At 38.0% G+C, this 1,153,433-nt stretch overlaps 4 protein-coding genes, 1 long non-coding RNA gene and 1 pseudogene across 11 annotated transcripts; 3 read left to right on the top strand and 3 right to left on the bottom strand.

The window, feature by feature from the left end:
* Positions 1–22,782: 22,782 nt before the first annotated feature.
* On the bottom strand, positions 22,783–27,431 carry GAPT (GRB2 binding adaptor protein, transmembrane). 2 transcript variants are annotated; one of them, XM_074328920.2, is made up of 2 exons: positions 27,315–27,431; positions 22,783–24,573 (listed from the first exon to the last, which is right to left on the bottom strand). In XM_074328920.2, the coding sequence occupies exon 2, from the start codon at positions 24,560–24,562 to the stop codon at positions 23,699–23,701; it is 864 nt and encodes a 287-aa protein (XP_074185021.2). In that variant the 5' UTR covers positions 24,563–24,573; positions 27,315–27,431; the 3' UTR covers positions 22,783–23,698. The 2 variants fall into 2 exon arrangements, with proteins under 2 accessions (XP_074185021.2, XP_019598541.3); XM_019742982.3 differs by having other exon boundaries at positions 22,783–24,471; positions 27,315–27,430.
* Positions 27,432–51,577: 24,146 nt separating this feature from the next.
* PLK2 (polo like kinase 2) lies at positions 51,578–57,541 on the top strand. The gene is made up of 14 exons (XM_019743347.3): positions 51,578–51,969; positions 52,563–52,670; positions 52,815–52,931; positions 53,129–53,258; positions 53,493–53,580; positions 54,041–54,136; positions 54,245–54,443; positions 54,532–54,679; positions 55,025–55,122; positions 55,443–55,572; positions 55,853–56,093; positions 56,213–56,342; positions 56,598–56,708; positions 56,845–57,541. Exons 1-14 carry the CDS (start codon positions 51,700–51,702, stop codon positions 57,034–57,036), a joined length of 2,058 nt encoding a protein of 685 aa, XP_019598906.3. The 5' UTR covers positions 51,578–51,699; the 3' UTR covers positions 57,037–57,541.
* Positions 57,542–318,069: 260,528 nt separating this feature from the next.
* LOC141570426 (uncharacterized) lies at positions 318,070–880,149 on the bottom strand. Of its 2 annotated transcripts, none has more exons than XR_012494434.2 (6): positions 880,006–880,149; positions 753,067–753,179; positions 598,548–598,639; positions 481,803–482,033; positions 466,980–467,105; positions 318,070–318,572 (listed from the first exon to the last, which is right to left on the bottom strand). It is a non-coding gene; the product is annotated as an uncharacterized LOC141570426 (long non-coding RNA). The 2 variants fall into 2 exon arrangements; XR_016020539.1 differs by lacking the exon at positions 880,006–880,149 and adding an exon at positions 775,100–775,380.
* ACTBL2 (actin beta like 2) lies at positions 794,435–796,345 on the top strand. Its single transcript, XM_019743324.3, has one exon. It carries the CDS (start codon positions 794,503–794,505, stop codon positions 795,631–795,633), a length of 1,131 nt encoding a protein of 376 aa, XP_019598883.1. The 5' UTR covers positions 794,435–794,502; the 3' UTR covers positions 795,634–796,345.
* Positions 880,150–965,528: 85,379 nt separating the features above from the next.
* GPBP1 (GC-rich promoter binding protein 1) lies at positions 965,529–1,035,691 on the bottom strand. Of its 5 annotated transcripts, XM_019743308.3 has the most exons (13): positions 1,034,894–1,035,260; positions 1,032,715–1,033,668; positions 1,000,352–1,000,471; positions 990,904–991,027; positions 990,546–990,769; positions 987,862–987,928; positions 986,764–986,823; positions 979,698–979,882; positions 978,977–979,117; positions 977,492–977,659; positions 976,845–977,032; positions 972,403–972,505; positions 965,529–966,498 (listed from the first exon to the last, which is right to left on the bottom strand). In XM_019743308.3, exons 3-13 carry the CDS (start codon positions 1,000,412–1,000,414, stop codon positions 966,340–966,342), a joined length of 1,482 nt encoding a protein of 493 aa, XP_019598867.2. In that variant the 5' UTR covers positions 1,000,415–1,000,471; positions 1,032,715–1,033,668; positions 1,034,894–1,035,260; the 3' UTR covers positions 965,529–966,339. The 5 variants fall into 5 exon arrangements, with proteins under 5 accessions (XP_019598867.2, XP_019598878.2, XP_074185026.2 ...); XM_019743319.3 differs by lacking the exon at positions 986,764–986,823 and having other exon boundaries at positions 1,034,894–1,035,691; XM_074328925.2 differs by lacking the exon at positions 986,764–986,823 and having other exon boundaries at positions 1,032,701–1,033,668; positions 1,034,894–1,035,051.
* A 92,685-nt stretch (positions 1,035,692–1,128,376) lies between these two features.
* LOC109453240 (large ribosomal subunit protein uL30 pseudogene) lies at positions 1,128,377–1,129,104 on the top strand (annotated as a pseudogene).
* Positions 1,129,105–1,153,433: the final 24,329 nt, after the last annotated feature.

Here is a 1,153,433-nt window from a genome sequence, read left to right as displayed (position 1 = left end):
TTGTAATATGTAAACTCTCCATATTTTTATGAACAGAGACACTACCTGTGAGCTTCATCCTGTCATCTCACCCATCACTACTGCATAGGTTATGTCCCCTGATCTCACACCTTTTGCTCATGTAAAGAGGTCACACTGGCAAGTATGGACTTGGGCTAGAAGGAAAACTTCACTGTACTATACCTCTTGTACCTTTTGAATTTTGAACCATGTGAATATATAACCATTGCATTTTAAAAACGTATCTATTAAAATTCCCATTTTTGATTAATTGATGTCTTAATGATTCTTGCAGTGTTAAGAAAGTGTTAGCTATGTATTACAAAAAGAAGAAGCATGCCTCATAACTGGCCTGGAAGAAAGTGAGGAAATCCTCTAAGTGGATATCTGAGGGAAGAACATTCCAGGAAGAGGAAACAAATAGGTAAAAAGTCTGAAGGACTGTATTGTTGTGTGTGTGAAGTCACCTTAGAGGTAAGATTATGGTGAATTTTGACTACTCCTTAAATATGTCTATTAAGAGCCATTGCCATACAAAGTGCTCCCAATATATCTAGTAGTTATGCTTTTATTACTTTCTAAATTAATTGAAGAATAAGAACTTTGCTTTATACTTTTAAGTCCTGGCATCTCCTGATTTCTCAGCCTAAATTTTCAATCAAGTGATAGTGATTACTGTTTAAAACATACCCTAAAGAAAATTGTATGGTCATGGACCACTAGCCTTCAGCACCTTTAAAAATTAAATGTTACACAGAAGAAATGGAAATGTAAAAGCAAAAGCATAAGACATTTTTGACTGCTTTTACTTTAACTCCTTTTCCATTTTTATATTAATCTTTAAAAGATCAACAAATGCAATTATTTTTCATTAAAAATAGAACTCTTTCATAACTAAATTGAAAACCCAAACTTATTTCTTTGGCTGTGTATGTATCTATTTTTGTTCTCTAATTGAGTTTTCCATTCGTTATTGTTCTCTAATCTTGAGCCATTTAATCTTCGTTTGAAACATTATTATATACAACGTTATATATGCATGTTATTATTATATACAATGTTATATATGCGTGTTATTATTATATACAAATATGTATAATAGAGCATATTTGAACAGCTGTTTATTAGAGTTAGCTTTGTCACATTTATGAGAAACTGTTAGGTTAGAAAACAATACAACTTATTTTCTATTTAAATCTTTAATAGTGGTATTTAAGCTGATATGGTGACCTAAAAAATTCAGAAGACAGCATAAATGTATAAAATAAATGGATATGTTTTCTTTCTTCATTTTGGTAAAGAATAGATTGGGAATGGAGGAAGCTATTATTTTTCTGAGATAATTAGTATTAACCTTCTCTGCTCATTTTTAAAGGTTTATTCCTGAACCTGTATCTCTCCTATTTGGTCAAATTTTCCCTTATTTATTTCCAGTACATACTTACAAAGAGTTCCTATTTCCCAAGAGGACATATGACTACTGATATAGGTAATGATGAAGAAAACGGATACAAGCATGTGTGCATCCTCCATATTTCTCTTTGCTGATGGATATGTGGGGGTGGGGAGGAGGAAGAGAGATAAGAGTAAGAGATTCTTAAGTCAGGACACCCAGTTACTAGATAGTATCTATTATCTCTCGACTTCACAATCAATTTTCTGTATTCTCCTCTATACCACTGGGGAGAATGGGAACCTGCACATTGTATTTCTCAAACTCCCAAGCTCCCTTGATAGTGACTTTTTGTTAGACTGGAAGGTGGGATGAAGGGAGAAGCTCTTAGTTCTGCCTACTGGTGCTACTTCCTGCAGTGATGGCAGGGATGACAGTAGCTGCCTGGGTCCCTGTTCACACAGCTTGATTCCTCAAGCAGAAAATCTCAGAGCCATGGTAGTTGTGGGCTGTTCCATTTTGCTTTAGCTCTCCCTCCTGTAGGAGAGGGAATGGATTCCTGCAGTTACTGATCTTCTGAGTTAGAGAACCTATTCCTTTTTGTTCCCGCAGTCCTGAAATACCTTTGCAACCAATTCTGGTATTTCATTACCTCTATTTGAAATACCTATATATATGCATCTATATATTTTCTACAAAGTACTAAGAAAAAGTGTGCATTTGTTTATTTCATTAGCTTCCCACGTCTCCTTGAGTATCTCTCCCACTTCTAGTGTTTTCCAAACAGCAAAACTCCCTCTGTTCTCTGGTTGCCTAGAATTTATCATGATGCTTCTTGCTTTCTCATCATGCTGTACTGGGTCCCTGTAGTGACCGCGCCCACATTATCTCTCATATCAAGACATAGTTTTCTTGTGGCTAATGTTTCCAGGGACTTCCAAGGTAAGGAAATCTCATACTGTTCTCCAGTCTTACTTCACCATTGCTTGCTTTCTGAAGACACCCTTTATCCTCCCAGGCAGAATTAGACTGCAATTCTACTAAATAAAGAATTCATTGCCTTATATTAAAACTGTTGGTTTATTCACGTGACTTTCTCAATAGTCGAGGAGTTCTTTGAGACCATCTCTGTTTCACTACAGTCTAGAATAGTCCCTAGGATACAGACACTTTTATTTTTTGATAAAGCAATTGTTGTACCAACAATGATACTGGAGTCCAAAGGTTTGCAGGCCTAATCATGCAAATTAACAAGTGATTGGCAATAGTGGTCCATGACTTGAAGAGAGGGGAAGTGGTTATAAGGTTAAGCAGACTGTAAACTCCTTAAGGGCACACAATCGCCTCTCACATATCTTTATCTTCAGTTAACCTTGTGCTGAGGTAATGCACGGGCTAATACCTAGAGGGCTGTAAGAGGTGCTGTGAATTAAGAAGATATGGTGATGAAAGTCAAGAATTAAAAAGGACAATTGAGAACCAGGAGGAAGGAAATAGAAGCAATAAGAGGACAATTTGGCTTATTCCCTCAATAGCATCTTTTTACCCAAAGCCATCTGAACTTGCGTGGAATCATCCCCCTGAACCCAGCTCTGACTCCCAGAATTTCTACCCTAATCTTAGAAAAAAAAAAAAAAGGCAGCTAATTAGTTGCTCAGATATGTGGTGGTTCTTGTCCAAATTCCTATCATTTACCTGAAACATTAACTCTTGAAAGTATTAAGTAGTGGATAATGATTTAAGAGCAGATCTATAAGGATTTTGTACATTTTTGTACGTTTGTCTATCTAAACAAAGTAATTGTAGAGACTCTGAGGAGTAGGGGAAAACTCAGTAGTGGCATGAGTTTTAAACTCTGTGACAGGCAGGAGGGAGGTGTAAATGGGACTTTTGACATCCTTAAATTACCTTGACCCAAGCAACAATCTGCTAGGCCACCCTTATTCATAGGCAAGTGCACCCACCCACGAGCAGGTCAATGTGTGGCAAATAACAGGGTGTACTGACAATCTTGGTAATTGAAAAGAGGGTACCTCACATCATCATATCATAGCCCCAGTGAGGGTGGATATGATTTTTATGGACATTTTCTCTTTAGGTATTACTTCCGTATCTATCATGGGAGTTTAGAGGCACTCTGTAATGCTCCAAGGACGGCAGCTGGCAAAATGTAGCAGCCAAGGAGAGGCAGCAAGGGACACAAAAAGCTGACAGCTTTGAGCAGAAATGTAGACTGAAGTGTGCATATTTTAATATCCTTTGTTCTAGGACTCCTAGAAAAGTACGTGTGCCAACTTCAGAAGATGACATCTCACTCTAACAATGGAATCATACCAAACATTTGCATCATTGACTTAACAGTGGAATCAACAGAAACCTTTAAAACAACAGAGTATGGTTTTGAGTACGTACACAGTTTTTCATTGACACATATTGAAATGAGGGATTTAGCTAGATCTTTCTAGTACATCTGAGTCCAACTGGAACTCTCAGAGTTGAGAAGGAGAGCAGCACATACCTCAACTATCTCTAGCCCAACCTCCCTTAACCTTGTCTAGGGTCAGCATTTTTGCCTGATTTTCCTGGAGAGGAATTTGGACAAAAGCTGCTTCACCTTTCACATGACGGGGTGGCTATTTTGAATTTTTAAAAAACAGTGGAATGGCGTTGACAGTTCTGTTTTTTGTTTGTTTTGTTTTGTTTTGGAAAAAAATATAAATTCAGTTGTGAACATGATAATCAGAAGTTTTGGTTGGTAGTTTATGTGTAAGATTGTTGGAAATTTCAAAAGGAATTATTCTATAATAAATGAAGTTTATTTTATTGAGAAAAATACCTCAAAGCACAAAGTCTTTGAAGAAGAAAATCATAAGAAATAGTCCTTAAAGGTGAAAACTCCAACAATACATAGGCAACGTAACTGATACAAGTAATACAGCATATTAATGTCTTATATGCATGTGCATTAAATAACCTTAATGTTTGAAGTATTTTCACATATTATCTCATTCAATTTTCACAATAATCTTGCAGTGTTCTTATTACCACCATTTCACAGCTGTGGATTTTCTGGTTCAGAGAGGATAATAACTTTTGAAAAGCCACATAGCTAATATTCATTATAACTATGATACAAATATAGATCTCTTGTATATTTTAACACTTATTTATTCCACTCTATTACACTGCCTAGAAATATTAAAGTTTGTATTAGACATGTGTAGAAAGAAATCACTATGAAATTTTCTCAACCAATATTTTCGTGTTTCTTTCTATTTATTTTTAATAGTTTACAAACCCTTCAAAGCAATTTGAGATTTTGCTCTTTCTTTTAAACATTCTAACACAAATAATAACGTTCTATCATAATCGGCCTGTTTTGCAGAAAGGCAGTCATTAATTTTTGTTTTTATTCTAGGTAAATTCTGCTTATATAATTAGTAAATTAGTAATCCAATGTAAGTAGTATGCCCTGTTTGAATAAGTCAAATTGAAGATCTTCTATTATAAGCTTTAATATCACCATGGTTCTTTCCTTCATAGCAGTTATTTATATTTCTAATTATGCATTTATCTGTGTGATTTTGAGGGGAGTATTTTATCTAGGCTGTAGTCACTGTATGTTTTTATTCATTGTTGAGTCCTCAGTCCTTATAACACTGCCTAATAGTTAATAGGCTCTCCGTAAATATTTGTTGGATAAACAGATGGCCAGATATATGTATGTGTGCATGCATGTATGCATTATGTATGGATGTATAAATGGATGGGTGGGTGGATGGATGGATGGATGGATGGATGGATGGATGGATGGAAGGATGAAAAGACTGATAGAGGAAGGAAATCAGGAAATGGATAGATCATTTTGAACTGCTAGTATTGAATAAGGCTTTATAAATGACCGGGGATTTAATCTGGGCTTTGAAAGGAGGGCAAGAGTAAGCTCTCAATCCACATGTTGAAATATCTTTATTGCACCTTTAATTTTTTCCATTTAGTGCAATCAAGGCAATGCATCCTAAATTAAGCCTCACAGCTTTTTTTTCAACACGTGTGGTGAAGCAGTTATTGCTATATTAAGCAATGCAGCTAATAAAAAGAGGAAATAAGAAGTCGTTGTTAAATGAATAGAGTCCCACTTCCTCTCCAGATTCATTTAATACTATATATCCTGGTACTATGAAATGTTTCATTAGAAAGGGCCTTTTACTAAAAGGTAAACCTAAGCCATATTTATCCTTTCTACAGACCTATATGATGCATTAGAAACAGTGGAAACGACCAGCTAGATTTTGATTTAGCGCTAACGGACAAATATTGATTATTGTTTGTTCTGCAGAATGTCTGAAAAGGCAATAAGACTCAATTGTTTCTCTTGCTCAACATACTCTTAACACCCACCACCTTTTAGCAGACCTAATTCATAACTGTATGCTCCCTGCCTAGCCCTTAGAGATAGCTGAGTTTTCAACTTTTTACAGAACTTACTCTCTTTTGATTACCACAAAGGGGATTATAAAACTCTATCAAGGCTTTCTTTTTTGTGCATCTCTTCATTCCTCCTTTTTCTAAATTTTCTCTCTCCCGTGCCGTTTTCCAGTCATCTTCCACATTTTTGCTCTGAGCTTTAATTAGTTGATCTAGCAAATTAAAAAGTAATTATTGCTTTGCTTTTGCTTTTTTGTCTTTTAGTTTTAAAAGGAAACTCTCCCTTCCATGTAATGTCAGATTTTTCCTTGATCAGGAACTTCACAATATTCTCCTCCATCTTCTCCAGGAGCAAAGAGACTGAAAACAGGCTCTAGGCCCTTTCCATGGCAGCCCAGAGGGGATAGTTACTTTGTCATTAGCTGTTCCTTCAAAGGTGCTCTCCAGTGTTCATTGCCACCCAGTTGTCACAGACACTTCCTTACTTCCTAACCCTTCTTCTCACTGGGAAATGCTCCTCTTCTGTGGCTCATGTTTTTCTCTTATCAGATAATTGACTTAAAAGTGTATACAGTCTAGACAAATTCTGTCAAGTGAGACAAGATGACAAAAGAGTACATTTTCAGAAATAATGACTAAAAGAGGACACGTGCACCACTCCATCCCTGATTGATTGTCCTCATTACTTTGCTCTGGCCACACAAGAGCCACATGCAGTAAGAAATCCACACACTCTGCTCTCTTACGTCTATCTTTGCTTAACATTTGGAAAAATCAACATCATTTCTAGATGCAGAGAATATCCAGATAGAATCAAGAAAAGCAAAGGTCTTAAGAAATGAGGCTCAAAGGGATGCCATGAGGAAGACAGATTAAGAAATAAACAGAAACGTCAAGAAGAAAGGAAGCAAGATATGTTGAAAAGATCTAAGTTCTGGTCCCGGTTTAGTCATTAGTTCACTGTGTGACCTTGGGACTGTCACATAAACTTTCTGGAGCGCGCTGTTCTCATTTTCAAAATAAGGAAGTCAGTCGAGATGATTTCCAAGTTATTTTCTAGATTTGAAATTCCATGATGCTAAGACAGAAGACATTATCAATTATGACTGATACTATAATAAAATAACCTAAGCAAGCCTCTGTCATCAGAATGACTGGGTTCAAATACTGCCTCAATTTTTTTAAATTGACTCTAAGATCTTTGGTCAAATTTTAACTTCCCTAATTCTCAATCTTCTCATCTGTAAAATGGGGATTACAACAGTATCTATGTGACAGGGTTGTTGGTGAATTAAGGAAAATAATTTACATAAAGCCTAATTATGATGGTGCTCAGTAGGGATACTGATGCTAGGAATTTAATATGGACTACAGTCTTCTCAGAAACAACTAGGTAGAAAACAAAATGTACCTAATTTATGTATTTTCTTGATGAGTTTCAGCTTTCCTGATTCAATATTTTTAATATCATATGCTAATAGGTAAAACCTAGTTAATTATGTTCCTGCTCCTAAATTCCGAGTATCACAATTAATATGTCAGTCTAGCATCCAGTGGAGCTGGGCAATTGGGTCTAAGGTAGCAGCTAAACTCTGGATTTCATTAAGCTTCAAATCTTATGCCTTTGACAGCTTCTGGGCTTCTGAGGAGTTCACCTGAGACCCAGCTAGACATTGTGTCTGTCATTACCAAAAATTTAGAATACACCTGGCAGTGGATGATCCAGCTTCCATGATTTGCAGTCTTTACTATTCACTAAAACCAATCTGTCCTTAAAAAGAGAAAGAGCACTCCAGGACTATAGTGCTTTGGTTTCCATGACAACAGCATAGGTCAATAGCTGCAGTCACACCTTCATCAGCCTTGATTGCATCTGGCAATTTACCGTCTCTGTGCTTCCTTTTGTTTAAGCCTCTCTCATTTGCTTAATTCCCACCTCTGTTGGGAGAATCGCAAAATGCAAAACTACAGGAGCTGAATTTAAATTAAAAGCAATAGAAGCCACAATAAAACGCTGTAGAACTGCTTATGTTATAACTCATAGACACATGCTTCTTGAAATCAAGTTCTATATCCTGAATCTCAGAATCTTTCTTCCCATATTCTGTTGCAGCTTGGAAATTCTTTACTTGCAATATCCTTTTTTTTTTTTTTTTTTTTTTTTTTTGAAAAATCAATGTTATTCTGCCTTCTAAAACCATATTATGATATCATAGATATCAGCTTTGTTAGGACAAAGCCCAAACTCCTCAATCTGTCCTACAAAGCCTTGTATCATCTGCCCTTTGCTCACAGGTACTACCTTCCCTTGCTCTTCTCCATTCACACTCTACACTTATGTGGTATTTATCTTCCAGGTCTTGAACACACCCTATACTCTGGGCCTCACACATGCTAGCCCCTCTTTTTGGAACATAATTTCCTCAATCTCTTTGTCTGGCTATTTCCTATTGTCCTTCAGGTATTAGTTGGGGTGTCACTTTCTGCAGGAAAGCTTTCTTAACTCCAAGTCTGGTTAGTCTTCCATCATATCATGTGCTTCTCTAACATTATCTCGATACATTTTAGTAACCTTATAAGTATCAGAACTCCTTTATGCTGTGTAAGTCCACTGAGCAGAGACACAAGGCAGTTTCTACACCCTCTACCCACCAACCCCAGTCCTCTCCCAATGTTTGACACATCACAGGCGCTTGATAAATATTTGTTATATGACTGAAATCACCTTACCCTCTTAGATCATGAAAGTTAATTGTTATAATTTTCATAACCTTAATAGTCTATAATCCCTTTTCTATCTCACTGTAAGCATCTACCAAAAGGTAATTTTATTCGAGATGTATTTGTAATCTTCTTATCTTTCACAAGGATATCAGTGGCTATCCATTCACTCAAAATGGATAAATTCTAGAATCCCTGGTCTGGATGTTTTTCATGATATAATCAAATAACTTGATTTTTAGTTCTAGCTCCATGTAGTTATCCTAAGAATATTTCAAAATAAATAGCACAGAGATATGTTGAAGTAAATTAAGTAAGTAGCACTGCTGAGCCATAAACCTATAGTTATCGGACAAGTCCACTAGCCTGATGCCCAACAGGGCCTGGACCACTCCTTGCTGTATAAACACAGAGTTATGTTTCAGAGCTCATTATTCAGAAGTCAAGGAAGAGCAGGAAAGACACTGCTTTCCAAATGTGACACCACTTGGCTTCAGTAACTGGGGATCACAGAGACAAGTCTTGTTTGTTGGAGCCAGGCAATGATGTTGAAGAAGAAACTACTCACTACATGATATACTGATACCATATTATTCTGAGGTTGATGTTTTTGACTATGGGATATTCTGAGCTGTCAGCTTTTGAAAGTATTAGCAAGCAACCTGTGCTATGGACACCTTCCCTTCATCTCTGAGGCTTCTCCTATCTCATCACTAATTGCATCTCTATTTCTGAGGGATACCCAAACTTGGATCCATATTCATTACTTTGACCCATGCTGAATTTCAGATATCTGAAGGACAATGAATAGAAATAAGTAATAGATGATGAGCTATGAGGGTGAAATGCTTTAAAAAGACATTTGGGCAGGAAAGATCATGTATACATTTCTAGATCACTTAGCAAAAGAGTGGTAGGGAAAGGATCTGAGAGCCAAGAAAAGAATCACGTAGAACCACTACATTGAATGGCTATATAAGACAAAAGGAACAGCAAAGGAGCCTAAGAAGGAAGCAAGAACACAATGCTGCAAAGTGACCACAAAAAGTAAACCCTAAAATGTGGATATTAGACTTATCTCTCTCTGAATTTTAAAAACCAACTAGTTACTGTGGCTTAGAATAGCAGCTAAAAATATGGAAACAGGCATCATCTTCCCCTTCTCAATTTCTTTCCTTTCCCTCTCCTACATGGAGCCCAATGTCCAATCTCACAATTGGCCGAAGTGCCTCATCTTCTCTGCTTTCATTCTACCTGACACATCATAATTAAAAAGGGAAAGGTTAAAGAAAAAGAATCTTAACTGCAGCAAGAGAAAGGCAGTTAGTTACTTACAAGGTAGCTCCTATAAGACTGTCAGCTGATTTCTCAACAGAGATTTTGCAGGCCAGAAGGGATTGGCAGGCAATATTCAAAGTGATGAAATAATACTACTCTATCCACAGGGCTATCATTTAAAATTGAAGGAGAGATAAAGAGCTTCCAAGACAAGAAAACCTAAAAGAGTTCACCACCACCAAACCAGTATTACAAGAAATGATAAAGGGACTTCTTTAAGAAAAAGAAGGGGGGAAACCATAACTATGAATAGTAAAATGCAAATAACTAGTACCTATCAATAATCACTTTAAATGTAAATGGCTTAAATCCTCCAATCAAAAAGCATATGTTAGCTATATGGATAAGAAAACAAGATCCATAAATATGCTGTCTACAAGAGACCCACTTCAAATTGAAAGACATATACAGACTGAAAGTAAAGGGTTGGAGAAAGTTATTTCATGCAAATGGGAAAAAAAATGCTGGAGTAGCAATACTTATGTCAGACAAAATAGACCTTTAAACAAAGGCTATAATAAGAAACAAAGGGCACTTTATAATGATAAGGGATCAATCCAAGAAGAGGATATAACCATTGCAAACATTTATGCACCCAACATAGGGGAACCAAATATATGAAATGAATATTGATGGACATAAAGGAAGATATCAACAGTAATACAGACATAATAGGAGACTTTCACACACTATTGACATCAATGGATAGATCTTCCAGACAGAAAATCAACAAAACAACAGTGGACTTAAATGACACATTCAACCAGATGCATTTAATTGATATTTTCAGAGCATTTCACCCCAAAACAGCAGAATATATATTCAAGGGCACATTTTTCAAGATAGACCACAGGTTAGGTCACAAAACAAGTCTCCGTAAATTTAAGAAGACTGACATCATATCAAGTGTCTTCTCTGACCACAGTGGTATGAAACTAGAAATCAATTACAAGAAAAGGTACTAAAAAACACATAAACAAATGGAGGCTAAATAGCATGCTACTAAATAATGAATGAGCTAACAACAAGGAAGAAATCAAAAGATACCTTGAGGCAAATAAAAATGAAAACACAACAACCCAAAATCTACGGGACACAGTGAAAGCAGCCCTAAGAGGGAAATTCATATCAATACAGGCCAACCTCAAGAAACAAGAAAAATTTCAAATAAACAATCTAACCCTACACTTAAAGAAACTAGAAAAATAACAACAACCAAACCCAAAGTTAATAGCAAACATGAAATAATAAAAATCAGAGCAGAAATAGAGTCTAAACAAAAAAACAAAACAAAAAAACCAAAAAACAACAACAATGAAACCAAGAGCTGGTTCTTTGAAAAGAAAATAATAATAATAATAGTAATAATAATAATAATAATACCCTAACTAGATTCATAAAGAAAAAAAGAGGACCCAAATAAAATCAGAAATGAAAGAGGAGAAGTGACAATTGACACCACAAAAATACAAAGGATTATAAGAAAATACTATGAGCAATTATATGTCAACAAATTGGACAATCTGGAAGAAATGGGTAAATTCCTAGAAACATACAATCTTCCAAGGCTAAATCAAGAAGAAACATAAAATATAAACCAACAAATTACTATTAACAAAATCACATCAGTAATCAAAAAACTCCCAAACAAACAAAAGTTCTGGACCAGATTGCTTCACAGGTAAATTTTACCAAATATTCAAATAAGAATTAACACCTATCCTTCTCAAATTATTTCAAAATATTCAAGAATAGGGAAGGCTCCCAAACTCATTTTACCAGGTCACCATTAACCTGATTCCAAAATCAGCAAAGACGTTACAAAAAGAGAAAATTATAAGCCGATATCCCCAACGAACATAGATGCAAAACTCTTCAAGAAAATATTAGCAAATTGAATTCAGCAATACATTAAAGCAATCATACACCACGATCAAGTGAAATTTATTCCCATGATGAAAGTTTGTTTCAATATCCATAAATCAATTAATGTGATACATTACATAAACAAACTTAAGGATAAAAGTCATATGATAATATTAGTAGGTACAGAAAAGTATTTGACAAAATCCAGCATCCATTTATGACAAAAATTCTCAGAAAGTGGGAATAGAGGGAACATACCTCAACATAATAAAGGCCATATATGACAAATCTTCAGCTAATATACTCAATGGGAAGAAAGCTAAAGATGTTCTCCTTAAGATCAGGAAAAGGATGCCCACTTTTATTCACCACTTTTATTCAACATAGTACTAGAAGTCCCAGCCACAGCAATCAGACAAGAAAAAGAAATAAAAGTCATCCAAATGGGAAAGGAAGAAGTAAAACTGTCATTATTTGCAGATGACATGATATTATATAGAGAGGACCTCAGAGATTACACACACACACACAAAACTATTAGAACCGACAAATTCAGTAAAGTAGCAGGATACAGAATGAATATTCAGAAATTGGTTGCATTTTTATATACTGATAGTGAATTTTCAGAAAGAGAAATTAAGAAAACAATCCCATTCCAATTGCATCCCCCAAAAAAGTGGCTAGGAAAAAATTTAACCAAGGAAGTAAAAGACCTGTATTTGGAAAATTATAAGACATTGGGGGGAAAAAATAAAAAGATACAAATAAATAGAAGTATATATCATGCTCATGGATGGGAGGAATTAACTTCATTAAAATGTCCATACTACCCAAAGCAATCTATAGATTCAATGCAATCTCTATCAAAATACCAATGGCATTATTTCACAGAACTAGAATAAATAATCCTTAAATTTATATGGAACCACAAAAGACTTCGAATAGCCACAGCAATCTTGAGAAAGAAGAACAAACTTGGAAGTATCATGCTACCTGATGTCAAACTATACTACAAGCCTATAGTAATCACAAGAGCATGGTACTGGTTAAAGACAGATACATGGATCGATGGAGCAGAATAGAGAGCTCAAAAATAAACTCACACCTATATGGTCAATTAATATCTGACAAAGGAGGCAAGAATATACAATGGGGTAAAGACAGCCTATTCAATACATGATGTTGGGAAAATTGGACAGCTACATGCAAAAAAAAAAAAAAATGAAAATAGACCATCTTATTTACACTATATACAGGAATAAAGTTAAAATGGATTAAAGACAAATGTAAGACTCAAAACTATAAAACTCCTAGAAGAAAACACAGGCAGCAATCTCTCTGATATTGCTCTTAGTAATATTTTTTCTGATGTATCTCCTCAGGCAAGAGAAACAAAAGTAAAAATAAATAAATGGGACTACATCAAACTGAAAAATTTCTGTATATCAAAGGAAACCATCAAAAAATGAAAAGACAACTTACTGAATGGGAGAAGATATTTGCAAATGATGTCTAAGGGGTCAGTATCCAAAATTTATAAAGAACTCATACAACTTAACACCAAAAAACCCCCAAATAATTCAATTAAAAAATGAATAGAGGACCTGAATAGACATTTCTCCAAAGATGACATACAGATGGCGAATAGACATATGAAAAGATGCTCACCATCACTGATAATCAAAGAAATGCATATTAAAACCACAATGGGATTTATAGATGATGTAATACAGAATTGTACACCTGAAATCTATGTAATTTTACTAACAATTGTCACCCCAATAAATTTAATAAAATAAAATTAAAAAAAAAAAAAAAGAAAAACACAGTGAGATCACCTCACACCTGTCAGAATGGCTATCATCAATAAATCAACAAAAAAAACAAGTGTTGGCAAGGATGTGGCAAAATGGGATCCTTCATGCACTGTTGGTGGGACTACAAGTTGGTGCAGCCACAATGGCAAACAGTATGGAAGTTCCTCAAAAAATTAAAAATAGAACTACTTTATGAGCCAGCAATTCCACTTTTGGGTATTTATTTGAAGAAACACAAAACACTAATTTGAAAAGATATATGTACCCCTGTGTTCATTGCAACATTGTTTACAATAGCCAAATATGGAAGTAACCTAAGTGCCCATCAGTTGACATTGGATAAAGATGTGGTACACATATACAATGGAATATTACTCGGCCATGAAAAAGAATGAAACCTTACCATTTGTGGCAACATGGATGAACCTAGAGGGCATTATGCTAAGTGAAATAAATCAGACAGAGAAAGACAAATACCGTATGATTTCACTCATATGTGCAATCTGAAGAACAAAATAAACAACCAACCAAAACAGAAACAGATCCATAGATACAGAAAACAAACTGATGGTTGCCAGATGGGAGGGGGGTTGAGGAGGTGGGTGAAAAGAGTGAAGGGATTAAGTCATACAAATTGGTCATTACAAAATAGTCACGGGGATAAATAGCATAGGGAATGTAGTCAATAATATTGTAATAACTACGAGTATGTAATAGTGCCAGGTGAATACTAGACTTATGGGGGGGGTCACTTTTTAAATTATACAAATGCTTAGCTTCTATTCTGTACACTTGAAACTAATATAAAATAAATTGAATGCCAACTGTAATTGCAAAATAACAGACCTAAAAAACCTAATTGTCCCTTTTAAATAAAAATTGCCTTAATATATCCTTGCATATTAGTGATATTCAAAATAATATGTGTAACTCTGGCCATTGTTATTTTCCAAAATGTTTCAGCAATTTCACCAAGTGTGTTAGTCTTAAATTAAAAAAAATACCTTATTAATTTGATCAGCAAGCATAATTGAGCATGTCCTCTAAGCAAAGTACCGGCAATGAAGCCAGTAAGACAGGGAGTACGACAGAAAGTGTTTCTGCCCTCACGGAGCCTGCCTTCTAGGTAGGGAGAATAGATTGTAAGTAATACACACACAAACACTAATCAATCTGAAGAGGACCAAAGCAAGGTAAAAAGGGTCAGAGAGTAATTGTAGGGGGCTGTTTCAGATTGTGTTGTCAGCTCTGAGTAGGTGCCTTTCGATCAGAGAGCTGAATGAAACGAGTTCACAGTGTGACTCTCTGGGACAAAGTATTCAAGGCTGAGAGAAGGCAACTTTTGAAAATGGACAGATTTTAGGACTTGCAAGGTTAGTGAGTACATAAATACATGACCATGACAAGAGTATGTGCACTTAGCAATGTATTTTCTCATAGCCAATTATTATCTATATTCAACCAGGGTATACAGCCAGACAGTTCTCTCTTCTTTTTTAACCGCTTACCTTACTTGCAGTTATGGGGGGCGAGGAGGAGGTGAGCAGAAGGAAATAGAGGATATTGTTGTTTAATTTCTCTTTTTACTATACATACTCCCCATTCTTGGTCCATCTCCTATTTCCTATTCTCTCTTCTCTCCCTCCTTCTCTCAGTTCCACTCCCTCCCTCACCCTCCTCCTCCTCTTCCTCTTCCTCCTGTTTCCCCTTGCACCCCTCTTTCAAATTTCTATCTCCTATCTACATCCTTTGTCACAATATTTCCCTGCCTTCTTAAAATCTCAAAAGTAAAAATTGTCTTTGAGAGATAAATAATAAAGTCTGTCTACATTTACTGAGAGCAGCAGTTTGCATTTGTGTTATATTTTTAGCAAAAGTAACCACATGTACCACAATTAAAAGAGGAAGGATATCGGGGGCAGGGAAAACAGATAGCATCAAATACAATGAGTGTGGCTTTGCTATGCACTCACAGAAATGCAGAAATATTTCATCCTGTGACTTATAACTCAACTTGGTAGGACTCCATGGCCAGCATCCAGCAAGGAGAACCTGGCGTCTTGACCTTGTTTTCAACTGGCAGCTTGAAACATTTCACTTCAACCTGTCTTATACTTCGATATAAAGGTAATAATAACATACCCCAATAATGAAGTAGCGTGCTCCAATCTATTATTAATCTGCACAGCAAATGGGATTTTGCTTAGCCCTTTGAAAACCCTGCTTTACAACCTCCCAGTTACTGCTCAGACCGGACACTCACCCATGTCTCTTGTCACCTCAATGGTGACACTGACTCTTCCCGTAGATAACACCAATTCCATTGTTAATGGATTAACTTCTCTCTACTCCTTCCAGCATGATTTCCAGTGTCTTACCAAGATATGGACACTGATGGTATTTCTGTCAGGTTATTTTCAGCTCCTATAACTGGTTGCTAGGAAGGCATGGATATTGACTCTTCTAGCAAAGAAAAATTCTTTTTTTTTTTTTTTTTTTTTTTTTTATTAAATTTATTGAGGTGACAGTTGTTAGTAAAATTACATAGATTTCAGGTGTACAATTCTGTATTACATCATCTATAAATCCCGTTGTGTGTTCATCACCCAGAGTCAGTTCTCCTTCCATCACCATATATTCGATCCCCCTTACCCTCATCTCCCACCCCCCACCCCCCACCCCCCTTACCCTCTGGCAACCACCAAACCATTGTCTGTGTCTATGAGTTTCTGTTTCTCATTCGTTTGTCTTGTTCTTTTGTTGTTTTGGTTTATATACCACATATCAGTGAAATCACATGGTTCTCTGCTTTTTCTGTCTGACTTATTTCGCTCAGCATTACACTCTCAAGATCCATCCATGTTGTCACAAATGTTCCTATATCATCTTTTCTTACTGCCGAATAGTATTCCACTGTGTATATATACCACAACTTCTTCATCCATTCATCTATCGAAGGACATTTTGGTTGTTTCCATGTCTTGGCCACTGTAAACAAAGCTGCAATGAACATTGGAGCACACGTGTCTTTATCTCTAAATGTTTTCAGATTTTTTGGGTAGATACCCAGGAGAGGGATTGCTGGGTCATATGGCAATTCTATTCGTAATTTTTTGAGGAACCTCCACACCGCCTTCCATAACGGCTGCACCAGTCTGCATTCCCACCAACAGTGTATGAGGGTTCCTTTTTCTCCACAGCCTCTCCAACATTTGTTACTATTTGTCTGAAAAATTCTTATTTGAGACTTTTAAATGACGATCTGCTCCAGGACCAATCTAGAAGTTGAGAACAAGGTAAATCCTTTTCTTCTCTAAAAGGAACATAGGAGCTATTTCTAACCTTTATGAATTTTTATCCATTAGTAAGTGATCAATTTTGTTCACTGCCCTACCCACTTCCATCTTGCATCTTTTCAGTCATTTCTCAACTCAGTATCTCTTTTTAAAATGTAAACATTGTCATATCACTTCTCTGCTTAGAATTTGCTTCCCTAATAGAGTGTAAGTCATATACCAAGACCTTCAAGAAGTTGCATTGCCTACTATTCCCTTCTTCACCAGCCCAGCAGGTATCAATGGAGCCGTCCCTCACTAAGCTCCAGCCCCCATGGCTTTTTTTAAGTTCCCAGAGCACCATCAATTCTTCCACACCTCAGATTCTTTTCTAGTGCTGGCCTCATACCTGCCCATCACATTTACATGGATAACTCGTTTTCATCCTCAAGTATCAACTTAAGTGGGTCCTTGCAGAGGTCTCCTCTGTCCATCTTATTAAAATCCAAACCCTCTTTCCCACCCAACTTCATTGCTCTCAAAAAGAGAAAGCTATTATTTTTTGTCCAAAGCACTTACTGTACATTTTTTATCTGTATCATTTTGAATTCACTTGGCAAAATAAAAATCATACCAGTTTGTTTTAACGAGGAGAATTGAATACAGGAAATAGCTTTAAAAAAAAAATAGTACTGGTAGACTGAAAAGACAGGGGTGAAAAGGAGATTTTGGTACCACAGACAAGTCACTACAGGAAACGTCACCATGACTATGGCTGGGACTTATCAGAACCTAGAAGGAGGTGTGTGGGGAGCCATGGTTTCTTGCAACCCTGAACCTTGCAGACTGGCTCGGTTTCTGCCCCCATAACATTGTCTCTGCCTTATCTGAAAAGCGCCTAACGGCTGCTGAGGAATGTGGTGAAAACGGCCAGTTCCCAGACACAGAAAACTAAGGGCTTTCTAGACAATTAGTAGATTCTGTCTCCTTGAAATATTTACTTTTGTGAGTTTCAGTGACCTTGTATCTTCTATGTCAAAGTAAGGTTGAAGCTGGAAAGATTTACTTTCACTGAGATAATGCATATCTTCTTCGTTTAACTGCACGTACTCAAACTGTATATATTGGTTAGAGATAATAAACTCAGGGCTTCAGCATGACTGAAGACCGGCCGCATTAGCACTTGTGTGTGTCTTTTATTTCATTCCCACTCCCCCATTCAGGTACTGATCGACTCGTGGCGGCTGGCCCGTCACACTTGGCGCCCGAACAGGGACCTGAATACGGGGGTAACAGTGAGGAACACCGCGTGGCAAGGGCCCAGCTCGTAGAGAGCTTATCAGTGGATGCGCGGTGAGTAAGGCACAATACCCCTCGGTCGAATGAATGTGTGAGTGAGTGATAGTTCCACGACTTCTTGTCACGGAGCTTGATTGGGCCCTAATCTGCGATTCCGGTTCTGTCATACGGCATAACGGCGACTGGACTTCTGTCCACCTTTCCGGGGGGTTATACCGGAGCGCCTTAGCCAAGACAGATTTGGCTCCGCGAGGGGCACGGCCAGACGGGCATCAGAGTGTTTTCTTTGTTTGAAAGAAGGGCCGAGTTAGGGTGAAGGATGGGTCACGCTAGCAGCAAGGACCTGTATGTTAGAGGACTTAAGAAATTGCTTGCCGCCCGTGGCAGTCGGGTGAGCAGAGAACAGTTAGATAAATTTTTAAAATTTGTAAAAGAAGTTTGTCCATGGTTTCCAGAAGAAGGCACTGTCAGTCTGGAAACTTGGGAGAAAATGGGAGAGCAGTTACAAGATTATTATGCTGCCCACGGACCTCAGCAGATCCCTGTAGAAACATTCGGGTTGTGGACCTTGATTAGAGATTGTTTAGATCTCAGGCGTAAGAGCTGTAAGCTAGAGAAAGTAAAACAAGCTGGCAATGAAGAAATTCTTTCATCTGCCGCTTCTCTGGCAGAGAGAGAAAAGGGGGAGGAAGCCAAACCCACAAAAAAATTTTTTAAAGATACAGAGCCTATTTATTATGAACCTCCGGTCGAGGACTGGGAAGATTTAGACTCTCAGGATCAAAAAGACTTAGAGGATAAAACAGCCAAATATAATAGGAACAAATACCCTCCTTTGGTGGCTATGGCTCAAGAAGACAGACAACCTGCAGGCACTACACTTTCTTTTGCAAATCAGCTAAAAAAGATTCAGGGACAGCTGATTGAGCTTAAAGTTGCTGTAGATGGAAAAAATTGTCCTCGGAGTCCCCAGATTCCTTTTAGAAATCAATGGAATCCTCGGGGTAAAGATCCCCCTTGGAAGCAGAGGTGCAAAGATTACAAGCTGCACTCACTTCCCTCTCTGTTCAAATGCAATTAGTCCAGGCTCAACAGACTGGGCCTTTATTAAAATCTCAATCAAAATAAAAGCCTAGGTTACAATTAAGCTCTCCTCCAAGTGTCATTGCAGGGCTAGATCCACAGCCTGAGGCCCCTGTTGTAGCCCCTGTGACAATGAGACAATTACCAGGCGTAAAAGATCAAAGGTCCCCCCTACAAAAGATTTTACAAGCTGCTAGTACAGGAGCAACTTGAAAAAGGACACATTGCTTCCTCCAATTCTCCCTGGAATTCTCCCATATTTGTTATTAAAAAAAAATCTGGTAAGTGGAGATTATTACAAGATTTACAAAAAGTTAATAAAACCATGAAATTAATGGGAGCCTTACAGACAGGCTTGCCCTGTCCTACAGCCATACCAAAAAACACATATAAAATTGTTTTGGACTTAAAATATTGTTTTTATACTATACCTTTAAATCCTGATGACTGCCCTAGATTTGCTTTCAGTGTTCTTTCTGTTAATTTACAAAAACCTTTTAAGAGATATCATTGGCTAGTGCTACCTCAAAAAATGGCTAATAGCCCTACATGATGTCAAAAATTTGTATCAGCTGCTATAGAACCTACCTAAAGGACATTTTCAGATATTTACATCATCCACTACATGGATGACATACTTCATGCCCACTCTTGTGAACCAAAATTGCTTGCTGCTTTTGCTCATTTACAAAAAAAACTCCACAATTATGGGCTAGTTATAGCCCCCCCAAAAAAATTCTGCAAGTGCTTCCTTACTCTTATCTGGGATATTGTTTAATGCCTCAGGCCATTGTGCCTCAAAAAATACAAATCCGGCAAGATTGTTTAAAAACATTAAATGATTTCCAAAAGCTACTGAGAGACATTAACTGGATTAGACCTCAGTTGCGGTTGACAACCGGTGAATTACAACCTTTGTTTAAAATATTACATGGGGAAGCTGATCCTACTTCTCCCCGCGAGATAACATGGGGAAGAGGCTTTGCTTGTATTTCTCCAGGTCTGAAAGAAAAACCTTTGTGAATTCCTGGTCGGTGTTCAACCATACCATGAATGACAGCCCACAGAAGAGAAGACATCTATAGATACCCATCCACGCCCCTAGGGTGTGAAAATCTCTCACTTTCCACAGCTGCAGAAGGACTTTCCACTTCAGACCCTGTTAAATGGATAAAGACTTTGGGTAGAGGGTTTGCTGGAGATATTGCTATTCTGTTTATTGTTCTGTTTATTTTACATAGTCCTCAGATGTGGACAAATAGCCCTCCGACAGGCTGTAAATGAAATAACTGCACATTCTGTGTTTCTCATGCTTCAAAAACAAAAAAGGGGGAGATGCAGTCACACAACAGCCTAGCCGACTGTCCCCCCCATGTCTTTCCTTAAGGAAAGAAGAGTCTGTAAGACTGTGCCTTTTTAGGAACTTTGCTTATCTCTATATTTTACACCTTATGTCTCTCTGTCTGGTCCCCAAAAGATGGTTTGCAGCCAAAGACGGGTAAGATATCTCACGGGAGATACAACCTAAGCCAGGCAAAACCGAGTGGGGACCCCTAATGAGCTGCCTTAAGAGATCCAAAAAGGAGCCTTGCCTCCCCTTCCCCCTGCCTGGGAAAAGCCACTGCTGTCTCTGGCTTTCCTCAAAGGAGATCGGTAGCCAATGACGGGTAATGATCAGTAAGCGTTTTTACAACCTAAGACAGGAGTCGATCGCTTTGATGATTGATATCCAATGACGGGTAAGTAAAAATGTCTGTACTGACTACCTAAGCCAGACACGATCTCAAAAATAAAAAATAAAAAAGGGGGATATGTAGGGAGCTGGAGCATTAAGGGTTAAGAAAATGTAACTACAAGCAGAGTTTGGGAGGATGGCTGAGGGAAACTCCGATAAGCATAAAAAACAAACAGACACCTGCTGCCCTGGAAATGGGACAATATCAAAAGGTCTAAAGACAGTCAGGGTCAAACTTTGAGAAAACGTAACTAATCTGTACTTGCTGCCTCAGCTGCTTTATGTAACCTTCTTGTTTTTGTGTGTATAAAAGAAAGCTGGCTTCATGATAAAATTCAAAGTATGAGAGAAGCTGAACCCTTAAAATTTGATGCAGCTCAGGCTGCCTCTGAGTTTGTTGATGTTCTTAGGAATGTTTTGCCCTCTATGCTTTATATTACCCATTCTGTTATAATATTTCTTACATTGCATCTGTGTCTGCTTGGTTCTGTGCCTACTCCCTATCCTCATCAGATGTTTCATCAGCAGGATGTTAGACTTACGAGCTGACATCCATCAGCTTGAGCTCAAGGCGAAGCCTTAAGTCTTTCTCCCCCATGCATTTAGAGGGGCGGGTTAGCCAAAGACGGGTGAGTACTTGGGAGCCGCTTCAACACCTAAGACAGGGCTTGTATTAATAAAATATGAGTACCAATGACGGGTAAGTTGAGGCAGGCGTCCTGGGATGCCTAAGTCAGGCACCATCACCTCGCCATCCTGGCTGGATGGACTTTGCTTTTATAAAATAAAAAAGGGGGAGATGTGGGGAGCCATGGTTTCTTGCAACCCTGAACCTTGCAGACTGGCTCGGTTTCTGCCCCCATAACATTGTCTCTGCCTTATCTGAAAAGCGCCTAACGGCTGCTGAGGAATGTGGTGAAAACGGCCAGTTCCCAGACACAGAAAACTAAGGGCTTTCTAGACAATTAGTAGATTCTGTCTCCTTGAAATATTTACTTTTGTGAGTTTCAGTGACCTTGTATCTTCTATGTCAAAGTAAGGTTGAAGCTGGAAAGATTTACTTTCACTGAGATAATGCATATCTTCTTCGTTTAACTGCACGTACTCAAACTGTATATATTGGTTAGAGATAATAAACTCAGGGCTTCAGCATGACTGAAGACCGGCCGCATTAGCGTTTGTGTGTGTCTTTTATTTCATTCCCACTCCCCCATTCAGGTACTGATCGACTCGTGGCGGCTGGCCCGTCACAGAGGTGCCCTACAGGGCTGGAACCCAGAGCTGTGAAGGTGTCATTTGTCTCCTGTCAGTCCCTCGGGAGCTTGGAGGAGGACCCTGGAGAACTGGTTCTCAGATACGAAGGAGAGGGTGCTGCCTGGCTGGTTCTGGCACCTCTGACAGGTTCGATGAAGCTGGTTCTAGAAGTGATGGAAGAAACTGGAAACTGCAAACAATGGGTGGTGTTGTAGTAAATTACATGGCAACAGTACCTGGTTGGGACAACAGCAAAAAAAGAAGCAAGTCTCTTTTGCTTCCTGCTGCCCACCAGTTCTCCTCAGTGTCCCTTATTAACAGAACTGAATATGGACCTGCCTGGCAAAGGAAAAAAGTGTCATTTGCAGAGTCCCAGCCTAAGAAATTCAAGGATGGGTTTAGAAATGAGATGTTGTAGGTTAATAACTAGCATAGTATTTATTTGTTTGTCTTTGTTTTCCTACTGGACAGTTCGTGTTCAGGACCCACATCTTTCTTTTTATTATTTTACAATCTCCATTTGTACAGCAAAGTAAAAAATATATAGAAGGGACTCAATAAATATTCCTTGAATGGATAAATGTATTAGATTTTATTCAAAACTACTTAGAAAAATGTACAATTCAATTCTTGTCAATTGAACAATAGTGAGTGCCTCATATGATGGTCAAGGCATTGGAGCTAAAATGTGAATATGAGGCAGTTCCTTACTATTAGTAGGGAGTTTAAGACATTCTCATATTACATATTTAAATAACAAAATGTCACAGCAAACATTCACATGCTTAAATGATCAAAGAATTGAACAGGCAGTAAAATCTACAGGCGCTGGGGGTGGGGGAAGGTAAATGTAGGTTTGGAATGATTCAGGAGGCTTACAGAAGTTATGATCAGAGGCAGGAATGAAAGGGGGGCAGACAGGAGAAGCTGGGGAGGAGGGGGGAGTTTGGCGTGTTCTGAGATGATGCTGATGAAAGCAGAGAAGGGAGGGATTAGTAGAAGCCACTGGAAAAGTAAATTGTAACCAATTGTGTAAAATCAAGGATGTTGGACTTAGAAGGAGGAGCATTATGTTTTTTGCAAAGAGAAGGTTTTAGGCAAAGGAGTGATATCGCCATTGGAAAGATTTTCTGAAAATAATCATGGGGCACTGTTGAGGGTGTGGAAACTAGAGTCAGAAAGACTGACAGTAGGAAAGCGTGACAATCATCCTGAGCCAGAAAAAGATGGTGGGAATAGAAATACAAAGGTAACAGGCACCATTGGAAGGAAGAATCAATATAACACAATGCATAGTTAATCCAGGGCAAGGATGCTGGAGAGGACATTTAGAATTAATCCACAGGGATTCACATACGGAGGATGCAGAAGGGTGGTGATAGACGACACACCACTGAATTTCAGCAGAACTTGATTAGTAATGACATCAGTAAAATAAAAGCCACAGTGAATATTTATCCTCCAATAACTCAGCCTAGTATTTTAAAAGTTAATACGCATCGGGAAGAATATATATATCTTCATCTTGAGGGACTTCAGAAGAACAAGGCTTCTGGAAGTTGTAATATTCAGATGTTGTCTTATTTCCATAGATATGAAACTTGAAACAGGGCTGCTGGGTGTTCTCGTACAGTTCCTTATCAGTTTCTTCTTCAGCTTTGGGAGGACCTGCTTCCACATTTTCATAGATGTCCTGTATGTCAGTCCCCCCTGCAGCACATCTATGGTCTTGGGTTTGAACTAAGATTTTATGCCTCGAGCTGATAACATGGGGATTCAAGGAGAGTGTTTTAGTATAGTCTTTTCTCTTGCTGCTTCTCCTTTGCAAAAACTTCGGTAAGGTAAATTGTGTTGTGCCACGGTGTTTCCAGTGCCAAACACACCCAATTCCACAGATCACCAGCAGTAAAAGAAGGAAAATTCCTATAGAAATGGCCATTGAAGTGTTTCCACAGCTTTTCAACATTTTTGCACAAACAGTGTTGTTTAGTAGTAGCGTGTTGCCCTTAATGAATTCACAGGTACAGGCCGATGTAACCCTTTGTAGGGTACAGTTCAAAGGTAATTTTAGAAACTCTTTTAGACATTTCTCTTTCAGATCTGAAAGAATATTATCTGACAAAGTACTAATGCAATTAAAGGAGAGGTTGAGGAACCCTGATTTTGGAGGATGATTCTCGTATCTGATGCGTTTTTCATCACAACCATTATTGTACACTTGTACTGAGTCAGGAGGGATTTTAATCAACTCCAACTTCTTTTCTGTCGGTGAATCAGAAAATGAAGCAGAAATGAGTGGGAGATAATAGCAGAGTTGAAAACTCAAGAAAAAGAAGGTTGAATGACCTGCCATCCAGAAACCTGCTATAAATTAAAGACATATTAATTACATATTTATTACATCAGCATAATTAAATATCTACCATTTTCTACCAATGCATTAAGCACCATTTAGTGAGTTCCTGGTTTAATACACAATACAGTACTAGATGTTGTGAGTAGAGAAAAATATTTAGAACAACCTGTCCCTGCCCAAGCCTGAGTGATTTTATCACTTAGATTTCCACACGGTTTTTGACAACAGGCTAATAGTTTTCAAGTGAAAGGCAGTGCTTTGAACACCATAAGAGGAAAGGGACAAGTGCAATCATTTCCATTACCTATCACCTCCTCTGTGAAGCCTGTGGAGTGGTAATAGACAATGTCTTTTCCTTAATCACTCCTTCCTCTGTATTACCACATTAATGAATCCATTCTCTATTATAGCATGATAATCTAAATTACAGGAAACTCTGTATCTTCCTACTTGGTTAAATGGTGGGCAGAGATCAGATCTTTTCATCTTTATATTCCTAGAGTGCAAAACACTTAGCACACAAAAGTAACTCAGTCAAATTTATTGAAGAATGATTAAATAAACAAATGACTCCAAATCTTAGCACCTAATTGCTTAAATCGATAGTTTAAAACTCAAGATATGTCTTCTAAAGGGTACAGTTTATACTTAAAAGAAGAAAAGAACTCTGTGACATAAAACAAAATATCTTTGAAAGCCTCCCTATCACCAGTCTGCTCACAATTTTCAGCAAACAACTTTCATTCAATTAAGATAATTTTAGAGTATTTTCTGTCAGTTTTAAAATGGTTCGTCTAGACTGATTGTTCTATTAGTCTATCAACAAAGTTTTATGATTGCATGTTTTCAGCCTAGACACAGAAATAGTTACATCTCATAGTCGTTTTTTGTTCAAGGTTTATTGAGATATAGTTGACATATAACATTGTATAAGTTTAAAATGTACAACATGACTTGATATATGTATATATTTTGAAATGATTAATACATTAAGTTTATTTAATATCCATTATTTTACATAGTTACAATTTTTTTCTTGTGATGAGAACTTTTAAGGTCTACTCTTTTAGCAACTTTCATATATATGATATTGTTAATTATAGTCAGCCAATATTGTTAGTAGTACTTATGAAATGATTATCATCATTTATTGAATGTCATCATCAAAGATATTTAGTTAAGAGCTTATTTTGGGTCACCTTCTAAACACCTTTACATGGATTATCTCATTTAATCCTACAGCTGCCATATGGACTAGATACTATTGTAATCCCCATTTTATGGCTGCAAAAAACAAGGTTAAAGAGGTTAGGTAGTTTCCTTAACAACTAAGAAGATGCTGAATTAAGATTCAAGTAAAATTTGCCCCAAAATATTATTCTTACCCAAACTTCTGTAAATGGCTATCAAGCACATCCGTCACTTAATTTGTATAGCTTGATTAGCTCTGAGGTTCTTAAGGGCTGGGAATCATATTTAATTTATCTTTATATTACCAGCACCAGTACTAGACACAGAATAGCTAGTTTATTAAATATCCATTAATGAATGAGCAACCTGCATTAGGATAACAATAATAACAATAATGTTAAAGAAAACTCACCAAGGTTTGCCCTGCTTTCAGTAAGTGTTCATATATGACAGCAAACCTTTTCAAATTTGTACAGTTAGAATACATTAACATGCAAAATTTCATGTTGGCATTTCATGTAAAATACCAAATTGAATATAAGATGTAGTTAATTTATAAAATGTATTTGACAAGACTATAGGAATGTATATCTCACATCTCAACATCTTTTAATATCTTCAGAACTTTCGTAGGGTTCCTCCTCTCCAAGGCCAGGCACAATGATTGTGTTCAAGGGCAAAGGTTTGGCAAATGACTTTAACCATTACGAATGCATTTCCTTTTTGAAACAGATGAGAATTGATCATATTTAAAGTATTTTGTGGTATAAATACTTATTTAAGTAATTATTTGCCAGCATATTTGAACTAAATTTCAAATATCGATGGAAATTAATCAGCTTTTTAAAAAGCCTGCAACCTAAGTGCGGAGGGCTAACTTGTCCCCTGAAGATAAAGTGACAAATTACTCTCCTAGTTTTCAAGAGGATAATTTATTTTTACCATTTATGTTGTTCTATGTAGAGTATGCATTCTAGTAGATTCCAAATATTAAAATTGTTTGTCAAAGAAGTGTTCACTGAGATAAAGACAAGAAGACTTTTTACACAGAAAAACAAATGCATCCTTTTCCTTTCTTCAAAATAACTTACTAGGTAAAACCCTGAGAGACAAGAAAGACCTACTAGAATGAAAAACATGTTAAACAAAAGCCCTTCAAATATATATATAGTTTAATATCTAAATAAGTTTCACTTCACCCAATCTGGAAGAAAACTATTTGTTTTTGTTTTGGAAAACAGTTCCAACAGGTTACATAACAATTATTCCCTTGTCTTGAAACTACGAATTGTTGATAAACTGAATTTTCAAAGTCAGATACTGTCCTTCTGCTTGGAAACAAGGAGATAACAAAGCATAATCTTATTCTTGTGAGCATATATACTTGTAAAGAATCATTAACATTACCCTCAGTTTGTAAATTGTTATTTCTGCCATCAACACCTAAGGCCACCAAATAACTGTGCTTGATAAGATTAAAAAAGTCATTGATTATTAAAAAATGAACTTGTTTCTTAGTTTTCATTAGCTACACACCTTAAATCAGGTTCTTACTTACCTTGAGAGTGGTATGTTAAGCTCTCTTCTGTCCATTTTGTCGTTTTAAACTTACTGTGGTTTAGACCTTCTTCCTCTTTTTCACTTTGGTCAGTTAGTTCCTTCTTTACCTCCTCTTTTCAGATTATTTCATACTTGCGAAGCTTCCTGGATATAGAGGAAGTTCTTATCAGATGACCAGAATTAAGATAAATGACATGCTTTTTGGAATAAGGAAGTCCAGCCCTTCATCTTTATCAGGAATAATTCTCCAACTTTATCAGAAAACGTGCATAAAGTCTAGATGGTTTTTTATTTGAGCAATATTTGCAGCCCTCCATTTAGAATCAATAAAAGACATTTTACTTGCACTTTAGTTTTTAGAAAAGAAAGACGTTTAAATGTAGTAACACGTGGGTCTTGTTTATTTATTTATTTGTGTGCTTGGATGATTGATTGCTAGAATAGTTCTCCTTTCAAATACTGTGTCCCAATGCCTCAGGTAACATCTATACTTGTCAATCCGGAGTCCCAATTTTGGTTCAGAAAGTGTAAGTATTCATTTAAAATGATGATAAGAATTTCCAAGAGTGATTCTGAGTTGCAGTCCTCCTGGGACTTTCTAGTAGGTCTCTCACCAACTAAATGTGGGAAATACAACTTACCTGGAGATTCATAGATATTCAGCGTATTAAAGGCTATGAGCAGTTACAGCAAGCAAATACAACAAAATCAAATATGAAAGAAAAAACTGTAGTCTTGATTTAATAATAGTCGCCAGCATATTCTAAGCACGTAATACACTTTCTAAAACCTTTGTATACTATTTAGTAAATCCTGACAACTCGATGAGAGGGGATTGTCCGGTCTTACAGAGAAGGGAATGGAAACAGTGGTGAACTCATCACCCACCCAGTGTGGCCTGGCAATCTGCCTCCAGCACCTGTGGGCTAAACCACTATACTAACTGTCTAGCTAGGGTGAATAACACATTTCTAACACAAAACCTTTATTTAATAGTATCTCTCAGAGACCAACTCTTTGGAATACAAAAAAGAAAAGCTAAATTGGATAGATGAGATGATATAGTAATGAAAAATTGGCTTTTCATATGTACTGGAACTTTTTCAATCACAGAGGATTAACTTTGTAGAAGATGGTTTAAAAGAAGAAGGTTTAGTTACTGAGCTACCAACTGGATATACTAGAACAATATTATCAGTGTAGATTGGGCACAGACATTGTGTCAGGCACTGTGCTAAGCAACGGGATGCAATTCTAAACAAACTCCCTTGCAGCACAGAAAGCCTAGTGGAAGAGGCTGCAGAATCCACAGATCATTTCTGATCAAGGTGGTAAATGCTAAGAAATACCAGGTTATGCACAGGGGATGGTGGGAGTAGGCAAAAGAGGCATCCAGCTCAGGGTGGTCAGGGAAGGGAAGACATGAGCAAAGCCTCACAGAGTAAGAAGAGGTTGATCAAGGCAGAATAGGAGTGTGCCAGGCAGAGCCCAGAGTGAAGGAGGTTATGAAATTGTGAAGCTACGAACGTGAATGCTCTCTCTAATCTCACCAGCATATTTAACTGCAATGTTAGCCACCCCTCCCAATAATATCTTACACACACACACACACACACACACACACACACAATCTGCATGTGATATAATAAATACAGTATTTGTGTAAAATTATGCAATCTACTCTAGAAGTCAGGACAACAGGATGCTCACCCAGATTTTACCTTTTAAATTTAGGAATGTTATTTAATCCTTTATCACTAGAGATTTTCTACAGATAAATAAAATGGAGGAATATTGCCTGACCCTTTTCTCTAGATAGGAATTTTTTTTTTAAGTAATAGATATAAACATTCATTGAGTTTAAGGAAGAAATGCTACATATATTCAAAATAGAGTTATTATATAATTATCTTATATGGATCAGATATTATGCCTTGAGCTCTGTATTCTCCTATTTCCCTATCTTTGGCCTAGCAAGGCACATTTTTATTGTCTGCTTTTTTACCATATCAATTAGGCCTAGATTTCCTTTTCCTGCTTTTCTTCCTACAGTTGTGTGGTTTGGGTAGCAGAGGGCCTAGGAGGCAGTATATTGGACTGGACAATTTATATCCAAGCAAACCCTCCTTTCCTGTTAATTGCTGATTAACAACCACTTCATTTCATTGTGACTTAGAATTCCAGCAATTTATTTTGTGTCAGTTAATTATCTATTTTTTTAACTATGTTTTTTTTTTTTTTTTTTTTTGTCTTTCAGATACTTGAACTAATATCCGTGAGGGTAGACATGGACAAATATTTGTGTATGTGGATTTTATTTGAAAGCTTACTTGACTAAAAGCATCTTCATGGTTATGCTGGAAGGAGCCCCCAAACTTCATGCTAGTTGTTCAGAGCACTATGGGAACTTACATTTTAGCACGAAGCATTGTTACCTTGGAAAGGGAATGTGTACATCAGCTAGAAAATTCATTAATACTGACTGGTTTATGGGATTAATCAAAAGTCAACTACAGCTTTAATGGAATGAGTGACTGCCTTCCAACTAGTAGGGTTTGACTATGTGAGTCAAGGAAAATTTTAAAATGAAGAAACTGAGTAGCTGAAGGTGAAGGGAGAACTCATGAGTAAGAAAAGGTCAAATAAAACCACTGTCACTTTAGTTATGTGTAGGGTCAGTCCTATTAATAGCTGGCAAATTTAAATCCTTTCATTTTGAGGGGGTAGAAGATGGTTTTTTCTAAAAGAGATCTCAGCTATTATTTAGTCAAGGAATTCATTTCTAAACCTGCAAAACTATCCAAATCACTTACAAAGCTTTTTTAAAATATAAATTCCCAAACCCCGGGGATTCTGCTTCATTAAGTCTGGAATGGGGCTCAGAGATCTTTATGTTAAAAGTTCAGAACATCACAAAGGAATTTCTGAGTTAGAGGAATGGGAGATTGTGTAGACTGTAGGAGGAGGGGTTTTTACTTTTCATTTTACATTCTTTTATACTATTTGATCTTTTTCCACTAATATGCACCACTTTTATAACGAAAACAAATATGAAAATTCTTCAGATGATTTTGATTTGTGGCCAAGTTTGAAAAAAAGTGAACCTTCTAAGGGCCAGAAATGTTATGTGAAGTATGATAGCCATCCTGGGAAGTACAAATTAACCTGGATAGCAAAACTCAGTCCTGTGGTTCTGACCCTCTAATTCTCCACTATAGTACACTATCTCCATGAGGAATAGATGGAAAGAAAGTTCCTAGACGCCCCCTTCAAGAATCTCTCTCTCCCCCACCCCTCACATTAAGTCAGAATATAGATAACAGGAAGTTATGGAGAAAGAAATGGGAGAGCAAAACCCACCGGGGAAGCCATAGGGAGTGAACCACGAACGATGTTACCCTATTGGTGGACCATTTTAAGAACTGTGAAATCTGCCACCTGGAACACTTCTCAGGCCTAAAGAGAAGTTAATTTTTATGGTTCATTTGACAACTTAGAAAGTTATATTATGGTCTGGGACTAAAATAGAAGACTCTAAAACAAAGTAAAAAGACCCAGGAATTCTACTCATAGGTATATACTCAACAGAAATGAAGGTCATTTCTGTTTATAACTGCTTTACACATAATATCCCAAATGGAATACTACACAGAAATGAAAAACAAAACAAAAAAACAGCAAGATACTGACATGTGCAAACAACATGGATGAATCTCACAAACATAATGTAGAACAAAAAAAGCTATACACAAAAAGTACACATCGTATGATTCCATTCTCAAAATATGTAAAGCTTGTAAAGCTTGTCATGAACATAGGATGGTAGAGGTCAGAAGAATTGTGATTACTATAGACTGGGGGGTGAATAAGAGAGCCTTCTCAGATGCTAGAAATGTTCTGTATCTTGATCTTTGTGGTGGTTACAAGATGTATCTATATGTAACTATTCTTTAAGTTGTCTGTTTCAGATTTGTGCACTATATGTAAATTACATCTTAATTTTAAAAAATTGGGAATGAATACTAAGACAATTACTTTTATAGTCATGAAAAGCTGAGATGATTAGATATATGGTTTTTATTTATTCAGATTACCATCTTCTTTGGTAAACTGATCTGCTAGCTTGAATGGAGGAATACTTTGCTAAATTGTAGATAGACTTGAAGTTGGATGAATTCAAACTTTATTTGGAGTTTCCTCAGCCTGGAGGTTGGTAAGGCTGGTGGTAAGAAAGAGAGATGTTATTAATAAATTTTAACTTTCAGCCCAGTCAAAGCAGAGAATTTCTACTTTCTGAGATAATGGTCTTTCATTGGCACACATGGACTCACATAAGGGATGTATTGCTGAAAAATCATGTTCAAGCTAAAAACACATAGATATAAAGCAATGTTACCTAAAAGATATAATCTTGGCATCATGGGCAAGTAACACAACGCTCAGTCTTGCTTTTTTTCATCCATAAGAAAAGAATGGATTGGGTGATACCTGAGGTTCTTTCAAATTCTACTAAATACAAATGAACAATATACAAATGGTCATTACATTCAGAAGACGATATCTGAAAGTGGTTTTCATGTTCAATATATACTTCCTTTTGGTCCAACTCCCTTTTTTCATCATATGTCTTTCCTAATTGCTGTGCAGAGCAGATAACATAACTTGAAGCTTGCTTCCACTTCAGTTAAACAACACTCTTTTTCCTTTCCTCATGCTTTTCCCCTTTTAATCCTTCAGGGAAAAAAAATGCACATTAGGAAAATTGAGTAATTATCCACTAAGAAAAAGTGACAATATTTCACTTCTTTCTGAATAAGATTGAAAGCTGCATATTTAGCATTCTAATAGCAGAACGTTTTCATCTTAGAGTATGTACAAAATTTCACAAATCAGATAACTGATAAACTATTTCAGCAGGCTTGTTTTTTGTTGCTCATTTAAGGAGGAGAGTACTGTAAACCGGGATTAATAATGGACACCAAATCCGTCATTGTTTGATTTTGCCAACTTCCTCTGTAAATGCTGAGAGGCATAGTATAACATCATAAATTTTAAGTAACTGGAGATATTTAGAAACCTCACACTGCAGGTAGGCTGGATATGGGAACTCCTAGATAGCAGATACATTGCCCATGGACAGCAAGATCACTATTACCATTTCAAATCCTACAGGGGGTGGGAACTTAGGCGGGGCACTAGCTCATCAGAGGAAAGTATTACTCTAAGCCCTTTCTTTTAAGACCCTGAATAATCTGTTATACACTGTTTCTGAGTGAGAAATTAGGGGAGTCAGAGAATAGTAACTGTTTTAGATTCATTTTTTTCCCCCTCCAAACTGGGATGGTATCCTGTGTAACCCTACTCCTCAATGAGGAGTAGCAGAGGGTGAAGGAAACAAAACAAACACTACCAGAGTAGGTGGGCAGGGGCCTGTGTAAAAGGGTCCTGATAATCAGGGGCCCCTCTTCTCTCCCTGTGGGAGACATACTTCAGAAGCCAGTTGATCTTCAGATGAACATTTGTGAACAGTCACCCAGAAGTCGAGAGTATTAGTATGGAGGGAAACGGATCATGGTTTCAGGCAAGCCAGTGTGATGCTCCAACTACACCCATTTTCCTGACACCCATTTTCTGTGCTTCCTTATAAGATTACCACCTTCTTTTTAGATACATTTATAATAGATGAGGTGAAAGTCACATTGTTCTTTCTTTTCTTAAGACACATCTCTTTCATCATGATGTATTCCTTTTATAAGTTAACTTATTAGAATTTTAAGGTTATCTGCTTCTGGTCTTCAGAGCCTATCACTATTTCTGACATAAATAGCTTGGGCCAGTCATTCCATCACAGAGAGCCTCACTTTCCCATTTGTAGAATGGATTTTAATGGGTCAATGGTTCTTAAGTCTAGTTGTTCACTAGAATATCCTGAGGATTTTTAAAAAATATTGATGCTTGGGTTCCAGGCCACTTTAAAGCTTTGAGGCTATCACTCAAACTTTAGTCATTTTTAAAAGTTCCCAGCAAGCCAGTATTGAGCACTTAGGCGTTTTTTGAACTAATATCTTATGACTGTGCGGTACGATCTTGAGTAAACCATTTAATTCATTACTTAAGTTTTCTTCACTATAAAATGGGAACTTGATAGTGTTGCAAACAAATCTGCAAAGTGCTCAAAGTATATCAGAGAAACGCTTATTATTAAAAACTCTACGAATCTGCAAGCTCACTAAAATGACACTAAAATTCCCATCGATTGCACAGTTGTGCAAGCCTCTGACCATTCCCTAACCCCTTTACATGGATTTTCTTTTTAATTCCCACAAGCATAGGAATAGGTGTCTTTAGATATGAGGAAATTGAGGCATAGAAAGATTGAATTAATTACATACCCAATTTCGTACAGCTTGTGCCAGAGCTTGAGTTCAAACTCAGACAATGTAACTTGAATTTAGAACTGATGTTCTTAACTTGCACACTACTATAAACTCCCCCTCTCACTCTCGAATTGTGTAACTAAATTCCTGTGAAGTCCCAGGTTAAAATCTGCTTTATTCCAAATGATATACAGTCAAATCCCTCTCTATTTCAGAATATTTGACCTGAGCCAGAAATGGTGGCCCTGACCGTGGGGGGTTGGTAGGTCTACCTGGCTGGAGCAGTGCTCCTGCTTGGGTTTTAATAAAATATGAAGGTTTTCAGTAACTAATGGCGGGGGTGAAAAATGAGAGAGTGAGGTGTAAGATCATGAAGCCCATGATTTAAGAACCTTCTGTACAATGTACAGAAGGAAAGCATCATGCTCTAAATGGGGCCGAGTATGATGACCCTTGTTACTATTATGGAGAATAATGAAAATGATCTAGTGTTTACTTCTGACTGGGCTTAGTTCTGTCTGTTCTAAACGTAGTCTTCCCACTTCTCTGTCTGTACAAGGACATGTCTTTATTTCAGACCACATCATCTTTTGCCTGAACAATTTACTGACCTTCATCCTAGCCTGGGCATCCTGCCATACTGTATCCTTAAAGCTGACAGAGTGATAGTTCTCAAATATAAATCAGACCACATCAGCCTCCTGCTTAAGATCCTTGAGTGGCTTCCTATAGAGTTAGAGTTAAACTCCAGCCACTACTAGGGGCGCTAAGCTTTCCATGCTCTGGCCCCTGCCTTTTGCTATTATCTCTTCCAGCCTCCTCCCGTAATCACTAGGCCCAGACACATTTGCTTTCTCTCTAATCCTCCGTGCATCCAGTTTGTTCCTGCCTTTAGGCAGGGAGCGTTAGCTGCTCCCTTTAATATAATGCTTTTCTTCTAGATCTTCCCATGCCTCCATCACTCTGTCATTCATCCTTCCTCTTAAATGTCCCCTCCTCGGGGGGCTTTCTTTGGCCATCCCAGTCTGAAGAACATCCTTACACAGACTCTCACTCAATCTCACCCCTACACATGCTCTCATTCACTCTTACACCATTGTTTTATTTTCATTATAGCATGTAGTGCTATCTAATACTTTCATATATATTTGTTTATTTTTTTATTGTAGGATGCCCAGGGCAGGATGAAGGTCAGTGAGTTGTTCACACAAGAGATAATGTGGTCTGGAATAAAGACACGTCCTTGTATACACAGAGAAGTGGAAGGCTACACACTACAGGGTGAGGGGATAAAAATGTCATGAGAACAGGGAGCATGTGTTATTCACTGCCTATGTCCAGCAGTGTCTGTTATATCATGTAGAACACGTTCAACAAATAGTTGTTGAGTGAATAAATGAAAGAAATAGGGATTATTCTGGGCTGTAACAACAGATTTGTTTGGTGTTATAAATACATATCAAAGAGCATATAAAACATTTATACACACATATCTGTATAACATATTCACATACACATGTATATAATTTAGAGAATAAATAATTTAGAGATAAACTAATCACCAATGTATTACTACTTTGGAAGCCCCAGTTTGCCCCACTCCATGACATTATCCTCCCTCATCTTCAGAGTAACAACAATCCAGCTTTTTCTATTAATCATCTCTTGCTTTTATTTATAGTTTTACCACCTACGTATGTATCCTGAAATAGTTTTGCAAAACTGGAGAGCAAGCACCGGCTCAGCTAACGTAGACATGGCAAGATCCCCACTATTAGATGAGGCTCTTGGGAGAACAGAGCTGCATTGAGTGATGGGACTGTTCAGCTTTCCTGAAAGCATACAAAGTCAGTTCTGGTGGGCTGGGGTTCAGTGGGACAGGTCTAGAAAGTGCCATGAGAACAGACAGCTCATCATCAGGCAGCCGGTAGGGCGTTAGTGTGGACAAGGCATGGACGTACAGTGGGGACAAAGTCAGAGCCAGAGCTCCTTTATATTTTCTGCTTCTAAGTATGACCTTTAGAGGTAGGTCAAAGAAGAGCATTTCTGTAGGGTAAAAGGGACCTGAATGTATCCTGGCAGCATACTGTCAAGATAAGCCAAGTGCAGGAAAGTTTCAGGGCCGGGCTCACTGGGACTTTCTATGCTTAGGCTTAAAAAGGGTGCAAAATCTTGGCGGTTTCTTACAAAGCTAAATATACCTTTCCATGTGACTCTTTGGTATTTACCCAAAGGACTTAAAAACATATGTCTACGTGAAAACCTGCACAAGAATGTTTATAGCAGCTTTACTCAGAATTACCACAACTTACAACAAACCAAGATGACCTTCAGTAGATGAATGGATATATGCATATAAACTGCGAAATCCAGGCAATGGAATATTAGTCAGTGCTAAAAAGAAATGAGCTATCAAGACATGAAAAGACACGGAGGAATCCTAAATACATATTACTTAGTGAAATGAGCCAATCTGAAAATGTTACATATTGTATGATTCCAACTACATGACATTCTGGGAAAGGTAACACTATGGAGACAGTAAAAATATCAATGGTTGCCAGGAATTGGGAGAGGAGGGAGATATGATCAGGCAGAGCACAGGGGATTTTTAGCGCAGTGAAAACACTCTGTATGATACCATAATGATGGATAAATGACATTGTACATTTGTCCATACTCATAGAATATACAAAACCAAGAGTGAACCATGATGTAACCTATGGACTTTGAGTGATAATATGTCAATCTAGGTTTATCAATTGTAACAAATGTACCACTCTGGTGGGGATGTTGAAAATGGGGGAGGCCCTGCAATGTGTGGGTGTATGGGGTACATGGGAAATCTCTGTACCTTCCTCTCAATTTTGCTGTAAATCTAAAACTGCTCTAAAAAAATAGTCTTAAAAAAAGGTATAAAATCAGCTTAAATAGACTCTGTTATTTGCAACTAAAACCTTGGTTGATACACCATGCTTTTATATATATATATATATATATATATATATATATATATATATATATATATATATGTGTGTGTGTGAAGAGAGAGAGAGAGAGAGAGAGAGAGAGAGAGAGAGAGAGAGAGAAAGAGAGAAAGAGAGAGAGACCATCTTAAGACAGGCTTTATTGGCTATGTATTGGAAGTCTTCTGTTGTACAGGACACAGCCACAACTCAAAATGACTTGCACAAAATAGATTTATTGACCTATATAACTGAAGAGTCCATGAGTCCAATTTCATTGGTCATCTTTTATTTCTCAAACTGCCTAGTGGGTACATATATGCTCATGATAATAATTTTCACAGCTTCTTGAATATCTGAAATACTTCAAAATAAATTAAAACAATTTTTTTTTTTAAAAAGTGAAGTGGCTGGAAGCAGCAGCTCAAGAAACGTCATCAGAACTGGCCTCTCATCTTCGTTGGCTCCCTTTCCTCTACAAACCTTCTCCAGGGAGAATCCCCAGCAGCTCCTGGCTTGCTATATCATAGCAAGATTGCCTATCTCCTCAATAGTTCCAGAAGTCCCAGCATTGACCACTGGCCTGAGTCAGGCTTCAAGCCAACCCTTGGAAGAACTGTTTGGCTAGAGGAATGTGGTGCTCTGATGAGTCAGGTGAGGCTCTCACGCCCCCCTGGAGCTAATGAATCAGGCTAACTACTTCTCTTCCCTGCGGATGCATGGTTAACCAAAGGATACTGCAGAGCTTTGGCTAGCAGGGGAATGGATGCTTGGCAGGAGATACACAAGTGACCCCTTCTGTTATTGAAGGTTATTTACAGGAAAAAAGACAGGAATATGACAAATATTTCCCTCAGGACAGAGAAAGCTGTTTCTCAAGTGGTCTCTCAAATTCTGTTGAGATCCCAAGGCCTCTCCAAACCAGACTTATTGTAAATAAGACATTGAGAAGTACCAACATTATCCTACTGAGAGTAAGACGTAGTGGGATTATATTTTTGTCAATAAAACTAATATTAATACTGTCCCCTGTGACAAACATTCTCTCCAGCCAGGTTCCTCTGAGCCCTTTCTCAAGTAGGCCTCAAAATTGGCCTACGAAGACTTGAAAAAATACCAACAGTTTTCAATAGCTCAAGACTGCACCCCTAGGATGACCCTCATAGCCCCCACCCCTTAAACTACATGCCTGAGAAAATTCAGTGCTGCCAAGAATTTACTGTTTGGTCCAGCCAACACCTAAAGTTAGGCACCATTTCCCAGTCTCTGTGAGAGGTAAAAGCCAGTTAGCATACCCCGATGGATTTCATATGGACACCTTCCTGTTTTTTGTAAATATTTATTTTTCTAACTCTACTGAGCTTCTGCTCACCCCTCCTCCACCCCATCCTCATTTTCCCTTTAAAACACCACGTCACCTCTGTATAAATCAAAGTTAGTTCAGATCATACTGTATCATTGCAATAATATATTAATAATTATACGGGCATACCTCATTTTATTGCCTTTGCTTTACTGTGCATCACAGATGTTCCATTTTTTTTACAAATTGAAGGCAAGACTCTCCACCACCAAAAAGATTATGACATGCTTTGAGCTCCTTGCTTTACTGCCGTGGTCTAAAATTGAAACTGCAATATCTCCGAGGTACGCCTGGAATCTGTCCTTATCATTTCACCTAGCTCCTGGCTTTGTTTTCCTTTGACCCAGTACTACCAGTAGGAAAAATATATATATTAGAGGTTAGAGGACCTTATATACTCCAGGAGCAAATGCTCTAGACCTAAAAACCTAGAGAAGAGTGCCCTCTACTGGTTAAAATATTGGTATTTGCAATGTGCTTTTTTTCTTTCTCACACCCTTCCTCCGCCCCTTTCTTTTCTTTTCTTTTCTTTTTTTAGAAATAACTGTTCTACAGTAGCTAACATTTATTGAGCATTTACTAAGGGTCAGTTATTGTTTTAAACGCTTCATGTGTATTGTCCATTTAATCCTACAACAGTCCTATAAAGTTCGTATTATCAGTCTCACACCCATTTTTTGTATACAAGTCAGGTTAGCACTATCTTTGCTATAAACAAGACTTCTCTGCAAATGATAATTCATTAGAAACCATCATACTCAGAGCCAGCAAAACATGAGCAGGTAGTATGGCTGACCATTCTCGCCGATCTGGTCAGCTGTCAGCAGACCAGTGCCTGATAGCCCTTGTCTAATGTTTAAGAAGACATCTTTATAATCCTCCTCGGACTAACAAAACAAACTCAGGAACCACTGAGCTACTCCTCATAAATGCAGTAAGTCAGCCTTCAAATTATAGTATTATAGTACCAAGAGAGTTTGCTGATGATATTGTTTTTTATTTTATTTTAAGCTTTATTGAAATATAATTGACAAATTATATTTAAAGCATATAATATGATGATTCTACATACATATACGTTGTGAAAGGATTCCCACAATTGAGTTAATTAACATATTCATCACTAATTTACTTCTTTTTTTTTTTGGTGAGAAAACCTAAGATTTACTCTCTTAGCAGATTTCAAGTCTATAATACCGTGTTGTCAACTATAGTCACAATACCATACGTTAGATTCTCAGACCTTATTCATCTTATAACTGAAAGTCAGTACCCTTTTTCCAACCTCTTCCCATTTCCCCCAACCCTCAGCCCTTGGCAACCACCATTTTACTCTGTTTCTATGAGTTTGACTTTTTGTTAGATTCCACATATAAGTATACCATGCAGTATTTGTCTTTCTCTGCCTGGTTTATTTCAATTAGCATGTCCTCCAGATTCATACGTGTTGTTGCAAATGACAGGATTTTCTTCTTTTTCAGGTGGAATAATATTCCAGTGCATACATACACCACATTTTCTTCATTCATCTGTTGATGGCCATTTAGGTTGTTTCTATAACTTGGCTATCATGCTGCAGTGAACATGGCCGTACAGGTATGTCTTTGAGATTACGATCTCACTTTCTTTGGGTATATACCCGGAAGTGGGATTGCTGGATGATATGGTTGTTCTCTAATTTTTTGAAATACCTCCATACTGTTTTCCATAGTGATTGTACCAGTTTACATTCCACTAAGATTTATTTTTTCTCCAGACCTTCACCAGCACTTGGTATCTTCTGTCTTTCTGATAATAGACATCATAATAGGTGTGAATGATATATTTCATTGTGTTTTTGGTGTGCATTTCTCCAATGATTGGTGATGCTGAACATGTACCTGTTGGTTATCTGGATGTCTTCTTTAGAAAAATGTCTATTCAAGTTCTTTGCCCATTTTTTTATTGGGTTGTTATTATTATTATTATTTTGCTATCGAGTTATATGAGTTCCTTATATATTTTGGCAATTAACCCTTTATCAGAAAATTGGTTGGCAAAAATTTTCTCCCATTCTATGGGATGCCTTACCATTTTGGTTATGGCTTCCTTTGCTGTTCAGAAGCTTTTTAGTTGATGTAAGCTGATAACATTGTTTATCTGCACCTTCCTTAATCTTTTTTTAACCACTTCTTTAATTTTTTTTTCTTTATTCCTTGTTCATTGTAGGAAATTTGAAAAATAGAAAAACCTTAAAGGGACCAGTATTGATAAAATTACACTTTAAATACTCATAAGACAGGCTGAGCAACAACCCTAACACAGTCTCTCTCCTACTCCTCTATCATGGCTTTCCTGGCATATCTTCCAAGTAGTTTTTTACTCCTCTACTCTCAGTACAGGACTTCACTTTCTACTTTACTGAGACCATCATCTGGAGGTGGAGGCTCTGGCTACTTCCATCCTCTCCAGCTCTCCTCACAGCCTTCTTCTCATTCCCGACACTTTCAGAGGAAGAGCTGTCTTCCTCATCCTGAAAGTGCCCCTCTACTCACTGTATTCCTTCAAACAGTCTTCACTTCCAACATTTTAAATTGCTTTTTCGGTAATAAGAGCAATTCCAATGATCTGGTTAGATAGTATTATAAATAGTACTTTTTTTCCCCATCATTACTGCCCAACATTTTGAATGACCTAAACAGACTATTAACTCTATCCCACCTGCAGAAACTACTTTCACAAAGATTATTATCTAATTATTGTTCTCCTTGACCTTTCTGGAATGTTTGGCACTTTTCATTATCCCTCTTTTTTCGCCATCATACCTACTTCCTGGAGTCTCTTCTGCCTTCCATTGTGTGTCTCTCCGTATGCCCCTGATTTTTTCTAATCATTTTCTGTCTCTCAGGTCCTCTAACTCATAGGACTTCAGATAGTTTGGCCCATGTACTCCCTAATAAAAGAATTATGAAAACTATGTACTACCTCACATATTTTTAAGTTGATATGTAAATTTTTTCATAAGATTAAGATTTGTAAAGAATATAATATCTGAAACAGTGAATATTGTATGTGTACTTTAAATACATGTTTGTCAAAACTATGGAGCTATGGAAAACTTCCACGATACAATTTAATTGGCAAGCACAGTCTTCACTGTCAAACCAATCAATCAGAAAACTGACTTTGTCTTCTAACTCAAAGAAATATGTTAATGCCTGTTTCTGTGACAACCATCTTGCTTCTAAATTCTAAGTCTGGATTACAAGGGAAAAGTATTAAATTGCTATAGTCATTGTTATAGGAAGCTCCTCATAGTTAATATTTACTGAACATAATATATTCCAAGCACTTTCAAAGCATTTTACATAGACTATTTCATTTAATTCCCACAATACTATTTGGTAGGCATTATTAACTCCAGTTTCTAGATGGGGAAAGACTGAAAATAACTTGCTAAAGATCTCATAGCTAATAAGTAGAGTATAAATAATTTTTAACAAGACCTCTAGTTAATGAAAACCGTCCTGTTCTGAAAGGTAAGAATAATGTTAAGGTCAGTCTTTGGTGGACAAAACAAGCACAGTTACAACCCCATGCTAATTGGCTGTTCAAGAGTGGCTTATGTTTGAAGCATTTTAGCAAATTTGAGTTGTAACTCTTCCAGGGTATTATGGAAGAGGCTTTACTGGGAGGGCCAAAAAAGCACTAGAGATTAGGATGTTTGAAAGAAAGAACAAATATATATATATATGTAAATATATATAGAGATCTATGGATATATAGATATAGATATAGATATAGATATATAGATATAGATATATAGATATATCTATCTTTATATCTAGGTATAGATATAGATAGATATATCTATATATCTATATATCTTAGATATACATATATCTATATCTATATCTATATCTATATCCATATCTATATCTCTGCCTTCCTTTGTGATGACACTGAAACTCTTCCTCAGGGGAAGTCCTTGGGGTTATAGCAGCCACCAAAGTGGGTAGTGACTGGGGTGGAAGCAGTTAACATCCAACCATTTAAAGAAATGGAGTGCACTTTGTCATTGTGTGATAAATACCTTTTTTTCTTTATCAAGTTTGAGTTTGATAAATACTCTACATTTATAAGTTTAATAACTTTAACTCTTTCTCCTGTATTAAGAGCAGTGTTTTGGAATAGCTCTAATAATCTTCACTTGCCTCTTTTGTGTTATATTGAAAGTTTTAGTGGGAAGCTAAAACTATATCTAGTCAGATTTTTTCCCCGGTTTACATCCCCATAAAATAATTGTCAAGGTTAATGAACAATAAGTGACCAGTTTTTTAAAATAGTTTTTACAAATAGTAAAATGGCATCTTATAAAATGTCAGTATTAAACTAAAACGACAAAAAAGGACTCTTTACTTTCAAGAAAATGTTTTTAAGGGGCTATAGGTTGATGTTAGTCCACACGCAAAATTCCAATTGAATGGTATTTCATTATGAAGTTTGTGACGAACACTCTGAGGATTCTAAACTCAAATGAACTGGATAGTATAAGGGGAAAACAATATATCCTTATTATTGTTTTTCAAGCACACGTTTGAAGAAATCTTAAATGAACAGGAAATTCAGAAGTACGTATGTGGAGGATAAGCAAACTGCAAGAATTCAAAAGAAGAAAAGAGAAAGACTTTTAAAAAGAAAAAAATTTAAGCTATCAATGAGACAGTTTTTCATGTTAATACTTACAAAAGGTTTGTACTTCCAAGAACAAGGCAAAGCTAAAACAACTTTAGCTTGTTTTTCATTTGTGTTATATTCACTTAGTAATTTGTTTTTTATTTATAAAAGTTTAAGTAAATTGGCTTTGGAAAATAATTGTGCCCTTTAAGATAGATTCAAAAGTGAGATTACTTCTTATGCTAATGCCACACACAACACAATGACATAGTGGATATGACTTAAAGGAACAGCTACATTTTAAACCACCTTGAAAACTTTCCAGCATTGATTGGCATTATCATTTTGTACCAGCAGAGGGAGATCTAAGTCCATTGCAATACATTAGTAATTGCAGTTTGTGCAACAGTGAATGTGGGTAGGGGGTGCTCTAAAAGAGAAGCAGTTTGCTACCCCAAAATATGCCTTTCGGGATATTGATTTTAAGCTGGTTATTAAGGAACAAAAGACTCAGGGAAAAAACTTTAAACTCTCCTTAAATGCCTAAATGGAATTTAGACAGAGGCCCTGCTCCAGAAAGGGAGATATCATAGTTCATTACAGTTTAATACAAACTAAGGAATGATAGACACAGAGGAACCTAGCAAGGCCCAACTGTTCAAAGTCTTCTCTGTATCCCATTGTTAGAGATGGCCTAGCAAACATTTATTTACCAAACATTTGCTTTTCCATCGCTAAATGAATTGCCTTTGTGCCCTTTGAAATCCCAAACCACAATCCCCCTTCCTCCTTAGCTCCAGAATGGCATATAAACCTCAACTGCCCAATATTTCTTTGGTTTCTCTATTCTTATGGCACCCTGAATGTGTATTTGTAAAATAAACTCTGTACATTTTCTCCTGTTAATCTGTCTGCTTAATTGGATTACTAGCTCAGCTGGAAGAATTTTAGAAGGTGGGAGGAAAAGTTATTTTTTTAGCCGCCATACTCTCAAACATTGTTGTTATTACCATGTCCAGAAAATAGATAGATAAATAGGTAGGTAGGTAGGTAGGTAGACAGACAGATAGATGAATGAAAGAAGTTTTGGTCAAATATTTTGATAAATGTATAATATAAACCTTCATCAAAGATTACTGGTAGGATTTGCCACTGAGTTTACAAAATGCCAGTCTGTCAAAATGAACACAACATAAAAGATATGTATTTAATATTTAAATTTGAATAACAAAATTAACCTTTTATTTTAAATTCATTAAGTTACTTTTCAAAGATTAGATATTAAATTTAAATATCCAAGTTAATATATTGTAATGAATATAAAACGAGGTTTTATATAAAATGAAGGTTGTATATAAAATGAGGTTTTATATAAAATGAAGGCTCTTTTCACCCTTCAGATTGAAGCCTTAGGATACTTCAACTCAGATGTAACCTGCTCAGCCTCTGTACTATTCTTCTCATGGTTTCACTTCCCTCACTTTATTATGCTCATCAGAAATGTTTTTTTTTTAACCTGGATTTAAGGTACTTATAATTGGACTAGCCAGATTCCTTGGCTCATGACATAATTATCATTGATCTCTGCATTCATGCATGCTCCTTTTGAGCGTTCCCATAATCCAACCCAAGAACTAAATCCCTGGCAATAACTTACACAAACCCATATGTTCTTTCCCTCTTCTATATCCCTTGCCTCACTCAGACAAGGTAACTATTATCCTAAATTTCGTATTTAACATTTCCTCGTTTTTTAAAATAGTATTTTTAAATCAATGTGTATGCATGTATGAACATAATATTTAGGTGTAGTTCTTGAATTTTATAAAGAGTAATCTTTAATATGCCATTTTTAAACTCAACATTAAGATTTAGTCATACTGTAATGAGTTATCTATAATTCATTGATTTTCACATAATATCCCATTACATACATTTACCATGATTTAGTTATCCATTCTTTTATCTCATAGGCATTTGGTTTGTGTCTGGGTTCTTTTTTTCCCCGCTATTACTAAAGTGTTGCCATGACTACGATTGTATATGTCTCCTGGTACATATATGCAAGCATTTCTCTTGTTGGGTTATAGGGTATAAGAATGATCAATTCACTCTCCCAACATAATTATATAAGTAAATTGTTGATCTACATCTTCTCCAAAACTTGATATTTTTAGGCTTCCTAATTTTCACCTGTTAAATGATTTTATATTATCTTAATGCGCATTTGCCTGATTATTAATGACTTTAAGAATTTAGTCTTGTTTATTGGCTATACTCGTAAGTAGTTCCTTTTCCTCAAAATGCTGCTTGTGTCTTTCACTCATTTTTCTGTTGGGTGGTTGTTTTTCTTATCATTTTGTAGGAGCCCTTTATATACTCTTGTACTAATTCTTTGTTGGTTATATATATGCAAATATCTCCACCAACTTATAGCTTATCTGTTTTTACTTTAAGGTGTCTTTTAACGAATCAAACTGTTTAACTTTAATTTAGCCAAATTTATTAGTCTTTTGCTATACAGTCAATGCTTTCTGCATGTTAAGAAAGCGTTGCTTTTATTAAAGAGATCATCCTTTCCCCATAGCATATTCTTGGATATACATGTAAAGGATAGCCTCTTCAACAAACGGTGTTGGGACCACTGGACAGACACAGACAAGAGATGAAACCACTGGATCACTATCTTTCTGCCATACACAAAAATCATACACAAAAATCAACTCAAAATAGATTAAAGACTTGAATAAAAGACCTGAAATTATAAAACTAGTGGAAGAAAACACAGGGGATAAGCTTTTTGATGTCAGTCTTCACAATGATTTTTTTTTGTATTTGGCAACATAAGAAAAAATAAGCAAGTGGGACTATATCAAACTAAAAAGCTCCTGCACGGCAAAGGAAATAATCAAAAGAATGAAGAGGCAACCTACAAAATGGAAGAAAATATTTCCAAGTCATGTATATGACAAAGGGTTAATATCCAAACTATAAGAAGAACTCATACAATTCAATAGCAAAAAGACAAACAATTTGATTTAAAAAAAAATGGGCAAAGGACTTGAACAGACATTTTCCAAAGAAGACATGCAGATGGCCAGCAGCAGGTAGATGAAAAGGTGCTCAACATCACTTGTCATCAGGGAAAGGGCAATCAAAACCACAATATATCACTTTATAACCATTACAAATGGCTATCATCAAAAAGACAAGAAATAACAAGTGTTGGTGAGAATGTGGTGAAAAGGGAACACATGCACTGGTAGGAATATAAATTGGTGTAGCCACTATGAAAAACAGTATGGAGATTCCTCAATCAATCAAAAATAGAACTAACATATGATCCAGCAATTCCACTTCTGGGTATATATCCAAAAGAAACAAAATTATAATCTCAAAGAGATATCTGTACTCCCACGTTCAATGCAGCATTATTCATAATAGCCAAGGTATAGAAACAACTTAAGTGTCCTTCAAAAATTTATATATATATATAATGGAATATTATTCAGCCTTAAAAAAGAAGGAAATCCTGCCATTTACAACAACATGGATGGACTTTAAGGGCATTATGCTAAGTGAAATAAGTCAGACAAATACATATGTTCTTACTTATATTTGGAATCTAAAAACAATGGAACTCATAGATATAGAGAACAAATTGGTAATTTCCAGAGGAGGGGGGTGGGGGTGGGCCAAAGGGGTGAAGGATATCAAACTTCCTGTTACAAGATTAATAAGTCCTGGAATGCAATGCACAGCTTGGTGATATAATTAACAATACTGTATCGCATATTTGAAAGTTGCTAAAAAGGTAGATTTTAAATGTTCTCATTATAAGAAAAAAAATTGTAACTATGTGTGGTAATGTAAACTTACTGTGTTAACCATTTCACAACATATATCAAATCATTATGTTGTATACTTAAAACTAATACATTATATGTCAATTATATCTCAATAAAAAAACAAAAACAAACCTTTCCTGTCCCTATACTTAAAAAGTTGGTTTCCTACATTTTATACTAATACTTTGCTTTGTTCTTGATCTTTAAGTCCTTACTCTACCTGAAGTAGGTTTTATGTACATGGTGTGTGTATTAGGGGCTGAATAGTGTCCCCTCAAAATTCATATATTGGAGACCTAACTCCTAATATCCCACAATGGGACTGTATTTGGACATTGGGCCTTTAAATAGGTAATTAAGGTTAAATGAGGCCGTATGGGAGGGCCTTAATCTAATCTAACTACTATCCTCATAACAGGAAATTTGGACTTACAAGGGGATGCCAGCAATATTCGAGCACAGAGGAAAATCATGTGATGACATGGTGACATTATCCATCTGCAAGCCAAGGAGAGAGATCTCAGGAGAAACTAACCCTGCCTACACTTTGGTCTTGGCCTTCCAGCCTACAAGACGTGTGAGAAAATAAGTTTCTGTTGTTTAAGCCACCCAGTCTGTGGTACTTTGCAGCCCCAGAGAAGTAATACAGCGTGAGATATGGGTTTCATTTTTTTTAATATGGAAAAATCATTTGTTTCTAGTTCCATTTATTGTATAGTCCCTGCTTTCTTCACTGATCCGTCATGTCTCCTGACATATATCAACCTTTCATATATATGTAGATATATTTCTAAGCTCTGTATTCTATTCCATTGGTCAGTATATCTCTGCAAGAGGATCAAACTTTCTTTATTGCTGTAGCTTCATTATAAGTCGTGATAGCTATAAATAAAGGTCTTCCTCCTTTAATTCTTCTTTAAAGCAACTTTGCCATTTTCGATCACTTACACAGTCATATAAAGTTTACAAATCAGCTTGTCAAATTTCACTAAAAATCCTATCGGGATTATAGTTGTTTTTGCATTAAATCTATGGAACTATAGAGAAAAATTTTGTGGTTAAAGATTTCTCTCCATTGGAAAGTACATTTATTTCCTTTTTTGTTCTATGGACTAGTTTTGGTTTTGTCCACATGATGGCACCACAGGTCAAAATATAAAATTTTCACAGTTGGGCAGAAGACTCCATAACACATATAGAGTATTAATATTTTATTAAATGCCCAAATGTTTTAGAGGATAGAACTGAATTTCATATGGAATGTTCAATAGCCTAGCAAATGCTTAAGCACATTTGGTAAAAATATATACAATAGTATACAATAATCAAATAATTGAAATAATAAAGAAAAATATCTTGTCAATCTATTCTTCACAGTCCTTTTATCTTAGAAGGCCATAAACAAACAGATTAAAAATTCATTATCAACCAATAAGATAAAGACACGGTGTAAAATTTGCTCTGGAAATTAAGGTAGTATATTCTGAACCAGCAAGCCTATTATTACAATCTACTGAATAGGATTGCATAAATCTGGGGAGCAAAGGTCACCCCCAGGTTTATGCATGAATGGGAGGATTATGTAATTCTTCATTTTTACCCCCAGCCCTTATTCCAGCCTTGACAACCTTGGGGCAAAGCCTACTTTCACTTTTGAGAAACATGCCTGGGCTTGCCTTGAACTGTTTGAAGAATCAAAAAGAGAAGACACAGAGGGGACTTCCATTCTGCTCTGTAGTGCCAATGAAGCCTCCTTTCTGTTACATTATATTGGAAGTATTTGAGACAGAATATCTTTGAAAATGTTTGTTTGACATCATGAATACCTAAATTTGATAGTGGACTGGATTAAACCCTTTTTCTAAGTAACTCCCAGGGGTTTATTAATATGGTATTCTAAATAGCACTGGAATTTACTATCAAGAAACTACTTACCGCACCTTGTTAATTTAGATAACGAGTTTTGTCTTCTGTTAATTAACATAATTTGGATTATCTACTAAAAAATATATATAGAGAGAATAGTTACTTAAATTCTCTAAAGTCCCAGTGTGGGGACAGAGCCAGGAGTGCAGTTCCCAGGCTGTCAGCCTCACGTGGAAAGGTGCTGGCTTAGGTAGTAAATGGCCATCAACTGTGATTGGATGGCCATTATTAGCTGTGGTTAGTTGGCCATCAGCTGTAACCAGTGAGCCATTGGCCACTAATATAACTGCCGTGCTAGCAGAAAATGGGGGCTAGCAAGAAGACAGTGGCTGAGCTAGCAAGCACGGATTTCAGTTAGCATGGCAGGTTGCAGCTAGCAAGTGGGGTTGGTTGGTTGGCAGAAGCAGAAGATGGCAGGTCGCGGATAGTGTGGCTCCTGCTTCCTGTGTCTCCGTCCCAGCCGACAGGGAGACTATACTGGTATGACTCCCCTACCTATGGCTCCGTGGGTGTTCCTTTTTGGCCTCACCATGTCCTACGTTCTTATGTGGGGGGCGGGAACTGAGACCCTGCATGACACCCCGAATGACACATGGTACAACAAGCAGGGTACGGTGCTGGCCAAAGCTCTTTGAAGGGCAGTGGAACAGTTTCTGTATATGAACACTCAGTCTCAGGAAGACCAGGAAAAGCAGCTGCCGGGGAGCTGGACCCCTGTGGAGGGGTGGGAAGATGTGGATGGTTCCCCAACCAGCATGGGCCGGAGAAAGCGAAGGTTGTTGTGGCCATGTGGGCTGAGAAGTTCTTGCTGAGGCAGCCCGGATGCGGGACTTGTAGTCCCAGGAGGAAATGCTTGCTGAGTCCTTGGTGGGAGATGAGGGTGAGGTCAAGGTCATCCCTCACCCCCAGGACAGCCCTAGTGAGTAACTATGGACTATGGGGAATTGCCTTCCATCCCTAATTTAATGGACAGCTTGACTGTTTGCTTGGGAACGTACCACCATGTAGTGGAACTGGTGGATGTTTGCTTTTGTATCTTGACGGGCCGCCATTGAGAATATGTAAGCACCTTGACTGTGAGTCGCTGTTGTTCCAGCAGGGTACCCTGAGAGCCCTGGCTGAGCCCAGGAGGTCTGGCTATGCCCAGAGAGAGTGGCAGTGCCCTGAGAAACCCTGGCTGTGCCAGGTGGAGACTGGTGGTACCCTAAGAAATCCAGGAAGTCTGGCTGTGCCCAGAAGAACTGGTGAAGCCCCAAGAAACCCTGGCTGTGCCCAGAGAGCCTGGCTATGTCCAGCATATTGCATTCACCTTCAGGCTCCTCGCACAGGGCCCCTTGTGGAAGACATTTGTCACGTAGACTGTGAGGCGAGACCCTGTAGGGGTAGAGTGTGGTGGGGACAGGGCCAGGAGTGCAGTTTCCAGGCTCTTGGCCTCATGTGGAAAGGTGCTGGCTCAGGTAGTAAATGGCCATCAACTGTGATTGAATGGCCATCAGCTGTAACCAGTGAGCCATTGGCCACTAATATAACTGCTGTGCTAGCAAAAAATGGGGGCTAGCAAGAAGATGGTGGCTGAGCTAGCAAGTGCACATTGCAGTTAGCACGGCAGGTTGCAGCTAACAAGTGAGATCGGTTGGTTGGCAAAAGTGGATGGCAGGTTGCAGATAGCGTGGCTCCTGCTTCCTCTGTCTCCAACCCAGCCTCCCGTGAGAATATAGTGGTATGACTCCCCTATCTATGGCTCCATGGGTGTTCCTTTTTGGCCTCACCATGTCCTGCGTTCTTATGTGGGGGGCGGGAGCTCAGACCCTGCATGACACCCAGTTTCCTCACCTGTAAAACAGGATTGACAATATCCCCCCCTCAGAATTGCTGTAGGATTAAATAAGTTATTACTATTTCAAAATACTACACATGGTGCCTTGCACATCAGTGCTCGATAAATGTTACATGGTTATTAGAGCAAGAACACATGGTGTTCCTAGATTAGCAAACCTGAATAGCAAGATGGGGAAATAGGAAACTGAGCCTTGTTTTAGGTCACTTGCCTATCCTCCCCTCATCCTACCCCCCCCCCCCCCCCAGAAGGCCTTGGACTGACTCTCTCATCACCAGTGCAGCTAGGTAGCTTAAAGAGCCATTGGATCACGCAGCATTTTGCATATTCTCCTAGGGATAAGAATTGATCGATGACTTTCATTGCAAAACTATAATTAGCACCAAAAGCACTTTCAACACTACTTACTGTCAAAGGTGGCCCACATTGTCTAACTGCCCTCAGACAGCTAACTGCGCTTCTGGAACATTCCACGAGATGGCACCCTTGCTTTCCAGTGTGGCAACTTGAAGGCAAAGCGTACCGCGAGGCACTGGCCTCTGTCTGAAGGGTTAAGGGCCTGACTGCTGACAAAGGCCGGCGCTAAGGTGACAGGGAGAGGCCACACTGGCCTAAGTGGGGCTCAGCCAGGGTCAGCCCATCGGCCCCAGCCCGAGTCCGCCTAATTCAGAAGCAGGGGTGAGCTCGAACACCCTGCTCTGAGAACCCTTGCCTTTCACTGGCTTTGCCTCCCCGTAGTGCCCCCATCTAGACGGTAACTAGTGGGGTAAAAGCGGCAGCACCCCCGATTTCCAGTCGGCCAGGGCGAGGTCTCACGCGTCCGTGCAGTGGACTCCGGCACGGCACGCTCACATCTTGACACTAGAGGCGTCAGATGTGGGGTCAGGAAGGGCCGCGTGGGGGAAGGGACTTGCGCGTACAGAAGCACCCCGCCGGGCTGCCACCAAAGCACAGCCTGGCCACCCGGAGCGTGGGCGCGGGGTGAGGGCGAGGCCGAGGAGAGATGGGAAGGGGGGCAGGCCTCAGCCCTCGGGTTTCTATTTCAAACCCCAAAGTTCGGAGCATTCTAAAAATGGGGTGGCTGGCCGGCGACTGCCGGACGCTCGTCCTGGGCTCCCCGTCCCAGCGAGCGCCCGACGCGGCCGGTGCACCGCCTGCGCCGCCCTCCGCCACCAGCTCAGGCCGCTGGCTCGCGCCGGCCGGTGGGCGGGGCGTCGTCCGTGACGTCGCATCCCGTGTCGATTCTCCGCCCCTTTCTCCGCCCATATAAAGCCTTCGCCCGGCGTTCGCACTCGCACAAGTGGACGAGGGATCGGGCGTGCGTGTGTGGAGGCGGCCGGGGATCGAGGGCGAGGGCCAGCTGGGACGCGAGTCCGCGCGTCGGAAGCGGCAGCAGGCGGCCGGGCGACGATGGAGCTCTTGCGGACTATCACCTACCAGCCGGCCGCCAGCACCAAGATGTGCGAGCAGGCGCTGGGCAAGGCTTGCGGCGCGGACTCGAAGAAGAAGCGGCCGCAGCAGACCCCCGAGGAGCCGCAGCCCCCGCAGCCCCAGGCGCAGGTGCCGCCGGCGGCCCCGCACCACCATCACCACCACTCGCACTCGGGGGCCGAGATCTCGAGGATTATCGTGGACCCCACGACGGGGAAGCGCTACTGCCGGGGCAAAGTGCTGGGAAAGGTGAAGAGCGACGGGCGCCCGGCTGCCAGGCGGGAGGGAGGTCTGCCCGGGCATCCCCCAGCCGGGTGGACCCTGAGTCTACGCGCGCCCGCCGCTCCTCGGCTTCTGGGGAGACTGATCCCGGCGCGACCTGGGCTGCTCACCTGCCCTCCTCGGGCTTTTGTGCACTGACAGCGCCGGATTGGCTTTACATCCTTAATCCTCGGCGGCTCTGTTTGCCTCCCGCAGCTCAAAGAAATTGATCTTGAAGCCAGAAACGAGGGCTTTCTACACCAGACCCTTCTCCCTCCACCTGTTTCTTAGAGAATTTTCTTGACAATGTCTTCAGACATTATTTTTCATCTCCCCGACCCCAAACCCCTCCCTGAAGCTCCTCTTTGTAAAGGGAGAAATAAACAGTTTTAACTTAGTATTTTCAGGAATGCTTTTCGTTTCACGAAGGAGCTCTTAAAAAGTAAACTGCATCCCTCTGTCCACCCCCCCCCAATATTTTTATCTTTTTTCCTTATATTTATTTATTTATTTAAAAAATATATATCTGCCGTCCATTTTTCTGCCATACTCAATTCCTTCTCGGCTTTGTTTCTTTTCAGGGTGGCTTTGCAAAATGTTATGAGATGACAGATTTGACAAACAACAAAGTCTATGCTGCAAAAATTATTCCTCACAGCAGAGTAGCTAAACCTCATCAAAGAGAAAAGGTGTGTATGACTGTTGAGTAAAATATTTTCTTTGTGTGCAGGATGGCCCTTCCCTGTTAGGAAAAATATCTTCTGCATGTGTAAGCAACTGGCTTTTTATAGGTAAAGGGAGTCTAAAAAGCATTGTCCTGCTTTTTCTTTTAGATTGACAAAGAAATAGAGCTTCACAGAATTCTCCATCATAAGCACGTAGTGCAGTTTTACCACTACTTTGAAGACAAAGAAAACATTTACATTCTCTTGGAATACTGCAGTAGAAGGGTAAGTGTTAAGTCCTATTTCAGTACATTTACTTCCCCCAAACTGAGATGGCATTGAAATTGCATGTAATCTGGGATTGTAGTTGTGGAGGTAATTATTATACTGCAACATTAGCTTTCATTACTCATCCTGCGAAAGGAAACTACTGATTTTGAGAACTTTGTTTGACAGATTCTCTTTTTTCCTTATCTTCCTAGTCCATGGCTCATATCTTGAAAGCGAGAAAGGTGTTGACAGAGCCGGAAGTCCGATACTACCTCAGGCAGATTGTGTCTGGACTGAAGTACCTTCATGAACAAGAAATCTTGCACAGAGATCTCAAACTAGGTGAGCCCTCATTCCAGATGCTGACTTTTGTGTTAGAGGTGTTCTTTTCTTCTGTCTCTTCCTTTTTTTGTACGAATGTTCTTACTTGGGATCTAGCCTATGCAATCTTTCTTGCTTTTGAATGGGTGACTTTAATATTAAACTACTGACTGCCTGCCTCCAAAATTGATTTGTGTGCACTTGGTTAGAACACCTTTTCAAAGGGATTCAGGTTTGTTGTGTTTTATCACCTAGGCAACTTTTTTATTAATGAAGCCATGGAACTAAAAGTTGGAGACTTCGGTTTGGCAGCCAGGCTGGAACCCTTGGAACACAGAAGGAGGTAAGAGTCAGAACAGTACATCTTATAGGGTATTGTGCAGATTAAATGTGCCCTTATTATTTTCCAGTTAATGTTTCAGAGAAGATCAGTTGATGCTGAAATTCTATAAACCACAACAATGTTAACTAAAGAAAACACTAATTGCCTACTATGGGCCAGGCCAGAGTATCTTATGCCTATATGTTAATTATGAAAGAAATCTGTCTAGTGTTTGCCTGATATGTATAAAAATGTCATGCTGTACCTGGTCTCAGTTGATTAAAAACACTGTCATGTTGGCTGAAAAAACTGTACATGAACTAAAATAAAATCACTTGATCAAATGTCAGTTGTTCAAATGCCAAAAAAAAGTCAAATGTTTCCAAATAAAAATTCAACATAGTACTTTCAAGGTTTTAGCCAGAGAACTAAGCTTAAACAGAATAGTTCCTGATGAGATCTTCATATTTTGTCGTTCTAGGACAATATGTGGTACCCCAAATTATCTCTCCCCTGAAGTCCTCAATAAGCAAGGACATGGCTGTGAATCAGACATTTGGGCTTTAGGCTGTGTAATGTAAGTAAATACTCCAAAATGATGAAAGAGCAAATTTCGTTTTAGATTTTAACACTTGAAAAGAGTTGCTTTATGACCATTTCTAAAGAAGTGTTTCCTTTCACATAGGTATACAATGTTACTAGGAAGACCCCCATTTGAAACTACAAATCTGAAAGAAACTTACAGGTGCATAAGAGAAGCAAGGTATACAATGCCGTCTTCATTGCTGGCTCCTGCTAAGCACTTAATAGCTAGCATGTTGTCCAAAAATCCAGAGGATCGGCCTAGTTTGGATGACATCATTCGACATGAATTTTTTTTGCAGGTTGGTATGTTTCTTGAGCCCTTTTATTACATCCTATTGATCCCAATTACCCAGCAGTTTACTGAACGTCTTTTCTGATACTCCACAGGGCTTCACTCCAGACAAACTTTCTTCTAGCTGTTGTCATACAGTTCCAGATTTCCACTTGTCAAGCCCAGCTAAGAATTTCTTTAAGAAAGCTGCTGCTGCTCTTTTTGGTGGCAAAAAAGACAAAGCAAGATATATTGACACACACAGTAAGTTGTAAAACTTCTCTGGCTCTTCTGTAACCCATATTTAAATTTTAGAAGTTAGTTAAAAGAGGTGTATATATTAGCATAATTTAGTCAAGTATCTTTGTATATGATTGAAGTTTATATAGCATAATAAATCCACATGTGAATTGTGGGTAATAGCTTTTTGTGTCCTATGCATTAAAGTAGGCTTCTTGCATAATTCCAACTGATGGCAATGATAAAAATGTTGTTTTTGCCTTGGATGCTCGTAACTGGTTATTAATTCAAAAGAAGGAAATATTGCTAGCTCTGTTCCTACGTCGTTAGGATATAATAACACTCATAATTCTTTCCCTTGATTTACAGATAGAATTTCTAAAGAAGATGAAGAAATTTACAAGCTTAGGCATGATTTGAAAAAGACTTCAATAACTCAGCAACCCAACAAACATAGGACGGATGAGGTATGCCAGAAAACAGCACAATAGATAGAAACACTGTATAGCATTTTCATTCTTTGTTAACTATCACTTGGACTGTGGCACTCATGGCTCAATCATGTTGCGTTTACTTAATTTTCTTCCAATCCTTGAAAAGGAGAGATTTTTGTCTTAGTTTAGCAATGTGTGTGGTTGAGTTACTGCAGTATCTTTTGCCTGGCTTGTGTCCATTGCTTCTTGATCAGCTTTCCCAGCAATTGCCATAATCTTATCTGAACCTAGAATTCTCCACCTTCAATGAATTTCAGATGCTTGACTCATTGCCTGGCTCTTCTCTTTCCTAGGAGCTCCAGCCACCTAGCACTACAGTGGCCAGATCTGGAACACCCGCAGTGGAGAACAAGCAGCAGATTGGAGATGCTATCCGGATGATAGTCAGAGGGACTCTCGGCAGCTGCAGCAGTAGCAGTGAATGTAAGTGGTGGTCAACATCATTTTAAGTTATGAAATTATACATGCCAGTGCCCAATACTAAGGAACTGAAGTACTTCTATATTGAAGTGACTAATTGAACATAGAGGAAACAGAAGTAGAGGAATTGAAAGAAGACAAGGAACAATTTTGAGTTCTGTGTCCTTAGAATTAGTGGAGGGAAACTGAGCATCTACCAAAGCTTAAGGGTTTTTTGTTTTTGTGTTTTTCTCGGTTGTTGTTGTTATTGTTAATTATTCTACAAATTTCTCTGACTTTTCAGGTCTTGAAGACAGTACCATGGGAAGTGTTGCAGACACAGTGGCAAGAGTCCTTCGAGGATGTTTAGAAAACATGCCAGCAGCTGACTGCATTCCCAAAGAGCAGCTGAGCACTTCCTTTCAGTGGGTCACCAAATGGGTCGATTACTCTAACAAATACGGCTTTGGGTACCAGCTCTCAGACCACACTGTAGGTGTCCTTTTCAACAACGGTGCTCACATGAGCCTCCTTCCGGACAAAAAGTAAGTGTATCTAATTAATGAAGTCCTGTCAGTTCTTTTGTCTTGCACTGAAGAAATCTGAAAACAGTGACTAACTCCTGTTTTTTTCCTCTTCTCTCCCTACCGTTCCTGTTTTTTAGAACAGTTCACTATTATGCAGAGCTTGGCCAATGCTCTGTTTTCCCAGCAACAGATGCTCCTGAACAATTCATTAGTCAAGTGACGGTGCTGAAATACTTCTCTCATTACATGGAGGAGAACCTTATGGATGTAAGTAGTGTGGCTTTTGAGCAGTGATATTTGTAGCCCACAGACCAGTAGCATCTGCATAGCCTCAAAGCTTGTTAGAAGTACAGATTCTCATGTCCTATGCTGTGTCCACTGAATCAGAATCTCTGGGTACCGGGGCCAGGAATTTCTAGGCCATTCTGATGCTTGGTTAAGTTAGAGAAGCATTCACTTTTTGAAGAATTAAGTGCACACTGCAAAATTTTTATAGGCACTAACTCTCCCAATCTTTTCCAGGGTGGAGATCTGCCTAGTGTTACTGATATTCGAAGACCTCGGCTCTACCTCCTTCAGTGGCTAAAATCTGATAAGGCCTTAATGATGCTTTTCAATGATGGCACCTTTCAGGTAAATAAACCCTTCAACAAACTGCATGTTTAGGTCCTAGAAAATGATTTTTACGTAGCCAATTTAATCATTGACTAAATTTTTGTAATTCGTAATATTTAGAGAGAGAGCTAATATCTATGTCTAATTTTTAAAGGTGAATTTCTACCACGACCATACAAAAATAATCATCTGTAGCCAAAATGAAGAATACCTTCTTACGTACATCAATGAGGACAGGATATCTACAACGTTTAGACTGACAACTCTGCTGATGTCTGGCTGTTCGTTAGAATTAAAAAATCGAATGGAATATGCCCTGAACATGCTCTTACAGAGATGTAACTAAAAGACTTTTTGAATGGACCCTATGGGACTCCTCTTTTCCACTGTGAGATCTACAGGGAAGCCAGTAGAATGATCTACAGTATGTTGAAGAAGATGGACAGGTGGTGGTACGAAAACAATTCCTCTGTGACCTGTTGGACTGGGTGGAGCCAGACCAGGCTGAGGCATGCAGTTCTTGACTTTGGACAACCTGAGAGTGAACCAGAATGCAGTTTTCCTTGACATACCCATTTTAAAAGGTTTTTCAGACAATTTCACAGAAAGGTGCATTGACTCTTCTCTCTGTTGAGAGCATTTCAGACAGAGGACTTGGAACTGTGAATATACTTCCTGAAGGGGAGGGAGAAGGGAGGAAGCTCCCATGTTGTTTAAAGCCTGTAATCGAAGCAGCTTTTAGCTGCTTAACTGTGAACTATGGCCATATATAATTTTTTTTTGGTTAATTTTTGAAGACACTTGTGGCTGGAAAAGTGCATTCCTTGTTAATAAACTTTTTATTTATTGCAGCCCAAAGAGCAGTATTTATTATCAAAATGTTTTTTTGTTTTTTTTTATGTTGACAATTTTAAACTGTTGGCAATAAATAAAGAGTATGGAAAAGCAAAAACAGTCGTCTTCCGTGTTCGGTATGTGCATCACCACATCACACCTTTCTGTGGTCATGGATTCTTAGCACTCTGGCAACACACTGAGTATGGAAGCATACTATAAACTTAGAGCTTTAATGTTTCCAATAATAATTTCTAGGAAGTCAATCTTTAATACTGGAAATATAGTCATACACTCCCTGGGTAGATCTAGCTTGAGAAGAGTATAGCAAAAACACCGCTGTTGTTAGAAACAAATACAGTCCTCCTATTAAACCTAAAACCAATTTCTCACTGGAGTTATTTCCTCAAAACTTGTTTAGCTTGCAGCTGAAAGCTAGTGTAATCCTGTGTAAACAGACCTCTGCTATTAAGTGTCAGGTACAGGAAGTTTATGTTAACATGGGCAAAACTCTGCGTTATAATACTTGTACCACCTAAACGTATTACTCAGCTGAAACCTGCCTAAACACTTCCAGTGCCGCTGGCGGGACGACCAAAGAATTCCAGTAGTGGGAAGTACTTTGTAAATAAGTCATTTTATTTTCCTTTTGGTGCATGGTGGATGAGGCATGGTATGTGAACCAAGCCATGGTGTTTAAACTATTAAATTATCCAACAGGCAAATCTGAGGTTTTCCTCTTCCAGCAGGATCTACTCTTTGATGAGCGTAAAAAGTTGCTCATCCTGTTACTCCGAACTTATAGTGACCTGTATAAGATGCAAACACTTTTTTGTTCAATTGTAATCCTACTATAAGGAAAATACTGTCCTGAGAAAAACAGCACTCACATGCTTTAGGCTCTGTTTACACTGGGATCCTGTACAGTGTACTGTAGAGACAGTAACTGTACTTCTGTATTTCTCCAAAGTTACTACAAACTCTGCACCTGGTATGTTTAATAAAAATCAAATCTGGAGAATTTGTATTGAATATTCCAAAGGTCCTATGTTAACTCCCGCTGGCCATATACAATGTGAGTCTTTGTAAAATGGTTTTATAATAATAGTTGAATAAAACTGGATAACTACACAAATAGTTGGGTGTGCAAAAGTAGAACCAATTTTTATTCTTACAAGCCGAGAAGAAGAAATAGGAGTTTGCAAATAGTAAAAAAATGTTCTTTCATTTTGAGTTTCACATTGTAAGATTGTATATTACTTCACAGTTTCAAAATATGCATTCATCCATTCTTGTATGTATTGAGGATCGGGGCGGCATTGTGATTGTAGAGTGCCTCTCCCAGCCCTCAAGGAAGTGACAGCGAAGTGGAGGAGACAGTGCATTTGCTTATTAGTCTGATAAGTGCTATGATATTATGATAAAAGTATACCCTGGGTGATCTTGGAACCCGAAAATAGGAATCATGAGGAAGGAGCCCCTGGCTTGAGGAAGACTCAGAGAATAGATTCCAGGGAAGGAATTCTTTCTTACTGGGTTTTGAAAGATGAGTGGGGGTTAAAAAGAAGCATGAAATGGGGAAGGGTGTAATAAGCAATGGGAATTACATGTACAGATGCCTGAGGGTGAAAGAATGCACAGTAGAAGTGGGTGAACAAGTCTGATAGGTAAAGCCTGGCATGTAAATAAAGGCTGGAAGAAACAGACATGCCTCTCATCTGTCATCCTAAGGCATTTAGGCTGCACTGAAGGTTACATGTAGTAACTGAAAGATTTGAAGGATGGAAGTCACCTCATACTTCAGTTTCACAGAATTCATTCTGGGAACATAGACAAGATGAGTGGGGAAGAAGCTGGAGAAAGACAACCTAAGCAGTAAACAGATTAGTGTTTTGATCCAGGTGAGAAAGGCCTTACTGAAAAGGAAGAGACAAAGTGTATAACAAGCAGTATCTCCTTTGGCCCACCTGGTGCATTTCAGTATTCCCAGCACTGGGAACCAGGCCTGGCTAAGGCTGCCAAATACTGAATGAATGCGTACATGACAGTGGGTTAGAGAAGGACTCAGAAAGTTGCTTTTAATAAGATTTGGCCCCTGACTGAATGTGAAACCCGAGCAAGAGGGTAGGGCTGAGGATGATGATTGGCTGGAGCAGTCAGTGGGGGACAGGTGGAATACTGAGGGGCCATTAACTGAAACAAATGAGGAATACAGAAGGAAGAGTCTGATATTCAGGAAAATATAGTGAGTTTAGGACATGTTGAATGAAACTTATATGAGGATACCCAAATAGGCCCAGAAAACAGTTGAATATACATGTCTACATCTCAAGAGCGAGCAAGATTTGGGAGTAACCAGGTTTTGGATAACATCGTAGGGGTGGACGAGAGCCCATAGGATGGATCCCTGTCATCCCTTCTAATGAGCAGATTTCTTTGGGTACTGAGGACATCTACGTAAAACATAACAGTGTTGATAAATCTTTGTGGGGGGAAGGAGGATAAAAAATTCCCAAATAAATTCTACTCTTCCAAACCAAAAGAAACTGAATTCCATAAAAACAATTCCAAAATAACACATGTGCTTAATGAATACCTTCGGTCCTCAAGAATGTTTCTCAGTTAGCCATCCCAAACTCTGGAAGTATATAGACTGAGCTAAAAGATGGTATTTAAAGGTGTACAGTTTTGAAGCATAGTAGTAGTTACGTTCAGTTAGGCTTGACGTGGCCATGGCAGAAACCCAGATCCCGGGATATTTGACATTTACTACTTTTATATTTTAGTCACCCTCAACCCTTCAAGAACTATTTCTGAATATAACCTTTTGCTGGGGAGGAAGCATACCCCCGTGGAAAAGCTTTGGAATCAGTCCTGAATTCAAATTCCTCTTCAACCATGTATTGCCAATATGAGCCAGTAAATTCCTAACCTCTCTAAGCTTCACTTTCCTCATCTGTGAAGGTTAAATGGTAATAAAGCACTTGTATACCAAAAGTGCTCAGTAAATATTTGCTCGCTTTCTGGTTCTCTTTCCTTCGTGTCCTCCCATACCCATAATGGCACCCAGAAAAGAAAACAGCTAACTCATTCTCCCCCTTCCAGTCTTCCTCTCTGCGTCAGTCATGGTCCAGTCAGGGAGACAAAATTCGTTTTAGGAATTTCAAAGAGAAGGAATTTAGTGGATGTTATTGGTTATACAGATGATGCAAGATCTCGGAAGCCAAACACCTGGAGGTGGTAGGTGATGATGCAACCAGAAGATAAGCAGAGGAAGAAGCCACTACCACACTATGGCTGGAAAGAGACAGAGAAGAGTGGTAATACTAGATGCCAGAACTGGGGGTCTCTGGCAGAAAGTAGAATCATGCTGGGTACTGCCAACCAGGAGTTTGAAATCATGAAGTAAATCAAGTCATCCCTTGAGATGACTCTTGTACCTATTTGGTTGAGAAAGAAAGGGGACAGAATAGTCCAGATTGTTTCTTCCTTTTGTTCTCTGATCTCCCATTGACCAAAGGAACTGCAATCTAGTAGAAAAGAAACTTGAGAAATGTAGTTGCAGGGGTCATTCATAATTTGTGGAACAGTACAAGGACAGGCAAGGGATGGATCTGAGTTTAACACGCAAATAAATGGCCTGCCTTCGTTCTTTCTAAACTTTTCTCTTCCATTATTTTTGCACCACCTCTACCCTTTCTTCCTCTTAAATTCCAAAATGACATAAGTGCTAGGAGCTGTGGTTCACTAGGCTGGAGGATGAGAGGCAGGGGACAGTTAGAGAAGGAATAAAACAGGCTCAGGGGTACTGAGACTGGAGTCATTTGAGTTTGAGGCCTCTCTGATGTGAAACATCATCAAATCTTTTTTACATTACAGAGATTTTAGTCTAATGAAAATAGATGTGACTATAAATGAATAAGATACATTTTCATAAGGTACATAGAAAAGTCGATGTGGTACTTTGTAGTAATTCCATATGTGGGAGAGTCAGTATATTTCTAAGGCTTGGAATAAACTCTTCTATAAACAGAATCTGTAGATTTCATTTTGTTTCCTTTACTTGCAAGAGATTCTACTCTATATGTGCTTAGATTCGTGCTTTGTTCTAGCACTTCTTTATGCCTTATTAACTTTAGTAATGGAAAGCATCTCTTTGCACAATTTAATTATCTTAGTAAATTCCAACTAAAAAGTTAAACTGCCATATGCAATGTTGGAATCCAATATCATGGTTCTCAATGTTTGGAATTTAATTGAATAGAACATATGGATTTCGCCCCTGAAATTAGCATTATAATACACTTATACATGAAAGAAAATTGATTCTAGTGATTGAAGTACAATAACTTCATCCCAAGTTGAGATAAAAATAGCAAATTTACTGAGCTATCTCTGCTATAACATACTGAATGCTTATATATTTTAACCTAACCACGCAAGTGAGTACAGATTATTTCTTCTAGGCCTGTAACAAATCAGTTCTACAAGACATGAGACAACTAGGCTAAATGGACTAAACTCAACAATGCCATTCTTATGTACTGCTTTGTAATCAACAGTAGCACAATGAACTTTAAAATTAGGGTCATGTAGTCGAACGTGCCAAAAGAGTTTCATTGGATTATCAATTTATTGCCTGATTTGTGTGGTCCCACTAAACATAAGCAATGCAAGAAATGGAGGATTATGTGAATTTCAAAGAACTTTAGAACTAAATAAAATATATTGAAATATTTCAAGAGCTAAAATATTGCAAAATCCTAACAAGTGATACAGCCACCTGGGAGGGAGAGCAGAGAGAGGATTAGATAATGACATTAACTACTTATGCACCAGGCAATGGTTAACAACCAGCTCTTTGGGAAGTAGAGAGCCCGGATTGGTTGTGCGTGCTGATTTCTGTGGTGTAAATAATTTCACCATACCTATTTCAAGACACCCGTGTGATGTCCTGAACACAGAATTGGGAAGAGATGCAAAGTAGTTTAGCATTATATTTCCACCATGCTGATACAATAAACATAACTTCAAGAAATAGATAATAGTAAAAGGTAGTAATACAATTAGATAGTAATGAGTTTTGAGTATCTACAGCCTTTCTTTTTAATATAATTTATTTCATTGTAAGTTTATGTAATTTAATTTTTAATAATGGTTGTGTTTAATGAATTGGCTTGCACAATCCCTGAAATTTTAGCTCTCAGTTTTTGCGAGCCTGTATAGGTAAGGTTCAGCACCACAAGGGTAATGATTCAAACTTAGGGATGTAGACCATGTAGGCTCTGAACTAGGAAACCACTCCCATATTCTGAGTAATTAATAGAGTTTGGTATGTTCCCTTGACATCTCAGATAGCAGTACCGTAAGTATCTTGGTCCTAGCACTGGTTGTATATAAAACCTCAGCCAGCCTAAGTTACAGACAAAATTTATTTAGGTGACATAAGTTTCTTTAGTAGAAAAGTATCTTTTAATTCCAAGAAGATTTAATATTCAGCACATAAATATTAAAGATAATCAAAATCACGGACTTAGTATTTTTGTTAAAGAATCTCTACATATTAGGCTTAACATTAGAACTGTGTGTTAATACTTAAAATACATTAATGTTAGTACTATAATCCAAATTAAAAAGTGAAATTTTAGTAGACTTACATAGATTTAGAATTTTAAGATAAAATTTTTATAACATTTATATTTAGCAATATAATGTATGAAAATTTAAATTTCTCATATCTATAAGTTTAACTTTTTCAATCTATAAGAATGCTTACAGGAGCAGCTGGATGGCTCAGTTGGTTAGAGAGCAAGCTCTCAACAACAAGGTTGCCAGTTCGAGTCCCACATGGGATGGTGGGCTGCGCCCCCTGAAACTAAAGATTGAAAACGGTGACTGGACTTGGAGCTGAGCTGCGCCCTCCACAACTAGATTGAAGGACAATGACTTGGAGCTGATGGACCCTGGGGAAAAACACTGTTCCCCAATATTCCTCAATTAAAAAAAAAAAAAAAAAAAGAATGCTTACATACTTGGAACACTTGATACATCAGAAAACTGCAATACAACATTTTGAAAGGAATTCAAATGTGCTATATACGCAATATAAAATATTTAAGGGAGTTTAAGTTTATAAATGGGACTGTATATTAAAGTCTCTTTAAAAGCTTTTTGTTGAAACATGAAAACGGAATATGAGTTTTTAAAACTAGTAAGTGCAAACAACTAGATATTTAAATATATTAAATATTAATTTTAAAAAAAATCAAATATACTTCTGAGCATAAGAGTCAATCTCAAGAAAAAAATCTCATTGGCAAATTCTATTCCTGGTGTTTGGGGATGAATGTCAATCTATTCTGATATGGGCATATAATTTCATTCCAGTAATATGCTTTTGAGAACAAGACATGAGCCAAGAGCTAGTAGAAATGAAAAGGGAAGAAACAAATCTATTAAAGGGTAAGGTCATTTGGAAACTGGCAAATAGACTTTTGGTTGGAGCACAGATTTTAAAGCATTGTCAAGTAATTGTCATCACTTAATCATTGGGAGCTTTCAGATAAAAATTAAAAATTTCGACTTCTTTTGAAAAACCTCAATATCTGGCAATGTCTCATTTGCATTTCTATGTACGGCCAATCAGCTGGAACCGAGAAGTGCCCGCCCCCTGCAAACAGGGAAAGCCCTCTTCATGGCTCTCATCTGACTGCTTCACTCATTTGGCTCCGGAGCCAAATGAGAACCTCTTTCATAGAGTCAGATGAAACTTTTGGGGAACCTGTCTATTTTCAAATTCTGATTGCAAAACCTGGTTCCATTTCTATAAAGTATATTTTGGATGATTTGGGGGAAAGTATAGATTTCACCGAAAGATCCTTTCTGAGATATTTACGTGTTAGTGGTTTCAACAATGTTAAAGGTTAGGTAGAGCTGAAGAGAAATGAAGCAATAAGTCCCGGCACAGACAAATGAAGACCTACCAAAGCCTTCCTAAACCAAGGTTTCACCAAAATATGAATTACTTCTTTTCTTCAGGATTTCTACCTAATCAACATAAGGTAATTAAATTCATCTCACGTCATTCTCTTAATGCATCATGAAATTTGGGATAAAGGTGAATTTGGAAGTTTAGTAAACTAGGAACAATGAGATCATTCCTCACTTCATTGCACTGCTGGTTCAAACATAAATTTTATTAGCAGTTACCATAATCTGTCCTTGTTCCCTTCTTTAGACTTGTTGATAGACTCAGTTTACTAATTCTGAAATATCGGAACTGTGTGGGCTAGTGTGGCTACTCTTTTCATTCCTTTTATCGTATCAATAGAGAGTGAAACATAATCATTGGAGGCGAAGCTTTATAGCAGCAAGTCGTGCCTGCCTTACATGGACTTGCCCTCATGCATTCTTTAATGAACAACCTCCAAGTTTCCAATCACTGTTCTGTTGGTATGTCTGATAGTTTTGCTACAGAGAGATTAAGGATTCAACTCTAAAGAATGTTCTCCATATAGGTTAGTCATAGGGAAAGGCAAGTGACTAAATTGGTCCAAGAAAAGCACCAGACTTTTCAGTTTTAGCTAAATAATGTACTTTGAGTTGAAGCAGTTAAATACAACTTTACTACCTAGACTATTTTTAAAAAAGAATAACTTTTGAGTTTCGTGCAATCTGATATAGTGATCTCAGGTTCTTTCCCCACCCACATATCAATATTTAAGTATTATGTTGATCAAGTTCAAACAATGTAGTTGACAGTACAGAAATCTTTATACAGTAATTTAAGAACTGAATTAGGAATATTACTAAAAATTGACTTTTATAAATGCATTCAGAAATAGCAATGAAAATAAAATTGTTTGATCTGAATAGAAGTATGGAAATTAGTGCATTTTCAAAGTCTTAAAAAAATTACAGTTAACTTCAAATAAAATACGCAAGTTATAATTTTCTTAAAATACAAAACTTATGGCAAAATAATCAGTTCCACAAATAGGAAACATTTGTGGCCAAAATAAAAAGTAAACAAATTATAAAAATATGTGATATGGCAGGAATGGCTTAGAATTTTAATCAGATATATTAAGCTTGAGGCAACTGAGCCAATTGCTTGCTGAGTAATCATGAATAAGACACTGTTTAATTTTTATTTTTCTCTGCTGTAAGATAATGATAATAAAAATTATATTAGAATTTATTAGATTGAACAATATAATATTGACATTTGACCATTTTTGAGCTAGAACAAGCCATTTCTTATTATTCAAAAGAATAACAAAGAGGAGAAATAAAAATGTAAGTTTTATGCCCTATTTTAACATTGTCTTTATTAATATTTCCCTGTGCCTAATACCTCCTTGTTTTATATAAAAACTGGTGGTTTTCTATATCCCATATCATACGTATTATATTGTCATTCAGTAATGAGTATAACCTTATACTTAACAATTAAATTATTAGCACTTTTCATTATTAATTGCTTTATTTATTATGCTCCTGGGGAACCAAGTAAGGCATGCCTCAAAATGAGGGCGGTTTACTTTCATATGACTGACAAAATTGAAGGGAAGTCACATAAACATTTTCCACATTTTGAGTCTGCCTTTGTTGGTTTTTCTTGTTACAGCCCATTTTCAACTATCTTTAAAAATATTTCCCAACTGTTTTCTAAGGAATACCAAATTTCTTTGATATCATAAAATATCCCCTGAAAAACATATTCACTGGCAAATTATTTGGTGGACATGCAAAGTTAAATAAAAGTGGACAGACTTCTTTAAGTCAGGACTTCCCAGAAACTTCACTATGGTATGTCTGCATTGTAAATCTCCAAGAGAGAAACTGACTATGAAAGCTTTTCCAAACTTATTTGGCCTAGAACACTATTTTTGTTAGATTAACTTTTCAGATCACAAGAAATGTTCCTGGAGATATAGTTTGCTGATGTATGTAGTAACTGTCCTTCATAATCCAAATTTACTTTGAAAAGATCTTGAACATGCCAGATAGGTTTGGATGAAAGCCCAGATCTTTACGGTAGTAGGACAATATTAAGGTAAACAGGGAAGTTAGCATCGTCTCTGAGATCACAGTTCCAAAACCCTTAGATGTTTAATCCATAACCTCAGTAAGAAAAAAATCCCTCTAGAAGAGAAATTTATGCCCCCAAATCAACTGGGTGACCAGGTAGCTAAGCTAACTGTTCAATGCAGACATTTCTTCCCCAGGTAATAAAGAATGGCCTACAATTGACTTTTTCACATTTCTAATTCCTTATAATGATAGAATTGCAATGCTTTAAAATAAATTTTAGTCCGTGTTCACTGTGATTTGCAAGACACTTTGGGTTTGGAAGGCAGCATAATGGTAGTTCTTTACACTGAACAGGGCAGTTGTACAAGCTGTAAAGCATCTTTCTCCATATACTACCTCCTGTGAAGAACCTACCTCATAAAGCAGGTGGACGTATCATATGGAATATATTACAGCAAAATTTTTAAATTAAACTTTTAATTTTGAGATTATTGGAGAAGTGCAAGCTTTAATTGATTTAATTTCATGGCACACTGTGGAAAGGAGTTATATATTCAAAAGTGCATAGAAACTCAGTTCAGTACAGAGTCTGGAAACCTGAATTGAACAAATGTCACACTGTTCCTAAAACATAAGTTTGCAGTTCCAATTCAACTGAAGAGGGTCTTTCAACATCCAGTACATGGCATAGAACATGCTGTGCTAGCTACTAATGAAACAGTCCAATTTGGCTTTTTCTCGCTAGTATCGAAAAGCTGTGGGGGTGGCCAGTTAGCTCAGTTGGTTAGAGCGCGATGCTCGTAACACTAAGGTTGCCGGTTTGATCCCTGCATGGGCCAGTGTGAGCTGCGCCCTCCACAACTGGATTGAAACAACTACTTGACTTGGAGCTGATGGGTCTTGGAAAAACACACTTAAAATAAATAAAAGTTAAAAAAAAAAGAAAGAAAAGTTGTGAACTGCCAAAGATATGATGTATTCATGTAGGAGGTAACCACCACACGTTTCAGTTTACCTGAGAAAGTTTTAACTATGTCTTGCCCCAGTCAAACGAAGGATACATATATGGTTGCCCTATGAAGTACTCATTGATATTTCACGTGAATTTCATGTAGCTAAGATGCGTCTGGTATGACCCATTCTCATGTTACTGCACATTTGATTTCAATTCCTTCTGCTATGAAAGGTAGGTTAGAATTTTCAATATTATTACTGTCTATGACCTTATTTTTATGCTTCATTGAATAGAGCAGCAGAAAAATGAATCCAGGCTATCCAAATTTATTTAGATTCTTCTATACACTACATATTTTCTTATTTCATCTGCCTGTTAAGACCAGTATGAAAATGGTGGTAAAAATGACTAATGGTAGTCAATGACACGGGTGCCATCTGGTAAATGAGAATGAAAGAAATGTATCTGGGCAGGATATGATTTTTCTAATCTCTAATCTTTTACAGACTCTGACTCATAATCAATTACTTGTCATTTCAACTTGGATGTATATGGTTGTATTAAACAGTGACATGATTTCATCCTGGCTTCAAAGAGGAAGGACTGAAATAGAAATACAGAATCCCTTTCTGAAATAAAAGTGATTTCCTTTAATTCAGGAGGACACAACTGGAAAAATAATTTGACAGGAAAAATGAATAAATTTTAAATATATTCTGAGAATAATAGGTTTCACTGACTTTAAAACATTTAAAATATTACGTGGAGTGTGGTAAAACTGTTATGGAGAAAAAAGTTTAAATATGTCAACACTATCTTCTATAGTCAATATTTGCTGAAATGCCAATACTACCTAAGCATACCAAGATGTCATAATTATTTATCTAGGAAAGGAAGTTATAAAATAATGTTCTTCTGAGTTCTTAAATACGGCAAAAGAATTTCACTTTGAACTTAGTAACATTGTCAATTTACTGATGCATTTAGAATTGCAATTGTATTAGTACAAATATGGGCTTAGCTAAGAATTAAAAGTAAGAATGCACTTTATACTGGGCATATAACAGCTGGATGGCTTTAATGACGCAGATAATACACTGAAATATACTGCATAGCAATTTAAAATTTTACTTAGGGCTTGCCAGATTCTAAGTGGCTTTTCTCTTAGTAGTTATGGCATAAGAGTGACATAGCATGGTTACTTGAAGTCACTTTTTATTTTAGTGGAGAGAACAAATCAGGAAATGAGACTGAGAGTCATAATAACAAAAAATTAGACTTTTATTAATATGTCTATTGACCATCTGTATGTCCTCTTTAAATAAATATTTCTTCATGGTTTCTGCCCATTTTTAAATTGGATTGTTTGTATTTTTTGATGTTGAGTTGTATGAGTTTTTTATAAATTTTGAATATTAACCTCTTATCAGATGTATCATTGGCAAATATCTTCTCCCATTCAGTATGGTGCCTTTTTGTTTTGTTGATGGTTTCCTTTGCTGTGAAAAACTTTTTAGTTTGATGTAATTCCATATGTTTATTTTTTCTTTTGCTTCCCTTGTCTGAGAGGATATATCAGTAAAAATATTACTAAGGGTAATGTCTGTGAGTTTACTTCCTATATTTTCTTCTAAGAGTTTTATGGTTTCAGGTCTTATATTTAAGTCTTCAATCCATTTTGAGTTTATTCTTGTATGTGGTGTAAGAAGGTAGCCCAGTTTCATTTTTTTTTCATGTATCTGTCATTTTCCCAGCACCATTTATTTAAAAGACTGTTTTTACCCCAGTGTAAATGATTGCATCCTTTGTCATAGATTAAATGACCGTATAGGCATGGATTTATTTCTGGGCTCTCTATTTTATTCCATTGTTCTATGTGTCTGTTTTTATGCCAATACCAACATCACTAATCATCAGAGAAATGCAAAACAAACCACAATGAGATACCACCTCACTCCTGTCAGAATGGCCATCATCAATAAATCAACAAACAGCAAGTGTTGGTGAGGATGTGGAGAAAAGGGAACCCTCATGCACTGTTGACAGGATTGTAAATTGGTGCAGCCATATGGAAAACAGTATGGAGTTTCCTCAAAAAATTAAAAATAGAACTACCTTATGACCCAGCAATTCCACTCCTGGGTATTTATCCAAAGAAATCTAAAATACTAATTCAAAAAAATATATACACCCCTATGTTTATTGCAGTACTATTCACAATAGCCAAGATATGGAAACAACCTAAATGCCCATCAACAGATGGTTGGATAAATAAATTCTGGTACATATATACACGGAAGTATTACTCTGTCATAAAAAAGAATGAAGTCTTACCATTTGCAACAACATGGATGGACCTAGAGAATATTATGCTAAGTGAAATAAATCAGACTGAGAAAGACAAATACCATGTGATCTCACTTATATATGGAATCTAAAGAACAAAATAAATGAACAAACAAAACAGAAATAGACTCAGAGATACAGAGAAAAAACTAATGGTTCCTAGACAGAAGCGGGGCTGGGGAATAGGGGAGAAGTAAAGGGATTAGTAAATACAAATTGGTAGTCACAAAATAGTCATGGGCATGTGAAATACAGTACAGGGAATATAATCAATAATGTTGTAAAGATCATGTAGGATGTCAGATGGGTACTGGACTTATCAGGGGAATCACTTCATAGATTGCGTAGATGCCTGACCATTGCACTGTACACCTGAAGCTGAAGTAGAAAAATATTGAATATCAACTATAATAAATTAATTATACACAGAGGGTGCCAAAAAAGTATACACATTTTAAGAAAGGAAAAAACTATTAAAATTGTAATACTCAGTACACACCAATAACAAAAGATGAATACAAGTCACATTTGACTTCTGCAATTATGAGGTGCTCAAACCAGAAGCCTCCAGACACTTCAGATTACGGCAAACTACTGCTTGAGCAACTTTGACCAAAGAGTTCACCTGTATACTTTTTTGGCACCCCCGGCATACACACATACACACACACACACGGTCATGGGATGTAAAGTACAGCATAGGGAATAAACTGTGTTTCCCCGAAAATAAGACCTAGCTAGAGCATCTGTTCTAATGCGTCTTTTGGAGCAAAAGTTAATATAGTAAAATAAGACCGGGTCTTATCTAACACAATATAAGACTGGGTCTTATATTAGTTTTTGCTCCAAAAGATGTGTTAGAGCTGATGGTCCGGCTAGGTCTTATTTTTTGGGAAACACGGTAGTCAATGGTATTATAATAGCAATGTACAATGTCAGAGGGATAGTAGACTTGGGCGGGCGTTATCACTTTGTGTGGGATGTAAATGTCTAATAATGTTGTTTTGTACACCTAAAACTAAAATTTAAAAAAAATTAAATTACAATTCCACCTAATTCATCGAAGTTAAATAAAAATTTTGGGAAAAATATTGGACTTTTATTACATGTATTTAAAGATTTCCACAGATACTATACGTCACATCACAATACTCCAAAATTTTGTAAAGAAGTTAGGTTTGGGCTCTTGTTCTTCCACTCTAGTTGTTAAGCATCAAAATGACCTAAGTAACTTATTTTTTTTTTTTTAAATATCATTTATTTCAGTGACACAGACAAGGTCTTAATTTCTCTAGTGTTTTGGTGACTTCTTTCAGTGAAGTACTATGAGTCTTTCAGAAAAGTTACTAAATATATTGATATTATTTCCCTAGCACTGTTGTCACAGTACCAGTCTGATATTAACATGTACCCAGTGTCTTTAGGGGCAAGTTTCTTGTCAACATAAAGGAATTTTAAGTTAATAAAGTAGACAGTATCTTAATGTTTGGTTATATTCCAATCTACTATGTTGAAGTTACTGTAGATTGTTTTCCAAACATTGTGTGTTTGTTTTAAGTGCATGCAAGATGCATGAAAGACAGAATCTTAACAAGCTAATGGAAGTACATTGCTCACTTTATATAATAAAGCAAAATAACAACAACAACAAAAAATCCACATCTCTAACCAACCTGTCCAAAATATAAGGCAGGTGCCATGAGGAAGGGTAAACATTTTTGAGTACTTTGCACTAGGAGTCCCTCTATTTAAGAAAATAAACAAATAATTAAAACCTTTTGGGCAATGAAGCAATTTCATTTGTTTTTGTTTGTTTTCTTTGTGGTAGACCCTATTTATTAGGAAAAAGGGAAGCACTTCGATTTTTAAAATATAGGTCTTAAAAAGACAGGTGTTTAACTACTTCTTAGAAAACTTTCAACAGTATATTAACTTGTTGTCTTCCTGAAAGCAAGAGAAAGGTAGGTATGCTAAATAACACTAACCCAATTTACAAGAAAATCACTTCCTAGGTATAGCCGATAAAGTATTATATCATTCATGAAAATCATAATTTCAGGTTCTTTCCAAAAAATGTTTCTGTATCATTTCAAGGCCAACCCTGATGGCCAACAGCACCTTTATGGAAAACATTTTGTTGGTTCAGGTGCTTTAGACAATCCAATCCAATGTGAAAGTTTGCACTTCTTATCTGAAAATGGCTTCTCAAGCATAAGCATGCCATATCAAATTTGCAAGCCACAGATGTCTCTCTGGCTCAATAGTTTTACCCTTAGTAACTCTAGACTGTTGAAATAGAGTCATTCATTAAGAAGACTTGAATTGTCTGGTTGCTGTCCATCGGGCTCTTTTTAGAGAGAATACACATTCTATAGTTTCCCTGAGTGGGAGGCATGCCAGCCTGACTAATGAAGACTGTCACTGTGAGTGAGACAGTGACCAGGGCCAACAAAACTGTTGTGTCATTGCTGGATTATAAAGTGGCACTTTTAGTGTTGAAACAAAGCCTGCTTCATCATCTTAGGTTTTTTTCTGAGCCAGACTCTGAAGAACACATTTTTACCTGTATGTAGCAGTGGTCTAGAAAATGGCACAATCTGTAAAATTGGAAAGTCCATTCACTGCTGAGGCATTTAAAATGAAAAAGAAAACACAAAAAACATTTATGATGAGTTCAATGTGGCAAGAATTGTTGGTGAAACCTTAATTTCAGTTTAAATATTATATTTAAGTGTATTCAATATTAACCACACATTTCTATTTCTAGAGCATCTCTTTGATTTGTTTCTTAATTTTAGCTATGTCAATGGGTGACTAATAGTACTTTTGCCATTTTAAAGTCAGAAATTGATTGTCAGAGAAGTTAACAATGAGTTCATCCTTGCAGAATCAGTGGTAAATAAAACCTGAAGTCAAAAATTGCAAATAAAATAAAGTCCATCTCTTTGTTCACTTCATCCAACATTTTAAAGAGACCACCCTGCCCCCTGAATCCCCTGGAGTAAGCAAAACCTAAAGATGAATTTTCTCTGCCAATTAGGGTTCATTTTTTCAGGAACTAGGCCACAGCTGGAGAGGCCACAGCTGGAGAGGCAAGTCAGCAGTGCTGGCTTTGCCACTCACTAGCCTGAAAATCAAGGCTAACACCACCCTAACTCTACATTATGGGTGTTGTAAGGATCACGTTGAATAACGAGTTTGAAATGTTTTTGTAGAATGCAATGTGCTCTACCAAAAGGAGATATTATTACCAATCATTAATATGAGCGTCATAAGCAAAGCAATTATAGGCAGAAACTTCTTCCGTTGAGGGGCCTATGGAAGATACTGTGAAGATATCTAAATAGAACGATTGTGGACCCAAAGTTCATGCTTCCATTAGGGGCAAAATAAGGCTGGGCCACTCTTCGTTGCCAGGCCTCATCCAAGGAAAACACTGGGCAGGCAGTATGTTTGTAAGGTGAACCCCAGATCCTTACTGCTGCACATGTTAGGGGACTCCTAACCTTTGGCAATATTCCTGGAAACTCAGAAGACTCTCTTCTTTTTTGATTATTTTTGCTTCACTTGTCTCAGTTGCCTATCATGACCAGCATGTGATTCTGGTGCTGCTGACACTGAGCAAAGAAAGCTGCCTGTCCCTCTTCTAAGGGACATACAACCACACACACACGTGTGTGTACATGTATATTATAATCATTCTCCTCAATATATCCAGTCATAATCTTCCTACTCTTTTGCCCTTGAATATAAAATCCATCAGACCATGCCTGGACTTTCTTCTGTGTATTAGGAATCACTGGGAATTGTCATAGCCGTGAAAAGCAATAATAAAGGTTTCTCATCTATAGAGCCCCCAAAATGTCAGAAGCATGTAACAAAACAAAACAAAAAATAATGATTGGGCTTGGATAATAGCACCTGTCTAGCCCTGTCCTGGCACCTACATGGCTGCTATTGTGTTGACATGTTTTCTTTGGATTACTTCCTAAACCTATGCATTAACGTTGACTACAACTACAATGTCAATTTACTTTTTTGGCCAGAGACAATTATATGCTGTATAAAGGAGATAAACTCAGGCCTTGCTAATCACAGTATGACATAATGCACTGATAATGCTCAGTGAACTCACGTATAATGAAAACAGGAAAATCAAAAACATCAACAGTGGAGCCGGCCCGGTGCCTCAGGTGGTTGGAGCACCATGCTCCTAATGCCGAGGTCACCAGTTTGAGTCTCACATGGGCCAGTGAGCTGAGCCCTCTATAGCTAAAATTGTGAACAATGGCTCTCCCTGGAGCTGGGCAGCCGTGAGCAGCTAGAGGTTGGAGTGAGCTGCTGCCGTGGGCTACTGTGCACTGCCAGGAGTGGCCAGTGGCCAGCGTGAGTGGCCAGCAGCCAGTGTGAGCTGCCGTGAGCTGCTGTGAGCGGCTCACTGAGGACTGGCAACCAACTGCCTCAGTCGGTGGGGAGCGCAAGGCTCATAATACCAGCATGGGCCAGGGAGCTGTGTCCTACACAACTAGACTGAAAAACAATGGCTTGAACTGGAAGGGGGCAGGGTGGGAAAAAGGGAAAAACAAAACAAAACAAAACATCAACAGTGGAGTGAGAAATGTTTAGAACACTATCGGAGAATTAGTGTACAATGGACATTGTAAGGGGACTAAATTCATAGTTTACATTGTCTTACTTTGCTCCAGGCTTGCAGGGGAGGGGAAGTAAAAATAGAATGAGATGAGTAGTTCTGATGTTGGTTTTCTGGGCTCTCACTCCCACTTGTTATTGTAGATCTTTAACTTCAAGTAAAATGCTTCTTTCCTCACTTATCTATGAAGTCTGCAGGGGATATCTCACTGCCATTCTCTTACAGGTTCTTCTTGCTGCTTTAGCCATAGGCCATTTTATTTCTCCTGCTCTTCTAGTCCCTCTTGAAACTGCAGAGGCTTCCACCAGACTCATCCGCTGAGTGCTCCTACCTATTGTAAGCAATGTCCTGCTCTTGTGCTGAACCCTCCAGGTGCAAAAGTGAGAGTGTATATTCCGGAAACTTCAGTGGCTGAAGATATGAAGCATGTCATGTATTGCATGCAGAAGGGGTAAGAAGACCCACCCACCCCCATTTTGTGTAGCACTCTGTCTTATGAGTGTCAAAGTATTTCTGTTTCATGAGTTTTTAGTGAAAAAAACTATTTCAGCTTTTACTTGAAGTACCTTCTCTATCTGGGACTGAATCATGAGTCTGTGGAGTCAAGAATGAGAACAAATCTCGGTGACAGACCTCATGCTGAACGCTACAGATATTTTTTCCCCCTCCCATCTGATGAGATGGTAAAGCACACAGGTTCAAAGGTCAGACCACTGACTCCAAGTCCCAGCTCTATCGAAACTAGTTTTGTGACTTTGGGTAAGTTACTTGATTTCTTTCTCTGTGCCTTTGTCACATCCCCTGTAAATTAGGCAAAAATCCATGTCACAGTACTATGAACCTTCTGAAGATTTGGCGAAATAATCCATGATCGCGGGTGGCACAGAGTCAAGACAATAAATATCAGCTATATTTTTTCCTCAAAATATTCATTTTGGGGAAATCTCCGCGCAATTCTTAATGTGATAAAAGTTGAGATAAACTAATTTCAAAAGAACATAGGAAATACTCCTCTTATAGAAGTAGTTTTGTATGCACATGTTAGAAATTACTTATACCTTCTGAGGGGGAAAGAGTAGATTTCCCATTTCATCTATCTTTATGAGTTAATTCAGATGTAGGGCAGATGGTAGGTCTGAAGTTTTGTAACAAGCTTCTATCTTGGGTGACCATAGTCAATTCACTTTGGACATCTCTATGAAAATGTGTATTCATTTTTGCTTGATTTTTGTTATTGTCCGGATAGTGCCAAATGTCTTGATTGAGCTGCTATTTTTCCCTCCATGACTATATTAGCTGCACTGAATGAAATGGATATTTTTGGTACAGTGTAAACCATAGCCTTAATATCTCTATTCATGATTTTATCAAATGACAGTAATTATACAACTGCAAAGTATGCAATGAGAAATTACTAATAAAATGTATTGAAATACTCTGGAATTCAAAGTGCTCTATAAATAATAAAGATACATGGTAGGTACAATATTGAGGACTCTGTTTTATCCCTAAATACAAGTATTTCCAATAAAATAACATTTCATTACCTTTTGCTCAAGTCAGGCTTGATACCTAATACTTTTTCATGTACATAGGAGGAAATTGTGGTCAGAATGAGAATCTAGATCTTTGTATCAGCATAAACAAAGCAGAGAGTTATTTCATATGTTCTGAATTGTATCTGCCATGTCGTCTCAAGGAGAAATCTATGGATTTTTTTTTTTTTAAAGCTACAAAAAATAAATTTCATTTTCTTTTTACGTAGGTACTTTGAAGTATTAAATTGTACTTCCAAAAAGTGCCTTAGTAGTGTAAGGTTTTCGTTGAAGAAATAAACCCTTGTATTATGAAAATTGCCTCAGGGGATTTCATTGCACCAACATTCTTTTATTCATGAGTAATGCGTGCCAAAACTTATTTCAAGTTTAATAATGAATATGCTAATATAAATTTCATTCTATCCACAAGTAATTTAACATTTTACAGACAAAAATTAGTTTATTATCAGAATGTGAATGCTGAACTGAGTGGGTTGTTAGGGGTATTCTTGACCTCTTTTTCATAAACAAGACCACATGGAACCAAGTTGTTACAAATATTTACATTGGCACAATGTCAATTTTCCTTCCATTTGGGTCAACTGAAACCATCTGATGGTATTCACTAGTAGCAAAATTCAGTATATTTTATATTTTTCCCCACGTTTTGCTCCTTTTGCTACAATGGTGGTTCTAGGATTTTAAGATATGAAGTCATTAGCTATATAGCTATTACTGATAATACTGGTTGAAAGTACGGTTCTATGGAGGAGGGAAATCGGATTTTACTTTTACTTAATCTGATAGATTTAGAGATGTTCCTGAAAACAATTAAGAAGATTGAATAATGAACATAAGGCTAACAAATGAAGAATAATACAATGTATCTAAAAATAGATGGCACTTACTAGAACAAAACAACTAAATGAAATATTGTGAATATGCTACTGACAAAACTTAGACCACTGTCTAAATAACACCACCCTACTGATAAATTGGCATAGGTTTTACATTATTTTATTTTTTACTGTGGATTTTAGGTGCAATCCGTGCTTCTAAATGATCAAATCTTAGTATTTTAAAATTGAGGTTCAAAAATCAGCATCAATTAAATAATCGAATGCATTGTTTAAATCTCAAGCTGTAGGAAATTATGCCGATTACACTTTGTTAGAGTCAACAGGTAGTTTTACAAACTTAGAGATTTGAGGAGTTATGACGTGAGCAAAGAAGAGCTGTCTCTTGTTTGTGGGTGGTTTTAACAAAGTGATAAAGAAATGTACTGGTATTAGCTGAGTCAGATTGGTCCTTTTGTTCTAAAATCGGCATTTACCATCTCCAAGATTAAAGACCCAAAATATCTTTCTTAGACATCAATCATTTTGATCTGATTTTCTTACCATTCTATCATACCTCCTAACACTGAGCAGGATGCTCATTGTGGATTTGCCATTCTCTGTATTCAACTTATTAAAAAAAAGCAATGATGCTATTTTCAGAAGACCATTAATTTTAATTATTAAACATTTATGTATTTCAGTTTACAGCATTTGTATTAGCATTTTTGAATCATTTCTTTAAAATCCTTAATCTTATCCAGAAATTAGGGCTTATTTGTAGACATGCTTCTCTGTAGCAAGTACCAATGGTAAGACTACCTTTGGGAGATTTAATGCTTAGTTACTTTTGTTGGTTAAACTATACCAAGATATTTGTCTTTTTTAGCAAAAGAAAAAGAAAATATAAACAAAAACAAAACAACAACAAAATGACAGAATTTAGCTCTCTATGTTAATCGAGGTATCATTTTTGTAAATGAGACATATTATAAAATAAAGATACTTTATATTCTGACTTCCTTTTGCAAAACCTATATTGGGGTGTCGGTAAAGTTAACTGTCACCTTTGTTCTGGGCTATTTCTGAAATAAGCAGCTTTTATTTTACAAAATGAAGCATGTTTTAAAAACTAAAGGACATCAAAACCATTTGCTGCAATCTACTTCTGTATAGAGAAGGGATTTTGTTCAGAAGGTGTGATTTGATCTAGGAAGAAATCAGATCTGTGTAATAATGCACAATGAAAGGTGCTGCTCTTATTTATTTTACATGAGTAGAATTTTACTAAAAGTTCATCTAAATTCAGAGTTGGATCTACTACAAAATTAATAAAACTTTGCATGCAAGTGTCCCTTCCACAGCATTGGAACATGTTCACAAGAATATGCGATATGTAAAGTTTGCAAAATATTTTAACCACAATCAATTAAGATCACTATTTCTATCCACTTCTATTTCCCACACTTTCCCTCTTGTCAGGTAGCATTGTTATGGACATGTTTGGGAGATTTAGCACAGAGTTTTGTTGAGTTGGGAATTCATTTAGTATAAAATGGTTTTAGAGAGTGATGTCCACCAATTTGTATCGGCTCAGGTGTGACCTTGATTTTTTTCTCTTTCTTTATACTATTAGAATATCAGTGTTCTAGATTCTAGGACATAACAAAATATATTTGAAAGCTATCTGACAATATACTTTATCTAATGTTTCAGTAATATATGAAAAGGGTGGGGAAGGTTAGAGCATAACAAGGAGAATTGGCAGCTGGATGAGCATTTGATAAACGTTAATCACCTGTGGATTCTGATTCTGTAATTGTGATAACTTGTCTACCTTGGAACTTTGGTTTAATTTTTGTATCAATTTTGGTTTTAAGAAAATCTTGCATTAAAATATTATTTATCGGAATTGTAATATATATACGATGTCAGAGGGGCAATAGATTGGGGGAGGGGTGATCACTTTGTGAGGGGTGAAATACTGTATTGTTTTGTACACCTGAAACTAATTTAAATACATATATATATATATTAAATACTATATATAGTTTATCTTGATTACTTAGTTTTTTGGCATCCCCTTAAAATTTGTATTTGAGGTGTGTACCTCACACCCCCTACCCTAGTTTCTCTATTATTGTTGATCTGAAGTGTTAGCTCTGCTGCATATTTAATAATAATTTAAATATAAATATATAAATCATATTTATGAATTTCTAGATTACACAAGGCTAGGTGGGATAAAAGACATTCATAGCATCTAAAAGGCTGACCAAAAGTCAAAAGATCAAATTAAGCAAGATAAAAGCAAAGCCATTACTTACATTCATAAAGCCAATTTCCAAATACAAAAATAAAAAGAACAAGTTTATTAAGGGTTCATGTGAAAAATGACCTGGTTCTACCTCGACAATAAGCTCGATGTGAATTAGAAGTGCGATGTGTGCCTCCAACAGCTAGGTTGCTCTTAGACCCATTTCTCACTCTTCCTCACCTTTCTCTGTAATTTAGGAACTGTATTTTCCAGGATCCCCCCGGATACGGGTTACTGGTTATGTTCAGTCAACAGTTGGAGAGTGGGAAGAGAGGAGAAGCAAGAATATTTGTTTACCCCCGTTTCCTGTGTCTTGTGGCTCTCATTCTCCCAGACAGTCCATGTTACGTCTCAATTCCCAGCTCCTATTGTGCAGATCTGGCTGTGGACTCTGTTTCTGTGTCCTAGGGGTGGTAATGACTTCCTGCTTTTGCTAATGTTGCCTCCATATTTGGCGTCTCACTCTTCTAGCACATGTGTAACCAACTCCTTCTTTTCTAGCTCCCCATGTTTGGAAGTTGTAAGGTGGTTTATCTTTTCCTGGCTGAATTCTGACTGATAACAGACTCAAGTTACAGTAATAAAATGATGCAATTGAAGACATGAGAGTGTCCTTCAGTGTGCAATTGGAGTTTACACTTAAAGTATGACGTTTAAAAATAGACATGGTCTAGAGGAGAGAGGCTCGGACATCCTGTGTTTAAGAGGCAGCTTGTATTTAACTCTCAGTACCACCACCTGTTAGTTGTGATCTTGCATGAGTCAATTACTTCTCCAAATCCGAATTTATTGACCTATAAAATGTTGATGGTGGTAATTTTATCCTATGTATTGAGAGGCACACATAAGACATGTGATAGAGCTTTAGAAAGTGTAAGGCAGGCGTTACTGCTCTTGTTATGTCATTAGAAAACTGTTCACCAAACAAGAGAGAATCTGAAAGAAGAAATGGCAGTAACTTCATACATTAAAAGAAATTTTATATATATATATATATATATATATATATATATATAGTGATCTTTCTATGTAGTGCTGGAATGGAAAAAAAGAGTGTCCAATGGATGGAAATTCCAGGGAAGCATATTTTGGCTCAGCATAAAGCAGAGCTTTTCAATAAGTAGAGCTGTTTAATCATCTAAAAGGCTATCTTAGAAAGTAATGAATTCCTTGTCTCTGATCATATTCTAGCAGAGCCTGCTGGCTCACAAATGGGGGGAGATAATTGTTACTGTTAGGTAATAACAGTAGCCATAGTAACAGATAACATTTATTGAGGGCTTATCGAGTGTTGTTTTGTCCTAAGCATTTAACACTAATTAATTAACCTAATTCTCAAAAGGCCCAAATTGATGCGTTTGAACTACTTTAGAGATAAAGTTGTACACTGCGGCCCAGAGATACAGTAATTTGTATAACATTACACAACTAATAAGTGGAAGATCCACAGGACATATTCTAGAAATTTTAGTAACTACATAGGAGATGCTTAAAATATGTTAGGGCATATTAAAATTGTAGAATTAAGTTTTTTGAAATAAAATGGTAATTTATTTGACCATGTTATACACAACATATGTGCACATAAAAACTGGTGAATAAGATCTAAATAAGCTGTAACCTAGTTCGTAGCATATACTAATGTCAGTTTTCTGCTTTTGGTATTGCACTATAGTTATATAAGATGTTCTCATTGGTGGAAGCTGGGGGTAGGGTACACAAGACCTCTCTGTTGCTTTTTAGTAACTTCCTATAACTTTATAGATATTTTAAAATAAAATGTTTTAACAAAATCAGTAATTTACACTATTTAAGACCACCCTTCAATGTTCTGGCCCGATGTCTCTGGCCATATCTTCTTCTTGTTTTTTTTTTTTTTTTTTTTTTTAAATGTATATCCTCATTGTTCAAACATGATGCATTCTGGTTTCATCACTTGGTATTTCTGTGACCTTAGGCAAGTTTAATTAACCCCTCTTGGCACACATTTCCTTGTTTTTACAATAATCACAACTAGGTTAGTCATTTTAAGGATTAAGTGAGATAATATGTGTTTAGAATAGTGCTTGGCACATAGTAAACAGCCTACAAATACTGGCAATGATGATAGTGATGATGATGATAATACAATGTACTTGTGCTCATGCTGCTCTCCAGACAGTGCTGGTTTCCGATCACCCCCCACTGCCCCCCTATCCCCATCCTCCTTACTGCTATAGGTTATACTAGAGTGCCGTATGTAGGAGATTTAGGTAGGAATGGATTTAATACAAGGATGTAGGTGCTTGAAAGGACTGCAGGAAATAAAGATTAGGGAAGTCTACTGCTAGTTCTTAGGTTTGCCACTAACAGTCATAGAATCAGGAAGTTCAAGCAACCACAGGAAATTGCCATCAATGTTCACCACTGCCTGGAGCATGAGAAAAGGTAATTATTAGAAAATGCCAAAAACCACTAAAAAACCTCAACTGTACTGTAGCTCACGCATTGGATTGCTACTGTTAAAGGAACACTAATATGGTTTTGTGTCTCTCTTGCCTCCAAATTTTGTATAAGTGCCTCTCATTGATAGAATCTTACCCAAAATGTAACTAGCAAGAGATTCATGGAAATGTACCTCCCAGACTTCCCGCCCGTATGATACAGAAGAACAACAGAAGAGAACAGAAAGTGTTCTAACTTGACAATAGACAATCTGTTTTTCTTGAGTACTTTGTTCATCATCCCAGCCACTTCTCTAAAGTAGTTTGTCACCATCTTTATATCCCTTTTTTGGAACTTCTTACATATGACTTTATATTGTAGCCACTTATAAACATGTTCTAGAAGTTTACAACAGCCTCCGGAACATAACAGATTTTACTGCATATTTAGTAAATAAATGAGGTTAGTAATGTATCCTATTCTTGTTTTTTATTCCTTTATTGCTTGATATTCATAGGAATCTGTAATTAAGCAAATCAAATACTGAGGAACTGAGGGAAAGAGGAATCATTCAAGTAAAGAAAATTTGAGTAGTCTATATAATGTCTTCTAAAAAATACTTGAAATGTTTCAGTAAAACCAAAACATCGAAAACATATTTTGAATTCCCTACAGAGGTTAAATAGGCCCTTTGTGATGAGAGCCTTCCAACAGTCTCTACTGCACAGTAAAAAGGCCCCTGTGATGGCTCATGATGTAGTCTAGCTGCAGCGTCCATACCACATTCTATATGCCAGCAAAGCGCCATGAAGGAAAAGGGAAGTGCTGAGCTCAGAGTAACTAGTAGAACAAGCCCAGGACTGTTCCACCAAGAGGACTGAGGAAAAGGCACTGAATCAGGTATCTGGCCTTGTGGTTGTATTGACTGATACGAGATGGGATTTTAAAACAACGCTGAAGTCACTTTAAGGATGTGATGTTCCACTTTTGAAACAGCCCTGCTGTGTACAAGAAAGAGCAGTGTGGTGTGGTTCAGATCAAGCACTGGAGAACTGCAGTAGTGCAATTAACAGCTGTTTCTCTAATAAACTTTTTTCCCCCATGAGGCTAAAATTCTTCACTGAGGCAGCTGTTAATTTCCAAATCAAATTCTACTGGGTGGAGAGTGACTATTTATAGAGGTTCTATTTGGGAAATGTTGAGAAAGACACTAGCTAAAACTGACAATTCTCTGGTCATGAACTTACTCTGTTGCTTTTTTTTTTTTTTTTAAAATCATAACCAGTGTGGTTAAGAGTTAATCGATGGGCCATTCTATCTGGGCACCTTGCACTATTTCAAAGCCAACTTGTACAAGGGTCCTCATTATTTTCTGCTTAAAACTGTAGCTTCAGAAATGGAGATAAATTATTTTGGAGACTATGTGAGGGGAGAAAAATATTAGTAGTACCTAGCTAATTGTGCCAGGTAGAGGCAATGTTTCATCAACTACACAGTGACTCTGCCTTCAACAGCGTAGGTTGAAGGGAAAACTATGAAGATATCTGAGTATCCGTATGTCCTTCTTGATACTCTCTTCTTCTGTTATCTCATGTTCTATCCCTCTCAGCTGTCCAATGACATTTTATCTCTCCATCTTTTATTATCTTCTCAGAGAAAACAATCCAACACCCTGAGTTTTCGCCCAAATGTATTACTTCTTTAAGTCTAATTTAGAACAAACTTGTATCCTTCATATAAAAGAACTTCAGGCTTCCATAGCCAAGTAAATATGGTGTTTGAAATGACAGAATATTCCTTTGTGCAGTCTTAAAACCCAACGTGGGCAGCATGATGTGGTATGAGGAACAAGAAGTCTAGCTTAGAGGTGTGAAACTCACTGTTTGTGCTGCAGCAGGAAAATTCCTTTCAGCATCTTATTTTATGTGTGTGTAAGATAAGGGAGACTATGATGAATTTCATGAGTTTATTTTGAGGACTAAATGAAATGTCTCTTGTAAGTTTTCTAGCTGTGTTCTCACTGTTGGGCAGCTTTTCATTTAATGGTGGCTCTCCTTTCCCTCTTCTTTTTCACCCCATAGAAGAGTCTGTCTCTGGCCTACAGAGTAATTTTTTTAAAGCATATTGGTTATAATAATAAAAGAAAAGGAAGGAAGAAGATCAGGAAATGTACTACGTAATCAGAAAAGTATCCAAACCTTGCCTATTATCAATAATTTTCCATTTAGTCAGAAGGAGTGAGCCCGTGCTCTTTTTGAAGATACATGTGGATTTTTTTGTATTTCTTTAAAAATAAATTCTTGTTTGTCTGATTTAAGTTTACCTCTTTTTCATTGTCTGAAAAATTGTGTAGTAAGCATTGAGTACCAAGAGTATGCAAAGCCACAGCAATACATCCTCATATCTCATAAGAAATAAAAGTAAATAAATATAGATGATTTAGAGTCTTGAGGTGATATATTTGTGGGCTACTTTTCTTTAGCTTTCCCCTTCTCCTCAGTTTCCCACTCACACTATTATTAAAAATTGTTTCCATATTGATTTACTAAACAACTTTTAGAAATATCAGGCATGCTTCTCCATATTTCCAAAATGAAATTAGAATGATGGCTATGGGGGCCACTTAAACCTATTAAAATCATAACCTATAAATATCACTTTCTACACTTGGGAAAAACAGTATTGTGCATCTTTGTGAATTTGGGTATATCAGCCAGACCCTCATACAGTCCTTGATGACGACACCAGTAGATTGAAAACCTTCTTAGTCCTTCCACAATTATGAGATTTAGGGAATCAATCAAGCTAAACTCCTCTGAAAGCTTTAAATAATCTTCTATTTAGCACAGAAGAATCTATTCTTCATATTGTCTTCTTACTTGATCTTTCAACCCTGGTCGACTCAATGAACAACTTCATCCTTGAAATACTCTTTTTCCTTGGCTTCTTAAACCCAACACACCCCTAGTTATTCACGTCTCTCCTTGGCCACTTTTCAGTCTCCCTTACAAGAATTTTGTCTCCATCTCATTTTTTAAATGCTGGAGTTTTTTTTTTTTTTTTTTTTACAATGAGGTCCATGGTTCACTCTTTTCCACTCCTGACTCAATTATTTCATATTTACAAGTAACACACAGTAGGTGTCTCTGGCTCTGACTTCTTCTGAGCTATATACCCATGTATTTGCCTATTTGAAAACTCATCTTGGAGGCTTCAAATTAGATTAAATTTAGCATATCCCAAACTGAACTTCTAGTCTTCTTGCTTAATTCCTAGGCCTGTTTCACTATTTAATTTCTCAGTGACTAACATGCCCCTCCACTCCCCAATTCAACGACATAGTTGTATTAGTCTGAAAGCTCACAATCATCCTTGACACCTCCGTCTCTCACACATGAAATTGTCAAGGCCTTCCCAAAGAAATCCATCCACTTCCTTCCATCCAACCCATAGCTTATCTCATTCCAAGTTACCATCGCCCCTCACCTGAACTATTGATCTGCTCGACTCCATTCTGCTCGCTGTTCAACTGCTCCTCTACCTGGGGTCAGAGTTACATTTTCACCAAAAGGCAATCTAATCGTGTTACCTTCCTTTCCCCTCCCTAGGCTTGAAACTCTTTCATTGCTTCTCACCGCAAACTTGCAAACAAAAGTTCCTGAGATGATCCATCAGATTTTGCATGGTCTAGCCCTGAGCTGCCTCTTTATCCCTCACTCCCTCTTGCCCTTCTCTGTTGGATACAGGCCCTTTAGCCTCAGTTCAGTGTTTCATATTCTCCATGTTTCTTTCAACCTCTGCGCCTTTGTACAAGTCATTTCATTTTCCTGATATCCCCTTGACCTTTCTCATATCCAATGAGTTAACTCTCATTGTTTAGATCTTTGCTCAATTAATACTTCTCCGGGGAAACCTTCCCTAAACTCCTTGATAATGTCAAATCTTCCTATTATAAGTTCTAATGATACCTTGTATCCCTCCATTTGATCATCCATAGTATTAGTCGAAGTTATAATTTTATATGTGTTTTACTTTTGTTTATCTGACTTTCCCCCTTGCCTGTGAGGACAATATACTGAGTGCTTTTTTGTTTTACTTTGTTCACCATTAGATTCTTGTACCTGGAAACATTTTTGACACATTGTAAGAGCTAAATTAATATTTGTCAAGTAAGTTTCATGGATCTGCATAAATGTATACTTGTATTTTTGATGTGGGCAATATTTCCAACATTTTCTTTTTAAATTTTTTAAAAGATTTATGTTAAAAATATAGCTAACATACAATATTATATTAGTTTCAGGGGTACAACATAGTTATTCAACATTTATATACCTAAAGAAGTGACCACCATGAAAGTCCAGTAACCATCTGACACCATATTATGCTATCACAATATTATTTACTATATTCCCTATGTTGTATATTACATTCCCATGACTTATTTGTTTTATACCTGGAAATTTGAACCTTTTACTCCCCTTCACCTCCCCCCCCCTTTCAATTACAGTTGGCATTCAATATTATTTTATATTAATTTCAGGTGTACAGCATAGTGGTTAGACACTTATATAATTTAAAAAGTGACCCCTCTGAGTAGTCTAGTACCCACCTGGCACTATACATAGTTAATACCATACCACTGACTATATTTCCTACGCTTTACTTTACATCCCCATTGACTATTTTGTAACTACCAATTTGTACTTTATAATGCCTTCACCTTTTTAAACCTGCCCCTAAACCCCTCTCTTCTATCACCCTAACAAATCTACTACCCATCTGACACCGTAGCTATTGCAATATTACTGACTGTATTCCTTAATGTTATACCCTACGTCCCCATGACTACTTTGTAACAACCATTTGTACTTCTTCATCCCTTCCCCTTTTTTCATCCATGTCTCCAACCCCGCTACCATTTGGCAAACATCAAAATGTTTTCTGCATCTATGAGTTTCTTTCTGATTTTTTTTTTAATTTTGTTCATTAGATTCTACTTATAAGCAAAATCACATTTCATCTGCCTTTCTCTGACACTCCACTCAGCACAATACTCTCCAGGTCCATCCAGGCCACCACAGATAGCAAGACCCCATTCCCTTCCAGGGCCAAGCAATATTCCATTGTTTGATGGAATATTGTATGTGTATATGTACCACCTACTCTTTATCCATTCATCTATCAACGGACACCCAGGCTGCCTCCACATCTTGGCCACTGTAAACAATGCTGTAATGAACATATGGATGCACACATCCTCTCGAATTAGCATTTTGGGTGTCATCGAATAAGTACCCTGAAGTGAGTCCTTCATTGTCTCTTCTTACAGCCTTTGTTTTAAAGTCTACTTTTTCTGGTATAAATATTGCTAACACAGCTTTTTTGTTTTCCCATGAAATATCTTTTTCCATCCCTTTACTTTCTGTCTGTGTCTGTCTTTCGATTTGAAGTGAGTCTCATGTAGGCAGCATACGTAAGGGTTTGTTTACTTATCCATTCAGCCCTCCTATGTCTTTTGATTAGAGCATTTAATCCATTGACATTGAAAATAATTGTTGATAGCTATGTAACTATTGCCATTTTATTATTTATGCCTCTGCTCTCCTATAGGTACTCTGCACATATCGGAAAAGAATGTAACGTGAGAAGCCATGGATAAAGCAGTTATACTTCACAGTCCCAACTGAAAAGCAAACAACATCCTCTCTGCTCAGAGTCCATTGACCAGAACTTAGACACATAATTTCACCTAATAGAAAGGGAGGCACAAATATGTAGTCTGGCTGGGTGCCTAAGATCAAAGGAAAATGGAAGCGAGGAAAATGTAGAAGTAGAGAATTTCTACAACACTGACTCATAAATCCCTGTATGATCTGGCTCCTGGTTTCTTCTCCAGCTACATCTCATCACAACATCCCTCACTCCGTATTTACTCTACTTCCTTAGGGCTTTTGCAGTAGCTGTTCTCTTTGTCAAGAATGCTCTTCTCCCTGATCTATGCACAGTTGGACCCTCCATGACCACCCATTATAAAGTAGCCATCAGTCATTCTTATTATCACTTAACAATATCTTACATTTAAAAAAATATATCAATTTATTTATTAATTCACTGTTTGCTTCTTCTTACTAGTATTTGAGATCCATTAATGTGGGATCTTTACTGGCTTGTTCAGCGCTACATCTCCACAGCTGAGAATAGTACCTGTAGAATAGTACACACTAAATAAATAATTGTCGGTTGAATGAATGAATAAAGATGTTTGCAAAGTTGATATGGGGCACTAAATTTAGGCGTGTACATTTGTTAAATTTTACCCTTCTGAATTAAACTTAATACTTTATTCTTTTGAAATATTTTTCAATACTGACTTGGCCACCTAGCATATTAATTATTCTCTCCAAATTTGTCTTATCTGTGAAATTGATAAAAGTGTCTCTAAACTCTTTAACAAGAAGGAGTTGTGGCATAGAGTCTGAGAACAAAAACTAGAACATTCTTGTTACATTCATTAACAAATGGGTTTGGATGTTCAGTGAACTATAACTCCAACTAACTTTCCTCTTGTCCAGTCCCTATTTTCCCATCAGGTTTCCATGTATGATAGGATCGATAATGTCCCCCTTCCCAATGATTTCCAATCATGCCTGGAACCTGTGACTATGTCACCCTACCCAGTAAAAGAGACTTTCAGATGTGATTAAGTTAAGGATCTTCAAATGGGGTGACTATCATGGATTATACAGGTGGCCCCATGTGATCACATGGGCTCTCACAAGAGGAGGTAAGAGTTTCTGTTTTCTAACTTACATTTTTTACCTTAGTGGAAAAAGTCAACTTTCAAATCTGAATAGTTTATATTTTTGCAGAATTGAAAAAAAAAATCATGAAGCTCCCACTTTTCATTGATGTTTTCCTATAAGGAGAGGAAGAGAAAAACAACAACAGGGTATCTCTCTACCTAGGAAGAAGTAAGAGAAAGTATGCACAAAAAGATCACTTCCAGTAAGAACGTCTATAAAACAACTGGACTGTGAGAACATAGGGTGATACTTTTAAGATGTGCTTTAGAACTTGGGTTTTCTGAAACAATAAATGATTCTACTGGATTGGAAAGTAAAATTTTATCTTAATACCAGACATCCTTTATTAATTACTGTACAATTAACTGTGCATACTAACAGAGAATGGAGGAAGACTTAATAATATACCAAAATAACATAATCAGTTTGGGGAATCAGAGGCAATTTTAACACTTTGGGCACTATTTCCAGCAGATTCTTTACAATTAAATGTGGTCTTTCACTGGCATCTTTCTAAGCAGTTCCTGATCACTTTAAGTACATTTGTTCCTTGCTCTGGATGACCCAGGCTGGACGCCACGACTCTAACACCTCATTCTTATACAGCAAATAAAATTAATGTAATTCTCACTCAAAATGACAGCTTACATTTTCTCAGAGGAATATCGTATAATTCATGTAACACTTTACCAAGAGACGTAAGTCAGAGGTCAAGCCAGACAACAATAGATCCTCTGTTTTCACTTAAAAGTTCTTGAAAAAGTATTACTTTGATCTGTAATAAGATTTGGCTATTACTTATAAAACAGAAACAGGACATGTCTTAAGAAAAGAGAACAGTTTCATTATGATTCAAATTGTAAGTTATATTTCTCTTCTAGTTAGTTTATCTAGACAGAATATTAGAGAGAGTAGAGGAAGATAAAAAAGTATTTCTCATAGTTTGATGTGATTTAGATGTATGATTTAGCACTCTCTTCTCCAAAATCAGTAGACTTTTAATGAAATTGTGTTCCTTTCCATGATTGGCAACTAAAGAAGGAAAGTCTTTATCAACTTTAAATGATACCATAGCTGTGAGAATGAATCACAAAAGTTGTCATTATAATAAAACATTTATTTTAATTACATTTTTGGTAAATTAAAATATATGAATTTCTATAAGTTAACATATAAAATAAGATTAAAAATTTATTTTAATGTGCTCATGTACATTGGAAGGATGCAATTTAAGGGTGCATGAAAATATGAAGCTGCAAAACGTGGTATCGAAAGCTATTATTACAATGTTCATTAGGTTGCAAGACAGACAAGCAAAGCAATTCAGTTTCAATCTTCAAAAATACTGCCATAGAATCAAACAGTACCATGCTGACCAAAAGAAAGTAAAATCTTCCTTTTTGAGGTCTTTTAGATCAGAATTGATAAACTGGAGGTAGAATTATTATCTAATTATAAGATAGATACAAAAATATGTAAAAAAAAAAAGATTGTCTTTATATCTCTTGCTCATTTAAGCTGCTGAAGTACATTCCACTTGCAAACTGGAAACTTGAATGAATAAGGCATATATTAATATAGAGATGATATATAAACCTGTATGTCGCCGCTGGAGTTCTACCCACATTCTGAATTATCCTCGCCAGGCTTCAATGCTAATACCCACATACTAAACTTAACAAATTTTCAAAGGAGCTGGTACAGGGTGAGTGAATCATAACCATCACCATCATCATCATCATCATCATTGTGAATGAAAGGATACTGGTAAGAATGTATATCCATACATATTTTCACAACATGGATAACTACTAAACTAGTTCGAAATCGTAACTTATTTATTATGCTTTAAATTTTTCTGGATTTGAGTTATGGTTATTTATTTGAATGTTAATTCATTTAATGTGGGTAGGCTTCAAGTTTCTTAGGTATCAGGAACACCAACTGAGCTTTACTTGTTTGTGAAAATTGGCCAAGATCACATCCTGGTATGAGGAACATTTCATGACAGCTAGCACTTAAGCCTCATTGACACACAAACAAACGGGGAAGCCTAAAGAAACCAAGTTCAAATATAAAGGTAAAAAAAAGTTATATGATTAGAATATACTAAATATTTGCAAAACCCAATGGCAGTATGGAGTCTTTTTTTTTTTTGTATTTAAAAGTACAGTCTAATGTTTTGTCTATTTCTTTTGTTGGTGAAAAAGATTCATGTAGCTAAAGGTCTTTGAAAACTTTGATCTTTGGCAAATGTCTAGATGAGCTTAGCTGTCAAAGACTCTACGAATGTGTTAAGAATTTTACATGTGTTATGGCATGAAACCCTTACAACAATTTATGATGCATATACTATTGTTATAATAACATTTCACAGATAAGAAAACTGAGTCTCAAAAAAGCAAAATTAACTTTATTCAAAATCAGCAGCTAAAAAATGTCAAAGTGAGACTTGAATGCTGGTCTACATTACTTTAAAATCTAAGTTATTAACCACTGTGTACAGTGCCTCTGGTGAAGTGGTTTCTCTAACTGATCATCTCAAAAATGATCCATAAACACTGAGGCTGTGACTAAACTTAATATGGTGCCTGATTTACCAGGTGAGCTAAAAGATCAGATGGGGTATTGTAGACAGAACCTGAAAACAATTTTGGTTCCCCTCTTTTCTCATAAGTAATTTTACCTATTCTTTCCGACTGTTTTAATCTGTACCTGCTCTCTGCATTTTTCCCTGACCCATTCCACTAGATTGATGACTCTCCTTTCTGCTTCTTTAACTGGCAGTGCTCATACTAGGACAGTACTGATTGTTTCACTACAATGGTCTGTTCCTACTCCCTCATTTCCCTCATATTATAAGCAGAGCCAGAAAAAGCAGGTGAAGGTCTTAGTGAAAAAGGAATCTGGGGCCTTGGAAAAGGCAGATTTGTATTTTCAACTACTGTAACAGTTGACTGCTGTGTATTGTTATTCCCTTGCCCAAGCCCTCCCAACATCTCCATACACTTTAAAGGCAACGACTATTTTTCCTTGGTTTCCACCGTGCAGGACCATGCTTAGCATATACCAGGCAGTCAGTAAATGTTAATTCCACAGATTATTCAAACAAGAATTCAGAGAGGAAAAACGATTGTGATACAGTTTTAGTTTCATTCTTTACCATTGACTCAGGACTCTAATGGACACGGAAATAAAATTTTGGGTGTTTTTATAATTGATCATTTACTCTTATAAATTAGAGGTTATAACATAACAAGATATTTATAAGCACAAATTGTTGCACCAAACTGCCTGAATTTGAATTCTTGTTCTGCTACTTGCTCTCTGTGTGACTCCGAGGCAACTTTCTTAATTCCTGTGCCTCAGTTATATTATCTATAAAATGGGGATAATAATAGCAATTTCCCTATAGATCTGAGAGAAGGAAATCAACTAAACTTTGTAAATTTCATAGAACAGTATCTGGCACCTACTAAGTTACAGTCATAAATATTAAGTAACATTTGGTTGAAGGCTCTCTTTTCTAGTAGACTGTTAACTCTGTAATGGCATGAATTCAAACTATGTTTACTATTTCTCACAGTTGCTTTACTAGCTTCTCAAAAAAATACTCAGTAAGAATTAGTTAACTAAATAGTTTTTTTTTTTTAAATAGGGATATTTAAATCCAAACTTATATTTTTTTCATTTGCATTTCCTTGAGATTACTGATAAATTTATATATTTTACTGAGTAAATTCCCTAGCATATTTTCAGTTATATCACTATCTACCCAATATACCTTGAATTCCAGTTTTATATGGTGATAATGAAAACTGGCTGCCAAAAAGTAGTTAAATGCAGATCCTGATTTCTAATTGTATTATATTTGTTTTTTGTTGTTTTTTTTTTTAAGTTAGAGAAATAGTTCTTGTTTTTTTTTCTGAATTTGTTGTTTTCAAAACTCTTAAATTATTTTATTTTTATAACACCCTATTTTTTAATGTCACAATAAGAAATCTAGAATGTTTGCAGTCATCCCTTAGTACTATTAAAATAATTGCATATAGATTTAGTAAACATCTCAAAATCTCTGAGACAACAAATTTTTTGTAACTCACAAATTGTTTGTCACTGTCTTCATACATCACATGAAAACTTTATATGGTACTTTGCAATATGAACAAGATAATTCCTTTCCCCTCTGACTTTCTTTTCTTTCTTTTCAATATACTAAATACCTACATTTTGCCTTCACTAGCTGGGTTTTGGGCCCCACTTGGAAGGGGTTAACAGGAGAAAAATGACAAGTGAACAAATAGGCAGAGTAAAATCTTACAGTTGTTTTGATAGAACTATTCACCGGCTGCTAGAACAGGGCCAATAGGTGGGATGGGCAAAATATCAGTAAGAGAAAGGAAGAAGCTGAAAGGCCAAGAAAAATATTGTTGACCTTTAACAAATAGAGAGCCAGATATTTCTCCAGCTATATGGGTTTATTCAGGAACAACAAAGAATAACAATTGGAGACGTGGGCAAATCCAGAGAAACAAAGGAGAGGAACGTTCCTTTATGGACTTTGTAAAGGAAGAGTCCATTGGAGGAAACTGAAAGTTGAAAGTCTAGTGACTTTTCATTGGCTGAGTAATGGCAGTCTCTCACTGGATGAGCTGTACTGGGCAAGGAGGAATCTTTTCTTCCTTCTGCTGAGGTAGTGAAGTAGTATCACTTCCTGTCAAAGATGAAAGGTATGTCTCTCCCTGTTGTCATTAGTGTGCATTGAGTGACAAGTGCATGAGTGAAAGAATTCTCTCTTCTAGCCTCCCAGCTCTATTTGAATGCAGTTTCTGTTTATTAATTTTCACAATATCATGGAGAAAATACCCTTGACTGACTCCTCAAATATTTAGTGCTAGGTGTTCAGTAGGGGGCTTGTATGGGACAGAGGAGCAGCTTAAGTGCAGAGGTGGGGGTGAGACGAGCTCTGAGGTGGTACTGGCAGCAGTTCAGCATGGCTGCTGCTCTGTGTGAGAAAGGTGGAGATGTAGACAGAGGTGAGCTACAGTATGGTCATGCAGGCTTAAGACAAGATACGCGCTGAGAAATGCTTCGTTAGGTGATTTCATCATTGTGGGAACATCACAGAGGGCACTTACACACACCTAGATGGTACAGCCTACTACACACCTAGGCTGTATGGTACAGCCTACTGCTCCTAGGACACAGCCTGTACAGAATCTTACTGTACTGAATACTGTAGACAACTGTAATGCAATAAGTATTTGTGTATCTAAATATAGAAATGATACAGTAAAAATATGGCAGTAAAAGAGATAAAGCGTGTATAGGTCCTTGCGCACTGGAATTGGGCTTGGGGCAAGGGGAGGGCTGTGGAGGAAGGTTCAGTGGAAGGAAAGCAGACATCAGGAGGAGAGGGGGAGAATAAGGGGACAGAAAGGGAGAGCAGAAATCAAAAAAGACTTAGAGAGATACAGCTTGAGATGAGAAGTAATAAATGGGAGAAGGGGAGAACAGTGGGGAAGAGAGAGAGAGAGAGAGAGAGATAGAGAGAGAGAGAGAGAGAGAGAGAGAGAGAGAGAGAGAGAGAGAGAGAGAAGGGAGAGGAATCGGACTGGGAGAAAAGAGAAAGAGAAATGAGGGAAGGGAAGGAAAGTGAGTTCGTGCACCTGTGTGCTCATGCTTGCATGTGAGCACACACTTGAGTGTATGTGTGTGTGTGCAGGTGCAGGCATTGGTGGGTGGGCTTCCGGCCTCCTCTCATCCCCAGCCCAGTGCTCTAGCTCCCTTGCCCACTCCTCTCCCCGGCCCCAGGCTGATGCAGGGTGGGTAGACAGCATGCTGAACCTCCTCATCTATTTAAACCACCAGAGCGAGCAGTAAATTCAACATCGTAGTTTTGTCCAGCTTTTCCTTTCGACAGTGCAAATTTTTGCTTATAATCCATTGGAATCTTTTGAGATCACCATGGTATATGTGATCTGTCATTGACAGACACGTTGTAATGAGGCGGCACATGACTGTAGTTAGTAAATAGGGCTGATTCTGTCTGGTTTAAGGAGAGTGACTTGATCAGATGACTTTGCAAGCAATGTAAGGAGGATTGAAGGAGTGAGACGAGGACAAGGATATTTAGAAAAGAAAGGACAGGTAGCCCTGGAAAAGAAAAAAATGGGACCAATTTGACAGTTCCTCGGGATAGAAGTAGTAGGAAGCATGTTGGTACACTCAAAAGGTTTAATTGCAGGAACTCTAATGAATAGTTGCTAATCTGCAGTTTGTGGGCCAAGTTAAGGGACAAAGCAGCAGATGGTGAAGCTCCCAGTAACTGGCAATAGTGGAAAACCATTACCACCTGGGGCAAGTGGCGGGAGCAGTGCTATTGGAACCCAAGAAAGCTGTAGAGACAGACACATGAGTAGATGGGTAGAAGTGAGGCCACAGGAGAGTTTAAATGCATAATTCTAGAAGCCTGTCAGAACCCAGGAAAGCAGGAGGGAGCAGAGTCAGGGGTGGGCTTGGGCTTGGGCGCTTCTGTCTTTCTTTTGCCTCCTGCCTTCTTGTCAATATAGGTCAAACTCAACCAGAGGACAAAGGGACCTGAGCATCACAATAAATAAATGTCAGCCCCTTGGAACTGAGAGCAGGGCAGGGAAGGGAGAGGGTGTGTCTGGAGGGGCAAGGAGACTGACTAGCAGAAGAGGCAGGATTTCAATGATGGATAGGATTAGATGCGGGGGAGGCAGAATGGGGAGTCTAGGGTGATTTGAGGACCATTAACTTAAGTGTGAGTACAAATGCTTTGCCCCAGGGCCCTGAAGCTTAGAGACTACAAAAAATTTTAATAATATTGTTAAAAGATGGATCCAATTGTGAAACGTTTAGCCTCAGCAACATTTTTTATTATTTCTTTGACAACAGTTCCACTAAGCCCCACACAGACATTGTGGGTTTGTGTGCTACACAGAGGCATTCAGCAAAGGGGGCAGGTGTGGCCATCCTGCCCTCAGTTCTGTTCTACTTCACCCTTCCAGAGTCAGTTAAGATCATTCTATAATTTGCACAAGTGTGCCACAAAAACAACCTGTGCCTTTGAGCTGTCCCCGTTAAAATGGAAATTTGTCCTTGACCCCAAAGGAGATGGTAAAGCCAGAGACTCAAGGTTAAGACAAGTCAAGATCAAGAAAATGAATAAAAGCATTAGTATACACTGACCCACCTGTCAGTATGTGTATGTAGAATAGGCTACCAGAAGTGAAATGCTAAATTAAATGATAGATATAAATTTCTTATAGATTGGGGCCGATACATGGACTTGGAAATTTTCCAAAAACGCTTATTATTTTGATGTTGTCTGCAGTCTAGCCTGGAGGAACTCTTTCTCAAACTTGTACCTTGCTTTTCATCTAGTAACTTATATTAACGACAATCTGTTTCCTGACTTCAGAGCTGCTCAGCTGAAGAGATCTTCAAAGCTGTTCTGCTTGGTATGTGTTCTTTCAAGGATAAATTAGTTTTCTAAGTTTCCAGAAAAATTGAAAATTAAAGTAGGTGTGGGTGGGAGAAGGAAGGTATGAAATTGGTTCTTTTCAAGGTTTTCTGAGCATTGGACATGCCATCTCGTGTTTCCAAAAAGGAGAGGAGGAAGAGATGAATGGACAGGACTCCCTCTTCTACTCAGTCAGGCCACAATCTCAAAACCATAAATGAGAAAGAAAAAATATTTCTTTGACTTCTTCCAAAATGTAAGAGTAGAGTATCTGTCATGTTTATTTATACATTCTCCTAGTAGAGCACAAGCTTTCCTTCTACTCTGTGGGGGCTGGGATTTTCCAAAGGTGAACTTTGGAGTGGGGTGGGGGGCAGGGTATCGAATAGCTCTTTGAGGATCTTTGTATTTGAGTTTCTTCTGTATATCAATAGTTTACAAAAAAGGGTCTGAGAACATGTACGTCTGTATATGGCTTATTTTATTCAATCTGAAGGTTGCTGGGAGAAAAGCCACTTTGCCTTGCTCTTCTGTCTGTGCTGCATCACATCTTACTTACATGTGTGGTACAAGTCTGCAATTCCTTTTCTCCAATTGTGAAATTCAAAAGACCCCCGAAAAAATGAAAAGATTTTTGTAACTCACTTGGTAACAAAACTTCACTTGGTCTGAATTATTTGACAGCAAATGTTGACATGAATTGACGAGTCTATTTATAATATTTATTTATTCTTCTTAGAATACTAATATATTTTACTGCAGTAATGTGGTAATTATAAAGTGATGCCTGAGACCTCTGATGGCAAATCATATGTAATATATGGTATATGCACTGTGTTTTCATTTAAAAAATCCACAAAATTACATATTATAAAAAATATTTGGCCTCACAATTGTCAGACTATCAGAGTGTCAGCTGTCAGATTGCAGAGCCTGGCTTCTTTCTCATAGCAGAATGACAATGCTCCCAGTTTTGTTTTTTCTTGTCTCCTTTTAAAACTGTGATAGACATAACAGATATTTAATGAATATTGTTGACTTAATAAATTATTAGTGAGTAATGTAGATGAGGGCAAAGAAGATGAGCATAAATGAAAATGTAGGGAAATAAAGACATATCTTTAAGGTGATAGAGGCACAACCAGTTTTCCAGGTGAGCCAGGTTTGGAGGACGTAGAATGTCAAGAGGTGAGGCTTCCAAATATAAAGACTTGTAAAAATACTTTCTTTCATAGAAAACTGAAATTGATTTTTTTAATCCTGTGCTTAATATTAGTCCAGGATACTTGTAATTTCTTAACCACTCTGTTTTCCTTATGGATTAAAGAATTGAGACAACTATTAAAATGAGATTGTAAATCAGATATCAATAACTACAATAATTCATTGAGCATTAGTACACCAGGTGAGTGCTGTATGTACTTTCATAATTTTATTTAATCCTCACAAAAATCATATGCGGTAGGAGGACCGTTTTTCCCATTTTATGAAGTGTCTAGATAAATCAAATAGCTTGTCCAAACTCATAGAATAGTAAAGGTTAGAGCCAGTGATTAATCTAAGCAGAGCACAGCTCTTTTGTGCCTAAGCTGTTACACTGTACTTGATGCTATAACACTGTGAAGTTCATGGTTAAAAAGAAAAAGTGGGCAGCCCTTTGAATAACCACATGATATTGTACAATAGGTGCTGAGCTTCAGTCTCTCGTGAGGGCTTAGTTGGGAGTTGTCAGAAAGGCCCTTCTGAACATAAGCTACGTCTTTAAGGAAGCGGCAATGAAGACCAGCAAGTCCAATGAGAGCGCTTAAATAAATAGGGAGTCATGTTGCTCACACAGTAAGTCTCCAGGTAAGTCGTTCTCAGCATGGATGTAATAGATTAAAGGTTTCAGGCTCAATGTCTTTTTTATTTTTTATTTCTTTGGCTTTTTTTCCCATGGTCCCAAGTTGCTTGCTGCCCTTCGAGCTTTTATGTCCCCATTCAAGGCAGTAAGAAGGAGGGAGGAAGATGGGTGAGCTATGGCTGCTCTTTTATTAGAGAAAATAAAAGTTTCCCCAGAAATGCCCCAGTAGTTTTCTAGTTATAGAATCTCATGGCCACCCGTAGGTGCAAGGAAGTGTCAGGAAGAGAACAATGTGATAATTAGGTCAGTTCAATCATGTTCCATCATCTAGGGCAGGGGTCAACCAACTTTTTCTGTAAAGGGCCACATAGTATATATTTTAGGCTTTATAATCCACATGGTCTCTGTAGCAGCTATCCAACTGTGGGCTGCCGGAGTGGGAAAGCAGCCCATAGACAGTATGTAAATGAATGGGCTCATCTGTGTTCTAGTAAAACTTTATTTACAAATGGGCAGTGGGATCGATTTTGCCTGTGGCTGTAGTTTACCAACCCCTAACCTGGCACTCAGTGCACTACTTCCAAGCCAAACTGGGTTTTTATAATAAGCAAGGAAGGGGAGAGGGGACCATTAGTAGAAACTAACAGCGTCTGCATTTGAGGATAGAAACATTCTCTTAACTCATTCTCCCAACCCACCTCTCTTTCCAAGTCTGCAGCTGGAGGATTTATGCTCTTCTTCTATGGAGTTGTAAAGCTAATAGTTCTAGACTTAGCAGCTTCCATCAGGGGAGCTTACGGGGAGTTGGTTAGACAGACCTGAGACCTCTTATTGGCCCACACAAACTGTCTGCTTTCGGTAATAGATACAACTGAGTTGGGTACCAGGGTGTGGCAGACAGTGATTGCTGCCTGCCTATTTCCCATTCTCCTCCTTCTTTCTTATTATTCAGCAAGGGGAAGTAATGTACTCAGATTAAAAAAAAAAAAAAAAAAAAAAAAGTATCATTCTAGCCTCCCATGCAGCAAAAAGTAGTCATCTGACATTATCTGGCCAATAAGATATGTGTGGAAGTCTCTATCTGGGAAAGTTCTGTAAGGTGGCAGCTTCGCTTGGTATGAGATTAACCCTTTCTACTTGGACAGAGCCATCTTGCAACCGCAGTGTAGCAAGCACAGGCTGAAAGCTATTTTCTAAAATGGCGGAACCGAATTGCAGAAGGAGGCCAGGTACCTGGTGACGTTGTAGAGCAACTACACCAACCTTGGGTTGCCTGCCAGACATGTTATTTTGCAAGGAAAATAAAATCCTTAAACTGTTTAACCCATTGCTTGCTTGGAGTTTTTGTGGCTTGAAGCTGGATGCATTCATGGCAGATGTACAGGAAGGTGTTTTTTTGTGTGTGTGTGCTCAAATAGGCAAAAAGAAATGGCTCTCCTTCCCACCTAGAGGTCAGGAAGAACAGGACTCTTCATTGTCTGCTCCTGACTCTGTGCTGAGACATTTGAATCCTCTTAGTCAGGGTTAGTCTCCCACAGTTTTTAATGCTTTTTGGTTGAGATTGGCTGAGTGTGTCCCATTACAGAGGACGTGCTGTGAGGTGGTGTCTGGGATCCTGATTTTCCACTTTGGTTCCCACCACACCTTATTTGTTTATTAGGTCACAGATATTTCTTCAAACCCATTAAAGCAGTTTAGAGTTACTGTAACTGTGTTTTCTCAGCTCAGGTGTTGAATACATTTTGAAGTGTCAAGCAAATACATTCACTATAAAATTAGAAATATTTCATAATATTTCCATTGCCATACAGGTTGGTTACATATTTTCTCCATTTAAAAAAATAATTTTAATTCCTCCATGAGGAGATAAACATTGTCAACTTTTAGTAATATTACCTCCTGGATACATACACAGACAGACACATACATTGCATCCACACTCACCTGCCTGAAATCTTAATATATATTGTGCTTTGTGTCTTCCTGGTTTTTCACATTATAAAGTGAACAATTCTCTGTTCTCCCTTTATAATATAGCCTTTAAAACATGGGTATTTTTAGTGGTTGCATAATATTACATCAGATTAAAAGTCATATTTTATTTTTAAAACTCAGTACAGATGGATGTTTTAATTGTTTTTAGTATTTGGCCAGTATAAAACAATACTGTAATGAACCATCGCTTATATGTAAATTTTGTACATTTATTATTTCTAAATATTTTCTTAGATTACTAGAAATGAACTTTATGGATCAAAGAGTTACAGTTATTTTTATATATTGCCCTTCAGAAAAAAAGCAGTATTGAGCTTTCATCCCACCAGCAGTGTGTATGTAGCTTTATGTGTTTGTGTAGTCTTCTGCACTTCTGTATAACTTCAGCCAAGTTTTAAAAAAAAGTTTAAAATTTCATGGAGAAAATGTCTTTAAATCTTACATGACTTTAATGAGTGAGATTGAGAATCTACTTCATATGTTAATTTGGTTATGCTTTATTTCTCTTGTGAATTATTTGAGTGAGTATTTTACTTATTTTAATTATATATTATTGATAGAAAACTTTTTTCTTCTCTGTATTGATGAAAAATATATTCCTGGTATGGATTACTGATATTTCCTGAATGTGACCTAACTGATCTTTCTGTGATACTCCTATGAAAATAGTGAATAGTAAACCCTTTGCAATTTAGCAGGAGGCATCAGCATTGCATAGTCTATGCCAGAATTGGAAGATGTTACCTTGTTGGCATTAATATTTCTAAAGAGCATGTGTTTTTTTGCTGTTTTTTGTTTTTTTGCTTTTTTTCCCCCCCACAAATTTCATTCACTTAGAGTGGGGGTGGGGGTCCCTATTTTTTCTTAACTTATATATGCACTGGAAACAGTGAACTTTAACTTAGTCTCTATTCCTTGATGCACGCTTTACCTATCCTTGAATTTCAGCCGTGTACTCCTTCAACAATGTTTCTGCATATGTTACAACGGAAGGTTTTATACCAGTTTTTGAAATTCAAATATTTGTATCTCTTTACTTTAGCTACTTCGAAAGTTGTACCATTTATCTAGAAATGTTCATAGAGAATCGATTTTAGGTATTTAATTTCCTTGAAGCTAAAACAAAGTCTTGTATGGGACTTTACTTGATATTTTTATAATAATCACATATTATAAATTATAAACACTTCAATACCTTGCTTTTCTTTGACCACTTTAATCACCCCTTTGTTCACCAAAAGATTCTAGAATTCTTGGAAAGCTTATTTCAAACGGATACATTTTTTGAAAGTAACTTTTCTCCAGAGCTTAAAATTTTTAAATGCTTAAGAAGTTACTTCATTGTCCCCTAAGCAGCTCTATGGACTAAGATTGCTCATTGGGAAACCAGAAACTGATGACGACATGTCTATGAATTTCACTGTATAGCACATACAGTGGGAAGGAAGGTACTTGTTTTCTTGTTCCACAATGAATGAAACATCACATTATCTCTCACTCTTGCCTAAAATAAGTGTGTCCTATGCGCGATTGTTACTCTAGCAAGAACCATATATGACTACTATGAGCCAATCCTCTGATCTGACAGATAACTAAGTCAGAGTTATTATGTTTGAAAATTACAATAAGGGGTGGATTCTTTTTTAAAGGAAGATTCCTATTTTTAAAGCTTGAATAAGGCCGACTACATTAAGGAATTATTTCTGGCTAGTTTATGAGCAATAACATAAGAGAGATGTTTAATTAGATTACAATGTATTTTCATTGGTTGTATGCTTCATGTTTCCATCAATTTAAAGCCCCTAATACTTAGTATCTCAGTAATGGGTTCTGAGATAGTCTCTTCAAGGCAGTCACCATTTGAGCTTAAGAGTTATAATCATTAGGATTTCTCAAGCTCGTACCATGTCCTAGCATGGTGTGCACTGGCCCACACAGAGCCTTATATATAACGTAGGAAGAAGGCCCCTGTGTCGTGGGCATAGGGCTTGATAAGCAATGGTACGTCTGTGTAGATTAAAAAAAATGCTGCCTCACCCTCTAGGCAGAGCCTGCCCCATTCCCAGGCTCAAGCTTGGAGTGTGGACTATAGTTTAGCCCCCATTTGCTTCCTCAGCAAGACACCCTTGCTCATGGTGCAACCTACACACCACACACAATGTGAAGTTCTTTATGTGGATCAATGCACTTGACTGTGAGGAGAAGAACTCTAGGGCTTGAGAACTAGCTTTGGAAGCATAGTGAACTTAAGTAAATTACCGAAGGGAGCAGGAGTGGAGAGGGAACGCAAAGGGGATTTCCTGGCTTCCTGGAAGTGCCCCAGTTGGGCTGAGAACTTAGGCTGCAATAGAATAAAACTATCTTCCAACAGTTCAGAAATCTTGGTGCTTGTATGAGACACTTAGCAACGCTACTGAAAGTGCTTCCCAACTCAGGCCCAGAGTTTACAACCATGGGAGGGTAGGAGTAAGGTGTATGACAAACTGGGAAACCAAGCCTAATAAAAGAGGTGTAAGAACAGTCGCTAAAAGCCTCAGAAAGAGGATGGTTCACAGATTATTCAGGGTTGTGTCACTTGGAGTCATTTCTCCCTTTAGATGCATTGCTTGTAGCAAGGCAGAAAGCACGGGAACTCCAGCAGAGAGCGGTGATACGGCCCCATATAGTAGAATATTGATTCCAAAAGGTCCCTGCCACGAGAGAGGTCTGCTTGGAAGTTCAGAGCTAAAGGCTGCAGACAATTTCTCACATGCTCTGTTTGAACACTTCATTTTTCCTTCTGGAGAGCAGAGGGAGAACTGAGGAGACACAGGCTGTGGTAAATCAGAAGGATTTGTACAAATAATAAGAAGGGGTTAGATATATTCAGGAAATGGGGATAACTCAGGAGCCAGGCCAATCTGCTGAGGCAAAGAATTTGTTCAGTGGGACAGTGGAAGTCAAAACTGGAAGGTAGGTAGGAGCCACACAGCAAAGGAGTGTGAATTTTAGGAAGGGAATTTACGTTTTTTTAATATCTTTTACTGAGGGGCAATTTAATATGCATACAGTCATTCCATTCTCACCATAACCACTATTTTTATTTAAAACCACAATTCCCATTTTACTGATGGAGAATGAATTTCAGGGAGGTTAAGTAAATTACCTGACTTAGCAGTAGATCAGGGATTTGAACCCACATTTATTTGATTCCAAAACCCAAACACTTTTTATTATCCCATGCTATCAAAATTTAATGAGGGGGTTCTTGAGAAACATGATGACATTAAGGTCTGAGGAAGATGAAAATGAGCACAAAATAGAATATGCACATGTACTCTAAAGGTGTACACATGAAGTTTATGCAACGTTGTTAACCAATGTTACCCCAATAAGTTTAATATAATAAAGACAATAAAGGAACTTCTATGGTGAGTGCAATGGACTAGAGCTGAGAGCCTAAGAGGCATTTTTAGGAAGGCACTTTTAGGAAGTAACTTTAAATAGAGCCTAGACTAGGTTGGTGGCAAAGGAAAAGGACAGACATAAGAGATGTTCCAGAAGAAGAGCCAGTGGAATTTGGTGTCTGGCTGAATAATAGGTGAAGGAAAGGGAAGAACCAAGTGGGGCACTCATAGGGATTTAGGCGTCTGCGGACGACTCTGGCTTTGTTGCCTGTTATGTGACTTTGCAGAAAACAAGATCTCTTTCAACTGTGTGTCCTTGTCTGAAAAGTAAAGGGATTGGATTAAGTATATTTTAAGATTTTACCCAGTTCTAATAATTCTGTGCATCTCTGACTCAAAAGATGATTCAAAAATTGCAAGCCTGGGTCGTTGGAAGGACCTCCTTTCATTGATGGACATACACTAATAGGGAAGGGGATAATTATGTTTTAGGGTGGATAAAGCATGTTTTTAAGCTTGCATGTGACTTTTGGCCCAGATGCACCCTTTGCGTTCACCTGATTGCTCACCACAAAGATCCTTCCAACCCTCCCCATTTGCCAACCCTCCATGTTCCAGCCACAGCCCCACATTCCAATCTCTAGCTTCCCTGCCTGGTGCTGACACCACACTGAGTAATCCCTTTCAGTCTTACGAAGTGTCTGTAGTTACACTATGGTGTAGAGTTGCCAATCTACCTACTCTTTTTTCCTAAAACAATAGAAAGGCAAGACCAAGAAAATCTTTCACATAAATTATTTACTGAAGATATATGTCTAGTTTGACAAAAAATAAACAAAAAAACTGTGTATCTTGAAGTTATCACAATAAGATCTAGAGTACCTGTAGACCCTTTCTCAAAATATTTATAATTCCCTTTAACCAAAACACAACACGTGGAAATCTAAAGTGGCAAAATTGATGAATTAGAAAAACCACTACTTTCTTGGAAAAAGCTTTTCAGTAGAGGCTGTCTTAAGTAGTGAGATTATCTAAAACATTTAAAATATGACTCTAACGTTAAAAAATGTTATTAGCATGAGTTTTAGGTATTTACACGTGGTGTAACCTGGGGTATGTTTGCAAATGGAAAGGTAACCATTGCAGTTTCATTATTAATCAACCTGAAACAATGTTCAAAGAAAGTAGGCTGTGCCTAATGTTCCAAGATTTTTGCTGACTCAAAAGGACAACAGGAAATACGGTAATAAACTCTTCCCCAACCTTCTACTTCAGATGAGATTTGCAAAACAACAGGGAGTGTTTGTCATCAATATTAATTCTTAGACCTCTCTTGGCAAGACATTTTTTTCCAATAATTCAGGTTACGTTGCTGACAAAAGAGCCTGTTTCCACCATATTCTTGCAAAGCAGTGCTGCAAGGCAGGGTTGCACCCTACAGTTACACTAGCAGGCCACTGGTTTTTCTAAGTCTTCAGACTTTCTAGGTAAGACTTCTTCCAATCACACCTGTCTTGTCAGTACTGACATTCCACCATTAGAAACTTTCTTTGATGGTAAAGGAATTTTGATTCCAAGAATATTGGTTAAGTGCAAATGCACGATCAGAATAACAAAACACAGATTTGGCACCAATTCCTACCTTTACCACTTAGCACCTTTTGGAGCATTAGGCCATTCACATAATCTCTTTATTTCCCTTTCAGCTTCACAAATTTACATCTGGTGAGACCTTCCAATAATGAAGGCCAGCAGAATTATTTAATTTTTAAATGGAGGCATCAATATCACCTAATTGTCATAAAATCATAGAGTTGGAGATGAATGTCTAAAAAACTCTTTACACTATATTAGAGACTGATCCCATAGATAAAAAAAAAAAAAATGTATGTAGCCAAGGTCACACCATTAGTTAATGGCAGACCGGAGGCCAGGTCATCAAACTGCGACCCTACAAATGCGTGATGTGCTGAGAACATCAGCTGAGGAAGGACAAAAGGGATCTGCAGAGTGCTCGGTCCACAGGCAATGCTTAGGAGTCTTAAGTAACCACAATAAAAATAACACAAGAACATGTGGAAAGGGCAGTGGGGAAGTGAAGATTGGAATTTATGAAATTTAGATATAGGTTCCCATCACCTAAACTAAACTCAGAAAAAGGGTAACCAATTTAAACATTCATGCAGACATCTCATAAAGGTGCTCTCCTTGGGATCCTCTCAGGAGGGGGTCATCTTGGTGAGTTTGGGTACTTTGCATATTACAGCAATTATCTTCTTTATTTAGGGGTTAAAGCAGATGCTTTATCCTGAATCTTTTTTTTTTTTTTTTTTTTTGGTGGAAGGGGAAATAGCAAGATTCCAGAACAGTAGTATCATATAGTTGTTGTTGTTTTTTTTTTCTAATATATCCACATCCACAATTGCCATTCTCACCTCAGTCATTGAGTTCCTTTATTGTTGCCTCATGCACATGTTTTTCTGGGTAGCAGAGAAAGTAGAGAAAGGAGAAGGGAGTGGAAACAGAGGAAGAAGGGAGAAAGACTGAAGAGCTGGTTCTTTCCCTGCTGCAGGCATTATCTTATTTCCTCACTGAAGTCAGCGACTGCCTGCACAGGCACGCAAAGATGAGCTCCCTGGCAGGCTAGGACTCCTAAGCTTGCCCTAGTCAATCCAATAAGGATTCTAGCCAGTTTCCTCTTCTCTGCTTTAAAGCAACCAGCCCCAGGAAATCTTATTTCTCAGAGCTTTCCAAAGCTGTTCTCCCAGGTTTTATGCTTCGTAGTGCGGATTAGAGGAACTACCTTCATGGCAATTTCCCCATTATAACTTGATTTTAAGTTTCCGTCCAGGATTAGACTTGCCAAGCTAGGAATGCCCTTTTTTTTTTTTTTTTTTTAAATTCTCTTCCTGTTTGCCAAACACTAGCCGTTGCCTTTGATAGTGCACTTGATTTAATAGTCTTGCCTGACTTCTCTTAAATTATGTGCTGCTGAAATGGTTGCACTTCTGTTCATAAAACCATATGGCATTCACATTTTTAAAGGGCTGTTCCCTGAAGTAGATAATCATCTTTCCAGTAAAACACTGTGTCAAGCTACAAAGTGATGATTACCCTCCGGCGGGCTTTGGTATTTCTAGTTGGCAGAGAGTTGGTTCTCAGTCAGAATGACAGTAGCCTTATTTTCACTAGCAAATGAATTGTTCAAACCTCTTCAAGTAATTAAAAACTTAACAAAAGAAAAGTAAAAGGTGGCATTTTCTAATGTGGTGAATCCTTGTGCCAAACCCGGGTAGCCACATGCTTGCAATCTGACAATAATTGCAGACACTTTCATGTAAATAGTAGTTGTTTTTTAAGACATCATTAGATGAAAGACACTTAGAATATAGGTGAAAAACTCACCCACTAACTAGTTCCACAGATTTGACATTTGTGACTCAGCCGTGAGGTTTCATGTCTCCCTTTGTTAGAGTCACACTATTTTTAATTTTTTGGTGTTCAATATCAAGTGCAATTAATGGTTTATATCAGACTAATTAAAAACTTAAAGAATGAACATGGGTTAAATAAGAAACATTCTGATTCAATTAAAGCAGAAATCGATACAGGCTTTTTTTTTTTTTTTTTTTTTTTTTTGAGGGCGGCGGGTAGAGAATGAGAAACATTTCTCACTATAATTCACCTTGAAAGGTTTCCATTAGGTGTATGTATTTTAATTTTTACAAAACAATTTTCAGGGGTTCCATACCTATATATTTATATAATAGAGTTGTATCCATGTCATGCACATTTTTTTCCACTTAAGATTTGAACACTAAGTTATTTGAATCATTTCTCAATGATTCATGTCCTTGCATGTCTCATTACTCAGGTACAGTTTTTCAGTGAGGATCTACTCATAACTCATAAAGCTTCGTGCTTTCTAAATGTTTAAATTTAATTTAGATAAGCAAATGCTGACTGTATCAATCTGATTCTCTAGAGTCACAAAAATTATAATGGGCTATATATCCTCTTAGTGCCTAAAAGATACATGAGAAGAGTCTTTCCACTGGCCCTCAGATCTCTGGATGTCTGCCTGGGTCTGTGACCAGCTGCCATCTTTGTGGCTGAGTGGGCCAGATAAGCTCATCCACAGTGGTACCCTAAGGACAACCAAGTGCAGGAACATACCAAGAAGAATGCCTAATTTGGGGACTACCTGTCAAAGACTTCCTCTCAGAAATTATTCTTAGAACAGTGGGAATGTTTCTATAGCTCTCATAGAATCTATGTTCTCCTTTACTAATGGCCAATGCTCGTTACATGAGTAAGAATGTTAGGAGCCAGGAGAAACCTTCAACACTAACTATCTTCTTTATCTGTATGCCAAAAAGAAAAGTGTTGCTAAGAATTTCTAGTAGGTAGTTACGTTGATCGTTTAATGGACCACATTCTAAATGAAGAATTTGGGGAAGGGGGTTCTTATAAACAATTTGGACTTCCTTCATCAGAGTTGTATGAAACTATAAAGAAATCCATGGAAGCCATTGTTTGGAGACCTGGAGTCTTCCAAGGACACGGCACCCTCTGCAGCTGTGCAGTTTTGCGGCCTTAAGTTCATGATGTTCTCTTACCCTGAACAAACACAGGTGTCAAAAGTAGCCTCCTGGGGTTAGTTAAGTCATACTGAGAGCCTAAAGGAAAAGGCTACTAGATTATGGAAAGATGATCTGTAAACTAATTGTGTGCCATCTTTCTTTTTGGGGGAATTTAAGTGTTAGAAGTAGCCAGCAAGGTATGCATATATTTCAAATTGCCGCTTCATTAATGACACAGGAACATAAAATCAGTTACCACATGAGATTTTCTCTAACACTTGAATGTAGGGACTAGTAAAGCAATAGCGTTTGAAAATAAAACCGAGACCACTTAGCGGGAGGCTGTTGATCCTGGGTTGGATTCAGGTTATCGGTCTAATGAGGGACAGCGTTTTTATCTCCAACTTATTACTGCTTTTCATTCAGGGCAACTCTGGGTCACTTCTCCCATTCTGGTTGGCACAAAAGTGAAGAACCAAGAAATATTTGTCACCGCTTACTACATATAAGGAGTTTAGGGTCTATGACAACTATGCTACCTATAAAGGAAAATAAACACCTTAATAAATTACGAATTCTCTAAGTAGTTAACTACCGAAGATGAGCGCCTGCCTTTCTGCAGCTTTTCATTCCTGTTTCCTGCAATTTCCACAGCTGTACCAGTTGCTCTCCTTCTGTCCTCCATCTTCACCTCTGTGCTGAATTCAGGTATTTGACTGCTCTCCTAGCAGCAGTGCATTTCTGGGGTTCTTGCTTTCTGCAAAATACACGGTGACACGGGTTCTGCAATCACTGAATGTGAGTCGGGAGCAAGAGTGAGTGAGAGGGGAGGACTTTGCAAGCATGTTTCAGGGGCTGGTGCAGACTCCACATTACACATCATGTGTTATTAATGCAAGAGGGAAACATGGCAAAAAAAAAAAGAGGAAACAGAACAAAATCAATTGACAATTTGTTCTCTCTTCTTCATTCATGTATCTGTTCTTCATGTAACTGTTCATACAACGTATCTGTCTTAAAATTCTAAAACTTGAACATGCTGACACAAGTATTTATTGATTGCTACAGTTCAAAACTTTTCAACAGTTACATTGCATGACAGGAAAACAAAGATAAATAAGGCACTGTGCCTGCCAAGAGGCCCACAGGAATTTGGATAATTCAGACTCTTTATCCTCATTCGTGATCCCTACATCCATGACTCTTAGAATTTTGGGAGAATCCAGTTCTAGCAAAGAAATCCTGGTTATACACATACAGAAGAAAGCAATTTTTTTTTTTCCTTTTCATATTTCTTTTAAGTCAGGTTTTGGGTCCAGATGTACTGGAGAAACACCCACCTGCTACTTGTAGGCTGTTCTCGGTGACAAGGTAAGTGAAAAGGGGCTCACTGAGCCGTGCTTCAGGAGGAGTCTGCAGTCAGAGCAGATTTCAGGAGAAAGCCAGGAAACCACAGAAAAGAGATGCAGTCTGGTCCTTGGGACTCGAGTAACATGAGAGACTGTGGAAGCTCCAGGACCATGGAGAGGAGAAAGCCCTTTCTCCTTCTGCAGTGACGGATACATAGGAGTCCTCCTTTCTGCTGAGGTTCCTACCCCCTATCATTACCTCTGTGATCACCCCTGTCAGTCCTCGAGGCCATTCCCTAAGAAGACCACCTGCTTTGGGGATCTACGAGAGGCTGAAAGCAGAGGTGCACACCAGGGGGTCTACCCTGCCATCCAGGGTAGTTGTGATTTGGCAGAATTCAAAGGCCTGGGTGCTAATTCTGACTTTCTCTCTAAAGCACGCTGTGATTTGGGTCCTACCACTTGGGGTGTTTCTGAGATATAACTAACTTAAAAAATTTAGGGTTGTTTGGGGAATAACATCAATATAACCTATGAGAATACTTGGCATATAGAACCTTTCAGTAAGTATTTGCTTTGCACTAAGGGATCCCTGGTCAGAACCTATACTCAAGCCTGCAGCTGGAGGAAGGAAGCCATCTCTGGGCTTCATAAGAAGATCAGGTGACGCTCATCACATTATTACACTATTGGGTCTCAGGGTAAGGACTAAGGACACATACTGAAAGGTTAACGGGGTAGGGGCCACCCCAAAACTGATGGGCAAACTGCCCACAGTTTTATATCTTCTGAATCAATGTTTCTCTCCACTATTCATGGATATCTAGAGTTAGGTAAAATATAGTTTATTGCATCCTGTGTTTCTTCCCAATTCCCATTCCTCATCAAGGAAAATACGAAATTCTAACGGGTATTTCTTATTTACAGCAAAATAGTATGTTTTCTAAGGCAATTGTGGCATAGCATTTGCCAGATAAATTTACTAATTCACAAACCTTGTATTTGAAGCACTGGCCTGTCAGCAACCCGAATGGAAAAAGTAGGGACCAGACCTGCATGATTATTTATTTTTCCACAATCTGGTCTAAGCTCGTATCAGAGAATCCATGCTTCTCTTTAGAACAAATAGTTATGTTGGAATGATCAATTCCTGGCAGGAGTTCTAGCATGCAGAGTCTTAACACTCTGCAAATAGTTCTTTTAATCTAAAGGTTGGCACAGGTAACTTTTCCCTGAGGTTGCTGAAGGTGTGTTTGTCCCTTGAATAAAACTGTGCACATAGCTTGGTACTATTTCAATAGCTCTTCGGTGAGATTTCCTTATAGCCTAGGTTTTTATGACACCTGATACCTCATTAGCCAGAAATAAATACGACTATTCTTAAAAATAAAGCTCAGAGACCCCATTCATCTTTCAATGAAAATACAAGATAACAGATGTTCATCTGTTTATTTTCCAATTTGCATAAACTGCAAATATACCTATAATTGAATCATTCAAATAAAAAAATATTTATTGAGCACCAAGTGTTGTCTTACAGACTGAAAACAAAGCGGTACTAAAACCAAGAGTCCCTGCCTTCGTGGAGCCTGCAGTCTAGTGAGGAAGAAAAACACTGAACGAGAAATAACCAGTGTAATAACAGATGTCAGTGTGGAAGGCAGTTTTGGGAATAGGTGGCAGGGATTTAACTGCTAGACTATAAGAAAGGTTTCCTAGAAGGAATCTGAGATTTGAAAGGTAAGTGTTAACCAGGCAACGAGGAAGGGCGAACAAACCCTTGTTTTTCTTAAGGGTTTTAATATACATTAAACATGAAGATCGCACAATTAGATTTTCCTTTATAAAACTGTTGTGATTTCTGTGACATTGAAATGGATTATGGATGATGCAAGAGTGATTCCAGGAAGAATAATTAGGAGGATATTACTATACCCAGGAGAGAGGATTGTGAATGTGCATATGAACGTACATGTGTGGAAATGAAACGGACAGCACTGGGTACATCACCCACTGTGAGAAGAGCAAGATGCAAATAAGGCAAATCGGGGATTATGCCCAGACGTCCGTGCATCACAAAATGAAGTTGCAAGTTCATGGTAGGTTAATTTGATTAATGGAGTAAATAATGCAGCTGTTTAAAACAGAATTGAAAAATTCTCCTATAACTTGTGGCAAGAATGACCTGGTTTAGCTGTCAGCTTTGATATGATCAGGGGAGTGCTGCCTCTGCACCTTGCTTCATGTGTGCATAGTAAGTGAGTAGAGTGAAACACTAAACATGTCCAGCCTCTAGTTCTAAAATTTCAGAGCACGTCCAGACCAAATGATTTCCACATTGAAGGACCTAAGTCAAATATAAACCCTATGTCCATATGTTGAGGATTTCTCTTTTCCCAAGAATTAAGAGCAGAGTATGAGAATTATTTGTCTCCTTCTTGACTTTGTTTTATAATTTCAATTTTTAGCAGATCCAAGAGATCGTAGATGATAGTCCTAAGTGCCAGGCTTTGGAATCAGACTTGGATTCACCCCCCAGTCTTACCACTTACTGTGTCAACATGAGCAAGCAAACTTTTCTGTGCTTCATTTTCCTTCATTTATCCGAGTCTATTGTTATTTTGAAAGTGATACACCATAGTCACTGTTTTCCTTCCTCTGTTCTCCCAATTCCTTTCTTCCCCTCTTTTAGCTTTACTTGTAGGTAGAAGAGAGTGCCAAGTTTTGTGTTCTCTGGTTGTTCCCCTCCTGCTACTTAGATTGAATATGTCTTGCTTTTGACCTCTGGTTAGGGTTTCTTGTTAGCAAAAGGTTGCCTCTAAAAGATAATACCTAATGCAACAGGACAAGATGCTCTATAAACCATGGAAGATGCTCCAGGACATATTTGGTAAGGCTAATTATTAAATCTCAATTTTAGGCATAAGTGTGCTTGGGAAAATATGGAGGGCTGTCACCTGGTTTGGAGTGTGCACAACCTCCTGCCTGCTCTGTGCTCCTTCACTGCGCCTACCGCCTGACCTTGACACATCATAGTTCAAAAAACAAAAGCTTGGGGGCAAATGGGTGGCTCAGTTGGTTAGAGCATGAGCTCTGGGCAACAGGATTGCCGGTTCGATTCCCACATGGGCCAGTGAGCTGCGCCCTCTGCAACTAGAATGAAGAAAACGAGCTGCTGCCAAGCTGCCACTGAGCTTCCAGGTGGCTAGATGGCTCAGTTGGTTGGAGCGCATGCCCTCAACCACAAGGTTGCTGGTTCAACTGCTGCAAGGGATGGTGGGTTGTGCCCTCTGCAACTAAGATTGAACACCGGCAACTGGACTTGGAGCTGAGCTGCGCCTTCCACAACTAAGATTGAAAGGACAACAACTTGATTTGGAGTTGATGGGTCCTGGGAAGAACACACTGCTCCCCAATAAAGTCCTGGAAATACACACTGTTCCCCAATAAAGTCCTCTTCCCTTTCCCCAATAAAATCTTAAAGCACACACACACACACAAAAACAAACAAACAAACAAACAAACAAACAACACAAAAGTTTGACATTCCAACGGATTATCCCTCTTATTTTATAGCCACCTTTTCTAAATTCCATAACTAGACAGGCAAAATGGGAGAGGAGAGAATTGAAGAGTTTAATCTGATATTCTGAAAGACATTTTGAGCAGCATTAAAGGAGTTTCTATGAAAGGCACACACACCATTTAAATCTTTAATACTCCCACTTTTGTTTCTTTCTTTTCTATTTATTTTTAAATCTCCTCATTGGCTAAATTAACATTAATCTCTTTTGAGTAAATTGCATGAAGAATAATTAGAAAACTTCAAAAACGCTTGAATTTTCATGCCTCACACATTAATGTTAATAATAACAAAGCTCATCTTTTTACAATAATCATACTGTAAATTGTACATTATGTGCTTTATTCATGCTCCTCAAAAAGCTGATTCAAGTTTCATGCTGCAATTTTATTCTTCGTCCAGAACAAGCGACATTCTAGAGGCAAACTCAAAAGTTATTTACTTCATTGTCCTCCTCAAAGAAATAAAATATGGTACAAAAGAAAAATAAGATTTCCATATAGTCTATTCATCTGGATGAGTCAAGTTATCAGCGCCAAGAAAGGAATGCTATGTATAGAACCCTGATCTCTTCCTCACATACCTCCCAGTTTTGGCTCTTACAGAATCTGGAATGTCTGTTCCAATTCACTATTGTTACACTGTTGCAAGGTTTATGTACTCACCTTGTTTACAAAAGAAGTATGTGAGTACACTTTTTTTTGTAACGAGATTTTCTAAGGTAAATTGCATGGTTTCTGTGCTCACCACTAATTCCTAACCAACTATGTCATGTGTCCATTCTTAATTTTATTCACTTTAGGGGGACTGAATTTTGGAGGTATTCTTCTGGAGTGTTTGCAAGTAAAGAAAAGTCTTTCTCTTGCTTATATATGTGAACTGCAACTTGAATGATATAAGATTTTCAGATCTTAATTTTTCTTCTCAAAACTCTAGTCATTCATTGTTTGTCATTTATTATTTGTATTGTCTTGTATCTGATGTACTTTCTATATGAGATGTGTGATTTTTTTTATCCCTTTGATAATAGTCAGTTTTCCTTTTTTATATTTGGATATTTGGATCAATCTTTTTTCTTAATCCTATCTATTCATTAATTTTTCTAGGCTATGTTTAGTTGTAAGTTGCTTATTATTAAATTTGCCTGATAGGGAGAGTCATTTCAAATCAAAACTTGTTTCTTCAGATTGGGTGGTGGGATTCTACTATAGTTTGAATGTTATTTTCATGCTATTTATGCTAATATCTTTTTTAGAAAAATGAATTAGTTCTATATTGCAGTTGTACTCTATTCTCTATATCTGTTATCTTCTCTCTGATGTTCTTATCTCTTTACCTTCTTTCCTCTGAAACCTAAACAATTATTTTCAAAATAGTAGTGTTAGCAATTTAATTTTCTGCAACAGGATTTGTCTCTTTTTTTTTTTTTTTTTTGCTACTTCTCCAATTCTGTAGTGGCTTTACTTTTTAAAACTTTACCTTAGCTTTGTCAGCTATCACTTTATCTCAACCCCTTGTTTTATCATTTTATTTTCATTGTATTATATTTTTTAAAAGCAAAGCATTTCTATCTAAAAATTTACTTCTGGTTTTTACTTCAGAATTATGCTCTTTACCTGGGCTTTTTATGCCATATTTGTCTCCTTTCATGTTGCAGAATCTCTTCATACACACAGTGGTGGTGTTTTTTATTCTTCTGGTTATCCATTCTTATACAAGGACTGGTAGGTCCAACATAATCTGTACTGATTTTTCATGGGCTTTATCTTTCTTTTTTTTTTTTTTTTTTGGACTTCATCAAAGTCTTCGTCTAGAAAGTATTCTGGACTCGTGAATAAAAATTAAGACAAAATCTTTATATTACCAGTTCAAAACTTGAGTTTCTGTAGTTGGAAGGGAGATATGAATGAGAGGATGGGTGTATAGTCACAAGAGAGCAGTTTTTCTCTGCATGGTTTGCTTTCTGCACCATGGACTGCTTTCTGTCTCTGCTTTTCAATTTGGTCTAATCTCTACTCCAGATACAAAGTGTGGCTGTGTCCTTCTGGATTTCCTTCAAGGAGCTGCAGACTCACAGTTGAGGGGGAGCATTCTGTCTCATACCAGAGATGCCTCTATTGGTCAAAGTGTTCTTCCCCGTGTGAACTGGACACACTGACAGGAAGTCCAGCCATAGGGAAGCAATGGCCTTGCCCTCCCTTCATCACACCTTCTTCTGATTGCTCTTCACCAGCAGCAGCTATGGGTAGAATGATCCTCATCTCTCCACCGTCTAGCGTCATCTCTAGCTTATCTTCCTTCACGTTAGATGGTTCCTTTTTACTTCACAAAGTGCTGTCTCATGTTTGTCAGCTCCCGACTCCACTGAGAAGCTGAACTATGAAAACCCATGCTACCCCCAAGGTGTCTGTTGGATTTAGCTGCCACTTTCCCTCAAAGCCCTGCTCCTGGAGACTCAGGCAGCTTCGAATTCTTGGCGATCAGAAGGCCCCACTGCAGTGATGCCTGATTTTCCAGTGGGCTCCAGGATTCAGCCAAGCCCTCCAAAGTAAGGCTTTCTAGAGTATTCTGCCAGGGCTTCCATTCCCATTGTTTTCTTTACTTACATATTATTCTCTGTAACATTGCTCCATTCTCTTGGGAAGAGAATTTGTGAGCCAGTCTTTGATATTATTCCACATCCACTATATGAAACCAATTTTTTTTCTTAACTTTGTGGTAGGGGGTTGTCACAGTTTTCAGTTCCAATTCTTATGAAAGTTTTTCACCTTAAATTTTTTCTTTGACCTTTTTACTGTTGGAAACTTCTTTTTATTATAATTTTGTCAGGGGTTGTCAACTTCCTCAGATCATGGTCTTAAAAGAATTCTTACCTTCTGCCAGTAAACTATTTTAAGACATTTAGTTAATCCAAAGAATTCAACGGTATATTTACTAGCTTTATTTAATTTTAGACTTGAAAGACTATTGCATAAGTAATACAAGTTAGCATCAACTACTATGGTTGCCTTGATCTCTTTTATAGATGAGATGTGTGCAGTGTAGAGAGTAAGGTCAGACTACAGCGCTCTTTGGTGACCTGGCCACCACTTAAGCCCAAGTGTTTTGATGTAGTCTCTGAATTTTTTCTTAGCCTTTGGCTAAGATCAAATATGTATATATTCCCTTTGGATGAAATAGGGAATTATCTAGTTTGCCAATATATTATTAAAGATCTTGGTCAAAAGATTTTAAAATAATTATAGTAAATTCAAAACTATCATTATATTACTTTGCCTAGTAACATGGTGGTCTAATAAAAAAGAATAGGATAATGAGAACTAAATGGCCTAATTATGTTTATGTCTTGCTTTCTATGGCGAATGGAGATGGATTACGCACTACAAAAGATGGATTTTTTTTTTAGGCAACAGCTTTAATGGATAGTAAATTAACTCATGCCTGAGTTTCACATTTGGTGCTGCTTAGCTGCTTCCCTCAGGCTTCTTTGCCAGATGTTCCAGCATCCGAGCTGGAATCCGTGCCCATGCCAAAGCCACATTGTGCTTGCAGCCATACCACCCCATCTGCCAATTGTCTAAATGGAGTTTTCTTTCTGGAGACATCTGCGTGTCTATCACATTGACTGTTCTAAGTGAAACTTTTGTGCCCAATGTTTATCTCTGGGTTTTCTGAGGTACCACACTATAATTCAAACCTGGTTGCATAGAAAATGCTTTGAAATTATATATTTTATAATTATCTTATTTAATCTTGTGGCATTTGGACATATGTCTGCTCTTTCTCTCTTAAATCTCAACTCCTCTGATAACCCAGATATATTTTAGGACAGAGAAGAATATAGGACTTTGGAATCATACTGTCTGTGTTTATTTTTTCATCAGTTAGCTTTTCCCATAATAATACTGTGTAATAAACAACTATGTACTCTTGATGGATTACAACAATAAGTATTTATTTCTCATATGTCAGGACATCAGCTGGGATGTCTCTACTGATCTCAGCTAATTTGGTTGTGTGTCTATGCATCAGCTGTAGGGTCCGCTGATCTAGGCCAGGTTTACTAGGTAATGAGCCTCAAATTGCTGGTCCAGCTAGCTGCAGGTTGAACTCAAGTAAACTCCCTGAATAATCATTCTATACTAGGAAGCAAGGTGAGGAGGCAGCAGGCTGGCAGTGATGCCAGGAACACAAGAGAGCAAGTAGACGCATGGTGTGCCTCTTAAGTCTTACTTTAGAATGAAGGCACTGACACTTCTGCCCACATGCCTTTGACTATAGAACTCAAATGGCTGAGCCCAAAGTCAAGGTGTAGTGAGGTACACTCTGCCTCCAGTGGGAAGGTCTACAGAGTCACGTGGTGAAGGGGGTGGACATAGGGAATCATAGAGAAGTGGGGCCAATAGTTTCATCTGACACAGAAACTCAAAAGGGCTGTTCTTACTTCTGTGGATTAGGCACATTACTTACTCTTTGTAAAATCTCATCTATATTTTACAGATTAATAATAATCTCTAGCTCATAGAGTTATGATAAATAGGATAAAAAATGTATGTAAAAAAAGTAAAATTTGTCCCCCTGGCACATAGAAAGTGTTAACAAATGGAGGTGATGGTAGTGGTGGCATCATGCCCTGGTTCTCTCCCCACCTCTCTGAACATGTCCTTTACAGCCCACTCTTCCCTGGCCTGATCCCCATGGATAGGTGCTTCCCAGGATTTTACTCTGAGGTCTCTTGTCTCTCACTCTACATGTGCTGTTCAGGTGATCTCTTTATATCCATAGTAATCTATTGTATCAAACCATGCTCATTATCTCAAATCCCTTCCCCAGACTTCTGTATACATCCTCTAGGCATATATCTTGTGTTCTGTCTTCCCTCCTGGTTTTAATTTTCCTACCATTGCATTTTTTCCTGGAACTAGAGCAGCACCTTGTGTTCCCAGCTCCCTGTGCATAAAGTATCGATAGTACCTAATGGATGTGCCTTGAGGGGCATAAAGGGAGTCTGTTTGAGCATATGGCCCCCTCATTTGCCTGCCAGTAACAGAAATAAAATAATCACACTTTAGGTTCACCTAGTGCTTTATTATTTTCCACAAACTTTTCACATAATGTGATCTCACGTTAGCCTCGTTACAACTCCTCTGAAGGAGATATTTTATTCTTACAATCCACATTAAGGTTAGTTATTTGCATTAGGGCTGATTAAAATTCCTTTTAAAATGCAAACACATCAAGGAGGAGGAGCAAGACAGAAGCTCCTTCTACCCAACAACTCGCATCCCTGAAGACTGTTTTACCAGGCAAGCTTAACTAAGTAATCAGATGGAGGGAATGGAGTACAGGACTGGTGCATTTTGACCACAGAGGTGGAAGCTGAGAACCCTAGGAAGATAGAGGTAGAGAAAGACATATGAATGAATAGGCTCTGGGAAAGACAGCAGTAGGAAAAAAACAAAAAAACCCTGCAACCTTTCTCATGAATGTTGCTGAGAGCCAGTTCTGTCCGTCAGTGTTTCCCCAAGAGTTGCTCCTATAAATGGCAATAGAAGTCAAGAAGAATATATATTTCAGATGTTCAGGAAATGAACAATTATTTAAGAGGAAGACTAAAATTAGAGAAATATGGGAGTTTTTTAAAAGCATTTTTTGTGGGGTCTAGAGAGAAAGGCACCATTTGTTAAAAATTGTAGTGGCAACTGGCATAGCGTATTCTGAATTCAGGAATACTTTATGGTAAAGACAGAGTTCCAAAGGAGAGTTGAAGATGTATGGAAGAACTTCCAAAGTGCATCTCTGTGAGCCCAAGATCCCTGTTCAATTACCAAAACAGAAAATGATGCCCTGTTGTTCTAGCCTAGGCTGATGCTGATTGCCTGAACTAAGCAAATGACCTACATGAGAGCCTCACTGTGAACAACGGTATTTTATTCTACTCATAAGGTCTTGAAGAACATTTAGTAGATATATTCCGTGTCTTGTAACCTAGAACTTGTTCACCAAGTTCCATGAAGTCACAGTTTAGACTGAAAAACAAAACAAAACTTCTTCTAAAAAGATATAGACACATTATCTTTATGACCTTAGGATACAGAAGAATATCTTTAAAAATATAGACACCATAACTGTAGGTAAAAAGAATAACAGATTTGACTACATGAAAATTAGTAACATTTATATATTAAAAGACGTACAATTCACTGTGAATTTTATGATCACCTTAAGCAGAGAACAGCATTATAAAACACAGCTCTACAAAAGCATCTTGTTTTGAATTTATGGATTAACTTGGAGTGAATATGTCAATAATATTGAATCTTTACATTCATGAATATGATATAGCTCTCGATTTCTACAGATATTTATGTTTTTTTAAATAAAATTTTACGTTTCTCCATATACTTTTGCATCTTTTATTAGATTTATTTATTAGATTTATTCCTATGTTTAAAGTAAATTTTATTTCTATTATAGATATGCTTTTTAATATTTTCTAAATGTCTCCAGTATATAAAAATGCAATTGTTTAAATATATGTATCTAGCATTTTTAGTTCTAGTCATTTTTCCATAGGTTCTTTTGGATTTTTATTTCACATACCTGTTGTCTGTGAATGACAATTTCATTAATGTCTGACCATAGTAGATAATGAGGCTTGCTCACTTCACATCCATTCTTACAGTCTTCCTGAATGAGAGCTCCTAATTTTGTTCTCTGAAACCACATAGCCAACTAAATTTTCTAAACTCCTTTGTAAGTAGAGGTGTGAGGATCCATAGTCCTGACCAATGTGCCATAGACAGAATCTGCTAGTGAACTCTGGGTGTTTTGAAAGGGACAGATTCAGTTCACATCCTTCTCTCCCCCCTTTGACCTTCCCCTTTCTTCCTGTCTGGAGTGTGTACGCAATGCCTAGGAGGGAAGCAGCTATTTTGTGAACATGAAGACAAAATGCCCAAACAGAGGATGATAGAATGGAAAGATAAGAGATGTCTGATGATATGCCACACCTCTGTATAAGCCTGGAACTGCCTACTTCTGGACTACTTATGCGAGAAAAGAAAATCCACATTTGGTTAAGTCTCTACATAAGGTTTACAACAGGGAGCTGAACAAACACACCTCTAATTTCTTAGCTTTTATTGGCTTAATTCTATTCTGTGTTTTGCTTTATTTTGTTTTCCTCTTCCTAAACTGGCTCAGTCTCATTACTTCTTCAGGTGAATAATGAATATCATCATTTTAAGGAACTTTAAAAAAAAAAAATCAACTTTAAAGACAAATACTGGGCATACGTTTTACAACAAGGTAAATACAGAATATATTTTATATATCTGTGTATGAGTTCAGTTATGGATTGATAATTTAAGACAGCTGGATATATTCACTAAATTTGTATTAGAGAAGCCAGTAGGGATTAATTTAATTTTTCAAACAAGAATCAGTAAGAAAAGAGTCACAACCCTTTATTTTATGTTATGTGTATATACAAATCACGTGCTCACTTGCTTGATTTTTGATTAGCGTATAGAAGATAGTACAGCATAGTGATTAAGGCTATGAGTTTTGTATTCTGTTAGCTGTGCTTCAATTCTCTGTACTGCCATATTCAACTGTGTGACATTAGACAAGTCACTTAGGCGGCCCTTCCATAATAATGTCAGAGTCTGGCGGTGACAATACCATGGGCACACCAAAATGTGGTTGAATGTGAAGAGTGACAGAATAAGGTAAGACTATGATCTTAAATGTGATCAGAGTGCTGTAGAATAAATAACGTAGGTTTCGGAACCAAACCAGACCCAGGACCATGCATTAAAATTATCCCATTACCATAATATTTGGCCTTGATTTTTTTTTCTTATTCTTCTATTCTTCTATTTTCTGTGCCTCAATCTTAAATACTAAACTAACATGAGGACTTCTTTTGTGAAGGGTTAATCTTAGCTTCCCTTGGGAGACAATATGTTCTATAGGGAACAGCACAGAATAATTGCAAGTTCTTATACCGCCACTTACTGACTCTGATGTCTTGGGTAAGTTATACGGCTCTTTGAACTTCATTTTATTCATATATGATCAGGACTTTCAAATATTTTTTGCTTTAACTACTTTGTAGAATTTTCATGTGGCTCCAACAAAATAATTCCCATGGAAGTTTTTTGCAGCACTACTCAAATGTCACATTTCAAAGAGCATTTGGTTCCATGATAGGTTTACAGGATATTATCTATGAAAAAAAAACAGATTATCGTATTCTGGATCCTTTCTTGTTTTTTATTAGTGTAAGTTGCTAAAATAACTTATCTTAAGAGTATGAAGATGTAGCATCCTGAAATGTCCGATAGGCTTGACTTCTATATTGCGACACCATTTTTATTCTGCACTTTCAAGTTTGAAGACGTGAGGAATGTAATATTAGAAGAATCCAAGTCCCAGCTCTTTCAAAGAAGGGAAAAATATCTGTTAACTTGTCTCAGCTACATTTCAGTTCCTTGGAAATTAATCCCATTTCTCATGAAGGCTCAACCAACCATTAAAATATCCAGTTGGTACCTGTCTTGTCAACACCAGCTGACAACCAGATTGCACTGTTCTTCTGAGCTAGTAAAATATTCTCAGCTCTTAGTTTCCTCATATAATGCTTTGAGGACTCCTTTAGCTAAATTTAGTGCATCAATTAGGAATCATCTCTATTACCCCACCTACAGTTAACCAACACTGTTTGTTCATAATAATTATTTAGTGTCATGAAAACTGCAGTTTGAATACGTGATAGAATTTCCTACCCATGAGAATTGTTTGCATATGAAATTATCTTCAAAGTGAAGTATTCGTATCATTAAAGCTCATAGCCCATAAACTACCCTGGAACTCTCCCCAGCCACTCACTGCAGGAAACAACCTGGTGAAAATCTCAGAAAATGAGAACAAAAATACAACTCCTGCTTTTTACATTTCCCATCCCTAGGAAAATTAGGAGCAGGATACAGTATTGATTGTAAATGATGATTCTTTAATGAGGAAAACAAATGTTAAATGGCTAACGATAAGATTTCAAATAGATGATTCTTCACTCTATTTTAAGCCATTCAGATTTATTTTAAATCATTATATTATATTCATATATGGATTGTCCTATTGCTTCTTGCTTTAGAATGACTTCTTATCTGTCTTTCTGCTTTTATTTCCAAGTCTTTTGTTCAAACACTCATCCATTCAGCTTTATATCATTGCCTGCAAGATCTGCTTCCTCTATGCTATCCTTTTGATAATTCCATCAATCTCTAATCTAATAGATACATTACTACAGATCAATTTTTCTTTACAATAACCCATCTTGTTATATAAACACTTAAAAATCCTTAGTGGCTGTCTGTTTCTACCATGGGGGTGAGAGGAATGAGGAGTCAAAGATGGCTCTGAGGTTTGAGCAAATAGGTAGGTGCGGGTGTCACTAACACAGGAGATTCAGGAGAAGGGAGATACCACAGAACAGATAAAAGCACTCAGGGAAAGTACACAGAGTGAGAAGAAATAATCCAGGACATACACCTGGTATTATTAGAAAACTTCCAATATTTAAGAAGCTCATAAAGAATCAAGTTAGCATAACTAAGGCCAATGGAAAAAGGTGTAAGAAATCCAATTTTATCCCATTATTTGGGAGGAATGTGCACTAAGTAGGTCTATCAATGGCAGTGAATCCCCGTCCTAAGAAGCCTGGGGTCCTGGGCCAAGGCCCAATTTACCAGTACGTTTCAGAGAAGAAACCTTCAGGTAAGAAGAAGGTTGATCAGATAGCTTCTCAGGTTCTTACAAGTCTCAGATTTTGTGATTCAACATATGTGCCATTTTTCTCACCAGTCTGCAAATACCTTAGAAATAAGGATTATTCCTTAGAACACTGAGAAGTACTGGGCACGAGGTGTATCCCAATAAATATTATAGTAATTGCAAGGACTTCAGACAACTCTATAAAATTAGATTGACAAATGCTTTGTAACCATACCTGTTCATTGAAAGTAGGAAGTTGAAACCAGGTGAAGGAATTAGGAGTGCTGCTGGAGGAGAATGAAGGAGGGGCAGACAGTTTAAGAGGATAGATAAGCCTTAGTAGAGATAAATTTGTGGTTGTTTTAGAATAATGGCTTAGTGAAAAAAACACACAGCATTTTAATGTAAGTGCTGGGAGGTGTTTTAACTTAGAAAATCTTTGTTGGGATAGTCTGTGGAAGTGCCTTACGTATTATCAGGAGCAAACAATATCCATACATAAACACATAGAGACACACCTATACAACTCTGAGTTTCTTCTTTTCTGCCCTGTGATAGTCTCCCTATGAAAAAGATAATAGTCATATTAAAAGAAGGTATCCTACAAAGTGCTACTTTAAATCAAAGACAAATCAAACCACAAATGCACACACACTCTGAAGCTTGAGTGGAATGCAGGAGGATATCACACTCACAGTTAACTATGGAACTCTGGCTTTTAGAAGCTGGAAGCATCACAGTTGGTAAGTATCCGGGACAAGGGAACAGTGCAGTTGATAGGCAAAATGACATCTTCTGTCAGCACCTTTACATCTCGTGCCAAAACAAGCAGTTTTTCTTTATTAAAACCTCATTATTCGAAGTTGTCCCTCTAGTTGCACTAATTGAAGCAGGTAGCAGTTAAGGCAAATAGCAGTTGGAAAGACGTATTCTCTTGTTTTTCCTATGTTTGTAAGGGCCATTATACAGGAAGCATAATTTCCCTTGTGTTGTGAAATGTAAAATGGCTGCTTTTCTTTCCCATCATTGCTTCCTTTAAGACAATTATACCCACTAAAGCAAATACTGGCATCATTGATCCCTCAGTGCAGAAATAATCCTTTCGAACTGGATCATTTTGCATGTGTCTAGCAGTCAATTCCCAGACTCACACAGTAGCTCATTTCAAAGGCAAATGATAATTTGCAGATTCCATGCCATGGAATTGAAATAGGTCTTGTGTGTCCTAATATTTTGTACTCTGTCTGCAGCTGCCAAAAATGATCTCCTTTTCTTGATACTGAGGTAAAATGGGCTAAATACAATTCAACAAATCAATGGTGATTGCATTTTTATTGTTTAGAGGAATACCACACTGTCTTTTCAGAAAACTGAGGCATCTACAGACAGTGAATTTCAACTCTTCTCCATCTTGCAGTTGCAAAATGATTGGGAAGGAAGTAGGTTTCCTATCGAAGAACAGGTAGCCTGTCTTGCATCATGGACCCTACTGTGGAGCAAACTACATTCTTGATGGATTACCTGTCACTTCAAAAATACCTGTACCTTGTGACTAGAGGTGATGGGCAAGGATGTCAGGTGACTTTACTTATAAATCAATTCCTTAGAATGATAAGGCCCTCAAAACTATGGGCGTGGTCCCAAAAAAGGACTGGAAACTGTTCCCACCCCCTTACTCCCAGCTCCAAACAAGCAAAAAGCAAGAAGTACCACCATCTTCAACAAATTCCAGATCTCATAATATTAATAACAGCCAGCATTAAACAATGTTTACTTTGTACCAGGTACTGTTCTAAGAACTGTATATGTACAAACACATTTAATCCCCAATAAGATGGGTACTATCTCAATATTGCCTCCCATTATTCACATGGGGACACTGAGGCTCGGAGTAGTTAAGGAAGTTGCTCAGCTTTATTTAGCTATTAAGTTGTAGAGTCAGGGTTCCAACAAATGTAGTCGGGTTCCAATATCCTGGCTTCTGACCACTTTACTGAGGTTATTCTGATTTTTCAGTGTCTGATAATCCTTATTATTGAGAAATGTTTCTTTAAATCTTTCTTCAAGCATCCTTATTGTTATTTAGGCTTTTCCTGTGGACCGATTTTATCTCGTTAATTTGCTTTTCTCTCTTCTGTTTTCTGCCTTCCATTTGATGTTCTATCAGTGATCAGTATTAAGCCCCATCCTGTGCTCAGTTCTCTAATAGGCACAAGAGTATTTTGTTTAAACCAGGAGTAAGCTTTGCGCACATGTTCCATGTTAATTTTTTGATCCTTGGTATGAACCTACTTCTAGTGCATTTCTTCCTACTCCTTTTTTTAAACTAATTTTAAACTTCCTTACCTCCCCCCTCTTCACCCCTATTATTTTATCTCCTGTTTATTTGACTTAGTGCTTACTAAATGCCATCAATTATTATTTTCAGGTAGAATAATTGTTTTAAAACTTCAATTTGTCCTTAAGAAGTCTACTTTTCAACTTTCCTCTTAAATAACAGTTTCTAAAATCTTAAAGTTCACCAAATCACCCAGTTAGGCTGCCTAAATATTTCCCAGAGCTGTTTCCTCTGTCCCCACCACCACTTTATAAGTAGAGGCCCATGTCACTCCTTACCTGAACAACGGCAACAAACCATTAACTAATTTCCTTGTCTCTAATTGTATCACTTTTCAATGTGATTTTCACGCAGCTACTGGAGTGATTTTTCAACAATACCAATCTTTATCATATTCTGACCTAAACCCCTTCAGCACTTCCCTAGCAGGTATGGGATAAAGCCTGCATTACTTTGAGGGATTCTCTGGCCTCATTCCCAGCTCCTCCTTCCTTCCTCACTTTAGGCTATGTCCTCTGCACATGCCCTGACACTTTCTTTGCTGTCTCCTTGCTCTTGCTTTCTCTCCAACAAAACAATTTCCCCCTCTTCTTCACGTAGCTAACGACCTGTCACCTTTGCTGTCAGCTGCCAAGGTATTTCCTCTAGAATGCCTTGGCTCTCTTTCCTAAAGATTATCTGCTGCAAACCACTCCCACTGGTTAGCTATTTCTTTCTGTGTTTTCCCCAATCATGTATTAAATACATTAACTCAAAATGTTCTGTTTCTTTATTCATATCTTCCACTATATTAGGTCTTACTCAACTTTCTGTCCATTAGATTATACTCATATTCAAGCGCTTAACTCAAACTAGATGTAAAAACTATTTGTGGAACTGAACTTAAGTTTTCCAATATTCTTTGACAAAGAAGGAGACCGAGAGTAGACAGCACACTCCTACCAGGCTTTGATTTTTGTGGAGGGAAAGCAAGGTTGTTTCAGAGTCTCAGAGACTCTGTTACGCTTACTATGCATTTAAAAGCTTTATTTGCTTTAACAACGCTGCCATAGGACTGACTCACTCAAGAGAAGATAGCAAAATGATGTTGGAGCCCCATTCTGTTTCAATTTAAATCTCCTTTTTCTAGGAAATGTCATTGCCAATGCTGTTAGGAGGCAGAGGCTCTACTTTTGCAGTTCTCCTGCTGAGCTTAAGGGAGCCCCAAGTAGGTCGAGTGTCTCAGTCCCTGAGTCAATGGCTCTGCCTCAAATAGAATGCGGATGAATAAACTGCGTCTCTCAAGCACTGCTTAGACACAGCCAGCATTTTGACGTAAGACCACGCACAGCTAGAAATTAACAAGGATGCCACTATACCTATTGAGAAAAAAAATATTGGGAGCAAGGTTTTATGATGAAACAAGGATATGGGCATATTCTAAATAGTTTTCAAAGAAAACAATGCATTATCAGTATTAAGAAAAAACCCCAATTCAATTATGTGGGCTTGGGCCTCAGAGAATAAACTTGATCCATTAATATGATTTAATTCATCTTTTATTGAAACATTGCTGGTATTCTGTTGCCAATATTTAAAGTAATCTTTTGTGTGATTTTTTTAAAAATGTCATGACTAAGGTGTGGATGTGAGACAAATTCAGTTCTCAAGGAACAAATAGAAGAAGGTGACATTCTACCATCTGGTACCTACCCCTCTTTCGTGCTTATCTTCTACCATTCCTGGCCATGACCTTTGGATGCCAGCCGCACCAAACACCTTTATTCATACCACATTATTCTTGGGTCTACAACCTAGCTCATCCTGTTTCCGCCAATTTTTGTCCATCCTCTTCCATCCTTTGTGTTCTCATATTACCCTATGCAACCCACCATTTCCGCACTTACCATAACGATGTCTGGAGACATTTTTGACTGTTATAGCTAGATGGGGAGGATGGGTTTGTGCTACTAGCACCTCATGGGTGAAGGCAAAGGATGCTGCTAAATATTCTACAATGCACAGGTCCAGTGAAAGTTATTCAATAGTGCCGATATTGAGAAACCCTAATTTAGAAGGTCTGCTACATCAAATAAGCTGATTGAATGTTTGAGGAAAGAAGGGAGGACATAAAATAGGAGTTTTTAGCTATTTCAAAATGATAATGATAACATTTATGAGAGTAATTATCAATTATAACAGACCGTCTCTATAGGTTAAATCACCTCAATGAACTTAACTTTGCAAAAACTTTTTTTTTTTTAAGAAAAAATCTACAGGGGTGGCCGGATGGGTCAGCTGGTTAGAGCGCAAGCTCTGAACAACCAGGTTGCTGGTTCGATTCCCACATGGGCCAGTGAGCTGCACCCTCTACAACTAGATTGAAGACAACGAGCTACCACTGAGCTGTCGCAGAGCTTCCGGAGGGACAGCCGGATGGCTCAGTTGGTTAGAGCGCGAGCTCTCAACAAAGTTGCTGGTTCAATTCCTGCATGGGATGCTGAGCTGCACCCACTGTAACTAAAGACTGAAAACAGCAACTGGACTTGGAGCTGAGCTGCGCCCTCCACAACTGGACTGAAGGACAATGACTTGGAGCTAATGGGCCCTGGAGAAACACACTGTCTCCCAATATTCCTCAATTTAAACAAATAAATAAATCTAGAACAGCATGCTCATTTTATTTCCAGATAAAATATTTTAAACTCAGTCTTAATGACTGAGTCCAAGATTTTTTCCAAGAAGGAAAACATTTGATTCCAGGAGGAGTGCATTTATTAATATGCATTTCTATTTGGATAGGATCTGGATTTTCTAAGGATTTGGATATGGCAATGTGCCTTCTTGATCAAAGCTCATATGTTAAGAGATCCATGGATAAAGAAATCTAGTTCAAGAAGTGTACATTGTCTAGAAACCTTTCCTAACACCTTCAAGTAGTCTTAGGCCAAGGAATGTGGTACATCTGGAATAACTACCTTCAAAAGAGGAATTCTTATGCCATTGTATTTCTTTGTTTTCATTTCTCTTGCAAAATAGTCATCCATTCTCCTATTTAACAGCAACGCAAGGTAAATCCTATTCCTGTGTAACCGCAGCTCAAAGCCTATTAAATTCTTTATTATCAAGGGCAGGGAATGTATTCAGCACGGAGTTGAGCTATTATTGTACAAACCAGACATGAGGAATTTGTTTATTTCGGCCTATGTTGGTTCTAGTATGTAAATCTGAAACTATCTTAAAAATTTTTTATCCAGGTTTATATAAAAAACTATAGCATCATTAAAACTATCTTAGCATAATCAGATGATCAGCAGAAAGAAAACTTATTGTGTAGAAAATTTATGGGAGTCAATGCATCTTCAAATTGCAATGGTCTTAAGAGATTAGGCAGGCCTCCCCATTTTACATGCTTGAGGATGAAAGAGGAGAATGGAAAATTTATAGCAATCCTGCTAACTAGAATTTTGGATTTTAAAAAGTCTTTTAAGGGCGTCTAATTCTATTCTTCTATGAAATGGCTATTCAGTACATGAGAGAGGAATTCTTTCTACTGCCCCTTTCTAGATTTAATGCATAAGCCCCTTTAGGCCATGACGGCATTAGTGTATATCTAATAGTTCTGCATCAGACACACAGGGAATGGAAAATCCCACAGACATTAAAAATACCAAGGCAGGGTGGATGTGGAGGGCGGGATTATTTGGGACTGGGAGGAGAAGGGAGAGGCCGAGAATCCTAATACATGTTAAGGCAGAATTGCCCATCACTGTCCTTTCTGCTTCTTTCCAGTCAGTCCTACTTACAAAGAGCCACATCTCGATCTGGGCAAGGCATAAAAGTCAATGTGAAGGATAATGCACTGGTCTAAGGGGATGTAGGAGGTGGGCAGTTTCCACCCTATTGGCAACTCAGGTTTTTCTCTAGAGGGAAGAAGAGGGAGCACTGAATCAATTTGCCTTCTTTAAATATCAGCTACCTAGTTAAATGATGTTTTTATTAGTTTCAGGCATACAAAACAACATAGTGATTAGACATTCACACACCTCACAAAGTGATAACCCAAACAAGTCTACTACCCATCTGACACTGTATATAGTATTATAATACTACTGACTATATTCCCTATGCTGTACTTTATATCCTGCGACTATGTATCTTTTAAATTATAGTTGACATTCAATATTATTTGATATTAGTTTCAGGTGTACATCATAGTTGTTAGACATTCATATAATTTATGAAGTGATCCCTCAATAAGTCTAGTACCCATCTGAAATTATACATACTTTTTAAACAATATTATTGACTATATTCCCCATACTGTATTTAACATCCCTGTGACTATTATGTACCCAGTTAAACAAATTTGATGTATCTAAAATTTGCCAGTAGCATAAAAGTTTCAAGTTTTAGTTATCATAGCTGGTGATAGGGTGTAGGTGACAGAAAAAACTACAAAATGAACAGTTACCCAATCTAATGAATATTATAATAAAGCTCTAGTAATAGAAAAGAGAACGTACATACACATGAAAGTACTTCAGTAACAAAAAGTGGAAATATAGCTCCAAAATTTAATTTTTTATGGAGAAATGATAACCCAGTTGGTTCCAGAATTTTATTTATCTTAGTGATATCACTAAGATAAATAAAATTCTGGAACAATGTTAGGACTTTGCTTTTCATTTCTTCTCTTTCCAACAGAGAAACCTAGATTAGTTTTTCTGTACTCCACTTGTTCTAGCTGCTCTAGATGAGTTCCGGTTTAGAAATGAATTATTGTACAAGATATCTTGCTGATATACTGTTAATAGGAGAGTGTCTTGTTTTGACAGCTACAAATAGAAGAAGGCATATCCTCTTTTTCAAGAATACCTGTTAGAGGTATTTAGGCCTTGCATTACTGTTTATTTAGTGCCTTTTGGCAGGAATATGACAGATTTGCTCTCTATTGCTAACCTTTTCCAACAATACATGTGTCATCTGAAGGAATGAGTGAGTCCGGATTACACCACCTTGAGTCTTCTGGCTGACTGTGCATTCTTGGTCTTATACTCACCCAGTCAGTCTCAGGTTGTACTCTTTTAGCACAGTGAGGAAGCAACATCTGGATAATGACTCATGGTAACATACCTTGTCTACTAGATTGAATTCCATATAACATAAAACAAAGCACACATTCCATCATCAAAAGTTTGATCAGAGTTTGGAGATGTTAAAGTGTTCTAGATTTATGTTTTTTGCACTGAAAGCAATGTTGATGTGCAGGATTTGTATCTGATTCTTCTCTGGGAGATTGGTTGATTCCACATCTGAGGAATTTGAGTGAGTTGACATACATTTTCTTGAGACTGACTTTGTTTATTCTCTAGTCTATTCAGTACATCATGTATGAATGGAGTGATCGTATAATTTATTATCCAATCAGGGAAGCTTTTGTCTAGAAAAATGCTAAAGTGGATGGGACATTTAGATGACAGATGTACTGCCCTGTGCAAATTGAAACTGTAGGACATCCTACATATAAGCAAATGGGCTCGGAGACATGGGACAGTACTCCAGACATGTATTTTAAATGAGAGGTATGGTAGAGAATCACATCTTCTCCTCAACAAACACACTATATATACATAGGGCACTATTATATATATATATATATATATATATATATATATATATATATATATATACACACACACATATGTATATAACGTAATATATATATATAATATGTATAATATATGCATAAAATACAGATTTCATTATGTATATAATGAAATATATATATTCCTATGAATTGCTCTGGTTGCTTGGTCAAAGAAAGAGTGAAGGCCACAAAGAAATGGAACCTGTAGGACCTCTGCTTACTTATCAAATCATGGGGCATCACTGAAAATACAAGAAAGACCTTTACTAGTATTTGAGTTTGGTTAGTTCAACTGAGATGAATTTTGAAAGATGAGGCAGAAGAAATATATTCTCATTCATGGCCCAATTAACATATTACCAACTCAATTTCAGTGCCAAAGTAAAAGTGAGATTATAAACTTGCCTTTTTCACTACCACCAACCATAGTATAATGAATGAATTTTCTCGTTTCATTCCCCTATTCCTTTTTGCAGGACTGTAAGGTGTATCATTGATTTTAAAATACCTGTAAAGCTTATTCTACACTTATTAGAACCTGTGATCTAATCTTGAAATTCTTAGCACCATTCGGAGTTTATTATGAGTACTTGTACTCATGAGATACATGTATTTTTACCTACGTTTCCTATTTTGTAAACTTTTTGGTTGGTTGGTATTGTTTAATTGATTTAAACATTTATGGAATTCAAAAATTGCTCTTTAACTTCACTCAGAAGTTGTTGGCACTGATCAATCCCCTGGTGATAATACTAACCAGCATTTAAATGGGTCATGTCATAGCAACCTCACCAAGCTTTGGAAATTTTGTGCTCTACTTTGAGTGATTGGTTGTTTCTGCTGCCTTTTCCCAAGCTGTCTCGCAGATGACAACCTCTTACATTTAAAAACTTCTCATTTCTCTGCTGGATTGCAGTCATTTTGAAGACATGTCAAATGGCAATTAGTGAGTGACAATTTTGATTGAAATTCAACCACAGGTGGTATTGCAATTGCAAATATCTCAATAGAGTTGACAAGACATGGACAGGTACATTTATACACGGTTAAATTTGCACGTGTTCAAGCAATTACCACAAAGCGTAATTTATGTTTCTGGGATCTGGCAAGTTGCTTTTTGTTTAATCATGCAATGAATACCTGGTTTCAAAAATAGTAAAATGTTAACAAAACATGCCCATAAATCAAGAAACTATAGTAATGTACTTGGCTGGTTAGTTTTGTGCAGGGAGTTAAAGCCACTGAAATGGCCAAATGGCAAGAATTTTCATAGTGACACAGTAAATAAGGCAACAAAACAACGCTTCACTCATACTTTGGTTGGTTTTATCCTGCTTTTTAGAACCGAGAATAATGTGGCATAGTTGCACATACTTATTTTTAGTAAACCGGGCTATAAAACGTTCATAGTGTCTGACTGTATAAGGTAGCCAAATCAGTTTTAAAACTGTGTTTTTTAAAAAACCAACCAATAGTATATGCACAGCAAACAGGAACAATGCACAGATGGAGGGTTATTACGGAGAATGTGGTAGGGCCTTATGACCTGATTAATCAAGAGGATGGATATATCTTCTCAGGATCACCACCTTTCCTTCTTCCAACTGATTGTATCAAGTTGGTTCTCATCAGCTTTAAGGGCCTCTCTGCACAGTCCATTCCTGAGGCGTCTTTCCTTGTTAGCAGAGCCTGTGTGTTGGGTTCTGCAGGATCACCCCGTGATGTGTCCCTGCGTGTTGTACAAACTTAGAATGGCATTTGGGCCACTTGGCTCCAAACCTCTCTTGGTGATTATGACAACAGAGTTGCTGCTAGAGAACTATTGTGAGCTCCTTGTTTGCAGTTGAGTAGGAGGTAGCACCTGCTGGGCAGGTCAGCTCAGGGACAGTGAGTCCAAGGCGGCACGCCCTCACATTTCTATTTCTAATGAGTCTTTCTCATGCAACAGAGCCTCTTAGTGTGGAGTTCTCTTCCCCTTGTCATGCTCACCAAATATTACCAGGATGTTTTAAGAGGCGCCAACTCAGTGTTGGAAAAAGGAAAAAAAAGATAAAAAAAAAAAAAAAGTGGCCACCTATTTAAAATTAATTATCGCTTTAAGAAATCACATGACATGTATCACTCTGGAACCTAAGTGCTCTCACATTCCAAGAATGTGCTGAAATGCATCAGGTTCAAATATGCCACAAACAGACGCCATATGAAAAAGATGTCCCCTGACAGTTGTGGTGTTCTAATCTGCTTCCTAACCCTGTGCCCTGTCTCTACAAAAGGCATCCTTGAGACAGCATGCCATTTCAAAGTCTGGGCAGCATGATGGGGGTGGGGGCAGGGGCAGGGGCACAGGTCAAGTTGTAAAGTGGGCACATCTGAATAGGATTGAATGAATGCAATGATCTCTTTGTATCTAAAAATTAAATGTAAAAATAAAGTGTAGTAAGGGGTCTTGCACTGTGAGACTAGGTGCACTGCACATAGAGGGAGAGAGGTCTAGTCTGACAGATTGCATGCCAGCAGTGCAAACAGCAGCCCCAGGAAGGACTGGAGGAGGTTTAGGGTCAAGTGCAAACAAGGCCGTAATGGTATAATTTAAATTCTCTGTCTGAACAAAAGTTTATGAAGCTCTGGGAATTATATCGAGTCATAAAAAACGTGCATATACACATCCCAGCTGCAAGCAGTCTTGTTTATCATCCTTTTAAAATTTTAGACACTAACAGTCCTCACAGTTGGAAAAGCAACTAAGATATTTTCACAGGACTCACCAGAGTTGTCTTTCATTGTCTGGATATGCACCCAGTTGAATGCACTCTTGTTTACGCTGCAACAAATTGCATTGTCTCTTTACACCTATGGAATGCATTTGCCACTTCTGCTTTTACAGATGAAGATAACTGTCCCTGTAGAGTGATTGGTTGGTTGGTATTGTTTTAATTAAATTTAATTGTTTCAATTAAAATTTGAAGAGAAACATGGTAATTAGAATAAAAAACCTGACTTGCCTTCCTTTAGCCCTGCCTACGGTGTTGGGCTCTGCCGTTCACAATTCTAAGTTTTCCAGGAATTACGTAGGAAACTATGATATCGAAGTCTATAGCAACTTGAGGAAAAAAGAACATTCTAGTTTATCTTTGGAGATTTATGTTAGTTAGGCTAAGAATGACCGAGGCCAGCTGTGTTTTACTATGTCACAGAACATTGCTTTATTATTGCTGTCTGAACAAGGGTGCTTTGTAGTTTAGAGCCCTCTGTCCATATTTTATCTGTTTCCTCCCTTCCTTGCTTTGTTCCTTTCCCCAAATTAAACCTAGACATGACACACACTTAATGAGAACAGGAAGACAAGGAAGAGGAAATGTCTTTGATGCTTTTCCCTTGGAAAGCCTCAGCAGTGTTAAGCTCTTACTCCACTGGGATGTGAGGGTCTATGAAACATTCTCTTTGGGAAGGATGACCCACAGGGAAGCATCTACTAGATTCTCTGGTAGTCACTCTACAGGCCTCATAATTGTGCTGCAAATCAATAGTCAGTCTCCTTACACAGAAAAGCTCACAGCATGTGACAGAAGTTCCTGTGAGGAAATGCTCTCTCCAGGAAACGGAGCTGAACAAGCCCACTGAGAAAGAAGAGGAGGAATGGCAGGGGAGCTGCTTTTCTGCTGCTGTGAATGGAAATAACTGGAAGTCTCCACTCAGGCTTCTTGGGGGTGGGGGTGTCTGGATGCTAAGACCCTTGTCCGCTCAGAGACTGCTTTTAGTTTGAAGGGGTGTGTGCTGGGTTTTATAATGAATGTCTTATATTTCCTCCGATGCTATCTTCTTACAATTTCCCCAGGGTAGCTTCTATTGCTCTCTTGGCATGATTATCTTAATTTCACACTGATTCTAAACTGAAAATAGAAAATGCTTTAGGCTTTCTTTGTTTGAAAAGGCTTCTTTTTAACTTTCAACAGTTCTCAACATTCATTTGTTTTTCCATGGGTAACCATAGCATTTAGAGAAAGAATAAAGTTGCAGTTGGATGTGCTAGTTGGTGACATCAAATTCGGGGACTAAATCATTTTTAAAACACTTAGTCCATTATTATACTCTCTACTTTGATTTGTTTATAAATATGCAGTTAATTTATTGGCTTTCTGGCTCCCAACACATGCATAACTAAAAATGGGCACCATTCTGCTTAGTGTGATAAAGCTACATACATCAGGCATTGTAGAGAATTTGCAAAGGATAATCAAATAGAAAGGTGTAAAATGACTAAGAGATTTAAAAGGAATAATTACTAAAATAGGGTATAATTGAGAAAAACAGGGAAAGCAGCATATTGAAAGGATTTAGTACATTCTTCAAATTACGGCCTTTGAAAGGTCACAGTGGAATTTAACAGAATTTCTTGATTACGAATGCATTATACTTGTCCAGGGCTGGTTGAGTTTCTAGCTGGAAAAGAGTTGGTTCATCTTGCAATCTGACGTGAAGTAGTTGGAAGCCAACCCCATGAGAATATGCAGACAAGTTCTACCAGTATGCGCATTGTTGTGATAACCTACATACGGTGTATCATCACACGTGAAGGAGCAAGCCATCGATGTAAACAAAACAAAGACAGAACACTCCATAGAAACAGATCTGGCCACAAGAAATTTTCCAAGGGCTAATTTGATGGGGTCTTCGTTATTGCCCACTGTGGGGTGGTGCTGGCACTCTTCTTGACATTGGTGTTATTTGTATAAGACACTCAGGGTTACATCACGGTAAGATATCACAAAATGACAGTCCTAAAGAGGATGCGTTTCTGAAGTCAGAACCAGTTTCCGAAGGGATTTTATGGGATTAAGTAAAAAAAATAAGGAGTATCCAGCCCTTATTTTATTCTTACCAAGGAGCAGTACCAGATAGAATCAGGGTTTACAGTCTATATCTGCTACGTATAGTGTGACCTTGAGCAAAGCCTTAACCTCTCTGAGCGTCAGTTTTTCTGACCTATAAAATGATAACATTTTACACAGTCATTATTATCTTGGCATGCTTTTGAATCCATGCCACATGCTCAATAAATAATAGTATTTTTAAAAAGAAGCTTATAGTCTCACTTCTTTCTGAGTTCTGTGAATTCGATTTGATACTCATCGTACACCTATAATTACTGTGACATAGTCTAGATTCTGGAAACATAAAGATGAATAAGACAGACCCTGCTTTCAAGGAGTTTGCCGTTTAGTTCAGTGGAAGAAGGATACACAGGCTTGATATAATTAGTGACGAAAGTGAAGTGTAAACAAAGCTGTACTGGAATGTTGATCAAGGAGCAATTGGTTCTGATGGGTGGGATTGGGGAAGATTTCACTGAGGAGGTGGCATATGAAGTGATGCATGAGCAATGGATATGTATTTTTCCCTAGTTAAATGTATCAGCTTGGCTTATCCCTGATCAGTTTGTCATAATTACAATGTCAGTGAATGGCACACCCTGGATTCAATGTCTAATTTGGGACAGGAGATATAAATCACAGTCCTTCTTCCATATATTTTGTCTACTTCATTACTACCAACTTTACTGATTATCTAAGAAGTAATGTGGACTTGAAGAGAGTATATAATTTACAAAATAATTTTGGGGAACAGGAAAGAAGTAAGAAAAAATTCCGGATTCCTTCCCAAGATTCACTGCTACCTTATTCTGTATTTCCAGTAGCTAAAGAATAAAAAACATTAATTTAAAAGGCTGTTTTAAATACTAAATTAATTGAAAGGCAAGGTGGTAAATAATAATAATAGGTAATATATCTACAGGGTGCTTACCATATATCAAGTACTCTTCTATACACTTTCACTATATTAACATATTTAATGCTCACAATAGCTGTATGAGTTAGATTTCATTATGAAGCCCATTTACAGTTGAGGAAACTGAGTCATGAAAATGTTTAATAACTTTCCCCAAGACTACTCAGCTAAGTAGAAAGAATAGTAGTTTGAAAATTGGGAGGTTAAGGCTTAGTTTCATATCTACTAACTAAGCTACAAGACGTTGGACAGGTCACCTATATTTGCAAAAGAAAGCAATTAAGTGAATTCTCTGAGTTTGTCTAATTGTGCTAAAACTATTTTATAATCTTTGCTTTAAACATTGTTAGATGTTTTTAATATTTTTATATTCATATATTTTAATTTAAAGTAGTGCTTCAAATTTCTTTGCTTTCCTGTTTGGTATAATTAAGAATATTAATTCAAAATAGTCTTATATTAAGAAAAAAAGTAATAAGCTTAAGTGGGAAATGGTAGAAGGATGCAGTGGATGATATAGTTATAGCAAGGGATGTGAAAGTCATACCTACTGATTTCTTTCTTGTATCTCTTTCATATTTGTTCACCTGCCTTTCTTCCTGCTTCAGAGTCACCCCTTGGATTAATTTTTATATTCCAATCCATTAGAATTTAAATGTAGAATCTTAGTTAACATGGAACAACATGATCATTTTTATACTATCATTTTATAATTAGTTCCCTATCTTCATTGGGTCCTAAATAGTCAAGTTAAACAATTGTATTTGATCATCTGTAAGAATTATTAATCCAAGCATAAATCTGAGGGGACAGGTAAAAGACATTAAACAAATGTCTGAGTCAAAGTGGCACCCTCTCTTCCAGTCGTTTGCAGAAGGCTTTACTTCAGTGACCTTGGGAAGAAGAGGACAGGCTCACCTGAATGGCTGCTGCACTGCTGGAATCCAGCCTTCTTGCAAATTGGCTGAGCTGCACAGTCTCTGGCTTCCCCATACAGGCTACATAGTCAAAAAGATGCCCAGAATACTGATGGGCCAGAGTCTCACTCTGCTTGACTCCACGAAAGACTTTTTGGAATTAACTTTGTGAGATTTCAAGGCCAACCAGGAAGTAGGATTCTCCTCAGAAGAACTTTAGAATAGAGCATTGTTTGAAAATAAAAGATTGGATTTGGACTCCAAGAAATACCTGAGGTTTGGAGAGGAAATCAAAAAATCCCATTGGGGACGGTTTCTTGCCAGCCTGTTCTTCTGAAAAGCCCTCATGTCCTCAGCTTTACATAGCCATCTTTTCCTTTATGAAGTTATAAAAGGTAATCCAAATTCTGGACATCTTAGGTTCGAATGAACAGTCTTTACCCTAGGCTACTCTTCAAAGGTGCTTCACCCTCAAACAATTCACGATTCAGGGATGGAATCATAATCTTCTGTTTTAATCATGTTGTTTTCTTTCTGAAATGTCCTTAAGACCACTCCCCAATTTAAATTGTTCATATTTTATATTCTCCCCTACTTCTCAGGCCATTTTGAATAGACAGGCCAGCTTCCTTTCTCCTTGTGAATCACTCCTGTCATTCCTCCTGTTCTCTCCATTCCTGGTACACTTTCAACTTCATTGCCTCTCAATCCAGGTTATGTTCCTCACTACAGGGCTGGGGAGGGCTTCTGTTTTATGTACCTAGTTCCAGTTGGTAGTGGCTCATAAATTTGGAGCAATAAGAAATGTCATCAGTGAGACATCCATAGTCATGCCATGATTTCACAGGGTGTCTAGGCCCTTATAGGGCTGGGTGTAATTTTCCACTTCGGTTGACAGTGTAGTACATGTAAACGCACAATGGCCTTGGGCTGTGGCCACAACTGTAATGGAGGTGGATCTAGGACCAACCCAATTGCAGGGTCACTGTAATTCTAGGGCCCTAGTACCAATTAAATTTATCACGCTTTGATGAGAGAAGGGGGAACAGGCAAGCCCTCAAATTCATCTTAGTCTCACATCCATTCCTACACTCTACCTCTTAAGGATGCCCTGGAACTTGGCTCCTGCCACCATATCTGCTTCTCTTCGACTTTTGACCCTAATACCGTAAGATTTCCCACAATCACCAGCAGTGGAAATGGCAGTCAAGCTATCCTAATTACTTATTTATCCTTCCTTTTTTTTTTTCCTCATTCCCTTCTTTCTTCCTTTTATCCTCCCTTCCTCTCTCCCCACTTTGTCCCCCCCCTTTCTTCATTTTAAATTAATAGAATGTGGAGCATTTTTTCCAAGCAATAACTAAAACATTATTCTCATTTATTTACAATAAACTTGTTTTTAACAATTTTTATGTTCAAACTTGCAATATACCGTTTCACATTTCTTTTGAAATGAATGTGTATGTTGCTCTCATGACTTTCCACAGCACTGCATGTTTCTGATAAAATGTCAGTTACATAAAATTTTTGTAGATTCAGGGATGTGAGACAGATGTTATAGTACAAAAGCTTTGTATAATCCTAGGAAGTGTAAAATTACCTGTTTTTGTGGATATTCATGTCCTCCCATAGTTCAAGAATGCCTTCCATATTTCAAGGCATTTAAATACTTATAAATTGTTTAAAATTGCAATAGTAAAATCTTCCTGTTGTTTCTTTCAAAAAATACAGAGATCTATAATAAAAGCTAACACACTCCACTCACAACCTTGATTATCTAACCCCAAAGTAATCAATATAAAAGAGTTTGTGTCTAATTATCCATAACTTCCTTTACATAAAATTATATTAAAATATATATTCACAAGTATAGAGAGTTTGCTTTGTTTTTGTTTGGATTTTTTTTACACATATGGAATTATACTTATATATGTGTATATGTAATTTATCTAACCATTTCCATATTCATGGACATTAGGTGTGTTTTTTTGTTGTTTGTTTGTATTTCTGTGTTTTTTTTGGGGGGGTTGTTTGTTTTATTTGCTTCTGTAACTACAAGCAATGCTGCAATAAACACCCCTCTTTATTGGGTCACTTTTAAAAATCTATTCTTGCCTGGTTTCCAGATTTGGGTAATGGACTTACAAAGTTGGCCTTCAAAAAAATCTATTATGCTATTTTTTTCTTAAATACAAAAATAAATAAATAAACAATGCCAAATCCTTGTGACCTTTATAGAAAATAGCATGACTTTCAATTACTTTTAAGTTTTATTTAGATACACAACCTTCATCTTAGGACAAATCACTGCACCCTCCCTCTGCCCCAAACTTCATCTTAAAAAAAAAAAAATGTGTTAAATCTCTTGAAAATAAAAGGAATAGATTTAGGAGATGATAGCAAATTATATGTTCAAATTTTGAACATAAAGACTGTTACATAAATAAAAATATATTAATGCTAGAAACCTAAAATTGCCTAAAAGCAGCCATCAAAGGTTTATTCAGCCTGCAAACATACGGCTGATTAAGTTTTGCTTTATTCAGTCTTGCTTATTGCATACTGCATGAGAGCTTGTTGTGCATTGAGAATTCTCAGGAGTATACAGGACCCAACAGTAAAGATCATGACTACTTCATTCCTCCCTCTGAATTTACCTTGACCGAATCAAGCAAATGTCAACTTCACTGAGTCTTGCTATATTTGAGAGAAATGATTAGGTGGACACCTTGTCATTTAATCCTTAATACCCAAGGGAAGATCAAACTAACTTCTCAGATACTGAAGAGCCCAGCCTAGAGAGTACATTTGACCTAAATAGCAGCATAATTGTCTGTCCCTAATTATCTGTTTAGACACAGCCTGGCCAAATGTTAAGTCCTTAAGAACTCTAAAGTAAAACCTTAGCTCCCTGCCATGGGTAAAGTTCTAAGAGTTCAAGGCATATTATAAAATATTATTTTTCAGTCTTGTTTATCGTGTCTTACCCCTCTCAACATCTGCTGGTGACTGCTACCCCCACCCAAAAGCACAGTTCTCATCTTCAAGAAATTTCTACTACCACTGTTGGAGTTAGAACAGAAAAATAAATGATTTCAATGCCATTTTTCTAAACTCTCTTGGAATATAGTTTTTGCTTGTCAAGAACTAATCCTAAGCTATACCTGAGAGATACTGAACTTATATTCATTGTGTGCCTATTAGAGGCTAGGCACTGTTTTAAGTGATTGTGTATACTTAATTATCACAACAAACTGATTGAAATAGTTCCTGTAATTACCTACATTTTACAGGTGAGGAAATTTAGTCTCAGAGAAATTAAGTAACTTGCCTTAAATCACATAGGTTAGTCATTGTGGCAGACATAAGTAGTAAACCCAGCTCAGGCTCTTTCTACTAGAATTACTAGATGTAATAGAATGGCTACTAGCTGCTATAACAAGTAGACCCACAAATATGTGACAACTCAAATGCAATGTTTATTTCATGCTTACATAACAGTCCAAAGCAGATATTCCTTGTCTCTGGGCAGCTTCCTCACCAATATTATTTTAGAACTTAAGCTCATTCCATCTTGTGTGTTTACTAGTTCCTAAGGACTCATTCTTACCAGAAGAAGGAGAAAGAAGCATAGGAAGGGAAACATAAGAAGCTTAAATGGAACAAACCCATAAGTAGTACAGTCCATCATAGGACATTATTTCCCTGCAGAGAAGACTGGGAAGTGCAGTCTAGCCATGGTTCTAGAAAAAAGAGAAAGCAAACTTTGATGAAAAGCCTTGTAGTCTCTGCTACAACCACCCTATTAGGTCACACTAGGTTTGGCAAAATATCTATGTGATAAGGGGTGGTAAGGAAACAAAGACATAGAAAATAGTGCCATGTCCTCTAGTAATTCATAATTTAATTTGGGAACAAGTAAATTAATCTATAATGAAAAATAACAGGACATGTTGGAATAATAGGAGCCAACTGAGTTCTAGGAATCCAGAGACAGGAAATTTGATTGTGGGCAGGATGATACAGGATTTGAGTTATATCTTAAAGGGAAAGAAAAAGGAAACTACAGTCTCTGAGGGGAAGACAAAAAAATTCTTAAAGCGAAGAAACAATCCATATTTGGAATGGAGACCTCTAATTTAAACTTCACCTACCTCACAATTTTGTCTTGCGCTGGTCTCACAGTAAATGCAATGTTCTTCTAATTGACCTTGTCCATATCATATTCTAATATTTCATATTCTCATAGCAGAGTAAACAGGACAAGAAGGGCGACTGGCCAAAATTAGGAATATGGAAGGAATTTTGTACGGACATTACTGCTTAAGGGCTTGTTTCAGATAATCTGTAGGGTAGTATACTACTCTGAACCACTCTACTCTCCTTGATAGAGAGTCATCATATCTTAAACAGACCCAATTCTGCTGTGGACAGAAATAGTTTTATCACTTTCTAAAATGGTCTGCTTTTGTCCCAATATATAAAGCTCTTCTAAGATATATCTAATTACTTGCTTATTTTATCCTAGGAAGTTAAGAGTGGTGCAAAGGCCATCAAATGCACAAATCTCCTAAAGGCTTTTCCACTGGTAATGCAGAATCGCTGTGTGTGTTAGCAAGTCAGTGTGTGTCGGTGTGTGTGTGGGGGGAGATGGTAATCCACTTCACCAACAAATGCCATAAAACTCTATTTAACCTATGAGGAAGTCCACTGATGCAGTAGGCACTGCTGCCCAATACCCCAGACACAGAATAAGGAAACTAAGGGCAGGTATCTCTTATATGTTACTGGATCAGAAGAGAGGAAATAGATTAGAAGTGATGGGCAGTGAGGGAATTAATGATATCCTCAGCAAAATTTGGAGGATCCTTTGTGTTTTCTGAACAGATAGAATGGTGAGCTTCAGGAGCCCATGTCAATTACTGACAATCTGATTTGAGGGTGGAAGAAACCCACCTTGCCAATCTTGGGTAGTATCAGCCATTTCTAAGTGGTTTCCTCTAAAAGCAATGATCCAACAGTGTGTTCGCATTGAACATCTGCTTGTGCCAGGACACTGATTGGGACCCTGATCAGGAAAGGTGGCTTTAGGGCAAGGCAAACTGGGATGTGTGAGGGTATAGCAAGTTGGAGCTTTGTGTCTCAGTCAAATGACAATAACCTCTGATGACATTCACTTATTTAACAAAGATTAATTGAGCTGCTGTTATGTATTAGTCATGGTAATTCACTCTTAGTATATAGTGTTGTACAAATAAAAGCCTCATCACTCATGGAACACACAGATTTGTGAGAATGACAGACAAAATCAGTAAGCAAACAAAACTCATAGTTAACAAACTGTGGTAAGTGCAGTGAAGAGAGAATGGGGGCAGAGAAAGAATAGATGGTAGGTTCCTCTGAGGGACCTACTCAGAGAGGATAGTGAGGGGAGTTCTCTGCGAAGGACTTTTAAGTTGGGTCCTGAAGGATGGTAAGCACTGTGTTTCCCCGAAAATAAGACCTAGCTGGACAATGAGCTCTAATGTGTCTTTTGGAGCAAAAATTAATATAAGACCCAGTATTGTATTATATATTATATTATATTATATTATATTATATTATATTATATTATATTATATTATATTATATTATATTATATTACATTATATTATATTATATTAAGACTGGGTTTTATAGTAAAATAAGACAGAGTCTTATATTACCTTTTGCTCCAAAAGACGCATTAGAGCTGACTGTCCGGCTAGGCCTTATTTTCGGGGAAACACTGGAGAAAAGGAGCCCATCATCTGATGAGCAGGGAGAAGAAAAGGGGAGAGTTTAGCCAGGGATGATATTAACAACACTGAACTACTAGTAAGGTAGACAACCACCAACCACAGTGCAGAAACAATGTCTATGAGTCAGTTTAGCTAGGCTACAGGCCCAAATTGTCCAAACACTAATCGAAGTATTGCTGTGAATGTATTTTGTAGATGCGATTAATGTTCTTAATCATTATCTTGCATAATCTCGGTGGGTCTGATTCAATCAGTTGAAAAGCCTTAAGAGCGGAACTGAGGCTTACCAGAAGAAGAAACATTCTTTTATGGATGCAGCGTCAGCTTGTGTCTGCAATTTCCAGTCTGCCTTTCCTACCCTCTAGATTTCTGACTTGCTTTGCCAGCCCCCACAATCGCATAAGCCAATTCCTTGAAATAAATCCCTTAATATATATCACCTACAGGCTTTAGTTCTCTGATTGAACTCTGACCAATGCAGGGTCTTACAGGCTGTCCATAATGCCAGGCATTATTCTTTTAGTTGCTGGGTAGAGTGGAGGTCCAGAGGATTCTAAGAAAGGGGCAAAATAGATGTATGTGGGGTTGCGTAGGGATATGGGGTAGCATTACATACCAGTGGGATGAACAGATAATTCCCTGTTTTCACAACCCTTGCAATTGTATGGGAGCATGCTGGCTAAATATTAGCTAAGGTTTTACAAAGAGGAAAGAGAATGGGTGAAAAGCCTGAGGCCAGAAAGTATTTAGAATATGCAATGAACTAAATGGGGAACAGAGAGTTTGGATATAGTGGGAAAGAGGGGAGAGTAAATGACATGAAGGAAGATAAGCCAGGTGGTACATTTCTGGTAAGTACTTTGGGTTTTACTTAAAACTTCACTGAGGTATTTCAAACAGGTGAGAGGTGATTCTGTGGAGAATACATTAGCCTGGAATTATGATGAAGCCAGATACAGGAGTAAACGTAGGTAGTGGCCTAGGCAAGAGAAAACGGTGGCTTGGATAAACGACAACAGTGGAGATGCAGAAATCTGGATGGTTTCAAGATAATTTTGGAGAAAATAATGTGATTGCTTGCTGATAAAATGAAAAGAAAGGTACTGAGGGGTGGAGGTGATATCCCCCATTTCTACAGTGGGGGATAAAGAGATGAATATTTGTTTCCACCTTTTAAAGTCACAGTTGATAATCCACCAAGTAATGAGAGGAGTTGTGTTGTTTTCATGTGGGGGTGTGGTGAAGTTGGCTGTTGAACCGTGACACCAGATATTTTGGGATCGTGGGACAGAGATTTTACATCCCCTTCATAGTGCCACTAATTTTTGGCCACACCCAATTTTTGTTTCCTTAACCCATTTCCTTCTGCCTCACATGTAAAGTGCTTGTTTCCCCACTGTGATTTCCATGTTGTTGTGAAGGAGTGTGTTGTATATTTGATTGTTATGCTTATTTCGTGATATGGAATTTTTGAAACACTAAGGTTGTTTTTATAAAACTACAGAAGTATTGGGTAAGGCCCAAGAAATGTGTTTTGTTCATCTTAATAGGCTTTGTCTTCGTGCAAAATGAGTGAGAAACTCTTTTATGTCACCCAGAAGAATGTTGTGCTGGGGTTTTAAATAGAATTTTTTTGACTAACTCGAAAAAGATTAGACATACATGGTTAATTGACAGGAATCTACTTATGAAAACATCAACGAGGCCAACAGGACAGCTTCTGAAAGGGGTCTGTAGCTACTATGGTTAATACTCAAATATGAAGGATTGTAGGTTGAATTGTGTCCCTCCAAGGAAAGATATGTTGAAGTTCTAACCCTCAATATCTCAGAATGTGACCTTACTTGAAAATAAGGTCTTCACCTAGGCAATTCAATGAAATAAGGTCATGAAGGAGGCTCTAGTCCAATATGACTGGTGTCCTTATGAAAAAGAAAAATTTAGAGAGAGGCAGACATAGAGGGAAGGTGATGTGAAGAGACATAGAGAGAACATGGCTGTCTACAAACCGAGGAGAGAAGCCTGGGACAAATCCATTCCTCATAGCTCTCAGAAGGAAACAACACTGGTGACACCTTGATTTTGGACTTCTGGCCTCTACAAAACTTGAGAAAATAAATTTCTGTTGTTTAAGCCACCCAAGTTGTGGTACTTTATTAAGACAACCCTAGCAGACTGACATGTTAAGTTTATATATTGGACATTCTATTACATTGGTGCAAAAATAATTGCAGTTTAACGGGTTAAAAATAATTGCAAAAACCATGATTACTTCTGCACCAACCTAATAAAATATAGGCAAACAATTAGGTAAGTCAAATTCAGCCTCTTTAACCTACGATATTTAGATAACTGCTAATTTAGAAAAGAAATGTATTCATATAGTGTCATTTTGTTGAATGAAATTGAGATAAATAACTCACCGATTCTTATAAAACATTTAAGCATTAGTCTATTTGCCCTTTACCCCTCACTATATATATATATATATATATATATATATATATATATATATATATATATATATATCTCAGATCAACAGAAGCTTTTCCTATTGTTTCAAGGAGCTTGCTTTATCTAATGTGAAATTATTATATAATCATTATATATGATTAAGTATATTTCTGGATTTACTGTATTGTCATTTAGATCAATTCTCGTAACAATGCTATTAGGTCAGTGCAAAAGTAACTGCAGTTTTTGTAATTATTTTCAACCTTTTAAACAGCAATTACTTTTGCACCAACCTAATATGTTGTTTTAATGTTTTTTGCCTTGCAATATATTTTATTTTGTAAGATGACTTTCTTCTTTTTGTTTTTTTCCAATATTATTTGATAATACATAGTGTAGTATACATAGTGTGGTATATTCGTTGAGTGTAGTGTAGTGGCTAAGACCTCAGTCTTTGTGTATCCTGATTCTTTCACTGATTAGCCATGTGATCTTAGACAAATTTCTTAACTTCTTGGTGCCTTGACCTCCTTGTATGTTTGCTATGAAGAAAAAGAAATAAATGTAAAGCGATTAGCACAAAGCCTAATGCATAATAAGCACCCAATAAATATTACTTATCATTGTTGCTATGACACAAACATTATTCTAAGATCTTTTCAACTCTAATGGATGGTACAAAAAAAAGACCCATTTATAGACTTTTATTGAAAATCCTTATGCATAACAAACTGAACACTAATGTAGAGAAATTAAAAACATCCTGAATTTTGTCAAAAACTATATTGTGGCTCAAGTTGGCTTCCCATCTGAAGGAATGGAAGAAGCGTAGGGTTTTAAACTTAATTCACATTCCTGAGACTAGAAATCCTAAAGCTTTCTTTCCTGCCTGCCTCATGTCTTGCTCCAACTTTGGAAAATTTTTCGAGCTCTCCAGTGTCTTATGGATCTTTGCTATTGAATCAGTCCTTTTCTTTGTTTCAACTGTTTTTGTTGTAAAACAAATGCAAGGCAATTTTCATGTACTGAGGAGACAAATTTCCTTAATCAGTGGAGACTTTAAATATTAGAAAAAATTAGAAGTATTAGGAAGAAATGATTTCTTTCAGAAATTGACTATCTCTGGTAGATAACACTTCTCTTTATGGTCTCAGTAGAAAAGCCTATGTGGGCAGGTCCTAGCTCCCTCACAAATTCTAATAGACTCAGATTTTAAAAAATCGTAATAATAACTTATTATTTTAAAATTCAAACACACCCAGAGAGTTTAAATGCCAATTACTACTTATCATTATATATTGTGAATTCTTTCCTTCCATTCACCTTCCCCCCCTTTTTTTCCCACTCATATAGTTTCAGACCCCAGATAAAAAGAGGTGAACAGAACAGAAAGGGTTCCTAACTTAATGGACAATTTAAAAAAATTACATGATTGAATAAATAAAATATATAGTTATATGTGCTTGAAAAAACAAAATAGGAAAATGGGATGGAGAGCGACTAATAGAATACTTAACTAAGATATGCAGAAAGCAGTGTTTTAATTAGAAAACACTTATTTCGGAGCAAGGGGCACTGCTAGAGAAGAGAGATCTGGCAACAGTTATAAAACATAGATCAACTGTTTGTAAATAAGCATGAAGCCTAAAATAATCAGCTATCCCAGACTTCCACCTCCATGTCCCCAACTGAAGGAACCACCGAGCTCTACCTGGGGTCTCCCTCCCTCCGTTGTGGCCTAGTAATACCCACCAGACCGTAAATGATCACGTTTAGGGCTCACATTGTATGTTTCCCCTCCATTAGGAATACTGTCTTTCGTGAACAGATATTCAATATCTGAATATTATTTCATACACTGTGCCTATTAAAAAAATATTTCAAACTGAAGAGTAAATCTGGTCCATCTTGGCCACAAATGAAAATGAGTCCTCATATTTTGTATCAGGAGCCACACATGCTCTACATCCTGGCCACACCCAATTGAGAGATTTATTCCTGAGCGTAAGGTAGCCACCTATGGGCTGTCCAGGGAACACTGACTAATGTTTCAAATTCTTTCCTCTCTTGGGGCAATAAATATAAAACATCCAAAAAAACAAAAATCAAAAACAAAAGAACACAAAATCAAAACCAAAAACAAAAACAGTGGTAGCAGCAGGATTAGCAGCATAGACACTAAAATAACCCAAAAGCCAAGAGACACAAAGAAGGTGGAAACCAGAAACCATGTGCAATAGAAGTCCTGGGTAAGAAAGAAGGATGGAGTCGGGAAAAAGGGGAAAAGAGAGTTGGCAGTGGGTAGCTTGAGTAGAAGCAGAGAGGAAACAAAAACTGAAGACGAGTTCATGGGGAAGGAAGAATATTCTATTGTGTTCTAAATGACTTTCCAATTTTCCATAAAACGTGGCTATACTGCTTGTGAGAGTTTTCATTGCTTCCTTTCTTCCTCCGAATAGTTCCAGCAATCCTCATGAATTGAGGTAACCTGGCCCCCAACTTTATTTCCAAAAGAGCCCGAGGTTCGTGTGTTGGATTGTTGGTAATGGTGGTTGGTGGAAACCATGAGGCAGGATACCAGGTCTGTGCATACCGCTTACTTATTATAAAACCATACAATGGGATCCATGTAATGGCAGATTTAAATATGTACCCATTTCATTAAATTTTCTATATAATCTCTCCTTTATTACAAACCACAGAGATAATTCTACCAAAAAAGAGGAGAGGAGAGGAAAAGAGAGGAGAGGGGAGGGGAGGGGTAGAGAGGGAAGGGCAGGGGAGGGGAGGGGAGGGGAGAGGACAGAAGGGGAGGGGAGGGGAGGAAAGAAAGGGAGAGAGAGAGAGAGAGAGAGAGAGAGAGAGAGAGAGAGAGAGAGAGAGAGAGAGAGAACTGTTTCAGGACAAATAACAGGGTATGATACTACTTATAGAGCATTCATTCTTCAGATGACAGCTCAAGTGTCCTTCCTCAGAGATGCTTCACCTGATTCTCACTCTAAGCCAGGCATCCTGCTACACACTCTCATAGAACTCTGTACTTTTCCTTCATGCACTTGTCTCAGTTTATAATTATATCTTGTGAGTATGTAATTAATATGTTTCTCCCCAACTAGATTATAAGCAATAAAGGGTAGCAACTTTATAAACATTTATTGAATTGATGAATGGATGCTTTAAGGCCATGGGAAAACAGAATCCGTGTGACAGAAATTATTGGTTTTTCACCAAAATCCATTTCCATTTTATTCTAGAGACAGCCACCCTTATTTTTCAGACTCCCTTCCACACTGACATGGCCATGTGAACGAGTGCAAGTGAGGAGGGTCATTTCCAGGCAAGTCTCCCACATGCACTCTCTTCAAGTATTTTCTCCTTTTGAATGATTTGGATGATGACCCCTGACGTCCCTCTACTACTCTCCTTCCCTGAGGGAAAACTTGGGAGCCACAATATGACAGGAGCCAGGGTAACTGAATCACCATATAGGACAGAATTACCACGTGGTAAGAAACACCTGCTTTGGACAATGCAATAAGTGAGAAACAAACTTTTATTGTGTTTGAGCCATTATACATTTGTAAATCTATTCATTGTTGTAGCCTAGACTACCCTATTGCAACCCATATATATGAAGGTATTAGGGAGGTATGAGGTTGGGAAATGCATCGAACATGGAGAACAAGAATACCCTTGCATTAGTGAATGTTTAGAATTAAAAATTAGAGGTACCAAGTTTCAGGAAATACCTGGAAAGAAAGTTACAGATTCTCTAATGTCCAAAGGCTTTAAACATCATCTGGTAGACTGCAGGTGAATGGATCTAGTGATTACTTGAGATTCCCTTACAGCTCTATTATTCTATCTACCGTTACTTACTTAGAGGGAAATAATTCATCCTTGTTTACAAAGGGAAAATTGTCATGGCACCTGCCAAATATGGCATCAAGCTTTGTGGGATAATTAAGTATTCTATTATCATATTGGATGAAGTTCTAGATTCCATGCCAACAGAGCTCTTGTGAGGCTGACTTCATAAAAATAAAAGACAAAAGATAAAAATATTCATGCATAGCTCCCAAATTTGTTTTCAAAGTGAGCTTCCATAAAAAGTCTTATGGCTGAAGGACATAGGAGCCCACCTATTAAATAGTAAAGATACATTCAATCTACCTGTACCCAAAGGCAACGTCACCTCTGTTTGATGTTACCATGGAGTAAAATAACATACTATGCTCTGCTTTGGGAAACAGAAGGCAGATTCAACTGTTGTTTATTCTTAGCATGCAAATGACTAAATGCCTCTGTTTGTTGTCTTTTTTAAAAAACACACCACAATAGCAGATATAGTCTACTACCTCTTGGAAGTCTGTCCTATACATTTATTGATTTATTTAATTTGCCTATCTATTTTTCAGACCAGGGAATCTTTCATTAGAAAAAACAATGTCTTCCTCCCCACCCCCCCCCAAGTACCTGCTTTACATCAATCAGGAAGTAAACAAATATCTTTAACATAACATCCTATCGACCTCCTGCTCAAACAGGACAAGGTTTCTTCCCTCATGTAGTCGTAGTCCTGTCGCGAATCCAATAAAGGATAAGTAAGCAATATTTAAGTTGCAAATTAGAGATAATGAGTAATGTAAGAATTCTAAAGAAGGAGAGATATCTTCTGACCCAACTGAAAAATGAGTTGGAGAGAGAACTTTATAAAGGAGTTGGTCTTTTAAAAGGACTTTGACTTTGGATAGACTATTTTATTTGGTTAGGAGTTAAATGTAGCTGCATGTATCAGAAACTCTAAATGAAGCAGCTTGAACAAGGTAGGGTTTTTATTTTTCCTCTCCGACATGGAGCATTATGGAGATAGGTCATTCAGGGCTGCTGGCACAGTGGCCCAACAATGTCACGGCCAAGGTTGCTGTGGTGCTCCTGACCTACCTTCATAGTTGCAATGTGTAATTGCAGTTCCAGGCGTCTCTTCCACAGTGACAGGCCACTGGGTATTTGGGTCAGTCTCAGAGGTCAATGTTGTCAGCATTTTTTTTAATGCATTGGAAAACAGAGTAATGAGGCAGTTAAATAGTTTTCCCAAGAAAATACAGAGAAGAGTGGCAGCCTTGGGAATCACACTAAAGCAGTTTGCTTCCAGAAAGCATGCCGTTAATCACTGCACTAGAGTGTGCTCCTGTGTACCCGTCTTGGCAAAGATGAGGTGAGCGTAAGGAGGTAGTGAGCGTAGGAGAGTGGATTGAGGTACAAATAGAAGTTTCCACTGCAATTTCCACTTTTAAAAGGAACATTGCCTAGAGGGGAAGTTTATAGTGCTTGTCATTAAACAAAAAAAATCCCAACGGGCTAGAGAAAGACCACACCAGGAAGGCGCTGGAGTAAGATGTTGATGTACTTCAAAGCAAAAGAGAGAAAAGGTAAAAAGGAGGAGGTGGTAAGAATCCAAGGTGGTTAAACTCTGGACAAAACACTGTTGCTATGTAATTTAAATTTCCTCTGCAAGTTTCTCCCATCAACTCCACCCAGTTCATAATTATTTATCACCAAAGGTTTTGCCTTTTTTTTTTTTCAATCATTGCTCTTTCTTTTTCTCCCAATTAATCCTTGATCTCAAGAAAGTTTCTCTTAACCGTTCTTACTCCCTTCTTTTCCTCATTATCCTTCAACCAAGAGATCTCCCCAGCTTTAGGAAATATTTTATGTATGTATGTATGTATATATGTATTTACAATTGTTTATTTTCTTGAGCTATAATTAACATATAACATATGAGTTTCAGATGTACAAAATAATGATGAAATAACTGTGTATATTATGAAATGATCACCACAATAATTCTAGTTAACATCCACCACCTCACATGCTACAATTTTTCTTCCTGTGATGAGCACATTTAAGATCTACTCTCTACAAAAGAACAAGACAAACAAATGAGAAACAAAAACTCATAGACACAGGCAATAGTTTAGTGGTTACCAGAGGGTAAGGGGGTGGCGGGTGGGGGGTGGGAGATGAGGGTAAGGGGGATCAAATATATGGTGATGGAAGGAGAACTGAGTCTGGGTGATGAACACACAATGGGATTTATAGATAATGTAATACAGAATTGTACACCTGAAATCTATGTAATTTTACTAACAATTGTCACCCCAATAAATTAAAAAAAAAAAAAAAGATCTACTCTCTTAGCAACTTTCAAAGATGTAATACAGTATTGTTTACTGTCCTTAACATGCTGTTCATTATATCCCCAGGGAATCTATCTTTGAACTACTACAGAATTTGAAAGTTTTAATTTTGTGTTTTATGGTTTAATAAGTGGTAATGGTTTATCTGTCCGGTAATTGCCATTGTATCTTTCCTGTGGAAGATATTATAATCTTTTCCTGACATTACTACTGTCTGACCACTGGAGTGTTGGCATTTTTATTTTGGGTGGGAGTGGGAAAGTATTAGACTCCTCTGGGATTTGATGTCCTTAGTGTACATAGGAATACAGGAATACTCTGTCATAAATTTTTTATAGGCTTCACAAATATTGAATCCAGACAAGATATATCTGTTTATCAGATAATTTTTGTTAGGACTGTTAGAACTTAAGCTAAAGAGGCCAACATTCATTTGATTGATTAACCTGTCCCTAAAATGGCACCTCAAATGCTTCATGGTCTTGAACCTTCTTCTCTCTCCAGGGTCATGTTTTAGCATGCTGCGCTTTCCCCTGCCTCTCCAGTTACTACGAGTCATTCAGTCTAAAATCTAGTGTTGAAAGAATTGAATCTATCTACTCTGTGGTCTTGTACATGCTTGTCCCTCCATCCTGAAATGTCCTTCTTCACCGTATTTTCCTTCCATCCTTCCAGTGATCCACGTGCCTGGAAACCTTGCTTGTCATGACCAGTCTGAATTAGCTGCCGCTTATTGGAAGTCCCTTGTCATCCTGTACATTTTTGTCACGATGTCATGCTGACATGGTTACATATTTGTTTCCCCAAGAGACTGTGAACTCTTGGAGGAAGAGTACATTTGATCTTTGTACCCCTAATCAAGCATAATGCTTGACACATGAATGGGCTCTGAAGGTGTTAACATGAAATAAAATGGGATTTGTTGGTTAGCTGCATGCAGGAATAATCCAAGGTGTTAATTTCAAATAGTATTCAAGGACAAAATTTATTAACTCCAAACAAGTTTAATCTAAGGAAAAATCTTGAAGACCAATGGGAAAATAAATAAACTTATTTTGGAATGACCCAGTTCAATTATTTTAAAACTAGATCCTGATGATTTCCTTATCCTTAACTTCATGAAGATGTCATTTTGATTCTGAAAATTATGCTTTGAAGTCAGACCTATTATCACCTCAAATTCATTTACTGATATAAAATCATAGAAAGAAAATTCAGCAAAATAATAGAAGAAAAAAAAAACCCCTGAGGTCTAACCTTTGCAGTTTTCATATGTGGTTTTCTACGAATGGCAAAGCAACTTCAAAACTAGGTCTTTCTGATATTAATTTAGTAGTGCATTTGAAGGAAAACTCATATTAACATTATTTTTAAAATTCAAAGTTGACTTTTTGGTGAGATTTACCACTGCAAAGAAGAGAAATTCTGTCAAATAAAAAGGTCAGTTTGGCTTTTCTATTCCTTTGTGTCCTATTTTCCAGACTTCTTTTCTATTATTGCCTCATTTAAGCTGTTAAGAAAAGATAAGGCACTTTGTCAAAGAACTCCGCCATCGAAAATAATTCACAATTCTACAGCTAGGGTAATTTCTGATCTCAGCAGGAAGCAAATATCTGTAGCTGGGCCATTAAGGGAGATGAATGATTACTTAAGATATTTTAAAGGATTGCTGGTTGGCAAACTCATATAGATGCTCTCAAAACTGGAGCATTAAAACCCTTGGAGAATACTGTTTCCCCGAAAATAAGACCTAGCTGGACAATCAGCTATAATGCCTCTTTTGGAGCAAAAATTAATATAAGACCTGGTATTATATTAAATTATATACATTATATTATACTATATAAGACCCAGTCTTATATTATAGTAAAATAAGACCGGGTTTTATATTAATTTTTGCTCCAAAAGGTGCATTAGAGCTGATTGTCCAGCTAGCTCTTATTTTCGGGGAAACACGGTAGTAGCAAAACAAAGTTGGTGTGCTGAATTCCTTTGATTCAGAATATTTTCATGCATTTAGGTGTTACTGCAGCAACAGATTATGTCACCTTTAGTTCGGAATGACATTTGAAGATGTCAGAGGAAATGAGTAATCCTTATCTGGAGACATAAAGCAGGTACCCACACCTCTTACCAGAAAGTGACAGTGGTAACTACATCACTCATTATCCCTGGCTTTTAAGAAAACGTGTGGTTATTTGCATGATACATTTGCTATGAATGAACACACATAAGACAACCCATAAGAATCATTTTAGGCATGCCTGTGATCTCTTTTAAAGCACACATTATTCTGGACATTCTTCTTATTTTTTAAAAGATGGCAACTAATTTTCCTTTTTTTATTTCTAGTGATTTACCATTTCAAAACTAGTTTTGACTGCCAAAACATATGCTACAATTTTAATGTGTCAGCATTTTTAAGAGGTAGACATAATTATGCAAACTATCTTTTGCTGGGAAGATAAGATGAATTAGGATACTTTTCATTAAATTGTAATTAACGATTTTCACTTAAATGTGTGTAAGACAACTAAAAATGAAACATTTAAAATGTTGTCATAAGTCTCAAAAACTTAAGGTGAGATACATACTTACAGACTTAAAAAGAAAATTTGCTTGAAAAGTAGGTTGCCTTTATTTATGTGAATATTTTTTTTTAAATTCATATATTCAAAACTGATGACACTTTTTTTTTCTTCTCACCAACTGCTTTTGTGGCTTTGGTCTTCCCACCTACTACCCACAAACAGAAGCACTGTCGTCACCTGAGAGTTTGTTAGAAATCCAAAATCTCAGGCCCCACTCAGACCTAATTTATTAAATTATAATTGGCATACTTTAATATTTACTTGACTCACATTGTTTTTTAGTGGGTTTAGTTTCAACACTCATAAAATCTAAATTTTTGGTGCATCCTGAAAAACTAAAGCATTTAGAAGCACAGGGTCTGAATGTACATATGGACAAAATTGGCTGGAGCTCAGTGGCATTCTTGTTTTTTAGATGGGACATGAATTGTCCAGTTTGACACAGTAGTTTTAATACCTTATTGTCTTACACTCATCCTACTTCACTTGCTAAGACACTATTGAGATCCCATAGGCGTTACATCTGTGATTCTGGTTTAGTCCTATCCCCATTCAATAAATCAATACACTTGGGCCCAAGAAGTGAAAGAAGTTGCCCAAGTAGATTAAAAACAATTTATCTACCTGGAACCTACCATGTTACTTTAAAAATATCTAGTAAAACAGATTTTAGTCATAATTCCTGTGACAAAACAGAGTTCATATAATAATGTTTCTGTATCACTAAATTGCTTTCATGAATGGCTAATGGATTTCATTCTGCAGTTTGAAAAACTTTGCCCAAAAGAATGCCTTATGTCTTTGAATTTATCACAACAGATACTTAAAATATTCTGGCAAAATTACATTTTAAGGATAATTTAGTGTCAAAAGTAAATGAAAAATAATAGTAGTAACAAAAGTAAGGGGTAACATTTAGTGAGCACCTACTATGTATAGGAAGGACAGCATAAAGAGATGCATGTAATAGGGAAGACTTGAAAAGAGTGAGTAACAAGATGGAATAAAAAGCCACCCTATCAAAAATGAGTGATTTAATTTTCAAGACATTAATAGAAAAGAGGGATTTTTATTTGTTTTGAATTAGCATGGAAATTAACTCTATGTTCTGTCCAATGTCTTAGCCAGTGGCCATATTTAGCTATTTAAATTTCTGTTTAAGTTAATCAAACTTAAATAAAATTAAAAATATATTTTCTTTGTCACACTGGCCACATTTCAAATACTCGTAAGTCATGTGTGGCTAGTGGGTACCATTTGGACAATACAGATATAGAGCTTTTCCATTATCACAGAAAGTTTTTTTGGATAGCACTACTCTAGAATAATAATGTCTTGAGGCATTTGAATCATCTTTGGGCAAAAATTTAAATTGCTACATGTGAAACGTATACAAATTAATCCAGACATATTTTATTTATGGTCCTTTATAAAATTCAATAAGGGGTAGTTGTCATCAGCCAGCCAACATTCATTTCCTTTAGAGAAATTTAAATGTAAATGAACGTAAACTAATTGAGTTGGGTGTGGAGTTATCTTAAATTGGTTCTCTTTAATTTAATCTTTATTATTATTATTTTTCAAAAAACAGCAATTTATTGTTTCACAGTTCTGGAGGCTACAAGTCTGAAATCAAGGTATTTCAAACTTTCCTCTGCCTTAGAGCCATTGTTTGAAATGATTAACTAACATTAATGTCAAGTGATTCTCATTTTATGAATTGACGAGAAGTAATTAGTGCAAAGGGAGAGTTTTTATAACTTTTATGGATTTCTCCTGGAAGCTTAAGTAATATATAAGCTGCAAGAGAAGGAAAACCTCTATGTCTATCAAAATACAGAATCTCTTCCAGCAGTTTCTAAAGGCAAAAGAAAATGTGGTGTAGACACACGTCAGTGTGATTTTCCAACACAGTTGGCCTGTTAGTTTGGTGCTAAAATCAGAAACTTAAAAAATGGTTTTTATAACTACTAGAATTTATCTACCTACAGCAAATGACACAGGATAACTGATCCATCACACCATCTTTTCCCCAATATGCTATTTGGAGAAGAATGGGCTAGAAGCAACTGAATTCTACAGAGTTTCTCTGGGTCAGCTTCAGATGCAAAGCCCGTTCTCTCTCTATCTTTATGCAAACCAACTCAAAACCCACACCCCCAGAAAACACTTTTCTGCTTTTTCTGACTACTGCTCACAGTAAGAAATACATTTTACATTGGTGTCAGGCAAAAGCACACACCTGAGGCAGAAGTTTCACAAATGATATTTACCTTTAATACTGGATGTCCCCTACTATTTTCTATTTACTTTATTATATGTCATTATTTTTAAAATGATGGTTGAGACCCACTAAATTGCTTTCATGATCACTAATGGGTTGCAAACTGCAGTGAAAAAATATTGCCCTGAGCAATACTGGAATCATCTTTATCCATTCTTGGATATGAAACCTCCTTGAAAATTGGCTAAAATATGTATAAACATGATAGCTCATGCAGATATGTTGATCTTTCTGAAACATGAATAGAAATACTTTCCTGCTGCTGCACTTTTGACCTGAGCTTTCCCAATGATTTGTTGGGACTGATGTTTCCACTTGCCAGAAGTTCAAAAGCTCTTCTCAAAATGGGCTTGTTAATGTCTCCACTTGTCAGAAGCCTTTCCCAAACCAGCTCATTATGATTTGGAAGATAAATGTGTTCACCTTTTGTAGAGAACTATTATCATGAATTATTTTTCCCTCTCCTTAGAGTCTCTTCCAGTACAATTGTAAAATTATAAAAACATAAGCTGATTCTTTAGAGGCAAGGAAAATTACCATCGCAAGATTTTATAGAATATGATGTCAGGAAAATATACTACAGTGTTATCTGAATGATTCTAGAGAATAAAACCTTTTCCACAATTTGCATTCAGACATTTTGTATTTAAAATATATTTATGTAAAAACAATACCCACATTAAAAATTGCTTCCAAACTTCAGTTACTATCTGATTTATTTCCAGTAATTATGATAACAAATTTTCAATAAAGAAAAAATGTTTTACCGATCTTTGGAATCCTCTATAACATTGTTAATTTTTTATTTACAGTAACTTGCAGTCTATAACATATTTTTGTTTTTATTATATTGATTATTATTACCAATGAATAATGGTAATAATAAAGAATATTCTCACAACCACACCAAAGTCTCAAAGGACAGATATTTTTGTTTCTATTTTGCAAATGAGTTAGCCCAACGAGGAAGAAGAAAGACAGGAATTAACCACAGGAGATGAACGAAGTTCCTATCATATCTCTGGCAGGGATCAGGTGAGTGATCCTGGACAAGTCGCCTGCTTTCCTTGTTAAATATGCAAGGAGGTCTATCGTTTAAAAAAGAGAATTTAGATTAAATTGCTGAGCTCAACAATCAGGGTTTAGTAGGTCCTGGATGTTCCTCAATCTGAATGAAGGACAAATGGGTTTCTATGGCTCCACAGCCAGCTTCCTTTTTTTCAGATTGCCTCTGTCTTTTATGGAATTTGTAATATTCTTAACTGAATAAAGAAGGAAAATTTAGAAAGTTAAGACAATGTATAAATTAAGAAAATGAGAAATAGATAAATATTCTACATTAACGATAAGGAGACATTAAAAAAATATTTCATTAATCTTCACTGATTTGGATGATGTGGTTTTCTAGTTTACTGAATATACATGGTTTCAAACTATTGTCTTGATTTACATTCTACTGAGAATAGATGGCCAAGATAGCCAGATATAAGGATCATGGAATTATTTTATTATGGCTTATTGCTCCCCAACATATATAATTGATTCATGACAAAGAATAAGAAAGGCACATCTCATTAAAATAAAAACCCAAATGTAAGATTGCCTGGTTTTCAACAAATATCCAATGTGTGTAACTTCATAGCACGCATGTTGCCAGGTGTTTAGATAACAATGATACCAGTTATGGAAGTGATGGTGGGTGTAACTGACAGTTATTGAATTCTGCTATGTCCCAGGCATTTGCCTAAATGTGTATGGGTATTAAATAAGTTAAAAGCTCCAGCAATCTTATAAAGGCCACTATTATACCATTTTACTGATGAGGAAATTGAGGCACAGAAAGGTTAAGCAACTTGTCCAAGTTAAAGAATAATAAGTAATAAATTGAAACCAGGCCTCAAAAATCTGACTTCAGAGACCAGCATTTTCACCATTACACTGTATGTTATCTACATAATCCTTACAATAGCCCTCTAATATGAAGGTTAAAAGGTTATTTTTACCATTCTACAGGTAAGGAATCTGAGGCTTAGAGAGGGGTTGTGCCTGGAATATTTATTCAAAATTCATAAGTAGGTTAGCTGGAATTTAAACCAATGGCTTCTGACTTTAACTCATATATATACACACATACATATGCATGCACACATACACACAAACATACGTATATACACACATATATACATACGTAGTGTATATATGTATGTATATATACACATATATGGCGTATCTATATTTAGTATAGTATACATGTAGTATGTATACTCCCATATGTATATTCAGTGGTAGCACACAAAGCAACCTAAAGAAACCTAAGTAATTGCACATATGGAATGCTTTCTTCTATTATTGACAAACTTGATAATTCTATTTCCATACCTCTTTTATTAGGGTATAGTTTTATTTATTTCATTTCTGTGAGATAGGACTTTTTAGAGTCAGAAAAATGAACATTTCTCTGCTTTTTATATTAATATTTTACAACCAAAATTCTGAGAGCTAGGCTATAGACAAATATATTTTTAAGTATTTTTGAATAATAAAATAAAGAACAGAGTTGCCTTTTGGGGCAGTTTTGTAGCAATTCAGCTCTACATGAAGCTACTCTGGTTTAACTGATCCTCTCTACAATTCAGGTTAATAAGAGCAAACTGTTATGTTTTCTCTTTTACACAGTGCACATACCTGATATCCGTGATACCAAATACATTGTTCTTCATTCAGAGCTACTGTCCGAAGGGATCAGCCTCAGCCGAGTTTAAATCCTGATATGAACATACTCCAAAATAATGAGGGGCATTTTGTTTCTAGAAGTTTATCTGTGAAATGGAATGAACTGGTATAAAAGCACTAAGAAGATAAAGATATAGGTAATCCATCCTTCACCCCTAAATGTTTTCTGAAGAGAAAGTTGATTTCTAGTTCAGGAAATTTAGCTCCTTTCACTGTCTCATCACTCTTTTGTCTTAGAGCTTTCTCTTTTCTTTTACTTAAGCTCCCTTGCCTCAAAGTTGTAACACTTGACATGCAATGATGATCACGCTGGCAGAAATGACTGGTGCACTGAAAAATCCCTGTGAAAGGGCACCAAGCTCGCTTGAGGGCTGCATTTTAACATTTTTGCTAAGAAGAGTCCTTTTTACTTATTGGTGAGGATACAGGCAGAAACAATGTGCAGAGATTCATGATTTGTTTCTCTGCTTAGGAATGTTCATAAATGAAACTTCTACTGTCTCCCTGTTTATCGCCTCCCTGGTACGATCAGTGTTCTTTAGGGAGAGGTCAGAGAGGTTTGATCTCTTTTTTTTTTTTTTAATTTATTGGGGTGACAATTGTCAGTAAAATTACGTAGATTTCAGGTGTACAATTCTGTATTACATCATCTATAAATCCCATTGTGTGTTCACCACCCAGAGTCAGTTCTCCTTCCATCACCATATATTTGATTGATCTCTTGGTGATCTTGTTATCTGTCTTGAAAACCTTTTTCTCTTCACTACACTTCCAACTTGTCTTTGTCAATCCAACTGTGTAAAGTAACTACGGGGCTACTTTATAGAGAAGACTCAGAATGGGTCCAGTTTTCCTTGGAGTGGAGCTTTGTCCAGAGAAGGTACACAGGGAAGTTTTGCTCACTCGGTACCTGGAAAATCCAGAGTGTTCCCTGATGTGAATTAGACTGAGCCTCTAAATGGGAACACAGGGAGGCTGAATGTCACTTTCAGAGCTGTCTTATGGGCTGTGCTCCTTTCTGGATCTTGGGGTCTCCTCCCAAGCTCGTGTGTCTGTTGCTGACAAAATTCAGTTCCTTGTGGTTGTAGGAAGAATGTCCCTGTTTCTTGCTGGCTGTGATCTGGGATTCACTCTCAGCTCCTAGAAGATGCTTGCAGTTCTCCCGTGTGTGGCCCTCTCACAGACCACTACCCACCCCACCCCAACATAGCAGCTTACTTCTTCTAGGCCAGCAGAAAGGAAAGAAAACAGAGCTCTCCAGAATGAAAGCTTATCTTACTCTTATGATCACTGTAGAGTTGATTACTTTCACATTTCATCAGATAAAAGAAGTTACAACATGGACTATTTTCTATTTCTAATCAGATTTCTGGGTTTAAGAAAGAACTTTCATTTTAATATTTCTCTATTTGTTATGGTATTCAATGGTTTTCAAATGTTGACCCCCAATTCTATCTAGCTCTTATTGCCCTTAGCCAAAAGAACTAAACGATGATGATGACGACGACGATGATCACTAACCCTTGATCAGCCTTTATTTTCAGTGATTTTGGATGTATTTGAAAATGAGCTATTATTCCTGAAGCTTGAAGCTATACCTGGAAAAAGAGTCAGACACAGGTAGAAAGGTCATCCTTTCTTCTAGGTTCTTTTTGTTGAAATGAAATTTTTTTGTCACATTGTCTTGGCTACTATTGTACAAGTGGCTGGTAGTGACTCAAAATCGTGACGCAAAGGGAAAATTCTATGAATATTTTCTACATCTTCTATAATTAAATGCCTCCAAATGTGGATAATGCTTATGAAACATGGCCAACGGCTGTCCTTTGCAATTTGCCTTGATTATGTCATCAAATATCTCTAATATCTTTGATATCAAATATCCTTTGATTTTGTCATGAACTCTGAGTAGGCAATCATTTCCGAAAGTCTTTGTTAGTAACAGATTTCAGATAAGGACTTGCCTACCATGTGTCTCAGTCTTTGTTCTCCATCACTTAGAGCTACATTATTCAATAGAATCTTTTCCACTATGGAAATGTTCTGTATCTGCCTTGTTTGGTATAGGGCCCACCGACCTGCTCTCAGTTAGAAATCCTCTAGTTTCTCACCAGTAATTGTGATGTTAGCTGTAGGATTTTTGTAATGTTCTTAATCAAGTTGAGGAAGTTCCTATCTAATCCTAATTTGCTGAGAGATTTTATCATGAATTGGTGTTGGTTTTGTCAATTGCTTTTTTCTTGCATTTATTAATAAGAGTAAATATTTTTCTTCTATTGTTTTTTGATGTGATGGGTTATGTTGATTGATTTTTGCATGTGGAACCAGTCTTGCACATCTGGGGTAAATCTCACTTGTTTGTGGTATATACTTTTTTTATATTGCTGGATTTGATTTGCTGCATTTTAAATATTTCATTCTACTCCCATCTTGCTTGCATGGTTTCTGAGGAGAAGCTGGATGTAATTTTCATTTTTGCTCCTCAGTAAGTAGGGTGACTGGGTTGTACTAGAGTTTTTAACTCTCGGAATTGTCCACACTGAGTCTCTAGCTATATGTAAATGATAGTTTGGTTGGCTCTGGATTCCAACGGAGGTGTTTGCTTATGAGTTTCTGCTCCAGTAAGTTGTGATTCTCTGTATTCGTCTGACTTTCCAGTTTTGTGGGCACCAGTTTGTCCTGCAATCTTACTTCTTAGATGGATTTAAAGAGGGCTGTTGATTTCCAGTTTGTTCAATGTTTTACTTGTTAGAATAGAGTGATGACTGCCAAGCTTCCTTAAGTTCAGGACTGGAAAACACTGATTTCTTTTTAATATTCTTATTTTTAAGTTTTCCAAACATATTGTAAATTCCATGGATCAAGAATTGAATAGATCTTATTCAGAGCTGTATCCCAAGGAAAAGGAAAAAGTGTGTGGCACATAATAGATGTTCAATAAATATCTATTGAATGAATGAATGAATGAACAGTGGCAAATCTATACTTTGTACTTGCTATCTTTTTAAACCTGTTCTACCTCACTGCAGAAAGAGTACTCAACATGTTTGTTGTTCTGTATTTTATTTTGAGACATGCTTGCTTCCAGCATCTCATCATGCTCAAATCCCTTAAAGTTTTTTATATAGTTATTTTCTCACTGTTTGTATCTGTCTACTCTCAGCCTCGCCTTCCTCTTATATGTGTTTTTAAATGAGTTATTATTTATTTATTTATTTATTTATTTATTTATTTATTTATTTATTTATTTTTTTACTACTGTTCATATTCTCCTTTCTCTGGGTATTTCTTATAGTTCATATTGCATGCCACTATCAAGTTTCCACATTTAAAAATACTTTTTTTTTTTCAGTGTCCATCTCATATACCTCTAAAAAGAAGTCTTTTGGTGGCCTAAAACAGTACACATACAAATATATTGTGATGACCTTACAAAAATAAAGTGAGTCATTAAGTATCTGGTAAGAGTTTCCTTTTAAGTTAAGCCATCAGTCACACATGGAGTAACTCTCTCTGATATCAGTGCATTAGGTGAATAGGAAAACGCCCATCGCCCTACACGCTAATAAAGGAAAATAAAGCAGTGCATTGTTTGGAAAGTCTCTTAAGTCAATGACTTACATTGACTTTCCATCCAGAGATACTCTGTGCCTAGATAGCTAAATAAGTGAAAAGGTTCCATACATTCCAGAAATAGTAATCATCATCTTTGACCTGGTGAACTGCTAAATAGCAGTTTGTCATTTGAAAATTTAAAATCTTTAAAATGTTAGTTCCATTTAATAATCAACTTTTCTTTTTACTTAGCAAATAAAAATACATGCTTAACCAGTTAAATTTGAATTTCAGAGAAACAATAAATACCTTTTTAGTAGATCTATGTCCAGTGCAATATTTGGGGCAAATTATACTAAAAAAATTACTCTGTTTTTTTCTCTGAAATTCAAATTTCCTTGGTGTCCCATATTTTATCTTGTAATCCTTCTTAACTTATGAAGATGTTTGGGGAATGATGCTCTTTGTTTTGTTTAGATCAAGAGTTTGATTGCATTTGTGTTAAGAATATTTTTGATGAAAAGATGAGCTAAATGACATCGAGTCCAAAGACATGAGCCAGGATTTCAGCAGGAAGAATTTTGTTTAGGCTTAAAAGCAAGCTACTTTGACTCAATGCATTCTCATTCTGAATATCTTGGAATAGAAATTTTTCTCAACCTGAATTTTTCAAAATCCCAGATCATTTGAGATTATTCACTATAAACTCTAAGATATTTTTAAGCATAAAGACCACGATGTTTTAACAATGGAGAAAAGTTGACTGAATCTTTATGAAAATGTTGGTGGTTAATACAGATAATTTACTGGTATGTCTCAGAGGGATAAACAGTGGAAAGGAACTGAAAGCACTGTTCAGTAGGCATCTTTATTTATAGATGTAGACACCGAGAGACGTGTTCTAGAAAGGAGGGCTTAAAATTTAAAAAGTAATTTTGAATTTAGGTTTTAACTTGACGGTTTTCCATTTGAAAGTAGACTGTAAGCTCCCAGATGGCAGGTCTTTATTTTCTGCATCTTTGAATCACCCACAGTACTTTGGAAAGCAGGTGCTCAGTTAATATTTTCCAACTAAGATACTAAAATACAAAGTTTGTATAGAAGGAAGCATTTGCCCTTGAACACAATGTCCCCCATGTACCGTCACAGCAGATCTTCCAGCAAATAAATACGGATAGTTTGCTACCCTATTCATAGTGCTGATGAGCTGTCAAATCGTCTTTGAGCTTCTTCTGTTGGTGTGTTCCAAGTTTTATTTTCTTCTCACTGATGTCATCTAAACAGTCTTGTTTTTCTGGTTCTTCTTTGAATACTTTGATATCCTCTTGCCTTCCTCTAGCTCTTCCAGCATCCATTATGTTCCCTTTGCCTTTCTGATTTATCACTCCCGTTTCCTGCATGTGTTCCCAGAGTAGTGTTTGCTCCATCAGAGGGATTTCCTTGTGGATGGTTCTGCCCAGAATATGTGATGCAATATGGACAATGGAGGAACTCTTTTCAACTGGACACATGTCCTTTTTTTTTTTCTCCCTGTACTTTCAACTAAACATATTTATCACCAAGTAGCGATTTTTAAGCTCTTCCAGGCTCGGCACACTTTATCAGTCAGTAACTGCACTGGTCAAAGTAAGACAGTTTTTCCTGAATCTTATGTTGCTTACAAAAACACTATTTGGGCAGTTAATTTTTTAAGTGACGTCTCCTTTGTTTCTTTCTCCTACCACCTTAAAGTACAAATCTTCAACCCTCCTCCCAAATTTAAAAATAAAATTGTGTTTACATTTTTGAATAAGTAATGCAAATGTATGTCATAAAATTCAAAAGGTACAGATGATTTGGAGATAAAGTAACTACCTTGCCTCCCAGTCCAGCCATTGTGCAATTCACCACCTATCAAGCAACTGCTGTCAGTACAAGAATACCCCCATGGATAAGCTGCACTTGTACAAATATATACTTTTTATTAATGCAAAAGGTAGTAAGTATACTGTAAAAATTGTTCTGCTATTTGCTTTTTAAAGAATATTTATTAGGACTATTAATCCCATTTTAGTATTTTAAAATTATTTAGAATTTTTGAGCTTTCTCTTTTTAAAAATAATTGCATAATATCCCTTTTACAGCTATATTGTGATTTATTTTACCAGGTACATTTGAATAGGCATTTAGAATATTTTTTCCCTACTTTTGCTATTATATACAATGCTGCAGTAAGTGTTCTAAAACACATGGTATTTCACATATATTTAATATCCATAGAATACATTCCCAGATGTTAAATTGGGTCAAGGTAAAAATGTTGACCTGACTACTTTAGTTATTGTGAAAAAATATTCTCAAGTACTTTTTTATTGTTATTTTTGATGATCACTAATTTTTGGAGTAGAGGATCTCTATAACTTTCTTTCCTACCAAGCCACCTTACATTAGCTATTATGTCCAAATACCTGCAGAATTAAATCAAAATTTCAATGTTCTGAGAAAGCTTGCCATTCAAAGGAAACCTAAGGTGAATCTGTATAGAAATGTAAGGACAGGTAGTTTCCTTTTAATTTTTGACTTACTGAAATTTAAGAATGGAGAATGCTATGTAAAGAATTTGCCTTAAATGGGGAATTTTATGTAAACTATTAGCCTTCATACAGACCCTTAAAGCGATCACTTGGAGGGTGTTTTAGACTGAAATGTTGAGCCTCAAAGGTCTATATGGATCACATTTGAGCAGATCATTTCTAACACTGCCTCAGGTAACCCAGCTAGACAAAGCTTTTAAGTAACCTTAACTATGCGGTTCTCATCTCCTGAGCCCATTACAAGGAAAAGTTCTCATTCTCTATTTCTCTTTTTCCCTAAGATGAATGAATGGCTTGCTTCTGTAAGAGCCCCGGAGAATCTTTTCTCCATTGTTTTCAGAGGACAGCCCAGACCCTTGAGGTAAGTTCAGACTCTGCTGCCACTCAAATAAACCAGCTCTTACTGACTTCCAGCAATAAAGCAGGAATGGAAACATTTTGCGTGACTGAATCACTATAACTGATATTGCATTAATCCAGACAAAATATTATTTCTCTTTCCATGCTCACTCAATGGGAACAGGCTAAGTCTTTGCATTACCCTTGTTTAAGCCTGTTTTCTAGACTTTGATTAACAGCATTCAGTTGAAGCAGGTGCTCTGGGAGCTCAGAGCTTCCTCTTGTGTTTCCTTCATGTGTGTATCACATGATTAAACAATGTCTGGCCCAACCTGTGACTGGCTTCAGATCAAAGTTCTATTGCTTGCTGTCACAGGCCTTTTGTGCGATTTGCGTATCACCTGGAGATAGGAGTATGATGAAACTTACACTAAGACTTCCCCTTTGTGGGAAATCCAAATTTGCTTAAGTTTTGGGGCTTCCAGAAAGTCAAAGCTGAGGAGCAGCCTGTTTGTTCTCACCCATAATGAAAGAGAATATTGTGCCACGCTCAGTCATATGGTCTTACTGTATGAAGTCTTGAGCAAATAGGAACAGATGGTTATATAGTCTTCAGAAAGCATTATGATGGACAATGGCAATAACTATACAGGCTTAGCTGCTCAGATAACATCCAGTAACATTCCTCTACTCCTTCCCTTAGACATCCTCATTGCAGTTACCTACTTGATAACTGAGTCATCATCATCATCTGTCATGTAGCTTTCCTCAGTTTACCCATAGCATTGGCTGGAGAGTAAGTCCTTCACGCATTGGGGGTAATTCTAGACAGTTTATTTGAAATATGCTTTGTATCAAATACTGTACTGACTTCTTGGGATGGTTTGGAAGATTAAATGACATAGCACATTGCTGAAGCTCTTACATTCATAGTGCTATCCAATAAACATAGAATGCTAGCCACAAATGCGAGCCACATATACAATTTTAAAGTTTCTTATAGGCCAATTTGAAAAGTATAAAGAAACAGTTGAAAATGATTTTAATATTTTCTTTAATCCAATGTATCTAAAACAGTATCAATTTAACCTTTAATCAATATAAAATTATCAACGAAATATTTTATGTTCTTTTTTTATCACACTAACTCCTTGAAATCTGGTGGGCATTTTACATTTACAGTAAGTACACCTCCATTTAGCCTGACTACATTCCAAGTGCTCAATAGTCACATTGGATAATGACTAAGCTATTTAACAGTATAGTCTTAGAACAATTTGTTTTTAGAAATAAAGGAGGAAAATCAACCCACCATACCTAATAAGAAATGTTAACAACTGCCTATATTGTTATATAATAGTTTATTTATTATAATTGTTAACATAATCTTAAGATCCATATGAAACTAATCATTATCACAGGGTTTTAGTTTGGGCATAAAGAAATAATTGGAATTTGGATATGTGACAATATAAATATAAGTTTATATTTATTCTATTAACTTATCAAAATAGGTTTATTTGCTTTTTCCTTGCTTTTGCAAACCCAACTAAATACATCTTAACCAAACCAATGAGTAGGTAGACACTTCCTACACTATGGAATTTTCTGTGTCGTTTCGACAAGGGTCAGATTGAAACAACGGGTTCTGACCTATGCCTGTAAGGCCAATGGTTTCACAAAGATACTATCATGAAGTGTTTTCCAAATTGTTATAACAACCCCAACAATTCAGCTGAAACTTCTACAGAAATCCCCCAGGAATAACCTTGGCTCTGCCACCTGCATTTACTGCATATGACACATGGAGGAAGGAAAACATTTGAACAAAAATCTGAGAAGAGATTTGAAGGTGTTTAACAAGAGATGCTGAACAAGATTATAGAAATCAAAACTGAGAAGCAGTACACTAACTGTGTTAAACGTCAAAGTCAAATGGAAACTTGGTTATTTTGTTAGTTATTTAGATTTTTTTTCTTACTCCTGCTTTGGATAATTTAGCCCAGGTCTTCATGGTAGGGTTTTAAAGGTTAAATTATTAACTGCTGGTGTTAACTGTTTTCACAAGTACAAAGTCTGAGGGAAAAAAATAAAGTTTTTAACTCGAATATATTGAAATCTTCATGATTTAACAAATGTACATAAGAGCCAAAGTATTTTATACATTTTTCCTAGTGTCTTTTTCATGGATATTCTCAACGTTTAATAAATCTTAAAGTAGTAGATATTTTTCAATAAGGCATAATAACTATAATTTCTTTAAGTGATACCATTTTTTGTATACATGCATATGTAAAATAAAGAAGATTTTTTATGGATCATCTTCTGATCAGATAAAATCAGACAAAAAACAAAATAAGTAGTGTTCACAGTTATGAATAAAATATTTTCTCAACATAATATAAATGTTCAAGGAATGTCATAATTCTTTCAATTTACTATCAGGACCCTTAATGTGCCTTTGGTTTATAAAAATTAACTTGCCTAGAAGACAAGACCTGTGGCTAAAAACTAAGAGTAAAATACAGCTAATAGTTACACAGTACGGAAAAGGTAAATATCAAAGTTTATCAGATGTGGATGTTAAAATAATTGTGATTAAGAAGTTCAAAAAACTAAAGATAAGCTGAAGAATTTCTTCAGAGAACTGAAATATAAATAAGGAATCAAAAGGAAATTGTAGAGCTCTAAAAATAGTAACTGGTATTAAGAACTCATTAGATGGTTGTAGTAGGTTGAATGATACTCCCCGCGCCCCACCCCCCACACAAGATATGTCCATGTCCTAACCAAAGAAACTGTGAATGTGACCTTACTTGGGGAATGGGTCTTTGCAGATGTAGTCAACAATCTCTAGATGAGATCACCCTGAATTATTTGAGTGGGTCCTAAATCCAATGACAAATGTTCTTATAAGGTACACACAGAGGAAAGTCATATCAGAGGAGTCCATGTGAAGTTGGAGGCAAAGATTGGATTTAAATAGCCACAAGCCAAAGAACACCTGGAACTACTGGAAGATGGAAGAGACAAGGAAGGACTTTCTCCTAGAGCCTCCAATGGGAGTACAGCCCTGACAACACTTTACTTTCAGACTCCTGGCTTCCAGAACTGTGGAAGAATAAATTTCTGCTATTTTAAGCCGCCAAGATCGTGGTAAGCCCAAGAAATTAATTAATGGTTTAACATTAATTAGACACAACTGAAGAGAAGATTTTTGAGTTAGAATATAGGCCAGTAGAAAGTATCTAGATTTAAACATGAACAACAAAAAGGCATATAGAAAAGAGCATACGAGACATAGGGACATTGTGAAATATTACATACATGCATTTGTAGCCCCAGAAAAAGAAAAGAGAAAAAATAGGGCAGAAACAATATTTAAAGAAATAATCGCTGAGAGCTTTAAAAAAAACTAATAAGAAATATAAAACCCAGAATTTGACAAGCTTTATAAAACCAAAGCAGGGAAAAAAATAAAATAAAATACCTAGACACATTTTGCCCAATCTAATGAAAACCAAGGATGAAAGAAGTCTTAAAAGGAACCAGAGATAAATGATGCATCAATTTCACAGGAATTATCAATTATTTATATATACACATTTTATTTCCCTTATCTATCAACCAGTTAAACATTCTTTTAGTGGGTCATTGATAGAGGATGGAAATAAAAATATATGTATTTCATAATCTGAAATACTTGATAATATCATATTATCATGTTATGAAGTATATGTAATGTATAATATATAGTATGTTGGATTATATACTTGATAATCCAAAAGAAAGCAAGAGAAAAGAAAAAAAAAAGAATACAAATAGAAAACCAATAATAGATGGTAGATTGCAATCTAAATTACGTTATTGATTACACCGAACATAAATTGACTAAACATGTTAACTAAATAGTTATAATTAGAGTAAATTTTTAAAAATCATATGCTACTTAAACAAGAAACACTTTAAATATAAAGATTTAGGAAAGGTAAAAGAAAAAGGAACACATTGCTTCTCGGCCTTTTGGCTAAGATCAAGTGTAGAAAAGAAATGGAACACAAAAAAAGTGCAGTGGAAACAGTAACCCAAACAGAGATGGTATAGTTATATTAATATCAAACAAAATGAAAGCATTGGCACATATATATATATATATATATATATATATATATATATATATATATATATGAGAAAATAAAGGAGCATTTATGAAGACAAAAGTGTTGATCTACTGGGAAGATACAGTAATTCAAACTGTATATAAACCTAGTAAAATAGCCTCAAAATAGCTAAAACAAAAATGACAAAACTAAGCGGAAAAGTAGGCAAGCTCACAAATACAGTGAGAGATTTTATAACACTTCTCTCAGTAACTGACAGAGCAAGCAGTGGAAAAGTCAGTGAATGTATAGATTTGAACAACATGATAACAGACTTGACCTGGCAGACTTACATAGATTATAGAACTCAACAACTGTAGAATACACATTTTATTCAAGAACACATGGAGCATTTACCAAAATTGAATACATACTGGGCCAGAAGTCAAGTCTCAACAAATTAAAGGATAAGAAGGCTAGAAAGAAGTAAACAAAGTGATAACTAGAATATCTCCCAAATTCTTGGAACTCAAGCAATACACGTTTAAATAACTCATTGGCCAAACAATTCAAATAACCCAGGGGAAATTGGAAAATAGTTTGAGCTGAATGATAATGAAGATGTGACATGTCAAAAATTGTGAGATAGTGCTCAAGTACTCTAAGAGGGAAATGTGTAGCCTTAAGTGCATATACTAAAAAAGAATTAAAACACCCAAGTAATATAAGTATACAACTGAAGAGAATAGAAAAAGAACATAAAATCAAACTCAGAGAAAGTAGAAGGAAGAAAACAATTAACATAAAAACAGAAATGAATAAAAAAATACAATAGAGAAAATCAATAAAGACAAAAATTGGTTCTTTTTAAAAGATGAAATTTAAAACTTTGGCAAGACTGACAAGTAAATAAGAAGGAAATAGAAGTATCACAGGGAACATCTTAAAGGTAATAAAATGTTAATAAAAGATTTTACAAATGACTTTAACAAAAATTTGAAAATTTAGGTGAAATAAATTACAAAACTAAGAAAAGGGTCATTGAAATAATCTTATATTTACTAAATATGTTAAGCCTATACTTTAAAAGTTTCTCCAAAGGAAATCGCCAGGCTCAGATGGTTTCATCAGTAAATTCTTTTTAACATTTGAGAAACAATTTCTGAGAATGTAAAGAAAGAATGAACTTCCTCATCTTGTTTTATGATATAAACAGATACAAAATTCCTAACAAAATATTAGCAACTCAAATATATGCAGCAGGTAGTATAGCATGACCAAATTGGGTTCTTCTCAATATGAAAAAACACACACAAAAAAAACAGTTTTAAAATAAAAAAAATCAATTATATCATTTACAACATCAACAACAACAAAAGGACAGGAATCAGATGATTATCTAAAGAGATAGAAAAAAGAAAATACAGCATTTGATAAAATCCAACAGCCATTCATGATAAAAACAAAAGAAAACTCTTAGTATACTTAAATAGAAAAAAACAAACAAACAAACAAACAAAAAACTTCCTTAACCTGGTAAAACATATCTCTAGAAACTTTACAGCAAACATTATCCTTGATGTTGAATTATTAAAATTGTTCACCCTATGATAGGGGATACAACAAGGTACTCATTATTATCACTTCTATTAAGCATTGTATTAGAGTTGTTAGCTAGAGTAATTAAGCTAGCAAAAGATAGACAATAAAAGCTAGTAAAAGGTAGACATGCAAAGAAGGAAAATATGAAAACTATCATTAGTCACTCTCAAATAACAGCTTATGTAGAAAACCTATTAAGCAATTAGAAAGAGTGAATTAAACAATTTATTGGATACATGTTATTATACAATTATCAATTAAATTTCTATATTCTAGCAACAAAAAGTAGAAAATTAAAATAAATTTATTTAACTTCAAAAATATCTAATACCTACGAGTAAAACTACTGAAAATTGTGCAAAATCTCAACACAAAATAACTATAAAACCTTATTAAGAGAAATTAAAGAACTCAATAAAGGAAAGGGTTACGATGTTTATGGATTGAAATGGTTTATATTGTTAGCATGTCAGTTTAAACCAAATTGATCTATATAATAATTATAATCACAAATGAAAATCCAGCAAACTTTTTCTGTTGTAAAACTGGGCAACGTGATTCTAAATTTCATATGGAAAAGCCAAAGGCCAAAAATAACAAGACTAAATTGGAGGAAAAGAACAATGTTGTATTACTTCCACTATCAGATGTCAAGACATTATAAATCGATAGAAATTGCAACAATAGGGAATTGGCACAGATAAACAGATAAATCAATGGGATAAGTTAAAGAGTCCAAAAACAGATGGACATCTAAATGAAGACTTGATTTGTAACAAAGGTGGAATTGCAGAGCAGTGAGGAAACAGATGATGCTGGGCCAATTGAACAACTATGTGGAAAAATACAACTCTTGACCCTGTCTCACACCATATGTAAAAATAAATTCTGGATTAGTTGTAGATCTAAATGTGAAAGGTGAAACAAGAACGCCTTGGTGCAATAAAATATAGACTATCTTGTGACCTATTAGGCAAAAATATCTTAAATAGGGAAACATAAACACTAAGTGGAAAAATCAGAAAATTGGGGTAAGAACTTGTATTTGTCAAAATACACCATTAAGAAAGTAAAAACACAAGTTTTTGAGTGGGGACAGATATTTGCAATCTAATACCAACAAAGATGTCCTATCAATAAGAACAGCACAGTACATTGAATAAAAAAATATTCAATATTATTAGTCATCTGGGAAGGCATATTAAAGCCACACTAAGATACATCTATCTAAGCACCAGACATTGCTAGCAGTTGAGAACCACTGGTTTCCACAACATGGAATTTTGGGTTTAAAATGTATCAGTTATTTGACTTTGGACAAAAATTTCTTCATCTGTAAATAAATAAAAATATGTGCTCAAAGTGTTTTATCTCTACTTTCCCTTTTATAAGCTAGCCTCAGAGGTGAAGTTCTAATTTTCAGATGTTTTTAAATGGGAAAAAAAAAAATCCAAAAACAAAAAAAACCATTCTACATTCCAGACAAGTGAATTTAACATAGGAAGGAATTTAACATTTCGAAAAAACATTTAAAACCTTATGACCAGGTTGGGACTCTAACTCACCCAGTATGTATTATGTAGTTCTCATTCATGGACTAATGCAAAAATATATTCAAGAAATTATCATTTTAATGTTTATCCAGCTAATCTTAGCTTTGGTATGTTAACGTGAAATAATGCTTGGGCCAGAGGTCTTCCTATGTTGATTTGTTTTTGTTTGTTTGTTTATTTGTTTGTTTGTTTTTCTGTTTAGATATTTTGGTTAATATCTAATATTTATCTGATGTATATTTACAAATGCATACATGCAAATACTTTGCAGAATACTTAATACATAGTCTTATGTTTGTATATGCAAAGTATATTACCTTGACAACCTTAACGCTATTATTATTAAAGCATTTGCTCATTTTAAAATAATATTTATTTTAAAATTTAAAGTTCTCACAAATTTTTCTTTTTTCATTTTTATCCTTTCATAAAATTTTACAGCTCTTGATTTTGACTTTGACTTTCAAATGATGAATGCCTAGGGGCAACCTGTATTTTACACTGTTTTCTTATGAGTGTGGCGGTCTGGGGGTAAGAACATATGGTTCTGAGAAGAAATGGCACCAATTACTGGAAATCATTGGAAACTGCGAAGAATCCTAATATCCTGAGAGTTCACTTTTCCTTCTCTGTGAAAGTTCTTCAACAATTATACACAATAGACTTCCCATTTGGAGACAGTGTTATTACAGAGAGAAAATAGGCTTTGAAATTAGTTAGGCAGATGACCTTGGTTCTAATTGCAGACTTTATACTTAGTAGAATTTGTGTGACATTAAGGAAGTTCTCAAACTCTGAACGTCAATTTACTCATCAGTTAAATCAGGAAATTATATATTATTCACCTTTTTTTTTAGTAAGAATAATGAATGGACAATGCACAGAACTGTACCCAATACTGTATATGTAAATATGGTATAAGAATAAACCATCTCCTTTACTCTTTCGTGTCCACTTGGATAATCCCTGTAGTCCTAGAAAGTGCTTTGCATCCTGGTTCCACTCTTCCTCCTTAATTGTCACTCCTTGGACTCTTGCTTTTCATCAGCTCACTGTGGGAGTTGCCTTCCTTATAGCTTTTAAAAAAGTATTAATTTAGAAGATGGGAATCAATTATCTGTTTTTTTCAAACTGATTTCCCCTTCCATTGAGAAGTGGTATTATCCTTTAGTGTGAAATTCACTTCAGTTTCCCTACTTTTTCTGATTGTTAACATTATCTTCCCAAGGATTTATTTTATTTCCCCGACCTCCTTGATATTTGAGGGGTATTTTCATCAAATAAAGGTGAGTTCTGCTGTTACCTTTTTTTCCTTCTACATGAAAGCACAGTAGGAAAGAATGTATGACCCCCAAGGTGACTTTCTGAGACACTATGTGGCCCCTAGGAAAAGCCAGCCATTTTAAATAATCCTTCATGTCTCTACATAATAGACTGACTTCCTTAGACTCTTGGCTTTAAGACCTATTTCTCACAAATCATCGTTCCTCTCAGCAACACAAGTTGGTGGGCAGAGAAGAAAGCATTGGTTGTGCAATGAGAAATTGAACCAAAAACATTCCAGGTAATTCAATAAAGAGTATATGAAAAATGAGTCTTAAGACATCTGTGAATTTTAAAGCTGATCTTTGTAGTGTTTTTAAGAGAAGAATATCGAAGAGAATACTCTTTACCTAGGTATAATTTGCCTGTACCTTGACGTTATTGCTGTGGGTATTTGCAGCAATGGATGCACACATCCTCTGCTGCCAACGCCTAGAATACTCTGCTGCTTATGCTAAAGCTCTTCTTGAGGACACACGAGTAAAGCAGTGCCTTGAGGAATACCTGCACCAATTTAAGAAATTCATGGAAATATATATTTTCAGTCAAAATATATTTTGTTCAAATACTCAAGGTCAGTCATTTTCAAATAAGCAAAATAGAAAAGATAATGACTACACTTCATTATGTAAAAAAAGGAAAAGATGAGCTAAAAATGAGTGTTAGGAAATGGAATTCATTTCTCAAAAGGATTTGACTCAACTGTTTAATTGTCAAAGTAAAAAAAAAATTTGCATTTAAATTAATTTGCCCAAATTGGATAGTAATCTTTAAAAGCTGTTTTGGTGTATATTTCAAATTGAGCAAAATTCAGAAACAATCTCATTAAATATATATATTCAAGGAAGTTTAAAAGGGGGATATTTTCTTTTGGAATAAAAGAGTACTTTGCTGACCAAAGAAGTGCGGTATTTTCTGTAATACTGCAAAGTTATCCTGCTTTAGCAACAAATATATCTTCATCATTGTGTAGCCCTCTTTGTTTGAACTGCAGATGGGAAATGCCCCAGAGTGATACTAAAGAACAAAGTCTGTTGCTTGTATTCAAAGTTGGCATGAGGTAATGAAATAAAAATATAGCCTGGGAAAGGTAGCCCAGAGTGCTCTGCAACACTGTTTAGTTATTATTATTAATAGCAATAATAACTGCCATTTCTTCCACTTGATATGCAACCTTTCTTGTTCTCCCAGTATCTCCACGATCACTCCTCTTTCAGGTTCTGTTTAGAAAGGAATGGGGACATGGGAAGATTCCATTTAGGAAGACAGCCAGGCACCACAACAGCCTTTTGAGTCAGCCCAAACACTAATAACCACGTGCTGGTGTGCTTAACTTCCCATGAAGTCCTACTGTGCTCACGTATACAGCTGTTGATTGTGGGTAGTTGCTTTGCTCAAAGTTATGTTTTTCATTTGTAGTAATATTCCATTTGAGTCACCATAATACAATTTTGTATTAATGCAACCAATCTTCCAGAAGGCAGCCACCCAAACTTTAGAAGGGAAATTGGATTATTGTTGGGTTGTTTCATTTTTATTTTTTTGCGTACTAATGGCATACTGACTTTTAAATTCAACAAAAGTACATTCTGTATCAGTGATGACTAATTTTTCATAAGAGTAACCAGATTTCACACCTTGTTCTTGTTCTATTGCACAGGGAGGTTAATGATGATTAGGTGAAAAATGTTGGCTAGTTTAAAGGTCAATACAAAAGCAGATGAATTATTCTTAAAAACTCCTTCCCTTAAACATGATTATGTCACCAGCAAAATACTCCAGCAAGTAGTTTGGAAGAGATAAGGGGCAGAAGAAGAATATGAATTCAGGGTCACTTTGAGTCCATCCATCGAGGTACAGATGTCTTTTAAGTCTTTAGGAGGTGCAGTGACACACACATCATTGAACTGAGGAATAGGGGCAACTTCTCTGTCATTTACCTTGTCTCAGTCTTAGGAATTTCCCAATTTGTCATGTCCTATTGCTCGTTATATTTTTCTCTTATTATTTTGGTTCTGTCTCCCTTCCTTTGGAGAGGTGTTAATTTGAAGCAAACTATTATTAATTTTTTGGTGGAGTGGGGAGTGATGACTGGGCCTTGTCTCCCCCTGCAAGTATTTATTTGTGAATTTATGTTTGTCTTCACTTGGAGCTGCATTACTGGGATGCCCTCCACATTGGTAGAAGCAGAATGAACGGTGCTCACCTGCTACTTCCACAACTTGAAGTACAAGGTCTGACAATTATTAATAAGCTTGTGAACTTCTTGCAACAATGTTGCTAATCTTTTTTGATATCAGAGGGATTAATCATTATGAATTTGAACCAACTAGACAAACAGTTAGCCAAATTTACTATTTGGAAGTGCTGGAAAGGCTACATGAAAAAGTTAGACGACCTGGACTTTTCACCAACAATTCATGGTTCTTGAATCATGACAATGCACCAACTCACATGGCACTGTCTGTGAGGGAGTTTTTAGACAGTAAACAAATAACTGTATTGGAACTTCCTCCCTATTCACTTGATCTGGCCCCCAATGACTTCTTTCATTACCTGAAGATAAAGGAAATATTGAAAGGGAGACATTTTGATGACATTCAGGACATCAAGACTAATAGGGCAGCTCTGATGGCCATTCCAGAAAGAGTTCCAAAATTGCTTTGAAGGGTGGACTAGGGAGTGGCATCAGTGCATAGCTTCCAAAGGGAGTACTTTGAAGGTGACTGTACTGATATGAGGTATGTAGCACTTTTTCTAAGATGAATTCACGAACTTAATTGTCTGACCTCGTCGTAAGTATTTTTCTTTTAACTAAGTTCCCATTTTGAATGAAAACTATAATGCACAAAGAGGTGAAATAGAAAGGCTTTTAAACTCTCACATCAGGTCTTAGAGAAAGCATTTCATTAAACTGTATTTCATGATCTGATACTAACAGGTCAAATAACGTGACCACAGATATAACTTCCATTAAAATTGTGACTTGACAAGAAGACTTCTGGTTGTAACTAATGACCCACTTGGACAGAAAGAACCAATCAAGTGGCTCTTTAGAATCTGCTGTTACAGCATTTGACCGGTTTACATCTCCAGCAATTACAACCCTGCTAGTGCATCAGTCTTTCTGTGGAGCCGTGGACAGTACAGATATTAGTTGTTTATGTTTCCACCACCCACTCCCAACACAATCCTGATGCTACATCAGTAGATCTAGGTTGAGACTTGAGGGCTCTCTGTTTAAAAGGAATCCAGTGGTAATTCTGGTTGTCAGCCAGCTTGAATTTTGATTCCTTTACTTATTAGATGTGTGATTCTCGCACATTTTTTAACTTCTATGTACTCTAATTTCTTTATCTGGATCACATGGGCTAATGCAGATTAAGCAATACATTATTATACTAGAATATGCAAATATAATTTAAAGGTAGCTTTAAACAATCATTGGGTTCATTATTTTAAAGTCTTGTCAACTTTACTCCTAGTATTCCTGGTGACAGTTGCACTCAGGTTTATAGAATGAGTGTGGTTAGTTCTCCTCAGAACTGGGAAAATAATGAACTATATTCCATCCACAATGCAGTGGAGGGGAAAACTTCCCCAGGGATTTCTATCTTATTCCAACTTTCAGTATTTGATGATCCACAAGACTGAGCAGTTCCCTAGAGGCCAGTGGTTAAGCACAGGGACTAAACTCAAGGTGCCCGCGATTTTGTTCCGATTCTACCATTCCGTATACGTTGGACCTTGCACAAGTTATTTAACCACTCTAGGTGCTAAACAGATATTCCCTATGCACCATTGTATCCTTAGAAATCATTAAGGTAGCGAAGTCTACTGGCCTTGTTATAAGTCAGTATATTGTAATATCAGTTACATTTATTAAGACCCAATAATTTAGACCTACTATTAGTTGTTATAAAAAATATGCTTCTCCTTTATGTTTTCCATCATTTAATAGTTTTCAAATCTCCTTCCAAAAACGAGAGTGCTCAGTTTTCTCTCTTTGGCCCCTCCCTGTGTCTGATATCTCTCTGTTCTTCATTCTTCTCTGCCCTGCTCTGGAGGCTGAATTCACCAGGGACTAAATTCCCACTGGCTCCTGTGCCCTCTGCTGCCTTTGTGCAGTGTCAGTAGGAAATCTGAGTATCTTCTACAGCCAGAGCTCCTTTCGTGAGACCCTATCCACCTCCTCTAATCCATTCTCTGATAGGATTTGGTACTTTCCCGTTGTCTTATTGCTTTAGATCTAGGACTAGTAATGGCTGTCTGTTGGTGTTAATTCCTAGGTTATTCATGTTTTGCTAGTTCCCTAACCATAGTCATAGCTCTCTCTATATTCCCTTCACTAAGATGTTTGGAAAAATCTTTTGGAGTGTGCCATCAGTTTCTTCCTGAGACTGATAAACAACAAACATTGTCCTTTATTCATAGCACTAGCTTTTCATCTCTGGACACAAAAGAGAAGGAGATACTGAGGACATTTCCCCTTCCTCACGTTGTCTAAGCCAGTGAGTATAGAAATTGTAACAGCTTGGAACATTGTGTCTGCCCAGTTCCTGGAAACAGGATTTTTTAAACTGTAACTTGGAGGTGCTGCGAAGGGTGTGTGGGTGTGATAAAGGGGGAAAGGATAGTTAATGGAGGGAGCAGCTCCCTGTCCACAAAGGGGGGAAGTCATCACGCAACATCTTCCACAACACCTCTGTTTCTGGCTACTTGGCCATCAGTAAAACCTGAAAGAAAGTGCAGAGATATGCTAGTTGCCCTTATGCAGACATAGGTTAATTGATTCCTGAATAGCCCTGTGTCATCTTCTATATATGCCTATGCTTATAATGTTGTAATATGTCAAGGCATTGCTTTAGCATCTTTAAAAAATTACTTTTATATATGAATAAAGATTAGTTTTTCCAGTAAGGAGTTTAGAAATGAGTTGTCTTTTTCATATAAATTCTAAGATACATCAAGCCAATAATTATAATTAGGCTATTTTACATGCATTAAAATACATTGAAGTGATGTCATCTTTATGTATGTTCAATTTCCTTCCCATAAATCAGATCTTGTGCCGCGGTAGTTGATCCATATGTAAGTGTATGCTTCAGCTTCAGGTTTGGATTTGGAGGCATATTCCATTTCAAACACATTTTGGATATCACTCATGAAATTTGCAAATACTAGCATTTCAGCTACAAGGAATGGCAGGGACAAACCACATGGACAGTTGATGGAAATTTTTTTAAAAATAAATAATAGTATAGGCAAAGAGGACATTTGAGGAAAAGTAGTGGATTTTAAAGTTTATAAGATTAATTAGGCACAATTTATTGAGAGATTTGACTGTTCTGCTCTATAGCGTAAGTTTGCAGTAACAGAGAAGTTAGTAAGTGGTGTGTAACAATTACTACGCATTTATTTTAGCTCACATATACAGGTGCCTCAAAAAGACAAAGGAGCAACACCAAAAAATATGGTACTGTACTATTTAGAAAACAGGGAGCTATGAAATGTTTTGGAACAACATGATCTATGCTATACTTTATAAAGAATTACTTGGAATGGTCTGTAGGATTTATTGTATCAAGGATTTTCTGGATGGGAACAGCGATTAGGGAATTATCACAGTGATTCAGGCAGGACGTAATGAGTGCCTGAATGAAACAGTGGATGGAATGAACACTATGGATTTAACAAGGAGGACTGTGTGAAAGGAGAAATAACCAAATATGAAGCTACGCGTAGGGACTCAGGAGAAAATGAGGCCAAAATATTTCTGGGATATTTTAGTCTCTATGGTTGGAACAATGTACAATGAAGAAAAGGGAAATTATAAAGCAACAGGGGAGACTGAGGAGAGAGTAAAGGTGTTTTAAACCAGTTAAATTTTTGAAGTTGACAATATATGTTGCCTATGCATCAGTTGGAATTTCTGATGCAGAATTTGAAAAACGATTTGGACGTAAACCTGAGAATCATATGCGTTGAGGTGATATTTTAAGCCGAAGTGCTGTTGAAATTACCAGAGAGGAGAATACTATGTAGGCAAAGCAATGAGGTAAGGGTGGAAGAACAAACTGTAGAGAATGTTTATCATCTGAGGACTTGAGAAAAAACAGGTGCAAAGGACTTACATTCCATTCTAAGCTTTACAAGTGCTTCCTCCTGCTTTTCTTAATTTGGCCAACAAGATGAGTCTGAGAGGTCAAATGGTGTTAACCACAAGAAAAAAATGTCCAGGTACTCTAAGTGGCTCACCTAGGGTTACCCTGTAAGTAGCAGGCAGAATCAAAATAAAAATCCAGATCTCTGCTATCTTCAGCCCAGCACCTACCATACTGCCTTCATCTTAAGGAGCTTTTCAAATGGTACTTTCTGGAGCCTTCCGAGAGTATGCAAATCTCTCTCAAGAGCCCTCCTTGAATGGAAGAGGCCTTGGGAGGGAGGAGAGGCCAGGGAGGAAGAGCTCAGTGCTATTTCCACCTGATTAACTCTACTTTACAAATGAAACTTTAACTTAATATTTCACTTGTACACAAGGTTCATCAAAAATCAGTGCTAAGCCACAACCTCAAATATTCCTTGAGGCTGTTGAGTTATTTCTAAGAGTAGCTCATCTTTTCAGTAAGATTGACGTTATCTTGTAAAAAACTTTATTTTACCTAAGGAAAGGTACCATGTTTCCCGAAAATAAGATTTAGCCAGCCAATCAGCTCTGATGCATCGTTTGGAGCAAAAATTAATATAAGACCTGTTATTGTATTATATTATTATATTATATTATATTATATTATATTATATTATATTATATTATATTATATTATATATAAGACCCAGTCTTATACATAATTGGGTCTTATAATTATATAAATAAAATCTTATATATAATTATATAAGACTGGGTCTTATAGTAAATAAGGCTGGGTCTTATATTAATTTTTGCTTCAAAAGACGCATTAGAGCTGATTCTCCGGCTTGGTCTTATTTTCAGGGAAACATGGTACTCTGACCAAAAAGGAGGTGGGGGTATGTTCTATGTAATTTGTGCCTCTTATATCGTGCTGTTGTAAAACAATATGTGGGCGGTGGCTTCAAGTCTGAGTAACATGATGTCATATTATTCTTAGAGGGCATCGCATGACCTCTTAACAGTTGGAAAGAGTTTCTTTGTCTCTTTCAGCACCTAACTTATCAAGCAGCAGCTTCAAAATGGAAGCGAGAATTTTGGGATATAGTAGATATTATGCATACCAAAAGGATTTTTAGTGAAATAACAAAACACAAACACACATAGAATCACTTAGATCACTTCTCTAGAATGCAAAAATGCATTTTGAGTTTTGCCAGGTTTGCCACTTTTCCTTTATTTTGTGCTTTATCCATTCTTAGAATTTAGCTTATTTATACTCATGAATAAAGGAAGCTTTGTTGAACTTCTGCTTTAATTCAGAAATCATCATGGAGAGCAAGTCTGGAGTCCACTGAGACTTAGATTTGAAATATATATATATTCTAATATGCTCAAAAATTAACAAATATCTTTCCTTTAGCCATGTGAAATATGTAGAAGTGCTCACACATAGGAATGAAATAGTAAGTTAATTATGTACAAGACCCAAGAAGTTTCAGCTGCATGAATTCAGTCACCCAACTCTTTTCTAAGGACTGCCCAGCCCTAGTTGGAAAGAAAGGACGGTAACATTTACCAAGAACCAGGTTCTGGGATCAGGGCTTGACACACAGGATTTAAGTTGAGTCTCTCATTAATCTTAGAAAGTAGGGGTTATTACCAGAATTTTACACATGGAGATACTGATGCTCAGAGAAATGAAGGTACAAGCCCAAGTATAAATATGGCACTTGGAATTTGATTGCTAATCAACTTTACTACAAAGCCTGCTGTACCAGGTTGTTTCTAGAGTTTGAGATTGGCGAACATGTGGTGAAAAGCATATCTTTTTGATTGTCCTCTGTGCCACTCAGGGTTCAATCAGAGAAGCAGAAGACCTGGAAGGTGCAGATAACAAAGGGTTTATTGTAGGGATTTGATGCAAGGCAGTTGAAGGAGCTGGTTTTACAGTCTATGGGAAGCTGTGTCTGGTACTGAAGCCTGAAGGCCAGAGGGCAGGCAGCAGAGAGGAGCCGATGGACATGAAGTTGGGGAATCAAGGTCAAGCTGGAACCTGCAAGGTTGAGCTCATACCCACAAGAATGGACTATTATCTGTGTGATACTCTTTGCTTCCAAGCCTCCAATTTCGGTGATGGGGATGTTCTGCAGCAGGAGCTGGTTGCCCTACATCACAAAGCTAAACACATACCTGCCCCCGAAGCAGGCAATTTGGCAAGAGCCATAGGAGCTGTGAGTCCAGCTGTCATGTCTCCTAACCGGAAGAGCCAGCAAGAAGCAACACTAGGATGCCGTGCACAGGCCTCTGAGGACAAAGCAAAGCACCTGCTCCTTTACCTGACCTTCCAAAGCTCACACTGACCGCTTCCTGTAGCCCATGCTAACGTGGAACTATGCAGTGAAGGGAAATGAAGGTAAACTAGGTTGTGTATTATATACCATGTCTTGCTCCTTCTCTGGAACTCCATCCCCTTGTTTCTTACTGACAAAGACATTTTAGAATACAAGTAAGAGTAGAATTATTGTATATGAAGTAAGTAATTTGCAATTACTTGTAGTTCAACTATTATTATTATTACATTACTATTATTAAAATATGACAAATTGCACAGCTGACCTAGCCTTCCCACCTATATAAATATGCATACTGTCATTGAACAATTTGGACATAATGTTTTATTATCAAGCTTTCCTTTCCTCACAAATGCATCTTTCCCTGTCAATGCTAATGTCACGCATTTTTTAATAACATAATATGAAACAATTATAGAAAAAGAACAGAATTAAATGAAATATCTCAGGATTCTAGTGGGACAGATTTTATTCAGTTAATCTTTGTATTCAGTTGACTATCACGAAGTGCTAGCCAAATTAATGTCTCCTGCTCATATCTTCTGCTATATCTTTTCTTTCGCTTGTTTTTGGTATGTGCGCCTATGTCTTTTGACTTTTTTTTAAAAGGAGAAGCACATAATTAGATTAATCAGAGTTCTTGGTTTATAAAGCACTAGCATCATTTGTCCAGAGATGGCATTCTTTTATTTTACTTACTACATTTGTTTATTATTTAACAGTATAATTAATATGCATGAATTCACCATTCAACCCAGAAATGAAAATATTACCAATAACGTACTCCTACCTATGTACTTCTATATGTTTTCCTCTGTCTCCCCATTATAGGTAAGCAATGCCCTGAATTTTGTATTTGGCATTGCTTTAAAAAAATATCTGTATGTATATATGTACTCACACATATATATATGTATACATAAACTTACATGTTTTGTATGTGTGTATTTTGTCACATACATTCACATGTTGTATGCATATACGTACCTAAAAAAATATTATTGTGTTTTACTTATTTTGAACTTTATAAAAATTGTATCTTTTGTGTCTTCTAGAACTTGCTTTTCTTATACAATTTGTTATTGAAGCTTAACTGTGTTGTACATAAGGGTATAAATACTTTCATTGTCATGTGTGTATAACAGTCCATTGTGTTACACTTTATCCATAGTCCTGCTGGTGGGTGTATAGGTTCTTTATTTTTTAAGTTTTGCTTTTACAAAGTGTTGCTGTAAACATTCTATACATTTTCTTTGTAGAATATACTTAAGAGTGAATAGGCGCAGTAATATAATATGCAAAGGGTCAACTTCGTAAGATAAGTCAAATTGTTTTTCAAAGCGAATGCATCAATTTTCACTCCCACTAGCAAAAATATATCAGATCCCCTTATTCTACCTCCTGTCCAACATTTGAAATGGTCAGACTTCGTAATTTTTGTCATTTGAATGAATGTGAAATAGTATGTCAGTGTGGTATTTGGTTTGATTACTAATGAAATTGAACATAATCATACATGCATGTTGACTTACATGGGTAGCTATTACTTAGTGTCTTTTGCTTATTTTTGTATTAGGTAGTTGGCATTTTTCTTATTGAATTGTATAAGTTAAATATTCATGATACTGATCATTGATAAATGTATTGCTAATAACTTCTAGTTAATGTTTGCATTTTAACTCCAATTTCATTTTTCAGGGAAGAGTTTTTAACTTTAATGAAACCATACATATCAATCTTTTTTCTATTGTTAATATTTTTGTCTTGTTTTTTTAAAAAAAGTAATTTCCTACTCCACAGCCAGAAACTTCCTCCTAAAAATTTTTAAAGTTTTGCATTTGATATCTAAGTTCATAGTCTATCAGGAAATCTTTTTATGTATTATATTATAAAAATAAAGAAAATGTTATAGCTTCATTTATTACAGTTTCTTTTTTCCTTACTAATCTGTTAAGACACTTTTTTCATATCAAAGTTATGTATGAACATGGTTCCGTGAGTGTCTGTTCTGTGCCATCGTTTAGTCTGTCTGGACTCACACCAGCACCACAGTCTTATTCACGATAGTTTCATGAGTCTTGTTTACCTGGGATAGTAATTTGTCCTTCCTGTTCCTCCTTTGAGAGTACCTTAGCTAATCTGAGTCTTTAGCATTCCCATATTTAAAAAATCAGTTTTTCAAGTTCCACCAAAAAAAAATGTGATTTTGATTAGATTGCACTGATTCCATAAGTCAATTTGGAGAACACGAAAATCTTTATGCATTTAAGTCATTTTGTGAACAGGAACTATTGTTTCATTTGCTTATGTCTTCATATTACCATTCAGGGAAAAATAAAGATAATCATCTGCATATAGGTATTTCATAGTTTTTGTCAGATTTCTAATTTTTTTATATTTACAATTTTTGTTTTCTTTATAAATCATGTTTTTCAAATGATATTTTCCAGTTGTTTGTTACTGATGCACAGAAATGCAATTGACGTAGATTTTAAAAATCATTCCTATGTTTTGCCTCCTTCCTAAACTCTCACATTTATAATATTTATAATAATATTCTATTGATTTACCTGTGGATTACCTACAGACACTATAACATTTATTTTTCTGGTCTTCCTGGGCTGGCTAGAACTTCCTATAAATTGTTGAATGTAAATGGCAGTAGTGGGCATTTTCATTTTTGGTTGTGATTTTAAAGGGAATGCTTTGGATACTTTCTTTTTTAAAATGATGTTTATTCTAAGTTTTCTGTAGATATATGTCAATGTGCATTATCAGATTAACAAAATTCTCTTAGTTTACTAACCACTTTTGGAATTAAGAATAGGTGTACTTTGTAAAATCATTATTTCTCCAGTTATTTAAATGATCATATTTTTCCTTTCATCTCTTAATAGTTTGAATAATATTTATGATAGATTTCCTAAAAACTAGCCTTTTATTCATAGAGTAACTCTAACCTAGATATCACATATTATCTGTTTATATATTGTTGGGTTTTGGGGCTAAATACTTTGTTTAAGATATTTGCACCCATTTTCATCAGAAACTGGATACTATAATTTTCCTCATTCTGTCCCTACCTGGTTTTGAATCAAGGCTATACTGATCTTGTAGAATCAGCTAGGGATTCCTCCTGGCTGTAGGAATATTCAGACTTTTAGTTCTTTTTGAGGCTCTCTTGACGAGTTATAATTTTCACATATTTTTTGTTGTTAAATTTGATAATTTATTGGCATGAAATTGTTGATGATGTTCTCATATATTTTAATCTTGGTCTCATCTTTTGTCATACCCACCTTATTCACGTAGTATTATTTATGACTGATTTTTATCCCTATCTATGTATCTCTCTCTCCCTTTTTGATCAATCTCACTGAAGTTTATTTCAAACCAAATTTAGCTCTACTGATGTTCTTGAGAATACCTTTATATGCTATTTCATTGACACCTGCTTTTATCTATGTTATAGTTATATCTTCTTCCTGCTGTCTTTGAATTCATTCTGCTATTCTTTTTATAAAATTTAATTTGAAAAAGCACATGACTTTTCAATCTTTTTTCTTTTGTAATATAATCATCTAGAGCTCAACAGATCTGAAAAACACTGCTTTTACTGTTTCCCATAAGTTTTAACATACAGACTTTTTATTGCCTTTCAGTTCTCGGCTCTTGTGTTTTTGCTTTTTAATACTCACTACCATTTCTTCTTTGGATTACCATGGATTACAATCTACCATGGGTTAAGTAGAAATGCATTCCCTAACTTTTCAGTATATGGGGAATTTTTAATTTGCCTTTTTATTATTACTTCTTCTTAATTGCATTTCATCAGAGAAGCTGTTCTGTGTGACACCTATTCATTGAAATGTGTTGAGACTTGCTTCATGGCCTTGTCGAAAGCCGGTTTTAAAAATATTCTATATGTCCTTAAACAGAACAATAGTATTTTATAATAGTATTTTATAACTATTGGATGCTGATTTCTATATAGGGCTATTAGATCAAGCTTGTTGATGTATTCTATTCTTTATTTTTACTGATTTTTTGTCTGATTGCTATCAGTAACACTTGATAGAATTGTTATTGCAATTTCTCATTATGTGGACTGAGATGTCAAAATTTTATACGTTTTAACAGTTTTTGCTACATATACTTATACATATACTCTAAGGCTATTTTGCTACAGCTATCCTTGTTTAAATTTATCATATCTTGCAAGTGAATTAAACCTTTTATCATTGCATAGCCACCTTCTATATCCCAATGATTCTCCTTATTCTTAAAAGACAGTTGGTTTATGAATAATATACCTACTCCAGCTTACTTTTGGTTATTGTTTGCCTTATGTATCTTTTTATACTTATACTCTATCCCATTAGTTTCTTTATTCTTTAAGAATATTTCCTATAAGCAACGTCTAACTGAATTAAAAATAATTCTAAGAATCATTTAATTGGTTTTATGTATATATGCCATGTTTATCATATATTTGTATATATCATTGGTCATTTTATGTATAATTATTATGATTATTGAAAACTCTGGAGTTTTTTCCTACCAACTTACTATTAAATTTGTTTGTTTTTCTTTTCCTAAATTTCTTTATTGTCCTTTCTTACTTTCTTAAAAAAATTAAGCTCTTTTTTTCCCTTAACTGGTCTGGAGTTTATATAATGTGTTTCTATTCTTTTAGCCATTACCGTTACATTTTTCTATGCTTATTTAACTTAAGAAACAGATATTAAACAACATCTTGGCACTCCCACTCTGAAAAATAATAGACTTTTGGAACACTTTAGCTTTTTTGGTGCATTCACTTTGAAAGTTTCTTGTTATTTTCTCAATTTTAATTTTTTTTCTTTTTTCTCCTACTGTATCATATATAGCTATCATATAGTCTGTGTCTGACAATTCCTGCACCATCAGTCCTCGCAGGCTGCACGTATCTGATGTTTCTTCTCTCTGCTGACTCTCATTCATAGTGGCTTGCCTCCCAGTCATTCTGACAATCTTTGTCAACTTACTGATCTGATTTTGTGGTAGTCCTTAAGGATAACTTGAAGGGGGTTACTTCCCATTTTTGCAGGTAGCTAGTGGGTGCATCTCTCCTAAATTTTGGTTTACAGCAGGAGTTCCAAGTTCTAATTCTCCAGCTGTTTGAAGATTCATTATCCCCACAGCAGTATTGCTATAAGGATCCACTCCAGGGCAACCCCATGCCGTCCCAGATGCCTGCTGGTCTTACTACCCTGGCTCCCAGCTGTTCTAGCTCTGCACTGCTCTGGCTTCAGCATCCTGCCTGGGCATGCTTTGCTTTCAGTCTCCCACCTTTGGCCCCTAGGTGCTCAACCTCAATTTTTACTGACTCCAAAGTCCTGATTGCGAGCACCCAGGAGCAGTCCTCAGCCATTCTGGGTCCTATTCACATTAATTTGTTTGTTCTGGGCAGTTGAGGCTTTTCTGTAAACCTCTTACGAATTGTGAGACACCAACTATCTCAGAAAGTATGTCCTATCCATGACCTAGTGGTTGCAATGGGAGGGTCCCTTGAAGCTCCTAGTCATTCATCACATTGAAAGCAGAATTCCTGGCTACTCTTTTGTCTCCTGGGGAAATTTTTTAAGTCCTTACTCCTCACTGTTGAAGCCATAAAAGCTGAGGTTGCCCTTTTCTTGAAACTAGGAAGGAAGCAAGTGATGCAGCAAACAAATCTAAGCCAATCTTTGAATAGGAATCTAGAGGCACTGGGAAGCAGAAGCCACGGGGGATGTGCTTTGCATAGATGGTGGCAGATACCGTCAGGTTTCAGAGATAACAGTGCAAGAGATAAAGTGAAAGTGTCCAATGACTGAAGGCAATGGTATTGGGGGAAATGCTGGGGCTCTCCACTGGGGCAGTTCTGTAACATGTTTCGGGCATGATTTCTGAATGTATAGCTCCTAACTAGTTCTCTAGGCCTCCAAGAAATTCTTAAGGAACTTCATATCCTTTCATAGTGTCATTTTAAGAGCTGATTTCAACTATGACCCTTTCAAATACAAGAATGCAAAACCTATTTAATGATTCTCAGTGCCACCAATGACACGAGAAAATTATGGCTAAATTCTTACTGGGCATTCCCCGTATCATGAAGACATCTGGAATTTTTTCTTAAGATAAAGAAAGAGGGTGGAACAGAGGCTCTCAGGTCACAGAAAACAGGAAGGGCTGTTCAAAAGGGGGAAAACATCTTGATACTAGGATCTTTACTTTTGCTGCTTTATTTCAAGAGCATACTATGAATATTATGACATTTTAAATGTTTCTAAGATAATTATTTTAATGGTGTGAAGAGTAATCTTACAGTCTAGTAAACAAGTGACTGGTTAAGACCAAGGAGTTGAAAATAAATTTTAGTGATCTGTCATAAATTTACATCATAACTCCTAATGATAAAACATTAATTATTTTTTATCAATAAACATATGGAATCACTCAAATGGCCAGTTTTAAAATAACTGGCTCACAATAAAAAGATAAATTCAACAGGTTATTCTTTAAGTCGTTGGAATTGTGTGTGTCTGTTTTCCTTTTCTTTACAAAAAAGGGTCCTTGAAGTGTTTGATCAACCCCTGACTCATTGCATTTTATAGATGTATAATCTGGACTCAGAAAAAGGTTAAATGATTGATTCCAATGTCATCTCCTGTAGCCCCCAAAAATTTTTCAGCAATTCTACCTAATTTATTCTCTTATTACTAAAAAAAGCAACATATTTGCATTTGTTTTGTTTCATCTCTCAAATGAACTATCTACATATAAAAATAAATAACATAAACTAGTAATTAAAAAATAATAATCTTGATATTGCTCAAGGAAACATCAGAGCAAGGGAAGAATTATACATGTAGATTGGCTCTCTTCCTGTTTGTTTATCTTGCCTAATAATTTCTTTGGTACTGGGAAAATATTTTGCATGACTTTAACTTATATCATTCCTTAGAATATTACTTATGGCTTCTGCAATTGCATTTTTCAGAAGCCATTTAATATCAGGCTTGTTGGGTCATGTGCAGTTAAAAAAGTGATTTGCATCTGTTTATAACACTTGTGGTCCACACAATCCCACAGAATTGTTTGAGAAAAAGCTAAAAAAAATTTGTCCTCTAAAATTTCAAAACCTCCAGATGCTATCGAGCTCAATAAGCATCTTATTGAATATTTTAAAGCCTTGAAAGTTTTACTACAGAACCTTTTAAAATTCTGTTAAATGACAAGATTTGTGGATTTTTAAAGTTACCTCTACCTTTTTGAGGGAGAGTGGTTATAGGTGTAATTTAGCAAAATATTATAATTCTCCTCCTAATTGTAAATATTTTATATTTTTTGTCTGAAAGAAAAAGTTCCTTAAGTAATAATGGACATAAAGCTACAACGAGACATGCTTAATTCTCTGAAGAAAATTATGTTTTCAGTCTATCTTGCATATTCGTTTCCTGAAGGTGACAGTTGTCAATTATTCTAAATTGTCAAGAAAGGTACTTAAATAAATTCTAACTTTTATTGTATACTTGGAAGTAATAACACATCTTTTCTTATTTTTTTGTTTTTTATTATAGGCCACTTTCTCTTAGAATTACATATTACACAGATGATTGTAAATAATAAACTCTGAAAATTTAATTTTAAATAAAGTTATTTGAATCAAGTTTTACACTATTTTACAGTTTTCTGCTTTTTTTAAACACTCTTATTATATTTGGAGGAAAGTATCAATTAGCTGCTAATCTCTCTTTAACATCTATTTTTTGTAAGGTTATCATACCGAGAGTAAGCAGGGATTATTCAAAACCACAAGCACAATATTTATAATTATGGAAGATTTTCTGTTCGATCTGTTGAAAATTTCATTAATGTAGACTTATTTTCTTATGTTAATACATCAATTTTGCTGGACTGTTTTCATAATAATAATATTATTGTTATGAAATAATATTGTTATGAGGTTTTGAGGGTTTGCATTATTTCCTAGTAATTTTATAAGGAACGGGGCTTCACATGAGGTCAATGGAGTTTATTTTAAAAATTAAAATAAGAATAAAATCCCTTTATACATAATTATAAAAAATTTCATTAAGAAAAATTTTGCAAAGAGCAGGATAATTTAAAGAATAAGGTAAAATCTCTAATTTGGCCACTCAAAAATAAAAATAAGTATTATTGTGCTTGTTTTTCTTCTATTTATATTATATATAAAATAATATGTATTTGTACATATATATTCTTTACTACTATTAGGGTCATATATATATATGTGCATATCTATTTCCTTTTATATTAAGATTAATATATTTCTGAATTTTTTCACTTAACATATACTTTTGCCATCTACATTATTAAATATTTTATTGAAACGTAATTTTAATGGTTGCAGTGAATTCCAGTGTATGACTATTCCACAATTTATTTGGTCATTTTTTTATTGCTGGAAATTTACGTCTTCAGTTTTTCACTCTTTGAACTCTGATGAATAGCTTTGTCTACTTTTTAAATATTTTCAGGATATGAGATCACTGAAGTAACCCATATGAATCATGTAAAGACATTTGATATGTAGCCAAGTTCTTTTTGAGAAAAGTTTACCTTGTAACATAGCATGTTGTTACTAGCATAACTAACTTGACACAGTGGGGAGGTGAGACCCTGAACCAAAGCATCACGAAATCTATCTCCTTACTATTGATGGAAGAATCATTCTTTTTGGCTTTCATCTATTCCATGAGTAGGCTGGTTCATCCCCAGTTGGAGACATAGCTTTCCCTATCTATTGTGGAATTAATGAAAGCATTTATTTAGGGGAAAAAATGATTCAATTTCAATATTTTAATGAATACCTGGTATTATAAGTCTTCCTATTTTTCTTGTTTGGATTTCTCTTTCTTTTTTTATTGGCAGAATACAGACTTTATAAAACGTTAAGAGATATTTTCTCTATTTTGTAGTTGGAATAACGGTAACACATCTAAAAACGTCAACTGAAAATATGAAATTGTGTCCAAATTCAAAGTTCTGGTTCCCATAATCTTATTTTGCTAGGCCCACAGAGATGGTTAATTCCTAATAAGTAAACATGTTTTCAATCACTAATGATATACACATACAACATAGTGACAAAGGGAGCAGAGATATTTTCTGTGGGTTGTTCTCAATAGAATCTTAAAATCTGGTTCTGTATGGTTTTGGTAAGTTTGTCCAAGATGAAAACATGTATTTAGCACTATTGACATCAGACCTTTGAAACGCAGCAGTAAGCATGGTATTGTTTATAATTTCAATGAAACCTAAAATACATTACCTTTCTGCTAAGGAAGATGGCAAGTGACAAGGGTAGGTTGGGATTTCACTCTTTAGTTTCCCAGATTTCTCTGGGTTCTCTCAAGATTGCCAGATAAGAGGTGTGTGTGTGTGTGTGTGTGTGTGTGTGTGTGTGTGTGTAAGAAAGGGAAACAGGAATTCCTTTTGGAAGAGTGACAATCAATCTTAGTCTAACACTAGTTTAAGGCAGATGTTCTTAGCAGAAATCTGCTGAAGTAGATTATAAACGCTCTGTGGCTCACATTTCTTTTCACCTTAATTTCAAAGTCCTGATCATGTTTAAGAAGAAAAAGAACAATACTCAATCTCCCAGCCTCTCTCAACCTCCCTTTCCCAACTCCATTATTTAGTGAAGAAGGAACAAACTTTCTTATTCTTATTATGCCTGAACTTGTTCATTTAGAGGAACTGAGTCTTCTTTAAATCTACTAAAATATTGCCACAACCATGGTATATCTTAGAAATCTGATCAAAACTTTGAAAGATAAAGACTGTCACAAAATCCATTCAGAAGATTTATACACTATGACTTGTGTATGTATTTACTTTTGATTTAGTAGGCATGCAAATTCTTTACAATAAAAACTCATTAAGTCCAGCTTTCCCTCTATCAGTTTTACTTTTGTACTATATTTGGGCCTTAAAATTAACAATATGCTGGTGTGGGTAAGGGTTTCATGTATTGGTAGTTCTCCACTTTGTAAAATATATTTTTCTATTACTTTTTTCCCTCCTGGAATTGAAATTAGTTTTGCTACAAGAATGGGTAGTTTTATGCAGAGTATGTCATTTGGCTTTTATGACTTTATGTAAAAATTATTAAAATTCATTTTCTGAAGCATAGATCTTTGATTTGAGGAAGGATTTAATCTAAATATTCATAGCTCCAGAAATTACACATCTCCTTGTTTTGATAGGATAGGAGCAAGCCCCTTGAAATTATGGTGTACTTTATTAAAAACAAATTGGCATTTTATTTTTCTCCTATTGTTGAATTATTTTATTGTTTGTAAATTTAAACTGTCATTTTACATCCCAATATAAAAAGCTGCAAGAAAATGTTTTGCTTCCCTTTTTAGCCATGAGTAAATGATGCTACTTTCAGTAGAGCAACACTGAGGTTTTACAGAGTATCTCAGCACAGAATCCTAATACATCACTAACTTCTTCTTTATAGCTTTCATTTATTTATTTATTTTTGCAGCTTCTCTCACTAAATTGTGAACAAACTTACACTCCTACTGTATAGGCAAATATGCCTTTGCTATATTTCTGTCTATCCTGAGGAAATCAGTTAAGTTTCAGGATTTCTGGAAAAGTGGCAGAGTTATCTTAATGATAAGATGTGCAAAAGATTATTTACAAAAAAAAAAAGAAAGAAAGAAATCCAAAACAAACTTGATAACATTTTGGCCTTTTTACATTATGTAGCATTCTAAAGCATTAGACTTCCTCAAACATAGCCAAATGCTGTTTTCAGATGGTCTTAAGAGAAACATGAGAGTAGATGGACAGTTTCAGAAATGGAAATGGGTTGTCTCTTTCTCAGATTTTCCGTGTGTTGCTTTCACCCATGAGCCAGCAGCAGTGTCTGTTGATTTCCCATTGGAGGGATAATGAGAGGTAGTGCTATGCTTGTGCAAGACAGTGGTGAATCCCCTACGGCTTGCAAACCCTGACAATCAACACAGCGACATGCTTCAGAGCAAAGGAAACTTTCTCTTTTGTGCATTTGAATTATTGGACACCATTTACTATGAATATAAATAAAATACCTTCCCAATCTTAGCTAGAAATAAAGTCAGACTTTCAGCACAGAGATATTGAAAATTATCTCTACCTGTCAGTATCCCATGCCTTGACTCTAATGAGGCTAAAAAGTAAGCCGCTCTACTTTTCTAAATATTAAGTCAATGTTAAAAATATTAAGGAAAAATTCCTTTATTGTGTTAGCATATACTAAGTACACTTTTAGGATAAATACCCACAGAACATTCTCATTCTAGTAGCAACATAAAACAAACCCAAACACCTACCAAAACCTAGTGTAATTTGCAGAAGTTGAAATTAGATACGGGCTTGCTGTTTACTTGAAAATGAATGTATGGCGCATGGTGGATACTAGATTTATTTAGGGGATCACTTTGTAAGTTATATAAATGTCTAACTACTATGCTGTTAAAAAAAAAAAAAAGAAGAAAATGAATGACAGAATCAATCGAATAACGATCAACTAATTGCCATACCACTTCTTTTTTATTTCTTTAGGCAGTTAGCTGATTAAAAAGGAGAAAATGAGGTGTTTAGACTATTAGAATAGCCTAAGTAGTATGAGTTAGGCTGGGGAATGTATAAAATATGTGTTTAAAGGTGTTAATTACAATATTCAAACTACTCTTGGAAATTCCCTTAAATGAACCTTGGAAAAGTTGTAAGCACCTAATTTACATTAAAGGAAGAGAGGTGCTCACACTAGAAGCAAGAGGGAGTGAATGAGACCTACTGCAACAGGAGATTACCATCTCTCATGTATTTATTGGGTGGAATGGCCAACTGAATGCCCCACAATCTTTAAATTATTTCTCTACTTCAAAAACAATTTTCTGCTAACAATTGAGTTGAAGTCAAACGCGTGTGTAATGGCAGTATAGTGAGTTACCGTTCAATTATAGGTACTTGTTTCTTGACTCCTCTAGGTCTTACATGTGTTATGGAATGTAGTTTACCTCTAATTATTTCATTTGTTTAATTTTCTCTTTTCATCTGGATTATAAATTCCTGGTAAGAAAAGTCTGTGTCATATGTTTCTGTATTACCCAATGTTGGATACTCAATAAGGTAGTTTTTGCCCAATAAATGCTTTTTACAGTCAAATTAACCCTCAAATATTTGCTGGCATTCAAAAGACCTACTATAAAGAAAGTATATTTTATCTACTTCTTAAAGACCTCTTGCTGTGCTTGGTATTGTGGTATTCTATTATTCCCCTTTCTCCCTTTTTTCCTATCACCCCACACTTTTCAAATCCCATAGTACTAGTCTTAGTGATTCATTCATTCAACAGCTATTTACAAAGTGATTTCTAAGTGTCAGAAGCTGTGCAAGGCACTAGACCAAGGGACATAGCTAATTATTCTTTTCTTGTTTCCAATGCATGTAATTGTTAAACAATGGTCAGAAAAGTATCCTTTTACTTCTTATTTTAGACCTGCAGTATTTATAGAAAACGAATTAAAGCCTGTGCCAGATTCAATCTATATGGACCATAATCCTTATGGGAAAGTCAGGTCGTCTTTGCACCTTTGCTCAGTGCATGGGTGGAGGGAGAGGAGAGGGCGGAAGTTGTTATGAGACATCTGCATCCACGAGGATGGCGCCTTGCCAAAAGCTTAACTGGGTTCCCACAGAGGCCAAGGTGAGCAGGAAACAGGTTGCAGAAGTGACGCAGGGGAAGCCTGGTGGAGCTGCTAAACTCCAGCACTTGACACAGAGCTACAGAATTAATGGCCAGCACCATTAAAATAGAACTTAATGACCTTGAGGGGTGCTTACAAAGTCAAAGTGATTCCACTTTCCAGATAGAAACTACCCTTAATAAACAGACTCCTCATCCACCCTAATAGGCTAAGGGTAGTAGAGTGATGGTCCCGGAGAAATTGAAGTCAAGTCAACAAAACTTGATTTTTTTTCTAGTGACTAGCATAACTTTCTGCTATGAAGGATGATTTCAGACATGAAAAGAAGGCTTAAATCCACCCCCTAACAGTTTGTAAGCGAGGAAATTTTATCAGGCTGGCTTAAAAATTTGTATTTCCCAACTGCATTATTTAGATGGAGTGAATGATTTACCAGATTTGCTTTCTTTGGGACTAGGAGAACCTAGGATTGAAAGAAAATAGAGAGAAAGCGTCGGTTATTTATCATCTCTGTTCACTGTGTGAGATGCTGAGATTTCCATGAGGAGCAAATCTAGGCAGAGTTGCTTATAAAGTTTGCAGTTTGTAGGAGACACTGCATTTAACCAAATACTTACTAACTTGAAAAGCATCTAAAAGGGAATCTTGGCTTCAATTTGAGGATCAGGCTGATTCTTACATTTGTGTGTCTGCACTTTATCGGAAGATGGTGAGTTTTGCTTAGGAACTGCCCTCAGCTTTTATTTCATTTTGAAGTACTTATTTGTAAATAGGCAGAAAAACCTAACTTGATACTTAAAACAGTACCATTTTATATTTTTCATAAAAGCCAGCAGCCCACCTATTTTAATAACACTGATACAATAAGACAACTTGAATAAAACCAACAAAATCAGTTCATAACGGGGAATGACGTTTTGCTCCCCTTTGGACAAGGTTTGAATATCTGTGAATATGTCAGAATGTTCTGAATGTCCTAACTACCACATAGTCACTAATAAATTGATTTGTTTGTAACAAGACAATTCTCTCCAATTTCATTTTTGAAGTCTTGGGCTACTTAAAAAAATGCCAGACATGACTAGAAACATCTAGTGAAGGAGGGGGACTCTAAAGAACAAAGCTCTTGATATGAGAAATTATGTTCCTTAAAAAAAAAGAAAAATCTGTGATCCCTTTTTCCTTTCTATGACATTCTGATGCCATTTAGTCTTCCATTTCCTTTTGTTCTTTTTCAGTGCTATGTGTGACTAATGCAATTCAGATGGGCTTGTAGCCATGGTAACTACAGAGGGCAGAAATATAAGTCTATTCACGGGGGCATCTTTCACATAACCCACCTGTCAGTTTCTTGGTCACTGATATACTGAAATATACTTATTAAAAATTTACAATAAAATCACTGTGATTAGTTTTAGTTTTTATCAACTTCCTGTTTCATTTTTAAGAACTATTTATGTGCCGTACTGCTTTGGGATTAAAGAAAAGGAATCATATTCAGAAATAAATTTAGGCTGCGATTTCCATGAGACTGTTGAAGAACTGCACAAAACATATGTACTAGGTATGTATTTGTTGAACTACCTATTCCTGGGATACAGAGCTATCTTGGGACTATTTCATTCTATATGCACTCTATGTTCATCAAAGCCCTTTGAAAACTATTCATGTATAGGATATCATTATCTTTAACGTTGTTGGATAATAAGAAATTTGTTACCAAGCAATCACTTTGAGAAATTTTGTTTTTATCTTTCATGGAAACAAAACGTATACATATCAGATAAGAACTATATATCTTGTTCTCATTCTATTTTAATTAGCTTCTCCTCCCATCTTTCCCAATTACCTTCGCCTCCTTTCTGAATGAACATTTTTGTTCATCTCCATTGAAAATTGATTTGATTTTCTTTCCCATTATTTTCTTCTTTAGTCTACAATTCCTTTTAATTGCTTTGATTTCTAGTTCATAGAATCACAGAATATTAGAACTGGAAGGGTCTCATAAATGATTCACTTCAACAAATGCATTTTATAGATACCAAGAGCTCCAGCCTCAAATGTAAGGGCCTCCTCCACATCGCCTCTTTGATCACAGGCAAGACAAATATAATATGTCCCAGAATGAACTCTTACAGTCCTTCAAATCTGCCCCTTCCACAGTGTTTCCAATCAAATAAATTTCATGAGCGTGTACTCAATTGCTTGCGCCAAAAATCCTGAGACCATTCATGATTTGTTTTTCCCTCTCAGCCTGACATCCAATCTATCAGCCAGTCTAAATTTATGTCTTAGCTTAAAACATGAATGCTATCTTTAAAAACATCGTCACTGACTCTCCCCCCCGCCCCGCCCCTACTCCTCAACATATTCTATCTCTTTATGAGGACTGTTTTCCTTTGTGGAGGTCTTCACTATCTGAAATTGCGCTGTATACTGTGTGGCTAAAACATTGTCCCCACACTGTAATGTAAACTCCTTGAAGGGGGGACTCCTCATACCTTGTTCACCAATGTATCCCCAACTGCAGAACAGCGCTGATGTGCACAGAATATGCTCAAAAAATTAAAGCTGAAAGACTGAGTAATTGCATTAGTTGAGTCACTGAGCAGCTATTTAGTAACAAAGCTGTAAAGAGAACCTGAAAATTATTTTCCTGTTGGTACTTTCCTCACTATAATAAGCTGCCTCTCATTGTTCTCTCATCCTTTTAATATTTTGCTCACAATATAACTTTTTGCTTTCGAATACAAAAAGCAGTAATACATTTACATACTTCTAAATTTTATGGAGCTTCATAGATTGCTTGTTCTTTCTCAATGCTACCCTATCTTCAGAAGATCTAATGATATCATTCTTTCCTGTCCAGTCCAAGCCTAGCTGACATCCCTTTCCTAAAATCTAACCCCTTTTGGAACAAATCGTTCTGATATTGCAAACCAGTGTCCTTCATTTTGCATCCAATCTACCAATATATTTTTAGATGGAACAGTTAAAATATTGCAAACAACAGCTGTGTGCTATCTGAGACTTGGAGTCCTCTTCCAAATTCATGCACGTTATTGACTGAATACATACAACACAGTTCCTTGTATTGTATGACTGAGGTCACCCTTGGCTGGGGACTGCTCTCAGCGCCTAGAGGCTACTCTTCTCTAGAGGCAGTTCACAACGTAGCTATGGTGGAATTCCAGGCCGTCATGAGTACATTCCTTTGACTTCTTGCTCTGCAACCAGCCAGAGAAAACTTTCTTCTTTTAGGAGATCAACTAATTAGGTCAGGCCCACCTTAGCATTTTCCCTTTTGCCATATAACATATCATGAGAGTGATGCTTTATTATGTCCATAGGTCTGCACTCAAGAGAATCCTACACAGCATATACACCACGGGTGGGACTCGGGGAACACCCTTGAATTCTGCCTAAGATTTTACACTTTCCAGTGAGTCAGAATTGCTGAGGGTATACAGAGAAATGCACATGTCAATAGAATCAAAATTCAGATACTAATTACAATCAAACTCTTTTCAGGCTGGTGGTATTTCGCTATCCCTCAGTATCGCCACTAAATGTGTCCCTGAGATGATACCTGATGTTAACAAAAACATCCCATGCGCTAATTAGTTTGGAAAATTTGTAAACTGCTGTCTATTTGTTTTTAATTGCATGACCTTTCAGAGCCTTTAATAATCCTATGGAATCTTTAGTAAGAAGCGTTTTCCAAACTTATCTGAACAAGGAACAAATTTTCATGCTAACCTACTGCACAGCTATGGTGGTTGTTTACTGCCAGGATTCTTCCTGATTAATCAAGTTTTCTTTCCGATTGGTAGGTGCCTGTCAAGGATCTAAGTATTTTTAATATCACTCCTGCTCCAGAGCTGTAGTTCTCAACCCTGCCTTCATATTAGAATCACCTATGGAGCTTTCAGAAATGACTAATGCCTAGGTTCCAACACCAGACATTGGAATATAGTTTTATCCTATGTGTACTGTGTTTCCTGAATATAAGACCTAGCTGGACCATCAGCTCTAATGTGTCTTTTGGAGCAAAAATTAATATAAGATTGGTATTATATTATATTATATCATATCATATCATATTTATTATATTATATTATGCCCAGTCTTATATTAAAATAAGACTGGGTCCTATATTAATTTTTGCTCCAAAAGACACATTAGAGCTGATGGTCCGGCTAGGTCTTATTTTCAGGGAAACACAGTATAAACTGAGGCAGATAGTTTAGAAATATGTTTTAATGCTCCAAGTATTTAAGAATAATAGCCATACCTACACTTATTGAGAGTATTCTACATAATAGGCATTGCGCTACGTGATTTGAATCAATGGCGTTTTATTTAATCTTTACCTAAAAACTATGAGGTCAAGATCATTAGATCTGTTTTACAGAAGAGAAAATTGAAGATTCGAAGATTTAAGTAACTTGTCCAAAGTCCTACAAGGAGAAGACATGATTTGAAACTAATTTGGCCTGTCTCTAAACCCCATGAAGTTATTTAATCATTCTGCTACATTGCTTAATAAATTGGGCTTTTGTCAAAAGAACATAATATAAAATCTGCAACAGTTTCAAAAGAGCTCCTCTCTCTCTGGACCTGTGGTTACATGATGACACAGAGAGAAAAGAAACCCTGCCAGAATTTTGGCATTGTGGTTCACTGAAGCAGGAAATCCCAGTCTTACTGAATTGAGACCGTAGAGCTAATGCAGGATGAAGAGAACGGATAGAACACCAGCCAGGAACTGAGCTTGCTCAGCATACATTTCCAGCTGGTTAAAACCTGCTTCTTTTTACCACCATGTTGAGCTAATATACAATCACTTTCTAGATAAATTACATTATAGTCTGCCACGGAGAGCCACCTATTCTATCATCTGTAAAAAGGAATCTTTGAATTTTTGCCTATTCTGACCAATCTCAGCGTGGCACATGCTGGAGATTTGGGGTACCTAGATCCAGTAATATAAAAGGCATCAAGGGTAATTTCATTCATGTTTAATGTTTCTTCCTTTTCCCCCCCCACTTTCCTTTTAAGAGACTTAGTAACTGCACACATCACCAGTTTTAGCAAGCAAAGGTTGAGATATTAGATTAATATCTCTTTGAAAGCATCTTTCTATCAGACATCCTTTAGCATGTCACACACATCTTGTCTCATCAACACATATGTTCTCTGGAAGATGGAGAGCCCTGAGGCCTCCTAATAGGTATTGGTAATAAAACCACAAAATGTATTTGAGGATGATGGACTAAGATAACAGACTGAGAAAAAGGAGCCCTGGACTCCATTCTCATTGTTTGTAATAATTCACTATGTTGCTTTGAACAAGTATGTAGAATATAACTATAATTGTCTTCTAACTAATAGAAACATGGTGAACAAGATGGACCTAAGATAATCTTGGCCAAGGACTACTTGAAAAAAAAAATAGTGATCCCATTCAAATCAATAGACATTATGTTGAACACCAGGGTACAGTGAAGTTAGTAAAATTAAATAAGAACCAATCTCCACTCTCACAAAACTCAAAATCTAGGTAAAAACAACATAAATAAGTGGAGTATCTGGGAGAATTATATAAACTCGATTATAAAAAATGAAGATACAAAGTGTTTTGAGGAGGGAGTAGAGTTGATATCAGAGCTTTAAATTCTAACCTCAACATTGAATGAGCCCATGACTTCATTTCAGATAAGCCTCACGTTTTATCAACCAATGGACAATAATGCCATCAATTTTCAGGAATAGTAAAGATAAACTAAAAAGAAAGCTAAGGAATGTGAAAAGTGCTCTGGAAAGTGGAAAGCGCTTTATAAATGCTGGTTGTTATTATTATTGATCTGGGGAGGCTTCAGAGAAGAACAGATATTGGAAAGGTAGATGTCTTAACATCCCACTAATTGCTGTTCATGTGAAATTCAAAATGTAACTGGGCATTCTGTGATTTATCTGGCAACCCTACCTAGAACTTATTTTGGAACCTAACATTGGGCGAGTCACCCAGCAAGTGTGAGCCAGTCTGGGTGCATGGGGGATTGTTTTGTTCTTACCGGTCTGCTTCTTCCTACCTCACACCCCAGCATCAGGTCAGTTTCTTTTTTTAACAGCTAGTATTGCTGACTCATGCTGGACTTTCACTCCAATACTCTCCCTAGATCACCAGGCCAATGAGTAGGCAAGAATGTACTTTGTCACTCTCCCAGAGTGAGGGAAGGAGAGCTGGATATGCCATTGGAAAGTAGCCTGCACTGCTACCTAAGTCCCAAAACGTGATACATTCCAAAGGAATGACTGTAGCTGACTGATTTCTCTCTGAACTCAGGGAAAGTCCCTCTGAAGGAATCTGACATTTAATCTAAATGCAGAGTCCATTAGCTGTTACCTTATTGGAGTTATTTACAAGCAAATTTATCACTCTCTGAAGCTAGTGATTTTGTTTTATTTTATGTTTATTTTTCCTCTCTGAATGGAAGTCCCAGCACATCAGAAGGTTTGTGGTTTTGTGTCATTTTTGTTTTGGTTATGTTTGATTTTGCTCTCCAAATGAAAGTGTGGTGTCAGGAACCCTTGGGTGTTTGGAAAGACAACCAGACGCAGTGAAGGTGCCGTATCTTCATATTGGAGAGGAGGGGCCTGTGTCAAGGCAGCCATCTGTGGGGGAACAGATTTTGGGGCTGCCTACGTATGTCAAGGATATTACTTTTATTTAGCTCAATCGTTACAGAACAATAAAAATAATATTTTTAAAGATCCTTTTACGCATGCTGTGTACACGTGTGAGAAAATGACAGTTGTTTCCATGAAGAGCTTTTTATACATATTTTTTTATTTAAGGCAGCATTGAGTGAGATTCTAATGGCACATAATGACTAAAGGTCCCCACACTTCCACAAAACCAGCCCTTGATGCTCCCTCTGAGGGGAAGTAAAGTAACTGGATACATTCAGCATCTTTCCTGAACAAATAGCATTCCAAACTGCCTGACTATTCCCCACAACACCACTTCCCCAAATATTTGCTGCAAATACCATTAGGTAAGTTCCAAATCAGAGGACATTGTCTGGAAGAAACTTTATTTGACACTGCCATAAAAGTCCCTTGTTTCAAAACTCGGGGTATTTTCGGGAGATAATATGTGCTGAGGGAATTTCATTTGTTGAGCCCTGTAACGACGTGCTCAGAATTAAGTGCTTTCTGCCAGACATCTGTTATGGAAGGAAAACGTATCTTAAAAGTGATCAGGGTTTGTGCCTGCTCTTTCAAGAACAGGAGTCTGAGTGATCTATCTTGGCTGCAACCTTGACTGGGAGATCAGTTAGAGAGAGAGAAACTTAGTCTGCAAAATGGCTCACATCGAAACCTATATAGGTCAACAACATTGTTAATGGCATAAGTTTTCTCAATTTTCACTTTCATGTCACTCAGACTTAGGATTTTAGAGGTAGAGCAGTATGACTTGAACACAGGAAATACAGATTTCACGAATGTGCACAACAGGATAGGCTTATAAACAGTTAGGTATATGGGTTTATACATTTCAGGTGGTAGCCTAGTTTTAAGTTGGTTAATCTAATTTACTTAATTGAAATAAAGAAAAGCCTTATGTTCCAGGTTCCTTTCAGATTATTTTTGTATATGTGTGAGTGCACACACACACACACACCCTTTTCTAAAAACAAAGTACTAATCAACAAAGGAAACTGAAATGGAAACAAGTCTCCAGGGTTCTCGATTACTAGTTTGTTCTAACTTTGTTCCCTTAACACTTTATTAAAAAATAGGAACATTTAAGTCTAACAATAATAATGTAACGTTATCACTGGAAAAAAGTAGGAATCATAGTTAGTCATACCAAAAAGGGGTAGTCACCCTGCTTCAGTAAATATAGGACTAAGTCAATTCTTGAGTGTTATTTCTTTGGACACCCTAGAAGACTATTATTTCAGGTACCTGCTCTAAAGGAGCTCTCAAGCTTCTGACCTAAAGCTCCTTCCCTCCAATGGAACATGATATGTACAAAAATAATTACAACACATGTCTGAAGGGAAGGTACGGGGCCAACTGACCCATTAATAGGAGGTACAGTGCCACAATACATTCAGGGGCCCAAGAAAATATTTAATTTTAATTAAAAAAAATCAAAATTAGAAATAAATAGCATCATAATACATATACATATCCATTATTAGATAGATATATATCAATGAGCCCAGCCTGGATTACATTTTTCTCATACCACTGCAGTTACAAAATATAATTTTTCAAAAATATTTTATTACACAGAAAGAAGCTTACAAGGCAAAAGCGCCGAGATCCCACAAAAGTTGTTCAATAGATTTGGGAAGGCACCTCAGATTAGGAATTGGTCAAGCCCTCCGGCTTTCAGAGGAAGGACATGGTTTATAGCTGGGGTAGAATCAAGATCGCCTCAACAAAGGAGCCCACGCGAGACCCAGGATGGGTAGGCTTTCACTTATGATGACAGGAAAAGACATTCCTGGCAGCAGAAAGCCATAAGGAAACATTTTGTAATATAGCATGGACTAATAGTTTCTTAGAAACCGCAGTATGCTTCTTTTAATTCACTTTGAGAAGAAGCACAAAGGACATTATAAAATGATGTGTGTGTTGGTTGATTTGCTTAGAGAGATGCCCAATTTTACTTTTTTTTTTTAAATATCTTTCTCAATTCTATCCTTAAATAATATATCACTAGCCATCATACAAAATTATTAAATCAGGTCTTCACAAAAAATCCAAACATATAAAACAGACACCTTTTGAAATTGCTAATTGAAAATACAAAACAAAACAAATCAACATGATATAAAAAAATTATCCCCCCGCCACCTTTTATCTCTACTTTTATTAACTTGATTTTCACCAAACTCAGGTTTCTGATGGCCTTAATTTTTTTCTTTAAACAAAAGTAAAACACAATTTAAAGGTAATTTTTAGAAAGATAACTGACAAGAAATGAATCATGGGACTTTCCACCTTAAAACAGATAAAGTTGATGCTCCTTCAGAGCTAATTTAAACACTTAATTTTGCTTTACACAAATTTTGGACTGGGCATTTAGCCAAAATGTATTTCCCTTTATCTTTGAATGAGATACATCGCAGTGGAAATTTAATGTGGATATTTTAGGCCCATTAGCATTTTTTTCTCAGCTATATCTATTTTCTATTTTGGATGCCAGGTAATTCTGACAAATGGAAAACAAAGTACTTTTTGTCGTTGTTGTTTCTTTAAATAGCTGAGATAACTTCATGCCTCAACAGAAAGGTATTTGAGGGACTTTACTTCTCTTTGTCTAACCCTCAAATTGTATATTCACCTACATGGTAGGTGCTCTGTTGTAGGTTATGCAATGAAGAGAAGAGAGATAAACCACAGTGGTCAATGTTTCTTCCACAGGCCAATAGATCCAAATCAGTGTTTCAGTTCCTGGCCTATTCTTGGGAAAGGACAAAGCAGGGGAGGGAGGGGGACAGAGACATCCTTAGAGGTCAAATATCATAGCAGTAGCTTATGATGAGCCTTCCCTGGGCCAGACACTGTGCCGTGAGTTTCACATAAATGTCATTTAAATCTTCACAACAAATGTTCAGAATAGACATTATCTCCTTCTTTTATAGAAGAATGAAAGTATTTGAATTGTTGCCAAATAAATGATACAGGAAATATACACTACAGAAGTTCAGAGGGAAGGAAAAATCACTGGAATAGGCTATTCCAGGATGATCTCAGGGCAGAGCTTGAAATATGTGTGACATTTGGACTAGCAGAAGGCACAGAGGGGGTATTTCATAAAAGATGAGTTAAAGAGAGCAAAAGGAACATTTGGGCTCCGGTGACCAGGGGGAAATGGAAGATAAAACTAGAAAGGCAGTTAGAGGACATGTTAAGAGAACCACTGAGGTCAGGTTTCCGGAAGCAAAGTCTGAAGCAGGGACTCAGGTCTGTGTGTCTTGTCATGGGTGTGCTGTCAGGAGCAAGGGGGCAAGGGCAGTAGGTTTGGGCAAGCGAAGGTGCTCAGCGTGAACATGGTCTCATTTGGAGCCTGGCTGGAGCTGCGTGACACAGATATGGCACCAGCGCGTTGGCCCCGCGTGAAGCAAATGGCACAACCTGAGTCCCCCCGGGACTCCTTTGATTGTGGGCAGCCCTGAGTGGTGCAGCTCACTTCTGGGGCTCACATTCGTCTGAAGGCAATTCTGCAGAGAAGGGCGCAGCTGTCAACAGTCAGCAGACCACACTCTCAGCATCTGAGAAAGGGAACACCTCATCAAGGGGATGTCCACCCTGGAGAAACTCAGATGCCACGCTTTCTTTTTGGGATTTTCCTCACTGAGTACTAGAGGTCTATTAAAGGAGGTTGAGGGGGGATTTCCAGATCACAACACTATTCTGGGATGCATAATATGGAGTGTTAGGAAGAATGGATTAGAAAAGTAGGTGACTAGAAAGACAAAGACCCTTTTATAGACAAGAATGATAATATTTGTTCATCAGTTTGTGTAAGACAGTGTAACAAGTGCTTTACATGGATTCTCTCAATTCCCCAAAAATAATCTCCAGAATCTTACTTTATTACAGATAGGGGAAAATGAGCTTTCAAAAGGTTAAATAACTTGCACAAATGCCCCTGCTGGTAAGTGGAAGCCTCAGAGAAACCACACTTTATACGGCTTCCTGGTAGATAGAACTCCATAATTGTGAGTGAGGAGGGAGGCCATTTGTACTAGTTTCTTATGGCCTCTGTAACAAATTACTTCACACGTGGTATCTTAGAGCAACAAATTTGTTCCCTCACAGTTCTGCAGGCCAGAAGTCAGAAATCATTACCACTGAGCTGAAATGCAGGTATCGACAGGTGACCATTTTTCAGCCTATTACACTGTGGAAAAAAGTCAAAGGTTTTTGAAACCATGTGACCAGGAGAAGAATGGCATTAATGGAAAAGAGAGAGAGAGAGAGAGAGAGAGAGAGAGAGAGAGAGAGAGAGAGAGAGAGAGAGAGAGAGAGACCAGGCAAGCGATTAGAAATAGAAATGGAGAAAATTGGTTTGTGATGTACTGAGTCTGAAGTGTTGACAGAGTATCCAAGTGAACAAATCCAGAAGGTAGTCAGAAGTCTGTGACTGGAGCTCAGAGGGAGTCAGAGATATAGATTTAGCATTGTGAGTAGGAAGGGGTGGGTGAGGCTGATAATGTCACCATCACTACCCAGAACACAGTCTGCAGCACGAGGGCTGGGCCTCACCTCTGCCTGCAGTGAGCCCTGCCTGCTCGTTCGTCCTCTCATCCAGGTGCCCGATGGTACCTACCCCCAGCTGCACTGCAAGTGCTCCTAGACTGCCTGTCCGTCTCTTGCTTATTTCATTTTGATTCTCCACTTCTGTTCTCAGCACAAACCCAAGGCCCCTCTGTCTTTTAGAGTCCAATCGAATTCAGCCTTCTCCTTTCCCCATCCACTGTGCACCTGCTTCTGCCATGTCTAATCCTTTACTGGTCTTTTTCATGCTTTTCTATAAAATTACAGGCTTTACTTTTCTTACCTGATGTCTTAATAATAATAAAAAAAGTCTTATCACTTATACTATCTGAGTTCTTCTCATCTCATGAATCAAAGCTAGAACGTGGGCGGGTTCATCTTTTCTCACTTCTTATTGTTATTTCAGACCACTGAAATAAAACTGTCATCTAAAAGCTTGTCATTTGAGATCTACAAGCCCTATGTATAGTCTTATCACTCTTCATTTCCAAAATTATCTTCCGTTGTATATGTCTTTTCTGAATCTGCTTCCAACTTCCTTCAGGATTTAGTAGAGAAATCCCACCTGTCCATTTCATCCCATATCTATTGAACATGTTTACCAATTTGAACTGTGTGCTGAAAGCTCTTCTGGGGATTCCTCTTCAACCTCATTGCTCTTCCTTATTTTTAAAAAAAAAACGTTTCTCACCCATTACCTCTCCACTGGCCATTCATGAAAGTGCAGATTCCAGGCTTTCAACTTCAGCTTGGCCATTAAAAATTTCTGACTGTCCTTGCATTGCTCTTTAGTGAGAACATGATGATGTGAATTATGTTTCTTAAATGGTCCAGGCTCAGTGCTCAGGATACAAGATGAATCTGACACAGTTCTTGTGTTTAGCAAGTTCACAGTCAAGTAAACAAGATAAATACATAAGTGACCATCTTGTATACAGAGTATGATGAATGCTAGAAGAGAGGGATAAGTGGTGAGAAATTTCAGAGGATAAAAAAATTACTTAAAGAAAGATAAGGAAGGCTCAGATTAGAGGTAGCTTTTGAGTTAGGTAGGGTATAATCATGGGAAGAGAAGGAAAAGGATATTTGAAAGTGGATATCAAGGGGAAAGCTGTAAATGAAAGAAAGGTGCAAGACACAGGTATTTTAGTTTTGCTGGAATCCATGTGTATTAGTTTTCTCATACTGCCATAACAAAGTACCATGGACTTGGGTGGCTTAAACAACAGAAATTTATTTTCCCACAGTTCTTTAGTCTTGAAAGTCTACAATCCAGGTGCCAGCCAATTCAGTTCCTGGAAAGGGCTCTCTTTCTGGCCTGTAGATGCCTGCCTTCTTGCTATGTCTTCAAGTGGTGAAGACCCTGTTCTCTCTTTTTTTTCTTTTTATAAGATCACTGATCCCATCACAGGAAACCTGCCCTCATGACTTGATCTAACCCTAATAACTCCCAAAGTCCTCATTTCCAAATGTCATCACATTGGTAGATGGAGCTTCATCAGATACAGTTTTTTAGGGGGTGGAGGGACATAATTCAGTCCATTGCACCACGGTACAAAAAAGGAAATAAACTGGAGTGGTAAGAGAGGTAGACTGGAGTAAAATTGTGGAAAGTATTAAAGTCGAGGCTAAATAATTCTTATCTTACTTGATAAGAACTGTGAAACCATTAAAGATTTTTGAGCAGGGAAATGCCATTATTCAGTACAAAATTAATTCAGTAAGACTTATCAAGTGCGTGCTATGTTTAAGGCACTGCCCCTAGTATGACTGGATACATCTCTGTAATATGACATTTGCATTTAATGAGCTCCATTTTAGTGAGAGATAAGACAGCATATATAGTTAATATGTCAGCATTTACTATTAATGATATTAATGGAGTGTAGTCTTAGACTAAGAAAGTCAACAGTGCTGAAGAAGTATGGATCTCTTCCCAGAGTTGTGTTTGGGATAGTAATGTGGCGACAGTTGTCAGGAAGGTTTGGAAAGGTCAAAGAATGGAGGTAGAGAGATAACTTTGGCTTTTATTAAACAGTAATGTAGGTGAGGAGTAATCAAGACTTCAGATAAAGGGACAGTTCTAGGAAATGGCTGTGAGAGACATTGAAGAGGTGTAACTATGATTTGGCAACTACTTAAATTGGAGTGAGGGGGGAAAATAAGCTGATGTAACTCATAAGATTGCTTTGAGATTTTTCCTCTGGCTGCCTAGTTAAAGAATAGTGTCATTAATGGAAATAAGAAGGGTGAAAGGTTGTATTTAGGTACAAATTAGATTTGGATTTGAACTTGTTGAGTTTATAGTGACAGGATATCTAGACGGGGTACTGAAATGTAGCACAGCAGCTGAGCTGATTCATTAAGACTAGAGGTGCAGATCTTGAAGGCGTCAACTAGGAAGTTTTGCTTAAGCTTTAGGAGAAAATGTGATCATGGAGAAAGAATAGAAGTCAAGGGCAGAGCTTGGAAAACACCTACATTTATTGACCCGAAAGAGGTTCAATAAAAAGCAGCCAAGGAGATAAGAGTAGATAGAACCTAGAGAGTATGTCACAGAGCAGAGAGTTTCGATATGGAGGATGATCAAAGGAGAAAGACCAAGATCAAAGAGCTTGAGAATGGAGCATACGTAGCTCACTGCCTTTGGTTCCTCTGTGCTCACTGTTTACCTATAAAACAGTAAGTTTTAAGATAGAGTTGTACTTTGATTAGTGTCTAAGTGCCAATAGCGGGAAGAATACAGTAAGATTACTTCCAAGATTTTGTTAGTGGGAAGGGAGGGGTGAGAAAAGATGGACACTTGATTTTTCTGAGAAGAATAATAATAAACATTGGGCAGTTAGAGCATAGCGGCCATTCTTATAAGTGTGTTTTCTGCATTTACTCATTTAAGACTCACGATTCTATGAGGTACACTATTTGTAGTGCCTCCACATTACTTATTATGTAACTGAGGATCAGAGCAATAAAATAACTTGCCCAAGATAACATAGCTAATGACTAACTTTCAGAACTGAAACTCAAGTCCTAATAAGACTTACTCCAAAATGTGTGGTCCTAAAAACTGTGCAAACTCTCCAGCCAGTCTGTAGATTTGGGAAAGGAGAGAGAAAAGGATTGAAAAAGAACACAGAGAGGATGGGTCCAGGCGTGATAAGCCACTTCCATCCTGTCCTCATTGACAATACAGACTCCAGACTCTCTCACTCCTTTCACCTTCTGCATCTCTGCTGTGCCGTCTTCCAATCTTGTATCACCCCAACTTTCTTGTTTTTCAATTCCCACTTCCAGTTTTATTGAGAAACATATAAAGCATGCAGACACAGTCCACTGCATATTTCGTAATTAGCTGTAGCTCTTTCTCCTCTACTACCTAGAAATAATTTTTGTCATCTCTTGTGGGTCACCTCAGTCATTCTCCAAAATAGCCATTGAAAAACTTTATTTTCCAAAAAGCAACAAATTCACTTTCTTTGTATACTACATACTATTTATTATTACCAGATCAACTTTCCTAAAGAATAAATAGTATCAGCACCCTCTTTGAAAACCTGAAATGTTCCCCCATTGCCTGTAAGACTTCTGTTCCAATTCCTTAGCCTGTTATTCAAACCCCTCTTAAGTCTGATCCAAATCTTTTTATTCCTTCTACTTACTACTTCCCTACACTCTAAACCATCCAGAATACTCATTATTTCTGGCTGTTTTTTTTTTTTTTTTTTCCCCTTTGGGTCTTTGATCTTCCCGCTCCCTTAGTTTTGGATGCCTATTCTGTCATTTTCATTCACTGAAATGCTAAGTAGCCTCTTACTCCAAAGTCAAATGTAATCTCTTTGAGAGGCTTGATTAGTGTTTGAGACATTTCTTTAAATTATATACACCCCATAATGTTGCTGTTTTGTAGAGATCACAAGTGCAGCATTCCTTAATTCTTTCTCTTATTTGTCACAATTGTTATTTAAAGAACCAAGTATGTATGGCATGAAAGCATTATGACTTTTTTGTCTTAGCTTAAATAAACTCCAAGGTAACTGGACTTCTAAAGCACCTTTCTGTTTGTCTGAAATCTACTTTAGCAATAATTTTTTTTAAGACCCTCTGACTCAACAAATAAAACTATATGAGGTCACACAATTAAGTTCGCGGACTCATCCTAGAGAACGTGCTACACACCTCATTACTGAATATCATGACAGTCACCTTCAAAGTACTCCCTTTGGGAAGTTATGCACTGATGCCAGTGCCTAGTCCACCCTTCAAAGCAATCTGGGAACTCTTTTTCTGGAATGGCCATCAGAGTAGTCGTCGTATTACCCTTGATGTCATGAATGCCATCAAAAGGTTTTCCTTTCAATATTTCCTTTACCTTTAGGTAAAGAAAGAAGTCACTGGGTGCCAGATCAGGTGAGTAGGGAGGGTGTTCCAATATAGTTATTTGTTTACTGGTTAAAAACTCCCTCACTGACAGTGCTGTGTGAGCTGGTGCACTGTCGTGATGCAAGAGCCATGAATTGTTGGCGACAAGTTCAGGTCGTCTGACTTTTTCATGCAGCCTTTTTAGCACTGCAAAATAGTCAAGTTGGTTAATTGTTTGCCCAGTTGGTACAAATTCATAATGAATAATCCCTCAAATATCAAAAAAAGGTTAGCAACGTTGCAATAAGTTCGCGAACTTAATTGTCAGATCTCATATTTTATCAGTGTTAAAAAAATGAAAAATAGCACTACCATTAAACTTTTGATGTAAATATTCTGGTCTCTTTTTTATATATGAGTATACACTTAAAAATTTTGAATTACATAATTTCTGTGCTGTGTTAAAAACATTATCAGCATTTCCCTCTATTATTGAAAGTATGTTAACAGCATGGCTCCAATATATTCCATGTTCCAAAATTTGAATATATTTTTGGACATTTAAGTTGTTGGAAAACATTTATTGTTGTAAATTAGCCTATCATGAATGTCATTTGTTCATAAATCTTTGTGAAGATCTTTGAATATTGCCTTACATTAAAATCTTTTCCAATTTAACGGAAAAACAAACAAACAAACAACAGCACTCTCTCTTTTGAACTCAAAATATAACAGGCAAACACAGATCTTATCCCCATAGAACTTCCAAACTCTTGCTTTTACACTTACTTGGGATAATAAGCTGGTTTCAAAGGTTCACAGTGAAAGTCACATGAGGTAACTTATCCAAATATTCTCAGCACTGATATGTTCTGAAGTATTTTGAGGATATATTATAGGCCTAATTCATTCTTGAATTTCCTATACAGTTTACCACAGTTACTTGGCCTTAGCCTACTCAATAATGATTTATTGAATGAATGAATGAATGATGCTTTTAGATGTAAAGTTATGATGATGAAAATGACACGATCAATAGATTGTTGATACTATTTTGGTGTGCAGAGGAACCCTCTTCTCTCCCTGCCCCCATATTTTATAGTATAACAATTTCTTCTGTAATACATGGTATTCTATTACATTATATTTCTATAAATTCTGCCAATTGCTTGTAGATAAGAAGTACCAAGTTTTATCACTGTTTACGTAATAATAAAGACAGAAGTCATTTGACTTATGATAAGAAAGAAAAAAACTGAAGAAAATTTGAACCCCAAACTCATAAAAATATGTACTGTTAAGTTTATACATTTTATAAATTCAGAAATGAACATTTTTTTTTCTAATTTTATGAACTGTAACAAATTGAAAATGAATCTGAGGGAAAATATAATACTTTTAATTGAATCTTTATCTCTCAAGGCCTGACTTTGCTAATTTCATTCTATAAAAATGTACCAAATGATTTAATTTTGAATCAAAATTATTATGTAATTATGTTTGGTGCATATGAGTGAGTTATATAAATTCTATGATGGTAAATTTGTTTCCATTAAATTATTTTTTCCATGGTCTCTTTAGAGGAAATGACTCCAAATTGTTAAACTAATTACAATTGAACATCAACTAACTGGAACTTAAAATTGGATAATATTTGATGCAGTAAGCTTTTATGAGAAAGAAGTAAGTACTAGGAATATAGGTTGGAAGTCATTTATCCTCACTGCCCAAGCAAATTTCGTGGTGTGTTGTGGGTCCTATACCAATTCATTCTTTATTGCTGTCATTTCTTCATCTTCTATTTTATTTATTCAATAATGAATATTTACTGAAAGTGCTCTACACCATGTACTGTAAATCTATGTTGAAAAATTAAAGTTTGTAATAAACATTCAAGGACCTTAAATAAATGTTAAATTACATCAGTGTAGTATACTTATGAAAGCAAGAATATGGATTGTGATGACTATTAGAATCTACAACTCATATGTCCTGCTGCATGGAGTATAATTGACTAATGGTCTCAGCAGCTACCCCTCTGGAGCCATCACCCCATCAGCGCCAAGGTCCTGCTTCCTACAAGCTGCTTTTAGCCACTGACTGAGCATGGCTGCAGTGCCAGTCCAAGCCCACTCCCGAGAGCTGCAGAACTTCCATGGGCGTCTTTGGTTCAGGCTTCCCTGTAGAACAATACTCCCCCTACATATTTTTCCTTCCTTCTCTCTCTTTCCTATCCAGCTCAGAATTTTCCTGCAGTTTGAGGGTTCTCCCACCTTGTGGGACTCCTTCCCTTCTATCTTCCACAGGCATTTTCATAAATCTCTTGCAGGTCGGCCATCTTGGCATCCACCTCACTGGAACCTGAACTGACGCATGGATTGACATGTTACTGAGGCTCTCAAAGCTTTGCTATTCAAAATGCAGCACACCTTTAACTTCACCTGAAACATACTGCATTGGAATCTTCCAGGTAATTCCTATACACAGTTAAGTTTGAGAAAGCAAGTCTGAAGTAATGGGCCAATCCGAACAAGTTTCCATAGAAATTAATCTCATTATATTTATAATCCCAACATTTCTTAGGAATATATATAGCCAAAACGTATATCATCTGCTTACTTGATATTTGTTATAGTGAATTTAAATAATGGCAGAAACACCACAACACACTTCCTTGGTTCAGTGAATTGAATCCACTACTCTCATCCTTCAGTTCTTTAAGGCCAGATGTGCAGCTTCCCTGTTTATTTGCAGGTTCACCATTTAGATAATGACAACGTCCACGTCATCCTTCAGCTCTTCATAGATTGTTCACCAGTATAATACTTCTGAGAATTCTATATTTTCCATATAGTCAGACTAAACTGTGGTAGAGACTACTGGTTGCCTACATCAATATCCACTACCCCTTCTCCTTAAGAACAAAATGCAAATTTTTGCTGCCCATACTAGGGTTAGCTAAACTCCTCCTCCCCCCCAAAAAAAAACCAGTTAAGCAAAAACTGTATTTTTGCAGTTGTCCTGGCTGCTAGTTCGGGTTGTAAGAGGATATGTTGTATGGGATTTCCAGGAAGCATTCTTAAACGGAAGGGCCACACCTTTTTCTCATCCTCCTCCTTCCTGCTATCTGGAATGCAGATAGAATAGCTAAATTTCCAGCAGCCATCATGGACTACAAGACAATGCATCAAGGAGCAGCAAAATAGGAGAAACCTGAATTTTTCATGACCTTGGAACTGCCATGTCAAGCCTAGACTGACTCTTCAGGAATTCTTTAATGTCAGATGAAAAGAAATTTCTATTGTTCTTTAGCCACGATCATCTTGTTTTTTTCTATAACATGCACCTAATCCTAATATAAATTATGTACCTACTGGTAAGCACATGCAATGATTGAATAGGTGTTTTGCATTAGAAAAATATAGATGGACATTTTGGTAAGGGAAGATAGAAAAACAAATAGGGGGCAGTGCTACAAGATTTAGTTGTATTTTCCATAATGCTTATCTTGCTTTAATAAGGAAAATAAACATGTAATTAATACTTATGGCTATAAAATATCCAGTAGTATAAAGAGGAACACTTTTATTTAAGTTTGTGTGTGTGTGTGTATGTGTGTGTGTGTACACATGTGTGGAAAAAGAAAAACAACGATTTATATCCATTTGTTCATTTATTTGTTCATTAATGTATTTGTTAAAACAAAATTTATAAAATGCCTATCAAGCACTATACAAGATATCGTAAATTCAAGGAAAAATAGAAGAAAAGTCCTTATGTTTAGGAGCTAATAACCTAGTGGAGAAGACAGATTATCAATACTTTGTAAAAACGCAATGACACTAAATGCAAGGACAGGATGTACAGCCTTAGATGAGACGTAAACGCATATAGGAATGAGCTAGGCAGACAGAATAAATTGAGGAAACAATATCAATAAAAGACAGAAATCTTATGTACAGGAACTATTTTATGTAATAGATGAAGGTGAAGGGTTGTGCAAGACTATGTGCTTTATTAAACATTCTACTACAGAAGGTGAAATTTAAATCAGAGAATAAGGAGCCATTGAAATGTTATAAAGCAGGAAGTGACATTTTCAAATTTGTGCTTTATTTAAAATGCTCTGTTGCCACATAGTGACTATGGGTTTGAGGAAAACAGCTCTGGAAGCAAGGAGATTAACTAAGACGTTATTTTAGTAGTCTAGTCAAAATATAATGATGGTCTGAATTCAGGCAGTGGCGAAAGGGCTGTGGAAATAGGGAACACAGATTGAAGACATCTATAGCAAATGAAATGATCAGGAGTCAATAATCTAAGTTCCTGGGAAGAAAGGGATGAAGAAGAGTTAAGAATGATTCTGTGATTTCTGGATTGAGTGATGACTAGAGGGTAGTGCCACCAATTGTTGTTAAGAAAAAAAAAATAATGTCAAAGAATTCAATAAGGATTTGCATCCTGTTGCGAGAGCCTGGAAGGGCAGTCGCCACATTTCAGTCTCTTCCTGAAAGTCAAGGAGACATTAACCCCTCGGCAGGGCCCTACCTCCCTGCATGGTACTCGTGAAACCAGTGGGGAACAACGTCCTGACACACAGGTTCAGACAGAGTGAGTAACACAGCTTTATTTGGGAACCAATATCCCTCCAGAGGCCAATGCTCTGGTAAGCACAGAAGCATATACAGAATAGAATAGAATTTAATAATGAACCAAGTCCCTGAGTTAATTGAGATGGAGAAGCTCTCTGGTCTGGAAGAGACAACTGGGCTACAATGGGTCTGAGGCAAGCTGGTCTTGCAAAGAAGAACTTTAGAGAGTCCCAGGGTATCATGGCTTGTCCCTCGCAGAGGGTCTTAGCCAGAGCACCCAGTCAGACCACTTATGGCATTGCTCTGGAGTTCTGCTTTTATCCTCTTTTCCTTGCACTTGTTTACTTCTTAGGTGATAACTAGAAGTTGTTTTGATGAACGTGTTTATCACTCAACTTTGTTATGCTCAGTCTCACAAAAACATGTTTTTCACTTCACCCTTATCAGTCTCACACATGTACGGCCATATTCCTAGCTCACGATCCTACTAGTAAACAACTTGTTTTGCAAACCTCGATCCAACATGTATAATATATTTTATATACTCTACACAATTCCCCAAATCTCTGTATGGAACCCAGAACTTACACTTGAACACAGATAGCCAGACTTCCTGAATTAAAATTCTGAGTCTACTCGTTTTGACTATGGATAAGATGTTTAACCTCTCTCTCTCTCTGCCTCTGTCTCTGTCTCTGTCTCTCTCTCTTTTAAATAAAATGCTTGTTGTAAAATACAATGTGTGTAAGGACTGAGTTAGTACCTATAAAAATACTTAGAACAATATCTGGTACAAAGTGCTCCATAAATATTGGTAATTATTATTGCTGCAGTAACAATATCATGCATCCAGATTAAACTGGTTACTCAGGAATATATATAAAGAGAAGTTGATTGTGCATAGACTCCTGGGAAAAGTCAACAGTTAAGGGGTTTCAAGTAATAAGAGCCCATGCGGGATTTGAAGAAGAAAAATATTAGAGAAGGAGGAGAAAAATCAGAGTTAGGTATAAAGAAGCCAAGTACATACTAGGAAGCTTCAAAAAGAAAGTGATCAACAACGTCTGATCTAGCAGAGAGGCCAGTACGATAGCAGTATAAAAATGCTGATTGTATTGTACAGCTAGGAGATGACCAATGAAGTTAAAGCAAGTTTAGTGGAGTTGAAACCAGGGCTGATAGGGTTGAAACCAGGTGGTAGAGAGTTGAGAATAAAAAAGATAAAGAAAGGAAATAACATACCCATATACTGACGAGAAGCTGAAGTGGGTGGGAAGTGAAGTAACTGAATAAATGAGAGTTGAGGTCAAAAAAGGGCTGTTCTGTAGACAAACGAGCAATAAGGAATTGCAGGAGAGAGAGTAAATGATCCATGGCGGGAGGATGGGAGAAATAGAATTAATGAAACACATAGAGGGATCAGCTTTGTGCAAGAGACACTTAATGTTGTTATAATTAAGGAAAGAAAAAAAAAGGAAAGGAGCGGCTGTTGATGTTTATGGGGTGAAAGAAAGGAAATGAGATTGAAGGAGATCATGTCTAATGACTATAATTCTTTTTAATTGATGTAGGAGGTAAGGTCACTGGCCAGCCATTGATACTCCTATGGCTGCATCATTCAAGACGCCCTAACAGAGAACTTAGCATATGTTAGACTTTGCTGGAAATACCAATTGCTGCAAGGTAAATTGTTGACTCCTAAGAAAATTTTCAATCTATCTGATGGCAATATATGTACGCATAAGAAGTTACCAACAATGGAAGGCAGAACATGATCACTGCCAAGTAAGTTCAGCAGGCAGTAAGAACTCTTGGGATCACTAAGGGGAAATCAATATAGACTTTCTCCTTGGAGAAAGACTTCTGTTGGGACTTTGAAGAATCAGTAGGCTTCAGATAAGCAGAAAAGAAGGTGAGTTTGTGACAGATGGCAAAAATCAATGTAAGGAGAAAATGTGAGATTTTTGGAGTAGAATGTTATTAGAATAATCTAAAAGCAATAGTGAAAGCAGGAGACTAGAGTATTTTGCAAGATGACTAAAAACTTCAGAGGGATTTGGAGGAGATGGACAATAGGGTGGATATTTCTGTGAAGCAAGCTGAGCAGAGGAGACACTTAGGAATGACACTGTCTGAAGGTTTGATCTTCTGATACTGAGTCACTTTAAAGGAAGTAACCAATCCCTGGAGAGTGATTGATGAAATGGGATATGGTCACTTTGGTGTGGGGCCCCTTTTAGGGTGTCAGGAAGTCTGGGAAATGATGGTCATGTACTACATTCTTGGTTCTCATCTAACCCAGCCATGTTGACTGAGGAAATTCTAGAATGGAGTTGGGTTCTATACCACTGAGCAAACTATCTCCATGTACACAGACTTCTTTGTATTCACACTTACTCCTCTCATGCCACCATCACCAGCACAGCTATGGATGCCCCAATAACAGACACATTCAAGAGCTAGTAAGGCATGGGGCTCCTTTAATCGAGTGATCATGGTTTTTGCCTGTGGATTTGTTTTTGTTTTTTGTTTTTTTCTTTCCTATCAAAGGAATTTCAATGACTCTTTCTGTTCTCAAAATCCGGGTTACAAATAATAAGCAATAGATGGACATCCATCTGAGCAAACAGGATGCCCTTTATCTCTGTGTCAAGTCTTAGGCTCAGCAGACATCTGTCATAAGCTCCCAGGGTGTCTGAGCCAATGTTAGAGTCCTGGAAGGATAGGCAAGTGGATGAAGAGCCCAGAGACTTTTTTGTTTTTTCTTTTCTAGACTGCTGGCTTCTGAGACAGATTTGACATGATGGTGAATGAGGGGGTGAGAAAAGGAATCACACCCAGCAAGAATTATTAGTATTGTATTAGCGATACATCTGGGATGAGGAGGCATGCAGTTCCCTGGTTTTCCATTATTATGTGGATTTAATAATTTTCTGTGTGTGAAATACCAGGGAAAAACTGCCAGTACATGAGGCCTTTTTGAAAGTTTTCTTTTGAGATAATTATTGACATGGGTTTTGAATGCAAAATATCTGCATTTTAATTCTAGTCACAGGCAATGTGCATAACTTCAGGGTGTATGCATCTCTGTGCACGTGTGGAGAGTGAGGTTACTCTGAAAAGAGATGTAATTTTCCCATCCAAGATGGCTCATTTATTTTGATAGCTGCAAATGCACAAAAGAGAATGGGAATCGCCTTTGGTTGCAGGTGTCCTCATGAGTGCAGATTGGTGGGGGCTGGAGGGTGGAAAACCTGTAAACTTCCTCTCCAAATAGAAGCTGGGAAATCATCCAACACGTCCCACTTTCCTGAGAGGAAGCAAGATGTGGGGACAGGAAGGCTGTGTCAATAAAACAGCACAGCAAAGCCTTTTGCGATTGTTTTTGCATCATAAATATTCTGCAGCCAAGCTTACGAAATTTTGATTCTGAACAATTGTAATTTTCTGACATTCTTCAACGAAATTGAAGAGGAACAGAGTTTGTGGTCCTAGTGTAAAACAACAGAGAGAGGAAACTTCAGAATGGGAGCCACCCTTGTCCATCCAAGAGCACTAATTACGGCATGGAAGATTGCGCTTCCTCACCACAACCTGCCCAGAAAGAGGAGGATATGCTCGGCTCAGGAGGGGTTTCCTGCTGGGGCTGTAGCCTCAGCTTCTGGGATCTTACTTGACCAGGACTTCAGAAATAATTCATTCTACCATTCTAAGATAGCTTCCCCAAATTCCTCTAGGACGCTTCCAAAACACTAAGATAGCTCACCTTCACCCTCACCATCACCTGTTTCCCCAAACACACAATCTCTTGACATTCAATTCCTGTGGGTGATGACTCACTGGAATTCAACACAGTCTTTCCCAGTGCCACCGGCCCCTCCTCTTCTTCCTCTGATTGTAATGGCCTCAAATATCCCTCATCTCCTCATTCCTTCCTAGCAGCAGCTGCTTCTGGGTGACAGCCATCAAAATGGGACAGAGAGAATTATTCTGCCTCCCACTGCTCATGCCACTTAACTCTATGTCCCGTCTAGGAGCAGAGACATGTCAGGACTGTTTAAAGAAGGCTCTCGGGCTGGGGACCTAGCATGATGACACCTGAATCACTTTGATGAAATCCCTGAATCAAAATAGCTTGGTCTCTGTAGCAGGTCTGTTCCCTGTTTTAAGAATCATAGCTTTATGTGCCATGTTGTACTGCAAGGGAAATGTCCTGATAGAGTTATGGAATGACAGTATGAGAGATCCACTGTGTTAGGCAAAGCTGTTGTAGGAACATGTTGGGTGGAAAAATGAGAAGAAAAATGGTAAAAGGGCTTTGGACTAGAACTTGTACAACTGCCATATATTTTGTTTTCTCCCACTCCTTTATCTAGTCAGCAAATCTTTGTTATACACCATCTGTATGCCAGGCATGGTTCTAAGTAATAGAGAAACAGAAAAAAGCAATGTCAGACAAAAAAAAAAAAAAAAAAAATAGATTGCTAGAAGACAGCTTGTATTCTTGCTCAGCACATATTTATGGAGCATATATGTCCCTATTTTCCAGGGATAGTTGTGGTTTCCTCCTACTGTCTCACATAATTATTAGTACTTCATCATTTCACTCAAAATTTTTCTCTCTTTGGTCAATAATTCACATGGTCATGCTAACTCTTCTATGCCTAGAACTCTATGAGGCACTGGCTATGCAAGAAGAGCTGGTCTTCAGGAAACTCGCAGCTTAGCAAGGTAAACAAGCACACAAACAAAATAATTATCATTCAGTAAGTGCTGGAGTGGAAATAAATACAAATGGCTAAGAGAACTTGCTTAGATCTTGGCAAAGTAGTAGCAGTTGGCTGGAAGATAAGAGGAAGAAGGTGGAAAGGTGGGATGAAAACAGATTAGAATTAATCACTATTTTGTCTCACTGGAATAGACAGAAGGAACAGTATGCGCCCCAAACTGAAGAACCACGAAGGAAAATGGCCTGTAAAGGGAAGTGCATACAGTGCGAGATTCAGATAATTTACATATGACAATAAACCAGAGTTTGCTAAAAGGATAGCATAGAACTAGTATAAATATCTTCAATATACGCTTTTAAATCTCTTCTGTCCTTTTACATACTCTGCAGCCCATCTTCTCCCCGCCCCACCATGACCACCACACACAGTTCAAGAATGGAACTTATATGGAGGTGTATTCATCTATGTGATAGTGTCCCATATTTATATACCGTGTTTGCCCGAAAATAAGACCTAGGCGGACCATCAGCTCTAATGCGTCTTTTAGAGCAAAAATTAATACAAGACCCGGCATTTTATATTATATTATATTATATTATATTATATTATATTATATTATATTATATTAATTATATTATATTAAAGACCCGGTCTTATATTATAGTAAAATAAGACCGGGTCTTATATTAATTTTTGTTCCAAAAGACACATTAGAGCTGATGGTCTGGCTAGGCCTTATTTTCGGGGAAACACAGTATATTCCACTCTTCAGCTGTGTGAAAATCTAAGGTAAGGGATGCTTTATGCAAGAGAACCCAGAGAGTGCAAACTTCTCCTGAGCACTTTCTGAACTTCTCTTTTTGATTTTTCCCTTCCCTCTTTCTTCTTTTACTTTCCTTCTGTGAGAGAATTTTGGTTTCTTGTCTTTAGAAACAGCTACACTACATTACCCAGCCACCTTGCTGATAGAGGAGCCTTTTTCTTGCTCTCTGAACAATGGAATGTGAGGAAATTGTATGCAATAGTTCCAGGCCTGTACTCTAAATACTACTTTCCTATTATCAGTCCTGTGTGTCTAGATGGACACTGACTTGCAGCAAAGCTCCCTACTTCTCCACACTTGATGTAAGAGAAACAGCAATCTGAGTGTGTTAAGCCATTGAGACTTAGGGAGTGTTTTTTACAGCAACCAGTGTTCATTATTTTAAACAATACACCTTCAGTTGTTCCTCCTCACATTTTCTGGTGAAGTTCTGAAAAAGTCTGAAAAGGCACATATGGATGGTTAGAGAAGACTTATTCTAGCTTTTCTCTCATACATGCTTTGCCTACTCGGAACTGGACTAGGTGGATGAATACGACCTACGTTTTTGTTTTGCTTTGTTGTTTTTAAGTTTTTAATTTCAGTTGTGACTTTTGGAAACTGAAAAGCTTATGTCCTCTCAAGTGAGCCTGGGAGACCCCTCAGCTTATCTGAACATTCTCATATCCCAATTCTTCCTCCAACATTCATCAGAGAAACAAAACACATTGTGGGAAAATGTCAACTTTCACCCCTTCTATATTATTCAATGTTTATGAGCACAATGAATGGAAAGAGCAATAAATTGGGATTTGCTTCTTGGCTTCTCTCACTAACTGGATGTGGTTGGGGTGGGGGGTAAATGGCTAGAGGTAACTGCTCTGGCTCACTACCCTGCTCCCCCCTCCATCCTCACTCAACTATACACACTCTTATTTAAGATGTCCCTGCTTTGAAGCAGAAGCCAGAATTTGTTCATTTATTAAACAAACTTTGAGCCTCAAGGACCAGAAAGTTCTAGGGATCCAGGGATAAATACAACAAAGGCCATTCCCTTTTAAGTAGCTAATATCTGGTGGCAGGGAAACATGTCAACTGAGAATTCCAGTGAGGTTTTGATGGAAATATGAACAGCTAGTAAGAGAGAGGGCATGACTAACTATTCAGGGTTATCAGGACACGCTTCACAGAGCACTTGGCATTTCAGCTGGTTTCAAAAGAGGAGACAGCTTTATCAGGTGGAGCAGGAAAATGAAAAAGGCATGCTACGCGCATGGTACTGGAAGCTCAAAGGAAAAAGTTAGAAACAATGATGTCACGTACGGAGAACCATGAGGAATGCATTCCTGTTGGAGCATAATGTTTGTACAGATTGAAGAAACAGGTGGATTGGTTTAGATCGAGAAGGCCTTGAGGGGCAGCCTAAGGGATTTCATTTTTATTTATGGGGGCAGGTCTTTACAGAGCACTGCTGTCTCGATTTTGTTTACAGCCTTGTTATGTTTGACACTATTTTATCATTTAAATTGTGTGTGTCTAGGGCTTTCCACTGTCCCTTTGAAGCTTCCTTCGTTATGATTTCATGTTTGGTGAGTCAGAGGGAGCAAGTAGGATCAGGAAGTGCTGAACAATGGGACTAGGAACAACCATTCTCCCAGGTTGAAGGCAGCTGATAAGGTCAGAGGGTGGGGCCCCCTCACCACCCTGCACTGGCCAGGTGGGGACAGGGCTGGGGCAAACCGAAGAGCAGCAGTGTGGAAGGTCTCAGACACAGGTACACCTTTTACCCTCCTTAATACCATCATTTGAACCTGCAGCGACTTAAATGCCATACGCACTGAGTGCTCAACATGCATTTATTGCTGACGATGCCACCGACCTCCATCAAAATCCTTAGAATAAGAATGTGGTATAATCTTCCCAATGAGGACTCCCCAACTAAAATACAGTAGCATAATATGCATGTATATGCAACTTTCAGAGGAATTAACAGACGCTTTCTTGTCAAATAATGCACTTTGGTCTATAAATTGTAGAAATACGTAATAACGGATCTAGAATAGCAGAGCTGGAAGGAAGCTACGAGTTCACCTAAGTCCTTATTTCCATAGATGACAAAGCAAAGACCCAGAGGTATTTTGCCATGTACTAAGCCTCTAGTAAAATTTTAATATAAATGAAGCTCATTCCAAGATATCGATTTCCAATAAAAATCAAAGATTCCTATAGCCACACAGCATTGCTTTTAGCTTTAAAAATAATGTCAGTAAGGACCTCAGGATTCTTCTTGGTCCATTATTATTTTCCTCAGTTAAGAAGCTTTTGGGGTGGCCAGTTAGCTCAGCTGGTTCTAGTGTGCTGCTAATAACACCAAGGTTCCCTCAATGCCCACATGGGGCACTGCGAGTTGGGCCCTCCTTAAAAAAAAAAAAAAAAAAAAGTTTTCCACAAGACCGACTCTATGAAGGGACAACATTTTGCATTTATGAACAGTACTTAGCACCTGGTATGTGTTCAAAAATTCTTATCCAACGAGATTTAGCCATACCTTCTTGAAGTCCTGCAAAATCCTAATACTTCTATTTGCTAAACGTTAGAGATGTTCTTGAAACGTACTATTGAAGGAAAAAACAAACCATGTGTACAATATCACTACTTTATCACTACCAAATACTACTTTAAAAATAATCTTTTAGCATTTTCTGGAAGCTAATACCCAGTGGATTATTCAGATAGAAACTTCTGGTCTATGCTGATTCTGGTGGGCTTTGCCATGCTTTTGTGATCCCTGGCAGTCTCTCGCATTTGCAGGAAATAGTGGGATGACGAGAGAAAGCTGAATATGGGTCTGATTTCCATCCTGCATGTTCAGTTCCTCTTATGCTGAACCTGGAATAGAATAGTTCTCTTAAACTTAGCTCTTAGGCCTTCTATGGAATGAAGGCCAGTCTAACATCTCTGAGCCAGTGAATCTCAAAGGGGTGGGGCCAGATAATGAAGGATGTATTATTTGTTAACCATGTCAAATAAGGTTGACTATAATTTGAAAAATTATATTAAACAAAATATAAGACCTATTCAACCTGTATTTTTTTTCTTCAATACAAACTATAGAAAGTCAAGCTTAAAAGAATCACCTTGGCTGATTGTGAGAAGCAAAAGTTAGACTAGAGTTGGGGATGATGGGATGTATGCAATAGTTTGTGAATCCACTAGTTCCCAAGATAGAAAATCAGTTTCTAGCCAGAGCCTATGCTAAGTCTGCTAAGTCTTATTAGTACTAACCACCTAACTGCTATTTATAACAGATTTAGCTGGAGAATGCGATCCATCTTTAAGGAAGGCTCAGGAAATGGGTGTCACATTATTAACTTTCTCATGACCTTTCCTCCATGTCACCCAGCAGGTGCTTTCACAAGAGTAAGCCCAGGGTGCGGGAATCCCCTAAACAACAACAACAGCACTTGGAGATGATTTTTTCAGTTGATAACCCTGGAACAGGACCCCATGGAAGGAATCAGAATAAACACCTTCACATTCAGGAAATAACACATGTCACGTGCTGATCACAACCTTTTGCTCCATTTCTGTTCAAGGAATAAAGCTAAACTCTTGCCAGTTTTCCAGATTCTCAGGGTTTACCTCCTGCAACTCAAGTAGAGTAGAAGCAAGGCTTTAGGTCAGACAGGTCGGTCACACTAACTGTTGTAATTACAGGTACAGTAGACATAATTGAGAAGGTAGTTCAGCCCTTACAGGAGAGCAGAACAGAAAGCAAAGCACTGTTTTGGAGCCAAACTTTTAGACCATTGTTGGGTGATGGTTGGAGGTGGAGGAGGAATGGTTTTTGTTTATAAAATTTATTTTTGTAACTTTTCTGTTTCAGTAAAATAGATTCAAAGTGTTTCCCTTCTGATTAGTACTCCTTCAACCTTGATGAGTCATTTCTATTAATCATGTCACCTTTTTTCAGGAAAAAAGTATCTTGACAAATAAAACTGGTTGTAAACAAACATTTGCTAAATAGCACAACAGTATCAGGTTTCACCTGTAGTTTACAAATATTTTGAATTTTACTTAGGGGTAGGGACAACCTTCCTCCTTTTAAGGTAATCATCATATCAGTTCTTGTTTATGAAGTTCACATGCTATGCCAGGTACTATGTTAAGTACTTTATATTATCTCATTAAAGTCTCATAACACTCCTTTGAGGAAGGAAATATTATTATTCCCACTTTGCCAATAAGAAACACTAGAGAAGTTACATAATTGCTGAATATCACGTACCATGCTTTCCCCAAAAATAGACCGGGTCTTATATTAATTTTTGTTTCACAAGATACGTTAGGGCTTATGTTCAGGGGATGTCATCCTGAAAAATCCTGCTAGGCTTATTTTCTCATTAGGTCTTATTTTTGGGGAAACACGATAGATATTAAGTGGCATGGGATGGTAGTGTGCAGGGAAAGTGAAGGGGGCAGCAGGATTCATACCTAAACCCACTACACCAGAGTTGGTACTGCTGACTTTCATCTTTCTTGTAGGCAGTAATCCCTCGGAGACAGAAACCTTTACACTGTCATCAGCTTAGTGTGAATGAGTTTCAAATTCTTTTCTGAAGGTTATGAAAAGCAGAAAGGATCCCTAAGAGATCAAAAAAGCAGGGAGAATAATGTAGAAGGAAAATATGGCGTGGAATTGAAAATTAGGTTGCTGATAAGAGGGTGGAAAAAAAAAAAGAGTGGGTATTTGGGGTGGGGGTTCCCAAAGTCAAACTGCTAGCTTTACAACTTTATTAAAGGACAATTCTTAGTGGATACATTTCTGGATTTATCTTTTGATATATTTACCCGAACCCTTAATAACTCAGATAAAATAAAGTTGCTATGACATATTCAAAGTTATATCCAATTTGTTTGCCTTGAGTAATCATCAGTTTTACAGGCTTTAAAAAAGTGCCTATTTGTCAAGTAGATAGCAGGTAAAAACAAGTTGCAGAGATATTCTGGTGAGAGCTAATTTGGTTAGTCCATGTTGGGAGGAACTTGCTCCCAGAATTCTAGCATGCAAAATTTATAGGCATGCCACTAGTGGTGAAATTTAATATAACTTTAGATACAGGAGCAGACATTTAAAAAAGAATGATGTATTTTATCACTACCTTTACTTTATAACTGTGGCAAGCGATCTATATTTATCAAGTTTTCTTTCAAAATAAATTTATTTAGGTTAAAACTCCAAGTCAGTGTTAACTAAAAATATTAAGTAATATATAGTATAGGTGGTTTGCACCTACAGAACTACGCCAGGCAATATGAAGGTGATATACACTGACCTCATAAAAAGTGCTCAGTAAACTCTGCTGAATTAAATGTGGTTTATGATGACCTATGCCGAAAATTACTTTATAAATTCTTAAAAATTGTCATTAATAAAGTTTCCTTCTAAAAAAAAAACACCTAATCCTTATTTTAAATAAGCCAAATGTACAATATCAAACATATAATTTGAAAAATAAAACAATGCATTAGCTGCTGTACTTATTTTTACTCATGTTTATTTTGCTTTTGCATATGAGGTATCACAAACTAAGAAGTCAAATGAGTATGTCATCGATGTTAACAAGAATCAAAATATTTCAAATGTCTGTATTGATTTAAGTACCCACAGTCCCAACTCGAAGCAATTTGGAGCAGTAGATTTTCTGAGGCGATTATGAAATTTTTGTTATTCGGTATGATGGAAGCTGCTTCTGAGATGGCTACTTTTTGACAGTTCAGAATACCATACCATCACAAACCACAGAGGAATAGCATCTCAGACCTACTTAGCAACTCTCCTGTACAACCTCTTCAATTAACAGAAGAGGAAACGGAGTCCAGAAATGTCCCCAAAGGCACAAAGCTAATATGCAGCAGCTTCTTAGCCATGCAATGAACATTGAAAATCAGAACTATTGCCTTGCTAAAACAGAAGTATTTTATTTTACTGAATTTATTAACCTTCTAAAATTAGTATGGTGAGAAAAGGTAGCCTTTAGAACCCATCAGACTTCTGTCTTGAATATATTGTGTTATCCTTCTGTCTCACTTTCCTTATTTCTATAAGAACCTTTTTTTTTTTCAAATCCTCGTTGAAGAAAGGATTAAATGAGTTGACATAAATATATAAAGCTCAGAGCACCATGCTTCTCAAGTTAGTTCTATGTCTAGGTTTGAATCCAGTCTTTACTACTTACTTCATATTTGAAGTTTGACAAGTTTAGTTAAACTTCCTGGCCCTCAGATTCTTAAACACTAAAAGGAGTCTAACAATATTATTTACTTTGTAAAATTGTTGCAGTGATTCAATAAAGCTATGCACATAAAACATCATTAGCATGCCCTGGAATACAGTAAGCACTCATTAAATGTTAGCTATTATTATTCTTTAAAAAAAAGAAGAAAAAGAAATTAGTTCTATTTCCTCTCCACCTTTAGTGTATATGTAAGCAAGGATTAGTTTAAGGCCTAAAAAAAGGATTAAAGAGAATATTACAAGAGGCTTTCTTTCTCATTGGCAATTAAAACATTATAAACGCAGGCAACGTATTCCTTCAGTATTTTGTTATTTGTGAATTTTCAAATGTACAAAATGAAGTCAAGTAAGTCTTCATTAAACTGGATAAAATATCACGTGGTCATCAGAAGAAAGGGTTGTTGCCCTGGAAACATTTCCTTTCTAAACTGTGAAACTGACAAGTCCAGCATGCAAAGACTAAATCTGAAGATTGACAGTTTGTAAAGCCATGGAATATACATTTAGCCAAAGGGTCATCTATTTCCTAGATGACATCAGCAAGAGGTTTGCATATTTCAGCTGAGACTGACAAAGATGAATTTATGTCACAATAGCAGAGGCGAGTATGAGGAAGGTCAAGGAAATACATGCCTACAAATAAGGTGCTTGTGAAATGATTGTTGGGAAGTCCTGAGCTTAGCCAAGGGAGACAGGGGCATGTGCAGCCAAATATTTCAATTATTCCTCGTGATATAGCTGAAGATAAACAGAAAATAATTTAAAATTTTAGCAATATAAATGTGTCTTTTAATTGTTTCCATTGGATTTGTGTGCTGAAAGGTCTGTTTTTTTACAACTTCTTTACTAAATATTTACTAACCATGAATACCATGAGAAAAATTTAGGCTGGTTTTTATATGACACAGATTTATTAAAGGGAATTTTTATAGGGAGAAGTAGTAACCTGGCTGAGGAAGTATAGAATATGATCTCTGCTTCTCTGTACAATGTCAGTGGGCTTGAAAGAGTTTATCCAAATTTGACAGTATTTTGTTTTGTTTTGTTTGTTTGCTTACTTGGTTTTTTAGTCATTATTGATTACCTGTTTCTACAAAATTATGTTTTGTTTCACTGAAATGGAGCCCTTAAGTAACTGAAATTTTATTTGACTCTCTACACTTAGGGAAAGTGCTAATGACAACAACACAAATATCATGGTTTCTTTATTTAGTCCAGTTTCTCTATCTCAACTATTGACGTTTGGGGCTGGTTAATGTACGGTTTTGTGTGTGTGTGCGTGTGTGTGGGGGGGTGTTCTATGCATTGTAGTATGTTTAACAGCATCCTTGGCCACTACCAACTAGATGCCAGTAGCACCCTATCACTCCCCCAAGTTATGACAATCAAAAATGTCTTTGGTTATTGTCAAGTGTCCCTTGGGGGCCAAAATAGCCTCTGGCTGAGAACCACTGATTTAGATCACATAATTAAACTGCAATAATTAATTAAAATTTATATAGAGAGACATAAAGTAAAAAAAAAAAAAAAAAAAAACTATTATAGCTTCACTAAAGCAAAGTAAAATAATCCTATAGGTTATTTGCTGCCATCGGTATACATTTAGCCTAACTTCTAGAATTAGACCACAGTCATGAATATTCACACAAGTGTCTCTGAAGTTCTAACCACATCCTGAATTGTCTGAGAATGAGAAAAAAATATTTCTACTGAATTCCATACATTCCAGCAATATCATGACGATCATTTAGTTGCTTCTTCCATTTTATAGATGAGAAAATGAGACATATAGTAGTCAAACGCTAATGGAGACTATAAAGTTCAAAAGTTTCTCCTATAACAGTAGGTGTTATTCTGTCTCCTAGCTGATATAGAAACAACCTCAACTATAGGAACAGCCATGCCCTGACTCTTGCTCCAAAAATACTCACCCTTGAGATGGAGGTTGTGAAATAGTTTGAATTCTTTTGGGGGTAGAAGTGGTTAAAAAGACAGGATATGAATGTAGTATAAAGTATAATACTCTAGTCAAAAGTAATTCTGGCTATATTGTGTCCCTTCAAAGATGTTTTTAAGACAGACATTGACTTATTCTGCCACAAAGTTATGTTGCCAGTTGTTTTTGTCAAGTATTGGCATTTTTATGTTTCAACCTAATATATTGGTCTTAAGGTTTGCGGTGAGATTGGGGAATGATGGATAAGCATTATTTAATCTTAAACTATATAATGTTATAAAAATTCTTATTATACCTAAGAACATTGAATTTTATATCTTTGAGGACAAAAATAGCTGTTAAGTTAATATTTTTGGAATAGACTTATTTTTAATGAACTTTACTATCAGAAAAGAAAAACTGAGATAGATATTTCTGCATTGAATTTGACCTTTATAAAATGACTAGAATGGACTTCATGGAATGCCTCTTCAAAAAAAAGTTTGTAAGTTAATAAATTGCTTTTATGGGAATATTACTAATTTCCTGGTTAAAATTTTCCACAGGTATCTCTGGAGCGATGCTAGAATAAAATACATCAGGGCAAGTTAAATAGCTAATAATTTCCTTATTCTAGTCTTATATTTTATTAAGTGGCTTTGCAATAATCACTAATCTGTTTTGATGGAGGCAATGGACTTTTATGCAAGAGAAACTATTAGTCTGTTTTATAATCTCATATCTAATATAAACACAGAGAAAAAGTCCTAATCACCTCCCTGTGGTGTTACACACATCTGACAATGGCATTCCATGGGCGTGTGCTTGTGTGCATCAATAGTATCAGTAGGACACACCTTCGGACTGTGACGTCCCCTGGCAGGAAGCTGTTCCTTGAGGATCTGTGAGCAATTGGTGGAATGAAAACGCACACACTCTGGAGGGCCTGATGGTTCACCAGTGCCCGGCCTTCCCAGGAAACCCTCTATACGGCTTCATGCAGAAAATGCTCCCTCCCCATACCACCCCACACTCATTACCTACCTGTTTCTCCAAGCGACAGCTTTTGGAATATGTATGAATCATCCAAGCCCCTAAGAGGTCATTTACTCATCCAGATTTTCCTCAACTTCATATAAGTTCTTTTAGCTTGTAGACTGACCCTTGCCAAAGCTTCCCAGAGCTGTCTTTATTGACAGGAAATAACAAGCCTGAAAGTGAAGGCAAGAAAATCTCTCCTACTTCCCCCCTCCTCCAGTTATTTTTCTTCAAAACAGAAAGAACTACCGTTTTCCTCATCATGCAACATAAAAATTGTTATAAAAACGAAGAAAAAAAATCCATAATCGTACTACCCAATAATCACATTTTGCTGCATATAACATTTTGGTATATATAAACTTTTAAAACTTTTACTATGCAATTATGTTTATATAATTAAAAATCTTTTAATTATATAAATGGCAATGGACTATTTCTATTTTTTATATATATATGTGTGTGTGTATATATGTATATTTAATTTGAGGGTATATTATGAGCATCTTCACATATCAAAAAAAAAAATAGATGGGCATCAATAGTTTATTGGTTACAGAGCATCCTTTGCAGGAATGCACCACTATTTATTTAAGAAATCTCTTATTGTTTGGCAGTTAGATGCCTATTTCTTTTTTATGTTATTATAAATAACGTTGGAATGAATGTCCTGAAAGATCTATATTTTCAATTGTCTGATTATCTCCTTTGGATATATTCTTAGAAGTAGGACTCACTGGTTAAAATATGCTATTTTTAAGGGCTTTGATGCATGTTATAAAATTGCCCTCAAGAAAGGCTATATCAGTTTATTCTCCCATCAATAGTGAATGAATGTGGGAGGTTTCCTTTTCGACAGCCTTCGTCATGTCATGCATTTATTCCTGTTGGCTCATAACAGAATATAAACTCTAAGGTAGATTTTTTAGAAGGAAAAAAAAAATCTCAGAGAAGTTGTGACTATTCTGTGGCCCTTTATGAATCACAAGAGTGAAGCTTCCTTCCTGCCTGTGCTTTTGTGGGGAGCAGGCGGGGTTTCAGGCCACGTGTGGCATGCTAATGCTGTATGGCCAATGCTTACAGTACGGCAAGGCTGCCCTAGGGTGTGATGGGGATCCAGGAGGAAGAGGAGGAGTCCTATCATGTTTATGAAACTCAGCATGAGAAAATAATCCCCCTCCTGCAAAGTGGGTTTCAATGATGTATGAGATGTCTATAAGGATTGACAGTCCATTCTTCTCCCTCATGCTTTAAGGACTTGAGAAGTGCCCTTCTGATATTCTACAAAATAAGGGGGGGGGGGGAGTAGAAACTGGATTCCTTATTGTGCCAACACTTCTTGTTCTATGACAAGAACATATAACTACGTAACTATATACCTATATAACTATACATATGTATATATGTGTGTGTGTGTGTGTGTATATATATATATATATATATATATATGTATTTTTATATTCTAAAGGCTAAATTAAAAAAAATGAAAATGTATTACACTGTGGGCAAGAATATATTTCTGATATAATGACAAAATCTGGGAGCTGTTAGTGGAAGCATTTACTTGAAAAATTTTCATCCTTTGAGAATCCTGATGAATAAATATTATAATTCAAATTCCTGCAGAAGACTCATTATTTTAATATTTTGGTTTTGATACAGTAAGTGCCATTGTCTAAGCTGTTCTGTCATATCACATTGTTGGGTTGAAATCAGTTAGAAGTAGGCTGGTCAAAGGTGGTTGTTACCTACATTCGGTGTCTTGTCTTTCTAGAAAGTGCCTTTGTACAACAGGGTATCTCATTTATAATCTTGGCCAGATAGACTGATTTGTGTTAGTTGCATCTTATTCTAAGTGTGATGGGAAGCCTTTGGAGGTTTGCAGGCAGGAGAGTCACATGACACACGTTTTGTCAAATGTTTCTCTATTGCCCTTTTCTTCCAGGATGTGGAAATAGCGAGTGTCTCCCACCTTTATCAGTTCAGCATATATGAGGCAGCCCGACCTCTTAGGACTTCCCCTTGGTAGCTTAGTTGATACAACAAATTATACATATAAATTGGGTGACAGTTATTCTGTTGTTTTTCTATTTAAAAAGAAAGAGGGGGAATCTTGCCACTAATATCCCCCAAGTGGACCCTCCAATTTCAGAGCCTGCTCTAAGGTGTCCTTGTCTGGGTTTGCCTGTCACTCAGCTGCCATGATCTGCCCTCTTGCATTTTTCTATTGTTCATTTCTGTGACGCTTGTTCCTTTTGCTTCTTCCTGCCCCCATGGTTTACTACCACATCCTGAAGCTAAAATTCCTAGCATTGTAGAGCCCTTCTGTATTATTTCAGATGAGCTGCTTGGCTCCATTTTTCTGGACCCACAGTGAGACCTGAGCTATCCATCCTGGTGGGGGAAATGTGCAACCATAAATTTTTTCTTTCTGGAATGACAGATTTATTCTTGGTAATGATTTTAGTCTTTGTACTCTTATTTATTTATTTATTTATTTATTTAGGAATGTTAAGCAGAGAGAATAGTGTTTGACATGTTGAATAATCATAAGATGCAACTAATTTAAGTATGAACAAAAACATTTGGGGAGGAAATTTCAATATCTAAAATTAATTCTTTTTTCTATTATGTAGTATTTTCTTTTTAGATATTAAAATCCTATTTTAGCTTAATATTCAGTGGTAATAATGGGGTGACAGAAAGGAAACAAATCCAAAATTGATCATCTTATGTTTATGCAAACAATAAAGAGAACATATTAATTAATTCTGTCTGCTTGGAACAAGTTTCATTTACATGAACCTCTCACAGTGATATGTGTCATTCCTTCACAAAACAATATGACACTAAAAGCAAAATATTTTTAAGATCTAACCAATGTTAGCAACAGGAAGATGGCAGATGAGCTTTTTTTAGATCCAGACACTATACTCAAATAGTTAAAGACAAACCATTAAAATGCAACATACCTTCAGAAAAAGGAGGAATAGAAGGCAGGGCTGAAGGGAAGAAGAAAAGCTTGGCTCTTGTGTCCACACTGCATTTGCAAGAATTTAGAGAAATAAAGCCTAGCCACGTAATTTGAATAGAGTCTCTTTATTCATAAGTTCCACCCAGCAGACTTTAGAAAGTAGTAGTGTAGTATCAGCGTTGGGGGCACAGACGCTGCAGCCAGACTGCCTCAATTTGAGCATGAATTCAGCCACTTACTAGCTGAGTGACCTTGGGCAAATTATTTAACATTGCATGTTTCACTTTTCTCCACTATGCAATGGAGATCCTAAGGAGACCTGCTTCCTCAGGGTTCTTATGAATATGCAATATAGAAATACATGTGAAGCACTTAGAATAATGCCTAGCACAGATTGAATACGTGCTGATGGCATCACTATCATCATCAACACCTGACCTTAAGAAGGATAAGGCAGTTGTAGCCTGGGAAGCCCCAAGTTACTGCAGAAAAATAAATTTTTTTTTAGCTGCCGATTAGTAGAATTCTTCCTGTTGGATTCCAGAAGAAGTAAAGGTATAAATAGTTTTTATCTTATTATTTTTTTATAACAAATTGTATTTTTAAAATTATAGACTAAAATTGATGTTTTATTTCGTTATAGTTTTATAAATGTTAATATATGTCTAGATTTGTGTAACCACCACCATAATCAGAAGAGAGAACTGCAATAGCACCACAAAAAATACCTCCCACGTTTGCCCCTTTGCAACAAAACCCTCCTCCACACCTAATTCTAGACAACCACTAATTTGTTTTCTATCACAATAGTTTTGAATTTCTGAGAAAGTCATAAGTGGAATATATTATGTCATCTTTTGAGATCAACTACTTTCACTCAGCATAATGACTTTAAGATGTATGAGTATTCATGATTTATGTGTAGCAATATAGTGAGAGATGTGAACTAAGTCAATAAATGGATTTCAACCACATTAGTGAGATTTTAGTAGAGACTTCAATTTAAAAAAAATCTGTTAAATTCATGAACATTTCAAACAGGAAAGTTTAATAAAAATTTGTGGTTAGCTGATATTTTTCTTCCTTAACTTCATGAAGAGCATATGTTGTTGTCCATTTTGAGTTGTTTTTTGTTTGTCTTTTCTATTCAAGCAGAATTTTTATCTAGAATTTCCGAAGGTCTAACACTGTATTGAAATTCTGATTCAATCATGCAACTGTTTTCTAAGTTTGATAAAGCCCTTTTCCTTTGCCAGTTCTGAAAGCAAGACTATTTTTAACAGTTTCACCAGGACTATCAAAATAACCTTTTACAAAAACAACTTTTGACTAAGGTAATTGCTCATCTCTTTGCTGAGAGTTGAGAAATAAAGCAAAATTGTTAACGTGTTAGGAAACTAAAATTGAATATGACAAGAAGTCCAAATATTAGTGTTTTTTCCTGTTGGGCTAAATAAAGCTTTTGCTGATTCTTCAATGTTTCCTATAACATGTTAGAACCCGAGTTAGTTAAACGATTAAAACCTTTTATCCTCTGGTAGTTTGGCAGTTTCGTTTCCATTATCATTTACTCTTTCGAAAAAGAAAATGTATCACAAATTGTTTTAGTCTCTTGGAACACTTTCACTGGCAAATGAAGTCAACAGTTAATGTATTCTTATTCAAAACAGAAAGCAATATCTATTAGTGTGTATTTAAAAACAATAGGAAACATTGTTCAGATATTGAAAATAAAAACTAATCCTAGCTAGGAGAATGAAAGGTGAGGATTGGCCTATGTTAGAAGCTCCCCCATGGATTTGAGTAGAATTAGGCAATTTTTATCTGGGGAAGACTTATAGAAACAAAACCATACTATTTCACAGGTTCAATTTCTATTATCACTACCATCGAATGCTATCATAATCATTTTCTTTTGTGTGGATGAATTCCCTTGTGTCTTTGATTTGTAAGATTTATTAATGTAAAAATTTTCTTGTAGAAAATTGTAAATTCAGAAAAAATAAAAAGATACAGAGAAAAGAAGATGTTTTTAGTAACCCTTTAATATCTCTTTTCTACTTCAAAGACCTGGAAAACCTATTTGATAAGAACAGGTTGCTTTGTGAACCATTACCTTATGGAGAAAGATTTAGTAATCTTTGAGGATATTTTCATCTAGTTGTGAAAAAATAATAAGTTCCCCATCTCCATCTTAGGGAAATATCTCAATAGTTATCACAGTGAAATTGTACAATTATATCACCTGAGAAGTATATTATTGTGTTTCTCTTCCGTAGTTTGAATGAACTCTGTAAACACTATAGTGATAACTAACTGCTCATCTATGGAAACTCAAAATTTTATATGTCCTCAAACTTAAATATACAAAAATATACTGATAGTCTGCTGTATAATACAAATAATTCTTAAGGATTGAAAATCCTAGTTTCTTAACTGGCTTCTGCTGTGAGCTAGTTTGGAAACTCAGACCTCAGTTTTCTATACAGTGGATTTTGGAGATTTTCAAATGTTGGTTTAACTCCTAGTACTGCCATATAATAATGGTGATTGGGGTTGAGTTATTTAATAATATGATCATTACCTTCTTTATCTTTGAAATGGTGAACATTGTTCTTGGCATGCCTATCTAATAAAAGAGGTAAATGCATGTGAGGGCACTTAGCGAATGCCCAAGTTCTATATATAAATATATGGTATTATCATTTCACACTAAACCCATGCTAGAAAAGAAGACTGACTTGAGCTGTAGCTACACTCTAGTGATAGGCTTTATGGTGATGTCATTGAAATTACTGATATTTCTAGATTGGTGTTATTGGATATTTGTGCAAATAAATCCTGCCTTTTCTGAAAGCTATGGTCAAGTTTTAAAATCATTTCTGCTTCCAAGTGATTAGAGACAGCTTTGGACATAAATCCAGCCTTTGGCAGTTGCACTAACTTTTATATGCAGAAGTTTATCTTCCACAAAGTTTTGCTAACCAAAGTGGAGGTTGTTCACGTAGCAAGATCTGGCCTAATATACCTTACACTGGAAAATGTTTACATCCTCTCAGGCCAGACAAAGTCAAAGATCAGTGTCTATGGCCTGCACAACTGAATGGTGCATTTGAGCTAAAGAGATATATAAACTTTGTTATTCTAGTAATGTGAGTCATCCTTTGTTTGGGATTTTGAGCATGGTTCCTTTTTGTGTAAGGTCCTGAAATCCCCATCGGAGTATGGAAGGACTTCCTAAGCCATTAGGTAACAAAGTCATGGTAGGCAGGTACCAGGTGTGAGAGGCTAGTGATGGCCTGGGGTCTGCTCTACTTGGGATTTATCCCAGACAGAGACAGGGCTATAGGTCAGGGATCCAAAGTCAGCAGCTTGGAATTCGGGCAGAAACTCAGGATGAGCTTTCAGTAGGGTCAGTCAGGACACAAGTAACGTTCTAAAGGAGCACCGGTCCTTTTTATCTTGATCAGCGTAGACATGCTCCTTTGGTCATTTCCTTGTGAGCACCACTGCTGGTCTTAAATGACTGAGAGCAGCTAATGCAGACCTGCGTTTCCTAAAAGGAGTGGAATTTTTTTTAAACCCACCATTTCCTTGGTCTCTACCCCAGAGAAAGATTATATTTTCTAGGAGGACTTTAGACTTTGGATTTTAGGGTTGTCAACAACCAGGATAGGGAATGTGAATAGTCAAAGGAGACCTCGCCTGAGCTGTGGTCTCTATGTCCAGGTACAAACTACGCAGCTCTGGTTAAAGCCAGGCCTACAAGGATCCAAACAAACAATTTCCAGTCAGGTATAATCATCCCGCTGATTAGGATTCAAGTGATTGACTTCTCTTGATCAGGGTCCCTCACTTTATACTCAAATTTGCACCATTCATTTCTGCTCATGTTTCAGTTTGTTCTGAAGAAAACAACCAGCCTTCATTTCTATTGCTAAAACTTTAAATATTTACCCTTTCAAAATATAATTTAATGTTCTTTTTTGCCCTCCAAGTTAACATACATAAAAGACACTGAATGCCATAAGATTAAATAATTAGAGTTTGAGATGAGGTAAAAAGATTGCTTGTTGAGAAAAAGGACATGAGTCTAAGTGGTTTATTTGGGAGGTGATCTCAAGAAGTGCTGATAGGGGGATAGAGAAATGAGACAGGGAAAGGCAATACAGAGTGCAGTAATGAACAGGTTACACTGCGACTCAATCCCTCTAGGGACCTCTGGGAAACTGTAAACCATGTGCCGAAGCTGTACCATCTAAGGAGAGGAAGGTGGGTTCTAGTTTCCTCTAATTCCTTTCCTTCACTGGCTGAGTGCTGTTCTTGAGACAGCAACTGCCGAGCTCCTCTGGAGTGCTGTGCACATGGGCTCAGCATGTCACAGAATTCCTGTAGTGACAGGTCACAGGTGCTTGCCCAAGGAAGTCATCCGTGAGCGTGGGGAGGGTGAGTGCCAAGGAGATACTGGCAGGGCCGTGACAGCATATGCTACAATACTATGGAGAGCAGGGCAATGCACTGCTCAGATGCCCCTCCACGACAGGACAGCTGCTTGGCTCAAGAGTGGTTAGCTGACAGCCTCGTGCTGCTAGTTCCTTCTGGATCCTCCTTAGATGTAGAGCTGAGGTACTGTTCTGCTTGGGATGACCCCCAGCTAATGACTAAGCTAGGCAGTGGTACAAGGCCTTGTCCATTCTGCCCTAAGTAGGACTCCTATAGTGGCTGATCTTTACTCCACAGCCCCCAAGGGTGGAGACTTGCTTAGGTTCGTCCTAGCCTGACAGCTCCCTCGGTCCAGTCGCGCTTCATCCCCTTTTCATTTTTCAGGTGCTGTCTTGTGTTAACACCAGCTTGGTGTATGCTTCCTGGAGAATCTAACCTGACACAAATACCTGATTCTAAAGAGAGGTTTGGAAAATGTCAACCTCTGGACTTAAGCCAAAGAAGAATCTACATGGATGATTAGGAAAGTGGGAGTGAAAGGACTCTTTTAACAGTAGGACTAGATAAAACAAAGATTGCTCTAAGTATATTGGAAACCCACCAGACAAAAATATAATAAATGAAAACAATATAAGAAAAAAATGCACACATAAAATAAATGGTAGGTAGACAATGTAGCGTTGGCAAATATTGAATAAATACTTGAGGGAGATGATGGAATTTCCCTTCTACGCATTCTTTAAAAGGGTAGATTATCTATTCCATTGAGGCAGTTATCATTTCCAAATCCTTATTATAGATATTGTTGGTGTTTTTTTTTAAAAACCTTATAGTTAATTATTCCTTTAAAGAAAATAGCAGAAACATTCAGAACTCAATTGCATTAGTCACTGGATTTATACATATGTTATAATAGCAAGAAAAGCTTAAGCAAGAACCTGTATTTAGATTTTTAGCTGCTTCATGGGAAGGGAAGTAATATATATGAGAGCCTATTATGTACCAGAAACCCTAGCCTGTGTTTTATTTATTATTCACCAAATACTTTTTAAAGCACTCATTATTTTCCAGGCACATTTCTAGGTATTGAGATATATCAGGAATGAAACATACTACAATTTCCTGCCATTGTGGAGATTATATTCTGGAGGGAAAATATAGATGATAAATATTAAAGTTAAATAAATATATGATAAAGTATCTTAGAAGGTAATACGTAATACATAAAAATAAAAATAACAGAAAAACAGTTTCAGTGAGGGCGTGGGCTGTCATTTAAGTAAGATAGACAGGGTAGGCCTCATTGAGAAAATGACATTTGATCAAAGACGTGAATGAGGTGAGGGGATTAGCTATGTGGATACTTGCAGAAAGAGAGTTCCTGGCCCAGGGCACAGGCAGGGCAAAGACCTTAAAGCATGTCAGAGGAAGAACAAAGAGGCCATGTGAGGGAATGGAATTTCTACAAATTAAATCCCTCCCTTAATTCTGAGACAATAACTCCAGGTTCTGATGTAAATCTGTCTACCTCCGAAACTCATCCTCTTGTTGATCTTGGCTATGGCATTCCATACACCACTCCACTTTCACCTTTCTAGAGACCATCCCTTTCTTTTATAACCAGATGCAGTTTGATGACACAATCGTCTGGCTGCAATCTATGTATGCTCACGCGTAGAGAGGTAAACATACATAGGCATATTCTTTGCTATACCAGAATACTCATAAATAATGACCTTCAAGCACATTGTATTTGGGGTATGACCTATTTGCTTTTTTCCCTGGAACACTCATTAAATAGTTAATGGTAAGCGTGACTTAAGCAGATCTCTGGGAAACCAAACAACTTACCTGAGAGTCATTTTTACTGAGACCATTGGAAGGACTGATTGGTCATTTTGACATTGTGGAGACCGATCTAACTAATCTGCTCTCAGGCCACCACCCCACCCCACGAGCATCCCACTGAGGCTGAACATTTGAAGTGACATGTTTCATGATTATTCCCCATGAATAAATGCTTACTGCTTCTGTAGAAAATAATTCCTTTGACTTTTACCTGAAACTAGGAGCATCTCAACTTACTTGTTCAGAATTGTTTAAAAGATACACATTATTGAGTACAATTAGAAATACCCTTGGTTGACTAGCCTTACTCAAGGGAAATTTTCACACCAAACTGTATAGCTCCACATACCCATGGAAAACCCACTATTTGAATACCTTGGACCTCTTCTTAACCATCTCTCATCCTCTTTTTTTTTTTTTCTCCTGCTCAAGGATCCCAGAAGGCAATAACTCCTAAGAACATAAGTAGAATCAGAAATGTGTTAGATGAAGGATGTCACCAGCCCCTTGCAATGAGAATAAAGCTGAAAAACATCTAGTTATGACATGCACCTTATATAATAGGTGCAAGACATTTTTAATAAGATTATTTTTAGACACAAAATACAGTTTTTGGAGTTCCTTAGAAAATAGGTACTGCGTACTTTGAAATGGCATCATGCGATCTACAGAACAAAGACAAAACATCTTCATTTCCAAAGCATCTTTTCTCAGGGATGCCCAAATGTGTTAAAGATATGAACTCACTGATCTTCCTATTCTCCTTTTAGTAGTTAAAAGTCAGGTATTACTTTCCTGATTTCATAGACCAGGACCCAGTGCCAACCTCTGGCTCTTCAAGAGAGACTTGTCTGAAGACTAAAGTTCTATCATAACATATGATGCTTTTCATACATTTAAACAGACATCTGTCTCTTTTCCCTTCAAACACTATTATTTCTTTTGTCTTTTGGAAAGCATGCTAATATACATGTACATTTGTACATTTTTTTTTTCCTGACTGCAAAACAAGGCTTTGCTGTGGAGGTTAATCTTGTGCTGAAACTTAAAATGGTTTTGTAAAAGTGAATGGAGGCCATTTTTACCCTTATCTTTGCAAACAATTAAAAATAGGTAATATTCAGTGCTAATAATGATATAGGGAAATGGGTACTCTGATACATTGTTGATGGGAAATGAACTGCTACAAAAATTTTAGAAGGTTGACTGGAACTTTCTATTAAATAAATATGATAGTATACTTTCCCCTCAGGCAATCTATTCTACAGAAATAAAAGCACCAAGATACATGCACAAACATGTTTTTGGCTTTATTTATAATGGTCAAAACCAAACCAAAAAGAAAGCATAGGAAAAATGCAGTTTCTCATTAATTTTTGATAATTCAGAAATTTCTAAATCATTCATTCTGTGAAAAACATAATATGTAACCATAAAAAAACAAATTAGTTCTATAAAGATTTATCTAGAGGGACAGCCATGGAAACTAAATATGAAGATCAAATTGAGGATTATATATATATACATACACACACACACACACACACATATATGTCGAACACCAACACTTATAAATAAGAATATATGTGTTTGTCTACATATGTATGTGCTTGGAGAAAATTACAGAAGGATAAACGCTATATTGTTAATAGTGATAAGCTTTGTACATGTTTGTGTTGGTGAAGCTAAGAGGTAGAGGAGGAGTGGGAGGGAGGGGTCAGGGAGATTTGGGACTTTATTTTGGCCAAACTCTGTACTTGAGCATGTATTATTTGTGAACTTTGAAATAATATCTGACAAAAAAAAAAAAAAAAAAAAAGGAAGAAAGTCATCAAGATACAAGATGGTGAAGTATAGGGATGATGACTGGAAAGTCAGCCAGACTAATTAAACAGCCCAGTTTTGCTACCGGTTGCTTTGTAACGTCCCTAACACATCCCTAACTCCTCTGATGATTGGTTTTCTCGTAAAATGGATAACACAGTCCAGGCACAATGCTGATAGGCAATAGGCACATAATAAATGCTATCTGTTATAATGGAGAAAGAATGTTTTTCAGGTGGGTGTAGAAAGAAGCAGAAGAAAAAGTTTGGGCAAGATGGAAAGTGGATTTTCCTAGGATTTCTAGGTCAACTCACAGAATAGGAATTTGGGACTACAGTCTCAGGACAGAACCTGCTGGGACACACGTACATACTCATATTTGAACGACTGTGCTTCTCTCAGCAGCCCTGGAATCTCAGGCTGGACACTGAGAGGAACTGATGAGTTCTACTTCCAAAGGGTCTACTTTTCATCAGCCATAAGAACCAAATAACGAACTGTTCATCTTTCTGGATAGCGAGACTCACACTGAAAGATTGTTTCTTTTCAGTTCCTGGCTTGGAAAGGAGGGACAGGTGTGCTGATTCTAGGATGACAATGTACATCAGAAAGCAGAGAAGAGAGAAAACAGGGTAGGGAGGTAGAATTCCTTTGTGTCAGCCAACTGAAATGACATAGTTTGACAAACATTCCTGTTAACCAGCTATGGGTAAATAACTGCTGGAAGGAATTCATTCTAGCCCTAGTGTGCTCTGCCCTGATGTTTTATAGTTTCATTCTCAAAAGGTGGCAGCCTCAACATAAAACCCAGGACAGAGGTAAAACCAAAAGTTGTGGATAAAAAACAAAAATGTGTGGTAGTCCCTCTGTAGATCTGGAAAGAACCAGTCTAGTACAATTAGCCAGTCTGGGTCAGGATTACTTGAAGGACCATGTCAAAAACTGTTGGCATCCTCCAGAAGCTAGAAGGGACAAGGGGGATACTGCCCTCAGAAACAGCACGATCCTGCCAACAGTTGATTTTGGACATCTAGCCTCTAGAAATGTGAGAGAATAAATTTCTGTTGTTATAAGCCACCCAATTCGTAGTACTTTGTCAAGGCAGACCTAGGACTCTAATCCATATTTTGGTGGGACTCCAAGGGCCCCCCAAACCCTGGATATGGTATCTTAGTCCTTTCAGGCTGCTGTAAGAGAATGTCCCAGACTGGGTAGTTTATAAACAACAGAAATCCATTATAGTTCTTGAGGCTAGGAAGTCCAGATTAAGGGGGCAGCAGAGCCTGCTACCTGGTTCTTAACAGCTGTGTCCTCACATGATGGAAGGGGCAAGATTGCTCTCTGTGGTCTCTTTTAAAATGTCACTAATCCCTTTCACAAGGGCTCCAATATGACCCTATCTCTCAAAGACCCCACACCAAATACTATCACACTGGGTGTTAAAATTTAACATATATATTTTGGGAGGACGCATACGTTCAGTCTCTAGCATATGGTTTCTCTTTTCTGGGTGCAACCTAAGGGTTTATGATAGTAGAGGCTAGTTATTGATTCAGGAAAAACATTAAGGTTTCCCTATTTTATTATAAGGAAGACATTCACATCGTTGTTTTTTTCTTTTTTTTTTTTTACCTAACAACCTGTACAGAGGTGGTAGGAGAGCATATTTAAAGCCCTGTCTTGTTGACAGTAATCTGTGGATTTCTGGCAGGGAACTGTTTTTCCAGGTATTAACTTACATGTTTATGTATTTAATATTGTACACCCAAGATGAACTTCAGTAAGGATCTGATAATTCTCCCTCATTGAGTCTGGTGTCCTGTCCAGTTCTGTTGACCTTCTGGATGAGCCCTGGAGGTTTCTTGGCTGATGTGGTTCTATGCTGAAATGCATCTGGCTCATTTCAAGGCCCTTGTTCTTCTTTGTAGATAGCTTTTCGTGTTTATTTCAGCACACACTCAAAGCACTTTTTGTAAATAGTCATTACAGATATTGTGCTTAGCTTCAACATATTCTGCACAATACTGCATCTTTCCCTACTTGCTTATCTTAAGAATGACATTTTTGTGTTTTCCTGAACTCCAACCTCATGTAGTCTCAATACTGTTTTCTTTGCCTGTTGTATTCTTTCTCACCAGTTGTTTTTAGATTCCACTCCCTGGCAGACAGAATGCACGATGTAGCACCTTGACACCTTTTTGCAACACCATTAAACACACGTTAGCATCCTCAGTTCAATTCACACCGACTACACCTTTAGCAAAAGACAATCTGATATTGTTTAACCCACCTTGCCATTTCTCACTGTAACAGATAAACAGAATAACTATTGATTCTCATTAAATTGTCAGATATGTTGACTGAATTTTACTTCACATGGAGTCTGTTATTCTGCATATTTGTCCACAAGAGTAATACTTTGGAGTCCCTTAATTCACCATGAAATAATATTCCAGTTAAAGTGCAAACTCTTATTCACTAAATCATAAATACTTGCAGATATAAGCCTACTGTGTTTCCCTGAAAATAAGACCTAGCTGGACAATCAGCTCTAATGCATCTTTTAGAGCAAAAATTAATATAACACCCAGTCTTATTTAACTATAATATAAGACCGGGTCTTTATAATATAATATAATATAATATAATATAATATAATATAATATAATATAATATAATACTGGATATTATATTAATTTTTGCTGCAAAAGACGTATTAGAGCTAATTGTCTGGCTAGGTCTTATTTTTGGGGAAACACAGCAACATGTGATCGACTGGTAGGACAGTGAAATGTAACAAAAAATTTTAATATCAGCAGGGTTACCAGCGTTTCCCAAATCATAGCAGCAAATGCCTTAGTATTTACACCCTAAATCTGAAAAAATTTCCAATAGCCAAGTTCCATTTCCCACTTACTGTGTAGAATTCTGTTAGCATGCCTTTTTGCCAATAAAATGGCAGTACTATTACAAAGTTTTTGTAGTAGAAAAGAATTGCTGTTTGGGAGAAACAACATTTTAAAAAGCAGAGTTACTTAGTGAAATGGATTTAACATCTGTTTTAGAATTTATAATATAACCATAGTAACTAAATGTTTAAAGCAATATTGAACAAGACAGTGATCAAGATCAGAATTGCTTAAGGAAAACTTTGTAAAATAGAATTGAACCCAAATTTAGAGGAAGTGGTAAAACAGATTGGCAGGAAAGAGAGAGGGGTCTAGGAAAAAAGAGACTAGAGTTTTCAGCTTAGCTATAATACATTAATAACTCTTCCCTTGGGTAACTCATATAAGCTATCTGGACCCAGCTTCCCCACTGGAAAAAAAAAAATGAATAGCTTGGAGTTCATGATTTTTACAATTTGAAATTGCTAATATTCAATGGAAATGGATTAAAAGACAAAAGTGGCAAAAATTGTTTTACTGGAGCAGAAGTTATTTACTATCCATTATAAACTTTTCTTGGAGACAAAGGGAAAGATACACATTTTTTGGTAGGATTTGAATGTTTTATTTAATAGTATAATAGTGGTTTTATTGTGTCAATTTAGCCAAACTTTAAAAATCTTTTCCGTAACTCCCTTCCCTGTTTGTTTCCGTCTTCTTAACTGCCTTCTGCAGTGTCTGACTCTCGAGGCTTTTCGTTCTATCCCTGTGTTCCTGCCTCCAAGTTCTAATGCATCAGTTTATCAGACACAATAATGACTGTTAATGGAGGATGGCCAGGGTAAGTGTTCGCATTCATCACCCGTGTGCTGGAAACCACGTCAGGTATCCACATGTCATTTAATTTAATGAGTTTAGATATTCATAGACTTTCTGGAAATACGGCTTTTCATCTCTCTAAGAGTGACTATAAAATACACTTTTGGGCTCTTTAGGTGTGTTTGACAGAATGTGTATGTCTCTTCACATCTCACCCCAACACGAGAAGCTGCCGATTCCACCCCAGGGGTACACTAGTGCTGGCTAGCTTGGTGCCCACTCAGAATGTGGGTGTAGCCTCAAACTCCATAACCCTCCCTGCTCTGAATTTACCCACAGCTCCTCAATACTGTCCCCCGGCCTGAAAGATGAAAGGAAAAGGAAGATGCCTGTTGAGGGTAGGTAAGGGGAAGAGAATGTTAAATATGGCTTTACTATTACCTTCTAAGACCTGCTCATATTTGGCTGATGTCCTCCCTCAGAAAGAAGCCCCCCCCCATTTCTGATTTCTACATGCCAAATTGGTCCATCTAATCCTGTAGCTTCTTGATTTCCTATGTAAACATCACTGACTGCCTCTGCTTCACTGCTGCACCAATTCATCAGAGCACAATAATGACTGCTAATGGAGAAGGACGTGAGAGGTGACAACAACAACACAAAGAAAGAAGTCACCTCCAATTGATGCTATGTCTTGGAAGGACTTTTGTGCATTCTGCACTGATCACCTCATTTATCTTTATTGCATCCCCAGTGACAGGAGGAGAACTACAGTTATATAGTAATTCTCCTTTAAAAGGACTGCCGTCACAAAGCAAAGAGTCAATCAATTTCAGAATTGCTAGGTTCTGTTTATTGTTGGTATGTATTAAGGTATCTTCTGATGACACTTATGAAGACTGCAAGCACTACTGTTTAAGGCGCAGGAAAACTGAGCTAACCTTGATTCCACCTGCCTCACGTCCAGTCTTTAGTCACTTACTCACTGTCTCCTTCCATAACAAAACACAACTTGACCCAGATGACAACCTAATTACTCCAGGCTGAAAAGGACCAGTGGTTATAATCACATTAGAAGAACCCAATTGGGCATAGGAGGGAAAAGTAATATAGAGTATTATATCTAACAAACAAATTGCAAATGTGTTTAATGATGATGAGCTGAGAAGAGGTCAATGATTTTCAAAGAAGAACATTGAACATGAGCTGTTTGGTATATTGATGTTGTTCAGACAAAGAAAAAAAATGCTCAGAAAATTGTGAAATGTTGTTATTTTATCTATATTTTTAGCCACACTGAACTTGTAGGCTTACCAAATTTCTGTATCCAGGCACCCCTATTGTCCCAAAGGTTAGGTTTAAAATGTGTTAAAATAGAGAAATATTCCGGATAACAGGAGTTTATCCCCATAAGTACCAAAACTATTGTTATTTACTATTTTGGGGTGGACAGTTTCCAAACAGCACAATATAAAAAGGACACAAAGTAGACTCTCATATTTTCTAGATGAAAGTCTGTCATCATTATGAATATATGTGACTCCAATACCATCAGACAGTGAATGCCTTGAGGTTTACTGAGGTGTGTAAGGCCATCTTCCCTTCTCCTAAATGTCCTGGGACACTTAAGTTACTAAATCTGAGTTTTTAACTTTTCCTGCTTCTTCCTGGGCTGTCAAGTCATACCACCTTCTTCTTGCTACCGTCAGTACCTGCATCTAGTAAAATCCCAGTCCCTACCTCACCACCATGCTACCTACCACTCACTATTTCTTGAAAAATCCATGAGCTCTAGAGCATAAATAATGAGTAACACGGCCATATAAGAAGAAGATTTATAAGGCAGTGTTCTAAGAACATGGTTTTTAACCTTTCAAACCTTGGAAACATTGGAGAATCTGAAAAAAGTTGTGAACACTCTCCTCATATTCACATTAGCACACACTTCATTAGCAGGGTTTGTGAAACACATCCACAGAAACTTGGAGTGCATACACCCAATTTGGAAACATGGAAATTTTCCTAAGCACTTTGTAGGGGTTTTTCTGACCAAAAGGTGCTCCTACTTACCAGCACTTCTCTGGATATCAAACTAATTCTTATCACTAATAATTGATTTAGACATTCTAACTCAGTTGTTGGTCATAGGAAGCAACTGACAAATATTATTAAATAAATATTCATGTACAAAATTACTTCAGATTGAAAGTTAACCTGAGATATTATAAACACAAAAAAAGGATTGGAAATGTCTGCATCCACATGATGGAATGAAGAAAATAGACAGCTGACCTAATCATAAATACCTCATATAATAATTATATATGATTCCTGAATTAAATTTCAACTCTATTTGAAGCTGAGGTCTAAAATGGTTTACTCTAGAGTCTTTTCATCATTCCTCATCCATATTTGGCTTTGTCTATCCATCCATGACCTTCTATATTTGGAGTGTCCATTTCCTTCTACAAAGCCGGCATTGCTTCTTCCAGGGATTTATAGTTCTCTGAACCTCAATCGCTCAAAAGTCAGGATTAAGTTTGTAGTCTCTGTTACTTACATACCTAAAATCTAGCAAATGGCAGAGATTCTCCAGATGCTGAAATGTAAGTCTTGCCAACTTATAGTATATTTTCTTTGAACTGCAAATTGACATTACTCTTGAAATGGTATTATTTAACTGTGTGGTCCTGGATACTCTGAGTGCTCTGAGAGCCACTGGTTTTTAGCAAGAGAAGTTTTTCAAACTGAACTCAACCTAAAAGGCTTCTTGATGGGAAGAATGTATTTCATATTTTCTGTCTGGTTATCACAATTTTCTATCCAATTTTGTGAAGACTACTCTACTAGTCAGTATAAGATAGGTTATGCTGCAGTGATTAACAACCCACAAACCTAAATGACTAAGACAACAAAGGTGGGTTTCTTGCTCATGATATATGTCCAATGCACAGAAACAGGTGTGTTCCATTCATGGTAGTCATTTGGGTCTCAAAACTTATGGAAACTATACCTTAACACTTGTTTTTATGATTCATGCATAGAAATCTCACAATTCATTGGTTAAAACAAGCCACATGATTACGCCCAAATTCAAAGAGGGTGGATATTGCAGCCCCACTACATTCTAGGAAGTAAGAGGTGTGGGAGATTTGTGAATAGCTTTGAAGGTCTTCTTTTTTTATTTTTATTTTTTTGTTTGAAGGCCTTCTTACCTGGGTGTCCATATTCTCTTATCATTACTCATAGACTTTTGATATTTTGCACTAATTTAGAGGAAGGAGAGGTTGTTGGATAATTGATTTTTGAATAATTAGGTGTTTATGTGCTTGCACAAGGGTGTCCTAGGGAGACATCTTTGTTAGAAGATACCCTCTCAAAATATTTCATGTGGACACAGTAACTATTTAAGCTCTAACTACCCCAGTTGACAGTTCGTCATCGTCTGGGAATGAGTTTTTCTCTTTAACATTTTACATATGAAAGAGATCAGACTCATCTCCCGTTCTTTTCCCATCCTGCCTAAGAATGTGTGTCTACAGTTCAAAGTTACCATAAAAATTTAGGAATTAGTGAGGGTTGAATTATGGCAATGGTAGTGAAGATAGAGAAAAGCAAATAAGCTATAAAAATATATTGCGGTAGAATTGATAGATATTCCTGACAGTACTTAGAGATTTTATTGGCTGCTTTAAGGAGGTTTTTTGACCCAGTAGTTGCATCTTTCCTAAGGAGCTCATTATCTGAAGAAATGATTGGAGCCTCAGAAGACTTTTCTAATGGATGAGGCTAAATGGACAATGTCAAGGGACTTTTTTTTCAAGGCTTATCAAGGGATAGGAGGGAGATGGTGGACATATTCAACATGAGTATAGTGGGCAATACGGGTGTGCCTTGACTAAAGAGCATTTAAAAACGATGATGAAACCAATTAAAATTCTGTCTACTTTTTATTATCATGGCTCACTTACAAATCTAAACAACCTCAGTGAAAAATATTCCTTTGAACTGGACTTATTCCATTGCCACTCTTCCCCCATATGTCACTAATTTAAGTTTCGACTTCAACAATAGCAGTACTTAAATTTTTTTGCTTCTCACCATTAGGTATGATGTTAGCTGTAGATTTTTAGATGCTCTTAATCAAGTTGAGGTAGTTTCTCTGTATTCCTTGTTTTCTGAGAATTTAACGTCATGAATGGGTGTTAGATATTATCAAATGCTTTTTATTCATTTATTCATATGAACAACTGTTCTCCATTACCTTATTGATGTGATGGATTACATTAATTGATTTTTGTAGTTTTTAGATGTGATTAACATTTAACTCAGTAGACTTTGAGTAAAGCAGATTATTTTCCACAATGTTGGTAGGTCTCATCCAAATAGTTGAAGGCCTTAAGAGAAAAAGACTGAGGTCCAGAGAAGAGGAAGGAATTTAGCCTCCAGACTGTTTTTGGACTCAAAACTATAACATTACTCTTGCCTTGTTCTCAAGCATCCCAGCCTGCCCTGATCATTTTGGACTTACAAGCCTTCACAATCATGTGAGTCAATTTCAATAAAAAACAAGCAAACAGACAAACAAACAAAAAACCTATCTCTAGGTAGATAGATGATAGATAGATAATCTCCATTGGTCCTATTTCTCTGGAGAACCGTGATTAATACAGATGGATTTGAATAGGCTGAAAACAAGATTACCAGTGCAGTTACTATAATAATTCAGAAAATAATGACGCCCGGACTATGGCAATGGTAGTGAGGACAGAGAAAACAGATAGGTTGTAGAGATATATTGAAGTGGAATTGATAGATATTCCTAACAGTTTGGGTGTGACAGCATAAGGGAGATAGGATACTGAAATAATCCTAGTATTTCTGGTTTGAACATTGGTGGTGCCTTTAAATGAAATAAAGCTAAATTGAGGGGAAGGGTAGCTTTGAAGGGAAAAAAAGCCCTCAAATTTATTTCAACCATTTTAAGTTTCAGCTTCCTAATATCTAGGAAGTGATCCTGTAGGAAGATAGGGAGCTGTAGATTCTTTTTAGAAGTAGTCTGTACCTGCCGAGTGATAGTTGAAATTATGAATGAGAATGAGATGACTCAGGAAAACATACTAAGTGAAAATGGGGATGGAGGCATTGATCCTGGAGAATCCAACATTTAAGGTATGGCAGAAACAGAGGAACAATTTCTACAATTAATTCCCTGGGTTATACATTATATTACATTAAGGTACTTCTCTAGGTATTATAAACTTCACAGTCCCTGCTCTGTATTTCTATAAGGATCACTGACCACTTGCACTAGTCTTCAGGAAGCTGTTACATGGCAGTCATTTGTGGAACAGGTACTGACAAAATAAGCTTTATAACAATCTTGAAAAAGCACTGAAGAAACAAAATTATAAACATAGAAAAATGTGTTTTAATTTCTTTCATACTAGAAAAGCTTTAACTTACAGGCTCCATCGATGCAATGTGACTCCACTACAATTTGTGCTTTGCCAGTTCTAATGAGGTATAATGGCAGTATTTGACTCTGTGTTTTTTAATGGAAAGGGTCTCCCACTAATGAAGCATTTTAATTGGAGAATACGGAGGCATATGGCTGTAAAGACAAAAGTTGTTCTATATGATTTAAGATGACTGAGGAGAAAAAGGCTTGAGTAGACAATACAATTCATAAAACTTGGCTTTGGATAGATAAAGCACATCACATGCCTCAAGATAGTTCCTCCATGGTAGTCAGCGTAGGCTGCTATAACAAAATGCCATAAACTGGGTGGTTTCTCAAAAACAGAAATTTTATTTCTGTGCTGGATGTTGGGAGTCTAAGATTATGGTGCCTTCATGGTTGGGTTCTGGTGGAGGTTCTCTTCCAGGTTGCAGGTGGCTGACTTCTTATCGTCCTCACATGGAGGAAAAGGAAAGAGCCAGCTCTCTCATAAGGACACTAATTCCATTCATGAGGGCTCCACCCTCATGACCTAATAACCTCACAAAGGCCCCACCTCCTAATACCATCACATTGGGAATTAGATTTCAACAAATGAAGCTGAGGGGAATACAAATATTCAGCCTATAAGAGTAGGGGGAGAAAAGATTCACACAAGAATGCAGATAGTTTAGTGAGTCAATTAACTTACCTTCTCCTCACTTTCAATTTTCAACTTATATTGGAACCCACCCTGGATATTCACCAGTAAAAAATAGCTGTTGCTAAGATTAAAAGTTCATAAGGCTTTTGGCTGTGATTTCAGTTTTGCTATGTAGTATAGCTGCCAGGCCAGTAGCCTTTGGCAAAGATAAGCTTGGAGTGTCAGATCACCTGATATAATTAAGCACATTCCTGTTTCATTCCATAGATACCATTATCTAGTCAGATGTGAAACTCCCTTTTGATGCATGTCACCATCCTGATTAGCTGCACAACTTCAGCTTTTGGTGCCTCCATTTCCTCATTTATAAAATGGGGATAAATAGATGTGTTGTGAAGATTGAGTAGAAAAATACATATGAAACAGTTGGTACTGAGCCTAGCCCATATGAGGGCTTATTACATAAATTGTTTACATTGACATTATTATGATGTACATTCTTTTTAATTCAAGAACTTGTAGAAGTGATAGCATAAGAACATGCTTCTGTAGCAGCTCTTTCCCTCCAGTTCAGTAGCCCTTTTAACAACCACAGGAAGTGGTGAGACAAGACAAAACTGAAACACTTCTACTATTAAAGGAACAGTAGACATACAGTGAGACATTTGGGTCCAATTCTGACATGTATATAGCATTATCATGCGCCAGGTGCTGTTCTAAGTATCTAACTCACATTAACTAACTCAAGTTGCCATAACAATCCAGTAAGGTAGGTACTATCAATTGTCATTTTACTGATGGAGAAACTGATGCAAAAGCAATTAAGTAACTTGCCCCACATCACACACATTTGGCAAGCAGTAGAATGAGGATTTGAACCCAGACAGACAACGCCAAGCCCACGAATCATGTCTTTAGCCCTCTTTCCTTCAGTTTTCTCAGTAGTAAAATGAGAATAACAACCCTGCACCGGAACTAGAAAAGGCAATACCAATGTACAGGATAATTGTCATTAAGCTACATAACCAAAATGCATCACTAGCTGCATAATGAAACAGAGTCAAGACTGAAGTAATCTCACTAAAGATGTGATGTTAACATTATCCCAGGTGCTGAGATACAAAATGGTGGAGTAGATAAATACTGTGCCTGCATCCTCCCATGAACACATTAAAATTACAACCAAAGTATAGAACAATCAACATGGAGAACCATCTAAAGTCTAGCCCAACAGAAGTCTTATAACTAAGAATATTTAAAAAACCACGTCGAGACTGGTAGGAAGAACAGAAACGCGAAATAGGCCGCAAACCTCCTTCTGGAGTTTGAGAATCAGGAGGGATATCTCAGCTGCAGAGGTTCTCATTCGCTTTCCCCCAGAGGAGCAAAGGACTCCAGCCCCACTCCAGGCTCCCCAGCCCAAGTACTGGTGCCAGAAGAGGAGCTCCCATGACATCTAGTGTAAAAAACAGAGGGAATTCTGACCATCTGGGTGGGATGGAAGGCTACAGGAAACAGACGACCTCTTAAACAACTGGCGCACATATTCACTCGCTCACAGGCACTTACCTTGTGTTCCAGCGGTGGAATGTGACTCAGGGTCCTCAGAAGCATACGGGGAGCAGACTGAGGTGTGTGGCTTCCAACCAGGCCTGGAAGACGGTCGCCATTTTCTCTGTGTGTGGTTCTTCTCCCGCGCAGCCGGCAGGCAGTTGCCATTGCTAATGTGTTGAGCCCACCCGCTATGCTTACAGCCACATCTGAATCTGATTGGTCTTGTGAGCTTTGCCGCTTTGCCCTGCTGACTCACTGGGACCCTGCCCCAGTGATAATACTCTTCATGATATATAAAGAAAACTTTCTCATGAGTTCAGAATTGAGTGTAGCAACACATGTTTAAAGGGGAATGTAAAAGTAAGTGCTGTTTACTGAATGGTAAACTCAGATATTAAGGTCAATTTATCTTGCCTCCCAGGTCAGTGTAATTGCCTATTGATTCTTCGGAAGGCAAAAAAAGAAAATAACATTCACAATCTTTGCTCTTTCATTTTGGAACAGAATCGTAGCCTAAATGGAAAAATAACATTGTTTTTCCATTAGCGCTTTGAAAAAGCAGGACTAAAATTTTCCTTAATTACTTGTACATAAGTGGTGCTTAGTAAATATTTTTGGATTAAAAGCTTAACCCTGTATAAATAGTTCTTGCTTCATTAGACAGATTTGTGTTGCCTTCCTGACCAAGCATCCAATAGGCAGTCGGTAAATATACAGCAACTATAAACCTTTATTTACATCATTCGAAATTGCAAAATTCTGTTCTAAGACCAATAGCCATCAGCATGCTGCAGTTTAAAAATTGTATAAGAAATCTCAATGTACTGTGAAGCGTATATCCAGAATTAAAAGCTATATCTTTACTAAGTTTGAAATTGCTCCTAGACAAAGAGTAAACATTGAGTAATTGTTTCGTTGCTTCCTTAGAATTTAGAAAGGCACTAGACTTTGTTTTGGACAGATCAGTTTTTATTGTTGTTTGTTTATGTTTGTTTGTTTGATAGGGAGAGAGAGAGAAAGAAAAGAAGGAAGGAAAATACCTAGAGCTGTTGCAAATGAAGATTTCTCCATACACTATTGGTAAATGTCCTTGTATCAAACACAGACTTTGACAAAAACACTGTTGAGCTCAGAACTGTATTACACTTGGAAATTAAACTTCTCAAAGCAGCTTTGTAACATCACATGAAAGACTTATTAAAGGTGTTGGTTATGAAGAATTGGGTAATTGTTCATTTGATTCTCTACCTCTTTTCTAGTATTCTAATTTAACATGTATATAGTTCTACAGAATTTCTAGAAATCACCTTATTCATACTTCTAAAGGTTATGTGAAAAAAATTGTTAACACGAACTAAATAGAGCATGTGCCCAAATCATTGACTAATATAATCATCATAACTCCTGTAAGTATAGTATTCAAAATCAGAGTATAATTGTAACTATCTACTATAGAACTCTAAATAGAGAAGGAAACTTCATTTTGGAATAAAATATATGGTAAAAAAGTTTTTAAAAGAAGATTTATGTATGTCATTCAAAATTTTCAAATATGTCTATGAAAACTTCTCCATTCCTTAGTGAAATATTTGTTCATTATAATGCATTTCTGGGCTCATAAAATGTGTTGGTACAGGTTCCTTGGGATGTTAAACGTTCCCAAGCAGCCACACAATGATCTAGAGCATTGCTAGTCAAATGTGGCCCAAGACCCAGTGTTTATTGTCTGTGGCTCTTAGTTACTCGGCTGAAACAAGATAAACATAAGCTTGACCCGAAGTATGTCAACTATACCAGTAAGTGGACACTTTTTATTAATATCATAATTTTTCCAATAAAGGAAGCAGTGTGGAATTTACATTCTGGAGCAAAGTCTTTTATCTCCGTAGGGACCAGTAACAATTTATGGACTAGCTACGTTGAGTGGCACTGTTCTGGTACAATTTTACTACACTACACTCTAGTATGATGCTTTAAAATCTTGGATTCTGCAGGCCGGCAAACCTGAGTTTGAATCATGACCTACCAATTCAGCAATCTAATGACCACAAATTAACTGCTCAACGTCTTCAATCCAATTTCCTTATTTATGAAATTGGGATAGACCTGTCTCATAGATATTGGGATAAATATTAAACTAAATAATGTAATATTCTTAGCACAAAATCTAGCATATATTAAGAGCTCAGCTCAAAAATGAGTTATGTTATTTGTTGTTACTTCCATATAATTGAGGGAATTATAACTCTGTTCTCTTCTATACATCTATGATTGACAACCAAAATCACTTGACGTATTCAGACTAGTTAGGCTGAAAATTTCCTTCGGTAATGAGGCACAGAATTAGCTAAATGCCTAAAAGGCTACACATGGCATGAAATACGCCTCTCTCCTGAAAGAAGGAAATGAGAGACAGCAGGTGTGGTACAATGAACAGGATAGAAGAAAAGGCATGGTATTTGATGTCAATGGCTGGGGATGAACCTTGATCCTAATTTTTACAGGCTGCTTTACTTTGAAGTAAATGGGGCTTTACATGAGAAAATATGCATGTATACAAATATACACATACATATAATCATTGCATAGGACTTGAGGCAGAGAAGGTACTCAAAGTGTTTTGTTTTTTTTTATTCAGTCATCACTGTGTGACATAGTAGACTGGGTTTTATGCAGAAATACATTTCTTATTCTGGGATCTGGTGATTCAAATATTTTAGTCAAATTTTTGCATTTATATTTTCTTGCTCTCCACCACTGATTAATAAATAAGGAAGTCCCCCAAAGTCCTGCCATACTAAAATACTTTTAGAGTGGTGTCAATATTCTGTAATTCATCGACAAGCCCAATTAATCCCAATATGACTCATGATATGTCTAAATAGCCACTGCCATTTTTGTAGCATTTAGTTACTTGGTTGGCAGTTTCACGAAAAGATGGTGAGAATAAAATCTGAATGGAAGAGCAAGTGTTAATTTGGGGTTTACTCATCGCTGTTTATGTACTCAGCTCATATATCAGGTTCTGAGTAGACAAGTAGGTGAGAGTAGACCCTCATTAATCTCTTTTCCCCAAACCCGATTTTAAGGAAATTTATGAAATAGCAATTAATTGTCAAGCCTTGCATAGAACTATAGACAAACACCTGTGCTCAGGAGTATGTTTAAAAGATGCTTCAAATGAATAAATCATGTCTGTTAGTGTAGACACATCTCCTCAGAAAGTGTATGAACATATTCTGTGCAAGCTCTTGTGGCACATACGTTGTTCACGTTCCATGACTGCACACATATCCATGTATGTGACGTTGCTCAGCTTACCCAGATTTATTCAGTTCCTTTTCATGTTTCTTCTTCTAACTATAATTGCCTTCTAAGTATCTTGTCCTACCTCCAAGATTATTTCCCTCCAATTTATTCTCCCTAAATCTGCTGGAACAAATTTTCCTAAGCTGCCAATCTGATCATGTCCCTTCTAATCCAAGTCCTTCAATGACTTCCCATTGCCCTCGGGATAAAATCCAAACTCCTCAGCATAATCTGTTCTTGGCCTATTTCCTTGGCCTCATCTCATATTATCCCCCTGATTAGTGTAACTAAACTACCATATTTGTAACTTCTTACCTGGTCCAAGCTCTCCTTGGTGTCTCTGCTATTTCTCCTATTTCCCCTATTCCTCCTATTTCTCCAAATATTACTTGGCAAATTCTTGCTTCATAGTTACCTTATACCAGCAGCCTTGCCTGTTGGCCTCCACAAGCTCTCTAAGGGCTCATCTAGTACCAGCTCTTACCCCTCAGCTAACTGTGAGATCCCCAAGGCAGGTAGGGTTTTTCTCTGTGACTTTCTAATTCCAATGTCTGCTACAGACCTGGAACACAACAGGAGTGTAATCACGTATGGATTAACAAATATTCAAAGTGCTGAGCTGAAATTGCACAACTGCATATCTGAAAGGTGCCCAACCAAAATGTAAGATATTCTCTCCCTAGAATGTTTAACATTCAAAGCCTAAAATAGCCGGTACTTATTCATCTCTAGTTCTAGATGGTTTTCAGATCAACTTGGCTTCCTGGTTGTATTGTTTCACACAAGAAGTGCACATGCATCAAGTGTGGGCACAACCCATAAATAGTCTGCATTATTAAACAGCCTTTTACATTAAACAAAACACTGCGTTCTTTCTCAAAGGTCATAATAATAAAAATAGTGTTCTAGTTTTGAGGCACTTAAACTTATCTGCTTAGTTGCATTAGGTTTTTTCAGTGACTCATTGAGAGTTTTAATTTTAACTGTTTGCTTAATAGTGTCAATATTCCGATGGTCGCAGCTTGACTGGAAGGTTAATACCTGGCCCAAGTAGTTAATTGAATAACAGAGTTTGCTTCCTCCATGTCCCCACTCCTGAAGCATCACATTTATCCAAGCTGCCTTCTGACAGGTCCTCACAACCACAGAGAGATGCAGGCAGATTTAAACAAACACACTGAAACTACAACTCAGCTGGAGGCTGGACACCAAAAGGGACAAGGTCAAAGGCCAGTCCTCTGTGCTGTTGGCAGTCACAGACGGGAACTCCTGAGGAACGCACGGTTCCATGACAGCAGGAATTAGTGGCTTCACAGAACTGCAAGTGCTCATTAGCCATTACGTGGTATCTGACGGCGCTCCTGAGAAGGCCGGATCTGTACTATTCTTCTAAGAATCTGTGGCCTTGAAGAGCAGATATTTGGAGTACAGGCAATTTTGTTTTTAAAGAGACATGTGAGTAATTTCCAGATGAAGAAGGAAGCAAATGGTGTGATTTGTTCTCTCTTACTTTTCTAATTATAGGGGATTCACATTTCCCCCCATCTTGGTCAATGAAAGGCTAATTTTGCATTGCATTTCCTGCTCTGTGTCTCAAAGGATTATCAAAAGCATAGTGTGCATCAGGGATTAAGCTATTTATTTTCTAAACAACACCAGGACAGATCAACCAAAGTTCTCAGTTTTACATCTGAGAATATTCTGTGGTTCTCTACTTCTCAAAATAAATGGCTTCTCCTCCTGGGGCAAATCCTGTTTCTCCTTTACTTGTCTGCCTCCCTCCTCTTTTCCCTTAGATGACCACAAGGAAAATCTTTCTACTTGGTAGAAACGAAATAAGAGATTTGGCTCCTAAGGAAGTTTGCTTCGAGATTACAGATAAAGAAACGCAAACAGTTGCAGTTCTCTAAAATGGAAACTTAGGCTCCCCTGGAAAACAGTTTGAGCATTTTGTAGGTGAGCTACTTTCTGACTGCTCATTATCATTTAATCAAAAACAACATCTGTCCTGGTAGAGCCGAGATGTTGGCTGCTTATTAATGTTCCTTTCTCTGCTTTGCTTAGTGATGTAGTGTCTTTCAGATGACCAATATTTGTGAGGCCGAAAGATATTTGACTTTTAAGAAGAGGTGTAAGTGTTAAGGACTTTTCTGGTCAAATTCTGGAAAAGCCCTGTTCCCCTGGTGGCCCCTACTTAAAGGGGAGAGAGTGTACTGCCCTGCCAGCTGTAGTCATCCTGACTCACCAGACACTGGCTTCCTGAGGAAAAGCCAAGCGAAAAATGACTCCTTTTCTAAAATTAAAAAAAGGATAAGAAGGTCCTCTAAGGTATAAAGTATAAAACAAAACAAAACCGTGATATTAGCTCCATAGCCAGCTTGTTCATTCTTTGGACCCAGCAAAGTGGAAGAGGAGGGCCATGCATTCACCAATCAGTACTTGGAATATTGGAATTCCAATGCTGAGAGGCCAAAGCAAACCTAGGGCTCATTACTAGGCATGTATACAAGAACAGATGCAATGTTTTTATTAGTTGCTTATAACAGTGTTGTCAGAACTTTGGTGTAGGTTTCTGTTGAATCAAAATCTCTGGGGATGGGGTCAGGGAGCCGCATTTTTTGTAACTACCCAAGAGATTCTTATGAAGAGTCTTTTCTCAAAACCCCTACTTACATACCATACACTATTATGTTTTTAGTTATGCAAAATAAGCTGCTATAATTTCTGAGAAAGATATTTTGTAGGGGGGTATGAAACACTAAGAGTGCATTTACCTAATTTCCCTCAAAATATTAGTTTGTAGTCTTTGAGCCATTAGGGAAATTTTGTCTCGAGATTTAAAAAAAAAAAATTTTGTTAGACTTTATGGACAAAACTAAATACAAAAAGAAGCTATTTGCTTGTTGATTAAGGAGACACCGATAGCAGTGAATTGATCTAGAACTAACAACTTCAGAAAGCTTAAATAACAAATTTACTGGGCAAGGTTATCCGCAACCAATCAAATCCCCAAGATTGTCACTATATATAAACAAAGCCAAATATTGGTTTGTCAATCATGTTGATTCAATAGAATTTATTCATTTGGATTAATTGCGTATATAAACACTAACATAGACATTTAACTATAGCAAAAGAAAAAATATCAAATGTGAAATGATGAATTAGCACTCTATTTAAATATGGGCTCTCTTTGATATTTAAAGTCCCCCCCCCCCATCTAAAGAATGGTAGGCAAGCAGAGAACTTCTAGTGAACACTGAAAACTCAATAAATATCATGTCTCCAACGCAGCTCAACTTGAAAGCTTTCATCCATAAAGTCACATATGGTTTAGAAACCACTAATTACATCTTTTATGAGTCAAGAAAATTAACTCATTCAGGGGACCTAAATCTACAAAAATTTTATTGAGTAATGTCATCAGTGAACTTTGTGTAATAGCAGGGCACATTCTAGGGCAGGCAGACTATTCTTTAAGAAAGAACTTTTTGTTCCATATCACTTGAGATTTTATATATGTGTGTGTGTGTGTGTGTGTATATACATATATGTGTGTATATACATATATATATATATATATATATATATATATATGAAAACATTATAAACTAAGAAACACAGTTGAATAAAACCCTAGGACAAGATCAGAACCAACTGACAACAAGAACTATAGTCTACAGCAACCTACTGCTTGTTCTACAAGATAGCAAAGGCCTGATTTGTTTTTGCTGAGTACATGGATTGGCATCTTATAGGCACTGTTGAAGTTCAAAACACTAGGACAGTACCAATCAGATCTTAGGAAGAAGCAGGAGATGATGGGTAAGGCCACTCATTGGATTTTAAGTTAATGTAACACACACCTTGAAAAACTGTCCTGTGACTATACATTATACCATATTTAAGGCCATTAAATATTATAAAAAATGTATACCTTTGACATATTGTACCTAGACTAAGAGAAATCTCTTATTAAATATAAATATACACATCTATAGTTTAATTTTTATCAGCACAAATTAAAATTGATACAATGTAGAAGAATAAGTTCAAGAGATTTACACAATTATCTAAACTCAATGGCCAAACCAATATCCTGGAATGTGATAACTCTGAACTTTGAATGAAAAAAATTTCCTGTATCAATTTAATATTGATAGTGAAATAATTTATTAAAACTAGGATAATCATGATGAAAGATCAAGTAACTTGAGGAAGTTTCCTTCCTTAGTGAAATAATGCCTACTTTATATGAGTGCAGAATGAATCCTGATAGGCAAGTAATTTGTACACGGATTGTATAGGAGTTCAACATAAAAATATGTTGGAGAGAAACATGGAGATGTATTATATTACTCCCCATACCATCCTATTCTTCACCCTAAATTCCAATATAGTTGAGTTCTGGAAATTCCAGATCCTTCTGTTCAGCCATTTTCTGATCCAGACATCCTTGCCTCTGGATTCCTTAGGCTTTTGTGTTCTCTAACTCTTATCTTTGTCTATGTCCTCTTCAGAAGTTCCTGTAGCTAGATTATTCTTGGGCTCTATTTTTCTTAAACTCCTGAAACAGCTATCCATATAGGATTCATCTATACTACCTATTTGAAATTACAAACTTCTTCTGGCCTACTAAACCAAATCTGTCTCAGCCTCTGCTCCTAGGTAGGGCTTTCTCTTGTCAATGGACCCTAGAACTATTTTGTCACTCCTTGGTGACAAAACTCTAACTCTTTTAGACTAATTAATAAGGATACCTTTAACAAGAAGTTAAAATAAGGTCATTAAGGTGGGCACTAATCCAAGATGACTAGTGTTCTTATAAAAAGAGGAAATTTGGAAACAGATATGCATACAGGGAAAATGTCATGTGAACATCAAGGCAGAGATCATGATACTTCTACCAGCTAAAGGATGCCAAAGATGACCAGCAAACTACCAGCAGCTAGGGGAGCGGTCTGGAGCAGATTATTCCTCATAACTCACAGAAGGAACCAACCCTATTGACATCTTAATCTGAAACTTTTAATCTTTAGAACTGTGAGAAAATAAACTCTTTTGGTTGAACCATCTAGTTTGTGGTGCTGTGTTATGGCAGCCTTAGCAAACTAACACACATGGATTTTAAGACTTTAAGTTGGATGGTTGGTGAATAATAGCTATGCTCTTTATCTTATTTTGTGAAAGAATTTAAAGTTTATAACATTAGATAACTTTTGATAAATCATGGGAACTTAGAGACAGAAAAGACATGGAAAATGTTTTCTCTTTTACCCTGTATGTATCCACCAATTCACTTAAATCCATCCACTGAAAATGCTGTTTATCTTTAATGTTTTTATTTTTAAAAAGGACAAAAGAAAACACTTTTATATATTAATCATGTGCTTGCTATGTACTGTGAATGCTATGCCATTTATTTTACAAATATATCTTGAGTGCCCAGCATGTCCCTTGCATTGTACTATGCACTGGGGATAGAGCGAGAAGCAAGACAGATACTATCTCTGTTTTCATGGAACATACAGTCTAATGAAGGAATCAAACTATGAATATACAGATACAAAAATAAATATGTTATCACAGTTGTGATAAATATTAAGAAGAAAATATTTAGTGTACTATGGTGCAATATAACAGGAACCTGACCTGGAGTTGGGGATCAGACAAGACATCCTTAAGGTTGTAACTTTGAACTTGAAAAGGTTCAGTAGAAGTCGCCAGTGTGTCATTCCAAAAAAAAGAAAGTCTTTACAAGTTTTAAAGCAATGAAAGTTATGATAATAATTTTATTTTTAAGAGATCTGACTGTTAAAATGAGAAAGCATTGAAAAAAAGACAAGAATGGAACTAGGAATAACAAATTAGGTTGCTGTCACTGTGTCCAAACAAAGATGACGTCCTGGACAAAAATGGTGGTAGACGTAACAAAAAGAAGTAGAAAGATTCCAGGTATGTTTTTGAGGTAGACTCAACATGCTTCTCAGAGTAGGCATAGGAAGAGGGAGATATAAAAGATGATATCAAAATTTTAGTGGAAGTGTTGATGGAGGACCCATTTACTGAGATGGTAGGCACTGAAGAAAGGATAGATTTTTAAGATGAAAGTTGTACTTCATTTTCTATTTTACTTTACTTAATCTTCACATCAGCTCTGAAATTTAGAAATTATTATCATCTGCTGGTCTATTGATAAAATAAGTAATTCCATGGTCTTCCTGAATAGCATATCCCAACGTTTTATGCTCTTCCAGTTAAACTCCATGACTTATTAAAGACCAAATTCATTTAACCAACATTGAGTGAGCATTTACCTTGTGCCCAGTATTCTATTAGAACAAGGATGGATGTCTCAGTCCCAGCCTTCCAAAAGGGAGACAAATATATTATACAAACAGAAATTATAACTCAATGTAATGAGTATAATATTAGAAATAGTCAAGGAATATTTGGAAACTCATACAAAAATATTTACATTAGTCCAGAAGCAGGAGTGAGAATGAGAGAAAGCTCCTTAGAAAAGGTTATATCTAAGTTGAGCCTTAAAGGGAATGCATAGGGAAAAGCGTCAAGGTTTGGACTAGAAGATGTAGAGACTAGAGGATGTAGAACAAGAGGGGATTGACAACCAGCCAGATTAATAAAATTCACAAAATTTTGTAGTGTGGTAAAGAAAGTAAGTGCTATGCCATGAAAATCTTTTAAGGAATGTGAGAGAGCTTGGAGTTTATAATATAATGAATGGCGAGGGAGCATTGCTAGATTCTCAATACAGAAGTGACATCGTCAATTATCTTGTTTTAGACATATAATTTTCTTGGTTATGTTGAAGATGGACTTAGAATATTAAGGCTGGAGAAAGGAAAACCACTTCAGACATGACTACAATAGCCTGGTAGAGAGATGATGAGTCTCAGTTAAGTTGATGATTATTCACATGCAGAGATGTAAATGGGCTGGAACTATTTAAAAGGTATAATTGTTAGAAAATGTTGATGCACAGATGTGTTAAATTTGAAGATCAGGGAAGAGAAAGTTGTTAAGGATGAACCCAGATGTCGAGCTTGGGTAGCTAAGTAGCAGTTAAAAGAAGAACTAAATAAGGAAGAAGCCATGAATTTAGAATCAGATTTTTTGAGTGTGAGATTCTAGATGGGATAAAACTAAAAACAAATCCTACGACTTTTAAGATTAATGCTTTTCTTCTAAAGAGTAGCTTTGAAAATAGCCATTTGTCAATGATTAAGGTTCAATTGAGACTTATAATAAATAAGAAAACAGAGTTTCTTTATATATTTTTTTCACATATTTCTATGGGAGGAGACAGAGTTATAAAATTCTGTAGGTGGTTAAATTTTTGGATCTTCTGTACAAGGTTGAGGGAGTTTATTGTATATGACTCATCAACAAATTGTGAAGTTGGTATGTAACAGGAGCTGTCTTTATCTGTGATAGAGAAGATTGTAGAGGAAAATAGCACTGTTTCTTAGTATGTTCTTTTCCCAGCAAGAAGGTTGTTTGGGTGTCCTACCATTTAATTCAGCCAGGAAACAAAGATCCTTTTTTTCTCTATAGCAAATGGATTGCAATCTGAGTTCAGTCCCTGGTTCAGAAAAGATTTGTTTTCATAAGAAGATTCTGGATAACAGACCACAACTCAAAGACAGACGATCTATACAGTCCAGACAGATTCATAGATGGGCAAGCACAAGTAAAAAACAAAATAAAAATTATATAATTACAAGGATAATTCTTTCTATGAGTTTACTGTCTAACACATCCAGAATGTTTCTAGAAAAATATAGAATACAACTTTAAATAAAATACAGAATGTCTCTAGAAAAAATATAGAATAAAGCTTAAAATGGAATACTTTGTAACTTTTATATACAAGGCATACATTTTTATAAAACATGGTGCTTTGAAAAAAAATTCTACCCAATGATTTACATAAAAATATTAAAATTGAGATATGTGATTCTAGAATCTAGAAAATGCATATTTTCTAAATATGGTAAGAACCTACTCTGTTTTAAATCTCTGCCACAGTAATTAAGTAGATTTAAGTAACATAAAAGATGCCCTGGATTGGTCAAGAGGGAGGCGATTGGAATTGTTTTTGTTCCACCAAGATCCAAAGAGGTGAATTAAGATTCGTTCTAAGTCACTACTGACCAGAATTTAAGAAAAAAGTCAAGAGTCTAAATATTTCCCAAAAGTAATATTCAGCCAACAGACATGAATACTCTTATTTAGGGCGTTAGTGAACAAACCTCAGAATGTTACAGTCACTATACTTCAGCACTCAACAGGCGGCTGCCGAGAAGTAATATCATTGTATGAAGAGCGTGTACGGAGGACCCGGAACCGAAGACGTTTGCACTGTTGCTGCACACAAGTCATTTTTTTTAGTTTCTAGTTACATTTACAGCATGAACTAAATTCGCCGTCACAGGCTTTCATTGTTGTTATGGTTTGATTTGTTTATTATTATATTATTTTCTTGTTTAAGTTGCTTGATATTTTAAGCAAGGTTGGAATGTCTTTCCCTGGAAAGAGATTATTTGGAAGAACACAACGAATGCCTATTTCTTCCAGAGGGAGGGAGTTTAGTCCTCATCTAGGGGCTACCAGTTCATATTTAATCTAGTATTTGTTTGTTTGTTTAAAGTAGTAGTCTCCTCCCCGTACCTAATGAATAATGACTAAGTCCCCTGCTTTTGCCTCCATATTAAGCTCAGCTATTGAATTGGTGATTTTCCTAAGCAGAGGATAATAATTCTAATTCACATAGGCAGCACCTTGCATCACTTTCTTTCAAATTTTATTAGGTTCAGTGAGTTTCCATATTTAAAAAATTGCTTTCTTTATTTAACTAAGCTTTATTCTTAGCATTAAAAAAAGCCGTATTCCTCTATGCCTAGCATTCCTCTTTCCCTTTGTATTTTTCAATCTTTCTTGTCAGAATTTATCTATATACAAAGATCTATGTCAGTCAGATCAATTAATTAAGTAGATTTAAGTAATAAATATACTAAGTAGTAATATGCTGTTAAATGCTATGAATTTCTCCTTGTAAAATACCAATTCCATATATTTGGTGGTAATAGAAGTTTACTGTGGGTGTGTTTGTTAAATCCAAATAAATTGGAATTTTTTAAGAAAGAAAAAAATGAACTATAGTTCAATTTGTGAAACAGGTGACACTGTTGGGGAACTTTCCCTCAAAGCAAGAAATTATGACATTTTTGTTTGTTTTTCTACAGGGTTTTTCTCAAGGATAAAAATACAGATGACTGTAAACTTAATTCAATTTTAGATTTAGGGTTATCTGTATTTTACACGTGACTTTTCATCTAAAAAGAGAGAGAAAGGAGCAGAGGCGATATTATCTTTGAATTAGAAAATGGTTTAAAAAAGAGGACTTAGTGTTTCCAACAAAAGATCCTTTTTTTCCTTGGAGTGCCAAATGAAAATCTTATGTCACAGACTAATAAATATCCCTCAGACAAAGACTCTAAAACTCCCTTCCTCAGGCAAGTAATGGAGATTTTCACCTGACAACAAATATTCCAATGAACCAGACTCCAAGATGGTAGTCGCTGATCCCAGGAAGACAAAGAACTTGTTAGTAAAGGAATGCTACAGATAGCCCTGGGGTGGAATTCCAGCACCACCTTTTGTCTTAGAGATAAGATAAAAGACAAGGAGGAGTTTCAATCACTTTCCTTTAGAAACTTTGGGGAACTCCAAGTTTACCTAGGGATTTCCAAATTCCTCCCAAATCAACCCTTTGTAATTCCATAGCCTGCTCCTTTCTGTACCTGCTTGGTTCTACTTTGGGTTTGATTCCTTTCTTTCAATGCACAGTTATTCATCCTATATCTTGTAAACTTAACAAAAGGATTCTAGCAAGAGGTTTCCCAGATAGAAAGAATGGTTTGGGGCCTTGAATTTTCTAACTTATCCAATACAGTTCTTATTAGGTTTTGGAGCAGCAAAAAGTCACCTTTTGATATAGTGTAAAAGTACTTTATGGCCCTAAAATAGTTTCACTGAAGCAAGTCAGCTAATAAACTCTTGTTGTGTAATCTGATTTTCTGGGTAAAAAAAGGTAAAAATTACTATGATTAAGAGTTAAACTATTTACTCAAAAACTTTCCCTCTGCGAAATGTGAGGGTAAAGAATAGGCACATAGGAAGTTTCTGGTTCCAGGAATCCTCTGCTGCTTTTGCTAAAAATGGATGACCTTTCTCACCTACGGTGGTACTTGTACTAAATAGCTCTTTTCTATGGAGCAGGAGGATGGGGGTGAGGGGGGTAGTGGGGTCTCTCTTACTTAGCTCTAGAATGGAGATAGACTGTTAACAAATCCAAAAGGCACTGGAGCAAGAAAAAAGAGATTTTATTCAGTTTGTAAACTGGGTAGAGGCAGCCTCCAGCAAAAACCAAATATGTGATCCATGTTTTACAGATAAAGTTCCCACTCAGGCTCCTAATTAGGTCCATTTTATGTAAATGAGGTATCCAAATCCACACAGTTCTGATTGGTTGGAATTGCACAGTCCTGGACCAGGCAGATCTCAGTACATTGGTTGAAAAATGAAATCAGCAACTCCGTTATAATAGTTGACTCAGACGGCCTAACAAGCAGGGTATATAGTGTGGGGTGCTGAGAGAGTTCAGTCTGAGGTTCTTCCAGGAATACAGAGTACGTGAGAAGCCACTGTCAGCAGATGGCTGCTAAAACTATTACTATCTTTAAAGTTTGGGCCCTCAGTTGACCATGGGGAGTGCATCTCAGGAGATAAATTCCTTCTAGGGGTACACATCAAATAAATTTTTCTTTTGGGGGCCACAGACCCGGGGAGGGGCAGTTTGCCACTGTCTGTGAATATTCCCCATGTGGTGCTGGTCATCCAGCCAGATTCTTTCAGTAACCACTTTAGTTTACTAACCACACTTTAAATTACTTTAGAATCACCTTGGGAGCTTTTAAAAGATGAAGATTCCTGGGCCATCTTTCTCCAAAGACTCTAATTCTGTAGTTCTGGTCTGGCACTCAGAAACAGTGTTTTAAACAAGCACATCTCGTAACTTTAGCGTATGCAGTACAGATTTTGAGGGTTACTGCATCAGATTGCCAGTTCAAAGGTACCTTCTGAAATGTGACAAATCCTACCATACTGTATAGCATAAAGTATAATTTCTACTTACTGGCTTTTGTAAACTCAATATAGAATTTTAAAATGTAAAAGCTTACACTCTTCCTCCTAATGACATTACGGCTGTACCATGAGGATCAACCAATCAAAACAGAGATCCACGTTGGCATGGCAGCAGGTTTCTTGAGGACCTCTGCTGTTCTGTTGGCTTCCCCTCTAGATGCTGGTTTGTTGGTATATAATTTACCTATTTCTGTATAGATAATATAATAAATTATATATAATCTTATAAATGTACAATAAATGTTCCTGTATAAGAAAGAAACTATCTTAAAACCTAGTGGCTTAAAATAATGACCATTTATTTAACTCACAGATCTAAGGTTCCACAATCTCATTTCTCTCAGCTGGATGGCTTTTCTGCTTTTAGCTGGGCATACTCCTCCGTCTTTCGTCAGTTGCTAGTGCAGTCTGAGTTGAGATGGCCTGAACTGGGATAGTTCATCACTATTCTACTTGGTTTCTCTTTCTCCACCAGTGTATCTCGGGCTTGCTCTTGACTTCAGAACATACTTCCGAGTGAGAGGGAGCACATGTGCACAAGACCTGTTCTGACCTAGGTTTATAATTTGCATAACACCATTTATGCTGCATTCTACTGATGAAATTATGTCCCAAGATCAGCCAAAATCCAAGAAAAAAGAGACTCCACTTCTTGATGGGAAGAACCACAAGTCATATTGCAAAGGGGTGTGGGTATAGAGAAGAAAGTGATTGCAACCATTTCTGCAAGCAGTGTACTATAATGGGGAATTTGGTAGGAGGAGGGTCCAGGAGAGACTCCAAGTCAGTTAAGGTTCTGGGAGGGCATTAGGGGAGCTCCAAGCAGTAACTATTTGCCAACTTCTATAGTAATATTTCAGTAGTTTAACAAGCAGTGTAGCTGCACATATAAGCACAAGCCAAATTTCAACCCTGGAAATAACATTACAATTTTACATTTTAAAAAGTAAAAACATAACCACGTGATTACCTGAATTATTTTTACTTTCTTGATTACTCACACTTAAAGAAATCTTAACAGTGATGACAAAATTATCTAACTTTAGTCTTGAAGCCTAGAAGAAAAACCACCAATTTCTTGAAGATTAATATTGTTAAAGTAAAACTGTTAACATAGTTAATATTATATTATCCCAGAAAACGGAATGTTGAATTTAGTTATTATAACCTGCTTACAACTTGAAATATGGAGCATCAGTGGGAACTGTACAGTTTGACCATCACAGTTTATTTATTACTTTGTGGAAATATAAACATTCAAACAATGATCCAACTCATAGTTCTCTTTCCTTTAGATAATGCAAAGCCATCTGTCCTCAGATAAAAAAAAAAAAAAAAAAAAAAAAAAAAAAAAACAACAAAAAAAACTTCTTTAGTCTTATAACTATGTTAGGGTTTTGATTCCAAAATATTATTCTTCCAGTAAATAATATGGTAATAAAATATTTTCCAACTCCTGAAGTGTGACCAATCTTCTTCCCATAAGGTACAGCCCAACGTATAAGTTCTACTTCTTGGCATTTGTAGCCTCAAATAAAACTTTAAAACTGTAAAATTTTCCTCCTGATGAAAGTATAGTTGAAGCCACTTCACAGCCCCACGGCTCACCAGCGCTGTGGTTCTCTGCCAACCACACGCCTAGATGTGTGTATGACTGAGGGAGAGCTGGGGCACAGGTCAATGATTACTTGGCAACGGAGGCCAATCAGGAAGTTTCTCCTCCAGGCACTGAACCATAATTTATTCACAGGGCTAAACCCCTGAAAGTGAAGAAATCATAACTTTTCAGTCTTTGGATCTTAATTCTCAGTCTTCACTCATCACTTCCCAGCCATGGTCAGTGGGTATCAAGTGAGGTGACCTGCACTGCCCCATTCTTAAGTGACATCACTTGCTGAGCTAAGGTTGAGGTGAGGGGAGCCCTCAGAGGTGTACAGCAGCCCTGTCTTGGAGAGTCTGAGTTCCCCATAAATCCAGTACTTGGAATGACATTTCGAGTCCCTGAAGTTTTTATTTCCAGGTGGAATGTTCCAACTGGGACATTCCACTCCCATTAGGAATACTGTAGTCATTTTCTTGTTTTAGTCACAGAACTTTACAATTATTTAAACATTTCAAATTTTCATTAATTGTTGGTGAAAATGCAAAATGGCACAGCCACTTTGAAGACAGTTTGGTAGTTTTTTACAAAATGCACATACTCATATCCTACGATCCAACAATTGTACTGTTGGTATCGTGCTTCCCTGAAAATAAGACCTAGCCAGACAATCAGCTCTAATGCATCTTTTGGAGCAAACATTAATATAAGATCCAGTATTATATTATGTTATATTATATTATTATATTGTATAAACCTGGTCTTATATTAATTTTTGCTCCAAAAGACATATTAGAGCTGATTGTCTGGCTAGGTCTTATTTTCGGGGAAACATGGTATTACCCAAATAAGTTGAAAACTAAGCTCCATTATAAAAACCTTCACATGGATTTTTATAGAAGCTTTATTCATAGTTGCCAAAACATGGAAGTAATCAAGAAATCCTTCAATAGGTGAATAAACTGTGGTACATCCATACAATGGAATATTATTTAACAAAAAGAACAAATGAGCTATCCAGACAAGAAAAGACATGAAGGAAACTTAAGTGCATATTGTTAAATGAAAGATGACAGCCTTGAAAAGGCTACAAACTATTTGATTCCAACCATATGACATTCTGGGATAAATAAAACTATAGAGACAGTAAAAAGATCAGTGGCTGCCCAGGTTTGGTGTGTGTGTGTGTGTGTGTGTGTGTGTGATGAATGGGGGAGAACTGGGGATTTTTAGGGCAGTGAAGCTATTTTGTGTGATTCTGTGGTGGTGGATACATGACATTATGCATTGTCAAAACCTATAAAATGTGAAACCCGAAGAATGAACCCTAATGTAAACTATAGACTTTAGGCAATAATAACAATAATAATAATAATAATAATAATAATAATGTATCAATATTGGTTCATCAATTGCAACACATGTTACACATCAATGTCAGATGTCAGTAAAGGGGAAACTGGAAATACAGGTACAATGAATGGGATGGAGGTATATGAGGACTCCCTTTACTTTTCACTCAATTTTTTTGTAAACCTAAAACTGCTCAAAACAGTTTTTTAGTTAAAAAAATCATCTTCAAACTACAAGTATTTCTTTTTTTTAAATTAGTTTCAGGTGTACAAAACAATGTAATAGTTAGACATTTATACCCCTCACAAAGTGATAACCTCCCTCTTCTACTGACATTGTATATAGCTTACAGTTCCACCGACTCTATTCCTTATGCTGTACTGCACATCCTGGTACTGTAGACAGATAGATAGATGATAGATAGATAGATAGATAGATAGATAGATAGATAGATAGATAGATAGACAGATAGATATAGATATAGATATATATTTATAGTTGACATTCATTATTATTCAGCTTCAGCTGCAGGTGTACACTGCAGTGGGCAGACACCTACACTGTCCATGAAGTGGTCTTCCTAACAAAACAAGTGTCCATTGGATACCCTACAAAATCTTTACAACATTACTGATCATATTCCCCAAACTGTCTTTCGTATCCCCGTGGTAATCTTGTGGTTGCCAATTGCACTTTCTAATCCCTTCACCTGCTCCGTCATCCCCACCGTCCTTCTATCTAGCAACCCTCAGTTTTTTCTCTGTATCTTTTGATTAGTTTGTTTATTTATTCTATTCTTTAGATTCCACATATAAGTGAGATCATATAGTATTTGTCTTTCCCTGTCTGACTTATTTCACCTGGCATAATGTTCTCTATGTCCATCCATATCGTTGCAGATGGTAAGATTTCATTCTTCTTTATGGCCCAGTAATACTCCATTGTATAAATGTACCACAGTTTCTTAATCCAGTCATCTACCGATGGGCATTTCAGTTGCTTCCATGTCTTGACTATTATGAATAGCGCTGCAATAAACAAAATTTTTTTGAATTAGTGCTTTGGATTTCTCTAGATAGATACTTAAGAGTGGAATTGCTGGGTCATGAGGTAGTTTCATTTCTGTTTTTTTGAGATACCTCCACATTGATTTCCATAGTGGCTGCACCAATCTGCAATCCCACCAACAGTGCACAAGGGATCCCTTTCCTCCATATCCTCACCAGCATACTATGAGTATTACTTAAAGGCCTCTTATGTGTTAGAATCTGTTGTTGATGCCAGAGACTCCTAATTATGTCACTGTTCCCAAGTACTGAAAATATAATTGGGAAGATACTGTGCACCCATCAAACTGTTAAGTAACAACCCAAGGATTCACGCAGCTCGGTGCACAGATGAATGGAATAGATGTGAAATGCTGCAACCTTTCAGAGAAGAAGAAAATCAGCATGGGGTCACAAGATGAATTTAACTCTCCATTTAGAACTGACATTAGAAAAAAGGGGGAATTACTAGTAAGCCTGGTTGTGGATGAACACAGAGCAGACAGAAAAGTTTCACTGTAAGTGGCAGGAGAAACTCCCAGCAGTGGAGTATCCTACAATTTGAGGCAGAGGGAATTTCAAGGAGAATGAAGTGGTTTCCTAAGACATGGATATCTTCCCATCACCGTTGTTTCTGTATCCCGCCTGACTCTTTCTGAAGCTTCTCCTTTCATTTTAGTTTATTTCTGGGCACAGTGTCCAGATAAAAAATAAAAACCAAAACCTTAACAGTAATCGCTTATAGGAACACCAAATATATTCACAAATATAGGTATTGCATGTTGGAGCTAAGACCAAGTGGTATGAAGGAGCATTGCATATACTTGGATCTTGGTGGGTCCCTTTGCTCCTCAAAATACACTTCACCTTCATGAAAAGCCAGGAGAGGCTGTAGTCTAAGCTCAGAAAGAGAGCCAGAGAGAGAGAAAGACTGAATAAACACCAGCATGAGACTCTGGGTTGAGCTGTTTACCTGCTCTCCCCCCTAAAAACCAATCACAAACAGGTTCTTTTTAATACTAGTCTAGACGAGGTTTTGCAATGTTGCAGGTTCCTAATTGCAGTAATAACTGCCTGAGAATAATTAAGCAGACGACACCAAGCATTTTAATCAGGTGAATCCATTGTCCTATTAATAAATACCCATGTGGTTACTGCCTCTTTCTGGAAAAACCTCTTCGGCTGGTTTCATCCTACATAAGGCTCAAGTTGGGTATGTCCCCACACATTCTGGGTGCCTGGAACACTTGTGTCTGCCTCAGCCTGATATGGTCCCTCTTGTCTCGAAAACCCAGAGGCAGTTTTAGCAGCTGGCTGCTGTCATGACTGTGTCCTGTCACTAATTAAATGTGTAGCTGAGAATTCAGTGTGAGAGCCATAGCACCCATCAGTTGTGAATAGATAACACGGATTTTGCCTTCTGGAAATCTTCTTTTCCCCCAGCTTGGCTACTTGCAAATTGGCTCTCTAAATATTTTTTCTCAGAGGAGGCAATTTCTTTTTAATCTTAAGATCAAAGCCCAAACCTGAAAGATGTCTTTTTTTTTTTATCAGTAATTTTATATCCCAAACTATCACTTCACCCACAACAACCCACAATAGCTCTCCAGCTGCTCATAGTCTTTCTTTTTAACTCCTCCTCTTATATTGCCATGGTAGATTTCTTGTCTCAGGAAGGCTTCCTTCGAGATAGGTCTTCTTGTATTCCTATCATTACGTCTTAGAATGGTAAAGCTCACTGTCAGTCAAAGTGCTCCGAGTTTGCAGCGTAGCTGAGTCAGTGCAGCCCTCAGAGGAAGCTTGAAGGAGGCTGTTAAAATCTATTCATAGATGAAAGCGGCGGTTCCTGCCACAGCTGCAGTGAGAGGTTGCTAATGACGCATGTATAACCAGGACTGTCATAGGAGGAGAAGGCTTGCGGGGGAGGAGGGAGAGCAGAAAGTGGGGGGTGGACATAGGATTGGAGAAAGCCAGCAAAACTTGACATGGCTGGGCCACCTTTTGGAAAGGACAGAATTCCAAAGACTCTGGGGTGGAATGCATTGCTAGTACTAGCTGCCTTGACACAGATTTCATGGCCTTTGTCTGAATTCTCATGTGGAGTAGAAGCCGCTGTGTATATGCACAAACACGGCTGGACTGCTCAGCTCCATAACACCTGCAAGATCTCTGACAAGCTACCGAGACCTCTGGGAGTGTGAAGAGAAGGCAAAAGGGAGGGTGTGGAAGATGGAGACAGGAAGACAGTCCTTCATCCATTCAGCTGGGATATACTACGTACCAGGAGCTGTGCTAGGTCTGAAGAGATAACACAGGCTGGGGTTTCAACTTTAGCGAGTCATCCAAGGGAAGAAATAAAATCCCCCAATATGTTATTGCCAGCACATGGGAAAAAAATATAAGATGTTAGGGCTGTGTGCTACGTAAGACTAACTTACCCTAATGAATGCAGTGGCCTGGTCCGTGGAGTTCATGGAAATGCAGATTACCTATTATTCCATCCACTGTCAGCCATTTATTGAGAACCTACTAGTGCCCGGAATTATGTGAGCTGTCGGTATGTCACAAATGCATATCATCAGCATCTCTAAGAGCACTGGAAGAAGCACCTGTGAGGATATGGAGAGCAAGCAATGTGGGCTGAGTGGATGATTTTGTTACCTAGAAAAGTACTCTTTTGCTCAAAAGTGAAAGATTGAGTTTCCTTTGCACCAGAAAAGACTATCAAGGATGCAGGAAGGCAAAGTAGCAGAAAGACCGCGGACCTTGATCGAGTCGGGGTTTCATCATAGCTTTGTCATGATTAGGATGCATTCAGGGGGCTCCTTCACCTTATTTGGGAATGAAATTTGATCACCTGTAATATCTCTCCTAAATTCAAAAGTTATGACTTCATACTATATAATGATTCTTAATTCCCAAGTTTAAAATCTCCTTAACTAGTGAAAGATAATATAATACCCCCCTGGAACTTTTCAGTGATATTGACTGCGTCTTCTCCAACCTCCATCCTAGTCTTGACGCCCCCAGGCCCCCCACGACTGTTTTCCTAATATGCCAGGATTCCACAGATGGAACAATTCTCACTTAACTCATGTTAAATCTTGAAAAAGAAATGTAGAATGGGATAGTGGGAAAGTGCCAAATGAAGAATAAGAACTTTATCCTTCTAACATTCTCTGTGATTTTCAGAAAGTCAGTTTACCTCAGTGGGCCTCAGTTTCCTCATCTGTGATTACCCCACCTCTACCCTGTACACACCTGCAAATCTGTGTTGGAAACACAGGTATCACAAGCAACAAATAAACATACCAGGTTTGGCGATTATTTGCTGCAAATGCCTCACCTATCTTGACAAATACGCTGTTCATAAAAATAACACTGAGAGTTTATTAAAATGCAGATTCTCAGGCCCTGCACTGACTGAATTAGAATTTCAGTTCTAGGGGACAGCCATCATGATTTTAAAAAGCTAAGTCAGCAACTATGATGCGCCCCAAAATTAAGGAGCGCAGCACTGAGGCATTTGTACCCATTGATCATATTGGCAGCAATTAATAGTGTCTTCTGAATCTTCTCACCCATAGCACTCACAGAAAATGACACGAGGTCTATGACTCACTGAAGCCAACAGAGGAAGCAGCCTGTGCCTAGAAGCTGCATGGGGTGAGGGTATGGGAGTGGGTGTCTCCCATACGCCGGGCCCTGCCTGTCCCCAAAGCTGAGGGATGACCATTTTAGACCATCCTTTACTCCTTGTGGGTGTGCAGAGGCATGTGAGTTGGGAAGCTCTGATATCAGACTGGCAGTCTAGCCAGAGCACAGTGCCGATGGGATGGCACATGGGAAGCGCAATAGGTCTCACCCTGGCAGGACTCTGGAAGACAGTAGTTGGGAGGTCAAAGTGGTAGACTCTGCCACTTGACAGAGCCACATCCAGATCTACAGAGCTGGGTGGAAAGAGTAAAAGGACTAAGTGGGCCAGGCAAAGACTAGGGTTCGATAAGAATAACTCTAAAGACTTTGCCAACTTTATAAATCGTCTTATTTCTGGCATCCAGCTATATACCCATTTTATATGAGGATGCTGAGCCAGTGAGCTGAAAAACAGCTTCCTCCAACCCACAAACACCTACTTCATGCCAAGTACCATATTCAGAAACAAAGCAGGATGTACACATAGGGCCCGGAAATATGCCCATGTGCCTCTCCTCATTACCTAGGGTTTTCTGCAATCCTTATCTTGACCCAAGGACCTTCTTCTCAGTAATGGCATCTCTCTTTCCCTCACACCATCTGCTTGCCCAAGTGTGAGTTTGGTCAATTTGCCTAAAGCAGTAGTACCGACGGGACACCCCCACAAATGAACTCATCTGCAGTTCACACAGAAGGGCTTTTGTTTGTCATCCTGCAACCACATGTGCACAAAGTGCATGAATGTCTGAGAAATGTGTTTGGGTGCATCTGTGCCCCTCTGGGCAAGGCACAGACTTGGGATACTTTATACTAGAAGATGCTCTGATCTAAGAAATTATATGTTACTATGTGGCTAATAAAATGCATCATCTGTGTGCATTAAAGAGCCCTTTATAATCCTTAATTATTATCATTAAACACAAGTATCAGGGCTCTGGAATTTCATTCTGGGGCAGGGCCCTGTGATCTAGCACTTCGGTTTCCCTGAAAGGCTGGCTGAGGACTGCAAGAGCAGGCTCACAGAGAGGTGGATGTAACCACAGACCACTCCTCTGTGTGGATCTATTTGGAATTGTTTTAGTGACAACTAGTTGGATGTGGAAACTATGTAAATTCTGTGGTTACAGGCATGGGAATTCTCCTGGCTACACTGTTTCAGCTAGGTTACTGGTTGACTGAGGTTACCACCTTCATCTTTCCAAAACCAGCAAAGGGGATTCCCCACATTTTCCTAACTGACGGGGTATCCCTTAAAGGCACAAAACAAAAGCTTTTGAAATAGATTCTTCAACTTGCTCTACAATTGCTTCACTCATGCAATAAACCACGCTGGGGTTATTTGCAGGGCTGATGGTACCATTCTGCTTCAAGTTCAGGTTTGTGCCAAATCTGCTCACTCAATGCTTACATTGGGCTCCTGCTTACGTTATATGCTTACGTTTCTACTAGGTGCTGTGGAAGTTTTGGAAAAAGGAAGAGTCCCCACCTTGGGGGAGCTTATAGTCTAAGAATAAAACAAGCATTATCTGGAGCAGTACAGAAAAGAGGGCAGGAGCACCAAACTCATGACAGGTAGGTTTGGGTTCAAATTTCTCTTCCCCCACTTTCCGACTGTTGGAACCTGGGTCCCAGATGTAATCTCCTGAGCCTCCATTTCCTCCTCTGCAAACTGAAGGCAACAATAACTACCTTAAGGGATGTAGTTCTGAGAGCTAAGCAGGATAATGCTCATAAGGCATTTAGCGCCGCGTCTGACCGCATCGTGCGGGCTCAGGAAATGGGAGCAAAGATGATGACCATGATGCTGAAACAATAATAAACAATAATAGAGAATATCTAACTAGAAGCGAAATTATAAAATATGGACTGTAAGTTTGGGAGGAGTTTAGAAAAGGGAAAACACCTTGCGGTTGAAAAAAAAAACAAACACCAAAAGGTTTTACAGTTAAGGACCAAAGTTGAGCCTGGAAGGATATGTAGAATTCAGATGAAGAAAGAGAAGATTTGACATTCCAATTAGGCAAAACAACCACAGCTAGTAAAGATACTCAGAGCGGTCAGCATGACATGTTGGAGTATTCCATTCAAGGCTTAATTTCAGTACATCACTTTATTGTGTGATTAATGAAATCCAAGGTGCTCTCAAGAACTTGTGCCATTGAAGAGGTATCCATGCTGAATTTCCTAGTGACTTCTCCTAATTGTTTGATTCTATTATGTTTCCAGAGGACACACCCTCATATATTACAAACAATATACTTTAAAATTAAAGGTTACAGATGGAATTAAGTTTGTTAATCCACTGACTTTAAACTAGAGAGATTATCCTGGATTATCTGGGTGGGCCCAATATAATTAGAAGGGTCCTTACATATGGAAGAGGAAGGCAGAAAGGTCAGAGTGATGTTATGTGAGAAGGGCTCTACTCGCCATAGCTGACTTGGAAGATGGAGGAAGGGACTCATGAGTGAAGGGATGTGAATGGCTTCTAGAAGCCAGGAAAGACAAGGAAACCAATTCTTACCTAGAGTCTCTAGAAAGAAGGCTGACAACAGCTTGACTTTAGCCTAGTGAGACCCAGTTGGACAATCTGGGTTGTTTTAACCTACCAAGTTTTGGTAATTTGTTAAAAGCAGTGATAGGAAACATACATCAGGAAAAGCTTATTGACACAGATAGTCCAAACCTTCACTACCTGTTTAAAGTTCAGCTACTGTATTTAAATTTCCAAGAGCTCTTTCTCATACCAAGAGATTTTTGCCCACACTATTCTATTGTTTTATTTGTACACCAAAAGCCAGATGACGAGGAAATACTATCTTTAGTTTGCTAGGAAGAAAATAACTCTCAATCTAGATTTCTACATGCAGCTAATTGAACATTAAGGGTGAAGCAAACACATTTTTGGCAAATATTTTTGGTGTGTACCATTCACATACCCTATAATATTCCTTGATTACTTCTAATGAATTTACTTCTGAAAGAAGGAAATTGAACTGAGAAGCAAATAATGAAATTCAAGTAATAATAATTTTTTTTAAAATGGCAAACGGACAAATCTAAATTTATATTGATTGCATAAAACCACAAAGTAACAACTAATTTGGGAGGTATAAAAAGAAAGTGATATAAAAATAGTGGAAAACAAACAATATCATGCAATGCAGAAAATGAGTGGTTAGATGTAAAGCTTTCTAAAAACTCTCACATTTGGGGGGAGGAGGTTAGAAGTGTTGAATCATTTTAAACTTAAAGTCAAAAGTGCGTATTAAAGTATAAAGATAGTACTCAAAGGAATAGAAATGAATGTGTATCTTCCAAAGTCATAGAGGAGATAAAAGAAATGAAGAAAACATGATCAGTTCAATAAAGATGAGAGAGAAGGAGAGGAAGGGAGAAACAAACAAAAATATTAACCAGTTGTTTGTATAGAATGCCCCTCAATTTGGGTTTGTTTGAAATTTTCTCATAATTGATTCAAGTTATACAATTTTAAAAATAATTTTTAAGTGATATGGAGTCCTATTTGCATTACAGGAGGTGTAGAATATTAATTTTTTCCATTATTGGTGATGTTGTCTAAGGTAATGTCTTCCAAGTATTTACACTACAGAATTACTAATTGTGCTCCTTATAATTAATAAATAATTATGAGACAATATTTTGATACCATATAAATATACTATTAATTGTTAAGCTTTCATTTATTACTCATCCATTGAGTATTCTTGCCTCACTTAATTATTACTGTTAGTTGCAAAGTGGTGATTTTATAACTGCATCATTCCTTTCACATTATTAGTTGGCCCTCCACGTAATGTAGAGCTTTCCCTTCTCTTCCATTTATTTACTCATTTGTTTATTTTTAGTTTTGACTCATCTATTCTTATTTTATTTACTGGGTTATATTATACTTACTATCATTATCTGTTTACCAATGGATTGAAAACCTATTGTAAACCTGTTTGGCCACCATCTGGTTTCGAGATTGTGTATGTTAAGCATTTTAAGGGGATAGCCTACTGATTTTGGAGTTATACGGAAAATATTAAAAGGGTGAAGTGGCATCAAGCATCTTCTCCCAAACATTTTCCATTCTTTTTTCCCAAATAAGATAACTTTCAAAATCTGGGTAGAGGTGACAAGCCAAGATAAGACATTCATGACGTTTCTTGGAGCATTCCTCAGCTAGGATGAGCCTTTATTTTTTTGTTTCTTTATTTCTTGGCTATTTTTGCAGAAAAAGTCATCAGGGTTCAGTTGAGTTTCAAAGCATCACTTGTACAAACAAAATATGCACCACAGCACCCCAGTTCCTGATTTCTTATGATGCCTCCACTCTATCACCACCACTTCCCTCCTGCTCTCATTCATTAGAGCAGGGGGTTCTAATATAATATCCCTGAAAATCCTGAGTAAACTTGGACAGGAAAGTATATCTTTATTTTTATTAAACTCTAAGAAAAAATTAGCATTACTCTCAAATATAAATGTAGGCATGATGTCACAGTTGTTAGCAATAATGCTGTCACCAATAGAAATCCCACATTTTTTCATATCACATTAAAGTTGTTGCAGATTTTCCAATGTTTTTGCATTCAGCCCTGTTTCAAATGAGTGATAGCTATTAGACCTGCCACTAGATCTTATTGCTGAATGTATAATAAAAAAGTTCATATATTACTGTATCACATTTAAAATTCTCTTGATAACTAAACTGCTGTACAATTGGTTTCCTTTGCAATTCTATGGATATTATTTTATGGATTTCAAAACACCATTCTGAGAAGAGGTCAATAGACTTCCTCAGATTACCACAGGATTCATGACATAAATAGTTGTAGAACACTGACGTTAGGGCGTCTCGTGGGCTCCTTTCACCTGAGCTACTACATCAGAAGTAGGTATTCTTTCTTTTTGCCTTATATCCTAACAAAGTACAGTCAAAGCTTCAGTGGCTTAAATTCACATTCACAGAGACTGTCTACTAAGAGAAATAAGAAAAATATTTCTGTGGTCAGGTTGGGATGTCTACCATGAGCTGTTCATGGTTTACTGTACATTTTAAATTATGATATGCTCTAAGCATAATTATCTGAGCTCTAAGCATAATTAGTCTAATGCTTGCTTTTTTTTAAAATGGAAAAGATCGTAACCATATGGTATCAGAAAATTCACAGCACAGTCAAAAACCTACTTCACTTTCTCATTTTACCTAAGATTATATTATCATATAATCTTAAGAAGGTTCCTTTACATGTTGTAAATTATAAAGAATATAGGCTTGGGTTAGATAGATGAGGATTTGAATCCTGGACTCACTACTTACTATAGTTCTGGATAGTTGGGAAATTATTTTTTCAACTCTATTAGTTCTCAGTTTTCACATCTTTAAAAAATAGTGATAATAAAAACTGAATCAAAATATTATTGGGCAAAATAAAGGAGATTGCATGTGTAAAACACCCAGCACATTACTTGGCTCACATCTTCTGACTATTTTGTGTATCCATGCAAAATTTGCATTTAAATAAATAGACATGCAACAAATTAGTCAAACATATCTGGGAGTAAGCGACCTAACACTGGAGGGAATCATGACTAAATAACTTGTGATGTTGTCCTCCCAGTGTTTTATCCTTCTTTCTTTCTTTTTTTTCTTTTCCTGTTACATTGATGGAAATCAAGTCTCACTAATAGGCTGACATCTGAACATTTTACTTCTGTTTTTGGTTGGCTTTATCACACTGAGTGATGAAGGTTATTTATCTTGTCAATAGAAGTAAAGTTGTAAATGTGTTTCAATTTTGCCACCTGACCACCCCTGTCACTTTGATAGAGTGCTGAAAGCTTCTTTTGAAATGATTTACTTGGTTTGAGGCAGATTCATAGATGCCAGAAACACAGTTATTTCCATTTCAAGTTGAGAGAAAATTGTGTCTCGGCTTTGATCGCTTTTTGATTTCATAGATTTAGACAGCTTCTAGGCCAGCCTTTTCACAGTACAGATGAAGAGGCTAGGATCGTGTCATGCACAGCTTAATTAGCTTTACATATGTTGTCAAAAACGATACATTCAATTCAGTAAGACACGAACCCTGGTGATCTGCCTGAAGAAAAAGCAAACCAAAAATACCTAAAACCTTCTTTAGCTCAATCTACCTTTCATGAAGAGATGATTTAAAGAGAGCTCCCCTCGTAGACGATGCCTATTAGTTTAATAGAAGCAGCACTGTTTGCCCGTGATGGACCTCAATGGCCTTAAAATCAGAGGGTTCCTGGCAACCTGTAGAACAACTACAACTGCTCCTATTTTAAAAAATGTAGAGCAGGATTTATTTGCTCAATAAAGAAGAAACTGAGTGCTCCTTCTACTTTATACTCTTCCCCAAAGTCATTTTCCAGTTGGTGTCAATGGGAAACACTGTACCAATCAAATTTCTGCTCAAGGACAATTACCAGATGCCATAATCTTTTGATGAGCTCTCAGTAATAGGAGAATCAGACACTGAGATTCTGGTACTTTACCACGTGGGGTGGCAGGTAGAAAGGAAATGCAATGTTTACTATGTATTTGTATTTGAAACAGTACCTGATATTTCCTAATGAAAAGTGACAATAAATCCTGTAATAAATACTGACCTAGATAAACGAGAGAGGCTGCAGCATTATTTTGAGAGACCAATGCTTATGACAAGAGGACAGGCAGATAGACACTTTTTTCTTTGAGCATCCATGATTTAGTAAATAAATGCCAGAGAAAAAGTGTTGGAGCTTGATACATACAATATGGGTGTTATCAGCGTCTTACTTAGGTTTCCTCCTGTCACTTGGAACACTTTACATAAGCCAGATAAATATTATCCTATAGTCGTAGTAACAGGAATAAACAGCTTGCATGGGCCATTACTGTACAGTTCTCATAGGGACAGTGACTCACCATTGCACCATCTCTCACCATTTTTTTCTGAATTATTTCAATTCAATTTTTTTCAATTCCATTTATGAAAGCTGCACATGCATGCAATCTGAAGCAATGTGCAGCTTTTTGCTATTGAAGCCTTTCCTTGTCAGGAGAGAGACAGCTAATAATGACCTTCCAGACAACTATTCAGAATGAGCATAAGGAACTCAAGCTGAAGGACTAAATGAGACCAAATAATTCAAGTGGAGAAATTGAAAGGAATTCAGCAGAGTGATAAGAAGCTAAATTTTGGCAGCAATGGAAGTGCACAGGTTGCATTTGATTCTTAGTAGGAGTCACTGGTGATTTTGAAGAACACTGAAGAGTGAGCTATAGTAACTGACCACAGTAAATCCTCTCTCATACATTGAATTCCCAGGGTTTCACAAAGCTGAGTTCTGACTCTACTGAAAACCAAAAAAATTCCTAATCTGAATAATGACAACAGAAAAGGAGATGCACTGAAGACAGATATACCATTATGATGAGGGGGAGTAATAATAAACAGGAGAAGTCATATGTGGAATGTCATGCTCTATGAACAAATTAGTTTCCTAATAGTTTCCATTCTCATGTTTTCTACGAGTCTTCAGCATTATAATGATTTCATTCTAATAAAGGCATTCTCAGTCTTATTCCATGAGGAGCCCATGTTATGGAGGCAGATGGCTTGGCTTCCATCCCAGTTCTTTCACTGACTAAATGTGAATAAAATTATTTAACATCTCAAAGCCTCAGTTGCCTTATCTGTAAAAGGAGGATAATAAGATGATATTATTTCATGAGCTCATCCCCTTAAAAGTGCTTTGGACAGTGATGTGTCATTTTGTAAATACTCAATATATGTTTACTATTATAATAATGGATGCTTTGTTGGTAACTATGCCATGCAAATGAATAGTAAGAATCAATAATTGCTACCAATATTTTAGCATCTATTACATTTCAGACAGTGAGCTAAGAATTTTACATGCATTGTTGTCAGCCCTCTCCTGGACTCCAGGCAGAATCCAACAAAGCTGTGTTGAGCCTTCAAGTTTTTGCAAAATGAATCTTCAGCAATTTGGTTAACTAAGATGAATGTAATTAATATCTAATGAAAAGAGGAAAACATAGCCATTTTAGAATGACTTGGGATCCTATAAAAAGAAAGCTATTAGGGATGTGATTCTTCCTACGGAGGACCCAGAATAGAATAGGAATATAAAAAAGACGGTTTTATCTCTGAGTTTCAAAAAACAACATGGATCAGATTAAAGCATTTTAGATCAGAGAAAAGCCAACTTTGAAATGGTATATCTGTCAGCATATCTTGGATTTCTGAAGAATTGCAAGACCAAATGAAGAAACTGTCAATAAGCAAGTTTTCAAACACCTGAGTATTCACAGAGCAGAAAAGAAAAAAGATATGTATCTCAGCTTAATTTCATATCCCCCCTCATCAAAGTCACTGTAGCAATATTTAAACACAGAGTCAAGAGTTTCCTCTGCAGATAGCAGGCTCAGTTAAGAGCCTAAGTAAGAGTTAGAGCCTTTCAGAAGCCCATAGGAAAGGTGCTGACCCATTTTTTTAAATGTTGTTATTATGAGAAAAAGGGGGGAAATGAGAAAAATACTGCATGACAAAAATTTTGGCCATATAGCTGATTAATTATGGGTTGTATTGGGGTAACAGATATAATTTTTTATAATGCCAATATTACTGGGAGATGTGCCAGTTTTTACAACTTATTACTGTAATATTAGAAAAGACTTCAATATCATAGTAAGAACAGACAGAACTAAACAAAGAGGAAAGTTGAAACCTTCAGGGAAGAAGCAAGATTGAGTTGAGCTAATGTGTGGAGTCTGTGAGGAGTGAGAATGTTATATGGGGACATTGAGGGTCTAGAATTTGTCAAAAAATATCTTTATAGGAGGTGAGGAAAGCTTCAAAAATAAGTAAGTTGAAAGGAGCCAAGGATAAATTTATCATCTTTCAAATTCCATGTTGCTATAATACTAGTAACCAGGTATTGTCCATGCAAAACTATCTTCCCATTTTGGATAAGCAAATCCCTGATAACTGTGCTATATCATATGAGTAATAAACAGATTCAAGATGAAACTAAACCTAAGCAGCTTCTGATCATTTCTTTGCCCACATGCATCTTATGCCAGGGAGAGGGCTAATGCCACTGATGGAGGGACTTTAGTTGGCTTAACTCAGCGATTCTGTCAGGATTCCCAGAGGTGATATAGAGACTCATATACACAGGCCATTGTGAGAAGTTGCTAGTTGTGAGATGTTGCTGATTCTGTATTTTAAAAATTAAGCAACTTAGATAATACATGAACTTAATATGACTGTAAAATATTCAAATAATACAAAAATCGTACGTATGCAGTGCATATTTCTCTCCTCCTACCCCAATCTTACTTCCTTTCCTAAACATATGCATAAGTTCACAGCTGTATGTTTTCCTTTTGGATTTCTGAGATTTATATAAGGCATTTCCCACTCAAAGAAAAATAATGAAGAAAAATAATAAAGAAAAAAAATATTGTCTTCTAATACTTTTGTAGTTTTATTTGTAAAAGTAGGCTTCATCCACATGTAATATATTTTTATATATGTCATGAGGTAGAAACGTGCTTTTTTTTGTTTTTAAACAAATAACCAATTGCTCCAACATAATTTATAGAATGGTCTTTCTTTTCTCCAATGATGGAAAGTGCCACTTTAATCATTCAAGTAATAACCACATTTGGTCCTCTTATTGAATTTATTTTGTTCCATTGACATACTTATCTATTTCTGTGTCATTATGATTCTTATAATTGTTATAATTTTATTGCATATTTTTCTTCCTTTTGGGAAAATCCCCTTCAGTGCTCCCTGGGGTGAGGGGGATCGGGGACAAAAATTAGATATTCTTGCACATCTTGCACATAAGATGAAATCAAGAAGCACCTTCTCAGATTTTATTTTATAAACATTCTCATGGAATTATTTTATTAATTGTTAGATTAATCTTGGAAAAACTGACATAGTTTTATGATTGCTTATTCTCATCGAGTAATATGGATTTTTCATTAATATATTCAAGCCTATTTTTATGCTCTTAAGTATAGTAGTTTTCATTATGTCTTCTAATTTTTTATAAGAGCCTCACAAAGGTATTGTGAAGTTTTGTTGCTATTTTAATGGAATTATTTTTCTTGAATTTCTTTCTTTTTATACATGCATGATTGTTGGTTTAAAAAAATCACACAAATCAAAGAAAATTAATATTCTTAGAATTATATTGTTAATAATTGATTCATTTACTATAATGCATGTTTTAAAATAAGAAGAAAAACAAATCTCAAACTTTACAGAATGAAAAGTAACATCTTCTTACCTCACCTGCCCACAGCCCTGACTGACGGTAGTGACCTTTTTCTTTTAAATGTTTGGGTTTGTAGTTCTTCTGGTACTTAGCACCATAAATTTAAATAATAGGTTTTTGGCTTTGTTTTGGGTTTATTAACTTGAGATACTATCCATTATCTCCTTGTTTAAGGATGATATAATTATGCTGCCTGTTTCATGTGTGTATCTGAGAGCTATGCTCATCCACTAGTGAATGCCAGCTGATTATAAGACCTGCCTCTGGTGACTGTGGGTGACACAGTATGTTTTGCTGGGATATTCTGAGGACCCATCCTCTGAGTGTGATGGCTTCATCTCTTCTTGGGATCACTGGCTACCTAGAGCACGGTTCTCATCTCTTTGTTCTCTTCTCATCCTTACATTTTAGCCCAGGGGAAAATCCCTCCACTCCCAAAAGGACTAACACAAATGATGTTCCTTTTCATCATCCCTGGGAACCCTCTTGATCTTTTTATTGGTTGATTTTCAATTTTGAGCATCCTGAAAACAGTTTGTCAATCATCTTATGATGTGTTTTGGTTTATGATGCCCTCTAGTCTTATGTGTCTGTCATTCTCATGCTATCTGATTCAGAAATTTAAGAAATTTCTTAAGACTTCTAGTCTGCTAGGAAGATTTTATTCTAATAGTTCAGTGAATGAATTTTCCTTTTAAAAACATAGATTTTATTTTCTCATTTCAAGGTATTTTAGGAGGGAGGGAGAAATAGATGCATGTACATCTATCTAGACTATCATCTTGATTCAAACCTAAAATAATTCATATTATTTTAATATTTCTTCCCTTTAAAATTGAACAGTATGAGAGCATACTAAATATTTTGGGTAAGATGGCAGGAGAGCCGTGATGAACATAATCATGACTCAGCGAAACACCTTTACTTATATTTAAAATTGTACAGCCTTGAGCAGTCTTTATTTATAGATACCAATTGTTTAATTTAAATTTACAACTGACTATTGTTGAAAGAGAGAAAGCATAAAGAACTTTGGTCCTGGAATATAAAAGTTAATGACAAACAAAAACAAGAACAGTTCTATAGATTTGCTACAGTGATCTTTGCCTTATCTGTAAGCTAAATGAATAAAAAAAAAAAAAAAAAAAAAAAAAAAAAATATATATATATATATATATATATATATATATATATATATATATATATGATATGAAGATGGCTTCACAACTTCAAAAAGACATTTTTAAAGCAAAAATATATTGATTCCAGTCAAGAAACTCACATCTGAGAACTCATATCTGAGTTTCCATCAACCTGGTTAATACCACTGTCTCCAGCCTGGTGATTCTGAAACCATGCCCCACCTAAATTTCAGGCATACCCAAACCATTTCCAGTGGCTCTTTTGTACAAATGGCCTGCCTTGGCTCATGCAGACTTTCCTAAAATCTCTCAAAGGTTCACAAAACCTAAACAAGCAGCATCTGGTTTTGGCGTGTCCTGTATGTGTGGCTGGGTGCGCCTAAGCCCAGTACTAGTGATAACAGGTCTTGGTTCTTGGTTTTGACTGTCAAGGCACCTCTGAGAACAGTGCGAGTGATGGCCATCTGCAGATTGCTTTGTGTCTCATGCCAGGTAACCCTGGGCAGGGCACAGGCTGTGGCTGAACTTGGCCTGCAGATCCCCCACCCCCAGATGGCTCTGGGGCTGGCATGTCCAGTGGCTAGCTTCAAACCAAGCTGGAGCATCACCCAACTGCTTCCAAGGACAAGACAGCCAAAGGGCACACTGGGCAGGCACCAGAGAGCCCTGCTAAAAGTGAATCCTGCTCTGTAAGTTCAGCCCCTATGCTCCTTCACTGTAGTCATGGCCAGTCCTCACAACTACTGAGCCCGAGAGTCAATCCTTCCTACTGACATGCAAACAGTAACAAAGGCTGAACTATAATAGGAGGATAAACACAACCCACACAAGGGACATAACTGGAGCACCCAGCTCTAGTGACCAGGGAGCGTGTGCCTCTGGGCCCCATAAGATACTTACTACATAAGGCCATTCTATTAAGACCTGGAGATATAGAAGCTCTACCTAATATACAGAAACAAACACAGGGAGGCAGCCCAAATGGGGAGACAAAGAAACATGTCCCAAATAAAAGAACGGAACAAAGCTCCAGAAAAAGAACTAAACAAAATGGAGATAAGCAATCTACCAGATGTAGAGTTCAAAACACTGGTTATCAGGATGTCAGGATGCTCAATAATCCCAGAGAGAATTTCAACAAAGAGATAGAAAACATAAAAAAGAACCATTCAGTAAAAAAGAATATAATAATGGAAATGGAGAATACATTATAGGGAATCAACAGTAGATTAGATGAAGCAGAGGACTGAATCAGCAATTTAGAGGATAAGGTAGCAGAAAACACCTAATTATAACAGCAAAAAGAAAAAAGAATTGAAAAAAATGAGGACAGTTTAAGGGGCCTCTGGGACAATATCAAGCATACCAACATTTGCATCATAGGGGTATCAGAAGGAGAAGAGAGAGAGGAATTGAAAACCTGTTTGAAGAAATACTGATGGAAAATTTTCCTAACCTGGCAAAGGACGTGGATATTCAAGCCCAGGAAGTGCAGAGACCCAAACAAGATGAACCCAAAGAAGCCAACACCAAGACACATCATAATTAAAATTAAAATGCCAAAGGTTAAAGACAAAGAAAGAATCTTAAAAGCAGCAAGAGAAAAGCATTTAGTTACCTACAAGGGAGCTCCCACAAAAGTGTCAGCTGATTTCCCAACAGAAACTTTGCAGGCCAGAAGGGATTGACAGGACATATTCAAAGTGATGGAAAGCAAGAACCTACAACTGAGATTATTGTACCCAGCAAAACTACCATATAGAATCAAAGGACAGATAAAGAGCTTCCCAGACAAGGAAAAAGTAAAGGAGTTCATTACCACCAAACCAGTATTTCAAGAAATCTTAGAGGGACTTCTATAAGATTAAAAAATAATAATAATAAATATGAATAATAAAGTGGCAATAAGTACATATCTATCGATAATTACTTTAAATGTAAATGAATTATATGTTCCAATCAAAAGACATAGGGTAGTTGAATGGATAAGAAAACAGGACACTTACATATGCTGCCTACAAGAGACACATTTCACATCAAAAGACACACAGAGACTGAAATTAAAAAAATGGAAAAAAGTTATTTCACAAAAATAGAAACAAACAACAGAGCTGGGGCAGCAATACTTATACCAGATAAACAGACTTTAAAACAAAGTCTATAATAAGAGACAAAGCAGGATCCAATAATCCCACTTCTGGGTATTTATCTGAAGAAGGTCAAATGCTACTTTGAGGGGACATGTTTGCCCATTCATTCATTCATTGAAGCATTATTTACAATAGCCAAGATAGGAAGGCAAGCTGGGTGTCCCTGAATAGATAAACAGATAAAGAAGAGGTGGTACATATATACAATGGATTACTACTTAGCCTTTAGAAAGAATGAAATCTTGCTATCTGTGACAACAAGGATGGACTTGGAGAACATTGTGCTGAGTGTAACAAGGTAGACAGCGAAAGACAAATGTCATATGATTTCACTTATAAGTGGAATCTAAAAAACAAAATAAACAAACAAATGATACAGAAACCAATAGATACAGAGAACATTTTGATGGTTACCAGATGGGAGGGGGATTGGGGAATAGGTGAAAAAGGGGAAGGGATTAAGAAGTACAAGTTTGGTTGCTACACAGTAGTCATGGGGATATAGGGTATAGCATAAGGAATACAGTCAATAATATTGTAATAACTATGTATGGTGTAGATGGGTACTAAATCTATCAGGGTGATAGATAGGAGGGGGTTTGCGGGCAGGGTAAAAAAGGTGACGGGATTGAGAAATACAAATTGGAAGTTACAAAATAGTCAATGGGGTGTAAATCATAGGGAATATAATCAACAATGTGGCAGTAATTATGTATAGTGCCAGGTCGGTACTAAACTAGTCAGGGGGATCGCTTCTTAAATTATATAAATGTCTAATCACTATACTGTACACCTGATGTCATGTACAGCATAGGGAATATAGTCAATAATATTGTGATAATGTGGCATGGTGACAGATGCTTGCAGCACTTATCATGGTGGTCACTTCTTTGAGTATATAAATGTTGAGAAACCATGGTGTACACCTGAAACTAATATAATATTGTATGTTACATATAGTTTAGTAACAATTTCAAAAAGAAAAATATATTATTATTTTATCCAATTTGGATTTTCATTTATTAGGAATAAAGACTAGCCACACCAAAGTGGACAATATAAAAAGAAATGCTTGGAATAGTTTAAAATCTTCTCTCTCAATTGGTATTTTAGATAAAAATACAAATATAAGCCACCAAAATAAAAAAAAAAATTCTCAGTTGATGTTTTAATAGTTATAAAACCAGATTTGTTCTAGCTTTGATTGCTAACCCATGTTAAATTTCAATTTACATTTTCATATGCATTGTCACTAAACCAACAAAATCTGTTATTGAAAAGTTTATCTGAAGTGTATTGTGTTATGAAATAATTAATTTCATGCAAATCATTTGCCTTGGTATGGTCTATGTGGAAGTTTGCCATTTGCTTTTATATAGTATGAATATTAGTAAAAATTGAAGTGAAATGCAATCTTTCAGTAACATGCTATTTAATCTTATATCTAAAGTAAAAGATTTTTATTAGAACCCTTTTTTATTCAATACCTTGCATAAATGATAAAAAGACTAAAAAAAATGTTATGAGGGTTCAGAATATCATTATATTATCATGAATGTGATTAAGTCAAAAGTGTTTGGGAAAGGACTATTTAAAATACCTCTAAGGAGTATGTTCAATCCTGCAGGAGAATAATAAAATTCCATTAGAGATTATCATTTGGAGAGGAACCCCATTGCAATGTTTTTACTTAGTGTTTTGATATTTAAATTAGTGCCATTGGTAAGTACTTTTAAAAATCACATAAGTCCTGAAATATCTAGCTATGATAAATCTAACCTGCCTGGAAGATGAATATAAAATAATAATTACCAATGGTTCAAAATTGACCCAGAAAATATATAAAGTTATATGTTTTTAAATTATTTTGATGAAAATATATTTATTGAATTTGCAGATTGTAGCAATGATGGCTAGTATCTGACTATCAGTTTTATTCCTCCGAACAAGTTTGTTAATTTAGGAGAAATGCATCCAATATAATTATGTGGAATTGGCTAGGGTAAATTTCTCCCTTTTGACTACTGTAACCTAGTAACATTATGTAGATATGGATTATGTTGGTGTAAATACCATGATAATATGGGAGAGAGAAATAATGTCCTAAAACAGATACACCAGTCATTCAGAAAACAGAATCCAGGGTGAGGCAATTTCTTTCAAAATGGGTAGGTATATCATGACTATAAGTTAGAGTTTGAAAGTTCGTCTTATGGAGAGCAGTTGCAAATATTTTCCCCTATACTCACAGGGCAGACAATAGTCACATGTGCTAAACACTTTACTAAGCACACCCAGGATGTTTCACAATTCCATGCACATTAGCTATATTTCTATCTATTTCTATTACATTCAAGGAAACCCATGAGAGTTTACCTTGGTAAGAGTGTGAATTTCATAATAGGGAGAATTTTAATCAACTCTTATACATAAGACAAGAAAATATTTCAAAAAATTCTATTACTTCGACTATTACTAATTAGAACAATGATTTATGATAAACCTCACAAACCACTGTCATACAGCCATGAGTTGAGATGTCAGAACTGAGAATCACCACTGCAGGATACTACAAAGTATGCTCTTAAAGGTTTTTGAGATACTAATTGTTTCATTTGTTAGGGTTTCTGTTCAAAGTACCACAAACTGAGCGGCTTAAATAATATAAATTTATTGTTTCACAGTCTGGAGGCTAGAAGTCCAAAATCAAGGTGTTAGTAGGGTTGGTTCCTTCTGAGGGCTACAAGGGCCTTCCTTTCTTGTACAGGTCTCTCTCTTTGGGTTATAGATGGCCACCTTCTCCCTGTGTCTCTTTATGTCTGTCTTTGTGTTCAAATCTCCCTTTTTTATAAAGACGCCAGTCCTATTGGATGAGGGCTCATCCTAATGACCTAATTTTAACTTAATTACCTCTGTAAAGACCTTCCTCCAAGTAAGGCCACATTCTGTACTGGGTGTTTAGGACTCCAACATATTTTTTTCGGGGGTGGGAGGTGGGGAACGCAATTCAACCTATAACACTTGACTTGGAGTAAAAAAACTGCTTGGACTAATATAATCAACCTCTGAGAAAATGACAATCCCTTGAGTACTCATCTGCTTGAGTCCAGACTACGAGCTGGCACCAACTGAGCAAGGGGATGAGGGGGCTTCCACAATGAACAATTCTCATAGTGAGTGGCTGGCATTATACACAGTCTCAAAGTATGAAAGACCTAGAAATAAATATGGGAATTGGGAGTAAGAAAGTTGATTTGGGGAAATATGTTAAGGTAAAACCCTAAATGAATTGATCAATGTAGGGAATTTCTTTGAATTATTTTCTGATGCTACATTCACTTCAGCCCAGGACCTCTCAGTACTCAATACTCCTTCACATTGCCCAAAGAGCTGAAAATGCTGGCTGCACCAGTGTTCATATATTTATAGTTACCATTCTATTATCTTCAAAGTTACTCATAATGGAAATTATTTCTTTTTCACTTACATGTTTTTAATGTATTTTCTCTTCATCCTCTAAATAAACTGGATGACGGGAAAATATTTTGATGAAAAATAATATAAAATATATCAACGATAGCAGTAGAAAAATTGAGAAGGTTATAGATTCTAAATATAAGAATATTTAATTTTGAAAAATAGTCTAACATTTTTTTCTAGGATTGTGCGTGCGTGCACGCACTCATGTACACACATACACACACATAAACTTTTTCAAATGAAGGCCAGCAAGGCCTGGAATTTGACATAATGTTCAGGACCAGCTTATAATGTGTGGGGGAAAGTGTAAAATGAAAATGCAGGGCCCCTAGTTCATGAATTATTAATAATGGAAATAGCAAGTCATAAAGCATTAAACAAAGTACAGGTCCTTCTAAGTGTGGGGTCTTCTCTAAATTTTTACACCCCGTAGTATGATTATCACCATGATAGACTTTTCTCATTATATAATATGGACGATTATCTTAAAATTTAGGGATGGACTAATCATTAGATAACTGAATAAAAGTTTTGAAGCCTAAATTAAAGGCAGAATGTGGCCTCACTTTTGCATTCTTATCAAAAACCTTACTCTTGCTTATTATTTCCTTGTTGTTCACGCTCTCCTCTCTTTGCTGTCCTCATCCCTCTCTTCCACATATGTAACATAATAAGGAGTGGAAGCATGATCTCATGTGTTTGTGTTCTTATGAAAGCATTGGTTCATATTTTCTGTTTTATTTTTAAAGGAGTTGAGTCAATAACAAAAACAAACTTCGTATAGCACTTCACGGGAAGGAGTTTGAGATACATTACTCACCTTTTCTTTAGTCACTTTAAAGAATTTTGACAAAAACAATGTTTCATGAATAATAATTGTGCTTTATAAAAGTTAAGTGGGACTTTTTACTGGGATGGAGATAGAAGATCAAATGGCTTGGATGATTTTTTGTTTAAATCTATGTTCTTATTTCATTAACGACACCGTGTTGGGTCAAATTGAGGCACAGAGACTTGACCTCTAGAATTCCTGAGAATTTTTTCAGCTGGGAGCAAACCTCTCCGTTCAGTCAGTCAGTCAGTCAACTATATCCATTTGCCCTGGGGTCTCCTCTAAACTGTTGCTCTCAGTGGCAGCTGTTCTAAAGGCTTTGGAGAAAACTCTGCCCTTTCCATGGTGTATCACTTTCCTGTGGGATTGTATCTATTTAGCAGACAAAAGATGTCCCTGGAGAGGTAGACGAAAGCCAGGCTCACAACTCTTCCTCAGCGCCCACCGGAGAGATATAGAGGGGAAAAAAAGATCGACGTGTATATTATAGCTGAATATTAATAAGATTTTTCAATGTGAGATATTTGTGTTCCTGTAATTTAAGCACACTAGCACTTTTGATTTCAGCAAAGTAAGCTAATTTGATTTGATTTTTTTATATGTCAGATGATATGAATGATAATTTTTTTCTAATGTTTATTCTCTGGGGTTGCATTATCATAAAGTTTGTGTCTTGGGGAGGGAAGCAGAGAAGAGACTCGTTCTTACAAAAAAAGGGGATGCATGGGTCTCTTTACTCTCTCCCTCAAGCTCTGGGTGGTTTCCAGGTGACAGGCACACCTTGAGGTGCAGGAATTTGTGACTTTGCTGTCCATTTCTTGCTGCAGCATCAGCTTCTAGCACAGAGTACTCTGGGCTTTATTTAACATCAACATCCAACAAATGAAAATAATACTGCTTGTCTTGTGTGGCTCAAATGACAGAACATATATGAAAATAACAGACCGTAATCTATGCCATAAATACAAAGTAATGTTATCTTTATGCATACAGTTAAATATAATATTGATAACAACATATAGTACGTATTCTAATTGGAAGATAAGTATTAAAATATTTTCTGCCAACTTTAGCCTAAGACCTCGAGTACCTTTGCATCCACCAGGCTGCCCTGAGAGCTGAAAATGCTAGGTACAGCACTGTTCACACATTTATAACTGCCATTCCTGTTGACTTCAGAATGTGAAACAGAATTATACTCTGTCAGGCTCGTAGTCCCAACTACACTACTTCCATCCCCAAAATTCATTGCAAAACACGTTTTATCCTTTTTTAAAAAAAATCTCCAGGGGTGGCTGGTTAGCTCAGTTGATTAGCGTGTGGTGCTAATAGCACCAAGGTTGCCAGTTCAGTCCCTGCATGAGCCACGGTGAGCTATACCCTCTTTAAAAAAAAAAAAAAAAAGAAAAAAAGAAAAAAATCTCCATTTTTAAGGGAGTTTTTCTTGAACGGCAAAAACAATGTATATATATTGCATAAATGGCAAAGACATTGTAAAAATAACCATTAACCCATAAATCTAAAGTTATACAGAAATAAAACAGAGTTTAAACATGATCTGGCATTGACTTAGAAGCAGCTTCACAGAGATGGTTTACATTTTCCGAATGGCAAGTGTAACTTTGGCTTAGCTCCCTGGATTTTGATTTGTTTTTCATGTCCACAGACCACATGCTACTCAGAAATAAAAGAAGGCTGCCTAACTCAAGTTCAGTTAAATTAAACTTCCTTTGAAATTTTGAAAAAACAGCAGTTATTTGAAGTAACAGTGTTGAAATATTTGCAGCCTAATGCTTTGTGACAATTCCTATAGTATGTTTCTTTACAATAGCTTAAACATTCTCATTGTTAACACAGAGTCATGCAACTCTTTACATTTCCTCTAATTCAATCTGTCATATTTAGACATGCAATGGCATTTAAAATGTTCACTCCCTGGAACAAGTTCATGAGTGTCCTTGCCAAAAAAAAAAAGAAGTCACAAAAGACCAAGAAAAGTCACACATATATTTAAGAAGAGTGAAATACGAAGTGAAATAATAATGAAATTACTCTTTTGAAATTGATGAGTGATTGAAAACAGGCTTGTGATGATATGAGATGTAAAGTAAAACACAGCTCATGCTTAGAGTTTTCTGAATCTCTGGAAACAGATCAAGATTGTTTTGAATGTAAGACAGCTGGCATCTGTCTGCCTGCCATGGTCAGTGGCTTTTCTTGAAACAAGGAGCATTTATTTTCAATCTTCTAGTTCATGGATTCTCCTTTTGCCCCACCAGGACTGGTAAACCAGAGGGTGGTTTATCTGTTGAGAAACGATACAGGTCGTATATGTTCTTTCCTGCTTTACTTGGGGAGGGTCAGCAGAAGCTGCTATCAGTGTCAACTTGAAATCAATGGTTTACAGGCATATGAACACATGCTGTAAAAGTAGAAGGAACAGCCTGAATAGAATAGTCTGGGGTGGGATGAAGGGGTGGGGGTGGAGGTAAATTGCCTGGCTGGATATTTTTTTAAATGGAAAACAAATACTAGTCCTTGTCACCTTTCTTAGTGTTTTCTAATTCTCCCATGTCCACCTTTCTCATTTAATAGGCCCCTCAGTTTTGAGTTGAGCTGTTGTTTACTGGGATTGAGATGTTAAACCAATGAACTTCTGAGACTCACCATCAGAAACCGTTTACTTAGCGACAAAGTATCCTCCAGTAGAGAGGTGATCTTTAGGTAAAATGGACTCAGGAAAATAACCTGATAACAAAGATTAGTGGTGTGTGTATGTGTGTGTGTGTGTGTGTGTGTGTGTGTGTGTGTGTGTGTGTATTGAAAAGAGAGTAGCATTTGTCTCTGGAACACCCTATGGAGTTAAGTCTGGGTCCTGATGAAGTGTGGAAGGGAAGATTGATACTGTGAGTAAATACTGAAAGGGCTATTTTTACCAAATCCTCTGGAAAACACTTGGGGCATTTGTAGCAATGTTTTGTACCCATGTTCCAAAGTTTAACGCCAATGCTGGCAGAGAGATCCTTTTCCTTTCTCCATGGAGTATATTGGGTTTAGTCCCTTGACAACATCACCATTTTCAGCCTGGTTTGCCTCAAAGATGGCTTCACCATATCAACAGTAGTCAAAGCTTGTGGCACAAATACCCAGAGGCTGGTCTTTAGAGAGAGCATACAGTGAACCAGATATCCAGCACGCAGCAGATAGTACCACAGGGGCCTAAAACAAGAGGATGGACCAGCTGGCACAGGCCACGTGGCCACCGGCAATACTTGTTGTTGGCCATGTGAGAAGATTCATGGGCTTTCCCAGAAATACCTGATGATAACTTGAGGTGGGTAGAGGTCACACAGGAGTGGAATGGAACGTCCATAGAGGCAGGGTGTATTTCTGTTAGTATCGTAGCGTTTACAACCTCTAGGCTTGTGGAAAACAAGGAAACATGGAGCATACACATCTTGTCAGGCAGTAAACTAGATTCTCTTCCAGATCAAAGTGACTCCCCTTTGATGAATGAGGAACTTATGTGAGTCGCTTTTACACTTTTAGACTATTAGCAGGAGTTATTTGGCTTCAGGGAGGGCATTGTTCTGTATGTTTCTTTACCACACCATTTAGACTGTTTTCCTCATCAACTTCTGTTGTTCTCTGAGTGTGTCTAAAGAGCAATACAAAATGATCTCATACACCCTTTACCTATTAGTTAAACTAAAGTTTCTAACAATCACCACTTTATCTTTTAACTACAAGTTTCATATTTAAATTTTCTTAAAACATAACTCTGATGAAACTTTTTTTGTTGAAATATTCTCAACCCATTTATTTATATGACCTTTGAGTCTTTTGTGATAAAAAATATCGACAAAAATCTATTTTTTATCTATATTTTGGGGCATTAAAGAGACATCAACCTCCAAGAACTTGGGAATAAGGGAAACAAGACTCCTTTTGGGGCATTAAACTAGTAAAACCCACCCATTCTGTGTCAGCTATCTGAGAATCAACCAAGAATTTGTCTGTAGTCATGTATCTGTATATCTAAGATTCCAGTTAGAATGATTAAAAAATTTCTCAGGGATCCAGGAATGCAGTTTAATAAGTAACAAGCTAATCAATTGTATTGCACCCTATATGGGGAAAGGCAATGAACAGCTATTCAGTCTACTGAATGCTTAGCTGGCATTGGATTTCAAATATTATCTCATTTAATTCTCCCAGCATTCTTGATAGGTAGGCATTATCATATCTATTTTAAAGATGAAGAAACAGAGGCTCTGAAAATGTTTGCAATTCTCCCAAGTTATTTTTTTAAGTGACGGATCCAGAATTCTGAATCAAGTTTTCTGATTTCAAAGAATAAGAGTTATCAAATAGTAAGACTATCTGGATCAGAATCCCTTAAACAAGATTTCTGAGTCTCACCCATTACAATTCAGTTGATCTTAGGGTGGAAAGGGCATGGGAGTTGGAGGAATTTTTGCCGTTTCAAAGCCCAGTAAGACATTCTGTTGCTCATTCAGGCTTGGAACTAACCCATAGGTAGGGGAATAAAAAAAACAAGCAAACAAACAAACAAAACATGTCCATTCAAGCACTATTTAAGAGAGCAGTGCCCTGTCCAGCCAGGAAGAGGTGTACTCCTCCAATAGATGTGACCATTTATGATACCCCTGACATTACTAAACACTCTTGCTATTGAATGTATTCTCCCTTTTCTGGTCCTAGTTCACCAAACCATATGAAAATGTCACTTCCCATGCAGTTTGTCTTCCAGGAAAGAATATATTAACCTACTGATCTGGATGTTTCAGTTCTTAAGTTGAACTTTAATACAACGATCTCTGTGACTGTGGTTATTGTGAATCCCCGAAGTCCATACAATCACTGTACCAAAAGATTTACCTGTAAGTTCGGGGCCAGACCCTGGACATCAATGAAGCAGGTGCCACCTTGACTGGGTGCTGAGGGGCAGCTTTTTTTTTCTTGTCTTTTTTTTTTTTTGGTGATGCACATCCCTGCTCTCAGAGGGCACAGGCAGGCTTTCTTTCCACTTATTCCTGAAACTATCGGTGTTAGAATTTGGTGGGGTAAAAGGTCATCCACCCTACTGCCAACAAATGAAAATAGATAAATGTTTTACAAACTGGTAAATGCTTAGTAAACTGGGTGCTGTTTACACCGACTCCCCCCAAATACATTGCAGTGCAATTGATTAAGTTGCTGCCTACTATAATGCAATCTTATCCCAGCCTGACTTCCTGAGATGTCCCCAGAACATTCTGAAAGGAGTACTGGATGGGGAGACATAGGCTTACAGACAAGTTCTTAGTTAATTGTCACAGATGGCCAATCACACAGAGTATATGTGTTTTGCTAGTTTAACTCTGAAATGACAAGATTATTTTCTCTCGCTATTGGGTATATTGTATCTCAACAATGCCTCATACATTTAAAAAAAAAAAAAATAGTTTAATGAGTTGAGAATATTTGTCCTGACACTAACAGGTGAAGTTCTGTGGAAATTTTAACAATATTAATTATTAGTTGAAAGAAAGGCTAGAAAGGTAATTATTAGAAAGAAAGGCTAGGAAGGTAATTATGAGTAGCATTTATTAGGGTGGTGATGTGAACTATTACTGCTCGTCACATGTTTTGGTGTTGGCAACAACAAAATCTCAAAACCATGTTAAGTATTCTCAAGGTGGAAAACCATCAGATTCTTAAAGTAAGGTAAATGTTTGAAGAGCAAAGAAAAAATGAATTTCATATTGTCTACAGGCTCTTCAACTAGAGAGAGTTGGGATAAGCAATCAATGCCTGGGCGGTTTTCTCTTCTTGACGTACCTGCTCAGAAATTTCTACGGCAGCCACACATGGTGGGAGGTCAGGTTCAGCCCATGAGCCTTCCTTGCATTCTTCCCTTTTAGCAAGGTCTTAGGAGCCAAAGTCCTTGGTTGTGGAGCTGGTGGAATGAAGGAGCAGGGCTGGAAGAAGGTGGGAAGCTGAGCCTTGACAACTTTCATCAAGAACTAGAGAGAATGCCAAGCACGAAATCACCTGAGAATTTTGCATCCGAATGAAGCCCTTTTGGGATTGAAAGCATTTTCACTTTGTGTCTACTTTCTGCCCAAGTTTTAAAAAGGTAAATCCATGTAGTTTATAGACTTTTAAAAATATGGTTTCAGAAAGGAGAAGCTATAATGCATATTATTAACAGAACAATAAGCTACCACATCTACACTCACATCGTATGGCTAATTATTTCCTTCAGTGCTGGCGCGTCCCCATATCATTAGACTAAAGCTTTTAACTCTTGGTTTCCCTGGTGAATTATATTCTTTTAGTATCACAGAGTCCAGGAAACATAATATAAAAAAGGGTTGGCAAACTGTGGCCAAGGGGACCAAATCCCACCTGAGGCCTATTTTTGTAAATCAAGTTTTATGGAACACAGCTATGCCCATTTATTCAGTATTTTGTATGGCTGCTTTTGTGCTCCAATGGCAAATTGTATAGTTGTAACAAAGACTATATGATCTATAAAGTCTAAAATGTTTATTATTTGGCCCTTCATAGAAAACATTGTTGACTCCGTATATAAAGCAATATTCAAAAAAAACTGTGGTATGAAGTATTCTTTTCCACAAAATTTCGCCCATTCTTTCTTATCCCATTTACCATAAAGCTGAAAAAGTACAGCAAGAAATTATTGCTAGCTCTGAAACCTATGGGGTTCAAAAAAAATGCCACACTAGTGCAAGGAACAATTTTGAGATTATAATGACTAGTGTGGTTTTTTAAATTTATGTGTTTCATGGTAACTTATAAGGTTGCAGGATTAAGAAGTGTTTCACGTTAGTTTTAAAGAACAACATTTTGAACTCTCAGCTTTACATCCAGTGTCTAACATTGCCAAGAAAGTGTTCAGGGAATTGTAATAAGAGAACATTCAGGGGATAAAGAAGAAAATGGTTAGAAATTGTGCAACTGAGATAGCTGTACTCCCAATTTCCTTGCAACATTATTCACAATAGCGAAGATATGGAAACAGTCTAAGTGTCCATCAATGGGTGAGTGGATAAAGAAGATAGAGCATATAGGGCTAGTATTCATCCTTAAAAAAGAAGAAAATCCTGTTATTTACAACAGCATGGATGAACCTGGAGGGCATTATATGTTAGGAAATAAGACAGAAAGATGAATACTGCATGGTATCACTTATATATGGATTTTTTTTTTTTTAAAGAAAAAGTCAATTTACAGAAACAGAGACGAGAAAAGTGGAAGTGGTTTCCAGTGGCTGGGGGTGGGGGGAGATAGGGAGAGGTTGGTAAAAGGGTACTAATTTCAGTTATAAAATGAACAAATCTGAGGAGCTAATGTATAACATGGAAACTATAGTTGATACCATTGTATTGTATTTGCTAAAAAAGTAGAACTTAAATGTTCTCACCAAAAAAAAAAAAAAGAAAGAAAAGTAAATATTAACTTGGGGGGAATAATTTCAAAATGTGTATATAGGTCAAATCATCCCATTGTATACTTTAAATATCTTACAGTTTTGTTTGTCAATTATACCTCATTAAAGCTGGGCGCGGGGAAAAGAACATTGTTCAACTGGTTTTCAAGCAATAAGATTCTAACTTTTATTCCATGAATGTATGTATTTTAGCTTCAGAAAAACTGAACAAATTGCTCTTTGCCAGAGGAAAGGAGGGTTGGAGGGATGAGTGGAAAAGGTAAAGCGGAATATAGTCAATAACAGCGTGATAACTTTGAATGGTGACAGATGGTTACCAGACTTAGCATGGTGATCACATTGTAAGATCTACTAATGTTGAATCACGATGTTGTACACCCGAAACTAATATTGGCATAATATTGTATGCCAACTATACCTAAATTAAAAAAAAAAAGTAGACTTTTCCTAATTAATTTGGACCGTTCTGTTCCTGATTTAGACTTTAAATGGCATCATTGAAGTAACAAAAGAAAAGATCGCTTTAATAATGTACAGTTTCATTCATTCAACAAAGGTACACTGAGCATCTGAGAGGAAGCTGTCTTTGAGCTGGGCGCTTGAGTGATAACATTACAGCAGAGATAATCCTCTGTGAAAAGTGGAAAGGCACTTGCCCCTTCTGAATGGGACATGGCCTGATATTAGCCATCAGTTCCAGATGGAAGGCCTGTCAACACACTCTCCCATTTGTGAGGTCAGACATCTACCACCCAGAAAGATTTTTAAGAGGATCTGTAAGTTAATGTTTACCAACTGCTTTAATATCCTAGGATTAAAAAGCGCACATCAGAAAGAAGTGGCCGTGCTGGAATTTGGAGGCTATTCAAAAATCCAGCCCAGCAAGTCTAATAGTTTGTTTTCAACATTTATTTAACCTCCTTCTGCTATCAAGAAACCTGAGAGCGTTCTGAGGAAGTTTATGCCAAAGGAAATGGAGAAAATGTACACTGATTTAGAGTTGTTTTGTTAAGGCTTCTGGATGGCAAGAGTGTGTGTTTTATAATTATGAAAGTTTGCCCAGCTTGTAGAGATGTTGTAGGCTTCAGTCTTTGAGCCGGCCAACAGTGGGGATCATGCCGTGCCTCCTTAGAAAAGCAAATATTGTTAGAGCCCTTGAAATAATCTTAAGTCTGTCCTTGAAATAACTATGAATGAATTTGGCCTCTGTTCAACATAGGCCAGTGAAGAGAACATGCCAGGGGGAAATGTTTTTGTCTACCCTGGAATGGCCAGCTGACACTGCATGCCAACAAGTGGGGGGCACAGAATTGCCGGATCTGTGGAAATAAGCAAACAGTTTTGTTTTCTCCACAGAAAGTCATTTCCCTGTGTTTCAAATTGACAATTGTGCGCTATATTTACAAAGGGGTTTGTATGCAAAAGAAGCATCCAGTAGGGTAGTACCAAATATTTACCCCAGCAGGTCTTGCTTTTTATAGAACCAGGTGATAACACATATCAAAGTGCTGGTTTGAGAGGCAAGAGTTTGCTGGCATAAAAATGTTCTTTAATTAGTATTTATCTCAGCGCCAGGGTGACATAAGTTGCTAATTATGCTGATACAAGAACAGATTGAGATATTTTTGTATGGAAGGGAGAAAGGGGTAATAAGGCATGCCTTTTGGATTTGGAATATATGTGTTTAAATTAGCTGGATTTGACCCTAAATTAGCTTAGATCCAGTCTGGCCTTTAGTTAACCTGCATTTAAAATAGCTTTCCTAACAGTTAAGGAGACTGTGCCAGCTCTGATTTCGAACACTAAGAATTTCAAGTTGTATACTGCATAGTTAATTCAATATGTCATCTCTATGCCTCATAAAGGTTACCTTTTTTTTATCTGTATATTGATTAATGGGGACTTTATACATCTCTCAGGAGCTATCTCTGTAAGTGCTAAAATAAGTAACTTTTAAAATAAAAACTGTTAATGGAGAAATATCTTTTATTTCCATCTAAATTCTAATAAAATATTTCATTAGAAATCCTGTGCTTGTATTAAATAACTTAAAAGATGTACACTGCTTATAACAGTACTTAGCAAGAACTCATTTAAATATATAGGTATATTTTTTCAAATATTTACAAGGGTGATTATATATAATATGGTGTTTTTTTTTAAAAAAAGAGAGTTTAGACCACATTTTTCTCATGGCCCAAAACCATAGTTACTGCTGGCATACCATTTGTTATGTGCTAGTCCCTATTCTAAACACTTACCATATAATTCATTTAATTCTTGGGTAATCCTATGAAATAGGTATTATTAGTACACATTTGGTCTAAGGGAGACACAGGCACAAAATGTTGAGTGATCTGCCTAGATTCATGTGTTTAGAAAATGGCACAGCTGAGATAGGACCTCAGAGTATCTGGACCCAGAGTCTATGAACTTGGTCACTATGCTGTCCTGCCCATCAAGAAGTCAAACGTATTCAGGTACTAGAATAAAGCAGTGCTCCATAAATCCTCTCTTCTCCAGCACTCTGTTAAACATTTCTTATTTATCCATGCTTTGAGACCATTACGATAGGTGTTCACTATGGTAAACCCACAACAAAATCTTGAATACTACCGAATCAATAACAGACTGCATGATATTTACTGTGATATTCACGTTTGAAAACATTGTCAATAGAAATATAACAGAATTAACTTACTAAAATATTTTATAAACTAGGGCTCTCTATCCCTTTCAGCTCGCCAGATCATGCTAATACGAGTATATGATAGTTGGGAAGCTAGCTTTCGGATGATTACTTTTAACCTCACCAGAAGCATATCAGAGTGAATGACTGCTGCTGGGCTATCTTGCCAGGCTCAGTAGCACTGTGTGTTCATTTTCAAACTGTTAATTTAATCATTGCCATATTTCTGGAGTCTTATAAAATTAAGAGTACCTTTTCTACTAATTTCTACCCTATTAAGAGGAGTTTTTGTTTCTTAACTTCTAGCAACTTGGGGGACTGTGACCTGTAACATGTCGATTTATTATTTTGAAGTACTTAAGGATTTTTGTCTGCCACATTTGCATTTTATTTTCTTCTCTGCCAACTTCAGAACAGAGTACCTGCCCCAAAACAGCATTTGTCTAGCCAATGTTTATGATATGGAAATATCATTTAACAACAAGGAAGAAAGCTTCCACATTATTGGTTATTTGTAGTCTATTTCAGCTATAAGATTTACTTACAAAGCACCTCAGGGTCAAGTCTCAGATATTGCTTTACTACTTTGTGGTTTTTAGTCACAGGCCAATAGGCAAGACAATCCTTCATTAGGGGGGTGATTTTGCTTTATGGTCTTCAATTGGATATTTGCATAGTTATCTTTTTTTCATTGAAATAAATTTTAGGTATTTGTTTTTTATTTATCTTATAACACTTCATTGAGTATTTTTAACAATTATATTTTTCAGTTTTAGTTCTTTTTTTTTAAACTTTACTTGCTTATTCCCCCCCTACAGTTTTATTGACATATAATTGACATAAAACATTGTATTAGTTTGAGGTGTACAGCACAGTGATTTGATATATGTTTATACTGCAAGATGATTATAAGTTTAGTTAACGTCCTTCATCTCACAGTTATAACTTATTTTTCTTGTGCTGAGTACTTTTATGATCTACTCTCTTAGGAACATTTAAATATACGATACAGTATTGTTAAATATAGTCGCCAGGCTGTAAATTACATCCCAGAATTTATCTAACTGGAAGCTAGTACCTTTTGACCACCTTCACCCATTTTCCCCACCCCCTACCCTCTACCTGTGGCAACCACCATACAGTTTTTATATTACTTATTTAATGTTTTATAACACTGTGGGTAAATAGTGGCAAGGTGTTGAAAGAAAAACATAATGACTAGAAAATCGTTCAATGTAAGTCAGAATATTGTAAATCAGACTACCATACAAATAAGCTTGATTGCTTAGCATGAATTGACAGTCCATAAACAGGGAGCTGACTAGTAGTTTGTCTAAACGGATTGATTAATTCAGCTTAAAGTATAGAGACAAGGTCAGAGAGTGTCTTAATAGCTCTCATTTACTGAGTTTGTTTTTTGTTTTGTAAAATTCAATTTAATATTTGCTTCTCACCAAAACGTGGTTAATATCTATATATCCAGATTATTTTGAGGTCTAAATACAATAAATGAAGCATCTCACATAGTCAGATAGTAGTTACTTGATAAAATGTAGCTACCCAGGGATCAACCATTTTGTGTACATATAACCCAGGTTGTCTGTGTTTGTTTATATTAAAAGAACTTCTTAGATGATCGCCTTATTTTATTTTATTTTTTGATGCTAACATAAATGAAAAGATTAAGGTATCAATACCAGTCTCTACCTAAGGAAGATTTTAAAGGAAAGAAAAGGAGGAAGGAGGAATGACAAAGGAAGAATCTGAGACACCATGTACTATCTTGAGAGCAGCGTGAATCTCCACAAAGAATTTCTTTAAGTTGAGATCCATAAAAATCTAAAGAACCTGACTTTTTGGATTTAGTGTGTAAATCATTCGATAACCTGAGCCAATCCTTTGAGTTGCCCTGGAAACCAATTTTAGCAACATAAAAAAGTGCTAGCTGTTAATTGGTATTCACTTAGGAGCTGCTGTCTCTGCTTTTGTCTCCATGGTTACCTAGCTGTCACGTTTTCATTTCTAGCATGGTGGTGAGCTTTCACATGTTTGTACCCTGTTCATAGTGTCTGCCACAGTTCCTTATTTAATATCTATAATTGTGATAACGTTTGAGTTATTAGCACTATTGCTAAAAAAACAGTTGCTTCACTGAAGTCAATGTCATCTTTCTTCTCCATTCTTCACACATTGAAAGCTTCCATTTTGGGATATGCATGCATTAGTTTTTGTATGGCTGTCTGCACAGGGAAAATTCTGCCTAACTTTTCATGTGTGTATGGAACATGGAAGTTTCAAAAATGCAAAATTGGTCAAACATGTATAAATAAGGAATAATTATTAAGGGTGTTTATCTGAGGCTGGAGGTAATGAATATTAATTTGAGGGATAAATGTCAAATTAGAGAAATGAGGTCCAGTTTTCTGTACTGAGAAAATATTCTCACACTTTGGTTGGATAATGCAGAGATGCCTCATATATCGAATTTCTAGCAATTTCTATTTAATACAATGCAGTTTTCCCCCAGTTAGCTACGTTTTCTTCCCCATTTTTCTCTACTTAAAATTAAACTGAAGTTAGCTCTTTTTGATTTTGACTTTTATTAGATTTTTTTTTTTCAGTTCACAAAGTTAAGTATAAATATTTCCCAATCATAAGTGGTCAGCTAATTATCATAGTTAGTCTCCCTCATCATTACACCAATACTATATTCAGGGCAAGAAAAATGGTTTGGACAATATATAGCAATTAATCCTTTTAAAGAGGTAGCATGAATACTAGAAACAAAACTAACTTTGGATTGATTCAACATTGGTCTGAAATTCTGGGCTTTCTATTTACTACCCTATGCCCTTGGGGGGGGAAAAAAAACACTATCAACAAAATTTTAAAAACAAATTTAAAAACCTCTCTTTCTTAATTTTTTTCATCTTTAAGTTAGGGCCAATCATACCCAGTGTTGTGCTCATAAATATTTAACAACCAGCTCTTTAACAGAAGGAAAATTACTGATTTATAGAATTGAGTGATTTCCATAGTGTAAATACTCCCACCATGGCTGATTTCAATCTTTCAACGTGGTGTCATCAAGCATGGAGCTGGATAGAGGTGTTAACAATTGTCATTCACAAGCCAAGGCATATGAGCTCTACCACATTATTATTTCTTAAGTTTGTTATAAAGCTTTAATGAGATGTCCTGGGTAAAATACTGGGTGCATAGCAGTCTCTAAAGATCTTAATTCTTTTTCTTCTCATGTGCCTTCCCCATTTATTTTTATTTAAAAAAAATTAATAGCCATATTGAGTTCATATAACATACACTTCATACATTTAATTCTCCATTTCTTTTAACACGTTTCTTGTTGGCCACCATATGCAACTAACATTTATTTGTGGAAAATAAATTTGAACATGTGGTGGTTTTAAAATATACCCACAGAATTTTTGATATTCCTCCCTTAAAAATGTGGGGCCTAATTCACTTCCCCTAGAGTGTGATTTGTACTTAGTGACTCTAAAATATGGTGAAAGTGATGGTATCTGGCTTCCAAGACTAGGTCATATAAGGCACTGTTGTTTTTTCCTTGCTCTCTCCTTTGAAACTCATTCTTTGGGAGAAGATACCTGTCATGTCGTGGGACCACTCAGCAGCCCAGTGCCCTATTCCGTAGACCCTAGGCCTTGTGGATAGATCTATATGGCTAAAAACTGAGCCCTCCAGCCAACAGCCACATCAGCGAGCCATCTTGCAAGTTATTAGGTTGGTGCAAAAGTAATTGCAGTTTGAAAGGTTAAAAAATTTTGCACCAACTTAATACTTCTGCAGCCTCATGGCAACTCTTCAGATAACTGAGTTCGTGACTGACATCTTGACCGCAAACTCGCAATAGGCCAGGATGATCCAACTAAACTGCTCCCTAACTCCTTACTGACAGAAACTATGAGATAATAAACGCTTATTGTTTTATGCCACTAAGTTTGGGAGTAATTTGTTATACAGCGATAGATAACTAATAGAAGCATAATTCATATTTGTCCAAAAGTCAGAGTTAAGGTGTATTAGCATTAGGTTTTAATTATAAAGTGTAGCAAGCATGTAGAATAATTTAATATTTCTAAGCATTGACAAAGAGCTTTATAATGCCATCAGGAGGGGAGTTGCTGTTTAGATTTCACTATCAATGACTTGTTTATTGGGTATTAATGGTTCCTCGCTGTTCAGGAGTTTCTGTAATGTGTTGGTATTTAAAGTGTTTTTTTGTTAATGAGCCACCTGATCAGCTGTGATCTGGGAAGCCTTTGGGAAGATATATATGCTTATGTGTAGCCTGAAAGTGGACTTGACTAGATTTCTGGAAGCACAAGAGGTTAATTAACTGGTGAAATCAATCCAAATTCCTGGAATTTCAGACATCAAACTTAAGGTTTATTACTGAGGCCATTACAAAGGTCATCGGTGCCAGGAAGAGATAACATATTTCTTTTAAAACAATTATCTCCTTTTATGCCTTTCAATCGATATTTAAGTGGAAATACTCTTGATACGCTTTTTTTCTTTAACTTAAAGCTTCAAGCAGAATTTTTCTTTTTATAGTAAGACCTAGTAAAGAGGTAGAAAAAATATAGTTTTTAAATCATAAAAAATGTCTGGCCTATATTTTACCTTAAGTTTCACACTTTAGATATGTATTTTATGATCCACCTATATTTTACTTTCCCAAAGTTCAGGACTGATGGCAAGCGTTCACAGTTACCAAATGCAAACACTACCTCTTCAGACTTCTGTATTTTAACTTAATATTATTGAAGTGGTCCAGCAGTGGCCCTAATGACCCAAAAGACTGACATTTTGGAGAAAAGAAAAAAGTATATACATATATATATATATGTATATGTATATATGTACATATATGTGTATGTATATATATGTGTGTACATATGTATATGTATATATGTATCTATTTTAACCCTAGGGTTGTTTCCCTCATTGTTTCAGAGAAATTTTGGTTTGCACCCACTCTATCCCTTCATGAACACCTGTGAGGATATATTTTTAAAACAGGCTAAATAAATGCAATTAGAAAGATAAATATCTATTTCATCCACCTACCCCCCCAAAAAAAAAACATAGCATACATTCCAAAGACAAAGTGTAAAAAGCGTTTGTGTTATTGAAAGCCTGGAAAAAACACTTAAACTTTCAGACTTCTGTTTCTTCATATGAAAATTCAAATGTGAAATAAGGAGTTCTAACAATTTTTAACACAGGTGTAATTTCGAACATTTTGGATAAGATTATTAATTTCAGTGTGTAAATAGCACATGTAGGTAACCCCCCAATATAAAGGGCTTGAAGGAATTAAATGGCAGCATCTTAAGCTATCAGTGCCCGGTGTATTCTAGAAGAATCCAACATCTCACAAATGGAGACTCAGTTATACCTTAAGCATAAGAGACTCTTCGCCATAAAATTTAAGTCTTCTTTCCAGAGACAGAAGGCACAGAACAAAGAGTAAATAAAGCAGTGGAATGACACTGATTTCTCAAAGAAAGTACAACTGCCAGAGATCACACCATTAAAGCCCTAGAGCACACAGCACAGAAGTCTAGACAGCTAGAGTCAGCGTTTACAGAAAACCCTGTAGAAATCCTTGTGGCACAATCAATTGACCAATACTCAATACTTCAAGACGGTGTTTAAACAAGGGCATAATCTAAGTCTGAGACTAAGGAAATCTTAATGTAGAGGCAGGGAGCAGGTATTCTAATGCAGGTAGCCCATTCCAACTAAAACATGAAACCCAGGCTAGACTAGAATAGGTTAGGCAGGGATTGATGGTACCTTACTGGCCTCGTAACCCACTGTAAATCGTTATAGTTCATTGGTTGTAAGCACGTAGAGTACTCTGTATAGTGATTCAGTTGTAAGTATGGGCTCATTCTCCACAAGTCTGATTGCCTTTTTGAAATTTCACAGGTTAATTCTTAAGGAGCTACGAAAGATTACTGAGGGAGGAGACCCCTTGCATGGACTCTTGCGTGTGCTGTGGGCAGAAACAACTGCCTTCAGTGCCTAGCAGAGTGCGTGGCACATGTTTGGTGCTCAAGTGAACAGATATATTTAGTCTCCCTGAGTGAACAAATTGTATGCTGCTTCTAGGCTGAGAAAGGCCTATCACCTGCACATGAATATTTGGACAGGTGTGATAACCTGAGGATAGATGCAGAATGAAAGTCTAGGATGAGAGTTTCAAAGCTCCAGATGGTGAGAAATTATTGTTTAGAAGCGTGATTGGAGTTTAAAAACATATCAAAGGGGCAATCTATGAGAGCTGAAAAAAATGACAGGCCTCCGTGAAACTGAAGGTTAGTTCACGGAAGTTCTGAGGACTAAGCCTGAAGATGCCTGCAATTCAGGGCAGTAGAGAAAATAAGGGTCAATTTTGGGGAAGTCTGGTGCCCAAACAGACAGAAAAAAGGTGGCTTAGAGACCATGGAAGTTGACAGGGTAGCTCTTGCAGTGAACACTGTAAGTACCAGTAAGACAGAGCAAAACAGGAAAGACAGAGTGAACAAAGGGTCCTCTGATGGGAAGAGTTGGTAGATGACTGGGGTGGAGAGAGCAGCGAGGAGTAAGGAAGGCCTGAACAGAATAAGCAATGCCTTAGAGACCAATCAAGTTACAGGGCAGGAGCTAACATTAATGCAAAGTCTATAGTAGGCTCAGGTTAAGCACTTTATATATTTATCTTATTTGAATGCTTACAGAAGTTGGAGAGGAAGGTATACTATTCCTATAACAGATGAGGCAACTTAGGGGTATCAAGTCCCTAATAGGTGCAATGTAGAAAGAATAACTAAAAATAAGTGGATATACCATGTTTCCCTGAAAATAAGACCAAGCTGGACACTCAGCTCTAATGCATCCTTTGGAGCAAAAATTAACATAAGACCCAGTCTTATTTTACTATAAGACCCAGTCTTATTATATAATATATGATATGATATGATATGATATGATATGATATGATATGATACAATATGATATAATACCGGGTCTTATATTATTTTTTGCTCCAAAAGACGCATTAGAGCTGATTGTCTGGCTAGGTCTTATTTTTGGGGAAACACGGTATTATAGCTGTTTAGGTCATGTTTCTCAGGGTAGAGATCAGGGTTCTGCCAGGAACCAGAAGACACCCTCAAATGGGGACACTGAAGAAAATTTAACAAAAGGGTTATTTATGGAGATGTGGAGAGACTTTCAAGAAACCATAATCTCGTACCCTGGACCTAAGAGCAGGAAGGAACATTTATTATCCAGAGCCTAAATAGACAAAAGGACTGTGTGGTCCCTAAAATCTAGAGGTTTCCTTATGTGGAGAGACCTACCTGGCAGGTGTGATGGCCTTTGGGAGCTTGAGGCAGCCAAACTAGAATGAATGGATAGGAAGGGAACCTGAGGTCTAAAGACCTTGTCCTGTTTCTCTCTCCCTTGATCTCTTGTGAATGCCACTCTCCCCCTGCATCTGAACTCACTCAGAAGCCAGAGGGCAAGGATGCAGGAATCCAGACATCCTTCCTCCTGGGGCAGAGAGGGTCTAGAGGAAAAAAACAGAGATATCCAGCCTGGTGAACAAATTTCTTCTGACAGCATAGGTAAGTGGTTCAGAAACTTTCCTGGGTGTAAGAACATTTTTTTTTTTTTTTTTTTTTTTTTTAATGCAGATACCTGGGCCTGCTTCCCACACATTACAGGGATTCTGAACCATTAGGTCTGGAATAAGACTTATGAATCTGCTTATTCAACAGTGTAAAACATTCAGCAGCTATTCATTGAATCACTAGGAGAAATACCTCCTTAAGTAGAGAGAGGGTCCTCTTTTCGTAGGCTGCCTTTGGGAGCCATCTTTTCTGTCAAGGTGTTCTCTTCAGGGAATTCATGGAAGGGAGAGTAGCATCCTGTAACATCATGGTGCTTTATCTATCTATTTATGTACTTATAAATAACTGCTTTGAAAGTAGTCACAATTGAGTCTGAATTCCTACTCTGTCAGTGAAACTATGTGACTAAAACTATGAAACTATGCGACCTAAGCATCAGTTTTCTTATCTCAAAAATGGAGTAATAGGACCTAATTCATAGGGTTGCTGTGAGAACTACATGTGATTAAATGTAAAAACATGTTAAAAAGAAATGACTTTAGCACAATCGTTGGCACAAAGTAAATATACTATAAATGGTGTCTATGTTATTATAAGCTGTCATCACTTGGCAGTGCTTTGTCATAACTCATGTTCTACATTAACATGAGGTGTGACATATAATCAAAAGCTGTAGTATAGAACAGACTAGCTGGGTAAAGAACACTTCATGCACTTAGCTCATATTTAATAATGCAAATAATGGTTTAGTCTTTGTACCTTGCAGCTTTAGATGTAAACATTGGAGATAAACAAGAAAAAGGAGACCTAGTTTACTTTTCTTTGTTCATTATCTATTCGAAGGCATTGAAAAAACACTCCCAGCAGGTTTCTTGTAAGTTGGGGAATGATGAAAAGCTTTTTCAGAAAAAAATACTAAATATGTTCTTCAAATATTTATTTTCTTTTTTTTATTAAAGTTGACTTGCTCAACTTAAAGATATGCTCATAACTTGAGTCCTGCCGGAGGTGGTATGTGGAAAAGAATAAAAGATGTTTCCCCTTCCGTCAGTAAACAATGAGTCCTATTGACTTTTTTAAGTTCAGGGGGCCCAAACAGGAGTCTCCAAATCCCTTCAAAGCTCCTCCCCAGCCCTCCTCCACCACCCCAAGCCTAGTCTCAGAAACTGCTAGAACATCCATTCTAAGAAGCTATTGGAGCCCTTTCAGTTGGGGAGCTGCAGGACACAAAAAGGATAAAGTCTGTGCTTCCAGGGAGATGCCCCACCCTGAAGGCAACAGCCCATCTGTTACAGTGACAAGACAGAGGAGATCACAGAATGAAGGACCCTGTTTTGAAGAGGAGAGGGCTTTCTCTCTCTTTAGAGTAGACAATGGTGCTGAGCAGCTTGGGATGGACCCGGCAGGGAGGTGAGACTCTACAGGATTCATCCCTCATATAAATAAAGACAGCTAAAACACAAATTTATCAAAGATTTAGCACATTTTCAGAGATAAAAGGAAAAAAAGAAGGGTTTCCAGAAGCTGTTGTGAATAAATTTCAGAGGAAAAGAAAGATGGGATTGCAAGGGGAATTATTTTGCCTTTCTAACATAATTTAAAACAGTGCTTCTCAAGTAGGGGTGATTTTGCCCCTGAGGGGACATTTGGCAATGTCTGGAGACATTTTTGGTTGTCTCAGCCTGGGACAGGGGAGGTATTATGGTATCTATTCAATAAAGGCCATGCATGCTGCCTTATACATAGGTCATGTGTATATACATAGGCAAATCTTAGCAATAAAAGGAGAAGTGAAAATACTCACTGGGCAGGTCATGGTGGGTAGTCACACCCCAGGCATATAATTTCCTTACTAAAAGGCTTATCTTTGCCTTAAGCAAGTCCTGTTCATAGCTTCTATGCATCTAAGTTAATACATCTTTGAAATGCCCATTTCAGATCCCTCTTTCTAATATGTGACCACTGTTTCAGATCCCTCCTTCTAAAGTGCCAAAGAGGCAAGCTTATCCCCATCTGGCGTTTCTCCCAGCTTCATGTAATCTCCCTTATGTTCCCCTCCTTAATCTCAAAAGCATAGAAGAAACTGCAAACTGTAGTTCTCCAAGCATGTATCTCAGTCTGTTGAGATCTTGCTTCCAGGTGTATCCTCTTTTTGGCTCAAATAAATTCTTATAATGTGTGTTCCATTGGAAAAAACAGGCTGTAAAATGGAAGTGAATGAATGGAATGCTTATCTTGATTGGAAAATAAAAACCTCTAAAAGGAGCACTGATAAACTTTCGTCAGAATGTTAATAAGAAAATTTAGAGATTGTCTCTGCACTAAAGAAAGCAACCAAAACTGCTCAACACCACCACCCCATTCCCCCTCTTTCTCCAAACACCCCTCTAGTTTCTGAGCTCCTTTTTTTCAGACATGTCCTCCCTTTCTCTTCCTCTTCTTCTCTCTTTTACAACTCTTTCACCACTCTTTACTGACTTAGGGGAAACTAAGAACAAAAGCCAGAACAGGATAGGCTAGAAGAACCAGAAATGCTGGCAGCTCCCATTAGAGAAAAGCCAGTCTCAGATTGAGGGGGGCCAGCAATAATTCACTCTCCTTGGACTAAAAAAGAATTAAGGAATCTAACTCAAGATTTTCCTGATTCTCTCCAAGGCCCTGTTGGGTTTGCATTGGAATTTGTTTTAATTTGTTAGAATATATAATCCTGGTTCTTACCTGTTCCAATGAATATACCTATTTGTTTCTGAGAGCAAAGCAGCAGAATGGCTAGGTAAGGTCTGCTTGAAAACTCCTATAGAGGATTTAAAAACAAAGAGAAACAGACTAGGAAAAATGTAGAGAATTCGCTCACCTGCTTCGCCAAACTATCCCTGAGATTTTTCGCTGGAAAACATGCTAGAAGAAAATCTAGCAATGTAGACGAATCTGAGGAAACAATACTTGCTTTCTTTGAACATTTTGGAAAACAAAACTTTCTAGCAATATTCAGATTGTCTCTAGACAGTTCTTAGGATCATCGGAGTGGTCCAATTTGGTATTTCTGGAAGAATTAGATGAGGCGCTTGTAACTCCAACTAAACAGGAATTAAACTGGCTGATCACACATGCTGATAAATTAGCAGCTCTGGACAACCATTTATTTAAACCTGTTCAAAAGGAAGAGAAGGACAAATCTACTAAAATTATGAATTTACAGCTCCAATAACTAAGCAACCGGGTCAGTCCTCTCCAAAGGCCTTTTCAATGAGGGGGAATGAGGGTCTGCTTTTACTGTAGAAAGCCAAGTCACCATGAGAAGAATTGTAGAAAATTGAAATGGGATTTAGAAAAAGAAAGGAGAAAGAAGGAAGCATAGAGATGCTTTGAGGGTTGTGAGGGGTTATTTCCCCTTCTTACCAATACTTTAGGAGGCATTGAAATCACCATAAAAGAGGAAACTACTAAGGCCCTTATACATACTAGGGCTACTTTATCTGTTAGCACCACCCAGCTAAGTTACCCTCTCCCTTAGAGTAAAACTTCTGTATAAATGATAGGGATATCAAATCAACCAATGTCCATTTTAAAAATCAGAACCTATCCCCTTACAGCAAGGGAATGTTATAGGGAAACATATATTTTTTCTAGTCAAACTTACCTTAATTCACCTGATAGAGCAAGACTTTCTTGAAACCCATGATGCCCACTTATCCTTTTCTCAGAAGGGTGAAATATATTTAGAACTAAATGAATCAGATGCTGACCAATTGAGAAAATCATGGTTTGAAAGAAACCTCTACAAGAGGAAAGTATCATGAGATTGAATATTTGCTGCAGGACATTTCCGATGGAGCGCTGGGCTTTTTCCAGTACAGATATTGGGAAGATCAAGTTAACCATTCCTACCAAAATAGCTATTGACAATACTGTGCCTCTACTTAATATTCACCAATATCCTTTAAGACCCAGTATGCTATCTGGAATTAAGTCCATTATACAAGATTACTGAAAAAGGGGCCTTATAATGCCATGGATGAGCCCCTGTAATTCTTCTATATGTCCAGTAAAGAAACCTAATGGAAAAGGATGGAGATTTATATAGTATCTAAGAGCTATAAACAAAATAGTTATTTCCAAACATCCTGTGATTCCAAACCCACATACCCTATTATCAGCCATTCCTGTGGACTGCCAGTATTTTTCATTTTTGATTTATATAGTGCCTTTTTCAGCATTCCCATAGGAAAAGACAATCAATATCTTTTTGCCTTCATCTGGTAAGATCGCCAATTTTCCCGAACTGGAATGCCTCAGGGATATACAGAGAGTCCCACCTGTTTCTCTCAGATACTAAAGGCTGATTTAAGTGATGTTGATTTTCCCAGAGATTCCACTCTAATGCATTCTGTGGATGATTTACTTTTATGCTCTTGGACATTGCTAAACTTCCAAAGGACACACAGATGGCAAACAGACATATGAAGAAATGTTCAACCTCACTAACCATTAGAGAAACGCAAATAAAAACCACAATGAGATACCACCTCACCCCAGTCAGGATGGCTATCATCAATAAATCAACAAACAACAAGTGCTGGCGTGGATGCGGAGAAAAGGGAATGCTGGTGCACTGTTGGTGGGAATGCAGATTGGTGCAGCCACTATGGAAAACAGTTTGGAGATATCTCAAAAATCTGAAAATGGAACTACCTTATGATCCAGCAATCCCACTCCTAGGTATCTATCCGGAGAAATCCAAAACTCCAATTCAAAAATCTTTATGCACTCCTATGTTTATTGCAGCACTATATACAATAGCCAAGACCTGGAAACAACTGAAATGCCCATCAGTAGATGACTGGATTAAGAAACTGTGGTACATTTATACAATGGAGTATTACGCAGCCATAAAGAAGAAAGAAATCTTACCATTTGCAACAACATGGATGGACCTAGAGAACATTATGTTAAGTGAAATAAGTCAGAAAGAGAAAGACAAATACCATATGATCTCACTTATATGCGGAATCTAAAGAAAAGAATAAGTGAATGAACTAATCAGAAACAGTTTTGGAAACATGGAGGAAAAACAGAGGGTTGCTAGAGGGGCGGGGGGGTGGCGATAAGGGGAAGGTGAGAGGTTTTGGGAACGTACAGAGGGATAGTGGATGGGGGGAGGGGGGTTCACACAGTGTGAGGGATATAAATGATAAATGTCTAAGTTTTGCTTTGTCTTGTGCACCTGAAACTAATTAAAAAAAAAAAAAAAAAAAAGAGTTAAAAAAAAAAAAAAAAAAAAAAAAAAAGACATAAGGTCTCAAAGGGTAGGCTTCAATTGTGTTTGTCCCAAGTAGAATAGCTTGGCCAACTTATATCTAAAGATGGGCTGCTAATTAACCCTGAAGGACTCAGAGGAATCCTATCCTTTCCTCTTCCAAGAACTAAGAAGTAACTTAGAGGTTTTGTAGGGTTGACTGGATACTGTCAAAACTGGGTTCCAAAATTTTCATTAATGGCTCAACCTCTATATGCTTTATCAAAATCATATTGGCCTGATCCAATCCAATGGAACCCTCGAGGAAATCAAATTGAAGAATCACTAAAGCAAGAATTAACTAAACCTCCCACTTTGGGACTCCCTAATTATGAACTTCCGTACTTACTTTTTATAAGTGAAAATAAAGGGAATGCTTTAGAAGTTCTAACTCAGAAACATAGAGATTACCTTAGACCTATAGGATATTATGATCAGCAATTAGATTCAGTGCAAATGGACAGTCTCCCTGTATGACAGCCTCTATGCTACAGCCATCTTGTGCAAAGAAACAGAAAAGGTATTTATGCATTCTCCTTTAATCTTTTATGTTCCTCAGTCTTGAATCTTTGCTAAACTCTCACCATACTCAGCATTTTTGGTCAGCTCACTCGCTTTTTATGAAGTACTCTTGCTTTCTGCAGCTAATATTACTCTAGCCCAATACAACAACTTTAACCCAGCAACTTTACTAGCTTCTTTACAGAAGAAAGACACCCATGATTGCATTTTACTTACAGACCACCTTCTTGCTCCTAGGAATAATTTACAGAAAACTCCTATTGATTATGTTGACTTAATTTGGTTTACAGATGGATCTTATCTCAAAGATGAACAGGAACATTACCGAGCTGGATATGCAATAACTTCCATGGTGGATGTAATTTAAAGTTCTTATTTACCAACAGGCCAAATTAAATGCTCTAACGTGAGTGTGTCATTTGGCCAAAGATCAAATAATTAATATTTTCTCTGATAGTCACTACGTCTTTTGTGGAGCTCATGACTGCAATGCTATGGAAGCAATGAAGCTTCTTAACTTCCTTAGGCCAGTCTATAAAAATGGAAAAGAGTATGCAGATTTATTAGATGCCTTACTTCAACCAACCCACCTGGCAATTATCAAAATTCCAGCACATTCTAAAGCCATCACCTTGAAAGCAAAAGAAAACCATTTAGCTGATGCTACAGCCAAACAAGCAACATTAAGCAATCAAATTATCCAGACCTGAGGATGATTTTTGCTCCCTGCTAAATCCATAAAAGACTCTCTTTTACAGTTCCAAAAGACAGACAGCTACAAAAGAATATATATAGACCATGTATATATACATAGACCATATATGATACACAGGACAGCCCTCTCCACCCCCAACAAAGAATTATCAAATCCAAAATTTCTATAGGGCTGAGGTTGAGAAATAGTGATTTAGAATATTTCTAAATATTTTAACTTGCTACTTCAAGTCTTAGTGAGTTTCAGAATTCCACCAAATTATCTGGGTCTCTAGATAAACTCTGATTAATGTAGTTATATGTACTAGGAAGAGTTTCATCATGACTTTGTGCCACCCAATGTTGGGAATTATTTAAGCTGTTATTTCGTAAGTGCAACTTTATCTTGAGGGAAACTGGAAAACTAATGTCCAACTCCATTCTTAGGGTAGTAAAATCTTAAGGGAAACAAACAGAAGTTCACTAACAGTAACTAAACCATTTTATTGCTTAAAATTCCTTAGACCCAAGTAGAAGGTGCCAGATCATCAACATGTGTGGGAGGGAGGAAGATCTCTGGTGGTATTCTGTAACACAATGCTGAGAAAAGACACTGCATCAATCTACTGCTTTTCTAAATGAATTCTATTTTAAGCACAACACAAGATCATTTCAAATAACTAAACAAATATTTAATCAGTTTCTGTTTTTCTTCTTTATCACACAAATAAGTTAAGGTTATTAAAGGATCTGTCTTGCCAGTTCTCGGTGAGGGTAAGATAGGTTTCCTTTATATTTTGGCCCCTCTCTTTCAAAAGGCTCTGTCAATGGGCTTTTTCTAGCTCCTTGGGGGAAACTTTCCACTGAAGGAAATACTTTCTGATATGAACTTCGTTGAAATTTACCTTGGCCACTACTTCTTCCTTGTGGTATTGTCATAACTTGCACATTTTAATAGTTGAACAGCACTGCCACTTGTATATTCTAGTTGATAGGCAAAACCCTTCTAGCTGTTCCGTGCCTGTTGATGACAGTATTGTGTGTTTTGTACAGTGGGCTCCATATCGTGTTGCAGTATCTGCAGCAGGGAGGGAGAGAGCAGAGGAAGAAAATGAGAACTTATTACTGTCAGAGATGTCACTGAATTAGTAAAGATCCATGAAATTAGTTATGTAAGATAAACTCCTTTGCCTCAGTTTTGTCTGTGTTGTGATGGCCATTGAATTGCAATTTTTTAGAGACAGAAAATAAAACAAAACTATAACAGCAGAAAAACCAGAAGAGAAGATAGGACTCAATTATACATGACTTCAGTTGAGCTATCCTTACTTGAATATAGTATTACGAAAAATAAAATCTATTAAAACCTGTGAATCTGAAGTTATTCACAAAACTTACTTACTTAGTTAAGATCCCCTTTTAGAAAGTTCTCACGTAGGTAGCATGCCCTCCATTCACCCACTTGGGTGAATATCTATATATAGATAGATATAGATATAGATTGTTATTTATTTATGTTTGTTTTACTCTTTTTACATCTAGACTCTGTCCTAATACAAAACAAATTAGTTGGTTGGCTGTTTTTCAGCGATCTAGAAAGTGACAAACTGATCATAAGAAAGCTAAAATGACAAATCCAAAATGGCTGACTCAATTTTGTTTTGCACTTTCAACTGACATCAGTTGACACTCAGTCTTTAAAAGGCGGGACAAGACTGACAATGAACACGTGGATGCCTTGGTTGTCTCCCTCTGGTTTCTGGGTCATCAGCAACTCTTCAGGGATTGCAGTTTCCCTTCCATTTTTTTTCATCCTATCTATCACCTTTTATTTCAAGCTTAAAAGATCAAATCTGTTTTCTTGGATTTCACATCTTGCCTCTCTGGTATTCATTTCCTGAACAACATAATTGAGAGTTCCATTTCAAACACTGACCGGTGCTTCTCAATCTTTTCACTGACCTTTAAAGAATAATTATGAACTTAACATTCACTGGGGGTCTCAGGCGTATGATACCACTGTATACTTTTTTTTTAAGGATATGCAGAAAGTCAACTCTTGGCAATAGCCTTCGCATTCATTCCTAAATGCCTTCTTTGGGAGCTTTTTTTTGAGAATGTTCCTCTCAAAGGAACAGTCAGTACTGTCAATTCAAGAATACAGGAGAGAAATTGACTCTTTGGTGAAGCACATATGAGTCTCTGGAACATCCCAACACTAGACTAGAGTTAAAAAAAAGAAAAGAAAAGAAAACTAGTGAAAAATTGTTTTATTACTTGGTGTATTTTTCACATCTTCTATTATATTCATGGAAATGGAAATTAGGCTTAAAGAAATTAGGAAAATCAATCACAAACTACCATGAAGAAAAAAAATTTTTTTTTTCACTTTTTATTTTAAACTCAGCTTTCATAAGTAAAGATGAATTTTCAACTCTGTATTACAGTGAGTTAAAAGGTAAATTTGATTTTCTGTGGCATAGGACAAGAAAAGACATACAGAGCTAAAATCATTCCTCTGGACTGCACGTTTTCAACTAATAAAAAGGTAGCAATATAGTTTGTACCCTAGAATCCACTTTGTCTCCTCTTGCTCATCCTTTTGTGAGAGAGCTCCAAAGAGATCAAGAAACAAAAATCGGTCTAAATGAAAACTAAGAGGAGGAGAAAATGAAAGTAGACAAGATGATCTGTGAACTGAGCTATCTATAGTCCCTCAAGAGCCAGCCATGTTAGTACGTGGACGTGCATAAACGGCGCCTATGAAGGACAGAAGGAGTGTGTTCTTTTAAAACACAGTGGAGCCTGTGTGATCTGATAAGAGTGGCCAGCAAAAGGAATTATTTTTGACAACTAAGAAGTTATTTACTAAGCAGGCACTAAAATATCAGACAAGTGACATTCCAGACTCTGAGGGGAAAGTGGGTCCTGCTATAAAGCTCCAAATCCCGCAACAATTCATGCATTTCCTCCTCTCCCCTGCTTCTTCTCTCCTTTCACCAGCTCCATTCTAAACCCTCTGATACCAAACCCTGCTTATCAAGCTGTAAACCCATTCAAGTGTGTTTCTTTCTTCCCCATATGCTGACTTAGCTTGTTTTCCCTCAGTGTTGAGTTTCATTTACATTTTCTATTGCATAAAACATGAGCAAACTTATCCACATGTGGGTTATGTAGAAAGAGGCAGATTACAAATCAATGAGCCAGAAACATTTCAAAATAAAATAATCTTAAAGGTTAGACTTTTAAAACACTATCCAGAAACACGGAATGTATCAGGAAACACAACACAGATCACATACTTCCAGAACTCAGAATGTTTTGGTGGACTTTACAGATGTTCTTAGATTTTTTTGATCCAAGATTCCTTGGAAGCTCATGAACAACACAAAAATTCTATTTTGAAGAAAGCATAAGCATGTCGGACACAACAACATGCATACAATTTTAGAAGATTATTGGAGGCCTTGAATCCCTTTCAGGAATCCCATGATAAGGGCTTCTGAACTCCTCCAACACCCTCATTCACGTGTGAATGACTAATGTGTTATCAAGTCCAAGGTCAGAGCAAGCTTGTAGCATAACCAGGCCTCCAGATTCCCCATCCAAATACTCTCTATCATACCATGAATCTCCATATAGATTTTGAGTTATAGGAATACTGATAATTCTTAAAGTGGTTATACTGGTTGGATAGTGTCCTCCAAAAAACATGTCTACCTGAAACTTCAGAATGTGATCTTATTTGGAAAAAGGGTCTCTTCAGATATAATTAGTTAAATCAAGATGAGATCATAGTGGAATATAGTGGGTCCTAAATCCAAATGATGTGCTCTTAAAAGAAGGTCGTGTGAAGACACACACATATGGAAGGCCATGTGATAAATGAATTGGCATGACATTTAAGAATGGTAGTGAAGTGAGGGGGAGATTGGAGTGATGCAGCTATGTGCCAAGGAATGCCCAGGATCGCTGGTAACCACTAGAAGCTAGGACAGAGACATAGACCAGATTCTTCTCTAGAAACTCCAGAAGGAACCAACACAGCTGACACCTTGCTTTCAGATTTCTAGTCTCCGAAACTGTGAGAGAATAAATTCTGTGGGTTTTTTTTTAAAAACACAGTTTGTAGTTATTTGTTATGGCAGCCATAGGAAACTAATACAGTAGTTTACTGATGCTTGTTTATATCCTTATTAATATTGTTTTTAAAAGTCTTCACGTGCTGTTTCCATCACTGCCCCCCTTGGTCACTTTCTACTTCTTTTTCAGACTAGCTGACCTGGATATTAATGCTACACATACCAATCCCTTCCACGTCCTTCTAAGTTTTCTTCATGAAGGGTGATGAGTTGTGCTGAGAAAAATTACTAGATCTACATTTATACAACATTGCTTATGTTGTTTTTCAAAATGGACCATGCTTTCCCCTGCTGGGATAGCTGCTGTTGATCTTGCAAGAGGGTGATAAAAATTCCAACAAAAATTTAAAAGGAAGTTCCATTTAAATTATGTAGTACAATGGAAGTTTGCTTTATGCAAACAATGAGGAAACCTTAGAAGAGAATGTTTTCGACTTCCCATACTCTAAAGGACTCTGACTCAGGAAGATAACTCAGGCCTCACCAAGGATGAGCTCTGGAAATAACAGCCCACAGAAACCTTTCAGCAATCCCATAAGATAAGTGAACTGGCTTAAATCAAACCTTTCCCAATCCCATTTACAGAACACATTTACTGGCATTATATGCTGCTCATGTTGCAAGAACCCTACATTGACCTATGCAAGGCGATAGTGTTTTTATGCTGTTGTCAGGGTATTTTCAGAAATCCAGCCAAGCTTAGGAAGAAAAGAGTCCTACTGTTGTTGCTACCACTCACTCACTTCCCTCAGCAGACGCGTGCCTAGGGAGATGAGCTACTGTGGTCTTGAAAAATTCCCAGTGTCAAGTCATTGTGAGCAGAAGCCTACTGTGTGGTCTGAAAGAGTATTTTCAGTTCTGCCAATTTTTATTTCCAAGAATTGCTTGAAAATAAATACCCCTGATTTTGTTAGGGGTGATTCTTTAATACTTTTGGGAATCATACCTTAATTTTACGCTGCACATTGAGCTAGCTTCTATTGTTGGACCCCCTAATGATTTCTTGATATGTTTGCTTCAAACTGAGTAAATAATTCTGGGCCGCTGTATCTTCACTTGCAAAATGGGAAAAAATAACACATCGATAAATTACGAGGATGAGTTGAATGTGTGTGTAGGCACTGGATTTTTTTATAAGCCTCTTGCAAATTGGTGGCAAAAAAACAAAACAAAACAAAACAAAAAAGACTTAGACCTTTGAAAGAACATCCCATCTCCTTAAGGGGGTTCTAGTGAGTTTCAGAAGGAGGTTATAAAGCAAGGTGGAGTTGTCAGTGTTCAAATATAAATATGGACTCTAGGAAACTAAGACAGGAATCTGTGAAACTGCACTGAAAGCTCAGTTGTGCATTGCTTAGTCATATAGGAAACAAGGTAAGGAAATACAGCATGACCCAGAATAGCCTAACATATACAATGCCAGCTGGATAGGGATACAAGGCAGTAAAACCAGGAGAACTGAGTAGAAGGAAGCCTTTTATGGGGGGGGAAATATATATATATATATATATATATATATATATATATATATATCCATAATATATATATCCATAATATATATATCCATAATATATATGTATATATATATATATATATATATCCATAATGTGTGTGTGTGTATATATATATATATATATATATATATACACACACACACACACACACACACACACATCTATCTATCATCTATCAGAAAAACCTAGGAAAAATATATGTGGAGCAGAGAAAAGGCTGGGAAAAGAATCACAGATCATCAGACCAAGAAGTCAGGCTTGTTGGGTTGCAAGCAGTGTTTTGAATGTGCATTGATGACAGTTGCAAAGGTGGATGTGTGTCACAGACTGGAGAGTAGAGACAGTGAAAAGACAGGCTTTCCTTTTGGCAGACCTTGGTTTAAGTCCCAAGCCTCTGGCTTATTAGTTTTGTAACATCAAGTAAATTACTTATTTTTCTGAGTCTTGTCTATAAAATGTGGACTATAACTGTCTTTCAGAGATGTCGGGAATGTTTCAGATAATACATAGATATAGGTCCCAAGCGGAAAGCACTAATAGCTGTTAATTAGTCCAGTGAGGAAATAAGAGGAGGGACAACTAAGAGGAAAAGTTTGCTACTTTTTACCTTCACTTTTCTCCTCCAAGGGACGGAATGATAGGGTGGTTCTCAGTGTGATCGAAGGCAGGTGGGTCACGTGGCCTTGTGAGCATTTCTTACCAGTACCTAGTTGTATCCTGCAATAATCTTATAAGTAGCAAAGCTGTGATGTTCAGTACAGTAGCCACTAGCCACATGTAGTTATTTGAACTGGAATGAACTAGAATTAAAAAAATTTCTTTGGTTTCATTAGCTACATTTCAAACAATGAATAATCACATATGGCTAGTGGCTATTATATTGGAAAGTAAGCACATACCTACATATATGTACATATATGTCAATGTACATATATGTGCATGTGAGTGTATTTTCATTATCTTATTAACTTTTATGACTTGCATATGTTTTACTACAGTGGATGATGTGGGCAAAAGGGTGTAACCGCAGGAGAAGTCAAGGTAGGGGGGAGAAGTGGGGACAGAAGCTGACACAGGAGGATAAAGCTTCTGCTGAGAGAACCCCCACTTTAAAAAAAAAAAAAATGCCCAGGATAAAGGCAGTAAAGAGGGGAACTTAAGATCAGTGAGATGGGTAAAACTTAAGTGATGAAGTCTAAGATCTGGGATCAAAGGATGTCGGCTACATTTGAAATTCATTCCAGGAACCGTGCTTTGGTCTCTGATGTCAAACAGATAACCTGTTCCACGGTGACTAACCTGGAGCAAACTAAATAGAGAGAATAGAGTGTGGTGTCATTGAGAACTACATAAAAAATCAAACAGATATAATCATAGCAAATAGACTTGCCTAAATGGATCTTGCAATTCAAGGAAGGATAGAAATAAAAGAACATTGGGATCAAGGGTGAGGTTTCTCTGTAAACCTTAAGTGCATATATCGAAGTTCTGAGAGAACAAGAAGGAGAATTTCCTATAGTGAATCCGCCTCGTACCTAATGTGCAGTTAATAAATTTGTATGAATAGACGGATAAAAGGAATCTCAGAAACTTGAAGATGGAACAACCACAGTAGCACTGCCACATCTGAAAGAGAATAAAATGTTCAGTGTCTCTGTGGAGGTAACACATGGGGAGTAAGGCTAATGGTAACCAGGCTCATAGCTACCATTTGTGAGCACTGACCATATGCCAAGCCGTGGGCTAGGAGCTGGAATGTGTCCAGTCGTGTCGAATCCCATGATGTCCAAGTGTTATTATGTCCATTTTACAGATTAGAAAACTGAGCCTTAGAAAAGTCAAGGCATCTGTTGAATAATAATACAAGTGGTGAAATTAAGGTTCTTATTATCTTTGTAATAGACAAATGTCTGGGTGAGATAAAGATCAATAATAGACCAACAATAAAAGGAGGAAGGGAAGGGAAGCAATTCTAACAACTGTCCCCCCAATAAACTTTAATTAAAAAAAAAAATACTGTATATTCCTTCCAGCCTCTCTGCTTTACCCATTCATGCAAAAAACTACAACTAAAAATAAATAAATAAAAGATGAAGAGGAAAAGAGTGTGGGTCCTTATTTTGCATTTTGGGCAGAGTTCCCTCAAGGTGATCTGACAGTTCTAAGAAGTTGCAAGGGTCATGAAGTCAGATAGTAGAAGTCTGCAGGATCCCAAAGCAAAAGTGGTCCGTCCCTGAGGCTGTTGCTTTCTGCAGTGATTTATCGTATTTGAGGGTTTCATTCCTTCATGAAGGACTGTTGCCTTGACAGATGGTTTTTACTGAGTATTACAGATGATTCTTTTCTCTATACAAAAATCTCAGTCTCCAACTTATATTTAACACTTTGTCAAACCATCACTTTGCACAGTTTACAGAATTAAACATATACAGATGAATCCACATGTTCTAACTCAAAAAATAACTTTCTACTTTTATATTTTTTTACATACAATTAAACATGCTTATAAACCATATTTTGAAAGCACTACTGAAATGGAGATTAAATCATGACAAAGTATTGAAGCTGGAAAAGCAGAAAGAAGGATGAGAACAAATTAAAGATCCCATCCTAAGTCCCCTCTTAGGGACTTATGTGGAGCTGTGGAAAGGCGGTGGACATTCATAGAGGTGACAGAGGTCAAGGTTGTAGCACTAGTCAGCGTGGGAGATGAGAGCCTAGACGTGTGACGTGGAGCCCATTCCCTTACCGCTTTCCTTATGTTCCTGAAATGTGTGAAGAAGAACGTGCTAACTGAAAAGGCTTGTGTTAAAGAAAAGGCCTAAACAAACGGAAACTCCTTAAAAGAAAACAATTAATTAATTAATTAATTAATTAATTAATTAATTAATAAATAATATAACATTTTTGACAGAAGAATCACTGTAGTTTCACAGAATGGAAATAAGAAAAACCCAAATAACAGAGTATAAAAATTATACTCCACCTTCTTCTTTCCCCTCAGCCATATGTTTTAACTTCATTGCAATTTTTCCGTAGGCATATTAGTCTGCTAGTGCTGCCATAACAAAACACCACAGACTAGGTGACTTAAACAACACAAAATTATTTTCTCACAGTTCTGGATACTGGAGGTTCAAGAGCAAGATGTCAGCAGGTTTGGTTTCTTGTGGGGCTTCTGTCCTTGACTTGCAGATGGCCACCTTCTTGTTGTGTCTTCACATGGCCTTTGGCCTTTTGAGATCCAGAAGAGTATAGACGTCAATAAAAACAGTGGAGTGACTGATGATACATGCAGCTCCACTGCATTTCAGCAAGGTTTCCATCTGAGAATCTAGTATTGGTATCCAAATGAGAGTCAGTGAGGCACCAATCTGCTAATTGGACACTAGGCTTAATTTATTTGGCATTGGGCATTGAGCCATATATTTACCATAGTAAGGATTGCATTTTTCCAAGCTTTCCACCAAAGAAAGTTGTTCCTGATAGACTTTCCCAGCAGAAATGATGGGAGCTCGTGTGACCAGCAGAATTGGATATACGGTTGAACTAATTGACTCAGATCAATACTATGGGCACCGCTAAGTCTAAGAGATGTAGTGAAAGGGGACATGGTCTGCCTAAACCAATTAGGATTAGTGTAGACGAGACTCTCAAGAATGAGATTTCCGTGACATGGCACAGATGGCCTCATTGACTACTATGAAGGCACAATCAGAATGCTCCAAGGTGGGGACAGTGGTGATGATGGAGTTATATTGCTTGATGGTGACATGGGAACCTGAGGGCTCATGCTCCAACAATACAGAAAACTCCATTTTTCACTTCTTGCCATAATCAATATACATTCCATCAGCATGGATATAAAACCAAGACTGGTCCCTCCACCAAAGTTGTGACAAACTATGAAGCCTAGTGATCTGTGCCGTGGTCAACATGGTTTTGAATCTGTTCTGGACCCAGGCCAGTGCTTTCTTTTTCAGTGGTACAGTGTGAATCCTTACAGAAAACCGCACCGCCTTCTTCACTAGGGGTGAACTGGGTGAAAGAGCTGCTGATGCATGCCAGGGTAAACATCATCATTTGCAATTAGTGCCCAGGTTTATGAGTGCTGCTCCCAGTGGCAGGCTTGGTGAAAGAGTTGCTGAATATGTGGTTCTCTTCCCTGGCATCATGTTCCTGGGCACCGGGACTGTAGGCTGGATGCCATATTCCAGGCAGTGGAATTCTCAGCAGAAATGGTCAGAGGACCGGCTAGGCTAGTGTGGGTAGAGAACTAGATGCAGATGGTGAATATTTGGAGAGATCATGTTGTTTAGAGGAGGCAAAATGAATTATAACATAAATTTCTCAACAACACAGCATCAAGAGGTCTCAAGGAAAGATTAGAGAAAAGGTGACATATTACATGTCTAGTTTTCTGATCCTCAGGGAGCATTATGAATTTATCAGACCTGAACTAATATTGCCACCCACGGATTTTGGCCTTAGGAAATTTATAGTATGACAATTTCCCCAGTCTCATGTATTTTCATATAGATATCCTGACTCCTACAAAGTTAGCAATTGCCTGCCTTCCACACACACTACTTCTCCCCACCTAATACATATTGCCCTCTCTCCTTCCAACACACACTCTATCCCATTTTTTCTCTAAAATAACACTTCACCAAATGCTTTCAATTTAAATAGCTGCTGTACCATCATTTGCAATGACATAAAAATTACTTTTTGTTTATGAAGCTAAAGATATTTTAATAAATCATAGCAAACAAACTCTAATATTTCTACTATGCTGAAGAGCTGTATTCATCCCATAACAATTTCCTAATTAGTTATCCATTTCCATTTCCTTAAAAAAGAGTCCTATAAATATGAATGTGACAGAAATCCAGAGATGGTGGTTGTACCAGGACAATAATCTATTAATAAGAGGTTGAAGAAAACGGAATGTCCTGGGATCTAATGTTTAAGTGTGGCAAGACATCTCCAGTGTTTCGGTGTTTGTCCCCATTCACATAAAAGGAGGAAGCAAATGGGGAAGCAATGAAGCAGGCAGGAAATGAGCACTGTGGTTGGGTATTCATGGAAAGTCCTTTACGCGGGTAATGATAAAACCCTAGAGCTGAATCCCAGGGAGGAATGGAAATGAAACTTGTGCACCTGTGGTTCACTGCAATCCCTCAGTCTGAACATGCATCACCAAAAAGGGGAAGATTTCATCTCCAGTGAAATCCCTGGTCTTTATCTTAGCCCACTTACCATTCATTGGAAGAAATTCTTCCGTGGGCTTTTCACTTCTGGCTAGAGAACATAATAATGATAGCAAATATCTACTGTCCAATCACTATAGGCCAGACACTATGCTACGTAATTCACTTGCACAATCTCATTTAATTATCACAACAACCCTATGAGATGGATAACCTAATTGTTCCTGTTTAATAGACTAGGAGGCTGAGGTTCAGGGAAGGTAAATAACTTGCCCAAATTCACACAGCTGGTGGTAAAGCTAGGACGGAAATCCAGACCTATTATATGATCTTGTAATGCCTGGAAAGAAGTATTTTGTTGCAGAGATTAAAAGTAAGGATATATATATATATATATATATAATTCCTGTGAGACTCATTTACTTAATATTCATTAATGAGTCTTGCCATGGTGATCCTTCTACTTTTATATAAAATGGCATCAGTGACTCCAACAGTGTTTCCTTAAGTCAACTGTTCACAGGTTGCATTTAGAACCTTCCAGATGAAGCCTGCTTCTGTTCAGTGATGATTTAAATCGAAACAGGTGTGCCCAGAATCTGTTCTGAAAATTAACCTTTATGCATTATCCTTACTGTTGTTCTCCCTTTTTATTTTTAATTTGGAAATCTAACAGGCTAAGAACAATGTTCTTAGGACGGGAAATATTTCTTATAGGAGTTCCTCATGTTGGGGGTTTTCTTGTAAAACTAGAAGCTGGGCTGGGCTATGATCTATCTCCTGGGCATCTGTACCACGCTTCTGAGGCAGAGGAATAGCTTGGGGGGTTACCGCCACATTTTTTCTTTAGAAAGCAATGCGAGAATGGGGTATTTTGGGAGAGCACTGGAAACTCCACACGACGGAAATCATTTGGCGTGCCTAGCACAGTGCCTGGCTCAGAGGACACATTTCGGGGGGGCTGCACATTTACTATGACAGGTCCTGTCCTAGATGCTGAGGGCTCTACATGGTCCATGCCCTCAAGAGGCTCCCAACCCGATGAGGACACAGATAAATAAACAGGGAGTCGTGCCAAGGCATCATGGCACAGGGGCACTGTGTGAGGACCCAGGAGGAGCCCCTGATTCAGGAAGGAGTCTCAGAAAGTTCCATCGAGGCTGAGGCTGAAAAAATTAGTAAAAGTTATCCAGAAATTATAGGGAAAATATTGATGCCTGAGGCCTATGCATGAGGATTCTGATGTCATGGGTCTGAGTGTTGTCTGTTCACTGGGACTTTTAAAGTTCCCCAAGTGACTCAAAAGTGTAGACAGAGCTGAGAATCTGGTCTGTGGCGCTCAATACTGGCTGAACTTGAACATCAGTTGGGAAGTTTTTTGAGTTCACTCCCTGGGATTCCCAAGCTGTTTGTTTGGGACATGGTATCTCAAAAGAGTTGAGAATCACCATGTTAGCTGTTAGTAGCAGCACACGCAAGGGCCAGAAAAAGAAAACACGGCCAGCTCTGCGGTTGGGGTGAAAGGAGAAGCAGACTATTCAGGAGAGGAAGGGCTAATATTAGGAAGAGACTCCTTGACCAAATTATGGTGTTTGACTTTCATTTGGCGGATGATAGGTAGTGACTGAGGGGGTTAATATAGGGCAGCGACATTATAAAATTTGCTTTTGAAAGACTGGATGTAAGTTTGAAGGCAGAGAGTGTATTTGGCTGAAAGTAATTCATGGACAAAATAATGCAGGCTTGGATATCCAATAGAAGACCCAGATTTTTTTGTCCCAAATCTCTACTTTCAGAGGGAGAAAGAAAATCAGTTTTTTGTGTTTTTTTTTTTTTCCTTCTTACTCAAGTTCTCTAAGGGAAAGAAAATCATCATTTGTCAGACTCTATAGGATCCCTACATGGAGAAGGAGGTTGACAGAAAAGCTGGAAGAAAGGGGCTGTCTGGAGGGTTTCTAAAGTCAGGGAGCCCACAGCTTTCCAGGGGAGCCCAATGAACCCCAAAGAGTTCACTCTCTGGAGAGAGTGAACCATCAGACTCCACTCTTTAGAGAAGGCAGGGCAAAGATGGAAATAGTGCAAGAACTAAATTCAAGAATTATATTCATTATTCTCCTGGTGTGTGCTTAGCTCTAAAAATCATCGTGGTCCTCTTGACTATTTACTCTTATAAAGTGGTGTTTTTTCTTGGGAATGTTTAGGAAAAGAAGAAGCAATGGGGAAAGGATGCTCATGGCACTTTGTCTTCCCCAAGTGACTGCTCCTGCTGAGAAAATGGCACCATGCCACCTTATGATTCAGATGTCTGAGAAAGGACGAGGTGCCAGCTCATGGGAAAATGATGACTGGTCATCACTCAGCAAACATGTCACAAGAGCAGAGTGTGAGGAACACCGGAACACATTGTTCATGCAGGCGCTACTCCTGGGTGAGCCTGCTGAAATCAGCATAAATCAACACAAGATGCATTGGGAGTCCTCTCCCTCCCTTAAGGTATGGATGAAAAATGTCACAGCAGCTTGGCACTGAAGGTGACCAATGCTGCTAAAAGGTGTCTTTGGGATCTTTGAAGCCCTCTTCCCATGATATGAAGTAATTAAATATTAAACCATTTCAACAACTTTCTTCTTATAATTGGGTAATTTCCATTAGTATGATGATGCTTCTTCCAGTTAAAGGATTCACTGTGGTCTAAGGAAGGCAGAGAGACTCAAGGGTCTTCAGGGCCAAGGCATCAGAAATCTAGTCTACATCTTCCAAGTAGGGTAAGACTCACTAACTCTTTGCATTAAATTGTCATCAAGGCTCTTAAGTTTTTACACTTCCCTTAAACTCCTTTTCTTAGGTCAAAGACAGAGTGGTTTGCCCATTTGTTTTCTCCATAAAAAACAATTGACATTATTTATTGATCTCCTATTATCTTGTGCTGTGAAAACATTATTTCGTTTAATTTTTCCAGCAATTCTGCAGGGTGGTAGTATTAGCACAGTCTTTTATGCTGAGAGTGAGGCTTGGAGAGATTGAGTGATTTCCCTAAGGAGTGTACCAAATTAGTGGCGAAGCTGGGCTATGGACCTACATCTACCTGGCATTCCTCCATTATCTATCATCTCTCCTATAGCACCACAGTGTCTCCCTCTCCAGGAAACCACATCCCTGGAGCCCAAGGCCAGAATATTATTTAAGTAGCACTGTACTGTTTGCAGAAACAACCCCTTCCCCAGAACTCAGCTTTCCCTGAAGTAGTCTCCCCATTCAGTCATCCTTTCCTTGATTCATTGACTATTTAATGGCCAACAATTTTGAACAAAGCACTGGGAGAGAACAACGAACACATTAGAGTCCCTGTTCTCATAGAGTTCGGTGTCTCACGTGGTAAAGCAGAGAGTAAATAGTAAAGAAATAAATATTTGAGAAATTTTCAGAGTTGCAAGAGCTGTGAAGACAATGGGGGAAAAGGAATGAGAGAAAGTGATGTGGGTTGGGGGAGGTAAACTGGGTGGTTAGAGAAGGCTTCTCTGATGTGAGGTGGGAAGGGAATGATGAGAAGGCAACAGTCATGCAGAGATCTGGGGAAAGAGTATCTCATGCAAGAGGAAAAGTGTGCACAAATGTATGAAGACTGGCATGAACCTGGTGGTTCTGCATCTCCTGCGTTCTCCCCTCAGAAAGACAAAGATTTATTGAACTCTTAATATAAGGCAGTCATTGTGCTACCTCAAACCATTTCCTAATTGAAATCTGCTAAGATTATGGTACTGGTTACTATGACACATGAAGGAGCTAGATTCTAAGAAGAAAGTAGAAAATTTGTAGCTAGTGTTTTTTGAGCAATTTATATGTTACCGTCACTATGTTATGCCCCTTCATATGTATAATGTCATTAATCCTCATTTAATAATAGTGATCATTTTAGAGTGGTTTATATCAGTTTGCTAGGGCTGCCATAACAAAGGACCACAGAGTGGGAAGCTTAAACAACAGAAATGTGTTTTCTCACAATTCTGGAGGCTGGAAATATAAGATCACGGTGTCAGCGTGGTTGGTTTCTTCCGATGACTATCTTGGCTTGTTGATGGCCATCTGCTCCCTACACCTTCACATCGTCATCCCTCTGTACATGTCTGTGTCCAAATGTCCTCTTCTTACTAGGATGCCAGTCAGATTGGATTAGGGCTCACCTAAATGACCTAATTTTAACTTACTTACCTTAAAAATCCTATCTCCCAATATAGTCACATTCTGAGGTACTGGGGATTACGCCTTCAACATATGAATTTTTAGGAGGGTACAATTTAGTCGAGGTTAAAGTAAATTTCTCAAGATCAAATAGAGAATGAAAGGTCAATCAGGATGTGAAATTTCCTCCTTCCCTCTTGGTGAGCCTCAGAAACGACCGTGCGTACTAGTGTTTGTTCTGCTTCCCTAACTAGTGTCTTTATTGAAGGCCTACTAGTGTGCGCCAGACACTGCTGTGGGTGCTGAGCCGGATTCCGGAGCTCCCTCACCTCCTGAAGCCTGCTGTGTCACGGAGGAGACAGATAACAAGCAAACAAACACACAACAAGATAATTATACAAATGTAAATACCACACAGGAAATAAACAGGACAGTATGATAAAACAGTACTGGATCTAAGGGGAAAAAGGGAGGGGAGAGCTACTTTTGAGAGGAGGGTCACGAAATTCTTCTCTATAATGTAACCTCGAAACAGGGACCGAAAGATGGCAAACTGTCAGCCCTGTAACAGGTTCCAGAAGGCTGTTCCTGCAGAGGAGAGAAGACCTTTTTCTATGTAAGTCACTTGCTGATGCTGCTCACCATAGGTGTTATTGACAGCAAACATCTTTGCAAGCAGAGGGACATCGAGCATTGTAGTGGAAGAAGCTGGGAAACATTGGAGAAGGGTGGGAATCAGAAGCTTCATCTCAGCTTCAGCGCCTACTAGCTGTGGGGCCGTCAGGTCACCATATCCAGCTGAGCCCCAGCTTCTTCAAATGGGAAGCAGGAACATCAGTAACACAACACACAACACCCACTCTGCCCTGGACAGAGCTTGATTCAATGCACAAATGAGATAATACGCATGACAGTGCTTTTCAGACTGAAAAATACTTTGTGAATAAGTGCATTGTCACAGAGAACACCAGGAGCCATTGTTCTAACATGTATGTCTATCTGCATATTTTTCCTCCAACCTTTACCTAAATGTAATCCCCACTCAATGCCTCCTACAGTGATTAAAATTTGCCACAACAAAATATACAGGAAACTAAGTAGGTCATTTCCCTCCATTCATTAAACACTCAGAGTGAAGTTAGTTATTTTTTGTTTATAGAGAGGCTTACAGAGCATGTGCATTTCCTTTGAGAGTTCAGGCAGGAGAGGCATACTCTGACCTCCCAGCACAGGGTCTTGCCAGGGCTTTATTTACAGGAAGGTCCACAGAGCCAGAGGAAAGAAGCATGAGTGGACAATATTAGGCTGATGTCCACATTTCATAGCTATTTCATATCCCATATTCATAGCATTCCCATGGTATAGGCAAACAATTCTCACCTGTTGACAACCTGGACATTTTACCATAATGGAGAACTCTAGAACTCCACTATGAATGAATTTGTAATTTTTCTAAATATAATAGATATAGGGAATCTCTGTTCTCTTGGTAAGTAACTCCCTTCAAGCTCTGTAACACATAGAGACACCTATCTAACGCAGGGGAAACTTCCCATTACAATAAACCCAGCAAATTCATGCCATCACCTTATCTGTACATTTAGTTGTGAGCCAAACCATTCATCTGTGAGAAGTAAATGATTTCTAATTCCTTTCTGGAGCAAGATTATACCATGAAGAAAGCCAGGCTTTCTCTAAACCCTACTTCTTTCTCCCAGGAGAAAATTCCAACCCCTATTTGTTTCAAGGACAGCCCTTTACAAACAGACTAACAAAGAAGCAGGGCATTTCCCAGCCCCCTACTTCCTGGAAGAGGTTCCTGCTTCTCAAGGTTTGCTTTGTCTAATGCCAGCAGAGCCACCTCCAGAGTCTCACACCCTGCATTTCCTGTGGGTAATGTCCGTTTGAGTATCTAGTCACATGGATGAGAGAAACAAGCACACACACACACACACACACACACACACACTTTCACAAACACGGACTCAAATACATATGTGTCAGAGGAAGGAAATGTGGGGGTTAGAAAGGCCGCTTAATTTATGATAAACACACATCGTTAATATTATCTTTATCATCATTTGAGAATATTTCCACAGGGTAGTTTTTGCCTTTGAGAATATGAACACCTCAGTGCTCTACAATGTTTCTGGACAGAGCTCTAGATTTGGAAGCTCTTTGCTAGTTCCCAGCACAAAAGAAAATATGCATTTTCCAAATCTCACCTTAATTACAAGTACCTCCAAGAGAAGATACAATCCATGTGCCCATAAAATCCTTCCTGACCTAGCCCCCTCTTCTTCTTCTTCTTTTTTTTTTTTTTTAATGAGGACAGGAAGATCTGGCTAGGAAAGAGGAAGTTTTCTGGGTTTTTTTGTGTTTGTGTGTGTGTTTGTTTATTTGTTTTTTTTTTTTTGGCAATTGATAGCATGTAGGTTTACAGTGTGTACTCAGCTAAGCTGCTATTTCCTTTCAGTAAATGCTGAAGTTAGATTCAAACGTACTGAAGGAATACTGAAACCATTTAACTATTTTTTTATTCCCTTATCACATATGATAGCTTTCACATAACCCCCTGCAAAAACCCAAATGTATTCAGTGGGTAAGTCATTGTCAATTCCAAAGAGGAAGTAAAAAGCTGGTTTCACTTATTTATTTTGATTGGTGTGTTGTGTTAACATCAGATTATTAAAGATACATGTTCTCATTTCCTTTGTTTATGTTTTATTAGAACATTAATTACTATTATTATTTTTATCACCATTCTTTATAATAATGTCTTACCTTTAAATTGAGTCTTTTGTCCTGAAATACCCCAAAGCTATTTACAAGCTATTAAACAAATTAGTCATGGACCTCACTTCACTCTCCCCTAAAATGTACCCACTTCCTGCAATGAAACCCAGCAGCTGTCTAACTACTTGCCTAGCCCAGCCTCGGATGGCATTAGGATGGAAAAGGCTGGATAATGCGTACTTCAGTCACCCAACCACTGGTGTCAACAGGCCCTAAGAAAAAACAAGCTGAACGGAGGTCTGTCTTGAATCATGGCTTTGATCAAAAACTTAAATAGATAGATCATTTGTCTTCCCTTCTGGACCCAGGCCTATATTAATTAGAGGTACAAGACCAAAAAAAATATGTTATTTCTGCTAATGTTAAAGGGAAAAAAAATTCTTGAAGTTCTCCAAAAACAGTTAATATCTTTAAGTTAGAGAATTAACACTGTTGAGGCATTTATCCTTTGAGATCCATTTGAACTGAATCCAAATTCCTGTTTCTCCATGTGCATCTTCTACTATTAACCTTCTTTGATGAGAATATTGAGACCTGCCCAAATCCCACCCAGTTTCATGGGTGTTTTTCTTTTTGTCCCCCAGAGACTTTCTCTGACCATCATTACCCTTTTCTGACTTTCAAATTGAACCACATTGCTTTTTCTACAATGCCTCACACAGAAAGCCTCTAAAGCATGTAAACTAATCATCTTTCTCCAACAATTCTGTACTCCTCCAATTTGGAGAAAAGCAGGTTTCATTGTAGCATGTATTTTTGAGAGTCTGGGGGAACAGCAGTAGTAACCCACCTGTTTCTCCACTGTCCTCACCCATAGCCCGTAACAACCCATCTATGAACATCCTGAATTCTCCTTCTGAGCAAGGTCCCAACAGCCCTGGCCTGGCGTCTATCCTACTCCTATCACAGATGAAAGGCCTGGAAAAGACCCAATCCCGTAGGCTCCAGAAGACACTAACTGTGCTCACTCCTTCCATAGTCAACCTCTTCCTTTATCATGGAACAACTTCTCTGGGAGAGAGAGCCTCACCTAGAATTCAGTTTCCTTATCAGGCCTGGGAAAATCTCCTTGGACTGCATTGATAGTGAAGCTTAATTAGAATGCCATGGATTATGGGCCTGAGCTTCAGAAAGCAAAACAAACATCACTCCTTTGAAATCTGACGTATCCGTCCAGTCATCTTTGATAATGACTTTCAATGAAATCATAAATCCATGTAGCTATGGTGCTACTAAATGTGTTATAAAACTAAAAAAAACACCAACAGCAGAATTTGTTCTTTAGGAGGTTTTTGTTTGTTTGGTTTTGAGTTGGAGGGAGAGAGAGTACAAGGGAAAGCAAATGAGTGTACTTTGCACTTATCTATTTTCAGGGAACCTTAAAGCTATCACAAAGACAAGGTTACTGTATCATGCACTGCAAGTTACATTCTGTTTTATGTGATGTAACCATGGTACATTCCTTTCTAATATGCAAAATAACTTAAAGGATTATGTCTACACAGAAGTCTATGGAAAACTCGTGGTACATTTTGACGGTGACGTATTAGTGCTGTTAAATATGAGTTCAACTGACTTGCTTATAGACTGCCCTGAGCTCTGTTAGCCATACTTTAGGGCAATTCAAATGTCTCTAGAATCCCAAACCTTTAGGGCTGGAATACCAGAGAATGTCGACTTATAAGTTAGATTTCGTGAAGTGGAAAGGCTTGTGTTTGCATGAGTTATTCTATTTTGCCTGAGAGAAGGAAGGCAATGCTATGTTTAAAAAATCATTTGCTGATCCTAAAGTCTCCCAAATCCCCTGAGATGATTGAACCCATGGATTGGCATCACTGGACTCCCCATATTCAAAACTTTGGAAGACCAGAAAGAAGTTTGGGGCATCACTCCTTTGTACCTGACCTCAAGACACTTCTATGATTCACTGAATGGCCCTAGAATCTTCCCTTGGCAATGGAAAAGATTTTAATAGTTCTGTTTGTATCCAGATGTTGGAGTGAAGATATGGAGTTGTTGGCTTATGGAATGAAAACATATTTGTGAAAGCTCTTTATCATATAACTGCCAGGCCTTTCAGCTAGAACAGCATCATCTGGTCCATTTGCACTGGAGGAACTGTGTCAGCCAAAGCCAGCAGGACCACAGTTGGCACAGCTTCCCACTTTATTGACTCAATGCCACAAGCACGTTGTGATTCATTTGACTTTTCACTTAGCTATTTATTAGAGAAGCCCATGAAGTTGGGTCTTAAGGATTTTCCCAGGAAAGTTTTCTCTGACAGAAATATGGCATCCACAGCACCAATTTAGTAACCTAAGGTGAAAGTACTAATAATACCAGAGAGAGAGATAAGAAAGTGCTTAGAGAAAAAATAGTGGTATTCTAGATTTTCCCATAATATTATATGTGTTCCTCTCATTTTTAAATTATAAATAAACATGTATCATCAAAAATTAACAGAGGAAATTAGCTTTAATAGAACAAATTAGGTTTAGAGAATGTCATTTTTCTCTTTTAAATGGGGGCAAAATAGAGCTCCTCTTGCATGTAGTATTCTGTGCTGAAAGATAACAGAGGTTTTCAAAAACCATCTTGGAAAACACGAGTAGAGTCCCTACCTTGGGTGACTGTTTGTGGTTCATACACGAAGCAAGGACTGTTAGGATAGTAGGGAGCTGCAGGAAAAAGCAAAGCAACTTGTATAGCTAGAGAAACAATTGTTTCCATGTTCTCTTGTACAAGCAGAGCTTCGGGCTTTGAGGAAAATAAGTTCTTTTCTGCTAGGAATCAGATGCTTAAATAAACACCTGGTGTTAGCCTCGGGAAAGGTGGGAGGAATATTGGAGCATATATACTGAAAAGAAAAAAAGTAAAGTTAGATAATTGAGAGGGCTCAAAGCCAGAATCTAGAAGAAATATTACTGTGAGAAAGAGTAAACAGGTGGAATGCCTGGCTGGCTTCTCATATTGGAAGTAGCATCTTGCTTTAACTGCCAGTAGAAGAATGAGCCAGAGGAAATACATGTGCATAAGAGTCAGAAAGAAGAAAAAAACGGATGATATAGAAATCCAGAAATGCTCCCTGGGCTAATTTATCTGTGTTTCCAAATGAATTCAAGCTCTGAAACTGAATAAAGAGTTAGATTAAGTGGTGCTGTAGCTCATGGAGTCTTTTATGGACACAGCTTGTGGTAAAAATGATACATGGAATGTACGTGTGAAGAATATTATCTGACAGAATAAAATTCCTTCGAAAATTATTTTTAAAAGTGAAAAACAATGTACACAGGTAATGATAAAGGTACATTGTACTTTTCAAATTTACCTTCTCATTTCTTCCTACTTTTCAAAAATGTATTCTCTCTAAAGCTCTTTCCTGTACAGAGAGAATTTGCTAGAATTTGCTTGGACCATTTGCCAACATTTCTGTGTCAGAGTTTCTCAAACCCCAGTGATTTTTTTTTTTTCAGTTTGCAAAGGTAACTGTGTGTGTGTGTAAGAGAGGAAAGAGACAGAGACAGAGGTGGAGACAATGGAGAATTAAGGAGAGAGGAATGACAACAAAAAAACATGTGCCAGTGAGTACACAGAGAAAGCACACCTGAGAGCCATCTGCCTTACCTCAGCAACACCATTCTTCTCCCTGAAAGATCTCCCCCTTCTCTTTCCACTCCAGTTTTGTGATCCTGTTTGTTTTAAGATATATGATCACCAACATCCAACGAAAATGAAATATCATTAGGTAACTTAATATCTTAAATTTTAAATAAGACGTGTATTTTCCTTAGTCTTTAGAGAAGCACATTATTTTGAACTTATTAATAATTTTGTAGTTGCCTTTCATATCCAAAAGGCATAGAATGTGCAAAGATGACCTGTATTTCTGAGTCATAAAACTCAGTTTCTTACATAGTCAAACTGTACATAAAAAATTGAAATTATGTTATTATATTAGTTATATAATAGTGACCCAAGTAAACCAATTGGTGCCTTAGTTCCATGACTCATTCTTTAATGATTAATTAGAATTTATAAAGATGGCTTTGCACAATTTAGTGTACCTTTGCCTTTTCTGTTATAGCACTGATGAGAAATTAGTTGTTACCAAAGGATAGTGAGAGCCATGTGTGTTTGAAACAGTTTCTCAGATGATTTTAATGTACTACCTCCCCCGCTTCCCTCAACTATTTTCAAGGAAACCACTGCTCTGGATCCTATCTGGAACACATAATCTCCATTTATCACTAAAAATTCAAACTTTCAGAGAGAATATTTTCTTCTTTTTCATTTCCCCTTTGATGATGGTGTCAAAACTAAAAGTAGAGAAGCAATAAAAGGAGAGTAATTTTAAATTGCCTTATGGTTTTACTTATGGAAAATTGTCAATAAGAATTCTGTTAGAACTGGCTTCTAGAGATTGAAAAGCAATTATTTTTGTTGAAGAATATCTTTATTCCAAAGCAAGCAAAACATTCCCAAGACACTGAGAAAACCACTAAATAAAAGCTTAATTTAGTCAAAAGAGTAAAATAAAGCAAGTTGCTACCTATTGCATTTTGAAAATATAATGAAGTGACCATAAAGCTATACACATACAGATGCTGCTGAATAACACGTTAACTGTTTGATTTTATAATGGCAATTGGAGTACGCTTTATTATCAGATAAAATTTTACCCAAATATGCATGTAAACATACCCAGTAAAAGGCTATTTAGGTGAATCATCCAGGTTTTGGGTCCACAATTATAATTGCTTTATCCAGGTGGAAAAGTTCTAACAATATATTGTGGATGGACATCTAAGATTCTCATGCAGGGACAAGATTTGTCCCTGTTAATCATCCGGGGCCAAGTGGAGAGGAAATGTCATCTATCAAGGGCAGAGGAATGGAGAGGGGGATTACTAGACTCTGAATTATGAGAATAAAGATTTCTTTTCAGCCCAGGAGAGAAAGTTACCTCTCCATCTGGTCTTTGGACAGGAAATCTGAGTCTGATAAAACATTAATAGTACCAAAATTCCAAACTTTCAACAAAAACGCATTCAATAATTTTGGTTTAGTTGGGCATTTTGATTGTTAAAGATAGTTTGGAGCAAATTGTACCCGGAAAAGCCATTTGCCTGACTGCATATAGTCACCTGGAAATCTCTGAGACCACAAAGTTTTAGAGCCATAATAGTAGCAGGGGATTAGTGAAACAATCTACAAATCATTCTCAAAACCCCTCCCGTACCTAGCTATGATTAGTCATTACCACCTCCAAAACATATCTTCCTGGGTTCACACTTTTTAAGATTCTATTATGTCTCACCTCAATCATTATCATAGCTCCTAACTGTTACCCAAACTCCTAACTGTTACCCAAAATTGCTTCCAATTTTGCCAGTTACAATCCGTTCTCCATACAAATGAATCTTCTAAAGCTATTAATTAAATGATGCACTCCCCTACTTACAAAGCTCCAATGATTTCTCATCACAAGAACACAAAAACCTAAATTGCCACCAGAGTCTACAGAACCTCTCCCTGTTCCCTTTCACTTTCACCCTGTGCTCCAGCCAATAAGCTTTTTTTCTGATCACGCAGACCTCAGCTCAAATACCCTGCCCTCAGAAAGCCCTGCTCTGACTACCCTGTCACTATTCATCATATCATCCGAATTTAATTCTGGCATAGCACCTGTATTTTCCTTGTTGCTTATTTATTTATTGTTTGTTATTGGTCAGCATGTTGATTTGTTGGGTTACCGACTGCTTCTCCCATCCAGAATGTCACATCTGTAAAAGCAAGGTGTTCTCTATCCCCAGTGCCTGAAACAGCGCCTGGTTTGTAGTGAGTGGGTGCTCAATAAATATCAGTTAAGTTTACATGTGAGATTCCTCAGACATTGCCAGACATTGCTTCAGAAGAGAAATCCTACAAGATGTCTCCCATTTTGTGAGGGTAGGGGAATCATAATCGTTACGGTTTGAATTTTAAAATAAATATCTATTTTGATTCCACTCTGATGAAGTGGGACACACTAGTTAATCATATTATATCAAACATTGCTTTTTAAATATTTAAGGCTATAACTACTACTAAGCGCTTAGAAGCTAGGCTGTCCATGCTATTCACATCTATATTGTAGCACCCAGAATGAAATCCATCACCTGGTAGCTATTTTATATATGATTTCAAAATGAATCAACAAAGAAAGGAAGGCTGATATTTGTGATATACAATATAATTTTGTGGGTGTAAACAATTATTTATTATCTTGAGATCCTCCAAAAAAGCAGGGTATAGACTTGACTGAACTCTTTTGTAGTAAGCTATTCAAAAACACTACTCAAAAATGCATTATTTCATATCATATGTTTTTAGCACAATGTTAACTAATTGCTCTAAAAATGTTCTTAGTTACTAACCCAACTGTATTGAAATTGGTTAAATTTAATCCAATTAGTTTAATAATATAATTCTGGCCAAATCTGAACATAAAACATTTGAAGCAATGATGGCAATGGGTTTGAAGACAAAACATCTGAATAGCAAGGGGCCAGCTCATCTGACAGCATATTTCACAGTTTCAAATCATGAGGTCTCTGGAAGAGATCAATTCCTAATTCCTCTAGGCTGGACAGCATGTCTCTAGAAGATGTCAATGATAGATTGATGTACTCTCAGCCTTTGTAGAGGAGTAACTCTAGATGGTTAAAACCCTTGGAAATTTGAGCACTCCATGTGCATTTCTTTTTCCCCAGAGCAGACTGTCAAATTGACATAACTCTAGATGGCGATGAGTGAGTAGAAAACCCCCAAGGAAAAGCTCAAAGGAGTAGTTGCTTTCTTTACCTTCCATGATATCAGCTATTCCTACTCTTCATCACCGACAGTGTCCCTAATACATACACAAACTGCAGGCACCACCCTATCCATATGCCTCTGTCGCCTTAATTTGATATTGAGCTTGGTGAAAACAAATACTGTTTTTTCAATTGTGTCTGTATCCCAAGCTCCTAGCCATGCTCATGGCACATAGCAGATGCCTAAAAATATATTTATTTCAGTGAACAAAAGCAGGAGCAGTGGTGTTCTCACAAGGCTTCCAGATGTCTGTTTCTTCCCCTAAACCAGAAGATCCTCTAGCAACATCTCTCATTTCTTCTCTTTCCCTTTGGCTGCTCTTGGGCTTTATGTAGGAGCTTGCAAGTCCCAACACGTGCTATAGATTAAGAATGTTACCAAGCCATGTTGCGAGAAAAAAGCCCACTTGTTAAAAAAGACTGATCTTAGATGAATAATAAAAGAGAAAAAATTATTTAGAAAAAAATAATAATGACTCAATCAAGAGGACTGGTTTCCCTTTTAAATGAGTAGACACTTGAGTGAGGTAAAATAGCATTGCCATTGGCCAGAGATCCTGCTTCCTGTTGCTAGGCAGAAATCAAGTTGGCTTTACTCAGATGGCAGTTTAAGTTCCCTAGCTGTTTCAGAAGCTTATTCCAGATAAAAAAAAGAGTATGGGGTAATGGAGAAGTAGACTGCCCCCAACCCACTTAATATGTCTGCTGTGATTACTATCTGATAATCTTGAAGAAATTGTCTTGGAGAAACTGATTAGCAATAACTGGAAATAAAATAACATCAAATAGGACAGAGAACCAGGACAAAGGGGAAGAAAATAACGTTATTACACTGTGATTATTGAGACAAGGATGACCTGTCAGATGGTAAACAAAGCTGGTAAAGAGTGATCAGGGCCATGGAAAGGACAGCCTCATGGCAAAATCAGGCAAGTTCTCCAAGAATGATGAAAGGAAGAATTTGAGAAACTTAAGAGGCCCTGAGCTTGAGAGGCAAAGAGCATGAATTCAGAATTAGATACTTATCTTTAGGATCCCAGTTCTATTCAGCTAAGAAGTTCTGTAACTACTCAGGGCAAGAATGACTCATTTCTGAACTATTTAGGGCAAGATCCTTAATCGTTCCAAACCCTGGTTTCCTCATCTCTAAAATGGGGACAGAAACTTGGTTATCAACTCTCTTACTGAAAAAAGGTCTAGGTACAAAAAACTTTGCAGACACTTTTAAGAGGTTCACAGATACTCTGCTGCCCATTTTGTGTCTCCAAAGTAAAAACACCTACCTAAAAATCTGTTTAACTCTGAGATAAATTTTCTATTTCACAGAACTTTCTAAATAGAAGATTCATGATGATGAAAGGACTATCAGGAAATTCTATTATTTATCAGTTGGCATTTTCTTGTAACCAGCATCTCTAAGCTTTAATAGAACATTAATAATTATTATAATAATAACCCATACTCAACATTTTGCAGAACGTGACACAAAATCAATTTCTTGTCTGTGTGAGAATGACCTTGGTCGCTTGTTTAAAAATTCAGAACATTACCTCTGAAAGTTCTGACCCAGAAAACTTGGAGTTTGTTCAGGAATCTGCATTTTTAACATAATAATACCAACCTTAGTTTTTGTATAAAATACAAGAGAAGGTAAAATTTTAATTCTAGTCCATTTGGGTTTATTATGACAGGCACTACCCATTTGTTTGCCTTTTTGCATTTTAAGCTCTACTCATTTAAAATAACATAATAAACCAATGCTTCATGTTCCACCAGGCTGATCAATTCATTTGAAAGATCCCTTTAAATGTCAGAGTAATGTATATTGTATGTAGTTGTATATGGGACAGGAAAATCGACTAAATCCAAAGAATTGTCAAAATATGTGCCTTAATATTCATGCACCAGAGTTCATATATTTTATTAATGGGTGTAATAAGAGGTGAAAGCAAACAGTAAAAGCAATGAAGAAGATAGTTCACAAATACCAGACAAAAGATTGTGAAAGTCTAGCAGTGTGGGACCATTGATACATGGGCAAATAGTCACAAACAGCTCTAGAGTTCCCAAGGCCATGATGTCTTATGGCAGAGGAATAGAATCAATGTTCACGATGATTACTTAAGTTACTAAAAAGTTGAAAATATGCATCGAATATCTTAAGAAGGATGTCAAGTGTACAATATGCTTTAGAAAACTTTCTATCCAATATTTGTCAACATAAAAACATATTATTTCTCAGCTTTCAGGAAAAATGCTACTTTCGGGAACTATTCATTTTTGAAATATCAAAGTATATGTTGTCCTTACTATAAACAGCTCACAGAGGACACAAAACAATAAAGCAGCCTCCCTACAAACCCCAGCCAGACTTAAACTGCAGCAGGAAAGACACATGAACTGACTGGGAGATATGGAAGTTTCCTGACAGCAGAAGGCAAAACTAAGAGATTAATAACCATCCTATATGAAAGAGGTTAAGTCCTCACCAAGTTTTCCTTTAAAAAAATACATATAGATAGCCTGCCATAAAAGTGATTTTACAGCAATTGATAAACAGAAAAGCGTTAGAACTAATCCTAATGCAAGAGGACTGACATAAGCACCAAACAGAATAACACAGAACTTCAGCTATGGAAACAGCAATGAAGAGGATTAAAAACTCCTCCATCTAGGGTTCTGATTCTAATTGCTCAGTAACCACCTGCAGTTAATGACAAACTCTGGCTCTGCTTAGGGCAGGTTCAAGAGGAGTAACCTTTAGAGCCACGGCAGACACTTGGTGGATTCTCTCCAAGAAAAACAACATAAACCCCAGGGATAAACACTTGGTAACTTTTCTAAGGAAATTGACACCAAAGCTGCCATCGGGAGCCTATATAGCTAGTGAACCATTAAAGAGACTTGGAATAAGCCCTACTCAGGAGACTGTCCTTTTCTTCACTGTATGCTGCTGGTCTGAATAGGTTTGGGTTCCATTTTGCTTCTTTTCCTTTCACAAAAGCCAAGAACAATGGAGAGACAATGGGACCCATTACAAAAAGTGAAAACAGGAATTTAATATTCACCCCACAAGCAGCTCTTGAACACTGGTGTTGTTCCCAAGTGCAAATCAAAGAAAGATGGTGGATAGTAATTCCTGCTTCTGTTTGATGATTAAAAGTTCAAATAGGGCACATGAAAACTAAATATAAAGTACCTATCAGAAGGCGATTATTCTGTAGTTGGATCAAATTACTTCCCTTTGGCGCATGAACTGTGTTTTCTTATGAAATTCATTTTGGTGAAAGCAGAGCTGTGGCTGCCAGCTAGCCCTCCATTAGTGAGGTGTGCTTGATGATTTCAGAAGGAACACAGAGGTGTTGATGAGTTTGTTTGTTTTTCAGGCCATTGAGCCTTGTCCCTGCTCTGCTGTGTTCGTGTGTTCTTCCACATAATAATGAAATATATTATTTAAACACCTAACTTGTGAAACTGGAGGTCCTGGAGGATTTGTGAGAAACAAATTGAAACAGTTTCAGCAAAATTAATTAAATCTATAAGGGAAATATGGTCAGCATGAGATAAGAGGAAGACATAGACAATATGAAGAGGGGAAAAAAAAAAGAAGACTGAATTTTGCCATTAAGCCCCCAGCAAGTTCAAAGTTTCAGCTTAAATTTTCACTGCTGGGTATAACTCCACACAGAGTATATACATAAGACTTTTGATACAATGATCGGAAGACTCTTCCTGCTTCCGGTGCAGATGTGAAAAACTATCTCTGCTATTGGGCAGGCAGTGAGAGCTCACTTACATGCAATAAAGTCACCACTGAGATCCTGACATCCTTGTTTTCTTGACTGTGAAGACAATGTGAGCCGACCCACAACTAGTAGAGCAGAGCATGTGAGTCATAATGAAATGCTTTCAAATGAAATGCCTGGGGCTAGGGAATATATTCCATTTGCTGATTCTTTGTCTTCTCACCAGGGCTGTTTGTGGTTCAAGAGAGGTTCCTTTTATTAGGTTGGTGCAAAAGTTACTGCAGTTTAAAGGGTTAAAAAATAATTGCAAAAACCGCAATTACTTTTGCACCAATCTAATAGAGTCCACGCTGCTCAAGTAACAGAAAAGTTGATTAGTGAATAGTCATCTCACTTTATACAAATATTCTTAGTTCAGATCTATCCTATCAGCTTGAATCCCTGCCCACTCAATGAACTCAGAGAAGATGAGGAACTGGAAAATTGTTCTTTGATTCATGACTCCAGATCCAGCTGTGCTTATGATAGTGGATCCGGGCCAGGTGCCCTTGGGAAAATGCGTATTTTAGGGAGGAAGATGCCTGGACAGTATATTGAGATTTCCTTTGCTGCCACGAACAATTTGTGACTTAATGAGGGTATTTATAGGTATATTACAGGTCCTCTATCTTCTCATCAATCAATGAAGTAATTTCCAAAGGAAGTTAGAGTGATCTGTGGCTATCAGCTGCCCCTATTTATCATAAAGAGAAAAAAAGAATTCATCCTTTAAGAAAAGTTGGAAATGGAAGAATTTGGCAGAAGGAAAAGTTAACTTTGATAAGATTGAATGAAAAGCTGTATAAAGGAAAACACTACCTAAAACAAAAAAATATAGCATTTCTAGTGATTAAGTCTTTTTTAAAGAAAATATTAAAACTTTCTTTATTTCTCCACCACAATTACCACTTAATGACAACAGCTACCATTTATCAAGGACTTAGTACATCGTCAGACCCCCTGCTAAATATTTTGCATGTTTTACCTCCTTCAATCCTTGTACTGATCTCATACATTTCAGACGAAGAGAATGAGGTTCCAATTGATATAATCATAATTACAAAGAGATTAATAACTTGCCCAAGTCATATAGCCAGCTAAAGGTACAGAGCTGGCTTTGAACCCAGTTCTATTTCACTCCAAATCTGTGCTCTTAATCACTATACCATATTGCCACTCCTGAAAGAAGTTATTCAACAACTTGGGTAAACAGGCATGTTTTGATCTTCTGAAGAATTCATTTTATTCTGTACTTGAATTCACACACACACACACACACACACACACACACACACACACACACACACACACACATCCAATTTATTTATTCATCCTGTCAAGTGGACACATACCTTGTGCCAAACCAATGCTAAGCACAGGAGAGCTAAAGATGAAAACATAAGGTCTGTCTTCTCAATGCATTTGTAACAGGGAGATAGAAAGAACAAAATTTCTAACAGAGCTTGTGCAACAATGAAACAAAGTACAAGGTGGTGAAAGTAGAGAAGAGCTAGGGCCCTATTTTCCATATATAACATCGGGAGGCTTCCCCACTCATGTCAAGTTGACAAACATCTTTCCGAAACTACTGATCTCAATTCAAATTTAAGATAGCAGCAAAGGAGTTGAGGTTGTTTACTTGGTTTTAGGAAAACTCCCACCTAGGTTTCCGTGGAGCGCACCGGAAAGGGTGTATTTCTAGTTAAGGGAAATCTTTTTCTCCCAAATATAGAACCTCTAGGAAATTGTGTTCTTAATTTAGAAATCAGCTTTGAACTTTGGTGCTTGCAAAGTGGGTGGGTTGAGGTAAAGCATAAGCTTGGAGTTGTTACGTATTTCATTTTCTTCTCTCCATTTCTTTAGCAATCCTAGAATTAGGCACAGAAAGACTTGTAAACAACAATTTTTATATTGTTTGCACATAATAGATTACATGTTTTCTTGGTTGGCAAAACATGAGTTTCTCATCAAAATTAAAGCTTTCAACATAATGAGAAATGGCTTTCAAAAGCTGTCACATTCATTCTGTGAAAGCCTTGTTTAATAGTCACTGTACTAACTAAATCCTAGTGATTGTTCCTTTCTGAAAAAGGAAAATATTCTTGTACATATAAATGAAAAGGATATAGACCTCATATTGGAATGGTGATGTCATTGTTAGCTTTATTAAGGTGCACACGGGCATGGGTCGTATATTTTACACCATGCATTCACATATCTCAATTAATCCTCACAGCAGACCTAAGAAATAGGCCAGGTAAGATTTTCTTTCCTGTCTTCCAGTAGAAGAAGCTGGGTTTCTAAAATTATCATGACCTCTCTGGAGATTGTCTAGCTAATATAAGAGAGCGGAAGCTGAACCCAGCTCTACCTGAGTCTAAGTTCAATGCTGTGCACTGTGCTATGTAGAATCATAACTAGAAATGCACGGCAAGCTCCCTGACATTAAAACAAATAAAAATATTTCTAGTTATATTGATGGTGTAATGTAAGGGAAGCAATTTATATTTTATTCATTTAATACTTATTGAAGGCAAATCATCGTGTTAGGAACAGTAATGGGAACCCAAAGATGAACAATGTTATGCTTCTCCTTTTACCAAGGGGATCTATGCATATCTACCTATGTGTACATGCAAACACATCTTCTCTAAATACAGTCTGAAATGAAGTCTGGAATAAAAATTACGAAGTAACCACAGTTCCCCTTCTTGAGATGTTTCAAGAAGCTGAAAATAGATGAGTATATACGGTGACAAAAGATTTATGTAGGATCCTGGTGATACTTAAGTTTACAACCCTATTCATTTATTTGAAATAAACTTTACGTCACAACTGCCTTTAGATTTGCTAGGTCTGGTGGCCAAAGTTAAGATATTAGAATTTGTAAATTGTGCTCATGTCTGACACACCAGATTCAGCCAATATTGACATATCCTAACATTTCCTGTCAAGACCGAGCTCGTAATTAAGCGGCTGGCTTGGGGATATTACTTGCTCTCAGACATGAGCTGTGGTATAAAAATCCTAAGTACTTACAGGAATCACTGCAGAATAGAATGCTATTCCTACATGTCAGAGCCCAGAGAGTGACTGCTTGGATTTCTTCAGGCTGCAGATGGAGCCTGTCTTTCCATACACGTTTGTAAACCTCTCTTTGCACTTCTCTCTCCCAGTATGTTTCATATCTATCCGAGAATTTGTCCTTTCCTATTCCTAGAAGCATACAGTTTTTTAAGTGTCTCTTTTGATACCTTGTAAATAAGCTCTTTCCTCTTCAAAAAACATTTTTTCCCCCCTTGAATTCATGTTCCTTTGTGGAATTCAGACAGTTCCATCAACTCATCACTCAGAATCTTGAATACGACCTGAATCATATTCCCATAGGTAAAAAATAATTTTGTAAAAGTGCTTTTTATTATTTTTAGTTTAGCAGTTCTGAATTCTCTCTTTGGTTTTTAAAAACGCATGCATTTTGAATTCTTTAAAATCATGACAGGTAAAATTCTCAGATAGTCAGTGAGCCATTGTCATTAATCACTTTTAAAATAATCAGAATAATTACACATACTTTAAAAAAGGACTTAAAGGTTTTTATTTCTTTTTTGTCATCCCATATGAATTTACCCTCATCCTAACCCTGCTCTGAAGATGAGTTTATGACAGTATGTGTGCTATCAAGGTAGGCAACTTGTATTCATAGGATGTATGAAACATTAAGATTCTTACTCAGTCTAACAGTGATGTCATTTCCTCCATGCCACTTGCAAAGCTTTGTTTTTAAGGAGCCATTATTGTATTATGAATTACATTGTTTCATAAATGGTTCCATTGTCCTGGGTATGGACTCCGTATGTTAGTAAAGATAGAAAAAAACAAGCAAGGCCTGGGACCATTTATTCTCATTGTATGTAAACCTATGACTCTGGAGAGAAACTGTCACAGGTCACAGTTACAAATGGTAAACAACTGATTGCATAACTAGTACTGGGTGGAAAATACATATTTTTTTAAATATAAGAAATCTGTAAAGTTTATGCTATATTCTTTCAGAGGATAAGAAGACGGAATAGAATTTTGTTTGGTTTGGTTTTGTCTTGTTTTGATACAGAAAAGCTCAAAGCAAGTCTTGTGATCTTTCCAGGAAATTGCATCAAGATTATTTGTGCTACCCTGGCAAATGCCTTTGAACAGCTAGCACTTGACTCACATTTTCAAACTGAAATGTATGTATGTTTCACTTTTGAAGTTAAAATATGTTTGAGACATAATGTCATGGTCAGATTGAGATACCCAATATGCAAATTATGATTATAAGGATTTTGTTTTCTGTTCTCTGGAGATCGCACTATCGGTCATTACAGATTATGTTGCAACAAATAATTTTGTACTTACGGTTTTGGGTTTTTTTAATAGATTATTTAGGAAAAACTCCAAAAGAATTATTGATTCAACATTAGACTTCCTATGGGTCTCCTGTTTCATGCTGCTCTGTTGCTTTTCAAATGAATTGTAGCATTTTACACTCCCAGCATTCTCTCTTCTTTCACTTTATCTGTTATCACAACTTGCAACTGCCACTAAATGTCATTTCTTCCTGTTGAAGGGTCAGTTAGAGTGCATAATATTGTGTTTCCCTGAAAATAAAACCTAGCCAGACCATCAGCTCTAATGCATCTTTTGGAGCAAAAATTAACATAAGATCTGGTATTATATTATATTATACCTGGTATTATATTATATTATATTATATTATATTATATTATATTATATTATTATATTATACCTGGTCTTATATTAAAATAAACTAGGGTCTTACATTAATTTTTGCTCCAAAAGACGTATTACAGCTGATGGATGGTCCAGCTAGGTCTTATTTTTGGGGAAATATGGTATATGTGTATCCTGATACTTTCATTAAATTAGCATCTACCTCAACCTAAGCATGTGACACTTCATGAAAGGAACTCTAGATCTCAAGCAACGTGGAACATTTTGAAAAGGGAAGTACACAGTCTATAAGGAAGGGGGGGCGGGGGAACCTGCAGGAGGTTTCCAACCAGTGAGGCTTGGGGCTGGCACCATTCTGCACTAGCTGCTGCATTATATGAGAGGCCCTTGTTCTGTTTTCACTAGGTGACTGACACCTGTAAGGGGAAGGGATTACCCTCCTCTGTCATTATTACTAAGATGAATATGTCACATCAGGTATATTATACTGAAGCCTGCTGAGGGCATTTCAATCCAGGCCTAATTCCCATACACACATACAAAAAAGATGATAAGCTGCATTAACCCAGAATGGCTGAACTGCTACCTTGTTACCCCGAAAATAAGACCTAGCCAGACCATCAGCTCTAATGCATCATTTGGAGCAAAAATTAATATAAGACCAGCTATTATATAAGACCCAGTCTTACATTAAAATAAGACCGGGTCTTATATTAACTTTTGCTACAAAAGACGCATTAGAGCTGATGGTCTGGCTAGGTCTTATTTTTGGGGAAACACGGTAGGAAATGGATCATTGTGTCTCTTAGATTACTCTGTAAATAACAATGAGCCCATCGTGTTTTAAAGATGAACAATATAATTCTCATATTCAATGTGAAATATGTTCTTACATGCAGCAAGAATTCATTGGCTACACTTTCACCTTCATCGTACAGAAGCCATTAAACATACATACACACACACACACACACACACGCGCACACACATGCTCCCAGAATTCTATTTGTCTGGCTAAAACTTCTCTCAGAAGGACAACATGCAACTTGTCCTCTACTTTTGAACTGCTTATTGCTATATTTACACTTGTTTTCTCATAGGATGCTCACACAGGCAGCTAAATCGGGCTTTGATAGGGTTTCCTCATCCTGAGCTCACTTTCTGAGCACACTGCATTCATAAATAGCCTGAAAGGCTTTGGGCTTCTGAGGTCACTGTGCTTCACACAATTGTTCTCTTCGGGACTACGTGAAATTCAGTGCCTGGGCTGAGGCCTGGAGTTCCTGGAAGCTGGGTTTCTCAGCATTGAATGGCTATCTCTTCTCAAACAAAAGCACAGCCAGGCTGTGGAGGGTGACCTTGGTCATTGTTTTTGGGGCTTGTGACTTCAGAAATAGAGATTGTTCCTGAAATGATAGGACCAACCTCTAGGCCGATACCATCTTGCTCTCAGGACAACTAAAGAAAGAGCAAACTGATATTTGCAATGAGATAAATGCTTTGTAAACTCTCCTCTGTTGAAAAGGAATGCAAATTAAAGCATTATATGAATATTTTTCCCTCCCATTCCCTTGACACTCTTCAGGCTTAATCCCAACACTTAGGGAAAGTAAGTGATGACCAGTTGTTGACCAATAAGAGAAATATGTTTTATAAATAGATGGAGAAGGTTAAAAAGTTGCCTAATGCTTGCCAGTTGAATGAGGAGGTCTGAGGAGGTAGTATGGAGGAAAACAATTAAGAAATTTGCTAATTTGTTGACATGAATACACTATATCGCTGTGTAGCTATAGATACAGTGTGTAGTGTAGCAGCAATCAAGAGACCACAGCTCCGTCTTCACTGTCACATTCAAACTTTTTTGTTTTTCAATTGACTTTCCTCTTTTTCTGGATGACCTATTACAATTTATATAAGACCCATGAAAATTTCCTGAAAAAGTACTCTTGAGAGTTTCCATTTATTTCCATGGACTCTGGAAGTTAAAAAACAAACACAAAATAAATTAGTTCACTACTTTTCTCCAGGGCCAAGTAATTTATGGCGACCCAGAAGTTTTAGGGTAGGTCTTCCTTTGAGAAAGTGTAGACAGGTGGAAGAAACTGAGGATTTGATAAACCATCACTTTTAAAATGAGTTCAAAGATATCTTGGACTCATTTTTCTTTATAAAGAAGGGCATGATGTCTTTATAGGCTATGACGTACATAAACAATTGTCATTAACCATTTTAAATATACATCGTGATTTAAAGTAATATAATGAACTACTGTGTATCTAAAATTTAGATAAGGAATAAAATGTTACCATGGTTATTGCTGTCATCCAGCCGTCTCTCTGCCTGCATTCCCCTCCTTCTTTGCAGAGACATCCACTGTGCATTATTTTAAATGTGTTTGAAGTCAAACCACTGTAAATAAGCACTATGATGTCCTAAACTGTACCAAATGTTGACAACTTATTTTTTACAGTTTCTGATAAAGGCAGGGAAGCTAATATGTCTTAGTTACAGGTATAGTTGAATATACTCTTACCTGCCAAACATAAGAAATGTTTGAGAACATTATATAATTTAAAGCAATGCTTTTATATTGTTATGAATATATACCCCTACAAATATGGACAGGAAATTAAATGATCTAATATGCTTGTTTACGAGTCAGCCTTTTCATTTAAAAATAATTCCACTGGCTTTTGAACTTTTTAAAATAAAAAGCACTTAGGTCACGTAGGATTATATTTGACCTGGCGTGTTTACATCGGCCCTACCAATATTTAAGTAAATCCATACTCTTTCACTTACAGTTAATACTCTGTTTCTTCCCTAGGTCACATCTGTGGGTTTAGAACATAGATACATACGTACTCACATGCAGACTGAATAACCTCAGAGATAATATTCCTAGGACCCCAAAATCACTTGCCAATTCATTTAAATCAGTATCAACTGACTATTTGCCTAAATGGATTTGCGATTCGATTAAACTGACAGGACAATAATCAAAATAGACCAACCAAAGAGCTTCTTGCCCCAGCAAAGCATAGAGTGATAAAAACGGAAAACATGAAATTGCTAAGTTCATAGTTTGTCTTTAATCAAGCCAACCTTAACTTCTTTTGGGCTTGGTGTTTATTTCCCAAGCTCAACTAAAGAGCTCTCTACTTTACATAATCTGTAAGAACCATGCCACCATTCGGCTTTCTGCAACATTCCTTAGTCACAAATAGATCCTGAAATTTGGGAGCAGTCTTGGGGTTGTTCATCTGAGGGCATTAACATAGACCAAGGAAGTTAGAGAGACAGTTGAATGACTGGATCAATGCCAGCTGGTATAGTGAAGACAGCGATTTTACTTTAAAGAGAGTGCAATTAATTGCTCTTTTGTACAACCCAGGCAGTTGGTTTTAGGTCTGATTTACTGAGTCCTAACATAATCCTATACATCAAAGAATTAACAACCCTCAGTTCTATAAATTAGGTCTAATAAAGTCACCTAAAATAGGTGGAACTCATTTAAAAATTCTAGAGAGACTCTCATGTAGCACAGAGAGTGACAATGTAGAAACTGGTAAACTTCAGGCTGTTTCTTTTTCATTCCAGAATAGTGATGCACCCATCTCACTTGGGACTTCCGGTCAACTAGACAGAATGTGCTGAGTTGATCATGCAGATCTGGTGGCTGATGTGCCTACCTGGGAGATTTCACAACTCCTGAAGATGCTGTTGCCTATTTTGGGGTCAAGAAATGATTCTAGACCCAACCATCTCACCTCATTACAAAAACTCCCCCATCCCTGAGTTTTTCCAGGGGACTGCTGCACAGATATTCATTTTCTAAGAATCCCTTGAAAACGTGCTAAGATATCCCAAGGCCCAAATAAGTTAGGTTGTAATTCAAGGTTGAGAAACTGATGTGCACGAGAAAACACAGCGAGTCAATCAGTTTTCACACTGCTATGCGCAACAGTAATCTTATCTAGCGAGATATATTTCTCACCAGAGCTTACCACACTTTAGTATCTCTCAACAATTCAGAGCCCCCATGAATACCTGAAATGTTATAATTCGAGACCTGAAACTGAATTTTCTGTTTTACTTTAAATTCACTGTAATTAGAATGAGTAGTAAAAAATTTAAATTCCTCTACTTTCCAATAAGCTTGAGTCTACTGTTTTGTGTTAATTTACTAGAAAATAGCTAGTCCACCACTATTGGTAGAAGCACACAAGATATTGACTAGTTTTGTTGACAGTGTTCTGACAGGCTCAAGGAGAAACCCATACCAGTTTGGAACGTTGAGAAGAATAAAGAAGCAACTAGAATCTAAGGGAGGCCTAGGACATTCACTAGCTCTGTTATCTGGGAATGAGGCAGGAGAGAGACACAAAAGTAAACAATGTGTTGTTTATTCTTACCGGGCTTCAGATGCATTTCTAAAGCTCTCTAGAGAGATACAGAGTAATATTTCCTTATTATCAACCTCTCACTACCCTTTCAGGTTGGAAGCATTTCTTTTGAGCTAATGCAAGGTCCTGCTGTAATGTAAAGATTTCTTCCTCCACTATTCTCCCAGGAAATGGTAAAGAGCTGCCCATTAGCTTGAATGCAGACATCTTTCCGGGAGTCGTAGGCTAAGGTTAATGAAAAGCTCAACTCTTACTTATATAAGCTAATAAGTACCTCTTGATATTTGCTGGCTTCCCATGATGGTCGTTCTCCATTTCTACTGTCATCTTCGAAGGTAGGATTTTAGGGACTAAGTAAATTAAAACCTATGACTTAGAAAATCACTTTGGATCACTTTGCCATTTGTCTTGAGTTCCTCTCAGATAGCCCTAGACAAACCATGAAGGAGACTGGCTCTTTCTTTCCTCTTAATTCCCTCTCCTTGAATAAAGCTGTCTTTCTCCTGGTTTCTGTGGGGCCTCAGAGATGATCATTTTTCGATCCTTCATGGTTTTGCAGCCCTATTAAATATCAGAGCTAATCGAATCAACCATGCTATGACACAAACCAGATGTTAAACCCACTAAGACCTCTAGATGATTTTTTAATCTTCTAAGTTTGGTGTTATAGCCCACTCCTCCTTATTTTTCTCTTTTCTTTGGGTCTTTATGTTCAAAACTCAGAATAGCAATATAATGTTCTATTAGATTTTGTTAAAAAATGATTTTGAAAAGTTACTTAAAGAATATGGATTAATTTCGTCCATTGTTTCAACTTCCAGTTGCCAAATTTTGTAACTCCTCTTATGTATAACTTGAGCTAACTTGTTACGATACTTAGCATATGTGTCACTTTAAAAGGGACCCTACATTTTGAAAAGATGACTCGTTCAGGGTTAAAGCAGTACAACCAGTACATGATAGGTGAGATGAGCCCTCTGCAGAATCACCTAATGGTCTGCATGCCTATCACCTAGGTATCTCCTTAAAGCCTAGGTTCTCAGGCCTCAATTCAGAGATTCTGACTGAGTATTTCTGGGGTGGGCCCCAGAACTCTACATTTTTTAACAAGGACCTCAAATGACTGTGATGCTGATATTGCACCATAATTTGAGCAACTCTCAATCAAGGAACAGGATGTCCCCTTAGACAAAGCAGGAAGAATAGTTCCCAGAAATCTAACCAAGACTTGACAGAACTGAAAGGAGACATAGCCTAAACAATAACATTAACCTAATTGAGGAGAAAAATGTGAGCATAAAAAGGCAGGGGCTTTGCGTGGAATCTGTTGGAAGGAACATCACAGCACAATTTGTGATGTCACAGTCTTCAGAGAGAGAAACCTTGACATCCAATATGGACAATCGAGATTCATAGTGGTTCCGTATTTCCCTACAATGGAAGTGCATGCATCAAAGTCTCTGTGGCTTTAATGGCAGTATCCTCCAATGACTAGTATGATCTAGTTTAATAGACTTGAGCAAACTTCTCAGAATAATGTGGCAACCTATTATAACCCTTTACAAGGGAGAAAAAAACAATACAAACACCCTAGTCTATTTAACAGTTTTTAAATAATACACTGACATTCATACAAATGGGTGTCTTGTGAATATGACTAGCGCAAGTCGGTTCCTCTGAGTCTGATCAGCACTGAGCAGAATACCTACCAAGTTTTTGGCCCTTCAAAAGTAGACTTTTAAACTCTACACCACGTCACCTCACCCCACAGATCTGACAAAGTGAGGTGGAGGGAACAGAGAATGTCCACTGTCTAAATGACAGCTCCACCGCTTCCTAGACTTGGCATAAGTGGTTCCACCTCTTTGAATGCCAGTACCTCTTCTGTAAATGGAGCTAATACTTAGTGCAAAAGGCTGTAGAAATAATCAAACTAGTTAAGATATATAAAATTCTTTTATACAGTAGGTGTTAATTCCGTTAAATTTTCCCTAATATTCCCCCTGCCTAGCAAGCAGTTGAGCTCTCTTTATTACTTCTATGTAACTTAATATGGTTAATTGCTGTTTCTAATCTCAAATACCATATATGTACCTATGTGAGTGAGACATAAACCAAACAATTAAAAAAGATTATCTCTGGTGTATAAAAATTTCTTCTGTGTTTCTGTTTTCCAAACTCGCATTTACAATATTTAATGTTGTCAAAATTACCATTAAATTTCATTAATATAATTCAGTTATTCTTAAACTTAGCTATGCACTAGAATCATCTGAGAGAGATTTTAACAATTCTAATGCCCACGATGTACCTACAATGAAGTAATTAATCAGAATCTCTGATGGCAGGACCCAGGCATCAACATTTTTTTAAAGTTCCCCATGTGATTCCATTTTACAGCCAAAGCTGAGAACCTCTGGTCTAATTCTAATGTATTTAAAACCAATTCCTTAAAGAGTCAAGAGATGAACACCCTCATGAAATTTTGTAACATCTTGAGATTTAAATATTTTCCCCAAATATGGTAAAAGCAATTTACTAAATCGTGCTACAAATCAAAATGGCTGAATTCTCCAGGATCAGTATTTTAAAATCTCAGCTTTTATTTATTTGTTCTTGTTTGTTTGTGTTTTTTTTTAAAGTGACTCTGAACCTCTGTAAATATGGATTTAGGATATTACATTCTAAACAGAAATTGAGGAAACTCAAATGTGTCTGAAAGCTCCTGAGGACCTACTAAAGGGTCAGTGATGGTTGACCACATCAAATTGGAGAGAGAAAGACCACTCTGACATCAGAAAGCCTTCTTTTGGAAGACACCTGAAGAGACACCAATAGTAGGTCACTGGCTAAAAAACAGAGAGGCAGAGGGCATGGCATCAGAAGACTATGCCAAAATGAAACAGTCTTATGAATTGGTCTCTCTGTTTTCTCAAATCCCTTGAAGGCAGAGCTATTTCTCAGCATGACCTGTGTTTTTTCTGATTCCTCTCTTTGTATGCTCTTTAGAACTCTAGCTTCCTATAAATGTTTCCTCAGAGTAGTTCTGGGAGCCCCAGGATGTTCCACCTGGGCTTATAAATAATTCTAGTTGGTTTTTAGTTCTGTTGTGTAGAATGAACTGTGTCTTTCTTTTGCTCTGGCTGTCTACTCCCAATACCACCATATCATCTCTTTTAGTACAAAGCCCTTCTGCGTACTCAGATTGTCTTTGGAACTCAAAGACCGCCAGCAGGCTACTATTTTCGTCTATGTCCCCACGTGTCTGCAGATACCCTGGAATCCTTAAAGCACGGTTGTCTGTATTCAAGGGAGTGTTAACAAGTGCTAGGGTCAGAAAAATTAGTAATGAAAACAGTGTCATTATCCTTTTATCGTGTTTGTAGACAAAAGTCACAGGTCCATTTCTAAGCTAATTTGCCTTTTATCCTTTATGGCCACCACCCAAAACTCCCACCCAGTTCCCCAGAAAAAGAAGAGAACCAATCACTCAGCAAGTTATACAGGTAGAATTACTTCTTTTCTGATTACCTAGAACGAGGTACCCACCAAGGCATGACTGGTGGACAAGTAGGAATCCACAATCCAGTGAAGGAGTAAATGGAGAGATACCTGGACAGTGGGTCCATTTGGGAAGGATCCCATTTGTTCCTTTTTTTTTTTTTTTTTTGAGGGGGTAGGTGGTAATTGGAGAAGAAAGTTTTGATTTCACAAAGCTGGCATAAGAATTTGGACTAGGCACCTGGAGGCTTATCTTATTTCTTTACAAGTTCCTTTCTTCTCAGAAGTAAACAAAATTAAAATAACCTAATCCTGGTGGTGCTACATAGGTATCCAAGAAGTAAATCTTAGGCACATGGGAGAGGGAACTCCTGTAGCTTTCCAGATCTTGATCTCATAGGTCTGAACTTCAAAAAAACCTTACGTGTATTTCAAGGACCAAAGTGTTAAAGATCTTTTTTGTTTGTTTGTTTTTTTGTTTTGTTTTGTTTTTTGTTTTTAACTTGTGAGCAGCCTGGGGGTTAAGTAGGGAGACATCAATCACTTAGTGGATCTCAAGTTGGAAATTTGAAAATCTTGTCTTCTAATTCTAATTCAGATTGTCTGGAATGCTTCCCTTTGGTTTATTACAGTTTTCTTCTTTTTGGTTATACCCTGGTGTTCAGTAGAGTCTGGTTTGAACTTTCAACCTGGTCACATCCATATTAAGGAATATTAAGGAAAATGATGTGTCCATACCCAGGTTGGTTGTTAAACAAGGATCAATGGCCCCTCCTCTTCAGAGCCACCTCTCTAAGGGAAAAAGGGATCATTAGAGACAAAAAGAGGACAATGAGGGCCAGTGTCCCCTTCCTACAGGAAGCCATTCCTTCCAGAGCATCTAATTCTATTTCATTGCAGAAGGTGGTGATGGAGCCTACAGAAGTGACCTACTTTGGAGAATAATGGCAAAGATGTTGGCATCCCTGAAGTCTCAACTGTACCTTGAACATCCCCAGAGCTTTTCCTGAAAGTACCTGGTTGTTATTTGAGTTCAGCACTGCAGTTCCTTTAGCTGAAATACTGACTCAATTCCAGTTCCACAGACAGTGTAAGAGAGAAAAATGGAAATAGATGACCCAAGAGACTTTACAACTATTTCCTGACCTAAGCCATTGATTTATTGTGAGTTTTGGAAAGGGCTTGCAGTTTTGTAATCATTAGGGAAATGTTTGATGAGCAAAGAGTTTCCAGTATTTTCAGGAATAGCCTGATGTTTAGGCTCTGAGAAAAACGTCTCCTACAACCTCAGAGTTGCCTTGAGTTTGCAGCTGAGTTCAACTGACAGAAAAAGCCATCCTTTTGCTCTCCATCTTGACAACCAGCATACCTAATGCACTCCGCATTGCTTCCATTTTCTGCCTGGGACACCTACATTCCCTTGGTTTCCTTCTCAATCTCATGCCGACGCTGCCATCTACTTGCTTTCCCAGTGGATTAAAGTAAATTTATGAGACTTCAAAGCAAAGTCAAGTCATGTGTCATGACTTTACTTTGACAAGACTCCCAATGAGATTGTAAAGTTTGGAGGAAGGAAAAAAAAGGACAGGAGTGACTCAAATGAGTCTGGGCATTCTACAAGTAAACTCCTTTAAATCAGAATCAAGAGAAAAGACTTCCAAGGGCTATACCACACATTTGTTTTTATTTTAAGATATTTTTTTCTAAGTATTTAAAGTGTTTTTACATTTCTGTTTCAATTACACACCAGCAATTTTCCTGCTTCTGAATCTTGACTTTTCTCTCTTTACTGGATTGTCTATATTAGCATACAAATTGATTGTAATTACTTCCACCTTGAAACAATAATGTGACCCTATGTCCTTTTAATCTATGGGCCTATTTTTCTGCTTTCATTTACAATAATCCTTCCATTTTTCTATTGATGCGTACTATCTACTTTCACCCTGACCACACCAAAGTCACTTCTGTGCTGTGGGTCCAATGGTCATTTCTCATCCCTCATCTTACTTGGCCCGTCAACAGCATTTGGCACTATGAATCACTCAGCCTTTGAAACACTTTCTTTATGTGGCTTTCAGGACATAATTCACTCTTTTTTTTTAGATTATTGGGGTGACAATTGTTAGTAAAATTACATAGATTTCAGGTGTACAATTCTGTATTACATCATCTATAAATCCCACTGTGTGTTCACCACCCAGAGTCAGTTCTCCTTCTATCACCATATATTTGATCCCCCTTACCCTCATCTCCCACTCCCCACCCCCCTTACCCTCTGGTAACCACTAAACTATTGTCTGTGTCTATGAGTTTTTGTTTCTCATTTGTTTGTCTTGTTCTTTTGTTGTTTTTGGTTTATATACCACATATCAGTGAAATCATATGGTTTTCTGCTTTTTCTGTCTGACTTATTTCACTTAGCATTATACTCTCAAGATCCATCCATGTTGTCACTAATGGTCCTATTTCATCTTTTCTTATGGCCGAATAGTATTCCATTGTGTATATATACCACAACTTCTTTATCCATTCATCTATTGAAGGACATTTTGGTTGTTTCCATGTCTTGGCCACCATAAACAAAGCTGCAATGAACATTGGAGCACACGTGTCTTTAAGGACATAATTCACTCTTGATTGTTCTTCTGTCTAATTGGTCACTCCTCTGTCACTTTTGCTAATTCCTTCTCATTTTCCTGACCCCCCAAACATGGGAGTGAACCAGGACTCAAGCTTCACAACTCTTCCCTGCTCTAAAATCACCTTCTAAGTGATTTCACCGATCACATGGCTTTAAATACAATCTTTATAGTGTTGATGTCCAAAGTTCTTTTTTCAACACTCATCTCTTCTCTGATTCCTCATTTGTGTATCCAGCTACTTATTGGATATCCCTGTTTGAATGTCTAATGGGCATCTCAAACTTATATATTAAAGCAAGCATCTGTTTCTAACCACCACATTTTTTTTTCTCCAACATCATACCCCATATTGGTAATGGAAATTACATCTTTCCAGGCACTCAAACCAAAATCCATCAGAAAATTATTGGCTCTACTTTTCAAAATATGTCCAGAAGCCTCCCACATCTTATAACCTGTACTGCTACCACTCTGGACCAAAGAATATTTCTTCCCAGCACTATTTCAAGAGCTACCTAACTGACCTCCATAATTTTCCCATGCCCCCTTACCATGAAATCTTTTTTTTTCTATTGAGATATAATTTACATCACATACAATTCATCAATTTATTTATTTATTTAAGTGTAGTTGGTATACAATATTGTATTAGTTTCAGGTGTACGATATGGTAACTGGACATTTTTAAACCTTTATTGTCAGGCAATCCTAATAGGTTTGTTGTAAGTTTGTGGTGAGATACTGTCTGTTTACAAAACATTATAAACTATAAAGTGCCATTCAAACATGATGTACTGAACCATTGCTATAATGATAGTATGTCCTTAGTTTGTATTTCTTGAATGTTTGATCTCTATTTTAGCCATCAAGATATGCATTTTTTTCTCTTTTATCAATAATAACATCTTTTTCACAGAGTTCACAGTCTATCTGATTCCCTTGGCTTTTGAATGTTCTCAACAAAAGCAACTTAACTCATTTGTAGATTCAGCATTTTGATATCTTCTCCTGGATTGGTTCTAAGGTGGGAGTCGTCCTATCCAGGTGATACTTCAGTCAAGGTGTTCTCAGAGAAAGGAACTTAACCTTCATAGTACCCTGAGCTGTACTGTTATGTGAGTGACAGCCAAGAAATTAGGCAAGCTTTTATTTTCCAACTCATTCAAAGCAGTTATTCAGATGCAAACTTTGAAAATGCCTTTGCTGTTTAATCATAGATGGGTGAATCACTCGAAAATGTGAATTACTTTCTACAAGCTAAAGGTACATTTATGTAAGTGCATGTGTAGGCAGACTACTCCATAGAAGGTAGAAAACTTTCTCAAGATCATTCAAATAACAGACCCATTTGCAACTAAACTTTTTTAACCACCATTCAAGCCAGAGATTTCATATTCCTACTTTCTAGTTTTACTATGTGCTAGAACACAAAACTCACCCTAAGGAATATAGATCAAATTGAAAAGAGGTATAAACATAATTCAGGAAAGAAGAAACAAGACTTGAAGAATAAACTGAATTATTAATATTTTCTCCAATTGTTCATTGAATAGTCTAGTTGACAATACTTATTGTGTTCCCAGAGTTTTATTGTAACTAGGGTATTGGGAACTGGGAATGCATGTTATCTTAGAAACAATCTCACAGATGCTGGCTAGCTTCCCAGGCAGACCACCAAAGCTCATTTAACTCGTAATGTAAATCATTGAGAATGAGAGAAACTCATGCTGGAGAATAAATATTTCTTTTAAATATAATAAATATTTAATCATCACTGGAATCTAAAAATCTTTAAATGTAGAAATAAAACACTAGTAACATAAATTTTTAAAAAGTACAATTAGTGACACACTGGTTGAGCTATGGTTTTACATAGAGTGTGGGTCAATCTCTGGGCCTTTGGCTATTGCTAAGGACTCTAGAGGTTGAGATGTTATGTCCCTATTGTGTCTGATTTTGCCTCAGACACAGAAGTTTTCTTTCTTTAATAAAAATGTCTTGACTACAAACATTAATCTCTTGCCCATCAGCTATATTAGTTTTTTTTATTTTTTATTTTTTATTGAGGAATATTAGGGAACAATGTGTTTCTTCAGGGCCCATCAGCTCCAAGTCATTGTCCTTCAATGTAGTTGTGGAGGGCGCAGCTCAGCTCCAAGACCAGTCACTGTTTGCAATATTTAGTTGCAGGGGGCACAGCCCACCATCCCATGGAGGGAATTGACCCGGCAACCCTGTTGTTCAGAGCTCGTGCTCTAACCAACTGAGCCATCCGGCTGCCCCTATATTAGTTTTTGTTTTTGTTTAATTGCAAAAGTAACTTTAAGTAGTCTGTTTCACAATTGTTTCAATTAGAAGGCAATAGAATTTATTAAATTGCTAAAACAAAATTTCTCATGCTGTCTTAGATTCTTTTTAGTCTCACAGTTTCTTCAGGTCTACCCTAGTGTTTCTTTCTTTGACTTCCAAGGTTTCTTTTTCAAATTCTGTTGGCCAGAATCTGTTGGTCTCAGCTTGAGACCATACCGTAACCAAGTAGAGTCAGGAATCAAACCACACTATCTCATGCCAACTTATAGTTTCCTCCCTCCATCAGGGCCTTCCAGTTGATCACTGTATTCTTAGGCTCCTTGGTCCTTATCCTTTCAAGGTCAAAGCTAAGATAAAGGCTAATGAACTGGCTGAATGCCCTGTTTCCCCGAAAATAAGACCTAGCCAGACAATCAGCTCTAATGCATCTTTTGGAGCAAAAATCAACACAAGATCCGGTATTAGATTATATTATTATATTATATTATATTATATTATATTATATTATATTATTATCATATCATATCCTATTATGTTATATAAGACCCGGTCTTATAGTAAAATTAATATAAGACCCGGTCTTATAGTAAAATAAAACTGGTCTTATATTAATTTTTGCTCTGAAAGACGCCCTAGAGCTGATTGTCTGGCTAGGTCTTATTTTCAGGGAAACACGGTGGCTAAGTTCCCCTCATTATAGTTGGCCAAGTATCTAGGATGGACGTTTAGTGACACAGTAGAGTCACTTTTTGTTTGGAGTCAGTTGGTCCAGGACTTTAACCCAACTCTTTGTCTTTCCTGGGTGGCCTTAGCAAATGAATTTCACTTCTCTGAGCCTCAGGGTTCTCATCTAAGAACGGATTGTAAAATGCCACATAACACTTATAAAGCGCCATGAAAATGTATAGGCACACAGGTGGAAGGTGCACAATAAATGCTAGTGTTCCTCTTTTACTTCTTTCCCAACCTCCACCATGGAAACGTAGAAAATGGAGGAAAGCGACAATCAGGTGGGAAACACTGCTTCAGGGCAGCGGCCCTGCGACTTCTGTGTCTCCAGGACACAGATGCTCTTCCTCCCGCTGCCAGCAGCAGGCGAGGGACAGGCCTGGGTCCTGGCGTAGGACTCCATGCTGCTGCACAGACTGTCCCACACTAGGGTGACTGCCAAGGGAGACAAATGGGAGCTGAAATCGGGCCCGAGCTCTGCTTGCCAAACCCAGTGTCTTGGCTCAGGACTGCAGTCAGTCTGGAAGAAGCAAAGCTTCTTGTCAAAACAGTTTCCCAAAAAGGCACCTTTTGGCAATTTCTGTCTGGAGAGGGCATCCTTTTTAAGAACAAAAAAGTAGCATAGCCAAGTGCTTAAAAGAGGCACTGTGGGAGGAAGCCGCATTGCAGTGATCCTTGGAACTGTCCCTACCCCACAAAGAAAAAGGCATTTTCATTTTAGAGGAGGAGAAAGGATGAGATCAATCCTGACCCAGCTTTGGTACGGAATGAGTAGTTCTTATAGTAGGTATTTATAAATTAGGGACTAATTATTATAAATTATCATATATAGAGATTATGTATTTGTTTATCAATAGTTAGATTTTAATCCCTTTCTTTTCCTAAATTAGATCCAAATTCATAGAGAAAACACCCTAGATCATTTCCATCTGTAGAACTGAAAGCCACAAGTTTTTAAATTAAGCTTCTTATTTTCAGCTAAGTGTAGGTTCACACACACTTGTAAGAAATCATTCAGAGAGATTGTGTGTACCCTTTACCCAGTTTCCCCCAGTGGTAAGTCTTGTAACACTATAATACAATATCACAATCATGATACTGACATTGTTTTAGTCAAGATGGAGAACATGATCACAGAAATCGCTCATATTGCCCTTTTATAGTTACACTCGCACTCCAACCTTAAACCCTAGCAACAACTAATCTGATCTCCATTTCTATAATTTTGTCATTCTGAGATTATGTAAATACAATTATACAATATAGAATCTTTTGGGATTTTTTTTTTCACTCAGCATAGAGATTGATCAAGGTTGCTGCGTGTATCAATAATCTGTTCCTTTTTTGCTTTTTTGTTTTGTTTTTGTCTGTACTCACTTGCTTTATGAGGTAAAAAAGAACACTTCAACACCCGAAGCTGAATAATAATGAATGTCAACTATAATTTAATATATATATATAGTCATGGGATACAGCATAAGGAATAGAGTCAGTGGAACTGTACCAGCTATATACGATGTCAGAGGGGTAGTAGATTGGGGAAGGGGGTTATCATTTTGTGAGGGGTATAAATGTCTAACTATTACATTGTTTTGTACACCTGAAACTCAAAAGGAATGCTTCATTACTGTGTCATTCCCGAGGTTCTAAGATCCCTAGTCAGTCTGCCTTCTTGCCTCCAGCTTTCAGAGTCTCTGTGTGTTTGTTTTACATATAATGTTCACAGATTTTAGTTGTACTTAAAGGGAGAAATATGTGAAATATATGCCTACTCCATCTTGTTAAATACAAACCACAAGGTTTTATAAATGTTCCTCTAAAGGACATTGTGCTGATTAAAAACTTTATGTTAAATGTAGAAATTGAACTTGCTATAGAAAACTAATTAGGCTTTGGGGTATTTACAAGACATCTTTAAGTTTAGTAAAACTTCCAGTAGGCCTTTGATAATTTTGAATGCTGACAATATTCAACCTGAGAATTGTAGTAACTATGCTATAGGGCATGCTTTTGACTTTTACAGAATACTTATATAACCATTCTTTCTACACAGTCAACTTTGTTATTGAGCCAATGTATCTTGCAATTTTCATCTGTGTGTGTGTATGTGTGTGTGTGTGTGTGTGTGTGTGTGAGAGAGAGAGAGAGCGCGTGCTCATACGTGTACCTCTCATTCTTATTCCATCAGCTCACCCAAACTAATAAAAAGTGGCAGGTCCACAATGGAATGGTAGGACTTCCTTCCATGCTAGCCTCTAGCCCAGACGGCAGTTAGTGAAAAAGGGTCGGGCTGTTCAGCATGTATTTGGGTAGAACGTAGTCAATTTTTTGTCATGTGACTCAAATGCATAGATATATCATGTGACCATTATTTATATAATCCACTACCTAGATCTTAAAGCTAAGGTTTAGATTGCAAACACTATGTACATTGTCAAAACCCTTGAAACTTTCTGAGTTAAAGAAACAGGTGTTTCAAATATCATACCGAAACACTTGAAGCAGACACATATATTATGGTGGCTTATAAGGATTCATTAGTAATAGAGATGAAAGATATGATTGGGCTATTGGGTTTCATATGAGCTATCTTGGTGGAATGGGTAGTGAATCTCAGAGATTCTAGGACAAGAGGTGATATGTATCTTTTTCCTTAGACCACAAGCTGCCGTAGAGCAGGGACTGTGTTGCATTCTTCAGGGCCTGGCCTATACTAAGTAGTCAATATGTTTGTTGAATGAATGAATAAACAAATTAAAAAAAAAGTTTTTTCCCCTACAATCCACTGATCTCTCCAGAAAATAAACTATAATAGAAGAGGGGATGCATCTATTTGCACAGACAGGCATTTCTTTGAAAGAAATAAAGAGTATACCCAGAAAACATCTCTGGGGGACTTTCTAGGAAAGAGTCGTTACCTATCAGTTTAACTCCCACAAAAGAAATGACCCATAGATAAGGAATTACAGTAAACGTGAAAGGGATGTATTTAACGAACTTGGGTGAAGATCAAGACAGACTCCTTTTTCTTTAACCACTTTTTCTTTTGCTTTCTTATTGTCGACACTGGATACTTTCCTGGCCCCCAGCTTCACCCTCTACAGACATACATTCACATTTCTCACATGGTTATGGAGCTATTGACCTGGCCAGCAGAAGCTGGGATGCTCTTTACGCTCACCAATTGCCAAGTGTGTCCTTTGAGCTTTACCCAGAAACCAGATGCCATTAGGAGTTTTGGCTGCAAACATAACTGACCTGCGGGGAGGACAGATGAAGAAGTTCTAGCTGAAGTTCACTCCTTATACCCCCCCATGTTAACCCCATGTCATTACTTTTTCTGCTGGGTCCCTGTGTTGCTGGAGGTGATGACAGTGATGGCCATGCCTCTCAAATTGTGCTGACTTTGTAAAGGAAAGATTATTCACCAGGTATCCATTGCCCTGCCCCCCCCCCCCCAAGCTAGTAATCCCCTGGAAATGGTATACAAAGTGATATATATATGTGCACCTGTACATTTTCTAAGAAGAGGGTCTTATGGGTTTCATCACATTTTTAAAGGAGTCACCAATCTACATAAATGTGTTACACAATTAGACAGTTGATGTAGAGATAAAGGTGATGGTGGAAAGGGATGGCCATATGTTGCCAACAGATCTAAGTCAATCTGGTTCCTTTTGGTAGATATTAGAAGGCTCCACTGGTTGGACATTGAGCTTCCAGGTGAATGTTACAATAAAAAACAAATCTTAGAAAGAATTCTGCTATACATACAAACACGCACTAACAAGCAGCTATTGAGAATCTAAAAAGTATGCCATCTGCCAAAAGAAAAGGGAAGGCGAAACACTTAAGAATCTAATTGGACTGGGAGTGCTCAGAGGGCTACGTCATAGTCTTCACTACATGCCCAGAAAATACACACACAGCCCTAACCACACACCATGCAAAAAGAAGAGGACAACCATCTCGATAGGGCCCAAACCTCCCCCACCCCTGCGATTTGGCCAATGTAAAATTTTGCAGCCCAAATATCATTGACTAATGTGACTCTGACTAATGTGCAGTCCCTATCTCCTGATAAAACTAAAAAGTTGGGAGTAGGTGAAATATGGCAGAGATGAAGAAAAGAGAGATAATGAATGAGGGACATACTAAGTAGGGATAATTTGATTAAGTATAATAACTAAATTAGATTTACAAAACAGTTCAGAAAGTAAGATATGTATCTATATTTTATGTTTTCAGTAGCAGGGGAAATATACATCAAAGCTAAATGGAAGGATGGGCAAAACAGATGGGAATGCCTTCAAATTGATACTGTAAAAAGTTTTATTACAGTGGATGTCCAGGCAAGGAGCTAATGAAGTACAGACAGTGTCATGGTAAAATGAATGCAGGGTGAGAATGTTCAAAGTCCAGCCACCTGGGTCATACAATTATAAGGTTTGGAAAAGTTGGAAGGACAACACAGTGAGGAATTCCTCACAGAGGCATGTCTTATTTTCAGTGAGTGGAGACTCAGAGACCAAAATATAGTGTCTGTAGATATAAAGGTCCTAAAAAAAAGAGTTGAAAAGGGAGAGCACAGGCCTTCAGTGAGATCAAGTGTTATTCCCTAGGTGGCACCTCAGTAGTGTGATGTTGGGCAGAATGGTCCCCAACTCCTCTAGGCACGATTACCCACACATTTGTAGGGGAGGAAAATAATTTTCCCTCTTCCCTTCTGAACTCTTAGCTGAGACCTATGTAATAAAAGACAGGTCTTTTATTAACCAGAGAAAAGCAAACAGAAGTTCATTAACATGTGTACCTCATGAATACAAGTACATGCTCAGGGGCAAATGAGAGACTCCCCAAAGCAGCTTAGCATTCAGATGTAAAGACCATCTTTTTTTTTTCTTTTTCTTTTATTACTGTTTGCTAAGATTTTATTCAGGATTTTAGCATGTACATTCATAAAAGTGATTGGTCTATGTTTTATTATTTTTTATTAAAGTACAGTTGATATATACTATTATATGAATTTCAGTGGAACAACATACTAAATACCGTCTTAGGGAAAGGAGGAAGAAGGCTTCTTAGAGGATAGTAAATGATTTTTAGGGAAGACGAAGGGGCCCTTACAAAAATAGATGAGAAGTATAATAGTTTGTGACAAAATTTATTTGAATGTGATGTGTTCTTCTAGTTTCCTTTCCTGAAATGAGTCAATCTTCCCTGGTTGATGGAACTTCCAGGGAGGAGATTTATGACAATTGTGTTCCTTTCAGAGGCTCTGTGTTTAGACAGATAAGGGGAGTGCAGAGAAAGCCTGTCTTACATTTGCTGTTTTTCATGTGCCTATGGCTCAAAATAATCAATATCCCAAAGTGGCACGTTTTTGGACAACATGTCTACTACTCTTCACTTTCTACTTTAGCCTAGACTGATTCAGACTGCACGTGTTACCACACAGAGGTTCTAAGCCAAAACTGAATTTCAGGGAAGGAGGGACTGCACGAGGGTCAAGGTCAGGAAAACTGGCTTGAAAACCTAATGGGAATTAAGTTTCTTCTTGGACCTGTTGACTACCCTCTGTGCCTACACTACCAGGGGTGTCTACACTTCCAACTTCTTGTACGTGTGGTTGACCTATGTGTTCCTGGCCAAATAACAATGAATTTCATCCGGCACAAGAGCACAGGAACCACAAACTTAATAGTGTATTTTCTGTTTTCTACACTCATCTGGATTTGAGCAAGCACAGTGGATCTGAAAACCAGATAAATTCTCCCTGTTCCCCACTTTACTTCTCTGTGAGCAATAGTGTAGCCACCAAATGTTCCCTCTTTTCATCTTTTTCATCTGTGGCCTTGGATATGTGTGTATATATATATATATATTCTGAGCTCAAAATTTTCATAAAATAGTGACAGCATTAAAAATGAATTAAACAGTTGGCAAAAGCAGGGGGAAAACAAAAATATTGTAATACATTCTCCTCATTTTATGAATACAGTGGCAGAAAATTATGCATGCATAGTCCCATGTAGTTATTTTTCCATGCATAGTTTAGGCAATTTTGTGTAAACAATTAGGTGGATTAAAGAACACTGCTGAATGTGTAGTCAATTAGAACAAACAGGAAAACTATTGTTCTAGGAATACATATTTCCTTAGAAAACATTATAATAGTATTTATTTTATAAAGAAGTAAACGGTGCTATAACATTACAGATCCTGGAGCACACTCACACTTCAGAATTCATTAGTAATTGATCTTTTATGTTCAACTGGAGAAGAATGTTTTGATTATAAGATAATGTTGTACAGTCACGATCAATTTATCAGCTCTCACCAGCTCTTTTCTCTCCCAGCTTTCCTAACTTTAAAATTCATAAATATTTCAAGAGCAGGGTAATACATCTGTTTCTTATTCATTTACATTTTATTTGTTGTGATGTTTAATATGAGCCATTAGGAATTTCAGAAGCTTTTAAGCTCTTGTGGAGGATACTATGGTTTCTTTTTTCCTTTTGAATAAGGATGGAGTACTTTACCAAGAAAAAAGAAAAAAAGATTCAAATCTCAAAAGGTCCTAGTTTCATTTGAAATTCAAATTCAAAAACATCAAGTGGATTTTGAGAGTTGACACATTACATCCTTCCAGCATCACATTTAAGGGCCTCAAGATGTCTTATTTACCAACCCATAGTTACACTGTGGTGTTTTTGTTAGATTTTTTTAATGTGAAGATATATGTTTCAATGAATTCTGTGACGTTATTGCACAGTGGTAATCTAAAAGTAGGTCTGAAAACTCCAATAGAACTTCAGAGCAAAGTTTTAGAAATTGACTTCTTGAAGCTGTCCAGAGATAAATTTACTTTAACTTTGCAAACACCTAAGTTCTGCCTGTTTTCAGTGCATTCATCAATGTAAAATGGGTTCAACAATTCTAATGTGACCCCGCCCCCGAAAAAATAATTAACAAAATAAAACAAAAAAACAGAGTGTGTTTTCTGTTCCTAATTCAGGCAAAAGAGAATAATTCCTAGGAATGGAAACATCAAAGCCAAATATGTTATCCATCATTTTACTCATTTATTAAGCTGATTGCTTCATGCTCTAGTCTTTCCGCCCCCCCCCTCCCCCGCCACCAATTGATTTAGAAGAGTTATGGGAAATATTTCAAGAGCAGGGTTGAAATATTTCTCAATATTCTCATATTTCTCAATAATAATCTTTTCAATTATCCCATTGTTTGCACATCAGATGCTCATGAGAAGTTTGAAGCAAGAACGGGCAAATGAATATCAATATTTTGAAAATAAATAGATGTATCCTCAAAGATAGAATGTGCTACGTGGCATTGAGCGCTCTACTCATATCTCCTCTCTTCAGTTCAGTCTTCTCTGGTTATTTCAGTAGAAATAATGTAATCATTTATGAACACACTTTTGCCTCTCATTCAAAGGGATACATCTCTTAAGTAGAGTCCACCTAGAGTCTGAAGAGCTTTGAAGTTGGTGGGCATGCAGAGTGGTAATAGCCAAGTTCTAGCAAAGTCAAACAATAGTTGGAAGTGACTTGAGTAATGGTGCTAATGACTCAGCTGGTGGGAGGCTGGAAGAGATGACCTGGACGTGAATGGAGGTTGGGAAGCTATGCTGACATAATAGTTCATATATTTAAGAGTGCTTGTCTGTGCCGGGCACAATTCTAAGGGCTTCTACGTGCATTCATTTACATAATCTTTAGAACAATCCAATGAAGTTACTATTATTATCCTCTTTTTTCAGGTGAATTAACTGAAGCATGGAGGAGTTAAATGGCATGTCCAGGTCACACAGCCAGCAAACAGTGGAGCTGCGATGAAAATCCCAGCAATCTAGCTCAAGGCTCTGAGCACTTATTCACGGCATCACGCTGCCTCAAGGTGGAGTTAGATTTGCCAAATATAGAGAGTTTAGTTTTCCAAATGCCTGGGAAAGAAACAAAAGGCAGAGGAAGTTTCCTGTATTCCCTTTTTTTAGTGTGTTCTTTCAACACAAATTCTCTCTCTCTAACTGAGGGACAGAGGGTTTATTCAGCCAGTCAAAAACTGAATAAAAATTGAATTCCCAACCTTGTATGTTGCATCAATATTCCAAAACCCTGAGGAAACACAAAGTCAGGTTTTCCAACCCAAAGAATGCAGCATTCCCGAACAGTAGCAACAAGATGATAAAGAGAGTTTTACAATGAAAGTGACATAAAACAAAAACTCCCAAACAGATGCCTGGGTGAATAGTGACTGCAATTCCCAATGAATATAACTACATGAGAAATGAAGTCATTGAAACAACTATATTTGTGCATTGTAGGAAATAGGAGACTTAACTTTTTGTTTTGTTCTGACGGCGCTGCTATTTTAGTATAATAAAGAATGATCTGAATTTTGGAGAAATATCATGGGAACTTCCATGAAGGTCCAGAGGTAGCTTCCATCTAGAAGATGGAAGGTAACTCCTCTTCCAGGGATGGAAATGTTTCAGTCTGTGCTCTGTCTCCCACTCTCTAGCCTTATTAGTGACTGACTCACAAGGAAACAAGTTATGCCTTGCATCACCAATCTTGCCTCATCGAAAGTAAGCTTATCTTAGATCATTTATAGAAATATTCTGGTCATGCTTTGGTTTGCTTTTTATTCAATGAAAACACAAAATATATGTTTGCTTTAATAAAAGAAATGTCCCAGCACAGGTCTCTAGGTAAAGATGCAGGGCCCAGTGGGAACATTTCGTTATTCTGTGGTCAAATGACTTGGCACCTTGGAATCCAATCAATCTTCACCTCATTTCCTGTTATCAGTTGGCAGCCCTCACCACCACACTCACTTCTCCAAGTGATCACCTTCCAAGGTGATCACTTACTTTTCTTTGGCTCACACTTTCCCGGAGTGAACTACACTATGAATTTCAAGGGTGAAAAGGCACCAGTTCACAGACATTTCTGAAACAGAGTTACAGCAAACCTATCTTGACCATGTCCTAAATTGCTAAATGTAGTCAAGACAACATTCATTGCAGCGGGCTTGATTTTTACAACCTGATGCTCAGGAGACTGGTAAACTCCTGGAGACATAGCACTGAATTATGTCACTGCTCCATATGTGAAAAGCATAAACCCAAATTCATAAAAAATTCTAGTAGCATGCATGCAATATGTATTGTTTTTAAGGTCATTTAGCCAAGGAGGCATTGGTAAATTTTGGAATATCTAATCTCATGTTTAAATACAATTCCATGGGGAGTTTCATTATTCTTAAATAAAAATTACTGATCTAAGAAACATACTCTGAACAAGACTTAAGGACAGTAAAACCAGTGATGTGTGTGTGTGTCTGTGAGTGTGTGTGTATATATAAATATATATAATATATTTATATATAATAGATAGATAGATATAGATACACACACACACACACATGTAATCCCCTATAACATGGCACTTCTATAATACGATTTTGCTCTAACACTGTTCAAGAATTATGGAAACCCTTGCACAATATGGCATCCTAGAACACGGTTTCACTCTAACACGGTTTGAGAATTAGAGAAATCCCTGAACAACATGGAGCATAATAAGAGCTTTTAAGAGCAAAAGATATCTCATTTGACATTTTTCATTCGAGCTTGGATGTCGTATCAGACGTGACTGCAGAATTTCCTAAATGAAGATCCTTCCACTGAAAGAAGCGCAAAGTTTAAGAGAGAACTTCACAAGTGCCTAGCACCATATAACGAAATTTATAAAGATCTCTCAGCGAAAAGCAAGCAATCTAAAATAACAGATTTTTTGCAAAAAGTACAAAATAGAAGTCAAGATAATGATGACTAAAGTTCAGAGGATGAAGATATCTTGTCAAAAAAAAACACACAAAAAAAACCCCTCGGTTAATGGTGCTTAGCAGTGATGAAGAAAACATTTAATGCATATTAATATGTTATACTTTTGGTGAAAATTGTTTTAATAAAGATATTTCTCTTAATTATAAAAATATAATAGCATGTGTGCTTTTTTTCATTTTTGGAAGCTAACTCCCTTTTTTGTACTAGTTCTTTGTTTTGTATAACACAGATTTGCATAACACAACATTTTTTAGGAACCTAACAACCGTTAGACGGGGGTTATGTGTGTGTGTGTGCCATACCTTATCCTTCTATATATTATCACTTGTTTCTTTTTAAAACAACAAATGCATTCATGTCTCACTCCCACTTGCAGATTTATTGCACTACCTTTTGACAAGAATAGGTATAATAGAAAAGTTAATATTTTTGCCTTGAAACTTTTGGAATTAGAAAAGAAAAGAACAAAGAAATTTATAGTAGAAGATAAAGGAAATAGAGCATTGCGGCACATAGCAAATACCTGCTTACTTATTGAATGAATGAGTAAAAAAAATGAATAGATGCAAAGATGAGTAAGTCAATGGTTGCTCAACACTCTCAGTGGGATGTGGAAAGAGCCTTGCAGAAGACAGGTACAACTTTCCTAAAAGAGACACCCTTGAATTAGCTGTGGAGTAGATGGTTCAACATGAGATAATGTGAAACTGGCATTAGCAAAACAACTTCTGAAAAGTTACAGCTAAGGCATATGTCTCACTCATTTCCTCATCTATAAAATGGGGATATGACTTCAGAAAGTTTTCAGGATCAAATGTGTTCACAGGCTTAAATCATCTAATGGAAAAGAGCTTCCTCCACACTGGATTTTTCCTTCCCCAGCAAGGAAGGGAAGATGCACGCTAGCAGCTAGTGCATCGGGTTGAAGTCAGGAAACATCAATTCACCAAAAAAGTCTTGACTCCTTCTGTGGTTTTTCCACACCCAACTCATTTATTTTTCAGTTAGTTTAATAGAAATTAATAGCTAAGCCATCAAATTAGGTCTCCTTGAAGTCCCAGAAAAGAGCATTATGCTGATTTGATGTAACTTGCAAATGAGGTCCCTGGATTCTATTAATTCCCCCTCCATGACAGTACAAAGAGAATTCTGTAATCATTTGATATTTATTTTTTATTCTGATAATTACAAGCAGGCACAGAAAGGAATTATGTGCAGTTATCCTGTGTATTGGTCAAGTATAGGAGACCTTTTCAAGTTTCTAATATTCACTGATGTTTCTACTCAAGCCATGCTTTTGATTTTTAGTTATTTGGGGGTATGGTCTACATACAGAGGCAAAAAGGGTGATGTGTGAGTGTGGATATGTGGGGAGGCAGAAAGGCAAGGGAAGCTGGGGTGCAAATCCTTTGTGCATTATAAACCCGAGTGGAGAAGAAGGGACCTGTCACTGCAAGTAAGAAGACTTTAGGAGGTCCCTTTTCAAACGTATCCTCCATTGTATACAATCAAGTGAAAACCTTTTTTTTTCTTCTCACCTTCTGTTTTAAAATGCAAAACACACCCACGTTTGACTTTGCATAGACATTGCTCAAATGAACTCTTTCCCTGGCCTCTTCATTTTACTTGTGAGGAAACCAATGCCTTGTGGGGCTGAATGATGTGCCTGTGCCATACAACTTATTAGTGGAAAGAGCTTGAACTAGAACCCGGTACCCTCATTGCCAATCCAGTGCCTTGCCCCAACTACCTCTCTGCATGTTAACTTGACTGAATCACAGGCATAATTTGGGACTATGAATTCTGAATATAAAGTCAGGTGAGCCGAATGTGGTGATGAGCATTTCAGAAATGGTAGAACATGATACAAGTATACACTATTCTTTTCAAGACCACTAATGGTCTTCGTGTTGTCACATCCGATGATCAATTCTCCATCTATAGCTTAATAGAATTTTCAGCATCCGTTGAACAAGTTGATCACTCCTTCCTTCTTTAAGCATGTTCCTGATCTTGATTCCAGCACACTATATTCTCCTAGTTAAACCTGAAACTTCTGTCTCATTTATTGACTCCTCTTCTGCTTCCTGAGCTCCAAAAGTTGGTGTTCCCAATGCTTAATCTTCTGACTTCCTCTCTTCTCTTTCTCTACTCAAGGGGATTTCATCCAGTCCCATCAATATCCACATATTAATAACTTTCTAATGTATGCCTTTAGCACCAATTTCTCCCTTAAGTTTAAGACTCATATATACCTGTTTATTTGACATCTCCACTTGGATATCTATTGGCCACATGAGAGTTAAATGTCCAAAATTGAACTCTTGACTTATTCCTCTTTCAGTAATCTGTATCTTAGAAAATAGCACAACATTTAATCAATAGCTCAGATTAACAATTTGAAAAAAAATCTACCTACCCCCACCAATATCCAAATATCCTGAAACTGAAAATGTCTTACAACTTTCACCATTATCAACAGCAGCTATGCCACCATAGTCTGTCTCTTGGAATAGAACAATCTTATCTTCCAGGTCTTCCTCTTTCTCTTGCTCACCATGGTTTATTCTTCACGCAGGAAACTGATTCTTTCAAATCAAACTCAGACAGTTTCACGTCTCTGCTGAAAACTAAACACTTACGTTTTCCCATCACTTTTAGGGAAAACAAAAACAAAACACAATTCATACCATAGCCTACAATGTCTCCCATTACCAAAACCTTGGCTACCTGCCTGAGATCATGAGCTGCCAGCGTCCTTCTTAACTACTGAGAATTCAGCAATATGGGCTGGCTTATTGCCCCTTAATTATGCCAGATATGTTCTTGCCTCAACTTGATAAGAAATTACATTATTAAAAACAGAATAACAATACAAATAGGTGGAGGGAACAAAAATTAGAAATCAAGGAAACAAGATTATCCTCACAGTTAAGTGTTAAAACTCGATAGATCTTAAGATAACCACAGTCTTAAAAATAAAACAAACAAACAAAAAAAAACAGAATAAAACTAGAGTGAAAAGAAATTCGCATCATTAAAGTTAATGATTAATTGGATGTGAGAGATAAAGGAAAGAAGGAACTACAGGTGATTCTTAGGGTTTTTTATGTAGTCACCTGGGATGGTGGTTATATTCAATTTACTCACTTAGAACCAACTAGACTGAGTAGGAGCTAAGAGCACCCCTAACATAAGGAATGATAAATTATTACACATAAGTATAAATATTTGGAAAAACAGTAATCTATTTGCAAACAGATAAGCAATTTTCAACATTAAGAGCGCAACTGCCCTCATTTGTTGGGCTATATCAATGGGATATTTTAAAATCACAAAAAAATGGATTTTAATTTTGCTGAACATAATTAAGCTACATTGAATTTAAAAAAAAAATCATAATAACAAAGGCAAGGAGATTCTACCTCAAGTATTTCCATTAAACAGATACAACTGGAGCTATGTTCTTTTGATTTCTGGCAATTGAAAGGAGATTCTGAAAATAAATTACCTCTCTACTTTTTGCCACTATTGACACAGGAGTGGAGGTTAGTACCTAAATGAGCTACTTTCCTGTTATACGTCATGGATGTAATTGAGCAGTGACTGAAAAATAAATGTTTATTAAAGCCCAAAGTCATATTTTAGAGAGTTTTTTGATGGATTTGCAGCCTGTGTGTGCTTTGATTTTAATAGACATTTGATCTCGCATTTGAGAAAGGTTATGAACAAGAGATGAAAATTCACTTTCCACTAATTGGAAGAGCACAGATCTGAAAGATCTAGCTGGTAATTGGAAAGAGAGACTGTAGACTACTGACTTACTAGTACTCGTTGGCTTGGGGAGATGATGAGAAGAGGTAGCATTGGCTTGGAGAGTCTTGCGGGACCCTCCTTTCCCTAAAACCACGTACTCTGTTTTAGCTTTGCCTGCCTTTGGGCACAGTAACATCTAACTGACCAGCCTTTTACCAGTGAATCTATCGTGTTCCTCTTCCCCCTCTCTCTTCCCCCCACTACCAGACCAGAATGAAAAAGTCCCATCTAAAAAAGAAAATATTGCAGTTTTGAAATTTAGTGGCTTTTTTTTATGTTAAGGCAAAATTTACATACAGTAAATAGTACACATTTTAATTGTAAGATTCTCTGAACTTTTCGATACATGAACACATTTATAGACAATACTCAGATCAACATATAAAATAGTTCTATCATCCCAAAATGTGCCTCTTGCTTGTTCCCATTAATAATCCATCCCTGCAGTAATCACTATTCTAACTTTTACTACCAGAAATTGCTTTTGCTTGTTCTTAAAACGCACATAAATGGAAATTGTATAGCATGCAGTCTTTTACGTCTGCTTTGCTTGCTCAATCTAATGTTTTCAAGATTAATTCATGTTGTTGCATATATCTGAGTTTCATTCTTGTATTGCTGAACATTCTGGAGGTTCTAGGGGAGAATCCATTTGCCTACCTTTTCCAGCTCTAGAGGCTGCCCAATTCCTAGGCTTGTGGTCTTATTCTTTCATCTTCAAAGCCGCACTGAATCTTCCTCAGGCTGCTTCTCTCTGGTTTTCCCTGTCTTGCCACCCTCTTCCACTTTTAAGGACCCTTATGATTACATTGTGCCTACTCGAATAATCCAGGATAATTTTCTTTGCTAAGCATGTCAGCTGATTAGTTACCTTCATTCCATCTGTAACTTTCATTGACCTTTGCTATGCAGCCTGTTCACCTGTTTCAAAATTAGGATATGGACATTTTTGAGGACCGTTAATCTACCTACCACAGGATCTAATTGTTCCAGCACCATTTCTTGAAAAGACTATCTTTTCTTCATTAAATTATTTTTGTGTTTTTGTCAAAAACAGTCGACAGTATTTGCATGAACTTGCTGTGATTTTAATTCACATTTTCCTGACAAGCAATAATGTTACAACACTTATTCATACATTTATTGACCAGTCAGGTATCTCCTTTTGTGAAATACCTGTTCAAGTTTTTTCTCATTTTTTTCCTTATGGTTGCTTGTCTTTTTTTAAAAAATTGATTTATAGGAGTTTTTAATTTATTGTGTATACAAGTCCTTTGTGAGGTATGCATATTGAAATATTTTTCTTCCAATCTGTGGCTTGCCTTTTATACTTTCTTTCTGATGCCTTTTGATGAAAAGAAGCTTAATTTTGACTAAGTCCAAGTTATATTTTTCCTATATGGTTAGTGTTTTTTTTTTTTTTTTTTTGTGTGTGTGTGTGTGTGTGTGTGTGTGTGTGTGTCCCCTTTAGAACTTGAAGATGTTTTCCTATGTTTTCTCCTAGAGCAGCACTGTTCAATGGATATCATGTGAGTCAAAAATCTGAGCCATATTTATAATTCTAAAGTTTCTAGTAGTCACATTAAATAAAAATAAAAAGAAACAGATTAATTTAAATTATTTTGTGAAACCCAATATTGTCATTTCAAAATGTAATTAATATGAACATTGATCAATAAGCTGGGTTATATTCTTTTCTTTTGTCGTGGTTTTGAAATCAGTACATATTTTATGTTTATAGCACACCTCAATTTGGACTAGCCACATTTCAAGTATTCAACAGCTACATGTGGTTAGTGGTTGCAGTATTAGATAGCATAGATCTAGAAGCTTGTTCATTTTAGCTTTTAAATTAAGGTCTTTGATCCATCTTAAATTAAGTTTTGTATATGTTGTGAAAGAGGAGTTAAAAGTTCATTTTTAAAATACAGATATTCGGTTGCTCCAACACTTATATTGAAAAGACTTTCCTTTCCTCTTTGAATTACATTGGCTCTTTTCCTGAAAATCAAGTAATTATATATGCTGTATCCTCTATTCTGCTCCTTTGATCAATTTGTCTATCCTTATGCCAATATAAGATCATCTTTAATTACTATAGATTAGAGTAAATTTTAAAATTTGGTAGTGTAAACCCTCCAATTTCATTCTTTTTTGGCAGGGACCATTGTTCTTTGAACTCTGAAAATCAGCAATTTATCATTATTATTATTAATTAAAAATGCAAATTAATTTTCCCTAACTCCAAATGTCTAAAGCTAAGAACAGAGCTACTTTAGAAAGAAGAGGGCAAGTTGCATACCTCCACTAGTCAAAAAGGCATGTAGTTACAGGAATCAAAGGCTTTCTATGTGACTGATGTTAACTAGCTATACTCTTTTGACCTATAACGCCAGAAGAGAACACATGAATATGATCAGTGCCAACACAAGCAAGAGTGAGGGTGGAGAAAACACCCAGAGGAAGGCAGATGTACACCAGATTACAAAGGATTTTTAAAGAGACTTACATTCTTTCTTATTTTTCAGAAGAGCCATAAAAATAATGTCCTATAAAAAAACCATAAAACAAACATTTCCTCTCAAATATATATACATAGGTATGTGTATACAAATATACATATACACACATATATACATATATATGTGTATGTGCATATATATACATATATATATATACACACACACATACACACATATCACCAATAAGCCTAATTCATTTTATTACCACAGTCTTTAAGTTTTCAGAGGTGAATAATATGAAACATAAGAGAGTAGATTACATGATTTGTTGTCACGGAACGTAAGTGAAAGAACTGAAAATAGTTCCTATAGTGTAATAAGCTATTGCAATAAAACCTAATCTATTCTCCATTCTGTCAAATAACACTTTTTAATTCACTGATATTTCTACATAGTTACAGAACAATGATAATAAAAATCATAATATTGATCTTGAGAGACTAAAGTATTCTTTCATGTATATATTTATTTACTCAACACTTACAAATATCTCCTAAGGGCCAGAAACTTTACTTTGCTGACTTTCATCAGAGAAAGTGGATATCAGAGGAAGATTCTTAATCCTATGTCAAGCACATTTGAATTTATTTTCCTTGAAAACTGATAATCTGAACATGTTCTATATCGATGCTGTTACCCAGCTTCTTCTAATAACTGCTTGGGTGAAACTCTATACGGGAACAATCTTTGTGAGGGGAAAGGACTTGTCAAGAATTTGTTGAGACTTTGACTCTACACCTTTGGAAGACAGAAGTTGAGAATAAGAGAAAAACTATCTCCCTCGTCTACTTGCTGGTTCTGGCTAAGTTCCAAATCTGAAGGTCAGTCCTGTATGCAATCTTAGCAGGAATGTAGTTTTCCAAGGAAATGCTTCTCAAACTTTTCTATGCCTAAGAATCAAAAGGAGATGTTTCTTCACAAATCTATTCTTGTCTCACTCCCAGAAATTCTGACTCATAAATCTGGGGTGGGCCTGAGAATATGCATCTTTAATCAATGCTGCTTGTGATTCTTTCCCCCAAATTATAAGTATCCATTGGGTAGTGACTATGATCAATATATTGAAGGAAGTGGGCAAAGCCCGTAGCATCACTGGAGTGAGATTAAGTCCCTCACGTCATGGAGCTTATTCCTAGCAGAAGAGGCTGGGCAGAGGTAAAGGGGGTGGACATGCCCCTCATTGTGTTGAGGCCCTGTCTGCATCAGGGGCTCTGTGTTTGAGGCTCTTAACACACAGAGCTCCTAACAGACAGCAGGCAGAGGTGCCTAGTACCAAGTGGCTGAGGCATCAGTGAGAGTTGAATTCCCAGGAACGGGAGTGAATGAGCTCGGAGGGATAGAGGCGGTCAGAGAGGATTTCTTGCAGGAGATGGGTTTGGAACCAGCTCCAGATGAATTATGGGATGGATATAATGGACCATCAAGTCAAACTGTACAGCACAATTCTGCCCTTTTGCTTTCTCCACAGTTTCCTTTCCCAGAGATGGAACACTCAGGAATGACTTGCTGTACCCCATCCCTTCTAAAGATATTGAAAGTAGTTGAAGAAATTTTTTCTGTAAGTTATGAGTTAATGGCAAAGTAAGTGTTTCTCTCAGACATATGAAATGGGTTCTTTTGCAATTTTTCTAAAGTTTTTTGGGGTTTCTTTTTGCCTTTTTTTTTGTTTGTTTGTTTGTTTGCTTGCTTTTTGGTTCTGAGGAGGCTTCACGTAGGAAATGTTTTGTGTCACTAGAGCCACCGACTTGGATAAAGAATGCAACGTAGAGGGGGATGCACATTTTCTCCGACTTCAAGAATACAAACGACCAGCATTTAACCAAAGAGAAGCAGTCTTAGCTTCAAGACTAGAGAGCACAAGAACTCTTTGTTGTGACCCTTACTTGCAAAGAGAGATCATGTTAAAATAGCATTGTTCTCTTGAGAAAAATTCTATCATTTGTGAATTCCAACAATTCACAATAAGTGTACAAAACAGCCAAGCAAACTGTGAAGAACACACAAAAATATAGTAAAACTTGCATGACAAAAACAGTCATATCTTTCTGACTTAGCCTATGAACTTAGCCCAAGTAAAAATGCATCTGTCCTGACAGTTTTTTATCAAATAATAAATAACAGGCACTTGCAGAGTATTATTTATTTTCATCCTGTTTCAGGGAAACTATAACTCAGGTACCCTTGGGTTAATATGAGATCACCTTTCAGCTATGCCTGAAGCCACCACTCAATTGCCTTGGGGATGTTTGGCGAGTAAAGAATATGATCCAAGTGACATTGCCAGTATATTTTAAGGAGGCCAGATCTAATAAACTCATTGGCATTTTATATGATCACTCAATAACCCAGAAATTTGTCTTCTTTTCCTCCTTCCTATGTAAATAATAGTGATGACAACATTTTTTATGCTTTTTCAGCTTAAAATGAAATGCATGATTTTAAAGTATTAGCAAAGGGTTAAACTTGATGAGTTGGGATAGTTCCTAAATCCTTATTCCTTTACTTGCTCAAATCCGGGTCCATGAATGAGATGTTTTTCTTTTAAAATCTTTTCAACATAATGTGATAGTCAGAAATGAGAACCAAGCCATGTAAGAAGTTTGTTAAAATGGGAAATAGACTGACAGGTTCATGCTGTATTTCCCTGTGCTCTCTGCCATCTGGTGGATCTCAGATGACACTGAGAATGGTAAGTGGTGATAGCTAAAGATGCCCCAGCTCAGCCCTGCCCACCCCAAGCTACTACTTTAAAAATGTATATATAGCATAGAGCATAGTAAACTAATAGCAAAGCAGAATCCCATTATGTATTATTAAAAATTTCAGGACTACCAATTATCCTTGCATCCATAACTCAAATCTTCCATGGATTTCACTTTTCTCTGATGTCAAGTGAGTAACATCCTATTACACACATGTACCAACAGAGTCCTGAAACAGAATGCCTCTGAGGTACTCCCCATCCATAGAATCATTGTTACAATGATAGAGGACATGACAGTTTATAATCTCACCTCAGTTACCTGAAGGGAAAAAAATTAGTGACTACAACATCTGATGTTCTATTTTTATGTGGCATATACGAAATGAAGAGGTTATTGAGTGTAATCTCCTTTAAGTCAATTGATTCTATGTTTATCACATATGCAAAATGTCTTCATGGCAACATCTAGTCGAGTGTTTGACCAAATAACTAGAGAAACTGGCCTGGCCAAATTGGCACAGGAAATTTAACCATCACATAACTATTGAGAACTTTCAAGCGACCGTTAGAGTACTCAGTCTGCACATCCTCCCAATGTCTGGTATCTATTGAAAAAGACTTTTGAGTTCCCCTCTGCACAGCTTCCCCAACTCAAGCACCCTGCCTCTCAATTTCCTGCCACATCAGTCGCCCCACTCTCCAATAGCTGCCTCCTCAGCTCAGTGACACATCTGTGATTTGCTTGGTCTCCACCTCCTAGCATCATGGTCGGAAAGTGTCCTAGGCAGATAGTTGGGATAAATGTGGGAATCACCTTGTTTGTTTTCCTTTTCTCGGGGATCATGGACTTGTTCTATATATTGTCCAATGTCTGATAACAGTTGGCTCATATATTGTGCCCAGTTATATAGTTGTTTATAGTAGTAAGGCAAGTCCTGTGCCAGTTACTCTGTAATAGTCAGAAGCAGAACTCAAGAATCGTATAATTAGTTATTAGTCATCTATGTTAATAATGCTCTAATACCTCCTTTGCAATGAAGCATAAATTATACTGTAGTGGTTTTCTGTCATATATTCATTAAAAATAAAATGAATAAAAATGTATACATCATTTTAAGATTTTCCAACCTATTTGACATTTTCAATTCACTAAAAAGTCATAATTGATTTGAAGATAGGCATTTCTATTATGACTACCCCAACATAACATAAATGCAAGTGAATTACCGAAAGCTTGAGGATTATTCAGTATTATAGGTCTTCTTAGAAATAGTTATCAAAAGAATGAGTTAGTAAGATAATCAATAATAAGAATTTATGCTGCAAATAACATTGTGTTAACAACTACGGATAATGTTATGTCTTCAAAAATTTATAGTGTTTCAAAAAATGGTGCAGAAACAATGGACATCTACATGCAAAATAATGAATCTTGACACAGACCTTACGCTCTTCACAAAAATTAACTCAAAATGGACCATAGAACTAAATATAAAAACAAAATTATAAAACTAGAAGATAGGGCGACTGGTTGCTCAGTGGTTAGAGCGCAGTGCTCATAACACCAACGTTGCCAGTTCGATTCCCACATGGGCCAGTGAGCTGCGCCCTCCACAACTAGATTGAAAACAATGACTTGGCTTGGAGCTGATGGGTCCTGGAAAAACACACTGTTCCCCAATTTAAAAAAAAAAAAATGAACTAGAAGATAACAGAGGAGAAAACCTAGATGATCTTGGGTATGACAAAGGCATTTATATATATATAACACCAAAGGCATTATACTCGTACATGAAATAAATAATTGATAAGCTGGATCTCACTGAAATTAAAAACTTTTGCTCTGTGAAAAACAATGTCAAGAGAATGAGAAGACAAGCCACACATTTAGAGAAAAGACCAACTGATAAAGGACTGTTATCCAAAATATACAAAGAACTCTTAAAATTCAATGCTAAGAAAACAAACAACCCAATTAAAAAGTGGGCCAAATACCTTAATAAACACCTCACCAAAGAAGATATATACAGATGGCAAATAAGCATTTGAAAAAAATGATCCATATCATGTGTCATTTGGAAAACAAATTAAAACAACAACGAGATACCACTACACACCTATTAGAATGGCTAACATCTGGAACACTGACTACATCAAATACTGGTGAGGATGTGGGAATGAAAATGGTACAGACACTTTGGAAAAAATGGTCCATCTACTTTGGAAGTTTGGCAGTTTCTTGTAAAATTAAACAAACATATTTTACCATGTGATCTAACAGTTGTGCATTTGGTATTTACCCAAAGAAGTTGAAAAGTTATGTCCATATGAAAACTAGTATATAGATATTTATAGCAACTTTTAAAAAATTTATTTTGCATGCTTTAATTTCAGAACAAAACAAAAACAAACAAAAAAGCAGTTTTATTTGTAATTGCTAAAACTTGGGAGCAACCAAGATGACTTTCATTTATCCTTGAGTGAATAGATAAATAAGCTGTGGTACATCCAGTTAATGGAATATTATTCAGAGCCAAAAAGAAATGACCTATCAAGTCATGAAAAGAACTGGAAGAACCTTAAAAGTATATTACTAAGTGAAAGAAGCCAATCTGAAAGGGGTATATACTGTATGATTCCAACTAAATGACATTCTGAAGAGGCAAACTGTGGAAATGGTAAAAAAATCAGTGGTTGCCAAAGTTTGGGGATGAGGGAGGGATGAATAGACAAAGCACAGAGAATCTCTGTACCTTCCTCTCAATTTTGATTGGAATATAAAACTGCTCTGAAAAAACAGTCTTAAAAAAAGTTTAGAGTGTAGGTAAGAGCCAGGAAATTCAACTTTGCTAAGTGCTATACTTAATTTTATAAAACATTCTACATCAAGCAAACACCATGCCATGTGCTTTTAGTACAACCAAATGTCTTAGAAACGTAATGTTTGCTCGCAGGAGCAGATGAGTATCATTTTTCATAAATGGAAAAAGTTCTGATAGGTTATATGAGTTCAATTTTAGCAAGCATTCAAGTAAAACAGAATTTAGCAAATCATGGGGTTAATTTGTTTAAGCATGGCAAAACAACAACAACAAAAATTGATCATTTAATCCCTTCAAATTCAATTATGAACCATTCCAGTCTCTCTTTGAAGGAGTACCATAGGCCCTTTACACTGATCTTCAAATGAGTTCTATGTAATTAAGCCAGGATGTGAATTAAAAGGAAAGTGAAAAAAGGTGGGTGTAGGGATGGAAGCTGTATATTGAGACCCAAGCGAGCATGTTATTTTTATTTACAACGGGATTTATGGATTTATTAATTTATTTGAAAATCTTTAAGTCCTTACTATTTGCTAGAAACAGGGCAGATTAGTGATCTAATGGTGATGAAGTATACACGATTAGTTGTGATGAGCAAGAGTATCCAGGACCTAGAACTAGACATCCCATCACTTACATTGCAGTTGAGCCAGAGCCTTCAGAGCCAAGTTTTCTGGATTGTACCAGGACAGGAATGGGGAAAAGGGCAATTTACAACTTTTGAAGATCCCATAGGGATGAAAAAGATATAGGCTAATAGCTAAAGTCCAATTATCACCTGGATAGAGAACTAAGAGAATCAACCTAGCAGTTGCCAGTGAGAAGGGCAGAAGTGGAGGAATGGCTAATGTACAGCTGTCTCAGAATCTTGGTATGATGTTAATAATGCATGATTTGCTCTCCTTTGCTGGGCTAAGCTCATGCCCCTAAAAATAGTAAAACAAAGCAATTAAAGGTGGAAGCTCATAGGGAAAAGTCTTGGTCCTACTAATCTAGTAGGCAAAACACTGTATCAAGAGCCTCAATATCTAAAACAGCACAGTCAATAGGTAGTGGTCCAGAACCACCATTTATGTCAAGGACTTGTAAACCAAAGCAGAGGAATTTTCCAAAATGCACCTGGGAATTGATGACAAGGATTCCAGGGGTAATCCAGAGTTGTAGGCTGTCGCTATTGAGGAAATCTCTCTTTGGGGAGCAAGACCCCAAATAAGAGTGAATTTTCAGGAGCAGACTTCAGGCATTGAAGGGATTTCTACAGTGGACACAGTTTCAAAACTAATACTCAAACATAAGAACAAGAATATTGTTGTAAGAATAGAGATTCAAGGTAGTGTCTAAGCCTTAGAATCCCAGCTTACAGAACCAGTCTTCAAGGTCAAAGCTGGGTCTCTGAGCTCCAAGCGAGAACCTTGTAAATACCTCTACCTGTAAGTAAGAATTTGTACTAGAGACGAGATTGTCAAGCTGGTAAATAGTCAAATTCAGAGACAAAAAACTAGCTGAGCCTGTCAAAGGATCCTCTTTACCAATTTGGAATTGGTGTTTTAAGATAACTATCAGATTATATGACCTAAACATTAATAAATTTTATCAGAATATCTTTGTTTCATACCACTGAGGCTTTCCTCTTTACAGTACATCCAACAGTATAAGTTTTAAACATGGACATTTATTAAGGGTGATTTTCCAATGAAAGACTTTCAAATTTGTGATATCTACTATTACAGATCATCAGCTTTTAAAAAACATTATGATAAAATTTAGTTAACCATTTTTAGCTCTACTGTTTTAAGACCATAAAGAAGAGCAACATTTCCCCAAATAAGAACAAAGGGTGTGCTGATACCAGAAACTTGTGCCTCTACTTCACCCAGTGTAATTTCTTCTGTTATAATCTCTTCTCCATCCGTCCCTATTTATCCTGCTCCAATTTAGTGAATACAATGAAGTTCTTCCTCTTTACTGTTATCCCTAAATTCCTATTTACCTAGTTTAGAACACTTATTTCAGAATAATAAAAAATATTAATAATAATCAGTGTTATTATGTCAAGCTCTCCCTAGAATGGAAAAGACAGCCTTGGTCATATTTTTGCATTCTCAAGTGCTATAACTGTGCCTGGCACACAGTAGTTATGCAAGAGTGTTTGTCAAACAAATCAATGACTGAATAAATAAATATTAATTTATTCTTTAATTTGTCTAAAGAACTGGAGCATACTACTGAAACAGAAAGTAGACTATGAACTTATGTGTTCCTTGAGCATTTTGTTGCCTTTGAATACTTTCCTTTACTCGTAAATTTCCTTCACCCTTCTTATCACCAATGACTCCAGCGGAAATATCATTACTTGGAGAACAGCCAACTGATACTAACATTATTCCTTCTCGAAGGAAGAAACTTCTTTATATCTGTAAGAATTTTACCCTGCACCTTTGTTGTGAAAATTTTGTCATGCATTTCGGGGAAATCTTGCTATATTATATAAGACTATAAAGAAAGAAATGAAGAGAATCTACCAGTCTCAACTTTTGCAAACTACAGATTTCAGTTTCAAAGCAAAAACTGACAGATTAAGTTCTCAAGTCATGAGTTTTACTTGGAAGAAAAACAACACTCAGAACTTGTTTGCATCTGATGGCTCAGTTTTATAAATGGAAAAGCTGTAAGCTTGTGCACAGAACTCCGTCTGGGCCTGGCATCTGTGCTCATACACTGCACCCTGAAAGGGGTGAAGAGTTTTCTACCTGTATCTGTTTTATGAAACGTGGTACTGCCTGCTAACATGTGAATAAAACCCTCAGCCAGAACCCTCTAATCCTGTGTTGTTTGGGACAATTTACTCTCCGGCAATTATTCATGTAATCTTTGTAATATTAGTCCCTTTCTGCACAAGATGGTAGCTCACAATGATCCACCTCTTCCGTGATATCTCCTGATTCGTTTCTTTCCTTAGCAGCCGGTGCCTATGCTCTTCTTCATCTTACTGTATTTCGTTCTTGCATTCCCTTGTCCTTTCCCGAGCATAACTGTGAGCAAAGTGGATATAAGGTAATATTGGCAGGTGAGAAATCATGCTATCATCTCCCTCAGGAATTATACCATTTCACAACCTAAAAGGTTAAGATTGGGAAACCAGTCATTCCAAGTGACATCTTATGTAAAAGACACATCTAATTTTATCGTGTTGTTAAATCTTTATGCAGATGATTAAATCTGTGAATTTTTCCACTGCAGAACAGACACATTATAACCAGCCCCTACCATCCAAGTCTCTTAAAATTATACACATTCCGTATAGTGTGTACATTTCACGCTTGCGTGCGCGCGCGCGCGCACACACACACACACACACACACACACACACACACACACAGACACACACAGAGTCATTATGTCGGTACTTTACCCTTCCTTGGCAGACCTCTTACCCTGCAAACCATATCATTTCTGCTTTAGGATGGGCATGTTGATGTTAAGCCTAGACCTAAAACCAGCCATGGACAGCTTATTTACTTCCTTTCATCATTCTGAAAATCTAAGAAAAACAAATAAGTTGATTTAGGAGAAAGAGAGGACATTTTCTTATAAAAAAAAAAAGATATTTTTGTGGTTTTAAATTGGCAGTTCTAACCTATCTAATTGATCCTTCAAAAAACTCTGGGGTTGGTAGGTGAGTCATAGGTATAATTATATACCAATTTCCAAATTTAGAAAATGTGCCACAGGTTGGGAAACACACAGGGAGGTTAAGGAAATTGTTATGGCAGCAGGTAGCTACAGAATTAGGATGAAAGGGGTTTCAGAACACCATTTGTAGAGTCTAGAAATCTGTATTTTAGCAAATTTCCAGATGATCCTAACGTACAGCTAGATTTGGGAACCAGTAGGCAGCAACTGGTTTGTTCTGCTCATGAAACCTTGCAATAGAAGATACTACATGGTACATGTCAATTATAAATCAGGCTCTTTAGACTTTAGCGAGAGGCAGATGAATAGTTTGGCCCCAAGGTCTCACTCACACGGTAGAATCAGCAAGGGATAGCATTGCTAGACAGGTGAGTTGGCTTAGAACCTAATATTCTCCACTAAGTCAAACAAATACACAGTCTAAGTAAAAACAATATTATTGTGCAAAAGTACCTCATAGGACTAGTTTCCTGACCACTAGCCCCTCCATCCAACCCTTTACTAGGAGTCACACATCTCAGCAACTAATATATTAAAATTCTGAAGCTATCACAACCACCCACTCTATCCTTTCACTTCAGAGTAAATAAAATGAGAGGGATATCAACAATTGAGAAACTGTTCGAAAGACTGGGAAGGCTGCACTCCTCAGAATATAACTGCTGAATGTGTGCTTGAAAACATTGCACAGTCTCTAATTGTCGGTGCTTTATGTCCCTCAGATGTAGTTTGTTGATAGAATTCCCTAAGTCTTCTGTAGCCTTAATTATTTGTTGTCTGTTAAATCTATTATTTCTAAGAGATATGTCTAAAGTCTTCCATTATTGTGGATATTTGTTCAGTTTTCTTTGCCATAATTTCAAATTTTGCTTTATACAAGTATATCTTGAGGGTAGACTATTGAATGAGTGTACATGCTTTCAAGAATATTATGCTTTCTAGGCAATTTGTTTCATTTATGTAACAAGCTTCTCTGTGGCTGACAGTGTTTCTTCCTTAAAGTCTATTTTGATGATATTAATATTTCTTAGTAATTGCCTAGTTGGGGTTTTATTTATTTACCTACTTTTGGTCTTTGTCATTATATTTTAAACGTGTATTTCATAAGTGATATAAAGCTGAATGTATTACAACCTAATTTTTACAATCATTGTTTTTAACTGGTGAGTTTAATTCATGCATTATTATAAATACTGAAATATTTAATTATTTTCATCTTATTTCATGCCACTGATTTCCTTTGCTTTTCTTCTCCTTTCTTGCCTTTCATTAAATTGATTAGGTTTTTCTGTCATTCTTTTTTCCTCTCTGCTAGATTTTAATTATACCTCCCACTTTTATTCTTTTAGTGATTACATACATATTTCACTTCAGAAAATTCAAAAATTACTATTTTTTTTTATGTCTTAGGATTGACAAATAATTTTTTTTAGAAAGAAAGTCAAGTATCTCCCTGGAAAAATAAATATAGCAAACTGTTGAATTTTCTGATAACTGAAAGTCCCAGTATGCTGATATAGGCAATAGTACTTTAGAATTGAGTCAACTATGTGCCTTTATTTTATGGTGATGAAAAAGAGAGTCCGAGATATCTTGGGGGCCTTCTGAGGGAAGGAAGGAAGGCATCAGGCCTCAAATTTTCAGCAAGTCTTCTTCAGGGACTCCCTGAAGACTATAGTTACTCTCCACCAACCTTAGGTTGGAGTTTTCTCTTCCTCATGTTCCAGGAAGGGGCAAACTTAGGGGGTACAAGTACTTTCCACAGACTTCTTGTATATTCCTTATAGCCCCTGTTTGCGGGGCCGAAGGTGAACGGATGTGGCAGCTCAGCTGTGATTTCTGAGGCATGGACACACTTTTTGCTTGGGAAGTGTGACTTTTCACAAATCCTCCAGTAGGTTTCTCCTCCCTATTGAGTAACTGGACTGGCTGTTCTCTTTGGAATTTTGTGTTATCTCCACGTCCTCTGTTTCCTGGTTGTCCTCCAGCTCTTCATTAGCCTTGTGCACAATTTTCTCTTTCAGCTGTTTCTGACCTGCAGATGAGTCCATCAGCCTGTCCGGCCCCAGAAACTAGAGACAATACTGAGTACATTGATATCTCTGCTATTTCTGCCACAGCAGATTCTGAACAGAGACATGATGATATCTCGCCAGGCACTCTGTTCTCCATGGAGCACTGACCTCTGGGAAGGATTCTAACCAGCTGGGTTCTGGCAGCTGGCTATCTCTGCAAGGTTACAATAGTAATGAAGGAAGAAGTCAGAGTCGGGGATGTGGGACAGGGTTCAGAGTTATTACACAGACTTACTCAATGTTTTATTAGAATGCCTTCAGTGGCAGGAATAAAAATACCTATCTAAAACTGGTATAGGCAAGATGGGTATTTCATGATGCATGGGTTCAAAAAGTCCCAAATAGGGCTATTTTAAGTGATACTTAATTGAGTGCCTTGAATTGCATAAGAAATGCTCCGTTTTTTTTCTCCTTTCCAGCTCCACGCTTTCTGCTTTATTTTATTTGGGTAAAACCTTGCCTTATGACCCTGAGAGGACTGCCAACAACTCTCTGAGCTATATCTTTATCATTTGTGTCCACAGTAGGAAAAGATGACCCTTGACTCAGTATTCCAAGGAAAAGTTCTGGAGCCCTTGAGGTCTCCTGCCTGTACTGGTTCAGTCACTCTGAGCTACGGGACAAAATGCCCTGGTTGGTTTAGTCCAGCAGATGGTGCTCCCTGGAGCAGAACTGCAGTCCATTTCCCCAGAACGACATAGATCCAAAGTTAGAGAATCAAAGAATGATGATCAGGAAAAAGTTGGTGCTGGTAGGCGCAGCAAAATGTCCATTATGCTTAAATATGCTTCTTAGTCTCTTAGCAACTATGAGATCTTTTTATTTCTGATTTTTTTTTACCTCAACAAAGCATACCTTTGTGTAGATTCTCTGAGAAACTTATTAGCATGACTCTACTAAGTCAATGCTCTTCCCCTTTAGCTGCCCCCATACCTTCTTCTCCAGAAAAAGGAATCATACCAGAAATAACATTAGATGACATTAAATGTGTACACCTTTTCATTGTCTGGAGCCGTTATTTTAATCAGAGTCTTAATAGGCAAATACATATGCATAAAAGGCAAATATATGTGCACTGTCTATAATTTAAAGACTATAAGATGGTACCTTTGTTTTGTTTAGAATATGTCTTTGCTTTAGAGAAAATAGCTTTATTGTAGTTATACCTTGGTTATGCTTAATACTAAATATTGAAATAAAATGATGTGTCAAATCAGCTAATTGTTTATACTTCTCCATTGTAGGTTTATAATTTTCTGGAGTATAGAATACTCTAGGAAATAATATCCAAGAGCTTTCACTCTATATTTGTACTAACTTTAAGTAGCATAGCCAATCTGGAGAGAGAGAGAGAAAGAGAGAGAGAGAGAGAGAGAGAGAGTCTTTTGTTTACTCCTTTATAGGTCTTATATTCTCAAAAGAAAGATCCATATACTCAGCTCATACCAAACAGGTAAATCTTACTAAAAAGTCATTTTAGGTCGCTTAGTTGCCATGCAAGCCAAAATGCTATCACCAGAGTAAAACACATGCTGATCACTACCTTACTTTCACATGTGACACACAGTGAACTAGTAGATAGACCCTTTCTTGCAGAAAGCTGCCTGCAGTGATCATGTTTCCCCGGAAATAAAACCGGGTTTTATATTAAGTTTTGCTCCAAAAGACGCATTTAGGGCTTAGGTTCAGGGGATGTCCTCCTAAAAAATCATGCTAGGGCTTATTTTCCGGTTACGTCTTATTTTCGGGGAAACATGGTAGATGATAGTCATACACTGCATGCCAACTGCAGAGGCTAGATGTACACAGTGGACAGGAGAAGGAAAACCCTACAACCCTACAGTTCAGACAATGGATGCTCAATAAATCTGACAGTTTTTTATCTATCCATCATTTCCATATGTGTATTGAAGTTCATTTGAGAAGACAGCAGGACAACGTGAATGAAGAGAGATGAATGGGAGTAAAACTGGCAAGCATTCATTCACTTGAGTTTACCCATGTCTCTGATGCTCGCGATTTCCAAGCAGTCTTGTACCTCAGCCGAGGCTGCCTGAGGCAGAGCTCAGGCCCTGAAGTACTTGAATGGAACACATTCTGTGTCCTGCAGGCCACAGTTCTCATTCAGCCTTCCCGCCTTATAAATCCTGTGTGTGTGTCATCACAGGAGTTCCAGCTTCCTGCTGGAGAAAGCCCTGGTGACCCAGGACTCACCAGCTCTCTGTTCTTGCCAGAGCTGCCGAGTCTGCAGCTTGGCCCAGGCTCAAAATTGTTAGTTCTTTGGACGATCGCAGGCCAAAGCCTCAGCTGCAGAGGAAATGTTAAGCAGCGTCTTTTCTCACAGATAAGATTTAATGAGTCCAGAGGATGTGTGATTAAAGGAAGTTCACAGGAAGTTGGGCTGGGGCTTTCTGATGATTGTTTAAATGGCGTTTACTTAGTCATTGAAGTCAAAAAATTAAACACATACAAAAGTAAAGGACAGCTATTTGATTCAAGTTATGAAGGCTAGTCCGTTGGGTTTGAGGTTGGAGGACTGAAGAAATAGTGGAGGGTAAAGGCTGAAGTGAGCATAGAGGATCGTTACTCATAATTACCACAGATCCAAATTGATTATCAGTCTCTAATAAACTCATAATAGCTATTAGGTGATTGCTTGAAATTATGAAAACTGTGGCCAAAGGAAGCAAATTTTAGAAGAAAGCAATGCACCTTCTTTATATCCAGTAGAGAGTATGATGAGAAGCGGGAATTTAGGCTTAAGGAAATAAAGTGCTAAAAAAGATTTAATCCCTTAAATAGACAACCCAATAAACACATCCTAGCAGGAAATTGAAAACCTAATGTCAGAAAGTTATGCAGTCAAACCTATGGAGGTTTTTACATGAATACATGTATCTGAGGACCAGAGACCATTTGATGTTTCCCTTAAGTTGGCTGTGTGGTTGCCAGCAACATAAAGGTCCAGCAACATAATCACAAAACAATATTGAATGAGTGTAGACTCACTTCTCTCCCTGTGTTGTCATGGGCATGGTGTGGTGGGGGAAAGAGTGAATTGAGAGTCAGGAAACCTGGGAAATCTGGCAGGAAATCTGTGGTTGGAGTTGGCACTTTGGAATTTTAAGCCTTGAGAAAGCCACTTCTCCTGCCTGACAATCGTTTTGTTCCAACTGTCAAATAGAGAGTTTGAATTGGATGTTCTTTAGGAAATAGTCTAGCTCTAAATTTTACTAATTCCAACGGATTAAACCACAGCTAGTAATTATGTTGCAGTTTTATTTCATTGTTTAGAATAACTAGTCAAATTATCTGTATAGACACCAATTCTTACTAAACATTCTGAATGGTTAGTACCCTGAATAGGGACTTATTTCTGTAGAATGCAACTCTATCCTTTCCCACTGCTTGCATTTTCTGCCCTCTTGCCTTGGTTCTCATGGCTTTAGCAATGCTGTTTCTGCTAAATAAGTCTGTAGAAGAGACATGTTACTAACATATGCATCATAAGAAACATGTAATTGCCAAAATTCTCAAAGGTAAACTTTATGACTCCCATTTTATAGATGAAGAAACTGAGGCTAAGGAAACTGGCTTAAGGTCACGATGCTAATCAATGGAAAAGTGGAGGTTTAAACTCAGGAATCACTTCCTCAAAAAGTCTATGTCCTCTTCCAGAGACCAGCTGCCCCAGCTGTGACCTTAGGAAATAGGCTAGAAGACAGTTTTAAAATATTGTCATTCTCTGTATGCCTGAGCTTCACCCCGCTAAACCTATCCCCATGGCAGTGCAGGCTAACAGGGCTCAAGGATTTTGGTTAAATCACAGGCAAATTTGCCGTCAATCTACGGAGATTTGAGGAACAGTTGAGTCCCACACATTCCCTTGTTATTTTGCAAACTTGAAGTCTGAGATTTGAAATATCATTCAAACAACTCAATTTACTCAGCTGTCAATCTATTATTTGCTTGGAAATGCAATTTTTGTTCTCTTATTAGTTGCTTGTTTACTGATTTAAATCAGTTTGCACAGTAGCTAGGAAGCGTCTTATGGTGAAATTAACTGAAACCTGGAATCTGATTCTACTTTTCTTATATTCAGCGAACACTAGATTTGAAAAACACATCTCTCAAGGTAAGGACCAGGTTACCAGGTGCTTGTGAAAAGAAAACTTCCTGGTTGTTTGTGAGTGAATCCAACTCTCTCAAGTCTCATGTGGTGGGGGAGGGAGATGAAGAAGAACAAAAAGTGTTTATTATGGGGAAGAACTTCATTTCCTTTAGGCAGGACCACAGCAGAAGCTCTGTGTGACTTCCAGTTAGGAAAACTAATCTAGGAAGCTGCCTACCAACAGGTTTGTTTTCATGAATTTCACCCCATCCCCCTCCAAAAAAGATGCAACAAGGACTTGTATGTTAACTCCTTTAAAACATAATATGAAGGAAATGTCTAAATGCAGGAAAATAACAACACTCTCCAGGAAAGATAGAAACAAAGAAACAAATTGGATAATTGCCACTCGAACTTGCATCTCTATGATAACTGAACTCAATCCGTTGCACATCATTAAAACCAACCAACCAAACAAACAAACAAACAAACACAAAGAAGCAAACAAAACCCCTGCATTTTCCTAAAAAAAAAAAAGTTTCAGTTCATTTAACAGGATACATTTTCAGTCCTAAGAGAAACTATAGCTTAAAAATATAAATCCGTAGCACATGTATGTGGGTGAAAATTAAACAGACAAACGTGTCCTGGGAGAAAGGCACGGTGCCTGATCCCGTTAAATGGTTGCATTCACTCATTGTACTAGTGGATATTGTTCCAATATTGCCCAGGACTTAGGAGGACGGCTAACATCACTGTCCTCTTCCTCGCTTGGAGGCAGGATCCCCATTCAGTTAGTTGCCTCATCTGTGGGATGTAATGATTCCCCCAGCCCAGGGCTGCTGAAGGCCCACATTTCACTGCTCCCGCCAATGGACACCAGCGTACCAAGAGGAAGGCATCACAAGGACGGGGATTATTTTATATTTAGGGCAACTCCTGGCATGAAAAAATAGGCTCTTTATGTGTTGACTACACCTTAGAAAGACACTTGCAGGCTGTGCTAGGGCTTCCCTGTAGCTAAACTCCTGCTTTTCTGGGCAGGTTCCAAGAGACCTTTCACAGTCCTATGCCAAGAACCTGTTGAGAATGATACATCAGGGGCATCTGCCCTATGCAAGTTATCCCAGGCATCGTCATTAAGGGGTAGGTCTGCAGTGACTAGGACAGCTTATTGCATAGAGACAAAGATTGCTGCACGTTAAAGTTCCAACACAAATAAAACCACACGTATGCACACTGTTCAGGGTTATCTATCATCTATCTCTATCTATCTATCTATCTATCTATCTATCTATCTATCTATCTATCTCTATCATCTATCTTCTGACAATTAAGTTTGTGAACTCATCCTAGAAAAAAGTGCTATATACCTAATTGCTGAATATCACTACAGTCACCTTCGAAGTACTCCCCATGATAGATATATATATATAGATAGATAGATATAGATATAGATATAGATATAGATATAGATATAGATATAGATATAGATATAGATATAGATATATAGATATATAGATATAGATAGATAGATATATCAGGAGTGCCAAAAAATGTAGACAAGTGGACACTTTGTTCAACATTGCTCAAGCAGTAGTTTGCCATAATCAGAAGTGCCTGTCACTGATGGTAACCACTTTGAGCAACCCTTGTAATTGCAGAAGTCAAATGTGACTTGTATTCATCTTTTGTTATTGGTATACATTGAGTATTACACTTTTAATATAGTTTTCCTTTCTTAAAATGTGTATACATGTTTTTTTGCACCCACACATACATTATCATTTCATTCATAAAGGCACAAAATACAAAATACACTTAAAGTTCATGGTTAACAACATAATTTATATTGTAGATATGTCTACATTTAAAATAGTTTTTATTTTTGAAATTTTGTTATCTGCTTATGAAACCTCAGTTGATATAAGTGTTTGATGTCAGCTCTGCCATTTTCTGCTGCTTCCCTATTCCCAGGCTTGCATTATCAGTCTTCTCTTAAATTCTCATTTATCTGTTTGTGATGATTAATTTAGTTACTATACTATTAATTTTAGTTACTATAATATTATATACTATATAATATTACCTGTAAACACACTTAATGGGGCTCAAGTAAACTGCACTATGTCCCAACATGCAGAACACAAAAGAATAATTAACCTGGGTAGTTAGGGAATAGCATGTTTTAAGCTTTTAAAAGTTATTTACAGTTTACCAGAAATGTTTTCCTTCTGTCCCCTAAGCTCACTACTAACTGATATTGACCAAAATTCTGGATGCTATTTTCATTGTAGAATCATAGATTTAAGGCTGGAATGAATCTTAGAAATGATGAAACTGGATTAATTGACTTTATCAAAATCACACCAATTGAGCCAGGTTTAACAATATAAGACTTAGTGTAAGAAGATCTCAACATGATCTAGATGACTATTCTTCTTCACTAAATCTCTGATGTTAATGTCCTTACACAGATGACCCTTTCACTAAAAATTAAATACCAAAATATATTTCAGACTCTTTGGGAACTCTAGTTGGTCATTGGATATGGTAATTTTCCTTCAATGGATATTATTTTTCTGTTTGTATTATTATTTTTAATTTTAATAAGCCAATGTCACTATTAAACAAAAAAACAAACAACCTGAAAGCAAAGTTAGTTTGGGCAGCAAGCAGAAAAGTAAGGTTATTTTGAGTTATACATGGACTTCTTGATTTTTTTAAATCAATTTAAAGAAAAATTCTTCAGCTCCCATTAGATGACTTTTACAAGGTCATTGCATATGGATGAGTCATCACACTGCTACTGGAAAATGACTTTAGGAATAAGCCATACAGAGGTTTGAAAGAGCCTTGTTTCTCACTGTGACAGTTATGCAAGTGGAAAGAATAGCCTTGAATCCAAAGAAATAGCATGAGCCCTCGTTTAACTATATAGTTTTGTATTGATATTATTTATTTGCTTCCTGGCAAAGAGATTTCATAAATTGAATGGTTTTTGTGTATAATCAGTCCATGGAAAATATAGATACCTTTATCAAGGATAAAAGCTAATATAGAGGCCTTTTTGAATAGTTTAACTTTTTTTTAAGTTTTTCTTTTTGTTTCATATATATGTATAGATAGATATAGATAGATAGATAGATAGATAGATAGATAGATAGATAGATAGATAGATAGATAGATAGATAATTTATTGGGGTGACAATTGTTAGTAAAATTACATAGATTTCAGGTGTACAATTCTGTATTACATCATCTATAAATCCCGTTGTGTGTTCACCACCCAGAGTCAGTTCTCCTTCCATCACCATATATTTGATCCCCCTTACCCTCATATCCCACCCCCCCACCCCCCTTACCCTCTGGTAACCACTAAACTATTGTCTGTGTCTATGAGTTTTGTTTTGTTTTGTTTCTCATTTGTTTGTCTTGTTCTTTTGTTGTTTTGGGTTTATATACCACATATCAGTGAAATCATATGGGTCTCTGCTTTTTCTGTCTGACTTATTTCGCTTAGCATCATACTCTCAAGATCCATCCATGTTGTCACAAATGTTCCTATATCATCTTTTCTTACCGCCGAATAGTATTCCATTGTGTATATATACCACAACTTCTTTATCCATTCATCTATCGAAGGACATTTTGGTTGTTTCCATGTCTTGGCCACCGTAAACAAAGCTGCAATGAACATTGGAGCACATGTGTCTTTATGCATAAATGTTTTCAGATTTTTTTGGTAGATACCCAGGAGAGGTATTGCTGGGTCATATGGTAATTTTTTTATTAAATTAAATAATAAATTCATATTACAATAGAATTAAATTACATTTAAAAAACTCACTAAATGTTTACTAGTTTTATATCTGATCCCTGTCCTTATGGAACTTGCAATCCAGTCCTGAAGGTAAACAAGTAAACAAACATAAAATATGTGACTTGTAAATATAACTTGTGTGATAGAAAAGAATAGGGCATGAGGAAGCATAATGCGGCAGGGGACTTTTGCCTGGGTGGTCAGCAAAAACTGAAGTTTTGCTTTTATTTTGGGTACAATAAGAATGTCAACTCAAGAAAAACCTGGAGAATCTGCTCCCCTACTCTGCCCTCTCTTCCTTGTCACCTAGAGGGAGTGAAGAAGCATTCCACCCTGAAGAGAACTTCTGCCAGATGTGTATACACACACACACACACACACACACACACACACACACACACACACATTAAGTCCCCCTCAAATGAGTTTACCGTCTGTCCCTGCACCTCACTTGCACTCTGGAAACACCCTTCTATTATAAATATGCACGCAGGCCATTGCAGGAGGAAGAAAAATGTGAAAATTCAGTTTTTGTACCTATCAATTATGAGGTGCTGAATTTTTTTTTTACAAGTTACAAGTACAACAATGAGGTAAAATTTGTTCAAAAGTTTTCTAAGGAAACAAATCAGATCCTTATCACAGAAGCAGATTAATACATTTTAGAGTCAGAATGGATTTAGAAATATTTTCTTCCAGCCACCTCTTCTTACAAAGACAGAAATTGAACACATTTGTTGAAGATTATAGAGGTAATTAGTTGCAGGGTCTGGATAAATCAGATCAGTTTTAGATGATACATTCACTTGAAAGAAGACATATATTTATGTGTCAAATTACTTAATAAAGTTTCAGTGTTTGATGTAAGTTGAATTGCTAAAGTATATTTATATGGTATGTTTAAATGTCAATTAAATATATTTTAAAAATTGAATGTATTTTTTAAATGTCTAACTGCTTATTCATTCCTTACTAATAGATAATCTGGTACTTTCTATCCACACACTAAACACTGATAAGAAAGCTTTAATTTAAGCAAAGATTCCTTTACTTACCTGAGTGCTGTATGCCATAGAACTTAGAAATGTGTCCGGTTTCCTCAACACCAACTTTAAGCAATAACCTTCAATAAGGTTTAAAAAAGTTAAACTATTCAGATGTCATCAAAATGGTGGCTGAGGTGAGCCTCCGTAAAGCTCCCCTGGAATTTACAACTAATCGAACAACAATAACTCCACAAAGGACTCCCTGCACAGCAGACAGGCAAGACGAAGAGGCCCACTACGGAATTCACCTAAAGGTGGGCGAATCACGCAAGCAGGGGAAAAGGGAAGGAAGAAGTGCGGAGACAGAGCCGTGTGGGCACAGGACTCAGACCTAGCTCAGTGCTCTGAGCTCCCTGCTTCCCGGAACTACCGCAGCTGCGGGAGAGGGAAGAACTCGGACTGCTAGGGCTCTGCTTATGGCCCACAGGGCTGAGGGGACAGCATATAACACGGCTGAACCCAACGCTCATGGTATAGACCTCGGAGAAGAGACTGAGGGAAGAAGGCTGAAAACCATGGTTTAAGCACTCACTGCTGAACAGAGAACGGAAGCTTTAGGCACTGAGACTAGCCGCCCCCTCTCTATCCTCCCAGAGCTTCCCGGCCCCCACCTGCCCGGTGCTAGAAATGGAACAGTAGCAGTGCCAGATCAAAAGAACAGAATATTTGCTGTTCTGAGAACTGTGGACGGCAGACACAGATTCGCAGCCCAACTAGTTCCGGCAAATGGGAGGGAGCTGGGGAAGCAGGACCGGCTGTGGTGGTGGTCGCCGCCATTGCTCTGGGCCACCTCTCACAACTCAACCGGCTCCTGGCCCCACCTATCTGGGCGGATCCCTGCAGGAGTAAACAGAACTGCTGAAACATACGGGCTCTGAATCTGGTGCAGGAAGAGCTTTAGAACTTCAAAAGCTCTCCGCATACCCACCGGGACACTGCGCCCTGTGACCCAGGCGAACTATTAACAGAGGAGAAGCCCATCTCCCCGGGAATCCCCGCATTGTGTGAGAAGCTGGAATAGTGCAGAGAAAACATAGCACTACCGTGTGAGAGAGAAAAAAAGGCTGCAGTCGGAGAGAAAAACAAAACATTCTACCAACAAGTACTGGAAAACAAAAGAAAGACCTCTTCCTATCAACCTGTTGCAGAAGCCACTCCTGTAGATGTCTAGGAAAAGAAATAATAAATCAGTAATTGCCATGAATAACCAAGGCAACAAGACAGCTCAGAAGGAAAGTGAAAAGTCTCCAGAAAAGGAACTTAAAGATATGGAAATATGTGGCTTAAATGACAGAGAATTCAAGATTGCAGTTCTGAAAAAACTCAACGAGATGCAAGAAAACACAGAAAGGCAGTTTAATGAACTCAGAAACACAATCAAAGAACAACATGAGCATTTTACGAAAGAGATTTAAATTTTAAAACAGAACCAAACAGAATTTCTGGAGATTAAGAACTCAATAGAAGACCTTAAGAATGAAATAGCCAGCTTAGGTAGTAGAGTTGACCAGATAGAGGAAAGAATCAGTGACATCGAAGATAGAAACCTGGAAATTACACAGATGGAAGAAGAAAGAGATTTGAGACTTAAAAGAAATGAAAGAACTCTACAAGAACTTTCTGACTCCATCAGAAAGAGCAATATAAGAATAATGGGCATACCAGAAGGAGAAGAAAGAGAGAAGGGAACAGAGAATATATTCAAACAAATTGTCAATGAGAACTTCCTAAACTTGTGGACAGAACTGGATCCTCGAATCCAAGAAGCAAATAGAACACCTAATTACCTCAATCCCAAAAGGCCTTCTCTAAGGCACATTGTATTGAAGCTGTCTAAAATCAACGACAAAGAAAGAATCCTCAAGGAAGCCAGGGAAAAGAAGACAGTAACCTACAAAGGAAAGCCCATTAGATTATCATCAGATTTTTCAGCAGAAACTCTACAAGCCAGGAGGGAGTGGAACCAAATATTCAAATTATTGAAAGGGAGAAATTATGAGTCAAGAATAATATATCCAGCAAAGATATCTTTTAGATATGAAGGAGGAATAAAGACCTTTCCAGACATACAGATGCTGAGGGAATTTTCTAATACACGACCTGCACTACAAGAAATACTAAAGGAGGCTATTCGACCATCATCCAAAAAATCTGAAAACATTTATGCATAAAGACACATGTGCTCCAATGTTCATTGCAGCTTTGTTTACGGTGGCCAAGACATGGAAACAACCAAAATGTCCTTGAATAGATGAATGGATAAAGAAGTTGTGGTATATATACACAATGGAATACTATTCGGCGGTAAGAAAAGATGATATAGGAACATTTGTGACAACATGGATGGATCTTGAGAGTACGATGCTAAGCGAAATAAGTCAGACAGAAAAAGCAGAGACCCATATGATTTCACTGATATGTGGTATATAAACCAAAACCAACAAAAGAACAAGACAAACAAATGAGAAACAAAACAAAACAAAACTCATAGACACAGACAATAGTTTAGTGGTTACCAGAGGGTAAGGGGCGTGGGGGGTTGGGATATGAGGGTAAGGGGGATCAAATATATGGTTATGGAAGGAGAACTGACTCTGGGTGGTGAACACACAACGGGATTTATAGATGATGTAATACAGAATTGTACACCTGAAATCTATGTAATTTTACTAACAATTGTCACCCCAATAAATATCTATCTATCTATCTATCTATCTATCTATCTATCTATCTATCTATCTATACATATATATGAAACAAAAAGAAAAACTTAAAAAAAAGTTAAACTATTCAAAAAGGCCTCTATATTAGCTTTTATCCTCAATAAAGGTATCTATATTTTCCATGGACTGATTATACACAAAAACCATTCAATTTATGAAATAAATTGCTTAAAAATGCTTTAAGGATGGCAATAAATAAATAACCCCTCATTAGGAAATAAAAGGACAAATAAACTAGGGAAAAAAACATTTACGACCTAACTCAAATGATTAATAACCCTAATATAAAAACAACTTCTAGATATAGGAAAGGAGATATTTTTATACCCAAAGAAAAAAGGTCTGGATAGATAAACAGACAGTTTACCAAGAAAAGAAATACAAATGGCTGTTAACCATATGAAAATATGGTCAACCTTACTAATAAGAGATGATTAAAATTAAAACTACATTGAAAAACCATTTTTCATCTATCAGGTTGGCAAAATTGTACATGTGGGGGAATAGGCACTTTTGAAAATTGTTGCTGGCAATGTAAATAATAAAATCCCTATGAAAGGGAATTTGATACTGTCTTTCAAAAGTACATATGCATTTATCTTTTGACAAGCAATCCCATTTCTAAGAACCCTTCCAAAGTACTGTGGCAAAAATACAAAATGGTGTATTTATAAAGCTTTTCATAGCAGCTTTGTTTGCAATAGCAACAGACTAGAAACTACCCAAATGACCATTTGCTTCCTAGGGTGGCCACAACAAATTACCACAAAGTGGGTGACTTAAAACAATAGAAACTTACTGTGTCACAGTTCCAAAGTCTAGAAGTCTGAAATCAAGGCATCAGCAGGGCCATGCTCCCTCCGAAACCCGTAGGGAGGAATCCTTTGCCTCTTCAGGCATCTGGTATTTTCCAGCAATCCTTGGTGTTTCTTGGCTTGTAGATGCATCCACTCCAATCTCTACCTCCATTACCACATGACTATCTTCTCCCTCTGTCTCTCTTCTTTTCTTATAAGGACACTGGTCATTAGATTAGGGTACACCTAATGTATGAATATGACCTCATTTTAACTTGATGACATCTGCAAAGACCCTACTTGTAAACAAAGTTGCATTCACAGGTACCAAGGGTTAGGACTTGAACATATCTTTTTTTGTGAGACACAATTCAACCCATAACAGTAGTGGATACATTTAATAAACTATGGTATATCAACACAATGGAAGTCTATGTAACCATCATAAGTATGATTAATATATCTATACACTACTATTGTGTAATTTCTGGAATATATTGTTAAGTATAAAAAGCACAATGAAGAAAAGTATGTATAGTATGCTACTATTTAATTATGCCAGGATACACTTATGTGTTTAAGTTACAAAATAATAATAATGTTACCTAAATAGTGAGGGAGTAATATGGAAGAAACAGAAATAGAAGTTAAACTTCCATGGATATCATTTGCTTTGGAGGTTTGATTTCAGAATCATGTAAACATTTTACATAATTACAAAAAAGTTAAAATCTAAAAAGCAAACCCTAAACATCCAAAGGAAAATGAAATAAAAATGAATTTGCGTTTCTAGTTGATGGAACTGATGTAGGAAATATTGTAAATGAGAATAAAACATAGTAATTTGAAAGTACATCCCTCAACACAAAGAGATTGTAAAAACAATTTTAAACTGTTTTTTAACAATCGTATTGTTAGTGGTAGTATTAAACCTGTTACGTGTGTCACATATAATAAAGAAATAAACAATTGAGTAACTGTGCTGGTGTCATTGAAAACCAGGATTTTATCTGGATTACAAAAATCTTACAAAATAAGATTATGGTTAAGCAAAAATCCTATACTTATTAATTTCAATTGGATGTAGGATGATGATGATACTGTGCTTATATTTAGAAGAGGGACTCTCGGGACAAACACTGAAATACCATAGATGAAATAATATCATGTCTGGAATTTGTTTCAAAATAATCAGGAAGGGAAAAGTGGAAAATGAGTGGAGGTATAAAAGAAACGAATTGATCACGAGCAGATAAATGTTGAGCTGGGTTATGGGTATGTGGAGAATTGATTATACCACTGTATCTACTTTTGTATTATATTTGAAACTTTCCATAATATATTTTCTATATATACTATATTCATGATATATATATATATATATATATATATGGTATAAATATGCATTGCATATGTTAATATATATTCTATACATTTATATATTCATACATACATGTCAGTACATATACCTAGTAAGGACAATAAAAATGTGTAACTTTTCGGTTGACCCATTATCCCTGTCATTTAACTCATTGGTTTTGAATTTGCATTGCTTGTTGAGCAATCACCACCTTGCCCTACGGGCAGCAATGTCAATTAGTCATCAAACTAAGCACACCTTCCATCTGGGACACTTGCCTACATATATGGGAATTCCATAGGAAAACAATAGAAGCTCTAGTGGTTCCCAGGTTTCTATTTAATTTTTTCAGCTCCAAGCACTCCAGATTTCCTGATTCCCAGCCTAATGTAGGTATGGCAATCACAGTAGTGTGTGGATTGTAGGTGTTGTCTTACTGAATGTGTGCACTAGCATTGGAATATGTCACCATTGAGACCCATTTCTTTCCCAGGCAACACCAGATGCCTTCTAGATTTGATCTAATTAAATGTGTTTCTTTACTCTGATCTTTTGCTCATCAAATTAATTTGTTCATAAGTGATACATTTCAATGACTCTAAAGTGTGATGATGAATAAGATAAATCACCCACCTCCGGGAAGGAATCAGTAAGGATTTGGAAAAAGAAACTGGGATTGGGGGTGACTGCAGTGAAAGCCCCTCCATGAGAAATATAAGGCCAGAAATATAGAGGCTCCACCCTCAGACTTCCGTAAACTTTTTCACCTCTTCTCTTAAGGGTCAATACTTTGGTAATTACTGAGTCCCCTTTTTCCTTGTCTTCAAGTTACACTCTTATATTCTTATTTTGTTTTATATATATATATATATATATATATATATATATATGCACATTTATTCATGGCAGGGTCTAGTGTTGATAAACTTTAGTAGAATGGATGTATTTGTTCTGCTTTGACTTATTTATAAAGGACAGATTCCTGTTAGTAGTTCTCTGTCTTCCAGAGAATTCTCCACTCAGGTTTCTTATCCCATTCTAGATTTCCTAATTGAGTGCTTCAAAACAAGGCTCTTGGGAGAAAAGAAAAAAATTTCAATCATTTTTGGCTGTCTTCCTTCAAGCCCTTTCACTTGTATAACTTTTTCAAGAAGTGTTAACACTAAGAATATTATTTTTTTTATAGTGAATCTAGGATGCTATGTTATTGTCAAGATCCTCACCAAGACAGTCTCTTGACCAGAGATAAGAAGGTCAATGGAATGTTCTAGAAATCAAAAGTAGGCCATTGGTATCATGGACGACCAGCTAAGATTTAAATTTAAAATAAATGTTTTGTATTTTTATACATACGCCTAACAATTTACATTCTTTGCAGTTAAAATATTACAATTCTGGATTAGATTACTACTGACGCTGATTTGAGCTTACCCCATGATTCACTGAGTAAAACAAAGGCTGGCCAAGAACCCCTCAAAAACTACCTCTACCTATAAGGTCCTCAGGTCTAAAATAAAATGGAGAGTAGGAAGTGCTGAGTTGATCATGCTCCCTCTGATGGCAGAAACCCTGTTTGGCTAGTTCCCATTTTATAATCTCCCTCTTCTATTATTATTAAATGCATTAACTGCTTCCCTCAAACTTTTTCTGCTCAAAACTCAATATACTTAACAAATGCCTGGGTCTGACTTCCTCTTTTCTTGGAAATGTCTAAGACTTGCTGGTGCTCTCAGTGTGAGAAGGATTTAAGAAGCCTTTGGACAAGGTTTAAGCTTGGTTGGAGCTGGGACCAGTAGTGAGCACTTATCATTGACAATCCAAGGTGACCTACCCATTAGGTATATCATCTGGCCACTAGATTTGCCAATATGTAAAATGAGACTAAGTTAAGGCACGATTTGTTTGTCCTGCCCACTGATGCACTAGTGAGAAGCAGTGCACTGGCTTCAGGAAGTGGGTCCTGACACCAAAGGGTGGGGAAGACCCTGGAATGGGCTCATTCTTCTGTTCTCCTATCTGCAAAGGGAGGCAAGATCATTTACTCTCTTCCATGCAGGGCAGAAGTTGCATTTCAAAAAAAGAGGAGGGTGGGTCACTCTACGGAGACTGACCACAAAGCCTAATAATTGCTACAAATGTAGAAGTAGGGACCATAAAGCACATTTCCTCTTGATGCCCGGGAGGGTGTTTCTGAGTGGAAACTGCAGGAAGCCATTGTTCTATTTTGAAATACAATGCTCATTTCAGGTAGAGAGAATATACCAGCTCACCTATAGCAGAGAAGTGGTACCAGTGTCCTTATTAGCGGTTACAGTCAGATTTCTTTATTTGTATTTTTTACTAAGAAGTTGTCACTTCATCCATGAAGAAGAACACTAGGACGACTTATAAAGAGAAATTCCAAAGGAAAGGCAATGAGCACGGCCTCCTTTTTCAAATCTAATTATTAAGAATATGTGATAAGGTTAGATTTACCTTCAAACTTGTGGAATATTTAGGTAGAAGACAGGGGCTTTTTGTAAGCTACAGACTCCACAATGCCTTAAAATCTTTCTATTTGATTTTGGAGTTGCAACTATCTATTACCCAGGATCATTCACTATCCCGCAGTCCAAATCCAGGCAAATTTTTTATTTTATTTTATTTACTTGACTGGTCTGGCAATTTACATGGTTTTATTTAGACCGGAGTCTGTGTGTCAATATTAGGGACAACTAGCAATTTCGTGACAGATTTCAAGTTGAGTCCTTGATGTGTACATCCTGGATACATGACCTTAGGCAAATTCTTTATCTGTGACATATGGAAAAATACCAGAATCACAGGGATGGTGAAAGAATTACATGAGATGACACATGCAAAGTATTTATCACAGGCTGGTATAAAGTATAAGCATGAAATTTGTGTTAACTATTGCTAGATGCAGACATACTAGTTTGCACTATCAGGAAGCTTCTTATTCTTCTACTTTTGAATATGACCCTGAGCAGCTATCATTTCCAATTAAAAGCCGGGACAGAGGAATAAAATCCACAAGAAGCTGAATGATTATTATATGTATGTATAACTACACTTGCTGTTAGAGCTAAGGCATGGCCCAGGTAAATATGCTTGCAATATTACATGTAGCAAATTAGAAATCTGAAATCAAAGGGTTGAGATTCTGGCAATTGTGTGGCTATAAATTTGAGAAATTAATTCAAGAGATGATTAGTGAAGTTTCAATGCTAGGATGCTTGAAAAAGTTTTTGGTTAGAGTGTTAGATAATCCATAATTTAATTGGGTACTAATTGTGAGATTTAAGTCACTTAACTGTAGTGCCACAGAGGAACAGTTTGAAATTTCACATTAAAAGTGAGAAAATGATCCATTCTTTACTCAGGTAACCATTTTTTCATTAAAAAAAAGAAAGAATATCAGCTTACATTTGCAGTTGTCTAGAAATGAAAATAAAGCCATAGAACTATATTTACTAAATATAACAAATATTAAAAAATAGAGGAGCCCTCATTATGATTTTGTTTGAATATGTGTCTCTTAAAGTCACTTTTCACACAAATAGTCTACAATTCTGAGGTTAACTCTTGATTGGGAAGGAGTAAATTTAACAAACAAAATTCACACACTTCATCCCTTTTGTTATAGTTAACAACACCATATCGCTTCAGGGTTGAAGTGTTAGTGCTACTTTGACCTACATGTTCTATTACCCAGTCTTCTAATTGGACAGTAGATACCACTGATTCTACTTCCACAGTGTTAATCATATCCACTCCATCTTTTCCAGGTTTGCAGTTAAATCCCTAAGTCGAGCCTTCATTGCCTCTTACCTAGCCTTCTGAAACAGCCTACTAATCGCTGTTTATGATTTCTCTCTTGTCCCTTGTAATCTGGGTTCATAATCCTGCAAAACAGCTTCAGTTTTGCCATGCACTTGACCTAAATAATTGACAGTTGTGGCAGTGTCCAAACTCCAGAGCCCAGCAAATCAGGCCGTCACCAACATGGTCACAGTCTTTGCCAGCAACCTTATCATGCCTATCATACAGCCTGCATTTCCAACACAGCAGAGTTCCTTACCTCCAGAAAACTCACACTGTTTTGTCCCCTCTCTGACTCTCCATTCTACTGGTTTTGCTCTCTCTGAAGCAGCAATCGAGCTTCATAAGAGCCATTCTCAGTCCCTCCCTCATCATCCTTACAGGTCACACTGATCAATGTCAGCATCATTCTTTCTTGCTTAGATCACCTGCTGTTCAGCATCATTCTGAACTGATGTCCAGACAACTATTTTGACAGATTTGGTTTGGTCATGACAAAATGATTTGCCTTGTATCACTTAATACTTTAATAGAAGCTTGAATTAACATAGGTGGTAGACATGGAAGAGATTTCAGTGGATTTGGGTTGAAAGGAAGAAAAAAAATAAGATAAAGAAAGTCAGAGACATTTCTGCAGCTGACAGAGAAATAAATCTGGACCCCATATGGCAGCTACATAATCAGATCTACAGCAAAAATCTCTTGTAGAACAAGAGGGATTAAATATGCCCTGGTTGACTAGATAGAAGAAAAAAAATGTTTACCTGGACAGTTCCAGAATCTTGCACAACTTCCTTTGGTACTGTGCTGCAGCCTGGGGGGAAAATAAGTAAAATAAATAAAGCAAAATAAAAACCACTACTAGTCAATCCAGAGACAAAGACTCCCCCCGTGGCTCCATGCCTGAGTGGCTCTGCGAATTCCAGCACATCTTATCTCTGTACTTCAACTTCATATGAAACAAATGGACCAGCTTTCTCAGGGCCCCTACCACCCCGATTAATTGTATTATTATGTATGAGTTCTTTAAAAACTGCATCTCCCTTTTTATGCAAACACCTTGAATAATATGCAAGATCAAAAGAATGTTTACAGACATGTGTGTGTTAAAATATCTTACAGGAATTTCTTGTTGATCTCTCTTTCATGACACTGAGTTTACGTGGTTATAAAATACCCGAGTTATTACGGAAGTCAGCAGCAAATTGATGGCTTGTTCCCAGGCCATCCTTTCCCACTCCATCAGAATATTTTTCCCATTCTTACTCATGTAAGGTACGACCTCTTAAACACCAATGTATTTGCAAAGGAAAATATTTTTTAGCTTGCTATTTTCTCTATCTCATTAGTTGGCTCACAACTCCTGGAGTTTCTAAAATCCAAGATTGTTTAATTCTATAATAATAATTGCTACATGCTTCAGCAAATGCGTGGTAATTCAAAAGGCACCTTTTTGTCAGAACCAGAATTTGTTTTTTGTTGTTTCTTTTTATTTATTGGGGTGACAATTGTTAATAAAATTACATAGATTTCAGGCATACAATTCTGTATTATATCATCTATAAATCCCATTGTGTGTTCACCGCCCAGAGTCAGTTCTCCTTCCATCACCATATACTTGATCCCCCTTACCCTCACCTCCCATTCCCCTTCCCCCCTTACCCTCTGGTAACCACTAAACTATTGTCTGTGTCTATGAGTTTTTGTTTCTCATTTGTTTGTCTTGTTCTTTTGTTGGTTTTGGTTTATATACCACATATCAGTGAAATCATATGGTTCTCTGCTTTTTCTGTCTGACTTATTTCACTTAGCATTATACTCTCAAGATCCATCCATGTTGTCACAAATGTTCCTATATCATCTTTTCTTACCGCCGAACAGTATTCCATTCAGTATATATACCACAACTTCTTTATCCATTCATCTATTGAAGGACATTTTGGTTGTTTCCATGTCTTGGCCACCGTAAACAAAGCTGCAATGAACATTGGAGCACACATGTCTTTACGTATAAATGTTTTCAGATTTTTTGGATAGATACCCAGGAGAAGGATTGCTGGGTCATATGGTAATTCTATTCGTAATTTTTTGAGGAACCTCCACACTGCCTTCCATAACGGCTGCACCAGTCTGCATTCCCACCAACAGTGTATGAGGGTTCCTTTTTCTCCACAGCCTCTCCAACACTTGATACTATTTGTCTTGTTGATGATAGCCATTCTGACTGGGATGAGGTGATATCTCATTGTGGTTTTTATTTGCATTTCTCTGATGATTAGTGATGTTGAGCATTTTTTCATATGTCTATTTGCCATTTGTATGTCCTCTTTGGAGAAATGTCTCTTCAGGTCGTCTGCCCATTTTTCAATTGGGTTGTTTGTTTTTTTGTTGTTGAGTTGCATGAGTTTCTTGTATATTTTGGATATTAGCCCCTTATCGGAGGCACTGTTTGCAAAAATCTTCTTCCATTCAGTTGGTTGCCTCTTTATTTTGTCGATGGTTTCTTTTGCTGTGCAGAAGCTTTTAAGTTTCATATAGTCCCATTCGTTTATTTTAGCTTTTACTTCCCTTGCCTTTGGCGTCAAATTCATAAAATGCTCTTTGAACCCAAGGTCCCTAAGTTTAGTACCTAGAATTTGTTTCTTAAAACCAATGGAACTATTGGGATGATCATTTTGTAAGTTATATAAATGCCTATTCACTATGGTGTATACCTGAAACTAACCTAATATTGTATGTCAACTATAATTGAAAAAAAAAAAAATACACATTTAAAAAAGACATAAAACCAGTGGAACTGATAACGCCCTTCAGTCAAAGAAGTTTAAAACACTGGGTTCCCATCAAGCTATCATCATTTACTCTGTTTCCATTTTGCTTTCAATAGTCTCATGCTTGGAGTAAGGAAAACAGCTGGAATATTTAAGACTGAAACCATTGATTCGCAGTAGAGGTTATTTAGTAATGTTCACTTAGCAAACACCTTGAACTTACTACAGTAGCAATATATATTCTCATTGTCAATAACAATACTTTAAATCCATAAATGTGTCAGAATGGTGTTCATAATACATTCTGTACTAATTACTATGCCTGTCTGATTTTCCTTCAGGTAACATAGAGTGTTTGTCAGTTTAATTGAACAGGCCCATGAACAACTTTATTTTCTCTAATCTTCTAAAACGTGAAAAGGAAGGAGAGAATAACATATCTATCTGTAGACATCCTAATGATCAAGTGATTTCAAAGCCAATGATAGGAGATGGCCTCCCGGCTTGACTCTTAAGTAGATGTGAGTCTCTTTCCTGAAGGCTGTTGGCCCTGCCTGTAGGTGTGCTGTGACGCATCTCCTATGGGAGCAGATCTGTCTGGGTAAAACCATTTAGGCTCCTTAATTTCCTAACAGAATAACAACACTGCTGCCTCACTATTGAGAACATGCAGTCTTCAATAAACTATGTTGAATAAAACTCAACATAGCTTCCCTTCAGTCATTCTCCAGAGAGCTCCTGTTAAAAGCAAACTTCAGCTTAATAATATTCAAGAGACATTATTAAAGCAACATTTATGTCAAGTTTTCTCCTTCCAGCAAGTTCTTCATTAGCTTAATCCCCTTTCCAATTGCCTCCAATGCCAATAGAGCAGCTGTCTCCTTCAAAGGTGGCTCCCACTGCGTAGTGTACCACCATTGCTTTGGGCACTGCTGCCACTTTTAGCAGATACGACTCTCTCCTTCTGGGTATCACCAGCTCCTACTGGGTACCACCCACTCTGTCCGGTACCACTGCAGATGTCACCATTAAAAATGCTGATATTCTGAAAGCATAACACCAAATGGGCAGTCTGTTCTTTGGAATCTAATAGGTGCCAAAAATGTTTTTAGATCATTGAAAATGGTATTCTAATGGATATGCATTTGCCAGACATGCTCAGACACTTTTCAAATTCAGCAGTGGATTTCATGTGGGCTCAAACATGCCACACTGGTATTTTAAATGTAAATGACCTCAACTTACTTTAGCAGCAGGAGAACAATGCTATAAATCCAAACCTAAGTACATGTGCACAGTTTTTCATTCGCGGGTGAAAGGCAGAAGTGATTGTACTCAGTGTCAAAATAAACAGAGTCTTATGTGGTGTGATTTGAGAGTATCAAAATATAATTTACAAAAAGTTAAAGAAGTGACTCTGTATAAATACAAATTTACACATGCAAAAAATTGTTTAAGTAATGAGGAAACTAGTAAGAAGGCAAACAAAGCTAGTTCCAGAAGCATTATAATTATAAACATTAAAAAAAGAAAAGAAAGAAGGAAAAAAAGCAAAGAGAAATGAAGAAGGAAGGAAGAAAAGAAGGAAGGAAGGAAGGAAGAAAAGAAGGAAGGAAGGAAGGAAGGAAGGAAGGAAGGAAGGAAGGAAGGAAGGAAGGAAGGAGGGAGGGAGGAAGGAAGGAAGGAAGGAAGGAGGGAGGAAGGAAGAGATTGTTGGATTAAATAAAATACTACTTAATGTCTATAGGGCAAAGACATCATAAACTTTGAGGTTATCTTTCCTACTGGAGATAAATACACCACTTAACATGTTTCTGAACCAAATTAAATAGTAAATAAGTTAAAAACAAGTACATGTTCCTAGAGTCAAATAATCATCCGGTAAACTTGCTAAACAGGACCCTAGTAAGAAAGGACATACCTATCCCAACTCCTGACTTATTTCTAGGTTTGGGATCATATTTTCCTACCAGTCTCCCATTTTGGTCATACGTATTGGCAGAGTGTTCTTGATTACACATATACACACACAAAAGCTGACCCCATATTTTGGTCTGATTATTTACATAAGCAGAACAAGAAAAGTTAATTACTCCTGTGAGCTCCCTTGAATTTACTCAGCAAATCCAGAGCTATTTGGTATTGAGCAACTTCTGAGGCAATAGAATTAACTTTTTCCTGGAAATTTTTATAAGGAATCTCAGATTTGACTTTTAAGCACTTCTAATTACTTGTTCTTCTACCCAAGATAGGAAGCCAAGCCCACGAACCGTTCCTCACCTATAAATTTCTGTGAATTTCTCTTTCTTCAAAGTTCTTAAAATAAGCTTAGGTCCCTGGCCTGTCCAAAGGTGACCTGATTCATCACCTGTGAAGTTGGAACGCGGTAGGCCAGGTACTAGGCCTGTTTTCCTCAGAGAACTTTTTAGGTATTGACTTCATATATAATGAATGATGGGCTTCTCATAGCTGTTAAATGAACATTCTTCTCTAATATGACACACCAACTATGACACTTGCGCAATCTGTCTATTTTTATCCTGGTAAGTAGGAGAACACATTATTATTTAGCATATGCAAATAAACATATTGCCATGAAAAGTAATGAGGCTCAGTAAAATTACATTTCAGAATTTGGAGGAATCAGTACAAGTCAGACCATTTAAAAAAAGTTTCACTTTAGTCACAAAAGCATAGTCCCCTAAATTGAGGATTAGCAATAAGTAAAGAAAACAGTGTTCCCTTATATACCAATCAGAAAATCGAACATTAAAGCAATATCAATAATATCTCAAGAAATAATTACAGTTAATTTTCCTTCATTAGTTCAGTTTTTATGTTAAGTAATTCTTGTTCTGCTGAATTTTGAGTCAGCAGTTTGTTTTAATGCAATCATTTCTTCTAACTAAAGGGCTTCAGTTTGCTGGTATGGTCAGAAAACTGGCTCAAAGAAATCTCAACTTTCAGCTTTGAAGCCTATACCCACATATTTTTTCACAATGAAATATCAATAGTTAGGAATATGAGGTACAGTCCTTTTCACAAAGCTCTGAGAGTATTCTATGTGGTTAAAAAATAAATTCTAACTTGAAGCATACAGCAGAGCCTTTAGTCAAGCATCGGTGGAGAGCAGAAGCAACTTGATGAGACTGAAGTGCTGGAGTTAATCTATGACAGTAACTAATGAAAACAAAATGGAAGAAAGTCAAGTCCCCCACTGAGGTACAAAGCACAGCTCTCTGATCAAGGCCTCATCAGTGTTTCCCCTGAGAGGAAGGTGATCACTGCCAGTGAGGACACTGACAGGATGCCAAGGCCCTCCAAATCCATTCTGTAAGGTCTACAATTTTGGGGACATTTATATGAATAACATTTATCTCTGTACAGCCAATGGCAGAGAAGGCCAAGCTTCTTTGCAGCTCTTCCCATGAAGCTCTTAATGACAGTGTTGAGCTAATTAAAAGTATTGAATCTACAAAACTGATTTTTTTCTTTTCCTTCCTTCCTTCCTTTCTTTCTTTTTCCAGGAGCTTGCTAGGAAATCTGAAACACAGTTTGAATTTTAAAAATTATGTGATAATTTCAGTTTTCCAAATTTAAGATCTGATCTTAGAAGGCAAATCAAAGTGATTATGAGAGTATATTTGAGTATGCTAGATGGGTACCTGATAACAATAAATAGTTGATACTTAACTACCTATTAAAATTAGAATACAATATTTTAAAATACACATAGAAGAAATAGCGCAATTGTAAATAATCCTAGCTTCTTTTGGAAGAAGGAAACTTCTGTTTTCTTTTTTTTAATAATTAGGAATGTAGGCCAATGTAAAGCAAAAGCATTTCAGAATCATCATCTCTGCTATATGCGCAGATTACACAGTGGATTACACAAATTATACAGCAAAGAATAGCATTACCACCCCTTGTTAAGAAAAGACCAAATACTTTTTATTTTAGCAAAGAGAAAACGAAATCTATTTTTCATCAATGTATTATTTGACAGAAAGATTTAATATATTATTTGACAGAAAGCTTCTTTTTAAAAGTATCACGAAAAAGTTCATCAAAACTGAGCTAGCTTGCACACAAATTCTGAAGCTAGAGACCTTTCGGGTTCATTGTGTGTTAAAATGATGATTTGCAGATTCTGAATAAAAACAGGGGCAGTAATGTCAACTACCTCCTCTTCCCCTCTTATGTGATGTTCCCCTCTTGAAAGGATCTCTTTGAAGACAAAGTTGACCCTTGAAAGGTAACTAAACCTGTCCAGGGTCATGATAAGCCCAGCCTCCAGTTTTATAATAAAGTGATTTCTGCAAGGTCTAGGAACTCATAACCCACGGAAGTGTAAACACATAGCTGCAGAATTAGCCTAGGAGTTTATCTCATCATATAACCCCTTGTTTCTTGGGGAGCTAAATTATTCTCTCAGAGAAGAACAATTAACTAAGTGTGTGTCTAGCTCAATTCCCAATAAACTTTGTATTCTCTCTGCTGTGTAAACAGTGTGAAATTCTATAGTGACTTTGTAGTCTCTTGAGGGCTACGTAAGGGCAGGGACTCTGTTATGTTTACTTGATAGTAAATCAGGTTTCTTTCTTTCCATAGTGGTGTGGAGCTGTCTCTCTTTGTTGGCAGGATTTTTTCACTTTTTCAACATTTTACACACTCAACTTTTTTCCTTCTCTGCTCTTATGTATTCTGGATCAACTTTTTATTTTAAAACAAATGTGCTCTCTTTTTCCCTTGATAAGCAAAAACAAACCTCTTACTGTGAATATAGTTGAATGTCTTTACCATTATTATTCCTTGAATAACCTCATCCATTAAGCATACTTAATATACATATGTAAAATCTTAATATAATATATAGCATATTCAATATATATTAAATATAAAAATCATATATAAAAATTAGAAGGGAAAGTATGTATATGGATGTATGTGTGTGTGCATATACATATATATTTAATATTTTAAATTAAATCAGATCTTGGATATCATATCAAATTGACCCACTACATAATTAATATTGATATAGTTATTACTGATATAAAAAGGTGGAATACAAATGAAAAAACAAAGAATACAAAATTTTTTTTAAACAGAAAATATATTCAAATTGGGAAAAAGTATTTGTTAGAATTATGTATCCTTGAGGAGTCCTGTTAATACCTTAGGATAATATTAAAAGGTATAATCCCTCACCCTACCTCTTTGCCTTACTTTCAAATTTTATGCAAATTTTTACTAATCAGGGATATCTGTAAAGAATACCCTACCCTATGCCCAGATTTCTTGATATCCTTTTGACTGCAAATAGCTAATGAATGTACACTGGATGTAGAACACTGTCCCAGGGATAGAAAAGAGGCGATATGCAAACAACGAAAAGAACATGAATTTCGACACAAGTATGGAATTTACAAGAGTGAATCCTCGTTTCATTGTAGTATCAGTTTCCTTATCTGTAAAAAGGTCAATACATAACTGTCTGAGGTATTTTAAGAAGTTCATGGTAGGTGCTCAATAATTGGAAGCTGCTATTATCATCAACATCATTTCTGTTATCATTATTATTATTTAAAGGACATGGTCATTGTCCTCAAAGAAAATATCATCTAGAAGTAGAAAATAAAACCAGTAAACATATATGGGTGATTCTTCTAATGTGGAATAAGTGTCACAGTGAAGATATAAATACAGGACTAACCCAGGGCTCAGAAGAGAGAGAAATCATTCTTAAGAGATTGAATTCCCCTTTTAGACAATTACTAGTTTTCAAAACCTTTTTATGTAATACAACAATTAAGCTTGTAAATAAACGACTGAAAAATGTAATAAAGTTTGCATAATAAGCAGTGGTCTATACTTTTCTATAAGACTTTTAATCAATTAAACATAGCAATGCTACACAGGGAATAGAAAAAGTGGTGACAGAGAACGGACCAAACTGAGCTTCCCTGTGTGGCCTGGGAACAGGAGGGCACGGAGGAGGGACCTAGAAAGAGAAAGTGGTGTGCTGTTAAGGAGGAAGAGGTCCCAGGAGGTGAGGTATCAAAAAACCGACGACAAACTTTAGCCACTTTTGCTCTGCAGGTGTATATGGAGAGCCCACTGTACCCAGTACTTCCGAGATAATAAAAGCAAATTAAGGTCTGGGGCTAGAGGTCTTTCAGCTTCATTGTGTGTGAAACTGACAGCTAGTGGACTCTGGATAAAAATGGGGTCAGTAACAGTGACAGGAAATGAAATAAAAAACAATACTATGTATTACCTCTTATTTAGCAACTAGATAGTTTGTGCTAGGAATGGAAGAGAACTGGACCCCTCTCATCCCCACTGCTGAAGTAACTGTGAAGGAGAGATAACGCTGGTACTTGCTGGAGGAGGCAGCCTCCCCAAGAAGGATAGTTTGGCTGAGGTGGGAGATGAAAGGAATTCCTGGCTAGTTCTGAGCTTCAGTGTGGGAAGTTGCAATATAATGAAAGAAGCGAAGTAACCTCCCAGTTTTCCATGGACGTGTGGGAAGAACTAAAAAGCATCAATGTTGCAGGTAGGATAAACTGCTTTTGCAAAGTGAGGAAATCTCTCTGCCTTTAGTTAATCGATATCATAGTTGATGTTTTAAGAAAACTAATAATAATTGCTGATATTGATCAAACAGTGTGTGGCTTGCATGGTGCTAAGAATTTTAGGTAAGTTTTTGTTTTTAATATACTCTTCTGAAGTGGGCACTTTCTCACTCAAGGCTCCGGTGATTTGTCCATGGCCACATAACTAAGTAAATGGCAGGGTGAGAATTCAGTTCCAGGTGTGTTTAACTCTGAGGTCCATGCTCTGTACATTGCATTTGTTGTGGTTTGGTTAAATGAATTTCTCAAAGTAACTTGAGTTACTACTTTTCCTCTATTTCAGATATTCCCAAGGAAGGAAGGAAGGTTGTAGAAGAGAGAGGTGAAGGTACCATATGGTCTAGCAATATTCCATGAAGCATCTGGGGACATTAGTGAGCATTTTTATGAATGAATGCTGCATATGGCTATTTTTACACAATAGGTACTCACATAGATATAGAAGTGAAGCAAATTTACAGAACTCTGTCCGCACAACTCATGATTTAAGCTATTTATTGACTTTATATGATTAATGCATGCTTGTGTGGTAGGATTAAAAATTATGATAACAGCTATAGCCACGAGTTCTCTTAAAGAGGTAACGGGGTTGGTATAGGAGGGGACACCTGAAGACGGTGGTTGGGGCAAAGAATGGGTTAGTAGAAGACCAGATACCAGGAGGGAGACCTTAACACTGCTGTGCTAGAAATAACAGGAATTTGGGAATTAAAAGAAGAACAGAGAAGAGGAACAAAATAAGGACATGAGGGATACGGGAAAGCACAAACCCAAATAACATGGTAGAATGTTGAAGGATTTTTGATAATAAGAATACCTAAGATTCAGTTTTAAGTTACTTTTGTTTGTGAGTCTCAACGTTTTTCTCCTAAACTTTCAGTAGAGCCTGCTATCTCAGCTTTGCTGTGCTTATGCACGTGTGTGTGCCTGTGTGCATGTTTGTGTGAATGTGTATTTGTGTGTGTTAGCACAAGACTATGGTGCTGTGGTGAAGTACTCCGTAAACTGCATTAATTCAGAGGAAACAAGAACACAGAAGCAGAGATATATCATGATAATGTAAGTCCCTGAGAAGCCAAAGGGTGGAATGGGAATGAAAATCAATCTACCTAGTCTTTAGAGTCAGGGAGACCCCTACTCATAAAGCTACAAAGAGATGAATGAAAAATTTGGTCTGCCCAAACAAAAGGTAATAATGTTAAGTATAAGACTGTTGCATAAATGGAAAGAGACAGTCGGAAGGAATATACTTGGTTTTCATAAGAATGAAATTTATCTTGAGACTTCATCAGTATCCTTCAATATTTAATCTAAAAGTATATAAATTATGAAATGTAGCAGATTTCTATGCCAGCAGGGGTGTATTGATGAAGACTATCAGACTATCAATAGCACAGCATAATAAGACTATAAATTTTATGTTCTAACTGAACACGTAAGTATCTTTGATCTGTAGCTGAATAATATTTTTTAAGAGAATGGGTGGACAGTAATGAAGCCACTTTTAGCCATGGTTTCACTGACATTTAACTTTCATCTATTCTAGTCACAACCTGGCCTGTTTATACCAGTCATTCATTGGAATAAAGACAGGTTGGAAAATTACATGAAAGTTGGCACCAACCTGAAAACACTTCTCTCACTCTACAGAATAACACTTCACCCTCAACCGTTCATACAGAGGGTGCCAAAAACATGTATACATATTCTAAGAAAGGAAAAAAAAACTGTATTAAAATTCTAATACTCAATATATACCGATAACAAAAGATGAATACAAGTCATGTTAGACTTCTACAATTACAAGAGGTGCTCAAAGTGGTTACCATCAGCATCCAGACACTTCTGATAATGGCAAACTACTGCTTGAGCAACGTTGACTAAAGTGTACACTTGTATACATTTTTTGGCACCCCCAGTATATGACTATATGGACAACACAATTATGCTTTGGAATAGCCATACACAACTCCAGTAATACAGTGTGGAATGTGGAATGTGTCCATTTTCACCACACCCTCAGACCATCAGGAATCATTTGGCTCAATAATCTATACAAAGTTAATCACTTTTCATCAAATATCATGTGCTCTTCCCAATACTTAATACATCTAACATGAAAAAGGAACTACTTTATATTATGATGGACTTTTAGCAAATAGTTCAGTTCAAAGAGGTGAAAAAAGGTGACTTTATTTGATCATGTGGAACTTAAATACTGTATGTGTTCATAGTGTGTTTTTTTCAAATGAGTCTAACTTTCTGTGTTAGAGAAATAATAGTTCATTCGTTATCTAGAAAATAGTGGTTCTTATTACATTCCTATTCTGTTGGATACCTTCAATTATGTAAATAGCTTTAAGAATATATTTAGCTGAGAACCGTTCATGATTTTTTCCTCAATAATCTAAAAGTTATAATGTATGACTTAACAAGGACTTCAATGTCTTTGCTCTCAACTGTTACTGACTTTCCACAAGTGATTTTCTTTACCCCTCCTTTTCCCTTCTTCGCTTCTTCTTTATCTCCTCTTTCACTGGGATAAAAATCAAAATCGGATAACTTGGATTTTTTAGTGAGACAACTGCAAAACAAAAAAGAAGTGCTATTGTTCCATTTTATAATTATAACAATTTCCAGCTCTAATTATCCAAGTCTTTATTTAGAAAATCAATGACTTATTTTAATTGGTATAATTTTTCTTTTTATCTACTGTTCCTTTTTGTCAGAATGGAGCAGAGGGTGACTGAGGCATCTTCTGATGTCTGCTTTCTTGCTATTATGATCTAATTTCTCAATGACACATAGGACCTAGTGATCAAATTGTGCAACCCACACAAACCCACTATATCAGAATATTAGTGTAATCTCTATTATCTTATTTTTAAAATACCACTTTTTAAAAGATTGGACATTTTCTTCAGATAAGGTTGTCATTTCCTAACCAAATGCAGCCTGATGCAGACTTGAAAATTCTGTGAGCAGAGGATTCTCCCTCTTTGGTTCTCAGTGGATGTCCTTCCCAGTGGTGGGCTTGGGCAAATTTAACTACTCACTCTCTGGGGGGGAAACAATCTGATTTGTAGCATTTGCCAATTTCCATGGTGTAAAGACTGCTGCCATGGCTGATTTTAAGCTATAAACATGATATCAATGGACATGGAATTGGGTAGGTGTGCAGTAACATCATTATATTTCTACCCTACAAATATAATAGACATAAATAACCTCAAGAACATAAATAATAGCAAAATGTAGTAAAATAATTAGAAAGTGATGACTTTTTAGTATTTATTGCCTTTGTTTTCAATATAATTTATTTAATTGTAGGTTTATATCATTCAATTTTTAATAATGAAAGTGCTTAAAAACTGGCTGACAACATTATTGAAAAGTTAGTAATTGGTCCTTGAAAAGCTAGTGTAAGCAAGTTTCAGCATGCCCCTGGCTCTTTCCCTTTCTCTCAATGCCTGCTCCTTCCCAACACTCAGTGGTTGAGGATTAGAGAGGGATAGGCCAATAAACATGAATTGGACATCTAACATTTTTGAAACACTGTGCTTAGTTATTTATAGGTCTTAACAAAAATACTATTGATTGTACACTTAACTATAGGTCAGGGCTAACACTAGGCATTTTTCACATATTGTCTCATTCCTCACTTAAAACAGATCTATGAAGTGGGCGTTAGTATACATTTTACTGGTGAGAAGTCTAAGGCTCATGAATGGAAGAAACTTTCTCAAGTCTGTACTATCCGGTAAGTGTGGATTAATCTAGTAAATCAGTATTAACATTCTCACCTTGTTATTTACCGTTATAGTAACTTAGTGGTGAGGCAGATTTTATTATTGTTTTTTATAGATGAGGTTTAGAAACATTAAGGAACGTTTTCAAATTGGAAGATTTTTCTACTTTCAAAGACCATCATTTGTCTATCACAATATATCTTCTACCACAACTTCCACATGCTATTTTTGTTGAGGATGTAAGTTATGTGATTTACTGAGTTACACTTAAGTTTTAGAATTAAGGAGTTACCTCCTTAACAAAAGCAATTGTATATTAAAATAAGTCAAAGGGAGAGGGCCGTGCTCAATAAAAAACAATAGATCCATAACCATAAATGTCAAACAACAGCTATGAGCCAGGACAGATCAGATTTTTTATAACTTGGGCACCCTAATACTTCTTCAGCAATATTCCTTATTCCACTGATCAAAGAAAGGTCACCACTCAATATTTGAAACACAGAGTTAAATTTATTGCCTGGTTAAGCAGTGAATGTGATATTTAAAAGCCTTAGTTTTTTTCTGAACAAAACAGAAGGGTGATATTTATCTGATTGTCTTCATTCTTTCTTACTGAAGACAAGTCACTTCAATATAATGGAGAAAATGGCTCCCAAAAGCCCTAACTTCATACCCTTCTAATTTAAGAGGCAAGAATACTCCTACTTCTGGAAATAAGGAACTCAATAACAAGTCTCTCTGATTTCTTAGTTTGAATAGCATGCCTTGTGCGGTACTAATCACAGAGTCCAGAGGAATACAATGAGTCAGGCCTGGGTCACTTCCCTACCTCTGCGGTAGGGACTGAGAAGTCGGTTAGTAGGAGTGAGTAGGCAGGAGTGGGCAAAGTAACATTATATTAAAAAAAGGTAATGGGAAGACTTTCTGAACAGCCCAAACTAATAACTATCAGAGTCCATTAAAATAAATTTTAGTCTTTTAATGTCTTCTACATTTTTCATTGTCTGTACTATAAAAATGTAGTCTACATTTTTGTGGTAGTCTGATTATTGGTCAAGAAATTTCTCTTGTTTGAGATGTCAAGGCTTTTATCATGGAGAGAAGAGAAAATATTAAAACTAGCATACTTTATCTAGAGACCACTCTATCGTTATATATTTTTTCCTGGATTTCCATAATTTGAAGTTGCAAATAGTGGATTCATTAGTAAGTTAGACAAACAGAGACACACTTTTCAGAACCCCCCCCCTCCTAAAGCCCACTTAATGCCTGAGGGTGATGTTTTACCATTATGTGTGCACACATGGGAGGGACAATTCAGAAATGTGCAGAGTAGCCTCCAGCGTCTGGAATGGCAGCCTGGATAATCGTCCAAGCACTTCCCATTATGGAGCCTCACAGATCCTCTGAACAGAGACTAGTGGATTAAATTGGACACTAGGAAGAAAGAACCATTTTTCCTAAAGATCTGTCAATACCAAAAGAGTGAGACAAATGTCTCCTAGAAATAAAAGTAAGATGAATAAGAAAATAAGTATATTCAAACTTATCATTTGTCACATTGTAAGATGTAAAATATAGGTATGTACTCTTACTTTATTGGTATAAAGATAAAGTCCATAAATTCACCCCATTCCTTCAATTAGAGGTATAACCATATCTTTCTCATGGTAACTTCAACAGTTTCCTTCCTTACATGGTAACTAGCAGCTTTCTGATCATAAGGTAGGCAAAGAGTATGGAAACAAAACTAGGAAGGAAAACAGAAGACAAGAGAGTGGTCCTTCACAGTAAACAGGGTAATAAGCCCTGACACTTGGGACCCATTCTGTGACGAAAACCTTGGCCCCCACTGTCTGCAAGTTACAGCTCTTCATTTTGAGGCTCCCCAGGGATCAAAGATGGCAGAAGTAGTGGAATTCACACATAGCTCAGAAAACCTAAAAGAGTTATGTCTCCAATTTCCATCTGTTCCATTGTTATTTAGCCCTCTCCTTTTGCTTCTGAAATTGGAAGGAAAAGGTAAGTGAGAAACCTATGTGGACCGTGTACTTAGCACCTGCAGAGGGTCACACCTTTCAGAGAGAGAGGTTACCATCTCTAGGCACGAAGACCGGATGTGACCAGACCTAGCAGGAAAGATGGTATAGTACACCAGGAGTCAGAGGCTCCGTTTTGGGTTTGGCCAATCAGAGGCATGTATGGGAGATAGTAAAGAGGAGAGAGGAAGAGTCCACGTCTGAGGTTCCTGTACTTCTTGTTATTGAGCATAATCATGGAAGGGCTGGGCTGTTTTACAACAACATTAGCCAAGGTCCCAGTGACAAATATCTAGTGTCATGAGTGTCAAGAGGAGAGTACAATATGAGAATCTATTTTTATCTCGAGAATGTTCCTTAAAGATTATAGGATAATAAAAAGGAGAGGGCACTGTTCAGTGATGTCTACCTTCACTTTGAAAGATCACAAGGCTGATTTCCTTTATCCCCAAAACAACACATTTTGTATGCACACTTGCATTTCAGATTTAAAAATATACACACACAAGGGTAGCTAGAGATCCTTTTGTTTGTCCCAGAAGGGAGAATCTCTTCAAATTCTGTACTCATATAACTGACATGTTATACAAGTTCATTGCTTAAAATCTTCTCCAAATAGAAATTGAAATTGTGGCCAAAAGGATAGAACTATACACCACATGTTTCGCTTCCATGAAAGAAATTTTGGCAGAATTAAAATGGAACGAGGACTTTAAAAACCAAAAAAATATCCTGAAACATAGCTCTTACACAATTACTGGCCATCCTTATATGTTTTTGTTTTCATAGTCAAAATTCTGGATTTATAAGCCAAACTGAAATGAAAAGAGATTCTGAAATCTCCATTTGGGTAGCCACCCCTTTGAGAGACATGTGTACATCTATGTGGAATGTGTGAAAGGGCTGGGTTGGCCTCTAATGGATTGATTTGCTGGGCTGGAAAAGTCACTCATTCTTTACCTATCCCTTTGTATTATCTGAGCTGACCCAGACTTCCTTGACTCAATCTTTTCCAGGATGCTATCCTTTTGGTGACATGTTTTAGTATTTCTTTTCCATGGTGAATTTTGCACTCTCAGTGGGTACTGACGTCTTCACCAGATTTTTCTTAGGGAGCTAGGGCAAACAAAATGGAAATACTTGGAGAAAAATTCAGAAAAAACAAACAACAACAACAACAAAAAAAAACAACTAAAATAAGTGGATGTCATATAGTGCAATACAGTATTAATGAGAGTTTTATGATATCCTTGAGAGTGATTTTTGTGATGATAAAAAGACATTTAGAATTTTACTTTTGTTTAAAAATATTTAATGTATTAGCATTTTAGATTTAAAAATCCAGTTATGTCTTAAGCTCTTAAGTTTAGCCAAATGTTACTACTCTATGTCTAGCACATTTTAAAAAATCACTTTGAAAGGATTTCCATTTAAAAACTTAGTTCAAAAATTTTAAATTTAACACTGCATTTTACATTTTCTTTTCTTTTCAAGTACTTTTCTTCTCTGAAATAAACAAAATCCTCATAAATATTAAATTATTCTTATAAAACTAACCAACTTAAAACATTATGTAACTTAGTATTTTTTATGTTTCAAAACAGTACAACATAAAAAAGATTTCCTCTTAAGATCACAAGTCTAAATTAGTAACTCAATTGTGGATTTTCAGTTGCATTTACAAAGCTATCACTCTAATGGACCATACTTCTGTTAAAAACGATTTAAAAGTTATTAAAGTTCCAAATATTTACTCATTTTTTAAACACAAAAATGTTTACAGTGTAGTCTGGATTCTCCTAAATGCTTTTATACTCAATTTTAAATCTTTATGTGGCCGAAAGATGATTCTACAAAAGACAATTAATATCCAAGTTCACAGGGATTACTTTGCACCAATGGTTTTAGCCAACATCTGGTGACGTTCAGGACAAATCTGCTCCCTGATCACAGAGGAAACTGTGATATTAGGAATTATCTTCTCAGCAATATTGAGGGTGTTGACAACTGGAGAGTTCAGCTGAAACATTGCTTAGAATCTTGTTGACAGTCCTGAAAACTTTAATAGTTACTGTATACTGACTTGATACTTCAAGGGAGTGTAATGGGGCAGCTACACAGCCCACATCCCTATATTCAGGTTGTAAATATCAAATAACTCTGATATCAACACAAAACCCAATTTGGGTTTACCACATGTATTTCTTCGGTTCAGATGACATGCAAATGTTTAACCAAGAAGACACTTGAGCTTGATGGGATTCTAAATTCTCATAAATTAATTTCCTTAGTGCACCTTACTCCCACATCAACAGTATTCTTTACTAACATGAACCTATTCTTATATTTTTCTGGCCCTCTTCTTGGACTTTGGACAAGTCATTTTGCCCCTGAGTGACAGTTTGTATCTTTATAAAAGAGGCATCACTACTTGTCACCAACCTTGTGATATTATTAGAATTAATGACTAATGTCCCAGAAAATTCTTATCAAGAGAATTCCATTTAAGAATAACATTCTGTATGAGAGCTCCAGTCTAAAGGGAAAGACTCTGAGCAGTTTCTAATCACTGTGAAGCTACTTATTAGTAAGTGAACTCAGAAAAGTCCCTTAACCTTTCTGATCTGGGATCTCCCTACCTGCTTCATAGGAATGTTATGAGGATCAGAAGATGGAATATACGTGAATGGACTTGTGAAGAGTAGAGTACGATATGGACGTGTGCTCTATGTGACTACAAATAGTGAACTTGGGCATGCTGCGTCTACCCAGCTGACTTCTCATAATGCTGGTCGCAGTGCTTTGAATGAGTCTGGGAAAATGTAGTAAGGCCTCTGGATTGTGGTGTCAGTAAGATAAATACCATATTAACCCATGTTGTTAGTCTGCACTTTTTAAATCACTGATGTTTTCAAAGACTCAATAATAGAGAATTCTGCTACATACATAATCACACCTATGGTTCATATTGTCTTCTCCTGGAGTGAAAGAGGGAGGCAATTTCACAGCTTTTAAGTGAATGTTGTGGAAAAGTCTAAGCTAACATCTTGTCTTCCCAAAAAAAAACAACAGCTCATTTATGCTTATTTTTTACCTTCTCTCTCATTCAAATGAAGGTTTCAAAGAAAAGCTCAAAAGGAAAATGAGAAACACTAATTAAAAATTTAATGTAAAGCCAATAGGAACCTTTAGTTTCTAGAAGAAAAATTTTTAAAAAGACTATCTTGAACAAAATAAGGACATTTAAGTATTAAAAGATAGAAATGAACAAGAGTAACAAAGACAAATAGTGAGGAATTTTTAAAACAAATTTGAAAGAGACACAAAAACAGGTGTGCTGAATGGAAGAGCCTAGAGACAAGAATTTGGGGGTGAAATAAGACAGCACGTCTGTGCTACATCATGAGGAAATAAATACAAAATCTGTACATTTATGAAATTATGTTTGGGTTATATTTCTTTGATTATAGGATCACTTGAATATACCCTCTAACATCACATTTCTGGAACAAAATAATATCACAATTATAAATCTGATGACTCGTTTTTGTTATGAGTACAGAATTTTAAGTATTTCATCTAGTGCCTCGTCTTGGTGAGGTAAACAAACTTCACTGGCTGAACTGAGTTTAAAGGGACAGGGTGATAGACTTTCTAAATTCTAATTCCCAGTTTTAATACTAACTTCCATGCAACTCAATTTTTACCAAAAATCAGAGAAAATAGATGGTATTCTTAAAAAGAAAACATTCATCTTTTGAATTAACAAACTGAAATCAGGAGGCAACTCAGAATTTAAAAATATGAATATGTAAGTATCTCAGAAAGTTTCGGGAACTCATGTTGTTCGTTTTTCAGGATTGTAGCAGAAAATTGGGCATTAAGATGTACCAGATGCTGATTAGGCATTTCAATGTGTTACTTACAAATAATAAAGTAGGGAGGAGAAATTATTCACTTATTTACGCGTTATTCAGGACTTAGAGTACAATGTGTTTTGTCTATTTGGGGTCTTACAACTTACAAATTAAAAGTACACGTGAAAACTGATGAAGGGTCCAAGAAAAAAAGAAATAAAGACAATAAACGGATTAGCAGACAAGCCCTTTAAGTAAATATTTAAGAAATTTTAATTATTTAACTTGAATGTAAAAGAACTGTTTTCATTTATTTGAATGAAGAGTGACTAGAAGGTCCCATTTCCTCGAGTCCTAAAAATGAGGAAGTAAGGAAGAAAGGGAGGTTAGTGATGAGGAAGAACCATCTGGCTATAAATGGTCTTAAACACCAACTACGATTACCAGGGAAAGTGTGGACTAGCTTTACCAGGGACCTTTACTTTCAGGAAGGAAACCATCTATCAGGGAGTTTATCATATAAAGCCAGGCCATATTTTTCCTGAAATCTTTTTTTCAACTATGTTTATCCTTGAAAGAAATATTGTTCTTTCATAAGAAAGTGTTTTTTTACCATGCTTCTCCCACTCCTTAACACCACCCCCTAAGAAGTTACTTTATATCCAGATAATATGTGTATCAGAGTATGATTAAAGTTTCATTAGTCATTAATAGTCTTAAATGGTCCCCTCTCTCAGGAATGAATAGTCAAAGAAAAATAAGTACCAGGAATGAGTCAGAATCAAACTGTTCTCCTTGGAAGGATATTCAGTAAACGTAATCATTTCGAATGCACAGAGAGAGGCTTTGATTTCCATTTGAGAATTCAATTATTACTAGAAAATTTTCTTGTCTCTTGAGTAAATCTTAGGTAGATATTTTCAAAGGATACAGGGGATATGCTCAAAAGCAAGGGTGGCTGCATACTTCTGTCATCAAGGTCACAGACTTCTTTAAAATTACACATGCCAGCCTGCTATGATAGTGCACCCCACCCACTTTTGTCCTACCATCCTCCACGCTGCCGTGGAACACATGGCCTTTCAGTAGAAACTGCCTACTCCATCCCCAAACCTTCCTGTATCTCCAAAGATGTTTTTAGAGAAAAAAAAGAAAGTCATTCTTAATGTCTAGTACCTGAAACCATTTGGGTTTACAAGCCTGACACTAGAACCATTCCAAAACGAATCCAGAATTCACTTTCAACTGATAGGAGGCTGTTTTTGTGGAGGTATCCTCAGCAGCCACCCAGAGTACCACTTTCTCCAATGTGTTCCTGGATCCATGGATCATATATGTAATTGGATTGACCAAGAATCAGTCAAAAAGATTCTAGAAGCATTTTATTGTTGTTTGTGTGCACGTGTGTGTGTGTGTGTGTGTGTGTGTGTGTGTAGACACTAAGAATCTAAGAAATTCAGGTAACTACAAATGAATTGTGGGGCATTTGGCTAACAGGAGCTTTGTTTGAATGAGGGCTCATGTACTGAGTGCAAGACAGGGATTTATGAAACTGAAGAACAAAGGTCAACCCTTGACCTTCCAGAGAGAATACTGGAGGGAATGGTTATACCCTGAAGGCATAGAGAATCAAGAACCACAAACTTTTTCTAACAGTTACTGGAAGTGGAGGAGGGAAGACAGGAGGTAGGAATGGTTAGAACAATCAGCATAGAGAAATAATTTTGAGAGCAGTAAGATGTGCTGTCAGTTAACTGATATTTCTATCCTAGACTTCCAACAGAGAGGTGACAGTTATGAACTGAAAGAACCTAACGCACAGAAAAGAGAGCTGTACTTCTAAGGGTGAGGTAAAATCTGGGGGCAGGTGAGAATATGTTATGAAATATCTGTCGTTGGTAATAGATCATAACCTCAGTTAAGTGATTGCTGGAAAGAAGTTGAAGAGGCTTGCCTTGATGTGACAGGAGCAAGTACTATGGGGAAAAGATGGATAAGGTCAAAACTTGTAAATGCAATATATAATGATGGCCTCGATGAGTTAGTGATAACCTTTCAGAACACACATATCACACTCTTGATGTCTTGCTCTGGAAAGATAAAAAATAATTTAATTTGTACATTTTTTCAAATTTAATCAAGATTTGATAAATTATGCAATGAACTTCCTTTGTACCAATCACAAAGTTTCAAAAATTCTCTATTCATGGCCAAACTTGTTATAACTGTAACTATCACCTCCCCAACACAGCCTGGATTTTGATGCAAATCCCAAATATAATTTCATCTATAAATATTTTAGTAGATGTCGCTAAAAACTAATGGTTCTTTTCAAAATTTAAAAATATTAGCATTTAACATCACACTTTAAAATATTAATAAATAATTGAAGAAGAGAATTTTAAAATAAGTGAAATTGAGTTTACAGCAAATTGCTGGAAGGGATTGAGCCAGACTATTAAATATAACCATTAGCGTGAACTTCTTTTATCCCAGGTTGATGGAAACAAAAAGTTTGAGAATATAGGTGTTTGATTTAGGTCCCCTGTTCTGAGAATGTGTTGGCAGTAATGGAATAAATTTATCTTTAATCAAAAAGAAATAACATCCCTTAATTTTCCACATGTAAACTAATTGCAGTTTTTGCTTTAGTATGGAACTTTTTCTACTGCCCAGTGAGAAAGAGAGACCGATAGATAAGCAAAGACTATATTTCCATAACCTATAAAAAAATGGTAGGTGTACTTGGTAATCATGTTTCTGCATATGAATGCAATATGTTGTAATAAACTGAGTATTAAATGTTAAAAACATGTTGCCCCACAAAGATCACTTAGCTGCGTACATGTTACAAGACTTGTTATGTGTGGTAAGCCTGCAGTTCTATCAAGCCATAAACATGAGACTCACAAGAAGTTAGTCCAGCTGCATTAGTGGCTTGGGCTGCTGTAACAAAGTATCACAGACTAAGTGACTTAAACAGCATAAATTTATTTTTTCACTATTCTGGAGGCTGGAAGACCAAGATTAAGGTGCCAGCAGGGCTGGTTTCTGGTGAGATCTCTCTCCTTGGCCTTCAGATGACCACCTGCTCACACTCACATGGCTCCTTCTCTTTGGATATGCACTCTTGGTGCAGTCTCTCCCTCTTCTAATTAGGGACAACAGTCTTAAGGGATTAGGGCCCTATCCTTATGACGTCATTTAACCTTAACTACTTCCTTAAAGGTCCTATGTCTAAATACAATCACATTGGGGGTTAGGGCTTCAAAACATGAAATTTGGAGGCACACAATTCAGTCCATAATACCAGCTAATCTAAAACCCTAAGGGAAATGATCTGTTTATTATCCTGCCAAAGTGATGATTAATCATTCACCGGAAACATGAGAAATGATTCATTAATTATTTTTCCTATTACACTTTCAGCCTCCAATTGTATATTTAAATATCTTCAATTAAATTTTCGAGGTTACACGAGCGTATTTAGTTATACATGAATTTATTTCATTTATATAATTTAAACATAGATTTTGATGGATGTCAGTAGACATTATTTAATCATAGTACTTCCTTTTGCCATGTTTTTTTTTGTAGAGTGTTGTGAATTGTTCTCATTCCCTTTGATATATATTTTTTTCACCAAGTGCTTCCATGTTTCTTTTTCCACCTACCAAACTAAGGACAGTCAATCTATAAGTTGGCCAGCAACATACAAGAAAATTTGTATGAAAACATGGTTCATCAGCTTTCCTGTCTTAATAATGTATACTAGGAAATATCATCAGAATGAGGCAGTCAGCAGAGAAGTGCAAGGTAGAAGGGCAGGCAGAGAGGAGAGCTGAGACACTCGGCCTTAGGAAGTTGTGAGGAGCAGACAGAGACAGAAGCTCAAGTGCTGCTGGAGAGGGGTGAGCAATTCCAGAAAAGCTTTAGCTTCCAGAACCTTTCCAGTTCAAGTTCCAGATCTGGTATGTTTTCTCTCTCTCTCTCTCTCTCTCTCTCTCTCTCTCTCTCTCTCTCTCTCTCTCTCTCTCTCTCTCTCTCTCTCTCTCTCTCTCTCTCTCTCTCTCTCTCTCTCTCTCTCTCTCTCTCTCTCTCTCTCTCTCTCTCTCTCTCTCTCTCTCTCTCTCTCTCTCTCTCTCTCTCTCTCTCTCTCTCTCTCTCTCTCTCTCTCTCTCTCTCTCTCTCTCTCTCTCTCTCTCTCTCTCTCTCTCTCTCTCTCTCTCTCTCTCTCTCTCTCTCTCTCTCTCTCTCTCTCTCTCTCTCTCTCTCTCTCTCTCTCTCTCTCTCTCTCTCTCTCTCTCTCTCTCTCTCTCTCTCTCAACTTAGCAAGATCTCTGTTCTTAGAACCAGAAGAGTCTAACAAACAAAGAAAGGAACACATCCTGAAATGCAGTATTCTGCTTCCTAATTACAACTGAAAAGCAAATGACTCCCAGTTCTTTTGATTATGTCTTTCGTGTGTCTTCCATTTTGCCAGCACAAGTATCCAGTCGGCTCTGTCTTTATGCATGAATGCTAAAGGATTTCAATTACCATAAAACTCCCAAATTGTGCAGTTTGCCTTACTGGCACCTGCTCTAACCTCTTTCACAGTCCTCCAAGCTTTTAGTTGATACTTTCTTTCTGACCCTATTTTCCATGCACTTCGGCTGCCTCCCGTCTACCCAAGGCTTACCATCATTGGACAAAGGTTTAATACTGAACTTCTTCTATACCCAGTCCCCATTTAATGTTCAAATATATTTTCTAACAGGGGACTGTTCCCTTCTTAGCTGTGATTTTTAAAAGTTGACAGGTAAATTCCATTTGTATTAACTTATAATGTTTAAAACTTTTAAGACTATACTTCTCCCAAGAATATTAACATTTTCTCCAGGGGAAAGAAAGGAATGGGTATATACCCATGAAATTTGAAGCATTGGAAAAGGCTTGCTCTATCCCTCCCAAAGACCCAAAAGTGAAATAGTAATACATCTATTTACTGAAAGTTCCAAACTTCTTGACCTGTAAAATCCTCCTGAATGTTGTATTTTATGCCATAATATATATATTTCTATAAATCAGATTTAGGGAAGTAGAGAGGGGAGATTTATCTGAGGGTATATTCCCAGGTTAGCTACTTTCACTACAAAGATTAGTTTAAGGACTTTAAGAGAGTCAGTATCTGGTCAGACCTTCATTATATTTTGGCCCCAAACAATTTCCTACGTGAGATCATCATCTTCAATAGTCAGCTTCATCATTGTGTTCCTGTGGTCACTGTCCTTATCGTCATTGGGCTGCATATCATGATAAAAGGGCAGTGGAATGCAGAGTCATGGGTGCTGAGACCCAGCTGCTCAGGATTGATTCTGGGCTCTACCACTTTCTGTGACCTTGGGAAAATGATTAAGTCTTCCTAGTTTTTCATTATTACCTATAATATAAGCATGAAAATGATAACATTACCTATTCCATAGGGTTGTTTTAAAAATTACACAACATAATATATGCAAAGCCCCTAAAACTGTGTCTGGCAGATAACAAGTATGCTGTGTGTTATGATGTCACTATCATACCATCTTATCATTAGACAGTGCTTGACAATTTACAAAGCCTCTTAATATAATATATATTTAGCTATTTGTTCTTCACAACTCCCCTGGATGTGAGTAGGAAGATTATTATTTTATGAATAAAGAAGCTGAGGCTCAGAGAATCTGTTACCTCAAAGCTGCATCTAAACCTCCATTTAAAACAGTTCTGTCTCCTAGTATCCCTCCAAGTATGCACCATCGAAAGGACTTCAGATGATCAGCCAGATGAGTTCATTAGAAGTATCACCATGATTTAAGCAGTGGGATAATCTTAGAGAAAACGATTTTTTCCCTCCGGTTTTGTCAGTCTGAATGAAACATGTGACACATCCCAGGTAACAGTGCGGTGGCCACTTATCTCCCCCATGGCTACCATCCTCATTTGTCCTGCTTAAGGCTCTAATTAGTGCCTTCCTCCTTCTTCCAACAGCAGGATTGTGCTGCCCTGGAGACGGATTGATTAAAAGGCTACAAAGGTTTTTGGTGTGTGTTTCAACCAAAGGACTAACATAATTCAAAGGATTTTAAACGCAATTCCACTTGTAACCATAACAGAAGCAAACCAATTTAAACCAGCTTACTCATGCTTATTTCCTTTCTACTATGCCTATTTTCCAAATAGTTTAATTAGTTTGTTGCTTTTATGACTATTACAAAATTTATTTTTTCCTTTAATGGTTTGTTATTAAGATTTATTATTCTATATTTTAAAAAAATGAACTGAGTACTTTAGATCAACAATCTAACCCAAGTTAATTGAAGCAAAGACTTTTACCAGAACTTAACATGAATACCTGTTCTTAACTATTCATTGCTGGAACTGCTCTGACACAATAATGCATCCTCTGGCTTCTTAGGAAAATACGACATACACTAGCAGTGATAATTGTATCTTTAATATTTATTGTCATTTTTTCACTTAGCCTCAGCAAGATTTCATGAACTGATACCTTGATATTAATGGATACAGTTGTTTGAACATCTTTTAAATGTTCATGATGGGAAATTAAGGGGAATTAAAACATCTTCAAGAGATAGGGTTTCGGGACGGCCAGTTAGCTCAGTTGGTTAGCGCCAGGTTAGAGAGCTCTTAACAACAAGGTTACCAGTCCGATCCCCACATGAGCCACTGTGAGTTGCACCCTCCACAACTAGACTGAAACAACTACTTGCCTTGGAGCTGATGGGTCCTGGAAAAACACACTTAAAATCATTTTTTTAAATAAAAAGAAAATTAAAAAGAACTGTTGTCATCTATAAAGAGAGAGAGAGAGAGAGAGAGAGAGAGAGAGAGAGAGAGAGAGATTGACATAAGTATGTATACAGTTCCCAGGAATTGCAGAAATGTAGTTCACTTTACACCTGAGTTTTCAAATGTAACTAAACTATTCACCTCATCAGTACGATGCTCCAGTCACTGGAGCTTCAACTTAAGCACCATCATCCTGAGCAATTCTAAAAGAATTTGGGGCAGAATGGTGTCTAGATTTAACTTGCTGCCAGCAAAATCTGCAGTGTTGAATCAAATGTGTTTCTGAAATAACCAGCTCCTCAACAATATAGTAAGGCCAAATCCAACATCAACTCTTGGCAATGTGTTTGCCTTGGACATTTCTCTTTCACAATCAGGATGAGAAAAAGAAAGTACTGAAAATGGAAATCATCAGGAAGCTAAAAGACAGATATTAAAATATCTGAAGATAACTTTAGAGAGGAGCCAAAAACCAACTAATAAGTACAATGCTACTTAGAGTCAAATGGGCAATTATATATATTTTTGAACAGTAAGACAAAGAAGAGCCAAAAAACAACTAATAAATACAATGCTACTTAGAGTCAAATGGGCAATTATATATATTTTTGAACAGTAAGACAGAGTGAATCATTTTGTCAACATTACCATCCATCAGAAGGGTCCTCTTTAAAATGCGACAAACAGGAAGCTGTTGAATTATTAACATAAGCTTTAGCAGTCACAAGCACTTCATATTCAAGGTTATTATTACATTGATAATGCAGAACCAACTCTAGCTCTTCTAAGCTAAAACTTTTTATTAAAATATCTTCTCTGGTTCATACTTTATGGTCTTATTTAATGGAAGACGAGCATAGCAAAGTAATTGATAGAAGGTTAGCTTCCTCCTTAATCAGTACCTCCCAACAAGGATTCCCGTCACCATGAGTACATCACCTTACCTCTATGATCGTCATCTGAGGCTATTATAAACTCCAGAAATCAGGTTAATCTCACTAAAATGTTCAGGAATACATCTGCCATTTTCACAGCAATGGAAACAGTTACTTCTGAGGAGAAACTATGAGGAGATGCAAATACTGAATTTCTATACCTGGGCTTCATATTTCTCTATTCTTGAAAAAAAAAATGCCATGTTTTACAGAGATAGAAAAACCCCTTCTAAAATTTGTATGGAACTGCAAAAAACCTTAAACAACCAAAGCAATCTTGAGAAAGAAAAGCCAAGCTGGAGGCATCACACTTCCTAATTTCAAATTATATTACAAAGGTATAGTAACCAAAACAGTATGTTATTGGCACAAACATGGCTATATAGACCAAACAACAAAATTGAGATCCCAGAAATAAACCCATGCATATATAGTCAACTAATATTTGACTAGGGAGCCAAGAATATTCAATGGGAAAAGAATAGTCTTTTCAGTGAATGGTGCGAGGAAACCGGATATTCACATGCAAACAAATAAAATTGGAACCCTGTCTTACATCACTCACAAAAATTAACTCAAAATGGATTAAAGACAATGCAAGGACCCAAACTAGAAAATTCCTAGAAGAAAACATAGGGAGAAAGCTCTTTAACACTGATCATGGCAATGACTTTTTGATATGACACCAAAAGCACAAGCAACAGAAGCAAAAACTGACAAGTGGGGCTACATCAAACTACAAAGCTTCTGCACAGCAAAGGAAATAATCAATAAAATGAAAATGAAAATAATCAATAAAATGTATATATATAAGCTCATGTAATAAAATAATATATGTTACCTATATATAGTTACATTTCTTTGTGCGGTCATTTGTTGTTGGACACTTACATTGTTTCCATGTCTTGCATATTGTAAATAATGCTGCAATGAACATTGGGGTGCAGATAACCTGTTCAAAATAGTGATTTTATTTCCTTCAGATATATACCCAGAAGTCAGATTGCTGGATCATATGGTAGTTCTATTTAAATTGTTTTAGGAACTTCTGTACTATTTTCCATAGTGGCTGCACCAATTTACATTCCTGCCAACATTGCACAAGGGTTCCCTTTTCTCCACACCCTTGGCAACACCTGTTATCTCTTACTTATCCTAAGTGGTATGAGGTGATAACTCATTGTGGTTTTGACTTGCGTTTTCCTGACAATTAGTGATGTTGAGCCCTTTTTATATACCTGTTGACCATTTGTATTTCTTCTTTGGAAAAATGTCTATTCAGGTCCTCTGCTTTTCTTTTCTTTTTTTTTTTTTTTTAATTTGACTATTCTTTCTGCTATTGAGTTGTATGACTTCCTTATATATTTTTGATATTAACCCTTTATCTGATATATGGTTGCAAGTATTTTCTCCCATTTCATAGATTGCCTTTTCATTTCATTGATTATTTCCTTTGCTGTGCAGAAGTTTTGTAGTTTGATGTAGCCCCACTTGTCAGTTTTTGCTCACTGAAAAGACTATTCTTTTCCCATTGAATATTCTTGGCTCCCTAGTATATATGTGTGTGTGTATATATATATATATATATATATATATATATATATATATATCCATAAAAAGAAGACAACCCTGTCATTTGGGACAACGTGGATGGAATTTGAGGGAAGTATGCTAAGTGAAATAAGTTAGACAGAGAAAGACAGATATTACACGATCTCACTTATATATGGAATTTTTTAAAAGCTGAATTTATAGAAATAGAGAGTGGAATAGTAGATAGCAGTTGCCAGGGGTTGGGGGTGTGGGAAATGGGGAGATTTTGGTCAAAGGGTACTTGATCAAACTTCCAGTTGTAAGATGAATAAATTCTGGGGTTCTAATATACAGACAGCATGGTTGACTACAGTTAATAATATATATTATATACTTGAAAGTTGGTAGGAGAATAGATCTTAAATGTTCTCACTATAAAAAGAAATAAATATAGTTAAGTATAGTTAAGTCACATTATTGTGATACTCATTTCTCTCTATATATATATGTATCAAATCACGTTGTGCATCTTAAACTTACACAATGTTATACGTCACTTATATCTCAACATAGCTAGAGGAAAAAAAGTTGTTTTTCAAAAGGTATATACTTCCTTGCTAGAGGTGGACTTCATTCAGCCAGAGGCCTATGTTGTGTGGTTTACACTGAAAGTAATTCCAGGAAACCTAGCAGAGAGGTGGAGTGAGACAGGAGGAAAAACAAACAAAACAGACAATAAAGGGTTTTCTATAAAGCACATTGCCACTATTGGTAACAACAGATTAATCTTTCTGGAAGGCTGTGAGCCAGTATAAAATACATGTCTCGGATTTATGATCGATGATTTGGGTTATTTGTATACCAATCTCTGTCAGTCTTTAGCTGAAGGCTGTTTCCAGGCAGGGCATTAATTCTCTGCCTCTCCCAGACAAGTCTGTGGGCAGCAAAGGGAGCTCTAGAATGGAGAGAAAGACCCCAGACTGAGAAATGCATTTGGAATGTGGTCAGTGTGCACTGAACAGGGTAAAGATGAGGTGATATGGGTAGAGTACGAACACTGTAATATCGTGCCTCTTTTATCACACCTTTGAAATAACTGTATGGCCATTTCTTTCTAGAGAGAATCATTCCCGTTTCTTGGACGTATGACATTTGGTATCATCCTTTGACTACTTCATTCACTTGAAAGTTTGCCATAAAGCAGGAGATACTCTAGGAAGCCACCTTTCATGTTGAGAGTTGAGTGGAGAGGTGGGGAGCCCTGGATCAGAATCGCAAATGAGATTTTCCAAACCACATGTAACACCTGACACCCCTTTTTTGAAAACAGTGTGTCCCCTCCCTACCCAGGGAAGCAATGTTCTGTGCTAAATCATGGAAGTTTATTGCATACTTCAGGCAGGTGTAGAGAGGAAAAAGTAAAAATTATTAAAGGCCACCAATGTAATGGAGTGTCACTATTCTAGCCTTCGTGCTAACAGGGAATATAAGTGATTTTAGTACAATTTCAATTCTATTGTAATAAACCTGATGTCAAAACAAATTTCAAAAAAAAAGCAGCAATTTAACTCATAGGTTTTCCCTAAGCTATCATTTTAAGTAAATTTTTTTTCTTCATCAATAGAAATAATAACTTCATTAACTAAATGGAGCAGTATTAATATCCTGTATATTAATACTATCTACTTTATATAAAGACATTGCTTATTTACAGAGAAATGACTACAGTTCTAAAAGCAATACTCAGGAATTAAATGACATTAGCAACTTTGCTTGACATTTTGTTTCCAGAATGTTGTCATGGTGTTGAAGACCCCAAGGGCTAAGCATAAGATATATGAGTAGAAAGTAAATAAACTTTAAGAAAAACATAACCATCCCTAATATTAGGCTAAAATTTTATTCTTTCTTTCTGTCTTAAATTTCATAATATAGTCTTTTGGATCTATGTTTATTCAAAAGAGGAAAGGGTATTTATTTACTAAATGTTTTAAATTTTACTTTCCAAAAAGCAAAAGCATAAATAGGCACATTGAAGACTTGTGTCTGGTCAAGCTAAAACACCATGCTAAGTGGTTATCCACTTTCTCGTGCAATGTCCAGTTCCTCCTCCAGAATATGTGTTCCTTGGGTGAGGAAGCTGCACTTAGTTATTTGCCCAGCTCACTGCTTAGGCAAGTACCAGGGCGCTCATTTAATAACTGCTGGATGGATGCTGTACGTCAGCAGTTACCGTTGTTCTGACAGGATTAAGTGCTCAACTTACTACATCTTTTAGAGTAATGGATCTTTCCACAACAGTAGTTCAATCAACAGAAATCCTTCTGTATGAGTCCTTTAATTATTTATCTTGAACAATACTTCTTAAGCATTTACTCTGGGTAAGACACCATACTAAGAATGGCGTCAGACGAAAATCAATGAAAAGCAGTCCCACCTCCTGGAGCTCATCAGGAGTGAAAAGATAATGAGTAAATGAATAGCTTTCATCCAAGGTAAAGTATGTGAGGAATCATAACACAGGTAAAAAAAAAAAGAAAAAAAAAAAGTTAAACGGAAGCAACTTAAGGATGCCGAGCATCAAGAAAGTGATTGTTTTCCAAATAAAATGCCCACATTTGCTGATAAATTAATTCTTAGAATGAGTCTGAGCACCCTGAACATTTCTGATGTTTTCAAAAGAGAGAATCCAGAGAATAAAATATGTCCTATCTACTTGGATTGCTTTAGGTTTTGTGGTGGATTAAATAAAGATGACCACAGAATTCTTTGACACTCTCATCCCTGAATTCTAGGGCACTTTTCCAGAGCCCTTGAATCTGGGCTGGCTCTATGACTGCTTTTACTCAAAGAACATAGCTGAAGAAATGCTGCTTAGTTTCTGGGCCCAGGCCTTCTGAGACTGGCAATTTCTACTTCTTGCCTGGAGAAAGCCAGCCACTGTGTAAGAAGCCCAGCTGTTAAGACTATCATGTTATGAGGAAGCTGGAGCTACACATTTTAACAGGCCACATGGGGAGAGGAGACCAGCCAGTGCCAGACTTTGTAGGCATCTCAGGCCAGGTTCTAGACACGTGAGTGAAGAAAGCCATCTTGGATACGGAGAATAACCAAGGAACTCAGACCACAGCCAGAAGTGAGGCAGCAGCAAAGTGCCCCACCCAAACCACCTCCAGCCCATGGAGCCACCCAGCAGAGCCCCCACTATCATGGGGTGAGGAGGGGCCACCCCTGCTGTGCCCTGACTGATTTTCTGACTCATGAAACTGGTTGCATAACAAAATGACTTCTGGTTTTACCACTACATTTTGGGGTAGTTTGTGCACTGTAACAGATACACAGAGGTTGTATTTTCACTAGGGTTAACTATACAACAAGGAGATTTTGTTGTTGTTGTTGTTGTTTTTACAAACACACTAGATCTTGCTTCTCAAAATATTCATATTCAAAGCTGTCACTTTGGAAGTATATTTACTTATTTCATAAATTTCCCATGCTGGAAACATTATTGATACTTTCTCCACAGGAAAATCTTTTGAGCCAAAAAGGAGGAGGAGAAGGAGTAAAAGGAAGGGAGAGAGGGAGGGAGGAAAAGAGGGAGGGAGGGAGGGAAAGAAAAATCATGCCTGTTATTTTATAATCACATCTCAATTGGAGCACAAGTAAAGCAATTATTTCCTGTTCTCTAGACTTAGCTCTGCATAGCATTCTCTCTCTCTCTCTCTCTCTCTCTCTCTCTCTCTCTCTCTCTCTCTCTCTCTCACATTTTCAAAACCAGTCCTCCAAGACTGAACAGTTGTCACTACTGAAAATGTTAAAAAGAAAGTGCCAGGTACTCTCAAGGCAATTCAAAAAAAGTGTTGTTGAGATATTTGGCTCATTTTCTTGACACTTAGCATGCCCAAGTGTCTCTTTTAAAGGACACAGAACTCACGTCGAGACATATGAATCTGGGAGATTAAAAAATAAAGAAAAAAAACACAATGCCATTATAAAGGGCAACTAAAGCCGAACATAACATAAGCATCCCTATAGTAAATTGGTTTGCTGACTAGCTCCTTCTGCAATGTCAACAAGCCTAGGTGCCACCTTGTAGTTCATTTATGTATATGTAGATTTATCCTAGGCTCTTCCACTTGCAAAAAGAGACGGTTCAGTTTCGCATAACAAGATTGGCAGAAATGGTTCTGTCCCTTACTACTTGCTTTTGATTTTATTTGTAAAAAGAAAATTATAATTCACTGCAACAGGCTGATTTGTAGAAACAATGAATGCTTTTAAACTACCAAGCCCACATCTGATACACAGAAGGCTCTGAATCTCATCTATTCTTACAAATGAATAACAAGTCATTTCAGCATATTATTCTTGTGCTTTTTGTGGGCTTGTTTTTGTTTTTGATTTAAGAAGCTATAATCACTTCCTAAATAGCTTTATCTTTTATCAAAACATATACAAGATGAGACCTCATTCAAACATCAAGGAACTAATTCTAAATTTAGAAAATATTGAAGTTAAAGAGGAATACAGTCAATAATTGTGTAGTTTTGCCCAAAGAAAGTTAAAGGCAGGTTAATTTACTTGTTTCACGGTGGAAATAAAGGAGAAGCAGGATATGAAAACACTGCTGTTATTGTCATGATGAATGAGGCAATAATGTTTAGACTATAGAACAATGGTGCTGAGGTAAAGTACAGTTATTACTTGGTGTTATGAAAATAGGTTTGGGGTAATTTTCTTTATATACCAACATAAGAATCATGTTCTAAGCAAAGCTAAATAAACCACTATCAGACATTTCTGGTGTTACTTCCTGTTAAGCATGATAAACCAAACTTCTCTTTTTTTACATCCTTCCATAGCACCTGGTTGAAAGCTCTGAACTTGACAAATGCTGTTTCCTCTGGAATTTTAAGTAGCAATAAGCACTTAAGATATTTTCACACACAAAAAAAGACATGTGTGGGCTCTTCTTCTATTACAAAATGCCCTAGGCAACCACAGAAAACCTCATGTTTTCAAAAAGAAACATTTTTAAAAGATTCAGACAAGGTGATTGTCAAGAGTTCATCATTGGGAATGCCACCTACAGAATTCGAGAAGAATCCCAGTGTGCATTCAGCAGCATTTTGATCTTCTCTTATGAGAAAACTTGAAGTCTGTATAACAGATGCTGCTCGCGCTAGGATGCCAGCTATAATTGACCACTAAGGGAACTGTGCGAATGATGGCTCATCCTGTGTTATTGTTGTTCCCCGTTTCTGGCAAGCAACTCTTTGAAAACCAAGTGATTTCTTTAAGAATACATATTTTAGTATTAACCTTTGTTATATGGCACATCACTCCAGAAGAGTGCATAGGGCAGCTGGCAAGGAAAATGAGGTACTCGGCTATCTTGTGTGGTTGATAAAACGTGCACAACATGTGTTTTTTGCTGGCCAGAAGCTTCCCCTACATATCAGTCAGGATTTCGATAGCTGCTGTAAACGAACCATCATATCCCAAACCAAACGTAAGTGTGGCCTTCAACCAACTATAGCACAATCATTACAATTTGGAAATCTGCTAGAAGAAAAAAAAAGAAAAAAAATTAATTCTTAATCATCATACTAACAGTTCCCAGAGACGGGACTTTAAAGTATATATTTATGTGCAACACTTCCAAGGGTGGTGAATCTGTCACAGCTTCTCATGCTATCGTTTGTTATTGATTACTTTTTAGTACTTTACCTATTCATTATCATTTAGGTAAATATTTTTACTGTTGATGTTACCTTGTGTTTTCACCTTTAGGCCTAAGAAATAAAAGATTTAACTCTGAAAATGAAAGTTGGGTAACACTGAGTCTCCTTCCCCACGTAGCACCCATTAGTTGCACTGAGTATTAGCTGCAGTGGGTAGTGAAGAATGCACTTCCTGTCTCCATGGATGGGACATTCACTGCCAGCTTCACTCACTTATACTGCCAATCTGGGCCTGGAGGCATCTGGGGCTGTGACATGCACAATCTCCAATCCTGCTGATGCCAAGAAACAATTCCATATCCTTTGGAAATTTTGTTTTTCATTATTTCCAAAATAAACTATAAAGTAACACAAGCAGAATACATTTACAGATTGAACGAGAAGACTGAAAATCATTTAGCAGTAACAATCAAAGAAACAAACAAAAACACAATATAGCCACTTGGTATGATTAAATTAGCAAAACAAACCCAAATCTTGGCTTATTTTTAGTTGAAGTGGTGCGCTCATATACTGCTAGTGACAGTGTAATTTGAAATAATCATATGGAAAGCAATTTTGCATCACAAGAAAAGTGAATTTATTTACATATTCAAAAAAATTTGTTTAACAATTACAACACGCCAGATACTGTTGTAGGGATAGGGACTATTAAGAAAGTTAGGAAATAATTGTCAATCAGAAGTCGCAACCAAGGAGAATGAAATAAATTACAAAAAATAACAAACAAACAAAAGGTGTACAAAAGGTTCTGGGTAATTGGGAAAACAGGGCAGAAAAGGTGATATTTGGGGCTGTGTCTGTATTGTTCATTGCTGCATTTACTCAGCAAGTACTTATTCAGTTCCTTATATATGTCAGGAACTGTTTTAGACACTGGAGAAACATCAGTGAACGTAAGAGACAAAAATCTCTGTTCTCGTAAAGGTGACATTCCAGTCACAGAGACAGACAATAAACAAGGCAAATAAGCGACCTATATAGTAGATTGATAAGCAGTGTTAGGGAGAAAAAGCAGGATGGGGAGTATGGAAAGGGGGTTGACATTTTAGGTAGGTTGGCCAGGGGAGGCCTCGTACAGCAGACATTGCATAAAATGTCTAAAGGGCACAAAGGATTGAGGGCAGAACATTCCAGGATGAAGGGACCGTGAATGGAACAGTTCTCAGGGGGACCTTGCTATGAGGAAGAGCTGGCAAAGAAAGCTGTTGGGGAGAGGGAAGTGAATGGGGTGGGGCGTGGAGCACATGCATTCTGGGAGGCCCCAGGGAACCAGGCTATTCAGGTTACGTAAGCACTTCACTTTTTCTTTGAGTGGGGTACCCAGTCATTGGAGGGTTTGAGCAGAGGAGTGACAGTTCACACTTATGTTTTAATTAGTTCACATTCTCTACTTCAGAAAAAAGGATGAGTGGAAACAGGGAGACCAGTTAGGAAGATCACCTCTCTAGGAGACAAAAGAAAATTTTTGAAATAGTGATGACAATGGAGGAGATGAGAAATGGTGCTATTCAGAATATATTTTGAAGGCGATGTTGATTGAATTTGCCAATGGATGGTGGCTCAGGGTCTTCAAGACCACCGCAAGGTTCTGTGATTTGCTAGGACTCACAGGACTCAGCAGAGACTTGTACTTGCAGCTATGATTTATTACAGAAAAAAAAAAAAGAAAAGAAAAGAAAAACAACTAAATGAAATTGGCAAAGGGAAAATGCACGTGAGGAGAAGGCTGGAGGAAAGAGGAGCAAGCTTCCAAGAGTCCTCTCCACATGCAGTCACAAAGAATGTGCTTAATTCCTCCTCACTCAACTGTGACAGCACACGTGAAACGTTATCTAACAGGAAATTCATGAGAGACTGACTCATTGCCCAAGGTTTTTACTGGGATATGGCAACCTAGACAACCTCTGCCTAGAATATACCCAACTTCTAGACTCCCAGAAAAAAGCAGGTATCCAGCATGACCATTGTTTGTGCAAACAGTTTAGGCACCGCAAACCACCCTTAACTATCAGGGAATGGTAGGAACCCTCCAGAAATGTATGTTCCTGACACCATCCAAGGGCCAACCACGCAAGCAGCTCTTCCAAGCATAGCCGTCTCAGGGCAGCTACGTTAACTCTTTTCTGCACATATAGAATGTGAGGTATGAGACAAAGAGCTGTTCAGGAAGAGAAATGGAAAGTACCTGGGTATTCTTAGGCAGTGAGAACACATATGTAAAAGGTGACAAGAGCAGACATAAATGGTACCTCTCCTTCACTCAGATGTGTGCAGTAAAATGCACTGGAGACATGGTAATGATCCCAGCAGACATGGTCCCTCCCTTTGTGGAGCTCATTTGCAATTTAATAGGATTGGTCAGCCCAGGCAGAGCAAAGAGCATTATGAAAAAAAGACCCTGGGGTGGCAAGAAACATGGTAAGTGGATGGTGGGTCACGTTGTTTGCAGCCCAGGGAAAGAAAGACAGTCACTTGGCCTTTTCTTCGTCTCATAGATTTGTCCTTTCTCTCCGTTCCCATCACCCTAACTAAATATCTCAAACCTGGATCACCGTGGGGTCCTCTCAGTGATCTTCACTCTCTCTTAATTCATCCTACAGTCTAAAATCAAATTAGGTTTCTTAAGATCTAATTCCAGGATGATTTCTAATGCTTAAGAATTTTTAATGTTTTTTCTACTTTTCACACTATGTTCCAAAATGAGAAACAAGTACTTAACGAAATCACACACACGCACTAAATTTTCGACAAAGAGCTTGCTCATTTCCATCACTATGCCTTCTAATCACGATGCCTTCTGGAAAAACCTCTCTTGAATCCTTCCATGTGGTCCTAATTCTTTTGTGAGACACCTCTGGGGCTCCTTCCTCCACTAGTCATTAACTACCTGGTCTACTCTACGCTGTCCTCACACTCCTTCCTACAACTTGTAATATCTGCAGAACACAAGCACCTCTTTCCCTCTGCTCTTCATATCTATTGATTTGATTTATTGACCTTTCTATCCAAACTTTTATCATAGGACCTTGCCATATCTACATGTATTAGTTATCTATTGCTGTGTGACCAATTACCAAATTACTGGCTTAAAATAACACTAAATATTGATTTATAGGTTCTGTGAGTTAAGAATTTGGGAGCAGCTTAACTGGGTGGTTCTGGCTCATGGTCTCTCACGAAAATGTTGTCTGGGGTTATCTAAATGATTGACTGAGGTTGGAGAATCTGCTTCCAAGGGGAGTCATTTATTTGGCTGACATGTTGGAGCTGGTTAATAGCAGGAGACCTTTCTTCTCCCTCATGGGCTTTCCCTAGGACTGTTTGAGTGTCCTTATCACATGGCTTCTGGCTTCCTGTAGAGCAAGTGATGCAGAGAGTACAAAACAAAAGCTTCAATGGTTTGTGATCTAAACTTGCAGAAGTCACAAAATGTCACTTCCACAATATCTTACCTCTCACAAAGGTCCACAATATTCAATATGGGAAAAGATTATACAGGACATGGATACCAGAAGGCAAGAGTTACTAGGGGCCATTTTGGAGACTGGCTATCCCACTATATCTGATTAAATTTACTGTCTAAGTTTTTTTTCTAGCAAAAGTACATTACCTTAAGCAAATCCAACATGAAAAAAAGTGCAAATACTGACAAAAAGAATAATGACTTAAAGCTTTTTAGCATAAGAATCCATCACTCATCAAAAGAATGTCGTTATATTGCAAGTACAACAGATTTTCCGGATAGCCTCTATGATATTAAGTGGGAACTGTAAGCATGCTTGCTTCCATCTCTTAGTCTCAAGGCTTAATTTCTTAACTAATAAATGTAAGTCCATCTCCTTAGCATTACACAAATATTTCTCCTTTCTCTTTTCCTCCACCAGTCCTCACATATATCCACTCCTCTCCTCCACCATTTCACTTTAGGCCTCACTTTCAAACCCTTTCTTATGCGTAGACAAACAAATAACCTGTGTGGAGTTAATGGAGTTGAGATCTCCTTCCGCCATCAAAGTATGTTTTCCACCTGCTCACTGATGCCTAACATTCTGCAATTAAAAGATTCCTTTTTTTTTTTTTTGACATGTGGCTTCTTGTCTCCAGTTAAAAATACCAATATTCTTGGTAAAAGGAATATAATTACAATTTTATCAGCTGTCTGTTCATTAGTATGAGTTTTTCTGCACGTCTCTTGAAAACAAGTTTTCAGAAGGGGGAAGAGGAAAAACAACGCTGGGGGTTGGGTAGCCCTCAAAGGGCAAAGTCAGGGTAGAGAAGGGGGAACCTCATAAAATAGAAGGATACACTTCCTCACAATTTTTTCCAGGGCCAACTCTTTTATGAGACTTTGTCAAGGATAGAAAATCAAAGGCCTTTAACCTCATTCTCAAACTAACCAGACTCACTATATTAAGCCATATTTCCTCTGTGCACCATCTGCCGAAGTCCATCAAAATGTGGAAATGAGGACAATCCCTTAAAGAAAACAGAAAAAGAAATGACTGATGAACACAAGCTACAAAGATGGTAACGAAGAACTGGAAATGAACTATTGTGTAGAGTGGCTGGCTTGTTAAGCCTTGAGATTAAGCTTGTTTGTTTTAATGATGACTTTGGTTCATAAGCCCTTAGCCTTGTTATTTATTCATAACCTTGCAAAGGCCTAGAATTCCTAATTTGCAAGTATAAAAAATGAGAAGCAATTCGCACACGCCAGGTGTCTGGACAAATGCTCTCTATTATCTGTATAAACCAGATGTTCAATGATTTGAACCAAGTTGAACAAAACACTTATTGTTCATTTACAAGCTGGCATCCCCCTCCTACAGAGACCCCAGGTTTTGCAGACCCTTCTGTAGTTTTTATCTAATATGGAAAAACCATCGTCCAAAAATGATGACTTTTCTGAATGATGTGCTGCTGAATGTAATGGTTGGGTTGCTCTGTAGAATTTAATGGCCTCAGAGTTTTCTTATGATGCTTAATAAATGCCCCAGGAACACAGACTTAGAACACAGACACTAAAGCCAGTTTTAACCACTGCACCAAAGTCCTTTCCCATTTTTATTTAAACCGATTGCCATGAGAAAGAGAGCTAGCACTTATTAACACATCTATTATAGATCAAGCATCCTGCTAGCAGCTGAAGTCACGTTATCTCATTTCCACAATTGACTGGCTCATAAACTATCCAATCTGACTTTATCATGACATTCAATGTTTTTCTATTAACCAAGTTAGACTGTATTTTGCTCGTGTTTTTATTTAGCAGAATAGGCTGTTCTGACACCAGAAATTGAACAAAATTCAGCCCCCCATGACTGAATGCATTCATAGCCTTATCTTTTTTGTAGTGCATTCATGCTCCCATGCTCATCCAAAAGAAAAAATGGGCTTAAAGGGCCTAGACCTCTGTGCAGGGCAAGGGATGCTGTAGAGCTGTGAATTGATATGGGGCACAGCAAGCGTAGCAAGCCTGAAAGAGCTGGGCTCAACCCTAGAATGAGCAGTCCTAGAGACAGCAGACATGCAATTATCTGAAGCATGGAGAACAGAGTCCACCATCAGGCTCAGCTAGAGGATACAAACAATTTTCAGAAGCTGGAGAGATGTGCTCAGATGAGTATCAGGATTTCTAAGCAGGACAGAAGACACAAAAGAAGCTTGTCAAGAGTATTCAGACCAGACCGCAGCACGCAGAGGCCTAGGCTGGATGGCAGAAGCTGTGAGAAGAGATAGGAGTAATAAATCCCCTGCGCTGGAAGAAAAAAGTTAACATGTAAATCAGGAGGGCAGAAAGAACCAAGAATCTGAAAGGCACAAGTGATGTCACAGAACAGCTCTATCACTCAGATAACACTGATGAGCTTGTGTGCCTGTTCAAACAGATCCACAGGTTATGGTCTGCAATGGATGACAAGGGCCCTCATCACCTCAGAGTACTCAAATGGAGCTTGCAAATGGTGCTCTGTGAGCTCTATATCAGATAGAAGAAGCTTTAAGGACAGGTGTATCTTCATGGTAAACACCATTTACTAGAAGAGATCTCCAGCTGAAGAGTGGCATGATGCAAATCCATTCTAAGAACGCCAATATATTGATGCCCTCCCTGGGTACATCTGGTAAACAGTTGCTTACACCTGTATAGTATTATAATTTTATGTCAGTGCTGGAACATATACTTCTCTATATCAGGGCTTTTCAAACATTAAGGTTCACAAAAATGACTTGGGGCTCTTGGTAACATCCAGATTCTGATTTAGTAGGTCCGGGTGGAACTGAGACCCCTCATTCCCAACAGACTCCCAAGCGATGCCAATGTTGCTGCTCCTAGCACCACATGTTAAGTAGCAAGGCTCTGGATTAAGGACGGGATCCTATTTTTTTCTGTTCTATCAACAACTAAACCACATAATATTCAATAACAAGCCACACTAAACTGGCATCTGAAAGAACACAGATCCTTGCTTTCCTGGTGGATAATTATTTGGATTTTATGTATTTGAATAATTTTTTTCATTAAACAACACCTCAATTTAAAGATGTATTCATATTACAAGTAAAAATTTTTTGTTTACTATGGTTGTCATAAAGTGGGTTATGCGTGCGTGAAGTCAGGGAGAAAGCAGAACTAGCAGTTGAGCTTCCTCATCTCCATCCTACTACTGTTGTATTGTGACGAATAGCAGTCGAGTTTCATTCTTTTGCATGTTACTTTCCAATTTTCTCAGCACCTTTTATTGAGGAGGCTTTATTTTCTCCATTGTACATTTTTGTCTCCTTAATCAAAAATTATTTGTCCATATATATATGTGGGTTTATTTCTGTGGTCTCAATTCTCTTCCAGTGATCTGTGTGTCAGTTTTTCTGCTGATACCATGCTGTTTTGATTACTGTTACTTTGCAGTATAATTTGAAGTCAGGGAGTGTAAATGGGCAGAGGATCTGAATAACCTGAACAGATACTTCTCCCAAGAAGACATACAAGTGGCCAACGGATATATAAAAACATGCTCAACTTCACGAGCAATTAGGGAACTATAAATCAAAGCCACAATGAGATACCACCTCACACCTTTTAGAGTGGCTATTACCACAAGACAAGTAATAACAAGTGTTGGAGAGGCTATGGAGAAAAAGGAACCCTCATATACTGCTGGTGTGAATGTAAATTGGTACAGCCATTATGTAGAACAGTATGGAGATTCCTCAAAAAACTAAGAACAGATTTACCATATAACCCAGGGATCCCTCTTCTGGGTATCTGCCCGAAAAATTTGAAAACATTTATTGTCCATTGCAGCATTATTCATGGTGGCCAAGACATGGAAACAACTGAAGTGTTCTTCAATAGATGATTGGATAAAGAAGACGTGGTATATATATATATATACAATGGAATATTACTCAGCTATAAGATGAAATACTGCCATTTGTGACAACATGGATAGATCTTGAGATTATAATTCTAAGTGAAACAGATAAAATGGAAAAAGTCAAGAGCCGTATGATTTCACTCATATGCAGGATATAAAACTGAAAGAAACAAATAAACAAGACATGTAAACAAACAAAAACTCATAGACACAGACAGCAGTATGGTGATTACCAGAGGGAAAGAGAGGAGTGGGAGATAGAAAAGATTAAATGGGGTAAAAAATATGGTGACAAGAAGGAACTTGACTGGGTGGTGAATACAAAAAGCAATATACAGATGACGTATGATAGAAATGTACACTTGGAACCTATGTAATTTTATTAACCAATGTCACCCCAATACATTTGATAAAAAAGATGATCTTGTATAGATCACTGTCTTTATAAAAACTCCCAGAAATTTTACTGAGTTTCTGTTTTTTCAACCTGGATGTTTAGCATACCCTGGAATTTGGAAGGTTATCAGACCATTGTTGTGTTTTGTTTGTATGGTTGTTTTGTTTTCAAATGCAAGTCACAACCAAAGTTGACTAAATTTCTCCTAATTAATGAGAAAAATACTTTTTTTCTATGCAGTTGTATGGCCAAGAACCAGTTCTGATGAACAACCGGCGCATTTGCTAAACGATTTTGGTGGAATTACATGGGTATGTCAAAGAATGTAAAATAATAATTTTCAGTATGACAGAAAAGAGCACTGGAGTAAGCCCAGTTACCGTCTGAGCTGGCCGTTCATTGCCTGGGAAACCTTGAAAAAGACACTCATCCTCTCTGAGCCTCTCAGTTCTCCCTGTCTTAAACGGGGATGATCACCCTTGGTTTGCTTACCTCAGAGTTTCAACTAGCCCATGGCACACCTTTGCGACAATTAGAAGAAGATGTTCCCTCTGAGCAACCCCTGCTTTGTGCAGGCTCATAATTCAGCATTTGTTATGTGGACTAGTTTAAGGCCTTACATGTCCCCTTAATAGGGACTAACTCAGGTGCAATGAATCAACTTGTACATCCATGATGGTGGTGAGGATAAAATGAAGGCACTTCGTAAAATGTAAAGTGCAATACAAATGAAAGAGAATTGTATAGACATGAATGGAATCAAAATTTGGATTTCAAACCATAAATTTAGAAAAACTTCATGAATGTGAATTTCTCAAAAGTTTTTAATTTTAAGTACCTAGCAGACAATTCAGGTATTTTTAAACCAAGCTCACTTCTTTTTTTGCCTGAATTATGCAGAGAGCCTTCAAATGAAAAAGTATATTGCGCACACACACACACACACACACACACACACAAACACACATAAAACTTAAAGAAGATGTTATGCTCTCCATTTAAAAAAGCAGCTAGAATAATGCTTAATAAGTTGATGGATAATAAAATATTTATAAAATGCACATTCCAGAGTACATAACACGTGGCACAAAGTATCTGTACAGTCCCATCCACTGAATTACCATTGCAAAAATCCTAATCTTCTTCCGTGTCTGCTAAGAGTCCACTAAAATGCAATAAATTCCCAGATGAATATGTCAATCATCAGTTTTGATGTCCAATGAGGCCATTATGAATCACATCAAAAGCAAACCATCAATGATCAGTCTGCTTTTATATAAATCAGTACCATCAAAAGGAAAGGCAATAATGCAAACCCAAGTATTTTGGTGGTTTGAACTACTATAAATTAAATCCTTCATTAAAGCACACACATTTCTACTTTCAACTTAGATACTAAGGCATTTAGTCATAGTTTCCATCTCCTCTGCTGCTCTATATTCCAGGAATGGACGAAGAGACAGTACTTAATACTTCTTTCAAGGTACTGTTAATACCATTGGCAGGGGAAGCTATAAAATGTTGAACAAAATTAAAAGGACCCATTTCTATCACCAAAGAATAAGCCAGAGAATTTCACCAGGCTGATATATTAAGTTATTGCATTTATGATACGAGCACTCTATTTTTATAAATTCTCAGGAATTATGTTTAATTATAATTATCACAGAAAAGTAAAAAGGAGAAAATAAACTAGACAAATGGTGAGGGACTCTGAGTTTTGAACTGACATATTCCTGTTCCCAATGCCACTAAATGGTCATTTTCTTTAGGCTGTTGGGGTACTAACCAATGAAGAAACCAGCTTGGAATCTGATCCTAATTCATCCTAAAATATTTTGGGGAAAAATAAGTCATCTATACAAGATTGACTAGATCCGACATATGAAACCCTTTTATATAATGGTTTTATAAAGTTACAATTACTAGCCAATGGCAAGATTAGAAAAATGAGTTTCTGGTTGCCATGACAATTCAGACAGCATACTACCACCCACTTCAATAGCAACCCTTAAATAATGAACATAAAGACAGATAATGGAGCCCACACAGAAGTGGGTGTCAAAAGCTAAAAGTTAAACTCTAGATACTGTAGTATCTAATAGAGTGACATAGGAAGTGATCACTGAGTAATGGGGGTATTTTCTGAGGTAGAGATCAGTTTGGTAAAACCCAGGATGGTTCATAAATGTCCACACCCCGACCTATGCTAGTAGACACTAATTTGTCATTACTATCTCAGCTGGCAGGTGCAGCTGACAATTCTGTAGAATGCTTACCAGAAGAGAGAGAATGTTTTATGCTTTACCCACTGTGTAAATGAATGTTACAGGTATGAACACATACTTAAACCTATTAAAATAAAAGCTAATGAAATGTTCTATTTAAATGAGAATTATGAGAAATGAATATAGTACCTCTTAATGTACTAAACAGACTGGTCTACCTGGCAGACATACGCAATAGACAGGTAAAGGGGAAATATAAACTGGATTTCACTGAGATTAAAAAAAAAAAATATTGTGAGGTATATCATTAATTTTGATACAAAAGAAAAAAAAGTGTTGCTAATATTATCAATTTCAAACTCATCTTAATTTCAGAGATATTAATTAGAATGTGAAAAAAACTGCTTCTTAAAAGTCATGAAATACAGTACATACCTGTGTGTATTCATATATAACTCTTTTTTGTAGTGTGGTTTAATTTAGTCAATAGTATTTTAGTACTTCCAATGTGCCAGCTGCCTGTGCAAGTGCCAGTTTTACATGATCAGTCAATAGTATTGTTGCTTTTATGAACCCTGAGAGAAGAATCTCACTGTTTACGGACAACTGTGAATAAGATTCTGGGGTGCAAAATGAACACATTATGCAAGTAATTTAATAAAGCATGTTCCAGGCTAGTATGTCTTGATACAGTTGCAGGCAATAAGAATGATATATTTTTAAAGTCACAAATGTTAGTGTCAAAGCCTAAGAATTCTAGGTATTTATCATTTATCTCCAACTTACAACATGTTACCAATCAAAAATTACTTACAAATTAATATGTTTCACATAAAACAATATGATAAATTTTGAAGCGGGTGGAGGCCAGATGATAAATGCCGTTTAATTCCCAGCTAGCTAAATTGTTATCCTCTAGTTACGTCTCACACCGTAACAGATTTTCCAGCACCGGACAACTTCCCCTCTCTCACATCTCAGAGTTTCCATATTCCCCACACACCCTCCTCCTAGTGGTGAGAACAAAGGCAAAAACATCTCCTAGTTGCTCATGAACATCTGGAGATACAAGTTGGTGTCTCTCAGAGTCACAGCATTGTTTCTGGTATAGATAAATCTGGGGGTATCAGTGGAAACAGATGTAGGGACATCCCCGAAGGAGCACCCATTCCCAAGTTCAGGATGTTCATAAACTGGGTGTTTATGTTTTCAGTGAGAGACAATCCAGATTAAACTGGATGATGAGCCTGATGCTATCCTCAGCCCAATTCCAGATTTAAACACTCTTTGCCTCAATGAAAAATAATGGAGAGAATGTAATTCTTCCCTGACCTTGTGAAATGAACATGTGCCCTTTTACTAAAAGCCAGAAATATAGAGTCAGAGAACCGAACAGCTGAGAGGCTTTCTACCAATAGGGCTTCAGGCAAGTTCCTTAACCTTTCTGACTCAGTGTTCTGACCTCTAATTATGAGTCTCAAAGATGTCAGTTATGATCATCACAAAAAATTAAAACATTATTCTTTATTATCAGAAAAAAAAGTTTTACAATATGGTAAACTGTTACTGGTGTAATCCAGATGGTGGGTATACGGGCATTCACTTTGCCATATGCTTAAAATTTTTCATAAATGTTGAGGAAGAAAGAAACTATGCTTTAAAAAGCTTCTATCTCCTGGATGGGGTAAGATCTCCACCTCAGAGTTTCTCTAGTATCAATTACTGTGAAAGGTCTGAGATTATACCCTTCTTGCAAGCTAACAAGTTAGCCTAGACGCTTAAGAAGACATGAGACTCCTGATTCAGAGACAAAAAGAAACTATCATTCACATAGTATCCGCAGGTGCACCAGCTCCCCAAGTCACTTAACACAGGGAGACACAAAGAGGGCAAGGTGATTGCTGCACATGCTGTGGCTGTGTTATAGAGAGGAAGCCCATGCTTGAGAAATCCAAATTCTTTATAACAGGCAGTAAATCTGCCTGACTTTTACCCTAGAGGTTGACAGAATATTCATTTCAGTGGTCAGTAAACACACCTTTTTTTTTGTTCCAGAGAGAGACCATCTCTAGCTTCCATAGCTGTTTGACAAAAGAGCCTGAAAAAAAAGGCAGTCAGGACCTCGGCTTGCAAGAGATGCAGGAACAAATTGCCTCCAAACACATACTAAAAAAGATAAATCTACAAGTGGTATAATAATAACAGTTCCCATTTACGTAGTAGTAAATGCAAACTTTGTGCTAGGTATTTAACATTGATTATCACATTTCATGGGCACAAAAATTTCCTAAGAGGCAGATACTATTCTTATAATTTTACGAAAGAAGAAAATGAAGCCATAATTCGAGTCATAAAACTACAATCCATATTACTCACTAATGGAACTGGAATTAGAACACCTATGCTTTTAATCACTGTTCTTTACTATCACTTTTTAATTATATGATATATACTTCCATCCCCACATATGTCTCATTACTTTGCAATTAGTTGTCTGGGTGCCTGTCTTCCCCCCTAAACTATATTCATCGAGGACAGGGACATGTTTGCTGCTTTTATTTTCAAAGCCTAATAGTATGTGACTAATATATACTAGATGTTCAAACAATGTTGGTTAAAAGATTTTTTTTCTTTTTTTAAATTAGTCTTCAGTAAATTATTGCCAGAAAAAAGAGAAGTTACTTCTTGTGCCCTTTAGTGCTCTATTCTGAAGATAACATTTATTTTCAGATGAACAGTCATGTTATGCTACAAAATAAGCTGAGCACTTTTATTCTTATTTTTTTAAGATAAACGATAGAGTGGGGCATTTATGACATATTTAAAATGGCCTTTCCTGACACTTCTTTCTTTCTCTCTTTCTTTCTTTCTTTCTTTCTTTCTTTCTTTCTTTCTTTCTTTCTTTCTTTCTTTCTTTCTTTCTTTCTTTCTTCTTTCTTTCTTTCTTTTAAAGTCTGACTTACCCTGGGTATATCTTATGCTGAATTTCTAATGTATTTAATAAGTGAATTTTTGAAAATTTTAACAATTAGAACAGAGTAGTGGAATATTAGTGCAGCAAGGATCCTTGGAGGTAATTTAGTTAACTATTTAAAAATAAATGAACAGAGGAACCATTTCTCCAAAGAAAATGTTCTAAGAAAGTCTAATATATAAATGAGGTGGACGAGGAGGTGCTAGCTAAAGTGGAAGTAGTAATATGGAGCCCCACCTAAGTGTTTTCTCTGGTCCCTACTTAGTTGTCTTTGAAGGGTACTAGGGAGCCCTAAGATTTGTTTTAAGAAACAGTTAGAGATCAGCTGATCTAGTCTATTCTTCTCATTTTTGAGTCGAAATACTTAAGACCTACAGCAGCTCATCCACGATCTCTACTTAATTAATGGCTGAATTTTACCAAAGAGTTCAGATTTTCAAACTCTGTCTAGTGCTCATGCTACTCTACTGCCCCTTAATTAGTATAGAAACATAATAATATCACAGCCTCAGATTTGCCCTAAATGATATTATTATAAATCATGATAACTAAAGCCAAAGTTATAAACGCCAAAATGAAAGCACCATGGTGGAAACAGCCTGTGCTAACTCAACTTTCAGAAGAAATGTGTCAAGAAGTGTGTCAAGAAATGTGTCCTTCTCTAACCTGATAATCTGGCCTTTGTGCATGTCATAGTGTCTAAAAATCAGCAACTCCCAGAAATGGGTATTTCATTAATTAATGCAGGAAGTGGGCTGGTCCACTTTTTCATTCCTAAGGTGACTGGAAATTTGGTGCCTTCATAGCAAAATTATGAGATTTGGTTTGATAATACTTAGGATGTTAACTCTTAACAGGAAAATCCCTAACTAATGCCGCACTTCGAAGTAAAGATTTTTCATCAAAAATAATCTGAACAAGAACAGTGTCTTCCAACACCTCATCCCCCAGCCTCTCTCCTCTACAGGGCTCTTTGTTTAAGCCTACAACTGCATTAATCTGAAAGGGGTAAACCTTTACTCTATCATCGGTCCCAGAGGTGCTGAGTTAATGCTTTGTTTTCAAATTTCCATTCTACCCAACTTCTCCCTTTTCTCCCCAGATCATGATAAAACTCCAAGAGATCCAAAAAAATTAGTACCATTTTATGGTGACTGAGTGTTGTTGTGAACTGCTATTATGGGGACTGAGTTCCAAATTGCTTGTGGCTACAGAGCCTGAAACCTATGCAGTGACTCAGTGAGTATTAAAAAAATATGTTTCTAATAATATATAGATATACACACACACACAAAAAAAAAAAAAACAATATTCTTCCTCCACTGGAGTATTCAGTGCTGCCCAAACATGCCCTGTACATTTATTTTGCATGAGATTTCCTCAGATTAATATTATATTTATAACATAATATAATATAAATGTAAACATAAAAATAATTCTAACACGTGAGTGAAGAAAACTAAGTGACATTTCAACAGTGCCTAGAGTAATACCCACACTATTACTATACATTGTAATTACTATTACTATACATTGTACAATAACTATACATTGTCTTGAATTGAATTGATTGGAATAGTTCCCATCAATACAACCATCACGAAGGCAAAGCAGATCACTTGGCCTCCATCTGTATCCATAGAGTTGGTGCCTTTTGGAGATTTTTCTCCCATTGATCTATTAAATTAATTGACAAATTTTATAAAATCTCTATTATATGTCAGATACTGTATAGGCACTGGGATATTATGGGGAACAAGTCAAACACCAAACTCTTTCCAGAGCCCAGTGTGGAAGAAAGTCAAGAAAATAGGCAAATGCAACATATTCTGAGACATGCTAAGGAAGAAGAACTGAAGATGCCTGAGAAAGTACAAAGGAAGGATACCTAACAGACACAGGAAGTCAGGGAAGGCTCCACAGAGAAAGTAATGCCTAAATTGAGACCAGAATAACCTGATAATCTGGCCTTTGTGCATGTATCTCCAATTGCCAGAACCCTCTTCACTCTTAGTTTAACCAGTTCATAGCACTGTTTAGGTTTAGGTTTAAAGAGTACATCTTCAAGGATACTTTCTTTCCCCAGACCAGCTTCTTGTATTTTTCACTTTCAGAATACTAATGACACTTGTCATTATCACTTCATGTCTCTCTCTGCAATCAGTCTGAAGGTCCATGAAGGTAAGACTATGTCTACTTTGTTACAATTGACTTAGATGTGCGCTTGGTCAGATAAGAGAATGGAAGAGTGATGGGATAAGAGAATTGGGAATATTGGCAAGGAAGTGGTTAAGCTGATGGAATATCAATCTAGATACTATTAACAATACTTCTGCTACCACTACCAGATAGCTATTATGGAGCACTTTTTATGAGCTAGATAATATTCTAGTAACGCTATGAGGGGACTTATAAACAGAGTTAAAATGAGGGATCAAGAGGCACTGGGTCTCCCTGATATTGAAGAACACTGTTGGGGAAGGTTACTGAGTAAGACATCTGGAAAGATAACTGTGGTGTGTACAATTAAAAGATGACCAGTAAAGGTAAAAACTTGGAGTCATGGCAAGGTCCCAGGGGGGGTGGCTCAGATGGAGAGGAGGTGAAAGAAGGAGTGATGTCAGGAAGAGACTGAGAAATTAGGTATTGATTGAGTTATTCATGAAGATGTAAATTTGGAAGAGGAGGAAAACTGCAAATTAAAGCGAAGAGGAGGTACATATGATAGCATAACAAGATGACCTCAGTTTCAAATTAGCAGGCGTTTTGCACAGAAATAAAGGAACGTAATGGCTTGAAAGTAATGCTGGGGTAAAAGGAATATACCACACCTACTCTAGTGGGTTGAATGGTGACCCTGAAAAAGGTATTTCCACGTACTAATCCTCAAAACCTGTGAATTTTACCTTATTTGGGGAAAACGTTTTTGCATGCATAATTAAGGATCATGAGATGAGGAAATCTACTGGATTATATAAACCAATGAGAGAGAAAAAAAAAAAAAAATAACCTGGTAAACCCTTATAGAATTTATCATCTGTAAATATGGTTTCCTTCCCTGTCCAAAATCTTTTGAGTTTGATGCAGTCCCATTTGTTTATTTTTTTTCCTTTTGTTGCCCTTGCCTGAGGAGACATATCCATCTGTCTCTGATAGCTAATCTATCAGCCACCCAACATACATTGTCAAAGGTCATAAAAAAATAACCTATGTGCTAGAACAGCCTCAGAGTTGATTCTGTCAGTTTTTAAGCATTTTCAGATAACAACAGCCATGGCGAAATCTTACATGCTCCTCAAAACTCCTTAATGGAGTAAAGATGTAATAAATGTTTCATTATCATCATTATCATTATTTAATAAAAAGGGTCTACAAAGCAATCAGAGACATAATTTAGGACTAAGGTTCTCTTTGCCAAAGGACAATCAGAGCTCTAGGGCCCATCTAAAATAACGTACATCCCAAGTATCACAATGACCAATCATGGGAAGTCCTCATTTCAAATATTCCTAAATCTTAACATACCCCTGATACGTACAATAAACAAGGCTGTCATCACATTGTATCTGGGAAAGACATAGACCTCTTTAATCAGTAGTAGAAATCTCTTACCTTTATGACTGTCAGTCATTTTCTCCTGTGGTTATGCTAGATACTAAATTTCTTTTTATTCACTTTCATTCAGTTTACTAACAGAATGACTATTTGCATAAACATAGGAGAGTAGATGAGGGTTCTGTGGGTTGGTAGTAATTTGGTTCAGTATTTTGCACACATTTTTCAAATTAATGCATTAATTTGGTATATTTAAATCATACTGCCCAATTCTGAAATGTTTGGGGTTCTTAAAGTAAAAAGTAAGCCTTACCAAACATATTTTGGTTTAAACTTTCCTGAGAGGAAATCAGTACGTGACTCACTTCAAAGATAGCGATTACAATAGGGTGGCCCTTAAGTGAGCAGAGCCTTTTCTCCATGTAATAGTTTACGAGATCAAAGCTATTAACATTTTTTTGTAACTTAAGCTGGGCACATTTGGAAGGGCATCTCAAACTCTTGTCACATTGCTCAAACAGAAATTGGAAGCTCAAATGCACTAGAGTTTAAAATCCTTCTGTGCTGTGATCTTTTACAAACTCAAACTATTGAGAAGTCAGCAAAAGACATACCAGAATGCCTTCCATTTCCTTTCTTTCACTACCCTTTTCTTTGCCAGAGCAAAAGAATGTATAAGACACAAAGACAACGATGTACTATGGGGCCATGGAGAAATACCAAACCTCTTTCATATTTCTAAATATTCATCTGATATAAATACCACAAAATTTTACTCAGTAAAATACAATTCATTCACAGTGAGGCCCAATGAAGAGCAATAAATATATGAAGTGTTAAGAGATTAAATTTCCATAGCCAAAGACAAATATGTTAAGGCAGAAATAATTTGAGCAACTTTCATCTTTTTTCAAAGTCGGATTGACATTGGGCCAAATTCTTATGACAAAAACTTTTTATAATTTGTTAATGTGTCAAAAAATAGCCTGCACAAATTGAAATATGGACTGAATTGGAAATATGATTTTGTTGGGTCATTTTGCACTATATTGCTTTGTTAATGCTTTGCATGCTAGTCTAAATGCCACGTTGGAAATGTTGGCATTTACAAACAAAATCTTTCTTGGGGGTGGATCTTAATTGGCAGAGCCAAAAAACAGAATATTCCTGGACTTAGAATAAATTTTCTTAAATCAAAATTTAAATATGGTTTTAAAGCAATTTGCCTTATTTTTAATTGTTTTTCCCTTATTTCCATGTAGAACAAAGGCATATTTTAGTGAATATGGTTGCTAACTAGTCATGCAATTAAATATAATTTGATGTATAAGTTAATTTTTGGTCAGTGACACATTATAACACTTGATAAATAGCTACTGATAATTAATTTACTTGAAAACCATATAGTCCTGCATTAAACCTACTACAGAACTATGTGCACACTTCTAATAATGCTGATGATGAAAGTGGAGAAGTCAACTGAATCAATTGGTGCCATAGTTGATTTACTATTCATGGCAAATTTTTATTCTCACTATTTACAATAGCCACAAAGTACAGTATCATATTGCATTGCATAAATTGTCAGTGAAGGAATATTGTTATGAAAGTATACAAATATACCCCTCACCAAAAATTGACTGAATACATTCTAGGCTATATATCCACACACATAAATATATATAAAATATATATGTATATGCTTTGACTTCAGAGTATTTCTCTATTAAATCTTAAATTCCCCTTTTTAAAGATGGTGAAACCCTGTCAGTGAGGTCAGGCTGCCGAAAGCAGATCTGAACATGAAAATTCCCAAGAAGGCCTCACGCCCTTGATTATTTTGCTACCGTGAACATTTACTGTACCACTATTTCTTCCCTAGAAATTCTGTCAGACCCTGGCACATCTTGGGCATTTTCAATATTTCACCTGAAGATCGCAAAAACTATCTTTTCCTCATTTTATGTGCACGCCTCATGTTCAGTGTAACATTCTCTTCTTCTCTTTTTATATTTGAATCAGTAGAAAACTATAAAAAAGAAATTAAAAGTAGAGCAAAATGAAAATTTAAAAATTAGGTGTTAGTGTAAGAACACTTTTTATTTTAATCTTCCTATATATATATTTTTCAACATGGTGACCTCTTTTCCTATGGGGATGATACCTGACTAACAAAAACAGGAAGGAAAAGGAGAACGAGCAAGAAGTGAGAGAGCCTCTCTGTGCGCCCCAGAATCAGTAGGAAAGGAAGTTGGTAGAACACCAGATCTCCCCGGAGAACTTTGTAAAATTACAAAGACCGGCACATATGCCCAAACGCCAGAACACTTCAGTCCTGACTGTTCTATCCATAGCAATGGCAATTTTGCTGCTACTGAGGCAAGAGTGAGAGATGCTGGAAAGAAATTCAGATTATTGGTCACTACCTTCCCCACTGATTGCACAAGATAATATGTTGTCAAGTAATTAAATGATATATTTCATCACGATAATATTTTCTTATTTAATAAATAAACATTTTATTTAGCATACTGTCAAGGTTAGATTTTAAGACCTATGCAGTTTAGGAGAGTCTTATAAGTTTGAAGAATATGCATGAAAGCACAATAAAAGGGCATGGCAGGCTATCAAGGAATATTTTTGATTTTATAATTTAATTGCAATAACTGCAGTGCCAGGTGTGTCTACTCTGAAATGCATCACCTTATCTGAAGAAGAGTATTTGGAGAGCTACAGTAAATAGTGTTAATGACCCTGGTGACCCAAGCTTGATTGCAAGCCAAAGGTGAGTATGTTTCCTTCCCAAGCCACTCTTTCAATTATGGTAATAGTGTTATTTATAACATGTCACCACCAAACGGCCTTGGGGCTTGGGCATGGTCAAGAACAACCCTAGAAAAGGACGATGGACAGTAGATATGTCATCCAGTAAGATAAAATTCCAAGCAGGTACTTGCCAACTGTGCAATGGAGAGAGTAAAACAGTTATGTACAAACTGAAATTTGTAAAACTTGGTGTCTTCAAATGGTGATGTGTTCAGTGTGAAAGACTGAGCAGGCATACAATTGATGCTTCATAAAAGCCGTCATAGCAATGACTACAAGCAAAATGACAAATTCTTCAAAATAAAGAGATACTTAATTTGAAGTACATATTTATTTGGCCCACAATTATGCTAGCGGATTTTTTTTTTTAAATGAGTCAACATCAGTGAGTGCTGTAAATTTCAAGAACTAGAGCACATAAACAGTGTGGACATAGAACATCACGATACTGCTAATGAACACAGCTAACATTTATTGAATCTAACTATATGCAAGGCACGTTACATGCCTTATACATGTTATATCAATTAATTATTTTAACCATGTAATGAGACAGATGTATACTATTATTATCCCTGTGTTTTGGTGACGATACCTAGGCCTGAAGATATTATGTATGATGCCCATAGTTCGTTTCCACTGAAACCTGGACTCAATAGTCCCCAATTAAAAACAAAACAAAACATAGATTTGAAAAAAAAAAAAAAAAGCCGATCTGTTTCCTTGCTTAACCATCATACATACAAATGTGGCACAAAAGATGCCAGCAATTACCTTCCTTTTTGTGGTTATCATGAAACCATGAACGGGTTCACAATGTTGGTGTTAAGTTACAATATGGCAATTTCCCTTTATTGATCAAGAGTACGTATGGTGTCCTAAGGAACCCAGAGCACTGTGTTAGGCGGGAAACAATGACAAGGGGGATAGAAGACATGTGTTTGCTGCTGCTCTTCACATGCTTCCGATACAGCAGTGAAAGGACTAAGGACCAGCGTGAGTAACATGCACATAATTACAAGTGAGGGAAACATGAATGATGATAAAAATATCAAGACACTAAGAAGAAAGAAAATACCAGAATCATCAGGGGGACTGAAATCAAAGAAGGCCGATAGGGTTATTCTTTATAAAATAGCCTTTATCTCCTATTGATTCCTTCTTGAATTCTTTCAAAATGTCTGCTACTGTAGGAGGCCTCAGTGCTTATTCCTAAATCCCTAAATACAAAATCTTTCCATCATGAAGTCACAAAGTCATTCTGATGAAATGAAGAAAGAAAAGAATGGGATTTTTAAGAATTATTATTATTAATATACCTATGTATTCCCTTCACCCTCCACTCACCTTTTGTTCAGGGGTTCCTATCAAAATGTACTACTTATTTTGTTACTCATTATTCTCCATTGTTGTAATTCCAATACCATAAAATAGTCTATGACATTAGGCAACCAAAACTCTGCCCTTACTTTCAATATCGGATATTTACTTGAATATGAATTAGTTCGGGCTGTTTCTGTTGGGATTTACTGTCACCATTACAAGAGAAGGAATCTGTCTATTCCTCCCACCTCATTTCTCTCTTCCCTTTAGAGGATGAGTAAAATCCCCAAGCCACAGTCATTCACTTAAACAATTGAATATGAAATGATTCTCATAAACCTACACTACTTTTTACTACCAAATCTTTACTGAAACTGGTTTTATTTGTGCTGAAAGAGTGGAAAACTGTTACAATAATGACTAAAAAGGTCTATAGCATTTTATAGTCAAAAGGTTACCCCAAAATCTAGAAACTTATTATTTGGTTGGTAATGATTGAGGTCACATGTTTTACAAAAACACATGGGCTTTATAGCTAGAAGAAGAACTGATTGGACCCATAATTTCCAGGATTCTTTTGTTTGTCTGACTTCTCGGAACAAAAAAACAAAGCACTACCACATCTATCTCAAAAGAAAAAAAAAAGTCAATGCGGCTCTTGATAAAAATTCACATCATTTTTTAGCAATAACAACAGAATATATCTGCAGGTATATGGCCATTTAAGAAAATGCCCTAAGCAATTGGTTAAATTTCATGATAAAATACTCAGAATGCTTTGGTTTTCACAAATTTGGCAAGGGCAAGGAGTTTATGGAAGGGATGCAATGCCAATGTGACATATTCAACAAAGATGAAACCTGTCGTTATCTAGGGATGTGCTGGGCTGTTGGTGTGGGAAAGAAGTGTTGCCTTGTCCTGGCAAGAACAGTCAGCAGTAGTGTGTCTGACTGCTGGACATCTTCACTGTGGACCTGGCAAGGCCCAGCCATCGAGTGACAAGTGCAAGGCTTGGGCTGGATGCTGGCCCAAATTTTGAGGATCCTTGGACCAGCTTGCCCTGACTGCTTTCAAGCAATCTCTCAGGCTTGACCATCATCACTGAGCTGATATTCAGCCCAGTGTTGGAATCATGCTCCTGGCCTCCAAGAGGCCCTCTAGAAATGCCCTAGCTCTGGCACACTACAAGGAAAGAGGCAATGCTCTATGAAATCTCTGTATTCTTTGGAAACATTATAAATAACAAGGCTTGAGGGGAAAAAAGGGGGCAGGAAACAGAAGGAAAAGACATCATTTTAACCAAAAACATTTAAGACTAGGTATGATGGCACAAATCCTTGACACTCCTCCTATGGAGGGAAGAGATTTATTTTTCCTCCTTTTGAATCTGAGTTAGTTTGTGACAAATATCACCATCATGCAAAGAAACCCATTCTAGTCTTGCAGAGAGACCATGTGGACAAACGGAGCTCCAGATGTCCCTGCCATTTATCAGACATGTGAGTGAGCCATTTAGATGTTCCAGGTTTAGTTGCCATCTTACTGCAGCTACATGAGAGACTCCAAATGAGACTATTGGAAAAAATAAGGTTGTCATTGTTTAAGCCACTATGTTTGAGGATGGTATTTACAAAGCAATAGATAACTGAGATAGGTAAGTAGGATCTCTGAAAAACGTTACTTTCTCCTCTTGCATGGACATACTGCTGAGATCATTACAATGAAGAGATTCAACCTCATAAATGACAACACCGAAGTTATAGGTCCAATATTTCCTCAGAGTTTAAAGAACTTGAATGTTTCAGCAGTAACCCCTTTTTCGTGTTCACTATTCTTCTTCTAACATTGTATTTTGTTTAATATTGATCTGAGTTTTCAAAAGGACAATTTTAAGTTAAAAATTTTCATGAGAAAAGCAGTTTAAGGATAGCTTTTAATCCATTGGATGACTAAAGAACAAAACAGCTATAAATTGGAAAACAAAAATTGACTATATCGAAAGAGCTGCACTTCCCTGAAGCAACATAACCTTTTGTCTCCTTTGCATATTTTCAGGTTTTTACTACAGGGGAAAAGTGCCATGCAATCCATGCAATTTTCTACTTGAGAGAGTCTGAGTAAGATCATGTCCTGAGAAGTTGGGCTAAGAATTTTCCTTGGTATATGAGTATACACAAGAATTTTTCTTTGCTCCTTTTCTTCCTGTAGACCTGGGTTTGTATATTTCTGTGCTTCAGGCTTTCATGGTTCCTAAATAAACTCTACATGCCTAATTTCTTTGATACAGATCAGAATCTGTAGCCCATATTAATTGTATAATTTAATTCATGTGTCTATTTTTTAAAACTTTATACTCAGAATCCCTTTTCAGTAATTCACAAAACTTGAAAATACATGTCAAAATTAAAAAAAAACCTCAATTGGAATATAAAAATGTCTCTAATGTTTATATTAGCATATATTCATAGCACTTGCGATATAAGCATTATTTTACCATTGAATATTTATTGAGAGCAGAATGCATTGTGCAGTCACTGAGTAGAACTGATATTGCTGTTTATTTGATTAGACAGTAGTAAAACTATTTTTGCTCTTGTCCCTAACTGCCATTTCTGCCTTTTTCTATCTGGCTGTATCTGTGGCACCATGTTATCTAAAGAGTCCTCACCCACAGAGCAAGCTCTTCTGGAATCCCTCTATGCCTTACCTGATATATTGCTCAGCTGGCTGCCCACACAAGCTCTTCCATGTGTCCTGTTCCTTTCCAGAGGCTTACGGGGTCCACAGAAAAGAAGGTGGTAGTGCCTCGTCTGTCTTCTCGTGGAATTTTCTTCTAAACAGTTTTATATATGAAAAGCAAACAAACAACAGAAGTTCAGAGAAGTTTAGTTATGTCCCAAGATCACAAAGCTAATGAGTGATAGAACTGGGATTTGAGCCCGTGTCCACTTGAGTTCATTCTAAATACACATATTAGCCAGTAACAAACATATTGTTCTCCTTATTGTGGTATGCAGGGCAAAAACATCACAATATCGTGAGCAGCTGGAGTGACTGACTCTTCAAATACATCTACCTTTTAGCTGAAGACAATTTGAACTGGGTTGCTATCTCTTGCAACCTTGAGGGTCCTGAATAATACAATCATAATATAGAAGTCTCAGGAAAATGGAAAATATAGCTTTCATAAGATGGTTGGAGAAGCCTGCTATAGTGGATAATATTTTTTATAAATTGTAGAGTGGATAGCAATAGGGACTAGAGAATAGCCAAGACATTTTTGTTTAATCTTATTTTCAGCACCTTTGTAACCTCAAAGCATCACAATAACAGAGATTTTCTTATTGTGAAAAATAACATTTCCCCCATACTTTCTACCTCTTAAGAGCTATGTGTATATTTCTCAAGTAATTCTCCATGGGCATGAAAAAAACCTTCTAAATTTGAATTACATTTATTCAGACTTTTACCTTTACTGCTCTTATTTGTATAATGTGTTCTATGTGAAATTCAAGCTTTAAAATCTTTTTCCTACTATTTGACCACTTATGGATGTCCTCAAGTTGGAAAAATGGAAGCACTGTGTAGTTCAAAATACCTGAAACATTTTGTGTCTTACCTAAGGAATACCTGTTTTCTTTTTGTTGTATTTAGAAATGTAATACTATCGTATTTAGAAATTTATATTTTTCTTGAATGTTAAATCAGTTGGGCTCCAAGACATTTGTAGCTGATACAACAATCTGTAAATTATTACAAGCGAGGAGGCTCAGATTTCTAAGTCAGCATGTGATTTGTTGATGGGCAAGAATGATGATTTGGACTCAATTCACTGTGACTTTTACTTTTCTTTACTCCAAAAGTATCTATAATAATAAGGAACGCAAAGAACTGACACAGAGTAAAGATGTGAGTGAGTGGACATGAGTGGGCATGGGCCTCATTGCTTCCTTTGTGTTTTCATAGGAGCACATCCTTGGCTAGTGGTCTTGGTAACCTGGATGGAGGGAGATGTCTACAAGGTCAGATGACTACAGGACTTCTCTCCTTTATGTCCTAGGCATATCAACATCCAGAAATAACCTCTAAGGCAATAGATCTACAATTTATCATGCTATCCAGGCTGCATATCCGGGCTCCAAGGCTTGAAATGTTTGCCATGGAAGCACTGGGCAATTTCCCATTTTCTTCACCTATACCTCAGGGCCCAAGGATACTCTATTTAAGTCACTGAAGGATTTTTTTTACAGGTAGGTCTGCCTACAGTTTTCCATTGTAAGTAACTACTTATTATTCCTTCACCAGATACTGATTCTCAAGAAAAAGTAAAAACAGATTCCTATACACTATGTCAGTTTTCTCTTAAATATTATGCATTTTGTATTATCCATGGTTTCCTTAAGTTGGTGGGTGTAAAGGTGAATCTAACATTTGATTCCAGGATTCATTCAATAAAGCATAGATATTACTTAATCTTCCCCTTCATTTGATTGAAATATTGCTATTTCTTTAAATATTAGGTGAAATTGCTTTTGGTCCATAGAAGGATGGAAGGACATGCTCTTGTTTCTACTGTTCGAGGTGCAATGGCAGTACTTTTAGTAGTAACACAAAAACTGGACTACAGCCCAAAACATGAAAATATTTAAGAAGAATTGCTTTAGATATATGTTATATTCCAAACAGAAGGCTCATTTGTCTGGCTTATGGGCAAGGCTGGGTATTGAGTTCTCAGCGAAGGGAATTTTGCCAAAGACTAGGATTTGAGACTCAGAAATCCAGAAGAGCTAACCTACCTAGATTGAAATTCTATCTCTCAGGGCTGAGAGGTTTTGAATAAGCTAATCCAGCAAAGCAATTTTCATAAATACCAGTGGTTTTACCTCCCTGTATGTATCTTTATGTGAGTTTGAAGCAGTGTTAAATGGTACATAAATGAAACTGGATATTCAAACATGAAATATAGAAGTTTTTATCAAATGTGACTTAAAAATTGCATAGAATAAAGAGAAATTTGACATTCAGTTACATCTTTGAGAAGTCCTGAAAAATATGTGATTATCTCTCAACCATCAACCATAGAACCTAGTCAAAAAGAACATAATTGAATAAAAACACATTTCTAAAATTGTTCATCTGCATACATGCAATATAGCAGACATTTTTATTGGTAATGAACATAAATTATGTCTTGCAAATGAGAACAGTGTAATCAGTTTTAGTTTGAAAAGGGGAGATGTATGATCTCCTAGGATATTGCAAAAATGGTGGTGAATAGGTATACTTTGATTATGATAGGTGATAAAAATAACCCCCAGTTTACTTCTAGGTCCTAAAACAAATCAGAAAATTGACCAATGAAAAGAAGTTAATTGGTCTACTGAGAAAATTGTTATGCCTACAGGGTTGAACACTATTTGAGAACAGAGAACACAATATATTAGTTACTGCCAAATGTTTCTGTTCTTGAATCAGCTTTACAGTAAACAAATACATGTTCAAATCTCAACTCTATGATTTATAGCTACGTGATCTTCAGAAATTATTCTCTCTGAGCTGGTATTTCTTCTTTAGCATATAAAAAGCACATAGAAATGTGTAAGGAAGTTCATTAGATAAAATATTAAATGCCTAAACCAGTGCCTGGTCCATTATAGGTGTCCATTACATAAAAAACTTATTATTTTTCTTGCTATTTTATTTTGCAGAAATAGAAGATTGGTAAACAGTGTTCAGGTCAACATATTTTTTATTATTTTATCCCAATCTTGAAAAACGAATATTAAATGATTTCATATAGAACCTGCAGGATCCTGTACTTAAATGTCAGAGAGACACCCCCACCCAGGCTCCCACTGCTCCTGACCCCTGATGTCCTAACAAACATATTCCAAAAATGCTGCCCTTACAGGTTTCTACAAATTCCTGGGCCTTGGAAAATATCCCATTTATTGATCTCTTCTGTATTCCAGCATTCCTCACAGATCAGTCTCTCTCATCAGAATGAATGCAGTTTCATTGGGCTTTCTGCCAAATGCCTGAGCAGGTAGGACTTCCTTTTTTAGTGTGAGAACTACAGGTGAGTGAGTCAAGCTACAGCTCATGGGCCCACATGATAGCTCTGGATTTTCCACTGCAAACATCCCTTTTCCTATGATTATCACTGGGGTATTACTAGTGATACCCCAGTTTCATCTCAGTTTCAGGGCTCAAAACAAAATGTTCAGCTGTCAAAATCATGCTGGTGACATCTTGGTAGAAAACATAATTAGATTACGGTACAAATGCAGCATTTTAAAGTGACGAAGAATTATTGCATAGTTCAGGCTGGATGCTAGGATCTTTTATGGCAATAAATTAGTTATTTCCTATGTGTAAGTTGCTATTTCCACATCACTGGTTGTCCATAAGTGAGCTATAAAAAAACTGCACAGTGGCATCAGATTGTTGGGGTTCAAATCCTGCATCTACTGCATGTTATACACAAAATTTCAGGTAAAAAACTTACCTTTCCAAATCTGTTTTGTCATCTATAAAATCAAGATATTAATAGTACTGACCTCAAAGGAATATCAAAGGCATTTACATGAAATGTATATAGCGCATTTGGTACCATGACTATTCATCAGGAGACATAGGAATTACTTAATAATTCTTTAATAAGTAATTATTTCTAGAACAATAATCTGATGAGCAGTATCTTAGTACATGAAACAGGTGTTACAAATATCCAAAGTGCACCATAAATTTAGCCAAAAGAGTTGAACACTTTAAGGATGTATAGACAGAAAAAGTCACTACAGGAGTTTTTGAAAGGTACCAGGAATCACACAGACCAAACTACAAACCATACTGTGTTACTTGGTTTGGGCTGCTATAGCCAGAGTGGCTTCAAAAAACAGACATTTATTTCTCATAGTTCTGGAGGCTGGGAATTCCAGGCTCAAGGTGCTGATTCATAGAGAAGAATATTTCCCCAACTTACAGAGCCAGCTGATTACCTTCAGCTGAGAGAGAGAGAGAGAGAGAGAGAGAGAGAGAGAGAGAGAGAGAGAGAGAGAGAGAGAAAGAGAGAGAGAGAGAGAGAATGCTCTGCCTTTGGTCTCACTTCTCTTCTGAGAAAATTAGTCCATCTTGGGGGCTCTACCCTCATGATCCATGTAAGCCCAATTCCCTCCCAAAGGCCCCACCTCCAAATACCATCACATTGGAGACTTGAACATGTGAATTTTGGAGGAATACATTCAAGCCATAACACATATGCTGGAAAGTAAATTTGCCCTCAATTTTATCTATAGCTGCTGTTGGGCAGCAGAGGAGTAAAATGAGCAAGCTGGGGAGCCATCCATCATTTCCTTGAAAAGCTAAGCATGAGGGGGTTATGCAAATAAAGTAAGGGTAGATATGGAGACAAAAAGCAGCACTGAGAAAGGGAGAGTAAAATAAAGTTAGGAGAGAGATTTTTTGCATATTAAGAAACACAGTAGTCTTCCCTGTGACTTGCTAGCTAAAAGCTCGGACTTGAAGAATCCTTTCAAGCAGACATGCCACAGAATGCCTCTTATCCATCGAATGGAGTAGCAGAATCCTTTGTTCATTACGTTAGTATCAGATCATTATGTTTGGATATTTGTAGAGATACATTTATAACAATCAAACTACCTACAATGTCCCCAGGCCTAATCGATTCCAGAAAGATTTGCCTTTCCCTTTTCACCCAATCTGATCTACCTGAAATTCTTCCAAATCAGGATTGTTCTGCTTAGAGTAAAAGCTTTAAGTCCTTTTAAAGGTACCTGTGTTCTAACAGAACTAATTTCAGTAAAAGACATCCTCAAACCCAGGCTCTGTCATCTATTAGCCCTGTGACTGGGGACAGTGCATCAAATTGCTTATGATTTGATTAACTTAACTGGATAATGAGGTTATGAATACCTACCTTGAGAAACTATGAAAATTTCTCAAAGTTCATGAATATGAAACAATTTGCAAACTCTAAAGCTACACTGGGTTATTAAGCGCAAATGCCCCTGGAATGGGTGATACTTGAAATGGTTTCCGTTCCCTCATGCAGAGGTGATATACATGGCAGATTCTTTTACCACAGCAAGTTTTGATTGTATTTGGCAGCTTGAGGGAGAGCAAGAAAGATTAAGCAGGAAGCTGTTAACAAGGAAGAAATAGGGACAAAAGGTCCTGTCATAAAAACAAATTTCCTTTGTTCAAAATTGTGTTCTGGTAAGGTATGCTTTGCTCTCACATGTAAGCCTGAAGGAAGCGAGTTGAAGTGAATGGAGATAATTTCATTTACATTCTCTATACTATGTCTATAGGTTTTTCATATCTGCTTATACCTTTTCCAACAGCTGAGAGGCAGGACTGGAATAACTGATATTGAAAAGCGTATGAAATTGCATCAGGTATCTGTAACACATGCGATATATATCACAAAAAGAGGCAAGAAGTGGAAAATGAAGGTACATCAGTGGTGAAGAAGGTAGGGGATTTACTGTGGAGCAATACTGTGTGGAAGAGGTTGGCTTTTGAACTGACTAATTCAACTTGGTAGGTGGAGCGTTGCCAGGGGTATAGAAATAGATGACATATAGACTTGGACATGTATCGGATTGTTGTCATTGATTTAATACCTTAAAGAAAAATTACTTATCAGAATAGTCTTCCAAAAAAGGGAACTTCATTGTACTTGATATGCTATAAAGCCCACTAAACTCTGATGTTTAACTTGCAAACATATGATGAAAACGCTTTCTGTGAGGTGATACAATTGTAATATCTTTTGGTCAATTTGGAAGAAATATATAAGAAATAGTCAACAGCAATTACCTCAAGAAAAGAAGGGCTGTAAAAAGTGGGAGAGGGACTCTGACTTTTCATCTTTTAGTAAAATATAGTGTTTTTAAAATCATAATCACAATTTTATTAAAAATTAGCTAGAAAAAAAATTATTTGCATGATATGCTTTCAGTTTTGATGCAATATACAAACACACACAATTCTCCAAGACAGAAAAATATTTATATGCATATTAAATAGAGACAGTATATCATAATGCTGAGAATTATCTCTGAGGAGTATGTTATTGGAATTTTTAATTCTTAACATAAATTGCTGTATTTCTCAATTTTTTTTGTAATTACCTTACCACTTTTATAATCAGAAATAAAAGAAAACTAATTTTTAAGCTATAAAAGTCATTTTTTTGAAAAACCACCTTATAGAGGTATGATTGATGTGCATGTACCTGTTAAACATATACAATTTCATGAGTTTGGAGATAAGCATACACCTGTGAAACCTTGATTACAATATATACCAAAAATATATCCAACATCTCCAAAAGTTTCATCCCATCCTTATCCTTAAAAGAAAGGTATGTTGTCATTTATCTTAATTAGCAACTAGTTTTAAACTTCCCATTGATCGTTAGAATTTATCCCATCTGTGAGTTTGTTTTGATTTCATACCAATGGAAAGAATATTTTGATTTTAAATCAATGACAGAATATTCAATGAAATAAAAGAGGAATTTAAATAATCTCTCTTTCCCACTATCTTAATACAGTTGAAAGTCATTGTAAATAGACAGGCCTTTGATTCTGTTTTTTAAGTATTCCACACCCACTCTCATCTTAGATCTTAAACTCTATTCAAATTATTCTGCATAAACACAGCTAGAATCTATATGCCAGATTTCATTACAGCTTCAGTTAGCAGTGTGAACCTAGTGTGAATTCAAGGACACCAGAGAGAATTTTTCCACTGGTTATATAAGTACTAAGAGTTATAATTTGGTTTCATTCTGCAATCGGTTTGGTATCTTTACATTTATTTTTCTTATATATAAATGCACACCTAATTAAGTAAATTTAAATATCATACACAAACGCAAAACCAAGATTTGATGTCATGTTAAACATGGATCAAATGTGAATTTGATTCTCGCTGATTCTAGCCAAGCCCCTTGCTTCCCTTCCTAACATGTGCCCCTGAAGAGAGGGACTCATCGAGGTTAAGGACTTTTTCCAAATGTGCTTTTTATTGCTGGTTACAGAGAAGAGACTGAAAGTGGCTAAAGTCTTGAGAATGTTTCCCAGAGCCCGTATTCATCCTCAGAGAAGTGATTTAATTCTTCCTTGTTTTATTACTACATACCTAGGGAGGATTTAATCCCCAGATCATGACGTAATAAAAACTCCATGAGCACTTGTCCTATAAACACTGTTGGGTCAGTAAAATCCCCAACACTTCACTCCATGGGTCAGCACCCAAGCTTGGTCTGTGGTCATGTCTGTACTCTGTCTTAAAGGGTTGGGCAGCTTACACCCTTCTGAGAAAACAAAAAATCGTATGTAAACAATGGTGCATCAATGACACTGTTCTTAGGAGCTATTACCAAGTCCACTTTGCTTTCCATTTCTAATATGAAATAGAGCTATATTAGTGAAGTTTCTTCAGAGAACAGAACGAATAAAGAAAAGAACCAATGAATTACTGTCTCACATGATTAGGGAGGTTAAGAAGTCCCACAATCTACCACCTGCAAGCTGGAGCTGTCTCAGGAAAGCCAGTGCTGTAGTTTGAAGGCCTGAGAACCAGAGGGTGGTGTAGGTTCTCGTCCAAGTCTGAAAGCCGAGAACCAGAAGCAGAGGTCAGGGGATATCTCAGCTCTCAGCCTTTTTTTCTAGTCAGTCCCTCATCAGATTGGAAGATGCCCACCCACATTGTGGGAGGGGGTGGTGGGCATCTGCTTTACTCAGTCTGCCAATGCAAATGCTAATCTCTTCTGGAAACCCCCTCACAGACACATTCAAAAATGTTTAATCAGGTATCTGGGCATTCCATGGCCCAGCCAGGTCAACACATAAAATTAACCATCATAGGGTATTTTTTTGTTTTGTTTTGTTTTCATTTGCTCAAGCTTTTGTCTGAAGAAACAGGCCTGAAATGGTGAGGATCAGGCTTTTTGACTGATTGCTCTTTTGGTTGTTTAAGGCCAACCTGAAATCATCCCAGTTGACTGAACTCTAGTCTTACTGACATCCTCCAATCACTGGGCATGCTGCTATCTTTGGGACATGTCCTGGCTGTTCTGCCTCGTGAAATGCTCTCCCTCTAAGTAGCTGCAGGTCTAACTCCCTCATGTCCTTTCCATCATTGATCCAAGAAGCCTATGCTGACCTTCCTATAACTGTCCCCAAACCCAATCCCCTTTACCTCGATCTACTTCTTTTTCCATAGCACCTATCACCCGTGGCACTGCTCTTTCTCATTTAAAAATGAAATTTTAAATTCAAAATTCAGACAACTTGAGTACAGAATACCAAGCATCTGGCTCTTCAACTGAGTACCTGTTTTGTGTGTGTGTGTGTGTGTGTGTGTGTGTGTGTGTGTGTGTGTGTGTATGTGTGTGTGTGGTTTTTTGTTTTTTGTGTTTTTTTTTGTTTTTTTCACTTTTTAACTAAACGGCTGGGGAAGCAGAGTTGCATCCACCTATTTTTGTTGTTTCTGAAAGTTAGAGACTTGTAAATCTCAAGAAAGAAAAATACCTTATCACCTGCCTTGCCTTCAAAAAGCACAGTGCCTGACAATATTACCCATGATTTTGGAGTTTGACTTTATAAGTTAATTGAATGCCTAACAGTCTGACTCTACAACAGGTCTATTCCTTGCTACTGTATCACAACATCCACAAATCATAATTGGATTTATAATTGCTTTTCTTGATAGAAAAGTATTTCTGTAACATGCTGTAATGGGAGTACAAACTGTTCAAGTTTCGATGTATAGGTTAGGAAATATAGCAGGAGTAAGCCACTTTTAATATGTGTATAGTTTAATTTTTAATATGGGAGAAATGCAATGACCAGAAGTCTTTAGTATTTGTGAAATTGCCATAAGTAATGGCTCAGTTTAAACATTTTTGGTAGATATTTATAAAAACTGCCCTTTTCATTTGACATAACTGGAGTTGTCAATGACGTTATCAAAGAATTGCATTTATTGACTGCTCATTTCTCAGATTTTTATATTTGCTGTAGGGATAATTAAAATATATTGAATAAGCTACTTTAAATATAGAAAGAAAAATATTAAGTATTGTGTTCACCAATATGCCAGATGAGTGTTAAAATATTTATCAATTAGGCTAATCAACCTACTTCTCTTTTAAAAAGACCTAAGGCTTATAATGTATTGTGCTATGGTAAATGGTATCCTTTATAGGTAGGTCTTGATAGAGAAATAATTCTCAGGTTAAAACCCAAATTTGTTTGTGCAATTTGAAACATTTTGGGAAGACGTGTGCTACTTATTTCAAACTCACTTACCTTTAAAGGTGTAATGGGATCTCAGTAATAATAATATCCAGATCAAAGAGAAGACAGTTGAATCTTAGCTTCAGATATATCCTGTAAGTTTCATATCAAGCTCTGTCATTACCGTCAACACTTGGCACACTTTCAGAAAAACTCAGCTTTGTAACTTCCCAGATAAGCAATATTTGCCTAATACATTATCCAGGCTCTGCAGAACTCAGTGTCAAATTATACTTGCAGCTGTTTCTTCACTGGTAAGTCAATACCTCATGGTGATGACACTTAAAACACAGTTGAATTATCAAGATGGAGACTTATCCAGAATAAATGAGATGAACCAAAAGGGTTTAGGGCTTTGGAGTCAGAGAGAACTCCCTCATGCTGACATCACCACTGTTTTAGCTGCATGACCTCTATGGAGTTATTAGGTTATCTGACTATGATTTTCTTATTTGGAAAAGGAGGAGGATAAAACATAGCTTGTAGGATGTTGGGAGAGTGAAATGAAACAAGGCAGGTAATTCACCTAGCACGTAGCTGAGACCGAGTTTCTCAATAAATGGTAACTGACATAGAGAAAGAGGAGACTGGTGGGAATTAAGTAAGCAGGCAGAATCAAGGCCGGTTCTCTCAACCCCCATGCAGTGGGCACGCAGTGGATGGCTCCACCCACTGCAGTGCGCATTCCTCCCCAGTGCAGGTTTGAGCTTTAGAGCAGCACCAAGGACACGGGTGACGTTAGGCACTCCTGCAACCCTGGCCCAGCACCAAGCATTTGAGATCTTTTGGTTCATTCCACACCAACCTTGGGGCATTCGGTATTTGCATGTGCATTCAACCATTTGTGGTCAGCCAGGGCATGCCTATGGAATTCATCTTCATGTAATAGTTGACTAATGGCAAAGCGTGCTCCATTAGTCAAGCTATGGTGGAAAAAATACCAATCATGCTCCAACTTGCAGGGTAGCCTCAGACTCTGGAGGTGAACCACCCCTCAGGGCACACTGACTTCCATCTATCCTCCCTTCAAGCCACCTGGCCAGTTCCTACTCAATCCTCACATGAAACATAAATGTGACTTGCTTTCTGCAGACCTAACCTCTGTATCAGGGACAATTGTGATTGACTCCACCCATAAGCTCAAAGGGTACTGTATGCAGCTCTATGATATGGCAATTCTAACACTGTCTACTAATTATCTGCTTACAGAACTGTCAGCCTTCACAATGGCTAGTAAATTTTTTTTTACATCAACCCCTTGAAGGTTTTAAACCTTGGATTTTTCTCACTGAAGCGCAAACACACACACACACACACACACACACTCACCCCTTAGGAGGATTATGGACATCTTGAGAGACTCATTCACTCTTAGGAATTTGGAGATCCAATGCTAAGAACTCCTATTCAAACCCTTGTGCATATCCATTTATGTTTTCCTTGCAAATCCTTGCAAATCAATGGGCATATTCTAGGCATTTGATAAATGAATAAATACGTGAACAAATAACAGTCTACCTAAAAGAATGGCAAGATTATTCCTAAAAACATATGCAAAGAATCCACAATCATCTGAGAGAATACCAGATGTTAGAGAATCTTTGAAGAAATTTTGATTGACTCATACCTGGCAATACAATCCACAAGAGGCTTTCTAGACTCATTGTCCTAATCCTATTTTGATTCTCTTTCTCATGTTGTTGTATAGTGAAGACCATGGTAGAGAGAAAAATTAGTTACACTCAGTTTCTGAAATACAACCTACAGTAATTTTGCACAGGGGCACAGGTTAAATGAGGGGAGATTATTTCCCTTTTCACCCTCTGTATCTATTACAGACCATTCAAAGGTAAATGGAGATTAATGTGTTTTGCCTCTTTTTGGGAAAATGGTGAAACTTCATCTATGTCTCTCCTTACAGATGTGTCCCATCTGTTATTGTTGCATGGGATTACAGCCACAGGCTTCACATTAAAGGTGGCAAGTGCATGGGAGAAGGCTTCTGAGGGGTTACAGGGAAAGGCTTCCCAGTGTTAGTACGGAAAACTCCTTGGAGAAGAGGTTTTTCAACCTAGAAATTTTTCTATTTTTTCATTTCTATGGCATTGCTTTAAGACACAGAAATTTTTTCCTCTTCAGTGTTTTATAACACACCTGCTTGAACAAGCCTCAATTTATTTAAGGAGAGAGAGAGAGAGAGAGAGAGAGAGAGAGAGAGAGAGAGAGAGAGAGAGAGAGAGAACAGATTTATTTTTCTTTGATGGGAGAACTCCCCCTTCTCCCAGAGGCAACTAGCAAATCCTTAACCTGCATTGCATCTACAGGAACACCCTAAGAACTGCTCCCAGCCCTCCTGTGAGCAGCTAGAGGTCTCTAGTGGAAATCCACAGCAATCACAGCTTTCATCATGTAGGGGAGGCGGGGAGGGCATGGACAAAACACGCAGCAGCCACTTTCCCAACACATGAATATGTGGGTGGCCTAGAACTCTATTAGCCACAGGTCCCCAACTTCAAGGATTCTGGGGAATTTGGAGAGCTAATTGGGATCAGACTTTGAAAAGGGAACAAAAGATGTACCCAGTCCTTGCTTCTTTCTCCTTCTTGTCTACCTTGGAAGCTGTATTTCTAACTAGAAAGGTTAAAATTCCAAGGAGCTCTGAGTATGTTAAAAATATGAGACATATTTTGCTATAAGTTGGGAGAGGTGTGAGATTATGTAAATTACCACAAACTTGTCAAGAGCAGGAGGTTTGCCAATATCCACGCTCCCTCCCAGCAGCATGAGGATAGAACTCTCTCTTCCTACACAAGATGCCCAAGTGTTGCAGATTCTCCTCATCAGGCATCACAGCACGTTAATGTCGTTTCCTTTGTGTCTTTTTTTCAAGTGGGGCTTAGCTACATGATTCATTTAACAGTGTAAAGACGATCTAGACTAGAGAAACCCATTATTGGGCTCCATTTGTTCGAATGGCCAACAATTTCACTGCAGTGAGAAAAGAGCTCCTAATGCATAGTCAATAGTAGCTTTTAACCCTACGCTGGCTTTGGAAAGAAATGATATGCTCAGGAAACAATTTCAGAGTCTCTCTGTTTTCCATTCTTGGGGATAAAATGTGATTCGGTGCAGTACATAAAAGTAAGTTGGAAACATTTGCCCCACAGGGTGCTGGTAAAGTCACAGTAAAGAAAGCTTAGGTAATTTGGAAAAGGGTGGTTTGATCTTGACAGTGTGGAGAGTGTTCACCAAATCTCACACCCGCTCCTGCCAATTGCCTCCAATAGTGGAACTGCCGTAGCCTCGGGAAGTATGGAGAGTGATTTTTAGCACTCCCATTGGCAAGATTGAGTGTGCCATAGTGACGAATACAAAGCATGTCTTAAAGCACAAATTAGGAAATCAAGCAATCTCCTAAAAAAGGTAAAGAAAAATGTTAGTGAAATGGGAGGACTTTTATAATAACACCACCAATAACAAACACCTCAAAGCATTTTTCCTAGGCATCACAATGTTCAGATTGAAACCATTCCCATAGGCATCTCTGCAATACTGTGGAGCTCATTATTTGCATTATTTGCGCTACTTAGATGTCTCATAAGTGCTTGTTGAATGTTACCCTCCCTGCTAGAATGCCTGTACTCCATAATGTGTGGGAATGTTAGCCCTGCATAGCCCTGTGTCTGGGATTTCTGGTATGGTGCAACTCTCATCAAATCTTTGTGAATTGCATTCATAATAAATACATGAATGTAACACAATGATTTGTTTTCAAAACAGACACCACTCATTATAACAGGCTCCAAAGAAGTTTGACCAAGTTGTTTACAATAGATTGATGTTGTTTTTTAAATTGGTGGACCATTAGGTTAGAACCAAAAGGCAAATAGGTTATCATCAAAATATTTAATGGAAAGATAAATTTAAAAAATAAAAAGTTCCAGGAAATTCTCTCACTCTTTTAATGGCTATATCTCATCAGTGCCTTCCCAATAACCCTCTCAGGGAGATATTACTATATCCATTTTACAGAAGAGAAAAGGTGAAGGGTTTTTAAGAAGCAAGGGCAGCCCTCTTCTAATCCATGTGACCCACACAACAAACATAAGCATCAGGTTTTATGTGAGGAGGGGAAGAGGCAGTTTCAATCTGAGAAAATGTATTCTGAACGGGGAAGACGCATTCAGGACGGAAGTATGGAATGAGGTCGTATGGCTTAAGGAAGGTCTGGAAAGTCTAGTTCCAAGGGAAGAGAAGCATGAGTGGGACGTGTAAGAGAAGGCAACTGCCCTAGATTTTTACTTCAGTACAAGATTTACCCACGCTGTGTCCCAGAAAGCTATGGGAATCAGTCTCAGAATTTAGGAGACCATCAGCTGATGGTTCCACTGAATCTCAGCAATCAGCAATTCAAATTTCAAAAAGAGTCAAGACCTGTTAAAATAGGACAATTGTTGCAGATGTATATCCTGATGCTGTGTGAAGGCAGACCTGTCCTTCTAGAGGAGACATTTCCATAGACAAGTCTGCCTCAGAATTCACGTGTTCAGAACTCTGAAAAGGCTTCACAGCTCTCAGAACAAAAGGTGCGCTGGGCCATGACCTGCAGGAACCAGCTCCCAGGTACCTCTCGGCCTCATCTCCTTCCACTCTTCTCCACACTCAGTCTGCTCCAGCCACACCAGCTTCCTCACTGGACTTAGAACTTTCTCCATATATCACATATCTTTATCCAAATCTCCATTAGGCTAACCCCACACTTCCGACAGGCTCCGTCCTTGGCAACCGTGTCTGAAACCACACAATCACCCTGCCTGACTCCCCTGCCCCTCAAACCCAACACTTCATAATCTCCTACCCACTTCAGTGTTTCTCCTTAGTTCTAATCACTATCTAACATGAGAACTTCACTCTTTTATCTTGATGATTGTCTCTCTCTCGCTGGAATATAAGCTTATCAGGGCAAGCATCTGCATTGATTTTATTGGGTCTGTGCCTCAAACAGTGCCTAGCATATCGCTGGTGCTCAGACGTGCTGGTGGAGTGGTTAGATGGAGCACAGAGGCACGTGTTATCTTCCTTCCCAAAGTCCAGCATGGCAGGCGCGGAAGCTGCCCCTGGGGATTGCAGTAGGCAGGGAGCAATCTCCTCATCTTCTGAGACTGGAGGTTTTGGAGACAGAGGCAGATACTTACCTTACAAATGAGAAGGAGCTGAGAAGTGTGTTCTTTGCAGAAAATGTTCTCAGGAAATGTGTTTCTTCAATGCAGATTCAGGCTCCGGAGGAGAACTTGGTTCTTCTGTCTGGCTGGATTCATTTTCACCGAGTCACACTACTTCTTCCTGCCCACACCTGCTTCTCAGGAATGGCCCCTGTGAGCCCCAAGGTAGGGAGGGGTAGGGCGTGTCTGTGATACCTCAGATAGCTGTGCAAAGAGGGAAGAGGTCTGTAAGGGTTCTGCAGTATGGAGGGTGCCCCTCCTGGCAAGGAGAGAGAAAGGCCATAGCCCAAAAAACCTTTAAGTGCATTTGTGTTCTCAGAGAAGACTGTTCTTTTAGACAAGTTTCAAAAACATAACATTACATTTGTCTTTTGAAAGCATACATTGTATCCTCTGTATTGCCAGCTCAGCTCTTTTGAGGGCTTCTGGTGGATAATAAGAAGCCAGACTAGCAGAACTTTGATATTGATTATCAGCCATTTCCTACCAATGAATTTCTTGATTGCAGTTTTCATCTATTTGGAAAAAGAAAGCCAAAAGCCTTTCAGAGGAAGTTGCTAATATTTAAACAGAGAAACAATTATTTATCAGAATATTTGTCTTTAACTCTATTAAATCATACTTAGGCATAGCTTAGACACTCATTTTAGAAGAAAACCAAATGCATATTTTTTATATTTAATACCATTCTTTAAATGGCAAGACCCATGACAGGTCCATTCACTTTTACGTTCCTAGGACCTAGGAATTAGAATCTGCGCATCAAGTGCTCATAAATATTTGCTAAATGCACATACTTTGAAATGCCTCAGTTCATCTCAACACTACAAAACTTCCAAAGTTTGAAATCAGAAAATTATTCGCGCAGATTCCTAAAGTATGCCCTAATGTCTATGAGTACGTTCAAGTCTGTACTTCTTCAGCCCTTTGTACATACCTGCACTGTGGCAATTGGCACATCTTAATTATCGGTTCCTCTGAGTGTCTCCTCAAGGGTCATTTATCACTGTTCCCAGAGCACTTGGCTTGGTGCCTGACAACAGTAAGTGCTCAGGAAATTCATTCCTTCATTCATTCACCCATTAACCACTTAAGGACCTGCTATGTGCCAGGCATGCTGCCAGCTATTGGGGTTACAATTATGGACAAGACATCCAGCTAGCCTTAGTCCTCCTCATACAGAGCTCACAGCCCAGGGCCCGGGTGTGGAGCTAGGCAATCAGACAATTATTCAAACATCACCAAAAGGTGAGGTGAGTTAAGATACACACTTCAGAAGAACAATGAGAGGACTAATATATTCTAATGATCTGGCAAATCTCCCCAGAAAAAAAATGACATTTATACCAAGACTGAAAGGATGAATAAGAGTTAGCCAGGAAGAATGGTGGGGAAGAGTATTTCAGGTAGAGGGAAGAGCATATGACGAAAGCTAGTGTTCACACATTCCTGACAATAGTAGTTCCCAGATTTGGCAATGAGAAACTCAAATTTCCAGAAATGCCCAAATAATAAGTACATTTTAAAAATAATGAGTGACCACAACACTCAGCAGTGAACAATAAACAGTGAATTGTTTTTCAGTGACAGAGTTACAACTAGAAGTTTCAAAGGCATTTATTTTGTAACTTCATTCTCACACAGAACAATTTCTGAAGCTCTATACAAACAGGGCTAAATTAATTTTTCAAAGAATGCCTTTGAAAAATTAGGTATTCCTATTGAGAAACAAAAGCAAAGAGAATGAGAGAAATAGGCTTGCCAAAGAAATCAATACTACAACTGTAATTAGAATTTAGGCTTCAATTGACTGCTCGTTGTAAATTCATTGTACACCTCTCTCTTCAAGTAATTTTGAGATCCAAACGTGGCTAAGCTACTAAGGTAAAATGATCAAAATACCCAATCAAAAAGTATAAAATGAAAACCACCATAAATCCAGGATTTTATTTCCACAGATTTGGTGTTTGAAACCCTAAAATAATTTACAAAGTGTTAAAGAGGGATTTCTCAGGAAGCTTCAGATCATGGTAATGCTTAGAAGGACACTGAATGGCTGTCTGAGTCCTTCATCCACTCTGACACTATCCTAGTTAATTAAAAATATACCCTACTTTCAAATATTTTTATACAGAAATTCAACAATCTCTGTTAGGAAACAATTCCAATAGTTAATAACCTTTGCTGTGAAGAAAAGTGGTATTTATACTAAGTAATATATAAGGGGTGCCAAAAAAATGTTTACACATGACTTGTATTCATCTTTTGTTATCAGTATATAGTGAGTATTACAATTTTCATACAGACTTTTTCCTTTCTTAAAATTTGTACACATCTTTTTGGCACCCTCTGTATATGTCACTAAAATTGCAGTCCAAGGCCATTTTATCTATTTGGGCAAGGAAAGCAGTGATACATAAAAGTTCATATCCTGCCAGTGGCAGATTAATGGATTTGGGGTTCAGGGTCGCTCTATGCTCACTGAGACTCCATCAGAGACCTGGACCCCAGCAGCTTCATTCTGAGTGCTGTGAATGAACAAGCTTGGATCTTAGCCAATCTTCATGCTAGTCTAGCAAAGCCTCCTGGAGACACACTAGTCCTGACCATATAGTGCTAGGGAGGATAGGCTTCCCCGACACCACTAGCCTGAAGATTGCACATAACTCAGCCCCAGTAAGGGTGAAAAGACCAGCAAACCTCTCTTCAGTCTTATAGGGATGAACCCTGAACCTGTGGGATCTGACACTAGATAGTGTCAGAATTGAGTTGAATCGCTGGTGCCGGAGCACTGCTTGGCTGTGTTGGGTGGAAACACTGCTCCCTGTGTCTGAATTGGTGACCAGAACTTTTAGTACCCCATCTCTAGCTCCAAGATTAGCATGTGATGGGTCTCAGAGGGATCAAACTCAGTACCAGGTCAAGAACTTCAGCAGTTTCATAAAATTATACTCATTATTTACCAACTGAGCCATCCAGGAGGCAGCTCAGCTCAAGGTGTCGTGTTCAATCTTAGTTGCAGGGGGCGGAGCCCACCATCCCTTGCGGGACTTGAGGAGTTGAATCGGCAACCTTGTAGTTGAGAGCCCACTGGCCCATGTGGGAATCGAACCGGCAGCCTTTGGAGTTAGGAGCATGGAGCTCTAACCTCCTGAGCCACCGGGCCAGGCCCCTAGCCAAACACATTTTAATTTTATTTCTTTTTGAAGCCAAACATTTTTGGAACCAAGATACACTAAACTGTGTGACAATACTATAAATAATTACAACTTAATATTGATATCACTGTTAAAGTTCAAATTGATTTTATGAAGGGATGTATGAATATGGTAATAGTTATTGAACACCTACCATGTGATGAGAAGGCCGACTACAAAACACAGTCCCTGCCCTTAAGGAGACCCAGCTCAGGTAAGCACACAGAGCAGTAAATAAGCTGAAGAAGCGATTCACCTCTAAAAAGTAGCAGGCGAGAATGAAACAGGAAGGGACAGCTTGGGAGGACTGGAGAAGCTGTACAGAAGAGGTGCTGCTCCACTTGTGTCTTGATTAAAGGATGAATAAGAAACTTTACAGGCAAATGGATAGACACACACACACACATGTATACGTACATATACACACTCATATATACACACACATACATACATGTATAACTAGAATTGATATGATGATAGATAGATGATAGATAGATGATAGATAGATAGATAGATAGATAGATAGATAGATAGATAGATAGATAGATGATAGACGGACAGACAGATGGATAGAGGGAGGCAGGGAGAGGGCGAGAGAGAGAGAAAAGGAAAGATAGCTTGCTATTATTTAGAAAAATTGCTAGTGTATACATTATATAGAGAACAATTAGTATACATGATATAATATATAAAATATGTAATACTAATAAATATATATATACATATATAGTTACTCTGTATAATACCAGTCTTCAATTATAGATATTTCTATGTTAATGTTCCTCAAGGCTCTTAATTATCCCCCACATCTACCCCTACTCCAAATTCAGGAGAAAAACAAAAAAATTATTAATAGGATCCTTAATCATGGGAATATTGCATATAGAAATTATTAACAGGAAATACAAAGCTTCTGTGGCTTTTAAGTTGGCCAGCCCCTGCATTTATTTTGAAACCTGCCGCTAAATCTTCACATTTTGGGGGAGAACTCAGCTGTACCATTTTTCATTTCTCTGAGTCCCTAAACTGATCCACATTATAGAGAGGAAAAATGTTCCTGCCAAGTTTTTTGATCTACCTGAAATCAAACCGAACTGCATGCAATCTTGTGAGACTTGAGAGTCACTTCAAGCGAACAGCAAGCAGTATGCTGGCTGAGGAAAAGAACTGCAAGAAAAGGCAACTGACACGTTTGTGGACAAACAGAGGGTCTGACTAAGAGCAGAGTATCCCGTCTGCTACGTCACATAGAGCTCCAAGGAGTTTGGGGCGTCTGTGGTGGTAAAGAGGTAGCAAGACTGTACTATGCCAAGAACGGGGACAAGAGGACATTTGGGGACATCTACCTCACATGTTCTCACTCAGACTTTGCACTTGACAATGCAGTAACTTTCACAGTTGGAAAGAAAAGCTATGCCAGTGACAAAACTGGAACACTGAGGGGAAATTAATAACACTTTGCGCTTCAGGTTTCCTGGGAAGATGTGTCATACATATGAAGTGAGCATGACACAATTTAACAGCAGTAGCCTGTCTGGGCTCAACCTGTTCATTTAAAGTCCCAGGAACTGTAAGAAAGAGTCGATTTGAAAAGGAGACCCAGACAGGCACTAGAAAGATTTCTGGGGAGAGGGGAGAAGAAGGGAGACACTCCAGGGAACCCTCTGCTAAACTCAGAAAGGCTGACCAAGATTCCCTCATACATGTAAAGGGCACTCGTGGGAATTCTGAATGGTATTTTGTCGCAGAGAATTTTTGCAGAATTGAAATCACATTGGAGTTAGAGTTGCACTGGAATTAACAGGCACAGAAAGCATTACAGTCAATGATGAATCTGAACAATGAGCAAATACACATTAAAAGCCTGAGGACTCTTCTGTGCAACGTACTCATTACCCTCACGTCCTTTGATGAGAGGCAGACTGATTTCACTTTCCGGCTCTGCCCTTTGCTAGCTGTGGAAACTTGGGCAAGTTACTTCATCTCTCTGGACCTTGGTTCCTCATCTGTCAAAAAGAGATAATTACACTTACCTCATAGGGAAGTTAGGAGAACTAAATTTTGTGGTGTATGTAAAGAATCTAGTCTAGTGCCTGGCAGATGGCAGTGAATCAAAGTCAAGCTAGACAAGTAGCATAAGATTTCTTTTTTGCTGTGTCCATATTGTTTTACTTCTGAGGCGAGAGCAGAGTATAAGAACTAATAGTAGTCATAGTAGCAGTACCATTGTAGTATTAAGAATCTATCATATTAAGTGCTAACCTATCACACTAAGTACTGATCATATTAAAATATTGTACTCTGAGTTTTATATAAATTATTTCTTTGAATATTTGCATAACTTCAAATAACAGAAGAGTTTATTTTCCCTTCATTTATATAGATGAACAGAATCAGAGAGAAGAAGGAGCTTGTTTGAGGTCACACAGAGCTAGTAAAATGCTGAGCTAAAATTTAAACCCAGGTTTGTCTTCCTCTGAGGCTTAGAATCTTCACTATGTGAGCCTTAAATTTGAGATAAACACAGCTGGGATTAGGATCGCTTATGAGCAAGGGAACTCAGAATGATTGTACAAAAGAGACAATATTTCAGCCGACTCTTAGAGGATGGGGAGCTTTTTTGAAGTGGGAAAGAGTAACCCAGAAGGAACCATCTAAGCAACTAACAACAGCCTGAAAGTATTTCGCATGTGCTGGGCAGGGAGATCTGACCCTTCAGAGGGAGTTGAAGCATGGAACTTCAAAAGAGGTGCCACAGTAGCCACCAGAGTGTCACAAGATGTTGCATGTATTGTTCTAGAATTTTGGCAGAGATGCAAAGGCCAAGAACAAAACAGTAGATACCATATATCTACAGAGTCAAAAGTAAGGTGCTAAATCATCTCAATAAGATTAGAACAGTATTGACCCCAAGCTAGTTCTACCATAAGTAGGTCATCACTCCCTCTAACCATACAAAAAGTTGAGGTTGAAAAAAATGAAAAGGGAAAATTTATTTGGAAAAACTTGTTGGGTATTTTACTACTCCCTGAATGAAGGTGGAGAAGAGCTGCAGCCTCACTTTAAACCTAGCGTAACAAGTTGAAAAGAGAATAACGAGGGAGCTTGACATGTGTCTCCAGGAATCTTGAGGACACAGGGACTGGAGTGTGATGGATGTTGGAAAAAATGTAAAGGCAAAAGGCTGGACAATGGAAATGGTGAAAGAAAGACTTTGTTCTTTCATAGTGAAGAAAAAGAGAGCTGTGTGGGAAGTGAGATGTTTCTCTACCTATGGCATGGTAAAAGGGCTCACTTCCCTGTTTCTAGATGTGGGTTCTGTGAAAAACCAGCCACTTTGACTCAACCCAAAAGAGGTCCTCCCCAAGAGGAACATATGGGGCTCTGTTGTATCCCCCACAGTGAAGTGGCCCTGGAGAAGCCCAAGGGATGAGGTAGATGATAATTATTACTCACAAAATTTACTGCAGTCTAAGTTCTTCAGCAGAGGACCTCCAAGGATTTCACAAAAATGTCCCACAAGAGAAAGAGCCAACAATGACGAGTCCATCATCCAGAGGGCAGAAACACAGATGACAGTTGTGCTAGCCTCCCTCCCGTTCTCCCTCCTAGCTAATTGTTCTTTCTGACGCCTCCATGGCCATGACCTGCTTTAAACTGGACTGAACTCTTTAATTCTTGACAGTAATTAGAGTCTTTTTATTATTTAAGAGTGACTGGAAAAGCTACTTCATCCAGGCAGGGGGAACAATGGTTTTACACAGTCTACAACAAGGGGTGGTGTGGAAGCATAGTTTCTTTCAAGTTTGTGTCCTAGTGAGACCAGCTAATAGAATAAAAATCAATTAGAATTGTAGTAGCAATTATAATAACAATAATAAGTCCATGCAAATTCTTTACCTACCACATATTCATCCTCATCCTTTTGCCTAGTCTCTTCATCAACCCATGTGGGCTGTGGGTTTGATTTTTGTCCTTAGTCTCTCTTTTCTTGTTATGCTCTAGAATCTGGTGTGTCACATGGATTTTTCTCTTCCATCACCTCTCAAACTGGTTTGTCACACCAATACTAAAGTTGACTTTTTGAATGGCATAAAGTAGAAACTGTTTTTAGGTGAGGGGGTAATCCATGAAACCTAGATGAGGTCCTTATTTTGAAGGGGTGTAAATATCATGCTAATAAGTACAAACTTTTTTTTTCTCCCTCCTTTGCAGATATAAGGAGATGCTGAAGGATTTTAATCTAAGCAGTAACATAATCATATTTTGGGGTTTTCATCTTTAATCTTTTTTGGCAGCAAGTGTGGGGGAATAGATTGGGCAAGAAAGAAACTAGAGGTAGGGAAATCAATTAAGAGGTAATCCTGAGACAAATAACCTATAAAATTAGTGGAAGAAGAATTAACATTCTCCAATGACCCATCAAAAGGCAGGTATTAAAATGCAGTAAGCATGTAAACCTTGAAGGAACAGACTAATAAATCAAGCTGAATAATAATCATCTGAAAATAAATAAAGATTTTGATGTGAGCTGAAGACTATGCATTGATTGAATAATTAGTACTCTGGTGCTTCTATTACAAATTTTATTTTTATGTATTATCCTGGAGTCCTGAATTATAAATTTCAATGAGATTTTCTGTGTCATGGACTTAATTTAGGTTGCATGGATCTTCTTATGAGGTAAAGAGAAGGCAAAGTGGCTTCATTTCTCCTAAACATCTGTTGTCCTTAGACTAAAAGGGAATATTTTTCTCCTCTCCCCCTCAAGTACTTTTTATATCTAAATAGCAAATGTATTTTTTTTTTATGAATCAGACTTTTTTCTTTCTTTCTTTTCTTTCTTTTTCTTTCCTTTTCTTTCTTTCTTTCTTTCTTTTCTCTCTCTCTCTCTCTCTCTCTCTCTCTCTCTCTCTCTCTCTCTCTCTCTCTCTTTTATTAAGCAAAAAACTATTTGTATTTCACTCCCAGCCCCATCTGGAATGGTTCTTTTATTTTACATTAGCTTTAACTTTGGCCTTATTATTTTCAGAAACAATTTAAAAACTTTTTTGAAAATAGCATTAAATGCTCTAGGGCATAAGCCAAATGCAATTCCTTGGGAAACATCAAAAGAAAATCTGGACTTATTGAGAACAATTTTCCATTATAATATACCAAAGTAACAATAACATTTTTGTTAGAGAAGGAGCATGACAATATTCCACCAATTTATACACCCTGCTTTCTCTTGTAATTAATGTGCCATCCATTTCTGCTTCAGTCCCTAAGAGCCATCTGGTCACACTTGACCCCTTTTCACCTTGTTTCTCCATTCACAAATACCAAAGAGTTCAGCATAGCACCTATTTTATTTTGGATACACTCTGTCTTCTTATCCTTTTAAAATCTCCATATTTGTCATTAGTTTTTTGTTAGAATCATTTGCTTGTAAATGCATAGAATAATTCGAATATTACTACTAATAGCAATCATTTATTGAATGCCCACCATATGCCAGGTATCATGTTGAGGATTTTCCTACATTATCTCAATTTATCTGCACAACACACCTAAGATGTAGAAATACTATTTTTATTTTATAAGTGACAAAAACAAGTTCAAAGACGTTTAGTGATCTGCCTGAGGTCCTACAGTTAATAAAAAATCTAACCGGGATTAAATCCACACTAGGGCTCTGAACGATTGAGCTGTTTAGCCTCCCACGCCTGAGGAAATCACTGGGATTTCCTGTACTTATGGCACAGTTCTGACCACCAGGATAAATTCCTGTCCCTGGGTTGATACTTATTTCTCCCAATAAGGATTTCATAGATTGGACAAGAGAAATTTTGGAAACGTATTCATAAGAAGAAAAAATGATTTGCACTTTGAAAGAAAAGTCATTTGAGTTAGACTCCTTGAAATACCCCAAAGTAACCCAGAGAGGGAGTTCTGAGGTGAGGCTGACCCACCCAAACTGAGAAACAAGTATAGCCTGGCGAAGGCTTTGGACTGCACCGTATCCCAACACTCTGAGCCAGTTCAGGGGACTTTGGTTATTTTTTGCTGGTTAGTAAATTTCTAATTATTATTGTTATTCAAAGCCAATTAGTACAGCCATTACGGAAAAGAGTATGGAGTATCCACAAAATATAAGAATATAACTACCATATGATCCAGTTATTTCACTTCTGAGTACTTATCCAAAAAATATGTAAACACTAATTTGAAAAGATGTATGCACCCCTGTGTTCATTTGTTCATTGCAGCATTATTTACAATAGACAAGATATGGAAACAATCTAATTGACTATTAATGGAAGAATGGATAAATATGATGTGGTTTATATATAGAATGGAATACTACTCGGACATAGAAAGATGAACTCTTGCCACTCACAACAACATAGATAGACCCTGAGGGTATTATGCTAAGTGAAATAAGTCATACTGTAAAAGACAAAAATTGCATGATTTCACTCATATGTGGAATATTAAAGAAGCAACAAAACAACAAAAACAAACACATAGATGTGAATAACAGATTGGTGTAGAGGAAAGAGGGTGGGAGGAGGGTAAATGGGTAAAGGGAATCAAATGTGTGGTGATGGACAGAAACCAGACTTGGTGGGAAGCACACACAATATACAATATCAATGCATATTGATATTGAATTACAGTGTTGTACACCTGAAACTTATGTCAATCAATGTTACCGCAATTAAAAAGAAAAAAGGGGGGAAAAGCAAATTAACATCATAGGCTGTGCTTTTTCTAGTGATAAAATTCTATTTAATCGACTATAACTTCCTACTACAGCACTGCACGGAGAAGAGCAGGAGATGTAAATCTACAGGTTATCCAATACCGTCAGGTTAGTGTTAACTTTCAACATTTGTTCTCACTATGTATTTTTGCTAGACTAGAGGTATTATAACATTAACTGATTTGAGCTTTACAGCCTATGCTAAGCTCTACTCATGCACTGATAAATGAGTTTGAAAAGCCAGAAAACCTTCCAGCAGTTAAGAACAGAAATATGTGGGGAAAAGAGGGGCACCTGATCATCTAAGCACTGGAATGTCACCGTTAAATATTAGGAGTCAGTGACGGCTACCTGGTAATCTCCATCTTTGAAACTATAGCATATTAGTTAGTCCAAGATGCAAAGCTTTTGACTGGGCCTTGAAAACCCTAAGTCCCCTTCCTGACACTGACTCATTTTTGTGTTCTGTCCTCCTCACGTAACCTTGTTGAACCTCAGTTTCTTCACTTGCAAAATGGAAATAATAATATGTATGGTACAGGGGTGTTGTGGAGTTAATTAGCGTTTCTAAAATACTTTGAGATGATCAGATGAAAGGTACACTTGAAATTTACAACATTAATTATTATTTTTTATTGTACATAATCATTTGAAAATACAAGGAGCTATTTGATGTTGTTTTACCCTTACTTAATATGTATCATAACATAAACCTGTTTCTGAAAACCATGCTCTTGTGGTCAGTATGACCTACTACTCATTCATAGATTAGTCCCAAACAAATCAACTTGGGAACAATATGCAAGACAGGATAACTAACAGGAACAGGAGAAGGCATAACAGGTAAGTATTGGTTTGACCAGTTAGAGGAGACACACCTACTGTTGAAACAAACACAAGAGCAGAAGGGATAATGGAAGGAAACACAGACACAGCTTGATTGCAAGACAATGTAATGCTGTTCTTATTTGAAGTGTGCTTTTCTTCTTAGACACTCAAAGCAATTTACCAATGTTTTCTCCTTAATCCGCATATGGAAGAGAGCAAAGAGGAGTCCACTGTAAAATTAAATGAATGGAAACTTAGCGACTAAGTGGTTTGCCTAAGGTAACTGCCAGCAGCAGGGTTTAGGCTGTCCTTTTCCTGGACAAGGTCATAGAGTTTGCTAGAGGTGGAGCTGTGGCGGAAACTCAGATGTTTTGTGTCTAATAATTGAATAATGTTACCTCTTATCAGACAAATGGGTATAGTCTGAAGATAAAAGTATCTTTAAAAAGAACCCTGGGCAATATCTAAATAAAAGCTCCACTAATACTTAGAGGCTCTTAGGGAGGTTGAGTAGGTCTCTCATAGATTAACAGTACCTGGCAAAGCACATTTCTGATCCCAGTGTTTAATTGCTGCAATTTCCATTTTCATCAGTGATCATAAATATTGCAAAGGAGCTTTATTTTTTATGGTACATCTCACATCACTGGGGAAAAATAGGGTTTTTTGTTTTGTTTTTGTTTTTTGCTGCAGAGGATGATTAGAATTTCAAAACATGTTCAGTACATCATTTATCTTATATCAAGAAATTTTCAAAATGTTTGATTCCAGCCTAAGTCTCAGGAAACACCAGCATATAATCATCTCAGATAAATCAGACCTTAAAACTCTCTGTCCACATATTCTACTTTTGGCTTCATAAACATCCTTCATGCAATTCTTACCCTAACTTACAAGATACAGAATGTGGGAGAAATCCCATTGATAATAGATTTGGATGTCTTGCCATATCTGAGACTCAGCAGTCAAAAATCACCAAAAATGCCATCACCAGTTTTTATTTTGTGTTAACTTGACTGGAGCTATTAGCAGAAATATTTTATGGTGATAAAGATCCATCATAAGATAACACCCTGATGATATCCTGATGATATTTCTGCATACTGGGCAAGTATTTCTCACTGATGCTCTATTTTTAAATCATGTTCATTCTCTCTCTCTCTCTCTCTCTCTCTCTCTCTCTCTCTCTCTCTCTCTCTCTCTCTCTCTCTCTCTCTCTCTGTTTTGTTTAGCATCCAGATCCCAAATGGTGGTTGTCTTTCATCCAGAACAGTCTTACAGACCAGTTCTACTTGGTTTGATGTCCGTGACGCACCCCACTCAGGTTCACAGGATTCTGATTAATTAGTGGGGCAAGTTTCTACCCTGCATTATTTATCACACAATCTCCAGCTTCAAGATCTCTATCAACTCTGGGCCAAACAATACAACATATAGCAACTTCTAGAGTTCTTTCTAAATAAACTTAGCTTCAAAATAATCGACACCTACCTTAGTTTGCAACGGTTAGTCCTCTAATGCTCAAGCAACATCATCAAACAGTACAGTGATGATATAACCCAGAGTTAATAATCCAATCGTTGATTTCTCTGGAGATAAGTAAAAAGCATTTTTGTATGACATGGATTTTTCCCAATAATATTTAGTAACCTAGAAATGGTATTATATAGTAAGCTTTTAAAAAGTGTCTCTGTGAGTAAATGTTCTTGGCCTAAAGAATAAAGTGTATTAAATGCCATACACTCAATGTCATATATTCAGAATCTTTCTGCCCTCTGCCAATTAGCATCGCTATGGATTCTTCTGTGACAATGTCCATGCCAGCTAGACTTCCTCCCCATTCGTAATTCCACCTGTGGGCTAGGGAAGGGAAAATGGCACTGCTTATATCTACAGAGAAGGAAGTGATACCTGGGGAGAGATGTAATTTAAAAAGACAACTCATAGGAGAAAACCTAGGTCACCTTGGGTTTGGTGATGACTTTTTAGATATAACATCAAAGGCATGATCCATGAAAGAAATTGATAAGCTGGACTTCATTAAAATCAAAAACTTCTGCTCTATAAAAGACAGTGTCAAGAGAATGAGAAGATAAGTCACACACTGGGAGAAAGTATTTGTAAAAGATATATCTGAGGACTGTTATCCAAAAGATATGAGGAATTCTTCAAACTCAACACTAAGAAAACAAACAACCCAATTAAAAAAATAGGCTAAAGACCTTAACAGATACCTCACCAAGAAAGATACACAGGTGGCAAATAAACATTTGAAAAGGTGCTCTACGTCATCATGAAAATGCAAATTAAGCAAAATAATTTCAGACAGAAAAAGTTGAGAACCATATGATTTCATTGATATGTGGTATATAAAACTGAAAACAACAAAGGAACAAGACAAATGAAGATACAAAAACTCATAGGCACAGACAATAGATTAGTGGTTAACAGAGGGTAAGAGGAAAGGGAGGTGGTAGGTGAGGATAAAGGGGGTCAAATATATGGTGATGGAAGGAGAACTGACTCTGGGTGGTGAACACACAATGTGATATATAGATGATGTATTACAGAAACCTATGTATGTAACTTTACTAACAATTGTCACCCCAATAAACTTTAATTAAAAAAAAAAGACAATGAGATACCACTATATACTCATTAGAATGGCCAAAATCTGGAACACAGACCATACCAAATGCTGGTGAGGATGTGGAGCAACAGGAGCTCTCATTCATTGCTGGTGGGAATGAAAAATGTTCCAGTCACTTTGGATGACAGCTTGGAAGTTTCTTATAAAAACTAAACATACCTTGCCATACAAACCAGCAATCTTAACTATGTGGCATTCTGAAATACAAACCTTGGAAAATGCAAAAAAAAAAAAAAGAAAAAAGAAAAAAAAGATCAGTGGTTGCCAGAGGTTAGGAGTGAAGGGAAGGATGACCAGGCAGAGCAGAGAGGATTTTTAGGGCACTGAAACTACTCTGTATGATACTACAAGGATGGATTCATGTCAATATACATTTTCCCAAACCCATAGAATGTACACCAAGAGTAAGCAAACTATAGACTTTGGGTGATTATGAGGTATCAATGTACGTTCATCGGTTGTAACAAATGTACCTCTCTGATGGGAAATTTTGATAATGGGGAGGCTATGCATGTTTGGGGACAGAGGGTATATGGGAAATCTCTGTACCTTCCTCTCAGTTTTGCTGTGAGTCTAAAATTGCCCTGAAGAAACTAAAAACTTTATTTAGACAGACAGACACACACACACACACACACACACACACACCCTTACCCAGTTTAAATTGAGTTATAGAATCCAGTGGTTGAGTGCAGCTTTAAAGGCCAGAACTCCGTTTACATTTATAATCATTAAAAAAATGATGCCAGCCCGGTTGCTCAGGTGCTCCTAACACTGAGGTCGCCGGTTCGATTCCCACATGGGCCAGTGAGCTATGCCCTCCACAGTAAGACTATGAACAACAGGTCTCCCTGGAGCTGGGCTTCCATGAGCAGCCGGAGGTTGGCATGAGCTGTGGTGGGCTGCTGTACGCTGCCGCAGGGTGCTGTGTGCTGCTGTGGGCTGCCGTGTGCCACCATGAGCTGCCGATGGCCAGCATGAGTGGCCAGCAGCCAGCAAGATTGGCCGGCAACCATTGTGAGCTGCCGTGAGCTGCCGATCGATGACCGGCAACCGACTGCCTCAGCCGGTGGGGAGCGCAAGGCTCATAACACCAGCCTGGGCCAGGGAGCTGTGTCCTACACAACTAAACCGAGAAACAACGGCTTGAACTGGAGTGTGGGCGGAGGTGGAAGAAAGGGGGAAAAATGCCATGCTAGGTGGAATCAACATGAGCTGTAGTTCACTGGGAATAAGGATGCTTCTATGTTGGTAAAAATCCTCTCTGAAACATACGTTTTATTTTATTTACCTGCATTAAAAAGTTATTCGTGTTTAATTTGGAAATGAGATGGATACAGGGACCCCAATATAATTTTAAGTGCCCTCATACAAGGTTTTAAACATGATCTGCTCTCCCTGCCAAATGTTGCATGGACTGCTTCTGGGAGCTGCGGCCAAGATATTTAAAAGTTAGGAGTAAAGACATCTTTCCTTGGCAGTGATGAAAACCTACCATATTGTAATAAGAAGAGCCAGGGGTACAGCTGGAATGTGATTGCATTAAAAAACATGGCCGCATTACATGTGTTTGAACAGCAGTACGCTCTTGCGGAGCAGCAACCTTGGCTCTAATCCTTGGAGATCCAGTATGGCCTTCCTAGGTCTCTTAGCTAAAACTACATAAACTTCATTCTCAATGTTTCTCTCATTTCTTTTGTTTTCAAACATGAATAGGGCCTTTTACTTATGAATGTTCCCATTCTGGTTGAGGAGACTGCTTACTGGTGCAGACTGGATATCACACCCAGCTCCTCTACACTAACTCAGCAACTCTAAAACCAAGCAAAAGGGATCCCAGGCTGATCTCTCTTCACTCCCTGCAAATCTACTTTGGCTCGGCTGGTGTTCAGTGAACTGAGTCATGTAATTACCCCATGGGAAACAGAAGTTGGGGCTGAATTTAAATGCCATGGACCGATCCCATAAGCTCCATTATTTACTTTTAATAAAACATGGTTGTGCTTGTTTGGTGTTTGTATTTGTTTTAACAGTAATCAAAATTATATGGACTCTAAGTTTCAATGAATGCATCTTAATCATATAGAAAGGTATCATTAATTGGTTTAGTCGAGGAAGCCTTTGCTTCTCATACACACTCTGCCCCTCTTGCCTCACCCACTTCCTCCTACTGTATGTGTTAGGTCATAGGGCATTGAAATTATTTTAGGCTTTTTTTTCTATCAGTAGAGATTAACTGGCACTTTGATGGTCCTCCTAACAAAGGAAGAACAAGAGTAAACACTGACCATTCCATCATTTGTACTCAGTTAAATATCCTAACATGAGGGTTTCTTGTGAGTATCCATTCAGGTTTGTGAAATATAAAGTGACATGGCTTATAGATCATTCCATTCAAACGGAGACAAATGCTGATTTTAAAGCCATTTCTGCATGTGTCTATGATTCAGTGTTATGTGGGTAGGAGCTTTCACTCTCTGAGGATTTCTTGGCTTACATATTGAATCATGATTAGACACACACCCTGGGTGACATTTTTCTCTTCTTCTTAATTCCCACATAGAACTCCCACTCAAGTGGTGGAGAAGACTCATGTATGTGGGAGGCTGACTTGGTATTCACATAGGTTTTTAACCAACAAAGAGGAGTTGCATTTGTCTGCTCACAATGCATCAGTGCAAGTAATAATCTCTCCTCCTGGCATCAACAAACCAATTTCAGTTCAGAAACTAAAATGGTATTACTGCATATGCTCCAGAATGCATACAGAGTGCATGCATATACATACAGACTCTATTAAAAACATTTGGCTTTTCCAGAATTTAACAGCACAATATTATTAATGTAAACCAAGCTCAATATGGCAAAATCCCACGCAGCTTGAAAACTCAGTGTAGGAGTGGAAGTCAGCCTGCCCGGTTGACAAGTGACTCAATACCAAAGTTTAATTGTCTTTGCTGTTTGCCAGTAACTGTAAGCAGGTACTTATCTTGGCCTCGCCTTGCTGGTTCACCAGCATTTTTTCAGTTGGGAAAGTAACTATGTGAACTACAGTGTCTGTGCTAGATGAAAATAGGTGTATTATCACTGGCATTTTAGACAAGCCTTCAGCATTTCATTACTCTGGCACAACACACAAGAGCATTACGCTGTGTGCAAAGAGATGGGCCAAGATGATGAAACGTTGGACTTCCTCCAAAATTGGAAGTGGTTTACACCCAGTATCGGCTAGGAAGGCATTTGTTCACACATACGGTGATATTCTCAGCTTAGAAAAGCCTGGGAACTTACTTTCTTTCACTCATTCACATACTCATACACATTTATAACTACAAAACTTCGTATAAAAAACCCATAACATATCAGAAACTCATAAAGATTAGTGATTTATATGATTAAATAAGGTTCAACATTTGAATCTTGAGTTATGAAACATTGAAGATTTTTCAAGATAAAAATGTTGATGTAATTTTAGTTAAGCTCTTAAGGTTTTTTTTTATTATTATTGTCAATAATATTTAAAAACATGTAAAATCCACAGGTAATCACCAAAAATTATTGCAATCTTTCCACCAACCCTCTCTCCCCCAAATCTCCACCAAGCCACTAATAGGTGAAAGAATGACTATGTATTTTATCTCCTTTATTTTTCTCTCCTCCCAAAAACTATGAACAGGAAAATTTCCTTATAGAAGGAGCCATAAGAAAATTGACACCTGAATAATCAAGAGCAAGCAGTAGTTCTCAGAAGGAAGTCGCTTACTTGTGTTAAGTGAGGAGGCTACTATGTTTTACACAATCCTTTTTGATTAGAAGGAACTCTGTTTCATGAAACAATAAGCCTAACAACTTGTGTTACAGTATTGGGGACCACTTCAGGCCATCAGTAGCTTTGGGCAAACCACTTCCCCTCTTTGGGTCTAAGTGTCCTGAAGGACTCAGTTATTTTTAAGGACTTTAATATATCTGGCTTCTATGTCACAACCTTTGGACAGCTATTTGTACGATGACTTTTCTGGAAGAAGTAGGGAATTAAATTCTCTCGTATTTTCCTCTTTGATTATACATCTTTGGGAAAAATGCATTATTTACAAATCCAATGGTGCAGCAAAGACAGTGCTTTTGCTTCTATATGCTGCCTTCAGTAGAAGAAATGAATTTTAATTTTAGCCACACTACTGAGTTATTTTATGGCTTTTAGAGTCACCACAGAATATCTCTGATACCAGAAATATGTTGAAATTTACATGCCATAACCAATAAATGACTTGATATCACTATCATTCCTACCACTGCAGTCTTTGCAGCTATTTAAGATGCCATGGCCCGATAGGAAAAAAAAAATGTTTATTATGTTTGAGATGGGTTTTTTTGTTTGTTTGTTTTGTTTTGTTTTGTTTTTTGTTTTTTATTTTTTTGCAAAGGGAGCCAGGAAGATAATTTTTAGCCATTACCAACCTAAAAATGCCTTGATACTCCTTGCTGTGTTCTAGGTTCATGAAGGGAAAAATGGTTCTATACTAAAGAAAACTGAGAGAATCTCCTCCCAGCCCCACCTCAGCCTCAGTCCCAAATAATTCACAACCACCTAATTTTATTTTTCAAAGCAGTGTTCTTTTTAAACCTCATGTTAAATGTATCATTGGTGCCATGAGACAATGGCCATCTGGATTCTTTGAAGTCCTGATGAACATTTCTATCTACTACACAAAGTATCAAACTCCAGTTTTGCATTTTCAGAATAAATCATATTTACAATAAGGAAAGCAAATTCACTGCAGGAGGCCATTACTATTATGAAGTAGATTTGCCCAGCACCAAAGAGTAAGGTACTAATTAAGGTAGGTCAGAGAATCACAGAGCTGTAATAGCTGTTGTTTGCTTACACAAACCCTGTGCCTCTAGCCAGCTTATTCTGTGGCCAAAACAAAAACAAGCTCTAGACAACCCAGGTTAATTCATGGTCAATGTCCTGGACCCACTGGCTTCACTCTGCCTTGTCCCTCACACCCACAATGGTCTTGTATTCTCCTTACTCAAGGACTCTTGATTTATTTCAGCATTTTGGCCTCATACGCTCGTCTCTTGGATACATTCTCTGACACTAACCCTCAGCTCTCATCTCTGGACACAACTGGACACTCAAACTCAAGCCTTATTCTACCTCAGAGCACAAAGTGCCTTTTCTGAACTAATTCAAGCCTCAGAGCCTACACCAGTTGACAGATCCTTTGTTTTGTGCTTTGGCAATATCTGATTGGGCCTACTGCAGGAGGTCGGCCCTTGTTCAACAGTCAACAGGCTACAAGACCAATCAACCCATAAAGGCTATGGCTGGGCATAGGGCTACATCTCTGAATTTAGCCAGTACAACATGGCAGAGGAAAGAACACAGTCTGGCTGGGGATTTATGAATCAGTTCTATTAATTCACCTACTGTGCATTTGGCATATAGTTTTTAAAAAAAATAAAAAAGAAGGAAAGAAAAGAAAGCTATCTCAAGGGTAAACAGATTCATATCTGCTTTTTCCCTACATATTTACCAATCCAGAAATCATTCCATATTAGTCGTCCTCAACTTTGGTGACACGTTGTAATCACCTGAGAAGCTTTAAAAAATACTGATGCCTGGGCCCCACCTGCAGATTCTCATTTAATTGGTTTAGGAAGCAGCAGGGATACAAATATACTTAATGTTCAACTCTAGAACTCAGTGCTTCTCAACATTTAGTGTGCATAAGAGTAACCAGGTTATCCTGTTAAATGGCAAATTCTGACGCAGTAACTGTGGAACGACGCCTGAGATTCTGCATTTCTAATAAGCTCCCAGGTGTTGATGCTGTTGGATCCTGAACAACATTTTGAATAGCAAGATGGAAACTAATCCTTAACCCCTAAGAAGCACTCAGCATATATGCTAAAGTGATTTTTCTCCCTGCATATGGTTGGCTCATAAAAACAAAAGCCAGTGGAGACCCACCTTCTCCATTCTTCACTGCAGTTTTACAAGCTAATTTCATAGGACACACAAGTTGCAATCTTTAGACTCACCACCTCCATAATTACTGTTACCTACGCTCCCTTCTCTATCCATAGTAGCAAACCCTCTCACTGCTTCTCTACAAACAGAAAGTCCACCAACGTCAAATGGAAATAAACCACATGTGTCTATTGTGCAAAGAACTATGGGAAAATGCAGCAAAATACAAGACATTGCCCATTGCCGTCCTCCTTGCCTATTGACAAGGCTTGTATAGAAAAACAGGGCCTACAATTCAAAGCAGAAATGCTCAGGGTCAAATTAGTGGTACTGAAAGGGAGTGCTGTATAAGAAGATAGTTTTAAAAAAATCCCTGTAGGCTGGATAATTAAGCATAGGATGGGGGCATGGAAGGGAGTCTCAAAAGGGAAAAGTCACACAACTCAACACAGATAGGGAGTAGGCAAGTGGGGAGGATCCCATAATCATTCCAGGGAGGATTGAATCGGAGCTACCATAAAACAGAAGCAGGAGAACCAAGGTGGGGGCCAATGATCATGAGAAAACCACTTCAACTAGGAGAGAAAAACCAGAATTTACTAAATTGCAATATTTTGAGGCCTATACTTCTTTAGGGCTGGTACTTGAAACATGATTGAAGGACAATGGGATATATCAGATACTCATAGCTTTTAAGTCAACACGTATCATGGTTTTATATAATAATAGCAATACCTCATACTCATTATGCACTCCATATATGCCAGACACTATTTAAAGTACTTTATATATAAAGACCTATTTAATCCTCACAAAGCTATACAATAGGTACTAGTGTCATCATTACTGGAATATAACTTAGATTGAAACAGGGGTTTTGTATATTTTATTCATTCCCACAATTCCTAGTATCAAAACAGCAATTGACTCATCAAATACTATGAGAAATGGGAGCACAGAGAGATTAAATAATGTGCATAAAGTCATAGAGTAAATAAGCAGCAGAGCAGGAACTTACACCCAGGTGGATTAGCTTTGGTATTCATGGTTCTGCACCATGCCACAAAGTGTCCAGTTTAAGAGCAGAACTTCTGGAATGCATCAACTTTACCATGGTAAGTCTAGTTCTTGCCTTCAGTGTATAGCTAGTAATCCAACAAAAAGCATTCAATGAGAATTTGAGCACAAAGACCTGGATCTATATAGAAAAAGCGGTGCCCTTTTGCACAAGTAAGTTCTTTCATTCTTGCAATGACACTGAGTGGTAAGTGTAAGAGATCACCTAAAGCTTAGCAAGGCCCACTACAGACCCAAATCACACAGCTAGTACCTGATTGGAGGATTTGAACTCAAGTCCTCATATTCCAATTCTGGTAATGTTTTATCCTAAACGTGTCTCTTTAAGGTCTAAAGCTTTCTCTCTTGAATTCCTGATGACTTGCTTATTTACTCAAAACTAAGATACCTCATCGTCTCCATCTTTCAATATACATTTATTGTGTGTCATATGCCATTATGAGACCCGAGCACACAGAAAGTCCCTAGCCCTAGAGGGACCAAAGTCTAGTGGACAGACATATGTATTATTTGTACAGGATTGAAGAGTACAGAGCAGATACATCATAGGAACAGTAAAGAATCTATGTCTGTGATTAACCTGAACGGTTACAACAGTAAATTAAACATAGGTAGCCGGGTAGGTGAACACTGGTCACTGGTGAAAAAAAGAGTGATAAACAGTAATAATTCTTGGCATTTGTATAATCCTTTTTATTACCCCCAATTTTTCCATATAGCTTATCTTTCTTTATCTTTATAATATTGATATAAAGTAGCGTGGGACTTCTCTACATTTTATGGAAGGTGAAACTGAGATATAGGGAGAATGAGTGGCCTCTCTGTTGTCTGTTTATGACCAAATAAGAACTCAAATTGGATTTCTTAACTCTAGTCCTATGTCTGTACTATGACATGAATGATAGTATTTTTAATGCATTCATTTATTTAACATACATGATATATGAAAGTCATCATACTGGTTCTAGTTCTTGAGTACACACAAATAAAAGAAAAAAACTGTAACTCTCAAGAATTTCAGTCCAAGAAAAAATATAAGCAGGTAACCACACAATTATACCTCAGTGTGATAAGTGTTAATGACATCGACAGAATGTTTCTGCCCCCCCCACCCCAAATTTACATGTTGAAATCTAATTCCCCATGTGATGATATTTGGAGGTGGGGCCTTTGGGATGTGATTAGGTCATGAGAGTAGAGCCCCCGTGATTGGGATTAGTGCCCTTATAAAGAAACTATAGAGAGTTCTCTCTCCCCTTTAGCCATGTGAGGACACAATGAGAAGACACCCATCTATGAACCATGAAGTAGATTCTCACCAAACACTAAATCAGGTAATACCTTGATCTTGGACTTCTCAGCCTCCAGAACAGAGAAAAATAAATTTTTGTTATTTTTAAGCCACCCAATCTATGGTATTTTGTTATAGCAGCCAGAATAGAATAAGTCAGCTAACATAAAAGCATGTTAAAAATGACATGGGGACTCATCAGAGTATGCCAGGGTCTTTTTTAGGCAAGGAAACTTAGAGTTGGGGGTGTTGAGAGAGGGAATTTGGTCAGTAAAGTATTCTCTGGGAAGACACTGCTTAAAGGACATGTCCTAATAGCTAAGAAAGAATTAAGAGTAAAGATTACGTGGGGTAGAAACAGCAGAATATCCAAAGGCAGAGTCACATAAAAAGGTAGCACAATCTTTCTACAAGTTACTTTCATAAGCTTCTCAAATTGCTACTTGCCTAAAAGGATTAGTTCTAGTGTCCAGATCCTCGGAGAGCTAGCAGCAGGCAGCTTTTAGATGCTCGCCTCTTCAAGAACCGCCTCAGCTGCAGAGCTCTCTCCTCCAAGGTCATGCCCTTTCCCATGGACACCCACATCCAATATCCAATCAGTGCAGGAATATAAAGGCTTGATCCTCCTGGCCCAGCTCAAGATACCTATGAGGGGCTATTTTAGCTCCAAGCGTCCCTGTGATGTTGCCTGAGGCTGAAGTTGAGCCTACATTTCATCTCCTAATCAAGACATACATTCCCTGAAACCCTGTAAGACTGCAGAAGTACCTCCCACCATCAATAGTTAATACCCTCCCCTCTCACAAGAATAAAATACAGAGGCCTTCCCCTACAAGACAATGTATGCCTCATTTAGGATATACCCAATGTGATGGTATTTGAAGGAGGGGTCTTTGATATCCCATCTGGCCACTTGACTAGTAGTTAAGGTTAACTTGCAGCATAACCAAGCCAGGGACATCCTGGGCCTAATAAGGGAAAAAAGATAGCACACTTTGTCAGTATGCAGGATTTAGCATTCTGGCAAGGACCTCAAGGAATAGTGCAAACTCATTTCCCTGCACTTGGCCATCTACTTTGTGTAGAAAGAGGAGTGGGTCAAGGTTGGAATACATATATGGACTCACGGGCCATAGCAAATGACTTAGAAGGCTGCTTAGAGACTGGAAAGAGAAAAATAGAAAGATGAGGGACAAGGAAATCCAGAGTAGAGGTATGTGAGTGAAAATATGGCAATTGGTACAAATTATAAAAATCTTTGTATCACATGAACAAACCCCACAGATAGCATCCAACACAGAAGAGGTACTAAACAATCATGTAGCCAAAATGACTCAACCAGTTAATATGAGGCATCTTCTGTCATTGTCCATCTCAAAGCTGACAAAATGGTGCATAAACTGAGTAGCTGAAGTGGTAAAAATAAAGGCTGTACATATGCTGCAAGCATGGGTTCCCCCTTACTAAACATAATGTAGCTACTGCTGCTGCTGAAACACAGAGAAACACTAACTCCGTCTTATGGCACTATCCCTTGAAACCAACTTGCCATTTGGTTTGTCTTTATTGCTAGCAGGTCTTAGCCCTCACCACTATCCAAGGGTTTATGGAGTGTTTGATCCACAGGCATAGGATACCACATAAAATTGCATCAGGGAACTCATTATAGAGTAAAGCTGATGTGGAAGTTGGCCCATAATCATGAGATTCACATATCATATACTTACATGGACAAATCATATACCTCACTACACAGAAGCAAGTAGCTTGATAGAGCATTGGAACATCCTTCAGAAGGCATAGCTAAAGTTCTAGCTCAGGGTCAGTGATTTGCCAGGATGGAGTGTTATCCTCCAGAACAGGTATAGCCTTTGAATCAGACTCTTATATAGTTCTAGGATGCCAGAAGAAAAAATACATGGTTTTAGGAACTAAGGAGTGGAAACAAAAGTGGTCCCATCTCCCATATTTCCCAGTGACCTGCTTAAATAATTTGTGTATCACTTCTCTACAACTCTGGGTCTGTGGGTTTAGAGATCCTCGTTCTTAAAGAGAGAACGCTTCTGTCAAGGAATACAGTAATAATGCAATTGTATTATAAGCTTTGACTCTATCTAGCCTGGGCATTCCTTGCTCCGAGGAACCTGCTGGCAAAAGAAGTAATCATTGTTTTGGCAGGGTGACTGAACAATCATCAGATAGTAGGGCTGCAATTACACAATGGGGCAGGTAGGAATGAGTTTGGCACCCAGGTGATCCACTTGGATCTTAGTCCTCCCTCGCTCAGTTATAATGGCAAGTGAGCAAGCACAGCAATCCTAGCTTGAGAAGGCCAGGATGACCAGGGACTGAGACTACTCAAGGCTGAGGGTATGGGCTATGCCGCTAGGTAAGCAACTGAGACCAACACAGATACAAGGTAAGAGTGAGGAAAATCTACAATCGCTGGTGGAGGATGGAGGCAATGAGTGTAAGTTGGGATCCTGAGAGCAACTGTAGCACTGGGCTTTAGTTTGGCCCACTAATATCCTGTTCTCAGTTTATCCCAAGAAAAGAAGTCCAGTGGAATCTTAAAAGAGCTGCTTCCTAAGTGTATATTGAGGTGTGAATTGGAATGGAACAAGGGATAGATTGCAGTAGACACTGTGCATCATATAGATCCACCCAGATCTTATTTCAATAAGAAATTGTTGTCCCAAATATTTGAAATGCTGCTATGAGACAGCCATCAGCTGTCAGCCCCTTCAGAGTTGTCTCAGCTGCAGAGAGCCCTCTTGCCCAAGGTTATGCCCTTGCTAGGGTTGCCCACGTTTGATAACTGATTGATGTGAGAGTGTAGAGGCCTGGCCATTTTGGCCCAACTCAGGACAACTCTGAAGGGCCATTCTAGTCCCTGGGAGTTGACAAGGCTATTGTTGGGTCTGTGTCTCAGCTCAATATCTCTTTCCAATCCTGTTGCCTTTTCCAGCCCTCCAGAGGTGTTGGTCCCAAGGACACTCCATAATAAATATTCTGTGCTCTAAATTCCATCTCAGAGTTTCTCGATGTAACCCAACCTGCAACAGATGAGAACATCTGGAGAGACAGAGATATAAATTTTGATTCATTTGCCTACTGGGGAAAGAGAATACTCTTTATTTCCAAAAGCAGTATGGAAGGAGGGTGCCACGGGGCCAAGAGTAAAGTTATTTAACGGAAGTGAGGAGATAGTGAAGCTGTCCAAGCTTTGTATTCCTCTCCACTAGAAGTTCTGTCAAGATGTAGGGGATAAGAAATGCCACACGGTAGCAGAAAAAGAGAAAAATTGATCATATGACCAACTCTGTATGTTGTGCATGTCTATTGGTTGTCCTCATGAAGAAGGATGGCCTACAATAATCTCCGGGTTTCTGCAACCAAAATTTGGCAAAAGGCTTTTACTTGCAATGCAGAAGAGTCTACCTTGGGTCAGCTCCAGAGCCAGTCCTGCCATTTAAATAAAAAAGACACAGGGATGGCCCTTTCTCCTTGCTGACAGCTTTCAGACACACCATTTGACCCAAGAGGCCCCAGAGACCCCAAAAATCACAAGATCATGCATAAGCAGGCTCAGTAAAGAGTGCAGCCACCAGTGCCTTAATAGAGATGGCAACTGGCCAGAAATCCAGCCCAGATGATCATAATCTTGGCAGACAAGTAGAATTCTGAGGACAAAAGGAAATCTTCAAATGTTTATGTAACTTTTTACAGGGGAAGAGTTTGCTGATTCTAGGAAGGGCGGGCCGCCCCCCAAGGCTAGCTGCCATACTCCAGTAATTACTGTAAGCCTTAGCACTATACAGCCCAACATTAGTAGTTAACACTTAACACTGAAAATTCACCTTTAAAATTTCTTGTCTGAATTTTAAGGCACAATAGGCAATTCATTTATTTCCTCCCAGAGGACCTGACACACGTGACTGTCTCCCGAGAAAGGCAATTATCACCGCAAGGTGGTCTGCCTGAATCACCCTTCTCTGATACTGATTTAGAGGCAGTGAACCCGTGTGACTGTCTCAGGAGGCTAATCACAAGATTGAGAAGAAGGCATTGTGAAGAATTCTTACAACATGCTTCTCAGTGACGCACACACACGGCTTCAAAACCCAGAAAATCTTTTCCTGAATTTTCTCATTTTCCTTTATTATTTCCATCACAGTTTCTAGGCAGGCACACTTTTATTATTTTGCTATGACCATCTTCAAATTCATTTCATTGAGGGCTGAAATTATGTTTACTTTCTATTATATAATATACAGAACTATCCATACTCAGGTGGCTCTGAGAAAAGGCATAGACTCAATTTGCAAGTTGCAATCTTTACAAGCTATATTAGTACTAAAAGGGACACTGAAATGGTCGGTCAGTGAGAAAATGTGACTCAGAGTGTTTTCTCTGGAGGCAGTGATCCATTTGCTGCCTATCCCCTTTCCTTGTGGTTCCAGTCCAGAGCTGCCTCCTCCATGAAGAATTGCACACCAATCCAGTTAGATTAAACCTCTCCTGTGTCTGTGGCTCAGGATGCTTAGCGTTTGCTTTTTTTTTTTTTCCCTATCATAGTACTTACTATAGACTGCCCGTTGGTGGCTAGCTCCCCACTTCCTCAAGGACAAGGGCCCTGTTTTCTATGGCTTGTATGTCTTAGACTTAATTAGACTGCCTTGCATACATTAAGTATTGTTCATGTATTGTTGAAATCAATCAAAACAATATAATTGTGTTATAGGAATAGTTCTTCCAAAACACAAATGAATGCAGAGTAGGAAGACCTATGACCCTTTGTTTTAAGAAAAAGACTTAAGCCAAGTCCACCTATGATTTTTAATAGAGATAACATGAAAGATGAAGGTGGTAATGTTTGTGGGATGCTCTAAAGTACTTTGTATAAAAGTCTTCAGATATTGTTCCTTTTTGGGGAATAAAAATCAGTTTCTCCTGAAGGGCATTAACCTCCATAGAAGGAAATGCAAAGGTGAAGTTATGGGGAAGTTGATACGCTGGTGATAAATCAAATAAGGCTGAACAATACAAGGTGTTAGGGAAATATAAAACGCTAGATAAGAGATTAGCTAAAGACACCCATTGTATTTCTGTGCAGGTGGGAAGCACACCAATAGCAAAGGGAAAAATATGAATGTCATGCTATAGAACAAAGAGAAGCACTCAAGTTAAGAAATATAATAATCATAGAAACAAAAATGCACAAGGTGAGCCAAGAACAATTCTTAGGAAGTTGACTTGTAGGTGAAAGTATACAAGTTGGGAAAACAAGAAGAACAAAACTCTGAGAGAGGAGGAAGAGGTAGAAGAGCGGCCTAAGTCAATATTAGTCAAGTCAGGAGAATGAGCTCTGCCTAAGGAAGACAAGGGCTGCTGTTCATTTATCCACCCACTGAGTCCACCCCAACGCGGATGCTGTACGGAAACCTTCCTTTTGTGCAAGTCAACTGCACCCAGTCATTGAAAACAATGCTAAGTCCTCTAAAAGATAAGGAAATGCCATTCATCAGTCTTTGGGAAAAGACATATAAAGCTATTAGTTAGTTTTATAAAAACCCAAATTTATAATGTCAAGTGATAGAAATAGAAAGAAAAAAAAGTGCCTTAACTTGAATTTGAATCCTAGCCAATTATACTTACATGAGAGGCACAAAACCCATGTGATAGCGTTTTCCTCAGGATGTTATCATTCTATGGTTTTGTAATTTTCACATAATGGTATAAATCCATTTTTTCCTACTGCATCTCGCTGCGATTCATATTCCCTGTTATCAATCTGCTGCCACAACCACAAATGAGGCTCAGAAAACTGGGGCCCTCCTGGCCTCTCCAAATCCCAGTTTGCTGCTGTTCTGCTGGGCATTGGAGGCAACAGAACCTGGAAGAAGGCAGCTAAGGACAGGAAAGAGATGCAGAGTATTCGATTCTCAAAGGCTCACACAAAAGTCTTCCCATTTTAAACTGCTGAGATCTGTAAAGAGGTAATAACTTTCCACTGCACCAAAGTTCATGGTAATAAATTGGTGATTACAGAAAGGAACAAAATGAATGACTTTCAATTCCAGGTTCTATATTCTCCTTTGTCAACCCCTGAGCTTGACCTAACAGGAATCTCTCTCATGGAGATGAAAACATGATGAGACTAATGTCGGGGAATATTTGGTATGCACTAAGCTAAACCCATTATGAACACATTAGTGTTATAGGTCTAAGGGCACTAAAACACGTTTTCTTTCCCAAATGGTAGTGTCGATGGGCCATTATATTTTTGTCCACATTTTTGTCCCATAGTTATATGGAACAAAGGTCATAGCAGGTAAGGTAATTCACAGAATTATAATGATACTGTTCTGTTTGATATGCCTAAGCCAGGAATTTACAAATTCAGTATTTAAACTAATTGGTATAAAGTTTAAGAAAACAAAAAGGTGAAGAAAAAGAACAGCAAAGTCTAGACTCTGAGATTTGCTATTTCATGTTCTACACAGTGTAGAAAAAGTCGTTTTGTTTCCTCTTCCCAGATCTGGCACCCAGCTGGTCCTGAGTTAAGAATCTGAAGCATGTTAACCACACCACACATCAAAGAAACAATTATTCAATATTACAGGCTCCTTCCCACTGACTCAGCAAGCTAATTACCAACACCTATCTCACTGCCCAGCTCCTACTGCGGTGAGGGCAAAAGGGATTAAAGAGCACAGCATCCGAAAAGTTGACCACCAATGATTTCACTATCTGGAAACATGCCACATAAAAATATTTCAAATGCCCCAGGCATTTTGATCCAACTGCAACAGGTAATAACTTGAGCAGTTTTGAGTGAAATTATGCTTCTTAATTTCCCATTTATCTCATGAGAGACTCCTTATTTTACAAATTTTTTAAAATATTTATTTTAGTTTTTTGACTGCTTAAAATTAGAATGAAGTTCTTGCTTCAAAGTCATATCTTAGTTCCTACTTTTTTTTTTATTAAAGAAGGTTAATAATTACTCAAATCCTTGGATTTAGGAAATTCAGGGATTAATAAAAACTAAAATCTTTCCACTTAAACCTATGAATTTGATTTTGATTGGGCACTACAATTACATCCAAAGCAGTAATCATACACATGTAAAATAAAAGTTCAGTTTCAGTCAATGGATTAGTTTAATGGAGAGTAATTAATTAAACTACCATACATAGAAGAAAAGGAAAGAACTGTTTTGGATATAGATTAATCTTTCTTCTTACTCTCTATCGCAAAAGGATGGAAAAACAATTGCTGGGGGTAAACAAAATCATTCTACCTTCAGAACCAATTCTCATTGGTTGAAGCAGTCAGTAAGCACTATAAGAAGAGAAATATGTTTGTTTGGCTTACCAAGGTATTCCTAGCTCCTAATGCACGGTAAATGCTCCACATTTTTTTGAAAGTCTATATATCATTTCTGATGGTCCCTTTGTCAGGATAATAGTCATATTTATACTGTAAGTGGTGATACTTCCAAATAATGTATTCATGACTATATATATAGATAGATAGATAGATAGATAGATAGATAGATATACACAATTTTATATATTATATATTAATATAGAAATCTATAAAGACCAAAAGGACTACGATTATCCCACTGAATTAAGTAACAATGAATTAGACATATGATAATATAAATGATTCCTTTACTCATTCAATAAATGTTTATGTACTATCATATGTTAGAATCTCTCTATTTTTAGTGACAGATTACCATAGACCTACCAAAAGCAAAATACATGCAACTCATATGTAAGTTGCTCCCTGCAGTCAGCAACCTTCTTTTAAACTAGTCTTCTGGGATTGAATTTAAAGCAGTTTAACTGGTTCAAAATGAGATACCTCTGAACAACATTTGGTCTGCTCCATGGACCAATGGCTAGGAAATTCCTAAATAGAACATTTGGGATGAATATGGTAAAGAACATCATCAGAAGGAGAGCTAATGGATTGTGGCTCCATTTCCCCAGGAAAGTAGTAAAAGGGCCTTGAAAATAATTGTAACCCTCACATTGGGCAAAAATATCCTCCTGGCAGAAACTCAAAGAGTTGTTCCAATTGAGTCATTAAGAAAATACTTAGATCAAAAGTTGCCATTGGAAGTGTTTTTTTTAGAAGAGTTCTACTATCAAGCGGGAAGAAATGGACTGTGTAATGTTTGATGATTTTACCTTAAAAATAGAAGGCCTAAAGTACAACAGCATGATGCAGGGGAAGAATTCTACAATATGTTTGAACTAGATGATCTGCTGAATCTTTACCATCCCTCCTGTCTGTGATTCAACTCTACTGCAGTTAAGTAAACCATAAAAATAAAGCCATGTGGGAACATGACCATCAGAAACAACACAAATAATAACACTCTGAGCTCCTTCCTTAGATGAAAGGCTCCATGTTTTTACAAAGCACTTCACAAACATTATCTTTTTAATTCTCACAACACCCAAGTTGTGTGGGAGGTAAGTATTATTATCCCATTTTGCAAACGGAGAAGTTGAGGTTCATGGGGTTTGACTTGCTCACAGCCACAAAACAATCCCACAAGGAAACTGAATCTAGACACTCAGAAGTGAGCTGCTGGAAAACCACACATCCTGATGAAATTTTGGAGGTCGAGATAACGCCTGCTCCAAGGGTGCAGCAATGTTATGAATAAGAAAAATGGAATAAAATTATAATTTTAAGTAAAAGGAATTAGTGCAAGAAGATGTGAAGTTTAACAAAGATGGAAGCACATCAAAAAAAAAATGAATTAGGGCACTCTCTTGAGTGATGATTTTCAGAGGATAAAAAGCAGCAGCAAGAAAGAGTCAGGTTTCTGACTTCTGATATTATTTAGAAAAACGTAAGAAGAAAACAGAAGAAAAACCAATTGCTGGCTACCCCATTGCAATAATAATCAGACTAACAGGAATTCTATCATTCTAAATATCCAGATCTAAATTTTCAAACAATATTCGGTATACATCACACCAGTTCTATACTTCAGCCTTAGAGCAATTACCTGCATTATCTGGCCAGAAAACTAAACTGTTACTTCACTACAAATAAATGAGCATGTGATTGAATGAATAAATACTTTTTTTTTAAAAGAACATAGTTGGCTCATCTACATTTTGGGCCCTGATTAAGACTTCCTAATATAGATAAGTAGATAAATCACACCTAACTCACTGTCCAAAAGGACTAACAGAAGAAAAGTGTCAACAATGAAGTCGATTGTCATTTTAGGAGGACTGACATTTCCAGATTGCCCTGGGCAACCATATTCCCTAATTCAAAGCACAGCTCAGCTCATGCTAGGTACACAATCCATACACTGCAGCTCCACCTGAACAAATTGAAGGCACTCGTCATTTCAATCATTCAGTGCTGTAGGAATATGAGTATGTTATACATACCCTTTGGGCACCAGCTATTAGGGACTGTACTTCACAGAGCCACAAAGATCCAAAGTAGTCTTGATTCAGACTGCTGAGTCAGAGGTAAGGATGGGCCGAGGGAAGGAGACAGCATGGCAGTCTCATAAGCATCAGTGCACCAAATCTAAAAGGGATGAACAAGTCAGGCCTCTGCTTCTTTTCATCTTGTATGTATGTGGATTCTCTACCTTTATTGTCTGAGAGTAGATACATATTTGCCTTCTCAGACTTCTGGAATGTACTATTGATGGGAATGGCTAAAATAGGAAGAAGTTAACTAAGTAAATAGAGGCAGGACCAATGCAATTTCTGAGCAATTAATTTTTTTTTCCAAAAAAAAAAAGTTTTTTCCACATGTTGGTTTTATATTTTTTTTGTTTCCACTTTTTATTAGTCATTAGAATCTGCAAACTTGTGAAAATAAAGCCCATAAACCTAGTGCTATTCTGTGTACACAGCACACAATCACTTACCAGACTTGCATTCTTACTATTGCCCCAGCAACAAAACATCCTATGGTGATAAGAAGCATGAGAGCCTCAAGAAGTCCTGCAATTCTGCTCTTAAACCAGAGATGAGTACCCTGCATATTTCAATTTGTAGGCACTACATTGTCCAATGTATTAATTCTTCATCCTGATCTGGGCAGTTATTGCCTTTATTATTTTTCTATACAATATATTTTATAATTATATAAAGTAAATATTTGTTTATATACTATATACTTTAACATTTAGTATATATTCACTACATATATGCATTGATTGTACATACACAGATTTATTACAAATTGCGTTCGGCATTGTGGTGAACGTTATGATATACCACCCAGATCTCCCTGCAGAAATGAAGGACTTATTCTCCTAGCTTCTGGGAGTGCTGTAGGAATATGACCCTCAGCTGGAAGTCCTGCTTTGGGATTCTCTCACCTGAATGAAAATACCTCATAAGTTTACACCTCCTTTCAGAAACTACCTTCCATATTCAGGAACTGATCAACACGGAGAGACCCCTCTACCCAATTCAGAACAACTCTGAGGGCCATCACAGCACTTGAGGGTCCAGTCAGCTTGGCTAGTCCCTTATTCATATTATTCACATTACATCACAACTCAACTTTTTTTCCTTGTCAAATTTTGCTTCCTTGCCATCTCTTCCACAGGACTCTTCCCAAGAGCACTTCCTACCAAATGCCCTAAACACTGATCTCCATCTCAGAATCTACTTGCTGAGAATTTTTCCCAACAGGCAACTGTGATACTAATGTGTTGCATACTGAAGACACAAAATGGTAAGATAATAAATAAATGACTCCAAAGGTTGGACAGCTCAAGGATGCTATGGTTCTGCCTAAATTTTGACATATGTAGAATGAATGGTCTTTGTAATTCAATAGGAAAATAAATTTCTGCATTTTTAAGAAATCTATATATAGGATTTTAGAGTGATCCTGTTTGGAAATGTATCGAAATGTTATTTTAATGTTCTTGGTGATAAAGCTAAATTCAATACTAAATAATTCTTTCTTGCACTCCAGCCATCAGGAAGGGTCCTTGCTGATAGATGAAAACCATAGGCTAGTAGAAAGAGACCTAGATATACATACCAATGTCTCCAATTGCTGTCTAGTCTTGGGCAAGTCATCTAAGCTCTCTGAGTCTTATTTCCTTCATCTGTTATAGGAAAAAATTATGATAACAAAGTGAAACATGCTATGTACGTAATCTGCTCAGCTCAATGCTTGGCATATTGGGTTAGGTCAATAAATGTTTGGTTTCCTTTGCTGTTGAAGAGTAGAGTTGCCTTTAAATTCATTATAAGAGAGGTCCACATTACAGTAAGATGGGGTACAAAGAAGAAGCATATGTATGTAAGGTATGATACAGGTATTTCTAAAAATCTAGAAGTTATGGAGACGTCATTGAAACTTTCTGATGTCCAAAAACTCATGCTTTCTACTTTCTGTTTGTCCTCACCATATCTGTAGAACTTGATTATTCCCTAAGAGGCTTATGTATGTTAACTTCCTCCTTCATTTTAAACAAGACCCTGATAACAGATAAATAGCCTCTAGTGCCTATCAGAAGTGAGTCCATATTCATTCATTCATTCTCCTGGAGATCTTTTGACTAACGGATTCATTTTAGTAATAAAAGCCTGAGCAATATATTTGAATATTGAATTCTCCTCTCAAACATAATCTTAGTTTCCTCAAACTTAACCAAATTGATGGATTTCATTAAGAATCACTCAGATTTCATTGACTCATGCCGCCATTAACTGATATCCCTTAGGTCATTCTGTTTGTCCTTCCATTTGTTTCCTGGGAGCCTCTCAAGCGTGCCTTATATGCCTGCACATGCTCTCACTAGAAGTCCTCTTCTATTCTGCAGGACCCCTCATGATGGCTCCAGAAGCCACTTGAGAGTGCCACCTACAACTGCTGTTCCAACCATTCCCATCATGACAACCCTGAGGCCTGGGCCAAGGACCCTCTTCTGAGGTCTACAAAGCAACAAGTACTTACGTAGCTGACACTACTCTGTGTCTGCCACAGTCCTCAATGCACTGAAGCTATGCCCCGTGGCGAGTTGTGGAAAGTGAAGCTCGAGAGGAAGGCAGGAGCCTGACAAGGTCTTGTCCACCATACTTAAAAGCTTGGTCTTAGCCTATAGTCACTAGGACACCATCTAAGAGTTTAAACAAGGGCTTCACAAATATACTATTTGAATTTTAGCAACATCACGAGCCTAAGTATAGAGCATGAATTGAAGGGACACTGAGATCATTGAGTCAAGAGAATAGTTATGAAATTTCTGTAATGGTGCAAGGAAGAGATAGTGGAGGCCTCCATCTAAGCAATGGACATGTCTGCGCTGTGTTCAAATGAGGACTGACTTTCTGGGCTATGTTTACTGGGCTTCCACGTCGGCTGGTTTCTAATTAGTTGGGGTCAGTGGTAGCTACTAGCAGGAGATTGGGAAGCAGAGGGAAAGAAAAATCCAGTGCATTTCACCCTCTCTCTCTGGGTCTCAGGTGACAGCTCCAGTAGCAGTTGCATCTCCTCCTTGGCATGTGCACACACGCCAGAGTTTTGGCTTCTGCCCAAGAATCCCACCCTGGGATCTGGGAACCCCATTTCCTCCCTTTGTCCCTCCAGCCCAGGGCTGATTAAAGCTTTCTGCTGTTGCTACCATTTGAGTTGCTACATTGGCCCTTGTTTGGCTTCTCATCTTTTCCATCACATGCATAACTGATTCTCTGTACAAAACTCTCTTAAAATATTTGAAGAGGTATTTTCCTTTCCTGATTGGACTCTGACTTATATAGAAGGGGATACATTTGGGAAATATTTAAGGAGGCAGACTCATTGGGACTTTATGAAAATAACCCTCATCACCTAACTCAAAGTGGTTCTCATTACTTTTGCACATTTCAGAACTGCTGTTTATTGTATTGATTCTTCAGCCAGCTAGCTATACCATGAGAAACTATTTGCAGTATGGCAGAAAGTGAGAGTTCTCAAACCTCTTATAACAATAATAAAAGAGCAAAAATGATGGGACACTGCATGCCTGGGGCAAACAAGCCTCAGTATATGATCACCTTCCATAGGAGTCATTTACTGTCTGGGTCCTTCAGACTGCCAGCTTCCACAAATGAAGAATGAGAACACTGCCAGGCAAGGGCAAATCTGATGCCCCAGATATCGGTACTTGATTCAGATCTTGCCACATGGAGACACAACGTGACAAAACTGTTAAAATACTATTTTGTTTCTGGAATCAGCACAAGGGATATTAGTCCCCAGTGGCCAGAAAGGAGAGAAGGACATGATGCTGAGAGCGTGGATATGTGGAATAAAGAGGATGGCCCAGCGTGAATGTAGAGCATGCCTGGCCTGGCCGGGAAAGAGGCCGGGAAACATAAGGGCACTGACGCCCTATGCCAGGCTGAGGCTGCTGTCCTGCCTACACGGTGGAGGGGAGATACCAGGGCAGAGGTGCCTCTCTCCCAGAAAACTGGGTTTTTGCAACGAATAAAGGCTCACTGGGGATTGGCCAGACTGACAGGCATGCTATTTATTTATTTTTATAATTAAGTAAACTTTTTGTTTGGGAATAGTTTTAGATTTAGAGAAAAGTTGCCGAGGTAGTACAGAGAGTCCCTGTATACCCCTCACCTATTATTCCTACTATTACCATCTTACATTAGTATTTGTCACCAACGTTGACACCCACATTGGTACACTACTGCCAACTAAACTCCACTAGTGAAATTTGTATTTCACTAGTTTCTTCCTAATATCCTTTCCCACATCCCACCCCTGGATCCCACTGCTTTACATGTAGAGGTGTTTTATTTTCAATCTATCTTAATTCTTAAGGAGAAAAACATTTGTTCTCATTTTTTATTATAGGAGTACCCAAATATGCATAAATCAAAAGATATATGTATTAATCCTGTTTCAGAGTTTGGTAAATTTCCTCAAGGAAGACCAGGCTAACTTTTCTTCCTTAGGAGTGCGTACTGAGGCATAGAGCACAGGAGTGGAATCACATGGGTTCGAATCCCAGCCTGTTCCCTTCTACCGGGGCAGCCTTGGGAAAGGTACTTAAAGTGCTTAATCCCTCTGGGATTGGTTTTCTAATCTACAAAATGGAAATAGTGATAACACCTTAGCTCATTGGTGGGATATGTGGATTAAAATTAATAGTCCATATAAATCACGTAGAACAGTGCCTGGGTACATAGTAAACACTCAATTGATCATAGTTGTTGTTATTATTATTATTATTATTACTATTGCTATATCACTCCAGAGTATCCTATATATATCTTTTCTTGATACTCATCATACTTTTAATTACAGGTTTCATGTCTGTCTTTACTTCTAGACTGGAACCATCATGAGTTCAAAGACATTTCTTGTGTAACTCATAGTAGGTGCTCAGAAAATAATCACTTAATTGTTTTACACACTGAATGTAGAGCCATGAACCAACCACATGAAACGTAAAAGCTTGAAGAAAGATTAAGGGAATGAGATAGAGTTAGATAGATGATATACACATACATACATACATACATACATACATACATACATACATACATAGGTCAAATGGGGGTAAAATATTTAAATTTTGTTTCTAAGCCATTGGTATATAACATCTTGTCCCTCTTTAAATATGAATTTAAACTCAATTTCTCTTCATGTGCTACATGATACTGAAAGGGAATGGATTTTTCTGAGATTAATAATTTAAACAGTTCAGCAGGAGGACACTGCCCTTTCAAGCATTGGGAATGAAGAATGGCCAAGGGAATTCTGGATGTAATTCCCAGCTATAACTTTCTGGTAAAATTGGCATGTGTAGTACAATTGAGATGGACAAGTATTATGGTCAAATGGCCTCAATGTTCAAGTTTCTGGCCAAATGCCCTGAAAAACTAAGTGTGTTCTACGTATAAATGCACACTTGGGCTCTGGGAACCCCGGGCACAGATGTCTGTAAAGCCACGTATATTTCTGCCTTAAATGCAACTTTAAAATGTGTTCTACTCTTATCCAGACCTCCAGACAAGGAAGTTGTTAAATGCATTTTTTTCTTCTTTCCTGTAAGTTGCCTTTGCCTTTGAAATATTGCTAAGCAGTTGTCCCACAGGGTGGAGGTGGAATTAGCAGCTGCAGCAGTTCTTACACAGTCATCTCTTTGGTATGTTGCTTCCTTTCACTCTCATGTTGGGGAAGATCCCACCCATCCTTTGCATTCCTCCTGAGCAAGTTGTGTCAAGGAAAGGCGAGAGAGGAAGCTATTCCCATCCTCCGGGGTGTAATCAAAAAGGAAGGTTTTAATTAGTTTCTCAGGATGTTCTCAGTTTCTGCACAAAACAGCCCTTCCCTTCTTTGGCATCAGAGCACCTCTTGGGTTCTTCAAGAAACACACAGTTTTGCTCTGTCAGGCCCCAAACTCTGCATATTCAAGTATAACCAGGAGTCATAAAGTCTCTGTTTCCTAGAGCTCATCACAATTGCAATCTTACATTTTTTGGTATAATTAGTTGGTTTGTGACTCACCCATTTTGCTGAGGAGTCCATGAAGGCAGGCACATGCCCGATTTTGGTCTCCATTACATCCTGAGCACCAAGCAGTGTGTCTGGTGCATAGCAGGCATTCAGTAAGTGTTTGCAAAATAAAATAATGAACGTGTGATTGAAAAAGCATCCTCTATATCAAACAAAATAGGACCTGAAGCCTATGTGGCCCGCAGAGGTTGCTTCTTCACGAGGTTCCTAAAACTGTTGATGATACAGTCTTTTCTATGCACTAGACACTTTCCTAAGTGCATCACATTTGTTTCATCTATTAAGTTAAATAATCCTTATAAACACCTGTGAGCTAGATTCTGCAGTTATGCCCATTTTACAGATGAGAAATCTGAGACAGAAAGATGAGGTTAGTGTAATTTCCCGAGGTCACACAGGAGCTAGTGGCACAGCCTGGAATGCAGCATAGCCTCCAGAAACTATATGCCAATCTACTATGCGATTCTGCCTCCCAGGGCTCCCCAGATGGCACTTTGGATCATCCATAGTATAAGTGGCAGAGTGATAATAGTTCTAACTGGCAAAAACAAACAAACAAACAAAAAAAATTTGATTCAGGTCTACACTAACACACTTTAGATTTAACAAGATCAAGGACTGTGTATTATCACTGGCAAAAATAAATACAGGCAAAAATTACCTTGAATACTGTAATGTGGAGTACACTCATAGATATCTAGTGAGTAAAAAAATCCACCTTATTTTTTTCTAAAACATTACCTTAAGGATAGTTATATGAAAATGCATTCCACTCTAAAGAGCTCATGGAATCCCAACTGTCTAAAGAATAGATTACACCCATTAAAATAAGATTTCTGCATGAAGAAATGTTCCTACAGTACTGAAAGACATATACTTCAATTCCAAATGGAGTTTTAGACACAAATAAATGGGCAGGAAAACATTTCTCTCTCCTCTGAATTCCCATTTTACATTGGGCCATTTTTCTTGTTCTTGACATTTAATGCACTTATTCTGATGTTTGTGCCCTTGTCTTATCTCCCACAAAACTGTGAGCCCCTTAAAACAGGAACCGTGCCTTGCAATAAAAGGTAGTGTGCTGGAAAGAACAAGATTTTTATTAGTGAGTAGAATTGCCACTTACTATTTGTACAACCTTGGGCAAGTTATTTAACTGCTCCCATCTTTGATTTATTCATCTTTAAAATGAGGTTAATAATGGTATGTAGTATTATTAGCTAGAATATTAATAGAATATTTGAGACTTTTGTTAAATATAGCAGATTGAAACATACATTCTTTACTCTAGAAACACATTAAAATTTCAGTAAATAAAAAATATAATAATTTTCAGTAAAACCCATAAGGACAAATAAAGTAAGGGAAGAGAGCTAAAACAGTAAAAAATATATATATGTCTGCAAAGCAATGGACTGATTTGTGATCATTGATTTGGCAGATCAGCAAATACAGAAAGCCTTCAGTGAATGAAGTCACGAAGAACGCTCTGTGCAGGAGGCATTTTGGAAGGGGGTGTTGGTGGGGATGTAAACAAAAACACTGACTGAAAGTCTTTGTAAGGAGCAGCGAAACCCCAGGCTCTCTTCTCGTCCCTGCACAGCCAGGTGTCTACATTGTTTAAGTATGAATAATGTTTATGTAAACACAACAAGGCATTCATAGCAAGGTAATATACCTGTATACTAATCTGACCAAAAATTATAATTTAAATTATATTATAAAAATAGAGATAGTAGAAATGTGTGTTTGGGGTGAGTGGGGGTCTTCAAGAAAGCTAAATCATTGCCTTCATTGTAGGATATTCATAGGCAGTACCTAAAATGGACAAATTAATAAATAGCAGTATAGCATATTATGTAAAACTATGGCAGCCAATACCAGAAGAAACAGCTAAGAGGATTGAAAGTGGTTTCCTCTACAGGGTGAGAATTGAGGTGGACTAATATTTTACATTGTACTCATAAGCTTTGGAGAACGATTTGACTTTTATATCTATGTACATTTTTAATCATAACAAAATATATATTTTTTAAAGTGCTGGACTACAGAAGGCAGTCATTAAACATCAGCAGCAGCTCTCTTAATCCCTGTTCATTTTTATTATCGCCACATATTTATTCATGTTCACATTTATTGCTCTGTAGGCTGTCATTAAATGTTCACTAAATGACTGAGCAAATGAACCATCAAGGGTCACATATTGAATCACCAACAGAATCTTCAAAAGGGAAAAACGGAAGGGGCACATTTATTGCCTTAGATTTTATAATGTAAGGAATGAACTGCCATCCAGGAACAAAGTTTGAACAATTAATAATCAAACTTCTTGGCACTGTCTATGGGAAGTATTAAGAGAAGCTGGTATAAATAGGAAATCAGGTACCTGTCCCAAAGATGAGGCCTGTGATATATGAGATTATATTCCACTTGAAAAACTCCCTTAAAATATTCTTAGCTATCGAAACATGATGGGTAAATTCATCTGACAGCATCAACTTTTAAAATGACCTGTACTGTCACCGTTGTTACATATCTACATTTCCTTGCACCCATCCCCCCCACAAGCATGATGGTGATTGATTTATCACTGGCACTGATCAAGTGACATGATCCCTGAGTCTGGGCATACTTACTCTTGGGGAGCTTGGCACACATTAGCACAGTCACACATGTACTCAGGATTTACGCAGCACAAACAAGCAACTATCAGCTTCCAGAGCTAATTTCATATTTTGATTTTATATTTAGTATTCCGTCCAGAGAGTCTTCACTCAGGAATTTCCCATCCATACAGTTCTCCCTCCAGGATTCTTCCATTACGATTAACCAGAGGAAAGAGATAAGGTAGGAAGAGAGAAACAGATCTACCTGATTGAGTTGTTTATGCTTATCTACTCTACGATTTCTTTTTTTGTGTGTGACCCCTGACTGCCTACAGCCACAACTTCTTCACCAAAGCAGATGAATGGCGATCAGTGGTCTAGACCTCCACCAAGGAGAAATGCCATGAGTCGATCACTTTGTTTGCACATGTGTCTGTTGATACATGAAGAAAAAATAACACAAGGGGACCATACAGTCGATCTTTTCCAAAAGAATTGCTTCTGAAAATCCAGACGACATGTACATTTGAAGATTTTTTAAAAATATGTTTCCAATAGTAACAATAAATTCAACTCTCTCCCAAGAATCACACATACTGTTCAGCAAAGCTGGTGATTTATGATTAATAATCCCCTCGAAAATGCAAAACCCAAGCAAACAACAAAGGTTCAGATTAAACCCAAGCCAAATCAACAGATGCCTGGCACCACATACTAAATGCCACCAAACACTAGCTCCCATGGAATGCATGAAGGAGGGAATTCCAGAGACACTGAGTCAGCCTTGGAGCCAACTTACCACCATTGGGCATGGCCAGGACATGGGAAAGTCTCAAGCAAAGAGTTCATGTTTTGCCTAATCCGTTTTCTTACTGAAAATCTTCAATCACATAAAGTTTCTAATCATGGAATAATTATCTGAATTCTGGGTTATATTGTTTCATAAGAATAAATGTCAAAAAAGAATGGTGGTCCAAAGACCAGAAGATTTGCAGTTATGGGAAAATGTCAGTGGATATGTGCTGTGAATTAACCTAAGCCAATTTCGCTGTTCATAATTATTAGGTGCTTTTCGGTGGGTATGCCCTATAGTGAGAGGTAGGTAAATGTTCTTGGTCTACTTCTTACAACCTTGTTACCATGTATGACACTGTGTTTCCCCAAAAGTCAGACCTAGACAAACCATCAGCTCTAATGCATCTTTTGGAGCAAAAATTAATATAAGACCAGGTCTTAATATAATATAATATAATACAATATAACATAATATAATATCAGGTCTTATATAATATAGGATCGGGTATAATGTAATATAATATACCAGGTCTTATATTAATTTTTGCTCCAAAAGACGCATTAGAGCTGATGGTCCGGCTAGGTCTTATTTTCGAGGAAACACAGTAGCAAGTCTCAAACTGAATTCTGCTAGACACACATTTATTATCAAGCAGTCACAGAAAACATCACGCAACCAGCTTTCTGAATTTTGAGGTGCTTGGACCACATCCTGTATGAAAAGTTCTCTCAAAGCAAATGCAACAGTGTTTTAAAGGCAGGATTTAGCAAATTCAGGGGGACAAGCACTCCAAATCAGGCTAACTGGAGACTGTCAGAATTAAGCTTTGGGTATGAAGCTGAAGGGCCTGGATTACCTGGTTTGCTACATGTTTATGTCTCAATTTTTATGCAAAGATGAGGATTTGTGTCCTTAGTAGTTCCAGCCAGTGAACATATCTAAACATCACTAATTTCATGAATGAAAACCTACTTCTAACATTTGCTATGGCACTTCACAAACTCACATTCATTGGGCAGCTGAATTTCTTGCAATATCTAGCTCTGGAGCAGGGTTTTCCAATTAGGTGCTAACTAATAAGCCATGTACTAGATTGAAAAGTATATCCCTAAATTCATGTCCACCAGGAATTTGTGAATGTGACCTTATTTGGAAATAGAATCTTTGCAGATATCAAGTTAAGATGGGGTTATATTGGATTAGAGTGGGCTCTAATGCAATGACTGGTATCCTTATAAAAAGAGAAAAATTTGGACACAGACACATACAGAGGGGAGAACACTTTGTGAAGTCAGAGGCAGAGATTGGACTGAAGCATCTAGAAGCCAAAAAACATCAAGGATATCTGGCAACCACCAGAAGCAAGGAGGGAGGAAGGGAATGAATTTTCTCTCAGCCTCCAGAAGGAACCAGCCTTGCTGAAACCTCAATTTTGAACTTCTAGCCTCCAGAATTATGAGAGAATAAATTTCCATTGTTTTAAGCCTGTCTGTAGTAATTTATCTAAGGAATTTATTTAAATCCATTAGTCATTTTTGTGCCTGTTGTATCTTTGGTGTTAATTCGTCTTGAGTATAAATCGCAGTTCTGAAACTTTTTGCCTGTGTGACCTGGAGGAAGCCTCTGCTGGATGTCTGTATATGATCCAGTGCAACTCACAAGCTTCTACTGAGGATTCAATAGACCACATAGGTCACATATGAATCCCATGTGGTGCACAATGTTAGGTAAATATTTGCTTCTTTCCTCCGTTGACAAAAGTCTTGTGAAGTTTGTCAGATCACATTTGTTTCAATGTGGACCCCACCATTTTTTGTTATGGGATCCAGGAAAAGTGAAAAAATAGCAATAGACACAGAAGTTGCTCTCCCCTTCAGGTTTGCCTCTAGACTCTACAGAGCTGTAGCTCCAGAATAGGAAAGCCCCAAGCCCAGGAATAGGTTGGTCCCTGCAGAGAGGAGAATCAGTGCCCCATTCTCTGGGTGCCTTCCCCAGCAGGTGGCAATGGCTAGAAGGGCATTCAGTGGGAATACCTTCAGGACAAGCTAAATTCCACCCTTACACTACACCCCTACCTCACCACCACCCCAGTAGCCCCGTTACACCTCTACTTTCAGGACCAAAGCAAGAATTGGCTGAAAGGGCTGTAAAAGTGGGACTCCACAGTGCAAGTCAATAGAACTGTCCTGCCTCAGTGGAAAGTTCATGAACTTGAGAACCTGAGAGAGTAGGTTCCAATCCAGGAGCCAGTTTTTACTACCTGTGTCACCTTAGGAAACGTATTTAAAGCCCACATCCTCAGTTTTTCACCTGAAAAAAAACAGCTTATTATTTCCCTTGTCATTGATTTGCAGCAAAGATTAAATAAAACAATATGCATAAAGAATTTTGCATAGTGCCTGACTCATAACTGGCTCTCAACAAACAACAATTAAGTCTTCTCTTACCCTATATATATTCTACTCACTGTGCCTATCCTCCTCTTCTACTATCATAGAAATACCATTCTTCACTCAAAGGCTGGCTTCTCACAACTTTGGTTACTTCCTTTATCCCTCATGCTCAGTGAACTTTTCCTACACCACTGCTGTTTTCACTTTTAAAGGTAATTAGAGATTTGAGGGTTTTGAACCTTACTAAGCGCCAAGAACTGCATAAATACTCTCAGATTCTCACTGCAACCCTCCAACACAGGTCAGACTTTCCTCAATTTATGTAAAAGGAAATCAAGGCTAGGAGGGATTAAATTTGCCAAGCTAACAAGTGAGCGAATCAAAATGCAAACTCAGTGTATCTAAATCCACAGTCCCTACACTGCATGGTCTGTAAGACTTAGTCCATATTGCCTTTCGTGTTATGTCAGATTTTAGGTATGTGCTCCATATGCCAACTGATAACATACATGAGGACTGGCTTAGCATAATGTTTAATGCATGATGTATGCCAAGTAAATGTCAGCTAAAGACTATTACAAATAGTTAATCAGTGATTAATTAGTTGATGACAATTAAATAATTGTGAATGTGCTTATTATCCTGTAAACATTTTCAAGCAAAAGAAAATCCTAAAGCAAGGTGGGGTTTACCTTGTATTTCATCAGGAAAGAGGAATTTTTTTAAAGTTATGGATTAAGTCAGAATCCAGTCCTGTTATTTTTTTATAAAACCAGATGTTGGAAAGAAAACTAGGAAGACACGGGTCCCTTCCAGAAGTATAACTAGACTGCCTCAGCATAACCTTTAGTGTTTTTAAAGATGGTGTGTTGATGTGTTGACTTGACAGTTGTTATGGCTATGATGAAAAGATGGTAAAAACAGAGGGTGAAAACAAGATCATGAGCCATGTAGAGATGGTAATCAAGGGGTGGCCCATTTTTATATACTTGCTCATCTTTCCAACTGGCAGTGAAGGCCCCACCCCAAACTCACTCACCCTATGTTAGAATCTAGCTACATCGCATCCTTGAGTTAGAGTAGCACAGAGTAATTCTGTAGTGATAGAGATCAGATTCCTTCAACTGTAGTTATAGTGAAAGACTGCGTATCATCTATCAATTTCAGCAAGACTACTCTGAGTTGATTTTGTTATCTGTACCCTGGCAATTTGGCTTCAGCTCCTAATTCAAGTAGAGATTGCTCTTTTTTTCCCCAGTCAGTTTTAAAAACCCAATGACCAACAATGAAGGAAAGCAAGATCTCTGCCTCAGATCTTACAGAGGAGCACGACCGGGTTGGTGCTCAGGACTCCTGCCATCTCAATTAAGAAAAGCCCAAAGCAGTGTCCACACCCATGTGATGATGGAGTCAGTTACCGATACAAATCTTACCACTGATTTCCTAAGAATGGAAAAGTGAGATATAATATGTCTGGCAGAGCTATTGATGCTGACTAGTCGTAGGTGGTTGTTATTGTTTTGTTTTCCCGCAAGAGGAGGTGAACGCATGTTTTGGCTTTACATCTGGCACTCAGCCCTCTCCAAGGGAAGGGCTTCTGAATCCTGCCAGCAATAGACTTCTTTGCTTTTGACTGAATTTTATTAATCTGGATGGTCATGTATCTACATCGCAAACAGAAAGGAGGCTGCCCCGAGTCAGAGCCAGTTTCACTGACACACACCCCGACCCTCACTGGAGTGTGCTGGTGATAGTGTGAAACAGCTTTGACTTTGGCCCCCTGGAGAGCAATATGCAACTCTTTGTAACATGGTCACAATTAGAGTTTCCCAGACATCCGAAGTTCACAGATCCAATAACATTAAAAGCAATTCCTGGCAAGCATGAATATTAAAAGCAAGAAAATGAAATCTGAAAAACCTACCATGACCTAACCACCATTATTTCATAATATAAGGAGATTTTAAGAACAAAAAAAGGTAGAAAGATCATAACCTCAGAATTAAGGATAGTCTTTAAATTAATAATTTAGTACTATAAAAAATGTTCTGATTATCCTTATGAAACTATAAACCAGTTAAAATACACACACACACACACACACACACACACACACAAGGTTGGATAATTAAGTTCACTATATGGTGGAAAGTTCTCAAACTTAATTGTCCAACTATATACATATATATATAGCCTCAGTGGTGTTTTTCATATTCTGGGAAATCTTTAAATATGACTCAGTGAGTGATCCTGAAGGAGGGTTTCTCATCTACTGCATATACCCAAGGTGTACATTTGGAGTTTTCTTAGGAAGATCATAAAAGTCTAAGTTTGGGTTAACGACATCCTGGAAATAGCAATGACATCCTGGAACCAGATTTGTCTCCTGCGGTCTGAAACCACAGCTGACCCCCAGCCCTCTCATGGTGCCACCCTTGACCCTGCAGCCACAGTGCTCACTGCTGTCTCTGAACTCTCTCCTGTGGGGCCATGACTAGCCACAGTACATGGCATTTAATCCCACAGTGCTGTGTGCCATCTTTCATCATGACCACTCACCTACATTACATTCCTTACATATTTTCTAGATGAGCACAATTCCTGAGATTATTCCATATTCGAGGGCAAGAAAGTCCCTGGCAAAATATAAGACTGAAACATATTTAAATATGGCTGCCTCTGCTATAAGATTAGTAATTCCAAACACCTACATGGGCAAATAGATAATATAAATACAGAATTTTTTTTTTTTTTTTTAAATTATCAGGCATCTAAAAAGAAAACCTGGGAGCTAAAACCAGGTTTTCCAGGTACCAGTTCTTTTCTTAAACCATTCTTTCTACCATGCTTCCATTTAAGAAATCTTAGCCCTTCTTCCTTTCAAGTCCAGCCTCTCTTCTCAGAAACTTTTCCAACTATCCCAGTCTCTGGTGATCTTTCCTGGACTATTTATTATCTCTTCTCTTCTCCCCCAAAGTGAATATTTAAGCTCATTAGTAGCACAATGAGGACTAAATAACAGACATTTTTCTTCCTACCTCCATTTCTCTGTACATTAATCAAGATATGCCCACCCCCACCTCCTTATACATACGAGGAAAATCCTATTCGTTCAGCGATCAGCGCAGTTGCTTCTTCCTCTTTTAGACCTGCCTGGGCTGTCTTCCTTCTACACCAATTAATTACTTCCTCTTCCATGCCTCCATGTAAATTTTTGTCATTGAGCAAAAATAGCACTTATATTATTATAAAATTGTTGAGATTAAAACTCAACTGGGCCACTAGCACTGCCTGACATTCTCTTGGATTGGTCAATCCAGTCCACAACGTCTAATTAAAACTTCTCCTCTCCTTTCAAACCTCCTGTTATTTAGCATATGAACTTGTCTCTTAGTTTAAAGAGAAAATAGAGACTACTGATGAGAATTCCCAAATATGCACCATTTCCCTAATTTTCAATATACAAAACAACCCACACTGAACTTTTGCTATCTTCATGCCCTCTTGTTACAGTGGAGGATATGCCCCTTCTTCTATCTCAGATTAGTCTCTTTAGATCCCATCATTTTTCATCATCTCATAAGCTATCAATATTGTGTATCTCTTTTTTCTACTTTTGTATAATCAAATGCTCAACTGAATTCTATTATTTGGCTCTTGCTATGCTCTGAATGTTTGTGTTCCCCCCACCAAAAAAAAAAAAAAAAAAAAATTGTGTTGAAACCCTAATGCCCAATGTGATGATATTAGAAGATGGGCCCTTTAAGAGGTGCTTAGGTCATAAGGATGGAGCCCTCATGAGTGGAATTGGTGCCCTTATAAAAGAGACCCCACAGAGCTCCCTAGCCCCTTCCGCCATGTAAGGATATGAGAGAAGTCTGTGACCCAGAAGAGAGCCCTCAGCAACCATGTCAATGCCATGATCTTGGACTTCCAGACTCCAGAATTGTAAGAAATAAATTTCTGTTGTTTATAAGCCACCCAGTCTGTGATATTTTGTTATAACAGCTGGAACACACAAAGGCAAGTCTTAAACATACATAAACCTCTTCCATTTAAAAAAACGAAACAATTTACCTTCATTCTACCTTTCATTCTTCTATTCCTACCCCCAGCTCCTATAGCATCTCTGCTGGACCTTTTATAGCTAAACTCCTGCAGGATTGCCTGTACCTGCTGTTACCACTTCTTTATCACCCACAAATTCAATCCACTTCAATCTGGCATTGAGTGGTCTCTCCATACTTCTCCCCCATCACCTTCTACCATGTGTCCTTTCCGGAATGTTGCAAAATTTAGCAAATGCAACTACAAGATGACCATTTAAATTTAAATTTCAGATAAACAACAAATAATTTTTAGCAGATATTTAGATGGAACATGAGGCATATTTATACTAAAAAAAATTGATGTTTACCTGAAATTCAAACCAGTTATCCTATATTTTATCCAGCAACCCTACCTCTCCCATATATTACAATCCAACCACCCTGGATGTCTTCTGGTCCTTTGAATTTGAAATGTTTTTCATTGCCACAGATTTAACAGATGCTGGTTTTATTAGTTTCCCAGGGCTGCTGTAACAAAGATCAACAAACTAAGTAGCTTAGAACATTAGAAATTTACTGCCACACAATTCTAGACTCAGAAGTCTGAAGTCAAGGTGTTGGCAGAGCTGTGCTCTCTCTAGAGCCTCTAGGGGAAGATCCTTCCTTGTGTCTTCCTTCCTTCTGGTAGTCCCAGCCGATCCTTCGCTTATAGCAGCATCACTCCAATCTCTGGTTTAGTCTACACACAGCTGTCTTCCTTTTCTGTGTCTTCTCCTCTTCTTATAAGGACAGAAGTCATACTGCACTAAAGACCCACCCCTACTCCCGTATGACCTTCCTCTTGTTTTAATTAATTACATAAGCAACAACTGTATTGCCAAATAAAATCATATTCTGAGGTACTGGGGGTTAGGACTTCAACCTATCATTTTGGGGGGACACAAGTCAACCCATAACACTAGACCTTCTGCTAGGAATGTGCTGTTTCCCCTATTTCCCTAGGTACTCCACTCACATCTATCCATTCTTTAGATTTCAACTTAATTAACAATTCTCTGACTTTCTTGACCAAATCCTATTCCCTAATTTTATACTTTTATAGGACCATATACTTCTTTTTCATTGCACTTTTAGAAGGTGAAGAGTCTATGTGAAGAATCTACATGGATTTGCTTGAAAATGTAATGATGTTCTCCATTAAAGTATGCACTTCATAAAGGCAAGAACTAAGCCTGTTTGGCTTATTAATACGTCATTGGCTCTGACCACCATGCTCTACACTTACTAGCTGCTTAATGAAGACTTGTCTTATGAATGAAGAAATGAATGAATGAATAGTTTTACAGTATGAATGGCTTGAGGGCAGAACAAAATCTTTATATTTATAAAGTTTTATAATATTCTTCAATTTGTAGTATAAAAATGGTCCTAGATATCCCAACTTTGATTTTTTCTCTTATAAGCTATGAAATAACAAAGACAGCGCCAGAGAACCAAGAAAGGTACTTTTGAAAGGTACTTAGGATTATACGGGTGCTTAAAAAAAGCAAACTAGACCCAGGAACTAAAACACTTCTGAGAAAGGCCTCAGAAGCAAAGCTCATTCATTGTTTCCATCCTCATCTGTTAATTTCTTGGAAGAGGTAATGCATCGCTATATCTGAGTCAGTGGAATCTCTTAGCCATATATTTATAATGATATTGAACAAGAGGATTTTGCCAAAGTCTGTGTGGAGATAGACGAAGATTTATTGAAAACACATCTGGCATTGACATTCCACTAGTTTGGAGCTGAGGTTTGCTTCCATTGGCCCTTGTGTTTATTGGGAACCTATCTTTGATTGCTTTTTGGATAGCATAGAGCTGAATTGAACTAAATCGTGGTTTTAGTGTCTTCTAAGAATTTGTGCAGCTTAGGTAAATTAGTGTTAGAAGTTGAACTTGTTAACATCTAGGCAAATAGAAGATATAATCAATTTTGCCCCAAAATGACTAAAATAGACTTTAAATATTGCTATTGGAGTCTGACCCTTTAATATGCTCTCGAGCTGGTGATTCCAAGCATGTTCAATAGATACTTGCCAGATTTAATGTTTGTGATAACAGTCTTTCATGCTCAGTAACTTAATGAGTGAGCTGGAAAAACCCCCGTTTTTCTCATTTACATCCTGTGTTTCTCATTTACTTTCACATTCACAATACTTCTGGCACCTGATGTGTGAGTTTTCGCCACCCCAAGAAATTCTGTGACACCAGCTGGGTGTCCTACGATTTAACTCAATTCTAATACTACCTGGAGATGGCATTGGATCCCACTGGTCAAGGGCTCAAGCCCAGGAGACCGTCCCCCATTTCAGATGCCAATTGCAAGTAGTTGATCCCCAAGTTACCCACCACTGCTATCCTAGTTGGAACCTACAAATCAGAGATTTCCACAACCCCTTCCTCAGATTCAGTTAATTTGCTAGAGTGGCTCACAGAACTTGGGGAAACATTTACATTTGCCAGTTTATTAAAGGATGTGAAAAAGGACATATATGAAGAGCAAGATGAAGAGTTACATAGGGTGAGGTCTGACAGGGTACTGAGCACAGGAGATTCTGTCCCTGTTGAGTTGGGATGTGTCACCCTCCCGGTGTGGTGGTGTTCCCCAATCTGGAAGTTCCCCAAATCTCCTAGTATTGGGATTTTATGGAAGCTTCCTCATGGGGGCATGATCAATTATTAACTATTAAGTCCATTTTTAGCCCTTCTCCCCTCTCTAGAGAAGTTGGGCGTTGGAAGCATGGCTGAAAATTCCAAACTTGGTCTTTCCAATGACGAGTACCCATCCAGGACCCACAAGAGTCACCTTATTAGAACAAAAGAAGCCCCTACTGCTCTTATCACTTAGGAATTTCCAAGGGTTTTAGAAGCTCTGTGTCTGGAACTGGGGAGCAGAGACGAATAGTGTATATATATTATTATCTCACAATGAGGAAGTAAATTTTAAGTGGACCCTCTTCTGTAAGTATCGACTCTTCTGATGGAACTAGCTCAATCATTCTATATCCCTACAAGTATTTCAGTGATGAGTCAGGGTGTCTTTTAAATGACCTCACTTGAGAAACACCCTAGGATTTGCTTTTGTTATATAGGTCTTTAAATAATATCCATGTTCTAACACAAGTTTTACTGCTTTGTCCATTTTTTCACCTGTACTTTGTTACCACTAATCTAGCTCATGTAATTTATACACATTTTCAATAAATTCCAGTAGTAGTACAACTTGTTTTCAGGTAGAAAAATAAGTTACTTCAACCCTGGTTTCCCTCTGTATGTAAACAAGGTGCATTACCTGTAAAGGCATTTAAAAGTTGTTATTAAATCAGATGAAGTAAAAATTATCCAAGCTATATCAAAATACAAGGGGAAAAGATAAATTTGAAATGAGGTTTGTTTTGAAATATGACCTCTGTGTAGAAAGCCACTGGGGGAAGGCTGAGGTAGTGATGGTTGCTCTCGGGTGGGTATTCTTGGTAACCAGCATAGTCTGTCATAGACAGCCTAGGCCCAACAAATATTTGTTGAAAGGATATATAAATCAAAGAGAAAATAGGAGCAAATATGAGACTTCCCCAAATTAGAGCCTCTAAGAAGTTAAAACGTTTAGTGGACAAATAGGCAATACTATTTGAGGAGACCTTCTAAGGAAAGATGTTATTTTCACTTCAAATATTGTTCTACTCATTCCTATTTGTCTGCAAAAATAGGAAGTTATTGGGTTAGAGAATAAAAAAGGGTATGATTAGCCTCAAGGATGAAGAGATAGTCCTGAGGAGTTTTAAGATGAGGCCAAGTTGTGAAGTTGCTTTCTCAGATAATACCAGGGGTGCCAAATAAATGTATACAAGTGGACACTTTGGTCAACATTGATCAAGCAGTAGTTCTCCATAATCAGAGGTGTCTGGATGCTGATGGTAAATACTCTGAGCACCTTTGGTAATTGCAGAAGTCAAATGTGACTTGTATTCATCTTTTGTTATCTGTATATATTGAGTATTACAATTAATACACATTTTCCTTTCTTAAAATGTGTGTTCATTTTTTTGGCACCCTCCATATTTGCTCTTAGATAATATATAAAGCTGCAAGTGGATACAGAGCTGAAGTTGGCATTGAGCTCTCCTTGGGTGCAGAAATATAGCAATAAGTGACCCAAGGAATACCAAACATGTACCAAAGCATTGTAAATCCAGGGGTGTCTAGGATACTATTCTTGTTCAGTGTTTTATCAGCATCACAATACAATGGTTCAAATGAAACTCAAGTGCAACAGGTGTCCCTATTCCTGAACAGCACCACCAAGCTATGAATGAACCTAGAGCCTCTTTAGATTGTTGCAAATGCCTGTATAAAAGCCTATAGCTACGCAGACAGAACCACCATTTTTCAGTTCTCCTTAGACTTGACCCTGGGGAGAGCCTCGTGGTCCTTCTCTAAATGCTGACTGTTTAGATAACACATCAACATGGACCTCCACATGGAGTATCAGAAGGTAGAATATGTTTAAACACCAGGCAGAGATGTTGTCTCCGACACAAGACTAACAACCTTGACACAGGCATGGATTTGTTGTCTTGTGGAGATGCAGGCAGATGACAAGGCTAAGTGATGATTTAAGAGCTTTCTCTGAAATAAAAGCAGGAAACACTAGTTATCTGGGCTCAGGGGAAGAAGGGCTGAAACACATGCTTTGTTACTAACCCTTTCATTTCATTGGAAATATCGATCGTTAAATGCTATATTGTATTAAAGTAGTTATCTGGAAGCAACATATATATCAGGTCATCAAGTTTATGAGTCATGGAATAAACAGAACAGAAAGAATCCGAAAGAGACTGGGGAAGCACTATAGGAGCAAAAAAAAATGTGGACAGCACGGTCAAACAGAACCAGTCATGGTTCTACCACTTCCTAGTTGAATGGCCTATAGCAAATTACTTAACTGTCTGAAGTTTCCTTTCTACATCTGTCAAATGGAAGAAAAAATATATACTATAAAGACTGGTTGTGTGGGATAAATGAGACAAATTATGCCTATTGCCTGGCACACAGAGCAGGGGTCTACCCATGTGAAAAGGAATGTTGATGATGAAGTTAGCGCACGTGCAGTATTTGGACCAAATATCTGAATCAATTCCTCAGAGTGGAAATAGTTGTTAAGTGAGCCATTTCAGCAGACTCTCCAGCAAAATGGTTTTCAGCTTCTAAAACTACACTTTGTTACTCATTCATGAAATTTACCAAAACTATTAGCAAGTCATATCCAACTGGCAATAGTGGGGATAAAGAATTCATAAGAAAGGAATTTTGTATGTGTGACCTCATCTTTTTCTAGATCTTCTGTTACCACTATCAAGAAGTTCTCTGTATACTTTGGTCTGTGTTTACATTTATCAGTTGAACTAACAACAAATGAAGGGGGACAGCTGATAGGAATGTGGTTTTTCCTCATGCTCTGTCTTCTCCATACTCACAGATAGAGAGACACACAGAGACATGCAGACAGACACACAACCTCCTCAGAGACACATACAGTCAGAGATACACACACACACACATACACACATCATCTCATTTAAATTATTAGCAGCTACAAGGGTTTCCAAATGATTTCAATAAGAATATCAATTATGAGGGGGTTATCACTTTGTGAGGGGTAAAACTGTCTAAGTATTAGATTGTTTTGTACACCTGAAACTAATTTTTATGAAAAAGAGAGTATGGTGATGTAATCATACATTCCTATGGGTGTAAACTAATATATATATATATATATATATATATATATATATATATATATATATATAAATTATACTTGATAAAGAAATCTATAGATCAAATTCCAAAAAATATTTATAATTTTTTTTTTGGAATATACTTTTGTTTCTATATGACATTAGATTGGGCTGTTTTACACACAAAAGATGCACATTAGCTATTAAGTGATTTATTGATTTAAATTTGGTTATTTCTTTTCAAGATATCAGGACAGTTAACATGAGAATGTTCTGTTCAAAACTGGACCCCGGCAACTCATTTTAATAAAATAATAGACATTTATCTCTATTCTGTAGCTGGGTAGTATTCAGACTATTGTAAAGGGGGGAAAACACCAATCTTTGATCTGATATACTCATCTATGATCTAAGGCAGTGAAAATATGGCAGGGAAGCAAACAAGACCGAGTACTCTCCTTATATAGGAAGTAGAGGCAATGGAATGAGGTGGAGATGGTAATAACCGAGTGAGCAATGCTGCTGACAGAGTGACTCTCCAGCGAATCATGCAGACCAGGCAGCAGCCCAATGATTGGAGAGCACCGCCTGGAACCACAAAGCTTTCATATTTCCATCATGAGAAAGAATCAAGATGAGAGGACGGAACTTAAAAAGATTAGAATAAGGGTACAAGAAGTAAAAGAGCTTAGTCAAATACCATGCATTGTATCTGACCCATGACTTTACAAGCCTCGGAGGAAAGGCTTGCCAAATTGTCCTGCATTTGATTGTCATTTTATGTACATAGAGAGAAGAGCATGTTCACATTTTGGAGAAAATATTCTTCTATTGACGTATATGCCATTAAGGATGTTCTGAAACATATCCTACTAGCTCCTATCCTGTTTTCTCTCGACTCAATAATGATTTCAGTCCATGAATGATCATACCCCAAATCACTGGACATTCCGCCTTGCATCACTCTACACAGTTTTCTCTCTAATACTGTAAGAGGAAACTTACTCCACCATCCTAAGTTCTTAAGTTCTGTTGAAAACATCAGTGTTGATGGTAAATACAGTAAAGACTGGCAACTGGGAATGATCTTATAGACCAAGTCATAGCTATGGGCCAAAATCAACATGTTGGGAGGATTAAATGAGATAATGTCTGTGAAAGTGCTTGTAAACTGGAGCACACTAACAATTAACAGAGCCGTTGGTGAAACTTCATAGATGCAAATGCAAATTCTCACATCCGTGTTATAATAAATCCATTGTATGAGTGTCAGATGACAGACATCTGGTGGGAGAGCATTTCAATAGAAACCAAGAATCTGAATGCTGGAAAGACTTAGGTAATCTGCAATTATAGGTAGGTAGATCACATCTGGCTATAGCGTTTACTTCTGGGAGCTACATTTTAAGAGCACACAGACAAACAGGACCACAGAAGAGAGCGAACAAGTTAATGAGAAGTTGGAAACCTTGTCATATGGTGAATGGTTAGAAGAGTTAGAAATAAATATTCATCCTCCAATATTTGAAGAGAGTTGGAGTGAAGTATAAGAGAACAGAACAGGATCAGGGTGGAAGTTACACAGAGACAAAGTTCAGCTCAATACAAGGAAAACTTTAATCATGAGAACTCTGAAAATACATACTGTATTTCTCTTCCCTGTCCCTTTTCCCTTCCTTCCTACTTTTCTTTCTCTCTCTCTCTCTCTCTCTCTCTCTCTCTCTCTCTCTCTCTCTCTCTCTCTCTCTCTCTCTCTCTCTCTCCACTGACTTATGTCTGATTGGAACAGGAATGGGAATCTGATCCAAAGGCCGCAGCCGGTGAGGTGGTTGAGCCTGAGATACTGGTCTAACAGGGGCCCTCTATTTAAGATAACAGTTAATACAGCCAGTCAGATCCTCTCTGAGCATTTGATTTTTATACGTGCCTAAAAAGAAACTTCTAGCTGAAAGCAGAAGTAAAAGCAAACAGAGAGAGACCAAGAAAAGAGAAAGATAAGTAGCAAGAGCAAACCTGAGGCTGCAGGGCCCCAGGTAGAGGTGAAAAGTCAGGATCAATGACCCAGAGCTAGCATTTAACAAGTCCTGGTTTGATCTTTTATGTAGATGACAAGTTAGTGGTTGCTAGAGCAGGGCTGTGCCCTGGCTAATATTCAAGTGTTTGTGGAGGAGGCCTGACTGTGATGTTGGATGTATTGTCCATGGTTCAGCTGATGAGATCTTTCTCTTCTCTCAGCTTTTCTTGTGTTCTTACACTCAGTCTGCAGTCATAGAGGTAACGTGAGCATGTTTTCAGGGCAAATTTTTAACTTCAAGGAGCTTAATTAACACTATTATAATATAGACAGTATAGACAAAGAAAACAAAAACAAAAATAAAATCATCGAAAACCCTACTCTAGAGAGAAAAATTATTAATACTTGTCATGTGTGTCTATGCAGTCTTTATATATCTGTGTGTATTACTCCACGCAAACAAACTTCACGCAACACATGTGCATACACAAAGGGGTCATGTAATGCATATGATCTGGACTCTGAAATTTTTTACTCAAGTCAATCTTTCTACACCTTGAAATTTACCTTTTAAATTATTGTATAGTATTTCTTTACACTACTATATCACAATATATTTTTTAAATCCCTTTTTTGCATTTTAGGTTGTTTCTAATTTTTTACTACTATAAGAAGCACTGTGTTGAGTGTTCTTATAGTTCAAATTTGTACACCCATTGACAATTTTTTTTAGAATAAATTCCTAGACGTTCATATCAGAAGATATGAGCATGTTTAAGATTTTGTATTCAGATTGCCAAATTGCCCTCTAAAAGATTTTATCAATTTCCATTTTCAATTGTGGTCTTCTTTGAAGTAGAGAATCGCCATCATTGAAAAAGAGACTGAAGTTATGATCATCTTTTAGAAAAATTTTGGGAAATTTTCCTGAATTTGCATGTAGTTATATAATATCTAAGCACTAAATATTACATCACAAGATATCACACAGCCAAAAATATGGCTCGAAATCTGTGAGTTAATATATCTGTTTGTTCAGGCAACGGTCTTGGAAGTATTGAACTTCCGTCTTAATACTCCAGAATTCCGCTATCAATCCTCAAGTTTTCAATGCTGTAATCATCTGAGAGTAGAATTCAGGTTAGACTGCCTATGTGTCTGAAGGTACCAATGAAAGTTTTGTAGGGACAATTCTATTACAGGACAAATCATCATAACAAAAGTCCTAGCACAGATTCTGACTGACCCAAATAAACTGTTAATGATAGCTATAAACAGTAATAAAATGTATATACAGTATCATGCATGCATCACAGTAGATGATCAATGAGCACTTGTTGAATAAATAAATTAGTATTATAAAGATGAAGTAATCTGTGTACACATAATTATATTTTTTGCAATTAAAAATATTACATAAAATGAGATAAAATATATTAGTATTTGATTACATTCGACAGGAAGCTAAAGTGATTGTTTCACTATCTGAGCAAGTTTGACACTGATTTAACTAGTATTTACTAATAGGAAATCAAGAGTTGTTCTCCCAGTTCCTTTAAGAGGTAATGAATGTTTTAGATTTGAAAGAAGAAAGAAAGGAACCAACTCATTTGGAAGGATAAAAGTAGACAGATAAAAAAGACAGGTCTCAAGGAAATAAAACTCAAAGGAGGTATTTTGCTTATGCAATGATATTGATGAATACATATCAGTACGAAATGTTCACCATTTTTATTTCTTAAAATCAAATTAATTGACTTTTATTTCTAGATGTACCCTCCTTCCTGAAACATAAACAAAGAAAACCTAGACAAAATACTTGAAACAATGGTTTTCAAGACACTGGACACCAGGGAGCACAGGACAGCGATCCCTGAGAGATGGGAAACAGGCAGGATGAGCCCAGCTCAATATCCTGAGAGAGTTTCCAGGTACAGGTAGAACATGGCCCTTATGCTGAAGAGACACTGCAGAGATTCCGGGGAGAACAAGGTGGCAAGAGTAACAGACACAGTGCCAGAGAGGAGACAGCTACACAGAGCGAGAACCCTGAAGATCTGCAAAGGGCCCCACTCATGTATTCAGCAGAGTCATGACAAACGCCAAGTCTGAAGAAAGAATCGTCCAAAAGGATCAGAGGAGATAACAAATGATCCTTGAAAAACGATGTCCATATGCAAAAAAAAAAAAAAAAAAAAAAACTTTGGTAAATGCCTCTCACCTTATAATCCATTAATTCAAAATTGGATCAGAGACCTAATTTTAAAATCTGAAACTATGCAACTTCTAGAAGAAAATGAGAGAAAACCTTTGTGATCTTGGCTTGTGCAAGATTTGTTAGCTATGACACCAAAAACAAAATCCATAAAAGAAAAGATGATAATCTGGACTTCTTCAAAATTAAAAACTGCTGCAATTTAAAAAATTCTGATATGAGATTCAAAACACAAGCCACAGACTGGGAGACAATATTTGCAAATCAAACATCTGATAAAAGATTTTGCATCTACAAGAGCTTCTACAGCATCCAGTTAAGAGTATGCTTTCTGGAGGTGTGCTGCCTGGGTGGTATCATTACTAACTGCTGTCGAATCCCCCACAATGTTCTTATCTGCAAAAAAGGAGGAAACTTAGAATATCTATCTCAAAGTATTATTATGAGAATTAAACATATTAATTGACATAGGACTCATAGAATTCATAGACTAGTACCCAGCAGAAGAGAGAGAGAGAGAACCTGAATTATTTACCTCTACAATATTGGAATGATTGGAATTATAACCACCTGTTTGTTGTGCTTTTAAACATTGGCCTGGGAATTAGTTTCTCTCAAAATATAAGTGAGAAAGTCTATTGTGCTGACACATAGAACACAGAAATGAAATCTGCATCCAAGAAGCACCATTTTGTTTTACAAGAGTAAAAAAAAAAAAAAATGGGTCAAGAATTCTATTTTCTGCTATGACTATTTTTTTTTTCCCCCCCTGGGTGGCTAAGAAATCACATGATGCCTTCCTAGCTAAAAAATGAAAAACAAAAAAATCAAACATCTGACTCCAAATGCAGTTTAACCCAGGGTGTAAGAAAGCAAACCTTGGTCACAGATGACAGATGTGTCAGGAAATGAATTCTGAACAGGAAAACAAAATGTAATTCTACGAATTTCTGCTTTTGCTAAGAGTTGACCAAAAGACATTGTTATGTGTCAAAACAAAAACAAAAACAAACCAGAAAATTCACACCAAGTAAAATGCTGAATTCATCTACTTTTTAATCAATTGACTTTCCTATTAACAAGAGACCATGGGATTTTTAATGGCCTCTATGATTCCTGATTTTCTAAGTGACGCACAGATTCACAATGCTTCAGATCCTCCAGCTCAGCAGGTGCAGGGGCACGATATCTCAGGGCACACTACTCACTACATCCTGATCCACCTCACACTTCTACCTCCAGGGGCCCTTTCAATTAAGCAGCAACAGCACACATCATGGAAGGATTACCTCGAAGGTAGGTCTGTCCAATTGTCTCTGTAGTTAGTAGGTTTGTAATAGCACTACCACATTTGTTTTGAGGAGAAGAGCTAGAAGTTGGATATAAAACAAGGAGAGAAGTTTAAAAGGGAAGTAACAGAAGTCTATGTCATTTCTGGAGTCGGTTTGGGGGAAGCATTACATTGCTTTGGAAAAGGTGTATTCCACATGCCACTGATATTCAGCATGGCTACTGAATTTCAGGATGAAGCACTCTGTGACTCATAAATGAGGACTACTCCATAAATTCCTCCATTGGAAGGCAATTCTCACCTTTTTTTCCCAAGCTGTTCTTCATAAATGCCCCTTCCTTATAAGCTACATCTAATACATCCCTTCAAAGAAGAAATGGGAACATTTTCAGGGGTGGAGAATTTGTGAATCTCTTGTGTATCTTGGAAGACTGGTTTTGCAGTTTTCGAACAGATATAAACTAGCCCTGGCTCTCTTTGGGGCCATTTCATACTATGCTCTTGAAAGCATTTACAACTGTTTGCAGACGGGGATAGTGAGCTTTATAGCTCAGACATGTAAAGGAAGCATTCTCCTTCGGCGTATAAAATGTCTAGACACAAAAGGATGATCTCAATCGCAACAGAAGTTTGGTTCTGCTAGGAAGTTGTTCTTCAGCAGAGACTGTCCTTCACATGACAAAAAACAAAAAAGAAAGAAAAGAAAGAAAGAAAGGAAAAACATATATCCCAAACCAAGACTAGCAGTGTGAATGGCAAGCCAACCACATTCTTTTAGCTTGGATCTGGCAAGCTTTGTACAGCTGTACTCACTTAAAACTGAAGCATACAAAATGTTTCTCATTTATTCATTAAGTCAACTGATACTATTAAGCACCTACTAAATGCCAGGTACCATTATACAACAGTAAATAATACAATGCCAACACTCAAGGAGCTCATGATATATAGCAGTGATTCTTAATGGTGGGCCTTTTTTGACTAATGGGGTTCATTTTATTCTGAGGATATTGAGAAAGAAAAAGACCTGTTGTGAAGAAAATCAGTGTGCCAGGTTTATCTCTTAGACCCAAAAGAATGTTAGTGGGTCTTCAAGATAGAGAGGTAAGACTTGCTCTGCTCTGTCCATTCTCTGTTTGAGACATGCTCAGGATACTGGAGGTGAGGGGCAGTGCCAGGCCTCTTTGAAAATCTGCATGTTGATCAGTCCCTGTAGAACCTTCCCACCTTCTTTGCATAAATATACAAAGAAGCCCTCTCCAACTTGAAGTGTCCAGCCTCCCCTTATCTGGGTGCGAGGACTGCAGTCAGCACGGTAGTGTCTCTGGTATTTCAAATTGGCAGAGATGGCCAGGGAAACCACCACAGACTTCACAGTTGCATGACTGTTGCAGATGGAGTGACTCATTTGCCTCAGAATGTAATGCTAACTATGAGGTCAACTTCAGAGCAAGCAGCAGCAGCCAGCTAGAGAACCCATCAGTGGGAGAGGATTCTTCAAAGATAAAAGTAAATCTTTCCAGTCAAACAGAATACAGCTAGAGAAAATATATTTGACTTTACCACCAATTTATGACAAGAACAAATTCAGCAGGTCTAGGCAAGCTCATATTGACTTAAGGAGCTTGAACAACAAAAAAAACATATTTGGTTTTTTATGCTAAATATGTATATAAATAAATTTATAGAAAAATAGCAGAGACTATAAAAGAAATTGAATGAGCTATGGAGGCACTTTGATTTTCTCTTATAATGCCCTACAATGTTAATTTTTTCTGCCATTTTAGCAGTGAAAAAATGTCTATTAACTAATTCCACATGCTTTATCAGTTCCATTGTTAAGTAGTGTCTTTCAGGTATTTCACCCTCTAATTCTTCTGAACCATCAAAACAAATGCCAATGCCACTTTGGGGTCAATTCAATTTTACTGACTACTGGATGACTCTATATATTATGAAAAATTGAGACAGAATTTGACAGAAGACTAGACCAGGAGGACTTCTGAATTTCTCCTAATTCATTTCTGAGACACTTATTTAATTGAATTAGAATTTTTAGATAACCGAGATACAAAAAAGTTTTATGATAGATTATTTCAAAATCAAATAAGTGGAAAAATAATGTTTCCTGAGTTGCCAGGTTGTGGGTAGCAGGCTAGTGAATACTAGGGACAGCAACCTTTTAAAAATTAATGTTGATGGCCTCTATTATTTGAAGTTCTCCTTCCCTAACCCCACCTTTTTGGTGCAGGCTCTTTGTGCCTACTAAACAACATTACCAAGTAAGGACATAAAAAATTGCTGACTATATGCTCCATGCACTAAAAGATAGATTTCCTGTAGGAAGAGCTCTTGATTGTGTTATTCACAGCCATTTACCCAGTATCTGAAACAATGCATATCACATAGTATATACATAATAAGTATGTGTTAATCCAGAGAATAAATTAAGTGGCAGTTTTTACCTGCATAGGGATAATGTGATTCAGTTTGTCAAAGAAATAACCAGGAGCTTAACTTCTGTCTAATTACTGCTTCCTTAGTATTTAAAGGCTCACAGATCCAAACTGCTTTGACACAGGATTTTTCTGATAATTTTCATACTGTATTTTTTTTTTTTTTTTTTTTTGGTCAAACGCACATAGGATTTTTATAACTAAGTTGGTATGGGAAATAGGGGAGTCTGAGCTAAAAATGTTCCTTGGGAATTTTAGGTTGACTTTAGCAGGTCACAAAGGCTGTGAGGTCAGAATGAAAATCAACAAATCTAGGCTAGAAGCAGAGTCAGAATAAAAAATGTGTGAGGATGGGTGCTGACGGCAAAGCTGGGCTACCTCTTTATTGAAGCCCTAACTTACTTGAGTTCAGGATGAGAGAGGACCTCTGGCTGCTTCAGTCCTGATAGTAGGAAAGGAGAGTAGAAACTAGCCACTGAAACTGGGGAGTGGGGCATGTGAAACAATGGGATGCAGGTAAAACAATTACCTAATAGGAGCTGATGTAACATAACTCTGATTATAAGCTGAGCCTTTATTTTCCGTGGTGATTGGGGCCTAGGGAAAAAAATGGCCATGCATGAATTCCAAGTTTTATATTAGAAATAAGTTGCTTTAAAAATAATATGTTCCACTAAAGTACATAATTTTATAGAATAAAACATTAAACACACATGCACACACATGTGAAACCTCTAAATTCTACAGAGTGATTGTATCTGTCGGTTTGTTTTCAGATGACACATTATAGATTTGTACTCTTGAAACCTATATAATTGTATTGACCAATGTCACCGCAATAAGTTTAATAAAAAATTTCAAACAGGCTATTTTTTTTTAAAGATAATTATATCTTTCCTTTTTAGTTTATGGCTATTACTATAAGTGATCACTTAAACCAAAATTAACTTGGACACAGAAGTTTCCATCTGTTGAATAATCACTTTGGGGACAACTAGGAGTTCCTGATACATTATCTAAGCTACCAGCTCATTTACTCCCTGTACGAAATCTTTTCTCTTTTTTAAACCAGGCTATTCAGCTATACTTGTTCAAATCCAAATCTCATATCCTCTTTCCAAAACTTTGAGGCAGAAAATTAAATAAAAAGGGAATAGATAAGAACTATGTAGAATCTGTTGTATATACCTGTGATAATTCCACTAATTAGGAGATAACTTTCCAATTCAACACACACACACAAAGAAGCTCAAATCAAAACTTTGTTCTTCCCCCCTCCCCGTCCCCCATGATGGTCTTTCCAAATACCATCTATTTGAGATGTCTACTTAAAGTTATTTTTCAGTTATCAGTTCTTAGTTTGTTCCCCTTAGCAACATTTCTGCTCGATGTTAACTGGATATACATCTTTAAGTGCATGCATTACAGAGTTGAACACTGCACAAAGCAGTAAATTAAATCGGAAGTCATTTCATCAAACTTATTTTTTTAATAATCCTTACAAATGATAGAGACTTCCCATTACAGTTAAAAACTAATAATAATAAGCCAATAGCCGTGCATTTGACTTACTGTCTTTCCTGAGCAAGAATAGCAATTCTTACATTTAAAAAAATTTTACCCTTTTTATTTTTTTATTCTCCTAAAATTTTACATTCGAATGATACATTTTTTAAAGATTTTTATAGAAATTTTTTCACCAGTCTTAACCTATAATATTTCAAAATTTTATTGAGTTAATCTTTGATCTTCACCTATGGAGGAAAATAATCAAGAAACAGTATGTGGCTATCTTAAGAGACAGAAAAATGACCGTTTCTTCATATCTTCTGCGCAATCAAAACAGTCTATAATAGTTTCAAAGCTTTCTTTTCCACACAGCAGGCTCCAAACTAATATATTTCTAACACACACACACACACACACACACACACACACACACACACACGAAAGCAGAATCACTCACAAAACGATTTTTCAAAACTTTAGTCTAATCAGCCAGATGTTTTGTCTTCTCATCCATTGAAATGACAACTGCTCAGTTTCCTCAAGATCCTTCTGGCTTTTCCAAGTACATTTATTTTATTTAATGAGAGGGACATAGGAAAGAAAGCTTGGTTCGTATTATGAATGTAAAACCATACTCAGCTTTTTAAAAAATCATTTAAATATATCGATAGCCAGGAAGCAAAACATTGATTAGATTTTGCTTTGTGAACAAAAGCTCCTAAGAATGAGAATTCTTCTCAAATCTCTCCTGAAGAGACCTATAACAAGTAAGACTTCCTGGATTACCACATAAACTTTTCTGCTAAATAGTTTCAGTTTTAAAAAAAGATATCATAATGTTAAATATGAGTCTGTTATTTCATATTTCAAGAAATTATGTGAAATTATTTCTAAGGCAATTTATAGATGTAATAAGATTCAAAACACCTTCGTAGTCATAATCACTCTTCCATCTCCCATATGTACCAACTTATTTCTCTTGGGGGTCAACTCCTCTTTTTAATTTTTTCTTTCAACTCAATTTAGTCCAATTCACAATTATTTAATATGCCCTTATTATGTTTAAGACACACTGAAAGGATTTCAAATATTAATAAAGCATGGTCCCTCCACTGGAATTTGAGACCATTTAATAGGGGGATTCATTAAGATAGTGGAAATGAAAATGGAAAGGAGGCTTGCAAGAGACTTCAAGAAATTGAGAGGGTGGAATATAAATGGATGGGGCCAATACCTTCTTGTTCATGGGGCCTGGGGCAAGACTAAGAATGAAAGCCCACAAGTCATACACTTTAATATGTAAAAGTTAACAAATGATGCTCTCAAATGGTGCTTTAAATGTTCTATCCTCTTACCTTGACAAATTTATCTTTAAATGACAAAATTGAAAAATACAAAATTATGTTTTTATGTGACTGAAAATCAGCAAAATAAAAATACAATTGAATTTACTTATTATTGTATATATCTAAGTATTCTCTTGACAGATCAGTGATGTTTGGATGAGTAATAAAGTAAAAATATGTGCAATTCATAAACTAGTATATATTCATTCAATAAATATATTTTTCTTTCTTTTATTTCAATGAGATCTCTATGTTTGTTGCTTGATCAAGATTTTCTAACATGATTTGTGTTTAATTGACATCAGTTATCTAAAGGATTAAAAACATAAACATATATATAGTTTCCAAAATTTGAACACATTTCCATCAAAATTGCATATGAAAGCAAACATAAATAAGTGAAAGTATTTTTCATGTATAGTTTCAAAAATAATGTGTTTTTTTAATATTAAAATTATAAAATAATTAATTAGTACTAAAATTTTTAATTATGATTATTTTAATAAAGCTAAAGGTTTTTACTTAGTTTTGAAAATGAAATTTATTTTCATAAAATACTTTTATAAAAATAAAACTACTTTAAATTTTAGTGATCAACCTCCATCTAGTTGTTAATATAAAGAATTGGCTTCACTATGTTATAGCTAGACCTATAAGTATTCTCATTTAAAAGTAATATGAACTATTTAATATTACTAAATGTTTTTTATTCTCCATGTGCAATGTAATAATTAATGTGATAACTTAAGAGTACCTCCTGAATCATGAATTATAAATGATAAGCAAAATAATAATAATAATAATAATTGCTCTGTACTACTGGGAAGCAATAGTCAGCTATGTTAGAATTTATTGCATTCATGGTATCTGAGAGAAAGATTATAACAAGTTAAAATAAATTATATTTTTCATTATCAAGAGCGTCCACTGCTCAAATCCTACCCATGCTGCAAAGGAGTGTCCATATTCAACATAGCAGTGACACAATCCACCATTTTGAAGCAGTCACTTTTTCTTTCAAGGAAATAGGACAAGACATGAAGAAGCATTTTATTGGGCAACGAGAATATTTGTGTGGGTGCTGAGCTCCAGACCACAAATGAGAGAGATGCCTATGAGTTCTTAAATAATTTTTAATGTGGATTTATGACATGCAAGTTTCTCAAAACCTTAAAAGATCAAGGCAAAGATAACTTTAACCCAAGTCCAAGGGCATTACTATCCAACACCTGTCACACTGACTGTCTCACACCTAGCTGGGTATAATTAATGTTGTACTTGTTACAGGAGTTGGTAACCAATTATACAAGTGTAAGGTGAGAAAAATATAAAGGAGCAAAGGACAGTGGTAATGTTTGAAGCCTGCTGATAGGATGGTTTAATAATTCTAGAAAAAATAGTATTGTGAGAAAAGAGGTTGAATTTATCTCTAAACATGGTAAGTTTGAGGTATTGGTAGAATTTCTCTGAGGATGTCTGTTGAGCAACTGAAAATCTTGGGCTTGATCAAAAGAAAATAATTTATAGGGGCTGAAATATCAAGAACTATGCCTTAATTTAATTTTTTTTTTAATTTAAATATCCCAAAAAATAATGCAAAGGATGCCCAATTTAGTAATGGCAGAGTAAAATGGGTATTTTCTTCTTCTCTTCTTAAAAATCAGAATTAAAGATAAATATTAAAATTTAATTTTTGGTAAAAATGAGAAGAAGATAAAATGTCAAACTACAGCACTGGTTTAGAAGCTATTTATACAATGGGAATCAAGCAAGAGCACATGCCGAGAAAAACAGGCAGAGGAAATCATGGCAGTAGGTCTCAGGATAAAAGCAAACAGTAAAGAAGTTTTTTTGTTTTGTTTTGTTTTTTTAAAACAGAAACATAACCTGAGTGGTGATTGTCAAAGCCTCTGTTTTTAACAGCTGGACAGTGGTACACACACAGGAGGAAGATGTAAATGGTGGAGGGGGGCCTAAAAAAATGATCACAGAGACCAGCCATCCTTTGAGGGAGTTGCCTCTGTACCAACAAAGCAGAAGGGAGACTTTTACATTATGAATAATCCCTAAGCTGGAAGAAGTAATTGCTATATGAACACCCACAAGCCCAAGAATGGTAAGAAAATCCCAGTTAGCCTGGAATATAGTGCTAACTCCTCCGCCACATAACTTTTCTATCAATACTTGGTCCAGGAAAATTTTACTCCCTTCAAAGATGAATAGTAAACATCAAAAACCAGCACAGTAGCTATACAAGAATGCTACAGGAATACAGAAAGAAAAACATAAAACAAAAGTCAAATAAAGAAAAGCCACCAGAAAAAAATACCACAGGGCAAATAAAAATGACCACAAAATTATTCATTCCATCATAAGTTAATGATGAATTAATCATCCCCATAAAAAAAGACTAAGCAGAAATATATGTGTTTAAGAATGAGACGTTGATACTAAGGGAGACAAAATGTGAATTGAAGAACTCAGAAAAAGATGAAACAAAATAAGTAAATTAAGACAAAATTAGGAGAAATACTAAAAAGAACTGATATTATTAAAAACACAATAATGGAAGTAGATAATTGACGTGAAAAAAGAAAAATAAAACATGATAGTTTAAAATTTGAGAGAAAATGACACGGAGGACAGATAAAGGGGATTCAACCTATATATAATTGCAATACCCCCCCAAAAAAAAAAAAACAAAAAAAAACCTGGAAACAATTAAATGGCACAAATCTATTTAAAAAAAAAATTTTTTTTTCTATAATTAAAGAAGACTTGAAGTTAAATATTGACATGGCACATCATGTTCCAGGAAACATGGACCCAGGTGAGTCAACATAAGTTGTATCCCAGTTAGAGGGACTTCAAATATAAAGAAACACTTCCTTGCATAGTCAAATAAAAGAAAAAAAAAGAATAGAAAATCAAATGATTATTCAACAAATGAAAAAATGTCTCCTCTTACAATAAGAAAAATCCAAATTAGAATCACACTGACATATAACTTTCCACTTATAAGACTGGGAAAAAAATGTATAATGTACCCTATTGGTGATGGGGTGGAGAAACAGGTAGATTAGTATATGCACAGCTAGCCAAAATGTAAATCAGTATGACTCTGTTATGGGAAAGTTACCTATATCTATAGAAACATCAAATATGTATCACCTAGACACAGCAATTCCTCTTTCAGAAATTTATCCTATAACTATCATAAAACAAATTTGAGATAACATTCAATAGAACTTTCTGCAATGATTGAAATGTTCTATAATTCTGTACTAAACACTGTGGTAGCCACAAACCTCATGTAGCTATAGCTATTAAGCACTTCAAATACGGCTAATGTAACCAATGAACTGAATGTTTTAATTTATTTAAATTTAAATGGCTACCTGTGGCTAGTGGCTACCACATTGGACATCAGAGCTTCATACTAAAATGAAAACATGAGTTCTAAGCATCAAAATGCTGAGCTCTGAGATCAAAAGATGACATTAACATAAATAATTTACATTCACTCCATGCTAATATACCACTCTGCACAAAAGCCTAGTCTTTAGCTAGATAGCTGTTTCTGTTTCTCAAACTCCTCAAATCCATAGTTAGAGTCATAGCTGGGCCACACAATATCTGTGGAAATTAGAAAAGGGATCAAATCCACAGGCAGATTGCTTGGCCAATGGTCACTTAGTGTGAGATGGTAGGTTCCACCACTCCTCATGCCCTTGTAAGAGAGTAGTACCCCTGGGCAGTGAAACACTTGCCCAGTTGTGGCCCTGTCCATAATACTTCCTCAAAACAAATGGCTGACCAGCCAGCCACAGCAGACGTATAAGATCAGTTCCTCTATTCACCCCCTACCTGCGTCAACCTCTTTAAACTGCAACTGAAGCTGAATCCAGGACCCAAATATTCTCTCTTTATTCCCTCCATAAGTATTATTCCATTGGCTGGAACCATAGTAATGCCCGCATCAGAACATCAGTTTGAAGGTTAAACAAAGTAATTTATGCATAGCACTGAGCTTTTATCTAGCCTCCAGTGGATGCACAGTAAATCTCAGTTCTTCTTCCCACATGGATGTGGCAGCTATGTATGTTAAAAGGAAAGAGAACTTATGAATTTGTTAATTGTCACCTGGATGTTGGGTGAAGTTTATACAAATCCTTAATGAAAATACATGGGAAGTAGGGTCTGAGAATACTAGGAAGCTGTGTGTGTGTGTGTGTGTGTGTGTGTGTGTGTGTGTGTGTGTGTACAGGTATGTGAATTTGGCAGGATACTTTGTTAACTGGATCTAACCATGACACTCATTACAACACCACTTTCTGACTTTTTTACTTTAGTCTGTAACGCCAAAACCTTCCATCAACCCATATGGTATATTTTCTTGACCTCTGTGCCATGTTCAAAATAGTCCTATTTTAAAGATGAGGAAATTGAGGCTTAAATATTTTAACTGATTTCCCAAACTCACACAGCTTGAGAAAGAGGCCAGTTCTTGTCACTGTAAGTTGAGTTTTCTTTTGACGAAACTCCAGTTGTCAAAATATAACACGCCAGTAATAACACATTTGTCTGTCGCAATTAATAATACTGATCCAAGATAAAGTATGAATTAGGAAGAAAGTTCTTGTATGACTTGAGCAGTCACCAAAATCATCTCATTAGAATTTATTCTGGGACAAAACTTCACCCTCACAGACCTCCTGAACTCAGAGAATAAGAGGTCATGAAACCCACGCTCCTCAATTTACACATAAGTGGTAGTGATTCATCCAGAGTGAGTCATCGTTTCCCTCCCTGGACCTTCTAATGATCAATTTCATATATGAGAAATAACTTGGCAAGCTGCAGTTAGGATTTTGTCTCCACAGGAGAAATAGGAGGTAACGTAAGTTTCTCAAGGGGTGGTAGATCCTTGGATCTTCAACTAATTTGCAAGGAAGGAAAGACATATTTTTCTATATATTCCTTTAATGCTCAATGTGCCAAATAAAGCCATAAGCATAGCATACCCGCTATTTGGTAACATATACATAAATTCTTATTTTAGTTTATTTTAACACAAATGAAGGAATTAAGATAGGGATCTGATCTATTTCAGGTCTCAAATTAAATGTAACCCATTTAAAAATTAATCAACACCGTATTTATAAATAAAACAAGACTCAATTGAGCTGGTAACACTTCCTCCCTGTCTCCTACTCTCTGAAAATGTGTTGCAAGCTAACCTTTAGGTCTGAAAATAGGGCAGCCTTGCTGAGTCACTAATAAATTTCAGCCCTATACCTCACAAGAAGATATAAAATGTTCTACAACAACACTTAAAAACTTGTCTTCTTGAAATCACATTCTTGTCCTGAAACCAGACCCAAATTCCATGATGGTTCCCGAAAACTATTCCTGGAATATTACACAATTGCCAGTGACAATTAGCAGCACCCACTCACTTTGGTAGAGAGGGGATTTTCTTCCTTACAGAAGTAGAAATGAGGCTATCTACCTTAGCTCCATCAGTCACCAGATTCCCTTTATTTGTGATTTATTTTGAGAAGAGCCTTCATTCTTATGGCTACTCAGAAATTCAGACAGACTCACTAAGTCTGTAAAGGACTCAGAGGTCACAAAAACCCAGTTCCTCATTGTATACCTGAAAACAGGAACAAACACAAGACTGTCAGGAAGAGTCTCATCTGAAACTACTAACAATTTTTTTTTTGGGGGGGGGGCAGAGTTCTGCTTGTCTTTACCTGTAATTTCTCAACAGCATGGGAAGATAAAATCCAGTGGGTAATATAAAATGGCTTTTTACTTATTCATTCATTCAATAAATATTCAACAACAGTTTGTGAAATCTCCTGTACTAGGTGCTGAGTATACAACAAGGAATACAACTGACATGGTTTCTGCCTTCTCAGGACTTAGTTTAGTGGGTTATAATAGAGAAGAAGAAAAGCAATTATGATAGTCTGATACTTATGTATGAGAGAAGTACAGGAGTGTTATAGGAGAATATGGGCAGAGAAATTGGCCGAGAGCACAAGATAAAAAGTTCCTAATCTGGATTTCGACAAAAAGTTCCTTTCTGGAGGATGTAACACCTAAACTATGACCTGAATTAAGAGTTAACTTGGAAATGAGAATGCGGTTAAAAAACAACAACAATAACAACAACAACAACAACAACAACAACAACAACAAAAACCACCGTGTGTCCCAACAAATCCAAAGACCCAGAAGTGCATGAAATAAAGCATGTTGGATGAACCAAAACCATTCAGCCTAGCAGGAGCCCAGAAGGGCCAGGAAAGTATGGTAAGCCCTGAGGTTGGAAAAGCAAGCAAGGGTCAAATCATAAAATGCAATTATTATAAGCTGCATTAAGGACTTTGGACTTTTGTCTAAGAGCTTTGGAACCCAATACAGAATTTTAGCATCTGAGAAAAATTACTGAGCTTATATTACGTGTGGGGAAATAGTTGGAAGAAAAACAAAAGGCAAGGATACCCGTTATGGAAGGGCTACTCAGGCATTCAGGCCAGTAATGCGGTAGTATGAACTAAAAATAGTGACTGCTTTCAGAAATATTTATGCAGTTGAATGGACAGAACTGTGATTTTATCAGGAAAAACAAGAATGTACCCAAGAGTTTGTCCCCCTCGATGTCTCCCTTGCCCCACAGTCCATAAATCAGAGATCACAGATCAAGCCAGCAATAAATCTCCCAGAGTAAACCACCCAACCTCCAATGTTGCCAGGTTGGAGTCTTCTGGATTTATAGGATGAAGGCTAACCAAAGCCTCCCTCTCTCACTGACGTTCATCCTATGGATATTTATTGAGAATCTGCTATATTTCAAACAGTAGTTCAGCTCCTGGGAATAGAAATAAAAAGGACAAAGTAGCCACACTTAAAGATTCCTGTATTACAGAAGAGACACATACCTAAACAGATAATTATAAAACAATGTCATAAGGGAAATGATAGTGGCTCTGACTGAGTATACAGAAGGACATGATACAACTAAAGATATCATTAAAGTCTTTGTGGATGCTTCATAGAAAGCTTACAGGGCAGATTTATAAAAAGTGAGCAGGAATATGCAGAAGAAGGGAGGCGGAGGAAAGGATGGCATCAATAAAGGCATGAAAGCGAAGGGTGGCGTGGTTCCTCTGGATGAGGAATATAAGCAATACTGTGCAACTGCAGCATAAAATGAGAGACAGAGTGTTGTAAGATAAAACTCAAGAGGTTTGTGAGAGGGCCTGGAAGGCCACATTAAGAAACTTGGATTCTATTCACTGGAAAATGGAGAGTCACTGAAAATAGCAAAACAAAAGAATAGAATTAGATTTATGTTTCAGGTGCTGAAATTGTGGTATATGTACAGAGAATGGGATTTGAAGGATCTGGAAGCAAGCATGCAGGTTAGGAGGCTTTTAAAACAGCCAGAAAGAGAAATGATGAAAGTCTGACCAGGGCTGGTAATAATAGGATGGAAAGCAAAATGAATGAGAGAACTTCTTAGAAGAAAGCATCAGCAGAATTTTGTAATTGATTGGATCGGAGTTAGTAAGGGAGCAGGAGAAGGACTTAGTTACTAACTTGGGGGAATGTGTGTCCTAGAATTAAGACAGAGTTCATTTCACATATTCAGTTAGAAGTGTCTCGGTAACACTATATAAACAGAGATCTAACATGATGATAAATATATATGTGAATCCAGAGTATCAAGAAGATATAAAATTTGGAGTTATCAGTACATGAGTGGCAATAAAAACCTTAAGAACAAATAAAAACATCTCTTTGCTTCATGTCTAATTGATCAAATGCATATTAAATACTCTGTATGCATATAGGAACATTATATAGAACAAGAAGAACTGGAACAAAAACAGGACACTGATAGCAAAAAAGCTAACATTCAGGAGGTGAAAGAAGGCAGAAGACTCTACAAATGAAACAGAGGAGACGCTATCAGTTTCAAGGAGAACCAAGAGTGTGGGTATTACAGATGTCAAGGGAACAGAGATCAAGATCAATAACTCCAGTAATATAAGAACTAAAAATAATCTTTGATTCGACACTAAAAATTTTAGGTGATACCAGTGAGAGCAGTGTCACCAGAGCAGTCATTGAGCGAAATAGGCCATTTAAGTCACTATCTGTATACACCAATGGCCAACTACCTTTGAGCTTCCAGCTGGTCCCTGTTCTCCCACAATTGGGAAAGTAAATTGGGTTAAATGTAATAGTTGTAAAATGTCTTTTTCAAAAAGATATGTGTTTGAACTAGAGGATCTTTTCCTCAAAACTCAGAGACTCTTCCCAGATTTGTCTGTTGCTACACAGCAGCCTACCTGTCTGTCTCCTTGTACCTGCCCCTAAAGAAAGGAGAGTCTGTGAGATAGATCCTTTCAGGGACTTTGCTTCACCTTTGTGCTTGCACCTTATGTCTCCCTGTTTGGCATCAGAAAGATGACTGGTTAGCCAATGCCAAGTAAGATTTCCCCCCGGGGGGGGGGCTGTGGGGGGGGGGGCGACAATTCAAACCAGGCACAGCCGAGTGGGGACCAACAGGAGAATCTATGGAGTTGATAGAGGTGTGCACAGCCCCCCACCGTCTCCTGGTTAAGGAGAGCCTCTGCCTCTGTTGCTGCATTCCTTCCCACAACCTTCAGAGGAAGTGATTCAATGATGTGCTCTCCATCTATTCATATGCATAAAGGTTTTGTCCCTTGGGGAAGTACATACATCCTGAGACTTACAGTTCTGCTGCCTGCAGCCAAGGGTGATTGGCTTGAATCAGTTTCCTATTATAATGTATGAGATTCACAGATCTTGAGATTGACAAGCTTTATCTCCTTTACTTCCCCACCCAACTAATAAAAGCTATGCATAGGCCCAATTTGGGGCTCAGTCCTTGAGGCTGGAGTCCCTTGGCCCCACTTGCACTCTATTCATGGCGACTGTCTTTCTTAACCCTGAGCCGCCCTCCTCACTCCCCACAACCCTCATCGCACGGGACAAGACATTTGTCCTGTTGCAAATCTAAGTTACCCTATTATTGAATCTAGTTGATGCATGAGGAAGAATTAGAAAAATAAGTTCAGATCTTGAGTGAATCTACAGTATTTGGTTCCTGTACTTTTAATATCAAGTGGGAGGAGTATGGATAACAGACGTATCTTAAAATTTTACCTGAATCTATTCAGTTCCAGTGTTTGGAGGGTGAGAGTTCAGATAATGAGCGATATTATATCTTAAATGTTGTTTTGTACAATGTAGGAGGTTAACTGAATAATTTTATTTTTCCTCTGAAGCCAGTCAAAGCAAAGGAATTCTGAGAAGTAATGTTTAAGAAATGTTGACTCTTCTGTAATATGGAAAGAGTGCTGGACGAGGAGTTAAGAGAACAAGTACTCCAGCCAACACTAACCTGCGTGGTGGTCTTAGGTAGACCATTTAACCCTCTGGATCTTCAATTTCTCATCTGGACATCTGGTTGGACTAATGACCTCTCAGAGCCCTTTCAACCATCACTCTATATGATTAGAGGCATCGTAATACACTATGCCTTGGTATGACTTTTGGTATATAAATCTATTATCTCTTAGGATATCCCAAAGGCTATGGAAAGGCATGTGGTCTACCCCTATGTTGGAAAGTGCTGTATTCCTTCCAAATAGGAAAGCAAAGTGAGAGGTGAAACTTCTGTTTTCCTGCAAGATAAGAAAATACATTTATAAATCTGAGGCAACGAATGCCAGTTTCATAATAAACACCCTCCTAGGATTTGATTTCAGTCAAAAAAATTAAAAATCCTTAGAGGAACACAAGACCTTTATCAAAACTTTTGCTCTTAAATACGTACCAAGTTGCTGTTGTATTGTTTGAAATGCATATCTCATTAAATCACAAAACTTGTGCTGGACTGAGAGAGGTTTTCATGAGTGGAATTACAATGTTCTGACAACTCTTTGGAAGGAGACCTCAGAGAATTTGAAATAATTAAAGCATTTACACTTCAGAAGCAGCAAATATAGTGACAGACTTTCAAATAGATCTTGTTTTTGCAGGCTTATCAGAAGGTTGACATAAAGCAACGGAAGGACAAAAGACATAATTATCTAGAAACACTTGGACATGAAATTAAGAAAACCCAATGATCCAGCAGCTGTAAATTCTATTTTAAATGTTCATTTTTATTTAAAATTAACATAAGTGTATTATAGAATATTGAAAAGCAAAAAACGAAGGTATTTTTTTCTTCCCTTTCCTATTTTCAGATAAATGACATGAAGAAATAGGAGAGAAAAACAAAGATTTTTATTTACTTGAAAAACATACTGAAGATGTATATAATAGATAACATTTATGGAATACACACACATTTTGTGCCTAGGACTAGAAAAATCCAATCATAATCTTTCTGGCTACAACCTAAGATAGTCCTAAGATCAAGTCCATTTAGTCTAAAGCTACCTTGGGGCTTCAGTGACTCCCCAAAATGTACATATTTCTCAAGTGTTATAGGGAGATCTACATATCAGAAAGGAAAGAAAGGGAAGAGCAAATGTTAATATGAATTACTCAAATTATGAAAAAAATGGATGACTTTATGAAGACTGTGGAAAAGAAATACCTGTAGTACGAAAAGCTTACTTTCTTAGTCAATCTTCTCAATATGTTCACAATATGGTCTCCTTTCACACCCTCTCATCTTCTATCCCTCCACATAACCCAACCACATAAGATTCCCTCTTGTTTCTTGTTTTAGGTTGGGTTTCCAAAAGACTAAAAAAAGGGATTTGAGAGTAGGCAGTTTCTTTGGGAGGCTCTAAGGAAGGCTGGATAGGAATATAGTAAAGTAGAACCAGAAAGGGAAAGAAGCTAAAACAGAATGCACTGTCAAGTAGGTAAACTTAGAAGGTAACTGGCACTCAATTCCACTGAGAATTTGGGGGGAAAAAATATAGAATACAACTGAGAGTTATTACACGTGAAAGATAGGGAGCTGGAGTATTTATTCTCCAGCCCCATCCATCATTAGCTGAGGCTACTTCCAGGGCCGTGAATTCCACTCGTTGGTTGGCCAGGTCAAGAGAGAGTCTTCAAGTGGGGGGCTCTATGTGCTTTCAGTAGGGAGGGACCTTTAGTACTGACACATTGGTATTAAGCGGATATGAGTGGGGCAAAGGCAATTCACTACATTTCTCAAATACACTTTACAACTCTCCTACCTATGTGCATGCATTTTCTTCTGCCTAAAGTATTCATTTCTTCCCTCCTTAGTCTTTATTTTCCTCCTCTACCCTTAAGAGGGTAAAGGGGATCAAATATAAGGTAATGGAAGGAGAACTAACTCTGGGTGGTGAACACACAATGTGATTTCTAGAGGATGTAATACAGAATTGTATACCTGAAATTTATGTAACTTTACTAACAATTGTCACCCCAATAAACTTTAAAAAAAAAAAAAAATTACTGATTTAAAAAAAAATCAGTCTAAATGCCACATTATTTTGTGAAATCAAAGTCATTTAGCAGTTTTGCTTTGGAAACACACAATAATAACCAACATTCACTGAGTGCTTAAAGTAACCTAAGCATCTTCTGAGGTATGTGTAAGGGTGGTGCAAAAGTAATTGCAGTTTTTGCAATTATTTTTAACCTTTTAAACCGCAATTACTTTTGCTCCAACTTAATACGACTAATACCTCCATTGTACTGTGGAGAAGCAAAGTAATGGTGCCTGAGATTTCAAGAGAGTAGGTGATAGAGTGAGGATTCAAGCCAAGATAGTCTGTTTCTAGAACCATACTCTAAGACACTATACCCCAAAGATACATAAGATGTAGCCAACTGCCTTCAGAGAACTTAGGATGTGGCTGGGGACACAGATTAGTCACATAAAAAGTAAGGCATATCTAGTAATTGACAAATTAATAAAATAAATACCAAGTGTTCTTTTGTACAAACCAAGAAAGAATAAATCAGAAGATACAAATTACAAAACAACAGTAAGAGATAAAGAGACAGAAAATATAACAGAAAGATTAAGGATAGAAATAAGAAAACCCAATATGCACCCATTAGGAGTAATATAAGATCGAGAACATTGGAAATTGGTACTGTTCAAGCACAAAATGGTTGTTAATTTTCTAGAACTGATTAAGAAGCACACTAAGTACAAATAAAAAGAAATAAATATAAATCCATACCTAGACACATCTATAGTTAAACTGCAGAACACCAAAGATAAAGAGAGCTTTAAAATAATCTGATATCAAAGGCAAAAACCTTTAAAGGAACAAGAGTTAGACTGACAGCAGACCTCCCAAAAACAATCACATAAGTCAAAAGGCAAGGTGGTATTTCAAAGTGGTTAGAGAATATAACTGTCAACTTAGAATGATCTGCCCAACTAAACTGTCATTTAAAAGTGAGGAGGAAATCAAGATTTTGTTTTTTTTAAATGAGAAAACATGAATCACTAAGTGACCCTCTGTGAAAGAAATATTAAAATAAGTAAAAAAGTATTTTAAAAGATTAAAAGAATAACACAACACAGAAAGAAGGAATGAGATACCAGCACAAAGATAAACAAGGAAATTAGTAAACACTTTGATAAATCTAAGCATGCACTGGCTGCATAAAAATCAACAGGACAACAAATTTAGGGATCACAAACTTGGCAATACTAAACCACTTGACAATGGCATAAAAGACAGAAGTGGTGATGAGAGTTAAAATATTCTAAGCTTAAAATAGTCAAGGGAGTTTTTGACTATTTCTAAAAAATCAAAGCAGAAAACTTCCAAATCATTGTTATGTGTGTCGGAAGAAGGAAAGGAATAACGATAACTCAGTAAACATAGTAAAACGTTGGAAAGGGGGGAAAATCAAATCAAAAGCCAATACAATATAAAAAGCAAATAAGATAATGTAAATAATAACAAGTAACAATTGTATAAGGCTTCTATGTGCTAGGTACTTTTCTAAGTGCTTTATAAGTATCAATTCCTTTATTCCTCACAACAACCTCATCAGGTAAATCCTATGATATTATTACCCTAATTTTACAGATGAGAAAAGTGAAGCATAGGGAGGTTAAGTAATTTGTACAACAGAGACTGAATAGAAAGATGAAAAGTATACACTCAAGTTTGTACTAGTCACTAATATATTATGTTGCTTCCAGAAATAAATCCAAATATATTAATAAGTGCAATAAATGAATTGCATTAAAATCACAAGGTGATGACAGAGTCTCAGAATATATATATTTTCAAAACAGGCCAATGAGATCAAAAGCTAGATATTTGTAATAACAGAAAAATTTCAGTCAATGCTACTCAAGAAAAAGAGAGAATGGATAAAGAAAAGGTGACATATAAACAAGATAAACTTCAGACAAATCATTAGAATTTTTAAGAGTGTCAGCAAGTTTGCTAAATGGATAAAAAAATCAATATACAAAATCAATTGCCTCCACCCCTATAAAACCATTGCAAGTGATTTGAACTGTATTTTAAAAATATATATTATTTCTAATCACCTTCCAAACTGTAAAGTATCTAGGAATAAACATAGTAAAATATGCATTAATTTTTAAGAATAAAATATAGACTGAAATAAACTATATAATGAAAAGACATCCAGGACAACATTAATCTATGAAGAGTTTATGGATGGGAAGCCTCAATAAGGTAATGATTATAACTATGCCCAAGTTAATCAATAATTCGATTTAATTTTGATAAAAATAACAACTGAAGTGTTTTGGTGAAACATTGCAAACAATCCTAAAAATAATTTGAAAGGACAAGAATATTCAAAATGATTTTAAAGAAGAAGATTCATCTGTTCAGACAGCAAAGCTCATTTACAAATAATAATAATAAAACCGTAGAACTCAGGCACCTGGTCCAATTTAGACACTAAAGATTTATGTCTTTGGATAATTTACTTAATCATCTTGGACCTCAGTTTACCCATGTACCTCATATAAAACAGTCTGGTTGCTCATGTAGACACTATATCTTCCCTCATTATCCAATATAAAATAGCCCCTCCCCCATAGCTTATTATTTCATAGCCTTGTTTATTTGTTTTTATCGCATTGCTATCTCTGAAATACTAGTGGTCATGGAATTATTGTTTGTTTCTCCCCCTCCTTCAACCAAAATTTATTCCTCTACCTCTGGAACTTGTCAGTCTTTTCACATCAGTGCTCTTCATATCTGGAATTATGCCCAGCACTTGGTAGATTCTCAATAAGTATTGTTAAATAAATATAAGTGCTAATATTCACCTATGTTCTATAATCCCCAATTGAGGTAATCTGGAAATTAAATTCTGAAAGCTCTGATGATTTCAAAAAAGTGAAAATCTGATGGAGGATGTCCTTGGGTTGTTTCCTCCACAGTCCAGATGAAGAGAGAGTGGGAAAATAAACAAAGGTGACATATCAACAAGACAAGCTTGACACAAACCTTTAAAACATTTGTCTAACAACCTCCAAAGGGCATATCTATGGCAAGGAGAATTTGAGTTTCACCTCCAAACAGAGTACAGAATAATGATCACTCTCCCAGGGCCTGTCAAACAACTTTCAGTTACAAAAGACCATATTCACCACATCAAGACTTTTCCACAGTGGAACTGCTAAACAATTGTTAGGATGAAAATAAATTGCTTATTCAATAATTTGAAAGAGAGCTGGGTTCAAATTCCAACTCCCCCCATTACCGGCTATACAAACATTTATGTTACTCAACCTATCTGAACCTCATTTTCTCATCTATAAAATGTAGTCAATAACAACCATTTGTTATATGTAATATGATAATGAAATGAAATTACAAATTTATCATTGTGAAGACTCTAAAATAGTGCTTGGAATCTCTTGAGTGCTGCTGTTTCCCAGAAACAACAGGAAGAACCTGGAGGAACTAGAAGTAACTAATCACAAAATAGGCAATAATAATACCATGCGCTGTAGAAATACTGTGGCTGGAAAATAGGAAGAAAGATGATCCTGACTAAGAACTTGTTTTATAAATGCAAACCTTCCACTTTCCATGACCCATTGCTTGCATAAGCATTTGCATGTTTGTGGGATGGGAAATGGATGAAGGTGTGAAGCAGTTTCTCAGTGTGGATATTGTAGTACAGGATAACATCAGAAAGCCTCTAAGGAGTCCCAAAGGCCTTGATTTCTAAGTATTGAATACAATATGACAATCTGCAGAATGATAGTGGACATTATAGTTTGACACTATGCATAGTCGTTTTTTATTTTTTAATTACAGTTGACATACAATATATCAATTTCAGGTCTACAAAATAGTGATTAGACATCCATATAACTTACAAAGTAATCACCCCAGTAAGTCTAGTACCCACCTGTCACCATACTTAGTTATTATAATATTATTGACTATATTCCCTATATAACCCTTTATTTTCAAGGAGAAAAGGGAAATAGGGTTAGAAATGAGAAGAATGATTTGTTTTAGTATTTTAGACAGACTTGTTTACTCTAGGATCAGTCACAATGAAGACAAGTTAAAATGAATTCCCATGACCTATGGATGAAATAAAATAGAGTTCCCAGGCTAATGTTCTGCAACAGGAAGAGGAAGCACCATGTACCATGTTTCCCTGAAAATAAGACCAAGTTGGACAATCAGCTCTAATGCGTCTTTTGGAGCAAAAATTAATATAAGATCTGGTCTTATTTTACTGTCATATAAGACCAGGTCTTATATAATATATATAAGTATTATATATATAGTCTTATATAATATATATAAGACTTATATATATAGTCTTATATTAATTTTTGCTCCAAAAGAAATATTAAAGCTGATTGTCCAGCTAGGTCTTATTTTTGGTGAAACACAGTAGCTCTTGTGGGGCTTTGCAGGTTGTATTAAGGAGTTTGAGTTTTATTCTAAGAGCAAAAGAAACCATTGAAAGTTTTAAATATAATAAAAGAATGATAAGATTCAATTTACATTCCAGAGAAAATTATTCTTGCTATTGTATGGGCAATGAATAAGAGAACAGCAAAACTAGAAGCTAAGAGATCAGTATAAAGGTTATTATAATAATTGGATGAGAGGTAACAGACAAAGTTGTCTGTGAAGATGATAAGAATTGAATGGATATGAGGGAGGCACATCTTAGAAACAAAATTGATTGGACTGTTAATGAGCTGAATATGGGATGTGAAGGAAACAGTGTAATTGACATGACTTCTAGGTTCTTGACATGAATAATTTGGTAGCTGCTGATGTCACTTACTAAAATAGTAAAGATCAAGAGAAGGACACTTGGATGAGGGTATGCTGTGGAAATTAAGAGTTCTGTTTGGGAGCATGTGAAGACTGGGATATCTATTAGAGGTCCAAGTAGAAATATGAATTAACCAGTTGGACATGTACAACTAAAAGTTCAGTTCTAAATTTCTAACCTTAAGAACCAAAGTTTACTCGTGTAAAAAATACAATCATTGATTTCGGCTTTTGGCTACAGGTGAGTAATAGGGGCTGGAATCACACTCACGAGATAAAAACTATAAATTATGCAAAAAATATGTTTTAGACTTTGGAAATAGATAGCCCAGTACTTTGATACCTGAGAGAAGAGGGAAAAAATGAGATGAACCCTTCATCACCAGTCTGGAGACAATTTCCAGACGATAGCAAACACTAAACAGATATGGTGGTATTACGGAGTTGAGGAGATGAATACCTGAGATCAAGGCAGATGAAGTTTCTAGAATTGGCGGGAGAGAATTCCAGAGAGCAGAAGCAACACAGAGAAAGAGGCTTAAATGTCTAAACAGGAGTTCTCATGAGTCTTTGGCTGAGTATCAGTCAGCATGTTACGGGCCAGAACAATTTCTGAGAGAAAAACAAATATGACAGGAAATATAATAACACAATTGCTAGTGATCACACAGGACTGAAAGTTGTTTACTTTTGCTCCATCCAAAGTAGAAAAACCTCATTGAATATACACGAAAATTAATGAAAACACAAGTACCATACCCTAAAAGTAGTAATGAAGGAGCTCTAGAATAAAGGCCACTATAGACTCGCTCTCAAACAGCTTAAAAATAAGTTCCATAAGGATCAAACTAATCTGCAACTAACCTGGCTTTCTACAAGAAAAAAGGTGTAATACTCTTTAAAGGTAAATAACAAAAACTAGCATCAGAAACATAAAATTTACAATGTTTGGCATCTAATAAAAATACTAACATAGGAAGAAGCAGGAAAATGTGGTCTGTAACCAGGAGAAAAATAAATTAAAAGGAAGAGACCCAGATATGATAGAGACGATATAAATAATAGGCAAGCACATTAAAAGAGCTATTATAAATGTTGCATATCCTAAAAGATTTCAAAGATAACAAGAACAAAATGAGGAAAAAGATGATATAAAGAGGAACAAAGTGTAATTTTTCAGATGAAAAATTACACTGAATGGTATTTAACAGTAGATTAGAACCTGTGGAAGAAAATATCAAACTTGAGGACACAACAGAAAAATCCATTTAAAATGCACACAAAGAAAAAAAATACTAAAATAATAATAATAATAATAATAATAATAATAATAATAATAAAGAGACTGCATGACCAGTATGACAACACCAAGTAGTCCAACATACATGTACCTGGGGTTCCAGAAGGAGAAAAATGGTGGTGGGGCAATGGGGTATAGACAGGGAAAGTGAGTAAAAACATTTGAAGGAATGATGGTCACGTGTTTCAAATTTGATGACAACTATAAACCCATAGATCTAAGGGGCTCAATAAAACTCAAACAGGATAAACACATGTATGTGGACATGCACACATGTGCATGTCCACATACACACCTATGTACATCAGAGTAATATTGCTTAAAAAAATAGGAATTAAGAGAAAAATTTTAAAGTATTCAGAGAAAAAAACACACATTCAGCAGAGGAACAGAGATAAGATACATTATATATTCATCATCCCAAACTATGTCAATCAAAGACAACGGAATAGCATCTTTAAATAGCTAGAAGAAAATATCTGTCAACCTAAAATTCTATTTCTAGTGAAAATATGTTTTAAAATAAAAGCAAGGTAAAATCTTTTTCAGACAAACTAAAGATACGAAAAATTCAACAGACCTTTACTTTAAGAAATCAATCTTAAAGGAAGTTCTTCAAGCAAAAAGGAAAAAAAAAGAACAGATTGGATACATAGAAAAATAGTAAGATGGTACATATAAACCAAATCATATCAATAATTGCATTAACTCTCAAAGGCCTAATGTTCCAATTAAACAACAAAGATCATCATATTGGATAAAAAAGGAAGACCCAAAATCGATGTTGTCTACAAGACACCTGTTTTAGATACAAAGCCACAAATAGTTTAAAAGTAAAAGAATAGAAAACAAATATACCATGGAAACGTCAATATGATGAAAGCAGGAGTGACTATATTAATATCAGAAAAAGTAAGCTTCAAAATAGAGCATACTTCCAGGCATAAAGAGGAACATTTCATAATGACTGCAAAGTCAATTTCTCAGAAGACGTAATAATCCTAAATGTGTATTCACATTTACCAGAGTTTCCAAATTCATGAAACAACTACTCACTGAAGCTGAAAAGAGAAACTACCCGAAGAACTGAAAGAGAGAAACAGACAAATGCACAAATATAGCTGGAGATTTTAACACCCCTCTCTCAGTAATTAATAGAACAAGTAGACAGAAAATCAATACAGATATTGAAAATCTGAACTACACTACCAACTAATTCAATCAAATTGGTATTTATAGAGGATTCATTATAGAACAGTAGAATACACATCATTTTCTAATCTGTATGGAACATTCACTAAGATTTACCATATTCTTTGCAGTTGTGATTAAGGTAAGGATCTCAGATGAGATCATCCTGGATCAGGGTAGGCCCTAAATCCAGTGACAAGAGTCTGTATAAGAAGAGAGAAGGGAGAATGACAGGAAAAAGAAAAAAAACCCACGTGAAAATGGAGGCAGAGATTGGAGTGACACAGCCCCAAGCCAAGAAATATGTAGAACCATCAGAAGCTGAAAGAGACACGGAAGGATTTTCCCAGAGTCTTTGGAGGGAACGTTGATTTTATACTTCTGGTCTTCAGAATTTTTTTTTTCCCTGTTTTTGTTTGTTTGTTTTTATTGCTATTATTTGAGAAAACAAATTTCTGCTTTCTAAGCCACCAAGTTTGTGGTAATTTGTTATGGTAGCCTTAGGAAACCAATACAATGCATTGTCAACTGGACAATGAAAGAAATACTTTGGGGATTTGGCTATAGCTGATCCCAAACCTATCTTGGCACTGACTGCCCCAATCTGAATTCCCAGAATGCCTTGCAGCTGTACCTACCTGAGGCACCTGTTTCCTGTAGTCACTCATTTATTTCATATACCCTTTCTTTTTATGTTTCTTCTTGCCTTTTAAAGAGGCAATACAGGGTGGTGGGACAAACACCAGATCTGAAATGTAATTTTGATTCTGCCACGGGCTAGTCACTTCACTTCATTGGGCCTTATTTTTTCATGTATATTAATAAAATAAAGAAGTTGGACAGGATGACCTCAACAGTAAGTGATTATAGGTTCGTCTTGTCATGGCAGGTTTTAACATTGAAAGTCTGTCATCCCAGGAAACTCCTCAGTCCTGATCAAACTATGTAGTTGGTCACCCTTTTTAAAAGTTCCTCCCAGCTCTAACTCCATTTCCTAAAGCCTTTTACTAATATTTTACATTTATAATATTTTTCTATTCTTCCGACTCTCCTGATCCCATTCTCATAGGAGTCTCAAGCCAAAGGTCCTTTGATTCATATAAATGTTGATCTTGTTCCCAAAGAACTTCATGCTTTAGACTGGATATTAGTCTGGGTTTCCACCCCTACCACTAACATAACATTTAGAGGACCAAAAACATTTCAAGTTTTCTTTAATTCTTAAGATCCTGTATTGCATGAAAACTATTTCTATGGAACAAACTACTTTCTTAGGGTTCCTTGGGTTGTACACTAGGGTTACCTCAGATATACGGCAGCGTAGCCCAAACCAATGACTGTTGGAACCAGTACAACAGATGATTAAGTGCATCAATCAATCGTACTTTCCTTTTGTCTCCATGCCTTTTGATTCCCTTCTTTGGATTCTTTCATAATCTTTCCTTGCTATTCTAGTCAGTTAGGGGAGAAAAAATAAAATAAAATTCTCTTTGCCTTCCTTAGAGGGGATCATATAAAAAAGTAATTTTTCCAATATATTAATATAATATATATATATGATTATATAATTAAATATGATTAATATAATAATCATTCCTGCTGTTCATAGCAAACATAAAAGGGAAGGGAGTGGATGCCTATTCTATTGAAAGAATTGCCAAGAAGACAAGATCTATTGTGCTTAATAACATGAAGTCAGCACGTTCGCATGAATTAAATTATATAATAAACAACTTGTTGCAGTTTTTTTTTAAGGCAATAGATTTCTCTTTCAAACATGATACTTCAAGGACATACGAGTTAAATAAATATACCTACATAACATATTATAAATCACCCAATAAAAATTACCTGTGATTTTTAAAACTAGAAGAAAAAAAGAAAAGAAATATCTTAAAGGAATATGCAGTGATGCCTCTCATTACTTATTACCTTTTTACATTAAGTGAACTTCACTCATCTCTTTTCCAAATTAAATTTCTGATGTGCTAGAGTTATCAATAAAAAACAAAAGAAAACAGCAGGCAGTATTCCAGTGTGCCCTTTAAAAGCCTCCCTCCCCACCCCATCCCCCAGTGCAGCCAAGCTTTGATGTATCTGATAATGGAGTAAGGAAAATCTTTCTGAATTTTATATTTTTCTGTGCATTGATCCTAAAGCAGTGATAATTTTTGTTCTCAAATTCTGTAAGAGAACAACTCCTCCAGGTTGTTTTCACCTTCCTCTGAACCTAGAATTCAGACATAAACCCATAGAAGCTGAGCTAATGACAATTAAGAGTGACAGCCTATATTGTATTCATTCTCACCCACTCTTTCTACCTTATTGCTAGAGAAAGCCACATGCATCAGATATCATCTTAGTCCTTAATGCAAAAACAGTCCCTATAGCTTTTCCTTCCAATCTGTCTGATATGCCCAGGCATGTTTATAACAGCTCAGAGAACACAAATTAGATTTAAAATAAGCCATTTGACAAGAGAGTAAGAGAAGGGTCTTCACCCCTTGCTTCCCAATTTCCAGCATTGGAGCCTTGTGATTCCCACTGTCAGCCTCAGGATGCCTCAGATTTTAGAACTATTCCCATTTCATAATCCGGGGAACTTGTGCAGCAGCTTCAAGAATTGCATCCCAAGTCTGATTTGGGCCTTTGTGCCCCCAGTGTAAACAATAGGGTGCCTGCCATGCTCCTGCAGCCAAGTCCCCACATTTACTAAGATCAAGAAGCTGGACCTCCATCCCTGCCTCAATAACATGTATGGGCATGTCCAGAGCCCCAGCAACGGAGTCTGCAAGCACCTCTACCTCCTCAGTGAACTCATCACAGAGGCCTGACCCTTCCCCAGATGGCCTTGCTTGGCACCTATAACATTGTAAGCTTTTCGTCTGACACCATTCTTCATGCAGCAGTAGGAAACGAGGTTGGATACTGTTTTGGACAGCTGGGAAATCCAGAGAGAGAAACTCAGACTTGATTCAGTGGATAATGACGAGCCAGGCTAAGTGCTTAAGCAGGAATGCAACGCGAGAGGAAGGAATAAATACAGAGCTTGGCTTCCTCTGTAGCCCAGGGAGCACAATTCATACTACCTGTGCCTTAATCGTGCATACAACCCTTTTAAACCTGAAAGTGAATAGAATTAAGGGTTCTTGGAAGCTGCTTATTCTTATTCTCACCAGGTTTCCTTTATTTTTTTCTATCAGTTTACATCTTCCAAATGAAACATGCTGCTATTGTGCCTAGAATATTAAAACTGTAATGTTAATAATGTACTTAGAAAATATCCAGAGTAAAATTGAAACCAACTTGGGCATTCTCAAATATCTTAAGTGCCTTTCCAAATGTCTGAGTTCCAAAACAATTCAAGACGCATTTAGTAGGATGTTTTCCATTTCTTACTTAAACCCAGGTGGGCTTTAAGGAAAAACAGAATTCAAGCATTTCTTATCCCTTCACACTTCAGTAAGCAAAATGTGATTTGGAAAGAGCTACTAGATATCAAAAACATCCTTTCAACTAATTTAATGAAGTTTTTTTGCTTTGTTTTCCTTAAAAGGAGTAATAAGAATTCTAATGCAAACCAACGCAGAATTTTCTAACTATAACCAGAAAGCCACAAATATTCAACTCAGTATTTTTCTTCATTTCCTAGTAATATGCCCATCTTCCTTGCACATTTTAAGAGATAATTACATCCCTGGTATAATTCCCACCCTTAAATCTGGGTGTCCATTTTCATGGCTACAGCAGAGTTCAGTTAAGCCAGTGCATAATGAGCTTTCAACAGATATTGTTAGCACATTGATGAAGGTATAATTTTTTAGTCCAGGTCCAAAGCAGTGAAAGTTAACAGCTGTGGGGGTACCCAGGATGAAACAGAGAATCCTGAAACTCATTAAAGAAAGGCCAGTAAAAAAATACAAAGTATAGCAGGTAATACTGAGGGCTCCTAAGAAACCCTAGAATTATCAGACACAGAGAAATAAGTTTATGAATGGCAGTTTGGCAGCTATGCAATGTTCCTGGATACTTTTTTCTGCCTCTTCTGCACATAAGAGTCTTCAGAACACTGAGCGCAAAGAAGAAGCTTGCATCGTAGGATAGGGAAAAGGCCAAGTAACTGATCACACAGTGCAGACATTCATTTTTAAAGTCTGGTGGACATCAAAGTAAAAATAAATACACCCTTTCAGAAGCAAATAATGGAATTTGAAAACATGGGTTTAAGTACTAGCCCTATAAATTTACCAGCTAAGTAAGCAGAGAGAGTCACTGAACCACTCAAAACCTCAGTTTCCTCATGTAGTTAAAGGGATAATAGTACCTATTTCACAGAGCTGTCTAAGAGTATGTCGTTCTGGAGATTTTCATCACTCCCTTCCATACATGTGCCTCCTTTTTTCCATTTAGACATCAGAGACCAATACATAGTCTCTCCTCAGCATTTATTGGCAAGGACTGAGATAATCTAAAGCAGACTTTGAAATTGTAAAATGCAAAACAGTTTTTATAAGGAAGACATTACATTATTGAGAGAGATCTGATCCCTGAGTGGGAAAATGAAGTGAAGTCCACCAGTGATGCAGACACAAGACAGAGAATATCCAGGGGAGCCTGGTCTTCTTCATTCACCGGGTGAAAAACCAACCTGGCTCAGGGGTACGATACTATCCAGGGAAGCTGTTTTAGAATGGCCATGAACCTACAGACATCTAAACCCATGTCATCCAAAATATGCACCAAGCCTGGTTTTCTGCCTCGCTAGTTTGGTTATATAAAGGAACAGGCCTTTCAGAGGTTTCCTGGACTGAGGATTATCCAGCCAGGTTTTGGCAAATTGCAAGAGAACTTGCCCCTGCCCAGACTCTTGTGGACCAAACTAACACCTTGAACTTCTAGAAAAATAATTTAGTCATTAAGAGTGAAGAGGTTTGCACTCCAGAAAACAGATGGCCCACTCAAAGTGGGTAGTATGAAGAGAGTTTAATAAAGAAAATATTGTAAAAGTATGGGTAAGGAAACCTAAGCAGGGCAGGGGGGTGTAGGGAGACAGATTATTGACCTTAACCCTGAAGGTTTGAAGGAGCCCTTAAGGGTCCCCAGAAGCAAAGAAATCTGTGGATAGGGTCTCCTTATAACACACAGCCAGCTGTGGTTACACGCTTCATCCTCAGGGGGAAAATATACCCCACCCCACCCCATTCTCCTCTTGCATCCTATCTCTTGCCATTGGCAAACCCAACTAGAAACCAGAGGACAAAGGGTTTCCCTGGTATGATCCATGTAGGCCTGCCTCCCGGGCTCAGGGCAACATGGAGAATGGACCCAGAAGTCAAAGAGAAAATATGCAGCACTGAGAGATTTTTCTAGTTGCATTCTGTTATGGGTTGAATTATGGTCCCACAAAAGGGATGTTGAATTCTGAATCCCTCGGTATCTCAAAATGTGACTATATTTAGAAAGAAGGTCTTTATAGAATTAATCAAGTTAAAATGAGGTCATTATGCTGGGCCCTAATCCAATATAACTGATGTCCTTATAAAAAAAGAGAAATTTGGACACAGAGACACTCACAGAGGAAGATGTGTGAAGGTAGACAGGGAGAAGACAGTGATACAACAGGTGTGATGCATCTACAAGCCAAGAAATGCCAGCAAACACCTGAAGGTAGATGATGCAAGGAAAAATTCTTGCCTAGAGCCATCAGAGAGAGTACGGTCCTGCTGATACCTTGATTTTTGTACTTAGACTCCATAACTATTAAAAAAATAAATTTTTGTTCTTTTAAACCACCCAGATTTTGGTATATTGTTACAGCAGCTGTAGGGAACTAATACACTTACAAAGGTGCAACTGGTCTTTGGTTGAACTGCCTAAATTCGTCAGAGTAGACATTAGCTTCAAAATGGACCTTAGAAAAGATTACGTCCAACCCTTTTATTGTATAAATAATAAAATTGAAACGTAAGGGAGATTTGCTCACAGTCATACAACTGGTCGCCAAGAAAAAAACAGCAGTCCCAGGAAAGCTATCTGCACGACATTGACAGGAGGTCAGTGAAACCATTCTCAGCCTAGCTGAGCTAAAACATCTGCAGTGTGTCTTAGGATATCATCTAAGTTAAAGGATTGATTCTCCAGAATGAGTACTTGGCATCCTTTCCTGAACTCTCATATCTCCACAGTACTAGCAACTTTTAAAGGGGCATCAAGTTAAAGAAAACAGCTCAGGAATGAAAATGAAAAATTGCCTTTGTTCTTTTTCAGTGCTAAAGAAAAATATAGCCCTGAGAAAAATCACCATAAACCCTCTAAGACAAATTGTTTTACTTTCCTTGTAAATTAGCAATTTAAAAATGTTGCTCCAACAAAGCTTATTGTTTGAAGATTGACTGCTCCATATGTCCTAAAGAAATGATAAGAAACTACACAGTTAGCAATGTAGAAGTTGAGAGAGTTCCACCCAGAACAAATAGATTTCCTATAGCACTGTGATGTTTCTTATCTAGAGGAAGGTTTTGTTTTCTTGTCAATCAACCCCAGCAGATCTTCTGAGGATTGGCCACACCTTGGGCTGGGGAATGCTCAGGAAGGAATGTGGGAAGGAAAAGGGGAGAGGCAATTTCCTGATGAATTAGCTGCTGGCAAGTGTCTGGACCCTGGGAAAGTCATGGTACTGGAATTTCTCCCTTTGGAGAGCAACCCAAGCAGCAGAAACAATGCTTGTGATCCCCTGGTGGTAACTCCCAGGTCACGGCTTGAGCAACACAGGCCACCAGCAGCGGGTTTTGCCGGGACAAGTCCTGGGCTCTCAGCAGTGTGTTGTTTACTCCTCTGTTTCAATCCAGCTGCCAACATATAGTAGTATTCTCAGAGCAAGTTCTCTCCAAGGGAGATAATTAGCTTCACACAAGATTAAAGCATAAGAATAACTTAAAAAGCAAACGAGCTAAGAAAAGTCCCATTAGGACTTCCAGGTTGCCGTTTTCTTGGCTCCTGGCTGAGAGTTCTACCAAAGGAAGGGTATGTTTTGACTGCCAAAGTATATGCAGTTTTTGACTCTGATCCCTTTATTTGCAGAGTTGTAGGTACTTGGCATGGAGTCCTCCCACATAAGGCATCTCAGAAATTATATAACAGCTAATTAAAGGGACACTTCCCGTGCTTCACACTGCAGTGTGCCCATGCCCTTGAAGGAAGCATGCACAGGAGACACATGGAGACATTGTTCTTTGGCCAGCACACCACGTAAAGAAACACTCAGTTAATGGAGACTAACACAGCCTTATTTCTACATCACTCTCATATAGAAAAGCCTTCTCTCTGATTTCCAAAATTAAGACATTGGTTAGGAAGCGTTTAATCACTATAAGAGTTTCTTCCAGTTATATCAGCGCAGAGAAGAAAACAAGAAAAATCAATAAAAAACACTCTATTCAAAACAAAGTTTCCCATTTCTCAACAGACTAGCTGGAGAATAGACATTATGATCGTTTATTTGCCCTATTTTCTCTTTCATTCAGATATGAGCAGGACGCTGACTCTTCCTAAGCATTTTGGAAGCCTCTATGGCCTTCATATCTGGTGCATTGGTGACCTCTAGAGGAGACAATTTCATTCCAGACTCAATGTCAAGATTAAACATTACCAATTTTACAGCTGCAAAAAATAGCTATTCGCTCTTGTGACACAAGAGATTTCAAGAAATTAATCTTCCTCCAACTGAAATCTCTAAGGTGTCAAGTGATCTATTTTCCTGTAAATGAGAGAAGTTTGTTGTTGATGAAAATCAAAAAAATGATGGGATTTTTGCTCCCAAGGTGGAGCTCATTTTCTAACAGATTCCTGATTTGGCTGAAACATTAAATGGGGGCTGACGTGGTTATCATCAGCTAGCCTTTGCCTGTCAGTGTCCTGCCCAGTTCTCAACACAAGAATTTGAGAATGTCAGAAAAAGCATTCAAAGACATGTTCTTGAATCTCCCTAAGCTGACCGAGTTTGGCATTTCCTGGAGTTGAGTGGAGTCGCCAGCCATGCTTCACCACATTTTCCCTCACCAGCAGAACTTTTCAACCAGCTGAGCAGGGTTTGAAGAGTCTCAGGGCCGTAGAGTTTGGGTTGAGGTGTACTTGTGCAGTGGGGCTCTCGTCTACCTTAGGGTTTCCATGAGGTTCTGAGACAGAGCTGCCTTTCCACTCAAACAGAGCTAGGAATCTTGAATCACTTCCTGTCACGAGGTAGTCACACAGACTCCAATGTGATTTATCCATGGAGACAGAAACCATCCTCATACCTCCACATGCAAGGTAGGACCATTTAAGACTAGGTTATAGTATCACTGATTTTTTTTTTTTTTAACCATCCATACCCTGGGCATTTTGCCAGGTACTTATATTTGTTTACCTCTCATTTTCATAAGAGCCCTGAAAGGAAAAGTTATTCTCTTTCTTTTACTGTTAAGGAACTGAAACGGAGAGCTCAACTTGACTGAAATCACACATAACTGGAAGTTTGCTTATACATGTATGTGTGTTATTTTTGGTGTATTAATATTACAAAGCTTTTAACATCATCAAATGTTAGAGCAGAAAAAGACTGTGGCCCTCATAGTTTTATGTATTCACTTTATAAATAGAGAGAAGTGAAGTGATGTGCCTAAGGCCATACACGTTAATGGCAGAGCTGGGGCTCATAGCAGATATCTTAATTCCCAGGCCAGTGCTTGGGACACTATACAATGTCCATAATAATTCTCTTCTTGCCTTTTCAGGCGCTCTAGTGGGTGACTATGAGATTAACATAAATACTGGAAAATAATTCTCCTTTAGCATTTCTTCTCCCATTTACCTCAGCTTTGGTTTCCACAGACAGAAGCCCTTTCTGAGGACCCCCAGGAATCCCCAGGCTCCCACCTCTAGTAGCATGGCCTTGTTCAGCATATTTTCTTCTGTGCTTGTGTCCTTATTCACATCTATATGGGAAAGAAAGCAGGACTCTCAAAACAGAAACAAAAGCCCACTGAAACAATAAAGAGAAACAGGCCTTAGAAGTTAGGAATTATGACAGGGATCCCTAGGAGAAGGATTATGACAGAAATTGGAAAACCAGATGGCATTTCTGCAATTTAAAATTTTAATCTTCTCTGAGAAAGTACTCATCATATGACTTCTGGAAAACCCCATTAATTTCTCACAAGCTCAGTTTCTGCCCCTAATAACATGTTTAAGTTCTATAAAAAGATATTCTTATCCTATTAAGGTTTACAAGTAAATGATCAAACTGTTGTATATTTTAAATGGACTGTTTTACTGATGAAAGGATAAAAGCATGAGAACACAAAACTATACGATAGATTATACAAGACTGGATACTGAACCAATATTTGCTTCTCTGTCTTCTTCCTACTACCCGATTTTTGCCCCATTACTCAAATCCACACTTCTCAGAAAGGTACCAGCTCTTTTGAAACTTATCAGTGAAATGCTGTTAGCAGTTCTAGTAAAGATTTGTTCAGTCAAGAGTTTAAGCTAGTAACAAAATGGTGGTTTGGGGATTATCCGGGAATTCCAATGATCTCTGTTAGCACAGTCCCAATATCGTGGCTGATGACTGAGTTTTCAGTGACTCACGTTCTCAGTAAAAGGAGGGGGTTTCTGGGAACCACACAGATCTCCAAGGCCAGTTGTTAAAAAGTGACAAGCCTCCATCGTTATTAGACATCAGAGGCATCTTATCTGGATAAAGAAACTCAACATATTGAATCGTGTTTGCTTGACCTTTAAGAATCACTATAGAGAAACAGAAAAATTCCCATGTTGGTTGGCCAGTGAGCTGGAGTTTTAACAATCCTTGTAAAGGTACAAGGAGACAAATAGCCGTGTACCATGAGGGGCGGCCTAGTTGTAAAACTGAATGGAGTACAAGGAAGAGTATTTAAGAGCTCTAAGGCTTCAATGCTTTTCCCTGAGTTTTGACGTGTGATCTATCTTGTTCCAATTTCAAGGCCAACCGGCCAACTGGCACTACAACAAGCACTAATTAGAAAAGTCCTTTCAAACTTCCCCTCCATCCTTTTGCCATAATGGAGCGGTTCATAACAGACCTGCAGCAGTTTCCCAGCTAATGGGAAATTGAAGGCATTCTCCTGAAGATTATATGTCATTCACGTTTTGCTAGTTCCTACCCTAGGAAGGATGGTTAGTATAGCATTCTGAGGGATTTTTCAAATATCAGCTATTATTCCTGTAGTGGCCACTTACTGATGTAGGTGTAGGGCTGAACAGACTGCTGTCCAATCTCTCAACACTACCCAGCTTCTGCAGCAAGGAAGCCTCGGCACACTGAAATCTCCCACACCATGCCATAAAGCAGGCCAGTCCTTCTCAGTAAGCAGAAGCCTAATAGCAATCAAAAGCACGGGAAAGAGAGCTCTAAACAGAGAAGTGCTCTAGGCAGTAAAATGGAGGACGAAGCACTTAAAAATTTTTGAGATAATTGTCTAGGTAAATATGAAAAGCGACATTTAATGCTTATCTAACTTTCTCTGCAGGCTAAGAAGACAAAGCAGGTCTCCCTAGGACAATATAGGAAAAGATAAAAAACAATGAAGCATATGACAAGGGTCTGGCTTACAGATGCAGTATTGCTTTTCCATGTCTAAGAATACAGAATTGGGGATTTTTCAATCAAGTTACAGATTGCTAGTGACCTAGAGAGCAAAAAAGACACAGAGAATAAGGCATCAGACAACTCAGTGCTGTCCAGGCTGATGCATGTTTTCTGTTGGGAGATGTGGTTTTATTGACTCGATTTTGTAGTGCCCTTTAAAATGTTTTTCCAGAAGCAAGAGGGGTGAATTGGCTTAGTCTACAGTGCATGAGGCAGAATACAGACTCTCAAGTAACGGTGAGCCCTATAAACAGAGACCACATCTGTTCTCCAGGCTAACTGTGATGTACTACCTCGTCAGAGAAAATATCACATAACATTTCAGGCACCTGGACAATCTTGTTAGTGGTAGCTATCGTCTTTGCAAAGCAAGGCTGATTCTGTGTACACGCTAGCAGCTGTCAGAAATTAAATAAAGGGTCACGTTGTGGTGTTCATAGTGTTTGATTTGTTTATTCATATTGTTCCTGGGCAAGTCCTCCTTGAAAACTTCAGCGTTATGTGCATGGAGTGGGGGCAGATGCTCATGGGAAACACTCTCTCCAGAGCCTTGCCAGTCCCAGGACCCACAGATGCATGAGAACTGTCCTAGACATAGCCCGTTCCTGGATTCCCCTTATTGGCGTCTCCAGAACTTTGCCATGGAGCTCACTAGGCACCAGGTATCACATGAGTACTTTATAAGTAATATCTCATTTAATTCTCACAACCACCTTTGTAAGGTAGGTAATTGTTTCAATTACTATTGCATTTTGCTGATAAAGAAATGGAGGCTATATGGGGTTAAGCAAATTACACAAATTCAAGCAATAGGTAAACAGTAGAAATGTGATTCCAAACAACCATGGTTTGTGCCAAGATGTATTGCTCAAACCTATTTCAGAACTTCTCCAAGTCGGGGAGCTTGAGACAGGTTATAAACTCAAATGCCTACCAGGATGAAACAGATATTTTTGTTCAGCTTCTCAAGCTACCCTCTTCCCTTCTACCTTCCTGGTAGAATCCCAACTGTGTTCCAATATACACTTTTCTCCACGTATAATTCAGTGGTTATTAGTGTATTCACAAAGTTGAGCAACATTTACCTAATGCCAGAATATTTTCATCACCCTAAAAAATACTCCACACCCATTAGCAGTAGCCCCCTAGTCTCTTCCCAGTCTCTAGCAACAGCTAGAGACTTTCTATCTCTATAGATTTGGTATTTAATATAAATTGAATTAAAAATGTGATCTTTCATGACTGGCTTCTTTCACTTCGCATAGTGTTTTCAAGATTCATCCATGTTGTAACATGTATCAATACTGTGTCCCTTTGTATTGCCAAATAATATTCCACTGTGCAGATATACCGCATTTATTTATCCATTTATCAGTTAAAGAATATTTGGGTTGTTTCTTTTTTTTGGCTATTATGAATAATGGTGCTGCAAACATTTGTGTACAAGTTTTGTATAGACATATGTTTTTACTTTTCTTGGGTAGATACCTAGGAGAAATTTGGTTTTTACTCTGAATGATATTGAATGTTACTGGGAAGTTTAGAGCAGAGCAATGATTTACATTTTACAAAAATTTTAGGCATACCTTATTTTTTTGTGCTTCACTTTATTGTGCTTCACCGATGTGGAGTTTTTTTTTTTGACAAATTGAAGGCAAGAAACTTCACCAGGAAAAAGATTACAACTTGCTTTATTGTGATACTCACTTTGTTGAGGTGGTCTGGAACTGAACCCAAGATATCTCTGAGGTATGCCTGTATCTTGAATTCTATCTTAAGAATGGATTGTAATTACAAAAGAATGGAAGCAGGGAGATTAGTTTGAGGCTATTATTTTCAGCCTGATGAGAGCCTGGTGACTTAGACCAAGAATGTAGCAGTGGTGGTGAGAGGTGATAAGAGTCTATCAACAGACTGAAAGTGGAACTAACTAGATTCCCAGATGGAATTGATATGGGGTACAAGGAGAAACCAGGAGTCAGGAAGAGTCCAAGGTTTTTGTCCTGAAGAACTAGAAAAGCAGAAGTGTCATTTACTGAAAGGGGAAATATTGGGGTAGAAGGTTGAGGGAGGAGATAAAAAGTTTGGGGGTTGTTGTTCAATAGATACCCAAGGTGAGATTTTAGGGAATATAGTTAGATCTGGAGTTTAGAGAGGAATATGAGCTGAAGATAAAAGTTTGAGAAGTCAGTGTTTAGGTGTTATTTAAAATATAATCATCTCATTCCTCCAAAAATAAATAAATAAATAAAAGTAGAGCTGCCATACAACCCAGAAATTCCACTTGTGGGTATTTACCCAAAGAAATCCAAAACACTAATTTAAAAAGATACATGCATCCCTATGTTCATTGCAATATGATTTACAATAGCCAAGATATTGAAGCAACCTAAGTGTCCATCGATAAATGAGTGGAAAAAGAAGATGTGGTACATGTATATAATGAAACATTACTTGAAATAATAAATAAAATAAAATATTGCCATTTGTGATGGCTTGGATGGACCTCAGGGGCATTATGCTAAGTGAAATTAACTGGACAGAGAAACACAGATACCATATGATTTCACTTACATATAGAATCTATAAAACCACACAAGTGAACAAACAAAGCAAAACAGAAACCCTACTCTCTTCTTAGCGCTTGTGATTCTGAAGTAATCCAGAGACTTTAAATCAAATCTATTTAATTTTCTGATGAATACTAATGTGGAAAATAATTTGAAAGTATTTTACCAAGATCCTTTATAAGTATCAAAGCTAGACCATCAAAGCAGTGAGAGCCAACTAGCAAATTTCTTGACCCACCCTCACCCTCATGGAATTGTCTTCACCCATTACACTTTATTTTTATTATTTGTTTGTCTCTTTTCCTATTAGTCCATGAGCTCCATGCAAATAGTGCTCATTTGCCTCTCTAATTCATTATTGTAACCCCAGTGTTTGGCATATACAATAGGTGTTCAATCAACCATCAGTGAATGACTTTGTTCAATTCTACACAGAAAGTACATATCGAATCAGAGGCAGCTTTCTCATCATCACTTCATTCATCTTTAGACCTTGGAGACTCAGCCTTGTTTAAGGTTCTCTTGAGACATCTGCCCTTGACTCACTCTTCAGACGCTGAATTCTAGATTGTCTTGAACAGATATTTGTCAGTTAATCAGCAAACTGTTCTGTGTTCCCCACAGGGAAACAAGAACATTGTATATCACTACCCCGGTTGTGTCACTGACAAAGTCACAGAAGTGGAAATTTCCCTTCAGTGTATCTTGAGGGTTAGTCTTTACAAAAGAAACATTTTGTGGGTGGTATATGAGAACATGTTGGAAGCAAAATTTATAAATTTGGTTTATTGGATTTTTATTTAGTTGTGCAAATCTAACTCCCTTTAACTTGTGAGTAATCTTGTGCAATTATTCAACTGTGATTCATCCTGGGAATCAATTCCAAATACTTTATCCTTTCAAAGATGGACTGTTTGTCATAATGGGTGAACTGATTTTCCTGAAACCACAGAATTTCCTAGGGGTTGCTGAGAAGTCTATTTATAGAAAACATGTGTACATATTTTATCAAATCTCAACCCAGTATGGTATGAAGAGCTTTTGTTCAAGGGCATTAGAATAGATTTTTTTAATTTTAAAAGCTTACACAGGGATGCAAAGTACAGCATAGGGAATAGAGTCAATAATATGTAGTAGTAATTATGCATGGTATCAGACGGGTACTAGACTTACTGAGGTGATCAGTTTATAAATTACATAACTGTCTAATCACTATGAAATTAACATAATATTGTATGTCCACTGTTACTGAGTTTTTATTTTTATTTTTAATTAGAAGCTTAGAGCACATTAAAAGGAAAGAATATATTTCATGGTAGTGAACTCTCTTACCACTAAATTCTGCTTATCACCAACTCCAATATCAATCTGTATCAGAGTAGATGCTTAGAGTAATAGGACCCTAAGCAAAAGTGGATTTTAGTGGTGATTTTGTCCACAATCTTAAATTCATCCAGACCATACTTATGAGGGACACAATATTGTACAAACTTGAGGTTTAAGAGCATGGACTCTTGAACTAGATTTCCTGACTTTGAATCTCAGCTTAGCAGGTTATTAGTCGTGTGACCTTGGGAAAAGTTTAGTAAGCTCTCTACTTTAGTGCTCTTAACTATAAAATAGAGTACGGTAATAATAGAAACTATCTCATTGAATTGTTGTTAGGATTAAATAAATTAATATAGATAAAGATGAAAGTGCAGTGCCTGGCACAGGGTAAGTGTTAAATGAGAATTTACCATTATTACTGATATCTGGATCTTTTCATAATCACTTTATACCTATTCTTTCACTAGATGATCTCATCCAGCCCCATGCCTTTAAATGCCACCTAGGATACTTAATATGCAAATGCATAGCTTTATCCCTGGCTGCCCCTCTGAGTTTCAGATGCATATAATTTAAGACCTCCTTGGATGGCTTATAAGTATCTTGAACTTCACATGTCTAAAACAGAACTCTTGAGACACACACAGACACACACACACACAGACACACACACACAGACACACACACACACACACACTCAAATCTTTTCCAAGTCTTCATCAGTAAATAGCATTGCCACATACTCCACTGCCTGGGACAAAAACCTTAGCATAATCTTTGTTCCCATAATCAAATAATCCTATCAGCTTTACCAATGAAATACATCCAAAAAATACCCAGTTTTTTCTGCTTCTATGGCTTCCACCATAGTCCAAGTGACCTTGGCCTTTCACCTGGACAACCACAGCGGCAGCCTTATAATGGGTCCTCTACAACAACTGGCGCCCCTTGTAATACATTTTCCATAGTCATGGTCATCTTTTAAGAACATCAATCAACATACTCACCGATCACTCCCCTCTCAAAGCCCTCTAATGGCTTACTGTCAACCTGCAAATACAATCAGAGCCTCTCATTGCGGTCTAAAGGAGACTGAACGATTTGGCTCTTGCCTACTTTTCTAATCTCTAACCTTACAAAGTGGCCTCTATCCATGCAGAACAAGCCAAGTTCTCCACTGACTCAAGGCCTTTGTATTTGCTTTTCCTTCTATCTGGAACGCTCTTCCCTCAGATATTTATGTGGTTGGTTCTTTCTCGTCATTTATGTCTCAGCTCAAAGTTTCTTCCTTAGAGGTCTCCATTCCTTTCCCTACAGTTGTTCTCTGTTGGATTAGATTATTAGATTACCCTACTGTATTTTTACATTTATTAGTATAACATTTATTACTGGCTAAAATTATCCTGTTTATTTTTTATTTATCTATTATTGACTGGTCTATACTGGGCATATAATAGGTCCTAACACATAATAAGATCTATGACAAACAGAATAATGGCCCCCCAAAAAATGTCCAAGTCCTAATCCCCATAACTTGTGACTATCTTACCTTGCACAGTGGTAGGTGTGATTAAGTTACAGATTTTGAGATGTAGAGATTGTCCTGGGTTATCTGTGTGGTTCCAATGTAATCACAGGGGTCCCTAAGAGAGGATCGCAGTCAGAGAGATAGGAGATATGACAATGAAAGCAAAGAACGGGAAGATGCACTTAGAAGATGGAGGAAGGGGACATGTACCAATGGCAAAAGGCAGCCAGCCTCTAGAAACTGGAAAAGACAAGGAAATGGATTGTCCTTTAGAGGCTCCAGAAAGAACACAGCCCTGCTGACACTTTGATTTTAGCTTCTTAAAACCAATTTTGTATTTTTGACTTCCAGAACCAGTAAGATAATAAATTTGTGTTTTTTTAAGCCACAAAGTTTGTGATAATTTATTATAGAAGCAATAGGAAACAAATACTGGCCTTCAAATATGTTTATGAAAAGAATGAAAGGAATCTAAGTGTTTGGTATAATGCGGTGAAGGAAAAAATAGCAGACATACATTTTTGCTCTCATAGAGGCTATAATCTAGTGGAGGAAAAAGGACAAAAATAATACTAACAAAATATATTATGTGGTAAAATAGAAGGTAATAAGCACTAGGGGTAAAATGCATCAGAGAAGAGAGATAGGAAAGGCAGCTGGAAGTTGTTGCACTTTTAAATAGTATTTTCAGGGAAGGTGTCAAGTGAGAAGCAGATAGCTGAACAAACACTTGGAGGAGAGAAGGGGGCTAGCAATTGAGACTCAAGAGAAGAGGATTCTAGGCAGAAGGAACAGCTAGTAAGAAGGACTTGGAACGGTGGGGAAGTGGGGTGGTGCCTGAAATATTAAATGAACAGCAAGGAGGGCAGTGAGGCTGGAACAGAGGCGTGAAAGGAGAGTATCATAGCTGGACCTGAGGTCAGAGAGGTGATTGGGTGGGAGCCTAGCCAGAAGCCATTGAAAGGACAGGGCCCATTTCTCAAATATGAGGATAACCTTTTAAGCAAAGTAATAATATAATTATCTGATTTACATTTTAAAAGGATCTCTCAGGCAAAGTAGGGTTGAAAATTGGTGTTGGGCAAGGGAAGAAGGAGTATCAGTTAGGAGGCTTTGCCACATTCCAGATGAGGGAGCAAGGACCCCTTAGACCACATGCTGGTCATGGAGGCATCTGTCTGGAATAAATTTACCCTGCTGCTAGCCAAACTCATGTCATTATGAAGACTTTGCTAAGTATTTCCTCCTCTTGTATTTTTCCCCAAAATGTCTACCCCTTCCTCCCCAAAATGAATAAAGATCTTTTATCTTCATCTCTATAACCCCATAACATCCTTGACTATTTTTCTTAATTAAAAAACAAACAAAAACAACTCTTTATGTTGAAATAAATTTAAACTCACAAGAAGCTGCAAAAATAGTACAGAGTTCCAATATACACTTCACCCAGCTTCCCCAATGGTAAATAAGATCTTACATAATAACAATGGTACATTACCAAAATGAGGAGACTGATGTTAGTAAATACTCAAGCAGTTTTTACTTGCATCTTATGTGTGTATGTGTGTATTTCTACAAAATTTGATCTCAAGTATAGATTTGTGTAACCACTACCACGATCAAGAAACAGAACTTGTCCATAACTACAATCTCCCTCTTGCTACCCCTTTGGAGTTAGGCTCTCTCCCCAGCCATAACTCCTGCCAACTATGTTCTGTTCTCCATCATTGTAAGTTTGTCGTTTCAAGAACTTCATAGAAATGGAAGCATATAACATGTGACCTTTTAAGATTGCTTATTTCACGTAACATAATTCCTTTGAGACATATTCAAGTTGTGTGTATCAATAGTGTGTTCCCTTTAATTGCTGAGTGGTATTCCATTGTATGGATACACCACAGTGTGTCTATCCATTCACCCATGGAAGGACATCTAGGTTGTTTCCAGTTTGTGAATATTATAAGTAAAGCTTGTATGAACATCTGTGAATAGATTTTTGTGTGAACATAAGTTTTAAGTCCTCTAGGATAAATATCCAGGAAGGTACTAGCTGGATCATATAGTAAGTATATGTATAACTTTATAAAAAACTGCCAAACTGTTTTCCAGAGTGGCTGTTCCATTTTGCATTCCCACCAGCAATTTATGAGAGATCCAACTGATTTGAATCCTTGCCATAACTTGATATTGTCAGTATTTTTTTTTACCCTTTATAATAGGTGTGTGGTGATATTTCATTATGACTTTACTTAGCCAGTTCCCTAATGGCTAATTATGTTGAACATCTTTTCATGGGCTTCTTGGCCATCTGTATATCCTCTCCAGTGAAGTACCTATTCAAGATTTTTTGCCCATTTCTAGTTAGCTTGTCTTGTTATTGAGTTTAGAGAGTTCTTTGTGTATTCCGGCTATAAGTCTTTTCTCAGATAATGTGATATGGAAATATTTGTCCCCATCCGTGACTTGTACTTTCATTCTCTTAACAGGATCTTTCTCGGAGTAAAAGTTTTTAATTGTTATAAAGTCTAATTTATTGATTTTTCTTTTATGGGTTGTTTTTGGTGTCAGGTCTAAAAACTAAGTCATGCTTAGCCCTAAGTCATGAATATTTTCTCCTATGCTTTCTTCTAAAAGCTTTATAGATTAACATGTTGCATTTAGACCTCTGATCAATTTTGAGTTAATTATTGTAAAAAGTGTGAGTTTTAGGTTGAGGTTCATTTTTGTATAAATGAATATCCAGTTGTTCTAATGCCATCGGTTGTAAAGACTGGCCTTTCTTTATTGAATTGCTTTTGCACCTCTTGGCCATACTTGCATAGCTCTATTTCTAGATTTTTGACTTTGCTCCATATCACGCTTTGTTTTAATTGTTGAATTCCTTGTCTCTCTCTGTCTCTCTCTCTCCCACTGGACTTGAAAGCAGGGATTGTGTTTTTTTCAACTCTGCTTCCAGGGCACTTGGCACAACATCTGTCCCATAGTAAACATACAGTGAATAAAAGTTTATTGAACGAATGAAAGAAACTTGGCTCCTTTGCTTTTTATAAGTGATTGTCCAACTAGTCAGCTTACATTTTTGAAAGGAAGTAAAAAGCATTTTCTCTAAATTATCTGTTATCCTCTCCAGCATTTATTCATTGTCCATCTGTTCACACACTTAATAGCTTTTGATTCAATCAATCAATACATTACTATATTTTGTGTAATATGTACATTAAAGGAACTACGATATAATATCATCTTTATTCTTAAGGAACTTGCATCTCGTAATATAGCATAGTGGTAATAAGAGTGACTTCATGGCTGAGCAAAAATGAGATGAGTCCTACATAGCTGTGTAACAGCTGTGTGACCTTGGGTAGGTTATTTCATTTTTGAAGCCTTAGTCGGTTAGTATGTGAAATCGTGACGATAACAGCACATACCTCAGAGAGGTGTTGCAAAGATTAAATTTGACAATGCAGTTAAAACTTTAGTACAGTGTACTCCCAGCACGTGGTAAAGATTTCATAAATGCTATTACAAATTTCCATTTATGGATATTATAAATAGAAATTTTTCTCCCGATAATATCACTGTAACCAAAACGTTCTTTGAGGAGGACTTGACTGGGCTCCTACAAAATGAATCAAGAAAATGTCCCTGTTCCATCTTGCAACCTAAGTCAAAATTATAAGCCTATCTCAAAACCACTTCCCAGTCAGCATCCTTCTGTTCTCCAGCTAAATCACAAAATCTGATATAAATAAACATGGGACATTTTCAAATTAGCAGTAAGTGCATTTTTTCAGAATTACACCAGTGGAAGGAGAAGTATTTACCCAATAGAGAAATTTGCTAAATTTGCAGGCCACATTTTGATTACAGAGGACTGGCCATCTCCAAAAGCTAAATAAAACTTTCTTCCGCTCTCGGGAAACTAGTTATGCTTTGCAATAGAAACTGCACTTATGTGAATATGATATTCTTTGCAATTATTAATTCCATCTCTTTTAAACATCCTAATGGGCTCTAATGAATTTTCTAATTGTTCTATGTTTTCTATGAAGATATTATTCTAAGTGCTAATTATAAACAAATACATAAACATGTGGTGTTTTAACACATTTTTCACCCTTCATAAACACTCAATATGTTGTATCATTTCTGTATGTACTTATACAGAGTTTTCTTCTGGAGATAGATAGTAGTGAATAAAATAACGGTAAAATAGAGTTCTGATGCCTCAACACTTTCATTACGATATAGTCAAGGGTCACGGCTTGGAGAGGGCAACTCTTTGCTGGCTTCTAAGATAGTTCCTAAGCACTTGAGATGTCTATGTTCTGACCCAGGTCTCCTGGGAGGTCCACAAGCACCTTCCAACATGGAACAATTCTATTAAGAAAATTCACATCATACCCAAACAGTGTCTTGTGGGTGACATTTTAGCAAACACTATTTATAAAATCCACCAGAGGGCCAGTGTGTCAACTACAGATTCCCTGAAAATACCACCTTAGTAACCTGTGGCTAAAGCAAAAACAAGTCTATGGCTTATTGCTGTAAGAAAGACCACTCCCTGACTGAGTTGTAGGACCAGGTTGGAGTGGAGAAGGAAAAGACAAGATACTTATGAAGTTTGTGGTCTGGTTTAAGGTGACTCTTTCTTTGGTGAGAAGTGGTGTGCAGGAGCTTAAGATTGGGCAACTGTCATGACAAAATTGTTAGGATAGGTGGAACAAGGTGAGATTTGGAAGAGTCTTTAGGAGTGGTAGGTATTAGGTGAACTTCACAGAGATATAGTATCTACGAAGGGATAAGGAGGCTGGCTGAGTGGTCTATTGTTCAAAAAATGGATTTTCCAGAAGTTCCTGAAATAAGTAATAAAGTTATTTTTAACTTCATCTTCCTAAGTAAGGATTACTTGGAATAGTAGTGTCCTGTTTATAAAGCGACAGTGAGCTGTGTGTTGCCGCTGGTTTGGGTTCTCATGAGAGGGATACATATGCCATCTTGTGTGTGAAAACCTCTCAGCCTTCCACTCTCACTATTGACAAGCTCTGGTTCAGAGATTTTCTCTTTATTGATTCTTCTCTTTGGGGTAAGGCATTGATGTCTCTAGGATGCCTCCATTAAACATGATTTCTCTTGAGAGTGGTAGAAAAATGCATTGTTAAGAGTATGGAAAATTAATCAGAAGTTACTGACTATTCAATAATTAAATAAATTATTTAATGATTAAATTATTAACCGGAAGAGGCATAAAAGTAAGTTGTTCGAGGAAGAAGGGATGAGGGGGGGGGGGGGGAGCGGGCTGACTGCTGCCCTGGAGCTCAGGCCATTGCCCCAGGAGGATAAGCTGCTGCTCTGAAGGATGCTGTCGGCTAAGGAAATCATGGCGACTGGTGTGGGTTGGAATATGGATATGGGGAGATGTATGAAAAGAAAACGACCTTCTCATCTTGTGTCTCTAAGAAACACTTGGTATCTACTATTTAGATTCTCTCACGGAGGATTCTTCTCAAGAGTCACTTCCCTTCATCAAGCATCCTCTGGGGTTTTCCCGCAGCGGCTCCTGCAGGAGCATGTGTGTACTGTGGGCTCATGGATACCAACTACTTTTACTGTGATGAAATTCTGGAGTTAAACTATATAGAGGTGAAATCAATTTAATATATACATATAAGCCCATTTGTGTTAAACTCAATTAAATTTACTTTTATTCTGTTTGTTCTAGACTATCATTGTTTCTTTTCCAGTTTTATCCCTTCTAGTCTAAAGGTTTCTCTTAATTCCTTATTGTCTTTCTAGCTGTATTTGTATTTTATATCAGATCTATTTTTTCTCTTCATTTTCTTTTCTCTCCCCAGGAAAACAAATAAACACACACACACAAGCAAACACACACACACACACAGAGAAAAAAATATATATATACATATACACATACATACATACTGGGGGTGCCAAAAAATGTATACAAGTGGACACATTGGCCAACATTGCTCAAGCAATAGTTTGCCGTAATCAGAAGTGTCTGGACACTGATGGTAACCACTTTGAACACCTCTTGTAACTGCAGAAGCCAACCATGACTTGTATTCATCTTTTGTTATGGGAATATATTGAGTATTACAATTTTAATTAAAAGGAATTTTCCCAGAGTCTCCTCCAGCTAGAGGTAGATGTGGAGGGACAATCATGAATCCAGTTTTAGATATACTGATTTTGACTTATCTTTGAATTATCTATCGAGTGGAGGTATCATGTGGACAACCAGATACACAAGACTGGAGCTCAGATGAGAGTGAAAAAAAGACAGGCATTTGTACATCACCTACACATAGGTATGTAGGTGTGTTTGAAGCCATGGAAATAGATGATGTTGCCTAGGGAGAGAATATACAGTGAATGAGGGAGAAATGTGGGCTTGAACTTTGGGGAATGACATAAATCAATGCCGAGGAAGAGGAAGATGAGCATAAGAAGGAAAGAGGCAGAATGGGAGCTGCCACAGAGGAAGAAAAATAACAATGGGCTGGATGGAGTTAATGAAACCAAGGAAGAGAGTATTCCAAGTTCTTTACAGACTTAAACCAACAAAAGAACAACAAAGCAAAATCTACACAGCATTTAGATGTGGGAGATTATCAGAGGCAACTTATTCATTTTAACTGAAATCTTCTAAAGGACAAATTGAAGTCTGTGTAATTTTCTTTGTTCACAGACTAAAATGGTACACATAAAATGGAATCCAATTCAATACTAGGACGCTTATTATATTAATGCGTATTGGGAGTTCACAGAATGATTGCAGAAAATTAGGTTTTTGTTTGTTTTTTCCTAAAGAGAACTAACAAATGGATGTTTCAAGTACTCCATCAGATCTCTGTACATAGTGTTCTCTGAATTTCTTTCCACAACACATTTTGAGTGTAACAATTTCAATCTTACTCTCCTGCTGAAAATTTGATTAAAAAAATAATGGAAGCAACAGTATGGCAGAGAAAATGATTATGTAAGATTCTTTCTCAAGTGTTTACAATAAAAAATAAATAAATTAGATCAAGCATGAGTTACACAAAACAAATTACAATCAGCTAAATCCAATGAATAATGAGAGAGAATAACTACTAGATATCATAAAACATGCACTCCTAGGCAACCCACACATAGGAGGACACGCTGAGAGATCCGAAAAAATCAATTAGAAGAAAAAAGCTTTCTGTATTTAGGGGGCAGGTAGAAAATACACCACAAGACCTTCAATAGCATGTTCTAATCAGTCACTGCTCGAGATCTCTTTGAGCTGTTTGGGTCTCAGTTAGGACTCTTCTAGTGGCCAAAGCCCTCATTGAATATGTGTGTGTGTGTGTGTGTGTGTGTGTGTGTGTGTGTGTGTGTGTGTGTTAGAGAGAGAGAGAGAGAAATGTACTAATTAACAAGCACACCCACATACAGTTCCATCAGAGTGTTAATAATGTCAGGTTCTAGGAGATAAGTAACAAATGAATGAAGCACACCCAAGAAGGAAAAACAGAAACAAAAAATACACAAATACAGTGCAAATGACAATCATGAAGTGGCCTTCCTCATGAGAAGGCCTTTCACAATAGTCCTGTGGCTGATAGGAGTCCAGAAATAATAGAGGCCAGAATAAGGGGAAGAAGCTTAGAGCACCTTCTCACACTCTATTGTGCACAGTAAATCATCTGGGGATCTTCTTCAAAATGCAGATTCTGATTCAGTGGGTCTGGGGAGGGGCCTGAGATTTGGATGTAAAACAAGCCCAGGTATTGCTAACGTTGAGGGTCTTTGGACCATATTTTGAGTAGCAAGGTTGGAATAAAACCTAAAAATGGAAGTTTTACCCCAACATGGTAAACGTCTGGGGTAACTGTCTGAGTTGAAGTTGGGGAGAAGACTCAAGACCAACGTAGCAGGAGGAGAATAAGGAAGCTTACTGCGTGCAGGTGCCCAGAGACAGGAGGGTATGTGCAAACACAAACAGCAGGGTTCAACCCAGGGAGCATCCTCCTCTCATAGGAGAGTGGGAAGATCTTAAGCAGCAGCCTCATGCATGAGTCGACTTTCGAAGCTCAACTGTATAAACAGCAGAGGGGTAACATGGCCCTAAAAGCCCAACTGAGCAGGACAAGCAAAATACAATTAGCTTTACATGGACAACAGCTGAGACTTTAAAAAGTTTAGCTTGAGACAAATAAATTCACCTTTGGAACATTGTCTGCTTGGGACGAATGTAAATTTACAGAAGTAAATCAAGGATGCCCAGTTCATTGAAATTAGCAATGGGCAACTACTGACAGCAAAGTAAAGGAATTCCATATTGTGTCTTAATTATCTATCAGCAGAAGATTAGCAAGCCTAGGCTAGTAGCTCTTTGTAATATTGACAACATTTCAATCCTCTTTTATCCTGCAGGCTAAGGCATACTGTCTACCAGTCATCAAAGCAGGAGTGGTTTTCCATACCACAAAATGCATTTCCAGCTCTTGGCATTCTAAGGAATACATTTAAATTCAGAGGGTTCAAACAAATACTGTCGATTGAGTCTGCTGGAAAAAATGACTATTTGTTTATAACCCACATTATTTATATTTAAGTTCACATTGTAAAGATAAGTTCCCTAGATCTTACAGTTCCCCCTGCTCCCCATAAGCTCACGATCAAGGTGAGAATTCCCAAAGGTGATTTACAAGTTCCTTTCCCATTCCCACAGGGCTTCTTGTCTGTTTGCCCACATGTACAAAGAAACTGTCAACCACCTCTGCACATGTATGCGGCTTAGGGGAAGGGTAAATCAAAGGTCATTTCCCTGGTTCTGTTCCCCAGGTAAACCATCTCCCCTATACACCGAGGCCTGAGGCAGGCGTACTTTAGGAATATATCTACACATGTACCCATAAAATGTGCATGGCCTTTTTAATGTTTTCACACTTTATATAAACGGTGCCAAATAACTTAACAACATAGTGCTGACTATAAACACTGAAAGAGTATTAAAGAGTGAAACCTATATGGTTAACATTTATGTAAACTAAAAATACATGCACGCTCTATCAAGCATTGTCCTTAATTAGGGGCTCAGGCTGATGGACCATCTGCCATCTAGAACCACCATTGGGGGAAGCAGTATGAATTATGCCCTGGCTCTGAAAGGCTTCCACTCAAAAATGATACACATTAATTACAGTAACATTTCGTTGCCAAAATAAGTTACACAGCCATGCCCAATCTCAAGGGAGCCAAGAAGTGTGATCCTATCTGAAAGGGGGGAAACCAGAAAATCATTGGAGTCTAATGACAACCACACACACAAAAGTTCAATTCATATTTTATAATACAATTATAGGGATGAACATTAGAATGGTTGCCTGTAGGAGTCATCAGAACAGAAGTGGAAATGAGGATAAAAGAGAATTAATAAATGAACAAATAAGGACAGGTATTATTACTCCCGTTATACAGATGGGTAAACTGATCATCAGAGTTTTAATGTGTCATTGTGATCCCAAATAGCTGTTGCCGGAGAGGGACTCAAACTCAGGGCTTCTGACTCCACATCTCAGTTCTTGTCCCTTAAGGGCCCTTGTCCCTAGGTCTCAGGGCTACATGCTTTGACAGATAAATAAAAATTAATCAATTGATAATAGATTCCTATCTACATGATGATTTGAACATGGACAAATATTTCTAAATTGGCATTTATTTATTTCATTTGATATTTTAATCAAGGGCTCCCCACATACCTAAAATAAAGCTCTCTGTATTTCCTCCTTGATAAGCAACCTTAATAGCGATTTGGCAAAAAAAGAAGTTGAGAGTAAAATGAACATAAATTAGAATTCTGGCCTTGTCATGTACCAAAACTTTATGACTTTTGACAAGTAATTTAATTCCTTTAAGTATCTTTGACCTCATTTGTTAAGCAAGGATAATAATGACTAATTTGAAGGGGCCTCGTAAAGATTAAATAAGAAAAGGGAACATCACAGAGCCTGGTACATAAAAGTGTTTTAAATACTGAACTTTAATTTTATTGCCCCAATTTTTATAAGGTAGTTTACACTGAACTAATAACCTGTGTTTTTCTGCTCCATCCTACCTGCTATTCATTTGATATTTTCTCTATTTTGCTCACACTATTACTAGTTAACTGTTACATTAACTAGTTATGTAAGGAGTTCACCATGAATATAAAGAACCAAAGTGAAAATCAGTCATTGAGGCCTTTAGGTTGATGTTTTAAGCTTCATAGCTCTACAAAAAGGACTGTAGCAAGTAAGTGTACCATTCAGAAACATCCTGTGATGTTGTTTAAATTTGAGACTAAACCCAAATAAGTGACTAATCCCTCAAGCTTCTAAATTTTTATTTATTTTTTCCATAGGAATTCTATCCTATTTATTCATCCAGCATAACGAATAAAGATTTCTTCCTGTTTGCATGAATATTATCTAATGTAACCACCAGTTTATTCTAAGAGATCAAAACAGTTTTAAGAAAAATACAATGTTTAAAAATTATGTTTTTCATTGTAGTTTTACCATGTAGTTATGTACTTCCAAATGACATATTGTTACATTTTATATGATTTTGGAATTTGAGATAATATAAATGGAGCTATATTGTATACATTTTTCTATTACTTGCTTTTCACTCAACAGTGTTTTTGAGAATTAGTCACTCTGATGTATGAATCAGTAGTTCACTCTTATTCACTAATGTATGATTTCCATTTATAAATCTACTACAACTTGGTTATCCATGTTTCACCTTCAGAATAGTGATTCCCTTTGATTAAGAGGCAGAAGATACTATAGGAGAGAGACCCAGAGTGAGGAGGGATGGAATATGGATCATGTACTAAACATTTACCATTTCTAAATTGAGTAGAAGTTAATTGTGTTATTCTTTATACACACACACTCATACATACACATGCAGAGAGGGGGGAGGGCGGGATAGAGAGAGAGAGCCAAAAAAATGTATACGCATATTCAGAAAAGAAAAAACTGTACTAAAATTGTAATAATATATACCGATAACAAAAGATGAATACAAGACATGTGTATGCATTTTTGGCACCCCTGGTGTGTAGATAGATAGATAGATAGATAGATAGATAGATAGATAGATAGATAGATAGATAGATAGATAGATAATTCTTTTGTATTTATAAAATATTTTATAATTTCAAAAATTGGAGGGGTTGGGGAGAATGTTGCTCTTTGTTTTCTGACCCAAAAGGCATGGCCATTTCATCAAGGACAAAGCTTCATTTTATATTGGCATGAATGTCACTGGGTGTTGTTCTTTTTTTTAATTGTTTCTTTTTAAAAGACTGACCCAAAGTATATGGAGTTAGTTTCTTTCTCCTTCTTTACCTATGTCATGCCAACCAGATGTGACAAACACATGTGAAACTCATCTGCAGCAGGTTGGCATTTGAACACTCTTCTCTTTACCCCAATAAAATTTCAACCTGCTTACTCTACATATGGCAAAGCCAAGGCACTGAATGGTCACAAACAAACTCTTCCATCAGTAAATATCACTGATGTAAAACTAGCTAATAAATTAAGGCTACAATATAGAAGACATACAAAACATTTGTAAAGCATCAAAATGAGAGTTAGTTGACAAAACAACAGTAGGGAAATTGATAGAGGGGACAGTATTTATGCATTTAATCAATCATTAGATATTTATCAAGTATTTATTATGTGCCAAGCACTGAACAAGGGGCTGAACTCACAAAAATTTGACCCAGGCAAGTATTTCCATTACAGAACTCACTGCATCTTTTTGAATAGCCAGTTTGTCTCAGAGCAGTTGTTTCCTCGGGTAGCGCATGTATCTTACTGCCCAGTGCTTAGCACAGTGGCTGGTTCAGAAAAAGTCTCAGTAAATGTTTATTGAGCCAATCACAAATAAAAACTGCATTGCCCTAGAAATCTATAACTCATGGTTACCTTCCTTTTTTTATTCTTGCAAGATGCATTATTTCTTTATTTTTAGATTTTGCCTTCAGAAGCCCCGAACTCTTCAAGCCAGAGTCCTTACCCCATCTCCCATATTCCCAGTGCTACCACCCTGCACCCCCTCCCCACACACATACTCATACACTCACAGACAAACTCACAGAAAAGATTTTTAAAATTCCAGTCGTGACCACTTAGAGCGATTAATGAGAAACTGGCGTTTAACAATGGAATCTCAGAAAACATTCCAGGGAATTATTTGCTTCACTGTCTCACTCTAAAGACAGCCTACTGTCCCAGCATTCTTGAACACAGAGATTTGAGAGAGTTAACAGACAGTCTGCATCTTTGCTCATTGCACGAATCCACTTGGATAGCGTAGCAGACAGACGATCTTTGTACAGTTGAAGAGGTCAAAGAAATTAGCAAGAAGGGCAGCTGCCTAAGAGGAAGCAAATCAGAGGCAAGGATTTGGAGAACCAGGCTGAAAGGCAGCACCAGGACAAAAGAGAATAACAAGATTGGAAAACTGAGCATGCTTCCTTGTTAAAAAATATTGCAAAGGAGAAAGATTAACATAAAGCCTTGGATTCTAATGGTTCAGGATCTTACGGAGTGTGGGGAAGACTGATAAGGGGTAGGAAGGGGAGATGTTTGAGGGGCAGTGGAGAAGTGTCTCTGTGCTTATTACAGATTTTCTATGGACTGTGTGGAGGAAAAAGGGGCCACATACTAAACCTGACAAGCTCAGGGGAGACCAGCGTGGTGGGTCCTACAAACTTAAAGACTGAAATTAACCACATAGGATGGTCTGAACATAAAAATCCCTAACTAAAAGCGGGTCATGGTGGGTAGTCATGCCCTAGGCCTGTAGCTTCCTTGACAAGGGTCAATCTTTACCTTCTCTGAGCCTGTCTATTGTCTTTTTGCATCTAAGATAATATACCGTTGGAATGTCAGAGTAATCCCTTTATCCAGATCCCTCAGGGCACAACCCGCTGCACCAGAGCAGGAGACCACAGAACCCCTCATTGTTATCTTGTTCTCCGAATACCTTCTCTATGTGCTGTAAATGTTCAATATTAACTATCCTGTACCAACTAATGTAAAAGAACTATGTGTCTCTCTGTTTTACTTTTAACACAATCCCAGAGATTTTTTTGCTTTGCTTTTTCTGCCCCCTTAATCTATCATTAACGGTTTTCATGTAACTCTCCTTAGATCCCCTCTTTTTATTCTAATGTATAAAATAAGCTGCAAAACTGCCATTCTCTGGAGCATTTTCTCAATCCATTGAGATTTTGCTTCCCAGCAATTGTCATCATTTTGGCTCAAACACACTCATTAAAATTCTCTACAAGTTTGGATGTTTTTTACATCAACAACTGCTTATATCCTGATTTATACATTCTCATCAGCCCTTCAAGAAAGAGGGGTCCATACTAGCTGTGGGACTGGTAAAAATACTCTGGATATAAAAATCAGCCATTTACCATTACTGTTCAGAAGACTGGTCATCGGATAATTTCAAACAATGTAGCATTTTCTATAGTCTGCAAAGAACTAAGGAAAATGTCTCAATTTCTAGTTTCCAATCTCTGTTGGTCAAAACCTCAGACCTCAGTCTGGCCTTCAATGATAAACTATTTTGATATATTAAATTTTTATTTATACTAATCTTTTCATTTTAAGTTGATGTCAGTGAATTTGGATATAATTATTAAGGAACATAATTTACCATAAATATCCCTGAACAATCAACAAATGGTTCATTGTGTCTCTGTTTATAAGGTGTTCCCAACCCAACTGCATTATTGACTCTGGAGCCAGAAATCATTTCTTCTATATTCTTCCAACTATACACATCTTTGGATCAAGCTGAAAAAACAATGGGTACTTCTGTGTGATATTTAAAGAACAATCTTGCTGTTCTCATTAGGCCATCAGAGGATATTTTAAGACGTTTTTTACTCTAGGCATAAGAGATTCTGTAACAGAGTGAAATACTCACTCAGCCTCTCTGACACCATCTTGTTCAAGCTTGCATTGTCCCCTGGCCTTCTGCCTAATAGCTCTGCTTTAGACATGTTAATCATTAGCGAAATCTATTTTCCCTTCCCTTGACATAAAAGAAGCCTGAACTCTATACTTTGGTAAGATGGACTTGGGAATCTGCTAGGGCTCCCATCTTCTCAGCACATTCTCGATCAATAAACTTTTCCTTACTCCAAACTGACATTTTGAGTTTTGACCTTTCAAGGCGTCAGGCACACGGCTTCTGGACTAGTAATAATACTTCAAAAAATCATATTTTTCCTAGTTTAATCTAAGAAAGACTCATCAAAATCTAACTAACGTGTGCAGGTTATGCATAGAAGCCTTGCCTTTAGCTGGTAGGCCATCTCCTAATGGCCTCCAAATGGCCACGTCCATATTATTCCCCCAATAGATCACAGAATCAAACCCATAGGAGTTGCTACATACAATGAGCAAATGCCTGTGCAAGTAAAGACTTGGTTTTCTCTCCTTTTCTGCTCCTGAAAATGACCAAAGCACAATCCTCAAAGTCAACATGCCTCACAGGCTTCTTCTATCAGTCCAATTTCTTTGCTTTCTCCTCATTAATTAAACACATATAAATTGAAGTTCTTAGCACGCCAAGCCCTGAGCAAAGGTGTTACAGCTGTTCTCATCACGGAGTTCGAGAAGACAGAAGATGACCAGGCCATTTCAAAGAAATGAGATTAGGATTAAATTAGGAGAAAGCAGAAAGCACAGTGGGTGCTCTTAGAGGCACCAGCTCTGTGGGAAGGTAGTACACGCTGACAAGGAAAAGATGTCATTGATCACTTTGCACTGCCACTAGTTTCCCTGAAAATATTTTGATACTTCACCTGATTTTGGAAGAAAGTGCTGAAATCAGTTTGGGAAGTCATAGTTGGAAGAACTTCGCAACAGGGCTTTGGGCTGCAACGAGGCAGGAAAATCACAGCACAATGCTTCTTTTCCTTTATCAATAAGCTATATAAATGGACAATTATAAAACAATCTATAAATCAGATGTTCTAATGTCTCTATTTGATAGTCTATATGAAATCCAATTCTAATTGAGGTTTATTCCTTTATTCTCTCACCCACAAACAAAAATCAAAGGATTAATGACCTTAAAATTGATCTAAGTGACAGAAAAGGCCTTGAAAAACTCTTTTCTCTCCATAAATCCCCTCATTTACTATTTTAAAAGAGGCCCTTTCTTCCCCTGAATAGGTGAAGGTCCCTGCAAGGCTGTGTCCCTCTTTTGTCTAATGAATTACAGAGAGATGAGCCTTGAAATAAGGACGAGTCATAGCTCACCTGAGCTGTGGCATTAAAGAGAAAAGCTGACTTTTAAAAGGAACGTGTGGAATTTAAAAAAGAAAGAATAAAGGATTTGTGATTTTCCAGGCAGATAGTAGATATTTCTCAGGAAAATAGGCATGGAGTTAGTAAGCAAAGCTTGTGTTTTAACTTTTAACAGTCTTTGTTGACATGGTTTCTCCCATTCAATCTCAAGTAGCTCTAAATACTATAAAGTCAACTCTAATATTTGACTACATATACCTTGATTTCCAGACTTCTAGACAAGCATTTTAGTTGGAATGAAGTCAAGGAAAAAGATATTATGAGGAGAGAACACTTTAATACTGCTTTTTTAAAAACATCATCACAAGACCAATATCAACCAAGTCTAAGTTATTTTAGTATTCCCACTGCCAGGGTCAGAGTTAGTCACTCTTTGGATAATGGGAGAAAATCCCTGGTTCCAAGGGATCAGCTGTAGAATCTGACTGAGGCTGACCTTGGAATCGTTATCCTAATACACAAACCATAAAAAATTTTAAAAATCACAAATTTCTATTGACTGGAAGATACGTGATGTTTTTCATGTCTACGGTAAAATACAAATGAAAAATGCAAGGAGATGTCAGTTTAGATCTCTCTAGGTTGCTTCTGAGTTGGAGCACAGATTTTCCCAAAGGCATTAGTTCTCTATCTACTTAAGTGTTACAAGCTTAAAGAGTCCTTTTAAAAATCATCTCTCACTCTCATGCTTTGTTCCAGAAGGTGCTTTTTATTTCAGTTAGGAACTGTTTTGTCCTTCAGCATGGTCACTGAACGCAGATTGCTATGGATGCTTGTAGCAGAATACAGCCTGTCATTATTTCAGAAATCATCAATAGCTTTCAATTCTGATAAGTATCTGAAGTGGCACTTTACTATCTTGCATTGGACTCAAGGCTACATCCCACTCAATCAACTCTGCTGAAATCCCAGTTTCGTTACCTAAATTTTGGCCACCAAAAACAAAGAAAACTGTTATTTCTAACCTTTTTAGCCCCCTAGAAAATATGCATACAGGGGACTTACATAACATGACTACATATGAATCATCTAAAGATTAGATTTTTTTCAACATTTTACCTGAGCATTTCTCCAATAGACTAAGAAAGCCATCACCCTAGCTATCATTTGCCTTCACTACTGATTTAGGTGAAATTGGAGACTAAAATCGAGCTCTGATTTACACTGGTGCCAACTGTAGTCTCACTGTAACGTTGACAGATGTTTTAGAAACTCATCTTTAGTTAGGAAACGCTTTTCTTCTTAGCTCTTGCTGACAGGTTACAATCAGGCTGCATTCCTTGTCTCTTTTCAATATAAGCAACAGGTATACTAACTTTCTTTGTGCCTAGCAGGAATAATTCATCTTCATTACTCCACAAAGCACTCTATACTTGAACAGTCTACAGTATGACTATATGAAGAAAACAAGCAGAAGGGCAAAGCAGATATCTTCTTAGGAAAAATTGTCTTTTCTCTCGAAAGCATGCAACAGTAGAGTGCTTATGAAATAAAAATATATAAGTGGTCTAAAAATAAGCAAACAGTATCTCTCATGCTAAGGCTTTATTTATCATACTGCTCAGAGAAGACAAAATGTAAAATCGGGGGAAACCTTAAAAAGATGCTGATGAACAAAGAAAGCCCTCTGTGTCCTTCCTTTTACCCACCTCAAGCCTCTGAAGTGTCACCTTGATAAAAGCTAAAGGGAAAAGGCAAGATACAAGAATAACTCAAAAAAGTCCCTCCTTCTACCTGAATCAGTCACTTGAGAAGAAAGGAAAGTGAGATAAAAAGCAGATTAATTAAACAGCACCAAGATAAGCTGAATCCCAGAAAAATAGGAATGTGGCAATGCAGAGGTACTCTTGATAAAAAAAGGAAAGGATTCCAAGTGAAACAAAAAGGTCATCAATTTAGAGTAGTATGTTCTATTTTATGATATGCGACCTTTAATATTGATTACAGTCAAAGCTAGATTCAGAAAAATCATTCATATGAATTTCTATTGGTGCCATGGCACCAATACTGTGATACTGTGTGGCTTCTGTAACTCATTCATTCAGTAGACTTAGATTGAGCTCTGGCTTTAAAGGAAATTAAACAGCTGTGTACCCGGCCCTGTGCTAGGCCCTCGAAATATAAAGATGTGTAAGAGCAAGGCACTACCCATGAAAAGCCAGCGTCTGGGGGAGGAGGGATTTGAATGTCCAGCCAGCCTGTGTATAATGTTTCCAGAGACTCCTAAACCAGTGATACCTAAACTTTCACATGCATATGAATCACTTGAGGATCCTGTGAAAAGGCAATGTCTTACTTAGAAAATTCTGACAAGATCCCAGATGATGTTGATATTATTGTCTTGGACTACACTTTGAGCAGCAGGCCCAAAATCACAGTTGATTTCAGCCATTTCTACAACAAGAAATGTCGTGGGAACCAGAGGGAGTATTTATGTTACTGTGCTGTGTGTGCTACCTGGGCAGGAGGTCTCTATGACCTGTACATACAGAACATGGCGAATGGCTGCTGTCCATCTTCTCTGAAGTCTGAGGGAATCTACTAAATCGTCAGTAACATAAAAGCTGTTGAGTGATGAGATCAAGTTTCCCCTTGATTGGACATCTTGATATACGCTAGAGTTAGTTTTAAAGTAGATGATAGAATTTCCTTACCTGGATTCTAAGGTAAAAAAATATGTAGATTGCTTTTCTCCTGAAGACTGAAATGGTGATTTGGCATTTAATATTCAGCCTGTTCTGACAGTCTATGAAAAACAAAACATATAAAAATAAATTTCAATGTTTGTTCAATACATTCTTATTACAACCATAAAAACAATTAACCAGTGAGATTGAAGATAATTGGCATACTTAACCAAGATCCTTCCTCTCAATGTTCATACCATTAAAAGAAAATAATCTAAGATTCTAGTATCTTGACAAAAGTACCAAGATAATAACTAGATATGAGAATTAGCTTTCTTAAAAATGTGCTTATTTAAATGTTGATTTAAAGCATAAAACGAAAAAAAAAGTCAAAGGAAATCCTTGAGTTTTTACCCTTACAGCTTGCAAACTGAAGAGAATGCAAAGTTATTCACATCTGCTGTGGATTCAACCTCCTCCCGTTTGCAGTAGGACCTCAGTCACTGTCCCATTATCTCCCATCATCCTTTGTATCAAACTTTCACACTCTAACACTTCTTCTCAAGTTAAAAGCAAGCTTATTGCAATTTTATCTTAACAAGTAAAAATTTCTACCCTGTATCCAGATTCCCTTGTAGTGCTGCTACATTTCTCCTCTCTTGGCCACCTTTCTTGAAAGGATCAGTTGCATAGGTATCTCAGTTGTCTTACTTCCATTTATTCTTATTTTTTAACATCTTTTTAAAAAGTATCAGAACACTACTTTTTAAGAGAAATCTTACATAGAACCCTAAGACAAAAAATAGACAAGAGCACAACTTCACTAGTTGAAAGGGGATGGTGAGCACAAAACCCTCCTATTCAATCTTTGATTTTTGCTTGTCCAGGTAGGCACTGGGCCACTTCTAGAAGATCTGAGGCTCTTAATCATTTGATTAACTCACTAATCCCTACCTCTGCCTCTCTCTAGTCCAAGGAAATTGTTAAGAACACCTACCGTGCTTCCCTGAAAATAAGACCTAGCCAGACAATCAGCACTAATGCGTCTTTTGGAGCAAAAATTAATACAAGACCCAGTATTATATTATATTATATTATATTATATATTACATTACATTATATTAAAGACCCAGTCTTATAGTAAAATAAGACCGGGTCTTATATTAATTTTTGCTCCAAAATACGCATTAGACCCGATTGTTCACTTTCCGAGAAATATGACAGGAGCTCTTAAAATCAATAGCACTTTCCAGTCGGTGTCTTACTTGATTCTGCAAAGTATTTGATACTATAGACAAGTGTGCAACTATCTACAATTCCTACATATTTGATTCTCTCTCTTCAGTGCCTTTGCACATTCTGCTTCCTCTGTTCGAATCCTCCATTGTCTTTCCATTTCACCTAGATTAGAAGCCCAGTTGGTTTTCATTACCCATAAACCCCTCTTCAATCTGCAAGCCAGTCCCCTCTTCTCTGACCAGATCGCCTCTGCTCTTACGATATTCTAGCGCCACCACCTGCCTTTGTGTCCCACGTTTACTACAAGTAAACACCTTACCTTGTTGCATTATTTTACTAAGAGTTTGTTTCCCTGTTAGATATATAGCTATTGTTTTCTACTAAGTGCTTTTCAAAAGTAGAGGAATTGTATAATCAACCCACTGAAAGCTTGCTTTCTCAGTTCATATGCAGAATATTATTTTATTTGGAACTGTGAGACAGTGTCTGGGCTGTGTCTAGACTGGAAATGGATCCAATGTAGCAAACACTTCAAACTTAGTAATAGTCTACTGTAGCATGAAAAAAGTAAAATGCAACAAGAATTTGTTGAGCACGCCTATGGGTTGGTTATATGGGAGCTGCAAGGCAAGAGGAGAATACAACACACTTTCCTAACTAAAAATGATTATGGTTGAGTTAATGGTTGGCAATTCAAATTGAGGTGTATTATATCAATTACATGCTGATTAAAGAAAAAATACTGAAAGAATTGGGGTTTTTCTCCCCCTTAAATTTGAGTTTCTGTCATACTAACTTCATTTTTCAGCAAAGATATTCTTGTGCCTCAGAGAAAGAAAAATCAACAGTACTGGATCCTCACTCTCATTCCAATATTCACAATTCTGGAGTAATTTCATTTTATTTTATTAGGTTATATATGTGTAGGTGTGTGTGTGTGTGTGTGTGTGTGTGTGTGTGTGTGTGTGTGTGTGTGTTAAAATTAAGTTAAAAAAATAAGTTTGCAGTATTTACATGGTATTAAATTGTAAAATCCTAGCTCACCTCTACCTCCTGCTCTTTTTGTTCTCACATTGTAAGTGAAATTGTTCACCAACTGAATCCAATGGAATAATAATTGTATTTGCTTAAACAGAAGTAGGTCAAAGCCACTCTAAACAGAAAAATAAAGAGGCTGCTAACAGAGGCTGAAGCATAACATCATAGGTATACATTTCTAAGCCTAGATTTTTAAGGATAAGAAAGAAGTAAGCTTCTATATACTTTCTAGGGCTGTAAATTAATGCTCGAGAGTTCTGTACACTAGGGGAGCTTGTGGTTTCTCAGATTATGTGTAGTAGTACCAGACTCACATCTTGCTGATACTATTCCCTCTGTTAATCCAGGGGGAAATGTGCTGTCAAAAGTAAATCAAGTCAGTAGCTTGTGATGTACTCAATACTTGTAATTTTGAGTATAAAATTCCTCCAGTAGTACCCAAACCTCAAAACAAATACAACATTTCATGTAATGGATCTCAGATACAGTGGACTCTTCTGGTTATTTCAGTCCCAAATAATTGTACTTTATTCTGGCTTTAAATATAATCATGAACTTACAATAGTTTCCTCGCGTGTCTTTGTCACTTTCACAACTATAGACTTTTTTTATAGTTTCTTTTGTTTTGTTCTTTTTGTTTGATTGTTACTTTTTCCAGTCAAGTGCCAAGGGTCTTGACATTTCTCCCATGGACCACTCTGTGGTTTTCTCCAGAAATGTTACAAAGATATTTTCTATCACATTTGAAAAATGAACAAGCTCAACTGTCCTACTCACTTGCACTTGGCTTCACATTTGGTTAGAGCATTGCTCCTCTTGTCCGCTCTTGCTTCCCCCGCCCCTATCACTGGCTGTTCTAATCTGTAACTCAACCCCACCAACTTCCTGGGTCAATCAACATTCAAACTACAGTATGGAGTTTACCAGCAATCTTAGTCCACCAACAAATGGGCTCAAGAATTTGTCTTTCTCTGCCATGCATTTCACTCTTGAGTTGCTTCGAAGCTCCAGGTATCTGCAGACTCACTCATTTGCCATTAGTCCCAACCTACTGTGGCATTAGTGCAGGCATGAGTTTCTATGCATGGCTCTCCCATATCCTCCTAGTCCTGTGGCCCTACAAAAATTTACTGGTTGCTTGACAAACTCTGACACACAGCCTAGCTCTTGCCTGTCCCTTTCTCTGGAGGGCTGGACCTTATTCACTGTACTTCTATCTACTTCACAGACCCCATCTATAAATGGACGATTGTGTTAAAACATGCCACCATAGTCTATGTGATATAAATTCCAGTGAATAGACTGAACATCCCTATACATTAGAAATGAAAAGTTGCTGTAACCAGGCCCAGGTTAAAGACACCCCTTAAACACGCTACACTGGAGCACTGGCTACCCACTGCAGTGATCGCCTTTACATCTGATCAAATTCTCCAATCCTCCATTCTCAAAAGTGCTAAGCATCTTCAGCAGTGTCCAGCCTGATTCTGAGAGCCTATCACACTTCAACCTCAAGTCCTTCAGAAACACAGAAATATGAGATGCTGCCTCTAACCTCAAATGGGACACAACTCACGCTTGTAGAACTAACAGAAAACACATTGGGTGGCTGCCGTTCCTTCTACTTTAGGTTCTGCTGACTGAGAAGCTTTAGTACCCATGGGAAGAATACCTTCTCTAGGGAACACAAATATGATTCTATTGATTTTAGATCTTGAGAAAACCATTTGTATATTTTGGGCATTCCCTGGTATTGGGATCATTAGTAAAAATAGAAAAAGAAGGCTGCATATTTGCCTGATCCTGACTATCTAGGGGAAATAGGGTGACTGTACACCAAGGGGATATAGGAAGAATGTGGATGGAAACTAGACAGGCCTTTTCACACTTACCTATAGAGAAAAGAAAAAGAAAAAAAGACAACCCCAGCAATTCCAAAGAGGTGCTACAAGCAGGGGTTAGATCCTTAAGGAATCAAAATTCCTGAGTGAAATCAAATATTAAATGAATAGTAGAGGAAAATTTTTTATCTATAATCTAATGTCATAATTGTCTACTTACATTCTTTTCCTTACATCAGACTTAAACATTTATGTATTTCAACTAAGTTTCTTTTTCTCTCACCATTTTATACAGAGCGTGTTGGTAGTAACTTTTTTATTTAGTCCGTAGGTTATAGAATATGGACACATGATTGTGACAAAACCAGAGGAAGACTGGGCGTTTCCCAGAGATCCTGAACTAGGAGTTTCATACATTAGTTGATAAGGCTCTGGGTTTCCTCATTTTGGGGGAGGAGGTAACTGTACCTTGACTGTCAAGGTTTATCTTTGCTATGATAGGCTGGAACCAATGTTTGCTATTGAAAATACATACAAAAGATATCCAAAGTGCCGGACTGCATAAAAATCATATTTTTTGGCTACTACATATTCTTCTGTTGCGGGATTCTCCAATATAAATCTTAGGAAGATACAGGGCCTGTCTCCCTCTACAGAAGCTCAAAGAATTCAGCCTGGCCTTTGAATTGAGAGTTAGAGACACATAGAAGACAGGACTAGAAAAATGCCAATGAGATTGGGTGCTGCCCAGTTCTGATGGCTGCTGCAGGCACACATTGTAGCATTTAGCATTTGGTGGAGCTCGTAGAAGTTTTGTCAAGTGTTTCCAGGTATGTTTTGGGCTGCCTCTGTACCCAGTTCTCCAGTCTTTTTTGTGATATGTAAAGTACTTTATTATATTTTCATAAATCTGTTTTCCACTTAAATCCAGCAAAATCAGTTTCTGTGGAGACCATAAAATCTATCTGGTCATCCTCCTGAGTGCCAGCAAGGCTCTACTTGAAATCACTGACTTGGGTCATTTGTTCCATGCCTTACTTCCTAAAGAATAAGATCTAGTTTCTGTTTCTTGTGGCTTTTAATGTCACCAATTGTCTAATTGCTGTTCTCCTTCCCCATTCCTCACCCCGAATAATAATGGCTTCCCCAAATAATAATCCTATGATTATATTTCAATTTGAAAAGAATCATAGTATACAGTATCACTGAAATTATATGCCTCACTTGAGTTTTGAATTTGTTTTGCTCATGACAGATGTTGGTCATTATTTACGTAAAGAACTATGCATCTCCCAGAAACATACAGAATGTATGATATACACATCTGTTATTAAAAATCATGACATCTCTTAAAGAAATGAAACAAAATTCAATTGCAGAGTGAAGAGTGGGTCTTAGACTGGAACAATACAATATCAAATTTACTTTGTATTATATAATAAGTGGTATGTGAAGAACAATATTTATATAGACTTTTTATATGTTATGGTGAATAGTGGTATATAAAGTTAAAAGGCTACAAGTTAGCATACAACTGGGATAAATGTACAGCTTTCATTAAAAAGAAAATTTTCTGGATAACTAAAGATTACCCCTTTAACCACCAAATATTTTCTGTTTCTTGTGGCTTGAGAAGAAACAGAAAATAGTTGGTGGTTAAAGGGGTAATCTTTTAACCACCTTTAACAAACTTTTAACTCTTTTTCATGAAAAAAAAAATCTTTCAAAAATATATTATACAATTTCCCTGCCTTCCTAATTAGATTATATAACACAGAATGTAAACTGTTCTTTATGAAAAGGATCATTTTCATAAACATCACTTATTAAACCATGTTAAAGGGCTATTAAACTATATGAAGCTGTTTTCTACAAGCTGCTGAACTTCTACTTCACTTTAATGCCTTGAGTTTGACATAAAACTTGAAACTCTTACCTGCCCTGCAAGCCCCTTATGATGGAGTCCCTGCCTGCATTTGCATCCTCCTCCCAAGCCACTCTTCGTCGTGCTTATGATATGCTGGACATTTTCTCTAAGCTCTTTCACACCCAGAGACTTCCTATGCTGTTCCTTCTGCTGAAACCTCCTCCAGGTTTCACCTGGCAACTGCTGCTCATCCTACAGATCTCGTCTTAAATGTTACTTCCTCAGAAAACCTTTCCTTACCCCAGAGCCTAGCACAGTGCATATAGTAGACTTTCAGTAAGTGTCTGTGGAATTAATGAGTCACATATCAAAAAAAGTGGATTCCACAAATATTATGGAATAATAGTACCATAGGGCTTTTTGTTTGTAGCAATATTTAAAATCTAAATCTTTCTAAAAACTAAAACAAATACTTATGGAATATATTTAACAGCAAAAGTATAAAGTAAATAGAAATTATAGCTAGTGATCAATTAAACAATGAATATGCAGACATCCACATTCCTTTTTCTTTTCTTCTGTTGTTAAGATAATATATTGACTGAAACTGCTGTACAGATATCAGCCAGAGGAAGGGAAACAAATGGTCACATCTGCATCTGACTTACAGTGTTTAAATAGGGCTTAGAGATTCCCTATGGATGTCAGAGATCCATGCTATCCCCTATCTCCCATTTCTATGGAATTTCTATTCTAATTTGTATTCTTAAAAAGGAAGAGACAACATAATATTACAAAATTGTGATATCCAGGTACAATAGAGTAATAGTAAACAGATGGCAAAATTTGGGAATATTTATGATATAATATTTTAGTCAAGAAAACATAGGTGTAGCGATCACAAGACCTGTGTTCTAGTCCCATTTCTTCTAACTTGCTGTGTGAATTATATGATCAGTGTTCATTTCCTCAAAAATAATTTCTTAAGGTATATGGCCTAGGGCTAAGAACTGTGTATGTATTTGTGTAGAGAGTGAGGCCAGGTACTGTGGAGGAAATCATATATGTATATACCATAAATGAAACAGCCTTTTGCCTTAAGTGGTTCATAGCTACTATGAAAAACTTGAAGCAGGCACATAAACAAAAGCTAAATTTTGTGGCTCAGACTCCATGCATAGTAGGAGTTCAAAGAAGGGCGAAATGAATGTGGGCTGGGGTTGCTTAGGAAACTTGAGGGAGGGAGCTCAAGAAGATGTTAAATGCTGTTGCAAAGGACTGAAGATACTCATATAACTTGTCACTAAAAAATAAAACCCCTCTTCCCAAAAGGTTAAATTCTTTTTCCATTTGAGCAGCTCTGGAAACATACAAGAATTCCTGAAGAAGGAAGCCTCTTGTCTAGCCAGCCAATTTAGTGGAATCAAGTCTGGGAATGAATGAGTTACAGATGTCACAGCAGCTCTTTTTCATATGCATCCTTCTTGGAGAGGACGGAAAAGGAACCAGGTCTTAGAGAGACAACTGAAGTTAGCTGGGCAGCAAAGGGAGCAGAGTGAGTGTGAAGACATGGTAGCAGTTAGTGCCCTGTATGTGCAGAACAGGGAAGAGGCTGGCCAGTCTAGAATATAGACTGTTGTGTTGGGGGGTAGTGAGGAGATGATTGGAAAACCACACGAGACCACGAATTTGATCTAATTAGAATTAGAAGAAAAGCCAAAACTTCTAGGAGTATAGACTGATTCCAGGGCTGAGGCAGAGGAAGTATAAGTTGAGCCCTGAATTCCATGCTGCACTAAGAAGTGAGGAGCTGCTCAAAAAAATGACAGGAATGTGTCAAATGCATCTAGGAAAAGAGCGTGAAATAGTCTGAAACAACCTGAGCATCAGAAAATAATACTGTCGGTAACAGATTATAGCTACCTGAATGAAAAAAACTTCTGAGTCTATACTGATGTAAATAAACAAATGAATAAACAGGTAGTATATGGAGGGAAGGGAAAATTCTTCCTTGAAGTATAATGCCAACTAATAAATACAGAGAATACGATGAAGCTGAAAAATCATTAATAAGTAATAGATGAAGGTTTGATAAGAGGGGGTGTTCATATACTCTCAAAATGTTTCCACAAATTACTTATTAATTGCAAAGCAAAAAATAGTAACTTGACAAAGGAAACATCCGGAAAACATTTCACCTCAATCAAGGAATCAAAGTCAACATCACCAATATTAGGACACATGGACATTATGTGACTCTTGAAATGATATACTGAAAAGGAAAAAACCTTTTACTGATATCCCTGTCAAAATACATTGCCTAAATCTATTGTGAGTAAACAGTTGCCCAAGGTCAACTGTTTCAGGTAAAAGGAGACTAAAGAGACATGAGAACTAGATGCAATACATGATGCTGGACGGGATCCTGAACCAGGGAAAAAACAAAAGAAAAAGCTATAAAGAATATTAGTGGGCCAATTGATAACTCTCGAATATGAAGTATAGATAATAGTATTACATCCACGTTAAATTTCCTGATATCAATAACTCTATTGTGGTTATCTAAGAGAATATTCTTGTTCTTGGGAATTACACATTTAAGCATTTAAGAGTAAAAGGGAATGATGCCTTCCACTTATTCTTGGGGAAAAAAGTGTATACGAGGTCTGACACTTAAGTTCGCGAGATAATCCTAGAAAAAGTGCTACATCCCTCATTGCTGAATATCACTACAGTCACCTTTGAAGTACTCCCTTGGGGAGCTATGCACTGACGCCAGTGCCTAGTCTACCCTTCAAAGCAATTTTGGAACTCTTTTTCTGGAATGGCCATCAGAGCTGTCATTGTATTACCCTTGATGTCCTGAATGTCATCAAAATGTCTTCCTTTCATTATTTCCTCTATCTTTGGGTAAAGAAAAAGTCATTGGGGGCCAGATCAGGTGAGTAGGGAGGGTGTTCCAATACAGTTATTTGTTTACTGGCTACAAACTCCCTCACAGACAGTGCCGTGTAAGCTGGTGCATTGTCATGATGCAAGGACCATGAATTGTTGGCGAAAAATTCAGATTGTCTAACTTTTTCATGCAGCCTTTTCAGCACTTCCAAATAGTAAACTTTGTTAACTGTTTGTCCAGTCGGTACAAATTCGTAATGAATAATCCCTCTGATACCAAAAAGGTTAGCAACATCGTTGCAACAAGTTTGCAAACTTAATTGTCAGACCTTGTATGTGTGTGTATAGGAGAGATGGATCCAAATGTAAATTATATCAAAGTAAAAAGTCATACATAAAAATAAAAAATAAAATCCAAAGCAATATTTAATTATATGTATTTGGATGTGATAGGTCATTTATATGCCTATAAGAACAAAAACCAATATCTAAACTCTAAGCTTCCTCTTTATATAATAGAAAACTTTGTTACTTCCTAGATTCTACTGAAGAAAATGGCAAAATGCAAGAAAAAGGAGTTCAAATTTAAAACAGTACAGTTTTGTCAAAAGTACTTCCTCTGGAAAACCTGATGGTTGGGACATAAGGAAGGCACCCTTCCTGCTTAACCAGAGCAGAGGAAGCAGACTTAGCCCAGATGAACAGACTCAGTATTCTCCCCATGCCAAATCCTCATCCTGTTGCATGCTCCATCTGAGGTTACTTTATGAAGCTTCTGCCTAAGGGTAAAATAAGTGAAATTTTTCTATCACAGAGAGTTTGGGCCTGTAACACCTACAATCTTTATATTGAGCCCTACCACGAAGCCCACAAGAACAACATCTGGCAATTCTGAGCATTTTATGGGGTTTAGAATTATTTTTCTGCCCAAGGTCAAGTTTCCATATATCCTGAGTGAGCCTCCTCAGCTAACCACATGCCCTCTCATTTGTGGCTTCCTCCTTGATTCTTCATCATAACTTCTTAAGCTAAGCCTTCAAGCTGAGTTTCTGCCCTATTTCCTTACTGCTCTCTAATTTCATTAGGGACAAGAATCCATCCTTTCTGTCTAGGACCATGACAATCTATTAGATCTGCTAACTCCCTTCTTCTGACTCAAATAACCAGATTCTCTTCTTTTACTTCCTTTCATTGACTAGGAAAATTCTTCAACCAAGAAAGTCTTCCCTGGAATTATGATTCCATGACCCCTGACTCTTAGGAGCTTTAGGTCTATAGGTATTTGTGAGCTCAGGTTGTGGCATGCTACCTCTCTCTGAGACAAGAATAAACCTTCCAGAATAACCTGAAAATTTTTTGAAACCTTCAGAAAGGAGGGTGGGGGGTGGGAGATGAGGGTAAGGGGGATCAAATATATGGTGATGGAAGGAGAACTGACTCTGGGTGGTGAACACACAATGGGATTTATAGATGATGTAATACAGAATTGTACACCTGAAATCTATGTAATTTTACTAACAATTGTCACCCCAATAAATTAAAAAAATTTTTTTTTTCTAAATATTCTCTGGTAGTTTTCCAGGGACATGATTACATCACCTTTAAATAGAGAATGTTTTACTTATTTTCTAATTCTATGCCTCTCATTGACTTCTCCTGTCTAATTCATTGGTTAATTCCTCCAGTTCAATGCTACTTAATAGTGGAGATACTAAACAATTTAGAGAAAATATTTGCAAATTAAATTACAAATAAAGTGCCATTATACCCAATATACAAACAAAACAAAACAAAAACCTTAAAATTAGTACAAATAAAACAAAACATAAAAAGAGAAAAATGGGCAAAGATATGAACAAATGGTGGGAAAGAGAGACAGATATAAAAATAGATATAAATGTGTGAAAGGATTTAGAAGTGATTACGCTCCAGTTGAAATGATCACATCTCTTTAAATAAATGGCCAATTCCAGGGTTGAGGCAGGGATATTAGAAAATGAACTTGAAACATCTTGTTGTACCAGAAAATAAAGAACTACTAACAGAAACATGAGGACATACCGAAAAGATACAGGAACAAGTCTGAAAGACTTCCACTCACCAAAGCTAATTTGGACGTCAAAATAAATAATAGTAAAGTATTAAAATCTATTGAATGAAGCAATAATCCATTGAGTCCATCTGTCGTAAACAAACTAATGGGAAAAAATAAATCTCTTCCTAAGAGTAGAAAGGCAGCTAATAAATATGGAAGAAATTTTAAGATTAGAAAATCGCCATTTAGCAATCACAAAAATCGATTCAGGCAAGAATCTCCAATGGGTACTAACACTCATAGTGAAATTTTGAGGAGTATTAGGATATTTACATAGTTTCAACTATATCCCCATAGATATATATCAATCACAAAAGGGGAAATAGTAATTTTGCAGTGGAGAAATCGGACAGATAGCATTTTAAGTAATCAATCTTAATAATGGCAGGAATGGGACAAAACACCCTTTTGATAGGGTGCATTGAGAAAAACCATTACTTCTGGACTGTGACTGCCCACAGCACTTCCAATCACAGGGAAACACCAACAAATCCAAATAAAGGGACAGTCTACAAAATACTTGGATTATGCTTTTTTGAAAACTAAAAAAGGTTCAGATTAATAGGAACTAAGAGATGTGACAACGAATGCAACATGTGATCTTGGATTTTCTTTTGCTAGAATGAACATTACTGTGACAATTAGCAAAATCAAAATAAGGACTGCAGATCATATAATAATGTATTAATATTTAATGTTCTGATTTTGATAAAGGTGTTATGGTTATTTATTTTTTTAAAAGTAAAATGCAGGTTAAACTAGTTAGGGATAAAAAAAAAGCATCTTATCTGTAGTTTACTGGAAAACAGTTCAGGAAAAGAGCATATATAGATGACTGATGATGAAGAAGAGATAGAGAGATACATAGATGTATGTATTAAAAAGTTAAATATTGACACATGGAGAATCTAGGTACATAATTCTTTATGCTACTCTCACAACCTTTTGTAAATCTGAAAATATGTCAAAGTATTTTTCCTAACTCACCTTGGCTAGACAAGAACATATATGCAGAATGTTACCTCTGTCACCTCTGCGACTTAGAGAAGCATTTCCCACAGCCCAGCTGTCCTCACTCCTATTCTGGCACATGAGTAGAGTAGACATAGAACCGGAAGCCAGGAAATTTAATATGGACTTGGCTTCTAACTCTGTTTCTTGGGCAAGCCATTTGTCATCTCTGAACTTCAGAGTTCTGACGTGAAAGAAGGGTCAAACAAGATGATCTCCCAAATATCAAACACATTTTGGAAATGTACTGTTAGAATTGCATGTTGAACAAAATACCTTCTCTCCTGGAAATAGTTTAATGCAGAAAACAGACCAAAAAACATAAATTATTTAGGTATATAAAATTCTGAAAGTAAATACATAAAACAGAAGTCTGGGAACATAAATCAAAGAGATCTGAGTCTTGGGAGAGCAGGCAATGATTTCCTAAATAAAATCACAATTAAGCTGAGACCTGAATGCAGGATCGTGGCTAGCTGGTGGAAAGAGTGATGGGGTGAAGAGTATTCCAGGAAAAGGAACTGTATGTGCAAGATCAGAGGGAGAAGATTGTTTGGCATCTCCAAGGAATTGAAGGAAATCCAGATGTCTAAGGAATAGGGAGAGAGATGTCTCAGGCCAGTGGTGGAATATTGGATGGAGATGGGGGCGGGGGGTGGGGAGGGCCCAGGTGGTGAATGCTATCACAGGAATATTAAAATGTCTTTTTAACCTGTGATTCTGTTTAAGAGATATTTATATACAGATGTTTGACATTAAAAAGGAATCCAAATTCCATAAGTCCACTGTAATATGACTCAGTACTTGAGTGTCTGGCTCATAATAGTTACTCAGAAATACTTATTGAATGTCAAGTATATTCATTATTCTATAGCTCATCAGCTTAACAACTACATCTGACAAAAGCTTGCTATGTCAAAGAAGGCCTGGAAGTAGTCATAACATTACCATCCTTTCCATTAGGGGCTGGTACAAGCAAGTCTTGACACTGGTAGAGAAGTTCATCAACAGTGACAGAAAGGGAAACATCCTCAGAATCGAATGCTTGGTGACTGCAAAATCATTGAAAGCCATAACCAGCTAAGCTCTGAAATAAATACTGAATAATTGTCTCTTAGCTGGGCGACTGACCATACCATCTAATAAGTCCTGTCTATAAATTAGAAATGTAGATGAGCCCATGGAAAGTTATATTATGATTTCTAAAACTTCTCTAGAACAAATCTCACCCCCTTTAGAGCTTATGTAACCATGATTGTAAGAGAGCATGTGTCCACCGTGAAGGATCAACAAGAAACTCATGCTCTTATAAAATGGGGACCAAAAGGGACAATCACCTTATATCAGCCTATGCTAAAATGATTGGGTTTTATGGCCTTTTAGTAAGAGGCTGTGTGTGGATTTTGATCCTCTCCAAAGGCCAATAAGGCCTAATACACTGTTGTGTTCCATCAAAGCAAATTAACAGCACAAAGCCCACGCACCGTATCGACTCTCACCAAAATGCAGTGACTGTGTGCGTGGCCGTGGAGGAGGGTTTCATGTGGAAAACAGCAGGGGCCTGACACGTCTACAAACCAGGCTTACTGGATGTGCTTTGTACAGCAACTAACATGGTTGAGTGTCTGGGGGACCTAATAAAAATGCTGTAGAATAGTCCTCCTGCCCAGGGATCATAGCAAAGCGGAAATGCATCCTAGGATAGTGAAAGAAATGTATCTGCTCCAGGCACAGCTCCCCAGAGCTAGCGGTGAAGTAAGAGCAGAATCGCCATGGATCAGACTTGTGTCAGGACACCCCTGCATGCCCTGAGACAGGTTGCTTCAAGTAGCAATTCAGTTCATGGGGACGGGAGGTGGGGGGGGGGGGGGGACGGTGTGTGCGAATCTAGCTCTTGATGGCAATTTTGCCATATACTCTCTCTGAATCAAAGTCCAGTTTATTAGTTCAGTGTGTAAAACACTCCATAATCTGGCTTGAGCTTCCCTTTTCAGTACTTAGCCCTTACAATTCTTCAGCCAAACTAACCACACTTTCTCAGTCCTGTTCCTCCGCACCCAAGTGCCTTAGGCATAGAATGACCTCCTCCCATGTTGATGTGACCCAACTGCTTTCCGACATCAGAAGAAAAGCAGCTGTCCCACAGAGCCTCTCTCATGTCCACACTTCTGCCTCCTCGGCTTCTACAATCCCTTAGCTCCCTTCATTCTACTCCAAATTTGTATTCTTTTATGTCAGGTACCGAGCTAGCATTGCTTCATTTAACAACCACAAAATGATCTCTGCTTTGTGAGAGAGAAAAATGAAGCAAAAAGCAGTTAAAAGTTTTTCCCAAGCTAAGTTGCTCACTGTAACGCAGGACGTAGCAAATAACTACAGTTTGGCAAATGTATGATTTTTAAATGCAATATTTGCAATAAATGAAAAATTGATAACACAATCCAGCTAGGACTTTTTGTGTATTTTTAACCCACACCAGAAGTTAGCAACATTATAAATATACTTCAGTGGAGTATATAACTCGCACATCCATTGATTTCCCAAGTACAACATCATTTGTACATTTATAGGATTTCTTTTTTAATAAGCAAAGCAAGAAGCTTTGTAAAAGAGAAATGAAGGGGATGCTTAAGTGGTTTTCTTATTTAGAAAAACAAGTACTGCTGCCATAATAAATCTGATATCTATGAAACCAAGGTCAAAGTTTCTCTATATTTTTTTCCTCTTCATCTTTGAACTAGTAGGAAGGCAGTCTTTCCAGAACATGGACAAAGGCCATGTCTGTGATATCAACATCTCCAAACCATTTTCTACAAACAAATAATTACTGAGCTGAAGAAAAAATCATTTGGAGAAAACTGGCAACCGTGATGATACACGACGGAAGGAACTGCAAAGTCAGCTCCACAGACTCTGCTGATAGAGAGAACTCAACACTAATTAGCACAAGAAAGAGTAAAGACTGATATGTTGCAGCCACACTTTGCCCTAGAAAACCAGGGAATTTCCAAAAATATATCCCTAAATGCACATCCTCATGAAATCCTCATCTCCTATGGTCACTCCCAAACGAGCCTGGGGCCCCCTCCCAGAGCCTACCTGGCACCTGAGGTTGGGTTTCCCTGAAAGCAGAGGAACCATGACTGGAAGTCAGAAAATCCCACCCCTAGAGTGGGCCAAGAGAGCAGTTACTTAGAACAATGGGGGTAAATGATGAAAAGAATGGAAAGGGAAAGACAAAAATCCTAATTTTGAATTGCCAAGTGTGCAGGATTCCTCCATCACGTAGAGGCAATTTGTGGTTTCATGACAATCCAACTGTGTCATATGTGGGGTGCATGCTGGCTCTCTTCTCAAACCACTCTAGTAATAAATGGCATAGGTAAATCTTTCTGTCTCATCCTAGTTAAGTCACACAAATATGGTGACAGCCAGCTGGGGAAGGGAAATCTTCCTTTGAGGTGAGGATGTTAGCACACTGGGAATTCTGATACATCTTAGAGACCAGAAATTGTTTTCTTTCATAAAAAGAAATTACACATGAGAGAGTTTGGTGAGCTGTTTCCTTCATGTTGGCACCCTGGATGGGGTACTGCCTGAGGGAGGGTAGCACTGCTAACATTTGGTGTCCAGCCCTGCCATGCTGTAAAGATTTTGTAACTCCTCACCTCAGGATTCATAGATCTACCTTCCTTAGAAAAGTCCACAAATGAAGTTGTGGAGAAAAATAAGTGGTATCAGCATTCTTCATGAAGTTGTAGCTGTCTTCTGACGCTTATTATTTCATGTGACACCAGTCTACCCGGGACCCTGTGGGTTTCTCTTAGAATCAGTACCCTTTCTTCATTCTAAAAGGACCAAGAACCATTCTATCCTTTCTAATTTTTATGAAATTTCCACAGCCCACTCAGAAACAGCTCTCCTTGCTAAAAATGATCTAACTGATCCCATCCAGCATTTCTGAATAATCTTCCATGAGCCTCTAAATATACCACAAAATTAGGAGTGCAGACTGGCAATTATGACTAACCTTCCCACAGCTAATGGCTTTTATGTATATAGCTGATTGTCTGGGTGAAGAATGTTCCTTCAAACTAGAACCTTCAGGAATTATTAACAAAGCCCATTAAGTCCATCCATATACTGCAAAATAAAGCCTCTGGAGAATAAAGCATAAAATTAGAACATGTTGCACTCCCCTGCAACACCGTCTTCTGTTGAGCTTCCGTGCATATAAAAAATGGCCTACATGATTTACTATTCATCTTGGGGACTTAGAAAGCAAAGTGGGGTATACTTAACTGTGAACTCTTTCAGATCAGATGCCTTTTGTTAGATCTCCAGTGTCAAGTACAAGGCCTGACACAAATAAGACAAGAAGTAAATGTTAGAGTGAGTCTGTTCACAAGAAAGATAAAGGAGAAAGTGTGAAATAATATGTTTTAGAAATGCTGTCAGTTAAAAATTGAATTAGTTTTAGAATCAAGGGTTATTTTCAATGTTATTATATAGAAGAGCAGTTTTAAAAAGAGCTGAAACAGGCCTGGATAATGAGGGAGATTGGATTATTAACCCAGTGTATCCAATCAGAAGGGCTTAATTACAGAGGAGACTAGGAATTACAATGAGTGGCTTACTGAGTTTTTAAGCAGTAATCATGAAAATTAAAGGACTCATGAAGTCGGTACATGACCAACAAACTTACACTTATGAGTAGAACAACCAAGATATCAATCATACTCTATACAATGCCCAAGATCTAATGAAAACTCTAAGATATCTAGACATTTGAAGACTGCAATAAGGGACCCCTAGAAAGAACATTTTTAAAGAAATAGTACATCATGTTGAGTTGAAGTCCAAGCAGTCTCATAATTAACTACATTAGTATAAGAAGGATTAATGTGGCAAATGTTAGTATAAATGCAATTATATTTATTTATTTTTTAAAAATCACTGAACTGAACCCGTTGCCTATTTGTCCTAAGCCTTCTCATGGATTCAGCATTACCAAAGTAAGTTCTTGTTTTTTCCCTTGGATTTGATTTGACTTTGACAAAGTTTTTAAATATGGCAATTAATATATTACAGATAGCTATTTAAATCCTAGGAGACATAATTTATATTTAGAGATATTTCCCTATCCTAGTAAGTATAATCTAAAAATTTCCCAACTAGACATTAGGGAAAATAGTTTCTAAATCATTTAATTAAGGAAAGCAAAAGACCACACACAGAAATAATTCTCAATGATTTTTTTTCTTTTACTGAAGTATGTTCAAAGCTCATTTCAAAACTGCCAAAAAAACTAGGCTAGTCCATAAAACTCTATACAAATACAAGCCACATCATAAATAACAGGGTCCCATCAGATAACTTAAGTGTACCATAATGCTAAATGACAAGACCCACTGATAAAAAGACACAAATTTGCTCTTATCTCTGTTCCCAAGAAATCTTTTGACAGCATGCATTGAAAGTTTTTATTTCTGACCCCAGAAAGAATAAGAACCACAAGAATTTATGTCAGGAATACAGCACAAGCTTCTCTGAAAGCTCATAAGTAATCTATATGTTTATTCTGTTCCTCATTTCAAAGAGAACTACTTCTCATTTTACAGGGCTCCTAGAAATATTTATAGGAAACATTAAAAAAAAAAAAAAAAAAGCAACCATGAGAACAAATATGGCTACCTAGCTTACTGCAATTCTATGCAAATGATATTTGATACACACTCTCAAAGCCACTGCAGATATTTATCAGCAAAAATATATCATTTCAACCAAATTCCCCTTATCTTCTAAATCTCCTTGGAGTTCTATAGAAACAATTATCATTAACAAAATTTGACAGAGGAAGGGAAGTTCCATGTGGCAAATGAGTTAAAGTGATATCTCAAAGTTACTAAGGAAATCTCTAGGAAATATATCTAGGATGCTAGACTCTTGATTCTTAAATCTAACTCTTTGACCATCAGAATTTGAATTAACAGACCCCAAAATGAACTCAAATCCTAATAATTGAAAAGTTGAAAGCCAGGTAGAGAAAGGAAAATGATTTCCAAACAATAACCACATAAGTTTTGGTGATTCTCAAACTATAATTTGTTTAAAACTGAGTATAAACACATCATTAATTTAAAAACAAGGTATTTTTAAAAGGGCACTATCCTCCCACTCCCTGCAATAGAAATCCGCACAGCAAAGAGGTGTGCTTTTAGCTGTGTATTAGGATATTATTATATTTTTAACGCTCAATAATGGGTCATGTAGTTTGAAAAACTAAGAATAAAAGAGATTTCAATAAACATTATGTTTTTCTTCCAATATCTGTCACCATGTCTTCCCCAAACATTAATAGAAATGATGGGTAAATTCACATTTAAACTCTTCTGACAGTCCTTGAAGTTGGGGATAAATTTCAAAATCTGTCAGTTACTGAAAGGAAAACATACACTGCCAGTATTGATTGGGCTCTGCTGGCCAGGCACTTAAACATTGGCGCAGGGTGCCCTTCCTTTTCTTAGACAACAACCCCAGTGTCCGTTTGTAATCATAAAAACAAATGATTCATTTTTGTGCCATCAACATAAAGTCTCATTCAAGCCATGAACATAAATACTATTAAATAGGAACTTCATGAGGAAGCTGGATAGATAAATATAGAACAAGATTGAAAGGACATGATCTGGTAAAAAGTATCCTTGAAACCATATCCATTGGAAATACAAATAAGAATTTGTGAATAGAACATATACTCAGTCTTTGTGTAGTTCCCCTAGAGCCAGACTGGAATCTATGAACGAGTTTCCCTGAAGATCACGTAGTCGTGGGTGTGACTTAGACGAGTTCATTGGCAAGTATGCTAAGTTGGCAGCAGATGTCCAACAAAACAATGAGGGTAAACAAAACACATAAATGAATAACCATATTTGACAGAACTCTTCCAGGTATTTATAAGTCAACCAAAGTCACTCTTTGTTGCAGCCCAAATCTCCTATCCTTACCATTTCTTATCCTTCTACCATGTTTGTTTGTTTGTTTTTTAACTTTTTCCTGAGCTACTGCAAACTCCTTGTGTCTCCCTTTCATTCTACAATCCTGTACATTACCTGTGGCAAGATCATTCTTCCTACAACCTGCTTCACTCATGTCCTTCCCCTGCTCAGAATGGACACTGTGTCTCTATTCTCCTCAGCAACTTTATCCATCAATAATTCTATGTGAAGAAAGCAAAGCTAAAGAAAATTGATGATCACCATCATCATCAGAGCTGCAAGTTTGTGTTCTTCTCGGTCTACATCTCCTAGATGCTTTCCTGAACCTTGAGAGGTAAACCCTATTCACCACTGAGCTTAACTCAACAGTCTTTTTGCCACGCCCCACTCAACGCTTTATTAATCCACACCCTACCTTTTCTCTTCACTCAATCTTCAAACATAGAAATCTCCCCAACCTTGTCAAAGGGGAGAAATTTTCTACCTTCCACCTTCTCCAAGCACCATGTAGTTTTCTCTTTCCTACTTATCCCTTTCATTGCCACAGGTGGTCTAAAATCTTCCATCCTACGCCTCCCTCTTTAATTCATTAACTCATCAGATTCTGACTTTCATCATCAAACATCTACTGTCCCTGCTCTTCCTTTTGAAATTGTCTCATCCTTTAAGAAGGAATCCGCAAAGTAAAGTGTAAGCGTTGTTTCTCAGGAGGTGAGCAACAATAAGCCGACGTATGGGAAAAATATTAGAATTTCTATTTAAACCAAAATTTAAAAACTATGAATAATATCATTCATAATCGAACTTTTCAGCAGAAGAGAAAGTATATAATCAAAGATGTAAATAATAACCCTTTACTCCTTTATTTGAATTGGAAATGACAGCAAATATTCACAATTGACTTTTTTCTTTCATACACACGTCTCTCCCTCCCGTCCCCCGCCTCTCTTTGCCTCTCATCACTCATTCTCTTAACTTTCTCATCTCTTCGCAGCTTACTCCCAATCACTGTGCCCGTCCTGTTCTCTATATCCTGGAATCCAAATTCTAACCCAGTAACTTCAATAGTACAGCCCTCCAAAGTGGGCCTCTTAATACTTCAAACCCCATATATGTGAGAACGTGTCCTGACACAAAGAATCAAAGCCTTGGAGTTAACTTTCCCCGGCCTGTTTCTTCATCCTCCCAATCAAATCCTATGGATTTTTCCATATAAAATATCTTTATGTATTTCCCCTTTTTCCTTTTTATTCTTACTGCCACAACCTAAATCCAGGTTTTGTCACCTCACATAAGATTACTGAAAATAGCCTCCTAACCTCTGACACAACTCTCTCTGCTTTCCACTCCATCTACATAGCATAGTAATACTGATGTTTGTGAAGCATCCCTTTTATCAGGTCACATCCCTCGCTAAAACTTTCAAGGGTCCCTATTCCCTGCCACATCACATCTTAAATCTTTTGCCTGGTTTTCAAATCCCTCTGTTAAATAGCAACACCTTTTTGCCAGCCAAAATATGACCCCACCCTTCTACCCAGGGCTTTTTACTTTGGACTTATTCCCATCTTTGTGATTTAGTCCTCTTATTTTCTTTACCTGCAATACTCTTCCCTTTCCTCACTATTTATCCTTCAACTTCTGTGTATTATTATAGGTCCAAGTTTAATTCCTGCATGAAGCTTTTCCTGAATTATATTTGTTCCCAGTTATCTATCATCTCTCTAAAATCCTAAAACATTTATTCTTTGTGCAACCAATTTCAGGTTTTATTATAGATAAAACTATAATTTGTGTAATTCTTTAATTTTGTCATCTCTTCTATTGTCAGTCACAACCTGAAATACCACATGGGGACCCAGGTTGGGAATGAAATGAGAGCTATCAAAAAGAAAAGTTTTGGAAGGGGAAGAGCATTAGGGGCTGAGTTTTCTTAAGCTTTTTAATAAGGATCTTTTTAATTGCAAACAAAAGAAATCTAACTCAAAATGGTTTTGGGGAAAAATGAAAATATATTAATTTATGTCACTAGGAATATATTAATTTATGTCACTGGGAAATCCAAGGGCTACATCTTCCTAGATGCAGGGGTTCTAACAATGCTATCAAGATTTTCTATAAATCTTATGGTTCCATTTATCCCTGGGTCTTGGTTTCATTTTCAGACAGATTTCCCCTATATACTAGGAAAGAGAACCACTGCCAGCACAAGTCTATCTTCGGGCTTATGATCCAAATGGAAGAAAGATCTCCTCTGGTGCCCACACATCAGGAAGTCTTACTGGTTGTGCTTGGTCACAAGCCTGCTTCTGGACAAGTCCGTGGGCTGGTGTGCTGAGTTCCGTGATTGTCCATCATGGAGCATGTGCCCACAGAGAATAGATTTAGAGAGCAGCGTTATTGAGTGAGGAGGAAGCTTTCCTTGTCTTAAATCATATAGGTACCATCAACTGCATCTGTTCATAGAGCGTGTCAATTCCAAATTTGTAAAATAACAGCACTTACAATTTATGAAACTACTTCTGTGTAGAAAGGCACTGTGGTCTCTGCTCTATCTATGCATCAATTTTCACATAACATAGAAACGAAACGAGACGAGACTAGGATCCAGTCCTGCCACATCAGCCAGCTGGCTTTTATCACTGGATTACTGTGATTCTGAGGGTGAATGGGACCTACAGCTGAGGGCTTTATCCTGTCATTATGTGAGTAGCCTCTTCACCTGGGGTACTTGCATTCCGTAGTGAGGTGTCATTACTCACAGAAATGTAAAGAGTGTCACCTACCTTTCCATGCATGTGCCCTATGTGCCCATTTACTTTGGCTCCATGAAAAGTCAGGTCTGATAGTTTTCCTTAGTTTTAAATCCCCCTTTAGCTCACTCAGTACCTTTTACTTAGGAAGCTGAGAAAGAAACACACTAAGAAACTATTAAATACGAATATTCAGGTACTGTAGTATAAACAGAAAGTTAAGACACTTACTTGAACTTACAGGAATTATGCATTTCAAAATTATAACTTCAGCTTATTTTTCTGTTATATGGGATAGGCCTTAATGTTAGCCTATCCCATGTTTTAATTAAATATTTTAATTAAAAACAATAACAATGAATACATGCAATTTCTAATGTAACACATACTAGAAATACTTGAACATAATTAGAGTCTGGAACAAATTTCATGATGTTTTATATAATTTTTTAAAACTTAATAGAAAAATTGGGGTTTAGTTCTTATGTTTTTCTTAATTTAGAATACAAGTGAAGGCTGTCTCAGCTTTGAGCCTTTGATCATGGCTGATAGGTAGAATAAATAAAAATACTTTTCCCAAAAGGTACATTTGTGAAATTCCAGAGAAACATTCCCTAATAAAAAACCATGAAAAATAAAAATCATCCTGCCACAAGTTAAAATCGCAGTTTCTAGAGCCGAGTTCACATTTCTTCACAAAGATCAGGATTTCTCTTTCACAAGATGATGCATTTACTATCTGTAGTTTGATCTTTAAAAACATCTCCCTATTAATATGTTAGGATCTAACTGGACTTCCTGTTAAAAATATAAGCATTATTCATAGCTCTCCTTCCCCTGTTCTTATCACACCTCTAAAATGCAGTGAGACTCACATTTTGTTCCCCTAAAAACTTAGCTTTCCATCTATTGGAGTAAGGAGTTCTGTAGGCCATGGGGGTCTCTGAGTTTTACTACAGTCGAAGAACTTGTACCCATAGACATGGCCCAATGCAATGCAAGAAGCTAAGGCATAGTGCAGGATATGGACCTTTTAGTTTGCAGATTTCAGAGACCAAAATTGCTTTCCCATGACCTTGTGAGTTTAGAGAATGAAGCCTTATTTGCCACATGGAGAGGATGTCTGGCCTTATTGTACTCAATTTCCTTTCTGTGTTTAGATTAAGTTATAAACTCAAATCTCAATCAAGATTTGAGCTTGGGAAGCAGGTGGTGAGTATATATGGAAGGAAGACACAAAGTTTCACTCTTCTAGTTAAAACGATAGTAGGGACTCTCTCACCAATAAAAGTGAATGAATTACTTATGAAAATAGTAGAGTGAGAAATGGATACCTTACTCTACAGAGTTCAGCATTGTGTTATATTAATAAACAGCACCCAAAAAATGAATACAGTTTTACCTTCAAGATTTTAAAGGATTCAGGGGGGAAAAAGTAACATTCACATAAAGATCCCTGCTCCTCTACTCTAACTAGTAATCTATTTAAAAAAAAAAAATTCACTCTGTCCTCTGTATTCAATCCAAACACACTTTATCTATCTTATGGCTGGCAAATGACTAGACTCCATCCTCCCTCCAAAAAACGAACTCCGGTAAAAGTTAACTGGATAGGAAGTTTTTAAGACATAAATTTCTAGGGCTGACAAATGAATAGCCCTGGACAATAGAAAACCGTTACTTAGATTTAGCCATCTGGCACGTAAGCATTTAAAATTTATTTTCTGTCTTTTTTCATGGCATGTCTCGCCAGCCATCAGACTGAACAGTTGTAAGGATGTTATCTTGCCTCCCCAGCATCATGACTCCTTGTCTAATTTCTGCTTCTCTGCACACCACTGTGGTGAGGCTTTGTCATCGCACTCGTTCTCCTCCACACAAAACCAAACCACACTCTGAACACATAATAAGATGTTACGCACTGTGCACAGATGTATGAAGCTAAAAAAACTGCGTTATCATAACATCTTCCAGTTCAGCTATTTTAAGGCTGCGCTCCCATATCACAAAGCCTTGCTTGTTTATACAACCCTGCACATGGAAGACCTCCCTCCTATGAGAAGACTGCAGCCCAGTGTGTGTAGAAGAAACAACTGCAGGCCCCACACTTTCATAATATATTCACCCTGGCTTGCTTATCTTCCCTGAATGCAAGTCAAATTTATTAATAGTTTTTTTTTCAATCAGCAAGAAAATGAAACCATTTTAATTTGACAAGAGGATATAAAGAAACAACATGAACAAGAAAAGCAGACAATCTCAATGCAGAAGGCACCGGGGAACCTCCTGGGCCAAAGCAGCTGGGAAACAGTGGAGGTCTGAGTGTGCTAAGCCCGGCTGTGCCACCACTAACACGTATGAATGATTCCTTAGCTGTGCATCACTATTCACTAATGCACCACAGAGCACAATGAAAGGTGTATCTTGCCTGGAAGCTGGAGAAAATCAGCCTCTAAAATTAACTTATACTGTCCTGAGGGAAAATGATGATGAGAATGGAATTACTTCACTGCCTGAAGTGTATGAAGAATTTCTTTTCCAAGTGAATTTGGCATATCGCTCTTCAAAGCTGCTGCACTTTCAGTAGCCCAACAGTGTCAGAAGTGTCAATACTCTCCAGAAAGTATCAGACAGAGGGGTCGTGAGTAGTCTCTCAATTCACAAAGGCAGAGAGTAAATGATCTGCAGAGTCAAGTCCCTGGTCTAGATGTGTTTGGCCACTGGGCTCCAAAGAGAATGGCTATTCTTTAGTACATGCCATTGACTGATGTACCATGGATGTAGGAGTTGGGACAGCTGTCTGGCGAGGAGTCCAGACCCCAGCTATCAGATGCATGGCCGCTCTTCCCAATATGGGTCCCAGGAGGACAGGGAAGGGAAAGGTAGCACAATGATGGCTCATAAGGTTTCCCTTTGCCTTGTCCCCAAGGACTTCTCACAATCTTTGGGGGCCTGAAGCTTCATAATAGTAAATAAATCAGAGTCAGGCCACTCTGTCCTGTGGGAAATTTACTCTACTCTTCATGATGCAGCTACAAAAGATTCTAGTTCTAGGTTTGACATAGGACCTAATCCCTGTTCTCCAGGCCACATGGATTCAGTGGCAAAAGCAAAGGTAAAAATCTCTACCATCTGTCAGTTAAACAGGATGGCATTTATTATTTTTGACTGAAAGGGCACTCGTTACACAGGACTAGATGTCAGTCTTGAAAGGCCCAGCATGTGCAGCCTCCTTTCCTCTGCCTTCCCCTCACCGTGAGCACATGGTACCCACCACCCATTCCCCACGCATCACCCCTGGGTGTGCACCTGCTCAGAGTTGGTGTTCTGATGGTGAGGAGACAGACAGATCTATAGTTCGCAACCTAGGACCTCCAGTAGTTCTTTGTTTGAGGTGCTTTCACAGCTTATGAAACCCTGCAAGGCTGCCACTCAAGAGGTCATCAGACTACTATTTCACTGCTCAGTCAAACTGTGTGCTAGATTCAAATTAGCTGGACTTGAGGAAGTAGGGAAGTTGGGGTGGGCCTGCATTTGTGACATTGTTCCATATCAGAAGCTGACATGTTACTGTAACTTTTTTTTCTTCCTTTAGCTGAGACATTTTCTCTTTTTGGAAAAGGAACAAATACCATTTCTCTGGTTACAGAGACTGACTTATTAGACTCAAGGGCAAGATGGACAAGTCATTATAGATTATCAGAATGACAGAATGTGGCATGCATGCGTGGTGTGTGTCTGGTGTGTGTGTGTTTATGTGAGAGAGAGAGTTTTCCTTCCCACTTGGTTCTATGCTATTTTTCAGGGTAAATATGTAGAGTAAACACACATTATCCTCAATGACATATCATTTGTCATTTAAAGCAAAAATGTGGGCAGAGAATGGGTACCATTGTGCTTCCGTAAAGACTAAAGCAAGGCTAAAGAGAAAACATTCACATTTATTCATTGCCATTTTCGATGGAATTACTCATGTTTGCCTGCTCTCTGGTGAGTCACCAGCTGAAATCCAGGCACAATGCAGCCTCCATGCTTCCAGGAGGCTCTACTGTGGGTCATGCAGAGGTCACACAGAGGATGGTAAAGGTAGTCTCCTCCCAGGAATGAGAGCAGACTATTGTTTGCGACCAAGAGTAACGTTTACCCAGATAGACAATAAAAGGACTAAGACTCTTGTCATGAGGTGGGGCTGCTGTGGCTGGCATTCTCCTCCAGTTTTCTCCCTTTCTCCCCAGTAGGGGCCATATTAACGATTGAGCATTGCCAGCACATGATATCCACCTTGCATGCATGACTGGCTGCATCTCTGCCTGAGAGTTTCTGCTGTGGGGCTGTGGATGGAAAAGAGGCCACATACTAAACCTGACAAGCTCAGTGGAGGTCTTCATGGTGGGTCTACAAACCCAGAGACCGAAAGTAACCACATAGGATGGTCTGAACATAAAAGTTCCTAACTACATCAGATCATGACCAGTTGTCACATCCTAAACCTGTAGCTTCCTTGACAAAGGTCAATCTTTACCTTAAGTGAGTCTGTCTATTGTCTTTTTACATCTAAGATAACATACCTTGGAAGGTAAGATCCCACTTTTCTGGGCCCCTCCAGGGGACTTACCAGAGCACAAGGCCACAGAACCCCTCATTGTTATCTTGTTCTCCTAATACCATCTGTATGTCAAAAGGCACACTGTCCTTCCCAGACTGTCTCTTAAAAATACATTGGGAATATCTGTCAAGAAGGAGTAGGGTCATTCTGACGCCTTATAAACGAACGGTTTATAACAGATATAGATGAGGAGTATGGATACCGAACTCAAATGATTATCAGATTTCTAAAATAGGAAGCCTAGTATGATACCTTTCGCCACAAGGAAGGCAGAAATTCATTTCCACATTAACCTCTCAGTGTAGGTAAGCCACAGGGTCTTTAATCAGCTCAGTTTTTCTACTGAAGGCACAGGAATGATGATACTCTATCCTTCTAATAACAAAATCATCCTGTTATAGTTCTGGAGACCTGCGAGGTCACTGAGCTCAGACCCCATCGAGGGTCAGCACAGTGCTGCAATTATGCCATGGAGGACAAACAGACATCTGTCTGTTTTCTAAGGTATCCAGGGAAAGAGTTTGCAAACACTCTTAGTAACGTATAACAGATCTCAGAATTTTGCCTCTGCTGGCTAAGTTGCCTCATGCAATCGAACCTTGTTCTCATATTCCCAGGAGATCATGGAAAACAGCTGGTCATTACATAGGATGAAAGTAATTTCTAAATTGGTGTGCCAACCAGTTCAAGTATGAAAAAAATTAATCAACTGATTGTTTTATCAAACCAACAATCGTCCATAATTGTTGCACAAAATTTCTTTTCCTGATTTATTTTCTTACTTAAGACTGTGTTTACACTGTACTCAACATTGAGTCAGTCCAGACAATAAGTCAAAACATAAATTTTGCTTAGTTTTATGTAAGCAAACATGTAGAATTTATCATGTTATTAGTGTTATTGTATACACCAAATATTTGAATCATGATGACTATGTCTGAGACACACCTGTTCCTAATTCCAATTCATTTAACTTTTCTAATAGTCATCATAATGACATTTTTTGAAGTTTTTAAATTAAATCTTTGATAGAAATAATAACGATGGGATAATGTGTAGCTACCTAGTCTTGCAGCATTTCTTCTTCACCCTTGCCCCAAAATATCTTACCTGAGCTTTCCCTCATTCAAGGGTTACAATCTTCTGAGTTAAATCTTAAGAAGAAGAAGTGCTTTATAATTGAATAATATCTCTTACCCAAGTGTGGGAAAAATATTAAAATAGAACTAAAACATTAGAAGAGATATCATCAGTTGTTTATCCAACTTATTGCCCAATGAAAGATTCCCTTTGAATATCCCTGTGAAGGCCACGCCACAGTTTTTCCATGAGGCTGAAAGTTCACAGTCTTAGATGCAATTTCTCTCAGTGTAAAATTTAAATTTATTCAAAGCACATAAATTGTCCTCTTATCTGACTACATTAAACTTTACTTCATAAGGTAAACCCATTTGCACTCCCCTTCCTAGGTTAATTATTTTGCTTGTTAAAAAGCAAAAGAAATAAGACTTATGTAATTCACCTGTTTTCTCCTTCTTCTGTCACTATACTATCTGTCCTAAGCCATGGATTCTTGTCAATCTTTCATATTATTCTTTGTTAGGTACTTTTCTTTCTGCTATTGGATCATATTTATTTGAGTTTATCAGAGGCCCCTTATAAAAAGGAATGGATTTCATTCATATATAGATATACCAAAAAATGAATATATTCATATACCAAAAAATGAATACACATTTTAAGAAAGGAAAAAACTTTTTAACATTGTAATATTCAATATATACCAATGACAAAAGATGAATACAAGTCACATGTGTACATTTTATGGTACCCCCAATATTCTTTTAATATTTATTGAGTGCCTATTATGGGCTAGCTATTGTATTAATTTGTTTGGATAAATTCTTGCTATCTTCTCCATCAGAATGGTTTATAATTATATTACCAGAATTTTGTTTTCAATACCCTGACAGTTCCCCTAAGAATTATTCTACTTTTGGGCCCATGACTGTAGAACAATGTCACCTTTAAAAATTATTTCCAGAAACCTAGCATTTCACTTTCACGTAATTCTGTTGAAAACTTCAGCATTGGTATATTGGTATAAACATTATAAGCTATGAGATGGCTAAGACATTTGCTCTAGGTTTCTGTTTCTTCTATTTTATTAATTAGTTATTCCTTGATGTGGTTAATCCAGTCCATATTAATGAAGAATAAACAATTCCATCCCATTGCATCTGCAAATTTTCCTGGAAATTAAATTGTAGGTGGAACAAATTAAGATTTTATCAGATACTCTGATTTGAAAACAATGAGTATATCTGTCAGTATCTGGGCAGGAAATAAATAGCGCATTCAACATGGGTGATTAAAGAGGGTTTAGTGAAAAGACACGTACTAAAGGTGTAGGTAGTGTCTTGGGGGAAGTGGGAGTCGGAGACGAAGATTTTCTTACAGGCAGTTTATCGGAGAGTGCCCTCGGGATCAATGCCTGTGAAGGTAAGAAAGCAAGATTGGGCCGAAGTAGGAGCTGAACCCTGATGCAATCACAACTCCCTGTCCACCCCACAGGGAGCTCTGGAACTGCTGTGGCCCTTCAAAATTGCGCCTTTTAAGGCAAGAGGGCCAGTTCTTTATACACACACACACACACACACACACACACACACGTAGGCCAATCATTGGATAGTGACAGCCCCCTGGGGAACTTGGCTGAGATGATTCTCTGTGACAGAAGGCAATTTCTCAGCTGCTGGTAGAGTGAGTGCCCCAGTACTGATGTGGTTTGTGAATAGCACATCACAGCATTCTTCCAGACAAGATGGGACAGCAACTCACAGTTAGCCACAGTGATGAACCATTGGTCCTAACAAGGCAAGGGGTAGAGGAGTTACTGGCACCTGATAAGATCTGTAACTGTAGGAGAGGGCCACTCTACAGGAGCTGTGATATGCAATGGAGGAGCACGGCCACCACGAGCCAGGGGTCTGGCAGAGAGTGAGCTAAGGCAACAACCACAACTCTTCCCTCCTCTTACCCTCTAATTTTCTGCTGGTTTCTCCCATTGGCTAATACCAAAAGAAAGTCAGAAGGCAAGAAGGACTGTCCTTAGATCCCAGCTTCCCTCGGCACAGAGCAAGGTAGAAAAGGGTAGAAAGTAGATCGGGAGAGGCACTGCACAGAAATATAATTGTCACCAGTAGGTATGTTTTGAATGATAAAATTAATAGCTCCATAAAAATTAAAATAAAATAAAATAATACATAAATGAATAGCCTCAACCGAGTCTTGGAAAATCCAAGAAAACTTTCCTGGAAGAAAAGATAGACAAGTGGAGTCCTACAGGAAAAGAAAAATTTAGCTTTAGGAGTTATTAAACCTGGACATACATTAGTGAACCTGAAAAGATTTCAATACATTTTGAGCCCACGACATTAGATTGAATTGGTGGGGTGAAGCCCAGGCACCAGTTGTTTGTTGTATCAGTTGCTGTTTTTAAAGCCCCCTGTGTGGTAAATACAGGACTGAGAGCCACTGAGTTAGCTAGAGACAGGGTGAGGGGAGAATTAGGAGAATTTGGGAATGGGCTTTGCCAAGGCCTGGAGACAAAAGAGCACATGATATGTTTACAAAACGGCAAAATATTCCTCATTTTAAGGCTGAATCATAAAGAGGAAATGTTGAGAAATGAAACCAAAGACCTAAACAAAGACGGGCTTGAAAGGGTGTAGTTACCAGTATTTCTACTAAAGTTGGACAATATTCTTAGGGAGGAAGATGATCAGACTTGCATTCCTCTGTTTTAAGACTAAAAGTGAATTACGGTAAAGGGGTGGAGGGGTGCGCGGGACAAGGGAATTGGGGCCCAGAAATAGGAGCTAGGAAGCTGGTGTTATAATCTATTCAACAGTACACCTACAGCCCAGAATATCTTTTTTCATTTTCTTTCTTTTTTTTTTTTTCTTTTACAGCAAAATTATTCTGGGATCATCTTTAAAGATATCTAATACGTTTTTGGTTTGGTGTGGTGTTTCCTATAAATTAATATTAGAATATTATACCCTTTAAAGAGATTCCTTATATATTTCTTAAATCTATTGTTACAGAATAAAAAGAACAAAGAGAATACATTTGCAGTTCACTTGGTGATCTCTGTATATTTTATAATTACAGTGGCGTTCATAATTTTAGAGGGCTTTCTGGAATTCAAATGTATCATATATTCTAGTTTTAGTCGTTGAAATTAAAGAAGATCTTGTACTCATAACTGATATGAGGAGCCCTTTTAAATGAATCCACTTGAACAGAGACCCTCCCCCCTGGAAAATAATCACAAAATTATATCTTGAAAACTTTAGTTTTTGTTCCATTAGAAAAATGTGTGGCAATATGATCTTCCCAGAAAATGGATGTTTTGTCATCATTAAGAGCCACAAAAGTCAGAAGCACAGGACAGGAAAGGAAAATTAAAGACATCAAAACAAAAAAAGTAGATTTTTGAGGGGAAACCTTATAAGGAAGACCTTTCTATTTTATGATATATCTTTAAATGACATTTGTCTTGCACTTTCACCTTTCCTTTCAACAGAATAAAAATAAGAAATGAATTAAACTTAACAGAAAATACACAGAATGACATTTTTTATTTTAACATGGAGTTTGGTTAGTTAGCTATTGTCAATGACTTGGATAATGTTTATGTTATGTAAAACATTTCCACTAAAATGATGACATTTTATTCAAGGTCTCATAAAATGACTCATTTGGGGATGGAGGAGCAACGGTCTGCTCTTTCACATGTCAAACTACTTTATAAACAAACATTAATTAAGTCCCCAAAGTGCACCGAACACTAGGCAATGCAAAGAGAAAAAGTGTGACTCAGTCCTTGTTCTTCAGGAGTCTTGAATCCTGTGGTAAGAGACAGCATCTCTTCGCCAAAGGGCAAATAAAAATGAAGGGATCTTGAGCTGAGTGTGAGAGAAACAAGAGAAGGCATAAGAACAAGACATGAGTTGAAGCAGAAGCGAGGAAGAATTGCTGGAAAACTGGTGGACTAGGGTGGGGCAGAAATGAATATGGTGCTTACTTAGGTCAAACTATGATGAAAGGGTGTTTTTCAAGGACAGTAAAAAGAAAGATGTGATACAGAAGCTGAGGAGAGCTTCAATTACAGAAGGCCTTGTATACCAAGCTGGGAAATTTTGGACTTGTCCTGTCGGCTAGATTGGAGCTGTATGGTGTGAACTAGGGTCTAATGTGGGAATCAGTGGTTTTCAAGAGATCTATGTAAAACAGCTAAAGAATAAAACGTACTTTATAGCCAAAGTCTGGATTGTACGATGCAAAATAATTATTATAGTAATTCAGATTCAAGAGCCTTTCATCATGGACTGGCTTTGGCCACAGAGGCTTTATGTTTGTAGGATTTGTATATTGATTTTAGAAATGGTGTCAATAACAGCATTTTCTCTCATTTTCTGTGAGTAATGAAGTTGTTTCAGGGAGCTGGCCATATGAATAATGCAGCCAATGGGTATTCTAAACCAGTGTTTTTCAAATGTTAATGTGTACATGAATTACCTGGGGTTCTTGTTTAAATGTAAGCTCTGATTTGCTGGTCTAGAGGGCCATAAGATTCTGCTTTCTTATAAACATCCGGGTGATTCAAGTGAGGTGATTGGCTCTAAAAGTATTTAAAGCTACTGACCCATGGACTATACTTAGAGAAGAAAGGTTCTAGCCTACACCTCCATACCTGACATTTATATCAATCCACACACTCACTGGTATATCGGTTACCAGTCAACCAGAGGAAACAACCAGCATCAATCATTAAAGATAGCTCAAATGAATTGATTGACCACCCTTTAAGCATCTTGCTCCAAGAGATATAATTATTAAGTAAAAGGAAGAATTTCCAGGATAGTTTTATAAAAACCACACATGCTAGTACATAAAATCCATGTTCTATTAAACAGAGGCTTAGGATGAATGAAGGGCAGTTCAACAAATGAATATTTGAATTGTGTGTTTTTTAATTGCCTATGTATATTATCCATTTGTAAAACATTCATAAAGCATTAGATTTCTAGCATTTACATCTATCAGTCTCTCACCTTTTGTGAAGGTTAATTTTATATGTCAACTTGGCTGGGCCATGGTGCCCAGATATTTGGTGAAGCATTATTCTGAATGTTTCTGTGAGGGTATTTTTGAATGAGATTAACATTTAAATGGGTGGGTATTAAGTAAAGCAGATTGCTCTCTATAATGTGGGTGGCCCCATCCTGATCAGTTGAAGGCCTGAATAGAACAAAAGACTGACCTCCCCCGAGCAAGAAAGAATTCTGCCAGCAGATGGAGTTGAATTGCAACACTGGCTCTTCCCTGGATCTCCAGCCTGCTGGCCCATCCTGAAAATTTTGGACTTGCCAGCCACCCATGGGCCAATGGCTTTAAAAAAAAAAAAAAAAAAAAAAAAAAAAATATATATATATATATATATATATATATATATATATATACACACACACATCCTATTTGTTGTCTCTCTGGAGAATCATAATACACCTATCTATGAAAAATTGTGCTTTGCTATGTCTTGTACACTTCTAAATTTCCAGCCACTGGGATTGTTAATTCTTCTCTCATGTTTAGCCTTTAAACATACTCCAGAGATAGCTCTCAATGCAGAGTCACTAAATAAGCTTTATATCAGGGGCTCACTGGATCACCACATCACCAGCTTGATTGGATCTTGAATGCCTGGTACCTAGATTCTTGGATTTTTCCCAGTTGATCAAGTCCCTGCCAAGTAGCCCTACCCTCTTCAAGGCAGCTGACAGCTTCCATGACAGTTGCTTGAGCCTCTGTGGTTTACCCTGATCTTGAACTCATTTTTGAACTTTAGAGGTACTTGCATCCTGCCTGTCCTTTGTCCTCCTAGACTGATCTCCCAGATGTGGAGCCATCTGAGATCAGTTACCAAATCCGGGCCTAATCATATTTTTCAGCAGCTGAGTTTTGTCAAACTCTGCAGGCCTCTCTTTATCTATGTTCCAGCCAACCCACAAGTAAAGAAATCCTACTCTGACTGAGACAAACACACCAAATATCCCATCCAGCCCCTGCCTTATTATCCAGCTTCCTCTACCACCAATTCTCTCATCTGCACGCCAAACCTATGCCATCCCACAAACACCCCGCACTCTAGCCCCCCCAACCCCCCCACCCCGTGATTCTAACTCTTCCTTGCCCATCCTGGGTCCTTTCGCCATCCCATGCCTCTAAACATACTCTTCCCTCTCTGGAATAAACTATTTTCATTACTGGCAATACCCCACTGAGCCTTTAAGAACCTGCTCAAACGTTGACAGCCTCAGGTCACCAGTGACTGTCCTAGTTGTCAGTTATTTTTTTCCTCCAGCACTTTTTTTATGTCTCTTCCTAGTGCTCACTTTGTTGTAACAGTAGTATCCGTTTACACGTTGCTTTCTCCAGTAAATGGTGACTCCTTCAAGAGCGGGAATTAATTCCTTCTTATTTCTATGACTTGAGGAACTAATGTAGTACTTATCACTGGAGGAACTTAATTCCCCATTGGCTCGTTTATTGATTAACAATCCTGGGCACTTTCAACCTTTCTCCCCTTTTGGGCAGAGAAAGTCTTATGTTCTATCAACAACCATCAATGTGGATGTCATTGTGACATTAAGTTACATTCCTTCCAGGTATCAATTTTTAAGTATAAAGTGGCTATACACCAAAACTCAACTGGATTATTGATGATGATATAGAAGACAAATGCTCTACCCTAAAGTAATCCCAAATGCCAGAAACAACTACTGAAAAGAAAATATCCAACAAGCTTTTCCCCAATCTAAAAACCTAAAGTTCAATAGTTCAAAGATGAAGAATGATTAGAAAGCCCCAAAACTGACAAAAGCTGTACTGCATTATGGACCAATTTCTTACGTTGTTTATTCCTCCCCAGATGCAATGTCTTTCTTTATTACCTAAATTATAGGCCAAACCTTGCTTCTAACGTGCAAACTTTACTTCCAAGTATTAGCCTGTTTCTCAAGGACAGAGAGCATGGTACCTTAAAGTCTTTTTTCCTTCCAAAGTACCTCACAGGGGGGCAATTTACCACACTTTTAGGCACTCCCTAATATTTGATGGCTGACAAACTGACAAATCTGTATTTAGCTATATAACCATGAGAACTCATGATTTTCTCACTACATCTTGACAGATGACCTTGACAGATGAGGGCTGGCTGCTTTGTACTAAATGACCTTCACAATCAGCGTACTGACAATAAGATTTGGGGATTTTATAATCTCAACTCTTCTTTGATTCCATACAAAATACTACAGATGCTTCCTCCCAGTGAACCACATCTCTTATATTCATGCTTTGGTGTCGTCCCCTCTTTTGGAATCTGAGCTGGCCCAATGACAAGCTTCATAGAACGTGGAGGAAATCATGCTACATGACTTCTGAGGTTTGGACAAAGGAAACTTTGCAGCTTTTGCCTGGAATACTGAGCGGCCATGTAAGAGGTCTGAGTACTCTGAGACCACCATGCTGGGGACAGCACATGTAGGCACTCAGGTCGAGAGTTCCAGCTGAACCCATCCATCCAGTCAATCCCAGCCCAAACACCAGACATGGGAGTGGAGAAATCACCTGGGTGTCCAGCCCAGTCAAGGCTTCAGTGGCTTCAGTCTTAGCTGACAACTGAATGTGACCAGATGAGAGCCTTCCAAGCAAAAAACAGTTAACTCAGAACCATAAACAATAATACCAAATTATTGTGCCAAGACACTGGGTTTTGAGGGGGTTTATTTTGTGGCAATCGGTAACTGGAATACAGTAACAAAGGGAAACAGATGCAGAGTCTAGAAACAAGGCTTGGTGCAAGAATTCCAAATCACTACATACCTGGACACATAGCAAACTGAAAAGAGCTGTCTCCACTATGACCTGGGTCTTTGGCCTCTCAGAAGAGACATCTTAGTTGATGATGCCTTTCCTTTTGATATACTTTATCAGTTTAAGTTTAGCTCATTTCACTGCTACTTGTCACTGGGTAGTAAAGAATTCTACCTATTTTATGACTTGGAGCAGTAAAACAGAACACCACTGTCCCCCGAGACTGCAGGGAGTCTCCGTTCCCTTCCAGGCTGTGCGTCAGAGCAAGGGGAATTGTCACCCCAGGTCTGATGGTGGCTGAGCCAGCAGGTGGATTTCTCCCCTGCATTTTTCCTTCGATAAACTAGCACAAGAAAATGACACAGCTGGTAGGTAGTGTGACAGTGCCCCTGAGAGGTGTAGACACCACATAAGGATGAGTCTGCAGAGTGCAGCTTTGTCTCTGCTCTACAAAGCTCATGACCACAATTAGCCAGCAGTGATTTAGCAAGTCTGCCTCCCAGGAAGTTGCTCATGAGGTTAACTCACTGCAGCAAGTACAGTTGCAACTACAATTAAAACTGAATTATGCTAGTAATCCTAATGGCCACTAAATGGGTACAAATAGGACCTCCCATGATTGAGGAGAAAATTCCATGTGTACATGTATATATGGTTACGCTAAAGAGCTCATGAAGTGAGTTAAAGACAGAGTCCTGGGCTTTCCAGGTGACTGCTGCATTTATTTCTTGTCACTCCAGAGTGCTATCCCTGAATGCCAGCACCATGTCAGACTAGAGATTGTATGGCTCCTTTGCCATGGAATTACCACAGTCAGAATGCTAAACCAGTTATCGTATGGGAACCTGATGCAATCATGTTTTCTTGTTTCTCTCTCCCTCTCTTACATGTGACCTCCTTGATCTTACTTCTGAATCCCCACTTCTAAGTGAAGGCCTGGTACACATCGGTATTTAATAAATGTTTGTTGGGAATGAAGATGCTGGAAGCAATATGCAATGAGCTAGATTAGATGAGCAGGTCAGGGAACTTATATCTATATTTATTATGTATAATACTTACTATATGTCTCTGCACAGTGTGCTCCTTCTCTGTGGATTACATAGGTGATCCTTAAAGCGAAACAAGACCTCGGTCAGTCCTTGATTGCCCCAATCTTGCCCAGAGAATATTATCCTTCAGAATCAGTCCAGGCTAGATTCTTAGCCAATGAGGCCTGGTCATCAACTTAGGAGCCGTTGGCACTCTTCTTTTGGCTCAAAAAATTAATCTTGCTACCCTGTGTTTGATAGGCACCCATATTTTCCTAAAGACACATAGATATTCCATAAACTGGGGGTTTTAAAACAGTTTTAGCAATCAAGAGCTTTTTCCTAATTTATTTTATGTGGAACCCCAAATATAAACACCTAGATGTGGGCTGTTCTGATTACAGCAGAGATGAAGAGCCAAGGCAACGTCTACTCAGCCTCTCTCTGACCCACCTGAGATAATTCTGAACCACAAATAAATAACTACCTTGAAACTACCAGCCTCGTCTGTTAAGCCAAGAACTCCAGTTCAGTTCTTATCTGAGATTTGCACTTAAGCTGTGACTCCAGGCCATTTGGTTGGGGCCAGAAGCCTATGATCAGATCTTCTCAGAGTTCTGGTTCAACCCTAGACCCACAGCACAAGAAGCCATCTCATGGTTAATGTCACCATTTGCACCACATCCTGCTGCTATGTCTAGCCCCCCAGATCCAACTCCTTGAATATTGACACAAGGATGTGTTGACCTTGATTTCGCCACATATCTTAGAACAGCATTTATCAACCCTCTGTATTAGTTTTCTATTTTTAGAGAACAGACCACTATAAACTTAGTGGCTTAAAACCACACATATTTATCATCTCACCATTGCTATGTGGTCAGGAGCCTGACACCTTTTAGCTGACTCCTCCACTGAGAATCTCATAATGCTGACATCAAGATGTCAGTTGACTGCATCTTCATTTGGAGCAGGGGTGTCCAAACTGCAGCCCGCGGGCCAACTGCGGCCCGCAATCCATTTTTAATTGGCCCGCAGCAAATTCCAAAAATATATTTAGCTTACTTAAATAAATCAGGTGAGGCAATACGTACTTCACCTCGAGTGAGTGGCCCGGCTGTTTGTGTATTTTACTGCATATGGTCCTTAGTGAAAAATGTTGAAAAAAGTTTGGACACCCCTGATTTGGAGGCTCAACTAGGGAAAGATATGCTTCCAAATTCCCTCAGATTGTTGGCAATCAATTTCCTTGTGGCTCTAGAACTGAGGTTCCATTATCTTGCCAGCTGTTGTACAGGGACCATTCTCATCTCCTATAGGCCACTCTCACGTCCTTGCCATATGACCCCTTCCATTTCAACATCAAATCTCCTTCACTCCTCTTCTGCTACTAGCTATAAAAAATATCTCTGCTTTTAAAGAATTCTTGTGATGAAGTTAGGCTCACCCAGATATCCACTGGTTGATAGATAACCTTAGTTACCTTGGAAAAATCATTTTTGCCATGGAACACAGCATAATCATGGGAGTAACACCAGGAAGCAGAGGTCATGGGTGCCATCTTGGAATCCTGTCTCCCACACCCTGCTATAAGCCTACTGCACATATTCCTGAACTATTCCCCTGTATTGGTTGGGACAGATTTATTACTGTAAAAAATAAACATCAAAGTCTTTGTGGCTTAACATAATGCAGGTTTACTTCTTTCTCACATCAGAATCCCTCTAGGTCAGCAGGGGCTCTGCTCTACATTGTGATGTGGAAACTCAGGTCCCTTCAGTCTAGTGGCTCTGCTCTTTCTTAGGGCCCAGCATCTTCCACTGGATCTTTTATACTCAGCTGGCAGATAAGGGAAGAGAGGACATGTGGAAGACTTTGAAGAACATAAGGGCCAGGCCTGGAGATGGTCTACATAACTTCCACCCACATTCCATTGGCCAGAACTAGTCACAGGATTATGACTAATTGCAAGAGAGTCTGGGAAATGTAGTCTGTGTGCCAAGAAAAGGGAAAAGGTGAAAAACTAGTCCCCTCTCTGCTGACTCCCTCTTTTCCATTAAGCTTCTGCTACAGCCTATGATGCTTCCTGGACTTGACAGGGGGAAAATATGTACCTTTCTTTGCTACAAATTCCATTTTCCCCCACTCCCACCCCAAGCCTACTCCCCCCGCAAAAACCCAGGTTAGTTTCTGAATTGTTTTGTTCCAAATACAGAACTTAAGATACTGAGTGCCAAAATATCGGTCTGCTGACTCTGATGTTATTATGTCAATAATTTTAGGTTCTGGATAAACCTCTAGCAAGCATTTATTGTATCAAAAACTTCATTCTCATCACAACCTGAAGTTTTACAATTAACATGTAATGAATCTAATTGAAGTGTTGAGAATTGAAAAAAAAAAAAGTATGGTTTAGACAGTAATATGAGAAGAGAGGGACACACACACACACATTTGATTTAGGTAGTGAAGCCAGATCTGTTTCTTTTCCCATCATCAAGGAAGTTTATGTTCACTTTTTTAAAATGCCTCCTGAAGTCATTTTCTTCAGAGATTTTCTGGTGTGATTGAGTTGTGTTCTTAGAGCTGCAAGAAAACTTGTTATTTTTGGAGAGTTACAGTCCTTATGCTGGGTCAAGGAGAATACACATTCCAATTCTGAGCAAGATCTAAGGGTAGTTTTAAATCTCACCTTGAGAAAGAAAATTATTCTGTTCTTTCCTGCTTTAAAAGACGCTGGAGGAAAAAAATTAAACGAAGGGGCCTTGAAATGCCTGGAACTTGAGATACCCAAGGTTTTAGACATCTTGAAGTCTTTGTAGTCATATTTCAAAGGATTAATTAGGCTGCTATTTATGTAAACATCACTTTTCATATCAGTCTTTGTTCATTTACTAACTGCTCACTTGTCCTATTTAATTTTATTGTTCAATGACTTGTTACAGAGGTTTTTATATGCATGTTTAACCAGTTCCCAAAGCCTTGCATGTTTTTTCAGATCACACCTCATTGGCATAATGATGTGTCTTTGAGGGTGGAAGAGCAAGGAGGCTAAGAACCACCTTCCATGTCTTTTTGGTGGGATCAAAACATGAGGTCAGAAATGTTAAGAGAAACAAGCAGAATTCCTCCACCTCCCTGGAATGAGACAGAGATCTAGGAAGGGTGTTTTTGTGTTATCTAAAGTCTTCAGAAACATATGTAACTTTACTAACTACTGTCATCCCAATTAACTTTAATTTTTAAAAAAAGTCTTCATCTTGTGCTTCTTTTTTAAGGCAAAAACGCATGAGAGACTGATTCAGCCTGTGCAAAAATAAAGCATCATTCCCTACTTGTGCTAGATATATTTTCTTTGAGGTAAAGTAATTTTTAAACAACATAAAATCTAGGCTCTATGATTCTTGAGATCAAATTTAGAGTAAAAATGGTAGAAGGCAGAACAGACTATGAGAAAAAAAATACTTAAAAGCAAACACTTTGCCAATGCTTGGTTTAAACTTGGGTTCCAGCCACACCCCACAATCTCTTCTGCACCTCTGATCTCCCAATACAGAAATTTGGGATACTGTTTAGAAATAAAACTCTCAAGGACACATTTTCTGTCAGTTATTCTTACCATCATTTTCTATAAGTTGATTGTAAAATGCTGTTCAGTCTTTATATGCAATCCACCCTGCCTCTTAAATATAGGAGAATTGAAGAAATTAAAGCTTGAAAGAATATGTACACTTAACAGACGCACAATGGACAGAGTTTAGCCTTTTAAATGCTGAATTTTAAGGAAGGCAAATGATAACGGTTCATATCCCACTAAGGAAGCCTCACACTAAACATTTTTTGGATGTGCCCTGTTTATAATCTGTGCTATTTAATTAACCCTAGTCTTGTTTAGAGGTAGATATCTTCTGGTTGTCACAGCCTACAGATCTATCTCTGTTAAATATGAAACATTCTCTGTGCTAACAAGCCAACAAATTGTTCAGCTCTCATCTTGCCATTTCTTGTCTGAATAGAGATAACTCTACTAAAGACCCTCAGTAAAATACTAAGAGGTTAATAACCAGTCAAGTTCCTGTTATCATAGCTTAAGATGAAGAATATATTCATTTAGACGTCAGGATGCTGCGCCTAGATGCATTAATGTATTTTTATAGGGTCGTCCACCAAAACAATAAAAGGAAGAGACTTTGCCAAGCAGCCTAATGCCCTATTTCCCCGAAAATAAGACCTAGCTGGACAATCAGCTCTAATGCATCTTTGGAGCAAAACTTAATATAAGACCAGGTCTTATATTATATAAGACCGGGTCTTATAGTAAAATAAGACCCGGTCTTACATTATATTATGTTATGTTACATTATATTATATTACATTATATTATATTATGTTAACCAGGTCTTATAGTAAAATTAGACCAGGTCTTATATTAATTTTTAATCCAAAAGATGCATTAGAGCTGATTGTCCAGCTACGTTTTATTTTCGGGGAAACATGGTAACACTGGCTATTTGTGTGTGATGAGAAAGTTGTTATTCTCCAGCTGTGTCATTTTTATTTACAGAAAGAGCAAGCAGAGGGCAAGGTCTACCAAAATTCAAGGACTTCAAAACAAGCTGATTTTCTAGGTTGCAAATTGCCTATTGACCTCGCATTACTAAATGGCGTTTCAGTGAGGATCAGCTCTCTGAATCCCAGAATGGTACCATGCAAATTAAGAGTTCTAGGCTGCCCTCAATTCTTGGGTGCTGAGGAAGAAGTTCACTACTACAGACATTAGGAGCCAAAAGAAAACTAAGCATTGACCATTCTTGTGTCCATGTCCCTTTCCACAGCAGGGAAACAGTTTGATGCCAGTTTTCTTTCTTTGGAACCTAATCCTGCCACCTGCAATCCATCCTTTCCTCCCTCTCCTCTATTTATTTTGCTTCATTTGCCCATTTGGCAAATATGATGTGATGGGTTTGGAGTGCCTTGAGCCAGTCAATTGATACAGCAGGAGATGACAGTTAGTACATAATACTCTACTCTTCAACAGAGGACAAAAAAATGAGTAAAAATGATTGCAAAGCACTGTGAAAATTTCGCATGCTCCAGAATGTTGAGTCCACTCAAAATGATGATATAATCATAAACAAAGCAAAAGCAGCTTTTTCATTACAGGGACAAGGATCCAGGGAAGGCACTCTAATGCTTTAAAATTGTCAATAAGCTTCCATATTGTTCTATCATACTTGCCACTTTGCTAACCATAAGGTGGAAAGCCAAAATTACATGTTTATATAAATTGTGTTTAGCACTTAAACTTCAAAAACCAATGCAAAAGTAGAAGTAGGGCAAGGGTGTGCTTTCCTAAGCTACCAAATATCCACTTGGGGTTCTCTCTAATCTGAGAGTCTCCGGAACACAAAATATCCAAGGCTCCCAATTCCAAAGAAAAGATCTATGGAACCAGGGTTAGAAAGGGAGAATCAGGGTTGGGGAAAAAGTGGTTCCCCACACCAGGTTCTGAAATAGCTAGCACTCTGTGGGGATTCTGATGTATCTCCCATGAACCCAGCTTAAAAGAATAAGAAATATTCAATGGTAAACCACAAGCCAGATATTTCGCTGTGACTAACACCTAAACCACCAGTCCCCTTCTCAAGCCCATAGCATAGTAGATACCCTGTTTCCCTGAAAATAAGACCTAGCCAGACCATCAGCTCTAATGCGTCTCTTGGAGCAAAAATTAATATAAGACCCAGTCTTATTTTACTAAAAGACCAGGTCTTATCTAACATAATATAAGACAGGTCTTATATTAATTTTTACTCCAAAAGACGCATTAGAGCTGATGGTCTGGCTGGGTCTTATTTTGGGGGAAACACGGTATATTTTCCCTCCAATTAAACCACTTGATTCATTGACCTACTTAAGCCAGCCCTTTATCATGTGGAAATCCCAAAGCCTTAAGAAACAGAAACTTTATGGTTTGAATCTTCGACTTTTCTACCATTTGAGCCAGTGCCAAGTAGACATAACTCAGTCCAGTGTACTTTAGTACAGGGTGGCTAGAACTGTGGGCCCTGAACTGGTGCCAGACTAAAAGCTCGTCCACCAAGTGATAAGTACAGACATTACATGTTCAGAAACTGTTACTGCAATTTGACAGAGTAATTTTATAGCAGTTTATTCTAATAATAAGAAATTGGGGCTTCTACTTTATTGAGGGCTTCTACTTTTTAATTTTTTTTAATAATTTATTTTTCTTATATTTTATAAAAGTATCAGTCCACAGTTGATTATAAAGCTAAAAAGAAATGTCCTTAACTATTGTTAATTTGAGAAGTACCACTGTAGAAGATCCAGTTTTTCTCTTAGTCCTGAGGAATAGCTTTTTTTTTAATTAATTTTTATTAAACTTATTGAGGTGACATGAGGAATAGTTTTTGATATGGGACAACTCACAAAGTATTACAGTTCCCCAGATTATTTCATGGAGGTTGGGGGCGGGGCTGGGAGAGGGAGGGAGGGGTCTTAGACTCCTCTGCATTTCTAAGAAAGTTCAGCAAGGCTAGTGTGGAGTCTTCTTGAGCCAAAATTTCCTGTCAGAGAAGTTCTCAAAATGGGCCTCCCTTAATATTCAGCACTGGCTAGGAACAGCCTTTGGAAAGTGAGACCTAGGCAAAAAAATAAGGATGGATTTCAAAGCAGAGTCGATAGGGCAGTTGTTCAACCACAACTCTTGCAGTACAGGATCTAAGGGTCACATTTTCAGGGGCAACATACTCCTCCTGATTCCACTGATTTCCTGAAATGGAAAGTCACTTCCTTTCACCCATGGGTGAGAAGCAATGAATTTGGATTAATGCTTTTGATCCCCCTATCACCTGCTCACTCACTCCTCTGAACCTGTCTAACTAGTGAGATCAAGGAAAGGCTGACATTTGCTAGGCTGTGTTAACCTATGGGCAAGACCACAGCATTGTAAAAGGAAAGGTGGGTTGTCTCTGGGTCTGTAAGCAATTATATTTTTGTGGAACAAGCCACAGTTGTCCTTTCAGCTAGCTAGATAACTGCTGGATATGAAAATTCAACTCTCCCTTAGATTAAGAACAAAAAATAACTTAATTCTACAATTCACATTATCAGGAAACTTCTCACTGTGAGGATTTAGGGGAAGTTGCCTAAACTATAAGCATGTCTGAGTCTATGTTTTTAATGTTTAATTATATTCTTGTTCCTATTTGTCATTAAGGGAGCCCAGAAGGGAGATTGGGAAATAATTAGCATCACCTAATTTCCAATGTATACAGACAACTGTGAGCTTATCTAAAATATCCATATTATCCTGAATATAGCAGATGAATCTTATCATGTACATTTGTGCTACTAAATAAATATCTGTTGATTATTAGCCCTTGTCCTTGAAATAAAAAAACACTACATAGAGCACCAGGCTTGCAGGTGAAGACAGACATCTATAATCAAATACTTCAGAACTTTTAAAAAACAATAGAAATATATCTGGCTTCTTAAGAAAGCAAGGTAACTGCTTTGGTAAAATGCTCTTAAGGGAAATTCTATACATGCAGGCCTCCAAAAGGCCACTCAACCTGGAAACAAGGAGAAAGTTTCATTGGTAAGAATAGTCATTTCATTGTGAGACACCAGGAATAATTCCATTAAGAATTTATGAAGACAGCTGAATCTACAGAGAGCTCAAGTACTCCTCTCATAATGAGGCCCTCCAGAGTGATAATGGTTTCCACCACTGGTAAATTGGAAAGCTTTCCCTTCATCATTTTGTAGTCTAGAGAAGACGGTAGGCAGAAAAACAAATGTGAGTTCAGTCATTGACTTCCTGTGGAAAATCTCAAATTAATCTGTTGTTATTGTTCTGTCTCTACATTAATAGTCTTCTTCTGACAGTCATCAAATAGCAAAGAAAATCTTTTTGTGGTATTAAAAATTTAATAAACATGTTGAATCTCAAGAACAAGTCTGTAACACAATTTTTTTTTTTTTTGAAGAGACATTGTGAATAGTGTATAAAAGTGTCAGGCATAGTCCAAACAGCATTTACACCAACAGTAAAGAGAATTTCCAGGAAGCACTTTGAAAAGAACTTTCAAAGTCATCAAAATCAGTCTTCTTTGAAGAAAATTATCCTGGAAAATAGAATGCAACCAAAACTATTTTTTTCCTGTTCTGCTTAGGGATGATGCAGTGTTTTTTAGGGGACAAACAGAATATTACTCAAATCAATGAAATATATATCACTGAAAAGTCTACATCTTTGTGTGGTTGCAGGTCCAGCTGCATAAAAAGCAAAAATACAGTTTCCTTTTTTATCAGATCTCATAAAGACAAAATGTTCCCATGAATTCTAAATCAGTAAGAGAATTCTTTTAATGACCAGCAATTCACCCAAAAACCTATATTTTCTTGGACTAATTAGGATAATTGCCTAGTAAATCATCCAGCTCCCAAAGAGATATTTTGTTTGCATAAGTGAATTCCTATTCATATAGAGAGGCTCATTAAATTCTGTGACCTAGAATTATAAGCAACTAAGGCAAAGCCAGCAAGATAAACTGGAGATTATAAAACGTAGCCTTTTTTTCTGGGCCTTGACGCCACTGCAAAGATTCCATCGATGATCTACTCATGTGAGGGGGGTCAGAACAAGGGTCTCCTATAGAACTTTCCTCCCAAGATTCACTGAAGAAATAATAAATCTGGTTACTCTTCCGTGATGTCCCAATCAGACCATGTGTTTACATGGGTTTATTTGGTTGAAGAAAAGAATGTGGTATATATCTTTACTGCAATGGCTATGGAAAGTTCCATCTGTTACATAATAAAGGAAATGATTAAAGAAGCTTCACACTTGATACCTGAGAATGGTGCTTTGCATGAAATGAAGTGCTCATCATAAATGAATTTACATGCAAGTACGCATTATGGGCTACCATGCGCAGGCATGCCATGGTCTCACATGCAACATTCAAGTTTCATCTTTAAATTATGTCAATAATTACATAGGAAAAGTTGTAGGTGGGATGTTTCTATAAGTACCCAACTATATCAGTTAATCTTCACAATTACATAAATTTTCGTGTGTGTTGCGGTTACAGGCAGATAACTAGTCTAACACAAAGTTACATGTAGGACAACTCACCCTTCAGGCATTTGCCAAACTTTAAGCTACACAGGAAAAGAGGTTAAGAAGCTAAACAAAAGTCACTTAAAAGCCGAGCAGAAATCCCCAATACAATTTTAGCAAATAGAAACCAACAATGTATAATAATAATAGTACACCACAACTAAGAGGGATTTATTCTAGGTATGGAAGGGAAGTTTGATATTCAAAAATCAATCATTGTCATCCACCACATTAACAGGACAAAGAAGAAAAGTCATATAATTATACTATTTGACTCAGAAAAAGAATATGACAAAGTTCAACACCTATCCATTACACAAACTCTCAGTACTTTAGGAATAGAGGGGACTTCCTTAATCTCTTAAAAACACCTACAAACCTATAGCTAATGTTATACATAATGGTGAAAGGCTGAAATGTATTCCCTCTAAGATCAGAAGCAAGTCAAAAATATGTACTTTCAACATGGGTATTCAACATATTACTGGAAGTTCTAATCACTGCAATAAGGTAAGAAAAACAAATAAAAAGCATACAGATTGGAAAAGGAGAAATAAAACTGTCACACAAACACATAAAGAATTTTAATGTTACCGTTTCCCCGAAAATAAGACCTGCAGGACAATCAACTCTAATGTGTCTTTTGGAGCAAAAATTAATATATAAGACCGGGTATTATATTATATAAGACCCAGTATTACATTATATTTATTATATTACATTACATTACATTACATTACATCATATTATATTATATTAAAAACCCGGTCTTATAGTAAAATAAGACCAGGTCTTATATTAATTTTTGCTCCAAAATATGCATCAGAGCTGATTGTCCAGCTAGGTCTTATTTTCGGGGAAACATGGTAGTTTTATAGGTTTATTCCTTTTTGTTATAGCCAAGAGAAAGTGTCTCATAGGTACTGACTGAGGATCACAAGTCCTTGTGCCCTAAGGAGACTAGATCTTTCTCTAATTATGTTGGTAACTAAATATCTAGAATCTTTAACTTCAAAGCTACCTTAGCCTGGAAATGAGTGCCAAAAAGCTCATTAAAATATAGCAGAATGGATCACTGAGAATAATGATTCATGGACTTTACTGTTTTGAATATATAAATATGTACATATAAATCAAAGGATATCTTAGATGTTATTGAATCTAGTAGTCCCCATACATTTGGTCATCAAGGAACCCTGTGTTTTGTTTTGTTTTTCCAACAATGCATTCTGTGTCAAAGCTTTGTTTACTGGTACTAACAATTATAACTAATTATTGAGGGCTTACTGTGTCTGGTATTATTATAAGCATTTTACATATTATATCTCATTCAATACTAAAAAATAATTATGACAGTTACTGTCAATCACTATTTCATATATGAGGAAACTGAAGCCAACTGAGGTTGAGCAACCTAAGACCACACAGCAGTGGATTTGGGATTTGAACTTAGGTCTGTCTGCTTTCAAAGTCAAATTTGTTAACCTCTATGATCTATTACCTCTTCATGCGAAAATATATTTACATGTATTAGATTAAACCATATGAAAGGTTTTTGTCTGTCTTTTTAGGTCAAAAACTGTCAAATATCTTCAATGTTATACTATTCAATCTAATGACTAATTGTTTCCCTTATTCTGTGTGGTATGAGAAAACTACAGTTACCATAGTTAATTGATAGTATCCTAGTCAAAAGCAAAGGAATTTTCTATTTTATTTAGTCTTTGTTATTTAGTTTTTGTTTGTTTTTGTTTTTTTTGTTTTTTTATATATATATAAACTTCTATTTCAGTTAGGCTTTTCTAAAATATAGCAATAGCTTGAAGATTCCAATTCTAACTCAGGTTGTACAACACTGATCTATCTAATTGCTCAAGTTCTTACTTTCATAGGTAGGGAACTACTATAAAAATAGAGGGCCAGGATGACGGAGATAGTAAGTGACAACACAGGATTAGAGACACTCCTCTGATTGTTTCATCCAGGGAAAGATTTCTCTGTGATATAATAGCATCTAAGTTCTGCTCATTTACATAGATATAGTTTACCAACCAAAAAACCCTGGGCCAATTGTTTCCTTAAATACCTACATATACAAAGGATATATACAGTCTTTTGAACTCTGAGTTTTCTTAGTACCCTTCCAACTTTGTTAAGGGAATAGGACATAGAATGGAATGCTTGGCTATTTCCATGTAGATTAAGAAAGAACAATATTTCACAGGGCATTTTTTTTCATAATTCTAGATCATTTACTTATTCACTGAATACAAAATCTTCAAGAAGCCAGCAAAATGGAGAAATAAGAAAGATACTAAATTTAAAGAAGACTATTAATAGAACATCTCATATCATTGTGGGATAGGAGTGGAGATGCATTCCAGGGATTTGATTGCAGTAGAGCAGTTTTCTTGCTGTTTGAGTGTTGTATAGTATACAAAAGGCTTCCCTGCCTTCTGTAAATTTTTTTCAGGAGTCATACTCATATGTTTGGTGTAAAGTCTACTGTGAAATGTCATTCAGGAGCAAGAAGATACCCATTATACATTACTTGGAATACTGAGTTAACCTCAAGAGAACTTTGGAAGGTGTTGTCAGTAAATAGGACATTTAGCAGTGATCAATGAAAAGAAATGGTAGCATCAAATTTTGAGACATAAAACTCTTCAATTTATTAATGACAACATTTCTAAAAGTTATAATAAATATTTTACTTAGGTGTTATTAGGTAAAATATATGGCTTTCTTCAGGAGCTAGTCACCCATTTACAAAAGCTCATAATCTTTTCGCTACTATTGACCTACCAATCACAGAGCACGTTGATGCTAAATCTGACAGCTGAGCAAGCCAAGTAGAACCCGGGATTCAGAGAGTCTCTGCTCCTTGACCTCTAGGATTAGTGTGCTATGAGAATTATACTCTAATATCTTATGTCTTGACAGCACCTTTTTCCAGGGAATTGCAAAGGCCTTACAGACTTTTACTCTAACCTTCACAAATAGTTCTATGACATACAGTAAGGGACAGAAGTTGTTTTCCTATTTTTCCTGAGAAAACAAGGCTTCTGAGGAAAAGTTTAGCCATCTGTATCTGACTAAATATTTCCCAGTGAGAACAGCTGGTCTAGTGGCAACAACCAGTGGTCCCGTCCTGTCTCTGGTCCCATGCCTCTTTGTAACTAGAGAGTAGTCTCCTAATTATCTCCGTTTCTTCAGCTGTAAGTAAGGGTTACAGCTAGCTATCAAGTAGCACAGACCCCTAACATTTATAGGGTCTAGAGCACAAGTACAAATGGGTACTCCCAGATGCTCTGCTCTTCCCATTCCCCACAGTTCTACATATGAAGGGCCTCATGTTGACGCTGTGGACAGCCTACCATTACACCTACCATCACAAATGCTTGTTCCTTGGCCACCTCTATGATCTAGGGTTGAAGGGGCTTTCTGGATCCTTAGTAACCAAGTGCAGTCAGGAGGGATGCAGGCTCCAGCCCCTAAGACTCTTGCCCCTTGAGGAGGGGCAAGGCTGGAGAAAAGAGAAAGGTCAGAGTGGTGCCCTCCATAATGCAGGACCCTAAGCAAGGATCCAGTTGTCCAAGTCTAAGATGTCACAGAGACTGTGGTGTACTTTCCAGAATCCCTCATTCGTCTGGCTGCTGGGAGTACTGCAGCTCACAGCACTCAACCTCAACTATCGGCTATCAGCTAGATCATTCATTCTCTCTCTCTCTCTCTCTCTCTCTCTCTCTCTCTCTCTCTCTCTCTCTCTCCCCTCCCCCCTCCCAACCCCTAAAAATTGCCCTAGGCCAAAAAGAGTTGATTCAAATAAGTCACATCCCATCCTGAGGGCAACCTGCATCCAATGGATGATTGAAATAAGTGTACAAAGTCCCCTCATTGAAACTACAGAAAACTCTGAAGAGTCATCCCCTCCTCAGAGCTCTCCCATAGGTTTACCTGAGGACTTATTGAGACTTCATCACAGCCCCTTCTCTTTTATCAAATCCTGCGTCCGTCCCTTCCCCCACACATCTCCTGCACACTATCTCCTTCTCAGACTCTACTTCATGGGAACCTGATCTTCAACAAAGAGTGATACTAGTAACACCCCCAAAAAAGATCTGAAAAAAAATGAAAATATTAAAAAGTGATTAAAAACAGTAAACTAAGTAATGCTTATTTATCTTACAAAGAATGGCCTTTGCTTCAAACAAAGTTAAAATGGAATTTACTTCAGAGTGAATTTATTCAAACTCTTCTTGCATATGTGTTTGTTTAGTCATCGTTATTTTTCCCTTGAGGAATTGAGGGAGGGGAGAAGTGATTTGGGGCAGGGGGAATAAAAAACAAAAGTTCCCCATCCACAGTCAAAGATCAAACAGAAAGGTAAAATATTTGTGTTGTTATCATGTGAAGCAAAGGGAAATAATGCTTTGTCTCTACCTTCACAGAGCTTCTAACAGAGACCTTTAGAGGATTCATACTTGGAATTTTGCAAGGATTCCTAGTCATATAGAAAAGCCAATGCATTTATTTTCAAGATGCATGGTAATTTTCTGAGATTTATTGAATGGATAGAGGAGCAAAACCTATTCTTCCTAGAAGAGGGAAAATGCACAGTGTCCAAATGTATTCTCGCCAGCCACTTACTAGCCATGAGATAACATGAACTGAGAAGAATTTGAGGTCTAATCCTAAGAAGAGCATGCATTTGGCTCTCCTGCTCATTTAGCATCTTAATCTCTTCCTTTCTTGAAAATGGAAGATCTATTCAATATGAAAATAAGATGATGGCTCATGTTGCTCGAGCTGAGAGACAAAAGGCTGATTCAGCAAGAAAAGGTAACAAAGCAATGGCTATCAGTCAAAAAAAGAATTGGCAAAGAGGAAACAGAACCCCCAATTGTCTTTGGAGTAGAAGGAAAAAAAAACATTCCTGGGAATAAGAAATATGTGGTTAGGAAATTCACTTCCTAATTCCAATATGTACAGTATCCATAATTTCACATGCCCAAATGTGGACATGTTGCTATATATGATCTAACAGATGGTTTTATAATAGGCAAAACAATTGAATTCATTAGTGTCCCAGAAAATGCTGAATGTTTAATAGTGTTAAAATCCCATAGCTTCTCTTCCTAACAAGATAGTTTATGAGTCCTCTTTTGATGTTAATCAGGAATTCTTCTCCCCCCAAGAAAAGTAGAACAGGGACAGAGTAAAACTTCATCGGATATATTCAATGTATAATCACGCCCCAATAGACAAAGTTACTAAATTCTTGAACTTCCAACTAGGGGAATAGTAAATTAGGTGATAGTAGGGAAGAAAGGAAGAAGAAAAAGTTACCTCAAAGACTTTCTTCACTGAGCCAACCAACTAGCAGGAAGAAAATCCACCTAGATACCCATGGAGTTGGAGAGATTTGTACTCTTCCAAAATTTCTACGTAAACTGGAAGAGAGTGAGTATAGACGGGCTGTCTGCTCCTTGGGAAACCCTAAAGTGATAGGCCATAAAACTATGGACAATTAATTCAAAGAGAATAATAGTTAATATTTACTAAGTACTTTCTATTTAAGAAGCTATGTGCCAAATATTGTGTATTTTCAACATCTCTGGGAGGAAAGTAATATTGTCCCCATATAATAGATGAGGAAAATGAGAGTCAGTGAATTAGGTGACCTGCCCAAGATGACAGAGCGTGTCAGCTGGAGTCAAGATTCAATCTCAGGTCTGATTCTCCAAAGCCCTTTGTTTTCCAGTCTGGCTAAGTCTCTTAAATTCTGAAATAAATGGTCAAAGTTTTAGGTGCTGCTCTGAACTGACGAATTTCTGAGATCACTAAGTCATTATTTGTGCATTTGCTCCACTGTTTCTCTCTGTGACAGCTTACTCTGTAGAATGAGTAGATGTGATTATGAGATCACCTACAAACGTAACCTGTCAACCTTAGTGAGACCAAAGGATACCAGACGTGCTAATGGGATCCAGAACAATTTGGATATACCTGTGCTTGGCTCAGTATCTGCGGTGCTATGGATTGTTAGCAGTTCTGATGTCACTTACCTGCCATGGGTAGTACAGTGTACTATCTGCAAAGATGGCCACCAATAAATATCCCCATATTTATAGGCACAGCCCATCAAGACTTCAAGAGTACATCTGTGCTGGCTGTGTGGTTTGCTTTGACCAATAGAATGTGATAGAAGTGATTCACACTATTTGAGTTCTGGACCCAGGTCTCAAGAGACCAGGCAGTTTCTCTTTTCACTCTTGTTTGGAACCCTAAGACATAGGTTAAATTACATAAGTAAATGTTCAGTTACTCTAATGGACAAACCACATGTAAAGAGAAATCCAACAAACAGCCAGTACCAACCACAAAATATGTGAGTAAATCACCTTTTGTCATCAATACCCAAGAAAAAGGCAGTCATATAAGTGAGCCCAGCTGACACCATGTAGACAGAAAAATGTGTCAGCTGAAACCAGCCAACCAATAGAATTGTAATAATTGTAATAATAGTTATTGTTTGAAGCCACTAAGTTACAGGGTAGTTTGTTATTTAGTAATAGGTAAATGAGATAAGTAGGCCCACCATGGCTATTGTTCCGGGACAAACAAAAGGGCAAAATTGTATCTGTCTTCCAGTGGTCAGCTTATAGAGTTCACATTCTAGGCACTGCAAGCAACAAGAGCTGCCAATTGAGGGTGGGCGGTAAAAGGGAAACCATCCCAACACCAGTTCGCTCCATATTCTTAGTGAGCATTGAATTGAGGCTAAAACATCTACTTTGTTCAGCGGAGGTGCTACAGGCCTTCTGGATCAATTAATCATCTAGCTCTCTTCTGTAAACCAACATTTTCCTTAATCCTTAGAATCAAAGAACAAAAATATCAATTCACAGTTATGGATCCCAAATCTTTGCTAAAATAGGCTTGAAATCTGGCTTCATGGAGCCTAACTCCTGAGCTACCCTTCCTTGAAAGCCTTAAGGTTCCCTTCAGACTGTCCCCAGATAGCCACTCTACATCTCAGAACTGACGCACCAGGAGTGATACAATCCTCCACCAGGTGCTGAGGGCGATATTTGCCCTCAGACCTAATTGGCACTGGTTGTGTATAAAAGTTTCCTGGTTTCTCGGTGCCACGCCATCTGAGACCCTTTTAATCTTTATTTCCCCCTTGTATGGATTTAAGAAAGCTTCATCTGACCTTCTTTAGATGGTATATGATGTTAACACAAGTGAAAACTTGGTTCTAATTCTGGTTTTATAAATTCACAAACTCTTAAAAATCTTCATTGCATAGGAAAACAATCCATTAAAAAAAAGGGATGAGACATACAGAAAACAATGAAACAAATTCTCTAGAAAATGAATTAATCAATTTAATTTAGAAAGAGGCAGGAGAAGGGAAGATTATATTATCGGGAAATTAGATTTGAGGTTTAGTAATCACAAGAAGAAAGAGCATCTTCCTCTGTCTTCATAATGGCAGATTTCCTTGGATGTCATACTAAAAAAAGGAGGGGAATTGACATAACCCCTTGATGTTGGCTCTTGTCAGATTCAGCCAGTGGGAAGCAGTGTCAGGAGATAGGAAGCAGGAAGACAGTCAGGGTGGGTGCTTATTCCCCAGGGTGTCCCAGTGCTGGGCCTCGGGTTGGCTGCACTCCTCCACTGAATGCCACAGTGCCTCTCAGGCAGCCCTCTCCAGACAGCTCTCTCTCTCTCTCTCTCTCTCTCTCTCTCTCTCTCTCTCTCTCTCTCTCTCTCTCTCTCTCTCTGTCTCTCTGGGTTTCCCTTATCTCTCCTTTCACTTGCTCCTGAAGGCCTGGCAGTATTAACAGGAACCCGTATTGGCATAGGGGTACACACCATCCCTGTTGCTTTTTTCTGAGCCATGTCCACACCCTTGTAAATAGACTTTTCATCAAACTCCTCTCAAATTACCCAATCTTAATGTTCCATCTGTTTCCTGTCAAAATCTTGACTGATACAATATTGAAAATGCTGGCAAGAACTTACAAGCCTCATCAAAACATTACCACTCTGTAAAATCCTTACTTAGAATGCAATCTCAAAAATTAGGAGAATCTCAAGATATCATGCTAAGCAAACTAAGTCAGACAGAAAAAGTCAAGAACCATATGATTTCACTCATATGAGGAATATAAAACTGAAATCATCAAAGGAACAATACAAACAAAGAAAGAAACAAAAACTCATAGACACAGACAACAATTTAGTAGTTACAAGAGGGTAAGGGGGGAGGAGGGATGGTAGATAAAGGTAAAGGGGGTCAAATATATGATGATGAAAGAACTGACTCTGGGTGGTGAACACACAATGTGATATATAGATGACGCACTACACAATTGTACACTTGAAACCTATATAATTTTACTAATCAATGTCACTCCAATAAATTTAATAAAAATTATATATGTAGAAAAAATATATGAGAGAGCTTTTTTCTAAACACCAGGCTTTCATTTATTGGGGTTTAATTACTCATTAACTCTGAATCAGATGAAGAAGGTCTATTTCTTCCTGCATAAATAAAAATATTGTAAATATAATACAGCAGAAAAAAAGACATATATTTATTTTTATAATTATCAGGGTTAAGGTGACCTGACCTGCAATTTTGTTTGGGAATCCAAAATGTCTGATAGTACCACAGATCCTCCTCGTTTTCCCTTATCCTCTGGACAGCCTGACTCAGAGTAACATAGAGATCCATCTGCCTCCAGAAATCTGGAATCCAGTCTTTGTTCTGACACTTAATAATTGATCTTGGCTGTATTATGTATTTCCCTAAGCCTCTGCTCCTGTTATGGACTGAATACTTGTGGTCCCCCAAAATTTTTATGTTGAAGCCCTAATCCCCCAATGTGATGGTATTTGGAGATTGGGGTCTTTGGGAGGCAATTATGTTAGATGAGGTCATGAGAGTAGGGCCTTCATGATGGAGTTAGAGCCCTTAAAAGAAGAGACATCAGAGACCTTGCTCCTTCTCATCCATGTGAGGACACAGTGAGAAGGTAGCCATCTGCAAAACAGGAACCCTGCCAGACCTTGATCTTGGACTTGCCAGTCTCCAGAACTGTGAGAAAATACATGTCTATTGGTTTAAGCCATGCAGTCTATGATATTTTGTTATGGTCGCCCGGGCCGATTGATATAGTGCCCTTACCTTTAAACTAGTTGTGATTATACTAGACTACCCACACAGGAATATCTCTCTCCCGTTTATTAGTTGTACAGCTTTGTTCAGGTTGGTTAGCTGTACCTGTTTCCTCATCTGTAAAATTAGAATAATATTTCATACTTCTTTGGTTTGTCAGGAAGATTAAATGAGATACTCCAAGTAAAGTAATTAGCTCAGTGTCTGGCACTTACTAAATATAAATTAACATTAATCATCATTAACATTGCTATAGAAACACAAAATGAATAACTCTGCCAGAGACAGGACAGAGTCATCAAAGTCTTCTTAGAAGATGTGATGAAGAAAGGAAGCAAGACCACATCATATAGTCAGCCCTTTTTGCTCTCCCTAAATATCTAATTCAATACTAGCCACTAAGTGCTTATCACCTGCTCTTTGATTGATGTAGACATTTTTGAAACAATAATTCAATTACAAATTAATGAATATAATAATGTAGAACTTATAGTATGAGCCACTGAAGAGTAAGTGTAGAAACCGAGCTGATCAGGAAGGAGGGAATTCAGTAGTCACTTCATGAGTTCACTGCTTGTCCCCAGAGAAAGAATGCACTTAATCTTAAACCTCTTTATGACAAAATGTACAGCCTTACTGAATTCTATGGATGTGAATTCCCTAACCAGGTCAAAAATCACACTTCATCCCCACTACCCAGGAGCATTTCAGAATATTGAGCACATAGTGGACTTCAACACATCTTTCCTGAATGAACAAATACAAAGTAGACTGCCCCTCACACTGTCAGTCCATTGAAGGAGACTTCCCAAAACAGAAAACACAAAAAGGGGAGCCATTTGAGTGCAAGTACCAGATGATGAGTTCACACCAGAGGGAGTTGTTTCCATGCAGAGAAATGGCTTGGAAAATATCAGATTTATAACTAATTTCTCATAACATTTTGGAACACTTGTTTTCTATTTTTGTTTTAAAAAGAACTTCATAAAGTTAGGAAAAAGATGGTGGAGAATGGGGGAGGGAGAAGAGGAAGAGGGAGAAGAAGAAGGAAAGTGACCCAAAAGCACTGGAGGAAGCCCAGGGAGAGACTGGGTTGGGTACTCCAGAAAGAGCAGGAGTCCTCACTTTTCCTTCTGTGGAAAATGGGAAATGTTGAAGCCAATTGTACTAAGTTGAGGCAGCAGGCCAATCACCTACTCTACAACCCAAGCCTGATTCATGTGAACAAGATCAAGAATTGCTCAGTTGTCAACCCCCACCTGAAGTTTCTCTAGATTTGACAAAATGCATTCAATCAGTATTCACAGGGTTTTTTGGGCACTCATCACTTGTTAGGCCCAATTGCTGGAAGAGTAATGGGAGATATTAAGGTGAATTAGACTAGACATCTGTTCCTAATGATTTTCCATCTTAAGGGATATAAAACACACAAAAGCAAAAAAGAATATTATATGTAGGAAAGATGGAATCAAACACCAAAAAAGTTTTAAATCACTGGTAATTATAAGGCTGATCAGAGAAGAAGGAGAGTAAAATGTTTCTCACAGGTTGTCAGTCTGAGATATGTCCTGAAGGAGCATATCTGGCTTGACTGGGATGAGATCATCCCAAATTAGGGTTGGGGGAATGATCTGAGGAAAAATTGAACAAAAATAAGCAAGATGTATTTATTTCTTAGAAATCGTGATCAAACCCCCAAAATAGTATTATTGAGCATATTCAAGATGCATTGTTCTTTCATAGAAAAGAAATCCAAAGGGGGCTGATCGGGTCTGGTATGGTGCTCCGTGATGTCATCAGAGACCCAGGCTTTTTCTAGTTTTCCATTCACTATCCTTGAGATGCAGCCCTCATATTATTATGTTCTCAAGGTGGCTGCTGCAGCTCTAGCCATCATGTCCATGTGTCAGACAAAATGAAAGAGTAAAGTTTTTTAAAAAAAGCTAGAGTACTAACCATTGTCACCCCAATAAACGTTAATTAAAATAAATTAATTAAAATAAAATAAAAAGCTAGAGTAAATAGGTAGGCAGATGCTTCTCTTTTGAGAAGCTTCTTCAACAAGTTCCATTTACATCTCATTGGCTAGAATACTGTTACATTTCTACCCCCTACCTTCAAGAGAGGCTCTGGTATGTGCTATTTTGCTGGACACTTCACCACTCCCAATGGTATCAAATATTTATAAGTAAGGAATAATTCTAGAGTTCAGCAACAAGTAATAGCAAAAAATTTCTCCACAAAAGATGAAGAGTGCGTGTCAGAAACTAACACTGTAATTTGTGGCCTGTGTCAGATTTTGAAGAGGGGATTGAAGCCAAAGTGAAAATTGTTGCTCTTGTGAACTAGGCTGGGTTTGAAGAGAAAGATTAAAAGGTTGTAAAAAGCTCTTGAAAATCCTCATGCACAGGAATTAAGTGCAGAACTAGTTCCACTGGATACGCATTGTCAGTCACCGTGGAAATGTGCTCGGGACCAGCTGAGCACACAATAGCCCCTGGAAGTCAGTGGCTCACGTGAAGCATGGCCCTGTGATGCCTCTTTTAGGGCCATCAGCATCCAAATGTCTCTCTTAGGACCGTCAAGTTCCCTCATGTTGACCTTTGGTGCATTTTCAAACTGTCTTCATGTGATTTTTTCATTTCCCATCAGTTGAGTTTAAAATATAGAGAAATTTCCACATAACATTTTGTAAAAAAAAAAAAAAAAAAATTTTTGTATCTTAGGAATACAAATGTAATTTTTATAAACATGGATAAAAAATATTGATTTAAGACATAAGTATGTTCTCTGAAGTTTTAAAAACCAAGAGGCATTCTACTAAGACAGTGCTCACCAGAAAGACACTCTGCAGAATATGCCTATGACTATATACTATGCACACCGGGAGTCCAACCAGAGAGGCACATGAAGTTAATGGGGTCCCAGCATAACTCAAAGCCACTGAAGACACCAAGCCTACTGTGGTCTATGCTAATTGCACCGTCGGGGCACATAGACCAGCCTGTGAATGCTGCCCCTGCAGTGGTTTTGCTAACAAGTGTCTCTGGAAGAGGTCGCCCCTCTAGAATTACCACATAGCAAAGACTGAAAACTATTGTAATATTTTATTCTCATAAATGTCACAGGAGACAGTTTCAGGAATGTATAGTGACTTGTACAGATTTACACACCTTCTGAGTAGCAGAATCCATGCCCACCTGATATACCGACGGAAATTTGAGCTGTCCGTGATGGTCAGGATTGGTCTCTCTTGAAGTTACTCAGATCATGCTATATTAAGTTTATTTTTACTACTATGAGTGATGAGTGCTGAGAGAATATATTTTTCTTCCTCCAGTTTATATAAAAAATATAGAAGCCTTAGACATTACAAAACTATTAGTTTGTTTAATTGTATGGTTATAAAAAACTACTTTCAGCCCCTCTTATATCAAAAACTCACCTCAAACAAAAGAAAACAAAATCCTTAGTTTAAAAGTATGTTAAAGGCACCAGACTTGGAATCAAGAAGGCTGGGTGTGTTCCTAACTCTATAACTAACGAATGTTTTAACCTCAAGGGACCTCAATTTCTTCCTCTATAAAATGAGGGGCTTAGTGCCTCAAGACCCCTTTAAGCTTTACATTCCAGGATTCAATGCTGGACTGGTTAAAAATTCATTCAAGCCTACTGAAAGGAGTGCACATTCTAAAAGTAAAGCTCCATGACACCGTAAGGAATAATGCCAGAAAAACATAGCTTACCCACGTGACAAGATGGCCTCTAGAAATAGAAATCCCAGAATATCTGTTCATAAGACTAGTGGCTGGTAGCTCTCAGCTGCCTGGAGCTGCTATGGATTTAGAAGGAACTTCTTTGTTTGGCTCTCGTCCCCTATCTCTAAAAATCCAGTTGCTAATTTAAGGTTCAGTGCTAATGGATCACTTAGTACACTGACAAGCTTGTGGAACAAGGTTTATTGCCTGTGCATGCCCGGTTCACGACTTCCAGAAGAAAATGTGGAAGATAGTCCTGCTTGTCCTGCTCTGTCTCCTACTTAGTCTTCCGCATAATAACATGGAATTATGCTTTAAAATAGGGCAACAAACTGTACTCCCCTAGGTTCAGCCTACCTGGATCTGGAAACCTGCTGGGAGAAAAGAAGGAGAAAAAACTGTTTTTCTGTCAGCATCTCCCCACCTTAGATGCAAACCCCCAGGACTGTAAGGGGAGAGGGAGGAAAGATGAGAAGCCGGGAAAAGACCTGCTGATTTGTTCCGGGTTCATGCTCTTGGTTGTTTGATGGATGACCAAAGCTAATTCTTTTTCTTGGGAGCATATTTGCGGATTCCTCTGAGGTCCTTGATGCATGTCCGTTAGCTGACCTGTTGCTAACTCCTTCACATCACTTCCTGCCTTAGCAATAAACCTCACAGCCTCATACTCCCAGTGCCTTTGCAGAGCTCATTCCAGATGGCTCCTTCCAGGCTCCCTTTCATGGCACCCATTTGGTCCATGAGAAAGTCAGGCATTGCCAAACTGGGAAACATGCAGCCTTTCCTCTTGCCCTAACTTTATGTGTGACTTCAGCCAGTCTTTCATGTTGAGACTATCTTCCACAGTACCCCAGACAGCAGTCCAACATGTCCCCCCAAGACCAGGGACACACATTAAGCTTTCTGATTGGTCTCTTTATAGCCTCTTTCACTAGGCTGAAGTGAAAGAAAAACACCCAATATTCTCCTGCTACTGGCAGTAGGGGTGCTCCCAGCACACAGTCAATGTGCAAAAGATGTTCCCTCTCTTGGCTTCTTAAACATCAATCCTTCTTACCTTCAAAGTGCATATTGGGCCAGACGTCAACAATCTCATTCTTGACCATCTCCTTTGAATACCCCACATAGGTGATCTAACCTCAATACTGCCTGTGTAAGTAAGTACTTGCCCACTGTTGCTTTCTTCTCAGACAACTAATCTTGTAGGGCCTGTTACAAAGAAAGAACTTCTTTTTATTAGGTTGGTGCAAAGGTAATTGTGGTTTTTGCAATTATTTTTAACCTTTTAAACAGCAATTACTTTTGCACCAACCTGATAATATCCTTTTATTTTCATTTACAAATATTCTTCTACTCCTCAAAATATTTTTATGGACATCTAGTCAATCATATATTGCTTTCTTATTTATATAGAAAACTAAAATATTTCATCTTCTCCCTCTTATGGGCCTTTTCTCTTTTGTGAATTGTTCTTCACTCTCTAAATCACTTACTTCCTTACTTTTCCATTCTTAATTGTTTCAGTATTTCTGTTGTCCCAGAATCCTTATCCAAAGATGTACAGAAGAAAAAGTGAGGAGGAACTTCAGGGTTCATCAAATCCAACTGGTTAGATTAAAAACAATAAAACCAAATCCAAAAAAGGACTTGCCCAAAGTGTCAAAACTAGTTAGTACCAAAGTCAGGATGAACATACAAGTCTCCTGACTTCCAATATATTCCATTCCAAATAAATTATTCTCTCTCTCTTTAAATCCTCATGTTCCCTTCATCCCACTCTGATCTCATTGCTAAGTGGCCACCAAACTGTTTTTGTGTTTCCTGCATCCCGTATTTCATAAGGTAGATAAGTTCACATGCCATATACCAATCCAAGAAAAGATTTGACCTTGATCTTCTCTAAGCCTCTCCAAAAAGATCCAAAAGAGCTAGAATGGTGACCAGAGCCTATGTTAAAGGGCTAACCTTTTTGCAGCATACTGAAGGGAGAGAAATTTACCTTTAAAATCCTTTTGGAACATTTCTCTTTACAGCTAATACCATCAGTCACAAAAAGTTTCCAGTACCATCTTGTTACTCTCTTATCAATCAAAGCTCCCCTCTTACCTGCCACCAAAATGATCTGTCCAAACTCCAACCCCTCAAGCACTACTTTCTTCTATTAGCCTGTAGAAAACAATGACTAATCATATTGTTTGAACATATAGCCCACCCAAAACCCACAAGGAAGGTTTCTGTTCACCACTTTCTTTCAGGACCACCCCCGCAGTGGGTTGAGGTGCAGCAACATTCAATTTTCACTTGCACCTATGTGCCCAGCCTACTCAAGCTTGGACCATGCTTGGCCATTTTTTATTCCGCAACAGCTGGTCAGAAGGAACTACCCCATCATTGGTCGATGCAAACCGCGAGAAAGGCAGTGGTAAAACCACAGTCAGCGATAGAAGGGTCTGGACCACATGCTAATGCTCATGTCTGCCCTCTGTCCCTGCTCATGCCCATCTTGGCTGTACCAGTTGTATCTAACAGGGGGTTGCTGCTAGGACGCCTGAATTTATTCTTTGGAGAGTAGTTATCACTTATTACTTACCTGGTAAGCAATTGTTATCTTACTACTGTCAGAACCTCACTCATGATGGGCAGTTTGAGCCACTTAGTCCCTGGATGTTCCAGGCTCAGTCGTTCCTTTTCTATAGCGGCCCATGGCGTGCCAAAACTCTGTTTTGAATAGTTAATACTCTGCTGCAGACGGCACAGTCCTGTTCTGGAACCCTGGGTCTTTACTGTATTTCTTCTTTTGGAGTTTGCCATCAACCCCACACATCTTGCTCACCACACACATCTCTAACACCAGGGGTCTGCAGTGCATAAGGTCAAAGGGGCAGGTCTACTGCTCCACACACTGGACCTGCTGCAGAGCCCTACCCTTCTCAGGGCCCAATCCTATCTGGAAGCCTCTGTACCAATCACAGGTCACTGCTGTGCCCCAAAGCTTGGTAAATGATGTCTCCAGAACCCAAAGAGGCCTACCAGATGGTACACTTCCTTCTTGTGGTAGGAAGCATGAAATGTGATAGTGTATCTTTTATTCTGAAGGGAGGTCTCATCAGAAGACACCCATGACCTCTTGAAAACCAGAGCACTGCAAAAGAGGGAAAGTACATGGAGGAAAGTTGAAGCCCCGCCTCCTCGCCTGAAAGAATCCAGGCACCCATACTTGCCATCGAATCATTCAAGCACAGAGAAACTCCATCATAGAAGTAGGATTCTAATTCTGATCCCTATCACACAGTATCCACATATACCTCACAACCTCCCCCAGTCCATTAAAGGAAGCGGGCACACGCACACCCCCTCTGCCTCCATTATGGCTGTGGAATTGCTCTGGACTGTCATCAAGATGAGCAGGAGCCAGAAAAGAGCAAATGTCTCACCGCCCTGAAACCAGACACCAAATCCTAGACCATCTATGCCTCCCGCCTAAATACAACTCACCCCACACCACCCACACCATACAACCAGAGTTGGGAGCCAAAGGCCAGGGAAGGAAATAAGAAATACTTTGTGAATTAAAAATGTGTTTGAGATTTTAGTGGTTCATGATGGCATATGGCTGAAGAAAAAAAAAAATTCTAATACTTAAGCTATAGGTATTTGAGACCTGCCTGAGAATTTGTTACTTGCTTTGTATACTGTGTCTCTGTGGTTACTTTAAAGAGAGAAATATCTTAATATGGGATGGAATTTCATATGATACTATATGTGAAGAAACCTAGAAAGTGCCCATACGATCAGGTTAAAGAAGGAGAATAATGGAGAACAATCCCAAATGCCTATACCTTCTTTATGTACCTTGCTTACATAAGAATGCTTGTCCCAGTCTAGCCGTTGAAACCAGAAATAACCTTTCCTTCACCACCTCTCCATGGTTGCCAGGCTGCTGAGGACTCTTTCCCTTGTGCGTCTCACACAGTCTGCTGGTCCTCAGCACTTCTAGCCAACTCAGTGTCAGCCCTTTCTCCCCTATGTCCAGCACTCACTGATGCAAAGGCCTGTCATACTGAAGTGGTGGAAGCATGACACCCCTCCATATAAGGCTGCTCCCCCTATTTCTTCTCCAGTCCTCAAGGCTCAACTCTTACTTTCACTTACTGCTTCCTCCATTGTTGCCAAGTGACATGAGTGAAAGGGGAAGAGGGCACACAACCCCTCTCTCATACCACATAGGGAGGGCCCCTGACTCTACTCCCAAATCAGCACAGAGAGGAAAGTGAAGAGAGAAGGAGGAGGGTCATGGAAGCTGGAAGCAGAGGAAAGAAAAGAAGGAATAATCTCATGCATCTCTTCATCCTCAAACTGGCTCCTCACCCCGTCAGTTTCCTTCATGGCCAGTCTCATCCTTTTCTCACCACAGAGCTGTTGTTCCTCCAGCATTCTCCAACTAAGCTCCGGAAGCTGTGTACCACCCCTTGCCTCCAACAGCCCGACCCTTCCTGAAGTGTCTGTCTTTAAAAACCTGCAACTCTCCCAACAGTGGATTCAAGTTGAGGAAACCCACATTTTTCAACCCTAATAACGATTAGGAAGAGGAGCCTGTAGTCAGAGGAACTCCAATTTCAAAAGCTGTTCTATGTGATGAAAGGGAACGATGGCGATGGGAGAAATAATTTCCAGGTGTGTCACAGCCAAAATCATTTGTGAGTACGTGGTAGTGACGGACTGCGATCCATGCAATGACTATAACCACCATGTTTATGTGCTGCTATGACAAAATGTGCTCTAAGATCCAAACTAATAAAATGCCAAATAATGTAGTACCACAAAGCTTCTAACAAAAACAGGGGTCTCCTGCCCTATCCCTCCCTACCTTGGATCACAACCTCAAGACACAATCATGTTCTGCTCTTTTAGCTTCTATTTTTAATAATTACCTCCATATTATTAATCACTAGGTTCATACTGCTATTGCTTCATTTATCAATGCACTTCTCACTTTAAAGGGTAAGAATTTGGTAGTTTTAGCTCTCCCCATCCTATCACAACATCAGATATATACATTCTCTCTATATCATCTCAATATAATTAAATGATAGATTTTTTTGTTGAATCAATCTTCAATTTATACATTATAAAAATACACATATTTTTATGTAATAATGTCTAAATATTATTAATATCTGAGCCTGGTAGTGTAGAATAACTACATTTTCTTTCTTGTACAATTGCCTTGTTTTATCCAAAGTTAGTTGCCTCATACTTTTGTTGTTGTTGACTTGCTTTTCTATGCACCTATCACTACATTATCCCCAAATTCACTACCAGACATATGGCTCCTTTCAATTTATTCAAGCACATCAGACAACCTATCGGTTTTACTATTTACTTGGAGAGACATTCTTCCTGGAACCTTCTATATTGCTTCTCAATCTGGAACTTTTGCTTTCTAGTTTTGCTGCCCAGCTGCCATTCATCAACATCCTAGGGATTTCCTTACCTTCTTTCTTGTATTAAATACTCTTTTCTTGGATAACTTATCTTCTCTCTCTCTGTTTATTCCATTGTTTTTGGAGGAGCACATGCTCGAGTAGCTTTCTGAGAAAACAGACACTGGAGAAAATTTCTTGAGACTTTGCATCTTTAAAAATAAATTTATTTTACTCTTATACTAGATTAATAGATTGGACAGATATATTATTTCTATCTGGAATAAGCCTGGAAAACAATTTTTTTTCTCTAAATTTTAAAAGCATTGTTATGTTGACATTTTGCTTCCAGTACTGCTGTTGAGAAGTCAATGCCATTTTTATTTATTAACCTTTGTATATAATATGTTTCCCCTCTTTAATTCATCAAAAATATTCTACTTCCACTTATTTCTAATTTTCTGAAATTGTACAGTGGTATGCTTTTTTATAAATCATTTCATTCATTGGGCTGAACACTCCATAAGATCTTTACAATCTGAAGGCTTGTGTTTATGTCCGTTTCTAAGTTATTTCTTTGAAAAATTTCCTTCCCCCCTTCCTTCTCTTTTGTTGGAATTCTAATTCATCAGATGACAGACAATCAGGATTGATCTCCTAATTTGCTTACTATTTCTTTATTTTTTTGTTCTACTTTTTGGGAAATAGCCTCAACTTTATCTTCCAACCCTTCTACTGAATTGTTTAAGCCATGATATTTTTAATTGAAAAATGTTCTTTCATTCCTGAATATTCCTTTTTATAAACCTACTGTTCATAGATGTAATATCTTCTCTAATTTCATGGAGGATATTAACTAAAAGATTACATTTTACACAACCATTACATACATTTCCACTGTATCTATTCCTAATGCTGTACTCCACTTCTTGTAACTATACACACATATATATATATATATAAAATTGTAGTTGACATTATTGTTCAGCTTCGTGTGCGACATCAGAGGGATAGTGGATGGGGGGATGGGGGTTGTCACTTTGTGAGGGATATAAATGATAAATGTCTATTACATTGTTTTGTGCACCTGAAACTAATAATAAAAAAAGATGAAAAAAATATATATATTAAAAGAAGAATTTCCGAAATTAAAAAAAAAAATTACATTTTATGTTTTCTTTTTTGTTTTTTGTTTGTTTGTTTGTTTGCTTTGTACCTTGGCATTTATGCTAGAGACTTTCCTTTACTACGTGTTGATTAATTTTTGGCTGTCCATTCATAGGTAAGCCCATCTGACTCTTTAATGAACAATACTGATGCTTTGTCCAGCTCTCTTGAAATGCCTTTTTACTGATTGCTGTGGGAAAGAGAGGTTTCATGGCAAAGCCATCCTGTGTGAGAATTCCTGAGGTCACACTTTTGCTTTACTGCCTCCTCTTCCTGGCCTGCTACCCCAACTCCTGGCCTGCTACCCCACAGCAGTATTTCCTTCATGAACCACTTGTGTAAAAGCACTTCTCCCAGGATCTGCTTCTGGGGGAACCCAGACTCTAAAGCCCTTCCTCTTAATTATAATATTATACTTCCAGAAATGTCTAGAACTGTCCATATGCATAATGCCAATATAGTAGGTACCTAATACATGCTTGTTAAATAAATATTTTTTTTGCAATAAATTCTAAGAAATGACAGGCCATCTGAAAAGTAGATGAGAATTCATTTTCTTTTTTATATAAATATTTGCATATTGATACATAAAGCACATGACAATTATTTGTCAGAGAATTTCAAAAATTATATGTTTTCAAAGAAAAGATACAATCTAAAATTTTTTCGTGAGAACTCATTTGTTATTATATGAAAATAAGAGCAATAAATAGTAAATCAAAAGTTGTCAGGTAGAGATAAAACTCCTAACATTGAGCTTTCCCACTGTTTAATTTCATAAATTTGAAATTTCTGAGAAATTTTATAAACACACCTTCTTGAGTTCTCTGATTTTTTTTTTTTTTTTACTAACACACACATACACACATGTACATAGCACCCACACATTCACATTCTCTTCACAGTGGAATCACACATAGTAAAAAAAAAAAAAAAAAGATAGAATGAAAGAAAATACGAAAATACTTGAGAGTTTACAGAGGCTATTTAGAGTTTATTTAAATAGATTCTCAATAATTATCCAGAACTTGCATGGGATCATCCTCGGCATTAATAAAAAACAAAAACAAAACAACTGCTACTCAGCTTTAGCCCTGACTTGAGAGATACCAATTTGACCAAATGATCAAATGGGTGGGAATAAGCCACAAGTAATTTTAGGTTTACCTTGGAAAAGATACAGAAATAATATGCTGCTTTTCTTCCTAAGAAAAGAGAGTCAGATTTATAGAATAAATCTTAACCACCTAATAAATAACTTCTAGAGGGGTAACTGGAAAGAAAATGTCTGCACTCCAAGAAAATGACTAAAGTGAAGCCAGGAGAAGTGGAAGTTATGATCTGATGATTCCGGTGGGCTTAGGAGGCCCAGGCCTTTGCTGGGATCTCCAGGGCCTAGCGCACCACTATTCCCACTTAAAATAAAATAGTTGCTATGGTGTGATCAGGGCAGAACTGTGTCCCTTTTGTTGATGAGAGCTAAACCATCCTGCAACTGTGCCCTGCCCTAAGGTGCTGTTTCCAAACCTACCCCAGCAATGCTGGTTCCATATCTACCTCAGCCTACCCCCTATGCCCAGCTTGAACCCTGAGGCCGGTCACATGCCTAAGAATTCCTACCCATCACGGACCTTCAGTCACTGTCCTCTGCCTGGGACTCCAGCCTGGTATCCATGGCCTGTTCTCTGGTCACCAAAATGCCTCATTCCTTCTGCAGCTACTCTGGCCCAAATGACAACAATGAGGTGCTCCCCAATATTCTGTCCCTTATACCCTATTTTGTTCCATAGTCGCCACAACCTGTTGCTGGTAAAATGTTAGGGATCACCATGGATTTTAGTAGAGAAAACCCTCTTAGTAGCTCAACTTAGCTTAACCGAAAATAGCAGAATTTTCTGGAAGGACACAGAGCAGGTAATATAATAGAACATCAAGAAGGATTCAAACAAGTGAGATCAACTGAGAGAACTTTTGCTGTCCAGATCTGTGAGCCTGGGTGTCTGTCACCTCATGTTCTCTCTGCAGTCAACTTCCCAAGCTTTGGCAAACGTTAATGGACACGGACTCGTCTTTACATAGCTTCTCAACTCACGATGACCAGCTAAAGGCTATGTGCCCCAGTATCAGGCTCTTGAGAGAATGAATTTAAAGGGTTCAGATGGGAAAAATAAACCATGGTGATGATTAAAGGACTGAATAGCACAGGTGGCTGCTTCTTCTGGTGCCGTGGGAGACACGCTCCCTGAGGGTGGGAAGGAAGAATGAGCATCTCAATACACCTTGTACTCTAGAGGCCTGGAGAATGAGTCATTCTGGAAATCTGTTTTTCAGAGCTGAGATTTTATATAAGCCCCAAATTATGTATTGTTGTCATCATATTTATTGAAAATCTTTTAAACATCTATTTTAAACTTTCCTGCCGGCCTAATCAGTATGCTGTAGGCAGCTAAACCTTTCTCTTATGACTCAGCCATCCTTATCACCATCATGTATTGTACATTCTGCAAAACAGAAAGAGCCAGAGAGCCCTTTGCAGGAGGCCTGCAGGGCTATTTTCACCCACAGAAAATGGCACAGGTCATTATATTTGGGGGTTGTCTTTCGCCAACAGCTTCCTGTTCCTCTCAGCATGCCTATTTCTAAAAGTCCTTCTTTCCGTGTTTAATTTACTATAATTATTACCCTTATGGATTTGAAAATTAAATCACCCATGCTATTTGTCACAATCCATTAGGTTGCAAGGAACAGTCATGTACTCAGGTCTCTCAGTTAATGAAGGATGATACAAAAATACACAAAATATTTAAGAAGGCTCACCCTTCACAAAGCCAGTTCTCATGGAGAACTAGAATATTGTCCATGGTGCACAGCTCAGCTCTTCTGACCCACTTATGTTCCCTGTGGGAGTAGCAGAGTGGGGGTCATAGAGTGGGTGTACAAGCATCACCAGGTAAAAGAATTTGGCAGGTGTTAAGATGCAGCCGACCTTGAATGAATATTGTATTCTGTTGAATTTTAATGTGCACACAATTTAGTTAAGCCCCTTTTTAAATTACAGATTTGGATTCAGTAGGCATGGGTGGGGCCTTAGTGTCTTCATCTCCAACAAGCTCCCAGGTGAGGGCTATCATGGACGACTCTGAGGCTCAAGGCTGTTGGGTATATTCAGTTGTGGCCTGTTCATGATAAAAGCCAGCTGTGCTCCTCATTCCTTGTGAGGACTTAAGGGGAGCTTCAGACTATCGGAGGCTTCCCTGGCCCACATGGATGCTGAATAGATCTACCAGACTGTCAAGATGACATGGGGTAGCTTTTCTGACTGTTGAATATCCCGTTAGGCCCTCTCCCTAAAACTCTGATCCCATGTTCTTAAAGTGAAGTAAGTCATATGTTTGCCATCCCCATACTAAGTGATCTAGGGAAAGTACATGAATGCATCTTCCAAGAATGGAGCTAGAGCTCCTCCATTCCATCCCCTCAGGATTTCGCCTTTCCCATCTTAACTTGAGATCTTCCCCCAATTACATTGGCCTAGTTACTTTTTTTTTTTAATCTCTTGCTACTACCAACCTATCCCCTCTTTCCTCTTTCTCTGCTTCTTCTTGTTCATGGTTTCTACTGGCCCACATTTCTCTCACACTTCTCTTTATGTGCATCTGGGCTTCCACAGCCCTGTATGTCTCTGCCCCTTTCTGTCTCACTTCTGAATTCCCCAATACTGAGAATCTGACTGTGTCTGTTAACCACTACCCAGTTTGGACCATTTCACCGGAACAGAGATATCACACCACACCATTTCATAAGTCAATTGGTCCTCTATGGACAGCTGCCTTTGTCTCTAGTTCTGTTCCCTAGATAAGGTCCAAAGAGATGTGGCCAGCACCAAAGAGCATTGTAGAAAGAGCTCAGATTCAGAGAAAACAGAAAGCCTGGTTTGGTAACTGGTTACACCACTTACTATGAGCCCTTGAGCAAATTACAGAACATTTCTGGGTTTCTATTTATTCATTTACAAAATGGAGATAACAATGGTTAGTGTTATTGCAAAGACTAAAATAACACTCATATAAAGCTCCTTGATGATTTTCTGATGTATCAACTTGGTCAGGCTGAACTAGTCTCTAGTTATTCAATCAAACACCAATCTAGGTGCTGCTGTGAAGGGATTCTGCAGATATAATGAAGTCCCTAATCAATTACCTTTCAGTTAGGGAGATTATCTTGTGTGGGCTTCAGTTGATCAGTTTGGAAGGGAAATTATTCTGGGTGGATAAACTTAGTCAGCTGAGAGGCCTTAAAAGAGAACTTCGCCTTTTCCTGGTGTGGGGAAGAGGAATAGAAAAGGAGAAGAATGCTCCTGCTGGTGGACATTTCCGGCCCATGCCTGTGGGTTCCAGCTTGCTCGTGAACTCCCTTCCAGACTGCCTGCCCTGTGGACTATGGACTTCCTAGCCCACCCCCACAATCATATATGCTAATTCCTTGAAATAATCCTTGCCATATATATGACATTGATAGACTCTCCTACTGGTTCTGCCTGTCTGGTTGAACCCTGACTGATATAACCACTTGGAACAAGATCTGAAGCATATAGCACAGTGTTCAACAGATTTTACCCATTCTTATTATTATTACCTATGCATAAAGAGAGTGTCAGCTGCTTCTCTGAAGAGTGGGCTGTGGCTATGATGAGCTCCCAGGATGTCCTATCTACTTATTGGTTTTGTGCCTATCTACTTATTGGTTTTTGAACATGTCTGGAATAGGTAAGGTTGCCAGACAATAACACTGGTGTTACTGTATTTTAAAAGTTGCTATTGACCATTTTTTAACATATGTGTCATTTAACATTATCAATATTTCTCTGAATGCATTATATAAATGAAAAAAGTCAGAATCTTCTTTGTAGATCCTACCTGACTCCACTGTGCCAGACAGACATCTCTTGTTTTCTCCTCACCAGCTCTCCTAACTCCTTTCTTCTGGCCATGAAACCTTGCTATCAGGGAATTACCTCTCCCACATCCCATATGATTTAGAGAAGGATGTTAACAATGAGACTCCATGTTTGGCCACAAGTGTTGGCACAAGAGCTGACTCAAGCAACAATTCTATTACCATGTTTCCCCGAAAATAAGACCTAGCTGGACCATCAACTCTAATGCGTCTTTTGGAGCAAAAATTTATGTAAATCCCAGTCTTATTTTAATATTTAAACTAGGTATAATATATAATAATATAATATAACATAATATAATATAAAAGGACCGAGTCTTATATTAATTTTTGCTCCAAAAGACGCACTAGAGCTGATGGTCTGGCTACGTCTTATTTTCAGGGAAACACAGTACTATCTCCCTAGATAGAGGTGACTTATGGTGGACACATGATTCTATAGTCAGGTAAGAACTTTCTCTTATCATTCATGGACCCTAGGAAAAACAGAATCTCTCTCCTAAATAATGAGCCCAGGATGTGAACTGTTGATTACCTGAAGCCATTTCCCTATGCCACATATAGATAGCTGGTTTGAGGATAAAGAAACAAATTTAGAAAGCCAAGCTTCAGAAAGTAACATGCTCCATTGACTATAACATTTGAATCCCAGGATCTAGTTGTCCCTGAAACTGTAGCCTCTTTTATTCATTATCTATTGCTGCATAATAAATTACCCCAAAACTTAACTATTTAAAACACTGAAGTGTTATTTCCCACAGTTTCTGAGTCAGGAATCTGGGGGTGTCTTAGCTGGATGGTTCTACCATGTTTCCCCGAAAATAAGACCTCGCCGGACCATCAGCTGTAATGCATCTTTTGGAGCAAAAATTAATATAAGACCCAGTCTTACATTGTATTATATTATATAAGACCCAGTCTTATATTGTATTATATTATATAAGACCCAGTCTTTTGTTATATTAAAATAAGACCAGGTCTTATATTAATTTTTGTTCCAAAAGACGCATTAGAGCTGATGTCTGGCTAGGTCTTATTTTTGGGGAAACATGGTAGCTCAGGGTCTCTCATGTGGCAATAGTGCACTTAAGGATCAGGCTGTAGTCATCTGAAGGTTCGTCTGAGGCTAGAGGATTCACTTCAAAGATGAAGGTTGGCAAAAGGCCTCAGTTCATTGCCAAGCGGGTCCTTCCACAGGGCTATCTGAGAGTCCTCACGACATGACTCCCCAGAGTAAGTTACATGACAGTGAGGGCAAGAAAGAAAGCACAGTCCGAAGTCACACACTGTACTGTCACTCTATTCTACTCATAACAGTGAGCAACTAAATAAGTCCAGCCCACAGTCAAGGAGAGAAGAATTAGGCTCAAGGTCCACAAAGCATGGACATTTAAAACCACCAACCTCCCCTCAACTTCCAAACGATATGACCCTACAATTTCCATTTTCTCTTCAACTAAATTGGACTGGATTTCTGCCGCTAGCTGTTCACAACTGGAGATTTGGCCTCATTGCGCTCATTCCTTCTTTAGTTTTGACCTTAATTTCACATCCTAAAGTGTGGAGCTTTATCCAGAGGCTGAGCCATGATGCTCCTTACCTTGTTTTTATGTGCCTACACCCCACTGCTGATAAATGCTCCAGAACTGGGCCACACTAACTATACCCCAGAGACCCTGAAAAACTACTACCCACCTGAAATGTCAAAGGCCTGCTTGTTCAGAGCTGCTGATACTTTGCTTTGGAATGTCTTTGTGCTGCATGCTTGCCTATTATTAGTTTCCACATTCTCATGATGTGTCTTTTATTTCTGTCAACCTGGATTTCTTGTCCTCACCAACAATAAATGATTTCCCACCACCTTACCAGTATCTGCCTCTTCCTCAAACATGATTATTTTCAGATTGTCGTCCTAAAAACTTGGCCCATCTCTCTGCAGTTAACTCTTTCAGATCTGTTTGATTTATAAGATACAATATCCTACAATTCTTGTCATAAGAAATTGATGTAACTTTACGTAATAAAACTTTGACTTAAGAATAAAGTGACAAACTACCTTGAAATCATTGATAAAGTACCACTGCTAAAAGTTGATATCGGGTAGTAAAGCAAACATATGGCTACATGACTTTTAAATTTAAAAGTATCATGACTAGGAACCAGTGACAGGAATTACAGGATACCAAGCTAGAAGCACTGGACATTATCAGGTCCATTGTTTTCCCATCTGGGGTCAATGAATATAGATAGCAATAGCAATCATGAGATATTTTTTAAATTTTTTAAATGAAAATATTTGCTCACAATGAGGATATCTGACTAAAATGTCAAGAGTCTTTGCTTTTGCATTGAATTTTATCAGATCTGTAGAGTACTATGTAGAACAGTAATAGAGTACTGGTTCTCTATCAGTGTCAGACCTTTGAGTGATGTGTGATAGCTGGTTCACACTTGCTAACATAGTCATATGTAAGGAGATCTCAGGACCCAAACTGAACACATCTGGTATATATTAATCCTGGATTGAAAAAGACAGAGAAGGCAAATGTAATGACCAAGAGCAGTTAACGGTACTAAGGTATGTCTTTATTTAAACTTCATTTCTGAGCTTTCATACCATCATAGCCCACAAGCCATAATTATCAAGGCTTTAAAATCTGGACCAATATTAAAGTGGAAAAACATTGATTACAAAGATAAACGTGTATAATTTCTTAATGAATGCAATTTTAGGATGATCAAAAATTTTTCAAAACATGGGGTTAATGAGAGAAAATTAATAGAAAACATTGTTGGCAGTAAATTGGTTGAAAAATACTAATTGAGTTTATTGTGTTTCCCCAAAAATAACACCTAGCTGGGCCATCATCTCTAATGTGCCTTTTGGAGCAAAAATTAACATAAGACCCAGTCTTATTTTACTATAAGACCAGTATAATATAATGTAATGTAATGTAATGTAATGTAATATAATATAATATAATATAATATAATATAATATAATATAATATAATATTGTATCTTATATTAATTTTTGCTCCGAAAGACGCCTTAGAGCTGATTGTCTAGCTAGGTCTTATTTTCGGGGAAACAGGTAATAGCTTTCTTTTACACATAGAGGAACGGGTATTTTCAGAGAAGGAAAACAAAGTTCCCAGATTTACACAAGTAAGTGGCAGAGCTAAAAATTGCCTCTCAGTCAAGGTGTTTGCCTCTTGTTATATCTTCTTTTGGGACATAGAAATATGATTTGTGCAGCCATGTTCTAAGTATTCTAACTTTCCAACTCATATATATGCAACTGCCTACTTTATTTAAAATTCATACAAGCATCTCAAACTTAATAGAGTTAAAAATTAACTCTTAACAAGACCTCCCAACTCACTTCTTGCCCATTTTCCTCACCTCATTCAATACATATTCCCCTACACTCTCAAGACAGAAATTTGAGAGCCCAGCATGATTCATTCCTCTCCCTCAACGTTCATATTCAATAACTGGCAACTCTGACATGTCTACTCCCAAAACGTATTTTGATTCCATCTGCCTCTCTCCATCTTCACTTCTGCCACAATAACTGCAGAAGCCAATATCACTTGCCTAGGACATTATCATAGCATCATACCAAATCTGTTTCCATTCTTCTTTCCACCCCTGCCACCACTCTACTTTTCTTACAACAGAGTAATTTTTAAATATAAATATAAATCCTGCCCGTTTTTCTTAAACATCAGAGTTTGTCTGTGACCTGCCTCCATGAGGTCATGGGCTCACACTGTGGGTGGGCAGTTGTCCTGATAATAAAGATCAGATATGCAATGGGCAGGATCATGCTTAGAAAGGTTCAAGTTAGCCCTAGGTGAAAAGATTTCCATTTCATTGCTTTAAAGAAAAAGAAAAAGAAAAAAAAATCAGGAAAAAGACCTAGAAAAAAATCGTACATAAAAACATTTTGACATATTTGGTATCAAAACATAATATCCTATTCCCAAGTAATGGCTCCAGGAAGTTTATAACTTTGCAGACTATAATGCCAAGTCCCATTCAAGTCAGACCACCCATTCTGACCTACAGACAGTGTAGCTATAGGCCCCCCACTCGGATAACATGAATTTCTTGCCAAGTGGGCCTTGTGTTCACATTCTAGTATATCTTGGCCTTGACACCTGGGTACCTGGAAGCTGTGACGACGAGCAGGGCGTCCTGACATTAATACAGCCTGAAGCAGGCTCTTCTGGATGAAGCGGCTCAGCGAGGCACAGTGACCATCACAGAAAGTGTTGACAAAGACTTTTCTTCAAAACTGGCCCAAGTGGTAACATAAGTCATTCCCAGGAAAGTTTCCTGTATTGTTTGCATTGGCTTTCATAACACTCCCATGATACCAAGGCTCTATTTCATTACCAATGGAGCTGAGATGGCAAAACTCAAACAGATTTCCTTCTACACAAAGCCTCCATTTTATTGCTTAAGAGAACTGCCTAAGAGAATTACAATACATTTTCCATCAATCTCCTTTAAGTTTTACATTTTCACAACCTAATATAAGTGATGCATAACCAATGTTAAATACTTATGATGCCTTTTGGTGTATTTCAGAATTCTATAGAGCTGCACTGTGCATAATTTGGAAAACATTATTGCAGCTACCGTCTCATCTTATGTTGAGGAAACTGGCTCCGGGAGAAGTAAAATGACGTGACAGTCATACCGCCAGTTAGTGGAAGAGGTAGAATTAAGAATCAGTCTCTTACCTCCCGGCCCACCTCATTTTCTAGGATGTGTTTTATGTGGAGTGCCAGTAGAACATCCAGGTAAAGATATCTAGAAGTGGAATTTGGAAGGGAGGTAGGATTTAGAGTCACCCACTTAGCAGCTATGCCCCTTGAAACAATAGTAGGATCCATGCTGGTAGAACATATGATAAAAGACAAAGAAAAAAGTTATGAGGAATAGGAATCAGATTATAATTTCAAATAAACATCTCACAAGAAATTATAATGAAGTCATTGAAAAATTATTTCAGAAAACAGGTTGAAGTAGTAAAGAATTTTAGGGCAAAAAAATATGTTTCTATCAGTTTCATATTTATTCAGTCCATTCAGTCACCATTTATCTACTGCCTACCACACAATGTTAAGTGTTAGGGGAGATGGAGATGAATTCAAACTTTTTACATCAAGATAATCACCACCTACTGGGAAAACAAATGAATAGTAAATTATATGGCCACAAGAAAACTAGATTTAAAGTGCTATAGAAGCACAGAAGATAATATCGAACCCTGCCTAACGTTTTTGTCAACACAGATTTTGAAAATAGAACTAAGTAGCCACAATTTTTTAGTGCAGCATGTAGCAGTAATTTAGTGAGATCCTAGTCAAATGTTTTTACAGCAGGATTCTAGGTAGACTGATATCATTCTCTAAAGGTGGCATAATACTATCATTAGCCTCCCTCTTTTCTGTTCTTCACATTTCTTCATTCTGCCCCTGTACAGAAATGAATTCTTAGGGCTATCATATCACAGCTTTGAAATACAGGCTCTGCTCTTACTACCGCTCGAACTGTCAAAACAGAAAATAGGATTGATCACTTCCTTGTATGATTCCTAAAGAATAATATTTTATTCCAAGACAGGAAAAAAACAGTTACATTCATTCCTAATCTACATAATAAAATACTATTTAGCACACACACATACATACACACACACACACACACACACACACACATCAAAGAAATAAAAATATTATCTGTTTGAAATTGCATTTAGTATGTGTTTAGCCAGCTGGGTTTCTTGAATAGTATCTGGATATCTCCCTTCCTTCTAGTTAACACCAAACTTTGTGCTATTGTGTCCTCTTGGTTTTGCACCCAGGAAAAAATACAGAGTCTGGAAACAGGGTTCAGTAGAACAGGAATGTAAACTAAGGATTGATCTATAAGTGAGTGTAATGTTTGAAAATATACCTTTGGTTCCTGCCAGTGTAAACCCTATCTCCATTAATCTGTGCAGCCCTCTATGTGTTTCCCTCCCTTAATACATCAGCTTTCCCCAAACAACCCTGGGAGGCAGGTGAGTAGGTATCAGTAGAATAATTTGTAATTATTAAACCTAAGATCTAACTCATGGCTAGACACAGATTAGTAACAAAAATCAGATCTAAAACCTAGATCTGTTTTTTTCTTATTTAAGAAATTGTTCGTCCACATCAGCAGTTGGCAAACTTTTGCTCTAAGAAGCCAGGTGGTAAATATTTTAGGTTTTGTGGGCCATACAGTCTCTGTGTAAGATTGCCAGCCAGAGTATGCAAACAAAAATACAGAACACTCAGTTAAATTTGAACTTCACATAAGCAACGAATAATTTTTAGTATAAGTATGTCCTATACAATATTGGTTGTTTATCTGAAAATCAAATGTAACTGCGCTTCCTGTATTTTATCTGGCAATCCTATCCCTTTCACAACAATGCAACTCTGCCATTGTAATGCAAAAGCAGTCACAAACAACACACAAAGGCACAAGTGTGGCTGTGTTCCAATTTACACTGTATTTACATCAAAGCACAGCCAGGCTGATTTGGTTGGTGTTGGGGTCATAGTTTGCCAACATGGACCCCACACCACTGACTTTCTTAAAAGCTGGCCCAGGGAAGGGAAAAACCAGGCTGGTATTATTGTTGAGTTTGATTCATGTCATTTAACAAAATAAACTTCAAATGTCATATCGCTCACAGAGGGTATAACTGGCTCAATTTAGGGAAAATAAGGAAAATGCTCTGAGTGTTCTACGAGACTTTTGGATTCAGAGACTCACAGTATCTTATAACAGGAAGTCACTTCAGAGTTCCTTTAGTCTCTTCATTTCGCACATTCTAGAACTGACATTCAGGGCATGGGTGACTTACCCAAGGCCACACACTGACTGTGGCAAAATCTGGTCTACTGTTTGGAGATAGCCAGTCATATGAATGTTACAGCCCTACGGCTATACATGTTGCCTAGGCTTTACAGAACAAGTGTTCCCTACCCCAGCAAATCTGGAACTTAAAAATGCTTGTAGGAAAAATTAGAAAGTGGGTTGTTCCATTTCTTGTTTTCTGAAGTCTCTTTCAGGTCTACTCCCCATTCTGTTCAGTGTGTGGCGCCTCTAACCTTGCTGCGTAATTATCCCTGTGGATCCTTGCTCCCAGAGACAATGCTGAACCATAGGACATGGGAGGTGTTAACAATGGATCAATTTTTGCACCACCACAAAAACAATTTCCCAGCTAAGGTTGCAGTGGAGGAGTCATTCTTTCTAACAAATAAATCATAATTTAACCTCCTCCCTCACTGCAGAGCACACCATACAGAAAGAGCTGATGAAAGAGAAAAGATCAGAGCATAGGGAGATGCGGCTAGACAAGGGAACCGCACCAGACGGATAAAGGTCATGGGTGTAATAAACTGCCACTAGTTGCTGAACAAAAATAAAGACCGTTTGTGAAGAGACATTTTGAGAAAGCACATGAGAATGGGCTCAGAGATTTCTGGAAATAATAAGAGTGCCCTGAAAGAACAAAGTAAATTCCCATCACAAATGAGTGTCCAAAACAGTGCGGGATTCACAAAACAGGGCTCGCAGTCTTTCTGGAAAATGAGAAATAAGAACCAGAAGAAATGCACATCTCTCAGCTAAGAGCAATTAGTAAATTTGTTAACAAGGAGGAATAAGATTCATACAGAGACGCTATTATAAATCACTCATACTTTGAGATATATATATATATATATATATATATATATATATATATATATATATATATATATATATATATAATCTGTCTCTCTAGAGTAATACGCGTGTGTATTTATATTCTGATGTTAAACATAAGTTAACTTATTCTTAACTCTTTTGAAGCCTTTGTAATGTCCCGAGTTAAAGGACCTCATCCAAGTACTGCTTTATAAAAAGGTAGATTGTATGGGCCCTGCATGACTATTATAGTCAAATTGCTGCTGCCCTGGGGGCCACAAAACAAAATCAGCAGCACCTTTACAAGATGACAAACCTGATTTCTGATTGGATAAACACATGGGAGTATGTCTTTTCTTCAGTGTATTTGATATTGTAAATAACAGGGCACTGTAAGCATGCCCAATAGTATGTCTGGGTTGAAAGTGTCATTTTGCATTTGATTTCATCTTTCATTCCCCCTGTTTTTCTTTTCTGTACAGTAGATTCTTGTTATTTTTATATATCCAGAATCTAAGCACTTCATATTTGGGGAGAATTCCACGGTAAACGGGAGGCACCTCCCACTGCAGAAGCAAAGGGGGAAATATATTATCTGTCTCACTCTCTGAAAAGGTGATTTCAGCCCACCCAATCAGATATTCCCAGGATTTTTAATGTTAAGGATGAGATGCAAATATGCAGCAGGTCAATGACATAGGCCTTCCAATGGCTTCCACAGATGTGAGAGTCCAGTGGGATTGTGGTGAGAGCCCAGGAACAGTGATGTTGCAGCAGCACAGAGAATCCTAACATCCTGGGGCCTATCACAAGTTCCTGACTTGGTTTTGTCTTCTGAGGTTCAGGCCCAACTTGGATTCTCCAACATCCTTGTCAATTATTTGAGCTTCCCTAAATCCTTGCAGTAAAATTCGATTCTGCTTAATCAGAGTGGGTACTTATTTTTGTAATCCAAAACTTAAACGGATACAGCCAGAGATCAAATAATAGTGATTCATTCTATAGCTTCAAGAAATTGATGTACATATGGACACATTTATGACAGATGGCTATTATTTCGCCATTTTTAAAAAATTGAGGTTAAAAGAAGGGGTTAATACCTGATTAAAGGATAGAATTTACAGCATAAATTGTACCTTCTACAGGTAAACCCTCCCTCCCCTGGTATTTGCCATTTGTTATTGAAACTATAATCCATCTAGCAATTAATAAGAATTTGTTATTATTTAACACTATACGAGGTATCCTGTAAGTTACAAGTATATGCCCTCAAAACAACTTGTAATCTAAACGGGGAGGGGGGGGGGGAACCCAACTGAGTACTGATAAATGAAAACATAAAATGCCCTACCATTAAGTTCTAAAGGGTGTGATACAGAATTTAAAAAAAAGTCACTTGAGAAGGCTTCATGGAGAAACTGAGTCTAAGCTAGACTATAATACGTGTAGGCTTTAGGAGGGTGAAGGAAAAACAAAAATCAAAAAAACAGAGATCAAGTCAGTAACCTGTGGTGAGATTAGAGGAAAAGGCATCATTAACAAAGACACTATTTCTATTCCATTTAGGTAGGATAGCACTTTCACCTCTCGCCTGGACCGCTACGAGTAAGAGGTAGCCATATGAAACATGAGAAAGTAGGAGGCATGCTTTCCCTACTCTCTCACTTCTTTCAATCTCATGCCCTGCCCTATTCACGTATCTTCGCGCTATCCTCTACCCACGTCTCTAGGGAAGTACCATCCATACATCTGTTTTTCTTTTTCCCTTTGCCTATTGTCCACACAATCTGTACAAATACGTTTATTCTTAGTCAGCAGACACATTGGACTTCAAAGATCTGGTTCCTGCGTTTCTCTGCAAACTGGAGTGAGGTTTGTGAGAGCCATGAATGCTCACTAATTCCAGGTGTACAGCAAGTTTATACCTAGTCCATCCATCTATCGTGATACCTTCTAGAATGCCCTATCTTTATGTAAGGGTTTCTTTTATAACTTTCCACTGTATATGGATCTGGTCTTTGCTTTCTATGTTCCATGTAGTCTATCAGAACCCCAACTCTAGGCTGCAAAAGCCTGGCTAATGTCCCAGGCTAATGCCAGTTTTAGGACTTGTCACCTATCTCTGTTCAAGCTCATTCATTTTTCATAGTCACAGAAGATTGCATCTACATCCCATATAGCTCAGCTATATAATTTGAACTACCAATTTCTTTAACTTACAGTTTCAAATGCTATATGCTGGAAAAATTTCTCTATACATTTACTAGTTATTGGGGCAGGAAGAAGAGCATACATAACTATGTCCTTTCTTTTTAGTAAGATTTTGCTTTAAAATAAAATATTTCAAACATAGAGAAACATATGAGATCAGACAATAAAATTCACGAACTTGTTGCAACGATGCTGCTAAATCTTTTTGATATCAGAGGGATTATTCATTATGAATTTGTACCGACTGGACAAACAGTTAACCAAGTTTGCTATTTGGAAGTGCTGAAAAGGCTGCATGAAAGTTAGATGACCTGAACTTTTCACCAACAATTTATGACTCTTACATCATGACAATGCACCAGCTAACACTGCACCGTCTGTGAGGGAGTTTTTAGCCAGTAAACAAATAACTGTATTGGAACACCCTCCTACTCACCTGATATGGCCCCCAGTAACTTCTTTCTTTACACAAAGATAAAGGAAATATTGAAAGGAAGACATTTTGATGACATTCAGGACATCAAGGGTAATACAACAGCTCTGATGGCCATTCCAGAAAAAGAGTTCCAAAATTGCTTTAAAGGGTGGACTAGGCTATGGCATTGGTGCATAGCTTCCCAAGGGGAATACTCCAAAGATAATCATAGTGATATTCAGCAATGAGGTAGGTTTTTCCTAGGATGAGTTCACAGACTTAATTGTCAGACCATGTATCCAGAAACTATAACAGAGATCTGGGTACTTAGGTCTTAAAACCACCTGGAATTAGTTTTTGTGTATGGTATAACATAAGGACCTAATTGTGTCTTTCTCCATTTCTTTGGATAATTGTCCCAGGACCATTGACTGACTAGTCTCTCTTTTCCTTTCTGAAATGTTAATGCCTTCTATTACATATCAAGTTCTCATATACATGTGGGGATACTTCCATGCACTCTGTTCTGTTTTTGGAATTGTTAGCGTGTTTGTTTATTTTGTTCATTTGTTCTTTTTGTCTCTTTTTGTGCCAATTCCATACAAGTTTCTCTAGTATTAAAGCTCTATAAGAAGTCTACTTATAAGATCCCACTTACTATCTAATTTGTCTCTGCTTTTCTCAGACTTTGTGCGTATATTTCCTATCTCTATGCCTTCTGCTAAAATCCCTTTCCTATTGTTCTCCACAGATACAAGTCTGACTCATTCTCTCAGGTCAAACTCCAGCTTTTCCAAAAAGCCTTCCCTGATTGTCCTAACTTGAAGTGTTCTCTCTCCCCTTTGAACTCCCAAGTCACCTACTCTATATTTTGCTTTCACCTTTCACCAAACAACTATAGCACAAGTTCTCTGAGGGCAAGACCCATGTCTGACTAATCGCTGACTCCTCAGAATTCCTAGTACAGTGACTTTTATACAGAAGTTATTCTATTAATACTGATTCATGCTCAAATATGAAGGTCTCTTTGTCATTCACTTTTTCTTATATATTAATGCAGTGATTTCATCAGGGTTACCTTAATATCTGTGAATCATTTTTTATCTGCATATAGGGGACACTCTTCCTCTAACTCACCTTTCATTTCCTCTTTCTCCTTTTTAACTGTATTTGGCTCAGGTATGTAACTAGCCCCTAGTCAGCTCATGTGATGCCACGGAACCTGGCTCTGTTCTCAGCTTCAGAGGGGAGTTCCCAAATATTCCATGCCAACCAATGCATGACTTTCTCTGATAACTGCTAATGGTCTACGAGTGGGTATAAGACCTAAGTTGGCTCAATCAGACCAAAGGGAAAGACTGTAATTCCATAGTGAAGGATAGTCTCTCCCCTCTCTATCTTCCCGTACCTATCGCACATGAACAATGAAACATCTAACTATAGTTACCTATTGTTACATAACAAATTAGCCCAAAATTCAGTGGTAAAACAATGATCTTTTATCATCTCTCAGGATTTCCTGTGGGTCAGGAATTCAGCAGAGCCTAGGAGGGATGACGTGTCTCTTCTCTACAATATATGAGGCTTCATTGGAAGACTTCCGGGCTGGGCGTTGGGCTCAACTGAATGCTTTTATCCTGGTGGTTGATGCTGGCTATCAGCTAGAACTTAACAGGGACTGTTGGTTGGAATACATACATGTGGCCTCTCCATGCCACCTAGATTTCCTCACACATAGTGGTTGAATTCCAAAGGTAAGTATTTCAAAATATAGTCATCTTATCTCAATAATAGGAGACTGGCTAAAAACCAAGTGGACTTGAGAAAAGCATAACAGAATGATGGTGATAATTTGGCCTTGATCACCCAAGTAATCTGCAAATCAACCAACCCTAAAGCCTGGCCTTCTTTTAGACTTTCTATGTGGGGTAATATATCTAAACAAATATGAGTTTGGCTTTCTGTTATATGTATTCAAAACTACTTTAATTAATATATTGCATTTCAACTATCAATAAAAGGTGAGTAGGAAAAATAGGAATGATGGGCCATAATCATACCACACATAATACTGTAAGGAAGCCAGAGCTGTACATTGCGTTCAGTTGTCTGAGGGCTCCCAATTCTATATACATCCACATATTTCTTACTATCTTATTTTTAGTGCTATTCACCTATATGGTATGCTTCAATTTTCATTGCAATAAGAAAAGCACTGGCTAGAAGTTTTTATGGCGCTATCATTGAGTTTCACATCCTGAAATTTAGTCTTATTGTGCCCTGAAACCTGGTTATTTTACTGTTTTGTTGGTGATATCCCATATAGATACTGAACCTGTTTATTATTCAGTGATTGGCAAGAAAACACTACATCACTTCTATTTTTATGATCTATGCTGCTATTTGAATTTTCAGTCCAGGTCATTACTAAGTAGTTACAGATTATAATGCTGAGGAATTGCATTATTTGTAGTGTCTACATATTTTCAAGGAGGCAGAATTTGTCCAAACCATCTAGTTGCATCCTAAAATTTTATATGCCTAGCTTTAGAACCAAGTAATAATTTTTGGAAAATGGGGTGTTGTCTATAAGTTGAACTGAGCACAGAGCTAAAATATTAACATTTTTATGTTACTCAATGCTCCTATAAATTTGGATGCTCTTGTATTTAAAAGTCAATTTGTAGATGATTGGCATATTACATTCACAACTGATGTCTCAATACTTTTTTTTTTTTTTTCAGTTTTCTTGGGGGATTTTTTGTTTATTTTATTGCATGTCTATGAATCAGAATACACTGAATGGCAGACAATTCAAATTCTAAGACCAAATCTTCAGGGTTTAAAGAAACAAATGACTTAAAGCAAGTTGAAAATTATTTAAATGATTCAGAGAGTGTCAGAATGAAAATCTTTGCCTTCTCTCCACTATTTTATTATATCATAATTATTCATAATAGCATGTTGACTCTTTGCCTTTTTAAAACGGAGAAGATATACAATGTCCACTAGATAATCAGCTTGATTGCCAATACATAAGCAACTAAGCATGAACAAAATAGGCTAGATCAACCATTTTGGAGGAAGATAGGAGGTAAACTATCAAGAAATACCTTCAATTTCTTAGAAAAAAGCAAACGTGAGATGAAGATTAAATTTCACTGGAGTGCTCTAAATAAACCTGCAAAATGGGCTATAAAACTAATCGTATCTGGGAAATATGAAACCTAATGATCCAAGTCACGTAGACGTTGGAGTTCATAATTCAAATAATAAATAAGATAATAAACTTCCTTGAAATAAAAAGCGAATGGAGCTTCAAAAGAAGTAGTTAAAGAAATAAATGGTTTGGGGCAACATAGTGTTCACAAAACAAGCTGGAAAGAACAAAAGTTCCAATATGTATTAAGGTTTTTTTCTTCTCTGAAGCCACCATCTTTCTCTCTCTGAGGCAGGTCCTCTACCCAATACTAAGGCAACTGTTGCTATAGAAGACGTTTCTATTTCATAGCACAATGAGCAATTATATAAGACAATATTTTTCCGTCTCAGCAAGCTCTCTCCCTCTTTCTTCATGGAGATGTCTTTAAGTCACTCCCCCTTCTTCTTTTTTCTCCGGAAAAGAGAAATATAACCAGCAAAATAGCATAAACGTTCTAAGTAAAATGTTTAATGCCTGGTAGGAATAAGACAGAACAAAACAAAATATGTGACTGAAAAGTTTGACAACCTGACGAGGAAATGTTAGAGTCCTAAGCAATATTATGAAAGAAACTAAGAAAACAGCTGTCTGTTGATCATTAGAGTAAGAACGCTCAGAATTAAAACTGTATTTCTGAGTAGAGTTTTTGATTGACATATGCACAAGCAAAACTGTTGTTTTATTATTCTATATTCTCTCTTGTACATTTTTCATGACAAATAGTTAAGTAGCAAAAGAAAGGAAGAAACAGAGAGTTCTGTTATTAATAAGATAGTACTTCTTACCGTAAAATTATTCCAAATTAGATATAACTGGTGATCCTTAGCGTGACAAATGGTGCCCACCTTAATTACCCCCCTCGCCACTCCTCCCTCCAGCCTGTCCCAGCCAGAGGTGTTTCTTTCTCACATACACTTGTATACTTGACATCCTTTTCATTCTTGCCTGCTGGTCTTGGCTTATTCAATAGCCTGATTGAGAATGTTACTCCACAAATCCCTATTGAGCCCTACCCTACGGTTCCTTCAAGACTTGAAGTAAAACTTTCTGTCTTAAGCAGCCTTTTCCTACCAACCCCACCTCACAATGTAGATTTTCCTTCCTTTAAATGATATGTTTATAGCATACTTGGCACAGTGTCTGGTCTCAAGATGTAGTTTTTTATTATTATAACTTTGAATTCCCTGATGTTACAATGACAACTTTACTATCCAACCTGGAATATCATGAAGGTCACCTCCAAATTAAATATTTTCAGTACCTGATTTTCTCCTTATGTTTACCATTCATTTCCCCCTTCTAAGTTAATGTAGAATATTCAAGTGATGCTTGAGTTTTCGGGTGCTACTTTTATTTTTAAGATTAAAACTTTAAGCCTTATTTTTCATTTTTAACAAATTTATGTCTTCATATAAACTTGTTTAATCAGTTCTATCTAATGGTTGATGTATGTTTCAGATCTATGATATAGGATATATGAAATTACAAAAATGTGTCCAGTTGTGCTTATTGCTAAAGACTATGGGGAAAATAAGGGAGAACTAAAGACAAATTCTCTGAAGATTTCTACCAGCTGTACATCTCTGCAGTTGGATCAATTAAGTGTTTAATGAAACTGTCTTCCCATAATGAATGACCTTCATCATTTGACTTTCCATTTAAACGAAAGAGCATCACTCCTTCCTGGTGAGTACAATTGTTTGCCTAAAGACGTAGTGATTTCTGACGTATGTACTTAACTTTCATTTCTTGTCTTCTCTTTGAATTTCGAAAACTTAATTAAGATTCCTTAACTTGATTCGTAGTAGATAAGGATATTTGGGGACAAACTGAGAAACACTTTCAGAGACCCTTGTCTTATGTAAAATGGTTTAAAATTTTTTCTCTCTCTTTCGTACTCTATTTTCCTCAACAAAAGTGAACAACCTTTCTGCTGGCACTCTGTTACCTTGATGTGGATAAAGAAACCATCTCTTCCCAGGCATAACAAAAGAGGTCGGAGAAGTTTCTGGACTCATCAGCAGATGACAGGGATGATAAATGAGATTGGAGTGGTCTCTGAAGGTGTTGTAGTCTGGGTGTCTTGTTCTAAATTTGGGTATGATATGGTTCATTTATTAATAAAGTAATTACTACAAGCCTGAAATATCAATCTCACCTGTTAGACCTTCACCTATGATGAGAATTATACCTTCCTAAACATTCATTTCCATCCATCTTCTCTATTCTCTGTGCCCCAATCTTGACAGATGGCTGTAACTCAAGGTACAGATAACTTTTCTGCAGATACCATCTAAGCTCCCATCTTTTGCTTAACAATTTTTTTCAGTTAATGACCTTCTCTTAAATAATCTACATAGATAAATGAGTGCTCCCTTTTCTCTTTCTCCCCACCACACACCTTTTCCTCCACACATACATTCTGACTTATACAAATAACTCCCTACTTATCTATAATTTCTGTATCATATAGCCTTACTCATATTTTTTTCAAGAACTCTGAACTCAAATTATCACAAACAGCCTTGGATAGTCTGGAACATGATCCAATGAAGTAAGGCTTATCGTAAAGTTTCTATCATATTCCTGAAAAACTGACATCCCTAAAATAGAGTATAAATACAATCTTACAAAAATAATCTTGTAGCAGATTTTGACCTTCTCCTTACCATCTATAGCGCATGCAGGAGAACACCGGTATTCTCTTCTGGTGGTCTAATTTCATAGAATCACAGAATCTTAGCAATTGGGAGAGATCTTCAGTGAGGTGTCTATTCCACCTTTCTCATCTCAGAAAAACTAAATCACTTTTCAGTACTTCCTTCTAACTGTAGAACAAAGGTAGACCTGGAAGTATTAAAATTGTTTCTGCCCTTAAAAAACTCACACCCCGGGGCCAGCCCGGTGGCTCAGGCGGTTAGAGCTCCATGCTCCTAACTCCAAAGGCTGCTGGTTCGATTCCCACATGGGCCAGTGTGCTCTCAACCACAAGGTTGCCAGTTCAATTCCTCGAGTCCCTCAAGGGATGGTGGGCAGCGTCCCCTGCGACTAAGATTGAACACGGTACCTTGAGCTGAGCTTCCGCTGAGCTCCCAGATGGCTCAGTTGGTTGGAGCACATCCTCTCAACCACAAGGTTGCCGGTTTGACTCCCGCAAGGGATGGTAGACTGCGCCCCCTGCAACTAGCAACAGCAACTGGACCTGGAGCTGAGCTGTGCCCTCCACCACTAAGACTGAAAGGACAACTTGAAGCTGAATGGCACCCTCCACAGCTAGGATTGAAAGGATAACAACTTGACTTGGAAAAAAAAAAAGTCCTGGAAGTACACACTGTTCCCCAATAAAGTCCTGTTCCCCTTCCCCAATAAAATCTTAAAAAAAAAAAAACAAAAAAAAAAAACTCACACGCCAACAAAGGAGAAAAGATAAGTGAATATACTAATCTTACTGGTTGTGAGATAACAACTGTAAGAGAAAACTATGCAAAAGGTTATGGAAGCACAGAGGAAGGAGAGAGGCTTTTTTGTAAAAGATTTTGTAAGACATTCTAGAATACAAAGGAGGATTTCTAAATCCAGTGGACTAAAGTCTCTAATGATGACCTTTATTTACTATTGCAGATAAAATGGAAATAGTTTTCAATGCATGTGTGTTGAAGAGAAAAATTCTTTCCAAAAACTTTCAAAGTCCTCTGTGTTAATGTTTAACCATCTTGTAAACCCAGAAGACCAGTCCTGAATTTCACACCCAGGTACGGAATACAAGTAGGATGCATGGCATGGCTCAGAGACAAATTGTAGCTTCAGACAGACAGGTTTGAGCGCCAACTTCTCCCTTCATTTGCATCAGGAATGTGGACAGTTGTTTAACATTTTGATCCTCAGTTTCCCAATTTGTAAACTGGGAAAATATCAATAATCTGGAACATGGTATACATTTAATGATTTAGAGCAGCATTTAATAAATCACAATTATTATTATTATGATGTGCCCTAAGGATATTTGTTTTACATAAAACCAACGCATATCTGAAGTATGAAATTTTTTCACATGTGGCTAGTGGAAATGTGTCAGATATTCTGTGTCAGAATTCTGATAGTCAGAATGTCTGTAAAATATCCAAGCCTCCAACACACACACACACACACACACACACACACACACACACACACACACACCTTTAACATTAAGCCAGGTTCCCAATTCTCCATCAAGAGAACGGCAGCCAGCAGCATTATCAAATTGCAAGGAAAGTGTGTCTGAGAAAAATGGCAGCTACCTTTCTCTACCATCTATGCCATTCTTAGAACATGATGTGCCTCAGACTGATTTACAAGGTAACCAACCTTCTCCCAGTAACCCTTAGAGAGATCAAGAATGCCAAAGACCCATCTGTCACCTGCATCTTCTCCTGCCTTACTTAGAAGTCTCTCTCTGTGAATCCTGACCCCATCACGTTGCAGTATGAGAGGGGGAAAAGCGAGTTTCATGAGAGACCCAAATCGGCAGTTAAGCTTTCCTCCAGCACATCTGTCATGCTATACAATATATATGTTTTGTTTGTTGGTGTTGTTGTTGTTGTTTGCCCTGATATTTCATTTTGTGGAGTAAGCAACATCTGAAAAATGTCTACTTATGGGAAAGGTTCTTTTTCATCCCCTGGAAAACTAAGTGAGAAATTTTAACCTATCCAACTTTATTTCAGCAGGAGCACTGAGGTAGACAAGAAAAGCATGGGGGTAGAAACAAGAGCCCTTCCCCCAATTCCTAACTATGTGGTTTTGATTTATGAGGCCTACTACCCACAACTCTTCCTGAAGAAAAATGCCCACTCACAGCCCCTGTGACATAAACGACCACATTTGTACCATGTGACTCACAGCGAATTGGATCAGAAGTATGTGCTTTTACAAATATAGTAATCCATTCACAGTCTGGACTTGGCTCTTTGATTTGGTGGGAATAGATGACTTGAACATAGCAAATTCCATTCCTCAGAACTCAGCACTAGGAAGCCCAGAGTCGAGGCAGCTGATAATAGGGGCAGGAGCTAAAAGGGGCATCAAGACATGTCATGTGGCAGAGAGGAGCCAGAGAGAACACAATAAGATGATGCGATATTAACTTGGTGCTTTCAGCGAGCAGAAACTACAAGGTAACAGTGAAAGCAAAAGTCACATGAATGATGGAAGAGAAGAGAGAAAAGATACAGAGAGAGAGGATGAGATTTATTCCTTCTTTAACTTCTTCCTTCCTCTGCCCTTCCAGTTGAGCTTCCCAGTTCATGCCTCAGCTCATCCCCTCCTACTTTGCTTCCCATGCGCTGTTTACTTTCCCTGACATACCCCATTTTGGCATGGCTTTGGATCCCCCACAATCGTGAATGTCCTGGTGCTGTCTCTTGGGCCCTGTGGGTCATTTGCCTTGCCAACTAAATGTCAGAGGGCTAGACTAAAATGTGAGGTTTGATCTGGAGTGATGCAAAGCATGGAAAGTGAGAGAGACAAATACCTAAATATAGAGGCAATGCAAACTTTATAGGCTAAATACAATGTTGGCATTGCCATGATTTATAAAAACCATTTGCAGAGCTGAAATTGTTCTCATGTACATAGCTCTATTATAAGTGTCCTTACTAGCCCTTTCCAGGCTGAATCTTTCCCTCTTAAATCTTAAATCCAGTCTTAACTTCCCCTCTTAAATCTGTTTCCAATTCTAATTATGGTCATTCTCCAAGTTTGATCCTAGACCTTGGAATTTGGTAGAAGTTAGCCTACACTTATGCTTCATGCTATGCTCTTCAATGATAAATTGAGAGAATAGATAGAGGAATTTCAAGTCTGTTATAGCTCTAATATCCCATGACACTATAAGCTAAGATATACTCATCATTAGGTTAATAACTAGAGACAAAGAAACAGAAAAAAAAGACATTTTGTTTTAGAATCTGTCTCCTAAAGGAGGGTTCTGAAAGAAGCTTCTTATTGGAAAAGGAGCTTAGGGAGAAACTTGAGCATTTTTAATTATCTTTCCAGAATATGTCATATATGAATAAAATAAATTATATTCATCCAGAAAAATATATGTGAAAAGGAAACCCTGACAACGGGATTCTAAGGGCCTAAGATATACATGGCTTATTAATCCTAACATCTTATAAATATGATCTCCAAAATCTGCCAGGGGAATATTCAACAATTCTAGACTGTCTCAAAGATGAAGAAAAAATGTCAACACTTACTGTTTTGGATTTTAGATCAGGAAACCCAATGTTCGTGGGTAGTTAAAGGGATTAATGAGTTGTCTAAAGATGCTAATTAATCAGGTCAGTCCATCAAACTGACCAAACCCAGTGAACATGTAGCCGTGTTGAAATAGTCCCTGTCACAGTATAGGTCAAATACAAGAGAAGGGGGAAAAGCCACATATATTTGTGAAGTCTGTTTGAAGGGCTTTTTTAAATTGGTGCATATCTCTATGTTTACTATCCACTCAAACTGTTGAGGAGCCTGGAGTAAGAATGTGCCTTTACATGAGAGACAGATGTTTGCTCACTCCAGCCAGCTGATATGTATAGACAGCTGCAAAATCAGGCCTGAGCACCCTAATGAAACAGGACAGAATTCCTTGGTGTGGATGGATACACAAAAAGACGAAAGTCAGATATTTTTCAATGACAGCCATGTAACTTCTAAAAGTAGTAATTAGTTCTCACAACCCAAAACAGAGAGTATGCAGAATAGCTAAAATTTACACCTATGTTCAAGCCTATGAAAAAGAAACTGTCTCCTCTTTTTTTTCATCTTAAGGAAAAGTATATCTCAACTTTACCACTATAATCCAGAACAGGTCAGATTGCCTGTGTGTGAAAATAGGAATTGGCAACACAGAGAAGACATATTTCAGAAACTTTCAGCATAGAAATGTCAAATCAAATTAGGCTCATACTTTCCTCTTTATTGAACCATAATTCAATGAGAGTTTTATTATGTAAATCCACTGGAAAGCAAAGGTCTCTACCTCTCTGCCAAACACGGAGTGCAATAATGGCAGTCACGTTGTATTAGTAAGGAAACACTATATCTTGAGCACAGGAACTGGAGGTGATTTAAATTTTTAATATGTTCATCTTACTTAATACAGTGATATTTTGAGAGATCACACAATAAATAACACTTGGAAGTGGCACTTTCTGTGCCAAGTTAACCAGAAGGAAAATGTTTTCTGAGCTTAGCTATAAAACGTGAGTCTTCCAAATAAGTCTCTACCTCTATAGTTTTCAATACACTTTGCTTATGCTTGTTTTTGTCACCTTGTGTTGTATATTTCATGTTTGCTTGTTTTTTTGTATTACCATAGCTATAATCCTTCAAGATTAACCACCAGTCTCATTGCAAATAGTTCAATGCATTCTTCACATTTGTCACAATATATTAATTAATGGGATCAGGTGAGTCACTAAAGATTTTCTTGTTCACACACACACACACAATCACACACACATACACACACACAAATGGCTTAAGGGATTAAGGCTTAAGCACACTTATACAACCAAGAAGTTAGATGAACAATTTTCCAGAAGCTTAGAGACACTGAGACACTTTGAAAAACTTAAATCATCTAACTCCCTACAAAATGAACTCATTAACTTTATGAAATTACAATAAAGCCCACTAACGTTCCTTAAGCATAGCATTTACTCCAATCCATACTTCAGGTAAGTGCAGTTCAAGTATTGCCTCCATGGAAAAGGGACTGAAAATCTTTATTTCTAACAAACATTACAAGAGCCCCTTTGGAATACATAATTTCAAACTCAAAACATTTTATTTCCCTGTTAAAGTAATATCTATTTAAAAGAACTTAATGCTGCCTTACTGAGCTCCACGAATCAAGTCTCAACTTAATCCCAACTGAAATTAAGCACCCTCATTATAGTTCAGAATCAATCCATGAGGACAAGAAAGGGGCTGGGAGTTCCCCCTTTGAGCCAGTCTGAAGCTCACCTTCACCTGTCTGAGACAACGTCACCTGCAACCCACTGCAACTCCACCTATTAGCCCCCAGTGCCAATGATATCAAAATTCCTCTGCATAACATCACTTCATTTCTCACAGTCTGGGTTATTCAGTCTTGCAGTCATTCATTTAAGACTGTAGCCGCTGTCTTCAGGATGGCCGTCATTGATGCCTTTCCTTCCTGAACATACATGCTACTCCTACGTTGAAAGCTGGAGAATACTCCCCCACCCCTTCCATCTGATCTGGTCTTTAATGCTCTGACCAAGAGGAGACTGAAGAAGTGATATTGTGCCAGCTCTAGGCCTAACTGTTCAGAAGACTGGCAGCTTTCAACTTACTAACTTCCACCTAAGCCCCTGAGCTACTACCTGAACACTCAGATAAGAAGTCCAGCTATACGGAAGTACAGGTTAAGCTTGGCCTAGTCAAGTTCCATTTCTTTGTATGATAGTCCCTACAGTGTGTGGTGAAGAAGAGGTTTCCTATTTCTCCTGCTGTCTATTTTATCTCAGCTTTGGGGCTCTTGTCAGCATTCAAACTACACATACACACACACACACACACACACACACACGCACGCACACATACACACGTATATAAGTGTACATTAAAACAAGCCATAAGTTACCCACATAGCAATACCTAAAATCATACTTAGAAAATAAGAATTTCTTTTTAGACACAAAACCTATGAAATACACCCCTGACTCAACTACACAAAATAATTTCTATCATTAAACCATCTAAAACACTTGCAATCAGATATGAGAGTTTCTTCTCACTTTTCCCCAAGTGGACAATTGCTTTTGAATTTGTATTTCATTAAAGAGTCTCTTTAGTTAGTTTTCTCTGAACAAATACAGAAATCTGCCCCCAAAGAGTAGTCACATTTTTATCTATTTGAAGATTAACATTTTGTGAAGCTTTGAAATGACGATCATTTCCTTTTTTTATCACTTCTATCAAGGTTTTAAAAGCTTTGGGAATTACAGCTGAGGAACCATGTTATACTCACATGTCTGTAAGATAAAGTTTTATTCTGAGAAACATTCAAAAATATATAAGTTGACATTACGTTGCTCTCAGTGCCTGACTATCTCTAGAAAATGTTAAAGCAAAGACAAAAGAGAAAGCAGAGACATGGAGCCCATATGAAAAGGGCTATCTCAGAGGGGTTTAAACCATTTCAGAACTATGAAAACTGAAATGAAGATATGGAATTCCATTTCTAGTCTATTTCTTTCTCCTTATATCCTCCTGGTGGCTACACATACTCATGCTTCACAAACAGTATCAGGACCAGAATACAGCTCAGGAGCAATCTTAGACTTAAGTGCTCCAAATGAGTTCCAAAATTTCCAAATATTTGGAATATTCAAAAGAAAATTATCCATTCCTTGAGAACTAATCCAAAACTGTTTCCTTAGGTATCCACCAAGGAATGGTACTCTCATTGTCAACTCTTTGTCACAACGATTATTGTCACATCCTAAGTTTTTTGAGGATGAGCTGAGTTCACTGCTTAGGTGGCATAAATTAATGCTCAGTTTATCCAAATTACATTTACATAATGAAGGCAATAACCATTGTTTATCAGTTAGCATAGACAAAAATAGTTTATCCTGAATGTTTTGTTTTCAAATCATTTTTAAGGGTAAATGCCTTCAAAATCCCAAGTATGTTCTAAACTAAGCAATAACAAACAAAAAATTTTTAACAGTAGTGCCTGTGTTTCTATCTGTGGGTTTTGAAGGCTTTGATAACTCTTCCTTCTTGTAGACACATTGATGTTTTTGTTTGTTATTGCTTAGTTTAGAACATACTTGGGATTTTGAAGGCTCATAGTCAAATTGCATTATCGATTTCTGACTTTAAAATTACTTTGACTTATTTCTCCCTAAAAGGGAAAAAATATTAGGTATTTGGGCGAGTCAAGATGGTAGAAATGGCAAACACTGTGCCTGCTGCCTCCCATGACCACATTAAAATCACAACTAAGTTACAGAACAATCAACCTCGAGAATCATTTGAAGACTAACTGAACAGAACCCCTATAACTAAGCATATAAAGAAGAGGCCATGTTGAGACTAGTAGGAGGGGTGGAGATGCAAAATGGCTGACCCCAAAACCACAGGTAGTGGTTGAGCCCTGGGAGGGACACCTCAGCAGTGGAGGCCTTGAAGAATGAAGGGTCCCAGAGCCAAACACCAGGCTCCCCAGCCCAGGGATCTTGTGCCAGGAAAAGGAATCTCCATAACATCTAGCTGTAAAAATCAGCAAGTATTCCATTCATCCCAGTGAAATGGAAGGTGACTAGAAATTTAAACATCCTCTTAAATGGCCCGCACACAGACTCATTCACTTGCGAGCACTCACCCTGGGCTCCAAAGGAGGGGAAGCAACTTGAGAGGTGCCAGAGATACACAGGGAAAGACTGAGTTTTGTGGTTTCAGGGCGAGGAATAGAGTGATAGCCGCCATCATCCCTACGTGGAGCCTGCTTCACACGTAGCCTACAGACGGGCACCATCTTTCCTGTGTGGAGCGCTCCCCTACAGGGCTAAATGTGAGACCGCATTGACCTGGTGAACTCTGTGCATGCCCTACTCTGGTGACTCCCAGGGACTCCACCCTCCCCAGCTAGTGCTTCATTGCCAGGGGCACTCCCAGCTCCTGGGCAGCTAGCCCAGCTCCACAAGTTGCAGGACTCTTTACAGCATCAGACAGCACATGGTGACCTGGGAAATTTTGGTGGCAGGTGGTCAGCCATAACTTGCCCTGCAACCTTTTTTTGATGGTTCTTGGAGATCTGCAGGCCCGAGGTGAGCAGCAGCTGGCCGTGGTGTTCTCTGTATGTTTTGTGGAATAGCGACAGGCTCAGCACTGGCACTGAACTGAGTCTGCATTACCTTTGTGAAAGTTAGTGCCCCAGCCCAGTGACTCCCTGGGACCCTAGTGCACCTAAATCAGGCAGCATCAGAGGGGAAACTGTCAATACCAGCTCAACCACATGGGCCCATGCACCTAAAGAGGCGCTTTCAGTGGCTGAGCCTATGGGCAGGCAGTAGGTGGCAAGAGGCCTGGGGGACTCTGGGCCTTTTGCTAAGCTGCCCCAGGCCAGATACTTGTGGCAGTTTACCAAAAGGCCAGATACTCAGTTCACAGCAAGACCACCCCACACACCTCCAGGTCCAGTACAGGTAGTATCCAACCACATATAGCTATGTAGCTCCTATCAGGTAGCCCTGGGCCAATCACAGGCAAGAACTGAAATTGGCCTGGCCGGGAGTCCCTCACAATAGACACCAGAAACAAAATACCCAGAGGCTTGCTTCAGACCATACCAGAGCACTACCGGTTAGCCCCACAAGCGACAAACTCAAAGAGTAGTCTCAACAGGCTCAAACACCCACTGGGGTGAATGCCACTCTGAGGGGTCAGCCCCCACACAGCAACTCATACACTGTGGGTGCAGCCAATCCACAAAGCCAGTCAGCCTGGGAATCAATTGCACCCACTGAGATGCCAAAAGCAATCAAGGCTCAACTACAACAGGAGAATAAAATCAACACACACAAGGGGCACTCCTGGAACACACACATGAAGGGATGAAGGGAAAAGAGGAGGTGGTACATATATATAAGGGAATATTGCTCAGCCATGGAAGGGAATGGGTTCTTGGCATCTGTGGAGGCATGGATGCATCTGGAGGGTATTGTGCTAAGAGGAGTATGTCAGACAGAGAAAGACAGATGCAATGAGAGTTCACTTATATGTGGAATCTAAAGAACAAACAAAACAGAAACACACTCATAGATACAGAGAACCTTTTGATGGTTGCCAAATGAAAGAGGGTTTGGGGGACAGGGTGAAAAGGTGAAAAGATTAAGAAGTACAAATTGGTAGTTACAAAATAGTCATGGGAGTGTAAAGTAAAACATAGGGAATATAGTCAATAATATGGCAGTAACTATGTATAGGAAGTGCCAGGTGTGTACTAGACTAGTCAGGGGGATATCTGCTTAAATTATACAAATTTCTAACCACTATGCTGTACACCTGAAATTAAGTTAAAATGATACTGAATGTCAGCTGTAACTGAAAAATTAGAAAGGAGGGGGAAATGTGAAGAGGAATAAGAAGTTCAAATTTCTAGGTAGTAAATAAGTCCTGGGGATGCGATGTACAGAATAGTCAATAATATTGTGATAGCGTGGCACAGTGTCTGATGGTTGCTGGACTTCTCATGGTGATCACTTCCTTAGGTATATAAATGTTACCCCTGGGGTGTGGTGTATCCCTGAACCTGATATAATGCTGTATTGTATGTTAGCTACATTTTCTTTAAAAAAAATCTTTTTTAAAAAAGAAAATATAGTCAATAATGTTGCAACAACTATGTATAGTGCCTGGTGGGTACTTGACTAATTGGGGTGAATCACTGCATAAATTATATAAATGTCTAACCACTATGCTGTAAAGCTGAAACTAATATAAAATAATATTGAATGTCAACTGTAACTGAAAAATAAATAATTTAAAAGAAAAAAGAAAATAATGAGCAAACACTTTTAGAGCTCTTACTAAGTACCTGGCATTGTTCTAAGTGCTTTACATTGATGTCTTTCTCTCAACAGCACTGGGAGGCAAATGCTGTTATATTCCTTTTATAGTTGAGGAAACAAACACAGAATAGTTAATTGCTGAAGGTGACACAGCTAGTAAGTGGTAGAGGCAAGATTGAAACCTAGGAAATTTGGAATGAAAGTCTGTGCTGTGCTGCCTCTCCTGGGGCTTCAGATCAGCAGCAGTACTAATGCTGAGGGAAATGACTACTTCAACACTCCATCCTGAGGCCCCCAAACTAATCAACCTATTTATTCATGTACTTTCAAATGAGACTATCTGGATAAGGCTGATTGCATTGAAAACTTCAATTGCTTTCCACCAGAAGCTCATCTTTCATGAAAAATATTTTCCTCATTTCCCTTCAGCATAGGCCCCAAACCACTTACATGTGTGGTCAATGATAGTTGAACAATGATTATAATCTCAACAGAAGCTTACAATTTCTGTTGTGTGCTTCTTTTATCTGAGAACCAAAGGCATGATCTTTGGCTGTGTGAAGCCTTACATGTGAGCGCCACAGTTCCCCCGGGAGAATGGGCCTCAAGAAAACAAAAATAAAAGGTACTTTGGAATGTCCAGGGAAGTATCAGGGTACTGAGGATAGAGAGGAATCCAGATAACTGGGCTTAAGACAACTTCAATACCGCATATTAATCTGGGTCCTAAAATGCCTGTTAAGGTAGAAGGTTAAAAAGAGATGCTAAGCAAAGTAATTCTTCAGTGTCTGGCACTAAGAATACTGCAATCAGTAAAGGAGGTATCAGGCAAGGGGAGAAAGGAGGAGACAGTCACCAGTAACCATTACTTAGAAGAATGCACCTGTTGACTAATAAAAGCAGTGTTTTAAGAAATGAATGAAAAAAAAAAAAAAGATTAGTAAGAAAGGAGTCTGCCAACTACAGCTTCATACTCCTTTGCCTACTAGCTTCTGGTCAGTGTGGCCAAGAAATAGGAAGTCTGGTGGGAGATAGGCAGTTGGGAAGTAAGAAAAAAAAAAAGATTAGTAATGGGGGAGGAAGGAAGAAGGATGAGACAGAAAATAAAGAGGCAAAGGAGGAACGGGGGAGTGAGAAATGGGAGGGAAAGGAAAGAAAAAGAGGAAGGGAGGGGAAAACGGAGAGGGAAAGGGAAGTGAGAATAAGGGGGAAAGGGAGAAAAGGGAGGGAATTTTAAGCTGCAAAACCAGAGGTAACAAATTATCCATTCAGTTTCACAAAAGTACGTTTGCCCCTTACAAAGTGGCTGAGAATCTTTTCAGGTCTACTACTTGGGGAAATCCTACCAAAGTGAAAATCATTTGCTTCTACTCTCCCTATCACCCACACACACACGCACACAAACACCTTTTTTTTCACTGTACTGACAGCCAGAGTTGACGTGCAGATTTAAAGGAAAAGGGTACCAGATGTCTTTCCCCATACTATTCGATGCACATTGTCTCACCACATGTGATGTGTTGGCTTTGCATGTTTACTCTCAGATCCAGTGTTTGTCTAGCTCCTCTTTAGGCTTTATATCACAGGGGTCTACCAACTACAGCGTCATACTCCTTTGCCTGCTAGCTTCTGGTCAATGTGGCCAAGAAATAGGAACACTGGTGGGAGATAGGCAGTTGGGAAGAAAGAAAAGCCAGGGTTTTTGCCCACTTTCCTCACTGGAGGCACTGTCTCCTGTGGTGCCTATGCCTCCTCCATGACCACGGCACCTGCCAGACACACCGTCTCCGAGTTTTCAGCTCCAGCCTGGTGGCCCTGGCTCCTTCTCTGGTAGCACTGTCTCTTCCTGTTGTCACTCTCCTAGAGATGCTAGTAGCTCCTTTAATAGTTCATCTCTGAGTTGAACTACCTTCCCAGCAGCATCTCTATAACTAGGTCCCTCTACCGAACTATCTGGCACAGTCACTTTTCTGCCTGGACCCTGTCTGAAACACTTGCCAAGCAAGCATATAGTATAGCATGGCACACAACCCACCCTTTGTTTTCTCAATTTTCTTGTTTGGTAAGAAATAATACCCACCTAGAATAATACCCACACCCACCCCAAGATATCCACATCATAATCCCAGAAAACGGAATTTGTTCTTTTAAATGGTAAGAGGAACTTTGTAGATATGATTAAGTTAAAGGTCTTGAGAGGGAGAGGTTATCCTGAATTATCCAGGTGGACCCAAGTAATCGCAAGGCTCTTACAAGTAAAGGAGTCGGGCAGGAGAGTCAGAGATGGGATGTGCTGACAGAAGCAGAGGTCCGAGTGATGTGAACGCTGGAGAAGGACGGAAGGCAGGAATGCTGGCAGCTTCCAGATGCTAGGAAAAGCCTAGAGCATTGAGGTCACTCCTGGTAACTTAATTTTAGCCCATGACACCCATTTTGGACTCCTGACCTTCAGAATTGTAAGATAATAAATCTGCATAATTTAAAGCCACGAAAGTTCCTTCTAATTGGTTACAGCAATGATAGGAAGCTAACACACCCTGCAAGAGTCACCCACCCTAAGTACCAGGGAACACTGTAAGAAACTGCGGTCACTCCTAGGAGAATCATGGGCATCTTGGGCTCACAAGAGAACAAAAGGAATGAAAAAAAGTGATTACTCGTTTGCCAAGGGCCCACGAGTCTCAACACCGGGACTCAATGTGCACAAATGTGGGGATCCTAATAGAAACTAGAGAATAATGAGAATTCAATTCATAGCCTATATGGCAAGCACCTCATTTTTCAATAAGGGAATGCAAAAATATTATCAAAGCTGCCTTTTATCACATTTCACAGTGTCTTCTCTATAAGGACACAAGGGAAATTGTCTGAGCTCAGCATCAGAAAAAATTGTGGTTCACATGCTTGACTGGTTTGATCTTGCTTAACGGATTCTGTGAAACTTGTTCAGGTCATGCTTCCCCTTCTCAGTTGGCCTTTAGAAGATTTAAACCCCCAATTGTGGCCCACCTGTGACTTTATGATAGGCCTTTTGTGACTAACCTCACTTCTGACTCCATTGTACTTTCCTACCTTATTTTCCCTTTACTAGCATCTCTTATTTTAAATGTATTTGTTCTTTATTTTATAAATATATATATACAAAATTGAAACCCTTTTGAAACAAGATGGGGTACAAGTAAGTGAGTAAACAAATCAATGGTCAATAATGCATGTTATTGGCTAGAGTAAATGGAAGAGAAAGGAATGAATGTAGGTCTCATACAATCAGAAGAGAACTTGCAAATACATGGATAAACATATTTTCAGTCAAGTCAGGATATATTTTAAAGTATACCAGTCAGGTAAAGGAGGAAAAAGTTCTCTATCAGACAGATAGTGAAGAGAAGCTGCTGGTGAGTATGGCTAAGCATTGCAGACACTAAAAAAAATCCCCAGTTGGAGGTGGGACACTCATAGCAAATGAACAAATGTATTCAGATACGGTTCTTGGCATTGGCCATATTAGCCTACTTTTTTTTTTCATTCTTTTCCAGAAGAAAGAAAAGCACACACACAAACTTAAGGTCATATCAAGACTGCACATAAAACAGACCCAGGAATGTTCCTTTGGATTCCTTCATATTGCATCCCATCTTAAATGAGACTTTGCAGGCAGGCATTTATATCTGGGTAAAAATAGCCAAGACCCAATCAGTTGCTATTCACAATGATTATTTGAAGATTTACAATATGCAGAATATAATCACCATCCAAATTAATACTATAGACAAAAGGCGTCAGGTAGCTAATCTTCAGACCAAAAAATATCCCAACAGCAGGGGACATAATTGCTTATTATTCAAATGGTCTGTGCACTCAGGCATTCTGCATAAATAGATCATTATAGCCATTTCCGAGACATTACAATTCATTAGGTAAATTAGACACGCTTTACAAGTCCTAATGATACAGTTCCATGACCAAATGCCTCCAGAAACATTTATCCAATTCATAACTCAAGCCTGCTCATCTTTAAGAGATGGCATTTGACTGAGAAAGCTACCAAGTGGTTCTATTTTGAGAAAAGACAAGACAAGAATCGCAAAACTCAGGGCGTTGATGCCTTCTTCATGCTGCCAAGCAATAAATGATTATTTAGAACCAACCCCAACATTTCAAGGCACTAAATTGTGACATGTTTAATAACCACCAAATCAAACTATTCTTTATTAGTCACACGTAGCTAATGATTTTCTTCCAAATGGCTTGAGTAGGTTTCATCTTTTTTGCTACTATGACTTCTGACTGCCTAAGAATAATTCCCAGGCCTTTTCCCAGAATTGTTCGCCCTCATTATCTCTTGCCTGGATTATTCTTATCTCTTATTGCCTCTGGTATCTCTTCCTCCACTCATTTAATACTTGGCAGCAGATGAATTTTCCTTAAGCAAAGTATACTTTGCTTTGCCACATATGCTAATGCAAATTTTCTTATTTAATTATTAGATTCATATGAGAAAAATTAGATCATTTTCCTAATCAAAACTCTTCCATGATTCCTCATTGCCTGCAACCAAGGTGGCCTTGAGTTTCAGTTTGCCTAGGAGAGTCCCAACTTACATCCACTGTTCTGACACAATTGTTAAGAGTACTGCCTTTCACTCCCAAAATATTTGAACAATATTATCGTTCAAATATAAGGTAAAGCTGAGACTCTTTGGCTTAAGGTTGATACCAATCCTGAATAGGAGTTGCTCCAGATGTAACCGTGTTAAATACAAGCCTGGGACCCCAGTAACCTGAGGGGCCCACTAGCGATCCTGCCACCCTTTACCTTAAGCACTTCGGGACAGGGAACTCTGCCCTTTAGAATCATGGCGGCTACAGGATAGGACACCTTCCAATTCAAGCAACTCCATTTTGCTGATAACCGAACAAAAGCACAGCTAGCTGATGATGGAGCCAGACACAGGCATCTATCCCTCTTAACTCTTGGCCCAGGAGTTTTTCATTCTGTGAAGACTGTACATAATCAGGAAGCTGCGAATCTGGAAAAGAATTTTTCCCCAGTACTAGGAATAAATGCTGTAAAGCTATTTCTATTCCTCCACGCACAGCAGCCATGGCAGCATGTAAGAGGACGCTACTGGGTGTGGGGTGCAGTCTGTCCTTGTGAAACAGTAGAGCTAAATGTCTCAGACAGAAAGCACACACAGCCTCAATTTCATTAACACCACCTGTGCCTACAGGCAGGAAACCATAAGTGCATTTTCAATTAAAAGAAATTGGGGCCTCACATCCAAAGGCCCAAATAAAATTGTAAATGGGTCTCCAGCCTCTTTCCTGTACTTGTTTGTTTTCTAGCCCACAGGCTCTGAGTAGAAAGAAGTCTGGCTTCTGGCCTCGAATCTTTTTTCTGTCCCTCTTCCTCCCCTTGCGTCTCTCCACAACAAATAAGAGAGACAGGTGCCAATCCGGGGTCTCCCCGTCATTCCTGTGCTGGTTCCAGGGTCACAAGGGCTGGAAGAATGGTAACAAACAGTGGGTCACCTTCGCCACATTACCTCACAGCTTATTTCCCCTTTCTGCTTTGAATTGTTGCAGTCTACCAGCTCCAAGGGAGTTTTAGAAAAGGATGAAAAGAATGAGGTAGGCAGGGAGAGTGGAGAAAGGGGAGTTGTTGTTCAATGGGTATAGCATTTCAGTTTTCCAAAGTGAAACATTTCTAGAGATCTACTGCATAACAACGTACATAGAGTTAACACAAATGTGTTAATTTAGAAATGGTTTAGATGATACGTTTTAAATGTTTTCACACACACACAAAAAAATTATGAGGTAGGTGTGATGGTTAGTTTTATGTGTCAACTTGGCTAGGCATAGTCTCCAGTATTCAGTCAAGCAATAATTCAGGTGTTGCGACGAAAGTATTTTGTAGATGTGATTAAAGTCCATAATCAGTTGGAAGGAGATTATCCTAGATGGTCTGGGGCCTGATTCAATCAGTTGAGAGACCTTAAAAGCAGAGCTGAGGCTTCCCTGAGGAAGGAGAAAGTCTGCCTGTGGATAGCAGTTTCACCTCATGTCCAAGAATTCCAGCCTGCCCTTTCTCATGGCCAGCCGTGTGGATTTCCGACAACCAGTCCTTAACATATAACTCCCACTGGTCTGTTTCTTTGGTAAAACCCTGACCAAAGTGGGGATACACCCTATCCCCACAGTCGGGACAAGAGACTCTTGGCTTTTCTTTCCATTTGTCGTAGAATTATATAGTAGGAAATAATGACACAGGTTTCCAATTGACATATATTTCAGGCCTAGCTAGGTCCAGGCCTTCAAGCAAGTACTGAGACTCCAGTGGAAATAGTCCCCTCAGTGACCTTCAAGTCCCCTCCCTCTTTTCTACCCCAACTCCCAATCTTTAACATATGTCCATCACAGCTGTGTACGTATAAGACTTCACAAAGGATGCGCTCTCTCCAGACCAGTAATTCTCAATCCTGGCTTCAGTTTAGAATCCCCTGGTAAGCGGTAACAATACTGAGACGTGGACCCTCACCAGACCATATGGACCTGAATCCTAGGGATGAGACCTGGACTTTTCTTAGAAGCTCACAGGTGACTCTATTGTGGGCCAAGATTGACAGGCACTACATTTGACTGGCCAGTTGTAATTGTAACTTGTGTGTTAGATGAAGTCACTCTGCCCTAGATAATCTAGATAAGATTGTCTGAAACCCCATTTACCACTTGTGGAACGTCCAATGCCCTTGTCAAGGTTTCTGTACATTTACCATGGTGCTATGGTCTTATGGTAGAGTTGCCAGATTTAGTGAATAAAAACACAGAATACCTAGTTCAACAGTGGAATGTTGTAATTTATTAGAAAAGACTGAATATGGTGCATTTAGGTCACCTCAAAAAGTCAACACAAGCTTGAGGACAAAATCATGAACTACAGGGCATGTTCTATATACACAGGATGCCTGGCAACCCTAAGACCCAAGGACACCCCTCAGTCCAAACTCCTCTCGCTGAATCAGTTTGATTAATTAAATCTACTTGCAATCCTGTATATTCTGTCAGGGTTCCACATATTAGAATTCAGATATACATCTCACCTCCTATCCTTATGTTCACCCTGGTAGATGAAGTAACTTTGCTGGAAGTCCAAGGAGAAAGGGGGTATTATTGCAACAATTCAAACAACTGAAGAGTAAGAGGTACCTTGTTCTATACGGCTATTGTCACTTGACTATATTGTTAAGTCTCGTCTTCTTCTATCCTCTCCTCTCTGCTCTTCCCTAAATCCAAATTTCCGTTCTTTTCTAATGAAGAGTGGCTTAGCAATCTCTGTAGTTTCCATCTCATCTACCTGAAATACCTTACCAAGATACAGCCCTCAACAAAGACAGGCCCTTCTTTATGAGGGATTCTTGTGCCACTTAGAAACACACTTATTTTTCACCCAGTTCCATGATTATGCTAATATTTTCTATATCAACAAATACGAACCTGGGGTCCTAGCATCTTTGGGGAACTGTTTTCTTCACCTCCGGTTTTCAATGAGAGCCCTTCTGTTTTCCAATCCACATTGGCCTTGAGTAGACTGATGTAAGCCAGAAAAGCTGGGTTGCCTAAAACTGTGCAGTCTATTACCCTGACTGCTTAGTTGGAACGTATGGTGTTGCTGAGTCAGCCTTTTTGTTTAATGCGGTTTTCCAGCATATGCAAATCATCACCATTACCTGGGCCTGTTAAGAGTACAGTTTCTGACTCCCAGCCCAGACTCAGAGGATCAGAACTATGATGGGATGACTTAAATGTTGCCAAGTTTAGGAAACACTGGTCTAAGCCCTGAAAAGCCCTGTTAAAATGCAAATAAAGGCACTTCCAATATGGAAGGATTAACATAAACGGGCTCCACTGAGGAGTGCTGGAGTGAAGAACCATGTGGCAATTCTTAAATCTCTGGGTCTCCTTCTCATCTGTTCAGTGGCTGGGCTAGAATGATCTGTACACGTTCTCTCGACTCAGCATTCTGTACCACTAGATCCTATAATGAGGCTTCCAGACCACAATCCAGAGGACTGACACATGGGAGGGAATAAAGCCAGGAAGAGATCAATTTTAAGAGGCCACAGAGCAAAGCCTTGTTGGAAAGGATACTTAAACTGTAGGATCCTGAGTCCCAGGGAAACACAACCCGCACTTGGCAGAGGGAAGGAGCAGTGACCAACAGCACAGATGGGGATCTCCGTGACATTAGCTCACTGTGCCTCAGGACAATCTTGCCCAGAACCACCCATTTAGCTTTTCATCTAAAAATTAATGGTCAGATGTTCCCAATATTCCTGAGCGAAATGCCAGCCTACTTCCACTTCTGCTAAGAATTGTACCATGGGTGTTAAAAAGAAGGGATGTGATATCACCAACATACAAATGGAGCAAGCTGTTTCATTACCCCAGACACCCCAACTTTCTGCTTAGCACACATTTAACACATAAAAACAGTTGACTCAACTCAGAGGTGAAACATTTAGAAAATGATCTGTAGGCATTATTTTAGATGTGTTAGGGAAAGCATATCAGATTCAGGGGTAGACATCCATAAAGTGTACAGAGAGGGAAATAACCGTATAGATGAGACTATTTATCCTTTTAAAAATGGTTGCTTACCACCCCAGTGCAGATTTCCCCCTAGTTACTCCATTACTTAGAAATGATTTGACATCTGAACAAATTTTGAATTCAGATATGAAAGCTTCCTATCACTCATGCAAAATGAAAAGCTAAGTGGCAAAATGCCATTCGTACCCACTGTTCAAATAAAACTAAGATTTTTCAAGAAGGAAATCTAAAATACTAATAGAAGTTCCAAAGCAATATTGGTTACTGTTCCAAAGAAATACAGCGAAAGGATTAAAACACTGGTAAGTAAGGCAACATTTCTGGAACATTAATTCCAAATAAAATTTTAAAAATAAATAAATAAGAGGATGTGAATACAGTGTGTTAGGAAGAATGGTGTACAGGGAACTTTTTCCATAAAGAGTTCCCTACAAGAAAAGGAATGAAAAAATGGGAAGGGAGGAAAAGAGGCAAGCTGTGCTCTTCTGTGGGGTTACTGGCCACTTCAGATGGAGCCCCAGACCTGTAACATTCAGCTGTCTCAGCAGCCCAGTGGAAGCACCCAGAAGACAGTCAGAGTGAAATAGGAAAAGAGCCAAGAGTCGAAAAGCCTGAGCCACACCTTTGTGACCATGGACAAGGAACTTGTTTGCTGGCCTCTTTCCTTATTTACAGATTGAATGTATAACACCAAGCTCGTAGTGTGGTTAAAGGATTAAAACTCCTGCAGAAGTCCATGACATCTAGTAAGTGCCTTAATAGGTAGTAGCTACTAAGATGACCTGAAATCCTCATCGTGTGTTATTATTCCTATTTACTAGAGGCCTTTTGGATGCATGCACATTATGACTTGCCAGATGTTCCCTATCTAGGAACAATTATGCATCTCTAGTAATATGTTATTTTTAGGCCTGATTTTGCTCATCAAAACCGACATGCAAATGTCAGAATTCTGAAGACTGAGAAACAAGTATGACACATTTTGATGATAGGAAGTGAGAAGGAAAAATAGAGATATACAAGATAGGCCTGGTAGGGTTGCCCAGACAATACGAAGTCAGAATGAGGGGCCTGTATATTCTGCTGGAAGAACCCTCAAAAATGAGATAAGAGGCATTGAGTATAAAATTTGACTCTCTCACAAGTGTGCCTTTGGAGAATACTTGGTAATTCGCTTTTCTAAGGGTACCAAACGAAACTTGGCCCTACCACTTCCTACTCGTGTAAACTTGAGCAAGCCATGTCATTGCCCTGTGCTTTGCCTCCTCAGATGTACAGTAGAGAGAATGCTAGAATGTGTCTATAGAATGGTTGTGAGGGTTCCAGGCGCCTAGGATGATGGGAATACTGTATAAAGGGCCAGTCTCATTGTCTACTCAGTAAGATCTCACAGAAGTTCTGAGTAAACCCTTCAACTATTTATTTGCATTTGTTATTATTATTTTTATCTTTAATTAATTTAACATTCTCACTAATGAAATCTCACAAAATCATAATACGCCTCAACATTTATTTAGTTTAGAGGGCTCCTTTTTTCCCAACAAGTTTAAGGGTTCAAACATAATAGATTAACTTGTAGCAACTTTTGATTAAAAATACATTAATGCAATACATTTTCTTAAAGTAGAACTATTATTATTTTTGTAATAACAATACTCGCCAATTTTTTTTTAATACAACCAATAAAAAAGACTAGGAAAAAAAAATTTCAAGTCATTCCAAATCCAAGTACCTAAATAACAATCACCAACATCACAGTCGCATAAATCCAGGCATTCCCCCAGTAGGCAGAGCGACAAAAAGATGAATAATTTTAGAAAAATTATTTACAATTGGGAGAGTACTGCAGAGAACTGAGTTGGAGAAAGAGAAGAGAGAAGGGGATAAGCAGAGACTCAGGCTACAGGAATTTGATGAAATCTCTTCCAGAACTTTCCCTCATCTTCTTTGCAGGTTGCGGCAGCAAAGAAGGAATCCTTTGGACAAAATGGAGACCTTCACCACATGCCTCTCCTGAAAGTTAGAATTGATTTAATGCAGAACGCTCTGCCTTCCACATCAGCCACAAAAAATGATTTTGACCCTGTCTTCAAAAGCAAAAGGACTGACTACAGCAGCAAAAAGAGCTGTAACCTCAGCAGTGACCATCTTGCCAAATACAGCCAATAAAGTTTAAATCACTTGAAGTTTAGTTCAAAATAAATATGTTTCCAATCAAAGTTTGTTTTCATAGATCTTCACTGATGCTGACATTCTTGGCTTGGAAAGTGCTTGGAGTTTTATCTTTAAAGAAGACAGGCCCAATGAACAGAGTTGAAGACGAGGGTAGCCATAGAATTGTATGTGTCAAGCTGCCATAGATATTTAACTGCTTTTGACATTCGCATATAAAAGAGAAGGGAGAGAATGGGAGTAAGATGTTTAGAATTATCTGTGTACAGACAGAATCTCTTCCACCATTTTTGGTCTAGAACAAACAAATTGTGTGTTTTTTTCCTATTACGCTGTTGTATACTGTTTATTAAATAACAGTTAAAACGCATATAAATAATCCCACTTTTAACAACGTGATATCCCAAGTATTTTGTAGAAAATTCAAGTCCCTTTAGAGCTATAGTTTCATGCATTTCTCTAAGTAATTTATATTTTAGGAACATCTAATAAAGCTATAAAAACTTCTTTTTTATAAACATTGGCAAATATAGCTGCCACAGGATTGTTTTAAGTATTTAAATGACCGTATTAATAATTTACTCTTTTTAATTATCCTATACTATCACTGACCTAAAGGATGTGAAAGAAAGTTTCACTACCAAGAGGATTATTTTAAATACCATATTTCCCCAAAAATAAGACCTAGCCAGACAATCAGCTCTAATGCGTCTTTTGGAACAAAAATTAATATAAGAACCGGTCTTATATTATATAAAACCTGGTTATATTATATTATATTATATTATATTATATTATATTATATTATATTATACCCAGTCTTATATTATATAAGACCTAGTCTTATATTATAGTAAAATAAGACTGAGTCTCATATTAATTTTTGTTCCAAAAGACACATTAGAGCTGATGGTCCGGCTAGGTCTTATTTTCGGGGAAACACAGTAATTCTCTCAAAGACAGTTTAGGGAGTTTCTAATAAGAGATTTAAACATACAAAGGGTAAATTAAATTACATCTTGCCATATTTTCAAAAAAAATTTAAAAATAGTGATCCCTGACCACTGGTCAATTGATCAATTTTTATGATCAGGTTCAACAAAAGTAACTGACCCTTTGTTATGGACAGAATTGTGTCCCCTCCCAAATTCATATGTCCAAGCCCTAACCCCCAATGTTACTGTGTTTGGAGAAAAATACTTTAGAGAGATAATTAGGTTAAATGAGGTCATAAGGGTGGGCCTTAACCCAGTAGAACTGCTGTCCTTATAAAAAGAGGAAGAGACAAGAGACATGTGTCCTCCCACCCCTCCTTCCCCCTGTCTCTTTCCTCACCCATGCACAGAGGAAAGGTCTTGTGAGGACACAGCAAGAAGACATCTATCTACTAGCCAGGAAGAGAGACCTCACCAGAAACCAACCAGGACAGCACCTTGATCTTCGATATCTAGCCTCTGAAACTTTGAGAAAGTAAATTTCTATTGTTTAAACCACTCAGTCTGTGATTTTTTATTATGGCAGCCCAACCTAACTAATACACCCCTTAACAAGGAACTCCAAAAAGGTACGATAAATGCTATGAAAAGGGGAGGACGCCCAGGATGCTGCAGAGCACACAGGAGAAGCACTTAACATGGGCTTGGGTCAAGAACAGATTTGCAGAATAGCAACTTTTAAGCTGAGACTTAAAGAATGGATTCAAACAGTATTCCTCCAAGAATAGCCTGAAGGCATTTGGGAGACTCTGAGACCCTCTTAAAGGGCTCCTGTGAAGTCCTGCCTTTTCCAATTGTTATGGGTTGAGTTGTTAGAACTCTAATCCTCAGTATGTGACTTTATTTGGAGGTAGGGTATTTACAGAGATAAATATATTAAAATGAGGTCATTAGAGTGGGCCCTAATCCAATCTGATGGGTATACTTATAAAAAGGGGAAAATTTTAACACACACACACACACAGAATGCCATGTAAAATTTGAAGTCATGCTACCACAAGCCACGGAACTACCAGCAGCTAAGGAAGACCTGATCCTTCCCCAGCACCTGGAGAGGGAGTATGGCCCTGCTGACATCCTAATCTCAGATTTCCAGCTTCCAGAACTGGGAGGCAATAAATGTCTATTGTTTAAGCCACTCAGATTGTTGTACTGTGATATGGCAGCCAGTACACTGCAAACCAGTACACAACTACATATTTTTTTGAGACCAGATTTTTCTCATACGCTTCAACCAAAACAACATATTGCAGAGGTTGAATTCAAAAGCAGATATGAGAGTCCAGTGTCTTCCATTGAGCAAACAGTAGATATTTATAAAAATGTTTAAAAAATGCCACTCTTCTCACTGAACGTTTTTTGTCTCGTCAAATACACTGTTTTATAAAATATGTTATTTATGTTATTACCATTGTTCTTTATCATTCTTTTAAAATCAATAAATATATAGTCTTTTTAAATTTGTTAGTTTTAATTGTTGAAACAGTAAATATTGATAGCTATAACCCCCATAAACAAGAATTCATTGGGGTCCTCAATAATTCTTAACACTTTAAAAGAGTTCTGAGATTTTAAAAAAAAAAAAAAAGAAAGTTTGAGAACTTCTGTGATCAAGTTAGCCAGAGAAAGAAAGTGGGGGCAAGACTGCCCAAGTCAGAGGAACAGTATATGCAAAGACAACAAGGAGTTGCAAATTCAACATAAATGGAATATAGAATACAGGGGGCAGAAAAATGGGAGAGACAAGTGGAAGCCAGATCAGCCTTAGACAAAGGCCTTGTATAACTTGATAAGGAGTTTAGTTTTAAGCAAAAAAGCAAAGGATTAGCTAGCAATTTTTGTTTGAGAAAAGCTCTTCTTAATGTAATAAAGAGGGTGGATGGAGGGGGCAAAACTGAAGACAATGAACTGGTCAGAGGGTTAAGTAATTGAGAAAAAACAAAGTAGTGGCAATGGGAAGGTGGAAATATGTGAATAAACAAAGAAATATGAATTAAGTTAAATCAAAAGGGCTTGAGGATTGTTCAGTGTGGGTGAGAGGCATTTAATTTAGAGCAGCACCCAGTTTCAGACTCGAGCAACTGAATGGTTAGTGGTACAACTTAGTGACACAGGAGGGTCAAGTACAGAGGAGGAAAAGTAATGAGGTTTATAGATGGTGACTCTGAGATGCCTGAAGGACAGCAACAGGAATTGATTAAGTAAGCAATTTATTATATGTACCTAGAGTTCGGAAGGTAGGTATGGATTGGACTGATGTGTCTGGGAAATATTTGTATATAAATTAAGATTAAGCCATGGATGGAAGAAAGTATTGAAGGTGAACATATGGAATACAAAGACAGGAGGGTCAAAGGTGGAACCACTGGAACATCACCATTGAGGAAACGGCCGAAAAAGGGGAGCTGCAAGGAAGGAGTGTCAGAGATGCAGGAGAGGAGCTGGGAAAGTGAGTATTATAGAAGCCAAGAAAAGTAAGAATTCCAGGAAGAAAATGGTGTTCAACAAGGTCAATGGAAAAGTCAGATGAAAAAGAATTGGAAAGTTTTACTGGGTTTCCTGTGAAAGAAGTAATCATTACCTTAGTGGGAGACATTTCAGTTGGATAACACCTTTCCCTCAAGTAAATATATGTTTGCATTCATAAATAGCTCTTAGCCACCCACTTACCTCTATTTATAACAATTAAATTTATTGATTTAAATGTAATCTAAGGAGCTTCCTAGATGGAAAAATTAACTCCAGCCTTGTTCATAAGAGCTCAAACGTACAGACACATGTCTGAAAAAATAAGAAAAGAAGTACCGTGTTTCCCAAAAATAAGGCCTAGCTGGGCAATCAGCTCTAATGCATCTTTGGAACAAAAATTAATATAAGACCCGGTCTTATTTTACTATAATATAAGACCGGGTCTTATATAATATAATGCCAGGTATAATACAATACTGGATATGATATAATATAATATAATATAATATAATATAATATAATATAATATAATATAATAATATAATATAATATAATATAATCGGGTCTCATATTAATTTTTGCTCCAAAAGATGCATTAGAGCTGATTGTCCAGCTAGGTCTTATTTTTGGGGAAACAAGGTAAGTGTGAGATGATAACGTAAATAAAAGAAATCAGCGTTCAAGAAAGCATGAAACTGTACACCTGAAACCTATGTAACTTTACTAATAATTGTCACCCCAATAAACTTTAATTTAAAAAAAAAAAAAAAAAAAGAAGAAAAAGAAAGAAAGTATGAAGTGTTCCCTTGAAATCAATTCCCAGTATGGGAAGAACTGTGGCCGATTCTAGCCCAGTCCAGCCAGTATCGTCGTCACCACACACATGTGGCCATGGAGCACTTGAAATGTGACCAGTCCAAATGGAGATGGTGAGAGAAAAAATACATGCTGGCGGGGTTGGCCTGGTGGCTCAGGCGGTTAGAGCTCCATGCTCCTAACTCCAAAGGCTCTCAGTTCGATTCCCACATGGGCCAGTGGGCTCTCAACCACAAGGTTGCCAGTTCGATTTCTCGACTCCCGCAAGGGATGGTGGGCAGCGCCCCCTGCAACTAAGATTGAACATGGCACCTTGAGCTGAGCTGCCGCTGAGCTCCCAGATGGTTAAGTTGGTTGGAGTGCATCCTCTCAACCACAAGGTTGCTGGTTCGACTCCCACAAGGGATGGTGGGCTCCCTGCAACTAGCAACAGCAACTGGACCTGGAGCTGAGCTGCGCCCTCCACAACTAATACTGAAAGGACAACTTGAAGCTGAACAGCACCCTCCACAGGTAAGATTGAAAGGACAACAACTTGAGTTGGAAAAAAGTCCTGGAAGTACACACTGTTCCCCAATAAAGTCCTGTTCCCCTTCCCCAGTAAAATCTTTAAAAATATACATATATATACATGGTGGTTTTTGAAGATTTGGTCTAAAAAAAAATGATGTAAAATGTCTCACAAATAGCTTTTTATATTGATTACATATTGAAATAAAAAAATGGATATGTTGGGCTAAATAACAAATATTATTGAAATTAATTTTATCTTATTCCTTTTACCTTAAGATGGCTACTAGAAAACCTAAAGTTACATATGTAGCTTGTATTACATTTCTATTGGACAGCACTAGTCTAGCCAAACTTAGATACAGAGGCTGAAGGTCAACTGAAAATTGTATATCTGAATTTTTTTTTAAAATAAAAGCTGGCTTATTAATCTCCTTCATACTTTGAAGCTCAAGTAACTGTTTTGGAACCACTCCTGCCACCAACTGAGCATATAACACAAAGAGAGAGCATTCTCCTTCTAATTTTAAAAAAAGGGAGCTAAGCAACTAAGGCCCTATCGGAATAGTACAGTTTAGAAATCCAGAGAACAGTATTGAGGAGCTGCCCAAATTGATTCTAGAACCTCTAGAACTCCAAAATACTAGCTGGAGATTGCGAAAGGAGGTGGGGTTGTTGCATTAGGAGGCAGAGGCTAGGAGTTAGTGTTGGCTTGTTCATAGCCTCAGGATGCTGAAGTCAGAGGACACTTAAGTTGTAGCGACAGCTTGAGGAGTACACCTATTAGGAAGCTTTTAGCTGCAAGTAAGAAAACTTAACTCTGAAGAGCATACACAACAAGGGAACGTCTCACACAACAGAAACTCAGAGATAAGACCTAACCAGAGTTTGTTGATCAACACAGTTCAGGGCTATAAGAAAGCATTTAGTTTCTTTTTGTCTCTTTTTTCCATGCCTACTATCAGAGTTCTTGTAATTCTGCTTCAGTTTTTTCCTCATGGTTGTATAATTGTCACCAGTGGTATATGGAGCACCATGCTTCTTGATTCCCACCCACAGAGAAAAGTGACTTTCCATGTCTCTTTCTTAAGAGCAAATGAAGTTCCCCACAGCTACCAGAAAACTCTCTTTGTGTTCGTTGGCCAGACTCAAGCCACATGCCCATTTTTGAACCAATTACTGGCTGGGTGATGGGATCACACTTACACCAATCTGTTCCCTTTTCCATAGAGGAGAGGAGAGGCAGGATCTCCCCGAGTAACTTGTTTTGCAAGAAGGTGACGTGGATACCTGAACAAAATTTGGTCTCTTAGAAAGGAAGAGGACGGGAATTCTGCTGTATAGGCAACCCACAGTATCCACAGCAACTCTGTTTAAATACAAATAAGAAGGGGTCATCTGATAAGGAGATAACATCCAATACATATAAAGAATTCATGTAACTCAACAGAAAAAAAATAATCTCATTAAAATGGAAGAGGAATTGAATAGACATTTTCCCAAAGACAAATGGGCAACAGGTACATGAAAAGGAGCTCAACATCACTAATCATCAGGGAAATGCTAATAAAAAGCATGAGATATCACCTAACACATGTTAGAATAGCTATTAACAAAAACACAAGAAATAGCAAGTGTTGGCAAGAATGTGGAGAAAAAGGAGCCCTTGTGCACTATTATTGGGAATGTAAATTGCTGCATTCCATAAATTCTATACTATGGAAAACAGTATGGAGACTCCTCAAAAATTAAAAATAGAACTATCATATGATCCAGCAATTCCACTTCTGGGTATTTATACAAAAGAAACAATTATTATGTCAAAAAGATACCTGCACCCGCATGTGTATTGCAGCATTATTCACAACAGCCAAGACATGTAAACAACCTAAGCATCCATCGACAGATGAATGAATAAAGAAAATGCAGTGCATATGTACAATGGCACATTATTCAGGCATAAAAAATAAGGAAATCTTGATGTTTCTGACAATGGATGAATCCTGAGGGCATTATGATGAGTAAAATAAGTCAGAGAAAAAAAAAATACCATATGATCTCACTGAGATGTAGATTCTAAAAAATAAAAATAAAAACTCAGCTCATAGATACAGAGAACAGATTGGTGGTTGCCAGATGCAGAGGATGAAGGGGTGGGCAAAATGGGTGATGATGGTCAAAAGGTTCAAACTCTCAACTATAAGATAAATAAGTTCTGAGGAGGTAATATACAGTATGGTGACTACAGTAAACAATACTATTGTATATTTGAAGGTTGCTGAGAGAGTAGATCTTAAAAATTCTCATCATTAGGAAAAACTGTAACTGTGTGTAAATAAGTTAACTAAACTTATTGCAGTCATCCATATATACATATCTCAAATCATTATGTTGTACACCTAAAACTAATACAATGTTAAATGTCGATTATTATCTCATAAAGAAGAAGTAGGAAGAGGAGGAGGGGGAGCCAGTAGGGGAAAGCTTAAAAACACAAAAGGGGGAATAATACTTCCAACCAATTATTTAGTCCTGAGCCAACTTCCCTCAGCCTCACATCAGCCCCACAACTGGTTTGGCTCAGGGAAAACCATGTAATTTTAAGTGGCCAAAGCAAGAGGTCATTGTGAAAGAAAACGCATTATAAAAACAAAGATTCTGTTTCAAAGCTGAATGTCAATGATTTTCAAAATATCTGTTGTTTGGTATTATTTGGACCTCTGCTGCCTCTGCTTATTTGCGTGAACGGTGAAGAATCAAATAATCCTTACTCAGCTTCTTGTTCTATTTCCAGCAGATATATTAGCCCATTTTTATGCTCCATCTCTTTGCCTTCCCATTCCCCATACTTTTCAAGCCACAGTTATGAGAGCATGTTTTCTTGTGTCTGTTTTTCAAGCCTCGTTTGATGCAGATAGGCCATGATCTAAAAAGAAAGAGTAATAAGCTTTTAGGATCAGGGTTTGCTTTGTAACTGAGCAGGGGACAAAAGATGTCCTTTAGTTACTGTTGTGTGTATCACAAAAACAGCTTAGGTTTTAAAACCCTCAGCATTAAATATTCTAATTCCCCCACATGACTCCTTCTGTAGCAGCCCCAAAGGTCAAGATATACAGAAGAAATTGGAACTCCACAAAGTTGTCTCTTCATTGAGTACAATGAAACACAGTGAGAGTACAGAGTCAGGGCTAGTAATTAAATGAAACAAATCATGCTGACATGGCTCCAATCGACCCATGGAATTTTGGATTTAGAAGGGACCTTCGAGACAATCTAGCCCTCTGTGGTAGGCAAAATAATGCCCCCACCCAGGATGTCTGTGTCTTAATCCTCAGAACCTGTGAATATGTTACCTTACACGACAAAGGGAATGTACAGATGGAATGTATATTAAGGAATTTGAGATGAAGATTATCCTAGATTATCTGGGTGGGCCCAATGTAATCACAAGGATCTTTGTTAGTGAAAACAGGAGGCAGGAGAGTCAGAAGTGGGATGTGCTGATGGAAGCAGAAGTCAAAGGGGTGCTTTTGCTGCCTCAAGCCAAAGAATGAAGGCAGCCTTTAGAAGCTGGAAGAGAGAAAGAAACTGGTTCTCCCCTCGAGCTACCAGAAGATGTGTAGCTCTACCAACTCTTGGGTTTTAGACTTTTGAACTCCAGAACTGTAAGAGAATAAACTTGTGTTGTTTTAAGCCACTAAGTTTGTGGCAATTTGTTACAGCAGCCATGGACAGTAATATACCCTATTACCTCATGTGCTAAATTACTCCTCCACCCCAATACGTGCCACACACTGAGATGCTTGCACTTCCTTCTTGCATTTCCTTTTAGTACCACACTTACAGTAACAATATTCTTGTTTGCTATCTCTCTAACTAGACTCTGATCATCTCCAGGACACAGACTATCTTTTCCTTTCTTCATCTTCAATAATACCGAACACAGACTTCTGACCTACAGAAACCATTTAATAAATAGGTTAGCTGGAATCAATTAGGAAATAAAAAAGATATAAAATTGGGGCCCCATCTAAAAATCCCCTAGATACATCCTAAATTACAAAAACCTAATGACAGCACCCTCCAAATTCATGGTCATGTGTACCCTCATGCCAGAACACTTTTTATTTTTTTATTTTTATTTTTTTTAATTTATTGGGGTGACAATTGTTAGTAAAATTACATAGATTTCAGGTGTACAATTCTGTATTACATCATCTATAAATCCCATTGTGTGTTCACCACCCAGAGTCAGTTCTCCTTCCGTCACCATATATTTGATACCCCTTACCCTCATCTCCCACCCCCCACACCCCTTACCCTCTGGTAACCACTAAACTATTGGCCAGAACACTTTTTTAAAAATCAACAGCAAGATCTCCTTCTAGTAAAGGTATGGGATGTGAACGCAGAGATACAGCTTTGGTCTTTGAACTTCAGGATGGTGTGTGTATGTAGCCCTGAGCAGGGATTATAGGTAACACCCTGTATGGTCTTCACAGAGAGTGTCCTGGGAGAACAGTAGGAATCTCCCAGCCCTCACCCTCAAGGCACTACAGTGTCAGTATGGTGTCCACTGGGCCAGGGCTGAGCCAGGAGGCTGCAGACCAATAGCACCGGCAGGGCTCCCAAATCAGGCCCTAAAGATGCCGAGGACCACAGCCTCAGAACAAGCCCCGTTTTGTTGCTGCGTCCCAAAGTCCAGTTCAGGCTGAGAATTTTGAGGAAAAGTCAAATGGGTCAGAATGCAGGTGTTAAAGTAAGATCAGAAAGGAGTAAGGAGGCCAAAGACATTTCCCGTGAGGGGACTGCAGAGGCCACAGCTTGTCTAGATTGGGCCTTTTCTGGGGGAATGGTGGTGGCTGGTTTTAAATCTGGGACACTGCTCTGAGAAGAAAGGGGTGAGGGTCGAGGAGAAGGCCTCTAAGTTTGCATCTTAAACTATGGGGTCAAAATGCTGCAGGAGTAGAAGTGACATCAGAGAGGCAATAGTGCGCCACAGTTATCTCTCCAGAAATAATGTTCTCCAGACTGGGATGCCTTCCTGGCTCCTCACCTTCATCTGGGAATAGACCCGTCCCCTCTAACACAGAATGGGCTCAGCGAATCACAGCGTCTCCCAGGCTGTCCACAGGACTTGGCACCAGGGGTGGGTGTGCCACCCAGGTCAGTGTCCTTCCCCAAGGAGTTTTCAAATGGTTGTTGGGAGAGAACAATTTTCTCTCTTTCTTCGTACTGGCTGTAAAGATATGACGCAGGTTGCCTACAGCCATAGTCTCCCGCCTGCCCAGGTAAGTAGCTGGGAGAATGGAGTCAAGCCTCAGCGAGAACCCTCCAAGATCCCGGAGTCACCTTCATTTGTGTAACTCTTCCTTCAATTCCACCGACTGCACCAGTGACTCTCCCTGTGGCTCCATCTGCTTGAAATCAGCTGCCTGTTACTATTAAAAAATCGGCAAAGCACTGGGTATTTGTACAGCGATCAACAAAAAGCAACGCAAGTTTATCTGGGCTCCTGCTTCACCTCATATAGCATATTCTCTGAACAGGAGTCCTCCCCTCCTGCATGCAGCACTTCACTTCTGCTGGCATCTGTCCTCACCTTCCTGTGCAGCTGCTGCCAAAACCACATTTTTGGTGTTCCCAAAGCCACTGAATGTGGAGGAGAGCAGCCTGTTGCAGGAGACAGGCAGAGGGGGTGAGCATTTCTTTTGATATAAATACTCCCTTTAAGGAATGCTAAGGACTGAGCATGACAAAAGTTTCTTCTCTTCTCAGTTTCACCAACTTTTTTGTTGTCATTGTTCCAGAATATTGCATGGCAGATAATATAAACAGGACAAATATTTATGAAAAAGTCCCAAGAAAGAGGGAGAGAAGGGAATTTCTTGAATAATACCCTTTTATTTGATCAGCCAGTGACTCACCTATTTTGGCTGGAGTGGAGGCATTAGCACCGGTTCCAGCTTCTGAGCCCTGTTTTCATTCTTTCCAGCCTCTGCCACTGTAGTCCGAGGGATGTTTCCAGCCCCTGGAATGAGCCCCCATCCACCACTCCCATGTGCCTGAACCTTAAAATGTGCTGACCAAAGAAGCAAATTACTCCAAATACATTTCCTGAAGACCCATCATCAAAAGGGGCTGCACTAAACTCTAAGTGTTCACACAGATGCATTAGCTGTAGTCTCTGACATCAAGGAGCCAATAATCACAATGACAATGACCAGAGAATCTAGCATTTACCTACCACATGCTGAGTCTATATGGAAGATCGAATCTAAACACCAAAAGAAACCAAAAGAACCCAGGAATTACCATTATCCGATTTTCTAACTGAAGAAATTGAGACTCTAAGAAAAACTGTCTTGCCCAAGGTCACATACAATATTAAGTGACTGGGACAAACTCAGGTGTGTATTCCAAGAACCTTTTTGGCTTAAGAGATGAAAACTTTGTTTACAAGGAGCAACTGATGAGAGAGAGAGAGAGAGAGAGAGAGAGAGAGAGAGAGAGCACAAATGTGGCAAAATAGTAACACTTGGAGAATTTGGGTAAAGGGACATAAGTTCTTTGTACTGCACTTGCAATTTTTTATGAGTCTGAATTATTTCAAAATAAATTATTTAATAAAAAAGTATGCCTACCTTGGGGTATTCTCACTACTGTTGAATATTAGCTGTGTTTTTGTTTTGTTTGTTTTTTTCGTTTTTTTTACCTATGCCACTATGATAGGAGAAAATGGTGGTCCTAATGTGCATTTCTTTGTTAATAAGCATGAAGTTTTTCATGTTTTTCTTTGCCATTTGTATTTTTACTTTTAGTTAATTATTTTTTGTGACTTTTCCCACTTTTTCCAAGGGGTGTGGTGGCCCACGCGGGTCCCATCTTCAAGGCTGCAGCACTTATCTTCCAGCTGCTGGGAATATTAGCTGCTGATGGCTCACAGTTACATCCTTCACTGGGAATTCCTTTCAATCACAGAGAACTGTCTCACCCAGTTACTCCCCTTTCCAGGGGGCAGCCCATGACCAGTGATGTTCCCCTATACATGAAATCCATGGGGAGCAAAAAAGTAAATGCCAATCTATCAATCTCTCTAAATGTCAGCATTACACATTTTCTATTTGAGGGTTTGGAAAAAAATGGTATTCCCCACACTTATTTACTGGGAAATATCTATGATTTGGAATGTTTCACAACCTGAGAAATGTTCACCCACAGAATCATGTGTATGTCTGAGCTAGATTTGGTCTTCAAAACGCCTATTTATTTCATTTTACCAACAGTCAAAGTAAGGCATTGATAATGCTCTTTAAAGTACCAATTCATTAAAAGTAAGGAAACTAAACACCGCCCCTCCCTGTGCAAATCACTTAACCTCTCAGGTAAGTTACTTAACCTCTCCGTGCATCATTTTTCTATCTGTGGCTAATAATGGTACCAGCTTCAGGGGCTTGTGAGGACCAAATGGCATAATCAATGTAAAGATCTCAGCACAGTGCCTGGAACATAATAAAATCTACAGAAGTGTTAGCCATTGTAATTATCATCATCATCGTCATCGTCGCTATTTCTAAATATAAGCTTTATTCCCTGTACCTTATATATTCAAAGTGAAATCATTTTATTTATTGATTTATCACTTTATTTATTGATGACACTATGCTACGATTCAGTCTTTTCTTCTAATTCGCACTGATTTTTCTTTCCAACTTTATACACGTTAGTGAGGTCTGACTATTACGCTTACTTTATGCCCTATTCATAATGTGACTGGCACTTACTATGAGACTTCCAAAAGACAATCAAGTCTCATCATCCTTTCTGCAAAAGAGCAAACAAAATATCGAATTCTACTTTATTCTTACTTGGATACATTTGTTCTATTCCTAATAAAAGAACTGTAAGACCCCAAAGCTGAAGAGATTTAAAAATAGAGATCATTTTACATCTTTCCAAATTCCTATCAGGCAAGCTCATGGCAAAATGCTGGGGCTAATGAAACCAAACTTCACGATAATTATTATGGCTACTCATAGGTTATTCCATTTGAAAAGCACTTGTTTTCTAAATTCAAAATGCATAGTTTTTAAGTCTTTTAATGTATTTCATGTAAAGGAAACAAATAAATGAACATAAATGATACAAAAGTCAATACACCTTAAAAGTTAATATTCTTCCTTTCAGTGGAAAAGAGTGATTGAAACTTAACAATACTGAAGGACAAAGGCCAGCACGTCAAGCAGGTAACATTGTAGAAAAGGTTGGAGCGGAAGAAGAGGGGGCACCATGACAATTAGAAGCCATTTGTAACTGAGCTTTTGACAGGTATAAGTTCACACAGCCTTTGAAGTGGTGGTTTGCTCTATGAAGGTTGAGAGAGAGAGAAAAAGCAGGGTCCCCGAGATTGTGACATAAAAGTCTCTAGCCCTTCTTTCTGCTCCAACATGGAGTTAAATTTAAACTCCATGGGCCACTATAAGACAAAATGCTTAAGCCCACCAAAGATGTCTTCAGCCTTCCCTTTTCATACTCTTTGCAACCTCAGTGACTTACTTACAACTTTCCCCATCAGTGGCCCAGGACACTTCTGCTTTTAAAACTTCTCTTTCCTAGCAAAATGAAGCAGAGTTATCATGTCATCATGATACCTTCTATCACCCTCTCATCTGAATTTCCATCTTCAAGCCTTTTATCTCTATTTATAGAAAAAGAATATTTGGCCTCTGCAAAAGGAGTTTAAGAAGCTGTATTGGTTTCCTATTATTGCTGTATCAGATTACCATAAACTTTGTGGCTTAAAACAACATAAATTTATTTTCTAGTTCTAGAGATTAGTTCAAAATGGGTCATCAAAAGAACCAGATTCCTTCTGGAGGCTCCAAGGCAGAATCCATTTCTTGCCTTTCCAGCTTCTAGAGGCTGCCCACATTTCTTGACTCACAGTCACATTAACCTGACCTCTGCTTCCATTGTCATATCTGCTTCTCCGACTCTGGCCCTCATGCCTCCCTTTTATAAGGACCCCTGTGACTTCATTGGGCCACCCAGGATAATCCAAGGTAACCGCTCATTTCAAAATCCTTAATTTAATCACATCTGCAAATGTGTGGTCGTGGACAGTAACATAGTCACAGGTGTCAGGGATTAAGATGTGTGGACATCGCTGGGGCAGAGGGAGAAATGGGGGGTCAGGGTGGTACATTATTCCACTTACCACAGAAGCTGGTCCCTGCTCAATAGACTATGCTTCAGCATTTCTATCTTCCTATAACCTGAGACCTGGAGTTCTCCCTGCCTGGGCTCCAACCTGTCAGTTCCCATATTCTGTTTTTCCCAGTTCTTTCTAATTCCTTTGTCCCTAGATCACTAGATACTTGTTATACAAAACTCTTCAATCTCATCACCACACCTCCTTTTCTCTATGGCTTTATCTGTGACCGACTTCTACTCTCTCTGTCCCTGGCCCATCCCACCCAGCTCATTCATTGACAAGTTTGATCCTGAGAATACAGTACTTAGTATATTCCTATGATTCTGTTGTCCTTACCTTGACCCAAGAACTGACCCTACCCAGGGCTAGGACATACTGTTTAAGAAACTTTTGCTTGGAGGGGAGAAAGGAAAAAATGTTCATGAAAGAGAATTACAGATCGAATGGTACTAAGTGGGGAGAGCATAGGGAAACCAATCCTGAGAACTTTACCTTTGACTTCTGTGCCTTAATGAAAGATAAAGGTCATTATCAGCCCCTATTTAGAAAACAAACAACATTAAAAGAAAAGAAAATTTAAAACGAAAATTTATTCTAACTATGGAAACATAGTTTAAAATATTATGTTTTCAAAAGAAGAGCTGGTCTTCCATGAATGTGTCGGATCAACTTGGTTGTGAGTTTTATTGGGTTGCAACACTAATGACAGTATGACTACAGAGTAATGAGAATGTTTTCACAGTCCACAAAAAGATAGGATTTCATGCCTTACTCCACTGCCCCCATTTTCTCTGCCCAGGGTCCAGTTAGAACCATAGAGTCATATCTATGAAATGACAAATAAAATGGCCAAATAGCATCACAGAGTGCACAGAGAGTGCCAAGGTCCCACGAGAGCATCCTACGCTAGGCTGTTGTGTCTTCCTTTGGATGTTCCTAATCTCCATCTCACACATGTCGTGGAGGGTAATCAGTGTAGACACCCATCCATCTTCTGTTCTTCGTGCTATGGTACTGACTTATTTTTCCTTCTTCCACTTCAGGGAGTTACAAAACCTCTGAGTGCAATGTAGCATTTCTTTCACTTAGGTGTAAATTTGTGTTTTTCACTGAAATACATATAGGAAACTAATGTTTAAATTTAACATGTGCCACATACATACATACATACATACATACATACATACATACATGCATTATCATTTTTGAGCTTGTTTCTTTTGGGGGAAAGAATTTAAAAATAAAAAAAGCTCCCTGTGTAAAAATGTGAAATTGAATTTGTATTTGCATGAGAGGGGAAAATAAAAACCCTACATATATTAAAGGATAAAAAAGACAGATACCTCATTAGGAAAAGAGTCCATCTTTGAAATCAAGTTTACTAGAAGATTGTTTTTCAATTAGCTCAAAGTTCACAGCTCACCAAATTATATATATTGAAAAATCAGCCCACAAAGAACTCCAAACAAAATTTACACAATACATCGAACAGGATGTTTGATTGATTCATTCTGTTCTTTCTAGTTTTCAGATTTCATAAATCTTTTTGCCAAATAGTTAAATACCTTTAAAGTCCTTTCCAGTGATTTATCTTTATTTTTCATAGATGACAGCTCCCCTCTGTTTTCATATTTTTAAAAGAAGAAATTCAAGACATCTCAGATGTTTCTCTTTAATGTAAAAAGAATTTCTGGGTTTTGTACCACCCCCAATTTTATTCTGTTTTAAAAATTTTGTCTTTAAAACATTAACAAATAGTGCGCAGTTACTCAGAATAACATACCATAATATGCTTTGAACTTGAATTCATCCCAGGTTTATCAAGATTGAATAATTAGATCACTGATTAGAGGAGTCTTATAATAAATAGTCTTATAATAAATAAAAAGTATGGTGCTTTTTTAAAAAGTGGAATATTCCCAGAAAATGCAGAGGACTGTTTAAATTAAATGTCTCCCCAACTTGAAACATGAGGCATTTTCCCAAACCTTGGCAAGCCAGCTACTTACACCATTATCTACAGAGAGAGCTGTGGCCCCAGATGGGAGGTGGGGGGGTATACAGGGGAAGCAAGAAGAGGTATATAAATGCAGCACAGTGCTATATGCCAGTATCTTATTATAAGAAGACTTCATGTAAAAATAAACTAGGTTTTAAAAATTTCTAATAAGGCACTAAGTTCCCTTACAAAATGATTCTTTCCCATAGCATTTATTTAAGGAGCAAGATACTCTGTGCCACATCTAATTAGAGAAAAGCACGGAGCCAAAGATTACAAAAATTAATACATCATAGTCTTGTCTCCTAAATGGTCTGGTATATCTATGGGAAAAATGTTCACATATCTTTTCAGGAATATCTCTACTGTACAAAGTGTGTCAATCCTGTATTACAAACAAACCACAAAATTTATATATCATCTATATAAAAATAACTGACATCGGTAAAAATGTATTTCTATTTACAGACTTTTACACTCACTTTTTTTATCCTTACAGCAAACCCAGGAAAATAGAAATGATTATCAAAATCCCCATTTTATAGGTGAAGAAATGGAAGGTCAGAGAATCAAGAGCAGAGAGCCTATGTATGTTCTTTCCGCCTTCAAAATCAGTGCTGCTCACAGTGTGACCACTGATGAGAGACTGGCTCATCGGAAACATCCTCTAGTCCCAAGCAGAACGTGGCAGCATCTGTCCACTGCCTGTCAACACCGCTGTGTGCTGCCTGCTGCACTGGCTCGGCACCCAGGGTTGTTTATGGCACTCCTCAGCAAGCCCTCGTCTTCTGAAGCTGTCTCTCACTGTGTCTTTAACACTTTTGCTTTGACTACCCTGACTCAAAAACGTGTGACCTACGTCTGCCCACATCAATTCACTGTGTAACAGCTCACTGCACACCTCACCTCCTCTCTTCTCTGTGTCTCCTGATCAAACATGTGACACTGAAATCCAGGGGACCTTCGGGGAGGCCCTCACTGCTGGCAACGACATGATGAAAATACTGGTAAGTGTACATAAACCAAGGGTTCTCAGGCATTTCTCAGCCCTCAAGGTTCCTAATTCCACTCAATCCCCACTACCCACCACAGTCTCTCTCTCTCTCTCTCTCTCTCTCTCTCTCTCTCTCTCTCTCTCTCTCTCTCTCTCATGCACGCATGCACGCACGCACACACACACACTCATTTTGTCTCAATTGGAGAGATGGTAATGTGGCATTCATTTATCCATTCTGAGTAGGCAGTTTATAATCCTGAAATTCACAAGAATTGTTTTTTTTAACATTTAACAGACACTTATATGGTACCTACTACATACCAGACACCATTCTAAGCACTTTACAAATAATAGCTCATTTAATCCTCGTAACAATCCATGTCTCCATGTCACAGCTAGGAAAGCTGATACAGGGAGGTACCCTGCCTACGTCACTCACTAGGAAGTGGGGGACCGAGTTTCTCGCTCGGGGAGTATAGCACCTGCATCCATTTCTCAATCGCTACACTATACAACCTTCTAGTTGGGGCACAGAAGAGGTGATTTCAAGATAGGATAGATGAAAAATGAACGCTGCTATAGAATGAACTGACCAACATGTGCCATCAGGTTGAGGAGATAAAAGAGGGACCTCAAAAGCTTGATAAGGTAGCAGCACAGATTCTCTGCTCCCGGATCAAATGTCACTTGGGAACTTTAGGTTTCCAAATTTTCTCAACACTCTCTCTTCTCTCCCCAACCCCCCACATGCCAAAACAACCAATTTGGAAACATTTCACCAGTCATTCTCCTTCCAGTTCATGACAAGGGAGGACTTACTTACAATATTTTCTGTCTCCTAAATGTCAAGATGCAGAGATTATATGGATCCATAAACAAAGGCAATGCTTTTATAATTTATAAATCATTGTTTTGCAGGTGACAGCACAGACACTTCCCTTGAGCTGGCAAAAAGGGGGGAAAAAGCTCAGTATTTTTACATCTCAAATATCTAAGACACTATTGTTTAGGTGGGAGGTTTAGGGTTTTTTTGCTTTGTTTTGGTGGTTGGTTTGTTTCTTTTTTTTTTCTTTTGCTTAATTTGGTATTCAAATCACATGGTTGTGCACTGAAAATTATTTTGATCCACACTTGTCTGTAGGTCTTTTGTTTGCCAGCATTATGCACATCTCACTATTTTCCTTAAGTTCTGATTTATGATGACTTAGAGAAAATGGTAATGTTATATAACCGAGGAATTTGTGTTACAGTATTGGTCCTTCTCTGGTTTGAAAAGGATTAATTGTTCCCCATTCTGCACACACCCCCTTCACTGAGTTATTATTGACCTGTATTTAACTATCTGGGTGGGCTTCTGGTAATAATTAAGCTGCCATGTCCACTAACTCCCAGGGAGAGCAAACTGAGGGCAGCAGCAGCAGTGTGTGTAGTGACAACTCACCATCGTAAAGAGGATGGCTTGAAGGGCACTTGTGTGTTCTTTCTCTATTCTTTGGGCCACAAAACTGTAAACATCTGATGAAAAAGCATCCTTAAGAACTCTGAATAATTTATTGAACTCTTACTTACAGAAGGATTCTATTGTTTCCTGAAACTTCATTTCTACAATTAGACAGTGGCTTTGAAAACACATTAGAGAATCCTTCAAATAACACTTTAATCCAAATCCCAATAAGGACCAGATTTTGAATACTTAACCCTGAACCTCGTCATTTAGAAAAAAAAAAAAAGACAGAGAGAGAGAGAGAGAGAGAGAGAGAGAGAGAGAGAGAGAGAAGGAGAGAGAGAAAAAGAAAGAATATTATGGAGGTAGCACGCCACTGGCAAAAAGAAAAAAAAATCTAGAATCCAGAAATGAATATTAATTCCACCTCTCCAAGGGCTTTACTGGGATTCAAGAAAAATGAACACATCCTTAGGCTCTTGTCTCCAATATGCAAAATACAGAGATTAGGTAGATTAGTTAAAACTAGGCTGGGCTGCATTATAAAAACAGATAGTAATAATATGGGGTATAAACACACAATAGAAGCCGAAGGCAGGCCGTTGAGAGCTAATCTGGTAAATCCATAGGTAGGGGCCTGAGCTTCTACTCTGTGGCCCTTCTCCAGTTTTAGCTTGCCAACTCATGGTTTAAGATGATTCCTTGAGCTCCAACCACTGTGTCCACATTCCAAACAGGGAAAAGGAAGGAATAAAGAAGAAATATGCTCCCTCTCTTAAAGAACACTTAGGAAGTCACCACACACATCTATATCACATTGCATTGTACAAACTTCATCACATGGCCACAGCTGAGTCGCAAGAAAGCAAGAGAGGACACACTTTTACCAAGTAACAAAGTGCCTAGTGTTAAAACAATGGGCCCAAAATGGAGTCACTTACAAGCTCCATGTCACCAAACCAAGACTTAACTACAGTTTTGACCCTTCCAAAAGTGGAATCTTAAACCAATCAGCAATCTTCTCTAATCAGCATAGAATCTCCCCTAATCTGCCTAATAGACTCTTGCCATATGCTAAAGAAAAGTAACCTTGCAATAACCAACCTGCTTGTTTGCCTAGTATAACTTCCTTTTCCCTTCTGCCTAAAAGTCTTTCACTTTGTACAGCTCCCCGGAACTCCTTTCTAGCTGCTAGAATGGATGATGCCCAATTCAAATTGATTTTTGCTCAAAAAAACTCTTAAATTTTTTAATTCATCTCAGTTTATCTTTTAAGAGTAGCTTAGCAGGAAGCAGAGAATGGATTTGGGGAAACAACTGGCAGTCTCTGACCCACAGAAATGCAAGCTTCCCTTCTAGGATATTAAAATGCATAAATGAAACACTAATATTTTTTTCTCAAAAGGTGGCATTTAAACAACAGTTCACAGTGATAAACTGTTTCCTCTACTCAGCCTTGCCCTCCCTGACCTGTACCACATTGCCCACCGGCACCATCCCCAAATCTGACAAGTCTCTCAGGTTTTCAGCTAGGATATCTACGTTGCCTACAATGTTTCGAGTTGTGAAATTAGAAGACGCTTTCTGAGGAAAAACCTACCAAAACATAAAAAAGTAACAAGAAATATTACAAGCAACTGTTGCCTCAAACTAATGAGAGACACAATTCACTTCTGAAACTGAGGGAGGGAATGAGAGTTGTAATCCTGCTAAGGAGAGAGAGACATGAGGACAAAACAAGCTGAAGCATACAGGTCACATGATACACAAGACATGCACCAGCAGCACCGGTACCATGCTAACCCGTGCAAGACTGTTTCATTTAGTTATCACAAGAACTCTATGAGACAGGTAAACTTTTATTTATTTTTTCTATTTCACTAATAAGGAAATTGAGGTTCAGAAAGGTTTAGAGACTTGTTTGAGATCACATATACAGTAAACGGCAGAAATCAAATGAAAAGAGATTTAGGATTATAAAAATTACCAGTAAATTGACCCAGAGGAGAGAGCTCTTGCACAGAGACAGGTTACCCTGAGAGAAGCAGGGACATTTGCTGGAGGGACACAGCCAGCCTGAGGCAGCCTAGCAGGAGAGCAAGGAATCACACCTTGATCTCCCCTCAGCCCTTCTGCCCATCTTCTGCAGGTGCCCTATTGGCTGACCCAACCAGAAGTCCAAGGGCAAGGAGGTTCTTGATATAGTCCACACAGGTCAGTCTCCCGGAACAGAAAGCAGGGTTCAAAGGGGAGGACTGAATCTGCAGTGGCAAATAAGATCCCAGCACAGAAGGTGGGCCATCACTGTCCTCTCCTCATTGCATTCAAGGACTATAATGGACGAGTGATATAACTTCGCCCATTTTAACATCAAAACTTCCCTTCCCATCCCACCACCCACACCTACATAAGGGAGCCATGATTCAAGCCCTCTTACTGCCAGCAGGTAAGAAGTTAGTATTTTGGCCCACTGTATTTAAAGGTTTCCAAAACCAAATCTAAACTATGTGAAAGAGAGGCATTTGACTATCCCATTTTTAAATTACGTTGAGCAGGGGGCACAAATTAGAGAACTTTTGCAATAATTTCTTCCATGGTTTAACGACACAGTCAAGAACTCCTTCTATGTGAATAATGTAGTCACCTAAGTGTTTTCTAATTAGATCTCTTGATTCTCTTAAGGGAAAAATAGTAGCAAGGCAGCAACATTCTTCAAGTGGCTGTTTCCTGTCTTGTAGACATGTCTCTACCAAGATCTTTCATCTTAGATGAATAGGTCTCTATTCCATCCTCTGTAAGTACGATCTGTTTTCCTTTTTTCTGCTCTTTTGCACACTATTCTTATCCTTGTTTTGCCCTCCTGGTATGTCTGCTTTTCCAGCTCAACACTTACTTCCCACCTATTCACTTCAAGAAAGCCTGTTTAGACTAACACATTCCCCAAAAGGGTTGGGTTCACTTTAACTTTCCATAGCAACTATGCTCATTAGCAAAATACCGTGTCCTTGGTGTTTATTAGTACTGCCTGAATTTTCCTTGAATTGTTCCAGTAAAGAGATTTGGTGTATAGAGATTAGCCTCATTCTTTTTCATAAGAATGTACTCTACTCTTTCTTATATGAACTTAAACAATTGTTTTTAACCAATCCCCTATTGGTGGACACTTAGATAATTCCTTCATTGTTATACCATTATGAACAATGCTATATTGATCATTTAAACATATCTGTGTGCCCCTCTGGGAGTATTCTGTAGGACAGATGCTGATGGGTAGATTTGATTGGTCAGGGGATTTACATATTTATTAATTTAATAGATACTACCAAATTCGTTTTTTTTTAAAGTGGTAGCCATTTGCACTCCTATCCAGCATACGAGTGTTTTCATATCCATCCCCACCCACCTTGCAACAATAGATGCTACCCATCATTAAAATGTTTTACCAATCTTGTAGGCAAAAATGGTGTCAGAATATATTAATTTGGATTTCTATTATTACCAGCAAGATTATGTTTTCAAATGTTTCTCGAGCATTTGTATTTCTTTTCCAACTTGCCACTCTTAGCATTTTCCCATTTTCATACTGGAATGTCTTTTTCTTATTGACTTGTAGGTAATCTTTGTATTATATAGATTAAGCCTTCATTTTTATCATATATTACAAATATTTTCTTCTAGTCTCATATTTGCTTCTCATTAATTGGTTTCTTTGTGGATATACATTTTTAAGCCTTATGTGGCAAAAAATGTGAACTTTTCAAATTTTTATAACTATAAAAATATGAAAATGTACAAAAGCATAAATCTCTCTCTCTCTCAACTTCTATTTGTCCACATAGCTCTTAAATTTCTCATCTGTTGTGTTGAACATTTGATGTACTCTTTCAATCTTCAAACAATCCTTAAGCTTTAGAAAGTTTCTTGAATTATTTTTAAAATGTCCTCCCCTCTACCCCTCTACTTTTCCATTCTCATTTTCTGAAACAGCTAGAACTCTTGAAAAGGTCCATTAAATTTTCTTTTGCCTCTAATCTATCTTTTGGTCTTTTTGTCATAAAGCTTCTGGGAGATCTTCTCAATTTTACCTTTCAAATCTTCTCCTGAGTTTTAAATTTGTTTTCATATTATTAATTTCCAAATCTTATTTTTGTCCTTTAAATGTTTTATTTTTATAGCTTCCTGCTTTTTATAAGTGGAATACCTTATCTCTCCAAGGACCTTAATGAGATTTTTTTTTTTAAATTTCCATCTTCCTGCGTAGTTTTCTCTAAATTGCTTTCTCCAAATTGCTTTTTTCTATTTTCTTTATCCTGGTTCTCTGGCCTTCATGTCAGAGGCTTTCCTTAAATGTGCAGTGATTCCTACCATCACTCACATTTAAGAATGAGGTGCTACAGAGCTGAATATATACTCTGTACCTGGGGCTTCATGAAAGGGAGGTCTGCCTATGGCACGATATTGAGGAAACTCCAATGTCAGTCTTTTAAGGTCTTTTCTTGGACTGGTTATGTGCCATGCTAAAAGAGCATAATTCTGGGCAAATATTCAAATGTGGGGGAAGAAGTTTGGTGGACTTAACATCCAAGAAGTAAATTTTCACTTAACCACTTATTTTCAATGTGGCACCCCATCCTCAACTGTGCCTAGTACCCCCCAGGCCAGACCTTCTATTGATACACTACAAACATTAAGCCTTCAGCCACTGCCAGAAGCAGGTGGGGACAGGCTACAACTGTATGGATGGGGTTAGGATCCGGGAGGGAGCCTACTACCAATAAACAAGATATAAACCCACCGTATTAGAGAAGCCCTGCCTTCACCTCCCCTTTTCAGGGGCACCTGGCACTGCCAATTCCTGTAGAGAGTCCATGCTGTGTATCAGATTTCTTCTTCACTTTTCCCACTGCCAATTGAAAATTCAGCTCTCTCTGTTGTGCTGGGTCAGCAACCCCTCATCCTTCTGCTTTCCAGCTCCCAAAATGTTGTTGCTGTTGTCTTCTCTCCAGGTCTATTTTTCCTTGTGGGATTATAGCTTTAAAAAATATTTTTCCTGTAATTATAATGGGTTTTCAAAAGGAAAAGAGGCTACTGAATATGTTTGATTCACCAACTTTAACTAGAAGCTTCTTAGTATTAAATTTTAACATACATACTTAAACATGTGTCCCTATCAGTCTCCAGGGTTAATGAATATTTATATTCCATCTTCACACACATGCACACATATACATACAAAGAAGACAATAAAGAAAAAGACAAGAATGTTAGCACACTTTTAAGTTTTTTCTGCACTTCACTTTGTCTCCTGACTTACAATCATCAAATCAAATTCTAGGTTTGTGATAATATATTAATTTTGCTTAACTAGCAGTATTAATGATTCCTTTGCTCATATTGCCTCTTCCATTCACTCAACAAATATCTGAGTATTTCCTATATTTCCAGAATTGTTTTAGGACGACATATTCTTATCCCAAGTAGCTTACATAACAGTGGGAGAAATGGGCAATAAACAAGTAAGCATGTAACTAAACATCGTCGTTTAAGATAGTTACAACTGCTCTATAAGACAAAGCAAAATAAGGAAATAGAAAATAAGAGTGGTAATATTTTTGATAATGTGGCCAGGCAAGGTCTTTCTGTGCAGAGACTTACATCATATAACAGAGCAACCTGTGCCTAGTAGCGTTGCCTAGTGGTAATCAGCAATATTTCTCACTCTCTTCTATGCTATATTACAGAGGCTGGAAACTACATTTCTCATACTTCCTTGTCAGCAAGTTCTGGATACAGTTAGGATCAGCCAACGTGCTGAATTCATGTGAGAGCTGGAATGTACAGAGAGAAAGCAGGCTCAGGCCAGCAGGCTCCACGGGTCTTATTATGTACCACGTTACCCAGAAAAAGCTGGTGTTTTAGAATGATGGAACCACCTATTGAAAACTCAGTTACAGAACTGCCTTAAAAACTGCACATTCAAGGCTCAGTGCTGTCCTACAAGCTGTACTATATGGTCCCAAAGAATATCCAATGCAATCTTATTTCTACTCTAGTCACAATAAGTCCAGGAGCCAAGGATATAAGTAAGAATGGCATCTCTCATTAATACGACTTATGAACCACAAATGAGAGGTCCATTCCTTCCTTATGCCTGTGGAGTCTACGAGAGAGAGAGAGAGAGAGAGAGAGAGAGAGAGGTGTTAGTTCCCAAGGGAAAAGCAGTCCCACCAGGAGACACGACAGTGTTTCACTGAATGGGAAGTCGCAACTGGCCTTCTGGTCATTTAAGGCTTCTCATGCCACTGAACCAACCATCCAGGAAGGGAATTACTCTCCCACTTGGAATTACTGTTCCTAATCATCAAAAGATATTAGAATTGTTACTGAAAAAAAAAGGGGGCAGAAAGATAACGTATGAAACCTAGGGAATTCTCTGGAGTACCTTTTACTATATCTATGCCTGGTGATAAAAGTTTTTAAATAACCCAGTGTAGATAGGACCACTATTGATTCAGACTCTATAGAAACCCAATGTAATTAACACCACTGAGAGCTCAGAACTCTCAGGAGATAGTCTAGTTACCTCATCAGGTAAAGCATGTTCTTGACTAACTGAGCTTCTGGATGAGTGCAAAGATAATAGGAATGAAGACAGTTATAAACTCCAACTGTAGCCTCATGGCCAGCTGGAGAAACAAGGGCTGCAGTAACTATGCCTGTATTTTTTCTTGTTTTGAAGTTTACATATTTGTGTATCTTGGTCAGTTTTTCCTTCTTCCTTTCCTTGATATTTTATATAATTTATTTTTATATTATATTTGCCATCTTCAACTATAAAATGAGCTCCTTTTTTTACAAAAGTAACATTAGGTGGAATGTAATGTATGTGGGGAAGGTCATTCTGAAATATAGAGATAATAAAGAGAAAAAAGAATTAGAAAAGAAGACAGTGAAGACCACTTAGTGAAGTAGGAGAAAATTAGGAGTATAGTGCTCTGGGAACCAAGAAAAGAAGAGATATAATAAGAAAGGAGGGGTTTCCTCTATACCATGCTGCTGAAGAATCCATGCGAGATCAAAGAACTTACATTGGACTTGACAGTTTGTTGATTATTATTAAGCAAGTAAGAGTGTATTTTGTGAAAGATGTGGTTTGAAAATCTGACTAAAGTGTGTTATAGGTAGAATAACAGGTAAGGAGATAGAAACTGAGTATAGATACCTGTTCCAAGTATATCTGTTGTAAAGGGAAGGAGAGTTTGGGGCTGGTACAGAGGGTAAATGAAGGGGACTATAGTGTCAAGGGACTTTTTTTCAAGACCAACAATATTACATTTTAGTAGACTTTGGGGAATGATCTGGCAGAGAAGAAATGTAATGATACAGAGTGAATGGGGAAAACCCGAAGGGGAAATCCTGGAATGGTTGCACAGAGAGGCGAGGTGATATGCGAAGTTGGGTGGAGTACATAGGTAGACTGCTTTAAGTATGGAAATTCCTCAATCTTCTTGAAGGTGGTCTGTAGCATATGGTGTATCCCTGTCTCTCAAGCCCCACCACCCAATCAGTGATTATCCTGGAATTCCCACTTCAAAGAGTTATAGTCAGAGTTTATTCTAGAAGACAACACTGAAGTCATCTCCATTCCTTCCTCCTCCCCCTTTCCAGTTTCCTTGTACAGATCTTATATTGCTTCCGTCTGCTTTTCTTCTCTATCTAAATCCAACACTCATGTTGGGAGTGCTCCTCAATTAGATAGTTTATTTTGTTTTGAGGACAATTCTTTGAGTTGTATCCTAGGAGAAAATTCTGCCTACTGTTCAGTTTAAACTGAAGGAAGAGGAAGGACAAAGGATGTCCATATGCAGTTTTTTAATTAATTCCCCTGTGATTATCCCAGTTCCCCTCTGAGCTTCATGTTTTGGACTCTGAGCTTGAGGAAGCTCCGGAAATGCTCTTTTATCTGCAGTGCTTTTTTTTTTCCCAAAACACATTTTTGTGTTTTGTTTTCACTGCTCTTTCATTACGTTAATCCTGGTCTAAATGTTAAATTTATGGTTCACTATTATCACCTCTTGTGTTTTCTAGCACAGTCGTGATTTCATTAGATTTTTAAAAACAGTGTCTTTCATTTCAGAACTTTGGGGGGGAAGAGAGGTTGATATGTGTTTTCAATCTACCATCTTCTCTAGCTTACTGATGAGACGGGATGAATAGGATCTCAAAGATGGATACTTAAGACATCAAAAGGTTAAGAGATGTATCTATCTACAATTAACCCATAAGTATTAGAATCATATCTAAAATGCCAATTTCCTCCTCTTTGCTAATACCTCATTTAAATTCCCTTCTTTGTTAAGAAATTGTTATTTATCTAATATTTTCCATAAGTATTCAAAACTATGTTTTATCATTAACTCTTCCTTATCCTCAGTTTAAGAGTCTTCACCAGAAACACACTTTGTTAGTAATGAATTCTTTTGCTGGTAAATTTCCATTTAAAAAATATTGTAAATTTAACCACAGAGGTGAAAGGCTTATACACTGAAAACTACAAAACATTGCTAAAAGAAACTAAAGAAAACCTAAATAATTGAAAATCAGCCCTTGTTAATATTTGAAAGACAATATTTACATTGTTAAAATGGCAATACTACCCAAAGTGATCTACAGATTCAAATCAATCTCTATCAAAATTCCAACAGCTTTTCTTGCAGAAATGGAAAAGCCAATCATCAAATTCGTATGGAATTGCAAATGGCTTAGAATAGAGAAAACAATATTGAAAAAGAAGACCAAAGTTGTGAGACTCACATTTCCAAGTTTCAAAACTTACTGCAAAACGTATCAAACCAGTGTGATATTGGCATAAGGATATATAGACCAAAAAAATAGGTTTTAGAGTCCAGAAAGAAACCCATACATTTATGGCCAATTGATTTTTGACAAGAGCACCAAGACCATTCAGTGAGAAGGAATAGTCTTTTCAACAAATACTGCTAGGAAAACTGAGGAGCCATATGCAAAAGAATAAAGTTACCTCCCTACCTTACATCACACAAATATTAACTCAAAATGAGTCAATATAGCCTATATATAAGAGATAAAACCATAAAATTCTTAGTAAAAAAACATAGGAGCAAATCTTTACGACCTTGGATTTAATAATGGATTTTTAGATATGGCACCAGCAACCAAAGAAAAAAAAGAAACAGATTAGACTTCATCAAAATTCTTTGTGCGTCAAAGAATACTATCAGGAAAGTGAAAATAGAGCCTACAGAATGGAAGAAAACATTTGCAAATCACAGCCAGAATATATAAAGAACTTTTATAACTCAACAAGCAGAAGACAACCTGAATTTTAAAGTAAGAAAAGAACTTGAATAAACATTTGCCCAAATGGACAACAACCACATGAAAAGATGTTCAACATCATTGGTCACTAGAAAAATGAAAATAAAAACCACAAGACAGTTTTACACCCACCAGGATGGCTATAATTTTCAAAACATGACAAATAACCAATGTTGGAGAAACTAGAACCCTCATACAATGTTGATAGGATTATAAAATGATTCAACCTTTGTGGAAAGCAGTTTGGTGCTTCCCCAAAAAGTTAAGCATAAAGTTACCCTGTGACCCAGAAATTCCACTCCTAGATATATACCCAAAAGAATTGAAAGCAGGTTGTCAAACACATACTTGGAGATAAATGTTCCTAGCACCACTATTCACAATAACTGTGTATTGGATAGAGTTTTAGTTTTGCAAGATGAATAAGTTCTGGAGATTGGTTTCACAATAATGTGAATACACTACTGAACAGTACAGTTAAAAATGGTTAAGATGATAAATATTATGTTATGTGTATTTTACCACAATTAATTTTTTAGGTCAATACATCATTTTCAATTGCTCAATTTTAAATCATATCCTCATTTCAAGAAGCATTCCTGAAACATATCAATATTAGAATTTTAGCTAAATATAAGGATTGATTTCAATGTACTAAGCCTTTTTACATACACTCTTTATTTGAACTAACCAAGAAATTGTATTAATTGATTATCATTATCTTATCATTAGCCGTTCTGAGTTCCCATTCAGTATTGAGAATACTATATATAGCACATTCTGCATCTCAGAGACAAATAAGCAAGGATGGGGAAATGCAGAACTTATTCTCAGTGTATAGAACTACAAGAGCTAAAAGTTTCAGAAAATTTATTTTTGGAGACAATAAGATTCTTGCTCAAATCTTTTTTTATTTTAATAACCTGAACAGAAGACCAAGGGATATACAGACCATAATTTATCTCCATCATTCCCTTAAAACCTTTTTCTACACACACACCCTACCACCAGTACATATCAAACACAGGGGTATTCATAGGAAACCAGATGCTAGACCTACAATCTAGTTGTCATGGCAACACAGTTGATTGCAAGCATCTAAAACCAACATATCTGCAGGCTGCTCAAAAACTGAAAGCACTGCTTTTTAGACACAGACTTGAATTAAGCTTTCATTTAGGATTAGAGTCCACCGGTATAAAAAGCACAATAACCCTCTACAGATCAAAAATTTAGAAGCAGTTCCAAAGTCCATTTTATCCATAAACATATCTCTATTGTCAAATGGTACCAACTTAGTCCCATATCACTTGAGAACATTAAACCAGACCCATATGAATAGCTCCTTGGTCGCTTACCTATGTCACTTGACAGCCAAGAAGGAGGACGTTACAGGGGCATTTGACCCTTGAAAGGTTCAATTAAAAAGTGGGGTTTTTTTCTATATTCTACTTGATAGACACTTTTTTTTGTCCTACTGCCTCTGCCCCCAGCCAGCCAAACACACAGACTTCTGGTCTCTCTCTCTCTCTCTCTCTCTCTCTCTCTCTCTCTCTCTCTCTCTCTCTCTCTCACACACACACACACACACACACACATACCTCTAGAAACAAATGTCCCTTATTCTCTCCAAGGTTCTGGTGACCTCCTAGGACATGGGGGTGCCAAACCATGACTTTTTAAAAGTCTCATTTCCTACCATAATGCTTGTGTACTTTGAAAGGGATTCCTTCCTCAGTTATCAAACTGTTCTGCCAGCTCTTTGTGGATCCTCACAATTCTAAATTAGCTGAAGAGGAGGCTGCCCTAGACAAATGGCCACAGCCGGTAGGCTGTGGGTTAATATGAGTACCATTCAGAGCAAGTTCTCACGTGAGGACCAAGCCCCTTCCTGATCTCAGCCCTCTCTCCTTCTTAAGCTCCCATTTCCAAAGACCAAAATAGATGGTAAATGCCTCTGTGACCTGCATGTTTCCCTCTTCCAGGCCTCACAGAGAGTAACCACAAGGACTTCTCTCAGAGAGCTGGCTGGGTGAATGCTTATCATCTTCCTGAAATACAGGGACCTACCCTCTTCAGAGAATTTGGATCTCTGCTTATAGATCATAGACTAAAAATAATACACTTTTGCATAATTTAGATCCCACAACTACAAAGATGAAGATTGGAGAGACTATCCTCAATGAGTAAAACTCCCTAAAGTAGGGCCTAGTTATCTATGCTTGTCTCACAGTTATCATTCTTCTTTATTTCTAGAAAGAATCAATAGGACTAAGATTGCTTTGGAAAATACACTCTATTCTGCCAAACTTATCCCATGGGCATTTCCTTGGGAAACCTCAAATGGAAAGAATTGCCACCCACAAACCAGAGTCTTCTATTGGACTTCATCAGTGGAGAAGAAGAGACAGTGCTCAGGAAACTCTCAGAGAATGGAAGAGTAAAGAAGGAGAAAAGCAATTATAAACTTTATGTTACTAAAGCTTTGGGTTTTTTTCCTCTGAAAAATATTTCCACATTTCCCAATCACCTAGAGCAGATCCATTGTCTCACTGGGTCTTTCACTTTGCCAGAAACAGCTCATATCTGTGTGTGGCCTACTTGGGATGGGTGGGAGCAGCTGGGCGGGGCACGCTCGCTCTAGTCGTCCCATGGGTAGGGTTTAAAAACCAAAGACCAGAAGGCTCCTGATAGTTTGCTTCCCACAGAAAACACAAAATTTTTAAAAAAATAATAAATTAACTAAAATAAAAAATAAGAGGCACACTAAGACACCAGGACCTTTCTCTTGACAACTACTCAACTTACATACAAGGTTCTTCACATTTAGAGTTTTGACTAGTCAATGTCCTGAGGCCCCTGGACTGAAGCCTACCCTATTTCTTCTCCTTTCTCTGCTTCTCTCTTAGCACTGACCTCGTTCAGAAATAATCCTGTTATGATTACCCAGTCAAAATGGAAAAGTAGGGAAATGCTATGCTCACCTCCTCTTAGGACCACATCAATTACAACTAAACTACAAAACAATCACCACTGAGAATCGCCTGAAATCTAGCTAAACTGAAGCCTTACAACTATGGATACACAGAAAAAGCCACCTCAAGACTTGTAGGGGAGCAGAGACAAGGAATGGGCTGGTCCCACACCCGTGTGTGACCACTGAAAATCAGGAGGGACAGCTCAGCTGTGGAGTTACCCCTCTGAGGAGGGAACGGTCTCTGTCACTCCCCACCCCAGTGTTTCTGTGCTAGGGAGAGAAGTCCCCAGAACTTCTGGCTGTGAAAACCAGCAGAGATTGTGGCTGAGTGAGACAGAGAGTGGATGCACTCCCAGATGCTCCTCTTAAAGGGAATGCACACAAACTTACTCACTGACAGATTCACTCACTCTGAGCTCCAACACTGGGGTAGCAGCTCCAAAGGTGCTAGGGACATGCAAGAAGGAACTGAATTGTTTACCTTCAGGGTAAGGGCTGGAGGGACAGCTTTCTCCCAGAGGGAGGAGCTGGCGGAAGCCATTGTTTCTTTGTTGAGCCCTCCCCCTTCCCTTCATGCAGATGCGAGCAGACACCATATCTGAATCTCCATCCAACTGTCTATCACTTTTTGTCTGCTCTGCCCTAGAAATTGCCTGAGACCATGTCCCACCCAAATTTGAGCACACCCAAGCTATTTCCAGTGGCTTTTCCATATAAACAACCTGCCTTGGCTCATGCTATGAAGTTTCCTAAAATCTCTCAAAGGTTCACAAAACCCATACAAGGAGGATCTAGCTTTGGCATGTCATGAACATTTTCCTCAGCGGCTCTAAGCCAGCACGAGTGACAGCTGGCCTTGGTTCCTATCTTGGCCTCTCAAGGCACCTCTAAGCACAACGCAGACAGTGGCCATCTCTGGATTGCTCTGTGGCTCATGCCAGGTAGCCCCAGGCAGGGCAGACTGTGGCTGAACTTGGCCTGAATTGGATTTCTTCCCAGGAGGACCCAGGGCTAGCATGCCCAGTGGCCAGCTTCGGACTGGGCTGAAGCATCTCCACCATCTCCAAAACTGACACACCCAAAGGGCAGAATGGGCAGGAACCAGAGCCCTGCTTGAGCAAATTCTGCTCTGTAGTGTCAGCCCCTGCACAATAGCTCCTCCACGATAGTCACAGCCAGTCCTCCTAACCAATCAGCCTGAGGGTCACCCCTCCCGTTGATGTGCAAATGGCAATCAAGACTCAACTACAACAGGAGGACAAACACAACCCACACAAAAGAGCACCTGGCTCTGGTGACCAAAGAGCCTACACCACTGGGTGCCACCTACTACATAAAGCCATTCTACTAAGACCAGGAGGCATAGCAGCCCTACATAGAAACAAACACAGGGAAGCAGCCAAAATGAGGAGACAAAGAAACATTTCCCAAATAAAAGAACAGAACAAAGTTCCAGAAAAATAACTAAACAAAAAAAAAAGACAAGCAATCTGCCCGATACAGAGTTCTATGCATTGGTTATAAGGATGTTCAATGATCTCAGGGAAAACTTCAACAAAGAGATAGGAAACATAAAAATGGAGACAGAAAACATTAAAAAGAACCAGTCAGAAATAAAGACTATAATAACTGAAATGAAGAACACATTAGAGGGAATCAACAAATTAAACGAAGCAGAGAATCGAAACAGCAATTTAGAAGACAAGGTAGCAGAAAACACCCAATCAGAACAGCTAAAAGAAAAAAGAATCCAAAAAACCTTTTCTATCCTGGTGAAAGAAATAGACATACAAGCTCAGGAAGCACAGAGTCCCAAACAAGGTGAACCCAAACAGGCCCACACCAAGGCACATCATAATTAAAATGCCAAAGGTTAAAGACAAAGAAAAAATCTTAAGAGCAGCGAGAAAAACAATTAGTTACTTACAAGGGAGCTCCCATAAGATTGTTGGCTAATTTCTCAACAGAAACTTTGCAGGCCAGAAGGGATTGGCAGGAAATATTCACAGTGATGAAAAGCAAGGACCTAGTACCTAGATTACTCCACCCAGCAAAGCTATTATTTAGAATCAAAGGACAGATAAAAATCTTCCCAGACAAGAAAAAGCTAAAGCAATTCCTCACCACCAAACCAGCAACACAAGGAATATTAGAGGCACTTCTTTAACGCCAAAAAAAGAAAAAGGAAAAGAATAAAATGGCAATAACCACATATCTATCAACAATTACTTTTAATGTAAATGGATTAAATACTCCAGTCAAAAGACAGGGTGGCTGAATGGATAAGAAAACAAGACCCTTACATATGCCTGGCTACAAGAGACTCACTTCAGATCAAGACACACACAGACTGAAAGCAAAGGGATGGGGAAAAGATATTTCATGAAAATGGAAAGAACAACAAAAATCTGTGGTATCAATACTTATACCAAACATAATAGACTTTAAAACAAAGGCTGTAACAAGAGACAAAGAAGGACCCAGTTAATTCCACTTCTGCATAATTATCCAAAGAAACCCAAAACACTACTTTGAGGGGATATATGCATCTATATGTTCATTAGAGCATTGTTTACAATGGCCAAAATGTGGAGGCAGCTTGGGTGTCTGTTGACGGATGAATGAATAGAGTATGTGGTACTTATATACAATGGAATATTGCTCGGCCATGGAAGGGAATAGGTTTTTGCCGTCTATGGCAGCATGGATGGACCTGAAGGGTATTGTGCTGAGTGAAGTATGTCAGACAATAAAAGACAAATGAAATGTGATTTGGCTTATAGGTGGAATCTAAAGAACAAAATAAACAAACAAAACAGAAACAACTTCATAAATACGGAGAACATTTTGATGGTTGCCAGATGGGAAAGGGGTTGGCAATGGGTGGAAAAGGGATTAAGAAGTACAAATTGGTTGTTACAAAGTGGTCATGGGGATGTAGAGTACAGCATAAGAAATATAGTCAATAATATTGTAATAACTATGTGTGTTGTCAGATGGGTACTAGATTTATTGGGGTGATATATGGGAAGGAGTGTAGGGAGGCAGGGTGAAAAAGGTGAAGGCATTCAGAAGTACAAATTGGTAGTTACAAAATAATCACAGGGAATATAGTCAATAATACGGTAATAGCTATGTATAGGGCCAGATGGGTACTAGACTAGTCAGGGGGATCACTTCTTATATTATTTAAATGTCTAACCACTATGCTCCACACCTGAAGTTAGCATAAAAAAATATTGAATGTCAACTGTTATTGAAAAATTAAAAAGGGGATAAAAAATGAAGAGGAATAAAAGGTTTAAATTTCAAGGTATAAAACAAATAAGTCATGGGAATGCAATGTACATCATAGGGAATATAATCAATAAAATTGTGATGGTGTGTTATGGTGTCAAATGGTTGCTGGACTTGTGATCATTTCCTTAGGTGCATTAATGTTGAATAACTATTTTGTACACCTGAAACTAATGTAATATTGTATGTTAGCTATATTTTAATAAAAGTCTTAAAAAATAACAATAACCCTGTTATATACAAGTTTCCAATAAAGTCTGCTAGGATAGCATTCCATTAAGCCTTCAGTGCAGTGTCTTGTAAATGAACATACTTGCTTTGCCCCCAAAAACCAGTCCAAAGATTATTGTATAAAAATTGGGCTAGCTGAAATACTGTGGTACTATGTGCAAAAAAATCATCTGGAGATGATAGAAAAAGCGTGGTAAGAGCTGTCAAGAAGACTTTTGTGCCAGTCACTTGCTCATTTACCCCCATGTTTCTCTCCTGTGATGGGCAGAATAATGGTCCCTAAAGATGTCTATGTCCTAATCCCCAGCACTTATGAATATATTACCTTACTTGGCAAAAGGGACTTTGAAGATGTGGCTAGAATCTGGAGATGGGAGGATCTCCTGGATTATCTGAATGGGCCCAATGTAATCACAAGAGGGAGGCAAGGGGGTCAAAGACAAAAAAGGAAGAGGTGTGACAATTAAACTGAGGTTAAAGTGATGCACTTAGAAGATGGAAGAAGGGGGCAGGAGCCAAGAAATGCAGGTAGCCTCTAGAAGGTGGAAGAGGAAAGAAAACATTTCCCCCCAGAAGGCTCCAGAAGAAACGTAGCTCTACCTGACACCTTGATTTTAGATTTCTGACCTCAAAAACTATAAAGAAATGAATTTGTATTGTTTTAAAACACTAAGATTGAGGGGACTGGCTCCAGCTGCAAAAGGAAACTGATACTGTTCCCCTCAACCATCATTTAAGGAGCTAACACCAGCCAACTACATTTCCCAGGCCTCCTTGCTGCTTCCTTCTCTGTTCAGCAATGGGAGGCGCTGGAATGACTCTAGAGATTGTGAGAAAGAGAAAAACCATGGTACTAGTTTCCCCTCTCCCTATTCAGACAATATCTTCAGCAGTTCCTGCTTCCCTTCCATCGACTCAGTTCCTGTCACATCACCCAGGCTCAGAGGCTCTAGAAACACTATGACCTCACTTTGTCCCTCCTGCCCTATCCCTGGGTTGCTTCACCTTCCTTTGTTTGATTGTGCAGCTCTTCTAACACCTTTATCGCAAATTTAGCATATTAAATTCCCTATATTAAAGTATGTGACATAGGTTATGGTTTATTGGCTGGATTCTTTCAAGAACCAACGATATGCCTAATGTCTGCTTACATTTATTCCCTGTACCAGGGTTTCTTGTTCACCAGTGGTTGAGATGACTCATACATTCAAACTCCTCTCCCATTTCTTTAAATTGATGACCTCCCAGGTGACTGACAGTCTTTCCGCTTCCCTCATACCTTGCTCCTGTCAGCATAATGAATTGGGAAATCTCCTCACAACAGTGGTTGAGTTGCAATTTCATTAGTTTATGCAAATTGGTATAATTGAGGTGTGAATCAATCAGCCTCTTTCTATGATCTAGTGACCTAGAAAAATGAGAGTAACTATGTTCAGTGAGGAATTCTTTGTTCTTTCAGCCTAAATTTCATTAGCAAATCAGAACACAGTTTTGTGTGTGTGAACTGAAAGATCATTCTCGCCAATTTTACTTAGCTTTATTGCTGTAGCTGAGGTAATTAGTCAAGATTTTATTAGAGACATTGTTAAATGAGGCCATCATTTGGAACAATTTAATACACTATTAGTTCTTGAGCTTTATTTACCAAGCTCTGGGGTATGTATGGTGGTCTTTGGAGTCACAGCACTGGCCCCTGTAAATAAAATCTCAAGGTCTAATTTCTACCCTGTTGTATTAATTTACTAGAGCTACCATACTAAAATACTGCAAACTGGGTTGCTTAAATAACAGAAATGTATTGTCTCACAATTCTAGAGACTAGAAGTTCAAAATCAAGGTGTCTCCAGGGTGGGTTCCTTCTGTGGGCTGTGAGGGAGAATCTGGCAATCTTCAGTGTTTCTTGGCTTTTGAAGCATCGCCCCAATCTCTGTTTGCTTTGATCTACACATGACATTCTCCATGCATGCATGTTTGTGCCCAATTTTCCCTTTTTATATGGAGATTACACATATTGGATTATGGACCACCTTTGCATTAACTTGCTCTCCTCTGTAAAGACCCTATCTCCAAATAAGGTCGCATTCTGAAAAAACAGGGATTAGGACTTCAACATATAATTTTGGGAGCGAGGGACATGATTCATCCCAACCCATAATTCCTGTTCTCTAAGGAGAGCCTTTTGGCATCCATGGTTTTAATTCTGGTAAACTGGGTGTACAGTCTCCGTGCCTCGACCTTTCACTTTTACTGTATTCTCAGGTTTCTCTTGTGCCAATGCCAAAAACAAAACTCTTTTAACCCAAAGGACAGTTTTCTCTACTTTTAATATTCTTTTCAATGGGAATAGCAAGAGTGACTTTGAGAAATCTTGCTCATGAATCCTGAGGATACTAAACAGATTGGGGATTCTCCTCTCCGTTCCTTTGATTATTATTTGTCAATTAAGAGTCATGGAGAACTAGTGATATCAAGCTGTGTATTCCTACTAATCAGGTCCTGTGAAGTCAAAACAAAAGTTAAGATATGTTCAAGATTGCATGCCGGGAGTAAGATGTGATAACACACTGTAGACAAAGGAAAATACCCAGGATCATGTTATTAATGCAGAACTGGAACTACTCTGCCATAGGTTTTTCTTATTTCCCTCTGGGTTTGGATAAGAAATTAATTTAAGTTCTTAAAATAATGTACTTTCCTACTTCATATTCATTTTTTAGTTTTATGTATTCCTTCTAAACTTTCTGAGGGAGGGTTTATTTCAGAATTTTTTTTTTTTTTAAAAAGAAAGGTAAAGTGTTCAAGAACACCATAGCACTTTAATTCATATGGTAAACCAATGCTAAGCAGGGGACCAGACATTCAGTTTTAGGCCCAGAGAAATGTCTGTGTTTATAATGCTTACATGTGATAGATATTGATCTACAAAGGCCTACTTATCAAACATATGGAATATATTCCTTTTCTCAGTTATATAAAAATAAAACAAAAATACAACAGACTTTAACCAGATCAAAGAAACTGCTTAGATCACAGCTCCTAAGCAACCCTTTCTAAGAGCAATCTGAACTAACTCAAGGCCACTGTTCTCATGTTTAGAAGCAGAGATCGACCATATAAAAAGAAAAAGCCACCAACAACTATAAACTTTATTCATTAAAAAAATTATTTGTCATTTTTTTAACTTTTATGATTCATGTTCTTCTGGAAAATGCATGAGAAGTATATATAAGGAAAATATAGAGAGAGTAATTTGTGATACTGGAATAAATGAGTTGTGATTAAACTAGTTCACGCCAATTTTCTGGAACTGGAAGATATTTTATGAGAAGCTTTACTGAGCAGGAACATTATAGAAAAATAAACAGAGACTCAGACTATTTCTCCACAGGTACATTTTCAGCTAACCACTCAATACCGAGTGACGAGCTGTGTGGCTCAGGCACACGCACCTCACAACCTGGCTGTATTAATCACAACAACCTGATACACTCCCTCCTTGGGATTCTCACAGACTCCTTTCCAGCTACAAGTCATGAAGTTGCTGTCTCCAGTCACTCCTGCCAGGTCCCAGTCCAGTAATCCTAAGCATCTTTAAAGCATAACTTGTTTTTTCTCTTATGCCTAAGTCATCACCACTGTGACTCATATATCACGTTAAAATATAGCAAGAATGTCCCATATAAAGCCTTTCTGTTAAGACTTAGAACTGTAGCATGATAAGGGTTGTCAGCAAAAATTACAGAGAAACAAATACTCCTTGTAAGAAGCTTCAATCTTCTGTCAACCACACACACTAAAAATTAGTTGATTATAACCCTCAAATAGGAAACATTTTTATACCCTGTTTCAGGGGCAGGGAAGCAACTACATGTGGCCTCTTGATGGAAGTCTATTCTTTGTTGTGTCTTCATTGCATATTTAGTCACTCTAAAGGATCAAACATAGCAAAGAATTTGGCAAGAAATCTTTCCTTCCTTTTCCAATTTCCCCCAGATTTTACAGACTTTGGCCCTTGAACACACAAAACCATACAAGCCTATTACTGTAAACTTACTCTGCCTGAAAATTAATAGACAGAGCAACTTTATATTCTAGTCATAGTCTGAAATTGCAGTTCTTGATATTTGGAACCAAGCTGAAAATTATAAGTCAGAACAAAGGCTATTTCAGTCCCGTATGTCTGGAAGAAAATTAGCATTAATACCTCTAGTCTCCAACTCCATATAGACTAAGCAGAGGTAAAAGCATGTAATTTCAGTTGGGTCCTTTACACTCTCATTCCCCTGCCCTTCAGATCCATCTCCTATTCTTACTGTTTTTATGAGCACATTTCCATTTTCAGAACCCTATCACGTACTAACCTTGGAACTCAATGACATATTTTAATCTGAGGGTTTTTCTTTTTGAAAACCAATTGTTATTGGCATACAGGATAGTCATAATAATAGTATAAAGCTTAAGACAGGGCTCTGGAGTCAAACTACCCAAGTTCTAATCCCAGTGCTACCACTACTTACTATTAAGTTGAAACGTATGAAATTGCCTTTTTTGTAGGTAAGGCAGAAAACGATCTAATACTTACAATTCCACAAAGTTCAACTTAATTGATGTCTCACCTATCTAGAAAAAAAAAGGAATAATAATAGTTGCTTTGAGTAATTCAGGAGATAATAAAAGGGTTTTGGTTGCATAATTGACTATAACCAAAGCAGAAGTAATAAATATGGTAAGACAGTGCTTCTCAACTTTAATATGCTTAAGAATCACTTGGAGATCTCATTAAAATGCAGATCCTGATTCAGTGGTTCTGGGATGGGGCCCAAGAGTCTTCATTTCTAACAAGTGCCCAGATGATGCTGAGGCTGCTAGCTCGAGGACCACGGTTTGAGTAGCGAGTGTTATAAGAAGTTTCCCCTCTCTAATGATAGGAATACTTCTTCCCAGGCCTCTCCCTTAGAGACATTCATTCAGTATGTCTGGAATGAGGCCTGGGTTTTTCGTTTCGCTTTGTTTTAACAAGTACCTGAAGGTGAGTCTCATTATTTTAAAAAGTATGGAAGGCACTATTGTAAATAAGAGAGGTAGAATCCAAATTCTATATTTGTTAAGAGGAAAAAGAGATCATTCCTAGCAGAGAGGTCAAAAAAAACTTCCCAAAGGAGACAAGCTGTGAAGCAGGTTTTGCAAAATGGATAGGATTTGACTCTAGAGATGTGTGGAGGAGAGTATTCCAGAGCAAAACTAGAAAGAGTGAAAACAGAAACAGGATATTGGGGCACAGAGTGGGGCTCATGCAAGCAGTTCCATCTATCTGGAGTACAGACATACCTTGTTTGATTGAGCTTTGCAGATGTTGCCTTTTTACAAATTGAAGGCAAGACTCTCCACTAGGAAAAATAAAATAAAATATTACGGTCCTAGTTTTATTGCAGTGATTTGAAATTAACCTGCAATATCTCCGAGGTATGCCTGTATAGCGTTCAGGAAGGGGAAGATCTCAAATATCAAATAAAGATATTAGGACTTTATTTTGAAAAAATTGGAAATATATTGACCATTCCTAAGCAGAGAAGTGACATGATCAGAACTGGGCTTTTAGGACCATAGCCCTTCATTATTGAAGCTGGGCCAATAACGGTATCGAAGAATCATTGTAGAGCCTGAAGCAGAACCTGTGACTGGGAACCCAGGGTTTAATGTGATGGGCTTGCAGGTGAGCTTGCTTGGTCTCAGCTTCATCAAGGGCAACATGTCCATTTAAACATCCAGGTAATCATGGGACATGTGATTTTCCAAGGTTATTTTGTTTCTACGCAATTTCAGAGACAATTGTTTGTGAATGGCCGTGCATAGCCCCACAAGAATGGAATGATGGGAGCCTCCTCTCCAAATCACAAGATTAGTTCTCATTATGCACACAGACTTCAAGAAACCTAAATGGTGTCCTGAGGATTCCTTGTAGCTCATCCCAAAATCTAACTTCTCTAAGAAGTTCCATCTCTTCCTAAAAAGTTCAACCCCTAAGCTCCAGAGTGACAAAACAAGTCTGTCTTAGAAGAGTCCCAGTCTTTCAACTCAAGCACACCCATAAAATACTCTCCCTTTTATTTAGGACAATGTATTATTAATGCAACAAAGTATTTTGCCTTTCTCCAAAATGAGGAATCAGATGGATGGATGGATGGATGGATGGATGGATGGATGGATGGATGGATATAGTTCTCCATCACCCCAAGCTTATTAGAGTCCTAAATTCTACTTTCAAACTTCTTCAAACTCTAACCTTTTCAAACTTCTTCATACTAGATGCCCTCCCAGCACTCTTGCTGCACCAGCACACTTTCTCTAGAATTATTCCCACTTGAGGGCCACTAGAGCTTCCTAAGGCCCCCGTTAACAAACTGCCTCCCCGCACACTGGAGTCTGCCACTCTGTGACGCATTTGCTGTTTAAGTGGTCATGTTTTGTCCAGCACATCTCAGAGCCAGTGTTGTTCTGGTCACAATGAGTTTTTTATTTCCCTTAGTTCGTGGCATTAGATATTCAGCCAAGGCAGACTTCTCTAACACTGAAGTCATTCCATCTCACACAGCTTTAAACCTGTTCTTTTTCCATGGCAAGAGGGATTCAAGAGCTTTCTGAGAGGAGCTGGACCAGCCTGGACGAGGTAACTTGATTAAGATTTGCATGTGCCCTGCAAGTATGCTCAAGGTAATAACAAAGGAAACCCCCTGTTTAGCATGCCAGGAACCATGGAGAATTATAAAGTGAGTGGGAAAAGGAAAGGGGAAAAAAACCCAACAAGACTTGAGTTAAGGCACTTGGGGGACAAATAAAGGAATAATAACTTCTCTCTTAAATTCTAAATCAGCAGTATTAAAAATTCCCTCCACAAGACCCAAATATTACAATTTACGTGCACTTAGACATTTTTGCCTCTGAAATAGCCAGCAAAGCCGCCTCTCTGATCCCACACACTTCACTGTGTACAGTGCTTCTGTCACAGCTGAAAGGCTTAAACAGTCCTGAAATAGTACTGTGCATTAAAGCTTGTATTCTCTTTAATACAATACCGTCTCTTTTATTCTCTTTAACACAGCCCACTGCTACCCAGCATGTGTAAGGCCTTCTCAGCACTCCTGCTGACTTAGTGCCGGCCATCATAATGTCTGGAAAAGGGAGACAGTACCAACTGGCCCGTTACATAGCAACAGCTGCCATTTTTGTAAGTACCTACTGTGCACCAAGCCCCTTTTATAGAATACTGGTAATCCTTACATCAACCTGCCAGCATAGTTTTAGTATTCCACTCATTTGACAGATGAAGCAACTAAAACTCAGAGGCTGTCACTTGCCCAAAACCACACGGTAAGTGGCACAACCAAGAAATGAACCCATGTTGATCTAGTCCCAAGGCTTGCATCACCATGTTTCCCCAAATAACTTAGTGATTAACCTATTTCTGGGCAGTTAATTGTGTTTCCAGGTAAAACTTTTTAATGAATGAAAAACAAGAGGGGACAGAGCCCACCATACATACTTACAAGCTTGGTCCTCATCAGTTATCTCCAACACTTATCCTGCTATATTGCTCTTCTGAACACCACTTTAGTAAATCACGTACCTTCTTTCAGCTCTCTTGACTTGTGTATATGTAATTGTCCTTCTGTGGCCACCGTACATATTCTGAACAGCTAAGTGGGGTTTGGGTAGATAGAGAGTGAAGATTGACCACTTCCTGGCATCACAGCTGAATATAATGAGGAAGAGCACTCACCAGAAGACAATAATGTTGAATTTGGGAAAGGTATTAACATCCCAAAAAGGACAAATTTGGCCCTGTAAGCACAACTATCACAAAACTAGTTCAATGATTTTCCAGGCACTTCAGTTTACTCCATCAGAAAAACCAAATAGATAGCTTTTTTTTCTTAACAGCTTTTAGACATGTTTTATCCCATCAACTGAGTAAAATCACATGGTTTTGTTACATGCACAAATTGCAGAAAATATTAATATGTTTAATTCCCAGTCAATATGTTGATTCTCCTTTAGCTACCATGTTACTGAAAGGCTCACCTGCAGTAACCCACCTTTAAATAAATTCACTCCACATTATAAAAGCCCTCCGAGTGTGGAAATACTCATATATATTGCTAACACCAGAGTTTGGGGGTGCTGGCCTCAGGGCTGGCGGGTAAGCTGGATCACATTTGCTTAACTGTATGTTTGGGTTAACCAAAGCCGGCTAATCAGAACCACACGGTATTTAAGTGAACTCCTTTGCGTCTATAAAATAGATTCCTGAAGACCAAATAAAACTTGCTTAACCAAGTGTGCTGCTCTCATTAACTCATTACCCTTGATGTTTGCTCATAAAGGCTGATTTTGGTCAGGCTGGTGGTCATTTAGGGGAAGGTCCATACCCTAACAAACCTCATAATGACCAAACAGCATACACATGAAAGAGGCAGTTCTGCGTCAAGATTGGGGTCAAAAGTGGAACACTGGAGTCTCACTGTTTTTCGTGCCATTTTTACCTAACCTCGGGAGCTGCACCAACTGACATTGCAATCTTTGCCAGGTTAGGAATTGAGAAAGGGAAAAGACAGAGCCCAGTTGCCTGTTTTCTACGTAGGGTTAGAATAATCTTAGGGTCAAGGAAAGGAAATACAAGTGGAACAGAATGTGAGTGTAACTTTATTCTTCTTGTCTTCTGTTTTTGCCCACAGTATATCTCTTTTGCAGCTTCCTTGATGATAGAATATCCTTCCCTCTTTTCTTCCCTTTCTTCCTTCCTCCCTTCCTTTCTTCCCTCCATATCCACGATGTGCACAAGCAATTTTCTAACTGTTAATATGGTAGGGCGAGGAGGAAAGGAAGGTGGGGGAGAAAATGCAGCCTTGGAATTAAGCTCTGGGAAACAAAACAAGCAGCCCACAGATGACTCATGTAGGGAGTTTTGACTTCAGAATACAGGTCTAGAGAGAGATGTGGATTTGAATCCCACCCAAAAACCATAGATCAAGAGGAGGCCATCTCTTTCTTCTATCCCTCCTACCTCATTCCTAACCTGATTGAGACCATGCCTGCCCTCAGAGACACTAAAGAATTAAACATGAACTCAAATAGTTGTGGCTCATCCATGATGTAGTCATTAGCTGCCTCATGTTTCCCTTATTTTTCACAGCAACCCAAATGTAGAATCATAGCACAAAACTGGAGCTATTTGGCCACCAAATGGAAAGACTCAGTCAGGGAAGGCTGCAGAGCAGCAGCAGTTTGGAGCTGGCCACATACGGAAGGGAATAGGACACTGCTTGGGAATATGTGTCCCCGGGAAGCAGATGCTGATTACTACTTAAAGGGGATGGGGAGGCGAGGGACAGGGGGCAGACAACTTGGCTTTTGTTCCTGTTGGTTTGTTCATTGTTCTGATGTGACTTACAGTGTTTTCATGAGCAAAAAAAGCCTTATGGTTGGTGATGAACTGGACTTTGAGTCACAAAACCTTGCTGATATGTTTGTCCAACTGTGATTCTGAAAGAGCTCTGTGTCCCCTGAGAAGAAGGCTCAGTACTTTCATATACTGCAGTTGGAAGACCAACTGACATACTGAGACCTTCAAGTACCCACCACGATGTGGTCTCTTAGAGCTCACTAATCTGTGTGACTTGCCCCAGTAGCCACAGTGGGATTGGTAATTGATGCACATATCAATATATCCAGCAATATTATTTTTTTCTCTGAAGCCTTATCACCTCACGCCTGGAACACTATACCAGCTGGTCTCTTCCCTATATGCAGGTGCCAAGGAATTGGCCTAAGCACCCCTTCCATCAGATGAGCTCCCTGCTCAAATACCTAAATTCCTGATTGCTGAAACAAATCTAAGCTCCATTATCTGGCTGTGTAAGGCCCTCCCTAAGCTGACCCTCCAGTGCCTTTCAACCTATTTCCCAGTAATGTTCAATATCAATTCACTGTTAAGCCCCATTAACCTCTCCCCTATATATACTACACACATTATGCTCATGTCTACCACTGTCACTCGCCTTCTACTACTTTCATTAAATCCCCTGTCTGTGTTAACCCTATTCAGCACTAAAGTCTCACCACCCAACAACTTCCTCTCACGTTTAAGACTCCTTCCTTTCAACGCCTATAGAATTGATGGTCTGTCCCAGGTCAGTTACTATTTATTGTGGAAGATATGGTACATTTTCCCCCAGTTTCTAGTATTCTCATCTTCTATTACTTTTTTTTTAATTTATTTATTTATTTTTAATTAGTTTCAGGTGCACAAGACAAAGCAAAACTTAGATGTTTATCATTTATATCCCTCACACTGTGTGAACCCCCCTCCCCCCATCCACTATCCCCAAATTAATTTTTAAACCCCCATGACCATCTTGTGGTTACCGACTATTTTTCAAAACCTCTCACCTTCCCCTTATCCCCACCCCCCCGCCCCTCTAGCAACCCTCTGTTTTTCCTCCATGTTTCCAAAACTGTCTCTGATTAGTTCATTCACTTATTCTTTTCTTTAGATTCTGCATATAGGTGAGATCATATGGTATTTGTCTTTCTCTTTCTGACTTATTTCACTTAACATAATGTTCTCTAGGTCCATCCATGTTGTTGCAAATGGTAAGATTTCTTTCTTCTTTATGGCTGCGTAATACTCCATTGTATAAATGTACCACAGTTTCTTAATCCTGGATTCTATTACTTTTAAGTAACAGAATCTACTTTTGTAGCTAAGCACATGGCTTTCACCTAGGGACTGCACTTCCTAACTTCTGTGTGAGCATGTAACTTAAATTCTGCCTAAAAATATATGAGATAAAATCAATTATACAACTTTTTCATATCCTATAAAATAAAAAAAAGACTCTAAATTTTTTTGGCTTTCATTTTTTAAAAATAAAAACTGCTTCTTTGACTTTTACTTCTTTCTATAAGCTTCCATGGATATAAAAATATTAATATATTTGCATTTCTTTTTTCCTGATAATTTGTCCTTTGTCCATTTAACTTATAGGCCCAGCCACAAATCTAAGAAAGGAAATTTTTTCCTCCCCTACACTATACATGGGAAAAATATATAACAATACATTTAAATTAACAGCAAAAACATGAACTACATAAATATAAATTTAACAAAGATGTATATACTGAAAACTATAAACACTGTTGAAGGAAATTAAAGATCTTAAGATGTCAGTTCTCCCTCACACACATAGTTGATCTATATATTTAAATCAAAATAAAAACCCTAACAGCATTTTTTGTGAAAATTGACAACCAATCCTAAAACTCTTGTAAAAATACAAAGGACCTAGAATAGTCAAAACAATTTTGAAAAAGAACAAAGTTGGAGGACTACACTCTTTAATTTCAAAAATTATGATAAATCTACACAGTGTGCTATTCAAGACAATGTGGTATTGTTATAATATTAAGCATGTCAATCATGGGAAAAGACATAGACCCATACAAATATGATCAATGTATTTTTTACAAAGGTTCCACAGTAATTTAATGAGGAACAAATAGTCTTTTCAACAAATGGTGCTAAAACAACTGTATGGGGAAAAATTATCATTCACTGTTACTTCTCAGCATACATAAAAATTAATCAAAATGAATCATAGACCTAAATGTAACAGCTAAAATTATAATATTTAGAAGAAAACAGGAGAATATCTTTTGACATCTTTGAGTAATGCAAAGATTGCTCAGGTCACATAAAGTATGAACCATGAAAAAAAATAATTAATTGAAATTCTTCAACATTAAAAACTTCAGTTCTTTGAAAGATCCCATTAAGAAAATGAAAAGACAAGCTACGTCTGAGAAGACATTTACAATAGATCTTATATCAGAATATAAAAAGAACTCCTCTTATTATTAATAAGACAACCCAACTTTTTAATGGGCAAAAGATTTTAACAGACATTTCAGACAAAAAAATACAAATAGACAATAATCACATAAAATGATACTCAATATTTGTAATCACTTGAGGATGCAAAAATTGTGGATATCACTACACAACTACTAGAATAGCTAATTAAAATAAAATTGATAGTAAGTGTTGGTGAGGCTGGGGAGCAACTGGAATTCTCATACATTACTGGTGAGAGTATAAAGTATTACAACCACTTTTGAAAATATTTCAGCAATCTCATGAAGTCCAATACATACTTTACGCATAATCTATCAATTCCACTCTTAAGTATTGTCCCAAGAGAAATGAAAACACACATCCACAAAATACTGTACACAACTGTTCATAGCATCTATAGTCATAAAAGTCCAAAACTAGAAACAACCCAAAAGACCAATAACAAAAGAATGGATAAATAAATTATAGTATATTTATAACATGGAATACTACAAAGCAATAGAGAGGAATGAACTACTTTGAAACACACAACAAAATAAACGAGTCTCAAAAACAGTAGACAGAGTGGAAAAAAATACAAAAGAGTGTGATACAGAGTATATTGTAGGGTCTATCTACACTAGCATGAAACTGAGAATGAGTGTCTGCTTAAATTTGCATCTTGGCACCTCACTTGTATCACCCTAGTCCCAGCCTGAAATTGCATGTATGTGAAACTCTAGACCAGACAAAACTAATCTATAATGACAGAAAGCAGATTAGTGGCTGCCTTAGGCCCAGAGTTAGGCCCAGCTAAAATTATAATATTTAGAAGGACTTGAGGGAACTTTTGGGGGTGATGGAAATGTTCAGTATTTGGATTGGGGTAATGGTTAAATGGGTGTACACATTTGCCAAAATCCATTGAACTGTACACTTAAAACAGGTGCATTTTACTTTCTGTAAATTATACTTCAATAACACTGATTTTATTTTTTTTAAGGGATTGCTCATTCTCCACTTTCTCTCTTCTGCCTTGTTGTGAGCTGAAGTATGGAAGAGGTAGGGACAAGCCAGCTTTACCCATGGCAGAACAACAAGGAAAAGAGACCTGGATGCTAGAAGCCCAGCTCCCCTTGAGGGATGAAAAATTGATAGCTGGTGGGAAGGAAGCTCCTATCTTGTTTGAATCACTGGACTTTTGAAACACTAGATAAAACAGCTTAGCCTGAGCCCCAACTACCACAATTACATATAATTGAGCATTTTTACCAATTACTTTCAAGTGCTTTAGGTTTACACATTTCAAAGAGACTATAAATTCTTCATAAGGCAGGCCTGGAGAAAAATGGGTAATTTCCCAAACCAGTTAGGACACACAGGCTCATCGGTTATGGCCGTACCCCGTGCTTTGTTCAATCACCCACAAAAGCTTACCTAACTAAAGTCTGTGAAGGTTGCCAATACATTTTGGCTGGCTGGTTAGCACCTTCTCTGTCCCAGGAGTATTCAACAATTAAGCAAACATATTGGAGTCATTTCACGGTCACCTGCAAAAAAGAAAAAGAAGAAAATTTTAAAAGAACCAATAGTACATAGAGTTAAAAAATACAATAAATAAATGGTAAATTCTTTAAAATGGTTATGAATAGTATTGAAAAGTTCACAGAACCCATATGACATCAAAATAATCAGTTCAAGAGAAAAATGTAATTATTTGGATTATCAAAATACTAGAGAGAGAGAGAGATTAAAGCTTTCAAATTTTAATTCATTTCACTGATACTGAATAAAAAAATACATCCCTGTACCATTCTTCGACTAACCACTAGAATCTAAATTCACTTATACTTGGGGAGGTTAAAAAAATAAAAATAATAGAGGTTTTTCTAAGTGGCTAGGTGGTAGCAGTAGTTTTAGTGTAATTTAATCCTCTAAAAAAGTACAGTGAAATGAAAGAGGGTGAGAACAAATTGTCATAAATTGATGGCTGGCTCTTTTTTTTTTCCATTTCACCTACTGTATGCAGGAGTTGATCCAAAATTCTAAACAAAGATGGGCCAAAGCAACTCTTGATAAATAATAGTCTTGTTAGTTCTACATTCAATTTTTATTTTTTTTAAAAAAGGAGCTGTTTGTTAATTTTGTTACTTTATGAATTGAAATTTCATGACTCAAAGACTCATTTTTCTCAGACGGTCCTGATTTAAATCCTTTTGTGTCACCCATCGTTTTCAGGGTTTGAGGTTCCTACCAGTATGTATAACCTACTAAATGAATAAAAGAACAGAATTAGTTGAAAAGTCATGAAACCCCACAGGACATTTGGAATCAATAAATGTAAATCAGTAAAATCATTCCATCTTTGATCAGGTATCTTTCCACTGGCTTGTTACCTTAACAGAATTCACTATAGAAAATAGAGTATCTTTCTATTTTAGTCCCATCAAATTTTGTTTTCAAAAATCAACTTCTAACCAGGAGATATTTAAAATGTTTAACTTTTACTTCACCAAAAATTGTTAGAATAAACAAATTCAGTAAGGTTTCAGGATACAAAATCAACAACAAAATCTATTACATATAAGAATGAGCTATCAAAAAGAAAAATTAAGAAAACAATCCCATTTACAATTGCATCATAAACAATTAAATACCTAGGAATAAATTTAACAAAGGAGGTAAAAGACCTATACCCTGAAAACTACAAGACACTGATGAAAGAAATTGAAGAAGATACAAATAAATGGAAAGATAGTTCACATTCATGAATTGTAAGTACTAATATTGTGAAAATGTCCATACTACCCAAAGCAATCTATGTATTCAATGCAATTCCTGTCAAATTTCCAAAGGCATTTTTCACAAAATTAGAACAGACAATCCTAGATTTTGTATGGAAACACAAAAGACCCCAAATAGCCAAAGCAATCTTGAAAAAGAAGAACAAAGCTGGAAACATCACTCCCTTGTTTGAAATTATATTATGAAGCTATAGTAGTAATCAAACAGTATGGTAGTGGTATAAACACAGATGTGTGTGTATGTACTGAAACATTATTCAGCCATATAAAAAGGGAAATCCTGCCATTTACAACAACATGGATAAAATTTGAGGGTATTATGCTAAGTGAAATAAGTCAAATAGAGAAAGACAAATATCATATGATCTGAAAAACAAACAAACAAACAAGCAAAACCCCAAGCTCATAGACACAGTGAACAGATTAGTGGTTGCCAGGCAGGGATGGGAGTAGGCAAACTGGGTGAAGCGGATGAAAAGGTACAAACTTCCTGTTATAAAATAAGTCATGGAGATGTAATGTACAGCATGGTGACTATAGTTAATAATACAGTATGACACGTTTGAAAGTTGCTAAGAGAAAAAAATCTTTTTTTTTTTTTTAAATTTTATTTTATTAAATTTATTGGGGTGACAGTAAGGGAGATCGAATATATGGTGATGGAAGGAGAACTGACTCTGGGTGATGAACACACAATGGGATTTATAGATGATGTAATACAGAAAAAATCTTAAAAGTTCTCATCACGAGAAAAAATTTTGTAACTGTATAATGACAGATGTTAACTAAATTTATTGTAGTGATAATTTCACAATATATGCAAATATTGAATCATTATGTTGCACACCTAAAACTAATATGTTATATGTCAATTATACTTCAATAAAAAAGAAACTTAAATTTTAAAAAAGTAATAAAATGTTTAACTTTTGAAACATCAAAAATAAGCAAAAGTTAATTCACTGATAGGATACAGTCATTTCTATTCTTCTCTTCTATATGAATGAAATGTCTTCAATGCGCATTATTAGCCAACTTTGAATGAAGGAACCAAAACTGAACATGTAACCTTTCAGTTCTTAAAATGCCCTGTTGTCTTCAGTCTCATTTCTTCATTTTATCTCTGAGAACTTAACAAAAAAAATCCACATTATATTAAGTCATACCATAGGTATTGAGAAAGAACTTTACTGTCTTAGAGGCATAATAATTTTGGTCACAGGAGTAATTTTCTGCAAAGCAGTCCATCTATTTATAAAATGAAACCCAAAACAGTGAATGTAATTCCTAAGTAACCACAAACTAGGTTTCACTCATGTGTCTCTTTAGAAAAATGCATACACACATAAACACTCACACATCTTCACCTTCTTCCTAGATCTTCTTCTCAGATTGGCTAGTTATGATACTGACAAAGTACCAAACTCTTTGCAAAGAGATTTCTTTAGAGTCATAAATTGATAACTCATCTAGAGTCCTATAAAGAAAGAAAGTGCCCCTTATCATCAGCATGGCTCTTATCCTTTCATACCTGTGCCCCTTTGGGGTCTTCTTCTCTGAGCAGACACAGCTAAAGGGGGACCTTCTAAATCTTTGTCATACACTTTCACCCCCTCTGCCTACCCCTTCGTATGCTACTCCTCACCTCCAACTCCAAGGGAGGAGAAATTGTTTGTCTAATCCATCTGAGTCCAGGACTTAGACCGGACCAAGGCACAGGGAGCGGTTGTGCTTTGAAAGCAGGAACCCTTGAATGTCCTTCCCGCCTCCATGTGGAATGCTGACTGAGGCTGGGATCCAAGGTTCATCTCCTTCTTCCACACTTAAAACAGGTCGCCTTCTCTCTCTTGCTCTCTCTTTCCATCTCACTTTACATCTATCACTCCATTCCTCTATTTTCTCTGCTCCTGATTATGGAGTTTTCAGATTCAAGAGCAATCAAGTAGGGAGTCTCACTTAGCCCTAGACCCTAATCCATTTTCCAATACAACTTGTATAAAACAAGATTATTGGATGCTTATCAAATATTGATAAAGTGATATATTAACCAAGGTTCTCCAGATAAACAGACTCAAAAGGATACATACAGATTTATTAGAGGCACTGACTCACACAGTTATGGAGGCCTAGAAGTCCCACGATCTGCTGTTTGCAACCTGGAGAACCAGAAAAGCAAGTGGGGTAATTCAGTCCAAGTCTGAAGACCTGAGAATGGGGAGGGCCAATTAGTTTAAGTTCCTGTCTGAGTCTGAAGGTGCAAGAATGGAGCACTGATGTCCAAGGGCAGAAGATAAATGTCTCAACTCAAGCAGAAAACAAATTCTCCCTTCTTCCATCTTTTTGTTCTATTGAGGCCCTCAAAGGATTGGCTGATGCCCACCCACATTGGAGAAGATGATCTTACTTAGTGTACCAATTCAAATACTAGATGCCCAGTGAAGTTAACACGTAAAATTGACCATCTCACATGGCATTTAGTTTCCGACTTAGCTATTATTTCCTACTACACCTTCCCGCAGTAGGAATGTCCCAAGGAAGGAAGGGTGATTGTTAGGATTCCCAAATGCTGCCCTGATCTCCTCAGAGGTAGCATGAACTTCCCTTCCATCATGTTGCATTGACTAGACTGCAATGCAGTACTCAAAACAACCATGAAGTCATGTGCACAATACTCTGTAATTCTCCATTTTCACATAAACTATCTCATCTGAATCTCATACAACCCTGTGAGGTCAGTACAACAGAGATTTTCAACTCTGTTTATAATAGCAATACTAAGGCTAAGAATTAATTGGCTTATACAGTGAGTTTATAGGACCAAACGCTGAGATCTCTAACTTATATCAGGACACTACCACAGTCTCTCAGTCTTCACTCCATTCTAAAAGGGAGGAACTGAACTAGCAAAAAGGAGGATTTTGTGAATATATAGATAATATTTGGAATAAGAGGAGTGTGCAAGTGTGTCATGTGTATGGCCTACGTTGGCACAGAACCAGAACATAAAAGGGATATACATCATTAGTTGACCTAGTATAATTTTAGTGTGACTTAGTAATTTTGCAAATTACTCTAAGACTAATCTTGCCCATTATTCCCCTGCCTCTTGGAAATTTGCACAATGGGGCGAGTCCTCCTAAACCTCTTTCTGTTGACTGCTCTCAGTTTAACACAGGGAATCCTACCAGATTTCCCCACCAACAGGAAGCAATCATGAATACTACTATGTACAGCCATGTGATTTTACATCCTTCTTTTCTTCTGTAGAATAGGCAACATACTTCTAAAGCAAAAAAATTTTGTTCCGAGTCATATGAAAATTCACTTATTGATTTTTTTTCTCTTCCTTAGTACTTTTTATCTACTGAGTATTACTTTTAAACTAGAACTGTACAATTAAACTAGGGCATGTCCAGAAATTAAAAAGTGAGATGAGACAGAAATCATCTTTATCAGGATAGACAAGTCAGTCTTGGGATTGTTGGAGTGGATAGCTACCTTATCTACCTGTAAATTCAAGACAAAAGCAACTTCCTATGGTAATGAAATCAAAATGATTTTGGCTGAAAATAATAAACCCACTATGGTTATTATTAATGGTAACAATCTGCACACAAAGTACAGCTAGACTGTAGATATAGAGCAAAGGGACAATAACAACCACATTAAACAGACTTAGCAGGCAATGGAGCTTCAACCAGCTGGAGCAAAATCAAATCAAGCTCCCAGTTTACTCCCATAGAGAGACTTTGTTTGCCAGGTTCCCGGCATGACAAATGCTGCCAGTGATCTCTAAAATGAGCACATCAGTGTAAGTATTGACAGATTCGTTAGGTCTGGGGCAGCCATCAGACACTACTGGTCTAATGCACAGGGTATGTGTTCCATTTGCTCATGCTTGTCATTTGTCTAAAGGATCTAACCAAATTTGCATATACTGGAGGCTTAAGTAGTGTTCTTCTCAAACATCTGGGTCAGTTAGAGTTGTAAAATGAATTTCACAACATTTCTGTGAATTAAGCATATCACTGCATCTTTTCATCAGTTGCAAAGCTTAGTTGCTTACAGAATCCAAAGGGGACTCTGAGTCCTGAGACCTTTGCCAAACAGCAAAACCTTGAGGTAAATTGATTTCTCCACCTGTTAAGTGGTAATAACAATATTTCTTTACCCTCCTTGATTTTGTTCTGAGGCTTAACCAATTCGTTTGTTAATTATTTTTCTCCAATTGAATCCTTATGGAATACACACTATATGCTGGCCACTGTTTGAGGAAATGGGGAGGGGGAGAGAATGAGATGCACCAGTGAACAAATACTCCTGTCCTATGGAGCTTACATTCAGGAATGGGGAAAGTGATGGGGGAGAGAGAAGATCAGACAATAAATAAACACGTCAAAATGTGAAAAATACTGTGGAAAAACTAATGTCTGGAAGGGAAATATGGAGTGCCAGAGTGATGGTGGCTTTCTGTTTTGAATGGAGGAATCAGGGTAGTTCTCTCTACCAAGATGCTGAAAGTTGAAACTATTCCATCGTTTATATCTTCCTAAAGTATGGAAAATACTCAGATAAGTGAAGAGAGTACATTTCAGAAGGAACAAAACAGTCTACTCTTTATTCTGACCACCTATTCTAATCCTCTTCTGAAAATAAAGTCATAATAAATTATCTGAAAGCCTATGAGTCATACTTTGTATTATTCAGTATTAATCAAAATGTCATCCTCAGATCTAGTTCGTTTTCTATCAGGAAAGTAATGAGAGGCACCATCATTTGAAGAGAGATCACAGAATTAAATTTGGGGCCATGAGGGTCTACTCTCCACTCTGCTCATAAACCTTTTTGTAACTTTACGCAAATCATTTTGTTTGTTCACCTTAGAACATTTAAGAAGTGAGGTATATGGAATGAAAATCATAAATTAGAAAGGGAGAAAAACTTTTCAGTACTACTTCTGATTTAAAAACTCTATAAAGAGAATTAGAGAATAAGAGTGAACTAATTTGTCAAGTGAGGATGACAGGTAAATCAAAACATTCAGGAGAAAGTGCACATTGGACGAGGTTATGAGGAATGGGTAAAGATTAAAAACAAAAGTAATTTCCTTGACTGGAGCCAAAATACTGAAGAGGTTAATTGTAGATGATGAAAGAAAAAATGTAAACCAGTACTAAAAGATCAACTTGAGGATGGGAGAACTTCATGTTTGATTTGAAACTTCAAGGAAAAAGGAGGCTCCATTACTCTAATTATATAGAAAAAAATATGTGGTTAAAACAAGAGTCAAGAAAGAAAATTTGAGTAGCAAATTCAGGCAGTGAAGAGCAAAGTTCCTCAGAGTCAAAGATAACCAATAGGACTGAAGAGAGAACATCAAATAAATTCTAAGGCTAGCATACTATGCTTTCCTCTATTTTCAAACTTTTCCAGAACTGTATTTAATATTTTTATAATCTGTGCTCGCTTCAGCAGCACATATACTAATATTTTTATAATCAGAAAAAATATATAAGTAAATATAAATATAGTCTGAACAAAAGATTCTGATGCAAGAAGCAAAGAGAAAGCTAGAACTAAGAATCCAAATTAAGCCACTGCCCCAAGTTTGGTGGTCTGATGACCATCTATTTCTATTAGAAACATTTTGCATAAAGGAGGATTGTGACTTTACAAAACAATCAGAGAGAGTCCCCTCAGAGGGTTGCTTCAGTTGTCATAGAAGTTTCTGTAGTGTAGAGGACTTGTGCAATCGCAACTGGCAGATGGCAATAGAGAGGGTCACACAAGAATCCAAACCATTCACAGGACTAGGGCCAAAAAAGGGTCATTACTCTAACCATTCCAGCAGGAAAGCTTTCATCAATATCCTAGGAGCAAAGATTGGTGGCTCACCCTGGAACCTGTAGTTTTTAAAATTTGAGCTAGAGAACTCTTCCAACCAAACCTCATCACAGCCCCAGTATAAACAGATAAAAAAGGGTCTAGATCAACTGTGGTAGAAGAAACGAGAAGTTCACCTGTTCAGGTTCTCCCCCAGCCCATGAAGTGGCTCAGCTGGGGCATCTCTGTGGAGACCCTAGGCTCAGTGAAGTATGTCTTGAAAAACCATTGGATATAAATTATGCCAACATATTAGTAGTTTAATTTGCTGTGTAAATACATGTTATGTATTTACATAAATGTACAAATATATTTACATATTGAATGTATAAACATGAATTTACATTAACTTTTCATTAAAGCTGGTATCTCTCTGATGTCTAGAACTTATTGAAGACTATCTGACCCTGGCTGAAAGCACCCGACTTTAAGGTCACTGTCCCAATGCAAGCACCAGGCTACGAAGTCATACTGAACTGCCTAACAACGCAGCTCCACGAAAGCCAACTAAATGACACCCATTCTCTATGTAAGGGCATTCCTGGGGGACCATATTCAAGGATGGTCTGTGAAATCCAATAACCAGGTTATCTGAAAGTCTGAGAATAGCTTTTGTAACGTGAAAGAAACAGAGGTAGGACCAAAAAAAAAGGCCAAAGTAAATCTAAATCTAGAAATCTTTTACCTAAGTACACTGTACATTTATCATTGATTGCACTCTGGGTTATTGGGTTTTATGTTTTGTTTTGTTTTAATCTGTTTTTCTCTTGGTTGTTTTTTTTTGTTTTGTTTTTTGTTTTTTTTTGTTTTTTTGCCAGGATACGTGCTATTTAGATATCTTTATCAAACAATCCACAATGACATCTACACATGTGATTTTCTCTGAGTTGCTGGAGTACACAGTCCAATTATGTGTAACAGACAGAGGACTATTGAGATTACTATGAGAAAGGGTAGTAGAGGGTGATAAATGATCTACTTCAAACTCTAAAATAAATAAGCCCCAAAGTCTCAACTGTAACTTAATAGGAATACATAATGGAAATAAAATCATAGCTATTTATCTATTTTATTTGACATTTTTAATGGGTTAAGGAAAATAAGCACAGGCTTAAATCAGTACTTTTCATGCAGACAAGTTCAACGGGAAAAATGAGCTGGTTAGTGGTACTTTATGTATCAATGCTTAGAACAAATGGAAAACGGCGCTCCATGCATTCACCCATGTAGACTTATAAATGAGAACTAGGTGTGAAGCCAGACAACACTTCAGGAGATTCTGGTGGAGGACCTAGGGGAAGTGCCTCTCAAGCCGTCTGACCTCACTTCCTCCTCCACAGCAAACCGGGCCGTCTTCTTTTACCACCAAGTTTCTGAGGCCCAGAAACAAAGACCCAAGAGCCACAGTTCTCCGAATTTTTAAGGAACTAGAAACTGAGCAGGATAAAGTTTGGGAGAAGGAACTGCTCTTTTTCTTTCTAATAAAAGTCCCTTAGAGGGAAAGTCCCTTTCCATTCAAATTAAAACCAGAAATGGCAGAGATTGCATTTTTTTCATTGTCTTTAGGTACTATGAACTAGAAGATCATTTTCAAATTGTCTAGGAATAAGCTTCACCAGCTGCTTAAGCACTTTTCAGTTCAGGTTTTTCAGGCAATAGCTGGCTTCCATCCAAGCACAGAAATGACAAAAACCCATTTTTCATAAAGGTCATCATGATGATATCCTCAGGAGAACTAAAAGAAGAGAGTAAAAAGGTGTCTGTGGGATTCCATCACGCAGAAGTGGGTTTGGCTGGAATGATACATTTCAAAGAGTTTTAGAACTCCAGTAACAAAAAGCAGCATTGGGAGGAGTTGCAGTCTTGCTTCTGAATGAGCATTAATAATATGCCTCGCCGGGGGATGGGGCGCAGGGGTCTGACTGACCACAGTGGAATGCGGAGATAAAAAATTAAACTGCGCATTTAGCTAAACAAAGTTTTACCATGCATGTTACATTCCACTTCTCCTGAGGCCCTTCAATAAGTCTCAGGAAGTAACAAAAGGGAAAATACCATGTCTTTATTTCTCCAGAATAAAGAAGTATCTGGTTTCTTCTTTTAAATAAAGTGTCCAAGTGAAAGTAGGAAAAATGAAATTTTAAGTCTCAGTAACTTTTAGTTTAATGTTTCTTGTGTTGCCTTGAAACTTTGTAGTTCCGTTTAAACTTAATAGTCTAATTTTCCAAAGATTTCTCCTGAGCTTTTATTTAAAGCAGCAGCACAGGGTCAACCAGGAAGAAGGAGAGACGAGGGAAAGATTAAAAATAAAAATAAAAAGCTGCATCAATTAAAGAATCTCCCCAGCCAACTTACCTCCATGGTAGTCATAGTCTACAAGTCCTATTTTGAATACAATTAAAGGGAATGGGAAAAGGAAAATTCATCAAACTATTTTGAGACAAAGGAGTATTGTGAGGACAGAGCCCCAAAAAAGTAGTTTACAGGCTCTCGGCCTCACGTGGAGGAGTGCTGGCTCGGGTAGTAGATGGCCGTCAGCTGTAGCCAGTTAGCTAATTAGCTGCTAATATAACTGCTGTGGCTACGGAGGAGGAGAGTGGAGGAGAGTGGAGGAGAGTGGAGGAGAGTGGAGGAGAGTGGAGGAGAGTGGAGGAGAGTGGAGGAGAGTGGAGGAGAGTGGAGGAGAGTGGAGGAGAGTGGAGGAGAGTGAAAGAGAGTCGTCGGTGGGTTGCAGACAAAAGGGACAGCAGGTCGCACGTCCAGTGAACCCAGCCTCCAGTGAGACCGTAGTGGTATGACTCCCCTGCCTATGGCTCCATGGGTGTTCCTTTTTGGCCTCACCATATCCTGCGTTCTCGTGTGGGGAGCGGGAGCAGAGACCCCGCAGGCCTCCCTGCCTGACAAATGGCGCAGCGAGCAGGGTCTCCCGCACGACAAGTATTCTTCTAGAGCTTCACAAGACATCCCCTTTGACCAAATTTTAGTCATACTCCTCAGAGCTGCCTTTCTCAACTAGGCCTTCTCATCCTTGGACATGTTTTTGAGAGCCCAGTGAATCCTGTGAAGTCAATTTAGAGAAAATCTCTACCCTTAATATCTGACCAAATGTCTCATCATCCACCCTTGGTATATAATTACCCTGGTTTACCTTCAGCAAGAATCTGGTTAAGTCAATTTAGTCAGAGCCCACCTTACACCTGGTGGTTCCTCTTGGGAATTTTCTGTCCAGTAACCCCCACCCTACTCCTTGGCTATAAATTCCTACTTACCCATGCTGTATTCAGAATTGAGCCCAAGGGAGAGACCTATACTGAGGTCTCTTTTCACCTACTGCAACAATCTGAATAAAACCTGTTTATTACCACTTTACCTACTGTCCAGCTCTGGTTTTTCTTTGGCAAGCTTATCCCTTCTATAAGGCTTTTGCATAGGAAGCTTGACTGTCTTATTCACAGACAATACCATTTGTTTATTCACAGAATAGAAAGAATTTTGCTTCAAATACATGATTTTACAGAGATCTGACACAGAATGATTTCATATATTGAGAAGCCATAGAATCTGATTCTGAGTTTCCCAGAATCAGTTAATTGTTTCAGCTCAGTTTTAAGATGCACCCACAGGACCCTCAGCGCAATACATGATAGGTGCTATGCGCTGAGAGCAAACTGCTAACTCCTAATGCCAGGAATCACCCAGGATCTGTGAAGGACCTTCCTGCTCCTCAAGCCCTGATGTTTTTCTCCTTAAGGAATCTAGGATTAGAACCCTTGTGGTAAAATCTTTCCTTATATCTAGACCTTATAGTAGAATGCCAACCAATCTATAGAATCAGTATATACTAAAATCTTCTAGGGTCCTCATTTTACAGATGTGGGAAGTGACACCCCCAAATATTTATACACTGCTCCCCAACACTCAGTAATGTCTCTTAGAGGAGTGATACACTACTCATGCAAACAAGCGAAGTTCCGAACAGAAAGAAACAAAAGGAAAGAGCTTCATTACAAAATACATGCAAGTAATAAGCCATTCTATTGAAAGAAATAAGTCAATAAATTATTCTGCACCATAGAAGCCAAAAGAAAACAAAGTCATTTGGTTAAAATCTATCTACTTTCAATTGTTTTAATTTCACAGTTAAAACTTCATCTTCTTTATCAAAAAGAACAGTCTTCAAACTCTTTTAAAAAAGAGAGGGTGGGTGAGAGTATAATCATGATCAATAGGAGATAGGAGAGAAAACAGGTCTAAGAAATAGTTGTGTCAGAAAGCAGCGTCAGATGCAGTCAAATGTCATCCTAGCATAACAACAGAGCTAAATTAACTGAGTGTCCACTACAAGGCAGGCACTGTTCTAGGTCCTTTACATGGGCTAGCTTATTTAATCTTCACAACAACTTATTTGATAGGTACTATTATTAACCATATTTCACAGATAAAGAATCAGAGTTCAGAAAGGTAAATCAGTGGCTGGAAGTTTCATCGCTAGGATTCCTGCCCAGGCAAGTTAACTGCACTCTCCACCACTACATTATACTGAATTCCAAAGGAATCTGCAGGTATGACAATTAAGACACTGTTCTCAAGGATGCGATGGGAAGGTAAGGGGTAGAGTGCATGAGACCAAGATAAGGGTCAAAAGACTTGAAAAGGTCAAACATTCTTATTTTCAAAAACAGACAAAAGATTCTGCAAATGACATCCCTACGAGTCTGACATCAAACCCCAGGGAGTACATGCCTAAACAGAGAGTTCATGAACTTAGCAAAGAAATCAGAGAGTACTGAGTACCAGTCCAATCTCATTGAGGACAAGTGACCCTTCTGATGGGGTCACTATAACAGCAGGCCAGGGGAATTCTGGAAACAATGGCCATCTGAGTTCAATAACACATTGGCAACATCTGTTCGATATTCTTAAAATCATAACGAATACATGTGGTTAGTTGAAAAAATGTTCCCAAAGAGAACTAACTAATAAGTAGAGTTCTCTTAAATAAGAAGGAAGTCTTGAGTGACACAAAGCTCTCAATTAGACCTGTTCTGTTTCTATCGATGGTTAGGGTGAAATATACTTTTAAACATAAAGATATTGCAAATTTTGAAGGTATCTCAACTATAAAGACTAAGAGAATCAACATTTGAAAGTAATTTTTGATAAGCTGGAACAATGTTTCTAGGCTCACAAGATAAAATTAAAAATATCCATAATTTAATGGAAGAAATGAAAAATATTGCACTACGTTAAAAACAAAAAATCAATCCCAGACTAAAGACTTGCTTTGAACACTTCATGCGAAAAAGACTTCAGGGCTTGAGTGGATGACAAGCTCAAAAGAAGTCCACAGCACGAGCCTGCTGCCAAAAGAGCTAATGCAGTCTTAGACTGCATTAAAAAAAAAAAAAAAAAAAAAAATGTATCCATAATTCTCCTGAGCTCTGATCACATCCAAGACTAGATTTCTTGTGACCCACAACACATTTGAAATGTGCGTTAGAGTGTATCCAAGAGGAAAACAACGAGTATCATGAAAGGTCTAAAAACCACGTCAGGAGGCATAGTTGATAGGACCTATGATTCCACATGTCCAAAATTTCACTTATGCCATCTGTTTCTCTTCCGGTACCATATTAATTAATGACATGATCTACCCATCCTTTCTTCCAACCTAGAAACCTAGTATCACCACCTAACCATCCATCCCACTACTGACAATTCATCCCTGAATCCTGCCAATTTCTGTAATAAATCCACTCTTTTTTCTTCATCCACCCTGATTTATTTGGCTTACAACATCCATTGTTTGGACTATTGTAGAAGCCTCCCTCCTGGTCTCCTTGTTTTATTCTTGTGTCACTTCAATCCATCTTCATCACTGTAAGCAAAATAACTTTGTAAGTCAAATATAAATTTTCTCCTCTGTTTTAAACCCCATTGTCTGTAAGTTACAGTCCACACTCCTTATCATGATCTCCAAATTTCTCCACTATCCGAAACTTCTTCCATGGCCAACCCCAGTTCTTCTCACTCCTTTCTGTCTACTTTATACACCAAACATACCAAACTCTTTGCACTTCCCATGGATGTGATCAGAACTGTAAATCAATTTGGCCCTACACTCCAGACTCAACCTATCAGAAGAGTGAGTCTGGAGTGTAGGGCCAAATGGGTAAGGCCTGAACCATGGCTCACAGGAATACCCTTCGTGATGGCTGTGAAAATGCGCCACTCAGATCTCTTGCTGCAGGGAGCATAATTGACTGAGTGTCCTGCTGCCACTCCTCCAATTCACTGTCTCATTTTTGAAGAGGTCACAGTCCCTGAGAGCTACTCCCAGTCTGAGCAGAACAAGACCACCAAGGTAGACCCATCCCAAAGTGTCCTCTAACAGGCAACTTCGGCTTGAGGTCTCCCCATCAGCCTGGCCCAAACTTTCTTAGAATTATGCTGTAGTAAGAGACACTTCCCACCTAATTGTCCTACCTTCCACCTCCCCTTCCCAGGTGGAAGAGCTGCGTCCTGGTCTGAATGCTTCCCCTGCTTCCTTCTGCCTCTTCTCCCAAGAAATTTCTTGTATATCTAATCACATGTTGACATCTGCTTCTTTGACAGACAAAACAAACACTCCTTCTGTACATGTGTCATAATTTTACTTCATCTTTGTGGTCTCTAATGTCATTTCATCAAAGTCTTATTAATACATTACTATCATGTCAACATATTACCTTAAAAAATATTTAAAAGGTACCACTTTTTAGACAATGTACTCAGTAGGAAAAAATGTTCTCTTTCCTATGTATGGGTTTCAAGAGCATGCTGGGTTACACCTCCATGTACTTCTTTCTACCTAAAATGCCCTTACTGTATGTGTCCTCCTCTAGACTCCTGCTTATCCTTCAACACCCAGCACCAGCGTCATCTCCTCTGTGAAGGTTTCCTTGATCCACCTACAAATAGGTCGTCAGTCCCTTTATTGGAACAGTTCCTATGATATCCTCTATTATTACATTGTCTTTCTTAATCAACATTAAGCCTGAACCTATTGCTTGGTACACAGTAAAACTGTTAGTGGAGGGCAGCCAATTTGCTCAGTGGTTAGAGCACAGTGCTCATAACACCAAGGTCACCGGTTTGATTCCCACATGGGCCAGTGAGCTGCGCCCTCCACAACTAGACTGAAAACGACTTGACTTGGAACTGAGCTGCGCCCTTCACAACTAGATTGAAAAATAACGACTTGACATGGAGCTCGTGGGTCATGGAAAAATACACTGTTCCCCAATATTCCCTAATTAAAAAAGAAAAAAAAAACTGTTAGTTGAAATAAACAATAGTTACTTAATCTGCAAAAGGTAAGACTCAATGAGGGCATAACTATCTTCAAATATTTGAAGCACTGTCACCAATCACACCAGGTATTATCTAAGATACTCTCAATGAGAGAAAAGAACTTTCACAAAAACACACAAAAAAATCAAATATAACTTATTACTCTCCTCCTCCAAGATGAAATTACTGCAGTCTGAAAGTGTTTTTCCATAGGCTTAGAGCAACAGTATAGACCTGCTCTGATCTAGCAATCAGGTTTTCTAAAATAGATAAATAATAAGGCCCCTTTTCACTCAACACCTGTAGCAATGGTGCATGAAGGTAGCAATTTCCTTTCTTGAGGCAATCTTAGAAACATGGTTTAAAAGTATTTCTTTCCTGATAGAATTAATCTTAAAGCACAAATTTCAATTTCAGCACTCTTTTCTCAAATGAACGCCAATCCTAGGCCCAGCTTGGATCATTCCTTCAACTTAAACATATAAACTTCATAAAATATACAGAAACCAGTCTTAATTCTCTGCTCAAAGTTCCTAAGAAAATGGAATAACTTGATTCATCAAAATACTTTCTCAGGTGAAATATTTTCTTGTTTTGGGGAATGGTGTTCACCTCTTCTTTATTCCTGTTTAGATAGAGCTCTTACCAGAATTTTTTTACTCTCGCTAGTAACAGCCCTTTTCCTACATATCTACATGAGTTTCCTACTCCTAGGCAAATTTAAGCTCAAATATGAACAATTTCTGCAGCATCTACATCATAATGTCTCCCCAATATTATAATATTCCCATTACATGCAAAACATCATGTTGAAACTTAAATATAAAGTGCCTGCTCTATGCTCCATGGTCACCTACAGTTCTCCTCATAACTGTGTTTGTATGGTGGTTTTATTTATGATTTCTCCCACGTGGCTCATAAGGTTAGGTGGGCTTTCTGTCTGTTTTGCACAATTCCTAACACCATAATGGGCTCTCAATAAATATTTATACAGTGAATGACAGTCCTTGAGAAGAAAAATATTATAACTCTCCAAACTGAGATAGGAAATGAAACATGAGAGTCTATAAAATCAGATGTGAACCATGTCCCATTCTATTTCTTCTATAGCGACATCCACATCATCATTTGGAGCAGATGAGGAAGTAGAGCAAGGATAAAACTCACACAAAGTCAGACTATGTTGTAGGCTGTATAATGCGCCCCCAAAATACCCAGGTCCTAATCCATGGAACCTATAACTGTTACTTCATATGGCAAAATGGACTTCACATATATGATTAAGCTAAGGGTCTTGAGATGGAGAACATTTTCCTGGATTACCTAGGTGGGTGCCAAGTGTAATCACTTGAGCCCTCATGCAGGGGAGGCAGAGAGAGATTTGACATGGAGACAGAAGACAGAAGGTGATGTGATGGCAAAGCAGAAAGAGACTTGAAGAAGCTACATGGGTGGTTTTGAAAATGGAAAAGAGGACCATTACATTAGCCAAATAATTTGAGGAATGGATCTCTAGAAGCTGGAAAAAGCAAGGAAACAGATTCTCCCCTAGAGTCTCTCAAGGGAAAGTGGCCCAACCAATCCTTGGTTTTAGTCCAGTGAAACTGACTTTGGACTTCTGATCTCTGTAACTGTACGAGAATAAATGTGTATTGTTTTAAGCCACCAAGTTTATAGTAAATTGTTATAGCAACCGTAATACAGACTATAAGTACCATCTCTTGACAGTGTCTACCGCATTGATAATAGTGAATGCTTCTCAAGGCTTACTATGTACCAGATTCTGTGATAAGTCCCTTATGTGTAACAGCTCTTTTGACCCTCATATAGTATCTACAAGGGAAATATTATTAAGATCCTCAGTTTATAGGATATGAAAACTATATCACACAATTAGCAGATTACAAAGCTAAAATTTAAAGCAAAGCGGCCCATAATCCAGAGTTTGTTCAACTGACTTTAACCTTTAATGTCTACAATTCACATGTCTCTTTTGTATTTGGAGATGAGGAGCTGTGATGGGCCACCCAGAAACTACACCGTTACAATTCATTTTGTCTATTACCATTATATCATTCACTTCAAAGGATTGTTTCAAATATTTCCTGCTTAACCATTGGAAAAACTGAGTCATAAAGGATTAAGAGTGTTCAACAAGCCTGTAACAGAACTGGGAACAGAGCCACTGCTAAATGTCTGGCTCTGTTTAAGCAATTACATCACATTTAACGTGCTTTCATCTCTTCAAAGTACCTTCATACCTTTTATCTCTTCTGAGCTTCACAACTCTTCAGGGTGAGTAAAACAAGTATTATGACTTTCATTTTAAAGGTAAAGAAACTGAAATACAGAGGTAGAGCAAAGTTCATACATTCACTCTTCCAGTTTGTATGGTTTCAAGAATAGGGCTCAGATCTCCTGTCTTCAGCCCTGAGTTCTGCCCATTCATCCACATCTGGCCATCTCATAAATGGACCAGCACCATTTACTGGGCTATTCTACGAATGACTTCAGAAATAAGACTCACCACTGATATGGGACTTATCTAGACCTGTGATAACCAGTAGCCACTAGCTACCTGTGATTAATGAACATTTGAAAAGTGGCTAGTCCAAATTGAGATGTGTTTTAAGTGTAAAATGCACACTAGATTTTGAAGACTTAGTATACAAAAAAGAATATAAAATACCAATAGTGTTTATTTTGAGTATGTGTTGAAATAGTGTTTGGATATATTGGGTTAAATAGAATATATATTTTAAATTAGTTTCATCCATTTCTTTTAACTTCCCTAAATATGGTTGGATTACACCCATTGGATGAAGGTGTAAAATTAAATATATATATATGGCCCCATATTTCACTGTTCTAGATTTTGTCCCAACCAGTGCAGTAAAGAGTCCCTTTCCAGAACCCATGAGACAATCTCAATTTGAACATTCTCAGGGACAGAAAGGTTTTCAAGATGCAGCCAATTCCATTTTTGAATGGCTCTAACAAAGTTATTTTCCATTACATTACAAAGTATATATTCTCAAGAGAAGGACTTGAGCGTGACGAAATCTAGCCTTGGTCAAACTTTATTTTGGGTGTATCTGTGATGTTTTTGGATGAGATTAACATTTGGTCTGAGGGTGTTTTTGGATGAGATTAACATTTGAATTGGTAGACTGAGTAAAGCAGATTGCTCTCCCTAATCTGGGTGGGCCTTATCCAATCAGTTGAAGGTCTGAATAGAACAATGAGGCTAATCCTCCTGCAAATAAGGGAAACTCCTATCTGATTGCTTGCAATGGGACATTGGTCTCTTCCAGTCTTTAGAAGCAGACTGAAACATCAGCTTTATTGGGTCTTGCTGACTACAGATTTTGGGATTTGTGAGCCCTGTAACCATGTGAGACAATTCCTTATACTAAATCACTATAATTACTTATTATATAGTGTATTATTCTGTTTCTCTGGAGAACCTGACTAATACATAGGTCTATAAGAATTACCAAACAAGATGCTTTCTTAAATTAAAAACAATTTAAAGTAAAGAAGACTTTTCTGTGCTTAAAAAAAATAAAGAAAAAAGAAAATGAAAAGAAAAGAACAAGAATAAAAACAAGATCTTTATCCATATAGTACTGTTTATATGCAGAATACCTCTAGAAAATAAAACAAAAAATAGATAACAGTGATGACCTCAGGAGTGGGAAATTTGGGGTCTGAGTAATGGGTGGATGGAAGACATGGTTTTCACATTATGCCTTTTGTTAGCCTTTAGTTATTTTTCTTTGAATATATGTTTTCCATTCAAATAAATATATTTGGAATAAAAATGACAATGCGTTGTCTAAAAATCCCCGTCAAACCTTAAGCAGACATTTTAAGGAAGACTCTTCAGCTTGTGAGCTGGGACAGGGAGTAGCTGGCCAGAGTTTTGCAACATGAAGTGATATTTTGGTGCCTTATACAATGGGCTTAAGATTCACTCCATGTGCTGTATGACCCAGCAATCCCTCTCCTGGGTATCTACCCAAAAAATCTGAAAACATTTAGAGATAAAGACACGTGTGCTCCAATGTTCATTGCAGCTTTGTTTACGGTGGCCAAGACATGGAAACAACCAAAATGTCCTTCGATAGATGAATGGATAAAGAAGTTGTGGTACATATACACAATGGAATACTATTCGGCAGTGAGAAAAGATGATATAGGAACATTTGTGACAACATGGATGGATCTTGAGAGAGTAATGCTGAGCGAAACAAGTCAGACAGAAAAAGCAGAGAACCATGTGATTTCACTGATATGTGGTATATAAACCAAAAACAATAAAAGAACAAGACAAACAAATGAGAAACAGAAACTCATAGACACGGACAATAGTTTAGTGGTTGCCAGAGGGTAAGGGGGGTGGGGGGGGAGGTGAGGGTAAGGGGGATCGAATATATGGTGATGGAAGAACTGACTCTGGGTGATGAACATACAATGGGATTTATAGATGATGTAATACAGAATTGTACACCTGAAATCTATGTAATTTTACTAACAATTGTCACCCCAATAAATTTAATTTAAAAAAAAAAAAAAAAGATTCACTCCATGTGTGAAAGGCCGTCAACAAGAACTGACCCTGAGGACTGAAGGAAGAACATCACCCCCACACCTCCTTCCCAGAATCACACTCTAACCGGGTTCAACCCTGCCCTTCTCTATAAGAAGGTGGAGGGGGGAAAAGGCGCAAACCCCAGAGCTAAGCTGCATATTGTCCAGGAGCCCTGGCACCCTCCCCTCGGGCAAATGTGACATGAGTTCCCAGACCCTCTCTTTCCCCACACATACACCAGTGACAGGTAGAGAAGTACTTTCCTGACAGCTGACACAGGATTCACTCAAGAATCCTCTAAGGCTAGTGCCCACTTGGGAGCCTAAACTACTGAAGGGAGAGGGTCCAAGCAGGGCAGCCTGTTTTCACCATCTGAATTGGGCACTAACTACTGTACCAAAAACCTTTCGTGTTTATACAAAGTTCTCCAAATGAATTGGTCCTTGGAAGAATCTAGCTCAGGGACAGTTTTACAAACTGTACCCTTACACACAAGTTCACCTCCTGATGAAATCTCTTTTCTCTATTCCATAGACAGGGAAAGATGGTGTTGACATCTGTGCCCTTAATTGATGAACATACATTCTAAGTTGTTTGGAGTGATTCACCTTCTACCCTGTGGATATTTCTTATCTGCCATGTACTGTGATCAGTAGAGATTCAGGAACTTTAATCACAGGGGTGGAAGTTTGGGATATATGCCAAGCAATCATCCAGGCCTTCTACTATTTCAAAAGAAAAATCCCTGTTTTTCTTAAGGGAGTGTGTGAAGCACTGTTTTCAATGTTTTCATCACAGGGGCCATAGTTTTGGAGTCGCTTAGGAGATATTTGCCTGCTGACATGTAACCTAACAGCTCTCAATTTGTTTCTTTGTCTGCAAAGTGAGAATAATTATTCCTTTTTCATGGGACAGTGAAAAGGACTAAATGAATTAATATATGGGAAAGCACCTAGCACTCACCCAGTCACTGAATTTAATTTCCTCTCCCCTTCAGAGAAGTGCAGCTACTCGGTACAGCATTCTACATACAGAAAATAGGTGATACCTTCACAATTCACTAGTAGCCTTCCAAGTTTTTCATGTTATCTCTATATTTCAGCTAAACTCTAACTCACACACTTTCTTTTACTGTTATCTGGAAACTAACCGAACAGAGGAAAGCTATGTACGGTGCATGCCAAATCTCCAATCTTGTTTCCAGGAAACGCTGCAGCAAAGAAGAGCCTCAGTAATAAGAGCCGATGCCCAAGTCATGGGTGAGCACCTCCTATGCTTTGACTCTTAATTCTCTCAACAACCACGACATAGGTACTATTATTTTCTACCATTTTGCCGATGGGGAAGATGAAGCACAGAGGTTAATTTGATGGACCCAGGATTTACAAAATCCACGTGCTTAATTATTAAACTGTCCTCAGAAGACTGAAGCACTGCCATGCTGAAGGTAGAAAGAGGGGGACGCCAGTGTTTGAGGTCAGGAAGGAACACAACATCTCTTTATCCCTTTCTCAATGCTGCCTTTAAAGTAAGGCTCTCCTTTAATTCCTCCTCTGCCCAATTCTCTAATCAGTTCGCTCTGTTCTCCCTAAATCCTTGATTCCTTAATTTAAATTCAGGTTTTGCTTTAGATGTTTGACCTGGGTCTCTTTTTCCCAGAGTTCCTCTCCGCGTCTGCCTTTCCCAACTCACTGTTCTCCACTCACCTTCCAAGCTCCTAACTCCTAATCCTGCTCTAGCTTAATGGGTCTATTCACTCTCTTCCAGTTCACCTCTGGATTCTTGACCCTCATAACTTTCTCTCTGTAGTCCGTCTGCCTGGAATAGCCTTCCTTCTCTTCTCTACCTCTCAAAGCCTATGTGCCTTCAAGATATAGGTGAGTCCCACTCCTGCAGGAGACCCTCCTCTCCAGATCACTCAAGTGAGAATGTTGGATTTCTGTGACCTGCATTGCTTGTGACACACCTTCTGCAAGTAATCACTGAGTGTCTTCTGTATTTTGAGATACCCCCTCTCACATACCACAATGTATTGTATACAATAGAAGCCTGAGGTGCTATGGCTAATATGGATGTGCTAATCAAGCATGCCAGCTACATCGGCCATATCCACTCTGTCCCCCTTGGGTCAACTAAGGGCGCACTATAAAATATATATTCATTAAACCCATATCTACGCATGATGATTCTTATTGCCAGCACAGAGTTGTCAAGCGATACAACTCCATTGCGCACACAATTGGGAAAGAGAGCTATTCCTTATGCACAGACAGAAGAGAAGGAAACATCCAATATTACAAGGAGGAAAGAGAATAGCGATGCTGCAACAGTAAAGGTAAAAGCTGAATTTGTTCAGTCTGAAAACAAACAATCCCTACCCCAACACTTATGCAAAAAGAGAAGAGAGGTTAAAAACAAACTCTGAGGATACACAGAAAAAGCATGTCAATAAATTCAACATTATTAAAATTCCTGCTGTATGTTATAAAAGAGTTATACAATCACACTTATTTTTCATTTGCTTTTATTTACTTTCTGATTCACAAATATATATTTGTATAGCTCTGTGGGGGGTAAAAAAGCTAGGGTTTTGTTTGTCTATATTATTTTGGTTTTGCTAATCATATTTAACTAAAAAAAGTTTTCATTTTTGATTAAAAATAAGTCAAAACAATTGAATGTGATGCCAACTGATGCTTTCCAAATTCACCAGACCATTGCTAACTCACCAAAGTCAGGAAGCAATAATAATTCCTTCTCTTTATAGAATGAACGCCTTTTCTCCCCAGGAAACTTCAAAGCTCTCTGCTGAGGCTGGGCTCTGCAGCTGCCAGGAAAGAAATGTGGCTCCACTTACCTCAAAGGGAATGTCAGAAGCACATGCGGGACAGGCTGACCCACAGCAGGCGTGCCCAACCCACACCGGCCACTGCCTCCACTTTATCAGAGGCCACACCCAAAGCTCTGGTTTGGAGTCAAGAAAATAGAAAAGACAGCAGTGGTACAGAGCTACTCATATCCCTCATCTACCCAGATAAGCGTCCTAAGGACAGGAGTAACCAGATGCAATATTGTGACTCAGTAAATCATGTCAGTTGTCAGAATAAATAGTAGTAAAAAGAGGCAAAGTCATGCAGCTCTTCCCTGATGGAAAAATCATCTTGGGCTACTCCTATCAATATTCCTACAGGAACTCACTTCTTACATAAATAGGAAAAAAAAAAAGACTGGGAAATCTGGTTATCTCCTGCAAGTCATACCTTCTCATACTTAGTCCTGTTCCTTAGATAAAACAGAGTAACTATTATTGACTTAACACCTACTATGTGTGAGTCATCTCAGTTTTATTTTTGTGAATCCTTACAGCCGTCCTCAGAGGGATGTATCCGTAGTTTATAAGTGACAACATTAGGGTTCGGAAAGATTTAGTTTTTTAAAACTCAATGTAAGATACCTAAGGAAGAACTGTTTCTAATTTGCCCTGGGAGAAATAACTTCACAGCTGCTCAACATGGTGAAGCCACAGGGGCCATCTTCACCTTGAAGACCCAGGTCAGCTTAATTTCAACTCAATTATCAGCAACATGCCTTCCTCCAATTTCATGGGTCCTGTGAGTGTCCAGTTCTTCGGGTGCAAATGAGTGGATACAGGCAGAAGATGGTCCAGATTCCATTTCTGGTTTTAGTTCCTCCATTTCTGGTTTTGCTCTCAGCTAAAAGTTGAAGAGAATGAGGCAAATTCCAAAATATAAACCAACCTTCAGCTGATGAGCCAGCTGAATATAGTGTCATGAGTGCACCCAATTAAAACCAAACAGAGGCTAGAATCCCAACAATTTAACAGATGAAGAGACTGGGATTCACAGAGATGGGCTCTCTTGCCCAAGAACACATAATTAGTTGCTGAATCAAGAGTCAGGATTTGAACTTGAATCTATCTGTTCCTATCGCACATGCTCTTTGCACAATAACCCACTGCACTATGGCTCTTCTAGGCTTAGTCAAACCGTGGGCATGGGCACTGAGCAAGACTCCACACTCTCCAATGTTGTCTCCTAAGTAAGCTTTAATTTAGCGCCTGGGTTTACTGAATACCTGATTTATTGATTTACATGGGATCAGGAGTTTTGTCTGGAGTGACATGGTCTTTCCAGTGGGGAAAGGATAAAACTTTTTATCTGGGGCAACCCATAAATTGAACAGTTATGGACAACAGAACTGTTCTGAAAAGGGAAAGCTCTACATCATGCTGAGATTTCCAGAAAGAAATATTGGAACACGGCTAGCTTCTGAGGACGGGTGTATTACACAGTGCCAAAAAGAATACAAGATGATTTCCAGTGAATGGGGGGAGGGGGGTAGAGGAGATACACAGACAAAAATGTAGAGCTGGGAATGCACAAAAGTGCATGAGTGAAAATTATGCACAAGCAGTCCGCCCAGCTGGAAGACAAGGTCATGATGACAGACAACATGAACTCGATCAGTTCTTGTCTCTCATGAGAAAACATCCTTTTCCCTTTAGGATTAAATGTCAAAAAGCTAGGCCAGGCCCCTCAGTGCTTTGAAAGACCAGTAATTTTGAAGCAAAGTGAATGCTAGACACTGATTCTCACTTCAATTCCCCTTCACTAGTGAGCTGATGCCCGTATTTTATGAGAACTTCTTGAAGGACAGGGCAGCTTCTTCCTGATTGTTTTTAGGTTGTTCCCATGTTACAAACAATTCCCGTGTGGGGGTCCCTGTGACTATGACTGTGACTGCAGATCCAAGATGAAGGCAGCTGGATGCCTCTTTTCCTTCACCCCCACACAAGGCCAATGATGGCTCACTGGAGAAATTCAGTTTTCAAGATATAAGCAAAGTCAATAACTATTGGGAAAGGAACAGTTTTGGAAATTAAGTCAGGACATCAGGACTCTGGTCTTGGCCCTGATGCTTCAGGTAAAGGAGGACAACCAACCTGGTGTGAATTCCTAACCGGTATCAGGCATGACTATATACTTTATACACGTTATCTTATCTAATCCTCTCCACAATCATGTAAGTAAGGTGAGTGCTATTTATCCACACTTTATAGATTAGAAAATCTAGACTATACAAACACACAGAAGATCAAACAGAAAATCGTGGAGCTTGGATTCACATCCAAGTTTTTCTATTATAACTTCAGAACCAATGCTCTTCTTATAACCCAAATTGCTTTTTTGCTTCAAATATTAAGACCCCTCTATGTCTTCAACCCTATTAGCTCTAAAATTCTAATATTCTAATTCTAGATAGAATTATGATAGTTCTTTCCTTAAGTGATTTATTATTTTATTTTTATTGAGAGAGAGATAACTGAATATAACATTCTATTAGTTTCAGGTGTACAATGTGATAATTTGATATATGTACACACTGTGAAAATAGCTGAGCTAATATGAAGAAAGAATTGTATCCACATGCCCTATGAACTATTATCAAAGGAGATCAAAATAAATGAAAGCACCTTCAAGTCATCAGCTATTGCAATAAAATTCTAATAAAAATGTGTACTTTCCCCCTAATGCCTCTGATGTTTCAAGAAATATGAGGTACAAGGTACCCCATGAATATGTGAATTTCTGAATTATTCTGAAACAAGTAATACATTGTCAATCCACAATTTAATAATGTTTTTAAAAAGTCTGCAAAAAGTATGGTTAAATGGGATAGTCAATTTATTACTCAATTTCACACATGCACACACGTACACACACACACACACACACACACACACACACACACACACACAGAGACCTCCGTCCATCCGGTCAATTCAGGGATGCATCTCTACCACCATCTTGCTTTTCCTCTCCACAGCATTTGACAGAGTTAATACCTCCCTCATTCTTGAAACATTGTCTCCACCCATTTGCTGGAGCTCTGCACTTGAATACTCCCAACTTCTTCTCAGTCTCCTTTGCTACCTGTTCCTTCCGATTTCTAAACGTTGGAGTGTTCCAGGATCCGGTTCTCTTTCTACATTATCCCCAAATGACATCTGTACACTATGGCCCCAAAATATGCACCTCCAGTTCAACTTCTCCTCTAAGCTCCTGGTTTATGTATCTAGTTGCCTTGTTGACATCGCCTGTTGGCATCTAGCAGACATTTCAAACTTAACATATCTAAAACATCATTCTTAATAAATCTAACCCCATTTCACATAATGGTTAAGTCCAAAAACCCAAGAGTCATCCTGAGACTTCTTTTTCCTCTAACCTCTTATCCTCAACAAATCCTGTTGACTCTATCTTCAAAAGATGCTTTAAGTCCAGACCTGCTTACCACCTCCATCAATGGCACTGTGGTCCAAGCCCCCATCATCTCCCATTTACACAGCTGCTAAAGCTTACCAAATCTCTCGACTTTGGTCCGTTTCCCTCTTCAGTCTAGTCTGGGTGTAGTAGCCAGTCAGAACTTTTTTAAATGAATCAAATTATGCCATCCACCCATGCTCAAATTTTTCATTGGATTTTTATTGCACGCATAATAAAATGCAATAGCCTACAATGCCTTATATTAGCTAGACCTGGTTTGGGCTGACTCCCCGTCTCTTCCTGCTTACTCTAATCCATCCACCCAGGCCTTCTTGCTACTTTCAGGTATGCTTCAAACTCGGTCCTGCCTCAGGTCTTTACTCTAGCTCTTTCTCCTCCTGGGACATTATTCCCCCAGATGCTCATATAGCCCACTCGTTCACATAAGTCTGGTCTCTTCTCAAGTGTAACCTCCTCAGAGAGGACTTCCCTGAATAATCTAGCTAAATGTATACTGTTAACCATAACCACCTGGCTCTATTCCCTTATCTTGCTTTAACTTCTTCAGAGTCCTTTTCATTGTCTGGAATTATGTTATTTTAATTAATATTGTAATAATTATATTATTTGTCCATATACACTTAACCATAAGTGGATTTTTTTTCTACCCATTCATTTATTCTCTGCCTCCTCTTTAGAATGTTATCTACAAGGGACCTTGTCTGTCTTGTTCACCACTGTATTCCAGTGCTTACAATAGTGCTAGAAACACAGCAAGCACTCGATAGATATGTGTTAATTGAATAACTGAATCTTTTGGGTATCCTGTGCCATCTTTTGATGCTCTGTTGTTCTTTTGAATATGGCCTTTATCTTTGGTATCTGCCTATAAACTTTCCTGAAGTTCATTTTATTTATAGTTCTGATCTTCTGAATTTTTATCCCTTCAATACCAGCTATCCATTTCATTAATTATGTCTAGAATCAATTTTCTATTTTGTTAAATGCTGTATCTCTGCCATTTTTACCTAAATATTCTCTGAGCAGTCCAAATACAGCATATGTACCCACAATGGTAAGAGTGATTTTATTACGTTCCTCTAAAGACGAGTATAATCTTCTGATTAGGTTCTAAAAAACAAGTATTTTCTCTTCTTCTCTCTGTCTGCCCCTAGACCCCACCTCAGCACAGGATACACACAAATACTAGACAGCAGTACTGGTATGTCACTTCCTGTGTTGTGCTGTGGATCAGCCCATGTCCACTGCTGTGGAAGCTGCAAAATCACAGAAGAAAGAAGATGAGAAAACTCCACATGATTCCTCCCTTTGACTGGAGCTGAGGCAGAAGGTTATGTCAGCATGAATAAGAGTGTGTGTCTATGTTTTACTGGGGCTACTCTACAGAAAAAGAACTATAGTCAGATTGGCCCCAGTCTGGAAATAACCAATTAGCAATACTCACAAACTGAAAAAATAAAATAAAATAAAGATCATCTTAAAAATAAACAAATCTTTGAAAGAGGTATATTAGAAGCCATTTCTGAAAGATAGTTATAAACTTTTACTTGTACAATACATTAAACAATTGAAAGAACAATACAGTTTAACTAGTCTAGAGTGAGACTGTCACTGGAAGGCTTTCAAAAATGATTGACAGTAACATTACTTTCTTGTACTTTACAGGAATCACATTTGCATAATTGCATAAAGCAATTCAGAATTGACCTCATGCATGAAAACAGGCAACAGATGGCATTAAAATGTGATGGGGAAGGAAAACGCATTATGGAAATCACTTGCAAAAGCTAAGAGATCATCCTATTTTTCAGAGTCCATGGAATTTATAATCATTTGTTGGCTGCTACATTCATTGTTTTTGAGGGATGTGACCCAGACTGTTGTGAAGGCATATATATATATATATATATATATATATATATATATATACTCTGATTTTTTTTCTTATCATTGGCAAAGGAGAATAAAAAGGAGCTTGCAAAAACTTTGCAGTCCACACAATCAAATATTTTTCATTTTCTGTATTCCACTTCCATTCTCATCTGTTCTGAATGTAAATCCTCAGTTGTCCTCAGACAACCAATTCCAGTAGGGCTCAGAGATCTCCCCCTGTTGATCTGGAATTAATTTGGAGCATCACAAATCTTAAGCCACTTCATTGAGTGAATGTTGGATACAAATAGTGTTTTGACTTCTGTAGGGTCAAGATAGGAGAATTATTGGAGAAAGGATCAATGAAAATGGTGTTTTCCTTTGTAAGACAGACAAAGTTAAAATGAAAAACACAGCTGTGTTCTAAACGAACACAGCCTTCTCCTAAAGCAGTCAGTTTCCTAGGTAATACAATGTATGAAAATTGTTCTGAAAACTTCTACATTTCCCTTTAGAGGAATCACATTTGTGATCTTTGAGCTTCTCATAGAAAACACAGAGAAAAAATTATCAGCACTGCTTGGTTCCCAGGCAACCCTTACCACATACCTACTATGTGTCAGGCATGTATCCTGAGCTCTGAAAACAGAATGGCCTTTCCTGCATTAGTAAGGAGAGGATACACTGCAACTTCATGACTCATCAAACAACCTATCATCTAAAATGTACAGCTTCTATTGTAAGACAATACACACAAAGGAAGATTCCTGTGGTTTGACTCCTCCATGGGACATCCATCACTCATCAGGCAGATAACTTCCACTGACCTTACCTACATACTCTCAGTTGGCATGTGGCCCATGTGTGTGGAATGGGTGCTACTCTTTGGCCCATGCCTGTAGTCTGCCCTGCTCCTGACAAAATCCCAGCTACTGCTGCCCCCCACTCCCAGAGAACAGCTCTAAGAAAAGCTGGGTTTTCCATGCAGTACCTTAATGGCTTCTATGGGAATGTCTGCTCTCCCAGTGGTTGCTGACATCAAAGCTCCTCCTTCCTCTTCCCACTTAGACTCTCCACCCTGCCCATCTATCATCACGATCAATAGAACTTCACACCGGGCAAAGCCCTCCTCATTTGTATACCTGGCTCCCTTGGAAGGCTTATGCTCTTTGCCTGTATTCCACCTGGCTAGAAGGGGAGAGACTGACGCGGGTGGGACGCAGAGATAAAGGAGGTAATGATCCTCTTGGAATCCTGACAAGGGTGAATGTGATCTGAACATTCCAATCCAGTGCTTAAAACGATTTTCCCCTACCTAAAGTAAACTATAGTAAAGATCGAGCCCATATAAAATTGCCAATATTCAACCATCTTTGACATACAAAAATGTCAATTTAATATGGTTCAACCTAACAGTAAAGGGTGACTTGATTCTTTCGTTCTGTTAGTGCTAAAATTCAGCCTTTTAAAGATTTGGGAGCCTACTGTGACCTGCCACTTTCCTTTGTAACTTTGTTACTATGGGAATTGGATTCTACATTCCTAACAGCTGACCACAAGCAAATTTTGGAACACAACCCATTCATAAGCTGAGGACTGCCTACAAAGGATGTTCTTTCCTATGCAAGACAAAACTGATGGAGTGCATTTATTAGAATTATAGGCTAACGAAACCACAAAAGGCTTACTTCAGGTCTCCAGATATCCCTCTCAGCCTTCTGACTCCAAAATATAATCATCATCTAAGGTTGTCTGGTGGTGAACCAGGCCATTCCAGGGAAAGCAGGAACCAGGGATGCAATCCGACTCATGAGGCTGGGCAAACACCCCAGGCCTGAAGATGGAGGCATGGCAAAGACTGATTAATCTAAGGAGGGACAGATATGAAGATGTGAATGTAAAACAGTGGTGCTAGCCCATGTCTGCCTGTTGGAATAATCTGTGGAGGTTTAAAACTCTTGGTGCCTGTACATCCCCAGAAATTCTCATTTCATTGACTCAGAGCACATCCTGGGCATCCTAATTTTACAAAGTTCCCTAGGCAATTCTAATGAGCCATCTCTTTTGAGAACCATTGTTCTAAATATTAGTTTGAAACCAGGAGATAGATTCAAGCATAAATAGTATTTGTAGGTCCCAAGTGAGCCCTTGATCTAGGATATCACCCAAACAGAGGATGCCAGTGGTCAGAAGTCCATGGAATGTGTGCCTGGAGGTTCACAGGCTGCCAGAAGGTCAGGAAAGCCTGTGGCAACAGAGAAATGTAGCATAGAGTCACAGGTCCCCAGTCATGGGTTCAGGTAAAACTCCATGAGGAGGAAGGAGTGGCAGTGAGGGGTAAGGGGGAGAAGGCTGGAAACCAGGCACAAAATTCCCTCCCAAGAAAACTCTGAAGATACGGCAGGAATCAAAAAAAAAACAAGGAGCTGTGCTTGGTAGACATGCGATAGCGCCCTGAAGCTGAAAGGTGAGGAGGAAATGTGTTCAGGGCTAAGTCTCAGCTCCTTCTTTTCCTTCTACAGTCGCAAGGAGGTTGTATTAACCCAGCTACAGGGGTAAAGTTTTCAGAGGCAAGAAACCAACAAGTCTCTATAGCTTTTCCCTCAGAATAAACAACCTACCTCCTCCTGTCCGCCAGGACCTAAAGAGAGGACTGTCTCCTTTAAACTCTGCTCAAGGCCTAATTCTTGAGGAAATTTTCCAATCTAATGGCATGATTGATGACTTATACTGTCACTTCACTGTACAGGCACGTACAGTTGTACAGTTTGTACACTGCACAAAGGCAACCAACAGAGAGGGCATGGAGACTAAAGTCATTGGACCTGATGATGCAGGGCTCTTTCTGCCCAGAGGACCTCCCTTTCTCTAATTTGCACAATTCAGTGTAGGTTAGTTAGCTCAGTGTCAGCACTTCTGACAATGACGACTGATTTTTAATCTATTTAAATAATTGTTGACTGAGTGATTAATCTACTGACTCTAATCCATCTTCCTGCCAAAATAGATGAATATGTGCTATATTTTAGAGACCACAAAGCATTCTGCACTTACTTTGCACACGTACATTTTCTTCCTAAAAGTGCTCATGCTACTAAAAAACAATCTTATCAAATATAGCAAGAGAAAGCTTGTACTCTGCCCAGCCAATTTCATCCGCTGACGACAGCAAAGAAAAGCATAAGGGGCCCTTGTTTTGCTGTCTTTGTTTCTCATATTCTGAGCAAAATTGCACAGGAATTAGAAACAGTTAGCAAATGGTGTTTAAGCGACCAAAAATCAAATGACAGCTCTATGAACAGAACCAGGCTGGCCCCAGCAAGGCCAGGCTGCTGGAGTTCTGGAACAAGAATTAGGGAATCAAGTTTTATCCCTGGCCCTGTCCCCAGTTCACTGTTGACCTTAGTTTGCTCTCAGCCTCCCAGAGCACCCACAGTGCTTTGTGACCTGCAGCGCAGTGCAAAGATCATTGAGACATTACTTGAAAGAATCTGAACATCTTTGACGGAGGCCACAGTCAAGCCACTGCTGCGAGTCCTCCTCAGTGAAATTCATGGCAGGAGAAATGGGTTGTAGAAAATGTCTCATTTCCCAAGAGGCCAGAGGTTTTAGACACAATTTAACCCAATAGTGTTGAAAACTTCAATAAAAATGTGACTGCATCTTCAAAGAACAGACACAGCCTATACATTTAAAATGGCCTTTCTCTCTGTCCTCCCATTCTATCCCTCCTCCAGGTCTCACACAATATTAAATCCTTTGATACCATGTGGGGGAAGGGCTAACTTTGTTTTGTGTGTTTTGCTTTGCTTTGTTTTGCAAATAATCAAATCAATATCTCTCCTCCCCTCACCCCCTTTCTAAATTGGCTTTTCATTTGCTCACCTGCAAGAGGCCATAGGCCTGAGAAACTGATGATACTGCCCTTCCTTCCACTCAGTTCACATTGCAATTCCTGTACCCCAGTTTTAAAAGATTCAGAAGTTAGACCAAATGACCCATAAAGTCCTTTCCAACTTGAAACTTTTTTTCAACGCTTTGAAACTTTTTCATATGCTGAAAAAAGTTCTGCGAGTATAGCCTCTTATGATTTCTCTCCTTTTCATCATGCACATTTAACTAGGTTGATTAAAATCAAAAGAAATAAAAAGTAACAGAATCACATTATCTGTGGTAATTATTAATAGGCAACTATAATTTGAAAACCTAAATCTTCTTTGGGGGTGAGATGTATAACATCTAGACTTGTACCTTTAATTGTCTTTTCTATTTCATTTTTCCTTCTCCAGAAAATGTATTCTCCAAGTGAACAAAGAAGTAGTACATACTTAAGTTATAAGTAAATATGATTTAATTTATCCACCGCAACCTACAAAATTAAATGGGTAGAAATGCAGGGTCCAATCTTTGGAGAAACTTAAAACCAAGTAGTTCAGTGGTCCTCAATCAGGAACAATTTTGCCCCTCAAGGGACATTTGGCAACGTCTGGGGACATCTTTTGTTGTCACAAATGGGGAGGGCAGCTATTGGCATCTAGTGGGTAAAGCACAGAGATGCTGCTAAATATCCTATAATGCACAGAACAACACCCCCCCCCCCACAACAAGGAATGATCCAGCACAAAATGTCAATGCCAATGATGAGAAACCCCCGTTTACACTTATGCATTGTCCTAGAAAAACGAAACCATCATTTTTCCATGCAACAAGGAAAACCATGTATTCTCATTAATAAATAGTGGCTTCACTAAGTCAGGCAGCCACAGAAAGAGCAGTAAATTTAAAGGTACTACATAAATTTGAGTGTAAAGATTAAAGAGATGGGATTTACCTCTTCTCCCTTTAATAGAGGATCGCTGTGCTGCAAAGCAAATTACTAGTTAGCCACTAAAGTATGTTGCTGCCATCTAGGGTATGAAAAGAGGATCCTCAAAAGCATCCATCCCTAACTCCAAGGACACGAGCTACAAGATCTGCAGGCATACAATGCACTCATTTCCCAAATTCATAACACTGAAAAGAAAAATAATATATTGGTTTTATGGTGAGCAATTGTTTACAACATTTTTAAAATATGTGTATGGCTCAGAATCTACAGCGCCATCAGTTTATTTGTTTTTCCATTTCACGCGTGGTATGAAATGGAAAGTCTGGGTTTGTGATAAGGGGTAAGGTGTCTGGTGGCTGTTTTATTCTCATTGTTAATTGGTGAAAAGGGAAGATCAATCAATGACCCCGGAACTCTCTGGTAAGACCTAGCTTCCTGCTCAACCTTTTCTTTGGACCATAACAAGACAATAGTAAGTTCTAGGTAAATTACAAATCAAGGGAATTCCTTTGCTTTTAAAAAAAATATGAATTTTTTTAAATTAAAGCTAATTAAATGAAAACTAAGAAGAACCAGAGTATAGACAGAAGTCTTTCTTCAGCCAAACACATTATTACTCCTACAGAGAGAAAGAGAGAGTTCATAAAGGTTACAATGCTCAAAGGACTTCTCTAAGAGCTTTGAGAAGAGTGGAAAGAGGCCATTTGCACCACCTTCCCTGCAGTTTCCAGGAAAGTGGGACCTCAGGCTGGTGGAGTGTAGTGTAGAGTTATAAGCTCCCTTTCCATTCTTTCTGGTGGTCTTCCTCAAGCTTTATCATGACCGGATGGGTTATATCTAGACTTTTTTTCGTGTGCCAGAAGTAGAAAGTTTCTAATTTCTTCACCATAAGAATTCCTAAACATCTTAAAACAATGAGAAAACATGTTGTGATCTTCACAACATGCCTTTTGAATAGGTTCCGAACTCTGTTTCTATGTTTTACACAAAGATATTGTTTGTTTTTTAAGATTACATTTTGTCCTGACCCACCAAGGCCTCTAGATCCCAAACCAGCTCATAATTCAAGATAGTTGCATAAAATGAAATGGCTCTTCTACCTCACTGTTTTAATGGAGCAGCCCTACTTCCCTCCTTTAACTTTGCTGGGGGCCTGAAAATACCACAATCCAGAGCTTATTCTATTCAAGGGGAAAAGCCTTCAGGGAAACTATCATTGGAGCAAGAGAAGAGAAACTCATGTTATAATTAAGACACGATTCCATAATTGGCCAAAAGGAAGAATTATCTAATGACCTCTTTTACAGACCACTGACCACACGTGGATGGACAGATCGATAAACAGAGATAGGCAAGGCACAAAATTTCCATTAGAGTTCCAGCGTTTCCGTGAATTTTTTACAGCCTAATTCTCCTAAGAATCTCATGCAATACATGAGAAAGTCCTTTCTTAGATGAATGAAAAGTATTATTTAGGATAGATATTGTTACTAACATTTTCATTGTATTATATGTTAATGTGTTTGGGTTGCACCAAAAAAATCATCTATTTACCTAGCACAGAGAGTTATTGTGAAAATCAAGTGAGATAAGGCAAAGAAAGCTCTTTAAAGTTCTTATAAGGATACTATGCATATATAAGATTTCATTGTTATTGTCAAATAGAGTAGAACTGAATTGAAGCAACTCATATGTCACAAAGTCAATTTTCCTGATGGCATGTCTCCATGGACACAGATGCTTATTTCTTCAAAGATCACATATTCTGAACTACTCCCCTCCCCCCACCAAAAAAAAAGGAAACATGATTTGACAAGTGGACCGCATAATTTAAAACTGGGACTGTCTCCCACCCAATTTCAGGAAATATAGTTCTGGTATCTAATCCAACTCAATTATTTTAAAGAATAGCTACTAGAATCTTTATCAGTTTACTTATTGTTTGTGTTTTATATGATATAGGGGAAATGTTTATGATATACTGATATCTAAGGAAAGCAAGATACAAAATTGTATATATGCACGGTCTTAACTATGTAGGAAAAGAATATGTGAAAATAATAGTAATTATCTCTGGATGGCGAGATTAGATTTTTTCCTACTTTAATGAGGATACAATACTTTTTAATCTTTTGATTTTATCAAAGTTTTATGTGCATCATTTTAAAGTTATTTAGTTATAAAAGGCTTATAAAACAAAAAAAGATTTACATGCCCCACCGCTTTCTATCACCAATTTCTCTCCTCAGAGGCAACTAATACCAATTCTTTCAGAGGTTTGGTTTGGTTTCTGTCTCCTTATTTTTCAATAACCTATTTATACAGCCATTCCTTGATGTTCCATATTGAGATTTATCTGTGTTCCTACTATGGAAGAGGAAAATGTAGCACTCTTGATGCCTCTGCACACTCATGAATTTCCTGTTCCCCATCCTCCAGTATAATTACATCATTAATTATTATTGAATCATTACTCTGTATTTACAATACTATGACCATCTCTATATCATTCACATTTCCACTTATATACAATTTTTAAGTTAACAAATCTCCCTTTTTTCCATTAATATTCTATGTATCCATCCTAAAAATTTCTACCAAAGGAATAAATATTTTGTCCATGCATTCAATCACATTAGAAATTCTATGAGTTTCATCCTTCCCTTTATAACATCTTTCTGGAGCCTTCTGTACCCCAGTTCTCTCTGGATTTTTTGTTTTCTAAGCCTGTTTCACAGTTATTGTATCTGAATCTCCCTTCATCATCATATTTCTTTGGCTTATCTTGTGAGTTGAGTTTCTTATTTCCTGGATCCCACATTTTCCTTTTCCTTATAACAGCCTCTGGTTTTCCTTAAGCACACATGCTCGTATTAACTAAAAAGAGATAAGTGGGAAATAAAATTTTGAGACCTTACATGTCTGAAAAGGCTTTTATTGGTCTCTCATATTAATTGTGAGACTGGCTGGGTATAAAATTCTAGCTTGCATATCATTTTCCCTCAGAACTCCCAATTTTTCTATTGAGAAGACACTCTGATTCTCACTTCATTGATTGTGACCTGCTGTGGTCCTTTTTTTTCTACTTAAAGTTTTTAGGACTTTTCCTCTACGCCAGTATTCTAAAATCTTACAGACACAAGTAGGTATCTAGTTTCCACTAATATTCATCACTAATTATGCAGAAGGTCTTGGTTCAAAAGTTGGAGTTGCTTACGTGAAGCCTTCATGGGCTGCCATAATCCATACTGCCCTCTTCCAGGGATGATGCTCAGCTCTACCACACAGCTCCAGGGGGGATCAAGCCCAAGTGGGGTCAAAGGCACAAAGAGAAACTCCCCCCGCCTCCAACCCCAAGTGTAAGAAAGCACTGCATCAAGATCAATGAGTATCACCCATTGTCTTGTTTTTTCTATGCTTATACACTGTCTAAATCACTGAATCCTGCAAAACAATTTAGCTTCCATCTCTACTCAGAGGGTAGCCACCCCTGACACAATAGGATGACCAACCCCTGCCTGGTTTATCAAATTCAAACCACTCAGCACTGGCTTCAGGGTCTTTCACCAATTCTCCACCTCCCTTTAGCCATCCCTAGCTTTCCTTTTCTTAATGCTAAACATAGATATCTGCCCCATTCATAAGATTTTCCCAGTCTCCATTAGGACCCTTCCCAGGGATGTTCTGCTCATGGCTCTTCACTCTGCTACAGAGTAAAAAAGGCGCGATAGATGAGAGCTGAGCAGGCATCCTGGGGAGTGATGGGAAATGCAAAGTTTCTTGCTAAAATTTAATGAACTCCTGTTCTTACCACATGCTCTGCTAAGTACTTTATAGGCATCACCTCATACCAACCCCAAGACAACTTTATGAGGTAAATACAATTATCTTCAGCTTAGAGAGATGGAAACTGAGACTTTGGGAAGCTCTGAAATGCTTCCATATACAGATCTAGCAAGTGTGGGGACAGAGTTAGCTCTACCAGTTCCAGACCTGTGTTTTTAACCACGATGTTCTGATAGTTATTGTAGGACCAGAGCAAAGCAGAGAAGCTTAGATTTCACGTGGGAGTGAATTTGAAGTCTGGGAGATTTTAGTATACTTGATTTAAGAGTTTGCTGGCAGTGCCTTCAGAAGGGTTTGTGGTTGGAATAGTCATAAAGTGCTCTGCAACTTAGCTACATGTGAAGTGATCAAGGCTTAAACTAAAAGCAAATAGGGACACAAATGAGAAAATGAAAATTATCTCACACAATATCCAATAATATTTCATGTCAATGTCACATTGTTTAAAAAAAAATTGATTGAGTTAAAAATGACCCCAAAATTAGAAAATTGAATAATTTTGAAAATGTTGAGACCACTGATATAAACAGAGCACTTTGGAGAAGCTGATGAATTTTGTATTGGGTATGTTAGGTTAGAACTTACACACATAACACGTTGGAGTGTTAACATACACTGATCAATCAAGCATTTGTTTAAAAATAAACATTGGAAGTGAAGTTCAACAGTCAATGATTAGACAACTATAGTTGCAAGACCCCATTATAGGCATTTGTGGAACTAAAATGTGAACGTGATCTAGACAATAGAGCGAGAGAGACAACCATGTACCTAAACAATACAAAACAGGAAGGGATAAGAACTACAACAGAGATGTGAGCTAAGGGCTGTGAGACTTGAGAGATGCAAGAGATTAATTCCTCCTGGGGAAATGAGAAGATTTTATGGGGAAACTGGTGAGCATCTGAGATGGATGAACTGTGAAACGACAGAAGTGAGGAGGACATTCCTAGTAGAGTAAGCAATGTCAGCAGGTCCAAGGAACAAGAAGAGAAATTAGTCCAGGAGACCTGAGCGTAAAATTCCTGAATGGAGGAGGAGAGGATGGTAAATATCAGGATAGGGAAGTAGGTTGGAGCCAAATAATAAAAGGCCTTCAGGTCTATACTAAGCAGCTTGAACTTTGTTCTACAGTGAATGGAAGTCATCAAAAGGTTTAGAGCAAGGAGTGACAAGTTCATATGTGACTCATATGTTAATCTTTTATTTCCATAAATGAATGTTTGATCTGTATAAAAGGAATGAAATTCTGCTTTATATCTCTTCTCAGTCATTCTACAGTTGACCCTTGAACATGAATTTGAACTGCACAGATCTACTTACACACACATTTTTTTCAATAACTACTATAAATGCATTTTCTCTTCCTTATGATTTTCTTAATATTTTTTCTCTAGCTTACTTTATTGTAAGAATACAGTATTTAACATATTAAATATATAAAATATGTGTTAATCAACTGTTTATGTTATCAGTAAAGGTTCTAGTCAACAGTAGGCTATTAGCTAAGTTTTGGGGAAGTCAAAAATTATACACAGATTTTTGAAAGCATGGGGGTCAGTGCCCCTAACCCTCGTATTGTTCAAGTGTCAACTGTACCTTCCTTGCCAAATCGTGGCCTGGCATTAATATTCTTGAATTCTTTTGCATTTTTTTATGTTCTATATAATGTTTCTAATTAACCTATTATATAACCAGAAGCCCCTCTTTCTTCTTTCCTTTTTGGTTCGAACTAAAACTATTATTGATGTTAACCAGAGATATCAACAAAATAATTCTTTCTTTTTTATTTTAATCCCAAAGTCTATTTCTGATACTTCACTAGTTTGACCCAGATTCCATTTGTTGCTGGATGGAACTAAAGGAGGACTTGCTCTGAATACTTCTACCAATGCTTTCCTTGGGCAAATTCTTATAGCATCTTTAGATGTCCTTTTTCAAAGAACCAATTTCAGAAGGAAGGGTTCTGAATAAGTCAAAATGCATCCATTTCCTCATAAGGGTAGGCTTGCTGCTTTAAGGAGAGGGTGGGAAATGCCCTAGACTATGTTAAGTCATTTAAAAACCCAGTCCAGTCTCTTTCGACCTGTCCATCCAAAACAGGAGAAAATTCCAAGAGCCAGACCTCTGAATTTTCCCTTCAAAGCAGCAACAGACAGTGCACCAGAAAACAGAATTACAATTTAGCATATTCTCTGCAATTTTCTCCTGTTGAGCTAAAATCTTTCCTTCTGTAACATAAACCCATTCCACCATATCCCATCCTCAATAAAACAATGAAGAATAGAACCTCCCTCCCAGCCTTACCATCTTTTGAATTGTATTCCTTTTTAAATTCCTAAAGACTTGTTACATTTGGACATTTGTCATGTAATGAAAGAAACTCAGCCACACAGTATTTTTCCTCTGTTGTAGATACCACACCATCCCCAATACAAGAAAGGGCCCCACAGAACACAGGCTTCCAATTACCCTTTTTTCCATCCCACCCCTCCAAATGCATGCTCCTCCTTAGTTTCTCAGATCACATTAAACTCACTTGCCTGCAAGGAGCATGGACAGAGCAGAGTGGGAACAATGCTATTGGGATGTGAATGAGGATGATAATCCCAGGTACCTTGAAAGGATTGTCATGAGGATTAAAGAAATGGTATGTGTAAAACATTTAGCAAAGGAACTGGCACACACTAAGTGATCAATGATCACAAATTTTATTGTTCTTTTCTCCACCTTTCAGGACCAGAAAAAAACTTGGAATGTGTCTCAGTCTTGGATGATATGTGCTTCGCCTCAGCAGTAGCTGACCTGCTGTGAATATTGATGCTTCCATTTGCATAACATTCCCTTTTTTTCTCCTCTTAGAGTCAAGACATTTTCAAGGGTTGATCTACTGCACACAGGAATCCATTCTGCCTCTTAACAACTTTGCTTACAAGTCAGTCAAACTAGCCAAAAGCCGATCCATCACATATTTTAAGAGTTAGGAAGAACGGGTATGAAATTGAAATCCATAAAACCTTTGTCCTTTTAAACATTAGGGGAGCCTTGTCACCCTGTGGAGGGAAAGTTGGTCTTGCTCACAGGAATAGGCTAGCACAGGTTGGGGCCTGGGAGCTCGTCAGCTGCCCCACTGAAACAATTCGTTCTCCCAGATTATCCTTCCAAGTGCATCCTGCTCTAGCCAAGATGAACATCACCAAAGCCGTTTCTTTCTCCCTCTTGTGTCCACCTGCCTGAAGAAACCTTAAGGTGAGTCAGGTTTTATTTGCAGGAAAAATAGCTGCACTTTAAAATTGTAACATTATTTTACAAAGTTCTATGTATTAAACAGAAAATCACTATAAACTATTATCAGTAATTCCCATTGGTGGGTTTATCATAAGAAATTATGAAGGCCACATGTTAGAGGCTTCTTCTGAACGAACAATTACAGTTCTTAATATATGAGTAAGCCGGTTTCTCAATATGAAATATAAACATTAGATAGTATTTAACCCAAAAATAAATGGTCAGCTCTACCTATCTATCAATGAATAGATCAGAGTGTGGAATGAAAAATCTCGCTATGTACCCATTCGTGTATTCGTTTACTCAACATGTATCAAATGTCCAGTAAGAGCTATTCTCAGAGCAATCCACGCAGTGGAAGAGATTGAGATTCCCAGAAGCAATAAAATATTGTTTTAATCAAAAGCTTGGTAGAGCGACATGAAAAGGAAGATCACAAAACTTTCAGTGTGAAGGTTTGAAGGTGAGTTGTTTAATTCTGGTGAAGGAGGAATTGATTTTGCAGTTAGAGGAAAAAATTAAGGGAAAGGACAGTCCTGGTGGGGAAAGAAGCAAAACTATGGATTTTGTAGTGAAACACACATTCGACCATGACTGATGATGAGCAGGAAAGTTTTGAAGGCAGATTAGAGGGGAAAGCACTGGATAAATCCAGAAGAAAATAACTTGATATCAAGCTATGGACAAAGAGGAGGTCTAGACACTCACAGCTTGGTGATGCTATGATTGTCCAAGAGGTTTGTGGACAGAGACACTGGCTAGTCCTCCTGGCCTTGAACTGGAGGGTGCGGTTCTGTCCTGTACAGGGCTACTGCTACCTCTTACAGAGTGACCATTATTAAAGGAAGGAAGGAAAGAAGGAGGGAGGGAGGGAGGGAGGGAGGGAGGGAGGGAGGGAGGGAGGGAGGGAGGAAGGAAGGAAGGAAGGAAGGAAGGAAGGAAGGAAGGAAGGAAGGAAGGAAGGAAGGAAGGAAGGAAGGAAAATAAAGGTGATTTTGGAGAACTCAGATTGGGTCATAAAAAACTGCTTTATTTTAGAAGAGCTGAAGGGGGATTATATCTTATTCATCTAACACATATGGAAGCAAAGTAATGAACTTTCTTAATTGTTGTTCCTCTGTAGCATATCACTAATATCCTTCGTTGTTGTATAACTCAAGAGTTATTGCAAATAAAACTTTTATAATCTGCATTTTAATTAATAAAGCATGCAAGATAGTTGGACATTCAGCCTCTATGTAGTCTCAACATGGACCAAGAAAACCTAGCTCTGTAAACTATCTAGGTATAGTAGTGCTAAGGGAAATTTGGTTATTAGAAATTTGTATCAAGAAAAAAATCTGTAGTAGTTTACTTTATTGACCACTTAATTGATCACTTCTAATCCATCTCTGATGGATTAGAAGTTTATTAAATATCCTTAATTTCTGCACACAAACACATTATAACTACAATTGTCATGCCACCCTTGGTAATTCATTATTTTCATTCATTAAAACAGTTTTTCTATCATGATGACATCCTGTGGGATTAGAAATGTAATGGGGGAAAAAAATCTTGAAAATGTGAAGTTTGCAGAGTGAGACTGCTCATAAGAATAACATCTTGAGAATGAAAAGTTAAAACTAGGATGTAGGAAAGGAAGCCAGAGGGTAAACAGAGGAGGAAGTGGCTTTCTGGCAGTGCTGCTCACCCCTAGCACTAGCTATCTTTCATCTTGCTTTATATCCCCCATCGCGTCATCCTAGTTATCTAGAGACCTCACCAAAACAGCCCGACAGCCATGTGTGGGTTGCCTAATTACAGTAACCTGAGATACAGCCAGTTGGTAGTCAATTTTCTCTTTATGAAGGAAGGTCTACTAATGATTTATATAATCATCATCATCATTATTACCTCAAAGGCAACGCCACCCAGAAATGCTGAGAAGTGGTGGGATAGGAATGGGTGGGGCCAGTCCGTACCTTTAAATACCTGTCATCACAGCACAGTCTCCCCTATCTGGAGGCAGTTCTGGAGTGTTTTCAGCCTGTTCATTCTCTCTCTTGCACCCCATAGTCAGGTATTTACTCTCCGTTTAACTTCTGTCCAGCCGTCTGGAAGGTTCCAGCCAGCATCATGACTGATGATGACCTGTCTGCCTTGGTGGTGGATAATGGGTCAGGGATGTGCAAGGCAGGCTTCGGCGGTGACGATGCCCCCCGGGCTGTGTTCCCCTCCATGGTAGGGCGTCCCCGGCACCAGGGAGTCATGGTTGGCATGGGCCAGAAGGACTGCTATGTGGGGGATGAAGCCCAGAGCAAGAGAGGTATTTTGACCCTGAAGTACCCCATTGAGCACGGAGTGGTCACAAACTGGGATGACATGGAGAAGATCTGGCACCACACTTTCTACAACGAGCTCCGTGTGGCACCGGATGAGCATCCCATCCTCCTCACCGAGGCACCTCTCAACCCGAAGCTCAACAGGGAAAAGATGACGCAGATCATGTTTGAGGCCTTCAACACACCTGCCATGTATGTGGCTATCCAGGCCGTGCTGTCCCTCTATGCCTCTGGACGGACCACAGGCATCGTGATGGATTCTGGGGATGGCGTTACTCACACTGTGCCCATCTATGAAGGGTATGCCCTGCCCCATGCCATTTTACGTCTGGATCTGGCTGGCAGAGACTTGACTGATTACCTCATGAAGATCCTGACAGAACGAGGCTACAACTTCACCACCACAGCTGAGCGGGAGATTGTTCGTGATGTCAAAGAGAAGCTGTGCTATGTGGCCCTGGACTTTGAGCAAGAGATGGTCAGTGCTGCTGCATCCTCCTCCCTCGAAAGAAGCTATGAGCTTCCTGATGGGCAGGTGATCACTATTGGGAATGAGCGCTTTCGATGCCCTGAAGCCATTTTTCAGCCTTCCTTTCTGGGCATTGAGTCCAGTGGGATCCACGAGACAGCTTTCAATTCTATCATGAAGTGTGATGTGGATATTCGCAAGGATCTATATGCCAACACTGTGTTGTCTGGCGGTAGCACTATGTACCCTGGCATTGCCGACCGGATGCAAAAGGAAATCGCAACCCTGGCCCCCGGTACCATGAAAATCAAAATCATAGCTCCACCAGAGCGGAAGTATTCCGTTTGGATCGGGGGCTCCATTCTGGCCAGCCTGTCCACATTCCAGCAGATGTGGATCAGTAAACAGGAATATGATGAGGCTGGCCCTCCCATTGTTCATAGAAAATGTTTCTGAATGGGCTTCCACACCATTGAGTTTAAATTTTCCCCTTTTCTAGGTACTGCCTTTATCCACCTTCAACTGAGTCAAGGTAATAGTTCACTCTTGCTAGTATCTAAACCAGCAAACTCACCTCCATACTGTGAGTACTGTGGGCTCCTGCCCAGCTAACCACATCTTGAACTCTATCAACTTAAGGAAAATTTTGATACCATATTCTATTTTCCTCACCTATAGGGTTCAAAGAAATGTAGACCTGCTTAAGTGAAAATAAGTAACAAGGAGTAAAATCATGAGAAATGTCCTTTCAGAATGAATAACTAGAATTTCCAACCTTTAAAAACTAGTTCTTACTTAATATATTTAACAAGAGCTGGCTCTACAACCCTGTAAAAAATGTCTGTATTTAGCAAATACATTTTAAAAAATTAACGCGTCTTATTAATTAGTATTTTTTGTTCTTTTCCTTCTTTGTATAGAGATAATGAATTATAAGGGTCAATAATATTTCTACATACATAAGCACCAGGAAAATAAAATATTGTCTTAAAATATACTGATAAATCTGGCTATCTGACTGGCTAATGTGAATTTCTTAACTCTCCAGTAGTCACTGTTTTTGTGGCTCCATATTTTAATTGTTTCCCTTATTAAATAAGCATAATGAGACAGTCAACATTCCATTAATGTTGTTTAAAAATCAATTAAATTTTCAGATCGGAGTGGAGTTCTGCTGGTGAAACACGTATTTTAATGTCTTACTTATTGAACTTCATTCTATTTGTAAAAAAGCAAAACTACAGATAATGCCTAACTTTTAAAATAAAGAGATATTATAATATCAAATTAATATCATTATACTATAGTTTGACAAGAATAATTTTATTTCAACTTCTTAGCATAAGAGCATGTCTTGACTGATTTCTGTAGCCATGATTTTGGGTATTTCTCTTATCAAGAATTTCACTGTGGGAAAACATAGCTATAGCATCTTTGTAAATTATAAATTCTAATTCCAGTATGGTAATTTCAATTTTATTCTTGGAAATATTTTAGAATGTCCAGTAGCTAGCAAAACTTCTTTATGCAAAGTCTCTCTAAAATACTAACAACTTAGAAAATATCAGTGTATCTTCCCTTAATGTCTAAAATTTTTAATGAATCCAATGATAATTTTCAACCAATTCTAAGTACTAGTGCATTTGTTTCAATATATGCTGCGATTTCTGATTATCTGGATACCAGGGTTATGTGTATTTTTCATGGGTTTTTTTCTGAAAATTTAAATATTTTGGGAGGTTGCTTATTAAGGCATTATCAGATTCTTAAGAAGGAAGAATTTCTTCTTCATTCCTTTTAGTTGAGAAACTTATACTTGTCTTTTAAAGGTCTAAATTTGAGTTTGTAAGCATTTTTTGCTTAAGGTTAAACTTTTAAAAACATTTAATTATTCCTTATTTCCTTTACTTGACAATACAATTTTTAAAAATGCATTAAATCAAAACTAATCTCCAAGGCACTTTAGTTTATAAGACTTTATAAAGCTCATAAACTTTATAAGAGTTTCCTTTATTCTTTAATTTTTAGTAAATTAAAATTGCTTCTCTCTTGCATTTGTTATTATTTGTCCTCATCCTTCCCAAAGAATGTAGAATGGTCCAAAGAGGATCACTTTTTATATGTGTTTCCTATTCAGCCGTATGGTATAATTCTGCACTGGTTACATTTGACCGTGTAAACATTAAAAGAAAAGTTGTTCTAATGATGGCTAGTCAGATAAGGTTATAAATTCCTTGCAATCTCAATTTAAGAATTGGGTTTTAGTGGATGAACTGGTCTTCAGATAATTAGTAGGCAGAGATAATAGCAATAGTAATCATATCCTGAGTTTATATGCTACAACATTTTCCATTTGCAGAGTTGTTTTCACAAACACTCTGACCTACATTCTCAATTACCAGAAAAAACACATCTCCCCACCCACAGGAAATTTATGAGACAGGTAAGGTGAATTTCCCAGAGAGAAAATTATTGAGCCCTGCATCATTAGGTGGAAATATGAATCCCATAGTGCAAACAGAAATTTAAACCTAGGGTCTTTGGATATTCTCCTGTTCATCAACATTAACCAATGAATTAATTTAATGAGGAAACAGTCCATCTCACATTATTATATTTTAGAATCAATGCCATCAATTTAGGTAATACAAATGGCTTGTTATTCACCAGGGCTTACCAACCTGGCTCATCAATCAAATTACTTGGAGAACTTTAATATAAATACAGATTCCCTGGCCCTGTGCTCAGAAATTCGGGTTCAGGAGGGCTAGGATCTAAGAATCCAAATGTGCAGCCAACTCAAGGAATCAAAGCTGTAAACAACCAGAACCTAAAACACATCACAGACTCCAAAGGCAGAACAGGACTGTGGACATTTGCCTTATCCATCTTTCTCATAAGATGGGACAGCGACGAAGTGGCATTCAGATAAATTGTATACCACTGTAAATGATTTCCATTCTCCTTCAGTGATCCACTCTGAACAGAAATCTAGGGCTAGGGCTGAACCACAATTTCCCCTAAGTGTATTTTCTAACCATAGGTAATATTTTTCTGAAAGCTTACATGGTCCAAAACTAATACCTACAATCTTTTTCACTAACATCCAGATGTGCTTATTTTTCATTAATGAGTTAAAGAAGTGCTAGGATACAGGTTGAACCTGACATTCACAATTCTGTAATAGAGAAGGACTTAGAAATGAGTATCACATTCTACAGAAAAATCAAAGAATCATCCTTTGAGGTGACAAGAGTCTTACCACATTTGTTCACTATCTTGCAACTGTAAACTCAATTCCTTATGCCAGAATTTACTAGAGAAATGTTTCGAGGTCTTTGGGGAATTTATAATCCAGTAGTGGGGGAAATTATATGCAGTGGAAAGCAGTATGATCTAAGGGTGGTTCATAAACTAAAAATGGTCCAAGGTACTGTCATAATTCAAATTAGGACAGTTCAAATCGGGTGATCGAAGAAGGTTGACAAAGCAGACAGAGTCACTAAATTAAGTCTTAAAGCACACACAAGTTGTAATGAACATAAAACCTTTTCTTAGATGGCTCAGGCACCATTATGCTCACTACTTTTGGAGTTGGTAAGATTTTTTTTTTCACATTTCCACTGTACTATGCCAGAAACTATAAAGAAGTACATAATCTATAGGGCTCAATTCATGTCACCTCTTCCATGGATCTTTTTCTAGCCTTCTCTCCTTACTTCTCAAAGAAAAGTGATAAGCTCCTCCTTTGTGCATCCACTGTAACACTTACGTGGATATATTTGGTTAGTGCAAAAGTAATTGTGGTTCAAAAGGTTAAAAATAATTGCAAAAATCGCGATTATTTTTGCACCAACCTAATAGCATCTCACCTATAATGTATCCACACTCTCCTATCCTCACCCATCAATGAGCACCTAGAGGACAGAGACAAGGACAGTATTTATCCACCTCTGACTCTTCCGAGATTCTCCTAGCAGCAGACACATACTATTAACTCATTAAACATGGTTTGAATGAATCATGTTTAATGAACTAGCAAATTCATGAATTCTGATGTATGTCATATGTCACAGTTCTGCATTATTTATTTCTTACCATTGTATTCTCAACTCCCTGTCTACCAGTGTGCCACTTTTGTTGGTATTGTTTTTCCTCTGAAGCACATGTTCTCTTTTCCCTTTCTTCTCTTTTCTTTCCTTTTCCATCCACTTCTCCCATGCTTCTCAACATGCAGATCTAGATTTTCAAAGTTTTCACTTGTCAATAAAAGTTTCCCATTTTTCTGATTGGTCAAAGATTAAGGATCAATTAACCTCATCTTTGGAGTGTGTGCTAGTTGTGTGGCCACTAAAACATGAGAGAGAGAGAGAGAGAGAGAGAGAGAGAGACAGAGAGACAGAGAGACAGAGAGACAGAGAGACAGAGAGACAGAGAGACAGAGAGACAGAGACAGAAAGACAGAAAGATACAGAGATAGAGACAGAGACTTTCAGTGAGCACAATAGTATATTCAGCTCTTCTAATCTATTTCCATTCTCACTGATATTTTTTTCTAAGCTCCAAATCACTCCAGAGTTGCATTTCATGCATGTGACTCCCTAATAACATTATAATATATTGAAAAGTATGTTTTTCTGGTAACTATTCATAGCCTCTTTCCATAATTTACAAAAGGTTCCTTTCAAAAAATGTTTGAAGTTAGGAACTAAGCATGTGGTTTTCCTGATACTGCTTCCAGATGTTGATAAATACAGTTGGAATGTCATTAGGGATATATATGTATATATCAGTAGAGAGACTGCTCATTAAAATTAATTGATACTTTAAGACTTCCTTTTTAAATATGAAAGGACCCGTCTGAACTATAAATGTCATTTTTTAAGCTAACACCACAAGTAATAGAGACTCCTTGAGCTGCCTGCCTTGTTTTTCATCCCATTCCAAATCTGCTGTCCTAACCACCTTATAATTTTAGGTTCAGTTAAATCTAGTCAACAGATGTACTAGTGTGATATGATGACAGATATTTTATCTAGACAACACCCTAATACCTCTTAAAAAATGGAAAATCTTATTTAATCGGCTAGTTGACAACATATAAGTCAAAAGCCAAATTGTTCTCTCTGGAATTGGAAATAAGGTATTTGTAACCATACATATACCATATGATATGGTATGTGGTAAAGAAGCGAGAGGATACACAAACACAGCAAGAAGGATTTAAGTTCTCACTCATGCCCCCTTCATGGCTGTATTGCAATAAGAGAAGTGTTTCCTAGCTATTTTATAGGTTGGTGGTGAAAAAAGAAAGCCCGATATCAACATGTGTTTTAACTTCATGGTTCCTGCATATTCTTGGTGACTCACTTAAAACATCCCCAAAGATCATCCCTCTCCTTTTAATTGAGAAACTTGTTTATTGTTTCCATACGTGGATAATAAGGGAGCAGCTGGACTCACAAGTGAAGACAAATTCATGTTCACCAGGGGGATGCTGGGATATTCTAGGACAATCCACAATGTTTAATGGTTCATAAATGGAAGGTTTTCGCAGAAATATAAGCTTTTTTGAATGATATGGCGATCTAGACTCATGTTTGTTGCCAGAACTGTGCACCAACCACAAGAAACAACATTTCACAGACAAGCTAAACCGGCATTCAAGAGCAAGTCTCCTGACTTCAGGACCAAGGTGGCAGGGTAGGAAGATGCTGAGCTCACTGCCTCTCAGTGACAACAAAACCACAACTACGTGTAGAACAGCGAGCTCTGAGAACGACCTGAAGGCTAGCAGAACAGATTTTCTACAGCTACGGATATAAAGAAAACCACATTGAGATGGGTAGGAGGGGCAGAGACTCAATTTAGTCAGGATCCACACTGTCCCCCACTCCCTGTGTAATATCCCAAACGGGAGACATATTACAACCTCAGAGATTCCACCCCCGCCCCAAGAGCGACGGATCCGAGCCCCAGCTTAGGGGACCTGCGCTGGGAGGAGGAACCCCATAACATCCAACTTTGAAATCCAGCAGGGCTTACATCTGGAAGAGCCAAAGCACTGTAGGAAACCAAGGTCATGCTCTTTCCAAGTCCCAGTGTAGACGCAACGGTTTGAAAAGCACCTGGGTTATACATGAGGTGATTGATACATTGACTAATCTTAGAGTGTGTGCTGGAGGGGCAGAGATCTGTTCAAACTTCCTCCAGGGACAGAAGTATTGTTGGGTGCCATATTTCTTTCCTTTCTTTACTCTCCTTCTACTTATCTCCTCTGACACTCGCAGCCACCATTTCTGAAACTCTTCATTAACCTGCTAACACTGTTCACCCCATAGTGGCATTTCCCTTAGGACCCACTGCAGCTTGCACCCTCCAAAGTGGCTCCTGCCCTGTCACTTCCAGTGGAGAGCCTCAGCCATCACTGATATCCTCTCAAAGCAGCCCCTGCTTCACCACACCTGGTGGGCAGCCTCAGTTAGCACCGGTGCACAGCAGTGTATCTGCAACAGTTGAAGTTGGGCCTTGCAGCCACACCAGAGGCCCATCCACACACCAGCACACCAGCAGCAGCTGCAGTCAAACCACCAGCCACCTGCACTGGGGTGAGGCTGCTCTGCACACCAGTGTACCCACAACAGTTATGGCCAGGCCTCACAGCCAGGGACAAGCTTCAACTGTCAGTGTGTCCATAGCAGCTGCGGCCCAGCTACAACAGGAGGCCACAGTAGTCCACACAGAGAACACCTCTGGAGCACCTGGTTTTGGTGACGGGGGGGATTGCACCACTGGGCCTCACAAGACACCTTCTACAGTAGGCCACTTTTTAAAAACCAGGAGATGTAGCTGATCTACCTAATGCATAGAAACAAACAGGCAAAATGAGGTGACAAAAGAATATGTTCCAACCAAAAAAAAAAAAAAGAATAAGACAAAACCCCAGAAAAAAAACTAAACGAAATGAAGGTAAGCTGCCTACTAGATAGAGTTCAAAATAACAGTCATTAAAGATGCTCATTAAACTGTGGAACAGTGGTTCAATGCAATGAGAACTTCAATGAAGAGATAAATAATGCAAAACATGGGCCAGCCTGGTGGCTCAGGTGGTTGGAGTGCCCTGTTCCTAACGCCGAAGTCCCCAGTTCAATTCCTACATGGGCCAGTGAGCTGTGCCCTTTACAGCTGAGATTGTGCACAACAGCTCTCCCTGGAGGCTGGGCTGCGGTCAGCAGCCGGAGGGTGATGTGAGCTGCTGCAGGCTGCTGAGCGCTGCCATGAGCGGCCGGTGGCCAGCATGAGTGGCCAGCAGCCAGCGTGTGTGGCCAGCAGCCAGCGTGTGTGGCCGGCAGCCAGCGTGTGTGGCCGGCAACCATCATGAGTGGGCTACTGTGTGCTGCCATGAGTGGCTGGTGGCCAGCGTAAGTGGCCGGCAGCCAGTGAGAGCTGCCCTGAGCTACTGTGAGCGGCCAACCAATGACTAGTGACCGACTGCCTCAGCTGCGGGGAGTGCAAGGCTCATAATACTAGCATGGGCCAGGGAGCTGTGTCCTACACAATTAGACTGAGAAACAATGGCTTGAACCAGAGTGGGGGAGGAGGCAGAAGAAAGGGGAAAAAAATAAAGTAAAAAATAATGAATCAGAACTGAAGACTATAACTCAAGTGAAAAATGCACTAGAAGGAATCAACAGCAGATCAGATGACACCGAAGACTATATCAGCTATCAGGAAGACAGGATAGTAGACGTCACCCAACTGAAAGAGCAAAATGAAAAAAGAATTTTAAAGAATGACAATAGCACAAAGGAACTCTGAGGCTTATACATCAAGTGTATTAACATTCACATCATAGGGATCCCAGAAGGAGAAGAGAGAGAGAGAAAGGGATAGGAAACCTATCTGAAGGAATAATGACTGAAAAGTTCCCTAACCTGGCAAAGGAGAGACATCCAAGTCCAGGAAGCAAGGAGAGTCCCAAACAAGATGAGCCCAAAGAGACCCACACCAAGGTACATAATAATTAAAATGTCAAAACTTAAAGAGAGAATGTTAAAAGCAGTAAGAAAAAAGAAAAACTAATTATGTATAAGAGAACCCCCATACGACTATCAGCTGATTTTTCAGCAGAAACTTTGCAGGCCAGAAAGGAGTGACATAATATGTTCAATGTGATCAAAGGAAAAACCTACAAGTAAGAATAGTCTACCTGGGAAGGTTATCATTCAGAATTAAAGGAGAGATAAAGGGTTTCCCAGACAAGCAAAAGCTAAATAAGCCTATCACCACTAAACCAGTATTATAAGAAATAGTAAAGGGAATTCTTTAAGTGAAAAAGAAAAGGCCATAACTAGAAATAATAAAGTATATGAAGCAAAAAAAAAAAAAAATCTCACTAGTAAAGGCAAACATGCATAGCAAATGTAGTAAACTAACCATTTGTAAAGCCAGTATGAAAAGAAAATGGCAATAAGTACATATGTATCAACAATTACTTTAAATATAAATGGACTGAGTGCTCCATTCAAAAGACATAGGGTAGCTGAATGGACTGGAAAAAAAAAAAAAGACAAGACCCACACATATGCAGCCTACAAGAGACTCATTTCAGATCTAAAAACCGAAAGTGAAGAGATGGAAAAAGATAGTCTACGCAAACAGAAATAAAAAGAAAGTTGGGGTAGCAATACTTAGACAAAATAGACTTTAAAACAAAGATTATAACAAGAGACAAGGTTAAGATAAAATGATAAAGGGATCAATACAAAAAGAGGAGATAACACTTGTAAACATCTATGCACCCAACATAACAGCACCTAAATACATACAGCAAATATTAATTCACATAAATGGAGACATTGACAGTAATGCAATAATAATAGGGGACTTAAATACCCCACTTACATCAATAGATAGATTATCCGGACAAAATTAACAAGGAAACATTGGCCATAAGGACAGATTAGACTAAATGGACTTACTAGATATGTACAGAACATTCCATGCAAAAAACAGTAAAATACACATTCTTTTCAAGTGCACATGAACATTCTCCAGAAGCATCACATGTTAGGCCACAAAACAAGCCTCAATAGATTTAAGAAGATTGAAATCCTATCAAGCATCATTTCTGAACACAATAGTATCAAACTAGAAATCAATTATAAGAGGAACACTGGAAAAAACACATGGAAGGTTAAGCAACATGTGTTGGTTAGTGGATCAGTGAAGAAATCAAAGGAAATAAGAAAAATGCCTTCAGACAAATGAAAATGGAAACGTTACAAAATCTATGGGACACAGCAAAAGCTTTTCTAAGGGTGAAGTTTGTAGCAATAGAGGCTTACCTCAAGAAACAAGAAAAATCTCAAGTAATCTAACCTTACACCTAAAGGAACTAGAAAAAGAAGAAACAAAACCCAAAGTTAGTAGAAAGAAGGAAATAATAAAGACCAGAGCAAAAGTAAATGAAATTGAAGTTGGAGACTCCACTCTGCCTGACTTCAAACTATACTACAAAGCTATAGTAATCAAAACAATATGGTACTGGTGCAAAAACACATAGATCAATGAAACAGAATAGAGTGCTCAGAAATAATCAATTAAATTAACAACAAAAGAGGCAAGAATATACAATGGAGGAAAGTCTTCAATAAATGGTGTTGGAAAAACTGGATCACTTTCTTATACCATATATAAAAATAAACTCAAAAAATAATAATAAAATAAAATAAAAAATAAACTCAAAATGGATTAAAGGCTTAAATGTAAGATCTGAAACCATAAAACTAAAAGAAAACATAGGCAATAAACTTTTTGACATCAGTGTTAGAAATACAGTTTTTGATGTGTCTCCTTGGGCAAGGGCAACAAAATAAAAAACAAATGGGACTACATTAGACCAAAAAGTTTTTGCACATCAAAGGAAACCATCAACAAAACACAAAGGCCACTGAATGGGGGAGATATTTGCAAATGATATATCTGATAAGGGATTACTATCCAAAATATATGAAGAACTTATACAACTCAACATCAAAAAAACAAATAATCTAATTCAAAAATGGGCAAAAGACCTCAACAGACATTTCTCCAAAGAAGATATGCAGATGGTGAACAGACACATGAAAAGGTGCTCAACTTCACTAATCATCAGGGAAATTCAGGTAAAAACACAAGGATATCACCTCACACCTGTCAGAACGGCTGTCATCAAAAAGATAAGAAACAACTGTTGGCGAGGAGGTGGAAAAGAGGTAATCCTTGTGCACTGTTGGTGGGGTTGTAAATTGGTGCAGCCACTATGAAAACAGTATGGAAGTTCCTCAAAAAATTAAAAATAGAACTACCAGATAATTCAGTAATTTCAGTTCTTGGCATTTATCCTAAGAAAATGAAAAACCTAATTCAAAAAGATATATGCACCCTTATGTTTACTGTAGTATTATTTACAATAGCCATGATATGGAAGTAATCTCAGTGTCCATCGACAGATGAATGGATAAAGCATATATATATATATATTTCTCATTATTAAAAAAGAATGAAATCTTGCTATTTGAGACAACATGGATGGACCAAGAGAGTATTACGCTATGTGAAATAAGTCAGAGAAAGACAAATATTGTATCATTTCACTTTTATGTGAAATCTAAACTAAACAAATGAACGAAGAAAATAAAATAAACAGACTCACAGAGAACAAACTGATAGCTGCCAGAGGGCTGGGCAGTGGGTGGAATGGACAAAAAAGGTGAAGGGGATTAAGAGGTGCAAACTTATAATATAAATAAGTCATGAGGGTATAATGTACACCATAGGGAATACAGTCAATATTGCAATAACTTTGAACAGTGACAGATGATTACTAGACTTCTCGTGGTGATCACTTCATAAGGTATATAAATGTCAAATCAACCAGAGGGTAAGGGGGGTGGGGGGTGGGAGATGAGGGTAAGGGGGATCAAATATATGTGATGGAAGGAGAACTGACTCTGGGTGGTGAACACACAATGGGATTTATAGATGATGTAATACAGAATTGTACTCCTGAAATCTATGTAATTTTACTAACAGTTGTCACCCCAATAAATTAAAAAAAAAGGCAAATCACTATTGTACACTTGAAACTAATGTAATATTGTATGTCAATTATACTTTAATTAAAAAGAGCTTCATATTCCAGAATAGAAAAATATATATATATATAAGCTTTTTATAAATCTTCAACTACCAGAATAATTGAAGAGCTTATTGTATGTGAAATCTATAATTATTAGATCAGTTGGTAAAATTCCAGAAGAAATGCAGAACATGCCCCTAGTTAATACAAAAATGGCATTAATTCAATAATGAGAATCAAAACATGACATCCTTGACTAAGTAATCAATTTTATGAAAATGGAAGAAATTATTTGTGACAAAATGTATAATTTTTAAAATTGGGCAATTCAGGGAAATAAAAGTTGAAGCAGAGAAAAGAAAAATACTATCAATGAAAAAGAAAGAGACGATAAAATAACAATTAAAAAGAACATCCTTTCCTTTTACCTGGTCTCAGTATTACGTTATTACTGTTTGACACTAAGAAGGCCACTTAGTGATTTAACTAATCAGCCAAAATTAAAAATAAAAAACGAAATTATCAAACCTCTGTGGTAGTGGGAAATATGAATCAACAAAGCTCTGTGACCAATTGCGGTGTAAGGGAAAAGGAGAAAAGGGAGAGAGGAGTTGAGACTCTAAATGACGCCCATCACCATGTCCAAACCATCACTGGTGTAAACAGTCATTACTTCCATATTTGAATCACTTTGGCCAAGAACTGCAGCCAGTCGGCTTCACTGTTCTTCAAGCATTGGCCCCACAAAGGGGCTGTTACCATTCACAGAATCAGGTAGGCAGGATGAGTATAGTAGACACTGATTTCTTCATTTGCTTTTTGTCTTAATTTTTAGCTAATGAGAAACTGAATGCTCCTTTACTTTAGCAAGAATTTCCTCTTGTGTGAACATTGGTGGGAGGCAAGACAGGCTCATGTGCATTCACTAGCAGCTCAGCCGAGGCTCAGTCTATCAGAGGCTCCATTCTCGGATTTTGACACTTGGATCCAGAGAAAGTGACCAATATGCAAAAACTGTTGAGAAATTATTCACAGGCTCAGTGACACAGGAAAGCCATCAATATCTGTGGCATTATCCAATAGTAGAATCCTAACCCAACTATTGCTTTGGCATGACTTTAGCTTTTCTTTTTAGACATTTTCCATTTTTGTCCACTTTCCAAGAATGGAATCTGTGAGCTACTTATCATGCTTCCAAAAATTTCCTTTCTGGCTTAAGCTACCTAAAGGCAATTTCTGTTGCCTGAAATCAAGTATGCTGATTGAAACATATTTTGATATCAGGGAATGGAATTGCAAATAGTAAATAGACCCTTAAAGAAATGGACAAACCTAGAATTGGCCATCTGGCTCAATTTAGGCTGAAGGCAGTAAAATTCCACTAGTATTCAGTAAAGGAAATCTTGCAGCTAACAGCAAACAATGGAGAAAGAGTTCATTAAAATATCTTCTGGGATCATTTAAAATGAAGTGCTTTTTGAGGGCAAGGCTGTGGGGAACCGAGCTCTCACTGTCATGAGTACAAAGGATATGAGCAATTTGGGGGGGAAGACTAGATGGCTTTTTCTATTGGCTCTGGCCAGTTTAAAAGAGAGAATAACAAATTCAAATTGCTAGACATATCTCACAGCACAAACTGAGCTAAAAGAATCTTTTATCTCTTAGAGACATAAGGCCGAAGTACCTGAAAAACAAACTCCACTGACTGAATTCACCAATTCAGCAGGACTTTCATGTTCAATTTAGCACAATGCTGGGAAAGAATGGAACCCCAAGAATTGGAGTGGAGTTACTGAGAGGGATTTGAGAACTGGGAGACTCCAAGCACCCAGCCCCACTTCCTTGTGGCCAAAGCGAACTCTTCTTCATCTAATGAGGCCTTTATCATTTGTTTGCACAAATATGAATGAAACAGCCTTACCTGATTGAGGTACCTGAAAGTAAAAGCTAATTTTATCAGTTAGGGTTCTTGTAGGTAGCACGTAGAAGACCCAAAGGGTTTTCCCGGAAGAGAATTTAATTTAAAACTATTTACAGAGTTCTAGCAGAATCAAGGAATCAATAAGGGATTATGAGGCACCCACTGCTAACAACAGCAGAAAGCCATTATCATCCCTGAAGTCCAAAAAAGCAAGAAAAGGTAGCAGTGTGACCAGAACCCAGTGACCGTTTTCAGGGAAGAGGGCTCCCCAGTAGGAGTTGTGGTTACAGAAGAAAACAGTCCCAGCCAGGACGCTGGCAAACAAAGGAAGAAGAAGGGAAAATAAAAACTCTGAACTCTCCTCCCCTTCACCTGCCAAGATCCTTTGTCTCCCATTGATCTAAACCAGCAAGAAGCCAGAGGTCAAGGGAGGCAGGGTAATGCAGTCCTTAGAGGGCCGCTTGCGAAAGCACAGAGCAAGACAGAGGAGATATAAAATGGAAGGGAAGGAGTCAACACATGATAACCAGCACACCAATTCTTCTCATGCCCCACACCAGAGTCACCTCTGTTATTTCTAACCTAGAGTCAGGTCCCGATATGATTGAGGGTGCTCACTTCTGAAGTCTAAATCTGGAGGGAAAGGCTGACATGCAAGAAAGGAATTGTAGGACTTGGCAAAGCTCGTAAGACAAAAAACATCTTGGAAATTTGTGTACAAAGAGTGTTCTGCCTCTTTATAAAGAAAAGAATGTGACAAAAACTGTCTACTAAAGAGGGGAAAAGCATCATTTTACATCAGGCTGGGGTTGTACTTACGAATTTCATTTGTGAGGGTACTGGACTGAAAGTGATAGCTTTAAGAGTTGACAGTAGTTCTACTTGTGTGCTGCAATAGTTGATGAAAATCTGACTAAGAGGTGGGCCCTAATAGATGAAGCTGAGACACTAGAAATTCCATACCATTACCCAGAGGAAGGAATTAAAAGATTTTGCAAGATAGGAATAACAGATTGGATTGATCAGAGGCTCCCTTTCCTGCACCCCTAAATTATGTTCCTCTAGGAAACCTAGAGCATACAGCCTTCACCAAGGTCTTGAGAAATACATTGGAATGGAGCCTACAGCATCATTGAGTGATTCCTATTTGGTGTGTTACCTGTGGGACACTTTCCCCAGGTTTTTGGATGAGGACATGTACCAGGGGAAGGATAACTATGGCAGGTGGGTGATGTGCTGTACACGGACCCACTAGGCAGATGGAATAGAATTTCAGTTGAAAGTAAACGTTTACTTGGAACTTGTGAAGCATCAACCATTCATATCAGTGAAGTCTGTTCTCTGAAAATACAGTGTGAGAAATTTTTGACATTTCAAGTTTTTATTTCCAGCCCCAGCAATATTAAGGCTTACAGCTTTAGAAAAGAAACACATGCTTTAAAATGTGATGAAATATCAGGCCATTCCAGGGAATATGCTTAAGTAACTTAATATGATTCTAACAAGACTTAAGGGTATAGATAAGCCAATGATTCATCTTCCAAAGGAAAATCTGCTGCATTTCTAATAATTCCTTGTATAAGTATTTTAATATTGACCCATTATACACTGCCAAAACTAATATAAGGTATAACGTATTTAGCTATCTTTGATTTATTTCAGAAAATAAAGAAAAATGGTATAAAGAAGCAGTCATATATAGAATGTTTCTAAAAAGTCTAATCAAACTACCCATTTTTAAAAATCTAAAACTAAGAAATAATTCAACTCTTCATCACAAGGCTTGAATCTAAATGACAAAATAGATTGAACACTTCAAATTGAAAAGGAAAATGAATTCCAAGGAAATTATATAAAATAGGTTGACATTATATAAAATTCTCGACTTTTCAATAAAAGTGCTCAAACCAGATAAACATTATCATTTCAATTCGTTAAGTGCAGACAATTCCAAAAACAATTTAGTCTTTGCTCCAGGATTTATGATGGCACTTCCCACTTCTTACATTTGCTAAGTGACTTGAGTAATCTCGTCACAATACTTTCTTAGAAATCTCAGACAGGAACACATTGTGTCTCTCAGTTCTGCCTCAATATATGCATCTGTTCAATCTACCAAGATATTCCATGTCCTTGGCTGGAATAATAAAATGAGAAAGAGAAAAGAGAATAATGAAATTGACTTCTGGTGGCTTCTCTACTCCCCCGTACAGGGTGCATGCAAATGTGCTCTGACTCCATCTGACTAGCATGAAACTCTTAAGAGTGTCTTATAATTTCAGTAAATCCACAATAATATAAAACACACACTTTAGAGAAGTAAAGAGACCTGTTTCTGAAGCTTCTGAGTTTGTTCCAAATCACAATGCAAGTTGTAAACAACTGGGCAGCTCTCTTTAATTCTGTGTGCCATGTGTGTTTCTAGCATTTAATGACTTCTTCACAAGTGCTCCTACCCCTTTTAGAATGACTGCACATTATATTAAAACATAAAAGTTCAGCTCTTAGTTTTTTGGTTTCAAAACCAGAATGTACTAGGAGAGACAAGGTGAACTCAAGAGTTGCCTGCAAACAGGTGTAAATCCAAAATCATACTGGGTTATTCACAAAAAACAAATACTTTCAAACGTGTATTACTCAGTAACTAGCTTACAGATTTACTTGTGGTTACTTGGCCTGCCGGTGGGAACATAAATTGGTAGAGCCACTATAGAAAATAGTATGGAGATTCCTCAAAAAATTAAAAATAGAATTACCATATGAACTAGCAATCCTTCTTCTGGGTATCTACCAAAAAAATCTGAAAACATTTATCTGTAAAGCTATATGTACCCTTAAGTTCACTGTAGCATTATTCACAGTGCCCAAGACATGGAAACAACCGACGTGTCCTTTGATAGATGATTGGATAAAGAAGATGTGGTACATATACACAATGGAATATTACTTGGCCATAAAAAAGATGAAATACTGCCATTTAGAGCAACAAGGATGGATCTTGAGATTATCATGCTAAGCAAAATAAGCCAGACAGAAAATGTCGTGAACAATATGACTCAACTCATATTTGCGATATAAAATGAAAATCAACAAACAAATGAAGAAATAAAAACTCATAGACACAGACAACAGTTTTGTGATTACCAGAGAGTTGGGCGTGGGGTGTGGGGGTGGAGGAGGTGGTAGAAGACGAGGGTCAAACATGATGATGGAAGGAGAACTGACTCTGGATGGTGAATATATAATACAATATATAGATGATGTATTATAGAAATGTACACTTGAAACCTATATAATTTTACTAACCAATGTCACCCTAATAAATTTAATAATTTTTTTTAAAGTCACATTACAATCAACTCTTCCTCATGCCTTGAGGAAATAAAGAAATGCACTTTGGCTGCCTGTCTAGCCATCAATAGTTACTGCCTCAAAGGATCTGGGGTAAATCAAACAACAGGACGGATATGCGCTATGACATGAGGAACACACATTGAGCATCTGTGAGGTTATAGACATAACACTGATAGTTCCTTCACACATTTGATTTGACTACTTGTTTACATAAAACCTACTTCCTGAGTAAAAATATTTTCTTTAATTTCTCAATTCTGTTTGAATCGCTTTGTATTTTCTAACCAGCTAATGTCGTAAGGGGTTATGAAGGCAGGAAAAGGGGAAGGCAAATGGAAGAAAGTCAGCGTAGCAGTTGCCTCTTTCTTCTAGCTATGCTATTCCCAGGATATTAGCACTGCCGAATCACGGGTCTGATGGACGGCTAGGTGGACTGTCCATTTCCTACTTTCCTTTCCCATTTCTGTTCTCTCATCAGACATCCTTCCCACTTGAAATGTCACCATCAGTCTGTCATCACATTTTCACAACCGTCACCAACTTCAAAGCAACCCTTCCTTCTAAAGTTGAAGCACTACTTGGTAGGTAGTTGATAAAGCACAAAGCCCTACCTACCTGACTACCCACACAAACCTATTTGGTTGTAGCATAAATGCTTGAATTCCAAAATATTACTTAAATAACTAAACAATTTCTTAGGCTTAAGCGAATGTAATTATGTTGAAAAACTCATTCGTCTTTGTGCTTATAGATACAGCTGCCGAGGTCTGGGTGTGCAGCATACAGTCTCCAGATCTAGGCCACTCTCACCACTCATTATCAGTTGTTTTTACCTTAAAAGAGGGCAACTGTCACATTCTGAAGGGGGTATTTCAAAAGGACTTTAAGTTCATTAAAAGAAATGCAATTTGTAAAACTGCTTCTGTTTTATAGCTGATCAAAAGGGCTATGCATATTCTTCCACATACAGAAATTGAGCAGTTATTGAACACCTAATGATTACAATGGAACATAGCAAAAGACACATGTGCTATATAACTGTTACAGTACCTTGTGCTAAATGTAACTGAGCCCCTGGCTATGTATAATGAGAGCAATGAGCCTCCTGTTAGGACATTAACTTCGTATGGGCTGCTCCTGATTATTCCTGGGGTTGACTGTCCTCAGTTTCACCAAGCTCCTAAGTTCCCACTTCTTTTATTGCATGTTCCAGACCGACGGTTGAAAAGAAGTGATTGGTTCAGTGAGGTGAATTCACATCATAAAGGAATTTCAGTTTGAAACCCTATGGCCAAGACATGCTCCTCTCAGAAAATGTGTCATGGATTTTTCCCTGCAGGTGAGCATTCCCTGGGAAAGTTAATAATCACTATTGCCTCCCCAACTCTGGCTTCAAAGGGGCCACTTCCCTTTTTCTACCCTGGCCCAAACATATTCATTTAACCCCCCTTGAAAGCCTATAGCACAGCTGCAGCACACATGAAATGCTTTATAGAGACTACTCAACGCTTAGAAGTGGCAAGAAGTGATTGAACACAGAGAGCTGCATGCAGTTAACTCATCAGATTTCCCAGTTCAGGCAACTTCCTCAGAAGCCAACAGCCTGGACTGTCACTTTGGGTCCCTACATAATTTAATTGCTTGGCTATCTGGCTCACTGACACATCCATAGGACAGAGGCTTCTTCTCCTAAAACACTGGAGAGCATATAGGGATTTCTCAAAGTCCTAGTCCAAAAAAAAAAAAAAAAAAAAAATGAGACCATATGTGTGTTACTGGAGAAATGATTTGAGTTAATCAGGAAATATAAAAACGTATCCCAAAGACAATGGGATTGAGGCTATAATTTGAAGGAGGCAAGAAGTGATTATGATGGATTGAAGGAGGCAGTACATTAGCTTCCTATTGCTGTCATAACAAATTACAATTCAGTGACTTAAACCAACACAAATTTCTTATCTTACAGTTCTGGACGTCAGGAATCTAAAATCATTGACAAGGCTAAGTTCCTTCTAGAGGGTTTAGGGGAGAATCCATTCCCTTGCCTCTTCCAGCTTCTAAAGGCTGCCCACATTCCTTGGCTTAAGGCCTTCTTCTACCATCTAAGCCAGCAATTACATCACTCCAACCTATGCTTCTGTCCTCACATCTCCTCCTCTGACTCACCTGCTTCCCTCTTCCATTTGTAAAAACCTTAAGATGACATTAGGCCCACATGAATAATCCCAGATAATGCCCATCTAAACATCCTTAACATAATTACATCTGAAAAATCCCTTTGCCACGTAAGGTAATATATTCACATCTTTTGGGGATGAGGACGTGGATATCTTGAGGGAGGAGGCATTATTCTGCCTACCACAGGGTGTTGATTCCTCATTTGGAATCTCATGGATAAGCCCTACACATGGTGAGAACCACGTACAAACAGAAACACATGCCTGAAGGGCAGGACACATCAGTGGTCCTACCTTCCATCCCTACCTGAATGAGGACAGGTAGCAAATGGACTCCTGGGCCAGATTGCCTACTCACTGTGTGAATTTAGACAGGTAAATGAACCTCCCCCAAACTCGGGGTATTTTATCTGTAAACTACATCTAATAATAGAACCTATCTCAGGATTACTGGGCTGATTCAATGAAATCATGTGTCTACAGGTGTGTGGAACTCCACCAGACTCATTAGTAAGCATGACATAATATTATGTATTAATAATGATGGTCATAAATTGCCATAAACAGAAACAAGAGGGAAAAAAATAAAGTATCAGCAGTATTTTTCTGCACACACTACAGGTACTTTCTGTATATTTGGGGCACATTCATCACCCTTGAAGTGATTGGAAGGAGGTGGAGAAAGAGAAGAAGGGAACTGGACTGCGGCCCTCACACTGGCTCAGGGCTGCAACTACAGTGAAGGGACAAAACCAAAACATCCAACACCTCTCTTAGAACCAGGCAAAGGGACCACTGGTCAGGGCCTTGAGCTTTAAAAGACCCCACCCCCAACCCACGGGAAAAAAAAAAAACAGATTTTTTTTTTTTCTTGTTAGTCTGATAAGAAAGTTCTTTGAAAGTTTGTAATTTATTGAGTAAAGGAATATTAAAGGAGAAGTAGTAGTGGGCTGAGTGAGTGTCTCAGGCCAGGTGGCATTGGGAACTGAGAGCCCCACTGTATGGTTGTGTTAGGTGGTGGGAGAGGAGGAAAGAGGGTCACAGCCTCTTCCTTTGCTTTGTTTAAACCTGAAACAACAAGCTATCTGTTAGGTGTGTCTGCACAGACTAATTTCTCCAAAATAACCGCACACCCTTCCTCTCTTCCACTCCAGTGGTATCATTTTGGAGGTGCTTAGAACAACTTGAAACCTCCCCACCCCCAAATGAGGAAGCATGCCTCCCAGCTCTCTAGGAGCTTGACTTGGTCTGTAGTTCCCATCCTAAGTCTGGAGAGTTCCAGTGACCAGCCAGGAGTCTTGGGCATGGACCCGGCTTCCACCAGCCCCAGCAGAACCGTAGCACTGCTCAGGTTCACGGAAGCAGGGCTGGTCCCCAGTGGAGACTCCTTCTTTAGCTTCCGGAGCACCAGCTTCCAGTCCTGCAGGGCTCCTAAGTGGGAAGCTGGCCAGGCTTTGGGCATAATTTGGATGATAGTTTTTAAATATTTAGACATAAGGTATGTGCACCACTGGTTGTACTCTTGCCCTGGGTGTCATAAATGTTAGGGGCAGACAGAAGGCAGTATTTCCTCCTGTCATCACTAAATCCATCACTAAAGGGATGTTAATGAACCACACAGGTGGCATGTAGCCATCTCCTCCAAGATCACAGACATAGAGCTAGCCAGAGAGGTATAGAGAGCAGGAGAATTGAGCAGAGAGGAGTCAGCTGGAGAAGAGACAACTTCCAAATAAATTAAGGTGCCTTCCATCCTAGAAATGTAAGATACAGTTTCTCTGCACATCAATTTAATGCATTCTATCTGAAGGCAAGAGAAAACAGATTCAGAGTTCCAACCACATCCTCTAGGGTAAAGGAAATTGGATTTACATTAACAGCATGCCCACAAAACCCTTCAAATACAATCTTCTTTCATGTCACATGGTCTTTATCTCAAAAAGGATGTGGTGGTCTGGGTCGTTTTAGAAGTGATTTCAGGAGAAACACGTCTGATAAAGCTCTGGGAGGCCAGCAGCTGGCTTCCTTGGGAACTCATTTCTGCTGCTATTTCAAATCCCTGCCAATTTCTGGGCCTTGAGACCCAACCTTCAACAGGGAGGCTGACCACCCACGATCCATTGTGCCAAGCCATCCTCTGTGGTATTTTCACTGTAGAGTGTCATTTAAGAAAAACTGCTGCACAGATATAATAAAATGTCTTTTAAGAAAATATCCCGGGCCAGCCCAATGGCTCAGGTGGTTGGAGCACCACGCTCCTAACGCCAAGGTCGCTGGTTTGATTCCCACATGGGCCAGAGAGCTGAACCCTCTACAGCTAAGATTGTGAACAACAGCTCTCCCTGGAGCTGGGCGGCCGTGAGCAGCTGGAGGTGGGCATGGGCCACTGTGTGCTGCTGTGTGCTGCCATGGGCTGCTGTGAGCTGCCGTGGGCTACTGTGTGGGGCCAGGAGCAGCTGGCGGCCTGCGTGAGTAACCAGCAGCCAGCGAGAGCCGCTGTGAGCGGCCAACTGACGACGGCGGTGACCAACTGCCTCAGCCGTGCGGAGCGCAAGGCTCATAATACCAGCATGGGCCAGGGAGCTGTGTCCTACACAACTAGACTGAAAAAACAACAGCTTGAACCGGAGTTGGGGAAGGGGGTGTAGGCGGAAGAAAGGGGGGAAAAATAAAAAAGAAAATATCCCAAGAAGGGAAAATAAAGTTCAGAAAGAACCATGGTGGCAGGAAAACCCCATCCCTTCAGCCAAGAAAATAAATGAATGTGTGTGGTGGAGAGGAGTGGGGAGGGGAGCAAACAGGACAATCACCCCAAAGAGACCTGGGTGCAGATTCAGACAGCAGCCGCAAGCTAGGGACAGTAGGATCTGAATTCGCTTTGTCAAGCATGCTGGGAGCCCGGGGAGGCACCTCTCTCTCCTTCCCTTCCTTATCTCCTTTGTCCCTAATGCCCAACTCTCCCTCCTCTTGTTTCTCCATCGCCAGCTTCATACCCAAACGTACCATGCAAACACTCTGACATCTTGCTATTGCCAACTTTCTAAATGATGCACATGACATATCACAGAAACAAAGACATAAAGAGAAAGCTCAAGTCCAGATCTAAAAAAAGAAAATCAATCTCTGCATACAAGAACTGGTTTTAGAACAGTCACTGCACAGCATTCCACACTTCCCCCTCAAAGCCCCAAGGCGCTTCTGAAAGGTCAGGAGAACACAGACAAGGTAGTATAAAGCCTTTCCCTTTTCCTAAACAATGTAATCTTTGTAAACTTAACAGTAGGTTTTCTAAAGTGCTCTCTGTAAAATCCTGTGTCTCCCAACTCTCAACTTGGAGAGTGCAATAAAGCTCCTGGGTGCAGGCTCCTTTATTTATTCAAGGGCACATTTTTAGAATTAAAAGGGGGGGGTCATCTCTTCCTTCACTCAGGCTCTTCTTTAGCAGCACAGGGACTGGAGGAAGGCAGGGGCCGTTAGATCGACCACTTCACTTTAGTAGTGCAGGGACCTTCCCCTCTGTGAGGTCTCTCTGAGGCTGCCAAGGCTTCTCCTGCCTCCCAACTCCTACTTCTACTGCCTTGGATTGTAAGTGCAAAGTTTCATTGTTTTCTCAGAACAATTTCCATTTCCCTGACTAGATTGAAAGCTTGTAAAGAGTAAAAATCATTCATTTCTACCCCACCCCACCCCTACCCCCAAACATCCCCTAGTCCAGAGACTTTTCTGGGTCCAGTAGACTGAGTGTGGTACCTGATAGAATGGCTAAGAGCTTGCTTTCTCCTGGGAAAGGGGGTGAGGGGTGGTTTTCATGTACAGAGACTGAGCAGAGATGAATGCTACAAGGCAATTCCACGTACTCAAAAAGCACAGGCTTCAGAGTCAGACCAACCTGAATTTGTATCCTGACCCTGCCATCCTTGTAAGTTAGGAAATTGCTTAACCTTTCTACACATTTCTGTCTGTAAAATGGGAATAATACCTACTTCATAGCAGAGATATTCATACATAAGGAGGACATTAGATGATATATTTAGCTGGATGACAAAAAAAAAAAAAAAAAAAAAAAACTCATTCAATAGGTGTCCTGGAGAGAGTTCAGTATTTTTTAAGAAATAATAGCTTAAGAGAATCAGGGATTGGAGTGAGATCCCAAAGAGCATGTCCAAGCCATAAAGAGTATCTGCAAAACTGGCTTCAAAAGAGGGTAAATGGCAATAAATAGAGAGAGATCTTGGGAGGAGACAGGACAGAGTTGAACTGCATAAAAAAAGAAATGAGGAGTTTATATTGGGGGCTAGACAGGGCATTTGGGAGGGAGAAGTACGCATGGGCGGATGCAACAGGGGTAAAGAAAAACCAATGACCCCCTAATGGTGCCTATAAAGGGATTTGAGGAAGAATAAACATGCCCAATGAGCATTCTTAAGCTGTTTGTTGTAGGTGTGTGATAGAAGTCCTCTTAATATTCTCTCCTGTGACCTGGGGGGATTTGAAGAGTTTGGCTTTACTTCTGTTTGGACTTGGACATACAGCCAGAGGATGGGACACCTAAGTTTCATAGTACATCCTAGAATTTTTTTTTTTACCAAATCAAAATGGATCTTACAGTTGATACAGTTATTTGTGTAACATACAGTAGTTTTTAATTTTTCCCCAAAAAAATTGTTCCAAAATCAATACCATCTTATAATCAAGAGAAGTCCAATAATTAGAAGTTTTTGGCTCATAATAGGTTTTTTTTTTTTTTTTTTTGAGAGAGAGAGAGAAAGAGAGCAGTAGGTTCTTAATAAAAGTGATATTTTGTTTTCCTTCTCCCCCATTTTCCCTGTATATACAGGAAGAGAATGAGCAATATTATCCCCTTAGACTTAGAAGGGCTACAAGACAGATGGAAAGAGAGATTTGAGGCCAAAAATAGCCTCAGATTTTTGAAGTAATAGCTAGAGCCAATATATGCTCCTTCTCGGGCAAAAACTATTGGCTCAGTCCCCGCTTTTCACGTGGCCTCCTTACCCCAATTACTCAACCCACTGTTTCTTCTATTCAGTTCTTCAAACACTGTTTCCATGGGAACCCCCAAAATGAATAAAGTACTCCTTTGGCCTGAAGGAGATTACTAGCTGAAGGTACATGGCACATAAAAAAATTAACAGGGAAATCAGGCTGAATGTGCTAAGTCCCTGAAGAAAGGGTGAAAGGGGAAATGGGTGTCCAGAGAAATGAGATAAGACACAAGTTTGGTGGAATCAAGGCTCTGTGGAGGAGATGATATTCAAGACAGATGCTGAGGTTAGATACAGTTCTGATAAGGAGATTTGGGAGTAGAGAGGACACTCTAACACATCGTGATATGATATTACCACCCGCCCTCACATCCACCAGCACCCCTTCTGCCAGCTGGGGCCAGGCAGGCCTCTCGTGTTTTATTGGATTGTAATGCACCTCCCAACCCACAGCCTTCAGCTCTGGTTCTCTTTTCTTATCACCTACAGATCAGAAGCTAGACTATACACGACACATCTCAAAATACCCAAGACATCCCCCAACTATAGCACGTCATTGGGACCACTCAGCTCTCCTGGTTGTATCTTTTCCTTCATTCCTTCCGACATGTCCCATTCTTGTCTCTAAACTTGACCTCTCAAAGTAGGATGGTACATAGCACAGTAAAAACATGAACTTTGGAGTCAGACACTCCCAAGTTAGAACCAACATCTGCTATTTACCAGCTATGTAATACTTAAAACAATATGTAACCTCCCTGAGCTTCCAGTTCCTCATTCATAAAATGGGTTTAATAGTACTACTTTATAGGGCTGGTACCCTATAGGATTAGGATTAAATAAAATCGCACAGGTGAGTGCCAAGAATGTGCCTATTTCATTGAAGATAGCATGTTACCAGATCTTTCCTTCTTCACATCTAGGATGCTTGTCCATCTGTTCCTCACCCACCAACAACCTTTATTCAAATGCCCATGACCTCCAAGAAATTTTACCACCTACCAGAAGAGAATGGGTGCCTTTCCCCATTGGGACACACTCTAAATAAAGCATCCTCTTTCCCTTTCAAGATTTTGCAGGACGATTTTACTCCTCTCACTGTGAGAACATTTTGTTTCTGACCAGTTTGTTTATGCTCTGTATCTGTTTGTATTTGTGTAATCACTGATGTGTTTCTTTTTCCTATTTATTTAGCTGATAAAATGAATCTAGCTTAAGTGGCCATCACATGTGCCTAGAAGGCTGAGATCAGACCTGTTTCACTTGCTTTGCACAGCACCTGAGATGGGGAAATGAAAACAAAAAGCACTCAATCAATACTGTCTAATGTTGGTGGACTTAAACAATAATTTAATATTTTCTAAAGCTTTCATTCTTCACAAAAAACTCTTACCCTGGAAATTCTTCATGATGTGGATCAGAATTATCACCCCCATATTTTAACCCAGAAATCAAGCACAAAGAAGTAGGCAGACTCATCCAGAGCAGAACAGACTAGTGGTAAGAGCCACTGGTAGCTGGGGTGGCCCAGAGAGCAAAGTGACAGGGGCAGCACAGTTGCACAGACAGACGCCAAACCTGGATTCTAATCTGAGCTCTTAAAGCTTCTTAAAACTTTTATGAATATGAACAAATGGGTCCCCCTCTCCAAGCCTTAGTTTTATCATCTTTAACATTATATAATGGTAACTACACTTGGTAGGGACACGCCTAGGATTAAAGGGGATAATGAAAGCATCTAGAAGAATTCTTGCTAAAGAGCATGTTCTCAGCAAATACTTGTTCTGTTTCTTCTTTCCTCTTTGACCTTGTGAGAAATTGTAGAGACCAAAAGACATGCCGTTTAGGAGAAAAGAGATCAAAATTGGAAGATGGTCCCATGTGGGAGCCGCTGGGAGCCCAGGAGCAGAACAGAAGCTGTGGCGTGATCACATACAGGAAAACTGGAGCTGTGAGCTAGAACCAGAATAGTTGTCCTTTGTCTTGGGCTTTGACCACTGCTCATAATTTACCCCTAGAAGCCCTTTCTTTTCTCTCTTCTGGACCCTTGATCAATGATAGATCTGAGAGACAATGGACATCAGCAGTAAACTAGAAGAACAATGCCTTCTAAATAGAAAAAGTCTCCTAAAGATTGGTCCTCTCTCTGTGCATCCCATCCTCACCAGCTACTCCCATGATCTACACGCTATGACATTTGTGAGCTTCAGACGAGCATTGGCCAGCCTGGGCAGAGCTTTCTCAAATCAGCTCTTGTCATTCAGCCTAACAATCAATGGTTCCATCTCTGCAATAAAGGACAAAGATAGTGAATGAAGATAGCAATGTTCTAAAGCACAGCACACCAATTAGTATGGTTGGCAAGTCTTCAGGCTCTGCAATTTAATTTGACAGGAAACTTCCAAACGCAAAGTTATCATGTCTGACCCATGCCTGAGAACAGAAGCCAGCAACACACCACACCCTGGCTTCTTCAATGGAAGCATATCATTTCCTGTCTTTCTCCACCAGTGACTTAATAACAAAAGACAAGGAGGCTTCAGCAGTAACACATTACATGAAAAGCATCGGAACCCAAACTAGATGCTTCCAAGCCCTGTGTTCTCAGCGTATGCCCTGACACAGTTTTCCCTGGTAAAGCTAGTGAAATAAACAAACATAGAGGGATTTCCCAGGCTCTAAAAATGGATATTAGAAACATATATGTTGCCTTTTGGACTGTGTTAAAGTCCTCGTGAATCAGGCTCAGCTTCTCTGAAAACACAGCAAAAGGAGTGTTCAGCTAGTCACAAGAAAAACAGTGGAATTCAGATCACAGAATGAGAAGTCCTTTGCTAATGTATTTTGGAGAACTCCCAACACTAATTCAAAGTTTTGCTTATTTTGACCAGAGTTGAGGGTTAGCAATTGTCACTTCATCCATTGTAACCTGCACGGATTCCAACTAAAATAAAGCAAAAATTCAGTACAATACATTTTTTTTTCATGCGGTCTTCCGCGAAAAATAAATAACATGGTATCACAATAGGAATGAGTGTTTCTAGAGATTTTGATTATTTTGGATCCATAATCTGAAGTCTTTACATTCCACAGGAAGATTCTCTTAGACCATGAAATCTTCTAATTCAGTGTGACAGAACCATATACAGGGAAACCTATCAAAGAACATTATCTGGCTTCTTGGCTTACTTCAGACATGTAGATCATTCATTCCTTTCCCCAGTTCTCCTTCCTTGAGTTGATCTCTCTTGGCTGCCTCAAACTCCATCCAGCAATTTACCCGAATCTCTCCCAATGACGTGTTCAGGAAAGATTTGTCTTAGCTGGAATGCCTCAGATATCTAATGGTGCTGGGTATTCTAACCATCCCCTCTGGTGATATTCACTGAATAAAACTCAGATCCCTTCCCCTTAGCGGCAAACCCTGCCCTAGGAAAAAACGATGCCCTCTAACAGTCCCTCTCCTAAGCCAGCCTACTGCCATTACCCAAGTTCAAGGCCTATTCATCTCTCACCTAGTCTCTTAATGAACCTCCTATTTGGAAGCCCTAGATTTCAATTTCTCCCTATTCTAGTCTAACCTCCCTCACTTTTTTATTAAACTTTTAAAACTCAGCTCTGATTGTATCATTGAACTGCATAGAACCCTTCCTGGACCCACTCCCTACTGCGCTGAAGTATGGATTCCTTAACAGCCATCAGGGCCCCACATGATCTGACCCCAATCCACCTTTATGTCCCTGTTTCCCTCTGCCTCCTAAGTGCTACCTCCAGCCAACATGGACTGCCCACAGTTTTCTTGACACACACAGTAAGTTCTTTTTCCATGTTTTTGTGACTACTTATTTGTTTAGAGCCCGATCTCAAATCATGTCAATCAATAAAACCTAGGTAGGACCCTCAGAAATACTATATTCCATTGGTTCTTCACTCTGGCCCTTCATTGGTTCTTCATTCTTTCCTTTAAAATTGTCCTGACAATCCATTCTTCCTATATGGTTGTTGTTTGTCCATTTGTCTTTGACAATTATGCTTCTCAATCTAATCTTTGAGCTGCCATTTTGGATCTAATAGGTTGTTATACATTGAATTATGTCTCCCCTAAAAAGATATATTGAAATCCAGTACCTCAGAATGCAATCTTATTTGGAAATAGGGACTTTACAGAGGTAATCACGTTAAAATGAGATCATCATGTTAAAATGGGTCCTAATCCAATATGATTCATAACCTTATAAAGAGTGAAATTCAGACAAGAGACAGAAAGAGGGAAGACCGTGTGAAGAAACACAGGGAAAAGACGGCCATGTGATTGAGTGGATCCATCTTCAAGCCAAAGAACACCAAGTCTCACCAGAAAACACCAGAAGCTAAAAGAAGCTAGCAAGGATTCTGCCCTAGAGTCATAAAAAGATCATAGCCCTGCCAGCACCTTGATTTCAGACTTCTAGCCTCCAAAATGTAAGAGAATTCCATTGTTGTAAGCCACCCAATTTTTCTGTATTTTTTTACAGCAGCTGTAGCAGACTGACACACAGGTTGCCTCTATTCTTAGGCCTCTGACTACACACTTCCTCTTGTCCTCTATTCTCTCACAGTTTTCCTTTCCTTTATTTCTCTTATAGTTACTCTTTTCATACCAGAGACTAGCTCCCTCCAGACTTCATATTCCACACATTAGTTTTACAAAATATATTTATATTTTAAAAGCAACTCCAATAGATTTCCCCGATGTTTTAAAAAGAAACATGTAAGTTACCACCTTTACATCCTAACGCAGACAACTCTGACCTTCCCTAGCAGGTATGTCACCTCTACATCCTAAGTCAACTTTTGAGAGAGAGAGGACAGCCCATCATACTCCATCACCTGCACCAGCATCTTTAATGTGACTAATCAGAAGGATTTTCTGGAAGATCAGTAATTCCGAGACCCCTCTGGAGAACCAGCTCAGTGAGTCCTGGTTTTGTCTAAGCCATCACGCTTAGGATCCTCTGCCTTTTTCAGGGTTCCCTCCTCCCCAAACTAGTAGTGACCCAGGATTACTCAAATATAAACCAAGTGATTTCTTTATCTGTTTGACAAACATATGCACTGAGTGCCCACTATGGACAAAACACAGTGCTAGGCACTAAGAGGAAAAGGATAAGTTGATTAACAAGATATAATCACTACACATAAAGTTGCTTACAATGAGTGGGAGAGACACGCACACAAATACCAGGAGGGTAGTGGAGGAAGTGCTAGGGCAGAAGCAGTGGTTCCCCAGGTCCAAAACTGGACCCCAGAGTAGAGAGTTGCTTTCAAGTCTCACCCTAGAGGGATGTGTAGTAGAGAGAATAATGCCCCCCCAAAGATGTCTACACCCTAATCTCCAAACCCGTGAATGTATTACATTCCGAGGTAAAAGGGACCTTGAAGGTGTGATTAAGTTAAGGGTCTTTAGCTGGAAAGATTATCCTGGATTATGTGGGTGGGTCCAGAGGAATCACAAGGGACCTTGAAAGGCAAAGAAGGAGGCAGAAGAGCCAGAATCAGTTGTGATGACAGAAACAGAGTCACAGAGAAAGAGTTTAGAAGATGCTATGCTGCTGGCTTTGAAAATGAAGGAAGAGGCCACAAGTCACGGGATGCAGATGGCCTCTAGAAGTTGAAAAAGGCAACGAAACAAATTCTTCCTTAGAGCCTCCAAAGAAACACAGGTCTTCCAACCCATTTTCAACTTCTGACCTCCAAAACTGTAAAAGATAAATTTGTGTTGCTTTAAGCCACTAAGTTTATGGTAGTTTGTGACAGCAGCAATAGGAATCTGATAAAAATGGTTTTCCTGGGGACAAAAGGGTGGGATGAATAACAGATATACTCTTTTGCCCTGACAAACTGCAGACCTGCTGTGGTACCATTGGGCCTAAATATCAGGGAATGTCTAAAAACTCTCCAACTGAGGAGTGGGGCAGGGTCCCCCTACACCCAGCTCAGCCAGTCAGCATTTGTTCTATTCCCTGCAGTACCACCATTGGAATACATGGCCTGGTTTGCAGGAAGTTACTAATAAAGAGCTATAATTTATTGACTGTCACATGGTAGGCATTCTGCTATGCCCACCATCCATACTATCTCTAATTTTCCCAGTTACTCTACAGGGTGAGTGGTAATATTCCCATTTTAAAGATTTAAAAAATGGGCATTAAAGACACAATTTGAGTTGCCCAAAGTTGCACAGATTTGAGCCCTAGCTTATCTAACTCTAAAATCTGTTCTTTTCTGCCTCTACCCTAATATCTTGGAGGTGCCTAAAATGATGATCCCCTATGTTTGCATCGCCCCAGTTCCTTAGGTTTCACTCTCCTGTGTAACAGATGAGTATGACTCAATTTCACTAACTTCTACTCCCATTTAAAGGGCACAAGCCCCCGCTCCAACCTCCTGTCAGTCTCTCTAGTTATTTCTGATGAAAAACCCAGAGGGTGTTTCCTGAAAGCTTACAAATACAGTAGTACCTTGGTTTTTGAACGTCTCCGTTGACAAACATTTCGGTTTAGGAACGTGGTAAACCCAGAAGTAAATGCTTCAGTTTTTTAACATGCCTCAGAAGTCGAACATGTCACACAGCTTCTGCTGAGTGCAAGATCCTAAGGCCTAGCTGTCGGTTGTTTTCAAATGTTTCAGAACTCAAACGGTCTTCCAGAACGAATTACGTTCAAAAACCTAGGTACCACTGTAGCCCTCATCCTCTTCCTCTTAAAGCCCCATCATATCCATTCCTGGAAAGCCTCGGGAAGACAGCAACTGGAAGCTGATGCATCGGCTAGGTAGTGCCTACACCCTCTGACAACATGAGGCCTGAGGGAGGGCTACCTGCAGACCCTCCAGAAGAGCACAGCCTTCCCAGCAGCCCTCACCAAGCTGAAGCCATGCTGAGTTCTGTGCAGAGGCGTAAAGAGCGTTCTCCCTGCTCCGTGTGTTGAGCCCCAAAGCAACACCACTTGAAACTCTGTGTCTCACAAAGCCCCTCCCCAAAACAAGCACCATCATCTGCCTGCAGCCCTCTATAAAATTTCTTTTCATTTGCTTATCATACTCCTCACCACTCTCCCTCGTCTCTCCTCTTCACAGACCCCTACCCTCCAGTATCCATCAGCTGACCCAATCACTGCCAATGGGTTGCCAAAGCCATTGGTCATAAGAAACACTGAGACATGTGGATTATCTGAGTCCTGGATCAGAGCAAACTGCAATGAGCCCCAACATTTACACAGTGTGGGCAATTTACATGCCTTTCACATCCATAGTCACAATTGGTCTTCACAGAAATTATCTGAGGACATCATTTCTTTGTTACAGAAGAAAAATGTGAGACTTGAAAAGTTAAGCACCTTATTCAATGATGCTAATAAATGGAGGAGCCAGGACTGAATCCAGGGCTTTTATTTTAGTCAGTGCTAGCTCTACCCAAACATCCACAGAGAGGGTAAGGGCCTAGGGAGGAAAGTGTTGGGGAAAGCCTGGACAACTGAAACTGCCCTTGGGCTTGAGCAGTCACTGTAGGCTTCAGAAATAGCATGGCTTTTCTGAGAGAAAAGATGTAACTCAAGCCTTTCCTCTTCCGAGAACAATAAGTGTGCCTGTCTCTCCAGGACAAGCAGTCATTCAAGGAGAGAGATAGGAGAAGTTTGGCCAAGGAAAACCTGCCATGCATGAGGAAGAAATATGAGAAGATTTTCCCCTCTTTATAGGAGATCTGCCTCAGGGGTCATCTATCTCTTCCAAAGTGTAAACTAGACAAGTCAGAGGGCCTGAACCCCAACCGAGGAAAGAAACTTGAAAGAGGGAAAGAGAGAAGGTGAGAGAGAGGGAGGGAAGGAGGGGGGAAGAAAGAGAAAGACTGAGGACTGGGGCTTTTGTATGTAAAAAAAAGAAAAGAAATTGGCTCTCCTTTCCGGCTAAAGGCTTGTTTTCCATGTTCACTAAAATAGAACATGGCAAAGATAATAAATGTATAAAGAATAAGATGCTTTATCTGGAATCTGCAAGCTTCCTCCAATATAAACTCAGTGTGCTGGGGTATAAAGAGCCCTTTATATAAACTCTTGTGGTTTAAGTTTCTCTAAGAAAATCATTTCCCAAGTCTGATTAATACTCTGCTCTTGCAGTCACAGAGACAAGACTTGAGTCCCAGAAGTGTCAGATGGCAGAGGGAAAGGAAAAGGGCCTCTCAGGCCTGGGTGGAAGCAGGAGTCCAGGATCAACTCAGTCTCTGGTATCACAACTCCCCTCTGGAAAGGCCAAGTGTCGCATGAACACCCATTCTGAAACAGAAGCTATGTGGCTACATTTGACTTTCAGGCCAAAATGCGTAGTTCAAGAGAAAAGCAGGCATTTTCTTCAGCATGGCCTCTACCACGTCTGTGGAATTATCTTTGGATGTACGAGGTCGGACAATTAAGTTTGCGAACTTGTTGCAACGATGTTGTTAACTTTGTTTGATATCAGAGGGATTATTCATTATAAATTTGTACCAACTGGACAAAGATTTAACCAAGTTTACTGTTTGGAAGTGCTGAAAAGGTTGCATGAAAAAGTTAGACGACCTGAACTTTTCGCCAACAATTCATGGCTCTTGCATCACGACAATGCACCAGCTCACACAGCACTGTCTGTGAGGGAGTTTTTAGACAGCAAACAAATCACTGTATTGGAACACCCTCCCTACTCACCTGATCTGGCCCCCAATGACTTCTTTCTCTACCCAAAGATAGAGGAAATATTGAAAGGAAGACATTTTGATGACATTCAGGACATCAAGTGTAATACGACAACAGCTCTGATGGCCATTCCAGAAAGAGTTCCCAAATTGCTTTGAAGGGTGGACTAGGCACTGGCGTCAGTGCATAGCTTCCCAAGGGAAGTACCTCGAAGGTGACCACAGTGATATTCAGCAATGAGGTTTGTAGCACATTTCTAGGATGAGTTCGCGAACTTAATTGTCTGACCACGTATGCTCACATCTAGAATACCCCACACTGTAATCTTCTTCTTGGCCTAGTCAGCTGAGGGAGTGGGTTCTAGATTGGATGTTCCATGAGCGTTTTGTTCACTGCTATGTACCCAGGACTCAGAGGAGCACATGGCAGACTCCAGGTGCTCAAGAAATAAATATTGAATAAATGGGTGGATAAGGATATCAGTAAAATCACCTCATGCCTTCATGCCCCCTTCTCCCCATTTCCCAATAATCCAAGTACTAGAGTTAAAGCCATTTAGGATCTGGTATAGATAACGGTTGAGAGGAACTTCAGAATGATTTGATTGATAAAACACATCTCCCTGATATGCTTTGTGACTACCAACTCACCCTGGAAAAACCAAATGCTCAACCACTATAGAAACAAATTTCGTGGCCAATAAGTGCCTCCATGTTTCTAAGGGTATTATTTGATTTTTGATATAGCAAAGCTGACAGAATCTGCTACCATCAAAGTATTCCAAGTAGTGTTGATTGTTGATACTCCTAGAGCAGCCCAGCAATTAAATTGAGGTTCTAAAATAAAAACAATACGCTCTTTGAATTTACCTGTTTCTATCCTTCATCATTTTCCCTAGTCACTGGTGCTTAAAATCTTGATGGCTACATTAATGCCCACCCTTTATTTTTTGGCTAAATGCAGTCAACCCAGACCAGCTGTTCTTCCTGTTGTATCGCCTCTCATTCATGCCTCAACATTTGTGTTACTTGCCAACCTGATCTGGCTGCTTTCCAGACTCACCCCTTCCACCCATCCAATGCATCCCTGCTAGATTTATGTTCAAAAAAAGAAAATCTGAGCTCTACCACCTCTCAACCTTATCTCTTTACTATTCTTGCACAGAAAGCCTGTTGTGGTCATCACAGACTTTGGATTGTTCCCTAAATATACCAGGGACATTCTGCCCATATCAGGTACATTTCAGCTTATGCTACTCTCCCTACCATGACTGTCTCCTCACTTCCTCTTTACTTGTTGATGTCACATTTATGTGGTGAGAATGGAAAAATGTCAGAACTTGAAATCATAGATTAGCTGCATGGTACTGGGAAGGTTATTCAGCTATGCTAAGCATCCGTTCCCTTGGTTATAAAACTAGAATAGTAAAAATCATGATGATAATAATAATGTAGTCATAGGATTATTGCAAGAATTAAACAAAACTTTGTTGTAAATTCTGATTACAGTGCCTGGCACTTAGTAAGATACACAAGTTGTTCATCTCATTCTCTTTGAGGCTCTGCTTCTTTATCCATATAATGAGGATACCAATTACATCCTCCTTAAAAGATTTCACAGTGATCAGAGGAGATATTGTTACCATCTTTCTTCCCAGCCTAACTCACAGGAGCGCCTTCATCCCAGACAACTTCGCTAAGCACTTACTGCCTCAGCCACACCCCAGGAATTTAGCATAGACTGTCTTGAGATTTTTGGTTATTGTTTTACTGAGTTTTGTGTTGGCTTTCTCAACTATTCTTGCTTTTCTTACCTGACTGAAAGCCCCTGAGGGCAGGAATTACATCTCTCAGCAGCTTCCTTTTCCATGGAGCTGTGCCCACAGTAGGAAGACAATCATCTTTGCCTACGACTGGGAAAGGGAATGGGTGCCAGCTCTAGCTAAGGATCCTTCTATCTCAGAGGTTCAACAACCCCGTTTTAGGCTGCATCTTCTCCTCACCCCTCAAGTGGGAACCATTTTGCCAGATTCTGCTGAAAAAGATCAGCAGAAATAAGGGAAGAATCCATTCATTGCTCTGTTCCTCCTTCAGTATATTCCAAATGTGTGTGTAAGGTAGCTGCTTCCCTGGAGAAGGAAGGTTCAGGAGGAGATGCAGCCACAGAGAGGCTTCTTGTTCCTGGGGAGTGTATCTCCCTGAGGGCTGCTCCTGGCCCCAAAGCTAAATGAGCTCTTTAATGATGCCCTTAGGACTCAAAGACTCAGGGGATAAATATGCAGTTCCCAAAGATCTATCATTTCAGCGGTCACACAGAGTGGAGCTATCTCCCTTGCACTATTTTTACGTCTACCCCATACAATTTTTTGCTCAACAGGCTGGCCAGGATTTTCTTGTCTGGGAGCTGTGGCTTCTCTCTCAAACACTCTGCATTTAAATTAAGCAGCACTCCCCCTACCTCCTGTTTCTTCAAAACCAGCTCTTCCCTGACATTGATGAGAGCCAGTTGAGAGTCAGCAAAGTAATGTCTATGTCCATCTCTCCCCATCACTCATCTTCACTCCCTCCCACAGAGCAGAATGAACAAGAAACTGATAGCTTTCAGATGACATAAGCTCCAACGGCAAAACCACCCACGTGTATACATTATAAGTCAATTAAGTCCTTCTCAGCATTTTCTCCTTTCTCAAATAAAGATTAGAGAAGTTCTGCCAACTAAGGTTCCTGTGTGAACAGATTGTATCTACTAATGAGCTGAGACTAAGAAGCATATAGGGAAAGCTCCAGAAGACAAGAAACCCAGTCTTCCTCTCATAAATGAATGTTGGACAGACAACGTTGGGCAAGTCTCTATTGCTTCTTCCTCATGTTCATCATCTGACATTATTTACTGAATGCAAAGACCAATGTCTTCTTTGCCTGAGAGAACGGGGCTGAATAAAGTGATCTCTTAAGCAGCCTTTCAGCTCTGGAGTCCATACTATGGCTTGAGAATAGCAGAAATAAGGCCTATTCCAGAACCTCTACAGTGATGGTTCCCAGCTAGGGAGGAGGGGTAGGTGGTAATTTTTGGTTGCCATGACGGGGGTGGTTTGGGCAAGGTGCTACTGATATCTGGTAGGTAGAGGATGCTGCTAAACAGCTGATAATGCACAGAACATCCCCCTCAACAAAGAATTATCTGGCCCAAAATGCCAATAGTGCTGAGGTTGAGAAGCCTGAATTAATCAAAGTAGGATTTTGGGGAAAGATGGTAAAGTGAGTGCAGCAGTCCCAACACCCATTGACCTTAAAATGAGCGGAACTTATTATAAAAGAATATAAACCTGGAGGTGGAGGGAAGGAAAAGAATCTTGTCCTTAAAATGAAGAGAAGCGCATCATTTATATACATAAAAGTCAAGGGGTTTCTGCTGAAAGGCAGGTGGATCCAGACTGAAGGAAATCACTGACTGCTAAAATCCCAACTTTCCTTCCCTAGAAAGTGATGCCACTCACCTCATCTAAGCAAAAGAAAATCTGTCAGAATGCTCTAAAGTCCTTTGTGTGGAGGGCTGAGAGCTTGAGGCAGGACAGGCTGAGGGGCAACTGGGAAGGTCTACCTCCACTCAGTGTCCATTTGCCCCAGCTGATAAGCACCATTCCAATTAGCTAAGCCACGTGGCCCAAGAGCAAACAGACACACCAAACCAAGAGGCTGCAAGTGAGAACAGGAGGGAGTTCTCTGCATGAGGACCCTCCTTGATCCAGTGGGACTGACTCAGTCTCTCCCTTCTTCCTTCATCGGGACCTCCTCTGCCACACTGGCCAGTTGACCCAGTACGGAGGTGACACCCATGGATGCCTAAAGTTGTCAATAGGTGTAGCAACTTCCACAGCACAGAGAATAAACTTCAAAGAGATGAAATGTCTTCACTGTGATTCTTCAGGATGCCAGGTCCTTCTCAGTATCTCCCCAGCCTACAAGATCTCTACAAGCATCACGGAAAAGCACCAGCCCCCGAGCTTACCATATGGGAGATGAGTCTTATTGCAACCAGATGGACATGAGAGGACCCAAACAAATATAACCATACTTTTTAGAATCATTACCACGCTGGAATAGTTGTCTTCTCATTCAAGGATGAGTAAACAGAAAACAAAGCAAGAACACTTAAGGACTATGAAAGTATTCTGCAGCATTAAAAAAAAAGATAGACATAGCACAAAGAATTAGAAGAAAACAATTTGGGAGAATGCTTTACTACTTAAAAGAAAAAGAAAGGAAAAAGAGAAGAAAAACTTAGGCAGCAGCTGATTTTTTTCTTAACAAAATTAATAAAAAATCTTATTTTTTAAGAAATAAAAGATGACAGGATTAAACAAAAGAATAAGTAATAAAAGAAGCCTGCAGAGTTAAAGAAATGGTAGAATAAAAATACCATAATGGAATTTAAATCAACATTTGAAAGAGCAGAATTGAAAACGCAGAAAATCAAATCATATGTAGAAGATAAACACACAAGAATTTTACCCAGAAGCAGAGGAAAATGACAAAGAGAGGAAAAATATGGAAAGAAGGAATTATCAGTATGGATGACAAAAGCAACCTATTCGTGAATGATAAGTGTTCTTTCAGAAGAGACCAAAACAAGTGAATTAGAAGTATTATAAAAAGAGAATGTGAAAGAAGAAATTTTCTAGGAATTGACTTAGGATTACTTTGACCAAAAGAGTATAGTGGTAAGTGACATCCAAGGCCAGGTCATAAAAACACCATGTGTTTTCTGCCTTGTTCTGTTGAGATGTTCTTTCTTGGAACCTATCCACCATGCTATGAGAAGGGCAAGCAGACACATGAAAAGGCCACGTGTAAGTGTTCTGCCTTATTGCTCCAACTAATGTCCCAGCCACAGGCAGCATCAAATGCCAGACACGTAAGCCTTCAGATAACTCTAGCCTCCAGCCAGCGAGTCACCTCCAGCTTTCAAATGCCCCCAAGTGACTGTGTGGAGCAAGAGGAGCTGTCTTTGCAAGCCCTGGCCAAATGCAAGTTCATGAGCAAACTAAATGATGGATGTTGTTGTAAGCTGCTCTGTTTGGGGACTTTACTATGCAACAATAGATAACTTAAACCAACCAGAAGTGTCCCAACTGAAAGGAGATAACATAGATTATTAAGCAGTGGCTCCTGCATGGTGACTTGGTGTGGCTGCCTCAGAAGTAAGATGAACAACGTGAGGGGAGAAGAGGATTCTATATTCATATTCATATTCATGTCTTTTCCCCCACTGTATCATGGAGGAGGTTGCCACTGTGCTTGCTCTGGGCCCTAAGAACATAAAACCTCCAGAGCATCTTTCCAAAATGCCTGTTGTGGTTATCTAAGAGACCCCCTGGCAATAGCCTAGGGGTTGAAATATTTTTTGGACAAGCTTTCTACACACATACGCACACAACACTGCAAAGTTATTTATGTGACTGACAAAGACATATTTCACTGTTTACAGCTCAACTTGATGAGTTCTTTTCAACAGATCCAGGAGCCACTTAGATGGGATAAACAGGAGGGTTGTCCTACAGTATTTTTAAACCAGCCTTGAACTGTGGCAAACTACAACAACCCAAGCTGTTGGGGGAGCACACATGCAATGCCTACCACCTGGGGATCTGAATTCTCTTAGCAACTAATGCCCTAGTCCTTGTGATTCCCAAAATCCCCTTTTACTCTTTCCTGTGGACATATAATTCCCCACCTGCCTTGGGCCATCTCCACCAGTGGGACCTGGGACAGCCTCTCAGGAGCTGGTAAGAAACAGTTCTGAGCAGCAACATCCCGTCTCATAGGGGCTGATTCATCCCTAATGTACTTCCACTGGGAGAGCCAGAACAGCTGTTTAAGGCACATAATACAGCCCTGTGACTGGATGGGGCAGGTGGGGGTGGGGGAAAACATTGAACTTTTTAAAAACAAAAACAAAGGGCTTAATATGCAGTAGTCAAGTGTACTAAATTTATTCCTGCCCAGGATAGAGATCCAAAATGGCAGAGTAAATAAACACTGCCTGCATCCTTCCATGAACACATTAAATTACAACTAATGTATGTAACGATCGACCTACAGAACCATCTGAAGTCTAGCTAAACAGAAGTCCTAAACTAAAAATATAAAGTAGAAGCCACCTTGAGACTGGTAAGAGGGACGGAGACATGGAACGGGCCACAGACTTCCCTGTGCCAGTTGAGAATCAGGAGGGATATCTCAGCCACTGAGGTTCCCGCTTAGGAGTGAGGAACCCCAGCCCCCCAGACAGAGCTCCCCAGCCCAGAGCACTGGTGCTGGGAAGAGGAGTCCCCACAATACCTGGCTATGAAAAACAGTGGGAATTCCAACCCTTTGGGTGGGACAGGAGGCTGCAGGAAACCCAGACATCCTCTTAAAGTGCCCGCACACACTCACAGGCACTCACCTTGGGCTCCAGAGAAGGGACAGTGACTCGGGGGGGCCTCAGAGACATGTGGAGGGCAAACAGAGGTGTGCGGCTTTGGGGAAAGGACTGGAGGGCAAGTGGAATTTTCCCGGTGGGGGGAGTCATCCTCCTGTGCAGCCGGAAAGTGGAGGCCATCTTTAATGTGTTGCACCTGTCTCCACAGACCAACTCTGAATCTTATTGGCCTGGTGAGCTCTGCTGCTCTGCCCTGCTGACTCAGCTGGGATGCCCCTCCCACCCAACTCACACACAGCTGGAGGCAATTTCCCAGCCTCACCTGCATTACACTCTTTCTTGGAAAACTATCAGTCCTCAGGTCCCAGGTGGGCAGCAACTGTCCTCAGGTGTGCTCTGAGATTTTTGCTAAGATGCTCCAGGCTCAGCACTGCCACCAAACCAGAGTATACATTAACCTGGTGACCACAACTCTTCCCACTCTAGTGACTCCCTGAACTTGTGCACCAAATGTGGCTTTATCAGTGGCTGAACCTTCAGGAAGCTAGCAGGTGGCATCAGGCCTCTGGGTGTCCTGGCTTTCTGAGGAGTTACCCCAGGCCTGGTACTGGTGACAGCCAACCTTGGTTCACAGTGTTGCCTCTCCCACACGCCTCCAGGGTTAGTACAGGCAGTGAACAACTGTGGATCACTTTGTAGCCTACCAGGTAGCCCCCAGCCAGTCACAGGCAGTGGCTGACCAGGGCCTACACTGGAGCCCCTCCCAAGAGGCCCCAGAAACAACATACTTCCGACCATAGCAGAGCACTGCCTAATTAGCCCCACAGTCAGCACACCCAAAGGATAGTCTCAACAGGCACCAGTGCTCACTGGGGCATATCTCACTCAGTGAGGTAAGCCTTCCACACTGCAGCCCATAAGCTGTAGAAGTGGCAAACCTCACTGCCAATCAGCCTGAGGGTCAGCCCCACCCACTGATGAGCCAATGGCAATCAAAGCTCAACTATAACAGGTGAGCACACACAATACACACAAGGGACACTTCTGGAACACCCGGATCAGGTGACCAGGGAGACTGTGCCACACAAGGCACCTACTACATAAGGTCACCCGGCCAAGACTGAGAGACATAGTAGAGCTACCAAATATATAGAAACAAACACAGACAGGCAGCCAAAATGAGGAAACAAAGAAATGCATCCCAAATGAAAGAACAGGAGAAATACAGAAAAATAACTGAAAATGAAGGTAAGAAACCTATCAGAGACAGTTCAAAACAATGGTTATAAGGATGCTCAAGGAACTTAGTGAGAACTTCAACAAAGAGATAGCAAATATTAAAAAGGACATAAAAAAGAACCAGTCAGAAGCGAAGAATACAATAAATGAAATGCAGAATGCACTAGAAGGATTCACCAGCAAACTAGATGAAGCAGAGGATCGAATCAGCAATTTGGAAAATAAGGAAGCAGAAAACACCCAATCAGGACAGCAGGAGAAAAAAGAATCCAAAAAAAAAAAAAAAATGAGAACAGTTTAAGAGACCTCTGGGACAACATCAAGTATAACAACATTCACATCATAAGGAGTACCAGAAGGAGAAGAGAGACAGCAAGGAATTGAGAACCTATGTGAAGAAATAAGGACTGAAAACTTCCCTAACCTCATGAAGGAAATAGACATACAAGTCCAGGAGGTGCAGAGAGTCCCAAACAAGATGAACCAAAACAGGCCCACACCAAGACACATTATATTTAGAACAGCAAAGGTTAAAGACAAAGAAATACTTCTAAATTCAGTGAGAGAAAGGCAACTGGTAACTTCTAAGGGAGCTCCCATAAGATTATCGCCTGATTTCTCAACAGAAACTTTGCAAGCCAGAAGGAAGCGACAGGAAATATTCAAAGTGATGAAAATCAAGGATCTACAATGAAGACTACTCTACCCTGCAAGGCTATCATTTAAAATAGAAGGACAAATAAAGAGCTTCCCAGACAAGAAAAAGCTAAAAGAGTTCATCACCACCAAACCAGTATTACAAGGAATGTTAGAGGGACTTCTTTAAGATGGGGAGGAGGGATGAAAATTACGAATAAAAAATGGTAATAGCTACATCTCTATCAACAATTACTTTCAATGTAAATGAATTAAATGCTCCAATCAAAAAACATAGGAGGGCTGAGTGGATAAGAAAACCAAACCCTTACAAATGCTGCCTACAAGAGACTCACTTCAGATTGAAAGACACACATAGAAGGAAAGTAAAGGGTTGGATAAAGATAATTTATGAAAATGAAGAAACTGAAAAAACCTGGGGTAGGTAGCAATACTTATACCAGACAAAACAGACTTTAAAACAAAGGCCATAACAAGAGATAATGAAGGACCCAGTAATCGCACATCAGGGTATTTATCCAAAGAAACCCAAAACGCTACTTTGAGGGGACGTGTGCATCCATATGTCCACTGCAGCATTGTTTACAATGGCCAAGATGTGGAGGCAGTGTGGGTTTCCATCAATAGAAGAACAGATTAAAAAAAGGTGATATATATATATATATATATATATATATATATATATATACACACATATATGTGTGTGTGTGTGTGTGTGTGTGTGTGTGTGTGTGTGTGTATCCTTCATCGTGGTCTTCATTGTCAGATTACTTTTGCAAAAGAAAAGATATCAAACGTTATGTTTTTAGAGAATGTTCCCATAGGAAACTATTGTTCCTCTAATCCTTCTTTTTTACTTGCAAGGTTGGCATAAGTACTTGTCTGAGCAATCCATAATTTACCAGATTGGAGGATTTCGCTGCCCTTTCTTCACTTTATTTCTTTTTCTTCTATTCCTATAGCCTTCTTTTCCCTCTCTGCTGCCTCTAGTCTAGAATAGTATCGTTTTCTTCCCAAAGATATCAAAATAGTTTTTTTGAGTCTCTATACTTCACTTTTAGTTTCCATACCCCGGTGTTCTCCACCCAGCTTCCTATCAGCCCCTCTTCCCATGTCCTGAATAACAGACTTCACTTCCCACCGCTAGGGATTCCTGAGCCCCCCAACCCTTCAGTGGTGCAATTACACGGAGCCTCCACTCCTACCCATGTGCTCTACGAAGGTCTCTGGATTAGCAAAGAACACTCACAGCCTGTAACACTGATTGAACTATGGTGAACTATTGAACTATTCAAAGATCAGCTGTGGTCCTAACAGAGGCTTTGTGTCCAGTGAGTGAATATGTCACCTGCTGTAGAAAAAAAGAATGATAATAGCTAACACTTAATAGCGCTCACTCTATGCCAGGAGTTATTCTAAGCATTTTATATACTTTAATTCATTTAATCCTGATACCTACTCTATGAGATCGGTGTTATCCTCATTTTGCAGAGAAGAAAATTGGGGCCCAGAGAGGTCAAGCAACTTGCACATGAGTTTTCCAACAGTAAATGGCAGAATCAGGATTCAAATTTAAACAGTCTGGCTCCTGAGTTTGGACTCTTAGCCATTGTTTCATACTTCTTATAAGACATAGGGAGAAGGGTCGAGGGAAACCCCAAAGTTCTTCACAGCAGAAAGCACTAAACAGAGTCAGAAATTAGCAATGGTACAGAATAACAGTGAGATGTGGTGCAAAATACTTCAATCTCTCCACTTCAGTTTCTTTATCAATAAAATGTAGCTGACTCATAGGATAAATGTGAGGATTAAATAAGAGCATAAAGGTATAAGGGAAATGTGCTTTAGGAATTGCACTTCATTGCTTAATAAGAGAGAGAAGCAATAACAGATGCTTCAACAAGATAGAAATGTACACAGCTCACACATTAAAAAAAAAAAAAAAAAAAAGAAGGAGAAAGAAAAGCAAGGAGTAGGCAGTCCCAAGCTGGTTCTACAGCTCCAAGACATCATTAGGGATCCAGAAATTTTTCTCTATAATCCTTAGCATCACCTTCAAGGTTGCCTTATGATCCAAGCTGGCTGCTGCAACTCCAGCCTTCAGGTCTACTTTCCGGGGGAAGTAGGGAGTTAAAGACTTAAAAAGCCTACATTTGTTGACTGTCTCCCTTTTACGGCACTTTCACATAATTCCCACCCAACAACTTCTTACATTTCATTGGTTAGAACTTAGTCACTTGACCATATCTAGCAGCAAAGGATGCTGGAAAATATGGCCTCATTACTGAGCACATGGCCATCTGAATGAAATCAGTGTTCTGGTACTAATTAGGAAGGGGATATGGACATTGGTTAGGCAACCAGCAGTCTCTGGTCATAAAAGTGCACTAAATTTTACTGAGCATCAACTCCCTGCCAGACACTTCACATAAAGTTTCTCATTTGATCCTCATAATAACCCGGAAAGATTTGAAATACCATTACATTTATAGATAAGGAAATGAGATCAGAGAAAATAAGCAACACAGCTCCTCACATGGAGAAACAGATTTAAACCATATCTTACTTCAAAACTTGAACTCTATCCACACCATTCAACCTCCAAAGTTTCCTCCAAGGAAAAAATATTGTATGAAAGCAAGCACCATATGCATCTTCAAGAATTCTGCTGCATTAATACTTTAAATTATTTCTTAGTTTCTTCCCTGGAGAAAGTGAGGGAGTAACTTCATTTATCTCATAAGAACCGCAGAAGTTGCACGCCATTTCAGTTGGTGGGGAAGAAACATTCATTGAACACACACACATATGTGTCCCCAGTTACTGATGTGTCCATACTTTGAAAGCATTTCCTGGCCTCTCCCTCCACAGTGAGAATAAAGGCAGAAAAGGTCATTTCTGCCAAAAGGAGACTATCAACGTGATTAATCTCTAGGCCTCAAGCTCCAGCCCTCTTTCTGGCAGCCACAGATTATTTATATTAAAAAGATGATCTTTATATTTTCTCTCCTCTTGATCAGTTCTGAAAGGAGGCATGGCAGAGAACAGAGAAGCACCACATCAATTCCCCTGCTACATTTGCATCCTGGGTCCACTCCAGAAGTTGGAGTGTTGGGAGAGTGAAGAGGTGCAAAGCTAAGAGGGAAGCAGCAATGTTTGACCAGTTAGAAACAGGCTGCTCAACATTTTGTGCTCAGACTCAATAGAAGCTTCCATGCAATTTGCTTCCCTGCCTAAGTAGAAGACAATCCTGATTTGCACAAATTGTTCCTGTTACACTTTCTTTCTCCAAAGGGACCCTCAGGATGTGTAAGGTGTCACACGTGAAGGTGAGACAGTGCTTTGCAGGCATCCAGTGCCTCATGACTTCTACAGGCTTTTCAAGCACCCCAGAACACCAGCCCCCACCTCCACAGCTGCATTACCTTCAAAAGAAATCAGGCCTTCCCTTCCACTCCAGAGATAACGTGTATGACCTATTTGTGCTCTTTCCGGAGAGCTGATTTTGAGAAGAAAGAATCAGGACAACACAAAGGTGGAAAAAGACAGCTTGGTGGGGCTTGAAGATGAACCTCTTCACCTTCGAAGTTTCCCTCTTGGATTAAACTAGCTGAAAATTTTTCATAAACTTAACACAGCTCCTCTAAAGCAAAGTTTTGATGGCTTAAGTAAAAGGCAAATAAAAAGGATGGTGGTGGGGGAGGTATTTTCAAAGTACAGAAAGCATGAGAAGGGGGAGTGAAGGAGGCAAGAGACATGAGAGAAGGAACATCTGACAGTTGGCGGAAAAGAACTTCTGGGAGGCAAGAAAAAAATTGAAAGGAAATCTGTGGACGCTCCAACTTTCTACTGCACAGCGTCTCCTAGAACCAGCAACAGAGAGAAATTTTCAAAGGTTGAATTTGTACCATGGTTTACATGGACTCTTAGCAAAGAGACTGGGGGCAAAACTTAATAGAAGGAAATACAGTAGGACCGATTTCAGGCCAGTAATATAGGGGGAAAGACTGGCTACAATTTTCCTAACTACAGTTGGAAGCTTGTCAGTGGGGTCTGTGTGTTCGCTACACCAGGTGAGTGCTAGCCCTAAGAGACAATGTGTTGTCAGAGTAGAAAGAGCCTTTAAACTATATTTCCAATATCTTTTATTCATTTGAGTGCTGTTCTTACACCCAAGTGAGATGGGGTCCTGCTTTGAACACTCAACTGTAATTATGACCAGCTTCTATGAAGAAAGGAATCTACATGGCCAAAGGGGATCTCACATTCTCCTTCTAGCCCACTCTCTGAGGGCTGAGAATTCTGAAATTTCTTGTGCAAGCATCCACAAGACCTGGTTGCAGAGCCTGTGTGGAACTCCTCCCAGGTTGTCTACTGAGGAGGGACTGCACAGCTGGTGTGTGCCACCTAAGCCCAGGGGCAGCTAACTAAAGTGGGGAGTGGACAGAACTTGGATGTGGCCCGACCAGGCCTTCTAGTATGGCTGGGGTTGGTGCTGGAGAGGGAATGGGATGCGTGATGTCTAGAAACCAGTTCTCCCACACTACCCCATTGCAATAGGAACTCTGAAGATGATGAAAAGTTAAAATTGAAACCCGGCCTTCCAGTTCATTATCAAGATATGTTTGTCAGGATAGAGAGATAGAACGTATTTTATTTAACATCCTGCAGCTTAACTTATAAATCTCTCTATTTAGATACAGGATATACAGGCTTCGATTTATATTCTTGTCCTGGGCCCCACAAGTTTGAGGGTGAGCCCACTGGGTTTCACTAAAATCTCTTCATGCAAGTAGGAAGAATGCACTAGACCCAAGGGCATGAGAGTGGGGGGGAGGGGGGAAGGAGAGTCTGTCTAGGTTCTGTCACCAATAATCTGTGTGCCCTGGGACCAGAAATATCCACTCTCTGGGACTCAGAGTCTTCTTAAGACTATTGAGCAAGAAGTTCCATGAAGTTTCAACACTCCTTTTTCTTCCTTCAAGTACAGCATCAAAAGTCTTCTTTCCTAGCAAGGAAACTGAGGGCTTGATTCACCAACAGGGAGATGGGGCAGACAAGGGTTTTTCTAATATTAAGCTACCACCAGACTTAATCCTGAAAGCGTTCCAATATCCTGCTCCTGCATTGTTGATTTTCCATTGAGAGAACTATTTTTAACAGACCCCTGAATAATAAGAAGAAAACTCTCCACAGACCTATAGCTGTGGAAATTCTTGCACTGCAGGACCCACAGGATCGCATTTTTCTGTGATTAGTACAAGGTTTTTTTAGATAGGTGTTTGTTTGCATTGTAGAAACAGTTCCAAAATCAATAAAAAATGTTATACCTTATCACTCTCCAGAAGGGAAAAACAATAAAGAATTCTGTAAAGCGTGTCTGGGACGCTGAGAAGTGCATAAATTCATGTCAAATACAGAACAATCACAGCCCTGGTGATAGCATTTATCAAACCTCACGTTAGGAGCCATTTCTTCCAACCAGAGCAACCAGCCCACAATACAGGAAGATAAGACTAACAGAAGATTTTGTTTTCCTTGTCACCTGCTTTCAACTCCAGTAGGAGAGAGTATCAGGAAGCTAAGAACCCATTGAAATTTATAGGAGTTCATGGCGCCTGTGAAGGAACAACTGGTTTCTGTTTGAGTTATATTATACCTCTCTCATTCTTTAAATTGGATGAAGTGCATAGAGCAATATGTGGCAGGAAAGTGGCAGTTCAAAGCACAGAGATAAATTATATCAAATGAAAATAAAAGAGCCAACAGTATGTAGGATAATACAGCAGTTATAGAAACCAAAGAAAGACAGATTCTCGTTGTAATAAGGGCAGTCTGAACCATGCCAATTGGGAACAGGAGAGTGGGATGTGGGCGTGAGGAATGCTAGGAAAGACGAGTTTTGATGCTGTACTTGAAGGAAGAAAAAAGAGGAGCCCAAAATAATGTAAAACACTGACCTTAGGTGAAAGGAGGAATGATGCCACCAACAGAAATAAAGATGGCTCTGGAGGGGAACAGGGAGAGTCTAAGTTTAGACCTAAGTTTAAATTAGTGTCAGACATCTAGGTAGAGCTGTGCCGTAAGTGTCTTGAGATTCAAGGGGGAAGCCAAGGAAAGAACACATAGTTTGAGCTATGGATTTGCAGTCATTCAAATCTGGGATCAGAGAGGCAACCTCAAAAACAACTGAATGCTATGAGAAAAAGTGAATAGAGTTTAGAGGACCATGGGTTAAATCCACTGCTAAGTCAGAGGAGGAGGGAGAGAGAGAGGGAGAGAGAAAGGGAATGCTGTATAGAGATCTAGAAAGAGAACCAGAGCAAGAGAGTTAAGGAAGAGATTTTCAAAAAGAAGAGTGTAGCCAAGTTTAAGTTAAGAAAACTGAAACCTGAGAAAATGTATGAGCATCTTCATAGTGAAGGTCACCTTTGGAGACACAATTTAGAGAGAAGATAGAGCTAATGCCAGGGTGACAGGCTGAGGATAAGAACCAAGGAATTAGAAATTGTGCTACTCTTTGGAGAAGTTTGCAACAAAAGGGATGAAGCCAAGAGGTCAGCAGCAGGGAAACAGTGAGTATTATTTTAAGAAGGGAAAACCTCTCACGTACCCAGCATGCCAGTGGCACAGCTTATTGAGACCCATTCTTATTCCAGGAATGCCAGAAATGAGCAGGTTACCCGACAGCCTCTGGGCAAGTGCCAAGTAACCCCCATGTTGCTCCAATCTTGCTTCCCTGCTCTCAGAGCTGATTAGACTTGAGCGTCTGGAATGTGCCTGGATTTTCTCAGAGAAACGAGCAATAGAAACACAAGACATTGTGATAAGCAACACATGCATATGAAACAAAAGTTGGCCAGAGCGACTCTGAAGGTAAAGGTTGATCTTTATGGGAAATGACTCAAAAGTCCTGGTGGATCTATTGAAATAGGACTTTCACAGGCTTGAGTACAATAGACTATCAACATGAATTTAAGACACAGGAAACCTAATTATGGCCACAGAGCTGCCATCCCCTTTGGGTGACCCAGGACAATCTCCTCAATCTCTGAGTTTTCATTTATTTATCTGAAAAGAACAATGATATCTCCCTGACCTATTATACAGGGTGTTGGGAGATGAAGATACTCTATAAACTACAGAGGTCTCTAGAAATGTATATTTTATAATTCTTTTGGTGTACCATTAAGATATATAGGTAAAGTTGTATTCTTAATGGTTTCTGAAACTTGAAACATAAGTTTTCAGCCTTATTTATCATGATAAAGTTGCACCACAGTTACATTGAAGTCTACAGTTTGAAATAGTCAAGGGGAATAAATCATTTACATAGAAGGAAGTTGGTGATCTACTTTTCTCTTCACTCTTAAGACTGATGATGCAAACAATTTGAGATAAAACATTTAAGTACTACTCTCAAAGTCTTACTTTCAGTGATATCAGTAGTGGAGAAAATGAAGTAAAACAAATCAGATATGACATCCATTTGTGATTAAAAGACTCAGTAAAATGGGTGTAAAAGGAAAGTACTTCAATATAATAAAAGCTATATATGACAAACCCTCAGCTAGTATCATATTCAGTGGTGAAAAACAGAAAGCTTTTCCTCTAAGATCAGGAACAAGACAATAGGATTTTTCATTTCATATTTTATGTGGGTAGAGAATTGATTAGCAAGGGACTAATTCAATCAAGCTGTTGTATTTTATGAGTTCATTTGAATTTTCTGACTGAATTATAGCTTCTTAATTCAGTTTTTCCCATTTGAATTTTGGTGTTATAAAATACATTTCCATAGGGAAATATCTGGTCTCTTAATGGGAGCATTTGGTAGCCAAAAATTGATTTATTTTTTTTTAAGTTCAACAAATCAGCAATTTTTGTTCAGTGAGAAAGAGAGAGAGAGAGAGAGAGAGAGAGAGAGAGAGAGAGAGAGAGAGAAATTAGACAGGGTTTAGGTATGATTAAATACCAAGATGTGAAGACTGAAATAATTGATTCAAAAAATTTAAATTGGAAAATAATTAAGATTGAAAAGAAATCATTTTCTTCAAATATAAGAAGAGCTGTATCTAAAATGGAATATCAGTGATAGTTTGGTTCCATTAAGGACCAAATATGTATCCCAGTGCTTTGTCAGTGTCAAGAACACAGTAGGTTTATAATGAATACATGTCAAATAAGAACATTTTTAAAATGGATCTAAATGACACCATAAGGGGCTGAAATTATATATGAAGAATAATTCCAAGTGGAATGACATAGCTACCACACAATGGAATTACCCAGACATATTATGGTCCCCAAGCACTTAGCTGGGAAGTTAAGTGTAAGGCTGGATTCTTAACTCTTTCACATGGTTTGCTTGAAGTTCTGCCTAAATACAAAACATTTCTAGACAACTTACCAAGTCCATTCCTTGCTGGGTTTTCATAAAATATACAAAACTGAATGTTAAGTAGATTAGGGAAAGTGAAGAAATTAGGCCAGAATGATATTTTTCTTACATAAATAATGCTTTGATTTACAAATCTACCTCTTTCGCTGAGTTGGAATGCTCTGGACAAATAGTAACTTCCCAGCCAGGTGCCTTCAAAATTCAAAATTTAAGAATATTACCCTGCTTAGAAGAAGGCACCATTTGCTTCACTGGACAGAGAAAGGACAATACATCACCTGTATTTGACCTTCTTCTGATATCCCTCAGCAAGCTCTCAGATGCATTTGTTGAGTGTCTACTATGTGTTAATTGTTTTTATATTATCCTCAAAATAACCCTGTAGAATTCAGAAACATAGGTAATTTACCCAGAATATCTAGGTATGAATTGGCAGAATATGGGTTTATATCCAAATACACCCGATTTGAGGTTTAGTTTAAGCACCTCTTTGTTAGTGAGGTTAATTTCTATATGACAAGAAAATCAGAGGCTAGTTTACTCTCTCCACCTCCTGCTCTTTCCCTGTGAAAGGAGGAAACTATTCCCCAGTGATTCCCTGTGTCTGTGGGCCATGGGGTCGGCCCCTCTGTGAGCTGGACTGTGAGCTCAATGACAAATATAGCAAAGGCCCGTACACAAAATTACAGAGGCATCCTCCCTCCAGGAAACTGTGGTTCCTGACGATCTAGGCCGAAAAAGCGGCCATTGCCTCCTAACCTGGTCATTTTTCTCCCCAGAGACTTTGCCTCCTTTGGGGCCCCATGGAGTCCCAACGTTTCCATTGAGTCCACGATAGAATGACCTTCAACTGTGTTTGCTGAGTCTGCTTGTATTTATTACCTAATATTCCAACTGTGTCCATATGCCCAGGGGCCTTGGCAATAGGGCGGTTTTACAAGTCTAATAAATAATTATATGCAATATTTACTGCAGTCCATTCCTATTACATAAGGTCCCATTAAAATCAAGGGAAAAAAAATGCTGATCCTTTTCCCAGAGCACTGCATCATATGCTATAAAGTGTGTCCTTATTAGGCAAAATAGGCAAACAGACTTGGGCTTTTTATAAGACCCTCTCCCTCAACTCAAATAAAGCCTTTGTGATGTAAAAACGCTTTGAAGATTTTGTTACTACTTGTTAGTTATGAGTGCTTCTCCTATTATATACAGATTTGAGCCAAGACTAATGATGCTGAAAAAACAAAGGAAAATCCTTTTTAGTGGAGTACATCATCTTTCCAACTGCAATTGGAAAACTCACATTTGCCTTTAAGATTTCTCTGCCTAATTTCACAAAGTGAAACTCCACATTTGCCCCTAGATCAGCTCTGTCTCCAAAGTAATTTCTCAAGTCAAAATGTACTTGCCATGCTTCCTCCTTTTGTCCATTTTCATAAGAGAAATTGATTAAGAAAATATGAAAAACAAATTATTGTCTAATAACATCTTATATGGTGTTTTCAGGTATACAGAGAATTTTCACAAAAAGGACTTTACTTAATTTTTTATTATCCTTGCAAAAATGCTGTGGGTTTTTATAGTGATTTTCCAGATAAAGAAACTGAGGCTCAACGAATTCTAGTTCTGTGCCCACAACCACACACCACTGTAAAGAGTCCAATCTAGTTATTGATAGAAACTTCCAATTGTTCCCTAATATATTCTCTCCGTTTCTTCATTTAGTAATGAAACTCTTGACTTTTGGCTGGGCACATAGCCAATCAGGGAAAAAAAGACTACACTTCCCAGACTGACGCGTAGCTAGATGGGACCATGCTATTGAGTTTTGTCCGATGATATTTAGGGGGCAAACGCATAGGCAGCTTCCAGGAAGGGCCTGTGATAGGTACTATGCAGTCTTTCACACATTTCTTCTTCCTACTAGATAGAATGTGGATATGATGGCAGGAACAGGAGTAGCCATATTGGACCATGAGGTAACATTGACCATGGAGGTCTTGCATAGCAGAGATACAAGATATAAGGAGCCTGGGTACCTGCAGACTTTGTGGCACAAAGCAGCCATACCACTCTGGACAGCACACATCCTGACATTAAAATGAGAAAGAAATACCACAACATGAAAGAACAAATTCCTGACCTGTTTGCTGTTACTTTGACTTACTACTCATAATTAAACCTAACTTTAACCAAGAACTAAATATTAACTGATAAGCAGTTTGATTCCTTCTCTACAATATGGAGATAAATGACTGGAGTGAGAAATGATCTGATGAAACAGATGGCTTCTTTGCAAAGGGCCGGTTGAGACGGAAAAACCAGGTGATTTTTGTGGGACTTAACACAGCCATTTGACTAATCAATTTACATTGAAACTCATTTTGCTATCTTTGTCTTCTTGGATGGAGAAGCAACTACATTAACATTCTCCCTCCAAACTAAGCTATCGGACCTCTTAAATGTTAACCTTTACTAGCAATCCAATGGAAAGGGAAATTATGGCGGTGTAAGTTACAGATATGTCTCATTTTATTGCATTTCACTTTTTTTTGCAGATATTGCAGTTGTTGTTTTTTTTAGAAATTGAAGGGTGGTGACAAACTGGTATCAAGCAATTCTATTGACACCATTTTTCCAACAGGCTCAAATGGCAACATTTCTTAGCAATAAATTATTTTTAATTAAGATATGTATATTTTTATACATCATGTTATTATCACTTAATAGACTACAGTATAATATAAACGTAACTTTTACATATACTGGGAAACCAAAAAAATTGTGTGACTCTCTTTATTGTAATATTCACTTTATTGTAGTGGTCTGGAACCGACCTCACAGTATCTCCGAGGTATGCCTGTACATTCCACTGATACGATGTTTTGGAGGTGGTACTGCCTCTTAAATACCAAAAGCCTACTTCTGATACCAAATCATGCATTAAAGACCACATCTAAGACCCAAGACCCTGACAGTGTGGTCCTTTCACACACAGGTACAGCCCTATAAGGGGCTCCCATTTTTTCTATCCTGATTCTGGGCTGCAGGCCTGCCGGCCAAATCCCAGGAGGCTCCACAAAAAAAAAAAAACCAGGTGAGCAAGATGACATCACAGGCCCAAGCTGGAGAATACACCCGCAAAAGCCAAACTCTAAGGCACAGCATATCTAGGACCAGGCCACAGCAGCCTCTGCACCAAAGAGCTGGGAAAAACCTGGCAAAGAACTGAGAACTCCAGATGGGAGGCATGTGAGGGAACAGGCACACCCCGCACTTGGCAAACCCTCTAAATCATGGGGTGTAGCAGTCATACAACCAGCCACAGGCACAGCCCACAAAACCAAAGCTTCTGAAGGTGTGTGCTTGGCCAGACCTCATGGGGAGTTTGAGGATGGTCTGACCATCTGAACTGCCAATTGCAGCCCTTTGATTTCAGAGAACTCAGTGTTCCCTTCTTGCGTCATACCACCTATATAAGTTCAGTAGATACCGATTGACCAAGATGTGTGGGCGAGGGCAGCAGGATGATGAGGCCTGCTAAGCAGACTTACAGCTCCACATGAACATGGGCCTTTCTTGACTACAGACCATGGGCTATTCCACGGTTCCCAGCTACCTGGCTTAAACTAGTAAAGGAGACACAAGTGCTGCAAGGGAACATGCCGTTTTCTTTATACTAGTTTGGCTCGAGTAACCTATGCAACATTTACGTGTATTTACTTTCCATGTATTTTCAGGTTAGATATGCTTGGGCACCTTTTATCCGTAGATGTTGAACTTGAAATTTCATCCATTTATATAAAGCAAATAGAAATTAGGATATCCTTTCTGTAAATTACGAAACCCTAAGGTCCTATAGCCTTCAATCTCATCATAGACTTGCATTCGTATAAAACCAATCCCATCATCATTCACTCATTCAACATTTATTTGTTGGGTGCCTTCTACATGCTAAGTCTTATTTTAGATGACAGAGGTACAGCAGGGAATAAATGAAATTCCTTTCCCTTATAAAGTTTTCATTCTAGTGGGAGCAGACTAGATAAATAAATATTGTGCATTGGATATCAGAGGGCAGTCAGTGCTATGATAAAGCTGGAAAAGGAATAGGAAGTACTGGGTTGCAGATGAGGTTACAATGTAAATTCATCAGCAAAAGTCCTCACTGATAACATGACGATAAAAAAAATAATTGAAAATGTAATTTATACCTAAGCCTCCAAAAAAATATCAAAGAGGGATCTAAATAAAAAGGCACAACTGATTTCTCTCTCTCTCTCCCTCCCTTACACACACACACACACACACACACACACACACACACACACACACTTTAGCATCTTTTAAGAGTCCTTCTCAACTTGCATAATCTTTCTTTAACAACCCAGCCCAAGAGTGAGTTCTGGCCTGCCTCCCTCTTCTCCTTATCCAGCTCAGTGGACAGTTCCAAACATCTTTTTAAAAACTATCAATTCAACTTGATTAAATTCAACAATTATTTATTTATCATCTACCATGTACCAGGAATTATTTTAGGTTCTGGGACTACAGGAATGAACAATTGCTCTCAAGTGCAGAGGAGACAGACAAAAAAATGCAGAATTACAAGGGTGGTATTGGAGTATTTACCACCCTTTATTTATAATAAATAAATTGGGTATTTATTATATAGGGGGTTCGTAGCCCAGACTTGGGTGTCAGGTAAGGCTTCCTGGAAGAAGTTATATCCAAGCTTATAGCCAAGTTACATCCAACACATGCTATATGTGTTAACTACGTCAACCCAGGGACAAGGAGGGGGAGATAAAAGTTCTGGAAGAAAGGCTAAGGCATAGAGGGGCAACCTCTCCTCCAGTGAGAAAGCCCCACATCCACATTCATTTATCACATCTGCACTGGGCCAGTAAGCTCCAAAACCTCCCCACATGACTCACTTCAACACAAGTCCAATAATCACTATTTTCCTTTGGAGCTTTATTTAGTACCTGTGGGTAAAGGGTTAACAAAATGAGTTTTCTTTCTACATGAGAGTTTGACCTTCAGTTAATGTTCTCCCTCTGTTCCCTTGGTAACCTGATAAAAATGGTGTCAACTCTGTTGCCAGAACACATTGCTGCTGATGAAAATGCCTCCTGATTGGTAAATTGCATCTGGACTGGGTGGAACTATAAATGAGCCATAAATATGGGATGGGAGTTATTATAAGAGGTATTGGCTCTTGTGGAACATGAGGCTTCTAAGCCAGGGCTATTTCTATACTCACTGGATGGGAGCTTAATTTCTTCCACGTAGGGGGCCAAAGAGAGTCACAGCTGACAGCTATGTGGACAGTGGCAAAAGACCGCTGCAAGAACTCTCACGGCAGAGAGGTGCCTGACGCCCCCGTGCCAGCAACTTGGTGGTTCCCATCTTACAGCATCATGAGTAGACTGGGGCCAAGGGCAGCCTGTGGTTATCGCATGAGTCCAAATATCTAATTAGTCTATGAAGAAGGTGCTCTGGTAGGTGCTGCTGTATCCATGCACAAACTTTCTCTCTCAACAGTGCTATTTCTTATAAAGGCCAGTGTTTAGGAAGGATGATGAAATAACCATATAATTGTTCCTGTATTTGCCCCTTCATCACAGCCCCCATTCTAAAAATCCCACTGGTCATTATTCATTATCACTCATGTGTTACCTTGCACTAAGGCCCTTTCTCTCTCTGAAATCTACCCACCGCACACCAGCTAGAATCCCATCACGCTACTTTTCACACCACTTTTCCCTTCGGTCTATTTTAAATTAAACCAAAGTTGGCTTTCTTTCTAGCCAGTTTTCCTTTCTAGCCAGTTTTCCTACAGTGATTTTCTCACACCTTATTTCAAATTCTCCCTCTGCTCTCTCATCAAAACTAGGCTTTTTGCCTTGTTCCTATCTATTTGTATTTCTTCTCACTCATTTTCTTTCTGATTTATCTCCACACTCCCCTCTGTCCCAGCAGAATGCTTTTCTGGACTGCCAGGAATGCTGTGCTTTGGGAATCTTTCCTTAAGCGTAATTTATTTCTTTACTGAAGGCATTCCATCACTGCACAAATCTTTCTGGTCATGTCTACCTGACTTCCCACAAAAGTGCAAATATTAGGAAAGTACACCTATAAATAAACAAGTTACAAAGTTGTCAAAAGTCCAGTTTTGTCACAGGTTGGTTTTTAACATTAAAAATCCTTCTACCAGTATCTCTTATTATGTGCCGTTATCTTAAAACAGTTTTTTACAAGCACCCACCAACCTACAGAAAAAGAAAAACCAGATCCAAAGGGCTCTCAATAGTAAACCAACAGTGGTGTTGACACACAATTTAGTCCTTTCCACTGTGGTTGGGAGAGCTCATGTCGGCTTTACAGCTTTCCTAAAGACTTAAGACTATGATTTCCAAGATCTCAAAATATCTAGAGAAAGAGCTGTACACATCCTGGAGAATGCAATGAGAAATCTGGGCTAGAAAGGAAATTTTGATTCCTCAAAAAGAATGGGACAGGGCAGCTGGGAACCAGTAGTTTTTGTTCTAAGAAAAAAATTGTTCTGCTTTTTGAGTAAGATATATATGTGTGTGTGTGTGTGTGTGTGTGTGTGTGTGTGTGTGTAAGTGAAACTCTTTGGGTACAACTAAGAATCAATTCAAATTGAAAATGTACATCAGATATTCTATATAGTGTTACATTTTTATAAATATATTTGTATTTATTGCTTTGCCCAAATCATATTCTAAAAGTTCAGGGGTTTTAGCTAATGAAGATAGGTTTTTAAATTCTACATAAAATAAAAGACTAGATTTCTCTTTTTTGTAGTGTACCATTCCCTTATGCCTTGAAAGTTGTATCTTGGAAAACATGACTCTCAACTACAGCTTGACGGTGCTATAGATAATTGCAAGTGCAGCTACTGAAAGGAAAAGTCTAACCACCAAAGCACTGAGTCTCATAGCTTTGGAGCAGTAGCCATTACTGTTTTGTTTTGTCTGCTCTATTTGACAACATTTAGACAAAGTTGAAAAAGTCAAAACATAAGAGAAGAAGACTGACAAAGGCGAGTAGAGAAAGACTATTCAAACAAAGGAAAGATTCTCTAGTTCCAAGTTCTTTCTATCTGTATATAAGCTTGAGGTATTCACTAGTATTTGTGCTTTTGTCCTCTTGACATGAATTAAAATATATCATGCTAAGAATCTGTCTACTTGGCCAGAGACACAATTTCATTAATCACCAAAGAGCAATAAAACATTGCTGGGTTCAATGAGGTCCAAACATATTGTCATCATCGCTGAACCTAGCAACAGTCTAGACTGTGTAACCACTTATCATCAGACACCAATTGAAAAAACTCCTGGAAAGAATGACTCCTTCTTATGGCTTCAGTCCCACCTCAGCTCTCAACACCCTCACTCTCTCCTCTCCAATCATTAGTTTTATTTCAGTTTCTCACATGGTCTAAGATTTCTCCCAAATCCAGGTCTTTGAAAATGCTGCTGTTTCCACCTGCAATCGTCTCGTACTCCTCACTTGACTCACCCCTTTATCATATCTCACATCAGTATCACTTTCTTCAGGGAGGCCCTGCCAGGCCTCTCTCACAAACTAGTTTAGGAGCCCCCATAGCCCTGTGCAGCCCCCAAAAGAGCACTACTACATTGGTAATTCATCATTTAATGTGTGTCGTGCCTACTAGACCTTATGCTTCATGGAAGGAGAGGCGATCTCCATTGTATCCGCCACCACAACCCTGGAACATAGTACAATTCCTGGCACACTCAACAGGAGTTTATTGAATAAATAGCTAAGTTGATGAAATAGACATACAACTATGGTATAATGTGATTTAATACCAAATTAATATACGTCAATTCTCCATGGGCTGATAGAGTCAAGAGTCAATGACAACAAGCACAAAAGCAGCCAACTCTTCACAGGTCCAAACACAAGGAAACTCTTAAGTCCTAATATCAAAAAACAAATGTCAATTTGGAAAGTTACGCCATTAAAACAACCAAGAGATACAGGTTAAAAAAGAAAAAAAGACAAGAAATGACCATCCATAATTCAATTTAAGGAAAGCCCAAGAAGCTGCATGTAAAGTGTTTTTGTTTGTTCTTGGTTCATTTCCAAAGCACCGTGTAGGAGGCTTGGCCTGTTGAAATGAAGATGATAGATTGAACACAGAAAATGTGCGTAAGTCCTGAATCAAAAATAGAAGCAAGGAAGTCAAGACCTCTGGAAAAGCAGTTTCCAGATGGATGAGAAAAAGACTATAGGTGTTCAAAAGTGCCCCTGAAACAAGGAAACAATAAAGTCTGAAATAATTGTCGCTGCTGACTTTATTGAGTTGTCACCACATGCCTTGCAACACGAGAAGCATTTTGCAAGCATTACTCCATTTAGTCCTCAGAATCGTCTCATAAAGCAGGTACTAAATATTCTAATTTTATATATGAGGTAACCAAGGTTTTAAATGGTTAAGTAATTGTCCCTAGGTCGCATAGTTAATTAGTGTGAACCCTGTATTCAAACTCAAATTTTTGGAACCCAAATTCTTAAACTCACTAGACCATAAATTACCCAAATCAAAACCCCTGCAGTTCTTTTCAGCTAAACCTACAACAACATCTGTCCCTTCAGTGACATTTCTGACCCCCCTAAACCACTCTCCAAAGTGTTTCAGTGAAAATAACAGGAGACTCATGTTTAAGGCCTTCTCTCCAGAGCAGCCACAGAAGGTCCCGTAAGAAACACAGGGAAGTGTTCCGCTAAACAGGGGAGCCAGACGAGGCATGTTGCAGCTTCCCATCAAAACTCAGAATGATGACACACTAGTGAAATTCACATATATGTTTTAATTGTGCATGTGTATCAGATGCATGTGTGTGCTTCTGTGTGGGTACGTGTCCATATGTCTGAGCCTGAATGCTCACCACCTAGATGCACTTACACCAAACTGTAACAGAGATGACTGATGGGAAGGGGAGTGAATTAGAAGCCGGAATAAAGGGGAAGGATTCCTTTTTAGGCTGTGTCCTTATGTGATGCTTATAGCATTTTGCAACAAGCCAGTCAGGTCATCGAGCCCAATTTCTGCTTGAAAAGAGAAATGTCTTATTGCAGCTATGACAGGAAGAGCTCTTCTCCCCCATGTCAGAGACTGGCACTGCCTCCTGACATTTTCGCCGTGGATACTGCCTTGCTTATTTCTGCTGGAGCTTACTGCGTGTCAACTTATTCCCTTCCCCCCCACACCTTTGTTCAATATGTTAACTAATACTTCTTTGGTAACAGCCGCGGAGACCATACTTAATTTGACTGGAATAAAAAAACACAGTATTTCTGAACAGCTCCCAGGACACTTTAGAGCTCTACAGTCCTCTTGAACGTAAGGACTTAACGTGCACTAGGCCCAGGGACGCTCTACCTTCAGATGAGCCTGCACCAGCGATAGCAATGGGTTTTATCTAGTCCATGAAGTTTCATGTCAATTGCCCTGAACGTGAAAACTTGATATAATCTTGAACTCATCTGTCCCCCTTAGTCCCCAAATCACCAGGTTGTTTTTCCACGCTCTTGTTGTTGCTGTTTTAAATACACAACTAACCATATGAATATGCTCATTGTAAAAGCAAAACCACACAGAAGTGTATCAAGTAAAACGTAAAAGACTCATCCTTGACTTTTCCTATAATTGCAGTTAATTACTGAAAACCACTTATGAGTGTCCTTCTAAGTATTTCCAGTGTGTTTATAACTTAAACACAATCTTGTTCTGTGACTTGCTTTTTTACATTCCTTCATTCACAATATATTTCGGATATTTTCATGTCAGCATATTTGGATCTGCCTAGTTCCTCTTAATGGCTATGTGGTATTACATAGTTCGACTATATCCAAATTAATTTAACTACTACTGTATTGATAGACAATTAGAGCATTTCCACTTTTAAACTATTATGAACAGTGCTACAGTGAACATCCTAGCACTTGTATCTTTATGCACACTTTTAAGCATTTCTATAGAAGTATTAGAAATGAAATTCTTGCTTATTGTCAATTTTGATAAATATCACCAAATTGTCCCCCCAAAATGTACAATTATTATTTAATTTTCCAGCTTTGTGGTATTTGTTTTATATCCAGGAGGTCAAAATAGTCCCCATATGCTGTATGGATTATTTTTGTTTTTCAAAATTACTTTAGTGCAGTTCTCATTCAGACCAACTTTACAATAGGGTTTTTAAGTTCCATTAATTTTTTGTGAGACAAGAAAAGCATAAAGAAATGAAGAATTTGGTGTCTCAGATTTTTGCCAATTCTGTGTCCCACCCGTAGGAGAAGCAGCCAGGGCCTTAGAAAAGCAGGTCTCTGAGGCCCACAAAGCCAAGGTCTGGAAGGCAAACTTCATCCTCCCTGACCACTTAGGGGAGCCTGGCAGATGCCTCTGTGGATCCCACCTGGCCTTCCAGCTTACTACTTCAGGGAGCAGAGGCTTCAGGGGTCTCAGGGAGCAGCACAGTCACCAGGATGGCTCCTCTCGGAGACAGGGCGTTCACAAGAGGGCAACACCAAGCAGCCATGCTGCACAAGAAGAGGAAGAGTTTGGGAGGCCAGACAGACCAGACTGGGCTGTGATCTGGCCTGCCCTAAGTGTCTGTATGAGCCCAGGTAAGTCACGTGAGCACCCTGAGCTGAAAGCTCTTTGGTAGGTAACATGGAGATAACCACGTCTTGCTATAAGGACACTAAGATAAAGACCGTAGATCCTGTCTCTGAAGTATTTAGCACAGTGCCTAAAGCAGGTAAGTATACAGTGGGTTAAAAAAAAAAAAAAAAAAAAAAGACAGGAGAGAGTTGTTTTCACTCATTTCCTATCAACCCTCTTGTGATTTCTCCTCTCACTCTGCTCCTCACCCCTATTCCACCTTGAGAGCAGAGTTTGGCCTGCTATCAGTCACCACTTGGGGTGAATGTGTTGGAGGCAAGGGGCCAACAGCTTTGTCCCAGGAGTTATTGGGGGTCAAGGAACCTGAGTTCTCATCTACTTCACCCAGCCACAGCCTCAGGGCCTAACCCACTCAGTCTCTGAAGTTGTTCTCCTATGAGACTGTTGTCTTCATCTTCCCCCACCAGTGATTCATTCAGCAAATATTTAGAGAGCTCTGTGCCATGCACCTTGCTAAGATTGGGGGACACAGTGGAGACTCAACAGTCCCTGCGCTCAGGCAGCACATGTGTTCTCCCCTCTCTTATTTTACACCAGCCCTTTTATGCGGCCATGGTCCAGGATCTATTTTCAACGTTTCCCTCTGCTCTCTACCACCACCCACAGCCGGCTCCCTCCATCTCCCCTGCACACCCACCCCACCTTAAAGTAAAACTATAAAAGGGGCTCAGCTAGGAAGCATCAGGGACATAACATCAAGAATCTCATTCTTTAAATCATATCAGCATCTAGGATGCTGTTTGAAATCACATCAGGAACTGTGAGGCCAAAATAAACAAGCTTTAATCTAAAAGACCAAATGTTGAGTGTGTTAAAGCAACCTTGCTTTGGTCTAGGCATTGGTCAGTACCCTTGTAACCACTTCTGTTAGTGTTAATCAGAATCAACTATGATTTCCTGGTAACATACACATACGTAGGTCCTTCTCAAGCACCATTTAGAGAGACTGCCCCTAAATGCAGAGCTCCCTTACCCAGCAAGCTTAACAAATTAAAGTTTGTTTTTCAGACTTGGGGTCTGTTATCTGATCAACAGTGCTTTATCCCAGCATTTCCATGGTCTGGAGTTCCTCAAGCACTGGGGCTAGTCCTTGACGGTTAGTTGGCCAAGAACAGATAATAACTAGGTGTGCCACTAAGAGATTTTTCAGCCAAGGTGGGGTGGACCCTTAAAAAGGAACATGAAGAGGTTAGGGAAGAGTCTTGACTCTCTAGATTTAAACATGGTATAATTCTGTTTCCAGTAAATGCTACCAACAACATTCTGCCAAGCCCTCATCGCCGACTGGATAGTGGGCTCTTGAAACAATACCCAAGACTGATTCTTAATTTTTAGTCACATACAGTCATGAAAATAGACTTATTTCAGTTCTTTAAGACATGATCCAGTTTATTTTAAAGTTTCGGTCTTGACAAACTAAGAGAATTTAGAATGGATAGGAGGGGAGATATGATATATTCCCATCCCTCAACTGGATTCAAAATCATGGCTTCATGTTCTGTCCTACCTCTACGGTCAAGAAAAAACTGACATCGAAAAAGTAGAATTTACACAATGGAATACTATTCGGCAGTAAGAAAAGATGATATAGGAACATTTGTGACAACGTGGATGGATCTTGAGAGAGTAATGCTGAGCGAAACAAGTCAGACAGAAAAAGCAGAAAACCATGTGATTTCACTGATATGTGGTATATAAAACAAAAACAACAAAAGAACAAGACAAACAAATGAGAAACAGAAACTCATAGACACAGACAATAGTTTAATGGTTGCCAGAGGGTAAGGGGGGCGGGGGGTGGGGGGTGGGAGATGAGGGTAAGGGGGATCGAATATATGGTGATGGAAGGAGAACTGACTCTGGGTGATGAACACACAATGGGATTTATAGATGATGTAATACAGAATTGTACACCTGAAATCTATGTAATTTTACTAACAATTGTCACCCCAATAAATTTAATTAAAAAAAAAAAAGAAAAAGAAAAAGTAGAATTTAATAATTTTTAACTAACCTCAGTCTACTGATCCTGCCATTGTTTAGATTTTTTATACTTTGCACATTATGGTGTTTTGTTTTTTTTTCATTAATTTTGAATTTAAAGGAAAACAATACGTTAAAGCATTATTTATCTCATTTCCTGAGATTTTTGGCACTCTCTTTGGCCACCCGCTTCTGAGGTGAATGCCTCACTCACTTAACCCTAATCCCAGTCTTTCTGGAGAGGCAGTCACTTGAGAGGTCATAATATGCAGAACAGCAGGCTGAGAAGTTTGGGCTTTATTCTCTAGGTCAGGGGTGGACAAACTATAGCTTGTGAGTCAAATCGGCTCACTGCCTGTTTTTGTAAATAAAGTTTTATTGGAACACAAAAATAAATAAATAAATAAAATAAAAAGTAGAATTCAAGATCTTTGTTCTTTACTAGGCATAAATGCTTCTGGAACATGAGTGTATTGTTGAGGGCGGGGAAGAAAAGAGAGAGAGAAAGATTTCACGTGCATTTCATTTTTTATATAGCAACTTTAATGTGTACATGGTATCAGGAAAAACTCATGATGAACTGTTTTTAGATTCTAGAGAACTAACATTTCAGGATAAAAGTAATGCCGCTAACCACCATTTATGATGGCCCTGTGCCATTTGTAGGTATTTCCCAAGTCACTAGTAGGCATACCCCGGACACATCGGATCGACCCTGGTATAGAGTCTATTTGATTCAACTGTGTCCATGTATGCTGACTATTCAATTACTCATACTGTTGTCAGCTTATGACATTAAAAATATAAAGCAAACAGTGAGTCCAACCCCACATATAAATTAAGTAAGATTGAATTTATTTAGTAAGACTGAGGGTACGAAAAATAGTATAGCATTTGTAACTGGGGAATCTGAAAACAGGTGGCTCAGATTGCTCACTTAGAAGTAAAGAAACAATAATAAGAAGCACTATTAATACCAACCAAACTGAAGCTAACAGATTCAGAAAAGTTCACCCATAAGAAATATTTTTAAAAGAAAACCAAGAACCGCTAAGAAAATGTAACCTGTTCTTAACGTACAATCCAAAACACCCTGCACAAGAGACATTTAATAATAGAATATTTTTTATTCCTATGGCATTATTCAATTCTGAGCTAAAAGTACACCTTGAATAATTCATTGATAACCATGAAGAGCATGAATCTGCCTTTACACAGAGATGAGTAAGATAGATAGAATGTGAATAGATATAGAAACACATACGCACATACCAGGATATTGAGAAAGGGGCCAGGGGAGGCTGGAAGAGGGGCAACACAGCCAGCCCCAGACTGATTTCTTTTGAAGAACAATGGAGAAGGGGGAACTGTGAAGTAACAGCCCCCTGCCAAGGAGGCTACATTTAGCCCTGCGCCTTGGTCTTTCCACAAGGAAGTTGAATCAGTGTAGCACTGGCTAAAAATGTCAGGCCGCTGAATGCTTTCTTCCTTTAAGTCTTCTGTCGCCATAGCAACAGTCACCCTCTATTTTCTGAAAAGTGGTTAATAATGAGATTTGGAAGAAAGAAAATTCTATTTCAAACTTGAATTCAGTTCACTCCTGTCTCTGATACCACCATCCTAGGTGTTATTACTGAAAATTCAGAATATCTTGGGAACTAAAATCCAGACCCCTTTGTATGGGTCTATGAGGTAAGATTACAAATTCATCATGCATGTATGACTGTGGGTGTACGTTTCAGCAAATAAACCAGAACTTGCATAAAGAAATTCTAGAACTCCTTTTTCAATACCACCTTCAGAGCCAGTTTAAAAGCCCCACTGGGAAATCCATTTCATAACTTTACAGACATATATTGTGCAGTAAATACATAATGTGACAATGCCAAAGGCCACTGTGATTGTAGAGCAAGAAAGAATGACCTATTCTTGTTCAAACTAAAAGAAGAAGCAATACCAATACTTAAAAATTTTATCTACACACACCCATTAGGATGACAATTATCAAGAAACAGAAGATAGTAAATGTTGCCAGGATGTGGAAAAATTGGAACCCTCATGTGTTGCTGGTGGAAATGTAAGATGGCAGCCACTGTGGAAGACAATATGGTGGTTTCTTAAAAAATTAAACAGAATTACCATATGATTCAGCAATCCTACTCCTAGGTATATACTCAAAAATAATGGAAAGCCGGGGCTTAAACAGATATCTGTACACCAAAGTTCATAGCAGCATCATTCATAATAGCTAAAACATGGAAACAACCCAAATGTCCACTGACAGATGAATGGATAAACAAGATGTGGTATATACAATGGAATATTACCCTTAAAAATGAATAAAATTTTGATGCATGCTACAACACAGATGAACCTTGAAGACTTCATGCTAAGTGAAATAAGCCAGACATAAAGTGAAAAATGTGTATGGCTTCACTTATATGAGGTACCTGGAATACAGAAAAGATGATAGAGACAGAAAGTAAAATTGTGGTTGCCAAAACTGGGGGAGGGGAGAGTTATTATTTAACGAGTATAGAGCTTCATATTGAGAAGTTGAAAAAATTCTGGAGATGGACAATGGTGATGGCTGCATAATAATATGAATGTACTTAATAATGTCGAATTGTACATGTAAAAATGTGTAAAATAGTAAATTTTCTGCTATGTACATTTTACATCAATAAAACAAATTACTTCTATAAAAGCAAGCCAAAGGAACCGGAAGTGTCTTCAAACCTGCCAATCGTTAGTTGATTTCGTACCCACACACGTTGCTACAGATAGAAGTTCTCCAGGACCAACCCAAACATTTGATGTTAAGTTAGTTGTCCTGTCACTTGACCAGATGCTGGTTTGAATTCAGACAAGACAAAAGCAACTTCTCAGTGATGAGACTCACTCCTAAGCAGTGTTGTCAGACTTGGCAAATAAAAACACAGGATATCTAGTTAAATTTAAATTTCAGATAAACATCAAAAAATGTTTAGTATAAGTATATCCTAAATGTTGCATGGGACATACTTATACCAAAAACTTTTTGTTGTCCAGCTGAAGTTCAAATTGAACTGGGCATCTTGTATTTTATCTGGTAACCCAAGTCCTAAATGAAATTTCTTCTAGTCAACATCGTCTCTTACCTTTAAATGCTGTCTCAATGGAAAGGTTGGAACTGCCTGAGTCTACTGCACTCAAGCATGAACTAAGCTGTTATCAATCCTTCTAGCAGAAACCAGAAAAATGAAGCACAGAGCTGGTCGTAGTCATTTCCCCCCATTATGCAATAGTCAATATATCTCCAAAATCTAACACTTCAGCCCTTGTCCTCAGCCTGGAGGTGAAGTACTCTTCCTTTCTACCTATTAGCTTAGCTCTCGACAGGATCCTGAGCTTAGAGGATCCTGGTGGATTGTATCCGTTCTCCCTAACTGGTCATTAGATTTACAAATATCATATTGAAAAACTGCTTACTGCGTCATTTCTAGTTCTCCTTATCTAAATATGTCTATGATGATTTCCAGCGATGGAAAGGCTATTTTAAAACTATCCCTGCCAAGTTTTGCTGTAAATATATTTCCTGGTTTACTAAACATGTACAATTCTCAAGGAAACTTCATGCAAAGGACAATATATTCTCCATTTTATACCTAAAGAAACAGAATGGGCACTAACTTTCTCAGTCAATTGTCCACTCTCCAGTCATCACTTTCATCTCTCCACCTGCTTTCCATCTCCCAGATATCCTTCTTTTCTCACAATCTGGTGCTATGACCAGGTATGTATGTGTTTTCCATCTTAACCCCACTAGCTTGTTCCCTTTGACAGGATCAATTCTTATTGTTTGCAGCCACCAGAAGGAAATATTCAGAAGCATAAGAATAAAAATAACATGGAATTGGTCAGAAGGGCTGTTTGCCTTTTGCTGTGTCACTCCTGGGTCTGCCACTAAAAGACATCAAGGCTAAAGAAATTTATACAACTCTTGCCACCAAGCCTACACTGTTCTCAGTTTCCCAGAACAGAAACATGCAACTCAGTTCAACAATACCTATTGGGTTCCCATTATGCATAAGGTTCAACTAACTGATGCCCAGGAACCAAATTATTAAGTCATTGTCACTGCCCACAGGGCACTTAAAAGCTCATAGAACCTGAAAGTGAACAAATTACTTTATAATTGGCTCCTTCACACAGCTTCATTCAGCAAGGTATTAACATAAATGGTTTTATTTTTCTCCAATTCCGGCATTTAACCACACTTTCCACTTTCCCTTCCCTTAATAACATTTTGTACACATTTCATAATTTTTGGTCACTTGAAACTATTAAAAATACAATTCTGTTTAAAACTCCAATCCCACATCTGACTGAAAACCTTCTCCTCTATGTTGTGGCTCAGTGGACTTGGTGAGGAAGATGGTGGGATTGTTCCTTTGTTCCCCTGTCACCCAATTCCCTAGAAGGGGAGATGGGAAAGTTGTCTTATTCTGGGCCATATCCTTTTCCCAGCCCTACCTTTTCCTTCCAGAGTTAGTCTCTTCAGAGTTGGGGCCTGGGAGATAAAGGGAGGAAAGATTGTCTTACCTGGTGGCCCAGGTGGAGACAAGTGACCAATTTTGCTCTGGTTTAGTGTGGTGCCATCTACTGATATGGTGGCTTTCACAAAAATACACATGCAATGTTTCTCTTAGGCATTCATTGTTCAGCTTCAACCCAGCCCTTCCTCAGCTCAGCACCGAGGAGCACTGCCTCACCTGGTTCCGTGGATATCAGGGCAATCCTACATACTGGTGCTCCTTGTGGGGGCGGAGCCCCAGAGAGAAGTTTCCAGGCTCTCGGCCTCACATAGATAGGTGCTGGCTCAGGTAGTAAATGGCCAACTGTGATTGCATGGCCAGCAGCTGTGGCTAGTTGGCCGTCAGCTGTAACCAGTGAGCCATTGGCCACAATATAACTGCTGTGGCTACGAGCAAGAGTAGGAGAAGAGAAGAAGGATGGGGCTAGCAAGGAGATGGCGGCTGGGCTGGCAAGTGTGGATGGCGGTTTGCGGACAGTGTGTATCCAGCCTCCAGTGAGAGTATAGTGCCGCCAGAGAGAATAAAATGGTATGACTCCCCTACCTATGGCTCCGTGGGTGTTCCTTTTTGGCCTCACCATATCCTGCGTTCTTGTATGGGGAGCGGGAGCAGAGACCCCGCAGGCCGTCCCGCACGACAAATGGCGCAGCGAGCAGGGACCCCCGCACTACACATGGCGTAGTCGGCAGGGTATGGTGCCAGCCAAAGCTCTCCGAAGGACGGTGGAGCAGTTTGTGCGTGTGAACACCCAGTCTGAGGAAGACCAGGAGGAGCAGCTGCCGGAGAGCTGGACCCCCGTGGAGGGGTGGGAGGACGTGGACGGTTCTCCCACCAGCACAGGAAAAGCCATGCAGCTGCTGCAGAGATGGAGCCCCGTGGAGAGGTGGAAAGATGTGGACGGTTCCCCAACCAGCACAGGCCGGAGAAAGCAAAGGTCGTTGCAGCCCTGTGGGCCGGGGAAGTTCCTGCTCAGGCAGCCCGGATGCAGGACTTATAGTCCCAGGAGGTAACGCTTGCTGAGTCCTCCGTGGGAGATGAGGGTGAGGTCAAGGTCGTCCTCACCCCCAGGACAGCCCTGGTGAATGACTATGGACTATGGGGAATTGCCTTCCATCCCTAATTTAATGGACCGCTTGACTGTTTGTTTGGGAATTGTTGTTAGTGGGACTGGGGGATATTTGCTTTTGTTTCTTGACTGGCCGCCATTGAGAATATGTAAGCACCTTGATTGTGAGTCGCTGTTGTTCCAGCAGGGTACCCTGAGAGGCACAGAGAGAGTGGCAGTGCCCTGAGAGCCCTGGCTGAGTCCAGGAAGTTTGGCTGAGCCCTGAAGATACCCTGGCTGTGCCCAGGAAGTCGGGCTGTTCCCAGAGAGAGTAGAGCCCTGGCTGAGTCCAGGAAGTCTGGCTGAGCCCTGAAGATACCCTGGCTGTGCCCAGGAAGTCGGGCTGTTCCCAGAGAGAGTAGTAGAGCCCTGAAGGTACCCTGGCTGTGCCCAGGAAGTTGGGCTGTTCCCAGAGAGAGTGGCGGTGCCCTGAGAGCCCTGGCTGTGTCCAGGAAGTGTGGCTGTGCCCTCAGAGAGTGGCGGTGCCCTGAGAAGCCCTGGCTGAGTCCAGGAAGTGTGGCTGTGCCCACAGAGAGTGGTGGTGCCCTGAGAAACCCTGGCTGTGTCCGGGAAGACAGGTGGTACCCTAAGAAGTCCAGGAAGTCTGGCAGTGCCCAGGAGTACTGGTGGTGCCCTGAGAAACCCTAGCTGTGCCCGGGGAAACTAGTGGTACCCTAAGAAGTCCAGGAAGTCTGGCTGTGCCCAGGAGTACTGGTGGTGCCCTGAGAAACCCTGGCTGTGTCTGGGAAGACAGGTGGTACCCTAAGAAGTCCAGGAAGTCTGGCTGTGCCCAGGAGTACTGGTGGTGCCCTGAGAAACCCTGGCTGTGTCCGGGAAGACAGGTGGTACCCTAAGAAGTCCAGGAAGTCTGGCTGTGCCCAGAAGCACTGGTGGTGCCCTGAGAAACCCTGGCTGTGCACAGAGAGCCTGGCTGTGTCCAGGATATTGCATTCACCCCCAGGCTCCTCGCACAGGTCCCCTCGCGGAAGACGCTTGTCGCGTAGATTGTGAGGCGAGAGCCTGTAGGGGTGGAGTGTGGGGGCGGAGCCCCAGAGAGAAGTTTCCAGGCTCTCGGCCTCACATAGATAGGTGCTGGCTCAGGTAGTAAATGGCCAACTGTGATTGCATGGCCAGCAGCTGTGGCTAGTTGGCCGTCAGCTGTAACCAGTGAGCCATTGGCCACAATATAACTGCTGTGGCTACGAGCAAGAGTAGGAGAAGAGAAGAAGGATGGGGCTAGCAAGGAGATGGCGGCTGGGCTGGCAAGTGTGGATGGCGGTTTGCGGACAGTGTGTATCCAGCCTCCAGTGAGAGTATAGTGCCGCCAGAGAGAATAAAATGGTATGACTCCCCTACCTATGGCTCCGTGGGTGTTCCTTTTTGGCCTCACCATATCCTGCGTTCTTGTATGGGGAGCGGGAGCAGAGACCCCGCAGGCCGTCCCGCACGACAAATGGCGCAGCGAGCAGGGTCTCCTGCATGACACTCCTTCATGCGGAGTTAGAGGGATCAGTCCCACCCGCTTTGGGACCGTCTGAAGGAATCTGAGCAGTGAGGAGCATTCCTCACCTTTTCAAAGAAACTATGCCCCAGTTCCTTCTCACCCCAGCGATACAGTCTCCTTCCACAGGATTGTCAGATTTAGAAATCTCCAGATGAGAAGCAGTATCAGTCTCATATTCAAGAACACCCCCTTCCCTGTCTTTGGCGATGTATGTTACGCTCTACCCACAACCCCCTCAGCACACTCCTCTGTGCCAACGGCAGCTGCAAGTTGTTCCTTAACAAGCATCCATCTGGGAGGAGGATGTCACACTCCCTTTATGATGGATATGCTCATTCTGAGTGATTCCTATGGATCTATGAGGGTCTTTGGAGCTGTCCCAGCTCATCCACCATCGCAGGGACAGGAGAGAAAGGCTCCTCACCGTAATGACTCTGCATGCCCCCAACTCTGACAATGACTGCCTTTCCCTCCCAGGTGTTCTCCTTATGTAGAGCTGGGAGTGGAGTTAAGGGCATGGCAATAGAACTGTCTTCAGCTAGGGATTCTTGTTGTCAGTTCCAGATAATGAGAAAAATTTCACTAAACAGCCCCACTGCTACTCCTAATCTCCTCAGTGACACTCACCAACTGCACAGCTCACAGTGGCCCATGCAGGGATCAAACCAGCAACCTTGGTGTTATCAGCACCATGCTCTAACCAACTGAGCTAACCGGCCACCCCCAACTGCTATATTTAAATCTCCCTTGATTATACTTGCCTTCTTCCATTGACTTCATTCTCTCAACAATTTTATATTGAGCACTGGGTGTGAACTAATGTGAGATAGTGATGGACAAAGCAGATATAACATGTAGTCCCTTCCCTTGTGGAAGTTACAGTCCAAGAGAACCATGGGACAAAAAACAAACAAACAAAAAATGAGTAAATGAAAAAATTACAAATGTGTGAAATGCGGTAAGAGCAACAAATTACTACCTGAAATATAACTATTAGGTTGGAGGTGGGAAAGGTAAAGGAGACAAGACAGTGGGGTGACTTTTTACTCTTATTCTCTGTTGGGGACACAGTTGCACTTTCCAGGGGTTTCAGGATGAGTTATATGGCAACAGATTTATTGCAGACTCTGTCTTTTATAAAGCCAGACATAAAAGAGATTGGCAAACTATATAAAAGAATACCATTTTTCTCACTCATTTTGCTTTCTAAAATAGTTATTTTCATAAAATTTATTCTATGTTAACATGTTATGAGTTTTTATTATTTTTAAGTAATTAATGTAAAATGTTTTACAATTTTAATTTCTAATACAGTACATATCAATAGATAAAACCCTTATAAACAAGACTCTGGGTCTGTTATGGACTGAATGATTGTGTACCCTCAAAATGTATGTGTTGAAGCCCTAACCCCCAATGTGATGGTATTTGGAGGTAAGTCTTTAAGAGGTAATTAGGTTTAAATGAGGTTGTGAGGGTGGGGCGCCTATGACAGGATTGCTGTCCTTATAAGAAAAGGAAGAGAGACCAGAGCTTTCTCCCTCTCTCTCTTTCTCTCTGCTATGTGAGGATACAGAGAAAAACTGGTTTTCTGCAAGCCCGGAGTGGGCTCTTACCAAGAACCAAATGTGCCTGCACCTTAACCTTGGAAACCCCGGCCTCCAAAACTGTGAGAAATAAATGTCTGTAGTATAAGCCACCCAGTCTGTGGTATTTTGTTAGAGCCGCCTGCGCTGACTAAGACAAGGTCCTCAATAATTTTTAAGAGGCAAAGGGTTCTGGCACCAAAAAATTTGAGAAACACTTGTCTGATCCAGTGACCTTTCTTCAGAATTTATGCTATACACCTGGCTTGCACTCTTGATAATGTGTTCCTTCTGAAACGCTCCCTTTTAGAAGGCAGGATAGTCTGGAGAGGGCCTCTCCTGACCATGTTTTTTAAGTCTTCCCCCACTGATCTCTATTCATCCACCTACTCCTGTAAAGTCAGATATGTTTTAGAGATCCAGCCTTGGTCTTCCTTGCTTTTGTCCTAGTTTCTGTTCCGTGGCATCACTCTTACCTCTCTGTTGTGTCTGCCAAATTCTCTTACCCTGCCCTAGACCCAGATTTTCCAAATTTCCACTGGACATCTCTATCTGGAGGTAACATGATCTCCCAAGCTTGATGCCCTTCAAACCTAACACAGTCTTCCTCCCGGTCCTTGCCCCGGTACTGCTAAGATCAAGGGCATCCCTGTATTCCAGACAGTAGAAACTGAAACTCTCCTCAGTCCTGTATACAAGCAGTGACAATATCCAGCCAGTTCCACTTCCCACAAGGTCTCCCATATCTGCCTTTGCCCATTCCCACTAACCTCAGCTTGGTTCTTTACCTGGCATCACACTTGTGTGTCACAGTAGCTTTGCAACTCTTCTCCTGACCTCCAATCTCTCCTTTCTCAAACCCACGCTCAGGCCACCACCAGACTTATCCTACAATCGCTAGTCAAATCACATTACCCCTATACAAACAAAAATCCATAATGTCTCTCCACTGTCTGGAAGAAAAACAATTCTTTGAAATGCTATTCAAGGCTCTACCACCTAACCCTACCTCAGATCTAGTTCTTTCTCCCACTTCATTGTCCCAAACATTCTTTACTTAGACTACACAAAACCTTGCAATGTCTCCAAAACTGCTCATGCAGCTTTTTGCTCCAGATGTCTCCTCCTTTTAGACTGTGCTTCTCTCTTTTAAAGAGCACAGTTACTTAAAGCAGTGCATCTGAATTCAAGTGCACTTGTGTGATATTGATCAAATTATGTTTCCCTCAGTTTCCCCACCTTTAAAATAAGGACAATAATTATGTGTACCTCTTAGAGCTTTTGTGCTGTTTGAGAGCTGGTACATTTAAAAGAACTAGGTACAATGCCTAACGAGTTCAAATTTTAGTTTCTGTCATTGCTATTGTTAATTTACCCATATTTGTCAACTACTACTCATTCTTCAAGACTCCAATAAAATGGCACTTCCCCGTGGAAATTTCCTCAATTGCCTTAGCCAAAACCATCATTAACTCCTTTCCCCACCTCTCACCAATAAGTTTGTCACTCAGGGTAGCCCATTTTCACTCTGCTTTGCATTCTAATAAGTTCCCTATAGGGGTTGGTACATCCTCCCAACCCCTACAAACCCCTACACACACACACACACACACACACACACACACAATGGCATCCTCTTCTTAATTTAGGTCCATTTGGGCTCCAGCTAAAAGTTTCAATTTAGTACCTTTTCTCAAGTTAAACTCCTCTTTTTTCAGATGTAAGCCCCCACTGATAACATTGTTCTTAATGGTATCTGAGGCCACAGAAAGCCTTTCATTTTCTATTTTGACTTTTATTGCCATAGTAAATGGCCAGTTCTCCTTAACTTCCCTACTGTTTAAATGTGCCCCTAATTACACTAAAATCTTACTTAAAAATTTGTGTTTTTTTATGTTTACATTCTAATTTCCTATAAATCACAGCTTTCTCTTAAACTTTTCCTTAAAACTGTGAGACACATTTAATGGTGACAAAATAATAAAGGATTTGACAAAAGCTGGAATAATATCGATAAATATAAGATGAACAGTGACAAATTATACATTTGCATCTGTAAAAGCCCACAAATTTATAAGGTATATCTTATCCAAGAAATATAAATTTTCCAAAGAAATTCATAGTCTAGAGGTGAAATATTTAGGATGTCAAAAATTGCACATTTGGATCATTTTTCATTAGGGTAAAATGAACTGTCAAACTAATAAAATTGGGCTGGACTTTGCTCAAAAGATATTTTCACATTCCAATTGGAGAGCAGAGTGAAGCTAATGAATATTTTGCCCAAGCAAGGACTCTCTGATTTCATATTCAGACCCTACACTTTATGTTCTCATCTTTACTAGAGAAAATCCTAATGATGGTGAGTACAAACTGAATCTTATGATTTTACCTACTTGATTTGTTTCCTTTCCAGTATTTTCGAATTCAAAATAAGCTTAATTTACAGGAAGTTGAAAATCAGTCTGTTTATTCCACACATTTGAGAGATCTGCATACAAATATTTACTAGACCTGAAAATTCAATGCCCTAACACAAGCCATCTGACTTTAGGAAATTTAATACACGCAGCAATAATTAGCAACAGATGGAAAATTTTACATTCTTCGAGTTCCACGTTTTGAACTGGGGCATACCCTTCAGGGTAGGTGCTCATTTGGACAATGTGGGGCTTTGAGAAGCATGTTTTCATTGCTAAATTCTGTTTCTATAGCTCCACTCAAACACAGAGGAAAACATTATTCTCTGAAATGAAGTGCGGTTGAAAATAGAAAGCAAATTAGTCGCCAATCTTTGGGATTTCCTGAGTCGAACTTTGATCCTGTCCAAAAAGAGGTTATTGTGAAATCTTTCTTTTTAGCTGAAACAAATGAATAGCTAAACGAAAAACAGTAATAGAAGTGTCACAGCAATGGAAGTGATGAAGTTCTCTGCACTTCCCAGGAAGAGAAGCTAGAGTTTGAACTTCAGCTTTATATGGTGGTGTTTCTCAGATTCCGTATTTTAAATCATCTAGTTCATCCATGTCTATTAATGATTCACAGAAGTATAGGATTATGGAATCCAACCATTTCATTTTACAGGGGAAGAAAAGTAGCAACTTGTCCAAGGTAAAATTTCTAATTATTTGCAACACTGGGACAAGATCATCTGAACTTCCACTTGAGTGTTTTTTTAATTCCAAAACCAGGTGTGCCACAGCTCTCCTGCCAGAATCACAACACTGCAGGTTACAGGACCTTGAAGGAGGAGAGAAGAAGGAAGCCCGAGAATACAGAGAAAGGAAGCCCATGCAGGCAGGCCCTGAAATCCGCAGGAAAGAGCTCACATCCCTCCCACCCCTACCCTAAAAATATGCCTTCCCCCCAAACGCTCGCGAAGGATGTCTGAGGCAGGAATGGCCAGAGCCCAACATTAGGACACCAGAGTGGTTATGAACAGGCACTAGGAGTTCTCCCAGGGCCACGCTAGCCAAGAAGCCTCAGCTGCCATCAAAGAAAAGAAGGACGTTTGCTGCAGGCTGGAGCTACCAGCTTTTCTCTTCCAGAGACTTTCAGACTCCCTTATAGGAACCAGTCTGCTCGGCTGCCATAACAAAGTACCACAGACTCTGGCTAAACAGCAGAAATTTATTTTCTCACACTTCTGGAAACTAGAAGTTCAGTATCAAAGGCTCTTTGGTTGTTTTCTCCTGTGGGCCATCTCCTCGACTTGTAGATGGCCATCTTCTCCCTGTGCCTTCACATGGTCTCTCTGTATGTCTTTGTGTCCTAATCTTCTTCTAAGGACACCAGCTATACTGGATTAGGGCCCAACCTATGAACCTCATTTTACTTAATTTGTCCCTAAAGACCCTATCTCCAAATATAGCCACATTCTGAAGTACCAGGGATAGGAATGCAACTTGAATTTGGTGGGACACAGGTCAGCCCATAAGACCTCTTGAACATATCCAGTAACCTACCCAAAAATCCAATGGCTTATCTTTTTTGCAGCATCACTTGCCTCTACTAACCACACCAGCTGCAGATTCATGCTGGTGCTGCCCCTGCCTGCCCTTGCCAGCCTGCTTCTAAATCCAAGAAATCACCCCATCAGCCAAGCTGCTCCTCCTGCCCGGCTCCAGGAAAACATGGTCATTTCTTCTCTCTCTCTCTCTCTCTCTCTCTCTCTCTCTCTCTCTCTCTCTCTCTCTCACAAACACACACACACACACATTTTCCCAACTGTCTTGCAGATATACTATACATCAGAGTCTCCAATTGTATAAACATAAGAGAATTTCCAAAGCTCTGAAAGAACTGTGAGAACTTCTAAAAAAGCCCTATAGAAATCCACTGGGAAGAAGTTCCCATTTAACCCATGTGGTAAGTAGAGTTCTAAAAATGACCTCCTCCCAAGATTTCCATCCCGTGGTTATTCAACCAAACACTAATCTGGATACCATTATGACAGGGCTTTGCAGATAGAATTAAGGTTACCAGTGAGCTGACTTTAAAATAGGTAAATTATCCTGGATTATCCAGGTCAGCTCCATATAATTGCATAAGTCCCTCAAAGCAGAAGAGGAAAGCAGAGGAGTCTCTCAGAGAGATGCTATAGGAGAGATGAGGCAGAAGAGGAGGTAGTGTGAGGACTCCTTCCACCATTGCTGGCTTTAAAGATGCAGAAAGGCCATGAGCCAAAGAATACAGGTGGCCTCTAGAAGCTGAGAACCTCTGGCAAAGATCCAGCAAGAAAATGGGGATGTCAATCCTACAAATGCAGGAAACTGAATTCTGATGAACAGAACTATGAGATAATAAATTTGTATTGTCTTAAACCACTAAGTTTGCAGTAATTATTACAGTGGCAATAAAAACGAATATACCCATCCTGTTATTAAATGTAATTTCCCCACATCAGTCCCTTTTAGGAATGAATTTTTTTTCTCATGTCACCTAAACTCATATCATTCTGAGTGGTAGGTATTACTATTTACCACTAATTGCGCTAAAATTCATGCAGATTCTACAGCTAACTGCTGGAATGAGGAGCTTACAACCTAAACATGACACCACATTCATACTCATACATCCATGGTTGTATTCTCTGCCCTGGATTCTCCCCATGACTGTTATGAGGTGACTTGTTCTCTAAAGATCATACATGCCTTCAGGAATCTGTGCCCTACAAACATACTCCGAATCTGATCCCAGAAGGAACTGCCCTGACCTGCCACATTGCTTTTTGTAATGCTCACTCTTGTGACCTCACATAGTACTTGGAAGTAAAACTGACACAGATATTTTTAAGCACCACTTTGAAAGAAATGAAGTGATAGTTTAGAAAAGCCCACAATATCCAGTGAATAAAAATAGCAATAGGAAAAAGGAACAATCCACCTATAACAAAGAATCTCCTGAAAAAACACTGTTTGGGTGCAAGAGTCCCAGGAGAGAAATTGTTCCAACCAACCTCCAGGGCACCACCACCGCAGTGAGCTCTTCCCGGCAAAGAATCTATGTCTGTAACTATGATGAGCTGGGATTTATTTGGCTAGAATAAAGAGGCCTTAAAATCTGTAACAAACGCCTATGATTCTAACCACCACTTCTCCCAAATGTTATCTCCAAGTTCCAGCTCCTTGTCACTGGTTGCCTGCCAGACAATTCTTTCTACATCTCTTGTGGGCACCTCAGACATCACCAAAACACAACTGAATCCATCATTTCTCTCCCCAAAGTGCACGACCTCTCAACATTATACTTTGCTTTGAACTGCCATTTATTGGATACCTGCCTTATGTTGGTGCACTGTCCTCCACATTTTACGTACAACCTTCATTGAAACTCACAAATCTTATAACACAAAAAAAGAAAATTACAGACCAATATCTCTGATGAACACAGATGCAAAAATCCTAAACAAAATTCTAGCAAATAGAATGCAACAATGAATTTAAAAAATTATACATCACGACCAAGTAGGGTTCATCCCGGGGCACAAAGATGGTTCAATACATGCAAATCGATCAATGTGGTATACCACATAAACAAAAAGGACAAAAATCATATGATTATATCAATTGATGCAGAAAAAGTTTATGAAAAAATGTTCATTCCGTTAGAAATATACCTCCCAAATAAAAATCTGTGTAGACTTTTTCAAGGTCACTTTAGCAGTATCTACAAAAAAGTAACATGCACACATGCTCAAGGAATCTGTTCTTCAGACATGAGAACATTCACTGCATTACTGCATAGAAAAGGAAAACTGGCCACACCTAAATGCCCCTCAGTAAGATTAAAGATGGCATTTACATGTGTAACAAAATGTTATGCAGCTTTTAAAAGGAAGCTATGAATCTGGAAAGATATTTACTATATATTAATTTAATAAGAGTGATTCATCTACTCATTTAAGAGGGTGGTTTTTGACAATATTCACTTTGGCTTAGACTTTGGAAAAAACTACCGATCAAATACATACTAAGAATAGTGACTGAACTAACTGGGGGGAAAAAATACACTATTCTTAGAGATACATTTATTCTCCTTTATGATGTGAATTCTTTTATCTTTTGTAAACTCACATAGATTTCATTAAGTTGAAAAGTTTATATATTCCCTTCTTATGCAGTTTCACAATGACTTTCCCCAAAATTGGTATCCCTCAATTGTTTTAAATATCATTTTGTTAAAAATTTCTTGTCTTTGGTTTGATCCCCGCGTGGGCCACTGTGAGCTGCGACCTCCTTAAAAAAAAAAAATTGGATTTAATAGTAACAAGTGTTGAAGAGGCTGTGGAAGAAAAGGAACCCTCATACACTGTTGGTGGGAATGCAAACTGGTGCAGCCGTTAGGAAGGCAGTGTGGAGGTTCCTAAAAAAATTACGAATAGAATTGCCATATGACCCAGCAATCCGTCTCCTGGGTATCTACCCAAAAAAATCTGAAAACATTTATACATAAAGACATGTGTGCTCCAATGTTCATTGCAGCTTTGTTTACAGTGGCCAAGACGTGGAAACAAGCAAAATGTCCTTTGATAGATGAATGGATAAAGAAGTTGTGGTATATATACACAATGGAATACTATTCGGCGGTAAGAAAAGATGATATAGGAACATTTGTGACAACATGGATAGATCTTGAGAGTATAATGCTAAGTGAAATAAATCAGACAGAAAAAGCAGAAAACCATATGATTTCACTGATATGTGGTATATAAACCAAAAACAACAAAAGAACAAGACAAACAAATGAGAAACAAAAAGTCATAGACACAGACAATAGTTTAGTGGTTACCAGAGCGTAAGGGGGGTGGGGGTACGGGGGTGGGAGATGAGGTTAAGGGGGATCAAATATATGGTGATGGAAGGAGAACTGACTCTGGGTGGTGAACACACAATGGGATTTATAGATGATGTAATACAGAATTGTACACCTGAAAACTATGTAATTTTACTAATAATTGTCACCCCAATAAATTTTTTTTAAAAATTTCTTGTCTTAAAATGAGTAAAGAAAATGGAAGTGATATAACATGGGTATATAATTATACCCTGAAAGAAATTATAGCAACTGATGTGGAGTGATGAAAATACCAAAGGCGGGGCTTGCAATGAATGACAGGTGAAATTTCTCAAAGCCTTATGAGCTTTTTTACTGCTCTGCTCACTTAGTATATGCCTTAAAAGAGTATAGCAAAGTAGATCATTATAAAGAGGATCGGTATGAGGTGGGTCATTTCAAAGAACATTTTTGTAAAGCAGCTTTTGTGTTCCCTCTAGTTTAAGTTCCTGTCCCCCATTATAAGACTTGGCACATACATGATCTAAATAACAGTATAAGTCATCCCAAAGTACTAATAGGTACACAGATTATAGAAAAATTTGACTCAAACTAATCATTTATCTGAGAAGTTATAAACAGTAATGAAACATTTATTGACAATCATTTTTCTTAACTTTTTCTTTAGAATTTAAAAGAACTCATTATACACGATTTATTTAGTCCATGTATCTTAAAAAAAAAAAAAAAACTTTCCAGAGATGTTTACGCAAATGCTAATTTCTTATTTGTTTATGTGTTTGCAGGCAGAAAGATTAAAAATGTATCCATTGACATTATAACTGTATTAAAAGTGGGGATTGTTCTTTTCAAAATAACCACTGCAAAATCTAAATATTTGTATTCACGTTAAGAACTTTAGTTGCAAGTGGAGACTCATGAAAAAGGTATTCATCTTCATTATTTCTTTTTTCTTCCATCATGTGGTGGAATCTCAGGAGTGAAAGGCAAAAGACAGATATACAGCAAGTGGGTTAAGTGCCCAAAGGAATAGAAGTGGAACTAAGAAAAAAGATTTGGGGGCCAATTCCAAGGCAAAATGACGCAATCAAGTTTCTTCTGCTTCATCTGATTTGGCTCATAGATCTAACAAAGGGCAGAGCTGAGGTGGGGACACTGGGGCAGCTCATGCCTGGTCCCAGCCCTCCACATTCCTAGTAAGAGGTTTTATCACCATCCTTAAATGTTGAGTAGCTTCTCCCCAAATCCCCCCAAAAATTAAGTAAGAGACAATGAAGAATATGAATGTGTGTGTATTTTAAAAGAAAATGTCACCATAATGGAGGTCGTTTCCTAGATTTTCTACTGCTAAAAGTTCTCAGAAAAGCTGACATGTCTGGAAATTAACACCTAAGAATCATGTCCTCTTCTATTATCAATTTCCAAGAAAAATGCCCCTAATTGGGGCCCAGAGATGGGACTTCAGAAATAGAGTTGGAAAATCATGTCCTCAAATATGCTTGCTAATTGACGTCTCCCCCACCCCCCAAAAGACAACTAAGATGATGAGAGCCACCCCACGTAGCAGTCACCATAACCTTCACTGTGAGACCTCGTGTCTCTCTTCCCCATCTCCGAATTACTGGACTAAATGCCAGGTCATAACAATAACTTTCCAAAAGGGAAAATGGAGACTTCACCACTAGAAAAGATGAAAGACATGAGCTGTCTTTAAAAAGAACAAATTGACTAATAATGGCTTAATAAATAGGCTTCACCTACTGAATGACGCAAAAATGAGTTGAATGGCAATCCCATGTTAAAAAGAGGTTGTGGGCGGCTGGATGGCTCAGTTGGTTAGAGCGCGAGCTCTGAACAATAGGGTTGCCAATTCGATTCCCACATGGGCCAGTGAGCTGCGCCCTCCGCAACTAGATTGAAGACAACGAGCTGCCTCTGAGCTTCTGGAGGGGCAGCCAAAAGGCTCAGTTGGTTACAGGGCGAGCTCTCAACAACAAGGTTGCCAGTTCAATTCCTGCATGGGATGGTGGGCTGCGCCCCCTGCAACTAAAGATTGAAAATGGTACTGGACTTGGAGCTGAGCTGCGCCCTCCACAACTAGATTGAAGGACAACGATTTAAAGCTGATGGGCCCTGGAGAAACACACTGTTCCCCCAATAAAATTTATTTAAAAAGAAAAAAATAGGTTCTCAACTCATATTTGTGGAATAAATTATTATTTTTTAAAAAAGAGGTTATAATGGAACTATCTCCTGACCCGTAATTACAGTAGGTTAGATCAGGAGCCATCTCTAATGTGCAGTAGGAACTAATGACTCCCTCAAATGGCTTCTGCTTTAACCTCTGCACAGTGTGCTCAAAATGATCTACATTAAAAACCAGGGGCTTGTTCTTCGGCAAGACATATTATCTCTCTGAGCCTCCATTCCTCATCTACAAAATGAAATGAATTTCAACTTCAGGAGTTTGTTAAAAATGTAAGTTACCATGTCTCATTCCAAGAGATTTTGATTCAGAAATCTTGGTCAGGAATCTTATTTTCTAGACAGATAGTTCCCAAGTTTCATATTATGCACAACATAAAAGATGCATGTGGTTTTGTTTTTAACCTTAAAAATTCTACTTATCTAATTCTTCTTTAATTTTTATATATTGTAGAACATGGAATGTATATTTTCTGTTGATAAAGTATAAAATAGATGCAGATTTGGGAAATGACAAAAAATATATCAATATTCTTTAACTCAATTTTAATTCAAAGAATCTGTACTAAAAAAAAAAAAACAATCTCAAAGGCAGATGGACTTTCACACAAAGATGTTCATGAATGCATTATCTTAGGAAGGGAAAGAAATTTCAAAATGACAAAAACAGAACAATAGTTGAGTAAATGATGGTACATCCATAAAATAAAATATCATAAAGTAGTTAAAATCATTAGTATAGATAAATTGCACTGATGGATTTTTATGATATATTTAAGTTCTGTTATATGAGACAATAGTATAGATATAGATATAACATGCAATAAATCTTATCTATGTAAAGAAAAATGCATAGAAAAAGACAGGAAGAAGTAAATTAAAATAATAGCATGGTTGGTACTGGTTCTTGTACTGATGTATCTTTAACGAAGCGCACTGAGGGGAGAACAAGCACACTTTTTTTAAAAAATCTTGAAACCAACTATTTTATCTCCCGCATAAGAACCTATTAAATGACAATGCTCTCCCACTCCAATCCAGTCCATATGTCTTCCCTGGGACCCTATGATCCAGTTAGAATGGCACTGGAGAGCAAAGCCATATGATACCCACAGCCAAGTTGATCTTTTCCATTTATTTCTTTTTTCTTTTTATTTTTTCCACTTCCCTTTGGCCTGAGCTAATAAAGTCATGATCCCAGAGGCATGACGTAATCAGAGGGTCCACACACCTGTTTTAATAGGTTTTAGTATGATTTAGGTACGGTAAGGCCAGCAGATCAGATGACTGCCGTTGGAAAGATAGCTTATTATACTCACAGATCCCAAAAGAGGGAATACACATCATGCCACAGAGGCCACACAGGAAAGCACCAGTGTTGGTCAGGAGGCAGAAGAAAAGGGGTAGTGTGGGCAAGCACCTTTATTATAGTTTCTGCAAGAAAGAACAGAACAGGCAGGGTAGACAAGCTTAGGATTGACTGGTTTGAATCATTTCAGCAGGTGCTGTGGCAGAGGGGCCTGGTACCTAGCCCTGGGGTGATTAGGGCAGGTGCAGTCTGGCCCAGAGTTTGAGGACCCAGTAAGGGAGGTGGTTGAAGTGTGGACTTAATCACCTGTATAAGAAGGGGAACTGACTGGACTCTAGCCAGGGCCTCAAAACTAGGTTAAGACAACACTTAAAAGATTATATTACAACAACTGAAAAAGGTTGCAAAACATAGACCACTACTTGAAATTCTTTAACTCCATGGTGGGGAGTGGTACATCGAGAGACTACAGCAATTAAAAAAAAATAAAAATACCTTTTATTTTGTTACCCATTTCTCTCACACAACAGATCTACTCTCCTCAAAGTACTCTGAAGAATTTCTCCAAACCTTAGTTATTTCCTTCTCTCTCACTTGTCCCCAAGAAAAGCCTCAGAACAGGTCTGGGAAAGTAAACCCTCCTAAGAGGGCAGATGAGGGCAGGGCCTGACTCCTGCCTGGCTAGGGTGTGAGGAAAGTCTAGGAGCACCGTGGAAATCTGAACTCTGTACCAATGTGAATGCCAGGCTTTGATAATATTTTAGTTTGCCAGGTGTCACCTTTGGGGAAACTTGGGTTCAGGGTACACAGGACATCTTTAACATTCTTTTGCAGCTTCCTGTGAATATATAATTATTTCAAAATAAAAATGTAAAACCAAAGCACAATTATCATAATTTAAAAATGTTTAAGAGAAAATACTTTCTCTTTTAAAATTTTAACCTATTGCACACCATTTTTATTTCATCAACTAAGCAATTTAAAGAAGAGAATTCCCTGACAAAAAGTACATTAGAAACACTCAACAGGTCTTTCAGACACTGTTGAAGTCACTTTCCTGGAAGTTATGAAATGTGGATGAACTCTCTGTATACGAGGGGTGCTCGAGGAATTGTGATCCTGTCTGGGGCAGAGAAAAGGACTCATTCTTCTCTAGGGCTGTGCTTTCTGCATACAATGTTCCTGCCCATGGAAACTGAACACACGTTTACTGAGAGCTGAAAGAACTTAGTGTTTGAAGGGGCTCTCCTTTCCACACCCCTACCCTACACAGCTGAGTACTGAACAAATTGAAAAATAAGAAGAATATTTTGTGGGAGGAATTAAAATATCACCTTTATTATTGGTAAGACTGATACTGGAAGATGTGGTTTATACTGCTAATAAGTGGGCTTCCCAATGCTGACCTACTGTGGGCCACACAGAATGCACACTCTCTGCAGACAGCTTGATCCCTAGAGACAAAAAGAAGAGAACGGAATGAAATACTCACACTCAGTTTATCCTTCCAAAGTCAACAATCAGATTAAGTGACTCTTCCATAAATGAGTGAGTGAATGAGTAGCCAGGTGCATTACTAGTGGAATTCAAATCACATGACAGAAAACATGAGCAAAGAAAACTTCCCGAGCACCACTGTATTAGTATCCTCAGGCTGCCATAACAAATTACCACAAACTGGGTAGCCTAAACCAGCATAAAATTATTCAGCAGCGCCATGTTCCCGCTGAAGATGCTAGGGAAGAGTTTTTCCCTGTCTCTTCCTAGTTTCTGGTTGCTGCCAGCAGTCCTTGGTGTTCTTTGGCTTGTAGTTGTATCACTCCAATCTCTGCCCCCATCATCACAGGACATCTTCCCTCTATGTGTGTCTGTAAACTCACATGGCCTTCTTATAAGGACACCAGTCATTGGATTTAGGGCCTACCCTAATCCAGTATGACCTCAGCTTTACTATTACATCTGCAAGACCCTATTTCCAAATAAAGTCACATTCTGTGGTTCTGGCCGGGCATGAATTTTAGAGGACACTCTTCACCCCAGTATAAACACCACCACCAAGAACAAGTGGGCGTATGGTCTTTTAGAAACATGGTCATTCCTAAAGGTACAGCACACCGAAGCCCATCATCATGATTATTTTCTCCCTTGAAGCACTTCTAGAGAGGAAACCTGGTTAAAAAGAGGTTATAAACATTAGAAAAGCAGTCACGTAACTGTTGCAAATGGAAGAACACTGTTGCCAAGAGCCAGGCCTAGACCCATTTATGCTGCCTTGGTTATGGTAGAAGCACTGCATGGATTTTGGTGTGATAAAGGAAGAAGAAGATACAGAAGTGTGATGCAGTATTACATATTGTTGGTTCTGACTATTGCTACCAAGAAAGAGCCCAAATAAGAATTTATCAGTACTCCACTTTGCTTGGTATGTTATAGGTAGGACTATTACACAGAACCAGTTCTTTCCCCATGTGTCATATCTTACTAGTAGAGTATACACATCCAAAGAGAAGGCAGAAATCCATGAGAGGTGCAGCTCACTTGGTTTTGCTCAGCACAGTCACCAGAATCTCAATTCTGATTGGTTTATGTAAGTTCCGTCCAATCCCATACCTACCTGTCCATCCACTTATGCACTCATCTATCCACCCCACGCCTCTAACATTAAAACCAAAATATGAACAAATTTAACTTTAACTCGGGCCTTTACATAGATACCTAAAGAAATTCTGATACCAACTTTTAATTCTTCCTCCTAAAGAATTGGTGATAACTCTTAAACATTGTGGCTAACAGACCATTCCCATCCTGTCTAGACCTCCTCCAACTGTTTTATGCTTCCCTTATTCCACATCATCTACACTGAGATGTCCACTTTTTATATCAGATCTTTTGTTATCAAGTAGTCACAGATATTAATATTTTATAAGTTTTTTATGTACTTACCCAAGAATGGTCTTTCAGTACAAAACCCTCCATCAATAGATATTTAAAGAAGGCCTTGTTTGTTCTCAATGTGTACATTTCTGGATTCTGGTTTTTATTTCTTAATGAAAACAACTTTGTTATGCAGACGTTCCCCACCTCTCTCTCTCACCTGTCCTCTCTGGTCTGTATCTGGACTCCTTCCCGTACCTGTGGGACCCATGAATAGTGTCTTGGAGAGTTACTGTATAGCACCAAGGCTGTGATCTGGAGACCCACCAGCTGTGGATGCCACCAGCTATGCTTTATTTGGCCACACAGCATTTTAAAAAGTTGAACTTCATTACCAACTTTTTAAATGAGCAGAATTTACATCAAAACCAATTATTTTCTTCAGGTCCTCTTCAAAACTTAAAAGCTCTGGCAACACTGGACCAGAGGTTAGTAATAACTTCTCCCCTTAACTAAGGCATGTGTTTCTATTATTTACATAAACCACCTGGCCACTCAAAGCATCTGGGTCCAATCTCTGGCTTAGCACATCATTCCTAATATTATGTAGGTTCACACATAGATAAAATAATATGCTTACCGCAGGTTTTGCACACAGGATCCCTGGAGAGTGAGGGATCACCCTTCTCCCACTGACCTCTGAGTTCAGGGGATGACCACATGCTTCTTAGACCTTCTCCACCATCCATGAATGTGTGTGTGTATGTGTATACCAGGGGGTGGGCAGGAGACAAAGGGTAAGATGTCAGTGGTTATCCACTCTCCCTTGTGCTCTGCCACTGCCAACAGCACCACCTTTGGCTTCTCTGCCCACATACAGCCACACAGGCTCCTCACAGTCCATGGGCTTCACTACAGTATGGGGCAGACACTGTCTATTGCCTAAGTAACAGCTATATCCTTTTTCAACCCCTTTCTTTCCTGCTAACAGAACTCTGATCTATTCAGGGAGCAGGTGGAATGTAGCAGTTTGATCTTGGGGATCATAGCCCCTTTATCAAACAACAGGAAAAAGCATGGAAATCAGTTAAGAGAATTTCATACCTTTTGGCCAGTGATGGATCTAAGTATTTCCATATAATCCACTTTTGATGAACAAGATGCAAGGTAAAATCAGTAGGGGATGGACCTCCATGGTGGGATGGAGGTTGAGGGAAGAAAAAACTTCATGAGATGGGAGCCTTTCAATCTTTCCTTTTCTTCCTACCTGGAACACGAATGTGATATTCGGGGGTTTAATAGCCTTTTTGCAACCATAAAGTGGCCAAAGAAAGAACAGTAAAGAAGCTAAGAGTAGAACAAGAAAAGGAACCTCCTGACAGCTCAGCCCTCTGCATGGTTGGGCCACTTCTCACTCCACAATCCAGGAGCCCACTCTCCATCTCCAGCCAAGGCCTTCATGTTTGCTGACCCATACTCACTTCTCTTAGGTAGAAGAGTTTGTTGTTTGCACAGCAATGTGTTGAACAAAGTGAAGCTTGCTCCAGGCTTTGCAGGGGAACCCACTTTACTAATCTCACCTCTTTTAACACAAAAGTTTATATTTAAACCATCAGAAATTTGTAACCATGCAGCTAGTGGAAACTATTGTTCTCCTCCCTAAAGTTTTCAGGATTACAAAGACCATCCCCAGCCAATAGACACAAAGAGAGTGCATGAGCCCATTTGCAGCATTTGGGATCCGTGTGCGCTCCAACACGTACTATCATGCAGTCCCTTCAGAGGTGGCAGAGCACAAGGGAGAGTGGATCGCTGTGGATCACCCCCTTTCCCATCGGGCTCTGCAGAGGGTGCAGCTCTGCAATACTGCATTCACAGAAATCTTAAGAAATCCTGAGGCTTTAGCAAAAGCTGCACACTAGCGCTTTAAAATGAAAACAATAAGCATAAACATCCTTGCACATTAGCTGCGTCTGTGCATGCCACGTAGGTTGGAAGTGAATCATCACTCAGAAATTATTTTGGTACAAAAGTTAAACATAAAGCCTCCACCAAATAAACAGTTTTTATAAAAAGGTTTCATGCGACAACGGCCCCTGCTCTGGCATCAACTCCCGGAAATGATGAAATATGACTCATTAGCATAGAGCAATTCATATTCCAAGCAGAGTGCAATTGCTCCCAGGGAACCCGTTCTCATCTCTCGGCCAAGAGGCCACCCTGGGGGATGACGCAGCATCCTTGGCTGGGTTTTCTTCATCTTGTCAGCTTTTGCTTCAAAACTGAGCTGGATCATTTCCGCTCAACAAGGGTAATGGTCCAGCTCGGTCCCCACTGTTTTCATGAAAGAGTCACCAAATATTTCCACCCACAGCAATTTCCCTTACTGGAGGTCCAAACACTTGTCAAGCTGGTTCATTGCCCACTGTTATGCACTGTCTTAAGACTTAATGTCATACATAGTTCTCTCCCTATAATTGAGATTCCTTTATTCCAAATTCCTATATAGCACGATTTATCACCAGGACAATCTCTTTTCTGGTTTATGTGAATTATGAATTATGCAAAATCAAAATTACTTGTGTTGATGAAAATTAGCAAAAGAGTGGGGAATAACATAAGGAATATTAAAATAAGTGAAGTATATGGGAAAGAAAGAATGGGTGTTCTCTAAGGACAATAATTAACATTAATTTAGTGCTAATTATTTGCCATACACTTTGGGAAGCAGCTCACATGTATTATTTAACCATCACAATCCCCATAAGGCACGTACTTCTCAGTAATCCCATTTACACAGATGAGGATGATATGGAGGGCTAGGAAGTATTACAGAATCAACAACTAATCTCTTCTGGGCTTATAACAATGCTTTTATAGTGGATTGAATTATTGGCCCATTTCTTTATCTTCCCTATGTCCTCACCCTTTGCTAAGTGACTATGAAATTCCTCCCACTAGAGATGGGGTCTACTTCCCAGCCCCCTTGACTTCGGGCTTAACCATGTAACTTGCTTTTGCTATCATGAGCATATATGATATATTTGCCTGGTTTGTCTTCTCCTGTAGTAGATGAATGGTGTCCCCCCTAAAATTCATGTCTACCTGGTACCTTAGAATGTGGCTTTATTTGGAAATAGGGTCTTTGCAGATGTAATTAAAGACTGAGGTGAGATCATACTGAAGTAAGCTGGACCCTAAATCCAATGAAAGTACCTTCATAAGAGACAGAAAAGGGCACACAGATACAGAAAAGTAGGCCATAGAAGATGGAGGCCAGATTGGAGTTGTGTTGCCACAAGCCCAGGAACACTTGGAACTACTAAAAGCCAGAAAAAGGTGAGGAAGGATTTTTCCCTAGAGTTTTCAAAGGGAACATGGCCCTGTTGACAATTTTGACACTTGACTTTGGACTTCTAGATTCCAGAAATATGAGTAAATAAATTCTGTTTTTTTAAGCCACCCAGTTTGTGTTACTTTGCTATGGCAGCCCTAGGAAATGAATACACCTCTTAATGCTCTTGCCATTACCTAGAGAAGAGCTTCCTCCAGGTAGCTGCTGCCCTTTGACCCGAGATCCCAACATGGACACTTGGGGAGTGGACCTGAGCCCTACCCACTCATCCAAGCTCAGCCTAGATCAGCCATGCTGCAATCAACCTGCAAACCCAAGAGTGTAACAAAAAATGCTTACTATGTTACAAGCCACTGAGTTTGGGGTGGTTTTTGAAGTAGGATTTTTATTCTAATAGCTAATAGATATGATTTCCAAACTTTCCACTCTCCCACTACTGCTCTCTACATATTACCTTATACTTCACTGAAACTGGACATCTCACTCTTTCTTAAACATACCTCATTATTTCCTACTTCTATGTCTTTGTTCCCCCATTATCTCCATCGCTTCTAATCTAATTCATCTTCCATGCCCCAGCTCAAATACACTTTCTTCATGAGTTCTGTTTTCCCCTTCCCCACAGCCCCACTCAACTAAATGTACAATCTTCCCTCTTTTATTCCCTTTCATGTCATGTGTCATAATGTGCCTTTTATCGTAATTATTTGCACATAAGATGGAAGGGGAGAATTTACACATTTCTCCAAAGTTATTTGGCTATTAGTTTTTCTAGTCATTGGCCCAGTTGCCAACTCTCCTTTTTTTTATTATTGAAAGTTTATTGGGATGACAATTGTTAGCAAAGTTACATAGATTTCAGATGTACAATTCTGTAATACATCATCTATATATCACATTGTGTGTTTACCACCCATAGTCAGTTCTCTTTCTGTCACCATATATTGGCTCCCCTTTACCCTCATTTATAACACCCTTCCCCCTTACCCTCTGGTAACCACTAAACTAGTGTCTGGGTCTATGAGTTTTTGTTTCTTCATTTGTTTGTCTTGCTCTTTTGTTGTTTTCAGTTTTATTTACCACATATCAGTTAACTCATATGGTTCTCGACTTTTTCTGGCTGACTTATTTCGCTTAGCATTATAAACTCAAGATCCATCCATGTTGTTGCAAATGGTACTATTTCATCTTTTCTTATGGCCGAATAGTATTCCATTGTGTATATATACCACAATTTCTTTATCCATTCGTCTATAGAAGGACATTTTGGTTGTTTCCATGTCTTGGCCACTGTAAATAAAGCTGCAATGAACACTGGGGAACATATGTCTTTGTGGATAAATGTTTTCAGATTTTTTGGATAGATACCCAAGAGAGGGATTGCTGGGTCATATGGTAATTCTATTCTTAATTTTTTGAGAAACCTCCACACTGCCTTCCATAATGGCTGCACCAGTCTGCATTCCCACCAACAGTGTATGAGGGTTCCTTTTTCTCCACAGCCTCTCCAACACTTGTTCCTATTTGTCTTGTTTATGATAGCCATTCTGACTGGGGTGAGGTGATATCTCATTGTGGTTTTTATTTGCATTTCTCTGATGATCAGTGATGTTGAGCATTTTTTCATATGTCTTTTGGCCATTTGTATGTCTTCTTTGGCGAAATGTCTTTTTAGGTCCTCTGCCCATTTTTCAATTGGATTGTTTGGTTTTTTTGTTGTTGAATTGTATGAGTTCCTTATATATTTTAGATGTTAGCCCCTTATTGGAGGTGTTGTTTGCAAAAATCTTCTCCCAGTGGTTGCCTCTTTATTTTGTTGATGGTTTCTTTTCCTGTGCAGAAGCTTTTCAGTTTGATATAGTCCCACTCATTTATTTTAGCTTTTACTTGCCTTGCCTTTGGGGTTAAATTCATAAAATGCTCTTTGAACCAAGGTCCATCAGTTTAGTACCTATGTTTTCCTTTATGTATTTTATTGTTTCAGGTCTTATGTTTAGGTTTTTGATCCATTTAGAGTTAATTTTGGTACACGGTGGCAGATAGCAGTCTAGTTTCATTCTTTTGCACGTGGCTTTCCAATTCTCCCAGCACAGTTTGTTGAAGAGCCTGTTTTTTCTCCATTGTATGTTTGTGACTTCTTTGTTGAAAATTATCTGTCCATATTTATGCCCTTTCTGCCCAGTCTCCCCACCTTTCTAAACCTCATTTCATCCCACAGACATGCAGGGTATTTATGCTGCCTTGTTCTCATTATGAAAGAAATCTAATAAAGCAGATAAAAACTAATTCACAGTGCTATGCTGGTGGCCTCTCAAGGGGAATTATATTTTAAAACAGACTCACTGAGAAAGGACAATGTAAATCCAAAGGACTGACTCCGTAATTCTGGAATGTTTAGTACTATTTCTTTCTATCTGTCTCACCTAGACAACAGAATTTAAAGCAGACCATGAACCCAGACATATGTTTGAGATATGGTAAGTCCACATAGGCAGCCATTCAAAGAACTGTTGCTACAAGAATGAGGTAGGCCATGACTCGACATAGAGTATATTGTCACAGTGATGACCCAACAAGATTTTCAAGGCCCAGAATCTGTACCTCAGAGAATCTGCTTGCCGAGAGTGCAAATTTTTGCATTATATGCCCAAATAAGGTAGTTCTGGACATTTGGGTATGAAAGGCAATTGACTCTGTGCTCTTCCAAACTGACAGACTTTCTACTTATCTAGGTTAGCCAAAGCCAACAAACTGTGGGGCACCTCTATAAATACAAAAGAAGCAATGGGAATCCATATCCACTCATGTTCTGTATTATGTGCATTCTTTATACTGTTGATAAGCCACCAGAAGAGAAAATCAAGTTAAAGCAACCATGAACCAAATCCCAGGTATAACTCTCACCAGTTCTGGAACACAGACCAGTCTCTATGATCTGGTCTAGCACAGCAGTTACTGCTAAGCAAGTTGTAATGTGTGTTAGGTTTTAGTTATAGATTATTATTATAGCATCTGTGGAAGGACATAGGAAGGACAAAGCCCATTTTTAAACACTGCATATAAAAGTCTTTTTTGGGCCATCCCGGTGGCTCAGGCGGTTGGAGCTCCATGCTCCTAATTCCAAAGGCTGCCGGTTCAATTCCCACATTGGCCAGTGGGCTCCGAACCACAAGGTTGCTGGTTCAACTCCTCAAGTCCCACAAGGGATGGTGGGCTCCGCCCCTGCAACCAATATTAAACACTACACCTTGAACTGAGCTGCCTCCCGGATGGCTCAGTTGGTTGGAGCACTGGCTCTCAACCACAAGGTTGCCAGTTCGAGTCCTCGAGTCCTGCAAGGGATGGTGGGCAGCGCCCCCTGCAACTAAGATTAAACACAGCACCTTGAGCTGAGCTGCCGCTGAGCTCCCGGATGGCTCAGTTGGTTGCCTCTCAACCACAAGGTTGCCAGTTCAAGTCCTCGAGTCCTGCAAGGGATGGTGGGCTGTGCCCCCTGCAACTAGCAATGGCAACTGGACCTGGAGTTGAGCTGCGCCCTCCACAACTAAGATTGGAAGGACAACAATTTGACTTGGAAAAACGTCCTGGAAGTACACATTGTTTCCCAATAAAGTCCTGTTCCCCTTCCCCAATAAAATCTTTTAAAATAAATAAATAAATAAATAAATAAATAAATAAATAAATAAATAAATAAATAAAAGTCTTTTTTTTGTTTGTCCCAAGGTTAACTGATTATCCTACTGTCCCATATCTTCTTAGGTCATAGGTGTGGCAATTTAGAATTATAAAGTATGTCAAAACCCTAACATACCTTTGGAATAATCCAAAAATATTAAATGTTCAGTAGAATTTTACTAGTAATGTATTTTATTATTTTCAATTTTTGGAAAATTGCCACCCTATATGTATATATTGTGTTATAACTAACAATTCCCTATAGCCAATGTATTTATTAACCAGGAATGTCATCTCAACTCCTCAAAATAACCCTGAAAGTTGGGGGTTATTATTTTCATTATTATTAACATCATTATTATTTTATAAGTTTGGAAACTATGCTAATCAACTTCCTGGGAGTCATAGCAGCTAGTAAATGATGGTTTCTGTGACTCAAATCCAGGTCTTATAGCTCAATAGTCCATGTTCTCACTGCACTAATGATTCTTCAGCAAAATCTTCCAGCTTTGTCCCATTTTCTGCTAGGTTGGTGGTCCTATGGAGTCTTGCAGCAAGTTCTCTGTAATGACTAGTACCCTTAGCAGCCCCCAAACAGCCAAGAATATGCTCATCAATGTACTCTGCCTAACTCTGAAGCCCTAACAAAGGCTTAGAGCCCCAATAAATATTCTCTGAACAAGTGAATTTATCAGAACCTAGAGCATACATGCTCATTTATGGAGCCTCGGTCACGTTCTAGGAATGAGGAAAATTTTAGGGCATATACGCACACATACACACCCATTGTGCATCTGTGCGTGTGTGTGTGTGCATGCATGCCCTCGCCAGATCACCTCTCTCAATCAATTACCAACAAACCTCTCCAGGGGCTAATCAGGACCTAATTTGTGTGAGGGGTCAAACTATAATTTAAGGATCTCTGATGTTCATGAACCCCACAATTACTTTCAATGACTAAACTGGAGGTGTTGACAGCCACATAAAATCTCTTGTTCCATCAACATCTCTCTAAAATATGGTGGAAACTGCACCTGCAACTTGAATTCATTAATCTGTGTCACTGCCTTTTTGAAAAGCACTAATAAATGTCAGGGGTTGAAGGGCCAAGATTATAGGCTTCTTTCTTCTCATAGAAAAACACCACTATCTGCTGGCTGAAAACCAGCAGCGTGTCATTAGCTGGGATTCTTCAGCCACAGCACTGCTGATCTCTGTAAACAGAGGTGCCGGTGAGGGGCTAGAAGATGAGCCTTTGCATGTTCTCTGAAATCCATCCAGTCTCACGACCAAAGTTTATGCACAAACAGCAGATCATAAATTGGAATCTGCATATAGGAGCGCTTCTTCATAGAGGTCTACAAAATTAACCTGTTAACTCACTTACTAGGAACGTTGATGAGGGATGGTAAGGATTGGGGATAGACATTCTAGAACACAGCTACCCAAAAGAACTATAGTGCAAGCCACAGATGCGAACCACATATGCCATTTTAAATTTTCTTCTAGCCTCATTTAAAAGGGCAAAATTAACAAGTGAAATTAACTTTAACAATACATTTTATTTAATCCAACAGATCCAAAAGGGTGTCATTATGTAACACATAATCAATATAAAAAATATTGAGATGCTTTATATTCTTTTTTTTTTTTACTACTAAGTCTTTGAAATCCAGTGTGTATTTTATTATACTTTCATTTCCATTTGGCCTAATCACATTTCAAGTGCTCAAAAGTTACATGTGCATGGAGACAGTAAAAATATCAGTGGTTGCCAGGGGTTGGGGGAAGAGAGAGATGAATAGGTGGAACGCACAGGATTTTTAGGGCAGTAAAAATACTTCATATGATGCTGTAATGGTGGATACCTGTCATTATAAATTTGTCCAAACCCATAAAGGTACAACCCCAAGAGTAAACTCTAATGTAAACTACAGACTCTGGGTGATAATGACATCTCAATGTGGGTTCATCAACTGTACCAAACATACCACGCTGGTGAGGAATGTTGATAATGGGTGGGCTATGCATGTGGGGGGGGCGGTATATATGAAAAAGCTCTGTGCTTTCTGCCCAATTTTGCTGTGAACCTAAAATTGGTCTAAAAAATAAAGTGCATTTTTTTTTAGGTTACATATTACTAGTGGCTGTCACATAGGACAGTGAAGTTCCAAAAGAACTACATTATAATATAGTTCTTGATAAGGTTAGGATGGCATGGAAATGGAGTTGTGTTAGCCAGGACTCTTGGGTTGCCCCTCTCAGAAGTGCAATTCAAACTAACGTAGGCAAGGAGGGCATAGGGCAGGGAGACTGTTCAACCTCAAAGATCACTACCAAATAGCAATAGCTCTTATTTCTTCTTCTACATGCCAGGTTTCTCCAAAAGCTAGAAGTACAACTTCTAGAAGCTTCTGGATTCATATCATTCAACATCATTCCCAGAGCAGAGAGAGTACTTCTGCATCAATTTCAATGTGAAAAATCCCAGAGAAACACTCTAATTGGCGCCATCTGAGTGCCATGTCCACCCACATGGCTCAGAGGGCAGGGTACTGTGTTTGGAATCTCATACTGTCCCATGCATTACGACTACGTACCTGAGAGCTGTAGTGCAGACTCTAGAACTTCATGGCTGAAGGGGAGAGGAGGCTCGCTTCCTAAAAGAAGGGACAATACATACATACCAGGCCAAGCACACGGTGACACTCTTTCATAGAAATCAGGGAAGAGGATTGCCCTACAGGATTGGCTCCCACTTGAGCAGCCCTTCCCAGACACCAACCAGGAAGTGCCAGCAGCCGTGAAAAACCCTCACCAGCCCTGTTCACCCAGAGAGAGCTAGAGAAACTTGGGACTTGGGATCCAGGTTCCTAAGCTCAGAACTCAGCTTTCCTTGCACCACCAGCGTGATTTTCCATGGAAGTGATACCACACTTTAAAGAGGGCTTTCAACTTTATTGGGACAGTTTAAATTGTCCCAATGACCAGTGGATGCAGTTGGCATTTTATGGGCAGGAACCAAAGATACCTTCATTTGAAGATGCGTTTCTCTAGCTCTTACATTTTTATAATACATAAAATGTGTTATTTTATATATTTTAATGCCCTGTCAAATATTTTTAGTGCCAATAATATCCAGTTGAATGCTGTCTGTTTCTTTTAAAACCAAACCTATTCATTATCAGTAGGTGTGAGGCTCTGTCTCCTTCAATAAGACTCTAGTACAGCCGTACCTGAGCATTTGCGTGTGTGTATCATTTTACTTAACTGATTTCCTTTTATTTTTTTCTTTATATTACAGCTAGACCATTATACTGATGTTTTTAATTATGTGTTTTGAGTTTCTAAGACCTATAAAGTTTATTTTAAGATCATAAAAAGGATATTACAAAATATTGGCAAGTATTGCAAAGGCAGGCATTGATTGGGTTGAGAATCTCTAAACTACACCAAACTTGCAGGGAAGAGCCCAGGAGAAAGAGGTGAAGAAGTCATCAGAACATAAGAGAGGGTAAGCAATGATGGTGGAGAGATAGCTTGAATGTGGGCAGAAAGAGAAAGTCAAAGAAGAAAGAGAGGCAGGCCGAGGATCAGAAGGGAAGTCATCGTCCCTGGCCTTGACAGCTCTCCCACTTCCTGTGAGTTCCCCTCTCTTTCTGTCTCTACAGTCCTGTTTCCCTTCCTTTATGGTCTTCCCCAACCTGAGGGAGGCATGAGATTTCCAATGACAGCATATGCCTGGCAAGGTCAACTATAGCCAATTATTTTCATACTCCTTAACACAAAGCTCCCACTGGCTTCTTCCCTGGGCTGTGAGATGATGGGAAGAAATGGAAGTCTCTGGCGAGATGCAGGACCTGAGAGGAAACCCCCACCAGAATATTACGGAGCAATTTTAACAGCTAATTATAGAGACTAAAGAAATACTGACATACGTCAAGTGCATCTTAAATTAAAGGCAGAATACCTCATTTTAAGTACCCTATGTTACAACGATGTTTTTAAAATACTGTATATGATTATCAACAAAACTTGACAAAGCAGGATATTTCCAAAAAGTAAAAATAATTGCTGTAATAGTATAGTAGGATTTACTTATCAATTTTTTTCTGTCCTAGTTTTCTATTATGATTAAATATTCCCTCCCAAAAAAATCTGTTCATTGTGCTCTTCTATTTCCTTAATCAAAGCATCCCTCCTTCCCACTGATTTATTCCTGGACTTCCCTAAACTTCCAAAGCAAATGGGCCTGTCCTCCATAGTTAGTCCTCCAACTTTCCAACCAAAACAAAAATGTATGAGCTTTACTGGGAGATCAGCAATTAGCACCAGTTCCATCAGTGTTTCACCTTAAAAATTTTTCCCATAAATTTCTCTCAGAATGTTATCATCAGTTATACCTACCACTTTGCCTAATGTTAAAATAAACTGCTTTAATTTTAAAAACAGGCTACAGTAACTCTTTAACATAATAAGAGCCTACAGAACACATGTACCAGATAGATGCATCTTGAGGGAGGGTAAATTAAAGCAGAGTTTAATTTTTAAGATGTGGATAATGGTGGAATTTGTTGTTACTAACATATATAGGAATCATTGGAAATTTTATTCAATCTTGTGCGGGAGAGCTAGCAATGGCTGAATCATATTATCTGCATCCCCTTAATCCACAAAGAAACTAATACATAGTTCTATTTTATTAACTATTAAAAATCAGGCTCATCGAACCTCATTTTCCTTGACTACTCACATCAGTCAAAACTGCTGACCATTCTCTCCTTAAAATCCTTTTGGTTTTCACAAAACTATATTGTCCCGATTTTCTTCAAGCCACTTCTTATAGAGCTGGACAATTTTACCACTCAGGAAGAGGAAGAAGTGAGGGGACTACTTCTCTAATATGAATTCTGCCCAGTAAGAAATTCAGTGAGTGAAGGAAAATCTTGGGCTGGTCGTCATAACCATCAAGGAAGGAATTGTCCAGCCAGATAAAACATTTACCACTGACCAAAAAAAATTACACTTCAAGGAATTCAGAGAGAAGAGCTTGTTCCCTGATCAGAGATCCTAAGGGGTTTTTTAAACTCACTAAGGTGGCACCTCCCTCTCTATTGCTATATCCCTCTGGGGCATCCCCCAATCATTCCACGTACTCCCCCAACTCCACTCACATCTTGCAGCCTGAAAATCATCTGCCCACACCTTTCCCCAGGCCAAATCCTATCTTTCATCAAAGCCCAACTCGAGGTGCTACTCCATAAAGTTTTCCCTGATTGCCTCAGGCTGGGTGACAGCTCCCTCCTCTGAACTGCAGGTCTGTATTCTTTATTTGGCACATAGCATATTTTACTTTCATCTACTTCTTGTTTTTGCACATGAGGCAAAGCTCCTGAGCTGAATTAGAAGCTGCTTTAGGGCAGAAACTACCACCTAACTCTCCCTGATCCTCATAGTTCAAAATAATGGGCAAAGTCATAAGGATAATAGTGGTGCTTATTGCCACTTCTTGACACCCATTCTACACCATGACTATTCTGAGTGAGAAGTCTTGGAACCTAGGATCTATTTTTATCCATTCCCTTCTTCGCTTTGAGTCACAGGGTCAAACCTGCTAAAATTTGATTTCTTAATCTTTAAATGAGACATAGATACAACACAGGTGTGGCTCACAGCTCAGTGAGTAAGTTTTCATGAATGCTTTGACCTTCTTGAATGACAGATGCCACTTATTAATGTTATTCTTTGGCGGATGTTGTCTCGCTCCTGGCATGTTTTCTGGGAAAATAAACAGACAGCTTTATTTCTCCATATAGCTCGCTAACCCTTCTGGAGTTCATGTTGGACTCCATGCCCTCAACCAGCTATGCAAACAGGACCTAAGCTCATTCCTGGATGTGACTGGTTCACCCCCCTCCTTTTCCTGCTGGACATAGTTCTTAGGAAGGAGCAAAGAGAAATACAAAAGGGAGGGTGGGCCTATGTGGAAAGGCTATTAAGTTGCATCCTTTAAAAAATCCATACACAGGTTCTGTTGCTAATTGTAAAGAACATTTTAACATCAATTCACAGACTACAGCATCTTATCCACTGAAGGCACCAGATGTGTACCCTACAAGACACCCTACATGTAGCAGTGTCTGAGGGACTGTGCACACTAGAACAGACTGGAACTTTTTACCAAATGAAGAAAGGTAATATAAAACTTGAAACTATGATTTGCTCATCCTGAAAATTTTCTTGGATAAATTTGTTAACCACCTGAGCTGCACTTCTTTGTTCTTTAAAAAAATGAATCCAATCTCTCAAGAAAATGATGGCCGAAAATGGCTTTTAAAATTACTTCTTTTGTTAAGAACTTTGCAAATTTTTTTTCCATTTACAGCTCTAGCTTTTGGCTTGGCAATAATGAAAGCAGTTCATCAGAGATGAGAATGGTTTTCCCCAGATTTAATTAATGGGTTTTCAATTAAACTAATATAAAATTTAAGACTTTGAGACTTTTAAAAAATCCAGACAGATGTTTTCACTTGAGGAGTGGATTTTGAGCTGTAATTTGGTGTTTTCACTGTTCTGTTTTCGTCATTCCTTGAGGGCAATATATGTTTTCCAAGTGCTGTGTCCTATGTCTCATTTTGGCTCTCCATCCACAGTGATGAAAGGCCACTATTTCTCATGATGCTCTCTGATTCGAGTGTTTAGGAGACTTAACAGCACATAGACACTAAATTAATGGTGATAAATTTGGCTAATAAATCATTTGAAAATAAGTCATTTAGTGGAATTCATTTTTAGTAAATATAATATTCATATATTTAAGACACAAATATCCATTCATATCTTAAATATATGAATATTATCCATACAGCAAAATTTATTGAACAGCTCTACATCCTGGGCCTGCAGTTGGATATAGGAACTCACAGGCTTGTGAAAAAGACAGATAGGCAGTCAAGCTTTGTACTTTAATTATAAAAGCTATAATTGACATAAGCAGTAAATGCTAAAAACATTAAGTGCTCAAAAAAAAGAAAAACCCACGTAGATTCAAGAAGAGAAATGGGAAACAGAGAAAGGTCAGGGAAGACTTCCATAGTTTGTAACTCCTGAGTTGAGCTTTTAAAACAAGTAATCTCAATAACAACGATAACAATAGCACAATTGGGATTAAGGCATTGCACCTAGCATTTTTATAGGCATCATGTCATTTGTCATTATCACAACCCAGATAGGATCTTTATGTTACAGAGGAGGAAACTAAGTCTTAAAAGGGCAAGATCACACAGCAAAGATGTGGTTGTTCCAAACAATTTCAATGAACTAGGCAGAGAAACAAGAGTTAATGCGCATTCAAATTTTCCCTCATTCATCCACAAAAACCAATTGAATCGAGCCCTTATTACTACAGACTTGTTAAAAGGTCAAGTAGAAAGGAAAAGAAATGCATTAAATGCCTCATCACCACCATCTCTTTCTATATCATCTCACCCACCATACCCCATCAGGACCCCAGGACAGAGTACTTTCAATCTGAACAACTTTTCCAGGACAGATGTCAGGCATGTTCTATTTACTCAAAACAAAACACTTAAATCCAACACATATTCACTATCTTAACCTAAACTTTTTCAGGATAACTCTCACCCTGCTTTGTCCAAAGGTAAAATAGTAATAATATTCTTTAGGACTCCTCCTTCTGTGGTGAAAGGAGGATTTGAATCGAGGTCTGCTTGAATCCAGTCTTTCATGAAAGTCCATAATAAAAGCATTGGCTTTATAACATTCCAGCCACCTTTTAGTTTGCATATAAACTAACCCAATACCTTAATTCTTTTCTCACAAGTCCTATTTCTGAAGACTTTAATCAGTGTGTCTGCTTCTACCCCTCCACTGGATTCATAGTCTTTGATGTACATACACATCCCAGGATTATTAACAAACAAATGCCAACTGCCAAACCCTATACTGAAGAGTGGGAAAGCAAATTATAAAAAATAGACATTGTTATGTAAGACTTTTTAAATGCAACACTAAGTAATACATTGTTTACAAATAACACATATGTAGAAAAATATTTTTAAAAAATCAATGGAATGTATCTACCAAAAAAATCTGAAAACATTTATCCATAAGGATATATGTGCTCTGATGTTCATTATGGCTTTATTTATGGTGGCCAAGACATGGAAACAACCAAAGTGTGCTTTGATAGATGAATGGATAAAGAAGTTGTGGTATATATACACAATGGAATACTACTCTGCCATAAGAAAAGATGAAATTGTACCATTTGTGACAGCATGGATGGATCTTGAGATCATTATGCTAAGCAAAATAAGTCAGACAGAAAAATGATTTCACTGACATGTGGTATATAAAACTGAAAACAACAAAAGAACAAGACAAACAAATGAAGAAACAAAAACTCATAGACACAGATGTAGTTTAGTGGTTACCAGAAGGTAATGGGGGAGGGAGGTGGTAGATGAGGATAAAGGGGGTCAAATATATGGTGATGGGAGGAGAACTGACTCTGGGTGGTGAACACACAATGTGATAGATGATGTAATACAGAATTGTATACCTGAAATCTATGTAACTTTGATAACAATTGTCACCCCAATAAACTTTAATTTTTAAAAAAATCAATGGAATGATAAACACAATTTGAGATAGCGGTCTCTTAGGGAAGGGAGGGTGAGTAGAGTAGAAAGGAAACGAATTGGGAAGATTCATGTGGGTTAATTCACATAGGAGGGGTTAATACTTACTGGTAATGTTCTAGTTTTGAAGCTGAATAGTGAGTACCTGTAACTTATTTTGCTACTCTTTATATTTTTAATATTAGCTTATAAATGAAAAAATGGCATAATTTTAAAGGAAGCCAATAAATTGCTGACTTCAAGAAAAATATCAATATTTATCCTTTACATCAAAAGATGTTTATACATTAAGGCTTACATGTCATCATTTTAAAGTCTCTTCTATCCATATGGACACCAGGTGAAATCTCCCAGAAGAAACCACTGTGGCTTTGAGCAGACAGGATCCAGGGAAGGCTCCTGGGTCTAAACTTGGGTATCCATTTTCACAAATAGCTGCTTTGACAACTGCTGAAACCAATACTGATTCCTGTAGGAAGGTTGGCTGGTTAGTCATCCCATTTCCAAGGCATTTCCAAGGGAATATGACATTTTACAGGCTACCATCAGCAGACAGGCCAAATGATACCCTTGATTTTTGTTTTGTTTTATTTTGCTTACTAGACTCATCCAGCCATGTGTGGAAAATTGTTCCAGAAACACAGCCATTATTTTATTCATTTTTTTGTCCTTGGCTTTAATAAATTAATGAGGTGTTAACCAAATTCACACATGATAGACTATAACAAAGTCACAAGGTCTGAGGATCTGGACCAGCCCTACCAATTACTATAATCCCCCAGATGCATCTTTCCTCCCTCTCCTAGAATGTATTGATGTGTCAAACTACATTCAATCTATCATACCTACAAATGCTTTAAAAAAAAATCCTCTGTATCTTGTACACTAAGGGTGTTTCCTTAGGGCTATCAATAACGTTATCACCTGCACATAATAAAAACGTTAGCTTTACCACAAACTTCTAAAGGACAATGATTAAAAGGGAAGAAGGATAAGAGAAAATTGAGAGTTCTGAATACGGATCTTACATAAGAGGAACGATGGGTTTATTTTAATTAGCCCATCCAAATCCCGAAAGCAGTGATCTTTCCTAATCATGCATGGAGAAAAAATAAGTAAATAAAAAACCCAGTTTCTTTCTTGCCTAAAGCAATGCAATCTGGTCCATGTGGAGAGAGGAGCCCTAAAATCAGGCCAGTCAATTTCTAATTGGTTCTAACAAACTCTTCTACCCTCTCCCTACCCCAAAGCCCTCCCACGGGACAGACTTTCTTCTTCACATTTGGAAATAACTTTCCCACCACATGCTCCTTCAGTAATACACTGATAACTTTTTTTTGTATTGTTCGTTCATTATTTTAACACAGACCTACTAACATCAAGACATGATGTCTTTTGGACCATAAGATTTAGCTTTATAGATCAATTTTCATGCAAGAAGCATTCATCATAATCATTAAGAACAATAACTCAATTTTGACCACGGTATGAGTTTCAAAATGATATGATGGGAATGAGAAAAAACTCTGTCAAGGATTCAAAATTAAATTTTCATCCACATCACAGCTACTCTTAATAAAGAAATGATCACAAAACAGACATCCACCCAATGAATCAGCCACAGGTTTTGTGTTAACACATGTGCATAGAAATCCTGTAAATATGATGCAGGAAATCTGTAGGTGCCTTTCTGAGTGGTGGTACCTCAAAGGAGGAAAAGCTATTCTTGGTCTAGCCAAAGTAGCATAAACTGAGAGCAGAAACACTGGACCTCAAAACAGAGGACTCAAGTTTGAATCCTTGGTCCTGCTACTGTGAGGCAACTTACTTGCATGAGCCTATTTCCCCATCTGAAAAATGGAGAATATAACCCTTCATCATAGGGTTGCTGGAGACTAATGAGATGATGTGTGTAGGGTCCTGGTAGAAAATAGATGTTTAAAAATGGTGATTATCATCTCTGGGCTTTGTTTTGCTTGCCCACCCTCCACCCAGCCCTCCAACCTCCAAGCTAATTTTCAAATTTCCCCCAAACTCTTTCTCTGTAGTAGTCAGGACTCTTTCAATCGCAAACAGATACCCAACGTAAACTAGTTAAAGCGAAAAGAGAATATACAGCCTTTGAGAAACTGAATATATAAACAGACAAGGGCCAAACTATATGTAAAAAGAGAACTCTGATCTAGCAACGATTCCAGGAAGTCAAACCACAACCTCTGCAGCAATCAGCCCAAAACATTCAAGACTTGGTCAATAACTTCTCCCTTCCCTAATTTTTTGACTGTCCTTCCAACCAGAGAAAACCAAATATGTTCCTCTAACCAATCACACAGGATGCCCCAATTCTAGTTAGTCTGCCTCCAGTTTCCCCATGCCAACAACCTCCAAGTAGGGTACACCTGAAGCCTTTCCATTTTTCCAATATAAAGCCTAGCCACTCCTCTGCTTGCTTTTGAGTCTCTGCTAAACACAAGTGATGGTGGCTGATTCTTTTGCTATAGTAAACTGAATAAATAACTTTTGTTTGTTCTAATTTGGGTGGTCTTTGTTTATTTCCACAGCTTGAAAAGCATGGGAGGATGAATGGATGGTATAGCTAGATTCAGCAAGCAGTTCAAGTGCTGTGCCCCTAACGCTCTCTCTCCATTGCCTGCCTTAGCCTGCCCCTGGGTATCAGTGTTCTCCCCTTTTGAGTCAGGCTTCTTCCATGCAGATAGACAAAGTACCAGGCTCACATGGTACAGCTCAGGAACCAGAGCAGAAAAAGAACTTTCCTTTCTCAACTTCTCTCAACCACCATTGCCCGCCGCCCCTCCCCCAGTAGGAACACTGGCCTCAGCAGGATAACAGAGAGAAGCACAGAGTTCCTGCTCCTGGTGAGCCAGTTCCTCCCTGGCCTCAACACCACCCACTTACCCCTACAAACTGCCTCAGAAAAGCCTCTGGTCAAGGTCACCCATGAGCTCAACTTTTCCAAATCCAGTGACCAATTTCTTTACACTCCTCACATTATCCAAATTGACTGTCTGCCTTGCCCTAGGAAATCTCCACAAGTAATCCTACAGCTAAAGATCTTGCTTCTTACTTCACTAAGAAACTGAAAGCAATCAGTAGAAACCTGCCTTATTTTCCTAACAGTAACTTTTCCAACCTAGCTTCCCCTGTACATATACTCCGCCTTATCTCAATCACAAGAGATGAATTGCGCTGATCCCACCTACGTTCACATCCTCCACTTGACACTCATCCCATTCCCTCTTACTTTCTCAAGTTCTTCGCTATTATAGTTATTCCCTCTCTTTCTTACATTTTCAATTTTCCCTTTTCTATAGGCTCATTCCCTCCAGCATATAGGTACGCTGTAATATTTTCTTATTAAAATGCAAAACAAAAAAACCCTTACCAATACCCCTCCTCCAACTAGTACTCCATTTTTCTGTTCCCCCAAAAGATTACTTATGCTTCCTCTCTCCTCTTCTTCAACCCACTCTCTCTTTCAACCCACTCTAATGTGGATTTTAATCCCCACCTGTCCATTAAAACTACTTTTGTCAAAGCCAGTGACTTTACCTTGCCTTATCTAGTGTCAGTGAGTCCTCAATTTACATGACATCCAGCATCATTTATGCAGCTAACCCCTTCTACCTTCTTCACTTTCTCTACCTTGCTTCCATAAAAATCCATGCTCTCCAGCTCGGAACTTTTTTCTTCTCTCCCGCATCTACTAGTGCTGGATGATGCCCCAGGACTCCGCGTTTGGCCCTCTCCAACTAATGGAGATTCACTCCCTAGGTGATCTCATCCAGTTCTAGGTCATTCCATCTATTCAGCTGATGTCTAATCTTCTCCCCTGAGCTCTGAACCTATATATACAGCTCGCTACTTAACATCTCCTTTTAGATGTATAATAGACATCTTAAATTTAATATAACTCAAGCTGACCTTCTGATTCTATTCACATACTTTTACACCAGACTCCCCTCATCTCAGTAAATGACCCAGTCTGGGTAACATGTCAAATCCCATGACCCATAGGGGAAAAGCTTCACAAATGAAAAGGAGTGTTACTGCCAGAAGACAGATGGGCATGCCTGCTGGGCGAGCCAAAAGCAATCATTTTCATAGCCCACTACCTAATCCATCCCTCAACTATCCTTGCCACTTAGCAGACAACTTTGTCTCTTGCTTCACTGAGAAAATTAGGGATCTGTTACCTACCCCTACACTAATTTTTATCTCCTTTCCTCCAGTTCAAAGCCAGTTCTCCCCCTGTGTCCTTGGTCCTGTTGCATCATTTTCATTCATCAGTGTTGCTCTATCGATAATCCCCTTTCTCTGCATTTCAGTCTTTTCCTCCTTAGTCTATAAACATGTCAAATCTGCATCATACTAAAAAGTTCTGGCTTCTGCCTATATTTTTCCTCCTTTTCTCAGTCAAGCTTCTTAGAGGTACAATTCACTCTCTGTACTCACTTACCATTTTTCCCTCAATGTCAGAGCAACCTGGCTTCTGTCCCCCACTGTCCATTCCCTCCCACTAACTTTAACCATGGAAAGTACTATCTCCATTCCTGTCCCCCCTTCTTTAACCCACACCATTTTGGCATCACCACTTGCTCTTCTCTCTGCTGAGGCTGGACACTTGGTATGCAGCATCTAAAGGGATCTGAAACAATTAGAATAAATGGATTCTGAAAACAATAGGCTAATCCTATCTATCAGGTCAGCCCTGGAATAACTGAGAAATATTGCTCCAATTTTCTCATGAATTAGCTTATAAATATATATGTGTACCCTTAATTTTTATTAATTTTATAATAAATGTTACTGGTACAAATAATCAACTCAAAATAACTCACAAAATTAAAAAATCTATACATAGAAAAAAATTTAACAGTATAAAAAAATAAAAACCTGATTTAGGAATTACATTTTGAGGAGATCCAAGATGGCAGAGAAGATAAACACTGTGCCTGCTTCCTTCTGTGAACAAATTAAAATTGCAAGTAAATTATAGAATAATCAACCAGGAGAACCATCTGAAGTCTGGCTGAACAGAAGTTTCATAACCAAGGATATAAAGAAGCAGCCAAGTCGAGATTGGTAGGAGGGATGGAGACGCAGAACTGGCTAACCCCAAATTTCCATGTGGCAGTTGAGAACTGGAGGGATATCTCAGCCACAAACTTCCCCCCAAAGAGGAATGAGGGCCCCAGCCCCACACTAGCCTCCCCAGCCCAGCGTACTGGTGCCAGGAAAAAGAGCCCCCACAACATCTGGCTGTGAAAAACAGTGGGAGTTCCAACCATCCAGGTGGGACAGAAGGTGACCGGAAACCCAGGCATCCTTTTAAAGGATCCATACACAGACTCTCTCACTCCCAAGCACTCACCTTAGATTCCATTGGAGGGACAGTAACTCAGGGGTATTGGAGACATACAGGGGCAGACTGAGTTGTGTTGCTTTGGGTTGAGGGCTGGAGGACTGTCATCATTTCCCTGTGAGGCGGTCCTCCTCCTGTGCAGCTGGCTGGCAGGTGCCATCTTTCCTGTGTTGAGCCCACCCCAAAACAGCCAAATCTGATTCTGACTGGCCTGGTGAGCTCCACAGCTCTATCCTGCTGACTCACTGGGACACTGACCCACCCAACTCCCCCAATTCCAGAGGTACCTTATCCAAGAGCAGCCAGCCCTGTCCACATTGCACCCTTTCTAGGAAAACTATCAGATTCGGACAGACCCCAGGCATGTGGCAACAGGCCTTGGTGTGCTCTGAGATTTTTGCTGAATAGATTCAGGCTCAGCACTGGCACCGAAACAGAGTCTACATTAACCTGGTGACCACAATTCTTCCCACTCTAGTGACTCCCTGAGACCCTGTCTCACCCAACTTGTGTAATATACAAGGATTTATCAGTGGTTGAACCTTACAGGAGCTGGCAGGTGGTAGCAGGGCTCAGGGTGTTCTGGCATTTTGCAGAGCTACCCGTGGCCTGGCACTGGTAGCAGACATCCTCAGTTCACAGCGTCACCTCTCCTACATGCCTCCAAGTTTAGCACAGGCAGTGAACAACTGTGAATTGCTTTGTAGCTCCTACCAGGTAGCCCCTGGCCAGTCACAGGAAGTGCCTGACTGGGCCTGCATGAAGCCCCTCCCAAGAGGCCTCAGAACCAACACTTGGAGGTTGGCTTCTGATCATAGCAGAACACTGCCCAATGAGCCCCACAAAGTGGCACACACAAAGTGTGGTCTCAACAGGCACGAGAGCCCGCTGGGGTGAATCTCAGTGAGGTAAGACCCCCACACAGCAGCATATAAGCTGTGGTTGTGCCTAAACCCTACAGTCAGTCAGCCTGAGTGTCAATCCCACCCACTGATGTGCCAATAGCAATCCAGGCTCAACTATAACAGGAGAGCACATATAACCCACACAGGGGACACTTCTGGAGAACCCAGCTCAGAGACTGTGCCATTGGGCCCCACAGGACTCCTACTACATAAGGTCACCCAGCCAAGACTGGGAGATATAGCAGATCTATCTAAGACATAGAAACAAACACAGAAAGGCAGCCAAATGAAGAAACAAAGAAATGCCTCCCAAATTAAAGAACAGGAGAAAAATACAGAAAAAGAACTAAACGAAATGGAGGCAAGCAACCTATCAGAGATAGAGTTCAAAACAATGGTTATAAGGATGCTCAAGGAACTTAGTGAGAACTTCAACAGAAAGATAGCAAGCATAAAAAAGGACATAGAAACCATAGAAAATAACTAATCAGAAGTGAAGAATACAATAACTGAAATGAACAATGACCAAGAAATCACCAGCAGACTAGATGAAGCAGAGAATCAAATCAGCAATTTGGAAAACAAGGTAGCAGAAAACACCCAATCAGAGCAGCAAGAAGAAAAAGAATTTTTAAAAAATGAGGATCGTTTAAGAGACCTCTGGGACAACACCAAGTGTAACAACATTCACATAATAGGGGTACCAGAAAGAGAAGAGAGAAAGCAAAGTATTGAAAACCTATGTGAAGAAATAATGTCTGAAAACTTTCCTAACCTGGCAAAGGAAATAAACATACAAGTCCAGGACACGCAGAGTCCCAAACAAGATAAACCCAAATAGGCCTATACCAAGACACATTATAATTAGAATGGCAAAGGTTAAAGACAAAGAGAGAATCCTAAAAGCAGCAAGAGAAAGGCAACTAGTAACTTATAAGGGAGCTCCCGTTAAGATTGTCAGCTGATTTCTCAACAGAAACTGCAGGCCAGAAGGGATTGGCACAAAATATTAAACATGATGAAAAGCAAGGACCTACAACCAAGATTACTCTACTTAGCAAAGCTATTATTTAGAATCAAAGGACAGATAAAGAGCTTCCCTGACAAGAAAAAGCTAAAGGAGTTCATTACCACCCAACCAGTATTACAAAGAATGTTAGAGGGACTTTTTTAAGATGGAAAAAGAAAAGATCAAAATTATGAATAATAAAATAACAGTAGCTACATATCTATCAACAATTACTTTCAACGTAAATGAATTAAATGTTCCACTCAAAAAACATAGGAGGGCTGAATGGATAAGAAAACAAGACCCTTATACATGCTGCCTACAAGAGACTCATTTCCGATTGACAGACACACACAGCCATGAAAGTAAAAGGATGGAAAAATATATTTCATGAAAATGGAAACCAAAAAAAGCTGGCATAGCAATACTTATACCAGACAAATAGAGTTTAAAACAAAGGCTATAACAAGAGACAAAGAAGGACCCAGTTAATCCAATTCTGGGTATTTATCCAAAGAAACCCAAAACACCAATTCAAAAAGACATATGCATCCTATGTTCATTGCAGCATTATTTACAATAGCCAAGATATGAAAGCAACCTAAGTGTCCATCAATCGATGAATGGATAAAGAAAAGTGGTACATATATACAATGGAATGTTACTCAGCCATAAAAAAAATTTTTTTTTAAATGAAGTCATGCCATCTGAAACAACATGGACTTAGACTGTATTATGTTAAATGAAATAAGTCAGGCAAAAGACAAAGAAAGATAAATGCCATATGATTTCACTTATATATGGAATCTAAAATACAAAATAAACAAACAAACAAAACAGAAACAAACTCATAGATACAGAGAACATTTTGATGGTTTCCAGTTGGGAGGGGTTGTGAAGGATAGGTAAAAATGGAAAGAGATTAAGAAATACAGAGTGGTAGTTATAAAATGGTCATGGGGATGTAATGTATAGCATAGATAATGTAGTCATAATATTGTAATTACTATATATAGTGTCAGATTTATTGGGGTGATCACTTTGTAAGTTATATAAATGTCTAATCAGTATGTTGTACACCTGAAAGTAATATAATATTGTATATCATTTGTAATTGAAAAATAAATATTTTTTTAAAAACCCGATAAGGGGCTAATATCCAAAATATACAAGGAACTCATACAACTCAACAACAACAAAACAAACAACCCAATTGAAAAATGGGCAGAGGACCCGAAGAGACATTTCTCCAAAGAGGACATACAAATGGCAAATAGACATATGAAAAAATGCTCAACATCACTAATCGTCAGAGAAATGCAAATAAAGACCACAGTGAGATATCACCTCATCCCAGTTAGAATGGCTATCATCAACAAGACAAATAGTAACAAGTGTTGGACAGGCCGTGGAGAAAAAGAAACCCTCATACACTGTTGGTGGCAATGCAGACTAGTGCAGACGCTATGGAAGGCAGTGTGGAGGTTCCTCAAAAAATTAAGAATAGAATTACCATATGACCCAGCAAGCCCTCTCCTGGGTATTTACCCAAAAATATCTGAAAACATTTATCCCTAAAGACACATGTACTCCAATGTTCATTGCAGCTTTGTTTACAGTGGCCAAGACATGGAAACAACCAAAATGTCCTTCTATAGACGAATGGATAAAGAAATTGTGGTATATATACACAATGGAATACTATTCGGCCTTAAGAAAAGATGATATAGGAACATTTGTGACAACATGGATGGATCTTGAGATTATAATGCTAAGTGAAATAAGTCAGACAGAAAAAATAGAGAACCATATGATTTCACTGATATGTGGTATATAAACCAAAAACAACAAAAGAACCAGACAAACAAATGAGAAACAAAAACTCATAGACACAGACAATAGTTTAGTGGTTACCAGAGGGTAAGCGGGGTGGCGGGGTGGTAGAGGATGGTAAAGGGGATCAAATATATGGTGATGGAAGGAGAACTGACTCTGGGTGGAGAACACACAGTGGGATTTATAGATGATGTAATACAGAATTGTACACCTGAAATCTATGTAATTTCACTAACAATTGTCACTCCAATAAACTTTAATTAAAAAAACAATCCCTGGTCAGAAGGCCACTTGTGTGACACTCTACAGAGGCAGCAGGAGAGGGAGGGAAAAAAAACATATGAAACCAGCCATAATTAAAACTTCACATGGTAAACATTTTAGGGACTAAAATTTGACAGACAAATCAGTTCTTCTTCACTAAATTTGTGTCTGTAACATTTGAATTTGTCAAAATAATCTTGGTCAACAGAATGATAACAAAATAAAACAACACAACTATAAACTGGTAAACTGTCCTTGTGAATTTCCCATGAAAAAGAATTGCTCCAAAGGAAAACAATTTTGGTAAAACATAATGAAAATGGAAAATAACGGATAATTTTCACTGTCCTAAAAATACAATTGAATAAGGCATTGAATTGTGAATGTTACATTCACAAATTCCAAAAGGGAACATCCATAAAGTCAAGTTAGCCAGGTAAAAAACATCTACTCAGTTGGAACTGCAGAACTGAAATATCCTCTCCCTCAGCAGAAGAGTGAGTGTTAATTTAGGCTACAAGGAACCTGACCTTGTCCAACTTGAGTGATGCAAAGTGCTTTAGCTAAAGCACCAAGGGTGCGAGGGTGCGGACAGAGCTGCCTGAAGAGCTGAGCTCTCTAGGTCCTCTTGGTTCTTTAGTCTGAAGGAGGAAAATCAGCTCCCAGTCTCCAGTGGGGAGATCCACTTTAGCCCAGCCTACAGATGCCCAAGCCAGAGCCACGTCCCCCATACCCTCCTTGAGGTGGGCAGCCACCACTAGGCCATGGGTTGAGCCGAGCCCCCCAACACTTATGTCCTCATACTCAGAAGAGTCATTGCTATTGACCCTGAAAGCTGAGCTCTCCCATCTGGATTCCCAGGAGCCCAGGGGAGGGGTGAAGAGAAGGGGGGGTGGGGCGGGCTAGCCTTTCAGTTCCTGGCTCTCAAACCAGTGCAGCCTTTTCTTTAGAAATTCGTGGGTTTGGCCCTGCTTCCTTGGTTACTAGGAGAATAGATTGGTTGTGTCTTTCCTTGTGTTACTTTTTCACGTAACAGAATTAATGTAGGAAACCAAATCCAGAAGTGTGTGTGAGTGCAGGAGCCTGGTACTCACCCCACACCCCTTGTATGTCAGTCTGCGCAGCCAATAAATTGTGCCTTTCTCACTCAGCGCCAACAAAAGAAGGAAAGACATATCCTCTTCCTCCACAGGTAGAGTTTCTTTCTTTCTTTCCTCTTCTCTTTCTTTCTTTCTTTCTTTCTTTCTTTCTTTCTTTCTTCCTTTCTTTCTTTTAAAAATAACCAAAACCTTACTTTTATGTTTAATTTTCAAATCAATTCCCTAGGCTTTAAAGGGTTGCGTAGTACAGGTAAAGTTTTGCCCTAGGCCTTAGGTGAAAAAGAAAGAATTCAATGACATACTTCCCACTCTTGAGGGTTATAATTTAGGATGAGAGTTGGCAAGTTATGGTCCACAAGAGAAACCTGGCCAGTAGTAGTGACAGAGACCATATGGTCTGAGGAGCTGAAAATATTTACAATGTGGTTCTCTACAGAAAAAGTTAACCAATGTCTGGTTTAGGAGGCTAGGTACACAACTAGTCAGCCATTAACTGCTGTAACAAACCCAAAATCTCAGTGGCCAAAGACTTCAGGTAGTTTCTTGATCTCCCGGACTGATCTGCTGCTTTGCTAACATTTTTTGTTTTTTAGCAATTTCGGGACCACCACAGTGTAAGTCCGCCAAGATCAAAGTTGTTGTTTTATCCATCTTTGCATCTGCAATGTCTAATATGATGCTAGCACTTAGTACGTGCTCAATGAATATCCAACAAAAATGAATTTAGTAAGTCAATACCTGAGGACAGGATTTCTCAAATTTAATGTGCAGTACGATCACCTGGGGAACTTGTTTGGCATGCAGATTCAAAGACTATATCCCCAGAGATTTTTGAATCACTAACTGTAGCCCCAAGTGAATTTAGCCCCAATTCGAAAATGACATTTTGAGGCACAAGGCACTAGGACAAAATGAATTATGATAAATCTGGGGCATCTACCATGTGTATCAATTAAGAATGTTTTCCGCTATCAGTAAGGAAGTTTGATCTTCTAAGGCCTATAAGCAAGAAGTGTAGATGGTGTGTAGGTGCTGGCCCTGGTTCAGCAGCCTAAGGATGTTAGAGCTGGTATCTGTCAGATTCTCTTGGTTTTCCACCTGTTTTGTCACCTCATGGTCGATTAAAAAAAATGCCTGCTGTAGTTGCAGACATCGCATCCATGTTCAAGCCAAAAAGAGGGGTGAGAAGTGCCATTTGCAACTGTCTCTTTTATAGAAGAAGCAAACGCATTCTAAGAAACTGTCTTGTACACTTTCACTTCTGTCTCATTGGCTAGAACTGTGTAAATGGTCATAGCATGTTTCCCCAAAAATAAGACCTAGCTGGACCATCAGCTCTAATGCATCTTTTGGAGCAAAAATTAATATAAGACCCTATATTATATTATATTATATTATATTATATTATATTATATTATATTATATTATAGTGGGTATTATATTTTATTAAAATAAGACCGGGTCTTATATTAATTTTTGCTCCAAAAGACGCATTAGAGCTGATGGTCCAGCTAGGTCTTATTTTCGGGGAAGCACGGTACCTAGTTGCAAGGGCAACTCAAAGATCATATACTAGTTTTTCTTACCTCTCTGGTGAAAAGTATAAGAGAAAAAGAACTGAAAATGACTGTTGGTTTAGCCAAACAATGTCTGCCATGTTGTGATCCCCAGCAATTCCTCATCTACCCAGTTTTCCAAAGAATAACAATAATAATAATAGCAGATCACCCTTATACAGCACTTACTATGTGCCAAAGACTATTCTAAATACTTCCCACCTATTAATTCATTTAATCTTCACAACAACCCTATGAGATAGATTCTACTTTATTCTTATCTTATAAACAAACTGAGGCACAGATAGGGTAAGTAGTTTGCCCCATGTCACTCACTGGTAAGTGACAGATTCAAACTTCAATAGTTTGGCTTCAGAGTCCATGCTTTTAACCCCTACACACCATGGATTCAAAAATAAACTCATAGTGAATGAGTCCTTTAAGTAGCTGCCATCCAACATAGCATTTGTTAACCTTTACTGCACTGTAACATCATCCACTAAAATAGACCTTCAAATACTTACCTTTATCTTTCTACCTTTCTTTAAAATGCAGCCCCAGGATGAGGCAACATTTTTAATATGCATTAAAATTCAAAACTTGCCCTATCACCTGGTTTATTTTAGGTCTGGTTATCTTTCATTATACACCTTGGCACATGAACCCTGGCCAAAGGGCAAGTCTGACAGGATAGTCTTGCAAATCAAGTCCCAAGACAACAGTAGATATGTCCTTATTATAGGGCTGTCTTCCAAAATGGAGGACATATTCAAATTCTCAGTAACACTGAGCCCCTGAGGTACCGCTAACAACTAAACCTATTTACTGTAACTAGAATGTATTCGGGATGTTTAAACATCCATGAAAAGATAACTTTTCCTTGGAGCTGTGCATATGGCAATGAAAACAAAACAAGGCAAAAGAGTCAAAATAAGACTTATCTCCTTTACAGAGCCCAAAAAGTTTTTCCTTCCCTAATCACCGCTAAGTGATATTATCTCTGAATTATTTTTATGTGAATGGGAATTTTCATACTAAGAACCAGGAATGCATAACATTGGTTTCAATTGCTGAAGATAAAGAGTTGCTATACATTTTTAAATTTAAAATACTTTTTTCTTATAACAAAAATAATACATATTCATTGTAGAAAATTTAATGCAAAAAAAAGAGAGAAAGTTTAAAACCCACAGTTGCGGTATTCATAAGTAACCACTGTTAATATCTTGGTACATGATCCCCAGATGGTTTCTAGTTTGGCTCCATATTAGCAACTAATGTAATTAGACTAAGTCAGGGTTAGTTCTCAGCTTCTGGCACGCAATATTTCAGGCACACACAATAATATTTATCAGCGAATGTCAGAATGGAAGCCTGATGAGCTGAACATACTGGAACCAATGTCCTTCTAGTGCCTTGTATTGACAAAGCTCAACATCATTGTTCCTGCTACAAAAGAGAAATGCTTACAGGGTCCAGGTTTGTTACCTCAGAGGCAAGCAATGAAGGGTACATACAGAACTCAGAGGTAATAAATTGATAAATGACATAAATTGATAACTGGTACTCTCTAGAGATTTGTAGAATTTGAGTCTCTTTTTATCTTTCTGTTGTTGTTGTTGTTGTTGTTGTTGTTACTGCTGCTGTTTTCATTACTGTCTTAATAAAAACCATTCTGTGCCCATAAAAATTTTGTTTGCCTAACATTTCTTCCAGGCCCATTTCACAACCCCCAAAACAGTAGCGTCATCTCTAGCCCTTGAAATGTCATTGTATTTCATCTTGAAGTAGTGGATTCCAACCACTTTCTAACCCTTCCACCACTCCCACCGTGGCCCAAGCCACCATCTTCTCTCCCCTGCATTACTGCAGTAGACTCCTAACTGATCTCTCTGCTTCTCCTCTTACACATTTGTCCCCTAAAAACTCTCCTCAGCACAACAGCCAGTGAGATCCTTTGAAAATGTAACTCAGTTTATGTCACTCATCTGCTCAATAGCTCTCAGTTTTACTCAGAGTAAAATCCAGTCTTTCAACAGCCTGGGAAGGCCTTATAATGATCTTCCTTGACCTCACCAGAATGTAATCACTGAGAGCGCAGGGGTTCTTGTCAGTTTTATTTATTGCCGTCTTCCTGGAACCCAAACCAATGCCTGACTCACACCATGTTTCCCCGAAAATAAGACTGGGTCTTATATTAATTCTTGCTCCAAAAGACGCATTAGGGCTTATGTTCAGGGGATGTCATCCTGAAAAATCATACTAGGGCTTATTTTCCGGTTAGGTCTTATTTTCAGGGAAACACAGTACTAGATATACACATATTTGTTCAATGAAAAAATGCCCACACCTAGAAGAACTGCCTCACCCTGGAACTTCTTTTTTATGAGATAATACATTTCTTTATTGATGGCACCCAATTTGAATAAGGATATTTCGTTATTTGTAGACAACTAACTCCTAATTGGTAAAATATACTATTCTATCTAATACTAGGAAAGTAAACCTGTAGAACTTACTAAATACCATTGTTTTCTAGAAGGAAGGAAGGAAGGAAAGGAGGGAGGGAGGGATGGAGGAAGTGAAGAGAAAAGAGAACAGAAGAGAAAAAAGAAACAACATTAGATTGACCCAAAGACTATCAATGAGTTGATCAGTGGATACTTATTTTCCAGTAAGAAGTGTTTTCTGTAACTTAGGGCTATTACTGAGGAGTTTAGAGTACCAAAACAAGATGAGCAAAGAAGAAATAATAGAATAGAATTTTAAGTATTCGGACAATAAATGTATTTATTTTCTTTCCTCCTATTCAAACACTCACTTCTACTTCACCAAAAACATTTCTATGAAAATCATATAAAGCTTGCATTTAAATAAAGGATGGTAGATATAAATTCTATTGTCTTTGATTGACCTCCAGAAGTAAATCATGCTCACAGATTTGCTCATATACCCATCCCACTAGCCACTGTACAATATGTATGCAACCAACCCTAAATTCATGACACTTAAGCAATATAAATCATAACAAACGCCTGAGAATCAAATTTTTACCTTTTGCACTGCTAGTTTAAGCCAATGATCAAAAGTATAAGCATATGCTTAGAATGGAGACTAGAGGTAGTAGGAAAAGACTTTAGCCTACATAAAGTCATCCATTCATCAAATTAATATTTATTAAACACTTACAGTGTGCTCTGATAAATAAAACAGACATGGCCCCTACCCTCATGGAGTTTATAGTCTAGAGGAGGGTCAGTGAAAGTTTTCTGTAAAAAAACAGATAGTAAATATTCTAGGCTTTATAGTCAATGAGGTCACGTTCTCTGCCACTGAAGCGTGAAAGCATCCATAGACAAGACATATTTGTAGGTTGTACGGTGGTCATATTTGTAGGTTGTATGAAATAGGTGGGGGCCCAGATATGGTCTATAACCATAGTTTGCCAATCTCTGGTCTACTGAAACAGAAGAGATATTAATCCAATAATCCCTAAAACAGGTATATAATTGTGCACTATGATAAATACTACAAAGAAATTTGGATTAAGAGAATATAACAAGGAAACAGCCTAGTCTGGGGAGGGTGGTATACACATCCCTGCAGAGCTAAAACGTGATCATGGAGTAGCTTAGCTAGGTGAAGAAAAAGACTCCAGGCAAGTGAGCAGCATGTGCAAAGGCCCTGCAGCCAAGGCTAGCCTGACCTATTCAAAAAAGTTCAAACTGACCTTTCCCCAATACTCAAGGGTGTGAGGAGTGGGAGCTACACCAGAGAGGTTACAAGGGCCAGAGTGGACAGGACCTGGTGGACCATGCTACAGATTTGCTCCATATCCTGAGAGCAATGGGAAGGCACTGAAAAGGAATGTGGTCATTTACTGAACAAATACTCATTGAATACCTACCACACACCAGGTACTTATCCACAGTGAACAAAACAAAGTTCTTACCTTCATGGAGCTTACATTCAGGGGAAGGAGGGGAGCCAGACAGTAAACAAAAATATGCAATACAATGTCAAGTAATACACTTGTTAAGAATATCAAGTAAAATATATGTCAAGAATATACTAGAATAAATGTCTTGGGAGAGATGGATGGTGCTATAATCAGATTCATGTTTTATTATTCTGTTTGCACAATAAGAATGTATAGGAGAGAGCAAAAGTAGGATATTAAAACCAATTAGGGGACTATTGAGGTGGCCCAGGTTTTTTGTTTTTTTTCTTTTGTTTTAATGATATAGCTTGAATTAGGGCAGTGGCAGTGGACATGAGAGCAAAAGATAGGTTGGAGAGGAATTTATAAAGTTTACTGGCTGTAGTGATAGATTCAGTATTGGAGTTAAGGGATCAGACAGTGTCAGAGATGAAGGATGACTTTGTTCCTTGTTTTGTGCAACTGGAGAGGCCATGGTACCCTTTACTGAGAAAGAGAAACTGGAAAAGGACAGCTTAGGAGGGGAAGACGGCAAGCTGACCTTTGGACAGGTGAGTGTGGGGCCCCTTCAGGAGATTCAGACAAAGATATGGAGTAGGCAGTTGGATAACTGGTGGATTTACCTGTCTGTGAACAGTGCCCTGACCATGTCAGACAATGTCCAAGAGGCAAGAATTGCCCTGCCTGGGACTGCGCTGAGGGGTCCTCACCTGAACTGAGTGTCAAGCTTAAGAATATGGCCTATGCAAGAAAACATAGGTACTAAATTTATGGACCTTGGGTTCAAAGAGCATTTTATAAATTTGACTCCAAAGGCAAGGGAAGTAAAAACTAAAATAAACGAATGGGGCTATATGAAACTTAAAAGCTTCTACACAGCAAAAGAAACCATCGACAAAATAAAGAGGCCACCAACTGAATGGGAGAAGATTTTTGCAAATAGTGCCTCCGATAAGGGGCTAATATCCAGAATATACAAGGAACTCATACAACTCAACAACAACAACAAAAAAAACAACCCAATTGAAAAATGGGCAGAGGACTTGAAGAGACATTTCTCCAAAGAGGACATACAAATGGCAAATAGACATATGAAAAAATGCTCAACATCACTAATCATCAGAGAAATGCAAATCAAAACCACAATGAGATATCACCTCACCCCAGTCAGAATGGCTAGCATCAACAAGACAAATAGTAACAAGTGTTGGAGAGGCTGTGGAGAAAAAGGAACCCTCATACACTGTTGGTGGGAATGCAGACTGGTGCAGCCATTATGGAAGGCAGTGTGGAGGTTTCTCAAAAAATTAAGAATAGAATTACCATATGACCCAGCAAGCCCTCTCCTGGGTACCTACCCAAAAAATCTGAAAACATTTATCCCTAAAGACACGTGTGCTCCAATGTTCATTGCAGCTTTGTTTATGGTGGCCAAGACATGGAAACAACCAAAATGTCCTTCGATAGATGAATGGATAAAGAAGTTGTGGTATATACACACAATGGAATACTATTCGGCGGTAAGAAAAGATGATATAGGAACATTTGTGACAACATGGATGGATCTTGAGAGTGTAATGCTGAGCGAAATAAGCCAGACAGAAAAAGCAGAGAACCATGTGATTTCACTGATATGTGGTATATAAACCAAAAACAACAAAAGAACAAGACAAACAAATGAGAAACAGAAACTCATAGACACAGACAATAGTTTAGTGGTTACCAGAGGGTAAGGGGGGGTGGGGGGTGGGAGATGAGGGTAAAGGGGGATCAAACATGGTGATGGAAGGAGAACTGACTCTGGGTGGTGAACACACAATGGGATTTATAGATGATGTAATACAGAATTGTACACCTGAAATCTATGTAATTTTACTAACAATTGTCACTCCAATAAATTAAAAAAAAAAAAAAAAAAAAGAATATGGCCTATGTACAGCGATGTTGGTAATGATAATGATAAATTCTGTGGTTGCATATTTAGTGTTAACATCCCGACAGCTAAAATGTACTGAGTGCACACTTACCGTGTGTGTGTGTGTGTGTGTGTGTGTGTGTGTGTCAGGCACGTGGATTATCTCATTCACCCCTAACACAATCCTATAAGGTATAAACAATTATTCTGTCCATTCACACATGAGGAAACTGAGTCTGAGCATTTAACCAGAGTACAAGGTCACAGATGGTAAGCAACAGAGCAAGGGCCTAACCCAAGTCTGTCAGCAACCCAGCTGGTGACAAACTCACAACATAGTGCTGGTGGTCTGGGCTAGGGACAAAGCGCAGCCCAGCACAGGGGAGGGGGAGCTGCACTGTATGAATGAGGGAGCCCCGTGAGTGGGAAACCAGAACTGGGAGCCAGCAAGTGACAGCCTCAGGGGGGATGTTCGTGACTTTTGAGATTAGGCCTTTTCATTGCTGCTAGTGTTATTTTGACCTAAATTCTTTCATTTTAGCACAGTTGGGATAATGGAGTCTGGAGAAAGACCTGGAGATATGTAGGTAGAGCCTGAGGATTAAGCTAAAATGAATGTTACCCTAACCCAGTGATTATTAAATTTTAATAGTGCTTAAGACTCCACAGGAAGGTTAATTTCGATGCTCCAATTCTACTGCTAGAAGTGCTGATCCAGTAGCTCTGGTATCTGTGTTTTTATAAGCACCAGGTGATCTACTCTGGGCGGTACTTAGATCTTACTCTGAGGACCCTTTTGGAAAACCTTTCCTTTCTTAGCCTTTCATCAAAAGCAGTTCCAGCCTTCCTGCTAATTTTCATGAAGTTTCAACTTGGTCTTATTTATTGATGGAGAAGAAGGAAGTTTGCAATGACGGGCAGCAACACACAGAAGAAAGTTTGCAATAGTAGGCAGTTGGGTCTCCGAATCGCTTGCACTGCCTAAGTGGTCCAGGCTTACAATAAATATCAGCAGGGCTTTCTTCTCTACAGAGCAATAAGGTCTCTGGCACCCACTGACAGGTTAATAATGCTCAGAAATGGTCGACAGTATTTGGGGACATTTTTTCATTTACTTAAGAGAAAGAAACTTCAGTTGAGGGTTTCAGTTTTTCAGTGGAATAACCAATTCTCAGAACCTAGAGACTACGTGCCCAGGAACCAAGTTTCAGAATTCAGTTCAATGACAGGTTCTCTTCCTGGTGTGTGGAAACCGAGCAATTTGGGACGGATGACAAGTACACAGCAGGCTGAGCCTGACATAGCTCTCAGGTAAATGAATGACTGGGTGTCTCTCTTTACTGTATTAATTCCCAGGCTTCTCTTTTGCAATTTTTCTGTTTGTTTTCCCCAGCTGGCAGATGTTGATTTTTTTTTTTCCATGATATCACATAAGGGTGAAAACTGTGTGCTTGAATACCGAAGCAAATTTATTTCATCTTTGTAACACAATTATCTGTTCTGGTAGTTTCATATACAACTTATGTCCACCAGTCCACCCAAAAATAAGGGAAGGTAAAGTGAAGGACTACAAATATAAGGACATCTTCTGATTAAAAGCTGTAAAGAAATAAAAAGAGGTACATTCTGGCTTTAATTTTCCCAATGAAGTAGCCAAAGTTCACACTTATTTATTTGGGTACTTAAAGTGTGGTCCTCATTTTGCTGCCAGTCCCTAAATTGGTGATTTGCAAAAAGAGTCAGCACCTAGAAACTGCTACAGCAATTTGATGATGATATGATATCCAAATGCACAATCAGTGGACTCATCTCGTTGAATGAGGTATGGACCAGTTCAGGTGTGGAACTCACCTGGTGAGTTTCAGGTGGAGTGAACTGAGTATTAGCATTGTTGTGCAATCGACTGGGGAAAATCCACCTGAGGTCCTTCACCTCAGAGAGTTTGAGAGCACAACCATAAACAATACACTGTATCAGAAGATTCGATGTATTGTGACATTATGGAACAGTGAGGCTTTGTAGGGAAGCTAACACTAACACTGGGAACGGAAGGGTCCAAATTTCTGTTGTTAGGTGGCTTTCTCCAGCTGCCATTTGTCCAGTCGCACCTTGATGATTCTATGTTCGAGAAAACAGTGGTGAATACTTACAAGACAGAAAGCTCTCACAGGTCTGGTTTAGGGATTGTGGAAGGAGACGGGAAACGACCTTATGAACCAGAAAGCAAATTCCTGATCCCCACACATAAACTTAGGCAGGAGAAGGGAAAGCCTCCAGATAGGAAGCAAAACCAGACCAAGATTAAGTGACAAGTCTAACACCAGAGGGAAGCCAGAAGTAAAACCGGCAAACTATCCAAACATTTCTGCTTCCTTGTTGGAGTTATTCCCAAGAGCTCTTCTACTTGCAGGATTTTCTTCACACTGATAAAGGGGTTAAGAATGTGAGTCTCTGGAGTGAGGCTTTGAACCCCAGCTCCAGTATTTACTCTGTATGTGCCCTTGGGCAAATTATTTAACCCTTCTGAGACTCAGTTGCCTCAGCTATAAAAATGCATAATAATCGTACCTTTATTGTAGTAGTATTGTGAGGATTAAGAAAATATTACACAAACAATACTTAGAACAGTATTTTTTCTAACTGGCATTTAGTAAATCTCTTAATAACTATTATCTATTATTATTACCACCATTTGAGAAAAAAGCTCCACAGTAAGAACTCCTTTGAAATGCCTGTCTTAATTACTTTCCAGATCTAAAGTACAAAGCAATTGTCTTCTATATTTGAAAAGTTAAAATATATCATTTAGACGTCCAAATCTTAAGCTACAAAGATTAACTATGTTTCTCATAAAACCCTAGGTAAAATAATTTACCAACTTCTCTGAGCCCACTTCTCTAAGCTGTTTCTTACTATATTTTCTAATTCCATTGGGGAAGGGTACGATATACATTTATGCTTATAAATGCCTAGAATATCACCAAAAGGACACATGAGAAACAGGGCGTGATGACTGTATTCAGAAAGAGTCAATATGTTGCTGAGGGTGTGGGAAAAAGAGAGGAAGACTTATTTTTCATTGTATATCCTTTTGTACTTTTTGAATTTTTAAACCATGAATACACATTATGTAATCATTAAACATTCATTTAAAATTTTTAAAAGAATATGAATGCTCAAGATGATGCAATGTAATGTATCAAAATACTAGACGAGGACCCAGGAGACCTGCACCCTATCACTTACTTACTTGCCATGAGATCATGGCAAGACACTTAATATCTCTTGGATTTCACAGCTGAAAAATTAATAAAATAATGTCTCCCAAACCACTTCATTGGGTTTACCTGAGGGTCAAATAAGATTATAGAGGGAAAGGTGCTTTTCAGAGTACAAAGTATTATACAAATATAAGCTATCCTTCTTATTACTGGAACCCATCTTCTTTGGTGGTGTTGGCTCCTGGAATCACAGAAGAAGACAGAAAAGTTTGGCTTCAAGAATCAGGAGTCATCTATTAGTGGAGTAGGTAGATGATGGCCCTTTTCAAGTCAAACCCTTCTCTACTTTATAACATGTTTGACTTCCCATTCCCCAATCCCATCATCCTAGAAAACAATGTCCAAGAGATGTGACAGAAGAGCTGACAGCAGCAAGCCTGCAAACGAACAGTCCATTGCAGAGGTGACCATCCATAATGATCATACGCAATGGTTTTATCTTATTTTGGGGGACCTCACACCTCTTATGTTTGACAGCATCTATCCACTGGGGATGCCCAACATCTTGGCATCAAGTATAACACTTTGGTCCAACTATCACCTCCCCTATATCCAGCATCGATAGATGAGATGAATCCCAAATGTAGACGTGTGCTATATGCCAATCAGGCAAAGGGCGAAAGATCCCAGTTCTACCTTCCTATCTTATCTAATCACAAAGGGAGGCTGTACAAACATGCAAAAGCAAAGAGGAATGTCTCTTCACCAGATGGCCCTATCAATAGATAGAAAAACTCAAGAAGTCAGAGAGAAAAACACAAGCCAAGAACAGTTTTGCTCAACCTACGGACTCCAATTTCCACCCCTGGAGCCGAAAGCCATGTGGAGCCCGCCTCAAATCCAACTAAACAGCCCTCTTAAGCCTCTCAAGCAATTCAAGTTGCATAAAATCATTTCTAAACTGGGGTCTGAGAGGCTCGCCTTTCTAAAATTCACATACAACAGTATTATAAGAAGCTATATTGCTTTTATAGGCTTCGCCTTGTAAGAGTAAACCAATGTTTACTAAGCATTTATTATGTGTCAGGCTCTTTCAAATATGCAATCATGTTTATCCATTGAAACCTACAGAAAAGCCACTATTAACCCTGTTTCATAGTTGATCATCCTGAGGTTCTGAGAAGGAAACTGTTCATAAATGTCCAGCCAAGGTCTGAATCCAGGTCCCCAAACACTACATCCTTCTCTTCATCCTTGTGCTCCCCAAATTAAATTCACCATAGAGTACTCCCAAATATTGAAACATCGTAAGTGAAACATTTAGCTGCAATATATAAAGAACTAAAAGTAACAGCAAAATTCAGACCCGTAGATCAGATATTTGAACTTAAGGCATAAGCTAAAAAAAATGCAGAGAAGCCAAAGGCAGTGTGGGCAATAAACTCCACCTGATTTCTGTCACATCAGTGCTGGAGGTAATTGTGGCTCCTCCTTGGGCCACCACTATATGTAGTTGAGCAGGTTGTGCACTGCATAATCGTATGTATGAATGGTGCCCCCTCCAGGTGCCAGTACACAACCTCAACAACTGTCCATGGCAGCCTATTCGCCCTTGGGTATCACTTGTAATTGTGACTGAAAAAATGTTAAAGTCTAACTCTGTTTGGAAAAATAAACTCACCAAACTCTATATCCAGCAAGTTTGGGCTATTATTCAAGGTTCACTGAGGAGAGACGAAACTTAGCTTTTAACATTAATTTTCAGCCTGAGAGTTATCTGTGATTTTGCAATTCTGAGATAAGTTGGAGGAGCCACAGAATAAGAGATGTGGACATGATCATCACTAAATTATTTTATTCAGATGAACACTAAAGCTAACTCATCACTTTCCAAGTAAATCACCCTGCTGGTCCAAGATCCAAGCTCCAAGGCCCCCAAAATCAATGCTCTGAACTCATATAAACACCTGGACACCCAGAAGAGGCCAGGGAATTAGATTACCATTGTCATGCCTTTGCATTTATCTCCTGAAGTTCAGGGTTAAGGAAGTGAACCAGAGTAATTTCAATTTTTCATTTTCGGGTGTTGTACAGGATGACAACTCCCATGGAAGTGGAAGTAGCTGGACCTGTAACCATCAGGGTTCTAAAGGAAGCAAATGACACATATGAGATAAGATTCTGTGATGAAGATTTGCTTACAAAGCTGTGGGCATAGGGGAACGCTGGGGACGACACAGTAACATACTGCTTAATAGTGGCCAAGCTGTTACCGACAAGGCCTAAAGAGAGGAGAAGTTACTAGAACCTAGAGGGAGAGAATGTGTAGAAGCCACATCTTGAAAGAGCTGTGACTCCACGTATGGATACAGCAATTTAGGCAAGCTAGCAGGCAGGGAGCCAGGGGAAGGAAGACTGGGCCTCATTCACCTCCCTCCCTTGATTGCCTGCTGGGACTCCTAATTGAACAGACTCAACCGGAAGCCAGAAGACAGGGAAACCCCTTGTGTGATCTACATACATCAGTTTTTCAGAGCAGAGCCAAATAGGGGGGGGAAAGGAGAGAATGGAGGGAGGGGAGATGGTAGGGACCAGGTGACCAAAGGAGGATATCTGGCACAGCACCTGAACTATCCTCAGAACAAAATTTTTTCCTCAATACTTTCTTCATTCTTCTCTGATTCTGTTTCCCCATTTTCATGCATATGGCCCATTAAGAGACCTCTGAATGTTACTCAAGATTTCTTTTACTTAAGTTTTTTATATTTTTCTTCAATGTTAAGGACAGAGTTCTCAAGCCATCTTCACAAATGCAATCCACACTCAAGACATTTTTCCATCAGCATATGGCCCCTGGGAAGATCTTATTTGAAAAAAGGCATTACTGGGAGGCCAGATGGCTCAGGTGGTTAGAGCGTGAGCTCTCAACAAGATCGCCGGTTCAATTCCCACATGGGATGGTGGGCTGCACCCCCCTCAACTAAAGATTGAAAACGGTGACTGGACTTGGAGCTGAGCTGCGACCTCCACGACTAGATTGAAGGACAATGACTTGGAGCTGATTGGCCCTGGAGAAACACACTGTTTCCCAATATTTCTCAATAAAAGTTTTTTTAAAAAAAAAGAACAAAAAGGGCATTCCTTTTAAATACATATACAAAACCATGATATTTATTTTCATCCCGGGAATAGGTGTGTTTAACCTCTTCCTAAATAAAGTGTTATGAGTTCATACCCACATCTGAGGAGCCAGCTGGTTTGGAATGCCCTCACCAACTTGCCCAGCAGAGCCATGTGACACTGGCCATCTTGGCTACTGGGAAACTGAAGGAAAACAGTGGCAGTTCCATAGGTCATATTCTCCTAACTCATTGAATTTTTACTTGATTGTACCCTGATTTCTTTCTGGAATTGTATTTTATAGCCTATTCTCAGGTATTCCATGACGACTGAAGATAAAATGTCCAGTCACCCCAGCTAAGGAGAGCTGTCCCCCCCCAGGCAGCAGTCTCCTCTCCATTCTATTTCAGGCCAATCAGGAAAGTTGGACCCTGCTGGAGTTTCAATAACTCCTCAAGCCTCAAAATCAAAACCTCTGTACTATGTGGGATCAGTGGCTGGGAAGAGAAGTGTTGAGAAACAGCTTCCACCGGCCTGGGCATGAATGCTATGCCTTTGTTTCTCTAGAAATTTGACAAAGAAGTGAAATTTGAGTGAAAAAAAAAACAGGCTAGAGATCAGGAAAAAGCATTCTAAAAAATGCCATATTTCATCGAATCTAAGATGTCAGCAATTTGTAGGACACACCATTATTTAATGCACCGTGAAGAAAGAAAAGCACCTCCAATCAGTGGCACCAACTGCTTGCTTCTTTGAAGTTTCTTGTGATTTATTCTAAGGGATTTGGGAATTCCTCCTGCCTTTAGTTGCATCACTTGTCCTATTGTCGGCAGTCCTTTTGCACGCAGCTCAGTAACACATGTAACATGGCTCCGACGCCGGGGGGAGCTTCCTATCCTAAGTCCCAGAAAGCCCTTTAAAAATATGGAATTGTCTCCATTCTGCCAAGATAGATATTTGCTTCGCTGACATCAAAATTGTGCCTCACTGCTCTCCTTCGTGCCTTTGTGTACACAATTACTTCATTCCAGAGTTGAATCATAATGTAAACTTTCTGAAAACATTTTAAACAGCACTGGGTAAAGCCAATGCTGAACATAACTGAAATGAGGGCTCTGTGATCCTCACTGACCAGGTTCACGTATGCACAGGAAAACACCGACAGCTGCCTCGCTGGTAGCAAGAGTAAAAACGACCATTGGCAAGTCTCATCCTGATTTTGAAGATGCTGAAATGTAGGTGTGGGGTGGGCGTACATCTTAGAATCATTGAAATATGACATATATTTAAATATACCCACATTTAACTGACTAGTACTCTATAACAAGGGTAGATTTTTTTAAAACATTTGATGTTTAGAGGGCATACGAGTAAGGTCCCAACAAGAAACAGATGGTGCATGCCAAAAGTAGTGATTAAAGAGAATTTAATAAAGAGACTATTATCAAGATGTGGGCAGGGTTCAGAGAAACCAGCAAGCATCTCAGGGCAATAGCAGAAAATTATCTGAGAGGTAAGAGGAAAGGGGGAGGTCACCTGAACCTGGAAATGGTTGCCTTATGACAATTGTATGACCAAGATAGATACAGCATAGCTACTAGATGAAAATTATTGCAATCAGAAAGGGCCTGGGAATTTGGAAGGTGACTGCCCATTTGTTAGGCCAGATCCAAATTTGTGTTCTGAGAAAAATCTTGACTCTACTTCTTGAATCAAGAGACTACTCCTCTTGAATATATAGATGATTGAGCTAAGCAGGTAGGTAAGTAAGTAGACAGACACAGTATAAACTGGGCTTTTATTCAGAAGGCACCCCAAGTGGCTAGGGCCAAACAACCAAAATTGGAATGAGGTGAGCATAGTGGTACCAAAAGCCAGCTTTGTGTGCAAAGTCATAATAATAAAAGATAATATGCCTTAAACGTTCTGTGTGCCAGACTCTGGGCTAAGCATTTTATATTCAGATATCATTTAAACCTCACACAACGCTCTGAAGTTAGTACTATTATTTTCATTTTAGAGTCGAAGAAATAACTATAGTGTTTCCCAGAAAATAAGACCGGGTCTTATATTAAGTTTTGCTCCAAAAGCTGCATTAGGGCTTATTTCACGATTAGGCCTTATTTTCAGGGAAACACAGTAACATGAGTATCTTAAAAAGTAAACTGGATTATATCACATTCTTGCCGAACATTCCTTCGTCTGCACTTAGAATCCAAAACTCACATCCGAGTCTGCACAACTATGTGTGCTCAGACCTTCGCCTGGTCCCCTGGCTTCATCCCAGCTCAGACATCCTGTTTCATGAACACCAGCTTTGGGTGTATTTCATTTCCTCTGGAGCTCCAAGCTCATTCTCTCCTCGAGGTCTTTTTATCAGCTGTTGTTGCTGCCCAGAATCAGAATGTTCTTCTCCCACTGTTGAAAGGCAAGCACCCTCTGACCTTTTATCGGCTCTGCTGTCACCCTTGACCTCACCTACACCCACCTAAAGTAGATTCATTCACCTACATACTCTTGTCTTTCTGTCCCTCTCTCAGGCCCTTGTTTATTTCCTTAATAGCTTTTCATGGTGTGTGTGTGTGTGTGTGTGTGTGTGTGTGTGTGTGTGTGTGTGTGTGTATACACATCCCTCACTCACACTAGGTAGGACATGAGTCCTATGACTGTAGGAATTATACCTGACGTGGTCCTCTTAACTGCTTCCCCTACCATTACAATCTCAGCCCCTATGTTTCCTTTGTAATCTTTATTGTAATTTGCTGTTCTTTGGTTTTCTCTTTACCTGTCCTTGGACTGTCTTCCTCAGTGGAATCTAAGTTCCTTTGTTCACCATTCTGTCTTCAGCACCCAAAACTCTACTTGGCAAGGAGATGGTGGAATTTGCCCAAGGTTAGGGTCGCTGAATGGCAGGATTTGCAGCCAGGTAGTCTTTCTCTAGAGCCATCCCTCTTCTCTACCCCACAGGACAGCCTCTTGGAAGTTCCTCTCTCCATGTGAGAAAGCAGAGCACATATGCCGTGCAGTCTGCCCATGTGGCTGCTTCTATAGATGGGGAACACAGAAGATATTTACACTTCTACCTCCAGTATCCCCCACCAAAATTGGCTGAGAAGACGCATGCCATTGAGCCAAAAAAGAAAAACTCTGCACCTATCTCCCATCCCAGCTGTTCCAGGCTGCAAGGAAACTAATTCTGTTTCTCCACTAGACGGGAAAAGCTGCTCCTGTTGACATTCAAAAGACAAGGACAAAAGCAGCATCATTACACAAAGGTATCAAACTCTGGACTCACATCAGCTTTCCCTTCCTCTGCACATTGTTCATTTCTTTCAGTTAAATCTCAAAAAAGAAACAGGATGTACAAAGCCACAAACACCATCATCTCCTTCTCCTGGGGAATGTATCACCATTCCTTTTGTATAATCTGCTAAAGATTTTATATATGTCCTTCCACTGCCACTGCTTTCTGCTTTTCTCTGCCTTTCTAACTCCTCCTCTGCTTCCTTTCTGCCAGAGAATTTGGTCTGTGTGAGCACGTGGGCACGTGTCTTTTAAAGCACAACTCTGGCTGCGTTCCCAGCGAAGAAGGAAGCAGGCTTTGTTGCCCAACTAATTCAATAAGCTTCAATTATTCATGGACTATTTATTAGGTGGAAAGAAAGCAATGGTTCCACCATTTGTTATTACTCCACATTCTATCAGAGGAGTCAATTAACTTCCTGTCACCACACAAGTCATTGTGTCCTCAAATGCAGGAATGGCTAATGACTAAAGTTTGGAAACTGTTTTACAAAAAGGTCATGACACACATCACTTATGCCTCATGGTACAAACCAAAAACAGGGTTTATGAGAGGGGGGGAGGATGGCAAGCAGAGAAGTATCAGAGGGTACACCGTCCCCTAAGCTCTCATTACTCCAAACACTTCAGCCAGGCATATATGAACCCTGAAACCCATGGTCAGCCCTTTCCTATTCCTTTGTGAAATGGTCAGTCGGGCACAGCCACCAGAGGAGGCATGGGAGAAGCTCAGGAAAATAAAACTGATTATACTCACAGACCCTAGAGACAGGAGGCACGCCATGCCACATGGAAAAACACCAGTGCAGGCAGAAGGCAGAAACAAAGGGAGCACAGAGACCATGGCCTGTATTGGGGTTTCCTTGGCAAAGGCAAGGCAGGGTAGGACTAAAACAGTTTAGGACTAGCTGGTTTGAATAATTACTGTAGACATTGGGCGATAAGGGTAGTACCTAGTCGCCTGGTGCTTGCTCCTGGAATGATTAAGACAGAGAAATATTGTCTTCCAGGATGTAAGGGCCAGATAGAGGAGGTATGGCTCTGGCTACAAAACACACTCCCAGCAGAGCCCTTACAATCTCCAAGAATTGGCTAGCCCTCCAAGGAGCAGTCTCTCCCCATCCAGAAAGGTTTTTTAAGATGTCAAAACATCATAATGCACAGAAAATTGTAAAACATACAAACATCAGGTTCCAGTAGAGCAGAGCCCAGCTCCATCAAGCTCCATTTGTAGGACGAGAGGGCAAGGAATATCTATGTGAATAAAACACTGGATGCTCCCTTGTCAAAGAAGTGTCCTGATTAAAAAAGAAAGCTTTGGAGCTCACAGGCAGAATCAGCCTGATCTTCAATCAAGCTAACACAGACCAGTTGAGGCAGCTCTCTGCTAAGCCACTACACAGTGAAAAAAAAAAAATCAGCTTCTATGGCCATTGTACTTTTCTATCCTTAAAGGCTAAATGACTTCATTTCCCAGTAAAAAGAGCCTGGAGCTATCGGGTCCCCTGGAGAAACAACCAAATGAGGATTGCTTCATTCATCTCAGGACAGCACAGCAGTCAAACGGTTTGGGATTCGTGGTACATGGAATTCGGCATGAGTATTTTAAAATGTAACTTTTATCAAGTTCATAGATACTATTTGTCATGCAGTGTCTCTGGTCCCACTCCCTGCACAAGAACGCAGGATATGGTGAGGCCAAAAAGGAACTCCAATGGAGCCATGGATGGGGGGTTCATACCACTATATTCTCGCTGGTGATTGTGTTGGAGATACAGGAAGCAGGAGCCACATGATCTGCAATCCTCCATCCGCTTCTCTGCCAACCAACAAACCAACCCCATAGCATAGCCGCGGCAGTTATATTAGTGGCTAATGGCTAACTGGTTACAGCTGATGGCAAACTAGTCACAGCTGATGGCCATCTACTACCCAAGCCAGCACCTTTCCACGTGAGGCCGAGAGCCTAGAAACTGCTCTTCAGGACTCTGTCCCCACAGGCTTCTTCATCCTTTCTTCGCTCCTGGGTAGAATGTAGACATGATGGCTGGAGCTCAAACAGCCATTTTGGACCATCATGTAGAAGCTACATGATGAGAATGGCGGTTCCTAACAATGTCATGAATTAGACACCTACTTCTGGACTTCCTAAATTTCTACTTTGTGCCATTTTATTTGGGGTTTGCTTTCACCCTCAGCTAAACCACTTCCTAACTGATATGTGTCCCCTTTATGCTATAATATGGTTCACACAACATGAGCTAAGTGACCCCTGTGTCCTCAAAAAAGGCAGAGTATCTTGACTATAAGAAGAAAATACCATCACCCAGAGGGATTTAGGGATTCTGGACATGGCTGTGTGTCCAAGCAGATAGTAAATGGAGGTGGGGAGGGGAGAAAGGAACAGAGCACCAAGGTTCTATCCTTTTCTTCTCTGGGGGGCTCCCCTTAACCTCTCTGTTGCTATAGACACCTCCAGAAAGAACTTTATTAACCCTCTTGAAGCGCTTACTAATATTTCTTTCTGTTTGCAGCTGGGAATTCTAACTTATATTTCTCTTATTTCAATTTAGACAAGTTTCTCTTCATCTTTAATGAAGAAAGAAGTATAGGAACTGCCTGCTACAAACAGCATTTCAGTGTAAAATCCTCCATTCATCCATTAGACAAACTCTTATTTGAAGGTATACTATTTGCTAGTCACTGTGGTAGGCTTGGGACAGAATAAAATCTTCCTGAAAGCTGGTTTTGATTAGTGTATTTGTCTATAAAAGCCAAAAACCTGACTCCAGGCAATAAGCCAATTATTTCAAAGCCAAGTTTGGGCCTTGACCTTGAAGACATTATTCAAGGATTAGACCCTCTGAAAATAAGAAAAAAAAAATGCCTTTTTTCTTTTAGGATACATAATTACCTCCCTTATGCTTCCCTTCAAATTCTTAACTGACTTTTCATGACACTCATATAAATTCTTCTTCTTCAATCATACAGGATAAGTTCTCCAAATGGATTTAACTTCCTCTCTCTCTCTCTTTCTCTCTCTCTCACACACACACACACACACACACACACACACACACACACCATAAGGATACATGATGAAGAACTGAGTGCATTTCCTGACACATTTTAAGTCTTCAATGTTTCTTGGGGAAAATAAATTTTCCCCAAATCTGACTTCCTCAGTTTTATGCTTTATATTCTGTGTTTTATGCTTTATATTCTGTATTATATCTCTTGCACCATACCATTTAGTAAATATGTGTATTAGTAGAAATCATGACTTTCTTTTTTTCACTTCTGTATTTCTAATATTACTACACATCACCAATTATACACACTGGTCTTCAGATTCGTCCAGAAGCCACCATAATTCAAAATATGAAGCAATCATATAATGTATATATGTCATTAGAATGTATTTCTGTGGTTACAGTTGAATGTGGAAGTGCCTGTTGTGAAACTATTTTAAGAAATCAACTAAGTCAGACGATGAAGCCATGAAGATCTGCACCAGAGGCAAGTGGAAGGCTGGCTGGCTTCCTCAGGGCTGTGGTTTGGGGTTGAAAGGGAGAAATCAGATGGACACCCTGTTAATGGAGTGTGAAACTGGGATGCTTGTGCTAACCAGGAGGCAACCTCCTTCCTAGACACAAACAAATGGAACTGCCTTTTTCTCAGCTTGCCTCACTAATTCTCCGGCAGCTAACAAAATATTTTCATTTAAAAGGGCCTTTTCAGAGCCAGTCGATGAAGTTGCTATAGCACATTCATATGAGGATAAGAAATCGCATTGACTAAGGGGCATCTGCAATTGGGCACAGCGAGTCCAAGATCACCCCCAAGGGCCAAGCCCACCTCTTCTTCTTTTGGAGCTCTGGGCTGGGGTTGACTAACTTGTGTAACATTAAATTTGACCCACTCACCCTACTTTACAGCCTGGGGCAGACAGGCACGAAAGCCAGTAGTATAAGTCTCCATTTAAATGACATTTCGGTGCATGTCTCTGTATCTAAAAAGAAACAACCAGGGTTAATTTCTAAAAGCCAGTTTTTGCATAAACAATTGTGACCCACTTAATGGCATGTTCACTAAGAAGAAATTTTCTTTATTCATTTCTTTTTTACAATGCTAAAGGTAGATGCGTTAAAAAGTGGGGGGTGGGGGGGGTTTCCATTCATCTGGTATGATGTTTTATTTCCTCTTATCCATTTCTCTCAACATCCTGTTGGGCCTACGCTGCTAAGAAAGCCTCTTACATATTTGGGGTTTATGGGGGGAGCAGGACACGGGGAAGGGAGGATGTAGGGAAGCTCTTAATGAATTTGAACAGGAAATGTCTTTAACAAATGAAGTCTCTCTTCCCTTGCCTAATTCTGAAATGCCTCTGGCTTGAAAATTCCCCATATGCTCGTTATTTATGTATACCACGCAAATTCTAAACAAAGAGCTCCATTCTTGGTCCCCCACCACACACCCTTGAGCAGCAAGGAAATTTTTTGCTGGAGAGATATTGGGGGATCCGGAGCAGAATCAGACCAAGAGTCACTGTACAAAACATTATTGGCAAAAGCCAAATCTAAGGTTGGATGAACAATGTGGGGCCAACTAGCCCTGCAGGGAGGACCCACTTAATGGCATGTTCACTTACTTTTCTTCCAGGAAGCCCAAACTTTCAAGTTGGTGACCACGTTAGTTTTCTGGGGCTGCTATAACAAAGTTCCATAGACTGGATGGCTTCAAGCACTGAAATTTCTTGTTTCACAGTCCTGGAGGCTAGAAATACAAGATGAAGGAGTCGGCAGTGCTGGTTCCTTCAGAGGGCTGTGAGAGAGAATAGGTTCCATGCCTCTTGCCTTGGTTCTGGTGGTTGGCTCGCAGTCTTTGGTATTTCTTGATTTGTAAAAGCATCATCCTGATCTCTGCCTTCACATTCACAGGGCATTCTCCCTGTGTGCATGTGTCTGTCTCCAAATTTCCCCTTTTTATAAGGACAGCAATCATATTGAATTATGGTCCACCTTGATGACCTAATTTTAACTAAGTACATCTGTAAAGACCTTATTTCCAAATAAGGTCACATTCACAGGTACTTGGGGTTAGGACTTCAGTATGAATTTGGGGAGACACAATTCAACCCATAATAGTTGCCCAATATAAAGCATCCTGACAATAAAGCTGGTAAGTCTGCCCGAGGAACAGCCAGGAGGAAGATGACTTGTTAGCCTTTTTTAAAAGCTGTGACCACCCTGGGCTATAGAGAGCAGGTTTCTGAGCTGCAAGAATCCTGTGGGAAGAGTCAACCTCTGAAAGATTCTCTTTAAAAATGAGAAATCAGACAATTCAAGACAGAGCAGTTATGCCTGAGCCCTCCAGTTCTCAGAGCTCTGGTCCTGTCTCTCCACAAGCAGGTAGGCAAAAATCTGAGAGAACCAAGGGCTTCCCCACCTCAGAACCAGCTTATTCTGTGGTTTCTCCGTAGATGGTCAAAGCAGGAGAAAAGTTATAAATGGGGGCTAATCACCAGCCTTTGGCTGCCAATCTTAATTCCACTCTGCCCTCCTCCGGACAACTCCTTCCTGCTTCCTTCTCCCTCACACTCTTCCAGCCTAAATACCAAGAATACTGGCTATAGGAAATTCAAAGGAAAACAGTCAAGCAAAAAAGTAAAAATTATGCAGACAGCAACATGTTTGGTGTTTCCAAGCCCTCTCTCTTGGACTCCAACGCCCACAGAGCCCTATCCGTGCAGCCTGCACACACGTCCTTGGTTGGACCTGTGGATGATGTCATTCTGTATTTTGATTGAACTTTCTCAGGACTCAGGGGAGTAGCCAAACTATTTGTGTAGAATTGTTTTCCAAGTCATTGTTTGTTTGTTTCCTTCAAAGCATCTCTGCCATCCCTCTGTTACACCATGGAAGAGGAGAGCTTTGGAGAAAGAAGGTGGGACAGAGATGCTGGCGTCCTTTTTCCTGGGGCCAAGCCCAGGCTCACCTGAGCCTTTGCCTAAGTGGTCCCGGACCCACCTCCACATCTGAGGAGACAGCACTAAAATGGAGACAGGAAGCTCTGGAGCGTCCACATAGCTTGTTAAGTGGTGGGCTTCACTGTAGGATAATCAGGCAGAAATTTTCTGTTTCATTGAGGGACCCCCAAATGCCAGTTTCCCAAGAGATGATGCCGCCCCTCCTCCTGGGGGATGTAAGTCTGAAAAGAAGGATTCCAGGGGACCAGTGGAAGAAGAGGGTAAAGTCCTCTTTGTCCAGCAGGATGAGATAGGAAAACTGGGTGGTAAAACACATCAACAGAGGCAGCAGATGCCCCTTCTCAAAATTCCCCTTTCTCCACTGACTAGGGCAGTTGCGCTGGTCTGACCCATGACAGCTGACCATGAGGACAGCCCTGTCCTGCAGCTTGTGTGAGCCCCTGATTCTGCCCCTCCGGTGGGTCTTAACCACACCCTTGACCCAGGCCCTGTCACCTCCTGCCTGAATTGCTGTAAACACCTCCATGTCAGAGGAACTGCATGGTTTGTCTTCTGACAGCAAGCAACCTGTTCTAGTAAAACTATTTCACCCAATTTGCAATTAGTCCAACATCACACCCACCCAGTGGACAGAAAGGCAGACTATTTATTAGTCTAGTTCTGACCTGATGAAAACCATCTGACAGTTTTTCCAGGACATCCGGAACCCTCAGCATGGGCAGGCCTGAGAGGGTGAAACACTTTGCAGTCAACTAAACGAGCCCCAGGATGTTGGGGGCTATTGGGTAAATGCATATTAACTTTTGTTTTGTTTTGTTTTGTTTTTGTTGTTTTTTTATTATTTTTTTTTATTAGTTTCAGGTGCACAAGACAAAGTAATACTTAGACATTTATCATTTATATCCCTCACACTGTGTGAAACCCCCTCCCCCCATCCACTATCCCTCTGACATCGCACAGAGCCATTACATTTCCACTGTCTCTATTCCTAATGCTGTACTCCGCTTCCTGTAACCATATGCATACATATATATATACATATATATATAATTATAGTTGACATTCATTATTGTTCAGCTTCAGCTTCAGGTGTACAGTGCAGTGATCAGGCATCTACATCTTCCCTGAGGTGGTCTCCCAAATGGGACAAGTGTCCATCGGATACCCTACAAAATCTTTATAACATTATTGATTACATTCCCCAAATTACTTTTCAAAACCCCATGGCCATCTTGTGATTACTGACTGTTTTCTAATCCCCTCACCTTCCCCCTTATCCCCACCCCCACCCATGTAGCAACCCTCAGTTTTTCCTCTATGTCTCCAAAACTGTTTCTGATTAGTTCATTCCCTTATTCTTTTCTTTAGATCATATTAACTTTTAAGATATCTGTTCCCTGTGATGATTTAGCTCTAGACTCCAAAGTGTGCTCATTTAAATCTAATGCAGGAATTAAGAGCTTCTAGTTTAAGTTGTCAAATGTCATTTTATTTATTTAGCAAATATAGTATTTGCCATTTGTCTAGACCTGTTCTGTGTGCTTTACAGATATTAAGTCATTTAAATCAGCATAACCACATGAGGTAGGTGCAAGCATTTTCATCCTTACTTTACAGACACGGAAAATGACAGGCAAAAGGGTTAAGGAACTTGCCTAAGGGCATTCAACTAGTAAGTAGCTGAGTCAGGATTCAAATCTGTGTGGTCTAATCTAGAGTCTGGACTCCTAACCACTGCTTTGAGGACCAACTATAATGTCAATATGTCAAATGGAGCAAAAAACAGGAGGAAATAATTGAAAAAGAGTAGTTGAACTGCCCCCCACCTCACACACACACACACACACACACACACACACACAAAACCCCGACAAGAACTCACTTGCGTTTTCTTGTGAGGCATTTACTGCACTTGAACACCTTTTCCTAGCCATCCAGGCTGGGCAGAGATTAGATAAAATGCAGTCCATTTTGGCTATGACATATAATTACAATCATCAAAAAGACATGCCTCTGCTTTTAATTAGGGTAGCCCCGGACCTCTGAGGGATGCTGGGCTACACTATATTTCCTCTCACTACTGAGAGCTTTTTCCATGTTCTTCTCTGGATGGGAATTCTAGTGTGGTAAACACAAAAAGAAAGTTTTATATGATTTTTGTGAAATGGTAGTTTCTCCACCTATGGGAAGAAAAATAAAATCCAGATCTTCCATATTTCATTTTCAAGTTAGTCACTGACTCACTGATTCCCAGCTGTGACAGAAATTTCCATAGGCCATTTCCATCCCCGCCCTCAGAGAGAGAGATAGCCATTAGACTTGCTTCTTTCACTTTTAAGTTGGCTCTTTCCCGTCAGGGAGGGAATGTGGGGACAGAGTCCCAGAGGGCAGTTTCCAGGCTCTCGGTCTTACATGCAAAGGTGCTGGCTAGGGTAGTAGATGGCCATCAGCTGTAATCAGAAGGCCATCTGCTATAGCTGGGTGGCCGTCAGCTGTTACTGGTTAGCCATTAGCCACTAATATAACTGTCATGCCTATGCTGGTTGACAGAGAAGTGGATGGCAGATTGCAGCTCCTGCTTCCTGTGTCTCCAATCCAGCCACCAGCGAGAATATAGTGGTATGACTCCCCTACCTATGGTTCCGTTGGTGTTCCTTTCTGGCCTCACCATATCCTGTGTTTTTGTGCAGGGAGCGGGAGCTGAGACCCTGCATGACAGAGAGTCTGTCATCAATAAGTTTATCATTCGCTTGGAAAAAAGCCCCCCAATGTGCTCCTCATCATTTGGCAACCCCAGATTACAGCATCTGTCAGATGTGCCCACACATTTGTTACTTCTCAACAAATGGAAGAATCCCGGTTGATTACGGTTGCTGACTAAATTAAACTTAACAACCTAGTTTATCCTAGCAGGTTCCTGGTAAACAGCACTGCAGCTGAAAAGGCTTACTCTGTTTACGTTTGGTGAAGTATTCTGTGTTGGGACTCCCACCGCAAAGCAGAGGCCGCGCTCCCTGAATGTCAGCTGTTTTCTGAAGGGCTCTATGTTTAGACAAATGGTGTTTAGGTAAGAAAGCCACTGTTGATGTGATCTTTTGTATCAACTTTGAGCATTTGACGTAGATGGCCTTTTTTTGTTTTAGGATATGCCAAACCTTCTCAAAAAGGAGAGTCAAAAAAAAAAAAAAAAAAAAGGAGAATCACCAGTGTGTATAAAGACTGGAAGTTCTCTGTTGACTCGACCTACATGAACAGTGTGACCCTCTTGAGTTTCTGCCTCGATGTCAGGGTTTCTCAACCTCAGCACATTGGCACCAGGTCATTCTCTGTTGTGGGTTCCGCCCTGTGCATGGCAGGGTATTTGGCAGCAGCCCTGGCATCTACCTTTTAGATGCCAGTAGCACCATCCCCGCAAGTGATGACAATCAAAAATGCCTATAGACAATGCCAAATGTCCCCTAGGGGAGAGCAGAATCATGCCCCACCTGGGTTGACATCACTACTCAAAGTTAAAAAGAAAATCTTTCTTATAAAGGTCAGCAAGGGACAAGACCATTTGTAGAACATTCAGGAACTCTCAGAGTATCCTCAGATGGTCTCCTCCTTCATCCACCATAAATGTCCACAGGGAATTCTGACTGTTCCCGCTTACTGAAACTTGGAAACACAAATACTTAGAAGACTTTTAAAAAGTCTTCAGAACAATTCACATCCTATCATAAACCACTGACCTGTCACGAGGGATTGAGAAACAACATGGTAATATGATCCTCCTCCTCCATTAAAAAAAATGTTCTTGTTAGGTTTTCAACGTACCTTACATTTGTAGGGTTCTTGGTATCTGGTGTCATATAGTTCCTAGTTGTTTGCAACAGAAAAACCCTCAAATAGGTGTGAGTACTCGTGACATCTTGTCTTACAGTTCTGGAGGCGGGAAATCCAAGATCAAGGTGTCGGCAGGGCCACGCTCTCTCTGATACCTGTAAGGTCATCCTTCTTTGCCTCTTCCTAGCTTCTGGTGGGTTGCCAGCCATCTTTAGCACCCCTTGGTTTGTAGATGCATCGCTCCAACACCCTGTCTTCACATGGCATTCTCCCTGTGTGTCTGTGTCTTCACATGGCCATCTCCTTATAAGGACACCCGTCATATTGGATTAGGAGCCCAGCCAGCACCAGTTATGACCTCAGCTTAACTAATTACATCTGCGATGACCTTATTTTCAAATGAGGTCACATTCTGAGGTTCTGGGAGTCAAGATTTCAACATATCTTTTTCAGTGGACACAATTCGACCCATCACAACCATCTACCTAACTAGACACTGGGATTGTAATGCAAAAATCCTGAAAGGAAAACCTTAATGCCTTTCTTATTTGGGGTGCACTCTCTTGCTACAAGGTCAAAGATAGTAGACTGAGTTATAATCCAACAGTGGAAACAAACAGAGTTTAATCCTTCCAAGAGTAAAAAATGTGGAAAATATGCCATGCACAAAGCTTATATTAACATGAACTCCAAATTAGAATTCATGGTCTGTGCCTGCAAAATCCACAGATTTGACTGCTCCATAAACATCAGTATTCTGCAATTTTCCTCATTAAACAAGACCATACAACACTTTATGAAAACATAAAATTGGTAATTCAGTCCTTAAACCATATGTGTTCATAAGTAGCAGCTAATCAGGCAAAGCATTTGCATGTCTGCTATTTTGGGACTGTTTCAATATCTCCCAGGGATTGTAAATGTCCTTATTTTCAGCAAACTGTACCCAAAGTAGTAACAAAACATAAGCCACAGCTATGCAATTATGCTACTGTGAGAGTGTACTCTCAGCAAATGAGAAAGTGAGCCCAGGCAAGGTGATTTGGAAAGAAACCTACAATGAAGGGAAGAGCTGGGGCAGAGACCATATGGGGGAATGCAGCCTCTGAGTAGACGCCACTTAGCTCTAATGCAAAGAATTTAGCTTTGTCTAAATATTAAGAGCTATACGATGAAATTAGTTGTCTCCTAGCCTGGGACTGACCTTGTTATAACCTTGGTTCAAAAATTAGCTTTACGACTTTTTCCTGAGAGAGAGAAATAGAAGGAGAAAAACATGGGGGAAGGTGGTGAGAAGGGAGTGATGGGCAAGTCGCTTCAGTTTGTTGTTTAAGAGTGAAACAGCAAGTGACTTTTGCTGCCCTGACAAATGTTAAATGTTTATTAAGCAAAGAACATCTACAGATGGCCACCCAAAGTAGTATAATTTGGAAGTTTTCTCCCTGTACCCTCCAAGGGATCATAGCACCCTAAATTCCACCAGGAGTGTCACTTGGGGGAAAAGAGCTACTCCTTTTCCTGGGTTCCTGCTTTAAAATGCAAAAGTCCAGGCTTCAAGACATAACCCCAACACAATTTCCCCTAAGTAACTTGTTGGCATTTCACTCCAAGCCTCTTCCCCATAACCCACCAGCTAGGTTGGGCTAAATGGCCCCTTCCGCTTGCTCCCACAGCCCCCGGTAAGATAGGGGTGCCCTACATCCTCCTTTACACCGTTCCACTGTAATTTTTTAGTGCCCTTTTTCACTCTCTGTCCCAATTTGGATGAAGAAGGACGATCTTTGGACGATCAACTTATTCATCCTTGCCCCCACCACCCTGACACAGCGCCTTGCGTCTCCCACCAGAATTGAAGGACAGGGCCTGTGTTGCATTTCCTCCTTTACTTTCAGTGGCTGGAGATACCTGGCATGTGGCAGACAGTCCATAATTTGGTGAACTTAACTAAACTGAATTGAAATGCCCTTCAGTCATTACCCTGTAATATCCAGTCACTTACCAGCTCACCAGACAACAGGGGCCTCTCATATCTGGATACCATGGGGCTGTGAGGGTGGAAGAGCCCAGAAAAGACAGCAAGAGCCTCAGAAAGGCTTTGCCTATTTTACCACCTACTGTACTGGGAAGGCTTTGCCTTCCCACCAGCTGAGGACACTAAACACTAAGGCCCACCTGTCGGGATCCTTTATCTCAGACACACTCAGGCGGCAGCCAAAAGCCACATGTGAGCCACCTGCTTCAGACTCTGAAGACTTTTTTCTCCCTCTCTGCTTATCTTCAAGTTTATTTTGCTTCTCTTCCTGGCTTCATGCTCTTTTGTCTCTGTGATTAGATTAAATGTGACCACCCTTGATTTCTAGCAATTACGGCCTGCCACTATGGGCATTTGTTCATCAGACAGAGTATGCTCATTTCTATAAGCAAAAATGTGAAGAACTGCCCTCAGGAGGAAAGTGCTGCAGCCACAGTAATTGGTCCTGAAGCCATCTCTGCCACACCTGGAGCAGGGAGAACATACAGATCAAGTGTCCCAGTGATGTGATCGTAGAAAACAGAGCTACTGTGAAATCCTCAGTACACTTTAGGAAACACAGCACCTGAATTTATTCAGTCAATGAGTGTTACACGCACAGATTCCATGTGGTCATAGCACTGGGATAGTTGAGGGGAGAGACCAACGGGGATGAGTTAGAGTCTCCAAGAGATTTTAAATCTAGTTAAAGAATGGAAGAAACTGGGGATTCTCAAATTGTGGTCCCCAAACCAGCAGCCTCACATGGAAACTCATGAGAAATGCAAATTCTCAGGCTCCAGCCCAGACTGACTGAATCAGAAACTCTGGGAGGGCAGGTGGTGGCAGCAGCCTGTGATGTAACTAGGTCTCCTAAATTCTTATGCTTACTAACATTTGAAAGGCAGTAGGTAGACTCATGCAAGAAATTTTAAAATGATCAAACAAATGTACCGTCCATGTTACCAGGCAGTGTGGAAGTAGGTACTTGGTTTGCCTGCACTCCAGCTCAGGTCTGGAGAGGGTAGTTTTGGTGTCTTCTCTTAGCCACCAGGTCCTCTCCTCACATTTCACAGGCTCAGGATTTTGTCACCAGATTGAGAACGCAATAGTGTACCATACTCATGCAAATTTCATTTTGCCACTTTCTACATCTGTAAGCCAGCCCTGGGTATGTGATGCAGGATGACAGGGCCATAAGTCCTCAGGCGATGCGCTTCCTTCATTGCTGTGAGGGTCTGCACAGTTGGAGGGCTCCAGTGAGCTCAGAGCTGATGGTTGATGGGCATAGGAGCAGAACACAAGCAACCGCCAGTCTCTTTAGAGATGGACACTAGGCCAGCCTTTACAGAACTGCTCCCAAATTCTATTCCCATGAAAGACAGACTTGGTAATTCAAACCAATTATTTTGCTTGAAGACATTTAAAAGCTGGATAAAATACCCAAAAATATCTTCATAAAAGGAGCAAATAGCTAACAATAGAGTGAAGAATTACCTGGCCATCATCTAGTAAAAAAATAAAATTCAGAGAGATGGGCTCCTCACCTGAGGCTGCCTTTGCCCTAAAGAGGCAGATAAAAAGCAGAGCAGTACTTCTGACAGCTCAGGAGGATAGCAGGGCAAAAGGTCAAGGCTAAACCCTGCCAGAAGGGGGCTCCAGTGAGCTACCCAGGGCTTGGGGTTGGTACCCTGAGAGCTGCACTCTAGAAATAAGTGCAAACTGCACTGAAACCTGCTCTCATTTGCAGCCGAACTGCAAGTAGCCCTCAGAGTCTCAAGCTCTACACCTAGATTAACAGAACCCTCGTTGCACCTCCAGGTACCTCCAGATACCCAGAAGAAACTAAAGAAAATCCTCTCTGGTGAGAAATATCATTCTAGGCCTCAAATTATTTCTACAAATAATGTTTCCAAATATAATGCCCAACACACAATCAAATATAACCAGCCCTCAAGGACACAGGACAATATGAACAACAGCCAGCACAAACAATAGAAATGAACACACAGGTAGTCCAGTGAAGGAAATTATCAGACACAGACTATAAAACTACTGTAAATAATGTGTTCAAAGAGATAAAAGCAAACTAGACAATTTAAGCAAGGAATTGAAAAAGTAAGAAAGTGACATTGCACATTTGGAAAGGAAACAAATTGAAATTCAGGAACTTAAAAATACAGTAGCCAAAATTAAAAGCAATGTGCAGGCATACCTTGGAGATATTGTAGGCTCCGTTCCAGACCACCGCAATAAAGTGAATCTCACGAGGCACAACCGTTTTGCTGGTAGAAGGCTGTGCCTTCAATTAGTAAAAACGCAACATCTCTGAACCACAATAAAGCCAAGCTCAATAAAACCAGCCTGTGCTCGTTTACCAGCAGATTACAGAAAGCTGAGTAAAGAATTAGTGAACTGGAAGACATGCCAGAAAATACAGAATGAAGCACATAAAGCAAAAAGAATGGAATATAGAAAGAAGCAGGGAATAGACATAGAGGACACAGTGAGAAGATCGAACATATGTTTAATTGCAAACCAAGAAAGAGAGAGAATGGGCCAGAAGCAGGTATGCTACAGCTGACTGTCATATTCTATTAGACAGAGTGACAACTCTCACAGGGCTCTTGGTAGAGTGTAGGATCCTACACTCTGCCACTTAGTGACAGAGTAATGGGGGATGGGTAATAACGGGACCAATCACATTTACTGATTTCAAATAAGTACTTTTTCAACCAATACAATTGAAATGCTTCAAATATTTAAATCATTCCCTTATGATTACTTCAAATAAATTCAACACATTATCCAACACTCACATTTGGGAGAAAGATTCTGAAGGAGTTGATAAGAAGGGGGGTTGGCACATCTGAGGCATTTTAGGTAGCTGAGCCTGAGGGGAAAGACAAAAGAGGGGCTAACAGCACACTCTGTCCACTTCCCCTCTGTCAGACACCCAGGACTCATGGCTGGACATCCGTCAGAGAAGGCCTTTCAGCAGAAGCTAAAGGACCTGCTTTCAGGAAGGGCACAGCAGACGGCTCTGGTACATGTGGGATGGTGGCTAGCTCAGAGCTGGCAGTGTGGCAATCCCCAGTTCAGCAAGGAACGTAGCTTGGCGTTTGCTGAGTCAGGACTTCAAGGAATGGAGCAGTCAATGGGCAATTCAAGAACAGCAAAGAGACCTGGGCACAGCTTTCCAGGGAGCAGTGGCAGCAGCCATTGTGAAGTAACTGCCCTTCTGCATTTGCAGTGGACCCACAACCCTGAGAAATGTGAATTAGTACCATTCACCAGGTTCCTTTATAACTCGTGAGCAGGTAAGACCTACCAGCACGCAGGGAAGAGGTAGTCAGGAATCCCCACAGACAAGAGAGATCCCTGTGAAATAGGTCACTGTGTTTTATGTACTGTGGTTTATTTACTCTGTAGGTGTACAGAGAGCCAAAGATCAATGGCTCCTCTGAGCAACTTCCCTCCAAGGATCGAACGGGACATTTCAACACAGAAAGACTGCACACCTTTATTTTTGTACTCAAGTCAAAACATTTCCTTGTGAAAAGGCAACTCCTAAACAAAACAGAAGCCAGTGAAGGAACAGAATTCACAATATAAAAAGAAATTTCTCAGCCAGTTTTTCATTGTATTTTAGGGCAAATCCAATGTAAATATGAGTGAGTCCTGATGGGATATAGTAAAATGGTCATTTTAGGGCTATTTATGCTGTAGATTTCAGCTTTAGGCTGATGACTTGATAAGAATGAGTCAGTTGTTTAAAACATCTCACTAACATATTCGGCCCTTAGAACACGTCCAAACTGAAAATGTCACCAGAAATAAGATATCTATACTAATTGAAAAGAATAGTGCTTTTAGTCTAAGAGAAAATTGGGGATCCTAAAGGAAAAGTTACGTGGATTAAATGTCCTTGTTTTTTAGTTTTGACAAAACTGTTTATTTTAGATCTAAACATCCCCCCTGCTGTACTATGAGCCTAAAAATTTTTGTATATTTTAACTAGAAAGAGAAACTAACCAGAAATAAAGAAGATAAACACATTGGCCCAATAGATGTTCATTTTCCAAGCAAAACTACGGGCAAATTGCAAAAAAGCAGAAAAAGCAAAGGGCCTGAAATGTCTGCGGCTCCAACAGTTCCAACTCACCTAAATGAGTAAGGAAAGGAAAGTCTTGGTATTGAGTGAGATGGGCACTAGGCAGGTGCCTCAAACTCCTGCCCTTCTTCCCAGCTTGGCTGCTGTCCAGTGACACAAACGGCCTCCAGTGTAAGGACCTGATTGTCACTCAGGACTGATCACCTTTAGCTCACACTTTGATGATAATAGCGACGCCCTGTTCTAAGAGGCCACCTCGCACTAAGCCTGTTATCTTCACAACAACTCCATGAGGTAGGTAGGCACTGGTGAGGTGACGGAGGCACAGAGTAGCCTCCTTGCCACGGCCACTCAGTGGTGGGCCCACAACTGGAGGCTGCCAGCTCTCTAAGGCCCCCAGAGCCGTGCTTCCCAAAGCGCAGGCAACACACCTGTCCCCAGCGGAGACTTGTTTGTTACAGAACCATTTCAGATAGCCATTGAAAGTTTCTGAAATTTTTATAGAAATTTGACCGAGTAATATTATATCTGTTAAAAACGAATCATTTTTTTAAATGGGGCTTGTATTGGGTGTTTTAATTTCACATTTACAAAGGCAAAACGTCCTTTTTGCCAAGTAGCAGTCTGTGATACTGGGAATGTTTCAGAAGCCTCTCCTCTACCAGAGAGTGTGAGGGGCATCAAGCCCAAAGCTCAGAGACCACCCAAGTTCAGCACTGATGAGAAGAACCCTGACCGCCCCCATCTATCCTCAGCAGGGAATCACTGTTTGTGGAAGAGCTTATGTCCTGTGAAGGGGCCACCTGTCCGCTAAGAATGAGCCCAGAGAAGACATAGGGGCCAGGAGAGTTGGGGGTACAGGAGTCCAGGGCTGGCCTCTCCTAAGTTCTCTTTGGTGATTCCACAACTTTCCCCTGCAGTAGGTATGTAAAATAGGAAGAAATTATGCTTCAGCATCTTGCAGAGCCTTCATTAGAATGCTAACACTACAAGTCACCCTGAAGAAGGTTATCTAAGGCCTCCCCTTTCCCTGTGGGAGACCACTATGAGGAGACAGAGTACCATGTGCCCCAGGAACAACAGCAGTCACTGTGACACCTCCAGGTCTGTTTCCTTGGTCTCTGTGGTCCCAAAATGCCTTTCCCAATAGTGTTTGTGTTTCTTCTCCCTTATAAAACAGCACACAATGCACCAACCCTCTCCTCACTCTAGTAAGGAAAGAACCAAAAAAGGACCCTCAATATCTGAAGAAAAAAGGCTTAACTTCAGGAAGGGACGAGAAGGATACTTGGAAATCAGCGTTTCTCAGACTCACATGGCTTTGTTTTCTTGGAAAGTCTATCCCAAATAAACCAAGATGGAGTTTTGAATATCTTTGAGGCCACAGTTCACCATGAAACCTAACATTTACAGAGAAAGTAAGCAGCTATAACAGAGGCACTTGGGACCACGGGGAACTTGTTTTGGTGGGTGAGATGGACACCGAGTGAAGGAAGCTTTGGAGTGCAGTTGGCTCAAGCCGAGAACCGGAAGACGTAGGTTGTTTTGGTTCATAGAAAGTGAAAGAGAGAAAACCAGAGAGGTCATTCACCATGTACAAACTAAAGCCCAGCCTAGTGTGTTGCTACCCTTAAGAGTCGTAGCCTAACAGGAAAAGCCCACCACTCCTGCTTGATAGAAAAAGTGATAGAAACAATCGCAATATTATTAAGGTTGATGGCTTTTTATAATTTACAAAGTGCTTTTGCACATGTTCTCTCGTTTAATCCTAATCTTCATTTCAGGCAATGAATAGTAGAGGTCTTACAAGCCATTTTGGAAAATAATAATTAGCAAAGATGAAGAAATTCTGGACATTTTGCCCAGGTCACACTGCCAGTCGGTAGCAGAGTGGCATGTGGCACTAGGACTTCAGATTCTCTTTCCAGAGCTTTTTATGGGTCAGCTACTTGATTCAATGTCACTCACTTCTTGGCTCTTGTGTCCCAGGGGGTTTCATTTTGTCAACTACTATCAGGTCACCAAGATTTAGAAAATAAATAAGTAACGTTATTAATGTAACCTAACCAATTGCCTATCACTATACTAATTAGAAGTGTGTGTGTGTGTGTGTGTGTCATAGTCCATAAAATCTTCTTGGCAATTTTTCACTAGCTCTGAATTCAAACTGGACTCATAAAGACTTTTATATCAGCAAATTTTTGCTAAATTTTTGGTGAATAAATGAATGAGTAAATGAATAAATGTCAGTTAGCAAGAACATTTGCAATGTTCTAGCACAGATGTTCATATCCTGGGGAGCTAACCAGAATCCCCTGGAGTGAGCTGAGTTCCCTTTCTCCCCCACCCTTGGACACTGTGATTCCGGGGGAGAGGACGGGGCCTGGGCATTTATCTATATGCTTCAAACCAGATTCAGAGGTACACTTCTTATTAAGAACCAACTTCTTCATTTTACAAGTGAGGAAGTAGAGGTTATGTGACCTGCTGAAGGTCACACAGCTCCTGGGAGAACACCACCACAACCCAACACACCAGGTTCTGGTGGCGCCTCCACTTACTAGAAAATGTCACATAGTACCAATGCCCGTGGGAGTCCCAGCTGTAAAGCTCCACTCTCTCTCCAAAAACAACCATATTTGGCCACTTGAACAATCAAAACACAGCACATCCTCTTTTTTTCCCCCAGCTCGGATGGCCTATAAGAAGTTCTAGTTAAGAAGTTATCCCGAGTAATGACTGCCCAGAGTTAGCAGGGGAAACAGATATAGGTGATTTAGGATAAAATATCTAGCCAGACACAGTTTAGTGATGGCTACACAGCATGTCCCTCAGGACAGTGCAGGGTCCCAGCACCACCCCTGTGAACACACTCACCTGACTCAGTCTCCTGGAGGCCTGTCACTGGGGGGGCCCTATCACAGAGAGGGTTCTCAGCAGACTCTGTATTAACTGAGAGACCCAGGATGGAGACCTCCAGTTCCTCATCCCTCAAGATGCAGGAAATGAGCTACTCAAGCTGTGTCTTTCCAGAAGAGGTGCTGTGTCCTTGGAGGATCAATGCCAAGAGTCTTTGGGTAAGAAACTAGCAGTATTCCCAGTAAGAGCCCAAGTGTGTGGAAACACTGTGAACCTAGTTGAAAAGATTGAAACTATCATTCATGTAAGAGAGGCTCTGATATCAGGACCACCCGTTTTAGAAGATATTTAACAAACACATCACATTCTGGAGAAAACAATCTTCTTGCTCTACTGAATTTTGTGCAGACAGCCCTCTAAACAGTGCTTTCCTGCCCCCTGGTGTTCATTTCCTTTTATTTAAAAGATGGTTAACAGATCCTTATTGGAGTAATTTTCATAATCCCTCAATCTTTCCTAAGAAAAGCATCCCTTGACTGTCACTGCAGTAGTGCAATTAAATCACAACTAAGATAAATTAAAGACAAATGCCTTCTTGTCACATACACTACAGCTACTTAGAACAGAAACATGTCCCTTCTTCCTCTCATCCAGCTGTCACTCACCAACATGTGTCGCCACAAGGTAGGAAGGCCTCCGAAGAACCACAAAAGCCAGAACCACAAGTCACCATTTATGTCACTCCAACAGGGTGGCTTTAAGAGAAAGTAATTATTTACCTGAAGGAAGCCATTAGCTACCCCCGTGGTTCCCAAAACAAGCAGAGCATCTGAGGAGCAGTGTTTCAAATATAGAGCCCCAGGGCTCTGAATAAGTAGGGTTGGGACCGTTGTAGTTTTTCAAATGCCCCAACTAATTCTGCTTCACCTTCAGGTTTGAGAACCACTGAACTTCTGCATGAGCGAGGACTGACGTGTACCGAACAGGCCTAAGAGAGGATTTTTTTAAAAGTCAAGACTTGGTGGCAGAGACAGACGAGAAAGCCGACTGGAGTTTGTGGTTTTGTGTGCCAAGAAGAGGGCCACCTAGGATGATACTGGGATTTGGGAGGCGGCCCCCTAGGTGAAAGGAATGCCATTATGGGAGGGGTGAGGGCACTGAAGCAAGGCAGCTTATGCTGCTGGTCTGCCCCCAGGCTCCTGCTCACAGTCCCTCCAGTCACTGATCCTCTTTTCCTCCATAGTCATGCAATCACCAGGTCCTGTTCATTCTTTCCTGTCAATCGCTCTAAAATGTGTCTACAATTCCCTCTTTAATTCTGGTATCAATGGAGGAGCAAGGTCAAAAGAGAAGGGGAGCTTCTAAAACATCCCCCTTACACAACCATTTACTTAAAGATATCCTGCTGGTTCTTAGTGTTTCAAAGGATAGTTTCCACAGATTCACAGTGGGCTCCTCTTTCAGTAAACCTTCAAAAAGTGATGGGTTAGAGACACCTCATTTACCATGGCCAAGTGAGCACCCATATTATCTCCTCAACACTGTTGCAATTTCACCAAAGTAATGGGAAAGGCATACAAGAGATAGAAACCCACAGGAACAAAATTAGGGGGGAGGACACAACAGCAGATGCCCTGCTGGAGAGAAGAAACTAAAGAAATACAAGAAAATATCCAAGAACTGAAAAGGCCTCCTCAATGCCTAGAAGAATAAATGAAAAGAGACCCATGCAAAGTAACATCTTCACAAAATTTCATGAGCCTAGGAATAAACAAAGCTTCTAGAAAGAAAAAAGCAGGTCATATACAAAGGATCAGGAATCAGACCTCTTAATTGCAACAAGACAGACTGCAAGGCAATGAAGAAATAGGGAAAAGATTACCAACTTGGAAAAATATATCCAGCCAAAGTATAAATATACATAGCAAGAATTAAGTGGGCGGCTGGATGGCTCAGTTGGTTAGAGCGCGAGCTCTGAACAACAGGGTTGCCAGTTCGATTCCCACTTGGACCAGTGAGCTGCGCCCTCCACAACTAGATTGAAGGACAACGACTTGGAGTGGATGGGCCCTGGAGAAACACACTGTCTCCCAATATTCCCCAATAAAATTAAAAAAAAAAAAAAAAAAAAAAAAAAGAATTAAGGCATGTTCAGACTTGCAAGGAACTCAAAATATTCACTACGCACCCTCTCTTGGGAAGTTCCTGGAAGATATACTCCAGCAAATCAGGGGAAAGGAAAATGTGTTTAAAAGATAAACTGAGGCATATTAAAATTTTTAAGAGACTATTTGAGCAAAAATCAATTCCAATCTGGCAACACCAAACCAGAAGTGATCAGGGGTAATCTGCTGGCAAGGAGCCTGGGGAAAGACTTACATAGAGAAGTTGCCAAAGCAATTTGTTGGCTATAGCCTGGTTGGCTGTGTGTGAGATTGTCCTTAGCATTTTGCTTTTATAATCTTGAGGCATTACAGGCTTAGATCCTGGTTTGCTTATGTAGGCCACCAGGGCATTAGATCCACCTCTTTATAATGGCTTCCTTGTTTAATTAATTTAACACATGGTGGCCAGGCAAGAGGAGATCCAACAGGATAAGGGGGCGAAGGCAAGTTGGAGAATGAGATCTCTGTGCCAGCTCGGGGCACAAGCAATTCAGCCTTGAGCAAGAAGACAGAAAATGGAAAAAGATATGTTACATTTAGTAATTTGGAAAATATCATTGGCATTTGACAAATCTAGTGATGTGCATGGAAAACCAGTGACCAATGCATAAGAAAGCTAAGCCCATGGAAAAGTGAGGCAATTAACTCCAGGAAAATCAAATACTCTGTAAGAAAGGAAAAAATTACTCCAGTATTTAGCTAGCACTGAAAATTATTGTCTATATAATGATGTAACTATTCTATTTATTTCAGGAGGTTAGAGCACAAGAGTGGAATACAAGAGGCAACTCTTCATCTACCATAATAGAAAGCTAGTAGCTAATGTCTTAGATTGATAAATTGAGAAATATAACTTAATATTTTGCCCCTGAGAGACAGAGGTGGGAAACAGACCTTTCTCTGAATTTGTATTAGAAACTTTTGAATTTTGAACTATGTGAATGTATTGCTTTTCTGGAGTTATTATATTTGTTAAGACTCATCAAATGGAATCTCTCTGGCAAGATATTCAGTGAACTACTTATAGTGGTTGCTACTAGTGAAATGAGAGGCGGGGGAAGCAGGTAGAAGAGGAAAATAATTTTCACTAAGCATCCTTCTGTACTTTTTAAATTTGTACTTTGTTATTGTATTATCAAAAAGACAGTGATTTTCCCCCCAAGGCAAAAGAAACTGGAGTTAAAAATGATTGCCCCTGGGGAGCAGAACTGGCAAGAATGAAGGGGTAGAGGGGGCAGGGACCATTTGTATCATTTTGTGTTTTTATTTACAAAAATCTTTCTTGTGTTAACTTTTGGTTTTAGAGTTTTAACAATATGCATATGTTATTCAGTATATACTAAAATTATTTTTTTAATGAAAGCTATGGACACCAAGCTTGTGTATGTTGCCTCATTGGGCAGGCAAAGTTGGTCAGGAAGCCAGGGAGCTTCCAATTCATGGAAAGCTCTTTGGCCCCCTCTGCTGGTCAGTGATACACTTGTAAAAGAGTATTAAAGTCTTAGCTAAAATCCTCACATAAGCTAACAAATTCATTGGTTAAGTAGTTTCATTCATGTTAAAAAAAAAAAATCCCTAAGTATGTCCTTACATTCACTGGCAATGTCAGAGAGGGAAACATTTCTATCTCAAACGTTTCTGTGGATTACAAAGACCTTTCTCCCTCCCCAGGCCAATATTTGCACATACTCAAATAAAATCTTTTCTAAATGCATTCAAAGATGCTTTTCTCTTGTGCTACAACTACAAAGAGAACACCAAATAGCAAACTTCCAAATTTTTCATCCTTTTCAAGTAAGTTCCAGATGCCACATGGCCAGAAACAAGCTCTCCAAAAACTCTCAGTCTTTACTGTCCCAAGCAACTTTCTCCCTCTCCTGCCTCAGGTGACAGGACTCCCTGGAGAAAGCCCAGACAGGTGAAAAATACACCTGGTCTCCTCCACATATCTGAAGGACGTAGAGTTAGAGAATACGCTTACAGATTTTCTCTTTTTTTGATCACCTAATACATGCTTGCTTTAAAAGTTAGAAAAAAATTTTTTTAAGTTGGCACAGTCTCTTTTAAAGGAAATTCCACAGAATCTATTGTATAACTTTTTTTTTTATTCATTGCCCTATGACCCAGCAATTTCACGACTTGGTGACTCTCCTAGAGAAAAAAGAACACGTGTACAAGGCCACAGGAGTGGCCACTGTGGCACTATTTGTAATAGTTAAGAAAAATAGGAACTATTGAACTGCCCATAAGCAGGGAAATACTTAAATCGATGCTCAATTATTTATTGTGCGGCATCCTACTCAGCAATTTAAAAAAATAAGGTAGTTTACATGTGCTAGCATGGATATATATCCAAAAAAATACTGTGGCATGAAAAAGTGTATTGTAGAAAGATCCATACAGCGTGGTATCATGTATTTTTTTAAATGCTATAAATTATCTCTGTGTACATATATAACCATGTAAATACATGGAAAATTTCAGGAAGGACACATACTAAACTGGGAGAGGATAGGGAAGAGTGCCAGGAGTGGTGTTCAAAAGGGCAAGTTTACAAACTTATGGGTTTGTTCATTACTTGAGTAATTTAAAATTAATATAAAGATAATCATCTCTTCATCCCCATGCAATCTCACCTCCATAGAAGTAATCAACCTTGAGAGTCCTTCCATAACTTTCTCTATGTTCGTACAAAGATGTACAAATATACATGCACATATACTTTTTTTAATTGTATAAAAGGATTAGAATATACATAATATTCTATCATTGTCTTTCTTCACTTAATATTGCAAGTAATATATAAATATATTTCATTCTTTCTAACAGTTTTGCTATCATCCATAATATGGATGTATTACAATCTATTCAAAATCCCATTATTTATGAACATTTCAGTTATTTCTAGTGAGTTGTTTGTTGCTGTATCATATAGGTATATGATATATGCCATTTATATATATGATATGCCACTTATATATAACACAGTGGCAAAAATACAGATGTATACATATAGAAATATATACTTATATGAAATAGCAAAAATAAAGAACCAGAACTATTTATCTTTACATCCTGGTACTTTTTTCTGGGAGTGCTGAATCAAAGAACATACATATTTATGGCTTTATTAGCTAATGAAGGCTATTTTCCCAAAAATTCACACTCCCACCAGCAATCATGAGAGCCCCCGTTTCCCCCACATATTCACCAGCTTTGGTAATAGAGTTGGTAAGTCTACTACCAAATACAAGATTTGGAAGCATGCCTAAGTAAGAACATCCACTACAACCTCTTTGCTTTATAGGTGGTGAAGCTAAAACCTAAAGAGATCAAGCTATTTACCCAAATCACACAGCACCTCAAAAAATGAACTAGAAACTAGACCCCAAGTTCATTTGCCAGGCATCCATTCCTCCTTCAGGGAAGTAACTGTTCCCTGGTCTGGGGGAGTGTGGTTGACAGAACAGTGCCCCCACCACCACCACCAAAGACGTCCGTGTCTCAATCCCTGAAACCTGTGAATATGTTTCCTTATGTGACAAAAAGAACTTTTCAGATCTGATTAAGAATCTTGAGTTGGGGAGATTATCCTGGATTTACCCAGGTGGGTTCCGTGTAATCACAGGGGTCCTTCTAAGTGAAAGAGGGAAGCAGGTGAGTCAGAGATGTGAGGACAGAAGAAAGGTCGGAGTGATGGCATTGCTGGCTTTGAAGGTAGAAGCGCGCCGTGAACCAAAGTACGCAGGCAGCCTCTAGGAGCTGCAAAAGGCAAGGCAATGGATTCTTCCTGAGAGCTCCCAGAAGGAACTCAGCCCTGCTGACACCTCATTTTAGCTCAGTGGAACCCAGTTCAGACTTTTGACATCCAGAATGTTAGAGAATAAACGTGTGTTGTTTTAAGCCACTTTAGTCTGTGGTAATTTGCTACAGCAACAATAAGAAACCAACGTGGGGAAAGCACCAGCGACTGGCGTCTTACTCTCATCTAGGCAATTTGTATGGGGACTACAGAAAACTCAGCCCAGGGCATATGGCCCCGGCTTGGGGGATCAGCATATGCCATACCCCAGGCCTGTGACTGGCTCCTAGATTGCAGGTCACCAATATTGGCCTATGGAAGTCAGATCCAAAACTGGTATTGGAACTCTCTGTGAAACAAAATTTCTATTTTTCACTAGATTCTACGTGTAAGAATATAAGCTTGGAGCACGCAGAGCTACCATGAGGGAAAAGCCAGACTAAGACCAGAACAACACAGAGATGGACAGAGCTGAGACACAGACCAAAACAGCACCCTCCCCAAAAATGCTGTTTACACATTTGATCAATTTGAGACTGAAGACAACTTCAGTTTCTTTTGCATCATTTGTACCCCACCCCCCAAAAAATGGTCTAATTCACCAAACTCACAGTTCTATGCTTTTATCATTATGATTCTTTCTGGAGATAATTTTAAGTTATTTTTGAAGACAATTGATACACTAGAAAACTATTCAAATGCATACAACCATCTGAAAGCACAAGATCAATAACTACTTGATAAAGCAGTAGCCACACTCTCAAGCTAGTGGATTCTCTTCCTTAAGGACAATAAGGAAGATCATGTTTCGGTTGAAAGCAGAATGAATTTAAGTTTAACAGAAAAAAAGACTTAAGAAGTTATAAGCATATCTTTAAAATACAGTGCTCTTCAGAAATCTTTAAGAATATGCAAGCCAGGGGCCAGCCCGGTGGCTCAGGTGGTTGGAGCTCTGTGCTCCTAACTCCGAAGGCTGCTGGTTCGATTCCCACGTGGGCCAGTGGGTTCTCAACCACAAGGTTGCCAGTTTGATTCCTTGAGTCTCGCAAAGGATGGTGGGCAGTGCCCCCGCAACTAAGATTGAACACGGCACCTTGAGCTGAGCTGCCACTGAGAGCGTCTTCTCAACCATAAGGTTGCTGGTTTGACTCCTGCAAGGGATGGTGGGCTGTGCCCCCTGCAACTAGCAATAGCAACTGGACCTGGAGCTGAGCTGCACCCTCCACAACTAAGACTAAAAGGACAACAACTTGACTTAGAAAAAAGTCCTGGAAGTACACACTGTTCCCCAATAAAGTCCTGTTCGCCTTCCCCAATAAAATCTTTGGGGGGAAAAAAAAAGAATATGCAAGCCACTTGTGGACAAATGCTGGGATGAGCGTACAGTACCTCTGGCTCCTCCTTGCTCTGACCCTTGAAAAAAAATTTTATGCTCTAAACCACCCTATTGGGGCTGGGATTTAGAGCAAGGGTGGCCATTTTTTTGTAAATAAAGCTTTATTGGAAAGCATCTACTTGTTTATGTACCGGGGGTGCCAAAAAAAATGTATACAAGTGGACACTTTGGTCAACATTGCTCAAGCAGTAGTTCACCGTAATCAGAAGTATCTGGACGCTGATGGTAACCACTTTGTACCTCTTGTAATTGCAGAAGTCAAACGTGACTTGTATTCATCTTTTGCTATCAGTATGTTTTGAGTATTACAATTTTAATACAGTTTTCCTTTCTTAAAATGTGTGTACATTTTTTTTTGGCACCCTCTGTATTGTCTGTGGCTGCTTCCCTACTACAAAAAGTAGGGCTAAGGAGCTGCAAGAGAGAGTAAATAGCTCACAAAGCCAAAAGTCCATATTATCTGGACCATTAGAGAAAAAGTTTGCAAACCTTTGAGCTGGAGGGTTGGGGGATACTGGCTCTGTCAGAAGTCTGGTTAGACCCTCACATCAAACCAAATACTCCATAGTACTGGAGTGCCTGCTATGCGCAGGCGCTGTGCTGCGTGCTAGGAGTACACAGGTGAAGATCATGCAGGCCCGACCTCCAGAAACTTTCTGTCTACCGGGAAACAGATATACAAACAAGCGTAGCACAGCATGATAAGGGATTTGAGAGCTACAGCTTTAAATGAATAATATGTAAAGAATGCTTGGCACAGTGCCTAATACATAGTAAACAATTAATAAATACTAGCTCTTAACTTTTAACTATTTTTGTTATAATTCCCCAAATGCCTTGAGAGCCACCTACCCTAGCTGGGGGAGTCAGGGGTGTTTCACAAGGTTAGGTGTTAAAGCAACTGTGTATAACGAACAGCGTGATTTCAGGCCTGGGCGATGAGGCTTTGAGTGTGAAAATATATATATTTTGTCAGAGTGCAGTGAGTAATTTGGAAGATTCAGGCTTAGCAATTGCAGAAGGCAAGAATCTCTTAAAGCATCTGAGACCCAGTTGTGAATGATTCTTCAGGTTGCTACCATACAAAGAACAAAAGGAAGAAGCGAGAGAGAGGTTCACGGAAAAATTTGTTTTTTCTAAGATATAGTAAGAAGTACTAAAGGCTTGTAGGCAGAGCAGAGAGAAAGTCCAAAAGCCCAGACCCGGGGAAGTAGGTGTCTTCCTTGGAGAAAGCAGAGGAGGGTGTTGGTTTGCAAACTGGCCTCCGATACAAAGGGCAAGGAGAGAAAGAGGCAGGCCACTCCAGATGGGGAGCTGGCAGGTTTAATAAGCAAGGGAACTTACCAACAAGGCTTGTCTTCAGTAGCCTCACAACGAGTATAGTGGATTGCTGCACCTGCCAGCCAGAATCTTGAAAGTTTATAGAGAAGTTTACAGGATTAAGTCATGTATGCCATCCAGATGCTCTCAAGAGTACCTTCCTCTCTGAAGCCTGCATCCTTGCAAACGTGGGAACAGTTGGCAGAACATACATTCCAAAGACAGGGGAGGGGTGAATTCGAGAGTCAACCAGCAGTCATGTCTTCTTGCTGACGTCCTCCAACACTCCACTCCTCCTGACCCCGTGACCAGCTCTCACAATCTTACATGCCCCCACTCTCTTCCAAAATGCAACCTGAGCAGTAGGTGAGGGGTTTTAGTAGCATGAAGGTGGCTCCTTCGGCAGCTGTCTGGCTGCCCTAGAGGCAGATACCACAACAGCAATAGAGACTCGTGCGAGAGAAAACATACATCAGGTAATACTTCCCAAAAGAAGCAATAATTTTTCCCACCAAGAGCCCCATGATTGCAACCACTGATTTATGAAGTCCCCTGGGCTGTGGGTCGGGTCACTCAGGGCATTCACTTGTGTCTTCATGTGATTTTTAAAAAGACATGTTAGCAGACTCATCAGGTAGTACGAACACACAACACACTGTTTGGATAATGGCACAGGTACTTCCTCACGAGGCAGTAATAATGTCCATCTATTTTGGAGGACAGCTTTCTCATTACGATATTTCCGTGTCAGTAAGACAGGCTTTGCTGGCTATCATTTAAGACTTGCTGGGTGAACTCATAAGGGCTTTTAGGTGTAAAGCCTTGAGCCAACGAAGGGAACAAGGGCTGTGGCCAAACGATCGTAGAAAAGGCTAACAGAAGGTGTCTGCGTGGCCTGAGGAGAGGGAGGCTGGCAGCTTCAGGAATCCGACCTGGTTGTGTTTGTCACACATGTGGCCAGGAAGGCAGCACCATCAGGCCTGAGGACGTGGACTGGGGGCAGGCAGAGCTAGGATCCAAACCAAAAGGTCTCCACCTCTGGTGTTAATGACCATAACACTTCCCACAATATTCAAGTGGTTAGTGACCGATCTCAGGCCTTTGACACTTTAACTTAAAACATGATCTTCTCTCCTCAGGCAGCATTTCCACCTCCCCGCCTGGCTTGTTCTCACTGCGGCTCTGCCTGTGCACTGTCTGCCCTGCATGGACCCGGCACCTTACCTTCCTCTGGGCCACATCTCAGCATGCGCTCCTCTCTCAGACCACAGGTCCTTGTTAACTTCTGGCTGGTTTTAAATGAGATCTCAACTTAAATGAATAAAATATATAATTTACAATACGTCATTACGAAAAGAATAGGAACAACAAGCTGGTTAGTTAAGTGTCATCATTTCAAAGATTATTTAGGATTAGCCACTCAACAACAAAAATAGAAATTGCCTAAAACCTCACAGTTCTTTCAGATATAAAACACACTTGATAGAGATTTTCTCACCTTAGCAATTGTGAAAATTTACAAATTATGAAACTGAAAGAAACTTTTCTAAACTATCAATAATAAAAAAAATGAATTTCAGTTAGTAATATCTTTCTATTCCACTTTTTAAAAATAAAAATGTTATCATATGAAAAAGAGAACAGGAAAAAAATGCAGCCAAAAATTGTAGTGGAGAAAATGTATTACAGAGATACATCAGTTAAATTTTAACTAATTTAAAAGTTATTTTTCTGGATTTTTGGAATTTTCTAACATTTGTCATCTTTTTTAAATTTGCAATTAGTTGTGATTTGTTCTAATGCTAAACAAATAGTCTCTCTGTTTTGTAACTTTGAATTTTTTTAATGAGAGTCCCCCGAATTGCGTAAGTTTTAGGCTCCACAAAACCTGAATCACCCCAACTAAGCTGGGATGGTGTATTAGTTTTATAAAGCTGCTTTACCAAATACTGCAGACTTCGAAGATTGGACAGCACAAACCGGTTATCTTACAGTTGTATAGGTCAGAGGTCAGACATGAGTCTCACTGGGTAAAATCAGTGGCAGGGCTGTATTCTTTCTGGAAGTTCTGGGAGTAAATCTGTTTCCTTGTCTTTTCCCACTTCCAAAGGTTGTTCACATTCTTTGGCTTGTGGCCCCTTCCTCCATCTCCAAAAACTGGACCACTCTGCACCCGATTTCTCCACATCCACACCCACACCCACACCCACTCCCAAAGAAAGAAATTATCAACAGAAGGCAGAATAAGGGTAAACCTTAGGAGAGAAGGCAAGGTGGGTATGTGAGGCAGCAAGGAGAGAGGGAGAGGGAGATAGAGAGAAAGAAGGAGAGAGAGAACACTCACAAGCCTGAGTGACATGGAGCCCCTGGCCCACCCCCTTCTTCCTAGCTACTCATCAGTCAAGTTCCTTTTCTGCTTGCGCCAGCTTGAGTTCAATTTCTGTCCCTTGCCACAAGCAGAATCTTGATTAACACGTTGCGTACGGTGGGGTTTAAATCCCTCGTGAAGATTCTTGTGATCTGTATGCAACGTGTTAACACAGCAGTCATTTATTGAGAATGTACTATTTGGCAAACACTGTGTGAAACTCTTCACCTGCACTTGGGGCTTTTTAATCCTCATAACCACCCTGCAAAATATTAGTTTCTGCATTTTAAAAATGAAGACCGTAAGGCTCTGTGGGGTGAAGTACCTTGACACAGGTGACCCACTACGGCTCAAATCTAAGTCTATTCAATAGATTTCAAGAGCTTATAACTAGAATTTGGAGCTTCCTTTCTGTGGATCTTTTCCTTCTAGAATTCTCCCCTAACTTTCTGTCCTGTGGTTCTTCAGCCAGAAAAACTGTAGGTTTTCTGTTGGTGTTTTAGCTGTTCCTAACTAGAGCCTGACTCTGGCTAGAAGCTATGAAAACAGGAAACTCAGTGCTATTCATTTCTTCCAGAGTCAACCCCAATTCCAGATTTTGCTGGCTGGTCTCTGTCCGGTGCCCCTTCTGACCTCCGAATCTGTATGCCTTCTATTGACATTGCCATTTGAACGTGTCAAATTCAATATCCAAGTGTGAACTATTTCCCCCCCTCCAAAAAAAATATAGTCTTCCTTCTAAATTTCTTATCTCAATGGATGATGACACAACCAGCTAAGCCAAGCACAGGGCAGGCATCCGAGACCTCTTCACTCCCCTACCAGCCAAATCCTCCTGACTCTCCCTCCTTAGCACCTCAATTCCATTCTATTCCATTTGCCTTAGTTCACTTGGTTTTCATTCCTTGCCAGTATTATGGCAACATTCTCAACTGTTTCCCTATTGCTCAGTTTACCCACTTCCAGTCTTTTCTTTACCCTGTGGCCAAAGTAATCTTTTTAAAATGAGTGTGTGTGTGTGTGTGTGTGTGTGTGTGTAATCTGCTCATACAATTCCCCTGCTTAAAATCCTTCAGTAGCTTCTCATTTTCTCCAGGAAAACATCCCAGATGTTTAGTTTGATTGTCAAGATCTCTGCCTGCCACTCTAGCCTCTAACTGTCCCACCACACACACTCCTCCAATACCACTCACACAGTAGCCCCTCTGTGGAAACACCCCTTTCCTCCATCATCCAACACAATTACTCCTCAAAATAAGGATCAGAATTTTGCCTCATTGCAGAGAATTTTCTGACATGCCTTTATACATGTCACAGCACTCGCACTGTTGCCTTGATTTTCACTTCGTTGTCGCCACATTAGGTGGAAACATAAGAGCTAGCTTCATGAAGGATGGGACTCCCTTTTCTAAATCTGTGTTCCCAGAGTCCGGCAAAATGGCTGGTATGTATTAGATTTGCCATAAATATTGGTTGAACAAATGAGTGAAACAAAATGTTAGATAATGCAAGAGTAGCCATATTTTAAATGCACGTTGTGGATGCCTCTACCCTAGACTTTCCCCTAGATAAAGAATTTTAGTTCTTTCAACCTTTCTGATCACTTCGGTGAACCACCACACACACACACACACACACACACACACACACACACACACACACCTCTCCAGATTCTTCACACGGCATTGAACCTTAACTGGGCAACCCTAAAGCTAGTATCTCACTCCTGGTTCCTTCCACTACACTGACCAGCAGATCACTGAGTGATCTGAAAGTCTTTTTAAACACTTTGGGTAGTAAAAAAAAAAAAAAAAAAAAAAAAAAACTCAATACACTGAGGGCCTGTCATCAGATTTGTCCAATTCCTTAACAATCACTGGGAAGAACACCCACATTTCCATTCATTTAAGAGTTCCCTGTGAACACATATGGTCACTCTTGTGGTTAGAAGGATGTGAGCCTACAAATTCACAAAGTGAAAAAAAACTCATCTATCTTGGAAGAGGCATAACAAGAAAAAAATTTTAACTAAATTTAAATAAAGGAAAAGACAAAAAGATGCCTGACGTTCCTAATATGAAACACGTCTGCTCTCACAAGAAATGCAGATCCACAGGAGATGAAGCAGTGAACACTTGAATCAAAGGCCAGAGGGAGCTTAAGAAATCTACCAAGTATACAACTCACCTCTCTCATCAGAAAATGAACTGCAACGATGTGAACCACTCAACTTTTCTTGGCAACAGGAGGGTAAGAGACGGAGGAGTATGGTAAATTGGTCAGCTCTGGTAACTCGTGAAAAATGATTCAGTAATGAATATTAACATTTCACCCCGTATTAACACGAAATGAGACATGGGGATGGAAAATATCCAGATAATTTGTTTGACATTTGCAAGATAATTTGGAGTGGAAGCAAGGTCTTATTAATATACAGAAGTAGCTACCTAAACCCAAATTGGGCTCATGATTAAAAACTATTCATCATGCACTGTTTTTGCTAAGTTGCTTTGCAGTGTTACGCCACCTGAGGGCACCAAAGACTTAAAAATGTTTTCTGCTGAAATAAAAAGTTCCTCAGTTTTCCAATGATTATCTATTGAGCATTGTTAATATGTTTTATGCACAAGGAGCTGAAATGAAAATACAAAGAGAAACAAAACATTACACTGGCTTTGCTGAGTGAGGTCAGTGTCTGGTGGAAGGGGCCTCAGCGCTACTGAGGAAAAGGCCATGTTTTGAATGAATTACTGGTATTAGTATAAACATATTTAATCTGTCCTTGACAGTGCTTCTCTGAGTAGGGCCCAGACTCCTGAGAGTCTCTGAGACCCTCCAGGGGTTGGCTGAGATCAAAACTATTTTCACTGTCATCCTAACATGTTTTTGTTTCTGTCGCTTCCATTTTCTCACGCATGTAGAAGGGAGTTTTCCAGAGGCTCTATGACATTGATGTTACTGCTCTGCTACTACGAATGTGTGTTTGTACAATGCATAACTTTCTAAGGCAGTTGGTTTAGGGTATAGATTTGTGCATTTTCAGAGATTAACTCAGTTTGTTCTCGTTGCTCCTCCTGGGTTTTTGCTTGCTATCTTCGGTTATACTTGCTGTGACCTCTGCAGTCTCATTACCCAGTAAATCATGATGTTTGAAGCCGATAAATTTTTCTTGTACTTCTGTGGAAATAACCCTACTAAAAAATCCTTTTATATCTTCTGTCATAGCATTTTTAAATTCTTGAAAACTTTTCTAGATTTTATTTTTATCTAAAATGTTATTTTATAATTTGATATTTTTATACTAACATTAAGTAACTGTATTTTTCTTATGTTTAAGAATAGACAGGTGACTTAAAAACAAGATTAAAAAGACTGCTTTTCTCAATCCATAGCTGCACCACCTATATCTAAAGATGTTGAAAGAGATGAAACTGACACCCAAGGGTTTTCTAACTCATGGAAGAGAGGACTCTACCACAAAGAAACTGGGCAAAACCGTAAATGAACAAAAGTATTATGCATCAGAACATTTTCAAATAGTTTTGTAGTGCTACTTAAGTTGCAGCATCATTTTGAAACCAGAGTTTAAAGAAAGAGTATCAGGAGTTTAACGAAAAAGAAATTGAACACTGTATTGGGTTCAACAGTGTGCCCCCAAAATTCCTGTCCATCCTGAACCTGAGAATGTCACTTTATGGAAATAGGATCTTTGCAGATATAATTCAGCTTAAATGGGGTCATACTAGATTAGACCCTAATCCAATAATGGGTCTTTCTCGGAAAACAGACACACACAGCGGGAAAACAGCCATGGAGATGGACAGAGATTAGAGCTATGCTGTCACAAACCAAGGAACGGCAAGTGTTGTTGGAAACCAACCGAAGCTAGCAAGAGGCAAGGATGGAACTTCCCCAAGAGACTTCAGAAAGGGCATGGCTCTGCCTACACCCTGATCTCAGACTTCCTGCCTCCAGAACTGAGACAACAAATTTCTGCTCTTTAAAGCCACCGCCATTACAGCCGTCCTATGAAACTAATACAAATATTTTAAATACAGATGTGATGGGCTCTTTCAAAGCCAAAAGTTATTTCAACTTTTCCAAACTAGAAATGAAGTCACTGAATCATCTCTAGTAGATGTTTCTGTATTGCCCTGACTGGTGAGAGGCTAATTTAAAGCCCTGATACACTGACATTACTGAATGCCTGAAAATTCAGTAAATAAATCACAGGAGTGACATTTACCAATGATAAGGTTATTCTCTGAATTAAACACTTAGTTGCAAGCATGAAGACTGAGTTAATAACTCATCTTCAAAATTGTACCTGTCTTACAAATGGATAAATCAAAAAATGTGGCTGGACGTGCTGTTTTGCTTATATTCATCTGGTATCAGCACCAATGAAAGAGTATCTTCTTTTATGTGAATGCCTGCCAACAAACACAAGTGGTGCTGAAATAGTCAAAGCACTGAATAACTTTTTTGAATCACATCGGTGATACTGCAACAATTGTGTTGCACATTTGCACTGATGGTACAAAATGACTGGGTAAAACTGCTGGTACTTGACCATGAATCGAGGTGATAGTATCAAACAAGATGAGTAATTATTGTATTTTTTTCACTCCCAGGTACTAATAGTAAAGGGAAAAAAATACCAGCTTCACTCAAGAATGTTCAGTATGAAACAGTAAAACTTACTAATTTTACCAAATATCAGCTCTTGGGTACATGTTTTTTTAATATTCTGTGGGATGCCATGGGACATACACATAAGGCTAAATATTCCAATTCATGTTACTCATATTTTACTATTAGACAGCAAGAGCCAAGTAAGTTACACAGAATATCTAAGGGAAAAGCAGCTTACGTTAATAACGACTTTGTGATGAGTCACATTGAAAAATGACAATTTTAAAAGTATGAGTTAATCAATTTCATCTTCTTAAGACCATAAAATCTAAGCCAAAAGGGCCATTACAGTCATCTGGGTCAAGATTTTCCCAAATGCAAGAAGTCCTTCACAGGATCTATGAAAACTGGTCACGCAGCTCCTATTCGACTACCACCATCAAGCAAACCATTTGGTAAGAACTCTAGTCAATTTTTCATTCAGGGAACTGAAATCTGCATCCCCCCAATATCCTTGGATTGCCCCTAATTGCCTCATTAAGGTAGCTTGATATCGTGGAAAGCACATGGCATTAGGAAATTAGGAGACCTCATTCAGGTCTCAGTGCACTCACATGTTAGCGAGGTGACGTGGGCCAATTACTAACATCATTGAGGTTAGCTTGTAAGAACAGACAGTACTAATCCTTTCAACTACACTCCAACAACGATCAGGGAAGAGTAGGTTTAAAACTCTGGTAAACGTAAAAACAATGTTTATCCATGCAACACAATTATTTAGAAAGATACCTTGCAGATTTCTCTCCATTGAGCTACACAGAAAAAAACAAAAACAAAACCTAATATTGTTAAGTACTGACTACCCGCCAATGTCTTGTAAGGGCTTTACACGTTTGTTTTGCTTTGAGTTTTGGTCTTTTTTAGTCTTCCTAAAAATTTTATGAGATAGCTCCCATTTCATACCAAAGGAAATTGAGACACATACAAGTTAGGTAATATAACCAATGTCACAAAAAAACTACCTAATCCCTCTTTTCCTAATAATCCTTCAAATACCTGAAATCAGTTGTCCTACCTGCTCTCTACTTGTCTTACCTTTTGGCGACTCTTGAACATACATCGATCTTTGGCTCAGAATACCATGGCCAGAAACCTGGCCTGGAATCCTGGTGTTGAAGCAATTGATCAATGAGCCTTCTGAGACCCAAGAATGCCAGTGTTAATCAGCTTCAGCAAGACAAACACCCATGAAGAGCCACCCAGCCTGTACTAAGAGAGATGCTAGGAGAATCTAATCTCTCTTCATAATTATCTCCAAGTCAAAAAGAACAGCTTGAAAATGTAGCAGTGTTACCACTGCAATTCCAGCAGAACTCGTCTCCCTAATCAATAACCTCAAGGCAAACAACCAGTGTTACTCTAGAATATTTTCATTAAAGTCACAGCTTATACAATAATGTGGTTTTTTACTTTTTAACACACACACTGAACTAAGCATCTAAATGACTATTGTTCCCTTCAGAGTAGTGACACTGGTAGGCTCTGCACTTAGGACCCAACAATGTACCACGTACATAAGAGGTGCTCAAAGTGAGAATGCTTTTGGTGATGCTGCCCCTGCTTAGCGCATTTGTGGCGTTCTGCTTTTGATCATGTCCTCCAAAGTAAAGATACATATTTTAAACATTTTTGATAGTAGTACTTCTTGGCCTTGGAGAACAACTCTTTACCAAGTTGTAGAATTCTTCCCCTCAGTTGTGAAACAAACCACGGGAAAGTGCATAAAAACATGAAGAGATTGAACATGCTTTAAATGTAAATTCAATATATTTTTAGAAACGCCAAAAGCACCTATTCAAAGTTTTACTTTGAAGACAAATTTTCAGGTGCTGAGAATGTACCTAGCTATTTATGCAAAGAATCCCTGAACTTACTCACATATATAGATATAACTACAGATATACAGGTATGCAGATATATAGGAAAATAGATTATTTCTTGAGGCAGGGCCACATCTTTACATCTTTGGGTCTCCTCATTCATTATCACTACTATAATATACTAATTGCCCAAAAATTACTCAATTATTTTTGTGTATGACTTTCAACAGGGAAGGGAGAGAAAAAGCTTACAAGTATTAGAACCTCATTTTTGTCAGGTCCTTCTGCAATGAGGTTATTATTGACGGACTGCTTTGAGAAACTCCTCTACTGCAGGCCAGATCCTTGCTCAACCTGTCTCCGCTCCCCTCACCCCCGCATGCCAGAACAGCTTGCCTCTTTCACTGCTAGCATATATCCACCCCTCTACCTAGACGACCCTCACCGAAAGTCACACCTGAATGATGCATTCACAAGTTCTCCTTCCTACCTGCCCCTGTAGTTTTAAGCAATTGTATATACGAACCTTGATGAAGGCTTTTGAAATCTGAACAGAAAGAACATTGAGTCGGATGCTCCAATTTTAGTATCTTTGATGGCTCCCCACTGCTTGCAGGATAAAATCCAAGTTTGGTCAACATGGTAAACAAGGTCTTCATGATCTGGCTCCTGCTGCCTCACAGCCTCATCTCCTTCTCCAATACTTATAATGAACCCCGTTTTTTCCTGAACCCAGTAGGCGGCTATAGCATGCCTTTGCACAGGCCAATTCCTGTGTCTAAAATCCCCTTCTGCCTTGTGTGTGCCTTGGTAAATTGTTCTTCATTCAGCAAAACTGAGCTGTGACATCCTCTGGAAAGCCTTCCCTGAACCCTTACCCTGCCCTATGCTAACCCTATACACTGCACATACTTGAAAACTCATTTGCTGTATGTTTATCCTACAAGGCTGTGATCAGGTTCAGCACAGGGGTTATTTTTATTCTTTGTACTTTCAGCACAGGCCTGACCTATAGGCCCCCATTTTACTATTTAACTTGGGAAGTTGCAGATACAGTATTTACTATTAAAGTCACTCATGGAATTTCAATGTGAACTAGCACACAGTTCACATCTCCACACTTACTCTTCATCCTGGTTCTGACCCCCTATCTAGGTTGGATGATAGAGCAGGCTATTTGAACTTCAGAGCCAGTTAGATTCGTTTTAGCCCAGCCTCTAGCTAGGTACAGTAGGGTTCTGTCCTTGCCGCAGCACCTTGTTCCTTCTTCTTTTCTATGGATTTAGAGCTCATGTGGTACCTCTGAGAGGCTGAACTGCATCATCACATTGCAGCTTCACTAGCTAAGGAAAGTGTGCCCTATGTCCCTTTCCTGGGTTCAGATTCAACACACTGATTTTACTTCTTTCCCTCATCGTAGACATGAGATCTTTCCATCATTCCCACTCCAGGAAGAATTTCAGTACTTGCCCTACTCTCCGTGCCTAGTTGTTAGCCTGAAGCATGCATTACTGAGAGATTTAATTCCATCACCTACTGCTTTCTGCTATCTGAGCCTGAGCCATTATCTGGGCCTTGTCTCACTAGCTTCCACCAGACTGCAAATGCAGGCACCGAAATTCTGATGAGAACCTGCCTGATACTTTTAACAGCAACTTCCAATACCAAAGCTTGGACCCTTGTTTCAAAGCTCTTTTGCCATGTTATTTCCTACTGCTGGTAGAGATGCTTCTGGTTCTCAATTCATGTTCAGAACAGAGGATGACATGCTCTTCACCAAAACTTCCCCGTTACTTCACAGGAAAGCTCTAATTTCCACCAAAGGACAAGTCTCTTCCTTTAAAATAAATAATAGTCCATCTTATTGTTGGCACAATCCAAATGAGAATGAAAAAAGACAAAGTTTTTATCTTTATAACACACGAAGTAGAGAATGCTGACTGAGTAACCAAAGTTGGGAAAGAAATTACTCCACTTTCAGGGGAGAAAAGGGAACTGTCTTTAAAACTGTCTCTGTTTTACTAAGGTTTTCCCATTTTCTCCGTAGGCCTCTATTTGTATTGACTTGATAAATTTGCATTTCTTTCAACGTGATTCAAGAGGCAGTATGTTTTATCCTATGTGGATACATTACAATCATGTTTACAAAAAGGGGCAAACATTGTATTGAACGTTATGCATTTAGCAAGACAGAAAAACTACCCAGGTAGTGGTGTAAAGATCAAATACAGCAACAACGCAATTTTCGAGACTCCAAAAGCCTGGAGATTTAGAACAGCAAACAGCAAACTACACTCCCAGCTGGCCAGTTTTCCTGGAACTAGGACACATCCATTCGCATAGGTTTTGTCTTTAGCTGTGTTGTAATGGCAGAGTCGAGTAGTTACAAGAGATTGTATGGCCTAAAATAGTATCTACCTTTCATAGAAAGTACACCAACATCCAATTTAGAAAATAGTCTACTAAAAGAAAATTGCAGACATCTTAATAAGTGGTATTATGCCTGTTTGGACAAAGAGGTGATTTCCCAGGATCTGGGTTTTATCTACTCTGCCAAATAACTCACTCCAAAACTCATTTCACCGAAATAAAAAATGTTGAACATTGTCAGGACGTAAGTCCAGATCTGAGGCAGAAACACTTCCCTCTCCCCCAAATTCATAATTTTCCACCTCACCAAGTCAACTTCTTATAAAGTAACTGCACCTAATACTTACAACAGTACTCAAACTAACTGAAGGGAAATTTAATTTGGTTAATCAATTGCTAGTTTGCCATCATGAAAAAGAAAAAAATACATTAAAGTGGCATTGTTTACGACATTCCCTATTGAAGTATATTCCGTATTGAAAGGACACACTCTAAGTAAAAATGCTATTACAGAAATACGAACCTCACACAAAAGCTGAGGCCTATCATCTAATTTTCTTGTCATCAATGTCACCTAGACCTAGTGAGTTTGTTCTGTAATAGAGTGCCCATTTAAGGGTAAGTAGCTGAAAGAAAAGTTATCTCCCTCTCATTACAATTCTCCAGTCCATTACCTCATTCATCTTTAGCATCTCAGAAAAAGAAAAAAGCATTGCAAGAGTGAAAGTAGCAAGTCATACTCCAGAGTTGTTATTCTCACAAATAGCATGAAATGATGTGGCTGCTGGAGGCAATTCTATTTTAAAGGTTTGAAAGCACTTAACCCATCTTAGTAATTAGTCCACAATATGATTTACCATAAGTTCAATGATTACATTTAAGAAAATTGGTAAACCTCACTTTAAGTAAGATCAAGTAAGCAAGTTCATAACTGAGCATAATGCCAAATAAATGGAGATGAAACAGCTCAGTTTCAGTTCAATATGACAATTTAACCAGATGTTTCGCACCATATACAACCATTTAGAATGGCATCTAACACATAATTTAAGAAATGTGTACTACATGCTACTGGAATTCCTGTTAACAGTAGTGAAATTAACAGCTGAAATTTATGGAACGCCTACTACGTGCCCAAAATGTACAACAGGTGCTTTTCATTCTCTTCATCCTGACAGTAACACTACAGAATAGATATTAATGTCTGAAGAGGTTAAGTATCTGGTCACAGTTCACTGGGTAAAGCCAGGCTTCAAATTCAGGTGTGACTATTTCCACCATACTGCATGTCCATACATTAGTCATCATTTTTTGAAGCTTTCCAGTGACACCAACGTGCAGACAAGTTTGGAAACCACTACTACATGGACTCTCTAACATATACCAAGAATTAGGACACTGCTGCATTGAACATGTCACAGCTGTATCCTTCCAGCAGGCCTAATGGTCCAACACATTATAAACTTCATTGTGCCAGATTAGGTTCCTACACAAGCATTACATAAGGGTAAACACATTTACAAGATAAATGTCAGCGAGTGGTTAAATGTGTATGTCTCATAAGTAAACAAGAAAAATTCACAACTACAAAACTGTTGAAAGAGGTAATTACTGAATTACACATTCCCAAACCCTTAAACTTTTCAAGTCTATGTGTCCCATAGTGCCCATAATTATATATGAAAACAATCACAGCTGTTTTTAGAGCCCCATCATTTTTTAAGTCCTAGCATTCAGCCCTGCCTAAGGCAAGGAAATAACATTAAGTAACAAAACAGAATAACCGAAACTTCTGTTAACACTTGAAGGCTTTTAGGAATTTTGCTGTTGCTAGAAATGCCCTGCCCACCCCTCCCCAGTCATCAAATAACCATTGTAACTTCCAGAAACATACCTGTTCAAAAGAAAAGTCACAATATAACTTCCAGAAACATACCTGTTCAAAAGAAAAAGTCACAATACATCCCTAAATTTACCGTGTTTGCCAAAATAAAGTCTTGCTTTAAAAAAATTTTTTCACAAGTGTGTACTTTATCTAATCCAAGGATCTAAATTCTAATAAAACCACATTTTAATAAAACATCTTTTATAAAGTTTGTGAGTAGAAGATTATGGAACATCAAGTACAATCTGATGTCAGGTTAAGTTTAATTGCTTTGGGGGGGGTCAAAAAAACAACTCATTCATGACATATTCCTAAGTGTAAAAATGTTTACATAACCATATTCTAAAAGTACATACAAATATTAGCAAAAGGAACAAAGTATTTGTTTAGGTGCTAGACCCTTCAACATACTGGATTTTAATATAAACCTGATGTTATCAAATCAATCTGATTATTTTTCGGTTAACACTTCTTAATATTTATTTCAACTTTAATGGAAATGTATTTATGGAAATAAAAATTATTCTAATCCTTATCTTTAAACAGATAAGATATAATTTTTGAAATGCTATTTTATATACCTATTGCCATTAAGAATGCTGCTCACACATTTCTTACCAAAAAAAAATGCTGGGGGGAGAGGTGGTAGTAGTAAGAGGGAAGGATGACAAAGGAGAGAACACCAAAAAACTTTTGGGAGTGACAGACATGTTCACTACCTTGATTGCAGTGGTGGGTTTCACAGGCCAAACTTTTATCAAATTATGTTTTAAATGTGTAGTTTGTCGATTTACATATCAATAAAGTGAAAAAGAACTTGCTGCAAAGAAACTGAATTTAAAGCAGCCAAATTACTTTTTTTTCCCCAGACCTCCATGGCTATTTCTGAGACTGGCATTTCCACACTAAATGTACAACTTAATTAGTTTCCATACTTGTGGCTCCCTTTCAAACATGGTCGAAATTCATTACCAACTGCCCATTATTTAGACAAGTTAAAATTAAGCTAAGTTTTAATGGTTCTATCAAAATACATTTGTATTGCTCCACCTCCTTAGTAACCAGACTTGTTAACGCTATTATTTAATACGTAGAATAACCAAACCACTGTGCCTTTAAGGTAAACTACTAAACACATTCCATACCACAATGCATGAATGCAAAATATACATTACTTAACTGCCAATAAATAGGAATTAAAGCAAAAAAGAGCATCTGAATATAAGGCAGTAGATGCCAGAAATAAAAATATTACAAAAACAAAGCTATTTAAGAGTCAGTGGAATTTTAACAGCTACATACGGGATCAGAGCGGTAGTAGACTGGGTTATCACTTTGTGAGGGGTGTATAAATGTCTTAACTAGTAGATTATTTTGTATACCTGAAACTAATTTTTAAAAATGAGAAAAAAGGTTTTTATACAACACAGTAAGGTAAATTTTAAATGTAAACCACATTTCTTAGGTCCCTTCTAGCTTGTTAGCAAATAATTTGCATAGGTTTCATAAATCTATTAACCAAATACTGCAATCTCAGAGTCCCAAATACTATCTGATACTGATGGAGCTTTGTCAAAGCCCACTCCTGTTGCTAACATTACATTTAATTTGAGGTGACTTGATGGCATATTATATAATAAAGGCTAATTTAAAAAACGACAACTCTAAGATATATTTAATACTTTGTTACCACTCTAACTCATCTTCATAAATTTTGTGGAGGTGAAATTGTGTTGTTTTTAATTTCCCCATCATTACCACTCTCAGTGGGAACAAATAAATCTGGCTTCTGGTGAAAACTGGAGTCTGGGCAGGATACTGAGGGGGAAACAACAAAACCACTGCAGTCTTCTGAGAACACAGCTTGAAGAAAAACTGAGGATTAACTCAATCTGACATAAAATTTAGAAAACATTTTTGCACTAAGATTATGTTCTTTACAATTAAAATATATTTAAAAATGGAAGTAGGATGGGGAAAGCTAAAAGCAAATGTGGTAAACCAGAAAAATCAAAACACAAATATTCAGAGCCAAATTATTCTTCCCGTCAGCAGTAAAACAAAAATGATTCTAAAATTAATGTGCAAATGAAAAATAAAGTGGTTGTTTAACATTCATTCATTCATTCAATAAACATGTTAAGCAGGTGATAATTAAAAGGTTATATTCCAAAGCTTTCTTTTTCTAAACTCAGAAAGTAATCACCATCTTTAATAAAGTATAACTTTGTTTTAATACGTGAATAAAGCACACTGTGTTTAGAGACCAATACCTTGAACACTACAGAGAACGACAATATTCTGAAAATCCAGTTTATTTTCCATGTTGTGGACAGATCCAGTCAGTGTGATCAGTTTTTCTGCACGTGTAATAATTTATCAAAATATGTTTTCCCACAACTCTTTTCCATCAACTCTGAAAATCCTGGTCTGACAACAAACCCAAATAAAGCTCTTGAAAATCACCTCTTAAAATTTGGAAGAAAGTGTGGCAAGTCTTTGCTGTAATATTTACTGAACTACAAATGGCTAAAGAGCAACTTATGTTTTAAAAGGTGACTAGTACAACAGTTGAGTTCAGGAAATTAATATTTTAGTGCACTTTGCTCCAGTTTTAGCCAACATGCTACATTGTCCTTTTTTTTTGGAGGGGGGGGTGGAGGGGCGCACAAAGTGGACTTGAGGATTTCCATTGTACGAAAAAGATATGACTCTGCAAGCAAAACAGTGTAAGCTGCCTTTTGTTCTTAAGACCTGGACATTTTAAGACAGAAGCTTTGCAAAACATTACACAATTTTTTATTATTAAATGAGAAAATCTCATTTGTTACATCGTCACATTGCTAGTCAGAGAAATGCTGCAGTGATGAAGAAAGTCAATGTTGGATCAACCAAAGTCCTCATTTCTACAACATTCATTTACAAAGAAATAATGTTCAACACAGCCCAACACAACATTCTTGGTTTTCTTCATATTGAAGTCCCCCAAAAAAATCACCTTCTAATGGGGTATTTTACTACATAAATTATAGTTCTTCATTTTTACAATTCACCCCAAACTGTATGAGAGATGTATCACACTAAAATTTCTAAAGCTGTTAGGAAATCCTTCACACATCGTCGTCATCTGATGTGTCACTGCTACTTGTTTCTGTGTCATCATTCTCAATAGTGGGTTTGAAAGTGCTGTTTTTCCAGGGTCCAAACTTGAAGTCACAGATCAGGCCATTTTTCAAAATACCATTTTTCCTCAGACCATTCTTCTGTAACTAAAATGTCAAAAATAAATTAAATAAATAAACTATCCTCTGAGTTACTATTAAGAATACTATAGTAATTAAATGTAACCCTAAATAAAGTTAATAAAATTATATCCCACTCTGAAAATTCCACAAATTATGACATCAGTTCTAAAAAACCAGTTAGATACAGGTAACTGATCCAAGAAAATATTTCCTAGAAATAAATCACTGCCTTTGGGAGAACCGCATTTACCATCGACCAACCCAGTATGAAAATTGTAATAAATCCTTTTAGATACTGCCCAGAATATAATCAGCAACCATTCAGCTACAGCTGTTATTTTTATTATTCTGACCTACCTGGACTATTAACACACTCCACAATCTGCATTATTCACACTTTGCAAAGTAAGTAGAATACAAACTATTCCAGTAAGCAGTATTCAAGAAAGGTATACGAAGTAACAAAATCAAACAGAGCCCTTTGCTATTAACCACAGAAATTAAGGTACTGGAAAAAACATACTAGTTTCTATTTCTGAAAATAAGAAATCAAAACTAAAAGATTAGTATGGTAATAAATTGGATCCAAAGATCACCTTTGAGGGGAGGAAGAGGGGGTTGGGTGGCCCAAATTAGAAACAATTTAAAGACACAAAATTCAGTTAAATAATAATAATATACATTCTATTAACTCCAGCCTTAATTTCTTTCATGAAAAATGCTTGACACTGGTAATTTTCATGAATGTTCCATAAGACCAAATCCAGCTATGTAAGTTAATATTTGGAACTATCTATAGGTTTCAGATTCTAGAGGGTTTTTTAAATCATGAGGATTGGGAAAAGATTGAAACCTACATCATAGCTAATTTTGATTGTTACGGACCTTGAAAATTAGAAATAACAGGTCTAGGGTCTTGGCTCTCATTTTTCCTTTTCCCCTATTTAATTCTCTATTTTCCTTATCGGATTTTCTATTTTAACTAAAATCTAAAATTTAAGCTACTCTCTGTCACTTTGAACAAATGACCCTACCATCTTTTACTGAGGAAAACAAAAGCCATGTATCCACCTCTGGTGTTCTCAGCCACTGGGATGCTTAAAAATATACCTTTGTCCTTTCAAAGGTATATCTTTCCCACCCACCAAAGTTCTATTCTCGCTTCACATGATGTATAAGCCCAATGCCACCCAATCTTTCCAAAGCTTGAAATCAACTGTGGAGAATTTTGATAAAGATCAAATCTAAATCTTTATCTCTGATTTCTCTAAATTCCTGCATCATCCCTAAGAGCATCTAATTTATGCTTTAAGCCTTCTACAACTAGCTCTTCTTTCTGTATTCCTGTTTATAATAATACGATTATCAGTTCGTAGGCTGGAATTTCAAAATCCTGCTGATTCTGTTTCAGATCTTAGTCTCATCAAGATCATTTTTTACTGTCATTTCTCTACTTTAAGCCCTCATTTATCCCTCCCCTAATTATTACATTATATCCTCAACTAATCATCCTGATCCTGGTCTTCTAAATCACCCTTTCAAGGTACACTTTACACCTGTACTTTCTCATGTACAAATAATGACCACTTCACATCCCTAAAAACCCTCAAAGGTTTCCTATCATAGAACACAATCTCTACTCCTGACAATGGTATACAAAGATCTTCATAATGTGACCCAAATATACTGTGTTTCCCCGAAAATAAGACCTAGCCAGACAATCAGCTCTAATGCAGCTTTTGGAGCAAAAATGAATATAAGAGCCGGTCTTATATTATTATACACTATATTATATTATGTTATGTTATATATTATATTAAATAACATTATATATATATTATTATTATATACCCAGTCTTATGTAAGACCCGGTCTTATATTATAGTAAAATAAGACTGGGTTTTAATATTAATTTTTGCTCCAAAAGACACATTAGAGCTGACTGTCAGGCTAGGTCTTATTTTCAGGGAAACACGGTATATTTTTAAACCTTGTATCATGGTTAAAAGCACAGGCTTTGAAGTCAGTCAGACTTGGGCTCAACTTCCAGCCAAACTACTGATACACTGTATGACCTAAAGAAAATTATGCAACCTCTATGAGTCTCAATTTCATCATCTATACTGCAGGACTAATAATAGTCCCTACTTCATACAAACGCTACAAAAATGCTCTTAGCACAATACCTGGAAGGCATTAAGAGTTCACACAAATATCACTTATAATTAGGGAGGTCATGTAACCTATCATACAAACTAGGGCACTTATTAGAATGAAAGTAAGCACTCACTATTAATAACTAAAGTGGGATAACATGAATAAACTGGGACTCCTCTCCAGGGCAAACCAAGATTCAGACTCACCCTACCTATTACTGTTGTCATGATCTTTCATTAAGAATTTCCCACCCCATGTTCCAAGTACTGTGAAACCCAGCACACCGTGTACTCTTCCTTTCTCCCTCTGTTCATTCCTTGCATCAGGAATGTCATTCCCTCATCTTAAATGTCAAAGGCCAATTCAAATCCAACTCGTCAAATGCTTTCCCAGATCACCGCAACTGGAATCAATCTCTAGAGTAATCCTTAGGATGTAAGTCCTATTTGAGCAAAAATTTTTGTGTTTTCCCAGCATTCTGTAACATAGCCTTGGCACATAGTAAGCACTCAAGAAACATTTGATAAATTTGCCTGACACACTCTCCTGTCTTCCCTTAAACACTTTGAAAACTGCTCTCACATTCTGCTTTATATATTGAATCTATTCACCCTTATTAAACTGTCAGGCCTAGGAAGGAGCTCGTCTCTGTAAGCTCGGAATCATCTTGTCACAGTGAACAAACACTCAATGTTTGCTAAAGACAGACTTTGAACTCAGATTTTCCTGTTACCAGATTTAACAGAAATCCTTTCATAAACAACATCAGGGCCTAATGATTTTTCAGAAATCCAAATGTCAAATGATATGTCATCATTAATATAAATATATCCATGTCTTTATCATCAGTTAAGTATGGACATACCATTGGACATAGTTACATACCACTGCGCTCCAACCCAATTATTTTATTATCAATTGGGATTTTTTTAATCTACCTGTCCTAGTCATCACAAGGTTTTATCTTGGTCAGATACTTATTATGCTTTCTGTGGTAATGGTACCTAACTGATTTCTCTTGATGTCTTTCTTCAAATTCAAAATAAATCCTTCAAACAGATACACAAACTGGTAAATCCATACAATGGATTACTACTCACCAAACATAGTTGAGTTTCAAAACCATGAAAGCAGCCAGATCTAAGACCATACAGAGTATGGTTCAATTATTAAAACATTCTAGAAAGGCAAAACTATAGGGAAAAGAAAACAAATCAGTGTTGCCAGGGACAGGAGCTCAGAGTGAAAGAACTGAATGCAAAGAGGGATGATGCTGAAACAGGTCAGTGGCTGATTAATTGGGATATAATCTGTGCACTCAAAATTGAGGTGCTAAAAGTAAATTTTTTGTATATGAACTATGTAATAACAAAAAATATCCTTCAAAACTATTATCCATCACCAGCCTCACAATCATGTTGTGAAAAGTAACATGGTTCACTAAGAACTCCTGAATAAAAAATTTAAATTAATTGGAAAGAAAGGTGACACTGAAGAAGTAAAATTATCTGTTTACAGACAACATGATCGTATATATAGAAAACTCCAGTTGCAGGATATAAAATCAACACATGAGAAATCGGTTGTGTCTATAATAAATCTGAAAAGAAATTTTAAAAAATACCTATTTGCAATAGCATTAAAAATAAAATAATTAAGAATAAGTATTAGGAATAAACTTAACTAAGGAGGCAAGATTTCTACACTGAAAACTACAAAACAGTGCTGAAAAAAAATTAAAGAAAACAATAAATGGAAAGACATCCCATACTCACACATTAGAAGACTTAATATTGTTAAGATGTGAATACTACCCAAAGCAATCTATAGATTCAATGCAATTCCTATCAAACTCCTAAAGATATTCTTGGCAAAAACAGAAAACACCATCCTGAAATTCATATGCAACCGCAAGAGATTCCGAATAGCCAAAACAATCTTTGAAAACAAAGCTGGAGGTGTTTCACAGTTTCTGATTTGAACACTCATTACAGAGCTGCAGTAATCAAAACAATGTGATACTGTCATAAAAACAGATATAAAGACCAATGGAGTAGAAAAAGAACAGAAATAAACCCTTGCATATACAGTCAAATGACTTTTGACAAGGGTGCTAAGACCATTCAATGAAGAAAGAACAGTGTTTTCAACAAACGGTGTTGGGAGAAAGGGATGTCTAATGCAAACGAATGAGGCTGGACCCTTACCTTACACCACGTACAAAAATTAACTCAAAATGGATCAAAGACCTGAACTAAACTTCAACTTTAAAACACTTAGAAGCAAACATAGAGGAGAAGCTTCATGACATTGGATTTGGTAATGATTTCTTGGATATGACACCAATAGCACAGGCAACAAAAGAAGAAAAAAAATTGGACTACATCAAAATTTAAAACTTCTATTTATCAAAGGACACAATCAACAGTGAAAATGCAACCTATGAAATGAGAGGAAAATATTTACAAATCATTTATCTAATAAGAGATTAATATCCAGAATGTATAAAGTGTCACAATTGTACACCTGAAATCTATGTAACTTTACGAACAACTGTCATCCAATAAATTTTAATTAAAAAAGTGCCACAACTCAACAATAAAAAAACCCAATTAAAAAATGGGCAAAGGATTTGAATGGATATTTCTCCAAAGATATAATAAATGACCAATAAGCACATGGAAAGATGCTCAACATCACTAATCAACAGCGAAATGCACTATCAATAGGAAAACCACAATGAAATACCATTTCACATCCTTTAGGAAGGCTACTATCCAAAAAAAGAAACTCTTGAGCACCACTGGTAGGAATGTAAAATAGTGTAGGTACTATAGAAATACAGTATGCTGGCTCCTTAGAAAGTTAAAAATGAAAGACCATATGATCCAGCAGTTCCATTTCTGGGTATATATCCAGAAGAATTAAAAACAGGGACTCAAAATATTTGTAAACCCATGTTCACAGCGTCACTACTCACGATAGCCAAAAGGTGGAAGCAACCCAATGTCCATCAATGGGCAAATGGATATATACTAAATGAAATAAGCCACTCTCAAAAGGCAAACACTGCATGATTCCACTTGCATGAGGTACCCAGAGTAGTCGAATGAATAGTGGATTCCAAGGGCTTGAGAAGCTTGGAAGGAAGTTATAGTTTAATTGGTAGAGTTTCAGTTTTACAAAATGAAAGAGCTCTGGAGGTAGATTCTGGTAATGGTTGCACAACAGTATGAATGTACTAAATGCCACGGAACTGTACGCTTAAAAATGGCTAAGATGGAAAATTTTGTGTTATGTGTATTTTGCCACAAATTTTTTTAAGTGCTGTAAAAAAAAAACAATCAGTATTAAATTCTTCCTTAAAAGTTTTTCAATTAGGGTGATTATGTCCATTTTATCATGAAGTCAATAAAACTAACTTGCTCAGAGTTTCAGTCAAAATACTTAAAAAGCGTTTTGAAGATTATGATTATCGATTATAACATGTCTACATAGAAAATCACTTCTGTATGATTAGAACTATTTTAAAAACTCTAGTTTAGAAAATCATCTCAACTTCCTGACACTCTATCAAACATTTTCTAATACTCTTTCAAAAAGGAAACTATGGAGACATAACACAAAAGCAAATGTGACCTACAGTGCGATGTCCAATAAATGCCTGAATAAAACTGTGTAAGCCCCCACCCCCAATGCTTTGTTAAAATACACAGTTCTGATTAAGGAAAGGCAATTAAAAGTGAACCTGTATGATTCAGGTCTTCTTACCTGTTCACTAATAACTTGGAATTCTCTCATTTCATCCTCAGTTAAGGGAGCACACGTTTCATCATTTTCACTATCTTCTTGCCAGCCCATCTCCTTTAACAATCTGAAAAGAAGGGAGGAAATAAATTTAGAGCTTCATCCAAGTAGGGTAATTCCATTTATGTTAGGTGCAATAAAACAATATCCATTATACAAATTCTCAAAATACATAAAAATTTTTGAGTTTATGCTTTGAATGTCTTCCTAAAAATGAACAGATAAGATCAAGCCCAATAAAATGTCTTAGATAATAAGATCAGGATGAACTGCTTAATTGCTTTATCTTTGGTGTCAGAGGTTCTCCAGGTTAGAAAGTGAAGAAAATTTGCTAACTCCACTAACTGAAAGTAAAAGCAATACTCCTCTCTATTTGCTCTTATACCACCACAAGCCATCCTATTCTTAGCTACTCATTAGGTTTTCTACTTTGAAAAAATAAAGGTTGGGCTATCTTATCCTATATCCTGTATTGTATAATTTATCTATTGGTGTCACCTCTTATTGTGCACACCAGTCATCATCCTCAACACATAATGCCATCTGAAAGAAGCATTTATGTTCTACAATAACAGAAAGATGGCTTCTTTAAAAGCTCCCAACCAGGACCTATGTAAAATGACTAACATGGTTATTCTCTTTCTGTTCCAATTTTTAAAGAGAACGACTCTATCTGAGGCAAATAAAGAAAGAGAGAAAGAAAAGGATGAACAGGGAACCAAACACTTCTCTCTAGTTGGGCAATAAGTACCATAGCTATAGCCATAGCTGCTGCCTTTGAGTCAATGACTTCAAAGTTTTTTTTCTAATATGGCCACATATTTTATACAGGTCTGACTATACTTTTTTAAAATAAGTACATCTCCTTAAGTATTTGTTACTCCTATTTCTACCTATTCACCTTTCAACTTGAGCCTGCCACAATTAGCTACTTTATAGACTTATGCCTTAATCTCAGAATACCAGTGCTCAGACCCTAAATAAAATTTAACACTACCCTGTATTTTACAGATAATCAAGATCACATAAGTAAAATAACTTGCACACTGAATAGCAGAGAAAGAAACAGAATTCTGGTTTTTCACCTTCCAAGTCAGGATATATTGCACCAAACCCTGCTGCCTCTGGACCAAAATGTCAGTTATTTATAATTAATTATTATTTCTCTCATTCCTTTTAATCACTTATTTCTTTTCCAACACAGTCTTCACTCTTTAACTTAGATGGTGTCCTTGTGGAATGGTATTTCCATTCCCAATGCCACCTAGTCCAGAGTCTATAGATTTCAAGTGGTAAAACAATCTAAGTGCTTTTGCTAGGTCCTTACTTGTTTCACTGTTAAAAACTTACTCTTAACAATAATGCAGATGGAACAAATTATTTCAAATGTTATAAAAAACAAGTATTCCTAACTATCCATTTTCTCCTGTTCCCTCCCCCCAGAGACTGTAACTTTTCACTGTTTCTGGAATAGTTTTCAAAACACTCTTTCCCCACAATGAGGAATATGGTTTAACAGTAATCTGCACTTTGCTTCTTTTTCATTATCAGTTCTTCCTTCTCTTTCAAACTGGTATTATTACCAAACCACCATGACATCACTTTCACAATTACCACTCTCTGCTAAATATTTTCAACGGCTTCCTAATTCCTAAAGAACAAACTCCTTAACTTAAACACGATGACCACAAATCCAAATTCCTCACAGTAGAAAACACACAGGATTATAAGCAGAAGACGTGGGTCACAATTCCTCCCTATTACAAACCAGGTCAAAGAACACAGGCCAAAGTCCTTCACTTCCCTAAGCTATTTCTTCATCCGAAGTATTGAAGGAGCTTGAAAAGATCTCCAAAGTTCTACCTTATTAAGGTTTTCTCTAATTCCATTAAAATGGGACACCACACTCTTGTCAAGATATTATCCACTGCCCCTAAAACAAACTAGATACATACTCAACTCTAAACATTCCTTCACACCCCTTCTTCCAAAATGACTACCTAGTACCCTTGCCTGGGTGAATGTCTCACCATTTAAGATTTAATTTAGGTTCCAATTAAAACTTTCACACGGATACTCAAGCCTACCCCCAAACTCCCTTGAATTTCTCTAGCACTCATTTCTACTAATGCATTGGTGCTTACACAAGATAACTACTATCCTTCTGATATTGAAGCTATCCCCAATATTTCATAATGACATATTGAAATTTACCAATACATGTGCCTGATTATTCCATATTTTATATTTTAGTTTTCACATTTGAACAAAAGAATTGTGATCCTTAAAAACTGTGATGTATCACTGACACCTAATTTGTTAAATCCAACCAGTGAGTCCTTAATATGTACATAACTTAAGAATCTCAAAGTTTACAGAAAATTTGAAGCCAAGGGAAAGAAATATCACTCCCCTTTCAGAGAAATAAACCTGAAATGTAAAATAAACTATTATTTTGTTACCTAAAAAAAAATGTACTGATGAATGTCTCTGGAACACTCACAAACATAATGTACTAAGCAGTGTACAAAATTCAAGCTAACAAATTTAAATTAAAATGGTTCTAAATCAGTAGCGCCTTTACTTCCTCCTTTTATTGATTCAGGATCCTTTTTAACAGGCACAATGTTTCCAGAAATCATCTATAGGGTCTTTAAAAACAAAAGACATATATAGTAAGATATTCATTCAGGTAGTCATCACTACCTGAATCGACAGGTATCTCTTTATGCAGTATGTGTCTCCCCACACACCAAGTTTATTACAATTGAGGATGGTTTCTCCTTGCTCTATTTGGCTTAGTTCCTAAATCCCATTCTCTCCATTTTCTGTTAGTACTCACTAGAGGAACAAACTCTCAAGGTAGAGAACTAAAGACTCTTCCCTGAATCCATGAATGAAACAAGAAACCATCAAAACGCTTCCTACACTAAATATATACCTGATTAAAATAGAACAGTTAAAACACTCATTATCTCAAACAGTTATAAGAATATTTCTTAATAAGTGTGGCTCAACTTTCTTATTATAACCTTAATAGATTCTATAGGTAAATAATTTAGCTTTCTTCTTTTATTGCCTATGCTATTACCTCCTTAGGAGAATTCGTCTTTACTATCATTAGGACACCTGGTATATATACTTTCTTTTCTGAGCACAGTCCTTCTTCCTACCAACTGTCTGATTAGAAATACTTAAATGACTATTGATGAGAGTGGAAACTAGCAGAACATTTTTGGGTAATAACACAGCAGTATCTGATTATTTTACATACGTGTGCCATTTGACCAATTTCATTCCTAGTAATCTATTCTGTACACACTTTACACAACTGTTAAAAAATATGAATACAAGGATTATTTGTAAGAGGGAGAAAAGACAGGGAGGGAGAAGGGGAGAGACAACATTGGGGGGGTACCTAATCTTGATCAAAGGGAACATCATTTCACAAATTATATCTTTACTATAGAATAGTGGCTTCAAAGGGAGGGATACTACTAGAATGATGGAAAAAATACAGGAATTTCTACTTATGACTATCTTTTGAAAAAGGAATTAATATCCATTATTAATGGTATGACATTGCAGCTATTATTACTCAGCCAACTAATCAGAATCACAAGTCATAAACTGTGAGGTAAAGGGGAGTTCCACAACATGGATGGGAATAAAAGGTGTGGTTACTTATCCATTCATATTAAATGCACAGTAATAAAAGAATCTTTATTTGTTGCTGATGAGAATGTAAAATAGTACACTCATTTTACAAAAGAGCTTGGCAGTTTTCTCAAAATGTTAAGCGTATGTCCCAGCAATTCCACTCCTAAATATCTACCTAAAAGAAATTAAAATACAACCATAACAAAACCGTGCACATGTTCATAGTAGCATTATCCAGAATAAAAAAAAAACTACAAAGTACAATCCAATATCTGTCAACTGATGAACAAATGTGGTAGAGTCATACAGTGTACTTATTTGATAACAAAAAGGAACACTGATGAATCTTAAAAGCATTATGCTAAGTGAAAGAAGCCGGACATAAAAGACAAAATATTGTGTGATTCCACTTACATAAAAATATCCAGAAAAGGCAAATCTAGATACAGAAACACTGACGGTGTACACTAACGGTGGCTGCCTATGACAGAACGTAAAAATGAGGAGTAACAAATGAGCACAGGGTTTCTTTGGGGGGCAATGGAAATGTTCTAAAATTAGACTGTGATGACAGCCGCACAACTTTGAATATACCAAAAAACCACTAAATTGTACACTTACAATGGGTAAAACTTATGACATACAAATTAAATCTCAATAAATTGTTAAAAAATAAATCACGACATTTATATAGTATCAAACTCCTGTATATAAAAAATGCAAAGAAAGTAAAAATAAATAGTAACCTGTGTTCTGCCTCAAGTGAACTTGAAAGAACATCAGTTTGTGGGAAGGTTGAAGACCGAATGATCTGTTGGGAAATAACCGAGGCATTGCCATTCTCTTGAGGAATTTCATTTTCATCAAAGTTTCGGTTTATATCCCTTTCTTGGTGAGTACTATTGCTGTTATGCAAATTAAATGAGTCATCATCCTGATTTTTAAGAAGTTAAAAAAGAATGAGAGAATACAGTTAAAAACTGTCATAGGTCCCAGTTAATTTCCATTGATAATATGTACATGTTAATACTTATCATCATTAAATTTAGAAGACGTTATCATAAGGTATAAAATTAAGTTGTGATGGATACCCACAGCTTTCTGACTCTGTATTCACATTTATTCAACAAAGACAAAACCCAAAGGATAAAGGTAGGCAACATGGGGAAAACAACATATATGAACAGGAAATTTTAAATTTTATTTCCACACAGGAATTATAGAATGAGAAAAATCTACTTTAGAAAGTCATTTTATGCAAATAGTTAGCTAGCCTTGCCTTCAGGGAGATAACAATTTGATTATAGTTTATTCAAAGGTCCTAAATGATATCTGCCCAAATATTTCAATGACATGTTAATGTCAAATCAAGAGTTACCGTGAGTTAAATTACCTTCTCTGAGCCAGCATGGCTTTCATCTTCATGCTCCTCTTCTACTCGGTCCCTTTTCAACGCTTTCAAAAATTCACTCTTCTTATCAGTGCGCATTCGTGTCAGTTTGGTTAGACGAGGCTGCTGATTAAGTTTGTCAACAGGTGAAGAGGAATTTGAGCGATTACACTAAGAAAAAATTCAGAAATATTAATAAATATGCAGAGAACTAATGTCAATATGAAGCTCACAACTACCACAACATCCTCTTTCACCTTTATTCACAATAAAAAACTGATTTTAAAGTCTATTTCGAAGGCTATTTTCTTTTATCCTTGTATGTTTTATCTTTCCTACTGAATGAGTAAACAAAAGAATGTTCATATCCCAGAAACAATTAAGGTCTGATAACACATAGAACAATGACTCTAAATTAGGAGTTTAAATAGTATTTTTTAAAATGGATCCTGAAACTGTTTAAATATTTCTGTAATACACAGAAGAGCCGTTTTTCCAACTGTTCCACAGAGTTCTAAAGTTCTAATAAGAAATCCTGTAATATTCTATTTTATAATTATTTACATGCAGGTACACGTAGGGTTTATCAGGTAGGATTTCACCAGTGAAAATTTTTGTGGAAGGGCAGAAGGAAGGGAAAGGGGTACATGTACTGACATCCTTTTGTTTTTGGCGTTTGGACAGTGGACTAGAAAACAGATGTTACATCTCTGTATCATAGAGAGTTTTAACCATGGAAATAAACCACAATGCCTAACTGTTGGCAATAATGTCTGTAGACTATAATGAATCTAATCCAAACTAACCAGCTGGGAACGTTAGTCCTTCCATCAAAGCTCTAAAATTCTATGATTGAGAACAAGTACATGAAAGCCTATGATGGCCCAATATAGTGCCCAGAACAATTTCAGATATAATTATATGATCACAATTATCTTTTGAGACTGAACTTGTCAGGGAACTCCCTGAAAGGGAAGTTTCAGAAACCTGGTCAAATGACAAAGAAATACTCAACAGGCATTTGAAGTCAGTTCAATAACAGTATACACCTTTCCCTCTTCTTCCTTCCTTCCGGCCCTGTTAACACTAATAAAACGTTCATCAGCCGCAAAAAATTATGTAATACAAATCCCCAATTTCAGTCAAAGGTTCAATCATAGGCATAGCATAACTCTATCACAAATGTCAAAATTGCAATTTTCATAATTCTTTTCTCAAAAATTACTCTTTCTAGTCAACAGGTATATGGGTGCTTCACTATTATTTTCTCCACATTTTGGGATATCAGAAAATTTTCATTAAAACTTCTAAAAACTGATTCCTACTTAATGTGCCAAAATGTTAATAAATTGAGGAAAGTATCTGGATCAGGTTTTCTGAAAGAACTAAAATATAATTTTAATGTATTCATTTAATGAATCTAAGCTTTTTGCTGTTAATTAAATAATCATGATTAAGACATGCTGCAAATAATTTTAAATGCCATACCTCTTTCACTGAAGTTGTAGATGGACTAAAATTCTTGGCAGTTGATTTGAAAGCATTGAAATTGCCAATACCATATGTAGACTCATGGGAGAAAGAAGTCCCAACTTTATTTTCTTTAGTTTGGCTTTTCCATTGTGTAGGCTAAAGAAACACACACAAACATTATATAGAAGAGAAAAACAAAGCAACCACTATAAAATAAAAATGACTAGATGAGGCTCATAAAAACAATTATTTTATATTACATCATTACTACATGATTCTCTTTTTTTCTGCAAATAAAATCAAAACTTGGTATTCAGATAAAAACATCTGACTACACTGCTATTTTGTCAAAGTTTTGAAAACCAAAAAAAAGTTAGGTTTCTTTTGCCTAACATCAGGAAAACACAAGTGGGAGTTTCAAAAACCTAAAACGGAACACCAAGGAGATAACATTATATATTATTATTAAGCAAATGTATCATAGATGCATCTAGCAAAACAAAAGATTTCATTTATTAGTACTAAAACAAGAAAACCCATACATGGACAAATACACGTTATCACTGAAAAGATAATTAAAATTAATGACACACAAACGGCCAACTCTTTCCACTTAGGTGAAGACAACACCCACCAGTACCCCCACAATTTGGTGTAAAATTTTTAACATTATTTTCTCAAAGTAACTCAATTGATATCAACTTAAAACTTGTATTTTTAACAATTTAGAACTTACTTTTGTAGGTGGAGCAGCAGGTTTAGGGACTAAACCTTTATAAACACTTGGACCAGTCCCGTTCTTAACTGGCTGTGATTGAAGATTTCCTACTACTGGGAATCCAGATAGCTGTAAATCTTTTGTATTACCTTTCTTAATGACCAGCATCCTTGGAGCTCTAGATTTAGGATTCGGAGGATATTCTGCATAAATAAAGCACGAGCAAGAGTTACACACAGTATAAATTTTAACATTAAAATTAAACCACCAAAAGAATAGTATATTCCAAACCTTGATACTTTTAATTGAACAAATCATAGCAAGAATTGAGCAAAGTCAGGTAATACAGATGAATTCAGCTGACAGTGGCCTGGAATATCAACTATATTAACTATAACCAAACCAAGATTAATTACATTCTAATGTATTTTTCATTATTTTGTTTTCACTTGCAATTTTCATCCTAATGGCTCTTAGGATTTGCAACGTAAAGTGTATTCTATTTTCCCCTTTTCCATTTTGAAAAGAAAATTTTCCTAATTCCTTTTCATTCTTTTTATCTCTCATATGAAGTTATTACCAATAAGCAAGGAACTACAGTTCCTTTATTTCTAAATTTCTACTTTGAAAGTTATTTTGAAAGAGAGAATTCTATTTTCACAATACCAATTCACTCAAATATTTAGTGACCATCTAAATACATCGAAGGCATTATGCAAGTTGCAGGGTAACCAACTCAATCCTAGCTTTTGCAGCTAGTACTAGGAAATAATAGTTGCTAACTAAAAGCTTTTCTCAAGGCCACCGTAGTTGTTAAAATATGCAAAATTACTCCTAGAGTTTAATCAGTGTATGTGTAATCAAACAGATGTTACATGTGAGCATGTTTGCAATTATTGCAATGAAGTATGTCTTTCTTCTTTTGGAAAAATTCCAAAAGCATCAGTTTCACAGAGTTTAGGATAAAAGAATTAACTGAAGGGAGAAATCCCAGAAAATCTAAACTAAAATTAGCTTTGCATAGTAAAGAAGATATGATCCTGTGAGATGGCTAAGTTGCATAAATGTTTTGTGATGATGCTCCACCCTCAACAAACCAAGCCAAACTTCCTACTAGATCATCTCAAAGACTAAACTAAACAAGGACTCCTAGGACATGGAGAGACTCTCAAAGTTAATCTGAGGCTTCAAATTCTTTAAAATGTAAGAGCTGGTATGGTGCTTCATTTATTGTAACAGGGAAGGATAAAATAACAAGGACCTAGAGCAAACTGAGAAAAGGTTGGTCCTTCCAAAAGTTAAACACATGTTAATTTACAAGGCAAACATTCCAACTTCTTGGCTGCCTAAAAAGGCCCAAGATATGAATGCTAAGAAAGACATCTTCAGGAACACGAGACAGTAGAAATTATATCACCAGTATACAGCTTTTCTGAAGAACTTACATAATGAAGTCAATGAAACAAAAATTAAGAATAAAGATCTCAAACAGAGGTCAATAAAAAAGAACTACTAAAACAATTTAAATTTCACAATTATTACTTTTGGTAAACATACTGCATAAATAGTAAAAAAAAAAAAAAATTTCTTGAAATAAAAATACAAGAGAAGGAAGGGGTGGCTGGTTAGCTCAGTTCGTTAAGAGCGCACTGCTCTTACAAACAAGGTTGTCAGTCCAGTCCCCACATGGGCCACTGTGAGCTGCGCCCTCCACAACTACATTGAAACAACTACTTGACTTGGAACTGATGGGTCCTGGAAAAACACACTTAATAAAAGTTTAAAAATATATCTGTAAGAGAAAATCTTCACAGTCTGGTACTCAAAATCTGAATTAAATAAAACTCAAGAAATCTGAGGAATGACTGATGCTGAGATATGCAAACGGTGATAGGAGTTTGCAAGGTCTCCTCTCAGGGGAATCAAAGTGTTGAAACAGAGCAGTTCTATCAGAATACCACAATTAAATAGGTTCAAATATGACTGATGAAGACTTCTTGTGTGTCAACTAAGCACACAAGTTTATCTTCTTTCCGTTCTAGATCTTTATGTTAAAATTACTATTAATATAATGAGGGAGGAAAATAAACACAACAGGAAAAGGGTCATCAGCAAGGATAATTCCAACCTACATTTTTCTAGAGCGAGACATAAAGGAAAAAACTCCAGTTTAGTACTCAAAAAAGAACCTAGTATCGGAGATGGGAGTTAATTTGCCCTGTAGAATCTTGTATTGTAGACTGGGACTTGGAAATGCCAGATAGCAGAGGGCGGAAATAAAACTTTTTTAAGACAAAAATAATCACCAATAAAAGATGCTTACTGAAGTAAATCTGAAATGATGTACTTTAGGGAGAAGGAAAATGATCCCATATACAGAGGATGCCAAAAAATGTATGCACATTTTAAGAAAAGAAAACTGCATTAAAATTGTAACACTCAATATATACTGATAACAAAAGATGAATACAAGTCACATTTGACTTCTGCAATTACAAGAGGTGCTCAAAGTGGTTACCATCAGCGTCCAAACACTTCTGATTACGGCGAACTACTGCTTGAGCAACGTTGACCAAAAGTGACCACTTGTATTCATTTTTTTTGGCACCCCCAGTATAATGTTGAAGATACAAGAAGGAAATAAATATTTTTTGTACATAAGCAATCATTGATCAAACTAGAAGGCAGAAGAGAAGGGGAGTAGATAAGCAAGCAGGTACATTATCCTTAAATAGCAATATAGTTTGTGACTACTAAGTTTATCTTTCCTAAAATTGGATTTCTAGACACCTAGGAGTAAGAAATATGCTGGCTGTTTCCTCAAAGAGGCGTTCAATGCAATGAATGATAGAATATCTGATAAATAAGAATGGTGAAGCCTAAGAAACCAATCATAAAAGGACAGGTAGCAAAGTAAAAGGTAATAAAGGCACTGAAAGGAAGATGATGGGGATTGGGAGGGAAGAGACGTAGACATAGTACTAATGTGCTTAAGTATATTCAATTTAAATACTATAGTACAGAGGTTAAGAACATGTGCTTTTGTACCAGATTGATAGAATTTTAATATTTCCTCCAACCTTACTAGTTTAATGTCTTTATAAACTGGAAAACAATGGTTCCTGTCTCAAAGTTACTGTGACATTTTCTTTAAATACTAGAAAAAAATCTCCAAAAAAGTCATACACCGTAATAGGCTTCTGATTGTATTTTAATTAACGGTGTCCTTTTTAAAGAATTTTAGGTTGACTCAAAAGAGCATGGAAGATGAGAAAATTTAACAGAAATAAACACAATACAGACTAACCTATGTCCTATATGTCTATGCTGAATATACTACATAAACCTGCCCATTTAAGAGGAAAAGTGCTCTTAATGGTAATAATTACATGTAAGTAATGGAAAGAGTAATGACAGACTAATCGCCAAAACTTAATTTGCATCATTTATATCCATTTTATATTACTTATAAACTGGTTCATCTATTTTATGGATTATTTCTACAAATTCTCCTGACACGAATCTCCCAAGTTAAGTGTTGAAGCTGTTGGATTCACAGTATCCAATGTCTCCTTCTATACTTTTACCATTTACTTAGTCCATTGGTAAACTATTAATATATGGAAAAGACCCAAATTATATGTTCTTTTAAAGAGAAAATTTATGTATTGATGAAAAGCTTTAACACTTATATAAAAGAACTAGAAAGTGACCTTAGGGACTTACTTCTGTAAATTGCATGTGCATATTATTACCTCAAGCTCATATACGCAGGTATTCTCATTCAATTTTAAGTTCAAAACACCTGAAGCAAATTATCGTGGACTGTCATATCATTATTTCCCTTTTCTCACAAACAACTGTAATCTAACAATAGATGATTTTAAATATCCCCTTACTAGCCTGTTATTCATGCTCTCCCAATATCTGTGAATATAATAGTTTTATCCCTTAAATACGAAGTCAATTGTGGAGGGGGAGTGGTTCAATTCTTTGGAAGAAAATTGAGAATTAAAATACTGCCACATATAATACAAAGTAAATTGGACACATGCATAATACAAAGCTGACATCTCAATTCCTCATCCTCTTTTCTTTCATATACTCGCCATATAGCTGCCATACATATTTTTTCTGATTCAGTCACTCATTACTTTACTCTTCGATTACTTAGAAATTTTTTTTTCCCCTTTTAATAAATCTACTGAATCTCCCTGGCTTATTGGATTTGAACCACATAATTAGCTAACATTTATTAACACCTGTAACATGATGAAAGATTTTTCACAGTAGACAAACATTAATAATGTTTTTCTTATTAGGATTATCATCCTCATCTCACAGACAAGAAAAATCACTCAGAAAGAGAGATTAAGTTCAATCTCCCAACGTCTAAATAACCAATAGGTAAAAGCTCTAATGTTTGGGCCCAGATCTATCTGATCCCAAAGCCAACGTACTTAATCATTATATTATACTACTGAAGAAAATGAAAATTAAACTATTCCTAGCCAGATACTGAAAAATGTTTACCATTCCCAACTAAAAATACTAATAATAAGTCTATACTGAATAGTAAGAATAAGGGGTTTTTAAGTGTGCACTACACCAGGTGACATCAGGGTCTATCTACCCTTTCCTCCATCCACCACCGCATTGATGCCAGTCATTAGTTTCCTCATTATCTTGACACACACACACACACAAAAAGAACTTTCATATGTAAACAAAAGCATATAGCCAAGTAAAGGGTAAATAGTTAACTGAATTGAGTATTCACCCTAATTTGAGAAAACTTAGTCACATAAGACACAGTAACATTCAAATTTAAAGAATCCGTACGTAGCACAGCAACGAAAACAAATTCGTACTGTGAACACAGAAAAATGTGTTAAGATTATTTTTCTATATATTGAAGCTGTTTGAATTTTGTTGGTTTTGAATTTTTTAATTTAATGTCCAAATCTGTTGTTTTTTATTTATAGTATGAGAGTGTTAATCAAATGAGTTTCACTAACTTATAATGTATGTCAACAGCAGGGGAATGGGATTTTTCATTTAAGAAGGTTTCCTGTATTACCCATAAGGAAGACAGGGTTAAAGAAATATACTTCTAAAATAAAACAACTTAGATAACGAACAAGTGATACTTCTAACTCTGACCAAATAAAATTTCCTTCTTTCAAGTTGTCTAATCAAACCCCATTCTCAACCTTGAACATGTTTTGTATTTATTACCTTTTCCTTCTTATTGTAGTAATTTTAACAAATGTTTTCATGTAAGGAAGACACTGAAGAAAAGTGGAATCATTTCAATAAACAATCTACCAACAGAATGTTTTTACAAAGAAATCTGATACAGATTATTCCCTTCTCTTATTATAATTCTATTTATGAAGTTCCTTTTAAAAAAAGGCAGAAACTCAATGGTTTTCACCACGATCTACCGTGTTTTCCCGAAAATATGACCGGGTCTTACATTAATTTTTGCTCCAAAAGACGCATTAGGGCTTATGTTCATTCAGGGGATGTCATCCTGAAAAATCATGCTAGGGCTTATTTTCTGGTTAGGTCTTATTTCCGGGGAAACACGGTAATTCATTTAATAAAATCATGTCACTCAAGCTGTATGCTTGTGGCTAGCAGTATCACTGGAATTCTCTAGAAAATAACCCATCCTTAAGAAATGGTCACCAATTTGCTTTGATTTAAAAGGCTAAACAAAATTCTTAACAATGAGCCTTGATGCTGTTTAGTTTATCAGGTATGAGCAAAAACTAGAAAATTCATGAAGTTATCAAGGAACAGACACAAATATAAATGCTGAGTGGAAATAAGCCTATATTTTAAGTTAATTACCAATGACTGAAATTTTTTGTTATTTAGTATCTGAAACACATCACCTTAGGTTCTGCCAATAATATATTGTTGACATGTGTCAATACCAACATACCCAATAGGACTCCCAAAAACACAAATCAGTCCCTAGTTATGTCTCAAATTGCATGCAAACACAACACAGATCGTTTTATCTCTTTCTCACCGCCAAACAAATCAATCACACAACTGAATTATTTTAAAATTCTCACAGGGGACATTGAAGTACTTTGAATTTTTGTTTTAAACTACTTAAACATGGAAATAAGATTAATTTAGTAAGCATTAATCCTGTGCACCAAACAACAGTGATCCTGGTCAAGATCGAAATACTATGGAAGTCACAGATTCAAGCTGCATGAAGGTGTTCCCAATAAGTCTAAGTTCTAAGTAGAATTACACTTATGTAACGATATTTTAAATAGCTTAATTACTTTCCCTCAACACCCTTTTTAAATTGGGATATTATGTTTAGACTCTCGCAATTTTTGATCTATAAAAGTATAGTTTCAGGGACAAACCAGTTTGTTTTTAAATATATGTTACATTTCCATTAAATTTTTACTTACCTGGAAGGAAGTAGCACTAGGAAAATTCTATTGAAGTCTTTCCTAAATTTTTCTCATGTCTTCCTCAGGAACATAGCTATTTTAAATGTTTCAATGGATAAAACAATATTTGGGAACCCAAGGGGAAACTGAGAAAGGAATAGTGAAGTGTAATACAATGGAAGTTTCATTGTATTCCTGTAGGAAGTACTGGGGATTTAACAATTAACCAAGCCACAATTAACCATTTTCTTTTTTCTAATGCAGACACACTTCTTAGTATACCTAAAACACAGTAAAGAGTACATCTTCTTTTTAAACATATTTTCAACTAGTGCTCAAACATCTTTTACATCAACCCTGAAACAGCAGAACCAAAATCTTTATAATACACTGTATTTTCAATATTTTCAAATGTTATTTGCCTTTATATCATTTCTAAAATTATTAAATTAACCCAGGATCAGTACCAATAGTATCTGTAGGTAGTTTTATATGACAAACGCTCACTGACATTCTTGACTTTTTATTTACTTTCATTCTAATCAAATCCAAATTATTCCTAATTTCTTAGAGTTTCTATTTAACACCTTCCAGGTGGTTCTATATTCTTATGCAATCAGCTGTTCCCAGAAAAACTGAATAATAAGGAAACATACCTAAGAGAGGAGCTTGGGAGATTTTTTTGGTTGGGTATGTGTGTGTCTGGGCGTGTAGGCCTGGGGAGAGTGGTAGAAATACTAATTTGCAATACAGAAAAAACAATGCCATTCACATGGTTCTAAATAAAGTGTCTGACCACCCCCACCCCCACCCTCAAAAAACCCTTAAATAAATAGGGAGATTAAAGAAAACAAAATAATTCCCCAGAGTAGCACCCCATATACAATAAAGAACAGCACAGGAAGTGGCAAAGTTTAAAATAATGCCTTTATTGTTAGGACTAGTATGCTGTCATAAGCCACAATCCTTTTGTTTTGGTTAAGTTGTTGATTTTCAACAGAAAAATACAAATGAACATGTGTACAAGTTCCAAAGTGAATACATCACCTTTGAATTTGGTATCAAATAATTAAATTTTTCAGATATCAAATCTTCATATTATAAATTTTTCCATTATTTTAAACTTCACTTGAATCTTTAAAAAGCTGTCTAATTTATACTATATGAGTGCAGTTTAATCTTTTGTAAGATGCTATCAAATTAAAGTCAGCAGTTTTAAAGGGAATTATTACCAGAAAAAAAACTGTCATTAATCAAAAAGGCAAAGTATTTCAAACAGACTTGTTCTATAGGCAAATCTATACACTTTAATACTCTCTATGTATAACCATTTTCGTAGGTAAAAAGATTTTATTTATCTCACAGTAAGTACTTATCTTTCCAGTTAACTAAGTTTTCAACTGTAAAAAACTGAAAATTTAAACTAAGTTTTTTGTTTCTTTAGATTATGGGCTGCTCTCAAAATAACATTCATTCATTACATTCACTTACGGTCATTTTTTAAAAATCCATATTTGAGTATACTTAATGGTACTAACATATGCAAATCAATTATTTCAACTCCAATTTTTCTATCCCCAATATCTTGTTTTTAAAAGATAAGTGCCACTTTTTGTGGTACGTTAGTACATCGAAACAGGTAATTTAAAAGAAGAAGTTTAATCCTAGCCTACTCTTTAGTTTTAAAAACACAAAAAAGTGAAACCTACAAGTAACATTTTATACCCCTCAAAGAAAGATCAAAAATTACTTACCCCATACACCTGCAGCTAAAGACTTATTCTGATTTGGTTCTCTCTCATATTCAGGATTTAAAGACGGCTGAAAGAACATTGATATGGAAAGAATACAAAAAACAATTTTAACTGCTCACATCCTTTTAAAAGTAATCTCAAAACCATACTGAAATACCTGATGATATAATCAACTTAACAATTAAAGACTAATTATATTCATAAACCTTACTTTTAGCTTATTTGGCTAACCATTAAAATGGTTACCATCTATACTCACTCCTAGCCCCGGAAAACAAGGAAAGTGTTTTTAAATATTCTCCTCATCCCTGACTACCTGAGGAAAAATGTGAATTAAAAAAAAAAAAAACACCCCGAGCAAACACAAGAGAATGTAGTCTTTGCATCAATCTGAGAAATATCTTTTTCTCAGAGCAAGAATAAAGAAGAGGAAAATCAAACCATTCCTCAACTCTTGTGTTATGTTTTCATTGCTGGACACTTCAGTTAACACATTCATTCTCAAAGCAAAATGCAAATTTTATTTTAATAAATTATGCTATGATATTAAAAAGAAAACTGAGTTGAGCATTGAATGTGCACTCTAAAGCTAATCTTAGTAGATAGGTTTACCCTATAAAATCCTAAATTTCCAGTAATTGTATCACCCATTTGCCATATTACCTAGCAAAACATCCTGCCATAAAGAAAGTACTTAACATGTTGAATAAAATGAATCCCAATGTATTTTAATTACCCACAAGTGAATTACTAACATTCTACTGACATTACCATAAAGCCCCAAAGAATATGCATGTACTCATATACTAGTATGGATTCACTGACATAAACTAAATAGGATGGATAAGATTTTGGTGGCAGTTATATTATACGTGCTTTTTTAAAAATACAAGAAATAATATCATTGATCTATATTCAAGGTCTAGGATTGTAATTGCTGATGCCCACCATCTTGGAAGTGGGGATGGAGTATAACAACAATAACAACTAGGTTTTATTAAGTGCTTGGTATGTGTCCAGCACTGTTTTAAATGATTTACATGTACTGCTCATTTAAGCCTCGCAACACTATGAGAGCACATTATCACTACTGGTTTTAGATTATAAAAATTCCATTTTATGGTAATTAACAAGTTGAAAAAATGGGCCACTGAAATGAGAAGACAGTGATTCCAAGGTTACTTAGTTACAGGATCTAAGAATACTCTGGTTCGTCTCTATCCCAAACCACTCCCTTGCCCTAAATCCAATCTATCAAATCCTTTCTCTCACTTCCACCCTCCATCCAATCTACCATCAAACTATATCCAAAACCATTTATCTTCACTACCACAGCTACCCAGTTCAAGCCATCTTTTTTCCTAACTGGTCTCCCTATTTTCACTATAATCCATTCAAGATCTAACAACTGGAATGGTCTTCAAAAAACTAAAATCAACTCACATGAGTTTCCTCCAGAGAGGCTTTCTGCTGCATTTGTAATTAACCTAAAATTCTTTACAGGCCAAAGTCCTACCAATTAAAACCCCTTCCTACCCCTATAACCGGGTATAATACTATTCTTTACCCATACTGGCCTAACTTTTATGCCTTAAACATATGACCAGCTTGCTTCCACCTTAGGGTCTTCACACCAGCACTTTCCCTTTTTCCCTGTCTTAACAAAGTTCCCTCCTTATCGATAAGTCCCAGATTAAATGACACTTCCCTAGAGAAACCTCTCATAACTTCCAAAACCAAAGTAGCCACCCAGTAATTTCCTGTCTAAATTCTCTGTAAAATACTAATTATTTTTTCTCTTTATGTTCTGGAAGTCCCCAACAGAACAGAAATTCAGCAAGAGTGGGGACCTTGCCTACCTTATTCACCTATGTATTCTGAGGGCCATGAACAACTACATATAGAGCCACTCGGGTGTATACTGAATAACATATACACAAAAATAAATTAACAGGAATGAGTCACAAGAAGAAGTAGATTAAGATTGTATATTAGATCGATTTTTATACAACTTGAGAAACATAGTGTGTAGATAAACCACATGGTGAGATTTACGAATAGGGAAAAATTATGAAAAATTTGCTTCTAATTAGTTCATACTTGTTTTAGTAGTCGAGTTAACATTCCTAATTGTATCTGACCTAGGCTACCAACTAATTTGCCTTCCCTGACCAAAAAGAAATTTCTGAATAGATAAAGTACAGAAAGGAGGGCTAGGATGGGATTAGATTAAGGGTAACATATGATTAATCAAGTGTTAGTTAAAGAGATTATCTGAGTGAAATGTGCTGGTAAAATATTCTTTCAAAAATTAACTTGATAGCTTTTTAGAGATAATAACATGATGCACTTGCAAATAAGCCACTAAACTCTGCCATTATTTCTAAGGGAAAGTGTTTAAATTTCTATAAGGAATAAACCAACATTATCAAGTTCTAAAAGACCACATGGTGAGAATGAGACACAGGAATAAGTAGAAGAAGGGAGGGAACAATGAAGGGAATTAAGGAGAGGGGAGAAATATGAACAAAAGCCTTAAAAATGTAAGAATTAAAATTAACTGAGCCTGTAAAGTGTAATCTCTGTAGAAAATGAGCTGTCCTGATAAAACCTCATGAAAGAGTCTTGATGCTAAAACAGCACTTGAAGAAACCTCATTCGTATTAAAATTATAAGAAACTTACAAAATCCTCAGCCTCAAACTGTTTGCGTTCTCTTTTGTCTTCTTTCCTCCCTGTTTCATTGTCAGGTATGTTGTTTTCATGTAGTCCTTGGCTTTTTCCAGAATGGAAAATACTGCTACGAGAACGGGAACTTCCACCATGGTATCCCCCTCGATGATTTACGTTTTCAGTACCATTTCTTCCATGTGTACGCCATCCATTTTTCTCTTTCCTTCCAAAGTTACCTTTTTTGATAATGGCGAAGTATTATAAATTCAAAGAAGATGGTTATGCTTAAAGACTGTATCACAATCAAAACATTCTTAAAAGAACATGAAAGAAATTATCCTTAAATTCATCATTTCTTAGCAAATTTTACCTCCATTAGGACGTCCAACACCAGAATCAAAGCCATCTGAAGAGTTGTGTCGTCGACGATTCACATCATAACGATTTTCTGTCCATGAAAAGTTTTCAGAATGCTTCTCAAAATTCAATGACGACTGAAACAAATTATGAGCAAATAGGTAAATATACAAATACAACCTAAATACAACTTTTTTTTTTTTTTTTTTTTTTTTTTTTTAAGATTTTATTGGGGAAGGGGAACAGGACTTTATTGGGGAACAATGGTCAAATTGTTGTCCTTTCAATCTTAGTTGTGGAGGGTTCTGTTCAGCTTCAAGTTGTTGTTCTTTCAGTCTTAGTTGTGGAGGGCGCAGCTCAGCTCCAGGTCCAGGTCCAGTTGCCGTTGCTAGCTGCAGGGGGCACAGCCCACCATCCTTTGCGGGAGTCGAACCGGCAACCTTGTGGTTGAGAGGACGCGCTCCAACCAACTGAGCCATCCGGGAGCTCAGCGGCAGCTCAGCTCAAGGTGCCGTGTTCAATCTTAGTTGCAGGGGGCGCTGCCTACCATCCCTTGCGGGACTTGAGGAATTGAACTGGCAACCTTGTGGTTGAGAGCCCACTGGCCCATGTGGGAATCGAACCGGCAGCCTTCGGAGTTAGGAGCACGGAGCTCTAACCGCCTGAGCCACCGGGCCGGCCCCTAAATACAACTTTTTAAAACTAATAATATTCTGACTTAATTTACTTCCAATAATTTTAAATGGCTAAGAACATTTTGTATTTTCAATGTGTTTGGTAACTTATTCAGATGGATTCCACTGTTGGTCTATGTTGTACTTAATGGAAATAAGAGCACCATTCTGAAAGAGCTCAGCAACTATATCTACTTACCTCAAAACTTTAAAGGTAAAAAGGCATAAGGGAAACAAGGCAAAACAGTGTATTTCTCTTGTAACAAAATGTAACATTCTTTATCATATACTACTTTATTTAATAGCTCAAGGTTTTCTTCAGTATCAGAAAATTATGGCAAATGAAGCTACAGGTCTATTTTAAGTTCTCTAGATTTCTTTCCAAACGCCTCTTTCCCAAAACAAGCGTTTAAAAAATGTATCAAAAGAATGTGTAAAAACTATTTTAAAAAACTAGAAGTGTGTAACAGGCTAGCTTGGTAACCCTGCAACTAGGGTAAAAACCCAAACCTTGTACAGACCCTAATATTTTTGGTGATGAGGATGAGATGCTGACAGAGGTTAAAAAAAATTTTTTTTTCTTCTTTTTTTGGTGGGGCAGAGTAGAGAGACAAGGGGTTTCCTGGGCCAGATTGGAGCATGTGAGAAGACTCTCCAGGATCTGGTAACAATTGTTCTCATCCAAGTGACAGGTGGAAGTAAGGGTCCCTCACTGTTTAGCAGCCAACTGGCAAGGGGTAGGATCAAAACAAGGTGCCCAAATGGTGCTTTGTTGTTAACTCTCCAAGTAGAAGGAAAGGATGTTTCACCATGACAACGGGGTCCCAGTTAAAAGGCAATATGGCTGTGGCTGCTGAGTCAAAAGGTCTCCAAAGCTGAAACAGTGCCAGCAATGAGCGTTATCGAGTTTTGGAAAGACTGAAAACATTACACTTGTTAAGGGTGAACTGCTGTAACCAACTGCAAACAAAGTAAATGCGGAGCCTAGCTTTCAATAGTGGAAGTATTCTGTGCCCTGTGTACTGCTTCCTGATCCCTACCTTTCCCACTACATCGACCTCAGCTGCTTTAACGAAAAAGTCAAGTATGTGGAACTTAAGGAAAAGGAGACAAACTTTTTTTTATCCCCCAGTTGGACACAGGCATCCAAGTCACCCTCCTTCCCCTTCCCACGGTGAGAAGACAGTACTAAGCACAGGGGTAACATGGCATTGAGGAGTGCGAGGCAAAGCCATGGCCCTGTGGTGCAGGGGGGCAGGAAAGGCTCCAGCCCTGGTCTGCTGGAGCCAGGAGATACACAGGAGAAGGGACCACACCAACCCTGGGTTGAGGAGCCAGAAGACAAACCAAAAGCCTCCAAGCCACCCATGCAATCCCCAAAGAGGTAGTCTTCCTCTATCCACCCTGCACATTCCCAGGTAAAGAGACATCTCCTGAAAGTTTAGATTGTAGCTTTAATATGCATTTGCTGAACTCCTTAGTTTGTGCCCTCATGGCAGAAAAAGATACGTACATCAGTGCCTCAATCTGACTGACAGAGCGAAGAAAATTCAGTAGTTGGAAAGAAAAACTAAAGTGATCTTACAGGAGGGGTCTTGAGGCCAATTCAATGTATACTGTTGTGTTTTACAGTTGGTACTAATGTTAAATGCTTATACTGAAAATGCTCAAGATTCTCCCATTCAGGGAATGCCACAGGTTGACAGGTGAGGCCTGCCCCATCACTTTCCAGATGGTCTAGCAAAAACAGTACAGGCTCTAAAAGACATCAGGAATGTAGGTGAAGACTTCCTGGCTACGGGGGTCTTCAGGGAGGCTACTTCCCAGTACATGAGTGCCATCTGCCTAACAAATGCACCAAGAGCACTCCTTTGAAAGGGAATGTGGCTCTTGCCATCCTGCTGAACTCAACAGTGAACTCAAACAAAGGACTAACCAAAAAAGAGACCACCAGGGCTCTTAATCAAATGGAAATAGTGTGTTCAAGGGTGCAGCAGGCCTGGCCCTAGGGACATTTCAATTCTGCCTGAAGAAGTGGTAACTACCCTTTGGGGGAAACCTTATTCCCCTTCCAGGCACCTGTAACAAATGCTGTTTTAATAAGGCTCTCAAGTCACAGAAGTTCCCCTAAATGTCTGGGTCTTGTTCGCTGGTAATTGAACTAAGCTAAAAGATGATGGTGCCCACTGGGTGGCAATAGCCATCCAGGCCCAACAAATCTGAAAGACCATATGGTACGTGCCAGTTAGCACAATGGGGTAAAAGGAAAGCTGTGACCCTTACCTTAGATAATATTCTTAAGGACTAGACATTATATATATTTTTGACTCTTAAGATTGTCACCAATGGCCTAATCAACTGGTCTGTCACCTAAAAACACTACAGACTAGCAGATTAAAGGACTTTATCTTGCGCTCTTCCCCAGGAGGCCTCCATGCCAGCCTAGGACTGCCGCCTTGCCTTGTCTCTAGTGATTCCTGAGGAGTCCCAGCACATTACGCAAGGACTCAACACCAGTCCTTTCCACTCATGCGCAGTGGAAAACTGCCTTTGCCATCACTGCAAGTGAGGGTGTGGGGCGAACACATGCTCATGTGGTGTTCAGAAAAGCAGACATCGATTTCACCAAGGGCAGGAGAGCACACTAAGGATGAGTTGGAATGTGTGATCACCATTATGCAGAATCCATGCCAGTACAAGATCCCAGACTGGTTCTTGAACAGACAAAAGGACGTGAAGGATGGAAAATATAGCCAGGCCCTGGCCAATGGTCTAAACAAGCTCTGTGAAGACCTGGGGCGACTGAAGAAAATTCAAACCCACAGAGGGCTGTGCCACTTCTGGGGACTTTGTGTTCGAGGCCACCAAGGCCGTACCGGGTGTGTCTAAGAAGAAAGAAATCTGTAGGCCTTGTCTGTTAATAAATACTTTATATACTATGGGAAAAAATTTAAAACGGCTTTATCTTTCTGAGGCAGAAGCCATCACTGCATGCCAATTTGTGACTCCTGCCAAAAGTTGGTCCATTTGTCTCGCCGTGAAGGAGGCAATAATATACAAGGGAAACTACATCAAACCTTTGACCACTTCCTAGAATGATCAGTGGTGTCTCATCACTGTTCAAACATTTTAGGTTATAGTGTTGTTGTTGAAGTCTGATCGTTAAACTCTGGTCACACTACTGTGACCCTTAAAATTAGTCCAGGTATGGTGTTTTTGGTGTTCCAGGTCACTAACAGTCCAGTAACAGTCAATCTTCTGTCTAAAGGTCACCATGCAATGGACCAATATTCAAAGTACTCAATGGACATTCTGTACTCCCTACTGTTCGTAGGCACCTGGTATCATCAAAACTTTGAACAGTCTCCCCAAAATTCAACACAAAACAATCTATAACTCCACATCTTTCATCTCTTCACACACCTTAGTAAAACAATTTGGTCAATGAATGAAGCGTAAGTAAAAAGAGATCTTCTCAGCCACTTCCTGGGTAGTAATCAGGATGAAAAAGTGAAGTCATGAGACTATATAAACATTTTTTAAATTAAGGATTATGCTGATTATCTCTAGACGTGATGTTTCCTTTCCTAAGAGTAAATGCAGGCCAGGCCTACCATCAGGGTAATGGCCTGGACAAAAAGGAAACTAAGGAATTCAGATAATCTGGTTTGGGCACCTGGGTTCTGTTGTTGGACTGACATGGTCCTAGATCTGTAGACCATGACCATTTGCTTGAGTATACTTCTCATTAAGTCTCCCCTACAGCGTCCAGTGTGGACCAAGACGAGGACTATAATGGTTCTCTGCATTTCACGTATAAAAATGCCTTTGTCCTACTCACATCCAACTCCTCTGGATAAAGTAATCTGGGTGCAAGTAAAGGGTTTTGTTTTGTTTTTTTAAGTGAAATCAAGAGTTATTGGAATGGGACACACAGATCTCATGGCTGTAGAAAGGGAGCAAAAACCCCACCACCTAAACAGGACACATCTTTGACCCCAGAAGGTGCAGGAAGAAAGGAGAACAATTAATGCTCTCTCTATGCCCTAGAACCAGCACCACTACCTGAATCAAACAGCAACTAGAAATAATACTGACCCACTGCTAGATTTGTCATCCTCATCCATATGCTTTGAAATCAAAAACGCTCATGTGGCCACCAACAGCCCTCAACTATTCTGCTGTGCCTTATGTCAACAGCAGTTCCTGAATATGAATGCATAAACACTCAGACCAGCACAAACCTGTTTCACTCTGATAAAAATTCATGATTCTCCTAACACTTTGAATGCTCTTAGGGTATGCTATGTATGGCAACTGAGGTTGCAACTAATGGTGATGCTACTGTCTGTTTCTTAAACAAACTAATATTAATAGTAATCCAAATCAAGTTTAACAACAAATCACAAACTGAAATGATCTGAGTCCCTTTCAGGTGGTATGTTTGTATATGAAAAAAATAAGGCACAGAATGTCTTTTACTGAGGATGTGGAATGCTTTTTGGTCCACCATCCCTATAACTGCAGGTGATGACACCAAAAATCAGGTCAGTTTCAATTCCCTTGAGTGCATCTCAATGGATAGTAAGAGTGGCCTTAGACTACATACTAACTGGCTGGAAAAAAATCATCTACTGGTCCCCGCTAAAACTTATTTACATAGTTGGCTGAACCCTGGCCTCACCTTGCTGCTTGGGTTGTTCATAGCAGCCTTAATTAAATGCTATTTATTAAGAAAAATTAAAATGGATTTGGTTCTAGCCTGTTAATTAGAATGTCTAACACAGTGGTACAGTAATGTGAAAATTAAAGTTTGGCCAAGAACATGTAAGGCTCATGGGTAGATTATTGGGACAGGCAATCCACCACAGGCCCTGAGGATCCCTGAACATTCTTACTTGTGTGCCAAGAATATGAGACCTTGACTGTTCTTTGTATGGCCCATTTATGTTTGCAGCAAGCAACATTAGGAATAGGTAACGTCCTTTTCCAGGACAAACACTTGGCTTATTATAAATGTGGTAGACTCCCCAGTCAATGCAAGGGTAGCATCTACCTGGGCCCCTCCATGTCAATTCCCAAAGGTTTTAGGGGGCATGAAGAACCAGTGCCAATATCATGCTTATGGCTGCTCTAATAAAAGTTCTTTGTCTCTGACCCAGGAGTCTCACATCTTTACCAGTATCCACGAAACAGTAACAGGCTAGCTTATTAGTTTGCAAGTAGGATAAAAATCCCACACCCTTCACAGACTGACATAGAACCAGTACAGCAAAACGTGAGTAAGAAATACAAGTAACAGAACTGCAAAGGTAGAAAACTGATAATATTTGTGAACGGATGATTGTCCATTTTAAAAACCCAAAAGACATTACAGATTAAGAATTAATCAAGGCTGCTAGATACCATACTACCATATTCCCCCGAAAATAAGACCTAATGAGAAAATAAGCCCTAGCGTGATTTTTCAGGATGACATTCCCCTGAACATAAGCCCTGATGCGTCTTTTGAAGCAAAAATTAATATAAGACCCGGTCTTATTTTCGGGAAAACACGATAGCTCTAGCACTTTGGGAACAGTTACTCAGCTCTCTCAACCTCAGTTCCCTCATCTGTAAAGGGGGACAAAAGCAGAGTACCTGCCTCTTATGACTTTTGTTAGCCTTCATGTAACGTGCTTTACAGTGATTGGTATGTAGTAATGCCTCAAAACAGATATTACAATGAGCAAGAAAGAGACCATCTCTACCTTTTCCCTCTTACACATTTTAAATCTTTTTCTGGATTCTTTGGAATGTCTTAATCAGTAACAAAGAACTACATAGCAAACAGCAAGTTTCAATAAATTCAGCTACCAATCTGAATGAATTTTCTGATCCTCTCTCTTCCTAAATAGTACACATTTTCAATACAGGCTGACACTACTTATACTATTGAAAGAAAGTTTGGGACAGTATCAATCATTGTTTTTTAAATGTTGCCACAAAAAAAAAAAAAAATCAATAAAGCACTACTGCTACACTCTAACCATAGAAATAACTACAGAATATTGAAAATATGAAAATGAATTGACTGTAGTAGAATCTCATTATTTTTTTGTTTAAAAAGAGTAAGAATGCCTTATTTTCTGTTTCTATTTCGTACCACCCATTTACTCTTTAAATACTACACCCGTGATCTTCCTTCCTCAAACAACTACTACTATGAAAGGATACCTCAGCCTGATTAAGGGAATTATTTTATCATACTTCCTACAGTAAAATAATAGGAAGAAGCATCTATAACAATGGGGTTTCTAAAAAGGTATGTAAAATTTTCAGTATCTACAACCATTTCAACTCAGTATTCCTTCAATAATAAAAATATTACTTTTCAAATTGCAGATCAGGAACTATTAAAGGATGACAAAATTAGTAACAACTTGCATTTTTAATGGATAAAAAAGAACAAAAGACCACAAGAGAAAAGACCACAGGTATGCGACTTTTTATTTATACTTGTGTGTATACAAAAACACGATGTAAAATTTATGTCTTACTGGGTCTCAATAAGCATTTCGAAAGCCCATGCCAGACATATAATCAATGCAGTTTAAAATTTCACCACATGATGGGGCTAAAATTCTACACACCTCAGAAAACTACTGAACTGTGGTTCTGAAAATGTTTACCCTTAATTCAAGTCCTTATATCATCCCTTCAAACAACAAATAAATGAGCCTAAGTTGAAATAGAAGAGTGCAACAGTATTTACTGTCTACTCCACTTATCCATGATAAGATTTCAAAGGTTCTGGCAGAAAACAAGAGTTATAAATAAGAATCCGCAAACAATGATTTTGAGATGAAAGGATAAGACAGAAAAGTGTAAGAAAAGAAGTCATGCAATTAAAAATAATTTTTTAGGGCCGGCCCGGTGGCTCAGGCGGTTAGAGCTCCATACTCCTAACTCCGAAGGCTGCTGGTTCGATTCCTACATGGGCCAGTGGGCTCTCAACCACAAGGTTGCCAGTTTGATTCCTGCAGGGGACGGTGGGCTGCGCCCCCCGGCAACTGGAAATGGCAACTGGACCTGGAGCTGAGCTGCGCCCTCCATGGCTAGGACTGAGGGGACGACAACATGACTTAGAAAAAAGTCCTGGAAGTACACACTGTTCCCCAATAATAAAGGCTCGTTCCCCTTCCCCAATAAAATCTTTTTAAAAAAATTTTCTTTTTTTAGTCATTACTAAAAGTTGTATGTCTGTGTTTATAAAATACTACTTTGGGTAAGGTCTATGGTAAGTTTCAAATACTGCTAGTTGAGAGTTCAAATTGACACCATTTTCTGGAGAATAAGAATTAAGAATTTGGAATAGGCAATCCCAATTTCCAAAAATCATCATCATTAATGAGGGCCGATAACCAGGTGGAAAGTCAAGTTCTAGAAAGCTGTAAGGACATCACCAAATTTAACAGTCAATCTTCATCAACCTCGGATTAACATTTGAATGAAGATTTACTCTCAAGCTTTTTAATGTTTTGTAACTAACTTTTCAGGTACTGGTAACTTACTGATCGGCTTAAAAAAATGAAAATAAATCTTATTGAGAAAATGAACAAAAGAGAAAAAGGAAATAAAAGGACGGAGTAGGAAATTCCTATGTATCCAGGCTCTGAAGTAAGCCTAGGGAAATAAATGAACCCACTGAAAGGATAGATGAGAACAGCTGGGGGGGAAGATTAAAAAAATCAAATTTCAGAGACCTACACCTAACAGGAAAGGGGGCAAATAGAGAGTCTGTAACTGGAAAGAGTACAGAATTGGAAGTGCATCCTGGATTCTAATCTAGGCTCACACTAATTACATGACAACAGGCAAGTCAATTAACCTTCCAGAGAATCCATCTGTATAAAATGTCAGTTTATATGAGCATTAAGATCCATCTTTAAACATTAAAGTTCTGTTGCCTGGGAGAATTGTCACTCCAATGCAGATTTAACAACATATGAAGGGTCAAATATATTATGATCTAACAATTCCTTATAAGGGAACAACTTTTTCCAAATTATGAAAGTGTTCCCATAAGAGCTGTTTTTAATCAACCATTTTATGAAACTGCCTGTACCTGGTAGAACTTGATTAATAGGGCAAGCAGACCCTCTCATAATTCCTTTTGAATTAAAGGGGGAAAAAGCAGAAGACAGGAGATTGACTGTAACCAATTCCAAGGTCCCTCTCTTTCAGCATGTCTTATAAATAGATGACAATTTCAATGCCTAGCAAATCTTATAAACTATTCTGTTTTGGTATTTAAGTAAAATGAACGTTTATTAGATTAGTGAGTCTTTATATGTAATAAAGTTGCAAAGTCCTCATCACTTCTGAAATTTTAGTAATGTACCACTCAAAGTCTTATGTGTTATGAAAAAGGTCTTCCAGTTATATGGTTCAAAAACCTCCAATTATTTAAAACATTACCTACAGAAAAGTAACGCAGTTATCAGGAAAATAATATAGAAAAAGGTAGGATGTAAAAGTCATGTTCAGTGTATCTAGCTGGTTTGAAATAAAGTGTGGAACTTTGATTAGTACAAAAGACACCTGAAGTAAACGGTTTCCTATGTTGATGGTATACTGAAAACTGACTTTAAATAATAAAAACCAATAAATATAAACTTAGATGGTAATACAAAAATTATTTCTCTGCAAAAACATTAAGCCTCTACATCTTAACTACATTTGTACAGAATGTGAACAGAAGAAAGAGACTGACAGAAAGAAGAGAAAGATGCAAGAAAAGAATACCTTTGTTGATGATGGTGGTGTGGGAAAATTAAGCCAGGCTGGAGCAAAGTCATGCTGCGCCATTTAGGTCCAGTCTCTCCGACTCAATGAAACAAGGCTTCAACACCTCATGGCAAGTCCCTGTCATATAAAAATGGAAGGAATTAGACCTGTCGCTCCTGGCCAAAATTATCTTCTTATCCTGTATCTTCTTTAACTAATAATGATATTACTACTTTAAGATTCCACTTACAATATAATTCTAGAAAAAGCAAAAATAGTGACAGAAACTACATCAGTTGGAGTAAGTGGGGGACCTATGGGGGAGGGGAATGACTGCAAAGGGAAGGAGAAAATTTTTGAGGTAATGGGGGTATTATCTATATTGTGATGATGGTTATACAAATGTACACTTATCAGAACTCATCAAATTGTACACTTAAAACTGGCTAATTTTACTGTAAATAAAGTATAAGTCAATAAAGCTTGTTTTCAGAAGTACAACGGTCTTATCACAAATAAGACTAAACATCAACTATCTCCTGATGTCACACAGCAGGAGCACAGAACACCATCTATGATGTATTCCTGCCCACACTCCAATATGGAATCTGAAATGTGATCAAACTACCAATTTGCAGGAAATTCAACACAGAGAAACAATTTAAAGGACATACATATAAAGGAAGTAATCCACCAAATCCAGACTAAGCATATTCTACAGGTCAAATAATCTGGTTTCTTCAACAAACAAGTGCCTTTGAACAGGGAGATCAATCAAGTACAATGTGTGGACCTTATTAAAACAGATCCTTATTCAAACCAACCAACCCTTAAAAAATGAAAACTATGAAATCAAAATTTAAGCATAAACTGAATAGCAAATGGCATTAATGTTATTAATCATTTTAGATGTGATAATGGTTAGTGCAATGATGTTATATAAAAGTTATGTGCTGAAGTCTTTACAATTACAATTAATACATCTGGAATTCGCTTTAAAACAAACCAGGAAATGCTAAATAGGTTTACAGTTTGAAACAAGGTTGTTCATGTTTATTAATGTTGGTACAAGGAGGTATATGAATACTCTGCTCTACTTACTCATACAGTTGAAGATTTCCATAATTAAAAGGTTTGTTTGTTTTTTTACTTACAATCATCACAATAGATATCTTAATATTTTAGAACATACTGCTCTTCTACATTCTAAATTTAACTTTTAGGGAGCCTATCTCAACTGCGTCCATCAAGTTTCATGTTGCCAGCCCAATCTAAACATAGTAAATTCAGTTTTTTTAAATAAGGCAGAAGCCAACTGGGCAGCTGTATTCATTTCAATATAGAGCTTAGTCAATGAAGAAATCAAATTTTTTAAACATCAAAATGTCTAAGTTTACTAATAATGTTTTATATTTATAATCGCATAATTTCAACAGTGAAAGTTTTTTTAAATGATCAATACCATTGTTAATCTTCCTTTTTCAAGTCTTCTTTCACATATAAGTGCTATGCCCACAATATTTTAAAGCCTTATCAATTTCCTAAAATACTTAAAAATAGATTCTTAAGACATTACAGAAATATTCTACTTCCACTATCTCAAACTGTGCTGGTCTAGTAAAAGAAAGGTTAAAAGTGGCCAAATACATGAAATAGATACACAAATATGAGTTAACTCACTATGGTAATAAAAATGTTTAAATGCTAAATGCTCGTATGAGCTGGAGTTACAAAACCACTGATGCATTCAAAACACCTAACACACATTCCAAGAAAACACTTGTAAAACAAATGCAAGATTTTAAGATTGTACCTAATCAAAATGAATTATGTACAAATTTGTGCATTCTGAGCTAATTCTACTACCATCTTATACTTTTGAAGTCTTTTGAAATAAAAATGAAATCTACAGTGTTTTAGGATGTATAAAAGATTATCTATTTTGACATGAAGCTAAATACTAAACTGTTTTGTGATATGTGTGATAGGATGTTACTTTCCCAATAACTTCTTGTTGAAACTCTTAAAATTATAGTTCCAGTAACTCGGTGGGAACAAAAGATCACTTTTATAACATGTACCGAATGAAAATTCACAAGAAACTCCAGAGGACTTAAATTAACCAATAACTTAAAGCTTATCATTTTAAACAGGGTCTCATCCAAAATGATGGTTAAGTGAGAAGTTATATACTAAAAACTCTTCCTGAGAGGCAAACCACTAACATTACCTATTCATTTCCTTGATGTCTTAATAAATTTTAATTTAAGTCCAGTCCTTAAAGAATAAAGTATGAACGGCTAGCTAATGGCAGATGTTTTCATGTTCTGAAAAAAGGTAAAGAGCAAACACTAGTTAACATTATGGCATTTACCCAACAAGTGTGTGAAAGGATCAGGATATGCCACCCCAAAATATGCCACTCTGACAGAAGAATAATTTTAAGCTGAAAGCATGAGTTCCTGAAAGCCCTTATCAACCGAAAAGCAGAGTCACCCCAAAGAATTTATTAATCTCCTTCCCTGGGGCAATTCTAATCTTCTCTTCTGGAAGACAAGATAAATCTGCAAATCACCCAGACATAGCCACAAACTATCATATCATCTCTCCCATCAATTTTCCTAAGGGCCCATTTATCAATCTTTTTCAAAAAGTCACTTGCTTTTCCATTAAGCTCCCTTTTCCCCTTCTCCTTTTCCCTTACTTAGTATAAAGATCACAAATTCCAACCATCTCTGAGTTACTCATCTCTGGATACTCCCACATGTTAATAATAAACTTTTCTATTTTCTCTTGTTAATCTGTCTTTTGTCAGTCTAATTTATAGGTTTATATGTTCTCTACCCCAGACAGAGAACCTAGGAGGGTGGAGGGGGACTTTTATTCAACATGTGTAAAGGCAAATTAAAGTTTCAAAGACTCCACCCTATTTATTTTCTTTTAATTGTGCTTTGTGCCATCTTACTTCATTCCATCTTCCTTTCCCTAAATAATGTTATGGACTGAATTGTGATCCCCTCCCCGCCAAATTCATATACTGAAGTTGTAACCCCACATGTCAGAATGTAACCATATTTGAAGATAAAGTCTTTGAAAATGATGAACTTAAAGGAGGATGTTAGGATGGGCTCCATTCCAATCCTGTGTCCCTATAAAAGGAGGAAATTTGGGCAAATTGAGAGGCACCAGAGTTACACCGCACAGAGAAGACAATATGAAGAGGCAGCAAGAGGGTGGCGATCTGTAAGCCAAGGAGAGAGGTCACTGAGGAAACCAACCCTACTTATACCTTGATCTTGGACTTCTTTCCAGCCTCCAGAACTATGAGAAAGTAAATTTGCTTAAGCCACCCAGTTTGTGAAGTTTTGTTGTGGCAGCCTTCCCAAACTAATACTAATAGCAATATTAGAAATACACTAATTAAAAATGTTTATGTATTTCCTGGGGTGGCCGATTAGCTCAGTTGGTTAGAGCATGGTGCTAGTAGCATCAAGGTTGCCGGTTAGATCCCCGCATGGGCCACTGTGAGCTGTGCCCTCCTTAAAGAAAAAAATTAAAAAATAAAAATGTTTATGTATTTCCTTTACACATGTATCAACTGGTATATACAAGAAATTATTACCAAAATGGGGGTTGGGGGGTTAGGGTACAAATCAGCAGTCCAATTAACACCTCAGGGATTAAAGCCTATTAGGAATCTTCTACCAGATTTTGTTACAAGGTCTAAAAGCCCCATGTGGACAGAGAGAGTCAAGATTTTTAAATGCTTCCATTACGAATATCCTAATTTTTCATCAGTCACCCAATTTACAACTTGTTCATGAATCCATGTCAGAAGTCTGAACTATCAACAATAAAATTCCCCAGGGGAAAACTGGTTCCTAAAAGATCCTAATCTAAATTTCTATATTTGTCATTGTACATGCCTGACTATATTTTTTAAAGAAATACAGATCATTGATTAATTAAATATCAAAATCTAGTTCTTTGAATTGAAATATAATGCGCTTTGGCAAAAAGTACACAAATAAATGGGACTTTTTCTATTTCTACTATTTTACTTCCAAACCCACCAAATTTGTGCCAAATGCCTCCAATGAAAAACTTACTCAAATTGATTTCATCAGAATGAGCATCAAACTTACCATCTTTATATATAACGGTTTGTATTTCAGATAGCTTAAGCTTTAAAAATCATAAAGCCCTTTAAAACACCTGAAATCAACCAACAGCTAAGGTATTCTCTAATTAGACGCAGAGTATGGGCTTCAGAGCCAACATTCCTAGATTCAAATCAGTTCAACAGGTTCTTAGGTTGGATGACCTTGGCAAGTTAACATAGTCTCAGTTTCTTTTCTTCATTAAAATTGAGATTCATTTTGCAAGATTCAACCTGAAAACTGTTAAAAACAGCTACAAAAAGACAACTACCCTTTACTACGAGACTCTCTACATTCAAACCTTTGGATAAGGTTACGTTTTTTAATATTTAGTCAAACTACTAACATTCCTTAATTAAGACAAGAACCAGAACGCCTTCTATTCATCCTTAGTTTTCTTTATATTAATAGTAAACTTCTGGAACATTCCTTTAGTGTAAGCTTATTTTAATATATTAATAGAGTTCATTTAAAAAGTGGGTCTTCCTCTTCCCAATTCAGGCCTAAAGCCAATTATATGAGGCAGAGCAAAGAAGCCAAAGGATCCAGACTAGATATGAGAGGGTATCAAGATGGGAGTAGCCCAGCACAGGATGTCAGCATCAAAGCAGGGTGAGCAAAGGCAACCATGCAGAGGGAAAGCCAGGGATGAAGCACTGAGACCAAAAGAATGAGGAAGGAGTCCATATGGGGAGAAGGAAGCAGCTATAACAGGGAGTCAAGAGACTAAGCAGGGAGAGAAAGGTGCCCACACAGGGGAGGTGACAGCAGCTACAATAGAAGACTGGTTATATATAGGGGAAATGATCAAATAACTATATCTAGAATAACGAAAGCTAAGTTTCACACTATCAAAGGCAGTAACTAATAATGGAAAGGGTAAAAACTACAGTGAATGCTGTGGTATTGTATTGTGTTGGTATGATTACTGATTAATTCACAGTCATATTAACAGTACTAAGGTACTAATGGTCATATATAACAAAGGTACACATTTGTTTACGTATAAATTTTTTTCCTTCCCCCCAGCTCTGTGCACTTGAGGTCCTAAGCAGAGTGACACTCCAATAACAATAAGCATACTTAGCAGCTGGGTTGTGGCTTCTAAAATCCATTTTCCACTAAAAGAAACCAGAGCTTTTTGAAAAATTGCTGATTCCAGGGCTGGAAAAAGACGGCAAAATAAGCCTGGAATATTTTATTGTAGCAAAAAGGGAAGTGTCCAAATAATGACTGGAGAACTATCTTAAAGGACATGGGAACCAGCTTGAATTAGGTTGCCACTGACCGTATCCAGGACAATTTGAGCACTAGAAAAGACATGTGAAAGACATCAACAAAAATGGTGATGAAATAGGCAATTCCACGAGCCTACCCACCCCTCCACAGATAAGCCAAAATATCAAGCAAAATCTATCAGAATCAACCTTGTCAGAACTCTGAACAGTCAAAGGTTTAAGCAATCAAGCAAACTGTGGATGGAAAAGGGGCCATATGGTAAACCTGACAAGCTCAGGAGACTGAAAATAGTCTGAACATAAAAATTCCTAACTAAAAGTGAGTAGTGGCCGGTAGTCACATCCTTGGCCTGTAGCTTCCTTGACCGGGGTCAATCTTTACCTTAAGTGAGCCTATCTGTTGTCTCTTTTTGCATCTAAGATAACGTACCCTGGAAGGGCAGAGTAATCCCGTCCTCCCCCCAACCCCCCGCCCCGAAGGCACGAACCCACCAAACCAGAGCAGGAAATTACAAAATCCCTCACTGTTATCTTGTTCCCCAAATACTATCTCTATGTGCTGTAAAATGCTATTAAATATCCTTTAACAACCAATGTGTCTCTCCATTTTACTTTTTATCTAATCCCAGAGATCCCCCCCCCCTTTGCTTTATCTCACCGCCTTAATCTAAAACCAATGGATTTCATGTAACCCTCCTCCTTTGATTCTAATGTATAAAATAAGTTGCACACCAGCCATTTTCTGGAGCATTTTCTCAATCCATTGAGACTTTGCTTCCCAGCAACTGTCATCAGTTTAACTCAAACTCATAAGCTTTCTCTTAGGATGGATGCCTTTTCGTCGACAAAACAAACTTTAAAACTGTAGGGAAATTTTGTGGTATTTTTATTTGCCCTTGACCCACATCTCTTTCTGGCACAGAAGTCTTTAAGACCCAATGTGGGACCCTGGTCTCTGGTTCCAGAGTGAGCAGAGTAGACCTTATTGTCATAGAATTATGTTTGTCTGTATAAACCTATCCGTGAACAACCTGAGTAATACAAGAAGCACTTGCCTTTGTTCTGCCTCACATGGAAGGAAAAGCTGCTATGCAGAGGGCATTCACTCAAAACAACCTCCTGCCTGGAACAAAGTTCACAAATGATTAAGCAATAGCATACCCAAAGGTTGTGAGCAAAGTCTAGGAGAGACTTTCTTTGGGAAATTATTTCATTGCAAAGAACTCTCTTACACCAAGGAATTTAGAAAACTACACAAATGCCCAGAGTAAGTTGCATGCTCAGAGGAAAAAAAAAAAAACCCTATGAAGACCCCTAAGCTTTCACTTCTAGCTGATCTTTTAAGGTTCTGCAAAAGCAGGAAGTGAAGGCTAAGACAGAGTTATAAACAGTGTGGCTGAACATTAAAGAAATGCCTCCAACACAGACCCAGTAGGCAAAGACTGGGAGAGTTTATTTTTATTTTCACTTTATTTTTATTCATTTTTGGCGACAAACAATAGCTGAAATAAAACTGCTATTGTATTGCATTGATATTACTTTCTGTAATTACGGAACCTCTAATCAAGTCTTATTAAAGGCTACCACCTATCTCAGCTGTGTTGCAAACACAACAGTAAGAGTTGGTTCTTTGCTTGGCTCGTGTGTAAAAGATTTGCAATCTTTACACAAGATAATATACAGATCCTAATGGTATTTAAACTTTCATATTTTGTTCATCACGAATTTTTTGTTAATTTCTTTAAATTTTTTCATCAAAATATTATTTTTTCTCAAATAACAACAAAAAAAAACACTATGTACCACAAACTAAGGGTCAGAGACTACCCAAGACAAAGAATATAGACTTTACAAAAATAGTTCAGAAAAATCCCAGAATGAACACACAACTACAACCCACACAGCAAGCAACCCTGATGGCAGAAAAAATACTTGATTCCCAGTGTCTACATATTACAATATTCAAAATGTGCAATTTTTTACAAAAACAAATTATATATATCTATAGATAGAGATATCATGCAAAAAAATAAAGTATGACCGATCACAGGGGAAAATATTAGCAGAAACTGTCCCTGCTGCAGCACAGACATCAATTGTCTTACATACAAAGAGCTAAATGAAACCAAGAGAACAAGGTCTCAACAAATAGAACACCAATAAAGAGACAGGAATTATAAAAAGGAACCAAAGAGAAATTCTGGAAACAGTACAATAACTGAAAAGTAAAATTCAAGAGTTTCAATAGCAGATTTGAGCCAGTGGAAGAATCAGAGAAGTTAAAGATAGATCACCTAAAATTATCAATCTGAGGAGCAGGAAGAAAAAACAAACTCAAAAGAGCAGAAAAGACCTGTGGAACACCATCAAGCACACCAACATACAATCATATAACGGAAGTTCCAGAAGGAGAAAAGAGAAAAAGGAAGAAAGACTTATCTAAAGAAAAATGGCTAAGCCCTTCACCAAATTAGATAAAGACACAAACATACACATCCAAGAAGCTAACCAAACCCAGAACGAAAAACAAAAAAATTCACAGGAAGACATAATCAAACTCAAAAGCGAAATACCAAGAAAACCTTCAAAGCAGCAAAAGAGGCAACTAGTGACGTAAAAGGGATCCTCAATCAATATAACACACACCTAACAAAAGTAAGGAAAAATACTGTATGATCATCTCAACTGGTACAAAAATGGCATTTGACAACAATCAACACCCTTACATGATATAAAAAAAAAAAAAAAAATTCAACAAACTAGAATAGAAGGGAACTTAACCTGATAAAGAGCATCTATGAAAAAACCACAGCTAACAAAATACTCAATGGAGAAAGACAAAGTTTTTGCCCTAAGATTAGGAACAAGACAAAGATACTTTCACCACTTCTACTCAACATTGTATTGAAGTTCTAGCCAGAGCAGACAAAAAATAAAAGCATCCAAACTGGAGAGGTGAAGAAGTAAAACTATATTCACAAAAGAGGATGATATTATACACAGAAAATTCTAAAGAATTCATCAAAGAAACTATAAGAGTTAATAAATTCAACACTGCAGGATACAAGATCAATACAGAAAACTCAGCTGTATTTCTATACATTAGCAATGACATTCCGAAAAGGAAATTTTAAAAATCCAATTATACTCACAGTAACATTCAAAAGAAAATATCTAGGAATAAATTTAACCAAGACAGTACAAAACTTGTTCACTAAATAAAAACTACAAAACAAGCAATTTTGGAAGACCATATAAATATAAAGATATCCCATGTTCAAGAATTAGGAAATTTAATATTAACATAACAATACTACCCAAAGTGATATACAGATTCAACATAATACCATTAAAATCCTAACAAACTTTTCTGCAGAAACAGGAAAGCCAGTCTCAAATTCATTTGAAACTGCAGGGGGCCCCAAATATCCAAAACAATACTGAAAAGGGAGAATGCAGTTACAGGAGTCACATTTCTCTGTATCAAAACTTACTAGGAAGCTACTGATCAAAACAGCGTTGTACTGGCATAAGGAGAGAGATATATATCTAAACCAATGAAATAGAACTGAGAGTCCACAAAAAAAGTCATGTATAAACGGCCAAATGATTTTTAACAAAAGTGCTAAGACCAATCATTCTATGGGGGAAAGAATCTTTCCAACAAGTGGTGCTGCGGTAACTGGGACCCCTATTCACACGATATACGGAAATAAACACTAAAATGGACCAAACACCTTACCTATAAAAGCTAAAACTATAAAACCATAAGGAGCAAAAAAAAAAAACACAGAAGGCTTCATTATCTTCGATCTGGATTGGATTTTTATACACGACGCCAAACGCGTACGTAGCAACAGAAAAAAGAAATTGGGACTCCATGAAAATTTTTAAGTTCTGTACAAAGGATATTCCCTAGAAAGAGAAAAGACAACTAACAGAATGGGAAAGAATATTTGTAAATCATATCTGATAAAATCTAGTATCCAGAATATATATACTGAATTCTTACAGATCGTATCTAATAAGATCGAGTATCCAGAATATATATATTGAAGAATTATCACAACTCAAGAACAAAAAGACAAACAACCCAATTTAAAAATAGGCAAAGGACTTGGACAGACATCTACCTACCAAAACAAAACAAAAAAAAAATTAACAAGTGTTGGTAAATATGTAAAGAAACTGGTATTCTTGCATTGTTGGTAGAGGTGGTGCAAGCACTATGCAGTTTGACAATTCCTCAAAAAGTTTAACATATACCATATGACCCAGCAATACCATACATATATGTATATATATTTATACACACACGTAGTACATGTATATACATATATACATCCAAAAGAATTGAAAATGGGTACTCAAATACTTGTACACCAATGTTCTTAGCAGATCTATTCACAATAGCCAAGAGATGCAAACATTCAAATTGTCCAGTAATAGATGAATGAATAAACAAAATGTAATTTATACATTCAATGGAAGGAATGAAGTACTGACATGTGCTGTGAGGATTAACCTGAAAAATGTTAAGTAAAAGAAGCCAGACACAAAAGATTACATATTGGGGCCGGCCCGGTGGCTCAGGCGGTTAGAGCTCATGCTCCTAACTCCAAAGGCTGCCGGTTAGACTCCCACATGGGCCGGTGGGCTCACAACCACAAGGTTGCCAGTTCAATTCCTCGAGTCCCGCAAAGGATAGTGGGCAGCGCCCCCTGCAACTCAGATTGAACACGGCACCTTGAGCTGAGCTGCCGCTGAGCTCCCGGATGTCTCAGTTGGTTGGAGTACGTCCTCTCAACAAGGTTGCCGGTTTGACTCCCGCAATGGACGGTGGGCTGTGCCCCACCCCCCCAACTAGCAACAGCGACTGGACCTGGAGCTGAGCTGCGCCCTCCACAACTAAGACTGAAAGGACAACTTGAAGCTGAACGGCACCCTCCACAAGTAGGATTGAAAGGACAACTTGACTTGGAAAAAAGGCCTGGAAGTACACACTGTTCCCCAATAAAGTCGTGTTCCCCTTCCCCAATAAAATCTTTAAAAAAAAAGATTACATATTGTACAATTCCAGTTATATGAAAACTCCAGAATAGGTAAAGCCAGAAGGAGAAGCAGATTGATGGTTACCAGGAACTATTAGGAAGGAGTGGGGAGTGACTGCTGAATGGATACAGATTTTTCTTTTGGGGTGATGAAAACTGTTCTAGAATTTGACAGAGGTGTTGGTTTCACAACACTGTGAATGTACCAAATGCCACTGAACTGTATGCTTTAAAATAGTTAACTTCATTTAATGACTCTCTTTTCAATAAAAATAAATAGTAAGAATGCTGTATTATAACCCTTTGAATAAAACACCATGAATCCAGATAGGTATAATGTACACACCAAAAAATCTGCAGAAGAGGTTATTTACACAATTTTTAAGTACCTCCAGAAAAATACTTATTGCAGTCTTACAATAAATAGCCTAGCAAACAGCATGGGAAAGGCTTAATCAACAGATCAAAGTGACCATCATTAGTAACAGAACAAATTGAAATTGTGTACCAAATAATAGAATGCAATGAGCAAAACACAGCCTCACTTCACTTCTGCAATATCCTAGCCAAAGATACATAACCTGCATAGCCTGTCTAAAAGTAAGAAAAGCCAACTTGACAGACATTATACTAAAACAATTGGCCCTTAATCTTCTAAGAGTCAGGTTATAAAAGGACAACCATTTTTTAAAAATCATCAGGCTGTGACACATGTCCATTCCCTACTTTTGGAATTCATAATATTTTTAACTTTTGATACTTTGATATTTTACTCCACCGAATTTTGCTTCATTGTTGTAATACCATTAATAAAACTGTATTAGTATTTAGTAGGCATCTGCCATGTTTCCACGAAAATAATGGCTAGCTGGACAATCAGCTCTAATGCATCTTTTGGAGCAAAAATTAATATGAGACCCGGTATTATTTTACTATAGTATAAGACCCGGTCTTATATTAACTTTTGCTCCAAAAGACGTATTAGAGCTGACTGTCTGGCTAGGTCTTATTTTCGGGGAAACATGGTACTAAGTGCTAAGTGATTTCCAGACTTCCATAACAAAAAGTAAAAGAGGCCCCTTTCCTGGAGATTCTGATTCAGTAGGTCATAAGCAGGGCCTAGACTTGTGTTTTTAAACAAGCACTACTAAGAGTGATGATCATCAGGAAAGGATAGAAAATACTGTAATAAAGACTCATCAAGAGAGAAAAAAATTTTGCTTAAGGAACAAGGCCTCTTACAGGTAGTAAAATAGTCTATTACTTGACTATTTTTTTACAGTTTTGGTCAGAAAGTAGTGTCCAATACCTTGTAATTAACTCTACTTAAAATTATAGATTAGATTCTCTCAAATATAAAAGAGCATTAATAAATTTCACAAGAAACCTAGAGTTATTAGGAATCTCCATACTTTAAAGTTTCACTTTAATGCTTCCTTTAACCTGGAATTTTGTTAGACTTCTCAGTTTACCTCTTATTTAAGTTGTTCAGAACCTTTCTATGCTTTACTTACACGGGGGGAAAAAAACATAAAAAATAGAGCAAGAATGTTATGACAATTATTATTAAGTTGATATACATGAAAATTGCTATGTTCACCCCTCCAAAAAGAACTTTAATTAAGGGGGAAAAACCATTAATGGAAACAGGATGCTTTCAGTTCTCACGTTTTTAGACTATTAAAGGTGTAATATATAAAATATAACTAAAGAACTTTAAAACGTATCATGAACTGACTTAATTTTCATATAAACTTCACCAGTACAAAAAAAAACGTAAACTTTACAATGTAAGCCAATTTTTATTCATTGAGCTTCCCTTTACTCACAAAACTGAGGCAAATTAAGTCATCCCTGAAAGTTTTTCCAAGTCAGCTTATGGGATCCATTTTTTTTTTTGTAAGGATTGGTAAAGGTATATTTTAATTTAGAATTATAAAGCACACAATATGAACTAATTAGGATAAAATTTAATTCAAATTGACTCATTTACTGAACAGCCAAATGGGCAAAACAAAGCGTTAAACACTGAAGATACAAAGCTCAAGAGGGTACTCCTGCCTGCTAGCAGCTAACAAGCTAACAGTTAACAAATAATTGTAAAACAAGGTGTTGCTGCCTCAAACCCTTTATCAGAAATGTTGAACTATAAGCAAATTATTTTTTTTAACTGAAGTATTTACGATGAGAAAGGTGCCAATATTATGAGGGTTCAAATGAAGTAAACACACACTTAGTGTGTGTATATATATATATATATACATATATTATGTTATATATACATAAAATGTGTATATCATATATTATATATATACTATATATAATATATATTTTATATATACACACACACACACACAGGAATCAGCTTATGTTCTCTGAAAAGGAGAATTACTAAAGACTATCTAATTTACTCCTAAACTACACAGCCAGTAATGACAGAAACTGAACAATGTGAACTCTGCCTCAAAAGCTATGCTGTCGTTTACTTTCATCATCTCTCAAACCTTCCCACAGAAATTAATGAAAGTTTAACAAATCCATTCTCTTGCCCCAATGTATTTCAGAAAGTAACCAAAATAACTTGTCTTCAAGTCCTAGTTTATTTTACAAACGTATGCAATTTCTGCACTGTACTCCAATATATTCACATATGTTGTAATGTAAAAAAGTCTTTAAGTTACTTGCCATCAAGTAAAATAACTGCAGCAAGAGGTGCTTGGTTTACCCTATGGGTTTCTTAGATTACGTGTATGAGAAAGCACTGTTATACTACGTAAAATCCGAAGATGGTTTAGCTCAACTAGAATATCAATATGAACAAAAATGAGTATAACTATGTATGACTATAAGATCAAAAAGAACTACACTGAGGATATATCATATAACATAGAATTTATTTTTTTTTAAACCAGGGTATTAGACACTAGAATTAGTAACTACCAAGCTGTTAATGTACCGATTCCCTTAAGATACAAAGGTAGCCTTTGTTACTTAATATTTTCACACTTATTTAGCCCAAGACACAAAACTATAATGCTTTATATTTTGTTTTAATTGAGCAGAAAATGAAATTACCCTCTCCATCACTAATACAAAAAGAAAATGGAATTTATCGCTGTTTCTCCCTGCATGCCAAGACTCCTTGGCCAGTAACATATTGTAAAACTCAGAAAAACAAAACCTGAAACAGTGAATTTGTGTTAAGAATTTAGAGTAAGCATGGAATATTTTTAACAGGTTTCTTTAAACTTTTGGATGCTTCGTTTCTAAATAGTACTAAACCACTGTTGCAAATATACCTGAACTGATGAATCTAGTCACTATACTCTCAAGATAATCAAGCCAGTAATGAACAGGTCAAACAACACCACTTACTAAGGCCAGGTCTATCTAAATCAGGAGTAGAGAACGTACTCTGGGGGTGGTAAGTAGAGGGCTTTTAACAGCACACAGGAATAAGAAATCAGAACTTAATTTGAAGGAAGGAAAGTACTCAGAAGTTTTAAAGTTGTAATTACATGTCTGGAAATTTGCTTTCAAAAAATCAATCAGGTAGCTTGCTGTAAAATGAAGGGGAGTGGTGATTCAGTAGATCACCTGGAGAGGAAAAGATATTAAAATCTAAAACTTTGATTCCCATCACCACCAATTCATGACAGACATTTTCACAAATTTTGTTCCACGGAGTTCAATTTCAATTTAAGAGTTTCCCTGGGGGTGGCTGGTTAGCTCAGCTGGTTACAGCGTGGTGCTGAGTAACACCAAGGTGGCCGGTTAGATCCCCACATGAGCCACTGAGAGCTGCTCCCTCCTTTAAAAAAAACAAAAACAAAAACTTTCCCTCAACTTTTTAAAAAGCTCTATTCTAAAGAATGCAAGTCAAGTGTAGGAATAAGAGAGTAGTAGCAGCGAACATGGAGTGAAAAAAGGCAGAGAGATTGAAAAACAGAATCTACTGGTGGATGATTAGTAGAGAACTGGAAGTGCAGAGCAAAGGAGAGTGAGAAACCAAAGATGAATACATTTCAAAGTTAGGAAATGAGGGGGACACAAGGAAGGAAAATTTGGGGATGTTAAGAAATGGTGTTAACATAGTATGTTCACTTTTTGAGAATTTACCAAACTGTATGTATACATATAATTTGTGCACTTTTTGAGTATATGTTACCATTAATAAAACGTTCAAATGAGAACTTTTTTTGAACAGAAAACCAGGAACAAAGTTCCCACCAACTTAGAGCTTGAGTCAGTCACCAATGGGCAACGATGTAATCATTCGTGCCTAGGTAAGAGAATCTCCATAAAGACCCTAAAGGTATTCAGAGAATTTCCAGGTTGATGAATATGGCTACATGCTGATGAATATGGCTACACCCCAAGCTCCACAGGGACAGAAGCTCCTATGCTAGGGACCTTTCCAAACCTCACCCTATGTACCTCTTCATGTGGCTGTTCATGTTCTTTGTAACACCCTTTACAATAAACCAGTAATAATAGTGTTTCCCTGAGTTCTGTGAGCCATTATAGCAAATTATTGAACCTGAGAATTGGGGGGAAGGGGAATCTCCAATCTGCAGACAAATGGGACAAGTGTGGATAACCTGGCGATCTACCAGTTGAGATTGGCATGTGAAGTGGGGGAGGCGGAAGTCCTATGGGATTGAGCCCTTAACCTACAGGGTCTACGCTAACTCCACATAATTAGTGTTAGAAAATCCTAACTGAATTAAACTGTAGGACGCCCACTAGGTGTTCCACAAAAAATTGGAGAACTTCTTGCAAGAGCATGAACAAACACACAAGCAAGCATATATACACACAAGAGCAATCACTCCCAAAAAAAAAAAAAAAAAAAAAAAAATAAGCACATTTTCTAAATAAAGAGTTAACATGGGCACTGGCACCACAAAGATAATTTCCTTCAGCCTAACTACCTCTCAGTAAGCACTGCTTACACACACAAAGCTACCAAACAGCTTTTTATTGCCTCATTCTTAAATATAAACAATCATCAAACATTAAAAACGATGAACACAAAGGAAACAATTCAAGTAGTGACCAGCCAAATTAATGAAATTTTCAGGACCCCAAGAATAAAGAGCAACTTGCAGACAGAAAAAAGAGCATTCTTTCACAATGAAGGAAAGAAATCAGACTGCATCGAGCTTAATCATCACATACTGTTAAGACAACGCACAAAACCTCTATCAAAGTCCTAAGCAAACTTATTTTGGTTCTGGAACACTATACATTTTCAGACAGGCAATTCCTAAAACCAGAAGGGAAGAAAAAGGCCAGTAACCAACATTTTTTATTCAGGTAAGTATATGGACAGTTCGTAAAAGAAATCGAATGACACAGGAAAAGATACTCATAACAAGAAAAATACAAATTCAAATACTGGAACTACTCACCTACTATATGGCAAAAATCTCTGTTAGGGCGGGTCCAGAAAAGCTTATAGTCTAAGGTTAATTTTGCCCCCACTAATTGGAGAAAATCCTTTTGAAGACTTTGCTATATTCCATCTATTCGGAGGTCTTTTCACACTGGCTGAGGGAGACACAAACCTTTCCTGGCCCTGTGTAAATACTGGGAAGTGTTTTGCCTGTTCTTTTCTGCCGGTTCTATCCCCAGCCTCAGTAATTTCCACCTATGCATGCGGAAGTCAGTCCTAAGTCAACGTGAGTGGACCCTTCTGCGTTCCCTGTGCAGCACTTTCCTCTCTATCATTTTGGCACACAAATTCTACTTATTCTGACATCAAATATTCAGCTGTCTCCCCAACTTCCAGTAAGACCACCAGGCTATGTTTGAATTCGCCCTCCTTGGGCTATAGCCTATAAATTTTCTTCAAGCAATGGGCTGAGGCATTTATAAGATTCACCACTTGCTTTCATCCCTTGTTTTAAAAAGCCTGTTTCATGTATTTTGTTTGGCTTTTTAGATTCCTTTGGTGATGAGAGAACCTGGTTATCTGGTTTCCTGTTATTTCATCAGAGCCAGAAACAAATGCCAATTCAATTTTAACATTATGAGATTTTCACTAAATTGAATGTTTTACATGTATGTATTTTCTATCATGGAATTTTTCTTGAAATGATCCAACTAATTCCAAGTAATTTAACTGTTTCCCAAAACAAAACCCAACAACAAAATCCAGCACTCAGCATCCAATCAAAAATTACCGGTCATACAAAAAAAAAAAAAAAGAGCAGGAAAATACTACCAAAAAGAAAAATCAGTTTATGGAAAGATATCCAGAAATGAGAGATATGATGGAATTGGCAGACAAGTACAGTAAAGCAGCTATTGTTAATATGTTTAGAGTAAGGCAAAACATAAACATAACAAAAAATATGAAAGACCCAAACAGAATTTCTAGAGAAAAAAATGCAATATCCAAAATGAAAAATACACTGGATAGGGTAAATAGCAGATTATACAATGCAGAAGAAAATGATCAGTGAATGAACTGATAGGGTAGCATTTAAACTATAAAAAAAAAATTAAAGGAGACAAAGACGGACACTTGACAACTGAAATGTACAATTAAAAATTGAAATAATAATTTCTAATATTTCTGCACCCAATGACAATGACACACTTTTCATAAAGCAGAAAGTACAGGCAAGGGGGTCGCCAGTTACCTAAGTTGGTTAGAGCACAATGCTCGTAATATCAGGGTTGCCGGTTCAATCCCATATGGGCCAGCGTGAGCTGCGCCCTCCACAACTAGATTGAAACTACTTGACTTGGAGCTGATGGGTCCTGGAAAAATACACTTAAATAAATAAAAGTTAAAAAAAGTGAAAGTACAGTTGAAAAAAAAATAGAAAACACTAATAAGAGACTTGAACACATCTTTCTCAGTCCAATACAAATATAGAATAAAAAATTAGTAAGACTATAGAAGACTTAAACCATACTCAAATATTGATTTTATATATCAAATGCTAAACCACCAAATGCAGAAAGTTTATCTTCTTTTCAAGCACCCATCTTAGGATACAAAGAAAACTTTAACAAATTCCAAACAGAAGCATACATTTGACAATTCAATTAAACTAAAAATTAATAACAAAGTCAAAAAACAAAGACTTCCAAATGTAACTCAAAAACAAAATAAACTAAAAGAAACAAATTCACAAAACCAATTGGAAAAAGCAAAACAGATAAATAAATCCAAAAACCGCTGGAGCAGGGGGAATCAATAGAGAAGACACTATCACAAATAAACAAAACCAAAAATGACAAAGAATATTTGAAATCATGAGCTTTGAAGTCATGATTGAAATCACTTTGAACTTTATGTAAATAAAGTTGAAAACACAGGAATGGGCAATTTTTAGAAAACTACAATTTATTAAAAATGTCCCCAGTAGAGAGAAAAAACTAAACATAAAAGAAAAAAAAGAGTTCCATTACAAAAAAAGCACAGGTCCAAGTGTCCTTGAGAACTGAGGTGCTAGGCGTTGCAGAAAAGAAACACAGACTATGAATGAATAAAAGCCTTGCAGTCCTAAATTTGAATTGGAAGTATCAGTATGAACTTATTTGGTACTGTAGGGTAAATATACATTAAGATTGGCTTAGAACTTAAGTTCTACTTTAAATGTCAAGCATTCAAAACCTAATTCAATGCAATAAAGTCACTATCATCCTTTTAAAAAATCTTCCACTGACAGATAAATGGATAAAAAAGATGTGATACACACACACACACAATGCATTATTATCAGTCATACAAAAATGAGAAAATCTTGCCATTTGTAAAACATGAACGGACGTTGAGGGGTATTATGCTTAGTGAAGTAAGTCAGAGAAAGACAAATAATTAATGTTCTCAATTATATGTGGAATCTTAAAAAAACTCATTGAAAAAGAGCTCAATGATACAAACTTCAAGTTACAAAATAAACATGTACTAAGGATCTAAGAACAGCAAGCCTATAATTAACACTGCTGTTGAGATTAGATAAATAGACAGATAATGTCTATATATGCAAGTTAAGAGTACATCCTAAAAGTTTTCATCACAAGGAGAAAATGTTTCCTTTTTTAAATTTTATCCATGAGATGATGGATGCCAATGAAACTTACTGTGGTAATCATTTCACGATATATGTTAAGTCAAACCATTATGCCATAAGCCTTAAACTTAAACTGGAGGGGAGGAGGATTAAAGGCATACAAAAAAATCTGCCCCCCCCCAAAAAAAGATTAAAAGGACACAAAAACAAAACAAGAAATCTTAACCAATTTAGCCATAAATTCCTTATCAAAAGATTCAGCATTGTACATGTTACTCCATTAAATGCAATTAAGCTTCCCATAAACATTTTTGCTGTATTTATTTTCTGAATGACACAATTACCAATAAACAGAGAGTGGCTCCAAACCAGGATTTTAAACAATACTCTCCAGAAGAATACTTACTACTATGGAATGAAAAACAGAGGATGGAATAACAGAAGGAGGGAATTTTGAAGGAAGATTAGCTCATTCCTCTTGGTACCAGGTAATTACAGATAAAAAACAAAGGTGAAATAATGGTAATGACTATCCTCAAACTATCAAAATGTGAAACCCACCAGACTAAATTAGTATGCATTTAATACAAAATTAACTCCATAACTGGTTATTTTGTGCTGAAACTCCACATCAGATTTATTATATTAATTATTAAACAGTAGAAATCTTGACTTTGAGGACTGACACAGAAAATTGACAAAAGATTGTAAAGAAGGGAAAGAGACTCCTTATTGAGCATCTATATGCAAATATCATGTTAACACTTTACATATCTAAATTAATCCTAATAACAAAAGGTATTTAAATCTCCATTTTACAAATTTAAAAAACAACTTTAGCTTAAAGATATTTGTGCCAAAGGTGTCTCAGCTGGCTCCTAATGAGTCTCAATAATACAAATTATGTCTGTCTTCATTTTTTTCATATAACTTATGACACAGAATTCATTTTTATACTTACAATGAAATAATGGGCTTGATAATTTTGCATGTCAAAGACAAATCAACTTTTTAGAATTAGAAAATCGTATATTACTCATTAAGAATACAGTGTCCTTCCCTCAGCCAGCCAGTTTAACTGTCCTACAGAATTTAATTTTTAGAGAAACCGCTCACAGAAGTTAGTTGTATTTTTTTTCTGTAAGTTACAATAAAGAACTGCTCTCAGGGCCAGCCCGGTGGCTCAGGCAGTTAGAGCTCCATACTCCTAACTCCGAAGGCTGACGGTTCGATTCCCACATGGGCCAGTGGGCTCTCAACCACAAGGTTGCCAGTTCAATTCCTCCAGTCCCACAAGGGATGGTGGGCTCCGCCCCCTGCAACTAAGATTGTACAGGGTACCTTGAGCTGAGCAGCAGCTCAGCTCCTGGATGGCTCAGTTGGTTGGAGCGAGTCCTCTCAACCACAAGGTTGCCAGTTCGACTCCCACAAGGGATGGTGGGCTGTGCCCCCTGCAACTAGCAATGACAACTGGACCTGGAGCTGAGCTGCGCCCTCCACAACTAAGACTGAAAAGACAACAACTTGAAGCTGAATGGCACCCTCCACAACTAAGACTGACTCGGGGGAAAAAAAAGTCCTGGAAGTACACTGTTCCCCAATGAAGTCCTGTTCCCCCCTTCCCCAATGAAAAAAAAAAAAAAGAAAGAAAGAAAGAAAAGAAATGCTCTCAGTCCTTTGGGGGGAAAATAATAGTGTTCTAATTTCCAGATTAAATGGCTTTTTGACACCCTTTTATATTTAATATAATTCCATTTTAAAAGCTACAATAATTAAGACACTATAGCACTAACATACGAATAAAAATAAACATCAGTGGAAGAGAGCAGAAAGTCCATACACCCAAATACATATGGAAACTTAGTTATGTGAGAAAAGTTGGGACAACTTCTCCTACCTCAAAGCTTACTCAACATAACCATCAAATGGGTCAAAGATTTAGAGGAGAAAAAAAGCAGTCACTAGAGAAGTGGGAAAAACTTTTATGCTCTCAAAGGGGGAAGGAAGGCCTTTCTAAGTATGACACACAAAAAAGGAAGTGATAAAAATGTATTTATATATTCAAGTATATGCAAACGCAAAATTTGACAAAATATGACAAAATTCACAAGGTCTAAGAAAACAACATACTGGGGGAGGGGAAAACTCTTCACATATAGCACACATAAAGGGCTGACTTTCATATTATAAAATGTTCCTGCAAATCAACAGAAAAAGAACTCAATAAAAAAATGGGGAAAGACTATAAACAAAGTTCACAGAAAAGAATCTTGTATATGAAAAATTTTCATTCAAAAGGACAAGGCAAAATGTGTAAGAAAAAGTCTGATCCCCATGAGTGCTGGAAATGTAGCTCTTTGGAGAGCAATTTGGCATAGTACTTAAAATTACACTTATAGGAATGTACTCCCCATTTAGAAGGATATTCATGAGCATTGTTCATAAATAAGACTATTATTCAGCCAATAAAAAGAATGGGGTAACTCTACATGTATTAGTATGAAATAACTTTCCAAGATATGTTCTTAAGTGAACAAGGCTATAGAGCCGAGTGGATCTCATGCTACTGCTACTATTAGGAAGAAAAAGAATATAACCTGCTTATATGTACATGTAAGGTCTCTCTAGAAAAATACATAAGAAAAAAACTAAGTGGTTTATTCAGACAAGTACTACTACTGAGCAACACGAGTGAGCGAGTGACTTTTCTCTAAAAACCCTTGTACTTTTTGTAATTTGCACTAGGTGTGTGTGTTAAAAACAATGTTAAATACTCTTCAGTCTGACTCAACTTTACCCTTTTCGGAATCCTCAAACTCTTAATATAATCCATCTTTTTCTGAAGCCAAGTTAGTTTAAAAAGAAGAGAACAAGTTTCAACAAATGAATTATAAAATGAGCCTAACGCTACAAACAAGTCAGTTCACGAAGAATGCTAACAGAGACAGGACCCTTGGTATGAAATGGAAGATTTGGAAATTCAAATACCTTAAAGACCTTAAGATTATGAACACAGCTAAAAATATATACTGAATTCACACACACACAACTTGCTAGACAATTTGCTTAGAGCTTTACAAGTAGTAACTCATTTAGTCCTAACTACATCCCCTAGAGGTTGATATTATCTTTTCTTCAAAACAAGAAAAACAGGTTTTTATACAGATGTGAAGCACATTTTAAAGTTCCCAAGGTTACAGTACTAGTCAGTGGCAGCTGAAATTCTTAACCACTATACACACATATACATACTGTAAATAATTCAGAATCCTTTAGATAGGGATCTTACCCTATATAAAATATGAGCTTTAATAACAGGTACTGAAGAAATTTTTTAAGTTCTGAGTTTTAGTCTTACCTTTCAAGCACTGTCTTGAGCTATAGATATACCAAACTATATAAAATACAGAGCTCAATCTCCTAGACAGATAAAAGACAAATAGTTTGAGCTACCACTACAGTCACAACTGGCTTTCCACTAACCTAGACAATTATGTCCTCAAATTGCCTCTTGTTTTCTCATCAAATTCAGTCCTTGGAAGGTCCTAATTGAAAGGACTTAGATGAAAACGTTTTTCACTCACTTTTTTCCATTTCCTATAAAAGGAACTCATTTTAATGAAAGAGAGACCAAAGAGTAATTCATGTGAAAAATCTGAAACTACTAGTTGTGTTACAGGAAAAAACTAAGGCAACTAGGCTTGCATTGGAAAAGTCTTTAAGACACCTTGATTATTATCAGGTGAATCCATTTTTCAAGTAGTTTTCAACATAGCTAGTGTTCCATAAAACACTGATTTCATCACACACCTGATGTTACTCATTGTTTATAGCCCCAAGCTTAGCATTCTTCTAGAGCTTTCATAAATAAGCCCCTTTGCAAGGGATCTTTGTAATAGCAAAAATAAAGCTCTACAGGCATAAATCTGCATTTGTATCTCTGAGGAAACATAAAAGGATTGTGCTCCTCAGAGACAATAGTTAATATAAATGAATTGCCATGGCCTTCCTGATTTCTGAAAATGAGCCTAAAATTCTGTTCACTCAAATTTAAAAGTCACTGCTTGAAACCTAAAGTGTGTTTTATCGTTTTAAACCTGAGAGGACAATTTCACTAGGTTTCAATCTCTCTGGTTCAACAGCTCAAAACTGAAGGAAAACTTTAAAGGCAACGGTCATAATAAATAAGTCTTCATCAGGCGGTCCCTTCAGAAAGCTACCAGCAAATCCAAAGCCAGTCTTTAACAGACTAGAAGCTCATGTAACATATTATTTAAATCTAGGCAGATAATACAGCTTCTAAATGAGCTGACAACAAATCAACTTGACTACAGATAATCCCCTAACAAATTTCACATAGTCCCCAAGCAGTTAAACAGCAGTTCTGTAATAAAAATATCAACTGCATATACTCAATTCTGGGGGGAAAATAAAAGTTAAGCTAAATTATCTAAAATGTTAATAATTCTTTTATTTGGTAACTGCATTGAGAATATGAGTCAAGATCCCTGCCCTCAGAAAAGTTTGTGATGAAGATGGATAAACGTGAACAAGATAGAGACAGTGCTCTGAATGAAATAAAATACAGAGTAAAAAAAGAAACCAAAGGTGTAAGACGGGAGTTGCCCACTTTACATAGAATGGTTAGAGAAAGTCACTCAGAATGTAACTTCTGAACTAAAATTGAGCTAACAGAAAAACAGAAGGAACAAACGTAAAGGCCCTAACACAGGAAGGAAAATGCCTGGTGTGTTCAAGAGAAAGAAGGCCAAAGGCCAATAGTCTAGGAAGACAGCAAGCAAGGATGCACAAAAAAGGGGACAAACAATGCAGATGCTTGTAGGCTACAGAGTCTGCACGCTGTTCTTAGGTCCAATGGTAAAACACTCATTATTAGAGTCAGGGATGTTGGCTGGCCTGGCCCAACATCAAATAGCTATTATTACTAGACTGTGATGAAACCACGATTCAAAATTCAAGGACAAAATTCAGAGAAGTTCAGAGCAGACAAACTACTTGAGTTTAGGAATCTTACATTTCTGCTTTGTTTGCTAACTAAATACCTAGCACCAATGAAGGTGCAGGCACATAGCAGATACTTAAACATCTGCTACGGCAATGAATGAACATCACTAGCACAGATTGGCTCTCAAGAGATAAGAATCTTATATCCACTGCTGAGTCAATGTTTTACAGTAAATAAGTTGTACCCTACTTTCTCATTTCCAAAACAGAAAGGTTGTCATTTATTTTCCAGGTTGTTCAAGTTATTAATTAGATAACATATAACATTTCAAGTCGATGGAAAGAAGATTGCTCTATGAATTCAAAATGGCATTCTTTTCCAACAGGTTTTACATCACACGTTCATAAAAGCAATTTCTCCTTTCAATCCAAATTTCCTATAACAGATTTTTAGAAAACAAAAAGATGTCAATCGGGTTTTAAAGCAGTAAAAGTCAAATGCTGTAATTTGTATTTATCAACTACAATTCTGTAGAAATGACATAATACATATATATCAATGAAGAATACAAAAGAAGTTGTATACATATACGGTCAATTGATTTTCAAAAGAAGTACTGCAAAGTGATTCAAAGGGAAACAAAGTCTTTTCAAAAAACGGAAGTGGGACAACTGGATACCTCTATCCAAACAAACAAGAAAAAAGAACCTCAACCCTTTCCTCATACTACACACACAAAAAAAACTATTCAAAATCGATCACAGATCTAAAAACATGAGCTAAACTACAAAATATGTAGGAAAAAGCAGGAGAAAAATCCTGTGACCTTGGGTTAGGCAAAGATTTTTTAGGACACAAAAAAGTACAAATCATGAAAAGAAAAAAATCAACCAATTTTACTTCAAAATTTAAAATGTTCTTCAAAACACACTGTTAAAAAAATGAAGACAAACAAAAGACGGAGAGAAATTATTTGCAAAACATTTGTCTGATACACTTGTATCCAAAATATAGAAAGAATTCTTACAACTCAATAAGAAACTGAGTTTTTTTAAATGGGCAAAAGATTTGAACAGACACTTCACCAAAGGACATAAAAACAGATGCTCAGGATCATTATTAAGGAAATACAAATTAAAATCACAATGCAAATTCAAACTATACATCCACTAGAATGATTAAAATTAAGACTGACAACATCAAATACTAGCAAGAACACAGCACTAGAACTATATACAACGTTCACTGCTGATGGGAATACAAAATGGTTCACTTTGTGAAACAGTTTTGGCAGGTTTTAGCAGAATTAAATACACACAATTCATATGACCCTGCAAACCCATTGCTAGGTTATTTCCCAAGAGAAATGAAAACATTCGTTCACAAAAGTCCTGTATGCAAATGCTCACAGAAGCTTTATTCATAATAGACAAACACTGGAAACAATCCAAATATCTAGTAACCAGAGAATGGATAAATATTTATTGCATAGCCATACAACAGAACATAACTATAAAAAAGAATTAGAATACATGCAACGACATGCATGAAAAAAGCCAGAAACAAAAGTCTACACACTGATTCCACATATATATAACTTTCTGGAAAACAATACATGCTACAAAAAACAAGAAACAGATTGATGGTTTCCAGGGACTGGAGGTGAAGAGGGGGGACTATCTGTAAAGGACAAGGTAATTTCTGGGGGCGGGGGAGGGTGATGAAAATGTTCTGTATTTTCATTGTGGTGGGGTTACACAACTGATTTGTCAAAAATCTGCGAACTTGACACTAAAAAGAGTATATTTATTGTATGCATTCCTCAATAAGCCTAATTTAAAAATGGGTTCATACCCCATTTAAAAAATTAGCAGGCAGACATTCACTTAGAAAGACTATTAAAAAGTTAATGTACATTGTAAATAGAGGATTAATAGTGTTTCCCGTATACAGGCAAACCTCGGAGCTAATGTGGATTTGGCTCCGGACCATTGCAATAAAGCGAATTTTGCAATAAAGCGAGTTTTGCAATAAAGTGAGTTGTAATCTTTTGCTGGTGGAGGGTCTTACCTTCAGTTTGTAAAAATGCAGTATTTGTGTACCACACTAAGTGAAGGGCAGTACAACTTATTTTACTTTGCTTTATTATTATTTGCTTTATTATTATGCTTATATTACTTTGACCCTAAATTTACTTTCTCTAGTCTGAGGATTAATAATTCTACAATTTTTCCTCTATATCAAGGACTAAGTCCACTAATCCAAATTGGATGTTGATTTTTACTTTCAATTTATGGTAGAAGGAAACTAGTAATTACTTTTCTTTTGATCATTTCTAGAAATATCATTATCACTACACTAAAGGATAGCTTTAATGTTGGCTAATTGCCCATTCAACTACACCGACAGTAAATATCAGAAAAACAGAGAAAAAGTAATTAATGACTATTATCAACCAGCCATAAGGTACTCTTCTTCCTTAAAAGACAGACGTTCTTAACATTAGATCATTTCTTTTAAGGGGAGCAAATGACTTGTAGAGGGTGTTTTGCAAATTTGTGTGTGAGGGGAGGTGCTTGTCTTGTAGAATGGTCACACCTGTGCTATTACATACTGAAATACATTACATTATAAATGATCTTCCTTGTATTTTTTTTTATTACAGTTGTATACTATCGTGACCTTACGTGCATGGGATATTTTATTTCAGGGTAGTAAAGGGGAAGTACTTGTTATAAAAGTTATGGATCTGACTGGATTTTATACCATTGCTCTATAGCTATGCTGTCCATTATGCCCACGTTATTTATATTTAAACTAAAATTAAATGTAACTTAAAATTCAGTTCCTCATATGCACTAGCTGCATTTCACATGCTCCAAAATGACATACAGCTAATGATTATCACTGTAGACACAGAACATGTCCATCATTTCACAAAGTTCTACTGGACAGCGCTGTTCTACCACCTAGAACACTAAGGAAGTTAGGTATAACAAAAAAATACAAATAAGTGATTTCAAACTCTGGCTCCGCTACTTACTAAGGACGTTGGGTAAATTATTTAATCTCAGACTGAGTTTCTTAAAAACATTAAATGGAAGTAGCACTTATTTCACACAATTAGAAAAAGTACTTTCTAAACTGAGTACTATATAAACACAAGTTATGAAGTGATCCAAAAAGAAACTATAACTGAATGAGATCAAACCCATGTGAAGGGTATATTATAAACAAGTCACAACTGTATCACCACAAGAAAAATAAAATTTAGTTGCTAAAAATAAAATAAATATTTTCTAAGTTCCTGAAAAAGAATAGTATTTTACTTTCCTCCTATCACCTAAAAACTGTTAACTATGAGCGATAATTGGTTGGGCATCTAGGCTCTGCTGCTGATAGGAATAAAAAAAAAGTTGGTGCCACTATGGAAAACATGGTGGTTCCTCATATAATTAAATAGAATTACCACAATCCAGCAATTCCACTCTTAGGTATGCACCACAAAGAATTAAAAACACTGATTCAAACAGGTATTTATTTGTACACACTAGTTCACAGCAGCAGTGTTCACAACAGCCAAAAGGTGGAAGCACCCCAAGTGTCCAACAGCTGACTGGGTAAACAAATGTGGTATAGCACACAATGGATTGCCTTAAAAAGGAGAAAATTCTGACACATGCTACAACACGCATGAACCTCAAGGACATTATGCTAAGTGAAATAAGCCAGTCACAAAAAGACAAATAGCGCATTGACCCTCCTAATATGAGGTACCTAATCAAATTTATAGAAATAGAAATTAGAATGGTGATTGCCAGAGGCTAGGGAGAGAGAGAAATGAGGAGTTAATGTTAATTGGGTACACAGAATTTCAGTTTGGGAAGATGAGAAAAAGATCTGGAGATGGATGGTGGCGATGGTTGCACAACGAGAATGTACTCAATGCCATTGAAAATTACATTCAAAAGTGGCTAAAATGCTAAATTTTATGTTCATTTTACCACAATAAAAAAAAGTTTCCTCATACACAGGTTAGGAGATCAGTGTGAAGGGGGAGAACCATCCCTCTACATCTCATACATTGTCTAGAAAAGTTGAAAGATTTCAATCTTCTAAAATTTAAATTTAGAACATACTTTCTTCTCTAAACTTATAATTGTCCAACTTCCTATTTGTGGGGTGAAAACTTTGGCTAATTATGTTGACAATTACCAGTTGTGAAGAATTACCTCCTATTGTGGTTTTTAATATGCCCACAAATTCTTTTGATAAAAGGTGGAGGAGCCTAACTCCATTCCCCTTGACTGCCAGCTAGATTTAGTAACTTGCTTCTAGTAGTGAAAAAGAATGTGGCAGATGTTACTTCTGAGAATAGGTCAGAAAAGGCACTTCCCTTCTACCTCTTTTCTCAGATCACTTGCTCTGGGAGATGCAGCTGCCATGTTGTAAAGAAACTCAAGCAGTTCAATGGAGAGGTCGACATACGGTAAGGAACTGAGTCCTCCAGTAACAGCCAGCGTCAACCTGCCAGCCCAAAGAGTACATCCTCTTGGAAGGAGATCCTCCAGCCCCAGTCAAACTGTCAAGCGTCTGCAGTCCTCGTCAACATCTTGACTAAGATTTTATGAGAGACCTGGAGGGAACCAGAACCCCTCAGCTAAAACTCCCAAATTTCTGGCCCACAGAAACGATGTGAGATAATAAATATTTATTATTTTTTTAAACTCACTCATTAAAAAAATACATATTTATGTCTACAAAAGCAAACTAATTTCTTTTACTAGTATGCATATGTAAAGAACGATTCCTGACAATTTTTCTTTTTAAGAACTTTTTTAATCTATTTGCAAGTTCTGAGTTTCAAAGGAAACAATCTAAGTAGGATTTTAAACCTTTTATTCTTGCTAAAAATAAAAAAAAGTATATGGGGAAAATTTTAAATATGGTTTTAAAAAATATAATCTGAATGGGGTGGCCTGTTAGCTCAGTTGATTAGAGCGCGGTCCTCTTTAACAAGGTTGCCAGTTCAATCCCCACACGGGCCACTGTGAGCTGCGCCCTCCACAACTAGATTGAAACTACTTGACTTGGAGCTAATGGGTCCTGGAAAAACACACTTAAAATAAGTAAAAGTAATATATATATGTATGTATGTGTGTGCATATATTATATATATATATATATATAATATATGCACACACATACATACATATAAATAAAATCTGAAAACTGAATTAAGGGGTGAAAAATGTAAGACCAAAAACATTGCACTCACCAAGCTGTGAACAGAAAGATGAATCAAGAACAAGAAACTGAGGGAGGCCAGATGGATCAACTGGTTAGAGCCCAAGCTCTCAACAAGGTTGCCACTTAAATTCCCACATGGGATGGTGGGCTGTGCCCCCCTACAACTAAAGATTGAAATGGCAACTGGACTTGGAGCAGAGCTGCGCCCTCCACAACCAGATTGAAGGACAACAACTTGGAGCTGATGGGCCCTGGAGAAACACTCCCTAATAAAATTTAAAAAAAAAAAAAAAACTGAGTGATGCAGAAACTAGCAAATTACCTAAAGGGACAGAGCAAAAGCCTGTAACTGCTGGGTGGGGCAGCTGACAAAAAGGAAAAAAGCAAGCAGGTAAAATGGAAAAAGAAACAGACAGATCCAACCACTAAAGGTTTACCAGTAATTTTAACATTTTGTTTCTCGAGGGTCATACTAAAAGAAATGAACCTGCTCCCCAGAAAAATACATACAAGCATCCCTAAAATTATCAATTTCAGAAAATTCTCAAACTACAGTCCTCATACTCAGCCACGCAGCCCAAAAGAATTCATGTTAGGAACAAACCCGACACATAAGACATTAAACGGGGTTGGGGGGTGAGCTGGGAATGCATCTCTTTCCACCAACCTACTTTACCTAAATACTAGTATGCCAAATACATGCCCCTAAAGGCTGCTAAAAGTAACAAAATCAAGAGCTAGCTATAGTTTAGATTCTCTGGCCAAAAGAGAGCGACTATGAGAAGAGATGTGGAACTAAAGGCCAAAAGATGAGTTTAATAGATTACTACTCCCTCAGTCAAGGACCAAGCTAGAATAATAAATGAAATGGGGAGGCATGCATGGCATGAATGGTATTTCAGGTAATGCCATTAACAGAAACAAGAGATAGAAGCAAATTTCAGAGACTACGATACGATAAATTCTGCTTTGACATGTAAAATTAAGCAAGATCTTAAAATACTGGAATTAAAACTTTATACCTATATTACACTTCACAATTAACAAAAATCCTTCAAATACATTACTTCCATCAGTTTTATGAGGAACTAAGGCCAAAACAAGTTAGGCCCTTTTCTAGATATTCCAAATACTAAAACCAAAAATCTTTCTAACTCCCAGCCATTACCTGTTTTCTACATCACCACCCTTACCTAAACATTTTTATTCAAAATTAAACAGAAAAGGTGGTTGGATCAAACACAATTAGATAATAATCTGGCCTGGGTTTAGGTTCTATCCTCATTTGCTAATTTTACTTTCAGACTAGGGGTTCCCATCCGTATTCCCTTCTGTAACTCTCTAAATTTTATTTTCTTTCTGTTCATTCATATTCTTTCCCTATTATTTCCGATTCCTATTATTTCCCAATTATTCCCCTTTCCTCAATTCTGAAGTGTCAGCAGCTCTAAGCACAAAAATTCGTGTATTAATTTCAGTTCAAAAACAGAAAAAGCAAAACAAAGCTAACATGCTTCATACCTGTGTAAAGAGGTGCTGGATGTGATCTGAATATAATCTGACACATTTTAATTTTTACCTAACCAAATATCACTCAAATAGTTACTAACAAACAGCAAAACCAACAAGTTTCTATCCTTCAGCTTGTCTCCAAGCTCCACTAGTAATCAGTACTAACCAAAGAGAAACCGTATATGAAAAAAAACCACAAATATCAGGGATAATGTTCAAATAAAATGAGTTAATAAAGTAAAATCCACAAAGCAGTGCACGACATAGTGATTAAGAGTATGGGGCTTGACGATTTGGTTCAGATTCCTACCTAACCTTAATCCTAACAAAATTAACCTTCTCCCAATCTTAGTCTCTGCTAAATCTTAATTTCCTCACCTATATCACTGTTAACTGTAATAGTACTTCCCTCGTAGGATTATTATAAGTTTTAAAATATACCAAGTAAAGTACACATTAAAATACATGACACAATCATCACATAAATGGAGTCATTATTATTATTTTTAGACCTATAGTTTAGGGACAGGAGAAAAATATGGGAGAAGGGGAGATAAAGAGGAGAACTAGAGGTACTTATGGGGGGCAACTGTTCCAATTACTACTGGTACTATATATTTCAATGCCAAGAAAATAATATATATCGGAACATTCAAGTAAATCTGTTCTTGAACAATTGCAGTAAGCAAAGCTCACGAATATTCTATTCAAGGATTAAAGTTAATTGTTAAAAACTGGTCTCTGGAGTCATCTTTATCTTGATACTGCTTGTGGTAATAACATCAACAGGAGCAATTTAAAGAAAAATAATCAAAAATAATAAATATTACGTGGTTCTTTTCTATGAATAAAGATCGATCATTTCTATTTCAACTTATCACATTTAAAATGCATATTCTTAGATAAATAACTTTAAAAGCCATTGAGAAATATGTAATATACAGACTCCCGAAGCAAGGGGCAGAGGAGAATGCCCTCACATTTTTATATAAATCAAAGTGGAAACTCAATTTAAAGTACTACACACAGTTCTGACAGAAAAACACAACTAACCTATCTTAACAGAATTACTGAACATTCTAATCTCAGTTTTAGATCAGAAAATAAATGTTATATACACATATCTAAATACCTACAGTCTTTTGGATTCTACTACCTTCTCTGCTCTAAGTAAGTGAAGAGGATTCTACAGTATAGCGAAAACAAAAACAAAAACAAAAAAAAAAAGCTGTTTCAAAATAATGAGCAACTGACACGTTATCAGGCCATCCTGGCAAAGTGTTCGAAAGTTACGTTTTATCTCAGGTAATTAAATAAACTCTAATTTTAGCCACGTTGATGTATTCACTAACAGTAAGTCCTTAAAAAATAAATTTTAATGAATTTTTTTTTAAAACATTTTACTGAATGCCTATGATTCACTGAAAAAATGTAGTAACTAATGGCAATTAAAAATACCATTCAATCCAGAAAAATACAATTATTATTAAAAGAATTCATTTGCCAAAAGGATTTCTATTAATTACAGCAATTAATATTCACTATTTTAAAAAGCTTTGTTTATAAACTTAAGGCATCATAAGCTTCCTAGGAGAAAAAAGTACACTCATTTTTTAAGTTAGTCTGAAACTTGTTAATCCATCTTGCTCAGTTCCTCTCAGTTTCTGTTCCTAGTAATGACTTGGCTTTTTGGAATTGAGATCTTAAGGAATAATTTGAAATATAAAACCACTTCTACAAATTGTTTCAAAAATTTAATTTCTATGATGGATTAAAATGTTAGCAACAGTTATGCCTTAAAACAAGCCACTTCATGAAATTATCAGATTAAAAACCAAGCACTATAATTTGTTTCAAACATTAAATAATCTGTTGGGTTTTTTCCTACCAATCTAAGAATCCATAAAGCCGAAGATGAATAATGACCATATAGACTTTTTTACTTTAGGAGCACAAAAACTTAAAATTTGGACTGTTTGATCTGCAATGTTCTTAAATTTTAACTCTTTCTGCATTTAAATTTACTTAAGTTGTTTTCAGACTGTCCAGGAATCTGAAGCCAAGCAATATTACTGCAAGAAACTGAAAGGCTTCCAAGAATAACATAGGATAAACTTGACTCATTACATTTTACAAATGATCATTTGATTTGCTCACCATATAGTACTTACAAATTCCAACAGGACTGCACAGGAAGGTGTTGAGTTTTTCTCTGTTATCTTTACGTTTTCCAGTTTGTTTTTTTATTTTGTATCCTCTGAAATAAAATCCAAGTTCTTCGAAGATACTCAAGCTATGACTATTTGACATAGAGTTACTTCAAGTCAGCTACCCATACTTCTGTTTTAAAGTTTTCATATGGCTATCTCCAGAATTAGCCAAGTTCCTTAGATTTAAGATTATAAAGTCTTTATTATTCCATGAACTTGTCACTGTTGTACTTATCCACTCCAGATGAAATATCCAATTTATGAGCCAAAAAGCAAAGACAAAAAGAAAATTTCACATCTGAAGAGCATTCCTAAACATCAGCATATACAGAGACACATAGCTATCTCAATACTACCATGCTGCTGGGAAACTGCAACATCTTAAATTTCCCCGTAAATAAAAGATAAAAGGAAAAAAACTCTGTATTCTTTCGATGTCTTCATTTAGAAAAGTTGCCTCACTGTGACATGAATAGGGCTGAGGTCAAAAATTCCTAAAACTTTCAATAAAGGTAAAAATAAATTGCCATGAAACTTCAGCAATATTTAAACAGTAATCTGAAACTGCTGAAACTACTCAGTACACAAATCAAACATATCTTACAGTTTTGGCTGAAGAACACTAACAAGAGGGGAGGAGTTGGGGAAAGGCAAAAATACCACCAGCTGAGATACTTTAAACCAGGTATATCATCCGTTTGAACCAAAATACTAAAAATGACTATGTTTCTTTTTAAGTAGCTTGTAGAACTGTTCACTACTATGAATTCACTTCAGAGATGATTCTTGACAATTTTAATAAACTTCTGGGGCAAAATTATCCAAAAACATTGTAATTCCAAAATGGCCACTTGAAATATCCGGGGCCTTTTACACAAAACCTAGATGATCTTCATATCTGAGTAATTCGATCACCTGTAAAAGTCATAAAAAACAAATACAAATTACACACTGAGTTTTAATTTTGAACTAAAAATTAATCCCCATCTTAAAGAGTCAACCTCTGGAGAGAAATTCACTTCTATATACTACTACTTGGGTCTGAAAAACAGCTATGCCCAAGCAGGACCCAAAAAGTCTACTGTAAGAAAAGGGCTTCAGAATAGGGGTGGAGGAGGGATGTTATGGGAGGCCAAGTATTCATTTCAACTGGGAAACGGGTGCGGATAAAATACAGGGGATTATATAAGCAAACATTCAAACCTTGTTATACTTTTTAAGTAGATATTAAAACTATGAAACTGGCACACAATCTTATGAAAGGTCTCTATTCAATGTACCAAGGAAAATGAAGACAGGTGTGGTGCCACCAAACATTAGCAGATGAAACTTAAGAGAATGAGGGATATAAAGAGAAAGACGCTCCCTCCAAATTAGAATGTCTAAAAGAGGCACATTTTCCCACACTAAGGGCAGAAGTAGGTGGATGAGAAATGGGGCAAGAACATTCCTTAAATTTGCCTGAGGGTAAGACTTCACCAGCTTCCGAGTGCAGCAGGATGAAGGTGTCGGCTCCCATTTCTTTCAATTAAGAAAACAGGTTTCTCCCAACACTGAGGGAGTGGAAGGTACCGAGCTTTCTCGTAAACCACGTTAAGAGTGGCTCTCTCCAAAAACAGAACAGGACCCCTCAGGACCCCACAGGGCTCGGAGGGGCAAGGCAGCAGCACTCGACTCAAAACAGCTAGTGCCACGGACCTGGGAGAGGCGGGCAGAGCGGGCGCGCTACTGAAGAAACAACCCAAGGCCACAACTCGGCCTCGATTCCCTCAGCCCTCGTAGAGGGGTAGTGGTGCCAAAGGAGGCGGGCGTGTGCGCGAGGTAGAAGGAAGACCGAACACGGAGGGCGTCGGACCCGTTCCCAACCTCCGCCAAACACCCCCAGCCGCCAAGGCTAAGCCACCCACCTCCTCCCCACAACCGCCACCTCCGCTCCACCCGGGCCGAGGCAACACCTAAAGGGGCCTCCCGGTGCCGTCCTTCCCTCTGTCTCCTTGCTCTCCGCTCCCCTCCCCCAGGTCCGCGGGCAGCCCATACCTCGCGCCGCCAACGCCGCTCTAGACCCCTCAAACCCCAACGCCGACACGGGCACCCCCCTCCTCCCCCAGACTCCGGCGCGAAGCACAGAGGACGATGTTACCTTCTGCCACACGAGAAGTGCCCCTGGCCTGGGGGTGCCGCTGCGCTCGATCCCGAGAGGAGGTTTTCGGTACTTTGAATAATCCCCCTTTGCCGCTTTTCCCTCCCCCACAACCAGTCTCAGTCCCAAAATGGCGCCGACCCGATCCGCAATGTTCTGGGCCAAGTCTCGCGAGATGGTGGAAGGCGAGGCGGGGAAGGAACTAAAGAGGTTGAGGAGAAGGGGGAGGAAAGGCGGGGCGACGAAAAGAAGGAGGGAGAAAGGGTGTGTGGTAGTAGAAGCGGTGCGAACAAACCTACTGGGCGGGGCAGCAAGGAGGAGCGCCTCCACCAGAGAACCTTCTGGCCCAGGCAACCGCTCACGCCCCGGCCAAAGAAGCTCCACCCTCTACGTAGGGCGGCTGGCGGGAGGGGATGAGGGCGGGGTTATGCATGGAGGCGGGGCTCCGAGGAGGCACAGGAGGCCAGGACGCGCGGGGGGCGGTGGCTCCGCGCGGTGACGTCAGGAGCAGCTGGAGTCGGGGATTACCCCCTGCTGCTGACGTGAGGATGGTGAACAATCGGGAAAGTTCGGTGGAAGGGGGAATTCCCCGCCGCTCCCACAGGAGCCCCTCCTCCCTCCCTTCTCCCCCAGCCCCGGGCCGCCCCGGAGCTTGAAATGGTGGGGTTGCCCGAAGGGCGGGAGGGGAGGGCTGCTCCGGGAGGCAGCCGCGCGGGCCTCAGTGGCGCGCGCCGCGGCGTCTTCCCTGACTCCGAGATGCCGCGGCGCGCGCCGCTCGCCAAGTACCGCGCTCGGGCCTGGGCAGACGGGAGATCACATGCTCGCCTCTACACAGCCCTGGGCGGGCGGAGCGCTAGCCGTGCTGGCGCCGGGCTAATTGGGCGCCCTGAAGCACTGGACCCACCGTCGTATGCAAATACGAGAGTGTGTCGGACATAAATAATATATATACGGGAGGCCAGTAGCTGAGGGATCGAGACTCGCTCGTTGGGAACTAAGCCCAGATTCTCAAAAGGATAAATATGGCTGCTGGATATAATCGTGCTAATTATCATTTTTTATTTGTATTAAATCCACAGTAGGTGACAATTATTTCAACAACGTCTCAGTCTCACACAGCCCAGGCGATTTTTTTAAATGAATTTTGTAGTTACAGTCCTCTGATTGCGACACCTTTTCGCACTATAACTGAAGTCTCCCTTTAAAACCTGTGAAGTTAGCCTTCCAAAAGGAAGAAAAGTAGCTACGTATATGTGCTGAGAGGGAATGTGAGGGGGAGGGTTTCTTAAAGAGGGAAAATGCAGAAAATAAAAAGTACTTGGCTCTTTGCTCTCCCCCAAGCCACAAAAGTTTCATAAACAGAAACTTTATGATCCTTTTACTTGCATTATGGGGTTTGCAGTTTAATGGACTACTAAAAGCTCCTTGAAAGAATGGTTGAATTTACATAAACTCACCAAAAATTACACCTCCCAATCTTATTTTAGTCGTCATGGGAGGTGGACACTTTGGCTGAGTGCGAAGAAAAGAGAAGTAACACTTGCTGAATGCCTTGTCCTTGCCAGGCACTTCTTTAATCCTAAATCAATTTCTGAAGTGGGTGTTACTTTCCTCATTTTGCAGATGAGGAAATTGGTCAAGTCAAGTAATGTCCTTGAGGTGGTTACCTACCTAACATGCATGTTGGGTGCCACAATTTTGCTGTACCAGACAAACTCAAGTATGTTTGGGTCTTAATCCCCTTACTTTCAACCGCACCACATTGCTTCTGTAGAAGTTACTTAAGTATTGGGACAGGACCTACTTCTGCTTCTATTTCTAAGCAAGATATTAATTAAAGAAACAAAGGAAAATATTGTTAATTTGAGCACATACAAATAGTGCTCTTCTTATGGCAAAAAACATAAAGTTAAAAAACAAATACTGCAGTGAAATGGAGAAACAATTGTAACATGTATGACATTTTAATATTTAATTAGATATACTTGGTTACTATTCTTAATATCTAATGTTTGATTTACATAATAAGTATATCAAGAGCTTTTATAAATCATTAAGAAAAAACAACTTTTAAAAAGTAACAGGACATGAACAAGCTAGTCATGTATTTGTCAATAATTATACGAAAAGATGCTCTACCTTACTCGAAATCAGAAAAAAATTAAAATAAAACTAACGATATACCACCTTTTAACCTAGCCAATTGGCAAAGACTTAAAAAGAATAAAACCTAGATGAAGGTATAAGGAATAGGCATTTGCATTATTCATATCAAGAATCAAAATCTGTATAGCTTTTCTGGAATATAGTGTGGCTTTCATTTAAAACAAAAGTCATTAAAATAAGATACCCTTTGCCCAGCTATTCTATATCTTAGAATTTATTTTAATAAAATAATAGGAAAGGTGTCCAACAATTTATAAAGATACTCATTGATAAATTGCTTACAACTACAAAAAAATTGGAAACAATCCAAATGCCTATAAATAAAGGCACTAAGTACATAAATAAATTATGGTACATCTATAGATAGACTATGAAGCCATTAAAAATGATGATGTACTTTTTTGTAAGGAAAAAAAAGTCACATGAAAAGATGTTCACAGAACACCGTTAAGAAAAATATGAGGAAAAAAAAGCTAGAAGAAAAAAATAAGAGGTAGGTTACAAAACTGTCTATATAATGTCCTATTTTTGTCAAATAAAAAGTATATGTCAAAACGAAGTCTGAATAGGTACAAAAAAATGTTACCAATGCTTATTTCTAGGTGGCAGAATAATAGAGGATCTTTATTCTTTACACCTGTTAAGGGCGTATGTTACTTTTCTAATTAAATACAAGAAACTGTCTCCAACCAGTAACATGTTTTCCCTTAATTTGTTTTAATTCATTTAGTGAAATCTAAAACAAGGATTTATCATATAATAGATTCTTTTATTAATGAGCATAACATTTTGGTAGTTTGAAAGAAGAGGACATTTTTTTAGCCAAACTCATTTGCAAGAATTTTTAATTAAAGAAGATAGTTTGATAAGTCTTTCAATGTTTTATAGATATTAGCCACAAAGAGATTACATAACTTGCTCCAAAATAATGTTAGCCCACATATACATTGCTGTATTCATTTCCAACTTATTTGTAAAAGTGAAAAGCAGAAAACCTAAATATCTACCTAAATATGTACTTTAAAAAGTAATAGACACCTGAAACTAACAAAGAAAGAAAAAGGATAGAGTACTATGCAGCTGTTGAAAAAGAGTAAGGTAGACAAATACATACTAACATGCGAAGATGTTCAGTATGTTTCTAAGAGACAAAAGAATGTGGTAAAACACTATCTAGCATCATTATTGTTATTTTTTAAGTGCATATTTATATAGAAATAGACAATGCCTAAAGAATAACTTTAATATTCATCAAATCAGGGTGGGGTTTTTTTTGTGTGTTTTTTTCTTTTTTTTTCCGAAGGGTTATTTTTTTAATACACTGCTGTTCTATTGAAATATAGTATTTTAGAATAATTTAATGTTTAAAACTTACTTGCCCAAAAATCTGCAACAATTGAGGAGCAGAATAAAATATTTGTATAGGAAAGCTTGACTCAAAATTATATCCAGTGTCCATTTTCCATGTTCCCATTGTATGGTCCTGTGCTTAGCTCTATGATTAATTATCTACCATTTTATCTCTACCTTGATCCTGAAAAGCTGTCCAGGACCTTCCTTACTGTTCCTCCTACATCTGTAATAACACTAGATTGTAATTGCCAATTTGTTTACTTGCCTCTACCACTGGTCTAAAAGATCCTTGAGAATAGTGACTATGTCTTCTATTTATTCACAGCAACTAGTGCAGTTTCAGCAATGGTGTAAATTCTCCAGTATTTGTTAAATACATGACTTCCCCACCTTTAGTCTGTTTTAGCCATGCACTACCTGCAGTTCTCAGAGTTTCCCTTGTTCTTGATCATTCTGTGCAAATATTATTCCCTTTATAGATTGCCTTTCTCCTCCCCAGTCTCTAGTTTGCAAATTTGTATTCTTCTCCCCACAGACCCTATTCAAATAACAAGTGAACAACAATCAGGTAAAGCTCAGAACTTCCTTCCTTGAACTTTGACATGGATGTACACTCACTTTTATTACTATTTGTTCTCCTTTCAGCTCCCTTGTCTAGAAGGTGAGACCCTGGTCAGGGACACTGTTCTATTCATCCCCTGCCTCTAAACCAATGCTCAGCCCATAGAAGGTCCTCAGTGATTATGACTGGCTGGCTGGATGACTGAAGCATCCAAAACCCATTCAGCTCCGGTTCCCATGCACCAGCACAGCCTGACCAGCCTCTGAGGTCACTGACAAGGTGCAGAAGTTCTCTCTTATTCTCTGTTCACTGGCAATTGTGGTCCTGCTATTACACTCATGGTTCACAGAGAATCCGAGCTGAGGATCAAATACATCACTTGGAGAAAATCAGAACTCACACAGCCTTTCTCCTTGGTATAATCACAAATATTTGCACACCCCTCTTTCTTTCTGGCAAGTTTCACGGTTTTGTGCTGATTCTTTTAAAGGAGTCAATAATTTCAAAAAGGAGAGCCCATGCCTATTTTATTTACTGCTGTGTCCCCAATGCCTGGAACAATACTGGACACAGAATAGGTATTCCATATATGCTACCTGGATGAATAAAGGACTGGATAGTGAAAAAACATTTTGAAGAGAAATGTTTATATTCGTTTTTTATTTTGTATGTTCTAAAATTCCCCATATTTAAAACTATTTTATCTGTGTTCCGTTTTAAGAATAGCATAACATTTGATTTCTTAATTTAAAACATTTTATGCTAGTCCTTATGATCTCTGTATTTTAACACAATAAGAATGGTTACTATTTTGAGCCACTTTTCTAACCTGCCTTCCCCTAGAAAAGTTTCCTGATCCTATTACGTTCTGCTCAATTTAACCTATAATTATAAATTTAAATTTACCAAGCATGTTCTTCTTTTTGATGAGTTTTTAAATTGTACCTAGAACTAATTACTGAAGAATTGACCACTTAGTTCTTAATCAAAACAAATTAGTTGGCAGCTATTCCTCCAGGCTCCAGTTATGGGTGGCCCAGTTTCCCTAATTGGCACTTGGATCTCTCTGCTCCTCCTTCTGTACTAGGAGGTCTGGAGGAACCCCATTAGCATGAGTACAGTTGCCAGGAAAATTTTTTAAATGTTCTTCCCAATATGGGGCTTCCGAAACACATCCTCTTTTTGTATGGCACTTATAATTCATACCTACAGCAGGAATATAAACATCTAAATTATTGTAGATAAGGTGAAGAGTACAGTTAGTAGTGTTTTAAAAGGATCTGTGGTCTATTTCAATATGTGGAATGCTCTATTAATTCTGGAAATGGAATACCAGGAACCCTAGAGGTGTAATTGCCTCCACCCCCGTCCCTTGTTACAGACTGGGTAACATAAGGAGAAACTGAGTCCAGAGCTAGACCTCTTTGCTACTTCTTGATTCTAGGTACAATAAACTTAGGAGACACTACTCAGAAATATCTCGTTGGTGGAATTTCCTAGTATTTATCCTCTTAGGTTTCCAAGTTCATTCTCCACTTTTGACTCTGGATACCCTTTTTATGACAGGAAATCCATTGTGCACATTAGTAACTTTATTGAATCAGGAGCTTTCCAGTGCCACTGAGTGGCAACCCCTCCAAACAATTCTGCTTAAATGCATTAATGCCTCTCACAACACTGAGCCTAATTGCCTAGTGAGCATATAGGGACACAAGCTAAATGGCATGATCAAACCCAATCAAAGGATATCAGACATGGAAGTAAAACTGAAGATGTGTCATTGTAATACCTAGTATTAAGTCTTTTAGTTTCAGGGTTAGAGTAATCATAGATCATTTCACCTTTACTGAGACTAGAAACTATGTTCACACTATCTGGCTTTTGTTAAAATTTATAGAAATTAATACCGTAATAGTTTATGTTATGATAGTGTCTTTGATTATAGTTTTACCTTTTCTTCCTTTTTAATTATGAAAATAATACAAGCTTTTTATAAAAATATAAATAATACAAAAGTGTATAAATTAGAAACAAAATCCTATTGTACTTCCAGAGTTAAACTTTTGTTTGTTGTGATCCTTCTAGATTTTTTTCCTATGCATATATATGTCATACACGCCATATGTATTTTAATAAAATTGGTCTATGCATACTAGTCTGCAATCTGTTTTTGCAGCTTAATAATGTATAGACATCTTTCCATGTCAGTACACTTCGCACTAACTTATTTTTAAGAATTGTGTAATGATTGAAATAATTTACCTTATATTATTTAACTAGTACCTTCTGGAAGGACTTTTATGTTGTATGTAATTTTTCCCCCTATAAACCATATAGCAATGAATGTTTGTGAATTTAGAGAGTGTGTTTGGAAAGGAAGGAGAGGGAAGTGGTGGAAAAATTATGGTAATATGCCAGTGGGTGAATCATTGAGCCAAGGATGGTAGTTTAAGAGGAAGATTTGGCAAGATAACATTATTTATTGAGCACTTATGATGAACTAGGTCCTAGTTAGATGTGATTTATGCTGCCATTTCTCTTAATAGTGTTACTATTTTTACGTTAATAGATTCAGATTAATCTGGATTCTACATGGTGGAAACAGCACAGGCTTTGGAGTTAGACCTGGGCTTGAATACTAGTTCAGTTCCATTCAGATTTATTTTATATTAGGTGCTGTTCCTGTGCTATCTGTTGAGGATACAGAAATTATTAAGACATAATTTGTCCTCTAAATTCTTACAGCTTGAGGAATAAAACTGGCATTATATCTATTTTGTTCACGGCTGTGCCCTCCAGTGTCTAGACCAAGTGCCTAGCAATAGTAACCACTCAATATTTGCCACGGGAATGAATTTTAAGACTTTGTGCCAAGTGCTACCTTAGTAGAGGCATGTACAGAATGCTATGAAGTGTCTGTCCGGAAGCAGCCTTTAAAAAACAGTCTGGCGAGTTGAACAGAAATCCAGGAGGGAAGGGCCTTCTAGTTAGAAGCTGTTGCACAACCAGAGGTGCAAGGATGAAAATAAGCCAGAGCAAGGCATTTCCAAAGCTGTGAAAAGAAGCGACTGCCACCACGCAGACTTCTGGGAACAGAGAGGGCTGCAAAACAATACAGAGACCACCTCACAGGGCCTTGAGCCTGTGCTAGGGAGATTGGGTGTTTATCCTCAAGGCTTTGGAGGGTCTTTTATTTTAAGCACAAGAAAGATGTGATTGGATTCGTACTTTACAAAGGACCTTCTTGTTGTGATCCTTTAGAGAAGAGATTAGGACAATGAAACTCCAGGAAGAGAAAAAAGCTAAAAAGGTTGTTGTAGTAATCTAGGTGAAAGATGATAGTGGCCGAGACCTCACTGGCCATCTTCTGGTTTTTCCTAGACAACGAGATTCTCCTCCATGAGGTCTAATACACCACAACCGAGTGAAGGATCATCTCATAAACTGTTCCTTTGGCAGAAACACATTTGCTCTCCCACTTTCTGTCACCAGTTCCTACAAGCTTCCAAGTCTCAGCCTAAATGTCACTTCTTTAGGCAGCTTTCCCTGACCCCCTAACATTCCCTGTACTCTCCCTTATAGCCCTATCATAATTATAAACAGTCATTTATATGATTATGTGTTTTGATGTATGCCTTACCCACTGGACTCTATATTTCATGAGGAATTAAGTGAGTGAATTAAGTGAACGGGCAGGGAGAGAACAGATTCAAGAGTGGATAAAAGAAAATGTTTTCTTTAAATGTTTGTGATCAGGCCAGGAAAAAGTCAGTGATTACACCTGGATTCTAATTTGGTCACTTGGGTGGATGTTGCTGGCATTCCCTCAGTTAGGAAACCGAGGCAGAAACAGTTAAGTGGAAGATGGAAATCACAAGTTCAGTCTGGGACATGTAGGGGGTAGGAATCTCAGCCTACAAACTTAAGTGGGCAAGAAATACAATTCAGCTAAGTTTCCATAATAAGCTCTACATCCCAGTGTTAACCTTAGTCATCTCCAGCGCTCGCTCCAGTAACAGCTAAGGCTACTGATGATCTTGGTCAGAAATATGCTCCTTCACTCCTAGAGTTACTTTGCATCTGTTATATTTATGTCTTTCTCCCCTTGGTTTTCTTTTCTTTTTCTTTCTAATTTTCTCTCTTTCCAGGCCATCAAATTGCTAAAGCAAAGTTTGTCACAGCTGTTTGACATGTGTATCATGATTCCAACAGAAGTAAATGTGCTTGTAAATCTGAGCATGAGTGATTTGCATTAGAAATAATGAGATGATTTCTAATAGAAAGAAATGTATTTAATATTGGACTAGATAACAGATTAGTTTGGGAAGTTACCATCTTTTAAATCATCAAACTTGGAAGGAGTTTAAAGTGGAGACCTTTTTGGGGTGAGGGCAAGGGAGTGGCTGACCAACAGTTCTTTCCCTCTTTTCTGAAAACAGAATGCTGGTTTCTTGAGGGAATCCATATTCTGTGTAGTATGAGTGGGACTGACCCCAACCCATTACTCATTCGCCCCTGCACACTCAGTTCCTAGTGTGGTCATGTGTCCTAGACCTGCCTTAGAATACTATCTCCATGGCCACAGTATTGATTTGGGCACCTGACTCAAGCTGGGCCATCAGAACTTTCTCTGAGACTTTTCTATGAATGCTATCAGGAAGACGTTCCCTTTCCACTGGGATTACTAAAATGGAAAGTGTGTAAGTTTGAAATTTCCAGCGTAAAAACTCTGAAATTTCCATCTTGCCTACCATGTAGCTTTAAGAGACAAACATAATCAGAGCTCTAACATTCTTTCAGTCCTTGGATTTAGTCCTTCCTGAAGCAATGACTATCTCTGGACTTCACAGTAATGCAAGCAAATAAATTTCCTTCATTGCTTTACTAGCTTGTCCTGGGTTTCTGTCACTTTCAGTCTAAGGAATACCTATGAATTTAGGGTCTTCATCCTATAAGGTGACTGATACTATGAAGTGTTTTCTTTCAGCCATGATATCCAAAATTGATTGTGAAAGACCTTCAGTTTCTGGTAAAGGAACTGGCCATCTTAAACAACCAATGGGGTAAGTGCAACAATTCTGGTGTTTTTCTCTCTTATTGTGTCAACACTATGGCTAGCCCAAAGAAGAATCAAATTCACTCTATCTATAAATAAGTTTCCCTCTAAAGCAGGATCCCTTTTGTGGAAAATAATTGAAAAGGAAGCAATTTATCCTATCCAATTTACCTCTATCATCCAGGGCAGAAGCTCTTTGCATTTCAGCAGAATGAAACGGTAATCTGAGAAAGACTCTGGGAAGTCTCCTTACAGTTAGTATTCTTTTCTACTGCAAAGGATGAATTCAGCCAAACTTCTAGAAGTGTAAAGTGATATAGGCGAAGGAAGGCAATCACTTTAGAGGGAAAAAGTTGGTGACTCAGAGAAGTGAGAGAACAGTAGAATTGGAATGAGAAAATAAAACTGGATATGAGAGAAAGAAAACTAAAACAGGAAAATAGCCTTAGGATTATCTTTGTTGTTCTTTAACTTGCATACAGAAAATTGATTTACCAATAGCATAATCATTCATTCATTTAAAAAGTAGTTATATGAAGCCTACTTTGACCAAGGCACCAGGCTAAATGCTGAGAATGCTACGAATAAGACACCTGTGACTCCATCTGTATTTATAAAAGTAAAAATTTAATTGTAAGAAGGAAAAAGAAATGAATGTTAAACATCCAATATATTGTGGTGGTGTTCTCCCCACTACCCAAACTCCCTGGCAATGAGCAAAGGGAGAACGGTGCTTAGGCCATCCTTAAAACAATGAAGAGGGAAGCTTGGAGGACATAAGATGCCAGACTCAGGCCCAAAAGTTTCAAGGCTGTGGTGTCCTGCTTTTCTGACAATAGAGCAGACTGTGTTGGGAATGGCCTGTACCCAAATTTTGGTAAGGCAGAGGATTCCTGAGTTACCCATGAGCCAGATGTGGCCTTACTTAGTGAAGGGAGCTAGATTTGACCCCAGAAGAACACCTGGAACGGTGTGATGACTCCAGCAGAGAGGTGGATCATTGGAAACCCCTGAAAATCATCAAAGAGGAACAAAGCTGGACACTAAAGTGGGTAGGACAGATTATCAGTAATACCCTGTTGCAACAGGGAAGAGTCCATTGTGAACCGAACTGAAATGAACTTCAATTTATACAGAGGTGACTGGGCATTTTAAAGGGAGAAAGAGGGACGAGGGAGCAGGGAGAGTAGGGGTTCAGTAGAGTCAAGAAAGTGAAAAATTACAGAAAGCTGGGGAGGGGTTTAGTCCTTGTGAAACCCATCTGCGTTTGTTAACTGGCCCTTATCAAAGTTTGACTTCTACCCTCCCACAGATACCGGGAGACTGAAGCCTATCTTCAAGTGCTGGCTGAAACAAACAGTTCTTTGGGCAGCATTGAATTTTCTCGGGCAGACACTTTAAGGGGGGCTAGGGTCATCCTGGGGATGTGGCCTTGAGCTCTTGGAAACTATGTTAGTATTTGTTCAAGTCTTTATTGGCCAAGGCTGAGGCCTAGTCAAGAAAGGGCTCAGAGGTGCCTGATTAGAGTTAAGGCAAGAAGAGAATCTTTGTCAAAACCAGGGTCCAAGGGAGGCACATATGGCCAGATAGAGAAGCCAACAGGAGCCTACAATATGGTTTTAAGGTTAGGCATTCTCAAAGTGGGAAGGGTTTGCAAAGTATGTAGAAAGGCACTGTGGGAGACAATCAGCATTGTGTAAGACCTTTCTGACCCTTATTCCTGTTTCCTCTCCCCATCCCCACTCTAAATAAAACAGGAGGAGGCAATGCAACCTAAAAATTGAGGGCACGGGAGTAGAAAATAGAGAAGGAACTGACCACTCTCCCCGCCGCCCACCAAAGGTTTAAAGCCTGAAAGTAATTGAGCTTGGTGGAGGGGAGAACTTGAATTGGTGAGAGCTTGGAATATAGGTTATTAGACTGGACTGGCCTTTTTATTATCTAGAATGACAGTAAAAGTACTATGTAAATTGCCCAAGATTTTGTCCTGAGACAAAAAACATTCTAGAAAAAGGGTTTAAATGCACAAGACTGAGAAGGAAAAAGGTTGTTTTCTGTTTGCATCCTATCAAGTCTAGTTTATTTATTAAACTATTTATACACCCTCCTCCATTATCTCATCTTCCAAATATCTCCTAAGAATGAGTCCATTTGCATATGCGAAAGTACATGGTGCTTCTGCAAATATTTATGGTTATCTATAGATGGAAGATCTCCTGGTTTTCATCATCTTCTGAAAGACATCTATTTATTCCGAAGTAAAGAGCTCTCAAACTGAGGCCAGTGGGTCCTAGCTCTACATAGCTACACCCTCCTCCCTTTCATAGTGATAAATCTTTTGTGTTGCCCCCTTACTATAATAAACTGGAATTTATAATGAAATACACAGTTCAATGTGTAAATCAGAGTTTCACTGGAATGCATAATGGAGTAGTCATATGTTCGTAATGTTAAAAAACAAGACAAGAGGCCCAAAATGGAGTCGCTTACGCTAAGCCCCACGTCACCAAACCAAGACTTAACTTATTGTAGTTTTAGTACTCCCAGAAATGTAATCTTAAACCAGTACATCAGGAATCTCCCCTGATCAGCACTAGATCTGCCTGAAAGACTCCTGCCATCATCTAAAAGAAAGTAACTGCAATAACCAATCTGGTTTTTCTTTTGCTTAATATGACTTCCTCGTTCCTACTCCCTTTTGCCTAGAAGTCTTTCATTTTGTACAGCTCCCCAGAGCTCCTTTCTATCGCTAGATTGTATGCGTCTGATTCTAATAATTTTTTGCATAAATAAACTTTAAGTTTTTAATATGCCTCAGTTTATCTTTTAAGAGTTTCCATATGTAGAACCATTGGCTATAAAAGCTACAAATGCAGACTAAAACAACTATATTATATTTATTTAAATAACATTAGCTGAGTGTTAATAACTGTATTATTTTCTAAAATTCTGAATGTACCTTGGTAAAGTTTTCCATAAAAGGAAGTACAATTTTCCTTCAGTTTGTTCAGTACTTGTATTCCTAGCAAATGTAATGTACATAAAAGCCAAGCAAGAAATACTTAGTGTTTATCTTTTAAAAGAAGTTAACATGACTAAATTTTAAAAAATTATTTCTTTTTTCATTTACAGTTGACATTCAGTATTTATATTAGTTTCAGTTGTACAACATAGTGGTTAGACATTTATATTTAACTTGACTAAATTCAAGTTTACTAAATGCTATCTTTGTAACAATCAAAAACACCCTCACCAATTCCCAGATCTCTCTGGGAAGACCCGTCAGTGTTGTTACAGTGTGCTGGTTTGTGAAGGTCACCCACTCCCACTTCTCCCTTAGGCCTTCTCAGTTCCTGCTTGTTCCTCCCTCCTACCTTTCCCGCTACAGGGGAATTCCTGGACTGAAGAGACATCCCTTTACTGTATTTTCTTTCAGAAATGCTAATGAATTAATATCTCTTGATCTGATCATGTAATAAAGCTAAATCTTGATTGAAGTTTGGATGCTCAAAAACTCCCCAAGTTAGTCACGTCCTCAACTACTCTTTTGGAGTGATTTTGTTTTTAGAGAATTATCTCTCTATTTTTGGGGACTCTCCTGTAGAAAATCCCCAAACCATACTGACTGGCCCTATTACAAATTTACAAGTCTCCCATCTCAGGGCTCTGTGACTTTTCTTAGGTCAGCTTCTCCCATTTCCCTCAGCACTGATCCCCAATCCTTACCACTTTCTTTAAGCCTTCTAACCAATCCATCACACCAGCTGAAAAACTCAGTTCCTACCTCACTGAAATAATTAAAGTTATACAATCCTTCCATTTCCTTGTCTCTCTCACTAGCCAAAACAACTTTCTATAGCAGCATGTATCCTAGCACCTCGTTAAGAAGGAAAAATAACAGAGACACAAGATGGAGTGCTGAATGAATTTTTACTGCCAAGCAGGGGGATCCCAATTCAGCTGAGTCTGGCTTCTAGGGGATGAGTTTTGGGAAGAGAGAAAATGGAGTAGTATTTTTAAAGCCAAAAAAACCACAAACATCTCTATCCTGTATTAGGAAAGTGTTGCTGTGAGCAAGCACTGGGCAGGGCTGATAGGGCTCCTCTGCATTTTGTCGGGTTCCTGCCTCAGGACCATAACTTCCAGCTGCCTGTTGATATATAAAATGTCCAAACCTGTACCGAATTTTTTATTTGAGCCAAACTGGTCACATGCCAGGAAGCAAGATCTCAAAGGCTCTGGAGAAGGGTGTTTTGCAAGGTACAGGATAGTTAACAAGATTCTGTGTTCTGTTCAGGGTGGTTATGGCTCCCAGAGGTCTGCAAAAGAGGCATTTCAAAGGTGTGTTGACCTAGATGCACAAGAACAATGGACAAGACTTGCTTCAGGCAAAGATAACATTTTACTGGGGAAGTTTATAGGCCTGAGGCATGACTACCCACCACGACCTGGCCAGTTAGGAATTTATGATCAGGTCACCCTGTTACTTTTGGTTAGATTTATTACAGTGCCCCTTTTTTGTCCATATGCCTCTGCTGCAAGCTAGGTGGCCAAACCACTATTTGAAACCCCCTTTGTTTCACTGAACTATCCATGCCACTGCCTCCATCTAGAAAGAACCAGGAGTATAATTTCAGTAGCCCAAGAGGTCCACATGGGTCAGAGGAAATAAACTGGCAAAAATTTGTGTAGCAATAACTTTATTACTCATAAACTGGGTGAAGAAATAAATTTGCAAAAAGCATTCTGCTACTTACAGATCCAAAGGAAAAGTAAAATTGCTTTATGAGAGTGAATATTTTTTGAAGTGCATGGTTCTGTTAATTAGAATGGCAAAGTTATGAAACATATTCATATGAATTAAAGGGTTACATAAATTTTACTATTTGTGTTATAATGATCTGATTATCTTAAAATTTTACCCTTCTGCCTCTGTGCCAAGTACCCCTTTAGGCCCCAGGCTTATTTTGGAGGACCTGATATCGCTTGTTTTTCAGTGTCATACTTCTCTGTGCTTTCAGTTGCCATCTCCTTAACCAGCATAAAATCTCTAGAAGATTGGTTAATTTCCCGTTGTACTAAGAAATTGGTACTGACATTTTCAGAGTAATTACTTCCAGGTTGTTAAATTATGGGTGATTGTTTTACTATTTTGTATATTCCTGATTTTGAACAATAAACATGTGTTACATTTTTCTTTTTTAACTTTGAGAGATGTTAAAAGTACGGAAAAGGGCAAAGAAAAACATAACTAATACCTGTGTTCCCATAACCCAGTGCTCATCTATAATATTTATAATTAACAAAGTAATACAAAATTAGTATAGGTTACAGAATGGATGCATGACATGATGTGCCTACCTGACTGGCTCAACTCCACTTGGTGGGTGTTTGTTTTGTTTTGTTTGGGGAGACAGCAAAAGTTATACTCGGGGACTGATTCTGTCTTGGTGGGCAATTTATTTAGCACAGGTTCACTGTGGGAATTATAATAATTTAAAAAGCCAATAACATACAAGATAATATCTCTTAATAAACCAAATAAAGAAATAACAAAAAGAGCGAGCGAGCGAGCGAGCGAGCGAGCGAGCGAGCGAGCGAGGAAAGAAAGAAAGAAAGAAAGAAAGAAAGAAAGAAAGAAAGAAAGAAAGAAAGAAAGAAAGAAAGAAAGAAAGAAAGAAAGAAAGAAAGAAAGAATACAACAAACAAATGACAGGCTAATCACACTATTGTTCCAAACCAGGGGAGGTGAAAAAATAGTGTTTAAATTTAATATGAAGTGTCCCTTTTTATACAAGGAGGCACTTAAGAAAGTAGGAGACAAACCAAAGAGTTAATTTCCTACAGTCAGTGCAAAAGTGAAAATGTCCTGTTGTTAGAGCACGTTGCTAGGGAACGGAGATGCCAGTGATGGTAGGTGGGCTGATCTCTTACACAGGGGCACTATGGTTTAACACCACTGTCTACTAGGAGTGCCCCAAGAGTCTTCAAAGAGTTTTTAGGTTAGCAAAGAGTCGCCTTGCTCAAACTGAAACTCTCAAATAGTCCTCACAAACTCTCAGAATGTGTAGTCAAACTGTCCCCTTGCCATAGTTACTTCTCCACATGTTCCTATCGATAAGCTCCCAGTGGGGCCTATCAGCAGCTGAACTGTTGCTGACGGCTTATCAAGGACACCAGATGGAGAATGATGACATCCTGATACAACTTACTTCATACTTATATCAAAGCAACTTTTTTTGTCTTTGTCATAAACAAGTGAATTAAAATAACTTCACTTAAGTCATAAACAATTGGATATGAAATCATATTAAACCAATACACAACAGTGGGCTTTCAGCAAGAGCTCCATTCCTATAACCTTTGTGGTGCCAATCTTTTTTTTCAGTTTTTCTGATTATAAATAAAGTAAAACATTATCTTGTTGAATGTAAAGACGTAGACTCCCAGTGGAATCAGAAGAGAGAGGTCATTACTAAATGTGTAAAAAGTAAAGTAGTATTTTCTCAAGTCCAGCTACTTGAGAGAGAGAGTAAAATCATAGGTAATGAATAATTTTAAAAGATGATGAAGTTACCTTTGCTCTGAAAATAATGGTATAGAGCTTACTATGTGCCAAATACTATTCTAAGTACTCATTTAACCTTGACAACAATGTGGTAGGGTTATCACTATTATTATTATTGCCTTATTTTATGAATGAGGAATTTGAGGTATAGAGAGGGGAGGTGGCTTGCCTATAATCACACAACTGGTAGGTGGTGGTACTGGGAATACGTGTATTAACCAAGACAGTCTAACTCCATGTTTAACATTGATACTCTCCTGACCTCCCACAGGCAGAAATGCTAGAACCCCTGTCCTAAATCAAGTGCACCTTTTCTCCCAGTAGGCCACAAGGACTATATCAGTTCTTTATTGCCTTATTTTTAAAAAATGTCAAAACTCAGTGGTTTTAAGCAACAAAAATCACTTATTTAGCTCACAAGTCTGCAATTTGAGTAGTTTTCAGCCCGAAAGCTCATCTCTGTTCCAATGTCAACTGGAGCAGCTCAGCTGGAGGCTGGAAGATCCACTTCCAAGATTGCTCAACCGCATGGCTGGTGAGCTGGTGCTGACTGATGCTGAGAACTCGGCCAGGGATGACAACTGGGGGACACAGTTCCTTTCCATATAAGCCTCTCCACAAGCTGCTTCAACTTCTTCATGGCATAATGGTTGGATCCCAAGGGGCAGCATCCCAAAGAGACAGGGAGTGGAGTCTACCAATGTCTTGAGGCCTGGGGCTGGAAACTGTCATAGTAACACTTCTGCCATATTTTGTTTGTCAAACACAGAGCCCAGATTTAGGGGAGGGGACATGGACTCTATCTCTCAATGAGTGAAGCTCTAAAGTATTTGGGACCATCTTTTAAAACCTCCACAGTGCCTGAGTTCATCTCCAAGTTTGTGTAGCTGGGAACCCTCAGCTTTTGATGACTCTGTGGCTCCCAATGAAATGAGCTGACTTCCGGCTTTGTTGTTGCCTTCATATTAAAGTTACTTCTGTCATCAGCACCCTGGAAGACCTAATAAGTAACACCCCACCCTGGGAAGGAGAAAGATTCACCAGCTCCCATGCCACACCAGTGCTGACAGTGGTGTTAGACCTCAAACCTTAGACCATACCTCCTGCCCCTTACAATAGCCCTTTTGTTATGGGACTTTTCTGAAGTGCTCTGTTAGTTTCTCACAATATCCCACTTGGAGGCATCATCTTGTAAGCCTGGGTCAGAAGACACTGGAAGAAACAGCACACTATACGCTCCTCAAAATCAAACTGCTCTGCTATTACCTGTCTTCCCCTGCCCCTGCCTGTGTTCTCTGATTCTGCTACATCAGGATGAGTTCCTTTGGCACCTGTTACACTGAGTCTATGAGGGTAAGAGGGGCCACTATTTCCCCAATACACATCTTATTTGAGAGCTTCAGCTCCAGGCAACGCAGACTACACAATCTGCGAGATCCAGCACAAAATGAATAGGTGGGACCCCATGTTCAAAGAGCAGAAAAAAAGTGCTCCTAAAGGCACCAAATATAAACTTTTTCTTTTTTTCAGTCTCTCTCCTGAGTTGACAGGGTTTTTTTTTGTTCTAAGTAAAGAAAAAGAAAAATTTAAATAAATTATTAGCGTAAATTTTACCATTTATTTATATGGTAAGTAATGTCCATTTTAAGTGCAAATAGAACAGCATTTAACTTGCATGCAGAGTCACCAAAATTGCACAATTAATATTTCAGAATTTATATTTTCATAAGTATTTTGTTCTTTCCAAGACTGTGAAATACTGGACAAAACTAAACTCATCTGTTTTTATGTCACTTTTTTTTATACTATAATTTAAACCAGATTCTCTTAGTCGTATCCAGAGAGAAATTAGAGAGAAAATGTAAATAAGAGATCCAAATAACTAGTTCTCTGGGTACAGGTTTTCTTTTGGGGTGATAGAAATGTCTTGGAACTAGACAGAAGTGGTGGCTGCACAACTATGTACCACAACATTCTACCAATACATTCTCCCTTCAGGTTTCTGATGAGGAAGGAAAAACTTTACAGGAAAGAAAAGATGAGTTCCCTCATATTTCTCTTTTCTTTTATGTCATAATTTTCCCATCATTTTCACTCCTACTTATTGTGAGTCCACAGAAATTCTGTGCCCATGGGCACCTCGAATGGTATGTGCAAATGAGACAACAATAAACATATTTGTGCATATCTCCAATGTTCCTGCACAGGTTTCATTGTCCCATGGAACTTCCACCTGCAAAACACAAGCTCAAAGATAAAATTATTAAGACTTAAGACCGTGACAGCAGAACATTAAAACCCAGTGTGGAGCACTTCAGAGCATAGAGCCCTGTGCTACTGTGAAGGTTATATGTTCATGAAATCCTCTCTGGTTCCAGGGTCCAAATTCAGACTTCTTGGTTAGTTTACCAGGTCCTGAGCAAAAGGCAGAGCCTAGCAAACTACTGATATTTGGGGACATCGTTTGGAATTAAAAAAAATTTTTTTTAAGATTTTTAAAAAATATATAGCTAACATACAATGTTATATCCATTTCAGGGGTACACCATAGTTCTTCAACATTTATGTACCTAAAGAAGTGATCACCGTAAGTCCAGCAACCATCTGACATCGTACCACGCTATCTCAATATTACTGACTATATTCCCTATGCTGTACATTACATTCCCATGACTTATTTGTTTTATACTTGGAAATTTGGACTTCTTATTCCCCTTCAACTTTTCCCCCACTTTTTAAATTTTTCAATTACAGCTAATATTCAATATTATTTTGTATTAATTTCAGGTGTACAGTATAGTGGTTACACATTTGTATCATTTAAGAAGTGATCCTCAACTAGTCTAGTACTCACCTGACACTACACATATTAATAGCTATTACCGTATTATTGACTATATTCTCTATGCTTTACTTTATATCCCCATGACTATGTTGTAACTACCAATTTGTACTTTTTAATCCCCTTACAACTTTTACCATGTTCCCCAACCTCCCTCCTACCTATCACCCTGATAAATCTAGTACCCGTTTGACACCATACATGGTTATTAAAATATTATTGATTGTATTCCTTCTGCTATACCCTACATCCCCATGACTACTTTGCAACAACAAATTTGTACTTCTTAATCCCTTCCCATTTTTCACCCACCCCTTTTACCCCCCTCCCATCTGGCAACCATCAAAATGTTCTTTGTAGCTATGAGTATGTTTCTGTTTTGTTCATTTTTTTAGTTCTTTATTCCACATATAAGTGAAATCACATTGTATCTGTCTTTCTCTGTCTGACATACTCCACTCAGCATAATACCCTCCAAGTTCATTCATGCCAATGCAGATGGCAAGAACCCATTCCCAACCATGGCAGAGCACTATTCCATTATGTGTATGTGTATATATATATATATATATATATATATATATATATATATATATCACCTCCTCTTTACCCATTCTTCCATTGACAGACACCAAGGCTGCCTCCACATCTTGGCTATTACAAATAATGCTGTAATGAATATATGGATGCCCACGTCCCTGCAAAGCAGCATTTTGGGTTTCTTCAGATAAATACCCAGAAGTGGAATTACAGGGTCCTTCATTGTCTCTCGTTACAGTCTTTGTTTTAAAATCTATTTTGTCTGGTATAAGTATTGCTACCCAGCCTATTTTTTGTGTTTTTTTTCCATTTCTATTTTCATGAAATATCTTTTTCCATCCCTTTACTTTCAGTCTGTGTGTGTCTTTCAATCTGAAGTGAGTCGCTTATAGGAAACATAGGTCAGGATCTTGTTTTCTTATCCAGTCAGCCACCCTATGATTTTGATTGAAGCATTTAATCCGTTTACTTTGAAAGTAATTGTTGATAGATATGTAACTATTTCCATTTGATTACTAACATTTTTTTTTTTTCATTTTAAAAAAGTCCCTCTGATATTCCTTGTAATACTGGTTTGGTGTGATGAACTCATTTAGCTTTTACTTGTCTAGGAAGTTCTTTATCTGTCCTTCAATTTTAAATGATAGCCTTGCTAGGTCGAGTAGTCCTGCTTGTAGATTCTTGCTTTTCATCTCTTTGAATATTTCCTGCCAGTCCCTTCTGGCTTGCAAAGTTTCGGTTGAGAAATCAGCTGACAATATTATGGCAACTCCCATGTAAGTTACTAGTTGCCTTTCTCTTGTTGCTTTAGGATTCTCTCTTTGTCTTTGACTTATGCCATTTTAATTATAATGTGTCTTAGTGTGGGCCTGTTGGGTTCATCTTGTTTGGGACTCTCTGCAATCCCTGGGCTTGTACGTCTATTTCCTTTATCAGGTTAGGAAAGCTTTCAGTGATTATTTCTTCAAATAGGTTCTCAATCCCTTGCCGTCTCTCTCCTCCTTCTGGTACCACTATGATGTGAATGTTGTTACACTTGATGTTGTCCCAGAGGTGTCTTAAACTGTCCTCATTTTCTCTTTTTTTATTCTTTTTTCTTTTTGCTATTCCAATTGAGTGTTTTATGCTACCTTGTCTTCCAACTCATTGATTCAATCCTCTGCTTCATCTAGTCTGCTGGTGATTCTTTCTAGTGCATTCTTCATTTCAGTTATTGTAGGCCTTACTTCTGACTGGTTCTTTTTTATGGTTTCTATGTCTTTTTTAATTCTTGCTATCCACTTTGTTGAAGTTCTCACTAAGTTCCTTGAGCATCCTTATCACCAGTGTTTTGAACTCTGTCTCTGGTAGGTTGCTTGCCTCCATTTCATTTAGTTCTTTTTTTGGAGTTTTCTCCTATTCTTTCATTTGGGATATGTTTCTTTGTTTCCTCATTTTGGTTGCCTCTCTGTATGTTTCTACATCTTAGGTAAATCTGCTACATCTCTTGCCAGGTGGGTTTATGTAGTAGGTGCCCTGTAAGGCCCAGTGGCACAGTCTCCCTCGTCACTTGTGCTGGGTGTTCCAGGAGTATCCCTGGTGTGGGTTGTGTGTGCCCTCCTGTTATAGTTGAGCCTTGATTACTATTGGCACGTTAGTGGGTTGGATTGACCTTCAGGCTGACTGGCTGTGGGGCTTGGCCACATCTACAGCTATGGGCTGGTATGCTGGTGTGCTTTACCACACAGAGAGGAATAGCCCCAGCTGGCTCTGGTGTCTGTTAAGACCACTCTTTGTGTGTGCCATTTGTGGGGCTAATTGGGCAGTGCTCTTCTGTTTTGTGAAGCCAACTTACAAGTATGTTGGTTCTGGGGCCTCTTGGGAGGGGCTGCAGTGCAGGCCAGGTCAGCCACTGCCTATGACCAGCTGGTGACTACCTGGTAAGAGCTACAATGTGATCCACAGTTGCTCACTGCCTGTGCTGGATCTTGAGGCAAGTGGGAGAGGCCACGCTGTGAACTGAGGAGAGCTGCCACTAGTACTGGGCCTGGGGTAGCTCGGAAATAAGCCAGGATGCCCTGAGGCCTGCTGCCACTTGCTGCTGGTTGCCGGCTCTGGCACGGTTCAGCTGCAGGTAAAGCCTCCTGTGGTAGGGAGTTGGGTATGATGGGGTCTCAGTGAGTCAGCAGGGTGGAGCTTTGGAGCTTACCAGGCCAATCAGATTAGATTTGGCCATAAGTATAGGGGGAGGGCTCAAGACAGGGAAGAGGATACTCACCTACCAGCTGCATGGGATCACCCCACACTGGGAAAATGCTGACTGTCTTCCATGTCTTCCCCTGAGGCCACACACCTCAATCTGCCCCCATGTGAGCCTCTGACACCCTCCAAGACACCCACTGAAGTCCAGGGTGAGTGCATGCGAGCGAGTCTGTGTGTGGGCCCTTTAAGAGGACGTCTGGGTTTTCCCCGCAGCCTTTATGTCCCACGTGGTCAGTTGAAATTCCTATTGTTTTTCACATCCAAATAGTGTGGGGGCTGCTTTTCCCAGCACCAGTACTTCTGGCTGGGGAGCCTGGTGTGAGGCTGGGATCCCTTGTTCCTCCGTGAGGAAACTCTGTGGCCGAAATATCCCTCCCAATTTTCATCTGCCACACGGAGGTTTGGGGCCAGCCTGTTTTGCGCCTCTGCCCGTCCTACCAGTCTAAATGCAGCTTCTTTTTTATATCCTTAGTTATAAAACTTCTGTTCAGCTAGACTTCAGATGGTTGCCAGGTTGACTGCTCTATAATTTAGTTGTAATTTTAATATTTTCATGGGATGAGGCAAGCACAACATATATCTACTCAGCCATCCTGGATCATTTTCCCTTAAACATTTTTATTTCTAAATGCGATGGAGTATTTAATAGCATTATGGGTTCAGAAGTCAGACATTCTCTAACTGGCAGCTTTCGTCTCTAGCCCTGTTAGTGTTTGATTTTCTAATTTTTTTCTCTATCTCTTCTATCTCTTTAGCTTAAATTGAGATATAATTAATATTTAGTAAAATGCACAAATCTTAAATGTGTAGCTCAATGACTTTTTACCTATGTATACACACATGTAATTATTGCCTTGGTATGATATGGAATATTTTCATCACCCCAGAAAGTTCTCTTGCACCCATTCTCAGTCAGTAACCACAAATCCCCCATCAGAATTTGTGACTATCCTGACTTCTACTACCCTAGAATAGTTTTGTCTATTTGTTTTTTCAAGAACTTTATAAAAACAGAGTCAAACAGTGTATATTCTTTTGTGTCTGCTCAACACAATTGTTTTGAGATTCATCCACATTGTTGCAGTTCTTCTTCTTTTTTTAATTGTTGCAGATATTCCGTTATATGAATATATATCAGAATTTGTTGATCCATCCAGTGTTGATGGACATTTGAGCTGTTGCTGGTTTGGGGTTATTATAAATTAAGCTGCTATGGACATTCATGTACAAGTTTTTATGTGGACATTTGTTTTTATTTCACTTGGGTAAATACTTAAGAGTGAAAATGTTAGGGTCATAAAGTGGCATATGTTTTACCTTAGTAGAAACTGCCAAAGTAGTTATATAATTTTACACTCCCACTAGCAATGTATGAGAATTCTTCTCCTTTCTTTTGCTTCTGCCTTTTTCTTTTTGTTTTGCCACCTTGCTTCCCCAACCTCATAATTGTTTCCTTATAAGTAGGAAGAGAGCTCTTAATTTAGGAACAAACTGTGTTCATGGCCAGAGAAGAGAAGGAACTGAAAGTCTGAAGGTCCTAAGCAATTTAATTCTTCGTAATATCTTAAAGAAAACCTGTGTGTGTGTGTGTGTGTGTGTGTGTGTGTGTGTGTGTGTGTGTGGAGAGAGAGAGAGAGAGAGAGAGAGAGAGAGAGAGAGAGAGAGAGAATATGTGTTCTTCATGCGTTCTTAGATAATTCATAGGGCCTACTGGGAACTTTAGGGACTTTGACCTTATTCCCCTTCTCTTCATATTTCAGCTTAATCTTTAAAGATCAGCCATCCCAGAGTAATGCAAGTAGATATTTTATTTAAAACTTTGAGATACTTATTAATGGTTATTATATGCAACCTACATGTGACATTTTTAGAAGAGATAACTTAATAGACAGGGCCAGATAATGTTATCTGTTTTTTATTGAATTCATTTACTGTTTTATTATCTGAGAAGCCTCAGCATTTTTTTTTTCTTCCACAAAAATCTTCATTATTGGTAAAATGGCTATAACATTTAACAGATGGAAAAAAATGTGTGTGTGTGTGTGTGTGTGTGTGTAAAATAACATTGCTAAGATCCTATGGCAGCAGTGGAAGGGTCACAAATGTACACCTGTGATACTCCACCTGGGTTGCTGGTCAACAACGAGTGGCTTAAGGACCTGATCCCAGAAGAGGGCAGCCAAGAGCTGCCTTAACTACTGAGGAGAAAACCTGCTGAGACCTTCGAGTGTTCCTGAAAATGTCCATTGTGGAAATTCCCGGAGAGATATAAGACCAGTTTGGGACCTGATGAGCTCAAACTCGACTAGAGTAGTAATAAAAGTTGGTAGAGGAAGCTGGGAACAAGCTCAGGTACTCTAGAGTGAGATTAAGGAAAAGCAGAAAGTTGCTGGCAAGTGTTAAAATCAGGGGCAAGAGAGAGATAATACAAGATGAAGAACCATAAAAGGAACAGATTGACTGGCAAGCTTTTTCTATTTTTTAAAAAATATTTTCCTTTTAAAATATTCATGATCATTATGATACACTGGAAATTACAACAAAGATTTGTTCTAATGATGAGTTCGGGGGCATTTTCAGGGCTAGAAGGCAGAAGGAAGTTGTGATATATGCCATTGTACAAGGCCTTAAGCCTTATTTGGGGTATTTGGGGAGTGAGGGCTGAGGTCTCCTATGTCATGATATCTAGACGGGATTGACTTAAACGCCCATTACTTATTGTGAGAAGTCCAAAGCCTTCCCTACGATGTCTGTGAATCTCTGGGAGGGATACGGCAGGTTTTGATACTACATTCTCATGGTCAGCCTTATATACCTAAAGCAAAGCGTTTAGAACACACCCTGGCACACTTTATAAGTAAGTGATAGTTACTTCCCCTCTTCGTTCTTTTTTCCTTTTTTGCCTCCTCCTCCTTCTCCTTGTCATTGTTATGACCTCTGGCTCTGAGTTCCTGCTTCCACTGAATGCGTCCGTTAATGGATTATCTCACTATTTATTATGCAGGTTGTCCCATTCTGCACCATGTGAATTGACTTGTCAATTCCTTTACCTTACTCAATTGATACATGCTCATAACACCACCCTTTACCCCCTCAACACACACAGATATATCTGTTAACATGAGACATTTTTTAAAATCAGAATTTTGTGAAAATTTGGGGAGACAAATGGGGTATGAATATTTATAGCTCAACAATGTGACCTCCTTCCACTTGAAAACTAGGCACTTCTTACAAATCCTTTTTCTAGGAACTGTTCTGTTTTTGTCCGGTCCATATAGGGGCTCAGCAACACACCAGCTGTCTTGTTTCTCTTCATTTCTCCTGGATCCCATATCTCCTTACAACACTCTCCTTCCTAGACTGCAGCCCCCAATGCAAATTCTTATTCTTTATGCAGGGCACTGCTGTCTACTTCGAAGCTAAGGTCCAGCCACACGTTTGTATATTCAAACCCATGCAAATGTTCAATAGGACAAAAAGGTTTTTATTTACCATGCCCCATTCTGCTTTTAAGGACATTGTGGTTGTAAATTTCATTTTTTACCTATTCTTTGCATAAAGCTGGTAGAGTGAGGGACAGTTAGCAGGAAGCCACCGAGAAGAAGACAAACTGGGAGAGAAGTGGAGCATCCTAGGGAAGGGATTAACAGTTGAAGAACAAGTACCTGCAGTAACATGGCAGTTTCAGTCTGAAACCGTTCAGGAATTCAGTTTGTAGGGAATGAGGCATACTAAAAATTCTATCTAAAACAAATCAAGGGAAAGGAAGAGTGGTGACAAGTCCCCCCAAAATGGGGTAGTGAATAAGAGAATCAACCAACTCCATGCATTTACTAGGGGACCTGATAAAGCTTGCCCAGATTTCTGGTACCTGTGTTGTGGGGCCTGAAGGGGATGGAAGAAACCCTCAAACTGAAAAATCTATGTGAAAAGGAATTAACTGAATATCTTAGCTGCTTGATAGGGATCTGAAGACACTCTGACACTCATGATGTGATCAGTATTAGGTTGGTGCAAAAGTAATTGTGGTTTTTGCCATTGTTTTGAACCTTTTAAACCACAATTACTTTTGTACCAACCTAATAATTTTTTCCATTCTTGTGGAAAACAAGTATGATTAAATAAAACTTATGGCTGTCTATCACCCTTAGGGAAGTCACACTAATCACTATATGACCCTTCCCACAAGATAAATTGTACCTATTGCAACAAGGGAAAATAAAATGCAATGGTAGTGGAATTTCACTGAAAATATATTAAAAATTGACCGAGTACAATGCAAATATAAAATCAGTCACTTTTATCCAAAGTCATAACGGTAACAATAGTATAGAGCTCATGAAGGAAGACATATGGACCAATGGAATAGAATAGAGAGCTCAGAAATATATGAAACTTGATATCTGATAAAGGTAGCACCACAAAACAATGTGGAAAGGAAAGATCGTTTCTTAGCATGAGAAAACTGGCTCACCATACAGAGAAAAATCAAGCATAAAAAATATGCTTTTTTACCATATGTGAATCGATTTTACATCCTACTAGGGTAATAGAAAATGCAGAGAACTATCTTTATCAACCAGGGGTAAAACTGTATTTTAAAAATGCAAACATGAGATGAAAAACAATTATTGTGACTGCAAAAAAATATAAAAACTCTGTTCAATGAAGTACAAACTTAGGAAACAGGTGGCTGACTAGGAGAAGATATTAGCAATGACCCAAATCTATAGGGCATTAAAACTAGAATATACAAAGAGCTCCTGCAAATCAGCAAAAATAAAATTGGAAACTGTATGAAAAAAATAGATAAAAGATATGAATAGGCAATTTGAAGCAAGGGAAGTCCAAAGGGCTAGCAAATAATGAAGATATTCAACCTCACTAGTAAGCTGATAAATAAAAATTATTAAAGCAAAAACAATGTACCATTTTACACCCATCAGATTGGCGTACATTAAAAAGGATGATACATATTAGTTTGGCAAGGATATGAGGAAGTAGTGTAAACTAGTATTCGAGAAAGCTTTCTGGCAGAATTCAGTGGAAATAAGTTAGTGCATGTCTCAGCCTTAGTTATCTCAGGGTATACATAAACCAGAGATTATTCTTGCACAAACATGAAGGAGAATTACACAAGGATATTCATTGCAGTGTATATTGTAGTGGTAAGCCAGAGGCATGCTAGGTGAGGGGTACATAAAATGTGGTATATGTGGAATGCTATGCAGGTAGAAGCATATATCTATCTATCTATATCTATCTATCTATCTATCTATCTATCTATCTATCTATCTATACAGCAATATGGATAGATCACAAAAACATAATGCTGAGGAAGAAAGACTTCAGAAATATGACGGAATACATAGCCTATATCATTTATGTAAATTAAAACATATAGACATGCAATACAAAATTACATATTTTAAAAGGGCATATGCATATTTTATAACCTGTATCAAATGCACTAAAATGAAGACAGGAAAATGGGATTAGTGATTAAGGCTAAAAGAAACTAAAACAAAACAAAACAGTAATGGGCATTATAACACCTGGTTTTAATATTAAACAAGGAATTGAGAGGTATGATTAAATGTTCTGCAACTGAAGACTATTATGAAAGGTAAAAAAATAGCATATATATATATATATATATATATATATATATATATATATATATATGTGCTTATCCAGCATTAACTGCCATAATATATTATGATAAAAGTAATAGATAATTGCAATAAAAATAGTAAAAATACACTTAAGGAACAACTGCATTACTGGATATTTAAAGAAGACATGCGCTAACGGGTACTGGAATGGGAAAAACAAAAAGAAAACAAATAGCATAAATGTGTTGTTTTTTCCAAGTCAATGTATAACTTACCATCATTCCAATGAAAACACCAATACATTTATTTTTTAGAAAAACCTCATAGAAAGTACACTAAATATAAAGTTTACAAAACAGGTTAAGGTATCAAAGAATAGCTTTAAAAAGAAGAGCAAAGGGGAGACAGTAGCTTTTAAGATGGTAAATCACATTTTGATGCAATAATAATTTATATAATGGAACAAAATAGATTATGGAACTGAGTAGGAACCTCAGAAATAGAACAGTATTACACACAATGATTTGACACATAATAAAAAAGACACTATGAAACAAAGGCAGAGCAAAGGATGATTTTATGAATGAATGCTGAGACAACCAGTTGATAATCTGGAAAAAATTAACTCAGGACCATACCTTACCGATGTGCCAAAGTAAGTCTGAAGAACAGTTTCTTTTTTTTTTTAAATCAGTTCTTCTAAGCTTTTTACATGTAGTATTTCATTTAATCTTTACAATAACTCTGGGAGGGAGGCACAATTATTACAACCATTTTATAGATTAAAAACTAAGACAATATAAACCAAAAACAACAAAAGAACAAGACAAACAAATGAGAAACAGAAACTCCTAGACACAGACAGTAGTTTAGTGGTTACCAGAGGGTAAGGGCGGTGGGGGGTGGGAGATGAGGGTAAGGGGGATCAAATATATGGTGACGGAAGGAGAACTGACTCTGGGTGGTGAACACACAATGGGATTTATAGATGATGTAATACAGAATTGTACACCTGAAATCTATGTAATTTTACTAACAATTGTCACCCCAATAAATTAAAAAAAAACTAAGACAAATAATTTAAAATTTGCCGACCATCAAACTATTAATATGTGGCAGAATCAGGATTTGAACCAAGCACTATAATACCAGAAATATGCTTTTATCCAGTGCACTATGAAGAACCTACTGTCTGCCAGACACTACTGTCTGCTTAGCAGTATACATGCATTATCTTATATATGCCTTGTGGTAGATTGTCATCAAAGAGAGCAACCCAAATTCCTCCCATCCCTGTAGGCACTTGCCACTCCTCCTTTCAAGAGGTGGACTATTTCCCCTCCCCTTGAATTGCACTGGCTTTATGACCTGCTCTGACCAACAGAATGTAATAAAAGTGATGTTGTATGAGTTCCAGATGTCAGGTCTCAAAGAGCCAGCAGTGTTAGCTTTCATTCACTTGGAGCCTGAGCTGCCATGTAAGAAGTCTAGCTACGCTGCTGAGAAACCAGATGGTGAGAGAGAGGCCTAACCAGCCCCAAGGTATTCTGAATAGCCTAGCTGTAAGTGGTTTTGGATTACCTAGTTGAGCCTCTAGATGACTGCAGCTGCCTACATAACCACAGCAGACTGAAGAACTGCCCAGCTGAGCCCAACCCAGAATGCATAATTGTGAGCAAATAAATTTCTTGGAGCCACTAAGTTTTGGGGTAATTTGTCACAGAGCCACAGATAACAAAAATTCTCCTCATACTTCTATGAGGTAGACGTCATTATTGTTCCGAGTCTGCAGAAGAGAAATGAAGGTTCAGACTGGTTACCAAAGGTCATGTGACCAATCAATAACTGAGCTGGGATTTGAAACCAGCTGTGTCTGACTCCAGAGTGCCAACACTAAGCCTCAGGACATTGTGTCCCTGAACAAAAGGAAATCACACCTCTGAGTCATTCTATTTCCCACCCAGAATATAATAAATAGTCTGTAGAGAAGCATTCCATGCTGCTTCTAGGAAGATCCAAATAAATCTCCAGGGATATGTAGAGATCTGTGGATTGATAATGGTCAATAGAATCTGAAAGAGGAGTTTTGCACAGATTGAGGGAGGAGTATTTCATTCTCAGATACAAGTTATCCCACTTCTGCATTTTCAACATGCAGAGCCTCAGCGGGAAAGGGCAATTCAGGCATCTCAGTATAGAAATATGTCCCCCTGGAATGCTGGGTGAGGCTTCAGGGTATGAGTTAACTGAGAGTATCACTAGTCAGCCTAAAGTAAATGTTCCAAAACATCTTTTTGTCTTTTATTTATTGAAATTAAAGACACTGTCTTCCAAAAGTTTTCTTCCTTCTGTGCCCAACTTGTTGAAAGAATCAATTTCTGCTTTCAGTCAGGGCACTAATAGTGACTATATATGGACTGGACTGACCTTGAGGGAGAGTTTACTGGAGACTTAAGTAAGCTCTTTGGAGCCTCCAAGACCTTCATTTTAATCCAACTTTGAATACATACAATGTGATGATATCCAGAGTGCTTCTTGGGGCTTTTTCCAAGGCAAAAATATAGGTCTCCTTGAGATCCTAGAAATAGAATTTAGTTCTGAAGATGGATTTTGGCAACTGAAGAGGTTTGTATGCCTTTGTTATGACAATGAAAACCAATTCTATCATCTCTCATGAAATCCAAAAGCAGTGTTTTTTTTAATTTCATTGCTTTGTTTGATTGTTCTTTTAAATTGTTCTTGGCCCCTCTGTTGTTTTAAATCTATGTCTTTTTGGCTAGGTGCTGTATGAGTTGCATTTGTCTATGCCTTCCACGGAACAAATATCACAGAAACATTTTTTCAAAGGTGAAATGATAGCATCAAAAGCACATCACATCAAATATATGGTGATGGAAGGAGAACTGACTCTGGATGGTGAACACACAATGGGATTTATAGATGATGTATTACAGAATTGTACACCTGAAATCTATGTAATTTTACTAACAATTGTCACCCCAATAAATTAAAAAAAAAGCACATCACAGCTATTAGCTCATGGCCTCTGTTTCCCATTGTGCACTTACCTTTGCTTCCAGAAGAAGCAGCTGCTTATAATTTTAAAATATGGGAAAGTAATAAATTTAACCAAGCAGTTATCAGGTATCACTGAAATTGCAGAATTTGAGTATGGGTTTGAAATGTCATTCCTTCTCCTTTTTCTTTTAGGATGGAAAGATTATAATGAAAGTACTGTGGTTAAAAACTAGAACAAAATTAAAAAAAAACAAACTGGTAGAATAAGATCAATGAAGCTAAAACCCGTTATGCATGGGGATTACAGCAAGGTACTTCACAAATTAAAGTTAATGAGAAATGAAATTAGGTAAATTCAAAATGTAATGAATGAGTTTAGCTACTTTTACAAATGGTACAACAAAAGATATTGTCTTCAAATATTAACTGAAGAATTTGGAAAATATCCAAAATCTAGCTAAGGAGGCTTGTGTTAACTTCAGGAAGTTCTGTTAAATGTTGTAGCCAAGAAAATGTCAACCAGGGATCAGAAAGTCAAATGCCCAAAGATGACCAGGCAGATAATATAAATATGTCTATCAAGCTGAGCTTAAAAAAACAACTATGAAATGGGATAAAATATTTGCAAATCATATATATGATAAGGGGCTAATATCTAGTATATCTAGAACTTCTACAACTCAACAATAACAGCAACAATAAAATGACCTGATTTAAAAATGAGTGAAGACATTTCTCCAAAGATCTATAAATTGCCAAAAAGCACATGAAAAGATACTCAACATCATTAATCATTAGGGAAATGCAAATCAAAACTACAAAGAGATACCACCACTTCGCACAATTAGAATGCTTACTACCTAAAAAGCAGAAAGTCACAAGTGTTGGTGAGGATGTGGAGAAACTGGAACCCTTGTGCACTGCTGGTGGCACTGTAAACTGTAGCCACTATGGAATACAATATGGCAGTTCCTCAAAACATTAAAAATAGAATAAACATATGATTCAGCAATTCCACTACTGAAAGCAGGGTCTCAAACAGGGTACATACACCCATGTTCATAGCAGCATTATTCACAGCAGCCAAGAGGCAGAAGCATCCCAAGTGTCCATCCATGGATGAATGGATAACAAATGTGGCGCACACACACACACACACACACACACACACACACACACACACAATGGATTATTCTGTCTTTAAAAGGAAGAAAATTCTGATTCTGACACAGGCTACAACATGCATGTACCTCAAGGACATTGTGCTGAGTGAAATAAGTGAGTCACAAAAAGACAAATAATGCACAATCCCACTTATATAAGGTACCTTGAGTCAAATTCATAGAGACCGAAAGTAGAATACTGGTTGCCAGGGGCTTGAGAGAGAGGAGAAACAGGGAATTGTTGTTTAATGGATACAGAGTTTCAGTTTTGCAAGATGAAAGATTTCTGGAGATTAGTTGCACAATAATGTCACTATAACGCTACTGAACTGTATACTTAAAAATGGTTAAGAAGAACAAATTTTATGTTATGTGTATTTTACCACAATTAAAACCAACACCAACAATATATCTGACACTAGACTTCAGTAAGGGAGAGACAATAGGGAGAGGTGAGAAATATGGTAATCAGACATATGCATTAGCTAATGACTAGGGCTCTCAGAAGTTTTTTGGGGTGTAGCTAATTATTGCTATGTGGGGATTTGGGTCCAACATTGTCTCATGCTCTAATTTTTTTTTTTTAATTAAATTTATTGGGGTGACAATTGTTAGTAAAATTACATAGATTTCAGGTGTACAATTCTGTATTACATCATCTATAAATCCCATTGTGTGTTCATCACCCAGAGTCAGTTCTCCTTCCATCACCATATATTCGATCCCCCTTACCCTCATCTCCCACCCCCCACCCCCCGCCCCCCTTACCCTCTGGCAACCACTAAACTATTGTCTGTGTCTATGAGTTTCTGTTTCTCATTTGTTTGTCTTGTTCTTTTGTTGTTTTTGGTTTATATACCACATATCAGTGAAATCACATGGTTCTCTGCTTTTTCTGTCTGACTTGTTTTGCTCAGCATTACTCTCTCAAGATCCATCCATGTTGTCACAAATGTTCCTATATCATCTTTTCTTACAGCCAAATAGTATTCCATTGTGTATATATACCACAACTTCTTTATCCATTCGTCTATCGAAGGACATTTTGGTTGTTTCCATGTCTTGGCCACCGTAAACAAAGCTGCAATGAACATTGGAGCACACGTGTCTTTATCTCTAAATGTTTTCAGATTTTTTGGGTAGATACCCAGAAGAGGGATTGCTGGGTCATATGGCAATTCTATTCGTAATTCTTTGAGAAACCTCCACACTGCCTTCCATAACGGCTGTACCAGTCTGCATTCCCACCAACAGTGTATGAGGGTTCCTTTTTCTCCACAGCCTCTCCAACATTTGTTGCTATTTGTCTTGTTGATGATAGCCATTCTGACTGGGGTGAGGTGATATCTCATTGTGGTTTTGATTTGCATTTCTCTGATGATTAGTGATGTTGAGCATTTTTTCATATGTCTATTTGCCATTTGTATGTCCTCTTTGGAGAAATGTCTCTTCAAGTCCTCTGCCCATTTTTCAATTGGGTTGTTTGTTTTTTTGTTGTTGAGTTGCATGAGTTCCTTGTATATTCTGGATACTAGCCCCTTATCGGAGGCACTGTTTGCAAAAATCTTCTCCCATTCAGTTGGTGGCCTCTTTATTTTGTCAATGGTTTCTTTTGCTGTGCAGAAGCTTTTAAGTTTCATATAGTCCCATTTGTTTATTTTAGCTTTTACTTCCATTGCCTTTGGAGTCAAGTTCATAAAATGCTCTTTGAACCCAAGGTCCATAAGTTTAGTACCTATGTTTTCTTCTATGCAGTTTATTGTGTCAGGTCTTATGCTTAAGTCTTTGATCCATTTTGAATTAACTTTGGTACATGGTGACAAATAGCAGTCCAGTTTCATTCTTTTGCACATGGCTATCCAATTCTCCCAGCACCATTTATTGAAGAGGCTGTCTTTGCTCCATTGTATGTTTTTAGCTTCTTTGTCAAAAATTATCTGTCCATATTTGTGTGGTTTTATTTCTGGGTTCTCAATTCTATTCCATTGGTCTATGTGTCTGTTTTTCTGCCAATACCATGCTGTTTTGATTATTGTAGCCCTGTAGTACAAGCCAAAGTCAGGAAGTGTGATACCTCCATTATTGTTCTTTTTCCTTAAGATTGCTTTGGCTATTCGGGGTCTTTTGTGGTTCCAAACAAATCTGATGATTTTTTGTTCTATTTCTTTAAAATATGCCATTGGGATTTTGATGGGGATTGCATTGAATCTGTATATTGCTTTGGGTAATATGGCCATTTTAACTATGTTGATTCTTCCAATCCATGAGCACGGAATGTCTTTCCATTTCTTTGTGTCTTCTTCAATTTCTTTCAAAAATGTCTTATAGTTTTCAGCATATAGGTCTTTCACATCCTTGGTTAAGTTTATTCCTAGGTATTTTATTCTTTTTGCTGCAATTGCAAAAGGAATTGTTTTTTGTATTTCTTTTTCTGAGATTTCATTGTTAGTATATAGGAAGGCAATGGACTTTTGTGCGTTGATTTTGTAGCCGGCAACTTTACTGTATTCGTTGATTGTTTCTAATAGCTTTTTGGTGGAGTCTTTAGGGTTTTCTATATATAGCATCATGTCATCTGCAAAGAGTGATAATTTAACTTCTTCATTCCCAATTTGGATGCCATTTATTTCTTTCTCTTGCCTGATTGCTCTGGCAAGGACTTCCAACACTATGTTGAAAAGCAGAGGTGATAGGGGACATCCCTGTCGTGTTCCTGAACGTAGAGCAAAGGGCTTCAGTTTTTCTCCATTAATTATGAGATTAGCAGAGGGTTTGTCATATATGGCCTTTATTATGTTAAGGTATTTTCCTTCTATACCCATTTTATTAAGTGTTTTAATCATAAATGGATGTTGTATCTTGTCAAATGCTTTTTCTGCATCAATTGATAAAATCATATGATTTTTGTCCTTTATTTTGTTTATGTGATGTATCACATTGATGGATTTGCGTATGTTGAACCATCCTTGTGCCCCGGGGATGAACCCCACTTGGTCGTGATGAATAATCTTTTTAATGCATTGTTGTATTCGATTTGCTAGAATTTTATTTAGGATTTTTGCATCGGTATTCATTAAAGATATTGGTCTGTAGTTTTCTTTTTTTGTGTGATCCTTACCAGGTTTTGGTATCAGGGTAATGTTGGCCTCATAGAATGAGTTAGGGAGTACTGTCTCTTCTTCAATTTTTTGGAAGAGTTTGTGCAGAATTGGTATTAGATCCTCTTTGAAGGTTTGGTAGAATTCACTAGTGAAGCCATCTGGTCCCGGACTTTTGCTTTTGGGAAGGTTTTGGATGACTGATTCAATTTCGTTACTGGTGATCGGTCTATTTAGATTTTCCAGTTCTTCATGGTTCAGCCTTGGAAGGCTATATGTTTCTAAGAACTTGTCCATTTCTTCTAGGTTGTTGAATTTGGTGGCATATAGTCCTTCATAGTATTCTTGGATGATCCTTTGTATTTCTGTGGTGTCCGTGATAACTTCCCCTTTTACGTTTCTGATTTTGTTAATCAGTGTCTTCTCTCTTTTTATCTTAGTAAGTCTAGCCAAGGGTTTGTCAATTTTGTTAATCTTTTCAAAGAACCAGCTCTTTGTCATATTAATTTTTTCTATTGTCTTTTTGTTCTCTATTTCATTTAGTTCTGCTCTAATTTTTGTTATTTCCTTTCTTCTGCTGACCTTGGGTTTTACTTGTTCTTCTTTTTCTAGTTCTTTAAGGTGTAACATGAGGTTATTTATTTGGGAGTTTTCTTGTTTCTTGAGATAGGCCTGTAGTGAGATAAATTTCCCTCTTAAAACTGCTTTCGCTGCATCCCAAAAATTTTGGTAGGATGTATTTTCATTGTCATTTGTTTCTATGTATCTTTTGATCTCTCCTCTAATTTCTTCTTTGACCCAGTCCTTCTTTAAAAGTATGTTATTTAATCTCCATGTATTTGTGTTTTTTCCCGCTTTCTTTTTACAGTTGATATCCAATTTCAAAGCCTTGTGATCAGAGAATATGCTTGGTATGATTTCAATCTTCTTAAATTTGTTGAGACTGATTTTATGTCCCAATATATGGTCTATCCTTGAGAATGTTCCATGTACACTAGAAAAGAATGTATAGTCTGATGCTTTAGGATGAAGTGCTCTATAAATGTCAATTATGTCCATTTCATCTAATGTGTCATTTAGGGCTACTATTTCGTTATTTATTTTCTGTTTGGATGATCTATCCATAGCTGTCAATGATGTATTTAAGTCCCCTAGTATAATTGTGTTTTGGTCAATTTCTCCCTTTAGTTCTGTTAGTAGTTGCTTGGTGTATTTCGGTGCTCCCTGATTGGGGGCATAAATATTGATGACTGTTATGTCTTCTTGTTGTACAGTCCCCTTCACCATTATGAAATGTCCATCTTTGTCTCTTGTTATCTTTTTCACCTCTAAGTCTGTTTCATCTGATATCATTATGGCTACACCTGATTTTCTCTGGGTACCATTTGCTTGGAGTGTCAATTTCCACCCTTTCACTTTGAGTCTATGCTTGTCCTTGTAGCTGAGATGTGTCTCTTGGAGACAGCATATGGTTGGGTTTAGTTTTTTGATCGAATCTGCTACTCTGTGCCTTTTTATTGGTGAGTTCAGTCCATTTACATTTAGGGTGATTATTGATATGTGAGGATTTCCTGTCATTCTATCCTTAGTTTTCTGGTAAGGTTGTGTCTCCATTGTTTCTTTGCCTTTTTGTTGTTGTCTATTATTTCTGTGTGGTGGTATTCTATGATGTTTCCCTCTGTTTCTTTTTTTATTTCAGTATATATTTCAATTCTGGATTTATTTTGAGTGGTTACCCTTAAGTTTATGTAAAAGAAAGTTTGATATTTAGAGTATTCCATTTTCTTCAGCACGCTTGCTTTCTCCATTCCCATATTCCGGTTCAGGCCTTTACTCTCCCCCTTTTTGAGTTGTGGTTGCCACAAATTGTCCCTGTTGATGGTGGTCGAATAGCCTCCTTTAGTATTTCTTGTAGTGCAGGTCGTGTATTAGAAAATTCCCTCAGCTTCTGTATGTCTGGAAAGGTCTTTATTCCTCCTTCATATCTAAAGGATATCTTTGCTGGATATATTATTCTTGGCTCATGGTTTCTCTCTTTCAATAGTTTGAATATTTGGTTCCACTCCCTCCTGGCTTGTAGAGTTTCTGCTGAAAAATCTGATGATAATCTAATGGGCTTTCCTTTGTAAGTTACCGTCTTCTTTTCCCTGGCTGCCTTGAGGATTCTTTCTTTGTCGTTGATTTTAGACAGCTTCAATACAATGTGCCTTGGAGAAGGTCTGTTGGGATTGAGGTAACTAGGTGTTCTGTTTGCTTCTTGGATTCGAGGGTCCAGTTCTGTCCACAAATTTGGGAAGTTCTCATTGACAATTTGTTTGAATATATTCTCTGTTCCCTTCTCTCTTTCTTCTCCTTCTGGTATGCCCATTATTCTTATATTGCTCTTTCTGATGGAGTCAGAAAGTTCTTGTAGAGTTCTTTCATTTCTTTTAAGTCTCAAGTCTCTTTCTTCTTCAATTTGTGTCATTTCCAGGTTTCTATCTTCGATGTCACTGATTCTTTGCTCCATCTGGTCAACTCTACTACCTAAGCTGGTTATTTCATTCTTAATTTCTTCTATTGAGTTCTTAATCTCCAGAAATTCTATTTGGTTCTTTTTTAAGATTTCAATCTCTTTCGTAAAATGCTCATGCTGCTCTTTGATTGAGTTTCTGAGTTCCTTTAACTGCCTATCTGTGTTTTCTTGCGTCTCGTTGAGTTTTTTCAGAACTGCAATCTTGAATTCTCTGTCATTTAAGTCACATATTTCTGTATCTTTAAGTGCCTTCTCTGGAGATTTTTCACTTTCTTTCTGAGCTATCTTGTTGCCTTGGTTATTCATGGTGATTACTGGTTTACTATTTCTCTTCCTAGACATCTACAGGAGTGACTTCTGCAACAGGTTGATAGAAAGCGGTCTTTCTTTTGTTTGCCAGTACTTGTTGGTAGAATGTTTTATTATTTCTCCAACTGCAACTTATTTTTCTTCTCCCACACAGTAATGCTATGTTTTCTCTGCACTATTCCAACTTCTCACGCAAAGGGGGGATTCCCTGGGAGACGGGCTTCTCCTCTGTTAATAGTTCGTCTAGGTCACAGGGCGCAGTGTCCCGGTGGGTATGCGGAGAGCTTTTGATGTTCGAAAGCTCTTCCAGCTGCTGATTCAGAGCCCGTATATTTCAGCAGTTCTGTTTACTCCTGCAGGGATCCGCCCAGATAGGTGGGGTCAGGGGCGGGGTGAGTTGTGAGAGGTGGCCCAGAGCAATGGCGGCGACCACCACCACAGCCTGTCCTGCTTCCACAGGTCTCTCCCCTTTGCTGGAACTAGTTGGGCTGTGAATTTGTGTTTGCGGTCCACAGATCTCAAAACAGCAAATTTTCTGTTGTTTTGATCTGACACTGCTACTGTTTCGCTTCTAGCACCGGGCAGGTGGGGGGCGGGGCGAGCTCTGGGAGGGTAGGGAGGGGGCGGCTAGTCTCAGTGCCTAAGGCTCCGTTCTCTGCTCAGCAGTGCGGGCTTAAACCACCGTTTTCAGCCTTTTTCCCTCAGTCTTTTCTCCGAGGTCTCTGCCGTGAGCGTTGGGTTCAGCCGTGGTATATGCTGTCCCCTCAGCCCTGTGGAGCCCTGGCGGAGCCCTAGCAGTCCGAGTTCTTCCCTCTCCCGCAGCTGCGGTAGTTCCGGGAAGCAGCGAGCTCGGAGCACTGAGCTAGGTCTGCGTCCTGCGCCCGCGCGGCTCCGTCTCCGCGTGCTTCTCCCTTTCCTCCTCCTCCCTCCACTCGCGCGAATCTCCCACCTGTAGGTGATTTCAGTCGGTAGTGGGCCTCTTCATGTTGCCTGTCTGCTGTGCAGGGAGTCCTTTGTGGAGTTTTTGTTGTTCGATTCTTTGTAAATTCCGGGGGAGCTTTACAGAGGCTCACCTCACGCCGCCATTTTTCCGGAAGTCCCCCTAATTTTTTAAAATCTGAAATTTCATTAAAATTTCCTGACAATGATTATTCACTAATTCAAACGTTTTTCAAAATGCTGTGCAAAGATCAACAAGATGCGGTAATTGTAGACACTAGGTGATGGACATACAGAGGTTCATTGTATACTCCCTCTCCTTTTTTTCTTCTTTTTATTTTAATGTATAAATGGAGATCTTTCATTATTCATACTTTCTCCTCAAATTTAATTTCATTTTCAAGTATTTTTATCTTTCGAAGATTATTATAAAGACATACACACAAAGTAACCATAGCATTCTGATTCTTCCTTGAAAATAAATAGACTATTAATTTTACAAAATGGCAATAGCATATTAAAATAATAAACAGCATTTTGAGGAATATGTGATAGAACTTAGAAAAAATAATTTTCTTCAGAATAGAATAAAAGGAAAACTATATAAGACAATTTGGAAACGGTTTAGTAGTTAATTTGCCCTTTTTAGGCATTGTTTTGATTATGGATTATGGTATCCATACAAAACTATGCGCTCTAGTTATTTACTTATTTATTTATTTACTTATATATTGGGGGAAGGGGAACAGAACTTTATTGAGGAACATTGTGTGCTTCCAGGATTATTTTTCCAAGTCAAGTTGTTGTCCTTTCAATGTTAGTTGTGGAGGGTGCAGCTCAGATCCAGATCCAGTTGCCATTGCTAGTTGCAGGGGGCGCATCCCACCATCCCTTGCGGGACTCAAGGAGTTGAACTGGCAACCTTGTGGTTGAGAGTCCACTGGCCCATGTGGGAATCGAACCGGCACCCTAGGAATTGAGCACGGAGCTCCAACTGCCTGAGCCACCAGGCTGGCCCCTATTTGCTTATTTTTTAAAAAGACTTTTTACACAGTATATATCCCATGTATCTGTACATTATAATTTTCTGGGCCTCTCAAAACCAATCCTCAAAACAAAAGCAAATTAGTTTTCCATGTGGTATCAATGTTATAACAGAAGCAGGGAAATAATGACATTATTACGCATAGGTATATTTGTTGACCAGTGTTTAGTTACCTAAAGATACAATGGACTCTCTGGCCTTATACATGATACTTTTTTCTTCATTATATAATGATTTTAGCTTCAACTTCTTTTCCATTTTAGAAATTAAAGTTTGGGGGAAAAAATCATTTTTATTACCAGCAGAATTAGACAGGTCTATAAATCATAGCTGTAGGAGGAATCTTGATAACACACTGGAGCTACATATCTCTTTTGATGGGTCCTTTGAAGGAAGGGAGGACATTTCTTTCTTCACCTTGAGATTCACTGTCATAATGAGGGCCACTGTAGAACTTTCCATAGGTAAAGAGCAGAGGTTCTTGAATGTGCAAGCCTGGCTTCAAGTATTGGTTCTATCGTTTTTCTTATCTTGTGATTAGGTAAAGTATAGGAATTGTTCAGTTGCTGTGTAAGTTTTCTATTACTGTGGAATAAACTACCATACACTTAGCAGCTCAAAAAAAACGAAACACTATTCTATAGGTAAAAGTAGGCATGGCAGCTAGGCTCTCTTTGACGAATCTCACCAGGCTGAAATCAAGGTGCTATCTGGGCTATGTTCACATTTGGAGCTTAGAATCCTCTTACAAGTTTTCAGGTTGTTGGCAGATCCCTCTCCTTTTCTTTATGTTTGAAGTGTTTATAATAAAAAGGTTTTTATATACCTGAAATTAATATAATGTTATATGTCATTTATATCTTTAAAACAAAAAGGAACTTTCTTGATGTCAAGGGGAAAAAAAGAAAAGTAGTAGTTTTCTTTTTTTAAGCCTAAGCTGGCCAAATAAAATCTATCAGCAGGCCATGGTCTATAAATTATCATCTCTGGCTTATGTGCTTAGCACTAAGCATGCAAGCTCCATGAGGGCAGGGCTCTTTCCTCAAGTGACTGGAATGGTACAGGGAACATAGTAGACACTCAATTCGTATTTGTGGAATTAATGATTGATGGAAGGAAAACATCTTTTTTTAGTACCTGAGATGGCATTGTGTTAGGCATTTAATACTATTGCTATATAATTGTGCTATATTATTTTTTCCTGAAGAAAGATTTAACACATATAGAATGGTCTGCATTGCCTGTATAAAAGATGAGTTCAGAGAGACTGTTAGTTTTCTATTGCTGCTGTAACAAATTATCATAAGCTTGGTGGCTTAAAATAACACAGATTTATTATCTTAAAATTCTGGAGGTCAGAAATCCAAAATGGGTCTCACTGGGTTAAAATCAAGCTGTTCTACGGGGCTGTGTTCCCTCTGGAGGCTCTAGGGCAGAACCCATTTCCTTGCCTTTTCCCACCTGTAGAGGTTGCTTGCATTCCTTGGTTTGTGGCCTCTTCCTTTGTGGTCAAAGCCAGCAATGGCCAATCCAGTCTTTCTTGCACTGCACCACTCTGACACTGACACTTCTACCTCCCTCTTCCACATTTACAGGCCCTGTGATTACATTGGATCCCCAGGTAAGCCAGGATACTCTCTCTATTTCAAGGTTATCTGATTAGCAACCTCAATTCCATTTTCATCTTTAATTCCACTTTTGCACAGAGCCTAACATATTTACAGAGTCTAAGGATTAGGGTGTGAACATTTTGAGAGGGACATTATTCTGCCTTCCCAGGGACTAAAGTTGGTACTGTGCCTTCGTATCTGAGCAGCAAAAAGGCCATACCTAACTAGCCAGAGAGGATTCCGTGTGCAGATAGGTGGACCTGTCTTTCATACACAGGTGTGTCTGCCTTTCATAGATAGTGCCTTTCTTTCATACATAGATATATCTATCTTTTTATAACTCGATGACCATAGATATTAAAACCATATAATTTCCCTTGTTCTAATTCCATATTCAACCAGTTAACTTCTGATTTTACACACATACATACATAATTTTTTCAAGGTACAGAATACTCTGGCTGGACAGTATGAATGGCTTCTCCATTTGGCCATTATATTTCTCATTGTAAATTAACACCTTTGGGATGCTGGTTTCAGCCTTTTGTATATTTCCTGGACAATGGGAAGCTGATTTTCTTGGTACATTAAAAAAAAAAGTGGAGTTTTGAACTTGAGAACTTAACTCTATGTTGAGGTGAACACAGCAAATTCTGTCTTTATGTGTAGCCGTTCCCCAGGCAGCACATCTCTCTGTCTCACTGGTCATTTCTTACAAACAAAATAGCAAGGATCAGCAGTCATAATAAATGAAAGTTACAATGAATTATGACCTTTATACAAAGATTCCATTGTAGGCAAAGAAGGAGAACTCTGCCTCTGATGATACCAAAGTAAGCACAAGGGCTTGGCAGGCCAAGAAAACCATGTGGAAAGGCTGCCACAGCTGCCAGAAGGCCCAATAGCTACCTGCCTCCCGGTGGTATAATACATCGGGACTCCACAGGCAGCCTAAGACCAAGGAATAAACTAGACCACAATGCCATAATCAAGTTCCCCTGGACTGCAAAGAAGATGAACAACACCCTGGTTTTTACTGTAGATGCCAAGGTCCACAAGCCTGAGATAAAGCACTTTGCAAAAGCTTGTGACATTGACAGGGCTAAAGTCAACGCCCTGATCTGGGCCGGAGGGAGCCCACAAGGCACACATTGCAATGACCCTTGACTGTGGTGCCTTGATGCTGCCGACAAAATTAGGATCATTTAAACAGTTCTAAACATTTTTATCACCCCTCACAAAGCTGGGGGTACACATTGTGAGTAGTAACCGTTATTTCAGACCAAAAACATCCAAACTCTTTAATATGTGGAGCTCATAATATTTTGAAATATTAGTTTTAAATTTCTCCCCATGTTTTTCACTAGTTTTTCTCTCATTCAAGCAGAGAGCTGGCTCTTTCCTCCTGCAACAGTGCAAAAACCATAAGTCTGTCAGACACCCTGTCTTTGTTTCTAAAATCTTAATCAACCCCACAGGAGAACTGAGAGTTTTCTAGTGGAGGTAGAAAGGAAAGGGTTTGTGGGACAAAGGGCTTGCACGATGCATTTGAGAAAGGAGAGGGTCCTTCCTCCAGACTGTAGAGATGCCCCAGGCTGCATGGCAGAAGGGAAAAGCCTCTGGTGTTTTGGAGCAGTGGAGAGCTCTACAGTGCTCCCAGGCCATATCCAGGAGATGCAGCTAGCCTTCCATGAGGAGTGACTACCTGGAACGGGTAGGGTAGGGATTGCAAACTCAGGTACCTACGAGGCCAGTCAGGTTACACTACTCAGTGAAGGGTTCTCAAAGGTGAAGCCACTACTTAGTTGCAGCCTAGTGTTGTTATGTAAGAATGTGGAACCAGAGTTACCATTATCTTCCAAGTCAAAAAAAAAAAAAAAAGAAGAAATCTGGATGTTGTAGGTCAAGTCACCTGATTGTTACATGTTGCAATTATTTCACATGTCTAAATGTCACTATGTGGGTCAAAATAAAACCATCTGCAGAGTTTCATGTTTTGAGAGTGTGACATGACTGCACAGCACCACCACTGGACTGGAATGAGCTATTTGGACAAGAACAAGGGCCAGTTTCACTGTGGCGTGTGTGCAGAGATGGCCAGTGACCACACGGCCCTTCCCCACTCTTGCTGCTTTGACTGTGTTAGAGTTTCCTTTCTTGTCATATCCTTAGGTGGAAGTCAAAGAATAACAGGTTCATTTCTTACCAGCTCAACAGGATGGGGCTTAAAGAAATAATTGAATTCATTCATGAAATGTAATGCACTGTCTCATATCTTTTTTTTTTTTTTTTAAGAATTTCCAACTAGTTTTATTTCAGTTCCCAATTCCGACATTTTTTTTTTTTTTAACAGGACTTTATTGGGGAACAGTGCGTACCTCCAGGACTTTTTTCCAAGTCTAATTGTCGTCCCCTCAGTCCTAGCCATGGAGGGCGCAGCTGAGCTCCAGGTCCAGTTGCCATTTCCAGTTGCCGGGGTGCGCAGCCCACCGTCCCCTGCAGGAGTCGAACCGGCAACCTTGTGGTTGAGAGGACGAGCTCCAACCAACTGAGCCATCCGGGAGCTCAGCGGCAGCTCAGCTCAAGGTGCTGTGCTCAATCTCAGTTGCAGGGGGCACCACCCACCATCCCTTGCGGGACTCTAGGAGTCGAACTGGCAACCTTGTGGTCGAGAGCCCACTGGCCCATGTGGGAATCGAACTGGCAGCCCTCGGAGCCAGGAACACGGAGCTCCAACCGCCTGAGCCACCGGGCCGGCCCCCGACATATTTTTTAAGGTATGAGTTTATGGACTGAGATTCATGCCTGTTACGTAATTAAAGGCATCTAAAGCCCCGGGAATCAGGCTCATGTCCTGCCGTACAACCGTTTCTCTACTTCAGTCCACCCACATGGTGGACAGAACTTAGTCTGTCCATGTTCTTTGAGGATAGAGCCAGAAGGGCCTGATTATAATCCACTTTCTTTATGTGCCCTCACATCCCCCTCTAGGACTTTGCTTAGTCTATTCCCTCCCTTGGAATGTCCTTCCCCACCCTTATTTCTGCCTACCGAAAACCTATCATCCTTTAAAGAAGCCCAGAATTCTAGTGAATCCATCTTTCCCCTTCTGTTGCCTTGCCTGTAGTGTGGCTCTTTATGGAGTGGCCTCTCAGTCCTAATGTGTTTCCCTCCGCTGTATGGATGAACCTCACCTTATGATCTTTGCTTCTGCCCCGGTCTCAGAATAGGAATAAAAACAAATGATGGCTGACTGGACTTGAAACGACCATGGCTTAGGAGATGCAGTGATGCGACTTTTCTTAGAGTTTGGAAACCAAACAATGAGTTACATTGAACTAGTTTCTATGGTGGACGCTCTCATGCACAATCTAGTCCTCTTTTGGGAACAAAGGCTTTATTTCCCCACCTGTCAGGAGTGCTAGGAGGCGTCAGCCCTCAGCTGCCAGCCCTCTTTGCTGATTGCCTGGGCTTTAGGAAAACTGCCTCGCCTAAGATCACCTGTCCTTTCAGGGCTGGCCTGCAGCCAATGACCAACAAATGGGCGAGTACAAAGGCTTGACTCCCTCGCCTCAACTCTGGACAACTCTGAAAGGCCGTCAATCTGCAGGACGATCCTGTGGGGACAGCTGAGGTCTTTGTTGGTCCTGCATCAAACCAGACTTCCCAGTCCTGGTTTCTGCCCCACTTTCCCCAGGTATTGATCCTGAAAGAACGCCCTGATAAAGAGGTTGTATACTGACTTCTGTCACAGAATCTATTTCTGGGAAACCCAACCTGAAAAAGGTTTCATATCAATTAACTACTATTTTCTTGCAAATTTATGGCTGTTCATACAGACAACATAAGTGTCAAATCCACATTAAGTATGTTTATTTTGTAATATAAGTTCAGTGAAAGAATAAAAGGGAAGAAAGATGGATGTGTAGGGTGGGAAAATAGGTTGTAATTACCGAATTGTAAAATAACATAAATTAGGGTCATGAATTTAAAATTGAATTTTTGACTATTTCAGTTACATTAAGTAACTTGGTGTGTTAGTGATCAATAAAACTTGCTTTCTCCTTTCTTCTGCTTAAAGAAGTCTTTAACATTTCTTGTAATACTGGCTTGGTGGTAATGAATTCCTTGAGCTTTTCTTGTCTGGGAAGCTCTCTCTCCTACAATTATAAATGATAGCCTTGCTGGATAGAGTGGTCTTGGTTGTAGGCCCTTGTTTTTCATGACTTTGAATATTTCCTGTTACTCCCTTCTGGCCTGCAAAGTTTCTGTTGAGAAGTCAGCTGATAGTCTTATGGTGCTCCCTTGTAGGTAACTAGTTGTCTTTCTCCTGTGGCTTTTAGGATTCTCTCTTTGTCTTTAACCTTTGCCATTTTCATTATAATGTGTCTTGGTGTGGGCCTGTTTGGGTTCATCTTGTTTGGGGCTCTGTGCTTCCTGTCTCTTTCCTTCACCAGGTTAAGGAACTTTTCAGTCATTATTTCTTCAAATAGGTTCTGGATCCCTTGCTCCCTCTCTTTATTTATTTTCTCGTATCCGATGATGCGAATGTTGTTGCATTTGATGTTGTCCCAGAGGTCCCTTAAGCTTTCTTCATTTTTTGTGTGTGTTTTTTAATTCTTTTTTCTTTTCATTGTTCCAATTGGGTGTGTTCTACTAAATTGTCTTCTAAATCGCTGTTTCAGTACTCTGCTTCATATAATCTGCTGTTGATTCCTCCTAGTGTATTCTTCATTTCAGTTATTGTGTTCCTTATTTCTGACTGGTTCTGTTTTTATAGTTTTTATGTCCTTCTGTATGTTTACTATCTCTTTGTTAAAATTCTCACTAAGTTCCTTAAACATTATTATAACCAGTGTTTTAAAATCTGTCTCTGGTAGATTGGTTGCCTCCATTTCATTTAGTTTTATTTCTGGAGATTTCTCCTGTTCTTTTATTTGGGACACGTTTCTTTGTTTCCATATTCTAGTTGTCTCTCTGTGTTTGCTTCTATGTAATAGGTAGATCACCTCTGTCTCTCAATCTTTGCTGGGTAGCCTATGAAGTATGTGTCCTGTGTTGTCCAATAGCACAGTCTCCCTGGTTTCCTGTGCATGTGTTCCAGGAGTGTCCCTTGAGTGTGTTGTGTGTGTTTTCCTGTTGTACTTGAGCCTTGATTGCTTTTGGCACATCAGTGGGTGGGATTGACTCCCAGGCTGACTGACTGTGAAGATTTGCTATGCGCATAGTGTATCAGCTACTGTGTGTGGGCTGACCCCTCAGAGGCAGATTTGCCTCCATAGGCTCTTGTTGAGACCAACCTTTGGGTGTACCACTTGTGGGACTAACGTGGTAGTGTGCTCTGGTATGGTCTGAAGCTGGCCTTTAGGTATGTTGTTTCGGATGTCTCTTGGGAGTGGTTCCCGGGCAGGCCAATTTCAGCCTTGTCTGTGACTGGCTTGTGGCTACCTGCTAGGAGCTACAAAGCTATATGTGGTTGGGTGCTGCATATGCTAGACCTGGAGGAGTGTGAGGGTGGCCTTGCTGTGAACTGAGGCCAGCTGCCACCAGTATTGGGCCTGGAGTAGCTTAGCAAAAGGCCCAGGGTGTCCTAGGCCTGTTGCCACCTGCCAGTTGTCCATAAGACTCAGCTGTCTGAAAGAGCTTCCTTAGGTGCATGGGCCGGGCTGACTGACTTGGTGCTGAGAGTGCCTTTGGTGATGTAGCACGAGCTGGGCGGGGTGGGGTCCCAGGGAGCCATGAGGTACTGCCAGTGGTTTTTACAAGGTTAATGCAGATTCAGTTCTTGCACCAGTGTCTGGCCTGTGACCACTTTGCAAAACACCCTGAGAATACCACAGCCAGCCACGACTCACCTCAGACTCACACATCCCCAAGAATTGCCCAAACTGTGGTGAAAGATGTGGCTCACTGTCCACCACCAAAAGTTCCCCAGGCAGCCACACCCCATCCACTGCTGTAAAAGGCTTCCGCAGCTTGTGGGGCAGAGCCAGCCACCATGGGCGATGCAGTACTAGCTAGGCAGTGCAGGGACCCAGGGCATCACCAAGGTAGTGCACATATGTGGATTTTACCACACCAATGTGATCTCAGATTTGGCCCTTTGGGGGAGGGTTCAACATAGAAAAATCGCGCCCTCCTGTAGGCTCCACGTGAGGTAGGCTCCACACAGGGATAACAGCTGCTGTCCCTCCAGCCCTCACTCTAATACGACTCAACTTCGTCTTCCTCTGTATGTCTCTGGCACCTCTTGAGTTGCCGCCCCTCCACCAGAGACCAGGTGAGTGTTTGCAAGGGAGTGAGTCTGAATGCAAACCCTTTAAAAGGGCGTCTGGGTTTCCAGCTGCCTTCCATCTCACCAGGATGGACAAAGTCCTTGCTGATTTTCCCTGCCAGATGTTGTGGGAACTCCTATTCCTGGAATAGGATACTGGGCTGCGGAGACTGGTGTTGGGATGGGACACATCCCAGGCACCCTCCCTCTTCCAGAGGAACCTCTGCCACCGAGGTGTCCCTCCTGGTGTTCAACCACTATCTGTGGGTTTGTGGTCAGCCCATTTCTCGTCTCTGGCCCTCCTACCCCTCTCAGCGTGGCCTCATCTTTATATTCTTAGTTATAGGGTTTCTATTCAGCTGGTCTTCAGATGATTATTTTTTATAGCTCTCTGTTTTGTTTTTTTTAAAGCACTGTATTTATTTATTTATTTATTTATTTATTTATTTTGACATTCAATATTATTTTATATTAATTTCAGGTGTACAACATAGTGGTTAGACAGTCTTCAGATGATTCTTGAGGTTGATGACTCTATAATTTATTTGTAATTTTGGTGTGATCCTAGAATGCAGTAGGCATAGCATTTACCTAATCTACCACCTTGGACCCAAATCCTAAAACCACATACTTTTTAGCCTGTCTCCTCTGTCACTTCCCCAGTCCAGACTGCCCCTTCAGTAGGTGACAGGAATAGCATTCTATTGCTGCATCCACTCTTTTGGAGAAGGGGGAAGGGGGAAGGCGACAGAGGGAAGGGCATAAAAATGAAACGGTTTTATTTTCACCCATCATCGTTTTTTGGTGGTGGTGGTGGTAATGTTGAATGTTGCTTTTCTCTCCCTCAGGGATATCATGGATAGATTTCACAGAGCTTTATGGTTGCTTTCAGTTATTAAAATTTTGTCAGATTTAATCCCAAACTTTATTAATCTGTTTTCTTTTTGTTTTAAGAATTTATCTTTAAAAATCTTTTTATTGTGAAAATTTTCAAATATACAAAATTAGGAAGAAAATAATATAATAAAACCTCCCATTGCCCCAGATTCAATCATTGCTAACATTTTGCTAGTTCTTCTAATATTCTTTGTTCTTTTCTCTGGATTATTTTAAAGCAAATCGCAGATAGATCAATTGACTTCTAAATTCTTCAGTACATATTGCTAACATATAAGGTCATTTTTAAAACAAACTCCAATGCCATTACCACACCGAACAAGATAATTATTTCTTAATATCATGTAATACCCAGTACCTACTCAAATTTATTCAATTGCCCCCAAATGTTTTGCAGTTTTTTTGGTTTCAATCAGGATCCAAACAACATCCAATGCCTTCTTTTCTCCTCCTTCTCCTCTTTCTCCTTCTTTTCCTCTTCCTCTTCTTTTTCATCTCATTTATTTGTTGTAGAAAACAGGTCATCCATCCTATACAATGTCCCATAGTCTGGATTTGGCTGACTGTATCCTTGTGGCATTGTTTAACATATTTCTCTAACTCTCATATTTTCCATAAACTAGATCTACAGGCTTGATTAGATTCAAGACAAATTTCTTGGCACATATGGGGCTATGAGCTTCATCTTTTATATGCACTCTTGATATCTTTCAATCTATTCTCCATGTAACAACCAAGTGATTTTTAAACGTATATAAATCTGATAACATGACCAGTATCCTACCTTACCATACTTAAAAACCTTCAGTTGTGTCTTGTAGCTCTACATCCAAAGATTGACATCCTTAATGTAGTTACGGGAATTTGCTTTTCCATTTTTATCCACCCACACTGGCCTGCTCTCCTTCTCTGTCAGTCATTACACTCCTTCCTACTGCAAGGCTCTAGAGCTTGATGTTTCCTCTGACTGAGACATTCTTCCCTTCTCTCTTTGCCTAATTAACTCCTGCTTCTCCTTCAGATCTCAGATGACCTTAGTTCCTCAGGGAAGCCATCCCTGACTGCACAGATGGGATTGTTGTCTCTTTCAGTTCCAAGTGACAAAAAAAAAAAAAAAAAATCACGCAAGCAAGCAAGAAAGCAAGCAATCAAATGGTTTAGGCTGAAAGAGGGGAATTAACTGGCTCACATAACTAAGATATTTTTGGTAGTTGATGTGAGTCTAGGTCAGTGTGTGTAATTAACATTCTCTGGAAACTCTATTTCTTGGCTCTGCTTTCTACTAGCTTCATCCTTAGGTATGCTCTTCTCACGCCATGGCCACCAGCAGCTTAGCTTAGCTGCTTAATTGAAGAAATGTATCTCATTCTCTTTTGAAATTTATTTTTCAATTACAGTTAATATACAATATTATATTGGTTTCAGGTGTACAGCATAATGATTAAACATTTATGTACCTTACTTGCATCTCATTCTTAATCTCTCCAGGGAAAGTCCCTATAGCTTTCTCTTTGGCCTGACCTGGAGTCACATGAACCAATCACTGTGGTCAGGAGATGCAGTACTTTCATTTGTCTGGACTGGGTCATGTGACCTTCAATGACATCAGCCCCACCTTAACTGCGTTGTCAGAGAAAGAGGAAGGGCTAGTTAACTAGAGGAAAATTAAAGGGCAGTTTCTAGGAGAAGACGTAATGTTGGACAGATGAAAATAGATATCTACTCCTATAACACCATGGACTTTTCCCTCATGGTATAATTCACAGCTGCAATTTTGCATTTATTTGTGTGATGATTTGGTTAAAGCTTATTTCTTCCAGTAGGTCATAACTCCATGAGGACAGGCAGTTTTTGTTTAACCTTATTATTATATCCCCAGTGCCTGCCTCCAGTGGGCGCACAATAAATATCTATTGAATAAACGAATGAACAATATTTTGGATATCCTGGGGGTGTTATGGCCTGGTTAGACAAATTTGGATTTCAGTGTTGGCTCCATCACTGATTTGCTATTAGACGAATTAATAAATTGGCCTAAGATTTACTTTCCACATTTATGAAATAGATGATTCATTGGACTGTTTGAGGATTCAATCTGATAATGAACGCAAAAGGTTGACATATTGTAAGAATTGATTCTTCTTTTTTTTTTTTTTTTGATTATTCTTTTATTCCATCTATTGCCAGGAAAACTAGCTATCCATATTCCCATGGCAGAATTGCCCTGTAATTTACTTCTCCACTCAGACACTCCTTTAACTGTATCTACGGCATATATCCCAGTATTTTCCATTCTATAGGGCTCCACCCTTTAACCTATTTCTGGAGAAAACTCAAGGCTCACAGACCACCTTACAAATGACTGCAAGAGAGAGAGAGGCAAGGCTAATCCAATGAGCAATGCAACAGGTGGGGAGCCAGGTGTGGCTCTTGTTTCCTCCCGTCACTTATTATTTTGTACATTCTCAACAATCAAACTGACTAACATTTGACCCCAGTCTCCACTTCTCCACTTCTATTTTCATCCCTTCCCTTGTTTATAGCCTCACCAATTAGAGGGACTCCATCCCAAACTATCTAATCTGCTATAATAAACAAGGAAATGGATATGCATTTTAGACCACCCTGAGCGCTGAGCACCACAGGCACCAGTACAATATCCAGTACTATTGTACAGAAAGAACCAGGTTGAGTGATGCAAAAGGAAAGCACACCACTCCAAGGATGCTCTGGGTTACATGCCAGGCATTCTACCCTAGAGTTAGGAGTTACCCTCTCTCCTCTTTCCATCTAAGTGTATGGGGGCCAATAGCTAATAAAGCAGAAGACCTGAATAGGAAGGGAACAAATTCCATGAAAAGAGTTGGTATGGGTGTTGCTGTTGTTGGAAAACAGGTTCTTGGTGTTTACCACAGGAAAGAATTTAAGGACACACCAAATAAACCAACAAGCAGTAGATTTATTAAAAGTATAGTACACTTTCAAGATGGCGAGAGCGGGCTGGCTCAGAGAAGAGCAGCTGCCCCGAAGAACAAAGATGCTTAGGAATTTATTACTCCTAAAATGAGGGCATGAAATATTCAAGATTTAGGGGTGGCATTATAAGTGTTCCTAGCTCACCACTCCTTCCCTTTGGGAGTAGGATTTTGTCCTTATTTGGCTCGTGTTAGAACTGTCATAGCGACACAAAGGATGGAGATTTTTCTTGGCTGCCACACTAATAATATTATAATCCATTATAATTAGCTAAAGTTCACCTAAAGTGACAAGGTGGTGTCCTGGTTCTCTGCTCTCTGCTGCCGAAATCTAGTTCTGGCTGATCTGGTAGCTTCTCTTGGATGATCTCACCTCTTCCCTCTTTTGTCGCCCTTCACCTCCTTGTTCTCTTCCTTCCCCTCTCTCCCTGCAGCTCTATTCTTTCTGCCTATGGTAACATTGGGAGTGGGCAGGGCAAGACACTGGAAGGCTGGTATTGTAAGGACAGAGCTAAGAGGGGTTAAAAGTGTCTACAGGAGAGGCATTGGAATGGTGGACTATAGGAAAGAATAGCTATGACTCGTTTGGGCCTTGAAAGAATAATCAGGGGAAACAGACATGAAAACTAACAAACACAAAATAAAAATTATAATAAAAGTCTATATAAAGTCATATATGAGAGAACCAACTCTGTGTGAAGAATTAGAAAAGAGTTTGGGAAAGATTTTAAAGAACAGAAGACATTTGGGCTACATTTGAAGCCAGGTGAGGTTTCTTACATGCCTGGTGGGTAAGGGTGATCCAAATAAAAGCAAAATATGAACAGAGATATAATAAAGGCATAAAAGGGAATTATAGGCTAAGTGTTGGGTAGACGGTTTAGATATTGCTGAAAATCAAGGTACGTTTGCAAGAATAGTAGACATAAAGGTTAGATATGGGACAGCAGTGTAGGGCCAGATTATCAGGGTCTGGGTGTGGCAGTAAAACATTTAGGCTAAGAACTTGGGTTTTGGAGAAATACCACCCTGGCTTTGAAATTCCAATGCACTGTAAGGAAAACACATTGTCATTCCCATCCCATACATTGGGAGGAAACTCCTTGTGTAGGAAGCTACTGGAGGCCTCAAATTCACAAAATAGGTGCTTTCCTCATGGATTGACCCCGTTGCCCGCCTGTTATCTGTTCTTCAGTCGTTGGTTCAATGACTCAGAGGTGGTATTATCAGCAAGGTCAGGTCTGATCTGGTTTCTTTAAGACTTAAAGCCAGCTGACCCACATTATAGATTAACCCTTTCAAGACTTCACTTGTTAATGTCAGAGATACAAAATATTCAGAGTGAAGGGCTGGCTTCCAATAAACAATGATTGCAATACCAAGTAGAAAGCTGGTTGCAACAGACATCATCTGGTGCTTCTGTTTTTATGAGACTCCCTCCAAGCTACTTTGGTTAGCACGTGCTTGGCAAATCCCTTTGTTCTTCCACAGAACTGTGGCTCTAACCTCCTCATTTAGGTCAGAGAGAGCCTTCTGGAATACCTTTGACTTTATAACTTATGTTGGCCTGACACTAGACCTCAAATCTTCATTGCGTTTGCCATTAATGAGACCTTTGAACACACTGCCTGACGTAGGACATTTGGGCACGGAGTAGTCAGTTAATGTTTCACCAATGCCACCAAGTACTTACACACACCTATCTTTTTTATTTTATTCCCTTCTTATTCTTATTTTTTACTTAAAAAAATTTGCTGAACATATGAACATTTAAGTTGCTGAGATCATGGCCTGTCACCCCTGTAGCATCTCTATGTTAAGAACCAAGACATTCAGGTACATAACTACTCAGTCATAATCTAACTTATTCAATATTTAATTATCTATTTATTATTGATAAAATGCTATTATCTAATATACAGTCCATATTCAGTCAATGATTGTCCTGATATCATCCTCCCCCCACTCACAGTCTAGGATTCTGTTAACGTCCCCTTACATTGAAATGCTTCCTCACCTTTCATTGAAACTAATATATATTAATGATTTTCATTAATAGAGAAACACAAATACAGAGCACAAATAATAATGAAACATATGCTAGGGGGTGAATATTTTAAACATTTCATTGTATAACAGGAGGCCTTTGCAATAGTCCACTCAAGAGATGATGAAGTTAAACCAACTAAAGAGAAATAGTTTTCAAAAGAGGTATACAGAGGACTCAATTGACTTGGCACGGGAAGTAAGTGAGAAGGAAGGATCTGTGATGACTCCAAGGTTTCTAACGTGGTAGTCAGCGTGGACAGAGATGCTGTCCATTGCTAGAGCGAATACTGGGAGGAATCGTATTGAAGGGGAAGATAGTCAATGAATTTTGGATACATTGACTATACGGTACCTTAGGAGTGAGCAGGTAGAGTTAGTAGTAAGATGACCAACTTGTTCCAGTTTGCTGGGGCATTTTCCAGTTTTAGCACTGAAAGTCTACATTCTGGAAATCCCTTCATTCCTGGGTAAATTGGGATGATTGATCACTCTTATAACCAGTCAGCCATTAGTGACATGAGCCTGGAGCTCAGAGAGTGAAGTTAGTGATAGAAGGGCACACCCATGTAAAGGTAACAATTTGAAAACTTGGGAGGGACTGAGACAAGCCAAAGACAAAAGCCAGGTGAGAAGGCCTCAAAGCCTAGACTGGAATCTGAGACCCAGAGCATCTCTCTTTCTGGGCAATTTCCCTAGCCCAGCAATCATAAAACAAGCATTGATTTACTTACCGTATATTTGAAATTACTTGTCATACTGCTGTGAGCTGTTCATAAAGTTGCTGTCTTAGGAACAGAAATGAAATCAAATTCATTATCCATCAAGGTGGTGGTTACTATCATCCCTTTAATCTGTGACTTCTTTATTAGACTCATTATTAATTTGAGAGATTTAACTTCTTTTTTAGTGTTACTCATTTTTAATTCAATTCTTTACAACCACTTTCTACAGTGGCTTCTGATCATTACTTTTCATTTCTGAGTTTCCCAGTACAGCCTTTTCTAAAATATGGTCCATTTTCTGCATCATGAAGTTCAGCAGAGTGGAACTTTGGTTAAATAAAATGAGAATAAATTTAAAAGTTTCCAAATTTATACTAATTTTTCATCCTTGTCAACACTTAGTGCTGTCAATTATTTTAAGCTAATCTATAATTAAATATGTAGTAGTAACTCATTAAGGCTTTAATTTAGGTTTCTTGGGTTATTAAAGAGTTTAAGCATATTTTCGTATACCACTGGCCATTTATATATCTTTTTTTGTGAGGTGAACATTTCCGTCTCCTGCCCATTTTTTTAAATTGATATACATATATGTATATGTATATATATATATATATATATATATATATATATATATATATATTTTTTTTTTTTTTTTTTCTGATTTGTGGAAGTTTTTTTTGTTTTGTTTTTAACATATCCTAAATATGACACCCTTTGTCCCTTGCAGGTGTTACAATATCCTCTCCCACACTGTAGACTGCATTTTTACTCTCTTTATGGTGCTTTTTGATAAAAGTTTATTTTACTCCAGTTTATCAATCTTTTCCTTAATGCATAGTGCTTTTAATGTGCTAAGAAATTTTTTCCTACCCCAAGTTATAAAGCTAATCTCCTAAATTACTGTCTAGAAACTTTAATGTTTTGCCTGTTATATTTTGAACAAAAACTTATCTGGAATTAATTTTTGTGTATTGTGTGATTGTGGAGTCAAGTTTTGTTTTTTCCCAAAGGATACCCCACATTGAAAATACCACCTTTTCTCCACTTCTCTGCAGCGCTACCCTTAACATAATTAATGTCTAAGTACATATGGGTGTATTTCTGTACTCTATAATTCTCTATTCTTGCACTGATACTTTGCTGTTTTAGTTACTATAATAAGGCTTGTTGTCAGTAAAGCAAGTTCTCCTACCTTCTTCTTCAACGGTTTTTGAATATTCTTAGCCATTTGCGTTTTCATGTAAATTTTAGTATCACCTTCTCAATTCACAAAATTACTATTGAGATTTTGATTGAGATTCTATTGAACTGAAAGTCAAATTAGGAAGAATTGACATCCTTTCAATATTGAGTTTTCCAATATAAGGACATATTGTATAGATTTACTTTGGTTTTCAAAACTTTATCTCAACATTTTATTTGCCGGACTTACTACTATTTATTTGATTTTTTTGAAACTACTGAAATTATGCCCTTTTTAGAAACTTACTTTTGGGTTGGCAGGTTAGCTCAGTTGGTTAGAGCGCGGTGCTCTTAACACCAAGGTTGTCGGTTCTATCCCCCATGGGCCACTGTGAGCTGCGCCCTCCTCCTTAAAAAACAAACCAAAACAAACTTATTTTCTATTTGTTGCTGGGGTATAGAAATAGAATTGAGTTTGCATATTGACTTTGCACCCATCAATTTTAATGAACTCTTATGAAATCTAATTATTTACCAATAGACTTTTGAACTTTTATGTTTAAAATCATATTACTTTAAATTAATGACATTTATTTCATTTCCAATCTTTAAACCTTTTATTTATTTTTCTTGTTTTATTCTGGCTAGTACAATATTGACTGGAAAGCAGACATCTCTTTGGATTCTCATCTTAGAGGAAAACCTTTCAACATTTTACCAGATAGATAGATAGATAGATAGATAGATAGATAGATAGATAGATAATGCACGAATTTGAAATCAGAGGCTCTACCCACTATCAACTATTTTAAATTATTTAAAAACTAGTGGTATTGCTTTTTATTGAAAATGTACACAGAAATTCAGTAAATAGAGGATAAACATTGAGTTTCTCTACTTCAAGCTGAGGCGAGAACTTGGGAGCTCCTCTCACACAGCTTCTGTTTCTTTGCCACCAAGTAGCAGCCTCAGGAGCAGCTCTTCCGAACGCAGGTTGAAAACCACTGCACCAAACCAACTTGCTTACTTCAGACCATTTCCTTACTCTCCAAAACACTTAACGCATGTAATTCAGTAAAAATGAAATAATAAATAGGTAACCCCTATTAAACACTTACCTATTCCAGATATCTTTGTTGTTAAGGTTTTACACAGATCATCTTGCTTCATTGTCACAACCACCCTAGGAAGTAGATACTATTAATACAGATAACTTCTCATTTTATAGATGAAAAGACTGAGGCTTGGAAAGTTTAAGTAATTTAGCCCCAGACCACATAGCTAGCAGATGGTGGATTTTATTTCATTATCTATTACTCATACTCTTAATGGGGAAACTAATCTGTTTTCCAGCACAGATACCTTGCATCCCTAACCAATGTAGCTAGCCAGCCATGGTTGAAAATACCTCATGCTTCAAGTTCTAGGAACATCTGTTATATGTTTGCTTTTGCCTGCATAGCAGTACAGCTGGCTAAATGGGTGATAAAAGACGCATAATGGGAGGTGACAAAAAGAAGTGCTGTTTACTATTTAAAAATTTATATCCAGGGTAACACATTTATTTTGAAAATGTATTATTGAAGCTAAATATATTAATTATTCAGATGTCATCTCAGATGTGGTACTTGTCAAAAACAGAGAGGGCTGTTTTCCCAAAACACATCATGCTCAGTGTACCTAGTATCAGAAGCTGTATATGTTCATTCTAAATTATGTCAGTGCTTCTGTTTGGGCCTTTTCTATTATATATGCATTGCCTTAGGTGAGTTATTCATTGTGTTAAATACCTGGGGACTGAGGTAGTGATTTATTTTACAGTCCAATATGTTATGGTACAGAAGACATTGAACCTGGTCTTTTCATTTCATTAATTTTTTTGCATAGTAGAATTTCTGAAGGATCTCTCTCTCTCTCTCTCTCTCTCTCTCTCTCTCTTTCTCTCTCCCCCCCACCCCCCCGCCTCTTTCTCCCTCTCCCTCTCACAAATGCCAATTTCTTCCCCAGAGATTTAGTCTTTGGTTTAACATATCATAAATTGGAGCTGTATAAAGCTGTATAGATGTTACACATCAATTATATTTTTTTCTATTTATATATGTTCATGACCAACATTCCTTACAAGATAAGGCAGATAGCTCTTCCTTCTGAGATATAGATATGCTAATGGAGCCCTCCCCCCAAAGGAAATTCCATATGACCCATTCAGGGTGCAACTGTCTCTTAATGTCTCTCATTCTGTGTCCATTTCCTCCCCTTTTGGGGCAGACCTGGGCATTTCTAGTCCTACTGACCTTTCTTTTCCTGCTCGTCCCTCTTTCCTTTACTTTAGCAAAGACTCTTAGTTCCTCCCACTCTTTCCATCCCCAGTGCGTGTCAAGGACAAGAGAAAGAAAGTCCAAAGAAAATGTATCCATTTTTTCCTTGGTGGGAATAAACAGGTGACATACAAGTATAATCAACCCACTATGTCAAGAAATAATACAAACAGTAGTATACTCATCCCTAAAGCAAGGGATAAGACAATGCTAACATCCCCAAAGCACCTACCGTTCCCTGTGACTCTTCCCAGTGACATCCCTTTTCATCTGTCCTGGAGGTCACTTTTCTCCTGATTCTATAGTACTCACTTTTTTGTTTTTCTTTCTAGTATTTTAAAAATATTTTATGTGTGCATGCACCCACTATTATTGTTTTCCAAAGTCATTGTATCATTCGCAGTCCCATCTCAATGTATGAGAGCAGTGATATGTGTGCTATGCACAACAGAATCCTTCAGGGGCTGCAGGACAGGGCAGCATAGGAGTTGGCCAAGTTCTGTGTCCCTACCCCAATTCATTTCATGTTTTTCTTAATGAGAATCAGCAATGTTCTATTGGCAAAAAGGTTTGTATAGCTTAACAACAACAACAACAGGATTGAAAATAATTGATCTGGGAGAAAAATTATATCCCTAGAACATTATAAGCTCAATAAATATTTGCCAAATGATGAATGAACAAATGAATTAATGAAAAAACAAACTAATGACTAGATTTCCAGAAATGAGGGTTATAAGAGAATATCTAGTTCTTCCCAGCTATGGTCCTTGCTCACTAGGAGAGAGGCTGCAGGGAAAGGTTATGTGAATAGCCTGGAATCGTCTTGCTCTTCTTTCTACTTTCCAATAATCCACAGAGGGACAAGGAGAGTTAGTGCAACAGAGAGAAATAGAGAGGTGGGGGTGGAGATAGAGACAGAGATACAGAAAGAGATGAGGGAGGGATGGGAAAAGTAAAGAAAAAGTGTAGTATTTTTCTTTGTAAGTCATTCCTTTTCCACTTTGCTGAGTAAGTTCTCAGAACACAACCTGAAGACCAGTCAGCCATTAGAAACTTCCCTCTCTTGATCTCATCACAGCTCAGTCCTTCCAACTCTAAATTATTTTGTTCTTGATGCTCTTTAGGAGCTTGAGTTTGTGTTAGTCTGGAGAACCTTACCACACCCCATTGGCAGGCCTTTACAACTCCTTTAAACATAACCTACAAGAACTTTTCCATGCCTGGGCTACAGGGTTCCTCAGGAGCCCCCAGGAACTGTCCCTGCCTCTGATGTCCTACTTGTTGATGTCCTTCAATCACTGATAGGCTTGCAGGCAACTCAGCCTGTCTGCTACATATTTGCATAATCCTTGATGTCATGTCAACCAAAAAGAAAAAACATTCAAGAATCCTGGGAGATTTTTATTCCAAAAATGATTAACTAAAAGGAATGTGATCTTCCTAATAACATTTCTCTGTCCTCATTTTATTCAAGGTGCCTGTATAATTTAAATTCTACTGGTGTTGAGAGTGGTGAGTTATCTGAAGACAATACTATCTACTTTAAATTTTGTTCTTTTCTTTAAGGCACTATTTCTAGTTCTTTCACCTGTAGGTATGCACATTTTCTAATTTCAGTAGCAGCTTTTCTTCTCTTCAGGAAAAAAACACATAATTTTCTTTAAAGTTAATATTAATGTGAAATTCAAACCCATTCATATGGTAATTCCGTCATTCAAATTTATAGCTATAATTGAGAACCTTACATTATTTGATCTAAGGATAATCAAAATGAATAGGGCTATGGTCAGATTAAAGTGGGTCTTCAACGCATGCAACACCAAAACTAAATGGGATAATTTAGTACTGCCTCGTATAATATCTAATATTCATGTTCCCTCAATTTTCTCAAAGTTATTATTCTCTTTAAAGGACAAACCTGAATAAAGAACCCACCACAGATACTATTGCATATCAATTTTAACACTTGGAAATTCTTACCAAATATGAACTATTTTTCAAAGTCATTCATTCATTCATTCATTCCCTTATTCATTCGATAATCATTTGTAGATTTCGTATTAGGCACTGTGTGAGGCATTTAGATTACAAAAGCAAATCAAAATAAGAAACGATTTGTTTCTTAATGATTATTTGGGTGGCAAGGAGTTGGGGAAAGAGACCTAGAGAAGAAGTGAGGCAGCAATGAAAATTACAGTCATGAGCCACTTCATGGCAGGGATAGTTCTGAGAAATTCATGGTTAAGAGATTTTGTTACTGTGTGAACATCATAGAGGGCACTTGTATACACCTAGGTGGTATAGTGTACTGTACCCCTAGGGTATATGGTATAGCCTACTGCTCCTAGGCTACAAGCTTGTATAGTATGTTAGTGTATAAAACAATGGGAGATTAAATCAAGCACAAGAGGAAATGATGCAATCAATCAAGATAAATACAAGACGTATGAGGCTTCTCACAGCATAATGTGGCATACTGTTTTGCAGCAAACTTTTTTTATAATTAGGAAGAATACACTCTAAAATAACAATAAAAAGTATTGTATAATAAATATATAAACCAGTAACGTAGTTGTTTATTATCAAGGATTATGTACAGTACATAATTGAATATGCTATATTTTTATGTCTGGCAGTGCAGTAGGTCTGTTTATACCAACATCACTACAAACATGTAAGTGATGTGTTGTGCTATGACATTATGGTGGCTATGACATCATTATGCAATAGGAATGTTTCAGCTCCATTATAATCTTATGGGACCACTATTGTATCTGTGGTCTGTCATTGACTGAAACGTTGTTATGTAATGCATGACTGTACATGATGTGATTGAGGTAAACCTAGGGTGTAGTGGGGATCTGAGATGAGGAGAGCATGTGGTAATGATGGATAGGATTTGGGAAAACGTCCTAGAGCAGCTGAATCTGAAAAATAGTAAGAACCAGGCAAAGGGAGACTGTAAAGACATCCCAAACAGAGGTGGGCAGGAAATACAAAGATCCAGAAGTGAGAATGAGCATCTTATGGTACTAGAATCATCAGGGGCTTAGTATGACTGGAGATTAGAATGAAAGCTGGAGAGTTTGTAAAGAGTAAAAAGAGGCTGAAGAGGTGAGTTGATACCATATCATAAAAAGCCTATAGGCCATTTAGTGGATTGAGTAGTGTCCTTCCAAAATTCATGTGTACATGGAATCTCAAATTGTGAGCTTATTAGGAAATAGGGTCTTTCAGATGACATTAGTTAAGGATCTCAAGATGAAATCATCCTGGATTTAGAGTGGACCCTAACTTCAATGACTGGTGTCCTTATAAGGAAAGGACAGGACTCAGAGAGACACACAGAAAAGACAGCCATGTGAAGATGGAGGCAGAGTGGGGAGTGATGCAGCTCAAACCAAGAAATTCCAAGGATTGCCAGGAGTCACCAGAAACTAGAAGGTACGAAAGGATTCTTCCCAAAAGCCTGCAGAGGGAACGTGACCCTGCCAACAACTTGATTTTAGACTTCTAGCCTTTGGAACTGTGAAAGAATAAATTTCTGTTGTTTTTAAGCCACTAAATTTGTAGTAATTTATTATGGCAGCCCTGAGAAACTAACGCCATCATATTAAGGAGTTTGAATTGACATACCCTGTTTCCCCGAAAATAAGAGGTAGGCGGACAATCAGCTCTAATGTGTCTTTTGGAGCAAAAATTAATATAAGACCCGGTCTTATTTAAATATAATATAAGACCAGGTCTATAATATAATGTAATGTAATGTAATGTAATGTAATGTAATGTAATGTAATGTAATGTAATGTAATGTAATGTAATATAATATAATATAATTAATATAATATAATACCGGGTTTTATATTAATTTTTACTCTGAAAGACGCATTAGAGCTGATTGCCGCCTAGCTCTTATTTTCGGGGAAACATGGTAGATACCTACTTGTCAAGTTCCAGTTTTGACATGTCCTGTGAAAAGATTTATGCAAAGAATTGACATTATCAAATTGGTATTTTAAAAGGTCACTCTGCTTACAGTATAGAGGATGAATGGGAAGAAGCCAAGATTTAATGCAGGGACGTATTGGAAGGATCTTGGAAAGGCTCGCCTTAACTAGAGCAGTGAGAGAGGGGAATGAAGAGAAGTGGTTAGATTTGTGAGATAGGTAGAACTGATGGAACTTGATAATTATTTTTTATTTTTATTCTTTATGTTTTTTATTTATTTATTTTTTAACTTTTATTTATTTTAAGTGTGTTTTTCCAGGACCCATCAACTTCAAGTCAAGTAGATGTTTCAATCTAGTAGTTGTGGAGGGTGCAGCTCATAGTGGCCCATGTGGGGATAGAACCGGCAACCTTGTTGTTAAAAGAGCACTGCTCTCAAACCAACTGAGCTAACTGGCTATCCCATTGATCATTATTTTTCAGATGTGAGGGTTTGTGAAGAGTTCAAAGTTAAGGACTGACATTTGATATACAGTCTAGCTTTATCACAACCCCTTCAAAGAAAATCTATTCCTGTCTACAGATCCAGCTTAGGTAGGGGACATGGGCAAACATGTTTGCATCACTTGATACAGCTAAATTGGGGCAATCTGATTCTTGGTATGAACTGGGATATTCAAGCACCTCAGAGAAATTCTGTTGTGGGATTGGTCTGGAAGGTCACACTGGGTCAAGGTTATAGTAGCCTTAGTAGCCATATATGAGCAGAAGAATCTAATTCACTGAGGAAGGAAATAGAGCTGATCCTTGAATAAAGCAGGAGTTGGGGTGCTGAGCCTTGCAAGGCCAAAATTTGTGTATAACTTTTGACTCTGCAGTTTGCCCTTCGCATATGCAGATTCAACAAACCATAGAGCGAAATCAATATTTTCCATCCATGATTGGGAATCTGTGGTTGGGAATCAGTGGTTGGAGATGCAAAAATACTGTTTCAATCCACAGTTGAATCTTTGGATATGAAATTCTTGGATATGAAGGGCCAACTGTATTTATGGGAAAAAGTCCGCATATAAATGGAACCACACAGTTCAATCCCGTGTTATTCAAGGGTCAATTTTAGATAAAATCCAAGAAAAACAATTCAGGTAAACTTGGGAAATACAGAGTTTGAGGAGAGAGATTCCTTTGAGGCCTGGTTTTACATCTTATAATCGCCTGCCATGAATGGCACTAACTATCCTGTTATCCAAGCCAGAGATCTGGTATAATAGCGTGAGATAGAATGACTAGAAAACAGAAAATTTTTTTTCTTATTGAGTAGATTTTCTGTTTTGTAGTCATACTATCTCACGCTATTATACCAGATCTCTGGCTTGGATAACAGGATAGTTAGTGCCCGTTCATCAAGAGGGAATTATGTGAGGGAAAATAGTTTTGAGGAAAAATTATGAGTTCTGATTTTGACATTTGCTTTTGTGTTGCTCTTAGGGCACCTATGAAAGTCCAATGTGGACACAGAAGACCTTACAAGAATGTTTCAGACCAGAGTTCATCTCCGGAAGCCATCTCCTATAAAGATCAATTGGTGCCATTTTCTTCCAGGGAAAGTGGGAAAAGAGAGCTAAGGACGATGGGAAGCCTGACCTTTGAAGGTCTTCTCTATTCTGAAAAGGAAGAGGAACCTGCAGAGGAGGATAAGAGGAATAGCCAGAGAAGTAGAAGATAAATCAGAAGAAACCAGGGGTGGGAATGTGTGTCAAGAAAATTGAGAAAGGGAAGCGTTTCAAGGGAGTCAAGAACATCAGACGCTGTGGTGAGTCCACTGTTTTTGTTTGTTTGTTTGGTTGGTCGGTTGGTTGGTTGGTTGGTCGGTTGGTTTTTAGCAGGGAAGAAGCCACTGCTGATTTTGGCAACAGGAAATTTGGAGAAGAAATGAGAGTAGAGGAAAGACTCTGGGTGGAAACCATAGATTAAATTTTCAGTGGGCTGGCTATAAGAGGGAGAAAAAGACATATGGAGGTAAATAAAAGGTAATGTAAAGTGAAGGGAGGTGTCTGGGGTTTTTTGACTTAATATGGGAGAGACTTAAACCTGTTTACATACAGAGGGAAGAAAATCAGTTGATAGAATTTAAAGATACTTGAGAAGCATTAATTGATGAATTAATGTTTCTAGGAATGTGAGCGAGATAGATGTAGTGCCTAGTTGAATAATTACCCTCTTTCATGGTGGTGAGAGGGAATGCGGTAACAAAAAATAAAAATAGAAAGACGACTGCAAATAAATTTGTAGGTTAATAAGAAAAGTTACAAAAATGGAGGAATTCTTTTCCTGATGATTTTTAATTTGTTTCTGTATAGTAAAATGAGGTACCAAAAATTAAATTTGTGTTAACTGGAGAAATGTACCAGAAAGGTAATTTGGAATTATAAATAATTATACTTAAGAATAATTATTTAAGAAACTCCCTCCCTACTTTCCTTCAGAATGTCTCCAAGTGTGAAACAGGGTGAGTACTTGGAATCACTTAGGAAGTGTCCCATAGAAGGGAAAATCATCTCTGTTGTCATGAAAGAATATATAAAACCTAAACTGGTTCTTTGTAAAGATAAATAAAACACAAACACCTTAGGTAATACACAGATACAGATGTACACATACACATACCATTTTGGGTTTGAAAAAGGAGATAAGGTAGAGGTCAAAAGAATTATAAAAGAATACTTTGTGCATTCCATAGTAGTAAACTGAAAATCTAGAGGGGAGGAATTTTTTTTCTAGCAAAATATAAATGATTAAAAGCCTTTAAAAACTCCAAATACCAATATCACAGAAAATATTGGAGAAGTTAAATCTACTATATAAAAAAGGGTACCAGCTCGTCTTTCTCATATGAACTATATTTTAGGGTAACTAAAAGGTTAATAAGGGAAGATTCTTCTTTGTTGGGGAATTTCAGCTAATAAATGCAGAAGGAGTGGTAGAATAAGAGAATCACCATTTTTGTAAACACTAATGAAACAATGACTCTAAGGAATGAGCATCAACGGCTGCTAAAACTATTAGGAGAAAGGCTGATGGGGAACTTTATAATGAATGGATCAGGCTGACGATACCTGAATTCATCCATCAATCTCAATATCATTTTAAATGGGACACCAGACATTAGGGGCAATCATGATGTGATACAATATGAAGTACACTACACCACCTATGAAGAATCCTTGACAACAAAAAAAAATAATTGGGGCGGACAGGTGGCTCAGTTGGTTAGAGCGTCAGTTCTGGGCAACAGGGTTGCAGGTTTAATTCCCACCTCAGCCAGCGAGCTGGGCCATCCGCAACTAGAATGAAGACAACGAGCTGCCGCTGAGCTGCCGCTGAGCTCCCAGGCGGTTGCATGACTCAGTTGTTGGAGCATGTGCTCTCAACCACAAGGTTGCTGGTTTGACTCCCGCAAGGGATGGTGGGCTGCGACCACTGCAACTAAGATTGAACAACAGCAACTGGACTTGGAGCTGAACTTCACCCTCCACAACTAAGATTGAAAGGACAACTTGACTAGCAGCTGATGGGTCCTGGGAAAAACATACTGTTCCCCAATAAAGTCCTGGAAATACACACTGTTCTCCAAAAGTCCCTTCCCCAATAAAATCTTTAAAAAATAATAATATAATAGAACTTCGATATAATCAAGACTTTAACTTTCAGGCTACAGAAAACAAAAAAAGAACAAGTTAAACAACGCTATAAGGAAATAATCAACCAAATAATCCAGTATCTGGACTATTCTGTAGGACAAATAACCTGATTTTTCAAGAAATACATGGCATAGGGTGGGAGTGGGATGTAAGACAAAACTTTTAGAAATTAAGAGAAAAATCAAGAGACAGAACAACAAAAATACAACGCAGTAGACCTCGTTAGGATTCTGACTGGAACAAACCAACTGTAAAAGGATATTTTTAAAACAATCAGGAAAATTTTGTAAGGTATGATAAGGTGGCTGTGTTTTAAAAATCAAACTTTGTACCTTTTAGAGATACATAGTGAACTCTTTACAGATGGAATGATATGAAATCTAAGATTTGCTTTAAAATAATCCAGCAAAATAAAACTGGAGGTCAAGATGAAACAAGAATGGAAAATTATGATAATTGTCAAATCTAGGTGGTAGGTGCGTAGGGTTCATTATACTATTGTTTTCTACTTTTATGTATATTTGAAATTTTCATGTAAAGGTTTTTTAAATGATGAAAAAAGCAACAAGTTTGGACAATGTCACAGCCAAATTTCCTTTAATCTTCAAGTCACAGATAATTCCTGTTTTTCAAACCATTCTAAAATATAAAAAAAATCTTTATAATAGTTTTATAAATCCAGCAAAGTCATGATAATAAGTGTTGAGAAAGAAGACAAAAAAGAACTATAAAGTAAACAAAAAATTAAAATTAGAAATAGAAATACTCATCCTAAGATGTGCCCCAGGGAGAGAATACCTATATATGGGCATGATAAGATGGCCTGAGCTCTCAGTGCTTTTGGACCTGAGAGGTAGTTGCTCACAGGACTGGTTTCCACTGTTAAATATACAGCTAAGTTTATGCATCAGATTTTAAAAGTATTTTTACAACTATGGCAACTTCTTGATGACTGTTGAATCTGAATGATGGGTACATGGGGGTTCATTGTACTATTCACTCTACTTTTGTATAGGTTAATATTTTTTCATGAGAAAAATATTTTTTATGTAAAAGATAAGATTCTGATATAACCACCATTTATTTTATGATCACAGCCCCTGAAAAGAAGAAAATAGATGTATTTTTCCTAACTCAAAAAAATCTGACAATTTCTTTATACTCATTGAATTGATTACAATAAGACCAGTTACAATGTTGATGAGTAAATTCAAATGGAAATTCCACTGATAACAATGAGGAAATAAAATTTCTCAAAAAATGAACAAGTGAAACAAGCATCACTGTCTCAAAATTAAGGGTAATATAATGATAAACCATTGTAGTTAAACATCAAGATGTAACCGGCAAACTTCTTAAATGCAAACGAGACAAGAATCAACTTCATCATCATAAAAAACATAAATCTATCAAGAGGAACCTTCACCCCAACCTGGCTAATGTTTACATTTTTTAGTGTACTCAAAACGTCTGATTGGCTAATAGTGTCCTTCTTTGATCTTTATCTCTATAACAAGCTGCAATGGCCAGCTCAGAGTTTTGTAACCTTAAAATGTCTGTGTCAATGTCTCATCTGCCTAAGGTTCCTGTTATCAAAACATCTGGTACAACCATAATTTTAATCAAGGCTGAATCACTGGTATTCGGAGCTTACATTTTTTTTGAAAAAAAAAATTTCCTCTGCTCTAGGTCTGTAACTTTGAGAAACTCAGTGTGAAGGAGGCTTGAAAGAGATTAATACTATGTGAGGGAAATTGCCCTCTCCTGACACCTTGAGACAGCCCTGTGGGATCACCAAGGGAGCTGGCAGCAGTGGGTCGTGATCCAATAGGTTGGATCATATAGGGTTAAGTATCAATAATATGTGTGCCAGCAAGACATCACGGAAGTGGGTTCTAATCATGCCCCAGACCTGTTGCTACTTGGGTGTAGAAGTTGACCGATCCTCTTTTTTCCAAGTCAAGTTGTTGTCCTTTCAATCTTAGTTGGGGAGGGCGCAGCTCAGCTTCAGGTTCAGTTGCTATTGCTAGTTGCAGGGGGCACAGTACACCATCCCTTGCTGGAGTCGAGGAATTGAACCAGCAACCTTGTGGTTGAGAGGACGCGCTCCAACCAACTGAGCCATCCAGGAGCTCAGCGGCAGCTCAGCTCAAGGTGCTGTGTTCAATCTTAGTTGCAGGGGGCGGAGCCCAACATCCCTTGTGGGACTCGAGGAATTGAACTGGCAACCTTGTGGTTGAGAGCCCACTGACCCATGTGGGAATTGAACTGGCAGCCTTTGGAGTTAGGAGCATGGAGCTCTAATCCACTGAGCCACCGGGCCGGCCCTGACTGATCCTCTTTTGACTGTGAAAACCCCTAAGGCTTTTAGACAATTCAGAGGCAATGTGGCGACTTCAAGGAGATACCGAAGTTCCTGCAAAAAAGCCGTATGGACTGTGCACTCTGCCATGCCCAACTGAATACACTTGTGAAGTGCAGTCAGTGCTCTCTTCTGAGGTTGAGGAGAGGTCTGTAGAGTAAAGGAGTCAAGGAAAGTGGCAGGAGTTTGAAATAGCTGCCAGGATGAATGGGAAAGTAATCTGACAAAGCATTCACTGAAGGGCTTTTGGGCTGTGAGGAAGACTAAGTAGAGGTTGGAGAGCCTTATTGCTTGATTTTCTCAGCAGCTCTAAAGAACTTGAGTTCTGGGGCCAAGAGGATAGATAGATAAAGACTGGGTTAAGATGGGAGGCAAAGGCAAAGGGGCAAAGGTGGTGAGATCACTGATGAGACAATGATTGAACCTATAGGACCTGGGGTCTGTGCAGAGTAAAGAAAGAAGACAGAACCATATGGAAGTTAGGGGAAAACACAGGAGGCAGTCCCTGGGGGGCTTGATTAGATCAAAGGTCGAGTGGTAAAGATGTGGGAGAGCTAAAACGTTGTGGTTAGTGAGCATTTTCTGGAATTCAATAGATCAGAGGTGGAGCACATAGATGGGCAAAGGCCCCCAGGTGAGCCTATGGGAGGAGGCAGTTGGGCGTTAACACTGATGACAAATAGCAAAGAGAAAGACACTTTGGTATGAATTTGGGAGAATACCCAAAGATTGGTAGATGATAGGGTGCTTTTATTTGGGACTAGCAGCCCCAGCTTCGGGTCTCTATCTATCCATTTTGGAATATTGGAGAGGAAATCAAGAACCCTGTTCACCCTCCCCCCACCCCATTTCCCAACACACACACACACAGACACAGACACACACACACACACACACACACACACACACACACACACACCTCTGTCATTCTAAATTAGTTAAGAGCAATTAAAAGTTCCTAAACATCTCTCGTTAATTCAAAAGAGAAAAAAATGAAAATGACAACAATTTATAAGGATGATGAATGGTTTCTCATAATATTGTGAGTCAAGAAAGCAGGACATTTATTGCAGGTTTAGTTTGTGCTTTCGCATAGAGTTGAAGTGCATGGGCTTTGGAGTTCAGTAGTCTAAAGACCGTCTCTGCCACTTAATAGTTGCCTGAGCAGAGCAAATCACTTTACTTCCTGAAACTTCAGGTTATTGTCTTAAAATTTCGATAGTACTGCCTACTTCATAGAGGTGCCATGAGGATTAAATGAGATGCTCCTTATAAGGTATAAAATACTTGGAATAGTAAATGCTCAATTCCTGCTAGCTATTATTATTGTTTTTCTCCTTCCTCCTTCCTGAGGCATTTTTCTCACAGGCTCCTCTTATTCTAGATGAAGTGAAATTCAGCCACATCTAGTGTTTGTCTGGGAATGTGGTGGATCCAGCTTTTATCAACTCAGGGTTGTGTGCTTTTCTTCCCAACTTGTAGTTCAGTGATGTTGATAGCTGAGGTCCACCATGGTGGGAGTATTCGCACCATGGAAATTGGCAAATACTACAAAATAGGGCTTTTGGGGGTGGTCAGAGTCTGTTTACTGCCCTTGGGTTTCGGCGTAGGTGTTCCTTTCTCAGATCTGTAGCTAATTTGATGTGCAGCTTTTCGCCTGATTCCCAGCCTCTTGCAAGTTTTCATCTAGTGAGACTCTGCTGGCCTGAGATGGTGTCTTCTCTTGCCCCACTGCCTCTATCATCTTCCAATTAGTGGGATCTGAGAAACATACAATTGCCAATTCTTCTATTGTCACAGGTCTTTCGTTCTTAATGTCTCTAGAGTGTTTAATTGGGGGACTACAACACCTCCAGTATTACCCCAGTTCCTGCCTTGTTTTTATCATGGAATTTGAAAGGTTTTAGACAGAGAGGGAAGGGAGGACTAGGAGAGAACATTCCAGCTGCCCTCAAAACACAGCTTCTGTATGGGAAATGTTGGCTGTCACAGGTTTCCCATTGCTACAGTCTTTTATTTCTTCAGTCAGGGCAAAGGGAAGGGCTTTTTGACCTTCCTTCTTGCCTGTAAGTTTGCCATTTTCCCCAATGGTATAGGAAGGGAGCACAATTGATTACATTTTTCTAAACTCTTCCATCTGACTAATACTTAGTGAAGTTACCCACTTGTTTCTACCCACAGGTTAATTGTCAGTTTATATTTTATTTTGGTATTCATCTTCTTTCTTCTTCTTAAGTATTTCAATTGGAAGTTGAAAAACATTATGTCTGGATCTGCTAGCCGAATGCCATTTTATATTGGAAACCATCCTAAGATAAACTCAATTTTACAAACTTTATTTTTATTCTACTCTTTTTCATGCTCCCCCAAAAGTTGTTATTAAATAGAATTATTTGTATTATATTTTCTTACAGAAAGCACAAGTAGTAACGAGAGGATCCAATTCAACCTAGAGTTTCTAGGAATTTATTAGAATGCACAATAGTGCCCTGAATAAAAAGATTCCTCTAATATGCACAAATTAATTAATAAAATTATGAACTCTGCCTAGAAGGAAAGCTGAGAGCCAGGATATACTCACATATGGTAAAGTATGTTTTCAAAAATTACCTTTTAATCTAAATAGATAAAGCCTATATCCAAATTGAAATTTTAAAATTCCCCTTGATAAAAAAACATTTTTTTATCAAAAGCTATACCAGAACGACCTATATTTTAGGAACATCCTTAGGAATTAACATTCTACAGTTGATAGAGGACATTTTCTGAATAAGATCTGGTGATTTGAAATGAACAAAAAAGGTAACCAGGAAGGTTATCCGTGGATTATTCAAAGGCTGGTCTTGTGCCATGGAGCTCTGTGGACTGTGTGTGGATGCTGGAAAGCAACAGGAGTGAGGCTGTACCCCTCTTCCCTCATTTCTCATCAAAGGGCAGTCTAGGAGGATGAGTAATTCAATTTGATTTACTTTACCTGCATGCTGCCAGGTTGTGATTAGCTGTCAAGAGGTGTAACCTCACTCCTGTGAATGAGTCACCACATTGGTTTATTTCTGTAGGAGTAACACCTTCCCTTCCACACCCACTAGGAGAGCTGGGTGAATTTATTAGGCGTTGTTAAACAAATCAGAATCCTTTTATGTGGCAGTAGGCACCAACTTGGGTTCAGCAGGAGCAAGGCGTGCCAAAGTAACGTCATTGTCTGCTTTATAAGACATTGGTGAAAGAGAGGAAAGCTATGGATAGTTATTTCTTGGCTTAATAAGATACCTGACAAAGCAACCATGATATCTTTATGGATGAGTCCAGGAAATGTCATGTGGAAAATAACACAATGGATTATGTGGATTAGATTCTTAGCTAATTTAGTAATAGTGACCAAACATCTCTGATTAATCAACCATGTTGGCTTGGAGGACTTTTTTTGGTTGGGTTTTTTCGCTTGTTTTGTAGTTTTATGCAGGATTCGTGAATTATTTGTATTTGTATTAGCTACCTCAATGACAACTTAGAAGAGATGTTTACCAAACAGGCAGATGCCCGAAAGCTGGAGGAACAGATTATAGGGTAGGTGACAGAATCAGGACCACCACAGACCACACAATGGACTCTTAAAAGATAAAGCTTAGCATGATTTAATAAGTCTACACTTAAATTTTAAAGATCAGCTTCACAAATAGAAGTTGAGGGAGATCTAGAATAGAAAAAAAGCTAAAGCCTTTGTTGATTTTAAGCTTATGTTACCTAATAGTTTACCACTAAGAAAAAGCGAATGCAACCTTAGCTTGTATTATAAAAGTATAATAAAAGGAGCATGAAGCCCAATAGTTTCTGTAATGATCAGACCATTCATGATTATTTATTATCATGGTTCAGGCCATCATTCCAGGAGTTATGGGAATCCAAAGGTGGATCAGTTCTAGTTACTTCAGGAAACTTCCAGTTTACTCAAAGGATAAGTCTATACTTGAATAACCACAGCAGAAGGTAGGAATTGAGGTATTATTAAGGGAGGTACAAGGGCAGCTGGATGGCTCAGTTGGTTAGAGCTCAGTGTTAACAACAAGGTTGCCGATTCGATTCCACATGGGCCACTCCACAACAAGATTAAAACAACTACTTGATGTGGTGCTGATGGTTCCTGGAAAAACACACTTAAGGAGTGACCGAATGGCTCAGTTGGTTAGAACCTGAATTCTGAATAACAGGGTTACGGGTTCAATTCACACGTGGCCCAGTGAGCTGCGCCCTCCACAACTAGATTGAAGACAACGAGCTGCCGCTGAGCTTCCAGAGGGGCAACCAGATGGCTCACTTGGTTATACTAGTGTGAGCTCTGAACAACATGGTTGCCAGGTCAATTCCCGCATGGGGCTGCACCACCTGCAACTAAAGATTGAAAACGGCGACTGGACTTGGAGCTGAGCTGCGCCCTCCCCTAGATTGAAGGACAATGACTTGAAGCTGATGGACCCTGGAGAAACACACTGTTCCCAATATTCCCCAATAAAAAATTTAAAAAGAAAAAAAAAAGAGTTTATCCTTTTTTTTAAAAAAAAAGAGAGAGAGATACAGGTAAAATTGTATATAAATTCAGAGGAGTCAGTAATTATTTCTAGGAGTAAGGATCAAGAAATGCTCATTGAGTAGAAGGAATAGCTGGAGTAAAGAACATGGACAAATCTCTTGTGTTGTGTATGAGTCTTTAGGGGCTTAGTGTGTGTCCCGCAGATTTGGGTGCATGGTTACAGAAGAAAAAGTGTCAGAGGCAAAATGAACCTAATTGAAAATCCCAAGTGCAGAAATGGTGCAGAAAGTAATTAAGTTTAGCTAAGTTTGTCAAGGGCAATACTGTGAAAGATTAGCAAGATAAATTGGAGCCAGATAATTGTACTTTATTAATATCAGTGGGAAGGGACCTCGGGTCTCCACAGAAGTTCTTTCTCCTTAACCAGGGCTGAATTTCCAAGCTTTGCCTCTGTTTTCTGACCATATAGTTTTAACTCTGGATTATTATTCTCTAACTCATGCTACTGGGGATTGGATGCCACCTGCTATTCAGAACCACACATGACTCTGGTTTCCCTTATCTCTTCTTTTGCCTCTCTCCTATCTATACTTTTTCCAAAACCCAATACCAATAATTTCATGTCTTATTAATACTTGTAACAACTACACCTCATACAGAAGGCCTTGCATGACAAGGAAAGGTGTTTTTATTTTACAGACTAGACACAGAAGTGGTGTAATCACAGCAGTGATTTGAAACCTACTCAACCATCAAGGGTAGCTAGAGTGAAAAGGGGAAGATTGAGGCAGAGAAAGTGGCAAAGAGCATCAGATTTAGGTTTGTACTTATGGGAATATAGAGGAGGGACCAGTTTGAAAAAATATACAGTCATCTCTAACACAGGATCTTACTTACTGGGGAAATACTTCACACATTCCTTCTCAAGTTAGGAAGTAGACGAGAATGATCACCATCTCCACAACAAATTGTCCCTATCAGACTTTAGCCTACACAAGCACTTGGTGAAAACAATTAGAAGGTAAAAATTAAAAAGAGGCAAAACCATCGTTATTTTCAGATTATATGGTAGCTTAACTGAAAAAAACAAAACAAAAAACACCTCTAAATTGAAAGCAAAATGAAACAAATCAATCTAACTATATATCAAATTGGTGATACAACCATAAAGAGGAAAGAATTATTTCAACTGTCCTTGAAATAGGACTCTGACTAGATCCTTAGTGAGATATATCATATGAGTAGAAAGAAAAAAAAAGGCAAAGAAATCTTAACATTTTACTTAGTAGCAACTTTGGTATTACTAATGACATAATTTAGAAACTACTTCATGTACATTTTAAGATAAAACAAAAAAAAATTATTATGTTAGTGTAATTAGGAACCAGTATTTTCAGTGTGAGGGAGGTGATATAAATATAAAATCAAAGAAGTTGGGCTGGCCCGGTGGCTCAGGCGGTTAGAGCTCCATGCTCCTAACTCCGAAGGCTGCCGGTTCGATTCCCATATGGGCCAGTGGGCTCTCAACCACAAGGTTGCCAGTTCAATTCCTCGCAAGGGATGGTGGGCTGCGCCCCCTGCAACTAGCAACAGCGATTGGACCTGGAGCTGAGCTGCGTCCTCCACAACTAAGACTGAAAGGACAACAACTTGACTTGGGAAAAAAATGTCCTGGAAGTACACATTGTTCCCCAATAAAGTCCTGTTCCCCTTTCCCAATAAAATCTTAAAAAAAAAAAAAAAATCAAAGAAGTTATAAAAACCTTATGTCATTCTCAGCAAACTAGGAAGGGAACTTCATCAATTTGGTAAGGCACACATACAAAACAATGTTTCCCCCCTTCTATTCACATTGTACTGGAGATCTAAACCAATAACAAGAAATAAAAGGCATATAATTGGAAAGGAAGAAGTGAAATTCTCTATTCACAAGTGATTTGATTGTATACTTAAAAAATCTGGTCAAGTCTACAGATAACTTTCTAGAATAATAAGCTGAATTTGACAAAGGTATCTGGATACAAAGACAATAGAAAAAATTATATTTTTATTTTATTATATATTATATTATTACATATTATATATTATATTATATAAAACTTAAGATAAATCTAAAAGAGTAATTAAGAGAGTGTGCTATTGACATAAGGATAAATAGATCAATGGAATAGAATAGAGAGTTTGGAAATAGACCCATCCATATGTAGTTACTTTACTTAAAACAAAGTCACCAATGGGAAAAGGATAACTTTTTTTCAATGAATGATATTGTAACAATTTAATGTTTACATGAAATAAAAAGACCCTAGTAACATGCTCTGCCTTACAGCATGCTCAAAAATTAATTTGAGATTAAATCATTAGGTCTAAATGTAAAAGGTAAAACTGTAATACTTCTAGAAAACACATAAGATAATATATTCATGGAATTGGGGTAGGCAAAAAAAAAAATTGTAACTAGGACACTAATGATTCAATCATAAAAAAAGAAAGTTGACAAATCATACTTCCTCAAAATTAAAAACTTCTGTTCATCAAAAGCACGATTAAGAGAGCAAAATAAAATCATATGTTTACAAAGACAACTGTACTGAGATGTATATAGCAGTTTTACTCATAATAGTCAAAAACTGGGAATGGCCCAAGTGACCATCAAGAGAAAAACAGATAAATAAACCATGTGCATATGGGTGATTACTGGGCAATTCTTTCAACTTTTTTATATTTTTGAAATTTTCATAGGAAGATTTTGGGCAGAAAAGTACAGAAACGAAAAAAACAGGGTGCTAAATATGCTTTTAAATTATCCCTGTGTATTTAGATCTGGAATGAATTTATGAACTGGCAAGGACACACATCACATTATATAAAATGGTTTCTATTTTGTGTTTTATATAGCATATATGCATTTTTTAATTAATTGGGGAATATTGGGGAACAGTGTGTTTCTCCAGGGCCCACCAGCTCCAAGTCGTCCTTCAATTTAGTTGTGGAGGGCGCAGCTCAGCTCCAAGTCCACTTGCCATTTTCAATCTTTAGTTGCAGGGGGTGTGATCCGCCATCCCATGGGGGAATTGAACTGGCAACTTTGTTGAGAGCTCTCACTCTAACCAACTGAGCAATGTGGCCGCCCCTCCAGAAGCTCAGCGGCTGCTTGTTGTCTTCAATCTAGTTGTGGAGGGCGCAGCCCAATGGCCCATGTTTGAATTGAACCGGCAACCTTGTTGTTCAGAGCTCGCGCGCTAACCGATTGAGCCATCCGGCTGCCCCCATATTTTTAAATTTAGTATATGTTTTTTGATAAATCATGAATTTTACTTTATGGCATAAAAGAAAAAGAAGCATATGTACATCCTGTTACTGCAGCTGCACCTATGATAGATCCACTGCCAACACAATCTTTTCTGTGATTTTTAAAGGTATATGGAATTATCTGACGTTTTCTTAATTACTCTGAGTGCATATTACCAATAAGATAGTTATTTTAAAAACATGGAAAATACAGAAATAACTGTAGTCAGCAGTAATTTGGATGTACTTTGCTGTTTAAATAGGAAATTTCTCGTATTACTAAAACTATTTCTAGAATTTTTTTTACACAAAATGCATGCAGTATTTCCATAAAAGAAAATGTACAGTGATTTTAAATACAAAAAAAAAAAAAAAAATGAAGGTAATGCATGGCTTTCCAACACAAATGTATGAAGACAAATTTTTTTCTTTAAAGAAGACAAAGATAAAATTGGCTGTAGTGAATGAGGCACTGATACCAGTCAGAGATAGCCCAGAGTCAGCCTGAGTGAACACCAGTAATCTGGACAGACTATTGTCTGGAATGCTAGGTCTACCCGCAGGCCCCTCTGAGAGGTTCCTTCCCTGAATCCCCACTGAGGGAAGCAGACCCTGGTGGTTGCTCCTGCCTTAGCTCATTGCAGTAGGTTGTCCCAGAGGAACTGTAGTGATTTCCAGGACCAATCAGATTCTCACTCTTGGCGAGTTTGGGAAGTTTCAAGAGATAGCTGAGCAGTTGGTAAATTGTGGAAGCTAAGCTCACACAGAGAGGAAACAGTATGCAGATGCCATGAGGGGGTGGAAGCCTTGAGTAAGCCAAAGCCATCAATAGCAGAAGCCATTAACATGAGAAAGTGATGTAGGATCCTGATGTCTGGTGCCCCGAGTTTGTGGTCTCACATATGTGGACTTGGAAGGAGAGGTAGTGGAGCAAAGATTTTTATTAGAGCCAAAGTACAGCTCTCTTACAAAAGAGGATACCCGAAACTGGGATGCACACTGTTAAGGCAAAAGCCTCTTACTTTTATACTTTCTCTTGCATGCGTGGGGAAGGGCTTGGTCGCCTTCCGATGGGTTTTGTCTATCAGATTCGCTCTGTTGTCCAGCCTAAAGGGATTTACGAGATAATCCATTTACCCTCAGAACACAATTACATTTTTTACCCTGGAGTGAATGAGTCATTCCAGAACCTGGAGTTCCAAGATATGGCTGCCTTTGTTTATCCTATCAGGGACTTCCCTGTTTACCTAACAGCATGCTAGCTAACCTGTCTCAAAAGGGTGGTGGGTAGTCGGAAGACAGGAAAGGGAAAAGTCAGAAATGGCTTTGAGCTAAGTCATTAAAGCTCATACAGTGCTTACTGCTTGCCAGCAAATGTGCTAAGTGTTTTACATGTACTAACCATATAATCCTTAATGTAAGGTAGGTACTTTATTATTCTCATCTTTGCAGATGAGGAAACTGAGGCAGAAAAGCATCAAGTCTCTTGGCAGTCTGGTGCCAGGGGCCCTGCTTTTAGCCACTGCACTGTATTCCCTGCCCCACCACATGGTCCCCCAGGAGAGGCCGGCTCAGCTGCAGAAAAAATGTCATATACTGATGGAGAAACTGACCTAAAATGGTTCCCTGCCACATGGAACTGACCTAAAATGGTGGCCCTAGCAGAGAGAGAAGTCCCCAGCCTAAGCCCTACCCATTTCCACATAACCCCCTCCAAGCCATACCCTGAGCCAATCACCAGAGGACACCTATACCTTCCCCAACTCAAGGAAGTTCCCAACCCATAAAAACCTGCTCAAAACCTTGCTAGGGACTCAGTCTTTGGGAAGGATCCCGCTGAACCCGCTGGCGTAATAAAACTGACCTTCCTAACTCTCTGAGTGCCACTTGGGTTCTTTCCGGACCTGGTATCTGTAACAATACCACACAGGATTCAGGCCCAGCTCTATGGTTTTTCAAGTTGTTTTTCATGAAGCCTATCTGTGTGACCTGTCATGGGATTTTATGAAGTCTGGCTCTGGGCCTGAGGAGCCTATCTTATAACATACAAGGGCAGAGGAGAAAGAATGGCCACCAGGAAAGAAAGAGTTGTAATAAGTTGAGACTTGAAATGTAAGTAGGGACCACATCAGAAAGAGCCTTATCAGCCATGTTAAGATGTTTGAACTTTATTCCAAAAGTAAGAGGTGTCACTGAAGTGTTGTCAGCAGGAGAGGTGGGGGAGGATCATGATGACATTTGCATTTTTAGAAAGATCTTGGCCTCCTTTGTGGAAGAGAAAGATAGGAGGCAGCACGAGTGGTGGAAGGCTTCTGGGTAAAGGGTGATGACAGCCTGAATTAGGGAGGTTGGCAGAGGGGATAAAGAGGTGTGGACAAGCTGGAGAGATGTTTAAGTGGGAGAATTCAAGATTTGGTGATTTATTGGATATGAGGGAGAGGAAAAGTCAAGAATGATAACCAGGGAAACTGGATTCGATGATGCCACTCATTGAAAACGCAGTAGGAGAGTCCATCAGGTAGGGCTGGCTTCATGGGCGTGTGAACTGGGCAGTCACACAGGGCTCTGTGCTCCGAAGGGCTCCGTCATTGGCTTAAAGTTCTGCCGCTGTGGTTCATCATTTTGGAACAAGGAACCCCACACTTTGGTTTTGCGCTAGGCCCTACAAATCACATAGTTGGGTCCTGCCATCAAGCATTTGGGAGTGCAGCATCGGAGCTCAGAGAAATCAGGGTCTGAGTAGTGTTCCCCAGACGGTGTTTCTCAGGAGTGCTAATAGGTGTTGTCAGGAGGGGGTACTGGGGGGAGGGGAGTAAGGTCCGTAAAATGGGGCTTCAGGGTCAAGGAAATTGAGGAAGTGTCAGGTTAAGCAAAGTTAAATTGTTTTTTAAACTGCAGAGTATCCCAGAATTGTGAATATGCTAAAGAGCTGTGGTAAAATAAAGAATATCTGGTCTTTGTCCTTGGTTCCTGGCCCAGAGCTTCCTAAACCTTTGGAATTTCCTTAGTGATAGGAGTGTCGTTGTTATGCTAATGAAAATGTGGGTGGGGGTTGCCTCAATAGCCTCAGGGTGATGGTTGATCATTAGAAAGACTAAACATGTAATTAGAAGATTGGAAATTTTGACCACCCAACCTCCAAGGAAGGCAAGGGGGCTGGAGATTGAGTTCAATTACGTGACCAGTGATTTAATCTGCCATGCTTATATTATACCTATAATGAAGTCCCAATAAAAAACAAACCAAAAATCCCCTCTGGAATCAGAGGCTTGGTAGAGCTTCCTGGTTGGTGAACACATTGATGTGCTGGAAGGATGATATACACCCAGATTTTACAAGGAGAGGACATGGAAGCTCTGTGTCCTCCCACACGCGACCCCTTGACCTTGCCTTATGTGTCGCTTTCATTTGTCTGTTCTTGAGTTGTATTCTTTAGAATAAAACTGTAATCATAAGTACAGTGCTTTTAATAAATTCTGTGAGTCACTCTAGTGAATGATTGAAACTGAGGGGATGGTGGGAACCCCCAATTTTATACCTAGTGAGTCAGAAGTGCCCCTGTTGCACTTCTGAACCTTGACTGGTCCCTGAGACTAGCATTTGGTGTCTGAAGTGGAGACAGTCTTGAGAAGGACTTTACTTTTAACCTGTGGGATCTGTGCTAACTTTGGGTAGTTAGTATCAGACTTGAATTGAATTGTTAAGACACCAGTTGGTATCTGAGAATTCATGTCAGGACCATTGAGCTATAGTGGCATTTTGGTGTACCACCCCACTCGGGTTCCCCCTTCAGAACTGAAGTACTTATTCTCCCAGCTGAGAAATCATAGGAGCTGAATGCTGGCTGCTCATAGCTCCATCCCTCTCTGAGAGATGCCCTGGCAGAAGAGAGCTGAATTGCCAGTGGGTTACTCTCCCTCATTCCTGGCACAACGTGCATCCAATGACTAGAGAAGCCTGACCCCTTGTGCCTCAATGCAGCACAACTCTGAATGGCAGTCAAGCTCCACAGCTCCCTGCGGGATTAGCTGACGGCTTTATGGCCAGTTTATTGCCATGAAACTTCTGTCAGTCTTGCTTCCCTCACTCCCTTACAGGTGGTGTTTCCAAAGGCACTCCCCAATGAACCATCTGCACACAAATCTGTCTGTTTCCTAGGGAACTGGACCTAGAGGCATCATGAACCTCTAAAGGAAATAAAGTATGTAGTTTTTCCCAAACTTATTTGACAGTGGAATCCTTTTCCTATAGCATCATGTGGAGTCAGAGAGTTGCTGACTGGCTGGCTTTCAGAAATAAAGGGTGGCACTGATTGTTTGGCTTGCAGAAGTGTATTATTCTCTGAGGCAATTTGCCCTTGATTGATTAAATGGGTTGAAATCTGATAACAGCAACTACACATTTCTATGGCTACAGAATAATCAGGTTTTGGTTTCTTTTCCCCTAGGAATCTGGGAACTTCTTTTTCTTTCTTAAAATTAGTTTCAGGTGTACAAAGCAACGCGATAACTAGACATTTACACCCCTCACAAAGTAACAACCCCCACCCCAATCTACTACCCCTCTGACATGATATGTAGCTATTACAATACCATTGACTATCTTCCCTATGCTGTACTCCATATTCCGTGGCTATATATACTGGGGTGCCAAAAAAATTATACGCATTTTAAGAAAGGAAAAACCTGTATTAAAGTTGTATTACTCAATATATACTGATAACAAAAGATGTATAAAAGTCACGTTTGACTTCTGCAATTACAAGAGGTGCTCAAAGTGGTTACCATCAGCATCCAGACGTTTCCAATTATGGTGAACTACTGCTTGAGCAACGTTGACCAAAGTGTCCATTTGTATGCATTTTCTTGTCACCCCCCGGTGTGTGTGTGTGTGTGTGTGTGTGCGCGCATACACACATATATATATTCAATTATAGTTGGCATCCAATATTATTCTACTTCAGCTTTAGGTATACAGCAACTTATTTTTCATAAGGAGGTACTCTTTTTCTTTCTTTTTTACCATTATTGAACAGAATAAGGAAACTGAAGAGAGAAGATTAAGTAACTTGCCTAAGATCAAAAGTGGCAGGGAAAGAATTCACATTTCTAGATTTTAAAACTTACTACAAAGCTACAAGTGATCAAGTCAGTGTGGTACTGGCCTGAGGATAGACATATAGATCAATGGAATAGAACTGAGAGTCCAAAAATATACTCTTTACATTACGGTGACTTGATTTTTGACAGGTTGCCAAAATAATTCAATGGGGAAGGAATAGTCTTTTCTACAAATGATGAGACAACTGGATGGCCACATGCAAAAGAATGAAGTTGCTCTCACACCATATAAAAATTAATTTAGAAGGATCATAGATGTAAATGCAAGAGTTAAAACTATAAAATTCTTAGAAGAAAACATAGGAATAAATCCTCACGAATTTAGATTAGACAAAGCCTTCTGAGATATAATATAAAACATGTACAACAAAAGAAAACACTATTTTATTGGATTAAATTGAATTTTATCCAAATTAAAAACTTGTGCTGCAAATATAACCATTAAGAAAGTGAGAAACCAACCACAGAATGGGAAAGAGTATTTACAAATCAAATATTTGATCAGGGACTCGTATTCAGAATACAGAAAGAATTCTTACAACTCAAATATTAGAAGACAAATATCCTGATGTAAAAATAGGCAGAGCACTTAAATTGGCATTTCTCTGTAGAAAATATAACCGTAGCCTGTGAGCACATGAAGAGATGCTCCACATCATTAGCCTTCAGGAAAGGAACTAGTGAAAGAAGAGGCAAATCCATAAGAGAGAGGCTGTAAGGATGAGACAGAGTTTTGAGAAAAAGAAAGAAGTCAAACCAAGGACACAAGTGGAAAACTTACTTTTGGAAAATAGGTGGGATATTTCTTTAAGATAATAGGAAAGTACAATTCAACACACAAAGACATTTGAAGCTGATGAAAGAAAACTTGATGGAGTTCTCTTCAGATGGTTCCTACCTTCACAGTAAATCATAAATCAAGGTTGTCCAAAGAAAGTGGGTTGAATATTTTATTTAGCTCTGAATAATAAAGGGTTTTAAAGAGTTCAAAAGTTTTAGTGGAATATATGGTATTCTTTTAAAAAAACCTTTTCTTTCCAAAGCTGCATAACCTCTTTTTAAAAAGAGTTTTATTAAAATATATCTAATACTCTGGTTTCTCTTCAGATCATATAAATCGTTTGCCTTTTTAAAATATATCTAATATACAATATTATATTAGTTTCAGGTATACACTATAGTTATTCAATGTTTATATACCTAAAGAGTAATCACCATAAGTCCAGCAACCATCTGACATTGTACTATGCTATCACAATATTATTGACTATACCTTATATCCCCATGACTTATTTGTTTTATACCTGGAAATTTGAACCTCTTATTTCTCTTCACCTTTTCCCCCCTTTTTAATTTTTCAGTTACAGGTGACATTCAATATTATTTTATATTAATTTTAGGTGTGCAGCTTAGTTGTTAGACATTTATATAAGAAGTGATCCCCTGACTAGCCTAGTACCCACCTGGCACTATACATAGTTATTACCGTATTATTAACTATATTTCCTATGCTTTACTTTATATCCCCATAACTATTTTGTAATTACCAATTTGCACTTAATTCCCTTCCCCTTTTTCACCCACCTCCAACCTCCCTCCCATCTGGCAACCATCAATATGTTCTCTGTATCCATGAGTTTGTTTCTGTTTTGTTTATTTTGTTCTTTAGATTTTACATATAAGCAAAATCACATTACATCTGTGTTACTCTGTCTAACATACTCCACTCAGCCAGTATCCTTCAGGTCCATCCATGCCACTGCAAATAGCAAGAACCAACTCTCTTCTCTGGCCAAGCAATACTATATACGCATTGGGCTTGGAGGTGACATGAGACGCCAAGCTGTGAAACGAGGCCAGCTGCCTAGTGTCAGGTTTAGGGCTGCTCAGCCAGATGTAAGAGCATGCCAAAGCCAGATGACACTTGTTTGGTTTTTGTGTATCTTTGAGACTATTTAGGAAAATCTGCATCATGAGCCAAGACAGGCTGTTTGTATAGAAAAGCCCTGGGAACAGCTTAGGTGAACCCACAAGTTGGGTGGCGCAGGATCTCAGGGAATCACCAGTGGGGGGATAACTAATCATGTTGACTAGGTTGATGGAGACTCAGATATTGTGGTTCCCTGGGTATGCATTCTGGGAAGCAGAGGACTCCACAAAGGAGTAATGTCTTCTGCCAGCTTCTCCATCCAGGAGAAAGTTGCTCCTCTAGGCTTTTCCCTGAAGCCAGATAATTCAGTTCCTCCCATATGTCTTTGGTGCCTTTCGAGCTGCTGCCCCATTTCTGGAGCTCAAGAGCAAGTGAATCCGTCAGCAAATAAGTCTATACACAGGCTCTTTGAGAGGAGCTCTTTGGAGTGCAGCCACTGTTCATCTCACTCAGCCACAATCTCTGCTGGTTTTCACAGCCACAAGTTCTGGGGATTTATCTCCCTGGCACAGGAACCCTGGGCTGGGTAGCTTGGTGTGGGGCTGGGATCCCTCACTCCACAGCTAAGGTATCCCTCCCATTTTTTAATGGTCACATGCAGGTGTGGGACCAGCCCATTCTGAGTCTCTGCCTCTCCTACCAGTCTCAAGGTGGCCTTTTCTGTATGTCCTTAGTTCTACGGCTTAAGTTCAGCTAGACTGCATAAAGTTGATAAATAAATTTATTATAATTAAACAATAAGTCTCCAAGGATTGAACGTTGGTTCTAAGCTTCCAATATTATTTGTAACTCAAGGAAAATATTTTCATACCTAGTATGGATTTTTCTTTAGAATACATTAACAAGCAGAATTACTTGGTTAGGAACTATAAATAATTTTCTGCCTCATGATTTATAGTGTTACTTCGAGTACACACTTGGGAAACTATCACCTCAGTAATAATTAAAATAAAAACAAAATATAATTTTTGGTCTACCATCAATTTGGCCTACCAAATTAACCAAAAAAGTGAATAAATTAAATATTTTTAGTAAGTTGTTATGAATCTTTTAATAAAGCAATTTGACAGAAAATAACAGCCATAAATATTCTTATACTCAGGTTGCAACACATTTAAGGGACGTTGCCTAATCAAAGCATGCTTAGCAAAGGTATTTAAGATTTTTCATATTGGAAAGAGGTGGTCTGCTTAAATTTTCAAAACCTGGAAACAATGAAAATGAGCAGCCTTCAGTTGCATATGACTAAATTTAGCAAACAGGACATTATATTACAAATTCTGTTTAGCAAGTGTTTAATTACTCATAAAAAAATGAAAATGAGCAAGAAAATTATTCTCATCAAATATACAACTTGAACAAATAGATGAAATTTCTGCAACTTAAAATTTTGTAACAAATGGAGAATTTACTTATTGATTTAAAAATTCAAATATGAGTAGACTCCATTTATATTCTTGCCCAGGGATCTGCTAATCTTAGGGGCGGACCTGTGAGAACAGAAAGGGGGGTGTTAACATTTTGGTGGGGAGGGTCTTTTTTTTTTAATTTCTGAGTTCCACTTTTGTATTTTTTATTTCTTTTGCTTGTTTTATTTATTTATTGAGATATAATTGGCATATAACATTATATTGGTTTCAGATGTACAACATACAGATTTGATCCTTGTATATATTGAGAAATGATCACCACAATAAATCTAGTTAACATGTCATCATACATAGTTATAAAAAATTGTTTTCGTTCTTGTGATGAGAACTTTTAAGATCCACTCTTTTAGCAATGTTCAAATATAAAATACAGTATTGTTAACTAATTCACCATGCTGTACATTATATCCCCAGGACTTATATATGTATTTTTTCATTTCTAAATCAAATATAACTGTATTCAAGATACACAAACTTTATATACACATATTTATAAAAACGTAAATTAAAGTGAAATTTTAAAAACAAAATATTCTATATATTTTATATATATTTGACAACATTATTTTATGTATTTTATATTTTACATATAAAAATGATGGTTAGTTGTATGTGTCAAGCTGGTTAGGCTATATTACCTAGTTATTTATACTAATCTGGGTGTTGCTATGAAGATATTTTATAGATGTGGTTAACATCTATAATCAGTTGACTTTAAGTATAGGCGATTACCCTCAATAATGTGAGTGGGTCTCATCCAATCAGTTGAAACATCTTAAGAGCAAGAACTGAGGTTTCCTAAACAAGAAGAAATTCTCCCTCAAGACTGCGGCATCGATTTCTGCCCAAGAGCTTCCAGTCTTGCTCGCCTGTCTTATAGATTTCAACCTTGCCAGCCCCCAAAATCTCATCAGCCAGTTCCTTGAGATAAATTAATAATTTTCTCTCTCTCTCTCTCTCTCTCTCTCTCTCTCTCTCTCTCTCTCTCTCTCTCATCCAAATACATTAAGTTCTAAAAATAAGTTTTTCTTCCAAAATACTCAAGATTACTGAAAGTAAAAGGTCTAATTTAAATAATAATTCATTAATATAAAAAATTTTAAACCCCACGTATTTAAATAAACTTGTACTTTAATTTTTTGAGAGTTTAATTCAATCTTATTAAATAAGTTGATAAAAATAAAGCGTTCACATTGCAACACTCGGTGTCCATCTAGTTGCGGTATAAAGAATATTACTAGGCTTCATGCTTACTACATTTAGACCTATTGTATCAGTCAGGGCCAGTTAGGGAAACAAAAATAACACCAGTTGTTTTAATAGCAAAAAATTAAGGAATTGGGTATCAGAGGACTGAAAAACTGAAAATGGGTCATGAAGGTAACATGAAGATGGTGTCTGCAGAAGCTACCATGCCTAGGGCTGGTAGAACACGGAAGAAACTGGAAGCTTGGAGGAGGGCCCTGCAGAACTGGGGCAGAGGCTTTTGAACAGGAAGAGTTGCCTGGCTCATGGATGCCATGATGCTGCTCTGGCACCTTGATAAAACTGGACATAAACCAGCTGTCACTGCCAAGCTAAGGTGCTGCCGGGGAGGGGATACTGACAGGAACACCCAGCAAACAGGAGGGAGGAGCAAGTCCCTTCCTTCCCTGGCCTTGCAGCCTCCCTGCAGCATTCCCTATTAGTGGAAAGTAGAAATGTATTTTGCAGAGACCCAGTAACTGCCTTACAAAGCAAAATATAGAAGATGGTTTGGATTTGAGCAACAATATGATTTAAGAGTAAACACTTGTTTAATGTTACAAAATACCCCTCTGCCACCATATGCAACTGTTGTGAACACAACATTAATTCGTCAGTTCCTCCAGAACCATGTATTGGAACACAAAGAAAAACAAGAATGCTTGGCACTATTGGGAAATACTTCACTATGGAAGAATCTATTGGCTTTCCGCTCTCGGAGAAGGATTTGACAAGTTAACAAATTTGTCTTTTTTTTTTTTTCTAACCTAAGCACTTTTGCTGCTCAAATCTGTCCTGGACTCCAAGAAGGTATTAGTTAGTCTCCACTGTCTGCAGTGAAACTACCTACAAATCTTCATGGACGTTTGACACAGTTGCCTTCAGCTTTGAGGATACACAGAGGACAAGCCATGTGAAGAAGTATTCCCTGGGTCCTGAACAGGAGCAGACGTTTAGGGTTAAAGGTCGTGCTGTGTCAGTGTTGATGGTAGGATACCAAATGGCAGACATGCTCTCTACTGTGTGTGTGCCTCATATTAATTCCAAAGAAAGATGGGAACTTATGGATAAAGTCTTCCTTTTTTTCCCCATCCTTCCCCAAACTGGGGCTGAGATGACATTTATGTGATTTCTCAGGGGTGCGATCTCCTGATTGAGTTATCAGTTGTACTCACTGGTGGCCAGCCTGATAAATTCTCTTCACCTTGGTTCTTTCTCCTTCCCTGCTTCACTGCTCTGAAGCCTTGCTCCTGCTTCCTGGGCTTGCATTCTTTGGTAAACTAACCACACATAAGCCCTTGGCTTTGGATTCTTTCTGGGAACCTGGGCTACGACACTGTCAGTACCGCTAACTCGAGAACCCTAAATGGAGAGTATTTCTATTCTGGTAAAGAGGAGTGAAACCAGCTCTCTAAGGCAGGGCCAGGACTAGGGTGAGGCAAGAGAGATGCCTAGATGCAACATTTAAGCGGGCATTCACTCCCAGGGTCACACAGTGCAGGCTGGCCTGAACTAGGAGAGTCTCCTTGAATTTTGTGCCCTAGGAGTCTCGTTTCCTTATACTTGTCTGGCTTTCCTGTTGGAGGTTAGAGGGAATCAAGCAATCATTCCTGCACTTGGAGTCACAATCAGTTGGACATAGATATAAGAAACCAGTAAAGCAGAAGCTTTAATATTATTCAGGCAGCACCCAACAACTCCAAAATATAGGATTTTTACTAAATTGAGTTGGAGGATGTGGAAATTGCACTGTAGTTTTCTTCAAATCCACATAGCTGATGTTTTTCAGAGGGGTTCTATGTAAGGAGACAAACAAGTTCATTATTGTGTTTCCCTGTATCCAAAATGATGTTCCTATAATTTGATTTCAGGTGCAGAGAACTGAGTTAAACATTCTTAGTGTGTGGCATACTGTTACTGTTAGTTACATGATGTCTTTTAGACATAATTGTTTAGCTTTCATTTGAATGTCATTTTTAGAAACCTCCTTATTTTTCAGTTTTATGCTTTCTTTTCTAATTAATAAAATAATTTCTTTTAATTATAGAAAATGTAGGAAGTTTCATAAAATATAGAAATACCAATAACCCCACACCCAATGGCACCCTTCTTAACATTTTGATAATTCCTTCTAGACCGTTCTCTGTGCATTTTAAATTTTCGAGTGTATTGTGCATATACTTTATAATTGTATATCATGCTCTTTTACTCAAGGTTATATCATGATCATTTTGCAATGCCATTAAAAGGTTTTAGTAAAATTTTAAGATGGCAATAGCAACTTAATTTTGGTAACAAAAGTTATGACATGCTTATTGTAAAAACTATTGCTAGTATAGAAAAATATAAAGAATAAAGTAAAAATCACCTGTAATTCCATGTCCTAAATACACACTACTAACACATTAGTGGTAGATTGTATGCAAAAGTTGCCACAATTATTCTCTTCCCTGTGTCCACGTCCCTTTGCAATGTGACTTGGCAGCTCCTCATATAAAGAGGTAGAGTCTATTTGCCTTCCCCTTGAATCTGAGCTGGCCTTTTGATTTACTTTGGCCAAGAGAATGTGGCAGAAGTAACACGCCAGCTCTCAGCGTAGGACTCACTCTTGCTCTTAGAACCCTGGGAGGTACATGTGATCAAACCAAGGCTAGTTTCCTTGGGAATGAGAGACCAGGAAGAGCAGAGATGAACTGTCCAGCTGAGGCAATCCTAGATCAATGAGTTTCCAGCTAATAGACTACTGACCTCAGATGCATGAGGGAGCCCGAGACCAGAACTGCTCTACTGAACCCAACCCAAATTGTTGCCCTGCAAAATCATGAACTACAGAAATGGTGGTTGTTTTAAGACACTTAGTTTTAGGGTGGTTTGTTATGCAGCAAAATATTAACAATACAATCTTTCCAGACTTCTTTTTTATGTTTCACACACATAGGAGGTCTGACAATTAAGTTCAAGAACTTGTTGCAACGATGTTGCTAACCTTCTTTGATATCAGAGGGCTTATTCATTATGAATTTGTATCAACTGGACAAACAGTTAACCAAGTTTACTATTTGGAAGCGCTGAAAAGGCTGCATGAAAAAGTTAGACGACCTGAACTTTTCGCCAACAATCCACGGCTCTTGCATCAGGACAGTGCACTAGCTCACACGGCACTGCCTGTGAGGGAGTTTTTAGCCATTAAACAGATAACTGTATTGGAACACTCTCCCTACTCACCTGATCTGGCCCCCAGTAACTTCTTTCTTTACCCAAAGATAAAGGAAATATTGAAAGGAAGACATATTGATGACATTCAGGACATCAAGGGTAATATAATGACAGCTCTGATGGCCATTCCAGAAAAAGAGTTCCAATTGCTTTGAAGGGTAGACTAGGTGCTGGCATCGGTGCCTAGCTTCCCAAGGGGAGCACTTCGAAGGTGACCATAGTGATATTTAGCAATAGGTACTGTGTTTCCCCAAAAATAAGACCTACCCGGACCATCAACTCTAATAAGTCTTTTGGAGCAAAAGTTAAAATAAGACTGCGTCTTATATTAAAATACAACCGGGTCTTATATTAATTTTTGCTTCAAAAGATGCATTAGAGCTAATGGTTCGGCTAGGTCTTATTTTCCGGGAAACACGATATGTAACACTTTTTCTAGGATGAGTTCGAGAACTTAATTGTCCGACCTTGTATACTTTTTAAAAACCAAACTAAGATTTTGCTCTATGTATTAATATTATTTTGTGACATGCTTAATTTTTTTACTTAATACTATAGCATGTGTTAAATAAGTATATTTCTGTGCTAAGTAAATGCTGATATCATTGTTTATTATTAACTGTAATATTATGCTATATGTCAATACTCTAATTTATTTGAGTAATTCCCTGTTGGTGGACACATTTTTCTACTACAAAAAGCCTCCATTAACATCCTGTATATACATGTTTGCAAATGTGTGCTATTATTTACTTGTATTAAATGTTTTAGAAATAGAATTTTTGGGTAAAAGGGCAGTGTGCATATTTAAGGATATTAATACATGTTGTTAAACTGCCCTCAAGAAAGGTGATGCCACATTGCCAATTTTTTATTGTCTCCATTATCGATTTTAATTCCATCATTTCAGAGTTTATCTCACTCACCTCCTTTTCCTTTCATTCCATTGTCTTTCCATCTCAGCCCATCCTATGCTTTTCTGAATCTGTTTCAAAGAGGTCAGTTGCTTTGCCTTCTTCTGAGGAGGTAAAACTTTCCAAACTTTTTTTTTTTTTCCTGATTCCTGTAGGAAATCTTTTCAGGGGCCTGCAAATTATTTGAGTCTGAGGATGATGCCTCTTCTCTTGTTCTTGGTATGTTTTCACAGGCTCCATTTTATTATTTGTAGTTGACTCATATTCTATGTATCCTCTGGAGAAGCAAGATCTGTACAGAAATCCCACTTAGCTGTGCCTTTTGCCCTCAGTGATGCTCTCTCTTCATGTGGGTGCTGGTAGGGACTGCTAGTCGGATCTACAGAGAATGGCTGGCAGGTACACACTGCTCCTGGCTTTCATCAGACATCTCTGCTGGAACATGATGGGATCTTCCATACCTATCTATTTGTTGGCCCTGTCACACTCTGGACAGATGTGGTTCATAAAAGGATACAATCCCTAGCACGCACATCTCAAGGGTTCTTGTTCTCTCTGCCCCCCATCTCTAGGACTCTGCTTTGAGGGGCAGCCACTTCGCAACTTAGTTGAGTGCTTTGTAGCTAATGGCTCTCTTGTTACTAATTAGATCATCATGGAAAGACATTCGCATTAAAAAAAGACAAACGACACACCACTGTCTATGTAAGAAAGGGCGTCGGATGCTAATAGGCTCTTGTGTCACTGTGGTTTGGTGTTCCATTTGTGTTTGCGCTGTAGCATCTTTCAAAATTCTAAGTACTTGGGCAGCATTACCTGCAATCCTCAAAACAACCTTACAAGGCAAGTAGGAGTCAGGCGCTCTTGTCCTTGAACTTTAGGGGGATAGAGTGGCACAGAGCGACAAGGTGATTCATCTGTTCAGTTGGTGGGCATCTGTGGTTCCCTAGCTTCCCCTCCAGTGCTTCTTCCCATGGCATTATGCTGCCAGTCTGCCCATCCCCTGAGGTTAGTTGGGCTTCAGTGGAGGGTCAGTATGCATGAGTGATTCAAACACTTGAGTTGTCTTGCTGCTGCTTAGAAAGTTCCCTTAACACAGACTGCCCTGCTGAGCATTTGAGGTGTGGTGCTGGATGAAACTACATGCCACTCTGCCTGCCCCAAAAGCCCTGCATTATGTGTTTACTGCTCAGACTCTGTTAAGTCTTAATCCACTTCATCCTCAATAACAGCTTAGTCAGTATGAAGTGCTTCTAATAATAGCAGCAGGACATGAGTATACACAATACCTGTCATCCTGAAGGTGCATTCCTGCACAGGTGTTTCTGTCTGGTCATCACTTTAACCATGCATCTGGAGGTAGATGGAAATATTTAGTAACTGGGAAGTCATGGGGCTATATCCTATTCAGTAGAGAATGTAACTATGTCCAGCTAATCACATTAGATGTGTCACCTGCCATGAACTTGCATTCCTAGGAGAATGGAAACCAGCATTTACTAAGCATATTTTAAGAATCTTTTGGTTCTTGTGGAATGTAGAACTATAATGGGTTCAGCAGGTGCAGAAGGGAGCCAGCTGTGAAAGGGTTAGTAGGTCAGGTAGCCCAAGGGCTAATATTAGACACTCAGAAAGTGGTTATTTGTTGGACCTACAGAAATGGCAGCTGGTATAGAAGAGAGGGAGAGAGAGAAATGGAGGAAGAGAGAATAATATTGTTCCTGTTTCAGAAAAGGGGGGATTAAATTATTGATAGGAGAGATCCTGAGGCTGGTGTGTTCCCAGGGGGCAAGGATAGTAAACTAGACAATTCACTGGCAAATGAAAATGAGGATGAAGTGATACGGGATCCAGGAGAACCGTGAGATACCTTAGCCCTCCTCATTCTGCAGAAGAGATGTGGTCTTTTGCCCAGAGCCACACTTCAAGTATGAACAGCTTAGACAGACGTAATGGGGACTGGAGAAGAAAGATGATGACAGTGAGAGAGGAAAAGAGAATCTGTGATGGATTAGTTGCTTCAAGTTTCTGAAACAAATATATATAACATACAAAATATATAACCATATACACATATAAACATTTGTGACTCTCCCAGGAGAAAATCCTGATTCCATGATTTCATTCCATGAACAAATGCACCTTGTCATTTTTCTTGATAAATGAAATTTTACTCATGGACTCAAGTCTATTTAGAAACCTTTTTTTATTTTAAAATCTCATTGATTTAAAGACTTATGTAAAACCTGTTCTCTGCAGAATCTCCTCAGTTACGATCTCCACATTGTGACAATTCAGTTTCTAGTCAACCATAGAAAGAGGAATAATCTTTTGAGAATGGGACTAAAGATAGAAAAGCACTGTAATGCTTTTAATATACAAGTCATACTTCTGGAGGGGAATATACTTAGCATGAAAAGAATTACAGTGGGTGGGGCAGTTTCGGGTTTCACTTCCTTCTTCAGCCATAATTTTAGAGGTGTGCCATGCTAAGCCATAAAACCAGAATTACACACTAAATTGTACTCACAGGCTTGGGTATGATTTCAGGGGTTCTGGCGTGACTCAATGTTTTCATTGACCTTAAGTGACTAATTTGTGTATTCCTTTTTTTTTCTCCAAATATATATTATGGAAATTTTCAAGCACTCAATAAAGTTGAAAGAATAGTGTAAAGAACACCCATATACCTCTTCTTAGATTCAACAATAATTAATATTTTACCATATTTGCTTTTACTTTCTCTGGACATTACATAGATTTATAACCTTTGAAAGTAAGTTGTAGATATTCATGATATTTTACTCCTAAATATTTCACCAAGCTTGACACTTGTCATGCCATCAGAAAGTGAGAATTCTTGAACAGTAAAGTCTTGTTTAGAAAAGGATGGGCAAGATGAATTGTCAGTATAATTTCTGGGAATGGAGGTTTCTAGCACGTAGCTAATTCTCACATTGATTCTCTGATAGATACATGGTGCCATTTTACAAGGCGTGCATAATACATTTTGTCTTGGCAGCTTTGTTTCAATAATTTCAAAAGAGACAAAGCAGATCCATTTTAACTCTACACTTTCATGTCCATTTTCTTCATTGTTTGCTTCAAAACCACGTCTTTATTACCATGTCCTCTTGTACACACGAGAAGATAGAACTTGCTTTTTTCCTACCAGAATACTAAGTACTTCAGTTATTTTGTGATACGTATTTGACACTATTGGAGAGAGTGAAGTCCTTTCATTATTTTACCTGTGACTTGAATCATAATAAAATGCTCACTTTCCAAGGTGAAAGATGTTAAACATCACAATTGACACTTGCTGATGTTTACAGTGCATTACTGTATGGCACATTATAATAATGGTTATCTTCTGCAGAAAAAATAATTATATTGCTTTAATGCACTCATAACATCTGCAATTTTTAGCTGCTGTTTTATTCCCAGACCAGCTTGTACACAAAAACAGAGCTTAGTGCTGGTTAATCAGTGGCTACATTATAGAGGAGAGAAATTATTCATTAGGACATTACAGATGTCCTGTCTTTGTTTCAGAACACACCAGAGAGTTTAATTCAGAGTTCTAAGTAGTTCTAAAACATTTTTGACAGGCAAATGGGATATGAACTTAATAAACCAGTTGCAGAGCAGCACTCTCTAATGTGCCAAACCCCTCTCTGGCACTTCCCATTTCTTCTCGCAAGCCCCTATCCCTCACAACAGGTCAACAGGTGGCACCCATGACAAATCCTCAACAATAATGGTTTAAAATCAGATGAAAGCCATTGTAATTGGACAATAATGGTATGTAAAACAGTAGGAGCCAGTTGTTTTAGGTAAAAAGTAGTTTGGCTACATATTAAATACCCAGGAACCTGGTTCTGCATTGTGTGTCTTGATGCAATTTAGGTGCACATTCTGGTTCAGTGGTTCTCAAAGTTCAGGGAGCCTGAGGATGATTGGGTGCCTGACCCAAACGCTGATTCTTTGATCCTGATCCTAGAAGTTTTGATTTAGCAGATCTGGAGTGAGGCCCAGGAATCTTTACCCTGTTGAGTTCCCCATGTGGTTCTGATGCAGGCTGAGATGGAACATGCTTTGACCTACACTGTTTCCAGCACCTCAGATATGGGAGGGGGTGGGGTGGGGGGCCTTGCTCAGCCTGATCCATTATGTGTGAGCTGGTTTAATGCTTGTCTTTGCTGGTCAACCAGTGCTAATCGTCTCTTTCTCATCCAAGATCAGTCACTGATCAGAAGGAACAAGGGACTCATATCCTGCAGCTGAGAACCATTGTGTGGGTTCACTCTGAAAAGGATACTGTTTTCCCCTGTCAGCCCTGAAACAAACATATATAACAGGACACCTGCCTAGTAGTATTTAAACAAAGCTCGTGTTGGGGGTGGGGGCGCACGCACAAGCACACGCATGCACAGCTATTGGACCCAAGATTAGCCTTTCATGGCTCTACATTACACTTCTGATATAGTTCTACGATAATGTGACATACAGCTTCATAAAAATCACCATGCTGTGCACAATAGCACAATAAGAACCACAGGACTTATGGGAAAAGATGAGACTTGGGAGACAACACTCCAAAACTTCATCAGTGATGTGTTACAAAATAAAGATAGGAGCCTAATACAAATGTTATCACAGTTTTATACATGTTAAATGGTTAAGAAATTCATAAGGAGCCTTTTCTCTGGCTGAAACTACGTGGGGTGTAGAAGAGAAGAAAAAGAAGGTTCCTGCTGTACCAGAGACCATTAAGAAAAAGCAAAGGAATTTTTCAGAGCTAAAATGAAGATCAAGTACCTCAGTAAGAAGTTTGCCCAAAAGATGCTTCAAATGGCAAAGAGGACGCTTACCTGTGAAAAAGCTTGGCACCATAATGAGGAAAATAGGCAGATGTTCAGAAGTGAGAATCAAATAGTGAGGATGGCATGAAAAGCAGGCAATTTCTATGCAACTGTGGAAACCAAATGGAATTTGTCTTCAGGATCAGCGGTATCCACAGTGGAACCCAAAGGTGTTGCAGCTCCTTTACCTTTGTCAGCATTTCAATGGCACCTTTGTTAAACTCAACATGGCTTCAGTTAATATGCAGAGGATTGTGGAGCCATATACTATATGGGGGTACCCAAACCTGAAACCAGTAAATGAACGGATCCAAAAGCACAGTTATGGCCAAATCAACAAGAAGCTAATTGTCTTGACAGATACCTTTTGGATTGTTAGATATTTTGATAAATAAGGTATGTCTGTATGGAGGATCTCATTCATGAGATCTATACTGTTGAAAAATGCTTCAAAGAAGTAAACAACTCCCTGTGGTCCTTCAAATTATCTTCTCCACATGGTGGAATGAAGAAAAAGACCTGGCATTTTGTAGAAGATAGAGATGTTGGCAGCAACGAAGACAGGATCAACAGGCTTGTTAGAAGGATGAACTAAAGACATTATTTTTATAATCTGCTCACTTAATAAACAGCTTTCAAGTCGAAAAAGAAATTCATAAATAATACAACAAATATGACACTTTACCATAAAAAGATTTGAAATTTGTTTGAAGAAGTGCACATTGGAAGGGTCGTAGCTCATTACAAAATGGTAGGAAGGTAATTTATCTAAAATCAGAGGAAAATTGTAACACCAGATGTAGAAGGGCACAACTCATAACACAGGTATGAACTGAGGTAGCTGGTCAATATCTGAGGGGAGCGTGTGTGTGTGTGTGTGTGTGTGTGTGTTATATTGTGTACATAAATGCCCATTTTGTGTATTCGTAGACAGCTCAGTTCAGGTAGGCGCATTTTTTTTTTTTGCTTTTATCGAGTGTTTCTTGCTTATAAAATCTCACATAGGCAAAGGGATGCTTGCATTATGCTCATATTGTTTCCTAATATAATCACATTGGAATAAATTTGTGTTTTCAAGACAAGCATTATAGGAAAACTGACTATACCTGTAAGGAACTCACTTCAAAGCAATGGTTTCAAGTTGTCTAGACTCTGAGGGTAACCAGATGGGCATTTACTGCCCTACAAGGAGTATTGTCTGTGTAAGAGGGTTTGGAGACTGAAAATATGAAGGTAGGGTGTTCCCTTCCATGTTCTGGGCCATCTGCAGGGCCATGAAAGAACTCAGTGTCCCCCAGCCATTATCTTATTCCATATTTTTATAGATTAACAACTACCCAAGGGTTTAGGATAGCTAGATAGAAAACACACAAACAAACAAACCAGCATTACAGTAAGCTTCAGAGGATTCACATTTTATTCTTTGCTTTGCAAACTGTGTGACCTAAGGGAAGTCCCTTTATTTTTCCTGTATTCATTTCCTCATCTGTAAAATAAAGAAACTGGACTGTATTTTGTCTGAGATCTCCCCCATCCCAATATCTTGTGACCCTAAGGCCTTCTATGCTGATTAAATGCAGAGAATATGAACACTTTGAACCCCTTTAAAACTCTCCACATGGTTCAGTAATATTTCTTTCTCATCCCAGGTTGTCTTCTTTGATCATTTTCCAAAGTGAAAATTCCAAATTGTTAAATGACCGCCAATCTCTGTCTCTACCAACAGATGGAATTCACTGAGGCAGATCAAGTCTGAGCTCACAAAGCTCCTTTATTGATTTTGTTGATAGTTTTATTGAAATAAAATTTACATACAATGAGCTGTACAGATTTAAAGCATGCAATTTGGTAAGTTTTGACATATGCATACACCCATGAAATCATCACCACTATCAAGATAATGAACATATCCCACGCCCCCAAGGGTTTGCTCATGCCCCTTTGTAATTCCTCCCTCCCTCTCTCCTTCTCCTTCTGTCCCCCCCCACCCAGGCAACCACCAATCTGCTTTCTGTCATCATAGACTAGTTTGCATTTTCTAGAATGCTACATAAATGAAATCATATAGTATGTACTATTGTTTTTGTCTGGCTTCTTTCAGCATAATTATTTTGAGATCCATCCATGTTCCTTTTGTTTTAAAAAAGGAGTAATAAATATGAGCTAGGTAGTAGTCTATCATATGGCTATATCACAGTTTGTTTATCCATCCACCTATTGATGAGCATTTAGGTTGTTTCCAGGTTTATAGCCATTAGAAATAAAACTGCTGTAATTGTTTTTACAAGTCTTTTCATGGATATATGCTTCCATCTCTCTTGGTAAGTACTTAAGAGTCAAAATGCTGGATCACATATGGTGAGTGTATGTTTCACTTTTTTAGAAACTACCCAACTGTTTTCCAAAGTGGTTGTACCATTTTACATTCCCATCAGCACTATATGAAAATTCAAATTCTTCTATATCCTTGCAAAAACTTAGTATGGTCAGTATTTTCAGTTTTTGCCATTCTAATAAATATGCAGTGAGATCTCACTGTGGTTTCAATGACTAACAATGTGGACCATCTTTTCATATGCTTATTTTTCTAGTGTATATCTTCTTTGGAAAATGTCTGCTCAAATGTTTTGCCCAAGTTTAAAAACTAGATTTCTTTTTATTTGTTGAGATTTCTTTAAATTGTGGTAAAATATACATAGCATAAAATTTACCATTTTAACCATTCTTATGTTTCCAGTTCAATGGCATTAAGTACTTTCACATTGTTGTGTTATTATCATCACAATCCATCTCCAGAATTCTTTCATCTTGAAAAACTGTAACTCTATACCTATTAAATCATTCTTAACAATGTCTTCCAGAGAGCAGACATTTTTAATTTTAATGAATTCCAATTCATAAATTTTTTTCTTTTTTTATGAATTTTATTGGGGAATATTGGGGGACAATGTGTTTCTCCAGGGCCCATCAGCTCCAAGTAGTTTTCCTTCAATCTAGTTTTGGAGGGTGCAGCTCAGCTCCAAGTCCAGTTGCCGTTTTCAATCTTTAGTTGTAGGGGGGCACAGCCCATCATCCCATGCGGGAATTGAACCGGCAACCTTGTGGTTCAGAGCTTGTGCTCGCCCCTCCAGAAGCTTCGGAAGGTCAGTGGCAACTCTTTGTCTTCAATCTAGTTGCGGAGGGCTCAGCTCACTGGTCCATGTGGGAATAGAACCAGCAATCCTGTTGTTCAGAGTTCTCAGTCTAACCAACTGAGCCATCCGACTGCCCCAAATTGGCTTTATATCTAAGAAATTTTGCCTAACCTGAGTTAATTTTTTAATGACACAAAGTATGGGTCAAAATTCATTTTTGTGTATATGAATATCCAATTGCTCCAGCATCATTTGTGGAAAAGGATATTTTTTCTCCACTCCATTGCTTTTGCATCCTTGTCAAAAATCAGTTGTTCATATATGTGTAGGTCTCTTTCTGGACTCTCTAGTTTACTTCTTTGATTTATTTGTCTTTCTGGATACCACGCTGTCTCGATTACTGTAGTTTCATAATAAGTGTTGAAATGATGCAGCATTAGTCCTCCAGTTTTGTTCTTTTTCAAAAACAGTTTGGCTCTTCTGGGTCTTTTACACTGCTATATACATTTTAGAATAAGCTTGTCTATTTCTACAAAAAAAGCCTGGGATTATTGAAAATATAGGTCATTTTGAGAACTGACATCTCAACAATACTGAATCTTCTCTGAACACCATGTCTCTTCCATTTATTAAAGTCTCCCTTAATTTTTCTCAGCAATATTTTTGTAGTTTTCAGTGTACATAGCTTGCACATATTTTCTCAGATTCATCCCTGATTATTTCATATTTTGATGCTGTTTTAAATATTATTTTTAATTTCAATTTTCAATTATTTATTGCTAGTGTATAGAATTACTATTGATTTTTATGTATTGACTTTGAATTCTGCAACATTGCTGAACTCATTTATTAATTCTAGTAGCTTTTATATATATTCCTTCTGATTTTCTACTCAGACAATTATGTCTTCTGTAAATACAGTTTTACTAATTTCTTTGTAGTCTTGCTGCTCTTTATTCATTTATTTATTTTAGCCTTACTGCACTGGTTAGACCTGACAATGCAATGCTGACTAGAAATGCAAAAGTGCATATCTTTGTCTTATTCCTGAATTTATAGGGAGAAATACTCAGTTTCCATTACATATGATGTTAGTCGTAGGTTTTTCGTAGATGCACTTTATCAGATTGCGGAATATTTTTCTTTTGTTTATTAAGAAATTGATGATGGATTTTGTTCGGTTTATCTATTGAAATGATCATACACAGGGGTCATCATTATTTCAGTTTTTTAGCTAAAAATAGAAACCTGTATAGTAAATTATGTTTGAATGTTAAACTAATCTTGTATTCTTGGGATTACCCCCATGTACTGGGAAATACACTAGGGTAAGCCCCAAGTAATCACAATGTAGTGTCATTTTTATATTGTTGGATACAATTTATATTTAAAATTTTGTTTGGAATTTTTACATCTATGTTCATGAGGGCTGTTTTTCTGTAGTGTTCTTGTATTATCTATCTAGTTTTGGTATCAGGATTATGCTGCTCTCATAGAATGAATTAACAAATATTCTATCTTTTTCAATTTGGGGGATTGTTTGTACAGAACTGGTATGATTTCTTCCTTAAATATTTGGTGGAACTTGGTAAAGACCTCTGGACCTGAAGTTTTCTTTGGGGAAGAGTATTTAATTACAAATTCAATTTCTTTAATAGATATAGGGCTATTAAAGCTATCTATTTCTTCTTGAGTAAGCTTTGGTAGTTTGTGGAATTTGTCCATTTGATTATCTAAGTTGTTGAATTTATTGACACAACATTAGTCATAATGTTTTCTTATTATTTTAATATCTGTAGAATATATAGTGAGATCACTTCTCTTATCCCTGATATTGTTAATTTGTGTTCTCTTTCTTTTTCTGATCAATCTGGCTAAAGGTTTATCAATTTTAATCTTTTGGTTTGGTGTTTCCTCTTCCACAGAGTAGTATGAATTTGTAGTCTTCCACACTTGTGGCACAGATTTGGGATTCTGATTTCTGGTGGATGTCACTCTCCCTTGGTAGAAAAATAGCTTCATTAACATTTCCTGGATAGTGGTCAGTGTCCTTCCATTTCATTATTATGGGCAGAGAAGGCTTGTGAGCCCTGGCTTTTGTGGGAAGTCCAAATCCTCACCTCTCATCCCCATGAAACCACTATACCCTAGTCCTGGGCCTCTCAGGTTTATATTAATTTGCCAATATTTTCTTGAGAAGTTTGGCTCCAATTCCTATTTTGTGCATCTGGCACCTAGGGATCTCCTTTACTTGCTTTTGAATTTAGATATGTATGAAATTTTTTTTGTTGGACTTTTTTTTTTTTTTTACCAGCAATAGTATTGTTTGAGGGTGATCCTTTTATATCAGCTCAATCCACCATATTGCCTAGAAATTGGAGCTATATCTTTTACATCTTGAGTCTTCTTTATCATGGAACCCAGACAAGGTATGTAGAAGGGTTGAACAAATGTTGAACGCATGAATAAATGAGTCATACACAACTCGGTTGAGCCTCCTACCCAAGTCTTGCTTCTCCGTAGATTGATGTACATAATCATAAAATCTTTGGTCATAGCACGTCTCCTGTTTCATGACCTAAAACAAAATGAGAAAAGCTAATGTAAAAATCAAGAAATTTCCCAGTTTGTGGCATAGTCTTTCCTAGTCAAGATTATATATACTGACCTGGGTATACATGCCTGAGCAATGATAATGCTCTCAATCCCTGACAGTGCAGCAGAAACAAACTCTGGCTACCAGCATTTCACTTTGCAGCATCATCTCAGAGGGGCTATGGTGACACTCCCATCACCACTGAAGGGACATAGAGGTCTCTTGGAGGGGGTGGGCCATGGATTACTGTCATTTAATGGAGGCCTCTCACACTGCATTGTGGGAACAATGCAGATTCATTTTGGGATGATGGGAATCAAAAGAATCTTGTCTGGGATCATCCATGATCATCATTCTTTTAATAATCTACTTTCAGGGTAGGATATTTTGCATAGAAAGACTATTGGTTTTTGCAAATTTTGTATGGAAATGGATGCGTGAAAGTAAAACAGCTCTAATGATTTGCCAGGACTCTGGAGAAGAGGGTGGACTGGAACAGAAAAGACTGACATAATGAGTAAAGGGAAGAGCTAAACAAATTGGTCATCCATTCCTTTTAAAGAATCATGATCTGTAAATTAAAAAACAAACTATTGTTTAGGATACTAGAATTTGTGGCCAGCTCTGCCCCTAATTAAGAACATTTATCAGGGTTAATATACTTTATAAATTTGACTGGAAAAAATCCCAAGATGGCTTTTGTTTATATACAGAGGGTGCCAAAAAAATGTATACACATTTTAAGAAAGGAAAAAAAAAACTGTATTAAAATTGTAGTACGTAATATATACCAATAATAAAAGATGAATGCAATCATGTGTATACATTTTTTTGGCACCCCGGTATTTATTGAATATCTACTATGAGTCAGTACTATTCTATATATAATAAGTGATGCAATGATTCTTACCTATTACTACAAATAATATATGAGTAGATGCACAAACATCTATATCAAAAGTTGTAATATAATGTGTCAAAAGAGAGGTAAGTTGCAAAAGAGAGCTCATAGAAAGCTAAGAGGTGATTAAGGAAAGCCTGTAGTGGAGGTGACCTGAAAAATGAAGACTATTTCAGCTGGAAAAAAATGGGTGTGGAGCCAAGGGGAGCATCAGTACAGCCATGGGGAGATAAGGCAGTTCAGTTGGACTGGTGTGTTGTGTACACAGAGGAGAGAGGAGGAGGACATATGTCCGTAAAAATAGGGTAAGGCCAGAGAATGTGAGGTATTGAATGCCAGTCTAAGGAACTGGAACTTAATTTCCAATTATTTCCAGAGGTAATAATAAGCTATTGAATAATTTTGAACAAAAAACAAACAGGAAGCCTTTAAGCAGGACAATAACAAGATTAATATTCTACATTTAAGTCATTGCTTCCCAAACCAGGTGGATCTCTAAAATCACCTTGGGGAGTTTATTTTAAGATATAAATTTATAGGCTACATTCCTCCAGGTCTTGACTCATTAGAATCACCTGGAGATCCTGATTTTTCATCTTCATTCATACTGTTCCCAGGGGATGCAGCTTCCCAGTGAAAGTGACAACAGTGGTGACTCCCAGGGTCCAGTGAGAGCAGGGCCATTGACAACATTTATATTAGCAGTGGTGGCAGCAGCAACGGGGTTGCTGGTTCAATTCCCACATGGGCCAGTGAGCTGCGCCTTCCACAACTAGATTGAAGACAATGAGCTGCCGCTGAGCTGCCAGAGGGGCGGCTGGCTGGAGGGGCGGTTAGAGTGCGAGCTCTCAACAACAAGGTTGCTGGTGCAATTCCCTCCATGGGATGGTGGGCTGTGCCCCCTGCAACTAAAGATTGAAAACGGCAACTGAACTTGGAGCTGAGCTGCACCCTCCACAACTAGATTGAAGGACAACAACTTGGAGCTGATGGGTTCTGGAGAAATACACTGTTACCCAATATTCCCCAAATAAAATTTATAAAAACAACAACAACAAGTGGAGTTTCCAGTAATGTTCAGTCCCTGCTCATTTCCCCCATCTCCCTTTAACAGAGAGAAGAAAACATACAGATCATCCCTTTGTCTTGTGAAAGAAAGCCTAACTGCTTGATAGCAGAGTCTACTCCTGGCCATGAAACATGCTGGAAAAGATCTTCAAGTGCGAGGACATAAAAGTGAAATGTACACCAAGCATATCCATCCCCCGTCTCCATCCTCAATACATTGCTCCCCTAGCTCCCCTACCTCGACATAGATTTTTTTGGTGTGGATTATTTTCTAATCAAAATTCCTCTCAACTTTCTAGTGCTTTGGTAAAGTCTTGATTCTTTAGCCCTGAATCTCCTCTGTTGAATTTAATTCCTCAGATTTCAGAAAAGTTGCAGCTGTGAGACTGCCAAGACATTTTGGGAAGCAAGCAGCTGTCTACTACAGTTTTTAATTCTTTCTATTTGGCATCAGAGGTAACGTGTGTGTCTTTTTTAACATCCCTGTTTGCCTTATATAAATTTTAGGACAAAATGGTTTCCCTTAGCTTAGCTGTGGACCTTTACCCCAAGGCAAAAATGTGTGATTACATGGTACCCAGAGGTGTTGTTTAGACAAGAGACTTTCTTCTTGTTCTTTACCGTTTGCAGGATCAGGAACTGTAAGTGTAAGCACTTTTATTTTGAAAGCAGCTCCTTCGTACTTTTCAAAAGATCCTCATTTTGACCCTAAGACTTTGAATACCATGGTTTTTTTTTTCCAGGTGAAACTAAATAGGTCGCCAGGCACAGCCTGGAGAGGTGGGCAAAGGCATTACACAGGAAGTAGGAGGCTATGGTCCATTCCAGTAGGAACATGTCCTATGATACAGCAAGAGCCAGACTTTCTTGGAAGATGTTTGTGTAGCAAAGCTCAAGGACTTCTTTATCCTTCCACTGACCCCTACGGTCACTTACAGGTGACCTTGGAACATTAATTTAGAATGATGGGGAATGATACCAAATTTCACCTAAAACAGTGGTTTAGAGCATATCAGATCTGATTGTTAGAAATGTAGACTTCTAGGCATTGACCTGCAGCGTGTGTGTTGGGGGTATGTGTCTTGGTCATTTTTATTTTTTATTATTTTTATTTTTATTGGGGAATATTGGGGAACAATGTGTTTTTCCAGGACCCATCAACTCCAAGTCAAGTCGTTGTTTTCAGTTTAGTTGTGGAGGGCACAGCTCACTGGCCCACGTGGGAATTGAACCAGTTACCTTTGTGTTATGAGCACTGCGCTCTAACCAACTGAGCCAACCGGCCGCCCATTGGTCATTTTTTTAAATTAGCAAAGTTACTTTAATAAGACCATTACAGGCAAATCCAAAAATAACTAATGATCAATATTGGTATGTGATGTTAATATTGAACAATTGGGAACTATTACCTTGTTTTATTAATTTTTTATTTTGAGATAATTATAGATCCACATGCTATAAGACATAATGTTTGTTAGATTTATAGCTAAGTATTTTATTGGGTTTTGAAAAATTCTAAGTGGTATTATATTTTTAATTTCAATGTCCATGTGTTTATTGCTGACATATAGAAATACTATTGATTTTTGTATGAATTTCTTATATCTTGAGCTCTTGATGAAAGCATTAATTCTAGGAGGTCTTTTTCTTTTAATTACTTGGGATTTTCTATGTGACAATCATGCCAATAGGGACAATTTTATTTCTTCCTTTCCAATCTGGGTACCTGTTAGTTTCTTGCTTTGCCTTACTACACTGGCTAGAACTTCCAGTACTATGTTGAATAAGAAGGGTGAGAACAGGCATCTTTGCCATTCTAATCTTAGTGAGAATGCATTCAGTTTTTCACCATTAAGTGTGGTGTTAGCTATAAGTTTACCTGTAGATGCTTTTCAAGAGGTTGAGGAAACTCCCCTTCATTTCTAGGATTCTGAGAGTTTTTATGATTAATGAATGTTGAGTTTCATCAAACTTTTTTCTGTGTCAATTGATATAATCACATGCTCTTTTTTTTTTTTCTTTAGCATGTTGATATGGTAGATTACATTGATGTTTGAATGTTGGACCTACCTTGAATACCTGGAATAAATCCCACTTGGTCTTGGTGTATTATTCTTTTAATGTATTGTTGTAACTAATATCTAAGGGTGTGTGTGTGTGTGTGTGTGTGTGTGTGTGTTGGGGTGAAGGAAAGGTAATTATCAACAAACATCCCATGTGGCTCTGATGTCTGTGGTCCCCAGACCATACTTTGAAAGACGTTAAATTGAATTAGAGCTAGAACCAGCTATAACAACCAGCTGATGATTCGGGTAGGCAAAGCTAACAGAATTAAGAGAAATAGATCATGAACTAAGGCAGGGTTTCCAGTGTCTAGAAGCTCTCAAATGTTGAGGAAATGGAACTGAAAAGTCAAGAGACCAAATAGAATACACTCCTCCTCCAAAGAACAAGGCTGCTGCATAGCAGCTGTGCAGTGCACCTCAAGGACAGACAGGATGGGCTGGGGGCCCACACAGAGAGAGAAGATTGGAGAATTCTGGAAAAAAATTAGAAAACCACCATGCTTTACCCCAGTGGTATTCCCCAAACTGACCTAATCTGAGTTCATGCACCTTAGTCTACTCTCCAAGTGACAGAGCACAAAAGAGAAGGATCAAGTTCCTATGAACCTTGGGTACTGTGCAAACAAAACCAGTCTTGGGCTTTTCTAGTTATTTTAGGATTAATAACTTGTATGTAAAAGAGCCTGTATCTGTGATACCTACTTGACCACTTCAGCTCTGATGAGTAGACAGACCAGAGTGCCCCTAGAGGCCAGGACTGGTAGTGTCAGCAGTTTTCACGAACCTGGCAAACCTTCATGTTGCCTGTGGCCCTGAGGAAGTTATATAGGTGAGAGCTTTGCAGGGCTGGAATCAGGAACAACTGGGTGGCTGACCCATTCCTACTCGGAGATGTGCTTCTCAAAGGCAGAGCAGAGGGGTCTTGGGAACCCGAACAGCCTACAGATTAGTCTGGCAATGATGACAGGATTGGGACAACTCTTTCTACCACAGCTCCACACATAATAACCCAGATGCAGGATTAAAGACCATAAAAAAAAGAAGAAGAAGAAGAAGAAGAAGAAGAAGAAGAAGAAGAAGAAGAAGAAGAAGAAGAAGAAGAAGAAGAAGAAGAAGAAGAAGAAGAGAAAGAAAGGCTATGCAAGTGGGTCTGTATTCATCTGGGTGCAGGAGAGAGAGCCCTTCAGAATCACTGCCTAAGAATTAATAATAATCATATCACCGCATCATTTCTAACTTACAAAATAATAACAGGTACTATATGATAAGTACTTACTACATGCTAGGAATTGTGTACTGCATTACACGTACATCATTGCTAATCTTCATATAACAGGTGAAATATCGTGAGCATATTAAACAGGTGTATTTTTGTCCTAGGTAATCCCTGGGGCCAAGTCATCTTATGGATCCCAGTTCCAGAGCCACTCTTGAGGCATTCAGAACATAGAGGTTTATATCATAGCATCAAGTAGCTACCACTTTTATCAAATGGTTAGGCCATGAAGCCACCTGTCCCAACAAACAAGGAGGATATAATATAGAGAAAGTGAAAAGTTGAAATCCATACCTTTTGATCCCAGGAGATTTTAAGGGAAACAATGAAGTAGAGATACAAAAAGAAAGATAGAGAGCTTTCTTTTCTTTGATCCTCAGGGCTGACCCTTGGGATAAGGTTACAAAGATCCAGTCATTGTTTGAAATATCCAAGGATCCAAAGAATATCATGCTTGGTGACCTTCTACCCCAGGTGTTTTCCTGGGCTGGGATTCTTTCCCTGTGCCTGGGTAAGGAGGGGTAATTGAAAGGAGCTGTGGCTTCCTGGGACCCAGGAGTGTGCTATCCCACCCTCACTCTCCTCCCTCACTCCCTTTGATGGCCCTCAGGGCCTCTCACTGGACAAATATAACTGGAAACCAGTAAGCAAGGGAGCCACAGAAGTAGTCTATAAAAGTCTGGGTCCGCCTCAAGACAAAGCAAAGAACAGGACGTAGGAGAGTGTAACAAGAAGGGACAAGTAGAAGACATGGAACACCTGCTTCCCTTTAACATCTCTCTCTCTAGCCCTTCTATTTCTCTCTCTCTATCTCTCTCTGTCTCTCTGTCTCTCTGTCTCTCTGTCTCTCTCTCTCTCTCTCTCTCTCTCACACACACACACACACACACACACACACACACACACACACACACACAAAATAACTCAGCAACTCTCAGCTAATAGTTTTCCACCTTGGGTCATAGTCACTGTTCTGTGGAGCTTAGTACATGCTGGTCCTACTGTCTAAAACACCTTTTCCCTCATCTACACTCATCCTTCCAGTCTCAGTTTAGAATCTTCTCCTCCAAGAAGCCCTTTTTGGTCCCCAAGCCTGATGAATGCCCCTTTTCTGCATTCCTACAACAATCGTGGTTAACATATTTAAGTGCATATTGTGGCAGGCGTTGTTCTAAGTAACCCCTAAAATGTGTTATTTGTTTTTTAAAACCTTATCAGAAAGGTACTATCATTTCCCCCAATTTAGAGACAAGAAAACTGAGGCACAGAGCAGTTAATCGATCAAAGTGACACAAGGAGTGAGAGATAAGGCCTACATTTGAATTCAGACAGACAAGAGCTGGAGCCCATGCTATAAACTACTGGGGTAAGATGCTCCTGGTTTCAAGCTGTACTTATCCTTAGACCATTCACAGCCTGGAGGCACTCAGTAAATATGAGAAGACTTAACTAGCTAGTTAAATCTATGCAGAACAGGAGTCCTAAGGCAGTTTTTCAGAACATCTGGGTGAAAAGGATTTGTTATCTAGCTTTTGCTTTGTCCCCACTAAACACTCACAGGAGATTGTGTTTTAATGCCCAAGATCTGGCTGAGAACTTCTGATACATCAGAATTTATTATCTTGGTTTCTCTTGGGAGTACATGTGTCCATATGATGAAGGATCTGACAGTACAATTTCTGCAAAAACCATTAATGGTATGCACTTCAGCAATTATATTTATCATATCCCACCTGGGGATGCAAGCCCTAGCCTTTGCTCACATGGATGAGCAGTAACTTATGGATCGGCTGCTGCGTCTGACGCCACAGCTTCTGCAAAAACCATTAGGGATGTCTGCCTCAGCGATGAGGTACAGGAATTAGCTCTTGGAAGAAATCAAAGAAAAGAGGAAGGTAGCCATATAGATGACTCGTGGGAAGATGGTCTAATATACAGGAAGGAAACAGCTCTAAGGGGGAAAGAATAAAGCAGGCGTATCAGATAGGATTAGACGAAGAGTTAAACCTACATGTTGCAAAAGTGAAGAGAACCAAGAAACTAGAATTTTAGGGTACACCTTCCATATGACAGGCACCATGTTTTAAATCATAATTCATTTAATCTTTACAGCAATCCAGAGAGATTTTTCAGTTTAAAGATGAGAAAACTAATCGCTTCTCGACCTTTTGGCTAAGATCAAGTGAAGATGAGAAAACTGAAGGTCAAAGAGGTTATGTATTTGCCCAAGATTATCCAGAAGAAGGCTATGCTGGGATTCAAAGCCGAGGTTCTTCCTACTGCTCATAGCCCTCATGGCACATAGCTTAGAGCTTCAGTGTCTAGTACAGAGGCCAAAACATCACTCATTCATTCATTCACTTATACATGAATATTTATTGAGTGTCTACATTGTGCTAAGCACTGTGCTAAGAACTGGGGACACTACAGTGAAGAAGGCAAATCCATGCCTCACTGTGAAACATACAATGATTGGATGCTATTGGAGTATAAGAATATGTAGCCCATCTTGGTGGAGGTGAAAAGGAAGGCTTACAAAAGAAATGGATTTAAATGGAGCCTTGAGAGACTACGGATTAGCAAGGAAAATAAGTGGGCAGTACGGTTTTGGACATTTAAGTTCGCGAACTCATCCTAGAAAAAGTGCTACACACCTCATTGCTGAATATCACTACAGTCACCTTTGAAGTACTCCCCTTGGGAAGCTGTGCACTGACGCCAGTGCCTAGTCCACTCTTCAAAGCAATTTTGGAACTCTTTCTGGAATGGCCATCAGAGCTGTTGTTGTATTACCCTTGATGTCCTGAATGTCATCAAAATGTCTTTCTTTCAATATTTCCTTTATCTTTGGGTAAAGAAAGAAGTCATTGGGGACCAGACCAGGTGAGTAGGGAAGGTGTTCTAGTACAGTTATTTGTTTACTGGCTAAAAACTCCCTCACAGAAAGTGCCGTGCAAGCTGATGCATTGTCGTGATGCAAGAGCCATGAATTGTTGGTGAAAAGTTCAGGTCATCTAACTTTCTCATGCAGCCTTTTCAGCACTTCCAAATAGTAAACTTGGTTAACTGTTTGTCCAGTTGGTACAAATTCATAATGATTAATCCCTCTGATATAAAAAGAACGTTGCAACATCGTTGCAATAAGCTTGCAAACTTAATTGTCACATCTCATATATTTCAGGAAACAGTTACAACTGATACAAAGGCCTAGACATCTCCCAGAACTACAAGTAGCTCAGCAGGAGGTAAGATGACAGCAAGAGATAATACAGGGCAGATAAACTGGGTCCCAAACATGTAGTCTTGTGTAATATATAAGGTATTCTGGACTTTATCTTGAGAGGCATGAGGAGACAATGGAGTGACATTATCAGATGTGTGTTATGGAAGGATGACCCAGCTGTGTTGTGAAGAATGAATTAGAGAAGACAAGATGGGAAGCAAGAATGATAGCTTGAACTAATCTATTGGCACCAGAGAAGAGAGAAAGATTCAGAAAATATTAAGAAGGCAGAATCGGCAGGACTTAGTGAGGAAGTGACTATTAGAATAGGGGAGAGGAGAGTCGATTATGGTCCATGGTTTCTGGTTTGGACCACTGAAAGGTGAAAGATATTGGTATTCACTGAAATAGGGACTGCAGGAAGAGGAAGAGGCTTGGGACAGATTTATTGACTGTAATTTGCAACATCCAAATGGAAAGGCCCAGTTGGCAGTTGATTTTATGGGTCTGGACCTCAGGATGGAGCTCTAAACTGAAAAGTACGATTCGAATGATCAACATAAAGATCATTGTTTCCAAACGTGGCTACAAATCAGAATTGCCTATGGGGCGTTTTGCAAATTAGATGCCTGATTTCATCTAAAACCAACTAAATCAAAACTTTCGGAAGGCATGATATAGATGCATACGTTTTTAAAGAGCTCCATCAGGATTCTGATGCCCTGCTAGGGTTGAAATTTATTGGTATGTGTGTTAGCTATGAAAGTGCTCTGCTCAGACCTTCAAGAGAACCTGCTATGAGAAGTATGGTTGACTGACAGACCCAGTTGACCCCACCTTGGTGACTGTTCACACCAAGGTCATACCTCTCAGCGAGCCACAGATCTACTTAACAGACAACTTTGGCCCCAGGATTCCCCATGAGCCTGACTGGAACTTTCTTAGAACTGCGTGGCAATCTGAGTCTCTTCCTCCCCAATCTTCTTTCTTTTCTCCTCTTCTCCCACAGTTGTCAGAATGACATCATAATCTTCTAAATGTTTTCCCAACCTACCTCTGCTACCTCCCCTTTTATCGTTCACAGATGTTTCCCCAAATAAATCTCTTGCACATCGAATCACACCTTGGTAGATGCTTTTTGGAAACCCTGAACTGACACAATATGGATGTTAAGGAAAGGCACAGTCATAGTGGAGACCATGCAGTGGAGAAGAGGAGAGGGCTACAACAGAACCCTAAAGATCCCCTACATTCACAGGTGGGCAGAAGAAAAGATGCTTAGGGAAAAAGACTGAGAAGAAGTGGCCAAAGAAGCAGGGTAGAAACCAAGAGAACATGGCTTCCCAAAAGCCCAGGAAAGGGAACTTCAAAAAAGATGAAAAATGGTGAATATGGTCAAATGTCACAGGGCTCAAATAAAGACTGGAACGTGTCTTCTGCATTTAATACTATGGATTGGAGGTCTCAGTGAGAGTCACTTCAGTGGAGTGAGAAACCAAATTGCAGTAGCCAATGACAGGAGAGGAAGAGGAGATATTTAGTGCAGACACCTCTTTTAAGAATCTTGTCTATGAAAGGAAGAAAATAACACTGGGTAGATGTGGAACTGAGAGTGAGTTTATTATTTTTTTTAAGATGGAAAATTCTGGGGCTGGTATAAATGCTTTCAGGAAGGAGGTAATGTGAGGGCAAGAGTGAAGATACAATATTGAGAGGTGGCAGAACCAAATGAGATTAGGTTACAAGCAGACAGAATAGACTTAGATAAGAGGCAAGGCATCTTTCCCATTTTGGCAATGGGGAAAAGAAGGGCAAAGAGTTATAGACACAATAAAATTTGTGCATTGGGTAGCGCAAAGTTAAGGGTGTTTCCTTCTATTTTCCTTAAGGTAAAGTCTCCTATGGAGAGTGAGGAATGATGGAATATAGGTTAAGAAGATGAGAGAGAAGTTTGAATAATTTCTGTAAAGAGTGGGAGTAAAGCTACGCAGACAACAGAAGGATTTCCAGGCAGCCATTTAAGACCTGGTTGGAGTCCACTACTTCAGAGTGGCCTGACTGTATCTGTTTGTATAGTTGTTGTTGTTGTTGTTGTTGTTGTTGTTTCCATCAGTGCCCAACATACCTGGTATGTGGCACAGAAGCCAGGTTGTTGGGTTCTCCAAGCTTAGAGTTTTGCTGGGTATGTGTGATGGAAAGATCAAAGAGGGAGGCAGTGAAGGAAACTGGATGGAGAGTGGTAGAAGAGATGGCCATGGAATCTAGATTACATAGAAAAGGAGATGCAGAAAAGGTGAAGAAAAATGTCAAGAATAGATACTGGGAATTTCAGAGTAAGAAAAACATAAGGATAGGAGATTATGATCCAGTTAGTGGGATGTTTGAAGATTTTAGAAGTGGAATCATTTTAGATGGTGATACTCATATATCAATTGAAGTAGGTAAAGGTGATGGTACTTGGAATTGAATAGGTAAAGAAACAAGATACTAAGGTGCGTTATGGGTCTTTCATATGGACTTTGAAGCAACCGTCAATGATGATAGACTGGGGGAAAGAGGGAGATGGTAGATGAGAACCCAGGTTCATAGTGAATGATGGGGTGTAATGAGGAGATCAAAAAAATAAGAGGATGATGAAGTAAGGACAGTGAAAATAGGTTATGGGCCTTAAAGGAACATAGGATTTTACTCAAGGATGGACGAATGATGGCTGGAATGCATCATAGTTTAAGGAAGAAGCTGTCAAGCTAATATCTTGACGTAATGCGTGGAACAGTGAGAAACAAATTTTCAAAGGGCAAGCAGTTTCTGTTGGGAAGGTGTGATTTTCTGTTTTGGCAAGAAGACCCAAGAGAACATTTTGTAATGTTGAAAATCCAGTGGAGTTTGGAAATGTGCTCTGTCCAAGAGCACAACGGACAGATTTGGGAGGAAAAGGAAAAGTAGTGACTGAGGCAGGAGAAAGGGACAAAATAGTATGGGAAAGAGAGTCTAGGAGAGAAGAGAAGACAAGGAAGAAGTTTCATCTTCAGGGGAGTCCTATGTTGATATGGAAGCCAACCATGATGCACTAAAAGTTGGGTATCTGGAGTATTTAGTCCCCACTTATTTTCTGTAAAAAGTCAACTATGGCCCAGATTGATTATATTTTCAAGGGAACTCTAGTCTGGATGAGCCTGTGAGCAATGATAGTTTCATCGTAAGACAATATAAATTGTGAGACTATGTAATTAGTAACAGGTTTTTTTTTTGGGGGGGGAAGGAAAGAGTATATTAATTGTATCCTGATTTCAGAAACAGTACAATACGAAACATGTATGCAGTAGAGTCAAGAAAATATGAAAGTTGGTTCTGTGTAGCTTCTCATGTCCCTGGTTGGTGGAAGGGAAGACACAGACCTCATCAGAACACACTATGTTTGTTAAATGAATAAATGAGGAGGGTGTTGAGAGATAGCCATTCAAAGAGAGTAAGAGGAAATGAGATGAAAGTTCAGTCTGGATGATGTTAGTAAGAATTTTCTAACACTGATCATTCTAGTTTGGGCTGATCTTTGTTAATCACAAAACTGGGTTTTTACATGAAAACGTGGCACCTCCTCTGAAGGGATTCTAAATATAGTGGATTTTCATTCTTTTGAAATGGGTTTCCTGGCTGTAAGCTGAAATTTTGATAATCTCTCAACTTCTCTACGAAAGTGACTATTTGTCATAGTTCTTCTGTAATTCTTGTTTTTTTGTCTTTACCCAGCCAGTTTAGCCTGTGCTTACAGGGTAAAGTTTTATGTAAATAGGCTTCATTTAGTCTTTCTCTGAGACTTGTTTCTTTAAATCCTAAAATAAGAAATTAACCTAAGAAATTTCCTAAGTTTTCCTCTACTCTATTTACATATCAAAATGAGCATAATGCTGGAGTGATTTGTATACTCCAGGAGGCAAAACCAAACCCCTACTTGATATAATTTACTAAAATGCCAGATTCTCCTGGGGAAACTGGGCTCTCTTTATAACTTGATTCAAATAACTACTCTGATTCTCAATAGCTTTTTATGAAATTACCATGTAGAAACTAAATTGGTGCAGCTGAATTAAATAAATATCAGAGCTTAACATTCTTAATCGCTAACCTTCAATTTAACCAACCATTTATTATAATCAAAAAGCAATCAATATGTTGATTGTGGTGACATGCAAAATGGAGATAAAATTATTAGTAATTACCCTATATTTGTGGTTCAATGTGATGAAGAAATAACTGGAAAGAAATTTTAAAGCACACTCCAGTTAAAGGACTGGTTGCTATGTGTTGGAGCAGTGTGCTATATTGATTGTAGTCTTTAAATAAATTGAATAACACAGGTTGCTGTCAAACATGTGAATTATTCATGAAGCAGAGTTTAGGAACACTAAAGCAGACTCTGTTTTGAATATTCAGATGCGCTAATGTATACGTAAATGACTGACCCAGCACTCACCAATTCTTACGTGAAGACAATGTCTCAGAAACAAAATAGAAATCTATCAGTCAAACTCATTCACTTGGGTCACTCACTTGAAACATAACTACTGTGAGAGACGGAAAATGAAACCTAAACCGGCAGTCAGAGAGGCATTTGGCCCAGGAAGGAGGCCTTGGGGACTTTTTTGGACTGGGAACACTTGATGACACCAAAGTCTTTTCTGAAGGCTCCAAGGACCTTGGAGTTTCCATGATAACGCTTCTGGTGTGGCCCTTGGATCACTTCCTATTAATAGTTGGAGCTATATATCAACGTACGTTTGGTTTGCTTTCTCAGTCCTATTAATGAAAGAAGGAAAGATTACAGAGCATCCACTTTTGAGAAATCCTAAATGACAATATTCTTTTCTCTAAATAGGACTCTACAGTGGCCTATAAGCTGTGTGTTTTAATATTTATGAGGCTTCATTAGGAATAAAATCCTTATTTCCTGAAAACTCATTGAGTCTTGGGATGATATATTTTAGTAAAAAATAAAATAGAGAATTTGTCTGAGGCCATCACATACAGAGAATATCACGAGAAGGCAGTGATTTGTGACCAATTAGGGTGACCAACCAGCCCAGTTTACCTGGGACTCAGGGGGTTCCCAGGGTATGGGTGGGACCTCCAGTTTTAAAACTTCCGACAGTCTCAGGCAAACTGGATAAGTTGACCACTATACTGACTCTACCAGTTTGACCAGAGAAATGTCCAGGGATATAGGACTTCCAGTGTTAAAAGCAGGAAAACCTTGGGCCAACCAGGTCTGGGGGTCCCCCTACCCAAACTACAAAGTGAAATGAACAGATTGGTGGTGGGGGTGGGGAGGCAGAGCTACTCCTGTTGATCAACTTTCTAGAAGAGTAATGTACAAAACTGATAGCTAACCTATTATTAATTCACAAAAGTGTATAAATTTTCCTCTGAGTGGAATTTTATGCATGCCACCTAGTGTACCCTGTCCCATCGTCTGCATGATTTTTTTACATGGAAATTTTAAATAGGATCTTTCAAGTGTGTGAATCAGAGCCAAGGGAGGGAAAGCCTGGAGTATTAATTCCCAAATGTCACTGCATATCAGAATCACCATAGGGGCTTTGTAAGAATATGGATCCTGGAGCCCCACTCCTTGAGATTTTCATTTAGTAGGGGCTTTGGGAACTGTATTTTTGTAAGCTCCTAGATGACACCAACCAAACTGAGAAACAGGAGGTTGAAGAAATATTTCATTCAGGCCCAAGTGGAGCACAATGAATTCTTCCTGCCCTTTCATGGGGCACACCTCCTGGGTAATCATGCTTTTCATGTCCCATATGATGCCGTGAGTGCACTGAGTCTCAGCTTCTGGTATCCAAAACCCTTTGTTCACTCCTCACTCTGACACTTATAAACTGAAAACTTAAGCAGGTCATTTATACTCCCTGACCATCTTTTTCCTCCTCGGTTAAAAAGGTATTTCATAGAATTGTTAAGAATTAGGTGATACAGTGTATGTAAAATATTTAGAAGCCTGAGAGCCACAGAGTTCAATGAATATTAGCTAAAATTATGATTTCATGTTTCTCTGAACAGTGATGAGTAAACTGCCAAATCTTACTCTTAGCTCTTTCTTTTACTAAATTTTTCTAAAGATCACCTCTTTGCATGAATGCACCCTTTCTTCAGATAGACTACTTCGCATTGTTAGGTTTCAGGGTAAAATATTTAACTACACTGATGTCTGATTGTGCCACAATTTCAGATCTATCAGTACAACCATGTTTCTGAAGATTGGACCCAAGTCAGCTTGGTTCATCTTGGGCGCTCTCAGATCTTCAGTCATCCGCATCTAGCAAACTGTTGGGTCGCAGTCGTGGATAACATGAAGCCATTCTATTCTGGCAACATGATCATGGGTTAGATGGTCAAAAAAAGAAAAAAAAAATGAGAGCGTAGGTGAGAATGCCCTCTTTTGCAATGTCCAATTAATTTTCTCTTCTGCATTGCTCAAATAGGCGGGAATTGGACATATTTTATGTATTTGGGTTGGGTTCAGCTAGGTTAATTTTCCTTTCCTTACTTCACTCCTACCTCCATGGACCACGCATTTACCACTTGGAGGTCGTTCCCATAATGGTTATGCTAGTGTGAACTGCAATTGGCAAGTTGGTTACCAAATTATTTCCTTTTCCCTCCTTATCACATTACTAGATGTTTCTTACTCTTCCTTGCAGTTAGACATGGTAATATGACCAAACTCTGGCCAATGAAATTGGGCAATATTGTGAGTTATAGCCAGGATTGTCTAAGAAAACTTCCTGTGCACCCCTACAAACTCTCTCTTCCCTCTTCTGCTGACTGAATGCAAAGGACCTAGTGAAGCAAGTAGACCGAAAGAGACTTGGTTGCTGAGTCACTGCTCATAGAAGATCTGCCTGGGAGCGGCTACATTGGACCATTATATTTGTGAAAACTAACCTTTCATTGGGTTTAGTCACAGAGATGTTGGGTTTATCTGTTTCATCAGTTATTCTATCCTGACTTTTCAACTAGGAAGGAGGGGTGGCAATATCTATGACAAATATCTGGTAGGTAGTATTTTTTTGCCTCTACCATTTTAATTAATTTTTATTAAATGTGTTTTAAAAATAAAGTTATGCAAGTCTTTATATATATTTATTTGAGAAAATGTGGAATGACAGAAGAAAGTTAAAATAACCCACAGTTATACCATATATTCTTCTGGACTATTTTCTGTATGCGTGTAAATAAATTTTTTCCCCATAAAAATTAGCTCATCCATCTTTACTATTTTATAACTTTTCTAACACTTAACATTTTATGTAAACATTGTTAGATTTCAATAATCATTTTTAATGGCTGTACCATCATCTAATTAGTGTCCTGTATTGAGCATTAAGATTCTGAATTTTTTCCTATAAGACAAATCCTGCTATGGATATCCTTTTACATCAATCTTTGCTTACATCTTTATTTTCTTAATATAAATTCATGGAAATAGAATTGCTAATTCAACATTTTATTCTTGTAACTCATGCAGGGTTGCCTTATTTAATTGGCCTTGACCAAAACCGCAACCATATTTTAATTTCATAGATTATAAATGGGACCAAGGAAGGACTTGCCTATTTTAATTTTATGTCATGGGAATAGAAGAAGAAAATGTTGAGTCTCACTACTTAGAATTACAATCTCTCACCATAAAATATTTTTTGAGAAGGTTTGTTACAACTGAAATTCTTTGGAAAGTGATATATGAGCCTGGGGTAGATAGGACCTTTGCCATTCTGCCACACTTTTCAGTATCTGAGGTCTAACTGGAAGGGTGCAGTTACATACTGAGATACATATTAACCCAAGTGCTACATTTAACATTCTGTAGAAATCATTCTGGTAAAGAAGCTTTTCATTTTCAAATTTGCATGCATAATTACTTGGTTAAAACATTTTCCTTAAAATTTATCTTAGGATAAACTCATAGAATGTTATATATACTGCAAGTCTTGCCATTTGAAGGTTTTTAAATGTTAGTTGACTGGTAGATTTCACAAGTCAGTTATCTCAGGGCAAACAAGGCAGTAGTATGCATTTTTAATTTCAGAAAGGAGTCCTTGCTCCCCTGGTAACACCTCTCTGGTCTCACCAATATTGTGCAACCATGAAGGCCACACACAGTTTCAAAGATTCTTATCTTCCATCTGTGGTTGACTTCGTGTGCCACTGTCAAACGATACTCTTTGGAAGTTGAGTGAACTCGCAATTAATGCCCTTCAACAGCTGGCTTCAAAGATGAAGAATAGTGCAAGTGATTGAAGGCACAGATAACACAGGTTGTGTGCTCAATTGTTGACATGTGCAAGAGTTATTTTTGGAAATACAGTGGCTAAGAGCATGCTTCCCTGAACATTTTTTTAAAAATCAAGATTACACAAATATTTTAAAAATATTTGGCAACATCTGATTATGTTTATGCTATTTGGATGGATGGATAGCGTCTAAGGACAGATGATGTAAGTTCTTCACAGAGTCCAGTTTCATAAGATGCCCTTATTATCAAAATGGTAACAAAATATCCAGGCCATTTGCTTGACAAAGGTGCACCCCCTCCACATCAGCGTTCCTTTCTAGCTGCTCAGTCACCAAAGCACAGTCTAAGAAGGTGATTGTGTCTCATCAATATCTTCTCTAGGTGGTTTCTTAGTGGCCACATGGAAACTGTCATTCTTGGTGGTGTGTTTGTTTAAAATAACAACGCTTTCTAGCAACTCAAAGCCAAATAGATTGATGTATAGATCCTTGGAGTGTAAAGTATTGAGAGGATCTTAACCTTCAAGCAAAGGCTATAGATTTTATTTTGGCCTTTGCCCAATGAAAAAGCAGTAACTGCTTCAATGATTTCTTAGTTCTTGACAGTAGAAAAAAGTAGGCTGAAATTAATAGCCATGTTCATGACACTATGCTCTTGCGTCAGGAAAAGTTGTCTTAATGGTGGTGAGGGTTTTCATAACAGAGATCATATGTCTTGAAATGGAATCTCACCTAAATTATTCTGATTAATGAACATCTCTCTCAGAATCTTTGAAGCACTGAATTGGCATTCAGCGCTGGTTCATTTTCTCCTGCTAAAGTAAATACTTCACGATAAACCATGCCCATCGACTGTGTTTTGTAGGCTAAGAATGAAGAGAAGGCATAGGTGGCAGTAGGGCTTTTCAGAACAGGGAAGGCAGGAACCTAAAGATAGGAACAGAAACTCATAGACACAGACAATAGTTTAGTGGTTGCCAGAGGGTAAGGGGGTGGGGGGTGGGAGATGAGGGTAAGGGGGATCGAATATATGGTGATGGAAGGAGAACTGATTCTGGGTGATGAACACACAATGGGATTTATAGATGATGTAATACAGAATTGTACACCTGAAATCTATGTAATTTTACTAACAATTGTCACCCCAATAAACTTAATTAAAAAAAAAAAAAGATAGGACAGATCTATGGTCTGTACACTCCACATGTGACATGTGATCTTAGCATGTCTTTTCTTTCTCTCAGTCAGATCACCTGACCAATCCTCTAAAACTGGAGCTTTGCCCTTTCCAGAAAACAATTATGTTTACTGATTACTTTACGTTTTTATACTGACCACTCTGAATTCTGCGATTTTAGTAGCCATGCTGAACCATTAGTTAGATGTGTGATATTGGACAAGTCACTTCACTTCACCACTCTGGGCCTAATTTCTGCCATTAAATACGATGATTAGTTGAGCTCTAAGATCCCTTCATGCTCCAAATTCTGATTATAAACACGTCTGAATATTCATTCATTTATTCAAGAAATACATATTGAGCCCAAACTGTGTGGTAGGCATTGTGTTGGATGTTAGCAATACTGCAAACAACTTCAGACTAGTTTCTTGACCTCTAGCATGTTCTCTCAGGCAAAGACCAGAATGGGGACTACGACGCCTGAGGCCAGTGAAGCTTGACAAAGCTCCCCGGGATCCTAGTACTCACTCCTTCTATCAGTTGAGAACTTTATATTCACTCTGAAAAGGTCAGGCACAATAGGCCATTAGGACGCATTATTCCCCTGTAGATTGGCTAGATAAAATCAAGCTGGAGGTCACTCCACTCTGTATATTCACAATACAGTGCATGTGTAAAGTATTCTTTTAGCCAGTGCTGGGTCGTGGGTCTTTCAAAGGTTCAGGATTTCATTTGCATTAAAGCATTAGTTATGTGCTCTGTGATGTAGTCTCTTTGTTGTGTCAGGGAGTAAACTTAAGGGACTTGTCAGAGAAAGGACTGGTTCAGTGGAGTGTCCTTAGACTTGGGCCCCTGTTTTCTCCACACCCCCTAGTTGGATGGGGGAAGGAGAGAGTTGAACATGACAGCTGTCGGCTATAAGGGTGCAGCTGCCACACAAGTCTGTTGCCATTCTAGGGGTGAGGGCTTCTGAGGCACTTTGGGGCTTGTGACTCTCCTTTAGTTTGTCACCAGTTCCTCTCTCTAAGCACCAGAATAGCTCTCTGTATACGTATTATATCCATCAACACTTTGAATTCTCTCTCTCTCACAAATACCTGTATAATGATGGTTGTATGTAGCTATTTTCCTCTCCTCACCATTCATTTATCAGTCTACTAATTCTTCGATTCA

Source organism: Rhinolophus sinicus, chromosome 3 (genome assembly GCF_057876585.1).
Source record: "Rhinolophus sinicus isolate RSI-liver-muscle chromosome 3, RSI-T2T, whole genome shotgun sequence".
NCBI classification, from domain to species: Eukaryota; Metazoa; Chordata; class Mammalia; order Chiroptera; family Rhinolophidae; genus Rhinolophus; species Rhinolophus sinicus.
The sequence above is the reverse complement of the archived record's forward strand: the minus strand, read 5'-3'. Positions and strand labels throughout refer to the sequence as shown.

Coding starts and splice junctions, on each gene's coding strand:
- GAPT (XM_074328920.2), bottom strand. CDS start 24,562: ATGGCAGGTCATTCAACCTTCTTTTTCTTGAGTTTTCAACTCTGCTAT.
- PLK2 (XM_019743347.3), top strand. CDS start 51,700: ATGGAGCTCTTGCGGACTATCACCTACCAGCCGGCCGCCAGCACCAAG. Junction 54,680..55,024: donor AAGATATATTGACACACACA/GTAAGTTGTAAA, acceptor CTTGATTTACAG/ATAGAATTTCTAAAGAAGAT. Junction 56,343..56,597: donor TGGAGGAGAACCTTATGGAT/GTAAGTAGTGTG, acceptor AATCTTTTCCAG/GGTGGAGATCTGCCTAGTGT.
- ACTBL2 (XM_019743324.3), top strand. CDS start 794,503: ATGACTGATGATGACCTGTCTGCCTTGGTGGTGGATAATGGGTCAGGG.
- GPBP1 (XM_019743308.3), bottom strand. CDS start 1,000,414: ATGGCGCAGCATGACTTTGCTCCAGCCTGGCTTAATTTTCCCACACCA. Junction 977,033..977,491: donor GCCATGCTGGCTCAGAGAAG/GTAATTTAACTC, acceptor CTTAAAAATCAG/GATGATGACTCATTTAATTT. Junction 966,499..972,402: donor TCCAAGTTATTAGTGAACAG/GTAAGAAGACCT, acceptor TTGACATTTTAG/TTACAGAAGAATGGTCTGAG.